We start from the raw sequence: 1153433 nt of genomic DNA, 5'->3' as shown, positions 1-1153433 counted from the left end.
AAGTCCAGTCTCTGAGGGGAGTCAGTCTTGGTCTAACCCTCACAGACTGAAGTCCAGTCAGACTGAAGTCCAGTCTCTGAGTGGAGTCAGTCTTGGTCTAACCCTCACACACTGAAGTCCGATCTCTGAGGGGAGTCAGTCTTGGTCTAAACCTCCCACACTGAAGTCCAGTCTATGAGGGGAGTGTGAAGGGGCGGACCTCACCTCCCGGGCGCAACGCTCCCGTCGGACCGCCCATACGGGCGATAACACTAACCCACAGCCAAAACCGGCTACACCTCTTTCTGTCTCCCTGCAGGCGCCGACAGCAACACCCGAGCACAGTGGACCGGAAGCGGCCTGGACTGACCCCGGAAGTACAACGGCCACTAAAGGACCGGAAGTGACCCTATCTGACCCCGGAAGCCATTCCTCAGGAACCCGAGCGGAGGATAGAAAAGCCGACGACACAGAGGTGGAGAGGTTCCCAGCGGTGGACTCGTGGCAGGAGTTGGCGAGACGCGAAGGACCGGCAGCGACGACTGTAGGAGAGAGGACGAGGCGAGAGAAGGAAGAAGAGGAAGACGTTTGGTGCGAGGATTGGTGGCATCCTCAGGAGGTGGCTGGAAAGCGGCCGTAACTCGGATGAGAGTTACGGCGGGGCACGTGAGTAAACTGTTACCATTCTCCGTGTTTCCCCCTCCCTGTGTAATTAGTATAAATAGTGTAAATCTTGTACAGAAGTCACGTGCACCCCACTGTATATTATAAACACCCTTGCACTGTATAATACCTTCCACACAACCCCCCCCCCCCCCCACTATTGGCACTCTGTACCTACACCCGTCTTTCTTTCCCCCCTCTTTCCCTACCTTACCGTCCTCCCTTACGGTCTGTTTCCATCCTTACACTCCCGGTGTCGGTGTCAGACTATTGAGTTCCGTGACCATTGGAACTAACTGCCCTGTGTCTCTTTCCTTTATCTCCGAGGGACACCCCAACTCCCGCAGCCAGGAAGGAGAACACCAGCCCTGCAGTAGAAGACCTACCTGTGTTCTCCTAGTCGGAACCCCTCAAGAGGAAGTCCAAACCGAACACCGAGGATTGTACCTAATCACCGTGCCCAAGGACTTGACTTTTCTGTACACTAATAAAACCCTTGCTAATCATAGCACACTATATCCGGCCTCCACGCCTGTTATTCCGGCCCGCCCACCCCCACACTCCACAAGTGGTGTCAGAAGTGGGATCGCCAGGAAGCATGGAGGCCGCCGTCAAACAGCTGGCAGAAGGGCAGGAACTTCTTGGCAAGCTGATGGAGCGGTTTCTCAAGACCGCAGAAGACGACAGGGGACAGTTGCACGATGTCCTGAAGGGGCAGGGCACGGCCCAGGACCAAGCTCTGGAAAAACTAACGACCGTCATGGGGCAGCAAAGACCCATGACATCGCTACCCTCGGTAGTCCTGCAAAAGTATGTGGCTGGCGAAGACCCCGATTTTTTCTTCACCAATTTTGAACGCCTTGCTCAGGCCGCGGCCTGGCCCGCTGATCGTTGGGGTCATTACCTCGGTCCTCTTCTGACAGGAGAATTGCAAGCAGCCTATCAGCAAGCAAACATACAGGGACAAACCCCTTATGCGGATATCAAGAAGTGCATATTGGAACGTCTGGGGATAGACGATGAAACCTACAGGGTGAGGCGTCGCCAGGCCAAGGAGGGGCCACAAGAAAATCCCCGGGCTTTGTCCTACCGCATACAAGACTTGGCCGACCGATGGCTAAAACCTGAGACCTCCAGCAAGGCAGAAATAATGGCCAAGATATACCTGGAGCAATATCTAGCTTCCTTACATCCCGCCACGCAAAAGTGGGTCCGCCAACATGCCCGATTGACTCTCGACAGTGCTGTCGAAATAGCCAGCGCCTACAATCGAGCTCAGGAGTCCCAGCGGGTGAAGGAAGAACACCCAGCCCACATAGCTCGTGGCAGCCATCCCCGCCCATCGAGACCACCTCTGGTGGTCCGGAAACCAGAACCAGCCCCCTTGATGCCTTATCCAGTCATGCCAAGACCGCCTCAACCAGGTCCTCAATGTTATCATTGTGGTGGGTTCGGGCACATAGCCCGCATATGCCCCCAGAAGGAGGAACCCATGGAGATAGGGTTGACCAGGAACTATGTGTGTCTTACCACTGAAACAACCCCTCCGCCCTTCCGTTGCCCCGTACGGATCGACGGACACAGCATGATGGCGCTTGCAGACACCGGATGTCGCCATAGCGTTCTGCGTCCCCAAGAACTACCTCACGCAGTGGGACCCGTGACCGGGTCGGTGGCCATCAAATGCGTCCACGGAGACACGAAATGCTACCCAACAGCACAAGTACGGGTGCAACACCCTACCGACAAGGGAAGCCTACTGACGGTTGGTTTGGTGCCCAATCTACCTGAACAGGCAATTTTGGGGAGCGACTATAGCGGTCTTCCCCATCTCCTTCAAGACACCACGGACTCCGTGAAGAAATGGTGGGCAGAGGCTCCATTCTCCCGTGAAACTCCTGCTACAGTCGAGAGTCCCAAACCCTTGAAGACCAAGGCCCAAAGAAAAAAAGAAAAGAGGGGGTTTGCCCTGGCCTGTCCCGCACAGGTGGACAATCATCCTTGGGAAACCGATCGGGAGTTCCGTGCCGCTCAACAAGAGGATCCAGTGCTGCAGGATGCCTGGGGTCGTGCGCTTCCCGATGAAGACCCCTTACACGTAGGTCCCTACTTCTTCATACGAAACGGACTCTTGTATCGGAAAGGAGGAGCCCAGGCTAATACTCAATTGGTTATCCCAGGGCTGTTTCGTGATAAAGTATTGTTTCTGGCTCACAGCCATCTGTTAGGTGGACATTTCAGTGATGAAAAGACTGGAGAGGCGATTTTGGAGAAGTTCTACTGGCCAGGCGTGTATGCTCAAATCAAACGCTACTGTCGGGAATGCCCGGTGTGCCAAAAAACCAGCCGGTACCGACCACCGAGAGCTCCCCTACAGCCCCTTCCTCTGATCGATATTCCCTTCACTAGGGTGGGGATGGACATTATAGGCCCCATGTTACCCTCCAAGAGCGGTTGTAGGTATGCCTTAGTGGTAGTGGACTATGCCACACGATTCCCTGAAGCTGTGCCCCTCCGTCAACCAACCACCCAGAACATCTCCAAAGCGCTCATTTCCATCTTTTCCAGGGTGGGGTTTCCACGGGGGATTTTGACCGATCAAGGTACACCCTTTGTCTCCTCCCTCATGCGCCAAGTCTGTTCCAGTCTGGGGATTAAACAAATACGGACTTCCGCCTACCACCCCCAGACGGACGGCTTGGTGGAACGCTATAACGCCACGCTAAAGACCACCTTGAAAAAACTTTTGGGTCTCGAGAGCAAAAGGTGGGAGGAGTTGCTTCCTTTGGCCCTCTTTGACATCATGTGCAAAGCCCAAAGCAGCACGGGTTATTCGCCCTACGAACTGCTGTATGGTCGGGCCCCCCGGACTCTTTTGGACATGGCCCGGGAGGCCTGGGAAGCCGAGCCCGATCGGACCCGTCCTCTCCCCTACGTCAACAATCTGAAAACACATTTAGGAGAGATCAGAGCGATTGTGAGACAGAACCTGCTGGCCGCCCAAGTGTCTCAAAAGCAACAATACGACAATGGAACCAAACCCCGGTCGTTTGTTCCCGGGGACTTAGTACTGTTGCTCATTCCCTCCTCGGACCATAAGTTGCTAGGACAATGGCAGGGTCCGTTCACTGTAACAAGACAAGTGACTCCGGTCACCTATGAAGTCCAGACAGATGCCACCCGGGGGTCCGCCCAGATATACCATGTCAACCTCCTTAAGAAATGGGAGGGCCCTCGTCCCGTCTTGTCTGGTGTTAGCCCCCTCCCATTTGAGTGCTGCTTTGATGTCGAGCTATCAGAGAGCAAGAAACAGGACCTGTGCCGGACCTTGTCATCAGTACGAACAGTCTTTTCCTCCCTGCCGGGACACACTACAGTGGTGGAACATGCCATCCATACGGAACCCGGGAAAATAGTCAGACAGCGACCATACCGTGTCCCGGAAGCCCGAAGAGCTGTCATAAAAGAGGAAACCAATCAAATGTTAAAAATGGGCATCATTGAACCCTCCTGCAGTAACTGGAATTCGCCCATCGTCTTAGTGCCAAAACCCGATGGCTCCACCAGGTTTTGTATTGATTTCAGGGAGGTGAACAAGATCTCAGCCTTAGACTCATACCCTCTTCCTCGTGTAGACGAGATGGTCGAACGCATTGGCAGGGCTAAATATATAAGTACCCTTGACCTCTGCAAGGGATACTGGCAGATCCCCTTGAGAGCAGAGGACAAACACAAGACCGCCTTTTCCACTCCAGAAGGCCTGTTCCAATTTAAAGTTATGCCCTTCGGCCTTCATGGGGCCCCAGCGACCTTCCAAAGGGCCATGAACCAGGTCCTACAACCCCACTCCCAATACTCGGGGGCCTACCTCGATGACATCGTCATCTATAGTGACACCTGGGAACAGCATCTGTCTCATGTACGGTCAATTGTCACCTCCCTAGGCGCCTCCGGCTTCACCATTAACCCCTCTAAGACAACCTTAGCCGCGCAGAGTGTGAAGTATTTAGGGTATCTGCTAGGGGAGGGGCATATCCGTCCACAAGACAGTAAGGTCAGGACCATCCAAGCCATTCCTTTTCCCCAAACCCGTAAGGATCTCCGTGCTTTCCTGGGTATGTTGGGATATTACAGGAGGTTTATACCCAACTTCTCCCATACTGCAGCCCCCCTGACAGATCTCCTGAAGAAAACAACGAAAACGGAAGAGATCCTCAAACACCCAACCCCCTTGTTGTTACAGGCCTTTCATCTACTCAAACATTCCCTAACATCGGAGCCAGTACTGATGAGTCCTGACTATACCCAGCCCTTTATATTGCAGACCGACGCGTCCGACCAGGGTTTGGGGGTGGTGCTGTCCCAAAAAGATGCAGAGGGGGCTGAAAAACCTGTCCTATATCTAAGTAGGAAATTGTTTCCCCGAGAAACCAATTATTCAGTGGTTGAAAAAGAGGCACTCGCCATTAAATGGGCGATCGAAAGCCTCCGGTATTACCTGGAGGGGCGGGAATTCATTCTGTACACGGATCACGCGCCTCTGGAATGGATGGCACGTAACCGTGGTAACAATGATCGAGTACTCAGGTGGTTTCTCTCACTCCAACCCTTTCGCTTTCGAACTCTACATCGGAAAGGGCTAGAACAGGGTAATGCAGACTACCTCTCCCGGTATCCACCTTCCCCCTCCCCTACAAGAAACAATCCTAGGGAAAGGGGATGTGAAGGGGCGGACCTCACCTCCCGGGCGCAACGCTCCCGTCGGACCGCCCATACGGGCGATAACACTAACCCACAGCCAAAACCGGCTACACCTCTTTCTGTCTCCCTGCAGGCGCCGACAGCAACACCCGAGCACAGTGGACCGGAAGCGGCCTGGACTGACCCCGGAAGTACAACGGCCACTAAAGGACCGGAAGTGACCCTATCTGACCCCGGAAGCCATTCCTCAGGAACCCGAGCGGAGGATAGAAAAGCCGACGACACAGAGGTGGAGAGGTTCCCAGCGGTGGACTCGTGGCAGGAGTTGGCGAGACGCGAAGGACCGGCAGCGACGACTGTAGGAGAGAGGACGAGGCGAGAGAAGGAAGAAGAGGAAGACGTTTGGTGCGAGGATTGGTGGCATCCTCAGGAGGTGGCTGGAAAGCGGCCGTAACTCGGATGAGAGTTACGGCGGGGCACGTGAGTAAACTGTTACCATTCTCCGTGTTTCCCCCTCCCTGTGTAATTAGTATAAATGGTGTAAATCTTGTACAGAAGTCACGTGCACTCCACTGTATATTATAAACACCCTTGCACTGTATAATACCTTCCACACAACCCCCCCCCCCCACTATTGGCACTCTGTACCTACACCCGTCTTTCTTTCCCCCCTCTTTCCCTACCTTACCGTCCTCCCTCACGGTCTGTTTCCATCCTTACACTCCCGGTGTCGGTGTCAGACTATTGAGTTCCGTGACCATTGGAACTAACTGCCCTGTGTCTCTTTCCTTTATCTCCGAGGGACACCCCAACTCCCGCAGCCAGGAAGGAGAACACCAGCCCTGCAGTAGAAGACCTACCTGTGTTCTCCTAGTCGGAACCCCTCAAGAGGAAGTCCAAACCGAATACCGAGGATTGTACCTAATCACCGTGCCCAAGGACTTGACTTTTCTGTACACTAATAAAACCCTTGCTAATCATAGTACACTATATCCGGCCTCCACGCCTGTTATTCCGGCCCGCCCACCCCCACACTCCACAGGGAGTCAGTCTTGGTCTAACCCTCACACACTGAAGTCCGATCTCTGAGGGGAGTCAGTCTTGGTCTAACCCTCACACACTGAAGTCCAGTCTCTGAGGGGAGTCAGTCTTGGTCTAACCCTCACAGACTGAAGTCCAGTCTCTGAGTGGAGTCAGTCTTGGTCTAACCCTCACACACTGAAGTCCGATCTCTGAGGGGAGTCAGTCTTGGTCTAACCCTCACACACTGAAGTCCAGTCTCTGAGGGGAGTCAGTCTTGGTCTAACCCTCACAGACTGAAGTCCAGTCTCTGAGTGGAGTCAGTCTTGGTCTAACCCTCACACACTGAAGTCCGATCTCTGAGGGGAGTCAGTCTTGGTCTAAACCTCCCACACTGAAGTCCAGTCTCTGAGGGGAGTCAGTCTTGGTCTAGCCCTCACACGCTGAAGTCCAGTCTCTGAGGGGAGTCAGTCTTGGTCTAACCCTCACAGACTGAAGTCCAGTCTCTGAGGAGAGTCAGTCTTGGTCTAACCCTCACACACTGAAGTCCAGTCTCTGAGGGGAGTCTGTCTTGGTCTAACCCTCACAGGCTGAAGTCCAGTCTCTGAGGGGAGTCAGTCTTGGTCTAACCCTCAAAGACTGAGGTCCAGTCTCTGAGGAGAGTCAGTCTTGGTCTAACCCTCACACACTGAAGTCCAGTCTCTGAGGGGAGTCAGTCTTGGTCTAACCCTCACACACTGAAGTCCAGTCTCTGAGGGGAGTCAGTCTTGGTCTAACCCTCACAGACTGAAGTCCAGTCTCTGAGGAGAGTCAGTCTTGGTCTAACCTTCACACACTGAAGTCCAGTCTCTGAGGGGAGTCTGTCTTGGTCTAACCCTCACAGGCTGAAGTCCGATCTCTGAGGGGAGTCAGTCTTGGTCTAACCCTCACAGGCCGAAGTCCAGTCTCTGAGGGGAGTCAGTCTTGGTCTAACCCTCACAGACTGAAGTCCAGTCTCTGAGGAGAGTCAGTCTTGGTCTAACCCTCACACACTGAAGTCCAGTCTCCGAGGGGAGTCTGTCTTGGTCTAACCCTCACAGGCCGAAGTCCAGTCTCTGAGGGGAGTCAGTCTTGGTCTAACCCTCACAGACTGAAGTCCAGTCTCTGAGGAGAGTCAGTCTTGGTCTAACCCTCACACACTGAAGTCCAGTCTCTGAGGGGAGTCTGTCTTGGTCTAACCCTCACAGGCTGAAGTCCAGTCTCTGAGGGGAGTCAGTCTTGGTCTAACCCTCAAAGACTGAGGTCCAGTCTCTGAGGAGAGTCAGTCTTGGTCTAACCCTCACACACTGAAGTCCAGTCTCTGAGGGGAGTCAGTCTTGGTCTAACCCTCACAGACTGAAGTCCAGTCTCTGAGTGGAGTCAGTCTTGGTCTAACCCTCACACACTGAAGTCCGATCTCTGAGGGGAGTCAGTCTTGGTCTAAACCTCCCACACTGAAGTCCAGTCTCTGAGGGGAGTCAGTCTTGGTCTAACCCTCACACGCTGAAGTCCAGTCTCTGAGGGGAGTCAGTCTTGGTCTAACCCTCACAGACTGAAGTCCAGTCTCTGAGGGGAGTCAGTCTTGGTCTATCCCTCACAGGCTGATGTCCTGCCTTTGAGTGAAACTGGTTTTGTTGTAACTCTCAAAGGTTGAAGTCTCATGTGTGAACCTCAGTCAGTCTTGCTCTCACCCTCACAGACTGACATTATGTCACTATCTCGAGCCAGTTTCGTTCTAATAATTCAATATATATATAATAAAAAACATTACTGCTGCTGCTTTTGAGCATAACTAGATGTGTAAGAATTTCCAAAACATTTATTTACAAAATGCCCTCGCAAATATTATTTATATTTTATCAAATGAAAGAAGGAAACTGACTTGGGAGACAGTGGGAGATGTATTCTGTATTCATTATAATTTTTGTTACAGTGTGTCAGGAAACTACATAAACAATTACACATACAGACATCAGTTAAAGTATTAATTTTACATAAGCTTTATATAAAGAAATTAACATATCTGGTAAACAATAAACACCTGAATAACACTTCTATTTAGGGACAGTCGGATGCTCATGAGGCACAGGGTCAAGGCTGATTTGCATATGGCCATGTCTGAACTGGGGTGGCGCGGTAAGCAAAATAACGATGGATTAAACCCAGATCTTTGACTGGGGGTGAATGTTTTGCTATTGTGCAACATTCCGTCCATCAATTGTTGTTTTTGCCACAGTCGGATGCTTGTCACCTTTACCCCGATATTGTTTGCATATAAAAGGGGCAATCAAACTATATTTTATATTTTACATTGCGAAACAAGCAGCTAAAAGCTGTAATTTTTTCTCCATTCCGACTACGGAGCCTGAATTTAACTCATCATGTCGATGTTAGTAGTTTCTTGATGCAGGAGGTGTTTGCACGTGCCAGAATGAAAAACACGTAATAGCCCTTGCAAGCTACACACTTGGGGCCTTATTTATGAGACCTTGCAACAGTTTTGCGCTTCCGTAGCGTCACTTTTTGTGACGCACCGGCAGAGTAAAACATGCCTCCTGTGGCGCCCAATTTACAAGGTGACGCATCTAAGTAGATGTGTCACTTTGTAAACTCTGTGCCACATTATACCTGCGTCAGGGATAATGTATGCGGGGGCTTTTTGACGCAAGTAAGCCTCGTAGAAGTGACGCAGTGAAATCTACGAGGTTTCACTGTGCCACTTCTAGGGTGCAAATGTGTCAATATCTTACGCCTGCCTCACAGCAGGTGTAAGACTGATGCAGGCCCTTTCACATGGGGCTTGCCCCATGTGAAAGGAGGGATTGCTGGAGTTGCGTCACTTTTGTGACACACTCCAGCAATCAATCATTTTTGCGCCTACAGATACGTCAGAAATATTGACGTATCTGTACCTCATTGCGACATAATACGTCATACTGTAAATATGACGCATCCAATATGTCGCAAGGAGGGTGCACTGAGAAATGACTCATCACTGCTTTCACGCAGCGACGCGTCACTTTCCATAACTGAGGCCCTTGATATCTTGAAATAGCGATCCCAGAGTACCCTGCACAATATTGACTATAAGACACCTTTTAGTTCTGGCCTACAGACAGCTTTAGCTTTTTCTCTAACCTAAGATAATAATAAAAAATCATAAATAAAAAATGCATACATATGTTCATACATAGAGGGGCTTTGGTTCAGCCCTCTTCATTCAATCGTCCTTCATCTGTTCAACGGTCATTTTGCTTCCACCCGCCAGAGAAGACACGATGGGGCGTGGGTCAGCACACTTCCTCCAGCCACTCTCTTAAGCTGTGAGTGATAACATTTTGCCTGATCGTATGGGCCCATCCACCTAAAGAGAACTTTACGTCAGTTCTTGGGGCTGTGGGGGCCAGTACTTGACTTTGGCAATTCTTTTATTCTTTCCCTTCTGTGTCCTTTCCTTCTTTTTGCATCATCTTTGTGTGTTTAAACTATGTCTTCAGGTTACAGTACTTCAAACCCAGTAGTACATGTTCCTTGCACCAATAACAATCATAATCTCTGGTTGTTAGACCTGGCCCCATTGGCGTGGGTCTCCCTGCCATTTTTTGCCTTTACCTCCTGTGTTTTGCTGTATGTTGGACTCCATTTTTGCTGATCTAGTTGCTTTGGGCACTTTGCCACTGCTGGTCAGTGCCAAAGTACAAGTGCTCCCTTTATTGTTATGGATTAGTGATTCCATGATTGGCTTATTTGATTTACTTGTCAGACCCTAGTACAGTGCACTATGTGTGCCCAGGGCCTGTAAATCAAATGCTGATTGTTGGCTTGCAACATTGATTGTGCCACCCTGTTAGAATCGACTGGTCTCTAGTTGGCAGAGGTATACACTTCTGACAAATAGGGACCCACCTCCTCTAGTCAGGGAAAGGGGATCACACACTCAGATAACCCCTGCTCACCCCCTTGGTAGCTTGGCAGAGCAGACCGGCCTATCTCAGAGGCAGTGTGTTAAGCATTTATGACCACATACAGTAATAAAGTGAATACACCACAAATGGACACAACACAGAAGGCCTATAAAAATAAGGATGTTTATATAAGGCTTAGCACAAGACCAAATAAAGACAAAAATATACCACAAACTCAATAAATACTCTTTGGAAGGAAAAATTATAGTTCAGGTAAAGTTTCTTCTTAGTAAACAGTTCTTTAGCAACAAAGATAACTCTTCTTCTCTAAAGCACAGTTCTTGGCAACAATTTAACCCCCTCTGGATTCACACGACGTCGAGGCAAAGCTATTCCAAAGGTTTGGCGTCGACCACGAGGAGCGCTACGTCGAGCCCGGAGTCGAAACAGACCCCACAAAGACAGTACCTTTTAGAATGAAGAAAACGATGATCCACGGTATCGAGAAGTATCGACGTCAGGGCGTTGGCTTCGATCGAGCTTCGGAGTCGGGGCAATCCGCAGCGGCGTCGAGAGATGTCGGGCCGGAGCAGCGCTCACGGTGGCGAAGCAGGAAACGGCGTTGTGGTCGATGTCGTCGTTGGAAGAGTGAGCAGCGCTCCCGGCGTCGAGAGGGGCCACGGTGTCAAGGCGATCGGTAGCGGCGTCATTACTGGCGTCGATTGGGCCCGGTGGCCGGCGCCGAAGGTGCGGGACATTGGAGTCGTACTCACGATGTCGAGCTGGATTCGGCGGCGGCGGCGGCGGCGTGATTGCTGGTTTCTTTAGATGTGCTGGACTCCCACGTTCCAGCAACAGGCAATTTTAGCAGATGGTAAAGTCCTTTAGCCCTGTGACTTCAACAGGAGACTGGCACTCTTCCAGCCCTTGGAAACTTTCTTGGCAAAGCTTGAGAGTACACACTCAGTTCCTCTCTCCTTGTTCCTTGGCAAAAATAAAGAAACAACTGCAGGATTCCCCCAGCAAACAGCACTCTGGCAGAAGGGGTAGGCAACTCCTTGGATCAGCAGGCTTCTTGTCCTTGGTGTAGGTTTCCTTGTCAGAAGTGATCTTATGATTCTGTTTGGTTTTTGAAAATCTTTGGTTTTCTTTTGAAACTCTCTAAAGTAATATCTCTTGTTTTGATCTTATTTGGTTGAATGGATAAGAAAATTGGTTTCAGCGTCTTTGAGATGACGGTGCATCACCTGTAGACCCCGCCTCCCTCTGGTGATCTGCTTTGTCTGTGTCCACCTGACCCTGTCAACAGCCTGTGGGCACCTATTCTCTAGCGGGTCACTCTTTTTTATTATTTTTTATTTTTCATTTTACATAAGTTTCCTGCAAGTTCATGTGCCTTACCTAATGATCTGCAATATCCCCCCGTATAGTCACTGTGCTTTTTTTCTTTCGAGTGCGGTATGCATAGTTTTTAGGATGAATGTAGTGGGATGTGTATAGCGCAAACCTAGCTGGGAAGCAGTGATGGGTGACCAGTGGGAAACAGCCGAAGGTACAATTCAGACAGTTTAGAGTTAGGTAGGTGAGAGGACGAGAGTCCTTCTGCTGTACCGGGGGTAAAGACCCTTGAAGGGTCGCGTCTGTAGACTCTTTCTGAAGTGCAGTACAATTGATGCAGTTGTCATGCTGGTGGGGTTGTTATTCTAAATCCTGGGGGCCTCATTTAATAAAAGTGACGCATCGCTGCGGGAAAACAGCGATGCGTCACTTTTCATTGCACCCTCCTTGCGACACCTATGATGCGTCATATTTACAGTATGACGCATCATGTCGCAAGGAGTTACAGATACGTCAGTATTTCTGACGTATCTGTAGGCGCAAAAATGACGCATTGCTGGAGTGTGTCACAAAAGTAACGCAACTCCAGCAATGGTTCATTACACATGGGCAAGTCCCATTCCAAATGTGCCTGCGTCAGTCTTACGCCTGCTGTGAGGCTAATGTAAGATATTGACGCATTTGTGTCCTAGAAGTGGCACAGTGAAATTTCAGAGATTTCACTGCGTCACTTCTACGACCCTTTCTTGCGTCAGAAAGCCACCCTCTGCATACATTATACCTGGCTCAGGTATAATGTGTCGCAGGGGTTTACAAAGTGACGCATCTACCTAGATGCATCACTTTGTAAGTATGAAGCAACATGGGGCATTTTTTACACCACTGGTGCATCACAAAAAGTGACGCACCGGTGGCGTAAAAGTGACGCAAGGCCTCATAAATAAGGCCCTGGGTGCTTGGCCGTAGAAAGTCTGTTTTTTGTGTTTTCTTTCTTGCACTTCGTCTTCTCTAGTTCGGTGATACCAGGGCTCCTGGGGGGACTGTCGCCCAGACTCCCCTGCCACACCAGTAGGGTGACCAACCGTCCGTAATTTCACGGACAGTCCGTAATTTCGGCCGTCTGTCCGTTGTCCGTGAAGGATTGTTTAACGGACGCCATTTGTCCGTAATTTTAACTGGTCGCTCAACCTGCACAGCTGGCCCCCTCCTCCCTTCTTGACAGCAATGCTGTTGAGGTCGGGTGTAACAGACTCCGAGGCAGTACAAAAGCTCAGATACCCATCAGCATTGGCGAGGCACCGCGGGATGGCAACCCTCACACCTTCAGCCCTTGCTGAGCTGTTAAGAGGTGCTTGAAGGTGCCTGAGAGGGGGGGGGGGGCTGCCGGTTCAGGAGCAGGGGCATCTATTCAGATGCAAGCAGCACTGAATGCATCTTGTATTTTCAATTGGTGTGAGACATTCCCTTTCTGCCCAGGGTTCCAAATATCCTAGAACCGGCCCTGATTACACCGAGGCAGCACGGGGCTCACTTCACATAGCTTAATTACTGTCACTAAATTGTAAACAAACCTCGATTCTTAAAACATGCAGTCTATATTGTAATAAAATAGAGAAATGGCACAATCGCACCCACACTGATTAACCAAGTATGGAGGACAATCAGTTAAATCAGTTCTCTTGGAGTATCTCCTTTAAGTACTGAACATCACAGTGGGGGGTGGCAAAACTAACATTTTGGAAAGAGAGCCTGTCTTCTCGTTGTCTTGTCCAGGAGGGGGTGAGGAGCCCCACCCCACCCTGGAAGAGACCAAGATGATACTAGAATACTGCATACCCACCCCTGTGTCCACCCTGGTGGATCCTGTTCCTCCTCCTGTGATGGCTCCTGCCCCGCCCCAGTGATAGCTCCTGCTCCCCCCACCTGCCCCCTGCCTGTGATGGCTTCTGTCCCCATCCTGTGGTGGATACTGTCTCTGCCCTGGGTGGCTTCTGTCCCAGACCTGGAATGTCTCCTGCAGCGAGGCCGAAGTTCTTGATGGGCCTCTTCTCAAAAAGGCTCAGCTCAAAATCAATATGAAAAGGTGGGCGAGTGAGTAAGTGAAGGGATGGCTGGATGAATTAGTGAAAGGGTGAATGGATGAATGAAAGATTGAATAGATGAATAATGGGATGGGATGGATGGATTGATGAGTGAGTGGAAGGATGGAAGAGAGAAAACGGAAATAGCTGGATGTATGGGTGGAAGGGTAGCTGGATGGGTAAAAGGGTGGCTGGATGAGTGAAAGAATGGATGAGTGAAAAGGTGGATGATGATGAGTGAGTGGGTAAATGGATGAGTGAAATGATGGATGGATTGATGAATTGATAAGTGCAAGGGCGAATGGATGAACGGATGAGTGAAAGGGTGGATGTAAGGATGGATGAGTGAGTGAAAGGGAAGGTAGATGGACAAAATGATGAATAGACCAGTGAAGGAGTGAAAGGATAAATGGATGAGAGAAAGGATGAATGAGTGATAGGGTCAATGGATGGATTCATGAGCGGATGAGTAGATGGATGGATGGGTGGGTGGATGGATGGATGGATGGAAGGAAGGGTGGGTGGATGGATGGATGGAAGGAAGGATTGCTAAGTGAAAGAGTCGATGGAGAGAGAAAGGGAGGATGATGGATGACTGAAAGAGTGGATGGGTGGAAGGATCAGTGACTGGGTGGATGGATGTGTAGGTGAAAGGATGACTGGAAAGGTGAAAGGGTAAATCGCTGGATGGATGAGTGAATGGATGGATGGGTAGAAGAGTGAATGGCTGAGTGTACAGATGGATAGGGTGAAAGGGCGGATGGATGAATGAAGGGATGGATAAGTGAAATGAAAATGGAAGGATACATGATGGATAGGTTTGCAAATGGCTGAATATGTCTAGATATGGCTGGGCTTACTTATATACAATTGTGCGACCTCTGATGTGTCTGTAAAACTTATCCAATTGTCCTGAAGTTTTGCGATGAATTTTGACCTCCTGTCCTGAATTTGTGTCCTGAAATTTGACCCTTTGTCCTGAATTTTTACACTCACCGTCCTGAATTTGCACCAATGCCAGTTGGTCACCCTACACACCAGCTGTGCTTAATTTATAAAATACTTCAACGAAAATAAATGCAGGGCCCAGGGCTTTCCTGAGGAGCCCCCACCAGTGGTGCTGAGTGCCGGGGGTGCCAAGGGCCTCCGCTGCCTGGTCTTCACTCCCCCTCATGCTACCCCTTCCCCCCTCCTGCATTTCCTTTCTTCACCTCACACTTCGGGGATTTTTCTCAGTCCTCTTCCCTCTGTCACTATGTTCCTCTTTCTCTTCCTCTCTCTTTCTTTCACTTTGCTTCTCTTGCTCCGGGGCAAAACCTTATGGTGAAAAATAAGTGTCTAAACTGTGCTGCCTGCGCCCCTCCAGCACCCACCAGCACCACCCACTCAAGCGCTGGGTAGTGACCTGGTGCAGACAGACAGACGCTCAGCAGGGTTTTACTAATGGGCTTATTCTGAACAACTTGGCCGGGACATGATTTATAGCTGTAAACCTCTCATTTTCGCCGTATAGCGCTTCAAAGCCTCGTCATGGGTAGTTAGCGCTATGTAATTACACAGTCAAAGCCCTGCGAGTGAACGGGGTAATGTAACGCTGATGAGTCCTTGTAATGCCCCCTTTGATGTGAGTGCTCCCCCCACACACACACGCAGCAGCCCACCGCACGCAGGCCCCGCCCCCTGCGGGCCCCTCTGTAGATAGTCCACTGGGGCAGAACAATGGGCGGCGGGCAGGAGCTGGCACCAGCCCCCCCGGGGGCCAAGATAACCAGAGACGTCTCTGGGCGGAGGGGATTACAGAACAATCATGGCGGGGGTTAATCTTTTCAGACCCAGATATGGGACACGAGGTCACCTGCCCACTGTGCACACCTGGATGGAAAGGGAAGAAAGACTCCAGGAAGCCACCGAGAGCTCCATGGGTACAGAATATAGAATATGGACTACATCAATCAGCGTAGAGCGTGATCTGAGGGCTCTCCTCTGTCCTCCGCAAGGTCAACCTTAAACATCCTGGGCCCACCGTGCACAGCTGCCAAAGGGTCGCGCTGTGCACCGGCTGTTTCTCCTGTATCCAGGGCTTTAAGCGGAATAAAAAACTGGAGAATCTCTCCAGGGTATTTTGCGGCTTCTGCCACTCCATCCAGAATACAAGTAGCATTACACCCCCAAGAAGCCAGGACTATTGGCTTTGTCAATGGTTGTTAGTTGCATATGTTAGAGAAGTGACAACTATGGCTTCGTTGTATATAATATTGAAAATGCTTCAGTTCTGAAACGATGAGACTGAAAGAACTGTACCGAGTCTCTGTGAAGTTACATCAAAGGCAGTGAAAGGGAGGGGGGGCTGGGAGGGGGAGGGCACTGCAGCAGAGGTAAAAAGATTCCCCTGAGGTTCAGGCCGGTAATAACTGAGAGCCCGATGGGGACCCGTCTCGGCACCTACTTTTAAGTACTGTCAGGCTGAGCGCTGGCAGGACCCTGCACACTTAAAGCCCTGACAGTATATATACACATATATTCCTCTCTGAGTCTGTCTCTCTTATTACAGGCTTCGGGTCTCAACCTCCCTGCGTATGTCTCTCGTATTACAGGCCGCAGGTCTTAAACTCTCTGAGTCTGTCTCTCGTATTACAGGCTGCAGGTCTTAACCTCTCTGAGTCTGTCTCTCTAATTACAGGCTGCGGGTCTCAACCTCTCTGCGTCTGTCGCTCGTATTACAGGCCGCAGGTCTCAACCTCTGCGTCTGTCTCTCGTGTTACAGGCCGCAGGTCTCAACCTCTCTGCGTCTGTCTCTCGTATTACAGGCCGCAGGTGTTAAACTCTCTGAGTCTGTCTCTCTTATTACAGGCTGCAGGTCTCAACCTCTCAGACTGTCTCTCTTATTACAGGCTGCAGGTCTTAACCTCTCTGAGTCTGTCTCTCGTATTACAGGCTGCGGGTCTCAACCTCTCTGAGTCTGTCTCTCGTATTACAGGCTGCAGGTCTTAAACTCTCTGAGTCTGTCTCTCGTATTACAGGCCGCAGGTCTTAAACTCTCTGAATCTGTCTCTCGTATTACAGGCTGCAGGTCTTAACCTCTCTGAGTCGTCTCTCTAATTACAGGCTGCAGGTCTTAAACTCTCTGAATCTGTCTCTTGTATTACAGGCTGCAGGTCTTAACCTCTCTGAGTCGTCTCTCTTATTACAGGCCGCAGGTCTCAACCTCTCTGCGTCTGTCTCTCGTATTACAGGCCGCAGGTGTTAAACTCTCTGAGTCTGTCTCTCTTATTACAGGCTGCAGGTCTCAACCTCTCAGACTGTCTCTCTTATTACAGGCTGCAGGTCTTAACCTCTCTGAGTCTGTCTCTCGTATTACAGGCTGCGGGTCTCAACCTCTCTGAGTCTGTCTCTCGTATTACAGGCTGCAGGTCTTAAACTCTCTGAGTCTGTCTCTCGTATTACAGGCCGCAGGTCTTAAACTCTCTGAATCTGTCTCTCGTATTACAGGCTGCAGGTCTTAACCTCTCTGAGTCGTCTCTCTAATTACAGGCCGCAGGTCTTAAACTCTCTGAATCTGTCTCTCGTATTACAGGCTGCAGGTCTTAACCTCTCTGAGTCGTCTCTCTTATTACAGGCTGCAGGTCTCAACCTCTCTGAGTCTGTCTCTCGTATTACAGGCTGCAGGTCTTAACCTCTCTGAGTCGTCCCTCTTATTACAGGCTGCAGGTCTTCACCTCTTTGAGCCTGTCTCTCTTATTACAGGCTGCAGGTCTCAACTCCTCTGAGTCTGTCTCTCGTATTACAGGCTGCAGGTCTTAACCTCTCTGAGTCTGTCTCTCTTATTACAGGCTGCAGGTCTTAAACTCTCTGAGTCTGTCTCTCGTATTACAGGCCGCAGGTCTTAAACTCTCTGAATCTGTCTCTCGTATTACAGGCTGCTGGTCTTAACCTCTCTGAGTCGTCTCTCTTATTACAGGCCGCAGGTCTTAAACTCTCTGAATCTGTCTCTCGTATTACAGGCTGCAGGTCTTAACCTCTCTGAGTCGTCTCTCTTATTACAGGCTGCAGGTCTCAACCTCTCTGAGTCTGTCTCTCGTATTACAGGCTGCAGGTCTTAACCTCTCTGAGTCGTCCCTCTTATTACAGGCTGCAGGTCTTAACCTCTCTGAGTCCGTCTGGCTTATTACAGGCTGCAGGTCTTCACCTCTTTGAGCCTGTCTCTCTTATTACAGGCTGCAGGTCTCAACTTCTCTGAGTCTGTCTCTCGTATTACAGGCTGCAGGTCTTAACCTCTCTGAGTCTGTCTCTCGTATTGAAGACAAGGGGAGGCAGCACCAAATTCAAAGTAATTTGCAGAGGCGAAGAGTAGTGTAAAAATATATTTATTTTTATTAATTGTTTTCTTTTTTAGGTGCACAAGACAGCCAACGCGTTTCGCTCCCCAACCTTGGGAGCTTCGTCAGGGCAGAAATCAAGCAAACTGAAACCTGTGTAGGTCTCAAGATCAAATAGGAATGGCACCGTCCATTACAGTGTAGCTTGATAAGCGCTGTATGTAAGTATATGGCTCAAGCGAAGTCCAGACAAACAGAGATAATACTCCGAAAAAAGAAGAATTGAAATAACTAGTTGTTCACGTCCACTTGCAATTACTTTATTTCATCGCGCATAGCTGTAAAGCAGCATTTGTAACTCGCGCTCGACTGCATTAGCATACTAAACATAGCGCGTGATTGTAAGGAGCTCTGAACATCGGGTTCGAGTCAATTAGCTTTTAAAGTGCATTCTGAAGATCGCGCTCGACATTGAAGCACAGCGCCTGAGTGAAACTGACCTGGCATCATCGCGCTCGATAGAAATTGTTATTTTAAACATAGCGCTTTGACTAATTAATAGCACCGTACCTCGCATCATTTTCTGCATTGTGGTTTAACTTCACGTGATTGTAGCTACTGCTGACATTGTTTAATCTGCATTCTTGTGCTGCCTCGACTGTGCATTCATTGTGGTATTAGCTTTGCACTAAACATAGTCTGTCCCAGTTTCACTTTCCAAACTCCATTTTGGAACCTGGCTTGTTGTTTACTCGATTGTCCTGCCTACCCTCCCAGCTAACGCCTCCCTGCTGACCCTCCCACCCTCCGCCCCCCTCGACTATCCATTTAAGTCGAATGCCCCAACGCGCAGCGTCCACGCACTACGGCCGCGCCGAAGGTGCGCCAAAGATAAGCCCGTCTACGCCCGTCCGCGCCAAGGCCGCGCCCAGCGCCAGACCCCCGGACCCCCGTCCCACCCACCCCACCCGCATTACATACGCCGCCTCCACCCTCTTAGCCCTAAACCCCGGCCGACTCCCCAACTGCGCCCAAGCCGCCCCCGGACAAACCCATGGACCCTTCTCATGCAACTCCTGCAAGTTTGACAGCACCAAGACCAACTCCTCATCCACTAACACCAAACAGAGACCTGACACCAACCACCTTAATTTCATCCTGCTCAACACCCGCTCGGTCCACAGACACGCCATCGACCTCTGGAATCTACTAGACACCATCTCTCCGGACGTCGCCTTCCTAACAGAAACATGGATGAACGCCTCCTCAGCTCCAGACATCACCATTGCCATCCCGGAAGGTTACAAGATCACACGAAAAGACCGCACCAAGCAAACAGGAGGAGGCATCGCTATCGTCCATAAGAACTCCATCCGCATCTCAACCATCTCAGACGTCAACCTCGCTAGCGTCGAGCACCTTCACTTCCAGATCCACACCGACCCCAAGACCACACTCAGAGGCACCCTCCTCTACAGGCCACCAGGACCCCGTGCACAATTCAGTGAAGACTTCACTGACTTTATCACCCCACACGCCCTCCCCTCCGAGGATTACATTCTATTGGGAGACCTCAATTTTCACCTGGAAAAAAGCAACAACAGCAACACCACTACCCTGCTGGACAATCTCGCCAACCTCGGACTCAAACAACTTGTTAATACCCCCACTCACCACGCAGGTCACACTCTCGACCCTATCTTCACCTCCAGCAAACATATCTCCTTCAGTCACACCACAGCCCTCCATTGGACGGACCACAGCTGCGTTCACTTTATCTACAAAAAGACCACAACCCACAACCATCCTCAACCTACTCCGCGAAGAAACTGGAACAAAATCACCATCGACCAGATCTCCTCATCGCTTCTTCAAAACCCCCCTGCCCACTCTTCGAACCCCAACCAAGCAGCCATTAACTTCACTCAATGGCTAACCAACAGCGCCGACAGCCTAGCACCCCTGAAAAAACGTCAAATCAAACTAGGCAGCAAAAACGCCCCCTGGTTCAACGATGATCTTAAGAAATCCAAGAAACTCTGTCGCTCCCTTGAGAAGACATGGAAAAAAGACCCAAACACCAGCACCAGGGACGCGTTCAAAAACTCATCCGCATACACCACCAACTGATCCGAACCGCCAAGAAAGCCGCTTTCAAAGACCGACTTGATAACAACGCCCACAACAGCAAGGAATTATTCAACATCGTCAAAGAGTTTACCAACTGAGGAGAATTGTGGCTCAATGGTTAGAGCGGCAGACCCGGGACCAGGGTTCAATTCCCCGCCTAGGCGGGTCTTGGGCTCAAAAATTCCACGGACCTGATAATTCTCGCCTCGGTGCCTATTCCAATCATGGAGTCCCACTCTGCAACTCTGGGCAATAGCTTGCTTAATCTCCACAATGGCCCCCACAACGCTAAAAGGATGCCTGGCCTCCACCTTGGGGGTGCCCAGGAGTGGACGCCTCACAGGGAAAGCCAGGATGGGTTCCACAGTGGTATTCGTACAAGCGCCTTGAGACCCTTGTGGGTGAGTAGTGCGCTATACAAGTATCAATTTACATTACAATTTACATTTACAACCCCACTGCCAACTCCAACGACATCACTCCCTCCCAAGCCCTTTGTGACTCCCTAGCTTCATTCTTCCACGAAAAAATAGCAGACATCCACAACAGCTTTGACAACCATCCTGGAGACCAACCCACCCTACCTTCTGCCGTACCCCCACCCCCCTTGAACATCCTTAATGTCTGGAACCCAATCTCCACTGAGGACACCATCCGCCTGATGAACTCCATCCACTCAGGATCCCCCACAGACCCATGCCCTCACCACATCTTCAACAAAGCTGACTCCGTCATCGCACCCCACCTCCGAGATGTCATCAACTGCTCCCTTAACTCCGCCACCTTCCTGGAAAGCTGGAAAAACGCCGAACTCAGCGCCCTTCTGAAAAAACCCACAGCAGACCCCACCGAACTCAAAAACTACCGGCCCATCTCGCTCCTTCCATTCCCGGCCAAAGTCATCGAGAAAGCTGTCAACAACCAGCTCGCCGCCTTCCTCGAAACCAACAAATCCCTAGACTCCTCACAGTCTGGCTTCCGAGCCAAACACAGCACTGAGACCGCACTCATCGCAGCAACAGACGACATTCGAACTCTACTGGACAATGGAGACACAGTCGCCCTCATCCTCCTCGACCTCTCCGCAGCCTTCGACACAGTCTGTCATAGCACCCTGTTACAACGCCTCAGAAACTTAGGAATCCAAGGAAAAGCACTGGAATGGATCACCTCGTTCCTTTCCGGAAGAACCCAGAGAGTCCGCCTCCCACCATTCAAGTCAGAGGCCACTGAAGTCATCTGCGGCGTGCCACAAGGATCTTCACTCAGCCCCACCCTCTTCAACGTATACATGAGCCCCCTCACGGCCATCACTCGCCAACACAACCTTAACATCATCTCCTACGCTGATGACACTCAACTGATCCTCTCACTCACCAAAGACCCTAACACCGCCAAAACAAACTTACATAAAGGAATGAGAGAAGTAGCCGAGTGGATGAAGCTCAGCCGTCTGAAACTGAATTCCGACAAAACAGAAGTCCTTATCCTAGGTACCTCCCCCTCCGCCTGGGACGACTCGTGGTGGCCAGAGTCCCTTGGAAAAGCACCCATCCCGACGGACCACGCACGGAACCTGGGCGTCATTCTGGACTCCTCACTCTCGATGACCAGACAGGTCAACGCCGTTTCATCATCTTGCTTCAACATCCTTCGCATGCTCAAAAAAACATTTCGCTGGATCCCCACCGAAACTAGAAAAACGGTCACCCACGCTCTGGTTACAAGCCGCTTGGACTACGGAAACACCCTATACGCCGGTACCACCGCAAAACTTCAGAAAAAACTCCAACGCATCCAGAACGCATCAGCCAGACTCATACTAGACATTCCGGGTAAAGACCACATTTCTGGTCACCTGAAAAACCTCCACTGGCTCCCCGTCAATAAGAGGATAACATTCCGCCTCCTAACCCACGCACACAAAGCACTTTACGAACTTGGACCCGAATGCCTCAACACACAACTTTCCTTCTGCACCCCCTCCCGCCAGCTACGTTCCTCCCACCAAGCCCTTGCTGCTGTACCTTGCATCAACAAAACCACCATGGGAGGAAGATCCTTCTCCCACCTGGAAGCCAAAACCTGGAACTCACTTCCCACTCACCTTCGCCTCACTCAGAACCACCTAGCATTCAGAAAGCAACTTAAAACCTGGATATTCGACAAGTAATTCCCCACCCTTCTTCAAGCGCCTTGAGACCCTCTGGGTATGTAGCGCGCTATATAAATCATTTGAATTGAATTGAGTCCAAAAACGTCAGGGGGGCCGTGGGTCACTAAGGTCAAAAGACAATAGTTGTGCAGATATCTGTAAAAATCACATGTATAACATATTCACAGGGACCAATGTAAGTGTTGTCACAAAGATGAGCAGTACTTGATAAGCTGCAAGGTATATTAAGTCTCACATAGAGATGACAACCGGACCGGCCCCGTGGAAAACGCCAACTTCTCTGAGTCTGTCTCTCGTATTACAGGCTGCAGGTCTCAACTTCTCTGAGTCTGTCTCTCGTATTACAGGCTGCAGTTCTTAACCTCTCTGAGTCTGTCTCTCTTATTACAGGCTGCAGGTCTTAAACTCTCTGAGTCTGTCTCTCGTATTACAGGCCGCAGGTCTTAAACTCTCTGAATCTGTCTCTCGTATTACAGGCTGCAGGTCTTAACCTCTCTGAGTCGTCTCTCTTATTACAGGCCGCAGGTCTTAAACTCTCTGAATCTGTCTCTCGTATTACAGGCTGCAGGTCTTAACCTCTCTGAGTCGTCCCTCTTATTACAGGCTGCAGGTCTTAACCTCTCTGAGTCCGTCTGGCTTATTACAGGCTGCAGGTCTTCACCTCTTTGAGCCTGTCTCTCTTATTACAGGCTGCAGGTCTCAACTTCTCTGAGTCTGTCTCTCGTATTACAGGCTGCAGGTCTTAACCTCTCTGAGTCTGTCTCTCGTATTGAAGACAAGTGGAGGCAGCACCAAATTCAAAGTAATTTGCAGAGGCGAAGAGTAGTGTAAAAATATATTTCTTTTTATTAATTGTTTTCTTTTTTAGGTGCACAAGACAGCCAACGCGTTTCGCTCCCCAACCTTGGGAGCTTCGTCAGGGCAAAAATCAAGCAAACTGAAACCTGTGTAGGTCTCAAGATCAAATAGGAATGGCACCGTCCATTACAGTGTAGCTTGATAAGCGCTGTATGTAAGTATATGGCTCAAGCGAAGTCCAGTTGAACAGAGATAATACTCCGAAAAAAGAAGAATTGAAATAACTAGTTGTTCACGTCTGAGTCCAAAAACGTCAGGGGGGCCGTGGGTCACTAATGTCAAAAGACAATAGTTGTGCAGATATCTGTAAAAATCACATGTATAACATATTCATAGGGACCAATGTAAGTGTCGTCACAAAGATGAGCAGTACTTGATAAGCTGCAAGGTATATTAAGTCTCACATAGAGATGACAACCGGACCGACCCCGTGGAAAACGCCAACCTTTTTGAGTCTGTCTCTCGTATTACAGGCTGCAGGTCTTAACCTCTCTGAGTCTGTCTCTCGTATTACAGGCTGCAGGTCTTAACCTCTCTGAGTCTCTCTTATTACAGGCTGCAGGTCTTAACCTCTCAGACTGTCTCTCTTATTACAGGCTGCAGGTCTTAACCTCTCAGACTGTCTCTTTTATTACAGGCTGCAGGTCTTAACCTCTCAGACTGTCTCTCTTATTACAGGCTGCAGGTATTAACCTCTCTGAGTCTGTCTCTCTTTTTTCTGATTTTATCATAACTGGCATCATAGTTTTATACAGTACTTTCGGTTGCCCACCGCAAAATTATATACCCCCTGTGACATTCAATAGTGCAAGTGTCAACAATAAGAATATAAAACCAACACTGCAGTCCTGCTGCCAGATACATACATTATGTTGGACACATATGGAAAAATCTCAGTGCGCTATTGCTCGCAGGTGCTACTACTTCATGGTCTATGAGTCAGGAACAAGGCCGTACATAGCATATCAAAAAGAAACAAAAGGGGGAAGAGTAGAGGTTTATCTGATAGAACCTACCTCCTGTACAGATTTTTAGAATCAACAAGATTCTATCAATTTTTATACGTTTTTTTTTAATTCAATAAATTGTGAAAAAAGGTGGTACGTGTTGCTAGACCTTGTTGATGACAAGGAGAAGCACTATGTGTTTTTAAAATACCCCTCACACACTACGAATCCCATAGTGTCATGCTTCATCATGGGGGTCTTCCCGTCCCTCTACGGGGCGGGGCGTGCTACTACCTATGAACTGCGCGGGAGCACTTGTTGTTTGTGTGTGCTGTGAAAAGAGTGAGTGGTAGAGGGTGAGAATATGTGAAAGAATTAAGATGATAAAAATTCCCTGGCTAGTAGAAAAAACAATTTATTCACTTCTCTAGCTGAGAATGTTAAAATGGGGTTGTGGTAGGGATATTTACTATACCCTACTTGGTCGACATGTTTTGTAAGCAGTCCCCACTGCTTTACTCCTCAGGAGCTAAGTTGATCCCTACTGCACTCAAAAATACTAAATCTATATGTCATATGCCTACTTTCCTAAAACAGGCTGGCAAAAATCGGCCAGTCTGTTTATCTAAAGGCTTAATTGAGCCCTTCTGTAGAAAAATAACCAAAATTGGTCTCTGCAAATGAAAGAAACAAAAAAAAAATATGGGATCAACTTTAATTGCGAACACATCACCATCACGTGGATTTTTTATTCAAAGTGATATATTTTTCTGAAGGTTTCCCTTTGTTTTATATCTTATGCTGCAAGATTGTCAGAAAATTTACTTTGTTTTAAACTGGCGAATTTTGTCATGTTTTAAGGTCATTTCGCCGTTTCATTTTACAAAAAATGCACACACATTGCTTAAAAAACACACTCCTTAATTGTCCTACATCAGGTTGTGTAGAGAAATCTTTGTATATTTACAGCCTGATTCATCAAGTAGATATGCGCTCGCAAAGGGCCAGATTCCCAGAATCTGGCCCTTTGCGAGTGCGATTTTTGCATTTGGGATTCATCATCCCAAATGCAAAAATCGCTATTACCGAAATCGCATATTTGCGAGGAATTGGATTTAAGGAATCTCTAATAGAGATTCCTTAAATGCAATTCATCAACCATTTAGAAATTGCGAAATCGCAATATTTGGTCGCAATTTACCACCAAGTCTGACTTGGTGGTAAATTGCGAAAAAAGAGTAAAAAGCACTTTAGTGCATTTTTTTCTTTTGCATGTTACACACACATATGTCCTTTGGACATGTGTGTGCACAACACCTGTTGAAATGTGCATTTAAGGGGTGCTACAGGGTGTCCTTTGGACACCCCTGGCACCCTTCAAATCGCAATCTTATTTGCGATTAGCAAATTGCTAATCGCAAATAAGGAATACTCCCCATTCATTCCTATGGGCCTTTTGGCCCATAGGAATGAATGGGGAGTTTTTCCTTATTTGCGATTAGCAATTTGCTAATCGCAAATAAGGAATGTGTAGGAATCGCCATTTTTTTGCGATTCCTACATGAATACCGTTTTGCGAGTTTGGAATAGCGATTCCTTATGAATTGCTATTTCAGACTCGCAAAACGGCCCAATGATGAATCAGGCTGCTAATATCATGCCTGTGATTGGTATTGGTAGTAGTGGCTAATGACGTTAGGTAAGCCTATATTTTAGCAAAATGTCTGGTGGTGGCTCCAGGAGAGTACCCCCTCAAATAGTTGAAGAGGTCATATATGGCCACCTGCTCTCTAGTGATTATACATATGGATGCATTTAGGGTTCGTATTCAACAGTATTGTCAATCACACATATATTGTACATCACGCTCTCGAGGGATTAAAACTGGATGCATTGAGGGTTCGTGATTTTAAGCATTATCAAGCAAACATATTTTATAAATTACGCTGCGTGTTTGGGTAACGAAAAACGAGGGAGAGTTCCTAATCCAAGATGCACCGGTAACACCTTACCTATATACCATTCCCAAGATCCACAAGAGATTAGTGAACCCACCAGGGCGTCCAATTGTATCTGGCATAGGATCCATCCTAGAGTCGGTCTCCAAATTCGCGAATGCCTTTCTGAGACCAATGGTACAAAAAACATCAACGTCAACAGATCTCCCAGAAACTGGTCCTAGGAAGCTTGTTTCCGGTCCAGGGAAGGCATGGCTTGGCAGTTCGGGCTGGACTGTTCCCATGAGGCACAGGGTCAGACTGATTTGCATATGGCCATGTCTGAACTGGGGTGGCAGAGTGGGCTAAAGAACGGTGATGGATTAAACCCAGATCTGTTTACTGGGTGTGAGTGTTTGATTGGTTCAGATGCTCCATCCATCACCACCCCCTTTGGTTTTGCTTTGTTCGCCCTAGTTGGCAGGGTATGCCCAGATGTGGGTCCCTTGCTCACTTTGCCACTGGATTCAAGTAAGCCTGGCTGAAAACGGCTGTAATGCCAGAAATCGGTCGTAGGAAGCTTGTTTCCGGTCCAGGGAAGGCATGGCTTGGTAGTTCGGGCTGGACTGTTCCGATGAGGCACAGGGTCAGGCTTATTTGCATATGGCCATGTCCGAACTGGGGTGGCAGAGTGGGCTAAAGAACGGTGATAGATTAAACCCAGATCTGTTGACTGGGTGTGAGTGTTTGATTGGTTCAGATGCTCCGTCCATCACCACCCCCTTTTGTACCGCGTGGTGATGTCATTGTCCCAGATGATGATGTGATAGAACTGGCTGGTGATGTCATAGTCCCAGATGGTGATGTGATAGTCTTGGCTGGTGATGTCATAGTCTTGTCTGGTGATATGATAGTTCTGGCAGGTGATATAATAGTCCAGACTGGAGATGTGGTAGTCCCGGCTGGTGATGCGACAGTCTCAGCTTGTGATGTCATAGTCCCAGATGGTGATGTGATAGTCCTGGCTGGTGATGCGAAAGTCCTGGCTGGTGATGCGATAGTCCTTGCTGGTGATGTCATAGTCTTGTCTGGTGAAATTATAGTTCTGGCTGGTCATGTGATAGGTCTGAGTTCTGATGTGATAGCCCTCAATAGTATTTTGATAGTCCCGGCTGGGAATGTGGTAGCTTCAGCTGTTGATATGATAGTCTTGGCAAGAGATTTGGCAGTCCCGGAGGCTGATAAGATAGTACTGCCTCGTTGATGATAGCCCTTGCTACTTTACACTAGAGTTGGTAGCCTTTTGTTAATGGTTTCCAGGGGGTGTTGGAGCCCTGGCTTGTGATGCGGTAGTCCTGGCTTGTGATGTGGTAGCCCTGGCTTGTCATGCGGTAGTCCTGTGTCTTGGTAGTGCCTCTAGGCCTGTGTGACCTCATTTCCGTCACGCAAATGTCCACAGCATTGGTCCATAATTCCAGCTATGCCACTGACAGCCAATGGGTGTCGCCCAAAAGCTGCTAACAGGCGGCGGCAGGGGTGCTGTCGATAGAGGGACCCCAGAACAGACCCTGAGCCTGAGGCCAACCTGTCGAGCTGGCCCTTTCATCCCGGGGACGGAGACAATAATTGGCAGCCAGAGTGCAGTCATCGAGGGGGGCCACCTTCAGTAAATGTCGCCACCGAAGAGATGAACCTTTCTCTTGTTCTCGGTTTGCAGAGGGCGGGGCTGCCTTTGTAAATCCGTTCATAATATTGTGCACCTGATAGGCTGCCTGATTCCAGCAGGCTCGCGCTCGTTTCCACCCAATTGTTTTGGGTGAAAATGCAGCTTTTATTATTATTATTAGTAAGCTTATAAAGCGCAATGGTTACTCCAACCGGAGTGTCCCCGCGTTTTTCTCGAGCATGTCTCTGCGAGAGGACTTAAACTTAAGTTAGTGTACTGACTCACTTCACAACCACCGTGTGAGTGGGCAGATTTTGTGAATCAGAGTTTGACCGCAGCAACTCTCTCCTCTCGGCCTCTGCGAAAGAGAGCAAAATGTCTGCATTTATTCGTTTTTAATAGCTCCGTCTTGCGTCCGTGGGCCACTTTCAGATGCACAAGAGATGGTGGCGCCGACCACTGACCCGCACTCTGGATACAGCTTAAATAGTTTTAACTAGGGGTGGGCGGAAGTCGCGTAAGGGACGTGTAGTGTAGTTCCTATATTCCCAATAGGCATAAAAATCATAACCATATTTAGACATAACCCATGCAGTCCAAATAAGCCATGGCTACTTCCAGTAGTTCCGAAAATCCACAACGATTTCTTGGAAAACTCGCCTTCAGCAGTCAGGGACTTCCCCTTTCTTGAATATTGATTTGTCCAAGAACTCATGGAGTTTTCAAAGAGCAGAGACTCTTTGATGACGTTATTATGTCCAACCTTACGTCAAACTCTACACCTTCAAGGTATAAATATGCCCACACATGCCCAGGCAAATACACGGTGGTTTGGAGCAGTTCGACTATCTACTTGCCCGACGCATCTCACTGCAGCAAGACGCCGTCTTTTCCCTTGCCGAGAAATCCAGCTCCAGTGTTTCCAAGCTACCCTTGCGGGTTGTTGGGAAATCGAGTCCTGAGACAAAGAGATACCAGACCTCCTTCATTCTAAACCAAGGTACGGAGCTGATTAGACACTAAGAGAAATCTTGGATAAATTCTTGGCAAAAAGAATACTAAACCTATGCTACACCTCACTTACTTCTTCCCTCGTACTAGACTTAGGTTAGGTACATTGGGGTAGGCGTATTTTAGAAGCACCAGTTGAGTACTTTTAGTCTTTATTTATTAATGTATGTATTTTATGGCTTAGAAACCATACCATCAGTGGCGGCTGGTCCATGGGGGCGTTTGGGCGCCGCCCCCCCTGTTTTCTCGCCGTGCGAGAAGGCAAACAAATGTAGTTATTATCACCAATGATAATAACTACCATTTGCTTCTGCCTTGCCTTCTTGCACGGCGAGAAAGTAGAATCTGTGTGGGCGGTGTTACTCGAGGGCAGGGGGGAGCGGCTTGCCCACTGTTGGTAATACTGTCTGTTTGGGCATCCTGAGAGGCTACCCAGACAGACAGTATTAACAGAGTAGGCAAGCCGCTCCCCCCTGCCCTCGAGTAACCCCTCCCACTCTCCCCGTCTCTCTGTATGCTGCTGTGCTGCAGCATACAGAGAGAAATGACGTCAGTAGGGGGCAGCCGGCCGAACCAATCCCAGAGCTGGCTGCTGTGGAGGGGAGGGAGGCTGCCTGCCGCCTTCTAATGACGTCGGAATTCTCCAGCAACTGCGGGATTCTGAAGTCTGGATCGGATCCTCAGTCAGGATTCAAAGAAAAGCGGGAAGCCGTCAACTAAGCCTTAGGTAAGTTTCGGAGACCCGAGCCAGCATTAATATTATTACTGCAGTCACAGTGAAGTATAATGAGAAGTCGAGGGATCACTGAGAAATGTTCGGGGAAAACAGCTTGGCGACTCCTATAAATTAAAGTCTATGTCAGGGAAACCCAAACTCAGATGGGATCTCTCGGCATCATCTGTATTGTGGGATGAGTGCACAACCTGTGTATGACACTGTTCGTTCCTTTTTGGGTGCTCCGTGGGTGGCGGCCAACGTCCCTGGGCGCCTGATAGACAAAGTAACACGTTGTGTCTCTAGTGAAGCACTAGGGACATCCCCTTGGGCACTCCTTTATCTCCTCCCTTGTAGTCAGAGGATTCCACAAAAATTGTATTTCTTTACTTTGAAATTTTATTAGATGTTTTCAACGTTTTTACTTGAATTCAATCATTCATTATTTTTTCATAATTTCAATATCAGTGACAAAAAGTTCTTAATATTCCAATGCATTTCGGGCGATATCATTACGCCCTTCATCAGGGAATCAATACTATGAAAAAAACAAAAATATGAAAAAACGTCACTACCTAAATAAATGTGATGAGTCTTATCAGTACAAAGAATCATTATTAAAAAAAGGATAACTGTGCATTCCTACATAGGAGAATGAAAACGTCTACATATGGGTACAACATAATGGAAGACAATTGTCCTTATCAGGTTGCATGCATACACTCACGTGTCACTTTTCTTCTCTTAGGAGGGTATATCTGGAAAAATATTGTAAAATAACGAGTGTAAGCTTAATGTTCTAACAGCACTATTCTTAAAAATTCAATACTGGCATGACCGATGGTTCTAAGAGCACACTGACCTCGTAGTCTCAATCTCAGCGTTTAGTTCAGCAAAACCTCTCCGGCTCCATTATCAAACGGTTGCCCGGGATACGAACAAGCTGAAATACTATTCGACGTTGCTCCGCTCACGTGACACGGGGCATTATCTCTAACCCGGAGCTCAATATCGGCTCGGGAACATCATCTAAACTGTTCTTAATCGTGAAGTCAATATATCAATCCTAGTTGGTGCTTAAATGTCATTAAACTTACATATTTTTAAAAAAAGTCGGGAAAAAATATAAGTGTCCCTACTGGGATTCGAACCTCATATGCCCAGTAAAACCAATCTATCCTCGATCGCGGTGTGCTATCGTGGAACACATTAACAGTGAAAGCAAAACGACAGAAAGGTGGAGAAAAAGTAAACATACACTGAATAATCAACAGTAAACTATAACAAAATGAACATCACAGTAAATAATATCACAGGTGTCCAGTCCCGGGTGAGGACAGGCAGGCATACAGTGATGCCCGTTCAATTAGAGGTAACATGACAGTTCGCTCCGTTCGTTGAGCCCATTCGGGCTTTGCGTGCACAATTTATGTATCCAATAGTTCTCACGTTGTAGTAGGTGTTTAGTATTGTCTCTTCCTTCTATTTTTTCTGCTATTTCCAACACCATGTATTGTAATTGCGAGATGTTATGTTTTGCCTCAGTGAAGTGGACAGCTACGGTGGACTTTACACTTTTGAGCCTAATGTTCGATTTATGTTCCGTCAGTCGTATTCTTATGCTTCTTTCCGTTTTTCCCACATATAGTTTTCCGCACGGGCATTTCAGTGCGTAAATGACATTTTTGGTGTTGCATGTGGCATTGACATTGACTTTGATGTTATGTCCCTTCATCGGATGATTAATAGAATTGCCTTTAATGATATTGTTGCAGCTTCCACAACTTAGACAGGGTTTAGTTCCTTTGAATGATTTGGTTTGGGGTTTGCGCTGCTTGAGGATTTCTCCCATGTTTTGAGCTCTAGTATGTGCGAATATAGGAACTTGGGTGGAGAATTTCGACACCGCTACTATGCGAGCTTCCTCATGCTTTTCTGACGGTTTTAGTAGATCCTTTCTATCCATTACATCCACTTTTTTCCTCGCTTTATCTATCACCTCAGTTGGATACCCTCTATTAGTAAATCTTGTTGCCAACAAAGTCATAACTTCAAAAGAATCATCACCAAACACTGGAATATGCTGAGGTCAGAACCTGACTTCCAACATGATTTTGATCAAGTTTCATATTTTTTCCCGACTTTTTTTAAAAATATGTAAGTTTAATGACATTTAAGCACCAACTAGGATTGATATATTGACTTCACGATTAAGAACAGTTTAGATGATGTTCCCGAGCCGATATTGAGCTCCGGGTTAGAGATAATGCCCCGTGTCACGTGAGCGGAGCAACGTCGAATAGTATTTCAGCTTGTTCGTATCCCGGGCAACCGTTTGATAATGGAGCCGGAGAGGTTTTGCTGAACTAAACGCTGAGATTGAGACTACGAGGTCAGTGTGCTCTTAGAACCATCGGTCATGCCAGTATTGAATTTTTAAGAATAGTGCTGTTAGAACATTAAGCTTACACTCGTTATTTTACAATATTTTTCCAGATATACCCTCCTAAGAGAAGAAAAGTGACACGTGAGTGTATGCATGCAACCTGATAAGGACAATTGTCTTCCATTATGTTGTACCCATATGTAGACGTTTTCATTCTCCTATGTAGGAATGCACAGTTATCCTTTTTTTAATAATGATTCTTTGTACTGATAAGACTCATCACATTTATTTAGGTAGTGACGTTTTTTCATATTTTTGTTTTTTTCATAGTATTGATTCCCTGATGAAGGGCGTAATGATATCGCCCGAAATGCATTGGAATATTAAGAACTTTTTGTCACTGATGTTGAAATTATGAAAAAATAATGAATGATTGAATTCAAGTAAAAACGTTGAAAACATCTAATAAAATTTCAAAGTAAAGAAATACAATTTTTGTGGAATCCTCTGACTACAAGGGAGGAGATAAAGGAGTGCCCAAGGGGATGTCCCTAGTGCTTCACTAGAGACACAACGTGTTACTTTATCTCTCGGCATCAAACAGTTTCTTTTCTGTGATAAAGTTCCGACTGGAAACAGTTAATTTTAGATGAAAACTGTTTTTAAATGTTTCGCATCGTCATCGTGCATTGTTTTATTGAAATGTATTACAATTTCACTGTTATATTAAACTTAGCATGTAGTGTTAAACAGTTTTCATTCTGCATCTGCCACCGCAAATGATTTCTTTAGGAATACATATTAAATGGGACCCCCAGAAGTGTTCTGACCAGTATTGTGATCCTTTAATCAGCGTGCTTGTGCAGTCCTTTAATAGAGTAGCCCGTGGTATTGATGCCTTTGCGAGGCAATTGGGTCGTTTGAATGTCAGTTTCACAATTGGCGGTTTATAAAGTAAAATGTGTCCCAACAGTGACATTTGGTTCTGAGATATGGGGCTAAAAGTCTTGCTTCCTCAGTCAGGTTGCGGAAAAACATTTTTTAAGGAGAATCCAGAGGATACCTCTGTCAGTACCTGGCTTATTAAGCAAGTTTGCTGGTTGTCACGGCTTTTGCTGCTTTGAAGATGGTGCGGCCGGTAAGGGAGCCAGTGGAGTTCCATCAGGATGGGAGAGGTGTGTTCCTACTTGTTCAGGCCCAGGGTGAGATGCAGCGGCAGATAAGAAAGCTGGCCGTCCTGTGCGGGTGACTGATGTGGTGTGTGTTAGCAGTGCCCTCCCCTCTGTACCCTCTCCCTGCATTAACTTGCAAATTGTGTGTGTGTGTGTGTGTGTGTGTGGGAGAGACTATCAGGCTTGCTCGCCAACAGGTCCCAAACATTTGCGCCTCACCACTTTCAAATGTCACCAGCCGCCACTGCATACCATGCTTTTACAGTATTATTTTATAATACTCTTCTTGCTGTACGCATTATACCTTAGAGCCAGTATTACGATTGTAGCAGTTAATTTCTTTTGCATGAGAAAGAAGACTGTTCAATAAATACTTTTATTGAAAACCCCGTCTCTCTATTTCTCTGCACCTCTGGTTTAGAATGAAAGAGGTCTGCTATCCTCTTCCTAACAGAGGACCCCACCACCACAAGACTCCACTTCCAGGAAGGAATGCAGGACGCAGCCTTAAACTCAACTGAAGAAGACAGAAGTCCTCGTCCTTGGTACCATCCCCTCAGCGTGGAATAACAGCTGGTGGCCCACTGCCCTCGGCATCCCCCCTACCCCCACAGACCACGCCAAGAAACCCTGCATCGTATTCAACTCCTCCCTCTCCATGAATTGCCAGGTCAACACCGCCACCTCCAGCTGCTTCAACACCCTCCGCATCCTCCATAAGACCATCAAATTGATCCCCTGAGGCAAGGAAGACAGTCACTAATGCACTCATCACCAGCAGACTGGACTACAGAAATGCCCTCTATGCCGGCATCAACAAGTCTCTACAATGCAAGCTCCAGAATATTCAAAACACTGCAGCCAGACTCATCCTCGGGACCCCTCGATACGAACACATCAGCCAATACCTACACAAGCTCCACTGGTTCCCCGTCGAGAAAATAGTCACCCTCAAGATACTCACCTACAAATGTCTACACAACACCAGACCCAATACCTCAATGAAAGAGTCACCCTTCACGTACCCAAACGAAACCTCCGCTCACCAACCTCCTCCGTGCCAAAACCCCTCGCATCCACAGAGCCAGAGCCGGGGAGATATCCTTCTCCTACATCACGGTTAAGACCTGAACTAGCTCTCCACCGACATCAGACGTGCCCCCTCCCTGAACACCTTCAAGAAGGCTCTGAAGACCTGGCTCTTTGACTGATTCGGACCGGCTGACCCCCCCCCAGCGCCTTTAGACCCTCACAGGTGAGTGGTGCGCTTATAATCCCCCTGATTGATTGATTGCTCTGAGTCTGTCTCTCTTATTACAGGCTGCAGGTCTTAACCTCTCTGAGTCTGTCTCTCTTATTACAGGCTGCAGGTCTTAACCTCTCTGAGTCTGTCTCTCTTATTACAGGCTGCAGGTCTTAACCTCTCTGAGTCTGTCTCTCTTATTACAGGCTGCAGGTCTTCTGAGTCTGTTTCTCGTGTAATCACCGACTGCAGTTCTTCATGTCAATTTCAAGACTATATACAACGCAAGTATTATTCAAGTTTTTCCTTTCATTCCAGTATTGAGTTATGTTATGTTCCTTCCCTACGAATGCTGATATAGTGCTGGCTGGTCATGTGATAGTTCTGATGTGATAGTCCTCAATAGTGACTTGATAGTCCTGGCTGGTGATGTGGTAGCTTCAGATGCTGATTTGATAGTCACGGCTGGTGATGTCATAGTTCTGGCAGGTGAAATGATAGTCTAGACTGGACATGTGGTAGTCCCGGCTGGTGATGTGACGGTCTCAGCTTGTGATGTCATAGTCCCGGCTGGTGATATCATAGTCCCAGATGGTGATGTAATAGTCCTGGCTAGTGATGTCATAGTCCCAGATGGTGATGTGATAGTGCCAGATGGTGACGTGATAGTCCTGGCTGGTGATGTGATAGTCCTGGCTGGTGATATGATAATTCTGAGTTATGATGTGATAGCCCTCAATAGTGATTGGATAGTCCTGGCTGGTGATATCATAGTCCTGGCTGGTGATGTGATAGTTCTGGCTGGTGATGTGATAGTTCTGGCTGGTGATGTGATAGTTCTGGCTGGTGATGTGATAGCTCCAGCTGTTGATATGATAGATAGTCCCGGCTAGTGATAGTCCCGGCTGGTGATGTGGTAGCTTCAGCTGTTGATGTGATAGTTCTGGCTGGTCATGCAATAGTTCTGATGTGATAGCCCTCAATAGTGTTTTGATAGTCATGACTGGTGATGTCAGAGGGCCCGATTCACAGAATGAACTTAAGACTCAATCCTAAACTTACTACTATTTTGGTATTCACAGAATGCACTTACTTCTTTTGGTATTCACAGAAGTTAGGATTTTGTCTTAAGTTTGTCTTAATACAAACTTGAGACAGACTTAAGACAAAATCCTAACTTAAGTCTGTCTTAAGTCTGTCTTAACTCTGTCTTAAGTTTGCAGAAATCTGGGCCTAAATCCATCGTTTTTTTGCTCACCATGAACCCAGCCATATGCAAATCAGTCTTGACCCTGTACACAAGGGGAACAGTCCAGCCCAAACTGCCAAGCCAGACTGGAAATAAGCATCCTAGGACCGGTTTCAGGGTTTCACCCCCTATCAGCCAGGATAGCTTGACTCCAGTGGCAAGTAGAGCACGGGACCCACGTCTGGGCATACCCGTCTCACTCAAGGTGACAAATGCAAAAGAACAATTGATGGACAGAATGCAGAACAATGTTATACATTCACCCCAGTTCAGAGATCTGTGCTAAAATCCATAGTTCTTTTGCTCACCATGCCATTCCAGTTTGGACCCAGCCATATGTAAATCAGCCTTGACCCTGCGCCCAATGGGAACAGTCCAGCCTGAACTGACAGGCCAGGTCCTTCCTGGACTGGAAACAAGCATCCTAAGACCGGTTTCGGGCTTTCAGCCCTCATCAGGCAGGATAGCTTGACTCCAGTGGCATGGAGAGCACAGGACCCACGTCTGGGCATACCCAGACAAATGCAAAAAGAAAATGTAACCCAGATCTTTTGACTGGGGGAGAATGTTTGCATTGTCAGCATTCCGTCCATCATTTGTTTGCTGTAACACCTCTGTTATTTGAGGCAAATGTCCACAGCATTTACCTATAATTTCAGCTATGCCTGATAGCCACTGGGTGTTGCCCGACTGTTGCTAACAGGCTGCCACAGGGGTGTTGTAGAGGGGCCCTAGTACAGACCCTGAGTCCCACCGGTCAGGCTGGCCCTTTCATCCCGTGGACGGAGAGGCCCCGGCCAAAGACATTTAATTGTCAGCCAGAGCGCGGGTCAGCGAGGGGGGCCGCCTTCAGTAAATGTCAGCCATTGAAGAGATGATCTCGGTTTGCTGAGGGCGGGGCAGCCTGTGTAAGTCTGTTTATGTTATTGTGCACCTGAAAGGCTGCCTGGTTCCCTGCAGGCTCGCGCTCGTTTTCATCCCATTGTTCTGGGTGAAAATGCTGCCTTTCTCAAGGGTGTCTCTGCGGGAGGACTTAAACTTAAGTTAGTGTACTCACTTCACAACCACAGAGTGAGTGGGCAGCTTTTGTGAATCACAGTTTGACCACAGCAATGCTCTCCTCTCAGCCTCTGCGAAAGAGAGCAAAATGCCTGAATTTATATTAGTTTTTTAATAGCTCATTCTTGGTCCATGGGCCACTTTTAGAGGCACAAGAGACAGAGGCTCCGACCACTGACCCGCACTCCGGATGCAACTTAAATAGTTTTAAAAGCAAAGCTCGTGAGTAGGCGGTGTCATCTGGTACAATACCCTTGTACCAGTATCCCATTTTTAGGTCTCGCCTGAGCCAACGCATGCGCTCCTCGGGGAGACATTTAGTATACGGGTTTCCAAAGTGCTACCAGATCTCGCTGGCCTAACACTTGCGTTCACACGAGCGTGCATGCGTGCAGCCGCCAATCACTGCTGCTCGCGCACCACTCGCATGCTTACCACACAGCGCGTCCCGTCCTCGTGATCGCGACCACTTTCGCTTGGATCGCGATTATTTTTGCTTTCATGGCTGCGCGGCCGTTACTTTTACGGCCACGCGGCCAATGCTTGTTGACCTCTATTTGCAGCTTGTCGGTAAGGTGTTTTCAACTGTTTGCTTCTAGAAAGTCTTTTTTTCGCCAACACGCGTATTTAATGTGCCACACAATACAGACGTTTCTGCTTTCCTTAAGTATTGAGCAGCTCCGTGTTGTCATTGTGCATGTCCGCTGTGAGAAGACATTCACATGACAATGTGGGCGGCCTCATCTGTGCCTTGCCTTCTGCTTTGCTACGCGGATGCCCCACTGACTGTGAGTTGGGGGAATCATGCTTTGGGATATTGTCTTCCCTTGAGAGAGCACAAGCCTTTTGTGCACCCCACAAAGAGGCATCACTACCTTAGCTTCTGTGTGGCCAGTGGCCTGGGGTTGATCGGCAGGCGATGTGCAACGAGGCCCATTGGTATGCACACTTTGCCTTCAAGCTAGGCTTAGTCTGGAGAGTTTATTAAAAGTTAAACTTGTGGACTTTCATCTTTACCAGCCAAGGAGGTAGAACACGTAAAGTTTGAGCGTACTAATCATCAGATGTGTTAAAAGATAGGATACTGAAATTCAGTATGCAGAAGAGTATGCATAAGAGCCCACCACGTTTTGCCTCTTTTCCTGTCACACACCACCACGGATGTAAATGGGGGATGGTTTCGCAGCAGTCTTGGACTATTGACATGAGGAGAGCCATTTGCTCTAAGAATGCAATGCACATGCTGTAAAGGCCAGGCTTATGAAATGCTGGAGGAACGGTGTCGCTTGTAATGGGTGCCCGGGATCCGAAAGCGCTTTGAGGCATTCAGATGATGGGAATGTACTACGTTACATTTGCCTGTTTGGACCCGAAGGGGTCATGGCCCAGAACATCTGCCTTTTTGCCGTGACCTGTCCTTCCATCTCTTACTACCTATCTCCTTTCCCCTTAATCAAATGGCTTCCTCCTACAGGTGTTCTTAGTTTGACCTCAGGGTTTTACCAACATTCCTAGTGTACCTCAGCAGACTGTGACGTTTATTTTAGGAATAGTTCTGTTTTGGTTATTTATTCATTTATATATCAGAACTTTTGTATGAGGGTGCTTTACATCGGCAACATAGGAGAAAACTTTGGGATTACATCGACAAAAATTCAAAATAACCTACATTTTATCAGAGCGAAGACTTATAAAAGCAGTTTCTAGAAACAGCACTATGTTTAGTCTACGAATTGTCTGGACATTTGAGCTGCTTATGGAAGGTAGAGCTTGGTTGGAGTCAGTGTTTTGTGGTTGGGAGGTAGTGAGTTCCAGGCCGCAGTGGCCTCCCTATAGCAGAATTTGTTTCTGGGCTGTCACTGTTCTGAATTTGTGGTTTGGAAGAATGTTTTTTTTTTATTTGTTTACACTGCACCTCAACACCTTTGTTTGCACCTCACCAGTTCTAGGTTTCCCACAGACTTGCTAGTGTGGTGTCTGTATCATACAGGACTGAACCTCATTTAGTTTTCACTTGTGCAGCGTCATTTTCTCTATGAGTAGACCACATTTAGTATATACAGTGCCTGCCGTGAGCACTGCCACCTCCCTTCTGTCCCGCCCTCTCCAACACCTTTGCTGTTATTGCATTTTTGTTCTCTCCTCTAACCTCAAAGTATCCACAACCGTTAGATCTAATATATTTCATGGACCTGCACTATTGTCGACTTCTGAGCCCAAGACTCAGGATATTGATCCTCTCTGAATCTATCAGTTATGCGTTACTCCTCCATATAGCATTCGCAGACCAACAGCGTACACATGACACTGGCATGATCATTAACATATTATTCAATGTATGCTTATTTTAAGTGCTAATGATCGAAGAATCCCACTGTTCAGGATGTTGAGAAGACATCCTCAGCATTCTTTGATGCCATATTTATGTCCCTTTTTGATACGGAAAGGGGTGGTGCCACCCCACCTGCTTAAGGAAAGCAAGCATTGGCGGAGCCAAAAGGTCTCGCATTTGGGACCTTATAAGTGTTTAGCCATGCAACAGATGATGTTGTTGCACCAAGGATATTGCTGCATAACTAAATACTTATACAGTCTAAAAAGCAAGACCTATTGGCTATGCCAATGCTTGTTTAGCTTTGAAAAGTTGTAATTTCTTTCATTTTGAAGGGGTTTGTTGTGCCCGCTACCCGGAACTCAGGAGATCTGGTCTGAGGGCTTCTGAGCTGTTGGCCTGAGGGCTGCTGAGCTTCTGGTCTGAAGGCTGCTGAGCTTCCGGTCTGATGGCTGCTGAGCTCCCGGTCTGAGGGCTGCTGAGCTCCCAGTCTGAGGGCTTCTGAGCTCCCGGTCTGAGGGCTGCTGAGCTCATGGTCTGAGAGCTGCTGAGGTCATGGTCTGAGGGCTGCTGAGCTTCTGGTCTGAGGGCTGCTGAGCCCCTAGCCTGAGGGCTGCTGAGCTCGTGGTCTGAGGGTTGCTCAGCTCCTGGTCTGAGGGCTGATGAGCTCCTGGTCTGAGGGCTACTGAGCTCCTGGTCTGAGGGCTGCTGAGCTCCCGGTCTGAGGGCTGCTGAGCTCCTGGTCTGAGGGCCCTGGTTTCTAATTTCTGGTTTTACACTTCATCAAAAACGTGATTCTGGTCAAAATATTTGACAGTGGCATGCTGGTGTTGTAAATGAGTGTAGAAACTGCAGTCTAGTACTCACACTTAACATGTTAACTCCCCTCCCACCCCCCAAAAAAGACAACCCCAACCTGAGCGAACCCATCTTTATTTGTAGCACTTCTTGGCTGAGGGGCTCCTGTTACAGTACACATGCTCGCCCTGAACTCTCTTGTGCTCTTTGGAGCCCAGTTTACATCATATCAAGCTTGGGACCCTCTGATTCAGCTAAGCTGCCTGTCTCTCCCGCCACTCTGGCTGCTCCTTCCGTGCTGGGGGAGGGGCGGCGGCTTCAGATGCCCTGTGTATCCCTCTTTAATCTGGTTCCTTATGACTTGGGTTTTTTTAGAATTGAAAATGTTATTCTCCCATTGCTCGTGCTTTATACTGTGTTAAGTTAGCATTCATGGTGCCTAGTAATTGCCATTCTGTTTCATGATGAAAGTTAAGCTCCTGCCTCGTGCTGCTTGCCTCTGCAGAAAACTGTCCCCATGCCCCTTTGGACGTGTTTCTCCAGGGCCGATTTCAGCTGCACTAATGAATGTACTCTCTATTGTTACCTACCTTAGCTGTTTCCCACCTTCACTCTAAGGGCGAGCAGGGGTGACATGACCATGGAGTGAAGATAACATGTACCCGGTCCCATGACTGCAGCTCATCCTCCTATGCCTCCTTTGTTTGTTAGTGCCTGGACTGGAATTTTCCAGCCTGGCCGTGTTCTTAGGGGTTTGGAATTGTATAATATCTTGTGTTATGTCGGGGTGGAGTCAGTCCCTCGGCAGCCATCTCATGAAGCTGGTCAGCCAGGGCTCCGCTGCAGCGCATCACTAATAAATAACTTCGGTTTGAATTCTCTACTGTCTGACCGACTCTTCATTTGTTTGGAAGGCTGAGAGCTGGTCGGGCGTGACCCGGGTGACCCTATTTGGGTCATTTCCTGAAGGTTATAACTTACAACATAACATTAATGGAATACAACGCAATAGCCGCTAACAGTGGTACTTTTTGCACCCGCACCCATGCCCCAAGTACCCACCTCCAGGTCGGGGTACCTCAATGCCGTAATTCTGGTTTGAACCTGGTGAGACGCTCCCTTAAAAGGCTTCTTGTGAGTTTAGATGCCCCTACCCTCCCGCCCCTCCAGTGTGACCTTTCATTGCATGTCGGGATTAGGCGGGGGCCAGTCAAATGCTTTTGTGGAACCAGGGGCAAAAACGAGTTGTCTGGCTGGCCGCTGACCTGGAGAACATGGTTTTAATCCCAAGTGACTTCCTAGGTTAACAAAACATTGTGACCCTGGGCAATTACTTTTCTTCCCTCTGTCTCCTTTTCCGTGAACATCACATTTGAGAGTGCTGAGGAATAATTCAGTTCAGGACGTGCCGTGTACAACAACCTCTCTTGTTTTTGTTAAGAGACCATCCTGTGACTCCATCCATAACAGTCAAGTCCTCGTACGCGAGGCACGAGAAAACCGACTTGTCTTTGGGTCACTAATGAAATTGTCATCAGGGCAGAAGAAGGAAAGGATGCAATACCCATCCAGAACCAGTACTAGTACCAGTACAACCCCTTCAGCACTTGAAACTCCGTGGTAGCAGTGAAGAGCATTTTTTTGTCAAAAAGAGGGAGGAAGGAGAAGTGATCACTTGATCAACGGACACTATTTACCACTCAGGTTGGTGGAAGGTCCAGTCACAGCGTGTGCCCGTATCTAAGAATACAACAACGAGGGGTTGCTGGACTGTTCCAATGTATAACTAAGGGAAGATTTAACTGGCGTGACCAAAGGTGTAGGAGTAACACCCTAGGGCATCCATTTTGTTGGATGGATTTGCCTCACACACCCAGAAGGGTGTCATGCTTCATCATCGGCGGTTGCTCCTCGTCGGGGAGGCGGTGCAATCCCCGACGGGCTCACCTCAAAGAGGGGCTCTTTGGCGGAGATCTTTTTTCCAACAGCCTTATGGTGAGGTGTGGGTGTGTGGGCAGGGTGGTGTGTGGTAGTGAAAAGGGATATTAAAATGTAGCTAAGGGTACCGGAATTTACTTTATTCTGGGGGTCCCCTGGCTGCAATTAAAAACAGGGGGCTAGCTCACTAGGTGTCAACGAGTAAGGTCAGGTGACCCTAGATGGGGCTAGGGGTGAAGATGGTCGACATGTTTCTCGCAATGGGTAATAATTACCCGCGATTCATCAGGACCTATAAAAAGGTGAAAAACAACATGCTGGTGTCATGTGTGAAGTGGTGTGTGTATTACCTCTGTGGGGGTTGTCCTATGCCTACAAGTCAAGAACTAACAGCCACCAGAGGGGTCGGCGGGATTAGACATCAAGGATGAGTCCTTGGGTCAAAACTCCAATCTCTTGTGTCCTGGCTGCATGACCTACCCTTCTCCGCCGAGCTCGAGTAGCAGTGAAGAGCAGCCACAGGATTCTGAGGGAGGTAGCAGCAGGGCTCCAGTCGGGGTACTACGCGGGTGGACGGGGTCCCCCCGCTTATTTCACCGGGGGGACGCTGTCCCCCCTGCCAAACAGCTGGACTTCATTCTTTGGCCTCTCCGGGACAAGGAGCAAGCCACCTTTCGTGATGTCACTTCCTGTTGTGGCGTCACTTCCGGTGACAGCGTACCCCCACTTCTTTTTTTAGGACTTGTGCCCTGGGCAGCAGTGACGAGCAACAACAGGCGTCTCAGGGAGGTAGCAGTGACGAGCAGCCACAGGCTTCTCAGGGAGGTGACAGTGACTAGTAACAAGCAGTCACAGGCTTCTCTGGGAGGTAGTTTGGGTATACAACTCCATAACGGAGTGTCCAACCCAGTGGTTATCTCATGAATCAATAGTATGTCCATGCAGACTAGAATGCAATAGTACACACAACGTATTCTATCAAACAATTTAGTGTTTCTGCATCTATTCCGACAGCACTGTTCCTCTACGTACTTCCTCCATGCACCCCCAGGTCCAGGCTCTGTCATGGTTCTGAGAGGTGCCCCCTTCACTATGATGTGCAGTACTGCTGTGAATGAAGCTCAGTAACATTTCCGAATTACTTGAAAATACGAATGGGGTCAGTCTCAATTCCATAATTCTTTCAATACAGTGGTGTAAACAGTTGAGTGCCTTATTAGAGACGGTGGTATTGGGTGCTCGGCACCAGCACTCAATTGTCAACACCAGCACTTGTGACAGTCTAATTTAGCGATGACTTCAACAACAGTAAATATTAATTCAACATACATTAAAATGACTATTACCAGCTGCCCAAGACACTCTTATAGCTTTGGGGGCCTGAAATAGCCAGACCTGTCACACTTGTGGGAGTGTGATGGCTTGTAGTTGTGTTGTTACTATCATTGGCAGCATGGCGGGGCAATGTGTGGTGCAAGCTGCAGAGGCTTCCTGACAAGAGCCCTGGCAATTATGTTTTTTACAAATTAAGCACTGCCTGTACCCCTACAGTGTCTAAGTCCGTTCTTAGACATTGTAAGTGCAGTGCTGCCATTAAGAGTATATGGAGCGGGGAGGTTGTCATTACGAACTCCATATCACCATAATGGCTACACTGAAGACAGGGAAGTTTAGTATCAAACTTCTCAGCACATTAAACCCAAACTGATGCCAGTGTGGGATTTAATGAAAGATGCACACAGAGGGCATCTTAGAGATGCCCCCTGAAAACTAACCTACCAATAATGTCCTGGCTGAGTGGCTGCTTTCAGTTACCACCACCAGACATGTTTCTGGACCCATGGGTCGAGAGCCTGCTGCTATAGGGGGCCTGAAACAATGCACATCCTGGGATGAGGTGCCAAGCCTCATCCCCCAGGATGGGCAGAGTTCACGAAAAGGAAGCTTCAAAGGTTTGCCACCATTGTGAGCTTCTCAAGGCCACTTGCTGCTCCCACCAACTGGTCCCCACTGGTTCTGACCCCCACTTTGGGAAGGAGAACTGGCTGGAAAACCAAGTGAGGAAGGGAGGTGTGCCCATCTCTGCCAACTCCACCCCTCAGGTGGGGGAGGCGAGGTGAAGCGCAACTCTCAGTCCCCACCATCTTGCAGACGGGGGACCCAGCCAACCAGCGAAAGAGTTATGCCCCCTCCTAATGGAGGGTGGCATAATAGGGGGTGTACCCACCCCAAGGAAGGGACCCATTGGTCTCAACCTTTTACCTACCTGTAATGCCCCTAAATCTAGTATTTAGAGGCACCCTTGAACCTTGCTTCCTCAGACAAGAACCTGCAACAAGAAAAGAAGAAGAAGGACCGAACAGCCGTGCCGAAGCTAACAAGAGGAAGACGCCTACTGACTTGGCCCCAGACCTACCGGCCTGTCTCCACCTCAAACCTGCTCCTGCAAAATTCTGGTGTGTCCTGCAACTAACAACCTCGAACACCCCGGAGAACCTGCCTACCTTCAACCACAAAGACTGTGCCTCCTATGAACACCGGATTTGTTCAGCAATAACCTCTGGCCCCGGCCGGAAACCGCAAATATGCACCACTCTGCACCTGCCGTCCACGGCCCAAGGTCAAGTGAGCAAACACCACAAGGAGGTCTCCCGGCAATCCTGACCCAAAATCTGGTTACCCCTGACCTGCCTCAAGCCTCCAGCTGATGCCTGCAGCCTAAATCCTGAAGGTCCCCCCAACCGCGACCTGGAGCTGGTAAGAAGATCCGACCCGAAAAGGCACCCTTGCACCCGATGCTCCACGGCCTTGGGTGGCCCAACCAATGGTGCCTAACCAACCCCCAGCATACCAACTTACCTCTCGAAGTGGTGGTCGCACCCAGAAGACTTTCGTCCCTGAGCCTACCGTGCCTTTGCAAACCGGATGTTCCCCATTGCACACAACAGGGCGCCCGATGTTGAAACAGCACCCTGCACCCGGCCGCCCTAATGCCGCTGAGGGTGCACCTTTGGTGCTACTTTTTTTCCTCATTTGCCCTGAGCTAAAGTCCAGGAGCTTTGCTCCGAAAAACAAGTTGCCTGCTCTTCTGCAGCTGCCAACCTGAGGCCCCCTATCCCCCATTGGATAACATTGACCTCAGCACTCTGCACCCGGCCGCCCTAGTGCCGCTGAGGTTGTAACAAGAGTGCATACCTGACCCTGGGGGACCCCTGAGTCCACCCGCAGAACCTCAACTCCCACTACCAAATACTTACCTTAAAACAGATAACATTATTTTCCTCCAAAGGATAGCATTAACTGTTTTTGTTGGAAAAGTTTCTAAGTGTGGAGTTTGAAAACCTAAGGAAATTCTTTAAAATAGCACTAACAAAAACGATTTGACTTACCTATTTACAGGAAATGTCCCAGTGTAGTATCCAGGTATACTACACCAGAGGTCTTCAATCTGTGGGGCGCGACCCCCAGGGGGGTCGTGGAGTCCTTGGAAGGGGGTCGCAGATTCTGTCGGAGTGCAGTTCCTGGCGTTGGGCTGATCGAGGGTGCTCACGGTGGAGGCCTAATTCACACCGAGGTGTGAAAAACATCAAAGCCTCATTAACAAGTAAAAGGTATTTTAAAGACCTGTCAAGTACTCGGGTGTGGCTGTGTGTGTGTGTCCCTGAAGCCATTTGAGCTGGGGGAGGAGGGGAAGTGGGGGTGGGGGAGCAGGCTGTAGTGTAGCCCTTTGAGGTCAATGGATATTGCGCGCCTGGAGCTGTGGGTCCTGACATGTCCCCCGCCCCCAGCAGGGAGGCACAGAGCTGCCCTCCCATGATCGGGAAAGAAGGAAGAAGACACAAAGAGATACTGACCCCCCCCCCCCCCCATGAGAGAGGCACAGAAAAGGTGGGTGGATGAATCATGGGTGGATGGATGGATGTAAGGATGAAGAATGGATGGATGTGTGAAAAGATGGGTGGATGAATGATGGGTGGATGGATGGAAGGAAGGGTGGATGGGTAAAGGATGGATGTATGGATGGAAGGATGAAAGGGTGGATGGATGAAGGATGGATGGATGGATGTAAGGATGAATGGGTGCACGGATGAAGGATGGATGGATGGATGGATGAAAGGGTGGATGTATGGAAGGATGAAAGGGTGGACGGATGAAGGATGGATGGATGTATGGATGAATAAAAGGTTGCATGGATCAATGATGCATGGATGGATGTGTGAAAAGGTGGGGGGATGAATGATGGGTGGATGGATGGATGAAAGGGTGGGTGGATGGATGTATGGATGAAAGGGTAGATGGATGAAGGATGGATGAATGGATGGGAGGATGAAAGGGTGGATGGATGTATGGATAGATAAAAGGTTGCATGGATGAATGATGGATGGATGTGTGAAAAGGTGGGTGGATAAATGATGGGTGGATGGATGGAAGGGTGGATGGGTAAAGGATGGATGTATGGATGGAAAGATGAAAGGGTGGATGGATGAAGGATGGATGGATGGATGGAAGGATGAAAGGATGGATGTGTGAAAGTGTGGGTGGATGAATGATTGATGGATGTGATGAGGTCTAACAGGCGCATTTATGGTTGTCAAAAGATGATGCTGAGGAGTACCAGTTTCTAGAAACTTTTGTCGGAAGGGGGTCTTTACCCCTAAAAAGGTTTTACAAGGGGATCTCGGCATCAAAAAGTTTGAAGACCTCTGTACTACACTGTGTAAGAACTAATCTCAAAAGTAACTTAACTGTAATTTTACCAAAAACCTTATACAAAATATATGTACTGTATTCTGAAAACCATTGCATTATCAGTAGCCTTACAGTAATCAAACCAAAGTACATTTACAATTGCTATTCAAGCTGTTTACGAACTGCATTACTACTGTAAAGTATTTATTGTTTACCTTTGCCAGGCTTGCTTTGTTCTAGAAAATAAAATAACTAAAAGAATATTTGTATACAAAAACAATTGGTCTGAAGTTCAGTTCTTGAGTGTGTGAGACCATTTTCTGACTGAGTGTTTACAACAAATGCTTAACACTGTCCTCTGGTACTGCCCCTTACTGCTCGACCACACTACCACAAATAGAGAGTGAGGTGCTATCTAACTTTATCTCGGCCTACCTCTTGGGACACTTGGGGGCATATCAACAAGGTGGCGTTAAACAATTATCGCCACTTTTGCGGCTGTTTTCGACCGAAAAGTGGCGATAATCTTATCGCAATATTAGCAAGGTCACGCTACTTTGTGTATCCTTGCTTTAGCGCCCTTTCCTGTAACGCCCGCCATTGCATCTCTAATGAGATGCAAAGTGAGCGTTCCAGCTCAAAATGACTGGAGAAATGCCGCTAACCGACATTTCTCCAATTATCAATGGGCATGCTAACAAGCATAGCGATAAGAAAAGTAGCGCTAGCCTTGGTTATCGCTACTTTCCTTACGCCTGCTTTTCCTTTGACTTAACAATGTTAGTCAATGGGTGGTGGATTATAGGGCTGAGACCACCCAGCCCTATCAACAAGGATATCGCCGTTTTCCATGGAACATCACTGGAAAACCAGCGATGCTCCATGGAAAACATCGCCATCTCAGGAATAATTATTGCCATTGCGCTATGCGTTGGTAATACGGCGCTAGCATGGCGATAATTATCTGAGATAGCAGGCGATAAACTTCCTCACGCTAAGGGCGACCAGCGATAATTATCACTGCCGCTTGTTGAAATGCCCCTTGGAATGTATACACACTATACCTCACTTTGGTATCGTATATACAGAGCCAGCTTTCTACACAGTCCCATATAGGAGCTGGTAGGTCCTTGCTGCACCCCTAGGACAGGCGACCCTTTAGTCGCTGTTGACTCTTCTGACTGGTAAGTAGTTGCAGCGCTGCATGAGCTGGTGACAGGGAGCAGTTGCAGCCCCCACAAGGACTGACCACTCCAGGCAGTCGCAGCCCCACGCACACAGATGCAGCCATGCACAGGCCAATCACAACTAGAGCAGGTGTGGAATGCACTTGCTGATTTTCAGCCAGTATTTGCAGCCTCACACAGGCCTTCGCATTTGTGGACATATTGGGCCCGATTCACAGAACTAACTTAAGACATAATCCTAAACTTACTACTTTTGGTATTCACAGAAGTTAGGATTTTGTCTTAAGTTTGTCTTAAGACAGACTTAAGACAGACTTAAGACAAAATCCTAACGTAAGTCTGTCTTAAGACAAACTTAAGACAAAATCCTAACTTCTGTGAATACCAAAAGTAGTAAGTTTAGGATTATGTCTTAAGTTAGTTCTGTGAATCGGGCCCGTAGTCACGATTCCCACCAGAAACCAGGCCAGAGTGACTGGGGCATGCTGTTGCTGGGGTCGAGCAGATAGCTCTCCTCGGCCCTCTATTCTGGGTGAGACACCCAGAATGTGTTGCAACCCACTCCACCTGGACAAATACTCCTCCTCCAGGGATGGCTGGCTCCTTCCCTCTCGAAGCAGGCAGGCAGACTTCGAGGCAGCTCAGGACAGGCACAGAGCTGCTTCAGCAGGCGATCCAGACTTCAGGCGATGTTCCCTCCCTCTGGGAGACTGGCTGTCAGGCAGACACAGGCCCTGGCTGCAGAGATGTCCTCTGTGGAGCACTCCCTTCCTAGGCCCTAGAGGGCTTGGAACTGAAACAACGAGTAGGCTACAGGGCCCCACTTTAATACACCAAAACCAGACAGATGTGTATGCACTGTCTGAGTCTGTAGAACCAGTTTAGGTTGGATCTCACACATGTCCATTACCCTGGATCACTCACACAGCATGCATATATCACACAGGTTACATGCAACAACATGCTTAACACACACCTGGGATGTTAGTGCTTGGAACCGGGTAAGCGCTTAGAAGCGGAGCGTAACATAAGTGGGCCAGTAGGCCTCCACTCCGTTCACACCGATAAAAAGGTCTGGTCTAATTCTCGAATCGTGGTACGCTGCCACCACAGCTCTATATGCTACACCCATGGCAGCAGTCCACTATCACTCAATAAGAGCCTGGTCGGTGTGCAACTCCCAGTCACAGGACAAGTGCAGGGCCTGGCCAGGGTCAGACCTGGGCCTCTGCACACATGATAGATTAACATGATGGCAGGGCCAAAAACTGAAAGTCAGAATAAAAGATGCATGCAGTCAGGCACTCAGGACAAGGGGACACACCTGTACAGGGGACACTCACGTCTGAACACTTCTATAGGAGTCACAAAACCGCTGACTTGCCTCAGTCTCTTGAGTCATTCATAAAAACCATCATGGCAGAAGGGAGGCTTTTCACTCATTCTAGATCACTCAGTGCTGTGATATTATCTAATATGCTTTATTAGAACATTGGAATGTTGGTCGCTCCATTGAAAACAATGGAGTGCTCTGGGCTTATAATGGCTGGTATAAGCCTGGAGCTCCGACATTCCAATGTTTTTGTTCACAGCTCTGGCTGTGAACAAAGGCTACAGGGAGCCTGAGGGGATTCCAATCCCCTCCGCATTCCCCGAAGGCTTTGTTTTATTTGTTAGAACATTCTACCCTCTAGTGGCAGAATGTTTGAATAGCCTTATAGCCCTTCCTAACAGGGCTATACCGGCAATTAAAGCCCCGCTGCTTTGTTAAAGTCCCTCGCCTTCGGCTCGGGCCTTTAATGCTGCAGCAGGCCTTTATTAGCCAGTATAGCCCGCTATGGCGGACTATAAATCTATAGAAAAACTGTGTAAAGTACACTTTTTATTAATTGAAACATTCATGCCTCTGTCTTAAAGAAATGTCAGTCAGCAGCACTGGAAGCTGGGTGGGGATTCCAGGCTGAGCTAAGACTTGTAGCCTTCGACCTCCGCAACTCAGATCTTCCAGACAGGTTGGTCCAGGTGCACTTGGTCATCACTGCGTCACTACTACTGCCCTGTTGGCACTGGTAGAGGGCCAGGAGACCCTTGTAAACCAGAGGTCAATCTCAGGGTCATCGAATAAAGACAGATTTAAGTCTTCGGCTGTCAACAATAACCTTAAAGAGTTACATCAGATCCAGGTTAATCTGAAATATTCCTGCTCAGACCTCTGTTCATTCACTCTTGGGAACAAAGAACTATTTAAGTCTGCCAGCTGTGATAAAAAGCACCCCTTGAAAAGAGGAACTGAACTGGTGGCGTTACTGCCTATAAACTCTCCGGCCACAGTCGGCAACAGAGCGCTGCTTCTGGCCCTATCCACCGTGGTAGGGGGTAGAATTGTGAACCGCTGTCGACGTCAGCTGTCAAACTCTGAAATCTGTTCATCCATCCATCCTTTCATCCATCCATTCATCATTCATCCACCACCCACCTTTTCACACATCCATCCATTCTTCATCCTTACATCCATCCATCCACCCATCATTCATCCACCCACCTTTTCTGTGCCTCTCTCATGGGGGGGGGGGATCAGTATCTCTCTGCGTCATCTTCCTTCTTTCCCGATCATGGGAGGGCATCTCTGTGACTCCCTGCTGGGGACGGGGGACATATCAGGACCCACAGCTCCAGGCGCGCAATATCCATTGACCTCAAAGGGCTACACTACAGCCTGCTCCCCCAGCCCCCCCCCCCCACACTTCCCCTCCTCCCCCAGAAATCTGTTTTTTAATCCATGATTAAGCCCTGGGGAGGGTGGACAGGGTCGGTCCGGAGCTCCAAGGACCTCACGCAGCCACCTGAGATCAGGCTTTTTAACCCCAACGTAAAATCATTCCTTCTGAATGGAGCAGAAACTTGGACGACAACAGTGACTACCACCAACACAGTCAACACCAGCCAGAGGCAAATCCTCCAACTCCACTGGCCAAACACCATCAGCAACAACGACCTCTGGCAGCCGACTTTCAACTCTCTGCTCATGAACAAATCATGAAAAGACGCAGGGGCTGGAGAGGTCCCACCCTCCCCGAGCCCCCATCAAACACCACCAGGCAAACACAGACCTGGAACCCGCAAGGGTAAAGGAAAAGAAGAACACCTCAAGCCAAGGAGGCTGGTTACACCTGGAGTCAGATTGAAAGAAGAGGCTTCATTTGTTTCCCTTGGGCCCAGGCTGCCCTGGAGAGTGCTGGTTGATGCCCACACCCCAGGTGGGGCAGGAGGCATCAGTAGTAAGAATACACCCAGTTGCACAGGAATGTTGGACCAATGCTGCTGTGTATTATGCAAACTTAGGAACGTAAACCTATGTTGTCTTGGTGCTGGGCATGTATTTTATCCGTGCGTGACCTCTTCAGATGAGTCTTTAAAACTGGGTTTTTGTCTTGAATGTTGACCCTTTGTCCTGAATGTTTACAGTAGCCGTCCAGAATGTGTATACTTTCCAGGTGGTCACCCTGAGTGCCTCTCTTGGCCTCTAGGCACTAGCGTCGTACTTCTCTTCACCGGCCCCATGGGGTGAGGCTAGATACGGTCACTTTTCCTCATGTGCCTCGAAGTCTCCGGTTCTACCTGCTTAGGACACGAGGCGCTCCTGCGACCTCTGCTGGGGATGGGGGAGGGGGTTGTTTGTTCTATGCATGTGTGACGTGTACTCTGACTTCCTGGACCCTGACCTCTTTCTCCATCCTATCCTCCTACTGTCCCTCACTCTCTCATCTCACCCCATTTCAACCCTCCTGCATTCCCTACTCACCCTCGACCTCTTTTCTCCTCTCCTCCATCCTCGTCTCTGCGTCTCTACTGTCGCTCCTCTCCCATTCAATTCTCTTCTCCCTCCATGAGCCCTCTTCTCTCAGAGGACTCTGCTGGTTTCTCCCTCTCTTCTCCTTTTATACTTTTAGTGAGTCGCAATGGCTGCATTTAAAACCCTATCTAGCACCTTCCTGCCTGCTTTCAACCCCCCTCGGCCCCCCTCACGCTGTCACAGACACCGACTATGTCCACGTCCCAACAAACAGCCTGGCACCTAAGGAAACTTGAGGGGAGCATCCTGCAAAGCAGGGCTTTAAGTGGGATGAAAAAACTGGGGGTCTCTCGAAGGGGCGTGGCCAGTGTAATTAGGGGCGTGGCTTTAAAATACTTTCGCTAAAAATCTATTTTTAGCATAGTGTGCCACTTGACTTGTATTTTGCTGTTTCTGTCATTGCATCCAGACATGTGATACAACAAGTAACATCATACCTACAAAAAGTAAGGACTATTGGCTTTGTCAATGGTTATTAGTTGCATAAGATAAATAAGCTGCAACTATGGCTTGTGAGATATAATCTTGAAAAGCTTCAGAGTACAGCCCTGGTGCCCCTACCACAATGTTGCTGCTCTTGAGTTTCAGAAAGAGAAGGGAAATCCAGAAAGAAAATGACTCTTTAAAGGATTTCCCTTCCCCCACAACGCTCACCTGGCATGACGTCATGCCGTAACTTCTCCACTAGTGAGAAGTGAGCAGTGTGGGGAGCACACATCTATGTGCTTGCTGTCTCGAAATGGGTCTCGCGCCCTGGCACTTTTTTCTGGACTGCAGTGACAGCAAACTGCTGTTTCTGCAGTCCGGAAAAAAACGGACCACCTGTGCCAGGGCTCAAAACAGAGCCCGATAGAGACCCGTTTCGAGGCCCCCTTTAAAAAACCGCCGGTGCTCAGACCCCTTGAGACCCGGGCCATTTAAAGCCCTGCTGCAAAGGTCATGTAGCCCCCCCCCCCCCCCACGCGCCGGCACCAGTCAGGAGCTCTTAGGCCAGAGGCCTGCCACCCCTGCACCTGAGGCCCCCCTGGAGCTCAGGCCCCCTGCACCGTGGGTGCTCTGGTTATGCCACTGCCCTCCAGTTTCTCCCTCTTCAATCTCTCCCTGGCGTCCCCTCCCTGCCTGAGTCACTCCAACTCCCATGAGTCATCAGCCCGCTGCCCTCCCCCTCTCGCTCCTGGTGCACCTGCCCGCCCCGCCTAACCCCCTCCTCCCTCCCCCCCTCTCTCCCCTGCAGGCGGACAGAGCTTCATTCACATCTGTCCTGAGCGCGGAGTCCCCGCAGCCTGTCCCTCGGCGCCTGCCTTACCCCCTCTGCTCCTCTGTGCCGCCACCTGCCCCCCCCCGCACCTCTCTGTACCACCCTACCTCCTCTGTGCCACCCGCTCCCTCTGTGCCACCCTGTCCCCTGCATCCCTCTGTACCATCCCACCTTCAGTGTCAACGGTGCCATCTCTGGCTGGCCTGTCCTTCCTTGTGTCTACCCGGCCCACTGTGCCAGCCTTCCTTCCTGTGCGCTCACCCTCTTCCTCCCCTCTGCCAGCTTGTCCACATAGGCTCGCCCCTTGTGCCTTCCTCGCAGGGTGACTGCCAGCCCCGGGCTGTGCGGGCCAGGATGACCCAGGGGTCCTTTCTCAGAACAGACGTCTCCGCGCCTGGGAGAGGACGGGGCACATCTGCGTCCACTGAGAGCCTGTTTACCAGAGGACACGTCCACTGAGAGCTTGTCCACCGGAGGACGCGTCCACTGAGAGCCTGTCCACCGGAGGACGCGTCCACCGAGAGCCTGTCCACTGGAGGACGCGTCCACTGAGAGCCTGTCCACCGGAGGACGCGTCCACTGAGAGCCTGTCCACTTGAGGACGCGTCCACTGAGAGCCTGTCCACCGGAGGACGTGTCCACTGAGAGCCTGTCCACTGCAGGACGCGTCCACTGAGAGCCTGTCCACTTGAGGACGCGTCCACTGAGAGCTTGCCCACTGGAGGACGTGTCCACTGAGAGCCTGCCCACTACGAAGAGACACTGCGGGACTCTATGCCCTCTGAGCCTGGCCACTGGGAGAGGACAAGTAGAGGAAGGCGCGCCCGCTGAGCTCGTGTCCACCGGTCCAGGACAGGGGGGCAGTGCCAGCTGGACAGGGCCGAGGGGCCTCTCTGCGTGACCCGAGGCCGGCTGACCCTCTCTCCCGACCCCCCACCACCGCTCCTGGCTCCAGGGGCAGGCTCCGTGGCAGAGGCGCCATGGGGGAGGGCGCCAATGGCACCTCAGGGGGCCGGGGAGGCGAGGCCCCCACCAGCGTCAAGGCCGTCATCGTGGGGGACGGAGGCTGCGGGAAGACCTCCCTGCTGATGGTCTTCGCCAAGGGGGACTTCCCCGAGGTAAGGGGGCGCTGACCGCAGGGGGTAGGGGGGCGGGCGGGTGCCATACCTGAGGGCGCACCAGGGTGTCTCTGTGCCATACGGGAGGGCGCACCAGGGTGTCTCTGTGCCATACAGGAGGGCGCACCAGGGTGTCTCTGTGCCATACGGGAGGGCGCACCAGGGTGTCTCTGTGCCATACAGGAGGGCGCACCAGGGTGTCTCTGTGCCATACAGGAGGGCGCACCAGGGTGTCTCTGTGCCATACAGAAGGGTGCACCGGGGTGTCCTGTGCCACAGGAGGGCGCACCAGGGTGTCTCTGTGCCACAGAAGGGTGCACCGGGGTGTCCTGTGCCACAGGAGGGCGCACCAGGGTGTCTCTGTGCCACAGGAGGGAGCACCGGGGTGTCTCTGTGCCACAGGAGGGAGCACCGGGGTGTCTCTGTGCCACAGGAGGGCGCAGCGGGGTGTCTTTGTGCCACAGTAGGGCGCACCAGGGTGTCTCTACTCTGTGCCACAGGAGGGCGCACCAGGGTGTTTCTGTGCCACAGGAGGGCACACCGGGGTGTCTCCGTGCCAAAGGAGGGCGCACCGGGGTGTCTCTTCGCCACAGGAGGGCGCACTGGGGTGTCTCTGTGCCACAGTAGGGCGCACCAGGGTGTCTCTACTCTGTGCCACAGGAGGGCGCACCGGGGTGTTTCTGTGCCACAGGAGGGCGCACCGGGGTGTCTCTTCGCCACAGGAAGGCGCAGCGGGGTGTCTCTGTGCCACAGTAGGGCGCACCAGGGTGTCTCTACTCTGTGCCACAGGAGGGCGCACCGGGGTGTCTCTTCGCCACAGGAAGGCGCAGCGGGGTGTCTCTGTGCCACAGTAGGGCGCAGCAGGGTGTCTCTACTCTGTGCCACAGGAGGGCGCACCGGGGTGTTTCTGTACCACAGGAGGGCGCACCGGGGTGTCTCTGTGCCACAAGAGGGCGCACCGGGTGTCTCTGTGCCACAAGAGGGCGCACCGGGTGTCTCTGTGCCACAAGAGGGCGCACCGGGTGTCTCTGTGCCACAGGAGGGCGCAGCGGGGTGTCTCTGTGCCACAGTAGGGCGCAGCAGGGTGTCTCTACTCTGTGCCACAGTAGGGCGCACCAGGGTGTCTCTGTGCCACAGGAGGGAGCACCGGGGTGTCTCTGTGCCATGGGAGGGCGCACCGGGGTGTCTCTCAAGTCAAGTCAAATATACTTTTCTTGATTCGTTAAAAAATCGTAAAAGGATGGCAAACCATCATAAAACACAATACATTAAATGAACATTTTTTTTTAAACATGAGAAGCGTGAGACGTGACCACAGTTAAAAAGCTGACAATTCAATACATTTTTTTGAAAAATGCCGGCCAGTAGGTTGTTTGTTAACTGGTTCGCTTAAATCAATTTATCTAGTTCCTTAGCAGCTATTTTCCAGAGTTTTATGGCACTGCAGGAGAGGGAAATCGAAAGCCCTCCAAGACACCTGATGACTGCAGCTCTGCAAGTTCTTATTTGTTGAATCCGAAAAAACTCCAGAAGAATGGATTTACGGATTTTCAGTAGGAAAGGGCATATGCATAGTAAGTGTTATAGTGACTCCTCTCCTTGATGACAGAGGCGGCATTCCTTGGAAGGCCATGTAAATTTCCATTTTGGGGTCAAATCCTTTGAGGGGAGTGATCCCATACGTAGCAACATCAGGTAATGCTTTTTATGGTAGGAGAGACGTTCGGTCTGATACTGCTTCGGCTTAATCCTCTGGTAGGCCTATATCACAACCCAAGCGTGATGTTTTTTTGCGAAGTTCATTTTATCGGTTGACAAAGATTGCGGAGTTCACGGCGCTTTTAAGACGAGAATATGTTAATGGTGTTAACCAAGACTCCTCTAGCTGTAAAGCCGACAAGGATTCCTTTAGGATTGTCGTGGTCGAATTAGCCAGTCTTCCTTGATTTTCAATCTCAATCCAACAGCAGTGGGCTAGGGTGTTGTCTTCTGACTCCCTCATCCTCCAATAATACTTTACTAGAGCACCTTGTCTGGCCATGATCTGATTTATTAGTCCGAATTCTAAACGGATTTGTTCCTGCAAGGTATGTAGCGGTATAAAAAACAGTTTTTTAAAGAATATCGATCGTGCTGTATTTAATATAGTAGCATCTTTAGTGTTCAACATTTCTGAGCCATACGAGATGGAAGGTAGGAATTTTGCAGAGATCACTTTTAGCAGATGACCGGTAGAACAACCTATAAGCTTTTTCTTCAGGATTTTAAAGGCAAATAACAATTGTTTTGCTTTTGTGCGTCCTTGTTCCACGTGTAGCTTAAAATTGAGCTTGCCATCGAGCAAGAAGCCTAGATATTTGTAGGAAGTAACAGGGGTCAGTGGTTGTTTGCCCAGTTTCCAGGAAAAGGAGTGCCTATTCAATGTTTTATTATGTTTGGAGAAACACATGACTTTTGTCTTCTGATGATTGATTGTAAGATGGTTTAAGGTGATATAAGCTTCTAGTCCCGTGATCAATTTCTGCAGGCCAACTGGTGTTTGTGATATCAATACAATGTCATCTGCGTATTGGAGGCACAGTGTCGGTATTTTGCCCAATTTTGGGGGGTCAGCTGGGATAGACTGGAGGCACTTGTCGAGATCTGACATGTAAATGTTAAACAGGCACGGCGCTAAAACGCAACCTTGTTTTAACCCATTTGATGTTGGAATCTTACTGGTTACGCTGGACCCGTCTCCTTTCTTGATCTGAATCCACGTGTGGGAATACAGGTTGATAATGGCATCCAGGAGCCTGGAAGGAACCCCACAGGCTGGCATTTTTGCCCATAGAGAAGCTCTTGGAACTGTATCGAAAGCCGCTTTCAGGTCTACGAAGCAGGCATACAAGGGCCTTGATTTTGCAAAGGTTTGGTTGGCTAAAAGAGTAACCGCAGAGATGTTCGTAAGGGTGACCAAAATCCAGTTTGCGTGGGAGGTATTAAGTTTGTTTGACTGGCCCAAGCGTCTAGCTCTACAAGGAGATTAGATGCGAATATTTTTGCCTCTACATCTATCAGCGCAATCAGCCTGTAGTTGGAGGGGTCTGGACGGAAACCTGATTTATAGATTGGATTAAGGATGCTTCCTCTCCAGGACTCGGGGATCAGACTATTAGCTGTGACTTTGGAGAAAAGAGGAGTCAGGACTTGAGACCAGAATGGAGGGTCATGCCAGACCAAAGCGTTTGGTAGTCCGTTCGGACCTGGAGCTCCCTCGTTTTTTAGATTTTTTATAATTTTCTGTACTTTGATTTCCGAGAACAGCATGAAATCATTGGAGCACTCATAATTTGCTGTATAATTGGCTTTCCCTTGACCTCCAGCCTCCTTCCCTGATGGTAATTGGCAATTTGGGGCCAATTATGGTATAGTTTCATTGTATAGGCATTCGATATGAACTCTCCATGTGGCCTCCAATATGTCCGAATTATGATGTCGTTTCCGGCCATTGATTAGTTGGTTGATTTGTTCCCAAAAGAGCTTGGAGTCCCCTAATTTACAAGCATAAAGGAGTTTCGCCCAAATTTGTTCTTGATGTTCTTTTTTGGTAAATTTTATAACCTTTTTTAACTTTTTTACTGTTTTTGCAATTAAAAGCAGGAGCGCCTGGTGGCGTTCTGGTCCCTGAGATCGTAGTTGTCTGATGTATTTATTTAGTTGTTGTTTTTGTTTCCTCAGGCTATTATTGAACCAGGCTGCCCCTTTTTGGTATCCTGCTTTATAAAATTGGGCTTTTTTAGAGAATTTCTTATTGATTTCATTGATAAAAGACTCCCTGGCTTCTATGGTTAATGTTTCAGATTTGGGTTTTTCCAAAAGACTGGTGTAAGTACTTGTAATATCTTCAATGTTGTCCTTATTCCAGCTGAGTCGTTTTAAGTTGTAGCATTGTGTTAATGTTGATAACGCTTTTGATTTTCTCAGGGGTTGTGAATGATTTTAATAAAGTGAAGGATTGCGGCTGGTGGTCACTTTCCGCCCTGTCTTTTATCTGGAAGTTCCCGATGTACGGGAGGAGGTCATAATCCGTAAAGGTGTAATCAATAGTAGAGCGTGTTTTTTTGTGTAACCCTGGTGTAAGCTGCGGGCCGATCAGTCGGACATTGGCCATTGAGTACACACATTGACAGGTCTTTCAAGTAGGCCGCGCAGTTTTTGCCAGATGTGTGCTGTAGTATTGGGGCTGGTGTGGCCTCCGTTTGACCCTTACTCCTGGCGTGTTGTAGATTCTCACCCGACACAATGGGTTTGGCATCTAAATAGGCGAGTTTTAATGTTGTTAATGAGGTAATTAGTTGTTCGGTTCTTAACTTCTTTTGTTTGGATGCGGGGTGAATATAGATGTTGAGTATGAGCAGGGTCTGGGACTCCGAGACGTCTATTTTAACACACAGCATCCAAGAACAGTCTAGGTCTATAATCGAGGCGTGCCATGGGACTTCTATTGAAATAAAGGTAGAGAGACCCCCTTTTGCTCTTCCTTGTTTTGTAGCTCTCTTGGCTGGGTTCAGGAATTCTTTAAAACCGATTATTGGGGATGAGGTTATCTGCCAGGATTCTTGAAATAGAAGAATGTTGTATTGTGTGATAAAATCCATGAAGTCTGGGTCTTCTAATTTTGAGTGAAGGCCGTGCATGTTCCAGGAACAGATGTCACAACCTTGGTGTGTGTGTGAAGCCGTTGGCGAGGTTGTTCATGCCGTTCCAAGCAGTGTTTATTCAAGACCCAATGCATTTCGGGCTACAAGCACTCTTCGTCAGGGGACACTATCAAATAACAATAAAACATGTCACTGTCACAAAACTGAATACTGTTACTTCATTAATTAAATTCAATGTACCACTTATGTAAATCCTATAACTATTAAACCCATCCTTTTTATTCAAACAAAAATAGATGATGACAGTAAGTAATGGCACCCTGTTCACGTAATGCACCCTACACTCTGCTAGACAAATTCACTGTATAACAGTATGTTTACTCTGTACTTAGCCTCTCACTGTTAACCATTCCTTATAAATATGTAGGTCAACACACACCTTCGTGAATCTCTTTTATTTTAACTCCCCGTCCATGTACGTGCCGCTTCTCACAACACTAATAAAACATACTTCTACATAACACCTTACACATCTCATCCCTTCCTTGTTCACACAAATCGTTCTTGCAACGTCTTCCATCGTGCCGCTTCTCGCACCCTACCGTATTCCTTCTATTTTTCCCTCAATGTTCGTATGAAGCTACAATCATTAATCTCCTTGGGTTCCCCGTTATTTTTTTGGAACTCCAATCTATTTTATCACTTCTCTTGCCCTCGCGAAACAATTGTTCACGTACCTGCTGCTGATGTTAAAACTACTCTGTCCTCCCATATCAGTTGGTGTGTATAACCTCCCATACTTTTAAACCATGCCCTCCTAAACTTCTATCTCCTCATTGGTGCTACGATCGTCATTTTGCTATTCGGGACTTCTAACTTAGTGAACAAACTCCATTACCCACAATGCAATTCACTTGTAAAAAGTGGCATCTAAAAGATGGGAAAATTACATCAAAACATTTCTTTCACAATCGGCACTAATAAATATTATATAACAGTAATGTTTTTTAAAAGCTGATGAATATTTTGACAATGTTTATTTAAATTTGACTTTTTTACAAGTTAATTGCATTGTGGGTAATGGAGTTTATCTTTGACCCAAGCCGTATTTGCGATTTACGCAGCTCAAACGAAAAAAGGCTGCAAAGCACAAAAAAGAAATAATAACAGATGTAAAAAAAGGGAAGGGGACTCACACTCCTCACAATAAATAAACATAGAAAGAGGAAGTTAATGTGGGACAAAGCACAAAGATAACGTTTCAAACAGGGACCAGCCACGCACAGAGTTTCCCTTACGGGAGCGACCAGCGGCGCCATCTGTTTTGAAAGCGCGAGCAATATCATTGAAAACAGATGGCGCCGCTGCTCGCTCCCGCAAGGGAAACGCCAAACGTGCACGAGTGCCAATAGAAACCAATGCCAAACATGCAGGCGTGTAAGCAAAAGTCCTGAGCGATTGCAAAAGGTCCCCTCCTAAGTAGCGCTTGCGTGCTGCTTAGGCAAGACCGAAAAAGGGATAATATGTAACATTATTTACACTGGCAACTAAAATGCGGTCAGAGCAAGGGTCGACAATAACTCTGGTAAGCGGCTGGTTTGCTTATTGATTTATGCCCCAGAGTTTTGATAGAGCTAAACCATATATATTCGTCACAAATATGTATGGTTCAGCTACATCAAAACTCTGGGCAATCTAGTTCCCTCTGTAAATAATTGTACATATTATCACTTTTTGTATAAGCACTGCACCACCATCACTGAGCACTTAATGTCACTATACCATATGTCACCTTTTTCAATATTTCCTGTATTTTTAAATTTTTTTAAATTTAAAATCCACAGTATCAAAATACATCTATACATATATCTTAAGTCAGAACACAGTAGTAATTCAGCTCATTCCCCTGTGCAGAAATTAATATCAGTGCCTCAGGGCAGAGGTGCATCAGCAGAGCTCCCTGTAGTGTCAGTGGTGAATGGGCAGGGGTGCCTCAGGTCAGAGGTGCATCAGCAGAGCTCCCTGTAGAGTCAGTGGTGAATGAGCAGGGGTGCCTCAGGTCAGAGGTGCATCGGCGGAGCGCCGGGTAGTGTCAGTGGTGAATGGACAGGGGTGCCACAGATCAGAGGTGCATCGGCGGAGCGCCCTGTAGTGTCAGTGGTGAATGGGCAGGGGGGCCACAGGTCAGAGGTGCATCGGCGGAGCGCCCTGTAGTGTCAGTGGTGAATGGGCAGGGGTGCCTCAGGTCAGAGGCGCATCGGCGGAGCGCCCTGTAGTGTCAGTGGTGAATGGGCAGGGGTGCCTCAGGTCAGAGGAGCATCAGCGGAGCTCCCTGTAGTGCCAGTGGTGAATGGGCAGGGGTGCCTCAGGTCAGAGGTGCATCGGCGGAGCTCCCTGTAGTGTCAGTGGTGAATGGGCAGTGGTGCCTCAGGTCAGAGCCTGCATCAGCGGAGCTCCCTGTAGTGTCAGTGGTGAATGAGCAGGGGTGCCACAGGTCAGAGGTGCATCGGCGGAGCGCCCTGTAGTGTCAGTGGTGAATGGACAGGTGTGCCACAGGTCAGAGGTGCATCGGCAGAGCGCCCTGTAGAGTCAGTGGTGAATGGGCAGGGGTGCCTCAGGTCAGAGGTGCATTGGCGGAGCGCCCTGTAGTGTTAGTTGGTGCCTCAGGTCAGAGGTGCATCGGCAGAGCTCCCTGTAGTGTCAGTGGTGAATTGGCAGGGGTGACTCAGGTCAGAGGTGCACCGGCGGAGCTCCCTGTAGTGCCAGTGGTGAATGGGCAGAAGTGCCTCAGTTCAGAGGTGCATAGGCGGAGCTCCCTGTAGTGTCAGTGGTGAATGTGCAGGGGTGCCTCAGGTCAGAGGTGGATCGGCGGAGCTCCCTGTAGTGTCAGTGGAGAATGGTCAGGGGTGCCTCAGGTCACAGGTGCATTAGCGGAGCTCCCTGTAGTCTCAGTGGTGAATGGGCAGGGGTGCCTCAGGGCAGAGGTGCATCGGCGGAGCTCCCTGTAGTCTCAGTCGGTGCCTCAGATCAGAGGTGCATCGGCGGATCGCCCGGTAGTGTCAGTCGGTGCCTCAGATCAGAGGTGCATTGGCGGAGCGCCCTGTAGTGTCAGTCGGTGCCTCAGGTCGGAGGTGCATCAGCGGAGCTCCCTGTAGTTTCAGTCGGTGCCTCAGGTCAGAGGTGCATCAGCGGAGCTCCCTGTAGTCTCAGTCGGTGCCTCAGGTCAGAGGTGCATCGACAAACCTCCCTGTGGTGTCAGTGGTGAATGGGCAGAGGTGCCTCAGGACAGAGGTGCATCGGCGGAGCTCCCTGTAGTGTCAGTGGTGAATGGGCAGGGGGGCCTCAGATCAGAGGTGCATCAGCGGAGCTCCCTGCAGTGTCAGTGGTGAATAGGCAGGGGTGCCTCAGGTCCGAGGTGCATCGGCGCAGCTCCGTGTAGTGTCACCGGTGAATGGGCAGGGGTGCCTCAGGTCAGAGGTGCATCCGCTGAGCTCCCTGTAGTCTCAGTCGGTGCCTCAGGTCAGAGGTGCATCAGCGGAGCTCCCTGTAGTCTCAGGCGGTGCCTCGGGTCAAAGGTGCATCAGCTGAGCTCCCTGTAGCCTCAGGCGGTGCCTCAGGTCAGAGGTGCATCAGCAGAGCTCTCTGTACCTCAGATCAGAGGTGCATCGGCGGAGCTCCCTGTAGCCTCAGTCGGTGCCTCAGATTAGAGGTGCGTCAGCGGAGCTCCGGGTGTTGCTGTGCTCTTGGCACGCCCAGTGGAACCGGCTCCTTTGGCCGGATTGGACCGGCCCGTGCAGTGAGATCAGACTCGGGCCCGGCAACTTTCCTGTTTACACCCAACTGTGAAGGTCACCACAGCAGTGTGAAGGAAGAGCTGAGGAGAGGGGGAGGGGAGGGAGAGGACAGGGAGAAGAGCTGAGGTGAGACAGAAGCGGTTATTTTTTTATTTATTTATTTTATGCGTTTTTATACAGCGCGAACTTTACCCGAAGGTGTCAGAGCGCTTCACAATTGGAACAGAACTGATACAAGAGAACATTACAAGTGAACAAATTACAAAAGCAAACGTTACATTACATGAGGCAAAAGTGAGAATCGTGAGCAAACAAAATACAAGAGGTAGCAAACGGTGCAGTACAGGAGGAAAAAGTGATATGTGTGCAGGTTACAAAAGCGTGCAAAGTACACGTAGAGGTATAATACTGCCATAAATGGCAGACACTCAAACACAAGAACAACGTTACATAGGCAGTGGTGGCACTTGTGCTAGTATCGAAAGCAAACAAAATGTAAGAGGTAGCAAACAGTGTGTTACAAGAGAAAAGTGACGTGTGCATGTTACAAAAGAGTACCAGACACAGGTAGAAGGATAATACTGCAATAAATGGCAGAACACACTGGGAAGGCACTTCCATAGTCATGGAGAATATAAACTTTCTATACTAAAAGGTCTTCCTTCAGATAATAGAGAGGGTGTGAATTACATTTGGAAGTGTCTTTGAAGGATGAGAACTTTGAGGTCAGTTTTGAAGGCCTGCGAGGAGGTGTGGTCCGGAGCTGAGGCGGAAGTGAGTTCCAGATTCCCACTGCGGTGCCTGAAAAGGATTGAGCCTTCGATCTTTTCTTCTTGAAAGTGGGAGGTTCAAGCAGTACATTTTCCACATTACGTGATGGTCTAGAGCCTCCAGAGAGTTTCAGTTTATTCGCCAGATAGTGAGGAGAGGAGGAGTGCAGGGCTTTGTGGATGATGCAGGCAGTCTTGTAGATAGATCTTGCCCCAATGGGAAGCCAACGGAGGGTGGATAGCATGGGTGTGATGTGGTCGCTTCTTTTGGCCCATAAATGAAACGAGCTGCTAAATGGAGAACAGATTTAAGGGGGGACAGGTGGGATTTGGGGAGGCCAGTAAGAAGAGAGTTGCAGTAATCCAATCTGGAGAGAGACAGCGATTGGACCAGGGTTTTAAGGTCATGCTCTGGGAAGAAGCGACGAATCCCCCAAAGAAGGCACAGTTGGTATCAAGCAGACTTTGCAATGGAATTAATGTGTGAGATTAGATTGAGTTTTTTGTCGAGTATGACACCAAGGGATTTTGCTCTGTCGACAATGATGGGTTTATTGTAGATTCATCTGATCCATCCATGATTGAACCAGGGAAGGAGAGAGTGAGGAGGAGGAATTCAGTTTTGGAGGGATTCAGAATCAGTTGATGAGTAAACATCCAGTTTTGAATGGAGTCCAGAGTAGCGCTTAGGATGGAGAGATTGTGAGTGGAGGCCACCTTGAGGTAGATTTGAGTGTTGTCCGCATAGAGATGATAGTGGACCCCGGATTTACTTAGGAGATTTCCCAGTGGTTCTAAATAGAGATTGAACAATGTGGGTGCAAGTATAGAGCCTTGAGGAATACCTTGACCTACTACCAAAGGAGATGAAAGACTCTACGCTATTTTGATCATTTGGGATCTATCAAAGTGGAAGGAAGCAAACCATTTAAGCACAGTGCCCTCCATGCCCATTCTCTGTTGAAGAGTGTTGATTAGAGTGTTGTGATTGAGGAGTGTCAAAGGCTTCAGAAAGGGCAAGGAGAATAAGAAGACAAGACTCCCCAGAATCGAGCATCCGCAGCTTGTCATCAATCACTTGCAGTAGGGCTGTTTCAGTGCTGCAGTTTTGGATGAAGCCGGAAAGTCCGGCTTCATCAGCGGTGGAGTGGGGGGAGGGCAGGGGTGGACGGGAGGAGGGGGAGAGAACCCGAGTGGGTCAGAAATAGAAGAAGGGAAAAGGACCCAGGGCTGGGGGAATGGGGGGACGAGCATCAGAAGTTTTGGGGGAGGATGAGGGGGGCAAGAGGAGAATGGAGGCCTGACAGGGGGAGTGCAGATCAAACGAGGGCGGAGCATTGAGGGGGCAGACGGCCAATTAGGCAGGGGCAGAAAACCTGGGCTGTGCTTTTGATAATTATGTTATCGTTCACTAGCCCAAAAGAAACACAACGTTATGGGAAGGGGATAGGAAAAGCACCTGTGAGAGCAAAGCTTCCACTGGTCTGCACCTCACAGGGGGGCCTCGGTCCTCAGCCGGCTCGCTCCACCTGCCCTCGTCTATCTCACCCCTCCCAATCCCCTCTCAATGGGCCTGTGGCCTGTGGCCAACCCCTCCCCCATCCCACACCCTTCCAGAGCGGGGCTAGTGGCATACCCTCCCTCCCCTCACCACCCACCCCTACACTCTTCAAGGGGGGGCCAGTGGCCCTGCGGCCTACCCCTCCCCACCCACCCCTACACCCCTCCAGTCTCGCACTCCGCTCTCTCTTCCTTAGAGGTCTCCCTATCCTGGCAGAGGGCGGAGCCAGGATTACCCACAGTTTTTTGAGACTTATAAGGACAGCATTAAACTTTCCAAAAATAAAATGAGTCCTCACATGAATGGTCCGCACATGAACACCTTCCATTATTCAAATATAAACCCTTGTAACTCCCAACCCAACCCCTTGAGACAGGCGCCCTGACCCACAGGAGCTGTACAGGAGCTGTAGAGGAGCTGTAGAGGAGCTGTGGTCTCAGACAGAAGGCTCCTTTCAGCAGCACTCCTCACCGAACCACTTCACAGGCGTACTGCCGCCCCGCAACCTCAGGAATCCCCATCCCCATGCACGGCAGAGAACGGGGCCTGTCCAGGGAGATGCTGAGATGAACCCCCCCGCCCTCCCCCCCACACACACACACTCTCTACAGACTCCAGAACCGCAGCTGCAGTTCCCATATGGCAGCTGACCACAGAGGGAGGAGGGACTGACTTGTGTTAGAGACGCCCCTCAAAGCGCCCACCCGAGCGCCCACCCCTAGGCGCACTACTGAACCGCCGCCGCTCGAGGTCCCACCACCCGGAGGCACAACCACCCGAGGAGCCGCCACCGGAGGCGCCATCACCACAAGGCCTCACATTGCAACTGAGAGGAGCGAGAAGCAGTCTTAAGGCCCGCATTAGAGTTGGGTGGTAATGGAAAACCTTCCAAAATGGAAATGCTAAACAAGGATAAAATCCACCGGTGAACTTTCCTCTCCGATAGAAGTAGTCGGTGAAGGGCATTCAACTGGACGATTCTCCTCTGACGCGGGCACTTCCTCAGTGATCATGTTGGTTCCTCCTCGGCATTGGTCAGCCTTAGGACAGGCCACATACTAGAGGTCTTCTTTGGAGACTTTGGAACCACCCTCTTAGCTGGGGCTCCCCAATCACACCTGGCCCCGAGCAAAGCGCTCTTTCAGTGGCCAATCAGATTGGTGCGTAAAGCAAAACAATATGAGTCCATCAGGCCCACTCCCGGCAACCATACTTACCCTCTTACAAGCCAGATGTTTCAAGCCCTGCGTCCTTGTTCTTAAGGCCATTCATGATGGCAGCCAGCCCAACAGAACCAGCCCCCCCCCTCACAGCTGGATCCAGAGGTTTGACAGGCAAGAACTCTACTGCTAGACTTTCCTGATCCCACCTCACCCTACCAGATCCACCACCCATCTCTGTGGATCCAGAGGTTCGAGAAGCAAACGTTCTACAGGTGGATTTTCCTGACCCCGCCCCACCCTAGTAGATCCACCACGCGTCTCAGGTGAATGCAGAGATTTGAGAAGCAAGAACTCTACTGCTAGATGGTCCTGAGTCCACCCAACCCTAGTGGATCCACCTCCCGTCTCAGGTGCATCAAGAGGTTTGAGAAGCAAGAACTCTACTGCTAGATGGTCCTGAGCCCACCCCACCCTAGCGGATCCACCACGCGTCTCAGGTGGATCCAGAGATTTGAGAAGCAAGAACTCTACTGCTAGATGGTCCTGAGTCCACCCAACCCTAGTGGATCCACCTCTCGTCTCAGGTGCATCAAGAGGTTTGAGAAGCAAGAACTCTACTGCTAGATGGTCCCAAGTCCACTCCAACTATCAGATCCGCCACCGTCTCATATGGACTCTGAGGTTTGAGAAGCAAGAACTCTATTGTTAGATGGTCCTGAGTCCACTTCACTTGTCAGATCCACCACCCTCATCAGCTGGAGCCAGAGGTTTGAGTGGCAAGAACTCTACTGCCAGACGTTGAAAATGTAGGTTATCTTTAGCAAGGAACCAATCCTTCTCTGGGAAGGTGGTAGCTGCGTTGAGGAATTGATCACTAACCTTAGCTAGATCCCACGTCTGCTGTCATCAGACAACTTCTGACCCAATAACAGCCAGCCCCAGTGACCACCACTGATCGACTAGACCAGTCTTGCTGCTTCTAGAGTTTTCTATCGATCATTTGGCGCCGGTGCTGATCTGCTGGTCAACCTCTTCTCCTTCGACAAGACTCACCTCGCTGACCCCGTATGAACCCCTAGTCATGTTATTTGGTTCTCTACCCCAGATCACTCATATGTACCTCAATTCTTGTTTATTAGTAATAAGTAAGCACACATAGCTTGGTTGAGCTGTGTAAATATTGAAATGAAATAAATTCTAAAGAAATAAATATTCATGTCTCGATCAATGAAGTGAGTTCAGGCAGGGTGAGGGTTTGTCCAGGCGGACAAGTAACGAACGAAGGAATTTTATTGAGAATGATACAATGAATTGAAACCTTTACATGATAAAAGATTACAAATAGCAAAAAATGAAAACAAAAATGATTGTTAAGCGGGTTTTGTATTGTATTGTAATTGCATTTATATAGCGCTTACTACCCATGACGAGGCATTGAAGCGCTTTTTCGGCGAGTAGCACGCTTAATATTGAATTAGTATAGTGAAATATGAAAGTCATTTTAGTGATGGATATTAGTCAGTTATGTAGATTGAGAAGGATAGTGGAGGGCTAGAAGACGGAAAAAGGTTTGCACTTAAATGGTGCTTGTTACACCTAACGGGCTTTTGAAGCACTTTCTTGGTGCGCAGCATGCAACATATTTTTAAAAGTATACATTTGGGCCGTCCGGTGCCCGGCATGCCACAATTAATCGCCTTTAAATTGTCCATAGTAGTGTGATGCTGCAAAAGGTTCATGTGTCAGTGATTAGAGAGTGCAATGGAGCTTGCCTGGCGAGCACTAGTGGGGCTCCTGGTTCAGTGCGCTCAACTGACATCAGGGCATTTCAGACAGTTTTCCAGTTTCAAGTTTAATTTATCTGATTTAGTTCTCTACTGAGAACCACACATTTCAAGTAGAACATTTGTCATAAAACAATATACAAAAAACTTTCAATACAAGTTTAGAAAAGTTTCAAAAAATTTAAACAAGTTATGACAAACACATTCATCTGGTGGAGATTTAAAAAGCGAAATCAATCTCTGCACAGATGCACTATTATATCTAAATTGAACTACTTTTAAATAGCGCCTTCTGGCCTCAACCAATATCGAGTTCGGGCACACCAACAAAACATGCTTCAAATCTTGCACTCCTCCATTGCAAAGGTCGCATATGTAGGGCAACATGCCGCACATTAGAACTTCTATCAGTGTCCCCTTGTTGTACGTGTTTGTGCAGCTGGCGCATTTAGTGGTATTTTTAAGATTCTTCTTGGCTTTTGCTTGGGAGCACTTGAGACTTGCAAGCAACAAGCATTTGCAATGCAATAGGTCTCGCATTAGGAAAGTTTGAGCTATTGGTATTGTAAATGGCAAAGTTTTTATTTCTGTGTTGGTTTTGAAAATAGCGAAATTAATAGCTTTGTCATTTACAATGCCAATAGTGATAACTTTCGCAAATGTGACACCGCGCCTCCCACAATGCAAAACAGATACCAACGCTTCAGCAAGCATGGCCCTACAGCCTCACTTGCCAGCTCACAAAGGCAGCAATCACAAGCCCTGAACACAGTAGGCAATGGGGGTCCGACAGCCCAGGGCAGTGAATGCGAAGACAAGATTATACAGGGTGCACAAAGGAAGCATGGGGTGGCAGATGCAAACCAGAAAGTGCTGGTCACTGTTTTACAACAAAACATTGATTTTTAAATTAATACTGAGTTATAGCACAGTGTCACTGGAGAGCAGTTACAGTACAATACCCCACCATGTAAATACACATGCACCCATAATACTTGTTTAGATTTAAACAAAGCTCTGGAGGGGTAGCGTTGCACCTGCTACCATGTGTATGCAACATAGCTCCCAAAGTTTCAGATTGCTATGTGTGACATTTTTATAATTTCAGTGTAATTATACATAACATTCAACAACTATAAGTGACACTTCCCTGTTTCTGCAAGCAAACACATGGCTGCACGTACAATTTTTGAAAATGTTTCCAATGCTCCATTTCAAATACCAAATAAAATGTTGGAGATAGAACCATGTTATTTACATTTAAGGACGCAGAGACAAAGTCCCCAGGTCCAACTTTGGCAGCCGTCCTATACTGGCAAGCCTTTCAATTGGCTTCAGTTCTACAAACCAAAAAATTGTAGAAAAGCCTTTGTCCTCCAAGCAGATGAGTAATTTTCAAAATGTGGGTCCATAAAAGCAGGTTTGCCTACCATCCGTGGACTAACGATCCTGGGGCCTCATTTATGACTTTTTGCCGTAGGGAAGCGCAGCAGGCCTTCCTGCTGCGCTTCCCTACGGCAAAAGAAAAGGGCAGAAATGCGCCGTATCTATAAGATACGGCGCATTCTTGTCCTTTTCACATGCGCCGGCGCACAATGGGCTGCCTGCGCCAGCGCAGGCACCCTTGCACAATGGTGCAAGGGGGCCTGCGTTGCGGGGAAGATTATTTTTGTACAGGAAGGGAAACCTTTCTGTACAAAAATAATCACAAGAGGCTTTTCCTCTTTCTATGTGTGCTGTAGAATGAAGCACACATAGAAAAAGGAAATACGAGGAGAAATAAAGACATTTCTCCCTGTTGCGCCTCCCTTACGCCTCCCCTGGGGAGGCGTAAGACTATTGGCACTGCTTCAGAGTTACGATTTCTCGTAAATCTGGGGCAGTGTCAAAAGGCCATGGATGTTGCTGGGAACGCCCCCAGCAACACCCATTGCATGCCCCTTTAACGCAGAACACTGCGTTAAAGGGACTGATATTTATCAGGCAGCAGTACGCCACAAAAACTGGCATACTGCTGCCTGATAAATACCACGCAGGCTTCTGCGCCACGGAACTTCATGAAAAGTGAAGTTCCGATGGCGCAAGGGGCCTCATAAATGAGGCCCCAGGTATCTAACTTGATTGCAAGGTCAAATAAATTTCAAGCCCTCCCGAGGCACTTTTCCCAAGCTAATTTCCCACTCGTTTTAATAAACATTGAAAATTCAACCCCCTCATTGAGAAAAAAATCATGCCTAGAATGTTAATAAGACACGTAAGGGTTTTGCCATTTCTTACCAGCTCTGTGCGTGTTCAGAAACCAACGTATCTTCTACGGACCTTCTATCTTACAAGTGTCACAACCACTTTCGATGCGATCCCGGGACCTCAAACACCTTCCTCGATAGTTTTTGCGCACACAGCACCCGAAAGAGGAAATGCATTTATGATCTTTACAGCCGCCTCCATTCATCCACCAAGCCTTCAACAGGAAGAGCATCCAAACTTCAAGGAACTGCGGCTCATAAGACTGAATGGCTGCCGAGACCAATAAAAATTCACCGCCGCAGCCAGCTTGAACAGGAAGCCAGGCAACCTGTGTTGGGACGGGGGCGGGGCCACAAAAAGACAGGATGCAGACGGGAGCCTACCCCGCGCTCCTGTGCTGATGCGCTCCTGTGCCCGTCAGCCGGAAGATTTGCGTGTCAGCTAGCGGGGCTCCCGTGCTCGTGGAGAGCCCCGCCTGCTGCTGAGGATGACCCGCTGCCTGCCGAGGGAGAGAGGAACACACGAAAAGAACTCGGTGAGTGGGGTGGGGGGGGTGCGCGCATGTGTGCGCGAGTGTGTGTGTGCGCGAGTGTGTCTGTGCGCGTGTGTGCCTGTGTCTGTGCGTGTGTGCCTGTGTCTGTGCGCGTGTGTCTGTGTGTGTGTGTGTATGTATGCATGCGTGCGTGCGTGTGTAGAAAGAGCCGATGACTGGTGGGGGGAAGCGCGCGTGTGTATCAGTCTGTGTGGTGGCTGGCTGTGTGCGCACGCGTGGACGGAGCCGACGTGCGCGTTATCGCACCCAAATCCAGGAGAAAAGCTAGTAACACACGCTTGTCCCCCTTCCCTCGAGTCAGGCAACTAAAAGGCTCCTGCTGGACGCATCCTTTGGATGCAGTACCAGCGAGCCCTAAAAAAGGAGGTCGTGACGACGTCCAAATTCTCTGAGTGTTGTAGATGTTATGTTAGAACTTTCTGTGTTCCGCCTGCGGGACTGGTCATATGCACAATATATGCAAGAGATTATTTTCATGCCCCTGACACAGCCGACACTGCATCGAGCAGGTTTTGGGGCCCATTTTGCCAGTGAGTCTCTTGTGTTTATTTATTTTTTTTGGTTTAAATTTGTTTATTTTTAGTTTTTAACATCATACATAGCTGATTGGCATAGTACAAACATAATTGAGCAATTCGTATTTGCAATACGGACAAGAGGGGTAAACATCTACAGGAAATCAGTTTGCAAAACTCTTCACACAGTGTACAAGTAACCTTTTCCGGTGGTACAGTCTGGGTGGCACCTGTTTAGTAGGTCTGAATACTTTAATAAACACGTGTAAGAGCCGGGTTGAGTCTCTTGGTGATGATAATTCAAACCTCAGGGCTAGGAACCTGGATTTATGAAAAACTTTGTTTATTTCAATCAAATAATTCTATGAGTTAGGCGATTTGTACATGTTTATAAACGTCCATGAGTGTTAACAATTTTTGAAGCATTTCTTGTCTTTCGCCTACCACAGTAATTTTATATTTTTGTTTTTTGTGGATTCAAAAGCTTTGCGGGGTATGTTTGCTTCAGGGAGGCGATGTGCTTCCAGCATCTCTAAAGCCTCACTTCTGGCATTGACCCAGCGGGTCGGTTTAGGGCCTTCTTGAATCTCTTTCCAGATGAAGGATATTAAAGTGTCTCTCTTAATGATGACATATACTTGATAGACCTCCAAAAATAATTAAAATATTATTAAACCTGCAGGTCTAGTAACTCGAATGATCTACTTGACCTAACTGTAATGTACTTGACCCGTGAACTGGTCTCAAATTGAGTGATCCCAGGGAGATATTTCATTTACAGAGCCACCTTTCTCTTCATTGTCACATATGAGAGCACCTTCAAATATGTGAGCTCAGCATTTCTGCTGTACAAAAAACTCTTGTTTGATTTAATAGACTAAACCTTTGCTTCGTGTATAATAAGAATCTAGCTCACATATAGGATACGCACAACCCTAATAGTCTGCCTCCCTCCATTTTTCTGAACTTGTTTTTGCTGGTGTTAGGACTTTGTGCACTGCACTTCACTGCTGGACCAGTGGTAAAGTGCTCGTAATCTCTCCCCCTAAACATGATAACATTGGCTTATACACAATGGGCATATTTATTTACTTATAATCCCCAAGTAAAGTGCACTACCTGTGCCCAGGGCCTGTAAATTAAATGCTACTAGTGGGCCCGAAGCACTCATTGTGTCATCCACTCAAGTAGCCCTGTAACCATGGCTGAGGCCTGCCATTGCAGCCTATATGTGCACTTTTACACTGCCATGCTGACCTGGCAAGTAACCCTCTTGCCAGGCCTAAGCCTTCACCGTTTATACCTGTGGAGGACACTCCATGGCTCAATGGTTAGAGCGGCAGACCCTGATGCAGAGTTCTGGCCCGGAACCAGGGTTCAATTCCCGCCTCGGCGGGTCTTGGGCTCAATTTCCTCGGACCTGACAATTCTCGCCTCGGTGCCTATTCTAATCATGGTCCCCATGCTGCAACTCTGGGCAATAGCTTGCTTAACCTCCACACCGGCCCCAACAGCGCTAGGATGCCTGGCTTCACCCTGGGGGTGCCCAGGAGTGGACACCTCACAAGGAAAGCCAGGAAGGGTTCCACAGCGGTATGAGTAATAGCGCCAGGAAACCGCTTGGTGGCGCTGCGCTCTACATATACCTTGACATTTACATTTACATATACCTATAAGTCACTCCCATGTTAGGCCCTGTCTACCTACTGGGAGGGCAACATGTATTTAAAGGCAGGACATGCACGTTTAACTTTACAATTTCTAGTAGTGAAAAATCTCCCAATCTCATTTATCACTACAGCAAGGCCTATTTCCCCCTTAGGATAATACTGGGATTACCATATAGCATCCTTTAAGGTTTTAAGTGTAACTCCCAATTGTGAAGAGACAGACTTTTCAAGTGTACACAATCACAATCTAAAATCAGAATTTAGGGTGAAGTTGGATTTTAAATTCCAGTTTAGCAAATGCCACTTTTAGAAAGTTGCAAAAAGAACAATTGATGTCAAACATCCCTACCCAGTACAGAAGACTGGGCCTAAATCTATCATTGTTTTGCTCACCATGCCATTCCAGTTTGGAGCCAGCCATATGCAAATCAGTCTTGACCATGCACCCAATGGGAACAGCCCAGGCCGAGCTGCCAAGCCAGGGCCTTTCTGGACCGGATACAAGCATCCTGGGACTGGTTTATAGAAAGCATGGTGAGCAAAACTCAGATCTGTTATTGGGAATGAATGTTTGATTTGTTTAGCATTCCGTCCATCAGCCGCTCTGTTTACTTTTAGAAAGTTGTAATTTACTTACTTTAGCCATTTGGTGCCTGCTGCCTGTTTCTGGAATACACGTCTGGGGTGGGTGACAGCTGGCTTCCTGCACTTTCTCTAGACAGCCACACACAGGGAAGAGTAGGTGTGACTGAGTGATTATCTGCATGCTGATGGGTCATCTGTTTCTAGAAACATTTCTTGATATTTCAGTGGAGAAAAGGGGTAAACGACTTTAAAGTTGTTTTGCTTTGTAAAGTGTGTTGTGGCAGAACCACTGTTCGCTACATGTGATTGTCCCCAGGTTTTGCACTATACTGGGTATCCCCATTGATTAATACTGATGAGTCATCTGAGGCAGGATGAGAGGGAGGAGCTGACACTAGCACCTGACAGCGGTGGGTCCAGTCCCCACTCAAAGGATTGTTTGCTCCCCTGTAGTGTGTCTGGAGGCAGATCAGGAAGGGGGAACCTCTGCGCACATAAAGCTTTTCTTTGAAGTCTCCCTCACTTCAAAGGCACCACTGGGTTTAAGTACTGGACCTCTGACACTAACAAACGAGTACATTTCTGGACCTGTGACTACTCTGTCAGGAAGCAGAACTGCTGTGGTGTTGAAAGGACTGCCATTCTGCTGGACTGCTGATATGCTGAACTCTGCCTTGATGTGCTTTTGCCTTGTCTTATTGCCCTCCTGCCTGCTGTTCAACTGCCTGGATGAGAAGGACAGGCCCTGCTTCACTTGAACCCGGAGTGACTTTAAAGGCTTGCTGGCCTGCCTCCTATTGTGTAAGTCTCAGGGATACAAATGCCTTCCTGTTCCAACACTTGGACTCATCTGCTTGTGAGTCTGTACTGCCATGTGGTGCCATCCCAGTCCTGGGCCCTTGGAAGTGGCCCTAGGGGTTTGCTCCAGTGGAACCGATGCATCCTCTGCTGTGAGAGCAGAATTCATGCATTACTGCTGTTGCGGCACCCGGCCTGGTGCATCGCTCTTGGAACCCCTGCATCGCATCCGGAACCATAGTTTCAGAACCAATGCATCGATGCCTCTGCATGGTGAAGATCGATGCATCACTCCTCCAGCGTGGGTTACCCTGGTGCATCGCCTTCGGAACCGCTGCACTCAGGAACTAGCGCTTCGCTCAACGGGACTAGCATATTGCCTTATTTGCATGGAGAACTCTGACACACAACCCCCACCGCTTGGGGATCATCGACATATTTTGCGCTGCAATAAGGATTAAGGTACTTTTGGTCAGTGGGCCCTGCATCGGTATTGTATCCAGCCTGTGCTCTATTGCGGGCGGCCTGAACTGTGTCCCAGTCTGGCACAACCAATAAACTCTTTGAGCTCCATTTGCTCCTAATCGCTAGATTTTGCATCTTTCCTTGAAAATTCATTTCTCAACTTCTACTGGATGGATATTTGTCCTTTGAGTCTTATTTTATTTATAAAATCATAATCCATTCTAATCTGGCATGGAGTCTTTGTGGGGTGTTTTCACTGTGTTACTCTATGAGTTATTGCACAAAAAACGTTACAATTTGCATTCTAATTTAAGCCTGACTGCTTTGTGCCAAGCTCCCAGGGGGTGAGCATGGGTTAATTTAGGTTGTGTTTTGTGACTTACCCCGACTAGGCTTCTAGTTCCTGCTTGGATAGGGTGCATACCTCCGCCAACCCCAAATCCAATTTCCAACATTGGTGTTCAGCGGTGAGTATAGGACTTGTGTTGGTGCAGTGGCATACAATAGCTACGTGTCCACTGCCCATCCACATCCAAGACCATTTCGGATATTCTTCTACATTTTTCACTGCTTTGCATCTTTGATTCATCCTCTACATCATGTCTCTGGCTTTTTCGGCAAGTGGATTCATGGAGCTGGAAGATTATACAGAAAACCAGTTGAAAGCTTCTTCAGGGAGACAGGGGTACCTGCCCAAGGAGCCACCAAGAAGGTGGAGTTTCAAATGTCGCCGAAGGCCTGGGCAGCAGCCCGCTCCAAGGAGAATGACGGATTGGGAGAGTCTGGGAATGGCTCGTCTGAGGAACCACCTGCAGTGGCTGAGGGTGACATACCTGAATTTAAGCTCCCTGTGAGAGCAGGAATGTCAAGTCAAGTCAAGTCAGAGAATTTATATAGCGCACTACATACCCAGAGGGTCTCAAGGCGCTTAGGAAGGGGAGGAGGATTACTTGTCAAATATCCACGTTTTAAGTTGCTTTCTGAATGCTAGGTGGTTCTGGATAAGGCGAAGGTAAGTGGGGAGTGAGTTCCATGTTTTAGCAGCCAGGTATGAGAAGGATCTGCCTCCCATGGTGGTCTTGTTGATGCGAGGTACAGTGGCGAGGGCTTGGCTGGAAGAACGTAGTTGGCGGGAGGGGGTGTAGAAGGACAGTCGTGAGTTGAGGCATTCTGGTCCGATGTCGTAGAGTGATTTGTGTGCGTGGGTTAGCAGTCGGAAAGTGATTCTCTTATTGACGGGTAGCCAGTGGAGGTCTTTCAGGTGACCAGAGATGTGTTCGTTGCGCGGGATGTCTAATATGATCCTGGCTGAGGCGTTTTGGATTCGTTGGAGTTTCTTCTGGAGTTTAGCGGTAGTACCTGCGTAGAGGGTGTTTCCGTAGTCCAGTCAGCTCGTGACCAGAGCATGGGTGACTGTTTTCCTGGTTTCGGTGGGGATCCAGCGAAATGTTTTTTTGAGCATGCGAAGAATGTTGAAGCAGGATGAGGATACGGCACTGACTTGTCTGTTCATTGAAAGTGAAGAATCCAGGATAACGCCTAGGTTCCGTGCGTGGTCTGTCGGGATGGGTGCTTTTCCAAGGGCTTCCGGCCACCAAGAGTCGTCCCATGCAGAGGGGGATGTACCTAGGATGAGGACTTCTGTTTTATCTGAGTTCAGTTTCAGACGGCTGTGTTTCATCCATTCGCAAAAACAACAAGTGATGGACCGAATGTGGATCAATGTCACACATTCCCCCAGTCCTTGATTCCGGTCTGGGAAAGATATGGCTGTTGTAGTTCGGACTGGACTGTTCCCATGGGGCACAGGGTCAGAGCTGATTTGCATAAAGCCATTATCTGACCCAGGGTGGTGTGGAGTGCAAAAAACGATGGATTTAGGCCCAGATTCTTGTACTGGGGTGAATGTAAGACATTGATCTACATTCTGTCCATCAAATTGTTTTTTGTAATTTTCTCCCTGAGTGTACTGGGGTAGCTCAGACGTGGGTCCCAGAGCCTCCACACCACTGGAGTCAAGCTAGCCGGGCTGATGAGAGGTGTTACCTCGAAACCGGTCCGGTCCTCGGATGCTTGATTCCGGTCTGGGAAAGATATGGCTGTTGTAGTTCGGACTGGACTGTTCCCATGGGGCACAGGGTCAGAGCTGATTTGCATAAAGCCATTATCTGACCCAGGGTGGTGTGGAGTGCAAAAAACGATGGATTTAGGCCCAGATTCTTGTACTGGGGTGAATGTAAGACATTGATCTACATTCTGTCCATCAAATTGTTTTTTGTAATTTTCTCCCTGAGTGTACTGGGGTAGCTCAGACGTGGGTCCCAGAGCCTCCACACCACTGGAGTCAAGCTAGCCGGGCTGATGAGAGGTGTTACCTCGAAACCGGTCCGGTCCTCGGATGCTTGATTCCGGTCTGGGAAAGATATGGCTGTTGTAGTTCGGACTGGACTGTTCCCATGGGGCACAGGGTCAGAGCTGATTTGCATAAAGCCATTATCTGACCCAGGGTGGTGTGGAGTGCAAAAAACGATGGATTTAGGCCCAGATTCTTGTACTGGGGTGAATGTAAGACATTGATCTACATTCTGTCCATCAAATTGTTTTTTGTAATTTTCTCCCTGAGTGTACTGGGGTAGCTCAGACGTGGGTCCTAGAGCCTCCACACCACTGGAGTCAAGCTAGCCGGGCTGATGAGAGGTGTTACCTCGAAACCGGTCCGGTCCTCGGATGCTTGATTCCGGTCTGGGAAAGATATGGCTGTTGTAGTTCGGACTGGACTGTTCCCATGGGGCACAGGGTCAGAGCTGATTTGCATAAAGCCATTATCTGACCCAGGGTGGTGTGGAGTGCAAAAAACGATGGATTTAGGCCCAGATTCTTGTACTGGGGTGAATGTAAGACATTGATCTACATTCTGTCCATCAAATTGTTTTTTGTAATTTTCTCCCTGAGTGTACTGGGGTAGCTCAGACGTGGGTCCCAGAGCCTCCACACCACTGGAGTCAAGCTAGCCGGGCTGATGAGAGGTGTTACCTCGAAACCGGTCCGGTCCTCGGATGCTTGATTCCGGTCTGGGAAAGATATGGCTGTTGTAGTTCGGACTGGACTGTTCCCATGGGGCACAGGGTCAGAGCTGATTTGCATAAAGCCATTATCTGACCCAGGGTGGTGTGGAGTGCAAAAAACGATGGATTTAGGCCCAGATTCTTGTACTGGGGTGAATGTAAGACATTGATCTACATTCTGTCCATCAAATTGTTTTTTGTAAGTTTCTCCCTGAGTGTACTGGGGTAGCTCAGACGTGGGTCCCAGAGCCTCCACACCACTGGAGTCAAGCTAGCCGGGCTGATGAGAGGTGTTACCTCGAAACCGGTCCGGTCCTCGGATGCTTGATTCCGGTCTGGGAAAGATATGGCTGTTGTAGTTCGGACTGGACTGTTCCCATGGGGCACAGGGTCAGAGCTGATTTGCATAAAGCCATTATCTGACCCAGGGTGGTGTGGAGTGCAAAAAACGATGGATTTAGGCCCAGATTCTTGTACTGGGGTGAATGTAAGACATTGATCTACATTCTGTCCATCAAATTGTTTTTTGTAATTTTCTCCCTGAGTGTACTGGGGTAGCTCAGACGTGGGTCCCAGAGCCTCCACACCACTGGAGTCAAACTAGCCGGGCTGATGAGAGGTGTTACCTCGAAACCGGTCCGGTCCTCGGATGCTTGATTCCGGTCTGGGAAAGATATGGCTGTTGTAGTTTGGACTGGACTGTTCCCATGGGGCACAGGGTCAGAGCTGATTTGCATAAAGCCATTATCTGACCCAGGGTGGTGTGGAGTGCAAAAAACGATGGATTTAGGCCCAGATTCTTGTACTGGGGTGAATGTAAGACATTGATCTACATTCTGTCCATCAAATTGTTTTTTGTGTTTCATCCATTCAGCAACTTCTTTCATTCCTTCGTGTAGGTTAGTTTTGGCGGTGCTGGGGTCCTTGGTGAGAGAAAGGATTAGTTGAGTGTCATCCGCGTAAGAGATGATGTTGAGGTTGGCCGCGAGGGGGCTCATGTATACGTTGAAGAGGGTGGGGCTGAGTGAGGATCCTTGTGGTACGCCACAGATGACTTCAGTGGCCTCGGACTTGAATGGTGGAAGGCGGACTCTCTGGGTTCTTCCGGTGAGGAACGAGGTGATCCATTCAAGTGCTTTTCCTTGTATTCCGATGTTACTGAGGCGTTGTAAAAGGGTGCTGTGGCAGACTGTGTCGAATGCTGCAGAGAGGTCGAGGAGGATGAGGGCGACTGTGTCTCCATTGTCCAGTAGAGTTCGAATGTCGTCTGTTGCTGCGATGAGGGCGGTCTCAGTGCTGTGTTTTGCTCGGAAGCCAGATTGTGAGGAGACGAGGGATTTGTTGTCTTCGAGGAAAGCGGCGAGCTGGTTGTTGACAGCTTTCTCGATTACTTTGGCCGGGAATAGAAGGAGCGAAATGGGGCGGTAATTTTTGAGTTCGGTGGGGTCCGCTGTGGGTTTTTTCAGAAGGGCGGTGAGTTCAGCGTGTTTCCAGTTTTCCAGGAAGGTGGCGGAGTTGAAGGAGCAGTTGATGACGTCTCGGAGGTGCGGTGCTATGACGGAGTCTGCTTTGTTGAAGATGTGGTGAGGACATGGGTCTGTGGGGGATCCTGAGTGGATGGAGTTCATCAGGCGGATGGTGTCCTCAGTGGAGATTGGGTTCCAGTCGTTAAGGGTGTTCGCGGGGGGAGAATGTTCAGCATATGGTTGGGTGGGTTGGTCTCCGGGTTGGTTGTCGAAGCTGTTGTGGATGTCTGCAATCTTATTGTGGAAGAATGAGGCTAGGGAGTCGCAGAGGGCTTGAGAGGGGGTGATGTCGTTGGAGTTGGCCGAGGGATTGGAAAATTCCTTGACTATGTTGAAAAGTTCCTTGCTGTTGTGGGCGTTGTTGTCAAGTCGATCTTTGAATGCTGTTTTCTTGGCCTTTCGGATTAGTTGGTGGTGAGTGCGGGTGGCGTTTTTGAAGGCGTCCTTGGTGCTGGTGGTTGGGTCTTTTTTCCAGGCCTTTTCAAGGGAGCGGCAGAGTTTCTTGGACTTCTTAAGATCATCGTTGAACCATGAGGCCTTCTTGTTGCCAGGTTTGCTTTGACGTTTTTTCAGTGGTGCTAAGGTGTCAGCGGTGTTGGATAACCATAGGGTAAAGTTGGCGGCGGCTTGGTTTGGGTTAGAGGAGTGGGCTGGGGTGTTTAGAAGGAGCGATGAGGAGATCTGGTCGGTGGTGATTTTGTTCCAGTTTCTTTGCAGAGTTGGTTGGAGGTGGTTGGTGGGTTTTGGCTTGTTGTAGGTGAAGTGAACGCAGCTGTGGTCAGTCCAGAGGAGATCCGTAGTGTGGCTGAAGGAGACATGATTGCTGGAGGTGAAGATGGGGTCTAGTGTGTGACCTGCGATGTGGGTGGGGGAAGTGACCAGTTGTTTAAGTCCAAGGTTGGCGAGGTTGTCCAAGAGGGTGGTGGTGTTGCGGCCGTTGATCTTTTCAAGGTGAAAGTTGAGGTCTCCCAGAAGGATGTATTCTTTGGAGGGGAGCGCGTGTGGAGTGATGAAGTCCGTGATGTCTTCACTGAATTTTGCGCGGGGTCCTGGTGGTCTGTAGAGGAGGGTGCCTGTGAGTGTGGTCTTGGGGTCGATGTGGAACTGGAAGTGAAGGTGTTCGGAGTTGGCGAGGTTGGCGTCAGAGCTGGTTGATTTCTTATGGACGATAGCGATTCCTCCTCCTGTGTGGCCGGTACGGTCTTTGTGAGTGATCTTATAGTCTTCAGGGATGGCAATGGTGATGTCTGGGGCGGAGGAAGCGTTCATCCATGTTTCCGTTAGGAAGGCGATGTCTGGAGAGATGGTGTCTAGTAGATTCCATAGGTCAATGGCGTGTCTGTGGACCGAGCGGGTGTTGAGAAGGATGCATTGTAGGTGGTTGGGGTCGGGAATCTGTGGTGTGGTCGTAGCGGAGATGTTGTCGGTGCCGCTGAATTTGCAGGAGTAGCAGGAGAAAGGTCCATGGGTGTGTCCAGGAGCTGCTTGGACGCAGTTGGGGGCGCGAACGGGGTTGAGGGCTAGGAGGGTGGCGGCATCGTAGGTGATGCGGGAGGGCTGGGCAGCGCGATGGGCAGGGGGTCTGGCGCTGGGCGCGGTCCAGGCGCGGACGGGCGTAGACGGGCTTACCTTTGGCGCACCTTCGGCGCGGGTTGGGCGCGGTCGCTGCGCGTGAACGCTGCGCGCGAAAACACCTGTCATATATATGGATGGTGGAGGGGGAGGGGCGAGGGCGTCTCAGCTGAGAGGCGGGGCGGGCTAAAGATGAGCACAACAACAAACAAAATGGAGGCGGAGGGGGGAGCACAGCAAACGCGCAAACCGAGTGAAAATAAACTTTAAATAGTTAAGTAAAATGCAGGTAAGCTCAGCGGCGATCAGGCAGGCAGCAGGCACAAATAATTATGCAGTTGTGGGAGCAAAGCGGCACAATGCGCAAACAGGCTCGAGTCAGCCAAATAAATAATTAAAGTGCAAGTTAGCTCAGTGGCGATCAGGCAGGCAGCAGGCACAAATAAAGTTGCAATTATGTAAAGCAAAGCGCCAAAACGATACCAGATATCTCAGAGGGACACTGGGGAGCGACCACTCAGCTCTAGGGAGAGGAGCGAGTCACGGCGTCTTCAGGTGGAGAAGCGCTGTTCTAGTAAGTGGGAGGGCGTCTCAGCTGGGAGGCGGGGCGGGCTAAAGATGAGCACAACAACAAACAAAATGGAGGCGGAGGGGGGAGCACAGCAAACGCGCAAACCGAGTGAAAATAAACTTTAAATAGTTAAGTAAAATGCAGGTAAGCTCAGCGGCGATCAGGCAGGCAGCAGGCACAAATAATTATGCAGTTGTGGGAGCAAAGCGGCACAATGCGCAAACAGGCTCGAGTCAGCCAAATAAATAATTAAAGTGCAAGTTAGCTCAGTGGCGATCAGGCAGGCAGCAGGCACAAATAAAGTTGCAATTATGTAAAGCAAAGCGCCAAAACGATACCAGATATCTCAGAGGGACACTGGGGAGCGACCACTCAGCTCTAGGGAGAGGAGCGAGTCACGGCGTCTTCAGGTGGAGAAGCGCTGTTCTAGTAAGTGGGAGGGCGTCTCAGCTGGGAGGCGGGGCGGGCTAAAGATGAGCACAACAACAAACAAAATGGAGGCGGAGGGGGGAGCACAGCAAACGCGCAAACCGAGTGAAAATAAACTTTAAATAGTTAAGTAAAATGCAGGTAAGCTCAGCGGCGATCAGGCAGGCAGCAGGCACAAATAATTATGCAGTTGTGGGAGCAAAGCGGCACAATGCGCAAACAGGCTTGAGTCAGCCAAATAAATAATTAAAGTGCAAGTTAGCTCAGTGGCGATCAGGCAGGCAGCAGGCACAAATAAAGTTGCAATTATGTAAAGCAAAGCGCCAAAACGATACCAGATATCTCAGAGGGACACTGGGGAGCGACCACTCAGCTCTAGGGAGAGGAGCGAGTCACGGCGTCTTCAGGTGGAGAAGCGCTGTTCTAGTAAGTGGGAGGGCGTCTCAGCTGGGAGGCGGGGCGGGCTAAAGATGAGCACAACAACAAACAAAATGGAGGCGGAGGGGGGAGCACAGCAAACGCGCAAACCGAGTGAAAATAAACTTTAAATAGTTAAGTAAAATGCAGGTAAGCTCAGCGGCGATCAGGCAGGCAGCAGGCACAAATAATTATGCAGTTGTGGGAGCAAAGCGGCACAATGCGCAAACAGGCTCGAGTCAGCCAAATAAATAATTAAAGTGCAAGTTAGCTCAGTGGCGATCAGGCAGGCAGCAGGCACAAATAAAGTTGCAATTATGTAAAGCAAAGCGCCAAAACGATACCAGATATCTCAGAGGGACACTGGGGAGCGACCACTCAGCTCTAGGGAGAGGAGCGAGTCACGGCGTCTTCAGGTGGAGAAGCGCTGTTCTAGTAAGTGGGAGGGCGTCTCAGCTGGGAGGCGGGGCGGGCTAAAGATGAGCACAACAACAAACAAAATGGAGGCGGAGGGGGGAGCACAGCAAACGCGCAAACCGAGTGAAAATAAACTTTAAATAGTTAAGTAAAATGCAGGTAAGCTCAGCGGCGATCAGGCAGGCAGCAGGCACAAATAATTATGCAGTTGTGGGAGCAAAGCGGCACAATGCGCAAACAGGCTCGAGTCAGCCAAATAAATAATTAAAGTGCAAGTTAGCTCAGTGGCGATCAGGCAGGCAGCAGGCACAAATAAAGTTGCAATTATGTAAAGCAAAGCGCCAAAACGATACCAGATATCTCAGAGGGACACTGGGGAGCGACCACTCAGCTCTAGGGAGAGGAGCGAGTCACGGCGTCTTCAGGTGGAGAAGCGCTGTTCTAGTAAGTGGGAGGGCGTCTCAGCTGGGAGGCGGGGCGGGCTAAAGATGAGCACAACAACAAACAAAATGGAGGCGGAGGGGGGAGCACAGCAAACGCGCAAACCATATGAAAATAAACTTTAAATAGTTAAGTAAAATGCAGGTAAGCTCAGCGGCGATCAGGCAGGCAGCAGGCACAAATAATTATGCAGTTGTGGGAGCAAAGCGGCACAATGCGCAAACAGGCTCGAGTCAGCCAAATAAATAATTAAAGTGCAAGTTAGCTCAGTGGCGATCAGGCAGGCAGCAGGCACAAATAAAGTTGCAATTATGTAAAGCAAAGCGCCAAAACGATACCAGATATCTCAGAGGGACACTGGGGAGCGACCACTCAGCTCTAGGGAGAGGAGCGAGTCAGTCTCTCCTACCAGGGCCCATCCCGAGGAATTGGCTGAGAGGGGGGAGGAGAGAGAATTCAAACTGCAGATGGCAAAGTTAAAGATTGAAGCTGAGGAGAGGAAGGCTGGGGCTGACAGAGAGTTAGCTGACAAGAAACTATTTTTGGCTCATGAACTGAGTCTAAAGGAGCTGGAGATCAAGCGCTGACAGTCTGATTCTAGCAGTGATGGTGGCAGCACGCGAGCACCCGATGGAGTTAAGAAGGTCCTTATACCAAAGGAGCTGGCGCCCACTTATGTGGTGGGGATGACATTGATGAGTGGTTTTCTGCTTATGAAGTTTCACTGAAGGTTCACAGGGTTCCTGATGAGCACTGGGGGCCGGGTCTGTGGAAACACATTCCTACACTGGGGGGTCACACAATTCTACCGCATTGCCCCCCATCAACTTTTCGTCTATTATATTCATCCACTAATTGATTGATATGTTTTTGGTATATTGATTATGTGCAATGAATGGAATACTTTTTATATATTGAGAAAAAAACTAAGAAATATTTCAAAATGTAATCTAATAAGAGACTGTTTTGAAGAATAAAAAGAAATATATATTTTTTGAGATACGTTCGTGCCTTTTTCTGTACTAGTGGTTACTGTTTACAGGTATTTTTTCGATTTTTTCACTATTACAAGCTATATACCTTTACCTATTGTGTTATTCCCTATGTATAGCTTGGTCATTAGATATATAGGGGTCCCCTGTTTTCAAAAGAATGAGTCACACACTTCTGACATTAGAGGGTGAAGACTAAACCAAATATTCCCCCATGAAAGCCATTTTGATGGCCACATTTGGGCTGACTCCTGAGAAGTATCGTGAAAGGTTCAGGGACAGCCAAAAGCCCTTCAACCAGTCCTGGGTAGATTTTGTTATTTATTCCAACAAGGGACTGAATGGCTGGGTGAGGGGCAGCAAAGTTAGCGAGTTACATGGGCTGTATCATTTGATCGTGAGAGCGTGCATGCTCAGATCTGTTTTACTCAGTGGCGCCAGCACCTAGTCGACAGGATGTTGACCGACCCCAGGAAGCTTGCTGAGGAGGGGGACCTCTGGGTTAGCACCAGAGTGTCCAAAAAGGTGTCTGGGGTGAGGGAGGGAGGGGGCACCCACAAAGGTGATCAGTGTTCCCAACAGAAGAAAGAGGGGGGAGCAAAACTTAAAAGAAAGGAGTTCTCAAAAGGCCCCCCAAAATAATTCCCAAGGGAGTAGCTGTAACCAGTTCCATTGTGATCCTAAGAAGAAGGGGTTCTTCGACCAAAAGACAGGGATATTTTCACCCCAATGTACAGAGTGCTATAAGTATGGCCACTCTAGGGGCGACTCCAAATGTCGGAAGAGGGCACAGCCCCCCACCATTGGGCAGACCCCTGGGCTGGTGAGTGTAGTGCTCAGGATGAGGTAGTTGCTGTTAGTTTTAAGGGAACAGACAGAGGGAACCCCAATTTCCCTGGGGGATAGGGAAAAGGTGCCAAAAACCCACATGCCTGAGAATACTTCCAAGTATGGGCAGTGGGTCGGCATGAATGGGCAATAGGTGGAGGTTCTGTGAGACACAGGAGCCAGCACGACAACTGTCAAGCATCAGCTGGTGGCTGCAGAGCAGGTCCTTCCAAACACATTCCACCAATTTGTAGGCACCGACAATCGTGAGAGCCATCTACTGGTGGCTCTGCATCCTTTTGAGTGGGGGAGGGTCTTAGATTCTCTAAATGTATCTGTGAGCCCTTCCATGCCTATTTATTGTTAGGAAATTATCTGGAGCACTGTCTGGAGGCAGGTAGAGCTCATGTCTCACTTGGAGAAGATGGGATTGCCTGAGTGGGTCGGCATAGCCACACAAGCCATGGCTGCCCGGAAAGGGAGTCAAGGAGGTCTGGAGCCTGGAACAATAGCCCAGAAAGCTGCCAAGGAAGGGGCAGGGGGCGCGGTAAAACAGTCCCTTAAGTTCCTGTGGTGGAAGTCCCTGTGGAGGCGGCCTCTGAGTCGAACCCAGGAAGACATTGCCACCATAGGTGACCTACCTGTGCTTGCCCGCTAACAGGTTGAGGGTGGGCACACCTGGGAGAAATTCTGCCTAGCGCAGCTAGGGCTTGAGGTGCCAGGCCTCAGCCTTTGCAGCAGGTGAAGCCTCTGGGGATCACCTGATCTATTGGGAGAACACAATCGCCTTTACAGTGAGCTATAGCCATAAGTATTCATACCTGAAACGTTTTTCCGCCAAATTGCTTCCCATGTACCATTTCCCCATCTTCTTATAACCACCTTTGAAGATTACTGTTTTGGGGTTTTCTAAGATCACAGTCATGTGGTTTTTTTATGCAGTAAAGGGCCAGCGCATTCAACAGGTTTTGCAGAGCACTTGGGGTAAATTCATCAATAGAATATCATCTGCATATTGCAGAAATGTCAGCAATTGCTATCCCAATTTAATAGATTGGCTCACAACAGAAATAAAAAGATTGAATAAGAGTACTCATTGCCGAGGATAAACCCGTGTTCGCACCAGGCTCACCTTTGCCCAGGTTTCTGAATACAACTGATGCACAGGTTGTAAAAGATTTGTCGGGATTTTCCATGATGCCAATTTATGCCTCAGCAAATTTGTGTCATGTGATCAAAAGCTTTTGAGAAATCAATGAAACTTGAATAGAGCAGTTGTTTTTTCTGGGCGTATTTCTATGTGAGCATGGAAAGCGCCACAAGATTGTCATTCGTATTTGACTTGGCCCGGAAGCTTATTTGATTTTGTGTAGTCAGGCCTGCACCTTCCGCCCAGCTGACCAGTTCTTGTAACAAAATGCCAGCAAAGATCTTTGAACGGTCTCTAAAAGTGCCATCATTCGCTAGCTGTCTAGGTCTGAGTAGGGGCCTTTTTAAGTCAAGTATTTGAGGCCTTTTGTATATACTTTAGTAAATACTTATATGTTTATGTGCTTTGTGGGCTCTGGAGATCAGCCCTAGGAGTATTTGCTTCCGCTTGGGGACTTTTTTTTCTGTTCAACTGCCTCGATTTAACTGTCTTGATAGAAAACAACCAAAACAGGACAGTAAAATACCAGAATTGCTTTCTGCTAGTTCAACTGCCTCTATTTAACTGTCTTGATAGAAAACAACCAGTAGAAGTCAGTAAAATACCAGAATTGCTCTCTGCTTAGGGAATTTCTTTGATTACTGTTCTGGCAACTGCCTCTATTTAACTTTCTTGATAGAAAATGACCAGCAAAGGTCAATAAAATACCAAATCACGTTAGCATTCCACGAGCTCCAGTAGACAATAATATTTTTTTCAAATGTTGTATTGTCAGTGATATGACCACCGAAGGCCCTGATTTCATATTAAAAACGGAGCTTTGGACTATACCATTTCCAGCTGAAAGGCAAGATTTCTCTCCATGTGTTCCCTTACCTGGTTTATTTTACAGCCGTCTCCTTTTAAATAAGTCAACCTCCATCATGCATTTGAAATACTCTTCCGTTAAATTTAGCTTTTTGTGGTACAGATGCCTTAGTTTACTTTGTTATATTAACACTGTATATCTTTTATATTGCTACTATTCCAAAATAATATATAATATGCTTAAGTTCAGGGTATTTTTAGGTCCCGCCTAGTGAACGTAGCACATGCGCTGCTTTTGCCTTGGCGAGAGACTATTGTTGTCAGCTTGGTTCCGAAGGGAGACAAATCATGTGCGCGCACGGACAGGCGATTTGCACACGCATGGCGTCTCCTCTCTCACACGCTCCCACCACGCGCTCACACGCTCTCACCCGCGCGCTTGATTTTACAGGGAGGCAGCAGGGAGCTTACTCTGCCTGACATGGGAAAGGCTTTGAAGGGGGGGTGCATAGGGAAAGCGATAGATTCAACAAAGGAGCGACCATAGCTTTGTGTAGGTAGCAAGGCCCCCAGCCCTGCCAAGGACCACGGATCAGAGGTTAGTGTGACGCATTCGGGATGAATCGCGAAGTCACTGCAGGGCCCAACATTAGACACACAAATCAGCTGAGTTCGGCTGATACCATGTTCTTGAAATCAAAGGCATTAATTAAAAACTGTTTCCATAACGTGATAACTCTGCTCCGCTTCCCGGATTCCTTGGGGAAATATTGCAGCCGGCCAGTGGAGCGCGTGCAGCCTGTTGACTCCGGTGTTTGTCGTATTGGCACAGAAGGGTGCACAGGGAGCAAAAGCAGTTGGGTGCTCTCTTTCCTCAATGGCAGTAGCATGGGCGGCAGTCAAACCTTCAGTTGCCTCTGCGCTCTTGCTGAGCTTATAACTCAAAAGTCCTCAACACCCATCATTCTCCCTTTCACACATGCGCACACCTCCCGGCTCTGCACGGGGAAATAAGGGTGCGCTGAGGCCTCGCGACTAATTGTGCACGAGCTCTGTAAGGACAAAGGCAATTTCGGCTGAGACAGCATGGAAGAGTCCTGTTAGAGTTTTCGTCTTGACAACGGGCTCCTGTGTCTATGGAAGCAGACAGAGCATGCATGTGGGACGATGCAGCAGGGTAGCAAAGTGCTAGCCTGTTGATAATCCCATGGGCTCATTACTTGTTTAAGTTACCATGCATTGAATAGTGATGCTATACTGCTTCTGAGCTGAGTTAATTTTATACCTCACGTGAGCATGACGGTAGTGTGGCAGCTGTGCTTTTTAGACCACTAAAGTTCATTTAGAAGCACAGACATAAGTGCTTTCCTCCGCTCACGATAATGTGGCAACCATAGTGTCACATTTGAGGAACTGACATGCCACACATAAACACACCGCAGGCATGGGAATGCCACACATAAGCACACTGCAGGCATGGGAATGCCACACATAAGCACACTGCAGGCATGGGAATGCCACACATAAGCACACTGCAGCCATGCAAATGCCACACATAAGCACACTGCAGCCATGGAAATGCCACACATAAGCACATTGCAGCCATGGAAATGTCACACATAAGCACACTGCAGCCATGGAAATGCCACACATAAGCACACTGCAGCCATGGAAATGCCACACAGAAGCACACTGCAGCAATAGAATTGTCACACATAAGCAAACTGCAGCCATGGCAATGTCACACATAAGCACACTGCAGCCATGGAAATGTCACACATGTACAGACAAAAAACGTAGCAGCTACGGCCTCCCCACCACGAAAGAGTCAGATCTACAGAAACCAATGCTGCTGGATCTCCGTGCTATATTCAGTGCTGCTGAAAGGCCACTAAGTAGGAAAACCTGGGGAGGAATTCATCATTCACAGGGCAGGGATCAGTGAAAAAGACGACAAAGTGTAATTGGAAAAAGTGCTTTGTGGGGCGTCGGTTTAGTGGGTTCGGGTGGGGGCAGGGGGTGTTTTTGTTTTTGACAAGTGTCTAAGAAACTAAGGGGGGCTTGAGGGGAGTCTTTGCTGTCTCCTGGTTGGAACTAATGGGTTTAAACTGTAATCTCATCTCAGCCCCTGATTCACTGTGTGGGAATGTCACATGCTTGTTTTTTGGGAGGGCTGGGCCCTGAGTGGGACCGTTTTTTACCAGTTTTTTTTACTTCTGGTAAATTAATCAGTAAAAACAAACCTCCCACCCAGAGCTCCTCTTGGCAGCATTTCTTTTCCCTCCTGTTAGCCCTTTTTAGGTCTCACCTGAGCCATCGCATGCGCTGCCTCTGCAAGACATTTAGTAAGTGGGTTTTCAAAGTGCTACCACATGCTTTTGCTGGCCTTAATCTTGTGGTTACGCGCGCGGGCACGCGCACAGCCGCCATCTGCCTTTCCGTCATGCCTCATTAAGCACATCGCTTGCGGCACCCTTCAAGCACAATCACTTTTTCCTGCTCCCGCGCATGTGCATCACTAGCGTGTTTTTTTTTTAATGGCGGCACCCTTCCAGCGCGATGACTTTCACTTTTTCCTGCTCCCCGCGCGCGCGCAGCACTAGCGTAATTTTTTTTAATTGCTTGCGCCACCCTTCCAGCGCAATCACTTTCACTTTTTCCTGCTCCCGCGCGCGCATCACTGGCGTGTTTTTTTATTTATTTTATCGTCCCTTTTCTATCCTGGTATCTATTATGTATTTGGAACTCATTATATTAACGTTAGCATGGTGCTGTTCTCTCCGCCTCTGTCTCTCTCACTTCCTTGTCTGATACTCACTGTCCTAAGTCTCTGTTAAGTGTGGTACTTAGTGATCCGTACGATTCTGTTAGGATTCACTCTGCCGAGTGCTTTTTAAAAAATGTTATCGTCCCCTTTCTATCCCGGTATCTATCATGTATTTGGAACTTATTATATTAACCATAGCATGCTGCTATTCTCTCCGCCTATTGGAGACCCCTAGGACCCACCCCAATGTCACTCCTTCCATCTACGTTGGACACAACCACAGCTGAGGCTTGAGTCACCCTCTTCCTCTCCCACCTCTCCCTCCCAGCTTTAAAGACAGCTCTGGATTTCAGCCTCCTCACACAGGAGTTGCGCTAATGCTCCTCCACCCTGTTCTCTGAATACTAACCACACTGACACCACCCTCCCCCTCCCATCTATATAATGATCTGTTCATCAAATGTAATTATATGAAATAAAACGTTAGTTTGAACCACTAAAGTCTCCAGCTCCATCTACTATTTTCTTACACGTCTCTGAATGTTCAATAAACAATTCTCATTTAGATGGAGGGTGAATTTTTCTTACATGGTCATCCAGCAAACCTGGCATGGAGCCAGCTCCCCGAGAAACACTCCTGGTCTGCGTAGGCTCAACACTAAATCACTCTTTCGAATATGAAAATATGCGTTTGCATAAAAAGAGTTTTGGTTCAAAAAACCCCTGTCTTACAGGGACTACAATTTAATAAAATAGATTTGAAAAAATTGCTGACTTTGCAAAGTCTTTGACAACAATTTGCGCAGCAACAATGAATGAATAAGTCATCGTATGGTTGCCGCCACCTGCAACATGGGTCTGAAGTAACAATGATAAATGGTTACAGTGTAAAGTGTAGCACGTTTCACCCCAGTTTTCAGTGCTGCCTTTCTATCTCCATTTTCAAAGCCTCTTCTACACTTCGATAGTGGACGCAATCTTAGTCCTTGCACGGTTCTTGGATGTGGCGCTTAAGGCATGGACATTCTTAGCAAATCAGAATTTCCTACTTTTGGCTCAGCTAAAACGAGCTGCACGTCTCATATGCCAAGGACTTTTTTCATTAGACTAAACGTGAAATTTTCAACATTCTGCATAATTTAAAATATTGTGTGAATTTTTTGCACAAGAGAATCTTTTTCGAATAAAAACATTTTTTCACAGCGCAACATTTTGTCCTTGAACAAGACATTGAATCCTTGAATAAGTCTTCTGCCGGTATCTCGTTTGACTTCTGTGCAAGATATTCCTTAATGAAGAAAAGTTACTCAAGATACTGGCTGAATCAAAGGCGTCTTTTCTGTTTATCTGTATGGCTATCCTGCGTGCCTGCATTACCAAGGATTGGATTTCTCTAGATCCTCTGCTATTTTCTTCTTGGAGGTCGCAGCTTTTGGCTATGTACAATGTAGAGTCTGCAATTTATAAAACCAAGAATAGTAGAAAGAGGGCAAGAGGGTTAAAAATATGGGCCCCTATAGCAGATTGGATTTAATGATTTAACGAATCATAGACGAGCCCGGTTCTCTTGGCTGTATCTGTTTTTCTGTATTGTTATTATTGTATATTTATTAATGCATCACCATTTTCTTTTTTGTTTTAATCTTTTGTTTATTCCCTGTTTCTTCTTCATTTTTCCCGATGATGAACTCTGTAGAATCTTGCCTTCTTTCCGATGCTGTTTTGATACACTTATTTTACTCTTGTACACCTTCTGTTCCTTGCATAAAAAAAATCCAATACATTTTTTTTTAAATAAAAAAAAAAGATACTGGCAGAACCAATTTTAAGTAATTTCATTAAAAAAAGTATTGGCATAGCCAATAGGTCTCGCCTTTGGGACCTTATAAGTGTTTAGCCATGCAACAGATGATGTTGTTGCATTAAGGAAATTGTGCTGCATAACTAAATACTTAGAAGGTCCCAAAAGTGAGACCTATTGGCTATGCCAATGCTTGTTCTGACTTTAGTTAGTTCTGGCGCCAGCGGTTGTGAGGCAGAACGACTGCAACGCACAACGCTTGTGCATGGTGGGTGGGTGGCCTATTCTTACCGAAATATCCACCCCAGCTGAGTGGCCCCCAATGACTGAAACAGGAAAACGGAATCGTGTTTGGGTCGTCGTAAGGAAGTAACAGGGGGTGGGAGAGGGAGGTAAAAAGATTTGGTGTCATTTTATACATTTCAGGGATCCGCGCAAAATGTTTTTTTTTAAAAAACACTTTGCTCAATACAATACCACAATGGCAAAGCCCATAGGTCTGGTATGGCACGCTGGATCGATGGTCAACTTTTTTGTTTTTTTTACTTCAAGCATGGAATAAAATGAATAAAAAATAAAGAGAGCATGCCACTGCCTACACATAGCACCCTATGCTTGTTTTATTAGCTTTCGTCCAGGAGGGATGCTTTTGGGCACCTCTCTTATGCAACAAAACTGGGGCTGCTAAGTTTTAACTTATGCTGCCAGCATGAATCATGTCTAAAAAAACTTGGAAATGAAGAGTTATAGCCTCATCATTAACTAAAGACAGCTCACTGACAGGCGTGGGAGCTCCTTGTAATACTGTGCAGTCTCGTTGGTAGATGTCGGCTTAAGAAAATACAATGTTGGCGTACCCAGCATAAAAACATTGACAGGAGATATTCATTTATTAACGATGCACTTCAGCCAATTATATAGATAGCGTCACAAACCTAACCTGCCACATAAAATGCACATCTCACGCCCATGGGCACTGTCTTATTCCAGGACAATCTCAGTGGTCTGTAGTGATTTCTGTGACTTTTAGATATAGAGGTTCCTCTTCACACATTAGCTTTTGGTCCACAGCTGACAAATATCACACATGCGGCTCTTGGACCTCGAGATCTTCTTGACAGTGAATAGAAGCTCCTGCTCTAAGTGTGCCAGGACCTGCCTACTGTGTGCAGTCGAAAAGAAACAACTATTTGCGATGCAATGGTTGTAGCATTTGGTACAGTTTGGGCTATTGGCATTGTACATGACAATGCTTTTTATTTATATGTTTTAAAACCTGCTAGCGGTGCATAAACACGAACTTTGTACTTGCAGTCATTGCTTACGAGAAGTAAGGCTGTCAGTAACTGCGCCTCTTTTACTGCCAGTCTTGCTTCTCATAAGCAAGGACTTCACGTTCAAAGTGCGTGTTTATGCACCGCTTGCAGGGTTTCAAAACATAAATAAAAGGCGTTGTCATTTACAACGCCAATAGCTCAAGCTCTGCTAAATGCGAAACCTATTGCATTGCAAATGCTTTTTTTCGTATTTGCTGCACCCACAAAGGAAAATGGTGGCTGCTTTTCGTATAGAGCGCCTTGCTGCTCTAACTTTTAAGTGGCCGCCCCTTTCCCCCACAGCCCTTGTTGCCCAATGGTGACGTTCTATCACCTTTTATTATTTTTTTGTAAATTGGAATACTGAGTGCTGCACTTGCTTTGGGGACACCGCGCTCTGTTTATTTTAATTTGTTTTACTTTATTGGTGAGCTTGGTGCTCACTTTACGGACATTGCTCTCTACAAAATAATACGTCTTGCTTTTGCCAAAGTCTGACCTATTAGTATTGTAAATGACATTGTTTGATATGGAGGGGTGGTAGGTCTTTGTGTCAAAAGTTGTACACATTTTTTAATGAATTAGTCAAGTTGAGGCTTGGCGAGATACTTGAGAATTGCTTAAACTAGTATAATATTAATTTAGATAGAATTGATTCATATATGTCTCAGACCTGTATTTTGCTTTCAGCCCTGGCACTTTATTGCATACAGATTGCAGACATCCACAACAGCTTTGACAACCAACCCGGAAACCAACCCACCCTACCATCTGCTGACCATCTTCCCCCCGCAAACACCCTCGACGCCTGGAACCCAATCTCCACTGAGGACACCATCCGCCTGATGAATTCCATCCACTCTGGATCCCCCACAGACCCATGCCCTCACCACATCTTCAACAAAGCAGACTCCGTCATAGCACCTCACCTCCGAGACGTCATCAACTGCTCCTTCAACTCCGCTACCTTCCCAGAAGACTGGAAACACGCTGAACTCACCGCCCTTCTGAAAAAACCCACAGCTGACCCCACCGAACTCAAAAATTACCGCCCCATCTCGCTTCTTCCATTCCCGGCCAAAGTCATCGAGAAAGCCGTCAACAACCAGCTCGCCGCCTTCCTCGAAGCCAACACATCCCTCGACCCCTCACAATCTGGCTTCCGAGCCGAACACAGCACTGAGACCGCCCTCATCGCAGCAACAGACGACATTCGAACTCTACTGGACAATGGAGACACAGTCGCCCTCATCCTCCTCGACCTCTCTGCAGCATTCGACACAGTCTGCCACAGCACCCTTCTACAACCCCTCAATAACATCGGAATCCAAGGAAAAGCACTCAAATGGATCACCTCGTTCCTCACCGGAAGAACCCAGAGAGTCCGCCTTCCTCCATTCAAGTCCGAGGCCTCTGAAGTCATCTGCGGAGTACCTCAAGGATCCTCACTCAGTCCCACCCTCTTCAACGTATACATGAGCCCCCTCGCGGCCATCGCCCGCCAACACAACCTCAACATCATCTCTTACGCGGATGACACTCAACTGATCCTTTCTCTCACCAATGACCCCGGCACCGCCAAAACTAACCTACACGAAGGAATGAAAAAAGTCGCCGAATGGATGAAACAAAGCCGTCTGAAACTGAACTCAGACAAAACTGAAGTCCTCATCTTAGGTACATCCCCCTCTGCTTGGGACGACTCCTGGTGGCCGGAAGCCCTCGGAAAAGCACCCATCCCGACAGACCACGCACGGAACCTTGGCGTCATCCTGGACTCTTCACTCTCAATGAACAGACAAGTCAGCGCCGTATCCTCTTCCTGCTTCAACATTCTTCGCATGCTCAGAAAAACATTCCGCTGGATCCCCTCCGAAACAAGGAAAACAGTCACCCACGCTCTGGTCACGAGCCGACTGGACTACGGAAACACCCTCTACGCAGGTACCACCGCTAAACTCCAGAAGAAACTCCAACGAATCCAAAACGCCTCAGCCAGGATCATATTAGACATCCCACGCAACGAACACATCTCTGGTCACCTTAAAGACCTCCACTGGCTTCCCGTCAATAAGAGGATCACTTTCCGACTGCTTACCCACGCACACAAATCACTCTACGACATCGGACCAGACTGCCTCAACTCTCGACTGTCCTTCTACACCCCCTCCCGCCAACTACGTTCTTCCAACCAAGCCCTCGCCACTGTACCTCGCATCAACAAGACCACCATGGGAGGCAGATCCTTTTCATACCTGGCTGCTAAAACATGGAACTCACTCCCCGCTTACCTTCGCCTCACCCAGAACCACCTAGCGTTCAGAAAGCAGCTTAAAACGTGGATATTTGACAAATAACCCTCCTCCCCTTCCTAAGCGCCTTGAAACCCTCTGGGTATGTAGTGCGCTATACAAATTATATGACTTGACTTGACTTTATATTTTACTAATTAAGCATTGCAGGCTTTTATTTGAGACTTATATAGCTGCAGAGTATTGACGTATGGAACTTGCAGCTTGCTTGATTTTGCATAAGCGGGTCTTGTTTGGGGGTTTTCTCTTCAGCTGAATTTACACTTTTTGTGTTTGGTGAGTAATTTTGAATTTAATTGCAGATAGTTTGGAGATAATTCATTCAAGCGAAGGAGTATTTAGAATATAATTTTTTATCACATGGTTGACATGTTTTTGGGCATTTTTTAAAGTTTGCCATTAGCCCCGTCACTTCGTGTTTTACAAATCAATTACTGGATATTTGGGACCTCTGTGGCTGCAGAAGAGTGCTGGAGAGTAAAACGTGACATTTGCTGCTTGTTGATTTTTAATATGCAAGTCTGCTTATTTAATTGCAAATGGTTTGAAGACAATTCATTCAAGGGAATAAGTATTTAGAGTCTACTTTCTCATCACATTTTTGACGTGTTTTTGGTCATTTTTAAAGTTTTCCTTTTAGCCCCAGCACTTTATGTTTTACAAATTAAACCCTGAAATATACAACATGCTTTCCAGTGTCTCTATGTGCAGGGTACAACACTTTTATTTAGGACTTATGTGGCTGCAAAGTGCTAGAGCTTGGAACTTGCTGCTTGTTTCTTCTTTGATAGGCAAGTCCAGTTTGGTGCTTTTCTCTTAATCGGCATTTACACTTATTGTGCTTGTATCGAAGGTTGTATGCTTTTTGGGGAGCAGCTAGGCAGAAAGAGCTGGAGTAAGTCTAATGTTACTAAATAGGCAGGTTAGCATAGATTAGCATTAAAATAGTTCCAGGCGTCGGGGTGTGGGCCCATGATGAGTACTTCTGTTTTGTTGGTGTTTAGTTGAAGGCAGCTGTTTTCATCCATTCGGCGACGGCTTCCATGCCTTCTCGAAAGTTGTGTCTGGTGGTGATGGGTTCGTTGGATAGGGAGAGGATGAGTTCTGTGTCGTTTGCTTATGACACAATTTTGAGTCCGTAGTTTCTGACGATGGGGGCGAGCGAAGCCATGTAAACGTTGAAGAGCGTGGGGCTGAGAGATGACCCCTGGGGTACTCCGCAGGAGGTTGGTGTAGGGTCCGAGAGGAGTCTGACCCGCTGCGTTCTGCCAGAGAGGAAGGAGCAGATACAGTTGAGGGCCTTGTCTTGAAATCCCTGCATCATGGAGTCAGTGTATTAGGGTGCGGTGAGAGACTGTGTCGAACGCCGCTGAGAGGTCGAGGAGGATAACGGCTTGGGGGTCATTCAAACTTGAAGCCCTTTGTATGTTGTGGTTGTTTTGAATGGTTAAAATCTGCTTCCTCACATGCCAGTGTCCTGTCATCCCACACTGGGATCCTCTTGGCCCTATCGGTCTGTCAGAAATGCCCAACAGGTGCCCTGCCTAAACACAAGCAGATCTAACCATGGCGCCATTTGACGATGCCACGTCAAACGTCCCGGGATAGTATGTTTTCTTTGTTAGTCTATTCCTAAATTTTGTCCCGAACTATGAATACTTTAAAACTCATTATTAAGCAAGCTTTTCTACTCGTTGTGCCATTATCTTTACTTTCGACTTAGCAATTTTAGAAGAGAAATCCTTGTTTGACACCACTCTTCCTAAAGAGAGCCCAGTCTGACGCTTCCATTTAAAGAGAGATTCATATATGCTACACCTATTTGTAGAGAGATGCCTGTCTGATCTTACAATTCATCTGACACCACTCTTCATAAGGAGATCCCACTCTGATCTTTATTCTGGTATGTAGATCCCCACCTCAGACTACAGTTGGTCGAGTGATCCCAGGCTGATAATAATATATGTCGACAAAATCCAGCCTGATGTTACTATTAGTAGAACCCTCCCCGGCTGATAGAACAGTTTGGTACGGAGACGCCTCGCTGATGTTACTATTCACCGACAGATCCCAGTCTGATGTTACTATTAGTAGAGCCCTTCCCGGCTGATAGTACAGTTTGGTACGGAGACGCCTCACTGATGTTACTTTTCACCGACAAATCCCAGTCTGATGTTACTATTAGTAGAGCCCTCCCTGGCTAATAGTACAGTTTGGTGGAGACGCCTCGCTGATGTTACTATTCTCCGACAGATCCCAGTCTGATGTTACTATTAGTAGAGCCCTCCCCGGCTCATAGTACAGTTTGGTGCAGAGGCGTCTCGCTGATGTTACTATTCACCGACAGATCCCAGTCTGATGTTACAATTAGTAGAGCCCTCCCCGGCTGATAGTACAGTTTGGTACGGAGACGCCTCGCTGATGTTACTTTTCACCGACAGATCCCAGTCTGATGTTACTATTAGTAGAGCCCTCCCCGGCTGATAGTACAGTTTGGTGCGGAGACGCCTCCCTGATGTTACCATTCACCGACAGATCCCAGTCTGATATTACTATTAGTAGAGCCCTCCCCGGCTGATAGTACAGTTTGGTGCAGAGGCGCCTCGCTGATGTTACTATTCACCGACAGATCCCAGTCTGATGTTACTATTAGTAGAGCCCTCCCAGGCTCATAGTACAGTTTGGTGCAGAGGCGTCTCGCTGGTGTTACTATTCGCCGACAGATCCCAGTCTGATGTTAAAATTAGTAGAGCCCTCCCCGGCTGATAGTACAGTTTGGTACGGAGACGCCTCGCTGATGTTACTTTTCACCGACAGATCCCAGTCTGATGTTACAATTAGTAGAGCCCTCCCCGGCTGATAGTAAAGTTTGGTGCGGAGACGCCTCACTGGTGTTACTATTCGCTGACAGATACCAGTCTGATGTTACTATTAGTAGAGCCCTCCCCGGCTGAAAGTACAGTTTGGTGCGGAGACGCCTCGCTGGTGTTACTATTCGCTGACAGATCCCAGTCTGATGTTACTATTAGTAGAGCCCTTCCCGGCTGAAAGTACAGTTTGGTGCGGAGACGCCTCGCTGGTGTTACTATTCGCTGACAGATCCCAGTCTGATGTTACTATTAGTAGAGCCCTCCCCGGCTGATAGTACAGTTTGGTGCGGAGACCCATCGCTGGTGTTACTATTCGCCGACAGATCCCATCTGATGTTACTATTAGTAGAGCCCTCCCCGGCTGATAGTACAGTTTGGTGCGGAGACACCTCGCTGATGTTACTACTCAATGATAGATCCCAGTCTGATGTTACTTTTAGTTGAGCCCTCCCTGGTTGAGGGTACAGTTTGGTGCTGTGTTACTATTCACCGACAGATCCTAGTCTGATGCTACTATTAGTAGAGCCCTCCCTGGCTGAGGGTACAGTTTAATACAGAGATGCTTCACTGATGTTACTATTAATAGAGCCCTCCCAGGCTGATAGTATATTTTGGTGCGGAGGCGCCTCCCTGATGTTATTTTTCGTCGACAGATCCTAGTCTGATGTTACAATCTGGAGAGAGATCTTTATTCAATGATATTATTCACAGGTAGATTCCTGTCTGACGCTATAACCCGGACACAAATAACTGTCTGATGTTGCTATTTTTAGAGGGTTCCATACCCGATGCTAGCATTTGTAGAGAGATCTCTGTGTGACACTACCACTGAGAAAGAGATGTGTGATTGTAGGAAAATGAGGCAGTATCTGTGAGGCCTGCACAAATAACATGACTACATTTGTCCTTCACTGGGAACCAAACAGCCAATTGTAGTGCCTGCCTCTCAGAGGGTAGCGTTGCAGAGCAGTCTGAGGCTTACTCAAGGGAGGTGGTGTGGGCTAGTAATCGCCATTACAGCTGCCCAGGAAGAACACTCAATAATTGATTGTCCATTCTGTACTTTGCTTTATAAAAGTAAGAGTACATTTATTAAACACACACTACTCAATACTATCCACCAATTTACAAATATACATAAGTTGTTAGAATTACTTTGTGACATTGCATAACATCTCCGCCCTCCTGCAGGGGGGTGGGGTCTAGTACCACCACTCCCATGTATGCACAACATCTTGCCCCCAAATGCAGTTAGTTGCACCTAACCTGGAGCCAGGGCCCTGCGCACTGGCATCTTCCCAGCGGCGACCCACCCCGTTACCTCAACAAGCATTTAAAATAGGTACACCTGCTCTGCTGACACACAACCCTGACGGAGCATTTCCTACAGACCATGACGTATACCCCTCTGTATCTTAAGGGCTACCAGTCTGGGATCTTCACCTAAGCGCAGCAGCAAGAACACATGCTTAAGCATCACTTTAAAATGACAGTACTCCTCACATTCGTTGGACATTAGAATGCCTTGCAATTACAGCCCCTAAAGGCATCACAGATGAAATCACAGGATTGCGCATATACAGACAGACCCTCAAGCAGGAATGTCTGGCAACATTACCCCACTTTGCTTATGACAGCACATTACACCGGTACTTCACATTACACATGTGACCTTCGGTTCCTCTGGAAGATATAACATTAGTAAATGCACTATGGGTGCAATTACACCTCTTCACCTCCAGGAGATGCCCTTCTCCAGACATTCCCAACTCAGCATTTCACTCCTTGAGGCAGTCCCTAAAGCACCCCAACTCTAGAACAAAAGTTCTAGCCATGGGGATGCAGATGACTCCTTGCTGAGCCCTTTAGGGTTTGTGCTTCTTAGTCCCCATGAGACTTAGGGAAGGACTGCTTCACGTTTTGCCGGGGGAGACTGCGTTGCTCCTGCAGCTCCCCCTGAACCCTGTCACACATGTGGTGGGGACCCTGTCCTCCTGGAGCTACCACAAGCCGAGAGAGCCCTGGCTTTTCCTTGCAGGCGGTCCGGGTCTGCAAGCCATTATGGGGCGCTTCTCTTTAGCTCGGCATATTAGAACAGCGGCTCTCCCGATGTTCCGGGGAGCGGCGCGCAACTTGCACTTCTTTGCAGGGGCCCAGTCCCACCCACACCCTCCCACCTCACCATGCTCATTGGGGGGGCCCGGTCCCACCCAGACCTCGAGGTTGGTGGAGGCGACTCGGGGAGCCCACCCTGGCCGCTCGGTGGGTTGTCAGGGGCCCAGGTCCCACCCGGGCCCCTTGCCGGTCCTCTCTTGCTTTCAGGGTCCCCACAGGCTCTCCAGGTTGGAGGGCAGTCTGGGTGAACCCACCCCTGGCTTCCCCCTCCGGCTCCCCGCCCGGACAGCACCCTCACGTGCTGCCGCGGGAGCCGGCACCACAGTTCTGGTCTACCCACTCCCCCGGGCAGATGCGAAGGACAGCGCCGGTCCAGCTGGTCTCAGTGGAGTGCGGCGGCACCCCCCCTCCTCCCTGCAGCCGCGGGGGAGTGCGACGGCACTCCCCCGTCCTTCCTTCTCACTTCGGGCCCCGGAGATGGGGTCCCTGGCCCCTTGGCCATATCTTCACGGGGAGAGTGACGCCGCTCCTCAGCTTGGCTACTTTTGCGCGGGCCAGGGTGGGCTCCTGGCACCCCGCTGCCACCTCTTCATGGGTAGCGCGATGGCGCTCCCGGCTTTGTTTCGGGGCTCGGAGATGGGGTCCCGGGCCCCTGGAGACCTCTTCACGGGGGAATGAGACAGCGTTACCCGCCTACTACTCTGCAAACGGGGCCCGGATTAGGGATCCCGGACCCCTCCCCCTACACATCTTCCCGGCTTCATGCTGGGCGGGGGCCAGTGTGGGCTCCTGGCACCCCGCGGGGGCACCTTCACGGAGTGCGTGATGGCGCACCCCGACTTCACTTCTTTAAGGGGCAGCCCCCGGGAGGCATTCTCTGAACCGGCGGCGGAGCCCCACGCACTTCATCGTCGGTTGGCCACAGAACAAAGGTTGCCTACCTTCCGTGGGGCATATCTAAGCCCCCAGGGGTCCGATCTTCCTGATTTTGGACTCTTCTTGCTCCTGGCAGTGCTCCCCAGCCACTGGAAGCACTTTCCTTCACCTTCTGGGCCTCTCAGAGGGAGGATTCAGCAGGGAACTGTCTTCACTGGCTCCCTGCGCCAGCCTTTCGCCTGCCTCTCCTCCTGGGCCTCTCTTTTTCCTGCACAGAGGCCCCTGCTTCTACGCACTGATCATGGTCTAATCTCCTAGCACTGTTCAGGATCCTGGGACAGTCAAGGGGTTCCTCCTTCCAACTGCCCATTGCGCCTTGCTCCAGCACCTTCTGCCTCAGCAGACCACACCCCAGAGAGAGCTTTTCTTCCTGTGCAAACACTTTTTAAAGTTTTGGGGAGGTGGCTGGCAGGGAGTCTCTGTTTGTCCTATCAAACAGCAACGCATCACTTCACTGACCCCGCTCCCTCCTTCCTGCCCAGGCCTCTGGGTTGGTTCAAGATGGCGTCGTCCAGGGTCTCCTGCCACATGGTCTCTGAAAGCCCCTTCCCCCCAGAGCTGCCTTCTCCCTTATGCAGCTAGGTGCCAGTCACCCAGTGACAGCTGGTGATGGATTAGCCTGAAGCTCCACCCATCTTCTCTCCTTGGATGGAAGGTCATCAATCCAGGCTGCTAGGGTCAGCCCCAACCAGGCCCTGGTTATGAGCTGACTCAGAGAAATATAACATTTCTGGATGACCCAAAAGCAGTACAAATATGACTTTGGTCTCTGCAGAATACTTCTTCTCACATAGGTTACAGTGGGCTTTGGTGCGTGCCTGGAATTTGTAGGCACTAGGAAAGTAACACTAGCCCATGTGCTCCCTATCCCCATAAGAGAATAATGGAACAAACACTCTAAAGCACACTGACTCTCCCTGGCATGTTTCTTCCCACTGTGTAAAGCCTATTCGATGTCACCACCCCATTCTGCATAAATCCTGCCACACCATTCACTTTGTAGATGCTCCTGGACTGCGCACGCCAGGACGCATGCACGCATGTACACATGTGTCTGCATGTAACCAGCCCGGTGCCCCTTACTCCCGCTGCTGCGCAGCGGCTTAGTCAAGCTAGGGGGACACCAGTAAAATCCACATGCAGTCTCTCTCATCATGATTTCACTGTGGGTGAGTTCAGAGTGTCAGAATCACCTCCTAACAGTGATCGATGCAATTTGTATCTTTATTAAACAACTACTCGTAGCGAGTGCTCCCTGTCTGCCACTACTATCCCTATCAAGCTCCCTGTACGATATTTTTTTTATGCTGAGACCCCGCTCTGACATATACATTACTGGTCATGTAGAGAGCCCTGTCTGACACTACTATTACTACTGCAATCCCTGTCTGGTGCTACCAATCGTTAGAGGTCCTTGTCAGATGCCAATGTTTGTCAATAGATTCCAAGTCTGAGGCTTCCATGTATTGAGCGATCTCTTCCTGACTCTATTATTCATAGAGAGGGCGCTTCCTTATGAGGCTCATGGACATGAGGACTTCTGCTGGACTTTGAGCGAGGGCGAGACCTACCAGGGACGCACCCTGGCTGGACGAACCTTGGTTTGAATCCTTGTCGAGCTTCTTGTGCAATGCAGAGTGCCTTGACTGAGATTCTGGGCGCTACCAGCACCCACAGCAGTGCTGGAGGAGGCTTTGACGTGTGTGTGATCCCAAGGATGGAGGTGTCACAGCCGCCCAGGCTGCACCTTACTAATCCTGGGTATGTCCGTCAGCACAAACAAGGGTTATGTCATAAACACTTACATAAAGCTTAACAACTGTGGGGCAAAAACGCGTCCTTGACGCACTCTTACGAGGGCTCTGGACTTCTTCGAACTCACTGCCAGGCAAGTGAGACAAGTGCTGACCCAGAAATCGTCTCACCCACAGTCCAGTCAAAGACCACCTCTGCTCTTCGGCCTCAAACCGGAGACCGTGAGCACCTCTCCTCAAACCGGAGACCGCGAGCACCTCTCCTCAAACCGGAGACCGTGAGCACCTCTCCTCAAACCGGAGACCGCGAGCACCTATCCTCAAACCGTAGACCGCGAGCACCTCTCCTCAAACCGGAGACCGCGAGCACCTCTCCTCAAACCGGAGACGGCGAGCACCTCTCCTCAAACCGGAGACCGCGAGCACCTCTCCTCAAACCGGAGACGGCGAGCACCTCTCCTCAAACCGGAGACCGCGAGCACCTCTCCTCAAACCGGAGACCGCGAGCACCTCTCCTCAAACCGGAGACAGTGAGCACCTCTCCTCAAACCGGAGACAGCGAGCACCTCACCTCAAACCAGAGACAGTGAGCACCTCTCCTCAAACCGGAGACGGCGAGCACCTCTCCTCAAACCGGAGACCGTGAGCACCTCTCCTCAAACCGGAGCCCGTGAGCACATCTCCTCAAACCGGAGAGGGCGAGCACCTCTCCTCAAACCGGAGACTGCGAGCATTGGTCTTCATCAAAGGAAGTCCCATCAGAGAAACTGGACTCCTTCTGCAGAGCGGAGAAGGTTAAAGACAAGTGGAGGGAACTGGTCCATGCCTCTTTTTTCTTGCATAGAGCATCGACGACTCATCAGGGGTAGTAAGCGCTAGAAAAATGCAATTACAATTCCAACAGATAGGGTTCTATGATGAGGGCCAATTCTACTAACTCCCACAAGGACGCTGGTTGCGTTCATTGCGCTGATTCATCCCTAATTTCCACCTTAAGTCCCAGTCAGAAATGTCTCACCTGCAGTGCTTAGTTTGGAAAAAGTATAAATGCCTTGGCCCTCGTCACACGGTGACTGCAGCTTGCACCACCCATTGCCTCAACCAGCGCTATACCAACACAGCTACCGCCATCACACATCTACAAGTGTGACAAGTGGGACTATTCCAGGCCACCAATGCTACAAGAATGGCTTGTGCAGGTATGAGTCATTTTAAGGCATATTGGATTATTTAACAAGTGTTGTTGTGCTAATCTCTAAACTGGACAAACAGCACCACCATGTGGAGGACTGTCATAAGCACCAGTGTTGACAATTAAGTGGTGGAGCCGAGCTCCGGAAACCACAAGCTCAAATTAAGAACTCTTCACCAAAATCTTTACTCCCAAGTGAACTCAGCAGCCAACCGACGAGGACGAGGTACATAAAGTAGTCCATCGGCGTTCCCTTTGCAGGACGTCGCACAGAGGCTCCTCCCAGACAATGCTCTTCAGGCATCTTATGAAATGAACTCTTGAAGGGAGCATCAGTATTGTTATGCTATATTATAATGTTTTATAAAGCGCACAGCTGCCCCGGCAAAGGGGGGTCCCAGCGCTGATAGCAGAAATTAGGAGGCTACTAGCAGAGAGCAGGGCCTATAGCGGGGGGGAGAGGTGCGTTTTAATTGCCTTATGAAATGCCAGGTAGTTATTCATGCTGTGGATAAGTATTGGAAGAGAGTTCCAGAGTTTGGATGCCGGTGTACGGAAGGAGTGCCCACCAGCCCGCACCTTCCTCACCCGGGGAACGCACACCAGATGTTAACCCACAGAGTGGAGTTGGCGCGTGGGTGCATAAGGTGAGAGCAAGTTGACCCAGATGCCAGGAGAGGAAAAATTCAAAATTTTAAAAGCAATGTAGTGGGACTTAAACTCTACGCGTTTGGCTTCTGGCAGCCAGAGCAGTCGGCAGATGGACTAGTAGTAGAGCAGGTTCTAGGGAGTCCAAGGAGCGTTCTGGCAGCCACGTTTTGAACCCTCTGCAATCTCAGGATTTCTGTCTTGTTAGTCCCCAGGTATAGCGAGTAAGCATAATCCAACCTAGACAAGATGGAGGCCTGAATGACAACTTGCCTAATGGACGGATCAAAAAAAAACAGCAGCGACTTGAGCCCCCGCAACATGCCAAAACAGGTCCGCAATGTGCCCCGCAATATGCAATATGCCAAAACAGGTCAGACAAGGATTTGACCTTGGTGGAGTCAGAAACAAACTGAGCCGGTCGAAAGGGCCAAGTGGGCCAGAGGAGAATCCAGAACTCCCTTTAGTTCCATTAGATTTCCAGAACACCAAAGGGTTCTGGGACCGACCACAGGAAGCTCTCCAGCAGCCGGGGTCAGTCTGTGCTCTTGTAGTTCTCGAGTGTCTGTTTATAAGACTACTGCAGTTCAGTTCTTTGTAGAATTTATAGTATTAGCTCTCAGCTCAGGGTTTCAATGCTTTTGCATTTGACTTGTGATGGACACCTATTAACGACTACTGGAACTGCAGTTTCATGAAAGGAATTCAATGCGTTAGCATTGGACTCGTGAGGGACATCGAGTAACGTCTAGAGGAACTGCAACTTGATGTAATAATTTCAATGCTTTTGCATATGACTTGTGAGGGACACCTAATAACGACGAGTTGAACTGCAGCTCTTTGTAGAATTATTTTGATATATTGGATACTATAATATTCACTGCCCACTGCTAATCTCGTCCCATAATGCTTTGCAGGGCCTTTGGTTGGGATGATATTTTTGCCAAGAACTGTGCTTGGGGTGGTCCTAAGAGGATGGGACCACCACTGACTAGTTCAGCATGATATGCTCTTTGTGTTCAAGGCATCTGCTTGGTCCCCCCCCCCCTACGTTAGGAGGGACACCAAAATCATCACCTCTCTCATTGACTGATATTTTTATTTGAAAGTTCACTTTTGTGAATTAATTATATGCTTTTTAGCATGTAAAGTTGCTTTATCAAAGCATTTGTGGGTGCAGTTTAGTAGCTGACTTCCATTCTTGGCAGACTTTTCGGAGTGTGAGCTGCCGCTCGGGTAGCGGGCAGCAGGAATACCCGCATAAACTGCAGTTCTAACTGCACTCTGCCTCTCACTCCTAAGTGCACCATAGGCACCATTTACAATTAACTTATAGAAAAGTTCATTAGGCCCAGTAGAGAGTTTTGATGTACAACACATGCTTATGAGAGGAAGCCAGAGAACTTTACTACGGCTTAGCAGTGGTAAACTGCACAGAGGTATAAAGCCAGCAAAAATAAGGTTTAGAAAAAGAGAAAAATCTGGTTGACTATGCAAAAAAAGTGAATTAACTCAACCCATGCACTTGACCTGAGGGTCGCACCCACCTACTTTACTTACCCGTAAAATCCCACCTTACTCTTTAAGAAGCCGTATAGATCTCACCCTCATTCTACCAGTGCTCTGACGATGTCAGCAGCGTCCTCGCGTGCTCAGGACCCTGTCTCAACGCACTCCTCCTCTGGTGACGTCAGTTCCACAGTCCTGTTCAAGTGTCTGATGACATCACAGGTCTGTTCCTTCCTCGTGTGTCCCTTGGGTGTGACTCTTTACTGCCCTGTCCTCACATATGGCCATACATCTCATGAGGCAGCCTATCCTGTGCCAGGACCCTATCTCAATGCACTCCTCGCCTGGTGATGTCATTCCCACAGTCCTGTTCAGGTGTCTGATGACCTCACAGGTGTGTTCCATTCCTTCTGTGTCCCTTGGGTGTGACTCTTTACTGCCCTGTCCTCACATATGGCCATACATCTCATGAGGCAGCCCATCCTGTGCCAGGACCCTGTCTCAATGCACGCCTCGCCTGGTGACGTCAGTCCCACAATCCTCTTCTTTCTCTCCATCCCTAGGTGTACATCCCCACCGTCTTTGAGAAGTACACAGCCAACTTTCAAGTGGGCAGCAAGAGCGTGGAGATCAACCTCTGGGACACTGCAGGTGAGAGCGGCGCGCGCATTCTGCGTCTGTCCAGGGGGTGGCGCGTGCCCAACCATGCGCCTGGAGGAGGGCGCCTTTGGGGACAGGAGTGCTCATATTGACAGGTCTATGGATGTGTGTGTGTAGTTTGAGAGTGTACGTGTGCATGTGTGTGTGGGTGTGCATGAGTGTTTGCACATGTGTGAATATGTGTGTGCATGTATGGTGGGTGTTTGTGTGCGCGAGTGTGCATACATGAATGCGTCTGTGTATGTCTGAATGTGCATACACATGGCACTAATGTGTACAAATGTGTATGTGTGAGGAGTGTTTGTGTGCATTTCTTAGTATATGCATTTCTCCTTGTGCACGTGTATGTGAGTGGTGTATGTCTGTGTATATGTGGCGACTGTGTGTGGTTCGGGTGTGTGCATGAGCATGTGTGTGTTTGTGCATGTTTTTGTGCTTCTACATGTGTGTGTGGGTGTGTGTGCAAGTACATGTGGTGTTTCTACTTGTCTGAATGCATGTGTATATGTGTGGTGTGTGGGCTTGTGTGCATGTGTTTGCATGCATGAGTGTTTGTGCATTTGTGTATATGTTGTGTTTGATTGTGCATCTGTCTATATGTGTGTAGATGTGTTTTTGTGTGTTTGTGCTTATGTGTGTATGTGATTGTCAGTGTTTGCTCATGTATGCATGCACGTATGTGTGGTGTCTCTGCTTGTGTCCGTGCATGGGTATATGTGTGGCGTGTGTGCACACGTGCATGTGTGGTATGTCTGCTTGTATGTGTATATGTGTGGATGTGTGAGTGCATGTGTATATGTGTGGTGTGTGAGCACTAGTGCCTGTATGTGATCCTTATGTGTGTGTTTTGCACATTTGTGTGTATGTGTGGCGTGTATGCTTGTATGTATGTACGTGTGTGGGTGTGTGATTGCATGCGTGTTTATAAGTGGCATTTGTTCCCTATGTTAGCATCAATATGGGGACTCGACTAACAATGGGATGTGGTTAAAGACTACCTTTGTTGGGGGCTTGAGTGCACTGTGTGCACCCCACCCCACCCCCCACGTTTAAAAGTTTGTTTCTTTATCCAGGGATGTCACCTGTGCTCTAATGTCCTAACGTTTGTGGTGTTCCAAGGGGATCTGGAGTTAGCAAATTAACCCGTAATGGAAGTCATGTTACCTGGTGTAGTCAGGTCCAGCGGTGCAGGCGGGGTGAAAACGCACACTCAAAGAAGAAACACAAGGCAGTGCAACGGTGGCTGCCAGACTGCACATATTTATGCACCTGAAAAGAGTATACATGTGCAACAGTTTTTATCGATTTAAACTAGTTAAAACACCCTTGATCCCTGTGGGAGTTGAATACAAGGGTTTCTTATGGGATGATGAATGCAGTTAATTTGAAAGGATTAATTGCAGGCAATCTTCAAAACTTGAATTGGCAAACAAGTTAGCAAACATGTCATAAGGCAGGGAAGAAATATTCAGACATATGACATTGTGTGAGCACTTTCTGTCATTTTTTTTATCAATCTTTCCATATAAGTGCTGGCAGCATCAAGTGACACGTGTTCCCACCTCTGGACTTTTTAAGGATGCCTTTAAAACGGTGCTCTTTCGCATCTCACCCTCGACTGCTCTGTCTCTCCTACCTTCCCTCAGGAGGAGACAGTATGTGCTAAAGGGACACCTCAGTCTGTGTGCTCCTGTAGCTGCCCATGCTATGTTTGGCCTCTCGGCGCTGTGCGCGCACCCAGAGGTGTTGTTGCCACGTAGATCTGGGGTTCCCTCTAGGTTGGGGTCTGGTTTCCTGGAAGTCATAGCTCTTCTCTTGTATCTCCCCTGGTCAGTATCCCTCAGTCCATGTCGCTTGGTTCCAGTGTGTGTGCAACTCAGTCCCAGGACCTCTCGACATTGTTTTGATAATTCTGAAGTGATGGAAGCAAAAATTTTATTAGAATCAAAAGAAATAAAGACATTGGGCCCGATTCACAGAATGAACTTAAGACTCAATCCTAAACTTACTACGATTTTGGTATTCACAGAATGCACTTACCACTTTTGGCATTCACAGAATGAACTTACTACTTTTGGTATTCACAGAAGTTAGGATTTTGTCTTAAGTTTGTCTTAAGTCTGTCTTAAGTCTGTCTTAAGACAAACTTAAGACAAAATCCTAACTTCTGTGAATACCAAAAGTAGTAAGTTCATTCTGTGAATGCCAAAAGTAGTAAGTTCATTCTGTGAATGCCAAAAGTAGTAAGTGCATTCTGTGAATACCAAAACAGTAGTAAGTTTAGGATTGAGTCTTAAGTTCATTGTGTGAATCGGGCCCACTTAGCTTTGTGTTGTGCAAAGGATAAACATTTGCTTAAACCTTAAATTTTAAACATAGATTTTATTTTTGAGACAATGCAACCAAGTACGAGCAATCAAATAGCTATCAGATGATAAGTACAAAACATTAAGTGGACTGAGATTTACACAATATAAAAACAAGGAATAATGGATCGAAAATAGTTTCATATACAACTTCTCGTTATAAGACTTATGAACCAAAGAGACGCAAGAGGGGGGGAGAGGGAGGAAAGGAGAAGCAAGGATAAATGAAATACTACAACTGTAATCATTTAAATACATATGAAGGTAAAAAAGCTTTTTTTTTTTTTTAAATATTTTTATTTTTCCTTTCAAAGAAAGAAACACACATTAAAGTAACAAAAAATAAACAAGCTTTTCTCATCTTACATTTGTTCACCTCACAATATCAACGAAAAATCCTTAATCGAAAGAAACAACAAAAAAAAAAAAGAAACCATATACATTTCATTGAAGGGAGCCAATACATGGACATATCATATTTTGGCATTTCAGTAGTTTATACCCTATCAACCTATTCCTGCCCTCCATTTCTCCAGTGGTCCCCAAATCTTGAGGCCCCGAGTTCTCCCGACCCTGCCTTTTCTAGCATAAATATGTTTCTCAAGATTATATATAGCAATAAGATTTGCTAACCATATTTGTATAGATGGAGGACTCTTATCTAGCCATACTCTGGCTAACATTAATCTAAACACAGCAGCTGCCATAAACAAAAACATTACGTCGCCCGAGTCCGATTGTGGATTTCCCTCATCAACCCCCAACATAATTAAGCTTACTGAAAAGGTTATCTGTATCCTTAATGTATTAACTAAAAAATGTTCAATGTCCTTAATTAATGTATGTAGCTGCGGACATGTAGCAAACATGTGGACAATATCAGCCTCGATGGAGTTACATCTAGGACATGTAGTGCCCTCTGAACCCCCCCACTTCGCAATCCTAGCTGGAGTATAATACAATGAAAACAAGGTTTTATAATGCTGGGCTTGCAAGGGGGCAGAACAAAGCATGGTCCGACCTAGCTCTAGGGATTCGTTAAAAACTTCCGGGGTAGCCTCTATCCTCTCCTCCCATTTAGCCCTATGCTTATCTAGGTCATCTGGTCTATTTTTTGCCAGGGCAGCATATATTAACCTAATGGAGTATTCCTCTCCCGCAATTATCCCTTCCATCAGCTCATAAGGTTGAAAACCCAATGGACCCCCTTGCTTGTTTCTTAAAAAACTCCTGATCTGAAGATATTTAAAAAAATCTCTTCTATTTATGTTGTATATATTCACCAAATCCTCGAATTGTACCATAATCTCAGAGTTCATTAAATCCCCAATTTGATGTATCCCTTTATCTTCCCAACCAGCCATTACATGATCAGAAAAAATTTCTTCAGGGAAGGATTTATTTTTATAAACTTTGGTGTATCTATTAAACCTGCCCATACCTGTTTTCTTCAAAAAAGAACTCCATATTTTTAGTGCCGCCCTAAGTGTCTTATACGCCTGTCTTCTAAGCTGACCCAAGTCAGTAAAATAGAGAAAGCAATTCTCAGCATTCTCTCCTAGTACCGCTGTTTAGGCTTCCACTGACATATTAATAGACTTTGATGACCCTCCTCCTCCCCCTATCAGTCCCTGGATATACTGGAGAGCTGCAGCCAAATAGTACATCCTAAAGTCTGGTGCGCCCCAGCCCCCTCTATCCCTTGGCAACGTAATAAATTTATAAGCCCTACGAGTTTTTCCTTGGGCCCATATAAATCTATTAACTACATTCTCCAACATACTAAACCATTTATTCTCGAAAATTAAAGGTATTGACCTAAATAAATACAAAAATTTGGGTAAGACCATCATTTTTAACACATTCGTGCAGCCAACCAGTGAAAGGTGCAAGTTATTTATCCTTTCCAAATCACTTTTTACCTTCACAATCAATGGCTTGATGTTACACTCGACTACCTCCTCCAAATTTGCGGAAATATCAATCCCTAAGTATATTGCACTGCTAACCACCCTAGTATCCTGACTAATTGCAAACCTATTCAAGATTATTTGGGTCTTTGTTTTGTTTAGACTATAACACGATACCAGTCAAAATTCCTGTGCCTCTGCTTCTCTACCTATCATAGCCCTATCTGGGTTGGGAGTCAGTATAGCAACATCATCCGCATAAGCGAGGGTTTTCACGGTACTGCCATTTATTGTCATAGTCTGAATCTCAGGGTTTCCCTCTAATTTGCGAAGTAGTGGCTCTATGTATAAGGCAAAAAGTAATGGAGAAGACGGGCAACCCTGTCTGGTCCCTCTTTGTATATGTACTGGATCTGAATGCTCTCCATTTACTCTTATTTTTGCGACCGGGTTTCTATATAAAGCTTGTATAGCTTGTATGTAACCTGGCCCGATACCACACCACTTCATGACCTCCCATAGATAGTCCCAGGCGACCCTATCAAATGCCTTCTCGGCGTCTAAGAAGAGAGCCGAAATAGGATCGCCTGCCACCTCTGCCGCATCAAACATAGTGATGACTGTCCTAATATGCTGTGTAGTACCCCTCCCGGGTATGAAACCATGCTGTGATGGGCTCACCAGATGTTCTATACAGCCTGCAAGTCTTTTTGCCAGCATCTTCGAGTATACCTTAACATCTGAGTTCATCAGAGTAATTGGCCTGTAGGATCCAGGGAGAGTTAAGGGCTTCCCTTTTTTAGCAATAACAATTATATCTGCCCCTCCCCATGAATCCGGTGCCTGCCCCCCTTGTTGTACATATAACATAACCTCAAACATATAGATCAATAAACCCTCCCTAAATACCTTGTAAAACTCAATCGGGATTTGATCCGGACCGGATGCCTTTCCTGACGGCAAACTACTTAATGCATCGTTGAATTCCTCTAGACCCAAAGTAGATTCTAAGATATCCCTTTATTCTCCTGTAAGAAGTGATGGGACTAGATCTTTAAGGTAATTATTAATTTCCACTGCTCCCCCTGTGCCTTCCCGTGTATAGAGTTTTTCATAAAATATTCTGAAAACATATCTTATCTTATCCGGTTCTGTAACAATGTTATCCAATGGGTCCAGTATTTCCTTTATCTCTGCAGCTGCCCTCTGTTGTCTAACCTTGACTGCTAGTATATGAAGGTAAAAAAGCTTAATACATTTAAAAAGGTATTAACCAATAAATAGAGGAAATTGCTGTAAAACAGAGTATGATAGCAATTTAAAGCGAGCGAAAAAAACATTTGTGGAAACCTGATTTTCACACATCACAGTTTTTGCACTATATAGTTTTATCAGTTAAATTCATGTCTGTGCAAATGTAGTGGGTGTTTCAGTGGAGACTGTCCTGTCGGTAAATGACTGTGTGCTCCTGCACCATGCTTCAATGATATATTTTAGACAGTTACTCCAAAATTGCATCCCCAGCAACATGCCATGCCCTAACGACTCTCCTGATGAGTGGGCGTGGCCGATTTGTGTCACTTGTTCTTCGTCTGATGCTTGGATTTTTCACAACCCCTATGACTTCAGTGATGTAATACCGATGGCAGCACCCCTACTTTGAAACTTGTTCCAGTACTGCTGTCTCTTCATGTTCCCTTCTTGTAGAAATAAAAACCGTTTTAGGGGTTCACTGATACACCTGGTCCTTAAACCAACAAAGAAAAGATTGGCACAGAAGCTGTAATATCAAAAAGAAGTATGTATTAACCTCACATGAGGCAGACTGCGTCATGCAGTACCCTCAGGCCGCTGTATGAGACAGTCTAAGGAGTACAAGGATCACAGGGCTTATATACCCCATTTACCGATGAGTATGCAGGAAGACTCACAAAGAGGCAGTACAAGTGTGCACACAAATACATATAAGGATACATAAGAATCGCTTAGTCAACAGAGTGGGAGGAGAGACTAAACTGCTTACATCAGTAAGAATAGCCTGACACTTACATATTAGAACAGGGTTATTGGCAGGTCTTTCTGAGCTTGTGCAAGGCTCTGGTGCTGTGCTGAAAGAGTTACCTAAAATAGATGACACAAGCAGAATACAAGGGCAGTCAACAGTGAAGAAGGAGAAAGCACTTAGCGAGCACTGTGGCTAGCTAAAATGGCTGCCAGAAAACAAAATGGCTTCAGCTGATGCTAACAGCCATTTCAGCTAGTTTCCACATTCTAGCTGGCCAACGCTTGCTGCCATTAGCAAGCAAGCCGGAGCCTAGAGTACCCCAAGAAATATAATACAGGACTGTCTTCTACTTCGTAACACTGCTTATCTCTTCCCTTCCCAAGACACTGAGGTTCCCCTGGTGTGACCGGGCATGTGTGTGTGTGACTGTGCGTGCATGCGTGCGTCATCTGTGTGATCAGGAGTGACAGCCCTCTCCCTTTAGCCGAGGAAGCTCCCTTTAATGGTAGGACGGAGAACTGTGCCAAGTTACAAGCAGTAACAGGTGTTCTTTCTCCTTTCAGGCCAGGAGGATTACGACAGGCTCCGCCCCCTCTCCTACACCGGAGCCAATGTCATCTTGATCTGTTACGATGTGACGAACCCTGGCAGCTTTGACAATGTCCTGATAAAGGTAAGCATTAAATATGTGCGGCCTGGTCATCATACCTACACCGTCCCACAGCCAATACTCCTACACCATCCCACAGTCAACCTTCTACACCGTCCCACAGCCAGCGCCCCTACACCGTCCCACAGCCAGCTCCCCTAAACCCGTCCCACAGTCAGCACCCCTTTACCATCCCACAGCCAGCGCCCCTACAATGTCCCACTGCGACCAATCCTACACCGTCCCACAGCCAGCAATCCTACACCGTCCCACAGCCAGCGCTCCTACACCGTCCCACAGCCAGTGCCCCAACACTGTCCCATTGCCAGCGCCCTTACACTGTCCAACAACCAGTGCTCCTAAACCGTCCCACAGACAGCGCTCCTACGCCGTCCCTCAGCCAGCGCCCCTACACAGTCCCACAACCAGCACTCCTACACTGTCCAACAGCCAGCGCCCCTACAGCGTCCCACAGCCAGCGCCCCTACAGCGTCCCACAGCCAGCGCCCCTACACCGTCCCACAGCCAGCGCCCCTACACCGTCCCACAGCCAGCGCCCCTACACCGTCCCACAGCCAGCGCCCCTACACCGCCCCACAGCCAGCGCTCCCATTTCGCCATGCAACTCAGCACAGAAACTAACCCTCCTGCTCTCTGCCTGCAGTGGCACACGGAGGTGAATCACTTCTGCAAGGGGGCTCCCATCCTCCTCGTTGGCTGCAAGACAGATCTGAGGAAGGACAAAGTGCGTCTGAGGAAGCTGAGGGAGGAAGGCTTGGAGCCCATCACCTATCAGAAGGTGAGTGCCTCACAGTGCCCAAAGTGCCTCCCACTGGCATTAACCTTTTGCTGGAGTTAAAGAATATAAACCAGCTTGTCTTGATTCCACATCATGCCTTTCTATTCAAACACTGTTCACTTCCTGTATCTTTATCTCATGCTTACAGGTTGTACTTCATCCCTGATTTTTGGATCTGGCCTTCCAAGCAGCTTTTGCCTGTAGGTGAAAGCCACTTGTGGGCTAAGAGACAGCCCGTTGATTACTGTTGTTTGCTTCCATTACTACCGCTTGTTGCTTACCATCGTTTGGTTCTATTGTTACCCCGTTACTTACCATCATTTGGTTCCATTGCTACCTCCTGTTGCTTACCATTGTTTGGTTCCATTACTACCGCTTGTTGCTTACTATTGTTTGGTTCTATTGTTATTGCCTGTTGCTTACCATCATTTAGTTCTATTGTTACTGCCTGTTGCTTACCATCATTTAGTTCTATTGTTACTGCCTGTTGCTTATCATCATTTGGTTCCACTGTTACCTCCCATTGCTTAGCATAGTTTGGTTCTATTGTTTATTGCTTCTCCTTCTTCTCTGCCTCCTTCAGTGCTTACCATTGTCTGGTTCTATTGTTACCGCCCGTAACTTTCCATCATTTGGTTCCATTGTTACCACCTGTTTCTTACCATCATTTGGTTCCATTGTTACTGTCCGTTGCTTACCATTGTTTGCTTCAATTTTTACCATCCTTGCTTACCTTTGTCTGCTTCCATTGTTACCACCCTTTGCTTACCATCGTCTGCTTCCATTGTTACTGCCCGTTGCTTACCATCGTTTGCTTCCATTGTTACCGTCCGTTGCTTACCATCGTTTGCTTCCATTGTTACCGCTGGTTGTTTATCATCGTTTGCTTCCATGATTACTGCCTGTTGCTTACCATCGTTTGCTTCCATTGTTACCGCCCGTTGCTTCCCATTGTTTGCTTTCATTGTTACCACCCCTTGCTTATAGTTTGATTCCATTGTTACTGCTCATTGCTTACCATCATTTATTTCCATTGTTACTGCCCGTTGCTTACCATCGTTCGGTTCCATTGTTACCACCCTTTGCTTACCATTGTTTGCTTCCATTGTTACCGCCCTTTGCTTACCATTGATTGCTTCCATTGTTACCACCCGTTGCTTACCATTGTTTGCTTTCATTGTGACCACCCCTTGCTTACCATCGTTTGCTTCCATTGTTACCGCACGTTGCTTGCCATAGTTTGATTCCATTCTTACCGCACGTTGCTTTCCATCGTTTAGCTCCATTGTTACTGCCCGTTGCTTACCATTGTTTGCTTCCATTGTTACCGCGCTTTGCTTACCATTGTTTGCTTTTACTGTTGCTCTCATTTGCTTGCTTCTTAGTTCATTCCTTGCCTTCCTCTTCTCGTGTCTTCTGGTGCCTTCCTGTGTTTGTTCCTCCACTAGAATATAGTCTGCTGCTGTTGATTTCTGCTCAGAAGGCATGGACAGCAGGGAAAGATGAGGAGAGGTGAGAAGGCAGATGGGGCAGAACCTGCTGAGAGCAGGGCTGGAAATGCAGAAAAGTTTACTTTGGGGACCTAAAAACTGAGTGAAGGAGAGGGGTCATCAGAGAGGGGAGTCGTGTGAGGTGGTGCCTTGAGACCAGAGCCAATGGCAGTCGGTCTAGGCATTATTTGTGACAAAAAACTGCCCCACAGAATTGGCAACAAGTTAAAATGTAGCAATAAGGTGTTCTACTTGTTCTAAATGGTCACAAACAGACTTCCTTTTAAGACAGCTGAGGAGTTTAGTGATGCCTTAGGGAGTCTGTAAAGATGGGGATACCTCAGGGTAAGAGGCCTAAGGGAAGTAACTAAATTTATAAAACACCATCGTCCCATCCTTCTCCTCCTCTTCATCCTCTGCCATATGCCTTCCACCTCAGTCCTCTTCTTCCTGACCCTCTTAGACATGCTCTAGTTTTCCTGAGCCGCCTGGTCTTCCTGCTCTCCAGCGTCCTAGTCACAGCTCCTTTGACGCTCCTGGTCCTGTTTCCGATCCACCGTCCCATGGTTCTCTTTCTGCCCTGCCAAGGCCGGTCAGGGCTCTCCTGGTTAATGCTCTTCCGGGTTCTGGTCTCGTGGGCCCACCCTTCCTGGTCCATGTCCTCCTAGTCCAGGTTCTCCTGGTCAATCAATCAATCAGTAGATTTGGAGAGCGCTACGTGTCACCCGTGAGGGTATCTAGGCGCTGGTCCTAGTTCAGGAGTTCTCCTCATCCTCTTGGTTTTCCTGGTCTTGACAGCACCTGCCCTCGGAGCAGGGAGAGGCCCCAGGGTACTTTGATGAACCCGCATCCTGTGGATAAAAGGAGCGGCAGTGAGGAGAGGGACTGTCCAGTTTAGGGCAGTGCGACTGGTGCAGCCGCACCAGGCGCAAACTTTGGTGGGGGCGCTGTGTTTAAAAAGTGCTATTGTCTTAAAAGCAGGGGAACTTCCTTGTGTCCAGCAGTTTTCAGGCAACAATAAAAATTTCAAGATAACTGTGGTGATTAACATTCCTACGGTCGCAATTTTGACTGGTGGCAGTTTTCACTCATAAAGTAGCAGGAGGGTTAATGTGCCTGCTGCAGAGACTGTGTACCATGCAGATTGCACAACTGAGTGTGAGTGAACTATGAGTGGCGCTACAAACAATGAAATGTATGTCAGAGAGGAGCTATAGAGAGATGGGGGACACCGATGGAGGGTGCTGGGGAAGGGAATCCGAAGAGGAGGTTGTGGGGGCGCCGAAAATGATCGTCGCATCGACTGGGCACCACATGCGCTAGCCGGCCCTGACTGCGCGAAAAGCTTCACGTTTTAATGATCAGCAGAATTCTAAACAAGAAAAAGTGAGGGACTAAGAGAGTACACGTCAGTGACGTGTTGTGGATTAAGTTAAGCAGAAACAGGAAACTTCCATTAAGCTACAAGAGTAGATTTATTTAAGAGCACAGCTGAGCGAACACCTCGCCAGCTGACCAGACCATCAACGGACAAGAGTGGAACACTCAAGTACAAGCTAGAATACTCAACTCCGAACACCTTCACTTCCAAATACACATCGACCCCAAGACCACACTCAGAGGCACCCTCCTCTACAGACCACCAGGACCCCGCGCAAAATTCAGTGAAGACATCACGGACTTCATCACTCCACACGCGCTCCCCTCCAAAGACTACATCCTTCTGGGAGACCTCAACTTTCACCTCGAAAAGATCAACGACCGCAACACCACCACCCTCTTGGACAACCTCGCCAACCTCGGACTTAAACAACTAGTCACTTCCCACACCCACATCGCAGGTCACACACTCAACCCCATCTTCACCTCCAGCAATCATGTCTCCTTCAGCCACACTACGGATCTCCTCTGGACTGACCACAGCTGCGTTCACTTCACCTACAACAAGCCAAAACCCAACAACAACCCCCAACCAACCCTGCAAAGAAACTGGAACAAAATCACCACCGACCAGATCTCCGCATCGCTCCTTCTAAACACCCCAGCCCACTCTTCTAACCCAAACCAAGCCGCCGCCAACCTCTCCCTATGGCTATCCAACACCGCCGACACCTTAGCACCACTGAAAATACGTCAAAGCAAACCTGGCAGCAAGAAGGCCTCATGGTTCAACGACGATCTTAAGAAGTCCAAGAAACTCTGCCGCTCCCTTGAAAAGGCCTGGAAAAAAGACCCAACCACTAGCACCAAGGACGCCTTCAAAAACGCCACCCGCACTCACCACCAACTAATCCGAAAGGCCAAGAAAACAGCATTCAAGGATCGACTTGACAACAACGCCCACAACAGCAAGGAACTTTTCAACATCGTCAAGGAATTTTTCAACCCCTCGGCCAACTCCAACGACATCACCCCCTCTCAAGCCCTCTGCGACTCCCTAGCCTCATTCTTCCACAACAAGATTGCAGACATCCACAACAGCTTCGACAACCAACCCGGAGACCAACCCACCCAACCATTTGCTGAACACTCTCCCCCCATGAACACCCTCAACGACTGGAACCCAATCTCTACTGAGGACACAATCCGCCTGATGAACTCCATCCACTCAGGTTCCCCCACAGACCCATGTCCTCATCACATCTTCAACAAAGCAGACTCCGTCATAGCACCGCACCTCCGAGACGTCATCAACTGCTCCTTCAACTCCGCCACCTTCCCGGAAAGCTGGAAACACGCTGAACTCACCGCCCTTCTGAAAAAACCCACAGCGGACCCCACCGAACTCAAAAATTACCGCCCCATTTCGCTCCTTCCATTCCCGGCCAAAGTCATCGATAAAGCCGTCAACAACCAGCTCGCCGCTTTCCTCGAAGCCAACAAATCCCTCGAATCCTCACAATCTGGCTTCCGAGCAAAACACAGCACTGAGACCGCCCTCATCGCAGCAACAGACGACATTCGAACTCTATTGGACAATGGAGACACAGTCGCCCTCATCCTCCTCGACCTCTCGGCAGCATTCGACACAGTTTGCCACAGCACCCTGTTACAACGCCTCAATAACATCGGAATACAAGGAAAAGCACTTGAATGGATCACCTCGTTCCTCACCGGAAGAACCCAGAGAGTCCGCCTCCCACCATTCAAGTCCGAGGCCACTGAAGTCATCTGTGGCATACCTCAAGGATCCTCACTCAGCCCCACCCTCTTCAACGTTTACATGAGCCCCCTCGCGGCCATCGCCCGCCAACACAACCTCAACATCATCTCTTACGCGGATGACACTCAACTAATCCTTTCTCTCACCAATGACCCCAGCACCGCCAAAACTAACCTACACGAAGGAATGAAAGAAGTTGCCGAATGGATGAAACAAAGCCGTCTGAAACTGAACTCAGACAAAACAGAAGTCCTCATCTTAGGTACATCCCCCTCTGCATGGGACGACTCTTGGTGGCCGGAAGCCCTTGGAAAAGCACCCATCCCGACAGACCACGCACGGAACCTAGGCGTCATCCTGGATTCTTCACTCTCAATGAACAGACAAGTCAGCGCTGTTTCCTCATCCTGCTTCAACATTCTTCGCATGCTCAGAAAAACATTTCGCTGGATCCCCACCGAAACAAGGAAAACAGTCACCCATGCTCTAGTCACGAGCCGACTGGACTACGGAAACACCCTCTACGCAGGTACGTCCGCTAAACTCCAGAAGAAACTCCAACGAATCCAAAACGCCTCAGCCAGGATCATATTAGACATCCCGCGCAACAAACACATCTCTGGTCACCTGAAAGACCTCCACTGGCTACCCGTCAATAAGAGAATCACCTTCCGACTGCTAACCCACGCACACAAATCACTCTACGACATCGGACCAGAATGCCTCAACTCACGACTATCCTTCTACACCCCCTCCCACAAACTTCGCTCTTCCAGCCAAGCCCTCGCCACTGTACCTCGCATCAACAAGACCACCATGGGAGGCAGATCCTTCTCATACCTGGCTGCTAAAACATGGAACTCACTCCCCGCTTACCTTCGCCTCACCCAGAACCACCTAGAATTCAGAAAGCAACTTAAAACGTGGATATTTGACAAGTAATCCTCCTCCCATTTCTAAGCGCCTTGAGACCCTCTGGGTAGGTAGTGCGCTATATAAATTATCTGACTTGACTTGACTTGACTTGACTTGACAAGTATTCTGGAAGGCTGGGGAAGAGGAAACACAATGACCACAGGTGGCCATGTTGTAAGAAGCACAAATATACAACATGACGCAGTTCCTGTCACGTCACAGGGCTTGTTCATATTGCCTGTGTAATATTTCCCAGATGTTGCCCTGCTTCAGTGTTCTTTGTCGTGTAACATAGGAGTCTTGTGTAACCCGCACTAAAAACAGAGTCGCCTCTAGGCGTGTTGAAGGTAAGTCGCCTCTAGGCGTGTTGAAGGCGAGTTCGGGGTGTGAAAACTTGTTAATGACATAACATGATTGACGGGTCTGTATTGAGGCTGGAAGCAGTCTGTGTTTCTCTTTCTGCTTGTCACTAGGCCATAAAAGTGTTATGAAGGCAGGCTCATTCAATCATTGGCCTCTCTGCAGAGTGCACAGAGCAATGGGCACATATGTGCCAATGTAATTACATGGAAAGTGTCTGGAGGGGGTACACAGATGTTGAAATATTGCCAGCGCCAAAGGAGTCTAAAGTGCAGAGTTTAAATGTGAGGAGGAAGTGTGTGTGTGTAAGAGGATGATGAAGCTGAGGGTTCAAGAAGGTGAGAGTAAAAAGATTTCGATGAAGAAGAGGAAGATATGAAGTGTCAGACTTGAGGAACTTTAGAAAGAGACATAGGAGAAAGCTGAGAGAGGCTGCAGAGGAAAGTGATGTGAGGGGGAGGAGTGAGCGCCCCAGTTACTCCAAGGCTACGCCCCCTTCAGCCAACCAGTGTAATGTGTAATGCCCCAGCTCATATTTTCACATATATCATCTTCAGAATTTAAACATTGCCAATCTCATTATTCACTGCTATGTCATTGTTAATTATTCTTCTGATATTGACTAAAAAGTAGTGTAAAGTGTTTTAGGAATCGCAGAGTGAGGCAACTAAAAACGAATCTATTGGCGGGCTGTGCCCAGCTCTAAAATGTAGTTCATGTCTTTTTTGGGAAACACACGACGTAGATACACAGACCACACCTCTTGCAAAGAGATCCTGTGTATGCTTCTGTGGCAACGCCCCTTTCAGAGACCCTCCCCCCACTGCTTCAAAGTGAAAGTAAAAGCAAACAGTACTCAAGAAGAGGCCAAAAGAAGGGAGGGCCAGGGGTGTAACACAAAATGATGTCGGATCCACACCCATAGCTAACAGGCCACGACCCTTTCAGAGACTCTCCCCTCAATCAATCAGGGAGATTAAAAGCGCACTACTCACCCCTGAGGGTCTCAAGGCGCTGGGGGAGGGGAGGGGGTCCGCAGTTCCGTTCAGTTGAAAAGCCAGGTTTTGAGTGCCTTCCTGAAGGTGTTCAGGGAGGGTGCGCGGCTGATGTCGATCGGTAGTTCGTTCAAGGTCTTGGCCTCGATGTAAGAGTAGGCTCTTCCCGCTGCTGCGGATGCGTGGGGTCTCAACTAGGACGAGGTTGGCATATCGGAAGTTTCTTCTGGGTATGTGGAGAGTGATTCTATTGTTTAGGTATTGGGGTCCGGTGTTGTGGAGGTCTTTGTAGGCGTGGGTGAACATCTTGAAAGTGACTCTCTTCTCAATGGGGAGCCGGTGGAGATTCCAAAGGTGTCGGCTGATGTGTTCCTGTCGAGGGGACCCTCCCCCACTGCTTCAGAGTGAAAGTGAGAGCAGAAAGTACTCAGGAAAGGCCCAAAAGAGGAGAGGGCCAGGGTACTCAGGAAGGATGTATGATGGCACATCGCAAACGGTAACATCGTATGCTCTCACATCGCCGTTTTTAGATTGCATGTCCCTTTACATCGCAAGTGATTACAACGCACCCAATCACGTCGCATCCCAATTGAAAAGCATGCAAAAGAAATTCACACCGCATACAAACACCCCGCATGTTTCTAAATCTCGATTTTTACCTCAATTCGCATTCCCTCTGACCCTATGGCCTAAACTACACTGTAAGCAACGTATCAAACACACTACGACCCCCTAAAGCCTAAAAGTGTATTATTTACAACCCTTAACCCTAAGCCCTAACCCTAAACCTTAAAACACTGCCATATACGCCCCTTAACCCTAAGCCCTAACTCTAAAGCCTAAAACACTACCAGATTCAACCCTTACTCCTAAGCCCTAAAAGCCATAACCCAAATGTCTAAAACATTACCATATCCGACCCTTAACCCTAAGCCCTAAAAGCCCTAACCCAAATGTCTAAAACACTACCATAGCCGAACCTTAATCCTAAGCCCTAAAAGCCCTAACCCTAAAACCTAAAACACTACCATATCCGACCCTAAGTCCTAAAAGCCCTAACCCCTAATACACAAACATATACTACTATTAACCCTAAGCCCTAAAGCCTAAAACCCTCCTCCTCCACTACACTCCTCATCAACTCCCTAAAAGCCTAAAACACTACGGCTATATCGTCGTCCTTACCTGTCTCTCGTGGTTGCACATGCACTTCCGGCCATTTGGAGTACTTGTCAACCAAAACACACAAGTATTTAGCTGCCCCTTGGCTGTCCAATATTGGTCCTAGGATGTCAACCGCAATTTCCTCCCAGGGATCACGGGGTTGTTCAAATCTCCCTAACGCCGGTCTCAATGGTTTGAGTACCTTGTCTGCTCCCTGGCATTGGTCACATTCCCTTACATGTCTCTCAATTATGATGTCCATTCCTGGCCACCAGTACATCTGTTTCACTCTTGACTTTACAATGCCGAGGTGGCCTTCATGTAGTAGGTTCAGCAGGGTCGGGACTAGCTTTTCTGGCGGCACCACCTTGTCACTGCGATACAGGAATAATTCCTCCCGCACCTCATACAGTTTCCTAGGCACCTCTCTTAACCTTTTGTTTTCCGGCCATCCTCTGACGAGGTACTTCTTAACCTCTTCCAAGTTCACATCCTCTTCGTATGCTTGTTCCCACTCTTGTATGCTGATGGCTCTTACCATGTCTTCCATCACCGCTACTATTTCTTTGTTCTCCACTACAGGGGTGGGCGCTTCCTCTATGGCTGAGTCCCTGCTGAGGTAGTCAGACACTTTGTTGCCTGTCCCCGGGATGTACTCTAGTCGTACTTGTATTCTAGGAGTTTGAGAGTCATCTTCTCTATCCGCGGGGTGGCTGTGGCATGCCCACTTGAGGTGAGCACTTTAACCAACGGCTTGTGGTCAGTCTGTAAGCGAAACCTTGTGCCCCATAGTAACTGCCGGAACTTTCCCATGGCCCACGTGACAGCCAGCATCTCTTTCTCTATCACGCTGAACTTCTGTTCAGCATGCAACAACACTCTGGAAGCAAAGCTGAGTGTTTCAACTGTGTTGTCCTCCCTCTCTTGTGCAAGGACCGCCCCCAGGCCCTTTTCACTGGCATCAGTGGTGAGAATGGTGTTCCCTGCGGGATCATGTCCGTGTAAGGGCACGGCCTGGCTGATGTTCCCTTTCAGTTCCTCAAACTCTCTCTGAGCCTCGTCGTCCCACTGGAACGATGCCTTGTCCCTTATGAGTTGCCTTAACTTGTGCGTTTTCGTGGCAAAATGTTGGACAAATTTGCTGTAGTACTCGGCAATTCCAAGGAATGACCGTTCCTTGTCCTTGTTGGTTGGGGCTCTGGCCTCGCAGATTGCTTTCACATTGTCCCTCTTGGGAGTGATCCCTTGTTCGCTTATCTCGTGCCCCAGGTAGGTGACGGATGTCATGCCAAATCTGCACCTCTCCCATTCTGCTATTAGTCCTTTCTCCTGCAGTACGCCTAGCACCTTGTTCAATTTGTTGTCGTGGTCCTTACGGTCCTTCCCCATTATTAGGATGTCGTCCTGGAAGTACTGGTTGCCTTCGACGTCTTTGAACAGGCGGTGCATGAGTTTTTTGAACACCGCTGCGGCGGACGCCAGCCCGAAGGGCATCCTGCGGAACTGATAGCATCCTTACGGGGTGATGAAAGACGTAAGTTTCCTGCTTGACGGGTGTAGGTCAATTTGATGGTATGCTGACGTGAGGTCTACTGTGGAGAACCATTTCACTCCTCTAGTTTCCGCCAACATTTCCTCAATTCTGGGGAGCGGAAATTTCTCTACAACCAAGCATTTGTTCAACTCGCGCAGGTCCACACACAGGCGCACCTTGCCGTTGGGTTTCCTGGCGACCACCAAGGGAGCCAGCCACTCCGAGCTATCGATGGGCTCGATGATTCCTTGTTCTTCCAGCCGGCACAGTTCTCGTTGCACCGCTTCCCTCACTGCTATGGGCACATTTCAGACTTTGTGAGACACTGGCCGGGAGTCTTCTTTGAGTATGATTTTGTGCATGAATTTCTACAGTTTCCCCACTTTGCCTCCGAAGACCTTGGGGAATTCTCTTCTCACTCTCTCCAGGTCTGGCCAGCTTTCTATGTCCGTCAACAGTACTTGTTCCTTGCCCCCTGGGTCTAGTTTGATTCTGAGGTCTCATTGGTCTCTCCATCCTAGAATTGAGGGACCTTTCTCTGCCACGTACAACTTGCATGTAGCTGTCCTCCCTCTGAATTCGAACTTCAGGCTCCGGTATCCTACCATCAGAATCGGGTTGCTCGTGTATGACAGTCTTATGTCAGGTGGTTCTAGTTTGGGACCTAGGCTGGGTTTGAATTCCTCTTCCCATACTAACCTCTGCACTATGGTGTACGGGGATCCTGAGTCAATCGCGATTCTGATCTTGACTCCGCCTATTAGCATGTCTGCTCGCGGTTTGTCAGAGCGCTTGGTGTCAATGCCTAGCACTTGCTCCTCAATACACAGCACTCTGTCGTCTTCATCTGATTCCTCGTCAGCTCCTTCTTCAGGTCGTGGATGCGCTATGTATTTTACTACTGATCTCTTCTCTTTCCTTCGACACACTTTCTCGTAGTGGCCTATCAGGCCGCAGAACATGCACTTTGCGCGAAAAGCCGGGCAGCGTTTGTCTTGGGCTGCGTGGTTCGCACTCCCACATCTGTAGCACGTGGACTTGGTGTACGAGGACTGCTTCCCTGCTTGTCCGGGTCTTCCCGCCCATTTGTTGGTTCCTCTGCTGTCTCCGGGCGCCATCTTGTGTCTTCCCGGTGGCTCAGCGTCATCTACTTTGTTGACCATGATTCTTTGCGCACTCTCCTTTTTTGCGGCTTCAGCACATCGTTTCGAAAGTTCGGCTTTCTTCACTATCGCTATTACTTCCTTTAACGTTGCTTCACCGTGAGCCCACAGCTTGTCTTGTACATTCTTATTGGTGGTGTGCATTACAATCTGGTCTTTGATAAAGTCTTCTTCCAGCGCCCCGTACTTGCACGTGACTGCTAGTCTCCTCAGGGCTGCTACGTAGTCGTCAACCAATTCTCCTTCCCCTTGCTTCCTCTGTTGAAAGTTGAACCGATCAATGGAGACACATACCGCTGGGCGGTAGTGGGCGTCTAGGTCTTCTAGAGCTTGTTTGAAGACGTCTGCATCGGCTGCTTGTTGAGGCGTCGTCGCTATGTTCGTGAACACCCTTATACCTTCCGGGCCCAGGTTGTGCAGTAGTATTCGTTTCCTTCTTGCATGGGTGAATTTGTCACTGGATTCGTCTTCTAGGGCTTCTAGGTAGTTCTTGAAGTATTCCCTCCAGTCTTCCCATTTCATCTGGGGTTCACCTGGTTTGGGTAGAAACGGGATCGGTGCCGTGAGTGAGGACGCCTGGTTACTCATTCTGGCCTGTCTTTCTGGCACACCCTCCTGATTCCTGGGGCTGCCGGGCGCGCTGTTGTTCCTTCCCCGATTCCTGGGGCTGCCCGGTGCGCTGGCGTTCCCTGCTTGTGATGTGTTGGGGCTTGGTTCTCCTCTTCCCCCTTCCACGTGGTCTCCCTTTTCTGCCAGGGCCTTTGAGGGGACACTGCCGTCTTTCTACCGTGCTTCTGCGTTGGTTGTTGCGTCACTTGCCTCCTGGTTACGTGGTGTGCTTGTCTGGGTTTCTGCGCCTCTGCCAAGCTCCTCTCGTGCGTCCTGCGGTGACCTTGCGCCTTCCCTCTTCTTCTGCAGGGGGTTGGTGTCGGTTGGTGTGTACCCGGTTCCTTCTTCTCTCCACTGCTGTTCTTTTCCTTTGTGGGGACAGATCCCACTCCTCGTCGCCACTGTGGAGTCTTAAGTTCCCCTAAATAACCACACCGACTGCTGGGTGGAGGTTGCAAGATGTGTTTATTAAATACAAGCACTAATGAGAAGAGCGCCGGGCGTCTTACCCTAATCGCGCTCCGAGTCGCTCTGTCAAGGCGCGAACTGCCGTTTGCGCATGCGCACCAGTGCGCGCTCTGCTGTGTGCGTGTTACGTCACACGCACGCTGGCGCGGCTAGAGCGCTGACACTACAGTCTGCTGTATCCGTTGTAAGTGCCCGCGATCTAATGGCGCCTCCGATGTAATGGCGTGCGTAGTGAACGCACGCATTGTAACGTAGCGTGTGTTGTGACGGCACGGGACATAAACGCATGCGATGTGACGCATGTGTTGCGATGGTCGTTCGCCCTCAGGAAGGGCACAAAAGAAGACAGGGCCAGGGGTGTGACATCAAATGCCCCCCACACCCCTGCAGAAAGTGAAGAGGGGGCCGAGTCTCCCACACCTCACAGATGTATGTTGGCTTGAAGGTTGGGAGCTCTCTCGCGCCGCAGGGGGTGCAGGGCATGAGTTATACCCAGGGAGGGCAGGAACAGATGAGGTGCGAGGGCTCCAGGATCTGCTGGGACAGGATAAAAGGAGTGACAGCGGGGAGGGCTGAGAAAGAAGAACCAGGCAATGGGGAAAATGTAGAAAGGCCTGTGAATGAAGGGGACAGACCTACTGACAAAGGAGAAAACCAGAGGAATCCCGTTGAAGAGCAGGCAGTGCCCAACGCGTAGCAACCAATGGTGCAGCAGGTATAGTGGCACCGGGGCCAGGAGCCCTGAGGGCTCACTGAACCCACCCTGATACTGCTGGGGTACTGCCAGTAGCTGTCGAAGGGGCGTTTTCCTGCTTACACCTGGTCCATCCTTACCAGAGGCCCCTGGGTGGAGCTCACCTCCAGGGGCTTCGAGGTGCTCCTGTGGAGACAGAGCGCTGCAGCCAGGGCCCATCCTTACCAGAGGCCCCTGGGTGGAGCTCACCTCCAGGGGCTTCGAGGTGCTCCTGTGGAGACAGAGCGCTGCAGCCAGGGCCCATCCTTACCAGGGCCCCCTGGGCGGAGCTCACCTCCAGGGGCTTCGAGGCGCTCCTGTGGAGACGGAGCGCTGCAGCCAGGGCCCCGGGTGAGGCTGGGGTGAACCTCCCCTCGTGCTCCGCCCCGGGCTTCATGACTAACCAGGGGAGGCCGCGTGCATGGAAAATTCCTCCTGGGAGATCTGACCTGTTTAATCACGCAGACAATTAACCCCGCAGAGCCAATGAAAGAGGGAGGTCTGTGGAGTACAGCAGCGTGGAGGAACCAGGCACAGAGCAGGGGAAGGGGGGGGGGGGGCTGAGGGGGGTGGCAGAACCAGGAGCAACAGAGGGAGGAGCATACAGGAGAACCAGGCACAGAGCAGGGGAGTGGGAGGGACAGAACCAGGAGCAACAGAGGGAGGAGCATACAGGAGAACCAGGAACAGAGCAGGGGAGTGGGAGGGACAGAACCAGGAACAACAGAGGGAGGGGCATACAGGAGAACCAGGAACAGAGCAGGGGAGTGGGAGGGACAGAACCAGGAACAACAGAGGGAGGATCATACAGGAGAACCAGGAACAGAGCAGGGGAGTGGAAGGGACAGAACCAGGAACAATTGAGGGAGGGGCATACAGGAGAACCAGGAACAGAGCAGGGGAACGGGGGGGGCAGAACCCGGAACAACGGAGGGGCATACAGGAGAACCAGGAACAGAAAAGGGGAGCCAGGAACAATTACAGGGGGTCGGGGGGGCAGAACCAGGAACAACAGAGGGAGGGGCCTACAGGAGAACCAGGAATAGAGCAGGGGAACCGGGGGGGTGGGACAGAACCAGGAAAAACAGAGGGAGGGGCATACAGGAGAACAAGGCACAGATCAGGGGAACCGGTGGGGGGGCATACAGGAGAACCAGGAACAGAGCAGGGGAGCAGGGGAACAGGGAACAATTAGAGGGGGAGGGGCAGAACCAGGAACAACGGAGGGAGGAGCATACAGGAGAAACCAGGGACAGAGCAGGGGAACGGGGGGGGGAGGGACAGAACCAGGAACAACAGAGGGAGGGGCATACAGGAGAACAAGGCACAGATCAGGGGAACCGGTGGGGGGGGCAGAACCAGGAATAACAGAGGGCGGGGCATACAGGAGAACCTGGAACAGAGCAGGGGAACAGGGAACAATTAGAGGGGGAGGGGCAGAACCAGGAACAACAGAGGGAGGAGCATACAGGAGAAACCAGGCACAGAGCAGGGGAACGGGGGGGGGGGCAGAAACAGGAACAACATAGGGAGGGGCATACAGGAGAACAAGGCACAGATCAGGGGAACCGGTGGGGGGCAGAACCAGGAATAACAGAGGGAGGGGCATATAGGAGAACCAGGAACAGAGCAGGGGAACGGGGGGTGGGCAGACCCCGGAACAACAGAGGGAGGCGCATACAGGATAACCAGGCACAGAAAAGGGGAGCCAGGAACAATTACAGGGGGGGGCAGAACCAGGAACAACAGAGGGAGGGGCATACAGGAGAACCAGGAACAGAGCAGGGGAACCGGGGGAGAGGCAGAACCAGGAACAACAGAGGGAGGGGCATACAGGAGAACCAGGAACAGAGCAGGGGAACGGGGGAGGGACAGAACCAGGAATAACAGAAGGAGGGGCATACAGGAGAACCAGGAACAGAGCAGGGGAACCGGGGGAGGGACAGAACCAGGAACAACTGAGGGAGGGGCATACAGGAGAACCAGGAACAGAGCAGAGGAACGGGGGGGCAGAACCCGGAACAACAGAGGGAGAGGCAAACAGGAGAACCAGGCACAGAGCAGGGGAACCGGGGGAGGGACAGAACCAGGAACAACTGAGGGAGGGGCATACAGGAGAACCAGGAACAGAGCAGGGGAACCGGGGGAGGGACAGAACCAGGAATAACAGAAGGAGGGGCATACAGGAGAACCAGGAACAGAGCAGGGGAACCGGGGGAGGGACAGAACCAGGAATAACAGAAGGAGGGGCATACAGGAGAACCAGGAACAGAGCAGGGAGTGGGAGGGACAGAACCAGGAACAACAGAGGGAGGGGCATACAGGAGAACCAGACACAGAGCAGGGGAGGGGGGAGGGACAGAACCAGGAACAGAGCAGGGGAACGGGGGGACAGATGCAGGAACAGGGGGAGGGGCATACAAGAGAACCAGGAACCGAGCAGGGGAGGGGGGAGGGACAGAACCAGGAACAACAGAGGGAGGGGCAAACAGGAGAACCGGGCACAGAGCAGGGGAACCGGGGGAGGGAGAGAACCAGGAACAACTGAGGGAGGGGCATAAAGGGAGAACCAGGAACAGAGCAGGGGAGCGGGGGGGACAGAACCCGGAACAACAGACGGAGGGGCATACAGGATAACCAGGCACAGAAAAGGGAAGCCAGGAACAATTACAGGGGGTCGGGGGGTTAGAACCAGGAACAACAGAGGGAGGGGCATACAGGAGAACCAGGAACAGAGCAGGGGGACCGGGGGAGGGGCAGAACCAGGAACAACAGAGGGAGGGGCATACAGGAGAAACAGGAACAGAGCAGGGGAGCAGGGGAACAGGGAACAATTAGAGGGGGAAGGGCAGAACTAGGAACAACAGAGGGAGGAGCATACTGGAGAACCAGGGACAGAGCAGGGGAACGGGGGAGGGACAGAACTAGGAATAACAGAGGGAGGGGCATACAGGAGAACCAGGAAAAGAGCAGGGGAACCAGGAACAATTAGAGGGGGAGGGACAGAACCAGGAACAACAGAGGGAGGAGCATACAGGAGAACCAGGAACAGAGCAGGGGAACGGGGGGGACAGAACCAGGAACAGGGGGAGGGGCATACAAGAGAACCAGGAACCGAGCAGGGGAGGGGGGAGGGACAGAACCAGGAACAACAGAGGGGGGGGCATACCGGAGAACCAGGCACAGAGCAGGGGAACCGGGGGAGGGACAGAACCAGGAACAACTGAGGGAGGGGCATACAGGAGAACCAGGAACAGAGCAGGGGAACGGGGGGGACAGAACCAGGAACAACAGAGGGGGTGGCATACAGGAGAACCAGGCACAGAGCAGGGGAACCGGGAGGGTGGGACAGAAACAGGAACAGGGGGAGGGGCAGACAGGAGTACCAGGAACAAAGCAGGGGAGCCAGGAACAATTAAAGGGTGCAGAACCAGGAACAACTGAGGGAGGGGCATACAGGAGAACCAGGAACAGAGCAGGGGAGCCAGGAACAATTAAAGGGGACAGAACCAGGAACAACAGAGGGAGGGGCATACAGGAGAACCAGGAACATGAGTAACAGAGAGGAGACCCAGCATATAGCTAGGAGAAGCAGGGACAGGAGAAATAGTGGGTGTGGGGGAGCACACCCAGAGCCAGAAGAACCAGGATCAAGAGAGAAAGGAACAAAAGTCAGGAGAACCAGGAATAAGAGCAACATATGTGGAGGAAAGCCAGAATAGCTCCCCAGTAGAGCTAGGGACAAAAGCAACAGAGGGAGCAGTTATGTCGGCACAATAAGAAGAAGAACCAGGATCAAAGAGTGACAGATGTCTGTCAAGCACCAGGATAACCAGGAACAAGGGAATGAGAGAGACAAGAAAGCCAGCACAGAACCAGAGTAACTAGGAACAAGAGCCTCAGAGATCAGACAAGAACCAGGATAATGAGGAACAAGAGTAAGAGACGGGGGGAGAAGCCAGCACAGAACCAGAGGAACCAGGAACAAGAGAGAAAGAAACAACGTCAGGAGAACCAGGAACTAAAGCAACAGATGTGGAGCAAATCCAGCATTGAACTAGGAGAATCATGAACAAGAGACATAGAGGGCCCGATTCACAGAATGAATTTAAGACTCAATCCTAAACTTACTACTATTTTGGTATTCACAGAATGCACTTACTACTTTTGGCATTTACAGAATGAACTTACTACTTTTGGTATTCACAGCGAGTTTGGATTTTGTCTTAAGTTTGTCTTAAGACAGACTTAAGACAAAATCCTAACTTAAGTCTGTCTTAAGTTTGTCTTAAGACAAACTTAAGACAAAATCCTAACTTCTGTGAATACCAAAAGTAGTAAGTTCATTCTGTAAATGCCAAAAGTAGTAAGTGCATTCTGTGAATACCAAAATAGTAGTAAGTTTAGGATTGAGTCTTAAGTTCATTCTGTGAATCGGGCCCCATAGGGTACAGCAAAGTCACCACAGAACCAGGACAACCAGCAACAAGAGCAACATATATCAGGCAAGAACCAGAAATAAGAGCAACAGAGGGGGAGCAATCCAGCACAAAGACATGAGAACCAGGATCAAGAGAGAAAGGAACAAAGCCAGGAGAACAAGGAACTAAAGTAACATATGTGGAGCAAATCTAGCACAGAGACAGGAGAACCAGTATCAAGAGAGAAAGGAACAACGTCAGGAGAACTAGGAACAAGTGCAACACAGGTGGAACCAAAGGCAGCACAGGGAAAGGAGAACCAGGAACAAGAGAAATATAGAAAGATGTGAAGTCAGGAACAGGAACAAGAACCAGCAACAAGAGCAACAGAAATCAGGCAATAACTAAGAATAAGAGCAACAGAGGGGAGCAATCTAGCACAGAGACAGTAGAACCAGGATTAAGCGAGAAAGGAACAAAGTCAGGAAAACCAGGAACAGGTGCAATACAGTTGGAAGTAAAGCCAGCACAGGGACCGATGAACCAGGAATAAGAGAAACAGAGGAAAATGTGAAGTCAGAAACAGGAACAAGAACCAGGAACACGAGAAGTGGAGGAAGATGCAGAGCAAGTACACAGGAAGGAGAACCAGGAACAAGACCAAGCAAGATGCAGAGCAAGAACGCAGGATAGCGCACCAGGAACACAAGAAACCGATGAGGAAGCAGAAAGGACAGTCTGTAATAAGAGTAGTAACAACAGAGTAAAAGCCTGGAATAGGAACAAGTACCACTGAGGAAGCAGGAATGCCAGGAAACTGCACCTCGGACCAGAAACAAGAAAAACAGCAGGAAACAGAAAGTGCGCCCACAGATAAGAGAACCAGGAATGAGAGCAATGAAGAGAAGTGCAGTGACGAGAAACCTGGGGAGAACTAGGGATGAGAGTGGTAGAAGATGTAGAGCCAGAACAAAGGATCAAGAACCAGGAAAAGAGCAGAGGGATGGGTGTAGCTGGGAAAGAACCAGGGATAAGAGCAGCCAAGAAGAGTGCAGTGCAGGAAACATGGGGAGAACCAGGGATGAGAGTGGGATAAGCAGACACACAACCAAGAGCAACAGAGGAAGATGTGGAGCAAGGGAACAGGAAGGATAACCAGGAACAGGAGCAACAAGGGGACCTGTTGAGCGATCGAACAGGCAAGAGAATCAGCAACAAGTGTGTGAGGAAATGGGATGTTTTGGTTGTTGTGGTGGTGTGACCTCACTGTGTAATACACTCTCAAACCCCTTCAGGCCGCTTAGGTTTCTTTTGTCAAACCTTAAGCTCAACCCTGGGCAGCTGTAGCACTGACCAGTGAGGCTTACACAAAGGAACAAGTGTAAAGCCTTAAAATAGCAGCAACACAATCGATGATAAATCGTCAAGACACCAAAGAAATCCAACACCAATTTATAAAAGTAGAACCTGCTCATCGTGGGAGAGGAGGCTTGGCACCTGGTCCCAGGATGTGCATTGTTTCAGACCCCGAGAGTAGCTTTCGACCCAGGGGTCCAGAACCATGAGGAAGCATTCGAAGGCCTTTGTGAGTTTCCCCAGGCCTCTTGCTGCTTTCAGCAACTGGTATAAAAGTAGACTGTATTTTTAGGTATTTTCAGGCACCACAAAGAAAAAGATCCACCGGAGGGCTCAGGTAATATAGAATTTACAAGATAGAATAAATCAAAGCATTTCACTCAACTGTGAACAAGCTTTGGCAAATTCAATAAATTGACACTTCGAAACCATTTCACAAAAAAAGTTTGGGCTTGGCGTAGTGCGGTCACCTAGAGTTACTTTAGGAAACCAATTCCAGTGGGGAGCTACACCGGGGGACCAGCAAAATCCTCAGAAACAGATACCTCCGCAGGTGAAGCAGCCTTCCAGGCACTTCTATCATTTGCAGGGCTCTCCCTTGGAAATCTCCCTGATGCTATAGGATGACGGATGTTGAATATGCTCAAAGGATGCTGTGGATGCCATGCGGATGATGGGAGTCTTGCTGCAACTACTCCTCAGTCCATGAAGGGGGTGAGGCAACCCTGGTCCCAGGGTCGATGTCCCTCCAAGTCCTTTCGGTGCTGACAGAATCCAGTTGCCACTGGATTACCAGTCACCCAGTATCGCGGTCACTGGCCCAATCCCTTCCGGGTCGATAACTCATCTTCTGGGGATCCTAGCTGCTTTTAAATGACACTCCCGTTTTCGGCGAATTCTCGTGTAACTTTATACATCAAATCTTAGTCTCTGGTGGTGTACGTCAGCGGTTGGTTGAAGATTTTGGGCTACCAATTTGCCCCAGCAGGCATCCTGGCTGTTGTGTCCCTGTGCTGTGAACAGGAGGCCAGCTCACTGACCCTGGGAGTCTCTTGGGTTGTGTTTGGCTCTGGAGATGTCTTCTCCTCGAGCTGCGTACAGCAGGCGCAGTCCCTCTCTTTTGCTAACCACCAGGTTCAGCAGGTGCAGTCCACTCCGGTGCAGCTTCTCTTTGCTCATTCTACGGTACAGCAGGGAAGTCCTTCCTTGGTCCTTCTCCTTGTCCAGTTGAGATCTGAGTTTGGGGCGCCAGGGTGCCCGACTTATGCTCAGGAAATGCACTCAGGGCAGGATGTGGTTGGTAGCCAATTGGTTACCAGGTTCCTTCCAACCTGATGATCACTTCCTGCAGAGTTTGGAATCTAGGCATCCCAGGATGCACCATTCTGCTCACTTCTAATATGGCAGTCCCTCTCTCCTGGCGTGTGATTCTCCCAAGCCCAACCCAGAGGTTTGAGTTTAAGGGATCTACACGCTACTGGAGACCCAGTTTGGCACCTGGTTTTCCCTTTCCTGCCCAAAGTGCCAGCTTGTGTGCCTGAACATTGCATGGACATGAGGACTTTCAGACCCGCACGCTTATCATGGTGTTGCAGTTCTTTGTTATGGCCAAATATTACGGCTGCAGACGCTAAAAACCTCCGGAGTAAGTGCCTGCGTTGTTATGATGCACAATGGTCTTGATACATATTTTCTTAGCTTTGTTAGTTGTGAGTCATTATTGGGTATGAGATCCCTGATATGATACTCGATTCTTCTGATAGGATATGTCGTAGTCAGCCTAAAAATGGGACTACCAACATGTGTAAGCTCCCGGATAGACGGAACCCCTGCTCTAAACTCTATAGCTATTACAATCGGGAGAGACCCTAAACTTACTTCGGACATGTCACTATACAGATAGCCGTGAAAAAGTCCAGGTGGACGAAACACATGTCGGCTGCGGCAATCTTTGGACAGCAGTGTTTGGAGTAAAAAGAATCATGTTTAAAACCTCACTTTGTGCGGACTGGAATTTATAACAGGCTATAAACTGGATAACTACCTGTGATTGAAACTGTGTGCTTGAGTGCAGTCATCTAAGTGTTTCCATTTGCCCTTCATAGGCGGCTTCTTCTTTTAAGCTTGCCTTTCGGGCCAGCACTTGTGTGGCTTCCTGTAGGAGGGAGTGGACACCTCCTTCAAGACCAGGACCTTACTGTATTATTTCCTGGGATTCATTAACGCGTCACCCCAGGTCGGCAGAAAGATGTCTTAGTACAGAACCCCGTGTTCAACAGTATGAGCACAGGAGACTGAAGGCAACACATTGGCAACTTTGCTCAAGTTGCGCACTGCAACTTGTCACTTTAATTTCAACCAAAGCATCAAGTTGAGCTTAATGTAACGGGTTGTTTGATACCTTGGATGACCCTCTGTCGTCACACCGTTCCAGAGTTAGCACAGCTGAGGGGTCAGTGTTTAAAGTCTGCAGTTGGTAATTGGGTGACAGGTTGGCATTTTACTATACGAACAGGTAAAATGACATGTTCTGCCCATGGAATATGTGGCATCCTGCCTTAAGACTCAATAGGCCTGCCATAGGGGTGACTTACACATATACCGGGGGAAGTCTGACTTTGCAATTGCTATAATTGGCAAAGTCGCACCAGCAGTTAAAACTGGTCTTCTGGCCTGAAAATGGCGGGCTGGGTGTCTCCTTTTACTCATGTCACACCCAGGGTGGCACAACTAGTGCTGCAGGCCCTGGGGTGATCCTCTAACTTACATGCCCTGGGTACCATTTACTAGGGACTCACAGGCAAGTTAGATCAGCCAATTTGGCAAAAGCCAATTTGACGCACCAGTTTAAGGGTAAGGGCGTAAAAAACTAGCAGCGTCAGTCCAAAAATAGGGAGGGGACCAAACAAAAAGAGGCATCTCCTTACAAAGAACAACTGAGGGACCTGTTGAGTGAGGGAACAAGAAGAGAACAGGGAAAGGGGCAACAGAGGGATCAGCGGCTTGAGGGAACAGGGAGGAGAACCAGAAACTGGAGCAACAGAGGGAGCAGGGGAGCAAGGGAACAGGAATGAGGGTCAGTGATGAGAGCACACATGGGAAGTGTAGAGTAAAGAAACAGGAAGGCGAGTGAGGAAAAGATCAGCAGAAAGATGCTGAGCCAGGAGAGAGGACGCAGAGGAAAGCAACAGAGGGCGACGGGTTTATGTACCTGTGGATGCTGCCAGCTGGCAGGAGCCAGTGCTTCTTGGCAGGCTCAAGGGCTTCCCTGACTCTGACGCAGGAGCCACCCAGCCATTCCTTGAAATGTTCCAGAAGCAGGAAGGTATGTGCTGAGTAGCGCGTGCCTGGGGTTCTAAAGCAAGTCCATGCAGCCCTCTGAGGGCGGAGGCAGGGAGCGCCTCGCCTGCAGGAGGCGCTCACTGGGCCACCCTGGGTGCTGCTGGGTCAGCACCAGGACCTGTCTTCTGGCTAGACTTGGAGCCAGGACACTTCCCCTGAGAGGGCTGTCAAAGGGCATTGGTGGCCTGGAGAGGCAGGGGTACCAGGTACCTGGGATTGGTGCAGGGCATACCCCATGCACCGTGCCCTCTGCACACAGCTGCAGTGTCTGCCCGGGTGTATGGTACATAGGGTATATGTGCATATTGTGCCCACTACACACAGCTGCAGGCTCTGCTCAGGGGTTCAGAGCATAGGGCACGGGTGCATACTGTGCCCACTACACACAGCTGCAGGCTCTGCTCAGGGGTACAAAGCATAGGGCACGGGTGCATACTGTGCCCACTACACACAGCTGCAGGCTCTGCTCAGGGGTACAAAGCATAGGGCACGGGTGCATACTGTGCCCACTACACACAGCTGCAGGCTCTGCTCAGGGGTTCAGAGCATAGGGCACGGGTGCATACTGTGCCCATTACACACAGCTGCAGGCTTTGCTCAGGGGTACAAAGCATAGGGCACGGGTGCATACTGTGCCCACTACACACAGCTGCAGGCTCAGCTCAGGGGTACAAAGCATAGGGCACGGGTGCATACTGTGCCCATTACACACAGCTGCAGGCTTTGCTCAGGGGTACAAAGCATAGGGCACGGGTGCATACTGTGCCCACTACACACAGCTGCAGGCTCAGCTCAGGGGTACAGAGCATAGGGCACGGTGCAGCTTTCTCGTCCGCTCTCCATTCCACTGCAGTATTCACGCGTGTGTGGAGAGAGCAAATTAGAACGAGCAAATCTCCACTTCCGGGTCAGAGAGGCTCGCAGGAGGCAGCGGTTCAGCTGCTCACTCGACACCTTCCTTAAACCGCATGGCAGCACGTGTGTCAGCGGCCTTCGCCGCCCTCCTGGTTACTGCAGCGGAACCTTCCCTCATCGGGCCCGCTAGCGTTTCTTTATTGTCCTTCCTTTCCTTCCTAATGTAAAGCGCTCTGATATCCTATAGGATCTTGTTCGTGCTATATAAAACTTTCTAAATAAATAATTGTAATTAAAAGCCAGATGCTCGTAGCCCAATTGGGCTACGTTTGGGCTCCTGTTGGGCTTTGCGGCGTCGCCTTTGGTTTTCCTCCTTTGTTCGGTGTTCTTTTAACCCAGACTCCTCACTGCTAATTAGCTCTCGCAGTGTGGTGGTGACGCCTTTTCCGGCTGGAATAATTCGAGCTTGGCCCTGAGCGGTGGGCAGGCTCATATATTTGGCTCTTTTGACGCCCTGTGCATGGGACTGTAATAATCGTGCTACTGCTTTGCTGAGGGGCTCCTTTTCTGTCTACATTTTTGGTGCACTGGGGACTGGATCCCCCCTGACTGATTCCTCTGGAATAGATTTGGCTTTCCAGTGAGTGTTGACACTAAAGCCCTCAGAATGGGGGAATGTCCCACTTTTGAAGAGGATGAGTATGATTAATGTGAGAAGTTGGCCTGGTATATGATGTTCACTATTCTAGTGAGCACCTTGCACCAGTCCAAACAACCCTTATGGTGATGGTTGTAAAGTCAACCTTATAGACCAGCTATCCTAGTGGTAGCATGGACAAAGCAGTCTTAGGCTAAACTCAAGAGGGCATGTGAAGCCAGCTGCTTTACCATATGAAATCCCTTTAATACCAAATGAAAGGACACCACACAAGATATATATTGAAAATATATATGTATTTATTTCTAAACAAACCCCTGAACTCTTTATGAGCACAGAAGAACAAGCACAAAACAAGTAACTTAATAGAATAAACAAAAGTTGCACAATTATGGATAGGGCGGGAGGTCCGTCAAACCATATATTAAAAAAGTGGTATAAGTACCACGTCACGAACAATGGTAAGGCCTAGGGCCTTGGGAATCGCTGGGGCTACACTGAGCTAACAATGGTTAGGGAGCAGGAGGCCCACGGGATGCGTGTGCAGTGTCTAAAAGCACACGAGTGTACACATTGAAGTCAATGGGTACATACAAGTTATAAAGTTAAAGATTTAGGATCCTTCCGACTGGAATAGAACTTAACCACTTGCAACTAGGACACTAGGAATGTAAACCTCTACAGGAGCACCGTAGTACTCGCATTACCTAACCCACAGGAAGCGGGTGCACAGGTTCAAAAGTGTGTCGGGTTTCGTCGTGGAGATCTATGTAGCCTTGAAGTGAAGATGCTGCAGAAGAGAAGAGTCCGGGTGGATCCAAGGGTGGATCGAAGATGTAGAGGACCTGAAAGCAGAGGGGACAGAGTCTGGGTCACTAGCCAGTGACCAGCGTGGAACCAGGATGGAACCAGGCGATGTCGGGATGCGATCAGGTGCTGACAGGAAGCTTGTCTCTGCAGCCACGTGGACCAGAAGGTGTCGACAACAACCAGGATGGAGGCACGAGCTGTCCCATGAAGGCTCTCGCTGTCGGCGGTGTCGGCTTCAATATTGGAGGCAACAAGCCTTGGCAAAGGCAACCCACGCAGGAGTCGATGTAGGCTTCTTACTCAGACCAGCAAGGTCTGAGGGGCTGCTTCTTTTCAAGGAAGCAAGGGCCAGTCTGGAGCAACCAGACCAGTGTTGTCGTTTCATGGGATCGTCACCAAGATGGCCACTAGCCAATTGGCAAGTGACCGGACAGACGCGTCGAGCAGGAAAATGCAAAAGGGCTCCACGCAGAACTCGTGGAGTGTGCAGGGCTGATCTTCGGTGCAGATGCTGCTCGGGGCGGGGGCTTCTCAATCCCTAATGCACAGCTTCGAGGGTGCCTCAGGGGCTGCGCAGTTAGCAGGTCGCAGACTTTTCAAGATGGCCGGTCCGACGTCTCTCGTCGCCTCCACGGGTCTCAGCTTTGCAGGGACTGTGGATCGGGCAGTTGGATGTCTGGGAATCTGGTTCTTGTCAGGCTGTGGGCTTGGGCTCCAGCGGAGGCGGCGGCAAAGCAAGTTATCGATCGCTGGATGGTGCCTGCTTGGGCAGGGTGGTCACTCCTTGACCACAAGGGAGATTCTTCAGTCGTCTTCTTCCAAAGTAGAGTGATGAAGGTCCAGAGTTTCGTTTCAAAGTTTCAGTCAGGATAATCTAAAGTCCTAGTGACTCAGCTCCTACCTATATACTGATCTTAGGGGCTGGATTACCTGCTAGGTCCCTCCTATGGGTGGGACCAGGGAAGGGAGGTGCACAGGTGGTCACTCCTCGACACCAGGACTTCTAAGGTGTTGCGAAAGCTTTCTAAGGTCTAGCATGTGATTGTGGTCTCGCAGGAGAGTGGTCTGGTGGACTGGTTATTAAGGCTGAACCTGGTTACACCCCTTTCCCTTTGTCCAGTTTCGCGCCAGATCTGAGGCTGGAGTGCCCCAGCACCGGTTTGAACTGGACTATGCATGGGACACCTTGTGTGCCCCAGGCAGTGTCTCAATCCTTTCAGCCCTCCCGGTCCCAATACACAAAATCCTGTATGGGGTGGTGCTAGCACCTCCCAAGGCAGGAAACCTATTGTCCAAGCCTCCCTCGCTGGAAGGACTCCCAGCAGCAGGAGGTCAGACTTGTGTCTGTGGGGGAAACATCACTTACAACGCAACTATTACCACGCAGTGCCTTTACAACGCGGTCATTACAACGCAAACCATTACAACGCATTGCGCTGGGGGGCGCTCTAGGATAGGGAATAGATTTAATTTACTATCCAACACCTTCCCTAGTGTCCACAGGGACTGGAGTTGGAATAGTAAATTAAATAATTCACTATCCAGCGCCTAAAAGCACTATGCGTTGTAATAGTATGCGATGTAAAAACCGCGCTGTAAAGGCAGGCGTTGTAATAGCCTGCGTTGTAACGTCATACATCCGTCTGTGGCATTTTGTGATGCTGAGGCTCTGGTTAACTTTAACCGGGAATAGTAGGAACAGGTATTCTCCCTCTAGAAGGGTGGAATGCTACCCCCGTTGCCAGAACTGACGAGGGGGTAGTATTCCAAATCGTATGACACCTTACTCGACATGTTTTGATAAAGCCAAACCAAAGTTAGCATTCAACCGCGAGGATGATAATGCACTTAAGAGTATATAGTATGGCTATATAATAGAACAGCTATAAGGACATTGGTTCCGAAAGATGCAGACAGGCTCAGCTGATGCTAGAGCACCATCTCACATAAAACCAAGCACTCTGCCTCCAGGATTGTTAAGGCCTGCCATAGGAGTGACTTATAGGTGTATATGTGTCTATATATAAGGTTAGATATAGGTATACTATATCTAAAGCAAAGGGTGTTTACACCACCTTGCCCCAGCTGAGTGATCAGCCAGTTGTGTCAATTTGGGTGGCCAGCCAGGGGTGGCATAATACATGCTGCAGCCCCTGGTAGGCCTTGGATGCACCTATGCCCTGGGTACCTATGGTACACTGTACAGGGGCTCATAAGGTGACCCAGTATCCAATTGGAAATGTACCTAGGGTACATGGAGTCCATTTTAAAGAGAGAGCAGATAGCCTGGGGCCCTGATTAGCAGGATCCCAGGCCAACTAAGTCGAAAACTAGCTAAACACAAGGCAACAAATCTGGGGTAACCATAGTCAGGTATCCACCTTCCTACAATTACTATGAGGGGCAGCAAGAGCCCTACTTAGAAGACAAATGAGTGGATGCCCTCGATGCCTCGGTCGGGCAATCAGTCAATAGGGCCTTTGAGACAGGAGCACAGTTTGCTTATACATCCCTCTACTAAAGCAATGCGAGCAGAAACACATTCATACTAGACGACTCTGTACTGCACACTACATAACTTTACCTTGCAACTTTCATTAGTTTAATACAAAGGAGGTTCGTTAGGGCTTGGCAGATGTGGGAAGTAGGCCAAATATTGACAGGCTGAGAGTGTGTGTTTGATGGGTGTAGGGGATGTTTTAGGGTTATCTCAGGCACTCCCTTAACTGTACCTAGTAAAGGCTTTAGTCCTACTTTTATGTCTCGCCTGTCCCGTTTTTTCCTTCTCAATATGTAGTCACCCTACCCTAACCTTTCTCTCTCACTAACCCTGCTGCTGACCCTGACATTAAAGCCTAGCCTGAACCTAATCCTAGTGTTACCCTATGTCCACCCCTACTGCTAACACTAACCTTAATTCTAACCTTTAGCCTACCCTGAACCCTAATGTCGCCCTATTTCTTATCCTACTGCTAACCTTAAATCTAACCTTTATTCTAATCTGTACCCTAAACCTAATGTCTGACCCTACCACTAACACTAATCATAATTCCAACCTTTAGCCTACCCTGAACCCTAACCCAGAGTCACCTATGCCTAACCCCACTGCTAACCCTAAAGTTATGCTTTAGCCTCATTTTAGCTTTAAATCTAACCTTTAGCCCTGTCACCCCATGTCTAACCCTACTGCTAATATTACATCTAAGATTTAGCCTAACCAGTACTCCAATCCTAATGTCTAACCCTACTTCTAATACTAATCTTAATTCTAACCTTACCCTAAAGGCGCCCTATGTCTAACCTTACTGCTAACCTTAAATCTAAGCTTTAGCCTAAACTGTAGCCTAGCCCTGATGCCACCCTATGTCTAACCCTACTGCTAACACTAATCTTAATTCTAACCTTTAGCCAACCCTGAACCCTAACCCTAATGTCACCCTACTGTTAACCTTAAAATTAAGTATTTATTTTATTTATTTATTTGGAATTTTGTATAGCGCGTAGTTACCCTCGGGCATCCCAGCGCTTGTCCAGGCAGAAACAATAACCACAGAGCCAGTCTAAGTATTACCTTCACTGCAACTTTGACATCACACTATGTTGGACCCTACTCCTAACACAGAAGCGAAGTCTAACCCTTAGTCTAACCATAACTCTAAACGTGACGTCACCCCGTCTAACCCTACTGCTGATACTAACCTTAGTCTAACCCGTAGTGTAAGCGTAACCCTACCCTCTCCCTCTCCCTGGTTCCAAGCCTCTGTCCCCTGCATGTGCTGTCATACTTGATGTCATCAGTGACGTGCTCCGTGGTGGCACTGGGCGCCATCTGACCTGTCGGTGCTGAGCCCCGCATACGGGTGGGTTAGCGTTGCGGAACTAACCTTAACGGGTTTAAGTGGATGACCGGAGCTTAACGTGCCTGCAAGTGTTTTAGTGGGACCTGCAGGATTTATTCATTGATGTTTGGATGGGCTTTGTCCATGGCCATCAACATTACCCATAATGCAGTTTTACATGCCATGGTTTATTCTGCGCTATGCAGTCGCAAAAACTCCTGTTTTTTCAATCAGAAATATTTTATTGGAGCAAGTGGGTTTAATACCGCACTAAATGCTGTGATTGTTCATGATTAAAAAATAGTATGAAATATTCATTTTCAAACCTGAGAAGATGGAGTTTTAGTGAAGGGCTTTTAAAATTGCTGTTGTGAAAGCTTAGTTTATACAGAGACTCTGTGGCTTTAACACTGGTTGACGCCATTGTTGTAAACCCTAGGTTTTACATCACTGCTGTTTGGGCAGTCACAGTGCAGAATCTATTATCCATGCACAGTAGTAGCTCAGTATGGAGTGCAACCAGGAATCAGTCTTAAAAAGCAGACAATGTGAACTTTGAAATGTGTCCACAGTGTTTCAGTTAGAAATTGTTTCCTTCAGGCCTTCACCAGGCCAAGGACCCTGATTTTAAAAGTCCATTTAGAAGGACTTTCAGTTTCAGGAGTCCCTCTCTCCACAGCCCTTTGTGTCACGTGATGTTCATTGTGGGATTTCAAGGTAAAATAAAGTACTTAGGGGTGGTTGTGGGGCCATCTTTAGTATTATAAGTTAGCGGCTTCAACAGCCTTCTACAGATGTGTAGGTGTTATTTTACTTCCTTAGTGACGTTTAGATGTCCATTGATTCTGCGGTGGGGAAGAGTGTTGGGTGGGAGTGCCAAAACCAAGGCCTTGAGTAGCATCAACATAAGAAGCCAAATCTTGTGACTGTTGTGCCATGTCACATGCCATATGGAGAAGAGACGAGGAAAGGGGCGGAGCCTCAGAGAGTTTCATGTTGACGCTAGAGAGGATGGGAACCAGGGAGGTAATAGGATACGGTGGTCTGGTGCATGCCTTGGGGTGGTCAGAGACCTGAGAAATGGCAGCGAAGTGTGGGGGGGGGAGGGGGTAGAGATTATATAGGGAAGTTGGATTAAGGGTTTATAGGGAGGCCCCCACTCCTCCAAGGTAAACAGAAAGGCTGGACATAGGCATCAAGACAGAACAGGACACAGCAGAAGGGTGGCACTCCATGCGACTGGCTCCCCCTACTGGCAGCATCGCTTACACACCAGCCATGCTTACCTCTCAAGACGTAGATACCACAGCCACCGAATCACGTGCCTTGGGGGTGATGGGCCATTGTGGGCGTGTCCTGCATTTATCATAGCTGCCAAGGTTTCAGATTGCTTATGTGTGACATTTTCATAATTTCAGTGTAATTATGAGTGACGTTCAATGACTATGAGTGACACTTACTCGCTAACAGTATAATGTCACCCACAGTTAGTTGTAGCGTGGCACAGGCCACAGCCTTGGTCAGACACCTGTTGCCGGGCGGGCGGAGAGAAACAATAAACTAAACAGAGATTCGCTGCCTTAGCCAGCCTGCAGCTCCAGGGCTGGCGACCAATCAAATTAAAGGCAGGATCAGATCTTGATCAATTGGCAGAGTCCGTCCAGGCCACGTTGGACCCAAGGCCGACTACAGGATGGGAGAGGGGCCACAGAGGGCATCTTCCCCCAGAACAGTCCCTTTTACTGCAGTTTAGACTGGCTCCGTTTTTGGCATGTATTAAGAAGATTCGTTTCGCGGCTGGACACCCACATCTTTTTGATAGTATGGTTTGAGCAGGGAGTGCTTTTTTACATTAATTAGGCGGTGTGTGGTTTTGTGTTTTGGTCTTCAAATCTCTGAAGTTTGCCTGGCTTACTGTTATAGCAAGATATTTCCACGTCATTTTATATTGAAAATCCTATACCTCCCGTTGTATCCTAGCGCCGTCTTGTGTTGCTTGAAAAACAGCACTTGAGCTTAGCTTTCAGGCCGTCAGTCTTAGCAAAGCAAGAAACTGGCACTATAGCGCTTTTGGACACGTTTTTTTGTGTGACATTCTCAGGCATTGCGGTAATGCGGGAAATTACTGGAAATTCATTATTCTAACACTAGATGCGTGGCACTTGGCAGGGCTGATTTATTTGCTTCTGCGGACTCCCATCTACTCTTGGTTCCATAGCCAGGCGGGCACTGGGCCAGGGGCGTTGGGAAAAACTTGACCCTGAGTCTTCCTAGTAAGGGGCACTAAACACACCTGCTGAGTTCTCCTTTAGCTATTCATCTATTTTTAATAAGACTGGCCATGTTATTGTCGGATGTGGCGACCACAGCATCAGCCTTCCACCTTCTGGCCTCACTGTGCATTCTCCCTTCCCTGATTTCATTAGACCTATCAGCGGCATTCGATGGGTCAGCCATAAAAAGCTGCTGTCCCGTCTCCTTGACCTAGGCTTCAGCGGGGTAGCTCATCAATGGCTAGAATCATTTCTATCGGACCGGACTCAGTGGGTTCAGTTGGATGAGCATACATCGGATAAGGGCACTCTTACTTGCGGCGTACCCCAGGGCTCCGCATTATCCCTGCTCCTCTTTTATATCTATTTGCAACACCTGGTGGGGACCCTGGCTCACATGGACTGCCGGGTCTTCAATTACACTAATGATACCCAACTCCTCATCCGGATCAGCAAATCTAGTCAGGCCCAGGAATCGGCGCAAAAGCTGCTCAGATTCACAGTGAATTGGAAGACGGACAATTCTCTGAAAATATACCCTGACAAGACCGAAGTGCTCGTCATTCCCACAAAAAACAGCCCTTGGTGTGACCTTTTTTGGCCACCGGAACTGGGTTCTGCCCCCGTACCAGTCCAGGCTGTAAAAAGCCTGGGCATCAATATTGACTCCGAGCTGACCATGTCCAGCCAGGTCACCACGGTGGTGGGAACCTGTAAGGGACTGATGAGGCAGCTACGGAAACTTGCCCCTTTTCTGTCAATGTCCTCACTACAGGCAATTGTCTCCGCCACTGCTATCTCTAGGCCAGACTATGGGAATGCCCTTTAAATCGGCCTCCCCAAGCAACTTATCAGGAGACTGCAGGTAGTGCAGAATGATACGGCCAGGATAATTTTCAGACTTCCCATAAGGACCCGCGCTACCCTTCTACTACATAAATTGCATTGGCTCCGAATCCGATTTAAAGGCCTCTATATTGCCCACAAAGCAATTTATGGCCAAGCACCAGTGTATATAAAAGAATGCCTGGAGAAATATGTTCCTGGCTGGACACTGCGTGGCCTGCCGTCTAGCCCTTCCTCGATATATCACCAAATCCAATGGGGGCAGAGCGTTTTCTATCTTGCTCCCACAAATCTGGAACAATCTACCTGAGTACCTTCGTAGGGAACTGGTCCTCCTTATATTTAGGAAACTACTTAATGCGCTCCTATTTCGGGAGATGTTAGTCACAGTGTAATTTCTGTTTGCTGCCTTGTGTTTCCATCTGCCGTCAGTGATTCTGGTCACTCTCTCTAAAAGCGCTTAGAGACCTAAAGGTGATTTGTGCTACATAAAATACATATAACATTACATAACATAACCCCTCACCCCCTCCTAATGAGTTGTCATGAATATTGCTTGCCTGGTAAATGCACCGTGCTGAGCAGAAACAAGTCACTGACATTCTGTGGAGTTTAGCACCGCTCTGTGGCCTTTTTTGTTTTTTAAGTCCCTTTTCCAGTCCTGCGTCTTCCTGAAATTTGCATCAGTAGATTTACTCCCAAGAGTAGATTTCTGATTTTTCAGGGATTCACAAATAAACGCAGAAGTATTCTCCTACACCCAAACAGATTTTCACTTTAGTGGAAAATACACTTGAAGAAATGATGCAAAAATGCACCTTTGCAATCATCATTTTTAAGTTTTGCCTGCACAGCGCTTGCAAAATCTCTTGTATTTAAAAAAAATAATCTTAAAAGGGGCTTTGAACCTGCCCATTTCTTACTTTGACTGCCACTGGCTGGCCACCACGTGGCTCTTACGTCACTTTATTTACCATTGGCTGGCTCATATTGACTCGAATCCCACATCACTCTCATTTCCATTTACTTACGATTGGCTGGCTCCCTCATGGATCCAATGTCACTCTTGTTTCCTTTTACTTTCCATTGGCTGGCTCCCATGTGGCTTCTACGTCACTCTCATTTTCTTACTTACTATTGGTCAGCATCTCCTCCTCACCTTCGTCTTCCTCCTGAGCTTCAAGACTTTGTTCCCTCCTGCAGTGGAGCCTGGACCAAGTACTGCTTCCAGTGGCCAGTGTCTTTACAATGCAGGCTCCCGCTGTGCGGGCATTGTATTTTTACTTTTCAACATGCACTCTTTCAGTGCATGCCTCTGTAGTCCCTCTCCTTTACCACCGCTTTGAGTAAAAGAAAAAGGGCTGTGACGCGGCCAACAATGACCGGGTCACAGCGCTTTCTTTAAAATAAATGCCTTAAACCATACTCGTAAGTACGCTGTAGGAAAACTTCTGATGGTTTTTTATGTTGCAGCAAGGAAATGTTGATGGGCTCTAAACTAGAACTAGAAAATCCACTGTTTGACCGCCCATCCCCCATTTTTGCCTTGTTAGTCAGAAATTAAAATGTAGTGAGAACTTCAGTGGCAAGCAAATAATGAATTTCAAAACCGCCCTGCCATTATGAAGCGTGCTTACACCCACTCGGTAAACTGTACCATGGAAAAATGTAAATAAATAAATACACCCAGTCTCCGTAGCAACAGCAGCCTGGTGCAGTCATCTAATTTTGCACAGGCGGCTTAGGTGTCTGACCAGTGTACGAGGTCAGCTTAGCCCACCGACTAGCTGATCAGTGCTTAAAACCCAGAGCGGACTCGCCTTCAAGGGATGAAAATAGGACACAGCCTCACGCTTCTTACGATGAAAGATTCGCCTTTCAGTCTCTGGTGTAACGGCAGGCAACTTCTGTTTTACACTTTCCCACCACCTACTCAGATGTTGTCGCTTCTGCAATGTTACATGTGTTGAAATTGTAAGATAGCTCAGTGGGGCCAGGGTTTGCTGCCGAAATATTTATTTTTCTGATGTGATGCTCCCATTTCTAATCCTGGTGGGCTAACCCAGCCTTTCAAGTTTCTGAGGAATTTATTTATTCACTATTAAAAATGGAATGCTGCGAGCTCAATTGAAGACAATGGAGCAGCAGCGGCCTATATGAACTGGTATAGGCCTACTGCTCTCAACATTTTGATGTACGCATAAACAGCCTCTGCCTTTATCTTTCCTATGCTTTTCCAAAAGACATAGAGTGGGCAGGGGAATGCAAAGGCAGAAGCTGTGCTCCAGGGCACACCGGAGCCTTTCCCCTTCTTCCTACCGAGCTAAGAGTCACTTCTCGGAGGAAGGGAAGCACTGGCGTAACAAAATGTGAGGGGGCCTCCCTGCACAGTACTTAGAGGGGCCCCCTCCGGGCTTAATCAGGAGCTCTTCAGCCAGAGTGCAGTGCCGAGGGGGCCCCTTTGAGCTAGAGGCCCCCCGCACCGCAGGGTCTGCGGGGGCCTGTGTTACGCCCCTGAAGGGAAGGGGTAATGCTGCTCCGCTCCCGGGTCTCCCTGGCTCAGCTGAACAAAAATAAGGCAGTTTAGCCGATCCGGTGAAAAGCAGGGGCTTACTCCTGCTCCCTTTTACAGCTCTTGCTGTGAATGTTCAACAGCTAACAGCCGCGGCCCTGGGCGTTGCTGTTGGATCTCGACAATCACAGCAACAGTTGTGAGTCAAAGGTGCCGGAGCTTTGGGGATTTCAACTCCCTCAAGCTCTGATTACTTTGTTTTTATAAATAGGGTGTTCTGCCCTCTAGTGGCAGAATGTTCTAATAGCCTTATAGCTCACCACAGCTGGGCTTGTCCGTTAAAGAGCTACTTCCTTCTTAAAGGCCCTCGCCTTCGGTTCTGGCCTTTAAAGCTGGAGCCGGCATTTAATGGCCAGTATGGCCTACTTCGGCGGGCTATAAGGCTATGCTGCATCACTCTAGACGTTGTCCTTCGACTTTAGACTGCTCAGATAAGAGGCAAAGATTCACTGTTGGCAAGAGAATAAAAGCATCCATTCAGAAGAGAGGTACACAAGTTCTGTATTCTTCGGCATCACCCTGTTCCTGAATAATCTCAATTCAAGCAGAGACTGAAAGAGGCATCTTTTACGCATTCTCTGAACTTCATCAAAACAATCCAGTTGGTTGATGGTAGCTATTACCTACAGCGTTACAAACTTGCAAGTCTGTGGTAGTAAGCGCTTAGTAAATAAACACATTTATTTTATGCTGCGTTTTCCAACATGTTATGTTATGTTAAAATATTTGTATAGCGCATGACTGTCCCGGAAATGGGACGTCTCAGCACTGAATGGTGCAGAGAGGTGAGCGAGTGGAGGAGATTAACAATCAACGCAAGAGCCAGGTTGTCACCACCCTTCTGAAGGCCAGCTGGTTGGAGATACTTCTAATGGAGAGAGGCAAGGCATTGCAGAGGGCAAGCGCGGTCACCTTAAATAAGCACCCTACGGCTCTGGATCTGCGAAACCTTGGGACCCGCACCAGATGGAGATCAGCTGACCGTAGGGCATGCTTCAGGATGTAAAGGAAGCGAAACAAAAGGGGATGATGGACGGAGCGTGTGAGCAAATCAAACACTCACCCCCAGTCAACTGATCTGGATTTAATCCATCACCATTCTTTAGCTCACTCAACCACCCTAGTTCAGACATGGCCATATGCAAATCAGTCTGACCCTGTGCCTCATGGGAACAGTCTAGCCCGAACTGCCAAGCCATGTCTTCCCTGGACCGGAAACAAACATCCTGGGACCGGTTTTGGATTCATAATCCTCATCAGCCAGGCTATCTTGAATCCAGTGGCCAAGTGAGCAAGGGACTCATGTCTGAGCATACCCTGCCAACTTAGGGCGAACAAAGCAAAACAAAAGGGGATGATGGACGGAGCGTTTGAGCCAATCAAACACTCACCCCCAGTCAACTGATCTGGGTTTAATCCATCACCATTCTTTAGCTCACTCAGCTACCCCAGTTCAGACATGGCCATATGCAAATCAGTCTGACCCAGTGCCTCATGGGAACAGTCCAGTCGGAACTGCCAAGCCATGTCTTCCCTGGACCGGAAACAAGCATCCTGGGACCGGTTTCGGATTCATAATCCTCATCAGCCAGACTATCTTGAATCCAGTGACATAGATCGCTCAAAATCACTGGACAGATGCCAGAGAGAATCTTATGAGTGAGGTAGAGGGTCTTAAATTGGATTCTCTGCTCTATGGGCAGCCAGTGAAGTCAGCACAAAAGGCCAGAGAGCAAGCAATGCCTGGGGAGGGCAAACAACGTACGGGCTGCAGCGTTCTGGGTGCGCTGTAACCTCTTGGTCACAGACTTATTAGATACCAGGAGCAGAGCGTTAAAATAGTCCAGCCTGGCTAGGACAGTGGCTTGGACAATCAGCTGGCGAGTGTGGGGGATAAAGAGTCCTAATATGGGTGTTAGGCCCCGAAGTAGTCCGAAACAAATACCTGCTACCGATTTGGCATGAGCTTCAAAGGAGAGGGCACTATCCTCCCAGATGCCTAGATTGTTGACAACAACTTTTGGCAGAGCGGGTGCGCCAAGCTCAGGAGGCCACCAATTGCTGCCCCAGAGTTTAGGGTCTCTTCCTAGGATAAGGATCTCATATTTGGTAGAGTTTAGTTGAAGACATTTAGCCGCCATCCAGGCAGAGATGGCGGTCAGATCCTCCTGGAATTTTGCAGAGTCTTGGTGAAAGAAGGCACCAGCTGCGTGCCATCCCCATATGACACCAAGGAGATATTTTGAGCTGTTGCTAATAGGACCAGCGGCCAGATGTAAACATTGAACAGGGTGGGGCTTAAAGCTGAACTCTGGGGGATGCCACAGCGTAGAGAATGAGTTGGGAAATTAAAAAGGGGGGCAATGAATTGAAAGGTCCTGTCGGTCAAAAATTATGTGAACCAGGCGAGGGATTTGCCGGTGATGTCGATCTCCTGCAGCCGATATAGCAGGGTGTTATGGTAGACCGTGTCGAAAGCTGCACTGAGATCGAGTCGAATCAGTGCCGAGGATCTACCCTCATCCAAGGAACCTCTGAGTTGCTTGGTGACTGCGAGTAGGGCTGCCTCAGTGCTATGACGAGGTCTAAATACATTTTGGGCAGGGTCTAATACGGAGCGAGAATCCAAGTACTGAGTCAGGATGGTGTTAACATGAGATTCTGGTATTTTGGCTAAGAACAGGAGCAAGGAAATCGGGCGGAGATTCTCTGGCCTGGTGGCATCTAGAGAAGGCTTTTTCAACAGGGGATGACTTTAGCATGTTTCCAAGAGTGCTGGATCACTGCAGAATATAGGGATAGGTTAATGAGTTCCAGGCAACTGGGTAGAAGACAGTACTGGAACTTTATAAAAAGGTTGGGTTTTAGAGGGTCGATTGGAGATCCAGACTTTATCTTGGTAAACAGGGCCTGGAGGACTATGGTGGTAGTCAGAGGAAAAGCTGCAAGGGAGTGATTCTCAGCTCCAATGCGGTGGACTCCTAGTGGATTTCGGTCTGTACTCTCTGGATAGAGGTTGTCATAGATACACTCGACCTTCTGGATGAAGTAGGTGGCCAGTACCATATGAACGCCGCAAGGGGCATTCCAGAAACTTGCAGTTCTTTGTGGCTGCTGTGAGCAATTCGTTGAAACAAGCGGTGGCCCGTGCTTTCTTGGAATAAGTCAATTTGTCTGGGATGCACTTGTCCAGTGCGTGGTTGACCCACCCCCTAAAGCAATCATTGGCCCCCTCAATATTGGTGGGCAGAGCTGGTCTCAGAGTGCCAAGATTGTCTCAGAAGGTAGTGTAATCCAATTTGTGCCATGGGCGTTTATTTAGAGGGTTGCGGAGGAGCTGAGAGAGAGATGAACGAGGAAGTGGGTGGTCCATGCCATGGATTACAAGGCCCGGACCTCTAGGGACGGGATATTGGAAAAGGCAGGGTCCTGGAGATGACCAGCCTCATGTGTAGGCCCTGGAACCCATTGCAAAATATGGCACGCTGCCATGTTGCATAAGAAGTTGTGGATATCGGGTCCACTTTGGGACTCCAGGTGGAGATTCAAACCCCCTATGATGGTGAAGTTGGCTGTTTTGAGCGCCAATGTGGTGACAGCATTGACTAACGCTTCTCTAAAAGTTTTAGACGGGCCTGGAGGACGGTAGATAAGTAGTCCAGAGAGCGTGAAATTATCCGTCAGTGCAATTTTGAAGAGTGCGCTTTCACAACCATGTAGGGTTTCCTGGGTAAGAGTATATGCATAGATGGCTGTGTATATTATTGCAGTGCCCCCGCCTCTACCCACCTCTAAATTCTAATTTCTCATAGCGTATCCTGTGGGCAAGACCAGGGCTGGATAGCAGCAGAGTCATCAAAGAGTCAGGTCTCTGTCAGAAATAAAATGTCAAGGGACTGTTCAGCTAAAAGGTCAAACACCTCCGCATGGTGCTTGGCCAAGGAACAACAGTTTAGACTGCAAATTTTGTACTCCTTCATGTACAGGGGGGACGTAAGCAGGGCCTGACCCTAAAGGTACAGTGCGGGAGGCTGGCAGTTGGAGACCAGCTCTGGCCTCCGCAAGGGGGGATGCCCAGTTGCAAGGCAAACAGAGTCTTGCGCAAATAAACCTACCTGAGGGGTGGCAATCAGGCAGTGCCTGCCTCCTGATGAGGTCCAGGCGCGGACGGGTGCAGACGGGTTTGCCTTTGGGACACCTTTGGCGCCCCACCCGCCCTGGAGGGCACAACTGATTCCTCCCAGGCTCGACTCGGGCTGGTTAAAACAGATCACTCAGATTGCAGCCCTTCCGCAAGTTTAAAACAGTCACAGTGATTAGAAAATTATCAAACAGAGTGCAAAGGGAGTTTTTTCAAAAGAATCTGCCTCAGCGGTTCCTAAGACGAGCAGTTCCTCGCCACAACACACTCTCACTGGGCTGCACGTCTGTGCTGCGGCGTGCATGAAGTACCTGGGGGCAGCACAACTGGCTCTTCCCAGGCTCGACTCAGATTGGTTGAAACAGACTAATCAGAGCGCAGCACCGCCTCTCATATCTCCAGTGTTTCAAATGGAAAGATAGAAGTGCAGACACTTATTCTTTACAGTACCTGTTTGCTCATGAGGAGTCCCGGTACTCGCCCGTGTTATCTTTCACACCCTCTCCTTCTCTCCACTCAATCTTTTGTGTTTCCTCTGATATGTTCCTTTGAATGAACCCATTTGCAGAACTTTCACTGCGCATTAAGCTGCATTAGAGGTTCCAATTCTTTTAAAAAAAAATAGGGATGTGGACAATGTAAGCTATGTTAAAAAAAATGACAAAGCTAATAATGGATTTGCATTGGCAAAACACCTATTGGCTTTGCCACTGCTTGTTTATAGTGTTTTTTTCTCCATACAGCAAATATGTTTTCCTGTACAAATCCCTACTTACGCTCGGGCGTCTCTGTTTACAGCTGCAGACAGACACCCCTCCATAGGGTGGGTACAGTTTGTGAATAAATGTCATTCACGGTCCTAGAATTCCAAAAGTCATGAATGCGTCTGTGACGTCATGAGTGTTTCTGTGACACTCCCCAGTTGAGCGGCAAAACGAGTATCAAGAACAAGGACCAATGTTTGGCCGCTGTTAGTTTCCCATTCTACCAGTAGATGGCGGCGGTATCTCATTAATTACGAAGAGCTAAGCATTTTTATCGCTATGAATTACTCGTTGCTTGTCCTCAGTAATTTAGCTCATGTCCCGGTTTTTAGGTCTCGCCTGTCGATGCGCATGCGCATCGAGCAAGCGAGACTATAGGGGCTTATCCACTCTTTATCTACTGCAAGGAATCGTGGCGATTCCTTGCAGTGCCCGTGACTTTTAAGCTCAATGCGCATGCGCATTGAGCTTAAAAGCGCGTGCACGTCCGTCTTGTTTTACCCGCTCCGCCCCCTCCCCTTCCCGCCGTGTCGCATTTCTCCTCCCCCCTCCCCTCTCTTCCCTCCGTCTTGTTTGTTTATTTTACCCGCTCCGCCCCCTCCCCTTCCCGCCGTGTCGCATTTCTCCTCCCCCTCCCCTCTCTTCCCTCCGTCTTGTTATTTGTTTATTTTACCCGCTCCGCCCCCTCCCCTGCCCGCCGTGTCGTATTTTTTTTAAATCCCCACTTCCCCCTACCCCCCATCAATGCCAACACTGACGCCGTGCTAAAGCCCGCTCTCCCTGCTCCGCCCCCTGCTCCGGCCGAGACGCATTTCTCCTCCCTCCTCCCCCCTCCTGGGTCAGGTTACCCTGCTTTCTCTTTCGCTTTTTTTCACTTGGAGGAAAAAGAACTTCCACTACAGGCACATTCAGAAATATCTTGCCACGTTCTGACGTGTTCCCTATATTCAACAATTTGGAATAACATCTCCACCCAATTCAGAAGAACTCGCCTGAAGTTAAACACCTTTTGGTGGGTGAACTGCAATTGGGTATGCCCCTCCTCAGCAGCGCTTATCCCAAACTTTCTCCTAATCCGGTAAGCATTTTACAAAAGCGAGTGCGCCCGCCAGGCTCTGGAATGTTTTGTGTCCACCGTGCCCATGTTTACAGCCTGCGACCGCCATGATGCTTTTCCCCTTCCCACTGCCTTCTTCGCACTTTAGTGAATGAGCATTTTTCCAATCTCCCTCCTCGCCCCGTCGCTGTATCGCTCGTTACCCACGCTGCGTGGGGAGAAGGGGCAGGAGTTGCTTTTCGGAAACTCCCAGATCTCGCTACTTTTCTGTGGTCTTCGCTTGGGTTGGGAACGTACCTTGCTGGCATACACCTCTTGGGGCACGGATTTCTTTCACCCATACTCTGGGAACGGCCTGCCAGTAGTACTGCTCACCCCCTTCAGCAGGCATTTTCCTCCACGGCACACGCAGAGGTGCTGGCGCCGCTCCCGTCAGCCGCGGGCGGCATGCTTTGACTTTCTGCTCTGACCCCCACTGCAGCAAATTCTTTCAGTTCACTGCTGCGCGGGGTGAGGGTGTGCAGTAGGTGTCGCAGGGCACTGTGCGACGTAGCTTAGCCAGGTGATGAGTACATGGTATCATTGAGCGCCCTATCTACCAGTGAGGTAACCAGGCACCCTTCCCAGAGACACATCTATGAGATCATCATCACACTCACCCTCACTCACCCTCAACCCCTCACCCTCACTCACCCTCACCCACACTCCCCCTCATCCTCACTCACCCTCAATGCCTCACCCTCATTCACCCTCAACCCCATCACCCTCACCCTCACTCACCCTCACTCACCCTCAACCCCTCACCCTCACTCACCCTCACTCACCCTCAACCCCTCACCCTCACTCACCCTCAACCCCTCACCCTCAACCCTTCACCCTCAACCCCTCACTCACTCTCAATCTCACTCACCCTCACTCACCCTCACCCACACTCACCATCAACACCTCACCCTCACCCACACTCACCCTCACCCTCACTCACCCTAAACGCCTCACCCTCACTCAACACCTCATCCTCACTCACCCTCACTCACCCTCAACCCCTCACCCTCACCCACCCTCACCCTCACTCACCCTCAACCCCTCACTCACCCTCAACCCCTCACTCACCCTCACTCACCCTCAACACCTCACAATGACTCACACTCACCCTCACACACCCTCACCCTCACACACCGTCACACACCCTCTGCATAACAACACCTCTCACACCCTCACTCACCCTCACACACACTCACACTCATGCAACGTCACACACCCGAAGCCTCACACCCCCTCACTCACACTCACCCTCACACCCCCTAACCCGCACACCGCCTAATGCTCACACCCCCTAACGCTCACACCCCCTAACAATCACCCCCTAACCCTCACCCCCTCACTCTCACCCCACACCCTCACCCCCTCACTCTCACCCCACACCCTCACCCCTCACCCTCACCCCCTCACCCTCACCCCCTCACCCTCACCCTCACCCTCCACCCTCACTCACCCTCAACCCCTCACCCTCACACCCTCAACCCTTCGCCCTCAACCTCTCACTCACCCTCACTCACCCTCAACACCTCAGCCTCACCCTCACTCACCCTCACTCACCCTCAACCCCTCACACTCACTCACCCTCACCCTCACTCGCCCTCAACTCCTCACCCTCACTCACCCTCACCCTCACCCTCACTCACCCTCACCCACACTCACCCTCCCTCAACCCCTCACCCTCACTCACCCTCAACCCCTCACCCTCAAACCTTCACCCTCAACCCCTCACTCACCCTCACTCTCACTCACCCTCACTCAGCCTCAACTACTCTCACTCACCCTCAACCCCTCACCCTAACTCACCCTCACCCTCACTCACCCTCAACACCTCACTCACCCTCACCCTCAACACCTCACCCTCAACCTCAACCCCTCACCCTCACTCACCCTCACCCTCACTCACCCTCACTCACCCTCACTCTCACTCACCCTCAACCCCTCACCCTCACTCACCCTCACTCACCCTCACTCACCCTCAACCCCTCACCCTCAACCCCTCACCCTCACTCACCCTCACCCACCCTCACCCTCACTCACCCTCACCCTCACTCACCCTCACACAGTGCAATAGGTCTCAGACCATTTCAGTTAGAGCTTTAAGAAATGTTTATGGCTTTTTTTATTTGTAATTCTTTAGCATTGGCTACAGGAAACAAAAATGCTAAACATTTACAAAAAAAACCCATAAACAATTCTAAAAGCACTAACTCTAATGGTGCGAGACCTATTGCATTTCCAATGCTTGTTAGAGAGAGTCGACTGAAAACGGTGGGAGGTGTTTTTTTTGTTTTACAAAGCAGGGGTAGTTATCAGTTGGTTTAAGAAAGCAATTTAATTAACGGGCAAGCTACTGGGTTTAAAAATTACATTTTATGTATGTTCTTACAGCCTGTTCTGTAACTCCCTCTAATATCCAAACAGTTTAGAATCCCCCCCATAGGCCTCACAGAGAGCCAATGAAAACAAAGGTAAACAAAGATCGAGTAAAGAATGCTGTAGGTGAACGGAGCTTGGATTAAAGAACGTAGAATCAAGAATAATGCTTAAAGTACTAATTACCACATACCTCCTCCATTCCTTATAAATGGAAAAAAATACAACAATTTAAAATAACTAAAACAACCTAAGCAAAAAACAAATGCATTTTAATACATTACAAAATAATAGTACTGTAAAGGTGTGATTAATACACTGCAAAATGATTAATACATTACAAAATCATCGAACTTTACAGACAACTTAATGCTTCTCTTACTTTTCCCAACAATTTCAGGTACAACATCATTGAAATTCTTTCCTTCTCAGATCTTCATAGCAAAAGACTGACTTCCAAAGTCAGGAACATCAATGCTATTGGTATTAATTTGCGCAGGATAAAAAAAACGTTTGCTAATCTAGACAAACTCCACCAAGATCTATTGTCCAATAAAGCAGAAGTGTTTTTTCCTAACTTGACAATTTTCCTTACATCAGAAAACTTGGAACAACCTTTTTGTACGTGAATAGATAGTTTGATCTTGACTTTATCACCAACATACAACCTAGTCCTAGTTTCTTTAAACACCTGCACAATGTTTTTTTGTTCCTTTCTTTTCCACATTATGTTTGACCAACTCATACATTTGATTAAGATTGCAAGTATTGAGTTAGGGAAACAACCACCCAGGGCTCAGTTTTTGCCTAGGAGACCTCCCTTTGAGTAACTAGAAAGGGGAACATTTGGTGGTACAATGGGGCGTACAATGAAAAGACCACAACAAGTCGGCATTATGTTGTTTCACATCAATTCTGGACTTAAGAGCCAACTGGATACCTCCCGCCAGAGTCCTGTTAAATCTTTCCACCAAACCGTTCAAGTTTGGTGCATACAGCACAGTGGTAAGGTGACAAATATAAACTATAAGAAAGTTCCATTTTTCTTGCAGGGGTGCCCCCACTTTTTGCTGAACTGCTGATGTACTTTGACTGAGTGTGCCCTGGGCTCCTGCCTCACAGGTACCCAGGGCCGATGTTCTTTCCCTAAAACTGCATTGAACACAAAACCCAATTGGCATCTTTGGCCACAGGTCAGTTCCCTGTAAATGGTACCACAGGTACCCAGGGCACTGTGGCCAGAGAAGGCCTCTAAGGGCTGCAGCACTTAATGTGCCAACCTTAGTGGTCCTGTACCTTCACACTCACACACTGCCTTTGCAGGTTGGTGGTTTGGTGCAGAACAAAGTGAAGAGTCGACATGGCACACATGCCTGTGTGCCATGCCTACAACCCACTGCCCTGGCATAGGTCAGCCACCCCTCTAGCTGGGTGCACTATACCAGTGGTCAGGTTACGGGTGCATGAGCCCTGTAAAAATCAACTCAAATCAGGTGTTTGTTAAGCGCGACTGCTCATCCGTAATGGTCTCAAGGCGCTGAGGGGGGTTGCAGGTTCCAGTCCAGCAAGGAGGGGGTCTGTCGAAGAGCCAGGTTTTGAGGTTTCTTGCGAAGATGGGGAGCAATGTTATCTGTCTGAGGTGGAGCGGAGGGTTGTTCCAGGCTCTGGCCACGCGGAAGGAGAAGGAGCGGCCTCCCAATCTGGTCTTTCTGGGGGGGAACACGGCGTAGGAGAGCTTGGCTGATCGTAGGGTCCTTTGGGCTGCGTGGAATTTGAGTCGGCTGTTCAGGTATGCTGGTTCTGTGTCATTGAGGGCCTTGTGAGCATGGGTTAGCGCTGTAACCCTACAGTGTCTAAGCCAATCCTCAGACATTGTAAGTGCAGTAATGCCACTAAGGGTATATGGTGCTGGGAGTTTGTCATTACGAACTCCACAGCACCATAATGGCTTTACTGAAAACTGGGAAGTTTGGTATCAAACTTCTCAGCACATTAAACCCACATTAAACCCACACATTCACTTGTAAACACTGCATAATATTTTGCAAAGCATTTATTTCACTTACCTGTATCAGACTTGGCTTGGTTCTAGAAATAAAAAAACATAATATTTTGTATGCACACAAAATTGGTCTGAGTTCAGTCTTTGAGTGTGTGAATTCATTTGCTGACTGGGTGTGTAAAACAAATGCTTAACAGGTTCCTCTGATACTGCCTCGACCCACACTACCATAGAGAGTGAGGTGCTATCTAACTTTAGCCCTTGCCTATCTTTTGGGTTCCACTGGACTCTGTGCATTCTATACCTCACTTTGGTATAGTATATACAGAGCCAGCTTCCTACATCAACCCCTTAAAAAAAATCTTCAATGGAAATTGAGGTAAACTGGGAGCCGTTGTCTGTTAAAATACTGTCCAGAAAACCTTCTTTCCTGAACACCTCCTGCAGAAAATCAATAACAGTGCAAGTATCTTGATGACATATCCACTTTAATTCCAATCTCTTTGAAAAATAATCAACGAGAACCAAAATATATGGTTTCCTAGAGTTGATTCCTTCATAGGGTCCTAATAAATCCATGGCCAACTTCCACCAAGGTCCACCAGGAATGATGATTTGAATATGATCAACATGTTGAGTTTTCAAAATCTTGTCGGGTTTAATACTTAAAGGACAATTTTCAATAAACTTGACCACATCCCAAAAATTCCTGACTTTCTTAATGGTACTAGATTACCTAAATGAGCAATAGAAATCAATTTGTTGGGGGCCGGTGACCAAGATGGCCGCACGGGGTCCCGGCTCCGCCGACCTTCTCCCCTCACCACCTGATTTGCCCGCCTGCCCCGTGCGAGAACGGAGCTTCTGCGCATCGGAGGGGACGCCGAGATGAGGCGTCCGACTCCGGCGAAAATCTGCACTCCATGGACGGAGATGTGCTCCTTTGCGCGGAGCGGCCTGCCCGATGCCGGCGACCGGGACCTCGCGCTGCACTGCACCCGGCCGCCAGTTCAACAACAGCGGCCACACGGACCCATGAGGCGCCGGTCTCCCGTCATGGAGGCCAATATACCCCTCGACACCGGTGGAGCCCGCTACCGGCGCGATGCACGGTCCCTCTGTGCTGATTGGTTCTCCCCCCTTCCCCCCCCCCCCTCCCTCCCCCCCCCCCCCCCCCCCCTCCAGCACATTTCATCGGCAGCCGGACAATGGGAACTGCTCTTTGTTTCCCTGGAGGTACATTGCTTGCTTGCACACATTGAACTGCGATTTACGCTCCGGCTCACTGGTGCCGGTGGGGGCACGATGCTACTGTGTTACTTCTTGTGCTGGGGGGGCTCGTATGCACTACCCAGTGGTGGGGGAGAATGGCACCCTGTGTTACTTTATTGTTGGGGCACCGGCAAATCGCAATCCTCTATCTGGCGGGGACCGGCGACTCCGAAGCCTGTCTGTACTGCGCCGTGGTGGTGCTCCCTGAGAAAGTGGCGACTCGATGGGTTCTATCTAGTTATGGCGGTGGCCGGGTGTATTGGATGCTGGGGGATGGCGAATGAATACCCCCGAGGGGCCGAAGAAATACATTCTGGAAATGGCGTGAGGATGTTCTGATTGCCTTTGGACCAATGCTTAACTGTAAGCCGCCACCAGCTTTGCCCGTCACTCCTTGTGGGATAAATGTCACAGCTCCCTGCGGAGGGGCTGCGGCCGGATGTGGATGCGATTTCATGGTGGCTGCACTGCGGACATGCTCCCTCAGGAGACTCCTCGGTGGCTCGTAGCGGATCAAATACAGGATAACTGGCCCGTGGGTGGCGGTTGGTGGCGGTTGGGCGGACCGCTCCGTGCGACGTCGAAGAGGCTTTGGTTTCTCCTGGAATGACTTGGGTGCTCCAGTTTGTACTTTTCTGACCCGGCCCGGCATCATATGACTGGTGTAATCTGTAACATTGATCTTGGGGGCCCGTGGGAGTCGAGTGCGCTCGGGGCGCCAATGTTGCTACTTGGGGAGATCTATACTCTCCTGTGGGACTTGAAATGCGTAGCGATTAATAATATCCTGTTTAAGTGGGTGCTCCCAATGTTATGACTTTACTCTCTGAGCAATTGAAACGTTGTGTGACGGTGGGGGGGGGGGTCGGGGTGCCCGTACCGGGAATCTCCCTCATATTTCTTTCCCTATCGTGGGCTGTTAGTTACTCTTTCTTTTCCTCTCTTCTTCTTAACTTTGGTTTGTTATTCCCTTTCTCCTTTTTTCTCTTATTCTCTCGTCTATATTTCGGGTTCATAATGGGCGACAGGCACGCTGCTAGGGGGGTAGGCCGTAGCCACATGCAGGGGTCCAGGGTGGGGGTATGGGGGAGGGGTGTTGTTGTTTTCCTTCTTTCTTCTTTGTTTCTATGGCCTTCCTTATTTTTGTTGCTCTTGGCTAGACTTTACTTTCTCCTTTTCTCCTCTTATTTGGGATCTCTGTGGAGATAGTCCTCCGCATGCTTTCTTATTTTGAACGATGAGGGTGATTTTGAATGCTTTGCTACCGCAGCCTGGAACTGTTCGGTGGGAGAACTGCTTGCATTTTGACTATCCTGATACTGTATTGGAACATCCATGTCTTACCGACAGTAATCCGGACTATGAAAATCCTGCTTCTCGAATATCCCTTGATTTGTTATGTCTTAAGTGTAATGCCACAGATCCTGTTTTTCTTACTTAATTTTAAAATGAAACCTTCTTTAATCCTGTTACCTTCCGGTAAGAGTGCTTTCCTGGGTTACAACCAAGTATTTGCGGAGCGGATTTTCGCGCTGCCATGGACTAATTTCTTTGTTTTATCCGCTCCCGTTCCGATGGCTGATCATGATGGTCTGCATTGCTTTGATTGTAACTGATTTAAGTACTAATAAAGGTTTACCAAAAAAAAACAAAAAAGAAATCAATTTGTTTCTAAGACCAGAGAGTTGAACAAAACAACCTCCTTTTACAAAAACCTCATTCTCAAGAAATAAGTCATTTTGGACCTTCTAGAAAACGTGTAAATCTTTAGATAAATGTTTCTCCAAAGGCCATCCTTCTACAATATGACTTTTAAGAATTACAGAGATATCGTCTTGAGACATGGCTGACAACCATTCTTCCTTAGAAATAACCTCTCCCACAGAAAGTACAACATCATCTAAAGATGCAACAACACACTCTTCATTAGGACTTGCAACAAAATCCCCTGACAAATGGGATAAGCAATCAGCCCGAACATTCTGTATGCCTAGAATATATCGCACAGAAAAGTTATATTCATAAAGTTTCGATAAAATCCTAACCAATCTAGAAGAAGCTTTTCCTACGCCATGTTTTGAAAGTAACAAAATCAACGGCTCATGGTAAGTTTTGATATGAAAATGTTTGCCCCACAAATACATTTCAAAATGTTCCACAGGCCATGTGCACCCCAAAGATTCACGCTTAATAGTGGAATACCTGGATTCTGCTGAAGTGAGAGGTCTGGATACAAATGCAATAGTGCGTTCAATCCCCTCTTTAATTTGACTGAAAACAGCACCAAATCCAGTTGCAGTGGCATCCACAGTGACAACATTAGAAGCATCATGTAAAAATGCAAACAGTGGTTTTGAATCGATGATTGCTTTTTAAAACTACTGAACGCAGAAGTATGAACATCTAGCCACTCGAATTTCATAACCTTTCTAAGTAATGACCTCAAAAGTAAAACAATGTCAGCAAAAGTTTGAACAAACCTTGCGTAATACTCACATAACTCAAAAAAGATTTGAGTTGATGTTTACATTTGGGAGTCTGCATATTACAAATGGCATTTAGCAAATCTTCTTTAGGAGAAATTCCAGAGCTGTCCTAGATACTCAACTTATTGCGAGAAAAATGTGCATTTATCAAGATGAACAGGCATATCTTCCTCCTCCAAAATGGTCGGCACTCTATTAAGTAAAGTAGCATGCTGATCATCAGTTTTGGAATACACCAGGATATCATCCTGGAATACGACCACTGCATCGATATTTCCAAACAGACTAAACATACATTTTTGAAATACAGATGCGGCAGACGCTAAACCAAAAGGCAGCCTGACATATCCGAGTGCCCCGTCAGGTGTAATAAACGTAACCAAATGTCTTGACTGAGAGGACAGCGCATCCTGATGATAATCTGATTTGAGGTCTATTGTCAAAAAAACATCCGCCCCATCCAATTTTGCTTATAAAACTTGAATTCTGAGCCAGAGGTGGCAATCCACTAGAATTTGTTTGTTAACAGACCTCAAATCCGAACAGTCTACGCTTCCCGTTCCTTTTTTTTACCAAAACAATGGGAAAAACCCACTCTGATGAATCAATAAGTTGAATAATTTCTTCCCTGCACATGTTCTTAAGAATTTGAGACAGTTCTGCACAAAAAGACAAAGGAACATGTCTCAATTTATGTTTAACAGGAACTGCATCTTTTTAAGGTTGGATATGGTGTAAAAAACATTTCACTTGACCCAGTTCCTTGCGAAAAAGATTCTAATGTTTATCTAAGATGCACTCTAATCTGTTATACTTATCTATGACACTTTGAATACAACCAGAGTCCTCAGCAAAACAAACTTGTACCTTTGCATTAGAATAAAGAATGATGTTGAACTTTCCTTGATGTCTCCATCCTAGCACATGCAGCCCATCTATAACGACATACACTTTACCGAAAATAACTTTATATCTGAATTAAACACCTTAACTGCTTCGAACGTTCCGCGCCAGTGCGGAACGTTCTATTAAGCAGACGGGGCTGTGTCAGACAACGAACGTGCGCAGCACTACGGAGGTAGAGCTCGCGACAGCCGTTGGCCGACATCCGCAGCGAACGGGTTAATATCCGAAATGAAATAGCCCTCTAAGAAGATTCTTTTTCTCCAAACCTATAAACTCTGATATCAGAAGGTTCCAGAACCTTATTATGCCTTATCTGAAATTTAACCTGCCCTGATGCATAACACCACATGCTGTTTGCATTGTTCCTCATTGACACACTGCTGGACAATAGACACTCTTTTACCCTTGCTCAAACATACAGTGCCAAAATGACCAACTTTACAGCATGTAAAACACGCTTTACCTCTGGCTGGATATTGCTTATACTGGGCTGAGTGAGTTTTAGAACCACAATGGTTGCAAACTGATTTAGTTGTAGAATTATTGCAAGGTGTGAACAGTTTTGATTTTTTTTTCTGGAAAGACCCACTTTGCTACTATGTTTAACAGATAACGCTGCTACACCCAAAACAGTACTGTCCACGTTAATCGTTTTAAAGTAACTATTAGAGTGCTCTACACTTTTCGCAATGTCAATAGTGTCCTGTAGAGTAGGATTGTGTTGGCGTAAGAACTGTTCTTGGATCTTTTTGTTGGAACATCAAATAATCCACTGATCTCTGAGGTAAGTATCAACTTCAATGCCAAACGCACAATCACCAGCCAGAACCCTTAAGGAAGAAACATAGGCATCCACAGATTCATCAAGTATAAAAACTAAATCTTCCCAAAACAATGTGTGGTTCTTCCCTGAATCTTTTCTTTAATCTATCCAAAGCCTCTGAAAAGCAATCATAGTCACCAGCTTCAAAACCATGTGGAGGTGCAACAGCAGGTAAATGTTAAAAAATATTCTCTGCATCATTACCCATCCGTTTAGAAGTAAAGCTGTTTTCCTTTCAAGAGCAAAAGTTGCACCGTTAATAGCCAAAATGCAATTGTTGAAATGACAAAGCCATTTGTCCCACTTCATACTAGGCTGGTTGGTACCTTTGAAAAATGCAGGTGGAGGATTCCCACAATTGGTATTGACCATCCTAAATAAAATAACACAGCAAACAAAGATGGCCAAAAACACCAAATAAAAAAACAGCAGTAGAAGGAATGTCAAAAACCAAAAATAAAAAAACTCTGTAAGATCACCCAACTTGTGCTAGAGTAAGGTAATAGTTCCACAGAGTTCTGATGAGAATATCTTACTGCCAAAAAGGAGAGAATAAGTGAAACTGCAGGTGAAGTATTTCAAAAGATATGGCTGCCAGAGTGTGCTGTCCAATCACGTAGACACGCTGACTTTGTTGCTTGGCAACAAAGACAGACGCGAGGACTACATACGGCATACCCATGCCGATCGGCCAGTGCGCATGTACAGTCTCCGCATGCATTCTAATGAATACACTTGTGCTGCTGGCATTGAAGAGAGAAAAAAATAAAATAACGAGAAAGGCGAGGGAAAGAGGACATCAATAAAAAGAGAGACATAGAAGGCCAATGGGTGATGTAAATTGAGAGTCTACATAGTGTATGAGAGGTGGGGAAGAGAGAGATGAGGCAGTGAGCTGTGATGCAGAGAGAATGGTGAGGTAGAAAGAGGCATGTGAGAGGTTGAGAAAGGTAAGGTATAGATAGCAAAAATGATAGAAAGGGTAACATAAAGAGAGATGAAATTAAGAGGGAGGTGAAGTAAATGGAAGAGAAATGAAGGGGGTGAGATGCAAACAGAGCAGCAAGATGCAGAAAGAAGAGAAAGCAGAGAGAGTGAGATAGAGGCACTTGAGGAGAAGAGATGGGCAGAGAGCTAGAGATCTAGAGGTAGGATCGGAGAGAGGTGGCAAGTTGAGGTCATGAGAGGTAAGTGCTGTGGGGCACTGAGGTTTATTGCAAGAGAGGTGTGACGTACAGAGAGAGAAGACAAGGACTGAGGAAAGTGTCCACACTGAACTAGAGGGTGGTGGTCGCCCTAAATATATTTATTAAAATAAAGCATTAAGAGAGTGCACTATCTTGCATTGAAGATGACAAAAGAAGCCATGTTGGCCCAATAAACACATCCAGCATGCAACATTTAGAATAATGGAGCAGATTAAGAAATGTGCTTAGGCAGACGATGAAAAGTACACAACTAATAGGGTGGCTACCGCACTGTAGGTCACAACGGACACTATCTCCAGTCCTGAACTATTCACCTACAAACAACTGAATTTTAGGTGTGTTAGTGTTATTAGGTCAGTGGAAGATTAACAAGACTACAATACCCATAATACAGTAGGCTATCACACAAAAGTCCGGGAGTGGAAATAGTGTCTCTGGAGGGAGGTGGTCAGCTTACATTAAACTCACTTTTACCAGCTGCTCTTAGCAAGTGGGCATTAGAGTGTGCGGCTAAATCAGGGTGCGGGCTGGGCTCTGGGGACTTGAGAGAGTTTCAGGAGTGAGGACCGGCTTTCCATTGGCTGGTACGACTGGTTCCATGCTCCATTTACTCACTGGTTAGAGGCGGCAGACCTGAGAGCAGAGGACGGCCCGGGACCAGGGTTCGATTCCCGGCGTGGCAGGTTTCTGGACCAGGGTCAGCGGACTCGATAATTCTCTCGCCTCGGTGCCCACTCTGATCAGTGATCACACTCGGCAACTCTGGGCATTAGCTTGCCTCATCTTCACTAACGGCCCCACCAGACCGCCGGGGATGCCTGGTCTCACCCTGGAGATACCCATTAAGGGACCATCTCTCAGGGAAGCCAGGAAGGGTTTCGCAGCGGTCGAAGCGCCTTGGGACCCTACGGGTAAGTAGTGCGCTATATAAATGCCTATACATTTACATTTACATACATTTACATTTACATTTACATTTAGTGGATGATCCAATGCCCGATTAACCTCACTCAATTATCGCATCCCGCCACTCAACCAGGATGCCCACCGATTTAGAGCAAACAGCTGTGCAGCAAACAGATGTGCTCAATAATTAAAGTATAGTGTGCACAACTTGCCAATTAAAACCAGCATCATACTGTACCTTCTTAATAATTTACAATGCATTGTCAAACAGAAAAGGTAGAAGGATCCAAACTACAGCCAATAAACGCAGCTGCCAAAGTATTAAGTGCGTATGTTTAATTTACAAACTATGTCCTGATACAACACGAATCTGGGAGAAGAGAGAATGTTAAGTATCCCCTAAAATAGGTGCCTGGAGAATTATCAAAATGCAAACACTTATATCGCAAAACACATGCCCACTAAGAGGTACAAACTCACAACCTTCAGATTATTAGACAGAAGCTCTGCCTTTTAGGCTAAGAAGGTTCAATGAAGAATTGAAACACAAGTTTTTCAGTCGGAGTGCCATGTATTCAAGTTTCCTTCTTCGGTGAGAATAAAGCACACACAAACTTCACTTGATGTGCTGCAACAGTTGTGTGAATAAAAACGTTTGCACCGATTCATGGTGCTGTTGGTGCTCGCTGAGGCAGTGGAACGCTTGATGAGCTCTTTGAAAACGATGACATGTCCTCCGCTGGGTCTTTTAATTCTGTCATGTCTTATAACCTGGTGCCTGGGGAATAGGTGTGGTAATGTCGATACAATCAGCCAGGTTTCTGTGAGGAAAAGCAGTTTCAATGTGTGGTCGTGCAGCAGGTCCCATATTTCAGTAGCGTGTTTATTGAGGGAGGTGTAGTTGAGGAGAAGGCAGAACAGGGAGGGGTGGGGAGAGGTGTGTAGGTATGCATGGCTAAGGGAGAGGTGAGTGTTGTGTGCGGTGCATGTCAGGGTGGTGTGAAGGTGTGGGAAGGTGCAGGAAAAGTGTGAGGTGGAACAGGGGAAGGCACCTTCACAGTCGACTACCGAGGCCTAGCAGCAGCACTGGAAGGTGCATTCAAGGTTCAAGGTGAGTAGAGGGAAGCAGAGACGTAGCAGTGATGGCAGTGAAAGCAAGGGGTCTGCCGCTGGGCACGGGAGGGGCACATACAGGCTGTGCATCCAAGCTGCGGCGGACATGCATTAGGACCGGGGGTCTCTGGGGCAATGGGTTGGGCTAAGTAACTGGCGTAAACCGAGAAGGGAGTGCGGCGTGGGAGAGGAAGCAGGGAAGGTCGCAAATTCATGAAAGGGGCAGGAAGAAGAGCAAAAGAGTGAGTAAAAGGAAGAAGAGGAGTTAAGAGAAAAATTGAGTTTGAAACTCAAAGAGAAGAGCTGAGACTAAAAGAAGCCAAAAGCAGCAAAGATTGAGTGAAAAGGTCAGAGAAAAATGTTAAAGAATGAAAGGCAAAAGCAAAGAATGAATGAGAAAGAGTGGCAGATGCCCAGCAGATCGGCACAGAATCAGTGTAAAAGTTCAAAAAGCAGCAAAGAAAGATTGAGGAATAATGAAAAAAGCACATGAAAGTGGCAGAAAAGAGAATGAGAACACAGCAAAGCAGCAAAGAAGGAAAAAGAAAGAACGAGTAATCGAAAGAATGAGCGATGCACAGTTGGCATCCAGGAAAGGGCAAGAAGTGTTCAAGCGCGCGCCCGCGCACATGCACTCACGCTCTAGGCCGGTTATGGCAGCATCTGGTAGCACTTTTTTTACCCCTTACTAAAAGTCGAGCGTGAGCAAGCAGCACATGGGCTGCTCTAGACTCGACCTAAAAACCCTGTCAGGGTTTATGGGCAGCAATAAAGTTCCGTGAGGCTGGACACTGTGTAACTGCCTTCAACAGCTGAGACAAACCCATTTTGTTACAGGCAATCGGAAGTGCAGGTGTAGAGCGCGCGAGCTGAACGTGCCAACAGGGCAGCATGAAAAAATAAAAACTTTTGTGCTCAAATCTGTTCGTCCTCTGTTTGCTGCATGTTTTTGTGCTGTTTTCTGAGCCTGGCAGTTCTCCGATTGGCATTTTTAGATAAATGAACTCATCCCTCAGTATCCACATACATATTTCATAAGGATGCCGTATGTTATTGCTTTTAAGCAATATTTCTAAAGCGCTTCATAGCCAAGGCGAGGTGCAGAGGCGCCTTTGGTGGACAGGCTGCACGTCGGGCGCCTGAATATTCCCCAGTTGTCATTTTTTGGTGCAAAGTGATGGCAGTCAGTCAGTACGTTTGCAGCTGCTGAGTGGCATGTTTGTTCGGGCACAATACCATATTTGCAGCCCACTGCCGGAGTGGTTTGCCCCTGTCCCGGCATGATGCGTACGCCTTTGTGCTCATAAAGCGCTGCAGATGTGAGCCCGTGTTTGCAGTGCTTTAATCAAGCCGGCTGCGCTGTTTGCATGCTCTCATCGCCAGCGGAATATTTGATTACGGATATTTATTCAAAACATTACAGAAAGCAATCTGCCATATTATAGCTTCTTAGCGCATAGAAATCCAGTTGGACGCAGATTTGTTTTGCTCTTTATCCACATTATACAGAAAATAATGTTTTTTTTAAAGCAAAGAACAGAGTGGATTAAAAATAATACCGAATGCTAGCAAATAATGCAGAGCAAAAAATAATTTTGTTTTTGTTTTTGTTTGAGACACCGGGAAAGAAAAGGCATTATGCTGAATAGATCATTAAACTGCCTAATGACAGTAAAATACTATTCTCATTACAGGATGAAACAAAGAAAAACATTGCAGGGAAAGTACAAAGATGAATCGCTGGTGTGGGCTATTCTGCTATTGTATATTGAAGTTGATTCTAGGTTGCAACAAGCGTATGTCAATCCAGCCTTTATCATGAAGCTGTTCTGCATTTCGGGGGCAAAATTCGAGAGAGAGAAAAAGTACTTTGCTCTGAGTGGAAGGCAGTGAAAGTGGAACTTTGGATGAGCATTGTTAACAAACAATGGCCGCGCGGCCGTGAAACTGACACAGCCGCGCAGCGCGAAAGTCAGATGGCAGCTGTGCACGTCACGCGTGATTGTGCGCATGATAGCAAGCTGGTGGCCGGCAAAAGTAGCACTTTTAAAAGCCAGCTACAAAATGTCTTGCCAGACCAGCGCATGCGCTGGCTCTAGCGAGACCTAACGATGCGGAAGAAAGTGGACGCTTCTGCCAGAAGAGAGCTTTACAACTCGTCGCCAAAATGAAGTACCACTCAAGGTTGAAGTTCAACTGTGTACTTTATTTGGAGCATCCATGTGACAACAAAGAAGATCTCCAACTCACTTGAATACCCATGCAACTTTAGAATCCCCATACAGATCTCACAGAAAGCCAATGAAAACAAGGGTAAACAAAGATCAAGTAAAGAATGCTGTAGGTGAACAGAGTTTGGTTAAAAAATGTATAATAAAGAATGATTCTTAAAGTACTAATTACCACAGACTTTCTTTTACTATCTTTGACCACACCACTGCTAAAGTAAGCTGATCAGAGAGATGGTAAAGAGGCCATGCTCCGGGGGGGGTACCATCATAAAAAGGGCAAGTTGGGACACAGAAAGCCGCTGAATAACAAGCAAGCGAGAGTGACAATAAAACCAACCTTTGGTAAGCAAAGGCCAGGCTATAAGTTTTTGGTAAGCCCACATTAAGTCTTTTGCAACCAGACAGCTGTGCTGCCTTGTAGGCTGGACTTAAAAATGGCCGAAGGTCACAGACCATTTACTAAACTGTAGTGCATGTTTTTAAGCAGACCTTTAAATGTAATTTCCTTAAACTATCATTTAATTAAATATGTTTGATGCCTGCCAAATCTTTTAAAACTAATACTGGAGAACCAGTGTAAAAAAAATATATAGTGCCCACGCAGGTCTACGATCGTGCATCGGTGCAGATTCACAACTTTTCAGGAATTGAAAATCAATCAATCAATCTGGGTTGTCCGACTACTCATGGGTAAGGGTCTCAAGGCGATGAGTGTGTATGTGGGGGTGAGTTTACAGAAGCAGGCCTGGATACCTGTGACCGTAGCATCCATTTACTGACTTTGCCCACTTTGTCCAGCTTTCCTGGCATATTCCTATCACACTTTAGTAATTTATTTTTACATTAGCAAACATACATGCATATATTTTCCAACTGCACGTGTATATGGCTGCTCATGTGAAAATCTACTGAGCAATTACAAATTCCTTTCTTAAAATTTCTGTTTCTTGTTTCTCCAGGGGGAAGGTATTGTCCTCTTCAGGTCGAAACTCCCTTCCCATCGAAAAAAATGTTTTACTCCAGTTTTTGTCAGGAATACATTGTGACCTGTTCCAGGGTGGGATACAGACAGAGAGGATTTGGTTGGTATCCTTGACACACATGTAGTTTATGATTGTGCACAAAATCCCAGGGCAATCCAGCCGTGAAACTACCACCCCGCCTACTTCCATCTCTGTGAGTAGATTAACTCATACAAAAATCTTCTAAGTGATCAAACATCTGTTGCAGGTCCATAAAATGCTGACTCTGCCAAGACTCTGCAGTTTGTCTAGTTGTTAAATGTAACAGTCCAGTCACTGATAGAGCCCTTAGTAAGTTTTTACAATTATGGGAAAAGAAGTAACTGTGGCACAGTAAGAAGGTCAGACTGGGGTGGCCTCCTTGATCCTTAAGGTGGCAGCCTGGACATTAGTTTATTTAAAGTAATATTTTGTAAAAACAAGTGAACACTTCAAATTAAATTTATCAGAGAATCCTTGAAAACCAAAGTTAGAAAGAAAGCAATGACATATCCTGAACTCTGCTACATGCAGAGCTCAAGCACAATAATTTATGGGTTCCGAGTAGCGTACTTCTCGCCGAAAAAAGCGCTTCAACACCTCATTGGGGGTAGCAAGCACTATATAAATGCAACCCTTTTTCCCTCTTCTATCCCTCACCTATCCTTCTAAATACAAATAACCGACTAATATCCACCACTCAAATGACTTTCATATTTCACCATACTAATTCACCACTAATCGTTTATAGGTTCCGGAGTAGTGTGCTACTCGCCAAAAAAGCGTTTCAACACCCCATCAGGGGTAACAAGCGCTATATATAAATGCAAACCTCTGTCCCTCTTCTATCCCTCTGCTACCCTTCAAGATACAAAAATCGACTAACATATCATCCTCCACTCACATTACTTTCATATTTCACGATACCAATTCAACAATAATCCTTTAACGGGTTCCGGAGTAGCGTGCTACTTGTCAAAAAAGCACTTCAACACCTCAACAGGGGTAACAAGCTTGTTAGATTTCAGGGTCTCTAGTTGGCATAGGTAGGTACCTTTGACCAAATAGGGACCCTTGCATCTAGTCAGGGTAAGGGGGTACACTCCTAAAATAACCCCTGCTCACCCCCTTGGTAGCTTGGCATGAGCAGACAGGCTTATGTGTGTGAAGCTTTTGTATACACATACAGTAACCCAGTGACAACACTACAGATGGACACCACACAAGTTGTAGTATAAAAATAAATATGTTTATATAGACTTCACAAAAGACCACAAACAACAAAAATCCACAATACTGTACTTTAAAAATGGTAGAAATAGCTTAGTCTTCTTTAGATGTAAAATGCGACACTTAGTTCAATGTACCTTTGGATTTGTAACGCTATACAACAAAAGTGTTGCAGGGAAGGTGATGCGTTGGTTCCTTACACGCAAGCACAGTGATGCGTCGGGTCCCTACTGCTGCTTAGGGGATGTGTTGGTACTTCTCCACGTGGGGAGGTGATGCGTCGGTTTCTTACTGCGCTTCCGTGGCAATAAGACCAGCAGTGCCGTGATGCGATGAAGAAAATTCTACCATTTTTGTCATTTATGGTCTTGTGTTAACTCTATATACACATACTTATTTTTATACTACAACTTGTGTGGTGTCCATCTGTAGTGTTGTCACGGGGTTACTGTATGTGTTCACAAATGCTTTACACACTTCCTCTGAGATAAGCCCGTCTGCTCGTGCCAATCTACCGAAGGGGAGAACAGGGGTTATTTTAGGAGTGTACCCCCTTACCCTGACTGGACCAAGGGTCCCTATTTGGTCAAAGGTACCTACCTCTGCCAACTAGAGACCCCCAAATCTAACAAAGCACTATATAAAATGCCAAGCTTTTTCCCTCCTCTATCCCTCTGCTATCCTTCTCAATCCAAAAAACTGATTAATATCCACCACTCAAATTACTTTCATATTTCACTATACTAATTCACCACTAATCCTTATGGGTTCCGGAGTAGCGTGCTACTCACCAGGACAGTGCTTCAAACCCCATTAGGGGTAACAAGCGCCATATAAATGCAAACCTTTTTTTCCCTCTTCTATCCCTCCGCTATCCATCTCAACCCAAATAACTGACTAATATCCTCCACTCCAACTACTTTCATATTTCACTATACTAATTCACTACTAATCGTTTATGGGTTCCGGAGTAGCGTGCTACTAGCTGAAAAAGCACTTTGACACCTCGTCAGGGGTAGTAAGCGCTATATAAATGCAATTACAATACAATACAATTTAAGGCCTTAAATATTCATCGGCCGCTCATGATCAGAAAGGTATTCCAATGAGCGTCCATTCATAAACAGAGCCTCTGGTAACGCCCAGCCTGGGGACAGTCATAGATCTGGTGTAAACAGAGCCTGGTATGCACAGAGTCCGATATAATCATAAAAGTGCATTATCACAGCACTGCTAGAACCCAACCCTGATCTAAAATGCGCCCTAGAGTAATCTGAGGGGGTGCTATTAGAGCTATGATATAATAATGCTGCCAACATGTGTCGCCTCTGTACATGGTACCAAATGGGATAAGTGGATTTTTTTTTCACATAACACGTACAATTTTGAATCACGAGTCCCTTAGGCAAGTAGATATTTTATAAAACTCCATACCCATAATGTATATCTCTCTTCTCACTCTTACATTTTACTTGTAGCCCATAGATTCAAATACCCATTCTCTCTCTTCTCCTGTTTATTTACAGCCTTGGGGTATTTACATATTAGTTCTCTCCCTTTCTATAGGTTACATACAGCCCTTGGGTATTTGATATTACACCTCTCCCTCCTTTTATTCATTTTTAACCCTGTGTATTTACATATTCTTCCACTTCCTCTTCCAGTTTATCTATAGCCCTGGGTGTTTATATATGTCTCTTCTCCATCTGGTAGATCACTTATAGCCCTGAGTATTTACATATCTTCTCCTCTGCCTTCTCTAGTTTAGTTATAGCCCTTGGTACTTATATGTGTCTCTTCTCTATCTGCTAGATCACTTAAAGCCCTGGGTATTTATATATGTCTCCTCTCGATCTGCTAGATCACTTATAGCCCTGGGTATTTACATATCCTTCCTCTTCTTCTTCCAGTTCAGTTATAGCACTGGGTATTTATATAAGTCTCCTCTCCATCTGCTAGATCACTTATAGCCCTGGGTATTTACATATGTATGTATATGTATGTATGTGTGTTCTTATATAGCGCTCGACTTACCCTAGGGCATCTCGGCGCTTGCATTGGGAACCCGTCCTGGCTTTTTCCCTGTGAGATAACCCATACTGGGTATCCCCAAGGTGAAAGCCAGGCATCCCGCCGCGGGGGCCGTTGTGGAGATTAAGCAAGCTTAATGCCCAGAGCTGCATAGTGTGAACCCATGCTTAGAGTGGGCACCGAAGCGAGAATTATCGAGTCCGTGGACAATTGGGCTCAAGACCCTGCCGCGTCGGGAATTGAACCCTGGTCCCGGGTCTGACCTCTGCTTCAGGGTATGCCTCCTCTAACCAGTGAGCCACACTTCTCCACATATCCTTCCTCTCCTTCTTCCAGTTCAGTAATAGCCCTGGGTATGTCTTTTTATATGGCTCCTTTCAATCGGCTAGAACACTTATAGCCCTGGGTATTTACACATGTTCTCATCTGCCTCTTCTACTTCAGTTATAGCCCTTGTTATTTTCATATGTCTCCTTCCCATCTGCTAGATCACTTATAGCCCTGGGTATTTACATATGTCTCCTCTTCATCTGCTAGATCACTTATAGCCCTGGATATTTAATTATCCTTCCTCTCCTTCTTGCAGTTCAGTTATAGTCCTGGGTATTTATATTCCTCGCATCTCCATCTGCTAGATCACTTATTGCCCTTGGAATTTACATTCCTCTCCTCTGCCTCTTCTGCTATAGTCATTTATGTTCCAGAGGTTTGCCAACATCCCTTCTACGAAGGGTGTTCACATCACTCTGACTCCTCTGGTTTATTTACAGCCCTTTTACTGTGAGTATTCTGCACACCACCAGCAATAACAACGCAAGTGCGTACATGGAGGCAGATTGGTGAGAGATGAGTTTTGTATTGAAAAAGACACATAAATGTAACATGCATTAGTAGTATCAAGTTACAGATCTTACAGTTTTCTAAAACACATAGCAAGGAAAGTGAAACAAGCACACAAATTAACATGTTTTTCAATTAGAACTCAATGTATTGTTTAGCTAAGTTAGCATTACAATAAAAAAACTAGCACCATGTATAATAATTAGCATGGTTTTGACAGCACCATGTCATGTGCCCTGTTCTTGGGTGTCTTCTCTCTCAGGAACCCACTCGTCCAGCCCTCACTTACTCTTTTCTCCTTTTATTCACAGGGGCAGTCCATGGGCCGGGAAATCCGAGCTGTCGCCTACCTGGAATGTTCGGCCAAGTTCCGCGAGAACATCCTGGACATCTTCTCAGAGGCGGCCACAGCAGCCATTCATGGCATGAAAAAGAAACAGCGCAAGAGGAGAACAAAGAGAGGCTGCGTGTTGTCGTAGCACCTGCTGAGTCCCACACCAGGTATAGCAATGAACCTGTGGAGCTCACGGACACTTTTTCTCTACACACCAAAGAAAGACTTGTAAGGAGAACTTTTTGGACATATAAGAGGACCCCAAGAGGATGACTTATGAACACTCTACTGCAGCCTTTGCTGAAAGATTATTACAACAAACATGTTTATCCAGGGAAATGTAAAGAATTGCCAAACCGATGAGAAATATTTTGTGCAATAATTTGTTTTTAAGAAATGGTAGAGACTGGGAGACAAGATGCAGCAGGACCAGGAGCTGCATAGAGCATTGTGGTGATGCACATATACAAAGAGCAAGTATGGGCTGCCAGGACAGTTGTCTGTGCTTATTTGCTTTCTGCTGCAGCACCAACAATGTTTTTCAGTTTATGGATATGTCTTTGTTCTCACACCATAATCACTGCCATTTTAATGCCGAGTCTGTCTACTGACATTCTGAACTATGTTACAAACATTCCTCTACTTCCTGTACTGGAAGGTAGTTTAATGCTTTTATACGACCCCTGGAGATGTCCGAGCGGTCTATGCTTCCAAAGCTGCAATTCCTCTGGAATATGCTAATTTCAACTACTATATTTATACCCTGAGGAGTTTTAATGTCTAGAAGAAAACTTCAAAATGATCTTGAGCATGGCAGTCATCTTGGAGTATCTTCTTTCAGTGATATTTAGTGTTATAAATAGTAATCTGCCTAAGGGGGTCGGGTTCACTGGTCCAGAACTCCTGCAGAACTACAACACACACTAGCCCAGACTTGAGTGATGCCCTCCAGTGCTCAACTCTATGTCTGTCTCACACATCCCTTCATCTTTTGCCTTCCCCCACATGAATAGAAGCAGTTTGATTTATCAACCATGAGAATATAAAAGAATGCACACACAACAATTCCAATTGATCTGTGTTAAAGATTATGAATAAAATAATACAATTTTGTAATAAACAGACTAAGAGCTACATGTGCTTGATATATAAATTGGAGAATTACAAACCTTGATAGTCAGATTGCAAGGTTGAGGCTACCATTGAGTTCTGCACTGGGGAACACTAACCAATACTGTATTTTAATATCCCTCATATCTCTTCTTTTCTTCATCTACTTCATTTATAGTCCTGGAGTATTTAAATGTTTTGTGCACATAATCTTGGAATTGTCCTGGTTGTGGGGTAATTCAAGGTGCCGTTGCCCTGGCTATTCTACATGATGTCCAACATTAGCCATTGAATGTGAATACTAAGGACCACCGGTTTTCACTTTCTTTGCTGTACAATAAAATCAAAATGAGGATGGCTTGCTATGCTGTGACAAATAATTAAGCACGTGGAGCGTTCAGCCATTCCCAGAAGGGTCTACTGTTGTGTGTACTGGTGTGTATATGATACTAATATGTCCCATCCCTTTTCCTCTAGATTTCTGGAATGCCCTTCCGATACAGAGGGTACCAGAACACTTCCGCACTACAAAAATATGGCTGTCAATGAGCATGTGGGGTGTTATTGTAAAACAGAGCCATTGACGACTTGAAAAGGACTCTGGTGTTTGGAAAATGTCTGGTGCTGGCAAATGTGAAATGAGCGGTGTGTGCTCGCTCTCAGAAGCCAATCCAGCCTAATGCCGGAGGCCAATCTAACTGTACCGTCTTAGCCTATACCTTGATCTTTGTGCTAAAGTGGCCACACAAACTGATTCCATGTTAGATCAGTGATGCTCCCCAGTCTAAAACTAAGGTTCATCACAAGGTGCGCCTGTAGCCTAATGCTGGAGTCCACTCCTACGACTTAACACCAGGAGCAAAAGTAGAGGCTCACAGAAGTGACGTCTGCCTCTTATACTGGTTTTCGGTGGCAAACAAGCAGACTCTCTTCTTGTACCCTCTTGAACCTAAGGCCTTGCTGGACGCATGCAGTGCCAGAAGTAGCGACCACAAGGACAAGAATTTTCATCTGCATAACAACTTGCTCATACCCATGTCACAGGTCCACGCAAGCAGTTTGAAGGCCCTAAGAATAAGGAAGAAGCAGGCTGGTATTGCTGTCCTAGTGGCACCTTCCATGCAGAGTCCCTCCAGGGTAGAGATGGGCTCCTGATCTCTGGAACATGCAACGCAGGCCCCTCAAAGATAACAAGACAGCTCAGTCCCCTCTCCCACTCAAGGGAGTTGTGTGTGGCTCCAATTGATGAGAACAGTCTTAACACCTGTTCCCCACCAAGATCTGAAGGTGAGAAGGTGGGCCTTGTCAACCTTCTGTGGATTAAAGAAAATTTAAAGATTTTAGGGAGGATTCAACTATAAGACAAACTCATTCACTATCAAAACATTCCAGAGACACAATATGTTATAAAAAATACTAATTCATTATCCAATGAAACTTCTCTTACAATACATTTAAACTGACTCAAATACAGTAATTAATGTATCAAAGGAGGTTTTGACCAAAGTAACAATAACTTCAACATCAACCTATTTGATGGAATCTGTATGTACAGACACCTAAAGAAGCCTTCAAGTTTCTTACTTTCAGCCAAGCCGGTTTCAGTGACAGGAGCCAGTGTCGAAAGCAGCAGCCAACACGTTTCGAAGCTGACCCTGCTTCTTCAGGGCTGCAATACGATTGACAATAATCAATTACACCTCATAACAAAACATCACATAATAATGTATTTACACCATTATATACAATCAAATACATGTTACATGACACCTTTACTTGTACACATATGTGGAAATGTAATTAAAAAACATGCCACAATAGGGTTTGAGAGCACAAGATGAAATAATATAACCTATGGCGTGAGTGGCAGAAAGTCACATCATCCCACACAGAAAGTGCACACTTGGTTGTTTTCCTCAGCCTATTTAAAGATAAAAAACAAACATTAACAACATACCTTCTCATCTTTGAGTGCCCACATACAACAGCTTACCTGTCGGTCACGAGAGAAAATTCCTTAACCCTCTGTGGGTTGATGACATGGTCACGTGTGGAGACAATCCCCTGATTCTTCTTCACCCAAAAAGGTGGGCTTTCCTGATAGGTCTCTCTCACTGAAGTCCCCATCTCATGAGAAGGCCAGCCTACAAGTCCTGTGACCTTTCCCTCTCAGTTGTCTCCTCCATGAGGGTCAATGTGGCTTTCCAATGGCAAGGGCTACACTTTTTACTCATGTTTCTGTGGGGGTCTATGCATACCCCAAGCGCCCATGTAATGGTGAAAAATACCCTAGGACTTCTCTCTCCATTTGCTACAGGTCACCGAGGATGAACTTGCTTGACTTGCTGAAATCTTTGAATGTGGAAGTAAAAGGAGGAATTCCAGGAAGCGGACGTCTCAAAAAGGATATCACAGATCCTGTGTGTAGGGACACAGAGTCTCGTCCTTCCCTCAGGCTTGGAGACACAGCATCATACGATTGGAAACTAAGGGCCTGATTTAGATTCTGGCGGGCGGTTTACTCCAAATTTTTCTACAATTTAAAAAATGATTAATTTTAAAACTTGTTTTTATTATATGCAGTCTTTAATGTATCTAACAGGGGTGTAATAAATAAAGTACATTTGTAGATTTATATAGCGCTGCTTATCACCCATGAGGGTACCCAGGCGCTGTCCATGGGCACGGTGAGATTATGTTATTTGCCCAGAATCACAGGATGTTGAGCTGATGCAGAGACTTGAACCCAGAGGGCTAGCCCCCGAGTCGGCAGGGGCCACCATACCTTCCATGGCAGGGGTGGAGCAAGTGAGGGTCGGGGTACCCACAGCTAGCTGGCTGCAAAGGAATTGAATAGCAACTTAAAGGTTGCATGTAGAAGGAGCCGGCTGAGGCCTATCTGCTGTTGCAGGGGTGTAAAGTAATTGTGAGTATTTGGGAAAGTATGTGAAGGAGGTTCAAAACTGTCAAAATATTGGCAGGACGAAAGTAAAATGATATGAAGTGAATACATGCCAACATTTCAGAACAAGAAAGCGGGAGATTTTGGAAAAATAATCAGGGGAATGTGTTTTTCCCATTGACTTCTAATGATACAAAGCTAATGTCTGGTGGCAGACAGCTAAAAAGAAGCCATTTTTGAGTCTTCTGAATGAATCGAGACCAGGGCCGGCACTAAATCGGATGAACTGGGACAGCGTCCTGGGCAGAAAGAAAATATGGTGTTTGTTGTGGGGAAGGGGGTCATTGTGGTGCGTGAGGAAGATGGGAGGAGAACAGGGGGTTGATGGGGTGTTAACAATTATGCTGAGGTACATTAAGTGCTGATTACAAAGTATTTCACAGATCTGATTGAGACCAAGTGGGGTGGACAAGTTGCTGTTTGCATAACGTTAAGTCAGGAAGCTCCCTGCAGCGCCCCTCTGACTCTTGGAGCACCAGGCCTGGGCCCTGCTCGCCCACGCACAAGGCTGGCCCTGATTGGATCTGTTGGCATATATACAAGTGCTTATAGGTGAATGTGTGTGGGGCTTGTGGAAGTGAAGGAGATGCAAGGAAGTAGATTTAGGAAAAGAGAGGGAAAAAGTACAGAAGAAAAATTATGAAGTGTGAAGTATGCAGGGGGGGGTAAATGTCTCACATAGAGACTGCAGACGAAAGTGGTGGGAAGGAGAGAACACGAGTGATTACAACACTGAAGGCCACTACCCCTTTCACATGCCACAGTAAGAATTAATTGGCAGTCTCAAATTTGCAGAACTGAAACATTTTCTAATTTTTTACAACAATATATTTATTACTTATTTATCTGATACTGCATTCAGACGCTACTCAGGTAGTATGCTGAGTGGTGCACATGAATGAATGAATGAATTTAAACTTATAAAGCACGAAATTAGACCAAGGGCGTCAAGGCGCTGGATGCAAGCATCAGGAAACGGAGAGAAGAAGAACATGCTCAAACTGAGGAATCAAGAAAAAGCGAGGTCTTTAAGGCCTTGCGAAATAGTGGAAGAGAGACATAGTTTTAGTTTGCAAGTTTAAAGCACCACCCATAATTACATTTGGAAAGACATGTATAGTTACGCTTCTTTGGCCCCGCCCTTTTTAAAGACCCCTTCACCAACCATGTTCATCTTACTTGAACATCTACCTGTTCCAAAGCTCCTTTAGCAGGGCACTCCTTGGGCACCAGAATGATCCCTTTAACCAGGTCACTGGGAAATTGTCTACACTGTAATTTTTGTATCGTTCATTCAAGGGTGAAAGGCAATAAATAGCCAACTATAAGATTTATTCAAATGGAGCACAGGCATGACGTATAATCTGAATTGCACCCAAAGTAAATACAATAAAAATACCTTTTGTTAAAGACAATAAATAGACAACTAGAACACCTTGTTCAAATGGAGCCCAAGCGTGCACTATGAGTTGCATCAACGGTACAGAAAAATGTTTTAAAAGCATATTTGTCACTACAGGTATTTTAGAACCCCATATATTAGAGTTCCCAGAGTGACCCTGCCACAGTTAAGAACATGCATCTTAAAGTGCATAGCTTAAGTGCACCTCACACCACACTGAGATTTGCTGCTATGTGCAGCAGTCCATCTAATCATTTCATTTCATTTCCAATCTTTATTTCGACCATTCGGTCATAAAAGATACACAGTACAAATAAAATTCACTTGTGACTCTGTCATAAACAGATAAAACACTAAGTACATATGTTAAAAGGGATCTGATACAAATTTAAAACATCTTAAAAAAGAGAAGAATTTCTAGGTACTACCCAGCATTTTTAAAAGGCGATTACGCGTATACCAAACATTAGTAAAGAATTTGGAAAGCGCAAAAACAGTTGGGCCGGAAACATCGGATTTTAAAATCCTGTACATTGGTGCATATTCCCTGCCACCCAAATTCCTTATCAGAGGGAGGAGCCAATATTTTCTAGCTGCCTTGTAGGCTGGGCAAAAGAAGGCCACGTGCAAGTTGTTTTCCTCCTTGTCAGCACAGACAGGACAATACTTTGTGGAGGAAGCCGATGACCAGGAGCTTGTAAAGGACCGAAAAGGCAATGTGCCGTATCTCCATTGGAGGAACAGCTTCCTAGCAAGTATGGGATAGATAGGGTCCAATGCTTTCTCAAATCTGTAGAAATCCTTGCTTTGCAGGAACACAGATGATAGGGACCCATCTGGTTGTGTAGCTTGGGCCCTTGCCCATTTGTGTTCGTGATACAAATTCGCCAGGGTCCTCTTGGAGATGCTTGATGCTACAGTCGCCGGCTCAGTCCACAAATCAGGAAGCCCCAATTCTGCACAGGTAACTTGAATATTTTTGACCCAGGCAATGCTAAGCGCCTTGGGATGATTCAGTATTTCGACCAGTTCCGCCCTATAGTCGGCGAGATCGTTGCTGCTCCACAGCCTACGCCAGAAGGCTATGGGTCTCAGACTTATCTCGTCAGCTAATGGTCGTAGCCCTAAATCAAGCCTGAAGGGGAGGAGCGGGGTACTAGGGGGGAGTGCGGCTATCTGTCTTATGAACTTATTTTCTGTTAGTGACAGGTTCCGGCAGGGCATATGGCCCCACAATTCAGCCCCGTACATAATCGCCCCCCTAGCCTGGGCCTTATATATCTGGATTAAAGCCCCCAATGGGCGGTATGACGAGCCGGTCATCATCAGTGAGATGCCCCCAGTATCTAATCACATTTTAGTAATAGTTCCTAGAACATTTGATGGTGCGGTGTACACATATATACAAACACATACAGATGCATGCACACGTACATGCACATGCAGCCACGCATGTGAAATGGAAAGCCGCTAGCTAGTCCTAGGTTTTTAGCCAACCTCACTGTGCATCTGGAATCTTTTAAAATTTGGCATTAGAAATCCCGGTTTGCGCAATGGATAAGGATAAAAGAATAGTAATGGCTGACGGTCACGTGACATGTATGTTGCCACTTAGCAGCTGGTCACATCCTTGCATTAAGCTCAGGCATCAACTGTTTAGTGAGATAAGCGTGCTTTGCTGCTGTGGTATTCTACATGTTTTGTTGAGACGTGTTTTCATAGTTAAAATCAATCTGCCGCCGTTATTTATTTATTTATTAATTTAGAGAGTTTTATATAGCGCAAACCTGACCCTTGGGCGCTTCACATTTACATGAGGTAGGTTCGATATACATCTTATATGGCATGACAGTTCACTGGTATGAGGTAGGTTTGGTACAAAGCAATATATTAAACATTTCACAAGGTATGAGGTAGGTTCGGAAATGACATATGTCTGTATAATTCCAGTAAATGTCTAACTTAAAGGGTGCAATGGAAGTTCTTGGGCTTGTCTACTGTACTGTACCTGGTGTATTGCGACTCCAGTACCAATAGTTTGGAATTATCTTTTTCCGAGCATTTTACGTCCGTAAATCTGGATTAGTATTGTATCGACGCTGATTATCCTCAGCATAACCTGTGACTTTCTCTTCACTTCCATTTGTTGTTCTGTTTTGGAAACATCTATGTCCCAGTGGTGGTGATGCCCTGTCTTGCCTATTTGAGGAACTTACTCATTAGGAAGATCTTCGCTTCCCTCTTGAATGTTGCAGTGTTTGGAATTTTCCTAATATTTGAGGGGAGTGAGAGGTGCATCGCTTTTGTGAGGGATATTTGCAGCTCTCCTTCTTCCCTGTACTGTATTCGTTTTGAGATAGAGCCATCTGCACCTTTTACTCATGGTTTTGATGTTTAGTGCGAGAGAAGCTTGCACTGCTGATGCCCATGCTGCAGTGAGGCTTACACTAATGCATACTGTAATGCATGATTTGTTCAAGAGTTATTCTAGGGCCAATAGAATTATGAGATTGTGTGGCGATTTTCGCATAATTGTAAATCTGCAGCATTTGCCACAAATTTAATTATCTGCTGCATAATATGCAGATTTTAACAAAAAATGATGCTTCTAGCTCAAACAATAAAAAAGTTAGCTAAAATGCGCAGACACAGATTGCCACACAGTGGAAGGTCCTCTGCAAAGGTTGACTGGTCACCTTTCTGCAGCTTATTGCAGTATTTGCGTGTTAAACTGGTACTAATGAGGTGCAACTAATGCCCAGATAGTGTTAACAAGTGTAACAAGCATTTGCAATGCAACAGGACTCGCATTTCCGCAAGACCTGTTGCATTGGAAACGGGAGTACGGGCAAAAAGGCACAAACGGGAATGCGGGCGGGGGAGCCGAGAAGTCACAGACTGCGGGAGGGGGGGGGGGGGGGCATGGAAAGAAAATAGTGTTGAAAATAAAGGGGCCAGTAGCCATGGAAGGACACAAATGACAACATGGCTGTCATAAGGAGGGACTAACAAGCCTAAAACCAATCGGAAGGCAGCATTTAAGACAAAAGCCAATGAAAAAGATGAGCAGAGAGTGGACGGAGCATAAACAATGGTTCCACGCTCTCTTGAATACTGCACAGTGGCGGTTTTTGCGTTAGGCGGTGGGGCGTTGCCCCACTTATAAATGTTGCACCATTTTCAACTTTCAAACTTTTAAATTAGTACATATTTAAAAGTTTGAAAGTTGAAATTCTTCTAAATTAATCAATAATTTAAACTGGCCTTCACGCGCGGCGGCGTCACGTGACACTGAACAACGGCGCGTACTGGCAGGAAATATGATTGCGGACTCACTGTGTGGCTCAGTGGCTGTCTGTGGCACGACGGCAGTGCGCATTTTGGGTTTGACCGGCTGCCTTTACCCGGCCAGGAACCCAACATGGGCCCAGTGGCTTTTCAGCAGAAACTGTATCGGTGAGTGGGGGCTGGCCTTAATAGCTGTCCCCAGTAGGCAAAAATGAGCAGCGACTTTGCCTGCTCACCCCAATCCTGGCGCTGCTCTCTACTTTAAGAGTAGAGAGCAGCGCCAGGATTGAGAGCAGCTTCCGCAGTGGCTGCTGCTGCGGCTCATGTAAAGCATGGTTGATTTGCCACGGACTGTAGTCTCTGGGCTTTTTCTCGCCAGTAAGTTTCCAAGGTGGCTTGTAGGGTTTTACTTCTGGCAGTTTTATTACTGACATCATGCAAGCAGGGGCCACGGAAACCGCTGCCATTGAATAAAGGGCCACAGATGCCATGGCACTACAATCAAAGCACGGACCCCGTCTGCACAATAGTGCAACCACCACACGGGCCACAGGAATCAAAACTCTGCCATCAAAGCACGTGCGAGAGGCTCAGCACAGCTACTGGAGCGCGTCACGACGAAGAATAGAACGGCCAGCCAGGTAAACCCTAAAAAGCTACAAAGTCATCTTGTTGAAATGAACTGATTATGTTTTGAATACATAAAATATCACAGCCACTATTTTCATGCTTGCGTTATCTCATATTTTGTACTAAACAGGCATGCCCATTTTAATCTTGGAGATTCTTCTCTTAGGAGGCCGCTTAGCTGTGCAGCGTGATATTTACTAGAAAGATGACTGCCATATATATTTATTGGGAGGCAAAGCCTAGATCAGAGAAAATTCCTGAGCACAGTAAACAAGGTTTCGAAATGACATTTTTTTTAGTGGTTGCAAGTGCTAATTGCTAGCCTCTCGAGGGAATAGAACTAATCACCTGCTAGATTTACAGTCTCCAGGCTGAGTCCTCAGGATGCAGGCAATAAGAAAGGCTCGAGAGTGGCCTGTGCTGTGTGCCACAAAATGTATTTTCGCCGGTGCGATGCTCATTGGTTTGTTGTGTGGAGTGCTGTTTGTGCGTTGTGATGCACAATGTTGACTCTTGATATGAGCAATGTAGTTTATGCTCACTGCTGTGTGCAAATTTGCTGCACAGTGCCATGATTCTGAATGCTGTTTGTAAATGTAATGGACTGCACTGCCAGTGCTTTGTGATGCTCACTGATTTTTGTGGACTGTGACGCACATTGGTATGTCTGCTGTTTTATGTATAGGTTTGCCTATGCTGTGTGTTCCACAGTGTCTTTTCTCCTGTGCGATACATGGGTGTATGTGGTGCACACTGATCTTTGTGTGTTGTGCCACACAATGTTGTCTTTTTTGTTTTGAGCAAAGTTTTAATGTTTGGTGCCATATGTGCTGTGTGTTGCACAGTTCTGGTTGTACTCTGAGTCCAAATGTTGTTAGTAATTGTGATGGATGAAACCGACAGTGCTTTGTGATGCGCACTGTTTGTGCGTTGTGATGCACTGTGGTATTGGTGTTGTTTTATATACAGGGACGACTCCTGTGGTGCAATTTGCTTTTATTGTGTAATGCTCGGTGTGATGTGTAGTCTATAGTGAATAGTGTTTTTTTAAATTATATGATACAAAGTACAATACAATGTCTACTGTTTATGTTGAGATGTGCCTTGGTAGCTGTGGTATCTGCTGAATAGTGCTGTGAGTGATGTGTGATGGACTGTGTTGTGTGTGTACTCTTTGATACACAACATTAGTAATGAATGTGATACACAGCGCAGTTTGTTGTTAGGGTTGCAAGCTGCATAAGATAAATAAGAACGAACTGCAGCATTTTCATGATTATATACAATGAAAGCATAGGTGGTTCAGAGATGTGTTACAGGTGGGAAACTCTTAGAGGGCCTGTTGGTTGAATGTGCTTGGGGGTCATTTTGCAAGCAGACCAGTTTTGAGGATTGGGCACATTTTTGATTTGATTCTAATGTTTTCATCACACTTGTGCTTCAAAATGCTATATTTTGTTCCCCCTTTTTTCAACAATTTGCAGTAAATATGTGGTGTAAAACCCACCATTTGAATCAATTTTTTTTTAAAATGTTCTTGCGGGGGAGAACCCCCCCCCCGTACCCTACTTTTGCAGTTTAGGTTCGCTCGCTTCGCTAGCTCGCTTATAACATTAGGGTACAACTGTTTTCGCCCCACCACTTTCAAAATCCATCAGCCACCACTGATACTGTATGCCTCGCAAAGCAAGCAGCGCATGCGCAGCAACGCTAGGCTCGACCTAAAAATGACAAAACAATTAAGAAATACTATCACAAAATGTGGTGCATAATGACACATAATTTACTCAACTCTGCAGCATAATTTGACCCTCCATAATTCCATAGCAGAATTCCAGAGCCCTGCTATTTCCAAAGTTCCTATCCAAGTTGTGCCTTTTCTGTGTGAATAAAGCGTTCAATGATTCTGCTTGTCTTATGCCTGTTCTGTGTCTGAAGGAAGCCTGCACAGCTGTGGCCTCTTCCATGCCTGTTTTGCATCAGGGAAGCTTGGAGTTTAACCCTGTGTCCTGTTTATCTCCTGTGAAAAGGAATCTTACACTGGTGTTGCCTGTGCTGTACCTGTTTTCAATGATGGGACCTTATATTTCTTTTCCTAATGCACACTGGGGAGGGGAGTGTGTGTTGGTGTGCATGTGCAGGGGAGTGTGTATTTGGAAAGGTTGCAGTGCTGCTACCTGCACAGTATCTGTTGTGCATTTGTGAGTCAAGGTTACTTTGCGCCTGCAAAATGTAGGACATTTTCTGAGTGGTCACTCCAAATTTTCCAACTTTATCTGGACTCTGTATTTTTGCTGGATGTAGAACTTTAAACTTCCTAACTACTGGTAATGTGCCAATACCCCTTCTTTAGACATGGTCGAATTGGCATACTCCTCATTAGAACATTTAACTTGCATGTAAATCCCTAGTATTTTATACAAATTGTACCCAAGGACCAGGAAGCCAAAAGCTTCGAACAGAAAAAAACAGGCATGGCGGTGGGTGGGAGGGGCTTATGTAACCTTCGACCTTTGGATTTCTGGCGTTTTGATTGGCTGGGTGGAGGCAGGACTGCCTCACGTAGTAAGGACTGGGACGGGGAGGACCCATGAGGGGGTAATGCCCCTATGCTTTTCAATGTACCTTCTAGTTTTCAAAGGCGTATGGAAACAGTTTTTTCTGATATGCTTGACCTGTGTCAACACATGATTCCTCAGGGACTTGCTCGCTGACAGAATGTTCCACCTCCAGGCACCACCAAGTCTCAATATTGTTACGGCACACATTATTAGTGCTTCTCAAATTGACATCTGCAATACTGCAGGACAAGCCTTGCAACAAAAGCTATTGCCATTGCCTAGTGTTGCGTGCATCTGTATGTGTTGTATACGTGTGACTAGTTCTGGATATGTACTGTACCTACGTACCCTGTTGTCTTGAGCAAGCTTAGAAATGCCCACCCTGGTGCCCCAACCCTCCTCCCACAACGGCGACCCCAACTTGCCATGCATGGTTCCCGCCCTCACATCCCGTCCCAACAAAACCAGAAAAATTCACAGCATCTGTGTCACAATTCCACGTATAGACGATGCGCCATCCATGTTGCGGAAATACAAAGCATGGGTGATATAAAGACATGTTTACATAATGACAGTGGGGCGCCTCTAGCATGCAGGATGTCGGGATCGCTAGTGAGGCATATCTGAACTATCCCCCCAATATAACCACAACAAAGGCAACAGCCTAACAGTTCCGTTCCCAGTACTGAAAGAAAGGGGAGCACCCCTGGAGGCGTGTGTTTCAGGGGGCGTGGCAGCACCTCCAACTCTGACGTGTCGTGCAGGAGGGGGCCCCGGAGCACAGGTTCAATATCCTGCCGGGGTCACACTGTCTTAAGTGTAAAATGGTGCCACTTCCGGAGAACACTGAAGGACAACACGTATCGTTACCTGCCACTTGGAACGAGCGGTCCTGCGTTCAGTGTCGCCATTCAAGCCTGTAGTATTGGTCAGCAGAGTCGCAGCACAGTTTCCTTAAGATCATCGCACCCACCATCGCCACACCTGTTACTGACCTTATTAACACCTCGCTGCTTCAAGGAGTGGTTCCTCCTGGATGGAAGAGAGCCATTGTCAAAGCCTTTCTTAAAAAGCCGCTTCTAGACCCAGCGGATTTGGCCAATTATAGGCCAATCTCCCTACTCCCTGGACTTAGCAAGGTCACGGAAAGGCTAGTCAATAAAAAACTCTCCCCTTCCTGGAATCTAACGGCCTTCTCCGGAACTCGCAGACTGGCTTTCGCCCTGGACAGGGTACGGACACCGCCCTTTTGGCAGTAGTTGAGGAGGCCACATGCATTCTGGACTCAGGAGGATCAGTGGCAGTGATCCTCCTGGACCCAAGTGCGGCCTTCGACACTGTTAACCACCAAGTCCTCATCCAGCGACTGACTGACATAGGGGTGGTAGGAACGGCCCTGTCCTGGCTCACGTCATTTCTGAGCAATCGCACCTTCCAGGTTTGGGAGAGTAACACCCGATCAGCGGCAATTCCCCTCCAGTGCGGGGTACCACAGGGCTCCTCCCTTAGCCCAACATTATTCAATGTGTACATGTCCCCACTGGAGGAGGTGGTCGCCCCGTTCGGAGTAAAAATCGTGAGCTATGCCGAAAACACCCAACTTGTCGTTTCCCTATCCCAAACCTGACCAGGGGCCGGGTACCCTCCACACCTGCCTATCAAAAATATTCACTTAGATGGGTGAATCCTCCCTAAAACTGAACGGGTCCAAGACCGAGATCATGCTACTAGGGCATAAAGGATCCATCCTCCCTCCGAACATCTGGCCCACCTGTCTGGGGGAGCCCCCATCTCCAAAAAAGGAGATCAAAAGTCTGGGGGTCTGGATGGAAACGGACCTATCCTTTAAGACCCAAGCCAAAAAAATAGCGGGAGCCTGCTTCGGCCTCCTCCGATCGGCTCGGAAAGTCCTGCCCCTCCTCCCGCAGACCTCCCGTAAGCTGCTCATTCAAGGACTGATCCTGTCCAGACTGGATCACAGCAACACCATCTTCCTTGGAGCGCCGGAATCCACCCTCAACAAGCTCAAACAGATCCAGAACGCCGCAGCACCGGCTTCTCACCGACACCCCTGCTAGAACATCAGCCAAACCAGCACTTAAACTGCTGCACTGACTCCCAATACGAGAAAGGGTAAAGTTTAAATCCCTTTGTTTGGCACACAAATTACTACAGGACAAGGGCCCCCCCATCCTCAAAAACCTAGTCGTGCCCTACAAAGCCAACAGAGTTATGGAAACAAGGGTTCCTAGCTTATTTAGAATCATAACAATACAGTATAGAACACAATAGGCTACTATACGCTTAAGTCTCCTTGCCCAGCCGGACAGGGAATTTATTTATCAACAAGTGTTAGATATAATCATAATATATTTCTACAACAGTAGCGTGGCACAATCCTGTACCGTACTAGGAGAGAAAAGAAAGTAAAAAAGAGTGAAAGGGGTGTTTTCAGGCAAGAAAAGGAGCAAGCAGGGCACTGTAAACAGTAGAGGATAGTGACAGTGTCGCCTGGAGTGGCACATACAAAATCACATTTGAAATATATTACATGTATGCCCACTCATGGGTGTCGACGTTTCGATCCCTTTGCTCAATTACATAAAGGGGATCATCATCAGGACTTAAAAATAGAATTTGCCTGACTATGACAACGCCTCTTGATGAGAGGTGGAGAATGGTGAGCTTGATTGTTGGGTATGACGTCTGGGCTGGTTTTAAACGGGACAAACAGGGAGGACGTTCCTTAAATAATCGAGCAGACGCACTGGTAGTGCTGGTGGTTGCTGATTATAATCTCATGTATCCCGTTGCTGCAATGAGCCAAGCAGTTAATTGTTATGCTTTCCGCTCCTGCTAATATCTGGACGGAATTCTAGGGAATGTATACCTGTTCTTTCAGTTGCGCCAGATTCAGGCGAGCTTAAATAATAGAATTGGGTGGGTTGAGTAAGGCTCGATGGCCGTCCACTCGTTCGCGATCAATGTCGGAATGGGACGCGAGTCGGATTAGAGCTCACGGGTTCCCAGGATACTCGGTCTCGAAGCCAACAGACCACTCCGCTCAAATCACGAATGCCTAGTCACAGTGCCCAGAGTAAAAAAGGCACGCACAGGAGGACGGCGATTCTCGGTTAACACAGCCAAACTGTGGAACTCCCTTCAAACTCAGGAGCGAACCTTGCCATCTCCTATTTCGGAAACTCCTGAAAACCCACCTTTTCCCTTGAACCCCCCCCCTATCCTCCCTGTCACCCCCTCTGGTATCGCTGTCTTGGTTTTTAGCGCTGGGATGGTTCCGGGTTACTATGCGCTCTATAAACCCACATTCAATTCAATTCAATGGAATCATGTCGCTCTCTTGGCAGCCAGTACTGTCTTTTTTTAAGAAGTCTGCTGCCTGTTGTGGGGTGTTACAAATGTGGTGCATGCCATCATAGGTAATCCGTTGGCATGTGGGGCAGAGCATGGCATACTCCACTTCTTCTTGCTGCAGCTTCTTTTTAATGGGTACAAATTTCTTCCGCGCCTCTTGGACGTTAAGAGTAAAGTCAGGGTACAGGGATATAGCATTGTTCTAAAAGATTATGTCTTTCAGCTCCCTTGCCTTGCGTAAAGCAGTATCGCAGTTGCGGTAGTTCAGTATTCTACCGACTGTGAGCCCGGCGTCGCTCCCAGGGGGGGCCTCGGCACCAATGTGCGATGCGCCCACTTCACAATGAGCATGTGCGAGAAGGACTCCGGTCTGAAGCATGTGGTGAGCAGCCTTTCGACGCATTCTTCCAGTTTCCCTGTATTAGATGTAATGCTTATATTGTTCCGCCGTGAGCAGGGTTTAATGTCCTCATTTTTTGCATCGATCCCTTTTAGTAGCCGATCGATATCCGTGAGTTGCCCAGACGCCTATTTGTGTCCGTCTTCGAGGGTGGAGATTCACGTTTCGGCTTCCTTTGTTCTGCTGCCTTGCTTTTCGATCTTTTGGGTGATCTGATCAATTCTGGCGCACATGGAGTCCATTTTCCCTTCGATCGATGCAAAGCTAGCTTTTATTGTATGGAGCAATGTCTTCATGTCCACCTCATACGTGCTTTGATTCTCTTGCTCCATGCCGTCATGGTCCATGGCAGGTGGCTGCCCTCTGGGCGTTCTGCGAGTATCAAACGTAAGCGTGGGTTTGTCATCACGGTTCCCCATCGTCGTGCCGGCTTGGACAGGTGGCAGAGGTCCAGGAGGTCGTTTAACAGGTGTCTTGTGCACAGGACAGCACAGTAGTGGTCCGATGGCTCCGGGATTCTCTACAAGTGCCTTGGTGAAGTCTGATATTTACTGGGCGATCCAATGAGAGTGGCGTCTCAGTGTGGTGTTCATGAGGCGTTCTATGTGGGTTAGGTTTCCCAGGGCCATACGCTAATGCTTGAGTACAGTGAAGCAAGTAAAGCAGCTCAGGACCCGGGAGGCGTGGCCCCCCCCCCGATTTGCACAATGGAGCTAGTCCTCCAGGCCGCAGCGTATAAGAACGGTTCCCAGCAAGAGTAGTGGTGCAGGGTATTACGTGGGCTTCTATGTCGCAGACTTGGGCAGAGTGGAAGAGCTCCAGCAGCGCAAGTCCCGGCGCAGCCAGCGGCAAGTGTTCGGCAGCAGTGGGTGTACCGATAGCCTAGGCGATATAATCCGGCTCTGCAAGAGGGTGGCCCCGCTGGGATCTTCTACATGGCTGCTTGGGCGAGCCAGTGTATTTACCTGTTGCCCCTCCGGGCATCCAGGCTCAAGAGGGGGGGCAGGACCCACACGCTTCTTCACCCCTCAGAGGCATGGAGTTGTGATCCCGCCGGAGCCCCACGGTGCACTTCGGATCTACTATGTAAGGCAGGGACCCGGCAGACCTCACTCGCACCCGCCGCGTGGGGAGCCGCCCCGCAGGTGCAAAAGGGAGGACAGGGATGTTCAGTTGAGGCCGGGCAGACCGAGGCTCCGGGTCCGCACTGGAGTGCCCGCAGGGTAGTGTGCACACTAAGGGCGATCATCTTTTTTCAGCGCTGTATCTGTAGCCGCCCAGGGCGTGTCGCACGCACGTCCGCAATGCAAGGCTCGGACCCCAGTTTTGCCGATTGTTGTAGACTTCTCACCGGGTCAGTCTTACAGCCCTTTCAGAACGCGCCCGGCACACGCGCCACCAGATGTTGTAAATGTTTTAGTGATAGATTTGAAAAGAAAGAATGTTCCATTTCATTGATCACATGAATGTGAGAAAAGTTTTAAAAGCATCAAACAAGCCGTTGAGAACGCTACCGAAATGGCATACTTCTATCCGAAGCTTCATACTGAGGTTGTTGTTGACGCTAGCACAATTGGGCTAGGCGATATCCTTGCACAGCGGACACTCGATTCCTCGAAGACATATTGTGGCATATGCAAGTAGAAGCTTGTCCCAAACAGAACGTTATTATTCACAACCTGCGAAAGAAAGTTTAGGCATGGTGTGAGGTTGTGAACACTTCCTTGAATTCCTGTACATGAAGCCTTTTACGCTGGTGACAGATCACCGAGCCTTACTGACCATATTTGGCAATCCAAAGGCCAAGAAGCCTCCTTTGCATTGAATGAAGGGGACTATAATTACAAGAGTAGAATTATACCATTGTGCATCACCCAGGTAAAGATCAGAACTCTGCTGACTACTTTTCCAGTATCTATATAAGGTGATGATACTCCATGTAAGACGGCTGAAGCCTATATCAACTTTATTGTAAAATCAAACACACCAGCTGTCATTTCATTAGCCCAGATTGCCACTTCCACTAACCATGATAGTGAAATGAGTCACGCAACCAACACACTCAACTTCTCACAGGTGATGGGAATACCAAAAATATCAAGGATGAACTGTCTACAACTCAAACAAGAAGGAGTTATACTGAGAGGCTCGTGATTGTGGAGAGTCTGCGATAGAAAATAATTTAAGTGGTCCATGAAAGACATGATGGAATTGTTGCCACAAAACGAGCTCTCCGAGATGAAGTCTGGTTTCCTTATTTCGAGAGGGTTAAAAAAATAATTAAAGGCCTGTCATTAATGCAACTGCCTTTCTATGAGAACTACTTAACACACCTTGAACATGTCAGAACTCCCAAGGTATGCATGGGAGAGAGTAGCCATTGAATTTTTCGGTCTATGTGACAATGGCCACCACCAAATAGTGACTGTGAACGAATATTCATGATGCCTGATAATTGAAGATCTCTTGTCTAGCAATCAAGATGGAGTTGTAGAATGATTTCATAGCATATTTGTAACATAGGGTGTTTAAGCTATATTGAAATCTGACAAAGGCCCACTTTTCAACAGTCAAGGGTCCATAGACTTTTTAGAGTACCTGAATGTACAGCATAGGAAGAGCACACCTCTATGAACACGAGCAAATGGCCATGTTGAACGCTTTAGGAGTAGGCTAAAAGAAAGCAGTGCTGTGTGCTACACTAATGAAGCTGGGTCTAAAACCTGTTTTAAATTCCACTTTAAGAGCTTATTGTTCAATACCTTAATCGGCCACGGGTGAAAGCCCTGCAACTTTGAAGTTCCGGTTAGCAATGAAATAAGTTACCTCAATGGACCAATCGAAGAGAACGAAACGAAGAAAAGGCTTGCGAAAAGAACCTGGTGTGGCGTAGTCATTGGCGGGTACCCATGCTGGAGAGGATAAGCATAGTCAAGTGTTCATCTCAGAACCATTCAGCAAAATTCAGTTAAAGGGAACAAACACGTTTAACATGCACAATAGGAATCAAATAGTTAAGGAGAGAAATAAATGACAAGCAGTGAAGAGGAACAACAAGCATTGGAAATGCAATAGGTCTCGCATTAGAAAAGTTGGAGCTATTGGTCTTGTAAATGACAAATATTTTATTTATTTGTTGGTTTTTAAAATAGCTAAATTGATAGCATTGTCATTTACAATGCCAATAGTTATAACTTTCGAGAATGTGACACCTATAGCATTTGGAATGCAACATGTTTTGTATTTACGTGACTTAGATGGCAGCTCTGGTCATTAGGCCACATCTCTAGAGAGCAGGAGAGTGCAGATGGGGAGAGAAGCACAGCAATGCAATAGGTCTCGCATTAGGAAAGTTTGAGCTATTGGTATTTTAAAGGACACATTTTTTATTTATGTGCTTGTTTTGAAAATAGCGAAATTAATAGCTTTGTTATTTACAATGCCAATAGGTTTATCTTTCGCAAATGTGACACCTATTGTAACACAATATGTGTTGTAGCACTGAGTGGTGCGAGGGTGAGGGGTGTGAGGGTGAGGGGGTGTGAGGGTGAGGGTGAGTGGGTGTGTGAGGAAGGTCGCAAAAGTAGCTCTTGGAATAGTGTGACTTTTTTCAAATAATTTTAGGAAATGGCTGCTAGGAATGGTCTGACAAATGTTCGTTCGTTTTAAAGGACTTAGTGCTGGTTATTCAAATAGATAGTGAGGAGAGGGGAGAGTGAGGACAGGGGAGAGTGACATACCAAGAGTGCAGTTTAACGTTGCTAGGTGATTTATAGAAACATGATAAATATAATGTACATTTTCACCTCAATTTTTACAGATTTTCAGGTTGCCAGGTAGCTCTTACAAAATATCTACACAGACATTTGAGAAATATTCACTTTATGTTCACATTTTTATGTAGATTTTGAATGTTGCTACTCCTACAGTAAAAGTAAAGTTTACGTTAGGTGGAAAAACTACCGCTTTTAAAACTACTAGCTCCAATAGAAAACTTGGAATTTCAGCTTTGGTTTACTGTTTTATGTACCGCACACGTTCTCAAAAAGCGGCGGCATGTTTACTGAGCGAAAAGGCGTCCAAATTCACTCAACTAACCCAATCTTCAACCAGAGGTCATAAAAGAGCAGAAATCCGTTGTGAAAATCAATCCACATCTGCAGGTTTAATGAAATAAAACTGCAAGTAAAAACACCCCAGGACGTGTTGAAATTTCAAAGCTCCCGTTAAAACCCTTGACTCCAGTGCATGCGCAGCGCAGCGATTAATGTGGGATTAACCACTCAGTCAGTTGACTGGGAGAGGCTGGGAATGCGAAACACATAAACAACAAAGCCATATAGGAGACAGTGTTCTGAAGGGGAAAAAAATGCCGGATTTAAAAGCACCTTAATTGATGGGTCCTCGGAGGCACATTAAACATTCATGCACGGTCCACTGGGAACACGAAGCACACACGCTTCTCAGGGGAAGGCATGGAACTGTTGCTACTTAACGTTCAAGAAAATAGTAGACACAGTAGAATGGAAACAATTCCTCACCATTAAAACATATAACCAACAAGACGGAGGGCATTGCTGTGGGGAGGAGAAATGCGACACGGCCGCAGCAGAAGGCGGAGCGGGGAGAGAGGCGATGGGGGAGAGACAGGGCCTTACGGCCATGAATAGTGTGAAGCAGCAGGGGCCTTTGAAGTGAAGCTAAGCTTCAAAGGTGTGGGAGGAGTGCTGCTAGGGAACAGATGGCGATTTGATGATGTGCACGCGCATTTTAGGTCAATGCGCTTGCGCATTGACCTAAAAGCGCATTGACCTAAAAACGCACAGGCACAGCATCAAATCGCCAGTCTAGGTAAACCTTATTTAAGCCCCTATAGTCAGACCCTCCAGGATATCGCAATTTCGCGATTTGCAAAAAAATCACAAAATCGGCGCTTTTGTAAAAATGCCGCGATTTTTACAAAAGTGCCCGCGAAATCTGCACTTTTGTAGAAATCGCTGCATTTTAACAAAAGCTAATGCATGCCGCTATATCCTGGGAGGTCTGATTAGGCCATAATCATTAAATAGAAACTCAATCACTGGGTACCGCAGGTGCATTTGTCTCATCTGAATAGGTCTTTGCATATTGCTCCTAGGAGCCCCCTTCTGATGGAAAGTCCGACATCATGGCCTGTGGTCTTGAAAACAGCCCACACTTAATAAATGCATACACGGGGCTCAGTGTTAGGCGCTATGAACACTACTGAACAGTTACATTGTCATTTTGCCAGTGTTGTTCAGATGAACCTTTCAGAATGGATTTCCCTTCCTTCTGTGTTTTGTTCCTTGGGTTTTATAGTTTGCTATTGCATTAATAAGGCTATGGGCGTGGGGAGTAAATATGCATCACGTTGGGCAGGCTGTGGATACAAATCATTGCAGATTTCAACGTCATATTCGCACAAAGGTGCGGGTGGGCGAGGCAACACACATTTACAACCAAATTAATTGCAAGAGCCGAGCCGACTCTCTGTCTGGGTTTTAAGTGCTCCTGCACTTCAACATTCCAAAGAGTGCATTTCTTTAGCAGATAGAAGTGTTTCAACGTAGTACATCAGATGATATCAATGCATTGCGAGGGATTTATTAAACATGAACTTCAAAATGGTCATGCCCCCTGGCCCCAGCCATGACTGCATTGCCATTAGTGAATTAAAAGGCAAGTCAGTTGTCATGTGTACAATGTAGGTGGCCTTGATTCTTTCATGGAGCAACATTATAGTCTTTCAATCCGACACAAGATAGTACACACCTTGAACTCATGTATTTCAAAGCACTCTTAAATGCAATAAAGAAAATAGGAGGCACAGTGAAATAAAATATTTGTCTAGGATCACATCACAGTTTGGTCAAGCAGGGAAGGCAGGAAAGGTTCTAGGTTTCCTGATTCCACATTGTGCCATTCAGACATTGAGTAAGTATTTCCTTTTCCTATTTTACATCAAAGGATAATGTTCTCAGAGACCTCGAGCTCAGCCAGAGTGAGGCATCGGGCTCGAGCCTGACTCCCCCTTTCAGTGGCTCGTCCACCTCTGGGTGGAGTGCAGCAAGAAGAAATGCTATCAAAGAAATAAGGGTCTGCAGATGTCTATGAGGAACAACAAAGCAGTTCCCCTACTTCTTTATTTTTTGTTAAAACCAACCATTTCTGAGCCGTTACTGCCGACCTTGTGGTGCCTCTGGTTGAAAGGGAAGGGGTCCTCTGTATTGTGAAGCCTAAAGAGAGACACACAGTGAAAGAAGAATCAAGATTTCTTGTCAGAGTGCCTGCTACCTGAAAGAAATGTAAATGTGTGCAACTGGTTAATAAGCAAATGTATAATAGGCTAAGGCGCCAATCAGACCTTCCATGATATCGCGGTTTCGCGATTTGCAAAAAAATCGCGAAAGCTGCACTTTTATTATATTATATATCTTGTGATTCTCTCCAATTTAACATATTCTATGGTCATTGGTGGCACCATATTTTGGAGATTGGAAGAAGCAATCACGGTGCCAGCTGACTGTCACAGCTCCCACTCCATAACACAGCATTCTTGAGGCTCTACGTGTTCCAAAACGAGCCAGATTTGCACCAAAAGACGAATTTCTCTGTCTTTACAACTTCATTTTAAATGCAGCATCTGTTACGTTATGTGTATTTGTATAGCGCACAACTCTCCCGGAGTGTACCCTGAAGCTGAAGCAGGAGCTGTGTGGGCTGAACCATCGGTGCTAGGCGAAGAGCCAGATCTTCAGTTTCTTGCAGAATTCTGAGGAGGCGGCTCTGATGTGCAGAGCAGGTTGTTCCAGGCTTTAGGAGCGAGGTAGGAGAAGGTACGACTTCAGGATCTGGTTCTGTGTATGTGGAGTGTGATTGCAAGTAGAAGTCCAGCTGAACTTAAGTGTTTGGTTGGAGTGTGAATTCCAGTATAGAGTGAGTTGCTGTAGTGCACCGTCGCTGGTCTTGAGGAAGAGCTGAGGGCGCAAATTATTGTTGTGTGATGAACCTCCAAACTCCAGCATCTCCCCCTGAAGAAACTCCATGCCATTCTATCGCTGGGCAAACCTTCCAACGTCATAAGCCGGACCAGTTTCTGCTGTCCTCCCGTGAATGATGCTGGTAGCTCCTGGTGGGACTACGGTCCTACCCCCCCCCCCTCCCCCCCTCATGCAACCCGGGACGCTTGTAACGCTGTTTTGCTGCCCTGGGCTGCTGACAGGCAGTCTTTTGCTTTTTGAGGGAAACAAAGTGTCTACATTGTGAATAAACCAAATATACATAGCTTCATGTTGTTGAATAACTAAAAAAAACTAAGATATCTGTGTTTGTTGCAGGAAAAATGGGCAAATATAATGCCGCAAAATTTCCATATTTGTGCCGCTAAATTTCCATTTTTGTGTCGCTAAATTTGCTAATCCATGCCTCTATATCCTGGGGGGTCTGTATAGTCTCGCTCAATGCACATGCGGATTGAGAGGCAAAACCTAAAAAGGGATATCACAGAGTTATAAACCACGACCCGTGTTACGATTGGAGGACTGTTGGTAATGGGCACTCATTCTCAGAGGTTGCTGGGATATGTAGTTTATTTACTTAACTAATTATAACAAGTGTTGACCTTTTAAGTTTGAAAAGCTTTATTGAGTTGAAGAAAACAATGTAAAACATCAGTACAATAGCCCAAATAAAGAGCAATAGGAATTAAAATAATTGTGGAGAATAATGTGCCAATAAACAAGAAAGGCCGAAAAGGGGAAAACGCTATACAAAGAAAAAATGCTTTTATAACTTTAAGTGTTGACCTTTAATACGACTGCTGGTTAATAGAGTGAAGAACGTAGAGGATAATGTTCGCCTTTAGTCCTGATATAGAATACGAAATAATCTTTTGGGTAGGAACAGCGACTCTGCAGGAGAATGAAACGTACTGCTGTTTAAGCCTCAGGCATGTCCTGCTGCTTCCCCCAAGTAAAGAGAATGCGTAGGTTTGTACAGAACGGCACTATGCCCACCCGAAGAGAGAGGGACCGGGGCGACCGCCGCCTCCTCGGTCTACCTGCTCACCGGAAGGGGCGGGACTAAGAGAGAACACCCCATGACGCAGAAGCGACGACGGGCCTCGCCGAGGTAAGTCGCGCGAGGACATACTCTATATGACATCCACATTAACATAAATAAGAACAGCATTCCAGGTCTCGCCCTTGATGGACCGCGCGTAGCGTGCACTACCTAGAGCACCCCTCTTCGCAATAGGACCATCTGCAGCTGGCTGATTACTTCCGGTGCAAACAGGAACCGCTTCCGCAGAAACGGAGAGGGGTTTTCCGTCACAGACATTGAGGCGGATTCTTCCGGGGGCGGTCAGGCCTTCTGTTCCGGGGCGGATCATAATTGTAGCCAATCGAAGGAAGGAAGGGGTATCCCAGCCACCGAGCCCCGCCCCCTCTGGCCGCTCAGCCTGTCAATCAGTTTAAACTCGCTCTCCGATTGCCCCTCGGTGCCATCACTTACTCTCGGATCGGTTTCTGTCCTTCATCCGTAGAAGTCGGTAGAGTCGAGAGCGGAGCCGCGGCCGCCGGAGGAGCCGTGCCCGGAGGCTCTGCAGTGGGGAGGCGGGAGGGAAGGCCCTGTCTGGGAGCCTCCCGCCCTTCTCCTGAGCACTGGCACGTAGCTGCCCCGAGCACAGCGCCCCCTCCCCCGCCGAGGCGTGAAAGTTTACTGCACCCGGCCAGCTGCCCCCCTCTCCCGGCTGGGCGGGAAGCGCCTAGAGATGACAGTGTCGCGGTCCCCGCATCTAGGCGCCCCCCCGGTGCGCGGGCGCTGAGGGAACCCCTGCAGCCTGTGGGTGCAGCCCGTGCACAGGACCCAGGGAGCCGCCAGCATCCAGGTCCTGGAGCCATGGATCTCTTGCATCTCTGCTTCTCCTAACTTTTTCGTTTCATCCTTCAAATTGCTTCTGGACCACGCTGCACGAGCTAGAGATTGCACAGTTTTTAATATTTCTTACGCAAATCACGTTTCTGGATTTTTGTGTAAATATTTGCATTTTCTTGGGATTGGAGTTGATCATCTAAGCAAATTTGCCCTCTGGACAAACTGGATTATAATTTTTTATTTTTCAATTGTGGAGCCACCAGCAAGAGCGGGGGATACATGTGAGCAGTCGGTGAGTAATCTCATCAATTTATGTGTTTGTTTTGATTTTCAGACTCTGCACTGTATAATTGATCTGCAGTAGAAATACCTGAAGTTTACGTGTGTGGCTGTGGGATGGATGATGTTAGACCTCCTTTACTGACAAGTTAAGCGATATTTGTTATACTCGTTTCTGCAACTCCCAGGCTTTATCTTGGAATTCTCCGTTAGCTGTCACTAAACAGCATAGTAATTCCACAGTCCTGTGCCTGGACTTTTAAGCAGTTGACAGCTCTGTTCCTAGCTCCCAGATAACAAAGTCTCAGTCTTGTTGCCCTTTTAGTCGCAAGTCCTTATGGCCCCCCCCATCATCAAGTGTCGCTTGGGGGGGTCGGTCATTCTCATTTCTTGCATCTACGCTCTGGAATGCTCTCACGTTTTCCATCAACTCAATCTCTTGTTCAGTTGCATTTAAGATTACGCGCAGCATTCTGAGCAGTGTCCGAGCATGAGTTGCTCTACAATCTTCCATGGCTGTACAGTTTCTCTGCAACGACCAGTTTTAAAAACCCACCTAAGCATAATGTAAATATGCTTGTGCGCTTGCTTTCCCGTGGAAGCATTGTGATATGGTTAATTGACATCTAGTAGTTTTTAATTTTTTATTGATATAGTTTTCTATAGATCGAATATTACCCTAGACCAGAGGTCTTCAAACTTGTTGATGCTGAGACCCACCACCCTGTCAACATTTTGTAGGCGTAAGGACCCCCCTGACAAAAATTTCTGGAGACTGGTACTGCCCATCCTCGACAACATCACACGTCCCAAATTCCCACTGCAAATCATTTTTATGGTGGGGAAACCATGTTAAACAGTGTTTAGCAAACCAAAAGTTTGTGGGTGACTGTGGATTGGTATCAGAGGCTTATTACACAGTTCAAAAAGAATTACCCAAAAATTCACAATGGTACTTTTTCCCATGAATGAATGAATGTATTTGGGATTTGTATAGCGCATGGCTGCCCGGAAGCGTCCCAGCGCTGTGATTGTAGACCAACAACTGAGGGTAGAGGCTGAAGGGGAAGAGAAAAGGTTATTGTGGGAAAAGGTGAGTTTTGAGAAGCTTTTGGAATTTCATATGATTAGGTTCAGACCGGAGTTGGATTGGGAGAGAGTTCCAGAGGGTTGCGGCGACCACCGAGAAACGGCGTCCACCAGTACGAGCTCTTTTAGTTCGGTGGACCTTGGCCAGGTTGCCTTGCGCTGACCGTAAGGGTCTGTTCGGGGTGTATGGGTAGAGCATAGATTTCAGCATTGGGGGTCCTTGGTTTTGCATAGCTCTATGGGTGGTACAAAGGGACTTTAATTTGACCCTTTCGCGTATCGGCAACCAGTGCAGTGTCTTAAGGGCAGGTTTGGCTGAAACTCTACGGGGGGTGCCAGTGAGTATCCTTGCAGTGGCATTTTGTGTTCGCTGCAGGACATTGAGCGTGGCTTCAGGGGCACCCAAAAAAAGGCCAATGCAATAGTCCAATCTAGATAATATTAGACCTTGCATAAGCATTTTCTGGGAGGTTGCGGGAAGTAGTGGGAGAATCTTCCTGGTAGATCGAAGTAGACCAACACAGGTGCCGACTGTTTTTTTGGCTTGTGTTGTCATGGAAAGATTCTGTTCCAGCCAGAAGCCTAGACTTTTGATTTCAGTTTTAGGCTGGGGGATGGGTCCTAGGCATGAAGGCCACATAGCAGTGGGGAGGGATGGTGGTTGGTGTCCCAAGAGCATAAGCTCGGTTTTTGACCCATTGAGCTTGAGCCTTGAGTTAGACATCCAGGCATGTATACCTTCTAGGCAGTCATGAAGGTTTTTGATTTTTTTCTTCCTCGAGTGAAAATGATACGATCATTTGGGTGTCGTCAGCGTAGGTGACGGCTTTTATCCCAAATGGGGAGACCACATCCTCCAGGGGGGCCATGTATGTATTAAACAGTGTAGGGCTCAGTGAAGAGCCCTGGGGGACCCCACACTGGAGGGAAAGGATATCTGATCGGACGTTCCCTTCACAAACCTGGAAGGTACGGTTTTCTAAGAAGGAGGAGAGCCAACCTAGTGCCGTGTTTCTCACTCCTAGTTCAGATAGTCGCTGTATTAGGATCTTGTGGTCCACCGTATCAAATGCAGCGCTTAGATCCAGGAGGATCAGTAAGACCGATCCCCCTGAATCCAAGATGCATCTAGCCTCCTCTACCACTTTCAGGAGAGCTGTTTCGGTCCCCTGGCCTGGTCGGAAGCCTGTTTGTGAGGGTCGAAGAAGATTATTGGATTCGAGGAAGGCTGACAATTGCTGGTTAACTGCCTTCTCTGCGATTTTGCTCAAGCCAGGCAGGAGAGAGATAAGTCGAAGGTTGGATAGGTCTGATGGGTCATGTCCTGGTTTTTTCTGTAATGCCTTGACCATGGCATGCTTCCAGCTGGGGGGAACCACTCCTTGGCCCAGCGATGTATTAATAAGGTTAGTGGCCAGGTGGGATATGGTAGGTCCGACTTGTTTTAAGATTCGAATAGGAGCAGGGTCGTTGGGGGAGCCGCTTTTCAGGTCTGATAGGGCTTTCAGAAAGTCATTGTTCGATATTTGGTTAAAGCTGTCGAGGGTGGGTCTTGGGGTAGGGGGGAGGGGGGCAGCAGGGGGATTGCTGTCTGATTTGGGCGGGAGTGACTGCAGAATGTTTGTAATCTTGCTTTGGAAGAAGCCCGCCATATAAAACATATTTTGGCAAAACTTATTTAGATAACACCTTTCTGAACTAAAGTGATGAATTTGCTTGTTTTTCTCCAGAGAGACGGTCAATCTGTGATTGCACCTTATAATTTCCAGTTTAACACTCAAATATAGCAACAAGCAATTAAACCAAGACCAGTCCCGCTTTGCAAAGGGCCCTTAGTGCGCAGCAACACGTACCGCTGATTTTTAGTAACTAGGTTGAGCTATAAACACAGTTTTTTGTGTTAAAATCAGCAGTTTATGTGGCAGATGATTTACTATGTGGCAAATCTATCATTATGTGAAATTCGCTACGGTTGCACAATCGCATAATCCCAGTACCCCTCGGTATAATGGCTGTAACGCATGGGCTGCAACTTTAGTGCAAGGCATCCGAGGAGAACCATACTATATTTCATGGGATGCTGGTGGCTCGGCTTTTACAGCTGCATGGAACTAGCGGTTACTGAACAACATTCATCATCATTAAAACATACCGTTTACCATCCTTAATGATGAACTGGAAGGCCCAAGTAGGATGCTTTCTTTAATTCCAAGGGGAGGAAGTGGTCCCTTAAGCTTCTTTCACACTGTTTTTCTAAAAAGGTTTTATTTTTAACATTATGATAACAGACACTTTTATTTTAGCAAAAACTGACTCCTGGTTATATTAGTTTGCTGCTGTTGTTGATTTCAGTCATGTCTGGGGGACGCTTGAGGCCCTTGTGAGTGTGAGCACTTGGCAGTGTCAAAGGTTTGGCTAAAAACAAAATATTTGGGTCCTTCACCATCAGGTAGCTACATATAAATTAATGTTCAGCTTAAATTAAAAATACATTAAAAAAGTGCTACTCAAAGGGCAATGTAATATAGTACATTATTGAACCTCTAGTAGTTAATCCACCTTAATAATCGGTCTGTATGTAACTAGAAAGCCACAAAATGAAATCTTGGTTGGTGCAGTGGATAATAGTGACTCAGGTATTTGAACCTCTGCTTCCTTCCCCGACAGGTTGCCAGCAGGACACGGTGTGTCCTTGTGGTTTCAGATGTCCTATTAACACCACCAGCAGTGAATTTTGTGCCAACCCATGTCTTCCCTGGACCGGAAACAAGCTTCCGGGGACCGGTTTCTGGCATTCCAGCTGTCTTCAGCCCGGCTTGCTTGAATCCAGTGGCAAAGTGAGCAAGGGACTCACAAATGAGCATACCCTGCCACACTTATGCCGGCCAAAAGCGGTACAAAAGGGGGTGGTGATGGACGGAGCATCTGAATCAATCAAACACTCACACCCAGTCAAAAGATCTGGGTTGAATCCATCACCGTTCTTTAGCCCACTCTGCCACCCCAGTTCAGACACGGCTATATGCAAATCAGTCTGACCCTGTGCCCCATGGGAACAGTCCAGCCCGAACTGCCAAGCCATGTCTATTTTGAAGGTTTGCTTGTCTTGTAAAAAAGTGTTCACTCATTCAGTGTTGTAGCAGTAGCACATGGTCCCTCAATCTGCCTCATATATTTTAGGCAACAGGCCTCGTATTTATGACATAAACAGACTATAAAAGCTGCCTTACCAAGAGCAGCACAAACCGCCTCGCTGCACAGATTTGCGGAGCCCTACGCAAAATTAAATTTTCCTGTTTGAGTGCTCATTTTTCCCTAACAAGGGCGTTTGAGGACACTATTGTTATATGGCCCCCTTTTGGGTTCATTTGTTTATGCAGGCCGTAAGGCAGCTATTTTCAGTGGCCTTAGTCAGGGCCACTGGAATTATGCAGCAGGGGAGGCCCAAATTATGCAGCATGGTTGGATAAATTATGTGGCAAGCAAAGGCAAATTATGCAGCACATTTTGTGAAAGGATCTCTTCATTATTTTGACATTTCTAAACTTGTTAACACTGTCTGGGCATTAGTTGCAACTCCATTAGTACCACTTTAACACCCAAACACAGCCATAAGTTACAGAATTATGACCAATCAACCGTTACAAAGTATTTTCCACTGCGCCGCAACACCTGTTGCTTTGTTTTTAACAACTTTTGAACCGTTTGAGCTCAACACTATTTTATGTTGAAATCTGCAGATGATGATGGATTATGTGGCAAATGTATAATTATATGAAAATCGCTGCGGCCGCATAATCACATAATTCAGTGGCTCTGGCATTAGTGTTGCACTAGCTCTGAGCACAACTTCACTGCAAGGCCTCCCTGCTACTGACACATATGGTAGTGTTCTGCCCCATTTGTGACGTCTGACACGACCTGCTCCACGTTGGGCAGAGCAGATGGTTGACGTCAGAGGCACAACTAGAGCCAAATTTCGGGGAGGGGGGGGGGCGAATTCTTCCAGCAATAGGCAGAGTGGAGAAGCAGGGGCTCTAAGAAGGGGTGAAAAAACAACAAAGCCTCATTAACAAGCATGGTCTTTTAAAGATCTGTGAAGTACTCTGGTGCGGCTTTGTGTGTGCCCAGGAAGCTGTCTGAGTCCGGGCTGCCACACACGACGGGGGTGGTGGCTGAAGCCCTTTGAGCTCAATGGGCGTTGTGCTCCCGGGTGACGCACTGGAGGACATGCAAGACACCACGCACCTCTTTCCTAAGCCTAGACAGCAGACTTCAGAACACCCAAAGCTCTGTTCGTCCACCCAGATTTCGGAAATACTTGGAGTACTTTTTATTTATTTTAATTATGTGGAATTTCAAACTCGAAGAGCTGCTACAGTTGGTAAGTAATATACTTGAGGAAAATTACTTGACAGAAATGTGCTTGAGAATAAACTGGCCACAATGATATACAATAGATTTGCAATGCAATAGGTCTTGCATGTAAGCGAGTTTAAGCTATTGGATTGTAAATAACAATGCATTTTATTTAAGTTTTAAAACCCAAAACATAAATAAAAGGCATTGTTATTTACAATGCCAATAGCTCAAACTCGCTTAATTGCGAGACCTATTGCATTGCAAATGCTCCTGCTCCCAAGCATTCTTTACAGCTGCAAATTGCAGTTACATTTTCAGATTAACTTGTTGCACATATTTCCATTCCTTTCAGGCAAGTAGGCATCCTGGAAGTAAACCTTGTTTAGCTGTCTGATCAATCTAGACAACACAAGGACTTAGACCGCCAGCTTAAAGTCGTCCAATGGTAGAAAGGGTTTAAGTTTTCTTAGTATACTCAATCTGCTAATTAGCTCCTTTGTTAGCAGGGGGGTAGATTTTCAGATACAATTGAGTGCCATCTGCATACATGTGATACATGTGGTGCCCCCATATTGGCCACGGAGGGCCGAGAGAGGGTTTGATTCACTTTGACTCTTTGAGTTCTGTTGTGGATAAATGTCGTAAGCCATTGCAGTACAGGACTTGAATGGCCCACCCTGCGTTCCCGTAGGGACAGTACACTGTTGTGTTTAACAGTGTAGATGGCAGAGGATAAATCAAGTAGTATCAGAAGACATGATTCATTTTAGTCTAGCATTTTAAATGTCACCCATAACGTGAGTGAGTGCATATTCTGTGCTGCGTCCTTGACGAAAACCGGATTGATGTTGATCCAGGAGTTGGAAGTTCTCAATGTGGTTGCAAAGCTGAATTTGCATATTTTTTTTTCTAGAAGTTTCACCAGAGTGGGGATGTTAGAGATAGGGCTGAAGTTGTTCAGATCTGAGCAGTCTGCGTTTGTTTTTTTAGGATGGGGTTACCTGCCCTTCTTTTAGGCAGTCCGGGACAGTGCCTTGCAATAGTGAGGCATTAACAGTCTTAGACCATAAGGGGAGAATGGCAGCTTTTATTTCTTTGAAGATTGGAGATGGTAGTGGGTCGTTGAAGTGGTTAGATGGGTTGACCGCTAGAAGAATGTTATAGATGTGACGCCCATTGAGGGGAGTGAAAGTGTGCCAGGAGGCATTGTTTGGGGCACATCTCCAAGGGGACCGAACCAAGAGGCGACTAGGGAAGCGAACTCTGTAGTTGAAAGAAGTTCCCTCTTTGATTGTAGGTCGTCTTCAGTGATTTTTGTTTTCTCCAAGAAGAATGAGGCCAATTCCTCACAGGTTGGGGACTGATGTCACCATGGTCATGCAGGTTTGGTGCATTGAGAGACTGTTGCTTGACGATTTAAACAAGCTTTTGGGACGATTTTTAATTTGAAAGCCTGCTTTCGCATTTTTGATTTCTCTGTTGTATGAGTTCATTACTGATCTAAGGTGTTTCAGGTATTCGGTGGAGGGTACGGATCTCCAGGTTCTTTCTGCTGATCTTGGCGTCGTTCAGGGTTTAGATTGTCATTGAACCAAGGTTTGGAGATTTTAGTGAAAACATTTTTTTTGTTGAAGGGGGCTAATAGAATCAAGGATGTCAGAAACAGAGGAATTATAGACTTCTGTGAGGTCATGTACATCCATTCCTGCTTGGGGAATCAAGACAGTGTTACATCAGGTTGCAAAGAATTTAGGATTAATGTTTCAGACTATCTTTTCCCATTGTTTTCTTTTCTTGGGTTGGCTCTCTTCATGGTCACCTCCAAGTTTATAAAGAAGATGATGCTGTAGTGTTCAGACCAGTCGCATAAGAGAATGGGTTCCAGTGTTATGTTGTTTATTTTAGATATGATAAGACCCAGTGTTTCTCCCTGGTTGTGGGTTGGGCTTTAGCAAAATTGGGTCAGATCGTGGTCAGATAAGAATGTTTTAAGACAGTTCACTGCATGATCGTTTGGATTAGTCCAAATGAGGTTGAAGCCTCCGAGCAGGATTTTGGTCACTTGGAGGGTCATCATTGGATGTGGTAATTTCCATGAATTGTTCAATGAATGTCAGATTGTCTCCAGCGGGATAGTAGAATGTGTGTAGATTGCATATGAGGAAGATATTGCTTGGGAGGTTGATGCAGGGATATTCACTGGTGCGTAAGGGGAAGGTTTCTGATTGATATACAGAGTGTGTTTCGGTATATGCAAGCTCTTCCACCACCTGGTTTCTTTGTTCTGTCAAGTCGAATTATGTTGTGGCTGGGAGTGACTAGTAGGGCAAGGATAGGAGTGGAGGAGCGGTTTAGCCAGGTTTCAGAGAGGAAAACAATATTAGGCTCAGTTGTTAGGATGAGATGGTAGATATCGGGTGCACGTTTACTAGCTGATCTGCATTTGAGAAGTACGCATTTCAGTTGGCTAGTAGACTGGCGGGTGGCAATCCGAGGGATGTTAATGCACTTGAGGTATTGCTATTTATACATCTGTGATTGTGGGTGGGTTCTCAGTGGGGGTTAGCTTAAATGGCTTGGATTTGATTCCTGTAGGTCTGGTCAGTGTCTATTGGGTTAGTATAAGAGAGGAGTAGGTAACGGATATCGCTGTCAGATAAATCAGCCTTCAGTCTCCTGGGACGAGAGGAGGTACTGGGGAAGGGTATAGTTTTTGAGTTAAGATGAAAGATGTGCGAGCCATGGGCAAGATATATGGCTCTTTGGGAGTTGGGCCGATTCCCCAGGGTACTAGTAGGTCTATGCATGGGCAGAAGCTCGATAGTGATGACTTGTCAATTTTGGGAGTTTGTACGTGTGGTGGCGTATGCAGCTAGAGAACTCATCAAGTCGTGCGCCCCAGTCAGTCTGGTGACAGTCAGTTAAGGGTTGAAGTGTGAGTTCCGGGGGGGGGGGGAGAGGCCGTGTGGGAGATCTAGTTGAGCAAAGGCGGCATTATTACCGTCAGGGGGTGTAAGTGAGTCCGGCAGGTCTTGTAGAGGACCTGCTTGTGTGGAGGAGGGAGAGTAGGAGGGCATATAGGTTGTGAGATGAATGTGCCTGATAAAAGGATGATCAAGTTGGGGGTTATGCGTTCCGAGTATGGTAGCTTCCTGTCATCAGTAGGGGCTGATGGCGTGCTTAGGGGAGCCTTGCAAGATAGTTCCATGGGAGTGAGAGAGAGCAGATGAGTGGGAGAAGGTTCCAAGGTGGGGGACTCCTAGTTTGTCTGCATAGATGCCGGGGGAGTATGTATGTATGTATGTATGTATGTATTGTATATTTGTATAGCGCTTTACTGTCACCCCAAATGGTTAGTGTAAGACAACTAACCATTTGATTCATAGGCCCTGCTGGGGGGAGGAGATTGGGTGGGGTAGAGATCTTTTGAGGTATGGGAAACACTGGGTTATGTTGGAGTCATCCACGATATTTGGTGTGGTGTGACATTACCAACATGGTAACAAGGGTGATTAGAGGGGGGGTTGATTTTTAAAGATTTGTTTTCCGTGTTTATAGGTCTCACTTTGAAATGGTAATGGAATAATTTGATGTGATTTTTGCAGCGCCTTTTAATATATTGATTAGTGTATGATTATTGTTTGATTTTTTTTATCCTTTTAAATAGTTTTCAATGTTGTATGTATATTTGAATAGGAGCCCACTAAAATGCAAATAAATACATTCAGTTCAGTAGTGTATTACTGAGTGTGTAGGACCTGGACTAGTCGTAGCATGTGTAGTAGTAAGGGTGGTAGGGTTTATGTTGGTAGTAGGAACATGGCTTGTATTTGTACTTTGTGTTACTCAAATGCTTGTTGTTGTGGTGGTTTTAGTATGTATGATGATACTTTAGCTGCTGCTGGGGAATGTAGTGTAGGACAATTAGTAGTAATAGAACGAGAGACAGTTGTAGTGATTGTTACTTTCTGGTTGTGAGAAACTATTATAATTAATATAAGACAATAAATTAGTAGTCAATACTTCATCATAAAACTGAACTACGAAATGTACCAGCAATAGAAGTATTCTGCTCTGTGGACATAGTTAGAACTATCTTAAAAAACATCTTCATTTCTTTTCCTGTTAGTCACATTTTTATTGTTGTTTAAATATGTCTACCTCGGGCTTTCTTTCCCATTTACTTGGATAACTATTGGTACACTGAATGAAACGTGTCTGGTTGTCTTAGTGAAAAGAAGCTCACAAATGTAGTCTGCTGCGATGATAGAACCCAACCAGGTCCTGCCAAGTATAGACAGCAGAACAAAACCTGCAAGCATTTAATCTGTTGCAGTAATAGTTTGTTCTTATAACATAGTAACTGGAGCGGTTTTAAAAAACAGTGACTAAGTTTCAAAGTCGCAACAGAATGTAAAGTTGCTTGAAGTACGGTTTATAAGACGTGATCTGTCAAGATCCAATTTCAGATGAAGCGAAGTTAAATATCTAAATATGCTTTGTTTGTACTGAAAAATCAGGTGTTCTGCCCTCAAAACAAGAATTCTCGGATAGTAAGAATAACATAATGAGAAATGATCTTTTTTTTCATTATATAAAACAACCAACATGATGTCTGTGAGTGTCATCGTGCTGTTTACTCTTGTTGTAGGGTGATGGGGTGCATTAATTAACATGTTTGAGCATGGAAGAAACAGTAAAACAAACACACCGTTCTTCACCAAAATGCCTTAAGATGCATGTGTTGGGTCTTGAGCCTGGGGGTCTTAATAATTTCAGGAAAATGATGCCGAACGTCTTTGAACATCCATTAATTCCTAACGTTTGGCACACAGTGATTGTTCTGCTTCTTCGATGAGCATATTTAGACACTAAACCGGTTTGGAATTTTTAAATTGTAACATTGAAGAAACTGTGGTTTAAATGTTCATATTTTTCATTTAACAGTGTATCGTTTCATCTCCAGTGCCTCTTTTTTTTTTTTCATCCCTTGAAAATTGTGTATCCTGATTTTTTTTCTTTTCTTTTCTTCAATGGCCTGTTTTTAGGCCGAACAGACCTAAAAAGCATGCAAAGCATGCTTTGTCTGCAAGACATCTTTTGTTGGCGTGTTCCGATGAATGTGAGACAGGGGATGTGCACGCGCTTTACAATTGGCGATTTCACCTCGTGGGCGCGCACACCCAGCCCGGCGCCGTGCACATCTCCTGTTCTCAACATTCACCGCAAGTCATCTTCTGGCCATCGCGCGTGTACACACACAGCCACACTCAAGCGTGCGCACACACACACACACACACACACGCATGCACACACAGGCACACACACACGGACTTACGCGCGTGCACACAACCCCCCCCCCCCCCCCCCCCCACTCACCGGGTTTCTCAGGCTCCTCTCGTCCCGCGGTGGTGGCGGCATTACACATGGACACATTCATTTTCGGTAGGCACCGGGGGATTAAACAATTTGCCCACAATTACAAGATGTAGAGCAGACTCACTACGCCGCATTCAAGGTCTCTCTAGCACAACAGGGATTTCCTGGAAGTCCGCATTACATCACAGAACGTACTCGCTCTCCCATTGGGCGTCCTCTCTGTCATGTCACATTGTTCAAGACCTATCCTTAGCCCTGTTCTCCTAAGCAGTTGAAACCGGCTGGGACTGATCCAGTAGGACGGCGAAAACTGGGCGGCGCTGTGACCACTGCCCGGCATGGAGACTTCTCTCCCCCCCCCCTCCCCCCTCACTCCCCCCATCCCCGACACCTAGTACTGGCTGGGACAGAGGAGGCATTATCCCACCCAGGCCAAGAGCGTAGTGGGATGACTGGCTCCTTTGGAACCTTGGGAGGGGAAGTTATAGGTACCGGTGTGCTGTAGTGCGTGTACATGTGCATGGATTTTCCTCCTGTAATGCACCGTTTGCTCCTCTTGTATTTTGTTTGCTCACGATTGTCACTTTTTCCTCCTGTAATGTAACGTTCGCTTTTGTAATTTGCCTCTCAACAAGTTTTGAAATGTTGACAAACAAAACTTGCCTAGTGCGAGATGAATTATCACTGTTTTGCTGGTCAGACAAATCAGCGCTCCTGGATTGCCCTGTAGGCTACCGGTACTCTCCCCAGCCAAGGAGCACGATTTGCCTAATGTAAAATATAGAGGCCTCTCCCACTAATGTACACCTGCTATGTGCTTGCTGTTAGCTCTCTCCCCTGCATCCCTCCGTTACCGTCTCCATTCGCCCAACCCCCACTAGTGGCGTAACAATAGCCCCCCACATGCCAGGAAGGGGGGCAAACTCACGGGGACCAGGCTTTAAAGCTCCTAACTGGATGGGAGCTCGAGTTTCCTTGCGCCATGCCTTCCCCCCCCCCCCCTTGTTGCAGTCTCCCTCATGTATTTCTCTACCACTTCCCCTGTGCCTTTTTCCTCGTGCCCCTCCCACTCCTCGGTGCATTTCTCCAATTCATCTCCAACTAACCCGCTCTACATCTGTTTTTTCCGAATATTAAAAACACAAAAGTGTTCCACACGTGTTTATTTTTATTTTATTGACCAATCTAAGTACATAGCCAGGGCTTTAAGTGAGATGAAAAACCTGGGGGGGGGGGGGGGGGGGGGGGGGGGGGTCTATCAAACGTGCGTGGTCCATATAATTAACGGCGTGGCTAATCCACACCTAAGCTAATTTGTGATTACCAGTGTGCCTCGCTGGTATTTTGCTGCCTCTGTCTTTGCTTCGGGATATATAATGCAACAAGAATCATTATACAGATAACAAGTTAGGACTATTGGCGTTGTTAATGGGTGTCAGTTGCATAAGATAAATAATCAACAACTTTGGATCCGTTGTAAATTATATTGAAAATGCTTCTGTTCTGAAGTGATGAGACTGGGGAAGAATTATAACGAGTCTCTTTGAAGTCACATAACAGGCAGGGGAGGGTGGCACTGCTGCAGAGTTACGATTTGTTTTTCACCCTGATGGTGAGGGACCAGTCTCCTTTTTTCTGTATTTCTCATATGCCATGGTTGTGTATGAATAGGGTTGCCTTTGTTTACTAAACACTGCTCATTTTATCAGTGCCAGGCTTGGGCCTCGGGGAGAGAATTTTTGAGCTAGCGTTCATGAAAAAGGATGCCCTGCTTAAGATCTCAATGTGTCAAGTGCTTTCTGTGGAGATGGTTCTGCAGTCTGCATTTCTAAATTCCATTGAGTAAGCCTCCCGTCCTCTATCACTTCTATTCAATTTAGTTGTAAAACTTGTTTTTTTTTGTAGTGAGTTGCTGGTGGTACAATGTCATTGTGCTTTAAAAACACATACTGATATATTTGTTGTCATTGTTAGAAGGCCACCCAACTCTGACTTAAAATGCCCACGGGATGAAGGTGAATGTACCTTTGCCAGATAAGCGGACAGTGACACGGAGAAATATGGAATTCTGTTTTTTTTCCCTGACCACATAACCGCCTATTTTGCAAAGTAAACATTTTCTCTTGGTATTAAAATAACGGATGTTTATTGTTATCCAACTCTGTAAATTTTTTTGATCTTGGAAGGATGAAAGGCTGTACGTGCCCACCAGTATTTGACGTTGTGACCATGAGGTCAAACACTTATTCCTAGATTGGATGCATTAGCCCACTGAACAATCTACCAGACCGTGTATGTGGAAACCCCGATAAAACCACACCAGAGTCATACCTAAGGCTGAGTATGACAAGAACTAACTGCAGTGGTTTTAATCCTTTGATAATAAATATGTCCAGTTCAGGCAAAACCAGCTGCTAGAATAATTTAGCCTAAACTGTACATGTCGGGCAGGCCATAAGCAAAATACCAGTCACCCTGACATGAGCAGTTCAGTTAAGAAACCCTAACTGCCGGGTGCCAATAAACAACACCTACTAGTAAAACAAACATTGGCATCGCCAATAGGTCTCGTTTTTATCTCACTCTCTCAATTACTTTTTTGTATTTGTTCCCCCCCTCTGTGTTTTCCCACTGTTCTCTTGTAATTTTAAAAACATTGTAATGTATGTTTCCTTCCCTGTACATGCCAGCCCACCTCCCACGCCTCTCTGTCATGGCATCCCCTAACAGTGACATCCCCTCTTGTGTGCATATCTCTATCTGCGTGTGTTTTTTGCTGTGTGCGCGTTTCTGTATCCGTGTCTGTGTGTGCTTCTCTATGTGCGTGTTTCTGTCTCTCGGTGCACATCTGTCTCAGTGTGTGTCTATATCTGCGTGTATTTTTTACCTTTGTGTTCTCACAGGTACAAATGCAATCGGTCTCGCATTTAAGCGAGTTTAAGCAATTAGTATTGTAAATGACAATGCCTTTCATTTAACTGTTTTAAAAACCAAAACATAATAAAAGGCATTGTCATTTACAATGCTAATAGCTCAAACTCAAGTAAATGCGAGACCTATTGCATTGCAAATGCTTGTTTTAAATTCTTGCTAGTACCCTTGCTTGATTTGATCTCACCTCGGACGACGAATGTGCTGCCTGTTTCTAGAGATTTTCTTACTATACATTTCTAGTTTCCAGTTGGGGCACAGGCTGTGTTCCTGGTATGCAGTTTTTGCCCCGATCGTCTCTAAAAGGCTACACCTGTTATCACTTTGGTTGTTTCCCCATCCTCTAGGTAATAATTTCCCTGAAATTATTTAGAGGAGCCAATTCCAACATGGCTGCCTGGAGCTTCAGTTCCCTGGAAACCCAGCGCACAACATCCTAACGCACCCCACCAAGCCCCACTAAATTATCTGTAAGGGCCAAATGCCAAATTCGGACTATCTGGAGCGTCTGCCGCTGGGGCCGCCGATACTTCCAGCGGCTGTTCTGCCGCGATATCGGCAATTTCCACCCCTGGCGATAACACCTCAAGATGGCGCCCGAGGTGAAACGGAGGTAGAATGGGGGGGGGCTGCGGTGAAACAGACCCATGTTATGAGGTAACAATGCGTGAGCCGCGACATCAGGAGCGGGCTCCCTGCTGCCCTTTCATCTTCCCCGGTGGGCGCCCGCAGCTGGTGCAGCCCGTGATCGCCAGATCTGCAGCCTCTATCTGCCTGTGTGGCCCGACCGCAGTGTGTGGATGGGGGCCCGTAGCCACAGCGGACGGGCGGGAGAGGTTACACGACCGGGAGAGGATTTTAATTACAGCGCTCACCCCCTACATATGACAAAGTCGCTAACGACAGAAGGCAAAGAAAACGGGCACTAATGTTACAGTAGCAAAGGCAAGAGATGAGAGTAAGACCGGCACAAATGGAAACAGCGGGCAGCAATTGAAACGCAGCGACGGGGAGCTGGCGCAGGGTCCTGCACTTACTACCCCATGTTGAGGTATTGTTGTGCTTAATGCTGGGAAGCTGCCTGCTCCAGGTCCCAGGGTTAATGTTTATGTAGTTATTGTTGGTTATTGAGGTTAGTCTTGTGCTTTACAACGCTATTCCATGCCTTTATTCCGGTTTCTATTTGTAGGTTACATTAGTAGGAAATGAGGATTGATATTTTATGTGATCCCGACTTATGTGTTTATACAAAGCAATTTAACATTTACTTTGCAAATAAATACTGTAGATCTATTGTCAGTTTAGTGGTACTGTAAGTAGTGGACAGATAACTACCACAAATATGGCTGGTGAAAGACATGTCAAGGTTCTTTTCTACTGATACCCATTGACATCACAAATGAAAGATGGAATTTGTTTGCGAAACCTGATGTGGAGAAAAGTGAACAAAGATGAAAACAGTGCAGAAAGCTCCTGTAGCAAAGTGATTCATCCCATTTAGTCCTCCTAGATTTTTCGTATTTGAGTACCTGATTTCTGGAGTCTTGCTCTTCTAAATTCACCGTAATTGGACCGCTTATTAACCGACAGTGTCCGCTACAAGACTCCCACCTCACACACAATGAAACAATCAAGTTGCTGTGCCGCTGGCAAGAACAGCCGTTTGCCATAGGGTTTTCCCCTCCTATGCGCGCGCGGAGCATTTGTGTGGGTCAGGCCTGGTGTCCCATTTACTGCGGACAGTGTTGTGGTGGATCCTGAGGTTAGATACGTCCTTGTTTTGGGCAGGTTTGATGTCAGACGCATGCTCCTTGGCAGCCTCTATGCCAATAACGCAGACCAGTCAGTGTAATTGGATGCTCATTCAAGGGTTGTTTAACAGTGGAATGGGAGAGCATGGTTTCTAGGGGGCAACTTTAATAATGTGCTAGTGTAATGACCGGATTTTCCGCTTAGATGGAATCCGCCCCTAGGGGCCCCTCCAACCCAGTCAGAACGTAACCACCTCTCTCCTTAGAACGTATTTACAATGAATATAGATACATATATGTACATCTCACACCTAAGGATAGGGGAATAGCAATAAACATGCATGGGTTTTCTATCATATCTTATACATATCAGCTAGTCTCGCGGCCACTCCGACCCAGACTAATCTACCCTAGGGCAGATATGACACACAATCTGGCGTGTCTACACATGGGCCTGCAGTCCCAATGCTCTCACTTACACTCGGCTCACAATCCGGCGAACCTCCACGTTGGTCTCCCCCCCCCAACGCTCTCACTTACACTCTGTTCACAGTCCCGCGAACCTCCACGTTGGTCTCCCCCCCCAACGCTCTCATTAACGCCGCATATCAACGACGACCACTTTCCTATGAACACCTATGGGAGAAACTTCTCATTTATCTACTTGGGATAAAACTAGGACAATGTGAATTTAGTATGTTTCTTCTAATTGGAATATGTACCTTCTGTTTCCGACATCAAAGGTCCCCTTGCTTCCTATTGGCTTGATCACTCCTTACCTGATCGGGATTTCACATCCGTTCATGCAAACAATGCCAGACAACAAAGATCAGTTACCGCGATTGAACAGGAACACCAGGCACATGTTGGTTCACAATAAACCAGGGTATTTATTGACAATTACAAACACAATACTATGCAATATATATATTCTGCAAAGGAAAGGTAAAGGTTAGAATGAATTAAAGGGCGGAGATCACCTGGTTAATATGAAGTCGGGGCTCGGCAGTCATCTAGGTTCCCTTCTCGTCTCTGTGTCTTGGCTCGTCTCAGAGTCACACCCCAGCCGTCACAAGTACACGTCTGCACCGCTAGGCTCAAACTCGTCTGCTTCCCTCCAAGTCACTGGAACCTTGCTGGTTATTGGCTACCGGGTCTCTCTCTCTCTCTGTTTCTATGCGTTCCGCGCTATTTCTCCTTCAAACTTTCTCAGAGAGTCTCGGTGGTAAATCTTTCTCGGACTTCAAAGATGGCGACTGTCCGCCGAAGAAAATAATTAATGGCAGAGATGCTAACGGCTAGCTGCCGCCTATGAACTAACTCTCTCTCTCTCTAACACCTTCGCTAATATCAAAGCCTGTTCCTTCGTGGAAAGTTACGGCCAGTAACCTGCCGCCCACCAAATTCTTGTACCTCCCCGTACCAAGGACACGTTCCCAGCCGGCCGGCCTGAAGTTGTGTCTTCGGAGTGGAGAAAAATACATTCCTTCGATAAGGGCCAGCCTGAGCCGGTTCTCTCCAAGCGAACAACACCTTGAAACTAAAATATTACACTTGACCTAGAAAGCCTCTCAAGCTACCAGGCAGAGAGCAAGATGGAGTCTGTCCCGTTTAAGGCCTACAGGGCCCAGAATACGTATAACTCCATGGAAAATATCCTAACACACTGGGAAAAGAGTGGATCATGACTAATACTTCTATATCTACTCCCTAGCTTAAATTCGTAAGCCCTACTCTAAGAAAAGGGGTACGAATATACCCTACCATGTCTCCCAGAGAGGTCCTACTTATAGTCCTAACCCCTACACTATAAGCCTGATAGACTGGAGTCATTCTCCATCATTCTCCCTCCAAAAAGGGCCGGAAAAAGTCCGTCATTACATTACACCCCTTGACTCCAGTCTATTAGCTATATTCTATAAAGAGCTAACATCAGTGGAGGAATAATAAGAAACAAAACTAACAGATTTATATCTCTTGCCAATTCTACAAAATTGTAGTAGGGAAGGAATACACTGAATAAAGCAGCAAATAACTATTAAAATACAAATGGAAACAATAATCCCCCCTAAAATCTGTCGTAAAGAATGCAAGTCAGGTAACCAATTAAAGAGCCAGTCGAACCAGCCCTGATCAATATGCTGTCTAATTTCTGCAGTCAAGTCGTGGAGTCTGTCAATATGGGCTTGGATTGATTTAGAATGGTCAGACAAATTAAAACAGCAGAGGCCTTCAAAGTCAGAACAATCATGTCCATGTTTCAGCAACAAATAGTCAATCGCAGCGCGATTTTGTAAAATGGCTCGTCTTTCACCCTGGGCATCTAATAATAAATCAGTTAATACAGTCGAGGTGTGGTTAATTGATTTAACCATCCAGCAAGCCATCTTGCCAATGGTTTTAGCATTGTAAACAGCCAATGCCGGGACACCAATAATAGAGAATGCTAAACTAAGATACTCCGACTTAGAGTAAAGATGAACGGAGGAATCACAGTCTTCTTGCAATGTCATAGAGTCTCGTACCATACGGGAATGGGAACCAGGGTGTGAGGAAAACATTAGTAAGCTCAGTCTAGTGATAGCACACGGACCTCCTGTAACATTAGCAGGAATATAGGGCCAAGAAGTATTGCCACAGGAAAACAACCAGCTATTAGGCAACACCATAGGACGAAAATAGCTAGGAACAACTAATAAACATTTACATGTCATATTATTTTTAACAGAAATACATGAACTCGGAAGTCTTCGTAAACAAAGCAATCGTTGGTGAGCAGAAAAAGTCGTGGCAGCCTGTAATTTTAAACGTAGGCATTCCGAAATCGCTTTAGGATCACAAGTAAAAATAAAACACAAGTCGCCCTGTGTAATATTATAGGTGGTAATTCGGGAAGGAATCGGAAGGGCAGAATCAGAAAGGGTAGAACATAGAGGACAAAATTCATGGGCGGGAAAATCGCCCAAAATAACATTAGGACGGGCACTTGACATATTGAAAATATGCTGTAGAGTCTCAGTGGAAGCAGGGACAGCAACCAGGCAGGTCGCTAAAATATCAGTCACAGATCTCATAGGGGTAAGACAGAAATGTGGAGAGTTCGTAACCCTTTTTGCAAGGGTGATCCAGAAATTCGCGGAGGCATCCCACGCAGCGAAGGAACGCGGGACTCGGGTTCTCCAATCAACCGAAGTCGGTGGGTCCTCTCCTCTCCCGGCGTAGCAGACCAAAAGGAGTCCAACGCCGGCACATCCTGCAGCAGCAGTCCAGAGAATGATCTGAAAGAATACAAACACAGGCCTTAATCATTCTCGTAAGTAACATTTGTCAGGGGGACAGCTTCCCAGCTATCTTTCCCTGGCTTCATTACCAAAATGGTGTTGTCATGACCGGTCGCAATAACTTCAGCCTGCTCAGGGGGATGTTTTGGCGATTGCACCCATATCTTAGCTCCGGGGTTATCAGAGGAGCCGAAGCCCTTTTGGCCACGTGTCGTTAGCAACGTTGGGGCAGTGCCTTTCTTAATCTCACCACTGAAGACAGGCATAATCAACAATTGAGCAACGCGGTCAGACTTTTTGAATGATAAATCAACCTCACTGCTATTAAGCAGAAGGACCTTAATCTCTCCCTGATAATCGCTGTCAATCACTCCTCCAAGAACTTGGACACCTTTTAGGGCAAGGCCCGATCTAGGGGCAATCAATCCAAAACTACCGGCAGGTATACAAATACCAACGCCAGTCTCAACAATGACTCGGTCTCTGCCTTTTAGGACAATGTCATCCATAGCATGCAGGTCCAAGCCTGCAGAACCTGGAGTCGCTCTGCATGGAGCCAAAGCTCCGGGGGTAATTTCCCAATACATCACGGATTGAACAAGGGTATTCGGTTTTGCATCAACAGCTGGAGGAAACAAACGCATTAAAGGAGATTCAGCATGCAACAAAGGACGATTGTTTAGAATCAACAATGCCTGCATTAAAATATCCCTCCATTGTTTGTAATGTTCGTCTGTTAACTTTCGCAACTGATCTTTTAACAAACCATTCATTCTCTCAATCAATCCCGCAGCCTGTGGATAATATGGAATGTGAAATACCCATTCAATGTTATTTTCCACACAGAATTCCTGCACCAATCTTCCACGGAAATGGGATGCATTATCAGATTGAATTTAAAATGGAACACCATAATATAAAATGAGTAGTTCCAAGGTTTTGATAGTATTAATTTGGGTAGCATGTTTACACGGGAAAGCGACCAAAAGGCCACTATAGGTATCAACAGCGGTACAAATGTATTGACAATTCCTGCTCATAGGGAGCGGGCCAATATAATCAATTTGCCAAATTTGAGCGGGCAACTTTCCTCGATGTAAATGGCCTTGAACAATGTGAGGCACTTCTTTCTTTCTAGAATGCTGGCAAGTGGGACAATGCAGAATGACATCCTTGATCAAATGTAAAGGAATATGAATTCCTCGGTCAATAGCCCACCTGCTAGTGGCTCTCTCTCCAAAATGTCCCGCTTTCTGGTGGGCCCATTTCGCCAATCCCGCCAAATCAGAATCTTGCATGTCCACCACTGCCTCAGAAATTTTAGACTCTTCATCTGCAATATTATGAAAAAACTTGTCAAGGGAGTCTATCGGGGTATGAGCATCTACGTGAAAGATTGTCACAGTACTCTGTGGGAGCAAATCCCAAATTTCTTGCCATAATTCTTTTCCCCACAGCTCCTTTGAATGCAATTCCCAATTATGAGAATGCCAAGTTGGTAACCATACCGCCAGTCCATTAGCAGTGGACCAGGAATCAGTGAAAATATGACATGTGCCGGGTAATTCCTGTTTCAAAACTTGGTAAACTGCATACAATTCAGCATATTGGCTACTCTTTCCATCACCAGTGGTACTCAATAATTTCTTCATAACCGGATTATACGACACTGCTTTCCAATGTCGTTTCTCACCAATGAACCTCGCTGAACCATCCGTAAACCACACATGTCTTCTATCCTCCACGGACAGATCATCAAATGATTTACCCCACTTGACAGGAGATTCCTGCACTACAGGTACAGAACAATCACTTTCAGTCTCGTTCGATGGCGCCTGCGCCACTCGCTCATGCAACACTGCCACGCCTTTCGGACCCATACGTGCTCTGTCCTGAATGTACCATTTCCATTTAATTACACTCGCCTCTTGAGCATGTCCAATCCGATGGGATTTTGGCGAACTCAAAACCCACTGCATTATAGGAATTTCAGGTCTCAAAATCACAGCATGACCTAAAGTCAATTGCTCGGTATCCACCAGAGCCCAGTAACATGCAAGCAACTGTTTTTCAAAGGGTGTATAACGCTCACCAGCTTCAGGTAACTTTTTGGTCCAAAAACCTAATGGTACTTTTTGTCTGCCCTGCTTTTGCCATAAGCTCCAATTGGCATACGGACCTTCCACGGACACATTCAAATCAACATCACCGTCGCTCACCGGCCACAGATCCAAGGCGTACTGAATCGCTTCTTTCGCCAAATTAAATGCACTCTGTTGTGGTTCTCCCCATTCAAATGCATTCTTTTTCCGAGTGACTTGATATAATGGAGCCAAAATCTGACCTAAATGAGGAATATGTTGACGCCAAAAGCCAAACAAGCCAATGAAACTCTGAGCCTCTTTTCTATTCCTTGGGACTGCAAAATCTAAAATCTTTCGCTTCACTTGTGGAATCACTTCTCTGTGACCTTCATGCCAATTAATACCTAAAAATTTTACATTTTGGGATGGACCTTGTAATTTATCAGGATTGATTTCCCAACCTTTTGTTCGTAAACAATCAAGGATCTGGTCCAAATGAGACTGTACCTGATCTTGCGTCTCACCTTGAATCAAAATGTCATCTATATAATGGCACACCTGTATTTGTGGATTCGCGGGCACCTCAGACAAATGCTCGGCCACCAGCCGGTGACAAATCGTGGGACTATGTACATAACCTTGAGGAAGACTTCGGAACGTCATTTGACATCCATTCCAGGTAAAACTGAATTGTTCCTGACACTCGGGGGCAATGGGAATTGAAAAGAAAGCATTAGCAATATCAATGGACGCATACCATGTACCTGGATGCTTCTGAATTCTCTGGATCAAAGTAACAATGTCTGGTACTGCCACAGCTAAACGAGGTGTATGTTTGTTCAACTCTCGATAATCAACAGTCATGCGCCAAGAATTATCACTCTTGCGCACGGGCCAAACGGGATTATTCCAAGCAGAAGTAACCGGAGTTATAACTCCTGCATCAACCAAATCCTGAATTGTGGCACTGATCTCTTCATGACCACCTGGGATACGATATTGTTTCTGAGAAACCACTTTTGTAGCTTGGGGAATTTTAATGGGGGGCATCCGTAAACGACCAACCCGTACGGGTCTGGACGAAATGTAATGCTTAGTTCCAAATTGGTAACAGCCATCATCTAAATGCAAAGTCATTCCTTTCAAAATGTCAATTCCAATTATATACTCCAAAAGCGGTACGACTAACACAGAATATTCTCTACGGGGAATCCTACCAATTTTCATCTCAAGTGTAGTCTGCACTGCGGGGGTCTCTTTCCCACCTAAACCAGTAATTGTGAAGAATTGTCCTTTGAATTTCCTTGCTTTACCATGAATTAAAGTGGCCTCCGCTCCTGTATCTACCAATGCTCGGGCCCTTTGGATATTACGATGTTTCCAAAAAATCTCAATATCGACATAGGGTCTGTTGTCTCTGTGAGCCCACCTACGTACTGGAGCTTGACCTACTTCCTAGTCATTTTGACTACGTTCCGCTAGCCAGGACAAATCAGGATAAATGCTCTCATGTTTCTTGGGTATCAGAATTTCCTGTTCATATCCATCTCCATTACGAAATGGATTTTTGTCATTCACATCGTACTGTGAATTACGATCAGCAAGCCTGTGACGATCCTCCCTTTTCCTCAGCTCAGGGGAATAATCTCTCTCATTTCTATATCGGGTGGAAGCACGATCATCTCTCCCCCTTTCTTTTTCCCCCTCTCTCTCTCTCTCACGATGAGGGGACCCATCACGATCAAAACGCCGGTCACCACGGCGATCAGAATCCACACGACGCCTCTCATCACCACTGTCATCAGAACCACGACCACAATCATTCTTTCGAACACGACGGGCACCCTCCTTCCGATCCAAACCACGCTTACGGAAAATATCCCACAAGCGATTATTAGGCTCCCCATCGATATCTTCCCTCTTCACACCATCAGCCAAAAGAGCCAGAAACATATCACGTCTAGAGAACTTATAATCCCCAGCAGTACGACCTTCAGGACGAGAAGGTCTCTCAGGTTTAAACCAATCACCCAACTCACCAAGCTGACGAACCGATTCAAGCACCGCAGACAAAGGATTGCCAGTCTGATTAATCAACAAAGTCATCATAACCTGCTTGTAAGCAACAGGGGACGAACGGATAATGCGATTGCGCACAGATGATGTCAAAAGACCGTCCAACAGTCTGTCAGAAGTGCTGAGAAAAATAGCAGTTTTCATCACCTCCTCCTTCAAGCGTTGCGACGCATCACGCAAAGTGTACCACGGCTTGTCATTGACAGGCCAATCAGATTCAGTAGGATATTTATGGTTACAACCATCAGACGCAAGCTGGAGCAAAGAAATCTGACCAGCACCATTATAGTTCCGAAAATGATCTTGAATGGTAGAGTCGGAACTCAAAGAGCAAAACCGTAAACAATCAACAGCATCGCGCATAATACCGGCAGCGCCCAGTTCATAAAGGCGCACCATCCACGTAAGCAAAGCCTCACCAGGCCGTTGACGAAATCGTTGTAAAATGTCACTCACCTCCTGTTGGGTAAAGTCTTCAATACTATCCAGGGCAACACCACCCGGATTACCAGGAGCTTGTTGTAGTTTGCGACGAAACACAGGATGAGCAGAAACCTCCGGCAGAGCTCCCGAAGAAGCCCCGTCCTTAGATTTAGAAGGACAATCAGGGCAAGACATGTCATCGGAACGGGAAGAACGACCACGGTCACTAGACTTGACATCTTTGTCACAAGAAGCAGATTTACAGTCACGTCCGGAGCGAGAAGACTTGCGTGTGTCAATCTCCTCAGCCGAGGAGTCCGAAGCATTAGAATCCCAGATATTACCATCACACTCATCAGGGTTCCAATCAAGTCCGGCTTTCGCCACGACCATGCGCACCTTCCGTGTAGACACCCGACCACGACGATGTTTGTATTTATACCGCGCAATGCGAACTGCAGCCCGTTCGGCTATAGTTTGATAAGTTTCAAGTTTGTCGGCAAGCAACTTATTTTGACACCGCAATAAAGTATGCGCATTCTGCAACTCAACAACCTGTCCTTCCATATCCTTACTTTGCTTTCGCAACTGAACAAACCTCTCATGAAGGATCCGATACGCATGGAGTACAATTCAGCCTCTGCGTCCCAAAATAGGAAGCTCATCACCCTTCACTACTGGAGCTTTCTGCAAACAAGAAACCACATCAGCAGGCTCCGCCTGCTCCAAACAAGAAATCCAATTCTCACTCAAACCAGTAGAATCGGCCCACTCGCGGGCCAAAGCCTCGTAAGGCGTAGACTCCCAGCCGGGAATCTGAATAGGCAGTTTGAAAACAGAGCCTGACTTTTTCGAAAACATATCGATCTACAAAAAGAAAAATATATACACAATATAAACAAAAATAGACACGTACGAGCCGAGCGCAAACCAACAAGAATAAAACAATCAAGCGCACACAGGCTTCGTAAACAGTTCGTGACGCCAGATGTAATGACCGGATTTTCCGCTTAGATGGAATCCGCCCCTAGGGGCCCCTCCAACCCAGTCAGAACGTAACCACCTCTCTCCTTAGAACGTATTTACAATGAATATAGATACATATATGTACATCTCACACCTAAGGATAGGGGAATAGCAATAAACATGCATGGGTTTTCTATCATATCTTATACATATCAGCTAGTCTCGCGGCCACTCCGACCCAGACTAATCTACCCTAGGGCAGATATGACACACAATCTGGCGTGTCTACACATGGGCCTGCAGTCCCAATGCTCTCACTTACACTCGGCTCACAATCCGGCGAACCTCCACGTTGGTCTCCCCCCCAACGCTCTCACTTACACTCGGTTCACAGTCCCGCGAACCTCCACGTTGGTCTCCCCCCCAACGCTCTCATTAACGCCGCATATCAACGACGACCACTTTCCTATGAACACCTATGGGAGAAACTTCTCATTTATCTACTTGGGATAAAACTAGGACAATGTGAATTTAGTATGTTTCTTCTAATTGGAATATGTACCTTCTGTTCCCGACATCAAAGGTCCCCTCGCTTCCTATTGGCTTGATCACTCCTTACCTGATCGGGATTTCACATCCGTTCATGCAAACAATGCCAGACAACAAAGATCAGTTACCGCGATTGAACAGGAACACCAGGCACATGTTGGTTCACAATAAACCAGGGTATTTATTGACAATTACAAACACAATACTATGCAATATATATATTCTGCAAAGGAAAGGTAAAGGTTAGAATGAATTAAAGGGCGGAGATCACCTGGTTAATATGAAGTCGGGGCTCGGCAGTCATCTAGGTTCCCTTCTCGTCTCTGTGTCTTGGCTCGTCTCAGAGTCACACCCCAGCCGTCACAAGTACACGTCTGCACCGCTAGGCTCAAACTCGTCTGCTTCCCTCCAAGTCACTGGAACCTTGCTGGTTATTGGCTACCGGGTCTCTCTCTCTCTCTGTTTCTATGCGTTCCGCGCTATTTCTCCTTCAAACTTTCTCAGAGAGTCTCGGTGGTAAATCTTTCTCGGACTTCAAAGATGGCGACTGTCCGCCGAAGAAAATAATTAATGGCAGAGATGCTAACGGCTAGCTGCCGCCTATGAACTAACTCTCTCTCTCTCTAACACCTTCGCTAATATCAAAGCCTGTTCCTTCGTGGAAAGTTACGGCCAGTAACCTGCCGCCCACCAAATTCTTGTACCTCCCCGTACCAAGGACACGTTCCCAGCCGGCCGGCCTGAAGTTGTGTCTTCGGAGTGGAGAAAAATACATTCCTTCGATAAGGGCCAGCCTGAGCTGGTTCTCTCCAAGCGAACAACACCTTGAAACTAAAATATTACACTTGACCTAGAAAGCCTCTCAAGCTACCAGGCAGAGAGCAAGATGGAGTCTGTCCCGTTTAAGGCCTACAGGGCCCAGAATACGTATAACTCCATGGAAAATATCCTAACACACTGGGAAAAGGGTGGATCATGACTAATACTTATATATTTACTCCCTAGCTTAAATTCGTAAGCCCTACTCTAAGAAAAGGGGGACGAATATACCCTACCATGTCTCCCAGAGAGGTCCTACTTATAGTCCTAACCCCTACACTATAAGCCTGATAGACTGGAGTCCTTCTCCATCATTCTCCCTCCAAAAAGGGCCGGAAAAAGTCCGTCATTACAGCTAGACGTCCACTTAGACCGCTCATTTCCTTCCCTGCCCCACACTACTGCCTCGTAAAACACTAAAGCGCTAATGGCTTGGCTAGATAATTGAGGCCTAGTGGACATCTGAAGCAGACAAAACACTTTGATTAATATATATTACTTCTACTCCACAACGCACGTGTTGCATGCCAGGATAGATAGACTAGTAGGCACGCATTAGGTCACACAACACATCACACATACTGACGATAAGGGTCCTATTCGGATTATTACCCACAATTTGTGAAACTTGCATGGACTGAACCACGTCCTGTGATCCCAACCAACGGTTACAGGCAGCTGCAGTGGAAGACGCCCCGCGTTCCATGTACCAATAAACACTGCTATTGCAGTGTATTTTGATAGTAACACTGACACGACAGACACGTTCAATAGAATGGGATGCATTTTAAAGTCCTGTTATGTTGTACGTGCCTTGGCTTGCCTTGAAATATTCGCTAAGTGTTAGATACAGACCTGACGCGAGTAAAGTGTAAACTGTTGCGGTTGGGAATGGCAGGGGAAGGTAGTCCCACTTGGAGACAATGCTTGACTCTACTGGAAAGGTTATGCTGCTGCAACTATGCAGCTCATTCAGCCAAAACTCATGCTGTGGCAGAGCAGGCTCCCTACTTGCCTGGCTAATCCGCCAGCATCGCTGTAGCGGTCCTATTGGTGGCCTACAATGGCCAGTGGTATGCTCTGACACTTGCAGTCTGACATTCACGCAGAATTGACTTGCCATTACGCATTCTTGTATCGCTCGCAAATACTAGCGACCCAGTAGGACATCTCCTCTTTTATGGCTACAGTGACACTACCCACACTTGCACCAGAGCAGAAGCAGGAAGTGGACAAACCCATCACGGCCTTTAAATATGTGAGGCCATACTTGCGCTGGTGACAGCCTGGACTCTGGGCCGGATGACTACCCAGCAGAATTCTATAAAGTTTACTCTCCGCTGCTGGTGCCCCGCCTGCACATTCTGTATGCTGAAGAACTAGAGACATCCTGTGTCCCGGCTTCTCTGGTTGAAGCTCTTTTAACTTCACTACCTAAGCCAGGCACAGACCCAGAAGCCCTAAGCTCCTATGGGCTGCTAGCCCTACTCAATACTTACTACAAGATTTCTCAAATACATTAAGTTAATATACACAATACCGCTGTCCTGGGTGAAGACGGACTCATTTATATCGGAACCTATTTCTATAGCTCTATTGCTGCTGCTTTTCTCGCAAGCTGTGGAGCCCCTGACTGCTCGTCTGCATGCTTACGGAACGGAATGGGGCATACCGCTAGGCGATGGTGTGCACTCTCTCTTTATACACAGATGATTTGCTTATTTATCTAGGCGATGTCACTTGTCCCTGCTGATGTTGTGGGTATCCTTTGGCAATTTGCCTCAATATCTAGCCTGACAGTTAATTGGTGAAAGTCATGTTCATTCCCGTTTGATCCTAATACACCAGAGCCGAGAATTGTAGTAGACACAACACCACTCACCTGGCAGGCTGATGTATTCTGCTGTTTGGGAATACAGATCTACCAACCCAGACTGACCTATTTTTTTTTTTAAAAACTCTTTTTATTAAAAACATAGAAATAATAGACTTACAATAATTGCACTTAGTCGCCAATCTGCACAATAAATCAGTTCACATCCTCCGGAAACATGAAAAAAAATCAACAATAGTAGCGACATTCAGGTTTAAGGATCTTCCAACACATACACAGCCCGCCCTCGAAACATGCACCAATCCAAATCATCCATCCATTTCCCAACCGTCAGTGGCTGAGCCACACCCCACAACTGAGCTATGTTACGCTTCGCTATACTACATGCCAACGTTGCCCACACCTTCCCATGAGAAGTAAGATCAGTCGGGTCCCAAACATTCAAGAGACAACGCCTCGCTTCCATCTCAAATCCCACTCCCCACACCTCTCTCACCTTGATACGAACAGCCGACCAGTATCTTTGAACATGGGCGCACTCCCACAAAACATGGAAAAAGGTTCCCACTCACCACAACCTCTCCTGCACTCTCCACTGTCAGCCAAACCCATTCGCACCAACCGAGGGCCAGTCACATAACTGTGATGTAGAATCTTTAGTTGAACCAGGCAACGCCTCATCTGAGACTGACATTTTTTAAGGTGATTTGGGGCACACAGTCACAACAATACAGGCACAATTGGTTTTCTGGAGGATGCTTCCTTTTTTGGTGACTGGCTGAGTGGCACTCCCCCGCCTTTGATATTATTTTGCAAACGTGCTCTTATACGTAAATGCTTCCTTTTTCTGTTCATTTGAAGGAACAATACGGGAATTCATTTGGAGTAAATCATGTTGCAGTGTGGCACCATCAACATTATGCCAGCCAACAGAGAGAGGTGGCCTTGCAGTGCCCAATTTGGAACATTATTATTTGGCTGTGCAGTTGCAATGGGTGGCACGCTGGCGCAATGCATTGCAATTATCGGACACAGCCACAACATTATAGATGGAGGGGTCCCAGACTGGGAAAGGGGGAAGAATTATGAGCAAAATAGTAAAGACAATACTTTGTTACAAATGGAAAAAAACAATACAATTCCAAGGTACAATGTTTTAATTCACACTGTACTGAAAACCTGGTCACTGGTTACACATTGTACAAAAGCTTATGCATTTTCGTAGAATTAAAAGTGCCCACATGTAAAAGGAAAGTGGAGGGAGGGGTGTGCTGTGAAGGGATGTAGTGAAGGTATATTACAAATAAACAATCTTCAATAAAACATCAATATATGTACTTCTTTATATCCACACAAAAATTTGATTGATCCCCTTATCAAGGGTCAAAGAAGTATTAATCAATCCATTCGGTTATAGACCATGCTTCGGAGACAGCTGTATGAATCCGGAATGGAGTAGAAGCTGGTGGGATGTAGTAGAAGTCTATGTTTCGACCCTGAATATTGCAGGGTTGATTACCCTTGCGACGCGAGTCTTCGTTAAAACCAACGGAAGGGGAAGGGGAGGAAGGGGTGGGCAACCTCCTACGGGTAAATGAAAGAGCGACAGTCCAGAAAGGGCCCAAAAAGATCCCAAAAAGGCCATAATGGGATTAACCCCACTTGGACTGAGAACATCATTAATAAACATACTAAGACAGAGGATTAGATTACTAATACATGTGGACAGCCCTCCCAGAGAGACTAAAGCCACACGAAGTTAACATCTCTCCAATGAAATTCATACAGTCCAATCAAGACCCTGAGTGGAGCTCATGGATCATGTAGTCCAGATATGATTACCAAAGTGGGCCACAAACAACCCAACATACAATTGCCACATCCGCATCCTAAAGTTGTCGTTCAAACGTGTAGTGAAACCACTATTAAAAAGGAAGAAGCCAAATGTAAGTTACGCTCTGGCGGAGTGAGAGATAAGCTCAAGATAAATCGGTCTCGATTCAAATCAGTAACCAGCTCGTATATTATATCATGCCACCGCTCACCTGACCCTGGAAAGGGGAAACGCGGATCACATCATTCAAGTGCTGTTGTAGGCATCTGTAAACAGCATCTCTAAAGGGATGAAAAAACCTCTCTCTCAAAGTATTTTAGAGTCCGTGGCTCATAAAAATATACGCTAGCAGGGTAGTATACCTGAAAAACATAGTACAACACGCTCACCTGTACTTTGTTATTTGTGAGGCAAAAGGAGGCGACAGGACCTCGCTCGATCAGGGAATGGTAGCGTCTTGTTGGTTGAAGTACCTATAACGGGGACGCCCCATGGTTACAAACTGAACGAAGTACGATCTACTTTTTGAACCAATAAAAAATACTAAAAGGCAGCCCTGGAGTGGTGCATTCCTTACCTATTCTGAATTTTCAAAAAGGGGAAATGAGCTTAATCCATATTCGTTCTTCGCTGCAAAGCCAGTACGCGAATGCAGACTCGATCGGTTAACACAGTTTACAAAGTTACGGCGTGGCTACGCCCACATGGACAAAAGTGAGGAAAGACTAGAGTGCGATTGCGGTCAGTAAGCAACCACACTTTTGTTTAGAAGGCAGACTTTCTTCAGAAAAAAAATATCAAATTATCGATAATTGTGAGCCTCGTTAGAGCATGTATATTAGATATGTTTCAGCAATCATACTGGCAAAAAGGTTAGGTGGCGGAGTGTTGTTGGTATTATTCATCACAGCCTCACATTGGCACAAAAAACATGGTGGATATTAATTGTTAAGCGCATACCTACCAAACATGGTGGTAAACACGCCCATTGAGAAACAGTTGTTATAGACCCTACTTAGTGGGCGCATCTCCACCTACCATGGTGGTCCGCAATCCCTATTACACAAGATCAAGTCCGTGTTAATCCTCTCATATGGATAGATTGTGCAGTGTTCACCTACCTCGCAGGGTGGTGTAAACACAGACTATCATGGATAAATTACATTCCTAGCCCTACATAGTGGTAATTAAAACTGACAACCAGAGGGAAGAGTCAGGAATACAGAATAGGAGAAAAGGGTTTTAGATACACGAAGAGTATTAATCTGTGGCTGGGTTAATTACAGAGTGGCTAATTGGGCAAAACTGCTTTCGGATTTATTGATGCCGTTATGGACAGAGTCAAAGAATGTTATCCATTTTAGTTCTCTCATATTAAGAATAGGAACTATATTTCCTCCACGGGGGCCAAGTGTCACATGTTCAAGTACAGTCCATTTCAAACTTTCAGGTAGATAGTTTTCTTTAATACAGTGGTCTACCATGGGTGCTCCAATCACTCTACACCTGATGCGACTACAGTGCTGTGGAAAACGCACTTTGACCTTTTGCTACGTCTGACCCACGTAGATTAATCACAGGGACATGTTCTACAATATACCACGTCAGTGGTATTGCAATTAGTGTGTGATTTTGACATTATGCATCAGAATTGTTCTGTTTTGCACCTTTGTGGTCTCATGAGAGGATCCAACACTGGTCTATAGTATTTTACTGGTCCCCGATCTTTAGTATCGAATTTTTGCTTGGTACTGAATTTAATGCATATGCTAATGTTATGCTGTTCAAATTTAGTAGTCGGACTCCCTGATAAATCGTATGGAAGGTAAAGGGCAGAAACATCTGAAGTAATCTTCTATGTTCATTAATCACTTGGGAGCAATGTGGTCTAAATAGTGCATTTGATATGGCGTTAGTCATGTTGAAAAAGGCCAGTTTAGATCCGTCCCAGTGGTGGTGGCCAGTGGGATTTTATAGTTAAGTTCGTGTTTCCATTGGAAATGCTTTTGTTGTGTTGCTATTAACTTTGGCGACGTTTGCCAAATCTCCTCAAACCTTTCCAGAAAAGTGCAACTTTTTGACTGGTTTGTGCAAGGAAACTTTCGGGGTAATCCCGTATAGCAGAGGCCCAAAAAAAAAAGCATTTGCAATGCAATGGGTCTCGCAGTTACGCAAGTTCAAGGTATTTAAGTTTTAAAAACGAAAACAAAAATAAGACATTGTTATTTGCAATGTGAATACCTCAAACACTTGTAAATGCGAGACCTATTGCATTGCAAATGCTTGTTTTAAATTTAATGCATGGAAAAAATGTTCTCTTGCCAAATAATTGTACACACTATTCGTTCCGGGCAAACAATTGTTTTAGTGGCTGCGCCCGGCCCTTCCATCAGTAGGCTGCGGGCTGCCCAGTCTACTGTGGTCACAGTATATTTTACCTTATTTCTATCACAAGCCAAAAAAAGACCCTTAACCCTTTCGATGCTGATGACGAGCTCAGCTCGTCATCACCCACGGGTGTCGTGTGCTGATGACGAGCTGAGCTCGTCATAGTGCCACTAAAATGGCATTTTCCAGCACTGGGGGGGAAAACGCCCAGCAGCCATGTGGTTAAGGACTATCTTTAGAAATCAGGACAGCCACTCTTTACACTATCCACTCCCCCCAACCCCCCTTAAATATTTGCCCCTTATGAACGGGACTTTACCTGCTACATTATTCGGTCTGAAAGAATCACCTATGAACTGTATGTGGTTATTTGTCTTTAGTGAAGTACCTATAAACTCTACAGGCCCTGTTGACGCTGTAAGCTGCACCTCACTTGTATGATAGCAGCAGTAATTGCACTGCTTGCACATTGCCTCCATGTCGAGGTTATATTGTGAAGTAAATGTATACCTGTGGTCACTGCCTGCCGCTTTTGTTGAATGTTCTCTGCTCTGGGCCTTGTTAAATAACAAACATTCTGTAAGGCAGAGCCTTCTTTCGCCAGCTGCTTGAGAACTAGTTTGTACAGCAGCAAACTGTAATAAGATTTACTTTGGCATAATTTTACACTACAGTGAGCTACCAGCAGTATTCCCTGAGCTGTGCCGCGATGGTGTGGCACAGCTCAGGGATGAGCTGTGCCACACCAGTTTTAGGTTTCAGCTTCCAGTAGAGATTTTTTCTTTTTGTACATTCCTTGGCTGCAGGCCTAGTTTCTAAGAACCTAACACTTGGGGCTTTGTGGCCTCGTTAAGGGGATCAAAGCGATAATGAGATGCTCCAATACAATAAAGCGTTCCACGCTATTTAATTTGTGCCACAGTGGGTAACTGTGTGCCCACTATACCATCACTTGATGTCCCTTTGTCCCAGTGCAGTATCTGATCTGCCCGCTCCTTCACATCACACCTGTAGAATCTATATTTAAAACCCAACTCCCCCAGAGTGCTTCTTTCTCGTAAAAAGCGTGCCCATTTTAGATGCTGTTTTTGTGGGTGGCTGTTGTTTGTGGAGACGAGCTGCATTGCTCTGCTGTGGCTGCAATAAAGAGATTATAACTTTTACAAACAGCAGCATTGCGCTTTATTACTTTGCTAGTGTGTGCACACGGGGCAGACTGCTGTAGGCAGAATTTTGCTGAGAGTTATAAGGTATACACTGCTTCGACAGTTTCATTCGACTACATGGAGTTTTATACACTGGGCAGAATGCTGCATACATTTGTAAAAGCTGGGCAGAATAATCTGTACAGATGTCTATACAATAGGCAGATGGCTATTGTATAGAATGGGGGGTACATGCACTGATCAGGCAGCTGTAGGTAATTGTATACTTTGTGTGGTGTACTGTAGGTAGTTGTAGACCTTGAACAGAAGGCTTAGACAGTTCTGTACAGTGGAGTCTTTGTACACAACTGGTGTAGGCATTTGTGTACAAAGGGATGATGGCTACAGAGGGGTCTGTACATGTGAATTTAGGGACTTGTATGTACAAGTCCCTAAAGTTATACTGGCTGCAGGCCGCATGGACTGGAGCACACATGGCAGAGCTGCAGCAATTTGTGTACGTGTCAAACGGTTGCAAGAATTTGTATACATGTGGCGTACAGCTGCAAGAATTTGAGTACACGTGGCAGATTGCAGCAAGGAGTTGTGTATACAGGGCAGAGTGCTTTAGAGTGTTCTGTGCACGAGACACACAGGACACATAGGGCACGAGAAACTGGTCCTTGTACCGGTACGAGAGGAATCGAAAAAGAACTGACTGTTTGCCCACATGTGTTCCTATGGACAAAAATCCTCACACACCAGCCTCAGTGACATGCTTCATCTCAGGTTGCTTCTCCGAATAGCGTGACTGTTGGAGGGTAGTCAATGGTCCACAATCTCCTTGAGCATGCTAAACAAACGTGAGTTTTTTTCAAATGCATCGCGTGTATGTTTGACACCACTATTCCTTTTTGGAAGTTGACTAAATAGTGATACAGTTGATACAGATTTACTCAAATTAGTGTTGAGGTCCTACAGAAAGCAATGGATGACTTAAACAAGAGATTCCCCCATCACAGTCTCTCTGTGATCGTATAGCCGACTATTTTGAACAGAAGGTCCAGTCTTTACACCAAAATTTTCCTGCGCCTCTCCCGTTATGACAAATGCTGATCTAGGAAACAGACCATCTCTTCGAGATTTTCAAGCCATTAGCCTAGAGCAATCCCGTCCGTATACTCTTGCAGTTAAATCAGGTTCTCCCTATGACCCATGTCACCCTTTAATTCTACACGCCATCATAGACAATGTAAATCCAGTCATCTATAACCTAATAAACTCCGCTCCAAAAGAAACAACTTGCTGATCCCACCACCCTTACTAATCTTCGACTCAACTCGTTGCTGCTATGTCTTAGCAGGATTACTGAAAAACTAGTTAACCTTCAACTTATTATACGCACGTCCGAGCACACATTATGCATTTGTAAATTTTCTTAGTTAAATATTAGACCTCGTACAGTAATGGTTAGACAGAAATTCTTTTGATTTATTTTCCTTCTGTGGTTGATCCAGCCAGCACTTTTCTTCGTCTGGGAGTAGGACCCACTACTTCGAAACACGTGTTGGCGATGTCTAATATTTAACTAAGAACATTGACAACTGTATTATGTGTGCTCCGGCATGTGTATAATTTCTAGGTAGATCTCTAGGGATTTCAAATTTGGAGGATTGGATGGTTCCCCCCTCCCTTGGGCACCAGAGCGATAAGTAATAACAAAAATAGTATCGTTACTAGTGAGGGCCAACACCACATGGGCCCCTATCATCCAACACAACCTTCAATTTGTGAGACATTTGGAAGGAGCGAACATCATTCACTCTAATCAATCAGGTTTCAGGCCTCTGCATTCATGGGAATCAGCCCTCCTGTGCACTGCACCCTTAGAGCCGCTTTAGACTAGGGAAGGAATGCTGTGTTGGTCTTACTAGACCTATCAGCTGCTTTCAACACTGTCTCACATATTCTTTTAGAACGTCTCACATCTTATGGTATCTCTGCAACTTGATTCCAGAGTTGAGTTCAACATCGGCAGACAGGCGAAGTCCTGCGGTCCGGCGGAAGCCATGAATCTCAATGACTTTCAAGGCTACCTATAAACCGACAAGTAGCAGTAGTGTAAGAACTTTGGGTATGTGCCCAAAAACTGTTATCTTTTGCTTTAGGAACACATTGCAGTTCTGCGTTGAAAGTATACACTTTAGCACCAGCCAAGGGTCCAGGACCTGTGTGGGGAGGATCTCTTCCGCGCTAGGACTCTATCGCATGGGCTAAATCTGCAGAGTTTCGGCCAATTCCAGTGTGTACTGCTCAGGTGTGCATGTGCAGGGCTTTTTTTTTTTTAGATTTAGTGTCCATGAGGCTTCACAGGAGGCTAGCCAGCGAGCCCTTGGAGTCCTCCCACTGTTCCTTGGCTTACCCTTGGGGCCCCTCTCCACGAAGTCAACCGCAGTAGCGCCCCTTTTCTTTCTGAAGTCCAGTCTTGATTCTGCAGGAGGAGGAATCACCATCGCCCTCAGGAACACTCTGAGTCTCGACCAACACCGACGACACCCTCAGCACCTCCCAACACTTGCACTTCCAGATCCACACGACCCCAACACCACCCTCAGAGGAACCCTCATCTACAACCCCACCACCCCCCCCCCCCCCCCCCCCCCCAGACCCTGACCACAGTTCAGCGACTCCATCGCCAACTTCGTCAGCACACACACCCTCGCCTCCACGGATTACATCCTCCTCGGGGACCTGAATTTCCACCTCGAGAACAACAACGACACCAACTCCACCACCCTGATCGACCACCTAACCAACCTCGAACTCAAACAACTCGTCACAACACCCACCCACTCCACCGGTCACACGCTTGACCCCATCTTTTCCGCAAGCCCCAATATCTCCTTCAACCACACCACCGAACTCCACTGGACCGACCATCGCTGCATCCACTTCACCTTCAAGAAACCCACCACGCACCACCGCACCCAACCGATGCCTTGCCGCTGCTGGAGCAAAGTCACCGAAGACAAGCTAATCACCACCCTCGCTCAGAACCTACCTGCCGACCCCGACGGCTGCCCGCAACCTCAGACAGTGGATCAACGACTGCGCCAACACCCATACCCTGATCAAGAAACCCTCCAACAGTCACACCAACAAGAAAGCCACCTGGTTCACTGAAGACCTCTGGGCATCCAAGCAAACCTGCCGAAAGCTGGAGAAGATCTGGCTCCGTGAACGAACACCGGACAGCCACTTTGCCCACAAGAACGCCACCTGCAGACACCATCACCTCATCAGATCCGCCAAAAGGGCCTCCTTCAAAGACCGCCTTGACAACAATGCGCACAACAGCAAAGAGCTCTTAAACATCGTGAAGGAACTCTCCAACCCCATCTCCAACACCAAGGACCTACCACCCTCGCAAGACCTGTGCGACTCGTTGTCCACCTTCTTCCACCGCAAGATCGCAGACATCCACGACCGCTTCAACGTCACAACCGCCCCGACAACCACTGAGACCTCCGTCCCCACGACCACCATCCGCACCAACCGCCTGCTTTCCTGGACCAACATCGACGACACCATCAAGATCATGAACTCCATCCACTCTGGATCTCCGTCAGACCCAGGCCCACACCACATCTTCAACAAAGCCAGCACATCCATTGCACCCCATCTCCGGAAAGTCAACACCTCCTTCGAAACAGCAACCTTCCCAGGGAGCTGGTAGCACGCCGAGATCAACTCCTTACTCAAGAAACCCAAGGCGGACCTCAAGAACTTCCGGCCCATCTCCCTGCTCCCATTCCCGCCAAAGGTCATTGAGAAGACCGTCAACGAACAACTGACCCGGTACCTCGAGGAGAACAACATCTTGGACCCTTTCCAGTCCGGGTTCTGCAGCAACCATAGCACAGAGACTGCCCTCATCGCTGCCACTGATGACATCAAGCCCCTGCTGAAAAACGGAGAAATGGCGGCCCTCATCCTCCTGGACCTGTCAGCCGCCTTCGACGCGGTCTGCCCCCCCCCCCCCCCCCCCCCCCCCACACTACGAACACACCTCCACAACGCCGGGATCCAAGAGAAGCCCCTGGACTGGACCACCTCTTTCCTCTCTGGCAGAACACAGAGCGTCAGCCTTCCCCCCCCCCCCTTCCGCTCCGAAGCCACCGAGATCATCTGCAGTGTATCCCAGGGCTCATCACTCAGCCCAACTCTGTCTGGCATCTACATGGCAACGCTCGCCCCCGTCGCCACGACCTCCACATCATCTCCTACGACGACGACACCCAGCTGATCCTCTCCCTCACCAAGGACTCCCACACCGCCAAAACCAACCTTCACGAAGTTATGAAAGCCGTTGCTGAATGGATGAGGAACAGCCGACTGAAGCTGAACTTTGACAAGATGGAGGCCCACATCCTCGGATCCACCCCTTCGGCCTGGGACGACTCCTGTTGGCCGACCGCACTGGGAATCGCTCATACACCCGCCGACCATGCACGCAACCTAGGGGTCATCCTCAACTCCACCCTCTCCATGAATAAACAGGTCAACACCATCTCCTCCTCCTGCTTCAACACCCTCGCATGCTCTGCAGGTTCTATAAGTGGATCCCCACTGAAACAAGAACGGTCACCCAGGCCCTCGTAAGCAGCAGGTTGGACTACGGAAATGCCCTCTACGCAGGAGCCTCGGCCAAACTCCTGACGCTCAACGCATCAAGAACGCCTCTGCACGCCTGATCCTCGACATCCCTCGCCGCAGCCACATCATACCCTACCTGAGAGACCTGCACTGGCTCCCGGTCAACAAGAGGATAATCTTCAAGCTCCTCACCCACGCACACAAGGCACTCCACAACACCAGACCAATGTACCTCAACAGACGACTCCGCTTCCACACCACCACCCGCCAGCTCTGCTCCGCCGACCTCGCTACAGTCCCCCGCTTCCAAAGAGCGACCTCCGGCGGCAGATCGTTCTCCCACCTTGCCACCAAGACCTGGAAACCCTCCCCATCCACCTACGGCAGACCCTGCTGACCTTCAGAAAACTCCTCAAGACCTGGCTTTTCGAGCAGTAGCAGCATTCCCCACCCCAGCGCTTTGAGACCCTCACGGCTGAGTAGTGCCCTTTACAAATGAGATGATTGATTGATTGATTTCGGGAATCGCTGAGCCAAGCTCCAAGATAGTTATAGGATTTAGTAGTGGAAATGATCTCTCTGCCCACATTCCATTTAAGCAGTGCTTTTTTTGTGCAATGGCCAAAAATCATTACTTTAGTCGTGTGTGAGTTCAGTATAAGGTCAGTGTGTGTCCAGCATAAAGAGCAACTCCCTCTGGAACTCCTGTTCTGCAACAGAATTTCGCCATCAGGAGGTAGGTGCCAGCCTGTCTACCTCCGCAATGGACAGGGCATGCTGCAGTATGACTCCCATTTGCCTATTGGAGGTGCTGCCTCTTTTGAAGCTGGGATATCTGTGGCCACAGTCCTCTGGCCACCATGTTTGGAGGATGGTTGCAGTTTCTCCCAATAACAGGCTTTTTGTTCCTTTGCCTGGTGAGCCAATCACACCTCCTAACAGGAGAGCAGCAGGCTGTCAAGGTTAACAACTGTTGTAGTTAATCAGCGACGGCTACTAGAACTTTGGGGCAAGTAACTGGTGACTTTTTTTTAAAGTCACCTTAATATTAAAAGTTACTATAAATCAGACTTCAACAATAAATTTGCTTAATGCAACCATTAATTTGAAACTTTGAAGTATAATATTTGGTGGTTCCAAATGGAAGTTGGCCCTTAGCTGTCAGGGTAGTGTAACCCCATGTTGGCCAACGGGACTTTCAGCCTTGCTACAGTGAAAACGGCAATTGCAAGTTTTCACTGTCAGGACAAGTAAAACATAAAAGGAACATTGTTAGACCTGGCATTTTTGGTGTGGTTTCCTCCCTAACATTTTGCCTTCAGACCTCTGGTTTGCTGAGTTAGGTTTTGATGGTTTTAGGACTCTGTGCACTTTACCACTGCTAACCAGTGCTAAAGTGCTTGCCCTCTCTCCTTAAAACATGGTAGAATTGGCTTCTACCCAATTGACACATTTATTTTACTTGTCAGTCCTTAGTAGAGTGGTATTACGTATGCACAGGACCTGTAAATTAAATGCTACTAGTGGGCCTGCAACATTTATTTAGCCACCCACTTAAGTGGCACTTTAAACATTTCTAATGCGTGCCTTTGCAGTCAGTGTGCAGTTTTAAGCTGCCATTTTGACCTGACCAACTAAACCTTTTCCCAAGCCCAAACTTTCTTTTGTTAATACATATGTTACCTGTAGGGTAGGCACTGGACAGTCCCAAAGACTGTGTGCAGTGTATCTAAATAGTTAGACATGTAAGTCTTAAGATTTTATGTCCCGATGGTGAAAAACTCTTATATTGAGTTTACACTATTGCAAGGCCTTCCTCCACCATAGGATAACATTGGAGTTCTCTTCTTACATTTAAAAAGCTGTTACTTCCAAATGGGAACACGTAATTGATTCGTGTTTGGTGTCTTTGGAATTTTAATGAAACTCCTAACTTATGGTTAAGGCGGATTTTATATTACAATTCGAAAATGCCACTTTTATAAAGTTGTACAAGTAAGACTACCCTAGGTGCATTTATTCAAACAATGCTTTTTATTCTAAGTAAAGTAAATACATTTTCTTAACCTGTGTAGTTATTCACAATGACTTGGTGATCTTCCATAATTCCCATTCTTTTTAAATTGGGTTGCAGTGTATCTATGGTTCCTGCTTGCGTCAATCTCTTCAAAGAACCGAAGATACACTAAGCCCTGATGTAATTTCAAACGAAAATGAGAACCTAAAGAGGATACAAGGAAGCTATTTGAATATGACAGAAGATTCCTTGTAAAGCATAGTGAAAGTGCCCTAGTTTAACAAGCATTTACAATGCAATAGGTCTCGCATTAGGAAAGTTTGAGCTATTGGTCTTGTAAATGACAATTTTTTTATTTGTGTTGTTTTTGAAAGTAGCAAAATTAATAGCTTTGTCAATTACAATGCCAATAGTTATAACTTTCGCAAATGTGACACCTATAGCATTTGTAATGCAACATGTTTTGTATTTACGTGACTTAGATGTATTGATATTATAAATAACAATGGCTTTTAATTTTTTTAAATAATAAATATTTAAATAAAAGTGATTGTAATTTATAATGGCAATAGCTTAAACTTTTTCTAAATAACTTTTGTGAAGATTATGTTCAGTGTATTTTATTGTGACGAAAATCCAAGAACAGAAGTGAAATATTAACATCTTTTTGTGACATTTGTAATAAAGCTTGAAACATTGAGAGAACATATTTGAACCAGTGATGCTGTGGTGGTGCTGAGTGATTCTGTGGTTCGGCTGAGTGATGCTGTGGTTCGGCTGAGTGGTGCTGTGGTTCGGCTGAGTGGTGCTGTGGTTCGGCTGAGTGGTGCTGTGGTTCGGCTGAGTGATGCTGTGGTGGTGCATCAGTGGTGCTGTGGTGGTGCTGAGTGATGCTGTGGTGGTGCTGAGTGATGCTGTGGTGGTGCTGAGTGATGCTGTGGTGGTGCTGAGTGATGCTGATGTTAAAGCCATTTGCTTTGCTAATGGTATTGTATAGCAAAGCAAATGGCTTTAACTTAATGAAAGACGAGACCTGTTGCATTTTGAATGATTGTTAGGTCTCGCCTGTCGATGCGCATGCGCATCGAGCAAGCGAGACTATGGGGGCTTATCCACTCTTTATCCAACTTGCAAGGAATCGTGGCGATTCCTTGCAGTGCCCGTGACTTTTAAGCTCAATGCGCATGCGCATTGAGCTTAAAAGCGCGTGCACATGCCCCCAGCCGCCTGCCTTGCCTACTCTCCCGCCCCCTCACTTCTTGATTGCACGGCCGCTAGGCCGTGCCTCCCCTACTCTCCTCCCCTCGCCGTCTGTTCCCGCACTCCTCCCACACCCCCGCTCCGCCCCCTCCCCTGCCTGCCATGTCGCGTCGCATTTCTCCTCCACCCTCCCCACAGCTCCCCTACTCTCCTCCTCCTACTCTCCTCCCCTCGCCGTCTGTTCCCGCACTCCTCCCACACCCCCGCTCCGCCCCCTCCCCTGCCTGCCATGTCGCGTCGCATTTCTCCTCCCCCCTCCCCACAGCAATGCCCTCCATTTTGACTCGCTGCCTCCTCCTTGTTACTAACTTGTTTGAGGATGGCTGTATTCCTAATTGAGTTGTAACCCTGGAGCTGAGCAGGGGGCACAGGGCTGTGCCCAGTTACAGTGAATATAACATACTTTGCGATGGCCTTGTGCATTGTATTAGGTCTAACTGCGAATGATCGTGTTGTATAGGGAAGCAAGAAAATGACTATTGACAGTGGTACTCGTGCTTGATGCTGGCGCTGGGGATCCGCACTGTGCATCTAGCTGACAAAGTTACCGTTCAAGCTATATATTATTTATTTTATGTAGGGTAAAAAGTGAATACAATTCAAACTTTTGTACAATTCTACATACGTTTCAATAAGTGTTAAAATAACTACAATCATGCAAGTAACTTTTCTTAATTGTCTGTAACATACGCTACGAAAGGCGCTAGTCGCCAGCATCGAAGGTAAAACAGATTTTTTTTTAAATAGTAACATGGGTACTTTCCTCCCATTTTAAATATCCTGATTATTTTGGGCATACGGTGCGTTAATCCATATAGCTTGCGCACTTGCAGCTCTAAGAACTATTTTTCTGTATAGTTACGCAGGCGATTGCTGCTATCCGCTCCAAAACTATTTCTGAACAAAAAGACAGTTTATTATTAATTCCTTTATCAAGGAATGCAAGCGCTTCTGAAAACTGACCCTGTCCTAAAAACTGCGTGTGGTTCTGTGTGCTCAACTAACTTTTTTTTATCCAGTTATTTTTTAAGTAATTGTGCTGCATGATGTAACCGAGAAAGCCATAGCTTGTCTTTGCTCCTCGAGGTTCACGCGTGCAAGTTAACAACGTTTATCCTCCACTAAGTAAAAAAAAGTCGACCATTTCTTGGTAAAATCCGCTATTTGTTCTGCACACACCTTTGCTGTTGGCTTGTGTAGACGTTCTGTTATTGTTGGAATGAATTCCTGTTTTTTTGAAGTGTCATTCCATGATAGTTTGGTTGTCTTTACAAATTGGTTACAGGAAATGCTTCGAGGCGCCACTACATTTTAATGGGAGGTTTGTGTCCTTAAATCTTAGTCCTGTGTTTCTCGTTTGACGTGCAGTTAGGTTATGAGATGCTTTGGTTGCGCAGCTCAGTGCTTACGTCTCTGCCTCGCTTCGTTAACCTGCAGAATGGAAACGTATCAAATTGTGAGCCAGGCGGTGGCAGTTCATTAGAGGTCACTCCAAGTTACATTTAGGAGAAAAGCCGTCGAAAGTGAGTCACAATAAATAATTTGAAAGCTAATTACATGTGCACATCGAACATTTTGTATTGCTCGAGTGGCAACTGCTTTGTTCTCTTACCCCCACGTTCAACATAACTTACGATACTGTACATGAAATATAACCGATTGCTGCGTTGAGGAACAGTAACATGCGCATCTGCAGTGATTGCGCGGTCTCGGGGATTCCAATATTATTGAGAGATTATTTCACGCCACGTCTCTTGTGGTTTTGTTCCAGTAAATGCAGATCCACAGCTTTACCATTTGTTTCGATTATGTAACAATTTCCGCGAATACGTTCATCTTGTTTGATGTATAAAAGGCGGGAGTAAAAGGTTCCATTACATGGACGAGTTCACGGTGGTGCCGAGAGGGTGTAAACACGCGTGATACCCCTTTTGTGTGTGTATTTTCTTCACTTTTGTGTGAAATTGTGGTTCCACCTGAAAGAGACTTATGTTTGTTACGTGGCAGTAACTCCATAGATTCTTAGTAATTACGTGAGTTGTCTTTCCTTGGTAATGTGCATTGCTATAAATGTCTTGTCAATTGATGCGGAAAGAATGGCCTTTTCTAAGTATCCCTGTTCAGATCAAAGCATTTCCAAATTCTAAAATATATTACCACCATCTGGATTAGTTTAGCCAGGATTTCCTCTAGAAGTATCGTATTGTCATGGCACTGCAATGTTGGGAAAACATCACTGTGGGTATGTCGTTGCAAATTCTAGCGCTGTGTCCTTTACAATACCAATAGCTCAAACTTTCCTAATACGAGACATATTGCATTGCTGTGCTTCTCTCCCCTGCTGCACTCTCCTGCTCTCTAGAGATGTAGCATAACGACGAGAGCTGCCATATAAGTCACGTAAATACAAAACATGCTGCATTCCAAATGCTATAGGTGTCACATTCGCAAAAGTTATAACTATTGGCATTGTAAATCACAAAGCTATCAATTTAGCTATTTTAAAAACCAACAAATAAATAAAATATTTGTCATTTACAAAACGAAAAGCTCCAACTTTTCTAATGCGAGACCTATTGCATTTCCAATGCTTGTTTTTAGAATGCAGATGAGAACTCGGGAAAAGGAGAGAGGGGCCATGAGGATTAACGGGCAGACGGCAGGGACACTGAAATGGAACCGAGACGGAGGACGAAAGAATGAGGGCGCAGTGCTGGGAGGAACTTTTAAGTAAAGACAAAAAAAATGGCTGCAGATGTTCTACTTTCTCTTCCTAAGGGGACTTCCATGCAGGTACGGACAAACAAAACAACATCTGGGATAATGACTTGAGAAGAACAATTAATCGAAGCACCACCGATCTGCCACGTCGCAGCTCTGAACTGCCACGAGCGGATAATATGAAAGATGCAAGCAGAGAAGATGCTGGTGCAATATAGAGGCTTCGTGGAGCTTTGTGGAGATGGGCTCTTCTCGTACCACAGCATTGTGGGATCCATATTCACTGACACCAAGCGGAGCTGCCCCACTACAGCTTCCAGGGCCCCATACCCACCGACGCAGAGCTGAGCTTCTCCAAAAAATAACTGCATAGGAGGCCCACAATCACAGACTCCGAACCGAGCTCTCAGCCCTACAGCATCACGGACCCCACAGTCACCGTCAGCATGGAGCGCGAGCTGCCGTTATTAGAGCATCAAGGGCCCCACGGACACAAGCGGTGATCTCCCACTACTAACGGCCTCTGAGACCCCGCCCAAAATAGTTTTGCTTTACTTAAATACCAAATATTGTCAAGGGTCAGTTTGTGCATGGACTCCTAAAGCCAGAGCCCGCTCTGGCGTGGCTCTTCCTGTTAATTTGTTGGCTCGCCTTCCTATCGACCACTAGCTCCCATTGTGTGCCCTGGCAGTGGATGACACAAAGAGCAGGAGACACGCTGCCTATGCTGCAGGGCATTGTTGGCTGTTGCCTTGCTTCTGAATCCTGGCGCTGTATGCAAGTTATCTTCTGTGCTAACAGTTCCTAGTTAATTATAAGGCGCCTAATCAATGCACCTAATAACACGTCTGCGGCACTGAAAGGGAGACAGGTGGAAGAACAGCTTATGTTTCCACACAGCATCCAAGAAATAGAAACAAACGCGTATGCGACCAACATTTTAGTACAAGAAGCACCTGACCCTCAACAAAACGTGATTGTGTACGCCCCCGCACAAAGCGGAGTCTTGACGGAACGAGAGTCTAACCCAGCTATAATTACAACCATCCGTTTCACCAACCTCGAGAGCAAGACTGTCACAGGCTCTTTTCCTCTCTCCTGGTTACCAGCCGCTTGTGATAGTTGCTAAGTACTAACCGGATACGGGCAGTCGTCATGTTGGATTGCTTTAGACTCTGGAAGGAAAAAAAACAAGCATTTGCAATGTAATCCGTCCGATTGCATTGCCAATGCTTAAGTTCCAATAGCGGTATATTTCTCACGGCCTACAACCCTTCTCTCACTCTTTGACTGTCACGCTCGTTTAACCTGGTTATTTGTTCCTTTAAGAGTTAGTCCCTTGATGGCTTTCTACACGGCGGTATATATCTCACTTATTGATCGGCACACGCTTTTTTAACATGGCTAATTGTTCTCTCCATGTCCTCCAAAACGGCCGAGTACTCCTGTTTCTAGCGCATGTCACACAGTCTTAAATAAATGTATGGCCTGCCCTTATTTTGCTTTAATGCCCATTTTCATTTTCTTCACTTTTCCCTTTCTACTTCCTTCCTTTACTTGTGATTCTACCTAACTTGTATCCAGACATGGACAAATAGAATGTCTAATATTGTTCGCATACAGGTATGTTAATAACGACTTTCCTGAGGATGATCCCATGAATTTTCCCTAGGGATCGAAACGTTGTCGACACTGCATGTACCATATGTATTTAAATGTTGTGAATTACAATGTACAATGGTATTTTCATGTAATTAAAGTCTGTCAAACAGTATGGAATACAGACTGTTTTCCCTTGCCTGAACCCCCCCCCCCCAGCCACGTTTATGTTGTCCGTTTATGTTTGTGAGTTGGACGCAGGTTGCATCCCACTTGTATTTGTAATTGATTCCTTTTTACAAAGCTTATTCAATAATAAAATTCTGTCCGGCTGTCTATTTAGCATATGTTTATTAGTTGCTTCCTAATCGTTATTGTCAAGGGACCATTGTCTTTAGTAACAGTAAGTTTAAAACTGAGCGCGTTGCCGCTTCACAGACACCACGCTCGGTTTCTTTATATATTTCTTAACTTTAACACTGAGCGTGGTGTCCTTGAAGCAGGTGCTGCGCTCTCTGCTAAAGTTAAAAAATATATAAATAATCCGAGCACTGTGTCCGTGAAGCGGCGCCGAGCTCAGTTTCAAAGTTAAAAATCGCTCCAGCCGGAATGACAAAAAAAGTCCTCACGCTGTAATTAAAGGCGATAGTAACACGCTGCCAGTAAACGATCCAATCCTGGTGGACCGGGCCAAAAGGTGACAAGGCGGCAACAAGGAGGGACTAAGAAGCCTCCTTTACAATCAGAAGCCAGCGCTTTGCATGGAAGATGACACCAGCGAATGAGGAAGATGGGCATGGCTTCAACTCTGCCTCTGAGCGCTTCAGAATCTGTATTGATTCCAAGAAGCCATCTTATGACAAGAGCAGCGCATGCGCTGCTTTCGCCAGCTGAGACCTAAACATGCAATCCGTCTTGCCCCAAAGGCACAGTTGCACCATAGCATCCACGCACCTGTACATGATTACACAGGCACCTTCTTAGACACAAAGGGCCAAAGCACTCAAGTTTGATAAATCCAAAGACTGAGAACTGAGTGGCATATTTTAATAATACCATGGGTATTGATGTGACACAAACTTTGACTTTAATTACAACACAACAGGTGCAATCTGCAAATGGATAAAAAATCAACACAAATATAAAGTGAATAAAATAATGCATAAACGTCTCTGAAATAGGTGCGTGGCCTACTGTAGTAGTGGTGCTCGGGCGCAGAGATGAGACTTAAAAGGTTCGTCCTATTGAATGGAAGGATCTAGACCTTCGTATTGCTTTCAGGAGCCTTTACTACTCCCAAAGCCTCCTCTGCAATCAGCAGAGGTTTGATTAACCCCTTCGATGCTGATGACGAGCTCAGCTCGTCATAAGCCACGGTGGTCGTGTGCTGATGACGAGCTGTGCTCGTCATGTAACGCGGCTTTTGGAAAAAACCGCACAGCGCAAAAATAACCCCCGCACGCATGTGGTTAATAGAGCTTCATAACTGTATATGCGATTCATGTAAACACTGCAGACTGTTGCACTGTTATCAATACTGCTGATTGTTACACTTTTGTCTGTACTACAGCATGCCTGGTGCGTGCTTGCACAGCTTAGATCTGCGTTACACCTGTTGTGAGAGTTAAAGAAACGTGCGCAGCAGTTGCCATTTCTGAGATTGTGTTCTGTGTTGATAAATCGTGGTAAACCCATGTTCAATACATATATCTAAAAATACTTATTGTTTGTTAATGCTTATTTGTAGATGGTCGCTGCAAGACATAAATGCCTGCTCTGACGATCTGACTAGCTTTAGATGGGAGGTAGTTCACTTTCCAAAACACTTCTACGCCAAGTTGCCTCTAACGACGATACTACTTCTCCCCTCACCTTTCGACTACAGGATCTTTCAGTCCCATCTCACAGCCACAGGGTGAGCGTCAAAGCATCGTGAATGCTCGTTCTGAATACACCAATCACTCCAACGCAAGAATCACAGCCAATCCGCACACCAAGCACGGAGGTTCAGGGCGATCAGCCAATCCCACAAATTTCAGAAGCATATCACCAATCGCTCTCTATGTAGCTGCGCTTCTCAACATTTTTAAAGAGCACCTTACCACAGCAGCCTACCACAAAATTGTTTGGGATACGACATTATCGTGCGAGAAGTTGTAACTCATGCATTTAAGAGTGATGCTGCAGCAAACTACGAATACCGGTGAATTGTTCCTGCTTAGAAACTGCTACGAATTTGCAAGTGAATTGATCTACTATATATACATATATATATATATATATATATATATATATATATATATATATATATATATATATATATATATATATATGTACATTTTCACGTAACAAACTATATTCAGTTGTCATTATTCTGAAACAAATTAAAATATATGCCTGAGATATCATTTGACAGAGCTGATTCTCCATATGACAAATCCCTAATAAGAAGTGCACAGTTCAACATGGCCGCCATATGGTAACTTTCTTGAAAATAGTTGAGGAACACATTCACACTTTTATCTGAATTGATTTTGTTGGATTTAAAAGCCATTTTCAAATTAGACGCCTCTCACAGCAGCCAATGTAGGATTCTTAGTCAAGAGGACTTTGTCAATGTTTTGGACTACTCTGTTGGAATTTTGAAGCAACTTTGTGAAACTTGTTAGCCAATATTAATAACCTATTGAACAAGCGTTAACAAAATCAGAGACTTATTACCGGTCATTCTTTATTTCGTATTGCTTGCTTAGTAATAGAAGTTGATTTTTTATTAGTAAATTGTGTTATTTCTGGAAAGAATCTTGAAAAAATATACATTTATCTACCATCAGCATTCAAGTGGAAGGAAACCGCTTTAGTCAAAGATGGAAGTGTCGTTTCTGTCACCCTATCGAACAATGCATACTTAAACGGACGGACCTCTTACCGCTGCACGTTCCTTTTGCAATTGGCATGTTTCGGCTAATGTCGCGAGCGATATTAAGTGTGGTTGCCTTTTGTTTTTCATAGGCAAGATTGTTAGTCACGTGGGGAGATCCGCCAATGTGTTCTTATGTTTGTTTCTGAGAAAACGGAAGCACAAAAGAAATTTAAAAATGTTACTCGAAAGATTCCGACAGAGGCCGTTCTGTGCCTCGTTTCCAGCCATAATAACAAACAAGCATTGGAAATGCAATAGGTCTCGCAGTAGGAAAGTTTGAGCTATAGGTGTTAATTATTTTTTTGTTTTTTATTTATGTGTTGTTTTTTCTAAATAGCTAAATTAATAGCTTTCTTCTTTACAAAGCCAATAGTTATAATTTTTCTAAATGTGACACCTCTAGCATTTGTAAAGCAACATGTTTTGTATTAACGGGACTTATATGTGACTTATATGTATTGATATAAAAAAAATCAATGGCTTTAAAAAACAATAATTAATACGTAAATAAAATGGATTTTATTTTATATTGCCAATAGCTTAAAGTGTATTAAATATATTTAGTGAAGATGCTGTGGTTGCGCTGAGTGAGGGTGAGTGAGGGGTTGAGGGTGAGTGAGGGTGAGTGATGGTGAGGGGTTGAGGGTGAGGGTGAGGGGTTGAGGGTGAGTGAGGGTGAGGGGTTGAGGGTGAGTGAGGGTGAGGTGTGGAGGGTGAGGTGTTGAGGGTGAGTGAGGGGGAGTAGTTGATGCTGAGTGAGGGTGAGTGAGTGAGTGTGAGTGAGGTGTTGAGGGTGAAAGTTTGAGGGTGAGTATTTATTTTTTTTTTAAATTGCGAAAATTTATGTCACCACTTACCTAAAGCATCAGAAGTTTGAGGTTCCCTTGCTCCCCCTCCCCCGGTTCCTGTCCTTCACCTTTGGATTTAGATCAACCTCATGAGTTTTCACAATGGCCATGTCTCTAATGATGGGCCCCGTGTTTGTGAGGAAGGATGATGATGCCTTCATTTCTAGACAAAATGATGGTAAGTACGGACTCTCTTTCCCTTGCCTCAGGCTCACATAAGAAGGGTGAACAGGGTTCTCCAAATCTTTGGTTGAATTATGAATCAACAAATCAAACATAGTGTAGTATTCCAGACTCCACACACCTGCTCGTGACAGCGTGAATGTCAAAGTTCTATAGAGTGTCGGTTCAGGCAGTCAAAGCACTTGAGAGTCCGAGGCTGGCGGTGCTTGGGCGCTCAGCAGCTCGGGTGGTTTTTCTCTAAAATAAATGATTACATTCATGAACCTGGTTATGTCGGTGTCCTTACCACATAATTTGTGGCTGCGACTTATACAGAAACCTCTCCACGATAGAAATAACACGTACCTGAATGAACATCTGCAGCTTTCTTCAGCCGGATAATCATATGATTTCTGCTGATGGTTATCTTGCCCTGCTGACCTGTTCATCATGCAAGTCGCATGGTGTCAGAAGGAGAGACCTGAAGACTTCTGGCATTGATGTAGTATCCGCAGACGTACGGAGCAATTTTTGCCCTCATGCTAATCCTCAACTTATCGGAAGCTGAATACAGTTTGGAGGCGTGTGGAAGGAGTGGCGCACATCGCACCAGTTGACTGTTTGTGAGCGCTGTCGTGCGTGGGTAGATTCAGTGCAGCAGGCGAGGTTTCCCCTGATTAAACCTTATGGGGTGGTCGGGGGGTTCTTGCAGGGCGGAGTATTAGGTCGAAGACGGACGGAGGAGAGGGGAGGGGGGATGAGAAATGCGAACGAGGCATTGAGGTTTCCTTCGTCTCAGCACAACCATAACACAGTATCTAACAAATCTGTGAATCTTGCGGTCTGGCACGTAGTGCACTTTAGGCGGTAACGCTGATCTAACGTGCTACTATATGTGATCTTGTGCACTTATTATTTCTGCAAGTATTTAAATCAGAAAAAGATTTTGCTAAGGGCTGTAGTGCCCTGTATACCCAATATAGCGTATAGCAGTAGCCGGTGGTCTGTAAACGTCATAGATGTATGCTGTTACTAAGGGCTGTAGTGCCCTGTATGCCCAAAATAGCATTTAGCAATAGCCGGTGGTCTATGGAGTTTAGATGCTAAAAACGTTTGGACAAACACTCGGTGCTGCTGGGCACGTCTAGGTCAATTAAAAAAAATATATTGAAGAAATATCTTACAGAGGGTGTAATCACTTGTTACACTATGTGTCACGGGAGGGGGGTGGGGGCAAAACGGCACACCCTATAGGAGAGAGAAAATAAGGCTAAAGTTAAATATTCAAGCCTCGGCTTTAAGAAAGTACTTAGCTCGTGGTTGAATATCAGGACTCACGCCTTCACTGCCAGGCACCCGCTTGGTACCTGTATAGTTCCTCGTAATGCCGGATCCCGTGGATGTATATGCGAGCATACCGGAGTAGTTTTAAACACGTCCCGATCAATCAAGGGCTCGGCTGAACTGAAAGCGCCATGACGCAGACGTGAATGACGCAGTGGTTAGTCAACCAATCCGGTAGATTGGTGCTTGTAATCCGAATTGAGCGTCCAATCGGTTTAAAGGGAAGAAAATGACCCTAGGGTCTCCGTGGCAACCATCTGGTGGAAGTGAGGAGTGTTTGTGTTGATCGCGCCGATTCAAACATAAACACAAGTTGACAAATAATAAAACAGATCCGCAAGTACAACGGGTTTGAGAAACTAAGCCGCTGCACAGTCAGCTGTCCGGGTTGCATCCGCTTGTTGTGATAATGGCCCTGACCCGCGCCGCTCAACATGGTGGACGGGATTGTCCTCCATAAGAAAACAAGACGGAGGGAAGAGAGGGGAGGGGGAGGAGAAATGCGACACGGCGGGAAGGGGAGGGGGCGGAGCGGGTAAACAAAGACGGATGTGCACGCGCTTTTAAGCTCAATGCGCATGCGCATAAGCTCAATGCGCATGCGCATTGAGCTTAAAAGTCACGGGCACTGCAAGGAATCGCCACGATTCCTTGCAGTGTGGATAAAGAGTGGATAAGTCGCAATACTCTCGCTTGCTCGATGCGCATGCGCATCGACAGGCGAGACCTAAAAATGTCCTCACCCTGTAATTAAAGGAGCTAGTAACACGACACCAGTAAACGATCTAATGCCGGTAGGAGGGGACAAAAAGAGACAAGGCGGCAACAAGGAGGAACTAAGAAGCCTCCTTTACAATCAGAAGCCAGCGTTTTGCATGGAAGATGACACCAGTGAATGAGGAATATGGGCGGGGCTTCAACTGCGTCTCTGAAAGCTTCGGAATCTGTATTGATTCCAAGAAGCCCTCGTATGAAGAGGTCATCGCATGCGCTGCTTTCGCCATCTGAGACCTAACAAAGGCTTATGTTTAGTGTATGCAGTGCCTGGTGCTGGAAGTTGGTTGGAGGGAAAAGGTCGAAGAAGGCTTTGTGTGCCACGCCTCTTGTAGCAGTTGGGCCTGTAAGCATGAGGTAATGTTCATGTCCTATGTGTATTGTGCCTGATGTAGGAGTTGGCACCAGACTCAGGAGTTTAGGCACATTGCCTAGGTCTGCTGAGCCTGCTGGAGGGGTTGGCAGTGGAGATAGGGAAGAGGTGGGGCTCCTCCAGTGTATGCAGCACATGGTGTAGGGTTTGGCACCAGAGGTAGTAATGAGTTTGAGGCTCCTCCAGTGTATGCAGCACATGGTGTAGGAAATAATAGGGATTGTGAAAAAAGAACAAGTGTAGCAAATTTATTTAGCGGGAGAGTGATAAGGGTGTAGTATGTAGCTAGTGGTACATTTTGAAGCATACTGTTGTAAACATATTTTTAGGTCTCGCCTATCCCATTCCGCAAGGAATGGATAGTCGAGAATTATAGGAGGCAAAATTCTCAAACTATCGGGCGGATTTCAAACAGTTCATGTGAACACAAGCACGCGCATTTCCCCACATCAAAGCCATCAGCCTCCCTCCCACAGGCTTCCCCAGCGTGCGCAGTGCGCGCTGGCCTCAATTCTCCTCCCCCTAATTGCTTTCACTTTCACGGCCACTTCAAAGGGATCCTTTCCGGGCCGCTTTTTTGTTCTTTTGGCGATGTTCTTGTTAATAATGCTTTAAAATATGCAAACCGTCTTCTTTGGCGCCACCTTGAGGAGTATTTCTCGCTCATCTCAGAGACCCCCATCCTCCCAGGATTGACTGCCTAAACAGCATTTGTGCATGCAACACATGTAAACGTCATTTGCCTGTGTTTACATGCAGCAGTGCGTTAAAGCCAGAACTTTTTATTTTTGTGGCCGGCTGTGGCTCTCCATGGGGCTGCGGTAGTCTCTCCTTACGCTGGCAGGGCCACGCCTGAAACCTGGCCTCTTTACCCTGCAAAAGGGATCGCTTTACTGTAATGGGGAAAGTGCTTTGCTTAATTACGGATTAGAATGCATACCTAAAATACCACGCGCTTTATGGAACCGAGAAAGCAACAGGAACTACATTCACTGCTGACGCTGTAACAAGGGAGGGGTAAATGAGGACTGTGCATGAAATAGATGTGCTGTAACATTTTGCTTGTGGGGTGGTGGTGCTGACACCCACAAGCGGTGTCTATATGCCGTGCTGATTCAATGCTGCAATGCTTCGCCTATTCATTACATCCTTCGGAGAGGGTGTGGCGCAGGGGCGAGAGCTGCAGAATTGTTAGCTGTGGATCCGAGTTCGAGCCTCTGTTGGGGGAGGGCAACATCCTGCGACTCTGGGCTAATCACTTTATCTCCCCGTGGGCAGCGCCTGGATACTCTCAGAAGTGATAAGTCGCGCTAGAACAATCTACAAACTTATTCAGTTACAATGCACTCTTCGCTGATTCAGTGCACTTTGGCTGATTGATTCAGTGCTACAATACATGTCTCGCCATTCTTGATATAATTGTCTGTAACAAAAAAAAGAGGCAGTCACAGAAGAAATACCACAGTGAATAGAAACGACGAATGCTGCAAGCCTAGGCCCCAGAGCGCTCTCCCGCTCACTGTGAACCTCTGACTCGGCCCTTTTCCCACACGAGGGTATATTTATCCATCTGTAACTCTTCTGCCACTCTCCTCCAGTTATTCTAGGACGGCATTGTCACCGGGGACCAGCTGTGCCCTGCCTGGCATGGCCCACAATTCCAGTCCAAAAGAATGCGTGCTGCAGCCACTACAAACATTTCTATGATGCTGCACAGACTGAAGTGCGTGTTTGGGTAACACTCGCACCTTTTGTTGTGTCCAGTACAAACCTGGTAGATTTTGTTGAGATTTAAGCTTATGTGTCGCTGTTCCATAAAAAGCACACACTGGTTCTGCAGAAGGGGCAAGCACATCAAAGGGTGTGTGCCCTGCCCGCTGCTGTAGTAAGAGACTGTGAAAAGTAAGTGCCACAGGAGTGCCTGAACTGTGCACACAAAAATATATTGCAAAGGATTGTAACTTGTGACCTGCAGGTAACACACGGATCTCCAAAACAAAAGCAGTAACCCACTGAGCTAGCTTAATGAAACCTGTGACCTTCATGTTACGCGCTGCTCTCTTGTGGCAGGTGCACTAACCCTTTATACTATTTGATGATGAGTCAAGCCCGTGAGTAGACTGCACATACATCTCTCCAGCGTGTACACACCTTTCTTACTGCTATAACACACTAAAACGCAACGTTCTCGGCAGCAGATGCGTTAACCCTGTAAATGTCTGAAAAGGCAGTGCCCATTTATAAATCCAGAACTGACTTACAATCGAAAGTGTCCTTCTCATTTTCTTTAAGGTCAATAAAAAAAAATGCATAAATTGACTGTTATGTGACTCTGCCCCTTATTACTGCCACATGTGCACCCCCAATTTATGGAATCGCACAGCATTATTTCCCTTTTCTGCAATCACAATCTCCAAAGTACAACTACTTCCATTCATCCAATCAAAGCACTTCAGAGGAAAGCACGTGTAGGGCCGGTATTTAAATGTCAAGAAGAGAAGACGTTCATAAGCATTAAAGTTGAAAATCACACTGAGGCTTACTCAACACTGCCTTATTCATGTCGTGTGCAGAACCTCGAGGGAAATCACTGGTTCCCTTGACCGGAATAAGCCCATCAGAAGGATTGAGAGCCGCTGAGGGGGTGCCCCACCCCACCCCAAAGGGGTACCCAACGCCCCCCAGGGCTGACTGGGGCCCATGCTCCGTTGTTAACATCCCAAGTAACTTTTAGAAGAAAAAAAAGCATTTGCAATGCAATAGGTCTTGCATTATTAAAGTTTGAGCTATTGTTGTTGTATTATTATTAGCAAAGCCAATAGCTCAAACTTTAATAATGCGAGACCTATTGTATTGCAAATGCTTGTTAAAGCATAGTGTAGTAGCACACTATAATTTACAGACAACAAATGTTTCACTGAAATGACCCCTAAATGTTCAGACACATAGTTTTACTGGTAAAACTATGCAGCGTACAGACAATGTGGGGAAATCTGGTTTCAGCAAATATTTTGTTTGCCCATATCCAAGTGTATTGGCTTATTTTGTTGCTGTTCAAATCTTTGTTTCCTCAACACTTCAAAATTGCAAAACAATATGCTTCATGTTTGCTTCCCTAATTGTTGATATAATATGAAATATTTATACAGCTCATTTACTGGTATTTGAATGTTGTGTGCTAGAAAGAAATTACACCCTACAGCCTTTCCTTTCACACTCCCTATACCCAGCAACATTGTCACATAGTTCACTTTACAAATTCTTCTAATTTTGCAGTCAAAGAAAAATAAACCGTAGCACCGGTTTTAAGAGAATAAAGAGCCACACATAGCTTGACATTTGACCTCTATCTTGTAACACACAGCAATGTGCCAAAATAATGTTTAATTCAACCCACAGAGCTGCAGCAACTGTTCCATGAACTATCATGCGCAAGAGAAAGCTGAAAATGTTAGCACTCAAGGAGTGCCTCATGAATTTTTTTTTTTTAAAGAGTTCCCCACAAGCGAGCACTTGTAGAAGAATACAAAGATGATGAGGTTCAGGAGGAACAAAGGAACAAAGATGTGCTGGACAGCCTAAAACAAATAACAGCAGTGAATAAAGCGCACACAAATGTGCGCCACAAAGCCAATGGCAAGCAATAGGGAGACTGTACTCCGAGGTAAGCTTTCAGCATGTCCCAATGTCTTTGCTAGGTTTCAATCTAAAAATGAAAGCTTCCTTGATCCGTCTCGCTATGTGCATTTGCAGCACCTGTAGATGCATCGTAGCCTGCCCTTTCTGAAGGCAGAAAGTCTAGTTCTTTCTTTTTTCCCCTTCCTGATGAAAACTAGAGTGCTCTGCATCCCTCGTTAGAGGTATGAAGTACTACAGACATGAAGCATGATTGTGCATTAGTACTATTGGTCTCGAAGTGTTAAACATAACATTTTGGGTTGTCCCTTAGTTTCTGGCTAATCAAAGACCTAAAGAAGCTCCGACCTTTATTGGGCTCGCAAACTCCCAAAAGCATTGTGTGTTGCACCCTGCTATGCATGCACGGATGGTAAGTTCACTGGCCCCCTCCCATTTCCCTAGGAACCCAAAGTGCATGCTCACAGCTCTCTTGGCTAGCAGCGGGTGCTGTCTACTTCCACTGTCGTTTGTTGTGGTTTTTGTATAGCTCTTCTGTATGGATGTCAAAGTGCTATAAATCCTGAAGGATGTATATACGAAGGGTTCACCCAAATAAAGTCACTGGGACCTGGGTATTGAGGGTACTGAGAAAAGGGGTCCCAGCAATAAAACAACAAATATATATCATAAGTGACTCAAATTTTTTTTACACTGAATTCACAACCATTGTTATTTAATCACAATTTTGTCATGAATAAATTGCCAAAAAACATTTGTTATGTAATTCAGAATGTATTTACAGTGCCCCTGGAAAGAGAGACCGAAGTGGTAAGGTGAAGGGTAGTGAAGGTAAAGGATGGTGACATATAAAAATGGCCAAGCGGCCTCACTGTACTATGTGTTGTAAGTCAAACATAGACATATACATCATTAAATGCAGAAAACCTTCGAGAAATATCATGCACCACATAATATACAAATTTTCAAATCATGGGGTAGAGCTGAAAAGTACACAGAGCTGTTGACGTTTCGACCCCTATATAGTAGCAGGTATTAATTATCTCCTTGTAGTGGGGTCTTCATCAGGATGGGGAGGGTGGGGCAAAAGACCTGTTTGAATAAGTAATAATGGGTATTACCATATATTGAATTAATCAAGTTTAATCTAATTGATCGGCACATGTTAGTAAGGGACAAGACATACCAATTGGTCGCTTGTCGTAGGAGATGATGGTAAAAGGGGTATTATGCCCAAGCGTGGAACTTCAATACCTGTAGAGGAAAGTGTAGTCTGTAAATACAGAGCCAACCTATTATCAAAATTACGAGAGAGGGAATGGAACAATTAAAAACTCACATGGATTGGTGGAGATGTTTGAAACCTTGGATCTTAAAAGGAGCGAAACAGCATGCCATTACTCATATGTTGTCTCCGAAATTGATCAAAGCCCATTAGAGACATTCAAATTAAAAACGGGCGATAGAACGTGCAGCTTACTTGGATAGTAATAATAAAGTTCAGAAGTCCGCCCGTAGGTCGGTCTGATCAGCGAAGAGAAAACCACTGCTGTCAAAGTCGTCGGCGATCCGTACAACCTCTGTAAAACATACCGGGTTCGTAAGTGGGAAATTCAGCGTGACTCAAGTGTTAGACACACGAGAGGTATACGGGCTGGACCTACGGGAAAATGGATGAATCCGTCCGTATTGCAGCGCACGGTTAGCAATGGAGAACCGCCGCTTCCTGGTGTGTAGGTAACCAAGGAGATCGCATCACGTGACTGCGATCTCCAGGTTGAAATAGTAGAAAGACTCAAAACGCTGGTAAATCTACTCCGTGATCCTAAAGGACTCAGTTGGTATTTTGCACGAAATAAGATGTATTATACTAGCAAAACAAAATTCATATTTCATCATGGTCCAAGATAACTATACATTTTTAAATTGCACGAAATGTTAGAAATAATACTAATTCAGAATATACCCATTTCGACAGCGTGCAAGATAATTTCACAGTCAGTCATTGATATTCAATATTGCTGCACAGAAGTCCATATTGTGTCTTGTTGGACCTCAGAGGCAACCAAAAATTTTCAGGAGCATATTTCATATATGTCATATCAAAGGGCAAATTTAAAAAGGAGTAGAGCAAAAGTCATTGTTACATTGAGACAATTACGACTGTATTGCACATCCCATAGTATTAATATCATAGAGCAATTTGAAACACAGGATGGAAAGGTGTACAATTGCCCAGAAATGGTTATAGATACTCGGTCATGACCATGGTATAGATATATATTAAGTTCCAATCTAAGCACATGGTTAGCACATAAGTAAACTGTAACGGCATGAGGAAACGGGCAATAGTTTTACTCCAAGAGAAACAGATCAAGACCATGGATTGTAAACTATTGACATGGTCAATGATGTCATTTAGGTAAGTGTGGCCAACTGGGTGAAGGAGCTGTCGTTTTCATTAAGGCCAGTGTTGATCGAATCAAAAAGGAACATCCATTTCGATTCTCGCACATTGAGAATGTTGCTAATGTTGCCACCACGGGGTCCCAACAGTGCTTTCTCAAGGATCACCCATTTGAAACTATCAGGGGGGTGTTGAGCAGATTTGAAGTGTTCCACTAGGGGTGCACTGTGTACTTCACAACGTATTCTGCTGATGTGTTGTAGAATCCTGGCTTCGGCCTTTTGTTGCGTCTGACCAATATAAATCTGGTTGCAGGGACATACTATTGCATAGATGATATTGGTGGTATTGCAATTGGTATGAGATTTAAGCTGGACTTTGTGTTGGTTATATTGGAATTCTTTGGTTTGGACAGTGTTGGCACAGGCCTTGCAATGTCTACACTTGTAATGGCCCACAATAGGTGGCAGATTCCACATAGTCGTTACAGATTGTTCATCGTCAGACTGTAGGAAAGATCTTACAACATGATCTCTCACACTTTAAGCTTTTTTGAAAGCATGCAGTGGTGTATTTTCTTGTCCAATATCGGCGATCAATTTCCAGTGTCTATTGATGGCCCGTTTGATTTTATTGCTTTTTGTTGAAAAGGTTGTGACACATACAAGTCTTTGTTCCTGTTGCTCATTTTTCTCTTTAGGAGTCAAAAGATTTTCACGTGGATTGAACCACGCCCGCTTTCTTGCTCTTTTAATTATCCTTTTCAGATAGCCACGCTGTTGGAGACGACTGGAAAGATCTGCGGACTCTACCATTTAATCCTCCTTATTGGAACAGTTCCTACGAATACGTAGGAACTGCCCAAATGGGAGATTGTCCCGCAGAGCTCTAGGGTGGTGGCTGTTGTATTGTAACAACGAGTTTCTTTCTGCTGGCTTCCAATATAGTGTAGTCTGCAAACTTCCTTCATTCTCAAAAATGGTGATATCCAGAAACGTCGATTTTCATACTGTCTGAGTGAATGGTAAATTTGAGGTGAGGTGATTGTTGGTTAAGCCACGTGTAGAAATCTGTAAGTTCATTCTGGGTGCCGTGCCAAGTGAGTAAAATATCGTCAATGTACCTCATCCAGAGACCAATTTGGTCTCTAAATGGGTTGATGGTGTTCAGAATGACATTTTCTTCAAAGACAGACATATATATGATGGCTACATCAGGTGCAAATGTAGCCCCCATGGCTACGCCTTGAGTCTGGAAGAAAAACTGGTTCTTAAAGATGAAAAAAATTCTTCATCATAGCCAATCGTAACACAGCCACAATGAATTTAGTGGGCACTGCCACAGGTGCTGGGCGTTTGTCCAATGATCGGGTTACTACCGCTAGGGCTTCTTCCTGGGGGACTGGGGGATGCAGGTGTAAAGGGAGATGACATCACAGGTGGCCAGGATCTGTTCATTCGAGTCAAAAGGTAAACCTTCCACGATATTGATGGTGTGCATCGTATCCAGTAAATATGTCTGGGTGGATTCCGCGATGGGTTTCAAGAAAAATCCACATACTTCCCAATTGGTTCTAGCATGGAGCCATAGCCCGAGACAATGGGACGTCCCGGGGGGTCTGCCATGCTTTTGTGAATTTTAGGGAGGGTATAAATTGTTGGTAACCTGGGATTTTTTTCTGGTTTAGTTGAATTCTTGTTCCATGAGGAAATCTTGATCTAGGCCCTCCTTGGTAATCTCAAGTATTTCAAGAGCAAGGGATAGTGACGGATCAGCTGGTAGTCTTCTATAGCTCACACCATCGTTAAGTTGTGTTAGGATTTCTGATTCATACTTGGAGACATCCTGGACAACGATTGCCCCGCCCTGTCGGCCGGTTTTATTACAACCTTTTTATTGTTAGCAAGGGTTATAAGTGCTGTTTTCTCAGCTTTACTTATGTTGAATTTAGTATAGCTCTTGTCTTCAAGGATTTCGTTGACATCTTTCCAAACGATAGATTCATATGCCAGTATCTTGTGACATTGAATTCGCTGGGGGTACAAAAGTAGACCGAATCCTCAACCCTGTGTGAGATCGACATTGGTATGGTGAAGAATTCCGAAAGAAATACTTTAAACGAATCTTCCTGAAGAATTTAAACAATTCAGTTCTCACTGAGAATTTATCTGGTACGTTGGTTGGAATATAAGACAGACCATTACACAACACTCATCCTCATTAAGGATGTAGTCAGAGATATTAACTACAGGATCGGCAGTCAGGGGGTCATTCACCAACGGTATGTCTTGCGACGCGTTGTTCTTTCGCCGTGTTGTTCCTGCTGGAAGTGTACTTGCTTCTGTGGTTGCCCCCTTCCTGTGTCCCAAGTGTTGGTACTCTGTTGTTGTCCTCGCTGAGGACCTCTCGGCCAGTTGCTGCCTCTGCCTCTTGATGGTCTCCATTGTCCCTGGCCTTGTCCTAAAAAAGAGGGGGGATATTGATTAGGATAATATCCTTAGTCTTGGTAGGCGTTGCTTGAGCCTGCTTGATCAGGTTCCCCCTCCGAGCTATATGCGGAATCAGAGAATGTCGTATATAGGTGTGTCTCCCGCGGTAGGCTGCACGTCCTCTGTTGGTAAACCGGCCCTGGTTGTCCTGGCGGTAATAATCCTCTTGTAGATACGGGTAAGTTTTCTTTTTATCGTACAGACGCAATCACGTGCCAGTTTCTCAATCTTCTTATTCTGCGTATTGAGGTCCAAGTCCTTTAAAGGAGTATCCAGGTTGGCAAGTGCCTCCTTGGCATTCGTGAGTGTGTTATCTCCGTTAATCTCTGCCCTGAGTGCGTAAATTTCTGCTGTTATGATCTTTATTTGTTCAGCCGCTGTTTCCACACCCAGCACTATCCAGTGGCGTGAGCAGTTGTTTGCCACGTGACTGAAACCTTCTTTAAATTTGGGTACCTCAACAAAGACAGCTGGTCTATCTTTATTTGTAGGCCAATAGGAATAATATTTTCTTTGAGATATCTAGTCATAAGATGCCCATGCCAGCGAGTCCGAGGTTGTACGGATCGCCGACGACTTTGACAGCAGTGGTTTTCTCTTCACTGATCAGACCGACCTACGGGCGGACTTCTGAAATTTATTATTACTATCCAAGTAAGCTGCACGTTCTATCGCCCGTTTTTAATTTGAATGGCTCTAATGGGCTTTGATCAATTTCGGAGACAACACATGAGTAATGGCATGCTGTTTCGCTCCTTTTCAGATCCAAGGTTTCAAACCTCTCCACCAATCCATGTGAGTTTTTAATCGTTCCATTCCCTCTCTCGTGATTTTGAATATAGGTTGGCTCTGTATTTACAGACTACACTTTCCTCTACTGGTATTGAAGTTCCACGCTTGGGCATAATACCACTTTTACCATCCTCTCCTACGACAAGCGACCAATTGGTATGTCTTGTCCCTTACTAACATGTGCCGATCAATTAGATTAAACTTGATTCATTCAATATATGGTAATACCCATTATTATTTATTCAAACAGGTCTTTTGCCCCACCCTCCCCGTCCTGATGAAGACCCCACTACAAGGAGATAATTAATACCTGCTGCTATATAGGGGTCGAAACCTCGACAGCTCTGTGTACTTTTCAGCTCTAACACATGATTTGAAAATTTGTATGTTATGTGGAGCATGATATTTCTCTAAGGTTTTCTGCATTTAATGATGTATATGTCTATGTTTGACTTACAACACATAGTACAGTGAGGCCGCTTGGCCATTTTTATATGTCACCATCCTTTACCTTCACTACCCTTCACCTTTCCACTTCCTTCCCTCTTTCCAGGGGTACTGTAAATACATTCTGAATTACATAATGTTTTTGGGCAATTTATACATGACAACATTGTGATTAAATAACAATGGTTGTGAATTCAGTGTAAATTTATTTTGAGTCACTTATGATATATATTTGTTGTTTTATTACTGGGACCCCTTTTCTCATAAATCCTGAAGGAGCACAGAAATTAACAAGGCAGGATGCGCACAATAGATTATACATGCAGTACGTGTGACATCTCAAGTCCACATAGAATACTCTGTTACACTGATTCATATCCAAATCATTATGTACACATTACACACTGGCGTAAAATCCAATGTCCCAGAAGGTGGTTGTTGGAAAGTGGTTTTCTGTTGAAGTAACTCACCGCACCGAACCCCCCCCCCGCGCACACCTCCCCCAAACACCCCCCCCTTGGCCAGTTTTTGCCAGATTTATGATGACTGAATGTGTTCTGGGACACCCAAAACTGTACCTTTGTTTCCACAATTGTCACACCTCTGGCCCACATAGAAGTCAACTGGTCAAAGGTACCACTGGTACCAAGGGCCTTGTGACCAGAGTGGGTCTTTAAGGGCTGCGGCATGTATTGTGCCACCCTCGGAGACCCCTCACCCTAACACATACACACTGCCATTGCAGCATTTGTGTGTTTTAGTGCAGACAAAACTCAAGGGTCGACATGGCACACATCCCTGTGTGCAATGCCCACAAACACGGCCAGTGGCATAGGTAAGTCACCCCTTTAGCAGGCCTTACATAAGGCAGGATTTACTATACTACAGGGAGGCATAGCTGCACATTGTCATTGTAAGTGTAATGAGGCCATATTGAGTACCTGGGCTGGGAGGTTGTCATTACGAACTTCACAGTTCCATGATGGGTTTACTGAATGCTAAGAAGTTAGGTAGCAAACTTCTGAGCACCCTAAACCCACACTGATGCCAGTGTTGGATTTATTGTAAAATGCACTCAAAGGACATCTTAGAGATGCTCCCTGAAAAACAACTGCAAAACACACAAGATGATGGATGGAATGTTGCACAGTGGCAAAACATTCACCCCCAGTCACAGATCTGGGTTTAATCCATCGTGTTTTTGCTCACCAAGCCACCCCAGTTCAGACATGGCCAAATGCAAAGCAATCTTGCCCCTGTGCCTCATGGGAACAGTCCAGCCCGAACTGCCAAGCCATGTTTTCCCTGGACCGGAATCAAGCATCCTAGGACCGGTTTCTGGCTATCGGCCGTCTTCAGCCAGGATAGCTTGACTCAGGTGGCGTAGTGAGCACGAGACCCACGTCTGGGCATTCACCCCCAGTTGCAGATCTGGGTTTAATCCTTCGTTATGGATTAAACCCAGATCTGTGACTGGGGGTGAATGTTTTGCCCTTGTGCAACATTTCTTCCATCATCTTGTGTGTTTTCCCCTGAAAAACAACCAGCACACTCGTGTACAGCTGACTGGTCGGCACCAGCCTGCCACACAGATATATTTCTGATCCTCTGAGGTCAGAGGCCGGGTGCTCTCGTGGGTCATGAACAAAGCCTGCGTAGGTGGAGGTCCTTCACGCCTACCCCCCCGAGCAGGAACAGCATTCAGGGGGTGAGCCTCAAAGTCTTCCTGCCCTTTTAATGCTAGCCAAAGCCTCTCTAGTCAGTGAAGATACCTGCCCCCTGACCAAGCCTCATTTTTGGTGATAAGGTCATCTGGAACATTAGTAGTCGGAGGTGTGTCCCCCTCTCAGCCAGGACCACCTCTAAGGTGTCCATAGCTGAATTGACCCCCTCCTTAGGAAATCCTCCATATTGAATGGAAGGATTTTAGCCAATCGGGTTAGTGGATGCCCCCTCCCCAAAGGAAAGGGACATATAAAGGATGTAGTCACCCTAAAGGCAAAGTAGGCTATTGGCAACTACCTTTCAGTACCTGTAACACCCATATATTCAGTATTTAGGGGCACCTCTGAAGATTGATCCTCAGATTCCTGCGACCAAAGAAGGACAAAGAAGGGGAGGTTCAGCAAATCTTGTAGACGACCACTGACTTGGCCCCGGCCCTACTGATCTGTCTGGAGCTTGAAGAGGCTGCAAAGAATACACCTGTCCTGTGGCCAGCAACTTCCAAGAACTCCAGGAAGACTGCCACTCTTCAACAGAGACCAGATCTCCCCAGGACAGCCGCCCTGTCCAGCAAACTCCAAGGTCTCCAGATCCAGGCATATCCACAACCCTTTCCCACTCTGCAACAGACGCCCACGACCGAGTCTGAGTTTATTACCTGTCCAGTTACGTCTCCCCAGCAATCTAGACCTCAACTCTATAGATGGCTGGCCTCTTCTGGACCTCATGAAGGTGCCGGCAGCCTCTGCACGAAGGGTTCCCCGGACCGCGACCAGCTCTGACAAAGAAAACACTACACCCAAAGGTACCACTGCATCCTCGACCCCCGGCCTTGAGGAGCCCAACCGACGGCACCTAGACCTTAACCTGCATCCCACCTACCCCGTCCAGCCGGTGGGTATCTTCATCCAGTCTCCTGGTCTGAGCCTGCAACCTCTTTGTGCAACAGAGATTCCCCATTGAAGAGCATTGTGCTCCTGATGCTGAATTGCCCCTGTGCTTCTGGTGGTGTAGCTTTGGTGCTGTCTTGTGCCCCCCACCCCATTGTGCACACCTTGACCTACGGGGCCTGTGCCCTGACACCGTGGGTACCTACCTGCAACCAGCACCTCTTGTGGATGCCCCCAGTCTCTCTTGACTAACATTGGGCCCAGTGACCTCTGCACGCAGCCGCCCCAGTGCCGCTGGTGGTGCTGTACCTACCTTAAGGTGAACCTTGCCCAGTGTTGGTACAGACCCCTGAAGACTGGAAGAGTAAGTTGAGTACTTACCTGTTAATGCAGATACCTGTTGTCCTCCCATAGGATTGCATTGCATTTCTCCTATTGCATGTAAACTGTCTATCTTTTACAACTGCTAAGTTCTACTATTTCTGATTGACCCTACAAAAGTATTTCTATTACTGTACAGCATTTCTACTGCTGTGCAAAACAAATCCTATTGCATTTCTGAAACTATTACTACTCTTGAAACTCTTACCTGCAAGTGAGTTCCTCTTGGTTCTTAAATAAGTTACCGAAGTAATAACTTTTATACAAAATAATTGGGCTTGGATTCAGTCTTTGTGTGTGCAATCATTTCTCACCTGAGTGTGTACAACAAATGCTTAACACATCCCTCTGATAAGCCTAACTGCTCAACCACACTACCGCAAATAGAGCTTTTAGTATTATCTGATAGAGCCATTGTAAGCCTCTGGGGATCCATCTGGACTCTGTACACACTATACTTTACTTTGGTACAGTATATACAGAGCCAGCTTCCTACAGTGGCACATAACACGAACATTTACATTCAGATACTCATTATTCTAAAGCTGCAGATGACAGCGGCGCATGTTAAAGGAGTATTCTGTTTTGAAGGGGGGGCAAGAGAAGCATGCACCAGGGCGTGGGTGGTCCTGGTCCTCCAGGTCGCCTCTTGATCTGATGCCAGCTCCCGGCCTTACGACGGCATAGGTTGGGAGCAGTTATGATGGCTTCATATGTTGACATCACTGACTAAATTTGCTTGTTAACAGAGCCTCGCAACCTTTTAACTTCGGGTGCCAGCCCTTCTGCCAGGCGCTGCACACACAGGATTTCCTACTTCCAGCGCCAACCTCTACACCCGGTGCTGTACGCACCTGACATCTGCATTATCTCGTCCTACCTTCAGTGCCAACTCCTACACCAGGTGCCGTACACCATGGATGAACCTCACTTCCTTTCTACCTTGGCTGACAGCCCCTACTCCAGGAGCTGCATACACTGGACAAGAGCATAACCTCTTCCTACCACCGATGCCAGTACTGTACACCAGGCACTGCACAGACTAGACATAAGCATTGCATCTTCTCAAGTCCAGGGACAGAACCAGACACTGCACACACAAGCCTCACCTCCTTTCAATCTTGAGTGACAACACCCTACAAACAGCATCGCATACACCAGAAATTAACATTAACTTTTCCTACCGCCAGTGCCAGCACCTACACCAGGCGCTCACACACAGGATCAGCCTCACTTACTGCCTATCTCCTGTGCTAATCCCTGTAACAGGCGCTGAATACACCAGACATGAGCATTACCTATTCCTACCTCCAGTGCCAACACCTACACCAAGCTCGGCACACACAGGAAGGAGATGATGCTCATCTTTCCTCGGTTGCCAACACCTGTGCCAGGCAAGCATACACAGATTTGAGCATTCCCTTTTCCTACCTCCAGTGCCAACACCTATACTAGGCTCTGCAGACACAAGAACCTCCCTCGGTGCCAATCCCATGCCAGTCATGCAAACACCGGACCTGAGCATTACCTCTTGCTGGCAATGCCAACCCTTACACCTGGCACTGCACACACAGGATTAGCCTCACCTACTGCATGTAACGGGCGATGAATACACCAAACATAAGCATTACCTCTTCCTACCTCCAGGGCTAACCTCTACACCAGGCTCTGCACACACAGGAAGGAGATGATGATCATCGTACCTCAGGTCCCGACCCCTGTTCAAGCCGTGCACATACCAGACATGAGCTATGCCTCTTCCTACTGGCAATGCCAACCCCTATCCCAGGCTCTGAATACACTTGACATTCACCTCGCCTTCTTCCAACCTCCGGTGCTAACTGACAACCCCAACTCCAAGCGCTGCATACACCAGACACACGCATTGCCTCGTCCGACCTCCGGTACCAACACCTATCTTATGTGCTGCAAACACACGATGTGCCTCACCTTCTACCTACCTTGGATGCCAATCCCTACACCATGTGCTTCTTACATCAGACTACTACCTCCAGTGCCAACACCTACACCAGGTACTGCACACTGACAATGAGCCTCACCTACTTTCTATCTTAAGGGGCAGCACTTACACCGGCACTGAATACACCCAACAAGAGCCTCGCTTCCTTCCTAGCTTTGGTGCCAACCCCTAAACGGGTGTTGCACACCCAAGAGAAGAGCACTACCTCGTTCATACCTTTTGCTGACCCCTAAACAAAGTGCTGCACACATAGAATTACCCACATCTCTATTCCTACCTCCCTTGTTAAACCCCATCCCCAACACCAGGCACTCTGCACACAGGACAGGACCAGTATCACATTCCTTCCACCAATGCCAACCTCTAGACCAGGCACCGGAAGTCTGTGGAGTTCCGCAAGGTTCCTCTCTGAGCCTGACCATCTTCAACCCATACACGATCCCTCTAGCCAGCATCATCCAGTCTCACATCAGTGTCTCCCACGCCCATGCCACACAGCTCATTCTCTCCCTCATGAACAAGATACCCAGTACCGGATCAAGTTAAATGCCTGCATGACTGAAACCGCCCACTGGACAATGACAAATTGTCTGACGCTGGACACCAACCGAACCGAAATAGTGAGACCCCACCTGGTGGCTAACAGAGCTAGTACATACACCCACTCCCACTGCCAAGAACCTCTGGATCGACAGCAAACTTGCCATAACCGCTCAAGTCAACGTAGTCACTGCCTTGTGCTTCCATACACTGAAGTTGCAGAGGAAGATTTCAAATGGCTTCCAATCAGCACTCGGAAAAGCATCATACACCCCTCCTCACAAGCAAGCTGGACTACTTGAACACCCATTATGCTGGCATCAACAACAATCATACCTGAATGATTGAGAATGCGGCGGCCAGAATGACTCGGGTTCCCATACTGCACTCTTATTACACTGATGGAGCTCCATTGGTTCACCATACACAAACTAGCACAATTCTAACTCCTCACCCACACTTTCAAGGTACTCCATAATCCTGGCCCTGGATACCTCACCAATCTCATCTGCTTTAACCTTCCAGACACCTCCGCTCAGCTGGGCTCCTATTTTCACACTACAAATGCAGATGGAGGTTATGGGGGGCGTGGCTTGGACGGCAGTGGGAATGGCCGCCTAAACCGGAGCTCCGCACTTCAGGAGAGCGACTTCAATCCCTCTATCACCGACACCGCGTCGCACTGCAACGGATGTCACAGACAATAATGTCTCAAACCATGGGACACCCACCGGAGCCTTGAACGGGAGTGGCAGACCCTTACTGGCGGACGAAAAGGGATTTCTTCATCCCGCCACGCGCCGACAGCGGACTGCGGACTAAAATGGCGCCGCGATGTCAAGGCGGCGTTGCCTGACGGAAGGTAGTGTCTTCGCGCCCTACCATCTCACACCAAGACACCAGCACCCGAGGGGACATGAGCCGCTCCAAAGCCCCGCAGATCTCCTCTTGTAAGGTGAGAACTGTCACCTATCCGCCCGCATCTCTTAGCTGATCAGCGCGTCCTGCCTGACCTTAAGATGGCGGCTCTTCAGTAACGAGAGCGCCTTAAACGAGCGTCTAGGGGGCAAACAACCGAAGAAAACGAAGGAGAAGTGCTCAGCCTCCCTGACAATATATGAGCACTCTATGTTTCCACATGAGGTGAATATCCAGCGCATAGCCAAATTTCGGCTAGCACACTGCCACACTGTTTTTCCAAACATCAGAGGAATCACACACAGCTAAATACAGAAAGAACAGGAAGAGCACCTCAATGACCCTGTTTTCCCTACCCAACATTAGCCCTCAGACCAACAAGTTTCTCTTACCACTAAGAACATGAAATGAATGCTGGGGAGTTGCTAATACCATTGCTACCACGTGGAGGCAGCCCTCTGTAAGTGAGCCCCACTAGCTCTTCCTCATGAGATCTCGAACCATCTCAACCCGGCGCTTGCGAAGACGATAATCTGTCCACGTTTCCTGTGCTTCTGGTGTCTACCACATACCACCCTTGGAGCCGTGTGGCCTCAGGCTCCTGCCCACCAACTCTTGCCCACGCTCTGGACACTGACCAATACCTTATCACACCGCCATCTTGACCCTTGTGACCCTCGTGAACCAAGCTCCTCCTACACAAGATCAGCAAGATTAATAGTGCCATACGTCCCTAGAACAATGGCAAACCGAGAAGACAGGAACAACCCAAAAAAGGTAAAACCAGAACCTCTAATTTCCGACTCACCCATCAAAAACAGAGCAGACATGGCGGCCACAATGGAGATGATCTTGAAGAAACTGTCAGACCTTACGGATATCTCCAAATTAACCAAAGCCAATACGGACTCAATGCAACTTGAAATGACCGCAATTAGGGCCAACATGAGCGCTCTAACCTCGGGCCTGGGAGCCGCTGAACAACGGATTAGCGATGTTGAGGATCTATCGCGACAATCAACATCCAGGATCCAACGCCTGGAAGACACCACCGACGCCCTCAGACGCCATAATGCGGAGTTAGAGGACCGCAACAGACGGGGGAACGTTAGAATTTTCGGCATACCAGAAAACGCGGAAAATGATGCTGATTCTTGCGTGGCCTTCCTAGAATCATGGATCCCCATGATTACCAAGACTGAGTTCCCACATGGCCTCGAACTCGACAGGGCGCATAGGATCCCTACCTTCACGAGCAGGAATGCTAAAGGCCCCAGGCCAATGATATGCAAGCCGCTCAGATATCAGCACGCTGATCTGATTCTCCAATATGCGAGGAAAAATCACTCCATTACATGGGAAGGACACAGGATCATCTTCACGCAGGACTTCTCCAAAGACACAGTGGATGTACGTAAGGGCTTCCTGGACCTCCGCCCTAAACTTAGATCCAAGAACATCCCCTTCTCTTTCGCAGGACCAACCAAGTTCAGAATTATGATAAATGGCCACCCGAGATTCTTCACCGACCCGAAAGTCCTGGCGCATCTTCTCGAAGAATGTCCAACGCAAGAAATGGATCAATCGACCGGATTCTCCAACAAAAGGAAGACCACGTGCTCGACTCAACAAGATGGAGCCAGTTAGTTCCATGTCACTCTTCTTTCATCCAGTGGACCGGCATCGGTTGCCTCGACGGAATCCTCCTCCGTAGAACTTTACTCAACTCGTGACACGGACTCCTAAAATCTGCATGCCAGGCTCATCGAAGCTACAGTACCGTGAGTTTGTAAGCGTGGCAACCTATGGCCAGCATAATGGCTTCATATAGCATGTGACTAGTTACGATTTGTGACTGCTTATGACTCACGCAAGTTATTGCATTTAGACCAATGGGTACTCTTGTACATTTTGCTCATCTCAAGTAGCGCCTCCACTCTGGATCTTGACATTCCACATACTCAACACGTGATGGGAGTAGCGCAGCCCAACGAGTATACCATGGTCGCATCTATTAGATACTCTCATAATCTCTAAACTGCCCTTTACCTATTTAGTCCATATTAGGTCAAACTGTTTATGGCCTGTTACTCGTATTCGTATTTTGCTAACAATCTCCACTAGGCCACTTTCCTGTTGTTTATACTGTTGGTTATACTAACCGTCTACATTCATCTGGGATTGATAATATGCACTCATTATTGTTATTGTTACTCCTGTTTTTGCGTAGCATGGTACTGTCGTCGTACTCCCTACGTACGTATTTGGGGGGGAGGGAGGGAGGGGGGAGAGGGAGGGATCATTTAGAGAGAGGGGAAAAGAGAGAGGATGTAGGAGCAATCACTTGGCAGAGTCTCAGTAGGTTCCCTCTCATTTTGTATCACATCCTGTTTTTTTATGCTAATGCTTATGTTTCACAGAGTTGCCACACACAACTCGCCACACCAAATCCACTTTATCCCTTATTGTTTCCACAACACAGGCTGCAGGTACGCATCACAACACTTGTATTTATGCATATTGTCAAAAAAGGTTGTACTGAAATTTATCCGATTTTGTCAGATTACGGCACCCGAACTCGTCACAACACCCCGCCAGCTTCCCAACGAGCGATGAAACATTTCACCGATGGCTAACTCCAACTCAATTAAAGACGATCTTAAAGTGATTTCACTAAATGTCAAAGGACTTAACCACCCGGTGAAAAGGCGGAAAGTGTTCGACTATCTAGCAAAAACTAAAGGAGATATCGTTCTTCTACAGGAAACAAAACTTTCTGAGGAGGACTTGCGATTCCTTAACATACACTGGTCATCCCACGTCCTGTCCTCTCCTGCGCTAAAAAAGAAAGGTGGTGTAATCACACTGTTGTCTAAGAATGCCAACCTGACACTGCTATCACACACTCACGATACAGATGGTAGGTTACTAGTGACTCATCTACGCAGAGAAGACGATCCCATACATGTAGTGAATATATATGGCCCTAATTCCGACGATCCCACATTCTGGGATTCAGTCTCTCGGTCCATTGAACATATCTCCCAAGATGAACTACTAATAGTGGGGGGCGACTTTAACCTACCCCTAGACCCCTTACTAGACCGACAATCCAAGTGCGCATTCCACCCCTCACGGTCACATGGGGCCCTTCTCCGTCTCTGTGAGCGCTACTGTCTCAAAGATTCTTGGCGACTACAGAACCCCGATGGGAGAGACTACACCTTCTACTCTGCCCCACATAACTCCTATTCACGTATTGACTTCATCCTATTATCCACCTCATTCGCACACCTGATTGAAGAAACTGGTATTGCCCCCAAACTGGTATCTGATCATGCATGTATTCACACCAAACTTGCAGGCTCCCGCTCGATTCGCCCGCCTAGAAGGTGGCGTTTTAACGACGAAATCCTTACCAACATAGAGGACAAACTCAAGATAGCGGATGCCATCGAGGAATACTTACTCCTAAACGATACCGCTGATACAAATCCTAACACTCTATGGGACGCCCTTAAGGCCACAATCCGTGGGGTCATCATAAATATTAGAGCTAAAACCAACAAAAAATTAAACAAAGACCTAGAACAATTGGAACGAGATATCACAATCCTAGAAGACCGGCACAAGGCCAACCCTCAAGACCTCAATCCCCTCGACCTTCTCACTAAAAAGAAGTATGAGTACAATGCCATAACTAGTAAAAGAGCGGGCGTTTGGATTAACCGCTTCAAAGCCCTAAAGCTTTGCGAAGGAAATAAAGCAGGTAAACTGCTGGCTTCGTATCTCAAACATAAGCAAAAACTGTCTACCATCTCATCAATAAAAGACGCCACAAACACTACCCACACAAATCAAACTAAAATCCTTGATACATTCAAATCCTTCTACGAAGAGCTCTACAAGAATGACAAATCACTGGACATAGCAGCTTGCACCGAATACCTTGAATCTCTCGACCTTCCTAAACTCTCAGAATCTGACAAAACACGATTAGGTTCCACCATCAGTAAAACAGAGATCGCAGAGGCCATCAAATCTCTAAAAAGTAACAAAGCCCCCGGCCCAGATGGCTTCACTGCTTCTTTTTATAAAGCCTTTGAAAACCAACTTACCCCCACGCTCCACACTGTTCTCAACTCTACGGCGTCCAGTGGATGTATCTCACCCTCTATGAGCGAAGCCAACATAGTTGTGATCCCTAAAGAGGGAAAAGACCCGCTCCACACCAAAAACTACCGCCCCATCTCTTTGATAAATCTTGATTGCAAGATATATGCCAAAATCCTAGCGAACCGATTAAACGCTGTTCTTCCCAAATTAATAAGCCCGTCGCAAGTTGGCTTACTGAAACATAGGATGTCAAATGACAACACCAGACTTCTGTGCCACATTTTAGAGAAAGCTAACAACTCCCAATCCCCGATGGTTGCGATCACCCTGGACGCTGAAAAGGCCTTCGATAAGGTTTCGTGGTCTTTTCTTCAATACTGTATGCGCTCATTCAATCTCGGACAATCGTTCATCACAATGGTGATGGCCCTGTACGCCTCCCCCTCGGCTCGGATAGCAATTAATGGCACCCTCTCTGACCCATTTCGCCTCTACCAAGGTACCAGACAGGGCTGTCCGCTCTCTCCTGCACTCTTCCTTTTGGCCCTTGAACCCCTTCTAACTGACATCAAAAAGAATGAAGATATTCAGGGAGTCTCCTTTGGAGATACTCAGATAAAATTGGCAGCGTATGCTGATGATATATTAATTGCAACAGAAAACCCGGCCAAATCGATCGAGGGTCTCATGACCTCAATCAGCAAGTACTCGTACCTGTCGGGATACAAGTTAAACAAAGATAAGTCCGAAGTTAAACCACTAAACATCTTCACCACCAAAGAAGTTCTTGGTACCTCAGGTCTAGCTTGGCAGACAGGAGCTATAAAATATCTAGGAATAGAGTTTACCGACAAACTAATGAGCACCTTCACACACAACGAAACGTTGACATTGACAAAAGTTAAAAGAATCCTTGACGGCTGGTCCCCTCGATTTATCACTTGGTGGGGAAGGATTGAAGCTATAAAAATGATGATATCACCGCTAATCAACTACCTGAGCACTATGCTGCCCCTCACATTCTCAAAGGATTTCCTTTCCAAGCTTGATAAATTAATTTCCTCCTTCCTTTGGCAAGGGAAAAAAGCCAGAATTAGCATAAAAAAACTAAGGCTGGATAAATCCCTAGGAGGCGTCAATCTAGCCGACTTTAGGCTCTATCAAACCGCGTTCTTAGCTAGACAAGGGGCTTTTTGGCTCATTCCCCACCCAGACTACACCCCAGTCTGGCTGATGGTGGAAAAATCCATTCTGCGTGGCCTTCCCCCTTCCACCCTCCTCACTACCAAACCACAACCCACTGTATCCTCAGGTACCATCTTCAGAAACACGAAGGCTGCCCTTCTCCACTTAAGCAAATTTTTACCGCACCAATTTTGTAAATCAAGATGGGAATCACTGTGGAACAACACCAGACTGTTATACAAAGGGAAACCAATGAATAATCCTACTTGGATAGAGAAGGGTATACACTTCCCTCATCAGCTGTTTGATGGTCCGTTGCCACTCACTTTCAACGACCTACAAAACAAGTTTCATCTCCAGAACATAGACTTCTATTACTTCTTACACATCAAAGTGGCCCTCTCCAAAATAGACTTATCCAACGTCACCCCCTCCCTCCCTGACTACCTACACACGATTAATAGACTGGGTCACCAGGTGTCCAGAATATACAAACTGATCCGCCCACAGTCCACAAAGCTGACATCATCCACACAGTCCTTCTGGGACTCGTACTCTTCCACACCAACCTCGGAAGCAGAGTGGGCCAGAATATGGGAATCTGCCTCTCGACACAAAATCAGCCCTACATTATCCCAATCTAAATTCTGGCTTCTCCACAAAGCTTTTTGGACTCCTAGGAGACTCTTCCTGCACAACATCAAGGAAGATGACTCCTGCTGGAACTGCATGGCAGAGGGTGGGGACCTTGAACATCTAATATTCAAATGCCCCTGTGTGTCCGAATACTGGGATAGAATTTTCGAATTTATCACCAAAGTGCTGCATGTCTCGCTCCCGAGGGAATTTGCAACCTTAGTCATGGGTTTCACCAAAGCTGTTAACCTCAATGAAAATGATAAAGCCCTACTTGACTTACTTTTGACAGCAGCGGTCAAACTCATACTGAACAACTGGAAGGACACTGGCAAAGCTTCTTTCCCCCACTGGCTAAACTGGGTCTCGAACCTCAGAGGAGCCGACAATATTGCGCTGGCAGCTACACCTTGGCGCCCCCCCTATAGGAACCTATGGTCCTCGCTGGACGCTCACTTCGACCTATTTAAACCACCATGATTATGAACATATACACCCTACCCATAGTTCGGGCTGCCTACCTGCCCAAGCGACTAACCTCATTGACTTATATGACTACCTTGATCCACCTATGACTGTAACCTTTGTAAATGTACTGATGCAATGCCTGTGCTTTACATTACTATTTGTGTTTAAATTGATTATTGTTTTTCGTTCCTTATGTTAATTTAATTTACCCCTCCTTTGTTCCCGTTACACTTGCATACTTGCTCTTGTTGATACCGAAACCATGCATGATTTCTGCTCACGCCTGTAATGCTTACTCATCTCTCTCAATAAAATTTTTTGTGAAATAAAAAAAAAAAACAAATGCAGATGGAAAGCCAGATCTAGCAGTCAGGCCTACTCATACATTGCACCTAAAGCACAGAAAGACCTGCTTCTACACATAACCGCTTTACTCCCGTCTTGAATTCCACATGAAGCTGACGACCTGCTTTCAAATAGTCCCACTAGTCAATAGGCTTGGGTTTGGCCGAAACTCACACCGGTTCTGCACCAGGATACCCTCCTGAGTGATAGTGCGCTCTACAAATCTGCATAACAATAACATAACAAAGGAAGTAACTTGGTTATTGAATTAGAATTAAATTGAATGATGAACCTCACAATCTCCTTATTCCTTGAGTCTCATTTGTAAACTTTAGGAAAGCTTAGAAACAGGTTCAGTTAAGGTAAAGTGCTATAAAACTCTGACAACAAGCCCACTCGCTTTGTCGAGATTTCCACTTTACATGTATCTGTTAAAAGGAGAATAGTGGGTTTTTCTTCAAATTGTTGTATGTAATGTCCATAAACACACTTCCTTTTATTGCTTTTGATTGGATTGCTGTATATTTTTAGATTCTTGTGAAAAGTCCTCTCAATGTGTCATTGCGCTGTTTTCAGTAGGTACAAGTAACTTCTGTTATGTTTTGTTGATATGAATTACTGATAGTACGATAATCTGTATACATTCTTCATTTAGTCTTGGGAGGAGCTCCTCTCTAAAAGTGGGCAAGAGTGTAAGCTTTTTTAAGTCGAGCCTATGGCAGCGCGCATGCACTGCGTTGAACGACCTCTTGGAATCACTTTAGCTTCAGTAGAAGCTTGTGCGTGTGGTGCTCACACACGATTGGCCTTTGGGTCTGGCTTCAGCACGCAATTGGTCAAATTTGTGTGGATGCCCCAGCTTTTCAGGAAAGATTTACTCCCAGAGCGTTTTGCTCTCGGGAGCCATCAGCGGCGCACAGGGGCCATGTGTTTTGTGTCAGCTTTCATGCACGTCCCCTCCACCCCACCTCCACAAGAATGTGCGTTGCTTTATATTTCGCGGCCACGGGCCGTGCTTGTTTTTTTCTCTCATTCCGAAGCTTGTCGTTCTGCTTGTTAAGCATTACTGCCGCTTTCAGCGTGGAAAATAAAGGACTCCGCAATTAAGTACCAGAAATTTCCAATATGTCTTTTAACTGCAGATAACTAATGTTATCAGCTTCTTAATGTAAATCTTTTACGTCTCCCAGACTTTCTGTCTGAAGTACTGGCGGGGACAGAGAATAGCTGTCAGTGGTTTTACTGCATTCCCGACTGACCTTCATAATTGGCAGTCGTTTGCCAGAGCAAATCATTTACCTTTCCCTCGGTTTGCTGGTGCTTAACACGAGGAATGTAATTTTTCATCGCCGCTCTGTTGTCTGCTTCACACAGTCCGGTGTTTTCCTGCGCCCGCGATGCGCACTTCCTCTGTTGTGTATATATAGCTCGTTTTATGGGCCTTTTAAGTGGTTTCTTTCAGTGCATAATTTGAAACAAGAGCTGCATGTTTGTCACCCTCCTAACCACATGACCGAGATTTCAGAGTTTATCCCTGGAAATTTAACAGCGCGATTCTTTATCTGTCGGAAAGAAAGAGATGCAGCGCTAATCTGCTGGGAGATGCGGTAGCCTTCCAGAACATACTTCAAGCGCCTGCATCTCCTGAGAGAGCCAACAGGGAATTACTGCAGAAACACTTTTTAAATACTGCATCTCCATAAAACAGACTGTCTTTATGCATGGCCTTTCTTAACTATTTGAACTTTGCTTGCACTTGTTCAATTCTTGAATATTCAGCTCTGTCTGTGTATGGCAACAAATTCATATTGTAAGCCCATGGACTCGTGTGATGCTGGTCCCCAGACCGCGCATGGCCCTGGAATCTCTTGGGACAACATCAGTTTGGAACCAGTTGAACTCTAATGTATAGAGTTCACGACCCAACACTGCTGATGAGAATGTCCACTCCACGAGCATCCTTCCTTTCCCTGCAGAACAATGTATCAGGATTCATTGCACAGAAGCGTTTTATTAGGGCATCCATAACCCTTTGTTGCCCACTCCGTGAGGTCACAACAGGCCACATAACCCGGTGCAAGCAGGGCGAGAAAGGCAGTCAGTAGCCAGCTTTGGTGGCTCCATTGACCGATCCTTCCATGATTAAGCCCATGGTCGCAGGTTCGACTCAGCTGTTTATCTTTTCAAGGTCGATACAACGAGCACCATTAAATTGGATAACAAACGTCTGTCATTTAACCCGTTAACCGCATTTGTTTTTTCGCGGCAGTGCGGCCGTTTTAGAAAATGAACGGGCGGGGCTGCGTCGGCCGTTGAACGTACGCAGCACCAGCCAGGTAGTGCTCCGAACGTCCAACAGCCGACGGCAGCACTTAACAGGTTAAACTAAGATACTGTCTTGTGAGTCTACATATGGTCTACAGTCTACAGCAATAGAGCCCAGTGGGCGTTGTGCGTCTGGCACTGCACCGTAACAATCCAGTGGTTGGAAAGGGCCAAGCCAAAGCCCCTTTCTAAATGTAGTGTGTTGTTTCCCCAGTGTGTTGTATTGATGTGCAGTCAGGTCGCATCTAAAGGTGACTGTAGCCAGACCTATTCATGAAATACCCTGAATTGTCCAGATCACCTTTAAAAAGAGTGCATCTGGGATGGCATGCTTACTTGGAATGGCAGACCGCATGGACAGTTCAGCTGCTTCGGCAAAGATCTGTTTTTATCCTGCATATCACAAGTTCAAATCTCAGCAGGGTCAACCTGGCCTTTCATCCTTGTGACACCACTGCATTTGGTGCTAAACATTCCTGTTTCAGGGCAGAGAGACAGATCTGTCTCTGTAGTGTGCACTATACAAATTGTTCAATCTAATCATGTGGTGGTGTGTAGATAAGTCTTTAGAAAATACAAAAATAATGAATGGGGTCCAGGGCTTGTTTTCGAAGTTACCAGTGTCCGTTTAAATGTGAAGTGTGATTCTCTACGTAGTGCCCGACAACACTCTGATGGATCTGAACGCGACAACAATACATCATCCCAGTTATGCCATAAAAAATGTGAGAAGTAAGGTTTAAAAAAATTAAGACCCAATCGGGGTTAAACCTGAAAACGATCTGTTGGGTTTAAAGACCCCTCTACCCGAATGTAAGTTCTGCACATTGTAGGCACACGTACATCCTTATGACGACACTCTAAGCTTGAGCCTGTCTGTTTTATTGTCACTTAACGTGTGAGGTATGGTAGGAAGAGGACGTGTGGCGTCAGGACAAAAAATGGGGCACATGTGTGTGATGTCATAGACAGAGAAGAGAAAGACATCTTTGTGGGAAGTCACAGGCAGAGAGCTGCACAAGTGTGTGATGTCATCGTCAAGGGACATGTCATGTGCAGAAAATGGCGCCCCTCTGTGTTATGTGATCTAGATAGAGAGTGACCTACTCTGGTGCCACGTCCTTGAGGTGGGCAGATATGCACCGGTGCCCCTTCTCTGCTAATGCCATCAGAAGTGTACATTTGAAGGACTTGACATAAACACCCTCACACAGTTCAGACACAACCACTCTTCAACCTTATACAACCCCCTTCAATCTGGCTTTAGGGAAAGCCCAACCACACGTCATCTGTATCTTTCCAACTTCACCAGATCCACCAATCACTGTCACATATTGCCCATCCTCAGACCCCTGACCTCAGAAGCAGAGGAGGTTGTTAAAGATGCAGAGGAGAGAACGGAGCTGGACAAGGCCTACCGGAGGGTGACGTGCACCGGCTTCAGAAGCAGTGAGTGTAGTGGATGTGGCGTGTGTTGGTGTCATTGCTGGAAACCAAAGGTGAGCTCACATTTCATGTAAGTGCACCATGGCAGCGAAAGTAAATGTGGCCCAATAGCCCGGTAGTTCAAATGTACTAATCAGTGCACATTTACACATGAATTAGTATAGTGCAAAGATCAAACTGCAGTTTATTACCACAATGGAGCGAACTCCGAACTGCTCCATGTGTGCATGACCACAGGCCATGGTCAGCGGGGACTGTGGATACAGAGTACTAACAAGCATTGGCATAGCCAATGGGTCTCGCCTTTGGGACCTTATAAGGGTTTAGTTACCCAGCACAATATCCTTGGTGCAACAACATCAACTCTTGCATGGCTAAACACTTGTGCTTGTTTCTTTAGCTTTGGACAGATAGTCAATTTTTTGGCGCCCAATATTCAGTGAGATAGTCCAGAACTGCACCCTATGAGCCGGGCACTGGTAAAAAGTAAATTGACAGGATTAAGAAACTGGTACAGACTGCTTCAGAACCAACCCTCAAAAGCTCATAATGGTAGATTTCTGTCCAGAGTTCTTGAAAAAACGCAATGCTATTTATCTGAAAGTGACTGGCACTCTATTTCAGAGATTGGATATAAATCTTTACGAGCTGCAAACTATAAAAGATGTCGCTCTTATCTCGCTGGTTGGCTATTATACCCCAGTGTCTCTCAAAAAAATGTCAGTCGGTTTCTGACAACTGCTTCCGTTGTCAGCAGCAAAGTTCAGGAGGCTGGTTCTATAAGTTTTTAGGTCGAGGGACCGTAGGCTTGGCCGTACGCCAAGCCGGAAGTCCGGAGAATTATTGTTTCTTAGAGTGGCTGCTTTATCCCGCCTCTCTTTTCGTCTCTCCTCCATTGGCTGGCTTCCTAAACGGAGGCCAGCCATTGGAGGAGAGAGCCGTCCCTCCAAAGAAGCTCCGTCTTTTTCAGATTCGGGGGCGTGTTCGTGCTGTTCTTTCCACTTTTTAGCCACGCCCCTTTTAGAACAGCACGAACACGCCCCCGAATCCGAAAATGTTTCGAGCTTTGCTGCCGCCATTTTGCTGTTCGTTAAAGATGAGGTAGGTCGCCTGCTCCCGCTGTCCTCGTTCCCGCCCCCTCCCGCTGTTCGCTGCTCCCGCTGTCCTCGTTCCTGCCCCCTCCCGCTGTTCGCTGCTCCCGCTGTCCTCGTTCCTGCCCCCTCCCGCTGTTAGTGGTTCCCGCTGTCCTCGTTCCCACCCCCTCCTGCTGTTTGTGGCTACCGCTGTCCTCGTTCCCGCACCCTCCCGCTGTTCGTGTCTGTCCGTGTCCTCTGTAGCTCTGGCTGCCTATTGAGTTGCACTGTAGGGGGGGCGGCGGCGGCAGCAGCAGCTGAAGGGGGAGGCTGAGACCCACACAAAGCACTCCAGGCCGGGGCTCAGGGACGGAAGCAAGCATGGACCACTACGACACCCAGACCATAGACTACATGCACCCGGAGGACGACCAGGACCTCCTGCTGGACCCCGCCTGGGAGAAGCAGCAGCGGAAGGTGCGCTCAGGTGGGGGCGGATTGGTGTTTTAAATTTGTAAATTGGTATTATTGAGATACAAACTTCGCTCAGACACTTATTTGTGTCAAACGGTCAACTTAGTGAAATGAAAATGCTAAATAATGTGCTGCACTATGTAGCATAATTTGCCTTTCTTGTTGCATAATTTAGTCAGCCTTGCTGCATAAATTGGTTGTGCATTGTCACAGTGACCCTGCCCTCACTCCTTAGAAAACAGATGGCGTTTAGACACACACATCCCAGGGTGTGTTAGAAGTGACAAGGGGTCCTGTGCCCGCCCCAGCCCTTCTGTCTTGGTCCATGGCCTGAAAGCGTTTACTTTTTATGTCAAGATTGTCTGTTTTGAATCGTTTTTGGCCACTATAGGTGTGGCAGGGTATACTCGGACATAAGTCCCTTGCTCACTGCACCATCAGGATTCAAGCAAGCCGGGCCGACGACGGCTGAAATGCCAGAAACCGGTCCCTGGAAGCTTGTCTCCTTTCCGGTGAAGAATTGGCTTGGTAGTTTGGTCTGCCCTGTTCCCATGATGCACTGGGCCAGGGACAGACTAATTTGCATATAGCCAGGTTCTGAGCTGGGATGGTGCAGTGAGCTAAATAACGGTGATGGATCAAGCCCTGATCTTTGGACTGTGTAAGAGTGGTCTGCTTAATTCAGACACTCTGTTCATCACCACCCCCTTTTCTGAATTGTTTTGATTGGTGACAACATATACAACAGTAAGACGAACACCGTTTATTACTAATTAAACTGGTTTCGGTATGGCAGCAGTTCTAAATTGTTACCAGCAGGGGGGTACTAGTACAGGAACACACAACCCAGCGGGATTGTTTCTTTTTATGGCTTGACGTTGCCTCTTTTTTTGAATTTTAATGCGCTTCTGTCTCAGGGTATCTCGTTGTCCTCTGTGCCACCAATTGTTGTGCTTGCTATTTACTCTCAATGGTCATTTGTTCCGCATTAACGACCCCATTTCTTTTCAATGCATTCCCCCGCCTGCCCCGCATTGCCCGGCCTTTTCTCAGTATTGTTCACCCTCAGAAATGCCAACGCGCAACGAGGCCGGACTTGGGCTGTGTCGCAGCTCGCATTGATTTTATGTTTGTGATACAGCGCCTCGCCATTGTATTAACTCGCTGCCGAGGATGTGAGCATGTCGCCTGCACTCAGGAAATCAGTTGTAATTTAGTGTATTTGCAACAAGAGTGGACCGGGCAGCTATAAATCTGGGTTTACTCAATTGCTGGGTTTCATACCCAGCTGTTGTTTTGGACTGTGGTGCAGAGAAATACGTATAAAGTGATGGATGGAATGCTTGAATTAATCTGAGCCTCTGGTAATTATTCGGATGCTAGTCCGTCCTTTGTTTTGGGGCCATTGTGCTCCTCTGCACAGAGATCAGCCATATGCAAATCAGATACTGCCATGCTCCAATAGAAACTGTCTAGCCTGAACTGTCATGCCAGGTCATCTCTGGATAGGAACACTGGCTACTCCAGATCGGTTTATGCTTTTTTAAAAGATGGGCCTTTCAATCCCAAAATTGGTAGAAAGAGAGTCATGATTGGGGTGCGGTGTGCCCTTACGCCCCCGGGCTCTGGTGCAGTTGCATATGCTGCACGGACAGCTGCTATGCTCCCCTGTATTCATTTGCCATTACAGGGCATGGACAACAAATGGATCTTTACCATGAATTCTGAAAAGTTAATGTTGAAAACAATATTGTGAGGTTGAATAAAATTACCACATCAGTTTTTGAATAATGAAACTATTGGTGGAAATACTGCTGCATACTAATACTTTAAAATAATGCAAAGGCAATGATGTAGTAAGTGTGGCATGGACCCTACTGCAAGGAAAGTAGCTATGCATTGTACCCAGTTTGGATAGAAATAAGACCAACATAATGGGGGTTCAGTGCGCGTCCCTGATATCACTAGGGAACCCCAGAGCGCTGTTGAATCTGTGGCACTAATGATTCTATGCCCCTGTGCCCACTACAGACTCACTCTTCCTATCACATGTTATTTGCACTTGGGTCCTTGGACGTTGTTGATGTATCTAGCCTATTCCTGTGTAGACAACTAGAAGAATGTCAAAACAATGGGATTGACGGACAGTGCTTTCTAGACAACTGTTTTTGGATAATAAAAGCACATAAGCAAGTGAACAAATATTAAAAATATCCTCCATATCCGTTCTTGTGCACCTGCATAGCACAGGCTCATGTTAGGTTTCATCCTAGCTGCTGGTTCTGTGGTGTCCTTTAGCTCCCGCATGGATTATTGTCCTTTCCATGCTTGGCCAGAAGCATCCTGGGAAGAGTGCTCCAGAGCAACATCACCTTTCAGTGGCAAGCCCTCCACATTTACCAGCTTAAAGAGCAGGGTTTCTCAGAGACCCATTTGTTCCGGCCAGTTGCTGTTTCCCAAGAGCGGTGCTAATTGGCACCCCTTCCTAATACAGATCGCAATGACTGGTCCTTTATGTTCAACCATTAATCAATGGCGTTTGTAAAAGATCCACCCGACCAGAAAACAAAATTGAGCCTATAAAAAAAGATTCAATCCAGCTTCACAGTGTTTTCTCTCTCTCTCTCTCTCTCTCTCTCTCTCTCTCTCTCTCTCTTCTCTCTCTCTCTCTCTCTCTCTCTCTCTCTCTCTCTCTCTCTCTCTCTCTCTCTCTCTCTCTCTCTCTCTCTCTCTCTCTCTCTCTCTCTCTCTCTCTCTCTCTCTCTCTCTCTCTCTTCTTCTCTCCTTCTCTCTTCTTCTCTCTCTCTTCTCTCTTCTTCTCTCTCTTCTTCTCTCTCTTCTCTCTCTCTTCTCTCTCTCTTCTCTCTCTCTCTTCTCTCTCTCTCTTCTCTCTCTCTCTTCTCTCTCTCCCCCCCCCCCCCAGTGTTCATTTACAATATACTTTAACTGCACTGTGTCCTAAAATAATTTCATGCTTTATGGTGACATAGAGTAAAATGGAAGTAAACTAAATTAAAGCCTTACAAAAAAAGGAACATACATGTTCTTTTCAACCACACATATATGTTGGCCATTAAAGAAGTGGCCACATCACCTGTTAATTACTTATGTCTCATTGCTTCTCGGCCACTGGGCGGAATGACTTCCCATGATGGGCTTTATCAACTTTGGCGACTCCTCTCTATGAATCTGTCCAGGAGCAGAGGGCTAAATTTTGATCCCTACACACACAGGCGGAAGTATAATTATGAAGATTTATTTCACCCTTGATAAAGTTCATCTGTACAGTTAGGCAGGTGTATCCTGATGAAATTCACTGGGATAAAACATGGGTAAAAACTCTGATACATGTGGAAATTAGTGTGGTAAGCACTTACATTAGCGTGTAATTCCCCCTATTGTGAGTGCTAACTTGGAACAGGAGGTATTTACAGTGCCCGTTAAATATCACACCACAGGGTATTAGTATTTACCAGATGCAGTAACACCTACTTTGTTGAATTTTCTGAATAAGTATAACACCCACCAGATACCTCAGAGATGCGTAAAGGGAGAGAGTAAAGGATAAACTAGAACCCAAATAAGCAGATGACACCCCGGCCCAATGTCTTTCCCTGGAAAATACCTAAAGAAATTGACGGAAAAGTGCCACTCCACATCAAGGAAGTGATTTGCCACTTTCTGAGAAAGTAATACGGGGCCTGATGTATCAAAGGGGCTCTCCCAATAAGTGTCTTTGAGAAAATATGTTAGTACATATAGACCTCAGATCTACAGTAATATAGTAGTCTCTGTGTATTTTTCAACGGTGCAATTTCAGTAAGAACAAGGAGTTATCAAAAGATTATCTAGAAGAGAAAACTGAAGGAGGGACATGAGAGCTGTTAGGGTGCCAAATAGGTTTTGGTTGTTAAATTACTGACCAAGCATTGTTTGTTGAGCATTTTTCTTTAGACTTGATAGTCTGAAAGTTACTTTGTATTCAATTGTGCTCTCGTTTTGCATGTTTAGACAACAGTAGTACAGCCCAGTCCAACCTTCCCCATGGAAACTGATATTGCTGCAGATAGAAACCTGGGGCTGCTTATAGGACCTACCCCTACTTTTTTACTATTGATAAAGAAATCACAGGTGAACAATAATACGGGGAATATTTAAAAGGAAGAGACCTATTGACATTTACCATTTTCCCGTGCCACTTGCTCACCTATTACCATTGTAAATGACAATGCCATTTATTTATGTTTTTTAAAAAAATGTCAGGAGCAATGCCAATAGCTCTACCTTTAATAATGCCGAGACCATTGCATTGTAAATGCTTGTTTTACCTGCCCCCAGCTTATCTACAGTTCAGAAGACATCCAGAAGCAAGTTTAGTGTTCTGGGTTTCGAAGGAAAGCCAGCAATTTAAAAGGGAGGACAATATTTTGTATCTATTGCACTCGTGATTGCACGCTCCTTTATCCTGCACAATTGGAGGACCAGCCTGATTTCATCAGTTATGGGCTGGAAGGCTAAAATGATGCGTACTATAACATTTGAAGAGATGTACGCTTAGCGGGTTGGAGGAGTGGGTGTTGGAGAGGTTTGAAGAGGTTTGATGCTATATGGCACCATTTAGAGCAGGGGTCTCCAAACCGGTCCTGGAGGGCCGGATCCATGCCAGATTTTTTAAATTACTACATGTATCTCAATGAGGATATCCAAAAAATCTGGCATGGATCTGGCCCTCCAGGACCGGTTTGGAGACCCCTGATTTAGAGCATATTGAAGACGAACTGGAGCCCCAATCCTATTATTGCAAGCCTGCTTGTTTTTCTGTGTCCGTGAATGTTAGTTTGGGTGGTACAGGAGATGGAGTAAATGTTCTCACAAGATATTTCGAACCCTTTTCACATTGCACTTTGTATGCACACATTGCACTTTTTATAAGTTGCAATTTAATTCTCCGTTTGAAATGTGATTGGATGGGCTAACGTTGCACTTTGATACACTTTTCTGCACATAAAACTGATTGTTTTTCTTATATTAGTGCTTGTGAAAGTTCTGACAATTTTTTTTCTCTATTTTACAATTTATTCTACGAAACCTGCTTCTTATTAAAACCAATACTGTATTTATTTCTGCTCTATAAAAAAACAAATGCCTCATTAATAAATACTAGGCTTTTTCAGCACTTAATACTGAACTAAAAGCTGAGAATTGTGTGCCAGAACTGGACAAATGTTCTTTAAATTACAGTGCACTGCTTCCTTTAAGATCTGTGTAGAAAAAAGATTGCTGAGAAGGGTACCAACAAGTGCTCATGTGTGAATGACATTCCCAAGTGGCATTCACAAGAGGTGCTGGATCCATTTCAGAATGGGGTTGCTGCCAATAATATTACATCACTGATGGCTCCTGGTGTAAAGTCTGACACTGGAGGTGGGATGGAGGTAATTTTTGTTTGTTCAGTGCCTGGAGTAGGAATTGGCACTGTACGTAGGAAGGAGGATACGCACGTCCTGGGTATAGAGCGCCAGGTCGAAGGGTCAGCACAAATGTAGGAAGGAGTGTGTTTGTGTGACAAGGGAGGGGATTATGCTAATGCCTCGTTTTCCCCTCATTTCACTGGTATCCGAGGTGTATGATGCGAGGTTAACTGACTGGGTCCTTCCAGTCAGGAAGAAACCGATCCATTGGAATGCATTTCTTTGGATTCTGATGTCCTGTTGGCATTGGATAAGGGTAGGGTGGGACACCGTGTCATACACTGCGGAGAGGTCCTGGAGAATGAGAGCCACCGTGACTCCTCTGCTAAGAGTCATGCTGGTGTCAACCGTGGCAGTGATGAGGGCAGAGTCCGTGCTGTGGTTGGGTCTGAAACCAGACTGAGTGGTGTCAAGGAGTTGGTGGCGGTTGAGATATTTGTTGATGCGTTTGTTGATTATTTTCTCTAAGACCTCGGCTGGGAAATGTAGCAGAGAGATAGGTCTGTAGGTGGCGAGTATTGAAGGGTTTCTTCAGCAGTGGGAGTACAGTTTTCTGTTTCCTACTTCCTGGGAGGTCACAGAACAGGTGGAGGCATTCAAGGTGGGTGTGAGCATGATGCTGATGTATTGCTGTCCTCTGGGGTAGGTACTGTGACAGCGGGGATCTGAAGGGGCCCCGGAGGGGATGGATTTCATGGTTGTGGTTTCTTCTGGGGGTGATGACAATCATGTGGTTATCATCCACCCTTTAGAGAAGATCTGGCAGAGTTTAGAAAAAGGTCTGTTGTGTATAGAAGTTCATGTAAATGTCTGTCATTTTATTATTTAAGAACAGAGAGATTGTTGCACTGGTCCTGTGAGGGGGCGATTGAGGGGGAGGTGGCAGCTGTTGAGGTGAAATTATTCAGTGGTGAAGATTTCTTTGATTCTGTTGCTGTTTGCATCAATGCAGTCTGTGCCGAAGTGGTACTTTTGGTGGTATGGATCTTTTGGTAGTAGTGTCTCAAGGTGTATTTTAAACTACTTGTTTCTGCGTTGTCCTGGAACATTTTCCGTTTGTGCTCTATCTGTTTGCCATCTCATCAGTCTGAGTTCTGCCATGTACCAACTTGCTTGGGGTCTAGATCTTGTTGTGTTGCTGTGTTTTGAGGGGGATAAAGAAGTTGGTGCATGAGGTGATCGAATTGTGGAAATACTTGATGGCTTTAGGGAGGGTGTATCAGTTCTGTGGGTGTTAAGAGCGATCTTCGAGTCTTTTTCAGTGATAATGCTTCAGTTTTGGCAGGCTGGTCTGACTGTGTGTGGTGGGTGTGCATTGGACGGGGATGCTTAACTTGATGAGGACCTGGTCTGTCCAGCAGACTGGTGCGGGCTCTTCGACTCTGATGTTACCGAAGGTATTTAAAATAGGGCCCAGGAGGTGTTGGGCGACGTGGGTAGATCCCTTTACTTGTTGGGCGAGGCAAAGTTCTGAGAGTGCTTTTGAGTTGGTTTTCTTTTCCAGGTAGAAGTTCAGGTCTACAAGTGCGAGTGGTGCGACGAAGTCCTTGATGATGTTGGTGTGCATGCCACGTGGCCTGTAGATAAGAATGCCACTTAGGGCGAAGTTGGCTGTGATTTGGAGCTTGAACGACAGGTGTTTGAAGTTGGAGAATGAGTTGGTCAGTGGAAGTGGTGCAGCTGAAGTCGTTCTTATGGATCATGGCGATTCCACCTCCAGGCTTGTAAAGTCTCTCCTACCTGTCGATTTCGTTGCCAGGGGGTGGATGGCTGTGATGTCCAGTGCTAATGCAGCGTTCAGCTAGATATCCATGAGGAAATGTAGGTCTGGGCCACTGTCATGCAACAGATCCTAGATCTCTGTGGTCCATTTGGTAAGTGAGCAGGTATTGAGCATGAATGTGAGCGCTGAGTGTTGTGTGAAATCTATAGATGTTTCTTCCTGTGAAGATGGATGATGGAAATGAGTCCTCTTGCTTGGCTTGTTCTTTTAAAGGCAGTTTGTAAACTTGACTCGCTAAAGGTAGCAATAGCAAGCAGAGAATGCTTCTCCCAGGGTTGCGGTAGATGGATAGCGACTAAGATGCAGCATAACACAGTATTGTCAAATTTGTGTCTCTCAAGAGATCAGGGGCATAATTTAGGGGGCAGTATTGAAAAACACTCAAAATGACTCCACAACTCGCAGTCTGAACCATGTACATGCTTTGCTCCTCCTACGCCCACCTTCTTTCCACCTCTCTCCTGACCTCCACCCTGCTGCCTTCTACGCGGCCCTCAGCCACACCACAGACAATACTTTTTGGCAGCTGGGAACATTTTCCCCGAGTGCCTCTGGTGTTCAGCATAACTGAAAACTATTGGCAACACCAGTAGGTAATAAGATAAGAGAGGTCTTCCTGCTCGCCTCCTCTCCCAAGCTGTAAGCAGCCCTTCAAGCGTAGTTCTATTCCCTCTTTGTCACCACCTCACTTGGGCATATATGATCCTTTAACTTCTCCTGACATCATGTTACTGGCATTTCTGAAACTTTCTCTACACCTCCTTTCATGCTCCACTCTAATCCAACATCTCCAACAACCTCTCCTGCACGCCCCCACTCATACCTTGCTGTACCCACCCTCTACATACCATGACAGCCATATGCTCTGCCGCATGCTTAGGAATACAATTCAGGTTTAGCATGAATCTTCAACACTGTCCGCTTCTCAGTGTATGAAACTTCTTCCAACCTCTCCTGTTTCAAATGGCCAAACCAGTCATAAATATGCCTCTTTTCAGCAGTACCTCTTAAACCTTCTTGATGGTCGTTTTTTCAGGCAAACGTCCTCAGTGTCATAGGGCCTGGTCTATATAGCCATACATGAGTTGTCTTCACCACACCGTTCCAAATCTGTGACGCACACGCACTTGCCACACGCTTATATCAGCCCGTCTGCACTTTTTCTACCTGCGTAGACCTCCATGTGGGCCCACGAGGTTTGGATCCTTCTAGCTGCTTCTGCCACTGCTTTGGAACCGTATCGGAACCGTCTGACTTAAAGTCACTTCTAAACCATCCCTCTTTGCCCTGTGAACTTAATTTTGAGTGATGAGTTTGTCAGCAGAGGCCCGAGTAAGTACTATTCATATCCTTACTGTTGTGGTGGCCTATCCATGCCCTCCACTCTATCGCCCCTCCTGCCCAGTCCCTCTTGTGCTCTCTATACATCAGTGACTGTCCTCTGTGAAGCGCCCAGTCTGTCTTACTCCACTCAACCCCAATCTTAAACGCATTTTCTGCCCTGGTCACGCTCTATACATTAGTGACTGTCTTGTGGCACAAGAGCTTCTTCATGAGTACAATAAGACCAGAGTGTGGTGGTCAGTGTACAGAGTGTGGTGGTGGTGGTGGTCGATGGACAGAGTGTGTGGAGGTGGTCCATGCATGGAGTGTGACGTTGGTCAATGCATGGAGTGTAGCGGAGGTTGATGAACAGTGTGTGTGACGGTGGCGGGTGGACGGGAGCGTGTGGTGGGTGGACAGTGTGTGTGTGTGTGTGTATGTCTGTGTCCGGTGGACAGTGTGTGTGTGTATGTCTGTGTCCGGTGGACAGTGTGTGTGTGTATGTCTGTGTCCGGTGGACAGTGTGTGTGTGTATGTATGTCTGTGGCCGGTGGACAGTGTGTGTCGGTGGCTGGGGGACATTGTGTGTGTGTGTGTGTTTCTGTGGCTGGGGGACATTGTGTGTGTGTGTGTGTGTGTTTCTGTGGCTGGGGGACATTGTGTGTGTGTGTCTGTGGCTGGGGGACATTGTGTGTGTGTGTGTGTGTGTGTGTGTGTGTGTGTGTGTGTCTGTGGCCGGTGGACAGTGTGTGTGTGTGTCGGTGGACAGTGTGTGTGTGTGTGTGTCTGTGGCCGGTGGACAGTGTGTGTGTGTGTCGGTGGACAGTGTGTGTGTGTGTGTGTCTGTCTGTGGCCGGTGGACAGTGTGTGTGTGTGTGTGTGTGTATGTGTGTCGGTGGAGAGTGTGTGATTGTGTGTGTCGGTGGAGATTGTGTGTGTCGGTGGAGATTGTGTGTGTCGGTGGAGAGTGTGTGTGTGTGTCGGTGGAGAGTGTGTGTGTGTGTGTCGGTGGAGAGTGTGTGTGTGTGTGTCGGTGGACAGTGTGTGTGTCGGTGGACAGTGTGTGTGTCGGTGGACAGTGTGTGTGTCGGTGGACAGTGTGTGTGTCGGTGGACAGTGTGTGTGTCGGTGGACAGTGTGTGTGTCGGTGGACAGTGTGTGTGTCGGTGGACTGTGTGTGTGTGTGTCGGTGGACAGTGTGTGTGTGTGTGTCGGTGGACAGTGTGTGTGTGTGTCGGTGGACAGTGTGTGTGTGTGTGTGTCGGTGGACAGTGTGTGTGTGTGTGTGTCGGTGGACAGTGTGTGTGTGTGTGTGTGTGTGTGTCAGTGGACAGTGTGTGTGTCGGTGGCCGGTGGAGAGTGTGTGTGTGTGTGTGTGTGTGTGTGTGTCGGTGGACAGTGTGTGTGTCGGTGGACAGTGTGTGTGTGTGTCGGTGGACAGTGTGTGTGTGTGTCGGTGGACAGTGTGTGTGTGTGTCGGTGGACAGTGTGTGTGTGTGTCGGTGGACAGTGTGTGTGTGTGTCGGTGGACAGTGTGTGTGTGTGTCGGTGGACAGTGTGTGTGTGTGTGTGGCAGTGGAGAGTGTGTGTGTGTGTGTGTGTGTGTGTCGGTGAGAGTGTGTGTGTGTGTCGGTGGAGAGTGTGTGTGTGTGTCGGTGGAGAGGGTGTGTGTGTGTGTCGGTGGACAGTGTGTGTGTCGGTGGACAGTGTGTGTGTGTGTGTCGGTGGACAGTGTGTGTGTGTGTGTCGGTGGAGAGTGTGTGTGTGTGTCGGTGGACAGTGTGTGTGTGTGTCGGTGGACAGTGTGTGTGTGTGTCGGTGGACAGTGTGTGTGTGTGTGTCGGTGGACAGTGTGTGTGTGTGTCGGTGGACAGTGTGTGTGTGTGTCGGTGGACAGTGTGTGTCGGTGGACAGTGTGTGTGTGTGTCGGTGGACAGTGTGTGTGTGTGTCGGTGGACAGTGTGTGTGTGTCGGTGGACAGTGTGTGTGTGTGTCGGTGGACAGTGTGTGTGTGTGTCGGTGGACAGTGTGTGTGTGTGTCGGTGGACAGTGTGTGTGTGTGTCGGTGGACAGTGTGTGTGTGTGTGTGTGTGTGTGTGTGTGTGTGTCGGTGGAGAGTGTGTGTGTGTGTCTGTCGGTGGAGAGTGTGTGTGTGTGTGTGTCGGTGGAGAGTGTGTGTGTGTGTGTCGGTGGACAGTGTGTGTGTGTGTGTCGGTGGACAGTGTGTGTGTGTGTGTCGGTGGACAGTGTGTGTGTGTGTGTCGGTGGACAGTGTGTGTGTGTGTGTCGGTGTGTGTCAGTGGACAGTGTGTGTGTCGGTGGCCGGTGGAGAGTGTGTGTGTCGGTGGACAGTGTGTGTGTCGGTGGACAGTGTGTGTGTCGGTGGACAGTGTGTGTGTCGGTGGACAGTGTGTGTGTGTGTGTCGGTGGACAGTGTGTGTGTGTGTGTCGGTGGACAGTGTGTGTGTGTGTGTGTCGGTGGACAGTGTGTGTGTGTGTGTGTCGGTGGACAGTGTGTGTGTGTGTCGGTGGACAGTGTGTGTCGGTGGACAGTGTGTGTGTGTGTGTGTGTCGGTGGACAGTGTGTGTGTGTGTGTGTGTCGGTGGACAGTGTGTGTCTGTGTCGGTGGACAGTGTGTGTGTGTGTCGGTGGACAGTGTGTGTGTGTGTCGGTGGACAGTGTGTGTGTGTGTCGGTGGACAGTGTGTGTGTGTGTCGGTGGACAGTGTGTGTGTGTGTCGGTGGACAGTGTGTGTGTGTGTCGGTGGACAGTGTGTGTGTGTGTCGGTGGACAGTGTGTGTGTGTGTCGGTCAGTGGAGAGTGTGTGTGTGTGTGTGTGTGTGTGTGTCGGTGGAGAGTGTGTGTGTGTGTGTCGGTGGAGAGAGTGTGTGTGTGTGTGTGTGTCGGTGGAGAGAGTGTGTGTGTGTGTGTGTGTCGGTGGAGAGAGTGTGTGTGTGTGTGTGTCGGTGGAGAGAGTGTGTGTGTGTGTGTGTCGGTGGAGAGTGTGTGTGTGTGTCGGTGGAGAGTGTGTATGTGTGTCGGTGGAGAGTGTGTGTGTGTCGGTGGAGAGTGTGTGTGTGTGTCGGTGGAGAGTGTGTGTGTGTGTCGGTGGAGAGTGTGTGTGTGTGTGTGTCGGTGGAGAGTGTGTGTGTGTGTGTCGGTGGAGAGTGTGTGTGTGTGTGTCGGTGGAGAGTGTGTGTGTATGTGTCGGTGGAGTGTGTGTGTGTCGGTGGAGTGTGTGTGTGTGTGTCTGTGTCCGGTGGACAGTGTGTGTGTGTATGTCTGTGTCCGGTGGACAGTGTGTGTGTGTGTGTATGTATGTCTGTGGCCGGTGGACAGTGTGTGTCGGTGGCTGGGGGACATTGTGTGTGTGTGTGTGTTTCTGTGGCTGGGGGACATTGTGTGTGTGTGTGTGTGTGTTTCTGTGGCTGGGGGACATTGTGTGTGTGTGTCTGTGGCTGGGGGACATTGTGTGTGTGTGTGTGTGTGTGTGTGTGTGTGTCTGTGGCCGGTGGACAGTGTGTGTGTGTGTCGGTGGACAGTGTGTGTGTGTGTGTGTCTGTGGCCGGTGGACAGTGTGTGTGTGTGTCGGTGGACAGTGTGTGTGTGTGTGTGTCTGTCTGTGGCCGGTGGACAGTGTGTGTGTGTGTGTGTGTGTATGTGTGTCGGTGGAGAGTGTGTGATTGTGTGTGTCGGTGGAGATTGTGTGTGTCGGTGGAGATTGTGTGTGTCGGTGGAGAGTGTGTGTGTGTGTCGGTGGAGAGTGTGTGTGTGTGTGTCGGTGGAGAGTGTGTGTGTGTGTGTCGGTGGAGAGTGTGTGTGTGTGTGTGTGTGTGTGTCGGTGGACAGTGTGTGTGTCGGTGGACAGTGTGTGTGTCGGTGGACAGTGTGTGTGTCGGTGGACAGTGTGTGTGTCGGTGGACAGTGTGTGTGTCGGTGGACAGTGTGTGTGTCGGTGGACAGTGTGTGTGTCGGTGGACAGTGTGTGTGTCGGTGGACAGTGTGTGTGTGTGTGTCGGTGGACAGTGTGTGTGTGTGTGTCGGTGGACAGTGTGTGTGTGTGTGTGTCGGTGGACAGTGTGTGTGTGTGTGTGTCGGTGGACAGTGTGTGTGTGTGTGTGTGTGTGTCAGTGGAGAGTGTGTTGGTGGACAGTGTGTGTGTCGGTGGACAGTGTGTGTGTCGGTGGACAGTGTGTGTGTCGGTGGACAGTGTGTGTGTCGGTGGACAGTGTGTGTGTGTGTGTGTGTCGGTGGACAGTGTGTGTGTGTGTGTGTGTCGGTGGACAGTGTGTGTGTGTGGCGGTGACCAGTGTTGCGGGTCGGCGGCGTGTTTGTGAGGCTCTCGCCCCCCTCGGATCTAGCTGTTTGTCCAGGCCCTGTTTGTTGTCAGAGTCGGAAGCAGAGCTTTCTTCTCCTTGTCTCCGTATGGTAATTTATGCAGATGTTTTCGCACCCGGTGATTCGGTAATAGGGAGTTAATGCCCGCTAGTGACCGGGCTTGAAGTAAGTGCCGAGCTCCGTGGGTTACAGCCCGTTATCGAGGAGGAATGTTGGGGGCCTGAGTTATGTGCTGTTGATCAGACTTACTAAACTCTGCTCTCCTGTCGGCCACACATGGTAAACTCTTACCCAGCAGCTTAGATTCTGCCCATGTGATAATTCCTGCCCACACCTCCGCCTCTTATTACATGCGGTGCAATACATGTTTCATCAATTACAGATTCCTTGCTTTTATTTCTCTTTACTAGCTATCTTACAACAGTTAACTAGTATTTGGTTCTCGTCTATAAAATGTGTTCCTTAATACTCGTGAACTAGGTCCAGGGCATACGATGCTAGGCGTTAATGTAATGCCAGAGGCAGGCGCAGCGCTCCTGGGGCTGGGGTTCCAGGTGGTGTGATCTTCGGCAGCCAGTCGTGCTCCTGCTGGGACAGTGGCCTCTTTCCTTCCAGCCCCGTCCTTCAGTCGAGCTCTCGCACAGGCACAGGGGCCTCTCTCCATCCCTCCCTGTACAGAGGACGGCTGCCTTGCTCACACCTGTGCCCTCCATGCTAAGCCTGTCCCTCTCTTCTCTTTGGTTTCTAAGGTGGGGACGCTGAAGACCTCCCGGGACCGCTCCTGCTGGCGTCGGCCTCCCCCAGTGGCCTCCCTCTTTCGGCGGCAACGGCTCTCAGATGGAGCGAGACATGGAGCTGGAGGAGGAGAACACGCGCTACAGCCGCCGCCTGGTGAGTGTCCCTCATTTTAACATGGCTGCAGCATCACATGAGGTGTGTGGGGGGCTTCGATGTGGCCTGGACCCACCTTTTGACATGGCTGTAGCATCACGGGGGTGTGTGGGCTTCGATGTGGCCTGGGCCCTCCTTTTGACAGGGCTGCAGCATCACAGGAGGTGTGTGGGCTTCGAAGTGGCCTGGGGTCCTCCTTTCAACATGGCTGCAGCATCACAGGGGGTGTGTGGGCTTCAAAGAGGCCGGGGGTCCTCCTTTCAACATGGCTGCAGCATCACGGTGGTGTGTGTGCTTCGATGTGGGCAAGACCCTCCTTTTAACATGGCTGCAGCCTTGCAGGGGTGTGGGGCCTTCGATGTGGCCTGGGCCCTCCTTTCAACATGGCTGCAGCATCACAGGGGTATGTGGGCTTTGATGTGGCCTGGCCCTCCTTTTAACATGGCTGCAGCATCACAGGGGATGTTTGGGCTTCGATGTGGTCTGGACCATCCTTTTAACATAGCTGCACAATCACAGGGGGTGTGTGGGCTTCAAAGTGGCATGGGCCCTCTTTTTAACATGGCTGCAACATTGCAGAGGTTTGGGGGCTTCGATGTGGCCTGGGCCCTCCTTTCAACATGGCTGCAGCATCACAGGGGTGAGTGGGCTTTGATGTGGCCTGCCCCTCTTTTTAACATGGCTGCAGCATCACAGGGGGTGTGTGGGCTTCGAAGTGGCCTGGGGTCCTCCTTTCAACATGGCTGCAGCATCACGGGGTGTGTGGGCTTTGATGTAGCCTAGCCCTCCTTTTAACATGGCTACAGCATCACAGGGGGCGTTTGGGCTTTGATGTGGTCTGGACCATCCTTTTAACATGGCTGCACAATCACAGGGGGTGTGTGGGCTTCGAAGTGGCCTGGATCCTCCTTTTAACATAGTGCAGCATCACAGAGGGGGTGGGGGTGGCTTCGATGTAGCCTGGATCTCATCCTGCCTGCTGGCTGCCCCAGCAAGGCGTGCGCCGGTGTTTGCTGGGCGCAGTGATGCTCTGCATGGCTCACGTGTCCCAGGGACGCTGCAGTGATGCTCTGCATGGCTCACGTGTCCCAGGGAGGCTGCAGTGATGCTCTGCATGGCTCACGTGTTCCAGGGAGGCTGCAGTGATGCTCTGCATGGCTCACGTGTCCCAGGGAGGCTGCAGTGATGCTCTGCTTGGCTCACGTGTCCCAGGGAGGCTGCAGTGATGCTCTGCTTGGCTCACGTGTCCCAGGGAGGCTGCAGTGATGCTCTGCATGGCTCACGTGTCCCAGGGAGGCTGCAGTGATGCTCTGCTTGGCTCACGTGTCCCAGGGAGGCTGCAGTGATGCTCTGCATGGCTCACGTGTCCCAGGGACGCTGCAGTGATGCTCTGCATGGCTCACGTGTCCCAGGGAGGCTTCAGTGATGCTCTGCATGGCTCACGTGTCCCAGGGACGCTGCAGTGATGCTCTGCATGGCTCACGTGTCCCAGGGAGGCTGCAGTGATGCTCTGCATGGCTCACGTGTCCCAGGGAGGCTGCAGTGATGCTCTGCATGGCTCGCGTGTTCCAGGGAGGCTGCAGTGATGCTCTGCATGGCTCACGTGTCCCAGGGAGGCTGCAGTGATGCTCTGCTTGGCTCACGTGTCCCAGGGAGGCTGCAGTGATGCTCTGCATGGCTCACGTGTCCCAGGGAGGCTGCAGTGATGCTCTGCATGGCTCACGTGTCCCAGGGAGGCTGCAGCGATGCTCCCAGGGAGGCTGCAGCGATGCTCTGCATGGCTCACATGTCCCAAGGAGGCTGCAGTGATGCTCCCAGGGAGGCTGCAGTGATGCTCTGCATGGCTCACGTGTCCCAGGGAGGCTGCAGTGATGCTCTGCTTGTCTCACGTGTCCCAGGGAGGCTGCAGTGATGCTCTGCATGGCTCACGTGTCCCATGGAGGCTGCAGTGATGCTCTGCATGTCTTGCGTGTCCCAGGGAGGCTGCATTGGTTCTTCAGCTGTAATGGTTTCCTCGTATTCAGCTGCCTGCAGGCCTTTTCCTCAGCCTAAATCCTACATTCCGATCTTACTATTGCGTTGGTGTTCATTAAAACAACGAGGCTCGTATGGAAAATGCTCACAGGGGATGATTTTACTCCCCTAAGGCACCACACAATAGGAGTTTTACTTTGTTTTCTTTCTATGAGCAGTGACGCCCTAGAATATAAAACTTCTGCCTCCAGAGCACTGCCGACAGAAAGCGAGAGGGAGGTAGGTACGTATGTTTGTATGTATGTGGTATTTATTTTTAGTGCTAACCCAGTTGTATGGCAGCAAAGCACTGCACATAGTACAAGGCACAGTAACGTAGGTGTGCCACTGGACGGCTAACAGGATTCTCAGAAGGAAGGCAGAGTGTTACTGCATCATTATGTACTGTTCTTTAATCCCCTTCGCTGTGAAATTCCCCATCCCTCCTCCTCAGTGCTAAGCCTTTTATTGGCTCTTTGGGGTACTTTGCGAAGAGGCCCCCATAACTTCTTGTCCCCATTAGGAGCCCCTTTTCAGGTCTCGCCTAGGCAGCGCACATGCGCTGCTCTAGGAGATGACCTTTAGAAATTTGTCAGCTCTTTTCAAGCACACATGCTTGTGCTGGCATCCACCTTGCGGGAGCGAGCAAAGGCGCGCCTGCTAATTGAAAACAGATGGCCTGCACGCCGCTGCTTGCTCTCGTGGATGCTAGCACGAGCACGACTGCTTGACTAGACTTGTTTTCGTTTGTTAAAGGCTGCTCGTTGTCCCGCCTTTAAGTGAGTTTTGACTTTGGTAGTGACTGCCCGTCACAATTCCCCTTATTGTTGGCTTTACTTCTTGTGTGTTTGCAACACTGTTATCTTTTTTAAATCAGTTAGTCCTGTGCCGTTTCTTGTTGTTTGCCTGCCTCTCCTTCTATGTGTGCCGCTTCATCTTTTTTCACAGCCGTCGCGCATACTCGTCAGACTCGGTCATCAAATGCACAGTTTCAAATAAATACGAAACAAAGCAACCAGTAACAATAACTCCTGCTTCGTCCAATAAGCAAGTCTCACCCCCATAAGTACACATTGTGTGTGTCCTCATATACCCCCCCCCCCCCTAGCCACGTCTTTCCTCACCTGAAAAGTCTAATAAAGTACAGTACGAGTCCCCCCAGCAGCCCTGTGGAGATGATGGAATAGCTAGTGCCTGCTCTCAAGAGAACAACAGTAGTTCACAGCTTTCTTTCAGGTGACCCTGACACTCGGTTTCCTGGTTCTCCTGCCCACCTGCACCCAACAACATCCCTGCCCTCCGTGTGCCCCTGCCACAATCACTTTTGTGCCTTGTGCATTGACAAGTAGTACGCCTCACCCTTGCAGCGCGGGAGCAGCTGCCACCTATCCTCCACCTCCCTCCCGTTATGCGAACTTTCACTATTCGCAGCTTCCTGACACTTTTCCTCTCCAGCAAAGGCGATGTCTTCTCTTATAATCCCTCCCACGCGCCCTCTGCCTATTCACTCAGGGTTTCCTCTACAGAATATGCAATATGTGAAGGGCAGGATCGAAGTCGAGTTTATGAATGGCGTTTCGTTTCGGTAGCTTGATGTATGGTGTGTGTCCCTTCCCTTTCCCACTACTGGGAGTGATGTGCTGGTTCTCCTTGTGCCGCGGACGAGTCTACACTGTTCAGTCGTACACTAAACATATTTTATATTAAATCTTTTTTTTTTTATAAGGTCGTTCAATTATACATAATCTCACCTTAATTATAGACGAGGTTACAAAAATGCTTATAACAGTTTTTGTATTATAACTTTGGAACCTGCTGAACACAAGCCCCACATCTCGACAGCATAGCTTTAAACACATTAGCAAAGCCACCAGCTCTGGCTAAACACTTATAAGGTCCCAAAGGCGAGACCTATTGGCTTTGCCAATGCTTGTTTCTAACATCCTGGGGATTCTAAAGGTTGCCAGGGTTTCTGGTTTCCCCTGGAGAGGACTGAGAAATAAGCCAAAATACAGCAACATTTTGGGTCTTTGGGGAAAAATTGGAAGAAATTATCAGTACCCCCCCCCCCCCCCTCACCCCCCCACTCCCCCCCTGCAAATTGTGTCTTATGGGTTTGCGGTGCTAAAATCACATGCTTTCAGGATCAGACAGACTTTAGTCATAAAATCAAAATGTTCTACCCAGTTTTGGTATTTTACTGGGAGATAGCCTATATTTTGTGCTTTCAACCTCCTTCTCAGTGGTAGAAATGGGTGTGAAACTAGTAATGGATCCCCTAAAGCTATACTTTTCTGAAAAGTAGACAACATTCTGAATTCAGCAAGCGGTCATTTATGTAGATCATTCAAGGTTTTCCTATAGAAACAGTTGAATTAGAACTATATTGCAATTGGGTTGAAAAAAAATCAGCCATTTGTGTCTACGTTTTCACCTGCGACTCCTAACTATGGCAGTTTTTTTAAAAGTAATATACTGTTCTGTCTGCTTGACTCTCCTTGTTGCGGGAACATATAGGGCTTGTAGGTTCAGCAAGAACCCGACGTTCCCAGAGCCAATACTGAGCTGCATCTTGCAATGGTTTTTCCTTGTGTACTGGTTATGCAGCAATAATTTGGTAAAATATAAAGAGCTAAAAATAGCTATCAAGGAACCGTATGTATTTCGGAAATAGTAACACGATACGGAGTTTAGGAGCAGTGGTTATTTGAACATCTCTTAATTTGTGGGTACCCATACTGGCAGGGGAATTAGAGGACATTTTTCAAAATTACTTTTTTTTTTACACACGGTCTTATATTTGGAGTGCACATATGTAGACAAAGTCAATTGGTAATAACACTTGTCTATTGTTCTGTGTTCCTCTAAGTCTCTAGATAAAAATAGTACCTCATTTGTGTGGGTAGGCTTAGTGCCTGCAATAGGAAACAGCCCAAAACGCAATGTGGACACCACATTTTTCCACTGAAAATGTACCCTTTTTTAGGTTTTGCCTGTCGAAAGCTGCGCAAGCAGACTTTCGCGCAGGCGAAATCTAATGAGAACAGTATGTGGCTTGGTCACCACCTCTCTGTTCCATTGGCTAGCTCCTTAAATGGAGGCTAGCCATTGGAACAGAGATCTGCCCGTCATAGCCGGAGCAGATTCGTGGGCGTTCCGGCGATTTTTTTTTTTAGGCTTTTCGCAACGTCATGAAGACGTGTCCACTTTGGGCGTGTACTTTTTTTTTTTACATGGCCGTTTTTCTTCATTTGTTAGATCGTCCTGGTCCCGCATGGTTGTATCCCGCTGTCCGTCCCCCCTCCCGCTGTCCGTGTCTTTGTTCACCCCCCCTCATGACTCCCACTGTCCGTGTGCCCGTCCCCGCTGTCACAATGTTTGTTTATGTTAAAAGTTTACACCTGAGACATTTGCTCAGCCCTTTAAATACCGCATGCCTTTTGTACCTACGTTTTGTGGATACAGCTCAGTGCAGCGTCAGGCTTGCATCCTAAAACGTTTGCTAACTAAGCATCTAAGTGCAAAGCAGTTTGTGGAAAGGCTAATGCCACATTTGAGTAATTTGCAAGTTTATAAAAAGCTGGAGGAATCCTAATTTCTCCTCCTTTTCTTGTTTGCCCCCTTTCTTATTTAAACGTGGCGTTAGGCGTCTGTTAAAGCTGTTAATGGGTTTACTTTGTCTGTCCGGCATTGGTATTTAAAAGAGTGATTACGGAAATTGAGCAGGGAGTACAAATGAGAGCAAATTGAATCCCCCTCGGATACAAAGTAATGTTCCCGGCTCCCCAAATCCCCGCGCTGCCAGCGAGCCAGCCCCGGGGGCCATTGTGAGGTGTTTGCAGGACGCCGCGCCTCCCACTGGGCCTGCAGGCTTATCCCCACCAGGAATGCGGGCCACCATTTGCCTGGGCCAAGGACACACCTCGCCTATTCTCTTGTGGATTTACAAGTTTCTACCTAACCCCCTGCCCGCCCCACCTGTCACATAATCTCATTGTGAAGTTTGGGCCCTCAGTGGAAGGAGAGAGGAGCGGGGCAAACGTTCTGCTTGGGCGCGTTGTAATAATGGGTGTAATTACGGGAACTCCGAAGCTCTGCTTGCTTTACTGCAAGCAACTGTAGCTACATGTACATGTGGCACAGTCCCAACCATGAACGAGGGCGGGGTCTTGTGTGTTTTTTAAAATTTTATTTTTCTTTTATAGCGCGCACTGCTCACGGAATTGCCTCCTGGCGCTCCAATTTTATCCCCTCCGGGAAGGCGGGTGTTGGTCTAGTGAATTGGCAAGGGTCACGCACTTTGAGAATTGGCTCCTCAGTCTTATCGCAGTCAGTATTTAGGAGGGTGAGTCGCACGTGTTTAGGAGTACGTATAAGAGAGCTCCTGCAGCCCGGTTATTGTGAATTGCTCCTAAATCGTCTAAAATGGGAACGAAATTGAAATATCCATTTACTGTTCGTACAATTTGAAAGGATTGGGCCCTCTTTTCACCTTTACTAATAGGGTATGCGCCTATTCACAAAGGCATGTACGGGAACTTAAGAGGTTCGAGGCATGTGGGCTGCTGAATTCATATCTGTGCATAGATCGCCACCTAGTGTTGGGTCCGGATGATTGCACATTGTTGTCCTGGAAGAGTCTTCGAAGTATCACGAGATAGGTGGCTCCTCCCCTGGACTACAGTGCGCATGGGCATCGCCTCCATCCCCAGATTGTTTTTTTCCGCCATTGGGTTCGGATGTGTTTCGGTTCCCTCTGTCGGAACCGATAGTTGTTCAACTTCTACTCGAGACCAAAAGGTCTTTAGGCTGGGCGTCGGTATAGTTGCGTACGGGTTTCTTTCTGACTCTCAGCTCCGATCTCTTGCTGCCCTTCCACGTGCTTTCGGCGCGGTCGGGCCTGTACTACACTCTTGCTATGGAGCGAACTCCGTTTAAGAAGTGCCCTTTGTGTCACTCTAAATACTCGCACCTCGACGTGCACCCGGTGTGCAATACCTGCTTGTCGCCGGATCACCGCGAGGACACCTGCATGGCGTGTTCGAAATTCAGGAGCAAGAAGACTTTGAAGATTCGTCGAGCCAATAGGCTCCAGGCTAGGTTATCGGCCACGGCGCCCCCGCCTGACGACATTTTCCAAGAATATGTCGAGGGAGAAGACGACGTGCAAGGTTCGGACTCTAATCCCGCATCCGAGGGAGAGGCCTACGACGCGGGTGAGGAGAACTTTGACGAAGTCACCGACGAGGTAGGGGACGACGAACAAACTTTTACCACGATGGGAGATAGCTCGGAGGAAGAGCATCCCCAAACTGACTCAGGGGTTGTTCCCCTTCATACGGCCCAGGTCGAGGGATCGCCTTCGGGCCTTACCCAAGATCTAACTATGAGTCCTACGTCCCCGCCTCCGGGCCCGGTCACGGACACTTATGAACCATCACTTACGTCGAAGAAAACGAAAGTGAAGCCAACTGGTCACGCATCCTCGGATGCGAAACCGAAAGTGAAAGTGGCGCAGATGAAGAAGGTTCTGGAGGTGTCAACTTCCAAGAAAACCAAAATGGCCGACTTGAAGAGCCACGCCAAAATGGCCGACCCGAAGCCCTCGGGGTCGGCGCCGAAGGCGAAGTCCTCCGACGCGGCTGCGTCGGCGCCGAAAGGGGTCGCGGACCCGAAGACTGCTTCGAAGAAGCGTCAGGGCGACGACGCGCATAGGCAGGGGGCGTCGGCCCCGAAGACGGTGCCTGCCGGCGCGCAGGCTCTCGAAGATGAAGGGTCGCTCGACCCGGCCCAGCCCTCTCCGGCCTGGACAAAGAAGGTAGCGGAATCCTTGCAGCGGATTCGAAAGGCCAGTGTGGTTCCCGCACAGGATGCCAGTGCGCCGAAGCCGACGCCTAAGCCTGCGAGGGAGCAAACGCCTATCCGTTTCACCCTGCCGCCCAAGTCGGCGCCGAAGGCCTTCGCACCGAAACAGGGCGGACCCTCGAGGGAGGTGTTAACGCCGAAGGCTGCCTTGGCGGTGTCGAAGCTGCGTCTCCAGCCGCTTGCGGAAGAGGAACGTCGTGCGGTAATAATCGACGCCAACACCGGAAAGCTGTCGCTCCTCAAACGGAAGATCACGACGGAGCCGACGTTGGAACCCTTTAAGATTCCTCTTAAAAACAAAAGGGACTCCGAGGACTCTCCGGCTTTGGTGGAACCTGTGTCCCCGCAAACCCTAGGACACTCGCCGACGCATTCCGCTGCAGCCGATGCAGACGAGGAAGGTGACGAGTACAACTATCCGGCGTACTCGGATCCGGAGGAGGAGCACGTACCGTGGTCCGCCGGAGGCGACACGGAGGACCCGCAGTCGGCTCAGGACACTCAACTTTTCGCGGCCAAGACGTCCCCGTCTGAGGACTCGGCGGCCTTCAATGCTCTGATAGAGAGAGCTGCTGCTAACCACGACGTCGAGCTGCACTCGGACCCCGTGGATGTGGACTTCTTGTTAGACACCTTCTCGGTAGCCGAAAAGTCTGTCAAAACGCTACCTATGCTTAAGGGGGTGCTGAAACATGCAACGGAGGTTTTCAAGGAGCCCACCCGAGTGCGTGTGGTCAACCCTCGCATCGACAGGAAATATAAGGCTGCGCCCACGGATCCTACATATATCAAGGGACACTTGCCATTGGACTCCTTGGTTGTTTCCAACGCTCGGAAGAGGGCGAACTCTCAAACTACTGGTGACGCTCCTCCCCCGGACAAAGAGTCCAAGATCTTTGAGGCCTCAGGCAAACGAATTGCTGCACAGGCAGCTAATATCTGGAGAATATCTAACACCCAAGCATTACTTGCACGTTATGATAGGGCCCATTATGACACATTAGAGGCCATACTGCAACACTTGCCTGACCAATACAAGGAGGCGGGGGAGATGCTCATTCAGGAGGGTAAACTCATTACGAATGCATCCATCAAATGTGCACTGGATGTGGCAGACACAGCCTCCAGGGCTATCAATACCAGTGTGCTGCTTCGACGCCATGCCTGGCTTAGAATTTCGGGGTTCAAACCCGACATCCAAACTACGATCCTCAATCAAACAGTGAATCCTGACCACCTGTTTGGCCCTGAGGTGGATGCCACACTGGAGAAAATGAAAAAAGATACGGAAACTGCCAAGTCTATGGGGGCTCTACAAAGTCAGCAGTTTCGGAGTGGTTCCTTTCGCCGCTCAAACTCCAGAGGCACCTCAAGGGGACAGGCGTCCCAGTCAACCCCATACTACAAAAGTAACACCCAAGCCTCGTATAACAACAAGGGTCGAGGTGGTTACAGAGGCAATAATGTCAAGGGCAGGGGACGTGGAAACAATAGTTCCAGGTCCACCACCACCACCAACAAACAGTGACGTCTTGTCACTGCCCCCCGACCATGCAACACCGGTCGGGGGGAGACTCCAGCAGTTCCTGCCGGCGTGGAAAACCATCACCACGGACAGGTGGGTGAGGTCTATTATCCAGTACGGGTACTGTCTAGAGCTTACGTCCATTCCACCGGACATACCCCCAAGGAGCCGTCCTATGTCAGGCGAGCACTTGACCTTGTTGCAGCAAGAAGTTCTTGTCATGCTGCAAAAAGGGGCAATAGAGCTCGTTCCATTGCAAGAGCGGGGAACAGGGGTTTACTCCCTGTATTTTCTGATTCCCAAGAAGGACGGATCCCTCAGGCCGATCCTGGACCTCAGGCCCCTGAACTGGTACATCCTCTCGGAGCACTTCCATATGCTCACGTTGCAGCAGGTGCTTCCCCTGCTTCAACAGGGGGACTTCCTGGCTACGCTGGATCTGAAAGATGCCTATTTTCATATCCCCCTGCATCCTTCCCACAGGAAGTATCTCAGATTCACGATCTTAGACCAGCATTACCAGTTCAAGGTTCTGCCGTTCGGGGTCACCACCGCACCGAGAGTGTTTACCAAGTGCCTAGCGACTGTGGCAGCGCATCTCCGTCGCCAGCACGTCCACGTCTTTCCCTACCTGGACGACTGGCTCATTCAAGCAAGGACAGAACAGCAGTGCGTCGACCACGTGTCACGCACCATTCATCTCCTGCACGATCTGGGATTCTCTCTGAACTACCCAAAGTCCCATCTCCAGCCCGCCCACGTGCGACAGTACCTGGGCGCGACAATCAACACTCTGGCAGCCACCGCGCAGCCAAATTCAGTGAGAATCGCCAGTATCCAGGCGCTGATCCAACGATTCAGACCCCAACACTCGCTTCCAGCGAAGGTGTTCATGCAGTTGATAGGCATGATGGCCTCCTGCATCTCCATTGTCCCGCACGCGAGATTACATATGCGTCCGCTTCAGGAGTGCCTTGCACGTCAGTGGACTCCGGCTCATGGGCAACTGACAGACCTAGTGTTGGTGAGCGGTCGGGCATACAACTCTCTGCATTGGTGGAATCCACACAACCTTTGCAAGGGCCGACCATTCCAAGAGCCTGTTCCACAGATTATCCTGACGACGGACGCCTCTCTCCAGGGATGGGGAGCGCATGTACTCCAGTACACAGTGCAGGGACTATGGACACTACAGCAGAGGAAGATGCACATCAATGTGTTGGAACTGATGGCAATCTTCATGGCCTTGAAGGCGTACAGAGTACATCTGTGCAACAAAGTTGTGTTGATCCGGACGGACAACATGACGGCCATGTACTACATTCAGAAGCAGGGAGGCACACACTCTCCACAGCTGTCTCATCTGGCTCAGAGCATGTGGAAGTGGGCCATTCAGAGGAACATCTTCCTCATGGCGGAGCATCTCCCGGGCAAGGACAATCAAATGGCGGATCTGCTCAGCAGGCACAGCCATCAGATGCACGAGTGGGAGATACATCCATCAGTACTCCAACCGTACTTCCAAAGGTGGGGTCATCCAGAGATAGACCTGTTCGCAACAAGGGAGAACGCAAAATGCCAAAGCTTCGCCGCCAGATTCCCACACCCCCAGTCACAGGGCAATGCGATGTGGATGAACTGGTCAGGCAGATTTGCGTACGCTTTTCCCCCAGCACCTCTGATACCGCTGGTGGCACGCAAGCTCAGGCAGCACTCGATGACTCTCATCCTGGTTGCTCCAACGTGGGCTCGCCAACCATGGTACACCACGTTTCTAGAACTGTCCGTGGTGCCGCATCAAAGGCTTCATCTCACTCCCAGCCTTCTGACGCAGAGCCATGGCGACATTCAGCACCCAGATCCGCAACAGCTCAACCTGGCGATCTGGCTCCTGAAGTCCTAGAGTTTGGCTACCTCAATCTTCCTCCCGATTGAATGAACATCATTCGGGAGGCAAGGAAGCCCACTACCAGAGCTTGTTATGCGGCTAAATGGAAGAGGTTTGTCATCTACTGTGCTAACCACAATATTGACCCTCTAGATGCTTCCATTCAAAACATCATTTGCTATCTTTTCCACCTGTATCAATGCAATCTGGCATACTCTTCCATCCGCATTCACCTGTCTGCTATGGCAGCATACCTCCAGAATAGGCAACACCTGTCACTCTTCAAGGTCCCTGCTATCAAGGCCTTTCTGGAAGGACTCAAAAGGGTCATTCCACCAAGGACCCCACCAGCTCTAGAATGGAACCTCAATGTGGTTCTTACGAGGCTGATGGGTCCTCCCTTTGAGCCACTGCACTCTTGTGAGCTTCAGTTTCTGACTTGGAAGGTTGCGTTCTTAGTAGCAATTACATCGCTACGGAGGGTTAGCGAGCTGCAGGCGCTCACCATCCAAGAACCTTTCTTCCAGGTACATGCTAACAGGGTGGTGCTCCGCACTAACCCTAAATTCCTACCCAAAGTGGTATCCCAATTCCACTTAAACCAGACAATTGAATTGCCGGTGTTTTTCCAAAACCCGGAGACGCTGGCGGAGCGCATGCTCCACACCCTTGATGTTAAGAGGGCCTTGATGTATTATGTAGACAGGACAAAAGATTTTCGCAAAACCAAGCAGCTTTTTGTTGCTTTTGCCACACACCACAAGGGAAACGCTATCTCAAAAGCAGGGATTGCTAGGTGGATAGTAAAGTGCATTCAGATCTGTTACGCTAAAGCTAAACGCACCCTCACTATCCCACCGAGGGCCCACTCCACCAGGAAGCTGGGGGCCTCTATGGCTTTCCTAGGTAACATTCCCTTAGAAGATATCTGTAGAGCAGCCACATGGTCTACCACACATACTTTCACTAAGCACTACTGTGTAGACGTGCATTCCAAACAGCAGGCAGCTGTTGGTCAAGCTGTTCTAAAAACACTTTTTCAGACCGCTGCAGCTGGCACGGGCGGCCGCCGATAATGGAGGGACTGCTATGTATTCTATGCACAGATATGAATTCAGCAGCCCACATGCCTCGAACTGCAAATGCTACTTACCAGTATGCATCTGTTCTTGGCATGTAGGGCTGCTGACATTCATATCGCCCACCCTCCTCCCCGGCGCCTGTAGCAGCTGCAGTATTCATTCATATATATACCTATGCTCATAGCATGGTCATCACTCACATTCTTCACTCCATCTCTGCCAATGGCTAAAAACAATCTGGGGATGGAGGCGATGCCCATGCGCACTGTAGTCCAGGGGAGGAGCCACCTATCTCGTGATACTTCGAAGACTCTTCCAGGACAACAATGTGCAATCATCCGGACCCAACACTAGGTGGCGATCTATGCACAGATATGAATGTCAGCAGCCCTACATGCCAAGAACAGATGCATACTGGTAAGTAGCATTTGCATTCTCCCACGAGGTCCATAGTACTGTGCCCCCTGTGCTCATAAATGATTTTGTGAATCAGACCCTTGGAGTGACTGCTCTCGGCCCTTGGCTGATCCTGAGGCTGTGGGGCATAGGGCCTTTCTGCTCCATTGCTCTTGGCTCATGAACATAGATCGACAAGCTTCTGCGTTGCGGGCAGTCTGCTAAGCAAGGTCGTGTTTTTCATGTACATGGAGTTTGTGACGTTATGTTATGTTATGTTATGTTATTTATTCTTTTGTATAGCGCAACGGTTACTCAAAAAGAGTGTCCCGGCGCTTTTAGGTAAGGAGAACAGATTTCGGAATAACACAACACAGCTAAAAGAGATTACAAAGAAAAACAAAAGAAAGCGAAACTACTGGCAGACCTATTGGGAAAACAGCCAGGTTTTGAGACCTCTTCTAAAATCAAGGAGAGTAGACGCCCCCCGCAAAGGGAGCGGTAATGCATTCCACATCTGTGGGGCCAACAGACTGAAAGAGCGGCCCCCGAGACGAGCCCTCTTCACGCGCGGAACAGCCGCCAGAAGTAGAGATTCTGACCTCAACGAGCGAGTCGGATGGTAAAAGGTCAGTCTCTTTTGGAGATGTTTAGCTCCCACAGCATGGAGCGCTTTGTAGGCCAAGGTCAGAGCCTTAAAGGCGATCCGTTTGCGAATGGGTAGCCAGTGTAACGTCACCAACAACCCAGCGGCGCTGGCGCGTCTACTTAGGCCAAAGATGGCCCTGGCCGCCGCGTTCTGTGCAACTTGAAGCCTTTGTAGCAGATACTCTGGCAGGCCCAGGTAAAGAATGTTGGCATAATCCAACCTGGAGCCTATCAAAGCCTGCACCGTCAGCCTCCTGTGCTCCTCGGACAAGAGAGGCAAAAACCTCCGCAGCATTTTTAACAGGCCGAAGCAAGTGCCGGTAACCCCCAAGATCTGGGCTTTCATCGTCAGCCCCTTGTCCATCTTAACCCCCAAGTTTTTAGCCATGGGAGAAGAGCCGGACGGAGGGAACATGTCGATGGGCCACCAGGCCTGCCAGCTAGGCTCCGTATCGCACCCGAAGAAGAGTACCTCCGATTTGTCGGAATTGCACTTGAGGCTGTTCAGTTGGAACCATGCGAACACAGCCCCAAGGCAATTCTGGATACTCTCCCCGTCAAAGTCAGCCCCTCTCTCGCAAGAGAAGAGGAGCTGGGTGTCGTCGGCATACGACACGATCCGGGCACCAAATGACTCCGCCACCGCCGCCAATGGGGTCATAAAGATGTTGAAAAGGGTCGGGCTCAATATAGAGCCCTGAGGGACCCCGACTCCCAGAGGCGGCATTACGGCGGTGTCAGATGTCCAGATCGTTTGCCGGCGGCCGGCCAAAAAGAAAGAAAACCATTTGAGCACCGTCCCCCGCAGACCAATCTCAAAGAGTCTTGCGAGCAGGCCCTCATGGGGGACGGTGTCGAAAGCCGCCGACAAGTCCAACAACACCAGCATGACTTTGCCCCCGGTATCCAACACCCCTTTAATGGTTTCAGAAACCTCAAGGAGCGCGGTCTCGGTGCTGCGATTTGAACGGAAGCCCGACTGGGAGTCATGTAAGATCTCATGGGACTCCAGAAAATTGGAGAGCACCGACTGAACGTGCTTCTCCAGAATTTTTACAAGAGCCGGCAGCAACGAAATTGGCCTGTAATTGGCTGGGGCTTTCGGGTCAAGTCCCGGCTTTTTAAGCAACGGAATGCCCATTGCCTGCTTCCACACTGGCGGCACCTCTCCCAGACTCAACGAGAGGTTGAGAAGAGGGTGCGCCAGCGGATTAACCACCTCCGCCAGTTTACCCAGGAGCTTAGCAGGGCAGGGGTCAAGCGGAGACCCAGATTTTAAATTGCCCATAAGCGCTAGAGAAGCTGAGGCTGGCAGAGATGGAAACTCAGCCAATATGGCGCCCTGCGCAACTGGGGGAGGCGTGCCCGCCTCGGGCATCGGCAATGTAACCGGCCCACTCGATAGAAAGGAGTCCTGGATGAGTTTGATCTTGCCTGTAAAAAAACCCGCAAGATCCGCCGCCCAAGATTCTACGGGCCCCTCTTCCGAAGCAGTAGTCCGAGGGGAGATGAATTCTCGAACGATGGAAAAGATCTCCTTACTGGAGTTCGAAGCTGCTTCGATTCTCCCCGCAAGATAGGCTTTCTTTTCGAGGCGGATGTCTCGGTGGTAAGCTTTAACCACAGCCTTGTAGGCAGACCTGTCCTTGCTGTCATAATGTGCCCGCCAGGCCCTTTCGGCTACCTTGCACTGCTGCCGCGTAGCCCACAGAGCAGGGGTAAACCAAGGGGCCGAAACCCGCTTAGATGTCGGGCGGGGGGGCAGGACTGGGGCCAGGTCATTCAGCCTCTCCGTCAGCCATTCTTGCAGGGACTCCAGGTCTCACGTGGCTCGCTTTCACAGTACTCCTGGTTGACGGAGAATGGAATGTAAACGTCTTGGTAAGCTGTCTGTAAGGTTGCCTGACTCACACTCCCTGTTCTATGTGAGGGGTTCGACTGCCGCCCATGGCCCGCTCCCTGCTTTAGAAATACCCCTATAAAATAATAGGTTTGTTTTGGAGGGAGTGAACTAACAACACGTTCTTGATACCATAGCCAATCCCTAAATCAAATTAAAGTCTTATGCCTACAGCATGTGTGTGTTGTCCCGCCCCTCTGTTCCATTGGCTTGCTCCATAAATGGAGGCTAGCCATTGGAACAGAGATCTGTCCGTCATAGCCGGAGCAGATTCGTGGGCGTTCCGGCGATTTTTAGGCTTTTCGCAACGTCATGAAGACGTGTCCACTGTGGGCGTGTACTTTTTTTTTTTTTTTTTTTTACATGGCTGTTTTTCCTCATTTGTTCGATCGTCCTGGTCCCGCGTGGTTGTATCCCGCTGTCCGCCCCCCCTCCCGCTGTCCGTATCTTTGTTTGCTCCCCGCCCCCCCGTGACTCCCGCTGTCAGTGTGCCCGTCCCCGCTGTCACAAGGGGCACCTCTGGCCGTATCTTTTTTTTCTGTCTTGCACTTTACTCTGACACAGTCCTGACTTCGGCTTATGGCAAGAGATACTGAAGATGCACAGCTCGTCAGCCACAGACAGGTGGCGGCATCATTCATGATGGCCTTAAAAGTTGTCAGTGAGGGGAACCAGCAGCGAGCCTTCGGGGTGGGGATGAGTTCGGCATATGTCCTTTGACGCTGGACGGCAGCCAAGGGTCGACAACCCTCGCGCAGCCCAGCGTGTGCATAATCAACAAGGCCAGCGTGGCGCACATTAGCGGCGCGCGGCGTTACAAGGAGACAGATAGTATTTGGTCATCATCAGAGTGCTGCCCGCCGGCCCTCTGGCGCGAGGTACCGGAGTCACAGGCGGGAACCAGCGCAGGAGCGTGTGCCCAGCTGCGGGACAGTCCCCGGTAAGGAGAGAAGGGCCGCGTTTCATCCCGCAGACAAAAGCAGCGGCTGCCCACGGCAAGCGATCGTCTTGATCCGCACAGGTCTCAGCCCGCCGGTTACAGTTCCATGGGAGTCTTTTCTGTGTCACAAAGGTAACCAGAGTCGCTGACACCTGCCCACGGCTATGGCCTGACTGTAAACGCTTCCCTCCCGCTCCACTGCCCCCCCGCCCTCTGTTAGTCACACTTTCACCTGATGTACACATGCACACCACGATGGATCACGAGACACAGCTCATCACACACAGCTCACCACACACTGCTCACGAGACACACTCACCACACACAGCTCACCACACACAGCTCACTACCATACATGCCAACATTTCAGAAGAGCAAAGTGGGTATGTGTGGCTCTGGGTGGGTATGTGTGGCTCTGGGTGGGTGTGTGTGGCTCTGGGTGGGTGTGTGTGGCTCTGGGTGGGTGTGTGTGGCTCTGGGTGGGTGTGTGTGGCTCTGGGTGGGTGTGTGTGGCTCTGGGTGGGTGTGTGTGGCTCTGGGTGGATGTGTGTGGCTCTGGGTGGGTGTGTGTGGCTCTGGGTGGGTGTGTGTGGCTCTGGGTGGGTGTGTGTGGCTCTGGGTGGGTGTGTGTGTGTGGCTCTGGGTGGGTGGGTGTGTGTGGCTCTGGGTGGGTGGGTGTATGTGGCTGTGGGTGGGTGTGTGTGGCTCTGGGTGGGTGGGTGTGTGTGGCTCTGGGTGGGTGTGTGTGGCTCTGGGTGGGGGTGTGTGGCTCTGGGTGGTTGGGTGTGGCTCTGGGTGGTTGGGTGTGGCTCTGGGTGGGTGTGTGTGGCTCTGGGTGGGTGGGTGGGTGTGTGTGGCTCTGGGTGGGTGGGTGGGTGTGTGGCTCTGGGTGGGTGGGTGGGTGTGTGTGGCTCTGGGTGGGTGGGTGTGTGTGGCTCTGGGTGGGGGTGTGTGTGGCTCTGGGTGGGGGTGTGTGTGGCTCTGGGTGGGGGTGTGTGTGGCTCTGGGTGGGTGTATGTGTGGCTCTGGGTGGGTGTGGCTCTGGGTGTGTGTGGCTCTGGGTGGGTGTGTGTGTGGCTCTGGGTGGGTGTGTGTGTGTGTGTGGCTCTGGGTGTGTGTGTGTGTGTGGCTCTGGGTGTGTGTGTGTGTGGCTCTGGGTGGGTGTGTGTGGCTCTGGGTGCGTGTGTATTTGGCTCTCGGTGCGTGTGTGTGTGGCTCTGGGTGGGTGTGTGTGTGGCTCTGGGTGGGTGTGTGTGTGGCTCTGGGTGGGTGTGTGTGTGGCTCTGGGTGGGTGTGTGTGTGGCTCTGGGTGGGTGTGTGTGTGGCTCTGGGTGGGTGTGTGTGTGGCTCTGGGTGGGTGTGTGTGGCTCTGGGTGGGTGTGTGTGGCTCTGGGTGGGTGTGTGTGGCTCTGGGTGGGTGTGTGTGGCTCTGGGTGAGTGTGTGTGGCTCTGGGTGGGTGGGTGTGTGTGGCTCTGTGGCTCTGGGTGTGTGTGTGGCTCTGGGTGTGTGTGTGTGTCTCTGGGTGTGTGTGTGTGGCTCTGGGTGTGTGTGTGGCTCTGGGTGTGTGTGTGGCTCTGGGTGTGTGTGTGTGGCTCTGGGTGTGTGTGTGTGGCTCTGGGTGTGTGTGTGTGGCTCTGGGTGTGTGTGTGTGGCTCTGGGTGTGTGTGTGTGGCTCTGGGTGTGTGTGTGTGGCTCTGGGTGTGGTTGTGTGGCTCTGGGTGTGGTTGTGTGGCTCTGGGTGTGGTTGTGTGGCTCTGGGTGTGGTTGTGTGGCTCTGGGTGTGTGTGTGTGTGTGTGGCTCTGGGTGTGTGTGTGTGGCTCTGGGTGTGTGTGTGTGTGTGTGTGTGTGTGGCTCTGGGTGGGTGTGTGTGTGTGGCTCTGGGTGGGTGTGTGTGTGTGGCTCTGGGTGGGTGTGTGTGTGTGGCTCTGGGTGGGGGTGTGTGTGTGTGTGGCTCTGGGTGTGTGTGTGTGTGTGGCTCTGGGTGTGTGTGTGTGGTAGTAATTGCTGTCTGCTGAGCTCGTCCGTAGGGTACAATAGGTCTCACATTTGCGAGAGAATGGCAATGTAAATTGCAATGCCATTTATTTATCTTTTCAAAACCAACACATGAATACAAAATTTGTCATTTACAATGCCAATATCTCTAACTTTTCCAAAGGTGAAACCATTGCATTGTAAATGCTAGGTTTTTAATGTACCTAGCTGTGGTTTTTGGGCCTTAGCTCAGCCGGCACCTATGGAAAACCAGCAAACCTGTACATTTCTAAAACCTAGACACCCAGGGGAACCTAACATGGGGTGACTTGTCGCTCTCACCAGGTTTTGTTACCCACAATCACTTGCAGACCTCATAATTTGTCTAAACACATTTTCCTCACGTTTCTGTGATGGAAAGTTTTGGAATCTGAGGTAAGCAAAAAAACTTCCTTCCACCCAGCAATCCTCCAAGTCTCCCGATACAAATGGTGCCTCACTTGTGTGGGTAGACCTAGTGCCGGCAACAGGAAAAGTCTCAAAACATATTGTGGAGGCATCTGAATTATCGATCACAAAACGACCTGGTATTGCAAGACGATCACCTGGGCTTGGCAGCCTTCTAGGGAAAGCACAAAACTGTCTCAGGCAATGGCCTGAGGAGGGAACTAGAGGCCGTAGGGCACTGGAAGACTCCAATCCAATCTGATAAACACAGTAGAGACCGTTCCAGATTAAGACCAAATTACAAATAGTGAGGTGCCCACAGGTAGTTGGGCATCTCACAAAAAGTGATGGACTGGCATCACACTCCACCCGGAGTCATGCTTCCTCATCTGCCAGTCCTCGCCCTCCAAAAACCGCGTTTGATGGAGGGCGGGCATACACCTGGAGACAGGGATGCACTTCTAAGTGAGTGGGGGCCCAGAAAATGAAAGTGAATTAAAAAGCCATCACAGTGCCCCCATAAATCCTTTATTCAAAAGGGAGACTGTGTGGGATTAAAATCAAAAGTGCGGTGAATAAGGACAATATCTTCCCATCACCGCTGCAAATTTTTAGAAAAAGGTCAACATGTTTCTGCCTTTGTCCATATGGGTACATGGCATTCGTCAGGACCAAGAGGGGGCTCCAATCTTACCAACTGTCTTGGTAGTGCCACTCCGTGGGAGTGATCCTATTACTCTCCACTATGTGGGTCCAAGGACCTGGATGTAACATAAAAAATGTAGAGAAAAGTGCATATTTAATGACTAATGACATTTAATGTATTTGGTCAGAAGACTATTTCAAATCATATACTGAGTTTTGATAATAGTACGCACCCCAGTGCTCAATAATGGTGTTTGAGAACTGGGAGGATTCAAGAAAAAATGTCTTACCCTGTAATAAGGTTCACTTGCCCCATGGGAGGGGGGGGTTGTCCTTAGGAGGTCCCTGCAGTCACACTAAGTCAAGAAGAAAGACGAAAACTGAGAAATAACTGATGCTGAACTGAGTTTAAAAAGTCCACATAGTTGTGGTTTAAGATCGTTATAAAGTTGTAAATACCAATAGTATGGTAGTGTTGTTGGGCTCACCTGTTGTAAAGGGAAATCTCGTAAGTTCACCTACAATGTGCCTCTCCACCTCCCCGTTGATAATGTGGCTTAGGTGGGGCTCAGCTTTTATAGTCGAGCATTCAAATGATTGAAAACGGCAAGTATCGGAAAACAAGCAGCACCTGTGTGCGAGCGCGCATGTAAATAACTTAGGGTTTCCTGTGTCTTGAAGGAGATCAGATGATTGACCGCCTCATTTGTTGACCCGCCTGACCCTGGGCGTGAATGGAAGAGAAACTGATACTTGCGTTATGTCGCAAGAAAAACGCCTCAGTCAGCGTCCGGAGTCACAAAAGTCGTTTGCCTGATGTACGCGAGTGCAAGACACAGTCTCTGATTAGTTAGCTGGTGTCACATGACGAACCTCGCGTATCCAATGGTTGTGTCTCACCCACCGCCTAGATGTGACAGGCTGAGGAGGATTGCGGGACGTGTCCGAGTTCTATTATCATCCCCTGCAAAAGGTTAATGTACCCAATCGTGATCACTCTACTTTCACTTAAACTTTATATAAATTAACATACAGAGCTATACTTTAGTGTAGCACGTGTGCTATTCTCGTGGAACAGACCCAGCGTTAGATCATATCCTACTGTTCTTAAACAAGGAGCATGTTAATGTTCGTATTGTTTAAGACATTATAAAACCTATTATCTAAAGACGGGGAGAGAAAAACACAGTATGTTTTTTTAAAAATGTTGCAAATTCAAGCAAGCCGGGCTGAAGAAGGCTGAAATGGCAGAAACCGGTCCTCGGTAGCTTGTTTCCGGTCCAGGGAAGGCATGGCTTGGCAGTTCGGACTGGACTGTTCCCATGAGGCACAGGGTCAGACTGATTTGCATATGGCCATGTCTGAACTGGGGTGGCAGAGTGGGCTAAAGAACGGTGATGGATTAAACCCAGATCAGTTGACTGGGGGTGAGTGCTTGTATTGTCAACGCTCCGTCCATCATTTCCTTTGGTTTTTCTTTGTTCACCATAAGTTGGCAGGGAATGCTCAGACGTGAGTCCCTTGCTCACTTTGCCACTGGATTCAAGCAAGCCGGGCTGAAGAAGGCTGAAATGCCAAAAACCAGATCAGTTGACTGGGGGCGAGTGCTTGTATTGTCAACGCTCCGTCCATCATTTCCTTTGGTTTTTCTAGGTAGGAAATTTGTGCCAGCGCAGTGATCCCACACATAAATGTGATTTTCTATCTAAAATTGATGTTTGCAGAATATTCTGAGTAATGTTGGGGGATCCACGCAAGCCCCACCTAACTGGACTTCCACAGGTGTCGAGCTTTTTTTTTTATATGTCTGGGCTTGGTAGGTTTTCTCAAATGGCTGCTGAGCCCGGCACCAAAAATGCAGGAGACTCAGAAAGTAGCCACAATATTATCCCTATAATGGGGAGCAACCCTTGCCCAAGGGGCTGCTCCCCGCCATATCAAATTCAATCCCTGGAGTCTAATGGCATTATAGAACATACTTTTTCTCCGATGCGCTGGAAGCAGTGGCTTCCAGCGTGTCCCATGACTGCTCTGCTGATGTTGGCGTGCCGTGCTCATTTTTTTTTTTAAATATATTTTTATTGCAGGAATCAGTAAATTTTTACAAAGCGACCAGCATTATAAGTTCAATCAAAATTAGTAGAATACATCCCTCCGTCCCCTAGCAGGATGAACCATTACACAGCCATTTAGCCCACAACCCGAGGGTCGGGCGGCGATACCCAATGGGGACTCAACAGGAAGTCGGAGCTGGTCCGGATGATCCACTATCCATCATCTGCTTTTCTAAACCATCCTACAAAGAAAGCCAAAAGAAACCCCCCCCCCTCAAAACACTATGAACCAAACCAAAAACCCCCCCCAACCCCGCCATCAGTGCACGGTAACAGCCGTAATAGGATCTGTGAGAGGAACCATGAGGAAAGCAACAGACATGTAAAGTGCAATCGTCTATCGGGACTCGGGGCGAGCTGCATCTTCGCTTTCGGAATCGCTGGGAGCGCAATAATCCCTGAGGGCCTGCACTAATGTCTCCCATTCTAGCGCCGCCTCCTGCGCCTTCTCGTTGTGTTGTCTCCTAGCTAACTGGTACCGCAGCGTGCTTTCCCCCGCCGCCCATTTCAAGAGTTCGCTGTGCCATCGGGCCCCCGTTGGACCAACCCGTGCCTTCCAATTCCTGGTCACCTCCCGTTTAGCAAGGAGAAGCCCCAGATCAATAAATTTACTAGTGATTTTATTTTTGGGGGTATGTGGGAACCAGTGCAGGAGGCCCACTGCCGCATCAACCGATAAGGATCTCCCCGTTACCTCCTCCAGGGTATCCCCCACTTCCAGCCAGTAGGAGGACAGCCCCGGGCAGGACCACAACATATGAAGAAGGTCTGCATCAGGCGCCTGGCACCTGGGGCAGTCCGCGGAGTCCGTGGCAAAATATTGTCGGATCTTCGCCGGGGTCAAATATGTCCTATGGAGTACGTAGTAGTGGACCAATTGAAAGCGGGCGTGGCGCGTGCCCTTCCAGGCCCGTCTCATGAGTTGGGACCAGGTCGTCTCCGGGATCTCCTTCCCTATGTCTTCCTCCCAACGGGTTCTTAAAGTAGTAAGGGGGGCCAACCCCTCATTGAGCAGTCTGCCGTACAGGCAAGTGACCGCCTTAACAGTTCCCGCGGACATCATAACGTACTGGCACACCGGAGAAGTAGGAGGTTCCTCCTGCCCGTGCTTCCAGTGCGCCTGAATCGCTCGGACCAGGGCAGAGTGCAGGAGAAAATCACCGCGAGGAACCTCGAAGCGATCAATGAGCTCCTGAAAGGGCAAAAGCGCCCCGTCCTCGTAAAGGTCACCCACCAACTGTAGGCCCGCGTCCTCCCAATCCGCTAATCGTGACCAATCACCGCCATGAGGCAGGGCCGTCAGCATGCCCAGAGGTATTTCGGGTGCATACGGTATCCGCAACTGGCCCCGGGCGTGGGCTCGGTTCCAACACAAGCGAATGGTCTTCTCTTCAAGTGTCAAGTCCTGCAAGGCTAAACGCTGTCGCAGCGCTATGAAGGAGAGAACATGCCTAGCTATCCCTGTGCCCCTCCTGTCCTCTGGGCCTCGGAATTCCCTGGCGACCTCCTGGGTGAAAGTCTGCAGCTGCGCTGCCAAGTAATACTTTTCAAAGTCCGGCACCGCCAGCCCACCCTCAGCTTTCGGCCTCGTCAGGGTCTTGAGGGCCACTCTTCGGCGGCCCGAACCCCAGAGGAATCCGACCACCATTGACCGTAACAGTCGAAATGTGGCTGGTGGGATCCAAATCGGCAGCGCCCGGAAATAATATAGCAATCTGGGAAGCGCCACCATTTTAAGCAAAGCGATCCGTCCAGCTACTGAGAGCGGTAGAGTAGCCCAGAAGTCCATGCTACCACGCAGCGCGCGAGTGCTGCGAGCTATGTTTCCATCCAGGAGGTCTGACGGTTCATGGTAGACGTATACCCCCAGGTACTTAAAGCAGTCAGGTTCCCACCTAATCTCTCTACTGATATCAGGGCTAGGTGTACCCTTACGAACCGGGAAAAGACAGGTCTTAGCCCAATTCACCCGAAGGCCCGAGACCTCCCCAAACGCCGTGAGCGCCGTCGCAGCTCCATTCAGGGCAGCAACTGGGTCCTCAAGGAAGAGCAACAGGTCATCAGCGTACAGCGAGACATAATGTGGGCCCGAAGGCGTCCATAAGCCATTATAGTGGGCTCCCGACCGGAGTAGCAGCGCCAGAGGTTCCACGGCTAACGCGAAGAGAAGCGGGGATAATGAACAACCCTGTCTCGTGCCTCTCTCCACCGGATATTGCGAGGAGATCAGCGGGCCTGCCCGTACCCTGGCCGACGCCGAGGTATATAGTACCGTGGTCCATCTGACGAAACCCTCACCGAGGCCGAATCGTAGTAATACTGTGCGCAGGTAGTCCCATTCCAGGCTGTCAAAAGCCTTCTCCAAATCTACCGAGAGGACTACCGGGCACGGGGCGTCCACGAGCGGTTCTCCCAGCAAGCGGAACAGCCTACGGATGTTCATGGTCATGTTTCGCTTGGGGATGAATCCAGCCTGGTCCTCATGCACCAGAGAGCTCATGTGACCCAGCAATCTCGATGCCAAGATGCTGCTCAGTATTTTATAATCGACCGTCAACATTGATAAAGGACGGTAGGACGCCGGATCGGACGAGTCCCTTCCCGGCTTGAGGAGGGGAACCACTAAGGCCTCGCACATCGAGCCGGGGAGCCGACCAAGCCGCTTCGCCTCTCTGTAAACGATCAGCAACCTCGGTGCCAGGAGATCAGCATAAGCGGCATAAAATTCAACCGGAAGGCCGTCCAGACCCGGGGTCTTATTCCTTGCCATCTTTTTAATGGCGCTGCGAATCTCTCCCAGTTCAATGTCGGAACCCAGGGCTTTCGCTACGTCAGGTTCCACTATTGGGAGCTCTAGGGGTCGCAGGTAGTCATCAAGCCGGTCGGGGTCTCTGGCAGAGCGACTGCGGTACAAACGTTCATAGTAGTGCAGGTAACAGCTCAGAATCTCAGGCTGAGTGTGCACTTCGGTCCCATCCGCCGTACGCATGGACGTCGTCAGAGAGGTCTGGCGCGTAGGATTAGCTAGCCACGCCAGCAATGCGCTCGATCTATCCCCCTCTGCGAGGGACCTAACAGTATAGGCCTTATAGTCGAAACAGCGCAGCCGTTCGACCGCCGCCGCTACCGCCTCCTTCGCCGCTGCCGTGCGTTCCTGGAGTTCCGGGCGCCCGGGGCGACGGAGTTCCAACTCACGGAGTTTCCGATCTGCCATTTCTAAGTCATCAAGGATGATTCGCCTCATGCCCACCTTCTTGGAAATGCAGAAGCCCCTGACAACCACCTTAAAAGCGTCCCACTCTAGCGCCCTTGAACCCGCAGTGCCCCCGTTGGACGAGAAGTATTCCGAGATCTTGTCTTCTAGGTCCGCTTTGAATACAATGTCCTCTAAGAGTTCGGGACGCAACTTCCAGGTGGGCACCGCAGGCACCCCCGGAAACCAGCGAAGGTCCAGCAGGAGAGGATTATGATCTGAGATGGTCCTGGTCAAATATTCAGACCGGACCGCCACTGAAACCAAGTCTGTCGAGCCCAGAAACCCGTCCAGACGGACGTGTAACTCGTGCAAGCCTGAGAAGTAGGAATAGTCCTTAGTGTCGGGGTGCTGCGCCCTCCAGATATCCGTCAGACCCCAGTGCGTCTGCCAGTCCCTCCTACCTTTAGCCACACGGCGAACCGGAGAGTCAGGGAGGGGGGGATGTGAGCGGTCATTCTCCACATCTACCACTGAATTGAAATCCCCGCCGAGCAGGAGGGGCCCGGAAAAGAAGTGGGCTAACGAGCCCGATAACCTGGAAAGGAAGGCAAGCTGGTCCACATTGGGTGCATAAACACAGCAAACGTTTAGGTCCCTCCCCCCTAGAGTGCCCGAAATGGCCACATATCGACCCTCCGGATCCACCACTGACTTCGTAACCTGAAAAGGAACCCCAGCTCTGATCCAAATTAGCGCCCCCCTGGCATACGCGGAGTACGAAGTGTAAAAGACCTGCCCCCTCCATCTACGCTGTAGCGCCGCCCCTTCCGCCTTGTTAAGATGGGTTTCCTGCAGCAGCGCCATTTGCACCCCTCTACGCACTAAATAAGCGTGGACTTTGTGACGTCTAGACATAGTGTGAAGCCCCCGTACATTCCAAGTAATGCATTTCACATTAGCAACATCAGCCATTGTCCCATATTGTTCGTGCAAAGTCTCTCCATCCGGGCCCCAACAAAGAAAGAGCAACAATCAACCCAGCACTGATGGCGGCCATTTTCCCCAACCAAAACACAACAACCCCGGTTCGACCCAAACCCTCGCCCACCCTCCCCAGAACAGGACCCAAATAGTTCCATCTAGACCCCATCCAAACCATACCCCCAGCAAACCCTCTGTCCCCGACTAATCCTGCAGTCGCCACCGCAGGAAGGCCTTAAGGGCCAGGTGCGGGCTGGGCGTTGGCAATGGGCCCTCGATGCTCGGGCTACCGAGACTAAAGTGAGCCCAAAACAATAAGAGGAAACCTTCAAGGCACGGGCAGGGCACCCCACCTCCACTTCCCCGGGAATTATGAGCAATCGCCTACCCCGCCACCCCCGCTGCAGGCCCCCACCCAAAAGGACGCAGCTCACCCAGTCAACCCTGTCCATCCAGAAGGTCCTCAACCGAGTTCGGAGTGATCACCGGGGTGTGGACACTGTCGGTCACCGATTCCTCCGAGTCCGTTGGTACCCCCTCGTCACCAAGGTCCGCTTCCTCTTCTATGGTACCATCCCGTGAGCCAGATAGCGCAGACAACACCTCCAACACTCCCTTCCGCTCCGTCGACGTCTCCGCAGTCGAGGGTCCGCCTGACCGGCCACGGCGACTCCGAATCCTTTTGGACCGCCGTCGCTGTCCAGGCTCCACTGCTAGTTGAGATGAGGAGCCAAAGCCATCCTTTCCGGCTCTATAGAGTTCTAGCCAGTTACAGACATCCTCCGGGGAATCAAAGAACTGAGTCTTGTCATCGACAATTATGCGGAGCCTTGCAGGAAACAGGAGCGAGTATTGGATGCCCTCGCTCCGGAGCTCGCGCTTGACCGCCAGGAATGAGAACCGCCTGCGCTGGGTCTCATAGGTGTAGTCCGGGAAGATATTGACCTGGCTGTTCGCCACCTTGAAGGGGCCATTATGTCTGGCGGCATTAAGGATGAGATCTCTGTCCCGAAAGTGCAATAACCGTGCCACCACCGGTCGCGGGGCACGGCCCTGTTGCGGCGGCCTCGCTGGGACTCTGTGTGCTCGCTCCAGGGTGTAGGAGGATAAACCCTCCGGAGCCACCGTGTCCCGTAGCCAGGCTTCCAAGTAGGCCACCATGTCGCCATCTTCGATCTTCTCCGGCAGGCCCACCACTCGAATGTTATTTCGCCTCTTGCGACCTTCCGCGTCTTCCGCTCGCCGCTCCGGGCATCAATCCGGGATAGGGCATCCTTCGTCGCGGCTAGGGTTCTCTGTGCTGGCTCCAAGGTTTTTATCGAGCCCTCCACTTCCTTGACCCTATCCGAGAGCTTGCCGTGGTCCGCTCTAAGGAGGCCCAGACTCGTCGCCACCTGGGCAATGTCCTGCTGGAGGGCCGAGCGTGTGGTCGCGATCGCCTCCAGGACCCGGTCAAATTGTTGCTGCAATGGTGCTCCATCAGAACTCTCCGGGTCCCCACGTTCTTCTTTGTCCGGGGCCTCCGAGTCTGAGGCGGCTGGGGTGGTCCCCTTGGCTCCCCTCGGTTTTCCCATGGCGCAGGAGTTACACGGTGGAGAGCCAGTCAGAGGCGCCACCAAGTGCGGGTGTCGGCTATGTCTTTCTCGGCCAGTGGCCTTCGGGCCGAGGGCGGGCGATCTCCGTCTCCAGGGCCTGTTGGACCTCCACAGCTTCGGGCCGCGCCACCACCGCGTCGTCGGAGGGCACTGAGGAGGAGGCGGGGACAATCGGCGCCAGGTCGGGCAGGCCCGTTTGGCCGATGAGGATCTGGAACGAGGGTCTCCAACACCACCGGAGACTTTGTGGCGCCAAGGCGCCGTGCTGCCCATGGAAGTCAGTCACTCGGGGGGATGCAGCCAGGCGCGGCTCAGGGGATCGGCACCGCAGCCAGGGCCGCCAGGCGTCCGTGAGTCGAGGTCCACTATAGTGTGGGCATCCGATCATCCAGGAGCAATCACCGTATTCAAAGTCCGATCAGAACGACACCCAGACCATCACATCACAGGGAGATGAAAAGGTGGAGGGTGCGCTGTAGATAACGACGCTCCTCCAGACTAAAGGTCCCGACCAAGGGGACAAAGAGGTCCGGGCGCCATGTTGGGCCGCACTCCGCGGGACCACAAACTTCGACTTTCCGTCGGATCAACTCATGTTCGAGTTGCACCAGGTGCCTCGGCAGGTCCCAATCAGCCTGATCGACGGTTTGCGGGGACTAGGGTGCCCCACGGCCTCCGATCTGCAGGATAATCACGGGCTCAGTCCCGGAGCCGAGCTCTCAGGCGACCATCGCCATCGGCGTCCAAGCCACGCCCCCTTGGCGTGCCGTGCTCATGCCGATGTAATCAGATCGGCGAGGAGGTAAGGGGAGGGGGTTGTGAGTGGCAGCGAAAATGCTTCTGCTGTCCCAAGTGGGATCCGGTAGATAGGTGACCCACAGGGGTGCGGCAGCGCTTCCTCCATGGGTGGGTTCTAGGACTGAGCGGTTCTGTCCTTGGCACACGAGCACCATGGCTGAAGACAGAACTGTGCCGTCCATAGCACCCACTGAGTTAAATAAGTTTCTCTTCTGCTTGTTTTTTAATCAAAGCAGCTTTGGGGCAGTCCTTTTGAATATCTGGTCATCCCAGATGCTCCTACTAATCGCTGAATCAGATAGGATGTAGGCTTTAGGTTTCCATGACCTTCCTCATTGTTTCACAAGAATAAGGTTGCTTTAGGAAGCTACTGTCCATCTCTGCAGATGGAAGCCTTGTTTTATGCTTTTTCTGTTGAGTAAGCTAGGCAGATTTATCCAAACTCATGCCCCTCTCTCAGGGCATGATAGGATATATAATGTTCGAGGCATGTGGACTGCTGAATTCTTATCTTCGCATAGATCGCTGCCTAGTGTTGGGTCCGGATGTTTGCACCTTGTTGTCTTGGACGAGTCTTTGAAGTATTCCAAGATAGGTGACTCCTCCCGTGGACTACAGTGCGCATGGGCATCTTCACCATCTTGAGATTGTTTTTCTCCGCCATTGGGTTCAGATGCACTTCGACAACTCCAACTTCGGGACCGAAGTTTTACAACTTTCTAAAGCCAAAAACGTTATACTTTCGACTGTATTGTTTCTGCTCGGTATCCCTCGACTCGACTACTCTTCATCTTTCTCTGGCAGTTGACGCGGGCCGTTGGGCCTTTTCGACGCCACGTGGGCCTCCTGCCGATGGAAAGAACCCCGTTCAAAAGATGCCCACAATGTTGATCCAAGTTTCCACATAGCGACAAGCATACAGTATGCAACAGGTGCCTATCTCCGGAGCACAACGAAGAAAACTGTCCAGCTTGTGCTCAGTTCCGGTCGAAGAAAACTATCTAGAACCGAATAGCTGCTCGACAAGAGATGCGGCGACAGGCACCTGAACCGGAAAACATCTTAGACGACGAACATGAACTCCCAGAGGCAGCGGACTCTAACCTAGAACTAGTCACAGTGGAAGACCAGTCGGACTCCGATGACGATATCCCACCGGGGCAAGCCGTGAGTACCAAAGCCCCTACCCTGTCTCCACCTCCAGACAAGGCTCTGGTCAAAGCATCGCCTAAAAGCCGGCTCGGCTGCGAAGACCATACCTAAGCCTTCCGGTACCCCGGGACCGAGCTTCCCAAGATGGCAGTCGACTCAAAAAAGTCTGCAGAACCGAGAACGGTCGCCGACATAAAAAAAGTCGTCAATCCGAAGAAGGTCGTCGAGCCAAAGAAGGTCGTCGAGCCAAAGAAGGTCGTCGATCCGAAGAAGGTCGTCGATCCGGAAAAGACTGTAGACCCGAAAAAGGTCGTCGCTCCAAAGAAGACCGTCGACCCGAAAAAGGTAACCGACCAGATAAAAGGAATCGACCCAAAGAAAGTAGTCGATCCGACGACTGCCACCAAGCCAAAGAAGGCAGTTGAACCGAAAAAAGTAGTCGAACCGAAAAAAGTAGTCGAATCGAAAAAAGTAGTCGAACCGAAAAAAGTAGTTGAGCCGAAAAAACACATCGAACCGAAAAAGGCTGTCGACCCAAAAAAGACTGTTGAACCGAAGGTCGTCGAGTCAAACAAGGCCGTCGAGCCGAAAAGTGCCGCCGAGCCGACAAAGGACGACGAGCCGAAAAAAGCTCCACAAAAAAATAAAAACAAGCAAGCGACCGATCCAAAACCATCGGCGCCACGGACAGTGGAAGAACTTTTTCATCCTGATCCAGTGAGCCCAGACCAAAATAGACTGTATATAGAACCTGATACAGGACATATATCAGTTTACAATAAGAACAAAAGAAGACTGGACACTGAAGCTCTTTAGGACATCCCCTTCTAGACCTTTCACACCTCCTCCTTTCACTCCTAACATGCCTTATGTTCCATATTCTCCTACACCTCCACATTATAATGAGGCAGAAGACATGGGTGAAGATCCTCAACAGGATTTTACAGACCCTGATGATCAAGGAAACCAGGATCACACATGGGACGATCAGAATGACCCTGATGACCCATATGATACACAACCCATACCTGATCCCTTACCATACCCCAATAAACCATCTCCTACTGACGACACTGTCGCTTTCAACCAGCTAGTGGACAGAGCAGCTCAGTATCATGGCGTAAGCATGCACACTGACCCTATAGAGGAGGATTTCCTATTTAACACACTTCCCAACATCAGTATACTGAAGGGAGTACTAAAGCATGCACCAGACATTTTTAAAGACCCAGCCAGGGAGCGTGTCCTTAATCTGAGAATTGAAAAGAAATAAAAACCAGCCCCTACAGACCCCTCTTATATGAAGGCTCAGCTACCACTAGACTCTCTAGTTGTATCTAATGCTAGGAAAAGGGCAAATTCGCAAACAGGTGATGCCCAACCTCCTGACAAGGAGTCAAAAATTTTCGAAGCCCCGGGGAAAAGAGTGGCCTCCCAGGCAGAAAATACCTGGAGAATTGCCAATACACAAGCTCTCCTAGCACGCTATGACAGAGCACACTATATGATGAACTGGAAGGATTACTACAACACCTTACAACACCTACCAGAACCCTATAAGGCAAAAGCAAATGACCTAATACAGGAAGGGAAATTCATCACTAACGCATCCATAAAATGTGCCCTTGATGCAGCTTATACAGCCGCTAGGTCTGTCAATACTAGTGTGTTGCTACGCCGGCATGCCTGGCTCCGCATCTCGGGCTTTAAAAATGAGGTGCAATCTACCATATTCAATCAACCCATTAACCAGGATTGCTTGTTTGGCCCTGCAGTTGATACCATCTTAGAAAAGCTGAAAAAGATACTGACACTGCTAAGTCCATGGGTGCACTTCAATTTTAACAGTCTAGGAGCTCCTTTCGTTGTTCCTCTTTTCGAGGCTCAGGCAGAGGCAACACATCCCAAACCTCTTCATCATTTAAGAGTACTACATAAGGCACCTTTAATAAAGGCTCCAACAGAGGAGGTTATAGAGGGAACAATAACTAGGGCATTGGACGTGGTGGCAATAACACCAGAGCCTCCACCGCCAACAAACAGTGACTTGTTCACACTCCCTCCAGACCACTTAACACCAGTCGGAGGGAGAATAACACAATTCCTACCAGTCTGGAACTCCTTTACAACCGACAGGTGGGTGAGACAAATTATCCAGTATAATTACTGCCTGGAACTCACTTCTACTCCACCCAACATACCGCCCAAACACCTTCCAATGTCCAAAGAACACATCACACTGTTACAAGAGGTGCTATCCATGCTGGAAAAGGGTGCCATAGAGCCAGTACCTTTTCAACATAAAGGGACAGGAGTATACTCTCTATACTTCCTCATTCCCAAAAAGGAAGGATCCCTTAGACCAATATTGGGCCTCAGACCTCTCAACCAATACATACACTCAGAGCATTTCCATATGATCACTCTACAACAGGTACTCCCACTACTCCAGCAAGGCGACTTCTTTGCTACATTAGAACTCAAAGATGCATACTCTCACATCCCTATACATCCAGCTCACAGGAAATATGTCAGGTTCACAATAGAAGGTCACCACTATCAAATCAAAGTTCTCCCCTTCGGGGTAACTACAGCACCAAGGGTTTTTACAAAATGCTCTAGCAGTAGTAGCAGCACACCTCAGAAGGCAACACATCCATGTGTTCCCCTACCCCGACGATTGGATCATAAAAAGCCAACTCATACGCACAGTTTGCAAGCATACGTCACAGACAATCCAGCTAATGCACAGTCTAGGATTTTCCATAAATTACCGAAAATCACATCTGCAGCACTCCCACATACAACAATATCTGGGAGAAACAATAAATACCTTTGTGGCGAAGGCATATCCAAATCCAGCCAGGATAGCCAACATACAGGTTCTCATTCAAAGATTTCAGCCACAACACTCCCTGACAGCTCGAGTGTTCATGCAGCTTATAGGAATGATGGCCTCCTGCATATTCATTGTCCCTCATACTCTGCTTCAAATGCGTCCCTTACAGGAATTCCTAGCACGGCAGTGGAACCAAGCTCAAGGACAACTAAAAGACCTAGTGTTGGTAGATAGTCGCACTTACAACTCTCTGCAGTGGTGGAACCCACAAAACCTTTCCAAGGGGTGACTGTTCCAAGAGCCAGTTCCACAGGTAGTATTAACAGCGGACGCATCACTGACAGGTTGGGGAGCGCATCTCCTTCAATACACGGTCCAAGGTCTCTGGACAGTCAAGCAAAATACACTACATATAAACAAGCACTGGCGTTGCCAATAGGTTTCGCATTTGGAAAGTTGGAGCTATTGGTTTTGTAAATGACATTTTATATTTATATATTGTTATTGACAATGCCAATAACGATATATAAATATAAAATGTCATTTACAAAACCAATAGCTCCAACTTTCCAAATGCGAAACCTATTGGCAACGCCAGTGCTTGTTTTAATATGGGGATATTTTGAATATTGGGATTTTAGGCGCCTATTCATGGTAACAAGAAACCTGGTACACATGGCCCCACGTTGGAAGCTGGCCTCTCCTCCTTTTCGCTTGGCACCGCTTTAAGTTGCTCTTATCTGTTAATGGGAAGTATTTTAATTACGAAAAAATAAAAAGCACGTATGGGTTCCCGGGATTCGACGCTTCGAGAAATGTGGCTTTGTAAATTCGCAAAAGACGGTTGCAGACAAAAAAGGATTATAAACCCCGCTTTAGGTCGAACAGTAAGGAGACACGTGCGTTTTCGGTTTAACACGTCAGCGCTTCTGCTCCGAAGGCCCAATAATTCCATTCTGTGCGAATATGTATCTTGTAAACGTAAATTACTCCTGACTACGAATAAACAAACGCTGTTCCCGTTTATCAGCACCTCTTAAGTCTGCGTTTCCATTTTTTCTGGCACGCGCGCGTTAATACCCTGGGCAAGACGCAGCGGACAACCTCTTTTTCCAGTATAAACCTGTTTTATGCAAGGTATTCAAAACTGACCATTTTGACAGTTCCTTAATCACACAGATCTTAAAAAAACAACACTCGCTACTGGCTTTCTTGCGTTGTCTAAGCACCTCGAACCAAGAAACCTGAAAGTATATTCCTGGGATACATACATTGGTTGAGTTCTAGAAGGTTCTGAGCCTGTCTGACCGCGAGATCCCGACGTCGATTTGTTTGAACCTTTATGTTCACTTATACTGAAAGAACTGCATATGGGTTCTTTGTGAATTCGTGGGGGTGGGACGTTCTAGATTTTACATTTTTTGTTTTGAAGAGTTTTTTGGGGGTGAATGTGGGTGGGGCACATTTTATCGCCCAGGGTTTGATTACAAGCTAATGGGCCCAGAAGTAAAATAACGCCGAACAGTCCTGTGATTGTCACAAGGCAATCCAGCAGCTATGAATCGCTCTAGCCCGCCCCTTTACAACCTCCTGGTAGGCAGCGAGTTGTCCAATTCACTTTCATTTTATAAATGGGGGCTCCCACAGCCATGTATGTAGCCGGCTCTGCGAGTGAATGTAGTTCACAAACTCCCTGATGCTCTTGCACGCCCATAGCCTCTGTCAGTAGGATAAATATGCATACTTACGGAATAAGCGAGCATTGGCAAAGCTAATAGGTCTTACTTTAATTTAAGGTGCCTACTGGTGTAAAAACATTCATGAATGGTGTTTAAATTCGTTATTAGGGAAATGTGCGGAGGGAAGCCGGATGGGGGCGGGAGAGCCTGGTGGGGGGGCGGGAATGCGAGCGAGGGGAGGAGAAGTGTGGCAGGCGGATTAGGGAGATGCGCGTGCTTGTGTGGTCACGTGAACCGCTTTTGTGGTCAGGTGAACCGCTTTTGTGGTCACGTGACTCACATGCACTGTGAAGAAACCGCAGTGGTTTGACGAGTCGATCGAGCCCTTGAATTCTCGCCTATTACATTCGCAAGCGAATGATAATAGGCGAAACCTAACCACTTAGAGTTACTAGCAGTATTTCTAGCATTGAAAGCCTTTCAGAAATACTTGTGCAACAAGGCTGTGTTAATCCGGACGGACAACATGACAGCCATGTACTACATCCAAAAACAGGGAGGGACACACTCTCTGCAGCTATCTCACCTAGCACAGAGCATATGGAGGTGGGCAATTCCAAAGAACATCTTTCTCCTGGCAGAACATCTCCCAGGGATAGACAAACAGATGGCAGATCTACTAAGCCGACACATTCAACAAATACACGAATGGGAGATTCACCCTCGGGTTCTACAACCATTCTTCCAAAAGTGGGGATATCCAGAAATAGATCTGTTTGCCACAAAAGAAAACTCAAAATGCCCGTCCTTTGCCGCCAGGTTCCCACACCCGTTGTCAAAGGCAATGCGATATGGATGAACTGGTCAGGCAGATTGGCATACGCTTTTTTACCAACCCCACTGATTCCATTAGTGGCCCGCAAACTAAGGCAACAATCACTCACAATGATCCTGGTTGCTCCAACATGGGCAAGACAGCCATGGTACACAATGCTCCTAGAACTCTCAGTAGTTCCTCACCAAAGACTGCGCCTTTCACCACAATTGCTCACACAGAACCATGGAGAAATCGGGCACCCAGATCACAATCAGATGAACCTAGCGATCTGGCTCCTGAGATCTTAGAGTTCGTATATCTTAACTTGCCTCCAGACTGCATGAACATTATCAAGGAAGCAAGGTGCCCCACTACCAGAGCATGCTATGCAGCTAAATGGAACATATGTGTAATTTATTGTAATAATAACCAAATCAATCCATTAGATGCCTCCATCCAAAAGATAATCTGTTACCTGCTACATCTTCAAAGATCTAATCTAGCATACTTGCGGCTATAGCAGCATATTTTCAAAACAGACCACATGTGTCCAAGTACAGAATACCACCTATCAAGGCTTTTATGGAAGGACTTAAAATAATTATCCCTCCAAAGCATCCACCTTAGCCAGTCTGGAACGTAAACATAGTACTTACCAGACTTATGGGACCCCCTTCGAACCACTTCATTCATGTGAACTACAATTCTTAACATGGAAGGTGACATTTTTAATTGCCATTACCTCCCTCAGGCGAGTGAGTGAGCTACAGGCACTAACCATTCAGGAACCCTTCATGCAAATGCACCCCAATAAAGCAGTGCTTCGTACAAACCCTACATTTATGCCAAAAGTTATCTCCACTTTCCACATCAATCAGTCCATAGAATTGCCAGTTTTCTTTCAAAACCCACAGTCAGTGCCTGAAAGAGCTCTACACACACTAGACGTTAAAAGAGCCCTGCTATATTACGTTGGCAGAACTAAATCATTCAGAAAGACAAAGCAACTATTTGTTGCCTTTTCACCACAACATAAGGGTAATCCCATTTCTAAGACCGGAATAGCCAGATGGATAGTTAAATGCATTCAAATATGCTATCAAAAGGCAAAGCGCACTTTAACAGTTTCCCCAAAAGCCCACTCAACGCGCAAAATGGGGGCATCCATGGCTTTCCTAGGAAATATTTCCCTAGAAGACATATGTAGGGCAGCTACATGGTCTACCATACACACTTTTACTTAACATTACTGTGTTGACATGCAAGCTAAGCAACACGCTACTTTGGGCCAGGAGGTCCTTTAAAACTCTTTTTCAAACCACTGCAGCTGGTACAGGCGACCACCGCTAGAGGATAAACTGCTATACAGTCTATTCTAAGATATGAGTTCAGCAGCCCGCTTGCCTCGAACGGAAAATGCTACTTACCAGAATGCATCTGTTCTTGGCATGTAGGGTTGCTGACATTCATATCGCCCGCCCTCCTCCCCGGTGCCTGTCACAGCTGCAGCATTATCTTTTGCATGGCCATCTCTTACTTTCCTATACTCCATCTTTCCAATGGCGAAAAACAATCTGAAGATGGAGAAGATGCCCATGCGCACTGTAGTCCAGGGGAGGAGTCCCATATCTCGTGATACTTCGAAGACTTCCAAGACAACAAGGTGCAAACATCCGGACCCAACACTAGGCGGCGATCTATGCACAGATATGAATGTCAGCAGCCCTACATGCCAAGAACAGATGCATACTAGTAAGTAGCATTTTCCTTTCTTTGTCTAGTTGTCACAAGAATGCTTACGTGACCCGATAGTGCTAACACTTGGTGTTTCTTTTTTCTCCTTTAACAACTATTCTGCAGGTTTCGAGGCTCTTATGAACTTCTCATTCAAGACTTGCTTTTCCATACCCAGTCAGTGGAAAGGTGCTAGGATTTGTGATTTTCTTGATTGGCTTCCGTTCATCTTAAATATTTTGGCCTCCCTCATGAGCTTCTAAATTGTCTAGGATTGCCCATTTGCTTCTTTTTATCTTCCGCACCCTCCGCTCTCTGGGGGTAGATTATATGCCTAAGGAATCTTTTGCAGGTTCCAACATTCTGCCATTAGGGATCATTGAACTTGGTTCTTGATGATGCATGAAAAATGTCTGTTGTTCCTGTAGTGTAGTTCCTATTTTCCCTGTAGGCCCTGCGCATTGGAATAACATAAACAGCAGTGTAGACGTAGAAGTGCGGTCTTCCAGGTCTCTACGGACTATGTTAGACTTAATTGGGTTTGTACCAACTAGCTCAGAGGTCACTGGAAACTTTCTTGACTGAATAAGAAGTGATCAGCTTCCTTGGCTCAGACAAGAAGGGATTCAGTTTTCCAACAACCGCATAAACATGACAACTTTGCTCCTTAGAATAAGAGTCAATCTCTAGAGTCGTGTGAAACAATAGACAGCTATTTCACTCAGTCAGTTGTGCAAGAATTACTTTCACTAAGATGCAGAGAATAGAGAGACGGGCGTTTTCAATAAAAGGTATTATTTATTGAACAGTCTTTCTTATCGTGAATTGCCACAATTGCAAGACTTGTTATTATAAAAAGTGCGTACAGTAAAAGGAGGATTGCGAAATATTACTGTAAAAGCATTGATATGGTTTCCTAGCCATACAATGGTTAAAATAAATAAAATACATACATTCATATATACATTTAGCTAAGGTGCTCAACTGGTGCTTCTAACTACGCCTACCCCAGTGTACCTGACCTAAGCCTAATACTTGGGAGGGAGTAAGTAAGTAGCAGTTTAAGTTAAGTTGGTTTTGCCAAGGGTTTGCTTCAAGAATTCTCTCTAAGGGTTTAGTCAACACTGTACCTCTGGAATAGAATGTTGGAGGTCTTGTATCTCCTCTCAGGACTCGATATCCCAGTCACCCGCAAGGGTAGGCTGGAAACGCCGGGGCTGGATTTTCTCGGCAGGAGAAAAGACATAGTCTTTCTCAGCGCGTCAAGGAGGAGGTGGGGCAGTATCCGTGGGCTTCTCGCATCTGCTGGGCTCTGCAAGGGACAGCTGTTCTGCTCCTGTATTCTCTACCACCACCGCTGTGTTTGCTTAAGGCAACGTTGGTATTATTTATACCTGGAAGGTGCCTTGTTTGACGTAAGTTTTTGGACATAAGACGTCAATAAAGATGTCACTAAGAACCGGTCGTTCTTACAGTGCTCATTAGAGTTCTATTACTAATCAAAACATAGCAAGCGGGGCTTTCCCAGGTTGCTGGGGGTTTTATCTGTTGAAAGAACTCGGTGTGTAAACTAGGAATCTAAGATAGTGGCTTCTGCTGTGTCATATACTGTAATGAGCTGCAAAGGCGAGTTTCTGAAATATGGCTCTGATCGTTTATGCCATTATAGGGGTATGGATTGATTATAGCCGTATAGGGACATAAGGTCACAATATTGATCGGGGTCCTAGATAGAACACGACACCCACTCCACGAATTTATGTCCATCAAATTACTAAAAACTAAAGCAATAAGATGTGCGTGTAATACTTCCCACCCCAAAATACATATTGCATTTGAAATGGAGTATTTGAAATGCATAAAAATATAGGTACTGTACGTCTTTAAGCATAGAAATCATTCAAAAATTATAGCATATGTAATCAGTTGAACGATTTTGCGAAAGAAAAAAATTACACATGAAATATATCTTTATACAGAAAAGAAGGGCGAGATTATTTCATCACATATAAATGCATTTGCTGTAAAATGTGCTAGAGGCGGAGGTAAAATTATTTTGTCTCTAGATTTACTAAAAATAGAAGTTCTGTTCTTTATGAATAGTTCTACTTTAAGCAAAGGTATTTGTGCCAGAAAAAAGGTAAATATTTTGAAAAAGTGTTCAGTTCCCCAAAAATTTTTTCATGGTGAACGGGGGAATAGAGTTCCAAACGCTTTTTAGTAGTTTTTGTTGATCAAAACTGAAGGCCGAATTCAGAGTTCATGAGAACGATGTGCGCCGGAATGTGTTTCCAAAAATTCATTGTTGCTGTTCAGGCGAGAACATCATATCAGACAGGCTCTTAAAGAATAGGTCTACATATTCAGGTGACAGTTCGACCAAGTTCGATAATGCTGTAACTTGGCAGGTGTGAGAATGATTGCCATCATCGATGTTTGGATCAGCAATGCTCACAGAAGGCCGTACCTGGGTGATGTTGCTTTCATGTATCGCTTCACTGCCGCCACCTAGTCGTAGCACAGGAGTCTCAATGAATACCGTCATCAGGATTGGTAGCCGCTGGGGACAACACGATGCGTGAGCCGTTACAGGATTTAGCAAAGTATCGATATCCATTGGTACTGCTGATGGTAGTGCAAGACAGGTGTCTAACACGCATTCTTCTTCGCATAGCATACATCGAAGCACAGGTAAGATGCAGGTCTGCCATATAGATCTGAATGAAAGAAACCAGGTCATGTTCATATCTCTAAGCCTGGCCAATCCAAGGACTCTAGTTATGCGGTCCCAGTAGCGTACTGCTAGGATCTTTTCTTCCATCCTTTCCGGAGTCATGTCTGTGTTTTGGCTTGCCATATCGGAGCAGGAGGGTCAAAAATAAAATGCCTGCTACAAGTCCCAAAATTAGGGGTATGCCGCCAAAGACTCAATGGACAAAATTAGGAATAATTCCTAGGATTGCTTTGAATGGTGTTAACAATCCCGAAAAAATTGTCTTAAATACGTTTGAGATACCTACGGCATCCGACATATTTAGAATTTCGCTAAGCATTTGTGTGAAATGCACGGGGCAATTTGTTGATAAAAGGTCATGTATCTCCGATGTTGTCCTTGCAACTTGGAGATCATACGTCTCTTTTGATTACGTTATGGGCACTGTTGTCTGTAAAAGCACAGACTTCATTCTGCTTAAAGTATCAATTCGTATAGAAGAGACATTCAAAGGAGGCCAAATCGGCGTCTCGGAATCTTCAGGGCCGTTTGGAAACAATGCTTGCCTACAGCAAGTGACCATGGAAGTTAGGCTTACGAGATATGCTTTCCCTGGCATCAAGCCACAACAGCTGTGATCCGTTATTAAAATGTAACTCCCGTTCGAGAGTTGCTTAAAGAAAGGCTCTATCTGCGTTGCAGGTGTGACATGTTGGTGGCATGAAAGGTTGTTTGAAGTTCCTTCACAGGCGTGTAAATTAATACCCTGGCACAAAAGTATACCGCTTAGTGAATGTTTGCAATTTTCACCACTAAGAAATACATTTTTGTTGCTGTCACTATAGCATGTGTGTGTATATGGTAATTTCCATGCTGACTTAATGTACCCTTTACCTAATCGTTCATACTGGTCAGTCGGTATATATTCAAGGCACTTTTTCAATTGGAAAGTTGTTATCGGAATTGTGATAATCCAGTGCATTATCTATTCAATGACAGGTCTTTCTGACATTGTCAACGGTAATCTCTCGAGTTTTTCGATGCTCAGGATTGTAAAGTCTGCTCCTTTCTGTGCCAAGCTGATTTGTTTATCAGTAAGGTTAAAGATGGAAAACAATGACGTTGTGTTGATTAAACGCCATGGCACATAGCCTGAACGAAGATTTTGCAGCGTCCAGCCTAGCTGTACAATAGAACGCAATTGCGACTGGCCATGCTGTAACATTAGCAAGTCTTTATCTATTATATCGATGGCAGATGATACAATACTGTCCAGTGAATATATTCTGGAGGACAGAGTCATTAACCCATTGTCCACAACAGAAAGTGATTTTTCCAAATGAATACGATCAATTTCTCGTATTTTTTCAGCTGTTTCAATTTGTGTTATTTTCCAAGCCTCGTTGTATGCCGCATATATACCTGCCGCTATGAAACGTTTCTGACGCTGTTTGCGTGGTCCCATAATGAAATCGCGCAAATCAGCACCATCTTTAAGTAAAGATAAGTGTTGCTTAATTTCTGCCAGTGTGGATGATTCTAGCCATTCAAGGCACAGTTTCCCTACATTGTATGTTGTTAATATCCCTGGATGTTGTCTCTGGGAGTATCTAGGGTCTGGTCTGGTCATTGTAAACTCCTGTGTTTTGTTCAGGAAACTATCTTGACAGTTATTCGTGTCAGTAGGCCAGATTAACCACTTTTTCCAATCAGGATGTGTTCTGTTTAGATGTAAAATTTTAGATACGTCTATTTCAACTTCTGTTGTTGCATAATCAGGTATTGGCTTTGGAATAGACGCTTTGTTAAGGTCTTTAATCTTCGCTAGGCCAAGACATGTTGTTTGCTGAATTGTGTCATTTAAGAACATTATTTGTTCTGGGATCATGCAGGCTCGAAATAATGCTTCTAGGCCTTGTACCTGCCAATCTTTTGTACCCCAGATTGTTTTTGTTTCAATGTTGTTTTTCCTGAAATCCAAACCAAATGTCGGCATTTTTTCATAAAATGCTTCTGAATATATCAATTTAGTATTTGTCAGCATTGTTTTCAGCCCTGTTTCATCCAACAGTTTATAATAAAATGTTTCTGCATTACTTGTATTAAACCCTGAGAAGTATTGGAATTCCTCAAAAAACGTTTTTGAACTGCTTTTAGGTGGAGTAGCACAATGTTCCCATTGGTTATATTCAAAAACATTTCTAGGTTGTGCAGATTTATGTAAGTAATGGTCTCCGTAATGTGAAAAGCAGTACATTTGTTCATAATTAGACGAACCTTGTAAATAATCATGTTCTGTAAATCTTGCTGACAACACTAAATCTGACATCATATTATTTATACTTTGAAAATCCCAATCATCAGAGAATGTACTTGGTTTTACAAAGTCACTTAATGAAACCTTGAACTGGTGAGGATATTTCAAGATTTCGACCGGGCCATATACTTCATAGTCAGTCTTGTCCCAAACTACCCCGCCGGATATTGGAATGGCTGTGACATTTACTGATGATAGTCCTCTTTTCTTCACGTGAGATGATTTGTGAGGTTTTAGAACTAAGTTGATGTTCTGACTTGCTGTGTCCATTGAACTGTGATAAATGTTCCTAAAATTAAAACCAATATTAGGCCTAGTAGGAGCATAAGTACTCCAGATATAATCCAATGCTCAATCAATGGTGCCTCTAGATATACTTCTTTGATTTGATGAAAGAGTTCTGTTGCTTTTTCTTTAAAAGTCTTTGTTTCTGGTGTCACTTCAGGCTCGTTTTGATCTTCAGAAAAGGTATCGAAGTTGATGAAGTAGCCAGAGGCAGTTCTGTCAATTGTTGGAGTTGTTTTCTCGATTTGTCTTTCGGTAGCACATTCTGATGCCACATCATTGTAGACTGGTGTTTCAAGACGAACTGTTTCAATCTGAGTTTCAAGAGGCACGAGTTCCATGGCATTATTGCATAGTCCCTCTCTGTGCACTGCAGGTTTATCAAATGTGATTAGTCTTTCAGTTTGAACCTCTTGGATTGTTGCAAATTTGGGTATTCTGTTATTTCTTGGGAGTCCACTTGGCCTACTGTTGATTACAAGGCCACATGATTGTGGTTTTACCAGGTCGATTGATACAATTTATTTATTTATTTATTTTTACAATTTATACAGCACGAACAAATGCCCGTAGGCGTCTCGGCGCTAATACAACTCGGTACTAATGATCTTGTTCCGTTGATTGCCAAGACAAGTCCTGCTTTTCTGTAAGAAGGCCCAAATTCCTTCTTCACCGCTATTTTCTCTCTGACTAGATCCCCAAACTTTGGAATCCAGACAGGTCTTGCTGGGACAGGTGGTGTGTCTTCAGTGGTAGTTGGCTGTTGCTTTAACTTTGTTGCTTAAGGATTTTCTTGTTTCATTCAAGTCCTGTAAAACAGCCAAACGATCTTTGATGTCAAAGTCTTTATTCTTATCTTTTACCACTGAAGCCTGACTATCGAGGTCCTGAACATGCATTCTAGTTCTGAACAATAGTTCGTATGGGCTGAAACCTTTTAGAGAATTTCTTGGCAAATTATTTAGACTAAGTTGGACACTTATTAAATGTTTGACCCACCCATCACCCGAACCTAATACCTTCGCTGTTATAGATGCTTTATGTCTCGGTTTTTTCTTTCCACTACACTGTTCCCCTTAGGGAGTGATGGATAAGAGTATCGCAACCCAACACCCATACTGGCCATGGCCTCCTTATAAGCTCGAGAGCTGAAAGCAGGACACTGGTCAGAATGGAACATGGCAATTGCGTATGTGCCGATAAAGACTCGCAGATCTTTTATAACAGTTTTGGCGTCAGCCGAGCACTGGGGCCACATTTTTAAAGTGAATGTAGTCTTACACAATTAATAGGACGCTGGATCGCAAATAGACAGCATTACCCTGTCATAAACGGCAACTGTTAATTTTAATGGGGTAACCCAGTGACCATCAGAACCTGGGTATTATGTAGTATGCAAATAGTGGTTCTGTCGGATTGTACTCAATTTCTTTGCTCAATAGCTACTTGGCTCAGTATTTTCTCATATGTACTTTTTCTTAAAAAACATGGAAATACTTTTATGAAAAATGCACACACCAAACGTTTTTTCTGTAAGCAAAGTTGTAATTATTCAGTTACTTTGCAAAGCTTTTTTTTTCTTTTTTCAACATTAAAAGATCGGTTGTCCATACAAATTGAAAATATAATAACAATAAATAAGTGCAGCAGTGAATAAACGTGATCTGTGATTAATGGTGACTGTTATAGGGATACAGTTTCGTGGAAATGCAATTAGAAACAAAGGTCCAGCAATAACTTCAATTTCCTCAATCAGTATAGTTATTCATATTTTTCTGTTTGAGATGCAGTGAGGACCAATTGGTGGATTAGCGTCGACGTTTCGACCCATCGGTATGGTGCCGGTTTATTAGCAACCGTTTTGGGTCTTCATCTGGACAAAAGGGGGGGACAACCTAAAATTAGATAAAATGTGCCTGTTTTAGTAATCGGTGTGTACATAGCTAATCCAAAAAATGGAGAAGCAAGGCGGGGTTCGCTCACCTGATGGAAAGATACTGAGGTGTCTTATTCGTAACCTCCGTGGGATGATTCTCTCCTATATTGAAGCGTGGTATCTGTAGATTATTAATAACATTTAGTACCAGCCCTGTGTATTGTTTAACAATTGGGAGGGGGGGCTTGGGGGTGAACACACGGTTCATCGGAACACATACCTTCATAAAAGAATTTATCACCGTCCGGTGATGTATTCCGGTTTGAAGTGCCGCAGCCGCGATCACCTAAACAATGAACATGTCTTAATTAGTCGGATTCCTTGCTATATGCGTACTCGGTCAGAATCAGTCTTTTTAGGAGAGGGGAGGTGCGCCAGGCACCATAACGGTAGCCATGTCACTTACGGTGACCGCACTGAATCCACCTTTGTGATTCATTAACTGAGGGCGCGGTGGTGTACTTACTTGAGGAGCATGACAGCAGACGTCTGTATTTCTCTCCCGTTCACGAATCAATGGGTGAGACCGCGTCTGATTACCTGTTAAAGAACAGATTACGTCAGCGTAGCGTGCACGAGTGCACGTCTGACAGACACGTCATATGTGACGTGTAAAGGAATTTTCAAAACCCGGAGGACATGTCAGTGTGACAGGGTTACTTAGAAAACCTGCAGCGGCGGAGGTTTGAAAGTGGCCGGTTGTATCAGGACTTATAACTGACTGTGGGAGCGCATCAGTTATTTATGAGAAATAATGGACCAGTCGGTCCAGGCGTGTGGAAGGGATTTATGGACGCCGGATGGTGACCTTGGAAACATAGTCTGGGCCGGGTCTGAATGAAGTATCCAATTGTTATCCTGTTATAGAGGATTCAAATGCATGTATACATGTTATAAATGCGCAGTAAAACGACACATTGGTAAGTTTTCATACAGTGCTTAATTAAGGTTACATAACCTGTGTTATTAAAGTCTGCTAATTTGTATGCATGTTTCCTCCTGGCTATTCAATCCCTGTGCTACAGAGTCTAGGATATGGATCCAGAGGCACTCTTTGTAGTTAAAAATGGAGGCCATATCCCCTCCTCTCTGGTGTAGTTCAATTTTTTCCAATACCCACCATTCCAGTTGTTCATGTGAGTGGTTGGACATGTTGTAATGCTCCACTAGAGGTGCACCATGGACTTTGCACCGAATTCTGCTTTGGTGTTGTAAGATCCTGTTTTTTTACTAGTTGGGTAGTTTGGCCTACATACAACAACTGACAGGGGCATTTGATGATGTAGATGAGATTTTGGCTGTTACAGTTTGTGAAGTTGTTCACTGTATATGTCTTATTTCTGTGGATAAAGGAATTGACAGTTTTGGTGTATTTGCAAGCTTTGCATGCTCCACATCTATGGTGCCCTGTAACAGGTGGCATTCCTAGTTGACTCCTGATGTTATTGTTGGTGGGTGTATCCAAGTATGAAGAGACTACATAGTCCTTAATGTTTTTTGCTCTTTTAAAAGTGCACATGGGTGTCTCCTCAATCCCAATCTCTGGTCCCACTAAATTCCAGTATTTCTTAACAATTTTGTTGATATCATGGCTCCTGGTGTTGAAGGTAGTCCCACAAATCAATCTTTCAGTTGTCTCAGATTTTTCCACCACTTCTAGTAGCGTTTCTCTGAGTCGATACCATGCCCTTTTTCGTGCTCTGTTGAGTAGGCCTCTGGGGTATCCTCCGTCTCTTAGTTTCATGAGTAATATGTCTGTTTCTTTGAAGTAATCACATCGCGTCGTACAATTTCTACGGATACGCATGAATTGTCCGTATGGTAGATTATCACGTAGATTTCTGGGGTGGTGGGAATTATATTGCAATAATGTTACGATCAGTTGGTTTTTTATAGATTCATTACTATTTTGTCATCTTCCACCTCAAATGTCAGGTCTAGGAAGGGCAGCGAGTCTCTGTTGCATGCCATCGTGAACTTGATGTCTGTTGAGCGGTCATTCAGCCAAATCAAGAAAGTATTTAGATGTTCTTCAGTACCACTACAAATCATTATGATATAGTCTATATATCTGTTCCATTTGGTAATGCAGTTGGAGTACGGATTTCCCTCAGAGTAGATATGCTTCCACTCGAAATCATCCATGTAGAGGTTCGCCAAGCTTGGCGCAAAGCCCGCGCCCATAGCTACCCCCTTACATTGTACGTAAAATTGGTTTTGGAACATAAAATAGTTCTTGGTCATTGCTATTTGTAGTAGCTGTATTAGGAATTCTGTTGGTACCCAATGGGGAGCTTCTCTGGTATTAAGTATCCTATTTACTATCTCCATTGCTGCATTTTGTGGTATGCTCGTATATAGAGAGCAAACGTCTAGCGTGACAAATAGTTGTTCTTCTTTTTTGAATGGATGATTCTCGAATATTTGAATTGTATACACGGTGTCTCTGAGGTATGATTTAGTTTTTAGAACAAACGGTTCGAGAAAGTTGTCAAGATATTGATTTATGGGCTCCAGTATTGAACCACATCCAGACACGATGGGTCTTCCAGGAGGGTTGATCAGGTCTTTGTGAATCTTGGGAATTGTGTAGATTGTTGGAATTCTGGGATGTAGTTTGTTCAGAAAGCGTGACTCTGGGTCAGTGAGGAAGCCATCTTCTAATCCTTGTGTGGTTAGGTTTTTTATTAGTTTGCTAATCTCTTTTGTGGGGTCACCTGGTATTTTGGTGTAGCTATCTTCACAGTTCAGTTGTCTCCGGATTTCAGATATGTAATTCTCTCTGTTTTGTATTACTACAGCTCCCCCCTTATCCGCTGTTTTGATCACAATTGATTGGTTGGATTTTAGGGCCATAAGAGCTTCTCTCTCCTCTTTCGTGATGTTGTGCTTGATGTACTTAGATTCTTTTAGTACGTTCATTACCTCCAACATCACAATTGTTTCGTAGGCAAGTATCCTTTCATTCATAAGATGGTTTGCTGGATTGAATGTATTGTATTGTATTGTATTGTAATTGCATTTATATAGCGCTTACTACTCCTGACGAGGCGTCGAAGCGCTTTTTCGGCGGGTAGCACGCTACTCCGGGACCCACAGAGGATTAGTTTTGAATTAGTATAGTGAAACATGCAAGTACATTTTAAGTGGTGGATATGTTAGTCAGTTATTTGGATTTGGAATGATAGCAGAAGGATAGAGTAGGACAAAGGTTAGTATTTATTTATCGCTCGCTTGTTGACGCATGCTATTCAGGGAGCCTATAAAGGATTAGTGGTGAATTAATATGGTGAAATATGAGGTAAATTCAGTGGTGGATATTAGTGTGTTACTTGGCGTGAGAAGGATAGAGGATGGATAAAAGGGAAGAAAGATTTGCATTCATATAGCACATGTTACCCCTGATGGGTGTTGAAGCGCTTTTTTGGCGAGTAGCACGCCACTCCGGAACCCATAAAGGATTAGTGTTGAAAATTAGTATAGTATGAATATGAATTAATTTGAGTAGTAGATATGTTATTCAGTTATTTGGGCAGTATATTAGTATAGTTGAATGTGGAACATGGAATTTGAGAAGTGAACATGTTAGTCTGTTAATTTTGATAGAAAAAGGATAGTGGAGGGATAAAAGAGTGAAGGATTTTTTTTTTAAAGAGAAAAAGGGCAGCATTTCAGGCCCTAGTCCCGACCAGTCTCGAACAGGCCCAAACAGGCAACTACCCTTGTCCTCTCCACCCTTAGCCTTGACGCCCGGGCTGAGACGCCCTAAGCCTGGCCCTTTTTGTAGCCCTAATAATCAGGTGACCCCTTCAGCCAATGGGAACCCTAGCCCTAACACTATCCAATCACAACACTAGCCCTAACAGCCAATGGTACAAGTAGCCCTAGTCCCTACTTCCAATAGAAAGCCTAACCCTCCTCTTAGTCCCACAACTGGTCCAAAAACCAATCACACCAGAAGCACTAAATCGCTACTTCCCATTAAAGGTCTAACCGTAGCCCTAGTCCCACCCTACTCCCAACAACCAATAACTTTGGAAGCCCTAGCCCCTACTTCCTATAGAAATCCGAACCCTAGCCCTAGTCCCAACCCTGCAATGATTGAATCACAGACCGAGAAACCAATCAGAACCCTCAAATACCCAGCCAATGAGGACATTAACCCTAACCCAATAGAAACACCAGATACAACCACCAATCAGTGTACATATGTGCCAACCATCAGCACACTATATAAGGTCCCAGCAACCTCAGACAAGGTTTGCTGGTCAGGGAGTTGGAAGCTGCTTGCTCCTGTTCAGAATCTCCTAGGAGACAGACAGGCTCAATCCACAACTTTGGACTTCAGCAGGTAAAGGCTTCACTAACTCGAAATCTAACAATACTGTTTGAATAAAGCTTTACTCCCCCTGCTGGCCAAAAAACGAAGTGCACAGGCCCCAGTAAATACAGTTTCATCAACAGCTCACAGAAGCACCCTCTGATGTAGAAAATCCCTGTTGCTGGGGGAGGGGGGGCAGGGGGGCTGGCCTCACTGGCTTGTGAACACAAAATGGTGGCTGGGGCTGCACTGTTTCAGCACACAGGCCTAAGCACAGAGCAAAGGAGAAATTTGGAGGGAAAACAGATTTGTCACCAAGGAATGAGAGGGACAAACTACAGAAATTGGACTGCAAATCCCACAATTCAACACACTAAATGAAGGCAATCATGGGCAGGGAAAACCACACATTTAAAACACAACACAGGTGATAAAATATGCAATTACAGGCAGGCTAAAACTACAATTTTTAACTGTAACAACCACAGGCATAGACAGTAAACACAGAAAGTGAAAATCGTTTTTTAAATAACTTTTTGTCTTGGGAAGAGACAGCACTAGTCTGTCTCCTTACCACTTCCTGGACTCTGCTCAAAGCAATCTGGGGCACATGTGGGCTGCAACTCACAAGATGGAGGAGACTGATTTGGGGTTCACCCAGCAAGGCCTTCAGGGGCCTGGGCAGATGTGAGAGGAGGGCTCAGGCTTGCCTGGTAGCTGAATAGCCAATGGTCTGTTGGCCTGGGGGTGGGGCCTGGGCAGCTGCTTGCTCCTGTTCAGAATCTCCTAGGAGACAGACAGGCTCAATCCACAACTTTGGACTTCAGCAGGTAAAGGCTTCACTAACTCGAAATCTAACAATACTGTTTGAATAAAGCTTTACTCCCCCTGCTGGCCAAAAAACGAAGTGCACAGGCCCCAGTAAATACAGTTTCATCAACAGCTCACAGAAGCACCCTCTGATGTAGAAAATCCCTGTTGCTGGGGGAGGGGGGGCAGGGGGGCTGGCCTCACTGGCTTGTGAACACAAAATGGTGGCTGGGGCTGCACTGTTTCAGCACACAGGCCTAAGCACAGAGCAAAGGAGAAATTTGGAGGGAAAACAGATTTGTCACCAAGGAATGAGAGGGACAAACTACAGAAATTGGACTGCAAATCCCACAATTCAACACACTAAATGAAGGCAATCATGGGCAGGGAAAACCACACATTTAAAACACAACACAGGTGATAAAATATGCAATTACAGGCAGGCTAAAACTACAATTTTTAACTGTAACAACCACAGGCATAGACAGTAAACACAGAAAGTGAAAATCGTTTTTTAAATAACTTTTTGTCTTGGGAAGAGACAGCACTAGTCTGTCTCCTTACCACTTCCTGGACTCTGCTCAAAGCAATCTGGGGCACATGTGGGCTGCAACTCACAAGATGGAGAAGACTGGTTGGTTCCAGGACGGAAGTTGGTAGCTGCTGGTTTTCTGATGTATTCATCTTTTTCTGATGGAAGAAATATTTTAGTCGGATCTTCCGAAAAAATTGTTGTAATTCGAGTTTTACATTGAAGGTATTAGGTGGAGTTGTGGGTACAAACGATAGTCCCTTTGATAGTATGTCATGTTCTGGTTTGGTCAGAATGTGATCTGAGATGTTGATGATCAGGTCTTTCCTATTCGTATGTATGATTTGGCTGAATGACCGCTCAACAGACATCAAGTTCACGAATGCATGCAACAGAGACTCGCTGCCCTTCCTAGACCTGACAATTGAGGTGGAAGATGACAAAATAGTAATGAATCTCTATAAAAAAAAACAACTGATCGTAACACATTATTGCAATATAATTCCCACCACCCCAGAATCTACGTGATAATCTACCATACGGACAATTCTTGCGTATCCGTAGAAATTGCACGAAGCGATTTGATTACTTCAAAGAAACAGACATATTACTCATGAAACTAAGAGACCGAGGATACCCCAGAGGCCTACTCAACAGAGCACGAAAGAGGGCATGGTATCGACTCAGAGAAACGCTACTAGAAGTGGTGGAAAAATCTGAGACAACTAGAAAGATTGATTTGTGTGACTACCTTCAACACCCGGAGCCATGATATCAACAAAATAGTTAAGAAATACTGGAATTTAGTGGGACCAGAGATTGGGATTGAGGAGACACCCATGTGCACTTTTAAAAGAGCAAAAAACATTAAGGACTATGTGGTCTCTTCATACTTGGATACACCCACCAACAATAACATCAGGAGTCAACTAGGAATGCCACCTGTTACAGGGCACCATAGATGTGGAGCATGCAAAGCTTGCAAATACACCAAAACTGTCAATTCCTTTATCCACGGAAATAAGACACATACAGTGAACAACGTCACAAACTGTAACAGCCAAAATCTCATCTACGTCATCAAATGCCCCTGTCAGTTGTTGTATGTAGGCCAAACTACCCAACGAGTAAATAACAGGATCTTACAACGCCAAAGCAGAATTCGGTGCAAAGTCCATGGTGCACCTCTAGTGGAGCATTACAACATGTCCAACCACTCACATGAACAACTGGAATGGTGGGTATTGGAAAAAATTGAACTACACCAGAGAGGAGAGGATATGGCCTCCATTTTGAACTACAAAGAGTGCCTCTGGATCCATATCCTAGACTCTGTAGCACAGGGATTGAATAGCCAGGAGGAAACATGCATACAAATTAGCAGACTTTAATAACACAGGTTATGTAACCTTAATTAAGCACTGTATGAAAACTTACCAATGTGTCGTTTTACTGCGCATTTATAACATGTATACATGCATTTGAATCCTCTATAACAGTGTAACAATTGGATACTTCATTCAGACCCGGCCCAGACTATGTTTCCAAGGTCACCATCCGGCGTCCATAAATCCCTTCCACACGCCTGGACCGACTGGTCCATTATTTCTCATAAATAACTGATGCGCTCCCATTAAATAGCCAGGAGGAAACATGCATACAAATGAGCAGACTTTAATAACACATGTTATGTAACCTTAATTAAGCTCTGTATGAAAACTTACCGTTTTACTGCGCATTTATAACATGTATACAATGGCCGCCGCCATTGACGGCGTGCAACGAGGCCACGCCCCCTCTCTGCAACGAGGCCACCCCCCCCCCCCCCCCCCCCCCCCCCCCCCGGATAGCCGCCGGGAGTTGTATTCCTGAGCATTTTTTAGAAATTTTAAACCTTTGAGTGTGCTAATAAATTGTGTATTTTACTTGATATATCCAAACCTCAGTCCATGTTGGCATTGTCCTTGGAGCCTGCTGATCACGAGCAGCGCCTCCCTCGCCTCGCCAAAACGCCCTCTGGCCGCCGCCGTTGACGGCGTGCAACGAGGCCACGCCCCCTCTCCGGCCACGCCCCCCCCCGCCGAGCTTAAAAGCGCTGAATGCGAGCGCATTTGTAAGTCTCCCACTCCTGAGGCGGATAGCCGGGAGTTGTATTCCTGAGCATTTTTTAGAAATTTTAAACCTTTGAGTGTGCTAATAAATTGTGTATTTTACTTGATATAGCCAAACCTCAGTCCATGTTGGCATTGTCCTTGGAGCCTGCTGATCACGAGCAGCGCCTCCCTCGCCTCGCCAAAACGCCCTCTGGCCGCCGCCGTTGACGGCGTGCAACGAGGCCACGCCCCCTCTCTGGCCACGCCACCCCGCCTTCCCACACTATAAAATGTGCCACTGGAGGAAGCGCAGCGGACGAGCGCAGCGGGAGCGCCGTTTGCGCGCCGAAGGCGCGCCTAAGGCAAGCCCGTCTGCGCCCGTCCGCGACCGGCCTGCGACCAGCGCCAGCCATGCTGCCCACGCACACAAACAAAGGATAGTCTGGCCCAGTGCGGAGCTCCGGGCTCTGAATGCTGATACTATCTGTCAGGCGCCTGAACTCAATCTGGCGACTCTGGTTCTCCCTCCCCATTGCCCACGCTGCCATAAGTCTCTAGGCACCGTCTCTTCTCTAACAACCTCACTTCCCAAAAAAGCTAGCAAGCCTTCTCGTAACACCTCCTCCACCCAACTTAGGATTGGATTACTTAACTACAGATCTCTTCCCAAGCATGCTAATGATCTATACCTGCTCATAACGGACTCACACTGGGACGCTCTATGCCTCACAGAGACATGGCTCAATGAAGACAACATGGCATCCATTTCGCTAGCAATCCCGCCAGGCTTTAAAATGAGCTTTTCCAATAGAAAGGAGGGCCGAAGAGGAGGTGGAGTGGCTTTCATTTACAACGAGAAATACACTCTGCTGTCCTCCACTCCCACCACACTCCCAAGCATTGAGGGGCTACGCTTTTGCCTCCAAATTACCCCCCAACTGTCTCTTACTGGCCTAGTTATTTATAGACCCCCGGACTGTCCGACATCAGCCCTGAGTGAGCTTATGGACTTTATAGTCCTAAACTCTCTAGACCACTCTTACTTTATCGTAGCCGGCGATTTTAATCTCCACGCCGACAATCCTGACTGCCCACAGGCTTCCCATCTTATCTCTACCCTGCAATCGGCCAATCTGATTCAAGCTATTGCAGGCCCCACGCATCGGGCAGGGCATATGCTCGATCTTTTCTTTTCTAACCTACTTAACACAACAGCCTCCTCTCCGCTACCACTGCTCTGGACGGACCACTACTTAACTACCATGGCCATCTCAATCCCTCCCCAATCTCAGAGCACTGGAAAACGATCCTATGTGCGGAGAAAATGGGACAATCTAACAGCGGACAAACTGTGTCCAGCACTTCGCGCAACCCCTATACCCCTTACCACGGATGCAAACTCCGATGCTGCCTCTCTGAACGTGTGGATAAGCAAAACAGTGGACTCTATAGCGCCGGCCGGTACTGCCACATCACGCAGAGAATCTCCCTCTGCACCGTGGTTCACCCCTGAACTCAAGGCCGAAAAAAGTAAATGTAAAAAACTGGAACGCCTTTGGCGAGCTAACTATTGCGACTCAGCCAAATCCAGCTATAAAAAAGCCCTTCATGCTCTACACTTATCCATTAAAAAAGCCAAGAAAAACTTCTTCGAGGCCTCCATCCTACAGGCGGAACAATCAAGCAAAGAAGTATTCAAGATTGTTCAATCCTTTTTCAAGCCCAAAGCTATCGAGACGGATATCATCCCGTCGGTAAATCTCTGCGAATCCATTTCAGACTTTTTTGATACCAAAATTTTAAAAGTCTATGACACTTTCACGGACCCTGAGCCGACATTAATGGATGAGCTGAGAGTCTCCGAGTGCCCCATTACCCCTTTAAATCAATTTCAGCCGATTACCTCTGTGAGGCAGTAAAAGAAATACAAAAATGTAAATCGGGAGGCCCGGATGATCCCTGCCCACCTAAACTGTGGAAACTAATGTCGGAAGCAATTGCAGCTCCCCTCCTACACATATGGAACACGTCCATTGCTACAGGCACGTTTCCGGACTGTTGGAAACAGGCCACACTTCTCCCGCTGAAAAAAAAACCCCAAGGTGCACCGGATGATCTGAACAATCTCGACCCATCTCTCTCCTTGCAGCCCCCGGCAAAATGCTTGAAAAAATAATTCAGCGGCAGCTTAATAAATTTATTGAAGACAGCGGCGCCCTACATGAAACTCAGTCGGGCTTTAGGGCCGACTTCAGCACCGAGACGGCCCTTATTGAGGTTGCCGAGTCTATCAGGTGGTCCTTAGATTCAGGGGCATCAGCAATGCTGGTGCTCCTGGATCTATCAGCTGCTTTTGATACTGTAGATCACAGCAGATTGCTGACCCGACATAAGGACATAGGTATTGGAGACAAAGCTCTCAACTGGCTACTCTCCTACCTCACTAATCGCTCCCAGAAAGTGGCCTTGGGCCCCTTCTCTTCTGGACCAAAAAATCTCTGGTGTGGCGTCCCACAGGGGTCGGCACTCAGCCCCCTGCTGTTCAATGTCTATTTGGCCCCGCTTTTCACCTTGATTGCCAAATGGGGGGTCAAGGCAATATCCTACGCGGACGACACGCAATTAGTCTTCCCATACACCGACACGTCTGAAGCAGCATTTAGCAAAATCAGGGGCTGTCTGATAGACGTGGCCAAATGGATGAATACCAACAAACTCAAAATGAACGCGAGCAAAACGGAGGTGCTATTCTTTGGAAACCCCAAACATCCCCCTCCGGATCTGTGGTGGCCAACGGAAATGGGCCCTGCCCCATCTCCCAGCTCCCATGCTAAAAATCTAGGTGTAAAATGGGATGAGAATTTGTCTTTCTTGCCGCATATACAACAGCTCACCGCGGGCTGCCTGCATAAACTCAAAAATTTGCGGAAATTTCTGCCTCTGCTACCAGTCGAGTGCCGGAAAACGGTTGTTCACGCAACAATCACTTCCCGACTCGATTACTCTAATGGCCTCTATCTTGGTCTACCTAAATATGCGGTGCAACGCCTACAAATCGTGCAGAATGGGGCTGCGAGATTAATAAAACGGATCCCTTTTAGGCAGCACATCTCTCCGCATCTGCACGAGCTACATTGGCTACCAGTGGCAAGCAGAATTAAGTTCAAAGTGTTAACCCTGGCTTTTAGAGCACTAAAAGGCACGTGTCCAAATTATCTGAAACTCCGACTCCCCCGCTACCACCAAAAACGTGAGCTGCGCTCCAACTCCCTACTCAAGCTAACTGTACCGCGCGTAAGGAAAGCTAGACTTGGAGGCAGGTCCTTTTCGGCCGGCACGGCGAAACTTTGGAATACCCTGCCTCCTGCCATCCAATCCGCCACGTCAGAAGCAAGCTTTAGGAAACTCCTAAAAACCTGGCTTTTTATGCAATAATTCTGCCCCCCCTCCTGACTACTTACTCTTGCTGTGGGACTCGCTAGCGCCGGGACACCTCCCCAGAGGTAGCTGTTCGCGCTCAATAAGTTTCTGTATTATTATTATTATTATTATTATACATGCATTTGAATCCTCTATAACAGTGTAACAATTGGATACTTCATTCAGACCCGGCCCAGACTATGTTTCCAAGGTCACCATCCGGCGTCCATAAATCCCTTCCACACGCCTGGACCGACTGGTCCATTATTTCTCATAAATAACTGATGCGCTCCCACAGTCAGTTATAAGTCCTGATACAACCGGCCACTTTCAAACCTCGGCCGCTGCAGGTTTTCTAAGTAACCCTGTCACACTGACATGCCCTCCGGGTTTTGAAAATTCCTTTACACGTCACATATGACGTGTCTGTCGGACGTGCACTTGTGCACGCTACGCGGACGTAATCTGTTCTTTAACAGGTAATCAGACGCGGTCTCACCCATTGATTCGTGAACGGGAGAGAAATACAGACGTCTGCTGTCATGCTCCTCAAGTAAGTACACCACCGCGCCCTCAGTTAATGAATCACAAAGGTGGATTCAGTGCGGTCACCGTAAGTGACATGGCTACCGTTATGGTGCCTGGCGTACCTCCCCTCTCCTAAAAAGACTGATTCTGACCGAGTACGCATATAGCAAGGAATCCGACTAATTAAGACATGTTCATTGTTTAGGTGATCGCAGCTGCGGCACTTCAAACCGGAATACATCACCGGACGGTGATAAATTCTTTTACGAAGGTATGTGTTCCGATGAAGCGTGTGTTCACCCCGGACCCCCCCCCCCCCCCAATTGTTAAACAATACACAGGGCTGGTACTAAATGTTATTAATAATCTACAGATACCACGCTTCAATATAGGAGAGAATCATCCCACGGAGGTTACGAATAAGACACCTCAGTATCTTTCCATCAGGTGAGCGAGCCCCGCCGTGCTTCTCCATTTTTTGGATTAGCTATGCACACACCGATAACTAAAACAGGCCCCTTTTATCTAATTTTAGGTTGTCCCCCCTTTTGTCCTGATGAAGACCCGAAACGGTTGCTAATAAACCGGCACCATACTGCTGGGTCGAAACGTCAACGCTAATCCACCAATTGGTCCTCACTGCATCTCAAACAGAAAAATATGAATAACTATACTGATTGAGGAAATTGAAGTTATTGCTGGACCTTTGTTTCTAATTGCATTTCCACGAAACTCTATCACTATAACAGTCGCCATTAATCACAGATCACGTTTATTCACTGCTGCACTTATTTATTGTTATTATATTTTCAATTTGTATGGACAACCGATCTTTTAATGTTGAAAAAAGAAAAAAAGCTTTGCAAAGTAACTGAATAATTACAACTTTGCTTACAGAAAAAACGTTTGGTGTGTGCATTTTTCATAAAAGTATTTCCATGTTTTTTAAGAAAAAGTACATATGAGAAAATACTGAGCCAAGTAGCTATTGAGCAAAGAAATTGAGTACAATCCGACAGAACCACTATTTATAAACGGCAACTGGGCAATAGACTGGACCGGTTCATTACTGCGATCTCTGTCACAGTCGGGACAGTTGTTTACAAATATTTAATGTTGCACGCTCATCCCCGGCCACCAGTACTCTGATTGTAATTCAGTCAGAGATTCCTTCATCTGTTTGTGCCTTGGACCTTCACCCATGTGTGCGTCTGCTATTAATAACTTTCTCCGGTTCGTGTTTGGAATTACCCTATCCCACACTCCAGGGATTCGAGCAAAAGGAACGGAGTTTTCATCAATTACGTATGCATAATTGAGTGGATAGTTCACGGGTAGTGCTGCACAGTCGCCTTTTAAGGACATCTTTACTGCCAGCATGGTTTCCCCTGTCTATGTATTTTTCTGAACGCTTTTTTGTGGCTACGGAAGCCGGTTTAGTTGCTTCCGCTGTGGCTGTACTAGCCAATGAATTCCCTGCAACGTGAACGCCATCACGTTGATGACTCAGAGTGTGTATCACGTGAATCTTTTGTAGTTACTTCTGTAAAAGAACTACCTGTTTCCAAAGCATTTTATGCTTGATTGTGGCACCTGTGTCATCTTTGTAATCATTTTGAATCCAGCTCTGCAAATCATTATTGTAGGAGTTGACGCAAAAATGCGAATCGCACACGATTAGTGTCGGGAATTCACGTTCTGCATTTTTAAGCGCCTTTTTTAAAGATCTGATTTCAGCTCGCTGAGCCGAATATTTTCTAAGTGATTCAGTTTTTGTTATTTTCGGTCTGAATTTACCGCAGAGCCAGCGACCTTTAACAATTGCACAGGCTGCATCGTAGGATTTATTTTCTACGTTGTAATGCTGTACAAATCTGTCTGTGTAGATTATACAGGAGTATTGTTCAAGAGGCAGAATTTCGATTGGCAGAGGATATTCTTCTTCATAAGTTAAATCATTCAGTGTTTTCATGTGCGGGGCGAAATAGTATTTCACGTCTTCTGCAGCAAGAGAATTTTCCCACTGTATCCATTTCGGATCCAGTGACACTGTAGGCAGGTTTACTGGGCTGAATAGTGCCTCGAAAACGGATTCTGCTGTGAGAACAGTGATCCTTTTGCCGTGTGCTAGTTCTCGTTCATTCGCTATTGCAGTTTGCACTGCTTTCACAGTGTTTTCTGTGAGACTGAATGTTTTTTCTGCTTGTGTGTACAAGTGAGATTTGTAAGCTATTGGTACCGTTTCTCCCTCATTAGAGGTCAGGTACGTGAATCCGCATCTTCCTAGGATGACTCGGGCTACTAGAAAGCGTGTATTGTCACTTGTATCTGATTTTGTTTTTGCTAACATGTCTGTTTGCAGTGATCTCAAAATTTCTGTGTGTTTTTGAGTCCAGTTAATTGGTTTAAAATCAGGTTTAATTAGTTTGTAGAGAGGTTTAACCCTCTCCGCGTAATTTAGAATGTAAGTTCTTCCGAAATTCAGGAAGCCTAGAATCGATTGTAAGTTTTTGAGCGTTTTTGGTGCTTGGAGTACAGCGCACTTCTCTAAGAAGTTGTCCGCTAGGCTTTTTCCTTCACTTGATAATTCGTATCCTAAAAATAAGACTGTCAGATGGTCAATTCAAGACTTTTTAAAGTTGAATTTGTAACCCTCTGCAGCGAACCCAAGTATTATGGTATTCACCCTTTTCAAGTGAATCTCCAAGTCGTCGTCAGTTAGATAGATGTCATCGACGTAAGATAATGCCTCATCACCATATATTTGTAGTAACTCTGTTACTCTGGCTGAGAATAATCCTGGGCTGTTCTTGAATCCCTGTGGGAGCCTACAGAAATTTCTCTGAGAACCCATTACTGAGAAAGCGGTCAAGTATCTGCTTTCTGGTGCAATATTTTGACAAAAGAAACCATTAGATATGTTTAATGTCGTTTTATATTTTTTGCGAACTATGTTATTCATTAGTGTAGCACTATGCGAATTTTGTACTGCAAATGTTTTGCAACATGAGTTAAGGTGTCTGTAGTCCAAGACTAGATGATATGAATCGTCCGGTTTGCAGACAGGAAACAAAGGATTGTTCATTTGATAGGTGCATGTTTCAATCACCCCCTGGTATTCAAGTTGATCTAAAATCTCCCTGACTTGTTTTTTAGCTTCTTGTTTAATTGTATACTGCCTTTGTGCAGGCGGTTGACTTTTTAACTGGATTTTGTGAGGAGGAGAGTCCTCATCCCATCCTACATGGTTTTTATATAATGCTGGTGCCTGGGCTACTGCCCATTACCTTGCATATATATATTTAGTGTGAATCGGAATGTGATTCGAGAAGGCAGGCGTAATCATTTCTTCGCCACGAGGGCACTCCCTGACAAACTCCGGGGGCCAATCTTTTTCAGCTAACAGGATGTCATAGCCTTTTGAGAGTTTATACCAGAATAGACCCCTTATTTTCCTAGTCTTATCTCCCTCTATACGCAGTGTTATTTCGTATATTTTATGAGGTCCGCTAACTCTGGTGTCGGCAGTTTCTACTTGAATGTATTCATTCGTGTCCACTGTCTCCAGATGACTCATCAGGATCTTGCGGGCTATGGTGATTTCTGCTGCACTGTCTAGCATTGTTTGTGCCCACTTCCCCGTTTTTCAGCTGTGTCCTCGGCATGTTCGATTACTCTAATACTGGCTACCTTCTTTCTTGGAAATTGTGATTTTTTACTTTGATCAGGTTCCTTGTCTTTGGACTTGGTGTGCTCTCCTGAGTCTGAACGTCCTCTCCTTTCCGATTTCTGCGAAAGAGATCGAGAGGGACGTGTATCAATACTTTGATATCTATCAGGCTTCTTCAAGTTATCCCTATTTCTAAGGTTATATCTTTTCTCAGAGGGCTCTCTCTGGGGAGACTGGTGTTCTCGAGTCGGAGTTCTTTCCCTCCGTCGAGGAGACCTTCCTCTGGACTGGAAAACTTTTTCCTTGGGAGTGGATTGTTTATTTCCATCCCAGCTCTTTTTAGGAGTGTTTAAATTATTTTTAATAAATAATTTTTTTGGATTTTCGAGCAGTTGGGGTTTTACTGGTTTCCCACCCAAGCTGTCTCTACCTAATTCGTCATAACATTTTTTATAATTCTGGCAAGCTCAATCGGTTGATCTGTTATATCTGTTTCCTTCAACTTCTGGCGGATCGCCACAGATGCTGCTTCTCCTTTTATATTGGCTAGTAATATAGCCGAGACCTGCTTGAAGTCTTTCAGTAATTTCATACCAAGAGTTAAAGCAGGTTCTGGACCGTATTCATTCAGAATCTGTTTTAGCACATCTGGTATTACCGCCATTGACGGAACACCATGTGTTTTTGTGTAAATGGAAGCAAAGACTGTACCCCAAGTGTCACAGTCCTCCACGTGTGGTGCGACCCCCATTGGAAGACAGATGGTCAGAATTCTGTGTTTCTCAATAGGGGTGGGTTCGGAAATACTGCCTCTATTTGAGTAATTTTCTGTGCTAACCAGAAAGGAATTTGTTCCCGTTTTTACCAAGACATGATTGTATGTTCTGTGGTGTAATTTTATTTGTGTTCCCCTGATGAGGGGTCAGCTGTGGGACATTAACAGCTGTTTGGACTGTTGCAGTCCGCATTACATATTGGACTAATTGTCTATGTATTTTGATTAATGTTTTTAGCTGTGCTAAAAGTTCTTCTTTTGACATTTTTGCAATGTCCGGATGTGGTGTGTAGCTGGCTAGAACCGGCCACGTTGCTCCTCGTCTACCTAGTGGACCGAGCCTGGTAATATGATCATTGTGTTTTAGGGCGCCTTTAAACCAGAGCAGGTGCTTTTGGTATTTTAATGGGAATTCAATCTCCTCGAAAGGAGCGTACTCTTCCGGTGGATCCTCTATTTTGTAATAGTGGAACTCGTGTGTTGCAGCGTTTGCCGCTGGAAATTATTATTATTATTATTATTTTATCAATTTATAGGGCGCAACAGCTACCCAAAAAGGGTTTCCCGGCGCCTAGACACAGCTAGTTTGAGGGTAGAGAAGGGAGGTGACTGTTAAGTGATTATTGTTCATACAGCCAGGTCTTCACAAGCTTTCTGAACCTAAAGTAGTTTTCTTCCTTCCGGATACAGGGGGGGAGCGTATTACAAAGGGAGGGTCCCAGATAGGCAAAAGATCTGCCACCTGTTCTTGCTCGTTTAAACCTTGGTATGCAGAAACAGGCTGCTGTCTGTGACCGGAGGTTTCTCTTGGGCGTATAGAGGTAGGCAAGAGTTTGGAGATATTTAGGTGCTGTTCCTGCTTTGATTCTGAACATGTAATTCAGGGCTTTGAAGCGGATTCTGCTTTCGAATTTTATCCAAGAATAGAATACCACTCTCTGCCGATAGTATAGTAGTATAGTATAGGCATTTATATAGCGCACTACTTACCCGGAGGGTCCCAAGGCGCTTCGACCGCTGCAAAGCCCTTCCTGGCTTCCCTGAGAGATGGTCCCTTAATGGGTATCTCCAGGGTGAGACCAGGCATCCCCGGCGGTCTGGTGGGGCCGTTAGTGAAGATGAGGCAAGCTAATGGCCAGAGTTGCCGAGTGTGATCGCTGATCAGAGTGGGCACCGAGGCGAGAGAATTATCGAGTCCGCTGACCCTGGTCCAGAAACCTGCCGCGCCGGGAATCGAACCCTGGTCCCGGGCCGTCCTCTGCTCTCGGGTCTGCCGCCTCTAACCAGTGAGCCACACTACTTCACTATTCGTGGGCCTCTATCACGAAGACGACACTGCCACCTTGTGTGGTCAGTCCATTTTCCATAAGTTTTAACGTTCTAGTTTTTCTTATGTTGACCGGGATAATTATCGCACCTGGTTCATTAATTTCATCGGGACCCTGCTGAGTCGCATTTACTGCGGCATCAGTGGTTCCGTTGTTACCACCTTCTCCTGGCATTTTACTGTCAGGAAGGTCTTTTGTTGCAGATCAGGTTTCAAGGAGACAAAGATTAGGGGCACAATATTTTGGAACACTGTATCCTTCAACATTGAATAAACCAGAGCTTTACATAGGAATCTCTTCCTACTAAGTTTGGGCGGATTTTAACCTTTCACCCACTCCAGACGTCTATTGGAGCATTTACGGGAGAAAGGGTCTGTGTGAAAAAGCACGACTGAGTTACTCTAACGTCTTGCATTAGTTTTATCGCCTTACCAAACGTTGGGCGCCATGTAGTGTAGTTCCTATTTTCCCTATAGGCCTTGCGCATCGGAATAACATAAACAGCAGTGTAGACGTAGAAGTGCGGTCTTCCAGGTCTCTACTGACTATGTTAGACTTAATTAGGTTTGTACCAACTAGCTCAGAGGTCACTGGAAACTTTCTTGACTGAATAAGAAGTGATCAGCTTCCTTGGCTCAGACAAGAAGGGATTCAGTTTTCCAACAACCGCATAAACATGACAACTTTGCTCCTTAGAATAAGAGTCAATCTCTAGAGTCGTGTGAAACAATAGACAGCTATTTCACTCAGTCAGTTGTGCAAGAATTACTTTCACTAAGATGCAGAGAATAGAGAGACGGGTGTTTTCAATATAAGGTATTATTTATTGAACAGTCTTTCTTATCATGCAAGAGAAATGAATTGCCACAATTGCAAAACTTGTTATTATAAAAAGTGCGTACAGTAAAAGGAGGATTGCAAAATAATAATGTAAAAGCATTGATATGGTTTCTTAGCCATACAATGGTTAAAATGAATAAAATGCATACATTCATATATACATTTAGCTAACGTACTCAACTGTTGCTTCTAACTACGCCTACCCCAGTGTACCTGATCTAAGCCTTGGGAGGGAGTAAGTAAGTAGCAGTTTAAGTTATGTTGGTTTTGCCAAGGGTTTGCTTCAAGAATTCTCTCTAAGGGTTTAGTCAACACTGTACCTCTGGAATAGAATGTTGGAGGTCTTGTATCTCCTCTCAGGACTCGATATCCCAGTCACCCGCAAGGGTAGGCTGGGAACGCCGGGGCTGGATTTTCTCAGCAGGAGAAAAGACAGCGTCTTTCTCAGCGCGTCCAGGAGGAGGGGCAGCGTCCGTGGGCTTTTCGCATCTGCTGGGCTCTGCAAGGGACAGCTGTTCTGCTCCTGTATTCTCTACCACCACCGCTGTGTTTGCTTAAGGCAACGTTGGTAATATTTATACCTGTAAGGTGCCTTGTTTGACGTAAGTTTTTGGACATAAGACGTCAATAAAGATGTCACTAAGAACCGGTCGTTCTTACAGTGCTCATTAGAGTTCTATTACTAATCAAAACATAGCAAGCAGGGCTTTCCCAGGTTGCTGGGGGTTTTATCTGTTGAAAGATCTCGGTGTGTAATCTAGGAATCTAAGATAGTGGCTTCTGCTGTGTCATATACTGTAATGAGCTGCAGAGGCGAGTTTCTGAAATATGGCTCTGATCGTTTATGCCATTATAGGGGTATGGATTGATTATAGCCGTATAGGGGCATAAGGTCACAAAATTGATCGGGGTCCTAGATAGAACACGACATTCCTCTGCGTAAGACCTTTAGAGTTTCTTTCAAATTATAGATATCCACTTTGAAAATTCTTGAAGCTGGCTAGCAAGCCTTCTTTGGAGATGGACACCTGTGAAGGTTCATTCTTTCATCTCTGATTTAGGGTTAGTTGTGTTCTGGTCCCAATATTATTGTGTAGCTTTGTGCAGACTGCTCAGTTTACTGCAAATGGAGCGTGGTCATCACAATCAAACAGACCAGGAAGATGCAAGCGGGGGGGAGAAGTGGTAGCTGACACACTGAGGTATCACTGTGACAAACTGTGCCTAACCTTTCTTATCCCCCACTTCACGGATTACTCTTTAAACCAATGTCCTGTCCTGTATTTGAGACCTAATGCAGGTTGCTTCTATGATTTCACTGTACATTCTACGGACCTGTGAGCTGGGTAGATCCTCCTTTGTAAAGGCGCTTGGCCTTGCTGCACATGGGTCACCTGGTTGATGGTGGGGTCAGTGGAACAAGAATTGTGTCAGCCACTATTCCTCAGTTGAAATACGTTCCTAGGCACAGATTGTCACAGTGATACCTCAGTGTGTCAGCGACCTCTTCTCCCCCCACTTGCTTCTTCCTGGTCCGTTTGATTGTGATGACCACACTCCATTTGCAGTAAACTGAGCAGTCTGCACAAAGCTACACAATAATATTGGGACCAGAAATAATATGACCAAAAGCAAGAACATTTGACTTCTGCGCCCCTAGTAGAATCAGGTTTTGGGTGTTATGTGAATTTTCAGAGGGTGAAGTTTAATAAGAGAGAAATACTAGAGTTTTCTTTGCAGATTCCTTTGTACTTCTCTTGTGGGTTAAATTTACTGGTGTGGACAGTGTGCACGCAATAGCTGTTGGTTCTGTGGGCAGATCTCACAAAAGTATTGTGAATTTCTTCAATGTCAGCAGTGCTGTAATGTTATTTGACTCTTTTATTACCAATTTCTAGGTGTTGTATCTTAACCTGTCCAAGGACGGTGCATACAACGATAAAAACAAAGTAGAAACCTCTCGCACGTCAGTTCTGGTCTTTTCAAGTTATTTTGCTTCCACACAGTCATGCCGGAGCCTTCTCATTCATTTATACTTCTGTTGGTGTATTCATAACTTAAGCATAGTGTGCCCACAATGAGCCACCACCCTGCCCTACAGCTGTTTGTGCATACCTATGGCTCTAGTCAAAGCTGTTCATTAAATATTGAATGGCTTTACTGTGCTCGAGTGTGGTACAATGTCTGAAGATCTTTGTCTAATATGTGTATGCCGCACGCAGGAAGCAATGTTCTGCGCAGCAGTATTAAAAAGGTTGTGAGCCTTATAAGCAAAACTCTCGAATACCGTTTCCAGTGTTTAAAACTGATCTGATACCTTATCAGGTCTGAGTGGACTGGCAGATGTACAAACCCCACAACTGGAAAAAACGGGGTTACTGGAGGGGAGCAATAAAGTGAGGTGGCAGAGGTGTGGGCCTCCTCTGGTCTTACTGAGCACTGTAGACTGAGGTTGTGGTGCATTGACAGAGCTCTGGCTCTCCATACTGAAGCGGGGATGTGAAGCTGCACACCAGTGTTCAGTTGCATTGTGTGTACTGTGCGAGACTGAAGCAAAGCAAGAAATTAATTCGATCTCAAACAGTTTAACTTTGATTACTTTTTCTTCCTCTGTGTTTTCTCCCTTCCAGCGCGGCAACATGCGACGCAAGTATCAAGACGACGGCATCTCCGATGAAGAGATCGAGGGCAAGAGGACCTTTGACCTGGAGGAGAAATTGTGCAGCACCAAATACAATGCAAATTTTGTCATTTTTATGGAGGGCAAAGGTTAGTTATTGGTGTTAATAAATAATTTTGTCTTTCCCTTGCTGTAAGAAAGCTTTGAGGAACTCTCAGATGAGATGTAATAACCCTCCTTCAAGCGGTGATGATCCTATACTCCATGTAGGAGTTGTGCCATGCCTTGCAAAACCGAGATATGTTTATAGTAAATGTTCTTGTGCTCCTATTTAGTTCTCCATTCTCTGATCTTTTGCCCTTCACGTTCATTCAGTTACCTGCCTTTATACAGCAATGAAAAAAACGTAGGGCCTGATTTAGATCTCAGCTGGCAGGTTACTCGTCACCGATGTCAGATACGCTGTTAGTTGAAACTTAAATCCCATAGGATATAATGGGATTTATACTATGGCAGATGGGTTATCCATCACCATTATGATGGAGTAACCCACCCACCGAGTTCTAAATTGGGCCTTTAATAACCTTTGTGTCATGAGATTCTCATTTTAACAGGCCAATGTTATGGAGGTGAAGTAACGCATCTGGGGCCATAGTGGCGTTCTCCATCCGCGGTCATTCTGCATTCTCTTTAGTCTCACTTCAAAATGTAAGCATTTAGGTTTACTTTTTTAGATAAGCTTTGCGTTAGATACATTTCTTCATTGGTACCAGTGTCCGTCCTTTACTGCTGCTCCTTTTCATTTAATTTCTCTGATTTTATGGTTTTTGCCCATTACTGCTCAAGGTAAAATTTTGCTTGGACCTTTATGTTGTATTCTTTAAAGAAGACCTGCAGTTAATATCCTTCCTAAAATTACGAGCCTTGGAGTTTTTCCGCATGCTAGGTTTATTTCCCTGTTTTCAAAAGGGACTTCTTTTTGATCCCTGTATCAAGAGAGTAGAGAGGGATGTTGTTTTTTCAGGGCATTCAGCTAGCCATATATCTACTTGTCAAACCCTATGGTGTTGTCTTTTATCCCCTCTTTATAGTGATCTACTGATTACAATTCTAAATGTGAAAGCTTCACTGGCAACTGGGTAGAAGCAGTGGTATTACAATGACATAAAAATGAGCATCCAAGGTTGTATAACCTTAAAAGGCATCATCCAAACTAGCACATGCCAGAACATCTGGCCAGAAAGTCTGCTTCTTAAACGTTGCAGAAGGCACTGTATTCTGTTACAAGCACTGCCACAGAAGCACCAGTCAAAAGCAAGAGAAGCAGCACCACACCGTCCAAGAGTAATACTTGCTGACATTCCACAGAGAGGAATTGCATGACCGCTGAAACTACTGCCTTTCCTCCCTGGTCAAGGCATTACCTGTAAAACCTCACTAAAGTCCTAGTTATTTGAAGGACCCTTTTGATTAAGGGAGTGGTACAATATGTACATTGCAGCTTCCCAAAGTGTGCCCTATTACTAGCACAAGATGGAATCATGGATGTTTTTTTAAAACATTTTTGGGGGGTTTTATTAAGTTAGCACAATTAATTAAAACCATTGCTATAGAGTGTCAACATAGCGCAATTACCATGTTAAAAGCAAAAACTAAGAAAACCATCAAGGTTTAAGTTCATATACATATAACTAACATGACAATCTTGTAGTTACCATTAAAATCACATAAACGGATCCAAAGCCTAGAGTAAAATAAATTAGTACAGGAATACTAGAACAGGGGACGAAAAAAGTCTGTGATAAGTTTTTTGGGGGGGAGGAACTGGAAGAGCAGGGGCCAAGGAGGGTAAAAAGAGATTGTCCAGGAGTCTCACATATTTTCCAGTCCTTTCAAGGACTTGAGTGTCTAAGGAAGTAAAGCAAAGGGCCGATGCCTCCCAACATGTTCCGATGCCCCATTTTAAATATAAGGGTTTTACAAGAAGTCTTCTGGGAGCGTCAAGGGCAGGACAACAGCACAGAAAATGCAACCATGATTCGGACCTGTAGTTGCATAGTCTGCAGGCCCCCTCCTCACTTGTTGGAGCCCATCGGTTGAAGGCAGTGGAGCGCAGACCTAGGAGGCGCATGAACATTATGCGTTCAGATTTTCCAAGAGGTAAGATTGAGGTACCCCAGGGAGGTATGAGATATTCAAGGGAAGCAGGATAGTTGATGTTTTTAGAACCTGGGTGTCCTTCCGGTGGGAAATTTGTCTGACCTGCTTCTTGATAACCTTTTTCCAGACTGTGTATGGAATAGTGTCTGCGGTTAGTAATGAGTTATCGATGTCTAGCGTTCTTATGGCCTTTATGATTTGACGATTCCACGGATTCCCAGGGCTGGCAAGAGTTTCTGTTAACCGGGATTTTAGGGTGTTGTCTGCAGCTTTTAGTGTCCTTATAAAGTATTTCAGGGTATCAGCGTCACAGAAAATAGATTGTCTTTGAAGTCCCAGCTCCAGTCGTAGTCTTGCCCTGTGGATGACATTCGGAAGATGGAAGATTTTTTTTATAAAAGGAAACTTGGGCGTGGTCGAGACTGGCCGAGCATGCGCCAGGGAAGGCCTGATGCCCATAGTTTAAGGCGGGGAAAAGAGTGGCTATAATCACCTTCAGAATGGGTTCTGCAGAAGGACTACTCAGGGACTGGTTAAGTCGGATCAGAGAGTATATTATTGCTCCAGGTCTCTTTTTCAAGGCGGCTAGGTGAGCTGATGGTCTAGAGGACTCGCTAAACCAGACCCCCAGGTAATTATTGATTACTGTTAAGGTTGCAAGACAGGATGGAACTCACGGGAAATGTGCTGAAATGGTTCAAGTCTTTCCTACAGAACAGAACACAAAGATTCCTGGTTAATCAATCAATTTCACCTATATGCCCTAATTCAATCGGAGTTCCACAAGGATCGACATTATCCCCTGACCTTTTTAACTTGTATGTCGAACCCCTTACAGAAATTCTCCGAAATTCACATATGTCCTATCACATGTATGCGGATAACACACAGATATATGTTCGAGGCATGTGGGCTGCTAAATTCATATCTTAGCATTAGATCGCCGCCTAGTGTTGGGTCCGGATGATCGCACATTGTTGTCCTGGAAGAGTCTTCGAAGTGTCCTGAGATAGGTGGCTCCTCCCCTGGACTACAGTGCGCATGGGCATCGGCTCCATCCCCAGATTGTTTTTTTCCGCCATTGGGTTCGGATGCGGTCTCGACGTCTCTCTGTCGGAACCGAGAAAACATAACTTTATTCGGCCAAAAGGCCTTGTATTTGCTTACGTCGGTATTGTTTGCGTGCGGTCTCGAGTTCTTCCGTCTCTCGGAGCCGGAATCAGCCGGAATCAGCGGAGTTTTTGCTCTTCGGACTTCGAGGCCTTCTCATCGCGACTCGACAGCAACTTTTCCGGCATGGAGCGGAGTCCTTATAAACTCTGTCCGCTCTGTGGGGCCAAATACCCACATATAGACGTGCACCCGGTCTGTAACAAATGCCTTTCACCAGACCATAACGAAGGAAACTGCCTGTGCAAGTTTCAGGTCCAAGAAGACACTCAAGATTCGGCGCGCGGTGCGCCTGGAGGCCCACCAAACGGCCCCGGAACCGGACGACATCTTCGACGACCAAGAAGAAGAGGACCTGAGCCGTCATCTTCAAATCTCCCCGCCCGAGACGGAGGTCGAGGCGGATCCGGAGGACGACGACGGAGTCGTGGATCAAGGCCTTGAAAACGTCGACGAGGTAGGGGACGTCGAACAAGTTTATGGGGCCGTGGAAGATAGCTCAGGGGATGAGCTATGCCCCGAAGTTTACGGACATATGGAACGGGTCACGGGATCGCCTGTCGGCCTTACCCAAGACCCCGTCGCGCAAGCCACGGCCCCGCCTTTAGGCCCGGCCACGGACTTACTTGCTGCGCAGACGGTATCGAAACCGAAACTGAAACATACGGTATCGACTACACCTAAGATGGCCGAACCGAAACCGAAACTGAAACTTAAGGACTCCAGCGTCCCTAAGATGGCGGCCGTACCACCTAAGTCAAATAAAAACGCTGCTTCATCGACTCCCTCGACCTCCGGTCCACAGAGATCGAAGAAGTCTGTCGATTCCACCGTGTCAAAATCGGTGCCAGAGGAGGGATCCTCTAAAAAGGGCGGAACGCACAGGTCAACCGCTACGACGCCGGCAAAGCCCGCCAAGGACAGCGGCACGGCTCCGACGCCAACTGGGACGTTGGTCGGACGCGTGGTAGAAACGGAGCCGTCGAAATCGCACGGATCGAAAGCTGCCACATCTGCGCATCGATCCAGGGCCTCTGGGGCGGCGGACGCTGCATCATCGTCCAAGACTCAAAAGGGCCAACAGAACGTCGGATCCGAAGGCAAGATCAGGGATTCCTCGTCGGGGCCAAAGGCAACTGCGAATGAAACGTCCCTCGTCGCTGCTTCACTACAGAGAATTAGGGAGAAAGCCGCTGCTTCGTCGGCGCCGACGCCATCGCCACAGAAGGCGATAGACGTTCCGGTCAAATCGGCCAGTAAACTCCTCTACCTTCTGCCGCCAAAAGAGGCGCCGAAAGCCTTCGCAACAAAATCGGCACCGAAGAAGTCGGATTCTTCAACGGCAGGGGCACTTTCGGGTCGAGGAATCGACTCAGAAGAGGATTCGGAGTGTTTTATCGACGCTAATACAGGCAAATTGACCCTTTACAAAAGGAAGATCACTTCTCAGCCGGTGGACTCCTATGTCATCCCCCTGAAGAAGAAAAAGTATCCACAGGACGCCTCAGGCCTCATGGAACCTATCCAGTCCCCTCCAAGAGGGAGCCCAACTCAGTCTCCAGACCCCTCTGACGGTGAGGGATATGGTGAAGATGACCAGTACACTTTCCCAGCTAATGAACCAGATGCACAGCCGGATTCATTTGATGACTTTGGGGACCAAGACACCCATAATGTGGGACAAGACCCACAGCCTTTCACTGCACGTGCATCCCCAACTGAGGATTCTGCAGGTTTCCATGCACTCATTGAAAGGGCAGCTGCTAATCATGATGTGGACATGCATGCTGACCCTGTTGAAGAGGACTTTCTATTTGACACTTTTGCAGTTTCAGAAAGAAATGTAAAGACACTGCCTATGCTCAAGGGGGTCCTCAAGCATGCGGCGGACATCTTTAAAGAACCTACCAGGGCGAGGGTGGTCAATCCACGTATTGAAAAAAAGTACAGACCAGCACCTGCAGACCCTGCATACATTCGGGGACAGTTGCCTCTTGACTCCCTGGTGGTCGCAAATGCCCGAAAGAGGGCCAACTCCCAAACAACGGGTGAAGCTCCTCCCCCGGATAAAGAGTCCAAGGTGCTAGAGGCAGGAGGCAAAAGGGTAGCTGCGCAGGCTGCCAATTTCTGGCGTATTGCAAATACACAGGCACTATTGGCACGTTATGATAGGTCGCATTACGACACCCTAGAGCAAATTGTGCAACACCTGCCTCCACAGTTTCAAGAGGGCACCAAAATGATTATACAGGAGGGACAACTGATCTCCAACGCAGCCATAAAGTGTGCACTGGATGCCGCGGACACAGCCGCTAGGACCATTAACACTAGCGTCATGCTGAGACGACAGGCGTGGCTCCGCATATCGGGGTTTAAACCTGACATTCAGACAACCATACTTAATCAACCAGTCAATCCTAATAGACTGTTTGGTCCAGATGTTGACACCACCCTAGAAAAAATTAAAAAAGACACCGAAACTGCCAAATCTATGGGGGCCCTTCAATCACAACAGTTTCGTGGCAATACTTTTCGTCGCTCAGGTGCACGTGGAGTCACCAGAGGACAAATGGGTCAGCAGTCACAATTCTCTAGAGGTGGAGCACAATCCTCGTACCCCAAACAGAACAAGGGGGGCTACAGAGGAAACAGCACCAGAGGACGCGGCAGAGGGAACAACAACTCACGCGCCTCTACCCCAAGCAAACAGTGACTCTCTGTCACTGCCCCCCGACCACTTAACACCTGTCGGGGGGAGACTACAACAGTTCCTGCCCGTCTGGTTCAACATCACCACAGACAGGTGGGTGCGACAACTTGTTCAGTACGGTTATTGTCTAGAGTTAAAATCCACTCCACCCAACATTCCACCAAGGCAAAGGCCTATGTCCGCAGAGCACTTGCACTTATTGCAGCAGGAAGTGGTGGTGATGCTGCAAAAAGGAGCAATCGAGCTCGTACCAGTGGGGGAGGAAGGCACAGGGGTATATTCCCTGTACTTCCTTATTCCAAAGAAGGACGGTTCTCTCAGACCAATTCTGGATCTCCGTCCCCTCAATCTGTATATACTGTCAGAACATTTCCATATGCTTACACTGCAACAGATTCTTCCCTTGTTAAACCAAGGGGACTTCTTAGCAACCTTAGACCTCAAGGATGCTTATTTCCACATTCCACTTCACCCGTCCCACAGAAAATACCTCAGATTCACAATCCAAGGCAGGCATTATCAGTTCAAGGTCCTACCCTTCGGAGTCACCACGGCCCCAAGGGTGTTTACCAAGTGCCTGGCGACAGTGGCAGCGCACCTCAGGAGGCAGAACATCCATGTCTACCCCTACCTGGACGACTGGCTCGTTCAAGCCAAGTCGGAACAGCAGTGCGCCGCAGACATGTCAACCACCATTCACCTCCTTCACGACTTGGGTTTCTCGTTGAATTACCCAAAGTCGCATCTTCAGCCGGCACATGTCCGGCAGTTTCTAGGTGCGACAATCAATACCCTGACGGCCACAGCTCAACCAAACGAAGTCAGGATAGAGAGCATGCAATCTCTAATCCGAAAGTTCAGACCACAACACTCACTTCCAGCGAGAGTGTTCATGCAGTTGATAGGCATGATGGCCTCCTGCATCTTCATAGTCCCTCACGCACGGTTGCATATGCGCCCGCTCCAGGAGTGCTTAGCGAATCAGTGGACACAGGCTCAGGGACAATTAACAGACCTAGTGTTGGTTACCAGTCGGGCATACGACTCTCTGCATTGGTGGACTCCACACAACCTTTGCAAGGGCCGACTGTTCCAGGAGCCAGTGCCACAGATTGTCCTAACAACGGACGCATCTCTCCAGGGATGGGGAGCTCATCTGCTCAATTTCACAGTGCAGGGACTATGGACAACGCAGCAACAGAAGATGCACATCAACTATCTAGAACTGATGGCGATCTTCATGGCGCTCAAGTCCTTCATTGTACATCTGTGCAACAAAGTGGTGTTAGTCCGGACGGACAACATGACCGCGATGTACTACATCCAGAAGCAGGGGGGCACCCACTCACCGCAGCTGTCTCATCTGGCTCAGAGCATGTGGAAGTGGGCCATTCAGAGGAACATCTTCCTCATGGCGGAGCACCTCCCAGGGAAGGACAATCAGATGGCGGATCTGCTCAGCAGATACAGCCATCAAATGCACGAGTGGGAGATACATCCATCAGTACTCCAGCCGTACTTCCAAAGGTGGGGTCATCCAGAGATAGACCTGTTCGCCACAAGGGAGAACGCAAAATGCCAAAGCTTCGCCGCCAGGTTCCCACACCCGCAATCGCAGGGCAATGCGATATGGATGAACTGGTCAGGCAAATTTGCGTACGCTTTTCCGCCGACACCTCTGATACCACTGGTGGCGAAAAAACTAAGGCAACACTCGATGACACTCATCCTAGTTGCTCCAACGTGGGCGCGCCAGGCCTGGTACACCACGTTCCTCGAACTCTCAGTGGTTCCGCATCAAAGACTGCGCCTCACGCCCAGGCTTTTGACGCAGAACCATGGAGAAATTCAGCATCTAGATCCGCAACAGCTCAACCTGGCGATCTGGCTCCTGAAGTCTTAGAGTTTGGGTACCTCAACCTACCTCCTGAATGCATGGACATCATCAAGGAGGCAAGGAAACCAACAACCAGAGCATGCTATGCGGCAAAATGGAAGCGTTTTGTCATTTACTGCACCACCAATGACATCAACCCGCTAGATGCATCTATCCCTAACATCATTTGCTACCTGCTGCATCTTTACAAATGCAAGCTAGCGTTCACTTCGATTCGGATACATCTATCCGCCATCGCAGCTTACCTTCAAAATAGGCAGCATCTCTCTCTCTTCAGAGTGCCTGCCATTAAAGCTTTCCTTGAAGGTCTGAAACGAGTCATTCCCCCAAGAACACCGCCAGCTCCGGTGTGGAACCTCAATGTGGTCCTCACCAGACTGATGGGACCACCATTTGAGCCACTACACTCGTGTGAACTACAATTCCTAACGTGGAAAGTAGCTTTCCTGATTGCTATTACGTCACTGAGGCGTGTCAGTGAGCTACAAGCGCTCACAAAACAAGAGCCATTCATTCAAATTCATCCAAATAGGGTAGTGCTACGTACTAACCCCAAATTCCTTCCAAAGGTGGTGTCACAGTTTCATCTCAACCAAACTATAGACTTGCCGGCATTCTTCCAAAACCCGCAAACGGTAGCGGAAAGAATGCTCCATACGTTAGACGTACGGAGGGCGTTGATGTACTACATAGACAGGACACAACACTTTAGGAAAACAAAACAGCTTTTTGTTGCCTTCTCACCACAACACAAAGGCAACCCGATTTCCAAAGCAGGAATAGCCAGATGGATTGTTAAGTGCATCCAAATTTGTTATCACAAGGCCAAGCGCACTTTAACAATACCCCCAAGGGCGCACTCCACACGCAAATTGGGGGCATCCATGGCTTTCCTAGGGAACATTCCTTTAGAGGACATTTGCAGAGCAGCCACGTGGATTACACCACATACCTTTACAAAACACTACTGTGTTGACGTGCATTCCAAGCAGCAAGCTGCTGTAGGACAGGCTGTTCTCAAAACACTTTTTCAGGTTTCTGCAGCTGGCACGGGCAACCGCCGCTGATGGAGGGACTGCTATATATTCTATGCTAAGATATGAATTTAGCAGCCCACATGCCTCGAACTGAATATGCTACTTACCAGTATGCATCTGTTCTTGGCATGTAGGGCTGCTAACATTCATATCGCCCACCCTCCTCCCAGGTGCCTGTCGCAGCTGCAGATATACTATTGTATTCAGTCATTAGCATGGACATCATTTACACTTTACACTCCATCTTCTGCCACAATGGCGAAAAACAATCTGGGGATGGAGCCGATGCCCATGCGCACTGTAGTCCAGGGGAGGAGCCACCTATCTCAGGACACTTCGAAGACTCTTCCAGGACAACAATGTGCGATCATCCGGACCCAACACTAGGCGGCGATCTAATGCTAAGATATGAATGTTAGCAGCCCTACATGCCAAGAACAGATGCATACTGGTAAGTAGCATATTCAATAAAGATCGCCTCCCTTGAAGACATTGAGCGAATGAATGAGACGCTAAAAAAGGCGGTGCAATGGCTAACTTCCAATCATCTAAAGCTAAACGCCCAAAAAACAGATTTTCTACTAATCTCACCAACAAGGATCCAGGCAGAAATAAAGGAATGGACTAAGCTGGTGACGGCGCTCAACTGCACCCCAACCCTAATCAACTCAGCTAAATCGCTAGGAATAACTTTAGACGAAAACCTTGACATGAAAGCACACATTAACTCAATGGCTAAAAGTGCACGATTCCACCTGAACTACCTGAGAAAATTGAAACCCTTCATCTCAGAGGCGGATCTTAAACTTGCAATACAATCCCTAGTTATATCTAGGATTGTACTAAGCCGGGGCCCGGGGCCACAAACCTTGGCTCCCACCCCACCCAGAGCAGGACCTACAGCTCGGCGGCCTTATACAGCATAGGTAGGACTGCCACTCCCCAGTGCTCCCATATCTTTGCTCCCACAGAGCTACCCGCCCGATGTTCGGGGTGCAAACACTCCTTCCGCAAATCCCCGTCGGCCGCAGCACAAACATACCGTATGTACGCGCTAAACTGCCGCTCCTTACCTAAACATAGCACACAGATTGCCATGCTGCTCGAGGAGCAAAAGCCAGACGCGGTTTTCCTGACAGAAACGTGGCTCACTGCTCACTCGGAGCCAGACGTCGTTCAAGCCTTACCCGTAGGCTACCATATCCTTAGAGTGGATAGACCGGTAGGGAGAGGCGGAGGTCTGGCGATCATTCTGAAGAACCAGTACCGATGCCGTACCACAGCAGAAACTATCCCTGAGTGCGAGAGTGTAGCATTCTGCATAGAGTTCAACGCAAATAGCTCTTTCTCCGGCACCCTGATCTACCGCCCCCCTGAGCCTGTAAAAGTGTTCCACACCACACGATCCTAGGGGACCTTAATCTCCATTTTAATTCACCCTCAGACCACATTGCTCAGGAATTACTAGATGATCTGGAAGCTCTCCAAATGTCCCAACTGGTTGCAGCCCCGACCCATGAAAAGGGCAATTTACTTGACCCTATATTTAGTAACTGCCTGGATCTAACTGTTGATCAACCCACCCCCCTTCCATGGTCGGACCATTTTTTGGTCCCGTTTACCTGGGTCAAACACAAAACCCCCCAGCTACCTCCCCAAGTCACCACCAGGAGGAACTGGTCAAAACTCCCATTGGTGTCCTGGCTGCATAACCTGGACTCCACTCGCCCGTCACCCTGCCTAGACCCCAATGTGGCAAACGTCTACTATGAAAGTTGGATCACCCACTCGCTAGACTCAATCCTCCCGCTTCGTAGATCCCCCTCGAAGAGACTACAGAAATCTGCCCCCTGATTCTCTGACTCTCTAAGACAGCTAAAACGCCTTTGCAGGCAACGAGAGAGAGCCTGGCGTTTAGACTTCCTCCCAGATAAAAAGGCTTCCTACAAAGAGGCGATCAAAGCCTACAAAGAAGGGATCAGAACGGCCCAGGCAACCCACTACTCTGAGAAAATACTAGAAGCGAAATCTAAGCCCAAAGAAAATTTCCAAATTATAAAGCAATGTTCCAGTGCCAACACGGCACCCCCTCCTAACAAAACCCAGGACCAATGCAACGAGCTTGCGGATTTTTTTCACAACAAAGTTCTACAAATTTACTCTACCTTCCCAACTGCAGCCACAACCCCGGATGCGATTAATCCACTCCCCCCTAGACCACCTCTTCGCCCTGACCAGCCTTCCCTCGAGCACTTCCCTCCTCTGGACCTCGACACTTTAAGCAAGGTGGCACGACAAGTCAAGTCGGGCTCCCCTTGTGATCCTGCTCCTCCAGAAGTCCTGATGCAGGCAAGCAAAGCCACCCTGCCTGTAATCCTGGATCTTCTAAACACATCCATATCCGCTTGCTCAGTCCCCACAGCTTGGAAGCAGGCCATGGTACGGGCGCTGTTGAAGAAACCCAGTCTAGACCCAGATGACCACTCCAGCTACCGCCCCATCTCACTTCTCCCTTGGGCTAGCAAGGTGTTAGAGAAGTATATAAACGCGCAGCTGGTCCAGTTCCTGGAGGACCACTCCCTATTACACACATCCCAGACAGGCTTCAGACCGAAGCATGGCACGGAAACCGCCTTGTTAGCGGTCACCGAAGAAACTAGAAGGATACTGGACCAGGGAGGATCAGTGGCAGTGATCCTCCTTGATCTAAGTGCCGCCTTCGATACGGTCAGCTATACCACCTTGCTGGACCGTCTCTATAACATCGGAGTTTCAGGTGACGCTTTAAGGTGGTTTGACTCCTTTCTGTCTGGGAGGTCGTTTCAGATCTTCGACGGAGAGACAGTGTCCTCTAGCAAACCCCTGAGCTGCGGAGTACCACAGGGCTCCTCCCTGAGCCCTGTATTGTTCAACGTGTACATGAGGCCGCTGGCGGGTGTTGTCGAACCATATGGCATTAAAATAGTGTCGTACGCCGACGACACCCAGCTTGTGGTCTCGCTGGCCACGGAGAACAACAGGCATTCCCCAGCCGACCTGCTAAAATGCCTAGAGGATGTTAAGGGATGGATGACCAACTCCTCCCTAAAACTAAACGGAGAAAAGACGGAGCTCATGCTCCTAGGCCCAACCTCTCCTGTGCCTTTCACTTCCTTGTGGCCCAGTGCACTAGGCCCCCCCCCACCCCTAAGGAAAGTGTTAAAAGCCTGGGAGTGTGGCTGGACAACAAACTCTCCTTCTCCACCCAGGCCACAAAACTGTCCGCCACTTGCTTTGGCCTACTTAGAATCTTGAGGAAGGTTCTCCCGCTACTTCCCCTAGAGGCCAAAAAGGTGGCGTTACAAGGTCTCATCCAGTCTCGCCTGGACTCGAACAATGCCCTATACGTGGGGGCACCTGAGATGACCCTCCGAAAATTGCAGGTTGTTCAAAACTGTGCAGCACGCACCCTGCTGAAAATTCCGCGCACCCAGTCAGCCAGACCTGCTCTAAAAAGTCTCCACTGGTTGCCAGTGAGGCAGAGAGTGGCCTTCAAGGCGCTGTGCTTGGCGCACCGCGCCTTCTGGAAAATGGGCCCAGCCATTAACACCGACCTTGTCACCCCCTACCACCCTAACAGGAACCTTCGGTCGACGGAGGCGTTCCTCGCCGTTGTTCCCAGAGTGAAGCGAGCCAGGTCTGGGGGTAGGCTGTTCTCTTTGAACACCGCCAGGCTCTGGAATGCTCTCCCCATCTCACTCCGGTCCAACCCAGACCTCCTCTCATTCCGTAAAAACTTAAAGACACTGTTGTTTGCCAAATCCTATGTACCTTAGCTCCTCTTCCCGTCACTTCAACTCGGCGCTTGGACGCCTACGGGCAGCAACCGCGCTTAACAAATATTTTTACAATTACAATTTTACAATTTAATATGGCTGCACCACATTAGCTGGCTTACCAAAAACGTCCACAGGGCCACTAAAAGCTTGCCTCAATGCAGCGACAAGACTCATCACGGGATCGAGGAAATTTGATCTTATATCCCCTCACTTAAAAGCACTAAACTGGCTACCCTTTGAAGCCAGAATTCAACTAAAGATAGCATGTATTACCCATAAAGCGCTTCACTACAACACGCCAAGATACCTAGCCAAGAAAATTGAGCTATCGGGAGGTAACAGACCAGCTAGGAGCGCCAAGGAGTTGCTACTGCGACCAGCCATTCTTAGAAAGAAAAAAACTTATGACAGAGCGTTCTCAGGAGCCGCCCCCAGAATATGGAACTCTCTCCCACCAAGCATTAGGAAGATTCTGAATACTGTAACATTTAAGCGGGAAGTGAAGAGCTTCTTGATGAGTAAATACCTTACACAGGTTTAATGAACATGGTTACGACCAAGTGCAGCTCTACTTCAGAACACTCACGCCTCCAGAAGGGAAGCTTCAACAGGTAGAAGTTGTAAGATATTCAACGATATGAGACGGGTGGTACTATTGAGGCTGGCGTCACTACTGGAACTAAGCTATACACTAAATGCTACCTCATATCAATGTGAACCTATATACTACCTCCCATCCTATAGCCATCTAATTTTCTACCTCATACATGTTCACGTAGATAGAATATGATATAAGTTAGCCTCGATACATTTATCTTTCATATTTACCTCACTCCTTAAAGCCATATAATTTTCTACCTCTGACATGTTTAAGTAGTTAGATTATGATTTAAATCAGCCTCTATACATTTATCTTCCATAGGTATAATTCTCTACCCCATACAGGTCTGCGTAGATAGATTGTTATATAAGTGTGCCTAACCGACCTCTTAATGCATAATGGTATGTCGGAGGGTTATCTATCAATACACTCCGCCCAAAGCCCTATATGCATCTACCTCATATTTTTGCTTTGTGATCATTGTTGACTGTATGTATTAATCCTTTAATATGCTGTTTATGTGAAGCGCTCTGATACCTACGGGTCTAGTTCGCGCTATACAAAACTTTCAAATAAATAAAATAAATAAAATTATATTTTGATGTGGTTTTGATCTCTACGGGCCCAATGTTCCCCCTTACATTTTTCTTGTTCTTGCAGTAGCCGAATATCAAAACCTCTGTCTTTTTCTGGTTAATTTTTAAAGCGTTAGCAGTATTATGTTTGTGGAGCGTGCTTAACACCATCGCTGCTGCAGCAATTCCCCTCCTGTGCTGCATGATGTCTATTCCCATTGTTCATGACGAGCTCAGCTCGTCATCAGCACAGCTTAACCGTGCCTCATGACGAGCTGATCTCGTCATGAGCATCGAAGGGGTTAAAGCTCGTTGAAGGCCAGATTTTGCCTGGTTCATTATAACAATATCGTCGGCATATTGCAAAATGTGCAGGCTCGTTTTTGCAAGGCCCAGTTTTGGCGAAAGGAGATTACTTTTCTCCAGGAATCTTCCCAGGTCGGCGGTGTAAAGGTTAAACAAGAGGGGGAGAGAACGCAACCTTGCTTTAGGCCGTCTGAGTTTGGAATTTTTGCAGAGACTGTCTTTGAGCCAGTTCTAACTTGTACCCATGGGTTCTGATGCAAGGAGATAAGGGCTCCTAGCAGACTCTGAGGAATCCCCCACTTGTCTAGTTTCCTCCGTAAGTTTTTGCAATATATTTTACCAAAGGCAGCGGTGTAGTCAATAAAGCAGCAATAAAGAGGGACATTATTTTTTTGTGCTGCTTGTTGACTTAGGATAGCTAGAGTGGTTGTCTATTGTTGAGGCCGAGGATCTAAACCCGGTTTGAAAGTATGGTAGAATGTTGTTTTCTGCTACCCATTTATCTAGCGACCTGAGAAGACACCGGGCATATACCTTGGCTTCAAGATCTTATTGGGCAATGAGTCGATAATTAGCTGGAAGAGAGGGATCTCCTTTCTTAAATATTGGGCATAAGATCGAGCCTGTCCATGCGTCTGGTAACCGATGGGTAGCTGGCACAGTTGGGCCCGGGAGCGCCATCGTTTTTCATGGCTTTCAAATACTTGGAGACCTCGGCGCGAGTAGTCAGCACATGGGTTCCTATCTGCGTAGTATCGACACAATCTCTAAATTCGCCAACCACAGGGTCCAGGGTGTCACAGCAGTATTGTTGAATCACATGCTGGGCCCAATCTTCTTCACGGACCGCGTTCCCTCTGTTCTTATTGGAGGTCCAAAGCTGGTTTATGTGGTTCCAAAACTGGGTAAGGTTTTTTCCTTCAACAGGGCAAATATTTGTAGCCACTCATTCTGTTCTTTTTGTCTCTTAGCTTCCCATGATGATTTTTTAAAGGCTTTGCGCAGTGAAGCTGTTTGACTTGGCCCTTCTGGCAGGTTCACCCCAAAACTTTTTTGCTTTGATATGCGACTTGGTGTTGGTTGTTTTTGGCTTATGCACACTTTACTACTGTGTCCCAGTGTAAAGTGCGTGCGCACTCTGAATGCGTGTGGTGAGATTGGCCTGCCCTCCCATAGGAATGCATGGGGAATGTATGTGTCCCTGGTACTTCCTGATGCGTGGGGAGTGCAGGATCCAGTTTGGTATGTGTGAACTCGTGAGAGTGAATGCTGCGCGATGATGTGTGCGGCGTTCATGTGTCTTGCGTTCATGTGTCCAGTGTGGAAGTGCCACTTCTAGAAGTTGCAAAAACAACAAGTGATGGACCGAATGTGGATCAATGTCACACATTCCCCCAGTCAAAAGATCTGGGCCCAAATCCATCGTTTTTTTGCACTCCACACCACCCTGGGTTAGACAATGGCGATATGCAAATCAGCTCTGACCCTGTTGCCCCATGGGAACAGTCCAGTCCGAACTACAAAAGCCATGTCCTTCCCAGAACGGAATCAAGCATCCGAGGACCGGACCGGTTTCGAGGTAACACCTCTCATCAGCCCGGCTAGCTTGACTCCAAGTGGTGTGGAGTGCCTGGGACCCACGTCTGGGCATCCCCAGCGCACTTAGGGCGGCAATTGCAAAAACAACAAGTGATGGACCGAATGTGGATCAATGTCACACATTCCCCCAGTCAAAAGATCTGGGCCCAAATCCATCGTTTTGGGCCCAGATCTTTTGACTGGGGGAGTGTGTGACATTGATCCACATTCAGTCCATCACTTGTTGTTTTTGCAACTTCTAGAAGTTGGCATGTCTGTGTAATAAATGTGAATTCCCTGTCTGGCTTGTGATTGGCTGGAGCTGGCTGGTGAGCCTGGCTCCAGGAGTCAGGATGGGTCTGCCCTGTTGGTGGATAGCGAGATTTACATCCAGAAGGGTGGGAGGAGTGCACCTGGGACCTAAGTAGGGCTGGGCTTTCCCTACACAATGCTGGTTCCGCCCCCTCTGGTGCGACTGATGACCCTAGCCTGTCCTCTGAATGGGGACAGGGGCTGAGCACAACAGAGTGCTCCAAAACCAGCTGCTTCTGGTTTTTCCCTTAACCCTACAGCCTCAGACAAAGGATTTATGTGTATTAAAAGGGGCTGTGACCCCTTGTAAAATGTTTTGTTCCTGATCCAAGCTTGAAGGGGGCCTGCTGCTGCTGCTGGGCGCCAGGAGGACCGCCACTGGGGACTGCCTCCCTGCCTGGAGGGCCCTGTGAGCTGGCCCCTGGGCCCAGCCTTTGCCCTCCTGCCTTTCTAAAGGACTGCCCTGGACTTTTGCGCATCTAGCACCTGGGAGCACTGGATTTAAATTCCTGACAAGTGCCTTTTTATTTCGAAGGGCTTGCGTCTAGCAGCGCGCTGCAGAGGGAATCCCGAGGGTAGTGATTCCCCCCCTTGTGCTGCTTGCCTCACGGGAGCCCACCCCATGTACTTGGGTAACTTTGGTGCAGTTTATCCCGCAGGTGGCCACCTTGTATATTTGCCTTTTTCTTTTTAATCTACCCCTAGCGGGTGCCCATCCCGCCAGGGACTTTGGGCTGAAAACGGGAGCCTACCCCGTGTAGTCCCGCCAGAGGAGGAAAAGAAACAGCCCAGATCGCAGATGGCCGCCGCGCTGCCCGCGGCGACCCGCAAGTCGGGCACCTCTCGCCCGGGACCTGGGCGGGGCCTGGTGGCCTTCCGTTTCCCGCTTCCCCCTACCAGGGGAAGCCATCCCGCGCCTGGCTGGTCTCCAGTGTGCAAAGGGGAGACCGGAGATACTCCCCACAGCTGCCGGGACGGAGGAGGGGGAATCCCGAAGAGAGATCGCCTCCAACGAGGGAGACGCGCAGTGAAGCTGCCCAGGGCCTGCTGCTGTGGAGAGTGGGGCTCCCGTTTGCTGAGGAGAGCCCCGTGGAGCTCCCGTCGGAGGGAAGGTGGGGCAGCGGCGAACCCGAGGCCCATTGCCTGCCCCGCACCTTGGAGTCTCCGCATTGCCACTGGAGGAAGGAGACCAGCGAGAAGCCGCCCAGGAGTCCCGGTGAGTGGGGCTCCGTTTTTTGCAGTGCTGGGGGCATTTGTTTATTTAGAGCCTGCGAGGCTCCATCAAGGCTCCGACGTGACTTGGGACATTTTAGTCATAGCCCGAGAGGCTCCAACGACGGGGGCATTATTTTAGTTAGACCCCGAGAGGCTCCTACATCCACAGGGGCATTTCGTTGGGTAGAGAGGCCCCGGCTGGCAGCGGGCCGCTCCCCCAGTTGGCAGCAGTTTTCATTAGAGCCCACGAAGCTCTCGGGCATACAGTTGAATCTCGAGCCCACGAGGCTCCAACGCTGAAGGGGGCATTTGCAGATTTAGAGCCCCAGAAGAGAGCCAGGAGGCACGCTGGTGCCAGGCTCCGTTTCCCATGCTGCCCAGCACTTAGTGGGCAGCTGCATCGTTTAGGTCTTGCTCAATCTTCTATTGCTGCCTGTGCAGCCTGCCCTGACTTTGCTGGACACAAGGCGTTTCAGCCCCTGAGAGGCCAAGTTGGCCTGGGGACAGTTCATGTGTTGTGCCCTTGCGTTGCGTACATGTTTTTGCCTCATGTGATTTTTGCGCAAATGTGATACTTTCCTAATGTGATTTATGCGATACTGGCTGCCTATCAATGGCGTTGTCCCACCAGTGATGGAAGTCTTTGGGGGCATTGCGCGTGGAGTTTGGAGTTGTTCCCATGAGCCAGGTGCCCACCTTATCGGAACACAAGGCGTCCCATTTGATTCGTCTGACTAGAGTGTGGAGTTCGACCTGCGTTGAATGCCCCACTTCAGTTATTTCCGCAAAGGCAGGCACTTGCAGGTCCATTGTTATAGTCAAAGGATTATGGTCCCTCTCTGTACGAGTGGGGATTTCCATCATGATTAATTTATGTGCCAGAGATGGTGATAAAAAAATATAGTCTGATCGAAAGATTTTTAAATGTTGGCGACAGTTGGGCACCAGGATTCTGTTCCAATGTGATTTGCTTTGCAGAACATAAGTTGTAATTGGTTAGAAAAGTAGTCATGACTTCTTGCTCTTTAGTTTTGGTGACTGAATGAGCGTTGGTAGCCAGGTCTCTGATGTTGAAATCCCCTAGTAACAGTACTTCTGCAGAGGCGAATTCCAATAAAAGTTCTTCCAGATGTTTGACCAATAAGACTGTTGCCATTGATTTTGATGTTTTAGCTATGTTGTGGTAGCAGTTAATTAAGAGCAAGGGAAAGGCCATGCTTAAGGTTGAAAGACCGGTAATTCATACAGGTTGCCCTGCCGTTAAGATCAGATAGATGGGAGTAGCTGCAATCTTGCACCTGTGTTTGATGAAAATGGAGAAGCCCCCAGAAGGTCTTCCATAGGAATTGGGTTGGGAGGCTGATTGAAAGAGTTCGTAATAGGCTTGGAGAGGCGATGGGGATAGAGACCAAGTCTCTTGAAAACAAATGATGTCACTTTTATTCAGAAATTCCACTGCTGGTTTGGAGTCTGACCATTGGATGGAAGTTCTTCAGCTTGCCACCCTTCGTGTTCCTGCAGCGAATACCTAAACCATTCCTATGACCATAGGGGGTGTGAATCACCCAGCTCCCTTACAGGTACATCTCTTTGGTTAGGTCCATTTTCACATACTGACATACTATGAAACGTAATTTTCGCTTTTGATGCTCCAATAATACCTTGCTCTATCCGTTGCTAAATGTTAAAGGTTACAATGCTTGTCATGGTTTTCATTCTTTCTCTGTAGCTTTTTCTTTTGGTGTTCGAGGCATGTGGGCTTCTGAATTCATATCTGTGCATAGATCGCCGCCTAGTGTTGGGTCCGGATGATTGCACATTATTGTCCTGGAAGAGTCTTCGAAGTATCACAAGATAGGTGGCTCCTCCCCTGGACTACAGTGCGCATGGGCATCGACTCCATCCTCAGATTGTTTTTTTCCGCCATTAGGTTCGGATGTCTTTGAATTCCCTCTTGTCGGAATCGATAGAAAACTTTCTTGAGACCAAAAGGTCTTCAGTCTAATACGTCGGTATAGTCTTGCGTTCGGTCTTAGTTCTTATTTATTTATTTATTTATTTAAAACATTTATAAAGCGCAACTATCACCTTGCAGGTATCCTGGCGCTGAGACAACTCCTAAGAAGGATGCAATGAGAGACACAGTTAAGTAATTGGCAGTTAACATTTTGGAAACAGCCAAGTTTTAACCCGTTTCCTAAACAGAAGAAGTTCACCTATTTGTCGGACATCCAGAGGCAGGCTATTCCAGAGTTTTTTTTTTTTTTTTGAAAACCTTTATTTTCCGGAAACATAGTACACAGCGTCAGCCTACAACCACTGCGGGCCGGCCGCTATGACAATATACAATCATCCCGAGGTACCTTGCATTGCAGCAGATATGAACAAGAACACAACGAAGGATTTGCAAGGAGCCCAAGGAAAAGGATAACGAGGGTTTCATTTTATAATTTTGACGGATCGTCCTAAAGTCAGACAGGGTAGCTGAGTGGGCGAACCACATGAAGGATGTTCAACAGTGATTCATCTCTATTAAAATACTGGCGTAAACATTCACAATAGGGATATACAATCACAGAGGTAGATGCCGCCCCAAATAGCGCCCGCCCATTCAGTGTATAAATCAGGAATTACATCTAGCTTGCCTACGGTATGACAGGATATAGAAGGGACCATCATATAGCAGAAATAAAGGATCCAATGACGTATAAAAAAGGCAGTCATTACATGTCCAGATTCGTGACAGGATATGCGCCCTCAATCGATAGTGGAAAAAGGGAAGGAAGAGCAAGTTCTGTAATCATTCAATGACTATGTATGAAAATCGGTATCTATATCATAGAATCAATGAACCAAATGTTAAGGACGTGGACGCAAAACACAGAGAAAATAGACGTTTCCTAAAGAACCAAACCCAACCTCCCGTCTGACCCAAGATACATAGGAAGAAAAAGAGAAATAAGAATAAAGATAAAAAGAAGGCCATAGAAACGAAAAGAGAAAAGAATAAAGCCCCACCCCCCCACCCTGCACGTCGAAGAGGCTATGGCCCACCCCCCCCTACTAACGTGCCTGTCGCCCCAAGAGTACCCACATAAGGGAAAGACGGGGGGAAGACAACCCCCGAAGAAGAAAGCCCGGGGGAGGGCCAGAAACACTGTAACCCGGGCTCCCAGCCCACACCCTACCCCCAACCCAAACACCACAACCCACAAGAGATCAGACCAGCTGTAGCCCGAAGCGAGCAATTATAACAAGCGTGCAGCCACCCAGTACATTGAGAACAATACAGTCCAGAGCGCAGCCAGCCAAGTAAGAAAGCATAGTAGGGACCCCCCCTTCTCCACGTGCCCCAGGACCGCCCGCACACTAAACCCCCCATCTCCTAAACAGGAATCAGCAGCTGTGCCCATCAATCACAGCCCTATGTAGGGCAAGACAAAAAAACAATCAAAAGTTCCAAAGTAGTTTGAGAGTCCCGATATCCGTCAGCCATGGAAGCAAAACCAGAGCAAGGATCCATCACCCCTGGCCCGAGCGTTGCAAGCCTCCCAAAAATGGCGACTGCAGGAAACAGTCCGATGGCAGAACAAAGGGACAAGATGGCCGTCCCCAACAAAGAGAAAGCATGGAAGGAAGAGACGAGTGTCCCCAGTCCACAAGGAGTCGATTGGCAAAAAAGGCTGGCTTCCCAGCCCTAACAGGAGAAAGTACCACCGACTGGGGAAAGGAGGAGGCTTCAGAGGCAAGAACTGTAAAGAAGCCGGGCAGCCGGGGAGTCAGCGGTCCATGCAGGAGCAAGGATGGTGGAGGCTGAGCCTCGGAGTGCGGAGTGGAGAGAGACATTGTAGCAACATCCATGTCGGTGGGCAAGCCAACAGCACTGTTGCCAGAAATCGCCAGCGGCAATGCAGGTGCCTGCTGCAACATAGTATCCGGGCCAAAGACAATTGTAGGCAGCAAAGAACCAGAGCGCCACCGGTGTCTCGGCGCTAGAATCGCCTCGTCCATTTTGCGGCACAAGTCCTTAGCAATTTGCCGACACGTAGATCTGGGATCCGTGATAGCTGCCAGGATATCCATACAGGTGGGGGCCCGCTGTAATCCCACACAGGACGGCTGTTGGGTCCGCATCCCCGGTTTACAGGAGTGAGTTAGAGCAGGCGAGACAGAATGTCCAGGGGACAGAGAAGCAGCCATCTCTCCTTCCTCAGAGACCGCCATCTTTACATCGGCAATCCGGTGACAATGGGAGAGAGGGACGATCAGAAATCGGGACACATCAGGCAGGGGCGCCGGCAGGGGAGCGGCTCGCAGGGCAAAAGAACAATCTGTAAACGACCCCTCGCCGCTGGTCCAGAGGCAGCTCCCGACGCAGGCGGTCCCGCCCGCCTGAGCCGAGTCAGCCCTCCAGTTGCACCGCAATACAGTACGAGGGGGGGTAGGGGTACCGTCCCGCCAGTGCCCACCGCATCCAGGTCCGGGGAGCCAAGGGTTCAGAAAATGACCTCACCGTCTCTCCCCGCCGGCGGTAACTCTGCTGCAAGCAGCGGCGCTTCCAGTAGTCGTCTACCCGGTACATCGGCATCCCTCGGCGGCCATCAGAGCTGGGTCCTGGGGGTGCACTGGCAAATGGCTCACACGACCGTATCTCCGTCCACACGGCTGATAGAAGCCTCGGAGGAACGCGGTTGTGACCAGCGCGTGCATGCGGTCGTGGCGCCGCATCAATAACTCAGGATCAGTGGCAGGATATCGGTGCGGGAGTAGGAGGCTCGCGGAGCTGGGAGCCTACACGTCCGTCCTGTCGGCCATCTTGGCTCCTCCCAGCTATTCCAGAGTTTTGATGCAGTAACCCTGAAAGATCTTCCTCCTGTCCTAACTTTTTTAAATCTTGGAACTTTAACAAGACAGGCTGTTGTAGATCGAAGGGCTCTAGTTGGTATGTACCAGTCAAACATAGATTGCAGGGGAGCAGGCCCTACTCCGTGAAAAGCTTTAAAAACAAGACAGAGATTTAAAAGCAGCTCGCTGTTTCATAGGGAGCCAGTGAAGCTCAGCCATTGCCGCAGTGGCCGAGGATCTCCTAGGCCAACCCAGGGCCAATTTGGCAGCAGCTGTTTGGACTCTTTGGAGTCTGTCTAACAGCGCAGACGGGGCCTCAAGCAACAGCGCATTACAATAGTCAAGGCGACTAAGAATAGTGCACCTGACTATTAAGGCCCGAGCCTGCAAGGGGAGGAGTGGGAAGATCTTGCGGAGTGAGCGAATAAGGGCAGTGCAGGTGAGCACAGTTTTCGCAACCTGGGCTTCCATGGAGAGCTTATTATCGATCATGACTCCCAGATTGCGAACGGCGGCGACCGGCTGTGGTCTATCCAGAGTTTTAGGGGGCCAAAACTCCGCTGGGAACAGGCGAGGGATCCGACTTCCGGCACAGAACAAAACCTCGGTTTTGGAGGCGTTGAACTGTAAGGAGTTTTTGTGTAGCCAGCGAGCCGTGTCTCGCAGACAGTCATGAAACGACTCCAAAGGAATCGATTCCTCACCCTCCCAAGATAGAATGAGCTGAGTGTCATCGGCGTAGTTAATTGCTCTTAGCCTGTGGGATTTTATTAACGTAATCAGAGGTTTTAAGTAAACGTTAAATAAAATCGGGCTGATGGACGAGCCTTGAGGCACCCCGTGGGTCACCGGGGAGAAGGGCGATTGATACGGGGGGAGAGACACAGCCTGCTTCCTATCCCGCAGGAAGGAGTGAAACCAATACAGGACAGTGCCACCCACCCCGGCCTCTCTTAGTCTCTCCGGCAGAATCATATGGTTGACCGTATTGAATGCGGCAGACAGGTCCAACAGGATCAAGGCTGCTGCCTGGCCCCTGTCTGCACGCATACGAAGGTCCTCCATGGCAGTAAGTAGAGCTGTTTCAGTGCCATGGGCTGGACGAAAGCCAAATTGTATTTCGTCCAGGAAATGATTCTGCTCCAGATGTTTGGAGAGGCACGAGCTCACCCAGCGCTCGGCAATTTTTGCCGGGAATGGTAGCAAGGAGATTGGTCGATAGTTCTGTAGGCACTCAGGATTCAGAGAGAGTTTCTTCAACAGTGGCCTAATGAGAGCCTGCTTCCAGAGGGCAGGAACTAGGCCACTGCTCAGGGATTGATTGCAAATCCTGCAAAGAGTGGGAAAGAGTTCCTCTCCGGATACCTTCCAGTTTTTAGGGGGAATGGGATCGAGAGGAGAGCCCGATGAAATCCCTTGAGCCAGTCTGTTAAATTCCACCTCAGTAATGGGGGGAAATTCCCACAGGAGGTCCATAGGCTGGCACCCTTGGCTCGCTGCTCCATGGTCGGTACTGGCGATCTCAGTGCCGATGGAGTCGACCAAAGTGGGGGAGATGCTTAGGTTTCAAATGATAGTCTCAATTTTGTCATTGAAAAACAGTGCCAGATTGTCACACAAGTGTTGTGTGGGGGGATAGCTTTTTTTGCGCAGTCAGGATGGGTAAGGCTGTTCAGAATCTGGAAGATACTTTTGGAACTGTTGGCGGCTGTACAAATTGTGGAACAATAGTAGGCAGATTTGGATTTCATAATCGCATTTTTATATTCCAAAAGTTTACTTTTCCAGAGTTGCTTGTTAGCATCAAGGTAGCCCAGTCTCCATTTTCTTTCAGCCTGCTTATAGGCCAATTTAAGAACCTTAAGAGAATTGTTGAACCAAGGAGCTGATGCTCTACCCTTGAGCTTACATGTTTTTAATGGAGCTAGGGAGTCAATAGTTGTCGATATCCTGAGACAAAAAGCCTCATAATTATCCTCGGCCGGAAGATTTGGAGAGCAACTATCCTCCACTTGGAACATAGCACCAGTAGTTCTCCGCCTTTCCAGAGCTTTCCAATCTCTATACGTAATTTCAGAGGGGATACTGCGTGCCAGTGTTTTAGCTCCTTTACAGTTAATGTAAATTTTAAGGAGAGAATGATCAGTCCAGGCCATGGGCAAGATCTCATTCAAATGAACTAGCTGAGGGGTGGAAAAAATAAGATCAAGTCGATGCCCTGCTCTATGAGTGGGTTCCCGGACTAGCTGTTTCAACCCCATGCTCTCACAGGAGAGCAAAAGGTTGTGCAGTCCAGTATCTAAAGGACCGTTAGGCCATAGATTAAAATCCCCTAAGATAATTAACTTATTGTGGGAGATCGCCATATTAGACAGAGAAGTAAGTAGCCCCCGGTGGAGGATAACAGATGATTGCCGTAAAGGTAACTCCTGTGTGACTGTTAATTGAAAGTCCAAGGAGCTCAGTCCCAACAACCGGGTCCAGATCTAGGATGTTGACATGCCAGGAGGCTCTATAGATAATTCCCGCCCCACCCCCCCGACCCTTGGGTCTGGGTAAGTGCAGGATTGTGTAAGCCCAGTCAAGTTCAATTTCACAGTTAGAGTGGGTCCAAGTCTCTGTACAGAAAAGAACATCTAACTGATAGGTTTCTGCCAATAGTTGAATTTCAGCGGCATGCTTCGGCAGTGATCTTACATTAAGAAGTCCGCCCGATAGCAGACCACTGATCGCAAAGTCATTCAAAGGGAGGGCAGTATCGACAAAAGAAAAGTGTCCCTCACACGCATGCTCACTCAGATTGAGCAGCGTCTCCCGAGAATATAGTGGAGGGGAGGCCCCGTGGTTAACAATAATTCGGGCAGAGTGGCACGCGCTCGCCGCGGCCTGGTCGCGGACGGGCGCAGACGGGCTTGCCTTAGGCGCGCCTTCGGCGCGCTGCCGGCACGCCCGCTGCGCTCGTCCGCTGCGCTTCCTAGCAGTGAGCATTCTAAATGGCAGAAGAAGGGGCGTGGCTTGTGTGGGGGGCGTGTCCTATCGTCTCGAGGGCGATGGCGTCGCAGTGGTGAACCTCCCTGCAACAGCGCTGGGACCGCTGTGCAGGTAACCTCAAGTCGAGAGCAACAGTCAATATAACAGGTACGCACACAGGGTTCTGAAATCAACAGTAGTGCAAATAGGCAGTTTTCTTTAAAAATTATCTGGTTCCGAGCCGGATTCTCTACACCCGCGTTCTCTTGGCGCGGAAGGCCCAGTCGACGCTTCAGACCTATCGACCGTCCATCATGGACAGAAGTCCATTCCAGAGATATCCCGTCTGCAACTCGAAGTATCCCCACATCGACGTCCACCCGGTGTGCAACAAGTGTCTGTCGCCGGACCACGATGAAGCCAAGTGTATGGCTTGTTCACGCTTCAGGTCCAAGAAGACGCTTAAGCTTCGACGAGCTGCGCTCCAGGAGGCCCAGCATGCTGCACCGGCGCCTGTGGACATCTTCGATGCAGGGGATGTCGAGGACGAATCTATCCAGGACATTTCTGAGTCAAACCCCGCGTCGGACGTCGACTACGACGCGGATACAGAGATGTTCGAGGCCGAAGAAGTCGTCGACGAGGTAGGAGACGACGACGGGTTCCTCCGGGCCATGGAGGATAGCTCGGATGAGGAGCTTCCTCAAACTGACTCTGGGGCCGTGCCAATTCATAAGCTCAGGTCGAGGGATTGCCTTCGGGCCTTACCCAAGATCTTACTATGGGTTCTACGGCCCCGCCTTCGGGCTCGGCCACGGACATTGCTGCTGAGCCACTCCCTGGCAAAACGAAACCGAAAGTGAAACCTACGGTCTCTAATCCAGACACTGCGCAGGTGCCGTCCTCGAAACCGAAAGTGCGCATCGCTTTGATCGGCTCCAAGGCCTCGGAGCCCTCGGCGCCGGAGAAGCTGAAGGTGGCTGTCGAGCCGAAGGCTCAAGTCAAGGGCGTCGAGACGAAGTCTGCCGCGCCGAAGACTAAAGTGAAGGTGGCCGAGCCGAGCGCGTCGGCGCCGAAGACGGTCGACGCCGGCAAAAGCCTCCGCGACCCAAAGAAGGCTATCGGCGACCCAAAGAAAGCTCTCGGTGACCCGAAGAAATGGCTGGATGACCAGAAGGTTCTCACAACTCCGCGTCAGCAGGACAAGGCCAAGGGCACGGCGCCCGAGAGTGGACTCCAGGTGTGGCCTTGAGGGATTCCATTGAACCGGCGCGCCCATCCGTCGCGTTCACCAAGAAGGTGACGGACTCCCTGCAGCGCATCGGGGACGGGACCGCGTCAGCCGGTCCGAAGGATCCTCTGCCTACGAAACCGGTGGAGAAACCACTAAAGGCGTCCACGCCCATCCATTTCACGTTGCCGCCAAAGACGGCGCCGAAGGCTTTCGCTCCTAAGGCAGTCACCAGCGTGCCCGAGAAGGTCTCCTCGGCACCGAAGTAGTCAGCGGTGGTCCCCGGCCCACAACCTCGACGACCTTCAGTGGACGAGCATCAGGAACACTTAATCGATGCCGAAACGGGCAGGCTTTCCCTCCACAAGCGGAAAATCGCCCCTGAACGCCCAATGGAGTCTTACAAGATCCCTCTCAAGAAAAAGAAGGATTCTGCTTTCACTCCTGTTTTGGTGGAACCACTTTCCCCACAGACTCATAATGTTTCGCCCACTTACTCTGATGTGGACGCTGGTGAGGGGGATGATGAGGATGAGTACAGTTATCCTGTCTATACAGACCCTGAGGATACCAACGAACCCTGGGCCGCTGGTGGTGACCCAGGGGATCCTCAATCAGGACAAGACCCTCAACTATTTTCTGCAAAAACGTCCCCTACAGAAGACTCTGCAGCTTTCAATGCCCTCATTGAGCGGGCAGCTAACAATCACAACGTCCAGCTCCATGCTGACCCTGTGGATGTCGACTTCCTTTTTGATACCTTCTCAGTCTCAGAAAAAACTGTTAAGACTCTGCCTATGCTGAAAGGTGTTTTAAAGCATGCTGCTGAGATCTTTAAAGAACCTACCAGGGCGAGGGTGATAAACCCTAGGATTGACAAAAAATACAAGTCAGCGCCTTCTGATCCTACCTACATCAAAGCACAGTTGCCTCTGGACTCCCTTGTTGTCTTGAATGCCCGGAAGAGGGCTAATTCTCAGACTACGGGTGATGCTCCTCCCCCAGACAAAGAATCCAAGATCTTTGAGGCCTCGGGGAAGAGGGTAGCAGCACAGGTAGCCAACATCTGGCGCAACCCAGACCTCCTCTCATTCCGTAAAAACTTAGACACTGCTGTTTGCCAAATCCTATGTACCTTAGCTCCTCTTCCCGTCACTTCTCTGCTTCAACTCAGCGCTTGGACGCCTACGGGCAGCAACCGCGCTTAACAAATATTTTTACAATTACAATTTTACAATTACAATTTCTAACACACAAGTGCTTTTGGCGCGGTATGACAGGGCACACTACGACACACTGGAGACCCTGTTGCAGCACCTGCCTGATGAATATAAGGAGGCGGCTGAGATGCTGATTCAGGAAGGGAAGCTGATCTCTAACGCTTCAATTAAGTGCGCTCTGGACGCGGCTGATACCGCTGCCAGGGCTATAAACACTAGTGTTATGCTATGGCGACATGCCTGACTGAGAATCTCTGGATTTAAGCCAGAAATCCAAACCACCATCCTTAATCAAACAGTCAACCCAGATCACCTGTTTGGCCCGTAGGTTGACACCACCCTAGAAAAAATTAAGAAGGACACGGAGACTGCGAAATCCATGGGTGCCTTACAGTCCCAGCAGTTTCGGGGTGGGTCTTTTCGTCGCTCAAGCACTAGAGGCGTTTCCATAGCCAGCTCTCCCAGTCCATGCAGTACTACAAGGGCAACACTCAGTCCACATACACCAACAAGAGTCGAGGTTGATATCGTGGTAACCGAGCCAAGGGCAGAGGTCGTGGAAACAACAGCTCCAGATCCTCTGCCACCAGCAAACAGTGACGCCTTGTCACTGCCCCCCGACCACACAACACCGGTCGGGGGGGAGACTCCAGCAGTTCCTGCCGGTCTGGAAGTCCATCACCACAGACAGGTGGGTCAGGAAACTTATTCAATATGGTTATTGTCTGGAGTTAACATCCACTCCACCCAACATGCCCCCAAGAAACCGTCCTATGTCGGCCGAGCATTTGCATTTATTGCAGCAGGAAGTCACTTTTATGCTGCAAAAAGGAGCAATAGAGCTAGTGCCTATGCAAGAAAGAGGCACAGGGGTCTACTCCCTGTACATCTTAATACCAAAGAAGGACGGGTCCCTCCGGCCCATCCTGGACCTCAGGCCACTCAACCATAACATCCTGTTGGAGCACTTCCATATGCTGACCCTGCAGCAAGTGCTCCCGTTGCTCAGTCAGGGGGATTTTCTCGCAACTTTAGACCTAAAGGATGCGTACTTTCACATTCCACTGCACCCTTCACACAGGAAATACCTCCGGTTCACCATCCAAAACCAGCACTACCAGTTCAAGGTTTTGCCTTTCGGTGTCACCACGGCACCCAGGGTGTTCACGAAGTGCCTGGCGACAGTGGCGGCGCATCTCAGGAGACGGAACATCCACGTGTGAGAAGGTGGCCTGATATGCAGTGGTCACTATTCTAGTGAACACTATGTATCAGTCCAGCAACCCTTATTGATGATTGGTTGTAAGTCAACCTTATAGACCAGCTATCCTAGTAGCGTGGATACGAGCAGTCTAAGGCTAAAGACTCGAGAGGGCGTGTTAAGCCAGCTGTTATACCACATATACCCCTTGAACACCAAGTGAAAGGACACCACACAAGTGTTATGAAAATAAACAGTTATTTATTAAAGATCACAACAGCCCTGTACTCTTTATGAGGACAGGGTACTAAGCACAAACCAAAACTCTTACAAAAATACTTAAGTTAGCACAGTATATACAAATGCCCGAGGGGCACGGAAAACCATATACTAGAAAAGTGGAATGCGAAATTACTAGCAGGTTAGTACAGTACTAATAGGCTTTGGAATCGCTAGGACTTGACTATAGAATCGTTAGATTACTTCTAGGAGACCCAGGGGACTCGGTGCAGTGTGTGCACTCTCACGCGAGATGCGGGACAAAGTCTATGGTAGCTAGGAATTGCAAAGTTAGTGTTCTCGGGCGAACCCGGCCTGGTAGGGAGAAAACGAAAGTAGATTCTGACCCTTGGATAGTGAGGCTATGCTGGGGCACCGAAATGCCGAAGTTACCTAGCCCAGGGGCTGCAGCTGCATAGGACTCAAAAGACGTCGGGAATCCTCGTTGACGGACCATGAGCCTGGAAGAAAGAAGTTGCTGGCAGGCGACCAGTGAAGAAAGTTTGGTGGATCCAAGCCTGGATCGATGGAAGATGACACCTGAAAGCAGAGGGGACCAAGTTCGAGACTACTAGCCAGTAGTCAGTGGGCACCAGGAGGGCACCGGATGGTAGCCACCTCGACAAGGCGTGTGGGTGACGCTGGGCTCGGAGATCTCACGGACCAGGAGGCGTTGTCGGCGACCAGGAAGGAGGATCGAGCTGTCCCACGAAGATAGAAGCTGTCGGCGTCGCTGGACCCAGGATTGGGCAACAAAGCCTTGGCAAATTCAAGCCCACGCGGTGGACCTAAAATGGCGTCTGGAGTGGACCAGGAGGGTCCGGGGTGCCTCTCTTCAAGAAGGAAGCAAGGGCCAGTCTGGAGCAACCAGACCAGCAGCAGTGATGTCGTCGGGCGTCGTTCAGAAGGCCACAAGCCAGCCGGCTAGTAGCCAAACAACGCGGTGCACAGCAAACAGCAGAAGGGCCCCACGCAGATCGTGGAGATGCAGGGAGGCTGATCTTGGGTGCTGGAGCTGCGCAGGGTCGGGGCTTCTCGGACCCCAAAGCACTCACCCGTGGAGGACACGGTGGGCTTGCAGTAAAGATGTCGTGCAGTCTTGGCGATCGTCGGTCCCTCGAGGTCTCGTCGCACTCACGGTTCTCAGCTTTGCTGTAGAGGTGAGTAGAGGTCAGAGGTGCCAGGGAAGCCGGGTCTCGTCGAGCTGGGTTGTCGGATTCGTGATGAAGGACTTGCAGCAGACCGCAGTGTTCTTTAGGATGGTGCCTGCGGATGCAGGGTGACTACTCCTTAGCCACAAGGGAGAATCTTGATGAAGAAATTGTGAAGTCCTTTCGCAGAAAGTCGTGTCTTGACTCCAAAGATGATCTAAATTGAACAGGGGGCCCGCTCCCATCTTTATACTAAAAAGGGGGCTGACCCGGTGACTAGGTCCTGCCTATGGGTGGGACTAGGTGGGGGGGTGGTTACACCCCTCTGCCATGCCGGACTTCCCCAGGCCAGGGGCTGGTGTGCCCCTGGAACTGGTTCAGACCGGCCTATGCGTAGTGAGCACCGGGGTGCCACTCAGCAGTCACCTTCCTGTAAAGCCCTGCCTACCCAGGATACACAAAACCATGTCTGGGACGGTGCTAGCACCGCCCATGACAGGAAACCCTTTGTCCAGGCTCCCCTCGCTGGAAGGACTCCCAGCTGCAGGGGGTCAGACTCGTGTCTGTGGTGGCAGCATCCATTTTGTGGAGCTGAGGCTTCAGTTAACTTTAACCGGGGTTCACAGTTACATACATGTCGTGTCCCTCTAGAAGGGTGGAATGCTAACCCCGTCGCCAGAATTGGCGAGGGGTTAGTATTCCAATTCGTATGACACCTTACTCGACATGTTTTGATAAAGCAATACCAAAGTTAGCATTTAACCGCGAGGATTATAATGCACTTAAGAGTATATGGTATGCGATATCATGGAACAGCTATTAGGACTTGGTTCCGCAAGCTGCAGACAGGCTCAGCTCATGCCAGAGCACCATCTCACCCGATTCCAAGCACTCTGCCTTCAGGATTGTCAAGGCCTGCCATAGGAGTGACTGATAGGAATCTGTGTGTCCATTTTAGGGTTAGGTATAGGTATACTACACCTACAGCAAAGCGTGGTTACACGACTTTGCCCCAGCTGTCATGCAGCCAGTTGTGTCAAATTTAAGAGGCCAGCCAGGGGTGGCATAATACATGCTGCAGCCCCTGGCAGCCCTGGGTACACCTATACCCTGAGTTACAGGGTCTGATAAGGTGGCCCAGTACCAATTGGTAAATGCACCTAGGGTACATGGAATCCATTTTAAAGAGAGAGCAGTAGGCCTGGGGTCCTAATTGGCAGGATCCCAGGTCGACTATGTCCAAAACCAGCTAAAACACAGGGCAAAAAGTTGGGGGCAACCATAGTCAGGAGGTACCTTCCTACACCACGTCTACCCTTATCTGGACGACTGGCTCATCCAGGCAAAGTCATCCCTGCAGTGTGCCGCCCACATGTCCCACACCATTCACCTCCTGCACGATCTGGGATTCTCACTGAATTACCCAAAATCCCACCTCCAGCCCGCCCACATACTGCAGTATCTGGGTGCGACTATAAACACTCTGGAGGCCACAGCACAGCCAAATTCAGTGAGAGTCTGCAGCATTCAATCGCTGATACAGAAATTCAGGCCTCAACACTCGCTTCCAGCAAGAGTGTTCGTGCAGTTGATAGGCATGATGGCCTCCTGCATTTCCATAGTCCCGCACGCGAGACTACATATGCGCCCGCTTCAGGAGTGCTTAGCACGTCAGTGGACTCAGGCTCATGGGCAGTTGAAAGACCTAGTGTTGGTGAGCGGTCGGGCATACAACTGTCTGCATTGGTGGAATCCACAAAACCTTTGCAAGGGCCGACCGTTCCAAGAGCCTGTGCCACAGATCATCCTGACAACGGACGCCTCTCTCCAGGGATGGGGAGCTCATGTACTCCATTACACAGTGCAGGGACTATGGACGCAACAGCAACGGAAGATGCACATCAATGTTCTCGAACTGATGGCAATCTTCATGGCACTCGAAGCCTTCAAAGTACATCTGTGCAACAAGGTCGTGTTGATCCGGACGGACAACATGACAGCCATGTACTACATTCAAAAGCAGGGAGGAACACACTCTCCGCAGCTGTCTCATCTGGCTCAGAGCATGTGGAAGTGGGCCATTCAGAGCAACATCTTCCTCATGGCGGAACACCTCCCGGGCAAGGACAATCAGATGGCGGACCTGCTCAGCAGGCACAGCCACCAGATGCACAAGTGGGAGATACATCCATCAGTACTCCAACCGTACTTCCAAAGGTGGGGTCATCCAGAGATAGACCTGTTCGCCACAAGGGAGAACGCAAAATGCCAAAGCTTCGCCGCCAGGTTCCCACACCAACAGTCGCAGGGCAATGCGATATGGATGAACTGGTCAGGAAAATTTGCGTAGGCTTTTCCCCCAGCACCGATGATACCGCTGGTGGCACGCAAACTCAGGCAGCACTCGATGACTCTCATTCTGGTTGCTCCAACGTGGGCTCGCCAACCATGGTACACCACGTTTCTAGAACTGTCCGTGGTACCGCATCAGAGGCTACGTCTCACACCCGCCAGGAAATTGAACCTTCAACCGACTAACCCGGTTCCTGGTTGCCGACGGATTCCATTATATTCCGCGGCTCCCGCCACCCGATTGGGGGTGAACGTTTATTTAATTACTCCGTTACCGAGGGACAAGCCTCTACACCATGAGACGATCCGGCATTTAGAGGCTTAATTGCTTTAAGGCTTTTCATTGTATCTGTCCTGATGATGGACCCTGAGATTTACTAGGGGTCCGAAACGCCGTCGACTTTGTATGCACTGAAACCGAATTTTGATTACTATTGGATGCCAAGTGCATGGTTGAAATACTCTGTACATCTGTATTGTTAATAGAGTAACCTGATTTCGCCTTACAAAGCCCTTCTTTGCTGTCTATATCAACCCTTTGTACCTGCTCTGTTGGTACTGGACACAGGCTTGTGGTCCACACTGGTTGATTGTTGGAAGGTATTGTTATGTGATTTGAATACATGAATTCTGAGTAAAAACTCTGAAAGACCACTGTCCGGCTGGACATGCCTTTCTAAAAATATAGATTGACTCCGTCTATATTTTATCTTTTGCTGAAATTTCTCAATGTTGGGGACCAATGTTGTTTGATAAAACGTCTCACACCCAGCCTTCTGACGCAGAGCCATGGCGACATTCAGCATCCAGATCCGCAACAGCTCAACCTGGCGATCTGGCTCCTGAAGTCCTAGAGTTTGGCTACCAGCACTTGCCTTCTGACTGTATGGACATCATTCAGGAGGCAAGGAAGCCCACCACCAGAGCATGCTATGCGGCAAAATGGAAGCGGTTTGTCATTTATTGTGCATACCACAACATTAACCCGCTAGATGCGTCTATTCAGAATATAATTTGTTACCTTTTCCATCTGTACAAATGTAATCTGGCCTATGCTTCCATTCGCATACATCTATCTGCAATGGCCGCTTCTCTCCAGAACAGGCAGCACCTCTCACTCTTCAGAGTGCCTGCCATTAAGGCCTTTCTAGAAGGACTCAAACGAGTCATTCCTCCGCGGCCTCCACCAGCTCCGGAGTGGAACCTCAATGTGGTCCTCACCCGGCTGATGGGTCCTCCCTTTGAACCACTGCATTCCTGCGAGATTCAATTCTCGACGTGGAAAGTGGCTTTCCTCATAGCGATTACATCGCTGCGGCGAGTTAGTGAACTGCAAGCACTAACTATCCAAGAGCCATTTATTCAAATTCATTTTTACAGGGTAGTGCTTCGCACTAACCCTAAATTCCTTCCTGAAGTTGTGTCTCAATTCCATATCAACCAGACTATTGAATTGCCTGTTTTCTTCCAAAATCCTGGGTCATTGGCGGAGAGAATGCTCCACACCCTTGACGTCAAGAGGGCCCTGATGTATTACATCGATAGGACCAATGATTTTAGGAAAACGAAACAACTCTTTGTTGCCTTTGCACCACACCACAAAGGTAACCCCATTTCCAAGGCTGGTATTGCTAGGTGGATCGTTAAATGTATCCAGATCTGCTATCTGAAAGCCAAGCGTACTCTCACCATTCCACCGAGGGCCCACTCCACCAGAAAGTTGGCGGCCTCCATGGCATTCCTTGGAAATATTCCTTTGGAAGACATATGTAGAGCAGCCACATGGTCTACCACACACACACATTTACAAAGCATTATTGTGTTGATGTGCACTCCAAACAGCAGGCAGCTGTAGGGCAGGCTGTTCTAAAAACACGTTTCCAAACTGCTGCAGCTGGCACGGGCGACTGCCGTTAATGGGGGGACTGCTATGTATTCTATGTACAGATATGAATTCAGCAGCCCACATGCCTTGAACCGAATATGCTACTTACCAGTATGCATCTGTTCTTGGCATGTAGGGCTGCTGACATTCATATCGCCCGCCCTCCCCCCCGGCGCCTGTAGCAGCTTCAGAATTCACACATACTTCTAGCATGGTCATCATTCACTTAGTTTCACTCCATCTTGGCCACAATGGCTTAAAACAATCTGAGGATGGAGTCGATGCCCATGCGCACTGTAGTCCAGGGGAGGAGCCACCTATCTCGTGATACTTCGACGACTCTTCCAGGACAACAATGTGCAATCATCCGGACCCAACACTAGGCGGCGATCTATGCACAGATATGAATGTCAGCAGCCCTACATGCCAAGAACAGATGCATACTGGTAAGTAGCATATTCGATCTGCATTTTAAATTCCCCCATCTTATGGACTTTTTATGTTATTTCACTTTTGTCGTATGTAGAGTACTCAAATTCACAGGCCCGATTAGCTAAAACAAACCTGCGATCTCTAACTTTCTTGAGCTAAGATTGCCAAATGAGTTGTAGAGAAGTACTTATATTCTGTTTAAAATCTAGTTCAAGGTGTGCATCTTATTCCATATTTTTTTAACTTTTTTTTTTCTTTCTTTTTATTAAACAGATGTAATAGTACAGTGAAAGGCCACGAGGCCACATACAGTGGTAAAAGGACAAATGACCATCTTTGACAATTAAAACCCATTCTCTGTACATCGTTAAGCGGGGTTGAGCTCAATGTCCACTTCAGTGTTACGCAGGTCATCTGTTGGGGATACACATATGTTACCACGAGATACATTCCATTTAGCCCATTTGCAATCCCATTTCTTGGAACAGCCACTGTGTTTGAACACATCCTTTTCTGCGATCATCGCAGTGTCCATGTTTTTGGCCCATCTATGGCATGTAGGCAAGTCTCCAGTCCCCCATACTTGAGCTATATTCCTCTTAGAACGGACAAATTCCAATGATGCCCACGTGCACTCAGTCTGGGTCAGGTCAGTGGCCTCCCATACGTTCATTAAACAAAGGCGCGGAGGAGTAAGTGATGCTTTTCCCACTTACCCTCACAAGTGGGGAGGTGATTCTCTCCCAGTACGGCTGGAGGTTTTGGCAGTCCCAGAGTATGTGGAAACATTTACCTTCTGTTGCGCACCTCCTGAGGCACCCAGAATCCGACCTACGCCTCAATTTCACCAGTGTATGTGCAGATAGGCAAGTTCTATGTAGGATTTTGAGCTGGACTAACCGTAGCCTCATTGGGATCGCAACGTCTATGGGGGAGGAGAGGGCTTCCTGCCAATCGCCGTCCTCTAAATATCCGAGGTGTGATTTCCACAGCTGCCCGAGGCGTATCAATGGACCTGGTCTATTGTTTATTAGTTTGCGATATGTGAGTGGTATTGCTTTATGTGACATGGGATCTGTTAACAATCTATCCTCCTGTGGGAGGCCTCTGGTAGAGCCTCACCGCTCGCCCCAATAGTGGTCATTGCATGTCGAATTTGTAAATAGCGGAACGTCTCTGACCCTGCCAGTTGATATTCCACTTGTAGGTCTCCAAATGGAACCATCTCATTCCTCTTCCACAGATCCTCGACTGAAGAGATACCAATTAGGTCCCATTTATTGAAGTCCGGGCAACTGCTCAATGTGCTGAGTTGCTCGGAATCCCACAAACAAGTGATCAGTGTTCTTTTTTTTGTTCCACCCCAGTGTCTTTGTCGCGATGTGCCAAAGTGCAACTGTTTGGGCCGTAGGGCCTGTGCGGTGTTGGCATTTGGGGTTGGAATAAAGTGCACGCTGATACTCTTCCCCCCCCCCCCCTCTCCCTTCTCGGATTCATTATCCATTTATCTGTGCAGTTTGCTGGTTCGGACGGTGAGGCAAAGACCCACTGATTAATCACTGTGAGCTGTGAGGCCCAGTAACATTGTTTTAAGATCGGGCAACGCGATCCTTCCGTCATACCATCCCCTGGTCAGTTTATAGGTCGCGATGCGTGGGTTTTTCTCATCTCACAGAAGAGTTCTGACTTCGCTATCTACACTGATGTCTGGGACTTTATAAGGCGTGTTTTGCAGTACGTAGAAAAATGTAGGCAACACCAGCATTTTAAACAGCGCTGCCCTGCCCAAGAAAGTGAGGGGCAAAGACCGCCAGTGGAGTACATTGTTGTGGAGCCTATTCAGCGGGCCTTGAGGTTAATGTCGTAGAATTGGGTGGGATGCTGAGTCACATATATACCAAGGTAGCAAAATTACTCTGTAGCGACTGTAATGTGGGTGTCTCTGGGCATCCGCGGCAAAGGACCTTGAAGAATAAATACACAGTACTGATTTTGTCCAGTTGATGGTATACCAAGAGTCGGCGCAAAAAATGGCGAAGATGTGCATGATCCTATGGATCGAGGCCGCTGGAACCACAACATACAAAATGACATCGTCAGCATAGAGGGTGATTCTATCCTCGTGCTGATCTGTCCACTTGAGCCCCCTGATCATGGGGTCACCCCTAACCCAGGTCGCCAAAGGCTCTAATGTCAGGGCAAACATGAGAGGCGACAGGGGCATCCCTTTCTAGTCCCCCTCTCTAGACGGAGTTGTCTGGAAGTGTGTTGGTTGAAAACTACTTGGGCAGTTGGTACTGTGTATAGTAGCCTAACCCACTTTATAAAATTCGGGCCAAACCCCATATGCTTGAGAAGGGTAAATGGGTAAGGCCACTCGATAGTGTTGAATGCCATTTTTGCATCTAATGACAGCAGTGCTGCATCCTCTTGAATGGTGTGAATTCTCCCCATTACCCCATGTATTCTTCGAAGGTTGGGTGCTGTGTTGCGGCCAGGCATAAAGCCTGACTGGTTTGGTTGAACTAATTTGCAGATGACTGGGATCAACTGGTTGGCCAATACCTTGGCAAGAATTTTTGCTTTGGCAGTTAACAGGGAGATTAGGAAATAGGAATCACATCTCGTCGTAGGTTTACCTTGCTTATGGATGATGACCACTGAGGCCAGCATCAGGTCTTTGGGTAGGGACCCAATTTGATAGCTCTCCAGATACATGGATCGGAGGGCGGGTGTTATCTTGGAAGTCACCAGTTTAAATAGTTCTATTGGGAGCCCTTTAGGACCCATGGCTTCCCCCGACTTTATCCCTCGTATGGTAATCGCTAATTCCTCCTCCGTGGGATCCCTCTCCAGGGATTCACAATCGTCCAGGGCAAGAGTAGTAACCATAATAGTGACCTGAAGATCCCTGGAATCCGTTACGGTAGTGCGAGCGGTGGAGGAGTATATGGAGGCAAAGTGGGAGGCAAAGGCCTCAGCAATTTGCTGTGGGTCACTCAACAATTCTCCCTCCTCGCTCTCAACTAGGGGTTTCCCGCTTCACTAACAATCAAAGCAATTTTCTCTTATTGTCAGCCAACTCCTATTTTATGCAAGATGGCTCTCTGTTTTGATCTAGCTGTCTCTGTTGCAAGCTGTCGGTAGCCTAGTCTTGTTACACTAAGACTGTGTGCGATTTATTCATCATCTGTGGTCGCCACCTCGACCTCCAGCCCCCGAATCTCTCGTTCCAGAGTCTCCTATTGTGCCCCCAATGCCTTCTTACGTCCCACCGTTAGTGAAAGTGCCTGACCCTTGATAACTACCCCAAAGGCCCCCCACAGGATCTGGTGGGATTCAACTGTATTTGTGTTCTCAGTAAAATACTGGTCTACCCCTTTGAGAATTTCGATCCTTACATGTGGGATCTTCAGACGCCACTGGTTTATAGACAGGGCGATACAGCTATTCTCCTGAAGCAGAGCCAGTTGAACCAGGACAGGAGAATGATCAGAAATACCACGTGCCAGGGATCTAGCCTCATTAAAATTAGATAGGTCATCGACATGCGTCAGCAAACGGTCAATTCTGGATTGAGTACCATGGGCGCCAGAATGGAAAGTAAAGTTTTGCAGCATGAATCTTTCTGGATTCACTATGCTGTGCATTATTCCGCGGTCTAGTGGTTGGGTCAGGAATCGTAGTCCGTTTTTTTTTTTTTGTAGCCCAGGTGGGCGTCGATGTCCCACCTTTTGGTGTCCTTCCTGTTACGTCTGCACGCTTCCTGCGGAAGTTCCCACCCTTGGGCGCCATCTTCAGATTCTATTTTCCGCGGTTGGGTCTGGATCGTTCCCGAGAGGGCTCCAGACATTTTTGGGGAAAGAAGACACCAAAAGCCTATTTTGGACGACAAAAGATTAGAAAAGGCGACGAGAGACTACACCATCGAATAGGACAACGAAAGAACAGGAGAACTTCCAGAACTTCGACGTCCATCGGCGAATGTGCGCTCAGGGGGCCCCCTGAACGCAGCAGATGGGCAACACACCATTCAAGTTCTGCCGTAACTGCCACCAAAAGTACGCGCAGAAGGACCAGCACCCGGTTTGCAACCTCTGCCTACCGGTAGACCACGAGAGCAAGGACTGCAACGCCTGCTCCGCCTTCACACCGAAGACTCTTCGTGTAAGAGCGAGACAGAGGATGGCCAACGCCAGCATGCAGGGCAAGGGCTTGCCACCATCCCTTCGAGACCTGGGGCTCTCAACAGACTAAGAGGACAACATCGCCGGAGAAGACGACGACTACACGGTCTTAGAGACCGATAAGAAGACTCCTAAAAAGGTAGGAGACTCGAAGGCCCCTAAAGCCCCTAAAGCCCCGAAAGACACTCGACAGTCTGACCCAGACTCTCGAAAAAACGAGGGCAAGTCCTCGAAAGTGCCGGTGCCGATATCTTCGGCATCCGCAGCTACAAACAGTCCCAGCGGATCCTCAGAGAGGGACTCCCAGGCGCCGAAAGCTGGAGAACCGCAAAAGTCGTCGAAAAACGTCCCCGAGAAGGAACGTTCGACGCCAAAAGAGAAGGACCCGAAAGCCAGCTCTGCGCCGAATCCCAGCTCGGCGGCGAAAGTCGCCTCGATGCCGACCAATCAGCCGAAGAGAGCGGCCGATCCATTTGACGCAAACCTGCCGCCGAAATGGAAAAGAAAAAGAGATGGCTCCAGGCCAAAATGGATAACATCCTGCAGCGCAAAAAAGAATTTGACGCCAGGATGAAGGACTTCTTAATCCCGAAGAAACCAAGACCACAGGTTGTTGAGATAACCGAAGCAAAGGGCTACACATCTTGTGGAAGAATGTGGCAAATTCTTGCCTCAAGACTGCTTTGGACGGGGCTGACACGGCCAGCAGACTCAATATGATGGGCATCACAGAAAGAAGGCAAGTCTGGCTCAGGATTTCCGGATTCAAGCCGGAAGTGCAACACCGCATCCTGAACACCCCGTTCAACGGAGAGACACTGTTCGGTGCTCCAGTGGATGAGAAGCTCACCCAACTGAAGAAAGATACGAGACTGCAAGATCCATGGGGGTCTTGCAATTCAGAGGAACAAAGAGGGGCACCTAACGGGAGGGGAGGAAACCAGCCAGGAACGTCGCACCAGGCGTTCCAGCAGTCCCACCAGTCCGACACCCAGACACAGCAGAGGCAACAAAAACAACCCTGGTAGTACCAACAAAGGGGCCAGTCCTTTCACGGGAGAGGGAATGGACATGGACAAAATAGAAGAGGGGGTCAACAACCCGCCTCTAAGTGACTTTGTCACGCGACAAGTGCCCACCAATGCAAAAACTCCCAGGGTGGAGCACGGCTACAACAACAAGGGGGTACACAAACTAAACACCTGCGATCATGTAACACCGGTGGGAGGAAGAATAAACCTTTTCTCCCAGGAGTGGAAGAAAATAACCACAGACAAGTGGGTGCTCAACATCATACAGTTCGGGTTCTGCATAGAGCTGGAAAGGAGACCACCAAACAGAAAGCCAAAAAAAAGGGCGCTAGCAAGAAAAGAGCTAGAACTACTTCAAAAGGAAGCAAATTAACTCCTGCTAAAACAGGCCATCGAACCAGTACCTTACAAGGAAAGGAACAGGGGAGTGTACTCAACCTACTTTCTGGTACCAAAGGTAGACAAGACAATGAGACCCATCCTGGACCTAAGGTTCTTAAACACGTACATAAGAAGGCAAAAATTCAAGATGACGTCCCTAAAAGAGGTACTCCCTCAATTACAAGGTGGAGACTTCATGGTCACCATAGACCTCAAGGATGCCTACCTGCACATCCCAATGAACAGGGGGCACAAGCATCTACTCAGATTTATCATCATCAAGGACCATTACCAGTTCACAAACTTGGCGTTTGGACTAAAATCAGCGCCAAGGGTCTTCACAAAGTGCCTCGCAGCAGTCGCAGCTCACCTAAGAAGGGAGGGGTTACACGTATACCCTTACTTAGACGACTGGCTAGTAAAAGCAAGTTCATACAAGTCGTGCAAGCTGCACGCGCAAAGAGTGACACACACTGATGGGCCAGGGATTATCCATCCACTGGGGGAAATCCTCCATGAAACCAAAACAAGTATAAATCTTCCTGGTTGCACAGATCGACACCTTACAGAACAAGGCGTTCCCCAGCGAGAAGAGAATGCTTGCGCTACTGAAGGAGACACGACTCTACCAGAAGGGGCGAACCCTGACCGTGAAGACGGCGAGCAAATTCATGAGCATGATTGCGTCATGCATACATCTAGTGCCAAATGTACGCCTGCACATGAGACCTTTCCAAGAATGGCTGCTGGAGCAATGGTCACAGGCTACAGGTCGTTGGGAAGATCTAGTGGTTGTAACTCGCTCAGTGTAAGAAGAGATAGCATGGTGGAACATGGGGAACATGAGAAGGGGGAAGCCTCTGACACCGCCAACGGTGACCATCACCACAGACGCATCCCAGAAGGGATGGGGCACTCACATGGAAAAGCTCAGAGTGAGGGATCTGTGGACACCAGCAGATGCGGTAAAACACATCAACTACCTGGAATTTAAGACCGTCTTCCTCGCAATAAAGGCCTTCCAGATGAAATTGTACAACCAGAAGGTGTTGATCCAGACAGACAACACAACAGCGATGGTCTAAATAAACAAGCAGGGAGGGACACAATCAGCCCCGTTTTCAAAATTAGCGCAAGAAATGTGGAGATGGGCCATCCCGCTCAAGATAGACCTGCTAGCCATACACCTACTAGGGAAGGACAATGTAGAAGCAGACTGGCTCAGCAGACAGACATCTGCATCCCATGAGTGGGAGCTCAATGCACAGGAAACAGAGAAGCTGTTCGGCAAGTGGGGAACACCATCAATAGACCTGCTGCAACACGACAGAATGCAAAATGGCAAAACTTTGCATCCTGGGGAAGGGTCCCTGGGGAATGCCCTATGGATAAGCTGGTAGAAGACCTTTGCTTACGCTTTTCCGCTGATCCCTCTGATCCCTCTGATACAGAAAGTACTCAACAAGTGCAGAACCAGCAACATGACTCTGATACTGGTCGCACCGCAGTGGGCCAGGCAGACCTGGTACTCGCAGATAATGGAGATGACACAGAGTGCACCCCACAGATTCGGGAAACTGAAAGACCTACTCTTCTTGCAAGATGGGGAGGGGCTGCACCCAGAGCCAGAGAGCCTCAGCCTAGTAGCATGGCTCCTGAGGACATGGAGTTCGCTCATCTGAAATTACCAGAGAGCACCCTGAGGGTACTACGTGAAGCAAGAAGACCCAGCACACGGAAGTGCTATGTGACAAAGTGGAAGAGGTTCACACTATGGTGCAGAAAGGAAAAGCTGCACAAGAAGATGCAGAAGGACTCAACAGTGCTTAAGTACCTCACGCACCTGCTCGAGGAAAACTTGAGCTCATCCTCACTAAGGGTACACCTGGCGGCAATAGTCGCTTACACAAGAGGAGAAAAAGGCAAGAAATTCTTCACATCACAGATAGTAAAGAGATTCCTGGAAGGAGCAAAAAAGATCTCATCACCAAAGAGGGTGCCACCACCGGCATGGAACCTTAATTTCGTCCTGACAGAACTCATGAAGGAGCCTTTTGAATTAATTCATAAGGCCTCACTACAAATGCTAATGACGAAAACCGCGTTCTTAGTGGCAATCACCACGCTGTGCAGGGTGAATGAACTACAGGCGCTAACGCTGCAAGAACCCTACATCCAGATACATAATGATAGGGTGGTGATGAGAACGGACCCACACTTTATGCCGAAGGTGGTGTTAAGGTTCCACATCAATCAGACAATACAAATACCACTTACTTGAACATTGAACATTGCCATAGATTCGGAAACTGAACACAAAACGAGAAAAAAAGAATCTGAAGATGGCGCCCAAGGGTGGGAGCTTCTGCAGGAAGCGTGCCGACGTCACAGGAAGGAAACCAAAAGGTGGGACGTCGATGCCCACCTGGGCTACAAAAAAAATAAAAAAAGACTACGATTCCGGACCCAACCACTAGACTGTGGAATAATGCACAGCATAGTGAATCCAGAAAGATCTTCAAGCTGCAAAACTACACCGACAGGTAAGAAACTATTTGTTACTCCCTATGGGATTAAAATGGTGCCAGAGATCCACATGGCCAAAAGCTAAGAGTCCATCAGTGGTGAGGTGGCATGCGGATCTTGGTGAGGAGGACGCCGGTCAACATGGCTTATTTGATTTCTTGGTCCCGTAGGGCGTGTTTCACCTCCAGGAAGCTGCGGCGCTGCCTCTGCTCCCGTAGCGTGAAGTTTGGGGAAAACTGTTATTTTGCTGTTTTCAAGAGTGATCGGTGGGGCCGCCCTCGCTGTATGGAGTATTATGTGTCTGTCTCGGACATTAAACACTCTTGCCAGGATGAGCCTAGGCGGTGCTCCAAGTTTAGATCTCTCGCCTGGCGCTCTGTGTGCTCTTTCAATTGAGAAATATTTGCCCAGTCCCTTGGGCTGAAGATGTTGCATCACCAGGCCTTCCACAAATAGGTCCGCTGCTTGCCCCTCCGCACGTTCTTGTACCCCTAGGATACGGATATTATTACATCCCATCCTACCTTCATAGTCGTCGAGCTGACGTTCAAGCATGTCTTGGCCGACTTGGAGATCTGCAACTTGGCATTTGAGGAGGTCGGCGTTGTTGATTCCTTATTTATGGATTCTACCTCCTTGACATGACGGTTCATGTTCCGCATATCAGCCTGATCAAGGAGACTTCTGAGGTGACTGTGTCAATTCTATGTTCATGGGATGTGCGCACAGTCGTTATTGCTGCTAAGATGTCTTGCAGTCTGGGCACTTGTTGTTCCCCTGTGGATTTTGGGTTAGCTTGTGCATCCTCCTGGCCTTTCTGCCATGCAAATTTGTTCAGCTTTGCTTGGAGCACATTGCGACCACTCCTGCCGCTCGCCATAGTGTGCTCAGCCCGTAAAATGCTGCCAAAGTAGGTATTGGGGCCGCTTTGGGTACTCTTCGCCACCTGCTTGGGGGTCAGTGCCCTGTCCGGCCTGTTGGGTTTCACCAAGCAGGCCTACGCCAGAGGGGAGCAGACTCCAGATTTCAAGACTTCAGAGAGGGGGGAGGGCAGAAACACTATCCTGTTGCTGGTACCTCCTGCCCCCACTATGCTTGTCACTATCAGGCAGTCTAGAGTTATATTAGCGGTCTCGCCGCACCTTGATGTTTACTGTTTATTTTGAAAGGCACCACCCACAAGAGTCCGAGCGGGAATCCTACTCCGGCCACCCCGAGCTGCAGCGGGGCACCCTCAGGGCACTTTGTACCCTTGGTGTCCTTGGGAGCCAGGGGATCAAGAGAGCAAATTCAAGTTTAGCCAGGAGTGTGCTGCCTCCTCCTCCCTCCCCCCCACGGCGAGTGGCCTTTATGTCCACCGCACTCGGCCTCAACTCCGGAAATCCACCAGGAGATTGTAGACGCGTTCCGTGTCTCACACCACGGGGGCCTGGGTCCGAGGTGAGCGCAAGCAGCGTTAACTCACCAGCGGGCGTCCGGACAATGTATGCGCCTTCACAGCGGTGCAGTATGTACTAGTATCTTCAGCCATCGAGCGCGCACGGTAGAGCTCCGATCCCACTGCAGCTGCTTTCCACGCTGTGTAGTGTCGGGGAAACATTAACAGTGCGTTTATTTCTGGTGGTCACAGGGGCCAGGCACTCACAGGGCAGGTATGGATGATTACTTAAGCGCGCCGCCTCCCCAGCAGATGATAGCTCGGATGCGGTGTCGCAACAATGGGGTCTTCAGTTTCGGGCGATCAGAGGCCCGTAAGGCGCGCCCTACGTCTCCTGTGACGGAGACCCGGGTCTGGATTATACACCGCCGGCACTCCCTCAATCTGGACGGCGCTAGGTCCACGAGTTCGTCACGTTTTGGCAGTTAAATGATTGCCTTTGTAACACATTTTAGTCGGGCTCTGTTGTCTTTAAAGGGGATTTTCGGGAGTGATGTGTCGGAGGTAAGCATCTGCGTGGCCATTACCTTCGTCAGTTGTCCATGCCCCCTCTTATTATATAGTCTTGAAGCAGATTTATTGTGAGCATAGGGGCGCATAAACTATTAAAATCCGCTTTCTTACTATATGTGCCCCCACCTTCTTACTGAAGTGATGCTTGGTCTAGCGCACACAGTGTCATTGCCTCATACATTCAGTGACTTTTTTTTCTCCAATTAGCAGGACAAATGCATGGTCTTTGCAGAGCAGTACTTAAGTTCATGGTTTTTTTTTACCTCAGATTTTTGAGCATCTCTTTGTGCTTTCAGGTAGCCCCCCCTTATGTTAGTAGACGAATGCCTGAAGCAGTGTATGTGAGATTATCAAATGCATTCCTCCAGTGCATTTGTGGAGAAGGGCAGTATTCCACCACAGCAACCAGGAAGACCAGGAATACTTCTACTTTGCCATACTGCAGTGTCTAGCTATGTTTACGAGGTGCTCCCACACCATGACTTCTTTCTCTTATTGTAAACCATTGTTCGATCATTCTCCAAAAAGACTGCCTTCTAACCTGTAAGAACTAAATCTTTGTGCAGAACTGCTGATTGCAGGCACACAAAATGCCTTACATACTGGTGCACTTACAGTAGTTACATCTTTCTGCTTTTGTTGGACGTAAGAGTGTGGTCACTTGTGTTCACAAGTTTTAAGTCCATTAACGCTGTTCTGTGTTTCACTTCAGGAAAACTTTAGTACAAGGGTCTGCTCGCCAAGTTGTTTTCATATAGCAGGCCTACACAGATATATATGCTAGCACAGTTTTGCAAGGCAGCTCAGAGCGCCCCAATTTGTTTTTTAATAGTAGATGTATTTCTGTCGCTTAGATGATTGTCTTGTATGCCACAGTTTGAGAATTCACAATGCAGGATTTTGCCTTCCTTGGGTCTGTTGTGGTACCAGTTATTTCTCATCAGTGTAGTTAATCCAACCAAACACCCGCTTTCACATGCCCCTACATCTGTTCTGAGCTTTGCACCATAGCCCACAGTGAGCAGCACTTGACAGCACCGGTTTTCATGAAAGAACCGGGTTTCATGAAATGTATCCCCTCAACACGTGGTTTGTTCCCACTAGATCCATCCTATCTGGTTCAGGGAAGATGTAATATCTTAATCAATCAAATCAATCAGGAGTTTGTTAAAGCGAGACTACTCACCCGTAAGGGTCTCAAGGCGCTAGGGGTGGGGGGGGGGGGGAGAGTGCAGGTTCCATTCCATCAAGGAGGGGGTCTGTCGGAGAGCCAGGTTTTGAGGTTTCTTGCGAAGATGGGGAGCGATGTTGTCTGTCTGAGGTGGAGCGGAAGTGTGTTCCATGCTTTGGCCGCGAGGAAGGAGAAGGAGCGGCCTCCCGATCTGGTCTTTCTGGTGCGGGGGACCACGGCGTAGGAAAGCTGGGCTGATCGTAGGGTCCTTTGGGGTGCGTGGAATTTGAGTCGGCTGTTCAGGTATGCTGGTCCAGTGCCGTGGAGGGCCTTGTGTGCGTGGGTGAGCATCTTAAAGGTGATTCTCGCCTCGACAGGCAGCCAGTGGAGTGTGCGCAGGTGCTGGGAGATGTGGCAGTGTTTTGGCAGGTTGAGGACCAGTCTTGCGGTGGCGTTCTGGATGTTCTGTAGCTTGCGGGTGAGGTTTTTGTTTATTCCGGCGTAGAGTGCGTTGCCGTAGTCGAGTCTGCTGGTGACCAGGGCGTGAGTGACTGTCTTTCGGTGTTCGAGGGGGATCCATTTGAAGGTCTTACAAAGGAGGCGGAGGGTGTGGAAGCAGGAAGATGAGACCGAGTTGATCTGGCGGTCCATTTTGAGCTCGGAGTCCAGGATGATTCCCAGGTTGCGTGCGTGGTCTGTAGGGGTTGGCGGGTTTCCGAGGGCGGTGGGCCACCAGGTGTCGCTCCAGGCGTCTGGGTTTGGGCACATGATGAGTACTTCTGTTTTGTTGGTGTTTAGTTGTAGGCATCTGTTTTTCATCCATCTGGCGACAGCTTCCATGCCTCCTCGAAAGTTGCGTCTGGCGGTGTTGGGTTTGTTGGTTAGGGAGAGGATGAGCTGGGTGTCGTCTGCATATGACACGATGTTGAGTCCGTAGGTTCTGACGATGGGGGCAAGTGGAGCCATGTAGACGTTGAAGAGCGTCGGGCTGAGGGAGAAGCCCTGGGGAGAAGCCCCGGGGGACTCCGCAGGTGGTTGGTGTGGGACCCGCTGCGCCCTGCCGTAGAGGAAGGAGCAGATCCAGTCGAGGGCCTTGTCCTGGATTCCTGCATCGTAGAGTCTGCGTATTAGGGTGTGGTGGGAGACTGTGTCGAACGCCGCTGATAGATTGAGGAGGATGAGGGCTACTGTTTCTCCTTTGTCCAGTAAGGTGCGGATGTCGTCTGTTGCGGCGAGGAGGGCGGTTTCCGTAATGTGGTTTTTTTCTGAAGCCGGATTGGGAGGAGTCGAGGATGTTGTGTTCTTCAATGATTGTGGCGAGTTGGCTGTTGATGGCTTTCTCGATGACTTTCGCTGGAAACGGGAGCAGGGAGATGGGTCTGTAGTTTTTGAGGTCGGTGGGGCCCGCTGAGGGTTTCTTTAGGAGGGGGTTGACCTCGACGTGTTTCCAGTCGTCGGGAACGAGGCGGTCGCCAGGGAGCGGTTGATGGTTTGGCGGAGCATGGGTGCGATGGTGTTGGCGGCTCTGTTGAAGATGTGGTGGGGGCAGGGGTCCGTGGGGGCCCCTGAGTGGATTGACTTCATTGTCTTCAGTGTGTCTTCGGTGGTGAGGGCTGTCCAGTCATCAATCGCTGGTTTCCGGGTGTCAGGGGTGGTTGGTGAGGGTTCAGTGTGTTGGTTGTCTTCATCGTAGATGCTCTTGATTTTGTGGTGGAAAAAGATGCTGAGTTTGTCGCAGAGGTCTTGTGAGGGAGGGATGTTGGTAGACTCGCTGGTGGGTTGGGCGAACTCCTTGATGATGCTGAAGAGTTCCTTGCTGTTGTGTGCGTGGGTGGAGATTCTGTCTTCAATCGCTTTTTTCCTCGTTTCTCTGATGAGTTGATGGTGGGCGTTGGTGGCGGCTCTGAAGTTGTTGTGGGCTTCTGTGGATTTGGTGTTTCTCCAGGCCTTTTCGAGGCGGCGGCATGTGCGCCTGGACTCGAAATTCGGTGGTAAACCACCTGACTTTCTTGGCACGGGTATTGTTGTTTTTCTTGAGGGGGGCTATGGTGTTGGTGCTGTCCGAGATCCATCTATGCAGGGTTCGGGCTGCGGTGTTGGGGTCGTCGTTTTCCGCGATGGTTGGGGTGGAGTTGTTGAGTGAGGAGGTGAGCTGGTCATCTGTGATTTTGGTACAGTTTCTTTGTGCAAGCAGGTGCTGGTGTCTGTGGATGTGGGTGTTCTGAAGGTGAAGTGGACGCAACGATGGTCGGTCCATGGGAGTTCGGTGGTGTGGCTGAAGGTGATGGAGTTTCCTGTAGTGAAGAGGGGGTCGAGGGTGTGTCCTGCTGAGTGCATGGGCTCGGTCACGATCTGGCGGAGTCCAATGTTGTGGAGGTTGTCCAGGAGGCATGTAGTGTTGGGGTCCAGTTGATTGTAGAGGTGGAAGTTGAGGTCTCCCAGCAGGGTGTAGTTGGTGGATGCGATGGCCTGTGGGGAGATAATGTCCAAGATGGAGTTGGCGAAGGGTCTGCGGGGTCCAGGGGGTCGGTAGATGAGGGTTCCTCGGAGGGTGGCGGTGGGGCTGGCCAGTATCTTGAAGAGAAGGTGTTCCAACAGTTCTGTGGACTCGTCAGGGAGTGTGCTCAGGCGGAGGCTGGATTTGTGGACGATGGCGATTCCTCCTCCTCCTGGGTGGGTGGAGCGGTCCTTCCTGGAGATCTTGTATCCTTGGGGGATGGCGATGGCGATGGCGATGACGATGTCCGGTCCCGAGGTGGTGTTGGTCCAGGTTTCGGTGAAGAATGCTACGTCTGGGGTGGTGCTGTCGAGGAGGTCCCAGATTTCTGTGGCGTGTTTGTGGAGGGATCGGATCTTAGTGGTCGTCCCTGTGTCTACTAAACTCTCCGCCTCAAGTCTGCCTCCTAGATTGAGGCAGGCTTCCTTCCTGCTCACCATCCTGTAAGGGGCAATCTTTCCTCTGTCATGTCCGCTTGAAAATAACTAGAGGTTGTCCAAGATTGGGAGGAGAGAACAGACTTTGCTTCTGCTGGACAAAGGAAATGTGCACAGAGGACAATGAAAGGCATATGCAAGTCCTTCTTTCTTGGAGAATTAAGAATGTTTGATGATTTTGTTATACATTTTCTGTCTCGTTACATGAAATGTGACAGTTCTTATTGATCTCTTTCTCTGGGCCCTGTTTCTGATTTTTTTTTTTGTTCCTCTTCTCGTCCCTCTTTTCCTCTCTGCTTTTGCCTTCCTGATTTATCTGATGGTTCTTTTTTGTGCCTTTTGGTTTGTATTTTATAGACGGCGAGGTGTGTGCCATCCTCTTCCTCTGTCCAATTGCGCCTGCACAGGGTTTGTGTGTGGGTTTTGACACTAGAACATTGATGCTCCAGAATGTTTGGACTTGATTTATGTAATTTAAGACAGGCTGGTGGCTGGATCCTTTTGTTGAAATAAACTGCAAGTTATCTTCCTGTGCTCGTTTGTCTCTTGTGATAAAATGGGGCTTCACATTGTGCTCACATTTTACATAATAGACCTGTTTCACCTGTGAGCCTACCCTTCTAAAATTGATCATTTCTGAATCGATGACCTCTTTTAATGGACCTGTAAGTTTTAGGGCCCCAGCTGAAATATTGACAGTCATGACGATTTTGCATAACGAGATATTTTCCTAAGCCAAAATGTATACAAGCTAAATCATTGGTGTGGAATTTAAGAAAATATCTACTGGTCCATGGGGCAGGTTGCTTCATAAATCTACTTGTCCTGTAACAAAATCCACTTGTCCCTTTTGTGCCATGTAATGCAGTGACAAATTTTGGCAGCAATGTCATTATATAAGAGCTCGGATATAGGCTCTCTGATTATGCCAGAGCTCCCTCCATAGTAGGGTTTGAATACTAGCAATTCCCTTATGTTGCCACGTTTCCGCAGATTTACATACTGGGGCTGAAGGTAAAGGTAAGCAATCAGTATGAGGGTTGGAATGCCCTTTAAAGTCTGTGCAAACCTACTAACTTGCATGTTTTAAGGGTTTTCACCAACTCTTCTCTAATCTTTTTCCATACTGAGAAAGATGTGGAGAGGTGTGGTGCTGCGGCCAGGGTGACTGAAGTTGGTATCTGGGGAACACTGTTCGATCCCCAGTGCCGGCGGCAGATTAGCCCAGCACCATGTTACTCTGGGCAATAGCTTGCTTAATCTTCCCAACGGCCTCCAGCGCCTAGAGACCCTTACGGGTGACTGTTCGCGCTTTGCAAATGTGAATTATTATTATTATACTCCTGACAATGGCAGACATAAATCTTCTTCCAGAGTTGGGACAGAGTTGGGAAGAAAGTGGTTGGCGGGAAAGTGAACTTGCAACCAGTCAGATTTTTACATGAGCAAATCTACACCTGCATATTTGCTAATGCTGAAATGCAGTTCACAAATATTTTCTAGGAGTACTATTTCTTGGTCCAATTCTGTAAATTTTACGAAAGCCGTATATCTCCGCTTAATGCAAGGACATGAGTGCTCTTTCGAGACTGTATTTAATAATTGGGCGGCTAATTTGGCCTGGTGTTAACCATGACCTTTCGCGTTCACTAAAATTCTATCTCTCTCTCTTTGTCTATTGTATCGCTTCCCTGTGAGTGACAGCAGTCTGTTCTTTAATAAGGAGCATATCGAGACAGCCGTTTTGTTCAGTGCCAGGAACTATTGTGGCAATGTGTGCTTTTTTTAAATTTATTTTTAAAAGACCTTTATTGAGTATATATGATGATGTATACACATTCAGATGCCTACAACACTGTGGGCCGGCTGCTGCATGGTCGCATTTTAGTCCACCTTATTCATTTTTACACAGCCATTAGGCTGACAACCCTGGGGTCCGGCGACGTATCTTAGTCGCATTGCCATTATTACATTCTGCGTCATGGGTAGCAAAGTACAGGTCTTACATTTTCTTTTATGCTCTGTAAACAGAACTTATAATGAGTTCAAGATAAACCATCACACTTTCCGCTAGGTATCATTTCTGTATCTATGCACTGACTGAATCTCACGTGAGCCCATGTATAGCCGGAGCCACGCCTGGGTTGCTGTGTATCGCTGTGTGTTTTCCCCAAATCCTGCATCCTACCCTCTCTTTTCTATTCCCCGTCCTCCTCTTCGTCTAAGTCTAAATCATCCTCTTCTGGTAAAGGGTCGCACAACTCCCCTCTGTAAACGTTCCATGCTGACCACACTTCATTCCACTTACGGGGGCAAGCCCTAAGCACATACACTGCCCGTTCTGTGAACATTAGCAAGTTCATGTTTTTACTCCATCGTGAGACCGTGGGTAGGGCAGATGCGCCCCATTTTTGAGCGATGTCCCTTTTGGCCACCATGATGGCTAGTGTGGCCCATATGTGGCCATACCTTGACAGGTCGGTCGGCTCCCAAATATTCAATAAACATTTACGCGGTTCAGGTATCAAGGAAATTTTGAGTGTCCGTGAGACTGTCACCAGTATCCATACTAATATAATAAAGAGAGAGCCCAAACCTTTGAGGCGGGTAATCTCAGGAACCACAGCACTAATCGCAACACCCAATACAGCGTTGCAAAGGGCAGTTGCAGCAGAAGGACATAGGCTATGCAGACGCCCACCATATACATTTAAATGGTAAAAGAACCGTGCCAGCAAAGTAGTCCCTTGTGGGCGTGTCTGCGTTGTGCTGTGGGCATGTGCTGGAGGCGTGACAAATGCTGGGGGCGTGTGGTACGTTCCGTCTTCATATTGTGTGCTAATCCCAACCCTGCTCCCTTTAAATACCCCTGCACCCCATAATCATAACCCACTCGTACTCCTTAAAATACCCCAACACCCTTAAACACTAACCCATCTTAACCCTGTAAATATACCCTGTACCCCAAAACCCAAACCTACCCCTAAACCCTAAAAATACCCCTGTACCCCAAAACCCAAACCTACCCCTGAACCCTAAAAATATCCCTGTACCCCAAAACCCAAACCTAGCCCTGAACCCTAAAAATACCACTGTACTCCAAAACCCAAACCTACCCCTGAACCCTAAAATACCACTATACCCCAAAACCCAAACCTAGCCCTGAACCCTTAAAATACCCCTGTACCCCAAAACCTCCCCTGAACCCTAAAAATACCCCTGTGCCCCAAAACCCAAACCTAGCCCTGAACCCGAAAAATAACCCTGTACCCCAAACCTACCCCTGAACTCTAAAATACCCCTGTACCTCAAAACCCAAACCTAGCCCTGAACCCTAAAAACACCCCTGTACCCCAAAACCCAAACCTAGCCCTGAACCCTTAAAATATCCCTGTACCCCAAAACCCAAACCTACCCCTGAACCCTAAAAATATTCCTGTACCCCAAAACCCATACCTATCCTTAAACCCTAAAACTACCCCTGTACCCCAAAACCCAAAACTATATCTGAACCCTTAAAATACCCAAACACCCCAAAACATATACCTCAATACCCCAAAACATATACCGCTATACCCATACTTAGCTTATCCAAATATTTAAAAAAAACATGCTTTTACCATTCATGCATTTACAACGAATTTCGTTGTAAATATATGCGTGGTAAAAGCATATAAAATTAAATGCCATGCGTTATAATGGCATTGCGGAGTCATGATACTTTCGTAATGAAAGTATGCGGAGTGATTGTATGCGGAAAGAAAGTTGCAGAATAATGGGTGTTTACCCTCCCCCGGTAAGTACATTGGTGGCACGGCAGCCCACATCTCCAGCAACATACTCATATTTTTTCACCACCCATTTGAAAAATGCACAGGTCTCTCTCATTGATGGCCAGCACCGACATACACTTTTAGACACACCTCCCGCCACAAGTTCTAGAATTGCGAACTTTAGAGCTGGGGAGCTACGTTCGAATCTCGGCATCAGCTCAACATCCTATGATTCCAGGCAAATCACTTTGTCTCCCAGTGCCTACCACAAATTAATGTTTTCTTCTGTAATGTAAATTGTGCTCATGCCATGTTGTCGAGTTCGCGCTATATAATATTGCAAGGAAAAATAGTAGGGAAACTCAAGTTCACACACTACTGAACACGCACTCTTAAGTGTATCAGCGGTGTACCGTGAATCTGAGCGTTTCACAAGCCGTTCACAGATAAGTAATGCTATCAAAACGAAATCCTACAAAACAATATACTACTGGCCTGCAGCAATTCCTACCCGGACAACGTTGGAACGGGCTGCTAGTTCCACGATAAGTGGGCATTCCCACAGAGTATGGAAAAGTGTGCCCTCCTCTCCACAGCCTTGTAAACAAAATGAATGCGGTGCTCTGTGTATCTTATGGAGCATATGTCTGGTGTAGTATATGCGGTGCAGGATTTTGAGCTGTACCAGTCTAAATTTCGTTGAGATGCCCACCTCTTTCGGGGATGCCAATGCCTCATTCCACTCCGAATCGCCAATGTCTCCGATGTCTCCCACCCATTTCTCTCTCAGTGCCAGTGTCGGGTCCGATAAATTATTAAGCAATTTTTTTTATGTGAGGAAGGTCGTGCCCTGCTGCATATAGTCAGTGAGCAGCCTATCCTCTAGTGTCGAGGACTCCGGGACATCAGTGCACGCGGGTATCGCTTGCAGCAGCGCGTGTCGTATTTGAACGTACCTATAAGTTTCTGTCTGACCCAGACCATATTGTTGTTGGAGCTGCGCAAACGGGATCACGGTGCCCCTATCCCACAGGTCTCCCACTGTAGAGATACCAATGCTATCCCATTGCGCAAACCCTTCACTGTGTCTCAGGCTCCCTAGCGCTTTTGTGTCCCATAGTGGGGTGAGTTTAGTGATCTTTCCCTTCCATTCTAACTTCGCCTGCACCGCATGCCATATTGTGACCGTGTGTCGTGTGGGCCCCTTCAGTTGTGCTACTTGGTGTCTGTTGTAAAGTGTCGACAACATGCAATCTGTTCCTAGCTGCGCCCAATCAGCTCTGTAAGCCGGGTCATTCCTTGGTGCATGTATCCACTGGTTCACAATTCCCCCCCTCATACCAACTTCTATTTAGCTTAATATATGCAATGCGAGGTGGATGGTTGCTCCACATCAAGTTGGAAATTATCGCAGCAGCCTGCTGAAAATAGCGTGGTGCGTCGGGTATGGTGTGTTTTCCAGGGCATACAGGAATCTCGGGAGTGCCATCATTTTATATAGGGCCGCGCATCCGAGTAGGGTCAATGGCAGGTTTGCCCAGTGCTTAACGTCGCTACGGAGTCGGTCTAGAGGAGGTTTCAGGTTTTTGTCGAAGAAGTCTGAGGCACTATCGGTGATATGTATGCCGAGATACCGAAAGGATCCAGACGTCAGCTGAAGTGGACAGTCTGCTGCGAGCATTGGCTGTGGTCCCTTCAAGATGTAGATCACTGATTTCGACTAGTTGAGCGTGTATCCCGATGTTTCTCCATATGTGTTGCATAAAGTTAGGAGTGCCGGAATGCCCCTCTCGGGTTCCGTTAAATAGATCAGCATGTCATCCGCGTAGAGCGAAACCCTGTCCTCCCATCCCTCCCTCCAACTGATCCCTCTCAGCAACAGTGTTGTTCTGATCTGTATTGCCAATGGTTCCAGGACCAAGGCAAAAAGGAGTGGCGAGAAGGAGCAGCCCTGTCGAGTACCCCGTGCAAGTGGAAAGGTGTGTGAGATGTGACCGTTTGCAGTGACCTGTGCCACCGGTTCTGTGTACATGAGTCTGATCCAAGAAATATATTTTGGGCCAAAGCCCATACGGTGTAGTACTGCAAATAAATACTCCCACTTCACCATGTCAAAGGCCATCTTGGCATCTATGGATAGAATCACTGCCGCCTCTGATAAGGAGGGGGCTCGCGCCGGCACCCCGTGTACCCGCCTGAGATTAAAGGCTGTGCTTCTGTGGGGCATGAAGCCCGAGAGATCCAGGTGGATTAAGTGCTGGAGGTGTGTCAGTAGTCTATTAGCCAATAGCTTCGCTAGAATTTTCGCCTCCACATTAAGAAGGGAGATAGGGCAATAGGATGTGCATTCCGCTTGCGGTTTATCGGGTTTTAGGATGGCCACAATCGTCGCGGTGCGCTGATCTATTGGGAGCTTTGCTGACGCCATGCTCTCCACATACGTCGCCATCAGGTGTTTGCCAAGTGTATCCGACATGAGTTTATACCACTCTATGGGGATCCCGTTGGGGCCAAGAGCTTTCCCTGAATGTACCATGTGAATCGCCCGTTGTATCTCCTCTATCGTCCAATCCGCCTCCAGCTCTTGGACTGCCTCCGGTGTCAGTGTTGGAACTTCCACGTAGTGCGGCCTCTGCTGCCTGCGGCGTGACTTCTGTGTCAGGGGAGTAGACTGCCTGAAAGTAGTCCGCTAGGGTGTGCACTATGTCCTCAGGGAGCGATTGCAGCTGGCCCCTGCGTGTATAGAGTTGTTGTATCCCTCTATTGCTCCCTCCCAGTTTGTCAAGCCACGCCAGCATTTTCCCTGCTTTGTCCCCAATGTCATAGACTCTATGAGCTGTATTAGAAATGTTGTCGCTGACTTGCGACTTGAGGTGATAGTGATATTGCTGCTGGCGCAGTTTCAGTGTGTGTGTAGCGTCTGCTGTGGGATCAGCCATGTGTGTCCTGTGTGCCTCATGAAGCGCCAGTTCTAATTCTGAGAGTTCCCGCCGGCATTCTCGTTTGTGTCCCGCGATGGATGCGATTGCATGCCCCCTCAGTACTGTCTTGTAGGCCTCCCACAGGATCGAGGGAGAGTCCACCGAAGCCTCATTTTCGTCAAAGTAGTGTGTGGTCGCTGTCTTGAGGTCTTTTTTGATCTTGAGGATCAATAGAAAATTGGGGTATATGGGGAATATCCTTGCGCGCGTCCTCTCTAGTGGTGAGGGTCATGGCCACTGGTGAGTGATCCGACACTCCTCTGGGCAGAATGTCTATGGAGTCTACGTCATTCATGCCTTCGCCAAGCAGCAGAAAATAATCTACTCGGGATAGACTATTGTGTACTGATGAGTAATAGGTGTACTGTTGAGTTGTGGGGTGTTTGTCTCCAGACATCCGCCAGTCCCATTGCTTACAGAAAGCCCGGGAATGTGGAGGAGCCCTGCGTGTGCCTCCGCACTGGAAGCGTGTCCAGTGTCTGGTCTACTATGGCATTGAAGTCCCCCCCCTATGATTGTGTCCCCCGCTGGGAGATTTAATAAGAATTCCCCCAATGCTGGCATCGCAATAGAGTGTAGCGCCGGAGGAACATAAACGGACACCATATTCAGAAGTCTCCCCTCCCACTGCCCATGGACTGCTGCAAAACGGCCTTGGTCGTCTACTTATGTTGGAGAACAATAAAGGGGGAGTTTTTTTTACTAGGATACCAGTTCCCCGAGATCCCGAAGTAAATTCCGAGTGTGCCACCATTTTGTAGCCTCGTCTGTCAAGTGCTCGACATGCTGCCCCCATAAGGTGTGTCTCTTGTAATAATACCAGTGACGGGTTCTGACGTTTAATCGCTTGCAGAACCAGCCCCCTCTTTATTTTATCGCCCAATCCTCTAACATTCCAAGTGAGCACGCAGAGGGGGGGGGGGGGGGGGGACTGACACTTGGCGAGTCGCGTCCTCCGGTGCCAAGGCTTGGGATTGCTGAGTCATCATGAGGTGTCAATAACTGTTCTGTAGTAGGGGATCTCTGTGTATAGTCATAATCTAGTGAATAGTCCCGCCCATGTACGTGGACCCCGGCAATCAAAAATAATCTCTTAAGTTGTCAAAATCATGCAGAAACTGCAAAGACACTTAAGAGAGAATTTAAAGACAAACAATGCAGCCTATATCCACAGGCTACACTGTCCAGTACTTCAACTAGAAATTCCACCAAAAATCACCACACACAGCCCAGCCTGCCAGTTTCTACCATAGAGAAACCTGCCTCCCCCAGTCCAAGACTCAGGAATGATAGAGAGGAAGGTAGGGACAGACAAGCCCCATAGGCTGCCATTATGTGGCTTAAATAGGATACTGTGCCTTTAAGAGAACTTTCCAGACTTCTCCCAGTATCCCAGAATGCATAGCAGGTCCAACTTACTTTCAGTTCTTTTTTCCGGCTCCTGCTTACAGGACCCTGGCATTGAGCTCTCCCTTTTTCAAGGGTTTATTGAATTCGTTTTTGCACTTTTTGACTTTTAAAAGTGCTGTGATTACTGCTTGGTGTTCTCTTCTCACCCTTGTGCTGTTTTTTAGGCGTTTTGGGGCTCCGAAATGCCTGGCCTTTTTGTTAAGTGCCCAGCATGTGAGAGGAAGAAGGCCAAAAGCGACCCCCATGATGTCTGCATCGTGTGCCTTCCAGAAGATCATGGCCCTGAGGAGTGTGTGATCTGCCAGCAACTTTCTGCTAGGACACTCAGGGACAGATTGAAGATCAGGCTGGCTGGCCTGGAGGATAGGCGCCAACGTGCTGCAGGTGGGTCTGGGCAGCCTGGGAGGGATCCCTCTGCCTCTGCTGAGGCCCCTGGGGGGCTCCCCGGGGGCAGGAAGTCCAGCCAACGATCCCATTCTCCGTCGACGTCGAAGGCTTCGACGGCGGCGTCGAGAGGGATGACGACGGCGTGCTCCCCGTCTCCCCGGGGCTCCGGGTCGAGACGGCGTGACGGCTCGACGGCGAAGGAGAAGCCGACGTCGTAGCCGCCGTCGACGTCATAGTCTTCGTCGACGTCGAGGTCTTCATACCGACGCCGAAGGCGCAGGGACGTGCATCGGCGCTCGCCGTCGAAGCGGCACCGACGCTCGCCGTCGAGGCGACACCGCCGATCGTCGTCGAGGCGACACCGCCGATCGACGTCGAGGGGCTCCTCGACGTCGGGAACATCAAGACGACGACGGCGATCGACGCCGAGGGCGGACCGCCCGACGTCGAGAGGACGACGTGAGAGGTCGCGCAAGAGGGGATCGACGTCGAGGAGTCGACGTTCGACGCCGAGGATGAGAGGGTGGACGTCGAGGGGACGACGTTCGACGCCGGAGTCCAGGAAGCGCCGTTCGACGCCGGAAAAGCGTCGTTCTGCGTCCAGCAGACAGCGGTCAGCGTCGAGGAGTAGGTCTCCCTCTCCCAAACGACGCAGAGGGGGCTCTAGCCCCAGGAGTCACGCCACTTCCAGTGGACGCAAGAGGAAGAGGTCGCCTGCGGATGGGGATGGATCTCCGCACCCGTCCCCTAAAGGTTCACCGGGCTCGGTGTACTCGGAAGTGTACACTCCATCTCGACCCGGGACTCCTGCTCCTCCACCCGTACCGAAGGAGGACCCTCCGCCCGTGCCACCACTTCCTACGGAGGATCCTGCTCCACCTCCGGTCCCACCGCATGGGCCCGCCCCGCGGCCGGTGGTGCCTCCGCCGAGGTCCACTTCACTGCCGTCACTGCCTGTTCCTCCCAAGGGGACCCCGAAACCGAAGCCCCGGGAGGATCCAAAGAGTCCCCGTGAGAAGCCACGGAAGACCCCTCCTCGCAAACCGAAGGAGCGCCCTAGAGCTGGCAGGTCTCGTTCTCGCTCTAGGCGCAGATCTTCCACGAGGTCGAGACAACGCCATAGGAGGCGCGAATCTCGCTCCCGCACAAGATCGTCTGGGACCAGGGACTATTCACCTACGCTGTCGGGGTCGCCGGACACCAGGGTGTCCCCGATAGATGACCTGGTTGCCTTTCAAGACGTCCTGTTGAGGGGCGCGGCGAAGCTAGGCATTACACTGACAGTGCCTACTCCGAAGACGTCCGTCATTTTCGAGACTCTACATCAGAGGCACATGTCTCGTCCCCTCCTGCCCTTGGTGCCGGGCTTGGAAGAACCGGCTATGGCGCTGTTTCTCACCCCGGCTGTGACGAGAGCGGCCCCGTCTAGACTACTGAAGAAATACCGGGCTCCCGACTCGGATCCGGCCTTCTTGAGAGCGGAGCCTTCGCCTGACTCCGTCATCGTCACGGCGGCCCGCAAGCAGCACTCCACCACCCCGACCTCCACGGTTCCCCCGGACAAGGAGTCTAGGTGGATGGACTCGGCGGGGCGAAAAATCTGTGGGACTTCCGCGACATCCATGAAAGCGGCAAGTGCCACGGCTCTGTTGGGGCGTTACGACCGCGCCCTCTGGGACTCCCTCGAGCGCTTTGCGGAGCATCTACCTCGGGAGCAGCGTGAAGACTTCATGGAGGTCCTGAGTGAGGGGATGCTGGTGGCCAACCAGATAATCAGCGCGGCTGCGGACTCTTCCCTGTTGGCTGCTCACGGATTCTGCCACGGGATCAACCAACGGCGCCACGCCTGGCTCCGGCTGACGTCCCTGAAACCGGACGCGCAGCAGAGGGTGGCCACTCTGCCGTTTTCCGGGGAGACCCTCTTCGGGAAGCACGCAGATGATGAAATGGCCCGCATGAAGGCGGAGGCCGAAACACTGACGGCGGTGGGCCTGGAAAAGCCCAAGGAAACCAAGAAGCAGTACCGCCCGTTCCAACGGCGGTTCGGAGGGCAAGGCCGAGGCCGGGGACAGGCTTCGGGGCACTCGCAACAGCAGCAGCCGTTCCGTAAGCCGTTCCAGAAGCGGCAGAAGGGCAGAGGAGGCCAGCAGTCGGCTTCGGCGCCCAAGGGCCAGGCAGGGCCTAGGCCCTAGGAACTTACTTCCCCCGGATCCGTTACCCACTCCGGTAGGGGGAAGCATCCAACTTTTTCTGGCAGAGTGGAGAAAAATTACTCAGGACAAGTGGGTGCTGAATATTGTTTGCAATGGATACAGTCTTCGGTTCACCAGCCCTCCTCCAGCGATTCCCCCGGTCAGCTCGCAGTTTCAGCTGCGCGAGCTTCAGGCGGAGGCGGATATCCTGTTGAGGAAAAGGGCGATAGAGGACGTACCTCTGTCTCAGAGAGGAAGAGGTCTGTACTCCCGGTTCTTTCTGGTTCGCAAGAAGGACAGGAACGAGTTCAGGCCCATTCTGGATTTGCGACAGGCAAACAAGTCGATTCGCAGAGAAAAGTTCCGCATGCTGTCATTGCACCAGATCTACCCTCAGTTGCAACAGGGAGACTGGCTTTGCGCTATAGACCTACAGGATGCTTACTTCCATGTGCCCATTGCACACAAACACAGGAAGTTCCTGCGGTTCCAAGTCGGCACCAATCACTATCAATACACAGTACTCCCATTCGGACTGAAGTCTGCGCCAAGGACATTCTCGAAGTGCATGGCGGTGGTAGCGGCACACCTGAGGAAGAACAAGGTGTTCGTCTACCCGTACTTGGACGATTGGCTGATCAAGGCATCCTCCTTCTCGGAAGCGCGAGCACACTTCCAGAAGACGTGCGTTCTCTTGAACAAGCTGGGGTTGCACATCAACATGGCCAAGTCTGTCCCGACTCCGGTCCAATGCATACAGTACTTGGGAGCCTCCATCAATACGCTGTCAGCAAGCGTGTCTCCTTCGGAAGAGCGACGATTATCACTCCTTCGGAAGGCTCAGGCTCTTATGACGACTCCATCTACAACAGTGAGGACGGTGTCTTCTCTACTGGGATCGATGGCCTCTTGTATCTTCCTGACGCCGCACGCACGGCTGCACATGAGACCATTGCAGGAGTGCTTGGAGGATCAGTGGGATCAGAGGAAAGGATCTTGGGACGACAAGATTCGCCTGTCGCTGCATGCTCTTCAGTCCCTGAAGTGGTGGTGTTCGGCGGAGAATCTCCTCAGAGGGGTTCCCTTTCACAAGGACATTCCCACGCAGACTGTCGTGACGGATGCGTCTCTTCTGGGATGGGGAGCGCACTCCGGGACTCTACAGATTCAAGGCACGTGGTCACCGATGGAGGCCACGTATCACATCAATTTCCTGGAACTCAGGGCTGTTCACTTGGCGCTGAAGGCCTTTCTTCCGTCCTTCCGGACCAGCTCTCTGCTTGTACAGACGGACAATACCACCACGATGTATTACCTCAACAAGCAGGGGGGCTCGAGATCGCGCACTCTGTCGCAGGAGGCGCAAGCGATCTGGCACTGGCTCCTAGCCAGAGGACTGACGATAACGGCCACCCATCTACCAGGTGTGCAGAATGTTCAGGCAGACGCACTGAGCAGACTGCTTCAGGAAAACCACGAATGGGTCATAAACGACGAAGTACTAGGAGAAGTCTTCGCAAGGTGGGGAACTCCAGACGTAGATTTGTTCGCCACCGCCGAAAACAGCAAGTGCAGAGACTTCGCCTCCAGGTACTTCCAGCAAGGGACGCTGGGGAATGCGTTATGGATCGACTGGACGAACAGCTTTCTGTACGCTTTTCCTCCCATTCCCCTGATTCCGGCGGTGCTCATCAAGCTGGCCCGGTCCAGGGCTCGAATGATACTCATCGCCCCGGAGTGGCCCAGGCAGTGGTGGTTCACGGACCTACTTCACCGGTCTCTCCTTCCTCACATCCGGTTGCCGTGCAGGCCGGACCTTCTCACGAAGTTCGGGGGACGGATGTTACACCCCAACCTCTCGTCTTTGAGTTTGGCGGCATGGCTCCTGAGATAGTGCAATATGGCCATCTGAATCTGCCCGATGATTGCATGGACATTCTGAAGGAGTCCAAGAGACCTTCCACTCGGACTTCATACGCTTACAAGTGGAAGAAGTTTTGTATCTGGTGCCAGTCTAAGAACCATGATCCTACAACCTGTAAGGAAGATGTCATCCTTCCCTACCTTTTACATTTGGCGCAGTCTGGCCTTAATGTGCATTCCATTAAGGTTCATCTGGCTGCATTGACTGCCTACAGGAAATGCCCTTCACAGACTTCCTTTTTCCAGATCCCAGTGATCAAAGATTTTCTGGAAGGATTGAAGAAAGTATTCCCTCCTGTCAGGCTTCCCTCGCCTTCATGGGAATTGAATGTGGTGCTGTCCAGATTGATGAAGGAACCTTTTGAACCTATTCATAAGGCTTCGTTGCAGCACCTGTCCTGGAAGGCGGCGTTCCTCATGGCCATTACATCGGCCCGCAGGGTGAGTGAAATTCAGGCGTTGTGTTGTAATGAACCTTATACTGTATTTCATGCTGCTAAGGTTGTTATGCGTACTCACCCTAAATTTCTTCCCAAGGTTATTTCTGACTTTCATGTCAACCAGACTATAACTTTACCTACGTTCTTTCAGAACCCTTCATCCCCAGCGGAGAGGTCTCTCCATTCTCTGGATGTTAGGAGGGTGTTGAAATTTTATCTGGATAAAACCAAAGATATCCGTAGGTCTGACCAGTTGTTTATCAATTATGGATCGGTCAGGACAGGTCTTGCGACCTCTAAGCAGTCCATCTCTAGGTGGATTGTGTCCTGCATACAATTGTGTTATCAGAAAGCTAATAAGACCTTAGGAGGTAAGCCTAAGGCTCATTCCACCAGGGGCAAAGCTGCCACGACGGCTCTGCTCCGTAACGTGCCAATTGCTGAGATCTGCAAGGCAGCAACTTGGAAGTCGGTTCATACCTTTGCTAAGCATTACTGCCTGGACACTGACGCCAGGGCAGACGCTCAGGTTGGACAGGCTTCGCTGCGGAATTTGTTCGCGCAATAGTGGCATTATGTATTTTTTTCCACCGCCGCTTCGTTGTGGGGATGGGCTTGCCATTCTATTCACTAGATTATGACTATACACAGAGATCCCCTACTACAGAAGGAGTAGTTTCTGTCCTGTAACTCCAGTTCTGTAGTAGGGGTATCTCTGTTATAGTCATAAGCGCCCTCCCTCCTCCCCGGTGGAGAATTCTTCATGTGAACAATGCTGCAGGTCTGGGGTTTTATACGCCTTCAAAAAGAACTGAAAGTAAGTTGGACCTGCTATGCATTCTGGGATACTGGGAGAAGTCTGGAAAGTTCTCTTAAAGGCACAGTATCCTATTTAAGCCACATAATGGCAGCCTATGGGGCTTGTCTGTCCCTACCTTCCTCTCTATCATTCCTGAGTCTTGGACTGGGGGAGGCAGGTTTCTCTATGGTAGAAACTGGCAGGCTGGGCTGTGTGTGGTGATTTTTGGTGGAATTTCTAGTTGAAGTACTGGACAGTGTAGCCTGTGGATATAGGCTGCATTATTTGTCTTTAAATTCTCTCTTAAGTGTCTTTGCAGTTTCTGCATGATTTTGACAACTTAAGAGATTATTTTTGATTGCCGGGGTCCACGCACATGGGCGGGACTATTCACTAGATTATGACTATAACAGAGATACCCCTACTACAGAACTGGAGTTACAGGACAGAAACTACTCCTTCTTGCTTACTTGTCAACAGTGGCACTACTTAACTACTGCCCCACATGGATCCGTATGTGCAATGCGTGATATAGTGTGCCAGAACGTGTGGTTCTTGAACTAAAACTAAGTAACTTCCCCTCCCCCCTCCCTGCGCCACGGACATAACATCGCCCGCCTCCCCAACTTCGCAGAGTACTTAAACCCATCCCAAACCACCTTACTTGCTCGTGGGGGTAAAGAGTCTCGGAGCTCCTTTGGCTCAGCCCACCTTACTCGGCTTCACCCAACCATGAGTCTATGGGGTATTTTACCCGGCTGTTGTGATGAGTCATGTCCAGTTTTGCTGAGTCGCGGTTGGTCATTATTCAGTTGGTTGCTCATCATCTTCCGATCTCGCCTCTGGTGACCTTTCTTGAGGTGTTGGTTCCTCCGAACGCGTCTCAACTCGTGATCCGGCTTGTTGTTCTCGCTGCCCTCTTTTGGATCGGCGAGGCTCCTCCACCGGTCTCCAGCCCTCGAGCCAGTCCTGCGCCATCTCAGGTGTGTCGAAGAACCACGTCTTCCCGTCTGCAGCGATTCGCAATTTCGCTGGGAATAGCATTGAATAGGGTATCTCCTTTGCTCGCAGTGCTTTTTTAACCTCGAAAAAGTTTTTTCTGCGCCGGGCCACCTCCGCCGTGTAGTCTGGGAAGAAGGCTAGCGTGGAATTCTGGAGTTTGATGGGAGGCGAGACCCTCGCAGCCTGTAGTATCGCATCCCTGTCCCTGAAGTTGAATAGCCGGGCTAGGACTGGTGTAGGAGCGGCTCCCGGCTTCGGAGTTCCGCCGGGCACTCTGTGCGCTCTTTCTATCGAGAAGAAGTGAGAAAGGCCTTTCGGCTGCAGTTTAGTCTTTGAGTTCTTTGATGTACAGGTCCATTGCTCTTTTACCCTCTGTTTCCGGAATACCTAGGATTAGCACATTGTTCCGTCGAGAGTGCCCCTCCTGTTCATCCAGCTTTGCTTGCAGCTGTTTGGTCACCGCTTCCATGCATTCCATTACGATCTGAAATTCCGAGGTGTCCGCCACCAACGATTTTGCAACTACTTCTGCTTGCGCCACCCGCTCTGACATTTTATGGAAATCAGCATGCAGCAGATTGACGTCAGTGGCGATGGTCCCCACCGTCGTTTGAACATCCGAGAGAGTTTTCATGAAGTCTTCCAGCGTCCTTTTTTTGTTTCCATCCGTGTCCTGGCCCTGTGCGGCTTTCATTTGACTGTGTGTTGTTTCTCGTAGGCATATTTATCAAGTTTTGCCTGCGTCAACAAGGTTTTGGGCCCTTTGCCTGCCATGTTGTTCGATGTCCCTTGGTCGTGGCTATGAACTTGGGGCACTGCTGTCGCGGTGGCCGCTGTGTTGCCTCGCACCGTGTTTTTTGGCGTGCAGTTCCTCCGGGGGCCACCCAGCATGGCACTCTGCTGCATGTCCCCGCCGCAGGCACTCCACGCACTTACGGTGTATCCGTCCGTCAGCGACTGGACATCTCGGTGAGCACCCGCACACCGGGGGGCTGCTCTCGCCATTGACACCGCGGCTCTCAGGGTGTTGTTGTATCCCTCCCGCGTTTAACAATGACGTGGGCCGCCTATGTTCTCCTTATCGCGTCCTTCTTTAGTCCCCCTTCCACTGCCCCGGGGTTCCAAGTTGCTGCACGCTTCGGTTCACGCACGTGGCGCGCCGCTATTTCAGGCTCCTTGATCACTTGCGTATTATGGGCAGTGGCCTCTGGTCGATTTTTATCTGCACTACTGCGATTTCTCTCTGCGCGCTTTGTCCCCGGGTGGTCTCTCTCTGTAGGTTGGACGCACCTCCGGTAAGTATGTACGAGGGGCGCTTCTTTGGGCCTCCGTTCGATGCTTCACACCCCACTGCCAACCTCCTTGTGTGTCTGAAGGCCGCTTTGTCGGGGTCATTTCTGCTGCAAATGCGGCTTATTTTTCATCCCGAATCTTGGAATCCTCAAACAAATCTAACTTAGACACTGTCCGCCCCAAGATAATTCCCACCCAGCCTCTCTGTGATTCACTTAATGTTTATTTTACTGATAAAATAATGGATATCAAAGCCAGTATTCCCCAATATTATTATAGCCAGTATTCCCCAATATTATTATCCAAACTCTCCCACCGGAATACCTCATAAAATTTCACAACAGACCCGTAGGTATTGGCGGGGGAATAGCGGTCATATATCGAGATTACCTGTCCTGCCAATTCAAAGAAAGCCCTATTTTAGACTGCGAAAATGTTATTTTCTCTATCCACCGGCTGCCTTCGACCACCCTCTCAGGGCTGCTAGTGTATCGCCCACTGGGGCCGGAACGACGTTTTAATGACTCACTTATTGAATCCATCTCCTCCCTCGCTTGCTTATCCCCGAACTTTACGCTCCTGGGAGATTTAAATCTTCACTTCGATGATCCCTCTAGCAAGCCAGCTGCGGATCTTAAAGCAGACTTGGGCTCCATTAGTCTCGAACTATTAAACAACCTACCCACTCATGTCAAAGGACATCTGTTGGACCCCGTATTCTCCAACCTCTCGAGACTCACAACTCAATCCCCCATCCCTCTTCCCTGGTCAGACCACTTCTTAGTCCCTTTCAAATTACATCTCTCGACTAAGGCTCCCGATAGACATCCGCCCCAACCCCCCTCTCGCCTATGGAAAAATCTGGACATAAACTCCTGGGCCCAAGCCTTATCCTCCACTATACCTATACTTGACCCAGATCCCTCTAGAGCTGATGTCCAACTACAGGAGTGGATCAACCAATCCCTAGACACCACCCTGCCACCCAAACACCTCCCCAGCATCAAGAAAACGGCTAAATCACCATGGTTCACCCAGGAACTACGAAACCAAAAAAAGAGATGCAAAAAACTTGAGCGCATATGGAGAAAAAACTGGACGACGGAATGCAAAAAAGAGTACAGAGCCGCCATCAAGCTCTACAAAAATTCTATAAAAAATACACAGGCTACCTTCTTTGAAGGAAAGATAGCAGCAGCAGCAAACTCTGCCAAGGAAACTTACCACATAGTACGTCTCCTCACAAACATTCAAGACCCACTACCCCCTCCGGACCCAGAGGGCGCCGGATACAATCAGATGTCCGAATTTTTCTCCTCAAAAATCGAGAAAATTCTGACCTCACTCCCGGTCCCCACTTCCCCACAATCTGCTACTTCTCCACCCCCCCTTCCAGAGGCTCCATGCTTACGAGCCTTTACTCACATTACCACGGAGACTTTTTTAGCTACCTTACAATCTGTAAAAAGTGGTTCCCCGTCAGACCCAGCTCCCATCAGTAAGTTAAAACTGGTAGCCCCCACGGTAGCCCCACCCATCACCAACCTCATTAATGCCTCCTTTAAAAAGGGCACTGTTCCGGCCAACTGGAAGAAAGCTACTGTCAAAGCTCTCCTGAAAAAACCCCACCTAGATCCCACGGATCCTTCCAACCCGTCTCGCTCCTCCCGGGGATCAGCAAAGTGGCTGAACGTATCGCAAACCAGCAACTTTCCAATTTTCTGGAGGCGAATCATCTACTACGTCACTCTCAGACCGGTTTCAGACCGGGGCAAGGTACCGACACCGCCCTGCTGGCCGTGGTCGAAGAGGCGAGAAGCATCATAGACGCAGGAGGATCAGTGGCAGTGATCCTCCTCGATCTGAGCGCCGCCTTCGACACGGTGGACCACGCTATCCTTGTCCACCGGCTAAGTCTGGTTGGAATCGCCGACTCTGCCCTTGCCTGGATTAAATCCTTCCTGGAGGAAAGATCCTTCCAAGTGTCAGATGGCACCACCACTTCCAAGGCCCTGCCCCTGCAGTGTGGGGTCCCTCAGGGCTCCTCCCTGAGCCCCACACTTTTTAACGTCTATATGTCCCCTCTTGAGGACAATGTCACTCCCTTCGGCATCCCTTGTCCTGGATACGATTTGGTCAACTACATCATAACCAATAGAACCATACCATCTAGGTTCCTATACGTACCCTTTTAAGTACACCTTAGAGCTACCACCTGTGTTAGTCCAATGTCTTGTATAATTTTGCTTAGTTGTTTATGTTGTTAGGTATGTCCCTTATTCTTTATTGATACTGTGTGACTGATGTGTGATTCTGTGTTCTTGATCAATAGGATCAATTGCTACCAGAGGGCATTTTGAATGATAGGATTATCACCAAATGCATGTAAAAATGTTGATTTGCACAGTGATAATGAAATGTATTTTTGTAAAAGTGTCTTTAAAATTTTTTTAAAAAATGACAAAATAGTTTCATAAAATTTTTCATGTTTGAATAATATTTCCAAGGATCTCCCTTTGGCATCTTTCTTACCAACTATTTGGATATATTCAATGTTAAAAGAAATATAGGTCCCTTCAGAGGTTCTGTCTTCTTTTTACTCCCTTCGGCATCAAAACAGTAATGTACGCCGACGACACACAGCTGGTGGTCTCCATCAACGAATCAAGTACTAGCCTAGACAACCTGGCCATGTGTCTAGAAAGGGTCTCCCAATGGATGTGTGAATCTCGACTAAAACTAAATGGAGATAAATCGGAGATTCTTCTCCTGGGTAATCCGAACAACCTCACCACAAACCTTTCCTGGCCACCTTGCATGGGAACTCACCCAACCCCCAAAACCGAGGTCAAAAGTCTCGGCATATGGCTGGACCAGGACCTTAATTTTTAAACCCGGGCCAGAAAAACCTCAGGTACCTGTTTTGGCCTCCTCCGTATGTCCCGAAGGATTCTCCACCTGATCCCCTTTCAGTCTAGGAAGCTACTGATGCAGGGGCTGGTGAACTCCAGATTGGACTATGGTAACGTCTTGTATCTGGGAGCCCCAGCATCAGTCGTTCAGAGACTACAGGTGGCTCAGAACGCGCAGCCAGAATCCTAACGGGAACCAAAGCAAGATGCTTGGCGAAACCAGCTCTCAAAAGCCTTCACTGGCTCCCAGTGAAGGAGCGAATTACCTTCAAAACCCTGTGCATCTCCCACAAGATAATGCACGACAAAGGCCCCCCAATTCTCAGATCCCTGATGAAACCCCATCAGTCCATCAAAAATCTAAGATCGGACTCTCTCGCCCTTGCCAGCATCCCAAGAATAAGAAAGTCGAGATCCGGCGGCCGCCTGTTTTCCTACAACGCACCAAAACTATGGAACACCCTCTGGCCATGAGGAGAGAATACATCCTCCTCACCTTTCGGAAACAATTAAAAACCTGGCTCTTCCCTTAATTCCTTCTTCTTACTGTCCCTCTCCCTCTCTGGAATACAAGGTCTTGTTAGCGCTGGGATACCCGAGGGTAGCTACGCGCTTTATAAATCCCAACTCAAACTCAAACCGGCGTCCTTCTCACCTCTGGTATGACAATTAAGCCTAACCACAATACCCTCAGTAGCTTCTCACCTATAACCCAGGACCAATTTCGGGAACTACTGACAAGAGTAAAATCCGGTGCCCCCTCAGATAGCTGCCCCCCTCACATCTTGAAAGAGTGTTTCTCAACATACCCAGCCCCTGCCCATACACTTCTGAACATTTCCTTGACCCTCGGCATAGTCCCCTCAGCGTTACAGAGGCCACGGTCATCCCGCTGTTAAAAAAAAAAAAACCCGGGGCAGACCCAGCTTGTAAAGCCAACTACCGGCCCATCTCCCTATGGCCCTATCTGGCAAAAGTTCTGGGGGCTCACGTGGCTAAATGCCTCTCTAACTTTCTTGAGGAGTCCTCCTGTTTTGACCCCCACCAGGCAGGCTTTCGGCCGGCACACGCCACAGAAGCAGTAGTTACCACCGTCCTGGATACGTTGCGAGACTGCGCTGACAGACGCTCCCCACAGGCCCTGGTGCTCCTGAACCTATCTGCCGCTTTTGACACGGTCGACCATAACATCTTGGTCGACCGTGTCGAACAGGCCGGCATCCGGGACTTGTCGGCCTGCTGGCTGAGGTCCTTTTTGACAAACCGTACTCAAACACTACGTCTTGGAGTTCTAGTGGGTGCCAAACAATCCATCACTTGCGGAGTGCTACAGGGCTCTTTTCCGTCACCCCACTTATTTAATCTATACATACTTTCCCTGATTCAGACTCTAAGAGACAAACAGGTGAGAGTCTTCAATTATGCCGATGATTTACAACTGCTTTTTACCATCAACAACACTGAAAACTCCATACTGCATTTTCAGTCTACCATGAGATTCATTAAAACATGGATGGACCAAAACCAGCTAAAACTGAACCCGGGAAAAACCGAGTTAGTCCTGACCGGCGACAGCACTAAGTACTGGGGCCCACACTACTGGCCTTCTGAACTGGGCCAAGCTCCAACACCCTCCTCGTCGGCCAAAACACTTGGTGTCACCGTGGACTGTGATCTTTCACTGAAAGCACAGGTAGGTCAGGTGGTCTCCAAGTGTTTGTTCCAGCTAAAATAAATCCGGAAGGTCCGTCGTCTACTTACGCCCGAGGCAATCACCCAGGTTGTGATCTCCACTGTCCTGTCCCATCTGGACTACGCGAATGCCATCTATCTAGGTCTTCCCAACTACCTATCTAAACGCCTCCTGATGGTACAGAACCATGCTGCGAGGCTAATCCTGAATCAACCGAGGCGACAGGCCGCTACTCCCCTCTTAGGAAACTGCATTGGCTTCCAGTCACCCAGCGCTGTGCCTTTAAAACTGGATGTATAATATTCAAATCCCTTTACTGCAAAAGCCCCAAATTTATTAATCCACTAATTTCCAGATACACTCCATCTCGAAACCTACGCTCACTCCATCTGAGCCTCCTGCAGACGCCCTCTTTCAAACTTAAGCGAGCCGTAGGCCGTAGGTTCGCTACACTTGCCCCATGCTTGTGGAACTCCTTTCCTCTGGAGATCCGGAATTGTCAAGACCTTCTCTCTTTCCGGAAAGCCTTGAAGACCTGGCTCTTCAGACAAGCATTTCAATAACTCTCTTCTCTTCATCTATGTTCATGTTACTGTCGATCGCAGCGCCAAGAAACCAATCGGTGACAGTGCGCTTAATAAATATTTTAATAACATAACATAACATAACAACGACCGTCCGGAGTGCGAACGGCGATAATGCACCTCGGTACAGTGCGTCTGTTGCGTCTTGTGCCTTGGCCGGGGTGCGTATGCTGTATTATTTCCCACTGCTGCTCATTGCGTAACCCAAGGTCTTATTATGAGGCAGGTGTGCTCTTACCCCAGCCTATGTCTCCCGCGCAAGACTGCGGATGTCGTCCCTACCGCCTCACCGTCTCAGTTCAATCGCCTAGCTTTGCTCCGTCTACGGTGCAGTAATGGCGGTCTGTTCGTTCGTGGTGCGTGCGGGTGCTGATGTCCCTTCCTAGGCGGTATCTCCAGGTCGCGGCCCTCGTTCCACCTCCGTTGCTGGGTTTCCACTGTCTTCCACCCCCGCTGGTCTTGTTGGCCGCTACTCTTCATGGGGATGATTCTGGACCCTGGTAGGCCGTACCGCCTCGCTGTTTGCGGTGCTATCTGTACCTTTGTTGTATTCTTCACAGCCCCGGAGGGGCGTCGCGGGGTGTCACCTGTATTGTACGCTCCTGCTGCTGCTTAATTGTTCGGCGTATCTTCCATCTGCTGGCGGGCCAGTTATCTACAGACTCACTCTGCCGTACATCCCTCCCTTCCGCCCGGGCCCTTAAGCACTTCAGGCCTGTGCTGCTTCAAAGTTCGTAGGCCCGTTTTGCCTCTCTGCTTCCGGACCAGTTCCCGATGTCTGATTTTGACCGGGGTCGGATCAGCTGACGCCGATTGTACCCAGGTCTCGGGTTCTGCCTCTTCAGGTGGGTCTGACACGGATATTTTAGTCGGATTTATGCAATGGGCCTCAGTGCTCCGGGAGCTCTTCTGTTACGCAGCCGCCATGCTTGGCTGCTAGCCACGCCCTCCCAATCTGTGCTTTTTGAGAGCAAAGCTATTTTAGCTTTTGCCAATGCTTGTTATAATGGTGAGGACCAGCCAGTTCCCACACCAATATGGTTTTAATAAAACCGTGCCATCTTGCATTGACAAAACCAAAAAGCTGATCAACTTCTTCAGACCTTCTGCCTTTACCACGGCTTGTTTATTTTAATGTTTCCCATAATCTTATAAAAACTGGTTACACTGATTTTCCATTATGATTTTTTGGGGGGAATACTAGCATACATCAACACGTTTTACTAAATGATGCTGCAACTAAATGGCACCTAAAAATGTACACGAGTTTACCTAATTGTTTTTGCATTTGTTTGTGAAAATTTTATTTTTAATCAAAATTCGGCAAATGTTTGCATCTAAACAGAGCATTCTGGGAGCATAAACATACCCTCATATTGCTAAACATTGAAAACTTGTGTACACATTTTTAATACTGGAGCCACTGTCAGTAATGCATTCTGAGCTTACAACTTTTACTTAGAGAGCTCACCCTAATAATAAAGGCTTTGCATTAATGAACCATAAATACAAGTTTGAACAGCATCAACACATGGACACAAATATGACCTTAACTGCAGGCAGTGCCCTTCCCTGATCCATTATGTGGTGCTGTAAACTGGCAGTCAAAGGGCTTGTGCTTTAGGGGTTTGGGTCTACTTGTTCCAAGGGCATAATAGATATGAAAGCTTGTAGCCCTTGACCCCAAAAAATATGTCCCGGGGGTCGGGCTAGAGGAATTCCACATCCCTGTAAATTGTTAGTTGCAAGCAGATAATGTTTACAGACATGACCTCTGGTATGTCAAATGAATTTTATTATCACCACTTCTGGGAAAGGTTTACAAGATCATGCTCAATTGTGCAAGATGTAGCTGAACAAACGTTCTTGCATCCAAGGACTGCTGCATGTGTTAGAAACACCATCATTACCATCCAGATGCTGTCCGCGATCCTTTTTGTGTCCCTGACTGTAGATCTTTAGAGGTTTCAGCTGTAGTAGTCTTGCTTGCATCTTTTCTTCTCCAGCATTGAATTGTTAACAGATTTACATGTTTGAATTATGTTCCATTGTTAGGCGGGGAAACCTCCATTAAAATGTACAATGTCAGAATGAATTGTGATTTAACATATTATTTAACACACTGAGGAATGCAGGCTTTGAACTTCACTCTTCTAGGAGCCACCATTGTTCAGATTTGGTGCTGCATGTCATGGAAAACTGCAGTCCTCTGAGAATGTTACTCTTCTCACAGAATAGAATGTGCTTGAGTAGTGTAGTTCCTGTATTCCCAATAGGCTCTGCGCATTGGAATAATATATCCTATAGAATTGATGTAGGACTGAGGTCGACTAGGTCTCTATCGAATATATTAAACTTAATTGTGAGTGCCAGCTAGCTCAGAGGTCACTAGAAACTTTCTCGAATACACAAGAAGGGATTAGATTCTGACAACCGCATAAACATGACAAGTTTGTTTCCCCAAGATTAAACGTATCTTCAGAGTCGTGGAAACAATAGATAAATATTTTAATCAATCGTGCATGCATCGTTTCTACAGAGGTGTAGAGAAATAGAGAGACTGGCGTTTTCAATAAAAGTATTTATTGAACAGTCTTTCTCATGCAAAAACAATGAACTGCTACAATCTAAATACGGGTTGGAAAGTATAATGCATACAGTAAGAAGAGTATTATAAAATAATACTGTAAAAGCATGGTATGGTTTCTAAACCATAAAATACATACATAAATAACAATGCCTAAAAGTACTCAACTGGTGCTTCTAAAACACGCCTACCCCAATGTACCTAACCTAGGTCTAGTACGAGGGAAGAAGTAAGTGTGGTGTAGCATTGGTTTTAGTATTCTTTTGCCAAGACTCTATCCAAGATTTCTCTTAGGGTCTAATCAGCTCCGTACCTTAGTTTTAGAATGAAGGAGGTCTGTTATCTCTGTCTCGGGACTTGATTTCCCAACACCCTGCAAGGGGAGCTTGGAAACACTGAACCTGGATTCTCAGCGAGAGAAAGGCGGTCTCTTTATCAGTGCGTCAGCTGGAGGGTCGGCATCCTTTGGCACTTGCTGTAGCGAGCTGCGTCGGGCAAGTAGATAGTAGAGCTGCTCCGAAGCACCGTGTGTTTACTAGGGCAAGTGTAGGCATATTTATACCTTGAAGGTGCCTGGTTTGATGTAAAGTCGGACATAATAACTTCATCAAAGCACCCCAAGGGAATGGTAGTTCTTTGAAAACTCCATGATTTATAGGACAAATCAATATTCAAGCAAGGGGATGTCCCTGACTGCTGAAGCAGAGTTTTCCAAGAAATCGTTGTGGCTTTTTGGAACTAGTGGCAGTATCCTTGCCTGTATTTGAACTTGATGGGCTATGTCTAAATATGGTTATGATTTGTATGCCTATATAAGGGCAATGTGAATTATACCTATGTAAGGGCATGAATCAGTAAATTTCACTCTGGTCCTAAAACGCTATACAACACCACTAGGTCCATCCTACCTGGTTCAGGGAAGATGTAATTTCTTAGTGGTCGTCCCTGTGTCTACTAAACTCTCCGCCTCAAGTCTGCCTCCTAGATTGAGGCAGGCTTCCTTGCTGCACTCCATCCTGTAAGGGGCAATCTTTCCTCTGTCATGTCCGCTTAAAAATAACTAGAGGTTGTCCAAGATTGGGAGAAGAGAACAGACTTTGCTTCTGCTGGACAAAGGAAATGTGCACAGAGGACAATGAAAGGCATATGCAAGTCCTTCTTACTTGGAGAATTAAGAATGTTTGATGATTTTGTTATACATTTTCTGTCTCGTTACATGAAATGTGACAGTTCTTATTGATCTCTTTCTCTGGGCCCTGTTTCTGATTTTTTTTGTTCCTCTTCTCGTCACTGTTTTCCTCTCTGCTTTTGCCTTCCTGATTTATCTGATGGTTCTTTTTTGTGCCTTTTGGTTTGTATTTTATAGACGGCGAGGTGTGTGCCATCCTCTTCCTCTGTCCAATTGCGCCTGCACAGGGTTTGTGTGTGGGTTTTGACACTAGAACATTGATGCTCCAGAATGTTTGGACTCGATTTATGTAATTTAATACAGGCTGGTGGCTGGATCCTTTTGTTGAAATAAACTGCAAGTTATCTTCCTGTGCTCGTTTGTCTCTTGTGATACAATGGGGCTTCACATTGTGCTCACATTTTACATAATAGACCTGTTTCACCTGTGAGCCTACCCTTCTAAAATTGCTAATTTCTGAATCGATGGCCTTTTTTAATGGACCTGTAAGTGTTAGAGCCCCAGCTGAAATGTTGACAGTCATGACGATTTCGCATAACAAGATATTGCCTAAGCCTAAATGTATACAAGCTAAATTGTTAGTTACAAGCAGATAACGTTGACAGACATGACCGCTGGTATATCAAATGAATTTCATTATCACCACTACTGCCAAAGATTTACAAGATCATGCTAATTGTATAAAGATGTAGCTGAACAAACGTTCTTGCATCCAAGGACTGCTGCATGTGTTAGAAACACCATCATTACCATCCAGATGCTGTCCGCGATCCTTTTTGTGTCCCTGACTGTAGATCTTTAGAGGTTTCAGCTGTAGTAGTCTTGCTTGCATTTTTTCTTCTCCAGCATTGAATTGTTCACAGATTTACGTGTTTGAATTATGTTCCATTGTTAGGCGTGGAATCCTCAATTAAAATGTACAATGTCATAATGAATTATGATTTAACATATTATTTAACACACTGAGGAATGTAGGTTTGGACTTCACTCTCCTAGGAGCCACCATCGTTCAGATTTGGTGCTGCATGTCATGGAAAACTGCAGTCCTCTCAGAACGTTACTGTTCTCACAGAATAGAATGTGCTTTATAAGACACTAGCAGCCCGTCCCGACGTTGTCCGGGTATGAATTGCTGCCGGCCAGTAGTATATTGTATAGTAGGATTTCGTTTTGATAGCCTTTCTTATCTGCGACAGGCCTGTGAAACGCTACGATTCACAGTGCACTGCTGAAGCACTTAAGAGTGCGCGTTCAGTAGTGTGTGAACTCGAGTTTCCCTACTTTATTTTTCCTTGCAATATTATATAGCGCAAACTCGACAACATGGCATGAGCACAATTTACATTACAGAAGAACACATTGATTTGTGGTAGGCACGGAGAGACAAAGTGATTTGCCTGGAATCACAGGATGTTGAGCTGATGCCGAGATTCGAACGTAGCTCCCCAGCTCTAAAGTTCGCAATTCTAGAACTTGTGGCGGTAGGTGTGTCTAAAAGTGTATGTCGGTGCTGGCCATCAATGAGAGAGACCTGTGCATTTTTCAAATGGGTGGTGAAAAAATATGAGTTTGTTGCTAGAGATGTGGGCTGCCGTGCCAGCAATGTACTTACCGGGGGAGGGTAAACACCCATTATTCCGTAACTTTCTTTCCACCTACCATCACTCCGCATACTTTCATTACGAAAGTACCATGACTCCGCAATGCCATTCTAACACATGGCATTACATTTTATATGCTTTTACCACGCATACATTTACAACGAAATTCGTTGTAAATGCATGAATGGTAAAAGCATGTTTTTTTAATGTTTGGATAAGGTAAGTATGGGTATAGGGGTATATGTTTTGGGGTACTGAGGTATATGTTTTGGGGTGTTTGGGTATTTTAAGGGTTCAGATATAGTTTTGGGTTATGGGGTAAAGGGGTAGTTTTAGGGTTTAGGGATAGCTATGGGTTTTGGGGTACAGGGGTATTTTTAGGGCTCAGGTCTAGGTTTGGGTTACCCCAGTATTGGAACTTTCATAGATTCCCATGCTTTGTATCATTCCCCGTCGTTGGAATGGGAGTCTCGGTAACAAAAATACCATAGCTGTAGGTACAAAAGACAATGGAAAAAGGCCTAGGCCTCATTACCTTTTGTAGCATATCACCCTCTTTGTGCAAAAGAGACCAAACTTTTGGCCTCAGCCAATCAGAAGTGCCTCACCACTTAGAACCTTCCTGAAGGAACCTCAGATTTTCTACCGCACGTTGTGCTAGGGAGTCTCCTTTGAGCTCTGCTCAACTTCTACTCTTCTACAGGATTTCTTCAGGTTTTTCTACAGGATTTTTCTTCAGGATCTTCAGATTCTTCTCAGGATTGTTGCTACCTGACGGAATGTCGGAAATTGAGAAGAAAAAAGCGCTTTTCAAGCCTTGTTCCTCCTGTGGCAAGAAAAGGCTTTTTGTGGAGGATAAGCATAAGGACTGCATCTATTGCCTCTATCCTGACCACCAGGTGGCTACATGTGCAATCTGTTGCTCTTTTTCTGCCAAGACCCTCCGGGACCGTGAGGGTAGGCTCCTGACATGGCTGCAAAGGCTTAAATCGAGGAAGGATACTGTCTCCAATGACAGTGAAGATGCTGGATCGATGGCTTCTACTAGAAGGTCAGTGAAAAGGGGTAGGGGTTCCCCTTCTTCTGTAAGTCGATCTTCTAAGGCCTCAAAAAAGACCCCCAGTGAGTCTGAGAGCCCAGGTCCCAGCAAATCTCCTCACGGAAGTGTAAAGGAGAGGGATGGACCTTCTACGCAGTCTACAGGTGCGAAGACTTCCACAGCCTTCAAAACACCTTCGGGCCAGTCTTCTGAGAGGACTTCTAGGTCCTCGACGACGAAGACGTCGACAGCGGGAGTCCCGTCGACTAAAACATCTAAGGCTCCGTCGACTGGAGGTTCGTCGACGACGAGACCGTCGACGGCGGAGAAGGCGCCGACGACGAAGGTACCAGCTTCGCAGGTGTCAACGAAGGAGCCGTCGACGACGAGAGCCCCGTCGATGCCCAAGGTCCAGTCGACGACGAAGGCCCCGTCGACGTCAAAGACTCAGTCGACGACGAGGACCCCGTCGACGACGAAGGCTCCGTCGACGACGAAAGCCCCGTCGACGACGACGACAACGGTGTCGACGACGAGAGTCCCGTCGACGACGATGACGACTGTGTCGACGACGAGAGTCCCGTCGATGACGATGACGACGGTGTCGTCAACTACGGTCTCGTCGACGAGGGCGTCGACGACGACCACGGTGACGATGACGACGGCTGGTGTGTCCACAGTTTCGTCGGCGACGACGTCCACCACGCCTATCTCGACGGCGTATGTACAACCATCGACGACGGAACCCACGATCTTGGCCACAGAAAAACGTATCACCATTTCTGTGACGCGGATCACACCGGAGATGACCTCTCCAAGGGCAGTGTCCCCTCTGCTACCAACAATGCTCTTGCAAGAGGGACAGTCAGAGGAAGATGACCAAGATGCATATAGCTATGCCAATAGTCCTTCGCAACTATTTGTCAAATGCCAGGACACTGACTCAGAGGGCGAATACACCCACGAGGAACATGATCATAGTCAACAGCAACAGCAGCACTCTGACCAGGGAATGGTTTCAGTGCCAACATCTTTCCTACAGGATCTACATAGGATGCTACAGGACTATAAGTCTAAGGCCAGTAGACCTTTGCCAAATACATCAACACCTGCTACGCCTTCCACGACTCAGGCGTCATTAGTGCCGCCTCCAACCTCTCCACAGCCACAGACAGCCGTTCCTCAGGATTCCTCTGAGGTACCAAGATCACATGAGGTTGATGAATCCTCGGATGAGGATCAACAGTCGGATCACGTCTCTATTCCCGACACGGAGTATGATGAGTACATTATTGACAATCCCGCATCACCAAATACGGACCCGGCGGACTCCCCGCCAGCGGATATTGGAGGTTTCCATCGGTTAATGGAGAGGGCGGCGGCGAGATTTAAATTAGCAATGCCTAAAGTCACCACGGATTGCTTCTTATATGACTTTAAAGAACCTTTCCAGAAAAATGCCAGATCTATTCCAATTGTGGATCACTTATGGAAAGAGGGCGTAAAGACCATGACACACCCGGCGACGGTGGTGCCGGTGCTACCGCGTCTGGAGAAAAAGTACAGAGCGACCGATGATGCCCCAGCGGCCTTGACAGGTCATCCAAAACCAGACTCTGTGATCTCGCAGGCAGCGCAGAGGAAAGCGCGCAACCCTTCGGCACCGCTGACAACTCCTCCGGACAAGGAAGGACGGAGGTTAGATAATGTGGGGAAAAGATTCTCAGCGATGGCAAGTTTGCTAGTGCGAGCAGCTAATGCCTTAGCCATCCTGGGTAGGTACGACCGTCAACTTTGGTGCGATGTCTCCCCGTACCTTGACCAGCTACCTCCTGAGTCTATGTCGGAGGCAAAGAAAGTTTTGAAAGAGGGAGAAGCGATATCAATGGAAATAATCGATTGTGCAATGGATATTGCGACTACGGCATTTCGTTCACTAGCTGGAGCGGCAGTGCTCCGTCGCCAAGGGTGGCTTAAGGCTACTTGGTTCCGACCAGAGGTCCAGAATAAAGTATTGGATCTCCCCTTTGATGGAGAGGCTCTATTCGGCAAACTCATTGACGACACCCTGCAAGACATTAAAAAAGACACAGAGACCGCTAGGTCTTTAGGAACACTTCAGTACAGGAAGTCCCCCTTCAAGGGAGCCAGAGGCAGGGGTGGTACGTATAGAGGATCCTTCCAACAACAACGTTATTCCAACACGGGATCCGGTTCCCAACAGCACCGCCAATCTTACCAACAGCGACAGGGCCAGTCTACCAACTACTCCAGGCCTTACAGTAAAGGAAAGCAGGGTGCGAGAGGACGAGATTCGTCCAAGCGCCAATAGCGGCCTCCTGGCTCTTCCTACTGGACCCTCCTCCAGGAAGTCATCAGTTGGAGGCAGGGTCAACAAATACCTTCACAACTGGTCCCTAATAACATCGGACCGTTGGGTGCTCAATATCATTCGGAAAGGGCATACCTTAGAGTTCACTCAAGTTCCGCCACCCAAGCCCCCGGCAGCCACTCCTTCAAAACACCAGCGTCTCCTTCGGCTCGAGGTTCAACAAATGCTCCGAAAAGGGGCGATAGAGCCAGTTCCATCGAACCAAAGAAACCAGGGATTTTATTCCAGGTTCTTCCTGGTGAAGAAAACGCTCGACAAGTGGCGCCCCATTTTAGACCTCAGGGGGCTAAACACCTATCTCATCTCTCTGTCCTTCAGGATGGTGTCCCTCCAGGACATCTTGAAGCTAATCAACCCGGGAGATTTCATGGCCACACTCGATCTCGAAGATGCTTATTTTCATGTTCCGATTCACCCAGCACACAGAAGGTTTCTGCGATTCACAGTAGCCAAGAGCCATTACCAATTCAAAGTTTTACCCTTTGGACTCCGTTCAGCCCCAAGGATATTCACGAAAGTGCTGGCTCCAGTAGCGGCTTTCCTGCGGAGGCACAAGTTTCAAGTCTTCCCCTATCTGGACGACTGGCTGCTGAAGGCTCCGTCCAGAGAGGCAGCGCTACAGGCGGTTCAAGCGTGTACCAATTTATTCCGAAACCTGGGTCTCACTCTAAACGACGAGAAATCTTGCCAGATCCCGTCCAGAAGAGCCCGGTTTCTGGGAGCCATCTTGGACTCAAAGCTTTCACGAGCTTTTCCTACTCTGGAAAGGAGGCACAAGTTACAGACGATGGCCCAAGACTTACAAACAAAAAAGTCTCTTTCAGTTCGCCGCTACAAGTCTCTGCTGGGAGTAATATCTTCGTGCATTCCACTGATTCCCCATTGCAGACTGAGGATGCGTCCCTTGCAGGAACAACTGGACAATCAATGGCGGCAAGTCCACGGTTCCTTCGACGACAAGGTGGCTATCACTCCGGAAATGAAGAATGCGGCCCTATGGTGGACAGACCTAGACAACTTGTCCCAAGGCCTATCCTTCGCAAGCGACCCGTCTCCACAAGTGATAACGACGGACGCGTCGTTGGAAGGTTGGGGAGCAGTACTGCAGGACCTTCATGTCAGTGGTCATTGGTCACCCCAGGAGAAATGCCTCCACATCAACCTGTTAGAACTCAGGGCGATACGTCTGGCTCTGCAATAGTTTCTTCCTCTCCTGGAAGGTTCACAAGTGCTTATCAGGACGGACAACACCACGGCCATGCACTATGTGAACAAGGAAGGAGGGACCAGATCGTGCCCATTGTCACAAGAGGCCCAGCAGATTTGGGAATGGGCTATCCGACACAACATGTTCCTGATGGCGGAACACTTGCCGGGCGTCCTCAACGAAAACGCCGACAAACTGAGCAGGTCATCCTCGGTCAGCCACGAATGGGAGTTGAATCAAGACATTTTGGAACAAATCTTCAGCCGGTGGGGAAGACCGGACATCGACCTGTTTGCCACCCCGACCAACAACAAATGCCGGTCTTACGCAAGCAGGCTTCCCCATCCAAATTCTCTGGGAAATGCCCTTTTGATACCCTGGTCGAAGACATTTGTCTACGCTTTTCCTCCCATTCCTCTGATACCACGACTAATCAAGAAATTCAAGATGGAACCGTGCAGGATGATCCTGGTAGCCCCGGCTTGGCCGAGGCAGTTCTGGTTCACGGAGCTCCATCTGCTGTCGATTGCTCCTCCTTTACCTCTCCAAATTCTGCCGGATCTTCTCACGATGTCCGAAGGACAGATTTTACATCCAGACCCTCAGTCGTTACACCTGACTGCATGGCTCCTGAGCAGCGAGAATTTATGAACCTGCCATTGTCTAAGGAAGTTAGGGAGGTTTTATCCCAAGCACGGGCCCCTTCAACTAACAAAACTTACCGCCTTAAGTGGAAAAGATTCTGTTGTTGGTGTCGACAGCAACACATTGATCCATTCACTTCCAAACCTCATCAGGTCCTTCCATACCTACTGTCCTTGGCCAAGTCTGGTCTGGCCCACTCATCAATTAAAGTCCATTTGGCTGCGTTGTCACGATTCAGGAGGACGGAATCTGGACCTTCATTATGGTCTTCAAGGATAATCAAACAATTTCTTAAAGGTCTGTTCAGGGTCTATCCACCGGTGAGACCGCCTCCACCTACATGGCATTTGAATTTGGTCCTTTCTCAACTCATGAAGGGCCCATTCGAACCGGTCCATCGTTCTGACATCAAATACCTTTCGTGGAAATTGGCTCTTCTTCTCGCTCTCACGTCAGCTCGGCGAGTAGGGGAGTTACAGGCCTTGACCATTCAGGAACCTTTCCTTCAATTCAAGAGGAACACTGTCATCATGAGGACTAACCCTAGGTTCATGCCAATGGTCCCCTCGGATTTCCATTTGAATGAACCGGTCATTCTGAAAACGTTTTTTCCTCAGCCTTCCACACCGGCGGAAAAAGCCTTGCATTCATTAGATGTACAGCGATGCTTGAAGTTTTACTTGCAGCGTATAAGGATTTTCGAAAATCTACCCAACTGTTTTTGGCCTTCGGGGGACCGAGTAAGGGCCTTCCATTGTCCAAGCAAGGTGTTTCAAGGTGGATCACAAGCGCTATATTACATTGTCACAGGGCTGCTGGTAAGCCTCTGACTGGAAAGATACGAGCGCATTCCACAAGATCTGTGGCTTCCTCCACAGCACTCTTCGCAGGGGTGCAGATTAAGGACATCTGCAGGGCTGCAACCTGGAGCAGCGTCCATACTTTTACCAAGCACTACTGCTTGGAATCTCTGCAGCAGGAGGATGCAGCAGTTGGACAGGCTGTCCTGAGGAACCTCTTCCACTGATGGTGAGCTTTCCTGTCTTCCCACCTTCCATTTTTTCACATTTTGTATCTAATGTCATGTTTTCTACTGCTATTATTTACAATGCAAAATGTGATTATCTTGCTACTGCTTACTACTCTGTTACAAAGCATGGGAATCTATGAAAGTTCCAATACTGGGGTAAGAAAACAAGTTACTTACGTGTAACTTTAGTTCCCCAGTATTGGTAACTTTCATAGATTCCCATGCGCCCACCCACCTCCCCGGGGAAAGCTCAGCCTACAGCACAGATGGTGTCTCAGTACACAACGGCTACGAAAATCTGAGGCTCTGAGGTTCCTTCAGGAAGGTTCTAAGTGGTGAGGCACTTCTGATTGGCTGAGGCCAAAAGTTTGGTCTCTTTTGCACAAAGAGGGTGATATGCTACAAAAGGTAATGAGGCCTAGGCCTTTTTCCATTGTCTTTTGTACCTACAGCTATGGTATTTTTGTTACCGAGACTCCCATTCCGACGACGGGGAATGATACAAAGCATGGGAATCTATGAAAGTTACCAATACTGGGGAACTAAAGTTACAGGTAAGTAACTCGTTTTCTTTTGGGGTATGGGGGTATTTTTAGGGTTCAGGGGTAGGTTTGGGTTTTTGGGTACAAGGGTATTTTAAGGGTTCACGGCTAGGTTTGGGTTTTGGGGTACAGGGGTATTTTAGGGTTCAGGGCTAGTTTGGGTTTTGGGGTACAGGGGTATTTTTACGGTTCAGGGCTAGAATTGGGTTTTGGGTTACAGGGTTATTTTTAGGTTTCAGGGTTAGGTTTGGGGGTACAGGGTTATTTTTAGGGTTCAGGGCTAGGTTTGGGTTTTGGGTATAGGGTTATTTTAAGGGTTCAGGGCTAGGTTTGGGTATATCGGTATTTTAAAGGTTCAGGGCTAGGTTTGGGTTTTTGGGTACAGGGGCATTTTAGGGTTAGGTTTGGGTTTAATGGTACAGTGGTATTTTTAGGGTTCAGGGCTAGGTTTTGGGGTACAAGGGTATTTTTAGGGTTTAGGGATAGCTTTGGGTTTTGGGGTACAGGGTATATTTATAGGGTTAAGATGGGTTAGTGTTTAAGGGTGTTGGGGTATTTTAAGGAGTAAGGGTGGGTTATGATTATGGGGTGCAGAGGTATTTAAATGGAGCAGGGTGGGATTAGCACACGATCTGAGGCATGGCATGAAGGGCGGAACGTACCACACGCCCCCAGCATTTCTCACGCCCCCCCAGCACAAGCCCACAGCACAACGCAGACACGCCCACAAGGGACTACTTTGCGGGCACGGTTCTTTTACCTTTTAAATGTATATGGTGGGCGTCTGCATAGCCTATGTCCTTCTGCTGCAACTGCCCTTTCCAACGCTGTATTGGGTGTTGTGATTGGTGCTGTGGTTCCTGAGATTACCCGCCTCAAAGGTTTGGGCTCTCTCTTTATTATATTAGTATGGATTCATCTGATGTTGACACTTGGGCTATCCACAGATCGTAAATACATGTGCACATCTCATGTGTATTTTTTACTTTGTTTCTCTAATCCCAGGTGCACAGCTCAGGCACAGTCCTGCTGCGAATTGGGTGTAAGCAAAGGCAACTTTTATATTGTTTCAGATTATCCCTCATCTTTGTACCATACTGAAACTCCCAACAATGACATCCCCTTTTGAGCTCTCCAGACTTATAAGACACTGCATTCACTTCCTGAATCCATATCAGAAGTCTCCCTAGTAGGACCTGTGTAAGACCTATTCAACTGATTGTTCATAGGCAGAGGAAAACATTTCTGTTGATGCAGCAGCAGGTCAGTATGAGAAGAGCTGGTATATAAAGCTCCTTCCCTGCACCATCGATGAACAGCTGAAAGAGACTTCAGGTGGAACTTAAAAGGGTGAAGACCTCCAAAATTATCTGATCTGCGTAGGTTCTGCACGTCCGAAAGCCACTCAAAATCAGATTTTAAATCTAGCTTTCTACCCAAATTGCTAATGATTGCCTCGTCTTGAAGATAAGAACAAATCCTGCACTCCTTGAACAGTGGCTTTCTTATTATGGAGCCAGTCAGTGAAGCGCTTCTTTGTTGACACAGCTCTTGCAGTCTATGGCAAAGTAGTGATTCACGTCCGTGACCAGAACATTTCCTGTGACATTGTCAACAAGTTCTCTAAATGATCACTTCTGCAGTAACCCATAAAACTGCATTGGTTGCCACGTGGCTGTCATAGGAACATTTGTCATCAATGATGTCCTCACTGATTACGAGAAATACTAAATCTTCAAAAAGGTAAGAGAACAAGAAGCTCCATCAAAATTTTGGAGTGTTTTGTACAGCTCACTCCATGATCTCATTTGTCTTCTGTTCCCTGACATTGTTGTGCCCATCTGTTCTGATCTGTGTCAACTTTGATGTTACATTGTTGGTTTTAACCGCATCGCTGCTGCGGCGATTTTTGCGCTGTGCGGCTTTTTTCGATTTACCGCGTTACATGACGAGCTCAGCTCGTCATCAGCACACGCCACCCGTGGCTGATGACGAGCTGAGCTCGTCATCAGCAGCAAAGGGGTTAAAGGTAATGTCTGCACAGGGAAAATGAATAGCATTAATGGTGCAGGTACGAAAGCAGGAACCCGGAATAAATATTTTAGGATACTCGGGGATATGGAGAGGGTGACATTAGGAACAGAAATAGGTGACTGTAAACTCTATGATAGCCAAAGTTGGGTAAATATATGCAATACGTTTCTACATTTTGTGACCCTTTGTTGAAGATGCATAAAGAAGTGTATTTAGTCCATATGCTTCAATTAACACCTAGGTTGGCTGTCTATGAGGATGTTACGAGATGAGATGTGAGGACGTTGGAGTTCTAGACATACAGTAGAACAACATTAAAGGGATCTGAGTAAAGTGAAGCTGCTATCATGAGGGAAGAATTGGTTGTGGTAAGAGGTCATTGTAGAGAAGGACTAGCACGTGGTTTGGGTAGTAAGGTCTTGGAAGAGGACATGGTGTTTGAACACCTGTGTGGAACTTGAGATTTCACAGTTAAAGGAAGCTACTTTTTCATAGGTTGAGGGTTTGTGTGGTCCTTTTTTCTGTTGGTGCATTTATCGAGGTTAGTTTAGACACCCATTTATTCTGCTTTGTTCTTGTTATGTGCAAGGATAGGTGATGATGGACTGTTTAGTGTAGCTGGTGCTCAGATGACATTTGACTTTTCTTCTCAGTCATAGTTTGTATGCTAATGATGTGTGTCACTTTTGTATCTGTGTTGTGTATTGGGAATGATCTGGCCATTTCCGCTACTTGGTTTTGTCTATGCATGGCGAATATGTTCATCATCCTACATGCCTAGGTGCCTTTCCTTCAAAGCCCATTCCAAAACTCAGATTGTTAGATTTTTTTCTTTTGTAGATGATTTGTATCAATTCAAGAGGTCAGGGAAATCCAGGTAATTATCAACGCTCAGACTGAGAATCATGTATGTTTCTGCTAATAAACCACTGTAAAGAGTACAAAAATAATCAACATTAGTGTTCAGTTCAATTACATTAAATGAATAATTTGAAATTCACCTTGTTTTGAGCTCGAAAGCAGAGTGATTGCAGTTTATTGGATTCACACCCAAGGCCACATGATTGACTTGGAGTCTGTACCTTATGCACTCTAGGTTAGTCCCAGGCTCCCCTCTCTAAAGCCATGTGCTGTCATTAAACTGGGACAAAGTCATTGAAAAGAGTTCAAAACACTAAACCAGTGATTGTTAACCTGTGGTCTGAGCACCTCTAGAGGTCCGCGACACAGAATACTATTAACGGATATTTGAAATTTTTTAAATGTTCTGTAAATGTGATGGAATTTGAAATTGGAGGCCAAAAATGAATTTCATATCCTTAGGTTGATCGCTGGGAGTTGAGATTCATATTACAGCACTCCTGATAATCATAAATGCTTGCGGTCCTTGATATATTTGAACAACCTTGATGCTTTGTACTGCAGATCTATACTCATCTCCCTAACTTTAATGGTGCTCCACTTCATATAGACTGCAGTTTGCTTCCTCTAATCTGGCAAACTAATAAGATATCTCTCTACCATATTTATGCCTTGATGAAGTCTCTGTGTGGGACGAAACACGTGTTGGCGATTTACGTGTTGGGAGAATCAATTTTATGAAATTTGAATATCAATAAAGAAAATATTGAAGAAACGTAAAGTGGACTCTATTTGAACTCATCTTGGATTATTTGGACTCCCCTTATTTATCAGAATTTTTGTTCTGTTCTTCGTTCTACTCTCTACGACAGTTAGTGTTCCTGTGCTGAGGGCTTCATACTATAGCCCAGACTGAAACATTTATGAACACTCAACAGCTGCAATTTTTCTAAGTATTTTTGATTTTGGCACATTGTGGCAGAGAAATACAAAGTATGTGACTCTATCAACTATGACAACCTGCAAAACCAGTTCTTCAGATATGTAAAATACTCTCTCTAGTTACTGTCTAGCCTACGGCAAGAAGAGTTCTAAGCACATAGTTCAAATCAAAGGCTTACGCCAGGTGTGGTTAAAGGGAAGCCACATGTATTGGATGTTATGACTCTGCCAATTGGCCTGTTTCCAGAGGAATACTCAAAATGCAGATTCTTCACGTTTCAAGCAAATGGTTGCATAGGGCAGTGCCGCCATCACACTCTTCAGAGGCGTTATCCCGTGTCTATTAAGCGACAGGAAGCAAAACATAGGTGCCACCCCTATACACTAGACGTTCAGACGATTTTCTTCTCCACCCTTCGACACAGATCCAGATCTCAGCAGCTGAAATTTTGTAGGTTCTTCACCAACTTCCAAAACGATATTTTCAATGAACGCTTGCTAGACTACATGCTTAATCTGTCATGTGCCTCCAGGAATCTGATTTCTTTTGCAGGCCCACATGACATGTGTTTCTGTTGTCTCATATCTAAGCATGATTTAGAGTTGTGCAAAAAATACTCATCGTATATCGGATGGCCAGCAGGAAATAGAAGGTAAGCATGTATGCCATCAAGCACAAGAAACAAAGCTGTTCCGTTTCCAAGATACAAGCTTTTCCTGAGTTAGGTCCCAGTCTCTGGTGTTGAGTAAGTTGAAGACCAAATCAGAGGACAACTTTCTGCAGAAGCACACGTACAGACCGGAGTAGTCTATAAGTTGCTTCTGCTCTAAGGAAAGATTGCACTGCCAGCAATCAAAAGTCTGACTCCATACCAGCTGTCTGACTCAGACTTTATTCCTCAGCAGGAGCTGATGCTTCCTGAATTTCCCTGGCCTTCAACTCCGCAGCAGGCAGAGGGCTTTATGTTGGCAATCCTGCAGCTTTCCCGTGATTCTAGGTTCACTTGGAGCTCCCACTGTCCCCATGGATCTGCTGTAGTCCCTTGACAGAGTTCTGCCGGTGGATCTTCACCGGTGCCAAACCGTGCCTCAACTTCTTTGCCTAAGGCCATTCTTGGTCTGGTCCAGCCCAGAGGCAGCTCTGGACCAGACCTTGATGCTCAACTCTAATTGGAATAAGATTCAGATATATCAAAATAAATGTTTTGGTATGAGATTAAAAAACACAGCACGTGGTGTGGGAGAATTCTGTGGTAGCTCATTTCTCTCTGCACATATCTCCAACTAGGTAGAGGAGGGGGCGTAGCGATAATTTGCCGGGTACATCTAAAACTGCGTGTATAAGCTCTCGCAGGTTTACCGGCAGAAGCACTGTTCTTTACCATCCATTTAAACAACTTTTTTAATCTTCAGGGTCTCCTAATCTATCATCCATCTGGGCCTAAGGCCTCGTTTTTGCAGACATTAATTACACATTTGGAATCTTCTATAGATTCTCACCCTTTCATTATTCTCGGTGACTTTAACTATCACCTGGAATTAAATAATAATCCAGACACAGGCAGACTATTAGATAATCTGGCAGTTTTCGGCTTCAGACAGCTAGTTCTGGAACCCACTCATCAGGCAGGCCACACTTTAGATGCATCTTCTCTAACAATTCAGAGACTAGTCTGTCTAAAGTGGCAGCCCTCCCATGGTCAGACCATAATGCTATTTATTTTAAAATTAGGGTCACATCGCCAACTCACCAAAGGCAAACAAAACCAGTGAAGATAAAGACCAGGCGCTGGAATAAAGTTTAGGCTGACGATTTAGATACAGCTCTGGGTCAAGTTTCTCTGTCACTGGCTAAAGATAAAAATGAGTCCACATCCAGGTTTAATGAATGGCTCCTGACAGCAGCCAATTATGTGGTACCTGAAATATGGTCAACAGTTAGGAGACTAAAGCCTTCATCACCCAGGTACAGCCCTGAGCTGAAGGGCCTAAAAGTAATCTGCAGAAAAGCGGAGCGTCTATGGAGACAAGATTATAGTAACAATAAGAAAATATGCTATACTCTTGCTCTCAAACAGTAAGTATAAAGAGGAAATCATTGCCGCAAAAAGACTATTCTACACTACCAGGATCAAGGAAGCTGGTAATTCCTCTAATGAACTCTTTAAAACGGTTACTCTGCTCTCCAAACTGGCTAACTTTTTCCAGAATAAGGTCCAAATAATTTAGGATGACCTGAATGCAAGAACGGGCCCAGATAAGCCACATCTGTCACAGGCGGAGGCAGATAAAATCGATGCTAGGTTAGAGAGTTTCCCAGGAATTGCGAAAGAGAACGCCTCAAACTCCTCCTTTCCATAAAATTGGGTTCACCCAAAGACCCTTGTCCGGCCGTGATCATGCATCTGGCTGCCAATAGAATCGGAGATGAACTGACCCCATTAATAAATCAAGTGCTGGAGTCTGGTAGCTACCCAACTTGCTGGAAGAATGCTACAATCAGGCCTATCCTGAAAAAGCCCACCCTAGATCCCCCTGAGCCCAAGAACTACCGTCCAATAGCTGGTCTGCCTATAGCAGCCAAAATACTGGAGAAGTCGCTGATTAAGGCACTAACTGACTATTTGGATACCAACATTCTGTTGGACTCAACTCGGCATGGTTTTCGATCACACCACTCCACAGAATCTGCCTTGATTGTAGCGGCAGAGGAGATCCGAGGAATAGTGGATGGAGGGGGCCAGGCAGTCCTCCTTTTATTTGATCTGTCAGCGGTGTTTGATACCGTGAACCACATGGTTTTAATCCAGCGGCTGCAGGAGGTAGGGATTGAGGGTTCTGCTCTGTCCCTCCTATCGTCATTTTTGGAGGGGAGGGAGCAGTGCTTGCATTGGGAGGGCATGCAGTCTGATAGTTTCCATCTTCCCTGTGGGGTCCCACAGGGTTCAGCATTGTCACCAACAATGTTCAACATCTATGTAATGCCCCTGGTCAGACTTGTTAGGAAGCATGGTTTTGCCCTGGTGTCATACGCAGATGATTCTCGATTATTATTATTAATACAGCCATCAGGTTTCATGAGTGTCTTGTTGAGATCATGGCCTGGATGAACTATAGCTTCCTAAAAATCAACACTGATAAGACTGAGGTCATTGAGTTTGGCCAGGGGCGACTCCTGTGAAATGACTCCTTGTGGCCAGTGAGTGCAGGAGAATGCCCTAACCCTGTCCTTAAAGTCAGAAACCTGGGAGTTATTTTTGATAGTCAGTTAAATTTCACTGCTCATGTAAATAGTCAGACTTCATCCTGCTTTTTCTTAATAAAAACTCTGAGAAAGATATTCCCGTTTATCGCCCAGGAATTACAAAAGACCGTAGTGGTGGCTTTACTACTATCAAAATGTGATTATTGTAATGGCCTGCTGCTGGGGATTAACAAAACCCAGATGAGCAGGCTACAGTCATTGCAGAATGCCGCCGCGAGCATACCGCTAGATATACCTAGAGGACAACCAACCTCTGCTGGAATTAGAGCAATTCACTGGCTTCCCATTCAACAATGGGTGGAATTCAAGGCGCTATGCCTGGTCCACAAAGCATTTTATGGGGGGGGAGCCAATGACAGCCAGGAAATGTGCAAGCCCTATTCCCCGGTTCGTGCATTAAGATCCAGTAACCTGGGTCGTCTCCATATTGACAGGATTAGGAGGGTTAGATGGGGTGGTAGAACCTTTTCTCACTGTGCAGCAAAGCTGTGCTTTAGGAAAGACCTGAAGACCTGGCTGTTTGCCTCAGAGAGCTTCTGTAACGCTAGCTGCACCACTTTCACATACACTAGCGCCAAGACGCTTCTGCATTCGAGCGATTTATAAACCCATATCCTATCCTATCCTATCTGAACTCTTTTAGGCATTATTCTGTTTGATTTAGGTTCCGGCACTGTACACCTCCTCAGAATGTCCTAGATGTTCATGGATGATGTGGAGATGGTCAACCCTTTATCTCCTCACTGTACTGATGCTGGCCTGTATTCAGACCTTCTTGATGGCCTTCAGGTGCACGCTATCAGAGCTTCACTCTTGGCTGGGGTTGGTACAGTGCTGGATGTCCGTTTACACCTCCACCTGGCATTACCTGCTTCACAGTCTGCATGGAGAACCATTTTGCCCGTGCGGTCCTACAAAATTTCCTGTTGTGAAGTTCATACATCTGACCTTTGATCTTTTTTTCTTTGGAAGGGTTTGGGGAGGTGGCTACTGTTTTGGTTTCTATTGATGAGGTGAAGTTACTTACCTTCAATAACAATCTTCAAGTGCCCTCTCTCCTCTGTTCATGTGAGTGGATTTCTAGATATTAATAAAGTTTCATGTTAGATTCTACACCCTGGTACAATTTTAATCTGTCACTGTGCTCAGCACCTAGAGCAAGTAATGCTTGTTTTGTAAAGTGGCATCAACGTGCAATATTGGTGCCTGTGCACAGAGCTGAGCTGAGGCAGGATGACTGCTCTTTGGAGTTGAAGTCGCCACTTTACAGGTGTGCTGGAGCAGTTGTTGGACAGCTTACCAGATCCAGTCTGGCACCTGGCGGGATCCAGGAAGTGAGGAATGTGTGTTTAGAAAGGGAGTCTGCAAGAAAGAACCATACCGAAAGTGAGCAGCTTGTTCTCAAAGTGTTTGTAGGGAATATGGGGCTGCTTGGTACAACAATATAAGCATGAACGGAGCAGGTTGTCTGTGCTGTAGAAAACATTTTTTTACCATGCTGCGCCCCATCACAAGGTCGAAGAGCCAAAGGTACAAGCAGTCATTGTTCTGTGTCAATCTTCAGAAGTGGTTGATGGCCACAATATGACTTTCTGCTGCTATATGGGCAGCACATGCATAAATGCTTTCTTTGAGCCCATTTAAATTCCTTCCCTGCCTTTGGGAAAGTGACCCAGTCTGTGTGATGCACAATCATTTTGCAATTAGGAGCACTTAGTAGTTCTGACATAAATATAACTTGAAATGAGGATAATCTGCCATGCTTTGTGAACATTTAGATGAGGTCTGCTATTCATTTGCAGCTTGGAAGAATCTGTACAGTGAATAATTATCCATCTTCCTTTCTGAACTAGAAGTCCCTGGTTATGAGTTAACGGCTGATCCAATTGATCCTTTTGGTTTCTTTTCCAGATTTTAATATGGAATACATCCAGCGAGGCGGCCTGAGAGAACCCCTCATCTTCAAGAAGCCGGATGGGCTCGGCATCAAGTAAGTGTCTGAGAGTGACTGCAGTTGGAAGGGAAGTGATGAATGTGACCTGTATGGCATAAACAATGTTATTTGAAATCTGATTACTTACCTGCCACTCATGGGTTGGTTCACTTCTTGTGGCAGAAGCCAAATTCTTCCTTTTTTTAAATATTCTTTTTTTAAATAAGGACGTAAACCATTGGGGTCCATAGAGTAAAAGCATTGTGCCGGGAATCTCGGAAACCAAGACAATCCAGTACAGGAGTAGAAAAGTTTAAATGTCTTTTGAAACGTAGAGCAAGCTCATTTATGGATAGCAGTGTCCGTGGTATAGTGTTGATGTTAATGCACTGTATGACGCTCAGTTTGAGACTACCTGCTTTGAGGATGATACATTTACTCAAGTCATGCATGGTCTGTACCTGGTGCAGCTTCTATTGCACCACTGTTACCATGGCAAAAAGTATTCTTACCTCCCAGCCCCTTTATTCCTTTGTGCAAAATGCCTGGTGAAGACGTGTTGCTGGAGTTAGCACTTAATACGTGAAAGAGCATAGAGCCCAGAGTGAGGATTAGTGCCCCCAGGCACAACCTTTGCTCCTTTCTTCTGTGCCTCATGTGTACTCTGCTCCTCCGTTGTGTGCAATTGGTGATCTCTGTGGTCGGAGCAGTTTGCTCCCGACTATTTGTACTGTAGACCGTTGCAAAATCATTTTGATTTCGATAATTATTTGGTTATAGCATCTTTGAAAGTTTTAAGCCTGCTAACTCCGATTTTAGGTACACCTGCTGCTACGGTTTAGTTATTTTTTTTCTTATTCCGATATGCACTCTTGCTTAGAATGTTCTTGTATTTTTAGGAGGTTCTCCTCTGTGTTTCTTTAAGCACTAGATATCCCCAACCAATTTCCCTGCTGGTCATTAATTTTGGGAACTCTAGCATTTCCAAAATGCTCCCCTATGCTCGGAAAAAACACAAGTGAATTATCTAATCCATCCCTCCTGTTTTTCTTTATTTTCCTGACTGGTGAAGCCTAAAAATTGGAATTGAGTGGAGTTCCTAACCAAATTAATTAACGATCTACCAAGTTCCTTCAAAACAAACTGGCCACAAAATCTTGAAATCCTCTAAAAGACCAAATTGAAATCAGTTGCCTTTTGCCTGAGGTGTCCTCTTAGTTTCAGAGTATACGTGTTTAAGTATACGACAAGCAAGTAGTCAGTGTTTGTATTTTGACTTGCTGTCTTAAGGTGTAGGAGGACAATTTTCTGGGCACTTCAGCTGAATGCCAAGCTATTTCTTCTAGAAGATATCTTATTCGCAGTGTAACTTCACTCTACTGTGTCGGAACAGCACAATTTTCTGAAAGATCCTTTTTGGGGAGACACATCTTCCTGCAGATTGAATACTAGGCTTAATATTGTGCTGGCCAGTGAGTCTTCCCTGTAAATAAAAAAACAGTAATTACTTTAAAAATTGTTTTATTCCTTTTCTGTGCATAAGCAACCTAATCTTCTGATTGCATTGATAAGTTCTGGAACCCGCTAAGTCCATTGTATCTGATACCCTTCCCACCTGTTCAGGAATTCACCTTGGGATTGTGCTTCCACCAAGATGCCATGTTTTACTGTGTTTTTTGGGACACCCTCTGGCCCTGTATACCATAACATATGTTTATATATTGTAGTCCATCTCCTCCAGCAGTTTGGCAGAATGGGGTGTTCTATCTGAACTCCATTGGCGAGATGTATTTCTTTTTGCCGGGAGAAGTCCAGTCCATACCTACATCTGAATGTATCTGGGGTCTCCATATTCACCCGTTATCCCCAGAAGTAGGAATTTGGGCTTGAATTTGGTATCTGTTCTAAGGTGCTAGTGATGCGTGACCAATAAGATTTTACCACTTGGTAATGCAAGACCATTTGCAGGAATGTACCCATAGCTTTCTTACATCTGAATGTATCTGGTTTGGAGCTTCTGTTCATCCTTCACACTCTCAACCATATAATTGACCCTATGAATTTATTTAAACGGCACCATGTTTCCGCCATGTTCCTAGTACTAGAGTTTGGATGGCCATCTTAACTTCTCTCCAGTCCTCTTCCTCTAGGTGACCCACATTATGCTTTCACCGGTCTCTGAGTCCCTGTAACGGACCAGTGGTATTTATGACTATGAATTTGAAAGTTTGTGACATGCCCTTTCTGAATTTGCCACTTCACTCCGTATGTCATTATTCCGTATGCTGTCACAATGCGGTCGTAACAACGTCTGCGTTGTGACAACGCATACCTTTGCTCCGCAAGTCGTTACGACTTGCGGAGGGGGGGCGCTGGATGTTGGAATAGTAAAATTTACTATTCCAACTCCAGTCTGTGTGGACTTTAGGGAATGCGGTTGTTGTAACGACCACGTTGTGACAGCATACGGGTCACAGATGCGGAGTAAAGGTGCTTTACCGCCCTTTCTCCCTATTGGCTGGCTCTATGGGCATTTGAGACTACTGGCTGTTTATTTAAGACCAAGGAGTCATGTTTATCTTCTGCGTCTCTAGGATGTGACGCGATTTCCAGCCCACACAACCTTAAGCCTTGAGACACCAGTCGGGTCCCTCGATTTCAAGCCTTTGAGTCTCACCTGGCGAGAGCCATGGTCCCTGCCTTAATTGAGTTTAGCGTGTAGGGCTGCCATGGCACTTTTCCCACTTCATTGACCTGTGCCACCAATTTGACTGTAACAATGGTAGCGTCAGAAAGCCAGCAGGGGATGTTGTCACAATTGAGTAAACCTAGTCCTGGAACACCCTCCCCATCCTCCTAGGGCAGACCGAAGACCTACTAACCTTCAGGATGTTACTCAAGACCTGGCTTTTCGAGCAGTAGCAGTAACCCCCCCTCCTCCCCCCTGCCTTGAGACCCTCACGGGTGTGTAGCGCACTCTACAAATGTATGGATTGATTCATTGGTGTCCTTCAAGCCGATGTGCCCTGTTTGCCCTGCCTCCAAAAAGCCAGTGGTTGATGGGCAGCAGTTCAACATCCCCGTAATAAAGCTGAATAGGAATTGCTCATATTTACCAAAGGATACTGTGGGTTGCCTACTGGCCCATAATTAAGAGCGAATCTGGGTCTGCAGTCCCTCCCATAACCTTAATGGGATCTCATATGGAATATTCTGAAGTGTGCAGAGTATCCTTGGAACGACCGTCATTTTATAGTGTCACTCTACCAATTATGGGAAGTAGAAATATATTCCAACCATGCATGTCACATGTCACTGTGAATTCATTCTGTAAGAAGGGTTACATTGAGGTCCCAATATCTTAATGGGTTTATGGAGATGAGTATGACAACATACTCAAGTGCTCCATCCGAGCGTTCATCTTGGACTGCTAGTTGTATGCCGGACTCCCACCTTGTACCGGCATAAGTGTAAATTTCCACTGAGCCTTGATGTGTCTCTATACAATTCTAAAATGGACTTCACCCTTCGTCTAGTCACCACAGGTTTATGGAGGAAGAGGATCATATTGTCTGCCTTTTTTTAAATTGAGCCCTTGATGCCCTCCTATCGTGACCCTCATACTCGGGCATCGTTCCTAATCGACTCAGTTAGGTGCTCAATCGCCAGAGTGAAGAGCAAAGGTGTGATATGGTGCATTCTGTTTAGTGCTTTGCTCAATGGCGAATGGATTGACAAAGTGCCCTTAATTCATACTTGGGCTCAAGAAGAAGATATCTGAGCTTAATCTATTAGAGAAAATGAGGGCCCAGGACTTTGATGAAGAAAATTCCAACTCATTGAATCAAATGACTTTTCCATCAAAGCCAGTACTGTGGGGCTTGGGATCTCCTGTGCTTGTTGTAGATGCCTGTGTCTCAGGCACTGCAGTGTGCTGTACCCCGACACAAATCCACATTAGTCCTTGTGAACCAAAGTCTCCACCACATTGAGCAACCTTCTGTTCAGTAATTTGGTCAAATATTTGCCTTCAGTGTTGGTAATTGATATTGGATAATGATCATTGCATGGTGGGGTTTCCTATATTTAACAATATAAAGATACTTGCTTTGCTGAGATCACTCAGCAGGCAACCTGTTTGGTCTTCCTCCTCAAAACGACTAACAGATGCAGAGCCGGTAGGGAGGTGTGTCTGTTGTAGAATTCGAAGGGGAAACATTTGTGACCCAGGGCCTTGCCTGAGATTATCTGATTTTCTCCTTTTTTTTAAACCTATTTTATTTCCTTTAATTCACTTGATTGCCATTCTTTTACACTACTTGTACAATACATTCCATTAAATCACGTTATACTGCATGTTTCTTGCATTATACTTACTCCTAATTACATGCTTTATTCTGGCTTTTTTCAGCTGGTTCATATATTCAGACATACAACCCCTCCCTTTCACTCACTGCAGGTGCTCTAATTAACGTATTTTAGCTAAGCTGTCACATGTCCTGTTTGTTATGTAGTTCTGCATCTTTGGGATACTCCTCCACGGATCTGTACCAATTTGTTTTCTGGTGTCCTAAGGGTTTTCCTCCCTGAGTTGTTATTCTAATTCACCTACTTGTTTGCGTCTCAAGGGGCTTCCCTGTCTTGAGGGCAATGTTGGGACGGTGGCTCCAGATCCTTATGTTTCATCTCTTCCACCAGTGCCTCTCACACCCTAGCACTTTCAATTTTACCCATGCCCCGTCTTGCGTTCCTGAGCAAGACTCTGCCTTCACAGCCCGCCCATTTCTCTAGTTCCAGCTTCCATCAATTTATGCTAGGGCCGTTGGGTGCCTTCCACCTACTAGGGATTTCGCGCCTGGCTTGAATGAAGGCCAAGTCCGGAAATTTGTCAGTGACCTTTGTCTTGACTGTGTGAGATAACAAGCAAAGCAGGCGGTGCGCCAGTGCGCAGGGCACTGCTCGGTCAGTAATTCAGGCTGTTCCGATTGTATCCTCCTGCCAGTAATGCGTTGGGGACTGGCAGTTCCACACCATATGGATGAAGCTCGTGTATAGAGACCACAAACCCCAGAGGTATAACAGAGGTTAAAGTCAGGACTGACCTTACTCTCAAAAGTGGTAGCTTGGTCGAGCAATAAGGCAGTACCAGAGGACGGTGTAAAGCGTTTGTTGTACACACTCAGTCAGCAAAAGGTTTCACACTCAAGGACTGAACTTCAGGCCAATTGTTTTTATATCAAAAGATATAGTTTTATTTTTAGAACCAACAGGTATCAAAATATACTTTTCTCAATATGAGTGATCTCAGGTAATTACTTTACAGAAAGGTAATAACTTTGTCAACACAATAGGTACAGTGGTTGCAGTAGGCAACACAATTCTAAACACAATTTAACATTGAGCTCAATGCAGTTGATTACTTTATAGATTACTTTGGTAATTCCAGGACTGGATCCTAGATTCAGTCCTGGGGTCTAAGCTGAAAACAGTTTAGTAAAAACGTTTTGGTTATTGCAATGATTTTTAAAGAATATAAAGGTATTTCAAAAGTTGACACTTAGAAACTTTTCAGTGAAAAACTAGCAATGTTATCCTATGGAAGGAAATTCAGGTCACAGGTAAAATAGGTTCTCGTTACTTTTGTAATCCAGGACTGGACTCCTAGGTTCAGTACTGGGGTCTCTACCTAAGACAAGTAAGTACTTACGTTTTAGTAGTTGGTACGATTTTTAAGGAATATTTGTAATTTTCAAAAGTAGACACTTAGAAGAAATTTCAGAGAAAAAAAACTGTCAATGATTTCCTATGGGAGAAAATTCAGGTTATAGGTAAGTATAGTTATAATCACTTTTGAGGTTCAGTACTGGGCTGAAAGGTACAGTACTGGCTCCTCTCCTGATTCCAGTTGAGTAATTCGAAATTCGTTACTCGGCTGATTTTATAGGAATATTTTAGAGTTTCAAAACTTCACACTGAAGATTTTTCGCATCAAACCAGTCAATGTTATCCTATGGCAGTAAAGTGGGTTATTGGTTTTCAGGTGAGTACTCGACTGGTGAAGTTAAGGTTCTGGGCATAGACTCAGGGGGTCTCCCAGGGTCGGAAAGGTACAGTAGTTACACCCTCAGCGGCACAGGGGCGGCCGGGTGCAGAGAGAGTAAGCCCAATGCAATCCAGTGGAGGTTGGTGGCTGCAAGAAGGCCACGCGGCAGTTGGAGCTGAGCTCCTGGTCACTTACTCAGGGCAAGTGGGGAAGTAGAGTAGGGTAGTAGTTGCACTTCTAGCGGCACTCGAGCGGCTGGGTGCAGGGTGCTTTTGAGCCGTCGGGCGCTCAATGTTAGCCAATGGGAAAGTTAAAAAGTGAACAAAGGCTGCAGGCTCGGGGACGGACGTTCTTCAGGTGCGACCACCACTTCGAGAGGTAAGTTGGGATCTTGGACAAGGTAGGTACCCCAAAGGAAGGCACAGGGGACCATGGGGCGCTGGGTGCAAGGGTGTCTTTTGGCATCGGGAAAGCTTACCCTCAGCAGGTCGCGGTTGGAGGGGTCCCTGGTTCTGAGGCTGCAGGCGTCATCTGGGTCGTCGAGGAGGGTCATTGTGCACTGGACTTCAGGTCCCAGTCACCAGGGGGCGTCCTCGTGGTCTTGGATTTGCGGTTCCTGGCTGGCACCAGGGGTATTGCTGTTGGAGCAGAGCCTCTGCTCAGGGGAGTCCCAGTCTGTTAGAGGGTCACGGCAGGCAGGTCCTCCGGGTTTTCCAAGGTTCCTCTCCGCAGGAGTTGCCGGGATTAAGCAGGAGCAGGTTCCAGGATTGACAGGCCGGTAGGGCTGGGGCCAAGTCATTTGGTGTTGTCCTGTTGTTAGCAGCTGCTCCTGGTCACTTGCAAAGGGGGAAGTAGGATAGGACACAGGGTGCTCGGCTAGAGGCTGGGTGCAGGGTGCTTTTGAGCCGTCGGGCGCTCACTGTTATTTAATGGGAAAGGTAAAAAGGGAACAAAGGCTGCAGACTCGGGGACGGTGATTCTTCAGATGCGACCACCACTTTGAGAGGTAAGTTGGGCTCTTGGAGAAGAGGTAGGTACCCCAAAGGGAGGCACAGGGAGCCACAGGGCGCCGGGTGCAGGGGTGTCTTTGGGCGTCGGGAAATCTTACCCTCAGCTGGTTGCAGTTGGAGGGGTCTCTGGTTCTGAGGCTGCAGGCGTCGTCTGGTTCGTCGTAGAGGGTCTTTGGGCACTGGACTTAAGGTCCCAGTCGCCCGGGGGACGTCCTTGTAGTCTTTTCGATCACTCAGGCACAGGCCGGGCTCGCCGGGTGCAGAGTGGGTTGGTCTTGAGCTTCCAGGCTGGCACCAGGGGGTTGGCTGTTAAAGCAGAACCTCTGCTTATGGGAGTCCCAGTCTTTAAGAGGGTCAAGGCAGGCAGATCCTCCGGGGGTCCCAAGGTTACTGTCTGCAGGAGTCGCTGGGATTAAGCAGGAGCAGGTTCCAGGATCATCAGGCCGGTAGGGCTGGGGCCAAGTCAGTTGGTGTTGTCCTGTTGTGAGCAGCTGCACAGCGGGTCTTCTTCTTGATCTTCTTTTCTTATCTGGATCTGAGGAAGGAAGGTTCAATGTGCCCCTAAATACTAACTTTAGGGGCTTTAGAGGTAGGGCAGGGAGCAATACGTCCCTGTCCTGGGGTGGGGACACCCCCTAGCCTGCTCCTCTCCTGTGGGAGGTGGGGCAGGAGCCTAGCTGTGATTGGGCAGGGCTCCCCATCTTCAAGATGGCCGGAGTGCGGGGTCGTGCTTCACCTCGCCTCCTCCACCTGAGGGATGGGGTTGGCTCAGGCTGGCACACCCCCATTCCTGATGTAGGGTTTCCAGCCAGTCTTCCCGCCAAAGGGGGGGTCAGAACTGGTGAGGGCCAGTTGCTGAGTACAGCAAGTGGCCTGGGGAAGCTCACAAGGGCGGCAGGCCTTTAAATCTTCCCCCTGCCCATCCTGGGGGAGGAGACCTAGCACCTCGCCCAGGATGTGCATTGTTGTAGGTCCAGGAGAGCGGGGGTCTCTCCACCCAGGGGTCCAGCAACACATCTTTAAACAAAAAGCATCCTTTTTCTAAGCACAAGTGGACCTAGCCAAAAATAGACCCAGAGAACTGTTTAACATTGTTAGCAATCAAACCTCATCCACTCCTCCTATACTTCTGGCCTCGACCACTAGATGCGAAGAAATAGCCCTCTTTTTCTCTGAAAAAATTGCTAGAATAGAACAATCCTTCCTCCAGACTCTGATCCCTACCTCCATTTTGGACATCTCCCCTAACTCACCCACATCCCCCACGCCCCCGCTCCCTCCATGATCCTACATAACACTGATCTCCCGTTTTCCTCCATTTTTTCCACCCTCCACGATTCCACTCCCCCTAACGCTCTCCTTAAAAATAATGCCGCCTGGCATAATTTCCAGCCAGTTCCTGAAAGATGTCTTTGACATCATTGCGAAACTTAAACCCTCCTCCCACACCAAAGACCCCCCTCCCGTCTAAATTTGTCCAAAACCTCAAACACATCATTACCCCTTCCTGGACCTCGATCATTAACACTTCCCTAGCCACCGGCTGTGTCCCCACCTCCCTACAACTGGGCCAAATCACCCCCATTCTCAAAAACCCTACTGCCGACCCTAATGACCTAAACAACCTCCGTCCTATTTCCAATCTGCCCCTTCTTTCGAAAGCCCTTGAAAAATGTGTCCTTCTTCAGCTTGACAGACACATTGAACTTTTTAACTTACTTGACCCCCTACAATCAGGCTTCAGGAAAGGTTGCCAGACCGAAACCGCCATGCTTAACATAGTAGATGACATTCACCACTCCCTCGACAATGGCGAATTTAGCCTATTAATCCTCCTCGATCTCCCCACAGTGTTCGATACCGTTAACCATTCTGTTCTACTCAAAGTCCTTAGAGAACGATTCGGCCTTAATGGTATGACTCATAATTGGTTTGTCTCATACCTGCAACATCGTGCTCAACAAATTAAAATCCACAACTGCTTATCGAACCCCTCCCCCATTTCTCTAGGAGTTCCGCAAGGATCCACACTCTCTCCATCTTTCTTTAACCTCTTCATGGAACCCCTCACCCTCATTCTCAAACAAGCCGGGATCAACTACCATCTTTACGCTGACGATACACAACTCTATCATAAGATAAAAACCCATGCTGACATCCTCCACCTCGACAACACCCTCATCAAAATTCAAGCCTGGTTCCACTCGAACAACCTCAAACTTAACCCTAAAAAAAACTGAAATTATTCTTTTCTCCCCAAAAAACAACCAGCTCCCCATTCAAAATTGGATCACAGACCCTAATGCCCTCAACTTCCCCTTGTCCCTAGCCACTTCAGTCGAATCCTTGGGCATCTCCCTTGACAACCGCCTAACTCAACGTACACATCAAAAGCTCTGCCAAAGGAGCCCTCTTTACCCTCCGTAACCCTAAGAGAATTAAGCCCTTCATCCCAATTGATGATTTTAAATGGGCAGTTCAATCTCTTCTATCGCGCATTGATTACGGCAATGCCATCCTCACCGGAATTCCCAAAACCCACCTGGCACCTCTAAAATCAGTGCTCAACCTCGCGGCCAGGCTTATCACAGACTGCAAGCGATTTGACCACATCTCTCCAGCCCTCAAAACCCTCAAATGGCTCCCCATTGAAGGCAGATCCACTTATAAAACCGCCTGCATTACGCACAAAATAGTCCACCAAAACACACCGACATACCTTGCTAACAAATTGACCAAAGAAGGGTGCACGCGATCCCTGAGAAGCTCTAACACCCTCCTACTTATCCCCCCTTCAGAAAAAGAATTCCACTCGGTCACGCTCCTTTACGGGCAATGCCCCACTTATTTGGAATGCCCTCCCAACAGACCTCCGTTGTAACCCGTCATACCCCAGCTTCAAAAAAGAACTCAAACTTCTTCTTAATAAATACGGTATCCTCTAATCCCTCCCGAGTGGCCTCGCCCTCTCAGCATCCCCCCACCCAGCTGCTCCGCCTACGGGTAGTGACCCCCCTCATGTCCCTCCCTCTCCTTCCCTTCCCCTTCAATGTGATCACCTTACCTCCCCTCCTTGCCTCTCCTTTACCCCCGGTCCCTTACTACACTTTATTACCTTCAGTTTTCTTTCACGTTTTTGTCCTTCCTCCTCCTAGGTATGCTATATCGAACCTTCCCACCAAACTGCGACCTCTGTATTGTATATCTCATTGTGTTTAGCAATTGCTTTCTACTTTTTCATCTAGTTTAACCTTTATCCTATGCGGACTGCTCATTTATGAATCAACTTTCTGTACTTATACACACTGTACCTGTATTTAAACACCTTTCTGTTACAATTGTAAAGCGCTCTGATACCTCTGGATCCAGCCAGCGCTATATAAAACCTCTAAAATAAAAAAATAAATAAAGTGTAGGTTTAATGTGCTGAGAAGTTTGATATCTAACTTGTCAGTCTTCAGTGGAGCCGTTAAGGTGCTGTGGAGTTCGTAATGACAACCTCCCAGCACCATATACTCTTAATGGCAGCACCGCACTCAGTGCCCAAGAATGGCCCTGGGTACTGTAGGGGCAGAGGGCTTGTGCACTGGTGCCCACACCACTGGCATAGTGCACCCAGCTAGAGGGGTGACTGAGGTATGCCAGGGCAGTGGGTCTTGTGTGCATGGCACACAGGGATGTGTGCCATGTCGACTCTTTGTTTAGTTCTGCACCTAGACACTCAGCCTGCAAAGGCAGTGTGTGGGTGTCAGGGTACAGGACCCCTCAGGGTGGCATAATAAGTGCTGCAGCCTTTAGGGGCCTTCTCTGGTCACCATGCCCTGGGTACGTAGGGTACCATTTACTAGTGGCAGATAGGTGGCCAGAGATGCCAATTGGGTTTGAGGGTTAACACAGTTTTAGGGAAGGAACACCGGCCCTGGCACCTGGTTGGCAGGAGCCCAGGGCACACTGAGTCAAAGCACATCAGCAGTTCAGCAAAAAGTGGGGGCATACCCATGCAAAAAAGATGGCACTTTCTCACACCCACCTCCCTACATCTCTGCCACTCTGCATCGTCTCTATGAAAGAAGAGGTTAATTCATTAAAGTGTGATATATACCTGATGCAGTTTATAGAAACTAATCTGGCCAAATCAGGAGTTTCAGGAAACGCTAGGTGTCCTCTGCAGTATATTCTCCCATTCCTTATCCTCAAGTGGCCTTCGTAGGTCTAATACCCAATTGTTTCTCAGTGAGTTCAGTGGTCTAGCAGAGTCCCTAACTATCGCCCTATTCAGGCATGTGACTGCCCTTATGGTGCCCCCAGCTATTCCTATGTACTCGCATGTGGCATGTCGTGTTGGCTCAAGTGCCTGTTCTCCAGTGCCGTCGCATTGCTCCAGTAATTGCCCTGTGGAGCATAAACTGGCCCTGTGGGATGTCCCAGTCCATGCTGAATTCTTCAAAAGCAATAAATTCCCCATCTCTATACAGGTCTTCGCTTTCGTGGGCCCTGCCTGCTGCCATTCTTCCAGGCCCCTCCATTGTCCCCTTGCGGTAGTGCCCTAAGCATTATCACTGGCAATTCTGGTGAGTATGGGTGTCTACTCAGAGTCCTCTGGAGGCACCTATTCCAGCACTGGTATATCACCTTATGTTCATTGTTGTGTATGTGCTGTGGGTTCACAGTTCTCAGTAGGGTGCGGAGTAATTAATCACTCTCCGGGGTGAAAGGGGGTATGCTCCCATCCGGTGTCATTATCCCTGCTATCCTTTGCTTGAATCTCTGTAGTTCCCTATGCCTCAAACTCCGGGACTGCCAGTCCCCCCTCTGCTGATGGTCGTTTTAGTGTTGTCAGGGCCACCCTCCGTCTTTAAGCCCCCCATATGAAGGCCGAAAGGCATTAGTCTTGCTCTCGAAACAATGCCATGGGTATCCACACAGGCATTGTGATAAAAAAATACAATAATCTGGGGAGTGTAACCATTTTTAACAAGGAAATCCTACCTGCTACCAAAATAGGGAGTTTTCCCCAGAAAGCCATGTTGTCCTTTAATGACCTCGATGCTCCCCCTATGTTTCCTTCCTGTATATCCAGGGGTGAGTGGAAGATCTTCACCCCCAGATATCTAAAACAACGGGGCTCCCACTGCAAGTCTCCCAACCCATCAGGCTCCTGCCGGTCTACTACTATTGGAAAGAGTCAAACTTCTGCCAGTTGAATCGAAGCCCAGAGAGAGACCTGAACTCCTCCATCATGCTTCTAGCCCCTTGCAGCTCCTCCACTGGGTCTTTTAGGAACAATAGGTTGTCCTAGACCTATAACGCTATGTGGTGTACTTTCCCTCACAGCCATATCCCCCTGTACTTGCCACCAGTCCGTGCTATGCAGGCCAGTGGCTCCATAGCTAGAGCATACAACAAGGGGGAGAGAACATCCCCGACACGTCCCCCTCTCTACCTGATTTTATTCTCCATGTTTTTATTGGTATTTTGTTCCTTTATGCACATCAGACATTTATCTTTATTACATTTGTTACATACTTGTTGACTCTATCAACTGTATGTGAGCTGTAACCTAGTTAGTGTAGTTTACACCTGAGGTGGGAGCTGTGCTTGTTTGTGCTATTGCAGATGTTGTAGTATAACTTCCTGTATTTGGGGTTGCGCTCCCTTCCTGCATGTTCCATTTTAAGAACTACCGGTTTGATTCTGTAACTGCTAACTTTGGAGTCGAACTTGGCTGATGTTGGGGGCATGTGCAGGCAGGGGTCTTCCGCTTTACTGCTGATATGAGGTTGGCGTTTTGTGTTTAAGTGTGTTAGGGGGATTGTGGCAGCTTCTACTGATCTATCCTGAGACCCTGGAATTTGTGTCCATTGTGGCGTGATATTACTTTTGTGTGACTGATCGGTCCCTCTATGCTTTTCTCTAGGCCTATTCTGGGTCATTTGAGCTCTCTGGGTCTGGGATGCAGTGGGTGGTTCATCGTATGTGGTTTGCTGTTTGAATTGGTGAAGAAGTTGGGCCCATTCCATGGATATGTGATGTTTGCGTGTCCCGTTCACCTCTTCATCCCCAATCGCTGCCTCCTCCGCTGCGCCCCAGTGTTCGAGGCATATGAGCTGTAGATCCTATGCTTTAGCATAGATCGCCATCTGGTGTTGGGTCTGGATGTTTGCACTTTGTTTTGGTTCGAAGAAGTCTTGTAGTCACGTGGTAGGTGACTCCTCCTTCCGGTGATACTGCGCATGAGCATCAACTCCATCCTTAGATTGTTTTATTCCATCATCAGATTCGGATGTGTATTGCTGCGCTCCGGTACAGTACAATTTTTGGACCCCTTCGCGCAATCCACTGCCCTGGATGCGGGTATCATGCTAAATTTTCACCCACCGACTTGCACGAAGTTTACAACCTCTGCTTCTCCTCAGAACACGACGAGCAGGACTGCGACGCGTGTTGATCGTTCCGATCTAAAAAGAATATTCGTGAACGTTGTGCTCGGCGCCACGGAATGCAACATCAGAGCGACTCTAATCCTGACATCTTCGGAGAAGATTCCGGTATCCAATATCCAGCTCAAGAGCCAGAGGAAGAAGAGCATATCTCCATTACCAAAGCCAAATCCGACATGGAAGAAGAGGAAAACATCACTGCGGGTCAGCGTACCGTGAGTACAGATCCCCCTGTGCCCATTCCACATAAGGCAAAGGCTCCGGTCCCTCTTTTGGCCTCAGGTTCAGGTCGGCACTTACAAAACGTTTCCGATGCCCCGCCCTCCGGCCTGGCTACAGAACAAAAATAGAAGACTTTTGGCTCAGGCCAGCCTTGCTCTGATGCCGAACAGACACCTTTGGCAACTAAACATAAGAGCAAGCATTTATCGGTCAACATGCCTTCGGGACCGAAGATGCCACCTTCAACGCTGAAAGGCTCGAGCTGAAACCCTCCAAGCCCAAGACTCTGAGCCGAAACCTTCCGAGGGCAAAGACTCTGAGCTGAAATCTTCTGAGGCCAAAGACTTGGAGCCAAAACCCTACAAGCCCAAACACTCACAGCCAAAACCTATGGCAGAAGGCTCGGCGTCGAAATCTCCAAGGAAAGAGAAATACACTTTTCCCTAAAGAGCCTCCATCCAATGAGCCAACTTTCGACCGGAAAAGAAAAAGCTGGTTATAAACCTTAAGACAGGACATATCCAGGCAACTATTCTAAAAAAGAATAATGTGGGCACTAACCCTTCTCCTCCTTCTATTCCACCTCCTTCTCCTCCTCTTAATCCTAACTTGCTTATTACCTCCTCATTAGTCTTCCTCGCCACATGACTAACAAAGTGAGCTTCAGCTCCACACCAGAACCCTCCAAAGCAAAAAGTCAGCCTCCCATCCCTTCCCAATATGGCCGACCTATTACACCCCTGACCTCGGCCGGCCCAAACCTTCCGTCTGTTTTTGTTCTGCGCTGCTGATTCTCCAGAGCAAGTTGGGCCGATGTCCTGCTCCAGCAGGTCCCAGGGCTCTGGTGTGGAGGCACTGCTCAAGCGGGCTTGGACGCTGGTTTCCACACCTTCTGGCCCCCGCACTGTACTTTGTTTTTTTTACGCCCTGCTCTACCGGGCTCCGGTGGTTGCGGGCGCCTGGGGTTTCCTTTTATTCCCCTTATTGCTTTCTGCCCTGCTATAGCGGGTTTTGTGGTTGGCTACGGACCTGTGTGCCGAGTTTTACGTAGTATAGTACCTCCACACTGGGGAATTGTGCTTTCTTTGCATCAGTTAACGCGCATTCTGTTATTGCAGTGTAGTTCCTATATTCCCAATAGGCTCTGCGCATTGGAATAATATATACTATAGTTTAGACGTAGGACTGAGGTCGACCAGGTCTCTATCGCATATATTAGACTTAATTGCGAGTGCCAGCTAGGGTCAGAGGTCACTAGAAACGTTCTCGAATTCACAAGAAGGGATTAGTTTCTGACAACTGCATAAACATGACAACTTTGTTCCCCAAGAGTAAGAAATCAATCTCTAGAGTCGCGGAAACAATAGGTAGCTATTTTATTCAGTCAATCGTGCATGCTTAGTTTCACCAGAGGTAATGAGAAAATAGAGAGACGGGTGTTTTCAGTAAAAAGCATTTATTGAACAGTCTTCTTTCTCAAGCATAAGAAATGTACTGCTACAATCGTGATACTGGTTATAAAGTACAAGGCATATAATACGAAGAGTATTATAAAATAGTACTGTAAGAGCATGATATGGTTTCTAAGCCATAAAATGCCTCAAACATATAAAATACATACAGTGATAAAAGAATGACTAAAAGTACTCAACTGGTGCTTCTAAAATATGCCTACCCCGGTTTACCTAACCTAAGTCTAGTACGAGGGAAGAAGTAAGTGAGGTGTAGCTTGTTAAGATACTTGGCAAAGAAAAACTTACTAAACTTATCTAAGAATTCTCTAAGGGTCTAATCAGCTCCGTACCTTGGTGTTAGAACGAAGGAGGTCTTGTATCTCTCTCTCCGGACTCGATCTCCCAGCAACCCGCAAGGGTAGCCTAGAAACACTGGAGCTGGATTTCTCGGCAGGAGAAAAGACAGCGTCTCTCAGTGCATCAGCTGGAGGGTTGGCTTCCTTTGGCACTTGCAGCAGCAGGCCGTCGGGCAAGTACATAGCCGAACTGCTCAAACCACCGTGTGTTTGGGCAAATGTAGGCATATTTATACCTTGAAGGTGCCGAGTTTGACGTATGATTGGACATAATAATGTCATCAAAGACTCAGTTCTTAGAAAACTCCATGATTTCCTAGATAAATTAGTATTCAGGCAAGGGGAAGTCCCTAGCTGCTGAAGGCTGGTTTTTCTAAGAAATCGTTGTGGATTATTGGAACTTAGTGGAAGTGGCCATGTCGTATTTGGGCTGCATAAGCTCTGTCTAAATAAGGGTATGATGTCTATGCCTATATTAGGATCGGAAGATTTATACCTATATATGGACATGAATCTGGAAAATTACACTAGGGTCCTAGATTCGTACATAACACCCACTCCACGATATTAAGTTCAATAAAACTAAATTTATAAGCACTGAACATATCTAAGTACAATCCCACCCAAAATACAAATAGTTTTTTTGGAAAGGTTTGTTCACATGAAAAATAGTTTAAACTGTATGAAAAACAAGTCTCAGCAGATAAGAAGCATATTATGAGAGCATACATCCTAATAATTATGAAGAATGAAAATACATTTATGAAATGTCTCTAAAGTTACAGAAGAAAAAAGGTCGAGACCATCCCATAGCATAGTATTTAAACTGTTTTTCGTTTATAGGACAAGGCCAAAAATAGTCATTAGTAAGTTTTTCAAAAGAAATCTTGTTCTCTAAGAATAGTTATACTTTAAGCAGATTACCCAGTGCCAAAAGTTCTATTTTGAAAATAGTTCAAATTGTTAGATGGTTTGTTTTGAAAAAACGAAGGCCGAATTTCAGAGTTCAGGGTACGCTGTGTGCATGAATCAAAAGTTATTCTCTGTGTCATTAGAAAACATCAGATCATCTAGGCTGGCAAAGAAACTGTCTACCATAGTAGGCCAAAGTGGAGCCACTTCAGTTAGCAGGTCAAATGTGCATAGATGAGGATCATCGCCGTCAGCGTTTGATGCATTAGCCATGTCCGCAGTAGGTGGTACCTGTGTGCCAGTAGTGTCACGTATCTCACCCTCTGTTAGATTTGCCAGTGAGACCTCAATGCCGTTATCAGAATTGGCAGCCGTTGGGGGCAACACGATGCATGAGTCGTTACCAGACCTAGCAAAGCGTCAACATCCGATGGCAGGACTGATGGAAGTGTAAGACAAATGTCCAACACTCATTCCTTTCCGGAAAGCAGGCATCGTAGAACAGGTAAGATGCAATCTTGCCAGATTGGTCTAAACAAAATGAACCAAGTGGTGTTCAGATCTCTTAAACGAACCAAGCCAAGAATCTGTGTAATGCGTTCACGATACCTCATGTCAAGGAGGGCTTGTTCCATGGTAGTCTTGTATTGCTGGCGACTGGACTTGCCATATCGGACCAGAAGGAACAAAAATAGAATTCCTGCTACGAGTCCCAAAATGAGAGGCAGGCCGCCGAACACAGAGTGCACGAAATTTGGAAAAATGCATGGCACCAAAGGGACAAGTGGATTTTGTTACAGGACAAGTAGATTTATGAAACCACTTGCCCCAAGGACAAGTAGATATTTTAATAAATTCCACACCTCTGTGGGCTGGTTAGGCTCAGTCCAAGTATGGTAATGATTTCTATGCCTATATAAGGATCAGGTAATTTATACCTATACAAGGGCATGACTCGCAAACTTTACACTAGGTTTCTAGATTCATTTGCAACACCCACTACACGATATTAAGTTCAATAAATTAAATGTATAAGCACTGAACATATCTGAGGCATGTGTTTACAATCCCACCCCAAAATACTTGAAATGGTTGTACACGAAAAATTGAGCATTTCTATTGTACGCATTTAAGAAAAATGATGTCATTCTAAGCATAAAGTATGATATCTGAAATGCAAACTGAATGAACTATATAATTACATTTATGAAAAAATGGCTCTTAAATACAGAAAAAAGGTTGAGACTATTTCATAATATAACATTATAGTATTGACGATAAGGCCAAATATTTCCTCTAGAAAGTGTTGAAAAAGAATTTCTTGTTCTCTAAGAATAGTTCTACTTTAGGCAGATTAGTCTGTGCCAAAAAGTTCAATGTTTTGGGGGAGAAAAAAATGCAATCGTTTGAGAAATCTAGAGTTTCCAAAGTTAGAAGTCTTCGTTTTGAAAACGTGAAGGCCGAATTTCAGAGTTCAGGGAACGCGGTGTGCATGAATCAAGAGTTATTCTTGGTTTCTGGAGAAAACATCAGATCTTCTAGGCTGGCAAAGAAATCGTCTACCAAAGTAGGTGAAAGTGGAACTACTTCATAAAGTATATCAAATATGCACAGATGAGAAGTATTGCTGTCAGCGGCAAGTGCCGCGTTAGCAATGTTCATATCATATGGTACCTGTGTGCCTGTTGATCCTCGTATCTCACCCTCAGTTAGACTTACTGGTGAGACGTTACCGGACCTAGCAAGGCGTCGACATCCGATGGCAGGACTGATGGAAGTGTAAGACAAATGTCCAACACGCATTCCTCTCTGCAAAGCAGGCATCATAGAACAGGTAAGATGCAATCTTGCCAGATTGGTCTGAACAATAGAAACCAAGTTGTGTTCAGATCTTTTAACCGGATCAAGCCAAGAATCTGTGTAATTCTCTCACGATACCTCATGGCAAGGAGGCATTTTATTCTGGGTATCGCTGGTGACAGGACTTGCCATATCGGAGCAGAAGGAATAAAAATAGAATTCCTGCTACGAGTCCCAAAATGAGAGGCAGACCGCCGAACACAGAGTGCACGAAATTTGGAAAAATGCTGAGGACTGCTTCAAATGGTGTTAACTGTCCCGAAAAATTCGTCTTAAATACATGTGCCATGCCACTCGTATCAGGCAAGTTTAAGATTTGACCTATTATTTCTGCGAAATGTACTGGGCAGTTTGTTGATAATAATGTATGACTTTCATTCTGCTTAAAGTATCAATTCGTATAGAAGAGATATTCAGTGAAGGCCATAACACCGTCTCCCTGTCTGTCTTGCTCTTTGGATACAATACTTGCATACAACAAGTGACCCTGGATGACACACTAACTAGATACGCTTTTCCTTGCAACATGCCACGACAGCTGTGGTCATTGAGCATAACGTAGCTGCCATTGGATAGCTGCCTGAAAATTGGTTCTATCACTGTGGAGGGTGTACCGTGCAGGTGGCAAGAGAGGTTATTTGCTGAACTTTCGCAGGTTCTGTGTTAATTAATCCCTTGGCACAAAAGTGTACCTCTTATTGAGTTCTTACAATTTTTGCAACTAAGGATTACCTCTATTCCCCACTCCAAAATCTGTGTGTGTAAGGTAAAGTCCAGGTCGACTTAATGTATTCTCTACCCAACCTAACATTAGCCAGTCTTTTGTGCTCCATACAGTTTTTGTCTCAATGTTGTCTTTCCAAAAGTCAAAACCTAATGTAGACAGCTGAGCATAAAAGTTTGCAGAGTAAATTTGTTTTGTATTGGTCAACATTGTTTTCATTCCTGTTTTATCAATATTTTTTAAATAAAATGTTTCTGGATTTGTAATATTACATCCGGAGTACTGAATTTTTAAAAAAAATGTTTTTGAGCTACCCTTTGGTGGCGGACAATGTTCCCATTGATTATAAGTAAAAACATTTCTAGGGCTTGCAGATTTATGCAAATAATGGTGACCATAATGATTAAAACAATACATTTGTTCATAATCTGATGAACCTTGTAAGTATTTATGACATTTCTAAGTCTGTCATCATATTATTAACAGTTTCAAAGGCCCAATCATCAGAAAATGTGCTTGGTGTTACAAAGTCACTCAAAGAAACCTTGAATTGGTGTGAAATCTTCAGCAGTTCTACTGGGCCATAGATGTCATAATCAGTTCTGTCCCATGCTATACCACCAGGTATAGGAACGGCTGTGATGTTCACTGATGACAGGTGTCTTCGTTCACGATGAGATGATTTGTGAGGTTTCAGGAGCAAATTGATTTTCTTACTTGCTGTGTCCATTGTACTATATTTTCCATCTATCATCTTTCCCAAACTTAACACTAGTATGAGCCAGAGCAGGAGAAAAAGTACGCCTAACACAATCCAAAATTCAATCCATGGTGAAACCAGATATGTTTTTTCAAGCTGATGAAAGAGTTCTGTTATTTTCTCTTTGAAAGTTTTATTTACTGGCGTCGTTTCAGGTTCACTTGGATCCTCAGAAAATGTATCAGAGTTGATGAAATAGCCAGAGGCAGTTCTTTCAATTGTTGGAATTGCATTAGGATTGTTTATAATCGTTGGAGCTGCTTCTTCCTTTGTCATATTTGTATAGGCAGATGCTATATCATTGTAGACAGGTGTTTCCTGACAAACTATTATTTGGGTTTCTAGAGGTACAAGTTCCATTGTTTTGTTGCATAGTCCTTCTTTTCTTACTGCAGGTTTATCAAAGGTGATAAGTCTTTCAGTTTGAACCTCTTGGATTGTAGCAAGATTTGGCATTTTGCTACTTCTTGGGAGTCCACTGGGCCTTCTACTTATTTTCGGCCACATGATGTGGTCAGACCAGGTCGATGGATAAAACTCTGTTCTCCCTTTTACCAGCAAGCGGAGGTAGTAATACTGATCTTGTTCCGTGGATTGCCAAGACAGGCACTGCTTTTCTGTAAGAAGGCCCATATTCCTTCTTCAGTGCGATCTTTTCCCTGACTAGATCCCCAATCTTTGGAATCCAGACAGGTCTTGCTGGGGAAGGTGGTTTCTCTTCAGTGGTTGTTGGCTTTTGTATCGTGTTACTCAGACTTCTTCTTGTTTCATTTAAGTCCTGTAAAACAGCCAAACGATCTTTGACATCAAAGCGTTTTGTTTCACCCCTGAAGTTTGACAATCCAGGACTTTGATTATCATTCTAGTACCAAATAGTAATTTATATGGAGTGATTCCACCCAGAGAATTCCTTGGCAGATTAAGACTACGTTGGACACTTATTAGATGTTTGACCCACCCATCACTCGAACCTAACACCTTAGCTGTTATGGATTGCTTTATGTAACGTTTTTTTCTTTCCACTACTGCATTACCCTCAGGATGGAAGGGACTAGAATACCGCAATGCAACGCCCAAGCTAGGCATGGCCTCTTTGTAAGCTCAAGAGCTAAACGCAGGACCCTGGTCGGAATGTAGCGTGCCGATTGCATATGTGCCGATAAAGACTCGCAAATCCTTCATAACAGTTCTGACGTCAGCCGAGCGCTGGGGCCACATCCAAATAAATCTTGTCCTAGTAGTTGTGGGACCGCATCTGTCCTTGGGGACGTCTGCTTGTAGATAGTCTAATCAGACCCCCCAGGATATAGCGGCATGGATTAGCAAATTTAGCGGCACAAAAATGGAAATTTAGCGGCATTTGTGCGCATTTTATGTGCATCCATCCATTTGCAAGGGGACCCATTATTTTGCATTATGCCACTGGGTCACGATGATCCAGTGTAGAACTACAGTACTGGATAGAAATCACTCCAGGCTTCCTGCAGTGCAAGCACCCGGTGTTGCCTAGCACTGCAACGCAGTGATGTCTGCCATCACAGCACCGTTTCATAGCCACCACAACCAACACAGAGCAGCAGAGCTATCTACCAGAGACCTCCAGTTATCCCGCTTCAGATACGATTAGTTGATCCTGTTCCCTGTTCTTTGTTGTCTCTTTGCCTCCTGTTGCTTTATCTGAATTTTGTTATTTGTGTTGGTTGCATTATTGGTCCTTGCAAAACTCGAAGTGCCGGAACACAAAGATAAAAGTCAAGCCTAGATAAACAATTTCTATCTGCCATGGCACACTTTCGGCTCTGTCAAATGTTGGACACACACTCTTCGAAGTGGTGCTTTCGCGGCCAAGGGCTTCCAGCTGGAACCTGCCCCGCCGTTTGTGGATTGAAGCCAGACAGCAGATACACAGGCCGCAGCGGGGCGTCCCACTCTAGACATGCCCTGAGGTGGCACTGCTGAGGGCGAAGACCTTGGTAATGGGCTGCATTCTGCACTTGCAGGAGGGCGGATTGCGCCTTTGCATGACAATGGCTTGGGTTTGCTGTTTTATTATTCAGTGTTTCTGTCATGCATTTGCGCGCCCTCCTAAGGACCCCCAGCTCTTTGGGCTGCAAAAAGCACCACCTTTGATCTGGGGTCGCCCATTCATTAGGAGGACGCTCGTTAACTCGTTAACACATTACACAGACCCCCCAGGATATAGCGGCTTTTGTTAAAATGCCGCGCGATTTCTACAAAAGTGCCGATTTCGCGGCAAACCGCGAAATCGCGATATCCTGGAGGGTCTGTCTAATGCTGTCTAACAATGGTGTCTGAACTGGGCTGGCTACACTGTAGTCAGGTATCTGGTGATCTTCTAAGCTATGATATCTGTAACAGGTATCACAGTTTATTCCAAATTCGTAAACTTGGACGTTCATTCCTGGCCACCAGCACATCTCTTCTAATTCTTTTAGAGATTTTAAGATCCCTTGATGTGTCAGACCCTCTCTCATATGTGCTTCTTGAACCAAAGCACCTCTCCGGTTCCTGTTTGGAATTACTCTGTCCCCCACTCCAGGGATTTGAGCGAAAGGAACGGAGTTTGCATCAATTATGTATGTATACGTGAGTGGATAGTTTAGAGGTAACGCTGCATAGCTGCCTTCCATCGAGGCTCTTACTGCTAGTAACGTTTCAACGTCTATTGCTCTTGTCGAGCAAGCGATTGTAGTTACGGAAGCCGTTTGTACAGCCGCCTTCACGGCCTCATCAGCCAATGAATTCCCTGCAACGTGAACACCATCACGCTGATGACTCAGTGTGTGAATCACGTGAGTCTTTTGTAGTTCTTTCTGTAAAAGAACTATTTGTTCCCAAAGCAGCTTAATTGTGCCACCTTTTGCGTTTTTGAAACCATTTTGAACCCAGTTCTGTAAATGCTCTTTGTAGGATTCAACGCAGAAATACGAATTGCACACTATTAGTGTGGGGAATTCGCGATCGGTATTCTCAAGCGCCATCTTAAAAGCCTGTAGTTCAGCTCGCTGAGCTGTACAGTCTCCGAGTGATTGAGTATTAGTGACCATAGGTCTAAATTTACCTTCGTGCCAGAGCCCTTTAACATTCGCGCACGCAGCACTATAGGCTAGTTTACCCCCAATTGCGGGCTGTGCTGATCCGTCTGTATAGATTATACATCCATAATGTTCTAGAGGCAAAATCTCGGTCGGCAAAGGACATTCGTGTTCGTATTGTAGGAATTCTTGTGTCTTCAAATAGGGGGTCAAAGACGTATTCAACGTCTGTTGCAGCAAGAGAGTTGACCCATTCTTTTAATCTCGGACGTAAAGCCTTAGCATTGGGAATGCTTGTTTTCGTCACTGTCTCTAAGGCAGGTACATGTGTGACGGTCATTATACGTTTTCCCTGCGCGAGAGCTCTCTTTTGCTACTGCAGTTTGAACCGCGTCCAGAATTTTTCTGTTGGAGTGAATTTTAATTCAGCTTGTGTATACAAGTTTGATTTTTATGCTATTTGGACCTTTTCACCTTAATTAAAGGTTAGGTACGTGAATCCGCATCTCCAAGGGATGATTCGGATCACAAGATTACTCACATTGTCGCATGTCTCGAACTGTGTTTTTGCTAACATGTCTGTTTGTACTGAACACAAAATTTATGTATGGTTTTGAGTCCAATTAGTTGGTTTAAAATCAGGTTTGAATAGTTCGTAGAGAGGTTTAACCCTTTCTGCGTAATTTAGAACATATGTTCTTCCGAAATTCAGGAAACCTAGAATTGATTGTAAGTTTTTCAGTGTTTTTGGAGGTTGGAGCAGCGCACATTTCTCTAGAAAGTTAGCTGCCAGGCTTTTACCTTCGCTTGAAAGTTCATATCCCAAGAATAGGACGTTGAGGTGGGCAATTCGTGATTTCTGAAAATTGAATTCATACCCTTCAAAAGCGAACCCAAGTTATTATGGTGTTCACTCTTTTTTCAAGTGTACGTCCAAATCATCGTCTGTAAGGTAGATGTCATCGACATATGGCAATGCCTCATCATCATACATTTGTAGTAACTCTGTTACCCTGGCTGAAAATAACCCTGGACTATTCTTGAATCCTTGGGGGAGAGAGCAAAATTGTCGCTGTGTCCCCATTATTGAAAAAGCGGTCAAATGCCCGCTTTCAGGTGCAATGTTTTGACAGAAAAACCCATTTGAAATATCTAATGTGGTTTTATATTTTTTCCGCACAAGGTTATTCATCAATGATGCACTGTGTGCATTTTGTACTGCAAATGTTTTGCAACAGGAGTTTAAATGTCTGTAATTCAAAACTAGACAATATGAATTGTCTGGTTGGGAGACAGGAAACAAAGGATTGTTCATTGACGAGGTGCATGTTTCAATCACCCCTTGGTATTCAAGTTGATTCAAAATCTCCCTGACCTGTTTTTTAGCTTCTTGCTTAACTGGATACTGCCTTTGTGCAGTAGGCTGATTATTTAACTAGATTTTATGGTGAGGAGAGTCCTCATCCCATCCTGCATGAATTTTATATAATGCTGGAGCTTGAGCCACTGCCCATTTCCTGGCATACGTGTATTTTTTTATGAATTGGAATGTGATTTGAGAAGGCTGGCATAATTATCTCTTCGCCATGTGGGCAATGTAGGAAGTTAGATATCTGACTATATGGTTACTCCAAATTTTTGCCTAGTGTTTAGCTGGTTTTAGACCTAGTTGGCCTGGGATCTTGCTAATCGGGGCCCCAGGCTATCTGCTCTCACTGTAAAATGGACTCCATGTACTTTAGGTACATCTCCAATTGGACATTGGGTCACCTTATGAACACCTGTATAGTGTACCATAGGTACCTAGGGCATAGGTACATCAAAGGCCTACCAGTGGCTGCAGCATGTATTATGCCACCCTTGGCTGGCCATCCAAATTGACACAACTGGCTGATCACTCAGCTGGGGCAAGGTGGTGTAAACACCCTTTGCTTTAGATATAGTATACCTATATCTAACCTTATATATAGACACATACACACCTATAAGTCACTCCTATGGCAGGCCTTAACAATCCTGGAGGCAGAGTGCTTGGTTTTATGTGAGATGGTGCTCTAGCATCAGCTGAGCCGGTCTGCATCTTTCGGAACCATGTCCTTATAGCTGTTCTATTATATAGCCATACTATATACTCTTAAGTGCATTATCATCCTCGCGGTTGAATGCTAACTTTGGTTTGGCTTTATCAAAACATGTCGTGTAAGGTGTCAAACGCTTTGGAATACTACCCCCTCGCCAGTTCTGGCGACGGGGGTAGCATTCCACCCTTCTAGAGGGAGAAGACATGTTGTTCCTGTTAATCCCGGTTAAAGTTAACTAGAGCCTCAGCATCACAAAATGGATGCTGCTGCCACAGACACAAGTCTGACCTCCTGCTGCTGGGAGTCCTTCCAGCGAGGGAGTCTTGGACAATAGCTTTCCTGTCTTGGGAGATGCTAGCACCACCCCAGACAGGGTGGGCTGAATGATATGAGAAACTGCCTGGGGCACGCAAGGTGCTCCATGCATAGTCCGGTTGAAACCAGTTGCTGGGGCACTCCAGCCCCAGCTCTGGCGCGAAACTGGTCAAAGGGAAAGGGGTGTAACCACCCCCCTTCCCTGGTCCCACCCATAGGAGGGACATAGCAGGTAATCCAGCCCCTTTGATTAATATATAGGTAGGAGCGGAGACAAGAGATTTTAGATTTATCCTGAACTGAAACTTGAAACGAAACTCTGGACCTTCGACATTCTATTGCAACTAGAAAACTGAAGATTCTCTCTTGTGGTCAAGGAGTGACCCCCCTGTGCAAACAGGCACCATCCAGCGATCTGCGGCTTGCTTTGTCGACGCTCCGGACGGAACCCGAGCACAGAGCCTGACAAGAACCAGACTTCCAGACTTCCTTGAGCCCGAGCCACAGCAAAGCTGAGACCCGTGGAGGCGACAAGAGATGTGGGACCGGCCATCTCTCCATACGATTCAGCGACGAAACCCGATACACTTTGACACCTATGCACCTGCTTCCTGTGGGTGAGATACCGCGAGCACTCCGGTATTGACTATCCTAGTTTCCTAGTTTTCAGTAGCTTTCTCCTAGTCCATCCGGAAGTGTCCTAAATCAACTAGTTTTTAATTCTTTCGTTCCCATTGTATCCCTATGGTAACTCGCGTGTATGTTATGACACTGCACACGCTTCCCGTGGGCCTCCTGCTTCCTAACCTTTGGTAGTTCAGTGTAGCCCCAGCGATGCCCTAGGCCTATTCCTTTTTCGTGACGTGGTTCTTATACCACTATTTTGGTATATGGTTTGCAACGCCCCTAGGTCTCGACTGTATTTTGTGCAACTTATTGTATGATTAAGTATCTTATGTGCTTGTTCCTCTGACCTCATAAAGAGTTCTGAGGGGTTGTGTTAGTAATAAATACATATATATTTTATAAATAACCTGTGTGGTGTCCTTTCATTTGGTATTCAAGGGGTTACATTGTTATTGTTATTGTTACTTTAGCTTATATAGCGCCATCTCACCTACAAGTCTCAAGGCGCTTATGACCAAAGGGGCAGCCAGGAAATCTCACGCAGAAAGAAGGGAAAGAGCAGTAGATTATATAGATCCAAAGGCTTCTCTAAACAAAAGAGTTTTTAGCTGTTTCCTAAAGCATAGGAGGCTAGTCTCTTTCCGAAGATAGTCTGGCAGCTTATTCCACAACAATGGAGTCTGTATGGAAAAGGCTCTTCCACCCTTAGTTGCCATTTTAAAACGGGGGCAGGCCAACAGCTGGGCGTCGGATGATCTAAGAGTCCGTTTAGGCAGATATGGTGTTAGGCGTTCCTTAATATAGGCAGACGCCTGTCCATAAAGCGACTTATGTGCAATGCACAGACTCTTAAACTCCACCCTCTGTTTCACCGGGAGCCAATGGAGTTTGAGCAATAACGGTGAAGCATGAGAGCATCTAGGAAGCCTAAAAATTAGACGCGCAGCATCATTTAAGACAACTTGCAGTCTGTGTGTCAGATTTTTTGGCAAACCCAAGTAGAGGGCGTTGCCATAGTCCAGGCGTGATATAATGGTGGCAGAGACCACCGTACGGAGCATGGATTGGGATAGGAGGGGAACTAGCCTACGCAGCTGCCTAATTAGGCCAATACATGTCCCTATGACGGTTGAGATCTGAGCCGTCATTGACAATTCCTGGTTCATTTTTATGCCAAGGCTTTTCACACTTGGCACTGGCAGCGGTGCGGATCCAAGATCTTGGGGCCAGAACATATCCCCCCAAGGTGATATGCCCGTAGATACCACAAGAACCTCTGTCTTTTCAGGTTTGATTTTCAGCCAGTTGGCCGTCATCCACCCCACTGTAAACTTGAGAGCCTCTTGCACATATCCATGTGCTCCAGATGAGTTCTCAGTGCTAAATAACAGCTGGGTGTCGTCAGCATAGTTAAAAACACAACAACCCATAAGTACCAGAGATTCGATTAGAGGTTGTAGGTAGAGGTTGAAGAGCAGCGGTGACAATGCTGAACCCTGCGGGACTCCCCAATCCACACTACCAACCTCGGAGATGTCATCCCCCAAATTAATCCTCTGCTGCCTCCCAGTCAGAAAGGATTTAAGCCAATTATATGCCATGCCTCCAATTCCAAAATTAGCGAGTCTGTCCAGGAGCAGGTCATGGCTGACAGTATCAAATGCCGCTGATAGGTCTAAAAGTACCAGGGCACTCGGATTCTTACTGTCAGCCATGCCTCTAAGCTCATCCAGCACCGAGAGCATCACTAACTCGGTGCTGTGGTGAGCCCGAAAACCCGCCTGACGCTCCTGGAGAAGACTGTGTGATTCCAGAAAGCCAGACAACGACTGCAACGCATGTTGCTCCAAAATTTTAGAAATAAATGGAAGTTGTGAGATAGGTCGATAATTTTTTAAATTAGTAGCATCTGTTCCTGGTTTCTTTAACAAGGGTCTAACACGAGCCTCCTTGAATCTCAGTGGAAGATAGCCCGTCCGCAGTGAATTATTCAAGAGGGAACTAATGTGGTCCTCCAAGATAGGGAGCGCTGGCCGGAAAACGCTGGGGGGGCAGGGGTCCGCTGGTGACCGTGATTTTATGGAATTCATCAATTGTTTGAGTTTCACAGACTCGATCTCTGGAAAACTCGTAATAGTGCAGTCTTGAGGGGCACCCGCAGTCTGCCGTGGAGTGAAAGTGGTTCCTGCCTTACTCTTAATCTCCAAGAGGATGGTGTCTACCTTTTCTAAGAAGAACTGTTGGAAGATGTTACAGTTGATTTTAACTTCGTCCTTTGACGGCTTCTTTGTTAATTCTGAGAAGATCTTAAAGGTTTCTCTCTGTATGTTGTCTGCTTGCTTTATACGATTATCAAAGTAATCGGCTTTAGCAGCCAAGATAAGTTTCTTATAGCTGTTTAATAAAGATTTATACTGCTCCCGATCCCTTTCCTCCTTGGATTTCCTCCAGATTCTTTCTGCGCAGCGGAGCTCTTTCTTATGGTCTCTCAGGGAGGGGGTGTACCACGGCGCGCCTTTGTCCATACCCTTAGCTCTCTGTAATTTCTCTGGAGCTATCTGATCTATTGCTTGTATTAAATTTTGGGTTAAGCTCCAGTAATCCTGGTCTAAATCCCCACTAAGAGGGGTAGCATACCGTGGGAGAAAGTCTGACAGGGTTTGGGAATCAACCTTCTTCCATTGTCGGACTTTTTTGATCTTTGGGATTTGAGCCGGTGGTTTCTTGTTCATAGCAATAGCACAATAAATCAAATAATGATCTGACCAAACACACTGAAGCACATCTTCGACAGAGACTTCCGGGCCAGAAGTCCAGATTAAGTCAAGTGTGTGTCCCTTTATGTGTGTCGGGCCAGCCACCAGCTGTTTCAGGCCTACTGAGGACAGAACCAATTCCAGTTGGCGAGATACTGGGTCTTTAGGACTTTTTTCCCAGTGTAGGTTAAAATCCCCGGTTAGTAGCACTTTTTGATATCGTGTACAAATATCAGATATAATTGGGCCAAATAGGTCATTAAAAGCTGGTGTGGAATTGGGGGGGATGATAAATTGTGAGGATCACCAAGCAAGCATTATTGAACACAATTTTTACGCCTAGTAAATCTGCAAGATCAAGGGACTCTGCTAATAAATTCTCTACTTTCAGGAGCTTCTTAAATATAATTGCGACACCGCCACCCCGCGCATTATTTGCGCGGTTCTGCCAAACTGCGTCGTATTCGTTAGGGAAAGCTGCTATGATATCAGATGTTGAGTTGACGTCAAGCCAAGTTTCGCTCAACGTTAAAATATCAATGTCTCTCTCTTGAAGCAGAGAGAAAATCTCCAAATGGTGCTTATGGAGTGAACTTGTGTTCAGACTAACAACCTTTAGTGGAGTGTGATTGGGGTGCGGATTTAAAGTTTGTACTCTTAAATTGCGCAGCTCTTCCAGCCTGTCAATAGTATGGGGGCCAAGCCTCACCTCCTTTGACTGTAGATGACGCAAAGTGTCCGGGGAATAGGTGGTATATCGGCCAGGAGTCTCGGCCCCAGCCCCTGCGCCCGTCCGTGCGCGGACGGGCGCAGACGGGCTGGACTCTGGCGTGCTCACGCTGCGCGTAAACGCTGCGCGTCAGCATGGCTGCTCTAAATACCTGTGACTCAGCCACGAGCGCGGCAACAATGATGGCGCCGCCGAGTGTCCAGTACTTCCCCCAATATGGCCGCCGAAAGGTAAAACAGCTGGCTTCACATGCTCTTTGAAGTTTTAGCCTAAGACTGCTTTGTCCATGCTACCACTAGGATAGCTGGTCTATAAGGTTGACTTTACAACCATCACCATAAGGGTTGTTTGGACTGATACAGGGTGGCCACTAGAATAGTGGACATCACATATCAGGCCAACTTCTCACAGGCAATACCTGACAAATTCAGGTTGCCAGTCTTGTTCAGCTAGAAGAATGTCATAACCCTTTGACAGCTTCTCCCAGAAGAGTTCTTTTATTTTTTTAGGTATGTTCCTCTCCATCCGGAGCGTTATTTCATATAACTTGTGGGGTACACTAACCCTAGTGTCTGCAGTTTCAACTTGAATGGATTCATTCAAGTCCACTGTCTCTAGATGATCCTTCAGGATCTTGCGAGCTATGGTCACTTCTGCTGCGCTGTCTAGCATTGTCTGGGCCCACACCCCGTTCTTGAGTTGTGTCCAAGATCCTCGGCATGTCTGATCTTTACGCTTGGTACCTTCTTCTTGGTGAATTGAGTTTTCTTATTTTTCAGAACGTGCTGTTCGTCGTTTGACTTCACGCGTTCTTCTTTTTATTCTGATTGTCCTCTCTCGGATTTCTGCGAGGAAGTCTGAAAGGTACGAGAGGAACGTGTATCAGCATCTTTTTATCTGTCAGGTTTTCTCAGATTATCCCTATTTCTAAGGTTATATCTTTTTTCAGAGGGCTCCCTTTGTCTAGACCTACCTCCCCGTTGGGGAGATCTTATTCTGGACTGAGAACGTTTCTCTTTAGGAAGTGTCTGTTTACTATTTTCCCACTTCTTTTTCGGAGTAGGGATATTATTATTACTAAAAACCTTTAGAGGATTTTCTGTCAGTTGGGTTTTTAATGGTTTCCCACCCAAACTATCTCCACCTAGCTCTTCATATGATTTTTCAATAATTCTGGCAAGCTCATACGGTTGCACAGTAATATCTTTTAGTTTTCGGCATATTGCCACAGATGCTGCTTTACCTTTAATGTTGGCTAATAATATAGCTGAGACCTGTTTGAAATCTTTCAGTTATTTCATACCAAGATTTAGGGCAGGTTCTGGTCCGTATTCATTTTGAATCGGTCTTAGGACGTCTGGTATTACCGCCATAGACGGAACACCATGTGTTTTTGTGTAGATTGAAGCAAAGACTGTACCCCAAGTGTCACAGTCCTCCACATGTGGTGGGATCCCCATTGGTAAACAGATTGTCAGAATTCTGTGTTTCTCATGAGGTGTACTATCAGAGAATACTGCCTCTTATCTGGGTGATTTTTTGTGCTAGCCAAGAAGGAATTTGTTCCCTCTTTGCGGGCAATTTACCAATGACTGATTGTATAGTCTGTGGTGTGATTTTATTTGTATTTCCCTGGTGAGGGGTGTGCTGTGGAATCCTGATTGTATAGTCTGTGGTGTGATTTTATTTGTATTTCCCTGGTGAGGGGTGTGCTGTGGAATCCTTACAATAGGTTGGACTGTTAAAGTCTGCATGACATTGAACGAATTGGCTATGAATTTTAATTAACTGTTAAAGTTGTACTAACAGTTCTCGACCTGTCATTTTTTCAATGTCAGGATGTGGTGTATAGCTGGCTAGTACCAGCCATGTTGCTCCTGGTCTACCTAGTGGACCGAGCCTGGTTATGCGATTTTCATGTTGTAGGGCGCCTTTAAACCAGAGCGGATGCTCTTGGTAAGTTAATGGAATTTCAACGTCCTCGTAAGGAACTTATTCCTCTGGAGGTTCCTCTACTTTGTAGTAGTGGAACTCGTGTGTCCCTCTATCTGCTGGAGGAAAATTAATCCATGAATAGAACACTTCTGTCTGTCGATATTCATGTGCCTCTATAACAAATTTATTTATTTTATTTATAGAGTTTTGTATAGCGCGGACAAGACCCGTGGGTATCAGAGCGCTTCACATGTGATATAAATTACAGACATTATGAAGGCAATTGTAACAACATATATATATAAGGTATAAGACACTGAGATAAGTTGTAAGGGGTAGATTACAGACATTATGGAGGCAATTGTAACAACAGATATATATGACATATAAAACGCTAGGATAATCTGTAAGGGAGATTATAAGTAAGAGTTCTTTCGCCCATCCAGTTAGTAGTAGGAGGTGGGTGAGGTATGGTTATATAGTATAACAGTGCAAATAACATGTGTAAATAGCATTAAGGAGTAAAGAGTGTTGCCATGTAACCAGGATCCTGGCAATAAAACATAATGAGGTAGAGCGTATATAGTATTATCTGAGAGATTATCGATATCGGGTCATATACGTTTGAGGTAGTAGTAAAGTGTGTGGCCAAGGTTTAAACATGAAATCAGTCAATTGGCAGATAATTGATCTTCAGGACGTTTAGGTTGAGGCCTTCTCTCTTTGGTGTAGATGTTTTCATCACTAATCTGTACGCTACTCTATGAGAGGTATTTGCTCATCATGTGGTTCTTCAGTTCGCGTTTGAATGTTATCAAATTTTGAATCTTCCTGATGTTCGGAGGTATTGAGTTCCAGACTCTGGGGGCGGCTCCTGAGAACGCTCGGTCGTAAGTCTTTTTCTTCCGGAAAAAGGCTGGCCTCAGTAGCAGTTCGTTGACGCTTCTAGTTGGTCTGTTGCCTCCCGATAGCTTAATTTTCTTGGCCAGGTATCTCGGCGTGTTGCAGTGAACTGCTCGGTGGGTAATACAGGCCATCTTCATTTGGATTCTGGCCTCATAGGGTAGCCAGTTTAGTGTTTTCAGGTGAGGGGATATGTGATCGAATTTCCTCGATCTCGTGATCAGTCTTGCCGCTGCATTGAGACAGGCTTTTAGTGGTGCTGTGGATGTTTTCGGTAGTCCCGCTAACGTGGTGCAACCGTATTCGATCCTTGAAATAACTAGGGATTGTACAGCCAGTTTTAGGTCTGCCTTTGAGATGTACGGTTTCAGTTTTCTTAAATAGTTCAGATGGAAGCGGGCGCTCTTGGCCATTGAGTTTATGTGGTCTTTCATGTTCAGATTCTCATCTAGGGTAATTCCCAGTGATTTTGCTGAATTGACTAGGGTCGGGGTGCAGTCCAACGCGGTCACCAGTTTCGTCAATTCCTTTACCTCAGGACGGTTCTTCGTCTGTGAAATTAACAGGAATTCAGTTTTATGGGCATTTAGTTTCAGATGGTTCGTAGTTAACCACTGTAGAGCTCTCTTTAGTGTCTTTTTCATTAGGTCAATGTCAGCAAGGGAGGCGATCTTTATGTATATTTGCGTGTCATCTGCATACATGTGATAGGGTATCTGTGATTCCCTAAGGATCTCCGTGAGGGGTTCAACATACAAGTTGAATAGATCTGGGGATAAGGTTGAACCTTGTGGGACACCGACGGCAGTAGGACAAGGGGAAGAGGTTGCTTGATTGACCAGGAAACGTTGAGTCCTATTCTGCAGGAAAGATTTAAACCATTTCAGCACATTTCCCGACAAGCCCATCCTTTCCTGTAGCCTGGTCGTCAGCAATTCATGATTTACCGTGTCAAATGCAGAAGACAGGTCTAGAAGAATCAATAGGCATGCTTGATTTCTGTCTAGCGCTTGTAGGGCGTCGTCCACGATATGCAGGATCGCAGTTTCAGTACTATGCCCAGCTCTGAATCCAGATTGGCAATCATCTAGTAGTGAGAACTTAGCGATGTGTTGACTCAATTGGCATTGTACGCATTTCTCAATAAGTTTGGCTAGTAAAGGTATATTGGTCACTGGTCGATAGTTGTTCGGGTCAGTTGCATCCGCTGTCGGTTTTTTGATGATAGGCACAACCTGGCCAGTTTTTAGGCAGTCGGGTAGGGTCCCTTGTGTAAGGGAGGCATTTATTATCTCAGTCCAGATTGGGACTAGGGTGTGGCTAATTTCTCTTACGCACTTTGCTGGTAGAGGGTCTTGATAGTGGTTATTCGGTCTGATTTCCTTTAGCATTTTGGCGATCTTTTCTTGGTCATAGCATTCAAAAGTGTCCCAATTGGCCTTATTTTTTGTTTGGGGACTCTCTATGGACTCATTGGGCTCTTTTGTAGGTGCGGTAGGGGTCGAGATGTTAATCGCGGCAGTTGAGAGCTCCACTTCAAGCAATTTCGTTTTCTCCGTGAAAAAAGTAGAGAATTCCTCACAACTTAAGGGAGTTTTTGGGTTCTCGTGAACTGTTTTGGCTAGTTTATTCGACTGTTGTTTTAAAATCTCAAAGAGTTTCCGAGGTCTGTTTGAGGCATTGTCGAGTTCAGCTTTTATAAAATCTTTTTTGGATTTAATTATCTTCTTGTTATATTGCCTTCTGGTATTCCTTAGGGCTATCAGCTCGGGAGAGGAGGGATGTTGCCTCCATTTCCTTTCGACCATTCTCAGTTTGCGCCTGTCCTCATTCAGTGACTCACTGAACCAGGGATTTTTTGGTTTTTCTGATACTCTTTTCAGTGTCTGTGGCATGGTGTCATTGACGATATTTCCTATTGAGGTTAAGTAGTGCTCCGTTAACTCGTTGACATTCAGTCGGTTGTTTGGTGGCTTCAAGACATTCTCACATCTTTCAACCAATAGATCAATATTAGCTTCTTTAGTGTCTCGGACCAGTTTTTTGACCTTGCGGGGTTGTATGGTCCTCCCTTTTTTCATTGTGGGTATCGCAAAAGTTATGGCGTGATGGTCGGACCAGTCACACGGGTCGATGGTGAGAATTGAAGTCTCTTTATTCCTTGAGATAATCCAGTCTAATGTCCCTCCTTGTGAATGAGTGGGATGTGTGCAGGCTTGTGTAAGGTTTAACTCGATGAGGAAATCTTTAAGAGATTTAACTAGTTTGTCATTGCCGTCCTCCCAGTGGAGGTTAAAGTCACCTAGGAATATATTGTGGGCATCAGGGTTAGAGTTGGCTGTTATGATCTCCATGAGTTGCTCTGTGAACTTTGCGTTATCTCCAGGAGGGTGGTAGAACGCATGCAGGTTACATCTTTGGTTGTTTGTTGATCTTATATTAAGTCCGAGGTATTCACAAGACTCTAGGGGGTCAGATTGGAATTGGCTGACCTCAATCTCTGACCTATAGATGCAAGCAATTCCTCCTCCCACCTTCTTCTTAGGTCTGTCTAGTCTGACAATATTATACTGTGGAGGAACAAGGAGATCAATATTAGGTGAAGATGATTCATTGAGCCATGTTTCAGTGAGGAAGGCCAGGTCGATTTCATTGTTAATGATGAGAGCAGCTATGTCAGATGCATGTTTCGTTGCCGAACGACAATTTAGTAGTAGGCATTTCAAAGGTTCATATGAGTTTGGGACATTGCCATAATCAGATTCAGATGCTGTTACCTGGATATGACGTAAGTTATTGTGGATTGCTTTCCTGTCATTCTTTCTGGGCGGTCGGTTGAAGTCAATAGGTACTAATTTAATGCTCTCCTCTCTTCCCCGGACTGGTTGTTCATAAGATCGGAGTAAGGCCAGGGCTTCTTCATCTGACAAGGGATCGGTCCTGTTTGGTCTGTTGAGCCTGAGTACAACATTCTGGATATGTGAGACTTTAGCGTGTGTCCCTAACATCATCTACCAAATTTTTTCAGTTGTCTGTGAGAGTTTCGACGAGGCTTGTACCAGGTTACCTACTAGTTTCTGGAGCTCTTTAACTTCATTCTGAGTTCGTGATGTTATCTTTAGTGCCGAGGCCCTGCTTGTCTGTTTTCTACATTTAGTTTTTCTCCATGATTGGTTCGTTCTCACTACCACCGATCCTTCTTTCTTGTCCTTCATTTCGTTGGCATTACTGACATTATTACGGGTGTGTTCATTATTCCCTAGGTTGAGTGGTGTGGGGGGTAAGTATATGGGTAATGAACTGGGGTATTCGAGTCTCCCCTTCCCAGGTTGTTGAGGGGGGGCGTGGTGATCTTCATCGGGGGATTTCTTTGGCGTTGAGGTAGTCACTTCACTCGCGGGGATGTTTTGGCCTGGCAACCTCTGCTCTTCGCTTAGGGCCAGATTCTTCACTCTATTTCCAATGTTAGTAGACTTTGTTGTCCCTTCTATCTCAAACTCTGGTAATGCGCTTTCAGATACGGTGACGTCGCCGGGGTTGGAGGTTGGATTGTCCTGGCCGACCGTTTTGTTCGAGTTACTAGTGGTAGAGTCGTTGAAGTCGGGGGTGACGACAGGTGGGGTCCTGTGTTGTTGGTGGCTTGGACCTTCTATGGATTCCTTCAGGGTTTGGAAAGTTCTCTTAAATTTATCGAGTTCTCTGTTAGCTGCTTGTATCAGAACTATTCCCGTTTTATATAGCGTAATGTACAGATCAGTATTGCTTCTTTTAGTTAGTGAGGTCGTTATTTTAGACCCATGAGGTATGTTTTTTATGGCTTTCGTGAACAGCGTTTTCGTGAAGGCATTACGCCATTTAGCTGTATTGTCGGTGTAGAATATCAGATCATTCATCATAGCGCCTTTAACTCTAAAGATTACTTTACCACCTCTTGATGATACTCCATTATTTATGAATTTGTAAAATAGTTTTTGTTACATTTACTGGGAGGATTATAACCTCCGGGTCATTCTGTAGAAGATTTCTGTCATCTAAAACTGCTTGAGCTGCAGTTAATTCTTCGTCACTAGTCATTATTTTACTGACTGAAGAGTTTGCAGAACAAAGTTTTCAAGGAAACTAAGATTAGGAGCACAATAATCTGGAACATTGTATCCTTCAACGTTGAACAAACCAAAAAACTAATACATAGGATTTTTGTCCTACTTAGTTCTGGCGGATATTATCCTTTTACCCACTCCAGACAACTATTGGAGTGTTTACGGGTAAAAAGGGGTCTGGGTGAAAAGCACAACTGAGTTACTCTAGTATTTAGCGTTAAATTAGCGCCTCACCAAACGTTGGGTGCCATGGAGTTTAGTTCCTATATTCCCAATAGGCTCTGCGCATTGGAATAATATATACTATAGTTTAGACGTAGGACTGAGGTCTACTAGGTCTCTATCGCATATATTAGACTTAATTGTGAGTGCCAGCTAGCTCAGAGGTCACTAGAAACTTTCTCAAATTCACAAGAAGGGATTAGTTTCTGACAACCGCATAAACATGACAACTTTGTTTTCCAAGAGTAAGAAATCAATCTCTAAAGTCGCGGAAACAATAGATAGCTATTTTACTCCGTCAATTGTGCATGCTTCGTTTCACCAGAGGTGCTGAGAAAATAGAGACGGGCGTTTTCAATAAAAAGTATTTATTGAACAGTCTTCTTTCTCAAGCATAAGAAATGTACTGCTACAATCGTATTACTGGTTATAAAGTACAAGGCATATAATACCAAGAGTATTATAAAATAGTACTGTAAGAGCATGATAGGGTTTCGAAGCCATGAAATGCCTCAAACATATAAAATACATACAGTGATTAAAGAATGACTAAAAGTACTCAACTGGTGCTTCTAAAATACGCCTACCCCGGTGTACCTAACCTAAGTCTAGTACGAGGGATGAAGTAAGTGAGGTGTAGCTTGTTAAGTTAAGTAAGTTTTTCTTTGCCAAGTATCTTATCTAAGAATTCTCTAAGGGTCTAATCCGCTCCGTACCTTGGTGTTAGAGTGAAGGAGTTCTTGTATCTCTCTCTTAGGACTCGATCTCCCAGCAACCCGCAAGGGTAGCCTGGAAACACTGGAGCTGGATTTCTCGGCAGGAGAAAAGACAGCGTCTCTCAATGAGTCAGCTGGAGGGTCGGTTTTCTTCGGCACTTGCAGCAGCAGGGCTTCGGCAAGTAGATAGTCTAACTGCTCCAAACCACCGCATGTTTGTCCGGGTAAATGCAGGCATATTTATACCTTGAAGGTGCGGAGTTGGACGTATGATTAGACATAATAACATCATCAAATACTCAGTTCTTTGAAATCTCCATGATTTCCTAGATAAATTAGTATTTAGGAAAGGGAAAGTCCCTAGCTGCTGAAGGCGGGTTTTTTTAAGACATCGTTGTGGATTCTTGGAACTTAGTGGACGTATCTGTGCCGTATTTGGGCTGCATAGGCTCAGTCTAAATAAGGGTATGATTTCTATGCCTATATAAGGATCGGATGATTTATTCCTATATATGGGCATGAATCGGGAAAATTACACTAGGGTCCTAGATTCATACATAACATTATGAACCGGCTGGCGTGGTGATGATGGTGAAACCTGCTGTTTCACTCATGCGCACGCTGCGTCCCCGAGCTCAGGTAGCTTTGCTGGGCGGTGCTCGTTGGCCCACCGGGGAATAGGGAGTAGTTGGGTTTTTGGGGATCAAGCGACTGGTCCCTTCCGTGGAGCTCCAGTTTCCGTTGTCCTGCAGCCTGATTACGGGGCTGCGGCGAGTGCTGCAGCGAGTGCTGCATTCCGCCCTGGGCCCGTGAGTGGCATACAGTCGCCTTCCACTACATCGTTCCATGGGCTGCAGCGCAAACGGGACGAGTTTCAAAATTTGGGTCTGCAGGCTGTGGAGATTGTAGTCAGAGTTCGTGTCCCGCCCTTGTCTCGACGCTGTGGACAAATCTCCTGTGTTGTGGGGCTCTGTGGCTCCCGCCACCCTCACGCCTTGGGGCGTTTCTGTGGGCTCTAGCTGCGCGGGTGGGCTCTGCGGGGGGGGGGCTTACCTTCCTGGGTTTCCTGTTGTGTGCTGTTACCTATGCCTCTGTGGGTCCCGGTCCCAGGGGTTGCCTCGTATTCTCCCGTTCCTGTGGCCATCGACTATACTTTGGGTGTTGTTTTTTTTGCACCTTCTTGCTTGTGGCCGCCGGTGTTTGTACTAGGTTTGGGGCTTGCACACCGCTTGTTTCTCCCGCTGCATGTCTGTTTCCCTGGTTTACTTGTGACAGAGGAGTGCGCATGTTCTATTGGGGGCTCTCGTTTCTGCAGTACTTCGGGCTCACCTTTTGGTGGTTATTGTGTGTGTCCTGGTGGGGTTTCCGACTTCGGTCATTACCGTGTGTCTGTGTTTCCCTTACTCCTCTCTTGGGGCGTGTGGGATTATTTTTCCCACTCTGCAATTGTTGGGTTTCCCTATTTGTTCCTTCGTGTTTTGACCTACCTCTGTGCGTTGGTGTGACGGACCTGAGCGTTGGTGTGACGGACCTGATAGATAGCCTTATGGCTAGTGCGATCATCCCAGGGGCTGGGGTTGCCGGTTCGTGTCTCTGCTTCGCCGCTCTTCTTCCCGTGCTTCTGGTCTGTCCACTCTCATTCTCCTTTATTTTTTGGATACATTGGCCTTCGAATCACTGTGTCATTGAATAAGTATGTGTTGGATGCGTACTTCAGGTCTTTGTGCTTTTTGCCTATTTATCCTTCTGTATCTTGCACAACAGTTGGTACATGGGTTTTCTGCTTCCTCCTTTAGTTACGTTGCTTCCCTGTTTTCACCTGGCTGGGGCGTGGTGGCCTGGCAGTTGAGTTCTGTCTCTTGCTCCTGGGTTTGTTTGTTCCTGTCCGGCATTCTATCTTTTTTAATGTTTCTTGTCGGGAGAGGATGTAGCCTTAGGGCTAGTGCGGTCGATGTCGCAGCCGGGGAACTGAGTTCGAGGCGCTGCAATGATGCTCATCATCCTGTGATTCTGGGCTCTTCATTTTTAGTGGGGTCATGGTTACTTTTTTATGCGGCCGGGTTCTGCATTGGGGCCTTGCCGGTGTTTTCTCTCTCTTCATTTCTGAGGTTGGCAGTTTGGGGTCCATTGGGTGTTGCTCCACACTTCTGGTGGTACCATCAGTTTTGGCTGTCATGGTGGTTTTGCTGCCATGGGTGCTTTGGGCCTGCGGTCCGTTCCTCCTGCTCTCATTTGTTGTGCAGGGTTTGTCCTGGTTGAGCCCTCTTTTGGAGTCCTCCCATGGTTCTGCATGGCTGTTGTGGATGGGCTGCTATTGGCGCCGGTCCTCCTTCCCTAGGTTGCCTCTGTGGTCACTGTGTGGCTCTTCTGGGCTGTGTTCGGCGGATTCGTCCCTCCACGTCGTCTGCTTGTTTGCGGCAGGGGTGTGGTACTCCACTGTGCAGCTTGTTTTTGGGCTCCTTGGCCCTGCTGCTGGGTGTCCCCTTCCTCCCGGTTGCGGGTATGTTTTGTGCGCCTCGGTTGCGGTAGCCTCTTGCATGCTGCCTCTGTGTTTGTTCCCTGGTTTTGTTATGCTTCCCTGGGCTCGTTTTCATGCTGGTCGCTTGTTGCACTTTCTCCTGTCTGTAAGTCGCTGGGCCCTCATGTTTGAGATTCCTTCTCCTCTAGCTCTCCTGTGGGGCCTCTGTGTTTCAATCCTTTATAGTGTCACCTTCATGAAATTGTGGGGGATTCTGGTTGTGACGGGGGTCGTTCCTCCACTGGCTGGTTTGCATTCGGTTGGTCTGGTGAGGTTGTTGGATGCTCCCTTCCTTCCTCTCTGTGGCGCCCTCTCGGGTGTCTTTGTCCACGGATCTGTGGCTTGCTGCCACGGTTTGGGTGCTGCACCTTGACTTTGGGTGTCTCCTTCCGCTTCCCTTGCTTGGGTGGCCAGGACCCTGTGACCTTGCTTCCCTGAATGTTTCTGGTCTTGTGTGCTCTGTTAGTTGTTCGCGCCTTGATGGGTGCCCACATGGGACTCCCTGGTGCGTTGGGATCGCTCTCCTGTGGGGGCCTCGTCTTGTGTGTGTTTTGACTCAGCGTCTTCGGATTCTTCCTTCTTGGGCCGGTGGTTTTTCTGTTTTGGTTTCCCCTTCCCGGTTGGTGGCGGCCTTTGCCGTTCTTTGGGGTGTGCTTGGGTTTCTATTCGGTGTGGAGTCCCTTGGTCTGCCTTGTGTTTGCCGTTCCTTTGGGATTTGCCTCGGTCCTGCGGGGGCTTCTTGTTGCTCTCCTGGTCGGTTTCTCCCCTGCCTCGTGCTCTGGGGGGTTTGCGGGGTTCGCCCCTGTTTTTATTTTTTTGTTTGTGCTGTCCTTGCCTGAGTCTTTTTTTCTCTGGCTGCGGCTCTCCCACCCTGTCTGCACATGGTCTCTTCTGATCTTGGCAGTTCCTCCGGGTCTGGCCTCTTTAGTGCCTGGATGAGTATGGGCCATCTACGTTGGGCCTGTCCTAGGCTTTTTGTCCTGTTGATGGTGTTCGCCGGGGTGCTTCTCCATTGGTGTATGCTGCTGCGATCGGTGGGCTTTGGACCTGTCGCTCCAGTCCGTGGTGTAGCTCTGGGGGCACGGGTATTGTGCCAGTCCCCTGCTTTCTGGTTTTCTCTTGGTCCAGCGGTGCTTTCGGGTATCCGGTGGTGCTGGTGAATCCGGTATTCCTCTCCCAGGCGGGGGTTTTGCACTTCCAGTGTAGACTTTGTGCCCTCCTTCTTTGTCCCTCGTTTTGGGGTCCTGGGGCTTGCTGGCTCTGGTTGCTCCCTGAGTGTGTTGGCACGGCTCGGGCTCAATCGCCCGGCTCTTCTGTCCTTCTTGCCTTTGGTGTTTTTTTGCCTGTGACTGTTCCTCCCTGTGCACTCCTTTTTTTTTTTCGGCATCAAATAATAAAATTAAAGCGGGGATCTTACGTGACTCGAAAAAATCCAAAGCCTCTGCTAAAAAATAAGTGTTAGTCAAGAGCTGCCTGCCAGCAACAAAGCCATTCTGGTCTGCGTGAATCAAATCTGAAGAAAAAGAGTTAAATCGTGTAGATAATAATTTAGTGGTAATTTTGTAATCTGTGTTAAGAAGCGTGATGGGTCTATAAGAATTTGGGTCGTTGGGGGTTTACCTTTTTTAAGAAAACTTACTACTGTACCTTCCCTGAAAGAATCCGGGATATATCCACCCAACAACATAAAGTTTAATAATTGAACGAAAACATCTGAGAACGCAGTAAAAAAAACTTTAAAAAACTCTGAGGGAAACCCGTCCGGTCCGGCCGCTTTCCCTAGTGGAAGCTGTTGTACAACTTTCTCTACTTCCTCTCTAGTCAATGGAGATGCCATACTAAATTGATCTACAGGGAAAAGAGTGGGAAGAGAGTACTTTTACAGATAATTCAATAATTTTTGATAATCTATCGTCGATTGAGTATTATAGATCCTTTTATAGTGAGCGATCATTATTTCTCCAATTTCAGCTGGGACCGATGTATCCCTAAGAGTGTCTGGAGAATATAGGGAGTGTATGAGATTAGTCGAGGCTTGCTCTCTGGCCTGCCACGCCAGGAGTTTGCCAGTGTAGTTACTCTCTTCATAAATTTTTTGTGAGCTCTTGCGAAAGATCTCATCACTCTGAGTATAGAGCTCCTGAGAGAGCTCACGTTTGGCCGCATTTAATTGATCTTGAACCGATCTAGCAGAATTTTGTTGCCTGCGTTCAGTCAAAGCCTGAATTTTTTGTTGGAGCAATTTATTTTTATTCTTAACTGCTGAAAAATCTGCTGCATCTCTACCAATCACTAGGCCGCGAATATATGCCTTAAACGAGTCCCACACAAAATTGAGGGGGGCAGTTCCTATATTCCGAGAAAAAAAGGCTGAAATCTCAGTTTTAATAGCCTCCACCCAAGTGTCATCAGTCAAGAATTTTTTATTAAAGACCCAACGTTTAGGGGTTCTTGCCCTATCTGCCAATCCCAGTTCCATAATGATCATAGCATGATCCGAGAACCCGTTGTGAAGCATCGTCTGTTTAGAAAAAATTATTTGACGTGAGATTAGAAAAAAATCAATTCGTGAAGAAGATTTAAATCTACCGGACCAACAAGTATATTCTTTTTTGTGCGGATTTTGATATCGCCAAGGGTCCCACAAGTTAAATAGCAACATATTATTCATAATAGACCTGAGAGATTTAGGCTTGAATTGTGTCTTCGATTTGCTGGAAGAATCCAGCTCTCTGTTTATTGTAATATTAAAATCCCCACCAATAATAATCTCACCCTTGACCATCAATAAAGAATGGAAAAACTCCTCATAAATCTCTGGAGTATCCTCTGTTGGAGCATAAAAACTCACTAACGTAACAGTATTAGTTCTATTTGGGATCACACAGGTGACCCAGCACCAACGGCCCGACCCCCCCTTGTTCCACTTGACCGATCTGGGCCTCTAATTTTTTACTAACAAATAACGCCACTCCCCTCCGTGACTCTGAACATGAAGAGAATACTCTATAAGAGGCCCAGCTTTTAAACATAGAGAATTCCTCAATTTTTAATCTAGGTAAGTGGGTCTCTTGTAATAGAATCACATCAGGTTGTTGCGTTTTGGCCCATAATTCTATTGCTCTAATTTTTTTCCTATTGTTTAGACCATTTACGTTGAAAGAAATAATTTTTTGCCCCATACTAAAGAGTAAAGACAAAAAGCACCCCACACCCAAGCTTTCAAACTGATTGTGAACCAATTAGATACCGCATTTTTCAAAAAAAGGCCCATTCGAGTATTCAGAACTTACTTAGCCCAGCTAAAAAGAAAGAAATTACATGCACATATCCAAGACTTCTTTTTTTGATTTCGTGCCCCCTGCCCTCCTTGCCCCCCTCCTACCCCTGTAGGCCCCCCCTCCTTTATGGCCCTTCCCCCACGCTGGCCATATTGGCCCACCCCTACCCTTAAGGTGCCTTGGATTAGCACCCCTTGACCTTCCTATGAGTCCAGTCCTGACCCCGCCCCTCCTCCCCATCACAAACAAAGCAGACTTAAGAACATATATTGGCAACCTACTAGATTCCATATCTCATGAAAAAAAAGAACACAACCATTACAAGAGTTCATTAGGCAGCCTCGCAAACAAGGAACATTAATCCTGGGAGATCAGACGTAGCAGCCCCTGTGCTTCATCAGTATCCGTAAATAAATGGAATTTGCCCTTCACCAAAACTTTCAATTTTGATTGCTGAGCAATCATTGCTTGCGCACCCCTGTCTTTAAACATTTGCAGCATTTTAACAAATTCCTTCCTCCTCCTAGCTGCAGCAGCAGACATGTCCGAAAAGATCCGACATTTAGTGGATGAGTCAACCGAAAATTGCCTTTGCTTGAAGGCCTTAGAAAGAATAGTCTCTTTCACTCTGATATCTGAGAAGTTAACAAGAATAGTCCGAGGTAGAGTGGAGTTGGGAAACGGTTGTGCAGGGACACGATGGGCGCGTGTAATCTTTAAATCTCCCTTGAATTCTGGAATGACTTCGCTGAGAAAGAAGGAGGTAAGCCACTGCTTCATATCAGAACCCTCGATTTTCTAGGGAACTCCCACGATTCTAAGGTTCGATTTCCTATTATAGTTTTCAATTTCGTCCAATTTAAGCTCAAGAGACTTAGAGGTTTTGGAAAGAGATGTAACCTCTTTTTTTACATTGCTCATATTATCCTCCAGGCCGGAAATCCTAGTCTCTGCTTCTTGTAACCGTACAGGAAAGGAGGAGATTGTTTCTTCAATTTTGTCTAGTCTTTGATTGATAAGGGCCAGATCAGATCGTTGTGACTGCTTCATCTCCCTCACTTCACCTAGTATCATGTTAAGCATGTCTTTAACCGAGATCTGGAATTCTCCTGTGGTCTCAGTCTCCCTTCCTAAATTCGGACTTTCCACACCAGAGGGAGAAGAGACAATGGGATCCATCTGGGGAGAGACTTTGTCTTGTATAAGATTACATTCTTGCGAGCCCATTAAGTCCACAGAGGAGAGAGTTTTGACCCCATTTATAATGGTGGATAGACTGGAACCGCCTCCTCCTTCCACCATACCTTCAGTTAGGCCCATAGGACTTGAGCTTGAGCCCACCGATGGAAAAGGAGCGGGCCTTGAAATATCAGTTTTTTTCTCAAATAATGGGAAGTTTTTAGCGACTTTAGGGGCCACCTCAGGCACCCCGCCTTTGGAGGCCCCAGGTTGCAAACTATTATTCAACGCATCGCTCATCTCACTCCCATTTACATTGAGTGCTAAGTCATTTTGCGCTTGAGGCGGGTTTTTCAAAGGCGTCAGTCGAGATGGGTTAGGAAAAACCGAGTCCGTTGTCTCCTCCTCCTCGTCACCCGAGGCTCCAGAGACCTCAACCAGCAAATCTTCTTTCCCAACGCCTGTATCAGCATTTTTATGAGCGGCGGCATCGTCCTTTAATTGCTGGCGTCTTATTCGCGCTTTGGCGCGGGCATTTAATTGTTTGCCCATCCTGCCAAGAAGTCAAAGTTTTCTCCAACACAGCCTTGAGCAGCCAACTGAAGAGTTAGAAACCTCCCGAATTTGATTTGAGTGGGAAAACAAAAAACGAAGGACTTTTTAACCGGATAGACTCAAATGTTTTTCTGTCCTTCCTGCTTCTTAAAGCCTGCAAATCCCCCAAACCGCGACTGCTGCGCACTTATCAGCAGCAGAGAGAATCTTTACAAGGCAAACGGAGTCTCACCGGGCAGTGCTAAACACCACCAAGCAGCGCAATCTTCTGCCCGCTCATATGTCACAAGCCCAAAATTAGTAAGTATCCAGACGACCGTTACTCTATGTCCTGCATCAGCACAAATCGTAGGATCGTAGGAGATCAGATTAAGGCAGTAAGTTTCCCAATCACTGGAATGCTGGAATGCTGGAATGCTGGGACTTGTCGTTTTTTTTTTTCCCCCGTCGATTCGTTAAATGCTACAGCTCCACTCCGAGATTATGCTGTATTTGAATTTCAAGCCAGCCTCCAAGCAAAGCAGTTAGGTTGCTGCGTGATTCCAGCACCTCCGGCGCCTAAACACTTATTCTGCACTTCAGTCAGTTCCAACGCCACAGCCACTGCTAAAATGCGCCGTGAAGCACCTCCAATGCCATCACCCTCGTAGAGCTGTGTGAAAGAGAGGAGCAAAGAACAGGAAGTCCAGGTGCTGACCGGCTACAATTGCCTGCTACTAATGCCAAACAGAGAGTTAACCCAGCTGCGGCCGCTGCTAGAATGTGTACAGTTTCAGCAACCGAGCAGCAAAGCAGGCCCAGCAGCGGCATACAGCCAGTATGCAGCCAGAGTGCAAGCAGTGGGTAGGCGGGGGATACAGCGTAAACGTTATCGGGAATAAAGATTTCTTTCAGTCCATCAATGTAACCTGGGTCCGTTGGAGATGCAATCCCGCTCACCTCGCATCCCTGTGAAGAGCAGGCTTCGTCTCCGTAGGTCTCCTATCAAAAAATCAGCACGTAAATACCGAACAGCAGGCTCAGCAGGCACTCGAAGCTCTCTCAGCGGCGACACAAACACCTAGCTCGACCTGCCAAACCACAGCAGTCGCCATTGACCTCTAGGTGAGGGGGGGGAGGAGCCAGGAACAGGAACTCCGGGCTACGTGGAGGCGTGGAACTCCACCGTAGCGGTCATCCGTTTGCCACGACGTCCCTGTGCACTCCTGTTCGTGTCCGGTTCTTCATTGTTCGGCTGGACCGGGCATGGTTGTTGGCTGGCAGTGTGGTCGCCTGGGTGATCGCTTCAGCGGCTCGTTACCTTCTTGTGGACACGTTCCTGGGAGGTTTTGCTTGGTCCCTGTGCGGGCAGTCTCACTGCCCCGGGCTGCCTTCCCGCCCACCCCTGCCTGTCTCTGTGTGTTTTTTCCTGCATGGGTGACTCTGGGGGCTATTCGCTTCCTTTTGTGTGTCTTGGCCTTGGTCCATAATCTCCATAATCTTGTACAGAAACCGTGATATTCATTGTTTATGAATTTGACTGAATCATCCCATCACGAAGAACTGATTACTGAGAAGTAGATTTTACTTTTTTAATGATGGTAGCACAGATGCCCCATCTCTGCCTGACCTCTTAGACATGGTGGGTTCTTGGCAGAGAAGGATTGTTTTACATGATGCACCTATTGATTATGATTAATAGATTTTTATTTGCAAGTAGGTAAAAGGCGGTTAAAATTATTATGTCAAAACGCGCTGAAGGTAATGGTAGCTATTGAGCCCAGACAGAGGCCTATACTCACTTTATCGCACTTTTGCCCCGTATACTATAAAGATTGAACATGAGGCCCTATGGTCAATGATATTCTGCTGGGGAATTTAGTTGTTTTTTTGGCAGCCTTGCCTTTTTCTCAAGTTTACTATTGTGTACAAGCTGTCAACAATGCACACGTAGTTGACATAAAGAAGCAAGTATCAAGCTATATGGAATAAATTCCTTTATTTCATAGCTAACTCTGGTTGTAAGTAGGTAGCTTGGTGGGTTTTAGCCCCTGCAGCTGGGCTTCTAACAAAAAAAGTCAGACACATTGTTAACCAAACAGTAACAGGGATATGATCCAGAACCTCAAGGCATTAAAGTAAAGTCCAATTTTAGTGCTAGTCTGGGTAAAGTAGTCGGGATTCCAAATGCCCGCAACATAGTCATTGGAAACGTTTCCTGGGGGGAGGGAGAGAGGGTCGTCATCAAGCTGCCACATGTTCTTGAAAGTCGATTGAGTGCTTGTTATAAAGGGACCCCCTCAAGTTGGAGGTGGGGCGTGGTGAAGCGCAATCCCCAGTCCGTGCCATCTTGCAGATGGGGGGACCCAGCCAACCAGAGAGAGGCATATGCCCCCTCTCACTGGAGGGTGGCATAATAGGGAGTGTACCCACCCCAAGGAAGGGATCCATTGGTCCCGACCTTTATGTACCTGTAACGCCTCCAAATTTAGTATTTAGGGGCAACCCAAAACCTTGACTCCTCAGACAAGAACCGACCAAAAGAAGAGGAGACGTCCACGGTCCGTGTGGCCCAAAAGTACTAGGAGGTCTCCCCGGCGATCCTGACCTGAGATCTGGTGATCTCTGAATCGCCTTGAATCTCCAGTCGACACCTGCAGCCCCTTTCTGGAGGATACCCCTGATCGTGACCGGAGCTGGTAAGAAAATCTGACGCCTAAAGACACCCCTGCACCCAACATCCCAAGGCCTTAGGTCGTATAACTGACGGTGTCCCAGCATCCCCAGGCATCCCTACTTTCCTCTCCAACTGGTGGACACCTCCAGAAGACCTTCCTCCATCGAGCTTACTGTGTTTGTTGCAACCAGAGAATCCCCATTGATACCAACAGGGCACCCTGCGCCAAAACAGCACGGGTGTACTTTGGGTGCTAACTCTGAATCTACTTTGCCCTGAGCCTAACACCAGGTGCTTTGCTCCCACAACCTTGTAGTCTGCTCATGAGCAGTCACCAACCGTAGGCCCCCTACCCCCTATTGGATAACATTGGGCCTCAGCACTCCAACATGAGAGAATTCAACCTTTACATTCAATCAGACCACTATCACATGGTGATGCTTCAACAAGTGCTCCCACTTTTACAATAGGGCGACTTTGTCTACTCTAGACTCAAATGATGCGTATTTCCACATTCCAATACATCCCGCTTATAACTCATTTCTCAGAATTGTGGTAGCAGGGCAGGATTACCAGTTCAAGGTACTTCCATTCGGAGTCACCACGGCTCTTAAAGTCTTAACGAAATGTTTGGCAGTAGACGCTGCTAGTAGGTAAGTGGGTTTCTGTTGCAGTCCCCCCCACCCCTACACTTTTTGCCAGACTACTGATGCACTTTAACTTGTACCCTGCGTCCCTGCCATTCAGGTTCCCAGGGCCTGTGTTCTTTCCCCAAAACGAACCCAATTGTAATCTCTGGCCACAGGTCAGACGTTTGTAAATGGTACCACAGGTACCCAGGACACTGTGACCAGGGAAGACCTCTAAAGGCTGCACCACTCATTGTGCCACCCTTAGAGGCCCTGTATGTATATGTATATGTATATATGTATGTATATATGTATATGTGTGTATGTGTATATAAAATATATATATATATATATATATATATATATATGTGTGTGTATATATGTAATACACACCCTACCCCTTTTGTAGGCTGCACGTTTTGGTGCAGAACAACGTGAAGAGTCGACATGGCACACATCCCTGTGTGCCATGCCTACAACCCACTGCCCTGGCATAGATCAGTCACCCCTTAGCTCGGTGTCCTATGCGAGTGGTGAAGGTACAGGTGCATGAGCCCTGTACCTCTACAGTGTCTAATTCCATTCTTAGACATTGTAAGTGTAGTGCTACCATTAAGAGTATATAGGGCTGCAAGCTTGTCATTACGGACTCCACAGCTCCATAACGTCTACACGGAAATCTGAGAAGTTGAGTATTAAGCTTCTCAGCACATTAAACCCACACTGAGGCCTGTGTGGGATTTAATGACAAATGCACACAGAGGGCATCTTAGAGATGCCCCCTGAAAAACGACCTGCCTCTGGTGGGTACCCTGACCGGTACACACCAGCCTGCCACCACAAAACATGTTTCTGGACCCCTAGGGTGGGAGCCTTCGCTCCCTGAGCCCAGAAACAAAGCCTTTCCTGGGGGAGGTGATCACACCTCCCCCGGGCCATCTGTGTCTGGGGAGCTTCAAAGGCCTGGCAGCCTTTCCTGCTATCAGGTGCAAGCCCCCTGCCTGTCTCCCCTCCTTTTCGGCAGGAAGATATGCGGGAAAAACTAGCCAGCCCAGAAGTTATGCCCACCTTTGCCAACTCCACTCCTCATGTAGGGGAGGCGAGGTGAAACTCACTCTTCCGTGCCTGCCATCTTGCAGATGGGAGGCAGTCCCCAATCAGCATTAGGGATTGTGCTCACTTCCCAACGTGGGGTGAGCACACCAAAGGTGTAGTCACCCTAAGGTCAGTAACCCACTGGCTACTGACCTAGAGACACCTAAAACGCCCCTAAAAACAGTACTTAGGGGGCAGCACTGAACGAAGAGAGCAGATTCCCGCAGCCTAAGAAGAACAAGCATTTACAATGCAACGGTCTCGCCTTTGCAAAAGTTAGAGCTATTGGCATTGTAATGACAACTTTGTTATTTATGTGTTGGTTTTGAAATCAGATAAATAAATGTCATTGTCATTTACAGTGCCAATAGCTTAATCTCTCGTAAATGTCAGACCTATTGCATTTACACACACACACACACACACACACACACACACACACACACACACACACACACACACACACACACACACACACACACACACACACACACACACACACACACACACACACACACACACACACACACACACACACACACACACACACACACACACACACACACACACACACACACACACACACACACACACACGAATGTGGTGGTGGATGTGGTGGTGGTGATGAATGTGGTGATGGTGGATGTGCTGGTGATGGTGGATGTGGTGGTGGTGGTGGATGTGATGGTGATGGTGGATGTGATGGATGTGGTGGTGGCTGTGCTGGATGTGGTGATGGTGGATGTGGTGGTGGATGTGGTGGTGGTGGATGTGGTGGTGGAGGATGTGAAGGTGGTGGAGGATGTGGTGGTGGAGGTGGATGTGGTGGTGGAGGTGGATGTGGTGGTGGATGTGGAGGTGCATGTGGTGGTGGTGGTGGATGTGGTGGATTTGGTGGTGGTGGATCTGTTGAATGTGGTGTATGTGCTGGATGTGGTGTTGGTGGATGTGGTGGTGGTGGATGTGGTGGTGGTGGTGGTGGATGTGGTGGTGGTGGTGGTGGATGTGGTGGTGGTGGTGGATGTGGTGGTGGTGGTGGATGTTCATTTCGATTACTTTTTGTAAAATGGGCTCGAAGAGGTGGAATGTCCAGTAATGTCGCCTTGCGGTAAATAGAGCCTGTAAAATAGCTGCACCTCTAGCAGCCAGCGAGCTGTCGTATTTTTAGTTACAAAATATTGCCTCCAGTGTCTCACCTCCCAGCCTGATGCACAACATGGCTGGTCTCCCCCACCCCAAGCACATTAGTGTAAGAGCAGAGAGAAAGTTATCTGTGCATGTTCAATATGAAGTAGCAAGCTGTACGTATACAAACAGTTACAGTAATCGATACTTGCGCATACGCAAAGCATGAGCAATCAGTGCAGTGAAACGGAGGTTCAACAAGCACATTTAATAGCTCAGTCAGTAAATGCATCACATATGCTTGTGCTTGTAAATAAGGAGCTTTTTCCGTTTGAACATGTCTGTGCATATTGTATTAGCTGTACACGCATGCATGGACTGTACAATTAAGGTACTCGGCTGTGGCTAGTACCCTATACTTGAATGCATGGCCCATTAGCAGTTCGTACACATTCATTCTATACACGCACTTTTCGATCAGTCTGTGCATGCGCTGTTTACACGCGTAGGTGGTGCGAGGCAAGTGTACATGTTAAAGGTGCTGTAATAAACCCTAAATGTCGGTCTCATCGCGACAGAGTGCAGTTGGCCTTGGTAATCAGTGCGAGACACACCGCGCTTTGAACGGCGCCTGCAGCCAGGCAGATGCCAGAGAGCCGCATAACGCGGCTCCGGGACAAAGGCTGTGGCCTCGGGAAGCACAAAGAGTGAGTGAGTGAGGGGTTCCCTCCAGCTCTAAACTCGCCCGAAAGTTCCTGCGAGTGCTGTAAGGTGACACCACAGGCGCGGGAAGGGGCTTCCGCAGACATCTCCCTGTTGCGCCCTCAAGTCTAAACATAACAGCAACCCACTCCCCGGGCCGTAAACCGGACTTACCGGCAGCGAGCAGCAGCAGGCCGCAGCTCCCCAGCAGCAGCAGCGGGAGGCCCGGCTCCATGGCCGCCTCAGGCCGGGGGCTCCATCAGGCTCCGCCAAGCTCTCTGGCCTTTCTTAGCGCAGTTCCCAGGACACGGGGCAGAGGGGGGACGGGTCCGGACTGCTGTGGTAAGAGCGACCCGCCCCTGACACCATGACACGCCCCCACTGCAAGAGCCCCTCACAACACAGTGTGGCTCACTGGTTAGAGGCGGCAGACCCGAGAGCAGAGGACGGCCCGGGACCAGGGTTCGATTCCCGGCGCGGCAGGTTTCTGGACCAGGGTCAGCGGACTCGATAATTCTCTCGCCTCGGTGCCCACTCTGATCAGCGATCACACTCGGCAACTCTGGGCATTAGCTTGCCTCATCTTCACTAACGGCCCCACCAGACCGCCGGGGATGCCTGGTCTCACCCTGGAGATACCCATTAAGGGACCATCTCTCAGGGAAGCCAGGAAGGGTTTCGCAGCGGTCGAAGCGCCTTGGGACCCTCCGGGTAAGTAGTGCGCTATATAAATGCCTATACATACATACATACACAGGCTCCATCGCTAGCGCCTTCTCCGCCCCTTCGGCGCTCACCCGTGCTAACCACGCCCTGTAGGGTACGGAGGTCCCTGAAACCCGCCCACCGTAACCTTTCTGAAAGACAGCACCTCTCTTTATTTATCCAGTTTGCTAGAGCGGGAACATGGTCTATGGGCATCACCGTGCTCTGAAAAGTGATCTAAAGTCCCTCAAAAGATTGCAAAAGTGCGTAAACAATAAAAGTAGGGACAGCTATGGCGCTAGGCTTAGCCTCTTAAACCTGCTGGATACCGGCCAAGACACCGATTTGGGTCAAGCGCAGCCTACTCCAACTTTTCAGTTGTATTCGTAACTTTTTAAAGTCGGCCTGACCCCACCTCCCGGTTCTTGCCACACCCTCGTGCCCGCCCCGCACATTGCAGACTGTGCCTGCCTTGTTCCGTTTTTAGCCACGCCTCTTTCAGCCTAAGACACTCCAGCCTTTCTCCCTTGAAAGCCGAAAACTTTTGTGCTGGCGAAATCGTCTCATGGACATGATATCTCGCGAGAGTAGAAAAGGCGTTTCAGGTCGAGACAAGAAGACTTCCGGCGTTTATCTTTTGCGTTTGTTTTTCGTAGCAAATTAAAGTGTGACGTTTGCTAGAATAGTGTGTCCGTTCACCATCGCGTATTATGTTTTTTTGGGGCAGTTTTATATACCGCAACCTCGACCCGAAGGTAACGGTGCGCTTTACGTGAGCAACAGTTATATTACACAAGGAAATATTTATTTTCTTGTAAGCACGGGGAGATTATGTGATGTGTTAGATCCTTGCAGGCGCTGCCCGGGTGAGAAGCGAAGAAGCCCCTCCCGCCCGGCGTCGACGACACTTCCGTTTCCAGGCAGCGCTCCTTCTGGCACAGAGCTCCACAGTGCCTTCCCATGCGTAAGGGGAGAGGAGCCCGGTGAGTGGGGTTGAGGGTGGGGGTGTACGCGCGTGTGTCTGAGTGTGTCTGTGCGTGCGTGCGTGTGTCTGTTTAAGGGGGGGTGCGTGTGTGTATGCATTGTGTGTCTGTTTAAGGGGGGGTGCGTGTGTGTGTATGCAGTGTGTGTATGTGCGCATGTGTGAGTGTGGCTTTGTTTGCAAATGGGAATATGAGGCACGGCGACGTGCGCGCTCCCGAGGTCAAATCTCCGGCAGGAGAAGCTCGTGACAGTCTGCTGTCCACATTCCCCCAAAAGTGATTACATAAGTTGTCTCGGCCTAGACGCAAAAGCTTCGCTTTTGCTTTCGTCTAGGCGAGACCTAAAAAGGATGAAAGAAGACGCGCAGCAGAGGAGACTGCAGAGAACAAATGACTTGGCCTCAGCCCTACCGGCCCGTCTGCAGTTTCCAGAGATCCTGCACCAGAAATTGTCTTGTCCTGCAGCCAGCGACCTCCAGAACCCCTGGGAGGACTGACTGCCTTCAACAAAGACCAGATCTCCTGTGAACAGCAGTTCTGTTCAGAAGAAACCCCAAAGAAAGACTCAGAGCCTGCTGAGGATAAATAAACCTGACGCCTGGAACCACCACTGCACCCGTCTCCTTCGGCCAGAGTTAGTGGCCCACTGGTCCTAGTGTGGTGCCCTAGAGTCCGAGTCCACCGTGGGTTGATCCCTCCAGGACTCCCCAACATCGCCAGCAGCCTCTGGATGGAGACCCCACTACTACGAGTGGCACGGTACGTTGAAAATCCAACCTAAAAAAAAAACCTGCATCCAGCTGCTCTGCCCTCTGGAGAACAGAACCCGAGGTGCACCTACGTCCCGGGCCCTCAAACTTACCTGCCTAGCTGTTGGCTCCTCCTGGAAGTCTTCCTGGACCAAGCTTGCAACTGAAAGCCGAAATTCCCATTGAAAACAGTGCACTTAACTCCAAACCAGCACTGTGCACCCAACCGCCCCCTGCGCATCAGCTGGTGCAGTTTTTGTGGTAAACAGGATCCCCTTTTGCCCTGAGCCCAACATCAGGAGCTTGGTTCCCACAACCTTGTGGCCTGCTCGCCAGCAGCCACCAACCGGAGGCCCCCTATCCCTCTTTAAATAACACTAGGCCTCAGCACTTTGCACCCGGCCACCCTAGTGCCCGCAGCAGAGGGTGTAACTAGATTGCATCCTTGACCCTGGGGGACCCCTGAGTCTACCTCCAGAACCTCAACTCCCACTACTGAATACTTAGCCGAAAACCGATAACACTATTTTCCTCCATAGGATAACATTGACTGTTTTTCTTGGAAAAGTTTCTAAGTGTGGAGTTTGGAAACCTAAAGAAATTCTTTAAAATTGTACTATTTAACCGTTAAGATTTTACTTACCTGTTTACAGGAAATGTCCGAGTAGTATCCAGGTATACTACTCTGAGTAAGAGATGTAATCTCAAAAGTAACTTACCTGTAATTTTACTGAAAAACCTATTCAAGTCTATGTACTGTATTTACAAAGGTTTGCGTTTCTCTGAAACCATACTGCAAGTCAAAACAAAGTGCATATAGTGAAGTAGTGTGGCTCACTGGTTAGAGGCGGCAGACCCGAGAGCAGAGGACGGCCCGGGACCAGGGTTCGATTCCCGACGCGGCAGGTTTCTGGACCAGGGTCAGCGGACTCGATAATTCTCTCGCCTCGGTGCCCACTCTGATCAGCGATCACACTCGGCAACTCTGGGCATTAGCTTGCCTCATCTTCACTAAAGGCCCCACCAGACCGCCGGGGATGCCTGGTCTCACCCTGGAGATACCCATTAAGGGACCATCTCTCAGGGAAGCCAGGAAGGGTTTCGCAGCGGTTGAAGCGCGGAGGTACCCCTTCGGGAATGATTCCAGCGCTATATAAGCACACAGTTAATTAATTAATATACAATCTCAATTCACTTCTAGTGTAAAGTATTTATTGCTTACCTGTTGCAGGCTTGCTTGGTTCTATAAAATAAAATAACTAAAAGAATATTTTCATACAAAAACAATTGGTCTGAAGTTCAGTTCTGTGTGTAAATTAATATGCTGACTGATTGTGTACAACAAATGTTTAACACTGTCCTCTGATACTGACCGGTTACTCACCGGTAATATTCATTACTCCGAGTCGTAGCCCTCCCCGTCCCAGTCCTTACTAATAACCAGGACTGGGACGGGGAGGGCTGACGAGGAGGTAATGACCGGTTACTCACCGGTAATATTCATGACTCCGAGTCGTAGCCCTCCCCGTCCCAGTCCTGGTTATTAGTAAGGACTGGGACGGGGAGGGCTGACGAGGAGGTAATGCCTTACTGCTCGACCACTCTACCACAAACAGAGAGTGAGGTGCGATCTATCGTTACCTCTGCCTACCTTTGGCGTTCCACTGGACTCTGTGCATACTATAGCTCACTTTGGTATAGTATATACAGAGCCAGCTTCCTACACTGCTCACCTACGAAGACAACACATTCATGTCTTCGAGTACTTGTATGACTGGCTCATCAAAGCCAATACGTACCCAAAGTGTCTTTAGCACACTCGTTTAACACTGCAGTTACTGCACCAACTGCGGTTCATAGTCAGTTTGTTGAAATTGCATCTTCAACCTTCCAACACTCAATACTATCTAGGAGCCACTTTAGATACTCAAATAGCTCTGGCTTTCCACAATGCAGCCAGTATTTGCAATATTCAGGCTGTGATTCTTCAGTTTCAGCCCTCTCACACACTACCATCTCGAGTGTATATGCAGCTGCTGGGAATGATGGCCTCTTGCATCATAATTGTTTCCCTTGCCAGGCTTCACATGCGTCCCCTTCAGGAATGCTTACCAAGTCAGTGGAACCAGTTGCAGGGTCTCTTAACTGATCTAGTGTTGGTAAACGGCCATACTCCTCGCTCTCTGCAGTGGTGGAACCCACAAAACTTGTCAAAAGGGCAGCCCTTCATAGACCCTTTTCCACAGGCAATGCTAACAGCAGAGGCGTCACTCACTGTTTGGGGAGCTCATCTCCAGAAACACACAATTCAAGGCCTGTGGAGTCAAAAGCAAAAAGCTCTCTACATAAATCATCTAGAGCTGATAGCAGTGTTACTAGCGCTCAAAGCCTTTCAAATTCACCTTGTAGGCAAAGCTGTCCTAGTTTGCACGGACAACATGTATGTATAGGCATTTATATAGCGCACTACTTACCCGGAGGGTCCCAAGGCGCTTTGACCGCTGCGAAACCCTTCCTGGCTTCCCTGAGAGATGGTCCCTTAATGGGTATCTCCAGGGTGAGACCAGGCATCCCCGGCGGTCTGGTGGGGCCGTTAGTGAAGATGAGGCAAGCTAATGCCCAGAGTTGCCGAGTGTGAACGCTGATCAGAGTGGGCACCGAGGCGAGAGAATTATCGAGTCCGCTGACCCTGGTCCAGAAACCTGCCGCGCCGGGAATCGAACCCTGGTCCCGGGCCGTCCTCTGCTCTCGGGTCTGCCGCCTCTAACCAGTGAGCCACACTACTTCACAAGAAAACATGACAGTCATGTATTATTTACAAAAACAAGGGGTGGCGGGGACACTTGCTCCAACTGCACTTGCTCCAACTGTCACACCTAGCTCAAGATATTTGGAAATGGGTCATAGATCACAAAATCTATCTCCTAGCAGAACACCTCCCAGGAGTAAACAATCAGATTGCCGACCTTCTCAGCAGACAGAGGCAGCAAAACCACAAGTGGGAACTTCGCCCTCAAGTTCTCCTCCTGTACTTTCAAAGTTGGGGGCTTCTTCAAATAGATCTTTTCGCCACAAACGAAATTGCAAAATGCCCAAGCTTCGCCTCTGGGTATCCACACCCGCTCTCCAAACTTAAGGCACTCTGGATGAACTGTTTAGAGATATTTGCCTACTCTACTCTGCCTTGCCCATTCATTCCATTAGTGGTACGGAAACTCAGGCAAACATCCCTCACACTAATTTTAGTAGCTCACGATCCGTTCACGACCCTGCTGGAGCGATCGGTAGTTTCACATCAAAAGATGCATCTCTCCTCCAATCCTCCCACAGAGCCATGGAGAAATCAAACACCCAGATCCCAAAGAATTGAACCTAGCGATCTGGCTCCTGAAGTCATACAGTTTGGTTATCTGAATCTTCCATCAGACTGTATGAACATTATTTGAGAGGCCAGAAGACCTACTACAAGAGCTTGTTACGCAGCTAAATGGAAGTGTTTTGTTATTTATTGTAATGTTATCAATCCTCTTGGTGCTTCCATACAAAATATCATACATTATTTTTACACTTGCAGCTGTGACAATTAGCTTATAATTCTATCTGTTTGCATCTCGCTGCGTATCTGCAAAACATGCAATACTTGTTTCTCCTTAGACTACCAGTTATCAAAGCTTTTATGGAATGACTAAAAAGAGTTATACCAACAAGACTTCCGCCTGCTCCAGTGTGGAATCTTAACAAAGTCCTCACACGATTAATGGGCCCACCTTTTGATCCCATGCATAAATATGAGCTGCAATTTCTCTCGTGGAAAATCGCTTTCCTCATGCAATCACTTCACTGAGGAGAGTGGGTGAGGGGCAGGCTCCAACCATAGAAGAACCTTTTTTTCCAGCTTAAAAAGACAGTGATTCTTTTTACCAACCCTAGATTTCTACCTAAAGTAGTTTCGGCCTTTCATATCAACCAATCCATTGAGTTACTTGTGCTCTTTCCTCAACCGGACTCAGTGGCCGAACAAGCTCTACACACTTTAGATATCAGAAGAGCCCTCTTATGCTACATAGAAAGAACAAAGCCTTTCCGTGAAACTAAACAATTTTTTGTTGCTATTGCTCCACCCCACAAAGGCAATCCTATTTCCAAATCTGGTATTGCTAGCTGGATTGTTAGATGTAGTCAGACTTGTTATGTAAAAGCAAAGAGAACGTTACCAATTCCCCTAAAGCGCATTCCACTCTCAAAATAGGGGCTACTATGGCCCTTTGTTAGGAAACATTCCCATAGTTAACATTTGTAAGCTGCAACATGGTCTACAACACACACATTCACCAAGCACTGTTGTGTAGATGTGTTAGCAAGACAGTAAGCAAATGTAGGCCAGGCAGTACATAAACACTCTTTCGGGTTAGCCACCGCTTTGGGAGAGTACTGCTGTATAGGTTATGTAAAGCTTGTGATCTACAGCTCACATGCCTCAAACGGATAATGTTACTTACCCAGTAAGCATCTGTTCTTGGCATGTAGAGCTGTAGATTCACATGCGCCCATCCGCCTCCCCAGATACCTGTACCCGTTGGAGTTTTCTCTTACTTTATATACATACCCATGGAGATCTCTATTCCACTCTTAGTAACTCTATTTAGACCCTCTGCAGAAAAACAATCTAGCAATGGAGTTGATCCCCATGCGCACTATAACGGAAAGGAGTCGCCGCCTACCTTGTGACTGGGAAGACTAATTTGAAGAAAAACAACTTGCAAACATCCGGACCCAACACTAGATGGCAGGAGTATGTAAAGCATGTGAATCTACAGCTGTACATGCCAAGAACAGATTCTTACTGGGTAAGTAACATTATCCTTCCTCTCATAGGATTGCATTGACTGCTTTTCCTGAAAAAAATGTACATGTGTAGTTGGTTTGCATAAAAACGGCAAATTAACTGAAAGTGAATTACTTACATTTTGTCTAGGAGATCTCAGTGTGATATCTAGGCACATCACACTGATTAGCAAAAGTAATTAAAAAAAGTAATCTAAAAAGTAATGTGCACAGTAATCTGTTAAGTAACTGAAAAGTAATTTTGAATTGTTGACTTACCTTTAATTCAACTAAATTCATTCAAACCTGCATTCAACTGTTAATAACTGAATAAGAATTAGCAAATTATTATTTCACATACCTGCACCAGGCTTGGGTTGGTTCTAGAAATAAAATAACTAAAAAATATTCTTTATAAAAACAAATTGGCCTGAGTTCAGTCTTCAAGTGTGTGACATCATTTGCTGCCTGAGCTTGTACAACAAATGCTTAACACTACCCGCTGATAAAGCCTTACTGCCCACCCACACTACCACAATAGAGAATACGGTGCTATCTACTTTTTCTTCTGCCTATCTTTGGGGTTCCACTGGACTCTATGCACACTACCTTATTTTGGTATAGTTTATACAGAGCCAGCTTCCTACAGTCGTTGGCCCATGCCCTAAAGTACAGTTGCTACATGATGCATGCTTTGGGTTCTAGTGGGTCCTCGCAGTCTAGTGATTGCCACAGCTAGTGGAAATTGTCGTGACACCTGCCTTAGAAGTTGGTACCCCAGGGCTACGTCATAATAGGTGCTGCCACTCATACAACACCTGGCGAAGAGTTGAGCATTACCTAGTATCTAAACTGAAGTATCCCAACCAGATGCCCGTTACACCAAGGCTTTTTGTTTTTATCATATTCACTCCCCCCATGGAATTAATGTTAAAGAGAACCATGTTGTTCGGGTGGTGGACTTTTTTATGAAGGAGTTTATTATTTTTGTCTGGGTTGCACTCTGAGACCGTTGATGCAAGGATATATCACAGCAAAGTTCCTACATTCTGTTTTTTTTTGTTGGTCACACCTCTGTCATGTTTTCTTACATTTTGCTGATAAGATGGTAAAGGCGAGAGGTCCCCAGGTCTTCTACATTCACATGTGTGCCGCTCCAAAGAATATCATTGGCTATAGTCAGTGTTTGAAAAATTTAGCATGGAACACTTCTAAAATGTTTAAGATCCTATCTTATTCCCAGAATGTGCTAGCACTCTGAGGTTTTTTGTTTGCATCATAACTCTACCTGTTCCTTTAATGAACTCTAAATAAAATACCTATTCTTTGAGGATATAACAAGTGAGATTTGCTTTTGAGGTTTCTTAATTGATCTTCAAACATCTACCAGGTCCTAGAGTAGCCTGATACTTACCTACCCTCTGTAAGTGCAGTGCCCAAAATTGACCAATTTAGTTCTTAATTTAGTTATTAAATTGTCAGTAGCAGTCTTGATGGCTTTTGGACGTCGTTAGTAAATGACAAAATCCACACAATGTAGTGCCCAAGACCTTCGACTTAAAGAGACCATAGGACACCACCCACCCTCATCTTGTTAATGATGTACATTCTATGCAGGTTTATGAAGGGGCTATTCATTTCTAGACATTTCTCTGTGCAGGAGCGCCACGATGCATGAATGTATTCCTCACGCCTGTCTGTAACTTAATTTGCTTCTCTCATCTTGCCTTTTGTTTCCATTTTTGTTGTTCAAGTCCTTTGTACCGTTGTTTTTCTGTTTCTTCCTCTAGGTATCCTTTTCTGTATGCCTCAGTACCTCTTGTTCCTTTCTGTTTTCCCTGTGTCTGTTGGTCTTCTATCTCTTCTCTCATTGTTCATGATTTTCTCCTTTACATCTGCAGGATGCCGCACCCCAACTTTAGCGTGAACGATGTGAAGATGTATGTGGGTAAGTTCTGTCCTTAAATTGTCCTAATTTCTGTTGAATTCACAAATTTCCTGCTGCACTCTATCACTAGTAGGAAGGAAGGTGATCGTGTATTAAGTGCTGCAGAAGAGAAAAGCCAATCGCAAAGCACTTACTAATTTGCAAGGCGAAGAATGCAATGGTGAAAATTGACTTTTACAGAACTAGCTGGATCTTCTTCTGGAGAGAATACAGTGTGGCCACACTCTTAAAAAAAAAAACCCACAGGCACCAGTGGTAAAAATAAAGTATCCTTGTCATCATCCTTTTTAATTGACAGTTAACTCCTTTTACCATCTAACGTCTTTTTATAGATAGCAATCAGATTAGATGGGGATTTGGAGCCAGTCTAGGGGAGAGAACCCTAAATACAAGAAAGTATTTTATAAAAATTCTATGTCTTCTCTGGATCCAGCAGAGAAATGATCGTTTTTACAAAGCCCAGAGTTGAGCCTGAAATTCATTTGGATTATCTGAAGCTTTCTGAACTCTGTCGGGAAACAGACGTACATGGTAGTTGCTCAGTGGAGGCAAGCCACTGTCATTCTTTTAAAATGCATCACCCACCGAATCTGTCTTTACCCGGATTGCAAGAAGTGAAATATAAGTTCATGAGTTAGTACCCTTAAACGATATTTACTGACCTATACCATTGCATCCATAAGAGGAAATTTAAAACCATTATATTTTTCGCTCAAAGTGAAGCACTCTGGTCTGTCTTTTCAGTGATTTAATTGAATTTTTCTTGTGTCTTTAGAATTTCATGTGACCATAACTATCTCTGCTTTTCACTTTAATGCCGGACTCATTGTATTTACAGCAGTGGGACGATTATAATGTAATCTCTGGATAAAAATTTTACTATCTTTGATATCCATTTCTAAACACTTCTCTGTAATGGAAAGGAGCTGTCTAGCCCCCCCTCACCCCTGCCTTATATAGTATCAACTCTTCTAATGTTCAGCTTTCCCACCTTACATCTGTATCTTTACTGTCCAGTCCCTCTCAGCTTGTTTTCATCTTTCCTGCATCCCTTGTTCAGGTCAGCGTCCTATTCTTACTTAACTGTTTGATTTCTCTTCCACTCTGTTGGCATTTCCCAACTTGTTGCTCAAATGTTATCAAACTCTGCTGCTTGCCATGGAAACTATCCATCTTGTCGCCCTTACCACCCATCTTCTATTATACCACTGTTCTTGCTGCTTCCCTTTCCTTCTCGCCTCTGCAAGCTTAACTATCCTTTTCCTCTACTTATCTCACCTGGAAAATCTCACAGTACGTCTTATGGTGCCAGACAGAAGTCACCCTTTTTATTCTGCTCCATTCTCTCGTGTAAACTACCAGATATCCCCTCCTATCTTGTATCCTTGAAGCATTCATCCAACCATGTTTTCTAGTTTCCCCCTCCCATTTCTTAAAGCACACTTCTCTGCATGCCCCTTATTTATGGCGCCTTCTTATAAGCCTACTTCCTCTATCACTTTCTTCCGCAGCTGATTCTATTTTGCTTATATCTAGTGGCCCAAGAGCACACACCACTCTCCTGTGGGGACTTGTAATCTCTCCTCGTAAGATCGCTGCTAGTTTTAATCATTCTGTAAGTCAGGAATGTTCTACTGGGAAATCTAATCTGTTGTGAACCACAGTGTAGTGTCTAGAACAGAAGATCTAAGTGAACTAAGAGGACCTAATGGACAGTTCCTCTAGTCTCTGAATATAGGCATGTTATTTCTGGAAGTGGTCAGTCAGGAGCTTAGGGCTGTGTGCGAAGTGTCTTGCCTATTTTTCTAGGTGTATGTTCTGTCATGATCGTAGGAGACTTGAACCTTGACAAATGTAATTACCTTCCTTCAGTCATTAATATTCTATTGTATGTATGGCCTTTGCTTTTAAAAATGGACATATGGGTTCCTGGTTTTCAAATTGAATCTCGTCATTACCCCATGATGTGGCTTCTACATGAAATGCACGATGAGCTCGATTGCGACAGAGTGCTTTACACCCGACCATGCGTGTAATGCTATTTCTGTCCCTAGAGTATAGTGTGCCAATGCCTCTCCTTGCCACTTAAAATGTTATTCTCGAAATGTACCCATCTTGGTTTCTCTAGTGTTTTAGGAATCTTGTCTAAGTGTGGTCAGTTGAAAAGAAATCCAGTGTAGCTCTAAGTTGGTGGGGATCGGTTTGAGTTGAGTAGTTGTAATCCTCCACTTTCCGTGCTTACATGCATTTTATCCATTTTCAGTCTGAGCTTTTTTCCTCTCCACATGAAGAGTTTTATCATGTTCGGCCGTTCTCGTATTAGTGTGCTGGGCATTACTAGGAGAAGCCTACTGAATATGTAATTCACTTGAAGTGGAACCTTCATGCTTATGATTTGTTATCTGATGCAATAGTATAAATTCAGGGCTGCCCATCTGGACCGGTCTTGTGTAGTTTCTGTATCACAGGGATCAGGTTGTCTTCTACTCTTTCCAATCCTGTATTTATCAGGAGTTCTAGATATTTGAGATTGTATTCCTTCCATTGAAACTAGTGAGGCCCTAATGTGGCCACCGTTGCTGTTTTTGTCAAAGACAGGGCTTCACACTTCCGCTAGTTGACCCAGTATCCAGACAATTTGGAGATTAACTGCCTGGAACATGTGATGCTTGATGGATCATGCTGCATTGGATAGTGTCAAAAGTATGTCCTCCGCATACTGCAGCGCTTTCACCATATGCTCTCAACGATTGACCATGGCAAATCTCTTCTGACTAAACTTGCTAAAATACACCTCTTCCTGCTGATGGCTGTTAAACATAGGTGCTATTTTTTTTCTGGCCCAAAAAGATTCAGACCTGTTACACCTTTGTTACTAAATGTGCAATGTCAAGGTCTTTACACAAGACAACATGCATCATACACAATGTTCTGAACACCTCTACCCTATAGCCAACTTGCAAGAGTCCAGTTTGCCCAGGGTGATGAGAGTAGATTCCTACCTAGGTCAGAATCGCTACTATAAGGACTTTGACCTTTCAAAAAGAAACGTACGATGAAGCAGTCTTTCTCAGGCAGAGCTACCAGAATTTGTAGTGCATCCCATAGCCCATTATTTATTGACTCTCTTCCACTATTGGTCCTCTGTGGATCCTTAGTCGACTGATGTTGGTAATCCACTTTTCCTTATCTCTGTACTTCAGTGTTAACTGTGGATACTAAACCATTAATTCCTTCCTGATAATCATGTGATTGTCTTGTAATTTGTTCTTTATCATTTTGTGTACTCTCCACCCTGTTTCCGTTCTGTCTAACTTTTCATTCGGATTCATAGCTCTTTTGTTTGCTCTGATGCCTGCTCAGTTCTCCTTTGTAACTTTATCTTTCACATCTAAAGCACTCTAATGCCTTGAGGCACTGTTCCCACTGTATAGAACTGCACAAATAGTGTCAAATACAAATACGTAGTTCTCCTTCAGAATAAAATCCATGACCACCTTCAAAGTACAGAAACGTAAACGACAAGAAGACCATGCTTTCTGACGCTAGCAGTCAGCAGTGAGTTTTTGGTCAGACCACAGATATTAAACTATAGTCATGTGGGTAGGATGATTTTCCTGGGACATAGCATCACTGACCAAATCGAATAGTGCCTGTCAGTCCCGAAGATCTACATCTTGTATCCTTTGGACTTTACAAAATTCAGCAACATCCAATATTGAATTGCTGTGAGTCGGCCTCCAAGGCGGACATTGCAATCCGAGGAAAGAGGTTCATATGTCAGTAGCAATTACATGGCATTGGAATATGAGAGGACCTTGAAACCAACATTTCTAATCCGCTTGCCCAATAGCTGAACATTCACTTTAAACAGAAGGGGGACCCCCACATGCCAAAGACTTCTTCTTAGATATAAAGGGAAGGTGTGCCATTAACTTTAATTAAGGACTTGAATCATTCTAAGGTCAAGTCAGTCAGTCTGACTCTGCTAGACTATGGAACAAGGCGGAATGGTTTGTAGAAAGCTTCAGAGAGGTTGACTAGCCGGTCAGTGCGGAGACAGTGGTCTCTGGTGAATCATTTAATCAAGAGATACTAGAATCACTTGCTTGTGCTGTAGCTTGGCTGGAAACCAGCTTGTATAATTTTAATGCCCTAGTGTTCCGTGGTGCCAGTAAGCCATTTGTCTAAATTATAGAAAAGACTGGAAGTAAGGTTATCTGTCTGTAATTTTTCAGATCCCCCGGTGTAGATCAAATTTGTTTAAAAAGGGGTTACTATGAATTTCCCCCGATTTAGCATCAAACCGCTAGCAAGTGAAGAGTTGATTAAATCGTGCAGTGGTGGAATGATGGATGTAGCCAAAATTTGTAGCTTAACTGTCAGAGATTGAAGGTTACCTTACTTGAGCTTAGTTAATGAAGAAATTCAGGAAACCTAATCAGAGGCAAATTGGTGAGTAAATACCTTCAGCAGAACCAAAGACTGTTGTAGAGTGCCCAGGATTTCCAGTCCTTTACCATAGAATGCTGCATTGGTGATACAATGAACATCCTCTCAGAATTCCTCTAGATGCCAAGCAAAATATCTGTGAGTACCACCATGAGGTGTGCAACGTATGCCTCTTCCCTGACCACAACACCTTCTGTATGTCATGCATCACCTTCAGATCCTAAAACCCTGTCTGGTATTGAAGGGAATAATGCTGTGCCAGCAGAGCACCTCGGTATACCTAAGGTCTTCAGGGAATTAAAGCCCTTTGACACTGAAGGCCAGGAAGACACTGGTCCGTCTAGTCTCCCAACTGCGCTGCTGACATCGAGGCCAGAGACTGTGTTCTCAAGCAAGCGTGACTGCGAGGAGATAAAGGGCGTTGACACAGTTGAAGATTTGTCCTTGCACCCAGACCATGCTCAGGGTCGTTAGTATGCCTTCATCCCCTGGATCCCATATCTGTGACCCAGGGCCCCAGAAGATGCAATGTTGAGGCAGAGCACCACTCCAGAAGGAGTTAGGCATTGAACCTAAGCTTGAACAATGAGAAATGGTGAGCTTAGGGACTCTGCAATCCGGTCGACTTCCGAGCTGAATAAGCCTCCACCTGAGGGTGTTGACCCCTACCAGTCATTGAGTCTGATTTACTCAAAGGGTGCTGAGCACTCTGTACCATTTGAAGCAAGCTCCAAAGGCTGCATCTGCGCGGGTCTACCAGACATGGTCAACCCTAAAACGTTTCTCAATGCAGAAACCCTCTGTAAGAAAGTGGGTTTCTGTAACAGTAACGTCCCACTTTTTTGCCAGATTTCTGTTGCACTTCGACTTGATGTGCCTGGGGTCCTTGCCAATCAGGTTCACTGGGCATGTGTTCTTTCCCAAAACTGTACCTTTGTACCCCCAACTGGCACCTCTCTGGCCACCTGTAAGTCCCTTGTAAAAGGTACCATGGGTACCAAGGGCACTGTGACCAGGGGAGGCCTTGAAGGGCAGCAGCACATATTGTGCCACCCTTAGGGGTCCTGCACCTTAAAAAAACAACACACACAGTCTGTCTGTCTTTTGGTGCAGACAAATGTGAAGAGTCGAAATAGCACACATACCTGTACTGCCTATGATATAGCGCCAGCTGGGTGCACTATAACACTGGTGAGGGTACAGTTGCATGAGCACTGTACGCCTACAGTGTCGAAGTCCATTCTTCGACATTGCAAGTGCAGTAAAGCCATAAAGAGTAGATGGTCTGGGGGTTTGTCATTACGGACTCCACAGCACCATAATGGTGTTACACGGATGTATGACATCACAACGCATGCTCAGATTGTTTTTTTCCGCCATTGGGTTCGGATGTATATTGGTTCACTCTAGTCGGAATCGATATCAAAGTTTCCTAGGGCCAAAAGGCCTTTAGTTTTTTCGTCGGTATAGTCTTGCGTTCGGTGCCCGATTCTTTCCAGCTCAGTTCTGAGCCGGATTTTCAGAAGAGCCGCGTGCTTTTCGACGCTGAAGGCCCGGTCGACGCCAGAGGCCTTATCGACGAACCATCATGGAACGGAGCCCGTTCAAGAGATGTCCCGTGTGCAACTCAAAGTATCCCCACATCGACGTCCACCCGGTGTGCAACAAGTGTCTGTCGCCGGATCATGATGAAGCCAGCTGCATGGCTTTTTCCCGTTTTCGATCCAAGAAGACTCTTCTACATCGATGCGCTGCGCGCAGGGAAGGCCAGCAGACTGCACCGGCGCCTGTGGACATATTCGATGCCAGGGATGATGAAGGAGCTGACCGGGAGGTTTGTGAGAACCTGTCTAATCACGCGTCGGAGGTCGACTACAACTACGACGCGGATGTTGAAATGCTCGAAGCGGACAAAGTCGTCGATGAGGTAGAAGACGACGACGGGGCCTTTGGAGCCATGGAAGATAGCTCGAGCGAGGAGCTAACTCAAACTGACATTGGGGCCGAAACGCTTCATAAGGCTCAGGTCGAGGGATCGCCACTAGGCCTTACCCAAGATCTTCCACTAAGTTCTACGGCCCCGCCTTCGGGCTCGGCTTCGGACATTACTAAGGAGCCGCAACCTGCGAAATCGAAACCGAAAGTGAAAGCTCCGGTCTCGACGCAGTGAAAGCACTGCTGCCTACATCGAAACCAAAAGTGCGTATTGCTTTGGTCGGCTCGAAGTCCTCGGACCTGTCGGCACAGATGAAGCAGACGGGCGTTATCGACCCGAAGAAACAGCTCAAGGGCGTCGAGACTAAGTCTAGCGCCTTGAAGGCAAAGGTCGGGGCAGTTGACCCGAACAAATCGGCGCCGAAGACAGTCGACACCGACAAAGGGGTCGGTGATCCGAAGGTTCTCGAGCATCCGCGTTGACAAGACAAGGCCAAAAGCGGACCGACCCACGAGTCCACGTCTGGTGGTGCCTCGAAGGATTCCGTCGAGTCGACGCAGCCGTCCGCCTCATTCTCGAAGCAGGTGACGGACTCCCTAAAGCGCATCAAGGACAAGGCCTCCAGTGTCGGGCCTAAAGCTCCTCCACCTTCGAAGCCTGCCGAAAAACCTCAGAAGATGTCGACGCCCATCCACTTCACGCTGCCGCCTAAAGTGGTGCCGAAGGCTTTTGCCCCTAAAATGGCCACTGACGTGCCCGAGAAGGTGTCCTCGGTTCCGAAGTCAACGTCCGTGGTCCCGGCCATAAAGCATCGACAATCCTCGTTGGAAGAGCAACGGGAACAGTTTATCGATGCCGAAACGGGCAGACTCTCTCTTTATAAGCGGAAAATCACCCGGAACAGCCAATGGAGTCGTATAAAATTCCACTGAAGAAGAAAAAGGATTCTACTTAGACGCCTGATCTTGTAGAACCAGTATCTCCACGTGGCCATGATGTCTCACCCACTTATTCAGATATGGACACTGGGGAAGGTGATAATGATGAATACAGCTATCCTGTCTACACTGATCCAGATGATACAAATGAACCCTGGGCAGCTGCTGCTGACCCAGGTGATCCTCACTCTACCCCAGACACTCAAGGGTATGCTGTGAAAACATCGCCTACTGAGGATTCAGCAGCGTTTAATGCCCTGTTTGAAAGGGCAGCTAAGAATCATGACGTCCAGCTCCATGCTGACCCCATTGAAGTGGACTTTCTTTTTGACACCTTTCCACCTCGGAGAGGACTGTCAAGACTCTGCCTATGTTGAAGGGTGTCTTGAAACATGCTGGGGAAATCTTTAAGGAGCCTACAAGAGCCAGGGTGATACATTCCAGAATTGAAAAGAAATACAAACCGGCGCCTGGAGACCCTACTTGCATCAAGGGACAGTTGCCGTTGGACTCTCTTGTTGTTTCTAATGCCTGGAAGAGGGCTAATTACCAAGCAACTGGTGATGCTCCTCCCCCAGATAAGGAATCTAAGGTGTTTGAGGCATCAGGGAAAAGGGTGGCAGCTCAAGCGGCCAATATCTGGCGCATTTCGAACACTCAGGCACTTCTAGCCAGGTATGACAGGGCACATTACGACACACTTGAGACCCTGTTACAGCACCTGCCAGATTAATACAAAGAGGCAGCTGAGATGCTCATCCAAGAAGGGAAGCTCATATCAAATGCTTCTATCAAATGTGCACTGGACGCAGCAGACACCGTGGCCAGAGCTGTTAACACTAGTGTCATGCTGAGACGACATGCCTGGCTCAGAATCTCCGGGTTCAAGCAAGACATACAGACCACCATTCTCAATCAGACAGTAAACCCTGACATTTGACTGTCACTTCACCAGAGTAAAGCATCTTTATTAGCTTCTGGAAGACACATATCAATCAGTGGCTTGTGTCACTAGTCCTTCTTTCTGAAAGCAATACTCCCTAAACATGCCTTGTATTGTAGATTCTGTTTTTGGTCTGAAGCCTAGTCTGACATTTTATTGCACTTCCCAGTTAAAAGCTGGTTTCCAACTCTTTCAGGCGGCGGAGAGAGAAGGCTCGCAAACTGACCTGCATGTTAATTTGGGTTTCCTTAGTCCTGCTGTGAAGGAGGGAAGTGAAAGGACTAATGCATGTCTCCTTCACACATCCAAAAATATATAGGTCATAAACACATTGGTGCTGAGTACTTAGGTGTGGTGCATCCAGGGCAGGAAGACTGGGCACTTGACCTTGTCTTCTGACAAAAGCAGTGACACTTCCACAGCTATTTCTCCTTATGCAGAGATGGCAGTTCTTCCAGGACAATTGTGGTTAGCTGTGGTACTAGCAGTGCTTGGTGGTGTGTGCGGGCCAAATCTGATCTCAGAAACTGGTTTGAGGTACTGTTTGTGATTAATATGCTTGAAATTTAGTCAATCTTGGCTGCATTTTAAAGTGTACCTCTGTTGCAAATAGGTAGCCAATATAAAATAAATGTTTTGATTGGAGCAATATGTATATGTTGATTTTTCCCTCACATGTGCCATCAGATTTGTAACTGTTGAGTATTGCCTACAAATCTGTGAAAATTAGGAAATGGAAGCTATTTGTGAGCCCTGTTGAGGGATAAGGTTATCAGCCCTCTTTGCTCGCTGCTTCAGCAAGCACCTATTTTATTAATCTTTCTCCTAGTCAAAAGATTTCATTTCTCAAGAGTAGTGCTGCTGTAGGACAAGGAGTATGTTTAATTCCTCCAACTTTGTCTCCACTTTGTACTTGCTCTTCCTCACGGGCAGGTAGCCGGCGCATCGTGGACGTGATGGATGTAAATACACAGCGTGACATCGAGATGTCAATGTCGCAGTGGGCCAAGTACTACGAGACTCCGGACGAAGATCGAGAGAAGCTGTACAATGTCATCAGCCTGGAATTCAGCCACACCAGGCTTGAAAGCCTAGTACAGAGGCCAACCACTGTGAGTTGTTGCTCTTCTTTTTTTCTTCTAGTTTTCCTGGTTCAGGAAGATGAGACACAAACCATCTCCTTTGAAATCTTCAGGCCTCTTCACACCTATAATGTTAAAGTGACTGCAGGGTGTTTTCATTCTGCTTCTTTTGGTGCCATACAACAGTCAGTTGTGAGTTTCTCCAACTTTGTCATTAGTATAGCGTTGCAGTTTATATGAACTCTGTCCCCCTTCGCTTTAAAACCCACCAGCTTCCTTTATTTGAGTGAGATTAAGACAGTACTAGTAAGAATGTTTTCCAGCATTTTCTGGGCTTGTGCAGTTGTGGTGGAGGATTTTAGGTAACTTCCCTAATAAATTTTAGACTTTTAATATTCCGAGTAGGTATTTTGATTAGATTCCAATGATGCCTTGTTTCTCTCCAACACCAAAGGTTTCCTATATTACCATGCTTGTGTGAATCATTTGCAGATATATGATAAATGTGCCAGTAATACTTGGTTATCTATACTTCTGTATGCTGTTGTGAACAAAACTGCTAATAGTCCCACATATTGTTATAAAGAATATAATACAGCTTTTAAATGATCTCATGCCTTGTGTGAGATCTTCTGTCTGAGCTTTTTAGTTCAACCTTTTGTATGTTGGAATCTGTTGTTTTGCAGCATGATAGTGTTGTAAAATCAACAGCTGTGAAAATGCTATCATCTAGAGTTCTTTCTTAAATGCTCCAGCTTGCTTTTTTTCCCAAAACTCCTTTTGGGGCACTGCCTATAAGTGTTTCAGGAGTCACATAGAAACATACAATTCACCACAGGTGAACTCCGCCATCAGAATTATTTTTGTAGCCTAGGATTAGAAGTAATCTTTTTTGCTTGAGTTTGAGTGTTAATAGATGTCATTAGCTGGGAAAGATGTGGGACAGAGGACAAGAGGAGGCACAGTGAGAAGTGAGCTGCTAAGCACCACTCTTCAGTGGGCTTTGGATCTGAACAGCCATTACTCCATCACCCCCTTTATTTCAACACAAAAGTGCTTCTTTCCGAATATGAACGTCTTTTATTCAAAATAAATTGTAGTATTCAAAAATGGCCTCTCTTCCAACAGTTTCATTAATCTCCTTTCTTCTGTTGATAGACTGCTTCGTTGTGTTCACATTCACTGATATCCAGCAGGTGAGGGGACTGGCTTGGTGTCTTTTAAGCGGTCTGTTCCTTGGTGGAATATGTTCTGAATTGTCCCCTGCTACCATAGAGCCATCAGGCAATTAACCAAAAATAGAGCATCATTCAGCTAGATAAACAAGCATTTGCAATCCAATCGGTCTCGCATTTGTTAAAGTTTTAAGCTATTGATGTAAATCACAATGTTTTTTACTTTCGTTTTTTGTTTCTAGTGGAGTGATTGTATTTGCATAGTGCTACTGCCATTTGTGTGACCTTGCAGCGCAGGAGAGCCAGAAAATGGGAAAATAGCTTTTGAGGGAGGGTAGGTGGAAAATAAATTACACAAGTTGAAAACTGAATTTAAAATAGGGAAGGATTTGCTGTAAATGGTTGAGGATAATGCGTGACAGGAGAGAGCATGATACCGATGCAAGATATGTGTGGGAGAGACTGAGCAAGCACAAGAGGGTTTAGGGAGAAGTGTGCACGAGCGACGGTGAGAAAGGGACGGTTAGAAAAGAATGGGGCAGGGAAGAAGGAATATGAGCGGGAGTGGGAAACAGGGCAGTTGCGAGTTTGTGAGGAAGTGATTAGTGCAGAATGCATGAAAGAGAGAGCTGGGAGGGAGTGTCATTGGAAAGGACCCTGGTGGGAAAAAGGAGACACTTTTTTCTCTTAAAACATTAGAATAAGGCCAAACACTCTTACATCTAACTTGTGTTGGTTTTAGTGCCTTGTTTTGGCAGTGCCCAAGTAGCATGGAGGCTTGCCCTCTGCATTTACATTACGAACGCCTATAGCTCTTGGATTGCTGAGACATGTTGGCTTTGCCAAAGCTTGTTCTATTGAGCAAGGAATCTATCAAATCCATCTTGAAATGGTCTGACAAATGCAACTGATTAACTGAGCTGTTAGAATATATTCAACAGAAGTTACGTGAAATAGTCCCTCCATTTTTATATTATACGGTTCCTGACTTCCGGTTCGTACATTGGCAGTTTCAGTATAGTTAAGTTTTAATCCAGGTAATTTTTCTGTAATTAATTTCAGAAGGAAACACTATGATGCAGTTAGGGAAGTGACCAAACTGGGCCTGCTGAGAATTAAATAAGTGAGCACAGTTGAACTATATATACTTGTTTTACATGAACATATAAGAAGTATTAATACGGGCATTTTGTGCCTATTTCATCTGCCTTATTGGATTGGTAGCAAAGTGGTGAAATACAATGAGAAGTCAGAGAGACTGGAACATGGATCCCCAGAGGGAGAGGCCTTGCTCTCCGGGGGTTTAGATACCTCTCTGGGAGTGTACACAGGGAGACACACTCAGCAGTAGAACATTGGGAGTGGTCCCACTACCACTGGGATCGTAGCACCGTACACCGTGACTGGTGCTCTCGATAGAACTTTTGACGGTGCCCCCCAGTTGGCAACCATAATCTGTCTGTACGTTCCGCGGGGCCCGAGCAACCTTGGCCGATACCCGGTGGAGCTGTCCTATGCAGCTATAGAGGAGTTTGGCTCTAGTTCACTCCTCGGCCGTCACCTACCCAGCTTCACATCGGACATTGTTTTCCTCGTCTCCCCTTTATGTTTCTCTTCCCTCCCCCGCCTCATTCCTCTGTGATTCATTGTCTGTCCCCTAGGCGGAAACCTTAAACCTTCAGTTCACTGTGCTCCCCTTTGGCCTTACCACCGCCCCTCGGGTGTTCACAAAAGTGATGGCGGTGGTCGCAACTCATCTGTGCAGATCAGGGTTTCAGTCTTCCCCTATTTCGACGACTGGTTGTTGAAGGCGGGCTCGCCCCAAACAGTCATCTCCCAACTCCAGACTACTGCCGACCTCCTGCATTTGCTGGGGTTCTCAATCAGTGTGCCGAAGTCACACCTGATCCCCCCCCAGAAGCTCCTCTTCATCGGAGCGATTCTGGACATGGCGCAGTTTCGGGTTTATCCTCCCGAACAGCGAGTTCGGGACATTCGGGCTATGGTTCCGATCTTTTGGCTCTTGTCCTGGGTTTCGGTCAGGATGAACTTGAGGCTGCTGGGACTCATGGCCTCCTGCATCCTGCTGTCCAATCATGCCAGATGGCATATGCAGACTCTGTAGTGGGACCTGAAGTTCCAGTAGGCGCAGCATCAGGGGAACCTGTCCGACTAAGTCCAGATCTTGGAGGGCACTGCACAACAATTGCAGTGGTGGCTCACGAATCAGCATTAGGTCAGCAGCAGATACCTCTCCCTTCCCCAACCGGAGCACACAGTGGTGATGGATGCGTCCCTCCTGGGATGGGGCGGCCACATTGGAGAGGCGGAGATCAGAGGCCTCTGGTCTCCTGGTCTCGGTGCAGTCCCAGATCCATATCAACCTTCTGGAGCTTCGGGCGATCCTTCTTGCACTGAAGGCATTCCTTCCTTCCCTCTCTCAAGGGGAAAGTGGTGCAGGTTTTCATAGACATCACCGCCATGTGGTATTGCAACAAACAGGGTGGGGTGGGGTCGTGGACCCTATGTCAGGAGGCTCTGCGCCTCTGGACCTGGCTGAAACGTCAAGGCATTTCTTTGAAGGTTCAACACAGGCAGGTTTTTTGAACGCCAGGGCGGACAAACTCAGCCGCCGGTGCTTGACGGATCACGAATGGCGTCATCGCTCTGCGGTGGCGCAAGGTCTCTTTCGACAGTGGGGAGAGGCTTGGTTAGATCTATTCGCCACCGAAGAGAACACGCAATGTCAGCTGCTCTGCAACGCTTTTCATCACAAGTGGAGCTGCGGTCTATTGTACGCCTTTCCACCTATACCACGTCTACCCAGAGTGCTGAATAAGATCAGGCGCGACCGGGCCCAAGGCATTCTTGTGGCACTGGGCTGGGCTCGAAGAGTTTGATATCCCCAACTACTCAGTATTAGCACCGATCCCCCCGTCCGACTGCCTCTTCGGGAGGAAATTCTGTTGCAGCCTCGTGGGACGGTCCTCCACACAAACCTGTCCAGCCTCCACCTACATGTGTGGAGATTGAGCGGCGACAGTTGATTCCGTTTGACTTGCCTCCTGAAGTCTGTGATGTCATTCTGGCAGCCAGGCGCCCCTCCACTAAATCGGTATACGCCTACAGGTGGATCAAATTTGTGGCATGGTGCACAGCAAAGGCTGTGGATCTCATTTCTCTCCCTCTTTCAGAGGTCCTTTTGTTCCTTCTTTCTCTGGCCCGGCAGGGATCTGCTCTGGGCACTATTAAGGGCTACCTTTCTGCAATCGCGGCCTTTCTCAGGCTCCCTGATTAGCCCTCTCTTTTCAAGTCCCTTGTTGTTTACAGATTTCTCACAGGCATTACTCACCCTTTCCCTTCTGTTCATTTTGTGATGCCTCAGTGGGACCTCAATCTGGTACTTACCTTTTTGATGTGTGCTCCTTTTGTGCTGCTTCACAACTGTCCTCTTCGTTAACTTTGAAGACTACTTTCCTGGTTGCCATCACCTCCGCTAGGTGCGTGAGTGAGCTTAGCACTCATCATTTCTTCTTGCCAAAAATAGTCTCTGTCTTTCACCTTGCCCACTTTCTTACCACCTCCGCACCTTTCCTTTCCTTTCAAAACATTTTTTTTTTATTGTTCCCCGAAGGGACAAGTCATCAGCACAAACAGCACATATATATTACAAATCATAAAATTCCTTTTAAAAATATTGGAACTACAAATTAAACTTTTAGCATTTCACATCTCTAAATGTTCATGGATTGCACCCCAAATTAATATACCAAGTCTCCGTTTCTTTGCCCCCTTTTAAGCATACAAATTCCATTCCAATTCGAAAAGATTATATAGTTTGGCACGCCAGAATTCGAATGCAGGAGGTTCCTCTTGTAGCCAATCAGAGGCAATACAAAGGCGGGCAGCAGTCATGGCTACAAATAGGAGATATCTGAATTTATATAAAGCAGTTCCCTTTTTCACATTGTTCCCTACACCTAGTAACATCAACGCTGGAGTTATCTTCACAGTAGTCTGTGTAATCATGGTAAGAAAATTTTCAATATGGGTCACTAATTGATGCAATTTATTGCAACTAAAAAATGAGTACTATCAGCATTATCAGATTTACAGCGGAAGCATTTCCCGTCATATTGTGGACCCCACTTCATCATTCGTTCTGGAGTGTAGTATAATCTAAAGACAGTCTTAAAAAACTGAGCCTTCAAGTTGGCAGATAAGAAAGCTTCCTTAGACATGACAATTGCATCTTCTATTAATAAAGTAGGTTCCCCCAGCTGATTTTGCCAATACATATTGAATTTCTGTAAATCATCAGGTCTATAGTCCATTAGTAAATTGTACAAAAGCCCTATTTTTTTCAGTGTACGAATAGCCTCTACTATAGGAATAATACCAGATTGAATATGCCTTTGATTTACAAAGTCCCTTACTTGAAGATATTTAAAGAAGGAAGACTTAGTCAATTGATATTTTAACATCAGACTCTCATAAGTTGCAATCGACCCATCTGATTCAAACAGATCCCCAATTTGCGTTATCCCCCTTTGTGCCCATTCTATAGCTACCCGATCCCAGAAGACAGAGGGTAATATTTTCTCTGCATTAAACGGTGTGTAATATGAAACTTTTGCTAAATTTATCATTCTAGATACCTTCCTCCATACAACAAAGGATGATTCCAGAACCTTGTACCTTGTTCTCTTATAGTAATTGCCTTTGAGTTCTTTAAATAAACTACGTTTGGCTTCATTACCTAGCAATAAATAAAATATGGATGGTGCTTCCGCCAAATCCTCTACCGATTTTCCAGTTAATAGCAATCTTTGTAAAAAGCATTCATAAAAATATAACAAAAAATCAGGTATCGCATGACCACCTCTCTCAACCGGGAGTGTCATCAATCTCATTGCCCGGCGGGATTTCCCTGGAGACCATAGAAATCTCGCACATGTGGATTGTAACTGTTGAATGTGATGTGGTGGAATCTCTAGAGGTATGGCTCTTAACAAGTACAAGCCTTTTGATAAAATGCTCATCCTAATAATATTCCCACTTCCAATAATTGTTAATTGTAAACGTCCCCACCTGTCTAGCGATTGCTTAATGTGTTGAAGTGTGCTAGTCCAATTGTTTTCAACTATTTCTTTCATGGAAGTCTTAATTATAATCCCAAAGTACGTTACTTCGGATAAGACTCTAGGATCGCTGATTTGAGTATTACTAATACATAAAACTTGAGTCTTTGCGGAATTTAATTTATATCCTGATATTAGCACAAATTCTAAGGCCAACCACTCAATCTCTATTAACGCCTCACCTGGATTAACCGTAGTAACTGCCACATCATCCGCGTAAGCAAATACTTTGTGAAATATATTTTGCGCTATAAAATGCTGAATTGAAGGGCTGTTGGACAGTCTAATTAACAAAGGATTAATAAATAAAGCAAACAATAGCGGGGAGCACGGGCACCCTTGCCTAGTCCCTCTTGTAATATTAATCACTGCTGATTTCCGCCACATTGCTGTGATTTTTGCATTCGGAGCGGAGTATAGCACTTGAATTGCAGTCAAAAAATTGTCTCCAAATCCTGATTTCCTCATAACCTCCCATAAATAATGCCATTCTACACGGTCGAATGCTTTCTCAGTGTCAAGTAATATTAAAGCTAATGCGCGGTTTTCTGCCTGAGCGATATCAAAAAGAGTAATAAGTTTATTCATATGTGTCACAGTCCCTCTATTGGGGATAAATCCGTGTTGGTTTAAGGAAACTAGCGGAGTGATAACTTTGGAAATACGGTTAGCTATTATTTTTGAGTATAATTTACTGTCACAATTAAGTAAGGTAATCGGGCGATATGAACCCGGCAATTCTGGAGGTCTACCCTTTTTACTAAAAACAATAGTGGCATCATTCCATGATTTTGGAACTTTACCCTTTTGTGCTGCTCTAAAAGTATCCAGCATAATATATTTTAGTTGTTCAAAAAATAATTTATAAATTTCACCAGGAATGTGATCTGGTCCTGCAGGCAGCCTTGCCATTCGCCAGGCTTTTTACCGCCAATTCTAATTCTCCGCACCTTTCCAGAGAGGCTCCACCGTCTTGAATCAAAACGTGCACTTTCATTTTACCTTGATCGCACACAACAGTTCCGGGTGGATGACCAGCTCATTGTTGGCTACGTAGGTGCCAAGAAAGGCTGGGCTGTGCACAAGAGGACTATCTCCCACTGGCTTGTCTTGATTATCAAAGCCTGCTATTCTGTGGCTAAAAAGGAACCTCTGGTGGGGCTGTACGATTATTCTACCAGGACGACAGCAGCTACTACTGCATTGGGACGTGGTGTCCCCCTGCAGGACATCTCTCAGGCAGCCACGTGGGCCTCGCTGCACCTTTTTACCAAGCATGATTGCATTGACAGTCAAGTCCGGAGAGACTGCTTCTTTGGCCGTTCTGTTCTCTGTGACTTTCTGGTGTGATCTTTGTTCACAGACCCACCACCGGGGTTGGTATTGCTGGGGTATCTATTCTAAGGTAAGGAATCTATCACTAACGTGTCTCTTTCAGATGCACAAGTTTCTTACTTGTGTAACTATATATCTGTACGAGACAGTGATAGATTCCTTACCGCCTCACCTATCCTCCCTGTTCTGCGAACTGATTTCTAGGGTTACGGGTTTCTAGGGTTACGGTCATCCCATTTAGGGCCCTAGTTTCAATGCACCAGTGGTCAGTATCTTGCATGACTCTGCATTCCTTGCGTGGAAAGTCATGTACAGAACTGACGTCAGTGCTCGTGGGCGAGTCGAAGTAGCTAGACCGACGTCATCTTTGCGACTACGACATCAGCGAAGTACACGGAGCCGTACAATGACGCCTACCGACGTGCAGGGGTAATGCTGACGAAAAAACTTTCCGGATCCAGTCTGACGCCTTGGGATATTCTAAGATAAGGAATCTATCCCTAACTAATGTCTCTTACTAATATATAGTTACACAAGTAAGTAACTTGTGCGTTAGGGCCACTTGTCAACCCTGTACGAGGGTCTGATTACCTGTTCTCTTTCTACAGTGGTGATCAGTGGGTTCCTGTCTACTAAAATGAAAACCATTCAAGGTACAGGAGCCTTTGGTGATATTGGCCCTTTGCCTCTGGTTGTAGGGCACATCTAAATGAAGGGTGGAGTGTGGCCCTTGGCACAGGAGCAGTGTGTATCAGCTTCCTAAATCTGCATGTTAAAATAAGAGTAATACCTTTCCTTCGGTCCTCTGGGTATGGGCGCAATCAGTTTCTGGCACTGGCTACTGGACTGTAGTGATTTATCTTGGAGCTGATGATCTCCTTTGGGCAGATTACAAGGCCACTTGTCTTCAGCCAGTTGTACATTGTTAGGTGTGGAAAGAGTTGTGAATGGGAGAGACTTTCTCCTAGAGAGCAGTTTCCGCAGTAAACACCGGCTTGAAATGCAGTTTGTTTTAACCCTATGGTTTTCCACCCAGTACCACTATAGATGATAACTTTCCATCCATATAGTCTTCATTCAGTTTCCTCTGTCTGCGTTACCCAGAGTTGTGTAGAACATGAGATCAGATTGTGTGCTTTGAGGATCACAGTTATTCCTCGTAGCACAGGACGTGATGGGCTCACGTGTTTTGTGCACCCCTTAATGTTTGTTTTGTCCTTCATCCTGCTAACATACAGGAATCAGCCTTTGCGTATTAAGTTAGTGGGCATGGATCAAACCTCCAAACCCTTTGCTTTCAGGAATAGAGGGTTGCTTTGTGCAAGCTGGCATTCAGTAGATAATGTGATGGGGTTGTAATTGGCTTCTGGAGGACCACCCACAAAGGCAGGGTACCTTTTCACTCTAAACACATTTTCTGATTGGTGTACTAAGCAGGATGTGTCATCCATATCTTGTTGAATTAAAAAAAAAAGTCAGTACGTTTCTATTTTACTTAGTTTATGACCACCTTGTTGATTTAACTGGAGGTCATGTTTTTGGCTTTTGCTTGTTCACCTGTTTTTTGTTGTTGTTTTTTTTTAAACTTTTGATCAGTTTGATTTTGATATTATTGAAAGGGTTGCTAAACTAGTTTCTCTTCAAAGACTATTAATTTTCAGTGGAATACTATTAGGAATATTAATGGCTAGCCCTTTTTATTCTTTACATTTATGTAATTTGAAACTTCTGAACATTAAGCCTGTACTTTGGTAGCCGTTACCTTGACAAAGAGGATTAGAGAATGAATGTCTTCCCTTTCCTTTTATTCCTATTTCTACCTTTTGTTCCTTCTAGACAAAAAAGATATGTAGAGTGATGCAGACATTTTTGCTGCAGATAATCTCAGTTCAGTCTTTTTCCACTCTCTTACACTCTAAAGGCAGAACTGCATTAGTACTTCTTGTTCCACAAGAGCAAGTCTTGTGGACATGGAACTATCACTTGCAGACAAAGTTTGTTTACCAGAAAGGATAAAGCATTGCCAAAGTAAACTTTCAACCCGTGATACCAATTGGCTCAGGAGAAGCCCCTTGAAGGAGAGAAAATCTCAAATGACCATGGGTATCAGTTGTTTCCATGCTTTATCTAGGTTAGTTGACATTTATGCTAAAACGGGGTGTCAATTCAAACTCTCGTAAGGCACTGTTGGGCGGAGTTGAATATTTTAATAAAGCTGAATTTGGCATAGCTGTGCTTTCCTGCACCATACCCTGCACATTCTCAGAATCGTCAGGAAGCACTATCCATTTGAAGAAAGTTTCCTTGGATAATAGTTGTTCTGATGATACTCTGACTTCCTTTCCTTCTTTTGAGCTGTAGTATGCAGGATTTGTTAAGTTGATATACGTGTTTTTTTTTTATTTTATTTTTTACTACTAATACATTTAAGCCTCTGTTTTGTGTAGAATTAAAGTGTAGCAAATGTAACTGGCTGTGCCTTTGTTGTATCACATATTCACCTCAGAAGATTAATCAGTGGCTCTGCCCCAAAGTCAACCCCCATGCCACACACATTTTGAGCAATTTTCAAGATATGTTGTGATGCCTTGGGAGGTAAATGCATATCAGTAATATGTGAAGACTCATTATGCCAGAAAAACTGAAACTTTACCAAAGATAATTAACTTTGTACCCGCAGCACCAGTTTCGCAACTTAATGTTTGTCATATTTATTTACAAACTCTTGTTTGCCACCGACCCCTCCCCACCTCCCAAGAGACAATCCTAGTTTGAAAACGCTCCTCATTTTTCTTTTTTAAATCTTTTTATTGAAACAAAACCACTCCATCAAAAGGCACATCAGGTAGTAGTGAAAGTGCAGTGGTATTTAAACAGTAAATGATTAGAATAAACCAGCCATCAGCGGACAGAATAACAGTCTACCCCCAGGTCATGCCCCAACAGGTTGTAAGTGGGTCTGCTAACCACGCTCCTCATTTTTTTTTTTTTAAATCTTTTTATTGAAACAAAACCGCTCCATCAAAAGACACATCAGGTAGTAGTGAAAGTGCAGTGGTATTTAAACAGTAAATGATTAGAATAAACCAGCCATCAGTGGACAGAATAACAGTCTACACCCAGGTCATGCCCCAACAGGTTGTAAGTGGGTCTGCTAACCCGTCCCCCCCCCCCACCCCTCCCCACCTATCCCCCTCCCTGGCCAAGGTCCTACCCCCATCCCCCCTACGGAGTGTTCAGACTCTGCTACCAGCCGAAGCTCATGGCCTCCCAGGGAGTGGGTGTGTCAAAGATATGCAGTTTGTGGTACCCAGTGGGGGAGACCCCTACGGTGAAGCATCTGGGGTATCCATCCATTCCCCTCTGTATCTCCTCCAAGCCTGCCATATCTTTTCCCATTTTTTGGGGCATCCTCTACTATTATCGATGACTTTCTCTGCCCTCTGGCACCAGTCTATATCTCGTTCCCATTCTTCTATTGTCAGTATCAAGTCACTCCCCCAGAGTCTTGCGATGTTTCTCTTGGCCACCATGATTGCAAAGGCCAACCATATCTTGTCTCCTTTAAACCATGTAACGTCCCCCGTGAGCCCCAAAACGTGCCATCTAGCCTCCAGCGGTACCTCCACCCCCACCACCTCCTCCATTATGTCCTTCAGCCTGACCCAATATGTACGGATTTTAGGGCAGTCCCAGAGGATGTGAAAGAATGTGCCCTCTTCCCCACAACCTCTCAAACAGAAGTGTGATGTCGCGTATCCCATCTTGAAATGCACCGTTCGAGGGGTGTAGGAACTATGGAGGATGCGCAACTGCACCAACCTGAATCGAGCTCGAACTGCCACCTCCCTAGGACACTGCAGGGCCTCATTCCAGTCATCGTCCTCTAACAAACCAAGGTCGGATTCCCACTTCTCCCTCAGTGGCCCCAGGATATCAGGAATAATATTAATGAGCTTCTTGTAGGTGAGTGATATGGCCTTATCAATCATGGGGTCTAACAGTAGCCTGTCCTCAAGCGGGGCATAGTCAGAGACCTGATCCCCCTGGGTCAGATGCATGTACATGGCGTGTTTGAATTGTTGTTAGTGTAGGAGTTCACCATCACCCATTTGGAATTCCGACTGAAGAGTTGCGAACTCCACCACCTGCCCCCTCTTCCAGACGTCCCCCAGCATATCTATACCTATCAGGCTCCACTGGCGCAGGTCGCGGAGTTTCACCACCTCCCTAAGGAAGTCTCCTTTAAAACAGGGCGTTTGGGCCGTAACCTTCTTCCGCCATCCAAGCAGTTTCGTTGCCAGCTTCCATATTTCTACCACAACCGCAGTCAGGGGAGGCAAGGACTGGTCGCGGCATGGTTTGGAGTAGAGAGCCGCTAAGTAGGAGCCCGCTCCTAGGGCCATACGATCCACCCGGTATGGCGGTTTACTCCTGTGGGGCGAACACCCACCCATTGATATTAATCAACTGTGTCGCCCAATAGTATAGGCCGATGTCTGGTACTGCCAGTCCCCCCTCTTAGGGACCCCGTTGCAGTTTCCGAAGAGCAATCCTCGGACATCCTCCGCCCCATAATAAGGAGCGTTGCTCCGCCTCCACCATTTTCAAGACAATGCTCCGGGATCGGGAAGGTCGAGCTCTGCAGCACATATAGCAGACGGGGCAGAGCCATCATTTTGAATACTACGGCTCTGCCCATGAGGGAGACCGGGATGGTCCGCCAGTGCTGCACATCACTGTGCAAGCGGTTCAGTTGTGCCTGTACATTGAGCTGGAAAAACTCAGTGTCAGACGGTGTGACCCATATCCCTAGATAACGAAACGCTGCGCGCCAAACTAGGCCCTCGCAGCCGAGCACATAGCGCCAGAACATAGCCCAGGGATTTGCTCCAGTTGATACAGTACCCGGAGTATTCCCCGAACGTGCGCAACAGGACCATTAGTCGTTGTATGGACTCCGACGGTCGCTGGGTGTATAGTAATATGTGGTCGGCATAAAGCGATATGCGTTCCTCCCATCCGCCCCCCATGTCTATGCCCCACACCCCAGGATCCGTCCTCACCCAGTGCGCCAGCGGCTCCAATGCCAGGGCGAAGAGGGTCGGGGACAGGGGGCTTCCATGACTCGTGCCGGGTCCCAATTGAAATTCCCGCGACATAGCCCCATTGACCCGGACCCATCGCCAGTGGCCAAGTGTACAGTAGCTTCACCTAGGAGAAGTTGTCCCCAAAGACCAGCTTCTCCAAGACTGCGTAGATGTATCGCCACTCGATACTATCGAAGGCCATATGGGCGTCGAGCGAGAGCAGTGACACCGGCATCCCCTGTCGCGCGGTCACACTCTGTAGAACCCAGAATCGGCGACGCAGGTTGAGTCTCGTGCTCCTGTGGGGCATAAAGTCCGACTGGTCCGGGTGGACCAGCGATTGGATCACCGCACCCGGGCGTGTGGCCAGGATCTTCCATAAGACCTTCGTCTCGTAGTTAAGGATGGAGATGGACTGGTACGAACCGCAGTCACCCTGTGGTTTCCCTGCTTTATGGATCACAACGATCGTGGCCAATCGTAGGTCCCTCGGCAGCTGCCCAAATTCCCGCGCCTCGAGGAACATGCTGCACATATGGGGCGCCGTGCGGCTAGCCACACATCCAAATGCTTCTGCTGGGAACCCGTTGGGTCCGGGGGCTTTCCCTGTTTGCAGGTCCCCCATGGCCTCCTCCACTTCCTTGACCGTGATATCTGCTTCCAGCATATCCCTGTCTGCAGGTTCCAGTACCGGGAGCTGCAGGGGTGCCAGGAAATCACAACACTCCTGTTTGCCCCTCGTCGTGTGTGACCGATAGACCTCCTCGTAATATCGCGCAAAGTCTTCCGCAATTGCCGTGCTTGTGGTGCTCACTGACCCATCTGGTCGCTCTATCTTCGGCACCCAACTGCGGTCTCGGTCTCTCCTTTCCAACCAGGCGATCATTTTATTTGTGCCTTATGCTGCCTGTCCCGCTCCTGATCTAGAGTGAGCCCTGCCCCGCTTTCCAGACCAAGAAGCTCCGACTCCAATTGTTCCACCTGCGCATGTCTGTCCTTACACCTCCGCCCCACCTCGGCCTGTACAAAATCCCTGGCTACGGTCTTGTATGCCTCCCACACTATCCCGGTGGAGCCCACGGAGCATACATTGTCGTCGAACTTCAGATCTACCCTCTCCCTGAACCTCTCCTGAAAGTCTCTGCCCTTAAATAGAAAGGAGTCAAGCCTAGGTGGGACGCTCCAATCTCGCTTGGGACCCATCAACTGAACCCCACTGGCGCATGGTCAGAAATCCCTCTGGCCTTATGATGTCCGTCTCGAAACAGGTTCACGCAGTCTGCTAGTGTGAATATGTAATCGATCCTAGAAGAGGACTCATAGGCTGCGGAGATGTGGGTGTACTGTCTCATGTGTGAGTTATGTGTTCTCCACAGGTCGATCAAACCCAGTGCCTCTACAAAATCCCTGAGGTGGCTCACCCCTCCCCTACCCAGTGTAGACAGCGATCTGTCCAGGTCTCTAGCCATCACATCGTTCATGTCCCCACCCATGACCAGCGTCCCCTGATGCATTTCCAACAGCAACTTCCCCACATCAGGAAGTGTGGACGCATGCAGCTTTGGAGGTTCTGTATAGCGAGCAGAAGTTTAAGGTGTGACCCACCCATTGCGCAGACAGTGCCGCATATCGACCCAAGGGATCCGACCAGCATCGCCCCAGGACCAATGGTAAGGAGTTCTTAATGAGTAAGTCCACTTCCCTGGATCTGGTTGTAAAGCCAGAGTGAGCATGGAGGGTGTAACCAAATCGGTCTAGGGCCCTGCAGTGGTTTCCTAGCAGATGCGTCTCCTGTAGGAGGACAACATCCAGAGCATGTCTGCGGAGGTACTGCAACACAACAGTGCGTTTGATCTTATTCTGCAGGCCGTTCACATTCCAGGATAGGACGTCTATGTGTTGCGTCTTAGATGTGTGTGACCCTGCATATGTCCCTGTCAAATCGAATGGGTAGTGCCCACCTCTTCCCCCCCCCCCCCCCCACCCCCCATCCCACCTGCCCCCTGTGTGTGTCGATGGAGTCAAAACCCTCATACAGTACAAAAACAGAACATGACAACCAGAACATTCCCTCCCCTTCCCTCCCCTTTCCCCCCCTGAACAACCCCCTACCCTGGCCAACCGTGCCAGACATCCCCAACAAGCAGAGCGCCTGTAGCCCTTGAAACAATAAACTCAGGGGTGAGCGGTGCAACCAAATCCAGCATCCAGGGCTCCCCCCTGACCCCTCTTTACAGTCCAATAAGTAGTCCGACGATCATCCCAATCTAAATCAGTGTCCCATAATGGAGAAAGATCCTCCCAAGACACAAGCATTGCCCCTCGGCCAAATTGGAAGCTAGCAACATTTACAAATACCTGTGCGGGCCGTCTATCAATTCTCGCAAGACCCACTAAGCAGGTCGAGGCCTTCCCCCATTCTTAGCCATCCTGCTGGGTTGACATTCATAGTTTCTCCCTACATTACAGGTCTACAAGACCGAATCCATATAGTCCACCTCCTCACTCCAGGTCTGGTGACACCGAGAGGCTGCGGGCCCTCCTTTTAGCCTGTTGGAGCTGGCTCTCCCGTTGCCGTCGCGCCTTCCCTGTCGACCCCACCGACGAGGCCGGAGACTGGTGGGCCGCGCTCCTCCAGCTTTTCATGGTCCGGGCCCCCCTGCTGCTGATTGCGCTCTTGCAGCCAGGCATGGGCCTCCTCCGGGGTGTTGAAGAAGACGGACTTTCCCTCCGCCAAGACCTTAAGCCGCGCCGGCAAGAACATCATGTAGCGGAGGCCACGCTCTCGAAGTCTCCTCTTGACTGCGTCAAACGATCGGCGCTCCTGCTGGACTTTGAGAGTAAAATCAGGGAAGAAGCGTATCGTAGCGTCCTCCACATGCAGATCTCCATGCTGTCGCGCCGGCTGTAGGATTGCATCTCTGTCCCGATAGTTAAGTATCCGTGCGAAGACGGTTCGCGGCGGCGGGACTGGCGCCCTGTGCTCTCGCTCTATGACGAAGAACTTAGACAGTCTCTTGGGGTTTCAGGGTGTTAAAATTGAGATCCTCAAGGAAAAGTTCCATGCTAGCCCCTTCCATTTTTTCTGGCACCCCTACCACCATGAGGTTGTTCCTTCGGACCCTCCCTTCCTGGTCCTCCAGCCGTGCCGCCATCTGCATCTTTTGGTGCGTGAGTTGTTGGACCTGCTGTTGCAACGATTTGGTGGTCCCCTGAAGGTCCGTATGGCGGCAGCGTTTTGCGTTATTTTCTCAGATGTTTTGTTCAGATCCGCCCGCTGAAGCGTCAACTCAATTGACATTTTGTCTATTTTAGACTTTAATGTAGTGCCCAGGGATTGTATGGCCTGCATAATGGAGGAGAGAGTTGGCTCACGGGCTCTTCAGATGGCCCGAGGTGGGGTAGACTACCACCGCATGGGTCCGCCGTATAATTATCCATAGTGTTGGATTGGGTCGTTGTGGACTTCTTGTTCCTCATGGCCTCGTGAGATAGCAAGCGGTCACTTTCGGGCCCCCCGCCGGTCGCTCGCACCCGATCGTCCCGGAGAGGAGCAGAATCAGCCTTCTTTAATCCAATACTGCCCACATGCCCCACACAGCCGGACGCAGTCCACTCGCACCTCCGGGCCCCTTGTCACCGCCGCCGCGGGTCTCCTTTGGTGCCCCGATGTCCAGGGGGTCGCGCGCTGGAGTAGTAGGCCTCGCCGCCCTGTAACCGCTCCTCGCGGCAGGCCAAGTCTGGTCACGCTACCTCTGTGCAGGGGAGAGAGCAAAGTCCACACCACTCCGCAATCCAGGACACACCAGCGCCGACCGGCACTCTTCGCCTCCTCTCTGCGTTCTCACCGCGGCCCACCTGGCACCCTAAGCCAGCGCTACTCAGAGAGGCCCCCACTGTGCAAGCCACGTCCGGCCCGCAATTGCTAATCTCCGACTCCTGGGGCCGGATTCTTTTTCCTTTTTACACACACCTCCAGGCAGGATATCCCAGGGGCCCCGGCAGGTATGGGCCTGCCTCTCAGCGTTATAGCCCTTGCCGCCTCACCACACTCCCTCGCGGCTGGTTGAGTCCGTTCTCCACGTCCCCACTCCCTCGCCAGAAAGGGGGGGGGGGTGTCTGTTCATGCCACCTCAAATCAGGGAAGGGAGGATGGGGTCACACCCTGCTACAAGTAAGGGCCCCTCGGGACCGGGTGTCACCGGTGGCTGTCGTCTCGTGTCCCCGCTTCGGCCCACTCCTCACCCGAGGCCGGTGCTCCACAAATGGGTCTTCTCCGCGTAGGCCGCACACTGCGATCCCTGTTTCTCCGCCTCCCGGGGTCGGACTAAGACCGGGAAGGCAGCTGCAGGCGTCTGAGGGAGAGGTCTCTCCGATTCCAGCGTGGGACGTCGCCTATCTGCCGGATAACTGACGGATGTTAGGGGTCATCGGGATCGCCACTGGAGCGCCGCAGAACTATGCGGCCATCTTGGTCGCCACCAAGCCACGCCCCCCAACGCTCCTCATTTTTATAGCTTTCACTAAACACGATTCCAAGGGAGCTTTTGTTCCACCATTCTAGACTGCTGTGGGGTTTTTTCTGCCACTAAAAAAAAAACTTTACTGAGCCAATTAATGAGCAAACTGCACATGAATAACCCAAGAAAGAAAATTAGTATCACAGGGAAATCATTTGTTAGTAAAAGAAGATATAGAGACCTTCCACTGATACACTGGTGCAGGGCAATGTTTAGAGTATGAGCTAATGGAAGGCCTTAGCTGATGTTTACAACTGTATGATCCCTAAGTTATTTGCTGTGTCCTTCTTGCTCCTCCGTTTGTCCATTTGACTCGTCCTTGCTGTTTTCACAAAAAGATATAATGGCTAACTACTAACACACACTATTCTAATCATTTGTCATCTCTTTCTTGGGACAGGTAGACCTTATTGATTGGGTGGACAACATGTGGCCTCGACACCTAAAAGAGAGGCAAACTGAGGCGACAAACGCAATCCATGGTATGCAATACCCAAAGGTTCAGAAGTAAGTGTCCGCTCTCTACCCATAATTAAGTACTATTGGGAGACTCGCCTTTGAATGTAGCTCGTAATTGATTTGAGCTGGTGCATGACTATTAGAAACAATAGGTTTGTGGCATGTGTAGCTGAAGATACACATGCTGTGCATGCTTTCACCATCTAATGTTGTGATCGGACATGTACAACTGTTTTTTCTTCTAAAGAAGTCTTTTTAGGTAATGGGATCTATTGATTCCATCTATTAGTGGTATTGTGCATGGGCATCAACTTCATTGTTATATTGCTTTTTCTCTGCTGTCCGGTGCAGACGTGTCATTTGCAGCTCCAGTACGACCCCTTTTGGTTTTCTCGCCGGGCCCTCTGATCCCTCCCCTCATCGGTAACTTTGAACAATCCTGCATTCTCATCGGTTTTCACCGTCCCGTACCTTTGGCTCTGTGTTGATCTAACACCCTCGACCCCACACGTGACAATGGACTCTGTGCCTCATTAGAGGAAGCAGACTTGCAAGGAGGCCATCAAACCACCTGAAATTCCAGCCCTCAAAAAGCAAAAGAGACGTGATGGGGAATTCTCTCCCCTGCGCCCTGCTCGCCCTCCTTCCTCCTCCTCCACATGTCTCCTGTCTTGCCACTGGGGTCGCAACAGCATTCACTTGGAGTTTCTTCACATTAGGAGGGAGGGGACAGTCCTAGGCTTCATTTTGGCCCATATGACCACCCTAATGACTCACAAGATCCGGACCCATTGGGTGACTAAGATGCTGAACACCCTGCGGACACAGACCCAGATCAGTACCCTACGAAGCCATTATCTCCTGATGTCATAAGGTGTTACACAGGGGTGCCACTTTCCACAATGTAGAACACCATGTGCAGCAAGAGGAGGGTGATTTTCTTGTGGAAACCCTCTCCTCTTCCCAACGCTCCCTTCAATACCTCCTGTTGCTTAATGGTGTCCTCAAGCCTGCCACCAAAATTTTCTAGGATCCAGTCAAGGCGAGAGTTATCAGGCCTGGGGTGGATAGAAAGTATAAAGCCTCCCTTAGTGACCCTCCATGCATCCGTGGCCAACTGCCTCCGATTCTTTGGTGGTTCATACGCCCAAAAAGCGAGCAACACTCAAAGCACGCATGACGGGGAAATGCAAGAAAATTGATGCGAAGGTGCAGTCCATGTCCCATTGGCCAATTGCTATCAATTGGCTTGCTTTCCCAGTACGACCTCACAGACTGGGATCAAATGGCGGACCTTGGAGAGCGTCTTCCAGAGCAGTACCGCAAGAACGGGAAACAGTCGGTGGCAGTGGGAAAGATCATCTCAAACACGAACACCCACTGTGCTCTGGATGCTGCGGATTCAGCAAATTGCGGCATTAATACAAGTATTCTGCTGTGCCGCCATGCCTGACTGTGTGTTTCTGGGGAGACAGCCCCCCAGAGGTTCCTTATGATGCTCACAGTTTTTTGGTGCATCATTGACTACCGCCATCCCCCTCCAGAAACCTCTTCTACCTTCCCAAAGACAACACAGCAGTTCCCCTCGCGGGGTTACTACAGGGGCTGTTATGGGGACAATAACGGAAAAGGTAGAGGTAAGGGCACCACTCCTAAGGGAACCGTCCCACCCAAAACAGTGACACCCTACAACCTTCTCACAATCCGATCACACAACACCTGTCAGGGAAAGATTATATGGGTTTCTGCCCTGCCGGGCAAAAATCACCTCGGTCCTTTGGACTCTAGATATAATACAGGAGGAGTATTGTATAGAACTTGCACAAAGACCACCAATATCCCCCCTCGTCAATACAGATTGTCCAAAGAACATCTGTGCGTGTATACTTCCTCTACTTTATTATCACAAAGAAGGATGGCTCCCTTAGGCCCATTCTTGATCTCAGGCCTCCACAAATACATTCTGTTGGAGCACTTCCATATGGTGACTCAACAGGATGTTATACTACTCTTGCAGAAAGGCGACTTCATGACTGCCCTGGATCTGCAGGACAACTACTTGCACATACCCATCCATCCAGGAAATTGGAGATATCTGTGTTAAGTGGACACCGTTCTCAATTCAAAGTGCTCCCCGTTGGGTTACCACTTCACTAAAAATCTTCACCAGATGTCTGGCCATGCTGGCAGCTCATCTCAGGAGGAGCAGCATCCACATGTTCTCTTACATATGCGACCGGCCGATCAAGAGAACCACACAGTAACTCGGTCTAAAGCGCACCCAGACCACAGTTCACACCCTGCACAGTCTGGGTTTCACCATCAATCTAACCAAATCCTACCTTCAACCCCTTTAGGTACAGCCCTTCCTTGGCGCCGTCCTGGATGCGCTGGTTGGAAAAGCTTACCTGAGCCCGGCCAGAGTAAAAGCCTTCCAAAAGTTGGCGTCTTTTTTTTTTTGCCAGATTGTCACGTAACAGAACTGTGATACGCCTACTAAGCATGATGGCATTTTGCATAGCTAAATTCCCTCATGCCAGACTCCTCATGCCCCGTAGCAGGAGTGCGTAGCGGCACAATGGTCTCAAGCGGATAGTTGCCTAGTATATCTTGTGTTGTTTTGGGGGGACACATTGCTTTCTGCGGTGGTGGAACACAGACAGTTTGTGAAAGGAATGGCCCTTCCTCAACCAGTTATATGAGAGACAATCACAACGGACGCCTCACTCACAGGTCAGGGAACTAATTTCAAACATCTTACTGTTCAGGGTCAATTGTTCCCTACCCAGCAATTTCTTCCCATCAGTCACCTGCAGCGGCTGGTGATTCAGCTTGCTTTCTGCGCATTTCACTCTATCGTTCACAACAAGACAGTATGGATCTGCACAGACAACACAGCACCAGTACACAGTAGTGTTACCTTCTGCAATTGCAGAAATCAGGCTAGCCTATGCCTCAATCCAATTACAGTTGGCTGATGTAGCTGCCTACCTACAGAACAGACTACAGGTTTTCTTATTCAGAATACTTGTTGTCGAAACATTCGTGAAAGGCCTTAAAAGAGTTTTTCCACCCAGAACGCCCCTGCTCCAGTTTGGAATTTAAACCTTGTACTCACAAGGCACATAGGTCCTTCTTTTGAACCCCTTCACTCTTGCCTGCTGCAGTTCATGTTTTGGAAGGTAGCCTTCCCTGTGATCATCAATTCTTTAAGATGGGTCAGTGAGATACACGCTCTTAACATTTTTGCAGGTACATCAAGATAGAGTGGTAATTAGAACCAATCAAAAATTCCTTCCTAAGGTGGTCTCCAGTATCCACCTTAGTCAGATAATTGAACTGCTAGTCTTTTTTCCCCGCAACCAGAATCTGTAGCAGAACGCGCTTTGCATACTCTGAATGTCAAAAGAACACTTGTGCATTGTATTGATAGAGCGAAACCATTTCGTATGACCCAACAACTATTTGTGTCATACTCCAAACCTCATAAGGGACATGCTCTTACCAAAGCAGGCATAGCACGTTGGTTAGTCAAAAGTGTACAAACTTGCTATGTTATAGCTTAGAAAACCCTTTCCGCCCTTCCTAGACCTCTTTCCACTTGCAAGAAAGGGACTTCATTGGCTTCTTTGGTAACATACCATTAGCAGACATCTGCAAAGCACCTACCTGGTGTACCCCACCTACCTTCACTAAACATTACTGTGTGGATGTTCTGACCAGACAGCAAGCTAGAGTTGGCCAACCTCTCCTACATACACTTTCCAGTCTTCTACAGCATGCTCTAACTGAGCCACCGCTTTTAGGAGGTCTGCTTCACAGTTGATGCACAGTATGTGCATCTAGAACTACACATGCCATGAAAGAAAGATACTTACCCTGTAAGCATCTGTTTGTGATGTGTAGTGCTGTAGATTCACATGCGCCCACCCTCCTCCCTGATTGCCGGTGATTCTTGCAGGTTCTGGTCTTTTCCTATCATTTTTATCTTCATTCCTTTGCATGGTCATCTTTAATGTATTTTCTATGCTCCATCTTGAGTCTCGCCCTTTGTGTGGGAAAAAATAATCTTACCATGGAGTTGATGCCCATAAGCAAAACCACTAACCAGTGGAGTCACTAAACCCTGTGAACCGAAAATATTTTCTCGAAGTAAAAAGTTGCACGTGTCCGAGCCTAAAACTAGATGGCGGAAGTATGCACTGCATGTGAATTTACAGCAGTACATGCCGCAAGCAGATGCTTCCAGGTTAAGTAACGTTTTTTTTGTCTTTGGGACTCTATTAAAATCAGATATTGCAAGGGCAGCTATGAGATCATGGACTACCTTCTTAAACCAGGATTTAAAAAGTGGGGGTAGCCTCCAATGTTTGCTTTCACTGCTATAAAGTTCTCAGATTAGTTCCATTAGGATATTGAGTTGTTACATGGACCTACAAATATAAAAACGTTAAAGTGACGTTATAGTTGGGTGCCAATGCCAGTCATAACATCATGTTTTAAACCAGAAAAAAACACTGATATTTGCCAGTTAAAGTTCAGCAAGCAAAATATAAATTGCACCCCCTTCATGCACTGCTTATGACCTCACATGTTGCATCTCTGACTTGTTCAATGAAATACTTGTTGATACCTCAAATGACATCATTGATGACACTGCTGACATGATGTGACTGATATTGTCACCTGACTGTAACGTCACTTAAATTTGTTTTCTTCAGTGAATTCCTAGGTTTTTTTTAAAACCTAATTTTCAAAATGAAATATAATGTACAATTTTCAATAGTATGCATTAATGTTATAAAATGTGTTATGAATTATAGTATTTGTGGTTTTTTTCTTCAATGGACCATTACAACCCACTCTACCCCAAACCCGCCACTTCCAAAAAGACTCTAGACTCCCAAAAATGTAATTTAAAAAAAGATTGTGTTTAATATGAAAGAGTGATTTTCATTTACTTTTGACACCAGAGGTTTTCTAATTGGGTCAATTAATGAGGATCTGTGAGGATTTTTGTGTGAAATTACCTTGTTTTTGGATGTTGATTTCCCGCAGAGGGTACTGCAGGATCAATGACACACACATCTGATTGGTTGAAATCACGGTCTTCTACATTTACAGGAATTTACCACCCTTTCAACCTCATGTAGGAATAGCATCGTGCTATATTTACATCTTCTGTTTGGCCCTGGATTTTTGGTCTGTATGTTTCCTAATTTTCGTGTGGATCCAACCATGGCTTTGAATAGTGAGAGAGAGGAAGACTTAGAGAGTCCATCAATCAATCAGGATTTGTAAAGTGCGGCTGCTTCACCTGTGAGGTTTTTGAGGCGCTGTGGGATCATCCAGTGGGATCGCGCTGCCCATTGCTGTTGGTTGAACAACCAGGTCTTGTGGTTCTTCCTGAACTGCTGGAGCCAAGGTGAGGCTCTGAGGTCCAGGGGAAGGGAGTTCCAGGTCGTGGCCACTGTGTGCATGGCGGATACGCTGGTTATCTGCCAGGGAGACTGATCTGGAACAGAATCTCTGGTGGGTTGGTGGAAATTCACTAGTTTGTTGAGGTAGACCAGTCCTTCATTGTGTAGTGCTTTGTAAGCGTGGATGAACAATTTAAACTCGCATCTCTTCACAGCTGGTAGCCAGTGGATTTCCCGGAGGTGTGGGTTGATGTGTGTCTTTCTGGGGAGGTTGAGGATGATTCTAGGTGCTGTGTTCTGGATGGTCTGGAGTTTCCTCATGAGTTGGACAGTGATTCCTACTTAGTGAGTTGCCGTAGTCAGGTCTGCTGGTGGTAAGAGCTTGCGTGATGGTACTCCTGGTGTTGGATGGGAGCCATCTGTAGACCTACCTGAGCATATGGAGGGTGAGGAAACGTGCGGAGGAGACGGCATTGACCTGCTACTTCATGGAAAGCTGAGTGTCAAGGATGATGGCAAGGGTACGGTCGTGTTTGTTGGGTGGGGGTTTGGCTCAGCTCAGATGACCACCATTCATTGTTCCATAGGGTGTCCTTTTCTTTTCCGGAGATAAGAACTTCTGTCTTGTCTGTGTTGCGTTTGAGGCAGTTACTGGTCATCCAGACTGCCGCATCTTTCATGCATCTTTGGAACTTGTCTTAGGTCGTTGGGCTGTTAGTCAGGTAGAGGATGGATTGGGTGTTGTTGGCGTAGGAGATTATGTTGAGTCTGTGGCTCCCGACTGCTGGCCAGGGGTGTACATCTTGAAGAGGGTTGAGCTGAGGGATGAGCCTTGAGGTACACTGCAGGTGAAGTTGTTAGGGTGTAAGGAGTAGGAATGGTAGGATAATCATTCTGTGTTCTTCCTGTGAGGTAGGATGCAATCCACTTGAGGGCTGCTCCTTGGATTCCGATTTGGAGGTGTCTGTTGATCAGTGTGTGGTGGGATATGGTGTTGAAGGCTGCTGAGTGGTAGAGTAGGATGAGGGCGGCAGTTTATCTGCGGTCTAGTAGTGTCCTGATGGAGTTAGTGGCTGAAGCTAGAGCTGTCTCTGTGCTTTGATTTGCTCTGAAGCCGGATTGGGAGGGGTGCAGAAGGTTGTGGTTCAGCAGATGTCCAGTGAGCTGGATGTGGATAGCTTTCTCAATGACCTTAGCTGGAAGGGGAGCAGGGAGATGTGTAAGAAGTTCTTGGTTTGTCCTGAGTCAGCGGATGGTTTATTCTGCAGTGGCATCATGTCTGCATGTTTCCATTTCTGTGGGATGCGGAATGTGATGTTCGAGAAGTTCTTTACTTTTGTGAGTAATTTGCTGATGGGATGAAAGTGTGGTGGCAGGGGTCTGCTGGGGCTCCGGAGTGGATGGATCTCATGATAGGCGCTGTTTCCTTTTCTTTGAGGGCGTTATACATGGTGAGCTTATGTTGGTAGGCGCCGGTTGGCGTGAAGAGATTGATGTTATCCCTGGCGAGTGTTTGGGTTTTGAAGTCTTTGTAGATTGAATTGATTTTGTTGTTAGCTCACTATAACGTCACTTTAAATTTTTTCTTTTTCAGTGAATTTCTAGAGTGTTTTAAACGTAAAGTAAAACCTAATGTTAAAAATTAACCATAATGTAAATTTAGCCTTTAGATTTTGTAGTGAATTTTCAATAGTATGCGTTAATGTTATAATCTGTGTCAATTTGCAGGTTTTTGGTTTTTTTCGTTGTTGCACTTTCCACTGTCCTGGTGTACTGCTGCAGGACCTGGTCAACTAATGCATGAACCCCCGCCTTACCCCCCACCTGCTCCTTTTTGTTAACCTCATAGGTCTTAGTTGTTTGGACGGAGTAAAGAGCTGTGCACAGAAGAAAGGCTGAGAGTAGGCAAAACTTCAGCCCATAATGAGGCTGGAGTCTGTGGAGGGAGTGCACGGCCTTCGAAGAGCTGTGCAGAGTGTGAAGGCTATGCATAGTAGGGGCTTGGCCATGTAACAGGGCTTGGGTGTATGTTTGTAGCATGTGTGGCTCTATATACACATGCTCTGCTTACTCCTGCAATCTAGTGCTTTGCTTGGAAGTGTGCCCATTGTTTTAATTTGACAAAGTTTGAGTCACAAGACCTGTTGTGACTCCTCCCTTGTTTCAGAAAGCCGCAGTATATTGCTCAATCTCCGATAGTTTTCTATCACATTCGTGCTCAGATGTTTAGGACGCTGCTCCAAAGTCTTAAATAACACTGTGGTACCTCAGTGCAGTTTTGTTTCGGGCTCTGAAGTTGCCCTTTTTCCACCCAAAAACAAAAACAACCATTTTAAAATAAACCCTTCAATTGTATTTTTGTTTCTTCAAGCTTTGTCAAACGTTCCGCCACATCTATTCGGCCTCTTGAGTCTACTCTTGAGAACGCATTGAGGATTTAGCCATGGACTGTACACTTATCCAGTATTATGGGTATCTTTCATAGATTCACATGCCTGAATCATTCCCCGTCGTCGGGGTAGGAGTCCCCGGTAAATAACAATAGTAATGTCACATAGACATATACTTAGTACTAGGCCAGAGGCCTCACATTAGTAGCCTATCTAGGTCCTTATGTAAAAAGGACCAAACTTTGGCCAGGAGCCAATCAGCTACCATCACCCTTCTCACCTTCCTGGAAGGAGCCCTAGTCCCTCAGATTTTCTACCGCACGTCGTGCAGAGGAGTCTCCACTGAGCTCTGCTCAGGTTTTTTTCCTATATCTTTGGTTTTTTGCTTACTATTTCTTCAGAGTCAGTTGGAAAAGGAGTATTAGTATTTAATATGTCTACTACTCCTAAAAAAGGTCTTTTTAGACCATGTGCCTCATGTAGTAAAATGAGGTTACACATAGAGGACAAGCATGAAGACTGTTTGTACTGCCTCTATCCTCAGCATTCTGCCAAGGAATGTAAGATTTGTCGCACTCTCCCGGTCAAGACATTGAAAGACAGGGAAGGGCGACTGCTTCTGTGGCTCCAGAGACTGAAGGACAAGGACCAAGTCTCCTCAGGTGAGAGTGAGTGTTCCTTCAGAAGTTTCCACTCCTCTCCTAAAAGGCCTTGACAGACATCTCCAGGTCAGTCTGCTGTGCCTCCTCACAAGAAGCCAAAATCTATGGAGGGTCATCCTAAGGTCAAGCCTTCTCTTCAGATGACAACCTTCAAAAAGCCTGCTGTGGTATCTTCTGGCCTGCCTGTGACGATGTCGACAGTATCCATTTCGACATCCACGGCGTCTACTTTCTCCATGGCTTCCACTGCCACAACGTCGTCGACGATGGGTAGGTCAATACCTTCTGTTATTCCTCTCACAAAACCGTCGACGACGCTCCCGTCGACGTCTGCTTCATCGTCGACGAAGGCAAGACTTCCAGCGTCGACGAAAAACCCATCGTCGACGTCGAGTTCATCGTCGACGAAGACTTCATCGTCGTCGAAGCCACCGTCGACGAAGACACCGTCTACGTCGAGACCGTCGACGAAGACTTCCTCGTCGACGAAGACTACACCGTCGACGACGGCACCGTCGACGAGGACACCGTCGGCGACGACACCGTCGACTAGGACACCGTCGACGAGGACACCGTCGACGAGGACACCGTCGACGACGACACCGTCGACGACGACACCGTCGACGAGGGCACCGTCGTCGAGCCCGTCGACGACGACACCGTCGATGAAGCCATCGTCGTCGACTTCTGCAGTGTCGACGCCGCCGTCGACGAGGGCATTGTCGTCGACGTCGACGAGGACATCATCGACGTCGATGCAGTCGACGATGAAAATGTCAACTATTGTAGACGCTCCATCAGACGCTACAATGAATCTACACTCAAAGGGCTCTCCATCACTGAAGTATTCCTATACCCATTTTAAGATGTCATCATGCATGGTGACACCAGAGATGACTTCACCTAGCAAAGTCCAGCAACTGCTGCCAACGCAGTTTCTAGAAGCAGAAGACCCTGACGTGGAGAACATGTTTCCCATAGCATCCAGTCCCTCTCATCTTAACATCAAGGTTCATGAGAGTTCAGACTGTGAAGATCTTGAAGAGGTGACAATTCAAGAAGAAGTTCGACAGCATACCACTGTTCAGCCTATGGTATGCCTTCCGGCGTCAATTGTCTCTGACCTACAGTTTCTAATTTCAGACTATAGGCAAAGATTTCCGTCTTCTGCTCCTACTTCAGGTGTGCCAGCGCAGCAGGAAGCTCCAACCCCTCAACGTCGCCAGCGACCACCTCCGCTGGTTGTGCATCAGGAGCAAGAGAAATTGCCTCCTCAAATTTCTTCTGATGAGGATGAATATGAGGAAGAAATGAGACATGATGAAGTCCAAGATGAGGAAGGTGAAATACATGATGAGGATTCTGATGATAACGCCAACCAGGATCCAGCATCCCCAGAGCAAGTACAGGATGATTCACCCCCTGAAGATTTAGGGGGATTCCATAATATAGTAGGGAGAGCGGCTGCAAGATTCAACATTCAAATAGCTACGGAAACGCAGGACTGTTTCCTCCATGACTTTAAGGAATCCTTCAAAAGATCTGTTCGATCCATCCCAGTAATCGATTATATATGGGAGCAAGGACTTAAAATTATGAAAAATCCTTCCTCTCTCATTCCAGTGCCAGCTAGACTTGAAAGGAAGTACAAAGCCCCAGACACTGCTCCCGCATGTTTAACTGGCCAAACTAAACCGGACTCAGTCATATCACAGGCCGCTCAGCAGAAGTCTAGCAACCCGTCAGCGGCAATAACAGCGCCTCCTGATAAAGAGGGAAGAAAACTTGATGGCATCGGCAAAAGATTTTCTTCTATGTCCGCCCTATCAGTCAGGGCTGCAAATTCTCTAGCATTACTAGGTCGCTACAATCGACAGATTTGGGCAGATATAGCCCCATATCTAGAGGAAATCCCAGAAGACCAGAAAGAAGAGGTTAAGAAAATTTTACTGGAGGGCGAACGCTCTGCCTCAGAAATGATCGATGTGGCCTTGGATATCGCTTCCACAGGATTTCGTCAATTGGCAGGAGCAGCGGTTTTGAGACGCCAGGGCTGGCTCAAAGCCACAGCATTCCGGCCTGATGTGCAAGCCAAAGTTCTAGACATGCCATTTGATGGAGAACTGCTCTTCGGTGAACATATCGATGATATGCTGCAAGGTATTAAAAAGGATACCGACACGGCGAAAGCCTTAGGCACCCTACAATACAAACCTAATTCCTTTCGAGGATCCAGAGGTAGAGGGCAGCAGAATCGAGGCAGCTATCAAGGTTACAAGTCCGCTTATAACTCTTCTCAGCAGTACAAGCCTCAATATCAGCAGCGACAACAACAAGGACGAGCTTCCTACAACAAGTCGTCCTTTCGAGGGAAAGGAGGAAAGAAGGATAATTACAGACGCCAATGACTGCTTTCTCCAGCATGCCTCCACCTCTTCTCCACAATTCGCAGTTGGAGGAAAAATTACCAACTTCCTTCACAATTGGAAGCAAATTACAACAGATCGTTGGGTGCTGCAGTTAGTTCGCTTCGGACACACTTTGGAGTTTGTGGAACATCCTCCTCCGAACCCACCATGTCCTATGCAGCACAAGAATCTACGCCTACTTCAACAAGAGCTCTCTCTAATGCTCCAGAAAAGAGCAGTGGAGAGAGTTCCACGAGGTCAGAAGGGGAAAGGATTCTATTCCCGATTCTTCCTGGTCAGAAAAAAGGAGAAGAAGCAATGGAGACCAATTCTGGATCTGAGAAACCTAAATGTATACCTCAAGAAGCAGTCCTTCCGTATGGTTACCCTCCAGGAGGTACTACATCTACTCAATCCAAAAGACTATATGGTATCCTTAGACCTCCAGGATGCCTATTTTCATGTCCTCATTCACAAGAGTCATCGACAATTTCTGAGGTTTGCAGTGGCAGGCAGGCACTACCAGTTCAGAGTTTTACCATTCGGCCTGAAGTCAGCTCCACGCATCTTCACGAAGTGTCTGTCACCAGTAGCGGCATACCTTCGCCAGCATCATCACCAAGTCTTTCCCTACCTAGACGACTGGCTCATCAAAGCTCCGACTCGGTCAGGCGTAGCCAAGTCCTCTTCGGCCTGCCTTCATCTATTCAAAAATCTGGGCCTAACACTCAACCAGGAAAAGTCAACTCTCCAACCGTCACAACGTCTCAATTTCCTGGGAGCAACGTTGGATACACAACAAGAGAAAGCCTTCCCTTCCAGAGAACGTCAGGTCAAGCTGAAGACCCTGGCTGTCCGCATTCAGGCCAAACAGAGAGTCAAAGTTCGACTATTCAAATCATTGCTAGGAATGATGTCTTCCAACATTTTTCTCATTCCTCACTGTCGCCTACACATGCGGCCTCTACAGGAAGCCTTAACAAATCAGTGGATCCAATCTACAGGGTCTTTCGACGACTGGATCAAGATCACTCAGGTCATGAAGAAAGCTCTGAGATGGTGGCTTCTGGGCGACAACTTAAACAAGGGTCTCCCTTTTCTTCTCCCAGTCTCTCCTCATGTGATTACCACAGACGCTTCACTGGAAGGATGGGGGGCGTTCCTGCAGGAACTGCAAGTACACGGTCAATGGTCAGTGGCAGAAAAGCAACTCCACATCAATCTGCTAGAGTTGAGAGCAGTGCGCCTGGCACTTCGAGCATTTCTGCCCCGAATCAGGAACTCCCCAGTGCTTGTGAGGACGGACAACACCACCACAATGCACTACCTGAACAAGCAGGGGGGTACTCGATCCAGGACGTTGTCTCGAGAATCTCAGCAAATTTGGATCTGGCTGGTACAACACGACATTTCTCTGCGGGCAGAGTATGTCCCAGGAGTAGACAACACCCTGGCAGACTCGCTAAGCAGGCAGCGTTCACTTTGCCACGAGTGGGAGCTCGACCAGCAGATGCTCGACTCGGTGTTCTCCCGTTGGGGCAAACCTCACCTGGATCTCTTTGCGACGGAAGTGAACGCGAAATGCCAACATTACGCAAGCTGGCTTCCCCAGAAAAGGTCCCTAGGGAATGCCTTTTCGATGACATGGTGCAACGTCTTTGCTTACGCTTTTCCACCGTTTCCCCTGATCCCCAGGGTTCTCCGGAAACTGAAAGCAGAGAGTTGTACCATGATCCTGATAGCCCCAGCGTGGCCGCGCCAACACTGGTATACGGAGCTACACCTTCTATCGCTGGAACCTCCAATACTATTCAGGACATGCCCACATCTCCTCACAATGAACCAGGGACAAGTCCAGCATCCGGATCCAACATCTCTAAAATTATCAGCTTGGCTCCTGAGTTCAGAGAGTTCCAGGATTTAGATATTCCACAGGAATGCAGGGCCGTCTTAGCCCGGGCTCGGGCTGAAAGTACTAATAAGACGTATTCCCTCAAGTGGAAAAGATTCTGTTTGTGGTGTAGAGCTCAGAATTTGCATCCATTCACTTCTACTCCAGCACAAATTCTGCCCTACTTGCTCCACTTAGCCAATTCTGGACTGGCACATGCTTCAATAAAGGTCCACCTGGCGGCCATATCCAGGTTCAGACGATCTTCGTGTGGAGCTTCATTATGGACCAACAGACTAATCAAACAGTTTCTGAAGGGATTATTCAGATCTTTCCCTCCAGTTAGAGCGCCTCCACCTACATGGCAACTAAATGTGGTTCTAGCTCAACTAATGAAACACCCGTTTGAGCCAATCCACAGAGCAGATCTAAAACATTTGTCATGGAAAACAGCTCTTTTGCTGGCGCTCACGTCAGCAAGGAGAGTGAGTGAACTGCAGGCCTTTTCTGTGCAAGATCCCTTCATCCAGTTCAAGAACGACAGGGTCATTCTACGGACTAACCCTAAGTTTATACCGAAGGTTCCGTCCTCTTTCCATCTCAACGAACCTATTGTCCTACGATCTTTCTTCCCAAATCCATCATCTGCGGCTGAAAGATCTCTTCACTCATTGGACCTCAAACGATGTCTCAAATTTTACCTTCACAGGACGGAGCAATTTCGAAAGTCCAACCAATTGTTTGTTGCATTTAGCAGACCCAGGAAAGGCTTAGCCTTAACAAAACAGAGCATTTCCAGATGGATTTCAGCGGCCATCGCCTTCTGTCACCAACAGGCGGGCCACCCTCTACCTTCAAAAGTACGAGCACACTCCACTAGAGCGGTTTCCACCTCCATGGCGCTCTTTGCTGGGGTATCCATTGTCGACATTTGCAGGGCGGCGACATGGAAGACACCACATACGTTCACGAAGCACTACTGCTTGGACTCTGAACTTATGAAGGATGCAGCAGTGGGACAGGCTGTCTTACGTCATCTATTTCATTAGTGGTGAGCCTTCTTCCTATCATCCCACCTTCCAGGTAATTTATCGCACATTTCTTATCAGGTTGTGAGTATCATGTAAACTGTGTAACAACTTATGATAAGATTGCTATGTCTTTACGAATGTATTATGCGTAATGTGCTCATTATTGCTTGCTATTCTGATTCAGGCATGTGAATCTATGAAAGATACCCATAATACTGGATAAGAAATGCGTTACTTACCTGTAACAGCAGTTATCCAGTATTGGTATCTTTCATAGATTCACATGCAACCCACCCGCCTCCCCTGGAAGGGCTCACCCTCTCCCTCTCAGTAGCACTGTGCTTACGAAAATCTGAGGGACTAGGGCTCCTTCCAGGAAGGTGAGAAGGGTGATGGTAGCTGATTGGCTCCTGGCCAAAGTTTGGTCCTTTTTACATAAGGACCTAGATAGGCTACTAATGTGAGGCCTCTGGCCTAGTACTAAGTATATGTCTATGTGACATTACTATTGTTATTTACCGGGGACTCCTACCCCGACGACGGGGAATGATTCAGGCATGTGAATCTATGAAAGATACCAATACTGGATAACTGCTGTTACAGGTAAGTAACGCATTTCATTTCCATTATGTCCGGAACCAAGACTACGTTGAGACGGCACCCCCCCCAACCCCCCCCCCCCCCCGTGGCGCTTTCAGGTCATTCATTGAGCCCTGACAAGAAGCCAAAGCCTTTGAGTGGTGTTCAAGTCGAAGACTGCTTGACATCAAGAATATCAAAGGGTACCAACCCCCATCATGCTCCGTCATCAACAAGCTTCCCATGCACAAAGAGGACTTACTCAGCACCGAAGTGGCATCCCCCTTTGGCACTGAAAGCTCAGGCACATTTGTGTTGAAAACACTGGCACTTTGGACCATGCTTCCGACAAGTCCACTTCGGGCTGATGCTGAAGAGACGGTCTACCTCGGCCTTGAGGTACATGTTGAAACCAGGTTGCGGCCCGCTGAGGGGTTTATATAGGAGTGACTTGCTGTCATCCAGGATGAGAAACGTAGAAAACTCTTAGTCCACCTGTGCGCTGACAAAATCCATTGCCGTTCCCAGGACTCATCACCAGCTGAAAGAAATGGTGCCTTGCCTTTGGAAAAGAACCAGATTTACCTCCTCTACCCAGTGTTAAGCCCTGTGAAAGTCAAGCATTTGGCTCCCAGTCTGCCTTACTTTCCACTCACCTCTACTTCCACACTCCCCACCACTCTGATGCTGGAAGTCCTCAGTACCTTGAACACCCAGAGGAAGAGGCCTCTAGACCAGGGAATGGGGTCCAGAGCCTTCGGAAACCTATATAGTTCACCCGCAAGATGACCCAGTTCTCAGTCATACCCAGTCACGCCGCCCCTACTAGATTATACCACAGTGTAACATGATGTCATAAAGTACACTGATGTCACAAAGTGGGCAGGTAAACTTCACCAAGTCCATCTGCACTCAGTACAGGATGAGGACGATGTCCTGGAAACCTCTCAAAAACTGAAAACTCTTACCTTCCCATGCTTAAGGCATACTGTAATAATTGACTCCAGAGACTTAATCTTCTAAGTTTCTAAGATTTATTCTTAGATAGTACTAACACCCACGACCGGACTCTCCCGCCGCACACCAGGACTCCCGACAACTGACCTTACGTTGTCAGAACCCTGGAATGCCCTCTGCAGAGCCCGGTCCTGGAACGACATTCAAAACAATACAAACCTTGTAAGGAAGCGTCCTCGCGCTGCATCCCAGCACGAGGACTGATACTAATACACTACAACATCTCCCCCTTTACAAAGGAGAAAAGAAAATTCACAATAAAACATGCAATAAAATCATGAAAGCACATAATCATTTAGTCTTGCAGGTAACCTCCTGCAGTGAACTCCTAAATCCGGAGGTGAAAAACTTGCGCTGGGATTCAGGACAACACTAGTAGAAGTTGATGGACTTGACATCTGAACAGTAGTGGAAGTTGATGGATTTGACTTATTAGAATGCATTGCTGTAAAACAACGTGAAGAATATTTATCAACAACAAGAGTTGGGTTCTTTAACCAAATAGACCAGTCACAGTGTTAAAGTTCTACTCTGGTCTGTGAAACAGAAAGATGTACAAGAGATCCCTTGTTCCACCAACCTTTGGAACCAAGTAACGTTGATCCTCTAGTGAATTTGTACAGGAGGAGAACATTTGGATAAACCTTTAGTGACTTTTTTTTTTATTCTTATTGGGAACCCAATCGCCAATTTTCAAGTTGAGCAAACGAAATCTTTTCTCAGAATCATAAATGGATTTCATGTGATCTTTTCTATGCAAAATAGTGGTTGCCACTTTACTATGTTCAATATTTCTCTTATTGTTATGAATTAACCAATTGGGACATACATTTGTGTGAGCAACCCTGTTTCTTAAAAGGGAAATGGGGAAACCGTGGTACAATGGGGAGAAATGTTATAAGACCATAATTTATCCTCAAGAAATTATTGTACATCGTGGCGAGAAGAGATAGCTGCTTGAATGGCATCCTTAACTAACCTGTTTGCTCGTTCAACTAAACCGTTTGATGTCGGTGAATATAAAGCAACTTTATAATGAATGACATCATGCTCAGCCAAAAATAAAGTAAACTTTTCAGAAATGAAATGTGTTCCTTTGTCCGCGACGACAATAGAAGGTGAAGCTTCAACCAAAAATATATATATTTTTTTAACTTAACAGCATTACTGGAATTTGCTGAATCACAGAACATGTGATAAACCCATTTAGAATGATAATCAATCAACAAAATTAGATACTTTAAATCATGTGCAAGAATCTCATAAAGTGCAGAAAAATCTAAACCGACTTTTTCCCAAGGCTTTTCAGGAAAAGGGACTGGATGCAAGGGTGTGTTCATGACTATCCACTTTTTGTCAGATAAAAGACATTCTGGACATGAGTCAATGAAAAACTTGACTTGAGATTTAAGAGATGGCCACCAATAGTAAGATTTAATGAATTGTGAAGTTTTAGAAATTCCAAGATGGCCTTGGTGGGCAAATTGAATAATGTCATTTCTGAGACTGAAAGGGGGTACAAATGAATCGGGTCTCATAATCAAACCATTAACCAAGGATAATTCAGAGGAAACCATGGCAAATGCTTTCAACTCATTAGAAAGTTTTCTATTTTCTGGCCAACCCTTGACAAATATATTCAGTTACCAGTTTCAAGCTTTCATCGTTCTTCTGTGCATCAAACCACAACTGTTCAGAAATACAAGGGCACAATTTGGTGGCATCAAGGGCAGCGACCACACACTCCACGTCTTCAATATCCTCAACTTCAGAAGAATCTTGAAGTGACATGCGTGAAAGACAATCCGCCCTGACATTCTTCCCACCTGAAATGTGTTTAATACAAAAGTGAAATTCATGTAATTTAGACAAATGTCGGACAAGTCTGGCCGAAGCTTTACCAAGCCCATCACCGATAAGGATCAAACTCACGACCCCAAATATAATTTTTAAATGTATCTATAGCCCAAACACAGGCGAGAGACTCTCGTTCAATGGTGCTATAATGTGTCTCCGAAATTTTAAGCATCCTTGAAGAAAAAGCAATAGTATGCTCTTTTCTTGAAACCCATTGACCCAAAACAGCCCCCAATCCTGTAAGACTGGCGTCCACCATTATAAAACATCTAGCAGAGTCCTGAAAGCGGTTTAGAGCTGGTGCTTCGATAATCATTTTCTTGACTTGATCAAAAGAAAATGCAGTTTCCACTGATCATTCAAACTTGGAACCCTTGTGTAAAAGAGCACGTAGTGGCTCTACTATTTGAGCATATCCTTTGACAAAACAAGCATAATACTCAGCCAGGCCTAAGAATGGCCGAAGAGAACCTTTATCTTTCGGTGGAGTTGCATGACTGATAGCTTCAATGAGAGAAATTTTAGGTTTAATGCCCTCTGATGATAAAGTATGACCCAAATACTCCAGTGACTGAGTGCCAAATTTACACTTGTCAGCTCTGATGGTCATACCAGCTTCATCAAGGTTAGCCAAAACGGAAGATCGATTCATCAGATGTGACTGCCATTCGTCAGAAAAAACTAAGATGTCGTCCTGGTAGCCCTGGACTCCGGGCATTTTCTGTAACAGATTATCCATGATCTTTTGGAAAACACTGGCCGCGGAGGCTAGGCCAAAGGGAAGTTTTAGATACTTGTAAACCCCCGAAAGGTGTAATAAATGTGGTAAACTCTTGGGAATCCTTAGTCAGGGGTACCTGATGGTAGGCCGAGCGTAAATCAATGATCAAAAAATATTTCGCTCCACCCAAATTGGCCAGAAGGTCATGGATTTTAGGGAGGGGGTGACAGTCAATAAGAATACTTTTATTCAATGTGCGCAAATCCGCACATAATCGGACGTCCCCATTTTTTTTCTAACAATAACAATGGGAGAAACCCATTCTGATGAGTCAGAAGGTGCAATAATACCATCATCACACAAGGACTTGAGAACAGATTTGAGTTCATCTTTTGCACTAAGGGGCAAGGGTCGCACCTTGTGGACAACTGGTTGAGCCTGTGGCTTAAGTTTGATTTGATGTTGAAAACCCCTAACAGTTCCAGGTTTGTTTGAACATAATTTTGGAAAGCTATCCAACATTTTTTAAATATCCGATGTATGATCAATAACATTTAAACAGTCAGTTTTAGAGATGGGAATGGGGGTATACCCTTTGGGAGGTTCAGCAACAGCAATGGGATTATTGGAACCTGGAATTGAATAAAGACCCATCTTGGCAAGATCTTGCCACCCAATGATATTGCGTCCTTTGACCGCAAAATAAACTTTTGTAATAATAGATCTTCTAAACATTCAACCCTAGAATTAAAATAACTCCGCATGTCAATATCAAATTCGCCAAAGGCTTTGGGATTGACATCTGTTTGCAATAAAGAAATTGATCCTTGCCACTTATTATCAAACATAACATCTGACAAAATCCTAATCGGAGATCCTGAATCAGCCATAATGGGTATTTCAATATCCCCAAATAGTGCAGTACCTAATGACCTTTAACTAGCTGTGGAGTAAAAATAGACTTACATTCAATTGAAAAAAACATATTCTGGAAATGATCAACACACTCACCAACAGCTTCAGAATATTCAATACTGTTGATTCTGGTAGGTCTCTTAACGGACCTACAAGAACCTTGAAAATGCCAACTTTTCTTGCATAACACACATCTTTTACCAATGGCAGGGCATGTGGGATTATTTCCGAAGTGTGACCTTGAGCCACATCTGTAACAAACAGGATTAATTTTCCTAATTACTTGCCTAAAAGGTTTGTTAACACTAACAACATTGACTAAATTTGTAACCTGCTGTGGTTGAGTTTTGAAAGAGTTATGAGGAAGATCACTTTGGAGGACTCTAGAAGTAGTAATTGACCTTTCGATACTTTTAGCAATATCAATAGACTCTTGAAGAGTAGGTTTTCTACAGCTAAGTAAGCTTTCTTGAATCTTCTTTGAGTGGCAGGCAAAAACAAATTGGTCACAAATGTAGATTTCAGGATTTGCCTCAAATTCGCATGTTGAGGCCAAAACTCTCAATTGAGCAATATATTCTTCTACAGACTCGTCTTCACGTTGTCTTCTTTTAAAGAAATTGTCTTTCTAGCATAACATTTGATTCCTCATCATAATGTAACGCCAGACGAGATAAAGCTTCCTTATATGAATTCCAATGATCAGCGCCCCCAGCTTCTCCAGAGTGAGGAGGAAACGTAGGCAAGTTCTCAAATACATGTTGTGCTGCAACACCTAGACAACCATACAAAATTGCCACCTTTCGTTCAGGAGCAAACTTGACAGCATCAATGGCAACAATGTGGTTTTGAAATGCTTTAACCCATTGACGCCATGGTAGGCTAGGTTTTCCAGGAAGTTGAAGGAATGGAGGAGGTTGCGCAAACTGTTGCAAAAAAGCCAGAACCGTAAACAATTTTGTATTAAAATAATGAAAAAAAATTAAAAGTACATAAATAATAAAATAAATAAAGTTATCTATAATTGTTAAAATATTCAATTTAAAGTGATATGAAACAAAGGCATGACTTGTCAAGCGGTGTGCCCGTCACCGTGAACGAGGACAGGCCAAACAAATGAACTGTAGTACCAGAGTAAAGAAAACTCTTTAATAGTAAGTTTCAAAAGGTGTGCCTATCACCGTGAAAGTGTAGGCAGGATCCTACCTTAATATGTAGAAAGTGCGCAGTTAAAGGCTTAAAGCAGGAACATTGCTGGTAAATTAGGAACAGCGCTGGTGAATCAGCGTCAGTAAAGCAGGGTGTTGCCAGGTAACCAAAATTATAATTCAAAATGATCGCCTGATGCTTACGTGATGACGCTGTAGACGTGTTCTTCACTCTTGCGTGATGGCATTCGTTAGAGATAGACGCTTACGTGATGACGTTGTAGACGTGCTCTTCACTCTTGCGTGATGACACTCTTTAGAGATATTCCCCTCGACGTTCCGAATGGTTGCTAAGGCGTTGCTATGCTACTGACGTCATATAATTACCAGTAAGCAGGGAGCCCAAAGTAATCCGGAAACACCATCAAGTTGCAGCGAAGATGAAGGATCAACCTCAGACGTCGAATCTCGAAGAAGGTAGGCAGGATCAAGACCAGTGAGCAGGGGAGAGCAGAGGTGAAGGGGTGCCGATACAAAATAGCTTGGCCGGTGGGTGTTGTTTGTGGATTCGTTGTCAGCTCGCAGCCAAATGTAATAATTGACTCCAGAGACTTAATCTTCTAAGTTTCTAAGATTTATTCCTAGATAGTACTAACACCCACGACCGGACGCTCCCTCCGCAAACCAGGACTCCCGACAACTGACCTAACGTTGTCAGAACCCTGGAATGCCCTCGGCAGAGCCCGGTCCTGGAACGACATTCAAAACAATACAAACCTTGTAAGGAAGCGTCCTCGCGCAGCATCCCAGCACGAGGACAGATACTAATACACTACACATACTTAAACAACAACAGACACTTTCAAGGACCCAGTCATGACCTGGGTAGTAACCTTCTGTAACAAAAAGAAATCAAACCAGCCTCACTGGATCTGGATTACATCAGAGGGGCTTTAATCCCTCACTCACTGGCGGTGCCTAGTGCCTGTAAGAGGGCCTCCGCTCAGGCTACGGGGAATGCTCCTGTCCCGGATAAAGAGTCGAGGAAGATTGATTGACCATCAACAACACGAACTTCAGGTGTGCCATTGATGAGGCGAACGTGGTGGAGACAGCAACTAGGGACATTAACATCAGTCTATCACTCCGTAGGCATACCTGACTTAGATCGGTGGGGCTTAGACCAGAGATGAAACCGCACATTGAAAATCTACCTTTTGATGGGGAGCATTGTTCCCACATATTGAACAGATGTTTGAAAAAAAAAAAAAAAAATGAAGATCACAAAGTAGTGGATGCCCTACAATCCTTCGCACCAAAACCTGCTTTTTTATAAACAGTACACCAGATAAGGAGACGAGGGAGATTTACTTAAAGGGTTCCCTTCCCAAAAAAATCACGCTTCCCTTTCAGGACCCTCCGCAGTATAAGCCCTTTTATAGAGGGGCCTACAGAGGCTGTGAGAGAAACGGAAGTGGCCTTGCCAGTGGTTCCTCTGCTACCAAACCGTGAATGATTTCACCTAGATCACAGTACTCCGGTTGGGGGAAGGATAACCCATTTTCATAACATAGGGCCCTAACCATTTTGTGAGAAGGGTACAGACTTGAATTCCACACACACCTGCCGTCCTGTACAGAATACAGACCATCAACCTCTTCTGGAGGAAGAAGTACGGGCGTTAATTACAAAAGGCACCATAGAACCTGTGAGGAAGTGGGGTTTATTATATGGTGTGGTTGTGTGTCCTCACTGTGTAATACAAGTACCGACCCCTTTAGTACCCTTGGACTTTTTTTCTCTTTTTAAACCTTTAGCTCAACCCTTGGTAGTTGTGGCACTGAGCAGCAAGGCTTACACAGAGGGACACGTTTTACGCATTTAAACAGCACCAAAACAATTGAAGAAGAAATCTACACAACACTCAAGAAACCGGACACCAATTTATTAAAATCTACTGTATTTTTTTATAAGATTGTGGACACTAGAACTAAAAAGATCCATCGGGGGTTTCCAGAGAGATAGCTTTTACAAGCTATAATAAATCAATGCGCTTTCACATAACCGTGAATAAGACTTGTCGACAAATTGGACATTTAATTTTTTTTAAAGGAAATGTCAATGCGGTCGGTAGGAAGTACTTGGGGCGACCACCTCCGGCAGGGAGCTAGTCAGGGGGACCAGCTAGGTACTCCAGTACAGTTACCTTAACAGGAGGAGCGGTACTTCAACAGTTCCAGGCAGTTTATCTGTGTTGTGATTGATTCCTAAGGAGTGGTCCTGATGCAAGGGAAGAAGGATGCTGAAGATGCTTTTAAGGATGCTGTTGATGCGACACAGTCAACTGAGTCTTTCACCTGTGATTCCTTGGTCCACGAAGGTGATGAAGGGGTCATGTTTGCAGGTTCTTCATCCACGAAGTCCTCCCCGGCCTGCTGACGTCGAGCCGCTACTGGACTACCAGTCACCCACTATTGTGGTCACAGATTAATTCCCCCTAGGTCGCTATCTTTCCTCTTGAGGGTCCCAGTAACTTGCAGCCCTCCCGAGCTAAGCAAACCTGGGTGCAACTCTGTGCATTGAGTCCTGGTTCCAGGTGCTTCGTGGCTGTGGTAGTGGCTTGAAGACTTGGGCTACCAACTTGCCCCAGCAGGCTTCTTCAGCTGTTGTGTCCTATGCTGCAAAAAGGACACCAGTCAGCGGGCCCTTGGAGTTCTCTTGACTTGGCTCTTGATACGTCTTCTCATTGAGCAGGATACGGCAGGCATTGTCCCTCTCTTCGCTAGACACCAGATGCAGTCCTTGTCAGCACAGCTTCTCTTTGCTGGTCCTTCAGTGCAGCAAGATAGTCCTTCGGTCCTTCTTCTGAGTCAGCCGAGATCTAAAGTCTGGATGCCAGGGGTGTCCTATTTATCTTCCTGCAGGATACGGTTGATAGCCAATGGGTTAATAATTTCCCTCCCTCCTGATGACCAGTTCCTGGGAAATGTAGCATCTGACTTTACCAGGATGAACCATTCTGCTCATTCCCAAGATGGTGAGAGCCCTCTCTCAACACTCAGAGGTCCTTATCCCATCACCGGAGTTGTGGATACCAAGGGACGTCATGCACCTGTAAAAAAACTATTTGACAACTGGCTTCTCTCCTGGCTCCAGTGCCCGCTTGTCGGGCTAAATAGTACAGCAGCCCTCTCCCAAGTGTTACCCGTTTGCCCTGTAAAAGGCGGCTTCTTCATTGACACTTGCCTTGTGGGCTAACACCTGTGTGACTTCTTGCAGGAGGGAGGTAACACCTCTCTCCCTTGCAGCCCTCTATTGTGTCCTATCCTGGGAGTCATTAGCACGTCAGAAGGAGGGCAGAAAGCTGTCTGCAGGACAAGCCCAATGCACATCAGTAAACAGGCACTGGAAACCATGGCCAACTAAAGTCGCAACTTCTAAAGTTGCACTTTGCCTACCAGTGACATTAAATTCGATTTAAGCATTAAATCAGATTTAATGCACTGATTCTTTTGATACCAACCTATTCGGACGTGATCAGGACTGGGGTGCCAGCCTGTAACTCTGTTCATGCCAATTGAACTGCTAGCATTTCTACAGTAAAAATGACAATTTTAGGTTTTACTGCTGGAGCTTGTGAACGTACATGTTCCACCCTTTAATATACAGCAACCTGCATTAGGGCTAGTTAGGCCTACAATAAGGGTGACTTGCATAAATTGAAAATGGAGGTTTGGACTTTGCCATTACTTTTAAATGGCAAAGTTGTGTTAGTAGTTTTCAGCCGTCGTTCCAGTGGACTGTGGCAGGCAGAAAGCCATGTTTTACCTTGTCCCTCTCAGAGTGGCACAATAAGTGCTGCAGTCGCTGTGGCATACTCTAACGTAGAGGCCCTGGATACCCCTGGTACCAATACTAGGGACTCACAAGTTAGGGTATGCCTATTGGGGACATGCCAATTAAACATATACCATTTTAAGGGTCAAAGCACATGTGCAGACTCCTGTTTAGCAGGGCTCGGGCATTTCAGAGCTGTTATACCAGTACCTAGTGGTCACAAATGGGGCCAAAAAGTAGTAGTAAACCTGCAAAAATCCATTTTCCTTTTTGAACCCATTCCCATACACCAACAAGGAGTTTATTACCTCTATTGTCTTATTCCTAAAAAGGACTGTACGCATCAGTCGATCCTCAACCTCCTACTTTTGAACAGGTTCATCTCTGCTGAACACTTTCAAATGATTACATTGCAAGACGCCATCCCATTGCTACAACAAGGCAACTTCATGGTAGCGTTGGATCTGAATGACCTGTATTTTCACATCCCTATAGATCCAGTTGCACCATCAATACCTTCACATCATGCGAAGTGGAAAGCTCTGCCAGTTCATGATTCTCCCCTTTGGAATTAATACAGCCCCAAGAGTATTTACTTGCAGATGTGGCATCTTCTGTGCGCAGACATGCTATTCCTGTGTTTCCATACCTAGATGACTGGCTGTTAAGAAGCAGCAGCAAAGACCAATGTCTAGCACACCATGAAATAGCAGTGTCTCTACTGCAGAACTTGGGATTCACCATCAATGAGAAAAATAATCACATCTCATTCAGCCCTTCCTCGGATCGCACAACAATGCACAGGCAGTCAAGGCATGTCCCAGCCAACAGAGGGGGTCGACCTTCCAACAGCTGATGCCTCTTTGTCAGCCACAATGTCTCATCACAGTGTGATCAGTAGATAAAACTGTGGGTCATAATGCCCGCCTACATAGTAATTGTCCTGCAAGCCAGGCTGCCCATGTGTCCATTGCTGAGGTGCCTTTCATGGCAGTGGGTACAAGCAGAAGGGCAACTGTAAGATCTAGACTGTAAGATCTAGTGTAACAACAAGGGTCCAGTATTCTCTTCGCAGGTAGAACAGGAACAATTGGTTGATCTGAGGCTTTTTCCTGACATCCTCCACCCCCCTTCCTCAGGTGACCATCACCATAGATGCCTCTCTGCTGTAAAGGGGTGCCAGCTTAGAAAATACCTTGTCACTCAACTTCAGTAGCGCCTCAGACACCCTAGCAGTTTGGATTTGGACTATCAATATTGTTAAAATTTTCCTCTGCTGTTCTATTGAATACCTTCAGTCACTTTTTTTAAATAACCAGTTGGATTAGTACTTCTTTATGATGAATTGGAGGCACTGAACAGGAGTGACTGGATTCTTGAACTGGGAGTCATTCTGACAAGTGCATATAGATATGTTGTGCTTGAGCACACAAGTTTGACAAATGGTTTTTACTTTCTTGGCAGGTTGTTTCTTTAATAATTATATGTTTGAGGCATGTGAGCTGTAGATCACATGCTTTGCATAGCCTGCATAGCCTGCCATCTAGTGTTGGGTCCGGATTGTTGCACTTTGTTTTTCTTCGAAGAAGTCTTTTCCAACCACAAGGTAAGTGACTCCTCCTTTCAGTGATAGTGCGCATGGCCATCAACTCCATTGTTAGATTGGTTTTGCAGCGTGAATCTTTCTGGATTCAGTATGCTGTGCATTATTCCGCGGTCTTGTGGTTGGGTCCGGAATCGTATTCTTTTTTTTTTTTTTTTTTTCGTAGCCCAGGTGGGCGTCGACGCCCCACCGTTTGGTGTATTTCCGGTGAAGAACCCACTCTTGGGCGCCATCTTCAGATTCTTTTTTCTGCTGTTGGGTCTGGATCGTTTCCGAGAGGGCTCCAGACATTTTTGGAGAAAGAAGAAAACGCGCAGTTCTTGGACTAAAAACATTGGAGAAGACTTCAGGAGACTACATCATCGATAAGATCGACGAAGGAGGGAAGGAAGTTCAAGAACTTCCTATTTCCATCGAGGAATAGGAGCGCATGTATAAGACTCCTTTCAAGTTCTGCGCAAATTGCCACCACAAGTACATGCAGAAGGACCAGCACCGTGTTTGCAACCTCTGGCTACCGGTAGACCACGAGAGCAGCGACTACAAAGCCTGCTCCGCCTTTACGCCGAAAACTCTTCGAGTTCGAGCGAGACAGAGAGTAGCCAACGCCACGATGCAGGGCAAGGGCCAGCCTCCATCCCATCGAGACCTGGGGCTATCTTCAGACGAAGAAGACAACAACGCCGTCGAAGACGATTGCTACACGGCCGTAGAGACCAATATTATGAAAACTATAAAGAAGGTTGGAGACTCCACAGCCCCTAGAGCCCCGAGAGACCCTGAGTCTCGAAGAATCTGGGGAAAATCCTCGAAAGCGCCGGCGCCGAAAGCTTCGGCGCCCGCACCTAAACCCAGGCCCAGCGTATCCTCTGAGAAGGAGTCCCCGGCGGTGAGAGCTGAAGAACAGCAAAATCCGTCGAAAAACGTCTCCGAAAAGGAACGTCCGACGCCGAGGGAGAAGGACTCAAAAAAGGCTCCAGTGCAGACGCCGAAAATAGGTTTGGCGCTAAATTTACCGCCAAAGAGACCGGCCGAACCATTGGACGCAGATCTGGCTGCCGAAATGGAGAAGAAGAAGAGGCGTCTCGAAGCCGAGATGCAAAACATTCTGCAACGAAAGAAGGATTTCGACGCCAGGATGAAAGACTACATAATCCAGACGAAACCCAAGCCACAGGTGCACGAGGTAATCCAGGAGGAAGAGGATGAAGTCGAGGAACAGTCGGAGAATGTCGAAGCATTCGACGAACCGGACGAAGATGAGGCCGCCTTCGACTACTATGAGGAGGACGACGACCGCAGGATGCTTCTTGGTTCGGCGACCTCGGAAACGCAGGAGATAGACTGGCAAGAAGTCGACACCGAGAGTCCTGAAGAAAGCGTCGACACGTATCCTTCGAGGCCTTCGCCGCCAGATGACATTGGGGTGTACAACACAGTCATTAGGAATGCAGCGGCTGTCTTCAAAGTGAAACTCGACGAAGAGCAGCAGAAGGCTGACTTCCTTCTCGAGACATTGCTCCCCACACAGACCAGGAGCCAGTACCTGCCAATGCTGGAAAGTGTCATGGCACAAGGGAAAGAAGCCTTCAAGGAGCCGGCTACATGCAAGGCAGTCCCCCAAGGACTGAAAAGAAGTATAAACATTCATCCAAGGACCCACTCTATATCCAGGGCACGGTCTCAGCTGACTCAATCATTGCTGCCACAGCAAAGAAAAGGGCTAATGTGCCTACTACCTCAGGGCCACCTCCAGACAAGGAGAGCAAGAGGATGGACTTGGTAGGGAGAAGAATTGAAAGGAATGCCGAAATGCACTGGCGAATGGCCAATTCCAACGCACTACTAAACAGGCATCAGTACCAGATCCTGGAGGAACTGGGCCAGTTAATAAAGAATATGCCTCAGGAATTCAGGGACAGTGCTTAAAACCTAGTCGAAGAGCGGAAGAATGTGGCAAACTCTTGCATCAAGGCAGCTCTGAACGGAGCTGACACCACCAGTAGGCTCATGATGATTGGCAAAACGGAAAGAAGACAAGCCTGGCTCAGGGTGTCAGGCTTCAAGCCAGAAGTACAACACAGCATCGTGAAAACCCCGTTCAACGGACAGACCTTGTTCGGGGCCCCAGTAGACGAAAAGCTCAGCCAACTAAAGAAAGTCAATGAGACAGCAAGGTCCATGGGGGCATTGCAGTTCAGAGGGTCGAAAAGGGGCACCCCATCACGAAGGCCCAACGGCAGGGGTGGTTACCAGCCAGGAACATCGCACCAGGCGTTCCAACAATCCCACCAGGCGGAGAGCCAAACATAGCAAGGACAACAGAAGCAGTTCTGGCAATACCAGCAGAGGGGCCAGTCCTTTCGTGCGAGAGGCATTGGACGTGGCCAGAATAGGATGGGAGGACAGCAGCCCCCCGCCAAGTGACTTGGTCAGGCAACGTGTGCCCACCCAAATAAGAACTCCCAGGGTGAGGCACAAGGACAACACGCAGGGGTCAAGCGCACTAAACACCTGCGTACATGTGAGACCAGTGGGAGGAAGACTAAAGCATTACTTCCACGAGTGGAAGGCAATAACTTCGGACAAATGGCTTCTAAACATCATGCAGTTCGGATACTGCATAGAACTGGAAAAGACACCAACAAACAAAGCAACTAGCAAGGAAAGAGCTGCAGCTACTTCAGAGAGAAGCAAGAGAGCTCCTGCAAAAACAAGCCATAGAACCAGTACCTTACAGAGAAAGGAACAGGGGGGGGTGTATTCAACGTACTTCCTGGTGCCAAAGGTAGACAAAACAATGAGACCCATCCTGGACCTAAGGTTCTTAAACAAAATCATAAGAACGCAAACATTCAAAATGACCTCCCTACAAGAGGTGCTTCCTCAATTGCAAAGAGGAGACTTCATGGTCACCATAGACCTAAAAGATGCCTACCTACACATACCAATGGACAGAAGTCACAAACATCTGCTCAGATTCGCCATAGGGGAACACCACTATCAGTTCACAACCCTAGCGTTCGGTGTAAAGTCTGCGCCAAGGGTCTTCACAAAGTGCCTAGCAACAGTCGCAGCACACCTAAGAAGGGAGGGAATACACGTATACCCTTACCCGGACAACTGGCTAATACCAGATATGCAAGGAGCATGCACAGAGAGTGACAAGAACACTGATGGACCTGGGATTCTCCATACACTGGGCGAAATCCTCAATGGAACCAGAACAAATAAAAATCTTCCTGGGAGCTCAGATCGACACCGTACAGAGCAAGGTGTTCCCAAGCGAGAAGAGGTCAGTTGCACTGGTGAAGGAGATGAAGCCCTACCAGAGAGGGCAAGCTCAGACAGTGAGAACAGCGAGCAAGATCATGGGCATGATGGCATCATGCATACACCTAGTGCCAAATGTGCGGCTGCACATGAGACCTTTACAGGAGTGGTTACAAGAGCAATGGTCACAAGCAACATGTCGTTGTGAGGATCTAGTGGTTGTAACGCACGCAGTGCAGAAAGAAATGGCAAGGTAAAACATGGAGAACTTAACAAGGGGAAAGCCTCTAACGCCGCCAACGCCAGCGGTGACCATCACCACAGATGCATCCCGGAAGGGATGGGGAGCTCACATGAAGAAACTCAGAGTGAGGGGTCTGTGGACACCAGCAGAGGCGGTCAAACACATCAATTACCTGGAGTTGAAGGCAGTTTTCCTCGCTATAAAATCCTTACAGAAAAAACTGTACAACCAGAGAGTGTTGATCCAGACGGACAACACGACAGCGATGTTCTACATCAACAAGCAGGGTGGAACACAATCGACCACACTTTCGAAGCTGGCGCAGGAGATATGGGCTTGGGCCATCCCTCTCAACATAGACCTGCTAGCCATACATCTGCCAGGGAAGGACAATGTAGAAGCAGATTGGCTCAGCACAGACATCGGCAACCCACGAATGGGAGCTCAATGCACAGGAGACGAGAAGGCTGTTCGACAGGTGGGGGGCACCGTCGGTGGTCCTATTTGCAACACGCCAAAATGCAAAATGCTGAAACTTCGCATCCAGGCTGCCCGGGGAGGGGTACATGGGGAATGCCCCATGGATAGACTGGTCGAGGACATTTGCCTACGCTTTAAATCACCGGTACCGCTGATGCACAAAGTCCTCAGCAAGTGCAGAGCGAGCAACAGGACACTGATACTGGTCGCACCGCAGTGGGCCAGGCAGACATGGTATTCGCAGATCTTGGAGATGGCACAGTGCGCACCCCACAAATTCGGAAGGAGAAAAGACCTGCTCTCCATGCAAAACGGGCAGGTGCTACACCCAGAGCCAGAGAGCCTGAGCCTGGTAGCGTGGCTCCTTAGGACATAAAATTTGTGCATCTGAAACTACCAGGGAGCACCCTGAGGGTACTTCGGGAGGCACGAAGGCCCAGCACACGAAAGTGCTATGTATCGAACTTGAAGAGATTCACGCTATGGTGCAGGAGAGAGAAGCTGAACAATAAGATGCAAAGGGACTTAACGGTGCTAAGATACCTCGCGCACCTACTAAACAAGAAACTAAGCTCATCCTCCTTGAGAGTTCACTTGGCAGCAATAGTCGCTTACACAAGAGGGGAAACTTGTAAGAGTTTCTTCACCTCACAAGTGGTTAAAAGATTCCTGGAAGGAGCTAAGAGGATTGCGCCTCCAAAATGGGTGCCACCACCTGCATGGAACCTTAACCTGGTCCTAACAGAACTGATGAAACATCCTTTTGAACCAATTCACAAAGCATCCCCAGAGAGGCTAACAATGAAAACCGCTTTCCTGGTATCAATCACCTCGCTGCGCAGGGTAAGCGAACTACAAGCTTTAACTTTACAGGAACCCTACATCCAAATTCACAATGATAGTGTGGTAATGAGAACGGACCCACACTTCATGCCGAAGGTGGTGTCAGGGTTCCACATGAATCAAACCATATAAACACCAAGTTTCTTCCAGAAACCGACAACAAGCGCTGAACGAGCTCTTCACACCCTAGACGCCAGAAGGGCAGTCATGCACTACATTGAAAGGACAAAGGAACACAGGATAACAAAGCAATTATTTGTTTCCTTCGCAAAGAGTTTCATGGGAAAACCAGAAACTAAAGGAACAATTGCGAGATGGATCGCTCAGACAATACAATTCTGCTACAAACAGGCAGGGGAAGAACTGGCAGGAGGTGCACGGGCCCACTCTACCAGGAAAAAGAGAGCTACAATAGCTTTCCTAGCCAACACACCCATTCAGGACATATGCCTGCGGCAACATGGGCTTCACTGCACACGTTCACAAAGCACAACTGTGTGGATATACAGATGAACGAGGAAGCACAGTCGGACAAAAGGTGCTTCAACACATATTCAATAACCAACGCTCATCTTCCACCCAGCCGCCACAAACAAGAGAAACCACTACAAAGTCTATGCACAGCATAGTGAATCCAGAAAGATTCACGCTGCAAAACGAATAGTTTCTTACCTGTCGGTGTAGTTTTGCAGCTTGAAGATCTTTCTGGATTCACTAGCGGACACACCCACCTCCGCCAGAAAGATGAGGCTGGAGAGGAAGGGAGTTGAAAACATGGACAATTACTTGAACAAACAAGCCTTAAAGGTTAAAGCGGTGAATGACTTACTAGAACATTGCCATTGCTTCGGTAACAGAACAAACAGGAGAAAAAAAAAAACGAAGATGGCGCCCAAGAGTGGGTGCTTCCGCAGGAAACGTGCCGATGTCACTGGAAATATACCAAAAGGTGGGACGTCGACGCCCACCTGGGCTACGGAAAAAAAAAGACTACGAATCCGGACCCAACCACAAGACCGCGGAATAATGCACAGCATAGTGAATCCAGAAAGATCTTCAAGCTGCAAAACTACACCGACAGGTAAGAAACTATTCGTTTTTTTCCGCCATCGCTCCATTGTTACATTGTTTTTTTCCACCATCTGGTTCGGATGTCAATTGCGGCGCTCCTGTTCAACACTGTTTCTCGGGTATACCTTGACGAGCAATCCACGACCCTTGACGGCATTGTTTCTCGATCATGTTTCCCATTCTCCGCGTATCGTTTCGAGTCAGTCTTCGATCAGCAGATTCATGGAGGGCCATTGGGCCTACCCGCGTCGGGCTCGCTAGCAGTCGATGGAATGGACTCCATTCAAAATATGCGGGTTTCGCACTAAGTTTCAGCGCAACGTCTTGCATGAAGTGTGCAATCTCTGCCTATCCCCAGAACACAACGAACAAAGCTGTGACGCGTGCTGATCGTTTCGATCCAAGAAGACGCTCCGTGACCTTCTGGCTAGACTTCACAAAATTCACTAATAAAGCGGCTACGCACCGGACGTCTTCGGTGAAGATTCCGACCAGGAAGAATTCCACGTTCAAGGAGCCGAATCCAACCGCGACATGGAACAACAAGAGCAAGTGACACCGGGTCAGCGTACCGTGATTACAGGCACCCACCTGCCCCAACATTAGTCGAAGAAAAATACCTCAGGTCCTTCCTCTGCCCTCAGGCTAAAGTCTGCACCAAGAAAAAGTTTTGGACGCCTCGACCTCCGGCTCTGCACCGAAACAGAATTAAAAGCCATCTGGCTTCGGATGGAGTCGGCCCCATGCCGATGCCGTACCAAAACGTTCAGCATCAAAATCTAAGCACGTCATTGTGGCCATTCCCATGCTACCGAAAAGTAAATCTTCGGAGCCGAAAGCTTCGTAGCTGAAACTGTTGACGCCGAAACGTACAGTGTCCAAAGGGAAAACGACTGTTCGATCCAAAGAGCCTTTTGTCGACGTTCCACCTGCAAACACAAGTCCCAAACAAAACGAACTGGTTATCCATCCAGATACAGAACATATTCATGTGAAAATGCCAAAGAAAAGGAAAATGGGATTACAAGAGGCCTACCACATTCCTTTGAAACGCAAGAATGTGTGTACTAACCCTTCTCTTCCTCACCCATTGACCCAAATTTGCACATCACACCAACAAAATCCCCACAACCTCAATCACCTAATCCACAAGATGAAGCAGATGGGGATGAAGATTTGCCACAGGACATTAATGACCCCTGGGAGTACTATAATACAAATCAGATCACGGACAATGATCCCTATCGATATCCTTCCAAACCTTCACCACCTGATGAGAACATAGGGTACTTAATAGAGCTGGTCAATACCATGGGGTGGAATTACACAAATGTGCTCATAAAGAGGATTTTCAATTTGAGACTTTTAGTTCCTCCCGGAGATCAACACATACACTACCTATGCTTAAGGGAATGCTTAAACATACTGACAAAATTTTTAAAGACACTGTGCGGGCAAGAATTTTGGTAGTATAGTGTCTTCATTAGGAGATTATGACTGTGCTTTAGGTCTTAAAACTTTCTCTTGGACCCTCTTTTCTAACTCTTCTTTTGTTAAAGAATTATCACGCTCAGAATTGAGAAAGTATAAGCCAGCAATACTAACCCCACTTACATCAAAGGTCAACTTCCATTAGACTCCCTTGTTTTCTCCAATGCTTGCAAACAAGCAAACTCACAAACTACAGGAGATGCCCTTCCTCCTGATAACGAGTCGAAATTAATTGATACCTTGGGGAAAAGAATAGCATCGCAAGCCGCCAATCACTGGCAAATTGCAAATGTGCAAGCACTGTTAGCTCACTCGACAGAGCTCATTATGATGAGCTAGAAAAGTTAATGCACTTTATACCCTAAGAGCAAAAATCCAAAGCCCTAATTCGGGTCGGTAACTTAATTACCAATACTTCTATTAGGTGCGTCTTAGACTCAGCAGACACAGCAGCCCGCGGAGTCAACACCAGTCTATTGCTACACAGACATGCTTGGCTCAGAATTCCAGGGTCCAAACCCAAGGTCCAATCCTCTATTTTGAACCAACCCTTTGATAAAGAGCACCTCTTCGGTCCTACGGTCCTTCGGTCTCTAGAGAAGATGAAAAAAGATACAGATTTCGCAAAATCCATGGGGGCTTTACAACTCCCTTCCAATCGGGGTTCCTTTCGCCACTCCTTTTACAGGGGTGGATCCAGAACCACTTCATCAGAGAACCCCTCCTCCTCTTACAAGGGCAATAAACAATTGCCCTCCTCAAGAGGTTACTTTAGGGGAGGATTTAGAGGGAACAGCAGCAAGGGAAGAGGCAACTGCAAAGACCAAACAGTGACTTCCCTCCTCTACCCCCGATCCTTCCACTCATGTCGGGGGACGTCTCCCCCAATTTCTACCTGTCTGGAATACAATCACCTCAGACAAATTGGTTCTACAAATTATTCAATATGGTTCATGCCTGGAACGTACAGACACCCCCCAAACATTTTTCCAAGATCACACACAATGTCACAAAAACTTCTCGACCTTCCCAAACAAGAAGTTCTCTCTTTGTTACAAAAAGGAGCTATTGAACCAGTCCCATTACAATATGAAGGGTCCGGTGTATACTCTCTGTAATTCTTAATTCCCAAAAAAGACTGCTCTCTCAGACCTATACTAGATCTCCAAGACCTCAATCTATACATCCAATCGGATCCCTTTCATATGGTGACACTCCAACAAGTACTCCTGCTCCTTCAGTAAGGCGACTTTATGTCCACTTTGAAATTAAAGGACGCCTACTTCCACATCCAGATACACCCCGCTCACCTCAAATACGTCAGTTTGTGGTAGATTGGCAACGTTACATAGTACACAGCCAGGCCATCATTGCCTTTCTAAAAGGTAGGTTTTTATTGATCGCAAAGTCTTCTGGTAGTTTATGTGCCTGTAGGTATCTGTTTTAATGTGGTAGAGCAGGTTTTGGAGCATGAATCTCATCTAGCTCACATGCGGTGCGTTGAGTGGTTGGGTGCGTTGAGTGGTTGGGTGCGGAAACTGTCCCAGACTCTACATTTTCATAGAGCAAATAGGGATTGTCTGGAAAAAAAATAAGGAAATAAGGAGAAACTGCATGAGTGTGGTAGGGGCTTGAGGATGAGTTTGAGGAGGCCAGACACATTATATGTACTGTTATGCTTTTTATTCTGTAAGCTGTGTCGTTTTCCGGTTCCATCTCCTGCATAGTGTAGAAGTCTCAGTAGTAGTGGAAGGGTGACTTTATATATTGGGTTAGTTGCACAGACTGTTACATAGATGTGAAAGAATAATCTGTTGGAAGTCGTTAGAGAAGGAAGAAGTCAGCCACTGTGAGTCCCGGAGATCTTTATTAAAGTATGACCCTCTAGACCCAAGATTGCTGTCATGGTGTGCATTTTGTTGTTCAACTAAATAAAAGGCTGTAATGGTCACCGACCTGTATGGTAATAGTGCAAGTATGTGGAATAAGCAGGTTCGATGCTAGATAAGCTCAACCAACGGTTTCATACTCTTCTTATAATCAATACCATAGACAGCCTGGGCTAAAACACTAAAGTGTTACCAGATTTTTTAGTTTAGAAGTGATTGATTATAAAGCATTTTCATGCAAAGTAATAATCTGCGATTCTGATTTAACCGTGCACTCACTGAAATTCAAGCAAGCTGGTTATGTTCCATATGCATTGTATAAACTAGAACAGCTGTCATTTGCATTGTTTTCGACAACCTGTACAGTAGTAGCATAGTTGCAGGTAGGTAACCAACTGTTTTAACATTTTCTTTGTGTGTTCTACTTGGAGTCAGGCTTTCTTCTCCTTAACGCCTCACAGTTTACATGGCTTTTTTTTTTTACGTTTTAAATCCGATTTGTCAATTTTTGTTTTTTAGATATGTTTACTTTGTGGATGTACGGGTGGGGGTGATAGAGCAACATTATCCAACACAGTGATCATTGTCAAAGGAATAACAGGAATTTTGTCACTTTCTCTCTCCTTCTCTTCTCCATTGTCCTGTCCTCACAGGTACTGCCTGATGAGTGTGCGTGGGTGTTACACTGATTTCCACGTAGACTTTGGTGGCACATCAGTCTGGTACCACATTCTTCGGGGTGGAAAGGTGAGTTTTTTTCTTGTTTTTATTTCCTTGTTTTCAATGTCTTGGACCACTCACCTACATAACTTTCATTTTATGGTTGCGTTCTACCATGAAATGTCACCTTCAAGGCAATGAATGTCCTCTCATTCAGAAAGGTATGTCACTGTAAAATTCTTTACAGTGTTGAGAAAATGACGCAGAATTTTGCACTTTTACATTTCTGAGTACATACTTGGCAAACTCAGCCTCTCAACCTTCTGAAGTCTGTTTGCTTAGGTTAATAGTAACATTGCTAACTGTGATACAAAAGGCACAATTCTTGGGCATTAGTTGCTATGTGTCTGTTCATTACATGCTGAAATTATATTTATGGTCTCTGTGTTACGATTTCTCATTTTATCAGCTTGTGGTTGTACCTGTCGCCTCGTGTTGGAACCTGAAACTGCATCTCTAACCGTTTAATCTGACACCACATCCCCATTCCTGTGTATTGCCAGCCTCGCCAATCCCCTGTAACTTTTTATTTTTTTAAAATAATAATTGTATGTGTTTTCCGATTGATGTCAGTGGGGTCAGAGGGAGGACTCTGATGATAAGGAAGAACCTATGGGGTTAGATTAACAAAGTCACCATAAACGTAACTTTATTCAACTTTTACTTTCTAACTCTTTCCTGTTCTCAATGTGAGCTGATTCTTTGCAGTTGAGAAAGGATTAGGATTAGGCAGACATTTTGTTGAGTATTTCCTGGCCAAACCATGACGATCCAGGACAATTGAGCCCTGCGACAGCTGATTTTGTGTATGTTAGTTCACAGTCTCCTAGTATACGTGTTAACCGTTGCCATACTGTTCGTATCTGTCCATACTGCAGATAGAGGTTGGACTATGTGCAGAGGGTACTTTCTGCCGTTTGGCTTTAGTAACTGCTCAGTCAATCATTACCCCCCCAAAGGACACAAAATACTTTTTGAGGCAGCAAGATGTCTTCATTCAGTAAAAGAGAAAACCTAATTGAACAACTTACCCTCAAATTATGGAGAGAATCTTAAACCGAAAAAGTATGCGGAAGGAGAAAGAAAGTTTTTTTAATGGCACATTTACCTAATTCAGGTGAAACTTGTAACAGTACTTTCTGAATAAAGTGTAAGTCCCGGTACCCACCCTGTGTTTTGTGAAATAATGTTAATAGTTCTGAGCCACTTGATCATCATTACAGCTAATAGAAGATTTGTTTTTCACGGCAGGAGCTTTTATTTGCAGAATGTCATTAAATGAATGTATCGGACTCACCAGATGTCTTTTGACAGTCCTGTTGGCTGCGGAAAAAGTACACAAAGGCCTGTGCCTAAGTGGTTGCAAGGAAGGTCTTTCATGTTCCCACTTCCATTTCAGTTTCAGGCAGGTGACGAAAAAAGGACCACAGACAGTGAACAGTTAGAGGCTTTCTGTTCCTTGCCATGCTCTGTAGTAGAATCTGAACTATTGCCATGTTTACTGGCCTCTAAAGCGAGACCTAGGTGAAGAAAGATCAGCTGAGCAATGAAAGGTAGCAGTCTCTTCCTCTGAAGGAGGTTGAAAAAACCCAAATACCAGTCCTGCAAGGCCAGGAGGATGACAGTGCATCATGTATCTCATTCTATTCTCGTAATCACGGTAGTCACAGTAAGGTATATAAAAATGCCTCTGTCCCGTCCATCATCAGGCCATCTCCAGACAACTGGCTCCCTTGCCTTTCCGGGAGGAGAACCTCTCGCATCAGGTGTTTTAGTGATTCATGAAGGCATCTTAAAAAGGGCAACCCAAGTGTTTGAAGATGGTCACTTCTTCGATGATATCCTCCTCATGTGTTGATTACATATTTCTCTGGCTGTCTGCTCTGCTGTTCTTGTTCTCACAATCTGTGAGCAGAAACATGGCACTCTTGCTAAGTAATTACAACAAAAGATTGAAGCAATAATCACAAAAAATAAAGAGTTTGAGTTCCAACAATTTCATTCCACAGTTTCCAGTGTAAGCAGGAAAATTCTTTATTCAAATTCTTCCTAATTAGGCCTATAGGCGCAGCCAACTAGTTCTACCCGAAAAATAGGGCTTCTTTGGGGTGCTCTAAGTAGTATTCAACAAGAGTTGTTCATAATAGAACATACTTCAAAGACTGTAAATGTGTTCACAAAGTAATCAAGTCCTTTTTCCATTTGGTATTATGAAGTGTTCAGGAGTCACCAAACGACGCAGGTTAGGGAGCAGACATAATTCAGGTGTTCATTAACAAGCTTCTTTAGACAAATTCTTCAAACTTTCTAAGACATTATGCACTAGGGAAGTGCATTCTGTTGTTGTAATTGTATTTGATTTATGACCAGGTGGCAGCTGGTCATTTCAGGTGGGCAATACAAATTCTTGAGACTTGTATGTGCCTGTACTGGGTGGTGCAGAAATGTGTGCCTAGCTGCCATTCTTTGTTCCCTCTTGCAAAGTGCACTGCCACAGAGCTAAAGCCCTTCGGTCGAGCTGTGGATAATAGGATGCAGGCGTCATTGTGGAGGTCTGGAGCAGTCCGCCATCGCTGGACTCAAGGTAAAGATCGCTGGGGGTAGACCTTACTGGGCAGGTGGGCCTCTAGGACTCATGCCGTAGGCATCTGGTGTAGCGTGGGTAGGGATTGAGGTTCCAGCTGAATCCGGAGCTCTAGGAGTCGATTTCTTCTAGACCGGTCCGCTGTCCACGGCAGATTTGAGTCTTTTTCAAATGCAGCAGTCCTCCCAGGGTTTTCAGAGGTCACTGGCTGCAAGACCGGTCGCAGGTTCGCAGAAGTTGGAGACAGGCCGGTAGGACTGGGGTCAAGGCAGTTGCAGTCTTTAGCCTTCTCTGCAGGGATGTCTTCTTTCTTCTTAGGTCGTCGCAGATCTGGTCTCTAGGTATGGGAAAGCCACCTAAATACTAGATTTTGGGACGTTTTAGGGGAGTAGCAGGTAAAGCCAATTGGCACAGTATCTTTGACTACACCCTCTATTATGTCTCCTTCCTGTGGGAGGGGGCATAGGCCTAGCCACGATTGGAGGGTTCCCCCATCTTCAAGATGGCTGGGACTGAAAGATGTGCTTCACCTCTCCTCCCCCACATTAGGGTTGGAGTTGGCAAAGGTGGGCACATCTCCTATACTTCTAAGTTTATCCTGCCCAAAGTGGGGGTATAAACCAGGGGCTGCCCTCTGCGGCTTACAGCAGAGGCTGGCGGGTTGCATTACAAAGGCGGAAGGTGTTTAAAGCTTTCCCCTTCAAGCACTGGCCTTGACTGAGGGAGGAGGTGTGACTGTGTTTCTGGTCCCAGAAAGCAGAAGCTCTCAATCCAGGGGTCCAGAAACATGTCTGATGGTGGCTGGCACGCACAGCAAGTCAGAGACCACACCACGGGTGATAGGTTTTCAGGGGGCACCCATGAGGTGCCTTCTGAGTACACGGTACAATGAATCTCACACTGGCAGTGTGGATTTAGTGAGAGGAGTAGTTTGGTACCAACCACTCCTCTGTTCAGTGAAGCCACTGTGGTGCTCTGGAACTAGAGTTGTCCAGTTTCCTGCCAATATGCATTCTTTGTTTTCACTGGCACTCACAATATTGAGAAATGGACCCTAATATGGTAGGCTTCACCTGCGGTATAGTGCACCCTGCCTTAAGGCTGTGAGGCCTGCTAGAGCGGTGACTTTCTGATACCTTGAGGCAGTGCTGACTGGCATGGCACCCAGGCAGGGTGCCATGTCAACCATTGCACCCAGGCAGGGTGCTGTGTCGACTTTGTCTACCTCATATGCCATGCAAGCTGCAAGGGCAGTGGCATAGTCCCAGTGAGGGAGGTCCCAGGTGACCATCTTTAGCACCCAGGCCCTAGGTACCCAGGGTACCATTTACTAGGGACTTATTGAGGGCAGAAGTTCCAATTGGGGATATGTTTTTGGGGAAGAAGCACTTGCACAGGAGACCTGGTTGGCAGGGAACCTGTGCACTACAATTGAAACCACATTTAAACCCGCTAAAAAGTGGGGGCTAACCATGCAAAAAGAGTAACATTCTCACAATAACACTCACCAGATCCCGACGAAAGACCGTCATTACTGAGAAGATGAACTTCAGCAGGTATATGTAGAGGAACAGGCTTCACTTATCCCACAAAGCCCTGATGGAAAGTTTCCAGCAATATCCCCCAGCCATACTCTTGATGTATTTGACCGTAAACCCTGAGATGGGAGGTTGATAAAGATATCGGCAAGAGTTTGTGAGCATTTCAATGGTTGAAAAGAACAGTGTGTGAACCAGGGCAACTTTAGATGGCTTATTACACTGAGATGGGAAGTTGATAAAGATCTCGGCAAGAGTTTGTGAGCATTTCAATGGTTGAAAAGAACAGTGTGTGAACCAGGGCAACTTTAGATGGCTTATTACACTTTTCCTCCAAGTGCACTGGGAGGATGCATGTGTGGGGTTCTGCAGGAAGCACTATCCTGACGCAGTGCACTTTCAGCCCCTGAAGACTCTAGAACCACCTTGATGACATTCATTGGTTAAGAAGTGTTATACTTCATGGCTGTCAGCTGTGAACTTTTTAGCAGGAGGTAAAACCCTCACCAGGCTGGAGCCAAAATTCCCCCAGAAATTGAATTCTTCCAGAGTGAACCGTGGAGAGGATTAGACGTAGTTTACTGACAACATAAGTTTGTAGTGGGTCTCCAGAGCAATTCAAAATCCTTCCCCAACAAGAGTCTGCAGATACTGGTGGAGTTGAGCGTTTGGGAGCTCTTGGCCAGCCTCATGCAGGAGGTTCTTTGGCTTTTTGTGGGAACGTTAGTCTACAACCGTACCCTACCTATGGTTTACTTTCACCACCTAGTATAGCGACTGAGGCCAGTGCAGCTATTGCTGGGGTCATTAAGAAGGCTGCTGATTATTTAAAAGTTGAAGCTTCCTGTGGTGACTCTGTTCTCTGATCCTTTATTGGGTGTGCGCCATCAAGAAGACACTGGGGTTGAGCCTTTACTTCCTTTTGGAGATTCGCTTTAGGACATCCTTCAGGGAACTTGGGCAAGACCACCGTGAGGAGTCTCTGTTGAGGGTACACGGTCATCGACCTGCTCTGGAATACCCTGTTTTTCCTTCTCAACATCCTTTGGCTAGAGGGCTTGTTGTGCAGGCAGCATCAGCTTTGCTGAATTTGGAAGCTCCTCCATTGCTACCACCGAGCAGGGAGTCTCAGTGGTTGGAGACGTGTGGCCGAAATATGTTTGCGTCCATTAGTGTGGCCCTTAGATCTTTAAACAATTCCTGTGTGGTTGTAAGGGCTTATTTTGCTCTATGGGTTTCTGTTGACTGAGGGAGTTAGAACTGAGCTTTTTCAGCTGATACAGGATGGTTGTGAAATGGCTAAATTCACCATCAGGCCGGCGATGGACACAAAGTATTCCGTTGGTAGATCTATGGCTAAATAATAAATAATAAAGGGGTTTGTAGAGCGCATGGTGACGCCTCCCGGCGTCACCATGCGCTCTGTCGTTCCCCCCCCGCTTTTGTCTATTCTCTAGGTCACACAGTTCCTTGTGGCCCTGTGTTAAAATGTATTTCTATTTCCCCTTACATCCATGTCTGGTATTTTCATCCCATTTCTTGTGTATTTTTATTGTGGTTTCAAACATGTATTGATCTTTTTGGCACACTGTTTCCACAACCAGTTCTTGTAGTAGCTCTGCGTTCTGTTGAGGAAAAGTTTCTCGAGGGGACTTTTATGGCTCTAGTGACGTCGGATGCAAAGTTGACGTCACTCCAGAGTCTTAAAGTGACGCCCCCAGGCGCACAGAGGTACTGCTGACGAATCTCATGATTTAGACTGGCGCCTGGGGGAAATTCAAAGGTAAGAATCTGCGGCTAAAATGTATCTCTACAAGATATAGCATCATTGAAGGTAAGTAACTTTTACTTCAAGTGCACTGTGCAATCTTTCATCAGCTGTACTATCAGGATACTATCACCTCTTCTAGTTGAGTTCAAGGACACAGTGGCAAGCCAGACAATCTTTTATTTATGAATAGCAGGCTCACAAATGGTACTAGGAAATAGGGACATTTAATATAGTGTGGTTATTTTAACAGCCTCATTCTTGTGCATAAAATAGGAATAGTAAACACACGAAAGAGAAAATAAAAGTGCTTAAATGTGTCATGGTCATTGGTGACGGTGGCAAAAGAATGTGACCCAACAATGTTGTCCTATGCTGATGACACCCAGCTTGTTATCACCTTAGCTGAAGGCCATCAGTATCAGCTACTAGATTTAGAGATGGGATTGTAGCAGTGGCTCAATGGATGGCAAACGACTGCCTACAGCTGAATGCGAATAAAACTGAAGTTTAATTGGTAGGAAAGAACACCGCCCTTTGGAATGAACATTGGTGGCCGGCGTCCCTGGGGACTATGCCAACGCATAAGACTTTAGTGAAGAATCTAGGCGTTTGGATGGGCTCCTCACTTCGTTTTCAGACCCACACAAAGAGAGTCGCAGCCACTTGTGTTGGCTTGCTAAGGGGTCTCCACCCTCTCCTGAAGTTTTTTGACCCAGCAGTTCGACAGCTCATTGTACAATCTACCATACTTTCACGATGAGACTATGCCAGTTCGTTGCTCTTAGGGGCTAATAAAGCTGAAATACAACGACTACAACGAGTTCAAAACTCAGCAGCGAGAATGCTGGTGGGACTTCCCCGTCTGTGTCCGGTCAGGGCTACTATCAGGAAGCTGAACTGGCTTCCAATCGACACCCGGATACAGTTTAAAGCTCTCTGCTTATTGTTTAAGATCCTTAAATACGGGAGTCCGGAGCAATTGAGCAATCTTCCGACCCCGTATGTGTCCCATCGACAATTGTGTTCGCATGGACAACACTTGGTGGATGTCCCGCGGATCAAACTTTGCTTGCTTGCTTGCTTTCCGAAAAGCCATCAAAACCTTTCTCTTCCCTTTAACATAGTTGGGATTGACTTTAGCTGTGTAGACTTCAATGGATACTGTATTATTCAGATTTGGCAGGGCCGGGACGCCCCTTGGTTGGGGCAGCTGTGCGCTTTAGAAAAATATTTAACATAACAAAACTAGCTAAACGTTTCTGACATTTTAGCGAGTTTCTAACATTCTAACACCCTAAAACTATTTTGAAGTGCTTTGCTAAACCTTAGCTAAAGCATTAAATATCATACCTGCCTAAAGAGTCTCTCTCATATCCCACATCATACCTTGGAATAGCTGGCTTCAACAATTTATGGAGAGAAAGCAAAATCTGAGCTCTCAGTGAAGGACAATTTCTGCACGGCTTCTGAAATCGACTCTCCACTTGAAGAGAAATGGCTCTGCAATCCTGCGTGACCTCTGGCAATAAATCTAGTGTGAAGCCTCCTCATAATCAACAGTAAAATTCTGGTGTTAACATGGCATTTAACCGGTCATTTTAAGCTTGTATTTACAAACCAAAATAGGGTTTGGAGACCCCAAAGCTTCAAAGAGACTAAATTAACATGGTGCCATCTTTGTAAACAGCATACACTTGTAAGAGGCTGTATTGTAATGACTGCACCGCACTGTATGAGGCCGTATTGTAATGCCTGCGCCACTAACCTAAACACACATGTCCTACAGAGTGATCGGCCAAGATTATATCTGCATTTTTGTATGTTTTCTGGGAACCTCACACTTTACAGTGAAGATAGAGAGAAGCTGCCAACAGGAAAGGAATGAAAACAGCCTAACTCAAAGATAACGGTCACGGTGTTTGTGACACACACATGGGGACATCCATTACATCGCGGCTGTCACCCTGCATGCCTTTACAACGCGTAGTCTTTACTATTCATTTTTTTTACAAGGCTTTTACCACGCATGCCTTTATAACGAATTTTGTTGTAAAGGTATTTATGGTGTTAGACTTGGCCCTTTTTGCAGGATCATCCCTGAACGTTTTGCCTTCCTCCTAGTCTTTTTTCTGACATGGTATTGGTGGTTTTAGGACTCTTTACCCTGCTGCCCAGTGTAAAGTGCATGTTCTCTTTATGGTAAAACATTGTAAGATTGGTCTACTCCTGTTTGGCTAATTTAATTTACCCATCAGTCCCCAGTAAAGTGGTATCTCCGATACCCAGGGCCAGTAAATTAAATGCTACTTGTGGTCTTGCAGCGCTGTTTGCTCCACCCACTAAAGTAGCCTACCAAACCTGACTCGGGCCTCTGCCATTGCAGGGCCTGCGTGTGCAGTTTACTGCCACTGTTACGTGGCACAGAAAGTGGTTGCCACGTCTGTGACTCCCCTTTTACTACATAAGGTACTACATAAGGTAGGCCCTAGCCAACCCTATGGGCAAGGTGCAATGTAGGTAAAAGGTAGTACATGTGCCTTAACTGTGTGGCATGTCCTGTAGTGACAAACAGCCATATTGGTTTCTCACTACTGTGAGGCTGCCCTCTCTTAGGAATGCATTGGGTATTCCCTGATATGTGCTTCAGTGGGAGAGGGCTGGCGTGATCAAGTTTGGAATAGTGGAAGTAAATGCTACTTAATGGTGCTCACTATTTTAGAAATGCCACTTTTAGAATTGTATCTAACAAAACAAATGCCAATACTGTTCCTTTCTTTATACTCTCATTTGGGCAAACGTATTGAAATTTAAAACATGTGCCATGGACTTCCAGTTCTGTCTTGAATAAATCTTATCCTTTTTATTATTTTTGTATCAAAATTTCAACATTTTCAGCACATTTACATATTTGACATCACAACTGAAAAGAATTATAACATAAATTCACATTCCTGATTCTCAGTTGACCAGTTACTTTTCAGCCATAAGAATGCTCAACAAAGTGGGAATTGTGTTTAGAAAAATCCAATGTGATTAAATCGTTTACCATGGCGTTTTTCTGAATTCAGACAAAAAAGATCAAACAAAATTGTAAAAAGGTGACGTCGGTGTATGTGATGAATGAATGTTAGATCGTCTGAAAAGGTTGAGTGACTGATTGAATGGGAGAATCAGGAATGTGAATGTATGTGGTAATTCTTTTCAGTTGTGATGTCAAAAATTTTAATGTTCTGAAAATGTTGAAATTTTGATACGAAAAATAATAAAAAGGATAAGATTTATTCAAGACAGAACTGGAAGTCCATGGCACATGTTGTTTAAATTTCAATATGTTCGCCCAAATGAGAGCATAAAGAAAGGAACAGTATTGGCATTTGTTTTGTTAGATATAGGTCAGTGGCTTGGCCTTACTGTTGGGAGCCCAAACCCAGTGGTGTTATTAGTTACTTTTAGAATTGGGCATTTCTGTTTGCTATGTGTCTTTGTGCCTGCCTGTTGTGTATTGCATGTCTGGTTCTGGATGACAGTGGCTGGGGAGGTGCAGCGACTGGGTGAGTCAGCCCTAGGCCGAATTTGCCAATCTGCATTTGGAGTGGTGGCAGGAGTAGCACGTGGGACTGTGCCTACCTGCCACAATGCTGGCTCCGCCCCCCGTGGTGTGTCAGGGTCCTGAGTCTACATTGACAAAGGAGGTGGTTGTTTACCTTTAGAGGAAGGTGTAAGTGCCCCAAGAACTAGTTTGGACAGGGCTCAGAGCCCTGAGTTCTGGGCCAGGGGGGAGAACAAAGACATTTGTTGCATAATTATGGAAGCTGTGACCCATGAAAGGGTGTGCTTACTTGGAACTGGATGGACTGCACTGGGCCAGAGGACTGCCAGGTGGAACCACCTTCTAGACTTTTGCCTGTGGCCCGGCCTGCCTGTGCGCACTTTGCTGGTGTACCCCAGTGATCTCCCAGGAAGGCTGCTCTATGCTAGAGGAAACATAGCGCTGATGAGCGCCTCCTGTGCCCTTTTACTCATCTCCATGGTGGGGACAGGCTGAGCTCCTTTATTTTGTATTGCTTTCAGAGCATGCTAGGTGAGAGCTATACATTCTGCTGCACATGGAAGAGTCACTTTGCACTGCCAGAGAGGAGCGCTTTCCATTGCCCTGCAGAGTTGGCAGTGCCACACACTTATTTGTGGCCAGGCACCGGGAGGGTAGAGCTGAGCGATCGAAGTACTCTCCCTCTCGTGTTCTTGCATCATCGCTGACTTTCTGCAGCCGGGTCTACTACGTGGCCCCAGGCTGCCACACAAGGGGGAGCAAGCAGTAAGGAATCCAGGCAGGGAGACACTCTGTTGCCCTGCGACGCACACGTCACAGAGGGGATGGGGCTATAGACCACTATAGACAGTGGAGCTGATGGAGACTTTGCTCCGGTTTCGACCAACCGTCACCTGAAAGAGATCCTCCCGCTATGCTGCCCTGGTGATGTGGGGGCAGCGCGTCATCAGATAAGATTGGCTGATCAGGGTAGTGCCTGGAGTGCAGGATGGTCTCCGTCCATCGGAGTTCCGCGCAGGGTTTACCTGAAAAGCTTAGGCGAAGATGGGACATCCTTCTACCCTGCCTTCTGTGTGCTTACAGAGAGGTCCCACAAAAGGGGGTTGGCTACAGCCCTTTTGAACTTTTGTTTGGGCATCCTGTAAAGGGACCCCTATGTCTGGTGAAGGAAGGATGGGAGTTACCTCTCAAAAAGCCTAAACAAGACATAGTGGACTATGTACTTGGTCTCCGCTCCTGGATGGCTGAGTATCAATCAATCAATCAATCAATCAAAGACATTTATAGAGCGCACTACCTACCCGTAGGGTCTCAAGGCGCTGGGGGGAGGGGGGTGCCGTTACTGCTCGAACAGCCAGGTCTTCAGCTTCTTCCTGAAGGAGAGGTGGTCTTGGATCAGGCGCAGATCGGTCGGGAGGGAGTTCCAGGTCTTGGCGGCCAGGTAGGAGAAGGACCTTCCTCCTGTTGTCGCTCTTCGGATGCGGGGGACGGCGGCGAGGGCGTGGTTGGCTGAGCGGAGGTGGCGTTTGGGAGCGTAGAAGTTGACTCGGTTGTTGAGGTAGCTCGGGCCTTGGTCGTGTAGGGCTTTGTGTGCGTGGGTGAGGAGGCGGAAGGTGATTCTTTTGTTGACGGGGAGCCAATGCAGGTCTCTGAGATGTCCGGAGATGTGGCTGGTTCGTGGGATGGCGAGGATGAGTCTGGCTGAGGCGTTCTGGATCCGCTGGAGTCTTTTCTGGAGCTTGGCAGTGGTGCCGGCGTAGAGGGCGTTGCCGTAGTTCAGTCGACTGGTGACGAGGGCCTGGGTGACGGTCTTCCTGGTCTCGGTGGGATGTTGAAGCACGCCGAGGAGACGGTGTTGACTTGCCTGGTCATGGAGAGGGAGGAGTCCAGGATGCAGCCCAGGTTGCGTGCGTGGTCTGTTGGTTTGGGTGCGGTGCCCAGGGCGGGAGGCCACCAGGAGTCGTCCCAGGCGGAGGGCGAAGAGCCTAGGATGAGGACCTCCGTCTTGTCTGAGTTCAGTTTCAGGCGGCTGGTCGTCATCCACTCGGCTACCTCTTTCATCCCTTCGTGCAGGTTGGCTCTGGCGGCGGCGGGGTCGTTGGTCAGGGAGAGGATCAGCTGGGTGTCGTCGGCGTAGGAGATTATGTTGAGGTTGTGTTGGCGTGCGATGGCCGCGAGGGGGCTCATGTAGACGTTGAAGAGGGTGGGGCTCAGTGAGGATCCTTGAGGGACGCCGCAGATGACTTCGGTGGCCTCTGACTTGTACGGTGGTAGGCGGACTCTGTGTTCTTCCGTCGAGGAAGGAGATGATCCATTCCAGAGCCTTCTCCTGGATTCCGACGTTGCTGAGGCGCTGTATTAGGGTGCGGTGGCAGACAGTGTCGAATGCCGCGGAGAGGTCTAGGAGGATGAGGGCCGCTGTTTCTCCGTTGTCCATCAGGGCTCGGATGTCATCGGTGGCGGCGATGAGGGCGGTCTCGGTGCTGTGGTTGGCTCGGAAGCCAGACTGTGAGGGGTCGAGGGATCCATTCGTCTCAAGGAAGGCGGCCAGCTGTTTGTTGACGGTCTTCTCGATGACTTTGGCTGGAAACGGGAGGAGCGAGATGGGGCGGTAATTCTTGAGTTCGGTGGGATCCGCTGTGGGCTTCTTGAGTAGAGCGCTGAGTTCGGCGTGTTTCCAGCTCTCAGGGAAGATGGCGGTTTCGAAGGATGTGTTGATGATGTCTCGCAGGTGGGGTGCGATGACAGCGTCGGCCTTGTTGAAGACGTGGTGGGGGCAGGGGTCGGTCGGAGATCCTGAGTGGATGGAGTTCATTGTGCGGACGGTGTCTTCGGTGCTGATCGGAGTCCAGGCGCGGAGGGTGGTGGTGGGGGGCGGTGGTTCGGTCTTGGCGTTCGTTGGTTGAGTGCTGAAGCTGTTGTGTATGTCCGCGATCTTGTTGTGGAAGTATGAGGCGAGGGAGTTGCAGAGGTCTTGCGATGGGGTGATGTCGTTGTTTCCTGCGCCAGGGTTGGAGAGCTCTTTCACGATGTTGAAGAGTTCCTTGCAGTTGTGTGCGTTGTTGTCCAGCCGGTCCTTGAATGCGGTTTTCTTGGCGGCGCGGATCAGATGGTGGTGCTTCCGGGTGGCAAGCTTGAAGGTGGTCCTGTTGTCCGGTGTTGATTCCCTTCTCCAGACTTTCTCGAGGGCTCGGCAGTTCTTCTTGGAGCTCTTGAGTTCGTCGGAGAACCATGGGGCTTTCTTGCTGCCGGGTCTGCTGGGCGGGGTCCTCAGTGGGGCGAGCTCGTCCGCGCAGTTGCTGATCCACTTCGTGAGGTTGTCTGCGGCCTGGCTGGGGTTCGCTGAGCTGGCAGGAGGGTGCTGGCTCAAGGAGGTGGCGAGTTGGTCGGCTGTGATCTTGTTCCAGCTTGCGGTGCGGTCCCTCCGGGTGATCTTGTAGCCCTCTGGGATGGCGATGGCGATGTCGGGCGCTGAAGAGGCGTTCATCCAGGTCTCCGTGAGGAAGGCAACGTCAGGGGTAGTGGTGTCGAGGAGGTTCCAGAGTTCGATGGCGTGTCTGTGGACGGAGCGGGTGTTGAGCAGGATGCACTTGAGGTGGGTGCTGCTGGTGTTCGACTTGGCGGGTGCTGGTGCGAGGCAGGTCCGGATGCAGGTGAACTTGCAGGCGTGGCAGCTGAAGGGCCCGTGGGTGTGCCTCGGGGTGGCTCGGTAACATCCAGGGATGCCGCCGGTGTTGAGTGCGATGAGTTCGGTAGCGTTGTAGGTCAGTCGGGTCGTCTTCAGTCGGTGGGGGCCAGGGGTCCTGGCACTGGGCGCGGTCCAGGCGCGGACGGGCGTAGACGGGCTTACCTTTGGCGCGCCTTCGGCGCACAATCGGCGCGCCCGCTGCGCGTGACCGCTGCGCGTTCGCACGGTCGCCATATATGGCGAAGTGCTCGGGGGGAGGGGGCGGAGCAGCTGGGAGGCGGGAGCGGGGAGGGTCCAGAAGGCAAAAAGGGGCGGGGCTTAGCGGCGGTGGCGGGGAGGGAGGACGCAGGGGGCAATACAGGCAAAGACAACAGGCAATACAGAAGGCAAATACAAGTTTACAAATTACAGGGAAACACTAAAAACAGTAGTAAACACCAATGACGACGGGGGCAGGTCGCGGACCACGCTGCAAGGAGGCAGGGGGCGTGGCCACGCGTCGGAGCTCGGCTAGCGAGGCAGCAGGCAGGGAACACGCACACAGCAGCTGGTGGCCGTGCGGCGCGGGGTGTCCTAGAGCTAGGTCTAGTATATGAAGAAGGCTTCTAAAAACCTTGAAGCTAGCCAAGAACTTCAAAAAGCTTGGCATGACCAAAAGGCTGTGGACTTAGTACCATCCAGGACAGAAGGTGTGGATGCTGGAGCCAGTGGCCCCAGCAGCACTCCAAGACAAATGGTCTGGACCCCACACAATTGTTGAGAAAAAGGGAGAGGTCACCTACTTGGTGGACCTTGGAACTCCCAGGATCCCCCACAGGGTGCTCCATGTCAACAGACTCAAAGCATATGTTTACAGGGAAGACATGGGCTTGCTCATGGCTACAGATGAGGGGCAGGAGGAAGAGTGACCCTCTCCCAGACCTGCTGACTCAGAACCCTGATGATGGTTCAGTTGATGGTGTGGCCTTAGCTGGCAGCATCACTGGCCAGCAGCAACAGGACTGCAGACAAGTTGTACAGTCCTTCAGACATATGTTTTCCTTGACACCTAGTCAGACTAACTGGTGCACCCATGAGGTGGACACTGGTGACAGTCTGCTTGTGAAGAGTAAGATCTACAGGCAACCTGACCATGTCAGGGACTGTATAAAGACTGAGGTACAGAACATGTTGGAGCTGGGAGTGATTGAGCCATCAGAGAGCCCATGGGCCAGCCCAGTAGTCCTTGTGCCAAAACCTCACACCCAAGATGGTAAGATAGAGATGAGGTTCGGTGTGGACTACAGAGGTCTCAATGCTGCTGTCACTAGGAGTGATGCTCACCAAATTCCAAGAGCAGATGAGCTCATTGACAGATTGGCTTCTGCCAAGTTTTTGAGCACATTTGATTTGACAGCTGGTTACTGGCAAATCTGGTTATCTGAGGATGCCAAGGCCAAAACTGCTTTCTCAACCCCAGTAGGTCATTACCAATTTGTGGTGATGCCCTTTGGCTTGAAGAATGCACCTGCCACTTTACAAAGGTTGGAGAACCAAGTCCACACTGGGTTGGATGACTTTTGTGCAGCTTATGTAGAGGATATTGCTGTCTTCAGCTCCACCTGGGAGGATCACCTGATCCACCTGAAGAAGGTTTTAGAGGCCCTGCAGAAGGCAGGCCTAACTATCAAGGCCGCAATGTGCCATATAGGGCAGAGTAAGGTTGTGTACCTGGGCCACCTTGTAGGTGGGGGTCAGGTTCAACCACTGGAGAGTAAGATCCAGACCATCAAAGACTGGGCTCCTCCAACCACCTAGACACAGGTCAGAGCTTTCTATGGCCTGTCTGGTTACTACAGAAAGTTTGTTAAGAATTATGGGTCCATTGTGACACCACTTAATGACTTGACTTTAAAGAAGATGCCAAAGAAAGTTCAGCGGATAGTTAGCTGTCAAAAGGCATTTGATGACCTGAAGAAGGCCATGTATTGGCATTTATATAGCGCACTACTTACCCGTAGGGTCCCAAGGCGCTTTGACCGCTGCGAAACCCTTCCTGGCTTCCCTGAGAGATGGACCCTTAATGGGTATCTCCAGGGTGAGACCAGGCATCCCCGGCGGTCTGGTGGGGCCGTTAGTGAAGATGAGGCAAGCTAATGCCCAGAGTTGCCGAGTGTGATCGCTGATCAGAGTGGGCACCGAGGCGAGAGAATTATCGAGTCCGCTGACCCTGGTCCAGAAACCTGCCGCGCCGGGAATCGAACCCTGGTCCCGGGCCGTCCTCTGCTCTCGGGTCTGCCGCCTCTAACCAGTGAGCCACACTACTTCACTGTGCTCTGCACCTATCCTGAAGAGTCCTGACTACTCCAAAGAGTGTATTGTCCAGACAGATGCTTCTGAGTTGGGGGTGGAAGCTGTACTTTCACAACTGAATGTAGATGGCCAAGACCAGCCCATTGCTTTTATTAGCAGAAGGCTGACCCCTAGAGATAAACGTTGGTCAGCCATTGAGAGGGAGGCCTTTGCTGTGATTTGGGCCCTGAAGAAGTTGAGACCATACTTGTTTGGCACTCACTTCAAGATTCAGACCGACCATAAGCCTCTCTTGTGGCTAAATCAGATGAAGGGTGAAAATCCCAAACTGCTCAGGTGGTCCATTTCCCTACATGGGATGGACTTTACAGTGGAGCACAGACCAGAGACTGACCTTGGTAATGCAGATGGTCTCTCCAGGTACTTCCACTTAGAACATGAAGACACAACTGGTCAAGGTTAGTCTAATGTCCCTGCGTTTGGGGGTTAGGGGGGGTGTAGGATAGAGGATCTGCTTTCCTATGGTCACCCTACTTTTTGCTTTTTGCTTCACTGGTTTTCGACTTAATGTGGTTGTGGGCCTGCTAATCAGACCCACAGCCCAGCTGTGCTCTCTCTAAATTCAATACCATGTACTTTATGTACATTACCAATTGAGAATTGGGTCACCTTATGAGCCCCTGTACAGTGTACTATAGGTACCCAGGACATAGGTGCATCCAAGGCCTACCAGGGACTGCAGCATGTATTATGTCACCCCTGGCTGGCCACTCATATTGACACAACTGGCTGATCACTCAGCTGGGGCAAGGTTGTGTAATCACCCCTTGCTTAGGTATAGTATTCCTATATCTAACCTTATATCTAGACACATATACACCGATAAGTCACTCCTATGGCAGGCCTTAACAATCCTGGAGGCAGAGTGCTTGGTTTTATGTGAGATGAGGCTCTAGCATGAGCTGAGTCTGTCTGCAGCTTTCGGAACCATGTCCTTATAGCTGTTCTAGGATATAGCCATACCATATACTCTTCAGTACATTATGAACCTCGCTGTTAAATGCTAACTCTGGTTTGGCTTTATCAAAACATGTTGTGTAAGGTGTCATACGCTTTGGAATACTACCCCCTCACCAGTTCTGGCGACGGGGGTAGCATTCCACCCTTCTAGAGGGAGAAGACCTGTTGTTCCTACTAATCCCGGTTAAAGTTAACCAGAGCCTCAGCATCACAAAATGGATGCTGCTGCCCTCAGAACCCTGCTGCTGGGAGTCCTTCGAGCGAGGGAGGCTTGGACAATAGGTTTCCTGTCTTGGGAGGTGCTAGCACCACCCCAGACAGGCTCTAGTGTATTGGGGCAGGGAGTGCTGAAAAAAATGACACTACCTGGGGCACACAAGGTGTCCCATGCATAGTCCAGTTCAAACCGGTGCTGGGGCACTCCAGACCCAGCTCTGGCGCAAAACTGGACAAAGGGAAAGAGGTGTAACCACCCCCTTCCCTGGTCCCACCCATAAGAGGGACCTAGCAGGTAATCCAGCACCTAGATTTGGTATATAGGTAGGAGCTGAGTCCCAAGACTTTAGATTAATCCTGACTGAAACTTGAAACGAAACTCTGGACCTTCGACGTTCTACTTGAAGATAGAAGACTGAAGAATCTCCCTTGTGGTCAAGGAGTGACCACCCTGCACAAGCAGGCGCCATCAAGCGATCAACGGTTTGCTTTGTCATCGCTCCCGCAGGAGAGCCTGACAAGACCCGGACTTCCAGACTTCCTTCAGCCCGATCCACAGCAAAGCTGAGACCCATGGAGGCGACGTGAGACGTGGGACCGGCCATCTTGGAAAGCCAGCTAATTGCTTTCCGTACAACTTCTGAAGCACCCTCGAAGTTATGCATTGGGGATTGAGAAGCCCCAGCCCCGAGCACCAACTGCACCGAAGATCAGCCCTCCACACTCCACGAGTTCGGCGTGGGGCCCTTCTGCATTTTCCTGCTCGACGCGTCTGTCCTGTCGCTTGCCTGTTGGCTAGTGGCCTCTGTGACGATGAAACCTTGAATCTACACTGCTGGTCTGGTTGCTCCAGACTGGCCCTTGCTTCCCTGAAAAGGAGAAGTCCATCAGACCTTGCTGGTCTGATTAAGAAGCCATCTTTGATTCCTGCGTGGATTGCCTTAGCCAAGGCTTGTTGACTCCAATCCGGAAACCGACTCTGCCGACAGCGAGATTCTTCGTGGGACAGTCCGTGCCCAGCTCCTGGTCGTCGTCGACACCTCCTGGTCCACGTGGCTGCAGAGACCAGCTTCACAACATCACCTGATTCCTTCGGGACATCGCCTGGTTCCTTCCTGGTTCCTTCCTAGTCACAGGCTAGTGACCCAGACTCTGTCCCTCTGCTTTCAGGTACTCTTCATCCTCGATCCGCCCTTGGATCCAACCGGACACTTCTCTCATGGTCGCCTGCAGCATCTTTCTTCAAGTCTCCATAGGATTCAGCGACGAAACCCGACACACTTTGACACCTATGCACCCGCTTCCTGTGGGTGAGGTAACGCGAGTACTCCGGTGCTCCTGTGGTCCTGTGGGCATTAACTATCCTAGTGTCTAGCTTTCAAGTAGCTTTCTCCTAGTCCCTCCGGAAGTGACCTAAAAGAACTAGTTTTCAATTCTTTCGTTCCCATTCTAACTCTAGGGTAACTTGTGTGTGTGTAAAGACACTGCACACGCCTCCTGTGGGCCTCCTACTTCCTATCCTTTGGTAGTACAGTGTAGCCCCAGCAATGCCCTAGGCCTATCCTTTGTTCGTGACGTGGTTCTTATACCACTATTTTAGTATATGGTTTGACGTGCCCCTAGGGTGCTACTGTATATTGTGCAACTTATTGTATGATAATTAAGTATCTTTTTGTGCTTGGCTTTCTGATATAAAGAGCTCAGAGGGGTTGTTTGAAATAAATACATATATATTTTATATATATCCTGTGTGGTGTCCTTTCATTTGGTATTCAAGGGGTTACATGTGGTAAAACAGCTGGCTTTACATGCCCTCTGAAGTTTTAGCCTAAGACTGCTTTGTCCATGCTACCTCTAGGATAGCTGGTCTATAAGGTTGACTTTACAACCATCACCATAAGGGTTGTTTGGACTGATACAGGGTGCCCACTAGAATAGTGGACAGCACATATCAGGCCAACTTCTGACAGTGCAGTGTCGTAAAAAAAACCTTTACGGAGTCTTGCACGCCTCGCGGAAACTTCAGTCCGAGGCGCTGCAAACAGTGCGATACGTACACAGTACCTTTCGCTTGACAGAGTTCGATGCGGACGGTGTGAAAACCCACGTGTGGTGTGAGCTACGGCTCTAAGGGCTCAGTAGTCACTTTACTTTGAGGACAGCAATGCATTGTGGGGGCAGGCTCTTCGTTGCAGCGTCCACGCCGGTCCTGGAGAGGGGACCGGTGCCTGAGCGCAGTGCTGGGCGGCGGTACGATTCAAAGAGGTACGAGGCATACCTACCTCGCTACGCGCCGCAGCTGTTCACAAACAGCGGCGGGGGCGCTTTGATCAGGACGATGCGAAGGGGGAAAGCGGGCACAAGGCTACGTCCGTTCTTTGTGTTGCAAGCTACGGCTCGGATAGGTAGGAGTCGCGGTGCTCGGGCTAGCGGGGCTGGTCCTTACGATGCGAGCTACGGCTCAGCAAGGCAGAAGTCGCGTTGCTCTTCAGAGTGTGTGGTGGATTTCCACGAGGTGCACTCGGTTTCCTTCGTTAGTACTGCGGAGAAATGCAGCACGCTCAGCAGCTTCTCTTCCAGGGGGTTAGAGCCCAATGGTCCTGGGGCTCCGTTCAGGGGGCAGGCTCACACGCAAGCCCTGGAGATTGTTTAAAAGAATGCACAAGTTGATAAAAAGTCACTTCAGTCTTTCTCCTCTCCTTCTTTCAGCAAGGCACCCACCACAGGCCAGTCTCCCAGGTCAGTGACAGTACTCCATGCAGCTTTTCTAGGTCCTTCTTGTCGGGCAGAGGTTCTTCTTGGCTTAAACAGGATCTGATTTCTTAGGAGCAGGGCTCCTACATTTATATAGCAAAACTTTTGTTCTTTCCGGCCAGGGGGCCAGTGCCTTGTTCAGTCCGGTTCTGGAGCACTTTATTGTGGTGACTCTGGCTTCTTCTTTCAGTGTGCAGGGCAGACACATCAGACGCTCCCCAGGGGGTGGAGCCAGCATTGAGGTGGCAGAGCACAACTCTATTCAGAGTCAAGAGGCACTCCTCACACCCATCCTGGTGTAATCTCTCTATTCACCACCTGGCAGCCCCAGCCTGTCTCTTGGATTTCCCCAGCCCTGTCACTCACAGAAACCAGACAACAGATACACAAGAGCAGAGGGGGCTGAAATGGTTATGCGAGCAAATACCAACTTTCTAAAAGTGGTATTTGCAAACACAGACCATTAAAACAAACTTGTTGTTTACCAAACTCGAATTTCTACCATGTTCCCTGAGCCTGCTGGGATTATAGAGTGTAATAATTCCAGCAGTCCATTCTGGCCTATGAGAACAGGAAGCCTTACAATAGTGAAAAACGAAAATGGCTGTAATTCACTATCTGGACATGCCACACACATCAGGGCATGTCCTACCTTATGCTTACAATGCACCCTGCCCTTACTGGCCTGCCTTAGGGGTGACTCGCATGAAGTAAAGGGAAGGTTTAGGGCTGGCATTTTCCCAACCAGCATGACAGTACCAGATTGCACGCAGGTTCTGCAATGGCAGACCAGACACATTTTACAAGGCTGCTTCTGTGGGTGGCACAACCAGTGCTGCAGGCCCACTAAAAGCATTTGGAGTTACAAGCCCTGGCACTCCTGGGGCACTTTACTGGGGTCTGAAAGTAACCCCAAATTAGCCAATCATGGAATCCAATCACGTATACACTTTTCATAGGGAGCACTTGCACTGTGGCATTCATTGGCAGTGGTACAGTGCTCTGAGCAGCTAACACCAGCAAAAAGTGGAAGGGAGACTCACGCCAAGGTGCCAGGTCTAACACGGTGTAAATGAGGTGTGAAAACATCTTCCAGAGCTGAGACTAATGCGGAGGGTGTTCTCATGACAGGAAGGCAATTGGAGGGTAGTGCTGGGCAGGAACTTAATTAACTTCAAAGGAGCCTGTCCTGTCACAAGTAAACGTCGAGTGACACCTGGGAAGGGCCCAGCCTTTGCGCTCATAGTCACCTTACCCACTATGGAGGTTACTGACCGGCATTAAATCACCACAGATGAGGTAACTGCATATTTACCCTCGCCTCACCTCTAGATTGGCAAATAGGCTCCGCTCAAGAAGATAAGAGTTTACACATCTTGGATTTTGAGAGTAAGGGGAACTGTGAGATAGTTTGCAGTAGGGTTAACAGGAACTACAGAAGAAACTGTGTACGGTTACCACCAGGAACTTTTACCCCAGTGATTAGGGAGTGCCCAGGTAGCACCACCACCTAACAGCTGGTGCTAGGCCTAAATGTGTCACCCCAAAGTTTCATCCTCGGCACTTTCTGGTCTAGTAGGAGACACTGCTTAACTTGAGGTGATGGTTTCCTATGCTCAAAACCGGCGCTTATGACAGTCTGCCACATGGTGGTGCTGTCTGTCTAATTTAAAGATGAGCACAACCACAGTTGTTTATTAATTCAATATACATAAAAAATTGGTAAAACCTGCCTCCCAAGTCATTCTCATAGCTTTGGGAGCCTAGAATCTTCACACTTATAGGAGTGTGATGCTTAGTAGTTCTGTTGGTACTGTCATTGGCAGAGATGGCAGGGGCAATGGATAGGGCAAGTTGCAGAGTGCTCCTGATGAGGTCCCTGGTACTTAATTATTTTTTTTACAAAATATGCACTGGCGGAAGGCAAGAAGAAAGTGCTTGACCTAAAAGTATCCCCAAAGGACTTTTTTGTGTGTAAAACGTTATTTAAACCTTTTAAGAGCCCTGAAGGAAATTACCTTCTCCTTGCGGTTTACAGGACAAAAAGTGGAGCACAGGGATCAGTTGCCTGACCCCCTGGGTGGCTACAGGAACACAAGCCTTTTTCCTAAACTGCCTAGCTGACCAATTCCAACTGTACCTGGAATGGATTTTGCTGTTTGCGTCTGCCTGACACCCTGAGAGTCTCCAAGCGCCTTCCCCTGAGGCAGCTTTATAAGTGTAGTTAAGTGGTTGTTTGGGCACCAGAATAAAGTTTGGCAACTTTTGAAAACTTTTCCATGACATTGGCATCGGATTAAAGTTAAACTTTGTCCCACTCGAGGCTCCTAGCACCTCGAAAAAAGGACAAAGTCGGTTCTGTGTTGGCTTCTGTAAAGCTGTAAAGTGCAGCTGTCTTAATCAATCAAGGAATTTGTATAGCCCGCTACTCACCCGTTAGGGTCTCAAGGCGCTGTGGGGGGGTCGCTACTGCTCGAACAACCAGGTCTTGAGTTGCTTCCTGAAGGCGAGATGGTCCTGTGTCAGCCGGAGGTGGATGGGGAGTGAGTTCCATGTCTTGGCTTCAAGGTAGGAGAAGGATCTTCTTCCGGCGTTGGCTTTGCGAATACGTGAGACGGTGGCGAGGGCGCGGCTGGCGGAGCAGAGCTGGCGGGTAGGCGTGTAGAATGCGAGGCAGTTGTTGAGGTACCTGGGGCCCGCATCGTGGAGAGCCTTGTGTGCGTGGGTGAGGAGCCGGAATGTGATTCTCTTGCTGACGGGGAGCTAGTGCGGGTCCTTCAGATGGGCTGAGATGTGGCTTTGGCGGGGGATGTCCAAGATGAGTCTTGCCGAGGCCTTTTGGATGCGCTGTAGTCTTTTCTGGAGCTTGGCTGTGGTTCCGGCGTAGAGGGTGTTTCCGTAGTGCAGGCGGCTGGTGACGAGGGCCTGGGTGACCGTCTTCCTGGTTGCGGTGGGGATCCATCAGAAGATTTTTCGCAGCATGCGCAGGGTGTTGAAACAGGACGATGAGACGGCGTTGACTTGCTTGGTCATCGTGAGGGAGGAGTCCAGGATGAAGCCTAGGTTGCGTGCATGGTCCATTGGCTTGGGTGCGGTGCCCACGGCTGGTGGTCACCAGGGGCCGTCCCAGGCGGAGGGTGAGAGTCCGAGGATGAGGACTTCCGTTTTGTGAGTAGAGCTTCAGCCGGCTGAGCTTCATCCATTCCGCGACGTCCTTCATTCCATCCTGGAGGCTGGCTCTGGCAGTGGCGGGGTCGTTGGTGAGGGAGAATTCGAGGCATGTGGGCTGCTGAATTCATATCTTGTGCATAGATCGCCGCCTAGTGTTGGGTCCGGATGATCGCACATTGTTGTCCTGGAAGAGTCTTCGAAGTATCACGAGATAGGTGGCTCCTCCCCTGGACTACAGTGCGCATGGGCATCGACTGCATCCCCAGATTGTTTATTTCCGCCATTGGGTTCGGATGTATATTGGTTCACTGTGTCGGAATCAATATAAAAGTTTCTTAAGGCCAAAAGGCGTTTAGTTTTTCGTTGGTATAGTCTAGCGTTCAGTGCCCGATTACTTCCAGCTCTTGTCGGAGCCGGATTTCCAGAGAGCTCGTGCTTCTCGACGCTGAAGGCCCGGTCGACGCCAGAGGCCTTATCGACGAACTATCATGGAACGGAGCCCGTTCAAGAGATGTCCCGTGTGCAACGCAAAGTATCCCCATATCGACGTCCATCCGGTGTGCAACAAGTGTCTATCGCCGGATCATGAGGAAGCCAGCTGCATGGCTTGTTCCCGTTTTCGATCCAAGAAGACGCTTAAGCATCGACGCGCTGCGCGCCAGGAGGCCCAGCAGACTGCACCGGCGCCTGTGGACATATTCGATGTCGGGGATGATGAAGGAGCTGACCGGGAAGTTCGTGAGAACCTGTCTAATCCCGCGTCGGAGGTCGACTCCAACTACGACGAGGATGTTGAAATACTCGAAGCGGAAGAAGTCATCGACGAGGTAGGAGACGACGACGGGGCCTTTGGGACCATGGAAGATAGCTCGAGCGAGGAGCTAACTCAAACTGACATTGGGGGATCGCCAGTAGGCCTTACCCAAGATCTTCCAATAAGTTCTACGGCCCGCCTTCGGGCTCAGCTTCGGACATTACTATGGAGCCGTAACCTGCAAAATCGAAACCGAAAGTGAAAGCTCCGGTCTCGACGCAAGTGAAAGCAATGGTGCCTACATCGAAACCAAAAGGGCATATTGCTTTGGTCGGCTCGAAGTCCTCGGATCTGTCGGCACCGACAAAGCACAAGGCCGTTATCGACCCGAAGAAACAGCTCAGGGGCGTCGAGACAAGGCAAAGGTCAAGGCAGTCGACCCGAACACATCGGTGCCGAAGACAGTCGACACTGACAAAGGACTCAGTGATTCCAAGGTTCTCGAGACGCCGCGTCGACAGGACAAGGCCAAGAGTGTACAAGCCCACGAATCCACATCTGGGGCCCCAAAGGAATCCGTCGAGTCAACGCAACCGTCCGCCTCCTTCACAAAGCAGGTGGCAGACTCCCTGAAACGCATCAGGGACAAGGCCTCGGGTGTCGGGCCTAAAGATACTCCACCTTCGAAGCCTGTCGACAAACCTCAGAAAACGTCGACGCCCATCCACTTCACGCTACCGCCAAAAGTGGCGCCGAAGGCTTTCGCCCCTAAGATAACCACCGACGTGCCCAAGAAGGCGTCTTCGGTGCCGAAGGCCACAACAGCGGTCCCGGCCATAAAGCATCGACAATCCTCATTGGAAGAGCAACAGGAACACTTTATCGATGCCGAAACAGGCAGACTTTCAATTTATACGCTGAAAATCGCCCCGAAACAGCCGATGGAGTCCTACAAAATACCACTGAAGAAGAAAAGGGACTCTACTTCGACGCCCGTTCTTGTGGAACCGGTGTCTCCGCATGGCCAGGATGTCTCACCCACTTATTCGGATGTGGACATTGGGGAAGGTGATGATGATGAATACAGCTATCCTGTCTACACTGATACAGATAATAACAATGAACCCTGGGCAGCTGCTGCTGACCCAGGTGACCCTCACTCTAACCCAGACTTCAAATGTATGCGGTAAAGACATCACCCACTGAGGACTCGGCTGCATTTAATGCCCTCATTGAAAGGGCAGCTAAGAATCAGGACGTCCAGCTCCATGCTGACCCCATTGAAGTAGACTTTCTTTTTGACACCTTTTCCGTCTCAGAGAGGACTGTCAAGACTCTGCCTATGTTGAAGGGTGTCTTGAAGCATGCTGGGGAAATCTTTAAAGACCCTACCAGAAACCCCAGGATTGAGAGAAAATATAAACCGGCACCTAGTGACCCTACTTACATCCAGGGACAGTTGCCGCTGGACTCTCTTGTTGTTTCCAACGCCCGGAAGAGGGCTAATTCACAAACGACTGGTGATGCTCCTCCCCCAGATAAAGAATCTAAGGTGTTTGAGGCATCGGGGAAAAGGGTGGCAGCTCAAGCGGCCAATATTTGGCGCATTTCAAACACTCAGGTTCTTCTAGCCAGGTATGACAGGGCACACTACGACACACTTGAGACCCTGTTACAGCACCTCCCAGATCAATATAAAGAGGCAGCTGAGATGCTCATCCAAGAAGGGAAGCTCATATCTAATGCTTCTATAAAATGCGCACTGGACGCAGCAGACACTGCGGCCAGAGTAGTTAACACTAGTGTTATGCTGAGACGACATGCCTGGCTCAGAATCTCCGGGTTCAAGCCAGAAGTACAGACCACCATTCTCAATCAGACGGTAAACCCTGATCATCTATTTGGCCCAGAGGTGGACACCACCTTGGAAAAAATCAAAAAAGAAACTAACACTGCTAAGTCCATGGGGGCCCTGCAGTCCCAGCAGTTCCGGGGTGGTTCTTTTCGTCGCTCAAGCAATAGAGGCGTTTCCAGAGGCCAGCTCTCCCAAACAACACAGTACTATAAAGGCGGCACGCAGAACACTTACACCAAGCAAAGTCGGGGTGGATATCGTGGAAACAGCGCCAAAGGCAGAGGTCGTGGAAGCAACAACTCCAGATCCTCCGCCACTACCAAACAGTGACGCCTTGTCACTGCCCCCCGACAACGCAACACCTGTCGGGGGGAAGACTTCAACAGTTCCTGCCAGTCTGGAAGTCCATCACCACAGACAGGTGGGTCACACAGCTTATCCAGTACGGTTATTGTCTGGAGTTAACATCCACTCCATCCAACATACCCCCAAGACACCGTCCTATGTCCGCCGACCATTTGCAGTTATTGCAGCAGGAGGTACTCGTCATGCTGCAAAAAGGGGCAATCGAGCTCGTGCCTGTGGACGAAAGAGGCACAGGAGTTTACTCACTATACTTCTTGATACCAAAAAAGGACGGGTCCCTCAGACCCATACTGGACCTCAGACCCTTCAATCAGTACATTCTGTCGGAGCACTTTGACATGCTAACGCTGCAACAAGTCCTACCGTTGCTCAGTCAGGGGGATTTTCTAGCAACGTTAGATCTGAAGGATGCGTATTTTCATATTCCGCTGCACCCGTCACACAAAAAATACCTCCGGTTCACCATCCAAAACAGGCATTACAAGTTCAAGATTCTACCTTTCGGAGTCACCACGGCACCCAGGGTTTTTACAAAGTGCCTGGCGACGGTGGCGGCACACCTACGGAGACGAAACATTCACGTCTAACCTTATCTGCACGACTGGCTAATCCAGGCAAAGTCATCCCAGCAGTGTGCCGCCCACATGTCCTACACCATTCACCTTCTTCACTATCTGGGATTCTCACTGAATTACCCAAAGTCCCACCTGCAAACTAGCCCACATACGGCAGTATCTGGGTGCGACCATAAACACTCTGGCAGCCACAGCACAGCCAAATTCAGTGAGGGTCAGCAGCATTCAATCGCTGATACAGAAATTCAGACCTCAACACTCACTTCCAGCTCGAGTGTTCATGCAGTTGATAGGCATGATGGCCTCCTGCATCTCCATAGTCCCGCATGCAAGACTACACATGCGTCCGCTTCAGGAGTGCTTAGCACGTCAGTGGACTCAGGCTCACGGACAGTTGAAAGACCTAGTGTTGGTAACCGGTCGTGCATACAACTCTCTGCATTGGTGGAATCCACAAAACCTTTGCAAGGGATGACCGTTCCAGGAGTCTGTGCCACAGATCATTCTGACGACGGACACTTCTCTCCAGGGTTGGGGAGCTCATGTACTCCATTACACTGTGCTGGGACTATGGACACCACAGCAAAGGAAGATGCACATCAACGTTCTAGAACTGATGGCTATCTTCCTGGCAATGAAAGCATTCAAGGTACATCTGTGCAACAAGGTCGTGTTGATCCGGACGGACAACATGACGGCCATGTACTACATCCAGAAGCAGGGAGGTACACACTCTCCACAGTTGTCTCATCTGGCTCAGAGCATGTGGAAGTGGGCCATTCAGAGGAACATATTCCTCATGGCGGAACACCTCCCCGGCAAGGACAATCAGATGGCGGACCTGCTTAGCAGGTACAGCCACCAAATGCACGAGTGGGAGATACATCCATCAGTACTCCACCCGTACTTCCTAAGGTGGGGTCATCCAGAGATAGACCTCTTCGCCACAAACTAAAACGCCAAATGCCCAAGCTTTGCCGCCAGGTTCCCACACCCACAGTCTCAGGGCAATGCGATATGGATGAACTGGTCCGGCAAATTTGCGTACGCTTTTCCCCCAGCACCTCTAATACCGCTAGTGGAACGCAAGCCCAGGCAGCACTCGATGACGCTCATCCCGATTGCTCCAACGTGGGCTCGCCAACCATGGTACACCACGTTTCTGGAACTATCCGTGGTACCGCATCACAGGCTGCGCCTCACACCCAGGCTTTTGACGCAGAGCCATGGCGACATTCAGCATCCAGATCCGCAACAGCTCAACCTGGCGATCTGGCTACTGAGATCTTAGAGTTTGGCTACCTCAACTTACCTCCTGACTGTATGGACATAATCAGAGAGGCGAGAAAGCCACCACCAGAGCATGCTATGCGGCGAAATGGAAGCGGTTTGTCATTTATTGTGCAGACCACAACATTGACCCGCTGGATGCATCTATTCAGAACATCATTTGTTATCTCTTACATCTGTACAAATGTAATCTGGCCTATGCTTCCATTCAGATACATCTATCTGCAATGGCTGCCTATCTCCAAAACAGACAGCACCTCTCACTTTTCATGCCGGCCATTAAAGCCTTTCTGGAAGGACTCAAACGAGTCATTCCACCGCGGACCCCACCAGCTCCCGAGTGGAACCTAAATGTGGTCCTCACCAGGCTGATGGGTCCCCCTTTCGAACCACTGCACTCATGTGAGATTCAGTTCTTAACATGGAAAGTGGCTTTCCTTATAGCGATTACATCGCTACGACGAGTTAGTGAACTCCAGGCACTAACTATCCAAGAGCCATTTATTCAAATTCATTCCAACAGGGTGGTGCTTCGCACTAACCCAAAGTTCCTGCCTACGGTGGTTTCTCAGTTCCATATCAACCAGACTATAGAACTACCTGTGCTCTTCCAAAATCCGGAGTCAGTTGCGGAGAGAATGCTCCACACACTTGATGTCAAAAGAGCCTTAATATACTACATTGATAGGACCAAAGATTTTCGGAAGACTAAACAACTTTTCGTTGCCTTTTCGCCACAACACAAAGGCAACCCCATTTCTAAGGCTGGTTTAGCCAGGTGGATCGTTAAATGTATTCAGATCTGCTATCTGAAAGCCAAGCGCACTCTCACCATTCCACCGAGGGCCCACTCCACCCGGAAGCTGGGGGCCTCCATTGCTTTCCTTGGAAATATTCCTTTAGAGACATATGTAGAGCAGCCACATGGTCTACCACGCACACATTTACGAAACACTACTGTGTTGATGTGCACTCCAAACAGCAGGCAGCTGTAGGGCAGGCTCTTCTAAAAACACTTTTCCAAACTGCTGCAGCTGGCACAGGCGGCCGCCGTTAATGGAGGGACTGCTATGTATTCTATGCACAAGATATGAATTCAGCAGCCCACATGCCTCGAACCGAATATGCTACTTACCAGTATGCATCTGTTCTTGGCATGTAGGGCTGCTGACATTCATATCGCCCGCCCTCCTCCCCGGCGCCTGTAGCGGCTGCAATTTTTCACACATACTTCTAGCATGGTCATCATTCACATAGTTTCACTCCATCTTTGCCACAATGGCTCAAAAACAATCTGGGGATAGAGTCGATGCCCATGCGCACTGTAGTCCAGGGGAGGAGCCACCTATCTCGTGATACTTCAAAGACTCTTCCAGGACAACAATGTGCGATCATCCGGACCCAACACTAGGCGGCGATCTATGCACAAGATATGAATGTCAGCAGTACTGCATGCCAAGAACAGATGCATACTGGTAAGTAGCATATTCGGTATCAGCTGTGTGTCGTCGGCGTAGGAGATGATGTTGAGGTTGTGTTTGCGTGCGATGGCTGCGAGGGGGCTCATGTAGACGTTGAAGAGGGTGGGGCTGAGCGAAGATCCTTGTGAGACGCCGCAGATGACTTCGGTAGCTGCTGACCGGAACGGGGGGAGGCAGACTCTCTGGGTTCTACCGGTGAGGAATGAGATGATCCATTCTAATGCTGCGCCTTGGATTCTGGTGTCGCTAAGGCGTATCAGGGTGTGCGGTAACATACCGTGTCGAAGGCTGCTGAGAGGTCCAGGAGGATGAGTGTGGTGGTTTCCCCGTTGTCGAGCATAGAACGGATGTCATCGGTGGCTGCGATGAGGGCGGTCTTGGTGCTGTGGCTGGCTCGAAAACCGGACTGTGACGGGTCGAGGTATCCGTTCATCTCGAGGAAGGTGGAGATTTGTTTGTTGACAGTCTTCTCGATGACTTTAGCAGGAAACGGGAGGAGCAAGAAGGGTCGGAAGTTCTTGAGGTCCGTGGGGTCCGCGGTGGGTTTTTTCAGGAGGGCGCTGAGTTCGGTTCCAGCTCTCTGGGGAGGTGGCTGATGCGAAAGAGCTGTTGATGACGTCGCGGAGTTGGGGTGCAATGATGGAGTTGGCTTTGTTGAACATGTGTTGTGGGCATGGGTCGGTGAGGGAGCCGGAGTGGATGGTGCTCATAATGCGGGCGGTGTCTTCGGTGCTGACGGGTTCCAGGTACAGAGGGTGGCGGTTGGGTGCGCTGGTCCGGTGGTTGGGTCGTTTGTCTGTGCGCCAAAGCTGTTGTGTATGCTGGCGATCTTGCGGAGGAAGAACGAGTCGAGTCAGCTGCAGAGGTTGTAATGCCGTCGTTGCTGGGGTTGGAGAGCTCTATGACGATGCAGAAGAGTTCCTTGCTGTTGTGGGTGTTGTTGTCTAGGCGCTGTTTGTAGGTGGTTCTCTTGGTGGTCCGGATCAGTTTGGTGGTGCTTGCGGGTGGCGTTCTTGAGGGCGGTCATATTCTCTGTTGTCTGGTTCTGGCGCCAAGTTTTCTCCAGGGAGCGGCATGTTTTCTTGGAGTTTATGTGGTCGTCCGTGAACCATGAGGCTTTCTTGCTATGGGGCCGCTGGGTGGTTTCTTCAGTGGTGCGAGTTAGTCAGCGCAGTCAGTGATCCATTGTGCGAGGTTGCGGGCTGCTTCGGTGGGGTCCGTCATGATGGTGGGAGGGTTCCGGCTGAGGGAGGTGGTGAGCTGGTCGGCGGTGATCTTGCTCCAGCTTCTGCGGGGGGCCTGTTGCGGGTGGTGGTTTTCTTGAAGGCGAAGTGGACGCAGCTGTGGTCTGTCCAGTGGAGTCTGGTGGAGTGGCTGAAGGAGATGTGCTTGCTGGAGAAGAAGACTGATCAAGCGTGTGGCCGGCGTAGTGGCTGGGTGTGTTCAACAGTTGCTTGAGTCCGAGGTTTGCAAGGTTGTCCAGCAGGGTGGTGGTGCTGCTGTCATTGTTGTTCTCCAGGTGGAAGTTGAGGTCTCCTAGGAGGATGTAGTCTGGGGAGGCGAGGGTGTCTCGGCTTGCAAAGTCTGCGATGGCTTCGCTGAATTGAGTGCGTGGACCTGGTGGTCTGTAGATTAGGGTGCCTCTGAGGGTAGTCCTGGGGTTGGTGTGAATTTGGAAGTGCAGGTGTTCGGCGGTGGGGAGGGTGTTGTCTGAGTTGGTTGGGATGCAGATGGTGTTCCTGTGGACGATGGCGATGCCTCCTCCGGTTTGGTTGATGCGGTCCCTCCGGGTAATCTTGTAGCCCTCTGGGATGGCTATGGCAATGTCGGGGGCTGAGGAGGCGCTCATCCAGGTTTCCGTGAGGAAGGCGACGTCCGGTGCTGTTTGTGTCTTAGAGGTTCCAGAGTTCCACTTCGTGCTTGTGGACGGAGCGGGTGTTTGAGCAGGATGCACTTGAGGGGATTCTTGCTGGTGGTAGGTTTGGCGGGTGCTGGTCCTTGGCGGATGCAGGTGAATTTGCACTCCTGGCAGGTGAATGGTCCGTGGGTGCGTTTCGGGGTGGCCAGGTAGCAGGTGGGGTTCTGGCCAGTGTTGAGTGCGCGGAGGGTGGCGGCATCGTAGGTTCGTAGGGTACGTTGGCATTGATGGGATCCAGGGTTTCTGGCGCTGGGCGCGTTCCAGGCGCAGACGGGCTTGTCTTTGGTGCGCCTTCGGCACGTCCGCTGCGCGCTCGCTCTGAGGTCATCATAAGTAAGGAGCCGCGAGGGGCAGTTGGGTGGCGGGAGCGGGGCGGCGAATAGGCTGGCGGGGGCGGGGTTGCAGGGAGGCAGTGGCGGGAAGAGTCTGGGTCGTCCGATCGGCAGGGCAGAGCAGTAAGCGGAATCAGCTGGGCAACTGGATTCCTGGCAGCAGGCAGTAGTTTGTGGGGGCGACCTAGCCTGGTGACAGGCTCAGCGGTCGCTCCCTACCCCAGGACGCGGTCCCCTTAAGTAAGGAGCCAGGAGGGAGGGGCAGCTGGGTGGCGGGAGCGGGGCGGCCAATGGTCTGGCAGGGGGCGGGGCCGCAGGGAGGCAGCGGCGGGAAGAGTCTGGAGCGGGCGGCTCAGCGGCGGCTGGGTCGTCCGATCGTGAGGGCAGAGCAGGAAGCGGAATCAGCTGGGCAACTGGATTCCTGGCAGCAGGCAGTAGTTTGTGGGGGCGACCTAGCCCGGTTAAAGGCGTTTATGGGTTATTCCAAATAAGTCAGGATCATTGTACTGAATGTAATTACTAAATTCTTCACCTTGGATCTTTCTGTCCACCTTAGATGTAATGGTGTTCCACTTGCGCTTATGTCTTCCTCTTAATCGCGTCGGATTGATTTCTGTCAATGAACACTTCATCAGTACCACCATTGGTCAACCAGTGGCTTGAACTGATTGTTTGGTTGCTTACTGTTCTTCTGATAAATATTGATTGATAATAGTGGCTTCAAAAGCCCTACCGCAACTATCATTTGGATTTGAAGAAGTACCCCATATACCTGTGTCGAACTTGCCTATTCCCTCCAGCTCGTTCCTCCTGAGGGTCTGCAACCTTTCTCCGTAATAACACCTGGCTGACACATTTTACGCCCTTTGTCCACAATAGTCTTATGTATTTCCAATAGCGTAACAGTGCATATTAATCTGCTTCTATATTGCAAAGTCCGTTTTATCCACCTGTGATTTTTAACTTGGTGATAATGAATATTGTCTTCATTTTTCTACACAAGGTAAGGGACATACAGGCAGCGTTGTGCAGATAAGTGCTTCACACATTTTTTATTATTTTTTTTATCAGGGGGAACTAAATGTATTTCAGATATGTGTATATATGTGTATATATATATATATATATATATATATATATATATATATATATGTATATGTATATGTATATATGTATGTGTACATATACGGCAAAACACAGGTGGCTCACTCGAGAAGCACACGAGAAACGTGCAAGGTCACCAGCCTTTATTAAAAGATACAAACAAGTTCAGGAGCTGGTAAATTGATGGCAGCCTTAAGTTCAGCCTGACGCGTTTCGAAATAAAGATTTCTTCCTCAGAGCCTCTCAGAAGGTATGTGCTTGAAGCTCCTCCTCCCCAGCATTCATATTAATATCCCGCCCCTGGATGGGGTCTTCGTCATGTGTTTGGCATTCTGGGAGTTGGAGTTTTTTATTGTTGCATCAATGCAGCGCACGATTACTGCTTGAGATAAGACCCAACTTGGGCCCCAGCCCCAGCTGCTGCACAAAGTCTTCATTCTGCAGCGTTTCCCCGCATTTGCACGAAGGATTAAGGACACAGAAGTGCGCGGGGCCCACGAAGGGATTCATCTGGCAGTCATAGGTGCGCTCTGATCATATTTGGAATAACAAGGACTACGACTCCCAGAGGTCTTCATTTAGCCCATTGGGGCGGGACTTTGTATTTAATGAGGGAGTCGCCTACCACAGCACATTCTTTCTGATAGCCCAAGAAGAAGGGGAAACTCGAAACGCGTCGGCGTCTCGGAAAGCTGCGAAATTAAGCCCGCTAACGACAGTGTCCATACCTCAAATGAAGGCTGGTTACCTGTGCAAATCTGTGTGCGCCCGAGTGAGTAAACAAGTGTATCGAATATCAAGGCGGAGGCTCATCCGCCGGGACAGCACCACCTCAGGATCCCAAGGGGGCCGTGTCATGAGGATTCACCATTCACAATGCGGGGTCTGCACGAAGGATTAAGGACCCAGAAGTGCGCGGGGGCCCACAAAGGGCTTCATCTGGCAGTCATAAGTGCGCTCTGATCATATTTGGAATAACAAGGACTACGACTCCCAGAGGTCTTCATTTAGCCCATTGGGGTGGGACTTTGTATTTAATGAGGGAGTCGCCTACCACAGCACATTCTTTCTGATAGCCCAAGAAGAAGGGGAAACCCGAAACACATCGGCATCTTGGAAAGCTGCGAAATTAAGCCCGCTAACGACAGTGTCCATACCTCAAATGAAGGCTGGTTACCTGTGCAAATCTGTGTGCGCCCGAGTGAGTAACCAAGTGTATCGAATATCAAGGCGGAGGCTCATCCGCCGGGACAGCACCACCTCAGGATCCCAAGGGGGCCGTGTGATGAAGATTCACCATTACAATGCGGGGTCTGCACGAAGGATTAAGGACACAGAAGTGCGCGGGGGCCCACGAAGGGCTTCATCTGGCAGTCATAAGTGCGCTCTGATCATATTTGGAATAACAAGGACTACGACTCCCAGAGGTCTTCATTTAGCCCATTGGGGCAGGACTTTGTTTTAAATGAGGGAGTCGCCTACCACAGCACATTCTTTCTGATAGCCCAAGAAGAAGGGGAAACCCGAAACGCGTCGGCGTCTCGGAAAGCTGCGAAATTAAGCCCGCTAACGACAGTGTCCATACAGCCCAAGAAGAAGGGGAAACCCGAAACGCGTCGGCGTCTCGGAAAGCTGCGAAATTAAGCCCGCTAACGACAGTGTCCATACCTCAAATGAAGGCTGGTTACCTGTGCAAATCTGTGTGCGCCCGAGTGAGTAACTAAGTGTATCGAGAATATATATATATATAGACAGTCCTTTATTACTGCTGTGTTGATGTCTGCTATTAAGATTCACTTTCCTTTCTTTGTCCCGCATACCTGCACATTAACATTTTAAACGCACTGGAACTTTGTTCCACAATTCTTTTTAACTGCTGAATCGTGCTGTGACTGGGCATTTCTTAATCCCTGCAACGTTATCTCAGCCTTTAGGAAGAACTACACCCTTTTAACCTCGGCGCCCTCCCCTTCTCGCTTCAATCGCGGGATAGAGGAAGGACTCTGCCGGCTTCTAGGACGCCCCTCCTGCGCTGACCGGCAGGTGTTTAAACCACCCGATGCAAACGTGCAGCGAGGACAGTCCTTTATTACTGCTGTGTTAATGCCTGCTTTTAAGATTCACTTTCCTTTCTTTGTCCCGCATACCTGCACATTAAAATTTTAAACGCACTGGAACTTTGTTCCACAATTCTTTTTAACTGCTGAATCGTGCTGTGACTGGGCATTTCTTAATCCCTGCAACGTTATCTCAGCCTTTAGGGAGAACTACACCCTTTTAACCTCGGCGCCCTCCCCTTCTCGCTTCAATTGCGGGATAGAGGAAGGACTGCCGGCTTCTAGGGTGCCCCTCATGCGCTGACCGGCAGGTATTTAAACCGCCTGATGCAAACGCGCATCATGCGCGCGGATGGCGTGCCAGAGGCAAGCCCGTCTGTGCCCGTCCGCGCCCTGCAGCGTCCCGCGGCCAGAAACCCTTTCCGTGACGAGGCAGAAACCCGCTGCCTTGCCTCATACTTATACTCTGCTGAGGAGCTGCACCGGTTTAGAGGCAATTTCCCCACTTGCCCTGCCCTTGACCTATCAGCTAAAGTCCCGGCAAATTGTCCCCACTGTCCTCTTGCTCTCAGGAACGAAACTGGGTTTGCAGTGCAATCATCTCAATCATATAAGTTTTGTAGCATTAACTGCCGCTCACTGCCAAAAAATAGAGATCACATTTTTTACCTACTTACCTCTACCTAGCCTGACGCCCTGTTTTTAACAGAAACCTGGCTTCATGCCAGTTCCAGACCAGATGCGGCCAGTGCCCTGCCTCCCGGCTATGTTATTGTTCGACAAGACAGAGACACTGGGAGAGGGGAAGGATTAGCGATTATTGTTAAGTCCACTCACTCCTGTCATCTGGAAGCTCTCCCCTTCCCTGACTGTGAAGCCGCGCTGTTCAAATTAGCTTTGTTCCTCCAACTGACATTGTCAGGAATACTGATTTATCGTCCCCCCTAACAAACCAACCCAGTGGCTACTAACCTTTGCGGAGCAAGTAGCTTCACTTGCTCTGAAGTCAGCCAATTTTACTATTTTGGGGGATCTGAATCTCCATTTAGAAGACACCCAAAATAGCGTAAGCAATATGTTTCTATCTGACTGCGAAGCCATTAACTTAATACTATGCAACCAAGGCCCAACCCACCAGGCGGGACACTTACTTGATCCCATCATTTCTAATATCTTGTTTGATTGTAGCGTTCCCGCTCTTCCCCTTGACTGGTCTGACCACTTTGCCATTCATTTCAGTCTGGCCGCAGAGAGTGCTAAAAAAGCGACTTTTTCTAGCGCTATGGGCAATTACAGGCCCTGGACCAAGCTGACTATCCCGGCGTTTAATGCCTCACTATTGGCTAGCCGCCCAGACATGAAGTTAACATGTACTTCTCTCAATCAGGAAGTTTCCCACTGGTTGACCTCTAACATTAACCACCATCTGCCATTATGCTCTAGACGACCCATTACACACCTCCCCCCGGCCCCGTGGTTCGCGGACGACCTGAAAAAATTGAAATCCAAATGCAAACAACAGAAGAGAGCCTGGAGAAAAACATACACTCCATGTGACAAACTGACATATCGTTCAGTTCTCAGGCAGTACCATCGAGCCTGTAGAAAGGCGAAGGCCCTATATGTTTCGGAGACCATCAATAGTGCCACCAGATGGCCGAAAGCCCTTTTTTCAATGGTGAAGAAGCTAGCTGGCTCAAACACTTCCCCTACCCCATCGGTTTTGGGGGAAACCCAATGCAATGAAATCGCCGACTTTTTCATATCCAAAGTCGACACAATTTATAACTCTCTCTCAACTGCTTCCACCGGGTTACGTCATGACCCTCCCATTTTGGGAACTCATGGTTTAACCATCTTCTACGGCACAGGTCACGGAGTGGCCCCAGTTAGATCAGAGTTCGCTTCGGAACTGCATGGCCAGGGTAAATTCAGGTTCTCCCCTAGATCCTATTCCAATCGATATTCTTTGACAGCTATCGCCTGATATACTCCTGGTCATTCAAGAGCTCCTCAATCCTCATTACGGGAATCCATCGTCCCGGCTGAATGGAAAAGAGCCATGGTGGTTTCACTCCTAAAAAAACCTGGTGCAGACCCTAAGACGCTTTCTAACTTCCGCCCCATCTCTCTGCTGCCAATGTTCTCAAAGTTCTTGGAGAGGCACGTTAACACACATCTAACCTCCCACGTGGAGACTACTGGCTTCTTGCATACATCTCAATCTGGGTTCCGTACCCACTTGTCCATTGAGACCACTCTCTTGGGGGTCACTGAGAGCCTTCGCCTCGATCTAGGCGAAACCTCAGCGCTTATACTATAGATCTAAGCGCCGCATTTGACACTGTCTCGCACCCTGTCCTCTTGAACGCTTTGAAGGCGGCTGGGGTGTCCGGTTCTGCGCTCGCCTGGCTGTCCTCTTTCTTGAGCGGACGATCATTTCAAGTTGTTTCTTCTAACTCCTCTTCCTCTGCCCGCTCGTCTGCGCATGGGGTGCCTCAGGGGTCCTCACTGAGCCCTATGCTCTTTAACATCTATGTGAGGCCCCAGGCAACCATCGTGGAAAACGCTGGTCTTTCCCTTTACTCCTACGCAGACGACACTCAAATCAGCTTTTCCCTTTCCTCGGCTGAGTCAAGTGCTCCATCTGCTCTCAAACAGGGACTCAGCCGAGTGGCAGAGTGGATGCAGTTGAACCTCCTGAAACTGAATGGCGACAAGACGGAGGTGGTCATATTGGGCAAGCATAAACATCTCTGGGGCCCCCAACACTGGCCGCCTGAAATGGGCTCGCTACCCATGCCTGTTATGCAGGTACGAAACCTTGGTTTTGTTCTGGACGACTCGCTTTCTATGCGGCACCAAGCGGTCAGAGTGGCAGCCACCTGTTTTTCCATCTTAGGGTGGCTCCGGAAAATCCTCTGGATGCTCCCGGACTCAACAAGGCGCACTGTGGTCCAGGCCCTGGTCACCTCCCGCCTGGACTACGGTAATGTACTCTACCTTGGAGCCACCGTGGAAATCCAGAGGAAACTCCAGCTTGTCCAAAATTCAGCTGCACGCCTCTTGTGCAATGTCCCCTGGAGATCCTCCATCTCCCCCTATTTAAAAGACCTACACTGGCTCCGTATTGAAAGCTGAGTTCAGTTTAAGGCCCTCTGCTTCATGATTAAGATCAAGCAGGGGTCTGCTCCGACATACCTCCAGTCCCTGGTCCAACAATACTCTCCACCTCGTCTTCTTAGATCTTCATCTTTAGGGAACTTTTTGATTCCATGTTTTAAACTGACGAGAATGGGCGGACGCTCCTTTTCCTGTCTGGCTCCTAAGCTATGGAATTCTCTCCCCGTTGCGCTGAAACTCAAACCTTCTTGGATGAAATTATGAAGAGATCTTAAAACCTGGCTCTTCCCTCTGTGATAACTGTTGGGACTTTAACGCCACCTCTATTGGCGCCGGGAGACCCCATGTGGGTAGCTGAGCGCCCTACAAGTTTAATTACAAATATGTATATATATGTATGTTCATATGTATGTATGTATGTATATATATATATATATATATATTTGTATCCATCAATTTGAATCTTGACCTTTAGTTTTAAGTCAAAGAACACACAAACACTTGTTGCTGAAGAAATAGCCTTTAATGCAGTTTAAAGGCAACCAAAAACTCTACGCGTTTCAGGAGCTCACCTCCCTTGTTCACGAGTGAAAGTGTTACAATTCCGATAGGCTTTAAATCAACATGTGACATATTTGTGAATAATCATAGAAAGCAGACTAGCACTGCGAAATCAAAAAGTGAATAGTTACTAATGAAAACCTACACCAATATTCGTTTCATATGGTATACAGCCCCACAAAGTATATATTCTTGAGAAATACATTTGGCATTTTCATATGCTCGCACTTGCACATAAAAAATTAATTCATTATTGGGCGTTATAGAACCGGTTACATTTCACCGGATATCAACAGAACTTTTTACAAGCTTATTGCCGGAGAATCTCACATCGGTTTTAGCATTACTCTATCATGTATAATAGAGCGCATATCGTTGTTTAGCCCCAGTGGGCTTATTATATCAGTTCTTTTTTATTTTCCAATGCGTTATTCCGCCCAAGTGGGCTTAACCTCATAACTCCCTTATGCTTCCAATCTCCAAAAATGCATTCTCTTCATTAATCATCTCAAATGACGGCTGTCACAAATTCATATTTTCTTCCTCTTTCTTTCTTCATTAGTATCTATGAAAATATATAAACAAAAAAACATTTACCACATATATTCTACCACAACCCTTCGTGATTTTAAAATCATTGTTTCTGTATTATGAGACAATTATACTTCATCTTTTCTTCAGTTTTTAGTCCTGAAGACTAATATGGTTCTATAGCTGCGGTGACTCTTCAGATATTCGACAAGAATCTGGACTCCAACCTCCGAAGTTTCTGTATTTTGTTTCCCCCTCTCTTATCGTGTTTCACCATCTCCAAAACACAGAACCTCAACAAGTTGGTGTTTTGATTATGTTCGGCCTGGAAATGTCTCGCCATAGGGTATGCTTTGTCACAGTTTTTTATAGCCCTTAAGTGTTCCAAAATTCTGATTTTGGCTTTGTGTATCGTACTGCCTATGTAGGCCTTCTCACAGGGACAAAACAAAGCATACACAGCAAACTCGGTAATACACGATGTGTATTCCTGTATTTTGAAGGGTTCAGTCTTTGGTGAGTCTTACTTCCTTGCAGTTCTTACTATGCTTGCACGCCTTGCAGTTCCTACAGGGAAAGAATCCTTGTATTCCCATCGGTTTTTCTTTTCCCTGTGTTATTGCACTGCACAGCTCATCTTTCAATGATTTAGACTTTTTGAACGTTATTTGGGGATATGTTTCAACATATTCTGAAATTTCCGGGTCTGTCTGCAGAACCGGCCAGAATTTTCTCAAGCTGCGTTTGATCATAAATGACTGACTGCTGTAAGTGGTGATGAAGCGCGTTTTCATATTTTCACTGCTGTCCTCTCCTTTGTCTTTCTCTACCAAAAGTGAGTCTCTGCTTCTTTCTGCCACTTTCTTTTTTGCTCTTTCTATAGTTTTTTCTGTGTATTCTCTAGCTCTAAATCTTTCAGTCATGTTCTTTTCTTCTTCACAGAAGCTTGAGGCTGTGCTGCAATTTCTTTTTGCCCTCAAGAGTTCCCCTACTGGTATACTTTGCATTAGTGAACTCTGGTGGCAACTGCGTGCATGTAGTAGCCTTTCCCGCTGTCGTTTTTCTGAAGAGAACATTCTCCAGTCGATTGTTTTCTACCTTTACCTTTAAATCAAGGAAGTCAAGACTATTCTCTACCCATTGACTGGTGAACTTCAGGTTGAACTCGTTAGAGTTCAGTTCTTCTACAAAGCTCTTTGCCTCTGTTTCTGTGCCTGACCAAACTACAAAAATATCATCAATGTACCTGACCCATTTGATCACTTTCTCCTTGTACATTGATGATCTCTATACCACCTCCTCTTCCCAGTACCCCATGAAGAGACCAGCAAAGCTTGGCGCAAAGCAAGTCCCCATGGAAGTACCGAGGACTTGCCTATAGATTTTGCAATCGAAGAGGAAGTAGTTTTGGGTCAGACACAGTTCCATTGTTTAAAGGATTCAGGTGCCTTTTTGAGATTCCTAAAAACATTGAAATGGGAAAAGAACTATACCTTGCTATCACTAGATGTGATTGGACTATATACTTGTATCCCGCACACACTAGGACTAGCAGCCTGTAAGCATTTCCTAGCCAGAAGATCAATCTCATACCTCTACCATACACAAATGCTACTGAAAATAATGGATTCGAATTGATATAGAGGCTCACAACCTACACACGAACCGCCTTCGCTTTGAGGCTTGAGGAGAGCGGAGCTCGGCTGCTGCTGGGCTAATTGAATTGAGATATATGTATATATGTATATATGTGCATCAAGCGCCCGTCAGGAGGCACACGCTGAAGGATTTCCACCTGGAAGAGGAGGAGTGAACTGTGAGCCTGAGGGGTGGGCGGGGTATTTTACCTGGTCATCGGCGTCCGCTCCCTCACACACACCCCAGGCGCTGAAGAAGGCAACACGCCGAAATGCATCCACCATATCCGGGTGTTTTTCCAAATAAAGCTGGCTCCATGTGGTTTCCCCTACTGTGACCTCGTCTTTCTTTCATTGCACGGAGGAAGGTGGATGGAATTATTTGCGCGATCACCAGTGTCGCGCTCACGAGGTCCCCGTGGCACTGAAGTTGGCCTCAGTTTTCACTTGCCTCTGCTTTGCGGAACTGTTGTTATTTCCAGGGAACTGGATCCACTGAGGCCCGCCTGCAAGTCCGGGAAGATACGGAGCGGAGTAGCAGTCATTTGGCCGCTCGTTGGTGAGGAGTATCCCTTTCTTGCCCCCGCAACAAAGAGCCCCATGGCTTGTGGATTGCTGCGCTTGGGGACCTAAGGAGCAAGCTGACATTTGGGGACACTTGTTTTTGGGGACTTAACGATAACCATCCTCCCAGTTTTTTCTCCACCTACGCATGCCTTTTCCCAAACGCACTGCTTTTTGGGACCTGTAGGCGCTGTGCATCAAGCACCCGTCAGGAGGCACACGCTGAAGGATTTCCACCTGGAAGAGGAGTGAACTGTGAGCCTGAGGGGTGGGCGGGGTATTTTACCTGGTCATCGGCGCCCGCTCCCTCACACACACCCCAGGCGCTGAAGAAGGAACACGCTGAAATGCATCCGCCATATCCGGGTGTTTTTCCAAATAAAGCTGGCTCCATATGGTTTCCCCTACTGTGACCTCGTCTTTCTTTCTTTGCACGGAGGAAGGTGGATGGAAATATATATATATATATATATATCTCCAAACGCAGTTGTAAACCACAGCAGCTCCTGAACGAAGAGTGCGTCGTCTGAAAGGCTGACTCGACCACGTCCTTAATTATCAAAATCCTCTACTCAAGGCACAGGAAGACGACGCCATGTTCTGCTTTTCAAAAAGATTTATTTACACAAGTCGGCTGCTGGGACGCGTTAAGCCTGTTCACCAGGCTTGTTCACCACAGTGAAAATAAAGTTTGCCATATTTAAAGCCCATCAACATCGTGTCACGTGAATGAAACTACACTGACAGTGCTATGGAAACAAGACTTGTAGTTTTTCAAGTTCTCAACTCAGTCTACGGCTCATTATTCAGCGTAAATGCGACTTGTAAACCAATGTATAGATACAATGCAAAAATACATTATCTCAATATTCTATGGTTAAACATACACTACAATATAGTGGCCTTGTCCAATCACAATTAATACCGCAACATGTTGTATAAAATCAATATCGAGCAAGGGCTCAAATAGACCATTTCCCTGTGTTTTTGCAGATCAATTTTATGTGTATAGCCCAAGTGGGCATTTCCACTAAGCAAAATACATTGTCTATCATTCTGCTCTGGACTTTAAACAAAAATAAATTAAATGTGACCCTAAAATAAAGATAAAATTATGTTAAAAAAATCAGCAAACACAGGATCTTCTTCCATGTTAAGACCTCCCGGGTATTTACTGTTCAATTTGAATATATACATTTACTCCAGTTTGCGCAACTTTTTCTCATAGTTCTCACCTCTTACGTTTTGTTTAACAGCATCTACTACAAAATAAGTCAATCCTGTAATATTTCTCTGATGTTTTTTGTCAAAATGTCTTGCGACAGGATAGGCCTTATCTCCATTATTTATTGCCCGTAAACGCTGCAAAATTCTCATGTACGGGGAGCGTAATGCTGCCTACGTACTTCAGGCCACATGGGCACTGAAGCACGTAGACAGCATGGTCTGTTTCACAGTGAAAATTCCCTTTGATTTTAAACTTTTTGTTCGAGAGATTAGAGGAGTAGGTAGAGGTGTTTTTGCCATGAAGGCATGCCTTGCCCTTGTTGCACTTCACAAAACCCTCTTTTTTAGTAAGCCACAACTTCGCTGGTATTTTCGGAAGTGGAGTTTTCAAAGTATTGCTTACTAACATCTGCTTCAAGCATCTGGCTTTACGAAATGTCAATTGTGGTTTTTTAGTAACAATTTTACCCAGAATTAGGTCACTTCGTAATAAGTGCCAATGTTTGTTTAAAATACCTCTAACTTGATTGTGTTGGATGTTATAGGTAGTTATCATTCTGCAGATATTTTTGGCCCTGAGATTGAATGTACAATTCAGGGCAAGGCATGTGCCGGGTGTACTGAATAATGCAGCTGATGCACTCTCTCGTTCACACATGCAGGCTTTCAGGGGTTATCTGCCCACAGCGGTATGAATGGAACGCTCGTCATAAGCTTTCCTCGTCCTGGGCGCTAAACTGGCTGCCACGAGGTCTTGTAGTCCGGGGAACCGATCTGCCATAGTGCTTCGGGGAAAGGTGCCGCCACTAGGTCCGCTGTGGGCAGATAACCCCATAAAGCCTGCATGTGTGAACGAGAGAGTGCATCAGCTGCATTATTCAGTACACCCGGCACATGCCCTGCCCTGAATTGTACATTCAATCTCATGCATCGCAATACAATTTCTTTCAACAGTCTTAAGATCCACTTGCAGCGTGCAGCCTGGTGATTAATGCACTCGACCACTGTCATGTTATCTGACCAAAATACCACTGAGCGGTCCCTAAACTCTTCCGGCCATGCCATCAGAGCCACCCAAATGGGGAATAGCTCCAGGAATCCAATGTTACCTGTTAGGCCGTTTGAGTGCCACCACGCCGGCCATGTTTGTGCCGACCACCGGTTTCCAAAAATTGCGCCAAATCCCGCGCTCCCCGCCGAGTCTGTCCACAATCCCAGTTCGTCCGATGAGGATGGGGGTTTGTTCCACACAACTCGACCGTTGAAATCCGCCAGAAATGCCATCCAAATGCCATGTCCTGGGGAACCTCTGCCGACAGTCAAGTGCGGTGGTGTCCTTCTTTAAGGCCCACCATAGCCTGTGCTATGGAACGCGAGAAAGGGCGAGCCATCGGCATTACTCTTAAGGCAAAATTCAGCTGACCCACTGCCTGTTGCAACTAGTGTAGGGTCACCTTTTCTTTTTGGAGACATTGTACCAAGGAAGCCCTGAACTTGGCCACCTTTTCAACCGGCAGATGGAAACACCCCTCCACCGAGTCTAGTTTAATCCCCAGAAACTCTAGTGAGGTAGAAGGCCCCACCGTCTTACCTGGCACCAATGGGACCCCAAAACCCCGCATGAGTGTGCAGAAGTCCTGCAGTGCTTGTGCACAGTCCCAAGTGCCCGCTGGGCCCAGGAAAAGGAAATCATCCAAATAGTGCATCACCTGTCTATGCCCTGTGGCCTCGGTGAATACCCATTCCAAAAAGGAGCTAAACATTTCAAAATAGGCGCATGAAATTGAACAACCCATGGGCATGCATTTATCCATGTAGTATTTCCCTTGAAACGTGAATCCCAGCAGGCGCTGGTCCTGAGGGTGTACCGGGAGTAACCTGAATGCCGCCTCGATGTCTGATTTCGCTAACAATGCACCGGGGCCCAGGCGATTCAACAGAACGACTGCGTCATCGAACGATGCATACCTCACTGAGCATACCTCAGGGTCAATAGCCTCATTTACCGAGGCCCTGCTAGGGGCCGATAGATTATGGATGAGTCTATACTCCCCCGGCTCTTTCTTCGGAACCACTCCTAATGGAGAACACACAAATTCCGCAACTGGCGGGCCGGCAAATGGACCAGCCACTCACCCCAAGCTAACTTCTTTCGCTATCTTTCTGGCGGCCACCGCCGGGTTGTGCTGAATAGACAGCTGGTTCTTACAGGAGGGGTTCCCCCGAAAATTGCCCGCCAGGATCCTGAAGCCATATAGAAAGCCATTCCTCAAAGTCCCGGCGGACGCATGATCAAGGTATCGGTTCAGCCAAGGGGTCAAAGCCAAGATATCAACGGGCGAAAATGTTTGGTTCCGAGGCACCGCATCAATCCTGCTTGGATCCCCCCTTTCCTCCCGCACCATTGGTTTTAGATCAGCAACTGGTTTCCGGGTGTGAGGAATTCCCACAGCCCGAACAAGCGTGCCGGAACCTACACGTTCCTTGGGGCCTGGTACAGGTTCCTTTGTTGAACCCCCAACAAACCCCCCGCTTGCCTCCATTCCCGCCAGGCCTGGGCTGTGGATCCCCCCCGGCGCTCGCCCGAAAGGGCTGCGATGGCTTCTGATGGAACGCCCCAGATCCACTCGTGCTTGGTACCGAAGTACCCGCCGGCCCCGGCAAGAGCTGAGCATGCCATGACACTGTGTCCAAACAATCCCATGTCAAGGCCTCGTTAAACTCCTTTGCTTTTCTAAAGGTAACATCGTAACACTTCCATTCATTTCCCCCGTACATTGTGAGGAAATTCATGATCCTGTTCTGATAACATGCTAAGTCAGTCAACACTTCTGGTTTACGCTCCCCCATAATTGCCGTAAAAATAGAAAAGGCCCTGACCCAGTTCACCATGGTCTCCTCGACCCTGAATTCCGCCATCTTGGCCCCCCATACGCTGGGGTGCCATAGATCTTTCTGGGTCTTTGCATATTCTAACTCACGATGGTCAGTCAAAAGTGAAAACATGTTAATATACTTATCTCCCCACACCATCACTTTTGTAACCATGGGAATATGTTGCAATAAACTTTCCCGCCTTGAGGGTACTGGACCCTCCCCCACCAATGGCAACGCTCTCTTACCGGCTTCAGCCGTCTTCCCAGCTGCGTCCGTTGTCTACACCCGACCGTCAGCCGTGACCCCCATTGCCACCTGTGGGGAAATAGAAGGTACATTCGCCGTCCCAGCATCCCTTGACTGCCGCAACTGCTCAAGAATTAATCTGGCTTCTTCAGCCGGGTCTCCCGCAGCCGCTGATCCTCCCGCTCCCTTTTTTAGCCATGGTAATACTGCTGCTAACTGAAGTGCCAGTTCAGGAGGCATTTGGTCATCCCCTATTGGCGTGATCACCACGGGAATTGGCGAACCCCCATCCGGTCCTGGTACCGGGCTGGCCGCCGGTGGGACGGGAATGTCCGCGCCGGGACTCGATGGAGTTACCCCTGGGACTGGGAACTCACTGGGACCTGCCCTCCCCTTCCTCTTCTTACCCTTATCCCCCGGGGCGATGTTCGGCAAGGCCGGTCCTATGACTCTTTTAGGCCGCCCCGCAAGGCCATTCTGGTTCGCCACCTGTTTCCTGACGGCCGCTAAGCCACGACCGAGCTGATCCACTTTACCCAACTTTCGGTCCATTACCGCCACTTGGTTCACCAAGGTGCGCAGCATCCTCTCCATCTCGGAGCTCTTTCCAGATTTCTTGCCAGGCATGACTTCGATCACTCCGTCCGACTTGACCCGCAAGGGTGACTCGATCTCCACACGCCTGAACTGAAAGAGAAAAACAAAGATTACAAGTTCTCAAAAAAGTGCAGCTTGTTCCCTAGAGGGCTCACGAGCGACGAGTGGTGCAGCCTTCAGAGCACAGGAACAAGAGGAAGCTTCGATGGATTCCCGCTCTATTTAGCCATCTGCAGAAGGGCGGGGGCCCGCCTCAGGTACACCCATCCGTGCACAGACTTCCGGGCGGGTGTCTAGGCCAACCTCTTCTGGGCGGTAGGAGCGTGCCGCTTCGGGCATACCAGCCGGGACACGCCCCCCGCCCACAATGGTTTCCCGGGGGATCGGGGCACCCATCCATACGTTCGGGGGGACTGAGTGGTCTCCCCTTTCCATTTGCACTGTTGCTTTTTCCAAAAAGAATTTCCTCTCTAGGTCTTTTTGTATCTTTTGTAACTGCTGAGGCGACACACTCTGAGGTGTATCCTCTCGCTCTAAAGCATTGACTCAAATTGTTAAGGGCAAAATTGCATGTGTTTGTATTACTGCAATTGCGTATGGTCCGTAAACTCTCCCCATACGGGATGCTGCGAATCATGTTATGTGGATGGAAGCTTTTCGCGTACAACAACGTTGTGTAAAGATCTTTTTGAAAAGCAGAACATGGCGTCTTCCTGTGCCTTGAGTAGAGGATTTTGATAAATATATTTATATATCTATATATATCTATATCTATATCCACCAGCAAGCTTGTTTTACGGTATTCCTACAAGCACGAGCCACACCGATCACAGTTGATAAATTGGTATTTATTCACGGGCAAAAAACAAGACGCGTTTCGAGTCGACTGGCTCTTGGTCACATGACCTAAGTTCGAAGTTTAAGACTTTTTAAAGACACACATATGGAAAACAAAGAAAGACTTGATGTTGCAACAATCCCCATCAAGGAGAGTGAAAAATAAACCGGTACGTGAAAAATAAAATAAATATATAGCATAAATTATAAATACAGACCATGCGTAACAATCTGCAATGTGTGCTTAATACCTCTGTATTCTGTGTGTATTGCTGTTAATCTTTCAACCAATACAGTAAGTGCTTCTAACACTGTGGAGCGAGATGTCATTCACAGGGTCAAGTACCCAGTCTCTCTATCCTTAGTCCTATTTCTCAGGAGTAGACCACCTTCAGGGTTTAGTACCCTCAGTAGTGCAGTGAAAATATGCATAGGTGAGTTCTAACCAGAACTGTGCAGACCAAACTTCTTGCAGATACAAGAAATATATATAAAGTGTTGATCACATGATTGTAGTTTATATGTCATCGCCCAGAAAGTTCTCTAAATAAGGAGGTGGTGGTTTTAGTAACAAACACCTAAGACTCCTTGCTCATAATTCTTATAGGTAGTGATGATGTTTCACATGTTCCATGCGTCAAATCGAGGTGAGACAATCAAACATAAAGAGATATTAGTGGGCCAATCAATATGACTCTTGTCAAAACACTCTTATAACTTTGATCTGTCAAATATACAGTTTACATGGTCAATCAATCAATCAATCAGTGACACTTATAAAGCGCGCTACATACCCGTGGGGTCTCAAGGCGCTGGGGGGGGGGGGAGCCGCTACTGCTCGAACAGCCAGGTCTTCAGCTTCTTCCTGAAGGAGAGGTGGTCTTGGGTCAGGCGCAGGTCGGTCGGGAGGGAGTTCCAGGTCTTGGCGGCCAGGTGGGAGAAGGACCTTCCTCCTGTAGTCGCTCTTCGGATGCGGGGGACGGCGGCGAGGGCGTGGTTGGCTGATCGGAGGTGGCGTTTGGGAGCGTAGAAGTTGACTCGGCTGTTGAGGTAGCTCGGGCCTTGGTCGTGTAGGGCTTTGTGTGCGTGGGTGAGGAGGCGGAAGGTGATTCTTTTGTTGACGGGGAGCCAGTGAAGGTCTCGCAGATGTCCGGAGATGTGGCTGGTTCGTGGGATGTCGAGGATGAGTCTGGCTGAGGCGTTCTGGATCCGCTGGAGTCTCTTCTGGAGCTTGGCGGTGGTCCCGGCGTAGAGGGCGTTGCCGTAGTCCAGTCGGCTGGTGACGAGGGCCTGGGTGACGGTCTTCCTGGTCTCGGTGGGGATCCACCAGAAGATCTTCCGTAGCATGCGTAGGATGTTGAAGCATGCCGAGGAGACGTTGTTGACTTGCCTGGTCATGGAGAGGGAGGAGTCCAGGATGAAGCCCAGGTTGCGTGCATGGTCTGTCGGTTTGGGTGCGGTGCCCAGGGCGGGAGGCCACCAGGAGTCGTCCCAGGCGGAGGGAGAGGAGCCCAGGATGAGGACCTCCGTCTTGTCCGAGTTCAGTTTCAGGCGGCTGGTCGTCATCCACTCGGCTACCTCTTTCATCCCTTCGTGCAGGTTGGCTCTGGCGGCGGCGGGGTCGTTGGTCAGGGAGAGGATCAGCTGGGTGTCGTCGGCGTAGGAGATTATGCTGAGGTTGTGTTTGCGTACGATGGCCGCGAGGGGGCTCATGTAGACGTTGAAGAGGGTGGGGCTCAGAGATGATCCTTGGGGGACGCCGCAGATGACTTCGGTGGCCTCTGACTTGGTTGAGCTACCTCGGAAAAAAGTAGAGAATACAACTACATCTCTTACAACGTTATTGAAGCACATCCTAAGTATTGTTATGTCATTGTGATGGAATACAAAAAATAAAAATGGTATAAAAAGAGATGGGGGTGACAAAACTATATATATATATATATATATATATATATATATATATATATATATATATATACACACACACACACACATATACATACAGTTCGAGGCATGTGGGCTGCTGAATTCATATCTGTGCATAGATCGCCGCCTAGTGTTGGGTCCGAATGATTGCACATTGTTGTCCTGGAAGAGTCTTTTAAGTATCACGAGATAGGTGACTCCTCCCCTGGACTACAGTGCGCATGGGCATCCCCTCCATCCTCAGATTGTTTTTTTCCGCCATTGGGTTCGGATGTTACTATCTTAGCTCAAGTTAGGAAAACTTTCTACAAAGCCAAAAGGCTCTCGACAGCGTCGGTATAGTTTCGTTCGGTACCAATATCTTAGCTTCGAGGGGACATCAAGGAATCAGACGTTTTTTTCCACACTCGACCCGATCTTCGATCTACGATGGAAAGAAGCCCATTCAAGAGGTGTCCACTTTGCAATGTAAAATACCCGCACATCGATGTCCACCCGGTGTGCAACAAGTGCCTGTCCCCGGATCACAACAAAGCCAACTGTATGGCCTATGCCCGGTTCAGGTCGAAGGAAACTCTTCGGATTCGACGCGCGGCTCGATTAGAGTCGCAGAGATCAGCGCCTAATCCAGAAAACATCTTCGGGACCGAAGACGAAGAGGTCGTTGATCTGGAGGATCGGGAAGAACACTCGGATCCTGTTTCGGGGCATGACTCAGAGTATGACGCCGAAGATGAAGAAATATTGGAAGAAGACGACAACATCGTCTGAGGAAGGAGACGACGCAGAGGCCCTTGGGGCCGTAGAAGATAGCTCAGGCAAGGAGCTAGGCCCAACCGTCGATACGGGGGCCGACGATGAAGCACTCGATAAGGCTCGGGTGGAGGTCCTTACCCGAGATCTACCAACTCTTTCTACAGCCCCGCATAAAGGCCCAGCTACGCACATATATAAAGAGCCATCGGTATCGAAACTGCCATCGGTTGATCCAAAGAAACCGAAAGCATCACTGCCAAAACCAAAACCAAAAGTGCAGCTGACTCTGGTCGGTTCCAAGGCCTCAAACCCCTCGGAGCCGAAGAAACAGAAAAAGACCGTTGATACCGAGAAGTTCAAAAAGGTCGTTGAGCCGAATGTTGGGGCACCGAAGACCAAAGTCAAGGCTGTCGAACCGACAAAGTCGGCGCTGAAGAGAGCCGACACAGACAAAAGGTTCGAACCAAGAGAGGGGGTCGATCCTCTGACAAGGCCTGCGGCCAAGACAAAGACTGGCTCCAAGGACCCTGTCGAGTCGACGCAGCCGACCCCATTCGTATCCAAAGAGGTGTCGGAGTCACTCCAATGCATCAGAGAAAAGGCTACAACGGTCGGGCCAAAGAAGGCCCCAACCCCGAAGTTGGTCGGAAACATTCAGACCGCATCAACACCAATCAAATTCGGGTTGCCACCGATGGTGCGACCGAAGATGTTCGAACCGAAAAAGGGTATCTGAGCCATTAAAGGAGTGTCGATGGGACTGGGGGCTACAGAGGAGCCTGAAGAACAGGAGTCGAGGCAGTTCATCGACTTGGACACTGGTAGACTGTCCATGTATAAGAGGAAAATAATACCAGAAACACCCATGGAGTCATATAAGATTCCATTAAAAAAGAAGAGGGATTCAACCACATCGCCAGTTCTCGTGGAACCCCTGCAATCCTATGGACAAGAACTTCGGTCTTTTTCACCCACATACTCAGATGTGGATGCAGGGGATGACGAAAATTAGGATGACACTTATCATGTGGACACTGATCCCGATGATCAGAACCAACCATGGGCAGACCCAGCTGACCCAAGGGATCCGCAGAATGCCCCTGACACACATGCATACAATGTAAAAACATCTCCTACTGAGGACACTACTGCCTTCAACGCCCTTATTGAAAGAGCGGCAGGTAACCATGATGTGCAACTACATGCTGACCCTGTTGAGGAAGATTTTCTGGTTGACACCTTTTCCACTTCAGAAAGAACCGTCAAGACTCTGCCCAAGCTAAAAGGGGTCCTTATGCATGCTGGTGACATTTTTAAGGAAACCACCAGGGCAAGGGTATTAAACCCTAGAATTGGAAAGAAATATAGACCGGCACCTGTGGACCCTACTTATATAAGAGGACAGTTGCCATTGGACTCATTAGTTGTTTCTAATGCACGTAAGAGAGCAAACTCCCAGACTACAGGTGATGCTCCCCCTCCTGACAAGGAGTCGAAAGTACTAGAAACTTCAGGAAAAAGGGTGGCAGCGCAGGCAGCTAACATCTGGCGCATTGCCAGCACTCAGGCACTCTTAGCCAGATATGACAGGTCCCATTATGATACCCTTGAGACACTGTTGCAACACCTACCAGATCAGTACAATGAGGGAGTGGGGCTACTAATCCAAGAAGGAAATCTTATAACCAATACTTCCATCAAGTGCGCGCTAGACGCAGCTGACACTGCAGCCAGGGCCATTAACACTAGCGTCATGTTGAGAAGACATGCCTGGTTAAGAATCTCAGGATTCAAACATGAAATACAAACTACTATCCTCAATCAGCCAGTTAACCCTGACTACTTATTTGGACCTGAGGTTGACACCACCTGTGAAAAGATTAAAAAAGACACCGAGACTGCAAAGTCTATGGGGACTCTGCAGTCACAGCAGTTTCGGGGTGGCTCTTTTCGTCGCTCCAATACTAGAGGACCTTCAAGAGGCCAAACCACACAGCAGACACAGTATAATAAAGGAGGTACACAATCCACCTAGAATAAATACAACAAGGGTGGATATCGTTGAAACAACACCAAGGGCAGAGGAAGAGGAAACAACAATTCCAGATCCTCTGCCAATAACAAACAGTGACGCCCTGTCACTGCCCCAACCATATAACACCTGTCGGGGGAGACTGCAACAGTTCCTGCCGGTCTGGAAATCCATCACCACAGACAGGTGGGTGAGAGAGATTGTCCAGTACGGGGACTGTCTAGAGCCGACATCCACTCTACCCAGCATACCACCAAGAGACCGTCCTATGTCCGCAGAGCACTTACACTTATTGCAGCAGGAGGTCGTCAGCTTACTGCAAAAAGGAGCCATAGAGCTCGTGCCTGTAGGAGACCAAGGCTCAGTGGTGTACTCTCTGTATTTCTTAATACCCAAAAAGAACGGGTCTCTCAGACCCATACTGGACCTCAGGCCTCTAAACCGATACATTCTGTCAGAGCATTTTCATATGCTCACCTTACAGCAGGTTCTGCTGTTACTCAGTCAGGGAGACTTCCTTGCAACACTGGATCTAAAAGATGCGTATTTCCATATACCCATACACCCATCACACAGACAGTATCTCAGGTTCACTATTCAAGAGCAACATTATCAGTTCAAAGTCCTCCCTTTCGGAGTAACAACGGCACCCAGGGTGTTCACAAAGTGCCTGGCGACAGTAGCAGCACACCTAAGGAGACAGCACATACATGTCTACCCTTATCTGGACGACTGGCTTATTCAAGCAAAGACGGCCCAGCAGTGTGCCAGCCACATGTCCCACACCATTCATCTTCTTCACAATCTGGGATTCTCGCTGAATTATCAAAATTCACATCTTCAGCCCGCCCACGTGCGACAGTACCTGGGTGCGACAATAAACACTCTGGCAGCTCAGCCAAATTCAGTGAGGATAAACAACATACAATTGCTAATACAAAAATTCAGACCCCAACACTTGTGTTCATACAGTTGATAGGCATGATGGCCTCCTGCATCTTCATAGTCCCGCACGCGAGACTACATATACGTCCACTTCAGGAGTGCTTGGCACGTCCGTGGAATCAGGCTCAAGGACAATTGAAAGACCTAGTGTTGGTGAGCGGTCGGGCGTACAACTCTCTGCATTGGTGGAACCCACGAAACCTTTGCCAGGGCCGACCGTTCCAGGAGCCTGTGCCACAGATTATACTGACGACGGACGCATCTCTCCAGGGATGGGGAGCTCATGTACTCCACTACCCAGTGCAGGGACTATGGACAGCACAGCAAAAGAAGATGCACATCAACCTTCTGGAATTGATGGCAATCTTCATGGCAATGAAAGCTTTCAAAGTACACCTGTGCAACAAGGTCGTGTTGATCCTGACGGACAACATGACTGCCATGTACTACATACAGAAGCAGGGAGGAACACACTCTCCACAGTTGTCTCATCTGGCTCAGAGCATGTGGAAGTGGGCCATTCAGAGGTACATCTTCCTCATGGCGGAACACCTCCCGGGCAAACACAACCAGATGGTGGATCTGCTCAGCAGACACAGCCACCAGATGCACGAGTGTGAGATACACCCATCAGTACTCCAACCGTACTTCCAGCAGTGGGGTCATCCACAGATAGACCTATTCGCCACAAGGGAAAACGCAAAATGCCAAAGCTTCGCTGCCAGGTTCCCACATCCGCAGTCACAGGGCAACGGGATATGGATGAACTGGTCAGGCAAATTTGCGTACGCTTTTCCCCCAGCACCTCTAATACCACTGGTGGCACGCAAGCTAAAGCAACACTCGATAACACTCATCCTGGTTGCTCCAACGTGGGCACGCCAGCCATGTTAGACCACGTTAGTAGAACTTCCTGTGGTACCGCATCAACGACTGCGGCTAACACCCAGACTTTTAACGCAGAGCCATGGCGAAATTCAGCACCCAGATCCGCAACAGCTCAACCTGGCGATCTGGCTCCTGAAGTCTTAGAATTTGGTTACCTCAACTTGCTGCCAGAATGTATGAATATCATCAAGGAGGCAAGACGACCCACAACCAGAGCATGCTATGCGGCTAAATGGAAAAGGTTTGTCCTATATTGTAACAATAATGACATTAACCCACTGGATGCATCAATTCAAAACATTACCTGTTATTTGTTGCATTTATACAGATGTAATCTAGCGTACAGTTCCATTCGTATACATTTATCCGCAATAGCAGCTTATCTTCAGAACAGGCAGCACCTCTCACTATTCAGAGTGCCTGCCATTAAAGCTTTTCTGGAGGGACTTAAGAGTGATCCCTTCCAGACACCCACCTTCACCAGTCTGGAACCTCAATGTGGTCCTCACCAGACTGATGGGACCACCTTGTGAACCTCTACACTCTTATGAGATTCAATTTCTGACCTGGAAAGTTGCTTTCCTAGTAGCCATTACCTCACTGAGAAGAGTTAGTGAACTCCAGGCTCTAACCATTCAAGAGCCATTCATACAGGTCCACGCAAATAGAGTTGTACTACGCACCAACCCTACATTCATGCCTAAGGTGATTTCGCAGTTCCACATGAACCAAACCATAGAACTGCCTGTTTTCTATCCTAATCCGGAAAATGTCGCAGAGAGATCTCTACACTCATTAGATGTCAAAAGGGCTCTCATGGACTATATAGACAGAACACAGGATTTCAGGAAGACAAAACAACTGTTTGTTGCCTTTTCTCCACAGCACAAAGGCAACCCCATTTCCAAAGCAGGAATAGCCAGATCGATTGTTAAGTGTATACAGATTTGCTATGCAAAGGGTAAACGCACACTAACCATTCCTCCAAGAACACACTCCACACGTAAGTGGCTTTCCTGGGGAATATTCCTCTAGAAGAGATATGTAGAGCAGCCACATGGTCCACTATACATAACATTTACAAAACACTACTGCGTAGATGTACATTCAAGACAGCAGGCAGCTGTAGGACAGGCTGTTCTCAAAACTCTTTTTCAGACTGCTGCAGCTGGCACGGGCAGCCGCCGCTAACAGGAGGGACTGCTATATAATCTATGCACAGATATCAATTCAGCAGCCCACATGCCTCGAACCGAATATGCTACTTACCAGTATGCATCTGTTCTTGGCATGTAGGGCTGCTGACATTCATATCGCCCACCCTTCTCCCCGGCTCCTGTAGCAGCTGTAGCATTCAGAATTACTATGTAGCATGGACATCATTCACTGTATTATACTCCATCTTTGCCACAATGGCGAAAAACAATCTGAGGATGGAGGGGATGCCCATGGGCACTGTAGTCCAGGGGAGGAGTCACCTATCTCGTGATACTTCATAGACTCTTCCAGGACAACAATGTGCAATCATCCGGACCCAACACTATGCGGTGATCTATGCACAGATATGAATGTCAGCAGCCCTACATGCCAAGAACAGATGCATACTGGTAAGTAGCATATTCGTATACATACATGTTGAAATCTGAACTCCTATACAAATGTCTGTCTGATGGGAGAATAAAGCACCTTAATTTTAGAAACTTGCCGGGTGGTCCGTGTCCTGGTTGTTATCCGTTTCTACGGTGAAATTGGGAGCGGTTTGGTGTGTGTGTATATATGTGTGTGTGTGTGTATATATATATATATATATATATATATATATATATATATATATATATATATATATATATATATATATATATATATATAGCTATATATATATATATATATATATATATAGCTATATATAGCTATATATATATATAGCTATATATAGCTATATATATATATATATATATATATATAGCTATATATATATATATATATATATAGCTATATATATATAGCTATATATATATATATATATATATATATATATATATATATATATAGCTATATATATATAGCTATATATATATATATATAGCTATATATATATAGCTATATATATATAGCTATATATATATATATATATATATATATAGCTATATATATATAGCTATATATATATATATATATAGCTATATATATATATATATATATATAGCTATATATATATATAGCTATATATATATATATATATATATAGCTATATATATATATAGCTATATATATATAGCTATATATATATAGCTATATATATATATAGCTATATATATATATATATATATATATAGCTATATATATATATATAGCTATATATATATATAGCTATATATATATATATATATATATATAGCTATATATATATATAGCTATATATATATAGCTATATATATATATATATATATAGCTATATATATATATATAGCTATATATATATATATATAGGTATATATATATAGCTATATAGCTATATATATATATATATATATATATATATATAGCTATATATATATATATATAGCTATATATATATATATATATAGCTATATATATATATATATATAGCTATATATATATATATATATATATATAGCTATATATATATATATAGCTATATATATATATATATAGCTATATATATATATATATATATATATAGCTATATATATATATAGCTATATATATATATATATATATATATAGCTATATATATATATATAGCTATATATATATATATATATATATATAGCTATATATATATATATAGCTATATATATATATATATATAGCTATATATATATATATATAGCTATATATATATATATAGCTATATATATATATAGCTATATATATATATATATATAGCTATATATATATATATATATATATAGCTATATATATATATATATATATAGCTATATATATATATATATATATATATAGCTATATATATATATATATATATAGCTATATATATATATATATATATAGCTATATATATATATATATATATAGCTATATATATATATATATATAGCTATATATAGCTATATATATATAGCTATATATATATAGCTATATATATATAGCTATATATATATAGCTATATAGCTATATATAGCCACAGCTTCTTCTTTCCACATTCAGCAGACCAAAGAGCACAGCAACAGATGGTTTTAGCGTTCTTTTTATTTACACACCAGTGCAAATGTAACGTGCATCAAAAAGGACGGTCTACGCGTTTCGGCTCCTGCCTTCCACTGGACCATAGTCCCTAGGTCTAGACCTTGTTTCAATAGTGTGAATAGTGTAAGTACCCTCTACCATTTCCATGGTCATCCAGACCAACCCACCCAGCATTGTATATACATGGCCAGTACATGTTTAAAGGTATATACACTAATATATACAATTAACGTAAAGTACTCTGGTGGTAATCAAGAACTATACATTCAAAATAAAGTATTTACACTGGTGTTCTGTTCCATTATACATATCATTGTTCAAAATTAATGTGAAGTACCATTAGTCAACCGAACCGATAATTATAAATGAAGTATTAACAACAATTCTTTACAGTCAGATCCGTCTAAGCATTTATGGTATTAAGTCATACCTTTCCAGTGAATTACTCAAAAATGAGGACTGAATTAAATCAGGGTAAGTGATGGCCTGACATCATATGACAATCCGTTCACAAAAACATACGAGGGAACAAGCTTTTGAATTTTTAAAGGTTGGGAGATTGCTGCGATAATATAAATAAAGTATCATATAAACATAGAGAAAAGTCTAAGTAATGCATAGTGTCATTCTCTAGGTATATCACAACCTCTCATCTATACTTACATGCATTATTTCGACAATTCCTCCCCATGCAGCTACCCAAAATTATTGTAAATTACCAATCTTCATTAAGTTCCTCATCGTATCCCAATGTTGTCATATATTCTATGAGTCACTTTGCCCCACAATTCCTATCCTCTAGTTACGATTATAGGATCTTTTAAGTCAATCGGTTCTGATTCCATACAATTCACAACATGTACTTATTCCAGCTTCAAGTAGATGGTATATACAGGATTCCCTTAGAATTCTACATATTCAAATGACGGCATCATTCTTTTGTATTTTTGGGTCAGATCACAAATGTACATACAGTTTGGCATCCAAGTTATGATCAAACGGTGCCTCAGTCCCCATGTTCAGTATCATTCGTGACTCTAAGCGTCTCAACAGTTGTAGTTGGTCGCCACCCCTTTCCGGGAGTTTGCACAGTTTAATTCCCGAATATCTCAGGAGGGAGGTGTCTCTCTGGTGGTGTTGGGCAAAGTGTGTAGCCATTGGGTAGCACGTGTCCTTGTTTTTTATCGCCCTTAGGTGTTGCAGTATTCTTAACTTTAGTTTGTTTATAGTGCTCCCAATGTAGTATTTGCCACAAGGACATTGAAGCCGATAAACCACACATTTGGACTCGCATGTGATATGGTCATGTATGGTTTCTTTTCTGCCATCCTGTAGTATATAGTGTTTGATGTTTTCCCCATGCTCACAGGCCTTACACTTGTGGCATTTACTGAAGCCAGGTGTTGTCAGCCATTTCTGTTTTCTCTCCTCACGTAGTTCTAAGTGACTTTGTGTCAATATGTCTCTTAAGGAGGAGGTCTTTCTGTATGTTATACTTGGATTTGCTGTCAGGCTCTCACTCAAAGTCTTGTCCAGACGAAGAATTGGCCAATGTTTTTTGTAGGCTTTCTTCATTTGTGTGCTTTGGTTGTCATACTCAACAATTAGTCTAGTTGTTTCACTGCTCTGATCTGTTTCATGTTCTTGATCCCTCTTAAGTTTCTTATTCTTTGGGGTTAGTAGTTCTTCTCTTCTTTTCAGATGCATGCGACTTTTTGCAGTGGTGATCACTTCAATGGGATATTCTCTTTCGAGGAATCTGAGGCTCATGTTCTCTATTTCTTTGTTCAGGTCGTCTTCCTCAGAACAATTTCTTTTTGCCCTTAACATCTGTCCATAAGGGATACTCCATTTTAATCTGGTTGGATGTCCACTGTTAGCATGTAAAATGCTATTGCATGCTGTTGGCTTTCTGTGGATTTTGGAGCAAAGTTTATTGTTCATAACGAATATTCCCACATCAAGGAATATTAGAGAATGGGAGCTAGTCGTGGATGTAAATTTCAGACTGTATTGGTTTTTATTCAAGGTTTCAGTGAATCTTTTCAGTGAGTTCACATCTCCGTCCCAAATGACGAACAAGTCGCCAATGAAACGACACCACAATTAAATTTTCGGCCCATCCGGATTTTCTTGATCTCTCTTGATCACCTCAGTCTCCCAAGCCCCCATCAAGATGTTCGCGTATGTGGGGGCAAAAGATGTCCCCATTGCTGTCCCCTGTTTCTGGAGGTATGTGTCTCCCAGAAATAGGAACGCATTATGCGTCAGGCAGTATTGGAGCATCTCCAATAGCATATTTGAATGTTCTAGAAAATTCACAGATCGTGCCTTAAGGGTTTCTTTCACAGCCTCAATACCATCCTCATGGTGTATTGAGGTGTATAGCGATGTGACATCGATTGTTGCCATTTGATAGGTTGATTTCCATTCACATGTTGATATTCTCTGCAAAAAATCCATTGTGTCCCTTAGAAAGGATGGTAGATTGGTCACATAGTGCATCAAAAAAATGTCTATGAATCTTGAGGTGGATTCTAGTAGAGACCCTATTGAACTCACAATGGGCCTCCCTGGTGGATGATCTAGTGACTTGTGGATTTTTGGTAGAAAATATATGGTGGCCATAATCGGGTTGTTCGTTTTCAAGTAGTTGTATTCATCGAAGTCTAGAAGGCCCCTATCTTTCCAGGTTAACAACTTTAAATGATATTCATTTGTCCATGTTTCTAATGGATTTGTACTCAGCTTTTCATAGTGTTGTTTGAAGTCCAATATGCACTCCAGAACCACAAAGACTGACCAGCCAACGAGAGTCATCAGCAGCGCAAAGGCCAGCACCAAAAGTGGCCCTGCTGTCCTGTTTGATCTCTTCCCATTGGCAGGTCTTACTGAAATCCGTGAAAACCTCTCGATGCATGGGCCCAGCTGACCAAAATCCTTCTCACCGGTGCTCCCCAGCCCACCCGGGTCCACAAACAGACTGTGCTCCCCTGCTCCCAAGACCTTAACGAACTGAGCCCCCATTGGGAAGCGCCCAGACTTATCCTTAACTTCTCCTCTGCAACCTGTTTCTAGGTGGTCCCCCCCTCTTTGCCGACGGTAAAGCGCACAAGGCTACCAATCCGTGCAGCACCTCTCAACCCAGACACTTCAGGGCAGGTAAAGCTGAACTGCAGGTTGATATTACGACCTTGACCCACCCCTCCTCCCCTTTAAGTCCTAAAGGGGACCCCAAAATATATATATATATATATATATATATATATATATATATATACATATGTTCGAGGCATGTGGGCTGCTGAATTCATATCTGTGCATAGATCGCCGGCGATCTATGCACAGATATGAATGTCAGCAGCCCTACATGCCAAGAACAGATGCATACTGGTAAGTAGCATATTCGGTTCGAGGCATGTGGGCTGCTGAATTCATATCTGTGCATAGGTCGCCGCTGATCTATGCACAGATATGAATGTCAGCAGCCCTACATGCCAAGAACAGATGCATACTGGTAAGTAGCATATTCGATATATCTGTTCATTCGTTTTAACATAACAATACTGTAGGAAGCCGGCTTTTTATGTAGTGTACCAAATCTGGGTACACTTTGTAGAAAGTCTAGACGATCCTTATTGACTTTCCCAATCCCAAATGCTCTCTTTTGTGGTGGTGTGGGCGAGCAGTTTAAGCTTACCAGAGGGTAGCTTTAAGCATTTGTTGGATACAGAGTGAATAAATGATAGACACCATCAAGAACAAATTTAAGATCAATTTAGAAAAATAACAGGCATTTTTATATATTTTTTAACACCAAAAACTTGAACATTTTGTATCTAGCGAAAGTGACTGAAAAAGTCGTTTTTAGGCAACTGAATAGTTTCATTGAGTCTTCTCAGGCCCTGCACCCGGCTCAATCGGGGTTCAGGGCTGCTTTTAGCACTGAAACGGCTCTGGTGGAAGTTTCAGAGGCCATTAGGGTGTATCTCGACGGAGGCGGCAGAGCGGTCCTGGTTTTGCTGGACTTATTTGCCGCCTTCGACACGGTACCCCATGCCCAGCTGTTGTCTAGGCTGACAGAGGTGGGGTTGTCGGGTGAGGTTCTGGCCTGGCTGTCTTCGTTTCTGTCTGAGCGGACGCAGCAAGTTTGGCTGCCCCCATTTGCCTCATCACCTAAGAAGCTCACCACCGGGGTACCACAGGGCTCGACGTTAAGCCCACTGCTGTTCAACGTTTATATGACCCCGTTGATCTATCTGGCTGAGCAGTGGGGAGCCAAAATGTCATACGCTGATGACACGCAGCTGTTGTTCACCTGGCCTAAGGACTGCTTAGACGCTCAGGCTGTCTGTTCCTATTTGACCCATGTTTTCCGATGGCTTGTCTCAGCCCAGCTCAAATGTAACGAGGACAAGTCAGAGCTACTTTTTTATGGTAATTTTCCGGCCAATTTTAGGGAGCTTATTTGGCCGGCTGATTCTGCATGTCCTAGCTATCACGGAGGCCCGGCCAAAAATCTGGGGGTCTGGTTTGGACAGGATCTTAAGTTTGAAGCTCATCTAAAAAAAACTTACTGCGACCTGTTTCGCGACCCTCAAGTCACTCAAGAGATTCCTTCCCCTTCTCCACAGGGAGGCGAAGGAGACTGTTCTGCGTGCTCTGATCCTGTCAAGGCTCGATTGTGCCAATGCTCTTTACAGTGGTCTCCCTAAATACCTTCTAAAGCGGCTGCCCATCTTCGAGAGCTCCACTGGCTCCCAGTGGCACATCGCATTATGTTCAAATCATTGGTTCTGGCCTTTCGGGCCGTGCATCAGCAAGGCCCACAATACTTGCACAAAAGGTTTACCTTGTACACTCCTCATCGTGCTCTTCGATCGGCCAATCTCCGTCTGATGTCTATGCCTAAAGTCAGATATGCGAGACTGGGTGGTCAGTCAATCTCTGTCCAAACAGCACGGGCCTGGAATGCCTTGCCGTTTTTTCTGAGATCATCAACTACATTAGCAGGATTTAAGAAAGGTCTAAAAACCCATCTTTTTAATCTCAGTATTTAGTTCCCTGTATCTTTCTTTTCTTGGATTGGGTCAGCTTAGTGCTCACATACCGCGCCAGGATACTTTGTAGTAGCAGAGCGCGAAATAAAATGTTTTATAACATAACATAACATAACATAACATGTACTTTTCGCAATATCAATTTTTACAGCTAAGCAAAATGTCACACAAATGCGGTTTTACATGGTAATGCTTTCCTATGGAGAGAAAAAACATACTGCATACAGGTATTTGCAATTGTATTTTGGGGTCCCCTTTAGGACTTAAAGGGGAGGAGGGGTGGGTCAAAGTCGTAATATCAACCTGCAGTTCAGCTTTACCTGCCCTGAAGTGTCTGGGTTGAGAGGTGCTGCACGGATTGGTAGCCTTGTGCGCTTTACCGTCGGCAAAGAGGGGGGGACCACTTAGAAACAGGTTGCAGAGGAGAAGTTAAGGATAAGTCTGGGCGCTTCCCAATGGGGGCTCAGTTCGTTAAGGTCTTGGGAGCAGGGGAGCACAGTCTGTGTTTGTGGACCCGGGTGGGCTGGGGAGCACCAGTGAGAAGGATTTTGGTCAGCTGGGCCCATGCATCGAGAGGTTTTCACGGATTTCAGTAAGACCTGCCAATGGGAAGAGATCAAACAGGACAGCAGGGCCACTTTTGGTGCTGGCCTTTGCGCTGCTGATGACCCTCGTTGGCTGGTCAGTCTTTGTGGTTCTGGAGTGCATATTGGACTTCAAACAACCTTTGTTTGCTGCAAGGGCTCTGGTACCCTGGGTATTGGTGCAGGGCGGCTCCACCTTAGGGGTGTGAATAGCCTGGTGGTGCAGCACACCTACTTACATCACTAATATTCCGCCTGTCCTGGTGCCACATGGGCTTCAAGGCAGAGGGAGGCATCTCCCATGTCTATGGGAAGCCAGGGTCTCAAATCAAAGGCAGCAGAAGCCCCTGGCCTTTAAATGGTAATTTACTACCCATCCTGCTGGAGTAGGTGTGAACACCTTCCTCTTGAGCAGGCATTGTTGTGTTCTGGTCTTGGAGAGCATGGGCTCTCACCATCAGGAGGATCAGAAACTTGTCTGTGGGGACAGGCTGGACGAGGCCAGTCAGCCAGCAGACAAAGAAGCTGATGTAGTTTGGTCGGAGTGCATGTTTTAATAAATCCACCAATGGCATCCGTACAATTGTATGAAGACCAAGTGCTTGATACTGAAAAACCATAGGTTTCGGTTAAGGCGTCGTGTAGCTGGGGAACTCGTAATGAATGACCAGGGCCCAGTACATATACTTAAGATGGCTTCCCTGTTCACTTGTACTATCTAGTAGTTGAACTAGACAGCACAGGGGTATATTTGCTCATTCAGATATGGCCTCACATGTAATATTATGCACCCTGCCTTCACCTTCTAAGGCCTGCTGTAGGGGTGGCTCACATATATTGTGTGCAGTGTCTTTGGGCATGGCACACAGGGTGTGTGCCACGTCGTGGTTTCAGTTTTGTTTGCACATCACGCAGCCTGTAATGGTATTCTGCATGAGTTTGTTGATGGATCCCTTAGGGTAGCACAATACATGCTGCAGCCATCGGGGGCCTTCTATAGTACCCATGCCCTATGCATGAGGAGTACCATTTACTAGGGACTTGAGCCTTCACTCCTCGATTTGGAATAGCAGTTGGTGGTAGGTCACCGTAGGTGCCTGTTCTGTCTCCGTGCGAAGGCAAAAAATCTCAGAGTAATCCTAGATACTGAACTTATACTCAATGACCAGGCTAATCGCCCTGGGGCGACCTGCTTCTGGCTTATAAGGATGCTTAGGGAAATGTTTCCTTTCATTCCCCTGCCAGCACGTAAGCAGGTCGAACTAGCCCGGGTTATGTACAGATTGGACTACTTTAACTCCCTCTCTATGGAGTCCAATATCCGCATTCCTCACAAACTACAGGAAGTACAGAATGCGCTTGTACAGGATGATTCTTGATATTCCCGGGCGCTAATTAGCTGCTGTGGGGCTGAGTGTGTTACACTGGCTTCCCATCAACCAGAACAGTATGTTTAAAGCCATCTGTATGGTGCCTTAGCCCAGCGGGGGTTAAAGACCTGTTTCACTGGAATACTTCTGGTAGAATCCTTCGCTCAGCTCACTGTAACCTGCTCACTGTGGCTAGGGCTAGAAAAAAAAGATGGGGTAATAGAGCCTTTTCGATTGCCGCAAGTAGACTCTGGAACTCTCTCCTGCAATCCCTGACGGCTATCTCAGTACTGCTGCCTTTCAGAAAGGCACTTAAAACCTGGCTCTATACTCTATAGGCAGTGGGTTTTTAGACCTGATTTAGCTCTTAACTGTCTGCTACACCGCCTTGATGCCCTCAGGTGATTTTCACACTCTATATGAATTTAAATCAAACCCTGAAGAGTAAGATATATTAAAGTATGAGGAAGAGTAGGAAGAGGGTATGTTTTCTAATTATCAATTCCAGCAGCTACAGACAACAGAGGAGGGTGGTTAAGGCCTCGATACTGATTCAACCAAGGAATGGGTAGACACAAATCCTTCGAAGCCACTCCCTTCCCCAACGCTCCTCAAACGACATTGCAAACACTTTATGGGAAACACTAATAACCTATCAAAAGTGACTCATTTCCTTTGTATGCTTCCCAGTGTGCTCGGTCAAGGGGGGAAGCTTTTAGAGAACATGTTGCTGTCACGGAGTCACTCTCTGGGTGAAAGAAAATACTGACATTCTACCCAGACCCGGCTTAAATCAAAGGCTATGTCTCTACTGATGCCATTTTAGTCACATTGACAGGGTAGAGGGCTAACACACTGGTCATCATAGAGCACCACCTCCCCCGACAAAGAGACCAAAACAGTTGACATGGAGGTTGGCAGCCTTCTCATGGCCCGTCTCCAACTCTAATGCGCTGCTTAAATGATATGGGCACCAACAGTGGGAGGAGATGGAAGATCTCCTGCAGCATGTCCTGGAGGAATGTAAAAAAAGGTGAAAGAAGCTATGAACATAGTAGAACCATTGCAAAACATGCCTCAAGTCAGCACTGGATCCCACTTCTCCCATTACACCTGAGGCAGAAGCTGGGTGCGGGCGAGTGATTTTAATTGCGCTGAATACGAGCGGAATATGAGCTGATTTTAACATTTCTTTTAAAATGTTGTGCTTTATCTGCTGCTGTCTGTTAGCACTGTACTTCATCTGCTGATTACTAGCTGTTTTATTCTGTGTCTCCTATCGTTGCACTTTTCTTGCTCTCCATGGCGGAAAGCCGGGTGACCCTAGACCTTCTCTGCACTATTTTAACTTTCATTCTATCACTCACCTAGGTTTGCGCCGCGTTGCTCCGCTTACAGTGTCCTCACCCATTCAGCCAATGAGGTGCTGAAGGGCACCCTGGGACCTGTAGGCCGCGCATTTCTTCAGCGGACATCTTGGGGTTAGGCAGGCCCGCGGGGCTGCAGACTAATGATGCTGCCTCTCGCCGGCCAGCGACGCCTTATAACCCTGCGAGAGGGCTGCTCTGGTCAGATCCCACTTCTCCCATTACACCTGAGGCAGAAGCCGGGTGCGGGCGATTGATTTTAATTGCACTTTTCTTGCTCTCCATAGTGGAAAGCCGGGTGACCCTGGGCCTTCCCTGCACTTTTTAAAGTTTCATTCTATCACTCACCTAGGTTCGCACCGTGCTGCTCCGCTTACAGTGTCCTCACCCATTCAGCCGAGGAGGTGCTGAAGGGCACTGGGACTGGTAGGCCGCGCATTTCTTCAGCGGACATCTTGGGGGTAGGCAGGCTCGCAGGGCTGCAGACTAGTGGTGCTGCCTCTCGCCGGCCAGCGACGCCTTATAACTAGGTGCCCTCCTCTTCGCGCAGCGGACGCGAGCAGCGAACGCGCCGAAGGAGCGCCAAAGGAAAGCCCGTCTGCGACCGTCAGCGTCCCGGAGGCCAACGGGCACGGGTCGGGCTGGGCTAGCAGGCAAGGATACTCACGCAGGAGGAGCTTCTTGCCCTCAGGGACCACAGTAACAACTGTCTCACGGTCTTTCCCAAACCTCCCAAGGATAACAGGCGCTGCCCTGGTTGCAGCTGGCTACCTGGTAAGGGCGTCATTTCTTCTCCTAAACCCATTTCCAACAAGAGTAACTGCCTACTACTTAACACTAGGTCCTTGGGGAAGCATGCGCTGGATGTTTATAATCTACTGACAGACATAAAACCCTCATCTCTTTTTCTGACTGAAACCTGGCTGGGAGAGGGCTCGGGACCAGATATTGCTACTGCAATCCCCCCCAGCCACATGATCTTCAGGAAAGACAGAGCCACTGGGAGGGGGGGCGGGGTCGCCATGATGGTTGACAGGCGCATGGCCTGTTCAGTTATACCCACGGACAACATTCAGGGTTGCGAGACTCTGGGATTCTCGCTCTCCATGTCGCCACACCAATCATGCAAAGGGCTCTTGGTCTACAGGCCTCCTGGCCCGCTGGGCTCCTTTTACGAAGAGCTCCACTCTGTAATATCCACAGTCTGTCTTAGATCAAAACATTGTCTCCTCTTAGGAGATTTTAATATTCATATGGACACTGTAGATGCCCCAGACAGCATCAAGCTGAATGACATCACCTCTTCATTAGGGCTCACTCCTTATCTCCTGGCCCCTACGCATAGTAAGGGTCACATTTTAGACCAAGTATTTTCCACGATCCCTATTGACCTGTCCTCCCTTGTACCGGTTCTTTGGTCTGACCACTATTTAGCGGAATTTCAGATCACTCACGTCGAGAAGGGCTCCTCCAATGGGCATGTCCGCCAAGCCCAAGATGTCGGAGCGTTCCATCGGGTTTCCCCTGCCATGTTGGCTCAGGCCCTTAGTATCCACCCATGCCAGCTGACAGGGTTGCTGGAGACGGATCTCGAGCACCTGCAGATCTGGCTTACCCAACGATTAGATGAATTGGCTCCTCCCCGGGCCCATCGGACCAATTCCGCGAAAGCATCCACCCCTGGTTTTCCTCTACGCTTGCTGAGAAGCGGCGGCAATGCAAAAAAGCCGAAAGAGCATGGCGCAGGCACTATGACTCTAGTTCTAAGGAAGCCTATAGAGAGTTCATTAGAGAATACCACCACGCCATTACCGCAGGTAAAAAGTCTTATTTGGCGAAAAGAATCGAAGCAGCCTCCAACTCCTGCAAAGAAATCTTTAGGGTAGTAATGAATTTCATCTCCCCTTCCTGGTGTACCTCCCAGGACCTTGCACTCTGAGCTCTGGATCACCGAGCTTGCCAACTTTTTTGCCAATAAAATAAAACCATCCAGGCCTCTTTCACTGCAGCGGGTGTGGCCGGAGCACAGGAAGTGCCCTTGCCCCTTTTGCTCTCTAACCCTGAAGGTCCCGCTCTTTGGGACTTTCCACCGCTTACCCTTCAGGCCTCCCTGGACCTTCTTTCTAAATTAAACTCTGGCTCCCCGTTAGACCCCTGCCCCGCTAAACTCCTCGCCCAGGTGGCACCTGTGCTTAATCCCTTAATTAATCCGCTGCTTAACCGCTCCCTTAGCACAGGGGTGGTCCCTCAGCCGTGGAAACGGGCCCTGATTTTGCCTCTCCTAAAAAAAACTAACCTAGACCCCAAGGTCCATGCAAATTACAGACCTATTTCCCTCCTACCAGCACTTGCCAAAGCCGTGGAGAAGCATGCTCATCTCACTCTCGCTAACTTTCTTGAGACACACTATATTCTTCACCAGTCGCAGTCCGGGTTTCGTTCCAACTTTAGCACTGAAACGGCTTTGCTTGAAGTCACTGAGGCCATCAAGGAAACACTGGACTGTGGAGGTAAAGCCATGTTGGTAATGCTTGATCTCTCGGCGTCCTTCGACACCGTCCCCTATGACCGTCTGCTTTTTAGACTCTGGGAGATCGGCCTGAGGGGGTCGGTGTTTAGTTGGTTCAAGTCCTTTCTAGCTAATCGCCAGCAAACGATCTGGGCTCCTCCTTTCCCTGCCACAATGCCGCCACTGAAGGAGGGAGTTCCTCACGGCTCTATTCTGAGCCCAACTCTCTTTAACATCTATATGACCCCTTTGGCGGCACTGTCCGAGGCTCACGGGGCTCAGATCGTGTCGTACGCTGATGATACCTAGCTCCTGCTCACGTGCGACAGAGACTCCGACTTTGATGGTGTGAACATCAGGGGTTGCCTTGAGGCTGTTTTCAACTGGTTTGGACAGAACAGCCTCAAGTGCAACTCCGACAAGCCGGAAGTGCTCTTCTTCGGCTGCCCCTCGGACCCCAGGTGGAAAGACTGGTGGCTTTCAGCCATGTTTCCCCCCGCCAGCGACTCTGTGGTTGCAAAAAATTTGGGAATACAGATCGACAACAGCCTCTCTCTCAAACCCCGGGTTCTGGGCTTGGCTGGCAAATGTTTTGCCATCCTAAAGATGATTAGGAAATTTCTGCCCCTACTGAACTGGACCATAGAAGAGTAACCTAACATAACAGTGGATGCAGTCTCCACTTGCAGCAGACAAGTGTGCTCTGGTACCAACTTAAGAAGACACACTTGGTATCATGGATGGGGGGGTACTTTCAAATGTGTGTCATAGGCAAGGCAGTGCAGACCAAGAGAGGCAACACTACCAACATGCTTTACATCAGCAAACAGAGAAGAACATGATTGATCACTATGGAATGCCATGTCATTTGAATGGTAAGGGAAATTTGCATATGCTTTTCCCCTGAATCCCGCTCATACCATTGATGCTGGGGAGATGCAAGTAAACACTCGTGACCCTAATGCTGGTAGCACCTCAATGGACAGACAAACCTGTTTCTCCGACCAATGGACAGACTGTGACGGGGTGGGTATGCAGGACCCCGTGGCAGGGGATCAGAATACGCTGTGGTGGGCAGCCGCCCCTGTTTCACCTCCCTCGATTGCCTCCATGCAGCCCCCTGATAGCACGGACAGAGACGAATGGAAGGCGGGAGACCCGGACTACTGGTGGCCGACGGTGCAAGAACAAGAACCCTACACCTTTAAGGGATGGGAGACCGCCTTGGGAGACACACCCCCATCTTCCCACGTGACGACGTCAAAAGAGCCACAGGAACAGGAAGAGACGGACAACGTTTCCCCGGAGTCGAGTGGACGCGAGGAGAGAGAAAGCCGTTGCCCCGCAGAGAAGGAGATCCTGAGAAGCCCTGCAGAAGAGATCCTGAAGAGCCCAACAGCCGAGACCTCGAGGAGCCCAGGAGACGAGACCGGGAGGAGTGTGGCTCAAGCAGGTACGGGGGCGTATGGCAGGTTGGATGTGACAACGTAGTCTACCCCCGTTCTAGCAATTGTACAGCCCCTTGTACAGTCGGCCTCCATTACCCCCTCCCACCGGCACAACTCGGACACTGAACCAGCTTGATCTCACACGTGTGCGTGCACTGGTTTCCCTCACCCCCGGTCCCTTAAGAGAGTGAGGTATAACTGAGCCTAACCTACGGTTTCTCTTACCCCCCGCGCCCCCCCCCCCGTACCGGCGGAGCTGACGTCAGGAGAAGACCGGACCCGTGACCTCGTCACCCTGGAGCCTCCCAGGACTGCCCCCTACGACCCTGCAGCGTTTGCGCCTCACGAGCAGACAACGAAAGACTTACCCTAAACCCTTAAAAATAAAGCCTTCTCTGAAAAGTCTACCCCAGTATTCGATTTACAAAAGGGGGTGGTGATGAACAGAGTGTCTGAATTGAGCAGACCACTCTTACCCAGTCCAAAGATCAGGGCTTGATCCATCACCGTTATTTATCTCACTGCCCCATCCCAGCTCAGAACCTGGCTATATGCAAATCAGTCTGTCCCTGGCCCAGTGCATCATGGGAACAGGGCAGACTAAACTACCAAGCCAATTCTTTACCAGAAAGGATCTAGCCCTGATCTCTTGACTGGGTGAGAGCTTTCTGCTTAATTCAGAGACTCTGTCCCTCACCACCCCTTGTTGTAAATATACCCCAGTATTCAGCCTCTCCTTCTGTAGCAGCGCCCTTGGAGTCTCCCCTGGTGGTAGAAGCAAGCAGCAGTAGCCCGGGACCCTTCCCCAACCCCGTACACAGACAAACCTGTTTCTCCGTAGTACATGAGACTACCTATGCATCGGGACTTGATGACATTACATGGTTGGGTAGGTATACCATCCAGAACCAGCCACACTAACCAGCATGGCTCCTGAAGGCGTAGGGGCCAGTAGTCTGTTTAGGGGTATTACAATTGTATTACTAAAGTACTGCAACATGCTGTTCACAAATCGGAGTGTGAATCTCCAGCTCTCCGGTCTTTTCTGTGGGGAGATCCTCACAAATGCAAATTGACTCCATTCAACCTGCAGCCTTCCACATCTAGGATAGTGGCCCCTCCTTCTAGCTCAGGTAGTCTCAGATTTTGGGGCAAGTTGAATATGGAGTCTTTTAATACTATTCTGTCTACTAGCATACCTGATGTCACTTTACCTTTGCTTTCATTAAATACTGCTGTCTCGGACTGGCTAACCAATGCTATTGACATCGGTCTGTCCCCTGTACCCAAACGCAGCTTTACTCATCACCCCCCTACCCCATGGTTTACAAACTATCCTAAAGTTATTAAGTCTAAATGTAAAGCACTAGAAAGAATATGGAGGAGATCGTACTCTTTAACTTGTAAAGATGCTTACAAAATTGCTCTTAAAAGTTATCATTCAGCGTGTAAAGAGGCACGCATTTTGTACGTTGCTAACACAATAACTAAGGCATCTAATCGTCCTCTGGCTCTATTTTTGGTAGTGAAGAAGTTAGCTGGCTCTGATACCATCCCTCCTCCTCCTGTCCTTGATGAAAATCAATGTAACAACATTGCTGACTTCTTTGTTCAGAAGGTTGAACTTATTTACAAGTCACTCTCTGCTCCTTCCCCTTCCTTGTGTAGTATGGCTTCTGCATTTGATCCTACATATCACAGTAATTGTGACCAGATACCCATTTGAAGAGGCGTCTTTCCAAAATTGTTTCAACAGTATTAAAGCTGGGTCTCCTCTTGATCCTTTGCCTATTAACATCCTTTGTCAGCTCTCTGCCACATCTAAAGTTTTCCTTATTGATCTTCTTAACGCCTCTATGTGGGAGGCCTTGGTACCCCCGAGTGGAAGCGAGCCATGGTCATCCCTTTGTTGAAAAAGGCCAGAGAAGATCCTTCTGTACTATCTAACTTTAGACCTATATCTCTGCTTCCGGCTTTCTCTAAAATTTGGAGAAACATATCAATACTCAACTGACACAACATATAGATAAAGTTGGCTTTCTTCGTTATTCACAATCCGGGTTCAGAGTCAACTTGTCAACGAAAACCGCTCTGCTTGGGGTTACTGAGAAACTGCGCCAGCATTTAGATCAAGGGGAAACTGCGACACTCATTCTATTAGATTTGAGTGCCGCATTCGACACTGTGTCGCATAACATCTTGCTTAACGCCCTTAGGTCTCTTGGGCTGGACGGCACTGCCCTATCCTGGTTTGCTTCATTCCTTGATGGTCGCACTTTTCCAGTCTTTACTGCTAATCATCATCTAAGATCTGCATATTGACACATGGAGTCCCACAGGGATCCATTTTAAGCTCCCTGCTCTTCAACATCTATGTCAGACCTCTGGCAGAGATTGTGGAAGAGGCGGGTCTTTCCCTATATTCGTATGCGGATGATAGCCAGATTGTCTTTTCGCTTTCCACCACTAAAGACGCTACAACATCTGCCATCTAAATGGGGATAAGACTGAGGTCCTTATCCTGGGCAAGCACAAGGACCTATGGGGCCCTCACCATTGGCCTTAGGAAATGGGTTCCTTTCCTCTACCTGTCACCCATGGCCGTAATCTGGGCATCATTATTGATGATAGTCTCTCTGAGACAACAGGTGGCGAGTGTTGGTGCCATCTGTTTCACGATCTTGAGGTGGCTTCGTAAGATCATTTGGATGCTTCCTGCCTCAACCCAACGCACGGTAGTCCAGGCACTCATCACCTCTTGCCTCGCTTACGGCAATGTTCTCTATCTCGGTAGCTGTCAAACGGTACTGAGAAAGCTACAGGTAGTTCAGAACTCTGCAGTATGCCTTCTTTGTCAAGTTCCTAGACAGGCTTCCATCTCGCCGTATTTACGTGACCTTCACTGGCTTCGAATTGATCAAAGAATTACATTTAAAATCCTGTGTTACATCTTTAAAATCAAACAAGGTATGGCACCAGCGTATCTGCAAGAGCTCATCCATCCTTGCATTCCTTCTCGTCCCCTGCGCTCTACAGCCCACAGAGACTTTGTGATTCCCAGATTTAAACTTGCAAGAATGGGAGGCCGTTCCTTTTCCTATCTTGGCCCCAAAATCTGGAATTCTCTTCCGGTGTCCTTGAAGAATGACCCGTCCTATCGCCGCTTTCAAAGAAATCTTAAAACTTGGCTCTTTTAGTAGCAAATGGTTCTTAAGTTTAAAATGCTTTATTAAAAGAAGTAAACCATATAAAACATCAGTACAATCCAATAATAGTGGGTAACAACAGCAACTAATGGAATTATGAAGTACAATAATAGCAAAGTAACCCTATGAAATAAAATTGAACTAATACAAGTGCATTTTTAAAAAGTTTTTTGATAAAGAAGAGAAAAAGTAAAAGAGAAAGAAGAAAGAAGGGAAAGAAACAAGCATTTACAATGCAACGGTCTCGCCTTTGCAAAAGTTAGCGCTTTTGGCATTGTAAATGACAAATGTTTTATTTATGTGTTGGTTTTGGAAACAGATAAATAAATGGCATTGTCATGAGCAGTAGAGAGTGAGTAGTAGAGAGTGAGTAGTAGAGAGTGAGTAGTAGAGAGTGAGTAGTAGAGAGTGAGTAGTAGAGTGAGTAGTAGAGTGAGTAGTAGAGTGAGTAGTAGAGAGAGTAGTAGAGAGAGTAGTAGAGAGAGTAGTAGTGAGTAGTAGAGAGTGAGTAGAGAGTAGTAAGTGAGTAGTAGAGAGTAGTGAGTGTGTAGTAGAGAGTAGTGAGTGTGTAGTAGAGAGTAGTGAGTGTGTAGTAGAGAGTGTGTAGTAGAGAGTGTGTAGTAGAGTGTGTAGTAGAGTGTGTGTAGTAGAGTGTGTGTAGTAGAGAGTGTGTAGTAGAGAGTGTGTAGTAGAGAGTGTGTAGTAGAGAGTGTGTAGTAGAGAGTGTGTAGTAGAGAGTGTGTAGTAGAGAGTGTGTAGTAGAGAGTGTGCAGTAGAGAGTGTGCAGTAGAGACTAGTGAGTGTGTAGTAGAGTGGTGAGTGTGTAGTAGAGTGGTGAGTGTGTAGTAGAGTGTGTAGTAGAGTGTGTAGTAGAGTGTGTAGTAGGGAGTGTAGTAGAGTGTGTAGTAGGGAGTGTAGTAGAGTGTGTAGTAGGGAGTGTAGTAGAGAGTAGTGAGTGTGTAGTAGAGAGTGTGTAATACAGAATGTGAAGTAGAGAGATTGAAGTAGAGAGATTGAAGTAGAGAGATTGAGGTAGAGAGATTGAGGTAGAGAGATTGAGGTAGAGAGATTGAATTAGAGAGATTGAATTAGAGAGATTGAATTAGAGAGATTGAAGTAGAGAGATTGAAGTAGAGAGTGTGGAGTAGAGAGTGTGGAGTAGAGAGTGGAGAGTCTGTAGTAGAGTGTAGTAGAAAGTAGTGAGTGTGTAGTAGAGTAGTAGAGAATGTGTAGTAGAGTAGTAGAGAGTAGTAGAGGGTGTGTAGTAGAGTGTGTAGTAGAGCGTGTGTGTAGCAGAGTGTGTAGTAGAGTGTAGTAGAGTGTGTAGTGTAGAGTGTGTAGTGTAGAGTGTGTAGTGTAGAGTGTGTAGTGTAGAGTGTGTAGTGTAGAGTGTGTAGTGTAGAGTGTGTAGTGTAGAGTGTGTAATGTAGAGTGTGTAATGTAGAGTGTGTAATGTAGAGTGTGTAATGTAGAGTGTGTAATGTAGAGTGTGTAATGTAGAGTGTGTAATGTAGAGTGTGTAATGTAGAGTGTGTAATGTAGAGTGTGTAGTAGAGTGTGTAGTAAGTAGTGACTGTAGTAGATAGTGTGTAGTAGAGTGTCTAGTATAGAGTGTGTCGAAGAGAGTAGTGGCTGTAGTAGTGAGTGTGTAGTGAGTGTGTAGTAGAGTGTGTAGTAGAGAGTAGTGACTGTAGTAGAGAGTGTGTAGTAGAGAGTGTGTAGTAGAGAGTAGTGACTGTAGTAGAGTGTGTAGTACAGTGTGTAGTAGAGAGTAGTGACTGTAGTAGATAGTGTGTAGTAGAGAGTGTCTAGTATAGAGTGTGTCGAAGAGAGTAGTGGCTGTAGTAGTGAGTGTGTAGTGAGTGTGTAGTAGAGAGTAGTGACTGTAGTAGAGAGTGTGTAGTAGTGTGTAGTAGAGAGTAGCGACTGTAGTAGAGTGTGTAGTACAGTGTGTAGTAGAGAGTAGCGACTGTAGTAGAGAGTGTGTAGTAGAGTGTGTAGTAGAGTGTGTAGTAGAGAGTAGAGTGCGTAGCAGAGAGTAGTGACTGTAGTAGAGAGTGTGTAGCAGAGTGTGTAGTAGAGAGTGTGTAGTAGAGTGTAGTAGAGAGTAGAGTGCGTAGCAGAGAGTAGTGACTGTAGTAGAGAGTGTGTAGCAGAATGTGTAGTAGAGAGTAGTGACTGTAGTAGGGAGTGTGTAGTAGAGAGTAGTGACTGTAGTAGAGAGTGTGTAGTAGAGAGTGTGTAGTAGAGAGTGTGCAGTGATTTGAGTTTTACATCAAATTAAAAACGGGAACGGAACAAACTCATCCTATACATTATTGTGGTAGGTGCCCACGCATATAGGGTTAAATGATGCGTTAGATGCCACAGGTCCCACCAACACGCTTCCTTTATGATAGGAGAATGCCCAACATCGCGGAGATTTGCTCTCTGCTCTTCCCGGATATTTGTATTTTCAAATGTATAATGTTATCCTGCTAAACGAAGACGATGCTCAAACTATAAAAGAAGAGGTTTCACAGATATGTTAGTCCTTCCGGGCAAACGAAATGACCCAAAGAAAGATCAAGTGACAGTTTAGAGCTCCAAGTGAGTCTTAATAAAATCAGTGTCTGGAACGCATAGCATCAAAAAACGAGCGGGGCATCAAACTGCAGTGTCATTCAATCAAAGCTTCAAGGCTTCTGAGCGCTAGCCGAGAATTATTTTTTGTGAAGCACTAATCACTGTGGAAGGTGCCCCTGCTATCCCAGATGTGAGAAGTCAGTCTGATATGAAAATAAGCAGTATTTGGAATGAATGTATTTGGCAGGGGGAAGGTGGGGCGGCGCAAGACCGTACTGACGAGTGAACAGGAGCCATTTTGTACCGAGTGATTCTGCCTGTGTGCATGTAGACAAACCAGGCAGCAGCATGAGCATGTGATTCGGTAAAATAACAAGCATTTACAATGCAATGGTTTTGCCTTTGTTAAAGTTAGAGCTATTGGCATTGCTCTTGACACTCTGAAGCTCCACTCTGCATTCTGAAGCTCCACTCTGCACTCTGAAGCTCCACTCTGCACTCTGAAGCTCCACTCTGCACTCTGAAGCTCCACTCTGCACTCTGAAGCTCCACTCTGAAGCTCCACTCTGAAGCTCCACTCTGAAGCTCCACTCTGAAGCTCCACTCTGAAGCTCCACTCTGAAGCTCCACTCTGAAGCTCCACTCTGAAGCTCCACTCTGAAGCTCCACTCTGAAGCTCCACTCTGAAGCTCCACTCTGAAGCTCCACTCTGAAGCTCCACTCTGAAGCTCCACTCTGAAGCTCCACTCTGCACTCTGAAGCTCCACTCTGAAGCTCCACTCTGCACTCTGAAGCTCCACTCTGAAGCTCCACTCTGAAGCTCCACTCTGCACTCTGAAGCTCCACTCTGAAGCTCCACTCTGAAGCTCCACTCTGAAGCTCCACTCTGCACTCTGAAGCTCCACTCTGAAGCTCCACTCTGAAGCTCCACTCTGAAGCTCCACTCTGCACTCTGAAGCTCCACTCTGAAGCTCCACTCTGAAGCTCCACTCTGAAGCTCCACTCTGCACTCTGAAGCTGCACTCTGAAGCTCCACTCTGAAGCTCCACTCTGAAGCTCCACTCTGAAGCTGCACTCTGAAGCTGCACTCTGAAGCTGCACTCTGAAGCTCCACTCTGAAGCTCCACTCTGAAGCTCCACTCTGAAGCTCCACTCTGAAGCTCCACTCTGCACTCTGAAGCTCCACTCTGAAGCTCCACTCTGAAGCTCCACTCTGCACTCTGAACGGTCAGACTCCAAAAATCGGCCCTAATCACAATAGTATTATTTCACCTGCGTGAATATAAGTCTTTGAAATTCTGGCCAGTGGTAATACACACAAGTAATATAAAATTGTTGTTCCAAAGAGCATTAAATGGAAATAAAACAAGTACCAGACCCATTGACACCTGCACCTTAAAAGCGAAACTGACTGAAGCAAGCGCCCGGGCCACGTTGAAAAAAAAAGCCACACACATTAGATGCAGTCAAGGCGCGCTCACGAACTCAGAAGGCACTCCACATGAACAACTACCAGACACATTGACGCCTGCACTTTGAAATGAAACAAAGTGAAACTGACTAAAGGAAGCGCACGGCCCATTAGATGCAGTCAAGGCGCGCTCACGAGGTCAAATCTCCAAAGGAGAAGCTCGTGACAGCCTGACTACAGCAGAAAAAGCTCGTAACAGTCTGATGTCCACAATATTCCCAGAAAAGTGGCAACATAAGTTGTCTCGCATAGACAGCAAAAGCTTCGCTTTTGCTTTCGTCTAGGCGAGACCTAAAAAAGGAGAGAAGAAAAAGAAAGAAGAAACAGAAGAAAAAGATAACAATCTATCATAATAAATAACAAAATAAACATTTAAGACATTTTCCTAGATAAAAAAATGTCTAAGGTAACCAAAATAAGTCTCTTTTAATCAACAAAGAAGTAGAAGTAGCATAAGCCCTGTCTAGACTGATGATGATGACAAAGTAAGTTCCACCATGCTAAAAAGGAAATGCTTGATGAGTCTTTCCAGTTAGAAATAATAATTTGGAAGGTAATAGCAATAACTAAATTTACAAAATTACCATAATCCTTATCATTATCAAAAGCAGGAGACAAGTGACCTAAGAAAACATGTTTGATGTGAAAAGGATTATCTGACATGAGGATATCATTTAATTTAGACCATATTTTGGACCACAGGTCAGCAATAGGGGGGACAATGAAAGAACATGTGAAAAACATCAGCATTGTTGTGAGAGCAAGACCAACATTTGAGGGAGTCAAGAAATTTAAATCAATGAAGGGAACTAGGGGTGAAAAATAATCTGTTATAAAAGAAATAAAGGGATTGTGTCGTGCTGGCCGAACGAGAGGTAGTGTGGATCCGGGACCAAAGAATGTCCCAGGTGCGTTGAGGGAGATCTATGCTTAGGTCTTTTTCCCAAAGGAGTTCTAGGGGGGATTTAGTTATGAGTGTGGAAGAGGAGTTAATCAATTGATAAATAGTGGCTGCTTTAAACTGGGTAGAGAAATCAATAGGAGTAGAGGAAGAAGGGGAAGGGTCAGAGGAGATAGGAGGCAGAGAAATAGGGAAGTAGTAGTTAGTGAGAACATCTTTAAGTGTATTGTAATGTGTGGAATAGCGAGCTGAGACATTGTAAAGGGATTGAATCTCAGAAAAAGATAGGAAAGCATCTACATTAATTAAATGCTGGGGAGTGAGAATCCCCTTATCAATCCACTCCTTCCAAAAGAGGGCACGATTATTGATGTTGAAATGTTTGTTGTACCAGAGAGGGACGTCCAAGAAACGGGGGGAGAGAGAGAAGTGGGCTGAAAGCGAAGCAAAAGCTAAAGCTTTAGAGTGAACAAGGGTAGGGAAAGAAATTCGTTGTGGGTAGAAGAGAGCCTAAGAGCAGAAGGAAGAGTAAAAGGAAAACATTGCACCAATGCCAGCGTGCTCCACGCCGTCGGAGAGGCAGTGGTGGAATCAGAAAGGAAGGTCCAAATTTGCTTCAGGGAGAAAGCAGAGTGATAACGTTTAAGATGTAGGAAATTAACACCGCCAGGGTCTTTGGGAAGTTGTAATCGAGCTAAAGAGAGTCTAGGCTTGCTATTATTCCAAAAGAATTTATGAAGTTTGCTGTTAATAGACGAAAACAAGTATTAGGAAGGGAGATAGAGAGCATGGAAAGGTAAATATTTATGATAGGGAGAAGCATCATCTTGATCATGGCAAGTCTGCCCCACCATGAAAGGAAAAGAGGTGACCCAACTATCAATACGAGTTGTAAGCTTAGTGAGAATTTCGGAGTGGTTCAGTTTAATAAGTGCTCTTAGAAAATTACAATATAGTACACCAAGACATCTAATGTGAGAAGAGGCCCACGAAAAACCAGAACCAACAAACATAGAAGGAAGACAAAATGTATTAAGAGGCAGAATTTCAGATTTATCGAAATTCAGTGTTCGAGGCATGTGGGCTGCTGAATTCATATCTGTACATAGATCGCCGCCTAGTGTTGGGTCCGGATGATTGCACATTGTTGTCCTGGAAGAGTCTTCAAAGTATCACGAGATAGGTGGCTCCTCCCCTGGACTACAGTGCACATGGGCATCCTCAGATTGTTTTTTTCCGCCATTGGGTTCGGATGTACTTTCTTAACTCTAGTTCGGAATCGATATAAAACACTTTTTCACAAGGCCAAAAGGACTTAGGGGCATCGATATTGTCTTTCGTTCAGTGCCACGTACTTGATCCAGTTCTTCAAACAGGACGTCGAAGGCCGTTTGCCTTTTTCGACACCAAAAGCCCCATCAACGATCGACGATGGAACGGAGCCCGTTCAAAAGATGCCCCGTTTGCAACTCCAAATACCCTCACATTGATGTGCACCCAGTGTGCAATAAATGCCTATCCCCGGACCACGACGAGGCCAGCTGCATGGCCTGTTCTAGGTTCAGGTCGAAGAAGACACTACGGCTACGACGCGCCGCAAGACAGTCGGCGCAGAAAACGGCACCCGACCCGGAGAACATCTTCGAGGCTGATGACGACGAGGGCGTCGATGAAGAGGATCCTGAACAACAGTCGGTTCCTGCGTCGGAGCACGACTCTAACTATGATGAGGATGAAGAAGAAGACTACGTCCATGAGGAAGACGTCGTCGAGGTAGGAGACTACGCAGAGGCCATCGGAGCCGGCGATGACGACTCGAGCGATGAGCAAGGCCCAACCGCAGTCGCGGGGCCCAATACTGACACTGTACTTTCTAAGGCTAAGGTCGAGGCATCGCCGGAAGGCCTTAGCCAAGATCTTAATCCACATTCTATAGCCCCGCGTCAAGGCCCGACAAAGAATATTTCTAAGGAGCCATCAGTCGATCAACCACAATCAGCGGTGAAATCAAAACCGAAACCGACAGATGCTAAATTGAAACCGAAACTGCTAAAGAAAGTCCTCGGATCGACGGCTTCGGATTCATCGGATCCAATCAAGTCAAAAAGTGTCATCGACCCTTTGGGGTCACAAGGGGGCGTCGGCCCACAGATCGGGGTGCAGAAGCCTGTATCTACGGTCAAGCACGTCGCACTGTCGACGTCGACGTCCAAAGATGGCGACACTAGCAAAGGACTCAAGGCTAAGAAGACTCTCGATCCGAAGCTTCCAGCCTCCAAGCCAATAGTGGTCAAGGCCTTTGAGTCGAAGAGCAAAATCGACCCGAAAGAGCATGTCACGTCGAAGCAGAAGAGTGTGCCTGCTGCGCACCGAGAGCTCGGGTCGACGCAAGGCCGCAAGAAAACTGGTGATCAGACGAAGTCGGTCGGATCGAAGACAGTGCCGCCCTCGAAGAAGGTCGGTTCGTCTCCAATGCTTACGCCACCAATTAAGTACAGACTGCCCCCGACCGCTCGACCCAAGGCGTTCGAGCCACAAAAGAGCACCGACACGGCCAAAAAGGTGTCAGTAGTATCGAGAAATTAGCCCATTGAAGAGGACGTGGTGTTCCAAGCGCCCTCCTATAGTAATCAGTCAAAACTATTCATTGACTCGAATTCTGGCAGACTCACTATTTACAAAAGAAAGATCATTCCAGAAAATCCTTTGGAGTCATACAAGATCCCACTCAAAAAGAAAAGGGACTCTGCCACCTCACCTGTTCTTTTTGAACCTGTGGAGTCCTATGGACAAGAAAACACCTATTCTCCCACATGTACCAATAAGGATGTGGGGGAGGGATACAATGAGGAATTTGATTATCCTATTGACACAGATCAAGAGGAACGTCAACCCTGGACTGACCCTGTTGACCCTGGCGAATCACACACCACGCCTGACACTCAGTCCTATACCGTCAAAACCTCGCCTACTGAAGATACTGTTGCGTTTAACGCATTGATTGAAAGGGTAGCCAATAACCATGACGTGGAAATGCACGCTGACCCAGTGGAGGAAGACTTTTTGTTTGATACTTTCTCAACTTCAGAAAGATCAGTAAAGACATTGCCTATGCTAAACGGTGTCCTTAAACACGCTGGTGACATTTTCAAGGAGACCACAAGGGCAAAGGTTGTAAACCCAAGGATTGAAAGGAAATACCGGCCTGCGCCTGTAGACCCTACGTACATCAAGGGCCAGCTCCGATTGGACTCCCTAGTGGTGGCTAATGCTCGTAAGAGAGCGAACTCTCAGCCAAGTGGTGATGCTCCTCCTCGGGACAAAGAATCCAAAATCTTGGAAGCTTCTGGCAATTGAGTAGCTGTTCAAGAGGCAAATATTTGGAGGATCTCAAATACACAGGCCCTATTAGCCAGATATGATAGGGCTCAGTACGACACGTTAGAGCAGCTACTACAACACCTGCCTGATGCTTATAAGGAGAGAACAGAAATGCTGATGCAGGAGGGGAAGCTGATTTCAAATGCATCCATTAAATGTGCGCTAGATGCAGCAGACACAGCAGCTAGGGCCATCAACACAAGTGTGATGCTTAGAAGGTATGCCTGGCTACGCATCTCTGGTTTTAAGCCAGAGATCCAAACAACTTTACTCAACCAGCCGGTTAAACCTGACTTTCTATTTGGTCTTGATGTAGACATGACCCTAGAAAAAATTAAGAAAGACGAGACCGCAAAATCCATGGGAGCTCTGCAGTCACAACAGTTCAGGGGCGGTTCCTTTCGTCGCTCTCTGTAACAGGGGAACCTCTAGAGGTCAAGCATCACAGCAAGCCCAATACAACAAAGGGGGCACACAGACCACCTATAACAAAAACAATAGGGGTGGATATCGTGGGAACAGCACCAAAGGCAGAGGACGAGGAAATAATAATGCCAGATCCTCCGCCACCAATAAACAGTGACGTCTTGTCACTGCCCCCAGACCATGTAACACCGGTCGGGGGAAGACTTCAGCAGTTCCTGCCAGTCTGGGAAGGCATTACCACAGACATGTGGTGAGTCAACTTATCCAATACGGCTATTGTCTGGAACAAACCTCCACTCCACCCAACATACCCCCAAGGCACCATCCTATGTCCCTAATAAAAGAGAGAGGGACCCTCTACCAAAGGGATGGGGTACCAACTATTGACTTTGTCAAAAAAGAAGTTCCCTTTGGACACATTAATCAAAACAGAATGACATAACGTATAACAACAATACAGACAAACTCAAAGCAAGGCAATAGTAAACCAAATTCTGAAACCGCAAATAAATTCCAAATGCACAGTTTTATTTAATAATTAAAAATGAAGTTAAAAACCAAGTAAAAAAGTATATCCATCAAGGGAAAACAGGCAATATATAGAACAAAGTATATTCTAAAATTCATCACACATGTTCCTAAAGCTAAACCAAGGGAGATACTCAAAAAGGTTTATTCAGCGTCAGTCAGAATAGTCCTTTGATTACACAGTGAATTCTCTCCCCCAATCCTCAACGCGTTTCGACGGGCCAAGTATAGTACAGCTGTCTTCTTCAGGAGAAATATTAGCTGTCTTCCCCAGATAACTATAATTTTGAAAAAAAAAAGGATATTTCAGCAACAGAACTAAAAATCCATTTAACATGAACATAAGGCAACAATTCATCTACTAACCAGAATTGGTTTTTCTTACTATTGCACGGAAACTTACACCACCTTACATCATACACAGTTCTTACATATTAAACAATAGACAACAATAAAACACAGATAAGCATATCAACGTTGATACTGTTTGTTTCCTCAATATTCCCAACATTGTGAACCATAACAGCTTTTAGAAGCATATATTCTTTATACAACACAGTTTCTCCATTAGTTATTACATAAATTCTTTGTACAACACATTTTCTCAGTTACTTATTGCATGATATGCTTATCTGTGTTAGGAGAGCAGGGAGAGGGAGAGGGTAAAGAGATGGAGAGAGGAGAGAGAGACGGATACGAGGAGAGGGGAGAGAGGGAAAGGGAGAGAGTGAGAGGGAAGTGAGGGAAAGGGAGAGAGGGAAAAGGAGAGAGGGAGAGGACGAGAGCGAAGGACGGAAGGGAGAGAGAGGCGTGGGAGAGAGAAGAGAGAGAGGAGAGCAGGCAGAGGGGGAGATGGGGAGAGGGAGAAAAAGGAGAGCAGGGAGAGGGAGAGAGCAGGGAGAGGGAGAGAGCAGGGAGAGGGAGGGAGCAGGGAGAGGGAGAGAGCAGGGAGAGGGAGAGAGCAGGGAGAGGGAGAGAGCAGGGAGAGGGAGAGAGCAGGGAGAGGGGTAAAGCGAGGGAGAGGGTAAAGCGAGGGAGAGGGTAAAGCGAGGGAGAGGGTAAAGCGAGGGAGAGGGTAAAGCGAGGGAGAGGGGAGAGGGAGAGAGAGGGGGAGAGGAGAGAGACGGGGAGAGGAGAGAGACGGAGAGAGAGGAGTGGGAAGAGAGGGAAAGGGAGAGCGGGAAGTGAGGGAAAGGGAGAGAGGGTAGAGGGAGAGAGGGAGGGGAAGAAGAGAGGAGGAGGAAGAGAGCGAAGGACGGAGGGGAGAGAGGGGGGAGATGGGGAGAGGGAGAAAAAGGAGAGCAGGGAGAGAGGAGGGAGAGGGTAAAGAGAGGGAGAGAGGAGAGAGAGAGGGGGAGAGAGGAGAGAGAGACTGAGACAGAGACGGGGAGAGAGGGAAGTGAGGGAAAGGGGGGGAGGGGAAGAAGAGAGGGGGAGGACGAGAGCGAAGGACGGAGGGGAGGGAGAGTGGGAGGGAGAGTGGGAGGGAGGGAGAGAGAGAGGAGAGCAGGCAGAGGGGGAGATGGGGAGAGGGAGACCAAGAAGCGAGTTTCTCCTGCAAACTAGCTTGAAAAGCCAGAGCTCGGGTGTGGTGGGTTGAGTCTGCACAGGCACACCATGTCGAGCAGCTGCAGCCCTGGCAGAGCGATGTAGTAAAAGTCTGTGCGAATCCTGTAAATATAGTACCTTTTCAATTCCCCTGGGACTGTACTTCATTACATAGTGTTCACAGCAACAAACAATATGAGTGGGGGCCAGTGACGGACGGCACGCTGTTCCTTTAAATCCTTTAAAAAAGATTTTATCAGTACTAGCCTTCAGAATGTCAATCCAAGCAAACCAATTTTGTGCAGCAATAAAATCAGGGTTTAGTAGGATGAAGACGGGTGAAACTCCTACAGTGTGAAGTCTCTGTGCATGCACTGTCCAGACACAGCAATGTATTTAAAGAGTAGATCTCTTCATTACAGCCGCATGCTGCAGAACTCTTGTAGGCACAAACACAACTAATGAAAAAAATAAATAAGCAAGTGCAGCCGAAGCGGACAGTGCTTGTGCAACTAATTAAATAAATAAATATACAAGCATGGCCAAAGCAGAACACGCTTGTGCAACTGATTAAATACATAAATAAACTAGGGCAGTGCAGCAATAAAATCAGGATTTAGGAGGTGAAGAGGGGTGAATCTCCTACAGTGTGAAGGCTCTGTGCATGCACTGTCCAGACACAGCAATGTATTTAAAGAGTAGATCTGTTCATTACAGCCTCATGCTGCAGAACTCTTGTAGGTACAAACAGAACTAATAAAAAAAAAAAGAGACACGGAACCAAGCTCATCCGAAGCGGACCACGCTTGTACAATTTAGTAAATAAATAAATGAATACCTCTGCAGCAATAAAATCAGGGTTTAGGAGGTGAAGAGGGGTGAAACTCCTGCAGTGTGAAGTCTCTGTGCATGCACTGTCCAGACACAGCAATGTATTTAAAGAGGTCTAGCTAGCGTCCGACAGCCTCTCAATTCATGAATGGTGGTTTGAGCGGGGGGCAAACTCAATGTGAAGCAGACAGATCTCCAGCAGTTTAAGCAGCGAATGAACGCATGAATCTCTGATCAATGGACGAGAAGGATTCTTAGCCAGGTGCAAGTGCACATGCAGCCAGAACACCCTATACAGAGGCTGGGGCATTTCACAGATGTCCACCATGCCACCACATGCCAGCATACATTAATATACAGGTCACCCACTAGTACGAAGCAAAACGCAAACAAGACAGAGGGCATTGCTGTAGGGAGGGGGGAGGAGAAATGCGACACAGCGGGCAGGGGAGGGGGTGGAGCGGGTAGAGCGGTGATGAGGGTGTGTAGCAGCAGGGGCCTTTGAAGTGAAGCTAAGCTTCACTTCAAAGGTGTGGGAGGAGTGCGGCTGGGAGAACAGATGGCGATTTGATGATGTGCACGCGCATTTTAGGTCAATGCGCTTGCGCACTGAACTAAAAGCGCACGGGCACAGCACCCAATCGCCAGTTAGTTAGTCTGTTTAAAGCCCTATAGTCTCGCTCCGCTCAATGCGCATGCGCATTGATAGGTCTCGAGACCTAAAAAGGAGAGGGGAAAGGGGGCAACCCTGCCTTGTGCCCCTACGGAGAGGAAAATAGCAAGATTGAGAACCATTAACCCAAACTGAAGTGAAAGGCGAAGAGTATAAAAGTTTAATAAATTTAATAATAGTGGGACTAAAACCATGCCAACGAAGGGAACCAAAGATAAAATCCCAATTCACCCTATCAAAAGCCTTTTCAGCATCGAGTGTAATGGCAGCGAGTTGGGAGTCAAGTTTAGAAGCGAAGTGTATAATAAGAAAAGTGCGTGAGTTATCTGTAATTGAGCGTCCTTTCACAAAACCTGATTGATATATGGTGATAAGAGGAGGAATTACCGAGTTAATGCAAAGAGCGAGAAGTTTAGCATAAATCTTACAGTCCGTATTGATTAAGGAGATCGACCTATAATTCTTGCACAAAGGTGGGTCCTTGTCCTTTTTAGGAATAAGACACCACACTGCTTGTGTAAAGGAGCCACGAGATTTACCAGAAAGAAGAAAAGAGGTAATCCATGTGAGAAGATGAGGTATCAAGAGTCTTAAAATGCAGAAAAAAGCGGACAGTGAAGCCGTCAGGCCCAGGTGTTTTGTCTTTAGGTAGAAGAGTCAATGCCTCAATTAATTCTCTAACAGAGATGGGGGTATCTAGAGAAGTGAGATCAGGGATATCATGTGAAGGTTTGGGGATAGTACGAAAGAAAGAATCAATGAGATCCGTTGATGGGGTAGATTCGGGAGTGTATAAAGAAGAGTAAAATTGCGTAAAACAATCAAGTATAGAGGAATCAGAAAAATGCAGAGTACCAGAGTCATCCTTAATGGCAGCAATTTTGGACTTATGTTTCTTAATTTTAAGGTAATTAGCAGAGTTTATTGTACTTAATTTTGGCTTGAATAAGGAGGGGGAAGAACATCTCGACCATTGGTGATATAGTATTTGTGTTCCAAATCCTTAATTTGCTTAGCAAATGGTTCTTGACTGCTTCTTTTTTAGCAATTTGTGTGCTAGGCGCCAGGAAACCCTTTTTGGTTAGGTGTGCGCGTTACAAAACTAATTTATTGATAATAATAATAATATTAGCAGATGTGGATTGGACCAGGAGAGAGGCTGGTAAAAGGGGCATACTTACTACTAAATGGGAGTGGTTTAAGGAGGATTAAGAAGGGATTTAGGAGGGGCATGCACCTATCTACCTACCTACAAACAAGTGAGCCAATTTATATTCGCAAACTGCACTTCTAAAGTTATTGCAGCCAAAAAGTGACCAAAAAAAGTAGTGCATTTTTCAGCTCAAAGCTGGACTAAATCAAGCATCTCGTATGGCCATCCAGTGGTACTGCAACACCCTTCCTTAGAAAATCATGCTAAATTAAAATATTTAAAATAGTTAACAATATAAATAAATATACTTTCATGTTAAAAACAATATCTAAAAATTAAATTACTTTTAATTAATTCTATACGGGACATAATAATCAATGCATATTTATTGCTTTAGGTGGGAATTTATTTTGTAATTTAAACTTCAGAAAATAATTTGAATTCATTTAAATGTATTAAATTAAATAAGATTCAATCGATATTAAGTTATTAGTGCTATACATTTAAAATGTATACAATTAATTTAAATTATTATTTAACATAAAAATGTTTTACACTTTTTTTTCTTAGAGTTAAATTAACGTTTTTAGTTTTCCCTATATTTTACTATTGGGAATCTCCACAGATGGGTTGGAGATTTCAGCATGGTAAAATATTTGGAAGCGTTGTTAAAAATAGTTTTATGGTAAATATTGGTATACATTAATTTTATGTATTCATTTTGGAATACATTTTCTTTTTAAAATCCTGCACATGTAACTTGATTTTGAATAAAATCCAAAATTTAAAGTAATGTTTTTTTGAAATGTAAATATATTCCAATCTAAAGTGTAAAGAACATTATGCATTAATAATTATCAAAATGGATGTACAGTGTTAATTAAAACGAATGTTCCTTTTACTATAATTAAATGCTACATTTATTTCTAAATTAAAAAATGTGGCTAAAATATTTTAGAATTAAATGTTCTCTTTTTAAATATTGTATGTATTATATCGATTTATATTTGAAATATTATAAGTAATTTAATTTCATTTAAAATTATTCGCTATTGGATTTTCTTTATGTCCCTATCTTCAATATCTTTTTTGGCAGAGGTCTTCATACCTTTGTCGGCTGAGCCCCCCCCCCCCCCCCCCCCCCTCACCCCCCGTCTAAGGAATCTCCTATGCCTTCTATGCTTATTTAAGGTACACCCGTCAGCCATATTGGCTTACACAAAAGTCATTAGAGGATGGAGTTACTTCCAAGCACCAGTCATCTAGAGATTTGTAGAGTGAGCAGAGGATAGGGCCACCAAGGTGGGTGGGTAAGTGGGCATGTGTGCGCGTGCTAAGGCAGCTCATGAAGCGGCCATTTGAGCCTATGCACAATTTAACACTCAAGACGGCCTTCTTAATGGCTATTGTGTTTTTACGTAGGCTTTGTGAATTCCAGGACCTCTCAACACAAGACCTCTGTCTGCACACTGCTGGGTGGTAGTGAGAGTTAACTTGCCAGTTTTGCCAAAGGTGTTCACATTTTCATAGCAATCAAGCCATACAAATACCATTTAATTTCCAACATCCAAAATCTCAGGCTGAATGGGCTCTTCTTTCAATTCAATTCAAAAGAGCTTTATTCGGTTGTAAAAAGACAGCCATAAAAGCACAATATAACAAATACATAAAAAAAGAGTAATGAAAACATAGTAAGATATCACAAGGATATAAAATTCCTTAGAGATTAAGATTAGCAGCATACGGTTCTCTTAAGCTTCCATCGTTTAAAGAGCAAACAATTAATTTTTTTTTTAGGGTATGACTCCTAACAAGAGACTTGCAATATAAGATGTATAAAGTGCTAAGTGCGTACACAGGAAAATAACATTGTTCTTAAAAAACAGCAAGTTAAATACAAGTTAAAATTCCGTACACCGATATTAATAGAAAACATAACCAGGACTTACATTTATCAGTTAAAAAGAATCTCCAGATAGAACAGCCCGTGCTAATTGTCAATTACTCCAGGTTCTTCCTGTGTTTAACAACCAGCTTCAGGAATTTTGCTAACTGTTTGGCAAAAGGTTCAGCATCTTAAAATTGGAGGGCAAGGAGTGCCGGACGGCACCTGCGTAGGCCAAAGGTTTTTTAAAGCGGTAATAACCATTGTTTCCTCAGATCCTGATAGAATTTACAAAACAGTGTTGTGTGGATCGTCGTTTGAGAGGAAACTTTATCACAAGGGCACAGTTTTAACGATTTTTCCCAGGAGTTATTTTTTGGGAAAGTGACCAGGTGGTGAAAGATGTTTAGTCTGAATCTAGTTAGCAAGAATCTATTGTAACCTGATAGATTGTAGGTTAAATAGGGCTGGACTGCCAAAAGTTGTTTGAATTTGTAGCGAGTGTTGCACTGTAACTTTGTTAACCTCGCTGGACAGTCTAAGAGATTCTAAGTGAGCCAGGCAGATCTTTTTAAATTGTTTTCTCGGTATTACGGTAATTAAAATAGGGGAATGATAATTTTGTGACCTGCCAAGTTCGCCAAGGAATTTCTTGATATAAGCGATCCAGGCAATTTTTTGGGCCTTATCTAGGGAAATACGATCCTCTATGAACCCCTGGCACAGAGTGGTTTCACTAGACAACCAAATGCGATGCCATAGGAGAAGGGGTTGGATCCTGATCAAGTCTGTTATGTAAGGCAGACCCACTTCCAAATGACATGCATAGGTCGAAGTGCCCTACGGGAGGGCCAATAGAAATCTCAGAAAGATGTTTTCTACCCTTTGCACCTCCTCAACCTTGGCGTATCACCAAACGCCAGCCCCGTACGTCACACAGGATATACATTTTGCCCTGTAAATTTACAAAAGTTCTAACGTTGGACGCCTACCCAATTTATTGGCAAAGTTAGCTAAAGCAGCTGTTGTCGTCGAAAATGTGAGTTTTCTGGATTCAACAGCATACTTCCAGGAGCATTTATGGTCAAATACAATGCCTAAGTAAGGATATGTGATTTTGCTCTCTAATTTTTGATTTTCAATGTACATGGCCTTGGTGGTGTTGTTGTTAATCCTCGAACCTAAAGACATAACAAATGTTTTTTTAATGTTAATCCTCAGGTCGAGGTTGGCCATGAAGGTGTAATATTTCACGAGAGCACGCTGTAGTTCCATGGGAGTACGGGCTAGAATTACAGCGTCGTCCGTATAGAGTAAAACCGGTATAGGGCTATTGTTTATCTTGGGCAGATCCTGGGACCCTTCTATCAAGGCTTTTTCCAGGCCGTTAGTGTATAAATTGAATAGAAATGGGGCCAGGACGCAGCCCTGCCTTACCCCGCGCTCTACTCTGAACGACCTTGTGAGCCCCCCCCCCCCCCCCCCCCCCCCCTCCAGGCCGTATCTGACTCTAGCTGTGGCGCTTGAGTAGAGTTCATGTAAGAAAGTTATGTGACTTCTCTATTCCCATGTCCGTTAAGGCACTCCACAGCTTGTTGTGGTTGACGCAGTCAAAGGCTGCTGAGAGATCGACGTATGCCATATACAGTGCCCCACCTTTAGCATTTACATTTTTGCCTATTATTAAGGATAAATTAAGGGCTTCCTCTGTTGTACACAAGAACTCACGAAACCCAAATTGCAGATCAGATAGAACTTTGTTATCTAATGCCCAGTCTTGGAGGCGTTCTAGAATAACGCGGCCAGCCACTTTCCCCAGTGAATCCAACAGGGAAATGGGCCGGTAGCAAGATGGTGATTGGCGGTCCCCTTTTTTGAAGATGGGCACAAGAATTGATTGAGACCACAAGTGATTAAGTCCCAAGGCACAGGACGCATGAAGGACCCTAGTTTGAATTGGCGATCATAAATCCTTATTAAATGTAAAAAGATCAACTGGAACCCCATCGGGCCCTGGGGCTTTACCGTCTTTACTGGCCATCAGGGCAAGCTCCACCTCCTCATGGAAAATATGAATAGACTACGGAAAAGGTATTGAATTTGACCCCATTGCATTTGACTGTGTTGCGGTTGGTGGGAGGCTGAATATCCGCTCAAAATAGTCAACCCAGAGCTGTTCGTCAATCGCAACGTCAATGCTGGGATTAGCCCTTGTATCAGATAGAAATTGGGACTTCACAACCTTCCAGAAGGCGGCGCTGTCCCTAAGAGAACATGATCTATGCAATTGATCAGGGTGTTCTTCCTACATTTTAAGGCCTGGTTATAGTTCTTCCTGAGAGTTGCAATTTCCTTGGTGTTTCTGTCCTTTTTTATTTAAGGCTACTTTTAGGTTCTGATAGGCTTTGGTGCAAGAGCTATCAAACCAGCCCTTAGTTCTAGCTTTGCCAGTTTTTGTTTTAACAAATAGGACTTCCTTTATTGCTACCAACAGTTTCGAAAAATTTGCCAAAATTCCCTCGTTGGTGGTGGCTGGGTCAAGACATTTATCGATTGCTGGTCTTAGGTTTGAGATCAATCTTACTGTAATGCTCATTGGGTCCACTTTTTCCCACCTTAATGAATAGCCATTTAATTTGCCTAATGTTAAGTTATTTTGGCCGAGGATCGACTTGATGTTAAACCTCTCACATTTCTGAATAGTTTTTAAGGTGATACAATTTGGGTAGTGGTCACTCATCGTTATATCATGGGTTTTTCAGTTAAGTAGTTCTTTTCCCGCTGTCACAGAAATAAAGATAAAATCGATTGCACTTGGCTTGCCTCTACCATTGAAAGTAGGTGTAACTGGTATGGGAGGGTATAGCAAATTGTTTACAAGGGCAAGATCTAGGCCGCACATTATTTCGTTCAGGGAAAGCCCAACCGAAGTATGGGGAAAGTGGGTAACCGGGTCGCCGTTTTCATAAGTAATGCCACAGACTGATTTTGTACTCTGCGTGCAAAGAGTTTGGTTAAAATCCCCACCCCATATTATAGCCAGCTCTTTATGTACCTTATTGGATACATCCTGGACGCAGGAATATATTTCCTTTACAACTTTTATTAAATCGTCCACGTGGAGGTTATTATAGAAATTCACTATTACTAGGGCATTGGTGTTATTCTAATGAAGAATTAGTATTTGGATATTTGACTCCAATCTAATGGGAACTAAGCTTGTAAATTGAAGGATATTAGATACAAAAATATTAAGTACTCCATTTGCTCTACCAGATTTCGAAGGTAGTGCAGGAGAGAAATATGTTTTGTAACCCTCAATGTGTAATTCGGATGGTGCCCATGTTTCCTGTAGACATAGAATGCTAAAGCTGAACGAAGCTTCACGGGCTGAACACGGGTAAGAATCGCGCCGACCCCCCTACTCAACGACCTCTTCCTGTGAACGCTGTCACAGTGGAGGAACCCCGTGTCTAATACCCACGTTCTTTATATTTTAATTTACAGCCTGAATACCTCTAATTGACATTTTAAAGCTGTTAAACCGCAACTCGCGGACGGCAACCGGAAACACGACTGGTGCTGTACTCTTCCACATAAACACACCACCCGATAAGGACCGGGTTGGAACTATCACCTGTTCCCCGGTGAGTGTATTGAACCAGAGAGTCATCATCATGATATACGCGAGATAGCGTAGCCAATAAATACACCAACAAACCCGCCCCTTTCCTTTTTTCCCTTTTCCTACAGACCACGGTTCTCGATCGATCAGATCAGGTAACAACTTTAAAAACCCCCCCATTTCCTTTAGCGGCTGCAATTTTGAAATTACTTTCTTGGGATTACATCGTGGCCAGAAATGTATGGTTCCTATTAGACTTTAGCTACCGCCATTACCGCAATAGAGTGACATGGCTCATCTTCTACTGTTACCGTATTCATATAATAATAATACAACGTTTACATGATAACTTTAAGATAAGGATATTATACTTTCAAATGTCACCGTATGCCTGAAATGATACAGTGTTAATGTACTAACGAATGGAAGTGTTGAAAATAGTGTAAAGGCTTGGAAGTTACAATCACCTGTGGTTACTTACATGATTCATATCTCTAAATTTCACCATATGCCTAAAAAGATATAAGGTTAACGTGCTAATGAAGGGAATTGTTTAGAACAGTGTAAAGGCTTGGAAGTCATAATCATTCGTGGCTACTTACATGAGCCATATTATCTTTCATGAACCTCCTGCATATTCGCTTAAACATGAACAGTATGTTAATACAGGAATTTGTTATTTAATGAATACAAGAATCTTGCCTTGCAATCAACTATAAATCTTTTCTATTATTAATTAGAGATGTTGCATACTGGGATAATATAGTTTCCGTGGCTTAAGCCTTTTGCAATTGCAATTTAAATTCATGGTTTTCCTTCTGAAGAGTACCTTGGAGATTAAATAGATTTAACGAGGAACTATTGATGTCGAAATGTATATTTAAGGCGTATATATATGGTGTTTGTATCTCAATAATTCGCTTTACCATTTGTGAGCATTAAGAAATTGGCATACAGTTTACCAGGATTATGGTATAGACGCAGTTACTATACCTTGAACAGCTTTCAACATACAACTGTTTTTCTTTAGATTTAATTGGACTTTAAAATGTTACCGTTAATATATATGTCACCTCACCACGCACCTTTTTCATGGATACAGATAGGAATTTTACTAGATACTTAGCTTTTCTCAAATGCGCCGTATGTCACGACACATTACTCTATGGCACTATTTTTTGTTATTATCAAACATAAATCAAGCTCAATTTGAACGTTGATACTGGAAGTCATCCTTTTGTTCTACTCCCGCCCTTCTTTTGTTGGTTTCCACTTCACTGGTGTCCCCCCCTTTCTTTTTACACGTACTTCTCTTCTGTTCATGACATTATTTTGCTTTTTATTATGTTTCTTTTAGCCCTGAAGATTCACAGCCACATGCTGTGATGAAACACGTGTAGGCTTGGCTTTAGTAACAAAGACAGTGATTCCCAAGGGGTGAACACTGATGTTAATAAAAAACCTTTTTTCAAAAAACACTTTTTGCTGATCTATCCCTAAGGAATGAATATTTGTACACATGATCAATATTTAGTTATGCATAGTGTGCTCTGGATCCTTACCATAGAATGCTAAAGTGTGAATGAAATCCAACCAGATGTCATTCACAAACTTTGCACGGAGACCAGCAATATTCCAGAATAGTATTTTCAGGGATGAGTCGTCCTTCTTTGTCACAGGTTCGGGCTCCATTCCTGAGAGTTGCTTATAAGGGCTGATCTGGGTGGTGTTAACGAGGTCTGCGTTATGTGCAGCATCAAGTTTATCCGAATTATCTAAGCATACACAGGGGGTGGACATGCTAGTCGTGGGATTAAAAAACAGACCCTCTGACTGAAGTCAGTCCACCCTTTCCAGTTCGGAGAGCTTATCAAAATAATTAAACGTTGGTATGTTGTTTCTAATTCTTGTCCCTCCTATTGGTTCCACATTTGCTGAACCCCTATAGCGGATGTTTGTCGTGAAAGGGGGGATTGGGGATACAAAAAACTCAGATCCCTAATGCAAATTTCGCTCCCACCGAACTGGGCAGGCCAATTACAAATATGTTGAACCACCCACCTGTCCCTAAAGTTAATAACAATGCAGTCTCCAGGAAGATCCTTTCTTCTGTGGCCCAGCCAACTTAACCAAAAGGTAGGGGCCTATTCTTGTTTAGCCAGTATGCAGCTTTATTTCTTAGCTCAGGGTATGATTCTGATTTTTCTTGGGGCAACTCCGGGACACCAAAACCAACTAGAACTACAGTGTACGGTGCTGATTGGGGGGGGGGGGTAAGTCAACGTGTGGAAATAACCTCATTGGTTTAGTAGTCAGGGAAGAATCCTTGGCTACACGGGTGTTATTATTTGGCAGTCCCTGGGAATCCGCGGCATTGCCCTGGGGACCTTCCGCTAATTCCAGTTCCTTAACTTCACCCACCCTCAGAGTCCCCTACGCCCCGTAAGGGTCTACCCGTGCTTTCAGTATTCCTATTTGCTTGAACGATTAGGGGCCTGCACTCAGGCAATGGCTGGGTAGCTTTATTGGTACCAGTTTTTTGGGCTCCAGGGCGCGTCTGAGGATCCGTAGCCGTTACAAGTGTACTATTTGTTTGTTGCCCTGAAGTAATAGGACGGTTTTTTTTCACTTGCCCCAGACCATCTATTTTGTCGCCTATACGCTTTACCCTTTCCAGGAGTGGAGCCATTAAGGGTTTCATAAGAATTTCGATTTTATCAAGGAGTCCCTCATTCGGTAAGGGAAAAGGTGAAAAAGTAACTGGCTTTTCTATGATTGAGACAAAGGGGCCCCTGTCAATAGTTGATGTGGGTACGACGACAGGAACGTTGTTATTGGGATTTTTCCCTTTTGTGACATTATGTTTAGTAGTAACTTTCTTCTGCTTATTGCCACCTGAGTTCCCCTTGACCTTTGTTACAGTTAGGCTTTCACTGTTTGTGGTTTAGCTTTCGCCTGGCCCTCTATCCTCTAGTTGTTACGTGCGAGTTGTGATTGTTCATACTCGGGGACGAGGCTGAAAGCGATATTAAGCTTAGTGGTGTATCACAGGATCCCGAGCTTATAGGGCATTCTACCTGGAGAGGTGAATCAGGAGAAGACTCGCGTAGGAATGGGGTGGGAGTCATAGATAGTCTTATTGGTAAGCGTGTAGGCTCAGGTGACACATTAACCATTGTAGGGGAAGTATCCTGGGTTGTTGAGGAGTGGTGGGTCCTTGGGAGGGCGACAAAAGATGGTGCCAATATCGAGTCCTGAGAGTTAATGGTGAACATAGATAGATTATTAGATGGCAAAGGTGGGAGGGAACCAGCAGGGAGCGAATGGCTGCGTTCTGTATTTTCAATGGCGTTTGCCACCACCACAATGGTTTTCTGCATCATACGGTCTATTGCTGTTCGGCTGGGTAGTGGAGTGTTTGGGACTGGTTTTTGCTTTGGGGCGGGGACAGGTAACACAAGATTATTTTTCCCCATTTCTATCCACTACGTATACAGGAGTTAATACTGTTAGCGCATGTGCTGTGGTGTAGATAAGGGCTAGCAAATACAGCTCTATTGATCATAGCTCAAAAAATTACTAAAAAGATAAAACTCGTTTTCCTATGTACGACGATAGTTATGTATATTAAATAGCTCTTTTTACACTCACACTAAGTCACAAAGAACCTGCCAGATATAGCAGGCACTACAGACTATAGAAGCACTAAACTGTGAAAAATCCTAATTTTAAGACTTTCGGTATTCATAGAAGGTATTTAGGAGGCCTAAATTTAGGCCACCTAACTTCTGTGAATACCGAAATGAGTAAGTGTCTTCTGTGAATACCAAAATGAGTAAGTGCTTTCTGTGAATACGAAAATGGTAGTAAGTTTAGGATTTTGTCTTAAGTTAGTTCTGTGAATCGGGCCCTATTTTCTGAAACGTTTTATGTTCTACACTCCAGCTAGATAGCTACGCTCTGCCACTCAACTCCTAGCCCATATACCTCTCTTTCGCCTGCATAGGATGGGTGGCAGTTCCCTTGCTTTTAGGGCTGCTATGGCATGGAATTCGCTTCCTTTTCCTCTCTATAGCAATCTCTTTAAAAAAAAAAAATTGTTTAAATGTGAAAACTTTTATTTTCATTTAACCAGTTCACCCTCACTCCTTAAGGTCCCCGCCGGGACACTCCTCAGTGTATCCGTGCGCTTGCTACAAGCTCCAATAACATAATGACTTGCGATGTAATTGCATGCGTGGTAACGACCGCATTGTAATTGCATGCTTAGTAACTGTATATATTCGTATCCAGAAGTGCCATCTGTGTTGCGGCTGTCTGGTCTTCTATGCACACCTTCACTAAACATTACTGTGTTGATATGAAAGCTATTAGAGGCACAGATGGAACAAAAAGTACTCGAGCAACCGTTTTCAAATAGAAACTCTCTTTAACCCAAGCTTCCTGGGGTGGTGAATACCGCTGCTGAATCAATGCACAGCATTATTTATTTTTATTTTTTTTATTTATTTCACTTTTATAGCGCTACAGCTACCCAACAAAGGGTTTCCCGGCGCTGATGATCCAGTGCATTGAGAGATTCAGGTTTTAGATGTTAAACAGCCAGGTTTTTAAGGCCTTCCTGAATTTCAAGTGATTAGTTTCCTGCTTAAGGGTCAATGGAAGAGTGTTCCAAAGAGAAGGTCAGAGATATGAAAAAGATTTGCCGCCCATTCTCGCCAGCCTGATTTTGGGGATCACAAATTGGTTGGCTGTAGCTGAGCGAAGGGTACGGGATGGACGGTAGGGATGTATAAGATTTTGTAGGTACTTGGGTGCCTTATTAGTTGAAATCCTGTGCATAATGCATAAGGATTTGAATTTTACCCGGTTCTCGATTTTCAGCCAGTGCAATTCGCGGATGTACTTGGTGGTGGGTGTGGAGATGGGAATTTTCCACAGTAATCTTGCGGCAGCATTTTGCACTGTCTGTAGTCGTCGGGTTGTGGCCTTGTTGGCCCCCAGGTATAGCACGTTGGCATAATCAAGCCTGGAGGTTATCAGAGCATTGATGACCGATTTTTGGGTATTTTTGGGCAGCATCCAACAGATTTTTTTTAACCACTTTAAAATCGCGAAACAAGTAGCTGATGTCTTAGTAGCTTGCTGGTTAAGATTAAGTGATTCATCAATGATGACTCCAAGGTTGCGGGCTGATTTGACTGGAACCGGGGGGGTACCCATCACATCAGGCCAGTGTTGGGGTCCCCAAAGTTCTTTGTTCTTACCCAAAACAAGTAGCTCTGTTTTCTCGCCATTAAGTTTGAGAAAATTTTTTCTCATCCACTCTGCGATGTTGGTGAGGCCGATTTTTAATGACGAGATGTTGTTGGAATCCGAGGATGATAGAGAGAAAATAAGCTGAGAGTCGTCAGCATAATAGAACATTAGTCCAGTCTCTTCTATCATTTTGGTCAGTGGGCTCATGTAAATATTGAAAAGCAGCGGGCTCAATATGGAGCCCTGCGGCACTCCATGTTTAAGGATCATAGTGTCAGAGCAGGCTGATTGGGAGAAAACTTGGAAAGTACGTTGTTCTAGTAGAGATTTAATCCAGTTGCAAGCGGCGCCTCTGATACCGGTCGCGTGGAGTGTTTGCTCAAGTACAGCATGTGACACAGTATCAAATGCTGCACTGAGATCCAGTAACAGCAAGGCAACCGTTTCTCCGCGGTCCAACATTAGACGGATGTTCTCAGTTACGCCTAACAGGGTCGTCTCCGTCGAGAATCCTGTGCGGAATCCTGACTGGTGAAGAGGTAGTAAATCATGGGTAGTAATGAAATCAGTGAGGACTCTGTGAACATGTTTTTCCAATATCTTTGCAAAGGTTGGTAATAATGAGATAGGCCTAAAATTGGATGGCAAGTTGGGATCTGTTCCTGCTTTTTTCAATAAAGGGTGAATCATTGCATGTTTCCACTCCTTCGGTACGGTTTCTTCCTGTAATGATTTATTAAGAAGATTGGTGATTGTCTCTAGGGCTCTGTTATTTAGTTTTTTCAGGATGGAACAAGGTAGTGGGTCATTTGGTGAACCTGATTTGATGGAATTTAATAGTTTACGAACCAGGTCTAAGTCAAGCAGCGGCCATTTGTCTAGAATAGCTGGAGGTGTTACATCATAAGGGAATATACAGGAGGACAACTCTGTTTCCACAGGGATGATGGGGGCTGAAGTATTAGTTTCAAGGCCAATGTCAGTAGAAGGCAGAATCACCATGGACTTGGCAATTTCCTTTGTTGTTCTATACCCTGGTATATCTTGTCAACTTTTTCTACAAAGAAGGCTGCAAGAGCGTCACATTGTGATTTGTTTAGATCTGGAGGAGATTGTAAAGTGAGGGAACCAGCTAGTTCTCTTACAGTTTTAAAAATTCTCCAGTATTACATCTTTCATAGATTCACATGCTTGTATCTTCCCCGTCGTCATGGTGGGAGTCTCACGGTAACAGAATGACCAAGCAGTATCATAGAGAAGAAAAACTGCATAGAAAAACCCCATAGGGGCTGTACTATTTGGTAACCAGACCATTTCTTTGTTTTGGTCCAAAAGCCAGCCAATCAGAATTGCTGCCCTGCCCTCACACTCCCCAGCAGCAGCTTCCTGCCTCAGATTTCCAACCGCCTTCGTGTGAGAAAGGAGTCTCCCTGAGCTCTGCTCAGTTTTCTTCTGTTCCTGTGTGAACTTTTGACCCTTGTTTCCTGCCTTCTAAATTGAGGTATTGTGTGTACTTATCTTGCTTATGATGGCTGAAAGCTCTAAAAAGAGGCTGTTCAGGCCATGCAGATCCTGTGGGAAGGCCAGACTTTTCTCTGAGGACCCACATGAGGACTGCCTTTACTGCCTCTACCCTAAACACCTGGTGAAGGACTGTAAGCTTTGTAGAAAATTTTCTGACAAAACCAAACGTGACAGAGAGGCTAGATTACTGTTATGGCTTCAGAAGAAGAAGGCCACATCAGGCTCAGATTCTGAGGAAGAATCTTCTCACTCCACTCCCAAGAAAAGAAAGGCCTCTGTTTCTGTGGAGAAAGTGGAGTCTAAAAGGAGTAAGTCTAAGGAAAAATCGACATCATCTCTTACTAGTACTCCTCTGGAGAAGCAGTCAAGTCTTAAAGGACCTGGATCTGCACCTACTACCACTGCGATGGCTTCTGCTCCTAAGTCTGTGGTGAAAACTTCAGTTCCGTCGTCTACAGCCTCGTCGACGACAGGATCTAAGGCTGCGTCGACGACCACGACGTCTACAGCAACGACATCGATGAGTAAGATGTCTCTGTCAGCGAAAGGACCGTCGACGACGACGACTCCGTCGACGACAGGTTCGATGTCAAGGATGTCAACGGGGGCCCCGTCGACGATGGTCCCGTCGACGAAGGTCCCGTCGACGAAGGTCCCGTCGACGAAGGTCCCGTCGACGAAGGTCCCGTCGACGAAGGTCCCGTCGACGAAGGTCCCGTCGACGAAGGTCCCGTCGACGAAGGTCCCGTCGACGAAGGTCCCGTCGACGAAGGTCCCGTCGACGATGGTTCCGTCGACGATGGTTCCGTCGACGAAGGTCCCGTCGACGAAGGTCCCGTCGACGAAGGTCCCGTCGACGAAGGTCCCGTCGACGAAGGTCCCGTCGACGGTGGTTCCGTCGACGAAAATCTTGCTTTCATCGGCTAAAGCGTACAGTTCTCCTCAGTCGAAGACCATGATCTCCATCCGCTCTTTTCAGTCGACGAGAGGTTCGGCTACCATCAGTAAATCCGCAGAGTTCACCTCATGGACAAAGATTTCTCCTTTACCGCCATCATCGCTGTTGGAGCAGGATTCAGATGGAGAGGAGTCCTCAGGTGCCGCCTACAGTCCTTCTCAGCTTCAAATAAAAAGCCAAGATACGGATGAGGAGGAAAGTTATTCCTTCAGGGACAGGCCAAAATCTTCCAGATATGAATCATTCCAGGAATCTGGTGATTATGATGATGAAGAAGAGCAGCACGTGGACTCACGGGAGGAGGAACGTCAAGAGACGGTTTCTATACCCCTCACTCTTGTGTCTGATCTTAGATTGATGCTAAACGACTACTATCGTCGTTTCCCAGAGGCGAATTCCTCGCAACCAGTTACGCAGACGCCTCCTCCGCAGACACCTAAAAAAGCACCTGCCCCTCAAGATCAAGGAGTTAAATCTCCGCAGGTGGTTATTATAAGGGACGACCTAACGGACTCCGATGAAGATGAAGAGCCCGAAGACGGAGAGCTGGTTCATGATGCCTCGGGGAAGGAATGGGACGAGTTCGAGGCATGTGGGCTGCTGAATTCATATCTGTGCATAGATCGCCACCTAGTGTTGGGTCCGGATGATTGCACAATGTTGTCCTGGAAGAGTCTTCGAAGTATCACGAGATAGGTGGCTCCTCCCCTGGACTACAGTGCGCATGGGCATCGCCTCCATCCCCAGATTGTTTTTTTCCGCCATTGGGTTCGGATGTGTTTCGGTTCCCTCTGTCGGAACCGATAGTTGTTCAACTTCTACTCGAGACCAAAAGGTCTTTAGGCTGGGCGTCGGTATAGTTGCGTTCGGGTTTCTTTCTGACTCTCAGCCCCGATCTCTTGCTGCCCTTCCACGTGCTTTCGGCGCGGACGGGCCTACACTACACTCTTGCTATGGAGCGGACTCCGTTTAAGAAGTGCCCGGTGTGTAACTCTAAATACTCACACCTCGATGTGCACCCGGTGTGCAATACCTGCTTGTCACCGGATCACCGCGAAGACGCCTGCATGGCGTGCTCGAAGTTCCGGAGCAAGAAGACTTTAAAGATTCGTCGAGCCCATAGGCTCCAGGCTAAGTTATCAGCTGCGGCGCCCCCACCAGATGACATTTTTCAAGAATCTGTCGAGGACGACGACGACGTGCAAGGTTCGGACTCTAATCCCGCATCCGAAGGGGAGACCTACGACGCGGGTGAGGAGAACTTTGCCGAAGTCACCGACGAGGTAGGGGACGACGATCAGGCTTTTACCACGATGGGAGATAGCTCGGAGGAGGAGCATCCCCAAACAGACTCAGGGGTTAGTCCCCTTCATACGGCCCAGGTCGAGGGATCGCCTTCGGGCCTTACCCAAGATCTGACTATTAGTCCTACGTCCCCGCCTTTGGGCCCGGTCACGGACATTTGTGAACCATCGCTTACTTCGAAGAAAACGAAAGTGAAGCCGACTGGTCCCGCACCCTCGGATGCGAAACCGAAAGCGAAAGTTGAGATGGTCAAGAAGGTTCTGGAGGCGTCAACTTCCAAGAAAGTCAAAATGGCCGACTCTAAGAGCCACGCCAAAATGGCCGACCCGAAGCCCTCGGGGTCGGTGCCGAAGGCGAAATCGTCCGACGCGTCTGCGTCGGCTTCGAAAGGGGTCGCAGACCCGAAAAAGGCTCCGAGGAAGCGTCAGGGCGACAACGCTCATGGCCATGGGGCGTCGGCTCCGAAGAAGGTGGCTGCCGGCGATCAGGCTCTCGACGACGGGGGGTCGCTCGGACCGGTCAAGCCCTCTCCGGCCTTAACGATGAAGGTAGCGGAATCCCTGCAGCGGATCCGAAAGGACAGTGTGGTTCCCGCTCAGGACGCTGTGGCGCCTAAGCTCCCGCCTAAGCCTGCGAAGGGGCAAACGCCTATTCGTTTCACCCTACCGCCCAAGGCGGCGCCGAAGGCCTTCGCGTCGACACAGGGCGGACACTCGAAGGACGTACTGACGCCGAAAGCTACCTTGGTGGCGTCGAAGCTTCGGCTCCAGCCGCTTGCTGAGGAAGAACGTCGTGAGGTAATCATCGACGCCAACACCGGAAAACTGTCTCTCCTCAAGAGGAAGATCACGACGGAGCCGGCGTTGGAGCATTTCAAGATCCCTCTCAAAAACAAAAGGGACTCTGCAGACTCTTCGACTCTGGTGGAACCTGTGTCCCCACAAGCCCTGGGACTCTCGCCAACACATTCCCCCGCAGGCGATGTGGACGAAGACGATGCCGAGTACACCTATCCGGCGTACTCCGATCCGGAGGAGGAGCGTGCCCCTTGGTCCGCCGGAGGCGACACGGAGGACCCGCAATCGGGTCAGGACACGCAACTCTTTGCGGCCAAGACGTCCCCGACGGAGGACTCGGCAGCCTTTAATGCTCTGATCGAGCGAGCTGCGGCTAACCACGACGTCGAGCTGCACTCGGACCCCGTGGATGTGGACTTCTTATTCGACACCTTCTCTGTGGCTGAGAAGACAGTCAAAACGCTGCCGATGCTCAAAGGTGTGCTTAAACATGCAACGGAAGTCTTCAAGGAGCCCACACGGGCGCGTGTGGTCAACCCTCGAATCGACAGGAAATATAAGGCGGCGCCGACGGATCCTACCTATATCAGGGGACACTTGCCATTAGACTCCTTGGTTGTTTCCAACGCTCGGAAGAGGGCGAACTCTCAGACTACTGGTGACGCTCCTCCCCCAGACAAAGAGTCCAAGATCTTCGAGGCCTCAGGCAAACGGATTGCTGCACAGGCAGCTAATATCTGGAGAATTTCTAACACCCAAGCCCTGCTTGCACGTTATGATAGGGCCCATTATGACACCTTAGAGGCCATACTGCAACACTTACCTGACCAATACAAGGAGGCAGGGGAGATGCTGATTCAGGAAGGCAAACTCATTACGAATGCATCCATCAAATGTGCACTAGACGTGGCAGAAACAGCCTCCAGGGCTATCAACACCAGTGTGTTGCTTAGACGCCATGCCTGGCTTCGAATTTCAGGGTTCAAACCCGACATCCAAACTACGATACTGAATCAAACAGTGAATCCTGACCACCTGTTTGGACCTGAGGTGGATGCCACCCTGGAAAAAATGAAAAAAGATACGGAAACTGCCAAATCAATGGGGGCTTTACAAAGTCAGCAGTTTCGGAGTGGTTCCTTTCGCCGCTCAAACTCCAGAGGCACCACAAGGGGGCAGGCATCCCAATCCACACAGTATTACAAAAGTAACACCCAGACCCCGTACAACAACAAGGGTAGAGGTGGTTACAGAGGCAATAATGTCAAGGGCAGGGGACGTGGAAACAATAGCTCCAGGTCCACCGCCACCAACAAGCAGTGACGTCTTGTCACTGCCCTCCGACCATACAACACCGGTTGGGGGGAGACTCCAGCAGTTCCTGCCGGCGTGGAAGAACATCACCACGGACAGGTGGGTGAGGTCCCTTATCCAGTACGGGTACTGTCTAGAGCTTACTTCCATTCCACCGGACATACCCCCAAGAAGCCGTCCTATGTCAGGCGAGCATTTGACCTTGTTGCAGCAGGAAGTTCTAGTCATGCTGCAAAAAGGGGCAATAGAGCTCGTTCCTTTGTGAGAGCGGGGAACAGGGGTTTACTCCCTGTATTTCCTGATTCCCAAGAAGGGCGGATCCCTCAGGCCCATCCTGGACCTCAGGCCCCTAAACTGGTACATACTCTCGGAGCACTTCCATATGCTCACGTTGCAGCAAGTGCTTCCCCTGCTTCAGTAAGGGGATTTTCTGGCTACGCTGGATCTGAAAGATGCCTATTTTCATATCCCCCTGCATCCTTCCCACAGAAAGTATCTCAGATTCACGATCTTAGACCAGCATTACCAGTTCAAGGTCCTGCCGTTCGGGGTCACCACGGCACCAAGGGTATTTACGAAGTGCCTAGCGACTGTGGCGGCGCATCTCCGTCGCCAACACGTCCACGTCTTTCCTTACCTGGACGACTGGCTCATTCAGGCAAGGACGGAACGACAGTGCGTAGACCATGTGTCACGCACCATTCATCTCCTGCACGATCTGGGTTTCTCTCTGAACTACCCCAAGTCCCATCTCCAGCCCGCCCACGTGCGACAGTATCTGGGCGCGACAATCAACACTCTGGCAGCCACTGCGCAGCCAAATTCAGTGAGAATCGCCAGTATCCAGGCGCTGATCCAACGATTCAGACCCCAGCACTCGCTTCCAGCGAAGGTGTTCATGCAGTTGATAGGCATGATGGCCTCCTGCATCTCCATTGTCCCGCACGCGAGACTACACATGCGTCCGCTTCAGGAGTGCCTAGCACGTCAGTGGACTCAGGCTCATGGGCAACTGACAGACCTAGTGTTGGTGAGCGGTCGGGCATACAACTCTCTGCATTGGTGGAATCCACAAAACCTTTGCAAAGGCCGACCATTCCAAGAGCCTGTCCCACAGATTGTCCTGACAACGGACGCTTCTCTCCAGGGTTGGGGAGCGCATGTACTCCAGTACACAGTGCGGGGACTATGGACACTACAGCAAAGGAAGATGCACATCAATGTGTTGGAACTGATGGCAGTCTTCATGGCCTTAAAGGCGTTCAAAGTACATCTGTGCAACAAGGTCGTGTTGATCCGGACGGACAACATGACGGCCATGTACTACATCCAGAAGCAGGGAGGCACACACTCTCCACAGCTGTCTCATCTGGCTCAGAGCATGTGGAAGTGGGCCATTCAGAGGAACATCTTCCTCATGGCAGAGCATCTCCCGGGCAAGGACAATCAAATGGCGGATCTGCTCAGCAGGCACAGCCATCAGATGCACGAGTGGGAGATACATCCATCAGTACTCCAACCGTACTTCCAAAGGTGGGGTCATCCAGAGATAGACCTATTTGCCACAAAGGAGAACGCAAAATGCCGAAACTTCGCCGCCAGGTTCCCACACCCGCAATCACAGGGCAATGCGATGTGGATGAACTGGTCAGGCAGATTTGCGTACGCTTTTCCCCCAGCACCTCTGATACCGCTGGTGGCACGCAAGCTCCGGCAGCACTCGATGACGCTCATCCTGGTTGCTCCGACGTGGGCTCGACAACCATGGTACACCACGTTTCTGGAACTCTCCGTGGTACCGCATCAGAGGCTTCACCTCACTCCCAGCCTTCTGACGCAGAGCCATGGCGACATTCAGCACCCAGATCCGCAACAGCTCAACCTGGCGATCTGGCTCCTGAAGTCCTAGAGTTTGGCTACCTCAATCTTCCCCCCGATTGTATGGTCATCATTCGGGAGGCAAGGAAGCCCACTACTAGAGCTTGTTATGCGGCTAAATGGAAGAGGTTTGTCATCTACTGTGCTAACCACAATATTGACCCGCTAGATGCTTCCATTCAGAATATCATCTGTTACCTTTTCCACCTGTATCAATGCAATCTAGCGTACTCTTCCATCCGTATTCACCTGTCTGCTATGGCAGCATACCTCCAGAATAGGCAGCACCTGTCACTCTTTAAGGTCCCTGCTATCAAGGCCTTTCTGGAAGGACTCAAAAGGGTCATTCCACCAAGGACCCCACCAGCTCCAGAATGGAACCTCAATGTGGTTCTTACAAGGCTGATGGGTCCTCCCTTTGAGCCACTGCACTCTTGTGAGCTTCAGTTTCTGACTTGGAAGGTTGCGTTCTTAGTAGCGATTACATCGCTTAGGAGGGTTAGCGAGCTGCAGGCGCTCACCATCCAAGAACCTTTCTTCCAGGTACATGCTAACAGGGTGGTGCTCCGCACTAACCCTAAATTCCTACCCAAGGTGGTATCACAATTCCACATTAACCAGACGATCGAATTGCCAGTGTTTTTCCAAAACCCAGAGACGCTGGCGGAGCGCATGCTCCACACCCTTGATGTTAAGAGGGCCTTGATGTATTACGTAGACAGGACGAAAGATTTCCGCAAAACCAAACAACTTTTTGTTGCTTTTGCTAGGTAACATTCCCTTAGAAGATATCTGTAGAGCAGCCACATGGTCTACCACACATACTTTCACTAAACACTACTGTGTAGACGTACATTCCAAACAGCAGGCAGCTGTTGGTCAGGCTGTTCTGAAAACGCTTTTTCAGACTGCTGCAGCTGGCACGGGCGACCGCCGTTAATGGAGGGACTGCTATGTATTCTATGCACAGATATGAATTCAGCAGCCCACATGCCTCGAACTGCAAATGCTACTTACCAGTATGCATCTGTTCTTGGCATGTAGGGCTGCTGACATTCATATCGCCCACCCTCCTCCCCGGCGCCTGTAGCAGCTGCAGATTTTTATCATATACATACATATGCTCATAGCATGGTCATCACTCACATTCTTCACTCCATCTCGGCCAATGGCTAAAAACAATCTGGGGATGGAGGCGATGCCCATGCGCACTGTAGTCCAGGGGAGGAGCCACCTATCTCGTGATACTTCGAAGACTCTTCCAGGACAACAATGTGCAATCATCCGGACCCAACACTAGGTGGCGATCTATGCACAGATATGAATGTCAGCAGACCTACATGCCAAGAACAGATGCATACTGGTAAGTAGCATTTGCAATACGTCTTGCCATCGGCTGCATCACCTGACCCACTCAATTCTACCTCCCCGCCGCAGGACATCGGAGGCTTCCATGATATCATGGAAAGGGCGGCCAAGAGATTCAGTCTAGATGTGGAAGTGCAAGAGACTGATTGTTTCTTGTACGATTTCAAGGATGATAACAAAAGGTCACTTCGCTCAATTCCTATTATTCCTCATATCTGGGAGGAGGGCCTCAAGATTCTAAAAACACCAGCTTCTATAGCGGTTTCAGTTCCGCGAATTGAAAAGAAATACAGAGCTCCAGAATCTACGGCAGCCTGCCTCATTGGACATCCCATGCCGGAATCTGTTGTGACACAGGCGGCGCAAAGAAATTCTAAAAACCCGGTGGCTACTTCGCTAGTGCCACCAGACAAAGAAGGGAGGAGAATGGATGGAGCAGGTAAGAGGTTTGCGGTCATGGCAGCCTCTACCATTAAAGCGGCAAATGCTATGGCACTGCTTGGCCGTTACAACAGGCAGATATGGTCAGATCTGGCACCCATACTGTCAGTGCTTCCGGAGGACCGAAAGGAAGAAGCGGCAGCCCTTCTCAAAGAAGGAGCAAAATCGGCCGCCGAGTCTATCGACATCGCCATGGATGTCTCATCTTTGGCCTTCAGACAAATGGCCGGGGCGGTTTCGCTTCGCAGACAGGGCTGGCTCAAGGCGACTTCTTTTCGACCAGAAGTGCAGGCGAAGATTGTAGATATGCCCTTTGACGGGGAAAATCTGTTTGGGAAACATATTGATGAAGCATTGCAAGGCATAAAGTCGGACACAGATACGGCTAGAGCGCTAGGATCTCTTCAACAGGGAAAGTTTCAGTCCTTTCGGAAGAGGGGTGCAAGAGGCCAATTTAATCAAAGACCCTCTTTTCAGTCCAACCGATATCAACCGTACAATCAGCAGGGATATCGTCAGTTTAACACCAACAACCAGTTCAGATCCTCTAACTCCACTTACCAGCAACAGTCCAGAGGTAAACCCAACGCCAGGGGGAAAAATCAGCAGTCTAATAGACGTCAATGATTTCAGGCAGGCGCTCCCCACACGGAAGATCCCTGACAACGACCACTATCTGTCTCAATACTTCGCCAACTGGATGTCCATAACATCGGACAAATGGGTCTTGGATGTCATAAGCAGGGGCCACACGCTGGAATTTGTGGAGATACCACCGGACCACCCCCCAGTACTCAGGCCCAACCGTCATCGCAAAGAAATGCAGAAGGAAGTTCTCTCGCTTCTGCAAAAGGGTGCCATAGAGGAGGTACCACAGCATCTCAGAGGGAGAGGCTTCTATTCGCATTTCTTCCTCATCAAAAAGAAGCAGACCCAGAAATGGAGACAGGTATTGGACCTGAGGGATCTCAATCTATACATAAAAAAGATACCCTTCAGAATGTTGTCGTTGCAAGAGATCTTACTCATGTTAAAGGACAAAGACTACTTGGCGTCCTTGGATCTCATGGATGCGTACTTCCATATTCCCATTCATCGGAAGCACAGGAAGTATTTAAGGTTTGTTGTGGAGAGTCGCCACTTCCAGTTCAAAGTCCTGCCATTCGGACTCAAATCAGCCCCGAGGGTATTCACCAAATGCATGGCCCCGGTGGCGGCCCACTTAAGACTGCAAGGGCATTACATTTACCCATACCTGGACGACTGGTTGGTGACAGGTCCATCTTTCAGGGAAGCAGCAAAAGCTCTACAAAGTTGCATCCGTTTGTTTCGGCGATTAGGCCTGAGGACAAACTTAGAGAAATCCTCGCTGACTCCGGCCCAAGGCATACAGTTTCTGGGGGCATGGATATGCACCAGAGCAGGGAAAGCCTATCCTTCCGAAGATCGGATGAAAAAGATCAGGGGGTTAACGGCTTCCCTTCAAGCAAAAAAGTCCACTTCCGTGAGGATTTACAAGTCCATGTTGGGGATGATGTCATCCTGCATCCCATTGGTACCAAACTGTCGTCTGCGAATGAGACCTTTGCAGGAACAGCTCGACGAACAGTGGGTACAGGCCAAGGGAACCTTTGAGGATCGCATTACCATCACGAACCGTATGAAGGTGGCCATGTCATGGTGGAAGATCCTAAAGAACCTGGACCAGGGACTGAGCTTCATTCCTCGAGATCACGACTTCGTGATGACGGCGGACGCTTCGCTGAAAGAATGGGGCGCGCATCTTCAAGAGCTGGAAATTCAGGGCCTTTGGTCAGATTGGGAAGCACAGCTTCACATAAACATGTTGGAGCTCAAGGCGGTGTTCCTAGGGCTTCAAGCATTCCTTCCCAGAATACGACAATCGTCAGTACTTATCCAAACGGACAGCACCACGACCATGTTTTACCTGTTGAAACAGGGCGGGACGAGATCCAGACAGCTGTCGACACTGGCGCAAAGGATCTGGAAATGGCTCATAACCAACGAAATTTCGATCCAAGTTCAGCATATACAGGGAGTCCTCAACACTCGGGCGGACGCCCTGAGCCGCACTCCCAATGCGACACACGAGTGGGAACTACACAACACTCAGATTCGCATTTTGTTTCAAAGGTGGGGCACTCCCACATTAGATTTGTTTGCGACTCAAAGCAATTCAAAGTGCGCTCACTTTGCGTCCAGGTACCGTCAACAGGACTCCATGGGAAATGCATTCCTCATGGACTGGACAGGAAGGTTTGCATACGCGTTCCCTCCGTTCCCATTGATACCGCGCATCCTGCGCAAGATGAGATCGGAACCGTGCCGGATTATAATGATTGCACCAGCCTGGCCAAGACAGGCGTGGTTTTCAGACCTCCTTCAATTGTCGAGGGGCGACAGGATCCAGCTCCCGACATTTCAAGACCTCATCTCCATGAAGGAAGGGCAGATTCTGCATCCGGACCTACACTCTCTAAAGTTGTCCGCATGGAACCTCATGAGCGGGAATTTCAAAATCTAGATATTTCGCAAGAATGCAGGCATATTCTCTCACAAGCGAGAGCTGTATCGACAAACAAAACATATACAGCAAAATGGACCCGTTTCTGCCACTGGTGCAACAGACAAAACTTGCATCCGTTTGAGGTTCAGCCTGAAGGTATCCTGCCTTACCTGCTTTCACTATCTAAGTCAGGTCTGTCGCATGCTTCGGTTAAAGTGCACTTAGCAGCAATATCACGTTTCCGGCGGAAGCCAAATGAACCATCTCTCTGGTCATCCAGAGTGATAAAGGAATTTATCAAGGGGCTTTTTAGAGTCTTCCCACCCATCCAACGCCCACCTGTGCCGTGGCACCTCAATACAGTTCTATCGCAGCTTATGAGGCCACCCTTTGAGCCCATACATAAGACAGACTTGCAGTTCCTGTCATGGAAAACAGCCCTCCTTCTCGCCTTAACATCTGCAAGGAGGGTAAGCGAAATCCAGGCCTTTTCGGTGGAGGAACCCTTCTTACAATTTCGTCAGGACAGGGTTATATTGAGAACAAATCCTACCTTTATTCCCAAGGTGGCGACGTCTTTTCACCTCAACGAACCCATTATTTTACCTACTTTCTTCAGCAAGCCTTCCTCGGAAGCAGAAAGAGCCTTACACTCTCTAGACATTTCAAGATGCCTAAAGTTCTACATTGAACGGACAAAAACGTTCCGCAAGTCCAAGCAATTATTCATTGCTTTTGAAGGGCAGAGAAAAGGTCTTCCATTGTCGAGACTGAGTATTGCTAGATGGATATCCTCAGCTATCCTGAAATGTCACGAAAAAGCGGGGAAGCCGCTATGTTCTAAAGTGCATGCACATTCAACGAGGAAGATGGCAACCTCGATGGCCTTGTTCGCAGGAGTGGCACTGCCAGACATCTGCAGAGCAGCAACGTGGAAGAGTGTGCATTCATTTACAAGACACTAATGTCTAGACACTGCGTGGAAGGAGGACACGGCAGTGGGACAGGCTGTTCTGAAGCGTCTATTCCAGTAAGGTATGGTCTAATGGCATATTGTTTTTACTATACAGTGCTTTGACTTGTACTTATACATGCATTTATCGTATTGCTGATGCTTTACTAGCTACTGTTATATCATTGCTTTGCGGCAGAGCTTCCTTCTGTGTTCTGTCCTGGAAACGCTACAAGTATGGTGAGCACTGCTTACTACTCTGATACAAGCATGTGAATCTATGAAAGATGTAATACTGGAGAAGGAATTAGTTACTTACCTGTACACTATAGTTCTCCAGTATTATCTTTCATAGATTCACATGCGCCCGCCCGCCTCCCCGTTTCTCAGGCAGATCTTGTTCTCGGTATTTATCCATGTCTCTCACTCGGGGACGGAAATCTGAGGCAGGAAGCTGCTGCTGGGGAGTGTGAGGGCAGGGCAGCAATTCTGATTGGCTGGCTTTTGGACCAAAACAAAGAAATGGTCTGGTTACCAAATAGTACAGCCCCTATGGGGTTTTTCTATGCAGTTTTTCTTCTCTATGATACTGCTTGGTCATTCTGTTACCGTGAGACTCCCACCATGACGACGGGGAAGATACAAGCATGTGAATCTATGAAAGATAATACTGGAGAACTATAGTGTACAGGTAAGTAACTAATTCCGTGTTTTGGACTGGCATAGGGCTTCGGTAATTTTTGTGCAAGCATGTTCAGCTTTAGCTTTGGCACAGAGCCTCTGGTAGTTTGAGAGTTTGTTTTTGTAAGCCAGTTTGGCATCAGGGCAGTAGGATTTCCTCCATTGACGTTCTGCAGTCTTGCATGTGCTTTTTCCTGTTTCAAGCTCTCAGTGAACCAAGGAGCAAGGGGGCGGTGGGCGTTTTGTTTTAATTTAGTTTTAGGCAAAACAGAGTCAATGGCTTTTATAAGCCAAGTTTGGACTGATGTTGAGAACTCTTGTACTGTTGATTTTGTGCAGGGGAGATGGCCCTCAAGAAGGGAGTTAAGGTTATCTAAATCAAGCTTTTTCCATTTCCTGATTAGTTGCGTAGGAGCTGATGTTCTAGCCCCGTTAGAGATTTTTACAAGAAGGGAAAATTTAATCAGGAAATGGTCAGACCAGGGCACTGGGATGGCCGTGGGTATAGATATGTCATTTAAGTTGGAGAGGATGGGATCCAACAAATGACCAGCTCTATGTGTGGGGCCGGAGTTCTTTAAGGTCAGATTAAGGGATGCTAGATCCGTTTTAAAGTCATTCACTATAGAGCAATCATCTTTCTCCAAATGTAGATTCATATCTCCTTGAATAGTGAAGCCAGCCATTTTCATAATTAGAGGTCCAAAAAGTTCGACAAGGTGAGTTATCCATTTAGAGGCGGTTCCTGGTGGCCTATAAATAAGTGCTCCAGAAAAAGTAAAGTTCGGTGTAAGTGAAAGTTTAAAAATTGCGCCTTCACAACCCTCACATGGGAGTTTGTTGAATTCACAGTTGTAACGTTTTTTAAAAATAATTGCTATCCCTCCTCCTGGTGGTTTTTCACGATCAAGTCTGACAATAGCATAAGTTTCAGGGAGTGCCATAGCTAAGTCAGATCAAGAGCTGTCTTGAAGCCATGTTTCAGTTAGAAAAACTGAATCGGGAACTTCATCTAAGAGTAAATTGAAGATTTCAGTTCGATGCTTAGGTAATGAGCGGCAGTTAATACTGAAGAATAAGAACTGTTCTGAACTCATCTTATCATTGTTTGTAGGTTTTCTAACCTGTAAGGCTTTTATTTGTACGTGGTCAGTGGATAAATGGCAGCATTGGCATGTAGTTTTCTTTAGATCAGGATCTATTGTCCTGCATGAAGGATGACGAGTGGGTCGAAGGGCTAGTAAAAAGTCAGAAGAATATTTTAGGCGAAAATGGCTGATTGTATTAGTTAATGCATTGGTTATAGGGGGGCATGTAACAAAATCCCTGATACCTGAAGGAGATGGTGCCATAGTTCTTGGCACGTCCGGGGCGCGTCCAAGGTGCGGACGGGCGCAGACGGGCTTACTCTGGCGTGACTCCGGCGCTGGCGAGGCGCGTCCGCTGTCGCGGAGGATATCCGTATCCTTTTGTAGGAAAGGCTAGAGCGCTGAACCAGCTGCCGCCTCCCACTCAAGATGTCTGCCGTGAGAAATGCTACCCTTCTGCTCGGTAAACAGCCCTGAAATCGGCTGTTACCGGTGAAAGTGCAAGGGGAGTGATTTGCAGGGGCGGGGTAAGTGCTAATGCTATATCAAAGTAAATTACGAAAAAGTGATATTTTTAAAAGTTTCGGCGTCTAAAATCCAGAAAGGATTCATGCTGCAAAACAAAATAGTTACTCGCATGTAGGAGTAGTTATGCAGCTTGAAGTGTTTTCTGGAATCGCATGCAACCCGCCCACATCCCTCAAAAATAACATGAGTTTGCTCCAAGGAGAGGCACATCAGCACACAGAAGAACAGGAAGTGAAAACTACAAGACTGTCACCTTGGGGGGAATAAAGAATCCGAACATGGCATCCATGCTGAGGGTCTTCCCAGGGATACGTCTGATGTCATCCATGGAGGCGCATAGCACAAAATCGTACATTTCTAGATGACACCCACCCAAAAAATATTTAAAAAATGAAGAAAAGAGACTATTAAAAACCCAAACAGGAAGGCGGAATAATGACAGGGTATGTAACTGCAAGTTTCAATCATTAGCAGTGCCTGTTTAGCTTGATATTCATGCGAGGATGATGCAATATGTTTGGTAATAGCACTGTTCAGTAAAATGGTTTGCGTATACACGCTCTCAATCACGGATACTGCATCTGAGTACTGTAACTGTATTCTTTCTCCATTACCTGGCAGATCTTCTGGCTGATCCCACCCACTACCCACAATCTGGAGATGTATGAGAGCTGGCTGTTGTCTGGCAAGCAGGGGGATATCTTCCTGGGTGACGATGTAGCAGATTGCCAGCGCATCGAGCTGCGGCAGGGTTATACTTTTGTTATTCCTTCTGGTAAGCTATGCTATTTCACTCGGATTGTGTACACTTCATTACTTTAATCTAATTTCTAATAACCTCTGTGAATAACCTCTATTGATGCCAGAACAGGTTGGTTTTTAACCCTCTAATACTTGAAATTTGTTCTGTCATTCGATGGTCAGCAGTTATTTGGGGAGAGGGCTGTTCATTCTTAAGGGCATTTTAAACAGAGAGGAGCGAGGACTCAATCTTTCGGGATCTCCAGTTCTCTGTTTTCACCAGCAATACAGAACATTTTCTAGGTACAAGCACCAGGTTAACAAACAGGTGCAACAACTTCAGTAACCTGAGCAATAATTCTTTTTAGCCCAGTAAGGGTTGATCTTTTGGGTGAGGCCTAACACGAGCAGCAGTTTCCTCCTCCTCACAGCCACTTTAAAACCTTTCTGAGGTATTGACCATTGGTCAGCTTGTGCCTTCGGTTAGGGGTCAAAAGGCTTGATTATCCCAAGAATGGAAAAAAAATGACTCCGGACTAGTGAGTCTTGCAGGCGCTGGAGCCAGGTTTTACTCTCGAGTTCTTCAGAAAACTGCCACCTATTCCCCAATCAGTCGTCCTCTTCACCTTCACTCATCTGAGTCATCTGAATGAGAGTCTGACTCTGATGTTCAGAGGAGCTGCATTAAAAGTTCATCAGAAAGTTTTGAATAGTATCCTTACAGCAGGCGGTACTGGCTCCACAGGATCAAGATTATATGTTTCTTTAAACATCCAGCAAGTGTTTTTTCTCCATATTCCTGTTAGAGAATCTCACATGAAGCATCTGAGCTTTGTAGGCCGTGGGAAATGTTATCAGTTTGCATTAATCCCTTTCTGTCTTTCATCTACCTCGGAGTTGTCACCAAGGGTCTGGCAAAGGTGATTGCTAATCTTCATCGCTGTAGTGTGCATATTTCTCTGTACCTGAAAGATTGGTTGGTGAAGGCAAGGTGTCCTCTGAATTATTAAATCAAGTGCGGACAGTACTGACACTAATTCATGTTTTAGGGATTTCAGTACAGGAGGAAAAAGTCATACCGGTCATTGTATTTAGGAGATGAAGAATGCAGGGGTATTCTGTCACTAAGGGAAAGGGTTTGAGATATTCAAATATTATTGTGCCAGTTTGTCTGGGGGCCTGAACAGTTAGCTAGTCTGAATTCTGATGTTTGGGGGTTGAAGATGTCTTGAATTTGCTTGTGTGCCATATGCTTGTTTGAGGGCGGCTTGCTGCAGTTGGCACTACAAGGCAAGTGGAACCAGCTCTACTTTCATTTATATGATAGGGTGAAGGTTCCTTTGTCTGTTTTGAAGTACCTAAATTGGTGGGTTTTCCAGAACAATTTAATGGTGGGTTAGCCATTCAGGAATCCATGGCCTCGTCGATCGTTGGTGACCCATTCTCAATATACGGTTGTGGGGAGTATCTGCAAGAACGTCATTTAAACGCAGTGCAGACTCCGAAGGGGTCAAGTATTGCATAAATCTATTCGAGTTTAATTGGGTCATTGACTGATAAACTGGACAGTTAGCAATGTGTCATCCAGGTCACCTACACACTGAAGCAGTTATTTTGAGCAAGCCGGTTTCTGTGTCATGTTTGGGAGATACAGCCAGATTTAAAAAAAGATGTTTACCATGTGGGGATGGCCTCCGATGGATCTAGTTGTAACTCAGGAAAACAAGAATCGCCAGATTCATTGTTTCCAAGAGGGATTGATTCTCCGAGGGATGCATTGTCTACACCTGAGAGGTCGACCTTGGTAGCTTATTGCCACTGGTTCCTGTTTTGTAGAGAGTGAAGAAAAATAAATGATGACAAGGTTTCTGTGATTTTGCCACATAAATCGTTTGGTGCCTTCTGCAAATCTGACCCTTTAAGTCTGTTCTGCTTTGATTTTGCAGTCATGTACCTTTCTGTGCGTGACTTCTCACTCGTGACTCTGTGTTTTGATTAGTCCGCGTCCGCGTCCGACTCCTGATCTCCCTGGGTCACCCCTGTGTTTTCGATTTCATTGTTGGTGGGGAGTCCTAGGTCTTTAAGAGACTGGGGACGGCCTTGATTGCTAGCAGTTTTTCCAAAGTAAGTCTAGCGTCAGGCATTGTTAACATAAATCTGCTAAAAGAACAGTGTCCGTCAGAAAGAGCATTACCTGAAGCATTTTATTTGCTCCTATTGTGCATTTTCTTTTTTCCTTTAATTTATTTTCTGTGTTTCGCCCTTCCCCTTCTTTTCCTAGTCCACATTCTTGCAACTGTAGATCAGCATATGAAGTACTATTTTGTGTTTCTCCTGTCCAAGTATGTCACTTTCTTCAACTGAAAATTGAAAAAAACCTTTTGTTTGATATATTTTCATGCTGGGGTTTTTTAGATTGTTTTCGGCGTGTTGTAGCACATTGCATTCCTAATTGAGAAAAAAACAAAGTTTATGTGATGTATTGACCAGAAAGGAAAACTTTATTCCACACTTATTCTTTGTTTGGAGTGCACCTGGATAGGTTATGTTCAAACTGCAAAGCGCTTGCTTATTGGATGAAGGTGATGTTGATTACATTTGTTAGTTATGGATGTCACCAGTGCAGCCTTTGAGGTTTTGCTTGCTGTTGACTTTCTTTAGCAGGTTCCTCTTAGTCAAGGACCAAGTTTGGAGTGCCTGAACAGTGTGCATTATGCTGAAGTATTACTTTTTTTAAATGTTTGGAAAAAGGCATCAGAAGGGTTGATCAAGTATCTCGTTTATTTATTCCAGCAGTAGTGTTATCTTAATTGCTGAACTCTCAATGGATATGGAAGTACCTGAGCGTACGGTCAGCTTAGGTGTTAAGGTTTGCTGAGCAGGAGATGCTGTTGACTTTACTTACGTGGGAGTGAAGCCATCCTTAAATGAGGGTGAGCATCCGAAGTTAGTCGGTGTGACGGATATCATCATGGGTGGTGATCCCAGCCCAATGAGGGAGAAAATGTCTAATAACAATGATAAAAACAAATATGGGCATTCTCTGAGGACTGGTTGACTGTGCCTATAAGATACTGGGATTGCTGGAATAAAGGGACTGTAAGAAATTGGATGATTATTAGGGGTGGGCGAGAATCGACCTCAAGGAATAATCAGAACTTTGTCAATGTGAACCCTCAAAGCCACTAAATTAACCTGAGCTTAATGCCCTGGTAGCTTTGGAACAGAGCAGGCAGGCTTAGCAGCAACATGTATAGAATTCATACAGTACCAACACAGTTAAGTCGAAACACAAAACAATAATAATCCCAAACTGAATTAGGAAAAATGGGGTGAAATTTTATAAGCAAAATTGCAAAAATCCAATAAGGTGAACTGACAATATGAATGTTTAAAGTCTTAAGTAGGAATAGCGCCTAAAAGCACAAAGTGCCAATGATTGTAAGTACATTAGGACATATTTGCTATTTTATGCTGACCATAATGGAGCACAGATCACAAACACAAACCAAGTTAGTTCTGGTGAAAGATTTTACATTCTAGCACAGTCCTTTAAGATTCAACCCCCCACAAGAGTACACTTCTAAAGCACCCCAGGACCTCGGAAGTGACCGGTACAGACTCACAGGGTGTCCGACACCCTCAGGCATTTGTTCATGCTTCAGAAGCTGTCCAATCAAATCAGACAGAAGCTAAGTAGTAGGGTCCAGTCCAGATCAAGTTGCCACTAGTCAGCTTTACAATTGCAGGAAACGGCCTTGTGTTGCTTGTCGAGTCCCTGTAGCTTTCACACGTCTTTGTAATGACCCATGAAGTCCACTTCTTTGTGCTGGGTAGAAAAGGGAGAGCAAGTCCAGTTATTTAAGACTCTTCTCAGGTCTCATACTGCAGATTCAGTCTTCTTCTGATCTTCCGCATGTCTAGGAGTATTCTGAAGTTGGTGCCTGGAGATGCACATGTATGCCTGGCACAAGCTAGTGGGTGAGAATTGCTCCTGTGTATTCCCTCTCCGAGAGGGAAGATGTTCCCATGTCCAACCCTACACATTTTGATCATATGCAAGATGGCGTAAGTCTTCGGCACACTAAACTTGTCCCCTGAGGGCTGTGAATGTGTCTGAGTAGGGTGGTGTGGTGATCCTAGAGTCCTTCTGCGTCAAACTCTACAAGTCCAGTTTGGAGCAGACAGTGTACCCAAAAAACCAAAGACACACATTTGGTAGAACAAAGCCTGGTTTTCCAGAGCCCACACAGGGTATACACACAAATTGTTTTGACATCCTATTTCCCTCTTTGAATGGTGCCCCAAGTGTTCTGTGTTAAACCCACTGACCTGTCGAGCATGATAATGTGAAAAGGGATGGCATAGCCCCACAATGCTTATTCTGTCATTAATTTAAGTGAGCAAGTGATCATAGGGAAAGCAAGGTACTTTAGCTATTCTGTTAAGCTCAAGGCTGCCCTGACTGGTTTATTGACGAAACTGATGTGGTCCAGTACGCAGGGCAGTAAGTTTCAATTAATGACTTGTTTGCCCGGGACGTCTTTGACCTAAACCTTCCTCCAAAACTATGTGCCAAAGTGCTTGCAAGATTAAAATCTACTGAAGATGACTAGCAAGAGCTATCATAAAAGCACCATGCGTACTTGTGGGTCACCTTCTACCAGCCCATTGGGGGGGGGGTGCCCACATCTATCAAACCATATGAGTTCAGAGCAGAAAAAGACCTAACCAGGCTAAGATGTGGAATAGTACCTTTGAAGGCATACAAATATGGGCGCTTTAAAGGGACAGTGACCTTGAATTGCAGACTGTGTAATTATGAACTTGAATCGCTGCTGCATGTAGTCTGCCGCTGTAGTGAATTGGAGGCCTTGAGGCGCTATTGGCTACAACCAGTATTCTGCCATTTAGGAATCGGGCAATACCAGAACACAATAGAAATCTGTCTGAGTGGGACGAATGTACAGTTAACATATAGACTTTTGAAATTCCTGCAGGAAACTGACAAAGTCATGAATTGGAACGATTTGCCTGTATAGAATCCAAATTACCTTCCTTACTATATTTAAATGTAGCATTATACCCCCATTCTGTTTTTATTTTCTCTATAATAACAGATGATGATTAGGGGGTTTATTTCAGGCAATTCTGAACCTTACTATATGCAAACAGCATCACATCCCCATTCTGTTTTATTTTGGTTTCAATAACAAATGTATTTTCTAAAAGGGGGATAATGCACTGTGATTATACAGGATGGTAAAGGTATTGAAGGAAGCTTATCACATTTGTTTCAAGATTACGCCTGAAGAACAAAGCTTCCTTGTTTCCACACCCGGCACATCGCACTTTATATATATCTGACTCCAATTGACTCCGGGAACCGGTGGCTATATTTTGGTGCATGTTGAATGAGACAGTCCAGGTCACCACTCTGCAGTTTATATATAAATGAATGAACAGCTATGGAATTATTTTGTACTCCTAATTTTGACTATAATGTTGGAATGAATTGGTTTTAAAGTAAAAGTTATAACTATATTTATCTATGAATTATCTACATGCCATGATGAATATTTTAGGTTGTTTTGACGAAAAACATCTCTCTGGTCATTCATGTCAACCTATTGTTTGATTGTGAGAAGCATTTCACAGCTATTCAAATGCTAATTATTGGCTGGCAAAAGTGGGGGAGCAAAATCAAATGGGCCGCCAGAGGCTTTTGGTAAAGAAAATGTAACGTTCTAAAAGTAAATTTACCTTAAATTTTATCAACCATCCTACTGCACCATTGGATTTTTAATAACAAATAAAATAATGGTTTGATTATTTTTTTTACCTGTTTTTTTTTTTTTAATCAAAGCTAGCATTAGTACATGCAATATTGTAACCCAATATTTTTTCTATGGAACAGCCAACACTTGTTACAGTGAAAATAGTTTTGGGGGCTTCTTTACTGTAAGGACATTTGTATCCTTAAATCCCTACATGTCCTACTTTTAATTACCATTCACCCTACTATATGGGCATTAAGGGCTAGATAGGGGTAAACTATTAGTTGAAAGGAAAACTTTTACTGTCAAAAGAATTTATTTTGACATGTCTAATTTGCAGTGTAACTGCAAAAGCCAGGCTATAAATTGTTTGCACTGTCACTGTAGTGGATTGCACGATGGGTGCTGCCGCGACTTTAGGAAGTGCTTGTGCACCGTTGCTCAGGTAGTATTTTTCCTAACTGAAGGTTAACTAAGGTGGTGACGACCAATATGCTTTCAAAATGTCCTGAAGATGTGGAACTTTTCCATAAATATGTATCTCCCGGACAAAAGGACAGGTTAGAAATTTCTATTGCTACCCACCTCAGGTGGGTAGCAATAGAAACTGATAGGAGGACTGCCGGCACTGTGGGACAGAAAGGGCAAGAGCACCACCAGTCGCCCAAGGGGAGTAAAAGGGTTTCCAGCAGCAAAGAGCAAATTACTGAATTCTCATCTGGGACAGAAGCCAAAGGGTAATGGAGCTATGGAAATTCACCCCTCTCTAAGGATGGTGGTTGTAAACAAGGCCATATCAATAGAGATTGCCCAACAAGAGAATTATGTAATCTCCCAGATAAACTGTCTCGTGGCGCACTGAGGAATGTCGTTGGCAGTAAGGAGATAGCTCTGGTGTGCTTATGTGTGGGAGGCTTACCAAACAACTGTTAGTCCCTTGTGTTGTTGGACATGGGGTCCCTGCCATCTGGGACAGTTGAGCGAACAGTACAGTATGAGAGAGTAGTTTGTATATCACAAGAAGACTGTCTGGATCGCAACGACACGGGTAATACAGCTGGTTCTGCTGGGCCGTGAGAGACGAGGGCAGGGACACGACCTGTGAAGTTTTTTTGTTGCCGTGGAACCACTGGAGCCAGACTCTAAAGCAAGGTCTCTAAATAGTAACGTAGAGTCTTACTCTTTGAGGCTGTTTGTTGGATATAACAGCCAGTTCAAAGGACCCCTAAAAAAGGTGCAACAATTTTATTATTAAGGGAGTGTTTTGACCAGAGCCAAATAAATAAGATTTTAATTCCATTAAGTTAAATTATTCTGCAAAATGCTGCTTCTGTAGTAGGGGATCTGTGTATAGTCATGATCTAGTGAATAGTCCCGCTCATGAGCGTGGACCCAGGAGCAATCAAAAATAATCTCTTAACCTGTCTAAAAATGCAGTCCTGCATAGACACTTAGGAGAGATTTTAAAGATAGATAATGCAGCCTATATCCACAGGCTACACTGTCCAGTACTTCAACTAGACATTCCACCCAAACCACAAACAGCACAGCCTGCCAAGTTTTCTTCATAGAGAAAAGCTTTCCCTTTTACCAACAAAGCCTCAGGAATGATAGAGAGGAAAGGGAGGACAGACAAGCCCCATAGGCTGCCATTATGTGGCTCAAAAAGGGATACCGTGCCTTTAAGAAAACTTTCTAGAACTTTCAGTATGCCAGAATGCCCAGCAGGTCCCATTTACTTTCAGTTCTTTTTTCCGGCTCCTGCTAGCAGGACCCTGGAGCATTGAGCTCTCCTTTTTTTGGGTTTATTGTAAGAATTTTGAACGCTTTTAAAGCGTGTGAGTGTTTACACTCGACATGTTTTGGTGCCCTCTTCCTTTTCTAGTATTCTGAGCACTCTTTTTTTTTTTTAATAAAAAATGCCAGCATTGTTTGATAAATGCCCGGAGTGCTCCAGGAAGAAGTCCAAGTCGGACACACACCCTGTGTGTATCCTGTGCCTCCCTTCTACTCACACCGCTGAAGACGTCATCATCTTCGTCGTCCAGGAGGCGTTCTGGAGTCAGGAGTCCTTCCGGATCCTCCGGGAAACGACGAAGACCCCGGTCACCGACAGGGGGCGCTGCCTCTCGATTGCCTACGCCAAGGAAGAATATGAGGGAGTCACCGGGCTCGGTGTACTCTGTGGTGTACTCGCCCCCCAAGCCGAAGTCACCTACTCTTCCACCTCCACTGCCTAAGGACCCGCCACCGTGCACTCCTTCGCCACCACCTCCTCCTGTTCCTCCACGTGGACCGCCACGGGCTCCGAGGTCGGTCTCACTGACGCACCTCCCTACGCCGCCTAAGGGGGCACCTCGGCCGAGGTCCGAGGTCAGGCCACCACCACAGGCTCTGCCGAAAGCACCCGCAGAACGCCCAAGGCCTAGAAGACCTAGATCTCGCTCCGGACGGAGAGGAAGGTCCAGGAGTCGCCGTCGCTCATCGACGAGATCCAGACGACACCGTAGGAGGGGTCGGTCTAGGTACTGCACGGATACGTCCAGCACAAAGGTCTTTTCGCCAACTGTATCAGAATCCCCTCGGACGAGGGTATCCCCTGTGGACGACGTGGTCTCCTTTCAGGAAGTCTTGAGGGGTGCGAGCAAGCTGGGCATCCAACGGACTGTGCCCACGCCTACGACCTCTGTAATATTTGAGACTGTCCACAAGAAGCACCTATCTAGGCCTCTGTTGCCCTTGGTGCGTGGGTTAGTGGAACCCCCCCCCATGGAGCTCTTCCTCACTCCGGCGGTGGCGAAAGCAGCCCCCTCCAGGCTGCAAAAGAAATACAAGGTTCGAGGCATGTGGGCTGCTGAATTCATATCTGTGCATAGATCGCCGCCTAGTGTTGGGTCCGGATGATTGCACATTGTTGTCCTGGAAGAGTCTTCGATGTATCACGAGATAGGTGGCTGCTCCCCCGGACTACAGTGCGCATGGGCATCCTCTCCATCCTCAGATTGGTTTTTTTCCGCCATTGGGTTCGGATGTACTTTTCTTTACTCAAGTTTGGAAACTTTCTAAAGGCCAAAAGGCCTTCGGGGTCGTCTGTATTGTTTCGATCGGTGCCGAGTTCTTGTTCCAGTTTTCGTGAGCATGACGTCGAAGAGAGCCGCGTGGCCTTTTCGACACCGGAGGCCTGATTGTCGATGGAACGGAGCCCGTTCAAACGATGCCCCCTATAGGAGAGTAGGGTCTGCAATCCTATGATCACCCCAGAAATTTGCTTTTTTGCTTTACTGGTTTACGACTTCTCTGGCTGTGGGCCTGCTAATCAGACCCACAGCCTTGCTGTTCTCTCTCTAAATTGACACATGTACCTTAAATGCATTCACCAATTGGTACTGGGCCACCTTATCAGACCCTGTAACTCAGGGCATAGGTGTACCCAGGGCCTACCAGGGGCTGCAGCATGTATTATGCCACCCCTGGCTGGCCATCTAAATCCGACACAACTGGCTGCACGACAGCTGGGGCAAGGTGGTGTACTCACCCTTTGCTTTAGATATAGTATACCTATATCTAACCCTAAAATGGACACATGGATTCCTATCAGTCACTCCTATGGCAGGCCTTGACAATCCTGAAGGCAGAGTGCTTGGAATCGTGTGAGATGGTGCTCTGGCATGAGCTGAGCCCGTTTGCAGCTTGCGGAACCAAGTCCTAATAGCTGTTACATGATAACGCATACCATATACTCTTAAGTGCATTATAATCCTCGCGGTTATATGCCAACTCTGGTATCGCTTTATCAAAACATGTCGAGTAAGGTGTCATGCGAATTGGAATACTAACCCCTCGCCAATTCTGGCGACGGGGTTAGCATTCCACCCTTCTAGAGGGACACGACATGTATGTAACTGTGAACCCCGGTTAAAGTTAACTCAAGCCTCAGCATCAAAAAATGGATGCTGCCACCACAGACACAAGTCTGACCTCCTGCTGCTGGGAGTCCTTCTAGCGAGGGAGGCTTGGACAAATTGTTTCCTGTCAGGGGCGGTGCTAGCACCATCCCAGACAGGGTTTTGTGTTTCCTGGGTAGGCAGGGCTTTAGAGGAAGGTGACTGCAAGTGGCACCCCGGTGCTCACTATGCATAGGCCGGCTAGAACCAGTTTCAGGGGCACACCAGCCCCTGAGCTGGGGAAAGTCCGGCATGGGAGAGGGGTGTAACCACCCCCTTCCTGGTCCCACCCATGGGCAGGACCTAGTCGCGTGCCAGCCCCTTTTCCTATTATAAAGATAGGAGCGGGCCCCCTTCCAAATTAGATCATCTTTCAATCCTGAAACTACTTTCTACGAAAGGAACTCAAGACTTCTTCTCAAGATTTCTCCCTTGTGACTAAGGAGTAGTCACCCTGCACCCGCAGGCACCATCTAAGAACACTGCGGTTTGCTGCACGTCCTTCCTCCGGAATCCGACCGACCAGCACGACGAGACCCGGCTTCCCTGGCACCTCTGACCTCTACCTACATCATCAGCCCAGCTGAGATCCGTGGGTGTGACAAGACCTCGAGGGACCGGCCATCTTCAGAACTGCACGACGCTTATCCAGCACGACCGCCGAGGGATCCTCGAGTGAGTGCTTTGGGGTTCAAGAAGCCCTAACCCTGAGCAGCTCCAGCACCGAAGTCCAGCCCCCCAGCATCCACCAGATCTGCGTGGGGCCCTTCTGCTCTTTGCTGCTCACGGCGTTGTCCTGCTACTTGCCTGCTGGCTTGTGGCCCTCTTGACGACGCACCACGACGACAACACCGCTGGTCTGGTTGCTCCAGACTTGCCATTGCTCCCCTCCAACAGAGGAGCACCCCGGACCCTCCTGGTCCACTCCAGACGCCATCTTGAGTCCACCGCGTGGGCTTGCATTTGCCAAGACTTGTTGCCCCAATCCTGGGTCCAGCGACGTTGACAGCAGATACCTTCGTGGGACAGCTCGCACCTCCATCCTGGTCGCCGACAACGCCTCCTGGTCCGTGAGACTGCAGAGCCCAGCGTCGTCCACTCACCTGGTCGAGGTGACTCCATCCGGTGCCATGCTGGTGCCCATCTAATCACTGGCTAGTGATTCAGAACTTGGTCCCCTCTGCTTACAGGTATCCTCCATCATCGATCCAGGCTTGGATCCCTCCGAATATCTTCACTGGTCGCCTGCCAGCAACTTCTTCTTTCAGGCTCCATAGACTGCAACGAGGATTCCCGACGTCTTTCCAGACCTATGCAGCCGCAGCCCCTGGGCTAGGTAACCTCAGCATTTCGGTGCTCCAGCATAGCCTCACTATCCAAGGGTCCAGATCCTTTTTCGTTTCAGCTCTACCTAGTCGGATTCGTCCGAGAACACTAACTTTACGAAATCTAGCATCCATAGACTTTGTCCCGCATCCCGCGTGAGAGTGCTCACTCTGCACCCGATCTCCCTAGGCCTCCTGCTAGTAATCTGAAGGTTCAGTAGTCCAGTCCTAGCGATCCTAAAGCCTATTAGAGTAGTACTCACCTGCTAGTAATTTCGCATTCCACTTTTAGAGTATATGGTTTTTCGTGCCCCTTTGGCATTTGTGTAAATTGTGTGACTTTGATTATTTTCATAAGAGTTTTGTATTGTGCTTAGCACCCTGTCCTCATAAAGAGTCCAGGGTTGTTGTGTTCTAAATAAATATTCTTTTATTTTCATAACAACTTGTGTAGTGTCCTTTCACTTGGTGTTCAAGGGGTATATGTGATGGTATAACAGCTGGCTTAACACACCCTCTAGAGTTTAGCCTAAAGACTGCTCTTGTCCATGCTACTAGGATAGCTGGTCTAAGGTTGACTTACAACCAATCATCAATAAGGGTTGTTTGGACTGATACAAAGTGCTCACTAGAATAGTGAACATTATATATCAGGCCAACGTCTCACACCCTCTTTGTAACTCTTAAGTACCTGCACACCGATGTACACCCGGTGTGCAACAAGTGCTGATCTCCGGAGCACGAGAACAACTGTCTAGCTTGTGCTCGATTCTGATCGAAGAAGACGCTTAGACTCAGACGCGCAGTCAGGCAAAATATGTCGAAGCCAGCGCCCGACCCGGTGAACATCTTCGATGAAGACAACGATGAGGTAGTCGACACAGAGGATCCAGAACAGCTGTCGGATCCCGGTTCGGAGCATGGCTCCGACTATTATGAGGAAGACTAAGACAACGTCGAATATGAAAACGTCGTCGAGGTAAGGGACGACGTAACCCCCATCTGAGCCGTTGATGACGACTCGAGCGATGAAACCGGGCCTGAAACAGACACTAAAACACTTTCAAAGCCTCCGGTCGAGGCATCGCCAGAAGGCTTTAGCTGAGATCATGAACAACATTCTATAGCCCTGCATCAAGGCCTGGCTAAGAAAACATCACATGAGCCATCGAGTCAATAACCGAAACCGAAAGTGTTGAAAACAGTCTTCGGGTCGAAGACCTCGAACCCATCGGAGTCGAAGAAGACATCAGGTGTAGACGACCCTGCGGGGTCGAAAGTTAAGAGTGTCGAACAGAAGATCGGGGCGCTAAAGTCGGCCATTAAAGCCAAGCACGTTGAACCGAAGACGTCGATAGACAGCGACACAAACAAGGGACTCGAGTCTCGTAAAGGTCTCGATCCGAAGCGTCAGGTCGACAGACCACAGCTTGTCAAAGGCCTCGAGTCAAACACCAAGAGCGCCTCGAAGGCTGTCGAGTCGAGGCCGAGTGCGCCTCCGACGCCACAAGCACCGGAGTCAGCGCACGCCCAAGAAGTTATGGGGGAAAAGGCAAAGTCGGTCGGGCCTACATCGACACTGGCGCTGAAAAAGGTTGGTCTGTCTAAAGACACTATGCCACCGATAAAATTCGGACTACCACCTACTGCACGCCCCAAGGCGCTCGATCCGAGACGTGGGGTTGAAATCCCCAAACAGGTGTCATTGGGAAAAAGGAGTCATCCTCTTGAAGAGGACGTTATGTACCAGGAGCCCTCATATGATGACCAGTCCAAGTTGCAGATTGACTCTGAATCTGGTAAACTTACTATTTATCAAAGAAAATTCAGATCAGCAAATACTTGGGAATCATACAAAATTCCACTCAAAAAGAAAAAGGATTCTGCAACATCACCTGTCCTTTTTGAGACTGTGAGGTACTATGGCCAGGACACTTCGGCATATTCACCCACACCCTCTGCTGAGCATATGGGGTATGATGATGAGGAACAATATAGTTACCCTGTGGACAATGATCAGGATGACCAAACTCAAGCCTGGACAGACCCTGCTGACCAGGGGGAATCACAGACTATTCCTGATACTCCCTCTTATCCTGTGAAAACTTCACCAACGGAAGATACAGCTGCCTTCAACGCTTTAATTGAAAGGGCAGCACTAAATCATGATGTGGACATGCATGCTGACCCAGTTGAAGAGGACTTCCTGTTTGACACTTTCTCCACTTCAGAAAATCTGTTAAAACTTTGCCTATGCTAAAGGGTGTCCTTAAACCAGCAGGGGACATTTTTAAGGAAACCACTAAGGCAAGGGTTTATTAACCCCAGGATTGAGAGGAAATCCAGACCGGCGCCTGTGGACCCTACATATATTAAGGGACAGCTGCCGTTAGACTCTTTGGTAGTGTCAAATGCTCGTAAGCGCGCCAACTCACAAACTACGGGTGATGCTCCTCCTCCAGACAAAGAATCTAAAGTACTAGAAGCTTCTGGGAAAAGGGTAGCTGCTCAAGCAGCTAATATCTGGAAGATTTCTAATACACAGGCCCTATTAGCCAGATACGATAGGGCACATTATGACACTCTAGAGCAACTGCTACAACATTTGTCTGAGGCCTACAAGGAAGGGGCAGAGATGCTAATCCAGGAGGGTAAACTCATATCCAGGACATCCATTAAGTGTGCGCTAGACGCAGCAGACACTGCAGCCAGGGCCATCAACACAAGCGTCATGCTCAGGAGGCATGCTTGGTTGCGCATCTCTGGATTCAAACCCGAGATTCAGACCACATTACTAAATCAGCCTGTGAATCCAGATTATCTTTTTGGTCCTGATGTGGACACAATCTTAGAAAAGATTAAAAAAGACACTGAGATAGCCAAGTCCATGAGTGCCTTGCAGTCCCAACAATTTAGAGGAGGTTTCTTTTGTCGCTCCAGTAACAGAGGAGCAACACGAGGCCGGGCATCACAACAAATTCCATACAATAAAGGGAGCATGCAAACCACCTACAATAAAAATAACAGAGGTGGATACCGTGGCAACAGCAGCAAAAGCAGAGGACGGGGGAATAACCACACCAGATCCTCCTCCAATACTAAACCGTGACGCCTTGTCACTTCCCCTGGACCATGTAACACCGGTCGGGGGGCGATTACAACAGTTCCTGCCAATCAGGGAGAGCATTACCACAGACAGGTTGATGAGACAACTTATTCAGTACGGATATTGTCTAGAGCGAACATCCACTCCACCCAACATACCCCCAAGACACCGTCCTATGTCAGCAGAGCACATAAACTTATTGCAGCAAGAAGTCATCAGTATGCTGCAAAAAGGGGCCATGGAACTTGACCCTCTACAGGAACAAGGTGCAGAGGTATACTCGCTGGACTTCTTAATTCCCAAAAAGGACGGGTCTTTCAGGCCAATACTAGACCTCAGGCCCCTAAATCAATACATCTTGTCAGAACACTTTCACATGCCCACTTTACAGCAGGTTCTACCATTGCTCAGTCAGGGGGATTTCCTCGCAACACTAGATCTAAAGGACGCGTACTTCCAAATACCAATACATCCTGCACACAGGAAGTATCTCAGGTTCACCATACAAAATCGGCACTACCAGTTCAAAGTACTGCCGTTCGGGGTGACAACAGCCCCCAGGGTGTTTACCAAGTGCCTAGCGACAGTAGCGGCGCACCTAAGGAGAATCCATGTCCACGTCTACCCCTATCTGGACGACTGGCTCATCCAGGCAAAGTCGGTCCAGCAATGTGCCAGCCACATGTCGCTTACTATTCACCTCCTGCACAGCCTCGGATTCTCATTAAACTACGCAAAGTCTCATCTCCAACCCGCTCACGTACAACAGTACCTAGGAGCGAAAATAGATACTCTGGTAGCAAAAGTACAGCCAAACTCGGCAAGAATCAGCAGTATTCAGTTGCTGATTCAGAAATTCAGACCCCAATACTTGCTCCCAGCACGGGTGTTTATGCAGTTGATAGGCATGATGGCCTCCTGCATCTTCATAGTCCCTCACGCGAGGCTACACATGTGTCCGCTTCAAGAATGCTTAGCACAGCAGTGGAACCAGGCTCAGGGACAGTTAAAAGACCTAGTGTTGGTGACCGGTCGTGCATACCACTCTCTGCATTGGTGGAACGCACAAAACCTTTGCAAGGGACGACCGTTCCACGAGCCTGTACCACAAATAGTGCTTACGACTGACGCATCTCTCCTGTGCTGGGGAGCGCAAGTCCTCCATTACACAGTGCAGGGACTATGGACGACACAGCAAAGGAAGATGCACATCCACCTGCTGGAACTGATGGCAATCTTTATGGCGATGAAGGCGTTCAAGGTATATTTGTGCAACAAAGTCGTGTTGATCCGGACGGACAACATGACTGCCATGTACTACATACAGAAGCAGGGAGGGACACACTCTCCACAGTTGTCACATCTAGCGCAACGCATGTGGAAGTGGGCCATTCAGAGGAACATCTTCCTCATGGCGGAACACCTTCCGGGCAAAGACAACCAGATGGCGGATCTGCTCAGCAAACACAGCCACCAAATGCACGAGTGGGAGATACATCACTCAGTGCTACAACCGTACTTCCAGCAGTGGGGTCACCCAGAGATAGACCTGTTCGCCACAAGGGAAAACGCAAAATGCCAAAGCTTCACCGCCAGGTTTCCACATCCACAGTCTCAGGGCAATGCGATATGGATGAACTGGTCAGGCAGGTTTGCGTACGCTTTTCCCCCAGCCTCGCTCATACCACTAGTGGCACGCAAACTGCGACAACACTCCATGACACTTATCCTAGTTGCTCCAACGTTCCTAGAACTTTCCGTTGTGCCTCATCAAAGGCTGCGCTTAACGCCCAGGCTTTTAACGCAGAGCCATGGAGACATTCAGCACCCAGAGCCGCAACAGTTGAACCTTGCGATCTGGCTCCTGAAGTCATAGTTTGGTTACCTGAACTTGCCTCCTGACTGTATGAACATTATCAAGGAGGCAAGAAGACCTACAACCAGAGCTTGCTATGCTGCGAAGTGGAAACGTTTTGTCATCTATTGTACCAATAATGACATAAATCCGTTAGATGCGTCTACTCAAAACATCATATGTTACCTGTTACATTTACATAGATGCAATCTAGTGTATAGCTTTATACATATACACTTAGCTGCGGTGGCGGCTTATCTTCAGAACAGGCAACACCTTTCACTCTTTCGAGTTCCTGCTATTAAAGCTTTTATGGAGGGTCTCAAACGAGTGATTCCTCCAAGACACCCACCTTCACCTGTCTGGAACCTGAACGTGGTTCTAACCAGACTGATGGGACCACCCTTTGAACCTCTACCCTCGTGCGAGATACAGTTCCTAAGGTGGAAAGTGGTTTTTCTAGTGGCGATTACATCACTTAGAAGGGTTAGTGAGCTACAAGCCCTAACTATTCAGGAGCCATTCATACAAATTCATGCAAATAGAGTAGTACTGCGTACAAACCCTAAATTTATGCCAAAGGTGGTATCCCAGTTTCACATTAATCAAACTATCGAACTGCAAGTGTTCTTCCCAAATCCAGATTCAGTGGCAGAAAGAGCTCTACATACACTGGATGTTAAAATAGCTCTCCTGTACTATATAGACAGGACAAAACCTTTCAGAAAAACTAAACAACTGTTTGTTGCCTTTTCACCACAGCATAAAGGCATCCCCATTTCAAAATCAGGTATAGCCAGATGGATTGTTAAGTGCATACATATGTGTTATCAAAAAGCTAAACGCACGTTAACAGTTCCCCCAAGAGCGCATTCCACACGCAAGTTAGGGGCATCCATGGCTTTCCTGGGAAACATTCCTCTAGAAGACATATGTAGAGCAGCCACATGGACTACATACATACATTTACCAAACACTACTCCGTAGATGTACACTCCAAACAGCAAGCAGCTGTAGGACAGGCTGTACTCGGGACTCTTTTTCAGGCTGCTGCAGCTGGCACGGGCAACCACCGCTAAGGGGGAGACTGCTATACATTCTATGCACAGATATGAATTCAGCAGCCCACATTACTTGAACGGAATATGCTACTTACCAGTATGCATCTGTTCTTGGCATGTAAGGCTGCTGACATTCATATCGCCCTCCCTCCTCCCCGGTGCCTGTCGCAGCTGTAGCACTCAGAATTATTCTTAGCATGGTCATCACTTACTGTATCATACTCCATCCCTGCCACAATGGCGAAAAACAATCTGAGGATGGAGAGGATGCCCATGCGCACTGTAGTCCGGGGGAGGAGCCACCTATCTCGTGATACTTCGAAGACTCTTCCAGGACAACAATGTGCAATCATCCAGACCCAACACTAGGCGGCGATCTATGCACAGATATGAATGTCAGCAGCCCTACATGCCAAGAACAGATGCATACTGCTAAGTAGCATATTCCGCTCCTGATACGGACCCGGCTTTCCTCCGTTTGGATCCAGCTCCGGAATCCGGAATTGTGACGGCGGCGAGAAAGCAACACCCCACCACCCCGTCCTCCACTGTGCCTCCAGACAAGGAGAGTCGCTGGTTGGACTCAGCGGGCAGGAAGGTGTGCGGGACGGCCGCTACCTCCATGTAGGCTGCCAGTGCATCTGCGCTGTTGGGGCGCTATGATCGGGCGCTGTGGGAGTCCCTCCAACAGTTCGCCGACCTCCTTCCACGGGAAAAGGAGGATTTTATAGAGATCCTGAATGAGGGATTGCTGTTGTCGAACCAGCTGATCAGCGCAGCTGCAGACTAGTCTCTCCTGGCAGCCCACGGGTACTGCCATGGAGTTAATCAGAGGCGCCACGCTTGGCTCAGATTGACGTCACTAAAGATCAACAGAGGGTGGCCAACCTGCCCTTTTCGGGCGAGACCCTATTCGAGAAACACGCCGACGATGAGATGGCCCGCATGAAGGCGGAGGCTGAGACTCTGACGGCTGTGGGCTTGGAGAAGCCCAAGCACCAGAAGAAGAACTACCGCCCGTTCCAGAGACGGTACGGGGTGCAGGGCAGAGGGCGAGGTCAACAGTCAAGACAGCAGCAGTTCAAGAGGAAGCCCTTCCAGAAACGTCAGAGGGGCAGGGGTGGTCAGCAATCTGCCAAGGCAACCAAAGGCCCGGCCGGGTCTAGGCCCTGAGCGATTACTTCCCCGTCATCCGTTACCCACTCCGGTGGGGGAAAGCGTTCAATATTTTGTGTCAGAGTGGAGAAAAATTAATCGGGACAAGTGGGTGCTGAATATTGTTTGCAATGGATACAGTCTTCGGTTCACCAGCCCGCCTCCTGCAATTCCACCGGTTTGCTCGCAGTTTCAGCTGCGCGAGCTGCAGGCGGAGGCTGATACCCTGTTAAGGAAAAGGGCGATAGAAGACGTCCCTCTGTCTCAAAGGGGTAGAGGTCTGTACTCCCGGTTATTTCTGGTCCGCAAAAAGGACCAGAACGAGTTCAGGCCTATTCTAGATTTGCGACAAGCAAACAAGTGGATTTGCAGAGAAAAATTTAGCATGCTGTCTTTGCACCAGATTTACCCTCAACTGCAAAGGGGGGACTGTCTGTGCGCGATAGACCTACAGGATGCATATTTCCATGTGCCCATTGCACAGAAACACCGGAAGATCCTGCGATTCCAAGTCAGCGCCAAACACTATCAATACACAGTGTTACCGTTCGGGCTGAAGTCTGCGCCCAGGACCTTTTCCAAATGCATGGCAGTGGTAGCGGTACACCTGAGAAAGAACAAGGTGTTTGTCTACCCGTACCTGGATGATTGGTTGATCAAGGCATCCTCCTTCTCGGAAGCTCAAGCGCACTTCCAGAAGACGTCCGTTCTCTTGAACAAGCTGGGGTTGCACATCAACATGTCCAAGTCTGTCCCAACTCCGGTCCAATGCCTACAGTACTTGGGAGCCTCCATCAATACGCTGTCAGCAAGCGTGTCTCCTTCGGAGGAAAGACGTTTATCACTCCTTCGGAAGGCTCAGGCTCTTATCTTATCTTATCTTATTTTATCTTACGACATTGAGGACGGTGTCTTCTCTACTGGGGTCGATGGCCTCTTGTAACTTCCTGACGCCACACGCACGGCTACACATGAGACCGCTGCAGGAGTGTCTGGAGGATCAGTGGGACCAGGGGAGAGGAAACTGGGACGACAAGATACGACTGTCTCTGCATGCTCTACGGTCTCTGAAATGGTGGTGTTCAGCGGAGAATCTCCTCAAGGGGGTTCCCTTCCACAAGGACATTCCGACTCAGACTATTGTGACAGATGCTTCTCTCCACGGCTGGGGAGCGCATTCCGGGGAGTTACAGATCCCGGGAACGTGGTCCCAGACGGAGTCCACATATCACCTCTATTTTCTGGAACTCAGAGCTGTTCACTTGGCACTGAAGGCCTTTCATCCGTCCTTCCAGACCAACTTTCTGCTAGTGTAGCGCTTGGGAGGGAGCTTCCCCTAGATAGGGAAGTGGAGTGGACAGGCCTGACCCTGGTTTCACCCGGGGACAGAAAGATGGTCCCAGTGACGTCCTTACCATCGAACACTGCTAAGTACCAGCAGAGGGTGAAGGTTAACAGGGAGGAGGTGCCAGCATGACCACCGTAGTGAGGCGGCTGGTGTCCCCTGAGCAAGTAGTACCTGATGTATTCCATCTGGCCGTGTTGGCTGACAGCAGTCTGAGCTACTATCTTGTGGCTCAGGTTCCCTTTGAGTGGGGAGGAGTCCAAGGCCCATTGAGAGTTGCTATAAGCCCTACCTTGCCTGTTTACTATCTGCTAGGAAACGACCTGAAACATACCGCCTGGAAGGAAGTGGAGTTTAAGGCCCATACTGAGATGCTGGAGTTACCAGGATGGACTTGCGTGGTCACGAGGTCCATGGCTGCCCGGCAAGGAACTCAACCCGGGTTGGAGCCTGAAACTACGGCCCAACCCAATGCCGGTCCAGAGGAGAATGGAGTGGAGGACACACCCCGTGTGATGGATGGTGAGCGCGCGGAGGTACCCCAGGAGTCCGCGGAGGTGGAGGTTGTTCCCTTGGGGGACTTGCGGACCCTTGCCAAGTGGCATGTGGAAGGAGGGCCTACCCGGGAGGAATTCTGTCGGGCGCAGAAAGAGTGCCCCATGCTTGACGGCATGCGGCGGCAGCCCAAAGCCCAAGCGACCAATCAGGAGCCCGGCAGTTACCTTGTGTACTAGAAGGATGGCATCCTCTACAGTGAGCCTAAGGTTCCGGTGCATGAATCCTCTAGGGCCTAAGTGGTCCCCCAATGCTAGCGGGCCTTCTTATTTGAATTGGCGCATGAAATACCTTTGGCTGGACACCTGGGCCAGGACTAGACCTTTGCGTGGTTGGTCCCGCTTTTGTATTGGCCCAGGAAGAGAGTTGCCTCTAACACCTATTGCAAAACCTGCAAGACTTGCCAAGCGAGTGGCAAGACTGGGACTAAAGTGAAGGTCCCTTTGGAACCGCTCCCGGTGGTCAGGACCTCTTTTGAGCGGGTCGGAATTGACATCGTTGGGCCGTTGGACCCTCTGACCTCTGCGGGACACCGGTTCATCTTGGTGTTAGTGGACCACACCACTGAGTACCCAGAGGCTAGTCCTCTGAGGACCGTCAATGCACATGTGGTGGCGCGGGCCCTGATGGGGATATTTACCAGAGTGGGATTCCCCAAGGTCATGGTGGCAGATAGGGGCACAAACTTCATGTCGGCCTACATGCAGGCCATGTGGAAGGAGTTCGGAGTGACCTTACCACCCCCAGACCCAGACTAACAGGCTCGTAGAGCACTTTAATAAGACTCTGAAGGGGATGGTCCGGAGCCTGCCAGAGAACTTGAGGCGGAAGTGGGACATCCTCCTCCCTTGCTTGCTGTTTTCATACCGTGAGGTACCACAGAAGGGAGTCGGGTTCAGCCCCTTTGAGCTGCTCTATGGCCACCCCGTTAGGGGGCCCCTCAGCCTAGTCAAGGAGGGGTGGGAGAAGACTTCGAAGAAGCTTTCCCTTGATGTCGTCAGCTACATGCTGGCATTCCGCAGCCAGATGGCCAAGCTGTGGAAGGAAGCCTCAGACAACTTGGAGGCTAGCCAAGCCGTCACGAAGGACGCTTATGACCGCAACCCTCGGATGGTGGAGTTGGACGCTGGACAGAAGGTGTAGGTCTTGGAGCCTGGGGAGCTTAGTGCCCTCCAGGACCCGTTGACTGGTCCGTACGAAATTGTGGAGCGTCTAGGCCAGACCAGCTATGTTGTTGATTTGAAGACCACCCGACAGCCCCATCGGGTGCTCCACGTCAACCGCCTGAGGCCTCACCATGAGCGATCTGAGCTTGCTCTCCTCATGGTGACGGATGGGAGCGAGGAGAAGGAGAGAGCCTCTTCCTGACCTTCTGGCGGCCCAGGAGAAGGATGGATCGGTGGAGGGAGTGGTCCACTCCCCATCCTTGACCCCAGCGCAACAGAGGGACTGCCGCCAGGTGTTGGAGCAGTACGCCTTGTTGTTCTCCCTCACTCCTGGAATTGCACATCTGTGTACCCATGATGTGGACACAGGGGACAGTCCGCCTGTAAAAACCAAGTCTTACTGGCTGTCCGATAAAGTTAAGAACAGCATCCAGGGTGGGGTGGCCAAAATGCTGGAGCTGGGGGTGATTGAACCTGCCAGCAGCCCTAGTCCGGTTGTGTTGATGCCAAAAGCGGCCCCACCGGGCACCACACCAGAACTTCAGTTCTGTGTGGACTATCGGAGATTGAACTCTGTCACCAAGACAGACGCTCACCCGATCCCACGGGCAGATGAGCTGATTGACTGGCTGAGAGCAGCCCGGTACCTCAGCACCATTGGCTTAACATCAGGGTACTGGCAGATTGCCATGGCCGACGGAGCAAAGGAGAAAACAGCGTTCTCCACCCCGAGGGTCACTTTCAATTTAGGGTGATGCCCTTCGGGCTCAAGAATGCTCCGGCCACTTTCCAGCGGTTGGTGAAGCACGTGCTGTCTGGCCTGGAGTCCTTCTCAGCGGTGTAGCTGGACGACATAGCTGTCTTCAGTAGCACCTGGGAGGACCATCTGCAGCATCTCCAGGAGGTGCTACAGACTCTGCAACGTGCTGTCCTGACCATCAAGGCTAGCAAGGGCCAGATTGGACAGGGATCTGTCGTCTACCTGGGACACCTGGTGGGCGGGGGTAAGGTGCACCCCCTCCAGGCCAAAATTGAGACCATCTTGGACTGGGAGCCCCCAAAACCCAGACTGAGGTCCGAGCTTTCCTCGGCCTCGCTGGCTATTACCGCCGGTTTGTCAAGGGGTATGGTACAATCGTAGCCCCCTTGACTGAGTTAACGTCCAAGAACAGCCACGAAAAGTGATCTGGACGGCTGCTTGCCAAGAGGCAATCGAGACACTGAAGCACGCAATGTGCAGCGCTCAGGTGCTTGCAACACCTGACTTCCCGAAAGAGTTCATCGTGCAGACGGACGCCTCGGAGCACGGCATGGGCACTGTGCTTTCGCAACTCAACGACGGCCAAGACCAACCTGTGGCCTTTATCTCCAGAAGACTCCTCCCTTGGGAACGACGATGGAGTACCATCGAGCGAGAAGCCTTCACTGTGGTCTGGGCCTTGAAGAAGTTGAGGCCATACCTTTTTGGCTCTCACTTCCTGATTCAAACCGACCACCGACCCCTTCGCTGGCTCATGCAGATCAGAGGCGAAAATCCCAAGTTGCTAAGGTGGTCCATTTCCCTACAGGGGATGGACTTTAGGGTGGAACATCGGCCCGGAGTTGACCACGCCAATGCTGACGGTCTCTCCCGTTTTTTCCGCCTTAGTGACGAGAACTCCATAGAGGTTAGGTGGCTCTCCCCACTTTCAGCTGGGGGGGGGACGCATGTTAGACCTGTCAGCCCGAGGGTGGTCTTTCCCTATTTTTTTTTCCCTTGCCTTATTTTTCCCACCTTCTTTTTTGTTGGCCTTAGGTCTCTGAGCACCGTCCCATTGCTAATCAATGCTAAGGTGCAGGTGCTCTCTACTTAAAACATGGCTGCCACAGGCCCCTGCTACTGCAGCGTGCTCTTTTTAGTCGCACTCTAGTTGCCAGGAGCTGGCTGGAACCCTTAAACACTGTTGCCATACCAGCCTGCCTTGCCTGCCCATAGCTAGTCTAGGGAAGCTCCTGGAACCTTCTAGAATAGGGGTGGAGTCTGTTTTTGCTGCCTTAGAGGGTGGTCACCTGACCTGGGCATATATAAAGAAAGGAGGGAAAGTTCTTAGTCAGTTGGGGCATCACTGACCTGGGGGAACCTACGCAGGAGACTTAGGCGGTAGGGCCTAGTCAGGAACCTATACCATTGGGTGTGACAGGGTTTAGGCGCTGCCCGCCAAGCTGTGTGAGGAACACTGAACTAGCCCACTGATCTGGCCCGGCGGGAGGGGAACCCAGGGACCACCTGCAGTGACCTGCTGAGGAAACCTGTCAGCAGCCTTCAACTCAACCCATCCCCCCTTTTTCAAGAAACTAAGAATCTGTTCTCTACCAAGGGCGCAGGAACCATCAAGCGCCAAGAAGAAACCTAACTGCCAAAGGACCACTGGGGATCCACCAGGTATTGGGCTGGCCCCTTCTGCCCCCCTTTGCCTTGACCTGGGCCCCTGCGCTGTCCTGACACTGTCGTGTGGCCTGGCCTGTCCTGTCTGAACTGCTTACCTGCCTCCAATTTAAATAAACTACCTGTGGAGCGCCCTGCCTGCCTAACGCTAGCCCCCTGGACTGCCTGTCCTGCCAGAACTGTTGGGTGTGCCCACACCTGGCGTCTCACCCAAGCGCTGTGCCCCTGAGAGCGCTATAACCCGCAAGTCCTAGGATCTGCTGCTGTGCGCTGTGTGCCCCCACGAAGCGCTACGTCAATCCCCACTCACCGCAGGGGAGACTGCCTGTGAAGCGCTGCTGTCCGGAGCGCTGTGATCTGCACCCGGCGGCCCTCGGTGCCAGAAAAGGGCCGCCGCCGCGTTACTTTCACCGGAGCCCGGCCCGATTGTGTGCAGTCCTTGCGGCTGCCCCTGGAGCCTTGGGGAGGCTGCGGCGATCATCTGGAAGCCTCATGCCCCCGCTGAGCATCACGTTGCGGCGGCCCCCGGTGTCAGGAGAGGGCCACCGGAATTCCTGTCAGGCCGCGCTAGGCCCGACAAGGCCTGAAGCCACAACCTGCCATCACGTGACGGGGGACGCGGCGTCCCTGGCCACGCCCCCATCCGGCGCCACGCAGCGATTGGCTGATGCTGCCGCGCCCTCCTGAGCCGCCTGCTGATTGGTTTCCGGGCCGCCCACGTCATCACGGGCCCGGGAATAGGACATCCCTACACCGAAGGGCTCGGGGAGTACCGAGAGTCCTCCACGAGATGCTGCTTTGCCCCCGACTGGTCCCGAGGCTGGAGGAGCCTGACGGAGGCCCGGGACCGGTCGCCCAGCAGGTCGGAGCCCTACCCCACCACCGCGAGGCCTCCTCTCTTCGAGAATCCCCGAAAGGCCTCCTTGAGGAGCCGAAGACTTCAGGTAAGCCCTAGGGGAGGAGGGCAGCAAGCTCAAGTGGACGCGGGGCCTCCAGGGTGCCAGAAGGAGGCCTTGATGTCGCCCCTCCCCGGTAAAGACTGTTGTTGGGCCCTGTTGGCCCCTTTTGGTGCCCGCAGGCCTGCTGGAATTAGGCAGGAGCCCTGTACTGACTGGTGAGCCCAAAAGGAACCCCTGACTAGGGGAATAGTTAATGCTGGAACTGTGTTGTTGTGTTGCCCCGGTTTAGAACACTGCTATGGTCACATCTAAAAGGGGGTTTTTATGATAATTGCCCCTGTGGCCTGGCTAATGAAACGTTTTACTTATGCCTAATGAGCTGTTGGTTCTGCAGAATTACATGTTGCCTGATTTCTAGAGAAATGTTTAGTCTTGCTTAAGGAAATGTTGCTTGTCTTCCTACATAAGTGGTTTTACTCTTGCCAAATGAAATTCTAAATGAATGCCTACAGTGACCTGATGCAACAGTTATTGCAGAGTAATGAACTGTGTAGCCCTTTAATGAAATGTTTATGGTGATATGCTACAGTAAATAATAAATTTCTCCCCTCTGATGAACTGCTTTGCCGAGACATTGATGCTTTGATTGAGTGCCCTGAACCTTGAAGTTAGATAAAACTTAATGATTTGAATCAAACTTACTGGTGTGGTCTGTCATTGTGTGCGTTTCATTGTCTCGGTGGATGTGTGTGCTGTGTGGTCACTTTACACCTAAGCTTTCGGGGGCCTACCTGCTCGGGCCAAGCTACCCACCGGGGAACTGGTGACCCCAGTTCCTACAGTATGTTTAACACAACTGCCAGGGATCTCGATGGCAGGTCAAACATTGATCACATTTGAGACACTGCAACACTTAGTACCTATTAAGCCAATAGAGCGTGCTTGCCATCATAAAGCTTTAAAAGCATGTATAAGTTGTTATGTTGACGGGGCAGGATAAGTAGCCTGAATCAGGACTCGCTATTTAATCATCTTTATGGTGTGCAAGAGGTTCATCACCTCAGCTTCATCCCTTCCCCCCACACAAGAGAGCAAACATATTCATTCATATTTCCTCTGTATTTTCAGTAGTATAGGCCACCTGTTAAAACAAGGTCTAAATATGTTACATGCCCCCAAGGATTCTCCACGCAGACTTCATCAGTTATAACAGTACAGAAACATGGCCCCCATTATCATAGCAATTTTAGCATTGGATTTCTTTTTTGTGATTCTGATTTCTTCGATGTAGACAGTATGAAAACATTCAACACAGGAAGTCTGAGACCATTAATGGATTAATAAGCACAACCAATTGGAAATGTTTTATATTTTGACCAGATCTAGCCACAGTGCTGTTCTCACTTTACAAGTACTTTAATTAAAGGTGTTACAGAGGAAGTCAAACAGTTCTGGTAACATTCTGCATATATTAAATTAATATGTTTGATATTTACAATCGGTGATAAAAATCCTCAGTCAGGGGAAGGATTAAATTAAGATACGCATGTGAGACTAAGACAACATCTGAAATCACTGTATACAGATTTGAAACTAACGTCATCAAAAGGGCGTCCATCTTTCTGCTAATGTGTGTATACTTAATTTGCTGTTATGGTTAGACACAACCGTCTTCATCGAAGTCAGGTTGTCTTTTTGTACTCTTCATGGTAGTGTTCTTATATGAATGCTTGCTTGTCTTGTAAATGGTTCTGACTCTATTGCTTTTTCTTATGAATAAAGTTATTTGAGGGTTCCGCTGTAATAATTCACAACAGGAAGCTGCACTCTTACAATTTCTGTGGCAAAAGCTGGTGTAAAAGCCATCTATTTTGGAGCAGCAAATAAAGTTGCACAAAAGATTAGTTGACACATCTTGAACCTCCCATATCTGACCCGTTCTGTGACGGACTCTTGATAACGTAAGCTCTGTAGGTTGTTGCACTCCCAGTCTCCTTTTTTTCCTGTGTGACTTGTAAGATTTTGAGATATGCAATGTAAGTACACTGGTTCTAGCTTTCACTAGTTTATGTTCATGCAATGCAAGATGCTGTAAATAATTTGATACGCATGCCTGTGTACTGTACTTTGTTCTGTAGGCTGGATCCATGCTGTGTACACTCCAACTGATACACTGGTGTTTGGGGGAAACTTCCTGCACAGCTTTAACATCCCTATGCAACTTCGGATCTACAGCGTTGAAGATCGTACAAGGGTAAGATGGAAGTGGGGACCTGACTGTTCTCTTTAGAACAGAACCTTTACAGCTCACTGTTACCCCTTGAAAAGCTGTAGTGTAGAGCACTTCTCTTACAGCTAGATCTTGAGTTTGTCTCCTCTACTTGTGTGTACCCTACCACTGGGCCTGCAAACTGCTTATCAACTCTGATAAATGCAGAAACTCTAGGGCCTGAACCACGGAAGCCACACAGCATATACCCCGTTGTGCTCATTCTCAAGCCAATTCTCTTTTCTTACACCTCCATGCATTTCTCACACGTTTATCAATTGCATTTCCCAGGGTCCTGCCTGGAATATTTTAACATTTCCTACCAGTCCCCCCCCCCCCCCCCCCTTAATCTCAAGCAGTCTATTAATTAGATCCAGTCTTAGGCCGTTCTTGAGGTGCCATGGTTAGCAGCAGCTGACCAGCATCTGAGCTGCTAATTCTGTCTGATGAATAATCATTGGAAGCATACACAAGCTCTATCACCCCCAGGAACATGCCCACTTGATAAAGCTAGATCCTGTATCAAGTGCTAATTAGCGATAATATCACCTGAATTTCCATCGCACCATCAGGGAATGTACATCTCACCTGTGTGATGAGGCACCAAACTCTCATTAACTAGAGGAATCAAGATTGTCTCACCACCTGGGCGAAGTAGCCCTTAATGACTATGCTGTGAGGTCTGACTGCACTTGGGTGCATTTTGTGGAACCAGCTCTCCATCTACTACTGTGACTGTGCCCCCTTGAATCGGGGAGTAGTTCCAGCCTTCTCCTGTAAGCACCTACTTATCAAGTCTTTCTGACCAGCTGTGGCCCACTCTCTCTCCTTCTCTGTGCATATGTTTGGAATGGTGTATGGACTCATATGCACATAAGTAAAATCATCTGATGAAATGGTGGTTATACTGTTTCTCCAGCATTTGATCTTTCACATATTTCCATGCTTGAATCATTCCTTCTCATTAATCTGGGAATTCTTGGTTACTTTAAATAGCAGTAACCCTTATTAACACCTTCGCTGTTGAGATATTCCTCTCCTGTGCTGGGCCCTAATAGAAATGGGTGTGGTCTTGACGAGCTCAGCTCGTCATGAGCACACGAGCACTGTGCCTCATGACGAGCTGAGCTAGTCATGAGCACCGAAGGGGTTAAAATGACCATAGACATTCTGGGTTTCGTGTAGCCCCTGGTACGGAAACGGCAGTAATGGCGATAGTGGATAATATCCGTCTTACCTTAGTTAGAGGCGAGTCCGCAATTCTGATCCTATTAGAACTTTTGGCAGCCTTTGACACCATTTCCCACGGCATTCTTAAACGCCAGCTGTGGGAGATTGGTGTCAGAGGCAATGCCTTTGCCTGGTTTGAGAACTGTCTTGCGGACAGCCATAGCAACATCAAGGTTAATTCCCTTGCATCCAGTAAGACCCCTCTCACAGTGGGGGTCCCTCAGGGGTCTATTCTAAGTCCTATTCTATTCAACCTGTATCTTACCCCTCTTGCCAACATTATAAAATCACATGTCTTTTCTACTGTGTCCTATGCGGACGACACTCAGGTGCTTATCACCTGTAGCCCGGATTGCTTCGAAACCCGCACCAGATTTAAACAGCGCACGATCGATATCTGTGAATGGATGAGGGAAAACAAACTCCAACTAAACTATAGCAAAACAGAAATTATGCTATTTGGCAAGGCCAAGTCAATCTGGTCGCAGGACTGGTGGCCTCAAGAATTAGGACCTTGCCCCGAACCCAAAGAAGTTGTACGCAACAAACTGTGAAAAAAAATTTAAATGGCTACCTCTAGAGTCCAGAAAACCTCTAGTTCAAGGATTAATTATTAGCCGTTTAGATTACGGAAATGCAATGTTCGTCACCATCAGCAAGTGCCTGTTGAAAAAACTTCAAACTCTTCAGAACGCCGCCGCAAGACTAGTGCTAGGATTGCCCCCCCAGGTCTCATACTTTACCCAACCTCAAGAAGCTCCACTGGCTGCCAGTACGTCAAAGAAGCCAATTCAAAATCATTAGTCTAACTCACAAACTCCTCCATGGCATTGGGCCTATTTATTTAGCTAAGAAACTGGTCTGGTATAGACCTTCCAGAGCTTTAAGATCTAGTTCCAAATCCCTCTTAGTCCAGCCTCGGGTCCGGACTTCGAGAAATGGATGTCGTTCTTTTTCCTGCATAGCCCCTCCACTCTGGAACAAGCTGCCTCTGCATCTTCTGTCCCTCTCTAATCACCAGGCTTTTCGTAAGAGTCTGAAACCCTGGCTCTTTCCTAATTAATTTTCTCCGCCCCTGGCACTCCCTTCAACAAAGCTGCTGTCTTTCTTGTTGCCAAGCGCCTTGAGACCTTTTGGTGATCTGCGCGCTATACAAAAGCATTTGACTTTATGACTTTAAAAACAGTGTTTGTTCAGTAGCACAGCCACCTCCTTTTAAACAACCTAAACTTCAGCCAATGAGGTACAAGTGCTGAGCGGTTGTACTCTCCCAGTAAGCTTCCCTGGCTCAGATTTCTACAGCACGTTCTTTGATAGTGTTCCAAAGAGGAGCTCTGCTCTAACCTGTGACCTTATCCTGATATTTTTCTGGGCTTCAACCTACCATAATGGCCGCTTTCAGTGCAATGTAAGTTACTTTTAGGGTGATTGTGTGGTAAAGGCCCACTTTTTGGATACGGTGGACCCTTCGTTGTCAGTGACTGACATCATGCCTGTCAAGGAGAAGAGATCTCTCTTAAGACCCTGCTACACTGATGACCCACATTAGCTGTGTGTTGCTTTTACAGAATATACAAGGCTTCATGTTGTGACATTTGTAAAGCCTTTTCTTTCAAGACTGAATGATGGGGAGAGATGTGGCTGGCACTGTGCCTGCTGGAAAATAAAAATAATTACTCCCGCCTGATGGAATGCTCAGTCTCCTGGGCCGGATTCAGTGAAAAGTGCTCCAGCAATCACTTCCACAAAGGCCGGCCAAAAAAGGAAATATTGAATTTTTAGATATGGAAAACCCTTTGGTTTACTCATTAAAACTCTAGGAAGGGTGAAATCAAACCTTTGCAGAAGATTATGTGAAAACTTAGCAATTTTGACCACAATTTAAGGGAGCTATCTTCACCTTCGATGACTGTTACCCTTCATGACGATAAAGAAGATAAGATTCCATTGTTGATGACCGTTCTCCATTGAAACCTATGATTCAAGCCTTTTTCACTACAGCTGTAGGAAAGTGTATTATTATTATTTGGGATGGACAAGTAAACCCCTCAAATAAAAAAAAAAACACCACCTGCTAGATGTCCACAAATTAAATTAAATAAACCTATGATCAATCCCTGGAAATGTGATGCAAAGCATTCAAGCATTGTATACTCAGTAACCAGTTACATGCAATGTAATAAAATTCTCCAACCAATTTTAAAATAAAGAGAACCATTTTATACGTAAATCAAGACAAAAATGAAAAAAAATCCAATAAAGGAAGCCGGAGTGATGGGAATTTGTTTTTAAAGATTTGTGAAAATAGCGCCAAAAAGCACGAAGTGCCAATGATAGCTCCCAGTCTGCAGCTTCTATAGACAAGGGGCCTTGGTCGGCTGCAACACGTGCATTGGTGCAAGTGAAAGTCTAGAAGCCAGAAAGTTTCAAAGTCCAAACGCAGAAAGTGACTTTGTCACTTTTTATGGAAGAAAAATCCTTCTTGAGCTGCCTCCGTGGACCCCAAAACAAGATATCTGAAGTTGGGTGGTCCCACAGGAGCTTAGGAGATTTCTTGCAAAAATGTTCGAAGTTACAACGTCAATGGACTTACTCTCTTTTTTTTTTTTTCAGAGCTCCTTGTAGCAATGACTGGGATGGAACTGAAATTAAGCCCAACTCCATGAATCTGCCATTTAGATAATTTTATCTGAGAAAAGGTCTGTTCAAAATTTCCAAACTTTCTTCTGGTGCTTAAACAACCACAGGTGTGCACTTCTAATACCCCCAGACCTCAGAGGAAGGTAGTGATACTCTCAGTTTGTTAGGCAGAGGCCAACAACAGATTATTGTCAAGATCCAGTTGCGACTGGTCAGCTAGGGGCTTCTAGGAAAAGGCCTCTTGAAGCTTAGTGCACCCTTGTAGCCGTACAGGAGGTCAACCAACTGTCTCTTGGAGTCTACTTCTTTTTCCTTGGTTCGTGAGGGAGAAAGTCCAGTCCTTCAGGGCTCTTGTTGGGTCACACCATCAGGTTCAAAACTCTTCTGTTCTTTTGCAGGTCCAGAAAGAGTTCAGAAGAAGACTGTGATGATCCAGCTCTGTAGGGTTCATCAACCTGTGGCACTCCCTAACCAATGTGGGAAAAGTTCCCTTGGACAGTCCTACTTACTCTTTTGAGTAGTTCCTGCTGGTTGTATGATGGTACAACGAATGTCTCAACAATGCATGCCTGAACCAGGTGGTCTCAACCACGACAGCATCTTTACCATGCAATTTTGTGGTGGACATGATTGGTAAAGGGACATGTGTTGTAAAGATCACACCACTGCCCCCTGCCCTGAAAACTGTCTCTTTCCCCTGCCCCACACCCTGAAAACTACCCCAGCTCTTCGCCCTGAGCCCTAAAAACTGTCCCCTACACCTATAAACTACCCCAAAAGGCCAAAATCTGTCCCACAGCCCTGAAAACTGCCCTTTTCTCCCCACCATGAGCCCTAAAAACGGTCCCCATGCTCAAAGCACTAAGACACCTACCCTACTCCCTCACCCTTGACCCCTAAAAATCTGGCGTCTACCCCTGTAAACTACCCGAACCCCAGCTACCCACCCTGAGCCCTAAAACCTGCCTTATAAAGCACCCCGACCTCCTGAGCCCTAAAAACTGTCACCCTGAAAAACTACCCTCCCACTCACCCTACCCCAGCCCCACTTACCTGACCACATCCTCTCCCCATCCTTCCAAACCATCCATTCACCTTCTAGACTGCGCACTGCCTAAACCATGCATATGTGTGGTTAAGGCAGGTGTGGTTTGGCTTGCGAGGGAACGGCACGTGTGGCTCAGCCCACGTTAAGGTCGTTTCCAGTTCCTGTTTACCTTAATACAAAAAAATCCCACAGAGCTCCTCACTCCCAAAATCCAAGATGGGGAAACACTTCTCCTCTTGTGCAGAATCTGTGTGTCCCCCGCCAGAGATGTAGCTAGGGTAAGGAAGATTCCCTTGCTCTGTGGTCCCTCAAAACCATTCTGGGGTTAGCTTTCCTCCCACTGACTTTGGTGCCAGCCTGACTAGGAAGAGAAAAGCTGGCATCTTTCCAGATGTCACCTAATATTTACTTGTGCCAGTGAAGGCCCTTTAAAGTAAATTAGGTTCCTGGGCTCACCCCCACTGGTCTTCCTCGTAGAGGAGGGAAGCACCCCCTGGTTCACAGGCCAGTTATATCTGTTCTGAATTCCAAATTAAAACTAATCACCAACTGAGTAGCTGCTGGAGAGCTAATGCAAATTAGCCACCATCATTTTTATTCAGGGTAAAGGTAACTTTTTTAAAAGTTACATTCTGATAGGAACTTATAGCTGTAGATTTCACACCTTTTGAATATTCCACAGGCGTTACTTTGGATCCCTAAACCTTTGCACAGTAGATATGATTGCCAGAAGGTGGTGCTGTGCAGCTCAGAACTAACGCTGTTCCTCTCCGAAAGTGTGCTGAAGTCAGTTCCTTTCTTTCTGCACTTCTAGACTCCGATCCGGAGCCTGTCTTGTCTCTCAAAGACCGCTTTTTTTTTATATTTGTCTCCAAATTTCTCAACCGTGTGCAAGGGATGTCACCCCCTAAATATTCAGGCTACAGGAGGTTAAGCTAAAATGGTGCTGTGGGCATCGCACTCCAAGTCTGTCTACTCTGACTTTTGTCCATCCATCTCCTGGCTGGAGAGCAACACGGTCCTTCCAATTATCTCGGTCAAGAAGTGAGATGTCTGCGTGTGTCTGGGAGGCCCTCCTTCAAAGTTATCCTCTAATCTCCTGTGCACATAGAGCTGCTATCACAAAAGATTAGACACTTGTTTATGATTGCCAGTCTTAAGTGTTTTTTCTTCTGCTACGCAAGCATAATGGAGAACTTACCACTCTTTTAATCCTTAGCCTCTTATACCTCTGTCTGTGGTCTCGTAATGGCACATAGAGGGAGAACTTGGGAGTCAGAGGAGCTATTGTTCCTGTGAATCGCCTAATTATGTGAGCCACTCGTGCCTTTTCCATCTTTACTTAGCAGAAGGGAACTGTGAAACCATAAAATTAAACTTTCTTTAGAAAGCCTCAGCCAACAGCCAAACTCAGTAGTCTGACCTTGAAACCCGCTTGGGGAAAAACAGCAAAGTAACACTTCAACAAAACATTTTGGTGTCATCCTAATTTCACCAAAGGTCCCAAATAGGTCACATCACTGAAAAAGTGTTGATGCAAACAGGAAAAGGGAGGGAAAGGTTTCCCCTCCCAAGGGACTTACAGGTTATTCAAATGGATGATTGCCTAGTCCTAGACAACACTGCTAGTCTTACAGGAAACTGGTGTAGAGACAGACAATTATGAACATGCAAGCTGCATTTTCAGAGCTCAACATTGGCAAATTTGCACCAATGTGGTAAAACAGTACTGTTTAGAAAAATGCACATGGTCATACTAGCATAGCTTTATCAAGCCATGCCGAGGACATTTTCATTCTATCAATGCCCTTGATTGAGGCTCAGCAGTACACGCAAGCAAATGTTCCTCATTCACTATTGTCACATTTGTACTCGTACTCCTAGGTCCACCTTCCACTCTTACCCTTCTGTTTGGGTCACCATCAACCTCTCTAAATGGGGAGTTAGGGAATGAGGATATGAAGGCCTGCAAACTCAGCTGGGTCAGAGTTGGCGCACACATGCTTTTGGGCTTTCTATTATTTTATTTTGGAAAAATCAGCGCTGTGCTGCAGGCATGGCCTTCCTATAGGTCCGAAAGAATTATTGACTTGGAACTACCATTGCAAAAATCTCTAGGGTGACATACATACTACCACAACATCTGCATCTCTTGCAGTACACCTCACTCCTGACCCACACCAACCTCAGCTAAAGCAGCACAGAGACCTCAAATTAACCAGAATATTTGTGTGCAGCCCTCTGCTATTTCAGTTCTAGCATAACGTACAGGTCCAGTTGAATCAGGCCAGTATTAAAACCTTCACACCCAGATGAGTGACCCAGAGAACTGAAGCCTGAACACTGAGCTCAACCAATGCCCTTGAGTAGGGTCCTGCATTTAAGCTATTCAAGTAGTGACCTTCTCATGTGAGTATTCCAGTTCACCTCATATTGAACTGCAACACCATTCATGCCCCAATATTGAAACCCACCCACCCACACTAAACCCCACGTATTGAAATCTGCGCACATAGATGAACCAGTGACCTGGGTCTCACGCGACTCCTCCTGTACTCTTTAAATATCAGCACCCCAAATTTACAAGCAAACATCAGTCAGGACATGCTGCCCTCATGAAGACACTTATATTCTTTCAGAATTTTGAATGATTTAAGGGGATTTTATTCTTTTTTCTCTGCAGGTGCCGAATAAGTTCCGCTATCCGTATTACTATGAGATGTGCTGGTACGTTCTAGAGCGCTACGTGTACTGCATGACACATCGATCTCACCTCACCAAAGAATATCAGAAGGAGTCTCTCAGCATCGGTAAGCGCCACCCATTCCATTTTTACTGTCTCATCAATCTAGCTGCGTCGGCTAGCAGAAGGCACTTTACTCCTTTGTGCCCCTTATGTATGGCCTATCCCCTGCAAGGAAATGAATAATATCCAAACTTAAAATGTTTTAGTCCTTTTTCCCTAATGCTAAAATAGCGAAGCGGTACACTTTTTATTTTGGGTGCGTGCTCCTGTAGACTCCTCACCTGAGCCCTTCCTGGTTGGCACAATTGATCCGTTTTTTTTTCCTTCTCTTAGTTGTCTACCATCACCAGGGTGGTACCTTCATGAATTTAGGAGAGAAACTCAGAGACTCAGAAACATGACAAAAGCCACATACGGCCTCACCCCGCCGGTGTTGTCAATTCCTTTTTTTCAGCTACTCTGCCATAATGCAAGGGTTTTATACCTTAAGGGTCTGGTAAGCAGGAGATGACCGTCACAGCCCCTTCCACTGTTCATCTTTGATCTTTGACTTTTGGGTAATTCACACAACCCGGTGTCATTTAATTTATATGCTGCCATGCACTACAGAGCAATTAGGAAGAGAATAAACTAATTATGACCACCCTCAAAGGCTTGTTGTAAGTTGCCATGTAGGTCGATGAGGATGAGATCCTGTTCTAGGACCATCATAAAAAAAGGAATCACTCCGGCCAGGCCGGTCAGTGAGTTGCAGGCATTGAGTTCCCATCCTTCTTTAACATCTTTTTCCCCTGACAAATTGGTGTTATGAATCAGGGATGCTTTCTTGCTGAAAGTGGTGACTCCCTTTCAATGTAGCCAGTCTGTTACTCTCCTGACCTTGTATCCCTTGCCCTATCCCAAAACGGAAGAGGGGAGGTTGCATAGGTTGAACCCTAGGCAGATGGTCAACTGCTACTTACACTGCACCAAGGACATATGATTGGTTGACTAGCTCTTTGTCAGGCACTGTGGAGCCAAGAAAGGGAAAGCAGTGCAGAAGCAGACTGACCAGTTGGGTAATCATCTGCCTCAAGACATACTGCAGTTTTACCTAGAACAGGGGTACTCATAGTACGGCCAGCGGGACAGTGGCGGCCCGGCAAGCCTTCCCTGGCGAGCCGCGGACCTTGTACACATCATACCAGTGTTTTAATATTTTTTTTTTTTTTTTTAAGAGTGTCTGCAAACTAAGTTACAAAAGGGGGGTGGTGATGGATGGAGCATCTGAATCAATCAAACACTCACACCCAGTCAAAAGATTTGGGTTTAATCCATCTCCATTCTTTAGCCCACTCTGCCACCCCAGTTCAGACAGGGCTATATGCAAATCAGTCTGACCCTGTGCCTCATGGGAACAGTCCAAACTAAGTTAAGGCAGTGCGACTCAGAGACTCTGCTGATCTGTGGTGGCCGGCCGGGCGAATCCTGCCATAGTTAGTGGAGCTGCAGGGGCGCCAAGAGGTGAACAATACAACCTCATTAACATGTTAATGGTCCTTTAAAGACCTGTTAATGCGCTCGGTGCAGCTGTGTGTGTGTGTGTGCTCCGAAGCTGTCTTAGCCCTGGCTGACACAGAGGCAGGGTGAGATGACAGAGGGAGAGGGAAAGAAAGGGAGACCAGGTGAGGGAGTAAGAGAGGGAAGGAGGGAAAGGGAGGGAGGAAGGGAAGGGAATGGGAGGGCGAGGGAGGGAAAGGGAGTGACAGTGAGGGAGTGAGGGACTCTGTGTACAGTTGGAATGCGTGTGTGGGTGGCTCGTGGCTGGCATCAGTACTGGGTGCAGTGACTGACTGGGTGGCATCAATCATGCATGTCATGTCAGGAGGACAAATAAACATAAACTGGTAAGTGCAAACTTAACTGATGATCGATCGAAATGACTTTTACATTATTGTAAGCGCACTGTTTTACTAGGCCTCGGCTCGGAGCCTAGGCGCTGGGCGGCATTGATTTGAAATGCGATGGGGAGGCTCAGGCGAGGCGGCGCAGTGGCAGGACTCCATCTGTTTAAGCGCGCCGCCAAACGACACTTAGACAGTCATGCCGTCATAAATAACATGTTGGAGGCGAGGTGCACAGTTGGGTGAAATACAAAAGTACTTACTGCAGAACAGGGGCCGCCGCCGGCCGCAACATGCATCAAATATCTGAAAGAAACACGTTAGTGTTAGATTCCTTACCTTAGAATATCCCCAGGCGTCAGTCTGGATCCGGAAACTTTTGCGTAGCAGTACCCCTGCGCGTCGGTAGGCGTCGTCTGCAGGCGTCTCCTGCGGCTCCGCGTCTGTCGTCGGCGTCGTGCGCCGTGATGACGTCGCTGGAGTATATAGACGCCGCCTCCGCGCGCTGACGTCAGTTCTTCTTTTTTCCGCGCCAGTGGACGCAGATCTGAAGAGCAGTACTCCGGTCTTTTGACCAAGTTTTTCGATAGTTATTTCTCTCTTTGTGCCTGATAGGATGCCTGGGTTCAAGCACTGTGATGACTGTGAGCGCACGATGTCGGTCACAGACCATCACCGCCTCTGTCTCCGGTGTCTGGGCCCCGACCACGACGTGGACTCCTGCGTCGACTGCCGGGCCCTCACCAACAAGACTAGGCGGGAGCGGTCCCGCAAGCTACTGGAGCTCCGGGTGTCGGCCCCACGTCGGGACCGGGAGCGGTCCCGGTCCGGCCGGAGGTCGATAGAGCGTTCGAGGGAGCGGTCGCGGAGCCGCGCCGAGCGTTCCGGAAGTCGACACCACTCGTCAGGCTCATCAGGTAAGAAGCACAAGAAGCCGGGGCGTCGTCATCGTACCCCCGACTCCCCCCGACGCTCGCGCGATGAGGCCGGGGTCTCGGGTGACCCCAACCCCGCGGCTCAGCGAGAGTCGCCGGCGCGGCCTGCCTCATACCCTCCGGTCCCTGGGCACGGCGCGACGCCTGAGGAGATCGAGGCGTTCCTCATGGCCATGAGGGGGCTCGGTTCTCCGACGGGGCCTACGGTGCCTTCGGGCCCAGTGCTGCCGTCTGGGGGCCCTGGCGGTTCGAGTGTCCCTGCCTCGGCGCCGCCGACGGCTCCGGCCCCGGCGCCGCCGACGGCTCCGACCCCGGCGCCGCAAGGGCCTTCGGGTTCGACGCCGGCTGGCCTTCCGGCCTCTCCGGCGCCCTTACCATCGGGGTTACCCCCGGCGCCGTCCCCGCGCGGCGCCGGTTCTCCGGTGCCGGCTCCGGCCGGCAGCGGGGTTCCGACGCCGGCTCCGGGCGGCGCCGTCCCCTTACCTTCACCGACGCCGGACGCGGAGCCGGACGGGCGTCGCTCGACGCCGGTTCCGGCGCCGATGGGGCCCTTGAACCCCGAGGAGCCGGTCTACATCGTTGACTCCGAATACGGAGAAGATGAAGAGTTCGGTGAAGGTTGGGAGGGGTCCGAGGACCCTCTGTCACGCGAGTGCCAGTATGACCCGGACTGGACAGGTGACTTGGGGGATGCCAGTGGTCTGGACGACTCTCCTAACCCTGGTTTGATCTCTCCTCCTTCCGTGGCATCGGTGGAGGGAGCTGCATATTCTGTGGTGCTGATGAGGGCTGCCAAGGCCTTACACCTTGAGCTCCCCGTCGCGGCCGTGAGGCCTAACATCCTCACCGAGGTCTTCAAACCGCAGTCATGCCCACAGGAGCCACTGCTGCCGTTTAATGAAGCCTTGTCAGACGTTCTGTTGGGCACGTGGTCCAGGCCCGCTTCAGGTCCGCCTGTTGATCGGAACGTGGCCAGGCGCCACCGTCCTTGTCCGGACGACCCCAAGTTCCTGTCTACCCACCCCACTCCTGAGAGTCTGGTGATCCAGGCCTCGACCTCCCAGTCCGCATTCCCGTCGGCCCCGCCCGACCGGGAATCCAAGAGGTATGACCAATTTGGCAAGAAGGTCTTCTCGTCCATTAGTTTGGGCCTGCGGTCTTGCAACACCGCTTGCCTCTTGGGCCGCTACACCCACTCTGTGTGGGATACGGTCGCGGAACTGCTGCCAGAATGCCCCATGGAGGTGCGGGCAAAACTCGGTCAGGCTGTGGCTGAGGGCCGAGATGCAGCGAAATATTCGATACGGTGTGGTCTTGATACGACCGACTCGCTGGGCAGAGCTATGTCAACGACGGTGGCGATTCGTCGCCACGCCTGGCTGAGATCCGCCAATTTTTCGGCAGATGTCCAGAATACCTTGATGGACATGCCGTTCGATGGCTGTCACCTGTTCGGTGACAAGGCGGACCACGCGCTGGAACGCTTCAAGGACTCCAGGGTCACGGCCAAGTCCTTGGGTCTCTCGACCCAGCGTCAGCAACCGGGTTCGTTTCGTCCCTTTCGTGGCCAAGGAAGGGGCGCCCCCACACGTGCTGCCAGCCACGCGCCGCAACAATCCTTTCAACGCGGTGGCGGCCGTGGAAACCGCCGTGGTGGCGGTCGGGGACAACGGCGGGGTCAGACCACACCTTCCCCCGCAGCATCTACCCCAAAATCCTCCTAGTCCGTGCTTTCGGCCCCATGTGACGCCAGTGGGTGGCAGGGTTCGCCATCACCACGCTCACTGGCGCACGATCACTTCGGACAGGTGGGTGCTGCAAATCGTCCGAAGGGGCTACTCCCTCCCCTTCGAGACCTCTCCTCCAGCCATGCCACCGCAGAACCACCGTGTGTCGGGGGACCACTTGACACTTCTGCAGGAGGAAGTTACGGCCCTCTTGGCCAAGGGGGCCATCGAGCGCGTTCCTGGGCCAGAAGTAGGGCGTGGTTGTTATTCCCACTACTTTCTGGTGCCCAAGAAGGACAAGGGGGGCCTACGTCCTATCTTGGATCTAAGGAACGTCAACGGCTTCCTCCGGAAGGAGAAGTTCAAGATGTTGACGTTAGCTCAGGTCTTGGCTGCTCTAGACCCACAAGACTGGATGGTAGCGTTGGACTTGCAGGACGCCTATTTTCACATCCCCGTCCTGCCGGCCCACCGGCGTTACCTGCGGTTCACGGTAGGCCTGGAGCATTTTCAGTTTATCGTGCTTCCCTTCGGCCTTACCAGCGCCCCACGGGTGTTCACAAAGGTGATGGCGGTGGTCGCAGCCCATCTGCGCAGGTTGGGGGTTTCAGTCTTCCCCTACCTAGACGACTGGTTGTTGAAGGCGGGCTCGCCCCAGACAGTCGTCCACCACCTTCAGATGACGGCAGACCTCTTGCACGACCTGGGGTTCTCCATCAATGTGCCGAAATCACACCTGTGTCCCTCTCAAAAGCTCCTTTTCATCGGAGCGGTTCTGGACTCGGCGCAGTTTCGGGTTTATCCTCCGGAACGGCGGGTTCGGGATATTCAGGCTTTGATTCCCATCTTTCAGCCGCTATCCCGGGTTTCGGTCAGGTTGACGCTGCGGCTGCTGGGACTGATGGCTTCCTGCATCCTTCTGGTGCATCACGCCCGGTGGCAGATGCGGGCTCTGCAGTGGGACCTGAAGTTTCAGTGGGCCCAGCATCAGGGCAACTTGTCCGACCACGTCTTGATCTCGGAGGGCACTGCGAGACAACTGCAGTGGTGGCTTACGGACCGCGATTGGGTCAAGGGCAAGTCCCTCTCCCTTCCCCAACCGGAGCACGTTGTCGTGACGGACGCGTCCCTCCAGGGCTGGGGTGGCCACTTGGGAGAGGCAGAGATCAGAGGCATCTGGTCTCCGGCGGAGTCCCGGCTCCATATCAATCTGTTGGAGCTGCGGGCGATTCGTCTGGCACTGAAGGCATTCCTCCCCTTTGTCAACGGGAGTGTAGTGCAGGTGTTCACCGACAACACCACCGCCATGTGGTACTGCAACAAACAGGGCGGTGTGGGGTCGTGGACCCTTTGCCAGGAGGCTCTGCGCCTCTGGCAATGGCTGTAACGTCAGGGCGTGACTCTGACGGTTCAACACCTGGCAGGTTCTCTGAACGCCAGGGCGGACGAACTCAGCCGTCGGTGCTCGATGGATCACGAATGGCGTCTGAACTCGGACGTGGCGCAAGGCATCTTTCTGCAATGGGGAGAGCCTTGGTTAGATCTATTCGCCACCGAAGAGAACGCGCAATGTCATCAGTTCTGCGCGTTGGAGTTTCCAAGACTGCACTCGCACGGCGACGCCTTTCGGCGCGAGTGGAGTTGCGGTCTGTTATACGCCTTTCCGCCTATACCACTTCTGCCCAGAGTGCTGAAGAAGATCAGGCGCGACCGGGCCCAAGTTATCCTTGTGGCTCCGGACTGGGCTCTTAGATACTGGTATCCCGAGCTACTCAGCATGTCAGTTGGTCCCCCGATCCGCCTGCCCCTTCAGGAGGACCTTCTGTCGCAGCAGCAGGGGACGGTCCTCCACCCGAACCTGTCCAGTCTCCACCTCCATGCTTGGAGATTGAGCGGCGGCAGTTGAGGCCATTTGACTTGCCTCCTGAAGTCTGTGATGTTATTCTGGCAGCCAGGCGTCCCTCCACTAAGTCGGTATACGCCTGTCGGTGGAACAGATTTGTGGCGTGGTGCGCAGCAAAGGCTGTGGACCCTCTTTCTGCCCCTCTTTCGGAGGTTCTTCTGTTTCTTCTTTCTCTTGCCCAGCAGGGCTCTGCTCTGGGCACTATCAAGGGCTACCTTTCTGCCCTTTCAGCCTTTTTGAGGCTTCCTGATCAGCCTTCTTTGTTCAAATCCCCGATTGTAACTCGATTCTTGAAAGGCATCACTCACATGTTTCCACCTGTTCCGTTTGTGATGCCTCAGTGGGATTTGAACCTGGTTCTAACTTTTCTGATGTGTGCTCCCTTTGAGCCCCTTCATTCTTGCCCTCTCCGTCTCCTGACTTTAAAGACGGCTTTCCTGGTTGCCATCACCTCTGCCAGGAGAGTGAGTGAGCTCCAGGCTCTTTCTGTCCAACCTCCTTTCCTGTCCATTCATCCTGATAAGGTGGTTCTGAGGACTAGACCTTCTTTCCTGCCCAAGGTTGTTTCGGCCTTTCACATCGGGCAGTCCATCACCCTCCCTTCCTTCTTCCCGCCTCCGCATCCTTCAAAGGATGAAGAGCGGCTCCATCGTCTGGACCCAAAACGTGCGCTTTCATTTTACATGGATCGCACACGCCAGTTCCGGGTGGATGACCAACTGTTTGTTGGCTACGTGGGTGCGAAGAAGGGACGGGCGGTCTGTAAACGGACCATCTCTCGATGGGTCGTTCTCTGCATCAAAGCGTGCTACCCTTTGGCTCGGAAGGAGCCTCCTGTTGGGCTGAGGGCCCATTCCACTCGGGCCACGGCGGCTACCACTGCCCTGGGCTGGGGAGTCCCCTTGCAGGACATTTGCCAAGCGGCTACGTGGGCCTCGCTGCACACCTTTGCGAGGCACTACTGCCTGGACAGTCAAGTCCGGAGGGATGGCTTCTTTGGCCGTTCTGTCCTCCAGGACTTTCTGGTGTAGTATTGTATTGGTTCGCAGACCCACCACCGGGGTTGGTATTGCTGGGGTATGTATTCTAAGGTAAGGAATCTAACACTAACGTGTTTCTTTCAGATGAACAAGTTACTTACCTTCGGTAACGATATATCTGTAAGAAACATTAGTTAGTGTTAGATTCCTTACCGAACCCACCCATCCTCCCCGTTCTGCGAACTGATACCTAGGGTTAAGGACATCCCTTTCAGGGCCCTAGTTTTTACATGGCACCAGTGTTGGTTCTCTCATGGCTCTGCGTCTCCTGGCGCGGAAAAGCTGTGTACAAAGAACTGACGTCAGCGCGCGGAGGCGGCGTCTATATACTCCAGCGACGTCATCACGGCGCACGACGCCGACGACTGACGCGGAGCCGCAGGGGACGCCTGCAGACGACGCCTACCGACGCGCAGGGGTACTGCTACGCAAAAGTTTCCGGATCCAGACTGACGCCTGGGGATATTCTAAGGTAAGGAATCTAACACTAACTAATGTTTCTTACAGATATATCGTTACCGAAGGTAAGTAACTTGTTCGTCAATGCCCGTGATACAACCATAGCAATCAAATATGTCAAAGTTACTAAAGATAAAGGGGCCCTATAGTGACATGATGTAAGTTAAAAAGCACACTAACACGTAGCAACTAAGAGATGCAGGCTAGCGGGACCTTAAGTGACCTGTGTGGCGCAGTCCACGCTGTGCGATGAGCCACATGAACAGAGAATGCAGTGAAACTGGAGTGAGGGCACTACAGGAAGAGATGGCAAACCGAGGGTGCACCGCATGCAGCTGCATTGAAGGAAGAAAAATGTTAGCATTTTTAACATTTAATTGAAACTTGAGCACGTTCAGGTCAGTGATTTAGTTCCTGTTTACATTGTATGTGTTAATATTTCATAGTTGCATTCCCTAAAAGTGTTAGCTATTTTAAGGATTCTGTTCATGTATTATTTTTCATGTCTCACATTACTCTTGTACAGTGCATCCCTTGAACTGAGTGGCACCACTTCAGAGCGCTGGAGCTTAGGCTGAGGGCAGTGCGAGTTTCTCACAGTGCCTGTCAAATAGTGAAGAAGATGTTCAGAAATCTTGATGGACATCAAATCCTGGCCTCTCAGCAGAGCGCACAGGGCAGTGGTCATGTGTTCCAGTTGCAATGTGATTCTGTGCATATGGGTTTGATGGCGGTATACTTTTTCAAAATAATGATGTAAAAGAACATTTAGTAAATGCTTGCTACTCGTAACAAGTCATCCTTAACTTTTACGCCCTACCACTTTCAAATGTCACCAGCCGCCACTGTGAGGGAGGGAAGGGAGATCGGGTGAAAGAGTGAGAGAGGGAAAGGGTAGGAGGGAAAGGGAGGGAGGAAGGGAAAGAGAGGAGGAGGGAAGGAAAGGGAGTGACAGTGAGGGAGGGAAAGGGAGACCGGGTGAGGGAGTGAGAGAGGGAAAGGGAGACAGAGTGAGGGAGGAAAGGGGAGACAGAGTGAGTGAGGGAGTGAAAGGAGACAGAGTGAGGGAGGGAGGGGATTAACAGAGTGAGGGAGTAAGGGAGGGAAGGGGAGACAGAGTGAGGGAGTGAGAGGGAAATGGATGCAGGGAAAGGGAGGGAGGGTAAGGGATGGAGGGAAAGGGAGGGAGAGAAAGGGAGTGAGGGAGTGACGGAGGGAAAGGGAGACAGAGTGAGGGAGTGAGAGAGGGAAAGGGAGACAGTGAGGGAGTGAGAGAGGGTAAGGGAGACAGAGTGAGGGAGTGAGAGAGGGAAAGGGAGACAGAGTGAGGGAGTGAGAGAAGGAAAGGGAGGGAGAGAAAGGAAGGGAGGGAAAGGGAGTGACAGAGTGAGGGAGTGAGAGATGGGGAGGGAGGGAAAGGAAGGGAGGGAAAGGGAGACAGAGCGAGGGAGGGAAAGGGAGACAGAGTGAGGGAGTGAGAGGGAAATTGATTCAGGGAAAGGGAGGGAGGGTAAGGGATGGAGGGAACGGGAGGGAGAGAAAGGGAGTGACAGTGAGGGAGGGAAAGGGAGACTGAGGGAGTGAGAGAGGTAAAGGGAGACAGAGTGAGGGAGTGAGAGAGGGAAAGGGAGACAGAGGGAGGGAGTGAGAGAGGGAAAGGGAGGGAGAGAAAGGAAGGGAGTGAAAGGGAGTGATAGAGTGAGAGGGAAAGGGAGACAGAGTGAGGGAGAGAGGGAAAGGGATGGAGAGAAAGGAAGGGAGGGACAGTGAGGGAGTGAGAGATGGAAAGGGTGGGAGGGAAAGGGAGTGACAGGGAGTGAGGGAGGGAAAGCGAGACAGAGTGAGGGAGTAAGGGAGGGAAAGGGAGACAGAGCGAGGGAGGGAAAGGGAGACAGAGTGAGGGAGTGAGAGGGAAATTGATTCAGGGAAAGGGATGGAGGGAACAGGAGGGAGAGAAAGGGAGTGACAGGGAGTGAGGGAGGGAAAGCGAGACAGAGTGAGGGAGTGAGAGAGGGAAAGGGAGACAGAGTGAGGGAGTGAGAGGGGGAAAGCAAGACAGTGAGGGAGTGAGAGGGAAAGGGAGGGAGAGAAAGGAAGGGAGGGAAAGGGAGTGACAGAGTGAGGGAGAGAGAGAGGGAAAAGGAGACAGAGGGAGGGAGACAGAGGGAGGGGGACAGAGTAAGGGAGAGTGAGTGAGAGAGGGAGGGAGACAGAGAGAAAGAGAGCGAGAGAGAGAGATGTGTGTATGCCGGGTCTGGTGGCTCAATGGACGAAGGTGTCCGCTGCAGGGACCAGTGGTCAACATCATGGTCAGTTTTTTTTGTTGCTCTAGCCCCGCCCCCTCCCCCACTGACCCCACCCCCACTGGTGCGGCCCTCGGACACAAACCACAGTGTAAATTTGGCCCCCAAGAGAAGGTTTGTGAGTACCCATGACCTAGAAGGAACCTCTGGAATGGGATCAGGGCCCATTCCAACAAGAGTAAATTAATCTGAAATGCAGAGATCTGAAATGCAGCTATGCTGTGTATCCCTACACTCTTTCTTTAATATTTACTGCCCTGATTCTGAAGTGAGTAAAGTCGGCCACTTTGCCAGATGGGTATTTCAGAGTTTCCTCATTTAACCATTTTTAAACCACTCTCCATTGAAGACTACTGCTTTGGAATCTACTGTACATATGAGGAATCTGCAGGTAGAAGTATTCATTAGAAGAGAAAAGTTATGTACCTGTGGTAACTGTCTTTCTGGTGGTACTCTCTTTCTGCAGATTCCTTACCAACCCACCCACCTTCCCCATCAGATGAATGTCTGAGGGTGCTGAATGTTGTTTGCAATGGATACAGTCTTCGTTTCACCAGCCCGCCTCCATCAATTCCTCCGGTCAGCGCACAGTGTCAGCTGCGCGAGCACCAGGCGGAGGCCGATATCCTGTTAAAGAAAAGGACGATAGAAGGCGTACCTCTGTCTCAAAGGGGAAGAGGTCTGTACTCCCGGTTCTTCCTGGTTCGCAAGAAGGACAAGAATGAGTTCAGGCCCATTCTGGACTTGCGACAGGCAAACAAGTGGATCCGCAGAGAAAAGTTTTGCACGCTATCGTTGCATCAGATTTATCCTCAGTTGCAACAGGGAGACTGGCTATGTGCTATAGACCTACAAGATGCGTACTTCCATGTGGCCATTGCACACAAACACAGGAAGTTCCTGCAATTCCAAGTCGGCACCAATCATTATCAGTACACCGTGCTGCCATTCGGACTGAAGTCTACGCCAAGAACATTCTCGAAGTGCATGGCAGTGGTAGCAGCACACTTAAGGAAGAACAAGGTGTTTGTCTACCCGTACCTGGACGATTGGTTGATCAAGGCCTCCTCCTTCTCGGAAGCGCAAGCACACTTCCAGAAGACGTGCGTTCTCTTGAACAAGCTGGGGTTGCACATCAACATGTCCAAGTCTGTCCCGACACTGGCCCAGTGCATTCAGTACTTGGGAGCCTCCATCAATTCGCTGTCAGCAAGCGTGTCTCCTTCGGAGGAGCGACGATTATCACTCCTTCGGAAGGCTCAGGCTCTTATGACCACTCCATCTACAACAGTGAGGACAGTGTTTTCTCTACTGGGATCGATGGCCTCTTGCATCTTCCTAACGCCACACGCACAACTGAACATGAGACCGTTGCAGGAGTGCTTGGAGGATCAGAGGAAAGGGTCTTGGGATGACAAGATAAGACTGTCTCTGCATGCTCTTCAGTCTCTGAAGTGGTGGTGTTCAGCGGAGAATCTCCTCAGAGGGGGTTCCCTTCCACAAGGACATTCCCACTCAGACTGTCGTGACGGATGCTTCTCTCCACGGTTGGGGGGTGCACTCCGGAGACTTACAGATTCAAGGAACGAGGTCCCCAGTGGATTCCACGTATCACATCAATTTCCTGGAACTCAGAGCTGTTCACTTGGCACTGAAGGCCTTTCATCTGTCCTTTCAGACCAACTTTCTTCTGCTTGTACAGACTGACAATACGACCGCGATGTATTACCTCAACAAGCAGGGGGGCTCGAGGTCACGCACTCTGTCGCAGGAGGCGCAGGCGATCTGGCACTGGCTTCTGGCCAGAGGACTGACGATAACGGCTACCCATCTAAAAGGTGTGCAGAATGTTCAGGTGGACGCACTGAGCAGACTGATTCAGGAAAACCACGAATGGGTCATAAACGACGAGGTACTAGGAGAAGTCTTCGCAAGGTGCGGGACTCCAGACATAGATCTGTTCGCCACCGCCGAAAACAGCAAATGCAGAGACTTCGCCTCCAGGTACTACCAGCAGGGGGACGCTGGGGAATGCGCTATGGATAAACTGGTCGAACAGCTTTCTGTACGCTTTTCCACCCATTCCCCTGATTCCGGCGGTGCTCATCAAGCTGGCCCAGTCCAGGGCGCGAATGATCCTGATTGCCCCGGAATGGCCCAGGCAGTGGTGGTCACGGACCTGCTTCACCGGTCTCTCCTTCCTCACATGCGGCTGCCGGGCAGGTCAGACCTTCTCACGAAGTTCGGGGGCCAGATGTTGCACCCCAACCTCTCGTCTTTGAGTTTGGCGGCATGGCTCCTGAGATAGTGCAATATGGCCATTTGAATCTACCCTAAGATTGCATGGACATACTGAAGGAAGCTAAACGACCTTCCACTCGGACTTCCTATGCTTACAAGTGGAAGAGGTTCTATATCTGGTGCAAGTTCAAGAACTATGACCCGACGACGTGCAAGGAAGACGTCATCCTTCCTTACCTTCTACATTTGGCGCAGTCTGGCTTTAATGTTCATTCCATTAAGGTTCATCTCGCTGCATTGACTGCCTACAGGAAATGCCCTTCACAGACTTCCTTCTTCCAGATCCCCGTGATCAAAGATTTTTTGGAAGGCTTGAAGAAAGTGTTCCCTCCTGTCCGGCTTCCTTCGCCTTCATGGGAATTGAATGTGGTTCTGTCCAGATTGATGAAGGAGCCTTTTGAACCTATTCATAAGGCTTCGTTGCAGCACATGTCCTGGAAGGCGGCGTTCCTCGTGGCCATTACATCGGCCCGCAGGGTGAGTGAAATTCAGGCGTTGTGTTGCCAAGAACCTTATACTGTATTTCATGCTGCTACGGTTGTTATGCGTACTCACCCTAAATTTCTCCCCAAGGTTATTTCTGATTTTCATGTCAACCAGACCATAACTTTGCCTACGTTTTTTCAGAATCCTTCATCTCCAGCGGAAAGGTCTTTACATTCCGTGAATGTTAGGTGGGTGTTGAAATTTTATCTGGATAAGACCAAAGATATTCGTAGGTCAGACCAATTGTTTATCAATTTTGGATCGGTCAGGACGGGTCTTGCTACCTCTAAGCAGTCCATCTCTAGGTGGATTGTGTCCTGCATACAGCTATGTTACCAAAAAGCTAATAAGACCGTAGAGGGTAAACCTAAGGCTAGTGTGGCTCAATGATTAGAGCGGCAGACCCTGATGCAAAGGTCTAGCCTGGGACCATGGTTCAATTCCCCTCCTCAGCGGGTCTTGGGCTCAAAAATTCCACGGACCTGATAATTCTCGCCTCGGTGCCTATTCCAATCATAGAGTCCCACTCTGCAACTCTGGGCAATAGCTTGCTTAATATCCACAACGGCCCCCACAACGCTAAGGATGCCTGGCCTTCACTCTAGGGGTGCCCAGGAGTGGAAGCCTCCCAGGGAAAGCCAGGACGGGTTCCACAGCGGTATTCGTACAAGCGCCTTGAGACCCTTGCGGGTGAGTAGTGCGCTATACAAGTATCAATTTACATTTTTACATTTACATTCCACCAGGGGCAAAGCTGCTACGACTGCTTTGCTCCGTAATGTTCCAATTGCAGAAATCTGCAAGGCGGCCACTTAGAAGTCGGTCCATACCTTTGCTAAGCATTACTGCCTGGACACTGATGCCAGGGCAGACGCGCAGGTTGGGCAGGCTTCGCTGCAAAATCTGTTCGCACAATAGTGGTGTTAATTTTCGTTCTCCACCTCCTTTTTTGTGTGGGGATGGGCTTGCCATTCTATTCACTAAATTATGACTATACACAGAGATCCCCTACTACAGAAGGAGTAGTTTTGGTCCTGTAACTCCAGTTCTGTAGTAGGGTTATCTCTGTTATAGTCATAAGCGCCCGCCCTCCTCCCCGGTGGAGAAAGATGTTCATGTAAGGAATGCTACAGGTCTGGCGTGTTACGCCTTCAAAAAGAACTGAAAGAAAAAAGGGACCTGCTGTTCATTCTGGGATACTGGGAGAAGTTCAGGAAAGTTCTCTTAAAGGCACAGTATCCTGTTTAAGCCACATAATGGCAGCCTATGGGGCTTGTCTGTCCATACCTCCTCTCTATCATTCCAGAGGCTTCTGCTGGTAGAGGCAAGTTTCTTTATGGAGGAAACTGGGCAGGCTGTGCTGTTTGTGTGGATGTTTGGTGGAATTTCTAGTTGAAGTACTGGACAGTGTAGCCTGTGGTTATAGGCTGCATTGTCTGTCTTTAAATTCTCTCTTAAGTGTCTTTGCAGTTTTGCATTTTTTGACAATTTAAGAGATTATTTTTGATTGCTCCGGGGTCCACGCACATGGGCGGGACTATTCACTAGATTATGACTATAACAGATATACCCCTACTACAGAACTGGAGTTACAGGACAAACTACTCCTTCCCTAGGACCGGCACAGTGCGTGTTTGGGAAGCTTCATAGGCCTGCCGCCTTTGTAATGCCCAGCCTCGGCTGCTAGCAGCAGATGCCAGCCCCCAGTTTACACCCTCACTTTGGGTAGGAAAACCAGGAAATCTTAAGAGAAAAGGTGTGCTCACCTGCCAGCTCCACCCCTAAGCTGGGTGTGGTGAGGTGAAGCACATCTTTTAGTCCCCACCGTCTTGAAGATGGGGAGACCCCTCCAATCAGGGCTTGGTTTGGGCCTCCTCCCAAAGGGTGAGGGTGTAATTACGTTTGCCCTAAAACAGCAAGACACACAAAGGAATAGGAAAGTGATTTTAAAAATGTGGCATGCTCTCAGTGAGAAAGAACTACCCTCACTCACAAAATTGTGACATGCTTCATCATTGGGCTTGCTTCATTACACCCCTGTGCAGACCAATGCCTGGGGTGTAGCAAAAGGGAGGGGGAAAACATTACAAACATAAAAATCTTGGGGCCACCGATAAAAAAGCGCGAGTGAACGTTAAAACTAGCTTGGATGTGTCCTCACTTGAAATATTATTCCTGGGCCATCCGGCTATGTTTAAAAACATGAATGATGGAGGTGACAGAGGAGATTAAGATTTCCTTCACCCTTCCGTACTGCCAAGGTGTCAACATGTTTCTACCGTATGAATGTTTGATGAGCCTATTTAGAAGTAATTTGGTTTCCCCTCCATGTGCTTCCCCAACAGATTATAAAGTGTGCGTTAAATAGGGGAATCCCTTGTTTGGAAGCACCCTGGTGATTGCCGAAGTGACCCGACACTGCGGGTACTTTCCTACTCCTTTGTGTGTTGCAGTTATCGATAGGGGAGGTCGGAGTAGGCAAGTTTGCGCCTCTTCCCTTCAGTTTGTGTCAGACTCCCCTAAACCACCCCTAAATTTAGTATTTAGGTGGCTTCCCCAGACCTGGAAACTAGTTCTTGCCGACATAAGAAGGACGAAGAAGACGCAGTGAAGCCTGAAGGCGCCTACTGACTTGGACTCAGGTCTACCGGCCTGCCTCCAGCTTCAAAGACCCTGCAAAAGAAGACTACGCCTGTCCTGCAGCCAGTGACTTCTCAAACCTGAGTAAGAGTGCCTGCTCTTTGACAAATACCAGAGACTCCTGAGGATACTGGATCTGTCCCCAAGAAACCTTGACAAGGCCTCTGGCGCCCTCCAGAACCGCATGTCCTGTCCAGTCTGCACCCGATGCCTCCGGTCCGTTTCCAGGTGGCCCACCAATCCAGAACAGGTTCCGTAGACATCCTGACCTCAAGTCCAGCATTGGCTGACCCCTCCTAGACTTAACGATGACGCCTGCAGCCTGAATCCAGAGACTCCCTATGACCACGACCCTCTCTGGTAAGAAGAATCTAAGGACACCCCTGCAACCGTAGCCCCAAGGCCTTGGTGAGCTGAACCGACGGGGACCCTGCGACACCCTCCTCACCCCCATAACCCTACTCAAGTCTGTTGCTGCTGGCCTCCCTCCTGCAGCCTCGGATGATACGCCTGCAGCCTGTTTTTTCGAACACAAGTTCTCCATTGAAAAGTATTGTGCGCCCAACTCTCTATTTGCACACTGCACCAGGCCGGCCCTGTGCCGCTGGTGTTGTATGTTTGGTGCTGCTTTGTGGCCCCCCCTGTGCGTGCTCACACCCCCAAAGCTTGGCCCCTGCAACCAATTTACCTTCCTGCAAGCAGTGTGGTTGCAGGTGCCCACAGTTTCCATTGAAAAACATTGGACCCAGCTCAGAATTTGAATTCAGCACCCGGCCGCCCCCGTGCCTCTGGTGGTGCAGACCTTGTGCTTACCTGAGCCTTGCCCTCTGATTATCTTAAGTACCCAACTTACAGTTCCAGTCGTCAGTGGTTACCTGTAAAACTGCATTGCTGTTTTCACCTATAGGATAACATTGACCGGTTAAAAAATTGCGCAAAGTGTTGACTTTTTATTTTTTTTTAAAACACATTTTTATTAGGTCAGCAGGCAAAACTACTTCATTTTTTTTTATACAATAGTTCCAGGGTATAATAGCCAGGTATACAGCAGCAAGTCTTATGACTTTCAATATAATTAAACAGCATTTGAAATAACATAATGAAAAAATAGCGAGCCTAAAATCATTGGCTCTGAACCATATAACTTTCAGTGCCATGAACATACTAATAATCCAGCCAACGCTTTCATCAAGTCTACCTACACGTGGTCTGGTCCACGTTACAATCCTCATTGTACATTTCACATTACCTCAATATTTCTGCGTCTATGTTTGGTGGTAGGGTTCCAAAATTAGGCCTCTAAAAGTGTTTACTTTAAAAAGACTAAAGTACTTTTCCTGAAAAATATACTTGACTTTTTGCGAAGATCTTGGTTTAAAAATAAACTTGAACAAAGGTAATTTTTTATAAAGTTGGTGTGGATCTCCTTTTTGAGTTGTGTGTCACTTATTGGTCAATGTTGTGCAATAAATGTCTTGCACTCTTCAGTACAAGCCTAATACTGCGCGCCAACGTAATCAATCAATCAATCAATCAGTGACACTTATAAAGCGCGCTACATACCCGTAGGGTCTCAAGGTACTGGGGGGGGGGGGGGCCGCTACTGCTCGAACAGCCAGGTCTTCAGCTTCTTCCTGAAGGAGAGGTGGTCTTGGGTCAGGCGCAGGTCGGTCGGGAGGGAGTTCCAGGTCTTGGGGGCCAGGTAGGAGAAGGACCTTCCTCCTGTAGTCGCTCTTCGGATGCGGGGGACGGCGGCGAGGGCGTGGTTGGCTGATCGGAGGTGGCGTTTGGGAGCGTAGAAGTTGACTCGGCTGTTGAGGTAGCTCGGGCCTTGGTCGTGTAGGGCTTTGTGTGCGTGGGTGAGGAGGCGGAAGGTGATTCTTTTGTTGACGGGGAGCCAGTGAAGGTCTCTCAGATGTCCGGAGATGTGGCTGGTTCGTGGGATGTCGAGGATGAGTCGGGCTGAGGCGTTCTGGATCCGCTGGAGTCTCTTCTGGAGCTTGGCGGTGGTACCGGCGTAGAGGGCGTTGCCGTAGTCCAGTCGGCTGGTGACGAGGGCCTGGGTGACGGTCTTCCTGGTCTCGTGGGGATCCACCAGAAGATCTTCCGTAGCATGCGTAGGATGTTGAAGCACGCCGAGGAGACGTTGTTGACTTGCTTGGTCATGGAGAGGGAGGAGTCCAGGATGAAGCCCAGGTTGCGTGCATGGTCTGTCGGTTTGGGTGCGGTGCCCAGGGCGGGAGGCCACCAGGAGTCGTCCCAGGCGGAGGGAGAGGAGCCCAGGATGAGGACCTCCGTCTTGTCCGAGTTCAGTTTCAGGCGGCTGGTCGTCATCCACTCGGCTACCTCTTTCATCCCTTCGTGCAGGTTGGCTCTGGCGGCGGCGGGGTCGTTGGTCAGGGAGAGGATCAGCTGGGTGTCGTCGGCGTAGGAGATTATGCTGAGGTTGTGTTTGCGTACGATGGCCGCGAGGGGGCTCATGTAGACGTTGAAGAGGGTGGGGCTCAGAGATGATCCTACCACTAATAGCGCACTTTGGGTTTGCATTGAGCCTGTACACTTCTGAGGAATCTCTAGTAGCGTACAATATACAAAGCCAGCTTGCTACATTGGTGGCGCAGCGGTGGGGTACACGACTTTGACATGTGTTATACCAATTGATCAACAAGTGATTTCACAAGAGGAAACCCAATATTGTCTGTAGCTAAAATATTTTTTCAATGTGTATGATTTTTTTCAAAATGTATTTAACCTAGTGTGAGGGCATTGAATACGTCTCCCACTGTTTAAGAATTAAAAGTCTGTAAAGTAGTTAGGTCCTTAGTAGTCAGTTTGCATTTTTTGTAGCCCTTTAATAAGATCCCAACTACTTTAAAAAATCATGTCTGAAAATCTAGGGACCTCACAGTAGCTCAACCTGGCCCCTATGCATATCTCAGTTACCCAACTCAAAGAACTATGCAAAGCATGGAAAAATGACCTGGGTCCTAAACCTACAAAGCCATTTCCAGTTGCTGGCTGAAAATAAGGACATGGCAAGTCAGACTTCCCCCAGTAGGGAAGATGATGATGATGATTCCCAGGTAGTTGAAGAGGAGAACACTGACTACATCACTACCCCCTCAGATAGTAACACCACTGAGAATAACCCCTGTAGAGTCCCAGATGTGGTAGCTGCTGAAGATGCAGATCTTTAGAAACTGGCCAAAAGCATATCCTTAGAGGTTAAACTATTGGCCATAGAAAAAGATCTGAGATGGGCTTAGGAATAATCTCTGGAGGCAGCCAAATAATAAATAGGGAGGTAGAATCTTTTGACTCCAAAATTCCCAGAGGGATCTCCCCTAAATTATTTTAGGGTGGTTTTATCATTAAGTGGTTCATTGCATTTGAAAGAACCTGTCTTGGGAAGCTGTGGAGTTCTACCCGGTGGGAAGTTTTTTTCAGGGAGGTGCAGGGATAGACTCCTGGCACTCAATGAGAAAGATGCTACATCCTATGACCTCATGAAGGGTACCCTGAATGAGGGCTTTGGATCTAGTACTGAAGAGTATGAGTTGATATCCAGAGAGGCTTGAAAGAGCCAGAGTCAGGCCTGGGTAGACTTTGTAGACTTCTCAGTGAAAACACTAGGAGACTGGTTAGATGGTAACATTGTACATGCCTGATGAAGGGTTGTATTGTATGAAAATGAGGGAGCACTGTTTCGAAATTGTCACCACAAGAAACTAAATCTATTCCTCAAGACTTGGGGAAGAAGGCAGTCCACTGGATAACCAAAATGACCACTGGTGGGAGAGACCAAAAGAAAGAGGCCACAAATCCCCCTCCAGGGAAAGAGGGTACATCTAAAAATAAAAAGTCTTCTTCAGGCCCTCGAAATGTGCTCAGGAGGGTGGGCCTAGAGACTCTTCACAGCATATGGATGGGTGCCGGGGAAAGAACTGGGATCCCAACAAGGCTTGGTGTCACAACTATAAGGCACCAGGACACCGAACTGGAGTCCCTTGCTGTAAAAATTAGAAAATGCCTCTAGCCAACCTGCCCTACCTGCAGTTGCTAATGTCCTGATGGGATCCTGGGTTGGGCCTGACCATGTCTGTGACCTCACTGAGACCATATTAATCTTCGAAAGAGGCGTAGACTTATCCTGTGCTTCCTGGTTCACTAATGTGCAAAAATACAGGCAGTTATCCTTGATTAATGGGACTAGAATAGAGGCCTTGAGAGATACTGATGCTAGTGTCACCATGGTGACCCAGCAACTGGTTCACTCAGATCAGTACCTGATAGGAAGGACCCATCCAGTCACCAATGCTGACAATGTCACATTGATCCATTCCAAGGCTATGGCATCTTTTGCCAGGGGGAGGGGGTTTGGGGGAGGGGGGGGGGGAGTTGTTAGAAAGAAAGAAGCAGTCCTGTCCCCACCCGGTCCTGGAGATTCCCTGCTTGGAAAGTTGAACTTAGGACCCATGCAAGCATGTTAGGTGTCTCCGAATTTAGTTTTGTGACAACCTAGCACAGAGCAGAGCTCAAAAAGAAAAAGAGGTCCTGGATCCTGAAAGAGTGGACTAGCCCTCAAAAGGCAAAGGCAAATAGACTGAGGGATCAGCTTCTAAACAGACTCCAACTCTGAACCCCTCTTCTCAGGAAAAGGACTTGTTATCCTCAGAGAAAACTGAGCCTGAGGAGCTTGGGTCTTACACGGCAGAGCTCTTGGGCCCTGGGGCACCCTCTACGATGGATCTGTGCCAGGGACAAGACACCTGCCCCCCTCTTTGAAGCCTGACTCAGCAAGCTGCTGCACAGGAAAAGGGATTAGATCAGTGGCACCCACACGGTCTATTGGGAGGATGGACTCCTGTACACTGAGGCCAGAGACCCCAAGCCTGGTGAAACTAGGAGGGTAGCAGAAATAGAAGGGTAGGGGTTTGAGTTCCTTCTCACTTTGGCCCTGGATATCCACCTAGCTGGGCACCTTGGTCAGGATAAAACTTGGAGTAGATTAGTCAGTCGCTTCTACTGGCCAGGGATGTCTCAGAAGGTGACGGACTTTTGTCAGTCCTGAGTCTCCTGCCTAGCCAGTGGTAAGGCAGGAGGCTACCTAAAGGCTCCCTTAATTCCACTTTGTAGGAAGCTGGCTCTGTATATACTATACCAAAGTAAGGTAGAGTGTGCAAGTAAAATGGGCCCTACCCTGTCCTTGAAAGAAAAGGGGAGGTCACCTATCTGGTGGATCTTGTTAGTTGTAGATATCCCAAAGGGGTTATACATATCAACTGCCATCAAGCCCTATTATGACAGAGATGATGTGACCATGCGCATGGTCACATGTGAGGGACAGGAAGCTGAGAGTGAACCTCTCCCTGATCTCCTCTCCAGCAATCCAAAAGATGGATCTGTTGATGCAATAGTCTTGTCAGACCATCACTGACCAACAGGTTGATTGGAGGCAGGCCCTCAATAAGTATGCTGAGCTCTTCTCTCTGACCCCTGATCAGACTAGCTGAGGTACCCATGGTTTGGACTCTGGTTATAGCCTACCTGCTAAAAACAAAATTTACAGGCAGTCTGATCATGTTGGAAACCGCATCCAAGCAGAAGTAAGCAAGATGCTGGAATTGTGTGTCATTGAACTCTCAGAGAGCCCCTGGCCCAGCCCTTTTGTCTTAGTCCCCAAACCTCGCTCCAAGGGTGAAAAGAAAGAAATTAGGTTTTGTGTGGACTTTAGAGGTCTTAACGCTGTGACAAAAACTGATGCACAACCAATTCTTAGAGCAGACAAATTGATTGACAGGTTAGAGGCAGCCACGTATCTGAGTACCTTTGATCTCACACCATGGCACTGGCAGATAGGTCTGAACCTTGGAGCCAAAGAAAAATCTGTGTTCTCCACTCCAGGTGGGCACTTACAGTTTGTAGGTGGAGGCCAAGCTCAGCGACTCCAAACCAAGGTCCAGACAATTCTGGACAGGGAAGCTCCAAACACCTTGACCAAAATCAGGGCTTCCTTGGCTTGACTGGGTATTACAGGAGGTTTATGATGGAATATGGGTCCATAGTGACCCCCCCTCACAGAGCATACCGAAAAGAAGATGAAAAAGAAAGTTAACTGGGCAGTGAGCTGTCAAAAGGATTTTGATACTCAGAAGGATAACATTTGCTCTGCCCCAGTCATGAAAGTTCCAGATTGCTCTAAGCAGTTCATTGTGCAGACAGATACCTCTGAATATGGCATAGGTGCAGTCCTAGCCCAGGCAAATGATGGATGGACATGACCAACTTGTTGCTTTCATAAGCAGGAGACAACTTCCCGAAAGCGCTGTTAGAGTGCCATTGAGAGGGAAGCCTTTGCTGTGGTCTGGGCCCTGAAGAAGTTGAGCAATACCTGTTTGAAACTCACTTCCTAGTTTACCGGCCTCTCAGGTGGTTGCAACAGATAAAAGCTGAAAACCCCTAAGTGTCCCCACCTGCATCATTTTGCTACCCTTGTAACCAGCACCTCTGAATCCGTACATACTAGAGCAGGTAAACCAAAACTGCTGGTGGTTCTAAGAACCTTGGAACCTACTACCTTAAGTCCAGAATAACAATTCTGTAACTCGATTGAAGTACCCCTACGCAGTGTATGTTTCTCCCATAGGATAACATTACCACGTTCGAGGCTCATACCTCAAATCTGACAGCTTTATTTTTTTTTCTGAAAACCACTAACTTGTAAAGTACTTACCTAATCCCGTAGCTCTTGGTGTCTAAATTAATATAAAAATCTATTATTTTTCTAAATTGCTGTCAGATTTCCTTATTGAGTGTGTCATTTATTGACTGTGTGTGCAACAAATGCCTAACCCTTCCCTCTATCACAATACACAAATATTGCACTTGAGATTTTTAAGGAAAGCCCCTGTACACTAGTAAAGGATAACTGGACTTTCTACACATGCCCCCCCTTTTTGGAATACTATTTAGTCAAGACTTAATTAGGGCAATGCGGTCTATTTCACCGCCCCAGCAAAACACATTGGACAACTGAAACTGGGAACAAAATGCAGCTGCATTCCTGATAATCTAAGAATCAAGAACAGTACATATTAGTCCTATCAGCGCAGTCTACATTGGCGCCCAGTTAATCAAAGAATAGCAGGCAATTCTAGACATGGAGCCCGTTACTTGTTCTTAGCAAAAACATTTAATTTCTATCAACTTTTTCACCATTTACAATCTAGCTCACAATTCAGGGTTGGTCCCTAACAACAGAACTGCCAATAAGTAACAAGACTTTCTTAGTGGCAGCAGCCTTCCTCTCTACTTGCGTGCCAGTACTGACAATTTGATGTTAAAAAAGTTGAGAGACTCATCTTTTTTTGTTAAGAGACACCCGCCAATTTGCTGAGTCAGTGTGTAAATATTAGCACCAAGAAGCTTCGGCCAATGCTGCGCTATACATATTCCACACCATAGACTACAGAAATCCATTCTCCAAGTTTGACACCATCATTAGAAGAATGAAGTTATCAGAAACCATAATTCCTCTCTTCGAGATAATTCCTTTTTCTCCAGTTTTGAAGTTTCTTTGCTTCTCTGGTTTCTCAGTTTTGAAGTTTCTTTGCTTCTGTGGTTTCTCGAATTTGGCTTAAATATGTCTATGTGGGTATATTTATAGAGCGCACTGCTACTCCAACTGGCACTAAAAGCTGAGGGGAGCAGTGGGGAAGAAGGGTTGCGGGCATGAATAGAGCCAAGTTTTCAGTTTTTTCTAGAACAGAGGTGTAGATTCAATATTTCTCAGATGGAGGGGCATTTTGTTCCAGAGGTAAGATCTGAGGCAGGAGAGAGCCGTACCCCCAGACCTGGGCTTTTTAAAACTGGGTGTATTGGCTAGCAGCAGGTTGGAGAAACAGATTTCTTTGTGGGGCTTAGAAAGAGATCCCACATTTGAGATACCCTGGTCCTGACACCTGGTTCTACCTGGAACCCTAGATATTTATATCAAAATGTTCTTAGTGCAATCCTAATCCTGCTATGTAATTTAACCCCATGCGCGCTACGCGTTTTCCCACTGTGCGCTGAGTTTTTAAAAAACCCGCGGTTCATGACGAGCTCAGCTCGTCATGACATACGACAGGCGTAACTCATGACGAGCTGAGCTCGTCATGAGCGTCGAAGGGGTTATAGAATTTGCAGGAATACCTAGTACACATCAGAAAGGGTTGCATCCAAAGGTTGGTAATTCTTTCTTAACCGTGCAATTCCTATGTAACTTCAAAGATGAGGCAAAAGCATGGGTCTTAGTAAATTGTTAGAATTCCTCAACACATTTTCTGTTTTTTACTATCCTCTAGAGCTGGAGCTGAATGGGTCAGAATCTGGAAGGAAACGGCATGTAAAGAATGAGGACCAGTCTGAAGATGATGAAGACGAGGATGAGGAGGATGATGATGATGACGATGATGATGATGAAGACTATGTGGTTGAAGAGGATTTCAAGAAGCAAAGTACCCGCCGCTGTCTCCTGACCAACGCTGTGTCCAATGGTCGCTCTGGAGTAATAGTGCAGAAGCTTGACATAGGAAAGTGCATGCGCAATGCCCCGCTTAGCCTAAAGCGAACGGTGTCCACAGAATCATCTGAATCTGCCAGCTCGCATGGCAGCAGTGAACGAAACATTCCCACAGAGATGTCATTTGCTGGAGCCCCTAAGGACAACTCTCCAATTTACTTGACTGACTTTGAACTGGAAGGGCTGCGCAGTCTTGTTGATAAGCTTGAGTCATTGCCATTGCATAAGAAGTGTGTGCCCACTGGCATTGAAGACGAGGATGCCCTCATTGCTGATGTTAAGGTAAGATGGAGCGATATACATATACAAGTGTTAAAGGTGTAAAGCAGCTAGGATACAGGAAAGGCAATGCTGCATAAAGATGATTTTTTTTATGACAGACTGCATGGTGGGGTACAAGTGTAAAGGCACAATGTTAGGGCGAATTTCCGCATAAGTATTTTTGTTGATCATTTGCATTTGATCTGAGCATCGCCAATGTTTGATGTGCATAATTTTTTTACAAGCATAATTAGTTTCTGGTTATGTTATGTTTCTTTCTGGAACTGCATTTGTTGAGACACTGGTATTGATAGTTTGATATTAACATCTTTTCACCAGGATTCGTGGTTCACTAGGATTCTAGCATGAGCTACAGTCTCAGTGCTCTAGACAGTACTGAGTATTACAGACATTCTTTCTTTTGGTTTATAGTTGGCCCTAAACAAGGGTTCTGAACCCCAAATGCATTGGGTAAATCTATTAATTGCATCATATTGACAAATATGAATTGTTGCCTCAAGGAATGATGTAAATGGAATGATTGCTATTCACGGCAAATGATCACGTGTAGGCTTCTACCTGCCCCACTGGTTTGATCAATGAAACTCAGGCCATTCTCCTCCTGGTCATCTTCTTTCCCTACTACCTTAGGGCAGTTCCTTTTCTAGGTATGGAGGCACTCTGTGGGCCTCCTCCTAACCTCGATGGCCTTGATCAACTCATTCTTCCTGACTTTGGCCCCCATGTAGATTTTCATGTCCCTACAGAGTTCCTTCAGCTAATCTCTCTTAAGGTTGGACTGATTGGCCATGTCTAGTTCCTTGCGTCCTTGCAGAAAGTGTCTGCATGAACTTTTTCAAACTTTGTGAGAAACTTTCTCAGGATGTTTGAACTTTTACGAACTTTGCCCAGCACTATGGTCCCAACTCTATCAAAGGTTTTAGAACTCTATTAGAAACAGTCAGTTGGAGTCAACAATAACTTCAACAAACGCTTGTGAGGCACAAGAATGTTTTCTTAGTGTCCACAGTGGCAGATTCTAAGTGGTCTCAAACTTAACCACTTGGATGCTAATGACAAGGGTAACTTGTCAATCACTGCCCATTCATTTAAATTGAAATCTCATTAGATGAGGCTAAGTCCCTTAGCGTCCAAGTGGTTAAACAACTGTATGATGCTGCTAAACACAAGTCCTGGATCCCATCAATAGGCACCAATATGAGGAGGAAATAAGATGTATTATGCGATGTGGTTGGGCGTCCTCCCCATATCATGGATTTACCAATCCCTTTGGGGCCAGTAGGTTTAATTTTTCAAACCATGTAGCTCAACTTTGGGTAGCTATGGCTCTGAACATCAAAGCTTAGGCAGAGCAGATTAGACCACAGGAAACAGATGGGTCTTCAGACCTTTCCGGAAAATGGATTCAGGTTCCTCCAGCCCGAGACTCTGAGGGAGAGAGTGTTCCTCAACTGGGCCGCCAAATACCGAAAGGAGCGGCCGCCCATCCTTGATCTCATAATCTTGGGGATATGCACCATTCCTCTCCCACTTGATCTAAGCAGTCTGGTAGGTACATAGGCAGTGAGAAGGTCGTGCAAATACACAGGACCCTTCTTCAGTAAAATCCGGTGGCTCACGCACATGGACTTAAACTTCACTCTCTCCCTGATGGGAAGCCAGTGCAGGGAGGCAAGCGCTTTTTTTGCAGAAGCTCTCCTTGGTAGCATAAGAACTAGTCACGCAGCTGCATTCTGGATACACTGCAATCTCCGTATGCACTTATCGGTTGCACCCAAATACAGGAGATTGCAGTAATCTTCCTAGATGCCATGGGAAGGGTATCCAGGGTCTTCCATAGACCTCTTAGGATACCGAAACAAGCGCCTGCAACCCGTCTAGTGTGGTAATCAAAAGCCAGCTTATTGTCCACCCATACCCCGAGATTCTTCGCTTGTTCGCACGGTGTAGGGGTAGGGCCCAGCGTCTGAGGCCACCAGGCCGTTGACCAAACTGACGGAGCCGTTCGAGGCATGTGGGCTGCTGAATTCATATCTGTGCATAGATCGCCGCCTAGTGTTGGGTCCGGATGATCGCACATTGTTGTCTTCAAAGTATCACGAGATAGGTGGCTCCTCCCCTGGTCTACATTGCGCATGGGCATCGACTCCATCCTCAGATTGTTTTTTTCCGCCATTGGGTTCGGATGCATATTGGTTCACTCAAGTTCAGAATCGATATAAAACTTTCTTTTAGCCAAAAGGCCTTTAGTTTTTCGTCGGTATTGTCTTGCAATCGGTCTTGCAATCGGTGCCCAGTTCTGTTCCAGCTCAGTTCCCGAGTCGGATATCCAGAAGAGCCGCGTGATTTTCAGCGCTGAAGGCCCGGTCGAAGCCAGAGGCCTTATCGAAGAACCATCATGGAACGGAGTCCGTTCAAGAGATGTCCCGTGTGCAACTCAAAATATCCCCACATCGACGTCCACACGGTGTGCAACAAGTGCCTGTCGCCGGATCACGATGAAGCCAGCTGTATGGCTTGTTCCTGTTTCCGATCCAAGAAGACAATTCTGCATCGGCACGCAAGGAAGCCCAGGAGATGGCACCTGAACCGGTGAACATCTTCGATGCCGGGGATGATGAAGGAGCAGAGCGGGAGGTTCGAGAAAACCTGTTGGATCCCGCATCGGAGGTAGACTCCAGCTACGACGCTGATGTTGAGATGCTCGATGCGGAAGACGTCGTCGACGAGGTAGGAGAAGACAATGGGGCCTTTGGGGCCATGGAAGATAGCTCGAGCGAGGAGCTAGGCCCACAAACTGATACTGGGGCCAAAACACTTCATAAGGCTCAGGTCGAGGGATCGCCACAGGGCCTTACCCAAGATCTTCCAATAAGTTCTACGGCCCCGCCTTCTGACTCGGCTTCGGACATGTCTAAGGAGCTGCAAGTTGCAAAATCGAAACCGAAAGAGAAAGCTTTGGTGTCTACGCAACCGAAAGCACTTGAGGCTAAATCGAAACCGAAAGTGCGTATTGCTTTGGTCGGCTCGAAGTCCTCGGAACTGTCGGCACCGACGAAGCATAAAAGTGTTATCGACCCAAAGAGGCCGCTAAAGGGCGTCGAGCAAAAGTCTGGCATGCCGAAGGCAAAGGTCAAGGACGTCGACCCGAAAAAATCGGCGCCGAAGACAGTCGACACCGACAAAGGACTCGGTGATCAGAAGGTTCTCGAACCTACGCGTCGACCGGACAAGGCTAAAATCGGTACGACCCCGGAGTCCACGCCTGGCGGTGCCTCGAAGGATTCCGTCGAGTCGACGCAGCCGTCAGCCTCCTTCTCGAAGCAGGTGGTGGAATCCCTGAAGCGCATTAAGGACAAGGCTTCGGCTGTCGGACCAAAGGATCCTCCACCTTCGAAGCCTGCCGATAAGCCTCAAAAGACGTCGGCGCCCAACCACTTCACGCTGCCACCGAAAGTGGTGCCGAAGGCCTTCGTCCCTAAAATGGCCGTCGAAGTGCCCAAGAAGGTGTCCACGGGGCCGAAGCCCACAACTGTGGTACCGACCACAAAGCATCGACAGCCCTCGCTTGAAGAGCAACAGGAAAAGTTTATTGATGCCGATACAGGCAGACTTTCTATTTATAAACGAAAGCTCGCCCCGGAACAGCCAATGGAGTCATATAGAATCCCACTGAAAAAGAAGGATTCTACTACAACACCTGTTCTTGTGGAACCCATATCTCCACGTGGCCAAGATTTCTTGCCCACTTATTCAGATGTGGAAACTGGGGAAGGGGAAAATGACGAATACAGCTATCCTGTGAACACTGATCCAGAAGATACTAATGAACCTTGGGCAGATGCTGCTGACCCTGGGGATCCACACACTGCCCCAGACACTCATGTGTATACTGTAAAAACATTGCCTACTGAGGATTCGGCGGCGTTTAATGCACTTATTGAAAGGGCAGCCAAGAATCATGATGTCCAGCTCCATGCTGAGCCTATTGAAGTGTATTTTCTGTTTGACACCTTTTCCACCTCAGAGAGGACTGTCAAGACTCAGCCTATGCTGAAGGGGGTCTTGAAACATGCTGGGGAAATATTTAAGGAGCCTACAAGAGCCAGGGTGATAAACCCCAGGATTGAAAAGAAGTACAGGGACCCTATCTACATTAAGGGACAGTTGCCGTTGGACTCTCTTGTTGTTTCTAATGCCCGGAAGAGGGCTAATTCACAAACAACGGGTGATGCTCCTCCCCAGATAAGGAATCTAAGGTGCTAGAGGCATCAGGGAAAAGGGTGGTGGCTCAAGCGGCCAACATCTGGCGCATTTCAAACACTCGGGCACTCTTAGCCAGGTATGACAGGGCCCATTATGACACACTGGAGACCCTGTTGCAGCACCTGCCAGATGAATATAAGGAGGCAGCTGAGATTCTCATACAGGAAGGAAAGCTCATATCAAATGCTTCTATCAAATGTGCACTGGACCCAGCAGACACCGCGCGCAGAGCCGTTAACACAAGTGTCATGTTGAGGCGACATGCTTGGCTTAGAATCTCCGGGTTCAAGCCAGAGATACAGACCACCATTCTCAATCAGCCAGTAAACCCTGATGAATTATTTGGTCCAGAGGTAGACACCAACTTGGAGAAGATCAAGAAGGACACTGAGACTGCCAAGTCTATGGGGGCTCTCCAGTCCCAGCAGTTCAGGGGTGGTTCTTTTCGTCGCTCAAGCAGTAGAGGTGTTTCCAGAGGCCAGCTGTCCCAGCAAACACAGTACAATAAAGGTGGCGCACAAACCACCTATGCCAAACCGAGTAGAGGTGGCTATTGTGGAAACAGCGCCAAGGGCAGAGGTCGTGGAAACAACAGCTCCAGGTCCTCCGCCACTAACAAACAGTGACGCCTTGTCACTGCCCCCCGACCATACCACTCGGGTCGGGGTGAGACTCCAACAGTTCCTGCCAGTCTGGAAGTCTATCACCACAGACAGGTGGGTCACAAAGCTTGTCCAGTACGGTTATTTTCTGGAGTTAACATGCACTCCACCCAACATACCCCCAAGACACCGTCCTATGTCCACAGAGCATTTGCACTTATTGCAGCAGGAGGTGCTAGTCATGCTGCAAAAAGGAGCAATCGAGCTCGTGCCTGTGGAAGAAAGAGGCACAGGAGTTTACTCTCTGTACTTCTTGATCCCAAAAAAGGACGGGTCCCTCAGACCCATACTGGACCTCAGACCCCTCAATCAGTACATTCTATCAGAACACTTTCACATGCTAACACTGCAACAAGTCCTACAGTTGCTCAGACAGGGAGATTTTCTTGCAGCAATAGATCTGAAGGATGCGTATTTTCATATTCCTCTACACCCGTCACACAGAAAATACCTCAGGTTCACCATCCAAAATCATCATTACCAATTCAAGGTCCTACCTTTCGGAGTGACCCTGGTTCCGAGGGTGTTTACAAAGTGCCTGGCGACGGTGGCGGCACATTCACGGAGACAGAACATTCACGTCTACCCTTATCTGGACGACTGGCTTATCCAGGCAAAGTCGGCCCAGCAGTGTGCCGCCCACATGTCCCACACCATTCACCTTCTTCACGATCTGGGATTCTCACTGAATTACCCAAAGTCCCACCTGCAACCCGCCCACATACGGCAGTATCTGGGTGCGACCATAGACACTATGGCAGCCAAAGCACAGCCAAATTCAGTGAGGATCAGCAGCATTCAATCGCTGATACAAAAATTCAGACCTCAACACTCGCTTCAGGCCCGAGTGTTCATGCAGTTGATAGGCATGATGGCCTCCTGCATCTTCATAGTCCCGCACGCGAGACTACATATGCGTCCGCTTCAGGAGTGATTAGCACGTCAGTGGAATCAGGCTCGCGGACAGTTGAAAGACCTAGTGTTGGTAACCGGTCGTGCATACAACTCTCTGCATTGGTGGAATCCACAAAACCTTTGCAAGGGACGACCGTTCCAGGAGCCTGTGCCACAGATCATTCTGACGACGGACGCATCTCTCCAGGGTTGGGGAGCTCATGTTCTCCACTACACGGTGCAGGGACTATGGACAACGCAGCAAAAGAAGATGCACATCAACGTTCTAGAACTGATGGCCATCTTCATGGCGATGAAAGCATTCAAAGTACATCTGTGCAACAAGGTCGTGTTGATCCGGACGGACAACATGACGGCCATGTACTACATTCAGAAGCAGGGAGGTACACACTCTCCACAGTTGTCTCATCTGGCTCCGAGCATGTGGAAGTGGGCCATTCAAAGGAACAACTTCCTCATGGCGGAACACCTCCCGGGCAAGGACGATCAGATGGCGGACGTGCTCAGCAGGTACAGCCACCAAATGCACGAGTGGGAGATACATCCATCAGTCCTCCACCCGTACTTCCAACGGTGGGGTCATCCAGAGAAAGACCTGTTCGCCACCTGTTCGCCACAAAGGAAAACGCCAAATGCCGAAGCTTTACCGCCAGGTTTCCACACCCACAGTCGCAGGGCAATGCGATATGGATGAACTGGTCAGGCATATTTGCGTACGCTTTTTCCCCAGCAGCTCTAATTCTGCTGGTGGCACGCAAGCTGAAGCAACACTCGATGACACTCATCCTGGTTGCTCCAACGTGGGCACGCCAACCATGGTACACCACGTTTCTGGAACTATCCGTGGTACCGCATCAAAGGCTGCGCCTCACACCCAGGCTTTTGACGCAGAGCCATGGCGACATTCCGCATCCAGATCCGCAACAGCTCAACCTGGCGATCTGGCTCCTGAGGTCTTAGAGTTTGGCTTCTAACTTGCCCCCAGACTGTATGGACATCATCAGGGAGGCAAGGAAGCCCACCACCAGAGCATGCTATGCGGCAAAATGGAAGCGATTTGTCATTTATTGTGCAGACCACAACATCAACCCGCTGGACGCATCTACTCAAAACATCATTTGTTATCTGTTACATCTATACAAATGTAATCTGGCCTATGTTTCCATTCGTATACATTTATCCGCAATAGCTGCTTATCTCCAAAACAGGCAACATCTCTCCCTTTTCAGAGTGCCTGCCATCAAAGCTTTTCTGGAAGGACTCAAACGAGTCATTCCTCCCCGGACCCCACCAGCTCCTGAATGGAACCTGAATGTGGTCCTCACAAGACTGATGGGTCCACCTTTTGAGCCACTGCATTCATGCGGGATTCAGTTCTTAACATTCAAAGTGGCTTTCCTGATAGCGATTACGTCACTACGACGCGTTAGTGAACTCCAGGCACTAATTATCCAAGAGCCATTCATACAGATTCATTCCAACAGGGTGGTGCTTCGCACTAACCCCAAGTTCCTTCCTAAGGTGGTTTCACAGTTCCATATCAACCAGACTATAGAACTGCCTGTGTTCTTCCAAAGTCCTGAGTCAGTTGCGGAGAGAATGCTCCACACGCTTGACGTCAAGAGAGCCTTGATGTACTACATTTATAGGACCAAAGATTTTTAGAAGACAAAACAACTAATTGTTGCCTTTTCGCCACAACACAATTCAATCACATTTCCAAGGCTGGTATAGCCAGGTGGATCGTTAAGTGTATTCAGATCTGCTATCAGAAAGGCAAACGCACTCTCACGATCCCCCCGCGGGCCCACTCCACCCTGAAGTTGGGGGCCTCCATGGCTTTCCTTGGAAATATTCCTTTAGAGGACATATGTAGAGCAGCCACATGGTCTACCACACACACATTTACAAAACACTACTGTGTAGATGTGCACTCCAAACAGCAGGCAGCTGTAGGGCAGGCTGTTCTAAAAACACTTTTCCAAACGGCTGCAGCTGGCACAGGCGGCCCCCGCTAATGGAGGGACTGCTATGTATTCTATGCACAGATATGAATTTAGCAGCCCACATGCCTCGAACCGAATATGCTACTTACCAGTATGCATCTGTTCTTGGCATGTAGGGCTGCTGACATTCATATCGCCCGCCCTCCTCCCCGGCGCCTGTAGCGGCTGCAGCACTCACAAATACTCTTAGCATGGTCATCACTCACAGTTACACTCCATCTTTGCCACAATGGTTAAAAACAATAGGATGGAGTTGATGCCCATGCGCACTGTAGTCCAGGGGAGGAGCCACCTATCTTCCAGGACAACAATGTGCGATCATCCGCACCCAACACTAGGCGGCGATCAATGCACAGATATGAATGTCAGCAGCCCTACATGCCAAGAACAGATGCATACTGGTAAGTAGCATATTCGTTCCCTATCACCAGAACCTCGGTTTTGGTACCGTTCAGCTTCAGAAAATTATTTGCCATCCACTCAGCCAGTTCTTGCAAGCAGGATATAAAGTTGGAGGCAGCGTCAGACCGAGATTGAGTCAAAGAGACCACAAGCTGGGTGTCTTCAGCATAGGACGGGGCATTAATCCCAAACTTATCCGAGATTTTTGCCAGGGGGGCGAAATAAAGATTGAACAAGGTCGGGCTCAGGGTAGAACCCTGAGGCACCATTCTGCGTCAACTTGATGTTCCTAGAATAGTGAGCCCCTTGCATAACTTGAAAGCTATGCTCTGACAGAAAAGATTCCATCCACTTCAAAGCCCCGTCGATGACACCGCCTCTCTTTAAATCTTGCAGCAGGGTATGGTGGGCAACAGTGTCGAAAGCGGCACTGACATCTAACAAAATTAGGGCCGCTGTTTGTCCGTCATCCACATGCTTCCGAATGATCTCGGTGGAGTACAATAGTGCAGACTCGGTGGAGTGAAGGGCACGAAAGCCAGACTGAAAGGGGTGGAGAAGGTTGTTCTTACAAATGTGCGCTGTAAGCTGTATATTCACTATCTTCTCTGCTACCTTAGCAAAATAGGGGAGCAGGGAGACTGGTCGCAAGTTGTCCAGTTGCTCAGCGCTAATATTGGGCTTCTTTTGTAAAGGAAGCACCACTACCTCCTTTCATCTATTAGGGACCACTCCTGAAATAAGACATCTCGATGAGATACCTGATAAAAGGCTCTAGTGTGTCCAAGCTCCCTCCAAGCACCCTGGGGTAGCTGAACCCCTTGGTGACACTGATTTAATGCTAGTGGCTATCTGTTTGAGTGTCCGGGACGGGTACAACAAATTCATGGAGAAATTGTAGTGTTGGAACATCCACATGTTCCTCCTCCACTCCCCCGCTTCCACGAGCACAGTCCGGGAAAGAGGAATAAATCATTTCTACCTTTGCCGCAAAATACTCAGCAACCCGATTGCAGGATTTCTCGGATCCAACAGCTGCTGGAGCAATAGATGTCAGGGAGGACATTTCTTTAAAAACCTTAAAAAAGTTCTTTGGTAGATTTTCAGCTGTTTGAATTCTCTCCTTGAAATAGGCTGTCTTCGCCTTTCTAATGAGCGAATGGTTTAACTTAATACAAATTTTATATTCCTCTTCCACGAGAAGGAGAAATCTTTCCTCCATCGTCTCTCAAGACGTTTGCACCCTGATTTGGCAATCCTAAGTTCTTCCCCAAACCAGGGAACTGGGTTGCGTCTTTTTGTGGACACCTTATTTGACCAGGGTGCCATACAGTCAAGGGTGTCAGTAATACGCCTCCCTAGTGCTTCACAAGCCAGGTTTGCATCTAGACCAGAGGGTGGTCCATCTCTTAGAAGGGCCTGATTAAAACCCCCCTGAGCGAAACCAACCCACTTCCTGCTTTTAAAACCAGTTTTAACTTTATCCTGTGCTTTGGGAGCCGGAAGCTGTATTGTAAACGGTATCCAAAGGAGATCCGACCTCCGCACCGGACGCGGAGGCTCCATAACCAAAGCATCCCAATTGGCAAAGGTGGGATCAAGTATATGTCCCAACTTATGTGTAGGGCATTCCGACTTTAGCAATAGTTGAAGTGTTGCTAATTCCTGGCGCAACTCTTGTGCCCCCGAACTGAGTGCATCATTAAAGTGCAAATCCATGTCTACCAGCACCATTAATTTGTCATACCTTAGTGCAGGTTGCATCAGGTAGTCGATTAAGCTAAGAGAGAACCTGGAATGGGGCCCCGGATATCTGTAGACCAATAGGCCTTTAATAACATAGAGATACAGATTTTACAAAGTAAAGGAAATATGCCCTTTTTACTTAAGTGCAAACAAGCATTGGCAAATTCGTCAAATTTGACAAACTTTTTCAAGAAAAGCTTTGGTAATTATCAGTGCAAGTACTTTAGGTTCCTTTAGGCGACCAACCCTGCAGTGAGCCGTGCGGGAGGGTGAAACACCAGAAAGGTCCTCAAACAGTTACCTCGATGGAAGGAGCGGTCTTCAGCTAGTACCAGGCACTTTTATCCTTTTTCTATGGGTTGATATGTAAGTGGTCCTAATGCAAGGGATTAAGCATGCTGTGAATGCAGTGCAGTCAAGAGGGGTCATACTGCAGCTACTCCTCGGTCCACAAACATGGCCAGGTAGTCTTGGCCACAGAAGTGAACGTCCCCCGAAGTCCTCTTTGTCCTGGCAGAAGTCCTGCTGCTACTGTACTGCTAGTCTCCCAGTATCACAGTCACACCATTATTCTTCCTTTGTCAGTAACTTGCCTTCTGGGTGACCAACTTCACTCTGACTCTCCCGGGTTCAGCAGTCTTAGGTGCACCTTTAAGTGTCTCCTCCTGGTCGCTGGTTCTCCACGGTGGTGATGTGAAGATATGAGCCACCAACTTGCCCTAGCAGGCTTCTTCAGCTGTTGTTGCCATGTCCTGCGAACAGGAGGCCAGCCAACTGACCCTTGAAGTCTCTTGCTTCAACTGGGCTCCAGCGATTAGTACTCTACGGGCGGGACACAGCAGGCGCTGTCCATTCGCCTTTGCTAGCCATCAGGTTCCGCAGGCACTGTTCACGTTGGTACAGCCTTTCTTCTCTGAGTGCTTGGTACAGAAGGGCAGTTCTTCTTTGGTTCTTCGTCCTTTTAGGATCTGAGTTTGGGATGCCAGGGGTGCAGTTTTTATGCTCCCAAAATGCTCTCAGCGCAGGGTGTGGTTGTTGGGCAATCTACCAGGTGCCCTCCCGATAACCACTTCCTGTGAGGTATGATATCTGGCTATCCCTGATGCATCATTCTGCCCATTTCCCACATAGTAGAGCCCCTCTCTTTGTCTCTAGAGCTCAGCAGCCCACCCCTTAGGTATGGCTATCTGAGGGCTACACACACGGTTTAGCAACCGACTGTCTCATAGTGCCACCCTGTCTACCCAGACAATAGAGCAGCCCCTCTCCCAATTTTTAGTCATTTGGTCTTCAAAAGGAGGTTTCCCATTTGAAGCTTGCCTTTTGAACCTACACCCCATGCGTTTCCTGCCTGGAGGAGCTAACACTTCATCCAGTGTCAGTCCTCTATTGTTACCCTTCTTGGGAGTCGTTCACGTTTCTCCCCAGGAGGGCAGAAGGCTGTTTTAAAATTTGTATCTGTGGAAACCTCTGGTGTCTCTTTTCTGTTTTAGTGTCAAAATACACATAAAAATAGTCTATTTTTTTCAATAAATTGACGGATTTCTTGAGTGTTATATGCATTTTTTCTGAAATTATTTTGGTGCTGTTTAAATGCTTAACACTGGTTTCTTTGTGTAAGCCTGACGAGCCACAGAGACCAGGGTTGTGCTGAGGGTTTCACAAACAAGACCTACTGGTCCTAAATGGGTTGTTGGCAATTGTATTACACATTGAGGTCACACAATCACAACATATACTACACCCCATTTCCTCACAATAAGTCAGAATTGAACCAAGTAAGACAAAACAAGCAGAGTAGTCAAGCGGCAAAATGCCATAGTAAAGAGGGTACCTCACGCTAGCCCTAAACGTCTAAAAGCAACTACGCTTATTCTAAGGTGACTGGAAAAGAAAGAGCCTAAGGTTAATGGACCCTATCAGAAGGGGTATTATTATGGAAATTATGGAGGTAGCAGAGAGGCACCCCACACCAAATACTGGGGTAGTTGTTATGTCTTTGAAACAAACAGTGTGTTTTCTGTAATTTCTCTTGAGCTGGAAAGGGCATACAAAGGTGTTGCTTTTGTTCCTTGTATCTTACGTGGCAATTGACTTATAAATCCGGATGTCTGACCCTGCAACTGGTTGGAGTATCTTTAGGTAGAATAGGCCTTGTTAGTTCCTTAGATTTTCTATGATTTCTGGTAACAGGTATAACGTAAGGTTGTTTTCTATGCAGGAAGATTAGAAACAATTTGATTGAGAAGCACAGCACTCCATGTGTTAGCCCAAGCTCTGGAATATTTTTACTTGATATATTTCTAAAAGAACTATCTAAATGCATTTCATGTCAACCTAAATGGAGACCATGTAACACAAGATTGGTATAACCTATATATCTTGCAGCACTCCACATGATGTGCATTTAGTGGTTGGGCCTAGAATGTTTTCTTTGTTTTTTGCTATCTATCCTTCAGTGACCTCAGACATATGCCTCGGTAGCCCCTGTTCGCTATCTTCACAATCGTTTTTTCACCTTTCAATCTGAAAGCACGATCAAGAGCTCTGTTGTGAAACCCGGAAATTTCGGTTTTTCAAGCAGAAATCAAAGGAAAAATGGAACAGGCGATGAAATCAACAGGATCATTGAGGGGACTACAACGGAATTGAGAAGCACCAAAGAAACCAAGTGTCACCAAACTTTTTCTCAAAAGTTTGCAGAGGGATCACATTGTAGAGGGCTGCAATGTGTGCGCCGTGTTTCAACCAAAGACCTTGAAGACTCAAGACAAACAAAGGTGAGTATGCTACTCAATGGAGCCATCCCAGCATAGGCTGTCTTCCTTGAAGGACCTCGCGTTGTCCAGTGACGAGAAAACGCATGAAGACACTGAGCTGGTACAAGTTGAACGCTCCAACAGCAAGGAGGTTATGGTCGAGCAGGAATGTTTGCAGAAAAGAAGAGGACAGTGGGCCTAAAGAACAGCAGGTAAACCATCAGGCTCTCCCTGTAGGAAGACGGTTCTGTATATACTATACCAAAATGAGGTACAGTGTGCCCAGAGTCCTGTGGAAACCCAAAGGTAGGCAGAGGTAAAAGTATTTAGCCTCTCTCTCTCCCATATTTGGGTTGTGTGGGCGAGCAGTAAGGCTTTATCAGAGGGAAGTGTTAAGCATTTGTTGTAGACATCAATCAGCATGGTATCACACACTCAAAGGCTGAACTTCAGACCAATTTGATTTGTATTAAAATATTATGTTCAAGGCATGTGAGCTGTAGATCCCATGTTGTGCATAGCTCGCCATCTAGGTTAGGGCAGGATGTTTGCACTTTGTTTTTGTTCGAAGAAGTCTTTCCAGTCACGAGGTAGGTGACTCCTCCTTTCGCTGATAGTGAGCATGGACATCGGCTCCATCGTTAGATTGTTTTTTTTCTGCCATCGGGTTCGGATGTGTATTGCTGCAATCTGGTTCGGTGCCGTTTCTCTGACCTTTGACGCACAATCCACTACCCTCAATGGTATTATCGATCTCGATTCCCCATTCTTCACGTATCATCTCAACTCGACTAACTTTGATCAGAAAACTAGTGGTGGTCCGTCTACCCGCGCCAACACCGCTAGCAGTCGATGGAAAGGACTCCATTCAAGTTCTGCGCCGGGTGTCATGCTAAGTTTCCACGCACTGATTTGCATGAAGTGGCAACCTCTTCCTCTCCCGGTAACACGATGCGAAGGCGGCAACGCATGCCGATCGTTTCGATCGAAGAAGCCGCTTCGTGACCGTCGGGCTCTATGTCACAAGATGCAACACCAAAGCTACTCCGCACCGGACATCTTAGGCGAAGATTCCGACACAGAACATCACGCTCAAGGAGCCGAGGAACATATTTCTGTGTCTGAAGCCAACTCCGACATGAAAGAGGAGCAGCAGTGTGAGAAAGTGCCCTCTTTCTTGCATGGTATGCCCCCACTTTTTGCTGAATTGCTGATGTGCTTTGACTGAGTGTGTCCTGGACTCCTGCCAATCAGGTACCCAAGGCCCATGTTCCTTCCCTAAAACTGCATTGAAGCCTAAACCCAAATGCCATCTCTGGCCACATGTCAGCCCCTGGAAAATGGTACCCTAGGTACCCAGGGCACTGTGACCAGAGAAGACCCCTAAGGGCTGCAGCACTTATTGTGCCACCCTTAGAGGCCCTGTGCACTGACACACAATCACTGCCTTGGAAGGCTGTGTGTCTTGGTGCAGAACTAAACAAAGGGTCGACGTGGCACACATCGCTGTGTGCTATGCCCACAAAACACTGCCCTGGTATACATCAGTCACCCCTCTAGCTGGGTGTCCTATGCCAGTGGTGAGGATACAGGCGCATGAGCCCTGTACCCTTACAGTACCCAGGTCCAGTCCTGGTCACTAAGTGCCGTCCTGCCATTAAGAGTATATGGTGCTGGGAGGTTGTCATTACGAACTCCACAGCACCATAGTGGCTAAACTGAAGACTGTGAAGTTTGGTATCAAACTTCTCAGCACATTAAACCCACACGGATGCCAGTGTGGGATTTAATGTAAAATGCACCACAGAGGGCATCTAGGGGATGCTCCCTGAAACTCGACCAACTCCCAGTGGCCTGACTGAGTGGCTGCTGAAGCTGCCACCCCCAGACATGTTTCTGGACCCCTGGGTCGAGAGCTTGAGCTCTCGGGGGCCTGAAGCAATGCATATCTTGAGACAAGGTGCCAAGCCTCCTCTCCCAGGATGGGCAAGGATGGGCAAGGTTCACGAAGGAGAAGCTTCAAAGGCATATACCGCCTTTGTGAACCTCTCCAGGCCACTTGCTGTACTGGGACTGGTTCTACCCCCCTCTTTGGGCGGGAGACCTGATGGGAAAAACAAAGTAAGGAAGAGAGGTGTGCCCACCTCTGCCAGCTCCACCCCTAGGGTGGGTGAGGCGAGGTGAAGCACAACCTCGAGGCCCCGCCATCTTGAGGATGGGAGACACCGCCAACCAGGGACAGGCTCCTACCGCCCCCTCCCACTGGAGAGTGGCAGAATAGGGGGTGAACCCACCCCAGGGAAGGGACCCAATAGTTCCTGATCTTTACCTACCTGTAATGCCCCTACATTTAGTATTTAGGGGGCACCCTGAACCTTCCTTCCTCAGATCCAGCAACAAGAAGAAAAGGACGAGTCACTCCAGGTCGGCGTACCGTGAGTTAACAAATCCCCTTGGCCCCTGAAGAAGCAAAGAAAAAGGCTCCTGTCCTTCCTCTGCCTTCGGGCCAAGGTCTGCACCGACAAAAAGTTTCTGACGCCACGCCCTCGGGCCAGGCTCCAAAAGACAAGCCTTCCGGCTCAGGCTCAATCCGGCCCCATATCAGTGCCCAACTGACACCTTTGGCACCAAAACATCTTATGGTAACAATTCCACCGTTAGCGTAGAATCCATCTTCTGCATCGAAGCACTTTGAGCCGAAACTGGCGAGTAAGGAGAATGACACCCTGTCTAAAGAGCCTCTGCCCGATGCTCAGCCTTCGGATCGGAAGCAGAAAAAACTGGTTATAAACCCTGATATAGGGCATATCCATGCCATCCTTCCAAATAAACGTAAAATAGACCAGCCAGAAGATTACCACATTCCTCTCAAAAGAAAAGTTTGAGTACTAAGCCTTCTCCACCTTACAATCCACCTCCTTCTCCCACTGATCCCAATTTACTTATCACACACTCAAACTCACCACCACCCTCACCTGACCCACAGGATGACGGAGATGGGGATGAGGAGGAGGATCAGGATAGGCCAAACTTCATTGACCCTTGGGAGTATTCGCATACTGACCCAAATACAGATAATGACCCTGATCTCTATCCATCCAGACCCTCCCAACCTGATGATAACATTGGATATGTTGAGCTTCTTAACAGGGCTGCTCAATATCACGGGCTGGAGCTCCATAAAGAGACGTTCGAAGGGGATTTCCTCTTGGAGACCCTTAGTTCCTCTCAAAAAGACACTTGTATACAGCCAATGCTTAAAGGCATGTTAAAACACACAGATGAGATATTTAAACATCCTGTGAGGGCAATAATTATTACACCTAGGGTGGAGAAAAATTATAAGCCTGCCCCTACTGACCACACGTATATCAGAGGTCATTTGCCCTTAGACTCTCTTGTGGTTTCCAACGCTCGCAAGAGAGCTAACTCAGACCACAGGCGAGGCTCCTCCTCCCGATAAGTAGGCTAAGCTCATTTATGCCTCTGGCAAGAGAGTAACTTCACAAGCAGCCTATCATTGGCACATTCCCAATGCTCAAGCTTTGCTGGCTCGCTACAATAGGGCTCATTATGATGAGTTGGAAAAACGTATGCAATTTCTGCCAGATGATCACAAGACTAAGCCTAGTGGCCTTATCCAGGAAGATAAACTCATCACTAATACCTCTATCAAGTGTGCCATAGACGTAGCAGACACCGCAGCCCGCGCAGTAAATACTATTATTATTATTATTTCTGAATTTGTAAAGCGCATGGTTACACTTTCAGTGTGTCCCCGCGCTGTCAGAAGAGCCATCTACTCCGTCAGTCAGACAAGACGGGTTAATCTTTAGGGAAGAGGAATGTTTTGAGCTTTCTACGGAAGATGAGCTCCGATGTTTCCACTCTTAAGCTCAGGGGGAGAGAGTTCCATTTATGTGCCGCCAAAGTACGAAAGGATCTTCCTCCCATTCTGGCTTTCTTGTGTCTGGGGACCGCGAGGAGGCCTGCTCCTAACGAGCGGAGTTGTCGAGTGGGCGTATAGGGGCAAAGAAGGTTCCGAAGGAAGGCCGGGCCCCTGCCATGTACGATCCTGTGACCAATACAAAGGACTTTGAAATCAATTCTTTCATTGATCGGGAGCCAATGTAGAGTTTGCAGGGTTAGAGTTAGCGTATGTATTGCTTTGCCCACTTGGGTAATCTTAGCTTACACACACCACTTACTCACACAGAAACTCCAACACTCCTCTGGAGGTAAAATGAGCTTTATTAATATTGTAGACAAAGGCAATAAGTCACTGAAGCTAGTACATTCTTAGGCACTAAGTAAATGGCAATAAACAGTGACTACATCACAATATATATATATATGTGTGTATATGTGTATATATATATATATATATATATATATATATATAACAGCATTTTACATGCTGCCAGTGCGCACCCGGTCCATCTCATTTCCAGTATTCCATATGGGGAAATGCTGCGGTTAAGACGCATATGCAGCAACCCAGTGGAACTGGAACAAGCACAAATGGAAAGCAGGGAGAGGTTCCTTGAAAGAGGTTACTCCGCAAAGGTGATAGATAAAGCTGTGCAGAAATCCCTATTAAAGAGTAGAGATGAGCTCCTTATTAGTAAAGCAGATAGGGAGCTCCCCAGCGGAGGCACCTCTAAACCGGACATAGTTGAGCCTGAATGCTTCAGATTAATTACAGGATTCACTAGACAACACCAGCAAATAAAGAGTATAGTGAATAAACACTGGCCCATTGTGCTGAGGGATAGTGTTATAGGCAAGAGTCTACCTAAGTCTATCTCTGTGACCTACAGCAAAGCCCCCTCCCTAAGGGACCACATAGTCAAAACCAACCCGGACCCTTTTACTAGAACAGAGTGGTGGCAAAGTAATAAGGGTTTCTATAACTGTAAAATCTGTAAAGCGTGTACCCATGGTGAAAACACCAAAACCTATAGGGATGGGTTCACAGGCAAGGAACACCCTATAACCCAAGTACTCACATGCAAGACAGAATACGCCATATATGTTTTGCGCTGTCCCTGTGGCCTACAGTATGTGGGCAGCACCAGGAATGCTGTCCATAAACGCATTTTGCAACATCTGCGAGCAATTACAAACATGGACAGCACATATCCTGTTGCACGCCATTTCAAGGACCACCATCAAAGCAACAATAGTGGTCTCAAATACTGGGTTATTGATTCTGTCATCAATACCAAAAGAGGCGGGGATAGGGAGACTAAGCTTAGAAAGCTGGAAACAAAATACATCCTCCTGCTCAATACCAAGGTGCCCCATGGGTTGAATGTGACTGAGGATCTTCACACTTGCCTGCTCTGAAAGACTTTGAGTATTAGGAATGTGTACTCTCCCCCACGTGGATAATGTCCATGGTACATACCCGGCTGGGAGAGTGCTGGGACAGATCCCGTGGGGGCTGCGAGCAAACACAATCCATTAGAATCTCTACTGTAAATAATAATGCTGCTATAAGATAACTATTCATGTTTAGCTATTATTGTTTTTCACTGTGCACGTTTTTTTCTAAACCAGGTTAATTACCATTGATATACGATGAATTATATAGGTTTTTTAACATTTGGTTGTTCATTTATTTTTACTTTTTGGATTAGTTTGGTATTGGGTTACAGGCCCCTTGTGGACCTGGTGTATTTGTCTTAACTCGTTCTAGCACATATACATTTATAAACATGGAAACCTTGGCACTCTAGCAGTGATTTTCAACATGAACTTGTGTGACTAATGTTTGACGATTGTAAAGTAAGACGCACCCGTTTAGGATTAGAAGCTTCAGCAAAACACACTATATAGAGCCCTGTATGAGTAGAGATACAATAACTTGTCTCCTCACCAACATTCGATATATAGGCAAATGTTCACTGTATTTGAGTGGAATGAATCAGGACCCCAGCATATTGTATTATAAGTATTTGCACATTGCCAATTTTGCACATATTGATGCACTTTTCAAGCACTTTATGCACTTTAAAAAGTTAGCACGCAGCACTTTATATGTACTCTATACTGGGATTCCTGAATTTGGAAAACAAAACTTTTTGATCTTTGTTACAAGTTTGCAAATATAATGATCGGGGGTTTTTAGTATTTTATATCCTGTAACCATGGTTTTAAAACGGGTCAATGTAACAGATCTGTGTATTTTACCTCAATACTTTTATCAGTCACTTCTGTTATTTAATCTGTTGAATATCATTCTTATGAGATTTGAATCTAACTGTATTTTACATTTATTAAGAAATCCCAAAGAAATCTTATTGTATTTTACATCTATTAAGAAACCGCAAAGAAAACATGTTGCCGAGTGTAATATGTAGTATGTTTTCCATGTTTATTAGCAAGTTTGCACAGGTGTTTTACGTTAATCACTCGCTTTCACTTTAAAAGGTGTACCCAGTCAAATGTACGCTGTCATGTGATCAAGGCTCCGTTAGAGCCGAAACGTTGGTGACTCTTTCTGCGTGAATAAAGCTGTATATACCTCAAGGTCCGTGTCCGGAGTCTGCTTGCTGTGTTTGCGCGAGCGTGCGAGCTGGGAGACAGACGGTGCACAGGATATATATATATATATATATGTATATATATGTAGAGATGAAACTGTGAATACAGGTATATAAACAGTTAATGTACAAAGCACCTCACCAGATGCGTCTGCACCGGAGTCTTCAACATCCCTGGCTAAGCACCGCAAACACCAAGTTGGGAACCCTGTGGAGACTGGTGCACAGGAAGTAATCTCTCCAGGCACCAAAGCCATCCCGCGAGTGCGTCCACTCCAAGACTGAGTTACTGAGCTTCACCCCACAGACACTGCTTTTTATAGTTAAATCAACACGTTCGGGAAGCCTCTAGCAGGCGCTCTCGCCCATCTATTCATCATAGGTGCTGCCCCCATCTCTGTATCAGATCCACCCATACAGACCTGGCCAGATTAATTAAAATTAATTAATTGCGGGTTTCTAACGCGCTAGAATCGACTCCCGAAGGAGTATCTCTGCGCAATAGACCACTAGAGAACCCGTCCTGGCTTTCCCTGTGAGATGGTCCCTACTGGGTATCTCCAAGGTGAAACCAGGCATCCCCGGCGTTTGTGGGGGGCCGTGGTGGAGATGAGGCAAGCTAATGCCCAGAGTTGCCAAGTGTGATCCCTGGTTAGAGTAGGCACCGAGGTGAGAATTATCGAGTCCGCTGACCCTGGTCCATGACCCTACCGCGTCGGGAATTGAACCCTGGTCCCGGGCCGTCCTCTGCCGCCTCTAACCAGTGAGACCCAGATTCTGTCTGGGTGCGCCGAGGCAAGACATTCCTTTCCCTATCTCCGGCCTTGGAGAGCCTTGCACAGCGCATCCTGTTATAAGCATATAATGCACAAAAACAAGCTGAAGGTACAAAATAACCTCACGAGATGTCTTGCACCAGCTCGTACTGGTTTACTTGAAAAACATGTTTGTTACGGCTGAAGTTTAACTACAGGGTAAAGCAGCACAAAATGGAAGTGTGATGCAACAGAATGGAAGATCAGAGCATCGCATGGAATCGAGGTCAACATGTAATTTAGCACATGTAAATGGCAAATGCAGTACAGCGTACTCCTACGCAGGCATGCTTGGTTGAGAATCTCAGGATTCAAGCCGGAGGTGCTAACCTCCATTCTCAGCCAACCATTTGATAAGGGACATTTTTTTGGCCCAGCGATTGATATCTCACTGGAGAAAATGAAGAAAGACACGGCGTTCGCAAAGTCCATACGGGCTTTGCAGTTACCTACTAATAGGGGTTCCTGTGAGGAAGACCCCGAGAGCGGCCCCACTATCACCACCAAAACCCCAGTAGAACCCAAGTGGGTGCCCTACCTTATTAGTGAAGACGACAACCCGTCGGAGAATCTGGAAATAACAAAAGACTTCTCCCTCGTCCCGCAGCTCGAAGTCAGTGACCTGGAAACAAACCGTCCAGAGGGAGACAGGACGAATACACAATTCAGCAAATCAGCAACATCCGACAAAGGTCAAGCCAGGCAGAAAAGGCGGGGAGACAGCACATCCGGTGTTTCAGCTGGTAGGAAGCATCCGGAACAGGAGAATGGGATAGACGCCAGAAAAGCAGAGACGCTGCCAGAGATTGCTGCTGTCACCAGACCCGAAGACGCCGAAGAAAAGGTTCCGGAGGCTCCTGACACCTGGACGGAGGACTGGGGATCCCGGAGGATACGCACGAGCCGCCACAACTCAGGAGAGTTGTGGCATCTAGCAGTATATGATTTGGGTGTAGGGACACCACGTGGAGCGGGGTACACGGGGAGGTATTCTTCTGTGGTGGTGTTTTTTTTGTTTTTTTTCTTCATCCTCCGATTTTCCTCCCTTCCTCGCATGCCTTAAACTTCCCCACCTCAGTCAAGTGAGTTGTTGAGCGGGCGCTACGGGCAACTGCAATAGGGATCAGTAACTGACTGATCCACTCTTAATTTGATTATCTCCTCCCTATTACTTTTCACCTTAGCCCTCACCCGTATGACCAATTTTGCACGTGATACTGTGATGGTTAGCAAGCTCGAGTAGGGCATAGTTACTGACCGCTGCTTTTCTTGCTTTCTCATGGAGTGAAATCCTGAACTCCGGGACCCAACCTGAATTCCCCAGAAGCTCCTTTGGATACCCCTGAACACGGACTTCAGACAGAACCCTTCAGAGAGCACCCTACTCCACAACCCTGGGCTGAAACCGGATTATCTTATTACTGTTTTGTTTCCATCCTGAAATTGAAGTCCCTTCTCATTTCTGAGCTGTTTTATAACATCAATAAATATTACAGTATTGATCCTATACAGCCTCCTGCCTTCTGCCTCCGACCTTTCCTCCGACATTTCCTTTCGCCGCTCCTGTTACAGGGGTGGTCCTAAAAATGTGTCCACCGAACATCCCTCCTCCTCTTACAAGGGCAACAACCCAATCCCCCCTCATCAAGAGGTTATTTCAGAGGAGGTTTTAGAGGAATCAACGGTAAGGGAAGAGGCAGAGGCAACTACACACGCACTTCCCCCGAAACAGTGACTTCCTTCTGTCACCCGCGATCATTCCACTCCTGACTGGGGCGTCTCTCTCAATTCCGACCTGTCTGGAATTCAATCCCCTCACACAAGTGGGTACTACAAAAAATCCCATATGGTTACTGCCTGGATCTTCCAAACACTCCCCCAAATATTCTTCCAAGATCACATGCAATATCACAAGAGCATCTTACCCTTCTAAGGCAAGAGGTTCTTTCTCTGTTGGAAAAACACGCTATAGAGTCAGTCCCATTACAATTCCAGGGGACCAGGGTATACTCCCTGTACTTATTAATTTTCAAAAAGGACAGCTCTCTCAGGCCTGTACTAGACCTCAGAGAACCAAATTCTATACGTTCAGTCGGACCCCTTTCACATGGTCACACTCCTTCAGCAAGGTGACTTTCTGGACTTAAAGGACGCCTATTTCCATATTCCCATTTACCCTGCTCACCGCAAATACCTCAGGTTTGTGGTAGAGGGCCAAAATTATCAATTCAAGGTCCTCCCATTCGGAGTAACTACCTCACCCAGGGTTTTCACAAAATGCCTGGCAGTAGTTGCGGCTCATCTAAGAAGACAGCACATCCACACCTTCCCTAACCTAGACGACTGGCTCATAAAAACCAGCTCGCAGCGAAGCTGCCTACGCCACACTCCAAGAACAGTGCAACTGCTTCACAACCTTGGGTTCACTCTAAACCTCACCAAGTCTCATCTCCAACCGTCCAACATACAAGTGTATCTAGGAGCCACAATAGACGCTCAAAGTTCTAGCATGTCCCAACCCAGTCAGAATGTGCAACATGCAGACTCTAATCTCTCAAGTTTCAGCCCCAACACTAATAACCAGCTTGAGAGTTCATGCAATTGCTAGGAATTATGTTGTCTTGCATTTTAATCGCTCCGTACGCACAACTCCAAATGCACTCCCTCCAGGAATGCATAGCACGGCAGTGGAACCAGGCTCACGGTCGGTTATCAGATCTAGTGTTGGTGGATGGCGGCACCCATCGCACTCTGCAGTGGTGGAATACACGAAACCTTTCAAAGGGGTGGCCCTTCATTGACCCAGTGCTAACAGCAGACGCATCGCTCACTGGTTGGTAAGCTCATCTCCAAAAGCATACCATTCAGGGCATGTGGACTCTGCTACAAAAGCAACTCCACATAAACCATATCGACCTGCTAGCAATTTTTTTATTGCTCAAAGCGTTTCAACTTCATCTAGTAGGCAAAGCTGTCCTAATTCGAACAGACAACATGACAGCAATGTACTACATACAAAAACAGGGGGGGACACTCTCTCCAGCTGTCACAGTTAGCTCAGAACATCTGTAGGTGGGCCATAACTCACACAATATATCTCCTTGCAGAACACCTTCCAGGAGTAAACAACCAGATTGCAGATCTGCTCAGTCGTTAACAACAACAGATCCACGAATGGGAACTCCACCCTCAGGTTCTCCTCCCATTCTTTCAAATGTGGGGCTTCCCACACATAGAACTGTTTACCACACATCTAAACGCAAAATGCCAAAACTTCGCATCCAGGTATCCACACCCATTGTCCAAAGGCAATGCACAATGGGTGAACTGGTCATGGATATTTGCTTACGCTTTTCTGCCTCTCCCACTCATTCCATGAATGGTTCGGAAGCTCACACAGCAGTCCCTGACACTTATCCTAGTTGCTCCCACATGGGTCCGTCATCCCTGGTTCATAAGCCTGTTGGAGCTCTCAGTAGTTCCTCACCAAAAACTACACCTTGCTCCCAGTCTCCTCACTCCGAACCATGGAGGGATACGGCATCCAGATCTCAGTCATCTCAAACTTGCGATCTGGCACCTGAAATCTTAAGAGTATGGCTATCTCAATCTTTCCCCAGACTGCATCAATAGAGGCTAGACACCCTACCACAAGAGCATGCTATGCAGCAAAATGGAAGTGGTTCATTATGTATTGTAATAACAATCAAATCAATCCGCTGGGAGCTTCAAACCAAAACATAATTTGCTATCTGTTACATCTACAGCGTTCCAATTTAGCTTGCACATCCATATGCTTACATCTTGCTGCAACAGCTGCATATCCGCAGAACAGACAACATATTTTTCTTTTTAAAGTGCCTGCTATTAAAGCATTTATGGAAGGCTTCCAACTGCTCCAGGATGGAAACTCAACATCGTCCTTACCAGACTCATGGGTCCACCTTTTGAGCCATTGCACAGATGTGAACTACAAGTTCGAGGCATATGAGCTGCAGATCCTACATTTAGCAATAGATCGCCACCTGGTGTTGGGCTCGGATGATTGCAGGTTGTTGTCTTCTTGGAAGAAGTCTTTGTAGTCACGAGATAGGTGACTCCTCCCTTGGACAATACTGCGCATGGTCATTGACTCCATCCTCAGATTGTTTTTTTCCGCCACTGGGTTCGGATGAAAGTTTTCTGCTCCGGCTAGAAAAGACTTTTTTTGCTTTTTTCGAAGCGAGAAACTTCAAACAAACTTCTTTCGACATCGAATAGACTTTCGACATCACCAGCTACATTCCGGTGCGTCGACGCGGGCCTTTGGGCCCATCGGCGGCATGCGGCCTACGCCTCATGGACAGAACTCCATTCAAGAGATGCCCGGTATGTCGAGCAAAATTCCCTCATAGCGACCATCACGAGATTTGCAACCTCTGTCTCTCGCCAGAACACGACGAGTCAACCTGCACAGCCTGCGCCGCCTTCCGATCGAAGAAGACTATCCGGCATCGGAGGGCCCGTCGACACGAAATGAGGAGATCAGCACCAGCACCGGAGGCCATCTTTGAAGAGGAGATTGTCGAAGTTAGACGTCTCTGAGGACGAATATCCAATCGAAGATATCTCCGAGGACGAGGCTCCACTCGGCGCAGAGGAGGACTCGCTTGATCTCCAGATTATATCGGGGGCAGAGGATTCGGACAATTCGATTCCATCTCGACAACCCGTGAGTACATCTACCACTGCACGACAGACATTACCCAAACAAAAGGCAACGGTCAGCACTCCATCCATGGGGCCCAGTCGAGACCGAAATTTACCCTCTATCGCCCCGCCTTCGGGCCCGGCTCCGAGGAAAGAAAATACGCCTTCCGGTGCCTCGGCACCGAAAAAACACCATGTGCCAGTTACACCTCCTCCATTGGCACCGAAACATCCTTCGACACCGAAGGACTCGTCTGCACCGAAAACAAAACACCCTTCGGTGCCCAAAGACAAGGACACTTCGGCACCCGTACCATCGGTACCGAAGCCAAAACCTCTATCAGACCCGAAAGCTTCGACTCCGAAACCTTCCGGTTCAAAAAACAAAGAGGGGAAGCCAGTTTCCGGCGCCACAGGCCAGCAAAACCTGTGTCTGCGCCAAAACCTCTAATATCGGTACCAAAGACCCCAGGTAAGACTAAACAACCTTCGGCACCGAAAACATTGCCAAAAGACTCAGTTACTCCTTCTAAGGCAAAAAAGACTGCACAACCTCTATCGGCTCCGAAAAAATCGACGCCGAAGATGATTATAGAAGAGGAAGAACTGTTTAGACCAGATCCTAGACAGAAAAAGGTCCATATTAATCCAAAAACTGGAAGCAATTCCTTATAAAAAAGAGACCAGCAGACACACCACTTACACCTGTGGTTCCTGCAAAAAAAGGACTGTGCAACTTCTCCAATGCACCCTTCCTCTCCTTCACCTTCTTCCTCTCCTATTACTCCATATGTGGAACCTATAAATTCTCCTATTCAGTCTCCTGCATCATCACACCATACTGACGAGGAGTAGGATTTAGGTGGGGGGGATGATGTTCCAGAGCCACATACAAACCCTTTAGACGAGGATATCAACACAGAATATCCCAAGGATGATGATACATATAATTTTGCACCAAATAATGCACCAGACATCCCTGATCCTCAGTACTACTCAACAAAGCCTTCCCCTACAGAGGATAGTATTGGGTTTAATCATTTATTAAACAGAGCTGCACTTTACCATGGGGTTCTTATGCACTCTGATGCCATTGAAGAGGATTTGTTGTTACACTTTCGAACTGTCACAAAGGTCTACCCAAATATTACCAATGATCAAGGGAGTCATTAAACATGCTCCAGAGATTTTTAAAGGTTCAGTACGGTGTAGGGTGCTAAACCCTAGAATAGAGAACAAGTATAGGCCAGCACCAGCTGATCCAGTATACATTAAGGGTCATCAGCCATTAGACTCCTTGGTAGTGTCAAATGCATGCAAGAGGGCCAATTCAAACTTCTGGGGACACACCCCCGCCTGACAAAGAGTCCAAAATTATTGATGCGTCAGGGAAACTAATTGCTGCACAAGCAACAAACATATGGCGCATAGCAAATACACAGGCTTTACTCTCACGCTACAACAGGGCTCATTATGATCAACTAGAAAAGTGAATGGAACACCTACCAGATCAACACAAGGAACTTTTACAGTAAGGCAAATTAATATCTAATGCCTCATTTAAACGCGCACTAGATGTAGCTGACACAGCATCCAGAGCTGTGAACACTTGTGTTATTCTCAGGCGTCAGGCATGGTTACGCATTTTGGGTTTTAAGCCAGAGGTACAAACTATCTTCCTAAACCAGCCCTTTAATCAGAACCAATTGTTCGGGCCGGAAGTAGATAATACATTAAAAAAGACGAAGAAAGACACAGACACCGCTAAGTCTATGAGGGCATTACAATCCACCCAAACTAGAGGTTCTTTTCGCCGCTCCTCTTATAGAGGAGGCTCTAAGCAGACTGGCGCAGACACAACATCATCTTTTAAAACACACACACAGACCTCCTCTAATAAAGGCTATTATAGAGGAGGATACAGAGGCAATAACAACAAGGGAAGAAGTAGAGGTAGTAACAACAACCGCTCCTCTTCCACTCCTAAACAGTGACTTCCCTCTGCATCCCCTACAGCATTCCACTCCTGTGGGGGGCAGACTTTCACAGTTCCTACCTGTCTGGAACTCCATCACAACTGACAGGTGGGTAAGACAAATTATCCAACATGGCTACTGCCTAGAACTCCCAGCAACCCCCCCAAACATACCACCCAGGCAGCGTCCAATGTCTGCAGAACACATAACTCTGCTTCAGCAGGAAGTTCTAGCACTTCTACAAAAAGATGCTATTCAAGTAGTTCCGTTAGAGGAACAAGGAATAGGAGTTTACTCCCTGTATTTTCTAATTCCAAAAAAGGACGGGACATTAGGACCAATTCTCGACCTCAGGCCCCTCAACCACTACATACAATCAGATCATTTTCACATGATCACTTTACAACAGGTACTCCCATTACTACAACAGGGAGATTTTCTGTCCACACTAGACCTAAAGGACGCCTACTTTCACATTCCAATACATCCTGCGCACAGGAAGTATTTAAGGTTTGTCATACAAGGACAACACTATCAGTTCAAATTCCTTCCATTCGGGGTCACAACAGCACCACAAGTGTTTACAAAGTGCTTAGCAGTAGTGGCAGCACATCTCAGAAGACAACTAATACATGTCTTCCCCTACCTCAACGACTGGCTCATGAAAGCAAGATCGTACAACCAGTGTGCACAACACACAAAACAAACAATTCAAACACTGCACAACTTAGGGTTTTCGATAAACTACACCAAGTCGCACCTAGAGCCTTTGCACGTTCATCAATATGTAGGAGCTACTATAAACACATAGGTAGCTCTAGCGTATTCCAGTCAAGCCAGGATTCAAAGTATTCTGAACTTAGTCTCCCTTTTTCAACGCCAGCACTCTCTACAAGCCAGAGTGTTCATGAAACTAATAGGCATGATGGCGTCTTGCATCTTTATAGTTTCTCACGCAAGACTGCAAATGCGCCCACTACAAGAATGTCTAGCACAACAGTGGAATCAGGCTCAAGGTCAGCTCACAGACCTGGTGTTGGTAGACAGCCGTACATATCGCTCTCTGCAATGGTGGAACACCAAAAATTTGACAAAGGAACGGCCGTTCCTAGATCCAGTTCCACAGATGATGCTCGCGACAGATGCATCCCTCACAGGATGGGGAGCCCATCTCTTGCATTATACCACACAAGGTCAGTGGAACAATCAATAGAAACAGTTCCACATCAACCATTTAGAGCTGCTAGCAATTTTCCTAGCTCTCAAGACTTTTCAAGTACAAATCCAAAACAAAGCTGTCCTAATCCGGACGGACAATATGACAGCCAAGTATTATGTACAAAAACAGGGGGGGGGGGGGGACACACTCTCTGCAATTGTCCCAACTGGCACAGAACATTTGGAGATGGGCCGTCCCTCAAAACATACATCTGACAGTAGAACACCTTCCAGGGATCCACAACCAGATAGCAGACCTGTTGAGTCGCCAGTCACAACAGATTCACGAATCGGAGTTGCACCCACAAGTTCTTCAACCATTCTTTCAAATGTGGGGGCATCCACAAATAGACGTGTTTGCCACCCACAAGAACTCAAAATGCCCAACCTTCACCGCCAGGTTTCCACACACACGGTCGGAGGGGAATGCAATATGGATGAACTGATCAGGCAGATTTGCGTACGCTTTTCCGCCTCTCTCACTCATTCCACTAGTAGTACGCAAGCTCAGACAACAGTCTCTCAAACTAATACTAGTGGCCCCCACATGGGCACGTCAGCCGTGGTTCACCACACTACTAGATCTCTCATTGGTTCCACATCAGAAATTACGGCTCACGTCATCCCTGTTAACACAGAACCATGGAGAAATAAGGCGCCCAGAACCAAGCCAACTGAATTTGGCGATCTGGCTCCTGAAGTCCTAGAGTTTGGTTACTTAAACTTACCACCTGACTGTATGAATATAATTAAAGAAGCTAGAAGACCCACTACCAGAGCATGCTATGCTGCTAAGTGGAAATGATTTGCAATATACTGTAACAACAATCACATTGATCCTTTGGATGTTTCCATCCAAAATATCATTTGCTACCTTCTACACCTACAAAGGTCCAATTTGGCTTATTCTTCCATACGCCTGCATCTAGCAGCAATTGCAGCGTATTTACAAAATAGACAACATCTATCTCTCTTTAGAGTACCTGCAATAAAAGCAATTATGGAAGGATTAAAAAGAATAATCCCACCTAGGTTACCACCTGCTCCAGTATGGAACCTAAATGTGGTCCTTACAAGACTCATGGGACCCCCTTTTTAGCCGTTACATACGTGTGAACTGCAATTCCTAACATGGAAAACTGCTTTCCTTGTTGCCATTACCTCTCTCAGAAGAGTTAGTGAAATCCAAGCATTCACAATAGAAGAACCATTTTTTCAAATACATCCTAACAAAGTGGTTCTTAGAACCAATCCTAAATTCCTACCAAAAGTGATTACTCCTTTTCATCTAAACCAATCAGTAGAGTTACCAGTGTTTTTTCAAAAACCGGACTCTGTTGCAGAAAGAGCTTTACACGCCGTAGATGTTAGAAGAGCTCTACTATATTACATAGACAGGACTAAATCCTTCAGAAAGACAAAACAACTATTTGTATCTTTCTCTCCCCCACAAAAAGGCAATCCCATCTCTAAAGGAGGAATTGCTAGATGAATTGTAAAGTGTATTCAAATATGCTAGCACAAAGCTAAACGTACACTAACAGTTCCTCCTAGAGCACACTCCACTCGCAAACTAGGAGCCTCTATGGCTTTCTTAGGAAACATACCACTAGAGGACATATGCAAGGCAGCAACATGGTCTACAATAGACACCTTCACTAAACACTATTGTGTTGATGTGCAAGCCAAGAAGCAAGCTGCAGTAGGCCAAGCTGTTCTTAAAACACTATTTCAGTATGCTGCAACGGATACAAGTGACCACCGCTAGGGGAGACACTGCTGCCAATTGTTGCTAAATGTAGGATCTGCAGCTCATATTCCTCGAACAGAAAATGCTACTTACCAGTATGCATCTGTTCTTGGCATGTAGAGCTGCAGAATTATACATGCCCTCCCGCCTCCCCGGGACTTGTATCCTTTCCAGTACTCATCTTACTTAGATGCACACGCATGGACATCCTTTCTCTTTACTTCTACTAACTCCATCATTTCCCATCATGGCGAAAAACAATCTGAGGATGAAGTCGATGACCATGCGCAGTATTGTCCAAGGGAGGAGTCACCTATCTCGTGACTACAAAGACTTCTTCCAAGAAGACAACAACCTGCAATCATCCGAGCTCAACACCAGGTGGCGATCTATTGCTAAATGTAGGATTCTGCAGCTCTACATGCCAAGAACAGATGCATACTGGTAAGTAGCATTTTCCTTTCTTCTTGTAAGGTAGCCTTCCTCATAGCCATCACATCTCTAAGGAGAGTGAGTGAGCTTCAGGTTCTAAACATAGAAGAATCATTTTTTGGATACACCAAAACAAAGTGGTTCGTAGGACTAAGCCTAAATTCCTACCTGAAGTTACTTCTGCATTTCATATTAACCAATCTGTTGAGTTGCTGGTGTGCTCCCCCTCAACCAGATTCCGTGGAAGAACGTGCTCTTCACACCCTAGATGTAAAAAGAGCATTACTATATCACATTGAAAGGACAAAACCTTTCTGTAAGACCAATCAACTCTGTTGCTTTTGCTCCACCACAAAAAAGCAATCCTATATCAAAATCAGGTTTTGCACGGTGGATAGTCAAGTGCATTCAAACATATTACATTAAAGCAAAACGCACATTGACAATCTCCCCTAGAGCGCACTCCACTCGCAAACTAGGGGACTCTATGGCATTTTTAGAAAATATACCAGTAGACATCTGCAGAGCTGCAACATGGTCTACACCACACACGTTTGCAAAACACTATTGTGTAGATGTGTTAGCTAGACAACAAGCTAGTGTGGCCCAAGCAGTTTTATGTACACTATTTCAGACAACTGGAACAGCTACCGGTTAGCCACTGCTTTGGGAGTTACTGCTGTATAGTCTATGCAAAGCATGTGATCTACAGATCACATGCCTAGAACGGAACATGCTATGCATCTGTTCTTGGCATGTAGAGCTGTAGATTCACATGCACCCACCCGCCTCCCCGGGTACCTGTATTGGTTGCAGTGATATCTTACGTAGAATCTACATGAACATCTCTCTTTACTACTCTTACTAACTCCATCACCCTCTGCGGCAAAACAATCCAACGATGGGGCCGATGCCCATGTGCACTATCACTGAAAGGAGGAGTCACCTACCTCATGACTGGAAAGACATATTCGAACAAAAACAAAGTGCAGACATCCAGACACAAAACTAGATGGCGAGCTATGCACACCATGTGAATCTACAGGTCTACATGCCAAGAACAGATGCATACTGTGGTAAGTAGCATGTTCTCAGTTGTATTTATTTTCTAGAACTAAGCAAGCCTGCCACAGGTAAGTGTATATGATACCTTTACAGGTTTGTAAATGCTTTCAATAGCATAGAAATTACTGTTGGAGTACTTTGAATTACTTTTGCATATTACTTTATGGATTACATTTTCTACTCTGTGATACACCCTAGATATCACACTGGGGACAGTTCCTAGAGAAAGGGTAAGTGAGAAGTTTTGATTTCTCTGCAGTTTTTTTAAAGATCAATACAAAACCAACTCCACAATGGAAAAATGTTCGAGGAAAAACAGTCCATATATTCCTATGTGGAGAAATGAAGTTATTGGTTAACAGGTAAGTACTTTGTTGTGGGTGTTGGTACTCCGGCGTTAGATTCAGGGTTCCCCCACGGTCAAGGATGCAGTGTCTAAACACCCTCAGTGGCATTAGGGTGGCCGGGTGCAGAGTGCTGAGGCCCAATATTATCCAATGGGGGACAGGGGACCTCTGGATGGTGGCTGCTCACGAGCAGGTCATAGGGTTGTGGGAGCAAAGCTCCTGGTGTATAGCTCAGGGCAATGGGGGATCCATTTTAGTACCCAAAGTAACCCGCAGGGGCGGCTGGGTGCAGGGTGCTGGTTTTGTGTCAGGGGCCCTGTTGATTTCAATGGGGATTCTGCAGTTTCAACAAAGACTGCAGGCTCGGGGACGAAGATCTTCTGGAGGTGACCACCGGTTGGAGAGGTAAGTTGGATGCCTGGGGATGCTGGGACACCGTCAGTTGGGCCATCCAAGGCTGTGGGACTTCGGGTGCAGGGGTGTCTTTAGGTGTCTGGTTTTCCTTACCAGCTCCGGTCACATTTAGGGGATTCTCCAAAAAGAGGCTTCAGGCTTCGCTGGGAAATTCGAGGCAGGTCAGATCACTAGGTCACTAGCACTCAGGTCAGTTCCGCCGGGGAGACCTCCTTGTGGTGTTGGGCCACTCTAACTAGGGCTGTGGGCATTGTGTTCAGAGTGGAGCAGACTTGCGTATTTGGCCGGCGCTCGAGTCTGTGGGTGAGCAAATACGATGCTTACGTGAGACAAAGTCTTTTCTGTGGTAGGCAGGGCAGGTCAGGTCCTCTGGGTTCTTGAGGTTGCTGGCTGCAGGACACTCTGGGATTTCCCTTCTGCAGATTACTGGTGGGAACAAGCCAGTAGGGCTGGGCCCAAGTCGGTGGCGTCCTCCTTCTTAGCTTTAGCACGCTTCTTCGGTCCTTCTTATTTTCTTATTAGTCAGTTCTTGTCGGAGGAGGCACGGTACATGGGTGCCCCTAAATACTAGATTTAGGGGTATCACAGGTAGGTAAAGGTTGGGACCAATTGGTCTCTTCTTTGGGGTGTGTGCGCCCCCTATTATGCCACCCTCCAGTGGCAGGGGAGGCATATGCCTAACTCTGGTTGGCTGGGTCCCCGCATCTGCAAGATGGCGGGGACTGAGAGTTGTGCTTCACCACAACGTCCCCACCTAAGTGGTGGTGTTGGCAAAGGTTGGAACACCTACCTTCCTCACTTGGTTTTCCAGCCGATTCTCCTGCCTAAAGTGGAGGTCAGACCCGGTGGGGACCAGTTGCTGGAAGCAGCAAGATGCCTGGGAAAGCTCACAAAGGCGGCAAGCCTTTGAAGCTGGAAACCTATCGGGTGGTGGTAGCTAGTGAGCAGCCACTCAGCCTGGACACTAGTGTTGGGTAGTTTTTCAGGGGGCATCTCTAAGATGCCCTCTGTGTGCATTTTTCCTTAAACCCCACACTGGCATCAGTGTGGGTTTAATGTGCTGAGAAGTTTGATACCAAACTTCTCAGTTTTCAGTAAAGCCGTTATGGTGCTGTGGAGTTCGTAATGACAAACTACCAGTACGCTATACTCTTAATGGCATCACTGCACTTAAAATGTCTAATAATTGACTTAATAAACCAAAGGAGAGAGTAAGGGAATTAGTTCACAAAGGTGAACGGAGAGTACTCCTGATCCCCTAGGTATCAGTAATAAACAAAACAAGAGAGGAGTACCATCAGAAATAGCTTAGATAAAGCGGTCTTAATGGAATGAATGAGAAAAAAAAAAAAGAAAAAAAAAAAGGAGAAAAAAAAAAGAGAAGAGTCCTTCCTTTTTTAAGAAACCCCTCTCTCACCGACCTAGTCGGTGACATGCTTCATCATCGGGGTCCACCCTGACAGCCGAGTGCCATCAGGGTGTGCTACGACACCTGGACTACAGTGGAGCGGGTATTTTGTGTGTGAAGTGAAAAAAATGTTAAAAATTGTCCTGGTATACTTGTGTAGAAAGTTTATTCTCAAGAACTGGACAATATTAAAAGTAAGTGTGTGGATACGTTTAGGTGTTATGACCGTGTGTATCTCTTATGTGTGAGGTCTACATGTTTCAACCCGTTGGATGGAAAAGTGCCGTGTTTCGTCAGGACCAAAAAGGAAAATGGGTGGTCAGGACACACTAACGCCCTGCCGGTCCCTAGTTTCCTGTGCACAACTGACAAAATTGGTCAGAGTGAAAAAGCTCAGAAACAACAATGGTTGAGCTGAAAAGCAAAAAGACTCCTATTTAGGATCTTTTAGGCTTCACGGGGTGGAGGGAAGGTAAAAACCAAGCTGCCATATTAGTTCAGTTGGTTACAGAGTTCTTAGTACCTACTCGCCTTTCCGTGCCTCCCCGTAAAATGGAAGGACTCTCTTCTCTTTTTTCTCATTCATTCCATTCAGACCGCTTTATCTAAGCTATTTCTGATGGTACTCCTCTCTTGTTTTGTTTAATAATTGACTTAGAAATTGTAGGGATACAGGGCTCATGCACCTGTACCCTCACCACTGGTATAGTGCACTCAGCCAGAGGGGTGGCTGATCTATGCCAGGGCAGTGTGTTGTAGGCATGGCACACAGGGATGTGTGCCATGTCGAATCTTCAGTTTGTTCTGCACCAAAACACGCAGCCTGCAAAGGCAGTGTGTGTAAAGGTACAGGGCCTCTAAGGGTGGCACAAAGTTCTGCAGCCCTTAGAGGCCTTCCCTGACCACAGTGCACTTGGTGCCTGTGGTACCATTTAAAAGGGGCTGACTTGTGGCCGGAGAGTGCCAATTGGGTTTTGTTTTCAATGCAGTTTTAGGGAAAGAACATAGGTCCTGGGTACCTGTTTGGCAGGAGCCCAGGGCCCACTCAAAGTGCATCAGTAGTTTGGAAAAAAAGTGGGGGCAACCATGCAAAAAGAGTGCACTTTCTTACACTACCCTATCCCTAAGGCCGAGTAGAGACACTCTGATTCTTAGCTCTCGAAGAATACATTGGTCCAAAGTCATCTGCAATTGAGGAGAAGCAAAAGAACCTCATGGGTCAAGGTCAAAAGACACCGCTGTCAGGAAACCCTCTGACCCTCCCTTGACTCAAAAGGGCAACTGAGAGAGTTGGGAGGGAGTGGAGCTGGCAAGAAGAGTCCTTAACATCCGAGAGGAAAGCTTTGATGCTCCCCTACAAACAAAAGGCCCTCAACTTCTAAAAGAAAAGGCATTACCTCGATACTGGAATGAAGAAAAGAAAATACAAGTTGGTAAACTCCTTAAAGGATTCACTAATTTGAAAGAAAACTCGGGTGGAAAAGTACAAGACTAGGAACCCACAGTGCTGGAGCCCCTTTTGGCACTAGAATCCCAAGAAAGAACAAAGACAGTCTTCTTTGACTACAAAGGTGAGCAGGACAAGTGGCAGTAAAAAGTCAATACCTTGATGTCGAAACAGAAGAGGCGTAGCAGAACCCAGAGGAAGAAGTTGAGTCTCCTTCAGATGATTTGGTATTGTACAACACTCTGATCAAAAGATCTGTTGACACCTGTAGGGTACAGTTGGAGGAGCAGACACTTTTGCCCTCTCAATGCAGAAAATCAAGTCCCAGTGTCATAGACCGAGGATACAACTTTTTTAAGGAATCCGCAGCAGTTAAAGCAGCAGGAGCTGATAAAAAAGGCATTCTTCAAAGATGCAGTTTACATCAGGGGGAATGCAGTGGGAGGCTTGGTCATTGTTGCCATAGCCTGTAAAAGAGCCAACGTACCCGTAGCAATGGGACCTCCATCTGATAAGAAGAGCAAAATGGTGAACATCACCAGTCTGATTGTGCTGCTCTACAGATATGGCCACCAAAAATGGGAGGAAAGACAACTCATGCAGCACTTCCCAGAGCAGCTCAAGAAAATAGCACATATTATCCAAGAAGGCGATACCATTGCCGATTCAGGTTTGATGTCTGCGTTAGATGCGGCAGACACAACAAAGAGACAACTCAGCTTGGGAACCACCCTAAGGAAACGCACGCTTAGCTGAGAATATCAGGGTTCAAGTCGGAAGTACAGGCAGCAGTGGTAAATCTGCCATTCATTGGCAAAAGTCTCTTTTGATCTGCGGCGAATTATTCATTACAAAGAATGAAAAAAGGCACTTCAATCGAAGACAATTTAGAAGGGGTTCTGCCCCAAGAAAAATAATCTTTGGTGGGTGGGTCACATCACCATGTCACCTTCGTGTTGCAAACCGGCTTACACAGTCAGTCATAATACTTTTATTTGATTTCATTAAAAATCATAAAAGGGTATACAAACCTTCATGGTACATTGTTTATCAGACCCCCCAGGATATTGCGGCATAGATTTGCAAATTTAGCTGCACAAAAATTGAAATTTAGCGGCACAAAAAAGAAAATTTAGCGGCAATATTGCGGCACTTTATTTTACTCGTAATCCTACCTTTTCCGCCTTAAATCAATGGCGCCTGTTTATGCAGAGTATTCCACTTTGAAAAAGGCATGTTTAAAGGTTCTGCAGCTTTATGGAAGCACAGCTCCAATTATATCCTCATGGAAGTGGGCCTTAAGTCTCTGGAGTGTTCTAGTGCCCATGTATGCACCCCTGCGGGGCACAACGGCCTCCCGCATTCGTGAGGCATGACACCTCTTCCTCAGGCACCCTAGGGCGCAGGGTCGCAGTGGGTGGAGAAATTCCTGACTTCCTCGCACTTGGGGTAAGTGTTTGACATTGTTCAGTATTCCGTCCATCATTTTTTCTTTTTGCGGGCAGAAAGTGTGCCAGGCTTAAAGCGTCGTACACATAACGTGCCATGCAGAGAGTGTGCCCGGTTTAAAGAGTGTCAGAAATCACGCATGTCATGCCGAAAGCGTGCTACGCGTATAGTGCGCCAGACATAACGTGTGCCAGGCAGGAGGTGTCAGGCTTAAAGTGCGCCAGACATAATGCCAGTCATAATGTATGCCACGCTTAGAGAGATATGTGCCATGCAGAATGTAGTGTGGCAAGCTTAAAGTGCGCCTGCCAGACATAACGTGTGCCAGGCATAAAGTTTGCCCAGCATAAAGTGCACCCCCGGCATAAGTTACACCAGATATAAGGTGTACCTCCCGGAAAAGGGTGAGACCCTGGAAGTGGGTAGAGGTGTGGCACACAGCTTGAGGTGTACAAGAGCTGGCAGATGACAAATAAAAGCTGGAGGAAATGAGGGCAGATTATAAAGGAGAAGGGGAAGACGGAGGGGGGGGGCAGTGAGAAGGATGTATGACTTCTGGTAGCTGTGCTCTTGGTTTTAAAAAGAATACAGCCACACACGCTCTTTGCCTTTCCCAATTGCATCTCTACCAAGACAACACATAATCCTCCTGGTGCAATCTAGCCGTGGAAATGCAGCCGATTTTGGCTTTTGTGGGCAAAGGTAATGCATGATTTTCAGTGTAATTAAGCGTTCATCACCTTCTGCAATAACAAACTGGGTGAAAAAACACTTCCTCACATTTCACAGTAATAATGGGTGAAAACGATTTTAGGGTCAGTAGTTGCTTCCTGTTTGCACAGTTTAATGCCCAAATTATACTTTGTAGAAAATTGTGATGGAAAGAGTGAGCGTAACTTGAGATCAACTTCCAATATGCCCTATTAAAATCAGGCACAAAATCCCTCTTTCGTGCTCCCTGAGGCCCCACACTCCTCCTTATCTCTGTCTTCCCTGAGGCCCGCCAGCTCTTTCTATCCTCCCTGTCTCCTCCTCCCTCCTGTCCCCTCAGGTTCACTTCTCTCTGTCCTCCCTGCGGTCTCCCTCTTTCTGTGCTCCCTCTCTCCTCCTCCCGCCTCGAATGTGTTTGCTAAGCCGGAGATGGTGTTTATATGACCGCGAGGGTGAAATGGAAACTACACTTGCGTGCGGGTGTTGCTCGAGCCCATAACTGACAGGCACTTCTCTGCACATTTTCACATTCTTTTGAAATAAACTGCGTCATGAAAAACATGTCCCCTATAACTTTATAATCTTCTTTCAGATTGCATGTCCCAAATTTTGTGGGCAGTTTTGTAAAAAGCGCTGCCTTTTTATAAAACTGCAGATTTCGCGATTTTTTTAGCAAATCGCGAAATCCTGGAGGGTCTGGTTAATTAGGTTGGGAATTTTTGACAACGCAAAAAATACGCATGTGACACAATCAAGTACTTGTATGAACAGAAATTCCTAGGCAGTTGAAATATGGGCAAACAAGTAACATAAAATGACAGCGAAAAATCATTCAGAGAAAATTTTAAATAAAAACAACCATGACTTTAATGAACACAGATAAAAATCATACAGGTTACTGGCTTAACAACCACTGTATCATAGTAAAAATATTTAAAAAGCATACAATTCATACAAGAAATATATAATCGTGAAACAAAGACACCCCGGCAACTTAATATCGTTGGTGTCAAAAGAGACAACACAGTGGCGAGTGAAACTCGACGCGCGTTTCGGCGTGGACGACGCCTTCTTCAGGAGCCACACAGTGATATCTGAAACATATATATGGAAAAGTTCCTTTTACAATTTATTCAAAGTTATAATACGAAACATAAAAATACATCTTAAAAATACATATTTGTTCATAGAACTACACTTTATAAAGAATGAACATTCTCGCTGTCAAGTTATTTAATCTCTATCTTGTTTCCACAACAAACATGATAGAGCTATATTACAAAGATTGTGCAGTACTCATATCTAAATATAAAGGACAAGAGAAATGATGAAACAAGTGACCCAATGATATTTGACTCAGGAAGAGGGTCGCCACAAAATTGAAACGCCCTACATGTACTTTTCTGACAACTATATTGATTCATAGCGATATTAATTTAATTGCTCCTATATAGGATATCAATACCAGTATTCCTATTTATTGGATCAGACTCACTGTTTAAGAAGGATTCCAGGGCTTGTTTAAGGATATGATCAATTGAATCTTGAAATCTCGGTAAAACAATGGCCGGAACAGATATAGTCCTAGATACGGAAACACACAAAATGCCAAGATTGAATGTGCGATCTCACAAGTGCAACCTGTGAGGCACATGGCAACTGCAGTCACCCGAGCAATGGACGCCACATGAATGCATGAGCAAGAGACATGTAGAAAGAGAAGTACCAGCCATGTGAATTTGGCATTTTAAAATTATAGATATATTCAACCCAATATATAATATATATATGGGTCAATACATTGTGTCGCAGCGTGAATCACAGTCTATAAATCTACAGCGCTAGTATCAATATGCGCGGTCGGAAGGAGACGGATAAATCTCAAAACAAATGTGTTCACTTGTAGAACTACTGTATATCGTAAAATTGCATTAATTTATTGCCAAAACAGTAATGTCATATGTGTTGATTTAATCATCTGAAGGTATATTGACTATCAGAAAAATGACATTCTAATTCACATTAGCTAGAAAGCTGCTATTATTTTATCTATGCACATAATTGTGAAACGATCAAGAAAGGGGGGGGGGGTAGAGAACACTAAGCCTCCCGGGATATATACCTGATAGATATCACTTTTCAACTTTTGTATAAATGTTCTACTTTCTCTGTGTATGTGGGATCTAATTATTGATCTAGGGAAAGGGGGATAAACACATAGGGAAAGGTTAAAAATGATATTGTACTTCAAATGGGAAAAAAGACCAGAGAAGGAACACGTGGGAATCGTGTACCTGCATACCTGATAAAGAGTAGTTTAGGCGGCAAAGCTTCTATTCGTTGTGCAACCGATGTAATAATATCTTAAAGCACCAATAAATATTGTAAGATGATTCCTGCAAGGAACATACAAAACAATATCAGGACCTAATGAGCCTGACCAAATGCTGGTAAAGGTGCCATAACATAAGAGATTCTACCTTCAAGTGCAGAGCTGTGTCTTCTATATAACTGCATAATATTTATACACAAGTCTTCTTGATGGGCGCACAATAGTCTTTCAAGGCCTCCTCCAGAAGGACAGACTAAAAACAGGGTAAAAACAAAAGGCGCAATGCATGCGCGCTCATTAAACGGGCTAATGGAGGCAAGTGTGGCGAAAAAACTCATAAATCAATGACTGTCTAAATGGCATATGATGGCCATTACTAATTCCTGCAGATCAGGGCCCTCAAGTGAGGGAACCGTCACGGAGATTGCTTACCTCCTAACTCTGAGTGAGAGCAGGATAATGATCTGAACCCAGCAAGGTCGCGACGTCTGAGTCCGCGAAAAGAATGATAATCAAACTTGCCATGTTAGAAAGGCGGTTTAAATACCTCGCCATGGATCGGAAAAACGCCTACACCTGATTAGGAAACTGGACTACTGGCCTAAATGGCCCGGGGTTTCTTTCATACTAGAGGCAGGACTGTTTCTAGTGGGGCAATGGACACAGAGGAAGGAACAGTCCAGCCCGAACTGCCAAGCCATGTCTTCCCTGGAGCGGAATCAAGTTTCCGAGGACCAGTTTCTAGCATTCCAGCCGTCTTCAGCCCGGCTTGCTTGAATCCAGTGGCAAAGTGAGCAAGGGACTCACGTCTGAGCATACCCTGCCACACTTATGGCGGCCAAAAGCGGTACAAAAGGGGGTGGTGATGGACGGAGCATCTGAACCAATCAAACACTCACACCCACAGTCAAAAGGTCTGGTTGGACTGTTCCCATGAGGCACAGGGTCAGACTGATTTGAATATAGCCATGTCTGAACTGGGGTGGCAGAGTGGGCTAAAGAACAGTGATGGAATAAACCCAGATCTTTTGACTGGGTGTGAGTGTTTGATTGATTCAGATGCTCCGTCCATCACCACCCCCTTTTGTACCTCTTTTGGCTGCTATAAGTGTGGCAGGGTATGCTCAGACGTGAGTCCCTTGCTCACTTTGCCACTGAATTCAAGCAAGCCGGGCTGAAGGCGGCTGGAATGCCAGAAACCGGTCCTCGGAAGCTTGTTTCCGGTCCAGGGAAGACATGGCTTGGCAGTTCGGGCTGGACTGTTCCCATGAGGCACAGGGTCAGACTGATTTGCATATAGCCATGTCTGAACTGGGGTGGCAGAGTGGGCTAAAGAACGGTGATGGATTAAACCCCGATCTTTTGACTGGGTGTGAGTGTTTGATTGATTCAGATGCTCCGTCCATCACCATCCCCTTTTGTACATGTTTAGGACAGTGGCATCTTTTGTTTTCAGAATTTCCGACCCATAGGATATCGAGGGGAGGAATTTAGCAGCGATTACTTTAAGGAGATATCCTGTTGAGCAACCTGTTAGCTTCTTCTGAACAGTTTTCAAAGCGAAAAAGAGTTGTTTCGCTTTAGTTTTACCTTGATCCAGTTGTGACTTAAAATTGAGATTATGATCAAGATGAAACCCCAGGTATTTATAGGAGTTCACCTGGGATATTGATTTCGCATCTAGCTTCCAGGTAAATTTATATTTTTTCTTTATTTTGATGTTTTGAAAAGCATAGAACCTTTGTTTTTTGATGATTGATTGAAAGTTGGGCGGAAGTAATGTAGGCACCTAGTTGAGATATCGATCGCTGTAGGCCTATCGGTGTTTGGGCTAGAAGAACTATGTCATCCGCGTATTGGAGACTAGGTAACCGGCTTACACAGCACATGGTCGCAATGGCAACAACCCTTTTGACGAAGGTACAGACAAGTTACCCAGTTGCAAAAAAGAGCTTGTCAGTAACAGAGCAGATTCACATTTACCATAAGGGTCAGGCTGTCAGTGAGGACGGTTTAAAACACCAGGGCATGATGGCTTCTTGCATTCCACTGATTCCCCATGCCAGGTTAAACAAGACTTTGCCAGGAGTGCTTACAACATCAATGGTCATAGGACGCAGGGGATCCAGTGGCGTACCAGCAACAGATACTCCAATACCGTATACTCACCTGGCCCATAAAACACACACGCACAATTTGAGTGAGCCGCTGGAGTCAAAGTTGATAAATTTTTCATACTTCAAGTTTGTTTATATTCTTACTCCTAACCAATCCTTCACTGATCAAAAAGTTCTTTCCTCTGGTCGATGGACCATTAGTTCAACTAGTTGATGGTGAAAATTAACTAAATTTTTACCTTTATACTTTAAATTAAATAATCACAGACTCTGGAAAGTTTTAAATATTTATCTAAATTTTTTGCATGTGTACCACTTCAACGTACAGCACATTCACCATTACTCATTGGAGAGGAGGTTCAATTAATCAATCATCAACACATACTTAAAACTTACAAGCACTTATGCTCAAAAAGGAGAGGACAGAGAGAAAAAAACATCTGTAAACTCACGAAATTGATAGTTACCTACGATGGTGTGAAGACCAACCCCCTGGCCAAAGGGCTGGTAGGGGTCCCCGGGATAGTTCAGGAGACAGACTTCAGGACAGGATAAATTACCTCTCTGGCACCGACGGTCACGTCGCACCCCTCTCTAACACTCTTCTTCCTTGAGATTCTATCGCAATCTTCATTCTAATCCTAATAATTTAGGATATTAAGCTCTGCATTCAGTTCTTCATATGCATCATTCGCTACTCCAACAGTATCCGTAGCTCTGCAGCTATCGGCATCGACGTATCTCTAACTAAAACTACCTCAATTATACCTTATATCTTAATGTTTCAATATCGTAAAAATACTAACTCTGATTGGTCTAGCAAGGGGGGTGGGGGGGGGGGAAGATCATCAGGGCTAACTCTTTTCAGTTAGCCCTTTGTTATTAAACCCATCCCCTTAATTTTCATTCATATTTTTTTCCCACCCGCATTCACAGTACATCCAATACAAATGTTTAACTTTAATATGTGGTTTTATTCATTCCGTGCTTGTACTGCCTTTTCTCAAGCTTCACGCAGGCTTTGGCCTTGCACTCTTCTTGAACCACACGTCATCCATCCGGGCTGACTTCCACTTGCCATGCGCAAAACTCATGTGACACGGTTCACTCCAGACATACCCAAGAGGCCCGAATGTGCATTAATAATAAAGTCAGAAAGATAGATGTTACTTTCAAGAACAAATGGTTTCACTGTGTACCACCCATCGCTACTCTATTCCCCTTTACTTATTAATACTTTCCCCGCATTGGCATTAGTAAATTCACCAAGTTTAGTTTCAAGCAAGCAGATGCAAAGCACATGAGTTTTCAAGACTCCATATTAGTACCTTCTGCGCGTGCGCAAGAATTTCCCTTCAAGTGACAGCTCGTCATACTGCGCAGATGCAGTTGACGCAAGCGCAATAAAGATTTCCTGTTTGCCGCCATTTTGGAAAGCCACTCGAGTTATACATGTTGGCAAACACATATTCAAGGTTCACTAACCCTCGTTTTTATGTGGTGCGTATTAATTTTTCACAATACGTAATTAGTAACATGTTATGGAGTTAAATTAGAGCTTGCTTCCGAGAAAGTCTCTTTTCTATGAGTCCTTGCTCCATCACAGGGAAGGTCTAGCGGTTGTCACTGAGAAAATACAGGCAAGACTATGGTGGAACATAGGCACACCTTTCAAACACCCATCTCCCTCTGTAACCATCACAACAGAAGCATCCCATATAGGGTGGGAGTCGCGCATGTTAAAACTGAACGTCAGGGGTTTATGCAACCCTAGAGAGCCGAAGGTGCGCCAAAGGTAAGCCCGTCTGCGCCCGTCCGCGCCTGGACCGCACCCAGCACCAGAACCCCTGGCCCCCGCAGACACCAGCACCCCCGCCGGACCTACAACACCGCCGAACTAAACGCACTCAACACTGGTCGGATCCCGGGATGCTACCGAGCCACCCCGAGACGAACCCACGGACCCTTCAGCTGCCACTCCTGCAAGTTCACCTGCACCCAGACCTGCACCACACCAGCACCCACCAAGCCGAACACCAGCAGCAACCACCTGAAGTGCATCCTGCTCAACACTCGCTCCGTCCACAGACACGCCGTCGGACTCTGGAACCTCCTCGACACCACATCTCCAGACCTCGCCTTCCTCATGGAAACCTGAACGAACGCCTCCTCAGCGGCCGACATCGCCATCCCTGACGGATACAAGATCACCCGGAGGGATTGCGTCAACCAGACCGGAGGAGGCATCTCCATCATCCACAGGAACACCATCCGCATCACGATCAACACCGACGGCACCCTGACAACTGCCGAATACCTGCACTTCCAGATCCACACCGACCCAAGACCACCCTCAGAGGCACCCTCATCTACAGACCCCCGGGACCACTCACACAATTCAGCGAAGATATCGCCGACTTCATCAGCCCGCACGCCCTCCCCTCTGCTGACTACATCCTCCTCGGGGACCTCAACTTCCACCTGGAGAACAACAACGACCGCAGCACCACCACCCTGCTGGAAAACCTCGCCAACCTCGGTCTCAAGCAGCTGGTGACCACACCCACCCACCTCTCCGGACACGCACTCGACCCAGTCTTCTCATCCAGCAAGGACATAGTCTTCAGCCACGCCACCGGACTCCACTGGACGGACCACAGCTGCGTCCACTTCAGCTTCAGAAGAACAACAATCCACCACCACCAGCAACAGGTTGCACGAAGAAGCTGGAACAAGATCACAGCCGACCAGCTCGCGCATCCCTGAGCCAGCACCCTCCCACCAGCTCAGCAAACCCCAGCCAGGCCGCTGACAACCTCACGAAGTGGATCAACAACTGCGCAGATGACCTCGCCCCACTGAGGACCCCGCCCAGCAGACCTGGCAGTAAGAAAGCACCTTGGTTCACCGACGAACTCAAGAGCTCCAAGAAGAACTGCCGAGCCCTCGAGAGAGCCTGGCGAAGAGACCCAACACCAGACAACATGACCACCCTCAAGCTCGCCACCCGAAAACGCCATCAACTGATCCACGCCACCAAGAAAACCGCATTCAAGGAACGACTGGACAACAACGCACATAACAGCAAGGAACTCTTCAACATCGTGAAAGAGCTCTCCAACCCCAATGCCGGAAACAATGACATCACCCCATCTCAAGACCTCTGCAACTCCCTCGCCTCCTACTTCCACAGCAAGATCGCTGACATACACAACAGCTTCAGCACACAACCAACGCTCCCCACGACCGCACCAACGCCCCCCACCACCACCCTCCGCGCCTGGACCCCGATCAGCACCGAAGACACCATCCACTCCGGATCTCCAACTGACACCTGCCCTCACCACGTCTTCAACAAGGCCGACGCTGTCATCGCACCCCATCTGCGGGACATCATCAACACCTCCTTCGACACCGCCACCTTCCCGGAGCGCTGGAAGCACGCCAAACTCAGCGCCCTACTGAAGAAACCATCAGCGGACCCCACCGAACTCAAAAACTACCGCCCCATCTTGCTCCTCCCGTTTCCAGCCAAAGTCATCGAGAAGACAGTCAACAAACAGCTGGCCGCCTTCCTTGAGACGAATGGATCCGTCGACCTCTCACAGTCTGGCTTCCGGGCCAACCACAGCACCGAGACCGCCCTCATCGCAGCCACCGATGACATCCGAGCCCTGCTCGACAACGGAGAAACAGCGACCCTCATCCTCCTGGACCTCTCCGCGGCGTTCGACACTGTCTGTCACCGCACCCTAGTGCAGCGCCTCAGCAACGTCGGAATCCAAGAGACGGCTCTGGAGTGGATCATCTCCTTCCTCGCCGGAAGAACACCGAGAGTCTGCCTACCCCCGTTCAGATCAGAAGCCACCGAAGTCATCTGCGGCGTGCCTCAGGGCTCCTCGCTCAGTCCCACCCTCTTCAATGTCTACATGAGCCCCCTTGCGGCCATCGCACGCCAACACAACCTCAACATCATCTCCTACGCCGACGACACCCAGCTGATCCTCTCCCTCACCAACGACCCCACCACCGTCAGAGCCAACCTACACGAAGGGATGACAGACTTTGCCAAGTGGATGATGACCAGCCGCCTGAAACTGAACTCAGTCAAGACGGAAGTTCTCATCCTGGGCTCCTCGCCCTCCGCCTGGGACGACTCCTGGTGGCCCCCCCGCCCTGGGCAGCGCACCCAAACCGACAGACCACGCACGCAACCTGGGCTTCATCCTGGACTCCTCCCTCTCCATGACCAGACAAGTCAACGCCGTCTCCTCGTCCTGCTTCAATATCCTGCGCATGCTACGTAAGATCTTCCGGTGGATCCCCACCGAGACCAGGAAGACGGTCACCCAGGCCCTCGTCACCAGCCGACTGGACTACGGCAACGCCCTCTACTCCGGAACCACTGACAAACTCCAGAAGAGACTCCAGCGGATCCAGAACGCCTCAGCGAGACTCATCCTCGACAAGCCCCCGACACAGCCACATCTCCGGACACCTGAGAGACCTGCACTGGCTCCCGGTCAACAAGAGAATCACCTTCCGTCTCCTCACCCATGCACACAAAGCCCTACACAACCAAGGCCCAAGTTACCTCAACAGCCGCCTCAACTTCTACACTCCCACACGCCAGCTTCGATCGACCAGCCACGCCCTCGATGCCATCCCCCGCATCCGAAGAGCCACAACAGGAGGAAGGTCCTTCTCCTACCTGGCCGCCAAGACTTGGAACTCTCTACCGACCCACCTCCGCCTGACCCAAGACCACCTCGCCTTCAGGAAGCAGCTCAAGTCCTGGCTGTTCGAGCAGTAGCGGACCCCCCCTCCCCAAGCCCCTTGAGGCCCTCCGGGTGAGTAGTGCGCTATATAAATGTTTTTGATTGATTGATTGATTGATTGAGAGGCAGTGCAGCACATAAATGTGTTGGAACTGAAGACAGCCCTTTCTTTTAGTCTGGAAGGCATTCCAAGTACAAATATGGAGAGGGTGAAAGTTCAGAACCAAACGGGCAACAGAACAACAAGGTTTTATCTCAAGAAAATGGGAAACAAGGTTACACTGGCACAGGAGATATGAGTGCCAGTGATCCAAACACACAGGTAGCCGGACTAAGCAGATGTGCAAGCGCCTCTAATTAGTAAAAGCTAAAGCAACAGATAGAAAATAGTTTCGAGCAATTTGGCAACTCACAAGTGAAATGTCAAAGTTTCGTATCCAGGTACACACACTACTGGTCGCTGGAATGCCCTGTAGATAGACTGTTGAGAAACATTTCCATACGCCTTTGCACCAATCCCGCTGACAACCCTAGTACTGGACAGGTGCAAACAAACTCGGGTGAACCTAATTCTAATAGCGCCACAATGGGCCAGACAGACCTGGTTTTCAGACCTTGTGGAAAGGGCACATGGCAGTGATGAGACTGCCAGCCCATCACCTGTTCTCAACCCAATGGGGTCAGGTGTTCGAGCAGTAGCGGCTCCCCCCCCCCCCCCAGCGCCTTGAGACCCCACGGGTATGTAGCGCGCTTTATAAGTGTCACTGATTGATTGATTGATTGATTGATTGAGGTGTACCACCCAGAACCGGGTACCCTCAGCCTTGCGTATTGGCTTCCGAGGACATAGTTTGTTTATCTAGTGTTGCCACAAAGGTCAATGGAAGCCTGTAAAGAGGTCAGACTAGCTAACACAAGAAGGTGTTGCACAGTCAAATAGCGCAGGTGTATTCACAAGTGTAATAGGAACGGATACAAAGACATTTTGGCACAGGAGACTATCATTTTGTCAAGTACCTTGCATGACTTCTAGATGAAGGATTGTCTATGCCGTACTTAAGGAACATTTGTCAACCATAGTCGCAAGTCACAAGATGAAGTGTCTTCTGGAAGGGGTGAACATAGTAGCAAAACCTTTCTGGAACTTAAATCTGGTATACAGCTGATGAAACTGCCCTTTGATCCATTGTGCAAGGCAGGATTGAAGTGCTTTAACGCTTAAGACTGCTTTCCACATAACCATCACATCTTTCCGAATTTTAAGCAAACTACAAGCTCTCACCATGCAAGAGTCGTTCTTGCAACTACACAAGTATAGAATAGTGATGAGTAAAATCGGAAATGTCTTCCAAAAGTAATCTCACACTTTCATGTTAACCAAGCTATCTGCATTTTTCAAAAAAACAAGATTGGAAGGAGAAAGCCCTTCACATGGAGGATTATATAAGGGCAGTGATGTACTACTTACAAGAAAGCAAGCAAATGTCAACAGGTAAACAAGGAGTTGGCCTAACGGCTAAGGCAGTCGAACTCTAATCTGGGGAACTGGGTTCGAGTCTGTGCAATGACGCTGAACATCCTGTGATTCTGAGCAAATCACTTAATCTCACCCGTGCCTAACAAAAATGACTATGTCCTCATGTAATGCAACTGGTGCTATGTAAAGCGCCCTGATACCAGATTCGGGTCAGGTTTGTGCTATATAAAACTCTGGGGAAAAAGATGGATTGTTCAGATGATCCAGATATGCTACAGGAGAATCGGCGTAGCATTACGAGATTGACTAGGATTGCATTGAACAAGGAAGAAGAGATCAATAACTAACTTTTCATTGCCAACTTGTTGGTTAATGACATTTGCACAGTAGCCAAGTGATCTTCAGGCACTACTGTGTGGATATTCAAACTAACGAAATACAAAAATGTTTATCATCTAGTCGCAAACACATACTCATTTCTACCTAATCTCCTGAGTGAAAAGGGAATACTAATACAAAATCTATGCAGAACATGTGAATCCAGAAAATATTCAAGCTGCACAACGAAATGGATCCTTACCTGTAGGAATAGTTTTGCAGCTTGAAGAATTTTCTGGATTCACATGCGGCTCTCCCACCTGCCCAAGAAGTTAGGTAATTTGGAACATAAATAGAGGGAAATATAGACTGATCTGTGGGAAGCCAAACAACACTAGCAAGTTGCCAAAATAAGAAAGAAAAAAAGGATCTGAAGATGGCAACGATGTGAAGGGTCCTGCGGGTGAGGGTGTGTGATGTCTTTGGAGGATGCACTTGACACCAGATGGTGGTCGACATCAGCAACGCCCTTAGGGAGAAAAAACACCACTCCCGGTGCCGCTGACCCCCTCTCCGGCTCCCGTCCTGCCGCCGCGGCCTTTTCCTTCTACCTTGGAGCCAGACTAGGACTGGGATGGCTCTGAGGACCCCCTTGCGCGGCAATGTGACTCCGAGCAGGATTGGGTGGATGACCTTCAAGATGCAGGGGAACTAAATGTGTTGTCTGACCCGAAATTTGCCTCTCCTCTGCCTACATGGAGGAGGGCGCTTCTTACACTATGGTGTTACGTTTGGCTGTGGAGGTTCTTCAGCTTGACCTCCCTACGGTGGCCCTTAAAACCAACCTCCTTACGGAGGTGCTCCAGATGGCGTCTACGTCGTCGGAGCCCCTTCTCCCTTTTAATGAGGCCGTCACCGAAGTCCTCTTGGGCATTTGGTTGCGGCCAGCTTTGGGAGCGCCGGTGGATAAGAACGTTGCTAGCCGTCATTGCCCAGCGCCTGGTGATCCTGCCTTCTTGACCACTCACCCCACACCTGAGAGCCTGGTCGCTCCTGCCTCAAGTGCCAGACTGCCTTTCCCACGGCTCCGCCCGATAAGAACTCTAAAAGGCTGGACATACATGGCAGGAGGTTGTTCTCACATCTCTGTAAATGTAAGACCTGCACTCCTATATCTGTGAGTGATCAAGGATATTCACAATTTTTGTCTGTAAGGGAGCAACCCTGCTGAGGGTTGTGCCCACAACCCGTAAAACTAAGCTGCACTGTCCAGACCTAGAAACATCTGGTTTAACAGAGCATATAACAAATCATCTCAAAAAATCCTCTGCTTTGATATTTATACAAATAATTCCATTGGTAACAAAAAGTGAAATTTTTAACAAAAAACAACCCAATGCATTTCAGGTTCCGTAGAACCCTTCTTCAGGGGTTAAAAATAATTTATGCAACTTTCAGAATCAGTTTCTTCTCGTCTTTTAGTTCCGTGATGGGGCACTACAATACAAATATTATATTTCAATGTTCATCTGTTTTCATATTGTTTCGTGTACATAATTCCGATAGAATTAGCACGTGAATAACACAATGTAAGAAGTGCAATGAATAGATAAGAGATCCTAAGTGAGGAAAGATTTAGTAGGAATGATACTAAATGTGACTACATTTAAAGCAACATCGCGTAAGAAAGCCAAAAGACCTCTACCCAAATCGTGTAACCACTGTACAGATGATGAAAAGAACGAAGATTCATATCCTTCCTAAGACTCAAACCCTAGTGAAAGTGTTCTTATGTATGAAACTTACCCGATGGGGCTTGTAAGCGGACGTCTTCCGGCTAAAAAGACAATAGCACCCGTAACCCAATGTTCCTTCATGAAACGAAACAGTCATAACTCTAATGACTCGTAAGCCAGTTAGTTCTTACCCCTTCTGATTCCCACTGGATCACTCTGCAGCAACCCCAGTGTGCTTCGTAAAAATTTTCGGACTGAAACAAAGTGTTATGGTGATTTTGTTTCAGTACGAAAATTTACGAAAAAGTACTAAACGGATTCTGAAAGTTGCATAAATTATTTTTAACCCCTGAAGAAGGGTTCTACGGAACCCAAAATGCATTGAGTTTTTTGTTAAAATTTAGCTTTTTGTTACCAATGGAATTATTTGTATAAATATCAAAGCAGAGGTTTTTTTTAGATGATTTGTTATATGCTCTGTTAATCTATTTTTTCAGATAAAATGAACTAAAAACTCTCTTGACGAAATTGATTGTTTAAGTTGATTACTTCAGGAATTTAGTTGATTCAAAGCATTTGGAAATTATTGTATATACTTTGCTAGAAACCTTAGGGACATTTGGTTGAGCACCCTGCAGGCCTAGATGTTTCTAGGTCTGGACAGTGCAAGAGGTTGTTCTCCTCAGCCAGCTTGGGGTTGTGGTCAGTTAACACTGCCTGTTTGTTGGGCCGCTACTCTCACGCGGTGTGGGAGACGGTAGCCGAGGTCTTGCCTCAGTGTTCTGAAGAGGTCCAGGCTGTTCTTTCCCAATCGTTTGCAGAGGGCAAGGATGCAGCGAAGTTTGCCATCAGATGTGGTCTGGACCCGCTGAGTCGCTGGGCAGGGCGATTTCCACGACTGTGGCTGTGTGGTGCCATTCCCGGTTGCGATCTACCGGGTTTTCACTCGATGTCCAGAGCTCTCTCATGGACATGCCGTTTGATGGCTCCCGCCTCTTTGGTGACAAGGCTGACAATGCCCTGGAGCGCTTTAAAGACTTGCGGGCCACGGCCAAGTCTTTGGGTCTTTCCACGAAGAGCCCTGTCACGTCTGGGTTTCGTTCCTTTTGTGGCCAGGGTAAGAACACCCAAGCGCGCTCCTTCACTAAGCCTGTGCAGAACCAGACCCAGAGTGGCAGCGGACGTGGCTTCCGCAGGGGTGGGTCTGGTAACCAGCGAGCGGGTCAGTCCACCTCCACCCCCGCTGCTTCCACCTCTAAGCCTTCCTAATCGAAACATCAGGGAGCACCCCACGCCGGTGGATGGCAGGGTACGACACCACCTCCACCACTGGCGCAAAATTACCTCGGACAAAGGAAATGGGTGCTGCAGATAATCTGCCACGGTTACTCGCTCCCCTTTCTGTCCTCCCCTCCGGCCATGCTACCTGGGTACTACAGGATCTTTTGGCTCTTCTCTGTCAGGAAGTCACTGTCCTCTTGGCCAAGAGGGCCATCAAGCACGTTCCCGGTCTGGAAGTAGGGAGTGGTTGTTATTCCCACTACTTCCTGGTCCCCAAGAAGGACAAGCTGGGCCTGTGCCCCATCTTGGACCTCCGGGAAGTAAATCGCTTCCTCCGGAAGGAGAAGTTCAAGATGCTGACTCTGACTCTGGCTGAGGTCCTGGCTGCCCCGGACCCTGGAGACTGGATGGTGGTGTTGGACTTGCAGGACGCCTATTTTGACATCCCCCTCCTGCCGGCCCACTGGCGGTTCACAGTGGGCCAGGAGTATTTTCAGTTTACTGTGCTCCCCTTCGCAATTGTGTCAGTGGCAGATCCCTCTCCCTTCCCCAACCGGACCACACAGTTGTGACAGATGCGTCCCTCCTGGGATGGGGAGGCCACATGGGGGAGGCGGAGATCAGAGCCCTCTGATCTCCCGCGGCGTCCTGGCTCCATATCAACCTTCGGGCAATTTGGCTTGCACTGAAGGCATTCCTTCCCTCTGTCCGGGGAAGTGTGTAGTGCAGGTGTTCAAGGACAACACCACTGCCATGTGGTATTGCAACAAACAAGGCGGTGGGGTCCTGGACTATATGTCAGGAGGCTCTGCTCCTCTGGACATGGCTGGAACATCAAGACATTACCTTGGTGGTTCAACACCTGGCAGGTTCTCTGTCAATTTCGTGGTAGCTGGGCTGAGCAGTTAGACTAATCATTTGTTGTACCCACTCATATAAGAAATGATGTTATGTTATGTTATAATTAGTATAGCGCACGGGCACCCAGAGGTTTCATGGCGCTGGAGAAGAGGAAAGATGGTGAGCAGTAGCCTAACCGTGTGCTTTTTTGAATAACCAGGTCTTCAGTGCACCCCTGAATTGCATTAGATTGGTGCAGCTGCGTAGTGAGAGGGGAAGTGAGTTCCAGATCTTTGGGGCCAGATAAGTGAATCGGCATCCGCCGAGGCGTTTCTTTTTAAAGGGGGGCAAGGTGAGGAGAGACAGGTGGGCAGAGCGGAGATTGCGAGTCGGTTCGTGTCTGTTTATGAGATGGTTTATAAACTTGGGGCTTTTTCCATGAAGCGCCTTGAAGGTCAGACAGCTTACTTTGAAGGTTACCCGTTGGGCTATAGGTAGCCAATGAAGGGTGGCTAGCAGTGGTTTCGCCGAGCTCCTGCCGTTGCATTTGAATATTAGTCTGGCCGCTAGATTTTGCACTATCTGCAACCGATTGGAGAGAGCCAAGGGAATACCTAGATAGATGGAGTTAGAGAAATCAAGGCGGGAGAGGACCAAAGCGATTACCACCTGGATGAGGGCGGAGTGTGTAAGCAGGTGAGCGATTTTCTTGATCTTCTGGAAGAAACATGAGGAGATCACAGTTCCCACCTGACTTTTTAATGTTAAATCGGTGTTAAGGGTGATCCCAAGACTTTTTTCCCTATGGAGAGGGAGACGGAGGAGATCCCATAGAGGGTGGCCAAAAATGAGGGCCCCAGCTAGTTGCGCTTTTACCCGGGAGTACCAACTCGGTCTTTCCGGGGTTGAGTTTTAGATGGTTCGTCTCCATCCACCCTTGGATGTGCAACATAGTGGCCTGAAATTCTTCCACGGCGTCTGAGGAATTTAGTGGGAATATGAGCTGCAGATCGTCCGCATAATTGTATATGGTAACCTTCCTGTTTTTTAACTAATGCAGCAGTGGTTTGAGGTACAGTTTGAACAGGATGGGGGACAGTGATGAGCCCTGCTGGACGCCGCAGATGGTGGGGAGTTTGGGCGCCGTAAAGTTCTCAAGTTTGACAGCCTGGTAACGGTCATTCAGAAAGGATTTAATCCAACCTAGGGCCATGCCTCGCAGGCCGACCTGTTCGACACGGTGTAATAAGATGGTATGATCCACCGTGTCGAACGCTGCCGACAAGTCTAGGAGCACCAAGGCCTGATGTATGCCCTTGTCGGCATTAGACATCATAGTGTCCAGGACCGCTAGGATCACCGACTCAGTAGAGTGCGCCTGGCGGAAGCCGGCTTGATTGGGTTCTAGAAAATCGGATGTCTCTATGAAGCTCGAGATACAGCTAGCCACATGGGCTTCTAGGATCTTAGCACCAAAAGGGAGAAGCGATATGGGTCGATAGTTTGAGAGGTTGGAAGGGTCGGCGCCGGATTTTTTTATTAATGGGACCAACGTGGCGTTTTTGTGAACTATTCCCTGTGATAGGGAGACCAATTGGTTTGTATACAAAGTTATTTTGTAGTTAGTTTATTTGCTAGAACCAAGTTACTTAGTTGCAGGAGCAACATAGTGCAAATACTTGTAATGCTGTTATTGCAAACTACAGTAAAGAATGCAATACTTTTACAGGATACGCAGTGATTACTTGCAAACAATACTTCATGAAGGTAAGTACAGTTCATTTAGCTGCATTACACTTTGGTTTTACAAGAAAACACACATTTAAATGCAATGGGAAGAAATATAGGTAAGTAACTTACAGGTAAGTACTTGATTTAAGAGTTATGTCTCCGGTTTGTGGCACTTAACACTGGGCATGGGTCGAGAAGGCACAAACGGTGCACCCTCAGCAGCATAGGGGCGGCTGGGTGCAGAGGTCAAAGGGGAAGTCTGTGCCCAATGCAAGGAGGTACCTGTGGTTTCTGGGCCAGGGCCCAGGAATCAATGGCTAGCACCATGGGGGCCACTGGTTGACACCAAGAACGCACCTCCAGCAGCACACAGGCAGCAGGGTGCAAAGTAGGCATCGGGCCCCCAATCGAGGCCGTCTGACGAGGAAAAAGGTTGCAGGCTGGAGCCATATGACTGGATGAAGGGAACCATCGACTGGAGAGTGAGGTTGGAGAGTTGCTGGACACCAAGACACAGTCAGTCTGGCACCCCAAGGCGTGGGTACTGAGTGTGCAGAGTTGTCTTTTAATGTTGTGTTTTTCTCACCTGCTCCGTTTGTGGTCGGGGGAGCCTTCAGGTTGAGGCTGCAGGCGTCCAGGCAAACATTGGAGGTGGTCGTCCAACGTTGGATCCGAAGTCAAGATGGCCGGGTGACTTTGCTGGGGTGGGAGCTACTCAGACTCCAGCCGTGGGGGCGACGGTGGCAGAGTGATGAGGACTTGCGGTTCCATCTAGATCCGGAGTCCTAGGTTGAGTCCAGGCTGCAGGGCTCGCAGGGTCTATGAAGCAGGCGACAGGACGGTAGGCCTGGGGCCAAAGCAGGTTTTGTCCTCTTCTCTGCAGCACAGCTCTTCTGCTCTTCTTCTCAGAGTGTTGAATCTAGGGAGCAAGGTTCAGGGGAGCCCCTAATACTAGATTTAGGGGTGTGCAGGTGGGGACCAATGGGTCCCTTCCCTGTGGTGTCTACACCCCTCCTTATGCCACCCTCCAGTGGGGAGGGATCATATGCCTCATCCTGATTGGGGGAGTCCTCTCATCTCCAAGAAGGAGGGGACTGAGATGTGTGCTCTACTTTACTTATCCCCCTACCCCCCCCCCCCCTTTGATGGGTGAGGTTGGCAAAGGTGGGCACACCCGCCTTTCTTTCTAGTTTTTTTCCACCATGCTCCCGCCCAAAGTGGGGTCAGAACCGGTGGGCGCCAGCTGCTGATAGCAGCAGAGCCTGGCGGTAGCTAACACAGGCGGAAAAACTTTGATGCTTCCCCTTCGTAGACCCTGCTCATCCAGGGAGAGGAGGCAAGACACCTCTGCCCAGGGTTGCTTTGTTTCAGGACCCAGAGAGTGGAAGTCTCTATACCCAGTGGTTACAGAAACCTGTCTGGTTGATGCAGATGGCTGGTAGCCAGTCAGGAGCCACAACAGGGCTGGTTGTTTTTCAGGGGGCATCTGTAAGGTGGTCTCCGAGTGCATTTTACCTTAAATCCAACACTGCCATCAGTGTGGGTTTAATGTGTTGAGAAGTTGGGTAGCAAACTTCGCAGTCTTGAGTAAAGCCATAATGGGCTGTGGAGTTTGTGCTGACAAACTCCCTGCCCATTTACTCAAAATGGCTTAACTGCACTTACAATGTCTAGGAATGGCACAAACACTGTACAGGCATATTTCTCAAGCAGCTGTGCCCTCAGCTGTAGTATGTTGCACCCTGTCTTTAGGGCTGTAAGGCCTGCTAGAGGGACGACTTACCTATGCCAGAGGCAGTGTACTTGGGCATGGCACACGCAGCCTGCTATGGCTGTGTGTGGGTGTTAAGGTGAGGGGTCTCTGAGGGTGGCATAATTCATGCAGCAGCCTCAGAGGCCACAAGGCCGTAGGTATGAGGGGTACCTTTTACAAGGGACTTACATGTGACCCAGAGGTGTGCCAACTGTGAAGACAAAGATACAGTTTTTGGGAAAGATCACTGGGCCTGGGGGTATGATTGGCTGGGACCCAGGGCTCACTCAGTCAAGTTGGCATCATGTTATCTGACAAAATGTTAAAGGGTAACCATGCAAAAAGGGCACTTCCCTACTCAATCCCCCACGAAAGAGGATGAAATTAACCTTTCCCAAGAAAGTCTTCATTGTCTAAGTGGAAGAAGATGGAAAGTCCATCTGCATTGGCATGAGCAGTCACAGGTCTGTGTTCAACTGTCTAATCCATTCCCTGTAGAGAGATGGACCACCTCAACAGTTTGTAATTTGTAGGTCTTGCCTGCGAGGCTTTACGCTAAACATACTGGTTTTTTTTAACACCCGCAATTGGCCTTTGCATCTGTCTTTCTAAGAAGGACAGCACGCAATTGGTCCAAGGCGGGTGCATGTCCCGCCTTCTCTGTGCCCTGCCTAGCCTTCTCTGAAGTGAGCAGCGACCCTGCAGCATTCCTTAAATTGTTTGCAGTGTGCATCTGTCACCAATTAGCTTGTTTGCAGTCGCCGCGCTGCTCCGCTTGTTACTTGTTAATGCAGGAGTGGCCAACTAGACTCTTTCTTGCTGGAATGCCCTCTTAGGGTGCTTCACGTGACGTGGGCTGGGTGGAAATTGTACCTATAAAAACACCAGCAGATTTGAAGCTGTTTTTCATAAAATATTTTTTTTTTGTTTTTTTCTCAATGAGGTTTCTGCATACGTTTTGCACCTTGTCGCAACCAGGCTGTTTCAATTGAACACATGCCTCCAGTATTCATTCAGCTGATGGGGGTATGTAGCAGAAAGTCGCACAAAATGTCAGAGCCCAGTTGGATGCAGTTTCTGTCCCCTTGTCTCTTCGTCTTGTAGACTTGAAGTGGTTTTGCATTAGAATGCAACCTGCTGGACTTACTGTGCCCAAATGGAATCTGCACTTCGGGCCCAATTCACACCGACTTTGGCACTTAGAGAGCGGGAGATTGGAAACATTTGCTAAAAAGTTTAACCTGTGCTGCTTAACAAAGGGAGAAATGTTTCCGCCAGAGAAAAGGTGCTCACCCAATAGCTGCTGTGTTTGCATGCGCAGTGTGCCGCGTTACCAAGTCTCCAGCTCTAAAAGTGGAAATAAAGCGCTTTAAAGTAAGAACAATCACCCTAAGCTGGTGCACTGGGCTCCACTTTCTCCCCTTGGGTTTCAACGCTGCCAGATGTATTTACTCTGCCGAAGGACATTTCTCTTTTTCCCCCACTTTTCAAAAGAACTTCACAAAAAGAGGCGGGCCTTGTGAGATATTTGCTCTTGTGAGAAAGGCAGATTTTTTTTGTGGTAGACAGAAACTATTCGTAAATAAATCATTTGCGAGCGATCCAGTGTCTGTCAAGACTGTAGGCAGAATTTGTTTTCAATTCCCCAAGAACTTCTTATGTGAGATGGACGTAATGCAGCATAACTGCAAATCTTCCACAGTGCTATGGTGACTTGCTTCTTAAGACTTTTTTCTGTTTAGTTGATTTGTGGCTGACGGACACAGGACTTATGTGTACATGTCCTACATATTTCGATGTATACTTTAGCAAAAGTAAGGTGTGTTTGCAGCATAAAGTCTGGGTCCATGGTGTTCCAGAGAGGTGTGTGTTGACAGAACCTGCTGTCTTGGTCCATATCCAGGCAGGTGTCACTGTGCAGAGCACCTGGTGCTGAGGTCTGCCTGGTTTTATTTGTCTGGCAGTAGATTCATTTGATCGGCTCCTCCAGGGACAGTGTTTTTGTTGCCCCATTGGACCCTTATTATGAGAGGTGCTCCCATCTGCAAGTGTTTAGCTCTTCCCTGTATTCCTGGTAGCTCAGTTGGTCCTTGTGTGGTTTCTCGGTGCACGGATTTAGCACTTGCCTTCGGATTTAGCACTCACTCACATTTGAACCACTTCACGGCACAGGTGTTAATGCTCACTTCTCTCCTTCTCTGCACTGAGACGCTCAGAGCAAAGACACGAGACACACTAACTCTACTCTCAACCCAGGTCTGCACTGCTTCATGGCACTTTGTGGCACTAATCACTTATAAGGTCCCAAAGGCGAGACCTATTGGCTGTGCCAATGCTTGTTTCATTTGCATTAGCCATTTGAGAGGTCTGTGGTCAGTTTGGATTAGGAAGTGATTCCCAAACAGGTAGGGTCTCAGCTTGTTCAGGGACCAAACCACAGCAAATGCTTCCCTCTCAATCGTACTCCAATACTGTAACCAACAGATTGGTCTTGGCCATCATCATCATTGGTCTGGGATAGGACCGCTCCTACACCTAGCTCAAAAGCATCAGTCTGCACAATGAACTGCTTGGAGTAGTCTGGAGCTTTGAGAATAGGTGCTAAGCACATTGCCTCTTCTATGGTATCAAAAGCCTTTTGACAACTAACTGTACAGTTCACTTTCTTTCGCATCTTTTTGGATGTAAGTTCTGTGAGGGGAGGCGGGGTCACAATTGACCATACCCTTCACAAACCTCCTGTGACCCAGTCAAGCCAAAGAATGCGCTGACTTGGATCTGGGTTGTTGGAGTCTTAGAGTCCAGAATTGTCTGGATCTTGGGTTGTAAATGTTGCACTTATTTATTTATTTATTTTATTGTCAAGGTTTTATATACCGCGGACAAGACCCTTGCGGGTATCAGAGTGCTTCACAAGCAGATATAGCAAATAAAACTCAGATTATAGATAGAAACGAAAAATTGTTATGATACAAACACATCATACAAAGAATGACCGCATGTAAACATAGTTCATGTGAACTTGGACAGGAGAATAGCTTTCACTTCTTTTTTTAACAATAGAGTGGAGATATTCCGTCTGGTTTCAGGGGGTAATGCGTTCCAAATCCTAGAGGCAATCCCCGAGAAGGCCTGATTGTATGTTTTCTTCTTAGAAAATCGTTGTGGTGTTAGTAGAAAGTTATTGGCGCTTCTGGAGAATCTATTGCCACAAGATAGCACCAGTTTCTGTGCCAGGTAGCTCGGAGCATTGTGGTGAATAGCCTTGTGTGTCATGCATGTGATTTTCAGTTGAACTCTAGCTTCAAAAGGTAACCAATTGAGGGCTCTAAAGTCTGGGGAGATATGGCAATTTATTTTGGAGCAAGTGATGAGTCTGGCAGCTGAGTTTATTGAGGTTCTTATGGGGGCTGTTGTCGATCTTGGTAGCCCACAAAGGGAAGCACACCCATATTCTATTCTGGGGAGTACTAGAGTTTGAACAGCAAGTTTGAGGTCATTTGCGGGCAGGAAGGTCTTGAGTTTTCTTAGGATATTCATTTTCTCCATTTGTTGCGCTGCTGATGTGTTTCTGCATGTTAAGGGTTTTGTTGAGAGTAACTCCCAATGATTTAGCGGAGTCAATGATAAGAGGTTGGCAGTGGAGTGCTGTGAGGTGTTTCAGCCAGACAGTGATGATGGTTGATTTATTGGAGGGGCGATGAGGAGGAATTCTGTTTTGAGAGTGTTTAGTTTCAGATGGTTTTCACCTCTCCAGGTCTGGATTTTTTGAAGAGGTACGTTGAAAAATTTGATGTCTTCTTGTGAGTGGATTTTTAAGTAGATTTGTGGATCGTCCGCGTACATGTGATATTGAACATTAGAGGAGCGGAAGATGTCTGTAAGTGGTTCCATGAATAAGTTGAAGAGAGGACTCCAAAAGTTACTAGGACAGGATTAAATAAGTATTGCTTAGTTCTGAATCTTTGTGATGGATTATGTAGGAATAAGGTGAACCATTTTAGGACTGACCCTGATAGCCCCCGTTCTGTGCTTCAGGAGGTTTATTAGGTTGTGATGCTTGATGGTATCGAAAGCAGAGGATAGGTCGAGCAAGATTAACAGACAGGCTTCCTTTCGATCTAGAATTTTTAGAGCGTCATCAATTATTTGAGTCACGGTTGTTTCAGTGCTGTGCCCTGCTAGAAAGCCGGATTGGTATTGATCTAGCAGGTTGAAATGATCGATGTGACTGCTGAGCTGTGTGTGAACACATTTTTCTAGTAGTTTGGCCAACGTGGGAATGTTCAATATTGGGCGATAGTTAATTAGCTCCACTGGATCGGACGTTGCTTTTTTAGGATGGGGGATACCTGCCAGATTTAAGGTTATCTAGGATGATTCCTTGCTGGAGAGAGGTGTTTATCATTTTAGTCCACATAGGCAGTAACAGAGGGATGAAGTCTTTTAAATGGCTCGCGGGGAGTGGGTCAGTGAAATGGTTGGATGGGTTCAGAGAAGTGAGCATTTTCGCTATTGCATCTTCATCTAGTGGAGAAGTGTGGATCAACGGTTAGAGGCGGAAGACCCAGAGGCAGAGGTCGGCCCGGGGCCAGGGTTCAATTCCCGACACGGCTGGGTGCAGGACCAATGTCAGCGGGCCCCGATAAATCTCGCCTGGGCGCCACTCTAACCATGGGGTCCCACGCTGCAACTCTGGGCAATAGCTTGCTTACTCTCCACTCCGGCCCCATCACCGCAGGGGATGCCAGGCTGCACCTTGGGATGCCCAGTAAAGGGACCATCTCACAGGGAAAGCCAGGACGGGTTCCCCAGTGGTACAGCGCTGGGACGCTCCAGGGTAACCACGCGCTCTATAAATCCAACATTCATTCATTCACTGTATGAAGTGAAGGAGGCTCAACAAGCATTGTTTTTGAGGTTAAACTTCGAGGCGCATATGAGTAAGGATCCTGAGGGAGGGAAAGGGATGTCAATGTGCATGCAAGAATGGGTTGTTAAGTCGTTGAGTTGGTCCGCTTTTATGTTTTCTGTCTTCAGCATGAAGGAGGCAAATTCTTCGCAATTGGGTTCCTTACTCAATCTAACTCAGATTCCCAATCTGAGTTGGATTGGGGGGGTTGAGATATGTCCTTCGATTGTGATTTGATTAGTTCAAATAATTTTTGGGGCCGGCTTTTGGCTTGGTCCAGTTGATTACTGAAAAAGATTGCCTTTGATTGTCTAATCTTTCTGTAGTAGGAGTTTCTCGTTGTTCTTAACAATTTGAGGGGACCTGATGAAGGAGTTGACCTCCATCTTCGTTCGATTCATCTCAATGATCTTCTGTCCTTGTTAAGTCTACCATCGTACCATGGTTTGGAGTCTTTTGTAGAGGTTCTTTTCCATTGTAGTGGAGTGACTTAGTCTTGGACCTTGTTTATGGAACAGAAGTAGTGATCGGTTAGACCTTGTACATCTGTTAGACCTTCGGGGGCAGCAGGATGTTGGGGACAGGAATTTGTGATTAGGTCTGCATCTACATATTTTAGAGTTCTCTTCCAGATTTTGGGTCTCTGGGGTTGAGTAGCAAAAGGTAGTATTGCTTCATTGATGAGGAAAGTGATGATGTGATGGTCAGACCTATCACAGGGAAGGATTGTTACCAGCTGGGTGGCTTCTGCTTTGGAGATGATTAGGTCTAGAATTGAGCCTTTATTATGTGAGGGGGTGCTACAAATCTGGGTGAGGTCTAGGTATGAGAGAAAAGATTTGAGGCAATTGACTGCTGAGTCATTGAGGTCATTCCAATGGAGGTTGAGGTCTCCGAGGATTATTTGTGTATTTTGTTGTCCCGTATTGGTAGAAACAATGTCCATGAGATGTTCAATAAAGGTGAGGTTATCTCCCTGGGGTGGTAAAAAGTGTGCAATGTACACACTGGTTTGTTGTTTTTCTTGATTTCTAGGCACAAGTATTCACAAGAGGATAGAGCCGGTGAATGGGAGCGGTTCACTGAAAGTTTGGACCGATGAATGCAGGCGATGCCTCCTCCAGGTCTATCTGTTCTGTCTAGTCTGATGATGATATAGTTTGGAGGCAACAATATGGCGAGGATGATTCGTTTAACTGTGTTTTTGTCAGAATTAACAGCTCAGGTTCATGAGTGAGGATTAGGTCGGCTATGTCCGCTGCATGTCGTGCTTCCCATCTACAGTTTAATAATATACATTTACTGTGTGGCTTGATGGAGTTAGTTGGGCCCTTGTGTGAGGGGGATTCGTGTATTTTCAACAATACCTTTGGAATTTTGTTTAGGCACTCTGAGAATTGGTAGGGATGGTCTGAATTAGTGAGTGAATAAGAAGTATTTCTGACTGTGCTGTGTAGGTGGTGTGATGCGGGTGATCGTAAGAGCCAAGTAGAGCACGAATATCTGTATCCGATAGGGAGTTATTCCTTCTGATAGGACGGGAGGATACATTAGGATAAGGTACTGTTCTCCATCCTAGGAATTCCTGTTTCTGAGGGCGAGTGGGTAGTTGAAGGGAGGGATTACAAGTGGTATTGTGGTTGTTGGACTTGGATTCTTCTACAAAAAGTCTGCTCAAAGGATTAAGAGTAATTAGGTCACGTATAGATTTGAGGTTGTCTTTGACTTGTTGTAGTAATACTATTATCTCATCAAGGCTGGGTTCAGGTATGGTGCTAATGTATTTGCAGGTAGGGAAGTGAGGGGAGGTGTGAAGTTTGATGGGCGATTGAGAGCTGAGTAATTATGTTGCGGGTTGTCCGGAAGGGTGTCGTGGGGGTGTAAGGTGTGTCAGCGTGAGGTGATGGGGTGTGGAGCAGCTGGCTGCTAGGCGTGGGAGGATACATGGCGTCGTTCGCCGTACTAGATGTAGAGTAGGATGTAGGGGAGAGGGTGTCATCTCCACGGGTGTCTGAAAGATCTAGGGTGAGTGTGAATGACTGTTGAGGCAAAAGCCTATTGTGTCTTGCGATGGAGCTGTGCGGGGAGTTAGGAAGCTGGTTATGATTGGAAACAATAGGGGAGGGGGACTGGGGTCTTATGACGTTGTCCTTAATGTGAGGAAAGATGTTATCTAGTAGGTTTAGGCTATGGCCTTAAGGATTGAATGAGGATGATCCCAGTGTGATAAATGGTGTTAGTAGCTTTGAAGAATGTGGACAGAATGATGGAAATGGTAAAAACATATGCTGTTTTCCTGGTGGAGGAGATCGAGAGCAAGGCGAGGAAGGCTTTCCTCCATTGGACTCTTCGCTTGGTGTAGAAGATGAAGTCATTGGTTATGTAGCCCTTCTTTGTTTAAAAATAAGGATCTGAGATTAATGTCTCGGGATGTGATTTTAAACAGTTATGTTTAAAACGCTTGACTGCTTTTTTAGACAGGTTTGCGGGGTATATAATGTTAGAAGTGTGTAATCCAGTGCGTTCAATGATGTAGATGGCTCTTGTATCTATAAGGAAACGGACTTGGAAGTAGTAGGTGAGGTAAGGCTAAGTAGGGTAGAGGGGTCACCTGAATATTTGTAGCGAGGCGAACCAGAGGGTGTGTCGATGATCTAATAGTGATGGGTAGGTTTAGTTGTGCTAAACATGGATAAGTTGTGAAATTAAAGTGGTAACTATGTTTAATGCCAGTGATTGTTCTTGAGGGTAGTTCACGATGGCTGTTTCTGTTGCCACTGATGGTTGGTCCTGGGGGATAGTACTTTATCACTTTCTGCACTTTCAGTTAATATGTTGGGTAAGGCTGTAGTCCTTTTTCAATTGCTGTTTTAACTACGTTGACTGGTCCTATTTTCGTTATCTCTATGATAGTTTTTAATGGGGAAGTCATATGTCTCTTTTCAGATAAAGCCCCCACAAAGATTAATAATAGTTATTCCTATTAAGCCATAAATCGTGTTCTGTCCATATCCATGAGGAGAGACAAACTATAACACCACTGAGTAGTGTGGCAATTAGTTTAATGCACAGAAGGCGAGCAAAGAGGTGGGCAATGGGCAGGAATTCATCCCGTTAAGAGAGCTTCTTGCCCGGGTTTCTCCAGCTTCTTAAGAGAAGGAAACATACAGAGCGCTCTTACATGTGAGTTCAGGCTTTGGTATTAATGGGGAGAGTTGATGAATGGGCTCAATTTGTTCACAGGTCCATTTCTTGTAACTGGGCCTGTGCTCCGGTAATTAGGCAGCAACCCGTAACCGGCAGGGAGGAGGGGGGCGGGTGCAGCAGGTTCCCATAAGTTCATGGTAAGATCAGGAGAGGACTGGCATCTCGATATCACCATGCAGCCTGATAAAGAAGGGGGGAGGGGGAGACTGGAGTGCCACGGACCCAGCAGATTGCAGGGCCCGGCTCGTTGGTCACTGTCACCTGTGCAAGGCCGGGCGACCCCTGAAGCAATCAGGCAAATTTATTACAAAGCGACCGAGGGCAGGCGACCAGTAGGGGGATCTGCTCACTGTGCGTGTTCGCATATGAAGTACAGCTCCCAGTGAAGGCGAATGGTGGCCAAGTGCGCTGCCTGGGCATAAACATATGGCAGCCTCCGAACGGATTTGTGGTGCTCGTCGACTGTCGACCTCGCTGGGGGTCCTGGATAAAGTCCACGCATCTCTCGTCCCGGATTGGGACAAGGGGCTTAAGGCAGCAACGTTCTCAGCCGTCGATGGAAGTCGTTCAGACTGGTCAGCAGGACCAAGGAGCACAGCTAACGTTTGTGACCCTAAGCCGACATTCTGTTCAACTGTGAGGTGAGAAACTTGTACTCTTGCGAGAAGCTCTCAGTAATATTAAATCAGTGACCAGTTGTAAGTAAGTGGCTATGTATATACTGTTCCAAATTAAGGTACAGTGTGCTCAGAGTCCACAGTCCCAAGAGGTTTGGCAGAGGTTAAAGTTAGATGGAAACTTACTCTCTAAAGTGGTAGCTTGGTCGAGCAGTAAGGCAGTATCAGAGGACAGTGCAAAGCATTTGATATGCACACTGTCAGCAAATGGTCTCACACACTCAAGAACTGAACTCTAGGCCAATTGTTTTGTATATTAAAATGTATTGTTTTATTTTTGGAACCACAAGTAGGTATAAAAATACTTTCTCAGAATGAGATGTTGCAATTGAATACTTTCAATGAGCAATAGACATTTGAATGCAATAGATACAGTTGTTGCAATATGCAACATAAACTTAACACAATAATAACATTGAGCTCAACGGGAATTTTAAGTAAAAGCAATATATCAGTTACTTTGTGTATGTTTTCTTACTCCGGGCTGGCTCCTGGATTCAGCCCTGGTGCATCTCCTGTAAACAGTTGAAAGAAATTGTTTTTTCAAGCAGGCGATTTTTAAGGAATATTTGTAAGTTGCAAAAATCGACACTTGGAAGAATTTCTGGTAAAAAACAGGTAATGTTATCCTATGGAGGAAAATCAGGTTATCGGAAATCACAGTTGTAATTGCTTTTTAGGGTCAGTGCTGGGCACCAAGATCCAGCACCGGGATCTCTCCCGGTAATAGAGGAGTAATTTAGTTTTAGTTGATTAGATGATTTTTAGTAAATATTTCAAAGTTTCAAAACTCGACACTTGGAAGAATTTCCAAGCGAAAACCAGTCAATTTTAATCTATGGAGAAAATGTAGGTTATTGGTTTTCAGGTAAGTACCCGACTGGTAGAGTTATGGTTCTGGGGTAAGGCTCAGGGGTCTACCAGGTTCCGGTAGGTACAGTAGTTACACCCTCAGCGGCACTGGGGCAGCCGGGTGCAGAGAGAGTAGGCCCAATGTTGGCCTATGACGGGTAGGGGGCCTTTGGTTGGTGGCTGCTAGCAGGTAGGCCACGGGGCTGTGGGAGCTGGGCTCCTGGTCACTTGCTCAGGGCAAGTGGGGAAGTCGAACAGAATAGAGGTTGCACTCCCAGCGACACTGGGCTAGGTGCAGGGTCTTTTGGGCCATCGGGCGCCCAATGGATTTTATTGGGAAAGCTGCAAGTAGAACAAAGGCTGCAGGCTCTGGGACAGAGATTCTTCAGGTGCGACCACCACTTCGAGAGGTAAGTTGGAAAGCTGTAGGTTAGGTAGGCACCCAGGAATTGGGCTTTGGGAAATCTTACCCTCTGCTGGTCGCGGTTGGGGGGGTCCCTGGAGTTGAGGCTGCAGGCGTCGATGGAGGTCCTTGGGTGCTGGATTCTTGGTCACAGTCGCTGGGGGGGAAGTCCTCAGAGTCTTTGTCCACTCAGCAGTGTGTGCTGGATTCGCGGTTCCTGGCTGGCACCAGGGGTTTTAGATCTTTGAGCAGAACCACTGCTCGTGGGAGTCCCAGTCTTATGATGAGCATGGCAGTCAGGTCCTACGAGGTTTTCGAGGTTGCTGACCACAGGAGACGTCGGAGTTTAGCAGGAGCATGTTGGAGGGTCGACTGGCCTGTAGGGCTGGGGCCGACAGTTGGTGTTGTCCTCTTGTAGCAGCTGCACGGCAGGTCTTCTTTCTTGTTCTTCTTCTTCTTCTTCTTTGTAGTTTCAGAATCGGGATCTGCTGAAGGAAGGTTCATGGTGCCCCTAAATTAAAAAGTTAGGGGCGTTAACAGGTGGGTAAGGGCAGGGACCAATGGGTCCCTTCCCTGGGGTGGGTACACCCCCTATTCTGCCACTCTCCAGTGGGAGGGGGGCAGGAGCCTGTCCCTGGTTGGCTGGGTCCCCCCATCCTCAAGATGGCGGGGACTCGAGGTTGTGCTTCACCTCGCCCACCCTAGGGGTGGAGTTGGCAGAGGTGGGCACACCTCTCTTCCTCACTTTGTTTTTCCCGCTGGGTCTCCTGCCCAACGTGGGGGGGTAGAACCAGTGGGGACCAGTTGCTGAGTAGAGTAATGGGCCTGGAGAAGCTCACAAAGGTGGTATGCCTTTGAAGCTTCTCCTTCGTGAACCCTGCCCATCCTGGGGGAGGAGGCTTTGCACCTCGTCACAGGATGTACATTGTTTCAGGCCGCCGAGAGTGGCAAGCTCTCGACCCAGGGATCCAGAAACATGTCTGGTGGTGGCAGCCTCAGCAGCCACTCAGTCAGTCACTGGGAGTTGGTAGAGTTTCAGGGGGTATCTCTAAGATGCCCTCTGTTGGGCATTTTTCCTTAAATCCCACACTGGAGTGTGAGTTTAATGTGCTGAAAAGTTTGATATCAACTTCAGTCTTCAGTGTAGCCATTATGGTGCTGTGAAGTTCGTAATGACAGCCTCCCAGCACCATATACTCTTAATGGCAGCACTGCACTTACAGTGCCCAGGAATGGACCTGTGTACTGCAGGGGTACAGGGCTCATGCACCTGTACCCTCACCACTGGCGTAGGGCACCCAGCTAGAGGGGTGACTGATGTATGCCAGGGCAGTGTTCTGTGGGCATGGCACACAGGGATTTGTGCCATGTCGTCTCTTTGCTTTGTTTTGCACCAAGACACGCAGCCTGCCAAGGCAGTGTGTGTGTGTCAGGCACAAGGGCCTCTAAGGGTGGCACAATAAGTGCTGCAGCCCTTAGGGCCTTCTCTGGTCACAATGCCCTGGGTACCTAGGTTCCCATTTGGCCATTTGACATGTGGCCAGAGATGACAGTTGGGTTTAGGCTTCAATACAGTTTTAGGGAAGGAACACAGGTCCTGGGTACCTGATTGGCAGGAGCCCAGGGCACACTCTGTCAAAGCACATCAGCAAAAAGTGGGGCCTACCATGCAAGAAAGAGGAAACTTTCTCACACCAGTTGACAACATGTGGGCCGCAAAATCCCAAAGCTGCAGACTTCCAGCCAAAATCAGGCTGGTAAACAAGATGTTAAATCCTGGTCCATCTCAGTTACCCCAGGATCGAGGCAGAAATGGCAATCGGCTTGACGGAGAACTTGCTTCCCTCGACCCGTCTGGTGCACAGGATGGGAGGTCTGGGCTGTTTTGTCCCAGACTTAAGCTCTGCATCCAATTTGCAGGCATATGCATTCAGCGTCCAGTTATCTGTGGGCGTCAATGAGATCCACGACCCTCAGACAATCCGGCGTCCAAGATGGAAGATCCTGGTCAGTGCGGTTCCAGTTCCTGGCTCCCACCGTCCAGGTAGCGGTTCGAAACATGTAAGAGAGCTGAAAGTTACTGATTGTGTTCCTCTGTATTAGTTGGAGAGGTGTTGCGGTTCCAGGGCAGAGCTGATGGTGCTAACAGGGATTAAAGTCCAAAATGACTATCCCAAACAGAGGAGCTCCCTTTGCGAGCTCCTCACCCGTCGGCCATCTTCCTTCCTTGGCACTTGGCCTCCTATTAAAAGATGGCCCAAGTATACAACAGTTCCCTGCCCTATCTGGCACTTGGCTGCCTTGGTAGTTAGGCCTGCAGATTGCAAGGCCTGTAAAACCTTACCCAGGTAATCCTGCCAGGAGGAGCTAAAGACAACAAGATCATCAAGGTCTCTAACCCACGATGGCTTGATTTACCAACCTTTGAAAGGTGAGAGGGGACTTCTTTAAACCAAAGGGCATAGTGATCTTGCCCATCAAGTTTGGAAAATGCTGTTTTCTGTTTGGCTCCTGGGGCCATGCCAATCAACCAATACCCCGCAGTTAAGTCAAAGGTTCTGAGACATCAGCTGCCCCCAACTTGTCTATTGGCTCATCAGCCCTGGGTCAGGGGTGAGCATCTATCTTAGTGACAGCATTGAGGCCTCTATAGTACACACAGAATCTCATCTCTCTTGTTCCACCCTGGGGATGAAATTTGGGGACTAAACCTCTGGATTGGCTCAGGGACTTTCAGAGGGCTCAATAACCCCTAACTCCAGCATATTTCTTACTTCAGCTTCGATGCTCTCCTTAACTTGGTCCGACTGCCGGTAGATCTTTGTTTTGACAGGCAAGCTGTACCCAATGTCCACATCATGGGTATCTGGCCAGCATACTGTTGCAGGACATGCCTACAGTCAGCTAGCTGTTGGGCAGTGAGGGTTTCTGAGTAGGTAACTTTATCAACTGACTCCTCTTTTGGACTGTAAGAGAGTAGGTCAGGGAGAGGTTCACTCTCTCTTTCCTCATCAGTAACCAACAGCATGGACACGTCTGCCCTGTCACAGAAACTTTTCAGGCGGTTCACATGTGTCACCCCCTTTTGGTGCCTGCTAGTGCCCTGGTCTACCAAGTAGGTGCCCTCACTTTTCTGCTCATGGATAGGGTAAGGGCCACTCCACTTGTACTGGGGGTCCTTGGAGCCACAGGCTCCAAAATCCACACCTGTTGCCCTGGTCTTTTAGTCATACCACAGCTTCTGGAACGGTTTGCTGGCTTCAAGGTTTTTGGATGCATTTTGCATGTACTCTGCCATCCTTGAACATAGGCCTAGCACATAGTGCTCCACGTCTTGTTTAGGCCTTTCCTAACCTTCTTTTACAAGAGCCAGTGGTCCTCTAACAGGCTGGCCAAACAGAAGTTCAAAGTGGGAAACCCCTAGTCCCTGGCAGGCATGGCAGATATACATCCCATCTAATTTTTTGTTTTTCAGGGAGTTCCAAGATCATGCCTGTCAATATCTTGTTGAATCTCCCAACAAGGTCATTTGTTTGTGGGTGGTAAAGTGTAGTTTATCTCACAAGTGTTTCAGGTATGCTGACATGTAGTTGGTACCTGTTTGACATGGCCTCTTAATGGAAACCCCACCCTGGTGAAGATACCAATGAGGGCCTTGGCTACTGCAGGGGCTGCAGTAGTCCTATGGGGAATTGCCTCAGGAAACCTGGTAGTATGGTCCACTACTACCAGCATAAATGTGTTTCCGGATGCTGTGGGTGGCTCAAGTGGACCCACTTTGTCCACACCAACCCTCTCAAAGGGAACCTCAACCATTAGGAGGGCCTTTGGGTGTCCACCTGTTTTGCCACTGGCCTGACGGGTGACACGGGAGCTGACAAACTCCTTTTCTTTCTGTAAAATCTAGTGCCAGTAGAAATGGCAGACAAGCCTTTCCTATGTTTTAGTCTAACCCTGGGTGCCCAGCTAGGGCGAGGTCATGGGCCAAGGTGAGTAAGAACTCTCTATACAGCTGAGGCTCTACCACTCTCCCAGTAGCACAAGGTTTAGGGTCTGTCACCATAGCCATGGAATGGTCTTTTGTGATGCTGTCAGCGTTGGTGACCGTATAGGTTTTATCAATCCAGTATTGTCATGGGGAAAACAATGTATATTTCACCATAGTGACATTGGCACCTGTATACCTCAGGACTTCTACTCTAATCTCATTTACTAAGGGGTACTGTAAGTACTTTTGTAAGTTAGAGGGCAAGACCGCTAAAGTGGCCAACTCACCCTCCCGAAACTAGATTAGCTTCAGCGTGAACGCTGATTTGCTCTGGGCACACTGCTGATTCCATCTGGAGATTTGCCAGTACTAACTGGAGGTGGACTAGGCGCATTCTTGTAGGACAGGCAGAATCTCCAGTTCGTTGTCCAACTATCTTACAGGTGCAACACCAAGCTTTCAGGGGATCTAAATTTTTACCCATATACCCACCAGTAGGCTGTGAAGACTTCTGGTCCCACTATCCTGAGCAGGATTTTGGGTGCCTTTAGAAGACTTTGTTTTTCTTTGGGGGGGACTTTTGGGACCCACCCCCCTGTGCAGATTTTTGGGGCCCTTTTGAAGACTCAGGCTTTTTATCATGGGGGTTCTCACTACCTTTCCCCTAAGGTTTGTTAATCCCTTTCTTTTGGTCCCCCCCAGTGGAAGTTTTGGTCAACCTAGTCTTGACCCAATGATCTTTTTCCCAATTGTTGGGGAAAAATTAGACCTAGGTCCACCAGATACTAATGCAACTTTTCATTTGTGCAATTACTTTGTGTTCTGTCATCAACAGATTATATAAACCCGAACCTACTACTGCACATCACTTCCAGTTAACCAACCATATAGTGTTTTTACTGAGTATTCTATGAAATCAACCCAGGACTGGCTTGGGTTTTTGTGAGTCCGCCTAAATCTCATCCTATACTCCTCAGTTGTGAGTCCTAAGCACTCAATCAGGGTGCCCTTCATGAGGTCATAGGACTCAGCATCTGCCCAAGTAAGGGTCAGAGGTCTGTCTCTTCAGTTACCAGATAACAGTTCCCAAAGTAAGGCTCCCCAGTGTGACTGCTTAACTTGCCTCATTTCCAAAGCCCTCTCAAAAGCTGTGAACCACTTGGTGGTATCTTCACCTTGCTCATATTTGGGGAAACTCCCTTTAGGGATTTTATGGTCATAAGCTCTAAGGGCGCTTTTCTACAAAAGTGGTGTCCTGTCTTTTTTTTATTTTGGCACTAATCTGAGTGTCCTCACATGCCTAGACCTGGCTTGGACTATCCGAGGTCCTAGAATTGTCTTTTAAAACCTGGAGGCGCACAACAAGAGTGTCATAGCAGATTGAAGACCATCTTGGTAAACTGTTTTCCAGTAAGTTGTTTTTTGATTGTTTGCCAAAAGAGAAACGTGCTTCATGTGATCATATTTCCATTGCCAAGGACAAGCATGATATTGGGCCCGGTGTGTGGTAGATCTTTAAGAACAATTAAAGTGTGGCGCACACTACTTACTTAGAAATAGGCGTGGTGATGCAGATTATTTCCTTGAGGAGGTATGGTGGGTTATAGCATTGTGGCAGGCTGCACCTTGTAGGGCGGGGCACTGAGTAGATGTGTCTAGAGGTTGGCTGTTTATCAAAAAAAGGCATTGTGGTAAGGGAAGCTTGCTTGAGCAGGTTTTAATGGTAAATTACTTTTTTTTAACCAGGAGTATTATTTCTGATGGACATTTCTAACTGCAATTTCTCATCTTTAGAATTTCACCAAGTGCCATACCTTCGATAGCAGTGATCCAGCATGCAGGCATGTGGAGTTTAACAGTTCTGTATTGGCTCCATACCTTCCTGAAACGATGTAGCAGATCCACATAAATGTGCTACCCTGTGTGCTGATGCCATTTCTTTTTGTACTTTGCCTTCTGAAGGTGATCCAAAGCTCCTCTCCCAACTTGTGTTGTAAAGCCACATGGGTGTCAAGATCAATACCACACTCCTTCTCAGTCCCCGGTTTAAGACCTGAGTCTTCAGCTGTCCCTGACATGACGCACGTCATTTGGGTCATCCTCTATCCCACAGTAGATAGCGACTTTTAAGCTGCATATCTTTAGTGTGATTCCAATTCTACCAGCTCAGATAGAAAACCTGGTTCTGATGCCCTTGTTTGACCCCAATCAGATGTCTACCTGAGCTCAACTGATGTCATGCTGCAAGATGAAAAAAGTGCACCCAATTATTATGTAGGCTGACTATCCCTGGTGCCTCTTCCGCTTCTCAAAGACCAATTTAAGCAGAGAGGGATTGGTACCAGAAGGCAAGCGGTGCTTGCCTGGTTGAATCCATCAAATACGCAACTAAATTGCAGATTTGTGAAATTCTTGAGAGTGACCAAACAGAGAATGCCAAAACTGGCGGAGAATACTACAGATGTAGGCCGATCAACAGATGGACACTGAATGTCATCTTACTGAACATGAATGTCTAGCGCTAGTGCTACATTGTTGAGCATGAAAACAAAGTGGTCCCAGATACAAAAGCAAATGAGCTAAGATTAAATAATATCTCAACTAAATAAAAGGAAAGTATCACAACATTGTTTTTAATCACAACGTGTACAAATATTCAATAAAAACACTGTTCATATATTACATCAATATTTGATCATAGATGGTGCCCCTAACAGAAGGGAATGGGAGGGGTAGTGATGTGGATGGTGTGGGAAAACTAGACAAGTGGCAAAACAGAGGTCGATTTGACCTCAATGTAAAATTACTAACAATTAATTGACAAAGGCTAATGATCAAAATTCATAAATTAATATAACCAACTCATGCCTAAAAAAACAAGTCCACAGATAGTATATGGGGAAGAAGGCTGAGGATGGAGAAAGTGTCGACGTTTCGACCCAATTTGATGCAGGCGTAGGATAGGGCCTTGCTAGAGGGTCTTCATCAGGACAGGAATACTGGAGGGGCAGTGGATCTGCAAAAAAATTAATCATTTTAATTGCGGTCGGAATGATCCATTTAACTCATAAAATGTACACTATTGATGGTCGAAGAGGGAAAGCATTACCAGGGAGAAACAGAAGATGCGACCAAGGTGATGTGAGAATACTCATATGGTAAAAATCACCAAATTAGAAGGACTGCAGGCTAAACAAAGGACATTACATTCGAGCAATGCCATCTCCCACGTTATTCAAAACAACCGAGGGATAAAATACAATGGTAAATGGTGAATTGTCGAAAGTTACCTAACCGTAAAAAAGGTACTAGTCAGAGCAGGCAGAGGACGCTCCGCTGCTTCTTGGGTGGGGGGGGGAAGAGGTATGTGAGGCTATTGCTTCCGCCCCCACTGCCGCTTCCTGATCCTCGCCCGGCGACCCAGCACAGGGAGACGTGAGCACCGAGCACCTGAGAACCAGGGGTATAGAAAGGAAAAGAAGGCAAAACCGCTACGCTGCCGACCATCTTAGGCTGTCCGGATCCCCGAAACGGGGTTGAGAGGAAAACATGCCACATAGTAGAGGACAGCGCGAGAAGTATGACACAAACACCAAGAAAACAAATAAATGCAAACTGATTCAGATTGTTTAAGGAACTTGTTTAAACCGGCTCTTAATTTAAAGACGACCCAAGGTGGTGTATGAAAGACGGCGTGAACGAGGAAAGTGAGAGCAGCCTACCTCAACCTTACCAGCAGCAAAATGGCGGCCTCAAGCTTCCGAAAAATTTTCAGATTCGGGGCGTCTTTTGCTGTCCTGAGTGACGGACGACGTCACGAGCTAAAGAACAGCAAAACGTACGCCCCCAAATCCGAAAAAGACGGGGCTAAATCGGAGTGACTCATCTCTCCTCCAATGGCTGGCCTCCGTTTAGGAAGCCAGCCAATGGAGGAGAGACGGGGCAGGGAGGCGGGTTCAAACATCGTACTAAAGAACATTAATTCTCCTCCCGGAGACTGCGCAAGCGCAGCCTTCTCGGTCCTCGACCTAAAAAGGAACATGCAGCCCAAAGAAACTGGAAGAATTAAAAATTTCTTACCGAGAAAGTATTTGGGTTATATCCCACCCGAGTGGGTGCAATTGGTAGTACCAATGGGGGCATGCTAGATGTAATATGAGAAGAGGGCAATATCTAAATCAGGGTGGGAGCCCAATCAGAATGGTCGATATAACTATCCCTTGTAGAGGTCATATGTGCGTGGATGGGGATCGGGTGCAGGCTGGTAGAGGATGACCGAAAATATTCCCCAATGACATTGTAGCTAATATTAATTAGATGAAGAGAGTTCATTGCAGTTACATAAGAGAGGAACAAAAATTCTTAGCAGCCACCAATCAGCGTAGCTATCATACAAGATGTTAAAGGCCGAACAGTTATTAATACCAAACTATATAAGTGAAAGCTGCATAATACTCTCTAATCAGTAACCTGGATATATATATACACAAAGTTATTCAGTTTAAATTGGCCATTTGCGCAAAAGTGCTATCAGTTTCATTAAGTCCTGATTTTACAGAGTCAAATAAAAACATCCATTTGGCTTCCCGGATGTTGAGGATATTAGAGACACTCCCACCTCTAGGGCCCAATGCAATCTTCTCTAACACGACCCATTTGAAATTTTCTGGTCGGTGTTTTGCAATTTAGAAGTGGTCCACTAATGGCGCTCCAGCTACCTCACACATGATCCTACTAGAATGTTGCAAAATTCTTACTTTAGCCTTTTGCTGGGTTTGACCTATGTAAATTAGGTCACAATCACAGATAATAGCATAGATGACATTTGAAGAATTGCAATTCGTGTGTGATTTTAGAGGGATCTTGTGTTCTTTGTATTCATAAACCTTAGTCTGGATAGAATTACTACATGCTTTGCACTGAGTGCATCTATGGTGGCCTATCATAGGTGGAAGATTCCAAAGGGATAGTACAGTTCTGGGTTCTACAGGGGGGAGGAAGGACCGAACAACATGGTCCCTAATGTTCTTGCCCCTTTTAAAGGCATGCATAGGTAAGGCGGTGTACTCAATATCGTCCGATACCAGGGGCCAGAGAGTGTTATTCTCTGTAGAGAAAGTAGTAACCCAGACCATTCGATCCTCCTGAGGACCTGTATTCTGTTGTGGTTGTAGTAGGCACTCCCTAGGATTATACCAGGCCCGTTTTTTGGCCCTTTTGACGAGACGTCGAGGATAACCTCGTTGTATTAACCTGGTCATAAGGTCTTCAGATTGCTCCATATAGTGTGTTTTATCAGAGCAATTTCTGCACAGACGCAGAAATTGTCCAATGGGCAGATTGTCCCTTAGTGATCTAGGGTGGTGAATTCCGTATTGAAGGAGCGAATTACGCTCAGTTGGCTTACGAAATAAAGTAGTTTGCAAGAGGCCATCCCTTTCATAAATTGTAAGATCCAAGAAATCAACCTGTTGCAGATCATATTTAAACGTGAACTTAATGTCTCTTGACTGCAAGTCTAACCATGTCTGGAAGGCCAACAACTGTGTCTCATCGCCATTCCAAATTAATAGAATATCATCTATATACGGACCCATAAACCAAGATGGTCGCGGTAAGGGTTCCGGTCATTCAAGATTATATCCTCCTTAAAGGCTGCCATGAATAGTATGGCCAGATCAGGGGCAAATGTAGCCCCCATCGCCACACCTTTGGTTTGCAAATAAAAATGGTCTTGAAACATTAAAAAAATGCATCATAGCCAACCTCAGGAGTGATACAATAAATTCGGTGGGTACTGGTGTTGGAGCAGTTCTCTGGTCCAGAAAACGTGCCATAACTGTCAAAGCCTCCTCCTGCGGGATGCTGGTGTATAATGAGGTAATGTCACAGGTGACCAAGATTTGTTTATCAGCATTAAAAGGCAAGCTATCCACAATGTTTATGGTGTGCATTGGGTCACGGAGATATGTTGGAGTTGCTTCAGCTAAGGGTTTTAGAAAAAAGTCAATATATCGCCCCAAGGGTTCCAGCATTGACCCACACCCCGAAACGATTGGTCGGCCCGGTGGTTCTTCCAGATTTTTGTGAATCTTCGGGAGTGTGTATATTGTTGGTAATCTCGGGGTTTGCTGGTTGAGGTAACTGAATTCTTGCTCGGTGAGAAAACCTTCATTGAGTCCTGTTCTAGTCAGGTTAAGAATCTCGGAGGCTAGGGCCATAGATGGATCAGTATTGAGCTTTTTGTAACTGGTACCGTCATCAAGTTGTTTGTAGATTTCCATTTTGTACTTGGCAACATCCTGGACCACGATGGCACCACCTTTGTCCGCTGGTTTGATTATAATTTCACGGTTCTTGCCAAGGGATTGGAGGGCCATCTTTTCACTTTTGCTGATGTTGAAGGTGTGATAGCGGCGCTTCTCCAAGGTTCGGTTAACATCACGTAGCACCACCGCTTCATATGCCAAGATCTTATGGGACATAGCGCTTGATGGTGGAACAAAGGTAGAGGGGATTCTCAGGCCAGTATGTGATTGGCAGTAGTTTGGTGCCTTATTGCGAAAAAGTACTTCAGGCGGACTTTCCTAAAGAACTTTAAAAGTTCCGTCCTGATAGTGAATTGGTCAGGAATATTAGTTGGCACATAGGACTGCTCGATATAGGTTTCTTACCAACTAACCTAGTCGTTTGCCTGACAGATATAGTGAACTGTGGACATCCATCATACCCGGTTGCTGTTCACTCTGGAAATCTCCATCTAGTGAGTCATAATACACTTTTTTTCAATCTGATGTTATGAGAAAAAATATTTTTCTCACGTTTCAGACAAATTGTAAGGGGCCACTATTTTGTCACTTTTTAGGACCCATTTATCTCTTCATCCTTAGAAATCACTGCCCTATACTACATTCATTAATATAAGTGACCATTGTATTTTATCCCTCGGTTGTTTTGAATAACTTGGGAGATGGCATTGCTCGAATGTAATGTCCTTTGTTTAGCCTGCAGTCCTTCTAATTTGGTGATTTTTAACATATGAGTATTCTCACATCACCTTGGTCTCATCTTCTGTGTTTCCCTGGTAATGCTTTCCCTTTTTGACCATCAATAGTGTACATTTTATGAGTTAAATGGATCATTCCGACCGCAATTAAAATTATTAATTGTTTGTGCAGATCCACTGCCCCTCCTGTATCCCTGTCCTGATGAAGACCCTCTAGCAAGGCCCTATCCTACGCCTGCATCAAATTGGGTCGAAACGTCAACACTTTCTCCATCCTCAGCCTTCTTCCCCATATACCATTTGTGGACTTGGTTTTTTAGGCATGAGTTTGCTCTATTAATTTATGAATTTTGATCATTAGCCTTTGTCAATTAATTGTTAGTAATTTTACATTGAGGTCAAATCGAACACTGTTTTGTCACTTGTCTAGTTTTCCCACACCTTCCACATCACTATCCCTCCCTTTCCCTTCTGTTAGGGGCACCATCTATGATCAAATATTGATGTAATTTATGAACAGTGTTTTTATTGAATATTTGTACACGTTGTGATTAAAAACAATGTTGTGAGACTTTCCTTGTATTTAGTTGAGATATTATTTAATCTTAGCTCATTTGCTTTTGTATCTGGGACCACTTTGTTTGCATCATTAACTTATCCAGGTCCCAGCGACTTATTGGGTTAACCCGTGTTTCTATAGCACATTGTTGAGCAAGCAGAGCCCATGGGACAATCGCAGTAACCGGCTGAACAGGACTAGAGCTTCCTAACATAGAGACAAGGACTACAGATAGTGAAAAAAGGAAAGCACTCTATCCAGCTTTGCTGAGGTTCTTCATAATGAATTTTCTATTTTAGGACCTAGTTTAAGTGTTTTATAAGGATGTTTTAAGAATTTTTGATACCTGTGTTGCAATGGTTTTAACTACCTACGCAAATAAAATGTTTGACTTCTTCCGCGATAACTCTCGGCAGAGGCTCCATTCTCTTTGGCTCTGAGCCTGTCCCTATACAAGAAACACTCAGGGTCCCATGTGACACTGAGGTGGAGGGTGATGGATTACTCCCCTCATACTCTACTGAAAATGCAATATTCTTGGATCAATAAAGGCTATCCATCTGCCCTGAAGCAGATCTTGTCTTGCCACATGGACCTCCAATAGAAGAAAGCACTTAGGTTACATCAGTAGTCTGTAGAGCAGCTGCTAGATCTGCTTTTTCCCTCCATTGAGGCAAAAATAAATGTATTGACAGAAATTCTTCAGTCAGGGTCGACTTTGTCAGAGTCCTTCCTACCTTGCAATATTTCTATGACTGATGCCTCGCTGGCTACATGGTCGAAGCCTTGGTATTGCCCATGAGTTAGCTGGCTAATAGCCCTGTGACATAGACCCTGCAACTAGTGATGAAGCCTTCCTGAATACACACTCCACCTGAGCCTCATTGTGCAGGCCTCGACTAGTAGGGTGAATCCTAATGACTTCCTGACAGCTCCTCCCAATTTTGCAAAAAAATATTTTCTTTGGCAAATCTGGCCCTGAGGTGAATAAGTGTGTTTTGATTGTTGGGCAGGAACGCGCATGCTCTGTGAGACATGGCTAGTAAGATTTTGAAGGTGGTCCCCGAGGACCACAGATCTTCTTTGGCTTAGACAATACATAATGGCCGAAGGCGCGCCTAAGGCAAGCCAGTCATCGCCAGGTCCTCGCCTCTCGCCAGACCCCCTGCACAAAAACCACAGTCAGCATACGTATACGACAGGAACCTACTCTGGTCACTCAACCCAGAACCACGATGTGACATATTAGAGGGATGCATTGGACGAACCGCTCTTCAATGTAAGGGCTGTAATTTGGCTATACCAGAGCCACGCTTACTGAGCCACAAAGCTACCAGATGGAACCAAGCTTCACTCACTATCTCTCAGCTCAACGTCAGATCCTTGGTCAAACACCATGCGGAGGTAAGAACGCTTCTAATAGACGAGAACCCAGACATTATGTTTTTATGTGAAACCTGGCTTAGAGATGATCTAACCAGCATCCCCAATCTAACGCTACCGGATGGGTTCTCCATGACCTACATTAATAGAGACTGGAGAGGAGGCGGCATTGCCGCCATCTATAGAACTTCCTTCACTTGCTCTTTCCTAAAGGAAAACATTACTGGCAGTGAATGTGCGCGTTTTAAAATCTCCACGAGCCCTCACTGCTCCCTTTCTGGCCTTTTTATCTACAGACCCCCGGGGCCTTCCTCGAAATTCATAGAGGAGTTCCTAGAGACAGCCCACGCTCTGATCACTAACTCCGCTAACTTTACAATCTTAGGGGACCTTAACCTTCACCTAGACGACACCTCGGACACTAATATCAGCAATTTTCTAGCGGACTTATCAGCCCTGCAGCTGACCCCTCTAGTACAATCTCCCATGCATGTCGCTGGTCACATACTTGACCCGGTCTTTACCAACATCCCAGAAGCCAGAGCTGACTCTCCCAAGCCCATGGCCTGGACTGATCACTCTCTGGTCACATTTTCAATCCTGATCGCTTCCCCACCCGATAAAAAGGCACCCGCCTCCTGCCTGAAACGACCCTGGCACAAACTCCATAAAATAGACCTCGCGGCCAGCCTAGGCGAACCTAACTTTGAGGGTACAAACGACATTGACACGTCGTATGCTGCCTTCCAGGAGTGGATCACCAAGGGACTGGATGCTATTATACCGGCCAAGCGGACTAAAGGACGTAACCCTTGGTACGACGAGAATTTGAAAATACTGAGAAAAGAATGTAAGAGAGCGGAACGACACTGGAGGAAAGACTACAAGCACGAGGAAAAAAAACTCATACCTGGTTGTGCTCAAAGCATACCACAAAGCTATACGCACAGCTCGTGCAGCCTTCTACGCTAATGAGATCAGAGCAAGCCCCAACCCCACGAAAACCATTTTCAAAATCGTCCAAAAACTTCAAAACGGCGACAAGCCTGCATCTCACATCTCTTCCACTCAGCAGTGCGAAGACCTCGCCACTTTCTTCACTGAAAAGGTGAGGAAAATCTATAATTCCTTCACACATAACCCCCCAGAGTACATCAACTCCACCAACGCCCCTTTCGAGGGCTCCAGGCTCACCTGCCTGCCAGCTATCTCTCACGAGGAGCTAGCCAAATTTGGCAGGAAGGTGAAATCCGGAGCCCCTGCAGATCCTATGAGACCAGTCCATTTTCTGGGAGCTTTGGAGTTCTTCCTCCCATCTTTGACCTCACTCCTCAATCTCTCCTTCGCCACGGCCACAGTACCCATCTGCTGGAAACAGGCCTGGGTCACTCCCATCATAAAGAAACCCACCCTAGACCCCACCAAACCGGAGAACTACCGGCCCGTCTCACTGCTCCCCTGGGTGGCCAAACTAGCAGAGGCCCACGCGAACAACGTACTAAATGACCACATGGTGGAAAATAACATCCTGGACCCCTCCCAACACGGGTTCAGGCCGGGCCATAGTACGGAGTCCGCTCTCCTCTCCTCCACGGAGCATTTGCGGAAAATCATAGACACCGGTCAAAGTGCTGCGCTGATACTGCTCGATCTCAGCGCGGCCTTTGATACGGTCTCCCATGACATCCTTCTAAGACGCCTGGAAAATATTGGGATCCAAGACTTGGCACTGGAATGGTTCCGATCGTTCCTCACGAATAGGTCCTTCCGGGTGTCAGCTCCCCCATTTATCTCCCATCCTCAAGCTATAGGACAAGGAGTCCCACAGGGCTCTGCCCTCAGTCCATCCCTTTTTAATTTATATATGCAGCCTCTGGCGGAAGTAGCCAAAAAGTGGGATCTCACAATGGTGTCGTACGCCGACGACACACAGTTGGTTATCACCCTCAATGAGGCGCCACTAGATTCAGGGATGGACTGGCCGCCGTCGCCAATTGGATGACTGCAAATTGCCTGCAACCCAATGCTGGAAAAACCGAGGTGCTGCTCCTGGGCAAGAACCCCAACAGCTGGAGTGACCTATGGTGGCCCCCCTCACTGGGCCCAGCCCTTCCCCCTAAAACTCTGGCAAAAAACCTAGGAGTATGGCTGGACTCGGCGCTAAATTTCCAGTCCCACACCAAAAGAGTAGCCGCGACGTGTATTGGACTACTGAGAAGCCTCAATCCCATTCTAGGCTTCTTCGACCCTAAAACGCGGCAACTCATTGTACAATCGACCATCCTTGCCCGGCTGGACTACGCGAGTGTCCTGTTGCTAGGCGCTAACAAGGCTGAAACCAAGAGATTTCAACGTATACAGAATTCTGCGGCCAGGGCAATAGTAGGCCTGCCTAGAAGGTGCTCTGCGAGAGCTACCATTCACAGACTTCACTGGCTGCCCGTGGAAGCCCGCATCCAATTCAAGGCCCTCACCATTGCCTTTAAAATTCTGAAAACTAAGGGCCCCGAACTCCTACGCCCGCTGTTAACGCCCTACAACTCCCAATGCAACCTCCGCTCTAGAGGGCAACACCTAGTCCTGGTCCCCCACACTAAGTTCTGTCGCATCGGCGGACGATCATTCAGACTGCTGGGGGCAAAGCTATGGAACTCCCTTCCCCTCCACAGCCTCAACAACCTATCAGCTTTTCGAAAAGCTATTAAAACTCACCTCTCCCCCCCCCCCCCCCCCCCCCCCCCCCCCCCCCTGTAGGCCTCCTTTCTCTCCCCTCTCAGTTGGTTATGATATGGTTCTTCGCGCCAGGACGCCTCGTCGCTGGGGCAGCTGTCGCGCTCTGCAAATACATTATCTGTGCAGGCCTTGATACTACTGTTTGCCTTGGAAGGGCTGGTTGACACCAGTGATGTGCTCAGAAGGCCCACATGAATTAAATTGACTGGATTTTCTAGAAATGTGCCAGCGCCTCCAATGTATATGTGAAAGGCTGATTCCGACCTGTAGAGATTCATCCACGGCACACTCTTTGGGGTTATTGACGCCACTAGTATAGGAAATTAAGAGGCTATTTATTCGAAGTGTTTAGCCTATTGGCAAAACCACCCTTCACAACTAGTGGTACAGCAGACAGTCTAATCAATTGCTGTCACTGATATGTCACTGGCAGTCGCCACCCAGCCAAAAGTCCTCCAGTGCCCCAAAAAATAAGACCCTGCCAAGACTGATAGTCTTCTTCAGTTATCCTCTGCAGTAAGATCTGCTACGCACTGGCCAAAAAGCAGTCCTTCTACAGCCTGAAAGCAAATTTCCCCACGGCCAAAGCTGCTACAAGTATATTGGCACAGGGTGCCTGTTCTGGATGTCTGCCAAGCTGTTACATATATTTTGGTGCATGTGTTTATGATGCACTATTGCTTTGACAGCCCGGTCTGACAAAACCGCTTTGCTTTCTTGGTCCTGCAAGATATTTTGGTATGAGTCCAATCCCCAGAATCTACACCTTTGGGAAGTACTGTTTTGGTATCTATACTAAAGAGGTGGCATCTGCGGTTAGAAACCGCCTTCAGAAGAACAAGTTCCTTATTTTGGTAGCAGTCCGTTGGGTACTCTAATAACGGATTACTAGCTGCCCTACTAACTCCCCTGAATGCCTCTTTAACGTCTAAAACGGTCTGCACTATGCCACTATCACTTGTTAATACACTGCGTGTCTGAGGGCAGGGAAGGGAAGAAAGATTAGGAACAAATGTCAGCTCACCGGGCTTGCTCTTCTCCGTCACTTTGGGCGTTGTAAGCAGCCATTGTGGAGCTGCACAGCACCACCCGCTAGTGTGCAGGAACAGAAAGTTCTCTGGATCCAATTTAGTGCCTGGGGATAGTTTAAAGGTGAGTAATCTGTAGTTAGATGGTGTAGCTACCAGAAAGAGTTAACAGAACAGTGTAACATATGGTATTGGCATACATTGGGGCATTATGTTTGTTGGACACAGATATGGTTCTTGGGTCAAGCACGATGTGAAACAAATAGCTGAGGGCGCATGATGCAGACAGTACTTGTTGTAGCAATGTGCTCAAGGGCCACTGGATGTAGTAGGCACCTTTTGGGGGCAGGAATGTATTGAAGCATAGTGATTGTTGCGGACTAATAAGCGGAGTAAAGATAGGGAAAATAAAGTGTGAGTTAGGTTGCTTGTTTAGGGAAGACCTGTTTGTAGAAGGTTGCTTGGCGGAGGCACTAGGCCTGGCAAGGTGAGAACTAGATGGCGGCTTGAGGGTAGGCAGTGTGGATAGGCTGCCGCCTTAGGGTGGGGTTAGTGTAGGTCAAGTTGCCCGCTTGCTTAGGTGTACCATATGCAAGGCCAGTGGAATTATGCAGCTGCTGTGATATATATATATATATATATATGTGTGTGTGTGTGTTCGCCACATAATACATAAACGGCTGCATAATCTGCAGATTAAACCCCAAAAAAATGTTTCTAACGCAAACAGTTCAAAAGTTACTAAAAACTGAGCGATACATGTTGCCTTGCAGTGGAAGGCCTTTTGCAAAGGTTGACGGATGACCTTTCTGTTGCTTATTGCTATATTTGATATCACTAATGAGGCCTCTCCACCTAATGCCCAGACAGTGTTATATGTTATTTTATAATGTGCCATTTCTTGCCGCATTCTTCAGTGGCCCTGGTCATATGGGATAGACCGCTGGCTTAGAACAGGCAGTGTGGTGTGACTTGCTCGTAAATGGTGTGAAGCGAGAATGCGTGCATGAGGTCTAGATGCTTAGCACCGGCACGTTTCGTGTCTGTCCATGCGGTGTGGTCAGGTTGCTGCCGCTGCAGGTTTGGCTGCAAGGTGCTGCTGTGGGGTGGTCATGGTGGGCACAGGCTTCAGGTCAGGTCTGCTGCTGGTGTGACAGTCAGTCTGTCCCTGCTGCTGCTGTGTGTCTGTCTGTCCCTGCTGCTGGTCTGTGGAGGGTGGCTGCAGGGTGCTGCTGTGGAATGGTCATGGTGGGCGCAGGCTTCAGGTCAGGAGCTGCTGCTGGTGTGACAGTCCGTCTGTCCCTGCTGCTGCTGTGTGTCTGTCTGTCCCTGCTGCTGGTCTGTGGAGGGTGGCTGCAGGGTGCTGCTGTGGGATGAGCATGGTGGGCGCAGGCTTCAGGTCAAGAGCTGCTGCTGGTGTGACAGTCCGTCTGTCCCTGCTGCTGGTGTGACAGTCCGTCTGTCCCTGCTGCTGGTCTGTGGAGGGTGGCTGCAGGGTGCTGCTGTGGGATGAGCATGGTGGGCGCAGGCTTCAGGTCAGGAGCTGCTGGTGTTAGAGTCTGTCTGTCCCTGCTGCTGGTGTGTCAGTCTGTCCCTGTTGCTGGTCTGTGGAGTGACGCTGCAGGCGGCTGGTTTGTGCTGAGTCATGGTGTCTGCAGAGGCGGGTGCCCCTGTCAATGGGAGGCAGGGAGAGCGTCCAGGGGGTGGGGCTGTACTCTTCGAGGCCCCGCGCCCCCCGGGGCTCGCCAGGCCCCGCCGCAGTGCTCTTGACTCCGCCCGGAAGAGCCGGTGTTCTATAAAGTATTACTGGCCCCGCCCTCTCAGCACCAGCAATGGGCGGGGTCTCTGGATCCATGCTGTTGACTCCGCCCCTCGGCAGTAGGCGGGTCCTCCCGGGTGCTGCTGTTGATCCCGCCCCCACAGCGCGCAGTGCTGGGTATGGGCGGGGCCTTCTGACCCTGAGTGCTTTGGTGCGCATCTAGATAAAACGCTCGCCCTCCTGTTGGCTCCGCCCTCCGCAAGTGATTCCAGCGGTGGGCGGAGCCGCCTATTCTAGGCGTCTGCTGTGGGCGGGGTGGCCGGCGCTCGAGGACTGCTGTTGCCTCAGGAGGCGTCGCTCCTCCCTGTGACAGGGCTCGTCTGACAGCGGAGGGCGGGACTTCCCCTTCCTTCTGCTAGTCATCCTCGGCTTGTGGCCAGCTGTGGGCGGGGCCTTCCTCAGTTCTGCTGTTTGTCCCACCCCCACAGCGTCGGCTGAGGGCGGGGCCTCCTTGGGTTCCGAGCCCGCCCTCCCAGCTGTGGGCGGGGCCTGCTGATCTCATAGCAGTCCTGCTGCTCCTGGAGGCTGCGCCCATGCTGATGACTCCGCCCCCTCGCCTCGTGGCGGCAGCCGTGGGCGGTGCCTCCACGGGCTCCTGACCCCGCCCCGGCTCGCGACGCCGGTCAGGGGCGGGCCTCAGCTTGTTCCTCTTCCGCTGCAATGCACTGCTGGGAGTTGGCCGTGTGTGCGTGGGGGATGGGATGGGAGCGGAGCCGGATCAGGCTCGCTGCTCTTCATTGTCGGAGCCGGGAAGTGTGTGCTGCGAGCCTGCGGCGGAGCGCCTCTGCTGGGGCGAAGACACTGCCCTCCCCCGAGCTGGGGGCGGGACTGCGGCCCCGAGACCTAGGTAAGGCACCTCTCCCCGGGGACAGGCTTGTGATTCAAGCCCGGGAGCTCCAGTGTAAGGCTCTAGCCTGCCCTCTCTCCCCCCTGCAGCCCCTCACTCCCCCTCCTGCAGCCCCTCACTCCCCCTCAGCCTGCCCTACTGCCCCTAGACTGCCCTGCTGCCCCTAGCCTACCATGCTGCCCCTAGCCTGCCCTGCTGCCCTCCCTTCTCCCTAGCCTGCCATGCTGCCCCTCAGCCCCAGCCTGCCCGCTGCCCCCTGCCCGCTGCCCCTCAATCTCCTAGCCTGCTGCACTTTTCCCCTAGCCTGCCCTCTCTCTCCCCCAGCCTGCCCTGCTGCCCCCTGTCCTAGCCTGCCCTGCTGCCCCCTGCCCTAGCCTGCCCGCTGCCCCCTGCCCGCTGCCCCTCAATCTCCTAGCCTGCTGCACTTTTCCCCTAGCCTGCCCTCTCTCTCCCCTAGCCTGTCCTGCTGCCCCTCTCTCTTCTAGCCTGTCCTGCTGCCCCTCTCTCTTCTAGCCTGTCCTGCTGCCCATCACTCCCCTAGCCTGTCCTGCTGCCCTCCCTCTCGCCTGCCCTGCCTCTCCCCTAGCCTGCCATGCTGCCCTCCCTCTCCCATAGCCTGCCCTCCCTCTTACCTAGCCTGCCCGCTGCCCTCCTTCTCACCTAGCCTGCCCTCCCTCTCCCTAGCCTGCACTTTTCCCATAGCCTGCCTTGCTGCCCCTCTCCCCTAGCCTGCGCCCCTGGGGGTCAGACGTGTGATTCTAGCTCTGAAGCAGGAGCTGCATGTTAAGGCAGCAGCCTTGCCTGCGCCCCTGGGGGGGTCAGACGTGTGATTCTAGCTCTGAAGCCAGGAGCTCCAGGGTAAGGCAGCAGCCTTGCCTGCGCCCCTGGGGTCAGACGTGTGATTCTAGCTCTGAAGCCAGGAGCTCCAGGGTAAGGCAGCAGCCTTGCCTGCGCCCCTGGGGTCAGACGTGTGATTCTAGCTCTGAAGCAGGAGCTTCCAGGTAAGGCAGCAGCCTTGCCTGGGGTCAGACGTGTGATTCTAGCTCTGAAGCCAGGAGCTCCAGGGTAAGACAGCAGCCATGCCTGCGCTCCTGGGGACAGACGGGTGATTCTAGCTCTGAAGCCAGGAGCTCCAGGGTAAGGCAGCTGCCTTGCCTGCGCCCCTGGGGGTCAGACGTGTGATTCTAGCTCTGAAGCCAGGAGCTCCAGGGTAAGGCGGCAGCCTTGCCTGCGCCCCTGGGGGCCAGACGTGTGATTCGAGCTCTGAAGTCAGGAGCGCCAGGGTAAGGCAGCTGCCTTGCCTGCGCCCCTGGGGGCCAGACGTGTGATTCGAGCTCTGAAGCCAGGAGCGCCAGGGTAAGGCAGCAGCCTTGCCTCCGCCCCTGGGGTCAGACGTGTGATTCTAGCTCTGAAGCCAGGCGCTCCAGTGTAAACTGTTCCTCTCTTCGGGGCGGGCGCGTGATTCAGCTGTGCAGCAGGGCTCCTGCGCCTGGCACTCGTGCCCAGTGTCTGCGGCGTGTGATGCAGCTCTGCGTTGAGGTTATGGGGCGGGCCTGGCACCGGCTGGGTGCGGTTCCTGTCATCGGCTTGTGGTCTGCGGAGAGGGGCAGACGGGGGTGGTCAGCAGTCGCCGCTCTGCGTGGAGGAAATGGGGCTGGACTCGGCCCTGTCTGCAGCTTGTGGCCTGCACGGGGGCCGCCTCAGTGCTCGAAGTGACTTCACGTGTTGAGGCAGATGGCAGGGAGAGTAGTTATCACAGGCGGAAGGCTGCTGTCCCCATAGAGAGGCTTAGACATGAGCAGTGATGTGCAGTGACGTCAGGGTGCTAATGCCTCCTCTCACCCTACTGTATTGGCCTTTTTCAGAAGTTGCTGGAGGAACACGCCAACGACCCCAAGAAGCTCGCCTTGACGGGGCTGCCCATCGTGCACTGGCCGAAGAGGGATAAGGTAAGATCTCTTTGTCCTGTGAGTCTTGTCCCTTTCAGCTGCACCAGGCGCGCTCTGCAGCACCCCAGGGAGCGCAGAGGCAGACACAGTGCTTGCTCTCCGATGGCAGCGCCCGTGCCTCCCTTGGCTTCATTCCCAGTAAAACCAAGGTCTCTGGAACCCCCCCTGCCTCTCGCATATTCGACATGGCGAGGGCTGGTCTCATCAGGGTGCGAGAGGCCCTCACTCACTTAACGATAGTGTTGCTTTATTGGCTGCCGTATTTGATTGGTGTCTGAGGCGACCCAACTGGCTGCTTTCTTGACGGGGGCCAGCGTGTGTGTCTAACCCTTATGGCTGGTTTGCAGACACGTTCAGCGTTTCCTTGTACATATTGTCTCATGTTTAATAAGTGGCCGCACTGACTGCATACTCTATTAAGTGTTGGTCATTACGTGCCTTGTCGCAGCTGTCTCTTTACCCTGGGCGCTCCCTTTGTTTTCTGCTCCCTCTGGGGCTCTGTGTGTTTGGCAGCGCTCTAGTTAGGGAATGAGACTGCCGCTCTCTTCGCCTGCTATGTCTTTGTCTGACTTCACTGGCTACTCTTGACCGAGCAGTGGTCTGTTTATGGTTCCTAGTTGTTGTTTTTTTTTTTTTTTTACTTTCTTTCGGTCCCCCCTGCAGCTTACCTGTGTTGTGACTTGTCTCTTTATTTGTATGGGACTGCCCATCCCTTGGCTGCACTCTAGGTGCTCTGATTGTATCGTCGCTGCATGTACTTATGCTGCACTCTCCATTCTCTGACTGGCTCCTCCCTGGCTGCTCCCTCTTGCAGTGCTTTGCACTAACTGTTCGCATGTTTCACTGCACATTTTATCGAATGCATCTAGTCTTTCCAATACCGAGGTGTGTCCCTACTCTTACTTCACTTTCGCAGCTGCTCCCTGTAGCACAGTTTGCCTCCTAACTGCCTCCGGACCTCTCTGTATATCCTGGGAGTGGGGTTTCAGCACTCCCTGTGACTTCCTTCTTCCTCCGGTCTGCAAGTCTGACTGCTTCTACTTCCTATGACTGTTCTCTTTAGTATGCAGGTCTCTTCCTCCTATGGCTGGCTTCTATAGCATTTCCTCTGACTGCTTTCCACCTCCTATAGCTGCTCTCTAGCGTAGGGCAGTCGGGTGAAAAAACTAGAGGGTCTCTGAAAGGGGTGTGGCCTCTGCAATTAAAGGCGTGGCTTAACATGTAAGCTATGAATGTTTATTCCGTAGTGTATTTACCAAGTGGTATTTTGCTGCTTCTCTGTGATTTGTTGTTGCCTTCAGAATTATAACACAACTGACATACACATGCAAGAAGTAATGGCTTTGTCAACCGTTGTCAGCTCTGCTACATAAATCAGTAGCAATGTTTTGCTTCTAAATATTGAAAAATGTTTCTTTCTGAAATTGAGACTTGAGTTTTAAACGTGACAGAGCCCTCTGAAAGGGGTACATGTATGCATTATATTAGCGTAATATGTCCCAAATACAACAGACAAGAAAGAACAAACACTCTTAGGGAATGGAAGATTAAGTAAAACACTTTAAAAATGGGAACTAAATTGCGGACTTGGATTACCTTAACATGTTTTACATTCATTGTTTAGAAATCAAGCAAATTAAGAGTCTTGGATAGTAGGAACCTCAAGCCAGTGCCACTGGTAGCTTTCATTCCCACACATTCTTTGTTTTCACTGAAAGAGCGCATGTGCCTGACTAACCTTGCACTTAGGAGTATACACATATTGTAATTTGCTGAGATCTCACATATAAAGTATTTTTTTTCACAAGGGCTCCGATCAGAGGTACTCATGGGAGGAACCTGCACATCATAATTAGTATTCACAAACACCTGAGTAAGAAGCCGAATGATTGTACTGAAAGGTATAGAAAGCTTGATGGCTGATAAAGTAGATTATTGGTCTGACTTCACCATCTAAAATTGTGTGCCCCAGATATTTCCTTCCTTACACAAGTTGCATTTTCCGTGTTTAGTATCATCTTTGTATTTGTATTTTGTATTTGTATGTGGATTTATTAAGCGCGATTGATGCCCGTGGACGTCCAAGCGGTAAGGGACCGACAGATGTATAGGCGGAGGCGGGGGTAGTTACCAGAATTATTGTGGGGAGTTGAAAAGGAGAGTCTTGAGCTGTTTCCGGAATGAGGTAAGATTGGAATTAGCTCTCAGCTGTAGGGGAAGGGCGTTCCATAGCTTGGAAGCGTTATGGGTGAAGGTCCTACCGCCTGCTCTGGCTCTTTTTATTCTGGGTTCGGTGGCCAAAAATGTCTGGTTTGACCGTAGGTTTCTGCTTGGATGGTAGTGAGAGATAAGGTCGCGGGTGATGATTGGGCCTTTGTCCCAGAAAGCCAAGTGGGCAATACACAAGGCTTTGAAGTGTATTCTTTGGCGGACTGGCAGCCAGTGTAGACTGGTCAGACTAGCTCTGACGGATTGTCGGCGTGGGAGCTGGAGCAGTGTCCGAGCTGCACAGTTCTGCACTGTTTGAAGTCTCCGCAATGTGTAGTCTGGTGCAGCGAGGTATAGGACGTTATTGAAGTCCAGGTGGGACTGGATCAGACCCTGGATGGCCTCTTGTTTTGCCTCCATAGGTTAAAGATGAAGAATTTTTTTGAGCATTTTAAGAAGGCCAAAACAGGTGGCAGACAGTTTGGTGGCTTGTGTGTCGAATGACAGGGATTTATCGAGCCACACCCCAAGACTCTTGATGTTGTCCTTGGGTGATGGGGGGGTACACAGACAGGGTGGCCACAGGGAATTGAAGGAGCTAGGATTCGCGGGACCTAGAAGCATCAGCTCCGTCTTGTCCCTGTTTAGCTTGAGTGATGAGGAAGACATCCAGATTTTTACTTCCTCAAGGCATTTACAGAGTCCCCCGCTCATGGGGATGTTGGCCTCATGCGCCAGTGAGACCACCAGCTGGGTGTCGTCCGCATAGATGATCTTAACTCCATACGGACGAACAACCTCAGCCAGTGGCCTCATATAAATGTTAAATAGCGCCGGGCTTAAAGCGGAGCCTTGTGGGACTCCGCACCTTAAAGGTCTGCTGGTAGATACTGATTCACCGTCGAAAACCTGAAAGGATCTGTCTTTCAGGAAGGACTCGAACCATAGCCAAGCCTGGTGCTTGACGCCTACATTAGACAGACGGTTAAGCAGGATGTCGTGGCTGACCGTGTCAAAGGCCGCGCTGAGGTCAAGGAGGATCACTGCCACTGATCCTCCTTGGTCCAAGATTTTTCTGGATTCTTCGGTGACCTTGAGGAGGGCGGTCTCGGTTCCGTGCTTGGGTCGGAAGCCTGTCTGGGTGGGGTCTAGCAGTTGGTTGGTTTCTAGGAAGGTGACCAGAAGGCTGTTGATGTATTTCTCCAACACCTTGCTCAGCTAGGGAAGCAGGGAGATTGGCCGATAGTTGCTGAAGTCTAATGGGTCCAAACTGGGTTTCTTCAGCAGTGCTTTAACAATGGCCCTTTTCCATCCAGGCGGGACCGTGCCGGAGGAGATAGAGGCATTCAGGAGGTCCATTATGATGGGCAGAGTGACCTGAGATGCCGACATTATAATGTCTGGTGGGGCTGGGTCGTGGGGGGAGCCAGATTTGACTTTCCGGGCTACAGTTTCCAGAGATGCCAGATCTAGAAGGAGGAAGTGAGCTAGTGTAGTGGGGGTCTGTGGGGTAGGGTTTGCTAAGACTGAGTTAGTCGAGGCTGGGGCGGAGGTGGCCAGGGGGGGAAAGGAGGCGTAGATTTTGTCAATTTTTTGATGGAAAAATGCTGCCACATTGTTGCAGTGCTCTGTGGATGTGGTAACAGGTAAGCTGGGTGGTAGCTTGGTGAGATTTTTTACTATTAGGAAAATCTCCCTAGGTTTTGATTTGGCGGACATGATTTTGTTAGAAAAATATGCCGCTTGAGTGGCTTTGATTTCTTCTTTGTACTCTTTAAGTAGCGTTCGATATTGGGTTTTTTCTATTGGAGAGAAGTCCAGACGCCATTTCCTTTCAGCTTTCCTGCATAGGCGTTTCTTTGCCCTAAGGGCCTCTGAGTACCATGGTGCCGATTTATGGGAACGTTTTAGAGTGGTTTTTCTTTTGGGGAGACTGTTGTCAAGGGATTGGGTGATCCAGTCTTCATAGGTCTGGTTAGCTAGGCATGGATCCTTGTTATGGAGAGGAGGGTTGCTAGCGAGTTTTCTCATCCATTTGTCGACTGGAAGGCGGGACCAGGCTCTGGCTATTCGTACTGTGGGTTTAGTGGTTGGGGGTTTGAGTGTGGTCCAGGTGAAGGGGACTAGTAAATGGTCAGTCCATGGAAGGGGGATTGGTGGGCTAGATGAAAGATCTGCACAATTGCTGAACACAGGGTCCAGCAAATGGCCTTTGACGTGAGTGGGGGACCTAACGATTTGAGTTAGCTGCAGGGCTGCTAGGTCATTTATCATCATGGTAGCTATGTGATCGGTTGTGGAGTCAAAGTGGCAGTTAAGATCCCCTAACAGGGTGAAGTTCGAGGAAGTGCTGACACGTTCCGCCACAACCGAGGCGAGAAGGTTGTGGAATTGTTTGGGACGGCCTGGAGGGCGGTAAATTAGAGTACCTGTGAAGCAGGTGTTAGGGGAGAGTTCGAGGCAGAAGGCTAGGCTCTCGCAATCTGAAAGAAACACGTTAGTGTTAGATTCCTTACCTTAGAATAACCCCAGGCGTCAGTCTGGATCCGGAAACTTTTGCGTAGCAGTACCCCTGCGCGTCGGTAGGCGTCGTCTGCAGGCGTCCCCTGCGGCTCCGCGTCCGTCGTCGGCGTCGTGATGACGTCGCTGGAGTATATAGACGCCGCCTCCGCGCGCTGTCAGTTCTTCTTCTTTTTTCCGCGCCAGTAAGCGCAGATCCGAAGAGCAGTACTTCGGTCTTTTGACCAACTTTGTTATCTTTCTAATCTTTTTGGTGCCTGGTAGGATGCCCGGTTTCAAGAATTGTGATGGTTGTGACCGCACGATGTCGGTCACGGACCATCACCGACTGTCTCCGGTGCCTGGGCCCCGACCACGACGTGGACGCCTGCGTCGACTGCCGGGCTCTCAATAACAAGGCTAGACGGGAGCGGTCCCGCAAGCTGCTTGAGCTCCGGGTGTCGGCCTGCGTCGGGAGCGGTCCCGGTCCGGCCGGATGTCCAGGGAGCGTTCGAGGGAGCGGTCGCGGAGCCGCGCCGAACGTTCCGGAAGTCGTCACCATTCGTCGGGCTCTTCAGGTAAGAAACACAAGAAGTCGGAGCGTCGTCATCGTACCCCCAACTCCCCCCGACACTCGCGCGACGCGGCCGGGGGTTCGGGTGACCGCGGCTCCGCGAGAGTCGCCGGCGCGGCCTGCCCCATACCCTCCGGTCCCTGGGCACGGTGCGACGCCTGAGGAGATTGAGGCGTTCCTCATGGCCATGGGGGCGCTCAGTTCTCCGACGGGGCCTACGGCGCCTTCGGGCCCAGTGCTACCGTCTGAGGGCCCTGGCGGGTCGGGTGTCCCTGGCTCGACGCCATCGGGTGCTCCGGCCCCGGTGCCGCCGACGGCTCCGTCCCCGGCGCCGCACGGGCCTTCGGGGTCGACGCCTGCTGGCCTACCGGCCGGTCCGGCGCCGATTGCATCGGGGTTACCCCCGACGCCGTCCCCGTGCGGCGCCGGTTCTCCTGTGCCGGCTTCGGCCGGCCCCGGGGCTCCGGCGCTGGCTCAGGGCGGCTCCGTCCCCATACCCTCCCCGAATCCGGACGCGGAGTCGGACCGACGTCGATCGACGCCGGGCTCGACGCCGATGGGGCCTGTGAACCCCGAGGAGCCGGTCTACATCGTTGACTCCGAATATGGAGATGATGAAGAGTACGGGGAAGGTTGGGAGGGGTCTGAGGACCCTCTGTCACGTGAGTGCCAGTATGACCCGGACTGGACAGGTGATTTGGGGGGATGCCAGTGGTCTGGACGACTCTCCTAACCCTGGCTTTGTCTCTCCTCCTTCCGTGGCGTCGGAGGAGGGTGCTGCATATTCAGTGGTGCTGATGAGGGCTGCCAAGGCCTTACACCTTGAGCTCCCCGTCGCGGCCGTGAGGCCTAACATCCTCACTGAGGTCTTGAAACCGCAGTCATGCCCACAGGAGCCACTGCTGCCGTTTAACGAAGCCTTGTCAGACGTTCTGTTGGGCACGTGGTCCAGGCCAGCTTCAGGTTCGCCTGTTGATCGGAACGTGGCCAGACGCCACCGTCCTTGTCCGGACGACCCCAAATTCCTGTCCACCCATCCCACCCCCGAGAGTCTGGTGATCCAGGCCTCGACCTCCCAGACCGCATTCCCGTCGGCCCTGCCCGACCGGGAATCTAAGAGGTATGACCAGTATGGCAAGAAGGTCTTCTCGTCCCTGAGTTTGGGACTGCGGTCTTGCAACACCGCTTGCCTCTTGGGCCGCTACACCCACTCTGTGTGGGATACGGTCGCGGAACTGCTGCCAGAATGCCCCATGGAGGTGAGGGCAAAACTCGGCAAGGCTGTGGCTGAGGGCCGAGACGCAGCTAAATATTCTATACGGTGTGGTCTTGATACGACCGACTCGCTAGGCAGAGCGATGTCCACGACGGTGGCGATTCGTCGCCACGCCTGGCTGAGATCCGCCAACTTTTCGGCAGATGTCCAGAATGCCTTGATGGGCATGCCGTTCGATGGCTGTCGCCTGTTTGGTGACAAGGCGGACCACGCGCTGGAACGCTTCAAGGACTCCAGGGTCACGGCCAAGTCCTTGGGTCTCTCGACCCAGCGCCAGCAGACGGGTTCGTTTCGCTCCTTTCGTGGCCAAGGAAGGGGCGTCCCCACACGTGCTGCCAGCCACGCGCCGCAACAATCCTTTCAACGCGGTGGCGGCCGGGGAAACCGTCGTGGCGGCGGGCGGGGTCAGGCCACACCTCCCCCCGCAGCATCTGCCTCCAAATCCTCCTAGTCCGTGCTTTCGGCCCCATGTGACGCCAGTGGGTGGCAGGGTTCGCCATCACCACGCTCACTGGCGCACAATTACGTCGGACAGGTGGGTGCTACAACTCGTCCGAAGGGGCTACTCCCTCCCCTTCGAGACCACTCCTCCAGCCATGCCACCGCAGAACCACCGTGTGTCGGGGGACCATTTGACACTTCTGCAGGAGGAAGTTAAGGCCCTCTTGGCCAAGGGGGCCATCGAGCGCGTTCCTGGGCCAGAAGTAGGGCGTGGTTGCTATTCCCACTACTTTCTGGTACCCAAGAAGGACAAGGGGGGCCTACGTCCTATCTTGGATCTACGGAACATCAACGGCTTCCTCCGGAAGGAGAAGTTCAAGATGTTGACATTGGCTCAGGTCTTGGCTGCTCTAGACCCGCAAGATTGGATGGTAGAGTTGGACTTGCAGGATGCGTATTTTCACATCCCCGTCCTGCCGGCCCACCAGCGTTACCTGCGGTTCACGGTAGGCCAGGAGCACTTTCAGTTTATCGTGCTCCCCTTCGGCCTTACCAGCGCCCCACGGGTGTTCACAAAGGTGATGGCGGTGGTCGCAGCCCATCTGCGCAGGTTAGGGGTTTCAGTCTTCCCCTACCTAGACGACTGGTTGTTGAAGGCGGGCTCGCCCCAGACAGTCGTCCACCACCTTCAGATGACGGCAGACCTCTTGCACGACCTGGGGTTCTCCATCAATGTGCCGAAATCACACCTGTGTCCCTCTCAAAAGCTCCTTTTCATCGGAGCGGTTCTGGACTCGGCGTAGTTTCGGGTTTATCCTCCGGAACGGCAGGTCCGGGATATACAGGCTTTGATTCCCATCTTTCAGCCGCTATCCCGGGTTTCGGTCAGGTTGACACTAGGGCTGATGGCTTCCTGCATCCTTCTGGTGCATCACGCCCGGTGGCAGATGCGGGCTCTGCAGTGGGACCTGAAGTTTCAGTGGGCCCAGCATCAGGGCAACTTGTCCGACCACGTCTTGATCTCGGAGGGCACTGCGAGACAACTGCAGTGGTGGCTTACGGACGGCGATTGGGTCAGAGGCAGATCCCTCTCCCTTCCCCAACCGGAGCACGTTGTCGTGACGGACGCGTTCCTCCAGGGCTGGGGTGGCCACTTGGGAGAGGCAGCGATCAGAGGCATCTGGTCTCCGGCGGAGTCCCGGCTCCATATCAACCTGTTGGAGCTAAGGGCGATTCGTCTAGCACTGAAGGCATTCTTCCCCTTTGTCAACGGGAGTGTGGTGCAGGTGTTCACCGACAACACTACCGCCATGTGGTACTGCAACAAACAGGGCGGAGTGGGGTCGTGGACCCTTTGCCAGGAGGCTCTGCGCCTCTGGCAGTGGCTGGAACGTCAGGGCGTGACTTTGACGGTTCAATACCTGGCAGGTTCTCTGAACGCCAGGGCGGACGAACACAGCCGTCGGTGCTCGATGGATCACGAATGGCGTCTGAACTCTGACGTGGCGCAAGGCCTCTTTCTGCAATGGGGAGAGCCTTGGTTAGATCTATTCGCCACAGAAGAGAACGCGCAATGTCATCAGTTCTGCGCGTTGGAGTTTCCAAGACGGCACTCGCACGGCGACGCCTTTCGGCGCGAGTGGAGTTGCGGTCTGTTATACGCCTTTCCGCCTATACCACTTCTGCCCAGAGTGCTGAAGAAGATCAGGCGCGACCGGGCCCGAGTTATCCTTGTGGCTCCGGACTGGGCTCGAAGGTACTGGTATCCCGAGCTACTCAGCATGTCAGTCGGTCCCCCGATCCGCCTGCCCCTTCAGGAGGACCTTCTGTCGCAGCAGCAGGGGACGGTCCTCCACCCGAACCTGTCCAGTCTCCACCTCCATGCTTGGAGATTGAGCGGCGGCAGTTGAGGCCATTTGACTTGCCTCCTGAAGTCTGTGATGTAATTCTGGCAGCCAAGCGTCCCTCCACGAAGTCGGTATACGCCTGTCGGTGGAACAGATTTGTGGCATGGTGCACAGCAAAGGCTGTGGATCCTCTTCCTGCCCCTCTTTCCGAGGTTCTTCTGTTTCTTCTCTCTCTTGCCCAGCAGGGCTCTCCTCTGGGCACTATCAAGGGCTACCTTTCGGCCCTTTCAGCCTTTCTACGGCTTCCTGATCAGCCTTCTTTGTTCAAGTCCCCCATTGTAACGAGATTCTTGAAGGGCATCACACACATGTATCCACCTGTTCCGTTTGTGATGCCTCAGTGGGACTTGAACCTGGTTCTGACCTTTTTGGTGTGTGCTCCCTTTGAGCCCCTTCATTCTTGTCCTCTCCGTCTCCTGACTTTAAAGACGGCTTTCCTGGTTGCCATCACCTCTGCCAGGAGAGTGAGTGAGCTCCAGGCTCTTTCTGTCCAACCTCCTTTCCTGTCCATTCATCCTGACAAGGTGGTTCTCAGGACTAGACCTTCTTTCCTGCCCAAAGTAGTTTCTGCTTTTCACATCGGGCAGTCCATCACCCTCCCCTCCTTCTTCCCGCCTCCGCATCCCTCAAAGGATGAAGAGCGGCTCCATAGTCTGGACCCAAAACGTGCGCTTTCATTTTATATGGATCGCACACGCCAGTTCCGGGTGGATGACCAACTGTTTGTTGGCTACGTGGGTGCGAAGAAGGGACGGGCGGTGTGTAAACGAACCATCTCTCGGTGGGTCGTTCTGTGCATCAAAGCGTGCTACTCTTTGGCTCGGAAGGAGCCTCCTGTTGGGCTGAGGGCCCAGTCCACTCGGGCCACGGCGGCTACTACTGCCCTGGGCCGGGGAGTCCCTTTGCAGGACATTTGCCAGGCCGCTACGTGGGCCTCGCTGCACACCTTTGCGAGGCACTACTGCCTGGACAGTCCACTCAGGAGGGATGGCTTCTTTGGCCGTTCTGTCCTCCAGGACTTTCTGGTGTAGGAATGTATTGGTTCGCAGACCCACCACCGGGGTTGGTATTGCTGGGGTATCTATTCTAAGGTAAGGAATCTAACACTAACGTGTTTCTTTCAGATGAACAAGTTACTTACCTTCGGTAACGATATATCTGTAAGAAACATTAGTTAGTGTTAGATTCCTTACCGAACCCACCCATCCTCCCCGTTCTGCGAACTGATACCTAGGGTTAAGGACATCCCTTTCAGGGCCCTAGTTTCAAATGGCACCAGTGTTGGTTCTCTCATGGCTCTGCGTTTTCTGGCGCGGAAAAGCTGTGTACAAAGAACTGACGTCAGCGCGCGGAGGCGGCGTCTATATACTCCAGCAACGTCATCACGGCGCACGACGCAGACGACGGACGCGGAGCCGCAGGGGACGCCTGCAGACGACGCCTACCGACGCGCAGGGGTACTGCTACGCAAAAGTTTCCGGATCCAGACTGACGCCTGGGGTTATTCTAAGGTAAGGAATCTAACACTAACTAATGTTTCTTACAGATATATCGTTACCGAAGGTAAGTAACTTGTTCGTCAGGTATGGTCTCCGGAATAACTCGACAGAGGAATTGGTCTTTGTAAATAATAGCTAGACCTCCTCCTCTGCCCTCAGGGCGGTCCAGCCGAGTGATTTGGAAGCCGGGAGTGAGAGCTGTGATTACCGCGGGGTCCAAATCTGTGGCCAGCCATGTTTCTGTTAGGAAAACAATGTCTGGCATACGTTCTTCCAGCAATAATGCAAACTCTGCCCTGTGTTTGGGCAGGGATCTGCAGTTGAGCAAGAACATGCGGTACTCATGTGAGTGGTCTGGCGCCGGCTTAGGTTTCAGGATTGATTGGCAGGAGGGGCAGGTATGTGGGATGTTTTCTGCATGAAACTGGGACTGAAGGCAGTCCCTGCCGGTGGGTCTTAATCCCATGAGAGTTTCCGAGCTGTAATGTCTGAGTTTTGTAGCCGGGGATGTAGGGTAGGTAGCCCTAGGCCCGGTCTCGGCACGGACGAGCACAGACGAGCTTGCGTTATGCGCGCCTTCGGCGCGCCCGCTGCGCTTCCGGAACATGCACATGTTTTGAAGGGAGGGGATAGGTGGAGACGTGGCCTCTAGTGGGCGTGTCCCAATCGGGGCGAGAGGAGATAATTAGGCAGGAAATGCGGCGATTTCGCCCTTAGCAGCGCTCGTTTTCAGCGTGGAAAGGTGCCTGCACACAAACGATGTGTCCCAGGAGGGGTGAGTGAGTTAAAATTCAAGTGCCAAAAAATACAGTATTTAAGTTTTAAAAACAGTGAATAATTCAATCTCCTACCCATGAGAACACTCTAAACTCAGACAAAGCCTCTATTATGATCCTCCATGGATGTTACAAAGATCAGAATATCTTCGGGAATCCAGTTATACCCCTCTATGTTCCTAGGTAATTCATGAGTCAATGGAACTGAGGTGGCTGATGCCAACCGAAACGGCATACACCAATAGCAGAACACTTAATGTAAGGTGAAAAACGTAGTTAAATATTTGTAAGTGTCAGTCATTTCAATTTGTTGGTAGGTTGCTTGTAGGTCCGCATTGAAAATTACCAAGGTTGACCCATAGTAGCAAATTAATCATGAATTTTGGTAAGTAAATAACATTTGTTCAACCAGTAACCTGAAGTCTGCACAGTCTCAAACTTCCAGACTTCTTTCTCATCAAAACTATAGGGAGGACCACTCCGGTTATTCTGCAGGGTCTGCTATATCGTGTTTACTCAAGTTATTACTAAAATTTAATCATCCTTAAGATTGATATCATGAGAATAACCCCACTTTACCCAACTCTAAAAAAAGGGAAAAAATCCTTGAGAAAATTTAAATTGTGTGGCTCCTCACTTTCTTGATCGTAAATACTTGACGTGGATCCCCAACGCCCCACCTATGACACATAGGTACACGTGGTGCCCCAAAATAACCTGTACTTGCTGAAATGTACAACAACCTTAAACCACACTTTTTCATCATTAAATTTAATATTCGTAAAGAATTCCAACATATTAATCGAACTTCCACAATAAAATTCTCATCCTGATTCATAATGAACTCTCTTGCGCTCCATATTGTGAAACAACTAGTAAGAAATAGTGGTACAGGGAAGACTCTGCGTTAGCCAAAACTGTAGAAGGAACATCTATGGATATAGAGCACACAGGAGTGAAGTGGGGTTCTGCATCCTTGGTTATGACGTGCATTTCACTTGCTGACTCGGCATTGTTTCTGCAAAAGTCTAATTCTCTGAGAACGTCTGATGTTGTCTAGTACCATATTTGTGCGAGATGCTTTGCATTAGATTTGGCCAATGCATATCAAGTTGTACTACACAAACAGGCCACTTAACAGCACTCATTACACCTGAATGTATTCAGATGTTTGATGTTGACACTGTTTTAACGTTGTTAAACATGAAATTGCATGCACTATGTACACTTGTCTGTTGTGTGGAATAATGGATAATGTATGTAAATGACATCAGTTGTTTAGAGAGGTTCGTCTGGTCAATGAAGCATGAGATGGTTCTTTTCTAAGAGTGGCTGCAAGGAAAGAAATGAGCAGCAGCTAGTAGTATGTACCTGGACATTGGAACTTCTACATAACGATTACATTGAACAAGATTAGTGCTTTAGGCCGACCATAAGCTACTTTGGGTGCTCATGGGATGGTGATCGCACGATTGGTTTACCTAGTTGTAAAAATCAAAGCTATTTGAAGCATTGTTTACACTGGGTAAATAAAATGTACAAGTGGGTTGCTAGTCACAACTGCTGCTGTTAGATACTCGTAAAAGTAAAGAAAATTTGGAATGTGAGGTTGCCTTGCAGGAGTGGTTGAACACAGGTGCAGGATAATGGAGTGCCTTGGGGTCTAGTCTGCACCACAATTACATTTTTGGATGTCTACCACCATAAAGGGAGCAAGGGACACTTTCTTGTGGTCAGCGACGGATTTACAGGTGGAAAGGATAATTCGGTAGTGCGAGGCTTATCTTGGTTATTGAAGTGTCAACTGGTGTTACCATTGGAATCCTGCCAAAAGATGGCGATAGGTTTCTTGGGGAGTTATGCCTTGCAGTGAATATTTTTCTGGAATGGCTAAAAGGGGGAATAGTGTGTTCTAGGCAAATGGGCTGCAGACCACACACTATTGCATTAGATCACCATCTGGTGGTGGGCCCGGATGATTACACTTTGTTGTCTTGGAAGAGACTTTTGTCTGTTGGATGACTCCTCCCTTAGATCCAAGTGCGCATGGACTCCATCTTCAGATTGTTTTCGCCATTGGGCAAATGATGGAGTTATTGATTTACAGATAAAGATGACCATGTGTTGTGTATCTAAATAAGAATTCTGGAACAGATACAGGTAGCCGGGGAGGCGGGTGGACATGTGTGGTTCTGCAGCCCTACATGCCAAGAACAGATGCATACTGGTAAGTAGCATTTTCCTTAAGATTATTGTATGTAGTGATTGAGTTTAAGGTTGTTTTTGCTAGAGACTGCTAGTAAAACTTGTTTTGGATATCTAACTGGGTGCAGCTCACTTAAGGGATTGGTTCTTTTTAGTTTTAGGTCTCGCCTTTTCCATTCCGAAGGAATGGGAAATGGCGAGAATTCAAGTGCTCAAAATACTCGTGAAACCAAGGGTTTTTTGGTGCGGTTTTCTTCGCGTTCACGTGGCCACAGGCATGCGCTTTTGGGCCATAAACTTTCACGGCCATCTGTTCCCCAGCTCCAGCACCTCTCCTCTCTCTCCTCGCACACAGCCTTACTTGGATTTCTCCTCCCCCCTCCCCAGCCAGCTTCCCCCAGGCCGTGTTCCCTCCCACCTTTCCCACAAAACAGAGTGCACGCCTTCTTATGTTGCTCTTATTATTAAAGTCTGTGACGGTGGTGGCTTGCAGACCGGAGGTTTTTTTTCCTGTTTTGTGGAATCCAATAATAAAACAGCTGCAATTCGTGAAATTGTGTTTTCACATGTACTAAACAGAATAAAAGAATAACGTATCGGAATTTCATTGTGGTATGTGACCCACCACAAAAAAAAACAGACATGAAATTGTACCAAAACAATGAAACCACAAAATTCCGTGAAACTTCATGAGGCAGAACAATTTGGTGAAACATTCACACCCCATACGCTTGTTCCCTCCCACCCTTCCGACTTCAAAGGAACGCCGCTCCCCTGCTCCCCTGCCATGCAATGCAGAGAGCTTGTTTTCCAAGTAGCTTGCCGAGCTGAGACGAGCAGGCATCGCATTTGGCAATGGTCCTTGGAACAGCAGTCTCAGTAGATTGTTAAGTAAGCTGCAGCTCAGCGAACACACCACATTTTGGTTTGCTTGTTTTAATAGGCACTGGGAGAAAGGGAGACTCGAACCGGTCTGTAGTCCGCATCAATGCGGTACGGACCGAAGATAATGACTGTGAATGCTGACCTCCACTTCGGCGTTATCATTAAGCTTCCCCCCTCCTACTTCACATCACAAGCCCTTACCACCCTCTGAGCACAAACAGAGCCTTTCTTAAGCGAATGTGAACACTTCCTTATTCCTCCTCCCGCAGACATTCTCTAGACTGCCCGACCCCTCTCTCACTCCTTACACCCTTCCTGCACAGGTCCAGCGGGCGCCTTCGAGGTATGGGCTTCACAACAGCATTTATATTTTTAAAAAGCAGTGTGTGTAAAATCATTTCTAGTGAATGGCTGAATATGCAAAATATTGGGGTGCTAGTCTCATGCTCAAGCTGACCCTTAGGGGGTATTCGTTAGGTGGGCGCAGGCTCGGCCTTGCCTATTTGTTGATTTGCCCACAGACCACCTCTAATCTTCGCGCCCTCCCCGTGTATCCGGCTGGTGTTTGTTGTGAGAAGGGTGACTCAGCAGCTGTGAAAGGGTTTCTGCTTTGGCAGCCCATGTGTGTGTTTCAGTGGTATAGAAATGACTACGGCACATTTTCAAGGTATCCACCACAGTGTGTGTTTGCCTGTTCTTTTTCAGTTTATCTGCACAGTTTCTCTACATGTGATCTGAATCCTTACTTATGTATGTTTCTAGCTGCTGCTCCATATGTGGTTTGAGAAAGGGAGACTCGAACCGGTCTTTAGTCCGCATCAATGCGGTACGGACCGAAGATAATTACGGTGAATGCTGACCTCCACTTCGGCATTATCATTAAGCTTCCCCCCTCCTGCTTCGCATCACAAGCCCTCCCCACCCTCTGAGCACAAACTGAGCCTTTCTTAAGCAAGTGTGAACACTTCATTATTCCTCCTCCTGCAGCCATTCCCTAGCCTGCCCGACCCCTCCCTCACTCCTTACACCCTTCCTGCACAGGTCCTGTGGGCGCCTTCAAGGTAGGGGCTTCACATCGGCATTTATATTTTTAATCAAAAGCAGCGTGTGTGAAATCATTTCTAGTAAATGGCTGAATAGACTCTAATAATGTATGTATATTAACTATACAGGCCATGTGTAGGGGGCACAAAATATCTAACCTGGATCTTGGTTCTTTTCACTAAGCCATATTTTTACATTTTGTTACACGTTTTATATGCAAAATATTGGGGTGCTAGGCTCATGCTCAAGCTGCCCGCACCGTAATCAGCAGTTGAACTAAACCAGAACACAATTTGCAGTTTTTTAGATGTTTCTCACTTCAGAAGGTTTGCTGGTTTGTGGCCAACTAATTATGTCATTTGTATAGCTTATTTTTGGGCCATTTATTAAAGTCGTTTTTCCATCACTAAAACTTTCACAGTCATTTTGGCTAGCCTCCACCCAACCACACACACAACCACGCACACAGCCACACCACACACACAATCTCACACCCAACCGCACACCCAACCGCACACCCAACCGCACACCCGCAACCCCACACTCACAACCACCCCCACGTACAACCACCCCCACGTACAACCACCCCCACGTACAACCACCCCCACGTACAACCACCCCCACGTACAACCACCCCCTCGTACAACCACCCCCTCGTACAACCACCCCCTCGTACAACCACCCCCACGTACAACCACCCCCACGTACAACCACCCCCACGTACAACCACCCCCGCGTACAACCACCCCCGCGTACAACCACCCCCGCGTACAACCACCCCCGCGTACAACCACCCCCGCGTACAACCACCCCCGCGTACAACCACCCCCGCGTACAACCACCCCCGCGTACAACCACCCCCGCGTACAACCACCCCCGCGTACAACCACCCCCACGTACAACCACCCCCACGTACAACCACCCCCACGTACAACCACCCCCACGTATCTGTCGCCCTCACTCTGTCTATTGCCCTCACTCTGTCTGTCTATCGCCCTCACTCTGTCTGTCTATCGCCCTCACTCTGTCTGTCTATCGCCCTCACTCTGTCTGTCTATCGCCCTCACTCTGTCTGTCCATCTATCGCTCCACCACAGCATCACTCAGCACCACCACAGCATCACTCAGCAGCACCACAGCATCACTGGTTCAAATATGTTCTCTCAATGTTTGAAGCTTTATTGCAAATGTCACAAAAAAAATTAATATTTCACTTCTGTTCTTGGATTTTAGTCACTGAACATAATCTTCACAACAGTTATTTACAAAAGTTTAAGCTATTGCCATTAAAAATTACAATCACTTTTATTTAAGTATTAATTATTTAAAAAAATTAAAAGCCAATGTTAATTGTAATATCAATACATCTAAGTAAAGGCAATACAAAACATGTGACATTACAAATACTAAAAGTGTCACATATGCTAAAGTTAAAAGTATTGGCATTGTAAATCACAAAACATAAATATAAAATGTAATTTACAAAACCAATAGCTCCAACTTTCCTACTGCGAGACCTATTGGCAACGCCAGTGCTTGTTATTAGGTGGGGCAAGTTTGAGACACAGGAGATATAGTGTTATACCACTGAGAAGCATGAAGGCAGATATAGAGGATGGATAAGGTCATTAAAGAGTACATTTGTTTTTTCAGAAAAAGCAGATTTGTTGGGGGAAAGGCTTGACAGTCCACACGTCTGGTGTATAGGGCCTCACCTCACTGCGTGACTGGGGAGACGAATTACTTTTCAACAACTTGTCTGAGACTTAGTCATGATGAGAAAGGAGTAAATATATTCGGCGCTATGCTGCAGTTAAGGTGGTGGTGTGTGAGATGATGGCGAAATATCAGGGAATAAGATTTATGAACAAAAGGTGTCAAGACCCGTGTAATAGTGCTTGTGGGGGTAATAGGGTGGGTGACTGAATGGTGTGGGGAAAGAAGCTGCAAGGTTGCATCACGCGGACCTGCTTCGCTGAACGTAGCCGAAGTCTAGTAAAAAGCAGTGATAGACTGGTATGGAATTTAGGTCATGCTGGAGAGTGGGCGGTAGAGAAGGTGATGAATGAGATGCTATAACAGGGTGCTTTTCTCGATACAAATTTATTAGAACGATTGGCACACCGGTTGGGTGGAAAGAAAAGGTTGTATTGAATTCTTGGGATGTGTCGGGCTATATTTGAGTGTTGGTGGGTGTTAACCACGAGTGGTTGCTTAAAAAGTGTATGCCTTCCGCGTTAAAGTGAAATGTGCTTTCCAGTGTTTTTTATTGTTTAGGGGTTCGAATCTGGTTGTGATGTCTTATCCTAAACCATTTATTTGAATACATGTAACCTGTGTACGTTTGTGCATCACTGATAATAACTTCCACCTGACTACATTAGGTGGGATAAATTGCTATCTCCTATGGATGCCTTTTGTATACCAGTCTCTGCAGACAGTGAGAGCTCAGTGAGTTCATTTGAATCCTTTGAGTAGATTACCTTTCACCCTTCGGAGGCCAATAACAATGGATTAAATTCACACCTGTTATTTGTAAAAACGAATAGTTCCTTTTTAGTTGATTTGTTAATGTAAGTGGGGACGTGCTACAACCCTGTGCCTCTGTACGGTGCGTCAGTCACTGGTGAACTGAAGCCACTATTCAAGGCTGGAGGAAGCCCTTCTTGCAGTGCCAGAAGCTTTTGCATGATGTAAGAAAACCCAGAACCAAAATAGATGTTGTAGGTCTTTGTAGTACCTTCCAGTTTGGGTGTATACCTGGACCTGATTCATACCATCAGTGGGCACTCCAACCCCCGATGTCTGGCCACAATCACATGGGCCTGATCTGTCTCTGGGACCTTGTGCCCTGCTGTCTAAATGGAGTGTTGCCTTTTGGTTATCAACTCGGTCAGCTTCTCCTCCTTGGTGCGAGTCGCCATCATTCTCCAGACCAACTTTCTCTGTGCCCCACTTCGGTCAGGGCAAAAGTCCTGTACATCCGTTTGGACACCGGTCATCAAGGCCTTGTACATTTCATTTCTGACTGCCCCTGTCTGCCTTCAGTGGGTTTGACAGGCCTGCAAACCAGCTGAAGATGCTCTGTTTAGATTGAGATCTGTAATGCCAGCGAGACGGTCAGTCCCTTCAAGCAAGGCTGTGGAGCGAAGCGGTGTTGGTGACTGTTATAACGGAGAGCCAAATGCCCTCTTGCCCACGCCTCCAGAGAGACTACACACTCTTGTCCCGATTAAAGGTCCATCAGGCCCTCATACCTAAGTTGCCTTAGCCACATCTGGTACACCACTGAAGAATGTATGTTTTTCGTTGTATATGATTTGTGGTTCGTGTGAGCACTGGTGATTGGTGAAGTCCATTTGTGCCATGTGCTTCACCAAATTGTAGTTTCTCTTGTGTTTAGGTTGATTTCCATTTTGGACATCCCGGCCTGCAGGTATAACCTTAATAACTCTCACCCTGAAACTTGTGTGGCGGATGGGTAGAGGGGCCAGTCAATTCCTTTTAACTGTAGGTTTGTCTTGCCCTTTATGAAAATCCCTCACCAGCCTGTGTCCTGTGTTTTCTTCTCCTCCTTTAGGAGTGGGAGCAGATGCTGTTTCAGCGTGAGGCCAGCACATTTAGCAAATAAAACTCTGTGCATATAGCTAGGGTCAGAAACCCTTTGAATAAGTAAGTCAGCAAGGACTGGATTCCTCCGTCGGGATTGCAGGCACGCAAAAATGTCCTAACAAAATTGTCTCTGCTTGACGCTGGCATTCTACCTTCTCTATCAAAGGGGTATACAGGCTAGAATTCTCAGACGTACTTGATCTGTTCTGTTCTATGTCATCTGTGCACCAATGAGGGCTGCACCCCCTTGCTGAAAAAAACACCGGATCAAAAGTGGAACCTTTTCATGCTTGACATTTTCCCCTCAGAGTGGACCTAAAATTGGGGAATCTACAGACTTGCTTTGCTGCTATGGTCTGGGAAGGAAAGTTTGTAAAGGATTTGACCGGGCGTACCTCGAAGGATGACTTGATCGCTGGAATACTTGTGCGAGGGCAGCTCTTGCCTCGGGTACCACGAGGTCTCCACAGCCCAGATGCTCAGAAGGCAAGAAGATTAATGCGTAATCTAGTTCCGGGAGAAATTCCACCACCCTTATTTTTTTTTTTTATTATTATTTTTTTTAAAGAAAAGCAAGCTTGTGCTTTCCCGAACTCATCCAGTGCCTGTAGGATGTTCCCCCTTCCCACCAACCTTTCTTCAGTCTTTGAGAGACTGGGAGTCACTTGGCTTTTGTATTGGAGTCCAGTTCCCGTGGGTGGGGGAGTCTGATTCTAAAACAGTTTTGATGGTCTTTGTGGCTCATATGATTGTGGTGATTATACCTTGTTGAAGTCTTAGGTGCCATGCAACCCTAAAAGACAAACTTGGATGAGCGATATCCTTGGATGACCTTAAATGAGCGATTACATCTGCCAGTGATACACCTTGAAGGTGGGGTAGATTCTGAGGTACAGGCGTATAAAGAATAAAAGATGCCTTGAGCTTATTTCAATGAATACAGGGTTTGCAAGACCTTCTAAAAACCATGACCACCGATTGGATCCCGAACTAATATTGGAACTCCGTGACTTAAAACTTTTGGACCAGGACAGTGGTTCCTAGGCAGTAGGGCTACCAGGACATACCCTTCAGGAATGCAAGAGACTTCGCAGGGCGGGGGTCCTAGCTGCTTCAGTGGTGGGTTTTTGAGAATAACTTATTTTTGGCGTGGGTGGAGGCGGGATGCACTTAATTCTGGCACCTTCATAGTTAAGGGGGAAAGACATTTTATCCCTCCCGTTTTGGTGGGGAGGAGTAACCAGGGATCACCCTTCTTTTCAGACCCTCTTGTGAGTTTATTTCTCTATAAAAGCTGGGTTCTAGCCTTTTGAAGTTGCGGGGGTAGACCGAACCAGGCTCCAGCAGATAGCCTTGTTCAATAGTGCCAAAAGAAACCTAAAGAGGAGATCTCATGTTTGGGATACCTCTTGGCACCAGTTACTAGCAGCACCTTTTGGTTTTGGCGTACTTCCTGGTCCTAACTTAGTTACTGAAATGTTAGTTTTATGCGGTACATTAGTGGAGATTGGTGTTTTATTTACCAAGTCACTCTGAATAATTTTCTAAAGGCCCACCCTCATTCTGGATTAGAATTCTACTCTTCGTCCTCAGTACCGTAAGAGGGTAGATGGCCTAACGGGAGTACCTGGAGTACATTATTATTGCCGTGGGACACCAGGCCCTCAGCGGCTCCCCGTGCCCCTGCAGGGGCTCCCCTGGAGACCCTCGGTGCCCTCCCTCTCAGGTGGTGCCCTGGAGACCCTCAGTGACTCCCCTGTGCCCCATGGCCCAGCAGGGGCTCCCCTGGAGATCCTCAGTGCCCTCCCTCTCAGGTGGTGCCCTGGAGACCCTCAGTGACTCCCCTGTGCCCCATGGCCCCGCAGCGGCTCCCCGGGAGACCCTCAGTGCCCTCCCTCTCAGGTGGTGCCCTGGAGACCCTCAGTGACTCCCCTGTGCCCCATGGCCCAGCAGGGGCTCCCCTGGAGACCCTCAGTGCCCTCCCTCTCAGGTGGTGCCCTGGAGACCCTCAGTGACTCCCCTGTGCCCCATGGCCCCGCAGCGGCTCCCCGGGAGACCCTCAGTGCCCTCCCTCTCAGGTGGTGCCCTGGAGACCCTCAGTGACTCCCCTGTGCCCCATGGCCCAGCAGGGGCTCCTCTGGAGACCCTCAGTGCCCTCCCTCTCAGGTGGTGCCCTGGAGTCCCTCGGTGACGCCCCGTGCCGGCAGGTGGTCCCCTGGAAGACTCCATGTTCTTTCCAGGTGCTGCTGTGCTGTGGGCGGGGCCCGGGAGCCCCGCCCCCTCGTCCTGGCGCGCGCCCCCGGCCGGGTTCATCCCCGCGGCCGGAGCACCTGAGGCAGCGCGGAGCCGAGGCAGCGCGGGGCTCGAGGAACGCGAGGCGAGTATGAGGGGAGGGGGGCACAGACACGTGGCGCGAGAAGGAGCTGAGAGAAGAGTGCGAGGGGGCGAAGTGCTGAGGGCAGAGGTGTAACGGGGGGAGGGGGGTTCAGATGAGTTGAATGAGAGCGGGGTGGAGTGGAGCGGGGGCTGTGGAGTCACAGCAGGTGCACCGAGCTCAGAGCTGGCAGGCCCTCACACGGAGGGCTTCAGTGCGGGGGGGGGGGGGCGCCAGTGACCGCCCCCCATGGCGCTACGGTCTCTCATTCTTTCGCTCTCTCTCCTGTCTCTCCCTCTCTGTGTCTCTCTCTCCTGTCTCTCTCTCCTACGCCGGGCCCCTCACACGGGTTGTGGGGGGAGTGCGGGGGGGGGGGGGGGGAGTTGTGTTCCCCCGCCGTTTGTCCTCAGTCTGGCTTTTGGTGAGCCTGTCAGAGGTCGAGCACTTTATCCAGGGGGGCTGTGCCCCCCACTCCGGTCAGCCTCGGCCGCGCTCTGAAGGGTATGAAGAGACCGCAGGGCAGCCTCTGCAGAGACCCCCGCCGCCTGAAGCAAAACACCCCACACACCCCCGACCCTAGACACGCACCACAGGCCCCATGCAACCACTCCCACAGCAGACCCTCCCGGCGGACATGCATTCACTCAGTGGCTCATAGAGAATGGATGTACTTGATAGATTTTACACGAGGCTGGCGAGGCAGGTTGTCTGACTTGAAGACTTCTAGATTTGGACATAGTTTTACGAGTAACGTTTATTTATTCAACTGCATTAAACTAAAATAGATCCCCTTTGACGGAGTAAACGATAAGTGGGGTTCACCATCATAACTGTGCGGTCATTGCTCTCCGTGCCATGTACTGCCAGCCTCAAGACCCCTGACTGAGGAGAAGCCGCACTCGGGTCTCAACTATCACTTTGAACTCGGATTACGGATGAGATTTTCCAACATCCTGTTACTTCCTTCACTTTGATGTGTACATTTTTTTAAATGATCCAAACTTATTTCGTTTGAGAGGAAAAAGTAGTTTCTATATTTGAATTAGGAGAAGGGTCATAATACCTGACGAGTTTGGGATTTTAGCCTCTCCGGTGTTGGCACTTAGCCGTCTGAAGAATGGCTACTCAGGTGATGCCACAGCCCGCTCTTGCATCTGCCCAGTGCTTTAGCAGTCTGTGAGTTGGCACCCTACCTTACTTCCTGGAGTGGTCAAACATTGGTGTTCTCTTTTTGAAATGATACCATGTTCCCAGAGTGATGTCAGTCTGCCATACAGGAGCATAATGTATTTCAGGTTCTAGACTTGAAGACCGCTGATGTCAGTGTCTTGTAGTATGCATTTCATGATTTCATGGTTCCGGTAGATATATTTTTAGGCTTGATATCGATCAGTCTGAAGTCGGCCTCCTGGTGCATTGCCGAGGTCTGAAGTGTATTCAGTATGATACCAGGCACACGGAACAAAGCTGGGACTGGACATACTGATGCCACAGGAAGATATGCCTTTCCTTGAATCATACCATGTGATGTCAGTTTCTTGGACTGACTTAACCAGGCATCATTTCTCTAGTTGCACGTCACTGGTTAATCAACATGGGTTCTCTAAAAGAAATGCACATTATCTTTTGTGGCCTTAATTTGAATGCAGTTCTCCCCTCCAGTTAAAAAAAAAAAATGTTTTCAAGAGCACCAATCTATCAATATTTCGAATATATTGATGACGAATTATCAAGCCTCGCTGGTTACTGGCACCTCCAATCCATGGACTTTTCTTACCATGGCATAGTGGCATAAAACAGTCCTCTAAGTCCCAAAGATACAGGTAATGGTAAGAGTAGTGAAGAGCGAACAATGGGAAGCGCATAAATGCGGAGGAGTTAGCGTGATGCAGGAGAGAATGAACGGTGTAAAACGGGGACGACTGGAGTAAAACCTGTAACACAGCGAGATACTGTGACTTTTGGTCACAGAACCAAAAGGGGGCATAGGGAAATTTAACACAGAGTGATGATAGCCTCTTCGCCGCTAATGACAAGGGTAACTCGTCATGGAGTTTCCATTGATTTCAATGGAAATTACATTGAAGTGCCAGAAGCACCCTAGCATCCAAGTGGATAGTTAACCGTGGATAACGTGGAGATTGATAGTGACATCAGATAGACGAGAGTAAAGCTAGAGTTGTCAGCCCCACTCATCTGTGAAGTGAAAAACATTTAGATTCAACTGGATCCTTCCATCTACATTCTACACAATTAGCTTGACTGTTAAGACATCTTAGAAGGCAATTTCTCGTTGCAAATAGATAAATAAAATAGCATTAATATCCTTATCAGGATATGTGGAAACACCACCACTTTTGGTTGCCACTATGTGAGATATTGCAGCTTTACTACCTGAAACTACAACATCAGAAGTAGCTGGTGCTGACACTGCCTCACACACTCCATTAGCATTGTTCAAATTCGGAAAAAGACAAATCAGTCGTAGATTTTGACATTCCATTACCATCATTACTACTTAATCCATTATCCCAATTATTACTGCAACTCTGGTCTGCAGAATGAGCTTTAGCTCCACTAGGTGCTGAACATAGCTCTACCCTTTTTAGATTCCAACCTCTTGCACCTACCAAACGTACTGCATTCATTAATATGTAATCAAATGGACTTTAGCGGGTTTCTTAACTCGTACGCACTACAGTATCACAATCATTCGTCCCATGCTTGATATCTTACAAAGGCTTTCCTTCAAATGCGTATATTAAATTCTTTCACAACCCACGTTTTACACTAGTTCTGAATGGCCATCCTGGATTATATTCAGATCTCTAGTTTCTACCCCACATCAACACAAAGGGAGAAAATCCCGTAGCTTCACAAATTGATGCTCTCAACGTCCATAAAGTTTTTTTCCCAATTGTACCTCCCAATCACCTGTACTCTTAACCGCCAATTGAATGGTATTCTTGATCCTCTGTTTAAACGCTTCACCATACCATTACTGGTGTGTACAAGGATCTGGTCTGTGTTTAACTTGTCTGTCAAAGTACTTTCTCCTTGTTAGACATAAATTACATCCTGTAACCGCATATCTAATTGGTAAGGATACCCTCCCAACAAAAATGCTTGATCCAAAATAAAACCCGAAATGATATCCGTATCCACTTTATCTGCAACCTTGATAACTGGCTATCTAGAACACATCTAGCAGTACAACGACCAAATCTGGCGTTACCCCAATTGCACCCATTATATCAATGGCTACATCTCCCAAGGCAATTTTGGTATGGGAAATATACCCAAAAGTGGCTTTTAAGTTATCAAAGACTTGTCTATATTTTTTGCAAAGGGAATTTCTAAATTAAACAGTCCAATCACTTGAGTCTAAAATACCCAAAACGGCCTACAAAGTGTGATAATGTTCAGATGTCTCATTTCACATTAAAGTTAATTCAGAAAAAATGCTGCAGCCGATGCCAAACCAAAAGGCATAGGCTTAAACTGATAACATCCACTAGGTATACTAAATGTAGTTAATTATTCACTATCATTTGGCAAGGAAATTAGGTGGTACACTGCAGACAAATAGTAAACCATTTAGCACCATTCAACATAATTAACATTTTGTAATTCCTAGGTAATGGAAATTGATCCACTATAACATTGCTATTTAAATTATGTAAATCAACACAATCTCAACTTGCTTTACTGAAACGTGCCACGACTAAAGAGGAAATCCAGGCAAAAGTTTTTATAGGCTCAATAATGTCTGCCACTATTCGCTTTTCCATTTCAACTGCTGCTTCTTCCCTCAAAGAAATGTAAGTGTTCCTGACTTTGTGTTTTAGACATAGCACCCTCTTTCAAACAAATGTTATTTTCAAATCCACATAATTTGCCAATTTTCTTACTAAAATCATTCCAGTCCAAAATATCTACATTCTTCGGAGCATGCCAACTCAAAACGGATGGACTTTTTTTCCGCCACACACAATCGGCATACCCATGTCTGTTCTTAAATTGAAATTTAAACCAACAAAATCCAGTCATATAAATTCTCTCACCACTGTACCTTTCCAGTTCTACATCTTTTGCAAATAATGTAGTACAAACCTCACAAAAAATCAAAATCATTTCTCCAAACACTCTCATTGAATATAGTATCAGAATTGGCAAACATCTTAGGAGTTACACCACCAGTTTTTTATCCGACATTCCGTGTTTTTTTCCAACCAACAAACACCCAACCTTTAATGTTCAAAATCCGTTTTTCCATAATCTTCAAAACGTTTTCTGTATATTCCACCTCTACAGAATTGTCTTAAGTCCTGATCACTCACATATTTGATTTTCTAGGGTTTCTTTCTACAAACCTTGGAGTAATGTCCCACACGTTCACTATATCTAACCTTCCTCGCAGGGCATGACCAAGCAAATGCTAAATGGTCCAAATTACCACATCTGATAGACATCTAGCCGCAGAATCCTTACCTTTGAATTTCCCAGGCGTCAGACTGGATCCCGAAGACTTTCTTCAAGCAATACCCTTGCATGCTGGGTGGTAGCGTAGGTCCGCTCCGCATGACTTGTGCGTCTGCACTGCTGCTGTTGTGATGTCTGTCACCTATGTAGTTGCCACCTTGGCACACTGCCGCCAGTTCATTTCTTTCCGCGCCAGCCAGCGAAGATCTGTGCAGACAGCTACACTGTCACTTTTTGACAGGCTTTTTTCAACTTTTAGTCAACCATTTTTTGATGTATAGGTTTTTTCCAACCTGTCATAGAAGACTTGTGGATTCAAACCATGCAGCGCCTGCCACCGCACCTTGTCAAGGACAGTCATACTTGATTTGTCTTTGGTACCTGGACTGTGACCACAACTCAGTCGTGCTTCGCCTTCTCGGGTCATGACTATGAAAGCTTTGAGGGAGTGGTCCCTAAAACTGCTTGTGGCCTGGCGCTCTGCGTCGTTTGCCTCGAAGGTCTCGTTCTCACTACCTGTCGAGCAGAAGATCTGGGCACTGCTCCAGGGAGCCCTAAGTCCTTGTTCTGTCAGTCAAAGTTGTCGGGTAGGTCAACTAAGAGGCATAAGAAACACAAGAAGATAAAGCGTGCTTCGACTTCTCCCCGTCATTTGGCCGACGTGACCGAGGAGCCTCGGCAATCTAGGCCTCGTTCGGCAGAACCTGCCCCTCGGTCAGCTCTGCGCTTCCCTGTCTTCTGGGGAGCCAGCGCGACCCCTAGCTGAAAGCATTCTATGACTCCCATGTGCCTCATATTTGGGCATCCTGACACTCCGACGCATCTCGTGCACTGCCGGCTCTGTCACGTGGCTGATGGGGTCATTGTCGACGTTGCTAAGTTAGCATGAGTCAAGCAACCATGATGCTGCTTTTGCGCACGTTAATACATGGCTTTATTTTTGCAAGACTCTGTTTATGCCTTTCACATGAGAACCGTCTGCTTGGTTTTTCTGCCTGCTCCTTGAGTTTAATCTGAACTCTGTGAGCAAGGTCGATAAACAGTGCCCCTTATTATTCTGTTCTGGTCAGTCCCTAGCACCTAGACAACACATGCTAACACTGCTGCTGGAAACCTGTGCTTTGATATTATGGGGATGCATGTTTAGGTAATGCACTTGGAGAGGGAGCTTTCCAGGGAGAAGAGCCACACAGTTCCTATGATGTAGATGTATCATCAAGGCACTAAGGGGTGGGGTCTGCTGACAAAGCCCAGGGATCTTCTATTTTATAATAAAGCTTCTTCTTATCAAGGGGAGAGTGGTTAGGCCTTATAGTCCTTTATCCACTGTCTATATATGATGACATCTCCCTTTGATATATGGCATTGCTGCAATGCTAACTATGTTAGGTTGGTGCATTTTGCAGCTGGTTGTGGCTCGTATACAGCATTTCAGAGCACAATAGTTAAAATAAACATTTTAGGATAGTATTTATACAGCGCACTAAACCAGAAGGTGTCCAGGAGCTGGGCGAGCAGAAAACTAGCAGCAGCCACTTAACCGCATCGCCGCGGCGGCTTTTCCCGCTGTGCGCGGCATTTTTAAAAATCCCGCGTAACGTGACAAAGCCAGCTCGTCATCCACGCAGCGCAGGTAACGCCCATGACGAGCTGGCTTTGTCATTAGCGTCGAAGGGGTTAAGAGGCAAAGAGCCAGGTCTTAAGAAGTTTCCAGAAGACTGGAAGCGAGTCAGCCGTGGTAATAGAAGGGGACAGGGAGTTCCAGAGTTTAGCGGCCGCCACAGAGAATGAGTGGCCATCCCATTTGGAACTGCGAAATCTGGGAGAGCAGTTTCTTATGCGTGATGGATCTGGAGGCTCACCCTGGAGTATACCACTGAAACATGGTTTTAAGGTGTGGTGAGCCTTTGCTATGCGTAGCTTTGTACACCAAGTTCAGTCCCTTGAAGGAGATGTGCTTCCTGATGGGAATCCAGTGCAAGGCACGGATACCTTCACCGAAGAGTGAGTGCATCGGAGTTGCTTAAAATGCTTCACTGGCTCCCTGTCGCAAGACTCATTACTTTTAAAGCTCTCACTCTTGCCTTTAAGGCGCTTCATCTTGCAGGGGCCAAATACATCAGGAGGCGCCTAGCCTTTTATCTGCCCTCTAGATCTCTGAGATCGTAGTCTCTGGCCATGGCTTCTGTCCCTTCCATCAGACGGGCTAGAATTGGAGGCCGCTCTTTTCGATACTTGGCACCTTGATGTTGGAACTCCCTGCCCGTCTCCCTTAGGAAAATCAGCAATCTACTGGTTTTCAGGAAGTAGCTGAAGACTTGGCTTTTTACCCAGTAATTTTCTGCTGCCATGCATCTGCCCTGGATTTCTCTCTCTCGGGTCTTTGCTAAAGCGCCGGGACACTCCTTAGAGTAGCCGTGCGCTATAAAAGAGCCGCACTAACATAACATAACATAACGTGGGACAATCTGTCACCATTCCTACTTTCTTTGCTCCTCCGCAACCAGAGGGGGGGCTCAATTGTCTGGACTCAAAAATAGCATTGTCATCTACCTTGACTGTACTTAAGAGTTCTGGAGTGGACAACCAACTCCTTGTAGGGATATATTGGATCAAAGAAGGGCTGTGCGGTGCAGAAGAGGACTGTTTCATGATGGGTCGTCCTCTGCATCAAAATTTACCACTCTGGGAAGAAAGCAGCCTCCTGAAAGCTTAAGGGTTCATTCCATCAAAGCTAAGGCTGCTACCACGGCGTTGCAATGTGGAGTTCCAGTCCTCGACATTTGTCAGAGAACAACATTGCACATGTTTACAAAGCACTACTGCCTGGATAGTCTAGTTTCAATGAGTGCCCTATTTGGCCCCTCAGTCGTGCAGGATTTCCTGGTCGAAAGTTGACCGCAGTCAATCCTACGGGGTAGTGTTGCTTGGGTATATATTCAACTGTAAGGTATCTGCAGCTAGATGTCTATCAGATGTACAAGTTACTTGCCTTTTGGCAACGCCTTATCTGGTAGAAACATGATCTAGCTGCAGAGTGCTTACCCACCCATCCTCCCCTCACTGCTGACAGGTTTCTAGGGTAAGGGCTGATCCGTTTCAGGGCTCTAGTTAACACATCTGTGTCAGTGCACTTATGTGCTCCGTGCTTCTGGCGTGGAAAGTTGTGGAAAGTTACGGACGTTGGCGACAAGGTGGTGCCTATGTAGGTGACACGCATGTCACGCAGAGATGACCGACGCTACCTACCAGCGCGCATGGGTATTGTGCAAAGAAAATCTTCCAGATCCAATCTGATGCCTGGGAAATTTAAAGGTAAGAAATTTGCGGCTAGGTCATGTCTCTACCAGATAAGGTGTTACCAAAGGTAAGTAACGTGTTCACCTGTAACACACCTGGGCGGTACCTTAAATGAATGTAAACTTTCTGAACTTCTTCCATGCCGTTCTTATTGCTACCACTGATCTTGGACACAGCTTTTGGGTCTTTTGTTTCAGACCTCAAAGCGCGTGCATACCTACAGGATGTTTCTACTCTGCGTACAATAGCAAGCACATCCTTTAAGACCACATCCCGATTCATCCACAGCTGTTCTTGGATGTCAGAGTTAAATGCATGCGTGACCACATGATCACAAATTAAATCCTCCTGCAGCACAATCCACAGCTAATTTCTTCAATTTGCTAACATACTATTCAGTGGATTCACACGTATACATTTTTTCAGACAAAGTAACATATCTTCTAATACCAATACAAACCATGGAAGTAAAGTACTTTTCCAAATTCTCTATAGCGACACAAAAAACTTAACCATCACCACCATGAAGGCTCGTTTTATGCACTCAATTTATGAAGGTTTTTAAACCCTGAGGCTCTAAGGAATGCAATAACATTAGTTTATTTTGCTCTGATGACATTTTAACTACTACCCTTACAATATAATTTAAAAAATATTCTTTTCACTCGTTGCAATGTAAGGAAGGTTCAGCCCTGAGGTCAAAAAGGTTTTGGAGGACGCAAAGAAAGTGTATGACTCCCTCTGAAAATAATGTGGAATTGTTCAGTGTCCTTACTTCACCAGTTCTTACTGGATTAGTTCACTGTCCTAATTTCACCGCACACCAAAGTAGTGTAGATCCAGCAAAATTCCTCAGAGAATTAAATGTTCTCACTGTAGAAACAAACCTCCGAATGTAAATATTGTGAGAGGAATTCCCATTACTCATATACACAGCATTAGCTGCACAAGAGATGTGCAGAAATCAAAAACGGGACTCAGTTGTGCCTTTTCCACAAAGCAGTTACAATATTTGAAGCTGAAACACATTCGTAGCATGTTTTGGTTGCAGACACACATGCTACGTATGCTCTTGCCATCTTGAGTTTTGCCCAGACTCTGCAAGTTGTTTTTCCTCAAGGAAGTTGTGATCGGCGTCATGGGTCTTCTCTCCCCGCACCCCCACCTCTGCCCCCCTCTTCGAGGAATCGCACATGTCGAACACTTTCTTAGTTTTTAGGTCTCGCATGACCCAGAGCTTGCGCTAGTCTGGCGAGACTTTAAGGGCTTAAAAAAATGCTACTGCCGGCTACAGCTTGCAGTGCAAGTGCACGGTGGCGCGCTTGAGCAGAGACGCCATATGGGAGCTTGATCGCGATCACTTTCTCGTCGCGCGACGGCCGCGTGCGCACCTTTTTCACGCGTGCTTGTTGTTATCTCTATCCTAAAACTGATCTTGTTCATACATTATAGCTCTTGATCGTGCTACAAATGTGCTCATATTCCACCACAATCGTACTGTACAGCACCAACTTCAATGGGAAAAATCTGAAATTCATGTGTTTCGTATTTATGCTCGAGACTGGTGAAACGTTGCTGTGCCTCATGGCCATGCTGTATTTTTAAATGTGCAGTGCCCCCTAGTGTCGCATTTGATCAATGCACATTATCTCTTATTACCATGCTGCCAGGGCCGGCTTTAGCACGGGTGGCGCCCTTAGCAACAGCCTTTTTGAGCCCCCCCAAAACATTCTTCTCTAAGAATTCCCTCTGCCACCCTCCATCAGTGCCCCTCATCTCTCCACAGCCCCCCTCAGACGTGCACCTAATTTTTCATAGCGCTACTCATAGTCAACTCAGTTCTATGATCGGCATGGTACAAGTTCTTTTGCAGCACACTCATTAACCCTCTGCCCTACTTAATGAGTCAAAATTGCTACTAGGCACAACCCATCTCTCTTCAACAGGAACATTATTCACTAGTTATTTTGAAATTTGTATTGTTTCATAAACTGTTCGACCAACATACAAGGACCTCTGCAGGATGTGCTTTTAAACGTATACATTATTTTTGAACACAGTACATCGGTCCCACCGCCTAAAATCGACCCTCATGCTGCATCCTCAGATTTATTTGTTTTAGTCATGTGGGTGCTGAATTCATATCTGTGCATAGATCGCCGCCTAGTGCTGGGTCCGAATGATCGCACATTGTTGTCCTGGAAGAGTCTTCGAAGTATCACGAGATAGGTGGCTCCTCCCCTGGACTACAGTGCGCATGGGCATCGACTCCATCCCCAGATTGTTTTTTTCCGCCATTGGGTTCGGATGCATATTGGTTCACTCAGGTTTGGAATCAATAAAAAACTTTCTTTTTGGCCAAAAGGCCTTTAGTTTATCGTCGGTATTGTCTTGCGATCGGTGCCCAGTTCTGTTCCAGCTCAAGTTCCCGAGCCGGACATCCAGAGGAGCTGCGGGGCTTTTCGGCACTGAAGGCCCGGTCGACGCCAGAGGCCTTATCGGCGAACCATCATGGAACGGAGCCCGTTCAAAAAAATGTCCTGTGTGCAACTCGAAATATCCTCACATCGACGTCCACCCGGTGTGCAACAAGTGCCTGTCGCCGGATCACGATGAAGCCAGCTGTATGGCTTGTTTTCGTTTCCGCTCCAAGAAGACCATTCGACTTCGACGCGCAGCGCGCAAGGAAGCCCAGCAGACGGCACCTGACCCGGTGAACATCTTCGATGCCGAGGACGATGAGGGAGCAGAGCGGGAGGTTCGAGAGAACTTGTCTGATCCCGCATCGGAGATCGACTCCAGCTACGACGCTGATATTGAGATGGGCGATACTGAAGATGTCGTCGACTAGGTAGGAGACGACAATGGGGCCTTTGGGGCCATGGAAGATGGCTCAAGCGAGGAGCTAGGCCCACAAACTGATACTGGGGCCAAGACACTTCATAAGGCTCAGGTCGAGGGATTCTACAGTCCCGCCTTCGGGCCTGGCTTCGGACACTTCTAAGGAGCCACCGGTTGCCAAATCGAAACCGAAAGAGAAAACTTCGGTGTCTACGCAACCAAAAGCACTAGAGGCGAAACCGAAAGTGCCTATTGCTTTGGTCGGCTCGAAGTCCACTGAACTATCGGCACCAACGAAGCATAAAGGTGTTATCGACCCGGTGCGGTCGCTAAAGGGCGTCGAGCCAAAGACTAACACCGAAAGCACTGGTCAAAGCTGTTGACCCGAAAATATCGGCGCCGAAGACCGTCGACACCGACAAAGGACTCGGAGCTCAGAAGGTTCTCGATCCTACGCGTCGACCAGACAAGGCTAAGAGCGGTACGAACCTAGAGTCCACGCCTAGCGGCGGCTCGAAGGTACCCGTTGAGTCGACACAGCCGTCCGCCTCCTTCTCGAAGCAGGTGTCGGAATCGCTGAAGCGAATTAAGGAAAAGGCTTCGGCTGTCGGACCAAAGGACACTCCACCACCAAAGCCTGCCAGTAAACCTCAAAAGACGTCTGCGCCCATCCAGTTCATGCTGCCGCCGAAAGTGGTACCGAAGGCCTTCGCCCCTAAGATGGCCATCGAAGCGCCCAAGAAGGTGTCCACAGGGCCGAAGCCCACAACTGCGGTACCGGCCACAAAGCATAGACAACCCTCGCTTGAAGAGCAACAGGGACAATTCATCGATGCCGAGACCGGCAGGCTTTCTATTTACAAACGAAAGATCGCCCCGGAACAGCCTATGGAGTCATATAGAATCCCATTGAAAAAGAAGGATTCTACTACAACACCTGTTCTTGTAGAACCTATCTCTCCACTTGGCCAAGATGTCTCGCCCACTTACTCGGATGTGGAGACAGGGGAAGGTGACAATGGGCAATACAGCTATCCTGTGGACACTGATCCAGAGGATCATAATGAACCCTGGGCGGACGCTGCTGACCCAGGGGATCCACACACTGCCTGGACAGTCAAGTGTATGCTGTGAAAACATCGCCTACTGAAGACTCAGCGGCATTTAATGCACTTATTGAAAGGGCAGCCAAAAATCAGGATGTCCAGCTCTATGCTGAGCCCATTCAAGTGGATTTTCTGTTTGACACCTTTTCCACCTCAGAGACGACTGTCAAGACTGCCAATGCTGAAGGGTGTCTTGAAACATGCTGGAGAGATATTTAAGGAGCCAACAAGGGCCAGGGTGATAAACCCCAGAATTGAAAAAAAGTACGAACCGGCGCCTGGGGACCCTACCTACATTAAGGGACAGTTGCCGTTGGACTCTGGTTGTTTCCAATGCCCGGAAGAGGGCTAACTCACAAACAACTGGTGATGCTCCTCCCCCTGATAAAGAATCTAAAGTGCTAGAAGCATCGGGGAAAAGGGTGGCAGCTCAAGCGGCCAATATCTGGTGCATTTCTTTTCGTCGCTCAAGCAATAGAGGTGTTTCCAGAGGCCAGCTGTCCCAGCAAACACAGTACAATAAAGGTGGCGCACAAACCACATAAACCAAACAAAGTAGAGATGGCTATCGTGGAAACCGCGCCAAGGGCAGAGGTCGTGGAAACAGCTCCAGATCCTCCGCCGCTAACAGTGACGCCTTGTCACTGCCCCCCGACCATACAACACCGGTCGGGGGGAGACTAAAACAGTTCCTGCCAGTCTGGAAATCCATCACCACAGACAGGTGGGTCAGAAAGCTTATCCAGTACGGTTATTGTCTGGAGTTAAAATCCACTCCACCCAACATACCCCCAAGACACCGTCCTATGTCCTCAGAGCATTTGCACTTATTGCAGCAGGAGGTACTAGTCATGCTGCAAAAAGGGGCAATCTAACTTGTGCCTGTGGAAGAAAGAGGTACAGGAGTGTACTCACTGTACTTCTTGATCCCAAAGAAGGACGGGTCCCTCAGACCCATACTGGACCTCAGACCCCTCAACCAGTACATTCTGTCAGAACACTTTCACATGCTAACATTGCAGCAAGTTCTACCGTTGCTCAGTCAGGGAGATTTCCTCGCAACATTAGATCTGAAGGATGCATATTTTCATATTCCACTACACCCGTCACACAGAAAATACCTCAGGTTCACCATTCAGAATCAGCATTATCAATTCAAGGTCCTCCCTTTCGGAGTGACAACGGCACCCAGGGTGTTTACAAAGTGCCCGGCGACAGTGGCCGCACACCTACGGAGACAAAACATTCACATCTCCCCTTATCTGGACGACTGGCTTATCCAAGCAAAGTCGTCCGAGCAGTGTGCCGCCCACATGTCCCACACCATTCACCTTCTTCACGATCTGGGATTCTCACTAAATTATCCAAAGTCCCACCTTCAGCCCGCCCACGTACGGCAGTATCTGGGCGTGACAATAAATACTCTGGCAGCCAAAGCACAGCCAAATTCAGTAAGGATCAGCAGCATCCAATCGCTGATACAAAAATTCAGACCGCAGCACTCTCTTCCAGCACAAGTGTTCATACAGTTGATAGGCATGATGGCCTCCTGCATCTTCATAGTCCCGCACGCGAGACTACATATGCGTCCGCTTCAGGAGTGCTTGGCACCTCAGTGGAATCAGGCTCACGGACCGTTGAAAGACCTAGTGTTGGTGACCGGTCGTGCATACAATTCTCTGCATTGGTGGAATTCACAAAGCCTTTGCAGGGGCCGACCGTTCCAGGAGCCTGTGCCACAGATCATTCTGACAACGGACGCATCTCTCCAGGGATGGGGAGCTCATGTACTCCACTACACAGTGCAGGGACTATGGACAACGCAGCAAAAGAAGATGCACATCAACCTTCTAGAACTGATCTGGCTCCTGAAGTCTTAGAATTTGGCTACCTCAACTTGCCTCCCGACTGTATGGACATCATGAGAGGCAAGAAAGCCCACCACCAGAGCATGCTATGCGGCAAAATGGAAGCGGTTTGTCATTTATTGTGCATACCACAACATCAACCCGCTAGACGCATCTACTCAAAACATAATTTGTTATCTGTTACATCTATACAAATGCAATCTGGCCTATGCTTCCATTCGTATCCATTTATCCGCCATAGCAGCTTATCTCCAAAACAGGCAGGATCTCTCACTTTTCAGGGTGCCTGCCATCAAAACCTTTCTGGAAGGACTCCAACGAGTCGTTCCTCCCCGGACCCCACCAGCTCCCGAATGGAACCTGAATGTGGTCCTCACCAGACTGATGGGTCCACCTTTTGAGCCTCTACATTCATGCGAGATTCAATTCTTAACATGGAAAGTGGCTTTCCTGATAGCGATTACATAGCTACGACGCGTTGGTGAACTCCAGGCACTAACTATCCAAGAGCCATTCATACAGATTCACTCCAACAGGGTGGTGCTTCGCACTAACCCTAAGTTCCTTCCTAAGGTGGTTTCACAGTTCCATATCAACCAGACTATAGAACTGCCTGTGTTCTTCCAAAATCCTGAGTCAGTAGCGGAGAGAATGCTCCACACACTAGACGTCAAAAGAGCCTTAATGTACTACATTGATAGGACGTAAGATTTTCGGAAAACAAAACAACTATTTTTTGCTTAGCCACAACACAAAGGCAACCCCATTTCCAAGACAGATATAGCCAGGTTGATCGTTAAGTGCATTCAGATTTGCTATCAAAAAGCCATGCGCACTCCAACGGTCCCCCCACGGGCCCCCTCCACCAGGAAGTTGGGGGCCTCCATGGCTTTCCTTGGAAATATTCCTTTAGAAGACATATGTAGAGCAGCCACATGGTCTACCACACATACATTTACGAAACACTACTGTGTATGTGCACTCTAAACAGCAGGCAGCTGTAGGCCAGGCTGTTCTAAAAACACTTTTTCAAACTGCTGCAGCTGGCACAGGCGGCCGCCGCTAATGGAGAGACTGCTATGTATTCTATGCACAGACATGAATTCAGCAGCCCACATGCCTCGAACCGAATATGCTACTTACCAGTATGCATCTGTTCTTGGCATGTAGGGCTGCTCACATATCGCCCACCCGGCGCCTGTAGCGGCTGCAGCACTCAGAAATACTCTTAGCATGGGCATCACTCACAGTGTTACACTCCATCTTTGCCACAATGGCTAAAAACAATCTGGGGATGGAGTCAATGCCCATGCGCACTGAAGTCCAGGGGAGGAGCCACCTATCTCGTGATACTTCGAAGACTCTTCCAGGACATCAATGTGCGATCATCCGGACCCAACACTAGGCGGCGATCTATGCACAGATATGAATGTCCGCAGCCCTACGTGCCAAGAACAGATGCATACTGGTAAGTAGCATATTCGTTATATCCAATCTCTGCTGCTATAGTTATTATGTTTCTCTTAGTGAACTATTACTCTGATGAAAAGCATAATCGCTCACGTTTTGTCCATTACGACATATGTAGTTCCATCAATATTTAAAAGTGCTCTGTATCCCGTTCGGTTGCATGCAGCGCCTGATAATAAGTTACAAAATAGCATATTGTGATATGTTTTATCCAAGCCATGCCTAGTTCGTTAGCCACCTGCATACTTCATTTTGTTATTAAATCACTTATGGAGGCTGTGTTTTAACACTGCTACTTTTACTGATACTCTTAGCTTAGCTTCCAACTTCCAACTTTTTTTTCAACAGGGTGCCCGTTATTCAGTAGCTACACCTATGCCGTTCTTTAAAATTTCTGCTACAGAGTGCTCTCCCGATTAGTGTGAACACGATTCCCCTGCAGTTTATTTTGTACTATTTATTTTTATTTTTTGTGCAGCACCTGCATTTTTTATTTTGGTGTCTATTTATTTTTTATACTGTTGTGAGAATTTGCATGTCCCAGTACGAGGATAACCGCTTGAGGTTTATTCAAACACAACTAACTTTTATTTTTTGAGATTGAGAAGCCAAGAGGCATTCATTTATTTCTCTTCAGATCCTCCTGTAGTTGTATCTTGACATTGATATTTTTTGGTAAGTACAAAAGAGGAACAATGAAATTCACTGTGCTTAGTGGGTACTGACGTAGACATTCCTGCAGCACTGTTTCTTTGATTGTGACCTCAATCCAGGAACTGGTCCCCATTCTTAAATGTTTTAATTGACAACCGCGCACTAGTGTAAAGGCAACATGTATGACCGTGTTTAGTTTAACAAAACACAGCTTTTTTTTTCTTTACACTTTTTTTCGGAATGAATACTTTATATTATGAGTGAATATGACCGCCTATGTGTTTCGTCCATCTTGACTTTTTCCAAAGCTTTATATGTAGTGGAAAATTTATTTTGCCTGATCTCGAAGAAGTAATAATGCATATTACAGAATGGAAATCTCTAATAAATGCGTAAATAAATAATCTAGGACTCTGCAAAAGAGTGTTCAGCTGTAGTGTCCTTGCAAGTCATGAATATAGACTCTTATGTGAGTATTTTGTTTTGGTACGTTTGTGGAGGGTACGGTCTTGTAATGATCATTACAGGTTACAGAGATTTTTAGGTCTCGTACTGGCAATGCGCAGCATTACTGTTCGAGACATATAGAGGCCGAACAGCAATCTGAACAAGGTGGATTCTCCCAATGCATGTGAGGTATTCAAGCGCGACGCTTCCCCAGCGCGCGCTTGGCCTCACTCACATCCCATATGGTCGTTACCGCCCACTTGCTCGCTCCACTGCTCATCAAACATCAACGGCTGCTCCCCCGCCCCCCCCCCGCCCCCCCCCCCCACAGCAATGCCGAGAGCTTGTTTTCAATGAGAACGGGCCTCGGCCCCACATATTTCACGTACACGCTCACTCTTCCTTTTTTAGACATAAGACACCATATTGTTTTCCAAAGAAACTGTGATACCTCTTTTTCCGCGTCCCGTAAAACGCTCGATTATTACACTTTTTCAACTTTCTTAGTCACACAGCTGCACAAATGTTGCCAAATATTTTTCAGTTTTGCTAACGGTTTTCCTTCTATTAAACTAGCAAAGATATCTCTGATCTGGTGTTAAAAGGTCTTAAACTAACCGCCTGGACTTTAAACTGTCTTAAGACTGTATTTTCTGGTTACTGTTTTAAACCAGGCAAAAACGCAACAAATGAGGCTCGTGTTTCCTGGATCAAGAGTTTTAAAACTTCTTCAAGCCAGCGGTAAAACGTTCTAAATTGTGTGAGTGTGAGCACTCTTGGGAAGGTTGCATTTTTTAGGTTTTAATGCGCAGGTTCAGAATGATTTTTTAATGAAAACAAAAAAGACGAGTTTTGCGAAATAATTGGGTTAATGCCACTCCTTCCTTTGCGTACTGGGCATACAGTTTCGAATAGACATGTTAAATTGGGCCACTTTATTTGTTATGCACCATCTCAAAAGAATGAAAGGATGTGTGCACCTGGCCAGACTCGAAGCAGACACTGCAGTGTGCCAGAGACACAGGAACCCACTAGGTATATTGCTGGCATTGATAGTAACCAAAGCCACGATCAAGCAGCCGAGAAGAGAATCAACCCGCTTGTCCCTGCTGACACAGGGAGACATGTCGAGTATGTATGTTTTTAATGAAACCTTTTCATAGCCCGGTCCGCCCGTGACTTTACAATAACCGCTAGGTTGAGCACCTGCTGCCAATTTGCTAATACCGCAAAACCAAGGAGCACCTTCTAACATTTAGCAGGGGACTTTAAATATTCCCACCACCCGCGGCGTGAGACAGCTCTACATCAGGAGTGTAAGAACAGACCCCCCAGGATATAGCGGCATGGATTAGCAAATTTAGCGGCACAAATATGGAAATTTAGCGGCACAGATATGGAAATTTAGCGGCACTTTATTTTCCTTATAATCATTCATATTCAGCCTTAAATTGAAAAACTGTTTTAGCAGAGTACTCCACTTTGAAATAGGCATGTTTAGAGCGCCTGCAGCTCATTGGAAGCATAGCTCCAATCCTAACCTATTTCTCTCTGGGACGTTCTAGCATCCATGTACGCACCCCTGCTGGGCACCACTACCTCCTGGACCCATGAGGCATAATATCTTTTTCTCAGGTGCCATAGAGCACATGATCGTAGTGGGTGGAAGTGCATTGCCATGGCTAATGTAAGCATGCTAGAAATATTGCTCTACGCAGCACTGACATAATTAAACCAGAGGGGGCAAGGTATGTGGAGGTACCCCCTCCGAACTCAATCGGGAGCCTTCCAGCCAGATTATTGTGCTGACGGTGGCCTATGGAACTTGGGGGCCCCACTGAATCGCGGGGGCCTGTGTTTCGCCACTGCTACGCAGATCAGAGGCATGGGGTGGGTGTAAGCCCTTTCACAATACAGCCCCACCTCAATGTGACTTACAGGTGCTGTGTGTACAGTCTACATCCCAAATATGAAACCATTTCCACCACAACTCCTCTGCAAGGAACCCCCCCCCCCCCCCCCTCCCCAGGCTTTTGGCACAGAAATATTTTTGTTACTTGCAGTTCTTACCTTGCAATCTTTCTAATACAGCCTAATGCCTTGTAATATGGATGATAGAGGACTCTTACACCTTGTAACCCTTTTTTTAGATGTAACTTCATAGACATTTAATTCACACGTGTATGATTTAATGTCTCTGTTTAATATGTGGGTGTGATGCAAAGCACTAACATCATGAATTAGAAAGAATAGCGCTATAAAAGAATGACATTAAAATATTTTAATTATAAGTGCTTTTTAAATTGTTGCGTGATTAGTCAAACAGATCCCCCTCATTTTGTGTATGGAGGTAACTAGTCCGGTACTACATATGACCGTACCCAAGTGCATATGTTAGAAAGCGGTGGCCTGACCTACCGGAACATAGTGGGCAGAAGCCACAAGAAGGTTTGGCTTGTTTCGAGCTTGATGGTCCAGGACCACCGCATACGGAGTCAAAGCCAGGTAATAACTTGGGTTTTCAGTGGCTGTCACACTTATTATACCCAGGCAGAGTATTGTTTACATCAGGGTTGAAGAAAATAGGCCCCAGTACAATTATCAAAGAATTGGTAAATTCAGCTTTGTTCCCCTGATTTTGATCACACTTTCACCCAAAGACTTCATGTGTTTTCAGCAGCCAACATAAACCAATCTGCAGAGTTCCATTTGCTCTCCTAATCCTGTGTGGGCTGGTAGCTGCTCTTACAGGCTCCCTGGAAAATAAGAAACCTAAACAGTTTTTTTCCCATTGGAGGATGCACATAGATTAGCATGTGCCCTGCTTGCCTGACTGTATGCGAATGCGCATCCATGCCTCCATATCCTGGGGGGGTCTGACTAGAGACAGAAGCTAGTAGGGAGGGAGATGTATGGGTTTGGGGGTCTGGAGGGTGTAGGGACAGGGTGCAGAGATGCCGGGTTGGGCAGTGATTCTAAGAGGCTTGAGGCACAGAGATATCAGAATGAGAGCTGGGGGGGCAGAGGCCGTCAGAGCATTTTAGGGCAAAATGTGTGTCGAGGAAGGAGGCAGAGAAACTCAGGTAGGGGGCTGCACAGAGGAGCAGCACAGAAAGCTGAGAGAGGAGCAACATACAGGTAGGGTGGCACACCACGGAAATGGCAGGAATGTATCTTATGTAGTCAAGCCACACCCTTAATTACATAGGCCACGAATCATTAAAAGAGAACTTTGTTCATCCCACTTAAAGCCCTGCTTTTAGTATATGGAAATAATAAAGTTTCTCACGGATGCTGTTTCGAAAATCTTTAAAAAAAAGAATACAGTACATACTGACTGTTTACATAATTAGCCTGCTCCACTCGTTTTCTTATTTCCTCGAAAGACAGCGCAGCAAATGGAAATACTCAGACATGATATGATGATGAACCTTTACCTTTTTGCACATTAAAAATACAGCGGCTATTGCCGATTCTCTATCTGCTTTGCGAGGCACCAAAAATATTAACATGGAACCTTTTCAATCAAGGTACGGGAAACGGAACGTTACCATTTCTTTTACAATTGCTGTGTACTATAGGAAATTGAGTTCCCCTTACTTCATCTATGCGCGTCTGTGAAAGGCACTCCCGTTTACTCTGAGTTTCTAATCTTGCTGCAAAAGTCAGAAGCTTGACTCGCTACGAACTTCACAGGCATGCATCGTTAAACTCTACCGGTGGCCCCCGCCCTCTCCAGTCCAGGCCGTGTTTTCATGCCCCTCCGAAAGGGAGCAGAGGTCGAGAGGCGCCTGGTATTTTAAAGGCACTTAAACAGCGTGCCTAAAACATCACCAACATGCTAATTGATGAGCAGGCTTCCCCACGCACAGCCAGAGTTCAGTTGCGTCGACTCTGCCTGTCACAACAGTGTGGCTAAAGGAAACTACTATTGTAGGGCTCAGCTGTACGGAGACACGTAGTGACGTGTTTGCGTACAGCCAATAAGAAGCCATAATTTTTCATGCTTGCCGGGAGTCCCTTATTTTGCGGCCGAAATAGGAAATATCGCGGCCTTTTGACAAACCAGCTGATTTCGCGATTTTTTCGTAAAACGCGAAATGCTGGAGGGTCTGTAAGAAACACAACATTTCTGGGGGGACAGGGGCAGCCTTGGGGACTTTCCAATTACCCTCTACGAATCACCATTTGACTGAGAACCAAAGGCTCCATTAAATGTATACAATCGCATAGTTCTGAAGGAAACGGTGATAAAGGCATGTATGTAGTCACAGTTTGAAAGTATATGTTATTGTTATTTACATTCACAAAGTAAATAGACCAAATGTGAAAAAACACATTGATGAACCTTGGATTTGCTGGATGTGCAATTTGCGCACTGACTGGATGCAGAATGGGTCTGCTTTTTGCGATATGTTCCTTAGTGGGGAACCTTTACCAACTGTACTCAGATCCCTTCAAAAGAGTTAGTACAAGGCTGCAAGCTTTTGGTCAAGTTATCTCCCTGCCGGAATACCCAGCTTTTAAAGCAACCATACCCAATTTGATTGGGCATGGTGGCTCGATAAAAAAAAAACCAATTAATTTATAGGTATTTAGTTAACAGTTGCTTATAAATACCAGATTATGTTTGTTAGATCTGGGGGTCTCTAGTTGGCTGAGGTAGGCACCTTAGACCAAATAGGGACCCTTGCATCTAGTCAGGGCACAGGGGCACACACTGTAGATAAACCCTGCTCCCTCTAGGTAGCTTGGCTCGAGCAGTCAGGCTTATCCCCAAGGCAATGTGTAAGTATTTGCATTCGGTTACAATGCCCCCCCAATGTACACCACAAACTGAGACCACACAGGTGAGTTATACATAAATAACTTTTATCTAGTTTTGGCACTGTAAATAAAATCACATAAGCATTGCACGTATTTCTCTTATCACTCTTTTTCTTGTTTCAGGTAGGCACTTGTTTTAGGAAAGTTTCAAAATAGTCTCTAGTCTCTCAAAAATAGATCGTGATAGAATGACTCAGGTGTAGGAATTCAGCACTCAAACGTGCTTCCTAAACTGTACTTGGCCCTGGCAGGAGGACCGCTCCTTCTACTCAGGTTCCCCCCTTCTCAATGGGGAGATCGGGCACTTGTCGTTGGTCCCCGTGTCCCACGCTCAATGCGGGACCTTCGGGGGACGATGCACACGCCCAAGAATACTTCCGAGGCGAACGTAGTCACTTGCACAGCCCCAGCGCTTCCTCTGCAGCCGGTGTCAATACCGGGTGCTGGGGGCAGGCGATCTCTCTCTTTAGGGTTTCAGACTCACCCTCGCAGGTACGATCGTTGTTGCAGGCTTCCGGTGCTGAACGCGGCTTCTCCAATTCGGTCGCGGCGTTTGCAGGCTTCTCGCTGACGTCGAGGAGTTCTCCGGAGTCAGCCACTCACAGCGCGGCTCCAGGGACAGCTTCCGATGACGCGGCGGCACTTCCTCCAATCGATGCGCAGCTCACAAGAACAGCTTACAGCAGCGGCCAATCACAGCGCGTCTTCTCCGACGAGCCTCCAGGCAACAACCAATCAGGTCGCGGCCCCTTCGTGCATCAGCCAAGGTTCCGATCAGTTTGCAAGTTGGTTTCGCGGGCCCTAAGCCGCGGCGGTGAAGTCCGATGGCAAGAATTTACGGCTGCTGGGGTCACAGGTCACGCGACTCCGCACGGAGTGCGATTTAACCCCTTGGGAACACCGACAACACTTCTTCAGCCCCACACGTGCCGATGAGCACGTCGAACAGTGGTGCAACTTGTAGGGAATCTTCAGCGCGGCGCTCTTAGACACTCAGAGCAGCCAGCGCGCCCCACACTCGATCTCTTCCGATTCTTCAGATCGAACCCACGCTACCAGGAACACACAGCAAGGCAAGCAGGAGGGCACAGCAGATCTTAGCGAACACGGCAGTTTCTTCTGGGGCAACCTTTGTAGTCCTGGGTTGCAGACAGGAGGCCAGCTCTTCTCATGCCCTTGGAGATTCACAGCAAGACACAGCACAAATCAAAAGTCTTTGTAGGTTTCAAGCAGGGTCACAGCACACAGCAAAGTCCCTCTTCTCCTCAGCTCAGTTGGTTAGCAGAACAGGTCAGCCCTTAGAGCACACAGCAAGGCAATCTTCCTTCAGTTCTTCAGTCCTTCTTCCAGCAGAGGTTCCTTCTTGATTGTTGTAGAATCTGATTTTCTGGGGACAGGGGTCCTATACTTATACCCCAAAAAGGCTTTGAAGTCCTTTGAAGTCCCTAGAAGTTCTTAGAAGTTCCTTGTGCATTGGACCCTGAATCCTTGTCTGATCCCAGATCTGGGTGGAGTGGAGCACTTCGTTATCTGATCTTCCTGGTTCCTTTCAAGGAAAGGGGCAGGGTCGTCAGCCACCCAGCAGGAGGTTGGAGCCAGTGTTGTGGCAGGCAGGCACATCCCTAGCTATTTCCAGGTGCTACCTCCCCCCTTCACTTCCAGATGCTAATACCAGCACCCCATCAAAGGGCTGACTCATCTAACCCCCTGGGGGCTTCCTGCTCCTGTCACTTCCAAACCAGACAGTCCATCCCCAACCATACCCAGGCACACAGGAGGGTCAGACAGGAGAATAGAGACTTCTCTAAAAGTACTATTCTCCCACTCAGGATTTAAAAAACACCCCTCACAAAAGATGGGTTATTAAATGCTGAGCGCAGGGATATGAAACACTCATGTCTTATCTTGTTCCTATGAGGAGTTAGGCTGACAGCCATTGGCCCCAGCCTCTCCCATGTTATCCTATGGAGCAAGATAACCTTGCAGCAGTGAGCACATAAAATGGCTGTTGTTCACTACCAGGGCATGGTACCTGCACTAGTACATGCCCTACCTTTTACATACACCGCATCCTGCCCAGGGGGGTACCTTGGGCCTTCCATAGGGATGACTGATGTGCACAAAAAGGGAAGGGTTAGGCCCAGTCAGTGTGGACACTGACCAGGGTGACATGCAGTCCTAGAGACTGCAGGCAGGCCTGAGACACCATGTGGGTGGCGCCATCAGCGCTGCAAAACCACTAGTAGCATCTGACATCACCAACCCTGGCACACACAGTGCACATTACTAGGGACTTCCTGGTGATACAGATATGCCAATCGGGTATATCCAATCAAATATGATATTTTACCTTAGGAGCACGTACACTCTGACACTGATTAGCAGTGGCAGAGTGTCCAATACATCTAAACCAGCAAAACGAAATTCAGCATAGCATCACAAATCCAGGTAGCAGTGGCAAACTATAGGGGAAGAACTCACGCCAAAGATGTCAGGTCTAACAATGTTTATTCCATCACTTTCAGTTTCCTTTGTGTAGAGAAAGCTCAAACAATTCTATCAGAAGATTCTACGTTCGAATCCTGCATGCCAACATTTCTCAGAACACGTCCCAAAAATATATAACTTATTATGAATTGGATACGGATGCTAGACATAGTTAAATCCCATCTAGCCTGCATGCTGCAGCACTGACTGTACTTCGCATATCAAGTGAGAATTCGGTTGTGAGGGGTCCTTGATGTTGCCAAACTGGTGCCAGGCAAGGGGGATGAACCATTGCTTCGAAGAGGGGCCAGGCATACAGTCTTTCTTACTGTTTGTGGTGATGGAGCCAGTGTAAAACAAATTCAGAGTCGCGTTTTGTACCATACTGTGTGCTTGGCTTAGGGAAGTTTTGCTTTTATTCCTGCGTGCACTAGGAAGGAATGGGGTCGGGTTAGGTTGCCCAGATGTGTGGCGTTGCCAGTTGTAAAAAATAAACAGCTTCTGGAAATGCACGTGAAGTTCAGAATAACCACTTAGACTAATGGCGAAGCTTTATAGCAACGCTTTCAACACTTTGCAGCCCAGAGGCCAAATGCCGACCTCTCTAGCTAAGAGGTGGGGATGTTTGTCTTTTGTTCCCCCATACACAGGAGACAGAATTAGAAAGTCGCCTTTTGAAGGTCAAAGAAGGTGGTGTCTTTGAAAGCATTTCATCAGTTGCCACTTTAAACATATGCAGAATTAAACATATGCAGAATTTCAGTTACAATCTTGTAGTAAAACTAGCAAATATGCTTCTTGCCAGGAAAAATCAAGCTAAAATATCGAACATGCATGTTTTATTTTTCTAATTAAACGTTCTCCGCAGCCATATGCAAATCTTTATTGGTCCTGCTTCAGTATGAACAGCCCCATCAAGCACGGTTATCTTAACATTTCTTTTTTTCTCTGTCTTATGATGTCTGCCCTGCCACCATTTACTTCGGACCCTCACACTCACACCCTCTCACTCTTACACACCCTCACCCACTCACCCTCACTCACCCACTCTACCTCACTCACCCACTCACCCTCACTCACCCACCCACTCACCCTCACTCACCCCACTCACCCTCACTCACCCACTCACCCTCACTCACCCACTCACCCTCACTCACCCACACACCCTCACTCACCCACTCACCCCTCACTCACCCTCGCTCACCCTCGCTCACCCTCGCTCACCCTCGCTCACCCTCGCTCACCCTCGCTCACCCTCGCTCACCCTCTCGCTCACCCTCTCGCTCACCCTCTCGCTCACCCTCTCGCTCACCCTCTCGCTCACCCTCTCGCTCACCCTCTCGCTCACCCTCTCGCTCACCCTCTCGCTCACCCCTCACACCCCCTCACTCTCACTCACCCATCCCCTCACCCCCACACCTCACTCACCACCCCCACCCCACAACCCTCACCCCCACACTCCCACCCACCACCCACACCCCCCACACCCCACACCCCACCCCCACACCCACCCACCCACACCCACCACCCCACCCCCCACACCTCACCACACCACCCACCCCCACCCACACCCCCACACTCCACCACCACCCATCCCCTCACCCACACCCCCACACTCCACTCACTCACCCCATCCCCACACCCACACCCCCACACTCCCTCACACTCTCACCCTCACACCCACCCACCCTCACACCCTCACACCTCACCCCACACCCCCCCACCACCTCACACCTCACACCCACTCACCCCACCCCCCACACTCCCTCACCCCCACTCACCCCACCCACCCCCTCACCACTCTAACACACCCCTCACTCACCCTCACACCCACAACCCCATACCCTCACAACCTCACACCCACACCCACCCTCCACCCAACCTCTCCCCACCCTCACCACCCCACATCCCCCACACCCCCTCACACACCCACTCACCCACCACCACACACCCCCACCCCACACTACCCACACACCCACACCCACCACCCTCACCCACACACCACCCCCACCCACCCCCACACCCCTCTAACCCCCATCACACCCTCAACCCCCATCACAACCCCTAACCCCCATCACACCCTCACACCCCACACCCCAACCCCCACACCCACCCACACCCCAACCCCACCCTCAACCCCCACACACCCCACACCCCACCCACACACCCCCTACCCCCACACACCCCACACCCCCCATCACACCCTCTAACCCCCATCACACCCCACCCCCACACACCCCACACCCCCCCACACCCCCCAACCCCCCACACACCCCCTAACCCCCCACACCCCCCCTAACCCCCATCACACCCCCTAACCCCCATCACACCCCCTAACCCCCACACACCCCCCTAACCCCCATCACACCCCCTAACCCCCATCACACCCCCCAACCCCCCCATCACACCCCCAACCCCCATCACACCCCCAACCCCCATCACACCCTCTACCCCCATCACACCCCTAACCCCCATCACACCCTCTAACCCCCATCACACCCTCTAACCCCCATCACACCCTCTAACCCCCATCACACCCTCAAACCCCCAACACACCTCTAACCCCCATCACACCCTCTAACCCCCATCACACCCTCTAACCCCCAACACACCTCTAACCCCCATCACACCCCTAACCCCCCATCACACCCTCTAACCCCCATCACACCCCTACCCCATCACCCCAACCCCCACAACCCCTAACCCCCACACACCCCCTAACCCCCATCACACCCCCTAACCCCCATCACACCCCCTAACCCCCATCACACCCCTAACCCCCATCACACCCCCAACCCCCATCACACCCCCTAACCCCCATCACACCCCCTAACCCCCATCACACCCCCTAACCCCCATCACACCCCCTAACCCCCATCACACCCTCTAACCCCCATCACACCCTCTAACCCCCATCACACCCTCTAACCCCCATCACACCCTCTAACCCCCATCACACCCTCTAACCCCCATCACACCCTCTAACCCCCATCACACCCTCTAACCCCCATCACACCCTCTAACCCCCATCACACCCTCTAACCCCCATCACACCCTCTAACCCCCATCACACCCTCTAACCCCCATCACACCCTCTAACCCCCATCACACCCTCTAACCCCCATCACACCCTCTAACCCCCATCACACCCTCTAACCCCCATCACACCCTCTAACCCCCATCACACCCTCTAACCCCCATCACACCCTCTAACCCCCATCACACCCTCTAACCCCCATCACACCCTCTAACCCCCATCACACCCTCTAACCCCCATCACACCCTCTAACCCCCATCACACCCTCTAACCCCCATCACACCCTCTAACCCCCATCACACCCTCTAACCCCCATCACACCCTCTAACCCCCATCACACCCTCTAACCCCCATCACACCCTCTAACCCCCATCACACCCTCTAACCCCCATCACACCCTCTAACCCCCATCACACCCTCTAACCCCATCACACCCTCTAACCCCATCACACCCTCTAACCCCATCACACCCTCTAACCCCCCTCACACCCTCTAACCCCCCTCACACCCTCTAACCCCCCTCACACCCTCCTCACACCCTCTCAGCCCCCTCACACCCTCTAACCCCCCTCACACCCTCCTCACACCCTCTCAGCCCCCTCAAACCCCCTCACCCCCCTCACTCTCACCCCCCTCACTCTCACCCCCCTCACTCTCACCCCCCTCACTCTCACCCCCCTCACTCTCACCCCCCTCACTCTCACCCCCCTCACTCTCACCCCCCTCACTCTCACCCCCCCTCACTCTCACCCCCCTCACTCTCACCCCCCTCACTCTCACCCCCCTCACTCTCACCCCCCTCACTCTCACCCCCCTCACTCACCCTCTCACCTTCACTCACCCTCTCACCTTCACACACCCGCTCTCCCTCCCTCACCCTCACATCCCCTCACTCACACTCACCAGCAGAGCATAACAAAACAAAGCATAGGAATGCAAAACAAAGCATAGGAATGCAAAACATAGCATAGCAAAACACAACAAAGCAGAGCATAGCATAAAAAATAGCAAAATACAACATAGCATAACAAAACACAGCATAGCAAAACAAAGCATAGTACAACAAAGCATAGCATAACAACAAAACAGCATAGCATAACAAAGCATAGCAAAACACAACATAGCATAACAAAAAGCGTAGGATAGCATAGCATAACAAAACATAGCATAACCAAACACAACAAAACATAGCATAGCTCAACAAAACACAACAAAACATAGCATAGCAAAACATATAATAGCATAGCAAAACATAGCATACCAAACACAACAAAACATAGCATAACAAAACATATCATAGCAAAACAAAGCATAGCATAATAAAAACACAACAATGCATAGCATAGCATAGCAAAACATAGCAAAGCATATCATAACAAAGCATAGGATAGCAAAACAAAACCTAGCATACAGCATCACTCAGTACCACCACAGCATCACTCGGGGGCACCACAACATCACTATGCGCTACCACAGCATCACTGAACGCCACAGCATCACTCATTCGACATCACAACATCACTCAGCGCCACCACAGCATCAATCTGTGCAACCATTCAACACCACCTGGTTCAAATATTTCACTTCTGTTCTTGGAATTTTCTCACAAAAAAATACACTGAACATAATCTTCACAAAAGTTATTTACAAAAGTTTAAGCTATTGCCATATTAAATTACATTAACTTTTATTTAAGTATTTAAAAAAAATTAAAAGCCATTGTTATTTGTAATATCACTACATGTAAGTCACGTAAACACATATTGCATACAAATGCTATAGGTATCACATTTTGCAAAAGTTATAACTATTGGCATTGTAAATAACAAAGCTATTTTTTTTTTAAACAAAACCTAAATAAAACAAGCATTGGAAATGCAATAGGTCTCGCATTAGGAAAGTTTGAGCTATTGGTATTGTAAATGACACTTTTTTTATTTATGTGTTGGTTTTGAAAGTAGCAAAATTAATAGCTTTGTCAGTTACAATGTCAATAGTTTTAACTTTTGCAAATGTGACACCTATAGCATTTGTAATGCAATGTGTGTTTTGTATTTACGTGACTTAGATGTATTGATATTACAAATAACAATGGCTTTTAATTTTGTAAATAATTAATACTTAAGTTATTGTAATTTATAATGGCAATAGCTTAAACGTTTGTAAATAACTTTTGTGAAGATTATGTTCAGTGTATTTTATTGTGACGACAATCCAAGAACATTGCATTTGCACCTACACACACAGAGCCACACACATGTAGATGTGGTGGTGGTGGATCTGGGGGATGTGGTTGTGGTGGTGGTGGATATGGTGGTGGATGTGGTGGTGATGGTGATGGATGTGGGGGTGGATGTGGTGGTGGATGTGGAGGTTGAGGTGGTGGTGGTGGATGTGGGGGTGGTGGTGGATGTGGTGGTGGTGGTGGAGGTGGTCGATGTGGTGTTGATGTGGTGGATGTGGATGTGGTGGATGTGATGGTGGTGGGTGTGGTGGATGCGGTGGTGGATGCGGTGGTGGATGCGGTGGTGGATGAGGTGGTGGATGAGGTGGTGGTGGATGCGGTGGTGGTGGATGCGGTGATGGATGTGGTGGTGGTGGTGGTGGTGGATGTGGTGGTGGTGGATGTGGTGGTGGTGGATGTGGTGGTGGTGGATGTGGTGGTGGATGTGGTGGTGGATGTGGTGGTGGATGTGGTGGTGGATGTGATGGTGGATGTGATGGTGGATGTGATGGTGGATGTGATGGTGGATGTGGTGGTGGATGAGGTGGTGGATGAGGTGGTGGATGAGGTGGTGGATGTGGTGGTGGATGAGGTGGTGGATGTGGTGGTGGATGTGAAGGTGATGGATGTGATGGTGGATGTGATGGTGGATGTGGTGGTGATGTGGTGGATGTGGTGGTGGATGTGGTGGTGGATGAGGTGGTGGATGAGGTGGTGGATGAGGTGGTGGATGAGGTGGTGGATGATGAGGTGGTGGTGGATGCGGTGGTGGTGGATGCGGTGGTGGTGGATGCGGTGGTGGTGGATGCGGTGGTGGTGGATGCGGTGGTGGATGCGGTGGTGGTGGATGCGGTGGTGGTGGATGCGGTGGTGGTGGATGCGGTGGTGGTGGATGCGGTGGTGGAGGATGCGGTGGTGGGGGATGCGGTGGTGGGGGATGCGGTGGTGGGGGATGCGGTGGTGGTGGATGCGGTGGTGGGGGATGCGGTGGTGGGGGATGCGGTGGTGGTGGATGCGGTGGTGGTGGATGCGGTGGTGGTGGATGCGGTGGTGGTGGATGCGGTGGTGGAGGATGCGGTGGTGGTGGATGCGGTGGTGGTGGATGCGGTGGTGGAGGATGCGGTGGTGGTGGATGCGGTGGTGGTGGATGCGGTGGTGGTGGATGCGGTGGTGGTGGATGCGGTGGTGGTGGATGCGGTGGTGGTGGTGGGTGGTGGTGGATGCGGTGGTGGTGGATGCGGTGGTGGTGGATGCGGTGGTGGTGGTGGATGCGGTGGTGGTGGATGTGGCGGTGGTGGTGGATGTGGCGGTGGTGGTGGATGTGGCGGTGGTGGTGGATGTGGCGGTGGTGGTGGATGTGATGGTGGTGGTGGATGTGATGGTGGTGGTGGATGTGGTGGAGGCGGTGGTGGTGGATGCGGTGGTGGTGGATGGGGTGGTGGGTGTAGTGGTGGATGGGGTGGTGGTGGTGGTGGTGGTGGATGTGATGGTGGTGGTGGATGTGGTGGATGCGGCGGTGGTGGTGGATGCGGTAGTGGTGGATGGGGTGGTGGTTGTAGTGGATGTGGTGGTGGATGTAGTGGTGGTGGTGGTGGTGGTGATGGTGGTGGTGGTGGTGGTGTTGATGGTGGTGGTGGTGATGGTGGTGGTGGTGGTGGTGTTGATGGTGGTGGTGGTGGATGCGGTGGTGGTGGATGCGGTGGTGGTGGATGTGGTGGTGGTGGATGTGGTGGTGGTGGTGGTGGATGTGGTGGTGGATGTGGCTGTGGATGTGGAGGTGATGGTGGATGTGGTGGTGGTGGTGGATGCGGTGGTGGTGGTGGATGCGGTGGTGGTGGATGTGGTGATGGTGGATGCGGTGGTGGTGGTGGATGCGGCGTTCCAACCAGTCACACAGCTAGTACTTGTGGTTTAGAACAACAGACATATGAACTTCGATTATTTCAAAAGCCAATTTGCAACATGAAAATATTACCTTGTCTGACACCGACTCTTCTCACTGTGGTAAGTGTAATGCCGATAGTTAAGCAGCGCGCAGGCTCCTGTGATTATTGTTGAGCACGTTTGGCCCACACCTTATCAATAAAATACACAGAGTGTCGTGGCTGACCAACTGCCCGACACAACAGTAAGGGCACATAGTTAACTGAATATCCTAAAGTGAATATGATTATCATCAGCGTAAATATGTTAGCCCAGATTGAAACTATTGATCATGTTTAAGACTGGTATAATGCAGGCATTTAAGAGAGTGGGGTTACATCATGGTGCCCGCGGAGGCAGCACACACAGCCTGGTGACACGAGAGACAAGGAGAAACACGGCCGTCAAAGTGAAAGTACGGCCGGCGAAGGGCATTGCTGTGGGGAGGGGGATGAGAAATGCGACACGGGGGGCAGGGAGGGGGGCGGAGCGGGGAGAGCGGCATGAGAGTGTGAAGCAGCAGGAAGGAATTTTTAGTTAACGGGCGTTGCATTCTGGGACTTGTAGTTTTGCTTTCACCACTACTTCTGTTGGTTCAAAACACCAGCATGCAAAGTGCTAATTTGGATCAAAACCAGGGACTCGCTGAAGATACCATTCGATACACGGCCACTTGGCACACATGCCATCCTAACAACCTTTCACCTGATGCAAATATTGTATTTATATGGCCACTGCACCCCTTGATCACTTTAGACTACTGTGGTTCGACCTTAAAAAAGAATGCCTAGAAAAAATGACGATTAACTAGGTACGCTTTTAGTGAAATTGGCCACTGCTCGTTTGACCTGAAATGGACCCAGTGACGTATTTTGCATTGGAGGCTGGCGGCGGGGTCACAGAGACTTCCAATTCCCAAACGAGAAAGGTGAGGTCACGCGCTGGTGGTAAGGTCCCGATAATTCATTTTTACATGGCTTGTACTTTTTAGAGGTGTAGGAATGAATATGCAAATCACGTTCAAGTGTTCTATAAACTGGAGTTTTTTTAAATGTTCTTGAAAAATAATTTCATCATTTACGCTTTGTGCCTCTTGCACGTGTGATGGCTTTGACACTATATAACCCAGGTACACCTAAGACATGTAAATCTGTTTTAGGTACCCCGTGGCGGATGCCCTAATTAGCATGGCTCCCATATCTAACCCATTTCCGTATTTAATGCCATCAGCACCATATGGCATGGGCGCCTCCAGAATCGGGCACAAATGCTGGCTTAAATTGCCCATCCAATATGCTGGCACCTTGGGGAGGAGGCCTGTGGTGCATCGTCAGCTCTGAAGAGAGCCTCGCATAATCACCTCATTGAGACAACAAAGCCCTCCTTGGCATCGAGGCTCAGACCTGGGGGGTGGCCCCCACCTGAGCCGTCTCCAGCTGACGCGCAGCACGGGCCTCCGAGGGGACAGGGCCGCACGCATCAGCAACTTAGAGCTCCGGCTCAAATTAAGCACTGTAAAGGGGCGTTTCATGGCAGAAGGACCCAGCGGGGGGCGGATTCTGAGTCTTAGTGGGACATAAAATCACCTATAATGTTCAAACTAGCTGCGCGCGGAGACAATGCAGGCCTCGGAGCACTTGAAAGCAGCCTCCCCGGGGAGGGGTGGAAGTGACTTAGACCTCAGGCATTTAAGAGAGTGGGGTTACATCATGGTGCCCGCGGAGGCAGCACACACAGCCTGGTGACACGAGAGACAAGGAGAAACACGGCCGTCAAAGTGAAAGTACGGCCGGCGGAGGGCATTGCTGTGGGGAGGGGGGGATGAGAAATGCGACACGGCGGGCAGGGAGGGGGCGGAGCGGGGAGAGCGGCATGAGTGTGAAGCAGCAGGGGAGGAGTGCTGCTGGCGATTGACTGGCGATTTGATGATGTGCACGCGCATTTTAGGTCAATGCGCTTGCGCATTGACCTAAAAGCCCACGGGCACAGCATCAAATCGCCAGTCAATCGCCAGTCTAGGTAAAGCTTATTTAAGCCCCTATAGAGCTTCGCCAGCTATGCGCATGCGCACAGCAGGCGAGCCCTAAAAACTCGTCATTTGCAATACCAATAGCTCAAACTTTCCTAATGCGAGACCTATTGCATTGCAAATGCTTGTTTATTTATCATGCTGTTCTCTTTCCATTCCATTCTTTTTAAGATCGAGCTAGAGAAAGCAATGCGAAGCATTGCGTCTAGCTCGACAACTAATGTTGCCCGTTTCTGGGAATGTGGACACGAGTCGGACGCGCGCTTCTGTCTCAGATTTGTCCTTGTGAGCGCGCTTTTGCTGCTGGTTGCTTGCTGTGTGGGCGTGCTTCTGCTGCTGGCTGCTTGCTGTGTGGGCGCGCTTTCGCTGCTGGCTGCTTGCTGTGTGGGCGCGCTTTCGGTAAACACGCTAAATTAGAAATGAAATGCTGTATGGGAACGTGCACGTCCAGGCCGGCGCCGTGCACATCCCCGCCCTCAGATTCCCAGAAAGTCAGCACACAGATACAGCATACACACGCACACACACCCCCCACCCCACCCCCCCCCTCCCCCCTTCCCACCCCAGTCACGGGCTCTCGCGCGCACACTCAGCCCCCCGACTCCACTCACCGGGTCTCTTGGGCTCCTCTCGTCCCGCGGTGATGGCGGCAGCACGGATTGCTAAAGCCATCTTTTCGTCAAACGAAAGACCCCGCCTTTGTCCCTGGAGCATCCCTGCCACGGAAAGCTTAAAGAGCTTTCAAGCACGTTTTTGGACGTGGCCCCTCCTCCCCACCACTGAGGGTTAATAGGAAGTGTAGGAATGCTGGGGGACGTAGTCCGGCCCCAGCAGAAGGCAAGTTTATGCCCGGGGAGCTTTAAACGCTTTTAATCACGTTGTTGCGGCATGCCCCCTTTGTGCCCTGTGCCATGGTAACCTTACATCGATTTTAATTGCGTTGGTGCGGCCTATCAGCCACCAAGGGCAAACCGAAAGTGCAGGAATGATCGGGGGCCACCTACATCCACATTCTTGGACAGCGAGGCGTCCCTTTCAGCAATACATCACTGGGGAGAAGAGGCGGCGCTGAGAGGTGAGTGCGGGGACGATTAGTGTCAAAGCATAACTTGAAGTAGTGATTCTAACGGGAAAAAAGCCTATCTCAATTATCTAGGAAAGTTGTTTTTATTGGTATCCACACCGTGCCTTTTTTCGGAAGACCCAGATGAAATCAGTGTGCTTCTATGCAACTGCCTCCTGGCGCTACATGCCATCCCCATCGCTGCACAGCCTCCCAGGCGCTGCACGCCATCCCCGGTGCTGCACAGCATCCCCGGCGCTGCACCAGTTCCCGTCCCACCACCCTCCCCATCAGCGCCTTTTAAGCAGAAGAAACGCCTTGTCAACGAACTGGAGAAATTACTTGGGACCAAGTGTACTGTTCAAAACGTGTGATCAAGGCACTTTTGTGCTGAAACGAGTAGCATTACTTGGGAAATAAACGCTCACTAGCTGTACTTCTCCGAGTGCGTGTGGTGTTTATTGTGGCAGAACTTTAAAAACTATTAAAAAAACTCGGCGGCGGGGTTTGCCGAGAGAACACGCCACCTGACTAAGGGAAACGGATCCCGGAGAATAACCCTCTTGCTGTGTTTTATTTATATATATATATATATATATATATATATCACATTTGCCTGAATAAAACATCTTTGTAAGCATCCAGAGGTACCCTGCGTTGTTTCCTTTTGGAGAGGGAAATTTTTGTTGATTCAAATTGAGGGTGACCGGCACCCACGCAGGATCGCAACCAATTGTGCGCCAGGAACAACCGGACTTTTGTGGTTGGATATATATATATATAATATATATATAATATATATACACACACATACACCTCCTGGCGAAAGAGCAGAGGCCCCGCAGGGGAATCTTGAAGCACTTTTATTGAAACTGAAGCAAATGCATTTCCGCCCTTTCGGCCTTCTTCAGTGCCAAAATAAGGAGGCTGCCACCCACCGTATTTGAGTCCTGCCACGCTTCGATTTGTGGAAACCCACTCCGCCCCAATCAAGTAATCGCTCACACGTGTGTGTGTATACATATAAATATATAATATTTTATCCAAACACATTTGCATTGTGAGGTGATTTAAGATATGTATGGAGTCATATTACCAGAGGCTGGCAGAGCTGCTGTCTCTGGTTTAACCCGTTCCGTGCTCGTGGCGGATTTCGCTCCTGCGCGGCGCATTCTATTAACCCCTTCCATGCTGGTGACGAACCCCAGCCGTCACGCTCTGCGGCGCTCGTGTGCTGATGACGGCTGGGGTTCGTCACGGCCCGCCCTGTTCTTTTGTTTACCGCACAGCGGCGGAAACGGCCCAGCATGGAAGGGGTTAAGCGGGCGGGGCCATGACGGAACCGCTCAGTCACAAGCACAGCCCACCCGAGGCTCGTGGCGGAGCGGTTCAATCACGAGTACGGGAGCGCCGCGCGGCACCCCCCCCCACCCCCTAGCGCTGCGGCGGAATAGCCGCCGCAGCGAAGAGGGTAAACTTACCCTGGAGGTCGCACATATATTTACAATCAGATCCGTCTTACTTGTGTTTCCCAAGGCAAACGAGGTGAATCTAGACTTTACGATTGGCAGAGTACTCATCCACACCGTCCCCACATAAATGAATTAAACGCTTTTAACATTAGCCTTTTTTCACCAGTCCTAACGTTTAACATTGAAAGTAGGGACACTGCTGGCTTAAAATAGGGAAACGTAGCGGAGAGCTACTACACGCAAATTTCATACAGGCTTGGCATTCAGGATAGACGCAGCAGGAAAAAAAAGAACATGTTACTTAGACAGTTCTGAAATTTAGCGCCAAGCAATGATTCCCACCCAAACCTCATTTAGCACTATAGAATAATTCATAACCTAAACATACACTTTTTAGATCCCAAGACCCTCTGGAAGGTACGATTTTCAGCAGACACATTGGCTTCATTACTAAACGTTAATGGCTAGCTAGTAAACTCGTTAGGGTGCCGTAGTTGAAGAGGACAGAGTGGAGCGCAGCGCTACATATCCCCTGCACACTGACTGCAAGGCTAGTGCTGCGGTGGGAGGTCTGAGGAGACCTAGAGCTACAGCAGCTTGGAAGTCCACTCAGACTCTATCCAAGCCCCGTGCTGAGCCCAGGAAACATTTTAGGATATCGCCAAGAGCCATTTCAGACTTTCTTTTGGGGGGGGGGGGTGAGGGGAGGAGGTATACAACAGACATGAGAAAGTAATAAGTAAAAGTGCTGCCTTCAAATGGTAACATACACATGTGGAGAAAAAGCCTAAGCAAGAAATGACAATTTGCAAAAATACATTTAAAGCAAGCAAGAGACACAAATCACAAGTGGGAGGGGTGGGGGAAGTGCACGTGCACTGAAATAGGAGGCAGCAAAAAGGTGCAGTTTTGATGGTAACACGGGCACAATGTATCACAGACACTCATGAAGGAAACACGCATGAAGGAAACACGCATGAAGGAAACACTAAAAAGGGAACAATGTTAACAGCTAAGAAGCTGCTTGGCACTCTCCTTCATGCGCGAGCGAAAGTAAAAGTGGCGGGGGAGGGCAGAGGAGCATTGAGAAAGCAATCAAGTTAGAGGAAAGCCAGGTTGCGCCTGATAAGGCACTGAAAGCTGGCGGTTGCGCGCATGAACGCAAGCGCTAGGCCAGCCAAAGCAGCTTGTGGTAGCACTTTTTAAAGCCCCTACTAAATGTCTCACAGAGCAGTGCATGCGCTGGCTCGGGCGAGACCTAAAAAGGACACTAACAACTGCCAAGAGCTCATTCAACAAGTAAAAAAGGAGCAACCATGCCTTTTTAGGAAATATCCTTCATTGATAGATGCAAAAGCTGCAACATGGATAAACACAGCTTTCACAAAGTATTATTGTGTTGATGTTCAATCAAGACCACAAGCTCTAGTTGGACACAGTTCTTCAAACATTATTTAAATCCGTCGCACCATCTCATGCCTAAATCGCCCGCATGGAGTGGTACTGCTTTACAATCTCTCCATAGCATGTGTATCTGTTGCTACAAATGGCAGCAGATACACATAGCGTGTAGTGCAGCAGATTCACTTGCATCCTCCTGCCTTCCTCGCGGGCCTTAGATGGTGACAAAATACAAACACCGCATGTTCAACAACGAACGCTTACTAAGCAGAAGACTGTATCCTCACTCCGTACATGGCAAGGGGAAAAGATAACTTTCTAATAGAGAAAGCGTTCATGCGCAATGGCTCCAGGGTAGGAAGTACGACTTTTACAAAACTTCCTCGTGGAAAAACTTGCAGAGTCCGGGCCAAACACTAGATGGCAGGATTATGCATATCATGTAAATCTACAGCACAACACACTACAAATAGATGCTTATTAGATAAGTAACTGGATCCTTACCTCGGTTTCCTCAAAACTGCCCCAATCCAAAATATCTGTCACGTCGAGGTTACGTAGCATGACCCTGAGCATTACACGCTCAACGTATGACAAAGAATAACACCAATTCTCTGCGAGCCATATCTACCTGCGGAATGTCTATAATGCAATCAGTTTCCACAAATGCCGGTTGCAGCACATGCAACCACCATCAGTTTGCTCATGCGCTGAAAATTGGAAAGTCAAATTGCATGATAGTGCATAACTGGAATGAAATTGGAAATTGAAGTGTATAGGTTACACTCTGCATTTTGATAGCAATGTTTCCTCGAAACTACTCATCCAGTGGCTGGAAAATCATCACATTTTAAACTACTACAATAGACCCCAGCAGCATATATCCAACTCATCCCGTCTATTCTCTCCCATTACTGTCCGCACCTACATTCTATTTACATCGTAGATTCCTTTGTCAAAATTCTGCAACTAAGGCAGCTGTGAAGGGACAACAGAAATGTAAAATTCCAACACAACTCACCTAAATTTGAAAAGAGCGTGGTATTCTACCATTTACCCACACCACTTTAAGTTCTCCCCTCCCCAAACATATTTGGAAAAAACACTAATTCCACCCATTTCCACCATATTCTGTGGTGTTCCCTGTCTGAAGCTGTACTCTCTACTCTTGAGCATAGAGCCACAGCTGCACAGAGCCTGCTAGGAACACTGTCTACAGCTGCCTGGAATTTCTTTATGATGCAGCCACTGTAGCTACATCATAGTAGTGAATAACCCAATTTAGAATCTAGTAGTATTCATGCTAGTGGGTCTTAGTGCGAGCCGTACATAACATCAAATTCCCATAAAGCTGTTTGCCTTCCCTCAGGAAGCACAAGGAACCTTGGTCAGATTGGTGCTTATGATGTTTATTTCCGATGTCCTCTGAGTTTTGGATACTTGACACCCATAGCTGCATGTTGGAGTCTTTTCACTGTGTAAACTAGCCCTCTCCTTTTCTTTGGAGAAAAAGCCAAGGGCTGTAAGGAAACTCTTTGCCAGGATATACATGTGAAAAAATCAGTGGATAAGTAGTCCTCTGTGCCTTTGGGCTTTGCATAAGATCGTAATTTGTTTCTAACCTTTAATGGTTCACTTCATTTAGAGTCCTGTGTGACTACTGCAATGGCTTGTACAGAGTGCCTAGGCACCAGTCTTGCAAGAGATGATCGGTGACCTTACCCCGCCTCCTGTTTTCTACACACTTATCTCTGTTGCCTATCCTACTCTGTACATCAGACCCCTCTTATGAGCCTGAATTCGTTCAGTCGTCGGCCTGGATCCCTACCTTCTCTTACCAGTTTTGTCTGTCTCCGCTCATCTGTTTTTTTTCTGTGTTCTGCGCTCTCTACCTCATTGCCTTGATGTACTGTTGCGTGTCAGGCTGCAGTTTTGGCAGCACAGTGGCACGTGACTCCTCACTATACTTGTATGCTTTTAAGTTCATTGTTAGGAACGCGTGAGAGTGCTCATAAGCTCTCAAAGCTGCTAGAAATAGCAGTGAGATTGACACCAGGATGTTGAGTGGACACCACAAGAATGATCTGCTCTGTTTCCCTTGCCATTCTGATGTTTTTTGCTTAATCTGATTGATTCGGACTCCCTTCTAGAAAATTGGTGTTAAGTGTGGTGATGGACTAGAAACGCTCCAGCACACCCGCTAGAGATAGATATACATTATTTTTTTAGATTTATATAGTACCGGCTAGAACCAAAGGTATCCAAAAGCTTTACGTGTTATGTGACTAAGTTTGCTCAAAGTACATGTGGGGACCCAAATGGGATAGGACAGTCTGATGAACTAGAGAAGATATAGAAAATGCAGAATAAAGGTAGTGTTAAATTAGTCAAAAGGTATATAACAATACAGCATTCTGTAATGGCGTTGGAGACAGATAAGAGCCTGACCGAGTCATACGACTGCCTCAGCGGGTCTAGTGGATGATGGTAGGGTCTTTGAGAACGTGATTAGCTTGTGTTGAGATAGTTGAGGAGTAGAGCTTTGGGGTCTTGTTAGAAGCAGGAATAGTGGGATGCAGCAGAGATCCTCGGGGAGTAAACTCCAAATCCTAGGAGCATTTCCTGAGAGCGCGCGCTTGGGAGATTTCTTCCTCAGACTAGGAGGTATGAGAAGTGAGTTCGAGCTTCTTAGTGTCCAACTTTTTCCTGCTCTATATATAGTTTGGATTCTAGGTGTTTTCGTTTTTTATGTGAAGGGCTTTGTTGGTGATAGAAGCTGTTTGGAAGGCGCATCTTCCTTCAGTGAGGAGCCTGTTAAGACTCTTGAGGGCTGGTGAGAAGTGAAAGAACCGTTTATTTCCTGTGAGGAGCCTGGCAGTCTCATAGAGAACAGCGCTTAGAGTAGCAAGCAGACTTTTTGAAGTTCCTGTGATTGAGTTGCCATTGTCAAGCTTTGAAAGGACTAGTGATTGCACTACTGTCTTAAGATCGGAATGAACGGTTTTATTTTCTTGAGAGGTTTATTCTGAAGGTTGTTCCTTTAGCTGATGTTGTGCTCCTTCATGGACAAGTTTTTGGTGATGCCCATGGACTTACTATTAAAACCCACAGCTGCTCACGTAAGTAGAGATGCTACGGGACGTTGGGACACCAGTTGGCCAAGCTCCATAAGGCCCAGGGCCTTCGGCTGCAAGGGTGTCCTTTTGGCGTTGAAACAGCTTACCGGTCAGGTTGGGGCATCTTGAAGATGTCTGCAGGCTTCAATGAGGAATCCAGCAGGGGTCATCCCACAGTGGACTCGGGCTCAGAAGTGCTGGGGAACCATCTCAGGACTTGTGGGCCGCTTGGGCTGTGAGCCTTGGGTGCAGAGGTGGGACTGAAGGCAGTTTCTCGGTTCCTCAGGTCAGAGTGTTTTCTTTGCAGTTTGTTTCTACTGGACAGGTCTGCTGGAGATCGGGAGTCTTTTTAGAAGGCAGGCAGTCCTCAGAGTTTTCGAGCTCGCAGGTTAGCAGGGAGAGTTGCTCTTCAGCAGGGTCTTTGAGGGTTACAGACAGGCCCTTAGCACTGGGGCCAAGTCAGTTGGTGCCTTCAGCCATCGCTCCGGCACTTTGTAAGTCGTCGAAGTCAGATGGCAGAGCCACCTAAATACTGAATTTAGGGGTGTTACAGGGAGTAACCAGTAGGTAAAAAATGGGTTGCTTACCTGGGTTGTCAACACCCTCTTATGGTGCCCTCCTGTGGGAGGGGGCAAAGCCATAGCCCTGAATGGATACGTCCTACCACATTCAAGATGTTGAGCACTGAAAAGTATGGTTGATTTCACCTCCAGCACCTGGGGGGGTGGAGTTGACGAAAGTGGGCACACCTACTCTAGCTTTGTTTTGCCCGCCGGTTCTCCCAGCAAAAGTGGGAGTTGAACCAGGGGAGGTCATCTGCTGCTAGCACCAGAGGTTTTGGCTGCATTACAAAGGCGGCAGGCCTTTAAAGCTTCACTCTTGAGCTCTGGGCCAACTCTAGAGAAGCAGGTTTGTCGCCTTCGCCAAGGATGGGCTGTGATTCGTGCCCCAGAGAGCGAGCGCTCTCAGCCAGAGGCCCAGAAACTTGTCTGTAGTGGCAGGCTGTCTACAGCCTGTCAGATACCACACCAGGGTTGGTAGGTTTTCAGGGGGGCATCTCTAAGTTGCCCTCTGAGTACATGTAGGAAAGTGTTTTTCATTTCACTGCTTCCCCCCCCTCCCCCCCCCCCCCCCCCCATACCTCCCCACACACTTTTTGCCTGGCTTTTGATGCAACTTTGACTGTAGAGTATCTGGTCCTTGCGGGTTCCCAGTACCAGTTTTCTTTCCCCAAAACCATACCACAATTGGAACAACTTTAGACCCTGTGTAAGTCCCTAGTAAATGTTTCCCCTGATACCTAGGGCATTGGGACTGTAGATTGTCTCCTAGGGACCCTGCACCAAGGTCATGCACACTGCCACACTGCAGCCTGCATGCCCTGTTGCAGAGAGGACCAAAGTCAGCATGGCACATTATCTGTTCTCCATATCCAGCAGCACTGCCCAAGGTATAGGTAAGTCACCCCTCTAGCAGGCATTACAAGCCCTAAGGCAGGGTGCACTTGTGAGAAAGGGCCATCTTTCTTTCATGGTATACCCCCACGTTTTGCTGAATTGCTGATGTGCATGGCTGAATTGCTGATGTGATTTGACTGAGTGTGCCCTGGGCTCCTGCCAATCATGTGCCCAGGGCCGGTGTTCCTTCCCTAAAACTGTGTTGAAACTAAAACGAAATTGGCATCTCTGGCCACATGTCAGTCCCTGGTAAATGGTACCCTAGGAACCCTAGGCATTGTGACCAGAGAAGACCCCTAAGGGCTGCAGCACTTATTGTGCCACCCTTAGGCGCCCTGCACCCTGACACCCACACACACTGCCTTTGCAGACTGAATGTCCTGGTGCAGAAGTAAACAGTCGCCATGGCACACATCCCTGTGTGCCATGCCCACTGCCCTGGCATACATCAGTCACCCCTCTAGCTGGGTGCCCTATGCCTGTGGTGTGGGCACAGGTGCATGAGCCCTGTGCCCCTACAGTACCCAGGGCCATTCCTGGGCACTAAGTGCAGTGATGCCATTGAGAGTATATGCTGCTGGGAGGTTGTCATTACAAACTCCACAGCACCATAATGGCTGCACTGAAGACTGAGAAGTTTTATATCAAACTTTTCAGCACATTAAACCCACACTGATTCCAGTGTGGGATTTAATGTAAAATGCACTACAGAGGGCATCTTCGAGAGGTTCCCTGAAACCGAACCTACAATCCACGTCTTGTCTGCCTAAGCTGCCATGCAGCAGACATGTTGCTGGACCCCTGGGTAGAGAGGCATCCGCTCTCCTGGGCCTGAAACAATGCACGTCCTGGGCGAGGTGCTAGGTCTCCTCCCACGGGATGGGCAGGGGAAGCTTCAAAGGCATGGCGCCTTTGTGAGCTTCTCCAGGCCACTTGCTGTACTCAGCAACTGGCCCCCACCAGTTCTGACCCCACTCTGACAGGCGGGAAACCCTAAGTGGACACCTACTTCTCATTGATCAATGGAGCCACGAGCACCAACATCATCTTCTACACCATACGTAGAGCACAATGGAGGAAAGCGTTCCTCGCCTCTCTCACGGTCTCCACCACTAGAAAATCTGCCCATGGTCTAACACTTTCTATCACACCATCCCAGCTCTTCCCAGGCAAAGCTACCATCACTATCTACAACAACGGGATCATCCTTTGTCAAACCACAGATAGGAGCCTTGAACTACTCGACAATTTGTTCCCCACCCTCCAAGATCATATCTCCAACCGTCGGATCTCCTATCCTAGCTCCTCAGACTACACAACACCCCCCACCTCTAATCGCCTATCTAACTCTCCTAACCTAGCACAGCATCAGAATGCCCACCCCCCCCAAGCTATAGTCACTCACCCACCCACTGTAACTACTACACACCCCTCAACCACAGGCATAGAGCACCCCTCTTCCTCTTCTTACATTCTCCACACCCCCCCCCCCACCTCACACCTCCTACTAGTCCCACAGAACCCCTCACCGGCCTTAACTCATCTCCCCTTCCCCGCAGCAGGATCATCTCCCACCCTATCTCCCTACCCACGCTCAGTCCCCACTTACCCACCCTCCCAACTAGTCTCTCAGAACACACCACCTCCTTTACCCTATCCTCCCCTCCTCTCTCCCCCCACCCCCATTCTCAGCCCCCACCTCCCTCCATGCACCTCCACCATCTCAAGCCTATACTCATCCCCCAACTCGCCTTCACTGCCTCCCGCCAATGCCCTCACTTATACCACCAACCTCCCCCTACCTCACCCACACCTTTCACCCCCAAACTCTCTCACCTACCGAATTTCATACCACTTACTAATTCCGCAGAACCCTGCTCTAACACTACCGCACCCCCCCCCCCCCCCAACACAACCACCACACACCTTTCCATACCCACGATTCTCTCAAATCCTCTTAGGCCCCCCACACAAAACAGAAGCTCCGTCCCCAAGAACCTTAGAACAGTCCCCCTCTCTCTAGAACCCTCCACCACCCTCTTCACCCCCAGACTCAAATGCATCCTACTCAACTGCAGATCGGCCCCTAGACACTCCTCCGCCATCGCGGATCTCATCATAACAATGGACCTTGACCTAGCTATTCTGACCGAAACCTGGCTATCCGAATCTTCTACACCTATATTGGACATTCTAGTTCCCCCCAACTACCACATCATTAGACTCGACAGGAACAGCAAGACGGGCGGGGGAATCACATGCATTTTTAGGAACAACCTCTCTGTGACTAAAGTCACTGTCCCCTCACTCACCTCCTGTGAACTAATCTGCCTCTATCACCAGCGGGGGCAAACCTTTATACTCCTTACATGTCATCTACCACCCACCCGGGGACAACCTCACCTTCTCCCAACAACACATGGACACGATTTCAACCAACTCCGGATGGCAGAACACTCAAATCTACCTGGGTGACTTCAACCTCCACTGGAACGATCAGAAAGATGCAGTGGTGAATAGTCTTAAATCTTTCCTTAATGCCCTTGATCTCACCCAAATCTGCAACAGCCCGACACATGACAAAGGCTCTATCCTCGACCTTATCGCCAAAGAGGACTCTACCCAACTGGGGGCAATCCAACCCTGTGACTGGTCAGACCACCACATTATCACATTCTACATCAACGAAAAGGTTAAACTTAACCCTGTTCAACCCTCCAAACCCAAGATCTGGAAAAGGGACATGAAGAAGCTTAACCCCAACTCCTTGCCTTCCCACAGCAGCCTCCTCCTTCCCCCTACCGGCGCCTCTGACGTGCAATCTCTGACCGACCTATACCTCAACTCTATGACCTCAATAATCAATGAAGCCACCCCACTGCAACTGAAGAGAGCCTCCACCAAGATCTCGATCCCATGGTATGACGGCAGGCTCAATGAAGATAGGCGTGCCTTGCGAATGGCAGAGCGCACCTGGAGATCAGATCCCTCAGCATTGCACCTTAGAACGCTCAAGAAAAAGAGGAACGCCTACTTTAGGAAAATCAAGCGCTCGAAAACAGACTTCTTCAGCCTCCAGCTCGACCAAGCAAAAAATTAACCAAGAAAACTGTTTGAGCTAGTCAAAACTCAAACCAAGGAACAACCTCTACAATCAAACAGCACAACAAGTAATATACCATCCTGTGAAGACGTTTCTGCTTTCTTTAAGCAAAAAACTGATAATATAAAAAGCAAACTCCTCAATGATGTAACCCGATACTCCAGCCCCATCAGCAGAACTACCACTCAACCTAAAAATAACGCGGCATGGTCGTCCTTCGACACCTATTCAGAAGAATCAATTAACAAACTGCTCGGCACCTTGAAACCCTCTAATCTCCTCACAGACCCCTTACCTGCTAATGCTGTAAAAGACTTCACCCCCCCTGCTCCTTCCACTCTGGACTAAAATCATTAACAGTTCCCTACAACAAGGACTCATCCCCGACTCCCTCAAGGTAGGACAAGTCACGCCTATACTCAAGAAACCTACAGCTGACCCGGCCGACCTAAACAATTACCGCCCTATCACCAATATCCCCAATGGCCAAACTGCTGGAAAAAATGCGTACAACTCCAACTGACAAAACACATTGATCAGTTTGACCTCCTCAACCCTCATCAATCAGGCTTCCGAGCAAGACACAGTACGGAAACTGCTATAATGCACATAATTGATGACGCCCTCCAAATCCTTGATCACAATGACTCCTGCCTCCTCATCCTACTTGATCTCTCCTCAGCATTTGACACCGTCAAACATGAGAATCTACTTGAGCTGTTAAATACCAGAATGGGTCTATCTGGGACTGTTCTCAAATGGTTCACTTCCTTCTTACATAACCGGTCTCAGAAGTTCAAGATCAACAACATGTTGTCCTCATCTGTACCTGTAACATTAGGCGTCCCACAAGGATCTTCCCTATCCCCCACTTTGTTCAACCTAGTCATGGAACCACTCACCACCTCGCTTCAAGCATCTAATGTACACTTTCACATGTACGCTGATGACACTCAACTCTACCTCAAACTAGAATCCCCGGAAGACATCAAACTTCTGAAATCCACGCTCAGAAACACCCTATCATGGTTGGCCGATAATCACCTCAAACTTAATGCGCAGAAAACTGAGTTCCTTCTGATCTCACCTCCTGCGAAAATCTCCACCACCCAATCCTGGCTCAAGCACCTAACCGCACTTGATATCCAACCCACCATCGTGGACTCTGCGAAATCCTTAGGCATCACACTTGACGCCAATCTCAACATGCAGCAGCATATCAGCAAAGCAACTAAGGGAGCTAATTTCCAAATCAACACTTTGAGGAAACTTAAACCCTTCTTCCCAGCTAAGGACTTCCAAACCGCAGTACAAGCCCTAGTCATCCCACGCATAACTACGGAATTGTGGCTCTCAGTGGACTCCCCCTATCTACAACCGCACCACTAAGAGCCTCCTTGAACGCTGCAGCGAGACTGATCACTGGATCAAGAAAACATTCGCATATTTCCCCTGACGTAAGATCCCTGAACTGGCTGCCTTTTGAAGCCAGAATACAGTTGAAAATTGCCTGCATGACACACATGGCTGTACACCACAAGTCACCCAACTACCTCACCCAAAAGCTGACTGTATCAGGAGGCTCGAGAACCAATAGAAGCTCAAAAAATCTCCTCCTGAAACCTCGAAGATTCCGGAAGGAAAAAACATACAAACGCTCCTTCTCAGGAATGGCACCCAGTATCTGGAATGCACTCCCTCCCAAAACGAGGCTGATCTCCTCCACTGCATTTTTTAAGAAAGAAGTAAAAGCCATCCTAATGGCTAAATTCACTTGAACTCTATTTTGGTCCGATCTAAGACTTTACACCGACTCTGTATTAGCTGTTTATTTGATTATCTACGTGTATTACGCTTTTATCTGACTGCGATCTTATTTTGTTACTCACGTACTACCTATTACCATTATTGTAACAAAAAGTCTGCTTATCACCCTCTTGTTTCCATTACCCTTTCTTTCTGTAAAGCGCTCTGATATCTGCAAAGATCTTGTTTGCGCTATATAAAACTTTGAAAATAAATAAGTGACAAAAGGGGGTGTGCCAGCCTCTGCCAACCCCACCTCTCAGGTGGGAGAGGCGAGGTGAAGCACAACTCCAGGCTCCGGCCATCTTGAGGATGGGGGAGCCCTGCCCAATCGGAGATAGGCTCCAGCCCCCCTCCCACAGGAGATTAGCAGGATAGGGGGGTGTACTCACCCCAGGGCAGGGACCAATCCAGAACAGGGACCCATTGGTCCCTGCCCTTACCTGTAACGCCTCTGAATTTTGTTTTTAGGGGCACCCTGAACCTTCCTTCCGCAGATCCCTATTTGAAAACAAGAAAGAAGATGAAGACCTGCCGTGCAGCTGCTAACAAGAGGACGACACCAACTGACTTGGCCCCAGCCCTACAGGCCTATTGATCCTTGAACCTGCTCCTGCTAAATCCCGACGTCTCCTGTGGACAGCAACCTTGAAAACCCCGGAGGATCTGCCTGCCTTGAACATCTTAAAGACTTGAACTCCCATGAGCAGTGGTTCTTCTCAAGCAATACCCCTGGTGACAGCCAGGAACCGCAAATCCAGCATATTCATCACCCGTCGAGCCCGGCCTGTGCCTGAGTGGACAAAGACACTGAGGACGTCCCCCTGGCGATTGTGACCTGGAATCCAGTGCCCAAGGGCTCACCCCGACGACGCCTGCAGCCTCACAACAATGGACCCCTCCAACCTCGACCAGCAGCGGGTAAGATTTCCCGATGTCAAAAGACAACCCTGCACCTGGCGCCCCACGGGCCCCTGTGCCCAACTCCTGGGTGCCTACCTATCCTCCAAAATCCCAACTTACCCCTCGAAGTGTTGGTCGCTCCTGAAGAATCTCCATTCCCGAGCCTGTAGCCTTTTTTCACCTTCCAAGATCTCCATTGAATAACATTGAGCACCCGACGGCTCAAAAGCACCCTGCACCCAGCCGCCCGAGTGCTCCTGGCAGTGCAACCTTTGTCCTAATCTACTAACCCCTTTGCCCTGAGCAAGTGACCAGGAGCCCAGCTCCCACAGCCGTGTGGCCTGCTTGCCAGCAGCCACCAACCGAAAGCCCCCTGCCTCTTATTGGATAACATTGAGCCCAATGCTGCATCTTTTAGCCCTGCACTGACCTTGAAAAGTAATTTTAACTGTACTTACCAGTAACTTGAATTCCCTTCCATAGTAATCCATTGTCTGGTTTTCACCTGAAAAGTTTCTAAGTGTCGATTTTCACAAACTGCAAATACTCCTTAAAAATTGCCTGTATGACTTAAACGCATTCTTTCAATTGTTTACAGGAGATACACCAGTGCTGTATCCAGGATCCAACACTGAGTAAGAAAAAGTAACGATAACACTACTTACCTGCTAATTAAATTTCCTCTCATAAGATAACATTGGTGATTCTATGTGAAAAAGTTGTCAACTTTTAAAATACAATAATATTCCTTAAAAATCACTACTGTTACCAAAACACTTTTATTTAACTGCTTACAGGACATGTCCCAGGACTGAATCTAGGATCCAGTCCTGTGGTTAGAAAAGTAATATACAAAGTAACTAATTGCATTTAATTAGAAATTCCCATTGAGCTCAATGTTGCATTGTTTAAAATTGTGTTGCCTATTGCAACAACTGTAACTATTTGAAAAGTACTTAACTAAAGTAACTAATTCAGAAAAAGTATATTTTAATACCTTGTTGGTTCTAAAATAAAACTATATTTTGATATAAAACAACTGGCCTAGAGTTCAGTTTCGTGTGTGTGTGAGACCATTTGATGCTTTACACTGTCCTCAGATACTCCCTTACTGCTTGTCCAAGCTACCACTTTAGAGAGTAAGATTGTATCTAACTTAAGCCTCTGCCAAACCTCTGGAGACTGTGAACTCTGTACACACCTTACTTTGGTCCAGTATATACAGAGCCACTTTCTTACAGCCCTATATCTCCGGTGTTGGCAATCAATGATAAGTGCCAGGGAAGCCAATGAGACTACATGGGCTGGAAACTCAACAATTAAGAGTTCCCCAGCACCATGATGGTTTCACAGAACTCAGGAGTGTTTGGAAACAAACTTCTCCTTCCCCCGCCGACGGAGACTTCCCCGCCGACCAAGGGTTGGTTATCAGTGATTCCTCCAGTGTCACAGGCAACGCCCATTTCCTATACTCCCTTCCAGTTAAAAACCTACCACATGCAAGACCACAGCAATATTTCTCCATTACTGCCATCACATATTTTGGAGACGTATGTGGAAGATGATGAGGGTCCTTTCGGCATAGCACGCCATCCCGCAGAGCTACAAATAAAATGCCAAGACGACGAAGATTTCCAAGAGTATTTTTATCAGGAAGATGTTTCTACCCCTTTTTCCAAAGCATCCCAGAAGGGCTTCACATCTTCCTACTTCTTTGATACAAAACCTACAGGCCACGTTGGCCGATTATCGGCAAAGGTTTCCTTCAGAAACTACTATTCCTGTTTTGCCTCATGCACCAGCTGTCATACCAGCATCACTACCACCAGTGGAGGTTCCTACTTCTCCAAGGCAGCCCTCTGGGACCGCACCACAGGGGCACCAGGATACTTCATCCTCTGACGAGGAAGGTATGGAAGAGGGTGAATTACCCTACAACACTGGTGATGGGGACCCTTGGGATGACTACATCATTCCCATGCCTCCTATCCCTCAGCCATCCGATTCTCCTCCTGATGATATCGGTGGCTTCCACATCATGCAATGGGCTGCAACAAGATTCCAATTACCAGTCACTATTGAACGATCTGTCTGTTTCTTGCATGATTTTAGAGAGGATTATAAAAAAATAACGAGCGATTCCAATTATAGACTACATGTTGGCGAGTTCGCCTGTTTCCACGGGAACAAAGAAGAATCCCACTACCTCCAGGACACAGAGGCAAGAATGTGATAGGGAACACACTCCTGTCCACTGTCCCCTAAAAGTATGAGGGAAAAACCCAAGGAGTGTCCACCACTCTCCTCATACGAGGGGGTCAGCATACAGGAAGTACTTCAAGTGGTGGTCCAGGCTAGGAAAAAGAACAGGATGCACTTCATATCATATACTCTACGCATACAAGTACTACTCAAAACATTGACATGCGTGGTCGTTACCAGGAAATCTTACCCCAAGCGAAGGTCGTAATGCTGTAAAGATGAGTTATGTAGCTCAAGGGTAATCCAGTAGGCCCAAATAATCAGGCCAGGAAGGGCAGAACTCACAAAGGACTCACACACCCAAACATACAAAAGAAAATGGTAAGGAATGAGGTGTACCGACCGGCTGTGCAGGGGCTAGAACAGCGGAGCAGTCACACTCAGGAGGAGAGACACCCGGCCCCGAAGGAGAACCTGGGCAGAGCGCTCACTCTCAGAAAGAATACATAAAAGGAAAGAAAAGGGGTAACTTCCGTTTGCCACAGAGATAGGGGCTAAAGTCACGGGCTAGCAGGACGCCCTCAAAATGCATTGGAAAAGGTAGGGAGTACGGCCAACGCCTGCCCGGGAGCTTCGAAGGAGAAATGCTGTCACCTGGCTAGTAACTTGCCAAAAGAACACAGTGAGAGCTGGGCACAGCGTAAGCTACCGGCAACAGAATGCACGACGAAATGGTCAACTAACGCCAAGAGGGAGCTGCAAAACGCTGCGGCCAACGCGTTCTGAAAATCAGGAAGTAGGAAGGGGCGTGGTACTGGAACAGTAAGCCAAGCAACGGCTACGTTCCGACGCGCCTCTTTACGCGCGCTAGGGAGCGTCTAAAAACATCTATTATTCACAGTGGTTAGGGGTAGGGACAAATAACTGGACCGGGATTCCTGCACAATGCACACATGTCAAGTTTTCTCGTCAGCCTCACCGATTCCTAACACTACATTTAGAATAAAGGGCTTAAAATCATGAAGACTCCTGCCTCTATACCTGCTATTCTTCCGTGGATTGAGAAGAAATACCGAGCGCCTCCGGATACTCCATCTTGCCTCATAGGTCATCCACGCCCGGATTCAGTTATATCACAAGCTGCTCAACCAAGATCAAAGAATCCGGCCACACCAATTTCAACTCCACCTGATAAAGATGGTAGAAGATTGGATCTCATAGGAAAGACATTTTCCACGAATGCTGCATCTTCCATTAAAGCTGCAAATTCTCTGGCAGTTTTGGCACGATACAACTGCCAGATGTGGTCTGATTTGACAGTTCATAGACCTCATCCTGGAAGATCGTCGGCAAGAGGCAAGAAAAATTGTGTTGGAAGGTGAACGAGTCGTGTCCGAAATTGACTGCTCTCTAGACATCGCTTATACCAACTTCAGGCAGCTTGCAGGTGCTGCGGTAATTAGACACCAGGGATGGCTTAAGGCAACATTGTTTGGGCCAGAGGTGCAAACCAAAATCCTAGATATGGCCTATGACTGCGATTCATTATTATGGAAGCATATAGATGAAGCATTGTTGGCTATCAAGTCTGATACAGCAAAATCATTGGCTGCTCTCCAGTACAAACAGGGATCTTTCCGAGGAGCCAGAGGTTGGGGATTTTCATGCAGGGGAGTTTATCACAATCAGCAGAACAGGCAGTACGAGTCGCAATACAAACAGCCTTACTACCAATCTTCCTATAGGCAAGCTTCATCTGGTAGTTTCTCTTGTCAGGGCGGACGAAAACGGTCTAACAATCAAGGCCACAACTCAAACTGAAAACAATGAGACCAGCAGGGCACCAGTTTCTGCAACTCTGAGGTCTCAGGGAATACAAGTGTTTCCCTACCTCGACCACTGGTTGCTCAAGGGACCTTCAGAACAGATTACAAAAAAGGCTATTGCAACATGCCTGCATCTCTTTTCAAGTTTAGGTCTCACTCTCAACGAAAGCAAATCAGTTACATCCTCTCCAAGTAATACCCTTTCTGGGAGCAATGCTAGATACCATACAGTGCAAGGCATTCTTATCAAAAGATTGCCAGCTACGAATGCAAAAACTAGCAAAGTCAATCTCAAAAAGGTGGTCAGTTCCTGTCCGGACATTATCTTCTCTTCTGGGGATGTGCTCATATGCAATAAATCTGGTTCCGTTGGCAAGACTCGGTATGAGACCTCTGCAAGAAGAATTGCACCTACAATGGCATCAAGCCGTAGGGTCATTCGACGACTCATCAAGGTGGCATCGCGCATGATTCACGCTCTCCATTGGGGGTCTCAAAAAGTTAACTTCTCTCCGGGCTTCCCATTCTTGGCAACTCCCCCAGAATTAGTTACCAACGGACACATCCATGGAGGGCTGGGGAGGCCAGCTCCAAGACTTACAGATTCAGGGAAGATGGTCCCAACAGTACCAACAAAAACACATCAACAGTTTGGAGCGGAGGGCCATTTTTCTCTCTATGTAGGCATTCTTTCCGAGGATTGCGGGTTCCTCAGTGCTGCTCCGTACCAACAATACGGCCAGCATGTATTACATCAACGGGGCGAACGAGATCACTGTCCCTATCGCAGGAGGCTCAGGAGCTGAGGGAGTGGGTCACAGCACACAGTAGAACCCTAAGAGCAGAGCATGTCAAGGGGCTTCAGAACACTTTGGCCGACACCCACAGCAGATTTCTCTCAGGATGACACGAGTGGGAGCAGGAGCAGGTGGAGAAGATCTTTCACGTTTGGGGCAAGCCAACATTAGATCTGTTTGCAACGAGAGAGAACAGCAAATGCCTTTACTACGCTAGCAGATTCCCTCAACGGGGATCAAGAGGGAATGCCCTGTCCATACGATGGTCAGGGATTTATGCGTACGCTTTTCCCCCCCAATACCATTGATACCAAAAGTGCTTCAAAAGATGAAGAAGTAACGTTGCAGTCTCATCCTGATCGCACCTCGCTGGCCGAGACAATATTGGTTTCAGGAACTACTCCTATTATCACAGGAACACCCTGTTCATCTACTTCCAACACTCACGATGTTGAAAAGGGAAAAGGGTCAAATACTACACCCAGATCCACACTCGCTGCACTTGCACGCATGGCTCCTGACGACTTAGAATTTAAAGATCTGAAAATCTCAGGATTGTCGTGAAATTCTATATAAATTTCGTGCCCAGAGTACAGTAAGGACGTATCGCTTAAAGTGGAAACTATTTTGTCATTGGTGTGAGGCAAATTATATAAATCCAATCCAGGCTCCAGTGGAGGATATCCTTCCTTATTTGCTATCTCTAGCCAAAGCGGGCCTTGTGTTCTCTATCCAGGTTCACCTCGCTGCAATTTCCAGATTCCAAGAGAGCTCCAACAAACCTTCACTTTGCTCTTCATCACTTATCAAACAATTTTTAAAACAACTTTATCGAGTCTTTCCTCCGATTCTGACGCCACCTCCGGAGTGGAAATTAAACAGTCTTATCTCAGTTAATGAGAAGACCATTTGAGCCAATTCAATCAATTACTTGTCGCCTATGGTCAAGCCACACTGGGACAGGTGGTAACAAAGGCAACTATAGCCAGATGGATCCCTTCTGTTAATTTTTGCCATGTTAAAGCCAACAAACCTTAACAGAGAAAGGTCAAAGCGCAGTCCACTAGGACTATGGCGGCTTCTACGGCACTATTTACTGGGGTTATATTAGAAAATATCTGTTGTGCTGCGACATGGAAGAATGTCCACACGTTCACAAAATACTACTGCCTACAGTCTGTGTCACAGGATGATGCAGTGGTGGAGCAAGCTGTTCCACATCTTCATTAAGGTTAGGATTATAATGTCTCTGATGTCGCATTTATTTATGTAGATGTATATATGTCTATTATGTTAACAGATGTTAATTGATGGCTTTTATTGCAAAGTATGTTAATGTACAATCAGTATTTCATTTTAAAGTGTTTTGTATACCTTAATATTCTAACCTTCCCGGCTGTGTTGGGGAGTATATACACTGTATCCCACCGTCCGCAAATGACTCTATTTGGCTTACTATTCTGATTCAGGCATGTGAATTTATGAAAGATACCCCAATACTGGATAAGAAAACAAGTTACCTGTAACTACAGTTATCCAGTATTGGTATCTTTCATAGATTCACATGCACCCACCCTCCTCCCCGGCGAGACAGTTCTCTATTTGGGATACCTACTTCTCACTTGTGCTAAGAAAATCTGAGGAGAACTGCCTCTGCTGGGAAGGTTCTAGCGGGTGCTGGCAGCTGATTGTTTGGAACAATTTTTTAGGTCTTTTCATATAATAGGCTGCTAAGTTTTAGGCATTCTGAGCCTATTTTTTTTTAGCCTACTACTTTTCTTACTAAGGCACTGCTTTTTGTGTATATATATATATATTACCGTGGGACTCCCGCCTCGGGGACGGGGAATGATTCAGGAATGTGATATCAATACTGGATAACTGTAGCTAAAGGTAAGGAACTTGTTTTCTCACCCTCCTCCACCAACTCCACTCCTCATGTACAGGAGGCAAAGTGAAGCACATTTTTCATTGCCCACCATCTTGAAGATGTGGCAATTATCCAATTAGGGCTACGACTGCGATCTCTCCACAAACACACCACAGAGATCTATGATCCATTGACCCTACCGATCCGGACACCGCCGGCTTCACAGAAACCTGGACCAACCCCTGCTCCGGACCAGACCTCACCATCCCTGACAACTTCAAGATCACCTGCAAGGACTTACTCGACCACACAGTAGAGGCATTGCAATAGTCCACAAAATCACACTCCGACTAACCACGCACTCCAGTGACCCTACAACAAACATAAAACACCTCCACTTCCAGATCCAGACCAATCCCAACACCACCCTACACGACACCCTCGTCTACAAGGCCCCCAACCCCCATTAAACAGACTCCTTTGTAGAGCTCATCGCACCCTGAGCTTGCATCCGACTACATCCTACTTGGAGACCTCAACTTCACCTGGACAAACCCCAGCAACCAGAACACTGCCTCCCTCATGGAGAACCTCGCCAAAATCAGACTGAAGCAGCTAGTCACTGCAGCAACCCACACAGCCAGACAAATGCTTGACAGTCTTCTCAGCCAGCAGGAACATCGACTGCAACTACACCACCGAACTTCAGCACACCCACTCCGCTAATGCCCACAGACAACACTGCTGCACGCAACCTCCACCAATGTCTCCAACTACACCGACACCCTGGCACCCCTCGAGACGACCAGGTAAACTATTTTAGGCGTCCAGCTGGTTCGCCCCTGCCCTCCACAAGTCCAGACACACCTTCAGACGTCTCGAAGAAGTGGAGGAGCAACAAAACCCCAGAAACTCACACAACTTAAGTCAATCTTCAACGCACACCGCCTCCTCACAACCACGAAGAAAATGGCCATCCAAGATAGAATCAACGCCAACGCACTCAATAGCAAATAACTTCACCATGGCCAGGCCCAACAGCAATACCAGATATTCCCTGCCTCCCAAGGCCTCTGCAATAAATAAAGCACCTCTTCTGCCACTCAGGGGCCCTGACTGATCCATGCCTGTACCACATCTTTCACAGAGCAGCTGCCACCATCGCCCCCCAGCTCCGCTGCACCACCAACTGCTCAATTGAAACTGGCACCTTCCCCGACGACTGGAAACACGCAAAGATCACCTCCCTGCTGAAGAAGCCATCCTCCGACCCGATGGACCTCAAGAACTTCAGACTGATCTCCCGCCTCCTCTTCCAAGCGAATGTCCTAGAGAAGTCTATCAACACCCAACTCTGTGCGTTCATCGAAGCGAACCACGTGTGGAAACACCTGCCTATCCAACTTCCAAAGGAACTACAGCACAGTAACTGCACTCTACGCCACAGATGAGATCCTCTTCCTACTCGACCAGGGCGAGACAGCAGGCCTCATCCTTCTAGACTTCTCTGCCGCCTTCGACAGTCTCCCACCGCACCCTAATCACCAGACTCCATGACACCGACATCCGCAACCAGGCTCTGGACTGGATCCACTCCTTCCTCACTGGCTGGACCCAGCGAGTCAGACTACAACCAATCCCTTCAGAACTCATGGGGATCAGCTGTGGCGTCTACCAGGGCTCCTCCCTGAACCCCACCCTCCAACATCTATATTTTCCCCCTTGCAGCCAGCATCAGAAGCCCCAGACTCAACATAATCTGCTATGCCAACGACACCCAACTGATCCCTCACCAATGAACCCTCCACCGCCATAATGAGTTTCCACAGTGGAATGTAGGCTGTCGCGTCCTGAATGAAAGACTGCTGTCCCAAGCTCAACTCGGAAGACCAGAGTTCTCATCCTGGGACCCACTGCGTCAGCCTGGGACGACTTTTGGTGGCCAGACACTCTGGTTTCCCCTCCCCCCGGCAGACCATGCACTCAACCGTTGCATCATACTGGACTCTTCGCTCGTAATGGACCGCCAAATCAACAGTTTTCTCAGCCTGCTTTCACATGCTCCACCTTCTCCAAAAGACTTTCCGATGGGTCCCCACAGAATCCAGAAGGGTCACCCACACTCTTATCACCAGCAGACTAGACTTTGGCAATGCGCTCTGTTGGCATCACCCAGAAACTGCCCAGGAAGCTACAGTACATCCAAAACTCTGGCACCAGACTGGGCCTCGACATCTCCCGCCGCAGCCATATCACGCAACACCTCCAACCCCACTGGCTCCCAGTCAACAAGTCACTTTTAAGCTCCTCACTCATACCTGGAAAGCCCTGCAAAACAAAGGGCCAGCGTATCTGAACCACCTCCTCACATTCCACGTACCCACCTTACAACTCCAAGCCTCCCAACTCTCCTCTGTCCCAAGGATCCACAAGACCAGAACCAAAGGAAGATTGTTCTCCTACCTTGTTGCCATGAGATTGAACTCCCTGCCCCATATGCTATCCGCGTCACTGACCCAATTCAGGAAGGACCTCAAGACCTGGCTCTTCAAATGATCCTCCACTTTGTCCGATCAGAAGCTCCACCCCTCCCCCTGCGGCTTGAGACCCTCACAGGTGAGTGGCCGTGCTTTACTCGCCCCTGTTTGATTGAGCCATCAAAGAAAATGGCAAGAATCAACAAACTTAATTTTAAAGAAAACGTCTGTGTTTTACCTCGGAGAAGTATCTATTTTTAGGTCTAGCTAGAGTGCGCATGCGAAGCATACCTCTAGCTCGACAACTATTGTTGTCAGTCTCCTGGGAATCTGAGACAGGGTTCGGCCACGCGCGTCGATTGCACCTCGTGGGCGCGCACGCCCAGGCCGGCGCCGTGCACATATCCTATCTCAGATTCCCAGGAAGTCAGCCATGCCTCTGTTGCGCGCGCACGCACACATACACACAGCCACACTCATACACACACACAGGCAGGCACGCACACGCACGCACACACACTGCATTCACACACGCTCACACACGCATCGCATCCTCCCCCCGCCCCCCTCTTACCTCATCTCTGTACTCCAGCTCCTTTGGCAGCACGACGCTGGGCTCGTCCCTTAGGCATGGGAGCCCGCCATGCTATCCGTTGCTCTTCACCCGGGCCCCCTCCTGGGACCCGGTACTTCGGCTCCCACACTTCGCTTTAACTCCGGGCTCGCTCCTCATAACGAAAGAGATGAATGGTGCATGTTGCGCATGCGCGGGCAGCCTCCGCCCTCCCACGTCTCCTCGCAGCCCGAATACTCTCTGCCCAGTGTTTTTTTTTTTTAACCAAATGTTTCATTTTCTAATACTAGTACGATAGGACGTGTAGGCCAATGCTCAACGGAAATGACGTGGTGGGCTAGGGGTTCACAGCATTAGAAAGCGCTAAGCCTGTGTTGCTTTATAATAATGTTCAGTACTGCACCGCTGGGATTATTCTGTTAACAGGCGTACAGAAGGATTCCCGGACAACCTTCTGAGTGGATTACCCTTGTGTAGGGTGACCCATGACGTCATGTCACTTAAGACAGCATGCTGCTCCAATACTGGGCTTTCATTGTAGACACCATACTATTCTGATACCTTAGTCCAGTTGGTTCATTCGATGTTAGCAAAGACTACTGCTCCCAGAATGCACTAGGCTCCTCATTGAATGCCGAGATCGGAGAATGGCGTTTCCAAAGACTTTGCCCTATCTGACTGAGGTAAAGTGAGTATGCCTAACAGTTGGTTTAAAAAAAAAAAGTCAAGATCGGGAGAAGGTGTCACACATGACACAAAGCCACTGTACAGCTGTAAACATGGTGTGCGCAGATAGGAGGGTAGTAGATTTGAGGTGGTGCTGAGTCCAACTCACACTGGACCCCGGCATAATAGTTGCTGGCGGTGCCTCACACACCAAGTTAATATCACCGCTTAGGCCCTGATTGCAAGGTATGTGCATCCTAATTACTGTTTGCGCGGGGTACAACAATGATGAGGTGCGCAATTTGCAACATAGGCTCCGGGCTCCTCATAACGAAAGTTACGAATGGCGCATGGCGCGCGTGCGCAGGCAGCCCCCGCCCTCCCACATCTCCTCGCAGCCTGAATACTCTCTGCCCAGTGCTGTGAAATATCTCAAAATGCTATCAAAAGGTAGCTGTGCTGCTGACTTCCCGGTGTAAGGAGACAGAACGTTTGTTGCCCTGGTTATGGATTGGGAACAGTGTTAAATAATATTAATGGACCGGAATGCGCGCGCCTAACAGTGCCTTCCCAGTAAGAGTGATTGTATTGGTTGATACCGACTCGTGTAATGATGCAGATTATTCTGCTGATGTTATCGAAGCCTTTAACTACGTTTGTTAGTGCACTAAGTATCTTTAAATAGATCTAGATGATGTAGATTAAGGAAAGCAGAGCGGCATCCATCTCTTTTTGATCTGTTAATAACTTAAAACCATCATGTCTTCTATCTGCAGCGCTCAGACCCTCCCAGCACACATGCATGTATTTGTTGGATAGCCTAAATTTCTACGGTTGAGCAGAGAAAATGGAACTCGGAGGGGTGTTTTTTATTACCTAGCCCACCTAAAATGTATTCATTTACTGTTTAGTTTTAAATTACTTAATCCAAGATGTTAGTGAGATATTCAAGCTTCTAACGTACTTCTTTACACCAATGTATTTTTCTTTTGACACCATTGTATTTTTCTTTTTTTGCAAAGGAGATAACATCTTCTCGCATGGATGTATTAGTCAAATGGGTATTCGCTATTTTCAAAACTGGTTTGCATTTCGGTTTCTCCTGATTTTAAAAACACTTTGTCATGCTTGTCTGAAAATATTGCCTCATATTTTACAGGGACCTAGCCAGCTGCTTGAATGTCACCGAACAAGTTTACTCAATTTGTCCATCAAATACAGATTACTACTTTGAGATATTTGTGCATATTTTTGCTTTTGTGTGCATTCACAGTTTAACATTTTTGCGAACCTCGGTCCATTGGCGTAAGGCCAGCACCACCACATTATCACTCCGCATCACCACAGCATCACTCAGCGCAACCACAGCATCACTCAGCGCAACCACAGCATCACTCGGCGCCACCACAGCATCACTCGGCGCCACCACAGCATCACTCGGCGCCACCACAGCATCACTCGGCGCCACCACAGCATCACTCGGCGCCACCACAGCATCACTCGGCGCCACCACAGCATCACTCGGCGCCACCACAGCATCACTCGGCGCCACCACATCATCACTCGGCGCCACCACAGCATCACTCGGCGCCACCACAGCATCACTCGGTGCCACCACAGCATCACTCGGCACCACCACAGCATCACTGGTTCAAATATGTTCTCTCAATGTTTCAAGCTTTATTACAAATGTCACAAAAAGATGTTAATATTTCACTTCTGTTCTTGGATTTTCGTCACAATAAAATACACTTAACATAATCTTCACAAAAGTTATTTACAAAAGTTTAAGCTATTGCCATTATAAATGGCTATCACTTTTATTGAAGTATTAATTATTAAAATAAATTGCAAGCCATTGATATTTGTAATATCAATACATCTAAGTCACGTAAATACAAAACCTGTTGCATTACAAATGCTATAGGTGTCACATTTGTGAAAGTTATAACATTTGGCATTGTAAATGACAAAGCTATTAATTTAGCTATTTATTTAGCTATTTTCAAAAACACATAAATAAAAAAATTGTCATTTACCAGACCAATAACTCAAACTTTCCTAATGCGAGACCTATTGCATTGCAAATGCTTGTTTATAAAAGAACTCACACACTAGTGTTTCCAGTGGCGTGGCGTGCTTTATCAGGGTCATCCTGATACATTCTGTATCGGGGCAGGCTTCTTACCTTGACTATCAAGGGTGCACTGATATGGTGGGTTTGGATCTAAAGGTTAGAATTGCCTATACCACAAGGTTACTCATGCCATGCATACTCACACAACTAATCCTAGAGGATTGCTCAACATATGATCTATACAGGTCACTTGCCTCTTACGATACTGGAGTGGGGTGTGTTTTGTAGTTTCACGTTCATCAAAGGGTCCCCACCCGCTGGTCAATCTAGGTACAGTCTCCAGCTCCCAAATACTGCCAGTAGCTGGAGACTGCACCTAGATGAGCTGTAGGGCAGGGTCCTTTGAATGTGCAGAGTACCAATGGGCCAAACGGCTCTGAATAATAGAATGTGGCCTAAAGATTTGGGAACTTTGGGATGTGGGTCTGGTCCTTAGGAAAGCCACAAGACTAGTTTGCTGGCACTGTGGCTGAAACATGTAGACCAAAAATGCTGGAGGGATCAGAGCTTGTGAGCTTTGGAAGAGTTTTGGTTCCTGTGGTGTTCCTGATCAGTGGTCACTTCTACCTGAAAATGGGTGCTTCGATGCCAGGCTGGTTGACGTGTCGTTTGGTTTAGTTTATTTTGTTAGTATTTGTTTTTTAGGTCTCGGCTAAAAGACGCGCGTAAGCGCGTCTCCGCCGAGATCTTATGTCAGCGAGTAGCAGTCCCAGGAGACAGTCCAGGTCGCGCGCATTTCCTGTTGAGGCGATTGCCGCGGGCCGCGCGCTCAGCCACTGTCTCCTGAGAAGCTTCAAACACGCCTGCGCATACACACACGCATGCACACAGACATCGCTACCAATACGGGAGCCGCCCGCTCGCCCCCCCCCCCGCCCCCCCCTTCCCCCGCCGACAGATGCGCACCTTTTAAAAACTCTCCAGCAACGGGCCCCTTATGCCGTTACTACTCCGGTGATCAACCATTTTTCAGCGCTTTCAATTGCCCACTATCCCGGCACTCTCGCCCCCCCTTCGCATGCCTCCCAGTGCCTCGTCCGCTCTCTCCTTTGCCCACGATACTGCACCCACCCCTCCCCCACCTCGCCTCACACTCTACGCCGCACCTCTTCTGACAATTCCCCCAGCGCCCACGCACGCACATAGACACACACCCCCGGACACACACACATACACGCGCGCACAAGCACACACACACGTGCACCAAGGCCCCCCATCGCACACATACATATACACACACAAGCGCCCTCCCCCAAGTAAGGGCACTTACCGCCACTCCGGAGATCTGCAGCCTCAACCACTGCTTCTCCGGCCAGACACTCGTGGGTGCGGGCTTCGCGCACAAGGCGGAAGTCCCGCCCCCACCATAGCTTTCGTTTTCAGGAGTGCGCGCGCCGTAGCAACAATAGTAAGACTTTCATTCTCAGCCAGCCCATCATAGGAGGGTCACGCAGAAGGGGGCGTGCTTTGTGCTTCCTCCACAGCCACGCAGAGGAAATAAACACGGGGCCAGCCGCGTAGCTGGGGGGGCGGGCTCATCGTCTCGTCATTTAATGGTACAAGTATCTTATTCAGGACTTTTGCAGTTCTGATCCACATTTCAGTTGTCTGCCTTTCCCCACAGTGAGCCATTGCGGGACGGCAAATGTCTTTCATTATGCTGCTTCCAGTAAAGTAAGGTGAAACTCATCAATTCGATTTTTTTCTTCTTTCAGCACTATATATGAGCTGATACGAGATGCTTGTCTGCAGCAAGCAATTGTTTACTGCATGACTGGGGGGAGAAGCTGCAGTACAAGCGAGATCCTGGACAAATCGGGGACACATTCGCCTTTAGAAATACTAATGGGGAAAGTGAGACCCTACAGTTAAACAGCCCTTGATATGGTTTTTGTTTGAGACCCAGAGAATGACGTTCAATACCGGGAGTAGTACAGATCAAATCCTAAGTTAATACTTCAGTTTTCTCAGAAACACTATGCTATATTGCATTGCTACACTTGCCCAGTAAAGTTGCCTTCAGAGATATTAAAAAACTGGAGAAAAAGTTTCCGGTTTATCAAACAGATAAAATAGATTGAGGCTACTGCGAGTGTTATACATACAGCAGCTAAGGGATCCTTAAGGCACTTTAAGGCAGTCAGCTAGAACTGACCAGTTGAAGGAAGTCTCCTTATTCCATCTCCTTAGCCACAGTAAGAGCAGTTGTAATTTGATTAGGTCATTTCTATAATCTAGCCCCACTCCTAGGTGGCAAATCAGGGTAGAGGTAGGTTTTGGTACAGCCAACGCCCCATATGTAACGTTTTAGCCACACTTTACATTCTAAACTGTCATAAGCCCACACGTAGGTCTGCCGCCAAATCTAGAGGTGAAGCTAAGTCATCCTCCTTACTTGCAAGAGCCGCAACTTTTGGCGGTGTTCAGTGGGCCCCCTATCGTTAAACAAAATCCAAGATACAGTTATGAAGGGGCTGTACTCATTTTCATATTTTTGACAATGCCCCAATTAACTGCGAGAAGGTTAGCCATGAAAACGCATAACCCCTCTAATATGCACTGAAGGCCAGTTGCAGTCCTGGCTAAAAACTGTCATCAGCATAAATCGGCGCCAGGCACAGCGCTTACCTACCCGCAAACAGTCAGTGTTACAGTAAAGCAAGTGTTTGTCCAGGCCGTTGATATATATAGAAATGGAGCCAAAATGCAACCCTGGTGTTCACCTCTAGCTAGTCAAAAGGTTTGGGTTGTCTCTACACTGGGCCAAACCGGACACAGCTGTTACTTCAGAGTGTAGTTCCCTCAGAAAATGAACAGTGCTAGCGTCAACCCCATTTTCGGTCATAATACCCCAGAGTTTGTATCTGTTGACCGAATGCTGAATTGAGATCTTTAAAAGTTAGCTGTAGATTCCCTTCCTTTGCCACAGTATATTTATCAAGAGATAAAGGTTGAGACATTGCTCAATTGTCCCAAGGCCAGTGTGCAAACCAAAGTGCAATTGAGAGAGCATATTTTTTTCGTGGACCCAGGTTTGCACTCGCACTAATACAATCCTGCCCATTATTTTGTTGTAGAATTAATGATTGATTTGGGGCGATAACATTGGGTACTCTCTGTATTCCTTCTTAAAAATGGGCACTTAAATATTGGCAATGTTAATGACAATGCCATTTATTTGTGATTTAAAGAAAAAAAAAATGTCATGAGCAATGCCAATAGCTCTACCATTAATGATGCCGAGACCATTGCATTGCAAATGCTTGTTTAATGTGGCTTGCTGCACCCAGACAGTTCTATTTTGCTTGCCTACCTTTCATTTCAATTGCAGTGTATTGCATCACGCACGCACTGCTTCTGGGAGATGGCTATCAAATGCGTTTTACCATCTGAACTGATCTTCTGTAGCAATATCAGTTAATTCAGTAATGCCTCTTACTGACTTAATGAGTGTCCATGATGACCTTTAACAAAACCCATCTGAGAATAGTGTATTCAGTTGTGCACTTTTTTCCCATCTTAAATTAAATTGTGGTGTTACTGTGTAATGTCAACAAATAAATGCACTAGGTAAATCGGCAGCTCTGTTGTGACTGCTCTGTCACTGATAAGTGACCTGTTTTTTTTTTTGTGTTCAAAGATTTTTATTAGGAGCTGCAAAGAGATACATCAGTACAAGAAAGAACAATTACAATAAAATTAAGTATAGTACTGTAAGAAAATCATAAGAATATGAAGTATAAAATGTGGTACTAGCAAAGCAAATCGATTCCAGTAAAACAAACCAGTCCAGTAAAACAAACAAGGTTCCACATATAATGTCCAGCAGGCAGATAGAGGAGAGTTGCGTCCAAAGTTACACGACGGCTTGTATAACATGACCTGGGGAGAAATTGGCACCACCACACTAGAGCAGAGGCATCCTGAGTTATACATTTGCGTAAACCAAACCTATATACATAGGAAAGCTGTAAATAACAACTATGATATGAAACGCTCCGAGTGCCAAGTAACCAAATTTCAAGGAGGTTTGAATGAGTCAAAGTGATCGTCTAGTGAGGACCAAATTTTCCTGAGTGGCGGTCTTCATGGGGTAGAAGTTAAGGATATGTTGTCCGCGCCTCTTAAGTGGGAGACCCAATTCAACCAGTGGGGAAAAGAAGCTTTGTTCGTGCTTTTCCAGTTATTAAGTATGATTTTAACCCCAGCCGTCAGCAACAGGTCCAGTAGGGCTTTGTCATCATCATTGAGTGTGACGGCTTTGGCAAAACCTAGAACAAGCGTTGAAAATTCTCTTGGTAGGGTGATATGGAGGACTTTATTTATAAAACCAAAGATACTGTTCCAATAGGAGGTAACACAGGGGCATTTGAAGATTAGGTGTTCCAGATCTCCTCCCTCACCTGTACAATTCCAACACGTGTCGTCGGACCTGATTTTATGCAGAAACAACCTCCTAGGCGTCCAGAAGGCCTTGTGTAGGAGCCAGAACTTGGTCTGTGACAGTGTAGGGCAAATTTTGTGGCGAGTGGTGGACTCCCAAGTACTGGCCCAGATTGTGTCTGAGTTAGGTGTGGAGGAGAATGAATCCCAGTATCGTTGGAGAGGTGCATTTAGGGTGGGCGATTGTGGCCACATTAGTTTGTACAGTCTAGAGACTTGGTGCCCCAATTTGTTAAGAGAGGTGATTAAACCTGGGAGGGAGGGAGTGACAGCCTTCAGGTTAGCCTTCGCTAGTGCTACTTTAATGTGTAAGAAGTTATAGAATTCGACATTATGGAGTCGGAACTTATCCTGAATTTCCTTAAAGGTTAGTGGATGCGAGTTTTCGACGAGTTGGTGGGGGAATATGATACCACTGTCTATCCAGGCGGGGTAGTTTAGAGGTTTCCCTTTGTATGTAATGGCGGCATTGTGCCATAATGACTCCCAATACGATTGACAAAATTGTTGTGGGAGGTAATTACTAACTTTTAGAAGAGCCAATTTAGTGTTTTGGAAGCTAGGGCCCGAACCTAGGCTGGGAGGGGGTTTGACGGTGAGTAGGGCGCAGGGGCTGAGACCCTTTAGTATAGACTTTTCCACAGAGAGCCACACAGGGGTATAATCAGGTTGGGAGGATATCCAGTGCGACCCTTGTTTTGCTAAAAAGGCGGTTTGGTAAATTTTGTAATCCGCCAGATTGACTCCTCCTAGTTTTTTATCTAATCGAAGTTTTTTTAAACTGATTCTGGCTTTTTTGCCCTGCCAAAGAAATGCCGAGATGATTTTATCCAATTTGGTATGGAATTCTTTGGAGAGGAAGAGTGGGAGCATCGTGACAAGGTAGTTAACCAGGGGGGATATCATAATTTTTATGGTTTCAATACGGCCCCACCAGGTGATGAAATGGGGTGACCATCTGTCCAACAGACTTTTGACTTTGTCCAGGGTTTTGTTTTCGTTATGTTAAAGGGTACTCAATAGCTCATCTGTGAACTCAATCCCTAAATATTTAATCACGCCTGTTTGCCATAATAGGCCGGAATTGCCCAGCACTTCTCTCGAAGTGTGGATATTAAGAGGTTTTACTTCGGATTTATCTCTATTTAATTTGTAGCCGGTGAATATTTGAGTGAGGTGCTGAAGACCGATCTTCAACTCTGGAATTGTGGAATATGTTATGCTGATTTGTGTGGAAAGTTAATTATTCGATGAACCCATGTTAGCATGAAGCCCCTACCCCCACTTTGAATTCCTCAGCTAGGTACACAGCTAAAAATCAGTGTCATACTTGCTTTCTATCAGTCTGTTGAAGAGGCAACCTCTGATCAGATTAACCTTCACAAATCAAATTTCTTTTTATATCACTTGTGCTCTGTTCCGCTGCACTCAGCCAGTTATTGGAGGCCTAATTCTTTTGCATTTGGTAGTGCCCAGCATCCTTCATTTATGAATGAACCATGCAGCTCAAACGTATATTTTTAGAACAGCTTGCAATTTGGTAATATTCTAAATGTTCGAAAGCCTCATATAATTTGAGATTTAGATGTTCACCATGTATTTTGTTCATGCCCACCCCTGAATTTGTTTTCCGTTCTCTAGTACAAGATCCAACTGAAGCCAAAGGTCGGCGCACCTATTCTTCCCATCACGAAGCCACATACTATGCGACCGGCACCTAGAATTAACCCACCATACAACATGAAGCCAGTGTCGTCCCACCAGTCGGGAGCTCGCCGGCGAAGAGTACGCTGTCGGAAATGTGATGCCTGCTTGCAAGGAGAGTGCGGTGTCTGCCACTTCTGCAGGGACATGAAAAAGTTTGGAGGCCCTGGACGCATGAAGCAGTCTTGTGTGGAGCGGCAGTGCTTGGCAGTGAGTATACCTTGTGAGGGAAAGACCTCCAGAAAAGGCAACAAACATCAGTGCATCTTAGCAGAGTCTTAGTCGAGAAGAGATGTAAATGAAAGATCTACATTTGTGCTGTTTAGTAGCAGCTCCTAGCAGTCATTTAAGTAAGGACGGTGTCAAGATATATATCCATGCTAAGTGCACCAGCAGTGCTTGTTGTCGGTTGGGGCCTGTGAAGGGAATAACTAGAAATGTGTTTAAGTGGGTCTAATTTGGAAGGACAGATGACCCTAGAAAAGGTAAGCAAATCAGCATTAGTCTTCATTCGGTATAGACCTTATTGAAGAAATGCTGTTTGGATATTAGTAATGGGCTGTAGCAAGAATGTGAGGAACAGCAGAAAGAGCACCAAATGCAATGAATACTTAACGCAGCTCTATATATTTAATGCTTGTTAATGCCAACGTTCTCTTATTGGAGTTTGTGATATTTGGGAACTTTTTGAACATATTCGAGGAGGTGGCAGTACCAGGACTCCAGGTGGAAAAAGATCTTCAATTATAATATGATACGATGGTTGAGGATGGTGATGGCAGAAGGACATTTGGAAGTGGTTGGGGGTGCGGGGGTTGGAGAGGTGTTCTGATATAGACTTGAAACAATAGGACACACCTAAACTCAGAACTCCCAAAATGAGGCAATAAACTGATCCAGGTGCTTTTAAAATGAAATACGTTAATTTTAGTACAACACTTTTTAAAGGAAGACAAAATATTTTTGGAAATGCACCTTCCCAGATGTCAAATAAAAGAAGTCAAATATAAAGAGCATGTATACAGAGCAGAACAACTTATAAAATATGCACAGAGTAATGAAACTCATAGTATATATACAAAAAGTAAGTAATAGAAATATGTAATCGAAAGTCTTTCAACATTCTGGAAACAATCTCAACCCTGAGAATGGTACCAAGTGTGCATCCCATATGATATATTCTAGCTTACCCTGCACAGTGAAGAGCGAAAACAGCAAATGCATGAGAGCACAGACTATGGGCCAAAGGGACACCCACAGAAACTGCATGCTGTACCGTTGCACGATGTGTGAAGTGGTTCAGGCATTCCGAAAACCGCAACATTGCCCACTCCCTGTATGCAGTTCCAAAGTACACTATATGTACTATATGTAAGTCACTCCTACAGCAGGCCTTAAGAGCCCTAAGGCAAGGTGCATGAGCAGATGTGCCCCTGTAATGTCTAGTTCCATTGCTAGACATTGCAAGTGATCAGGTAGCCATTTTTAAGACTAGCCTAGGCAGCACAAGCGCTGTCTCTTAAAAACATGCTGTTTCTACTCAATGGGCTTATAGCACGCCCATCCCTTATCATTGGTTCCTTTGTGTGCCTTTCAAAATTCCTTTGTTTTTTATGATCAATAGTTTACACTTGTCCCCCCTTTTGCTGCTCTGGTACCGCCCTGGAGACTTCCCCGGTTACTTGAATCATTGCACTTCTAGCCATATATGTTAATCTCAGTGTACTCCTTTTTCATTTGCCTCAGGCTTGCGTTTTAAGCTTGTTAATTTTTTTGCTGAAGTTACTCCGACAGCTGTTTTTTTCTCCCACCCCCAATTTCACTCCTCCCGCTGTTCACTGTTGCTTCTCCTCAGCTTGCTCTCCTGTCTCAGCCTCTCATCTCCCCACCCCTCCTCCATTCTCACTCACTTTCCTTGCCACTCTCATCAGCGCCACTCACTTGATCTGTCTGGCTGCCCTGTCCCCAGTGAAACGTTGTTTTATTTTTCCATTTAAAACGCAATACCCACATATGGCTGGGTACCAGTCTTCATAATGAGCCGCGGATTGTGAATTTGTTGTTCAAAGCCCTTGGTTGATTTGGGCTTTGTTTTTAATATGACTCTATATTAGTGTATCCTTTAAGAGTTTACAAGTAGTAGCAGAATTAGCGCTCTCGCAGTAATCTGCACCCATTGCAGTACTGGATTTTCATTCTCCCTTACTTTACCATGGGTTTAGCTAACCCATATTAGTGCAGCCTCTCTTACGTGCCTTTCACCTTAGGGGATCACATGCCTTATGGCGGTACCAGCCCATTAGTTACGAATTTGAATTTCAGCAGGCCAATCGACATCCATGTCTTGCTAGTTTGTTTACACACTAAATTTCTTCCCGAAATTGGGTGCACGTTTTTGCATACATGCCGGCCTCTGTGTGCATCTCTAGGTGTGTTTCCCTTACCAGACTAGTGGCTCCCCCCTTTGAGCCATTGCACACATGTGAAATGCAACTTCTCACTTGGAAAGTTGCTTTCCTCATTGCTATTACATCACTGAGGAGAGTGGATGAGCTTCAACCATTTTTTCAAGTCTACCAAAACAAAGTGGTCCTTCGCACCAATCCTAAATCCCTACCCAAAGTGGTATCTGCCTTTCTGTAGTAGGGGTATCTCTGTTAGTCATAATCTAGTGAATAGTCCCGCTCATGAGCGTGGACCCGGAGCAATCAAAAATAATCTCTTAAGCAATTTAAAAATGCAGTCCTGCACAGACACTTAAGAGAGAATTTAAAGACATATAACACAGCCTATATCCACAGGCTACACTGTCCAGTACTTCAACTAGACATTCCACCAAAACCACACACAGAACAGCCTGCCGAGTTTTCTTCATAGAGAAAAACTTCCCCTTTAAACAGCAAAGCCTCTGGAATGATAGAGAGGAAGGGAAGGACAGACAAGCCCAATAGGCTGCCATTATGTGGCTCAAAAAGGGATACCGTGCCTTTAAGGAAACTTTTCAGAACTTTCTCAGTATCCCAGAATGCCCAGCAGGTCCCATTTACTTTCAGTTCTTTTTAAAGGCGTATAACGCCAGACCTGTAGCATTCCGAACATAAACATCTGTCTCCAACGGGGAGGAGGGCGGGCGCTTAAGACTAACAGAGATACCCCTACTACAGAACTGGAGTTACAGGACAGAAACTACTCCTTCTGTAGTAGGGGATCTCTGTGTATAGTCATAATCTAGTGAATAGAATGGCAAGCTCATCCCCACACCAAAGCGGCGGGGGATAGAAAATGAGTACCACACCACTACTGTGCGAACAGATTTCGCAGCGAAGCCTGCCCAACCTGAGCGTCTGCCCTGGAATCCGAGTCCAGACAGTAATGCTTAGCAACGGTATGGACCGGCTTCCAAGTGGCCGCCCTGCAGATTTCTACAATGGGAACATTACGTAACAAAGCAGTCATGGCAGCTTTGCCCCTGGTGGAATGAGCCTTAGGTTTACCCCCTAAGGTCTTATTAGCCTTTTGATAACACAACTGTATACCGGACACAATCCACCTCGAAATAGACTGTTTCGAAGTAGCCAGACATGTCCTGACCGATCCATAGTTGATAAACAATTGGTCTGACCTACGAATATCCTTGGTTTTATCCAGATAAAATTTCAACACCCTCCTGACATCCAGGGAATGTAGAGACCTTTCCGCTGTAGTGGAAGGGTTCTGAAAAAACGTAGGTAAAGTTATGGTCTGGTTAACATGGAAATCAGAAATAACCTTAGGAAGAAATTTAGGGTGAGTACGCATAACAACCTTAGCAGCATGAAATACGGTATAAAGTTCTTGGCAACACACCTGAATTTCACTCATCCTGCGGGCCGATGTAATGGCCACGAGGAACGCCGCCTTCCAGGACAGGTGCTGCAACGAAGCCTTATGAATAGGTTCAAAATGTTCTTTCATCAATCTGGACAGCACCACATTCAATTCCCATGAAGGCGAAGGATGCCGGACAGGAGGAAACACTTTCTTAAAGCCTTCCAAAAAATCCTTGCTCACATGGCTCTGGAAGGAGGATGTCTGTGAAGGGCATTTCCTGTAGGCAGTCAGCGCAGCGAGTTGAACCTTAATAGAATGAAAATTAAGGCCAGACTGCGCCAAATGTAAAAGGTACGGAAGGATGACATCTTCCTTACATGTCGGCACTTTGTTTTTGATGGCAGAAGTATGCAAAGCCTGTAAATCTACAGCTCTATATGCCAAGAACACATGCTCACTGGGTGAGTAACCTTATCCTTGGGGATCACATCAACTCACACACCTGAAAACTTATTAGTGACATTTGAATAGTTAGGGTTGATAGGTGTACAAGAATAAAAAATGTGATGTGAAGATGGCCATGGTCTCGGAAGGAGAAATAATTGTGTGGCCATTCAGTCTGTGGTGGACAGAGGCGGCTATTAAAATGTGTATCAATGTGCCTGGATTAGGGAAGGACACTTTATAGTTCTGAAGTTCGTGGTTGAAGAAAAATACAATGCTGTTGCAGATCACTGGTGCGTAGTGGAAGAGGTAGCTACCTAAGCCTGTTTGTAGATATCCGCTGTTTGTGAGGTCAACGCTTGTCAGAAGGAGCATCAGGATACATTTAGTTGCATTTTGCAAGGTAAATTGGGTAGGGCTCTTGCGATGGCCCAACATAAAATCCCTGGGAGAGTGAATTTGGTACAGTGCATTCTGGCAATATCTGATTGTATGTGGCTGCAGAGTAACAGTGGTGTGGTAGTGCTTAAGATTAAATTAAAAATTAGCCTCTCTAAACTTGAGGATGGATAATGGAGAAATCTGAAGGTTTTTAGAGGGACTGACTCGATCTTTGGATTTTTTTCTCCATTTTATGAAGACTAATATGGCAACTTAGGACAGTTATCTTACTCTAGATGTTGAGGGTTGGATACTATGGTACAGCATGATACAATGGCAATGACAAACTGTTTAGTTGTTGGTGTACCGTAATCCGAAAATGACAGTCACTGGTATGTAAATGGAGCAGTTCTGTGGTGAGGCCTTTAGTACCCACATGTTACCCATAAGGAAAATGCATGGATCCGTGACTTAACCTATTCATGCTCTACTATGGTATTTCAGCCCCACTTCAGTTTGTCTGGAACTATTTAGCCGCAGTGTACATTGTTTTAGTATTTAGCACAAATGCCATCTGACTGCTGACATGCATTGTTTATAGTAATAAAGCCCCTGCTTGCATAGCTGTCATTAATATAAGCTACTTAGGCAAGAATCTCCAGGCAGTCATACCCATTCTAGTAGACCATGCAGGTTTGGTTACATTCTAGAAATTGGTCTATCTTAACATAACGAATGTGGCAGACTCCTGGGCTACACTGATGTATTTTATGACCACTGCTCCTGGGGATATTACACCAATGACAGGTGTTCGTGTGAAGTGGTGATTAGTACTCTGAAATCTCTGTCTACCACCATCTTCCTAGTTAATTCTTGCGTTAGTTTCATACTTGGAGAATGAAGTAGGCTAAAGAGAAAAGTAGAGTAAAACAAAACAATAGCTGTGATTTAAAACTTATTCTAGTTCACGTTTGCCTCACACACTAGATCCTGTTCGATTAGGCCTGCTGATTTTTAAAGTTAAGTCCTCACAACTGAGAGTCAATGGGGACAAGCTAAAGTCAGTGCCATGCTGTGAGCAAGGGGTAAATGTGAAGCAGGCTTTTCTCCAGTATTGGGATGTCTGAGATTCACATGCTTGAATATTCCCCGTTGTCGAAGTGGGAGCCCAACTTTAAATAAAATAGCAATAAAACCAATCATATATGTATATAAAAACATAATTACATACATTCTAAAACCATAAAAACTCATAAGTACCAAGGTTAGCATTAACACATAGGAATACATTAAAAGAAAAAAGCACTTTCATAGCATATCCATGTCATTATGCTTCTCCAAACTACAGCTAATCAGGCGCATGCACCCCTCTAGAACCTTCTCCTCAGAGGCTCAGGCCCTCAGATTTTATACGGCACGTCGTGTTAAGTGAGTCTTTCTGAGCTCTGCTCAGTTTTTTCAATTTTTGTGGAGTTCTACAATGTTTAGGCTGTCTTCAAGTAAGAAGTCTGTTTCGACTATGGGCTTCTTGTGGGAAATTGCGGCTCTTCTCAGAGGACCCTCACAAGAAGTGTATTTACTGCCTCTATCCAGAGCATGAGGTAGGCAAATGTAAAATTTGCAAGACTTTCTCAACCAAGACCCTTAAGGACAGGGAAGGGCGTCTCCTCCTGTGGTTGCAGAGGTTGAAGAATAAGGATTCACCTCTGTTCGAGGCATGTGGGCTGCTGAATTCATATCTGTGCATAGATCGCCGCCTAGTGTTGGGTCCGGATGATTGCACATTGTTGTCCTGGAAGAGTCTTCGAAGTATCACGAGATAGGTGGCTCTCCCCTGGACTACAGTGCGCATGGGCATCCTCTCCATCCTTCGATTGTTTTTTCCGCCAATGGGTTTGGATGTATTTTCTTAACTCTGAGTTCGGAATCGATAAAAAACTTTCTAAAAGGCCAAAAGGCCTTCGGGGTCGTCGGTATTGTTATTCGATCGATGCCGACAACTTTATTCCTGTTTTCTACTCAGGACGTCGAATCGGGCCGCGTGGCCTTTTCGACACCAAGGGACCAATCGCCGATGGATTCAAAAGATGCCCCAACTGTAACTCGAAATATCCACACATAAACACCCTGTGTGTAATAAGTGTTTATCTCCAAAACACAATGACGCCGACTGCTTAGCTTGTGCACAATTTCGATTAAAGAAGACACTTCGGATTAGAAGAGCAGCGAGGCAGACGATGCAGAAGCCAGCGCCTGACCCAGAAAATATCTTTGAAGCCGACGAAGAGGTCGTCGAAACTGAAGACTCAGATTAGCAGTCGGAGCAGGGGTCAGAACATGACTCCAACTACTACGTCAACGACGAAGAAGACATCGTTGAGGTAGGGAACTACGATCCAGGCATCTGAGCCGTCGAGGACAACTCCGGCGAGGACACTGGGCCAACCGGGAGTACGGAGCCCAGTACATTTACTGATACGCTTCCAGAGGCTCAGGTCGAGGCATCGCCGGAAGGCCTTAGCCAAGATCGTGACATCGATTCTATAGCCCCGCAATTCAGCCCGGCTAAGAATATAACACAAGAGCCACCATTGCAACATTACCATAGCTTGGTAAAATCGAAACCGAAAGTGATGGAACAAAAACAGAAACCAAAACTGATGGACTTTACAGTCTTCGGACCGAGAGGTATGGATACATCGGAGCCGACCAAAAAGAAAAAGGGCGTCGACCCGGTGGGTCGCATATAAGGGTTGTCCACGCCTAAGCTAAAGGCCGTCTAACCGACGAGATCGATGTCGACACCAAGCGACACAAACAAGGGACTCGAACCGAAGACGGTTGTCGAACCGAAATAAAGTCGACAAACCAAGGCCGGTGCACACAAAGACACTCGAGCCGAAGGCAAGGATCGAACCGAAGGGGACTGTCGAGCTGAGGCAGCAAAGCATCGCTCTGAAGCAGCAAGCTCCGAAGACGACACAAGGCCAAAAAGTGGTTATCGAACCGACAAACTGTCGGATTGATAACCATTATGGCTCCGAAGATCATACAGACTAAAAAGACTGTTGAAACACAGAAGTCCCTCGGACCGATAAAATTCGGACTTCCAACACAACGTAAAGCCAAAAGCGGTCGATCCAACAACCTGAATCGAACCGACGCAAACAAAAAAGGCGATCTCGGGGAAAAGAGCTAAAACACCTGAAGAGCAAGAGCCCTCAACAGATGAACAGTCAAAACTGTATGTTGACCCAGATACTGGCAGACTTACCCTATATAAGAGGAAATCAGACCAGACACTTACGCTGAGACCTAGAAGATACCACTCAAAAAGAAAAGACACTTCTACATCTCCAATTCTCTTTGAGCATATCAGACCACATGTGCAAGAGACTTATACATATCCTCCTACACGCACAGATGAGGATGTGGACTATGGGGATAATGAACAGTACAATTATCCGGTGGACAATGACAACCAGAATCAACCATGGTCTGACCCTGTAGATCCTGGAGACTCTCAGCCTATTCCAGACAGTACTGCATACCCTGTTAAGACTTCGCCTACAGAGGACACAGCTGCTTTCAATGCATTGATAGAAAGAGCCGCATACAATCACCACGTGGAGATGCATGCAGACCCCATTGAGGAAGACTTCCTCTTTGACACTTTCAACACTTCTGAAAAATCAGTCAAAACCTTGCCAATGTTAAAAGGGGTGCTTAAACACGCAGGGGACATATTTAAGGAAACAACCAGGGCATGGGTCATTAACGTTAGTCTGAAAGAAATTCCCTTTGGGTAAAATAGCAACAGTACATAAGTACTCACAAGCATACAGACAACAATTTACAGGGAAGCAATGTAGATAAATAGGATTCAACCACTATATGTGAAAACACTCTCAAAACATTTCAAATTATAAAAACAATTTATTAAAGATACATTACATTAGATAAAAAAACAGAAATTTGGGAAACATATAAGGACGGTGTAATAATCAATAAAAACAACAACATTCAATTAAAAAGGAGTATGCAGGAAAAAGGGATAGAAACCATTCATAAGAAAACAAATTTGGTTTCCTCCTTAGTGTATATTCCTAGATTTACTCCTTGGGCGTCGACGCGTTTCGGCGGTGTAAACATATTAATCCGCCTTCATCAGGACAGTAGGACAATACAGTTTCCCAAATAGATTCTCAGATGTATGATAGGTCTGACCAATATTGCAAGGGGTATTCCGCCTCCTATACGTCAGAACAAGGAATTCGTCCAGCGAATTATTTTAAATATGAGTTCGGATACGTATTCAGGTACTATTTAGTTTTTAGTGATGAGAGGCGTAAATACGTCTTTAAAGGTCGTATACTTCTCCAGTTAAATGACTAGACAGATTGATTAAAAATGCTAGTACATGAGCACGCAGTAGTGAAGATTTACACTTTAAACTTCGGTCCTGCTCAGGCGCAATTAAAATACAGCATGGGTTCCGGGATTTGTCCAAAGATACCCGCTGTGCAAGGAAAGTCCTCTCTATAATCCCTTAGTCTTTCGATCGTCGGACGTCCTGCGTGCTCCTCTCCGTGTCCCCGGCTAGGTGGCTCTCCCCTGGACTACAGTGCGCATGGGCATCCTCTCCATCCTTCGATTGTTTTTTCCGCCAATGGGTTTGGATGTATTTTCTTAACTCTGAGTTCGGAATCGATAAAAAACTTTCTAAAAGGCCAAAAGGCCTTCGGGGTCGTCGGTATTGTTATTCGATCGATGCCGACAACTTTATTCCTGTAATCTACTCAGGACGTCGAATCGGGCCGCGTGGCCTTTTCGACACTAGCCGGGGACACGGAGAGGAGCACGCAGGACGTCCGACGATCGAAAGACTAAGGGATTATAGAGAGGACTTTCCTTGCACAGCGGGTATCTTTGGACAAATCCCGGAACCCATGCTGTATTTTAATTGCGCCTGAGCAGGACCGAAGTTTAAAGTGTAAATCTTCACTACTGCGTGCTCATGTACTAGCATTTTTAATCAATCTGTCTAGTCATTTAACTGGAGAAGTATACGACCTTTAAAGACGTATTTACGCCTCTCATCACTAAAAACTAAATAGTACCTGAATACGTATCCGAACTCATATTTAAAATAATTCGCTGGACGAATTCCTTGTTCTGACGTATAGGAGGCGGAATACCCCTTGCAATATTGGTCAGACCTATCATACATCTGAGAATCTATTTGGGAAACTGTATTGTCCTACTGTCCTGATGAAGGCGGATTAATGTTTACACCGCCGAAACGCGTCGACGCCCAAGGAGTAAATCTAGGAATATACACTAAGGAGGAAACCAAATTTGTTTTCTTATGAATGGTTTCTATCCTTTTTTCCTGCATACTCCTTTTTAATTGAATGTTGTTGTTTTTATTGATTATTACACCGTCCTTATATGTTTCCCAAATTTCTGTTTTTTTATCTAATGTAATGTATCTTTAATAAATTGTTTTTATAATTTGAAATGTTTTGAGAGTGTTTTCACATATAGTGGTTGAATCCTATTTATCTACATTGCTTCCCTGTAAATTGTTGTCTGTATGCTTGTGAGTACTTATGTACTGTTGCTATTTTACCCAAAGGGAATTTCTTTCAGACTAACGTCAATTGTGGAACCCTATCCCTTTGGTTTTGGGGTCCCTCTCTCTTTTATTAGACATGGGTCATTAACCCCAGAATAGAGAAAATATAGACCAGCACCAGTGGACCCTACATACATTAAGGGACAGCTGCCTTTAGACTCTTTGGTAGTATCCAATGCACGTAAACGTGCTAATTCTCAGACTACTTGCGAGGCTCCACCTCCAGACAAGGAGTCTAAGATTCTGGAGGCTTCAGGCAAAAGGGTAGCTGCTCAAGCAGCTAACGTATGGAGGATTTCAAACACACAAGCCCTGTTAGCCAGATATGACAGTGCACACTATGACACACTAGAGCAAATTCTCCAGCATCTACCTGACCTTTATAAGGAACAGGCAGAGTTCCTAATAAAAGATGGAAAGCTAATATCTAACGCCTCCATCAAATGTGCGTTGGATGCGGCAGACACAGCAGCCAGGGCTATCAATACCAGTGTCATGCTCAGAAGACATGCGTGGCTCCGCATCTCTGGGTTTAAGAATGAGGTTCAGAGCACTTTACTCAATCAACCTATAAACCCTGATTATTTATTTGGTCCTGATGTGGACACAATATTAGACAAGATGAAAAAGGATACCGAGACAGCCAAGTCTATGGGAGCCTTGCAGTCACAACAATACTTTCGTCGCTCCGGCAACAGAGCAGCTGCAAGGGGAGGCTCAACACAGCAAGCCTCATACAACAAAGGGAACACGCAAAACATCTACAACAAAAACAGTAGGGGTGGATACCGTGGCAATAACAACAAAGGTAGAGAACGAGGGAATAACACCACCAGATCCTCTACCAATACCAAACAGTGACTTGTCACTACCCCCAGACCATGTAACACCGGTCGGGGGAAGATTACAGCAGTTCCTGCCAGTCTGGGAAAACAACTACAGACAGGTGGGTGAGGCAAATTATCCAGCATGGCTATTGCCTAGAATTAACCTCAACACCACCCAAGATACCTCCAAGACACCGTCCTATGTCCGCAGAACACCTACACTTATTGCAGCAAGAAGTCATCAGCATGCTACAAAAAGGGGCCATAGAACTAGTACCCTTAGAACACCAGGGTACAGGGGTGTACTCACTGTACTTCCTAATCCCCAAGAAGGACGGGTCTCTCAGACCAATTTTGGACCTCGGGCCCCTAAACAAATACATCTTATCAGAGCATTTCCACATGTTCACTCTACACCACTGTTGCGTCAAGGAGACTTCCTCGCAACACTAGACCTCAAAGACTCATATTTCCATATACCAATACACCCGGCACACAGGAAATATCTCAGGTTTACAATACAAAATCAGCACTACCAATTCAAAGTACTTCCTTTTGGGGTGACAACAGCCCTGATGGTGTTCACCAAGTGCCTAGCGACAGTAGCTGCACATCTCAGAAGACAGCATATTCATGTCTATCCTCATCTGGACGACTGGCTAATACAAGCACGGTCAGCCCAGCAATGTGCCAGCCACATGTCACGCACTATTCACCTCCTGCACAGTTTAGGTTTCTCGCTGAACTACCAAAAGTCCCATCTTCAGCCTGCCCACCTACAACAGTACCTGGGAGCGACGAGAGACACTCTGGCAGCAAAAGCACAGCCAAATTCTGCCAGAATAAACAGCATTCAGACGCTGATCCAAAGGTTCAGGCCCCAACACTCGCTCCCAGCCCGAGTGTTTATGCAACTAATAGGCATGATGGCCTCATGCATTTTCATAGTCCCTCACGCAAGACTACACATGCGTCCGCTGCAGGAGTGCCTAGCACGTCAGTGGAACCAGGCTCAAGGACAATTGAACGACCTAGTGTTGGTGACCAGTCGTGCATACAACTCTCTGCATTGGTGGAATCCACAAAACATTTGCAAGGGACGACTATTCCAAGAGCCTGTACCACAAATAGTGTTCACGACGGACGCATCCCTCATAGGGTGGGGAGCCCATGTCCTCCACCACACAGCGCAGGGCTTACGGACCACGCAGCAAAAGAAAATGCACATCAACCTACTAGAGCTGATGGCAATTTTCATGGCCATAAAAGCGTTCAAAGTACATCTGTGCAACAAGACCCGTGTTGATCCGGACGGACAACATGACTGCAATGTACTACCTACAGAAACCGGGAGGAACACACTCTCGACAGCTGTCACATCTAGCTCGGAGCATGTGAAAGTGGGCCATTCAAAGAAACATTTTTCTCATGGCGGAACACCTCCCAGGCAAGGACAATCAAATGCTGGATCTGCTCAGCAGACACAGCCAACAGCTGCACGAGTGGGAGATTCATCCCACAGTGCTACAACCATACTTCCAACAGTGGGGACAACCAGAGATAGACCTGTTCGCCACAAAAGAAAACGCAAAATGCCAGTACTTCGCCGCAAGGTTCCCACACCCGCAGTCTCAGGGCAATGCGATATGGATGAACTGGTCAGGCAAATTTGCCTACGCTTTTCCACCAGCACCGTTGATACCGCTAGTGGCACGCAAACTGCGCCAGCATTGGATGACGCTAATCCTGGTTGCTCCAACATGGGCGAGGCAACCGTGGTACACCACGTTCCTAGAACTTTCCGTGGTGCCTCATCAAAGACTACGACTAACACCCAGGCTCTTAACGCAGAGCCATGGAGACATTCAGCACCCAGATCCGCAGCAGCTGAACCTTGCAATCTGGCTCCTGAAGTCCTAGAGTTTGGCTACCTAAACTTACCTCCTGACTGCATGAACATTATCAAGGAGGCAAGGAAACCTACAACAAGAGCATGCTATGCGGCAAAGTGGAAACGTTTTGTCATTTATCGTAACAATAACCTAAGCCCACTAGACTCATCAACTCAAAATATCATATGCTATCTTTTGCACCTACACCGCTGCAATCTACCCTATAAATCCATAAGGATACACTTAGCTGCCATAGCAGCTTACCTTCAAAACAGGCAGCACCTTTCGCTATGCCTGCAATTAAAGCATTCATGGAGGGGCTCAAACGAGTGATCCTTCCCCCCCAAGAAACCCACCTCCACCTGTCTGGAACCTAAACGTTGTTTTAACCAGACTAATGGGACCACCTTTTGAACCTTTACACTCGTGTGAAATACAATTTTTAACATGGAAGGTGGCTTTTCTCATAGCGATTACTTTGCTTAGAGTTAGCCAGCTGCAAGCTCTAACTATTCAAGAGCCATTCATCCAAATTCACGCAAATATGGTTGTGCTTAGGACAAACCCTAAATTCATGCCAAAAGTGGTATCCCACTTCCACATCAAACAATAGAACTGCCAGTGTTCTTCCCAAATCCACAGTCAGTACCTGAAAGGGCTCTACACACACTAGATGTTAAGAGGGTTCTCCTATATTACATAGACAGGACAAAAGATTTCAGGAAGACAAAACAGTTGTTTGTTGCCTTTTCACCACAGCACAAAGGCAACCCCATTTCCGAAAATGGTTTAGCTAGATGGATAGTTAAGTGCATCCAAATATGTTACATTAAAGCTAAACACACTTTAACAGTTCCCCCAAGAGCGCATTCCACGCGCAAAATGGGGACATCCGTGGCTTTCCTAGGAAACATTCGTCTAGAGGAGATATGTAGAGCAGCCACATGGACTACCACACATACATTTACCAAACACTACTGCGTAGATGTACACTCCAAGCAGCTGTAGGACAGGCTGTTCTCAAAACTCTTGTTCAGACTGCTGCAGCTGGCACAAGCAACCACCGCTATGGGAGAGACTGCTATATATTCTATGCACAGATATGAATTAAGCAGGCCACATGCCTCGAACGGAATATGCTACTTACCAGTATGCATCTGTTCTTGGCATGTAGGGCTGCTGACATTCATATCTTCCTGCTACGCCTACGCTCTCGAGATCTGACTCTCAGGCGTCCACGGCTTCTTCTACGCATGTTTCCACTAACAGTGCTAAATCGTTGCCGGTCTGTCCGACGACGAGATATGCCGTCTCTAGCTCTGACGATGACCGTGACGACGACTTGTGCCAGCGGGTCATCGACGACTGCTGCGTCGATGTCCTCAGTGTCGACGATGGGGTGTGTGAGCTTTAAATCTATTCCGATCTCGTCAACGTCAAAAAAGGGAGTCTCGTCTACGTCAAAATCTTCGTCGATGGCTTCTGTGAAGAGAGCCTCTTCGTCGGCGGTGGCTCCGTCGACGACTGTGGCGGCTGTGTCGTCGGCTGCTTAGTCGGCGGTGGTTGTCCCGTCGACTGAGTTACTGTCGTCGACATCTACTTTCGCATCCTTGCCTCTGGTGCCAATTGCATCATCCGGTTCTGGGACTCCTGCTGTTGACCCTCTGCTCCAACGCCGGCATGTCTTTGGATCAACTTCCGATTCCACTTCACTCTCAGCCTCCAGCTTCTCTTTTTGCCACAGGATCGGAGCCTGACTGGTTCAGATGAGGAGGAAGATGATAGATTTCGGGCAGCTCGAAGCCCTTCGGAGCTGGTCATAAAATGTCAGGACTATGAGCACGATCAGGAAGATCATTACTTCAATGAGGAGGAACCTTCTACTCTGGTTCCCACAGGACAAATACCACTCTCGCTCATTTCTAATCTCCAATACATGTTTGAGGACTTATAATAGACGATTTCCACCTTCTCACCCTGGATCTCATCAACCTACGGTGCCTGTAACTACAGCGACTCCTACCTCTACTGTACTGCCAGGGCCAACCCGGCCATCGGCAACATCTGCAACATCTATTCAAATTCAGGCAACTGTTTATGAGGATGATAACGCTCGCCCAGATTGGAAAGACGGCGAAGTTGATGATGATGCTGGGACCATGGCGGATTGGGACGATTATCAGATCCAGACACCGTCGCCGCACCCTTCTGGTCCAGGGGATTCCCCTCTGTTGATATAGCTGCTTTTCACCAAGTTATGGAACGAGCGGCGCTGCGCTTCAAACTCCCTATTGTTCTGAAGGATGAGGACTGTTTTCTTTATGATTTCAAGAGTCAACCTCTTAAACAGGTCCGTGCAGTGCCCATAATTGACTTTATCTGGAATGAGGGTGTCAAACTGATGCAGGCGCCAAATTCTATTCCGGCACTTGTTCCTCGTTTCTAGAAGAAATATAGGGCGCACCAGGGTTCTCCAGCTTACCTGGTAGCGCAGCCTAAACCCGATTCAGTGATCACCCAGGCTGCACAGCGCCGTTCCAGGAATCCGTCTTCTCCAATTACCCCACCTCCTGCCCGCGAAGGACGTAGTCTTGATGCCATTGGGCAAAAAATTTGCCACTGTGGCTTCTACCACCGTGAGGGCTGTGAATTCTCTGGCCATTCTGGGTCGCTACGACCGCCAGATGTGGTTGGATATGTCTTTTTTTTTTTATCAACCTCATTCCTGAGCCCTCCAAAGCAGGGGCTCTCAAGATTCTTCAGGAGGGAGGGAGAGTGTCATCAGAGATTATCGACTGCTCTGTGGACATTGCGTACACTGGTTTTCGTCAGCCTGCGTGGGCAGCTGTTTTACGTTGTCAGGGCTGGCTTCGTTCCACCTGTTTTCGCCAGGAGGTTCAGGCGAAAATCCTTGACATGCCCTATGACGGCGAATCGCTCTTTAGCCAGCATGTGGACGACGCACTTCAAACCATCAAAAAGGACACCGAGATGGCTTGTGCCTTAGGTACTTTGCAGTTTCGCAAACAGCCTTTTCGTGGTGGACGCGGCACCTCCTTCTTTTCGCGGCGGATCCAACCAGCACCGCTCCTACAGTCAAGGAAGTCAGATATTCCTCCCAGTCACAGCAGTCCTATCGACAACAGTCTACCAAGTCGTAGAGAGGAAAGTCTTCCTACAGAGGCTCCGCTTCTAAGAAGCAATGACTTGCCTTCCCCGATCAAAGTTGGAGGTCAAATCTCCCTTTTCTTTTCCAATTGGTCTTCAATCACTTCGGACCGTTGGGTGCTGGACATTGTGTCAAAAGGCCATGCTTTGGAGTTTGTCAAGTTCCCTCCAAACACACCTCCAACTGGTCCACCTCCGACTCACCTCAGGGAACTCTTTCAACAAATTCGACTTATGATTCAGAAAGATGCCATCGAAGTGGTTCCCAAGTCTCAGAAGGGGATGGGGTTCTATTCCTGTTTTTCTAGTCCTCAAGAAGTCCGGCAAATGACGTCCGATCCTCAACTTAAGGGCCCTAAACAAGTACCTGAAGTGCCAATCCTTCTGCATGCTCACGGAAATTCTCTGCCTTCTCTCGAAGTGCGACTTCCTGACCACCATCCATCTCCAGGATGCCTATTCCACGTGCCGATACTTCCAAGACACTGGGAGTACTTGCGCTTCCGGGTAGGGCGCAGAGATTTTCAGTTCAAGGTTCTGCCTTTCGGCCTTCGCTTTGCCCCTTGAGTCTTCACGAAAGTCCTGGCCCCGGTGGTTGCACATCTACGTTTGAAGGGCGTTCAAATCTTTCCCTACCTGGACCTTCAACAGGCGTCTCTGGATACTTCGATTCTTTCAGACTATTCCACTCCCTCGGTCTGTCCAACACTGAGAAGTCTCAGTTCGATCCAGCTCCCTGCAGGACCTTTCTAGGCGCCACTCTCGATACTTCGCTGGCAAAGGCATTCGTGTCTCACGAATGTCAGCTGCAGATTCTACACCCAGTGGCTCTCCTCTGTTCAAAAGGTTCTGTGTCAGTTTGTGTATTGAAATCTTTTCTGTGGATAGCGTCCTCCTGCATCTCCCTGATCCCAAATTGCAAGCTCAAGAGTAGCCCAATTCAGGAGGAACTGGACAAACAGTGGCGTCTGGTCACCGGCTCTTTCAACGATTTGGTCCTGGTGACTGCTCGGATGAGGTCCGCTCTCCACTGGTGGGCTCAACCGTCCCACATCGCTGCCTGTACTTCTTTCCTAACCATTGTTCCAGAGCTAGTCCTTACCACGGAAGCCTCCCTGGAAGGTTGGAGCGCACATCTTCAGGAGCTATCCATAAAGGGCAAGTGGACCCGGTCTCAACGTTCCTGGCACATCAACAGACTGGAACTGATGGCCATTTTCCTTGCGCTCAAGTCTTTCCGTCTCCTGCTTCAGGGAGAATCCGTGTTCATTCAAACCGACAATACCAACAGTATGCACTATGTAAACAAACAGGGCAGCACCAAGTCACCATTCCCCTCTCAGCTGGCACAGAGCATCTGAGACTGGGCACTCCATCACCAAATTACCCTGACAGCGGTTCACCTACCAGGCATCTCCAACGTCCTAGCGGATTCCCTCAGCAGGTCCGCGTCCTCGACCCATGAGTGGGAGTTGCATCAGCCGCATCTGGACTTCATCTTTCAGCTGTGGGGTCGCCCGAACATGGATCTTTTTCCGAGCCCTGTGAACCGGAAATGCCCGACTTATGCAAGCTGGCTTCCCCATTGAGGGTCCTGCAGGAATGCCCTTTAGATGGACTGGTGCAATCGATTTGCCTACTCTTTTCCACCGATCCCGCTGGTTCCTCGAGTGTTGTGGAAAATGCAGACACAGCCGTGCCACATTCTCCTGATCGCTCCCAGATGGCCTGGTCAAGCGTGGTTCTTGGAACCGGTGCTTCCCTCACAGTGCGAACCCATCCTCCTTCGTCCTAGAGTGGATCTCCTCACAATGGACAAGGGTCAGATCTGCCATCTGGACCCTCTCCCTCTCAAATTATCGGCCTGGAACCTGAGCACCTTGAATTTGCCCACTTGAACATTTCGACAGCATGTAGAGACGTTCTTGTCAATGCAAGAGCTCAGTCCACAGTAAAGACTTGCAAGCTAAAGTGGAAAAGGTTCTGTCACTGGTGTGCATCTGCCAACATCCATCCCGTGCACTCTTCTCCTACTCAGCTTCTGCTGTTCTTTCTGCAGTTGGCTCAATCAGGACTTTCCCACACAACTTTGAAGGTCTTCCTAGCGGCAATATCTTGTTTTCGGCAGGATGGGTCTTCCTCTCTCTACTCTTCCAGATTAATTCGGCAGGGTCTGTTCAGGATGTTTCCGCCCATTCGGCGGCTTCTTCCTATCTGGCGTCCCAATGTTGTTTTGGCGCAATTGATGGAGGTGCCTTTTGATCCCATCCACAAAGCGGATTTGAAATTTTTGACCTGGAACGTTGCCCTTCTCGCCTTGACCTCTCGTCGCGTGAGTGATATCCACGCCTTTACCGTTCAGCCTCCTTTCCTTCAATTCAAATCGGACTGTGTTGTGCTTCGCACCAACCCGGCGTTCATGCCTAAGGTGCCAACTGTTTTTCACCTCAATGAACCAGTGTTCTTAAAGTCTTTCTTCGCTAATCCCCAATCTCCGGCAGAGCAACGTTTGCATTCATTAGACGTTGAGATGCCTTCAATTCTACATAAACAGGGCAGCGCCCTTTCGTAGGTCTGATCAACTGTTCGTTGCTTATGGGCGCATGCACAAAGGGCATGCTATTACCAAGCCAACTGTTGCACGTTGGATTTCCTCAGCAATCTCATTCTGTCATCAAAAGGCCGGCAAGCCTCTTCAATCTACATTGAGAGCTCGTTCCACCAGGGCGATGTCATCCTCTACGGCCCTGTTTGCTTGTGTGCCAGTTCACCAAATATGTCTAGCAGCCACGTGGTCCAGCAGGCATACTTTCACAAAGCACTACTGTCTTGGGACGATCAACGAAGCTGATACGGCAGTGGGCCAAGCGGTGCTTCGCAATCTTTTTAAATAAGGTGAGCCTCTTTCTTTCACTTTGCCTGTATGGTTTTTACTATATGTCTGGCAGCATTGTATCATTTTCATTGCATGTTAATGCTAATGCACTGCTATTTTGTCTTGCGGCTAGCTATTACTGCTCACTATTCTATTCAAGCATGTGATCTATGAAAGACACCCCAATACTGGAGAAGAACAATTGTTACCTGTAAACGGTGGTTCTCCAGTTTTGGTGTCTTTCATAGATTCACATGCGACCCACCCACCTCCCCCTCAGAGGCTCGCTTCTCCTCCTAAACTCTTTTGTCACTCTTGTGCTACGAAAAACTGAGGGCCTGAGCCTCTGAGGAGAAGGTTCTAGAGGGGTGCTTGCTCCTGATTGGCTGTTGTTTGGACTAGCATAATGACATGGATATGCTATGAAAGTGCTTTTTTCTTTTAATGTGTTAATGGTAACCTTGGTACTTAGGAGTATTTATGGTTTTAGAATGTGTTATTATGTTTTTATATACATATGATTGGTTTTATTGCTATTTTATTTACCGTGGGGCTACCTCTTCGACGAAGGGGAATATTCGAGCATGCAAATCTATGAAAGACACCAATACTGGAGAACCACTGTTTACAGGTAAGTAACAATTGTACTTCTTGTGGGTTCGTTTGAGAGATAAAGGAAATAGAATGGAAGGTACTACTGGAAACATTTGTTTGGAACACCGCTTACTTTTTACTGGGAATGTTAATCCTCAGAATATATTTGCTAAAGTCTGTTCAATCTTGCACTCACTCATATTTCTTTGCAGCCAAGGCTACCCCACTCGGTAACCTGTGCCCTTTGTGGTGAAGTGGACCGGAACGAAAATACTGAGGGCTTTGAAAAGAAACTGATGGAATGCTGTATCTGTAACGAAATCGTTCATCCAAGCTGCCTGATGGTGAGTCTTACTAATCGCATGCTGGGTGTTTACGTGAAGGTCTTCGTTTCAACCACGGAATTGGTTACATTAGAAGTGGCGCAGTGTGTCTAGCGGTTTTGTGTGGTGATCAAAACAGTGGTTGGTTTAGGAGTCATTTGTTGATTTTGACTAGTATGTCTACTGCCAGAGGGGTTCACATAAGTTAGTTTGGATTGACTTGGTATGTCTTTATTCCTTATGCCTGTATAAAACTTAAAAGACTGCTTTTCATCACATTTTCTCTATCTTCTATACTCACAGATGGATGGAGAAGGGATACTGAACGAAGAGTTGCCCAATTGCTGGGAGTGTCCTAAGTGCAATGAGGAGAAGAAATCTGAGAATGTCATGGTAAAAGTTACACCTCCATTCCACAGTTTGATGAATCTCTAATACTCCTCTATTTAACTTGAATTTATCTCCAATTTTCCTGCCTATTGCTCCACGTCTTGCATCTTTCATCGGTCTTTACCTTGTACCCCTTTCCTAAATCTCTTTAGATAAATATCTCCCTGCAACTCAGTACCTTACTTGCCTGCTCCACTATTGATAATCATTTCTACCCCTTTACATCTCCAAGCTTCTAAGAATGGCAAGAGCATTGTAAACTGTATTGGTTTCGCCTAAAAACGTATGACTCCCCGATGTCACCCCCCACCCCCTCTGTCTGCCTTTTGAGTTCCACTGGACTCTGCACACTATACCTCACTTTGGTATAGTATATACAGAGCCAGCTTCCTACAACCATCTCCTGAACAATCGTGCTCTGTATAAAGATCTGCTATGCATTGGCTAAAAAGCAGCCCCCTGAGGGGTTACGTGCTCATTCCTCAGAAGTTAAAGCTGTAACCACTGTTAGCATGTGGAGTTCCAGTCCTGAACATCTGCCAGGCGGCATCGTGGGCTTCTTTGCACACGTTTACCAAACACTTCTGCTTGGACAATCCGGTCTGCATTTTGCCTGTACTTTCGTGCAGGAATCCTAGTGTGAATTTGTTCTGTAGTCGCACCTCCTGGAAGGTATTGCTTGGGTATCTATTCTAAGGTTAGGAATCTGCAGCTAAAACTCAAGTTACTTGCCTTTGGTAACGCCTTATCTGGGAGAGACTGTTTAGCCGCAGATTCCTTACAGACTCACCCGTCCTCCCCTCTCTGCAAATGGATTTCTATGTACAGGGCTTTCACCTTTCAGTGCCCTAGTTTTCCACAGTACTGTTCAGTGTACTCATTGGCTCTGTGCTTCTGGCTTGGAAAGTCATGAAAAGTAACTGACAGAAGGCCTTGAGTGGTACCTATGTAGCCACCATGAACGTCCTTTCAGATGCCAGTGATGCCACATGGAGCTGAACTATACCACCTACTAGCACACAAGGGCACTGCTGCTGAAAAATTGCCAGATCCAGTCTGATGCCTGGGGATAATTCTAAGGTAAAGAATCTGCGGCTAGTTAGTCTCTACCAGATAAGGCGTTACCAGATGTAAGTAACTTGTTGGTCTGTGGCTACATCCCAATTGTTCAGTGAATTTTTGTGTTCACCAGAGAAAAGCCTGCCTATTTGCTGTTATGGCGTTGACGGTACAGGGGAGAAGTTGGAGCCAATTTCTTGTGGATACTTACATCTCTAGTTTTGCAGCGCAAATCTTTCTGGATTCACTATTCTGTGCATTATTCCACAGTCTAGTGGTTGGGCCCGGAATCGTAGTATTTTTTTTCACTTTTTTTTTTCTTTGTAGCCCATGTGGGCGTCGACGTCCCACCATTTCTTCCTCCGGAAGATCCCACCTTTGGGCGCCATCTTCAGAATCTTTATTCCGCCGTTGGGTCTGGATAGTCACTGAGAGATTCCAGAGTTTTTGGGAAAAAAGGAGAAAATAAAGCAGAAGACCACCGAGAAAGTTGGAGAAGACATCTCGCAATCAAGATCACAGCCGGGACGACGAAGGAGAGGAAATTTGAAAACTTTGACGTCCGACGGAAAATGCTCACACAGGGCCCCCTGAGCGCAGGAATGGACAAAACACCGTTCAAATTCTGCCGTAATTGCCACCACAAGTACGCTCAGAAGGATCAGTATCCGGTTTGCAACCTCTGCCTGCCTATCGACCACGAAAGCAAGGATTGCAACGCCTGCTCTGCATTCACCCCGAAGACACTTAGTTAAGTGAGACAGGAGAGCCAACTACAACATGCAAGGCCAAGGTCCGCTTCCATCGCTCTGGGACTTGGGCCTCTCCAGTGGAGAAGAGGACAACATCGCTGAGGGACCTGAGGACTAAACGGTCGTAGAGACCGATTTTGAAGTCGACAAGGGAGGTAAGAGACATCGACCCCATAAACCCTGACAGACTCTCGAAAAAGAGTCCAACTCCTCGAAAGGAGCACTGGCGCTGAAACAATAGACGGTCACAGCTTCATCCAAGGACAAACAGCCCAGTGGATCCTTCGAAAAGGACTCCCAGTCGGCGAAAACCCAAGAAAGGCCCAGGTCGCCTAAGCACGTCCCCGAAAGGGCGCACTCTGCGCCGAAGGAAAAAGAGCCAAAGACAGCTTTGACGGCACGGAAGAGAACAGCTGAAACACTCGCCGAGATGGAGAGGAAAAAGAGGAGGCTCGAGGCTGAAATGGAAAGTATCCTCCAGAGAAAGGAGTTCGACGAATGGATGAGAAATTCACTATCCCTTCAAAGCCCACGACGATCGTTCAATCAATCAGACATTTATATTGCGCACTACTCACCTGGAGGGTCTCAAGGTGCTTGGGGGGGGGGGAGGAGAGGGGTCCGCTACTGCTCGAACAGCCAGGTCTTGAGCTGCTTCCTGAAGGCAAGGTGGTCTTGGGTCAGGCGGAGGTGGGTCGGGAGGGAGTTCCAGGTCTTGGCGGCCAGGTGGGAGAAGGACCTTCCTCCTGTTGTGGCTCTTCGGATGCAGGGGACGGCGGCGAGGGCGTGGCTGGTCGATCGGAGCTGGCGTGTGGGAGCGTAGAAGTTGAGGCGGCTGTTGAGGTAACTCGGGCCTTGGTCGTGAAGGGCTTTGTGTGCGTGGGTGAGGAGGCGGAAGGCGATTCTCTTGTTGACCGGGAGCCAGTGCAGGTCTCTCAGGTGTCCGTAGATGTGGCTGTGTCGGGGGAGGTCGAGGATGAGTCTCGCTGAGGCGTTCTGGATTCTCTGGAGTCTCTTCTGGAGCTTGGCGGTTGTTCCGGCGTAGAGGGCGTTGCCGTAGTCCAACCGGCTGGTGACGAGGGCCTGGGTGACCGTCTTCTTGGTCTCGGTGGGGATCCACCGGAAGATCTTACGTAGCATGCGCAGGATGTTGAAACAGGACGAGGAGACGGCGTTGACTTGTCTGGTCATGGAGCGGGAGGAGTCCAGGATGAAGCCCAGGTTGCGTGCGTGGTCTGTCGGTTTGGGTGCGGTGCCCAGGGCGGGGGGCCACCAGGAGTCGTCCCAGGCGGAAGGTGAGGAGCCCAGGATGAGGACTTCCGTCTTGTCTGAGTTGAAGTAGAGGTCGAAGAGGAGTTCGACGCCGAAGACCTGCCAAAAACTCCTGAACCCGCTGAGCACCAGGAGGAAGAGGGCTTATATTATTATGAGGGAGAAGGCGAGGAAGACCAACACGTTTGGGGTTGGCATCCTCGGTGGCGCAGAACCTGGATTGGCAGGACCATGACACCAAAAGCCCGGAAGAGGCAGTGGAGACATACCCTTCGAGGCCTTCGTCGCCAGACAACATTGGGATCTTTAATATGGTCATTAAGAATGCGGCTGCAGCATATGGGGTGAAACTAGAGGAAGAGAAACCGAAAGCCTGCTACCTCTTAGAGACCCTTCTCGCACTCAAACAAGGAGCCAATTCCTGCCCATGCTCCCGAGTGTCCTGGACCAGGGCAGGGAAGCATTTAGGGAGACATCAACCTGCAGATCTGTCACACCTAGGACAGAAAAAAAAGTATAAACATTCCTCTAAGGACCCACCATGCATCCAGGATCCGTCACGGCTGACTCCATCATTGCAGCAACAGCCAACATTCTTACAAACTCAGGGCCACCTCCAGACAAGGAGAGTAAGAGGATAGACATCACTGGAAGGAAATTAGAGAGGAATGCAGCAATTCACTGGTGCATTGCTAACTCTAATGCTCTACTCAACAGGCATACGTACCAGCAATCGAAGGAGGTTGGACAGCTACTCAAACACCTCCCTGAACAATACCAGCAGAGAGCAGCACACCTGGTGGAGGAAGGCAAGAACATGGCTAGCTCCTGCCTCAAATCAGCCCTGGATGCAGCAGACCCATCCAGCAGGCTCATGATGATTGGGGTAGTAGAAAGAAGGCATGCCTGGCTGAGGATTTCAGGTTTCAAACCGGAAGTCCAGAATAACATTCTGAACACACCCTTCAATGGAGAAACCCTGTTCGTAGCGCCAGTAGTTGAGAAACTAACGCAGCTGAAGGAGAATGAAACTGTAAGGTCCATGGGGGCATTGCAGTTCAGAGGGAGGGAGAAGGGGCACGCCAGCACGAAGACTAAACGGCAGAGGGGGAAACCAGCCGGGAACGTCACATCAGACATTCCAGCAGACCTACCAGGGCAACAACCAAACGCAGCAGGGTCAGCAACAGCAAACCTAGCAATGCCAACCTAGGGGCCAGTCCTTTCGTAGGAGGGCAAACGGCCGAGGACAAACAAGAGGGGGCCCAGCAACCCACCTCAAAGTGACTCCGCTGCACCAAACGTGCCTTATCACTCAACACCTCCATGGGAGGGGGTATGTCAAAAGACCCCAAAACAATTGCACACACTCAAACCAAGGTTCTGCAAACATGTAACACCAGTAGGAAGCATACTAAAACACTTCTTCCAGGAGTGGAAGAAAATATCAACCGACATCAATATCAGGGCACTCTGAACTCCCACCCACCCCTCCCTTTGTTTAAAATGCCCTGTAGCACTGAGAGGACCGCTGTGATGTCAAGTTTTTCTATCATAGAGGGATTGGACATGCTGGCTATTTTAAAAGCACTGAAGTCAGGATCTCCAGTGGATCTCTGCCCCGCAAGGGTCTTGAGTGGCGTGCAGAGGTTGTAGCTCCGATGGTGACTGACTTAGTCAATGAGTCCTTACAATCAGGCTTGGTCCCCCGACAGTGGAAGGAAGCTAAACTTCTCCCGCTGATCAAGAAACCTTCGGCGGACCCGCTGCTTCCCTCAAATTATCGCCCTATCTCCTTACTCCCTGCCTTAGCCAATGTCTGTGAGAAGGCTGCTTTTCGGCAGCTGGAGAGGTTTGTGGAATCATCTGAGGCTCTCCATTCTGCCCAGTCTGGTTTCCGCTCCTCTTTTAGCACAGAGACCGCACTCGTGGAGGTCACCGAAGCCATTAGGGAATGTCTGGACGGAGGCGGCAGAGCGGCTCTAATTTTATTGGACCTCTCTGCTGCGTTCGACACGGTTCCCCATGTCCAGCTTCTCACTAGGCTAGAGGAGATTGGCATAACGTGCGTGGCTCTCAGATGGTTAAGATCATTCCTCACAGACAGATGCCAACAAGTTTGGCTTCCCCCCCCTACCACTCCTCAAACAGCAGGGTTGAGACAGGCGTGCCTCAGGGGTCGACTTTAGGTCCTCTCCTTTTTAATGTCTATTTGACCCCCTTAATCCATCTGGCAGAAAGGTTGGGTGCGAAAATAATGGCCTATGCCGACGACACCCAGCTTCTCTTCACATGGAATAAGGATAACCTTAGTCCAGTGGGTGTTCGCCAATGTTTGTCCTCTGTATTTGCCAGGCTTGCTCAGGCGGGCCTCAAATGCAATGACAAATCTGAAATTCTGTTGTATGGCCAATTCCCAGCAGACTTTAGGGAATCCATCTGGCCCATTGGATCATCGTGCCCTAGTGGTGACTGTGGGGTGGCAAAGAACTTAGGTGTTTGGTTCGGAGCAGACTTGTGCTTCCGCGATCAAATCTCGAGACTGGCGGGTACTTGTTTTAGCACCCTATCCATTCTCCGGAAGTTCTTCCCCCTTCTTCCTCAAGTGGCTAAGGAAGCGGTAGCCAGAGCACTTGTGCTCTCTCAACTGGACTACGCAAATGCCCTCAACACCGGCATTCCAGATTGTTTGATCCGGAAATTACAGGTAGTCCAGAACGCGACGGTGAAGCTCCTGTTTAATATCCTTAGGAGACTCGGCGTTCGCAAACAACTTGGAGAGCTCCACTGGCTACCAGTTGCCCAAAGAGTGCGCTTTAAGGCCCTGGTCCTTGTGTTTAAAGCCCTACATGGCCCTTGCCCCTCCTATCTTAAGCACAGATTTGCTTTCTACCAGCCGACCCGCCAGCTGCGATCTGCCTCCCTCAGACATGTGGTTATTCCCAGATTCAAGAAAGTTCGACTGGGGGGCAGTCTTTGACGGTTCGTGCAGCTCAGCTGTGGAACAACCTACCTGAGGCCTTAAGACACTCGTCAAATCTTGCTAGCTTTAAAAAATTGCTAAAAACTCACTTATTTATGCAGACTATGTAAGCTTTCCCTTGCTCTAGCTGACACCATGACTTTTTCATCGCGCCAGGACAGTTTTGACTAACAGCGCGTGCTACAAATAAACATATAACATAACATAACAAATGGGTACTGAACATCATACAGTTCTGATACTGTGACGCCACCAAACAGACCAAAAAAAAGGCGTGCTCTGCAAGAAAACTTTCGCTCCTCTTACAGGAAGAACAAGAACTCCTCCACAAGGAGGCGATAGAGGCAGTACTGTTCAAAGAAAGAAACGAGGGAGTGTACTTAAACTACTTCCTCATACCAAGGGTGGACGAAACGCTAAGACTCATCTTGGACCTACGGTTCCTAAACCAATACATAAAAACTCAAAAATTCTAAATGACATCCCTACAGGAAGTTATTCCTCAAAAAAGGGGCGGAGACTTTATGTCCACAATAGACCTCAGAGACGCCTACCTACACATTCCCATGAACAGACAGCACAAACATCTACTAAGATTTGCCATCAACCAAGCGTACTACCAGTTCACAGCCCTAGCCTTCGGACTAAAATCCGCACCAAGGGTCTTCACAAAATGCCTCGCAGCTGTAGCAGCACACCATCGGAGGAAAGGGATCCATGTATACCCCTACCTCGATGACTGCCTGATGAAGGCACGTTCCTTCAATCTGAAAGAAACAGTTAATATTAGATTCCTTAACTTAGAATATCCCCAGGCGTCAGACTGGATCCGGAAACTTTTACGTAGCAGTACCCTTGCTCGTCGGTAGGCGTCGTCTGCGGCTCGGCGTCCTTCGTCTGCGTCGTTGGGCGCCGGGATGACGTCGTCGGAGTACTTAGATGCCGCTCTTGCGTGCTGACGTCAGTTCTTCTTCTTTTTTCCGTGCCAGCAAGCGCCGATCCGGAAAAAGTGGTACCCTTAGTAATATTTTCACTAAACTTTTTTGATCAATTTTCAAAGTCTAACGACTCAGACGATGCCGGTAGGGATGCCCGGGTTCAAACCCTGCGTCGACTGCAACCTACTGATGTCGGTTACTGACCCCCATCGCCAGTGTCTACATTGCCTGGGGCCTGACCATGACTGCCGGGCCTTGACGTCGAAGGCTAGGCGGGAGCGGTCTTGCAAGCACCTCGAGCTCCGGCAGTCGGCCCCGTGCCGGTAGAGGTCCCGGTCCGTGAGGAGGTCGAGGGACCGGTCGCGGGCCCAAAGTCATCACCGCTCAGAGAGTCGACACCACTCCTCTGGCTCCAAGTCCTCAGGTAAGAGGCACAAGAAGTCGAAGAGGTGACATCGCTCTTCTGACTGCCGTAGCCACGGGCCGCAGACTAACATCCAGCGCAGTGGCAGACGTGGCAACCGCTGTGGCGTGTCTGGGGACAACGGCGAGGCCAGTCCACATCCACCCCCGCAGCATCCGCCTCAAAGCCCTCCTAGTCCGAGCTTTCAGGCCCACAGGACGCCAGTGGAGGGCAGTGTTCGCCATCACCTCCTTCACTGGCGCACCATCACTTCGGACAGGTGGGTGCTGCAAATCGTCCAAAGGGGCTACTCCCTCCCCTTCGAGGCGACCCCTCCAACCATGCCACCGCAGTACCACCGCGTGTCGGGGCATCACTTGAATCTTCTGCAAGAGGAAGTTACAGCCCTCTTGGCCAAGGGGGCCATCAAGCGTGTTCCTGGGCCAGAAGTAGGGTGTGGTTGTTACTTCCACTACTTTCTGGTTCCCGAGAAGGGCAAAGGGGGCCTACGCCCTATCTTGGACCTGCGGAACGTCAACGGCTTCCTCCGGAAGGAGAAGTTCAAGATGCTGACACTAGCTCAGGTCTTAGCTGCCCTGGACCCGGGAGACTGGATGGTAGCGTTGGACTTGCAGGACGCTTATTTTCACATCCTGTCCTGCCGGCCCATCGGCGCTACCTGCGGTTCACGGTAGGCCACGAGCACTTTCAGTTTACCGTGCTCCCCTTCGGCCTTACCAGCACCCCACGGGTGTTCACGAAAGTGATGGCGGTGGTCGCAGCTCATCTGCGCAGGTTAGGGGGTTCAGTCTTCCCCTACCTCGACGACTGGTTGTTGAAGGCGGGCTCGCCCCAGACAGGCAAATGTCTAAAGTACTTTTGTGCCTTTCTTCTGGTTAATCCTTTGGTGCACTCTTTTATTGTCAATATGCCTGCATTATTTGACAAATGTCCAGAGTGCTCCAGGAAGAAGGCCAAATCGGATCCTCATGAGGTGTGTATCCTCTGCCTTCCCTCTTCCCATGTCCCAGAGGAGTGTGTAATTTGTCAAGGCTTCTCTGGCAGGACCCTGAAGGATAGAAAGATCAGGCTTCAGGGCCTTGAGGAAAGAAGGCTGAAGGCGCAAGGTGGGTCTGGAGGGGCTTCCTGTGCCCGTGCTGAAGCCTCTGGGGGGCTCCCCAGGGGCAGGAAGACCAGCAAGCGTCCCCATTCTCCGTCAGGGTCGATAGCACCGACTACGGCGTCGAGAGGCATGACTACAGTATGTTCCCCGTCTCCCCAGGGCTCTGGGTCGAAGCGACCTAGACGTAGAAAGAACTGAAAGACCGCCGTCTAGGTCTCCTGTGACGATTTCGTCTGAGTCGTCGTTGAGTTAACGAGGCAACACCGCCATCGAGGCGAAGGAGATCGCCGTCGAGGCGAAGGAGATCGCCGTCGAGGCGAAGGAGATCGCCGTCGAGGCGAAGGAGATCGCCGTCGAGGCGAAGGAGATCGCCGTCGAGGCGAAGGAGATCGCCGTCGAGGCGAAGGAGATCGCCGTCGAGGCGAAGGAGATCGCCGTCGAGGCGAAAGAGATCGCCGTCGAGGGAGAGACGGTCGACGTCTAGGAAAAGACGCTCGCCGTCGAGGGGCCGACGCTCGCCGTCCGGTCGCCGTTCTTCGACGCCGAAGAGACTTGGAAAGAGGTCTGGCGCCATGGGAGGTTCGCCAACGTCCCAGGCTGGAAAGGAAGGCGGATCACCGGGTTTGGTGTACTCCATGGTGTATACCCCGACACAGAGGCCGGTTACACCCCCGCCTCCATTGCCGAGGGGGCTCCCTCCGCAGGCCCCTACTCCTCCGCCGCTACCACCACTTCCTCTACCTCAACCTCAGCTGCCAGCAGACAAGCCGCCTCCGGTCCCTCCGAGGTCGGTCTCACTGCCCAGATTTCCAACTCCTACCAAGGGGACCCCTCAGCCGAGGGCCCCGGCCAAACTAAAGTCGCCCGCCCCGGTGAAACCGGCAGATCGGCCGAAGCCAAGGAGGTCACGATCCCGCTCCGGACGGAGGGGGAGATCGAGGAGTCGGCATAGATCCTCCACCAGGTCAAGACGGCGCCATAGGAGGCGCGGATCGTGGTCCCGCACGGACTCCTCCAGGACCAGGACCTATTCACAGACCTTGTCGTAATCCCCGGGGACAGGATGTTCTCCTGAGGGGGGCAGCGAAATTGGGAATCACGGTGACGGCTCCAACACCCACGACGTCCGTGATCTTTGAGACGCTTCACAAGAAGCATTTGTCTCACCCTTTGCTACCATTGGTGCCTGGGTTGGTTGAGCCCGCGGAGGAGCTGTTCCTCACCCCAGCAGTGGCAAAAGCCGCTCCCTCCCGACTTCTGAAGAAGTACAGGGCTCCAGATTCGGACCCGGCTTCTCTACGAATGGACCCGGTTCCGTACTCTGTTATAGTGACGGCGGCCAGGAAGCTACATTCTACCTCCCTGTCTTCAACCGTACCACCTGACAAGGTAAGCCGATGGATCGACTCAGCTGGCAGGAAGGCTTGTGGGACGGCATCCACGGCTATGAAGGCCTCCAGTGATGCTGCTTTGCTAGGGCGGTATGACCGTGCCCTGTGGGAATCCCTTCAACAGTTCACGGAACTCCTGCCAAGAGATAAGAGGGAGGACTTCCAGGAGAGCCTCAAGGAGAGGATGCTGGTTTCGAACCAGGTCATCAGCGCGCCTGTGGATGTCTCTTTTGGCTGCCCATGGGTATTGTCATGGGATCAACCAGCGGCGCCATGCTTGACTCAGGCTCACATCACTCAAAGCCGGAGGCCCAGCAGCGGGTGTCCAATCTGCCCTTCTCAGGGGAAACATTATTCGGCAAGCAAGCCAACGATGAGATGGCCCGCATGAAGGCGGAGCAGAGACCCTGACGGCTGTGGGCTTGGAGAAGCCCAAAGAAAAGGCCTACCGACCGTTCCAGAGACGGTTCGGTGCAGAGAAAGAGGACAGATTTCGGGACAGCAGCAGCAACAGCAGCAGCAGTTCCGCAGACGCTTCCAAAAGCGACAGAAGGGTAGAGGGGCCCTGCAGTCCTCCACAGCGAACAAAGCCCCTGCTTGGTCTCGACCCTGAGCGGTTACTTCCCCTACATCAGTTACCCGCTCCGGTGGGGGTTAGCGTTCAATTTTTTCCGGCAGAGTGGAGAAAAATTACTCGGGACAAGTGGGTGCTGAATATTGTTTGCAATGGATACAGTCTTCGGTTCACCAGCCCCCCTCCATCAATTCCTCCGGTCACCCTCGATCAATTCCTCCGGTCAGCTCGCGGTTTCAACTGCGCGAGCTCCAGGCGGAGGCCGATATCCTGTTAAGGAAAAGGGCGATAGAAGACGTACCTCTGTCTCAAAGAGGAAGAGGTCTGTACTCCCTGTTCTTTCTGGTTCGCAAGAAGGACAAGAACGAGCTCAGGCCCATTCTGGATTTGCGACAGGCAAACAAGTGGATTCGCAGAGAAAAGTTTTGCATGCTGTTGTTGCATCAGAATTATCCTCAGTTGCAACAGGGGGACTGTCTATGTGATATAAACCTACAGGATGCGCATTTCCATGTGCCCATTGCACACAAACACAGGAAGTTCCTGTGATTCCAAGTCGGCGCCAATCATTATCAGTACACAGTACTGCCATTTGGACTGAAGTCTGCGCCCAGAACATTCTCGAAGTGCATGCCAGTGGTAGCAGCGCGCCTAAGGAAGAACAAGGTGTATGTCTACCCGTGCCTGGACGATTGGTTGATCAAGTTATCATCCTTCTCGGAAGCTCAAGCACACTTCCAGAAGACATGCGCTCTTGAACAAGCTGGGGTTGCACATTAACATGTCCAAGTCTGTCCCGACTCCGGTCCAGTGCATTCAGTACTTGGGAGCCACCATCAATACGCTGTCAGCAAGCGTGTCTCCTTCGGAGGAGCGGCGATTATCACGCCTTCGGAATGCTCAGGCTCTTATGACCACTCCATCTACAACAGTGAGGACGGTGTCTTCTCTACTGGGATCGATGGCCTCTTGCATCTTCCTAACGCCACATGCACGACTGCACATGACACCGTTGCAGGAGTGCTTGGAGGATCAGTGGGATCAGAGGAAAGGAGGGGAAACTGATAACCAATGCTTCCATCAAGTGCGCTCTAGACGCAGCTGACACTGCAGCCGGGGCCATCAACACTAGCGTTATGTTAAGGAGACACGCCTGGTTGAGAATCTCAGGATTCAAACCTGAAATACAAACTTCTATCGTCAATCAGCCAGTTAACCCAGACTTCTTATTCGGACCTAAGGTTGACACCACCCTTGAAAAAAATTAAACACACAGACTGCAAAGTCTATCGGGGCTCTGCAGTCACAGCAGTTTCGGGGTGGCTCCTTTCGTCGCTCCAACACTAGGGGCCCCTCAAGAGGCCAGTCAACACAACAGACACAATACAATAAGGAAGGTACACAATCCACCTACAATAAGAACAACTGGGGTGGATATCGTGGAAATAACATCAAAGGCAGAGGAAACAACCGTTCCAGATCCTCTGCCAATACCAAACAGTGACGCCCTGTCACTGCCCCCCGACCATATAACACCTGTCGGGGGGAGACTACAACAGTTCCTGCCAGTCTGGAAGTCCATCACCACAGATAGGTGGGTGAGAGACATTGTACGGTACGGGTATTGTCTGGAATTAACGTCCACTCCACCCTACATCCCAATAAAGACACCGTCCTATGTCCGCAGAGCACTTACACTTATTGCAGCAGGAGGTCGTCAGTATGCTGCAAAAAAGGGCCATAGAGCTCGTGCCTGTAGAAGACCACGGGTCAGGGGTGTACTCTGTACTTTTTAATACCCAAAAAGGACGGGTCTCTCAGAACCAATACTGGACCTCAGGCCTCTAAACAGTTATATTCTGTCAGAGCATTTTCATATGCTCACCTTACAGCAAGTTCTGCCGTTACTCAGTCAGGGAGACTTCCTCGCAACACTGGACCTAAAAGAAGCGTTTTCCATATACCCATACATCCATCACACAGACAGTATCTCAGGTTCACTATTCAACATCAACATTATCAGTTCAAAGTCTTCCCTTTCGGAGTAACGACGGCACCCAGGGTGTTCACAAAGTGCCTGGCGACAGTAGCAGCACACCTCAGGAGACAGCACATACATGTCTACCCTTATCTGGACGACTGGCTTATTCAAGCAAAGACGACCCAGCAGTGTGCCAGCCACATGTCCCACACCATTCATCTTCTTCACAGTCTGGCATTCTCACTGAATTATCCGAAGTCACATCTTCAGCCCGCCCACGTGCGACAGTACCTGGGCGCGACAATAAACACTCTGGCAGCCAAAGCTCAGCCAAATTCAGCGAGAATAAACGGCATGCAATTGTTGATACAAAAATTCAGACCTCAACACTCGCTTCCAGCGAAAGTGTTCATGCAGTTGATAGGCATGATGGCCTCCTGCATTTTCATAGTCCCGCACGCGAGACTACACATGCGTCCGCTTCAGGAGTGCTTAGCACATCAGTGGAATCAGGCTCAAGGACAGTTAAAAGACCTAGTGTTGGTGAGCGGTCGGGCATTCAACTCTCTGCATTGGTGGAACCCACGAAACCTTTGCAAGGGCCGACCGTTCCAAGAGCCTGTGCCACAAATTGTACTGACTGATGGAGTGAGGAAGTAACTTCATCAGCTCAGCATTGAGGTACAGCTGGTCTCCCATCACAGGCTGGAGCTACTCTGGCCCTGCTGTTTGATGTCTCAACATAGGAACATGGAAGAGAAGCTCCACAAAGTGCTATCTGTACCTCTGCTCATTGGTGAAGGGAATGCTATAACAGTTATTTCTGAATGTATTTCCCATTGCACCATAAACTTGAGCACAGTACTAGTGAAAGGGAGCACACGAGGAAGTTGGTATTGCTGACATGACAGCTGGGGTACTTTTGTCCTAGTCCTTTGAAGAACATAGCACACTGCAACGTTTCCTTCCCTCTGCAGACAGCTCAGCCCATGATGAGCCCGGGCTGCTTGAGAAATGGGTAACCATGGAGCCCCAACAAAATTCTACAGCAGGTGCCGTTAACCAGCAACGGGCAAATGGATGGCTGTCTAGTCTTATGAAGAAGGCCAAGCATAGTAAGGCTGGCGATCTATCCACGATGATGGACTTCAGACAGGCACTTCTGAGAAATTGGACAAGTGTTTCTGGTGACCACTGCATCTGGAAAGAAGATCCTAGGAGTTCAGTGGAGTTGCATCATGCCGACATACAGCAGCTCTGGGTAGTGTGCATTTCTTATAATTCACGTTGTAAAGTATGTGGTGAGGTGTTAAAGCTTCTGGGAAATCAGCCATGATAGTTTATTTTTAAGCCAGATATTGTGAAGGTCAGATTTCCCCCTCCAATCAGAAAAGGTTACTGACTCAGTGGGCAGATCTTATCTGTGATTCCCAGAATAAATGATATCTTGTTTTAAACCAATTGCACTTCTGTAGATGCCGTGATCTATTATTGCATATAGAAAATTCTAACCACAGATCCCTCAATTTGTGAACATTACCCAAGTGTTGGACTGGGTTGGAAAACATTTATAACAGTACTCCTGCATGCAAGTTGAAGTTATGTGGCTCCGTACCAGTGTAGTGTCACTCTTATTGCGGTGTCGGACCGGTAAAACTTTGGACACAATGGGGTATTGAAGACGAAGGAGAGGCGCTGTATCAGTGTGCAAGTTTCATCAACATCAGGCTACTCGCCCAGCAGGACTTTCAGGACTTTCAGCCCTTTCGTGGCTGTGACAGCAGTTCTCAGAGACCACACTTGGAACAGCAGGGACAGCATGCAGCTCCGTCCCCGACCCCTCTTGCTATGGCAGTCGCAAAACCACTTGTGTGTTCTTGCCGACGCACGTCCTCCTGTCCGAGGTAGGTGTGAGAAGTTGGCCTGATATTCAGTGTTCACTATTCTAGTGATCACTATGTATCAGTCCAAACAACCCTTATGGTGATTGGTTGTAAGTCAACCGATAGACTAGCTATCCTAGTAGCATGGACAAGAGCAGTCTTCGGGCTAAACTCTAGAGGGCGTGTTAAGCCAGCTGTTATACCATCACATATACCCCTTGAACACCAAGTGAAAGGACACCACACAAGTGTTATGAAAATAAACAGTGTATTTATTTAGATCACAACAGCCCTGTACTCTTTGAGGACAGGGTACTAAGCACACAACAAAACTCTTACGAAAATACTTTAAGTTGCACAATTTACACAAATGCCCGAGGGGCACGAAAAACCATATACTATAGAAGTGGAATGCGAAATTACTAGCAGGTAAGTACTGGACTAATAGGCTTTGGAATCGCTAGGACTACGTTACTGAACCTTCAGATTACTAGTAGGAGGCCTAGGGGACTCGGGTGCAGAGTGTGCACTCTCACGCGGGATGCGGGACAAAGTCTATGGAGGCTAGTAAAAGCAAAGTTAGTGTTCTCGGGCGAACCCGATAAGGTAGGCTGAAAACTAAAGTGGATCTGGACCCTTGGATAGTGAGGCTATGCTGGGGCACCGAAATGCCGAAGTTACCTAGCCCTGGGGCTGCAGCTGCATAGGTCTGAAAAGACGTCGGAAACCTTAGTTGACGAACCAGGAGCCTGAAAGAAGGAGTTGCTGGCAGGCGACCAGTGAAGATTGTTCGGTGGATCCAAGCCTGGATCGAAGATGGAAGACACCTGTAAGCAGAGGGGACCAAGTCCTGAATCACTAGCCAGTGATCAGATGGGCACCAGGATGGCACCGGATGGAGTCACCTCGACCAGGTGAGTGGGCGACGCTGGGCTCTGCAGTCTCACGGACCAGGAGGCGTTGTCGGCATCCAGGATAGAGGTGCGAGCTGTCCCACGATGGTTGATGCTGTCGACGTCGCTGGACCCAGGATTGGGGCAACAAGTCTTGGCAAATTCAAGCCCACGCTGTGGACCTAAAATGGCGTCTGGAGTGGACCAGGAGGGTCTGGGGTGCTCCTCTTTTGGAAGGGAGCAAGGGCCAGTCTGAAGCAACCAGACTAGCAGTGGTGATGTCGTCGGGAAGGCCACAAGCCAGCGGGCTAGTAGCCAGACAACACGGTGAGCAGCCAAAAAGCAGAAGGGCCCCACGCAGATCTCATGGATGCTGGGGGGCTGGTCTTCGGTGCTGGAGCTGCTCAGGGTCGGGGCTTTCTCGGACCCCAAAGCACTCACCAGAGGATCCCTCGGCGGTCGTGCTGGATAGAAGTCGTGCAGTTCTGATGATGGCCGGTGCTGCACCTAGGCCTGCAGAATTGGAATGCCCATGCTCAAAGATTGAGCAGCGGAGGTTGACCTACTTTAGCCTTCTTCCTGAGGTCATTAATGTGTTTTCGCTAGGAGGTGCCCTCTAAAAGATCAGTGTACGCCACCCAGAACAAACTTGTGTCTTGGTACAGCAACATACTGATTAACCCACTGCAATCTAAGTTATCTGACATTTTGTTGTCTTGTCCCTTACCCTGCAGTGACTTGCTTTTGGTACTGTTAAATGTTATTTGCTGGCTCTTGACTTTTTAGCATTAGCTGGATCAAACCTCTTCCATTTAAATCACCTGTTCTGATTAAATTAATGAAAGGTTTACAATATTTGTTCACCAACCTGTGACTACACAGCTAGAGGATACCCTAATGTATTGCTCTATAAACACATCTCTGGCATGGCGGCCGCCAGAGAAGATTCACTGCAAAGAAAACCGAAAAAATGTACTATATAGAATGGTCTTTCTATCAAAATATTCCACGGTTTCAAGGGAGATTAAAATCAGCATCTGAAAACACTGGGAACTTTCGGAATCAGAGCCAGACTTTAATGGTCTGTTTCAAGAAAAAACATTGTTCACATACACGAGCGCACGGAATTTGAAAGAACTTCTGTCATCTGAAAAGACCTAAATTACCATCAGGAAAAGGAGGAACAAAGAAATGTTGGAACTGTATCCACTGTAATAACACCATACATGGAGAAACATTACTACACTCCAGAGCAGGTGAACAGATAAGATTATTTCAAACCACAGACTGTAACTCTCATAATGTAGTTTACACGATTAAATGCCCTTACGGCCTTTTATACGTAGGCAAAACAGAAAGGAGATGAAAATTCGCTTAACTGAGCACAAAAGCAAAATCTGAAACAAAAACATCAACTCCAGCCTAGCAACACATTCGGAAGAAAACCGACATACTATTGCACAATTAAAATTTCAAATTATCAAACGGGTACCTATCCAGCAAGGCGCAGATAATTCCAAAAAACTCTTGCAGAGGCAACCATTTTGGATAAAGAGATTAAATACTTTAATACTGCATGGACTCAACAATACATTTTGAGATGGAATGCTTCCTGAAATCTAGGACATCACATTGAAAGATTCTGCATAAACATAACACTTTCACATTAAAACCACACAGTCAGATGGGATATGTTATGTAATTTGTAGAGCGCATGGCTGCCCCAGCAAAGGGGCGTCCCAGCGCTAATCACATATGGCAAACTGAAGACCGGCAAAGCCAACACCCCAAACCATTAGAGAACAAATAGGTTTTCATAGCCTTACGGAAAGCTATGTGATCATGAATGCATCTAATGTTCCGCAGGAGGGAGTTCAAACGTTTCGGAGCAAAATCTCAAAACGAACGTCCTCCGACTCTGGCCTTCTTGACCCGCGGTATAACCGCCAGGTGTTGATTACAGGAGCGCAAGAGACGGCCTGGCGTGTACGGAGTAAGATCTAACACATGCATGAAAGCATTATGATCAAGTATTACGTGTGTATTTCATCTGTAATGCTTTGTTTTGTACACTAATATGCCATTATAAGGTTGTAAACAGTCAATGTGTCTATATTATTGATCATACTGGAGTATGTCACTACAAGGTCATTGCCAGCCAATGTTCTCATATTATTGACATGACGGATGCTACCTTGAAAGATGGCGCCCATCAGTGTTTGCAACCACATGAGTTTTTTCGAAACTTTACTTTCAATAGACGTGATTTTTTTAAACCGCTATATTCACTAGTTTTTGGGCTTGCGCGTTTGACCATTCATCTATTTACACCGTTTAACGTTCACGTGCTCCGAACGCCCGACTAAGCAATTATCAGGCACTCAACTATCACTATACAGTTTTGACACAGTCTAAGATGGGGTTGGTTCGCCGACCGTATGACATGATCGTGAGATCGCGGCACAGCTAATTGTTAGTTTCTCAGTTGGGACAAGTGATCACACACGTAAGCGGATATAGAGGTAAGAGGCATACTAGGCATGGCATACTAGGTACATTTGCTATCGGCTGCAGGTTTCACGTTTATGAATAGAACTTTCTGACCTTAATTCAGCGGTCACGGCTTGAAGGATTGTCGTTTATTAGGTCTTACCTTGCAGCACATGCACTGTGCGCATGCGCTGCTCGCTCCGCGAGAGATATTGTGGATTCAGAAGGGTCCTCAATGCCCCGCCCCTCATTTTCATTGGCGTGCGTCATCGTTTTTGCTAAACGGTGGGCTGCAATTGTAAATGGGGTGTTTTTGTTGCGCCTTTTCGTCCGGCCCATCCGGACTGGCTCGCCTGCTTTGCTGCTGTCGCAAAGCAATTTCTTATCTTTATTAGGGGCCTTCTGTTTTCACTCTGCCGCATTTTTATTTTTGCATTGCGCTTTCACTTAAAATGAAAGTAAAAGCGCAATGCAAATATAAACACGTGGCTGTGTGAAAACAGATGACCTACCGGCTTAACTTCTCTTTATTACCCCATGGTGACCTCTCTTCGGCCAGGAAGCACTCCGTTGCTTTCCTCCAGGAGTCTTTTGGACTTTGAAAACTGATGCACTTTGCCATCTTATGCCAACCCGCCTTGGCAGACCGCACAGAGCGCTTCAAGAAGCTGCTCGGGCAGTTTGCCACGATGATTCTTTGCTAGGCCAATAAAGGATACCCCCAATTAGTGGAGTTTAACTCATGAGATGGCTTGTTGCCCTCAGACGCCAAGATGCTGAATTCCAAGAAAGTCCTGACCCCGGTGGCACTGGTCATCTCTCCGCAGACCTCACCCCACAGCTTCCCCTGCCACTCTTACCTCAACTCCCCCGCAACTCGCCGCCGAACTCACTCCGCAACTCGCCTCTGCTGTTTCGGAAGCTGCAGATGAATCGAAACAACCGGGTGCAGCGTTGGTTCACCCTGGCACACCCCCTGTGGTAAGCGCAGCAAGGCTGCCGTGGCGCGTGCAGGTTGGCAGGGCACGCGGAGTGGTGCCCGGTGACAGTGCCCAGGGAAGGGTGTCTTTGGGTAGCTGCACCTGTCATCCCAGTATGTTTAGCACTGCACATGTTGTGTGTGCGTTGTTAGCAACACGTCTGTAATGTGTGTGGTTAGCTGCTCCTGTGATGTCTGACAATGCACCTGTGGTGTGCGTGTGTTCCTAGCAGTGTGCCTGGAATTTGTGTGCGTCTTGCAGTACACCTGTGGAATAAGTGCTTTTCAATGTGGTTAGGCGTAGACATGCGGGATGAATGTGGTTAGTCATGTGACTGCGGTATGCACATGGCTATGTTAGCAGTATATCTGACACATGTGCACGTGACATCAGCAAGGTCACATAAGACCTGCCCTCCTACGTCAGTTTTTTCCTTTTCCGCGTGCAACGCAGTCCCCGTCCTTGCGACTGGCCTGTTTCGGGCCCTTTCTTCATTTCTTTTGGTGGAACAGTGTGCAAATGCCTGCGGCCTTCAAAACGTGCACATTTTGTGGGTGTCTTATGTCTACGACGGACCCTCACCTCATTTGTATGTGGTGTTTTGGGGAGGATCATGGCACCACTGATTGTGAGGCATGTCAACAGTTGAAGCCGAAATCGCATCCGGAGCGCCGGATGAAACTTCTGTTCGAGGCATATGAGCTGCAGATCGTACACTAAGCATTAGATCGCCACCTGGTGTTGGGCTCGATGATTGCAGGTTGTTGTCTTCTTGGAGAAGTGTTTGTAGTCATGATATAGGTGACTCCTCCCTTGGACAATACTGCGCATGAGCATCGGCTCCATCCTTGGGTTGTTTTTCGCCATGATGGGAAATGATGGAGTTAGTAAAGATACAGTAAGAAAAAAGATGTTCATGCGTTTGCATCTAAGTAAGATGAGAACTGGAATGGATACAGGTCCGGGGAGGCAGGACGGCGTGTACAACTCTGCAGCTCTACATGTCAAGAACAGATGCATACTGTTGAGTAGCATTTTCCGTTCCAGGCATATGAGCTGCAGATCGTACACTATGCATCGATTGTGCAGCAGTGTCTCCCTTAGCGGTGGTCGCCTGTATCCATTGCAGTAGTCTGAAATAAAGTTCTAAGGACAGCCTAGCCTACTGCAGCTTGCTGCTTGGCTTGCACATCAACACAATAGTGTTTAGTGAAGGTGTGTGGTGGAGAGCATGTTGCTGCCTTGCATATGACCTCTAATGGTATATTTCCTAAGAAAGCCATAGAGGCTCCTAGCTTGCGAGTGGAGTGTGCTCTAGGAGGAACTGTTAGCGTGCGTTTAGCTTTTTGATAGCATATCTGAATACACTTAACAATCCACCTGGCAATCCCACCCTTAGAGACCGGGTTGCCTTTGTGTGGAGGAGAGAAAGTTACAAACAATTGTTTTGTCTTTCTAAAGGATTTCGTTCTATCTATGTAGTATAGCAGAGTACTTTCAACATCTAACGTGTGTACGGCCCTTTCTGCTACCGAGTCTGGGTTTTGGAAAAACACAGGTAACTCTACAGATTGGTTTAAATGAAAAGGTGTGATAACCTTTGAAAGAAATTTTACCTCCTAGGGGGTATTGCTAGGGTATCTATACTACGTGAAGGAATCTACAGCTAGTAGTCTTTATCAGATGTACGAATTACCTTCGGTAACAATGTATCTTCGTAGAGATGATTCTAGCTGCAGATTCCTTCACAGCCTCCCCTTCCTCCCCTATTCTGTGAGGACCCTTGGGTTGGCTTCGGTACTCTCCTCCCAGTAGGGGGCTGGGTCTCCTGTGAGTGCCTTCTTTGTTCTTGATGGGTGACACCGTCTGGGGGCGGTTCATTCCTCCTTTGGTTCTTTGGAGGATGGGGTTCCGGTGCTCCTGTGCCCTGCTGCTCTGGCTACTCCAGGTTTGGGGGAGATTTGCTTTCTATCTCTATCCTCCTCCCCTCCTTCAATGCTATCCTCTGATTAAGCTTCATCTGGCCATGTCTTGCCCTTGTCGGTGTTTACCCTCTATGTTGGGTTGGCTTGGAGGTTTCTTGTCCCTGTCTGTCTTGGGACTGGTCCCCTTCCTTACTCAGGATGGGAGTGGTTGGTTTACTACGTGTGCATGACTTTTACACATGTTCCTTGCCTTGTTCGTTCTTCTTTCCATGCCTTTGGGTTCTACGGTGTGACACTACTCTGGGTAGTGTTAGTCACAGTTTCTTTCCAATTTTTCTGCTCTTCGCACTTTGTTCCCATGCTTCCACAGTTTTTTGTGTCTGTGGTTCCACGTTGTGGTGTGGAAAAGTTCTCAGAAGAAAACTGGCGGGTCTTATGTGACCTCACTGACGTCACGTGTGTGGACGACGCCCCGGCGGAGTCGCATAATGCCACCCCTCCCACCCGCGCAGGGATGCTGTGGCAAAAAAGTTTCCGGATCCAGTATCATGCCTGGGATGATTCTACATGAAGGAATCTGCAGCTAGAATCTTCTTTACCAGATACATCGTTACCGAAGGTAAGTAACTCTTACGTTAGCAGCGTAGTTGTGGCAACGGTGTGCTCAGCACTGCACCTTTGGCATGTGTGTGATTAGCAGTGCGCCTGTGGCATGTGTGCATGGTGTGCAACGCACCTGTGGTTTTTGTGATAACACTGTGGTGAGAACCGTGTATGTGGCACTTGTCATGCCTGGGTGGTGAACTGGTCACCTGTGCCGTGTAGCGGACAGAACCCTTGTGGTGATGTTGTGGTTAGCAGTGCACCTCTGGTGCGCAGCCCGCAGGGAGTGCACCCTTTGTGTAGTTTGTATTTCACATGTGAATGTTGCGCACTTATCACAATTATTTAGACTGTGTGGTGTTTGTAATGAACCTGTGGTAGGTGTTTTAGTAGCCCCCTCCCCCCCCTCTCAGGTTTGTCCTGTTAGACGTGCACCTGGGCATCTGTGTGAGCAGTAGCGCTCCTGTAGTATAAGTAAGGATAGCAACATGCCTGAAGCATGTGTGTGCTAAGCAGCGTATCGGCGAACCCGTTTTCTTTTGTGCGTTACGTATACCTATGTGGTATGTATGTAGGCAGAAATGCATATTTTTTGTGCATGTTGTGGCACTGCACTTGTGGTGCCTGTATGTGTGAGGCCAGCAAGGCATCTGTGACGTATGGTTGGCACTGCACCTGCTGGGAGTGAGCCCAGCAAGGCACAATTTACGTGTGTGGTTGGAACTGCACTTGGAGTTTGTGTGGCTAGTAAGTTACCTGTGGTGTGTGCTTTGTTAGGTTTGCCAGGTCACGTTTCCTGCCCCGTAATATAAAATCAGTGCATTCTGGGAGTTGTGTTGATGCCCTACCACAGTTGATTGACTAATATGGCTGGTTAGTGAGATATGCAAACTGAAAGCCCAGCCTGGAAAATCTGCTGCCTTCCCACTGGCACCAGCGCTATCTGTCAGTGCCAGATGTACCTGTGGTAGCCTGCCTTGGCGCAGTGGGCCCCTACATAACAGTATCACGTGGGTCCAGCACGTATGTATAGGCATTTATATAGCGCACTATTTACCCGGAGGGGTCCCAAGGCGCTTCGACCGCTGCGAAACCCTTCCGGACTTCCCTGAGAGATGGTCCCTTAATGGGTATCTCCAGGGTGAAACCAGGCATCCCCGGCGGTCTGGTGGGGCCGTTAGTGAAGATGAGGCAAGCTAATGCCCAGAGTTGCCGAGTGTGATCGCTGATCAGAGTGGGCACCGAGGTGAGAGAATTATCGAGTCCGCTGACCCTGGTCCAGAAACCTGCCGCGCCGGGAATCGAACCCTGGTCCCGGGCCGTCCTCTGCTCTCGGGTCTGCCGCCTCTAACCAGTGAGCCACACTACCTCAGGACCACGTGAGTCTGGGAGATTTATGAATGACGTCAGGCACTGGTGGTGTAACCTGTGTTCACTTCCCTGAAGTGCCTGGGTCCCCTTCCTTGTACATGGAACATCCAGAAATGGGCACGTGGAAGTGTTCTAGTGTGAAGGGTCATCTGCTGGCCCTGCAGAGGGGCGGGGCTAACAGGTGGGGGAGTGTTGGTGTTGAAAGGAGCAGCATTCCAGGTGTGGAATTTCAGTTCTGCTTAGGGTGCACTCCTCCAAATCTCAGCGGGTCTTGGGGTTCAGGGTAACTCCCACAATGGCTTCATCAAATGCCCACCCCCCTCCCCCCCAAAGTGTTCTCACTGCATCTGAGCAGGTAATATACCTCAGTGGGTTTGGCACTTGCTTCAGCGTTGTGTGCATCCTGAAGATCAGTGCCAGTGACTGCGTCCTCATTTGATCCTTATGAAGTCATTGAAAGTCTTTAGTGAATGGTAATATAGTAATATCACACCTATATCTGCAGTGATGGTGGTCTCACACCTGTAACTGCAGTCATGGTAACAATACAGAGGTATATGTAATATCCGCTCAGTCCTTATTCCAAAATGAGTGGAAATAAACATTTATAATGAATTAGATTAATGTGGTGAAAAAAAATCACATTAATAAAAGCCAGTACCATTTACAATACAAAACTCACATGTACAAATGCAATAGATTTCGCAATTACAACAAAGTGAGCTATTGCCATTTTGCATTACAACATGATTAATGTTTCACGAAGGGAAAAAACAATATGTTCGAGGCATATGGGCTGCAGATGGTACATTATGAATAGATCACCATCTGGTGTTGGGCTCGGATGATTGCACTTGTTTTTCTCTTGGAGAAGTCTTTTGTCGTCACTAGACTGGTGACTCCTCCTTTGGGTGCTAGTGTGCATGGGCATCGGCTCCATCCTTAGATTGTTTTTTTCCGCCATCGGGTTCGGATGAAGACCGAAGCGCTCCAGTTCGACTTCGAGAAAAAGTGATATTTCGGCGCGTATTCCCTTTCCAATTCGACGGTATTGTTATCGAACGCGATTTCATTTCCATTCCGACGCGTTTCGACTCCAACAATAAAACAATTTCTTCTATGTCGACGAGACCGGGAGGCCTTCCTCAACGTAGTCCAGTCCGGAGTCCATGGAAAGGACTCCATTTAAAAAAGGTCCAATCTTGTGGTGCTAAGTTCCCACACAAGGTGTGCAATCTCTGCCTATCGCCTGAACACGAATCCAAGGACTGCGAAGCCTGCGCAGCATTCTCCTCCAAGTCGACGATTAGAAACCGTCAAGCCCGAAGACACGAGGTGTCGAGAATGCAGTCGGAGGCAATCCTGGAGCTGTTCGAAACCAACACCTCGAAGAGGAACATGAAGACGAGTCTGGGTCGGAAGGGAACGAGTCTGATGTCGAGGAAATAGACTTTCAACAAACCGTGAGTGACGACGTCCCCTTACCAAAAAACCGACCCCGTGTGGTATCGACCCCGCCTTCGAGCCCGGTCAGACCACCGAAGAAAGTTTCCGACGCCCCGCCTTTGGGCCCGGCAACGAAAAAGAAACAGAAACTCTTGGCCTCCCACCATGTCGGATCCGAGAAACGGTCGACATCGACATCTACACCGAAGCTCCATACAAAGGAAAGCTCGCATCGAAACATTCCATGTCGAAACCTGCTTCGACGTCGAAGACTTACTCGACACCGAAAAAATCGGAATCGAGCAAATTCTCGGTGCCAAAAACACAGAACATTGACGGTCAAAAGCAAAGGCACCTTTCGGAACCAAAAATGTCGGTACCGACACAGGAGCAGCAGACAGATCCAAAACAAAAGACTTTGTTTATCGATCCGCAAACTGGCAAGGTGGTAACAAAATCACTGAAAAAGAGGAAGAATGAACTAGATGACAAAGCTCCTCCTCCTAAAAAGAGAACAATGGGGACAAATCACACTAGGCCAGCTATTCCTCCACCTTCTACACCAAGACCATCTACACCTCAAACAGATGTAGACAGTGATGCAGGGGAGGGAGAACCTCATGGAGGAGACAACACTATCCCAGATGAGGAAGACCCATGGGAAAATTATGATGCAGGGTCAGACGATGATAACGACCCACAAAACCTCAAAACCTTTACCACCTGATTATAATACAGGTTTTGTGCAGTTGATTAATAGGGCAGCTAAATACCATAAAGTAGATTTACATACAGAACCTCAAATAGAGGATTTCCTTTTAGAAACGCTACCTGCTGCACAAAGAACATCAGGCACACTACCTATGCTAAAGGGTCTTCTCAATCACACAGCAGACCTATTCAAAGACCCTGTGAGGGCTAAGGTATTAAACCCAAGAATTGATAAAAAAAATATAAGGCAGCCCCAAAGGACCCAATATTTATCAAAGGACAAGTACATCTGGACTCGCTTGTAGTTACAAACGCTCGTAAAAGAGCAAATTCATTATCTACAGGAGAAGCTCCTCCTCCTGATAAAGAGTCCAAGCTAATAGATGCATCAGGCAAAAGGGTAGCATCCCAAGCAGCAAACAGCTGGTGCATAGCTAATACACAAGCGCTACTGGCACGTTATGATAGAGCGCATTATGATGAGTTAGAAAAGCTCATCACACATCTCCCTAAGGAACATCAAAAAAGGGCAGACCAGCTCATACAGGAAGGGAAGATAATAACTAACACTTCCATTAAGTGCGCATTAGACGCAGCAGACACTGCAGCAAGATCCATCAACACCAGTATCATGTTAAGGAGACATGCATGGCTTAGGGTCTCAGGGTTCAAACAAGAAGTACAAACCTCTTTATTTAACCAACCTTTTGACCAAAAAACACTTTTCGGCTCAGGAACAGATGAGACTTTAGAAAAGATGAAAAAAGACACAAACGGCTAAATCAATGGGAGCATTACAATAGCCAACTCAAAGGGGTTCCTTTCGTAGGTTCACCTATAGAGGAGGGTCAAAAAACAAGCCAACAATCTACCTCTTTCACACCAACATCAACCAGAGGTAATTCAAGAGGCAGTTACAGAGGTAACAACAAGGGTAGAGGTCGCGGAAATAATAACATCCGCAACTCCCCAACCCCAAAACAGTGACTTATTACAACTCCCCCCAGACCACCTAACACGGGTCGGGGGACGTTTATCACAGTTCCTACCTGTCTGGGAAAACATCACATCAGACAGGTGGGTGGGACAGATTATCCAACATTGTTATTGCCTGGAACTCACAGCTACCCCACCAAACATCCCTCCCCCCCCCTCCCCCCAGACAGCGTCCAATGAGTCAAAATCATCTAACGTTGCTAAAACAAGTACTATCACTGCTACAAAAGCATGCCTTGGAGAAGGTTCCAAAACATCAGCAAGGGACAGGAGTATACTCTCTATACTTCCTAATCTCCAAAAAAGACGGGTCTCTAAGACCAATCTTAGACCTCAGACCTCTCAATGCATACATAAACTCGGAACATTTCCACATGGTCACACTCCAACAAGTACTTCCTTTACCGAAGAAAGGGGACTTTCTTTCTACACTGGATCTAAAAGACGCTTACTTTCACATCCCAATTCACAAAGCCCACAGAAAATACCTCAGGTTTGTAGTAGAAGGACAACATTATCAGTTCAGTCCTTCCATTTGGGGTCACAACAGCACCAAGGGTGTTCACAAAATGCCTAGCAGTAGTTGCAGCACACCTAAGAAGACAAGAAATAATGTCTTCCCTTACTTGGATGATTGGCTAATAAAAGCCAAGTCACTGGAAGAATGTCTTCAGAACACACAAAAGACCATTCAATTGCTGCACCAGCTAGAGTTCACGGTGAACTACACAAAATCCCACCTACAACCAAACAAAATTCAACAATATCTAGGGGCTACTATAGACACAGAAAAAGCCAACATACCCCAATCTAGTCAGGATCCAAGCAATGATCACGTTGATCCAAAAATTTCAACCACAACACTCACTAACAGCTCGAGTGTTCATGCAGCTGTTAGGGATGATGTCCTCATGCATACTGCTTATACCATATGCCAGACTACAAATGCGTCCACTGCAAGAGTGTCTAGCGACACAGTGGAATCAGGCTCACGGTCAGGTTACAGATCTGGTGTTGGTAGACGACCGCACATATCGCTCTCTGAAGTGGTGGAACACAACAAACATTTCCAAGGGACGGTCGTTCCTAGAACCGATTCCACAAGTGATACTAACAGCGGATGCATCGCTCACCGGATGGGGAGCGCAAATGGAGAAATATACAGTACAGGGAAAATGGAGTGTACAGCAAAAAAGACTGCACATCAATTATCTGGTGTTTCTAGCATTAAAAGCTTTCCAGATGCAAATCCTCAACAAAGCAGTCCTGATCAGAACAGACAACATGACTGCAATGTATTATATTCAAAAACAGGGGGGTGGGGGGGACACTCTCTCCAACTATCCAGACTAGCACAGGACATTTGAAGATTTGCCATTCCTCAAAAGATCCATCTGTTAGCCGAACACCTACCAGGAGTTCAAAATCAGATGGCAGACATCCTAAGCAGAGAGTCAGAACAAATACACGAATGGGAACTGCACAACCAAATACTGCAGCCATTCTTCCAAAGATGGGGGCAACCAGAGATAGATCTGTTTGCCAATCATCAGAACGCAAAATGCCAAAACTTTGCATCCAGGTACCCACACCACCTGTCCCAGGGCAATGCGCTATGGATAAATTGGTCCAACAAATTTACTTACGCTTTTCCCCCTCTCCCACGAATTCCATTGGTGGTTCGGAAACTGCAACAACATTCAATGACAATGATACTAGTAGCACCCACGTGGGCAAGACAGCCGTGGTTCACCACGCTACTGCAACTCTCACAGGTGCCACATCAAAAGCTGAGATTATTACCCATGCACCTTACACAGAACCATGGAGAAATAATGCACCCAGATCCCAAACAATTGAACCTGGCGATCTGGCTCCTGAGGTCATAGAATTTGGATACTTAGATTTACCTCCAGACTGTATGGAAATCATTAAGCAAGCAAGACGTCCTACCACCAGAGCATGCTATGCAGCAAAGTGGAAAAGGTTTGCTGTACACTGTAACAGTAACAGTAACAACATCAACCCTCTGGACGCATCCAGTAAACAGATTATTTGCTATTTACTACACTTGCAGCAATGTAACCTTGCCTACACCTCTATTAGAGTACATCTTGCAGCTATAGTGGTGTACCTACAAAACAGACAACATCTTTCCCTGTTTAAAGTAACAGCAATAAAAGCTTTCATGGAAGGCCTTAAAAGAGTCATTCCACCAAGACTACCGCCTGCCCCAGTCTGGAATCTCAACCTAGTACTTACCAGGCTAATGGGACCACCTTTCGAACCTATGCATAGGTGTGAAATACAATTCCTCACATAGAAGGTGGCCCTTCTTATAGCTATTACTTCACTCAGAAGAGTAAGTGAGTTGCAAGCATTTACAATACAAGAACCATTTATGCAGCTACACCAAAATAAAGTGGTTCTTAGAACAAACCCAAAATTCTTGCCTAAAGTAATTTCAGCATTCCACATCAACCAGCCAGTGGAACTACCAGTATTCTTTCCAAAACCACAGACGGTAGCAGAAAGAGCCCTACAGACATTAGATGTCAGAAGGGCAATATTGTATTACATAGAAAGAGCACAAACTTTCAGAAAGACAAAACAACTATTTGTAGCGTTTTCTCCTACACATAAGGGCAATCCTATCTCTAAAGCGGGCGTTGCCAGGTGGATTGTAAAATGCATACAAATATGCTATTTAACGGCAAAGAGGACATTAACTGTTCCTCCTAGAGCTCACGTAAACTAGGAGCATCTATGGCATTCTTAGGAAACATTCCCCTAGATGACATATGCAAAGCAGCTACCTGGGTTACACCGCATACCTTCACAAAACACTACTGTGTAGATGTGCAGACAACACAACAGGCTAGGGTGGGACAAGCTGTACTAAAGACTTTATTTCAGACTGTTGCAACAGACACTGGTGGCCACCGCTAGGGAGATAACTGCTGAGATAACTGCTGTACGCATCTGTTCTTGGCATAGAGGGCTGCAGAGTGATACATGCCCTCCAGGCCTCCCGGAAACCTGTGTCTGTTCCAACACTATCTTATTTAGATACTTACATGGGCATTTCTATCTGTATTCTATCATACTACTCCATCTAACCCTACTATGGCAAAACAATCTAAGGATGGAGCCGATGCCCATGCGCACTAGCACCCAAAGGAGGAGTCACCAGTCTAGTGACGACAAAAGACTTCAAGAGAAAAACAAGTGCAATCATCCAAGGCCAACACCAGATGGCGATCTATTCATAATGTACCACTCTGCAGCCCTCTATGCCAAGAACAGATGCATACTAGTAAGTAGCATATTCCTTACAATGCCAATAGCTCAAAATGTCATTGCGAGACCTATTGCATTGTAAATGCTTGTTACCTCAAGAGGCTATTTTTGGAACATTAAAGGTACGCAACACAGTTGTTCAGAGGCATGCTTTTGCAAAGTTGAATTAAGTAACCCAAATTATATTGTGTTCGTTTGGCTTTTGGTATTAGTTCAAAGTTCAAAAGTTCTTTATTCGGTTATTCAAACAAACAACCATAAAAGCGCAGTTCAATAGACAAAATTTAAAAAGGATTGAATCTATCTAAAAATCTTCCAGAATTTAAATTCACAATTCACCATATACAGTACAATGTTAAAAACAATTTAAAGCATTTATCCCTCCATGCTATTTCTAAATTTTAATGCTAGTTTTAAAATAAGTTACAAATAAAGTGCAATCGTGGGTTAGCAGCTTTTAATAACAAAGTGCAGGTCTGACCTGTGTAAAGTTCATTTTTTTAAGAAGGGACTTTAAGTAAAGCCTCCGAGGTATGTCATAGTAAGGACAAATAAATAGAAAGTGCACCAGGTTCTGCGGAGACACATTGTCGCAGCCGCAGAACGGTAGCACTTGACCTCGGTGGCTCCCCTTGGGAACGGCAAGCAGTAAATGGAAAAGGTCCAAACGGAACCTAATTAACAAAAATCAATCAAAGCCCGACATTGACAAATACGGTTCCATGCTGGGTGTAGATTTTATTACAACATATTTCCGGACACTGCTTTTGTTCAATTCCACCTCCTCTCTATGCAAGTACCGACAAAGGGAAAAGGTTTTCCTCACGTATGTAACATCAGATCTGCTGGTAAAGTCTGGTCTTAAAAAATGCTCAGGACGCCCCAGTTCTGAGAAGCAGTCTTTCAAGTATTTGAGCCATGGGATTTTGTGCATATTGTCCCAGGATAGGGCTTCTCTCAAAAGTTGGTGATTGAGTGGCAAGTCTTTGTTTAACCAACAATTTAACCAACAGATTAAAGGTCGTAGAACTATAGTATAACTTAAGAAGGGGACTCCTAGTTCTTCATGCACTATAAAACTGGCCGGTTCGAGGCATGTGGGCTGCTGAATTCATATCTGTGCATAGATCGCCGCCTAGTGTTGGTTCCGGATGATTGCACATTGTTGTCCTGGAAGAGCCTTCGAAGTATCACGAGATAGGTGGCTCCTCCCCTGGACTACAGTGCGCATGGGCATCCACTCAATCCTCGGATTGTTTTTTTCCGCCATTGGGTTCGGATGTATATTTTTTAACTTAAGTTCGGAATCGATAAAAACTTTATATTTGGCCAAAAGGCCTTCAGTTATCGTCGGTATTGTCTTTGAGATCGGTGCCCAGTACTTGTTCCAGCTCTATCCTCGAGCCGGACGTCAAGAAGAGCTGCGTGGCTTTTCAGCCAGAGGCCTTATCGACGATCCATTATGGAACGGAGCCCGTTCAAGAGATGTCCCGTTTGCAACTCCAAGTATCCTCACATCGATGTCCACCCGGTGTGCAACAAGTGCCTGTCTCCGGATCACGAGGAAGCCAGCTGTATGGCTTGTTCTTGATTCCGCTCCAAGAAGACGATTCGCCTTCGACGCGCAGCGCGAAAGGAGGCCCAGCAGACGGCACCTGACCCGGTGAACATCTTCGATGCCGAGGAAGATGAGGGAGTCGAGCAGGAAGTTCAAGAGAACCTGTCTGATCCTGCATCGGAGATCGACTCCAGTTACGACGCAGATGTGGAAATGGTCGATAATGAAGACGTCGACGTAGAAGACGACGATGAGGCCTTTGGGGCCGTGGAAGATAGCTCAAGCGAGGGGCTAGGCCCAACTGTTGGTACGGGGGCCGAGACCAAAACACTCAATAAGGCTCAGGTCGAGGGATCGCCACATGGCCTTACCCGAGATCAAACGCTTAGTTCTACAGCCTCGCCTCAAGGCCCGGCTACGGACATTTCTAATGAGCCATCTGTTGACCGATCGAAATCGAAACCAAAAGCATCGGTGTCAACAAACCCGAAAGCACCGGAATCGAAACCGAAAGTGTGTATTACTTTGTTCGGATCAAAGGCTTCTGAACCATCGGCACCGACGAAACAGAAGTGTTATCGACCCGGGGAGGTTGTTAAAGGGTGTCGAGCCAAAGGCTGGGGCACCAAAGAAAATGGTCAAGGACGTCGACCCGAAGAAGTCGGCGCCAAAGGCCGTAGACACTAAAAAGGGACTCGAAACTCAGAACGTTCTCGATCCTAAACGTCAACTCGACAAGGCTAAGGGCAGTAAAGACCTCGAGTCCACGACTAGCAGTGGCTCTAAAGACCCCGTTGAGTCAACACAGCCATCCGCCTCTTTTTCGAAGCAGGTGTCGGACTTGCTGCAAGGCATTAAAGAAAAGGCTATTGCTGTCGGGCCGAAGGCCACTCCACCCCTGAAGCCGGTCAGTAAACCTCCGAAGTCGTCGGCACCGATTCAGTTCATACTGCGGCCAAAAGTGGTACCTAAGGCGTTCGCCCCTAAGACTGGCGTCGAAGCGGCCAAAAAGGTGTCCATGGGGCCAAAGCCTACAACTACGGAAGGGGCCACCAAGCATCGACAGCCTCCGCAGGAAGATCAGTCGAGGCAATTTATCGACGCTGAGACGGGTAGACTTTCCATTTTCAATCGGAAAATCGCCCCAGAACAGCCTATGGAGTCAAATAAAATTCCATTGAAGAAAAAGAGGGATTCTGCTACGTCACCTCTTCTTTTTGAACCTATACAACCACATGGACAAGACACTGCTCTTATTTCACCCACATACTCAGATGTGGATGTAGGGGATGGTGACAATGAGGATTACAGTTATCCTGTAGACACTGATCCAGAAGATCACACTGAACCCTGGACAGACGCTGCTGACCCAGGGGATCCACAAACTGCCCCGGATAGTCATGTCTATGCTATTAAAACCTCACCTACAGAAGACACTGCTGCATTTAATGCACTTATTGAGAGGGCAGCAAAAACTCATGATGTCCAGCTCCATGCTGACCCTATTGAAGAGGACTTTTTGTTTGACACCTTAACCTCAGAGAGAACTGTCAAAACTCTACTCATGCTAAAAGGTGTCCTAAAACACGCTGGAGACATCTTTAAGGAGACCGCAAGGGTAATAAACCCCAGAATTGAGAAAAAATACAAACCAGCACCTTGGACCCTACGTATATCAAGGGACAGTTGCCGTTGGACTCTGGTTGTTTCTAATGCCCGCAAAAGAGCGAACTCTCAAACAACGGGTGATGCTCCTCCCCCTGACAAGGAATCTAAAGTGCTAGAAGCATCAGGGAAAAAAGTGGCAGCTCAAGCGGCCAATGTCTGGCGAATCTCCAACACACAGGCACTCTTAGCCAGATATGACAGAGCTCATTATGATACACTCGAGACCCTGTTACAACACTTGCCAGATGAGTATAAGGAGGCAGCAGAGATGCTAATACAAGAAGGGAAACTAATATCAAACGCATCTATTAAGTGTGCGCTGGACGCAGCAGACACTGCAACCAGGGCGATTAATACAAGTGTGATGTTACGAAGACATGCCTGGCTGAGAATTTCCGGCTTCAAGCCTGAGATACAAACCACCATACTCAATCAGCCGGTTAACCCTGATTACTTATTTGGCCCAGAGGTGGACACCACCTTAGAAAAAATTAAGAAGGACACAGAATGCAAAGTCTATGGGGGCTCTACAGTCTCAGCAGTTCAGGGGTGGTTCCTTTCATCGCTCCAACAATAGAGGAGCTTCCAGAGGCCAGCTGGCCCAGCAGACCCAATACAGTAAAGGAGGCACGCAGACCACCTACAACAAACACAATAGGGGTGGCTATCGTGGAAACAGCACCAAGGGCAGAGGTCGTGGAAACCGCTCCTGATCCTCCGCCACTAACAAACAGTGACATCTTGTCACTGCCCCCCGACCATACCACACCGTTCGGGGGGAGACTACAGCAGTTCCTGCCGGTCTGGAAATCCATCACTACAGACAGGTGGGTGAGGCAGCTTATCCAGTATGGTTATTGTGTGGTTAACATCCACTCCACCCAACATACTCCCAAGACACCGTCCTATGTCCGCAGAGCATTTACAATTATTGCAGCAGGAGGTAGTCAGCATGCTGCAAAAAGGAGCCATAGAGCTCGTGCCTGTGGAACAAAGAGGTACAGGGGTGTACTCGCTGTACTTCTTGATCCCAAAAAAGGATTGGTCCCTCAGACCCATACTGGACCTCAGGCCCCTAAACCAGTACTTTCTATCAGAACACTTTCACATGCTCACATTACAGCAGGTTCTACCGTTACTCAGTCAGGGAGATTTCCTCGCAACACTAGATCTGAAGGATGCATATTTACATATACCGCTACACCCGTCACACAGAAATATCTCAGATTTACCAGTCAGGATCAGCATTATCAGTTCAAGGTCCTCCCTTTCGGAGTGACGACAGCACCCAGGGTGTTTACCAAGTGCTTGGCGACAGTGGCTGCACACCTACGGAGACAGAACGTTCACGTCTACCCTTATCTGGATGACTGGCTTATCCAGGCAAAGTTGGCCCAGCAATGTGCCGCCCACATGTCCCACACCATTTACCTTCTTCACGATCTGGGGTTTTCACTGAATTATCCAAAGTCCCACCTTGAGCCTGCCCACGTACGGCAGTACTTGGGCGCGACAGTAGACACTCTGGCAGCCAAAGCACAGCCAAATTCAGTGAGGATCAACAGCATGCAATTGCTGATACGGAAATTCAAACCACAACACTTGCTTCCAACACGAGTGTTCATGCAGTTGATAGGCATGAAGGCCTCCTGCATCTTCATAGTCCCGCGCGCGAGACTACACATGTGTCCGGCTCAGGAGTGCTTAGCACGTCAGTGGAATCAGGCTCACGGACAATTGAAAGACCTAGTGTTGGTGACTGGTCGCGCATACAACTCTCTGCATTGGTGGATTCCACAAAACCTTTTCAGGGGCCGACCGTTCAAGGAGCCTGTGCCACAGATTATACGGACGACGGACGCATCTCTCCAGGGATGGGGAGCTCATGTACTCCACTACACAGTGCAGGGGCTATGGACAGCACAGCAGAAGATGCACATCAACCTTCTGGAACTGATGGCTATCTTCATGGCAATTAAAGCATTCAAAGTACATTTGTGCAACAAGGTTGTGTTGATCCGGACGGACAACATGACGGCCATGTACTACATACAGAAGCAGGGAGGTACACACTCTCCACAGTTGTCTCATCTGGCTCAGAGCATGTGGAAGTGGGCCATTCAGAGAAACATCTTCCTCATGGCAGAACACCTCCCAGGCAAGGACAATCAGATGGCGGACCTGCTCAGCAGGCACAGCCACCAGATGCACGAGTGGGAGATACATCCATCAGTACTCCAACCGTACTTCCAGCAGTGGGGTCATCCACAGATAGACCTCTTCGCCACAAGGAAAACGCAAAATGCCAAAGCTTTGCCGCCAGGTTCCCACACCCACAGTAGCAGGGAAATGTGATAATACCGCTAGTGGCACGCAAGCTGAAGCAACACTCGATGACTCTCATCCTGGTTGCTCCAACGTGGGCACGCCAACCATGGTACACCACGTTTCTAGAACTCTCAGTGGTACCGCATCAAAGGCTGCACCTCACGCCCAGGCTTTTGACGCAGAGCATGGCGACATTCAGCATCCAGATCCGCAACAGCTCAACCTGGCGATCTGGCTCCTGAGGTCTTAGAATTTGGCTACCTCAACCTGCCTCCTGACTGTATGGATATCATAAGGGAGGCAAGAAGGCCCACCACTAGAGCATGTTATGCGGCAAAATGGAAGCGGTTTGTCATTTATTGTGCCAACAACAACATTAATCCGCTAGATGCATCCACTCACAACATCATCTGTTATCTGTTACATCTATACAAATGCAATCTGGCCTGTGCTTCCATTCGTATACATTTATCCGCAATAGCAGCTTATCTCCAAAACAGGCAGCATCTCTCACTTTTCAGAGTGCCTGCCATCAAAGCTTTTCTGGAGGGACTCAAACGAGTTATTCCTCCCCGACACCCACCAGCACCTGTATGGAACCTGAATGCGGTCCTCACCAGACTGATGGGTCAACCTTTTGAGCCTCTACACTCATGCGAGATACAATTCGTGACGCGGAAAGTGGCTTTCCTAATAGCAATCACATCGCTACGACGAGTTAGTGAACTTCAGGCACTAACTATCCAGGAGCCATTCATACAGATTCACTCCAACAGCGTGGTACTACGCACTAACCCTATGTTTCTGCCTAAAGTGGTATCACGGTTCCATATGAATCATACTATAGAACTGCCAGTGTTCTTCCAGAATCCTGATTCAGTGGCAGAGAGAATGCTCCACACACTAGACGTCCAAAGAGCTAAAATGAACTACATAGATAGGACAAAATATTTTAAGGAAAACAAAACAACTGTTTGTTGCCTTTTCACCACAACACAAAGGCAAACCCATTTCCAAAGCAGGTATAGCCAGGTGGATCGTTAAGTGAATACAGATTTGCTATCAAAAGGCTAAGCACACATTAACGGTTCCCCCGAGAGCCCACTCCACACAAAAGTTGGGGACCTCCATGGCTTTCCTTGGAAACATTCCTTTAGAGTAAATCTGTAGAGCAGCCACATGGTCTACCATACACACATTTACAAAACACTACTGCATAGATGTGCACTCCAAACAGCAGGCAGCTGTAGGTCAGGATGTTCTAAAAACACTTTTTCAGACTGCTGCAGCTGGCACGGGCGGCCGCCGCTAATGGAGGGACTGCTATGTATTCTATGCACAGACATGAATTCAGCAGCCCACATGCCTCGAACCGAATATGCTACTTACCAGTACGCATCTGTTCTTGGCATGTAGGGCTGCTGACATTCATATCGCCCGCCCTCCTCCCCGGCGCCTGTAGCAGCTGCAGCACTCAGAATTACTCTTAGCATGGTCATCACTTACTGTATTGCACTCCATCTCTGCCACAATGCCTAAAAACAATCTGAGGATGGAGTGGATGCCCATGCGCACTGTAGTCCAGGGGAGGAGCCACCTATATCGTGATACTTCGAGGACTCTTCCAGGACAACAATGTGCAATCATCCGGACCCAACACTAGGCGGTGATCTATGCACAGATATGAATGTCAGCAGCCCTACATGCCAAGAACAGATGCATACTGGTAAGTAGCATATTCGTTCCCCTTGGGACCCCGAGCATCTGTTTCAGGAAAATATTTTCTACTACCGTGTGCCCCCAGAGCTCACTCCCATAACAGGCTAACGCCACACTCTTTGCCTGGTAAATTTTTAGCAGCGCAGCAATTGGGCGGTTGCCCATTTTCCTAGCAAAGCTAAAAATGCCCCTGTTAGCCCAAGTTAGCTCCCCCCTTTTCCTCTGGACTGCAGGGCCCCATTTCAGTTGGTTATCAAACAGGACACCCAGGTATGAGAAGGTTTTTGTAGTAGGGATCTTCTCCCCATTAACATGAAAAGAGAGCGTCTTTTTGTAGCCCTTCCCTACGTTCATTACAAAGGATTTTGTGTTAATGGGGAGGTCTCGGGAATTCATGAAGCTATAAAAGGAGTCTAGTAACAATTGAAGCCCTTTTGCGATCCTTGCCAACAAAACGGCGCCGTCCGCGTAGAGTAAAACGAGTAGTCCTTTGCGCCCAACATAGGGGTAATCTGCTCCTGTGTTTAAAAGGTTAACCTCCAAGTTGTTAATATATAAATTAAAAAGAAACGGAGCTAAAATACAGCCCTGTCGGACTCCCCGGTGTACTCCAAAATCCCTTGTTACATTTAACTCTTGAGAGTAACGTACATTGGCCCTCGTGTCCTGGTGCAGATCTGCCAGCAGATAAACTAGATTTTGCTCCACGCCCAAGTGGCCCATAGCCTCCCAGAGCTTAGCCCGATTAACACAGTCGAAGGCTGAAGAGAGGTCCTTAAATGCCATGTGTATTGTGCTCTGACGTGCCAAGGTGTATTTTCTCAGGACCATTTACAAATTGAGACACTGTGAGATCGTAGAGAGGCCTGGCCTAAATCCGTATTGGATTGAGGAGATTATATTATGCTCTTCCGCCCAGGTTGTTAGTCTGTTCAAGATTAACCCCCCCCCCCCCCCCCTACTTTGACCACGGAATCAATTAAAGATATTGGTCTGTAGCGGGACGTACTATTACGGTCCCTTTTCTTGATCACGGGAACTATCATGGATACTCCCCCACGACCTAGGGCATCCAGATACAACGGCTGCATTAAACACAGCGGTAAGAACAGGTGCCCACAGTGATACACATGACTTAAAGAGGTCCGGGGGCAAGCCGTAGGGCCCTGGAGCTTTATTACTTGTTAAGCCCTTGATTCCCTTTTCAACCTTGCTAATAGAAAAGCACAGAGGTTTATCGTCTAAAACACCATGTTCGAGGCATATGGGCTGCAGATGGTACATTATGAATAGATCGCCATCTGGTGTTGGGCTCGGATGATTGCACTTTGTTTTTCTCTTGGAGAGTCTTTTGTATCTTGGTGACTCCTCCCTTGGTTGGTAGTGCGCATGGGCATCGGCTCCATCCTTAGATTGTTTTTTTCCGCCATCGGGTTCGGATGAGGATCGAGACGCTCCAGATCAACTTCAGAGAAAAGTGATTTATCGGCGCGTATTCCCTTTCCAATTCGACGGTATTGTTATCGAACGAGTTTCATTTCCATTCCGACGCGTTGCAAATTCAAAATCGAAGAGAAAACTTGGATCTACGTCGACGAACAGGAGGCCTTTCTCGACGCAGTCAAGCCCGGAGTCCATGGAAAGGACTCCATTCAAAAAATGTCCAACGTGTGGTGCTAAGTTCCCACACAAGGACCTACACGAGGTGTGCAACCTCTGTCTATCGCCTGAACACGAATCCAGGGACTGCGAAGCCTGCGCAGCATTCTCCTCCAAGCTAACGATTAGAAATCGTCGAGCTCGAAGACACGAGGTTTCCAGAATGCAGTCGGAGGCGATCCCGGAGCTGTTCGGAGACGAGCAAATTGAAGAAGAAGAGGATCAGTCGGGGTCGGAAGGGGACCAGTCGGAGGTTGAAGAACTCATCGAGCAACAAACCGTGAGTGACGACGTCCCCTTACCGAAAAACCGACCCCGTGCGGTAACGACCCCGCCTTCGGGCCCGGTCAAACCGCAGAAAAAAGTTTCCGACGCCCCGCCCTCGGGCCCGGCAACGAAACCGAAACTGAAACCAAAACACTCGGACTCCCACCATGTCGGATCCGAGAAAAGGGCGACATCGACTTCGGCACCGAGGCTACATACAAGGGAAAGCTCGGTATCGAAACATTCCATGTCGAAACATAAATATGATTCGTCGTCCAAGATTCACTCGATACCCAGGAAGTCGGAATCTAGTAGACATTCGGTGCCGAAAACACCAAACACTGACGATCGAAAACATAAGCACCTTTCGGAACCAGGACCTTCGGTACCGATTCAGAAGCAACAGACAGATCGCAAACAAAAGATCTTGTTTATCGATCCGCAAACTGGCAAAGTGGTCACGAAGAAGAGAAAGAATGAACAGACAGAAGATAAATCTCTTCCTTCAAAAAAGAGAACAATGGGGACAAATATAACTCCTCCTGCTTCTCCTCGACCTAAAGTCACACCCTCTTCTCCTATTCCTCACACTAGGCCAAATATTCCTACACCTTCCACACCAAGACCATCTACACCTCAGTCTGATGTAGACAGTGATCTAGGGGAGGGAGAACCTCAAGGGGATGACTAAACCATCCCAGATGAGGATGACCCATGGGAAAATTATGACGTAGGGTCAGATGAGGACAACGACCCAGAGTTATATCCCTCAAAGCCTTCACCACCTGATGATAACACCGGGTTTGTGCAGCTCATTAATAGGGCAGCAAAATATCATAAAGTAGATATACATACAGAACCTCAAATAGAGGATTTCCTGTTAGAGACGCTACCTAATGCACAAAGAACATCAGGTACTCTTCCTATGTTGAAGGGTCTTCTCAGTCACACAGAAGAAATATTCAAAGACCCAGTGAGGGCTAGGGTGTTAAACCCAAGAATTGATAAAAAATATAAGGCGGCTCCAAAGGATCCAATATTTATTAAAGGGCATGTACCTCTAGACTCGCTGGTGGTCTCAAACGCTCGTAAAAGAGCAAACTCATTATCTACAGGAGAGGCTCCTCCACCTGATAAAGAGTCAAAATTAATAGATGCATCAGGCAAAAGAGTAGCATCACAGGCGGCAAATAGCTGGCGTATAGCCAATACACAGGCACTACTTGCACGCTATGATAGGGCACATTATGATGAATTAGAAAAACTCATCACACATCTCCCCAAAGAACATCAGAAAAAGGCAGATCAGTTAATACAGGAAGGTAAAATAATAACTAATACTTCCATTAAGTGTGCCCTAGACGCAGCAGACACTGCAGCAAGATCTATCAACACAAGTGTCATGTTAAGGAGACATGCATGGCTTAGAATCTCAGGATTCAAACAGGAAGTACAAACGGCACTACTAAACAAACCATTTGATCAAAAGACACTGTTTGGTTCAAGCACAGATGAGACCTTAGAAAAAATGAAAAAAGATACAGAAACGGCTAAGTCAATGGGAGCATTGCAACAGCCAACACAAAGAGGTTCCTTTCGTAGATCCACCTATAGAGGGGGCTCAAAGAATACAGGAACAAATCAGCAATCCACCTCTTTCACACCAACATCACCCAGAGGTAATTCAAGAGGCAGTTACAGAGGTAACAACAACAAAGGTAGAGGCCGCGGAAATAATAACAACCGCAACGCCTCAACCCCAAAACAGTGACTTCATAGAACTCCCCCCAGACCACATAACACCGGTCGGGGGACGTCTATCACAGTTCCTACCTGTCTGGGAGAACATCACATCAGACAAGTGGGTGAGACAAATTATCCAACATGGTTATTGCCTGGAACTCACAGCTACCCCACCAAACATCCCCCCCCCAAACAGCGTCCAATGAGTGAAGATCATCTGACATTATTAAGAGAAGAAGTACTAGCACTTCTACAAAAGCATGCAATAGAGAAGGTACCAAAAGATCAACAAGGAACAGGAGTATACTCTCTATACTGCCTGATCCCCAAAAAGGACGGGTCCCTAAGACCAATATTAGACCTCAGACCTCTCAATGCTTACATAAATTCGGAGCATTTCCACATGGTCACGCTCCAACAAGTACTCCCTTTACTGAAGAAAGGGGACTTTCTTTCTACACTGGATCTAAAAGACGCTTACTTTCATATCCCAATTCACAAAGCCCACAGAAAATACCTAAGGTTTGTATTAGAAGGACAACACTATCAGTTCAAAGTCCTTCCGTTCGGTGTTACAACAGCACCGAGAGTTTTCACAAAATGCCTAGCTGTGGTGGCAGCACACCTAAGAAGACAACAAATACATGTCTTCCCATACTTGGACGACTGGCTAATAAAGGCCAAGTCAAAAGAAGAATGTCTTCACAACACACAGAAGACAATTCAATTGCTGCACCACCTAGGGTTCACGGTGAACTACAAAAAATCACACCTGCAACCAAACCAGATTCAGCAATACCTTGGGGCTACGTTAAACACAGAAAAGGCAATAGCACACCCCAACCCAATCAGGATACAAACAATGGTCGGGCTAATACAAAGATTTCAACCACAACACTCACTACCAGCACGAGTGTTTATGCAACTATTAGGCATGATGTCCTCCTGCATACTGCTAATACCACATGCCAGACTACAAATGCGTCCACTACAGGAGTGTCTAGCGACACAGTGGAATCAGGCTCAAGGTCAGATTACAGATCTGGTGTTGGTAAACGACCGGACGTATCGCTCTCTGAAGTGGTGGAACACGGAAAACATTTCCAAGGGACGGTCGTTCCTAGAGCCAATTCCACAAGTGATAATAACAGCTGACGCATCGCTCTCAGGATGGGGAGCGCATATGGACAAATACACAGTGCAGGGGAAGTGGAGTGTGCAGCAAAAGAAACTGCACATCAACTACCTAGAACTATTAGCAGTATTTCTAGCACTAAAAGCTTTCCAAATGCAAATTACAGGCAAGGCAGTCCTGATCAGAACAGACAACATGACTGCAATGTATTATATTCAAAAACAGGGGGGGACACACTCTCTCCAACTATCCAAACTAGCACAGGACATTTGGAGATGGGCCATTCCTCAAAAGATCTATCTGTTAGCAGAACACCTACCAGGAGTTCAAAATCAGAATGCAGACATCCTAAGCAGACAGTCAGAACAAGTACACGAATGGGAGCTGCACGACCAAATACTGCAGCCATTCTTCCAAAAATGGGGGCAACCAGAGATAGATCTGTTTGCCAATCATCAGAACGCAAAATGCAAAAACTTCGCATCCAGGTACCCACACCAACGGTCCCAGGGCAATGCACTATGGATAAATTGGTCAAACAAATTTGCTTACGCGTTCCCTCCTCTACCACTAATTCCTTTACTGGTTCAGAAGCTGCAACAACACTCAATGACAATGATACTAGTGGCACCCACGTGGGCAAGGCAGCCGTGGTTCACCACACTGCTACAACTCTCACAAGTACCACATCAAAAGCTAAGATTATTACCCATGCATCTTACACAGAACCATGGAGAAATAATGCACCCAGATCCCAAACAACTGAACCTAGCGATCTGGCTCCTGAGGTCATAGAGTTTGGATATTTAGATTTACCACCAGAATGTATGGAAATCATTAAACAAGCAAGACGTCCTACCACCAGAGCATGCTATGCATCAAAATGGAAAAGGTTTGCTATACACTGTAACAGTAAGCACATCAACCCTCTGGACGCATCCACTAAACAAATCATTTGCTATTTACTACACTTGCAGCAATGTAACTTAACATACACCTCTATAAGAGTTCATCTCGCAGCTATAGCGGCGTACCTACAAAACAGGCAACATCTTTCCCTGTTTAAAGTACCAGCAATTAAAGCTTTCATGGAAGGACTCTAAAGAGTCATTCCACCAAGAAGACCACCTTCCCCAGTCTGGAATCTCAACATAGTACTTACCAGACTAATGGGGCCACCCTTTGAACCTATGCATAGGTGTGAAATACAATTCCTCACATGGAAGGTGGCCTTCCTCATAGCTATCACGTCACTTAGAAGAGTAAGTGAGTTGCAGGCTTTTACAATTCAAGAACCATTTTAGCAGTTACACCAAAATAAGGTGGTTCTTAGAACAAACCCAAAATTCTTACCAAAGGTAATTTCAGCATTCCACATCAATCAGTCAGTGGAATTACCGGTTTTCTTTCCAAAACCACAAACAGTAGCAGAAAGAGCCCTGAATACACTAGATGTTAGAAGGGCCATATTGTACTACATAGAAAGAACACAAACTTTCAGAAAGACAAAACAGCTATTTGTTGCGTTTTCTCCAACACACAAGGGCAATCCCATATCTAAAGTGGGCATTGCCAGATGGATTGTAAAATGCATTCAAATATGCTACTTAAAAGCAAAGAGAACATTAACTGTTCCTCCTAGAGCCCACTCTACACGTAAACTAGGAGCATCTATGGCATTTTTGGGAAACATTCCACTAGATGACATATGCAAAGCAGCTACCTGGGTTACACCGCACACCTTCACAAAACACTATTGTGTAGATGTGCACACAACACAACAAGCTAGAGTGGGACAAGCAGTATTAAAGACTTTATTTCAGACAGTTGCAACACACGGGCGACCACCGCTAGGGAGAGAACTGCTGTATAGTCTATTCATAATGTACCATCTGCAGCCCATATGCCTCGAACGGAATATGCTACTTACCAGTATGCATCTGTTCTTGGCATAGAGGGCTGCAGAGTGGTACATGCCCTCCCAGCCTCCCCGGAAACCTGTGTCTGTTCCAACATTATCTTATTTAGATACACTTACATGGGCATTCTTATCTGTGTTCTACTACACTACTCCATCTAACCCTACTATGGCAAAACAATCTAAGGATGGAGCCGATGCCCATGCGCACTACCAACCAAGGGAGGAGTCACCAAGATACAAAAGACTCTCCAAGAGAAAAACAAAGTGCAATCATCCGAGCCCAACACCAGATGGCGATCTATTCATAATGTGATCTATTCATAATGTACCACTCTGCAGCCCTCTATGCCAAGAACAGATGCATACTGGTAAGTAGCATATTCCTTTTAAATTCTGCTTGTGGTAAATTACTATTAAAAATAGAGCTAAAGTGAGTTACCTGTTAGTTCAAAAAGATGTTTATTTATAATTTCCCAAAACTTTGCACTAATTCCAAGGATTTGGGGATCGAACAGGTTTTCCCAGATAGAGGCCTTCACTTCTAATTTACGTTTAACTAGGGCCTTATTATAATAGATGCGTAATGCCCTAATTCGTACCTGGTCTCTGGGCCTAGCCTTTAGTGCTGCCTTTAAATTACGACTTGCCTTGGAGCAACAGTGATCAAACCATTTCGGGCCACTGCGAGCCGGCCCCGTAGAGGGCACGGTTAACATTGCCCCAACTTTGGATACAATGCCGTCAAAAGCAGACAGGATCTCCTGAGGTGGAGGTGCCGAAGACACACAGAGAGACAACTCAGGGCCACACGTGTTATTAATTGATTCGTACAAGTGGCTCGAGTTTACCATTGCCCACTTTAAACGTCGTTTGCCATCAGTACACTTTAACACACCACAATCTAACCTCTTCTTGCGCAGTTCAAATAACACGCCATTTAGTTGGATACAGACTGGATTATGATCACTATGTTGGTTCTCCTGAATTTTAAAGTCCAAGATAGAAGTGCCAAGGTCACCCGAAAGAAGTGTATGGTCAATATAGGATCCCCTGGATTACCTTTATAAGTGGGTACATCATGAAGGGTGTGATTAGCCACCACAGACATGGCCGGGGTTAGATTGAATTCATTCAGGAGGTCATTCAACAGGTTACCCCACCGTGTATGATCGAAGTGAAAACCTCTCTGTGGCAACCCAGTGAGCCCGTTACAGTATCCCCTGGCGTTCCCACAGGGGTGTGCGTTGAAGTCCCCTGTAATAAGTATATGGTGTGGGAGGCTCTCCAGATTATTCCTGAGGTAATTACCCAAATCCAAGAGTCTACACTCACCATTGTGATTTACAGCGTTATAGAAGTTAATCAGGGTTAGTGAGTCTTTCCTTTTCTTGACCAACAGCACTTGAATATCAGTATTGCAGAAGGAGTACCTTTTGACTGTGCATGTTAGTGCTAAATTGATAAACGCAGCCAATCCCCCTTTGGCTCTGCCGCTGCGCGACGGCTCTGCGGGTATAAAAAATCTTTTATACCCTTCTATGGATACATTATTCCCAACCAGCCATGTCTCTTGAAAAGATACCACTGCAAAAGATCTTATAAAGGCTACCCAGGTCGGGTCGCTAATTTTGCCTGCTAACCCAGCGATGTTCATCAAGATTACATTGAATTTAGAGGTCATCAATTCAGTGGGGGCCATCACACATGCAGCTAAAGATTTTTCTAGGGGAGCCACAGGACTGGCTTCAGTGCTATCCCCTGCGACTGTTTGATTTAGTGTCATCTCTCTGGGTAGTATTTGGCACTTGAGTAGGTTCGCAGGTTGTTACGGGGTAAACTTTATCTGGGCCACTATGATTCAGGGGAACATTATCTACCACTGGTTGCCCTAAATAAGACTCGGCCACATCAGTTACCCTAGCTATTTCAACTATAAGTGAATTTGATATATCCCGTGCAGCGGTTAAAAAAACCAGAGCTACCTTCATCTGTTCCCTGTTTGCTATCCCACTTCGTAATTCAGAGGGATTATAACTAACCGAGAGCAGGGTCTTTACACAAAGTCAATCCACTCCCTCAAGGTCTCCCTGAGAGTGGAAGGCGTTAAATCGATTGAAAATAGGAACCCTATATTGATAATCATAGTAATCGTAGTACCTATTTTCATGGATATAATTTAAGTGCGGATTGCATTGGATCATATGTTGGTTATCATAATGATCGTAAAACCTGCTTCCCTTTGTGTGGTGTTGGGTCGTATTTCTTTGGGTCATAGGGATCGGCCTTAAGCCCCACTCTTTTTAACCTTTATGTCCAGCCGCTGGCTGATGTCGCCATGCGTGGGAACCTCTCCATCGTGTCCTACGCAGACGACACGCAGCTTGCGGTTGCGATTAGTGGGGCTTCCGATCTCGAGGCAGCCAAGTTCCGTGAGGGACTCATATCTGTGGCCCACTGGATGAATGATAATTTCCTACAATTGAATGCTAAAAAAACCGAGGTGCTCATTGTGGGGAAACAAGTTCATCTGTGGGGTGACAGCTGGTGGCCACGCGAGCTCGGTCCTACCCCTACCACTGAAGTCAAAAACCTTGGGGTGTGGTTTGACTCCCAACTGAGCTTTTCCACTCACACTAAAAAGACCGCGGCATCTTGCTTTGGAATCTTGCGTCAGCTTCGGTCCACCTTCAAATACTTTGACGCTCCTACACGTCAACTCATTGTGCAAGCTCTGATTCTGTCCAAATTAGACTATGCCAGCTCTCTTTTTCTTGGAGTCAATCAGGCTGAGCTCTCCCGTCTCCAACGCGTCCAGAACGCTGCCGCCAGGGCTCTGGTTGGTCTGCCTAAGTTCTGTTCAGCTAGGAGAACTATCTTTAATCTCCATTGGCTCCCGGTGGCACAGAGAATAAAGTTTAAATCTTTGATTTTGACATTCAAAATCCTTAAGCTCTCTTCTCCTCAGATTCTGCAGCAACTCATTTCTCCTTATGTTCCAGCTCGTTCTCTGCGGTCTTCTGTTCTCCACCTTGCCACTGTTCCCCGTTTCAAGAGATCCAGGATTGGCGGCCGCTCCTTCCGAGTCCTTGCCGCCAAACTGTGGAATTCCTTGCCCGTCCACATCCGTGCCATCGATGAGCTCCTTACTTTTAGGAAGGCGGTTAAAACTTTTCTTTTCCCCATCGCCCCTTAGTTCTGTTGCCGTTGTGTTGTGTTTCCCACCTCCTGTCCGGTTTTTGTTCTGCTCTAGCGCCAGGACGCCCCTTTGCTGGGGCAGCTGTGCGCTCAATAAATCAGGAAATCAGGATAACATAGGGGTTGGTGGGTAAAAGTAACTGAGTTCGACAGTTTGAATCCTACTGTCTAACTCTCCTTCCCTCCAACCGCTAATATAGTTTACCACACGCCTGTCTTTAAAATTTATAATGATGCAATCGCCATCTAAGACCTTGTTTCTCTGACCCACCCAATCTACCCTTCTAACGTGAAGTATTTGGCCATTTAGATATGAGGGAATTGGCCTATATCTGGTTAACCAATGCCTAACTTTATTTTTTAGTTCACTGTGATTTTCTAATTTCCCCTCTCCTAGTGTTGTTACGCCTATCATGACCACGGTAAAGGGGTGGGATTCAGGGGGCAAATCAATGCGCTCATTCTTGTTAACCGGTCTTGGTTTTTTAGATTGCTCTGGCTGGCTATTGCTAACAGTGTTGGTCATGCCCTCTGCTGCCGACTCACTCCCGTCCCTCCCATTTGCATTTTCCGCTGCTGCATCCTTCGGCTGTGCATCAAGAGGGGGCATCACGTCCCTATTCTCACCTCGCTTGTTTTGAGACTCCTTGTGACTTTTATCTGGAGGTGTTGGTGTCTGTATCTGCTTGGATGACTTACATGTAACCTATACAGCGTCTTGGATGTTTTTATTATTTAGCGAGTTCCATGGTTTATCATTGAGTTTATGTTGAGACTGTGGTTTGTGGGATTTAATAACTTTTGTCAAGATTTCATTATTTTGCTGTTGTACTACTTCTAGTTTCTCCTTATCATCTTCACACAGGTAGTTATCACAGGCCTGGTTTGCTAATTCGATGGTGTCTTGCCCTGTGACTCCCTGGGTGACTGTTGTCTGGTTCTGGGCTATTGATGTGATAGGTTGTGACGCCCTATGGATGATCCTCTGTGTATGACTCGTGCTTCTCCTCTTCCCCAGTCTAGATTTGTGCCATTCAGCCTTCGATTTTGCCCTGGATTTACTGGCAACCCATTATGATTCTTCTAGATGACAATTTGCCTATATGCCCTTCCCCTCTCGAGCACTCATTTAGGGGGCTCCCTTTATCAGGTGGTGTACACACTTCATTAGAGATGCAGACATCAATCCCTTCTTCTCCATCCAACTCATTAATTAGGTTGGGGGGGTTCTACATTTATCTGTATGCTAGGGGTCAGTGAAAACCTGCTTTCCCTGTTGTCAAGGTCAAGTGGTAGGGTTTGGTCTAATGAAATTATCTGATTGCGATCTATATTTGGGAAACCTGCAAATGATTGCATAAGGATAGCATCCTGTGAGTACACAGTAGAATTAGAGGTGTTAACGTTCGTGGTGATTTGGGTGATTGGTTGGATAGACACATACTTGGGGGTAAGGAAAGACGCCTCTCCGTGCTCTCAATCGCATTGACCACAACACCTATGGTCTTTTGAAGCATTCTATCAATAGCGGTGAGACTTGGGAGTGGGGTGGTAACTTGCGCCTTTTTCCTTGAGGTAGATCTGGTCGACATTGGAGTGTTTTTAGATTTGTTCATATTAGAATTTCTTGCTACAGGTATAGTATACGATACCCCCCCCCCTCAAGTAAGGTTATCTTGCAGACACAAGGTGTAGACGTGCGCCACCAAGTAGAGAGTCAAGTCACCTTGATTACAGTTACAGGGGGCGCCACAAAGGGGGGATGGCCCAGCCCAACCTCCTTGAGCCTCTGAGGGCCACAGAGGGCCCGCCCTTTGCCCGTGATTAGCCCGGCGTCCTGCGACGCGGGGGACTCGCAGCCTTTGTGGCGCCTCCAGGCTCAGGGATGACTATTCCGGGCTGTGCCGCCGCAGGGGGTTATGGGAAGCAGAGTCCTCCACTCGGCAGCCGCGAAGATGGTAGAAGCGGCGGCGGGAGGACTCGCGCAGCAGCAGTGCAGGAAAGCGATCTATTGTCCAACAGTCACCGATGGCAAAGTCCCCTAAATGTTCAGAAGCCTCACCCGCTCCACCGCGGACTTGCAGCCTTTATAGCGCCTGCAGGTGCAGGGATGACTATTCCGGGCTGTGCCGCCGCAGGGGGTTATGGGAAGCAGAGTCCTCCACTCGGCAGCCGCGAAGATGGTAGAAGCGGCGGCGGGAGGACTCGTGCAGCGCAGCAGCAGTGCAGGAAAGCGATCTATTGTCCAACAGTCACCGATGGTAAAGTCCCCTAAATGTTCAGAAGCCTCACCCGCTCCACCGGGGACTCGCAGCCTTTGTAGCGCCTCCAGGCGCACGGTTGACTATTCCGGGCTACGCTGCCGCAGGGGATGATGGGAAGCCGAGTCCTCCACTCGGCAGCCGCGAAGATGGTAGAAGCGGCGGCGGGAAGACTCGCGCAGCAGCAGGGCAGGAATGCGATCTATTCTCCAAAAGTCACCGTTGGCAAAGTCCCCTAAATGTTCAGAAGCCTCACACCCGCTCCACCGGAGACTCGCAGCCTTTGTAGCGCCTACAGGCGCAGGGTTGACTATTCCGGGCTACGCTGCCGCAGGGGATGATGGGAAGCAGATTCCTCCACTCGGCAGCCGCGAAGATGGTAGAAGCGGCGGCGGGAGGACTCGTGCAGCGCAGCAGCAGGGCAGGAAAGCATCTATTGTCAAAGTCCCCTAAATGTTCAGGCTTTTTGTTTTCTTAACGGGCTATTTAAGGAGGATTCGTTCATTTTAATTTCAAGACGGATGTAAGTAACTCATTTAGCTCCGGTACATGAAGAGAGCACTCTGGTGTAATTGAATGGTGTGCGCAGGATGAAAAAAATAAAGTCCAGGAATTGACCGTAGAATTTTCAAAGTTCTTTATTAATCAAATTTGTAAGTTGATTCAAAGACAAAAGGTTCAGCCACAACACTTCTACTTTTCGGAAGAGCCTTATTGGATTTCTCTTACTGAGAGTGGGACTGTGACCACCGGTTTGTGTCTGGGTTTGTTGCGTGGGATCAATACAGAAGATGAAACTGGTATAGAGGAGCAGGAACGGTAGTCCACCGTCGTCTGTCATGCTGAGAGGACTCAGTGTGCATGATACATGGAGTTCTAAGGTGTTTTGGCATTGCATTCATAGGTCTATTCACGTGACCAAGCGCGTGGACAGCACTATAAACACTAGAGAATTTTTTTTCTTATCCACTTTCCCACATCGCTTTATCTGTTTTTTTGTTGACATGTTTGCCCCTGACGAAGGGACAGGTCGTCCCGAAATGCATTGGGCACTGTTCTTCACAAACTTTTGAAGCATTACAATGATTGTAATAATGATTACAAGTTGAACTTTTCATTTGTTATGTATAATGTACTACAAAGTGTTTTGTTTGCTATGTTACAAGACCTAATTAGTAAAGATTCTTAAGAGGAAAGGACGAAAGATCAATAGTACATGGTTTAATTGATGTATATCAATTACAGCAGTGCATGCTTTTGTCCAAGTTGCCCTTGACCACTACATATTAATTTTACAGATGCTAGGCAGGCATATGGCAAGTGAAGCACGCAAATTTTCCAGTCGTATATACTGGTGCCATTGGAAAGATATCAAGAGTGCACAATCTACCACAATTTCCACCAACCTGTGATGCCATAATGACCTAAACTCAGTCCTCTTTTTTTTTTATTATGTGCATCTTTTGAGCCACTGTACAGTTGTCATTTGAGACTTCTGATGCTGGAAACTGTCTTCCTCATCACAGTAACACCGGTGAGGCGTGCGACCAAGCTGCGGGCAACCATTACAGCATTCTTTTCAGATAAGCTGATGGTGGAGGACCCGTGCTTCCTTTCTACCAAAAGGGCATACGCCATTTCATGTTGGGCAAGTTATCTCCCTACTGGTATCCTTTGGCCCACCTCATCTCTCTACTGAGGAATATTTACTTTGTAGCTTGGACTCCAAAAGGACACAACGCTTTTATATGCATCACACCAAAAATATTGGGTGGACAGTCTGCTCTTGAAATTTTTCCTGGAGCTAAACAGGGCAAAGCTGTGCTAAGGTGGATCTCCTGATTGTGTTCTGAAGATCTACTACAAACTGGCGAAGAAGCAGCCTGCAGATGGCTTACTAGCTCATTCCACTAGACCAAAGGCTGCTACCACTGCCTTAGCAAATAGAGTATTTGTCCTGGACATTTGTCATATGGCTCAGTGGATTTCTGTATATACATTCAATAGGCACTACTACATGACCATTTAGGTCCATCGAGAACTGTTTCACCCCTTAGGTCCTGCTGGACTTCTCTGAGCCAATTCAGACCTGCCACCTGAAGAGGTACTGCTACTGTAACTATCCGCAAGGTTGCAGAATCATTGGTTCGAAGTAAACCTCAGAAAAGCAAGTTACTTAGCTTCTGTAATGATCTTTCTTGACGGCAAATTCCTCACAGGCCCTTCTGCCTCCCAGTTCTGTCAACTGGACTTTCCTAGAAGGTCCTGATCTAGAGAGCTGCTGACTGGTTATGCCTATCTACCGATGGGCTGTACGCACACTCAGATGCATAGCCTAAGAAAGTCACTAATGTCAGCACACCTTGATGGCGTATGTGCGGCCGTGCTTGACCTTTCCAGAGCTGAACGATGTCTGCAGGAAGTCATGCAACATCAAGTGCTGGCGCATAGGAGTACTGTTTTAAGCGTTTCCATATCCAGTCTAACTCCTGGGGACTGTTCACAAAGTGGGCCATCTGCAGTTAGATAGGGTGGTTCTGTAAAAATTGTTACAAAGAGCTGTAACTTGATCTAAATCATGATCTGTAGCCAGAAGTCCCAGAGACGGTTATTACTCAAATGCAACCATCCAGTGTTGGCTGTGGAAACAAATTCTTAAATTGGCAACAGAAGCGGAGATCTTTGTAGAACAAATAGATGCAATGTTTCACTTATGTAATTGTGAGCACTCTTCCATCTTTCTGAGCTTGGTCAAGTGAGTGGCATTGATTCACTGTTTAGTTACTGCACTACTAAACTTTAAACCTGCAGATCAGATTTGAACAGAAAAGGTGACCAATGTATATATATTATGTACAGAAACAATTGTGCTCACACCACAACTCATGACTTATCATGTTCGAACAAAAACAGGAATCCGTGACAGTGTGGAAAGTTTAGGCAAATATTCCTTTCAGTTTATCCACTGGGCTTTGCTCTGGGGGTTCTCCAGTATTAGGGTGTCTTTCATAGATTCACATGCCTGAATATTCCCAGTCGTCAAAGTGGGAACCCCACGGTAAATAAAATAGCAATAAAATCCCATAAAAATATGTATGTAAAAACATAACCCATAAAAATACACACTAGAAATAGTTGCAAATACCAGGCCATAATTTCCACATAGGAATACATGGCAAGAGACAAGATTTGCAACATATCCCTGTCATTGTTAGTCCAAACTACAGCCAATCAGGTGCTAGCACCCCTTCACAACCTTCTCCGCAGATGCTCAGGCCTTCAGATTTTCTACTGCACGTCATGTGAAGGGAGTCTGTTTTCTACTTTTCTCTGGTTTTCCAGTACTTTATACAATGTCTTCAAGTAAGAAGTCTTTGTTTAGACCTTGTCCTTCTTGTGGGAAGTTGAGACTTTATTCCAAAGACCCCCACAAGAAATGTATATACTGCCTCTATCCTGACAATGAGATAGGCAAATGTAAAATCTGCAGGACTTTCTCCACCAAGACCTTAAAGGATAGGGAGGGTCGCCTCCTCGTCTGGTTACAAAGGCTGAAGGAGAAGGATTCGGCTCTTTCTGACGCAGATAGCCTGGTGTCAGGTACTTCCAAAGCCGCCTCAAAGCGTAGCAGTGTGCAGGATTTACCTTCTCCCTTCTTGAAGAAGAAACTCTCACTCTTGAAGGCTCCTGCGGTGTCCCCATCTCCTCCTTCTACGCCAACGCCCCGAGATCTGGCTCTCAGGCGTCTACAGCTTCTTCTAAGCACGGTTCGAGATCTGCCGTCTCTGGTTTGTCGACGGCGTCTGTCGACTAAGGTATGCCTCAGTTTTAAAACTGTCTTGTCGACTATTCCTATTGCCTCGACATCGAAGAAGAGTCTGGATCTATGTCGAGAGTTGTCAAGAAGGCCTCCTCGTCGTCGGCCACTCCGTCGACTAATGTTCCGCCGACGAATGTTTCGACGGCGGTTTTGTCGATGACTGCCTCGTCTACGACGACCCTGTCGATGACTGCTCCGTCGGTGGTGGTTCCGTCGGTGGTGGTTCCGTGGACGATGGCTTCGCCCACATCTGTCCAGTCTTCGTCAACGGCTTCAACGACTATTTCGTCGATAGTGGTGCCATCATCCTTGCCTCTGGTGCAGATTCGTTCATCCGGGTCTGGCATTTCCTCCGCCGACCCATTGCACCAACGTCGCCAAGTACCTCTGGAACAGCTTGACATTCCATGTGACACGCAGCCCCTGTCGCCCCGGTTTGCGACAGGTTCTGAGCAAGACTGTGTTTCTGTGGACGAAGTGGATGATCATTTCCGGGCAGCACATAGCCCTTCTGAATTAGTGATAAAGTGCCAGGACTATGGGGTTGATCATGAGAACATGTATTCTCAGGCGGAAGAGCCGTCCACTCAGATTCCGACGGCATCAATTCCTCTTTTCCTTATTTCCAATCTTCAGTATATGCTAGTGGATTACAACAGGCGTTTTCCGCCATCTCATCATTGTTCGCCTCTGCCTACGGCACCTGCGCCTGTACCACCTTCTACCGCTTTTCCGATGCTGCGACTAGCACCTGTGCCTGCACCACCTCCTACCGCTGCTCCGCAACGGGCACCGCCGCCTGCTCCTACTAAGACCACTATTCAGGTCCATGCCACAGTGTATGAAGACGACGATAGTAATTTTCGCTCGGACAGAGGATGGTGAGCTGCAGGACGACGATAGTGATGGTGATGGCGATATGCAAGACTGGGACGATTACCAGATTCAAACGCCTTCCCCCACCTCCTGTAACTCCGGGGGATTCCCCTCCTGTTGACATTGCAGGTTTCCACCAACTCATGGATACGGCAGCACTCTGCTTTAAACTTCCTATGGTTCAAAGGGAAGAGGACTGCTTCTTGTATGACTTTTTTTTTTTTAATTTTTTGAAAACCTTTATTGTGCATGAAATAAAGAACAAATACGGGCCCACAACCATCCGGCCGGCCACGAACTCTCATGTAGCACTAGAGCATGCAATACGGTGACATAGTAGTACAGCCGCGCATCGGTTATTAAGCAAAAATCAGACTGGAGGATGCTGCAAGACCATGACACAGGAGTAATTAAGGTTAAGTTTTTAAGTTTTTCTCGCAACTATTAAGTTCAGGTCGTGTTGCTCCGTACTCACAAAATAATAAAATAAGAACAAGGTCCATGCAGGTGGGACATGACAGTAGCTACAGTTTACGGTTGTCACATATCGACAAGCAGTCCCGACCAGGCAGGATGGCCACACAGTATTCGTGCTACAGGGTCGCAATCTCAACCTCCCACTTGCATCTACGCCGCCACCCCTCGCCCAGTATGCCTGAACACGGGCCAAGAAAAAGGAAAAAGTATAAAGAAGACAAAAACAGGTCCCATAGAAACTAACAAAAATGAAATATAACCCCCCCACCCTACACACATGCAGAGGCTATGGCCTGCCCCCCCCTAGCAGAGTGTCTGTCGCCCCATAAACCCGAAATACAGCAAGAAAGGAGAAGAAGAAAAAGGCGAGAGAAAGCAAGAAAATATGGAAAAAGGAGAAGAATGATAATAAACGAAGAATTTCAACACTTGAATATAGGGAGGAAGAAAAGAACAAGCTGATCTACCACTCCCAAAAAGAAACGCAAAAGTGGGGAGGAGCCCACCTCACATCAGGTCTCCCGGACACCCCGGCCATAAATTGCTGTCCACCCTTCATTCAATAACAGAAACAAATCTTAGCAAGTTCAGGATAATAGGGGGGAGATATTCCACCAGTCATGGCTCGCATTAAGAAAGCATCTTATATACAGTCCCCAGCCGCCCCTCAATCACAACAGACAGAAGAAGAACTCCTAGCCCTGACCCGAGCGTATGCGTCTCCCCGAAGACAGCCACCAAGGAGGACCCGCCCCGGACAGAACAAAGGGATAAGATGGCCGCCCTCGGTACTGAGAAAAAGCCCCAATGCAAGATAAAGAGTGCCAATTACATAAAGTACCAAATGTCCAAAAGAGCGGTGCCCTCACGAGTCTCAGATGTTGTATGGCACTAATAAGCAGGAGCGCAGCTTGCAGTTCATAGGCAATCTGTAGTTTCAAGCGCCGTGCCGTCGGCACCACGGGCAGAGACACTGAGGCTGCGAGCGAAGGCGAAGGATCAGGCAGGGATGGCAACACTGTAGCCTCATTGACATAGATGGGTAACGAGCCGCCTACATCGTCACCAGCCGATAGTTGTTCCGTCGTCAGCTCGTGTATTAACAATGTATCTCGGCCCTGGCATTGTGCGGGTCGAGAGGAGCAGTGCGAAGGATCAGCAGACACCATACACCTCAAGTCGAGTGCGGCTTCGTCCAGCCGGTCACCCAGCGCCGCAGCTCTCACACTCCATTCTGCACTCAAGTCGGCGAGTGCGGCAAGGATAGTGGCACGGGAGTAAACAGGCTGCAAATAGCTCACATCTACCAGCCGAGACGCCTCATGATGAACCATGTTCGCAGGTCCAGGAAGGGCAAAACAGTCAGGCTTCGGGGCACGATCCACAATCGCTCCGCTGGAGCCGGGCGCCATGTTAGGTTCACCAAGTGGCACACACATATGAGGAGGCAAAGTACACTGTGGAAATCCGGGGATTAACCCTCGCAGCAGTCAGGGCCCTCCGACAGTGGGCAACATCATGTAAATTACCCTCTCCGTGCGACATCCAACGGGAGGCAATCGCGACGGAGAAGCACGTTAGCCAAATCGCCTCCGAGCGCAAGTGGGGAAAGCGGAGCGGCTCACCGTAGCGTCACACAGGGGAGAGATCGCAGGAGTAGCCTCCAAACAGTTGTCATCGCATACCACCAAGAGCCATGTAGGATTTATCTCCAGCGAGCTGTCGGGCACCAGACGTCCGCTTCGTTTCAGATCAGCGGCCCACAGAGCTCCGGCCGTCCCCGGCGGCGCACCACGACTCGGGTCCGGTTCCAGGGCAGGACAAAGCCGAAAGCTCCGCCCGTCAATAGCGCCGGTTTGCGGGCAGGCAGGGACCCAGGAGAAACCTCATCGGCAACAGCGCGCTACCGTCTACCTCCCGCGGTAGCGGTATGCAGGAGAAGGGACAGGATAATGCTGCGGGGAAACACAGGCTCGGGGAGCCGGGAGACTACACGTCCGTCTCCGCGGCCATCTTGGCTCCTCCTCCTCTTGTATGACTTTTAAGAGTCAACCTTTCAAGCAAGTTCGGACTGTCCCAATCATAGACTTCATCTGAAATGAAGGAGTAAAGTTGATGCTGACGCCGAATTCCATCCCTGCACAACTACCTCGATTGGAGAAAAAGTATAAGGCGCACCAGGGTTCTCCATCTTGCCTGGTGGCGCAGCCTAAACCGGATTCGGTAGTCACCCAGGCAACCCAGCGCCGTTCCAGAATCCCATCTTCCCTGATTACGGCTCTTCCGGATCGTGATGGTCGTCTCCTAGATGCCGTCAGGCGGAAGTTCTCAACTGTGGTTTTCACTAGGGCCTCTAACGCTTTGGCCATACTGGGACGTTGTCTGACATGTCCAGCTTGGTTGACCTCATTCCGGAGTCCTCCAGGGCTGAGGCTCTTAAAATTCTCTAGGACGGAGAAAGAGCGTCGGAAGAGATCATCGACTGCTCTGTGGATATTGCCTGCACTGGCTCCGTCAACTTGCAGGGGCGGCTGTTCTACGGCGCCAGGGTTGGCTTCGGTCTACCTCTTTTCCCCAGGAGGGGTCCAGATGACAGATCAGACCCTCGTCCATCGTGAGGAGGTCCGCTCGAGGATGAAGGATAATGGGATCGCACTGAGAAAGAAGCAGCAGTTCCGAGAACCATGCTTGTCAACGCCATCTGGGAGTGATCAGGAGAATGTGGCGCGGCTGTCTCCGCATCTTCCACAACACTTGAGGAACCAGTGGAATCGGCGGAAAGGCATAGGCGAATAGACCGCACCAATCCATCAAAAGGGCATTCCCGGACGATTATGGATGGGGAAGCCAACTTGCAAAGGACGGGCATTTCCGGTTCGCTGGGCTCGCAAAGATCTATGTTTGGATGACCCAAACGCCGAAAGATGAAGTCCAGTCGGCTGATGTAGCTCCCACTCTTGCGTCGAGGATGCGGACCTGCGGAGGGCATCCTCTAGGATGTTCGAGATGCCTGGTAGATGAACTGCAGTCAGGATAACGTGGTGCCGAAGCGCCCTGTCCCTGATAGTTTGTGCCAACCGAGACAGGAGAGGAGATTTGGTACCGCCCTGCTTGTTCACATAGTGCATACTGGTGATATGGTCTGTTTGGATGAGCACCGATCCCTTCCTGGATCAGAAGATGGAACGATTTGAGAGCCAGAAATATGTCCATCAACTCCAACCTGTTGATGTGCCAGGAGCGTTGAGACTAAGTCCATTTGCCTTTGATGGACAGCCCCTGAAGGTGTGCGCCCCAATCTTCCAAGGAGGCATCCGTGGTCAGAGTGAGTTCCGGAGTTGTGGTGAGGAATGAGGTCCCGGCAGCCACATTGGACGGCTGCGCCCACCACTGGAGAGCCAACCTCATCCGGGCAGTCACACGAACAAGATAGTTAAAGAAGCCGGTGACTTGACGCCACTGACCGTCCAATTCTTCCAGAATTGGGCGACTCCTGAGCCTGCACTTTGGTATCAGTGAGATGCACGAGGAAGCCATTCCCAGAAAAGACTTCAATATACGAACGGAAACTGACTCTTTTGAACAAAGGAGGGTTACCAGGCGTAGAATCCGCAGCGGACGTTTGTGAGACACGAATGCTTTGGCTAGTGACGTATCCAGAGTGGCGCCTAGAAAAGTCCTGCAACGAGCTGAGTCGACCTGAGACTTCTCGGCATTGATGGACAGGCCAAGGGAGCTAAACAAGTCCTGACAGAGTTGTGTCTCTAGACCGCTGGCTGTGAGACTGCGACTTGATGAGACAGTTGTCCAGGTAGCGAAAGATTTGGACGCCCTGAAGAAGTAGGTAAGCCACTACCGGGGCCAAAACCTTTGTGCAGACACGAGGGGCGGAGCTCAGGCCTAAAGGCAAAACTCTGAATTGTAAGTCTCTCCGCCCCACCCGGAAACGCAAGTACTTGCGGTGACTAAGAAGAATTGGCACATGGAAATAAGCGTCCTGGAGGTCTATGGTGGTCATGAATTCGTCCATGCAGAGAAGACGTAGGATCTCCATCAGCGTGAGCATGCGGAAGGACTGGCTCTTCAGGTATTTGTTCAGTGCCGGTAAATCGAGAATAGGGACGCCAGTCGCCTGTCTTCTTGAGGATGAGGAAAAACCGGGATTAAAATCCCATTCCCCTCTGAGACTTGGGAACCACTTCAATGGCACCTTTCTGAATCATGATGTGAATCTGCTGGAAAAGTTCTTTGAGGTGTGCAGAAGGCGGACCAGTTGGAGGAGTGTGAGGAGGAAATTTTACGAACTCCAAAGCACGGCCCTTACCCTTCATAATCATGATGTGAATCTGCTAGAAAAGGTCTTTGAGGTGTGCAGAAGGCGGACCAGTTGGAGGAGTGTGAGGAGGAAATTTTACGAACTCCAAGACATGGCCCTTTGATACAATGTCCAATACCAAACGGGGCTAGGTGCTTGAGGACTATTGTGAAAAGAACAGGGAGGTTCGACCTCCAACTTTGCCTAAGGTGCCCACTGACTTTCACCTCAATGACCCTGTTCTCGAAAAAGACTTTCTTTCTAAACCCTCATCTCCAGCGGAGCACAATTACATTCTCTGGACATTAAGCGCTGCCTTAAATTTTACATCGATAGGACGGCACCCTTTTTGCAAATCTGATCAGATGTTCGTAGCCTGCGGATGCATGTGCAACAGGCGTTCTGTCACCAAGCCAACTATTGCACGTTGGATTTCTTCAGCAGTTTCCTTCTGTCACCAGAAGGCTGGCAAGCCTCTTCAATCCTCAGTGAGAGCTCATTCTACCAGGGCGATGTCATCCTCTACTGCCCTGTTTGCTGGTGTGCCGATTCATCAAATTTGCCGAGCAGCTACGTGGTCCAGCAGGCACACTTTCACAAGACATTATTGCCTTGAAACGATCAACGAAACAGATACAGCAGTGGGACAAGCAGTTGCTTGCAATCTTTTTAACTAAGGTGAGCCTCTGCTTTCTACCCTCCACCTATATGGTTTGTGTATTGATACGGTTATTATTATTATTGTTCCTCCTGGCTATGCTATTGGTGCATCTTCATACCTATGTTCTTGCTGCCAGCTATTACTGCTCACTAATCTATTCAAGCATGTGAATCTATGAAAGATACCCTAATACAGGAGAAGAACAATTGTTACTTACCTGTAAACAGGTGGTTCTCCAGTATTGGTGTCTTTCATAGATTCCCATGCGACCCGCCCGCCTCCCCTCGGAGGCTCGCTTCTCCTCCCAGACTCTTTTGTCACTCTTGTGCTTCGAAAATCTGAGGGCCTGAGCCTCTGAGGAGAAGGTTCTGGAGGGGTGCTCGCGCCTGATTGGCTGTAGTTTGGAATAACATAATGACAGGGATATGTTGCAGATGTTTTCTCTTGCCATGTATTCCTATGTGGAAATTATGACCTGGTATTTGCAACTATTTCTAGTGTGTATGTTTGTGTTATGTTTTTACATACATATTTTATTGGGATTTTATTGCTTTTTTATTTACCGTGGGGCTCCCGCTTTGACTATGGCGAATATTCAAGCATGTGAATCTATGAAAGACACCAATATTGGAGAACCACTTGTTTACAGGTAAGTAACAATTGTTCGTCAGTACCTGGAGGTAGATCTCTGGCAGTTCAAAATGTGTGTTGGTGCCACCAGAGGTTTGAGTCATAAGTTGTGGTTCACAACCATATCCTTGATGGATTATCTAAAGTTCTCTGGGGCGGATTTTTGCATGTCCTTGAACAAACAGGAATTGGACAGTTAACTTATTGAGATGCCCTCAAGTTCGGAGTTCATCTCCTGGGAAATATACAGGTCTGTTTTTGGTATGAATCATCTTGCGGTATGCTGTGGTGTCGCCATGTGGATCCTACTAGATATTCAATGTCTGGATTCCTTGAAGGTGTATATTCTAGTAAAAAGGATCATCAATGAGGACCTGTCCTGATCACCTAGGGGGTGTGAAGAGCCAAGTGACTAGGGTTGTCTGTATGGGTGTGGTGGTGGGGGAAGCACAGTTGGTAGTGCAGGCATCGGTTGGAGATGGAGACTTATTTTCACAGCTCATTTCCATTGGCTGGTGATTGATGCGTCGAATGTCTGCACTACTGGGCTGCCGTTTGAGACCCTATTAGAGAATGGGGTTTCAAGCCCAGATTCTGACTGAGATCTCCCTATGTGGTGCATAGGTTACTTGCTGCCCCTGATTTTTGGTGTCTTCTCCTGCAGATGGCGCAAGAAAATGATCGACTCCTATTGCAGCCAGTGAGTTATTTTCTTCCTTTCTACCTTCTTACTTTAACTCTCTGCGAATACTGTTTGGGCTATCAAAGCCTCGGGCAGCAACATCAACTTAATAGCAGTGGTGCATGTTCCCCAGAAGTGGCAATGCTCTAATTCTAAAAACACATTTGTATAGATTGGATTACTACATATCAGTTGATTTTCCTAAGGGTAAAAGTACTCAGAATGATAAATATTTGTGGCTGTACGTTACATCGATGTTTACTGGGGGGGAAAAAACTATTTCATATTTTTTTTTTTTATTCTAGAAGCGGAAGTTGGAGGACAGCGATGATGAGACCGTGACCACGAAGGTGCTGCGACCATTACGGAGTCGTGAGGACCCACTGGCCTCCCCGCCTCAGTCTCCCTCTAGCAGGTTGCAACTGACCCTTGACACAGGTTCTCCACAGTCCCCCACAAGGGGTGGAGTGGTGACACGCTCTTCTCCGGGTGCTGGCCCCAGTCATCATCCCCGCGATGACCGTCTAAAGAGACGGCAGCTCCACCGGCTTCACACGGGTGAACTTGGCATTGAATTAGCACAGGAAAAGGAGAATAATCCAAGTGGTAAGGAGCTGTCCGAGACAGAGCGCGCCAAGATTCGCGGGTCCTACCTCACAGTGACACTTCAGCGGGCCCCCAAAGATTTTCAATCCAGTTCCATTGTGCCCAAGCTGCAGGCCATAACTGCATTGTCTGCAAATCTGCGCCCGACACCTCCAGCTCGCATTCTGTCACGACAGGCGCAGTCCAGGCTGCAGTCCCATGGGGGTAGAGTGGACAACGATGAAGAGGAGGATGAGTACGATGACGACGAGGATGACAGCATGGAGGAAAGTGGCAGCAATGGCTCCAGCCCCCGAGGGCGGAGACGGACATCCGGTTCCCGAGAGGGACAGGACTTGCTCATGCAAAAGGATGTCTGGATGTCTGTTTTTCATTACCTCAACCGGAAAGAACTGTGTGACTGCATGCGTGTCTGCAAGACATGGCACAAATGGTAAGCTACCAATATGGCCTAGGAGAAGACAGTTTGGACCTTAAATATAAGATATGGGAGGGTGCAGGCTAGTTAATGTTCTGAGGGCTGTGTTGGAGTTTCAGGGCTGGAATAGCATGATCTGCTATGGATTATATCAAGACTTATTCATGGATGTAACCATAAGTGCATAGGCCCTCAGTCACACAGCTTTATTTAATCTTTTTAAAACAGATCATAAAAGCACAAGTTGTCTAAGAATTCCAACACAATATATACATATATACACATTTAAAATAAGAATTAAACAGTTGCAGTGATCTGGGTAAATTCATATAAACATTTATGAAAAAAGCAGTTCAGAATTTAAAATTAATTAGTTGTTGCTACTAATGTCGTCCCACCTATTTCCTCTTCCTAAGACAAGTCCACAAAAGTGAGGCAACAGACCGCATACAAATGGATCCGGTAGAGTTTTCAAAAAGTACATAGCCACCTGGCACTGCCTAAAATTGTTGTACCTCAGGATTGGGAGTATGAATGTTTTACTTTACTCTGTGTAGGTCTTGCACACTAATACAACGTGTTGATCTGACTGTACTGGGTAGTTGATACAGGGACAGGGTAAGAGGTCTACTAATTTATATTTATTTTGGGGGTATCCCAGGAGTAGCGGGATCACGCTCATGCGGAAACGCAAAAGGATAAATCTGTGTTGTGCATTATTTATTCGTGATTAATACTGAAAACCTTCCCCCGATCTTGATGGTACCACACCAAGAATGGAGGAATGATGAATAAGTTTTTTCTCTTCGGGCATACTTTGATCTCTTAATGAATAAATCAGTTATTCGTTCCTTTGAAACCCTTTCGCAGGACTCAGGGTCCCAAAATAATTCTCCTATCCCCAACGCTTTCAAATTGACCTATACGTAATTTAACCTTCCAATTCTTTTATAATAATCTAATTTACAACAGTCCTTGATAATGGTTTGTGTCAAATCCACTGTAGACCTCCGCCATACTGATAGCCACTGGAGCCAGTCTTATGTTGTCGCTCAAATAAGGAAGCCTCAATTCGCAGTGTAAAATATGATTTGGAGCTGATTGCGGTAAGGACACGCATTTTTTAAGCGCATAGTCATTTTTTGAGCTACGTTAGCAGACTAGCCCTTAACCCCGGCCGTCCCCCCAACTGCGTCCAAGCCGCTCCTGGACTCACCCATGGACCCTTCTCCTGCAACTCCTGCAAGTTCGACGGCACCAAATCCAGCTCCTCATCCACCAACACCACTCAGAGACCTGACACCAACCACCTAAAATGCATCCTGCTCAACACCCGCTCGGTCCACAGACACGCCATTGAACTCTGGAATCTACTCGACACCATCTCACCGGACGTCACCTTCCTTACAGAAACATGGATGAATGCCTCATCAGCCCCAGACATCACCACTGCCATCCCGGAAGGATACAAGATCATCCGTAAGGACCGCTTTGAACAAACAGGAGGAGGCATCGCTATCGTCCATAAGAACTCCATCCGCATCTCAACCAGCTCTGACGCCCACCTCGCCAACGCCGAACACCTCCACTTCCAGATCCACATCGACCCCAAAACAACACTCCGAGGCACCCTCCTCTACCGGCGTCCAGGACCCCGTGCACAATTCAGTGACGACATCACTGACTTTATCAGCCCACACGCCCTCCCCTCCGAGGATTACATTCTATTGGGAGACCTCAATTTTCACCTGGAAAAGAGCAACGACGGCAGCACCACCACCCTTCTGGACAATCTTGCCAACTTCGGACTCAAACAACTGGTCACTACCCCCACCCACACTGCTGGCCACACACTAGACCCTATCTTCACTTCCAGCAAACATGTCTCCTTCAGTCATACCACAGCTCTCCACTGGACGGACCACAGCTGCGTTCACTTCACATACAACAAGTCCACAATCTACAACCATCCTCAACCCACCATGTGAAGAAACTGGAACAAAATCACCATCAACCAGATCTCCTCTTCGCTTCTTCAAAACCCGCCTGTCCACTCCTCAAACCCCGACCAAGCAGCCACTAACCTCACCCAATGGATATCCAACGGCGCCGACATTCTAGCCCCGTTGAAAAAACGTCAAAGCAAACCTGGCAGCAAAAACGCCTCCTGGTTCAACGATGATCTTAAGAAATCGAAACTCTGTCGCTCCCTCGAAGGCCTGGAAAAAAGACCCAAACACCAGCACCAGGGACGCCTTCAAAAACGCCACCCGCATACACCACCAACTTATCCGGTCTGCCAAGAAAGCCGCATTCAAAGACCGACTAGACAACAACGCCCACAACAGTAAGGAACTATTCAACATCGTCAAAGAATTCACCAACCCATCAGCCAACTCCAACGACATCACCCCTTCACAAGCCCTATGCGACTCCCTAGCTTCCTTCTTCTACAACAAAATCGCAGACATCCACAACAGCTTCGACAACCGACCCGGAGACCAACCCACCCAACCTTCTGCAGGACCTTCACCCCCCCTGAACACCCTCAACGACTGGAACCCAATCTCCACTGAGAACACCATCCGCCTGATGAACTCCATCCACTCAGGATCCCCAACTGACCCATGCCCTCATCACATCTTCAACAAAGCAGACTCCATCATAGCACCACACCTCCGAGATGTCATCAACTGCTCCTTCAACTCCGCCACCTTCCCGGAAAGCTGGAAACGTGCAGAACTCAGCGCCCTTCTGAAAAAACCCACAGCGGACCCCACCGAACTCAAAAACTACCGCCCCATCTCGCTTCTTCCATTCCCTGCCAAAGTCATCGAGAAAGCTGTCAACAATCAACTCGCCGCCTTCCTCGAAACCAACAAATCCCTCGACTCCTCACAGTCCGGCTTCCGAGGCAAACACAGCACTGAGACCGCACTCATCGCTGCAACTGACGACATTCGATCTCGACTGGACAACGGAGACACAGTCGCCCTCATCCTCCTCGACCTCTCCGCTGCCTTCGACAGTCTGTCATAGCACCCTTCTACAGCGCCTCCGAAACGTCGGAATCCAAGGAAAAGCACTGGAATGGATCACTTCATTCCTCACCGGAAGAACCCAGAGAGTCCGCCTCCCACCATTCAAGTCAGAGGCCACTGAAGTCATTTGTGGCGTGCCACAAGGATCTTCTCTCAGCCCCACCCTCTTCAACGTATACATGAGCCCCCTTGCGACCATCGCTCGCCAACACCATCTCCTATGCTGACGACACTCAACTGATCCTCTCACTCACCAAAGACCCTAACACCGCCAAAACCAACTTACACGAAGGAATGAAAGAAGTAGCCGAGTGGATGAAGCACAGCCGTCTGAAACTGAACTCCGACAAAACAGAAGTCCTCATCTTAGGCACCTCCCCCTCCGCCTGGGATGTCTCATGGTGGCCAGAGGCCCTTGGAAAGGCACCCATCCCGACAGACCACGCACGGAACCTGGGCGTCATCCTGGACTCCTCACTCTCGATGACAAGACAAGTCCACGCCGTTTCATCATCCTGTTTCAACATTCTTCGCATGCTCAAAAAAACATTTCGCTGGACCCCCACCGAAACTCGTAAAACGGTCACCCACGCACTGGTCACTAGCCGCCTGGACTACGGAAACACCCTCTACGCCGGTACTACCGCAAAACTCCAGAAAAAACTCCAACGCATACAGAACGCCTCTGCCAGGCTCATACTAGACATCCCGCGTAAAGAACACATCTCTGGTCATCTGAAAACCCTCCACTGGCTCCCCGTAAATAAGAGGATTACTTTCCGCCTCCTAACCCACGCACACAAAGCACTTTACGAACTTGGACCTGAATGCCTCAACACACGACTGTCCTTCTACACCCCCTCCCGTCAGCTATGATCCTCCAACCAAGCTCTTGCCACTGTACCTCGCATCAACAAAACCACCATGGGAGGCAGATCCTTCTCCTACCTGGCAGCTAAAACTTGGAACTCTCTTCCTACTCACCTTTGCCTTACTCAGAACCACCTAGCATTCAGAAAGCAACTTAAAATATTCGACAAGTAATTCCCCACCCCTCCTCAAGCGCCTTGAGACCCTATGGGTATGTAGCGCGCTATATAAATCTTTTGACTTGACTTGACATAGCTGTAATGTTTGGAGTGCTACAATAGTGAGCAGGCGCTTTAGGTACGCATTAGGCCATTTTCAAAGTTGGAGGTTGTAGAATAAAAGATGCTAGTCCCTGTGAAGATTAGAAAGATCTACAGGGATTGGCTCTTAATGGTTCCATTTCCATAGTAACCACTTCTGTGACATGTTAAAGGTCTAATGCAGTTCTTCCATCTTTCTGGGCAGGTGTTGCGACAAGAGACTGTGGACAAAGATTGATCTGAGCCGGTGGAAGACCATAGTCCCACAAGCTCTCAGCGGCATCATCAAGCGGCAGCCAGTCATACTTGATCTCAGCTGGACTAACATCTCCAAAAAGCAACTAACGTGGCTCGTTAATAGGCTGCCTGGTGAGTGTTTAAGATGGCTTTTGATATTTCAAAGTTTTCCTGCTGTAAAAACCCATTTCCAGCCTGCTTAAAATTAATAAAATTAAGAGCACATTTTCTATAATTTGCAGCAACAGATATTCCTCTTCTCAACGTCACTCATTCTTTCCCCAAAGGATTTTAGAATTGCAGTTTCCCTCATCCCTGCAACATGGTCTGTGCATCTAGACATATCCCACAAAGATTTTAAAAATATCCAGACTAGTTCTTGATAACTGTAGTGTTTGGATGTTACTCGGATAAGGAATATTCTTCATTCTGTTTAATGAAACGGCACCAATATCTTGTAGTACTCCATCACTGATACAGGCCCTGCATTTCATCTCAACCAACATGAAGGATGAACACCGAAACATCCGCTCGTAATACCATCTAAGTTGGTTGAATAAATTGCTCATTTTTTTGCTCAGTTCTAACATCCTAGGTATATTTTCCAGTGGACTATGCTAATTTGTAGTTAAAGTGAAACACTTGGGCAGTAATTTCTATAAGTGATCGCCGTTATGTGTGAAGGGCTGCTGATATGAAACTAAAGTCTAGTTTGACATATAGGCAGTGATGAGTAGCAGATTTTCACCAAGAGTATAAGTTGCTATAGAACAGTTTATTTGAAGAATCCAGTTGCTCTTCGAACGTCTCCGTGCACTCCCACTGTACTCCCAATCTGCCCCATAACTCCTTTTCCTTGGTGGTGGTCTATTTGGAATTTTTTTCAATTGCTTTCATTCATCTTTCCAATGTGAGCCCTTTTCTCCTGTTATTACTGTCTTGTCAAAGAATGGAAATTCATTAAAACCAGAGTAGGGTAGGAGAGCTGACATTATATTACAAAACATAGGTGCCAGCGCTTTCTGTAGCTGCAGTAAAGCGTCAAACGAGTTTGCAGCGATTTGGCTATGGAATCGGGAACAGTGAGCGTTATGGCAGTGTTCGCACACTGGACGACCACTTTGTGATTCGTTTGGATTTACTCTGTAAACAGTTCAGTTGGGCAGACATGTTCCATAGAAAGATAAAAGTACACAGTCTAGATATTTTCTCTGCTCTTCATCTCTATACCAAACTTTCAACCATACACTAAAGTAAGCCTGTTGGCCCAAAAACGTACCACAAGAATGGAGTCCCTCTGAAGAGTTTAGGTTCTGAAAACCACTGAAAGTAGGCCAACGAGGCTGCGAGGAGTTAGGGAGCATCTTTTTTAACTTCTGCACTGTTTTTAAACCTGCACGGCTTTCACTGCTTTTATTGTCACAATACGAGATAGATTTAAGAATCCATATTGTTTTTAGATGAAAGCGTGATTGCTCTCACCTAACACTCTCCCCGCATTTCCTGGGCTCGATACTGCAGCCTGCCCGCCCCGGTCCGACTCGGCAATTATTGCCGTAGAGCGGAGGGCGGACAGGTAAGAGCCAGGCACACCCACTTTCACTTCCGCTAGAGCGGAGGTCAGCGCTCTAGTCCACACCGTTTCCAGGGCTATTTAGCCACGCCTACCTCCTAAGCGCGCAGCGATTGCGCACAGGAGGGCGCCTTGGAGCGCGCCTAAGAAGCGCCGAAGAAAAGCCCGTCTGCGCCCGTCCGCGACAGGACGGGACGACGGGACATGGCGTTGGCACCTGGCACCCCGGAGATACAGGTCAGCTGTAACACACTTTACTCCAGGGAAAAACTGCTTAGTCTGAATACGAGCTCTACTACTACCTGCGTACGAGATCTCTGGCCCAACTTTGAGGGCCCTTTCTCATGCGCCAACTGCCACTTTCAGACTACGCACATATGCCCAATAAAGGATCTTCCTGTCGATACTGGGGCTACAGCTGTGATGGAGATTCTCCACCCCTCATCTCCCCTGGCTTATGCAGCTGGCATATCCGCTGCTAGCAACGCTGCTAATAACGGACCTCCAGGACTTAAGCGTCTTTTATTGAATATTCGCTCCTTACCTAAACACTATCAGCAACTATGGGACCTGATTAACACTGATCTACCAGATATCTGTTTCCTTACAGAGACATGGTTAAAACCCCATACCACCCCCGCAATAATGCTAGGAATCCCAGTTGGATTTAAGATGCTACACTTAGACCGTCCGACTAAAGTTGGAGGAGGGGTGGCTGTTGTCTATAATGAGAACCTAAAGGTTTCACTACTCGACCAGCGTAGTGACGCCCAGATGGAAATTATGATTTTTAGATTTTCCTCTTCTACCAAAGCACAATGGAAAGGAGCACTATTATATCGTCCCCCTGGTTCATGCTCCGATTTTTCTTTAAATCTAATGGAATTGCTGGCCCCTTATCTTAGAGCCAATGAAGACTTTATTCTCCTTGGAGATTTTAACATTCATACAGATATATTAGATAACCCTGATACTAAATCCCTACTTGGTGATCTTTCCAGTTTGGGATTCAAAATCCAAAATAAGGGCCCAACACATCAGGGTGGCCACACACTGGATTTAATTTTAACTAATTGTCCTAAAATAACTTGCTACTCCCCTACTATTATCACTTGGTCAGACCACTATATGTTAACCTTTAAACTATATATTCCCCACCGACTGTCCCCCAAAGTCCTTCCTGCCATATGGAAACGGAAATGGCATAAAATTACTCTTGAAGGACTAAAGGAAATATGGGTTGAACCTACTCTCTCTGAAAAAGATAACATTACACAAGGTCTAGCTAAATTTAATAAAGCACTCCTAGAAGCCATAGACTTATTAGCACCTCTAGAATTACATAAGCAAAATGTTAAAACTAAAACGGAAACATGGTACACAGAAGACTTAAGAATTGAAAAACAAAAATGCAGGAGTTTAGAGAAAAAATGGAGGAAATCATATACCCCTATCAGCAAAATACAATACCTGGAGGCCCAATCAAAGTATTTTAAAAACATAAAGAAAGCCCGAAGATATAAACTTGATCTGCAGATAACAGAGGCAGGAAATTCTACCAGGGAACTTTTTAGAATTCTGCAATCTTTTGTCAAACCCACTGCCTCTGAAAGTCCAGATGATTTTAGTCAAAATCTATGTGATGAGGTTTCTGCTTTTTTTGAGGAAAAAATTGAAGTAATCTATGGAAAAATCACTGAGGCACTTAATAACAGGGATGATACTACTGTCCCTAGTCCTGAGTCAACTAAAAACGGAATAAGTGGTCTTACTATGACTACAATTCCGGAGATTAGTCTGACTGAAGTTAATAGCCTTCTTAACCTCATTAAATCGGGCTCACCTGCAGATTTACTACCTGCCAAATTGGTAGCCCCTTTGGGTAGCCTACTAGCCCCTAGCTTTCAAGCACTAATTAATCTCTCTTTTAGAGAAGGAATGGTCCCCAATGACTGGAAAAGGGCAGTAGTGAACCCAATTCGCAAAAACACCGCGTTGCCATGGTCAGATCTTAGTAATTTACGTCCTATATCCCTCCTGCCTCACTTGAGTAAGATGACTGAGAGACATGTCAACCTGCATCTCTCCAAATTTATCGAGGCAGCGGACGGCCTGGACCCCTCTCAATCTGGGTTCAGGCCAAATCATAGCACAGAATCGGCTCTCCTCTCCGTGACCAATACCATCCGGATGGCACAGGATAGAGGAGACTCCATGATCCTGGTGCTATTAGATTTGTCCGCTGCTTTCGACACGGTGTCTCACGGCACCTTGATCAGTCGTTTGAGGGATGTAGGAGTGGATGGAACGGCCCTTTCATGGCTAAAAAGCTTTATTTCCAACCGCTCCCAAAATGTTCGCCTAGGCTCCCACCAATCCATCTCTAGGGAGCTTACCAAGGGGGTCCCACAAGGCTCATGCTTAAGCCCCACATTATTCAATGTGTATGTGGCCCCCTTGGCGAACATTGTCAGGGAATACGGGTTCACACCAATATCTTACGCTGACGACACCCAGCTATTGTTCCCATTTCAAAAGATGACTACAGCAGTAAAAAACTCCTTCGCTGCTGGAATGAGGGCAATAGCTGGATGGATGGCCTCCAATTACCTACAATGTAATGTGGGTAAGACGGAGGTCATGCTCTTTGGGAATGCCCCACTCCTCTGGTCACCTGAGTGGTGGCCTCCGGAACTGGGCTCAGCTCCAGGCCCAAAGGAATGTGTGAAAAATCTGGGTGTCAAGCTTGACCAACCTCTGGTGCTTAAAGATCATGCCATACAAGTGACAGGAACATGTATGAGGGTGATTGGCCTACTCAGAAGGGCTCTTCCCTATCTGGCAGACCACCACAGGAGAACATTGGTACAGACCTTAGTGATTAGCAGGCTGGATTATTGCAACGGACTACTCCTGTCTGCCAACAAAGAACAGCTAAGGAGGCTACAAGTGGCCCAAAACACGGCTGCTAGGCTGATTCTCAATGCCCTTGCTGGGTCCTCTTCCCGCCCCTTACTCAATAAACTTCACTGGCTTCCCATCTGTCAGAGAATAAAATTCAAAATCTGTTGTACTATCCACAAGTGCTTGTTTGGAACTGGCCCTAGATACCTGACTGAGATCTTTAAGCCTTACTATCCTGGTAGAGCTTTACGCTCCGAAACTCAAGCCTTACTCCAGATTCCCAGGATAAAAAGAGAAAGACAGGGCGGTCGAGCCCTCGCCTACAAAGGTCCTGTCTGTGGAACTCACTGCCCCTAGACCTCAGACTAAATTCCAACCTTACCACCTTTAGGAAATGCCTGAAGACGTTCTTATTTTCCACCCAGTAACTCCAATAATGCTACACAGACATTTTTCTGTACCTGCTCTGCTATCGGTAACAAAGCGCGAAGATATCTCCTCGGAGATCGATTTCCTGCGCTATACAAGACCGAAAAATAAATAAATAAATAAACGATGTCCAGTTAATAGAAGCTACTCTGGATCCACTAATAGGTTTCCAGAGTAACAGTCTCATGAAATATTCTGTATGGACGACAAATTTGAAATGGGTCAGCATCCACGTGGATGCCACACTGGGGGTGATGCAAGCAACAGAGGATTTCTTTACCTGCATTTACTGCATATAGAAAATGCCCTGCTTGAAAATCCTCATCCCTTCTACAGTTAGTCTGCCCCCAGTTGACCGCCGATCATCTCCTCTGTGGGAGCACCATCGTGCCTTTGTCCAGACTTATGGGCCCCCGATTTGAAATTAAGTGAAATGAAATGAGTTTTTGTAGAGCGCAATTTCGCTGTGGTGTCTTAGCACTAGCCGTTGTAAATCGGTATAAGGACCGCCGTAATCGGCTAAGGTGTATGAGCGAATAGCTATGTTTTCAAGACCTTTCTGAACAGTAGCAAATTGCTTTGCTTTCTGAGACTGATGGGAATAGTATTCCATAGTTTAGATGCCAGGTGCAGGAAACTTCTGCCAACCCACTTTAACGTCCTGATCCTCGGGACCACCAACAGAGAGGCTGATACTGATCTAAGCTATCGCTGTGGAGTATAATGCCTGATCATGTTGGTTGAGGTAGACTGACCCATTCCTGTGCAGGGTCTTATGCAAGATGCACAAGGACTTAAAATGAATCCTTGCCTGGACTGGTAGCCAGTGCAGGTTTCGGATAGCTTGGCTTATGGGGCTGAATTTTGGAATTTGAAGGATTGTGCGAGCCGCTGCTTTCTGTAAGATCTGCAGTTTGCATATTACGCTCCTCTTTGCTCCCAAATAGAGGGCATTACAATAACCAATCTTGGAAAGTACTAACGCAGTAATGACTGTCTTACTGAGGGCCACGGGGATAAAAGGTAAAATCTTATGAAGAACCTTCAAAGTGTAAAAGCAGGAGGAGATAGTATTGTTAACTTGGTCAGAGAGCTGGTCCTCAATTTTGACCCTAAGATTTTTAACTTGCTTGACATGCAAAGGGTAGGACCCTGCTACTTCGGGCCACCAAGTAGAGTTGCAAATGGAAGTACCTTTTCCAAACATAACCACTTCAGTCTTTCCGGTATTCAATTTTAAACAATTGTCCGACAGCATGTGACTCATGCAATTGTTAAAATGAAGTGCCACTTCCTCACGTTTGGATGTTAAGGAGACGATTATTTGTGTGTCGTCGGCGAAACATACTACTTTAAAACCATGGGAGCATATGTGTTTGGTTAGTAGAGTGACGTAAACATTAAATAGGGTAGGGGAAAGTGATGATCCCTAAGGGACACAGCAGGGCATATGGACGCGACTTATGTTCATCCATCTTAATGGATTGCTCTCTACCAGTTGGGTATGACCGGAGAATGTCTGAGGCTTTGTTTACAACTCCTATATCGGCCAGGCGCTGAATGAGAGTATGGTGATCAACTGTATTAAACACTGCTGATAAGTCTAGTAGAACCAATAATGCCCCCCACGTATGTCCTCTGTGGCAGTTGTTAGTGCAGATTCTGTGCTGTGGCATGGACGGAAACCATGTTGCGCGAAGTCAAGTTTATCATTTACTTCTATGAAGGATAGTAGTTATACGTTGAGGGCTTTGTGGGTAGGCCGCATTTTAGTGGCTGCTACTCTGGAATGTTGGGAGCACCATTGCAAACAGTGGAGTGCTTCGGGCATCTAATGACCAGTAAAAGCTCGGAGCTCCAACATTCCAATATTCTAATACTGAATAAAGTTAACTTCCTTATGCCAAAATGTTGAGCAAACTAGTAGCAGGCACTTAAATGCATCCTACCCACAATAGATTTTGGAGCTTCAATTTAGACTTCATTTCAAATGAAGGTCTCAGTCTGGATAGAGGAACAATGGTGCTTCCATATGGGAGATGAAGCAGTGGAGTGCTCCGGGCATCTAATGGCCAGTAAAAGCTTGGAGCTCCAACATTCCAGTGTTTGTTGTTCACAGGTATTGCTGTCAACAAAGGCCACACGGAGCCCAAGGGGGTTTTGAACCCCCTTGGGTTCAGTGAGGCCCTTGTTTTACTAATTAGAACATTCTCCCTTCTAGGGGCGGAATGCTCTAGTAGCCTTCTACCCCTCTGTAGCAGGCAATATTAAGGTCGGCTCCCTTGTTAAAGGCCCTTCCCTTAAGATGTGGCCTTTAACGCTGGAGCGGGCTATAATAATGTAGTACTTAAGTGTTGGTATCATGCATTGCTGCAGATGCACATGCTCTGCCATATTGCCATCGCTTTTGGATCTGTAGCATCTGCCACAGTCTCCAGAGCATAAGGAATCATTCTACAAGAGTGGAAGCCAGTCGTATGTCCTTCACATGAACAAAGTCCTCTGGTACTGTCCTCTTGACGCATAAGAGCAAGGAGGAGGAATTTCCATCACAACAGAACAAAGGATGCCAGATAAACTAACGCCACCACCCCAAGATCGACTTAGAAAAGTCTCTTACTGAACCCAATCACTGCTGCTGAGGTCGTTTCCCCTCGAGGCCCAAGACTAACCATAAGATGCACAACCTTAGGGTTTGACTCCTGGTTCTGTGACTTCTCTATCCTTGGAGAACTGGCCCACCCCCTCTGTTTCAAAAAAACGACCCCCACTTACAGCCTCAGCCATCCACCAACGCCAGCTCAGCCGTAGTCTGACAAAACACCCTTGGAGTCAAAATTCAAAACCAGCCTGAAGGCAGCTCTGACGAATGCCCCCTTTCTCTGACGTGAAGAGACAGTACCACTAGTCCACCACCACAGAAACTTTCGATCATTCCCTAACGTCTGCCACAGTCACAAACTGCCACCTCAGTCGGGCAGCTGCATCTGATATGCAGGACCCATATCTATAACCTCTGCTGCTTTGGGATGAGATGATCCTTCAGATGATTGTTAGGTTGATTTGGAGCCTTATCCTGTGAAGACCTTCCCCACTGTATTTCACCACAGCATTCCACAAGTTTATCCATACCCAAAGGTCAGCGGACCAACACACAGCAAAGCTTTATGCTGTTGGAGGAAGATTACTTTATGGTGGTGTAGGAAGCTGGCTCTGAATATACTATACTAAAAATTAGGTATAGTGTGCGGAGTCCAGTGGAACCCTAATGCTAAGCAGAGGAAAAGGTAGATAGCACCTTACACTCTATTTTTGTTAGTGTGAGCAAGCAGTAAGGCTTTATCAGAGGGTAGTGTTTAGCATTTTTTGTACAGACTCGGGCAGCAAATGTCACACACTTAAACTAAACTCCGTGCAGAGGCTGCAGGCGACATCAGGGTGTCCCGGAGGGGTCAACCCACGGTGGACTCTTGACTCTGGAGCACTGAGGACCTCACTGGGACCAGTGGGCCACCCGGATTCGGGCCGTAGGCTTCTGGTTTCTTTGTCCTCCGCAGGCTCAGTCTGTCTTGCGAGTTTCTTTTGAACAGAGCTGCTGTTCCCAGGAGATCCAGTCTTTTTTTAAGAGAGTCAGTCCTCCCTGAGGTTCTGGAGGTCGCTGGGTGCAGGAAAAGGCAACTTTTGGTGCAGGATCTCTGCAGATGAGCTGGTAGGCTGGGGCCAAGTCAATTTTTTCTGCAGTCTCCTCTGCTGGGTGTCTACTTTTGTCCTTCGTAGGTTGTGGGAATTTGTATTTTTGGTTCAGGGCTGCCCACTACATACTGTATTTAGGGGCATTGTAGCGGTCTCTAGATCATCCTATGGGCTACTGACCTTGGGGGGGGGGGGGGGGGGGGTTACACCTGTGGTGTGCTTACCCCATGTGGGAGAGTGGGCACAATCCCTAATCCCACTGAAGAGTGACCTTCACCTCGCCTCCCCCACCTGAGGGGTGTTGGCAGAGGTGGGCACACTTTCTCGGCTGCTCTAATATTTCCCACCTGTCTTCCTGCCGAAAAGGAGGGGAGACAGGAAGCGGGCCTGCTCCTGATAGCAGGAGAGGCTGGGCGTTGCATTGCAAAGGCAGCACAGCCTTTTAAGCTTCCCTGCCACAGATGGCTCTTCCTGACCTGGGCTAGGTGTGACTACCTCCACCCAGGAAAGGCTTTGTTTCTGTGCTCAGGGAGCAAAGGCTCCCACTCCAGGGGTCCAGAAACATGTCTTGTGGTGGCAGGCAGGCGTGTACCAGAGGCAGGTCGTTTTTCAGGGGGTATCTCGAAGATGCCCTCCGAGTGCATTTTTCCATTAAATCCAACACTGGCATCAGTGTGGGTATAATGTGCTAAAAAGTTTGATTCCAAGCTTCCCTGTTTTTAGTAAAGCCATTACGGTGCTGTGGAGTTTGTAATAACCTGCCAGCACCATATACTTTTAATGGCATTACTGCACCTACAGTGCCTAAGAATTGGCTTAGAGTAGACACTGTAGGGGTACAGGGCTCATGCACCTGTACCTTCAACACTAGTATAGGGCACCCAGCTAGAGGGTTGGCTGACCTATGCCAGGGCAGTGGGTTGTAGGCATTGTACACACAGATGTGTGCCATGTCGACTCTTTACTTTGTTCTACACCAAAACACGCAGTGTGTGTGTGTATAAAAGGTACAGGGCTTCTAAGGGTGGGCCAAAAAGTGCTGCATCAGTAGTCTGGCAAAAAGTGGGGGCAGGAGGGTTACTACAAGAGAAACCCAGCCTCCTACAGGTGGAGACTGTTCAGGTCAGAGAGGTCTGTTCTGTACCTACTGATGCTTAAACGTGTGATCAAGTAGAATAATGACAATTTCAAGGACCCAGTCAAGGTACGAGTCCCAAAGCGTTGAAAAGAAATTTCTCCAGTATTAGGGGTGTCTTTCATAGATTCACATGCTTGAATATTCCCCGTCGTCGAAGTGGGAGTCCCACGGTAAATAAAATGGCAATAATGCTAAATATATATGTACCCATAATGCATAATAAAGAAGAGGAAAACATAGTAGAAACCTCAAAAAACGATTCCTACAGAGGAATGCATGGTAAAGAGAAAAACTATTTGTAACACATCAGTGTCATTGTTAGTCCAAATTACAGCCAATCAGGCGCCAGCACCCTCTAGAACCTTCTCCTCAGAAGCTCAAGCCCTCGGATTTTCTACCGCACGTCGTGTGAAGGGAGTCTAACTGAGCTCTGCTCAGTTTTCACCTCTACTCTTCTAGTTCCAGTGTTTATCTCAACATGTCAAGTAAGAAGTCTTTATTTAGACCTTGCTCTTCTTGTGGGAAGCTGCGCCTTTTTGAAAAGGACCCCCACCAGAAGTGTATATACTGTTTATACCCTGATCATGAGGCTGGCTGCTGCAAGTTCTGTAGAACTTTTTCTACTAAGACTCTGAAGGACAGAGAAGGCTGCCTTCTCCTTTGGCTTCAACGTCTAAAGGACAAGGATTCAGTCCTGTCAGACGCAGAAAGTTTTCATTCTGGACTTTCTTCAGCAGCATCCAAGCGTGGTAGTTTACAGGATGTTCCATCTCCTTTCCTCAAAAAGATGAAGTTGGCCATGCCTCTGGCTCCTGGGGCGTCTTCAGCCACCCCTACCACCTTTACGCCCACGAGACCTGGCTCTCAGGCGTCTTCTGCTGCCTCTCGAGGTGTTTCCTTGCCTCTTAAAGTTTCGCCGTTGAAGGGAGCGTCGACTAGCGCTCCGCCGACTAGAACGGCATTTGCTGCATCCTCGACAACGACGCCGACTACAACATCAGCATTTTCCTCGTCGACGACGGTCTCGTCGACAGCATCCATGTCGACTAGGGTTTCATTGCCTTCTAAGCCAGTTCCGTTGACGATTCCCATGTTCGAGGCATGTGGGCTGCTGAATTCATATCTGTGCATAGATCGCCACCTAGTGTTGGGTCCGGATGATTGCACATTGTTGTCCTGGAAGAGTCTTCGAAGTATCACGAGATAGGTGGCTCCTCCCCTGGACTACAGTGCGCATGGGCATCGCCTCCATCCCCAGATTGTTTTTTTCCGCCATTGGGTTCGGATGTGTTTCGGTTCCCTCTGTCGGAACCGATAGTTGTTCTATTTCTACTCGAGACCAAAAGGTCTTTAGGCTGGGCGTCGGTATAGTTGCGTGCGGGTTTTCTTTCTGACTCTCAGCTCCGATTTCTTGCTGCCCTTCCACGTGCCTTCGGCGCGGACGGGCCTACATTACACCTCTAGTCATGGAGCGGACTCCATTTAAAAAGTGTCCGCTGTGCCACTCAAAATATTCGCACCTCGACGTGCACCCTGTGTGCAATACCTGCTTGTCGCCGGATCACCGCGAGGACACCTGCATGGCGTGTTCGAAATTCCGGAGCAAGAAGACACTGAAAATTCGCCGGGCCAATCGACTCCAGGCTCAACTATCGGCTGCGGCGCCCCCTCCAGAAGACATTTTCCAGGAATCTGTCGAGGTAGAAGACGACGCGCAAGACTCGGACTCCGGTCCCGTGTACGATGAGGAGACCTACGACGCGGGTGAGGAGGACTTTGACGAAGTCTCCGACGAGGTAGGGGACGACGATCAGGCTTGTGCCACGATGGGGGATAGCTCAGAGGAGGAGCATCCCCAACCAGACTCAGGGGTTATACCCCTTCAAACGGCCCAGGTCGAGGGATCGCCTTCGGGCCTTACCCGAGATCTCACTATAAGTCCTACGTCCCCGCCTCCGGGCCCGGTCACGGACATTTCGGAACCATCACTTCAGTTGATAAAACCGAAAGTGAAGCCAACTGGTCACGCGCCATCGGATCCGAAACCGAAACCGAAAGTGGCGCAGGTGATGAAGGTTCTGGAGGCGTCAAATACAAAGGCATCCAAAATGGCCGACCAGAAGCGTCGCGCCAAAATGGCCGACCCGAAACCATCCGGGTCGGCGCCGAAGGCGAAGATCTCAGATGCGGCTGCATCGGCGCCGAAAGGGGTCGTGGACCCGAAGACGGCTCCGAAGACACGTCAGGGCGACGACGCCGATGGGCATGGGCCGCCGGCACCGAAGAAAGTGCCCTCTGTCGTTGTGGATCTCGAGGATGAGGATTCGCTCGAGCCAGTCCAGCCCTCTCCAGCCTTCACAAAGAAGGTGGCGGAATCCTTGCAGCGGATTCGAAAAGCCGGGGTGGTTCCCGCTCAGGACACTGTGGCGCCTCAGACTACCGCGGGCCACAAGCCTATCCGTTTCACTCTCCCGCCCAAGTCGGCGCCGAAGGCCTTCGCGCCGAAGCCGGGCGGACCCGCTAAGGAACCATTGACACCCAAAGCTGCCTCAGCGGTGCCAAAGCCTCGACTCCAGTCACTTGCGGTCGAGGAACGTCGTGCGGTGTTCATCGACGCCAACACCGGAAAACTGTCGCTCCTCAAGAGGAAGATCACGACGGAGCCGGCGTTGGAACCCTTTAAGATCCCTCTTAAAAACAAAAAGGACCCTGCGGGATCTTCGGCTATGGTGGAACCTGTGTCCCCCCAGGCCCTGGGGCACTCGCCGGCGCATTCAGTCGCAGTCGATGCCGACGAGGAGGATGCCGAGTACACCTATCCGGCGTACTCGGATCCGGAGGAGGAGCCTGTGCCCTGGACCACCGGGGCCGACAACGAGGACCCGCAGTCGGGTCAGGACACTCAGCTTTTTGCCGCCAAGACGTCCCCTACAGAAGACTCGGCGGCCTTCAATGCACTGATAGAGAGAGCTGCGGCCAACCACGACGTCGAACTACACTCCGACCCCGTGGATGTGGACTTCTTGTTCGACACCTTCTCGGTGGCTGAAAAGTCGGTCAAAACGCTGCCGATGCTTAAGGGGGTGCTCAAGCATGCCGCAGAGGTCTTCAGGGAACCCACACGGGCGCGTGTGGTCAACCCTCGGATCGACAGGAAATATCGGGCAGCACCCACAGATCCAACGTATATCAAGGGACACTTGCCATTGGACTCCTTGGTCGTTTCCAACGCTCGGAAGAGGGCAAACTCTCAAACAACTGGTGACGCTCCTCCCCCAGATAAAGAGTCGAAAATCTTCGAAGCCTCAGGCAAAAGGATCGCTGCACAGGCAGCTAACATCTGGAAGATTTCTAACACCCAAGCCCTGCTCGCACGTTATGATAGGGCACATTATGACACACTTGAGGCCATCCTACAACACCTACCTGACCAATACAAGGAGGCAGGGGAGATGCTTATTCAGGAGGGTAAACTCATTACTAACGCATCCATCAAATGTGCACTGGATGTGGCAGACACGGCCTCCAGGGCTATCAATACAAGCGTGTTGCTTAGACGCCATGCCTGGCTTAGGATTTCGGGGTTCAAACCCGACATCCAGACTACTATACTGAACCAAACAGTCAATCCAGACCATCTGTTTGGCCCTGAAGTGGATGCCTCCCTGGAAAAAATGAAAAAAGACCAGGAAACTGCCAAGTCAATGGGGGCTTTACAAAGTCAACAGTTTCGGGGTGGCTCCTTTCGCCGCTCAAATTCAAAAGGCACCTCAAGAGGACAGGCATCCCAATCCACACAATATTACAAGGGTAACACCCAAGCCTCGTTTAACAACAAGGGCAGAGGTGGTTACAGAGGCAATAATGTCAAGGGCAGGGGACGTGGAAACAATGGCTCCAGGTCCACCACCACCAACAAGCAGTGACGTCTTGTCACTGCCCCCCGACCACACAACACCAGTCGGGGGGAGACTCCAGCAGTTCCTGCCGGCGTGGGAGTCCATCACCACAGACAGGTGGGTGAGGTCTCTTATCCAGTACGGGTACTGTCTAGAGCTTACGTCCATTCCACCGGACATACCGCCAAGAAACCGTCCTATGTCCAGCGAGCACTTGACCTTGTTGCAGCAAGAAGCTCTACTCATGCTGCAAAAAGGGGCGATAGAGCTCGTTCCATTGCAGGAACAGGGAACAGGGGTTTACTCCCTCTATTTTCTCATCCCCAAAAAGGACGGGTCCCTCAGACCGATCCTGGACCTCAGGCCCCTGAACTGGTACATCCTCTCGGAGCACTTCCATATGCTCACGTTGCAGCAGGTGCTTCCCCTGCTTCAACAGGGGGACTTCCTGGCTACACTGGATCTGAAGGATGCATATTTTCATATCCCCCTGCATCCTTCACACAGGAAGTATCTCAGATTCACAATCTTAAACCAGCATTACCAGTTCAAGGTTCTGCCGTTCGGGGTCACCACAGCACCAAGGGTATTTACAAAATGCCTGGCGACCGTGGCGGCGCATCTCCGTCGCCAGCACGTCCACGTCTTTCCCTACCTGGACGACTGGCTCATTCAAGCAAGGACAGAACAGCAGTGCGTCGACCACGTGTCACGCACCATTCATCTCCTGCACGATCTGGGATTCTCTCTGAACTACCCAAAGTCCCATCTCCAGCCCGCCCACGTGCGACAGTATCTGGGCGCGACAATCGACACTCTGGCAGCCACTGCGCAGCCAAATTCAGTGAGAATCGCCAGTATCCAGGCGCTGATCCAACGATTCAGACCCCAACACTCGCTTCCAGCGAGGGTGTTCATGCAGTTGATAGGCATGATGGCCTCCTGCATCTCCATTGTCCCGCACGCGAGACTACATATGCGTCCGCTTCAGGAGTGCCTGGCACGTCAGTGGACTCAGGCTCATGGGCAACTGACAGACCTAGTGTTGGTGAGCGGTCGGGCGTACAACTCTCTGCATTGGTGGAATCCACTAAACCTTTGCAAGGGCCGACCATTCCAAGAGCCTGTCCCACAGATTATCCTGACAACGGACGCCTCTCTCCAGGGATGGGGAGCGCATGTACTCCATTACACTGTGCAAGGACTATGGACGCTACAGCAACGGAAGATGCACATCAATGTGTTGGAACTGATGGCAATCTTCATGGCCTTAAAGGCGTTCAAAGTACATCTGTGCAACAAAGTCGTGTTGATCCGGACGGACAACATGACAGCCATGTACTACATTCTGAAACAGGGAGGCACGCACTCTCCACAGCTGTCTCATCTGGCTCAGAGCATGTGGAAGTGGGCCATTCAGAGGAACATCTTCCTCATGGCAGAGCATCTCCCGGGCAAAGACAATCAAATGGCGGACCTGCTCAGCAGGCACAGCCATCAGATGCACGAGTGGGAGATACATCCATCAGTACTCCAACCGTACTTCCAAAGGTGGGGTCATCCAGAGATAGACCTATTCGCCACAAAGGAGAACGCAAAATGCCAAAGCTTCGCCGCCAGGTTCCCACACCCGCAATCACAGGGCAATGCGATGTGGATGAACTGGTCAGGCAGATTTGCGTACGCTTTTCCCCCAGCACCTCTGATACCGCTGGTGGCACGCAAGCTCAGGCAGCACTCGATGACTCTCATCCTGGTTGCTCCAACGTGGGCTCGCCAACCATGGTACACCATGTTTCTCGAACTCTCCGTGGTACCGCATCAAAGGCTTCATCTCACTCCCAGCCTTCTGACGCAGAGCCATGGCGACATTCAGCACCCAGATCCGCAACAGCTCAACCTGGCGATCTGGCTCCTGAAGTCCTAGAGTTTGGCTACCTCAATCTTCCTCCCGATTGCATGGACATCATTCGGGAGGCAAGGAAGCCCACTACTAGAGCTTGTTATGCGGCTAAATGGAAGAGATTTGTCATCTACTGTGCTAACCACGATATTGACCCGCTAGATGCTTCCATTCAAAACATCATCTGTTACCTTTTTCACCTGTATCGATGCAATCTAGCGTACTCTTCCATCCGCATTCACCTGTCTGCTATGGCAGCATACCTCCAGAATAGGCAGCACCTGTCACTCTTTAAGGTCCCTGCTATCAAGGCCTTTCTGGAAGGACTCAAAAGGGTCATTCCACCAAGGACCCCACCAGCTCCAGAATGGAACCTCAATGTGGTTCTTACGAGGCTGATGGGTCCTCCCTTTGAGCCACTGCACTCTTGTGAGCTTCAGTTTCTGACTTGGAAGGTTGCGTTCTTAGTAGCAATTACATCGCTACGGAGGGTTAGCGAGCTGCAGGCGCTCACCATCCAAGAACCTTTCTTCCAAGTACATGCTAACAGGGTGGTGCTCCGCACTAACCCTAAATTCCTACCCAAAGTGGTATCACAATTCCACATGAATCAAACAATTGAATTGCCGGTGTTTTTCCAAAACCCAGAGACGCTGGCGGAGCGCATGCTCCATACCCTTGATGTGAAACGGGCTTTAATGTACTATGTAGACAGGACGAAAGATTTCCGCAAAACCAAACAACTTTTTGTTGCTTTTGCCACACACCACAAGGGAAACGCTATCTCCAAAGCGGGGATTGCTAGATGGATAGTAAAGTGCATTCAGATCTGTTACGCTAAAGCTAAGCGCACTCTCACTATCCCACCGAGGGCCCACTCCACCAGGAAGTTAGGGGCCTCTATGGCTTTCCTAGGTAACATTCCCTTAGAAGATATCTGTAGAGCAGCCACATGGTCTACCACACATACTTTCACTAAACACTACTGTGTAGACGTGCATTCCAAACAGCAGGCAGCTGTTGGTCAGGCTGTTCTAAAAACGCTTTTTCAAACTGCTGCAGCTGGCACGGGCGACCGCCGATAATGGAGGGACTGCTATGTATTCTATGCACAGATATGAATTCAGCAGCCCACATGCCTCGAACTGCAAATGCTACTTACCAGTATGCATCTGTTCTTGGCATGTAGGGCTGCTGACATTCATATCGCCCACCCTCCTCCCCGGCGCCCGTAGCAGCTGCAGTGTTCATTCATATATACACATATGCTCATAGCATGGCCATCACTCACATTCTTCACTCCATCTCTGCCAATGGCTAAAAACAATCTGGGGATGGAGGCGATGCCCATGCGCACTGTAGTCCAGGGGAGGAGCCACCTATCTCGTGATACTTCGAAGACTCTTCCAGGACAACAATGTGCAATCATCCGGACCCAACACTAGGTGGCGATCTATGCACAGATATGAATGTCAGCAGCCCTACATGCCAAGAACAGATGCATACTGGTAAGTAGCATTTGCACTCCTCGTCGACGAAGAAGAAAGAATACGCGTCGACTAAAGTCTCGAAGAAATCGTCGTCGACTCAGTCGACCAAGATCTCATCGACGAAGATACTGTCGACCAAGGACTCATCGACGAAGACATTGTCGACCAAAGCCTCGTCGACGAAGACTCCGTCTACAGAGGTTCTACCGGCGTCGACTACCGTTACGTCGACGGTTGTTTCGTCGACTACCTCGTCGACAATGACTTATCCAAAACTATCTTCATCGACGACCAAGTCAGTATCGTCGACGTTAACGACGACTGTGGCACCACTTTCCTTTGCCTCGCTGCCGTTAGTGCCTTTAAAGACTTCAGAATCTTCTCATCGTCGCAATAAGGCTCCATGCCACCAGATCTCTGATCCAGAGCTGCAACCACCTTCTCCAATGTTTGCCACTACCTCTGAGCTTCGTACTGATTCAGAACAAGAAGGGGATACGTTTGGAGCGGCACAAAGTCTCTCTGACTTAATAATTAAATGTCAGGACTCTGATCCTGACGAAGGTGACGGTGATCAACAGTCTCAATCTGAGGAACAGCTGGTCCAAGTCCCTATGGCTACCATTCCTTTAACTCTAATCTCAAATGTCCAGCAAATGCTGGATGATTACAACCGCCGTTTCCCATCAATGCCACAGAGTACACGGGCACCTTCTCCGGCTCCCGTAGCACTGCCTCCACCTTCTCTGCCGCCTGTGTTACCACCTACAACTTCGTCTCAGGTTCAGACGTCTATTAGAATCCAGACAACGGTTTATCCGCAGGATGCGGATGATGAGGCGGTCTTAGAGCGTGAGGACGGAGAGGTCCCAGACAATTCGGATAATGGCACAGGCGACCAGGATATGGCGGAATGGGACGATTATCTGGCACAGACGCCCTCGCCTCAGCCAGGGAACTCTGGAGATTCCCCTCCGGTAGATATCGCCGGTTTCAATCTTTTAATGGATAAAGCAGCTCTGCGTTTCAAATTAGCAAGATCACAACGTGAGGAGGACTGTTTCCTTTATGATTTTTAAAGATAAACCTTATAAGCAGACCCACACAATTCCTATCATCGATTTTGTGTGGAAGGAAGGAATTAAACTCATGACTGCTCCAAACTCCTTACCTGCTCAGATACCGCGCCTTGAGAAAAAATACAAGGCCCCAACTGGCTCTCCGGCTTGCCTGCTTTCCCACCCCAAGCCGGACTCGGCAGTGACTCAGGCCGCACAGCGTCTAGCCCGGAACCCAGCGGCTCCAATCACAGCCTCTCCAGATAGAGGGTCGACGCCTGGATGTTATTGGCCGCTAGTTTTCAACTATGGCTTCCACATCTGTCCGGGCAGTCAATGCCTTAGCCATCTTGGGACGTTATGACAGACAAATGTGGTCAGACATTTCAGATTTGATGGAACTCATACCTGATGCTTCCAAGGCTGACGCTCAACAGATTCTTTGCGATGGTCAGAGAACGTCAGAAGAAATAATAGACTGCGAAGTCGATATTGCTAACACAGGTTTCAGTCTGCTTGCAAGTGCGGCTGCACTCCGACGACAGGGTTGGTTAAAATCCACATCCTTCCGGCAGGAAGTCCAATCCAAATTACTGGATATGCCCTATGATGGAGAATCGCTATTCGGATCCCATATCGATGACGCCCTGGAATCCATCAAGAAAGACACCGATACGGCAAAGTCTTTGGGCACGTTACAATTCCGGAAGCAGTCCTTTCGAGGTGCGCGTGGACGCGGCATTTCTTCCAACGTTCGAGGTGGGCAGCAATACCGCTCATACAATCAGAGCGGCCAACGTTGCACGCCCAATCAGCAATCTCGTCAGCAGCCCTCCAGGCCCTACAGAGGAAAGTCCTCTTACCGTGGATCCAACTCTAAGCGCCAATGACTTTTCTCACCCTCAAAGTGTTGGAGGTCGAATCTCTTTTATTCTCAGTAGTCCTTGATCACCTCGGACCGCTGGGTTTTGGACATTGTACGACGGGGTCATGCCATAGAGTTTGTAGAGATTCCTCCTTGTACTCCACCTCGTGGACCGCCTCCTCCACACCTCGAGGAGCTTTACCATCAGGTCCGTCTTCTTGTGTTAAAAGGTGCAGTTGAAGTGGTCCCGAAACATCAAAGAGGAGAGGGGTTTTACTCTCGATTCTTCCTCATACTCAAGAAGACCGGAGATTGGCGACACATTCTGGATTTGAGGGCTCTAAACGACTTCCTAAAGTCCCAATCGTTTCACATGCTGACGTTACTGGAAATCCTGCGTCTTCTATCCAGCGAGGATTTCATGACCACCATAGACCTTCAAGACGCATACTTTCATGTCCCAATTATTCACCAACATCGCCAGTACCTGCGTTTCAAGGTGGGGCCAATGCATTTTCAGTTCAAAGTTCTGCCCTTCGGGCTGCGATCAGCTCCTCGTGTGTTCACGAAGGTACTGGCCCCTGTGGTGGCTCACTTGCGTCTACAAGGCGATCAAATCTTTCCATATTTGGACGATTGCCTTCTCAAGTCTCAATCCCACCATCAGCTATGTCAGGACACTCGCCTTGGCCAGCAGGTGTTTCAGTCTCTGGGGTTGACCATCAACGTCAAAGTCACAGTTTGCGCCTCTGCAAACCAGATCCTTCTTGGGAGCGATCCTAGACACGAAGTTCTCAAAAGCGTTCGTCTCGAACGAACGACGTCAGAAAATCCTTTGTCTGGTCTCCCTCATTCGAAGAAAACAGTCCGTTTCTGTTCGAACTTTAAAATCATTCTTGGGAATGGCTTCATCTTGTATCGCACTGATCCCAAATTGCAGGTTGCGTGCCCGTCCCATTCAGGAAGAACTGGACTTACAGTGGCGTCAGGTCTCCGGGTCCTTTAACGACCTTGTTGCAGTCACAACCCGCATGAGAAAGAGCTTGCTTTGGTGGGCACAACCTACAAACCTGGAAATGAGAACGTCCTTTCTCGTTCACACACCAGATCTCACGCTGACGACGGACGCCTCCCTGGAGGGGTGGGGCGCTTATCTCCAAGGCCTATCCATCAAGGGCAAGTGGACTGCGCCCCAACGCAAGTGGAATATCAACAGGCTGGAGTTGATGGCGATCTTCCTAGCGCTCAAGTCATTCCTACCTGTAGTTCACGGAGAGTCCGTGCTAATCCAAACGGACAATGCACTACTTGAACAAACAGGGAGTAACCAAGTCTCCTCATCTGTCTCACTTGGCCCAGTCGATCTGGGATTGGGCTCTCTGCCACCAAATCACCTTGACAGCCGTCCACCTTCCGGGCGTGTCCAACATCTTGGCGGACTCTCTGAGCAGGTCCACTTCCTCAACACATGAATGGGAACTGCACCAGCCGACTCTGGATCTTGTTTTTCGCCAGTGGGGTCATCCAGATCTAGACCTCTTTGCAACACCGGAGAATCGAAAATGCCCGTCTTATGCAAGTTGGCATCCCCACCCCAGGTCATGCGGGAATGCCCTTTTGATAGACTGGTGCGATCTATTCGCTTACGCTTTTCCGCTGATTCCACTAGTACCGCGGGTGCTGTGGAAGATGCGGAGACATACTGCCACATCCTGTTGATTGCACCTCGTTGGCCCAGACAGGCATGGTTTTCGGAACTGCTTCTGTTGTCCCAGTGCGAGCCCATTCCTCTGCGTCCTCGTCCAGACATCCTATCAATGGACAGGGGCCTAGTGTGCCATCCGGACCCGTCCACGCTGCAATTGTGGGCATGGAACCTGAGCACCTTGAATTCGCAGATTTGAACTTCTCTCAGGAATGCAGAGACATCCTGGCTCAGGCTAGGGCTCCGTCTACCATCAAAACTTATAAACTCAAGTGGAAGAGATTCTGCCATTGGTGTGTTGCAGCCAATGTCCATCCCATCCATTCCACTCCAGAGCAGCAACTTCCATTCTTCTTAAGCCTCGCTCAGTCAGGACTCTCTCATTCTACCCTGAGAGTTTTCTTAGCTGCAATATCTCGTTTCCGACACAATGGCTCTTCTTCCCTCTGTTCGTCAAGAATCATAAGTCAATTCTTCAAAGGGCTCTTCCGCAAGTTCCCACCTGTTCGGCGCCCTCCTCCATCTAGGCACCTCAATGTTGTACTATCCCAACTTATGAAGTCACCATTTGAACCTATCCATAAAACGGATATCAAATTCCTCACCTGGAAGGTTGCGCTACTTTTGGCTTTGACCTCATCTCGTCGCATGAGCGACCTTCACGCTTTCACTATCAAGCTGCCTTATCTTCAGTTCAGGCCTAATGGAGTGGCGCTCCGCACCAACCCCTCTTTCCTACCTAAAGTACCTACGGACGTTCATTAGAATGAGACTGTGTTCCTGAACTTTCTTTCCGGACCCAAAGTCTCCGGCGGACCAGCGCTTGCATTCTTTGGACATCAAACGATGCCTTAAATTTTACATTGCCAGAACTGCCTCCTTTCGCAAGTCCGACCAGATGTTCATTGCCTATGGACGACTGCGTAAGGGACATCCAGTTTCAAAGCCAACAATTGCTCGGTGGCTTTCCTCAGCCATTGCCTTCTGCCACCAACAAGCTGGTAAACCATTGCAGTCTTCAGTGAGGGCTCATTCTACGAGGGCGATGTCTTCATCCACCGCCTTGTTTGCTGGTGTGCCTCTTCATCAGATTTGCTGTTCAGCGACATGGTCCAGCAGGCACACTTTCACCAAGCATTACTGTTTGGATGCCATCAATGAAGCGGATACCGCAGTGGGGCAGGCAGTGCTTCGCCATCTTTTTCAATAAGGTGAGCCTCTGTTCTCCCCTCCTTGATGTTTTACTGTGATTACTATGATGTTACTTGACTGTATTATTTCTAGTACTGTCTTGGTTTTTTCCATATATGTGCCTAGCAATCTCAGTTCTCGGAGGTTACTGCTTTCTATTCTGTTCAAGCATGTGAATCTATGAAAGACACCCCTAATACTGGAGAAGAACAATTGTTACTTACCTGTAAACAGGTGCTTCTCCAGTATTGGTGTCTTTCATAGATTCACATGCGACCCACCCTCCTCCCATCAGAGGCTGTCTTCTCATACACTCTTGGTTACTTGTGCTACGAAAATCTGAGGGCTTGAGCTTCTGAGGAGAAGGTTCTAGAGGGTGCTGGCGCCTGATTGGCTGTAATTTGACTAACATAATGACACTGATGTGTTGCAAATAGTTTTTCTCTTTACCATGCATTCCTATGTAGGAATCGTTTTTTGAGGTTTCTATTATGTTTTCCTCTTCTTTATTATGTATTATGGGTACATGTATATTTATATATATTTAGCATTATTGCTATTTTATTTACCGTGGGACTCTCACTTCGACGACTGGGAATATTCAAGCATGTGAATCTATGAAAGACACCAATACTGGAGAACCACCTGTTTACAGGTAAGTAACAATTGTTCATAAGCCTGCCCTGGACAACCCTAGGTACGTGGGAGGACAAGTCTGAATGCAGAACCTCTTTGGTTCTGCATTCAGGCTGGAAAAGAGCTTGTGCCCAGGCAGCTGGGACATACCCCTCCTCCAGATATGGAGAGCAAAAAGATTGATACAGCAGAGAAGCATGTAGCTTTGGGGGTCAGCCACCCAGTGTAATATTCCCAACTCAGTTTGACTGCTTTTTCACTACAATAGTTACCAGTGGGAGAACCGAACTTTCACTTTTTTCCGTGAGAAAATGTATCTTCAGTGCTACCATACAGAGTGCCATAATTCAGCTGACTGGCATTTTACTCTGCCACCATGCATGGCTTAATGTCTGACACATGCCCAAGGGTGCCTTTCTCAAGTAGCAGGCAATAGCAAATTTAAAGGCTGCAGCTCCTCTCCATTGAAGGGATTCCTGCAACAACAGAATTAAGTGTCTTTCCAGATGACTGGCACCTATCTTGTCTATCTAATTTTTACTTAAATGTTTCTTGCATAGTCTTCACGTATCTTAATATCAATACATCCTACTCTCTGCATTGTTGCATCTAGCCATGGGTCCACTGAAATGGACTGTTCACTCACGGACCTGTACAACTCTGATGGGCAAGCCCTTTAAACTATTGATCATGCAACTGTTTCCAGTTGCAACCCTTGTTATTTTATTTTCCCACTTTAAGAGACTGGAAGCCTTCTCCTTAAATGTTTTTTGAAGACTAAGTGTACAGATGTGGCTGTGGTAACTAACATGCATTTGGTGTCTCATAGTGTTCTCCATTACCTTGCAGGCCTGAAAGACCTCATGCTGGCTGGCTGTTCTTGGTCTGCCATCTCTGCTCTCAGCACTTCTAGTTGCCCCCTTCTCAGGACACTTGATCTGCGGTGGGCACCAGGCATCAAAGACACCCAGATCAGGGACCTGTTAACACCGCCTTCTGAAAAGCCAGGTAGGTGACCTTTTGTTTACTTTTTTCCCCTGTCATGGTTTTAGGCTTGTCCCTCTAGCTAGAGTTTAAGTGGCTTCCAGTGAACACCAGAGTAATCGCCAAATGGGAAAAGATCACAGATACTGCACTGCTGTTTTTGATCCCTGTGCTCCTTGTTGTACAGGCAATATAATTATATTGCAGCTCAAAAGCATTTTTGGCACATGCTGTCATTTGTCCTGAAGCTAAGCACCTCATGTTTATACAAGAAAAAATCTTAAACACCTTCTCTGAATGTTTCTTGCCGACTTCAGTCCGACTCATTAGTTTCGAAGTAGTTAAATTTGTAGAGCAAAAGTACAGCAGTATTTTATTCCTGCAGTTAGCCAAACATGCAAAAAACGTTTTGCAGCATGAACATTTCTGGATTCACGTGATGTGCATTATTCCACCATTCTGGATCCAGAATTGCCTATTGTTTTTTTGGGCATCATACTTTTTTTTTTGTGATCTCAGACTTATGCCCCAAAAACCTCCCTGTATGGGATGGGGTCGGAGAATGCACCTAGACACAAGAGGTGCATGGGTTCCTTTATAGAGTCTTTCGTCTACTGGCGCATCCAGTGTCTAAATGCAAACCGTAAGAAAATTGAACAATTATGTTGGGACCTGAGCAATAAACGTTCCAACTTTATTGATGTCTGTCTTGCATGCCTTCCTGTTTGTATTTCAGTTAATCCCAACAAGAATGAGATGCGTTAGCTGTTAAATACAGAACGTACGTATTAAGCTAAGCTAAGCTAATCTGCTCTACTCCAAGAGTGTGTGATAACAGGGAATTGACCAACTTGTCATGTCCAGGAAGTCATGAAAACCCCCAAGTAAGGGTAAATCAGAATCATTGTGTTTGGCTGATATTTTATATCACATTTGGTGTTCTTGTGCCGTGTACACATGCCATTATTGGGTAGCCCACCAAGTGGGGTTTTCAGTATTCATTAATGTGTGTAGACACATTTCTAATGCCTCTGTAAATTTTAAGTCATACTTTCATTATATTTACATTATAGATAATGCATTTCTCATAAAAATGAGGTACGAGAGCCTTTGCAGATTACTTGGGTATCCCCCAAGCCATGGAGAAGACCAATGACCCAATTGGTCACTATAAATGGTAGAAACCGGTAGGCAAAATCAAACTGTATGTGTGAAATAAACATCTACTTTCTAATTTTAAACTGTCAAGGGAACCCTAGTAATAGAAATCCTTCTGGTATTCCCAAAGACATTTTAGACGCCAGGATCCTTGCTTTTTATCCAGAATAAAATTGCATTGAACTCCCACCAATGGCTTAGCCTATCTTAAGTTGTATTCACTACCTGGATAAGGCACCAATGACTAAGCATGCATCAGAGAATAGTGGGTGAGGTACGTTCTCCCATTATCTTTAGGGACTTTTGATGTACCAGTAGACCATGGAGTGAGTTTCTGTAAAGGGACCCATACACCTGATGTGACTGTTAAAGTTAGGGAAATCATGCATAGGCTACTTTCTCTCCTTCTCCTTTATGGGTTAGAGTTGGGGAATGCACAAAAAGGAGTCTGAGGCTCATATAGATGTGTAGCACACTCCTTTTAGGTATGGTATAAGGTGCCACCCCCGGTTCGTGCAAAGGGCAGCATAAGGTCTGTAATCTGTTTGCCAAAAGACAACCGCTCCGAAGGTTGTGAGTTGTGTCCGGAGTTCCTTCCCAAGACCTTGAAACTCAGAGAGGAAAAGGCAAAGGTGGGCACACCACGCCATGATGCAGTCATCAGAAACACTCCAGATCTGGCACTGATCAGTGACTAAGATAACACTGAAGAAACAAAGGTGACGGGGGGGGGGTTATAAAGATCTGACACAGATAAGTAGATGTCGAACACGAAAAGGAGTTTGCGAAGAAGATAGTGAGAAGGCAAGCACCACAAGCTGCTGGTACCACAAGGCCGTAGCAGTACAAAGTTGAAATCTTCAGACTCCAGGGTATCCTCATTGACACCTCTGATGCTAAAATTCACTGTGACTAAAGGGAAGTTGAAACACAAAGAACCCCACAGGTCAAAGCCAAAAGACACCATTGGTGGTAATTCCATAGGTTTTGGCTCAACCCTAGTGAGTTAGGAGTGAAGGGAAACTCCTAAACCAAAGAGAAAGGAGTACTCCGTGCTGAGTAATGAGCACTCTACGGTTAAAGGAAGAAACGCTAGCTTTAGGCCAACATGACAGTGCTGATCGAGAAGAAAAAACGTTTGCAGCATAAATATTTTATGGATTCATATGCTGTGCATTATTCCACCATCTCGTGGTTGGGCATGGAATTCTAGCTGTTCCATTTTGTTCCTCTTTGATCGTGTGAAGAGTTTGGTTCTCTGTGTCCTCAGAAGCCTGCCCCTGCAGTCCTTTTGTGTGGTTGCAATTTTAAGAATCTTTTGTCCACCATCTAGAAGCAGAGCAAGGACACTGAAGACCATAGAGGGAAAATTTCGTTTTTTTATCACAAACATTAAAAATCCTGAAGGAAATTAAATTTAGAGCACAGATGTCAAGAAAGGAAGATTACCACTGAAGAAAACTGAGGTTTTTTTCAAGTGCTTACATTGAGTGCATGTATCTGTGAATATACGTCTGGGATGGACCATACCCTCTTTATTCTGCTTGAGGCGCCACCATATGTACACAAGTATTTCTACGAGGATTGCAGCCGTTGCCTACCTAAAGTCAATGGTTCCAAGTGGCTGCGACGTGTGTGCAGAGTTACAACACAAGACCCTGAAGACGAGTGAGAAACTGAAGTTGGCTCTTTTAGCCATGATGCTGTATAAAAAAAAATCATTGAAGGAAATCAGCCAGCAGCGAAAAGAGCCCAGAAGAAACTGAAGTAGCGCAGAGTTCTGATGCTAAAGAGGTCATCTAAACGAATGGAGAAGTTGAAGAAGTTGCCAAAGGACAAATAGTAGAAGCACCAGGTAACTTGGGTGAAGTGCATAGCATTCAGACTCAAAATAAAAAGGTTGCTTTGACACCAAAAGCCATGAGAGTAAGCATAAACAAAAGGAACCCTACAAGTCGAGGTCAAAAGGCACAGTTGATGGTAAACCCTCAGAACTGGCTTTGACTCTTGAAAGGTGATTGAGGTCACAGAAGGGGAAAGGCCTAGAAAAAAGGGAGCCTTGGCGCTGAAGCGGAAAAGTTTGACGTCAAAAGAAATGGAGGCTTGAAGCTGAAATGGAGTCCTTCGTAAAGAGGAAAGAGTTAGTTTTCCTCAAGGGTTTCCTCATCCCACTCTTGCCTCTGAGAGAACAGGAAAAAAAGCAAGATGACACTGGAGCCTCCAACAACACTTAATTCCCAGGTGGAAGAAGTGCAATTATTCTGTGAGGAGAGAGACCTATTGAAAGGTCTGTTTGACCGGGGATTTCTCCAGGACCTAGACGCAACTGAACAGTGGTGGGAGGACATAGAGACCGACCGCTCTGAAATAGTGGACACCTATCCTTCCAGACCATCACCCTCTGATGAAATTGCTGTCTACAATGCCTTGGTTAAAAGGACAGCAGTTATATGGGATGCAACTGAAGGAGAAACAGTCATGCTTTCTCCTAGAGACCCTTCTACCAGCACCGAGGAGCCAATTCCGGCCGATGTTAATACAGTGTCTCTGACAGTTATGAGAACCCTATAGGTAACCAGCAAAACTGTAATTCCTAGGATGAAAAAAGTACAAGCCCTCCTCAAAAGACGTGGCTTATATAAAGGCAGTGTGACAGACCCAATATTTTTGTCACCACAGAGATGGGGCCAATGTCCCCACTGCATAAGGCTCTCCACCGGACAAGAGTGAAAAGATGGAAATTGTAGGGTAAATATTTTTAGGTCTTAAGCCACCTAGTGGCGCATTGCTAACTCAATTGTGTTAGTTAATCCGTACGACCACTGTAAGAACTGGGGTCACCAGGTGAAGCATGTCAAACTTTGGGCCAAAGGACCAATCAAACAACCCAAAATAGTGCTACCCTTTTGGGACAACTAGTCCCCCAACGCGGGGTTGAATCTTTAATAGGTTCAGGCCCCAAATTCGTCTCTCAGGGCTCTGGCCCGGTTACGGTGCTTGAATGGACCAATTAGGGCCAACGGGGCCCAACAACAGTGTTCCCCAGGGGAGGGGCTGACTCTGGGCCTCCTGTGACCTTCCGCCCTACTCCCCGGGGGTTTACCTCGGTTCTTCGGCCCTTCCAGGGCCCTTGCGGCGTTGTCAGGTGATGCAGGCAGGCTCGTGCTCCTTCTGGAGCCCTCCGCCGCGTTTGGCAGTGCGGGGCTGTGAGAAGTTGGGCTGATATTCAGTGTTCACTATTCTAGTGATCACTATGTATCAGTCCAAACAACCCTTATGGTGATTGGTTGTAAGTCAACCGATAGACCAGCTATCCTAGTAGCATGGACAAGAGCAGTCTTCGGGCTAAACTCTAGAGGGCGTGTTAAGCCAGCTGTTATACCATCACATATACCCCTTGAACACCCAGTGAAAGGACACCACACAAGTGTTATGAAAATAAACAGTGTATTTATTTAGATCACAACAGCCCTGTTCTCTTTATGAGGACAGGGTACTAAGCACACAACTTTACGAAAATACTTTAAGTTGCACAATTTACACAAATGCCCGCGGGGCACGAAAAACCATATACTATGTGGAATGCGAAATTACTAGCAGGTAAGTACTGGACTAATAGGCTTTGGAATCGCTAGGACTACGTTACTGAACCTTCAGATTACTAGTAGGAGGCCTAGGGGACTCGGGTGCAGAGTGTGCACTCTCACGCGGGATGCGGGACAAAGTCTATGGAGGCTAGTAAAAGCAAAGTTGGTGTTCTCGGGCGAACCCGATAAGTTAGGTTGAAAACGAAAGTGGATCTGGACCCTTGGATAGTGAGGCTATGCTGGGGCACCGAAATGCCGAAGTTACCTAGCCCAGGGACTGCGGCTGCATAGGTCTGAAAAGACGTCGGGAATCCTCGTTGACGAACCAGGAACCTGAAAGAAGGAGTTGCTGGCAGGCGACCAGTGAAGATTGTTCGGTGGATCCAAGCCTGGATCGAAGATGGAAGACACCTGTAAGCAGAGGGGACCAAGTCCTGAATCACTAGCCAGTGATCAGATGGGCACCAGGATGGCACCGAAAGGTAGTCACCTCGACCAGGTGAGTGGGCGACGCTGGGCTCTGCAGTCTCACGGACCAGGAGATGTTGTCGGCGACCAGGATGGAGGTGCGAGCTGTCCCACGATGGTTGATGCTGTCGACGTCGCTGGACCCAGGATTGGGGCAACAAGTCTTGGCAAATTCAAGCCCACGCGGTGGACCTAAAATGGCGTCTGGAGTGGACCAGGAGGGTCCGGGGTGCTCCTCTTTTGGAAGGGAGCAAGGGCCAGTCTGGAGCAACCAGACCAGCAGTGTTGTTGTCGTCGGTCGTCGTCGGGAAGGCCACAAGCCAGCGGGCTAGTAGCCAGACAACGCGGTGAGCAGCCAAAAAGCAGAAGGGCCCCACGCAGATCTTGTGGATGCTGGGGGGCTGGTCTTCGGTGCTGGAGCTGCTCAGGGTCGGGGCTTCTCGGACCCCAAAGCACTCACCAGAGGATCCCTCGGCGGTCGTGCTGGATAGAAGTCGTGCAGTTCCGAAGATGGCCGGTCCCTCGAGGTCTCGTCGCACCTACGGTTCTCAGCTTAGCTGTAGAGGTAGGTAGAGGTCAGAGGTGCCAGTGAAGCCGGGTTCCGTCGAGCTGGTCAGTCGGATTCCGGAGGAAGGACGTGCAGCAAACCGCAGAGTTCTTAGATGGTGCCTGCGGATGCAGGGTGACTACTCCTTAGCCACAAGGGAGAAATCTTGAGAAGAAGTCGAGAGTTCCTTTCGTAGAAAGTAGTTTCTTGATTCAAAGATGATCTAATTTGGAAGGGTCCCCGCTCCTGCCTTTATCCTAAAGAAAGGGGTGGGTACGCGACTAGGTCCTGCCCTAGGGGTGGGACCAGGAAGGGGGGTGATTACACCCCTCTCCCATGCCGGACTTTCCCCAGCTCAGGGGCTGGTGTGCCCCTGGAACTGGTTCTAGCCGGCAGATGCGTAGTGAGCACCGGGGTGCCACTTGCAGTCACCTTCCTGTAAAGCCCTGCCTACCCAGGATACACAAAACCCTGTCTGGGATGGTGCTAGCACCGCCCCTGACAGGAAACCCTTTGTCCAAGCTCCCCTCGCTGGAAGGACTCCCAGCTGCAGGGGGTCAGACTCGTGTCTGTGGTGGCAGCATCCATTTTGTGATGCTGAGGCTCGAGTTAACTTTAACCGGGGTTCACAGTTACATACATGTCGTGTCCCTCTAGAAGGGTGGAATGCTAACCCCGTCGCCAGAATTGGCGAGGGGTTAGTATTTCAATTCGTATGACACCTTACTCGACATGTTTTGATAAAGCGATACCAAAGATAGCATTTAACCGCGAGGATTATAATGCACTTAAGAATATATGGTATGCGTTATCATGGAACAGCTATTAGGACTTGGTTCCGCAAGCTGCAAACGGGCTCAGCTCATGCCAGATCACCATCTCACACGATTCCAAGCACTCTGCCTTCAGGATTGTCAAGGCCTGCCATAGGAGTGACTGATAGGAATCTGTGTGTCCATTTTTAGGGTTAGATATAGGTATACTATATTTACAGCAAAGGGTGATTACACCACCTTGCCCCAGCTGTCGTGCAGCCAGTTGTGTCAGATTTAGATGGCCACCCAGGGGTGGCATAATACATGCTTCAGCCCCTGGTAGGCCCTGGGTACACCTATGCCCTGAGTTACAGGGTCTGATAAGGTGGCCCAGTACCAATTGGATAAAGCACCTAAGGTACACATGTCAATTTAGTGAGAGAACAGCTAGGCTGTGGGTCTGATAAGCAGTCTTCAAAGAAGAGAGTTTCCCAGATAAACCAGAAAGGACTGGGTATCAACGTAATAACAAAAAACAAGATTCCTTTCTGTGTTGTACTGTAATTTAGTGACCAACTAGTCTACTAAAAGTATATTTTATGACTGGCTGAACTGACAGGCAATATAGGCACTAATTTTATACTCCACACTAGGATAGTTTTGTTTCTCTCAGCTGTTTATTTTCGCTTGGTTAAAATTCATATACAATTCACAGAAAAATTTGTATCATGTCAAGCATAAAATCATTTATTTTGAGCGTTCCCTAATCTAATACAGCATTGATCCTATTCTTGTTGTCGCTCAAAAACATAAATTCATAAAATTTTACAAATTACATAGTAAAAAAACCAAACTTATCACATATATTCAGTAAAAAACTCATGCACTATGTGTTGAGTCAAGTGGTCCTTATTGTCGACGCGTTTCGGTGCGTTGGGATCTTTGGGGCACCTTCTTCAGGACAGACTTTTGAATACGAAAGTATTGTGCTTCTTTCTAAAATTTTAAATAAAAACAATTAGTGTCTAATTTAATGCTGAGGGTTTTTGTTTTAGAACTATCTCTAGAGTGTTAGTCACTCCTAGTACCTTATATATCTCTGTCTGATTATAATAACCATCTTACTTTAATAGCCAGTATTATCCAGACAATCCCACTTCTTGTCTTTGAGGATTGGTCCACAACTACATTACTATTTGAGTCGTCTCTGTAACATAGGAGAGAATTCTATTATATTTTATTCTATTCAAGCAGCGGCTAGATTAATTTTCTCATGTCACTTACTTAAAAACAGGAGAATCGCTGTTTAGCGTGTCTTTTCCTTTTATTTGCGTCTTTGGGATTTGCGCTTCAGTTAGGGGTAGAACGTTGCTCAGAATCGTCCTTCCGCTGAAAAAGGCGGTATAGGGATTTCAATGTAGTTATCCCTGTTTTAAAATGTTATTTAAAGGTATTGTTTAAAGGTAGGTAGTTGATAACTATATCCCATTGCATACCTGGTCCTTATGATCCTTATGGTCCTGTGTGTGTTATGTTAGCGGGACTTCTACTTTCTCACAGTATAGGTTAACTGGGCGGCCTCTTCATCTGGCTTTTCTTTAAATCCCAGGTACCTAATAGGAAAACGTATTTACATCTGTTTTAACTTTCCAGTGTCACTGTATTTATTCTGTTTCTGTTTATTCTTACAGGGCTACAGTGTTCAATGAGGTCATGATATTTTACCCATTACCACATCCTAGTCTCCTCCCATAATTTTGGGTTTGTAAGGCTAAATTTATGAACTAGCCCGTATGTGAGTTTCAACCACCATTCAGACCCCCGTATTTTAGGTTGAGCTAAATTACACTGTTTAGGATAACCGGCATCGTTATTGACGAGGGTTCTCTCTAGCTTCGATGTTTTGGACATCATGCATTCCTCATGTTTATTTCTTTAGTCTATGTACTAAATGCAGGAATATATAGAGCGCATAGTATTACATCTAGTATTACATCATAGTATTAAAATAGAATGATCCGAGCTTACTACAGGAATATACGCTGTCAAAGAATGTAACCAACACTGTACATAGAGTATAACGTCCAGGAAATTGAGAGATAACATCTTTCTGCAACCATGAATAGGAAACTAACAAAGGACACACAGGTAATAGTGTAGACCACAGACAACAGGTAGAATGCAAATACTTACTTTGATGTTTTGTGTTTTTTGATTGACGCTGATAATTTCAAATAAACTGTTGCATTGTTATATAGATGTAATACTATGCGCTCTATATATTCCTGCATTAAGTACATAGACTAAAGAAATAAGCATGAGGAATGCATGATGTCCAAATATGATAAACAAATAGTAATAATACGGAAATGTTAGCATATATATGCTTTTTGACTGATGTTGAAAATGCCCAACTCAATTGTAGTAACAGGTGATAGAGATGAAAAATTAAGTTGTACCGAAGCACGTTGTTGTATGATGTACAATACACTGGTGATATAATATTTGGGAAAGAAACAGTATCTGGATTGAAATGCTGTATATATATTTTTTTAAATATTTTTTAAAGTGCTTATTACCGTAGAGTGTTGTAGACGGGGAGCGCAGATGTAAATGAACAAAATACCTTGAACTGATGATTTGCATTACGTTAGTAATATGCCATCCGACAAGTCATCGTAAATTTTTAAACCTCCGAAAATGTAGCTATACTAATAGCTATAAAAGTACCCCCAAAAATATTACTTCTACATCGGGTATGGCTACCGGGATTGGAATACGAAGAAGAAATAAGTAAAAAATAAACGGCGCCTCGATTTGTAGTTTAGACAAAGATAAACAAACTACAAATATGGCGCCAGAAACACTCGCGATACACTAAATGTATATAAAACTACTAAAATGGAGGAACGTTTAGCCGTAACTACAAACAAAAAAATCAATAACTATAATTGGAGGCACTTCTTAAATACGGAATAAATAGAAACAGTAAATTGAAGACACTACACGAAACAAACAGTTTGTGTTGGTGATACCGTTTAATATTGGCCCGCGCACATAGTAGAGCGCATCACAGCTGAAACGGATTAACATCCGTGATCACTATAAAAACCGCACTTCCGACACTCTTTACAAACACCATCCGACAGGAGAGAGGACGTGACTGAGGATCGCGAGCGGTATTCTGAAGGTAAGCAGTCAGTTACGACTGGCCTAGACAGCAGTGCAGGGCGTTTTTGGCTCAAAACATCGAAGCTAGAGAGAACCCTCGTCAATAACGATGCCGGTTATCCTAAACAGTGTAATTTAGCTCAACCTAAAATACGGGGGTCTGAATGGTGGTTGAAACTCACATACGGGCTAGTTCATAAATTTAGCCTTACAAACCCAAAATTATGGGAGGAGACTAGGATGTGGTAATGGGTAAAATATCATGACCTCATTGAACACTGTAGCCCTGTAAGAATAAACAGAAACAGAATAAATACAGTGACACTGGAAAGTTAAAACAGATGTAAATACGTTTTCCTATTAGGTACCTGGGATTTAAAGAAAAGCCAGATGAAGAGGCCGCCCAGTTAACCTATACTGTGAGAAAGTAGAAGTCCCGCTAACATAACACACACAGGACCATAAGGATCATAAGGACCAGGTATGCAATGGGATATAGTTATCAACTACCTACCTTTAAACAATACCTTTAAATAACATTTTAAAACAGGGATAACTACATTGAAATCCCTATACCGCCTTTTTCAGCGGAAGGACGATTCTGAGCAACGTTCTACCCCTAACTGAAGCGCAAATCCCAAAGACGCAAATAAAAGGAAAAGACACGCTAAACAGCGATTCTCCTGTTTTTAAGTAAGTGACATGAGAAAATTAATCTAGCCGCTGCTTGAATAGAATAAAATATAATAGAATTCTCTCCTATGTTACAGAGACGACTCAAATAGTAACGTAGTTGTGGACCAATCCTCAAAGACAAGAAGTGGGATTGTCTGGATAATACTGGCTATTAAAGTAAGATGGTTATTATAATCAGACAGAGATATATAAGGTACTAGGAGTGACTAACACTCTAGAGATAGTTCTAAAACAAAAACCCTCAGCATTAAATTAGACACTAATTGTTTTTATTTAAAATTTTAGAAAGAAGCACAATACTTTCGTATTCAAAAGTCTGTCCTGAAGAAGGTGCCCCAAAGATCCCAACGCACTGAAACGCGTCGACAATAAGGACCACTTGACTCAACACATAGTGCATGAGTTTTTTACTGAATATATGTGATAAGTTTGGTTTTTTTACTATATAATTTGTAAAAATTTATGAATTTATGTTTTTGAGCGACAACAAGAATAGGATCAATGCTGTATTAGATTAGGGAACGCTCAAAATAAATGATTTTATGCTTGACATGATACAAATTTTTCTGTGAATTGTATATGAATTTTAACCAAGCGAAAATAAACAGCTGAGAGAAACAAAACTATCCTAGTGTGGAGTATAAAATTAGTGCCTATATTGCCTGTCAGTTCAGCCAGTCATAAAATATACTTTTAGTAGACTAGTTGGTCACTAAATTACAGTACAACACAGAAAGGAATCTTGTTTTTTGTTATTATGGTCTGATAAGCAGGCCCACAGCCAGAGAAAGTCGTAAACCAGTGAAACAAAAGCAAAAAATCTGGGTGATCATAGGATTGCAGACCCTACTCTCCTACAGGGGCCCCGCCGGGATTCACGGGCCCCGCGCCGATTGTTCTACTGGGCCCAGGGGGGTGCAGCAAGCGGGAAGGGTCTCTGACTCTTCTCGGCCCCCCTCCGCGATAGTTGGGGGTTGGACCGGGCCTTGGCCGGGAACGGCCCCAATCAGATGCCGGGGTAGTGGTGGCGCGCCCGGCGGGCCAATCACTTTAGAGGCGGGCCAATCACTTTAGAGGCGGGGGCACGACCGGGCACCCCGTCACGGGGTGTGGCCGTAGGCGGCGTCAGGCCCTCGCGAGGCCTGGCACGGCCTATTTGGAATTCCGGTGGCCCTCTCCTGTGACCGGGGCCGCTGCGCAGGCACATCCAGCAGCCAGGCCCACGCAGAGGGAAGCGCCAAGGACGCGACAGCAAGGCCCCAATTCCCTTTGAGGCCCCACCGGGGATGACAACGGCCCGCTCCTCTCCCTCGACACAGGGCGTGACGGTGAGTTCCCGGCAAGGGGGGGGCAACGGGGACAGCAGCGCTTGTCGGCACACCGGTTCACCAGTTACAGCGCTCCGGGGCGTTGGCAGGTCGACAGGTTACAGCGCTTCGGGGACAGTCTCAGCAATAGCACTTGGGAGCAGCCCTAGTCCTCGGAATCACAGCGCTTCTCACTGGGGCACAGTAGGAGAGCGCTGGGTAGGTAGGGAAGGCAGCTTCGCAGTCCCAGCAGTTCAGTAGGGGGAAATGAGGCAGCACAGGGCACAGGGGGCGACCCAGGGGGCAGAGATGGCACAGCCCGGTACCTGGTTATCCCCAGTAGTCCTGGTGAGCGCAGGGGGGGGGGTCCTCTTGGGGCTTGGTGGTTCAGGCTCCCTTGGTGGGAGCAGGTACTTGGTTGCTTGAATTGGGGGGGGGGGCGGGGGGTTGAAGGCTGCTGACAGGATTCCTCAGCAGGTCACTGCAGATGGTCCCTCGGTTCCCCTCCCGCCGGGCCAGGTCAGTGGGCTAGTTCAGTGTTCCTCACACAGGTTGGTGGGCAGCTCCTAAACCCGGTCACCCCAGTGGTATAGGTTCCTGACTAGACCCTACCGCCTAAGTCTCCTGCATAGGGTCCCCCAGGTCAGTGATGCCCCAACTGACTAAAAACTTTCCCTCCCTTCTTTATATATGCCCAGGTCAGATGACCACCTTCTAAGGTGGCAAAAACAGACTCCACCCCTATTCTAGAAGGTTCCAGGAGTTTCCCTAGTCTAGCTATGGGCAGGCTGGTATGGCAACAATGTATAAGGGTTCCAGCCAGCTCCTGGCAACTAGAGTGCGCTTAAAAAGACCACGCTGCAGTAGCAGGGGCCAGTGGCAGCCATGTTGGGGGAAGAGAGCACCTGCACCTTAGCATTGATTAGCAATGTGAAGGTGCTCGGAGACCTACAAAAAAGGTGGGAAAAATGAGGCAAGGGCGAAAAAAATAGGGAAAGACCACCCTAGGGCTGACAGGTCTAACAACCACTAATAGTGGGATGAAATTGGAGAGCTAATACAGCACCTCCCAGAGCATAGAGGCTCCCCCAATCGCAAGCATGACTAAAGTCCTCACTAGATGCAGCACATACAGCTAGCATCAAGCTGTGTGAAGATACAATTCTAAGGAGACACTAATGGCTCGGGCTATCTGGGTGAGGGCAGCGTTCTTCTTGACAGGCAAAAGATGAAGAAAGACAGTGGGACTGTAAGTGCTATGGGAGCTTTCCAATTCAGAGGATCCTTTAGAGGAGTTATGCTTAGGAGATGACCAGCCTTATGAGGGGGTTCTCAACCATCACTCCTCACTCAACGTTCATACTGCGGCCCAACTCTAAATTCACACCCTTTCAGTAGCAATACCTCTGCACACCAAGGCAACCTTTCGAAGCAGGACTAGAGGGGGGAGGTGCTGCCCTGAGTGAGGCAGGGCATTCTGAGAAGGGACTTATCAGCAGGCACACCACATAGGGTGCAGAATAGACAGTTTCCAAGAGTAGCAAATCGCCACTGACCTGGTTACTGCATAAAACTGTTAAGTTCTGTCCCAGGGGATACTCTTCAATAGTAATAAGCACTGAATAATCCCCGCCCACATGCGGGACCCCAGAGCATATACAAAAACACATAAATGTGTACGTTTAGGTAAAAAAGTACAGCGTGCTATCTCCCGACGCCCGAGACATGTAGATTTCTTAGGAGGGCAAGAGGTTTTAATTTGTATTTTGTCCAAAGGACAAGTAGACAGTTTTATGGTAATCTGATACACATCTGTTCAACCTTGTAGGTCACATCCAGTTAATAAGTTGCTCTGAGTAGTTTATTGGCAGTGAAAGGGTGAATGCAAAAGCTGGGGCCTGCACTTTAATTTCCCCAGAACAAAAAAATGATAAAGCAGAGCTCAAAGTTGGAGCCAGCTCCAAAAGCGCTCGTGTAGCTTCCAGGCCCTCCTCTGATCCTTTTATTTACTTCAAGCATGAGACAAACATAGAGCTTCTGCAACTCCAGTACACTTGCAGGAATGGCATGTAAGAGGCTGCCTTATCTGCCTCTTGGCCCCTTGCTCTGACTTGAACTGTATGACCCCTGCCTTGTATTCTCTGCTCCACTCCTGGATCTCATCTTTAACTCACTTTGCTTTCCCTTCTCATGCACCCCCTTCTTTGCACTTTGCCTTTCCTGTACACCTTATGTTACACCCGGTGCCTGAACCTGCTCAACCCACCCCACCTCACCCCCCTCAGCCGCCCTCTGACATCCCTGACCCGCTCCCCTTGGCCTCTCATATCTTACACATTGAGTGCTTACATTAAAGCCCATGGGCTTTCATGCAGGCCTAAGGCCACCCCCAATTTTGTCCTTGCACTAGGCCTCTCCTGTCACTTTGTGCCTGCACCAGGGGCATTGTGGACACATCAATGTAGAAACCACAGCAGCTGTGGAGTTTGTGATGGGCCTCTTCAGTCTGCTGGTCCGCAGACAAAGGCCCATAATGGAATTGAAAGGGTGGGTGAGTGAAAGGGTGGATGAATAGATGCATGGATAAATGAGTGAAAGGGTGGATGAAATGAAATGAAATGAAAAAGAAACTTAATAAGGCGCACTCCGGCCAAGCGGCTTCCTGGCGCTGAGACCAAACTAGACTCTAAGGAGGAGACCAAGGGAGTTTAACAGGGGAATGCCTGGGAGAACAGAAATGTTTTCAAAGCTTTACGGAAGTGAGCATAGTTGGGAATAGAACGAATAAAGAGAGGAAGGGTATTCCAGAACCGAGGGGCCAGAACCGAGAAGCGAGTGCCCCCCGTTCTAGATTTACGAAAACGGGGGACATGCAGGAGGGAGAGAGAAGAGGAACGAAGAGTACGGGTGGGAGTGTAAGGAGTAATCAAAGAACTAATGAAGAGGGGGGCTGAGTGTGTATAGGCCCGAAAGGCCAAACAGGCCAATTTGAAAAATGATCTGAGGTGCACGGGGAGCCAATGGAGGGACTTAAGTGCAGGCGTGATATGGGATGATTTGGGGAGGCGGAGGATGAGACGGGCAGCCTGGTTTTGGATGGCCTGTAGGCGACGGATTTCATAAGCAGGAATGCCTACATACAGACCATTCCCATAGTCAAGGCGAGAGGTGATAAGGGCCAGGACTATGGTTTTAAGGGCGTCCGCTGAGAGATACCGGGAGATCTTCCGGATGAGACGAAGGGACAAAAAACAGGAGGATACCACGGAGCTGACTTGGGCATGCATGGTAAGGTCATGGCTGACCTTAATGCCCAAGGTCCGAACAGAGGGGACCGGAGAAGGGGGGGAACCAAAAGAGGGGGGCCAGTGAATCGAGGACCAGGGGTTGGAGGGACCACCCGTGAGGACAAGCTCCGTTTTGTCAGGATTGAGCTTTAAATGATTGGTGCTCATCCAATCAGAAATAAAAACTAAAGTGGAGCAGAATTTAGGAAGAGAAATCGAGGGAGAAGAAAGATCAAAGACGAGCTGGAGGTCATCTGCGTAATTGTACACAGAGACCCCCAGCTCGCGAAGGGAAATAATAAGAGGGTGGATATAGAGGTTAAAAAGAAGAGGGGAGAGGGAAGAGCCTTGAGGGACCCCACAGGTGACTGGACGAGGGGGAGCGGAGAAACTCGAGAGATGAACCGCTTGGGACCTGCCCGAAAGAAAGGACGCCAGCCAAGAAAAGGCTACGCCACAGATGCCCGCTGCGCTGACACGGTCGAGAAGGATGACATGGTCGACCGTGTCAAACGCAGCGGACAGGTCGAGGAGAACCAAGGCTTGGGGAAGATTGGTGTCCGCTTTCCCCTTGAGTTCGTCCAGGACGGCGATGATAACTGTCTCCGTAGAGTGTCCTGGTCGAAAGCCTGCCTGATGGGAGGCCAAGAGGTGGTTCTCCTCGACATAAGAGGACAGGCAAGAGGTGACATGGCTTTCAAGGATCTTCCCCAAGTAGGGGAGAAGAGAAATAGGCCGGAAGTTAGAGGGGAGAGAAGGATCTAGGCCGGGTTTCTTAAGAATGGGAAGAACCCTTGCGTTTTTAAAAGAGGAAGGAACAGAACCCGAAGTCAAGGAGGCATTAAGAAGAAATCAAGAGGAGAGGCAGGACAGTTGGTGAAAAGAACTTTAAGGATCCGTGCCGGGGCACAGTCCGCTGGCGAGCCGGATTTGACTTTAGAAAGCAGATTGAGAAAGCAATCTATAGAAATAGGAGAAAAATGATGGATGGATGGATAGATGCAAGACTGAGTGAAAGGGTGGATGTACAGATGCATGGATTAATACGTGCAAGAGTGGATGATAGATGCATACATTAATGAGTGAATGGGTGAATCGATGAATGCATGGGTGAATGAGTGGAGTGAAAGGGTGAATGGATAGATGAATGAGTGGATGGATGTGTGAAAGAATGTGAGGGTAAGAGCAAGGGTGAGTGAAGGGTTGGGGAGTGGATGGATAGGTTGAAACTGGATTGAGGGAAAGGATGGACGGCTTACTGAAAGGGTGGATTAATGGGTGAGAGTAGATGAATAGATAACTGACTGGGTGGGGTGTGGGTGGCTGGCTGGAAGGGTTGACTGATGGCTAGGTGGGTGGAGAGTTGAGTGTAAAGGTGGATGGAGGGATTAGTGAAAGGGTGGATAGATATGAGCGAAACAGAAGATGGATGGGTGAAGGGGTGGATGGATGAGCGAAAGTATAAATGGATTAAGTGAAAGGGTAGGTGGATAGATGAGTGGATGGATGGATGGAGGGATGAGTGAAAGGATGGATGAATAGGAGTGAAAAGAAGGATGTGTGGGGTGAAAGGATGGGTGGATGAGCAAAAGGATGGATGAGTGAAAGGAAGGTGGGATGGATCAGTTGGATCGATAGGTTTGGAGATGGCATGATAGGCTTTAGCGCAGCTACAGTAGAGGTGGTGAATCTCTTGATGGGCCTCTTCTGTCTGCAGCTCGGCAGACAAAGACTTGTAATTAATTTGAAAGGATGAATGGATGTGTGGGTGAAAGGATGAGTGAGTAGAAGTGTGGCTGGCTAGCTAGATGGATGGATGGATGAATGAGTGACCAGGATAGTTGAGTGACGGGGATGGACAAAGGATGTTATAATGAAGGAAAGGGTGAATGAGTGGATGGGTTACAGGGTGTAAGGATTAGAGAGCGAAAGGATGGATGAATGTAAAGGATAAATGGATGGATGGATTGATGGATGGGTCGAAGGGTGGGTGGAAGGATGAGTGAAAGGGAGGGTGGATATATGAAGTAAATGGAAGGGTATTTAGATGGAGTGAAAGGGAGGGTGTATGGATGAGCGAAAGGATGGATGGTTGAAATGGATAGGTTTGGAGATGAATAGATAGATTTGGATGTGGATGGACAGACAGATGAACAGATTGGTGAAAGGTAATGGATAAAATAATGAATGGGTGCCAATGTAAAGGTGAAATGCTAGATATCAGTGGGTGAAAGGATGAATGGATAGATGCTTAGATGGAAGAGACAGAGCTATTGTGGAGAGGATTCAAATAACTTTTTTTCGCTTGCTTGGTGTCATAAGAACTTTGAAACAACGTGGGGGGTATTTAAATTTTCTGGTTACTCACTTGGCCTACACTGTGCTCCTTTCTCTACTTCGGGATTATCAGGTAGGGGCGGTGCTGTTTGGCAGAGAGTTCTTACTAGACAGCTAGTATTTGGTCTCATAAAGGCCACAATACCATAGAAATTCCCGGCACTGAACAAAACTACTTTGTAAAAAAGCAGAATGCTGTCACACACAATGAAGCCAGCTCACAGATAGGAAGAAATAGCATTTTAATAAAAACAAAAGGTCTTGGTTAACTCAAATGTAATTAGTGGCTCATATGTTAGTCACGAAAGTGCACCCATGATATATGTCCTTGTATTAAAGGAAATTTACGTTTTTCATGAATTCACACGAATTTCCTTAAGTAGGCCAGGAAACCGTACTCCTAGAAAATATTTGTAAATTGAATCTTAGCATGAGCAAATATAAATATGCCCCTGCGGAAATCTGTTGAGTGTTTACAAGTTCACTTTTTCTCCAACCACATTTTTCCCAGCCCTGGAAGAAACTTTACTTATGCCGTTGTCAAGGGTACATTTCCGACCTTTCTCAGTATGGGAAAAGATTAGAGAAGAGCTGGTGTAAACCTCCAAAATTCAAATCCTTCTATAGTATTAGCCTGACATAACCAGACCGGCTATTATCAGAGCTCTTCTATAAAGAGATTGCAGCCATTATTTGACGGTGCACTACATGGTACCAAAGGGACAAGTGGATTTTGTTACAGGACATGTAGATTTATGAAGCTACTTGACCCATGGACCAGTACATATTTCAATACATTCCACACCCCTGCTCAAAACATACATATATAAACAAGCAGCCTATTATACCACAATATGCCAAATTTACATGGGTTTTTCATGAAAAGAAAATAATCTCACATATAAATACTGTAACAGAGAACATGCACTCGTATAGTGTTCCAACACAGCCCTTGATTTTAGGCCCCCAGGGTGTTCACCAAGTGCTTAGCGACTGTGGCTGCGCACCTTCGAAGACAACACATCCATGTCTATCCTTACCTGGACGACTGGCTTGTCCAAGCAAAGTCAGCCCAGCAATATGCCAGCCACACGTCCCGCACAATTCACCTCCTACACTGCCTAGTATTTTCACTGAATTACCCAAAGTCACACCTTCAGCCCGCTCATGTACAACAGTACCTAGGGGCAACAATAAACACTGACAGCAACAGCGCAGCCAAACTCTGCCAGAGTCAACAGCATGCAATTGCTAATTCGGAAATTCAGGCCCCAACACTCTCTCCCAGCGCAGGTATTCATGCAGCTGATCGGTATGATGGCCTCCTGCATCTTCATTGTCCCGCACGCGAGGCTACACATGCGTCCGCTTCAAGAGTGCTTAGCACGACAGTGGAACCAGGCTCATGGGCATCTGAAAGACCTAGTGTTGGTGACCGGTCGTGCATACAACTCTCTGCATTGGTGGAACACACAAAACTTTTGCAGGGCACGACCGTTCAAAGAGCCTGTCCCACAAATAGTGCTGACAACGGACGCATCTCTCCAGGGCTGGGGAGCGCATGTCCTCCATTATACCGTGCAGGGACTATGGACGATGCAGCAGCAAAAGATGCATATCAATCTGTTGGAGCTGATGGCAATCTTCATGGCGATGAAGGCATTCAAATTGCACCTGTGCAACAAAGTCGTGCTGATCCGGACGGACAACATGACGGCCATGTATTGCATCCAGAAGCAGGGAGGCACACACTCTCCGCAACTGTCTCATCCAGCCCAGAGCATGTGGAAGTGGGCTATCCAGAGGAACATCTTCCTCATGGCGGAACATCTCCCAGGCAAAGACAACCAGATGGCGGACCTGCTCAGCAGGCACAGCCATCAGATGCACGAGTGGGAGATACACCCCTCGGTGCTCCAACCATATTTCCAGCAGTGGGGTCATCCAGAGATAGACCTGTTCGCCACAAAGGAAAACGCAAAATGCCAAACCTTCGCCGCCAGGTTCCCACACCCGCAGTCTCAGGGCAATGCGATATTGATGAACTGGTCAGGCAGATTTGCGTACGCTTTTCCTCCAGCACCGCTCATACCGCTAGTGGCACGCAAACTGCGGCAGCACTCCCTGACGCTCATCCTGGTTGCTCCAATGTGGGCTAAGCAGGCCTGGTACACCACGTTCCTGGAACTTTCAGTGGTGCCTCACCAACGGCTGCGCCTCACGCCCAGCCTCCTCACTCAGAGCCATGGAGACATTCAGCACCCAGATCCGCAACAGTTGAGCCTAGCGATTTGGCTCCTGAAGTCATAGAGTTTGGCTACCTCAACTTGCCCCCTGAGTGTATGAACATCATCAAAGAGGCAAGGGGACCTACAACTAGGGCGTGCTATGCAGCCTAATGGAAACGTTTTGTCATATACTGTTCCAACAATGACATTAATCCGCTAGATGTGTCCACGCAAAACATCATATGTTACTTGCTGCATCTATATCGAGCCAAAAAACACTGTGCCGCCCAAGCCTCTACAGAAACCGGCGAAGGCGCAGACGCCGATTCTCTTCACGTTGCCGCCGAAGACGGCGCCGAAGGCTTTCACTGCGAAACCTGGGGCCGGAGTGCCCTTGAAGTTGACTTCGACGCCAAAGGCATCGTTGGTGGTTCCAAGCCCGCGCCACCAACCACTGGCGGAGGAGGAGCGTCGAGAGGTGATCATCGACGCCAACACAGGCAAGCTCTCTCTCCTTAAACGGAAGATCACCCCGGAGCCGGCTTTGGAGCATTTCCACATCCCACTTAAAAAGAAGTTGGACTCTGCGGGTGCATCTCCCCCTATGGAGCCTGCATCTCCACAAAGTCAGGAAAACTCACCCACTCATTCTAATGTTTGGGAGGGTGATGGAGACGATGAGGATGAGTTTGCTTATCCAGTTTACTCAGACCCAGAGGATGTGACTGAGCCATGGTCTGCCGGGGGCGACCCTGGGGACCCTCATTCGGGACAGGAGCCGCAGCTTTTTGCTGCAAAGACTTCCCCAACAGAAAACTCGGCGGCCTTCAACGCTCTAATTGAAAGAGCTGCAGCCAATCATGACGTCTACCTCCATGCAGACCCAGTGGATGTCGATTTTCTTTTTGACACCTTTTCAGTGGCTGAAAAAACTGTTAAGACATTGCCAATGCTCAAAGGAGTGTTAAAACATGCGCCAGAGGTTTTCAAGGAGCCCACCCGGGCAAGAGTCATTAATCCTCGTATTGACAAGAAGTACTAGGCAGCGCCCACTGATCCAACATATATCAAAGGACAGTTGCCACTAGGCTCTTTGGTTGTCTCCAACGCACGCAAACGAGCCAACTCACAGACTACGGGTGATGCTCCTCCCCCAGACAAGGAATCAAAAGTGTTTGAGGCTTCGGGGAAACGTATTGCTGCGCAGGCAGCCAATATGTGGCGCATATCCAACACGCAGGCGGTACTTGCACGCTACGACAGGGCACACTATGACACTCTAGAGACCCTTCTACAGCACTTACCAGATCAGTATAAGCAGGCAGCTGAAATGTTGATTCAGGAGGGGAAGCTTATCACCAATGCTTCAATTAAGTGTGCTCTAGATGTGGCTGATACCGCCTCACGAGCAATAAACACTAGCGTTCTACTGCGCCGACATGCATGGCTCAGAATATCAGGCTTTAAACCAGACATTCAAACTACCATCCTAAACCAAACTGTCAATCCAGACCACCTGTTTGGCCCAGAAGTGGATGCCACCCTCGAAAAAATGAAAAAAGACACTGACACTGCTAAATCTATGGGTGCCCTGCAGTCCCAGCAGTTTCGGGGTGGTTCCTTTCGCCGCTCCAATAACAGAGGCACCTCAAGGGGTCAAGCGTCCCAATCCACGCAATTCTGTAAGAGTAACACCCAATCCTCATATACCAACAAGGGTCGGGTGGATACCATGGCAACACCGTCAAAGGCAGAGGACGTGGAAATAACAGCTCCAGGTCTTCCACCGCCAGCAAACAGTGACGCCTTGTCACTGCCCCCCGACCACGCAACACCGGTCGGGGGGAGACTCCAGCAGTTCCTGCCCGCGTGGAAGTCCATCACCACGGACAGGTGGGTCAGATCTCTTATCCAATACGGTTATTGTCTGGAGCTCACATCCACTCCACCCAACATACCTCCAAAAAGCCGTCCTATGTCCGGCGAGCACTTGCACTTGTTGCAGCAGGAAGTCAACGTCATGCTGCAAAAAGGGGCAATAGAGCTCATTCCACTGCAAGAAAGGGGTACAGGGGTTTACTCCCTGTACTTTCTAATTCCAAAGAAGGACGGATCCCTCAGGCCCATCCTAGACCTCAGACCTCTCAACTTGTACATTCTGTCAGAACATTTCCATATGCTCACGCTGCAGCAGGTTCTCCCACTGCTTCGGCAAGGGGACTTCCTGGCGACTCTGGATCTCAAGGATGCATACTTTCACATGCCCCTGCATCCTTCACACAGAAAATACCTAAGGTTCACCATTCAAAACCAGCACTACCAGTTCAAGGTTCTGCCTTTTGGGGTCACCACAGCGCCCAGGGTCTTCACGAAGTGCCTAGCGACGGTGGCGGCGCATCTGAGACGTCAGAACATCCACGTCTACCCCTATCTGGACGACTGGCTCATTCAAGCAAAGTCGGACCAGCAGTGCGCCGACAACGTGTCCCACACCATTCACCTTCTGCACGATCTGGGGTTCTCACTGAATTACCCAAAATCCCATCTCCAGCCCGCCCACATACGGCAGTATCTGGGTGCGACCATAAACACTCTGGCGGCCACTACGCAGCGGAATTCAGTGAGTCGCCAGCATTCAGTCGCTGATCCAAAGATTCAGACCTCAGCACTCGCTTCCAGCAAGAGTGTTCATGCAGTTGATAGGCATGATGGCCTCCTGCATCTCCATTGTCTCGCACGCGAGACTACATATGCGTCCGCTTCAGGAGTGCTTAGCACGTCAGTGGACTCAGGCTCACGGGCAATTGAAAGACCTAGTGTTGGTGAGCGGTCGGGCATACAACTCTCTGCATTGGTGGAATCCACAAAACCTTTGCAAGGGCCGACCGTTCCAGGAGCCTGTGCCACAGATTATCCTGACGGACGCTTCTCTCCAGGGTTGGGGAGCGCATGTACTCCATTACACAGTGCAGGGACTATGGACACTACAGCAAAAGAAGATGCACATCAATGTGCTAGAACTGATGGCGATCTTCATGGCCTTAAAGGCGTTCAAAGTACATCTGTGCAACAAGGTCGTGTTGATCCGGACGGACAACAATGACGGCCAACATGACGGCCATGTACTACATTCAGAAACAGGGAGGAACACACTCTCCGCAGCTGTCTCATCTGGCTCAGAGCATGTGGAAGTGGGCCATTCAGAGGAACATCTTCCTCATGGCAGAACACCTCCCAGGCAAAGACAATCAGATGGCGGACCTGCTCAGCAGGCACAGCCACCAAATGCACGAGTGGGAGATACATCCATCAGTACTCCAGCCGTACTTTCAAAGATGGGGTCATCCAGAGATAGACCTGTTCGCCACAAGGGAGAACGCAAAATGCCAAAGCTTCGCCGCCAGGTTCCCACACCCGCAATCGCAGGGCAATGCGATATGGATGAACTGGTCAGGCAAATTTGCGTACGCTTTTCCCCCAGCACCCCTGATACCGCTGGTGGCACGCAAGCTCAGGCAACACTCGATGACTCATCCTGGTTGCTCCGACGTGGGCTCGCCAACCATGGTACACCACGTTTCTGGAACTGTCCGTGGTACCGCATCAAAGGCTTCATCTCACACCCAGCCTTCTGACGCAGAGCCATAGCGACATTCAGCACCCGGATCCGCGACAGCTCAACCTGGCGATCTGGCTCCTGAGGTCCTAGAGTTTGGCTACCTTAACCTTCCTCCCAATTGCATGGACATCATTCGGGAGGCAAGAAAGCCCACTACTAGAGCATGTTATGCGGCCAAATGGAAGCGGTTTGTCATTTATTGCGCAAACCACAACCTTAATCCACTAGATGCTTCCATTCAGAACATCATCTGTTACCTGTTCCATCTGTACCAGTGTAATCTGGCATATACTTCCATCCGCATTCACCTGTCTGCGATGGCCGCATACCTCCAGAATAGACAACACCTTTAACTTTTCAAAGTGCCTGCTATCAAAGCTTTTCTGGAAGGACTCAAAAGGGTCATTCCACCAAGGACCCCACCAGCTCCAGAATGGAACCTGAATGGGGTTCTTACAAGACTGATGGGTTCTCCCTTTGAGCCACTACATTCTTGCGAACTTTAGTTCTTGACTTGGAAAGTGGCTTTCTTAGTAGCAATTGTAGGAAGGTACATCCTGACTATGGTTCCCCCAACTTTTTGCCCTGTGTTTTAGCTGGTTTTGGACATAGTCGACCTGGGACCCTGCCAATCAGGACCCCAGGCCTACTGCTCTCTCGTTAAAATGGATTCCATGTACCCTAGGTACATTTCCAATTGGTACTGGGCCCCCCTATCAGACCCTGTAACTCAGGGCATGGGTGTACCCAGGGCTGCCAGGGGCTGCAGCATGTATTATGCCACCCCTGGCTGGCCTCCTAAATTTGACACAACTGGCTGCATGACAGCTGGGGCAAAGTCGTGTAATCACCCTTTGCTGTAGGTGTAGTATACCTATACCTAACCCTAAAATGGACACACAGATTCCTATCAGTCACTCCTATGGCAGGCCTTGACAATCCTGAAGGCAGAGTGCTTGGAATCGTGTGAGATGGTGCTCTGGCATGAGCTGAGCCTGTCTGCAGCTTGCGGAACCAAGTCCTAATAGCTGTTCCATGATATCGCATACCATATACTCTTAAGTGCATTATAATCCTCGCGGTTAAATGCTAACTTTGGTATTGCTTTATCAAAACATGTCGAGTAAGGTGTCATACGAATTGGAATACTAACCCCTCGCCAATTCTGGCGACGGGGTTAGCATTCCACCCTTCTAGAGGGACACGACATGTATGTAACTGTGAACCCCGGTTAAAGTTAACTGAAGCCTCCGCTCCACAAAATGGATGCTGCCACCACAGACACGAGTCTGACCTCCTGCTGCTGGGAGTCCTTCCAGCGAGGGAGGCCTGGACAAAGGGTTTCCTGTCCGGGGCGGTGCTAGCACCGTCCCAGACATGGTTTTGTGTATCCTGGGTAGGCAGGGCTTTTCAGGAAGGTGACTGCTGAGTGGCACCCCGGTGCTCACTACGCATAGGCCGGTCAGAACCAGTTCCAGGGGCACACCAGCCCCTGGCCTGGGGAAAGTCCGGCATGGCAGAGGGGTGTAACCACCCCCCTCCTAGTCCCACCCATAGGCAGGACCTAGTCACCGGGTCAGCCCCCTTTTTTAGTATAAAGATGGGAGCGGGCCCCCTGTTCAAATTAGATCATCTTTGGAATCAAGACACAACTTTCTGCGAAAGGACTTCAAGATTTCTTCATCAAGATTCTCCCTTGTGGCTAAGGAGTAGTCACCCTGCATCCGCAGGCACCATCCTAAAGAAACACTGCGGTCTGCTGCAAGTCCTTCTTCAAGAATCCGACGACCCAGCTCGACGAGACCCGGCTTCCCTGGCACCTCTGACCTCTACTCACCTCTACAGCAAAGCTGAGAACCGTGAGTGCGACGAGACCTCGAGGGACCGACGATCGCCAAGACTGCACGACATCTTTACTGCAAGCCCACCGTGTCCTCCACTGGTGAGTGCTTTGGGGTCCGAGAAGCCCCGACCCTGCGCAGCTCCAGCACCCAAGGTCAGCCTCCCTGCATCTCCACGATCTGCGTGGGGCCCTTCTGCTGTTTGCTGTGCACCGCGTTGTTTGGCTACTAGCCGGCTGACTTGTGGCCTTCTGAACGACGCCCGACGACATCACTGCTGCTGGTCTGGTTGCTCCAGACTGGCCCTTGCTTCCTTCTTCAAGAGAGGCACCCCGGACCCTCCTGGTCCACTCCAGACGCCATTTTAGGTCCACCGCGTGGGCTTGAATTTGCCAAGGCTTTGTTGCCCAATCCTGGGTCCAGCGACGCCGACAGCTTCTATCTTCGTGGGACAGCTCGATGCTCCATCCTGGTCGCCGACAACGCCTCCTGGTCCGTGAGATCTTCGAGCTCCAGCGTCACCCACTCACCTTGTCGAGGTGGCTACCATCCGGTGCCCTCCTGGTGCCCACTGACTACTGGCTAGTAGTCTCGAACTTGGTCCCCTCTGCTTTCAGGTGTCATCTTCCATCGATCCAGGCTTGGATCCACCGAACTTTCTTCACTGGTCGCCTGCCAGCAACTTCTTTCTTCCAGGCTCCTGGTCCGTCAACGAGGATTCCCGACGTCTTTTGAGTCCTATGCAGCTGCAGCCCCTGGGCTAGGTAACTTCGGCATTTCGGTGCCCCAGCATAGCCTCACTATCCAAGGGCCAGAATCTACTTTCGTTTTCCTCCTACCAGGTCGGGTTCGCCCGAGAACACTAACTTTGCAATTTCTAGCTACCATAGACTTTTGTCCGCATCTTGCGTGAGAGTGCACACACTGCACCCGAGTCCCCTGGGTCTCCTAGAAGTAATCTAACGATTCCCTAGTCAAGTCCTAGCGATTCCAAAAGCTATTAGTACTGTACTTACCTGCTAGTAATTTCGCATTCCACTTTTCAAGTATATGGTTTTCCGTGCCCCTCGGGCATTTGTATATACTGTGCTAACTTAAGTATTTTGGTAAGAGTTTTGGTTTGTGCTTAGTACCCTGTCCTCATAAAGAGTACAGTGCTGTTGTGATTCTTAATAAATAACTGTTTATTTTCATAACACTTGTGTGGTGTCCTTTCACTTGGTATTCAAGGGGTATATGTGTGGTATAACAGCTGGCTTAACACGCCCTCTCGAGTCTTTAGCCTTAGACTGCTCGTATCCACGCTACTAGGATAGCTGGTCTATAAGGTTGACTTACAACCAATCATCAATAAGGGTTGCTGGACTGATACATAGTGTTCACTAGAATAGTGAGCACTGCATATCAGGCCACCTTCTCACAGCAATTACATCGCTACGGAGGGTTAGTGAGCTGCAGGCCCTCACAATCCAAGAGCCTTTCTTCCAGGTTCATGCTAACGGGGTAGTGCTCCGCACTAACCCTAAATTTCTACCCAAGGTTGTGTCTCAGTTCCACATAAACCAAACAATTGAGTTGCTGGTGTTTTTTCAAAATCCTGAGTCACTGGCGGAGCGGATGCTCCACACCCTTGACGTTAAAAGGGCCCTAATGTATTACATTGATGGGACCAAGGATTTTAGAAAGACTAAGCAGCTTTTCGTTGCCTTTGCGTCACACCACAAAGGTAACGCTATTTCCAAGGCTGGTATTGCTAGGTGGATTGTGAAATGTATTCAGATCTGTTATGCGAAGGCTAAACGCACTCTTACAATTCCACCCAGAGCCCACTCCACCAGAAAGTTGGGGGCCTCTATGGCCTTCCTTGGAAACATTCCCTTAGAGGACATATGTAGAGCAGCCACATGGTCTACCACACATACATTTACTAAACATTACTGTGTAGACGTGCACTCTAAACAGCAGGCAGCTGTGTAGGGCAGGCTGTTCTCAAGACACTTTTCCAAACTGCTGCAGCTGGCACGGGCGGCCGCCGCTAATGGAGGGACTGCTATGTATTCTATGCACAGATATGAATTCAGCAGCCCACATGCCTCGAACTGCAAATGCTACTTACCAGTATTCATCTGTTCTTGGCATGTAGGGCTGCTGACATTCATATCGCCCGCCCTCCTCCCCGGCGCCTGTAGCAGCTGCAGTGTTTACATATCATTTCATGGCATGGTCATCATTCACAAAGTTCACTCCATCTCGGCCACAATGGCTAAAAACAATCTGGGGATGGAGTCGATGCCCATGCGCACTGTAGTCCAGGGGAGGAGCCACCTATCTCGTGATACTTCGGAGACTCTTCCAGGACAACAATGTGCAATCATCCGGACCCAACACTAGGCGGCGATCTATGCACAGATATGAATGTCAGCAGGCCTACATGCCAAGAACAGATCATACTGGTAAGTAGCATATTCCTTCTGGACCCCTGGGTCGAGAGCCTGCTGCTCTCTGGGGCCTGAAACAATGCACATCCTGGGACGAGGTGCCAAGCCTCCTCCCCCTAGATGGGCAGGGTTCACGAAGGGGAAGCTTCAAAGGCTTTGCCGCCTTTGTGCGCTTCCCCAGGCCAATTGCTGCTTTCAGCAACTGGTCCCCACTGGTTCTGACCGCCACTTTAGGTGGGAGAACAGTCGGGGAAAAACAAGTGAGGAAGAGAGGTGTGCTCACCTCTGCCAACTCCACCCCTCAGGTGGGGGAGGTGAGGAGAAGCACAACTCTGTCCATGCCATCTTGAAGATGGGGGGACTCAGCCAACCAGTAACAGGCACATGCCCCCCTCCCAATAGAGGGTGACATATTAGGGGGTATTTTTACAGAGCACACCCACTTAAGTCTTATCTGACTTTGTAGTCGTTTGATTTTAATAAACCCAAATTGACACAATATGGATAGTTATTTGTAAACAAGTGTTGGTGGCAGTTTAACATAAGCTAGAAAGTCCTAAGGAGTCTTGATGTAGTTGACTCGAAGTGAAAATCAAAGAATCAGACCACTACATCAAGTCTCCTTAGGCCTTTCTAGCTTATGTTAAACTGCTACCAACACTTGTTCACAAGTAACTTTTTATCTATATTGTTTCAATTTGGATTTATTAAAATCGTACTGACTACAAAGTCAGGTAAAAGACATACAAGTGGTTATGCTCTGTAATATGGATATAAATATATTGTATATGGAAACATTTATTTTTTTCACATAGGACGGACACTGATAAATGGCAGTGTTCTACATGGAGGACACCGTGTAAGTGTATATTGCTGAAAGACTGTGGGAAGTCTGTTGCGAAGGTACTGACTTTTCTTTTTTACCACTGCCATTGTTGCTTTCTAAATTTCGACATAATAGGGGGTGTACCCGCCCCAGGGAAGTGACCCATTGTTCCCTGCCTTTTACCTACCTGTAACTCTCCTAAATCTAGTATTATGGGGCACCTTTGAACCTTGCTTCCTCGGATCCAGACAAGAAAGGAAGAAGGGCCGTTCACGAGGCACAGGGTCAGACTGATTTGCATATGGCCAAGTTTTAACTGCGGTGGTGGAGTGAGCTAAAGAATGATGATGGATTAAACCCAGATCAGTTGACTGGGGGTGAGTGTTTGATTTACTCTAACGCTCTGTCCATCATCCCCTTTGCTATCGCTTTCTTTGCCCTAAGTTGGCAGGGTATGCCCACACATGGGTCCCTTGCTCACTTTGCCACTGGATTCAAGATAGCCAGGCTGATGAGGGTTATGAACCCGAAACCGGACCCAGGATGCTTGTTTCCGGTCCAGGGAAGACATGGCTTGGCAGTTCGGGCTGGACTGTATCCACTAGGCACAGGGTCAGACTGATTTGCATATGGCCATGTTTGAACTGCGGTGGTGGAGTGAGCTAAAGAATGATGATGGATTAAACCCAGATCAGTTGACTGGGGGTGAGTGTTTGATTTACTCTAACGCTCTGTCCATCATCCCCTTTGGTATCCCCCTCAAACGTGCTCCTGCGAAATCCTGGTGCGTCCTGCAGCCAGCAACCTCAAAAACCCCAGAGGGACCTGCCTGCCTTCACTTCCAAATACTGTTTCTCCAGTGAACACCGGATTTGTTCAACTGCAACCTCTGGCAGCAGCCGGAAACCGCAAACCCGCCCCACTCTGCACACGCCGTCCATGGCCCGAGCTAGAGTGGTCAAAAACCACGAGAAGGTCTCCCCAGCGATCCTGAACCGTGACCCAGCAACCCCTGACCTGCCTCCAGCTGATGCCTGCAGCCTAAATCCAGAAGGCTTCCCCTAACCGCGACCAGGAGCTGGTAAGAAGATCCAACCCCAGAAGGCACCCCTGCACCCAACACCCTACGGCCTTGTATGCGCAAACCGACGGTACCTATCCAACCCCTAACTTCCCAACTTACCTCTCGAAGTGCTGGTCGCACCCAGAAGTCCTTCGTCCCCTGCCTGCAGTGCTTTGGCAAACCGGATGTCCTCCATTGGAAACAGGGCATCCGATGTCGAAACAGCACCCTTCACCCGGCTGCCCTAGTGCCACTGAGGGTGCACCTTTGGTGCTAATTTGTTTCCCCATTTGCCCTGAGCTGAAGTCCAGGAGCTTTGCTCCCACAACCCAGTGGCCTGCTTGCCAGCAGCCACCAACTGGAGGCCACCTATCCCCCATTGGATAACATTGGGCCTCAACAGTCTGCACCCAGCCACCCTAGTGCTGCTGAGGGTGTAACGAGGGTGCATTACTGACCCTGGGGGAGCCCTTGTTCTAACCCCAGAACCTTTAACCCAAAGACTGATTACCTACCTCAAAACCAATAACCATATTTTCCTACATAACATTGACCTTTTTCTGTGAAAAGTTTCGAAGTGTCAAGTTTATAAATCTAAAGAAATTATTTAAAATTGCATCCAGGAAATGTCCCAGAGTAGTATCTAGGTATACTACTCTGAGTAAGTTCGAGGCATGTGGGCTGCTGAATTCATATCTGTGCATAGATCGCCGCCTAGTGTTGGGTCCGGATGATTGCATATTGTTGTCCTGGAAGAGTCTTCGAAGTATCACGAGATAGGTGGCTCCTCCCCTGGACTACAGTGCGCATGGGCATCGCCTCCATCCCCAGATTGTTTTTTTCCGCCATTGGGTTCGGATGTGTTTCGGTTCCCTCTGTCGGAACCGATAGTAGTTTTACTTTTCTACTTGAGACCAAAAGGTCTTTAGGCTGGGCGTCGGTATTGTTCCGTTCGGGTTATCTTATTCTCAGCTCCGAACACTCTTTGCCCCTCCGCGTGCTCTCGGCACGGACGGGCCTACTCGGCGCTCAGAGTTCCTGAACATGGAACGGACTCCGTTCAAGAGGTGCCCGGTGTGCACCTCCAAGTTTTCGCACCTCGACGTGCACCCTGTGTGCAACAAGTGCTTATCACCGAACCATGACGAGGCCAGGTGCATGGCCTGCTCAAAGTTCCGGTGCAAGAAGACCCTGAAGCATCGTCTGGCCGCTCGACTCCAGGCACAGTTGTCGGCGCCCCCTGCGCCCCCGCAGGACAACATCTTTGAAGCATTTGAAGACAGCGAGAATGTCTTACAAGTTTCGGACTCTAGTCCTGCGTCGGAGGGAGAGGACTACGACGCGGAGGATGAGGAGTTTGATGAAGCCGGCGACGAGGTAGGGGACGACGATCGGGCCATTGCCACCGTGGGGGATAGCTCTGAGGAAGAGCACCCCCAGACTGCCTCAGGGGATACTCCCCAACATACGGCCCAGGTCGAGGGATCGCCTTCGGGCCTTACCCAAGACCTTGCTTATAGTCCAACTGCCCCGCCTCTCGGCCCGGCCGCGGACATTTCTGAGGAGCCACTCCCGTTGAAGAAAACGAAAGTGAAGCCATCGGGATCTACGCCATCGGTTTCGAAACCGAAAGTGAAAGCTCCAATGGTGGGGCAGAAGGCTCCAGAGGCGTCAACAACTAAAAAAGTCAAAATGGCCGACTTGAAAGGCCACGCCAAAATGGCCGACCCCAAGGCCTCGGGGTCGACGCCGAAGACGAAGGTGGCTGACGCAGCTGCGTCGGCGCCGAAGACAGTCTAGGTCGACGACCCAAAGAAGGCTCCAAAGAAGCGCCAAAGCGATTCCAAGGCTCAGGCTGTGCCAGCACCGACCGTCGGGGCCAAGGATGGCAAGGTGTCGACTCCGAAGACGCTGCCCCCGGCAGACTCGACTCCCAACTCAGGGAAATCGCTTGAGACAGTCAAGCCCTCCCCGGCCTTAACGAAGAAGGTCGTTGAATCCCTCCAACGGATTCGAAACGCTGAGGTTCCCGAACCAGAGGGAGTGGAGCCGAAGCCCGCATCGAAGCCGGCGAAGGCGCAAACGCCTATTCGCTACACCCTGCCGCCAAAGTCGGCGCCGAAGGCCTTCGCTCCGAAGCAAGGGGCGGACGTGCCCTTGAAGGAGACGTCGACGTCCAAAGCAGCGTTGGTGGTGTCGAAGCTTCGGCTCCAGCCACTCGCGGAGGAAGAGCGCCGAGAGGTCATCATCGGCGCCAATACTGGGAAATTGTCCCTCCTCAAACGGAAAATCACCACGGAGCCAGTGCTAGAACATTTTCGGATTCCTCTTAAGAACAAGAAGGACTCGACGGGCGCTTCGGCCCCTATGGAGCCTTCGTCTCCCAGACATGTTGAACGTTCTCCAACGCGTTCCAACGCGGGGGAAGGTGACGATGAGGAGGAGGTCGAGTACAACTATCCGGCGTACTCGGATCCGGAGGAGGAACATGAACCCTGGTCCGCCGGAGCCGACCCAGATGACCCGCAATCGGGTCAGGAACCGCAGCTCTTTGCGGCAAAGACCTCACCGACGGAGGACTCTGCAGCCTTCAACGCCTTGATTGAGAGGGCTGCAGCTAACCATGATGTCGAGCTCCACTCAGATCCCGTGGATGTGGACTTTTTGTTTGACACCTTCTCAGTGGCCGAGAAGTCGGTCAAGACATTGCCAATGCTCAAAGGAGTGCTAAAGCACACGCCGGAGGTCTTCAAGGAGCCCACTCGGGCGCGTGTCATCAATCCTCGAATTGATAAAAAGTATAAGGCAGCGCCCTCGGATCCAACATACATCAAGGGACACTTGCCACTGGACTCTTTGGTTGTATCCAACGCTCGGAAGAGGGCAAATTCACAGACGACTGGTGACGCTCCTCCCCCAGACAAAGAGTCGAAAATATTCGAGGCCTCCGGGAAAAGGATTGCTGCGCAGGCAGCTAACATCTGGCGTATTTCGAACACGCAGGCCCTACTTGCACGCTACGATAGGGCTCATTATGACACCCTAGAGGCACTGTTGCAGCATTTACCTGACCAGTACAAGGAGGCTGGGGAGATGTTAATTCAGGAGGGCAAGCTGATCACTAACGCTTCCATCAAATGTGCGCTAGATGTGGCTGACACTGCCTCCAGGGCAATCAACACTAGTGTGTTGCTGAGAAGACATGCATGGCTTCGCATATCAGGCTTTAAACCAGATATCCAAACGACCATACTCAACCAAACAGTTAATCCTGACCACCTGTTTGGCCCTGAGGTGGATGCGACACTGGAAAAAATGAAAACAGACACTGCTAAATCTATGGGGGCCCTCCAATCTCAGCAGTTTCGGGGTGGTTCCTTTCGCCGCTCCAATTCCAGAGGCACCTCCAGGGGTCAAGCATCGCAATCCACCCAGTATTATAAAGGCAATACCCAGACCTCATACACAAACAAGGGTAGAGGTGGCTACAGAGGCAACAATGTCAAAGGCAGGGGACGTGGAAACAATAGCTCCAGGTCCACCGTCTCCAACAAGCAGTGACGTCTTGTCACTGCCCCCCGACCACTCAACACCGGTCGGGGGGAGACTCCAGCAGTTCCTGCCCACGTGGAAATCCATCACCACGGACAGGTGGGTGAGATCTCTTATCCAGTACGGTTACTGTCTGGAACTTACTTCCACTCCACCAAACATTCCTCCAAGAAGCCGTCCTATGTCCGGCGAGCACTTGCACTTGTTGCAGCAGGAGGTCACAGTCATGCTGCAAAAAGGGGCAATCGAGCTCGTTCCACTGCAAGAAAGGGGAACAGGGGTTTACTCCCTGTACTTTTTGATCCCCAAAAAGGACGGATCCCTCAGGCCCATCCTGGACCTCAGGCCCCTCAACTGGTATATTCTCTCTGAGCACTTCCATATGCTCACGTTACAGCAGGTTCTCCCTCTGCTTCAACAGGGGGACTTCCTGGCCACACTGGACCTAAAGGATGCATACTTTCATATCCCCCTGCATCCTTCCCACAGGAAGTATCTCAGATTCACAATCCTAGACCAGCACTACCAGTTCAGGGTTCTGCCGTTTGGGGTCACCACAGCGCCAAGAGTCTTTACGAAGTGCCTGGCGACTGTGGCGGCACATCTGCGACGCCAGACCGTCCACGTATATCCTTACCTGGACGACTGGCTCATTCAGGCAAGGACAGCACAGCAGTGCGCAGACCACGTGTCCCGCACTATTCATCTCCTGCACGATCTGGGATTCTCGCTGAACTATCCAAAATCTCATCTCCAGCCCGCCCATGTACGGCAGTATCTGGGCGCGACGATAGACACGCTGGCAGCCACTGCGCAGCCAAATTCAGTGAGAATCGCCAGCATCCAGACTCTGATCCAACGATTCAGACCTCAGCACTCGCTTCCAGCGAAGGTGTTCATGCAGTTGATAGGCATGATGGCCTCCTGCATCTCCATCGTCCTGCACGCGAGACTACATATGCGTCCGCTTCAGGAGTGCTTGGCACGTCAGTGGACTCAGGCTCATGGGCAACTGACAGACCTAGTGTTGGTGAGCGGTTGGGCGTACAACTCTCTGCATTGGTGGAATCCACTAAACCTTTGCAAGGGCCGACCGTTCCAGGAGCCTGTGCCACAGATTATCCTGACGACGGACGCGTCTCTCCAGGGATGGGGAGCGCATGTACTCCATTACACGGTGCAGGGACTATGGACACTACAGCAGAGGAAGATGCACATCAACATTCTGGAACTGATGGCAATCTTCATGGCTTTAAAGGCATTCAAAGTACATCTGTCCAACAAGGTTGTGTTGATCCGGACGGACAACATGACGGCTATGTACTACACCCAGAAGCAGGGAGGCACACACTCTCCGCAGCTGTCTCATCTGGCTCAGAGCATGTGGAAGTGGGCCATTCAGAGGAACATCTTCCTCATGGCGGAGCATCTCCCAGGCAAAGTCAACCAGATGGCGGACCTGCTCAGCAGGCACAGCCACCAAATGCACGAGTGGGAGATACACCCATCAGTACTCCAACCGTACTTCCAAAGGTGGGGTCATCCAGAAATAGACCTGTTCGCCACAAAGGAGAACGCAAAATGCCAAAGCTTCGCCGCCAGATTCCCACACCCGCAATCACAGGGCAATGCGATGTGGATGAACTGGTCAGGCAGATTTGCGTACGCTTTTCCCCCAGCACCTCTGATACCGCTGGTGGCACGCAAACTCAGGCAGCACTCGATGACTCTCATCCTGGTTGCTCCAACGTGGGCTCGCCAACCATGGTACACCACGTTTCTGGAACTCTCCGTGGTACCGCATCAAAGGCTTCATCTCACCCCCAGCCTTCTGACGCAGAGCCATGGCGACATTCAGCACCCAGATCCGCAACAGCTCAACCTGGCGATTTATTTATTTATTTATTTTATGTAGTTTGTAGAGCGCGCAGCTACCCCCGAAGGGGTGTCCGGCGCTAAAATCCAGAGTTACCAAGGGAAAGGGGGAGTGAAGCAGGAGGAGCAGTGGAGAGACTAAAGTCCGGAGAAGAGCCAGGTTTTAAGTTTGGCTCGGAAGATAGATTCAGAGGGACAAAATCTCAATGACACTGAACCCTCTGCCACCAGTTCTAGACAATCTAAAACGGGGCGAGATCAGGAGGCGGAGGTCATTAGATCTCAGGGATCTGGTGGAGCGGGATATCGAAACCCGTTTTTTCAGATAAGTAGGTCCGCAGTCGTTGACTGCTCGATGGGTGAGGACCTTGAACTGAATGCGGCTAGCCACTGGAAGCCAGTGGAGTTCCCTCCGATAAGCAGAAACAGATTGATGGTACGGGATATTACCGATCAGTCTGGCTGCAGCATTCTGGACAATCTGCAGCCGGCCTATCAGGTACTGGGGGGCACCAGCATAGAGGCTGTTGGCATAGTCCAAGTGGGACGTGATGAGGGCTTGGGTGACTGTACGGCGGGAATCCAGGGGGAGATAGGGAAGGATTTTTCTGATCATGCGCAGTTTCATGAAGCAGGCGGAGGTGACCTTATTAACCTGGGTTTTGCATGACAGGGAGTCGTCAAATTGGAAACCCAGATTCCGAGCCGAGTGAACGGGGGACGGGGCGGGATCAAGCGCCATGGGCCACCACCAAGAGGAGGGGATGGAGGTTTTCTGATTAAAAAACAGAACCTCCGTTTTGTCTGCATTCAGTCTGAGGTGATTCGCGGTCATCCAGACACTGATGTTAAGGCATTGGCGAAAATTGACGAATGCGGAGTCCGAGTGGTCCCTGAAGGAGAACACCAACTGTGTGTCGTCAGCGTAAGAGACCACCCTGACTCCATAGGACTCCACAACGTCGGCCAAGGGGACAAGATAGACATTGAAGAACAGGGGGCTGAGGGCGGAGCCTTGCGGCACCCCACATGACAGGTTTTTTCTCAGACTTGAAGGGACGCAACAGTACCCTTTGACTTCTGGATGAGAGGAAGGACTCGATCCAGCTGAAGGCAGTGCCACCAATGCCTATCTGCTTGAGTCGGTCGAGGAGGATGGGGTGAGAGACCGTATCGAATGCTGCGGACAAGTCGAGGAGAACCAGCATGGCCTCCTCGCCCCTGTCCACGCATTCTCGAATTGTTTCGGAAACTTCCAGCAGGGCCGTCTCAGTGCTGAATCCGGCTCTGAATCCGGATTGTGATCCATGCAGCAGAGAATGGTTTTCTAGGTATTCCGTGAGTTGCAGCTGCAAGGCTTTTTCCAGAACTTTGGCGGGTTTAGGAAGAAGGGAAATGGGACGATAATTAGCAAAAACAGTGGGATCAGCGTCTGCTTTTTTTAGAATAGGGATCACCAAGGCCTCCTTCCAGGTGGTAGGGAAGAAGCCATGGTGAAGGGAGGCATTCCAGATGGAGAGGAAGGGGCAGGCGAGTGAAGGCGCCAGTTCTCCCATGATTTTTGCGGGGACAGGATCAGAGGGGGCACCGATCTGGCTCCTGAAGTCCTAGAGTTTGGCTACCTCAATCTTCCCCCCGATTGTATGGACATCATTCGGGAGGCAAGGAAGCCCACTACTCGAGCTTGTTACGCAGCTAAGTGGAAGCGTTTTGTCATGTACTGTGTAAACCACAATATTGACCCTCTGGACGCTTCCATTCAGAACATTATTTGCTACCTGTTCCACCTGTACCAATGCAATTTGGCGTACTCTTCCATCCGCATTCATTTGTCTGCGATGGCAGCATACCTTCAGAATAGGCAACACCTGTCCCTTTTTAAGGTCCCTGCTATCAAGGCTTTTCTGGAAGGACTCAAAAGGGTCATTCCACCGCGGACACCACCAGCTCCAGAATGGAACCTCAATGTGGTTCTTACCAGGGTGATGGGTCCTCCCTTTGAGCCACTGCACTCTTGTGAGCTTCAGTTTCTGACTTGGAAGGTTGCTTTCTTAGTAGCAATTACATCGCTACGGAGGGTTAGCGAGTTGCAGGCGCTCACCATCCAAGAACCTTTCTTCCAAGTACACGCTAACAGGGTGGTGCTCCGCACTAACCCTAAATTCTTACCCAAGGTTGTATCTCAATTCCACATGAACCAAACAATTGAGTTGCCAGTATTCTTTCAAAACCCAGAGTCACTGGCGGAGCGGATGCTCCACACCCTTGATGTTAAAAGAGCCTTGATGTACTACGTCGACAGGACTAAAGATTTTCGTAAGACCAAGCAACTCTTTGTTGCTTTTGCCTCACACCACAATGGAAATGCTATCTCCAAAGCTGGGATCGCTAGGTGGATAGTGAAATGCATTCAGATCTGTTACGCTAAAGCTAAACGCACCCTCACAATTCCACCAAGAGCCCACTCCACCAGAAAGATGGGGGCCTCTATGGCTTTCCTAGGTAACATTCCCTTAGAAGATATTTGTAGAGCAGCTACATGGTCTACCACACATACTTTCACTAAGCATTACTGTGTAGATGTGCACTCTAAACAGCAGGCAGCTGTTGGCCAGGCTGTTCTCAAGACGCTTTTTCAAACGGCTGCAGCTGGCACGGGCGACCGCCGCTAATGGAGGGACTGCTATGTATTCTATGCACAGATATGAATTCAGCAGCCCACATGCCTCGAACTGCAAATGCTACTTACCAGTATGCATCTGTTCTTGGCATGTAGGGCTGCTGACATTCATATCGCCCGCCCTCCTCCCCGGCGCCTGTCGCAGCTGCAGTATATTTTTCTTTACACATATTTTCATACTCTTAGCATAGGGCATCACTTACATATGTCACTCCTGTAGGAAGGTACATCCTGACTATGGTTGCCCCAACTTTTTGCCCTGTGTTTTAGCTGGTTTTGGACATAGTCGACCTGGGACCCTGCCAATCAGGACCCCAGGCCTACTGCTCTCTCTTTAAAATGGATTCCGTGTACCCTAGGTACATTTCCAATTGGTACTGGGCCACCTTATCAGACCCTGTAACTCAGGGCATAGGTGTACCCAGGGCTGCCAGGGGCTGCAGCATGTATTATGCCACCCCTGGCTGGCCTCCTAAATTTGACACAACTGGCTGCATGACAGCTGGGGCAAAGTCGTGTAATCACCCTTTGCTGTAGGTGTAGTATACCTATACCTAACCCTAAAATGGACACACAGATTCCTATCAGTCACTCCTATGGCAGGCCTTAACAATCCTGAAGGCAGAGTGCTTGGAATCGTGTGAGATGGTGCTCTGGCATGAGCTGAGCCTGTCTGCAGCTTGCGGAACCAAGTCCTAATAGCTGTTCCATGATATCGCATACCATATACTCTTAAGTGCATTATACTCCTCGCGGTTAAATGCTAACTTTGGTATTGCTTTATCAAAGCATGTCGAGTAAGGTGTCATACGAATTGGAATACTAACCCCTCGCCAATTCTGGCGACGGGGTTAGCATTCCACCCTTCTAGAGGGACACGACATGTATGTAACTGTGAACCCCGGTTAAAGTTAACTGAAGCCTCAGCTCCACAAAATGGATGCTGCCACCACAGACACGAGTCTGACCTCCTGCTGCTGGGAGTCCTTCCAGCGAGGGAGGCCTGGACAAAGGGTTTCCTGTCCGGGGCGGTGCTAGCACCGTCCCAGACATGGTTTTGTGTATCCTGGGTAGGCAGGGCTTTTCAGGAAGGTGACTGCTGAGTGGCACCCCGGTGCTCACTACGCATAGGCCAGTCAGAACCAGTTCCAGGGGCACACCAGCCCCTGGCCTGGGGAAGTCCGGCAGGGGAGAGGGGTGTAACCACCCCCCTCCTGGTCCCACCCATAGGCAGGACCTAGTCACCGGGTCAGCCCCCTTTTTTAGTATAAAGATAGGAGCGGGCCCCCTGTTCAAATTAGATCATCTTTGGAATCAAGATACCACTTTCTTCGAAAGGACTTCACGATTTCTTCTTCAAGATTCTCCCTTGTGGCTAAGGAGTAGTCACCCTGCATCAAGCGGGCACCATCCTAAGAAACACTGCGGTCTGCTGCAAGTCCTTCTTCACGAATCTGACGACCCAGCTCGACGAGACCCGGCTTCCCTGGCACCTCTGACCTCTACTCACCTCTACAGCCAAGCTGAGAACCGTGAGTGCGACGAGACCTCGAGGGACCGGCAATCGCCAAGACTGCACGACATCTTTACTGCAAGCCCACCGTGTCCTCCACTGGTGAGTGCTTTGGGGTCCGAGAAGCCCCGACCCTGCGCAGCTCCAGCACCCAAGGTCAGCCTCCCTGCATCTCCACGATCTGCGTGGGGCCCTTCTGCTGTTTGCTGTGCACCGCGTTGTTTGGCTACTAGCCGGCCGGCTTGTGGCCTTCTGAACGACGCCCAACGACTTCACGACTGCTGGTCTGGTTGCTCCAGACTGGCCCTTGCTTCCTTCTTGAAGAGAGGCACCCCGGACCCTCCTGGTCCACTCCAGACGCCATTTTAAGTCCACCGCGTGGGCTTGAATTTGCCAAGGCTTTGTTGCCCAATCCTGGGTCCAGCGACGCCGACAGCTTCTATCTTCGTGGGACAGCTCGATCCTCCATCCTGGTCGCCGACAACGCCTCCTGGTCCGTGAGATCTTCGAGCTCCAGCGTCACCCACTCACCTTGTCGAGGTGGCTACCATCCGGTGCCCTCCTGGTGCCCACTGACTACTGGCTAGTAGTCTCGAACTTGGTCCCCTCTGCTTTCAGGTGTCATCTAACTTCGAGATCCAGGCTTGGATCCAACTGAACTTTCTTCACTGGTCACCGGCCAGCATCTTTTCTTCCGGCTCCTGGTCCGTCTACGAGGATTCCCGACGTCTTTTCAGACCTATGCAGCTGCAGCCCCTGGGCTAGGTAACTTCGGCATTTCGGTGCCCCAGCATAGCCTCACTATCCAAGGGTCAGAATCTACTTTCGTTTTCTCCCTACCAGGTCGGGTTCGCCCGAGAACACTAACTTTCTAATTCCTAGCTACCATAGACTTTTGTCCGCATCTCGCGTGAGAGTGCACACACTGCACCCGAGTCCCCTAGGCCTCCTAGAAGTAATCTAACGATTCCCTAGTCAAGTCCTAGCGATTCCAAAAGCTATTAGTACTGTACTTACCTGCTAGGAATTTCACATTCCACTTTCAGAGTATATGGTTTTCCGTGCCCCTCGGGCATTTGTATATACTGTGCTAACTTAAGTATTTTTGTAAGAGTTTTGGTTTGTGCTTAGTACCCTGTCCTCCTAAAGAGTACAGGGCTGTTGTGATCTTTAATAAATAACTGTTTATTTTCATAACACTTGTGTGGTGTCCTTTCACTTGGTGTTCAAGGGGTATATGTGTGGTAAACAGCTGGCTTAACACGCCCTCTCGAGTCTTTAGCCTTAGACTGCTCGTATCCATGCTACTAGGATAGCTGGTCTATAAGGTTGACTTACAACCAATCATCAATAAGGGTTGCTGGACTGATACATAGTGTTCACTAGAATAGTGAGCACTGCATATCAGGCCACCTTCTCACAACTCCATCTCTGCCAATGGCTAAAAACAATCTGGGGATGGAGGCGATGCCCATGCGCACTGTAGTCCAGGGGAGGAGCCACCTATCTCGTGATACTTCGAAGACTCTTCCAGGACAACAATGTGCAATCATCCGGACCCAACACTAGGCGGCGATCTATGCACAGATATGAATGTCAGCAGCCCTACATGCCAAGAACAGATGCATACTGGTAAGTAGCATTTGCATTTAGTAACCTCAAAAGTTACTTACCTGAGTTCGAGGCATGTGGGCTGCTGAATTCATATCTGTGCATAGTCCGCCACCTAGTGTTGGGTCCGGATGATTGCACATTGTTGTCCTGGAAGAGTCTTCGAAGTATCACGAGATAGGTGGCTCCTCCCCTGGACTACAGTGCGCATGGGCATCGCCTCCATCCCCAGATTGTTTTTTTCCGCCATCGGGTTCGGATGTGTTTCGGTACCCTCTCTCGGGACCGATAGTTTGTTCTACTTTTCTCGAGACCAAAAGGTCTTTAGGCTGGGCGTCGGTATTGTTGCGTTTCGGTTTTCCTTACTGACTCTCAGCTCCGATCTCCTACTGCCCCTCCACGTGCTTCGACGCGGACGGGCCTACACTACACTCTTGCTATGGAGCGGACACCATTCAAAAAGTGCCCGCTGTGTCACTCAAAGTATTCTCACCTTGACGTACACCCCGTGTGCAATACATGCTTGTCACCGGATCATCGTGAGGACACTTGCATGGCGTGTTCAAAATTTAGGAGCAAGAAAACTTTGAAGATTCGCCGGGCTAATCGGCTCCAGGCTCAATTGTCGGCTTCGGCACCCCCACCTGATGATATCTTCCAGGAATCGGTTGAGGGAGAGGACGACGTACAAGAATCGGACTCCGGCCCCGCGTCCGAGGAAGAGACCGGCGACGCGGGTGATGAGGCCTACGACGAAGTCTCCGACGAGGTAGGGGACGACGACCGGGCTTGTCCCGCAATGGGTGATAGCTCGGACGATGAGCATCCCCAACAAGACTCCGGGGTTACTCCCCGTTATACGGCCCAGGTCGAGGGATCGCCTTCGGGCCTTACCCAAGATCTAACGACCAGTCCTACGTCCCCGCCTCCGGGCCCGGTCACGGACATTTCTCACAAGAAACCGAAAGTGAAGCCAACTGGTCTCGCACCCTCGGATGCGAAAACGAAACCAAAAGTGGCGCTGGTGAAGAAGGTTCTGGAGGCGTCAACTTCCACGAAACCCAAAATGGCCGACTTGAAGAGCCACGCCAAAATGGCTGACCAGAGGAGCCGCGCAAAGGTGGCCGACCCAAAGCCATCTGGGTCGGCGCCGAAGGTGAAGGCATCCGACGCGGTTGCGTCGGCACCGAAAGGGGTCGCGGACCCGAAGACGGCTTCTAAAAAGCGTCACGCCGACAGTGCGCCAGGCCATGGGGCGTCGGCGCCGAAGAAGAGGCTTACCGTCGACCACGCTCTCGAAGACGAAGAATCGCTCGAGTCGTTTGAGCCCTCGGCGTCCCTTACCAAGAAGGTGGGAGAATCCTTACAGCGGATCCAGCAGTCTGTGGTTCCCAGCCAGGACCCTGCGGGGCCTAGGCCCTCGACGAAGCCTGCCAAGGGGCAAACGCCCATTCGTTTTACCCTTCCTCCCAAGTCGGCGCCGAAAGCCTTCGCGCCTAAGCAGAGCGGACACTCTCAGGACATCTTGTCGCCGAAGGCTGCCTTGGTGGTGTCAAAGCTTCGGCTCCAGCCGCTCGCGGCGGAAGAACGTCGTGCGGTGCACATCGACGCCAACACGGGAAAATTGTCGCTCCTCAAGAGGAAGATTACATCGGAGCCGACCTTGGAACCTTTTAAGATTCCACTCAAGAGCAAAAAGTACTCTGCGGACTCTTCGGCTCTGATGGAACCACTGTCTCCACAAGCCCTGGAACACTCGCCGGCCCATTCCCCCGTGCCTGACGTCGACGAGGAAGAGGCCGAGTACACCTATCCTGCGTACTCGGATCCGGACGAGGAGCAGGTGCCCTGGACAGCAGGCGACGACGCAAACGACCCGCAGTCGGGGCAGGACACCCAACTTTTTGCCGCTAAGACGTCCCCGACGGAGGACTCGGCGGCATTCAATGCACTGATAGAGAGAGCTGCGGCGAACCATGACGTCGAGCTCCACTCGGATCCAGTGGATGCGGACTTTTTGGTCGACACCTTCTCAGTCGCCGAGAAGCAAGTCAAGACGCTTCCAATGCTTAAAGGAGTGCTGAAGCATGCACAGGAGGTGTTCAAGGAGCCCACCCGGGCGCGGGTGGTCAATCCTCGCATCGACAGGAAGTATAAAGCGGCGCCCACGGATCCCACTTATATTAAGGGACACTTGCCATTGGACTCCCTGGTGGTTTCCAACGCTCGAAAGAGGGCAAATTCGCAAACGACTGGTGACGCTCCTCCCCCTGACAAAGAGTCCAAAATCTTTGAGGCATCAGGCAAACGCATTGCTGCACAGGCAGCAAACATCTGGAGGATCTCTAACACTCAAGCCCTGCTTGCACGTTATGATAGGGCCCATTATGACACATTAGAGGCCATCCTTCAACACTTGCCTGACCAGTATAAGGAGGCGGGGGAGATGCTCATTCAGGAGGGTAAACTCATTACAAATGCGTCCATCAAGTGTGCCCTAGATGTAGCTGACACTGCCTCAAGGGCCATCAATACCAGTGTTTTACTTAGACGTCATGCCTGGCTTCGTATTTCAGGGTTCAAACCCGACATACAGACCACAATATTGGGGCAGACAGTGAATCCTGACCATCTGTTCGGCCCAGAGGTGGATGCCTCCCTAGAAAAAATGAAAAAGGATACTGAAACTGCCAAATCTATGGGAGCTTTACAAAGCCAGCAGTTTCGGGGTGGTTCTTTTCGACGATACAACTCAAGAGGCACCTCAAGGGGCCAGGCATCCCAATCCTCGCAATACTATAAGAGTGGCTCCCAGTCCTCGTATAACAACAACAAGGGCCGGGGTGGCTACAGAGGCAACAATATCAAGGGCAGGGGACGTGGAAACAATACATCCAGGTCCACCACCACCAACAAGCAGTGACGTCTTGTCACTTCCCCCCGATCATACGACACCTGTCGGGGGGAGACTACAACAGTTCCTGCCGGCGTGGAGATCCATCACCACGGACAGGTGGGTGAGGTCTCTTATCCAGTACGGGTACTGTCTAGAACTTACATCTATTCCACCAGACATACCGCCAAGAAGCCGTGCTATGTCCGACGAGCACTTGACCTTGTTGCAGCAAGAAGTTCTGGTCATGCTGCAAAAAGGGGCTATAGAGCTCGTTCCATTGCAGGAACGGGGAACGGGGGTTTACTCCCTGTATTTCCTAATCCCCAAGAAGGACGGATCACTCAGGCCGATCCTGGACCTCAGGCCGCTGAACTGGTACATCAACTCGGAGCACTTCCATATGCTCACATTGCAGCAGGTGCTTCCCCTGCTTCAACAGGGGGACTTCCTAGCGACGCTGGATCTGAAGGATGCCTATTTTCATATTCCCCTGCATCCTTCCCACAGAAGGTTTCTCAGATTCAAGATTTTAGACCAGCACTACCAGTTCAGGGTCCTGCCGTTCGGGGTCACCACGGCACCAAGAGTTTTTACAAAATGCCTAGCGACGGTGGCGGCGCATCTCCGTCGCCAGCACGTCCATGTCTTTCCATACCTGGACGATTGGCTTATTCAGGCAAAGACGGAACAGCAGTGCGTAGACCACGTGTCACGCACCATTCACCTCCTGCACGATCTGGGATTCTCTCTGAACTACCCAAAGTCCCATCTCCAGCCCGCCCACGTGCGACAGTATCTGGGCGCGACTATCAACACTCTGGCAGCCACTGCGCAGCCAAATTCAGTGAGAATCGCCAGTATCCAGGCGCTGATCCAACGATTCAGACCCCAACACTCGCTTCCAGCGAGGGTGTTCATGCAGTTGATAGGCATGATGGCCTCCTGCATCTCCATTGTCCCGCACGCGAGACTACATATGCGTCCGCTTCAGGAGTGCCTTGCACGTCAGTGGACTCAGGCTCATGGGCGACTGACAGACCTAGTGTTGGTGAGCGGTCGGGCATACAACTCTCTGCATTGGTGGAATCCACAAAACCTTTGCAAGGGCCGACCATTCCAGGAGCCTGTCCCACAGATCATCCTGACGACGGACGCCTCTCTCCAGGGATGGGGAGCGCATGTACTCCACTACACTGTGCAGGGACTGTGGACACTTCAGCAAAGGAAGATGCACATCAATGTGTTGGAACTGATGGCAATCTTCATGGCCCTAAAGGCGTTCAAAGTACATCTGTGCAACAAGGTCGTGTTGATCCGGACGGACAACATGACGGCCATGTACTACATCCAGAAGCAGGGAGGTACACACTCTCCACAGCTGTCTCACCTGGCTCAGAGCATGTGGAAGTGGGCCATTCAGAGGAACATCTTCCTCATGGCAGAGCATCTCCCGGGCAAGGACAATCAAATGGCAGATCTGCTCAGCAGGCACAGCCATCAGATGCACGAGTGGGAGATACATCCATCAGTACTCCAACCGTACTTCCAAAGGTGGGGTCATCCAGAGATAGACCTGTTCGCCACAAAGGAGAACGAAAAATGCCAAAGCTTCGCCGCCAGGTTCCCACACCCCCAATCACAGGGCAATGCGATGTGGATGAACTGGTCAGGCAGATTTGCGTACGCTTTTCCACCAGCACCTCTGATACCGCTGGTGGCACGCAAGCTCAGGCAACACTCGATGACGCTCATCCTGGTTGCTCCAACGTGGGCTCGCCAACCATGGTACACCACGTTTCTGGAACTCTCCGTGGTACCGCATCAGAGGCTTCATCTCACTCCCAGCCTTCTGACGCAGAGCCATGGCGACATTCAGCACCCAGATCCGCAACAGCTCAACCTGGCGATCTGGCTCCTGAAGTCCTAGAGTTTGGCTACCTCAATCTTCCCCCCGATTGTATGGACATCATTCGGGAGGCAAGGAAGCCCACTACGAGAGCTTGTTATGCGGCTAAATGGAAGAGGTTTGTCATCTACTGTGCGAACCACAGCATTGACCCGCTAGATGCTTCCATTCAGAACATCATATGTTACCTCCTTCACCTGTATCGATGTAATCTAGCGTACTCTTCCATCCGCATTCACCTGTCTGCCATGGCAGCATACCTCCAAAATAGGCAGCACCTGTCACTCTTTAAGGTCCCTGCTATCAAGGCCTTTCTGGAAGGACTCAAGAGGGTCATTCCACCAAGGACCCCACCAGCTCCAGAATGGAACCTCAATGTGGTTCTTACAAGGCTGATGGGTCCTCCCTTTGAGCCACTGCACTCTTGTGAGCTCCAGTTCTTGACTTGGAAGGTTGCGTTCCTAGTAGCAATTACATCGCTGCGGAGAGTGAGCGAGCTGCAGGCGCTCACTATCCAAGAACCTTTCTTCCAAATACATGCTAACAGGGTGGTGCTCCGCACTAACCCTAAATTCTTACCCAAAGTAGTCTCACAGTTCCACATGAACCAGACAATTGAATTGCCAGTGTTTTTCCAAAACCCAGAGACGCTGGCGGAGCGCATGCTCCACACTCTTGATGTGAAAAGGGCCTTGATGTATTATGTGGACAGGACAAAGGATTTCCGCAAAACCAAACAACTCTTTGTTGCTTTTGCCACACAACACAAGGGAAATGCAATATCCAAAGCGGGTATTGCTAGATGGATAGTCAAGTGCATTCAGATCTGTTATGCTAAAGCTAAGCGCACTCTTACTATCCCGCCAAGGGCCCACTCCACTAGGAAGTTGGGGGCCTCTATGGCCTTCCTAGGTAACATTCCCTTAGAAGACATCTGTAGAGCAGCCACATGGTCTACCACACATACCTTCACTAAGCACTACTGTGTAGACGTGCATTCCAGACAGCAGGCAGCTGTTGGTCAGGCTGTTCTAAAAACGCTTTTTCAAACTGCTGCAGCTGGCACGGGCGGCCGCCGTTAATGGAGGGACTGCTATGTATTCTATGCACAGATATGAATTCAGCAGCCCACATGCCTCTAACTGCAAATGCTACTTACCAGTATGCATCTGTTCTTGGCATGTAGGGCTGCTGATATTCATATCGCCCACCCTCCTCCCCGGCGCCTGTAGCAGCTGCAGTATTCATTCATATACACATATGCTCATAGCATGGTCATCACTCACTTTCTTCACTCCATCTCTGCCAATGGCTAAAAACAATCTGGGGATGGAGGCGATGCCCATGCGCACTGTAGTCCAGGGGAGGAGCCACCTATCTCGTGATACTTCGAAGACTCTTCCAGGACAACAATGTGCAATCATCCGGACCCAACACTAGGTGGCGGACTATGCACAGATATGAATATCAGCAGCCCTACATGCCAAGAACAGATGCATACTGGTAAGTAGCATTTGCATTTTTGTTGAAATTACCATTGAAGACTGTTTACTAAGTTTTGCCTTTTTACTGCATCCACTGTAAATCAAATCAATTGCAATCCTAAAACTGTCATCCAAATCGTATTCCAATTGCATTATTACTGTGAAGTATTTATTGATTACCCATGGCAGGCTTGCTTGGATCTGGAAATAAAATTAAGATTTTTTTAATACAAAAACAATTGGTCTGAAGTTCAGTCTTTGAGTGTGTGAATTTATTTGCGGACTGAGTGTGTACAACAAATGCTTAACACTGTCCTCTGATACTGCCTTACTGCTCCACTACACTACCACAAATGGAGAGGAAGGTCCGATCTCATTTTACCTCTACCCACCTTTGGGGTTCCACTGGACTCTGTGCACACTATACCTCACTTTCGAATAGTATATACAGAGCCAGCTTCCTGCAACAACCACACTAAGACTCACCCCAATTCCTCAGACAAAGTAATAAAAGTTAACTGACCCGGACCTTCCTATTTATAAACACATGTTGTGGCATGTGGGCTGCTGAATTCATATCTGTGCATAGATCGCCACCTAGTGTTTGGTCCGGATGATTGCACTTTGTTGTCCTGGAAGAGTCTTTGAAATATCACGAGATAGGTGACTCCTCCCCTGGACTACAGGGCGCATGGGCATCTTCTCCATCTTCAGATTGGTTTTTTTCCGCCATTTGGCTCCTATACTCCAACTCCAACTTCAGAATCGAAAACACTAAAGGCCTTCGACTTCGACAGTATTGTTCTCGTTCGGTACCTCTCTACTCGATCCAGCCTTCCATCTCGAATCGGCTGTCGACGCGGGCCATTGGGCCTTTTCGACGCCACGTGAGCCGACCGTCGATGGAAAGAAGCCTGTTTAAAAGGTGCCCACAATGCCACAGTTCCCACATACTGACAAACACTCAGTATGTTATGTTAATATGTTATGTTAATAACTTTTATTCGGCGCACAGCTGCCCCAGCGAAGGGGCGTCCTGGCGCCTGATCAAGTACCACAACACAACAAATCGCCGCTGGAAAGAGAGGAGATCAGTCAACAGAGGTGAACAAATGGGTTTTGATCGCACGTCTAAAGAGTCAGGCTGTTAAGGGCACGGATATGGACAGGAAGGGAGTTCCATAATCCAGCCGCCATGACACGAAATGAACGACCTCCCATCCTACTCAGTCTGAATCTAGGCGTGCTTGCTAGATGAAGAGATTCCGACCTGAGAGACCGCCTGGGGACATACGGGGAAACAAGACCCGTCAGGGCAGGAGGTGACGAAAATTTCAGGATCTTGAATGTCAAACAGAGTGCCTTGAATTTGATTCTCTGTCTGACCGGCAGCCAGTGAAGGGAGGTCAGAACTGCAGATACAGAGCACCATCTCGGGAGGCCCACAATGGCCCGCGCAGCGGCATTCTGCACCCTCTGCAGTCTGGTGGCCTCGGCCTGATTAACACCAAGCAGCAGAGCACTCCCGTAGTCTAGCCGAGAGAGAATAGAGGCTTGGACCACCAGTTGCCGAGTAGGGGGGTCGAAGAATTTGAGGACTGGTCTCAGTCCTCGCAGAATACCATAGCAGGTAGCTGCGATCTTCTTAGTATGGCTGGTAAAAGAGAGATTGGAATCAAGCCAGACCCCCAGGTTCTTCACTTCGGCAACTGGGATGGGAGTCACCCCCAATTCAGGAGGCCACCATTGGTCACCCCACAATTCAGCTTGCTTTCCTAAGATCAGGACTTCGGTTTTCTTAGCGTTTAACTGTAAACAGTTAATACGCATCCAATTCGCCACGACTAAAAGCCCTGCGCGAAACCTGGGGGCAGTCACCTCAGGGTCCCCACTGAGTGTCACCGCCAGCTGCGTGTCGTCGGCATACGATGTCATGGTTAAGCCACTTTGTCTGACGACAGCAGCCAGCGGTTTCACATACAAGTTGAACAAAGTGGGGCTCAACGCAGATCCCTGAGGTACTCCTAGTCCCAAAGGGTGGAAAGAGGACTGACCAGGTGGGATAGCTACTTTAAAAAACCGGTCCGAGAGGAAAGAGCGGAACCATTGAAGAGCTTTCCCCTCAAGTCCCACTTCCTCCAGCCTCCGCAACAAAATGTCATGAGACACCGTGTCAAATGCGGCGCTCAGGTCTAACAAGATGAGCGCCGCTGTCTGCCCCGCATCCAGCACCGAACGCAGATGTTCGCTCATAAAAAGCAGCGCAGTTTCGGTGCTGTGTTGTGCGCGAAAACCATTCTGGCTCTCGTCAAGAATATTATTGCGAGAGAGGTGAGCAGACAAGATGGAATTCACGTGTGCCTCAGTGACCTTGGCGGTCCAGGGCAGGAGGGAGATGGGGCGGTAATTCTCAGGTAACAGAGGGTCGAGACTAGGCTTCTTCAAAATGGGGCTGACCACTGCTTGCTTCCAGGAGGCAGGAACCACGCCCTCAGCTAGTGAGAGATTGATCAGGTCCAATATAGGCTCACGGCATAGGGGCGGGAGAAGAGTAATAAGCTCTGGCTTCAGAGGGTCTAGAGGAGAACCAGATTTAATTTTGAGGCTCAGAGTATTAAACGCCTCAGCCGACAAAGCAGGTAGGGAAGACAAAAGTTCACAGTCCAGAGCTCTTACAGCCTTGGGCTCGTCACCGGGCACAGATGGCATGAACCCTCGGTAGATTACCTGCACCTTCTCCACGAAAAAGGATGCCAAGCTTTCACAGTGGGAGTCCGTGCAGATTTCTAGCGAGGTGGCCCGTTTACCCATCATATCTTTGAGCACCTTGAATATTAATTTAGATGGGTTAGGGCTGTTAGAAAACTCTGAGGCATAATATGCCGCCCGGGCTTGACAGATAGCTCTGTGATAGATTTTAAGCTGGGTGAAGTACAATGATTTTAATGTGGGGTCGAAGGATTTCCTCCACGTCCTCTCAGCTTGCCGGCAAGTTCTCTTAAGCTCGGCAAGGGTCTCATTATACCATGGGCTGCGAGTTTTAGCATGACATTTCGACCAACGCATTGGTATAAGAGAGTCAAGAGCAGTACGGACCCAGTTACAGAACTGTTCATATCCCTGTTCCACATTCGACAGGTTGCCCAAGGGCTGTGTCTCCAAGATTTTAAAGAATTCCTCCATTTTGAGCTTACGCCAATTTCTTTTAAGGGTCAGTCTGTCCACAGGTTTAAATTGTTGATCATCCAAGGGACATGACACTTTAACCAACAAATGATCAGTCCAGCCAACCGCCATCGGGTCGGATGCCCTGGCCCGATCCAAGGTGGTAAAAAAGGGGTCGAGGATGTGACCTCCTATATGGGTGGGGGCGGTGACTAGTTGGTTAAGTTGCATGGCTTCAAGGTCCGCTATCAAAGAGCTGATAGGTAAAGAGGACGTCTGATCAAGATGTATATTCAGATCGCCAACGATGTTAAAGTTAGCACATCTAGGAGCTAACGAATTAACCATGTCAACGAGAGCGGCCTTGAAGACCGTGTCATTCCCTGGAGGGCGATAGATAAGCAGGCCACTAAAAGTGAACTGATGGCTGACAGTGACCTTGAAAGAGGCGCTCTCGCACATCGGCAGATCAAGAACTTTCCAATCCGCCGGAAAGCAAGATTTTGTCGCCATGGCTATGCCTCCTCCCCTAGAAGTACGGTTCAGAGTAAATACCGTATAGGTGGAAGGAAAAGCCAGATTTATTATGGCAGAGTCGGCGTCCTGTAACCAGCTCTCAGTGAGAAAAATGAGGTCAGGTGAGTCCTTGTCAATCATATCACGAAGGGACTGATGGTGCTTGACCAGTGATCTCACATTGAGGCTCCATATACTAAGTGCTCGCTCAGAGTAGTCAATACGAGTACCTAGGGTAGGTCTTTCCATAGAGCGTACCCTGATGGGGGAATCAAGAGAGAAACTGCCACAAGGACAAACATAAGGCCCCGAGAGAGGAGACACCAGTATGCAACATGTGCCTTTCCCCAGACCACCCTGCGCCCACATCTTCAGATTGTTTTTTTTCCGCCATTTGGTTCGGATGCTAACTCCTATACTCCAACTACAAAACTTTTCTAAAGGCCAAAAGGCCTTCGACTTCGACAGTATTGTTCTCGCTCGGTACCTGTCTACTCGATCCAGACTTCCATCTGGAATCGGCCGTCGACGCGGGCCATTGGGCCTTTTCGACGCCACGTGAGCCGACCGTCGATGGAAAGAAGCCTGTTTAAAAGGTGCCCACAATGCCACAGTTCCCACATACTGACAAACACTCAATATGCAACATGTGCCTTTCCCCAGACCACCCTGCGCCCAGTTTCGATCGAAGAAAACTATAAGAAACCGACGGGCCACTAGGCAAGAAATGCAGCGACAGGCACCGGAACCGGACAACATCTTCGATGATGACCAGGATCAACCGGAAGCTCCAGACTCTGACCTAGAAATAGTCACCGTCGAGGACTACTCGGACTCCAATGACGAGATCCCACCGGGGCAAATCGTGAGTACCCTGCCCCCTACACCAATTAGCCCGTTACCAAAGGCTCCGGTCGAGGCATCGCCAAAAGGCCTTAGCCAAGATCATAAAGTTTCGCCAGCCCCGCCATCCGGCTCGGCTCCTAAACCTTCAGGGACCCCAGGGCCCAGTACCTTCGTCCCGAAGAAGGTTCCAGAGCCAAAGAAGGTCGTCGACCCGAAGGGTGTCGACCCCAAAAAGGCCGTTCAACCAAAAACTGTCGACCCCAAAAAAGTAGTCGAACCGAAGAAAGGCACACAGCCGAAGGGTGCCGAACCAAAGCTCGCCGACCCGAACAAGCCTACTGTTCCAAAATCAGACGACCCGGCAAACGGTGCCGTACCGAAGCCCGTAGCAAGGCCGGAAAAACCTGTCGACCCAAAAATAACTGCTCCAAAGACACCAGTCGATCCAAAAAAGAACATCGACTCGGAAAAGGACACTCCTCCAAAGAAGTCTACGGAGCACAAAAAAGGTGTCGAACCGAAAGTTCCGGTCGACCCGAAAAAAGGGCCCAAGACGAAAAAATCCAACAAAACACCAAAAGTCGTCGAAAAACCAGGTGTTACCGACCCAAAGAGGTCTAACACTCAGCCCAGGACTGTAGAGGAAGAACTATTCCACCCAGATCCATCAGACGACCAGGCAAAGATGTATATTAATCCAGAGACTGGTAAAGTTACCATCCTGCATAGGAAAAAGAGGCCTTTGGACTTTGAACCTCATTCCCGTATTCCATTGAAAAAAAAAGGACTCCCTCTAGACCCTTCATCCCTTTTCAACATATCATGCCTACTACACCTTTTTGCTCCTTACTCTCCTTCTCACCACGGGGACAAGGAGGGGAACACAGGGGATGAGCCACAGCCTTTTTATGATTTCCCACAGGATCCTGAACCACAAGAGGAACCTTGGGATGAGTCAACAGACCCTTACAACACCCATCCCATCCCTGATGTACCCACTTATCCTACTAAGCCGTCACCTACTGATAACACCGTAGTCTTCAATCAACTCATAGACAGGGCAGCACAAGTCCACAATGTGGACATGCATAATGACCCTGTGGAGGAAGACTTCTTATTTGACACATTCCCTACTTCAGAAAAGTGTCACAACACTTCCCATGTTAAAGGGAGTTCTAAAACACGCACCTGACATATTTAAGGATAGTCAGGGCACGGGTAATCAATCCCAGAATAGAAAAAAAGTATAGGGCACCTCCTACAGACCCTACTTTCATCAAAGGACAGTTGCCACTAGACTCACTGGTAGTGGCTAACGCACGTTAAAGAGCCAACTCCCAGACAACAGGGGAAGCACCTCCCCCTGACAGTCAAAAATACTGGCGGCATGAGGCAAAAGGCTAGCAGCACAAGCCTCCAACTCATGGAGGATTGCTAATGCACAAGCCCTACTGGCTCGTGCACTATGATCAGCTCGAAAGCCTAATGCAACACCTGCCTGAGCCTTTTAAAGCACAAGCTGATGAACTCACACAAGAGGGAAAATTCATATCAAACGCCTCCATCAAATGTGCGCTTGACGCAGCAGACAACGCAGCTAGGTCAGTCAACACTAGCGTCTTACTACGCAGACATGCATGGCTGCGTATTTCCGGTTTTAAGAATGAGATGCAGTCCACCATTCTTAACCAACCTGTCAATCAGGACTTTCTATTTGGCCCTGCTGTCGACACCATTTTGGATAAAATGAAAAAAGACACAAACCGCAAAATCAATGGGTGCATTGCAATTTGTGCAACATAGTGGCTCCTTTCGACGCTCCTGATACAGAGCAACTACACGAGGAAATACTTTGCAAACATCTGCCTCATACAAAAGTAACACACAAGGTTCTTTCAACAAGAACACAACCAGAGGAGGTTACAGAGGTAACAATAATAAGGAAAGAGGACGTGGAGGCAATAACACCAGAGCCTCCAGACCACTTGACACCTGTCGGAGGCAGACTCCAACAGTTCCTACCTGTCTGGCACGCAATTACCACGGACAGGTGGGTGAGAGAAATTATCCAGTCTGGTTATTGCCTAGAACTGACTTCTACACCACCAAACATACCACCCAGACATCGTCCTATGTCCACGGAACACATCACCCTGCTACAACAAGAGGTGAAATGCATGCTGGAAAAGGGGGCCATAGAGCAAGTCCCTTTCCACCAACAAGGGACAGGAGTATACTCCCTATACTTCCTTATTCCAAAGAAGGACGGTTCCCTCAGACCAATATTGGACCTCAGACCCCTAAATCAATATATACTATCGGAGCACTTCCATATGATCACACTACAACAAGTGCTCCCGTTGCTACAACAAGGAGATTTCCTAGCAACGCTGGACCTCAAAGATGCGTATTTTCACATACCCATCCATCCAGCCCACAGAAAATACTTCAGGTTCACAATGGAAGGTCAACACGACCAATTCAAGGTTTTACCCTTCGGGGTTACCACGGCTCCAAGAGTGTTTACAAAATGCTTAGTGACAGTGGCAGCACATCTCAGAAGGTAACATGTCCATGTGTACCCTTACCTGGACGATTGGCTAATACAAGCAAAATCGTACCAAGAGTGCGCAGCACACACACGTCTCAAATAATTCAGTTGCTACACAGCCTAGGCTTTTCAATCAACTACACAAAATCGCATCACTATAAACACCTCAGTGGCGAAGGCATATCCAAACTCCGCAAGGATAGCCAGTATGCAGATACTCAATCGCAGATTCCTGCCACAAAACTCTGTGCCAGCTCGAATCTTTAACCCCTTCGATGCTCATGACGAGCTCAGCTTGTCATGAGGTACAGTGGAGCTGTGCTCATGATGAGCTGAGCTCGTCATGACCACACTGTTTTACATTGAGTCCCTGAACAGCAGAGGAATATGTGCAGCATCCATGGTGTTATGCAGCTCTTAGGCATGATGATGGCCTCCTGCATATTCATTGTCCCCCATGCCAGACTTCAAATGCGCCCATTACAGGAATGCCTAGCACAGCAATGGAACCAGGCTCGAGGACAACTAAAAGACCTAGTGTTGGTAGACAGTCACACTCACAACTATCTGCAGTGGTGGAACCCACAAAACCTTTCCAAGGGGCGACTGTTCCAAGAGCCGGTTCCACAACTAGTACCAACAGCGGAAGCATCACTGACAGGCTGGGGAGCCCATCTCCTTCAATACACAGTACAAGGGCTCCGGACAACGAAACAGAAAAAGCTACATATCAACCAACTAGAATTGCTAGCGATATTTCTAGCCCTAAAAGCATTTAAAAAAGACTTGTACAAGACGGTGTTGATCCGGACGGACAACATGACAGCAATGTATTATATCAAGAAACAGGGAGGAACGCACTCTCCACAGCTGTCCCATCTGGCACAAAGCATATGGAAGTGGGCGATTCCAAGAAACATTTTTCTCCTAGCAAAACACCTCCCAGGGAAGCACAATTAGATAGCCGACTTGCTCAGCAGGCACAACCAACAACTACATGAATGGGAGATTCACCCCCAAGTTCTCCAGCCATTCTTCAAAGAGTGGGGTCACCCAGAAATAGACCTGTTTGCCACAAAAGAAAACTCCAAATGCCAGTACTTTGCCGCCAGATTCCCACATCCGTTGTCACAGGGCAATGCGATATGGATGAACTGGTCAGGAAGATTTGCATACGCTTTTCCCCCAGCACCGCTAATCCGGCTGGTGGCACGCAAACTGCGGCAACACTCACTCAAGCTGATCCTAGTTGCTCCCACATGGGCGGGACAACCGTGGTACACCACGTTCCTAGAACTTTCAGTAGTTCCTCATCAAAGACTGTGCCTTGCACCCCATCTTCTAACTCAGAACCATGGAGAAATCAGACACCCAGATCCCAATCAGATGAACCTAGCGATCTGGCTCCTGAGGTCTTGGAGTTTGGATACCTTAACTTGCCCCCAGATTGCATGAACATCATTAGGAAGGCAAGACTATCAACCACACGAGCGTGCTATGCAGCTAAATGGAAGAGATTTGTTTTTTACTGCAACAACCAAATCAACCCTTTAGACGCTACCATACAAAACATTATATGTTACCTGCTGCATCTACAAAGATGTAACTTAGCATACTCTTCTATACGACTACACCTCGCTGCTATAGCAGCATACCTTCAAAACAGGCAACACCTTTCACTGTTTAGGGTACCAGCAATCAAAGCCTTCATGGAGGGTTTGAAAAGGGTGATCCCTCCAAGACACCGCCCTTCCCCAGTCTGGAATTTAAATATAGTACTAACCAGACTTATGGGCCCTCCTTTCGAACCTCTACACTCATGCAAACTACAATTCTTAACGTGGAAGGTTGCATTCTTGGTTGCCATTACCTCACTCAGAAGAGTGAGCGAATTACAAGAACTAACAATTCAAGAACCTTTCATGCAGGTACAAGTCAACAGGTTGGTTCTTAGAACCCACCCTATGTTCATGCCTAAGGTTGTATCCAATTTCCATATCAATCAATCAATAGAACTGCCGGTTTTCTGTCAAAACCCACAGTCAGTAGCTGAAAGAGCCCTACACAAATTAGATGTAAAAAGAGCTCTACTTTATTATGTGGACAGGACTAAATCATTTAGGAAAACAAAACAATTATTTGTTGCTTTTGCACCACAACACCAAAGAAATCCTATTTCAAAGTCAGGGATAGCCAGATTGATAGTTAAATTCATTCAAATATGTTATCAAAAGGCAAAACGCACTTTAACTGTCCCCCCAAGAGCGCACACTACAAGGAAAATGGGGGCATCCATGGCTTTCCTAGGAAATATTCCTCTTGAAGACATCTGTAAGGCAGCCACATGGACCACCATACACACTTTCACAAAACACTACTGTGTAGACGTGCAAGCAAAACAGCAAGCTGCTGTAGGCCAGGCTGTCCTCAAAACTCTTTTCCAAACTGCAGCAGCTGGCACAGGTAGCCACCGCTAGAGGAGATACTGCTATACAGTCTATGCACAGTTATGAATTCAGCAGCACACATGCCTCGAACGGAATATGCTACTTACCAGTATGCATCTGTTCTCTGCATGTAGGGCTGCTGACATTCATATCTGAAAGAAACTCGTTAGTGTTAGATTCCTTACCTTAGAATATCCCCAGGCGTCAGTCTGGATCCGGAAACTTTTGCGTAGCAGTACCCTTGCGTGTCGGTAGGCGTCGTCTGCAGGCGTCTCCTGCGGCTCCGCGTCCGTCGTTGGCGTCGTGCGCCGTGATGACGTCGCTGGAGTATATAGACGCCGCCTCCGCGCGCTGACGTCAGTTCTTCTTTTTTCCGCGCCAGTGGACGCAGATCTGAAGAGCGGTACCCGGTCTTTTGACCAAGTTATTACTAGTATTTTCTATCTTTGTGCCTGGTAAGGATGCCCAGTTTCAAGAATTGTGACGGTTGTGACCGCGCGATGTCGGTCACGGACCATCACCGACTCTGTCTCCGGTGCCTGGGCCCCGACCACGATGTCGACGCCTGCGTCGATTGCCGGGCTCTGACTAGCAAAGCTAGGCGGGAGCGGTCCCGCAAGCTGCTCGAGCTCCGGGTGTCGGCCCCGCGTCGAGAGCGGTCTCGGTCCGGCCGGAGGTCCAGGGAGCGTTCGAGGGAGCGGTCGCGGAGCCGCGCCGGACGCTCCGGAAGTCGACATCACTCGTCGGGTTCGTCAGGTAAGAGACACAAGAAGTCGGGGCGTCGTCATACCCCCGACGCTCGCGCGATGCGGCTGGGGGTTCGGGTGACCCCAACCCCGCGGCTCCGCGAGAGTCGCCGGCGCGGCCTGCCCCATACCCTCAGGTCCCTGGGCAAGGTGCGACGCCTGAGGAGATAGAGGCGTTCCTCATGGCCATGAGGGCCCTCTCTTCTCCGGCGGGTTCCACGGCGCCTACGGGCCCAGTGAACCCGTCCGGGGGCCCTAGCGGTCCAGCTGACCCTACCTCGACGTCGTCGGATGCTCCGACACCGGCGCCGCCGGCGGCGCCGATTCCGGCGCCACTAGGGCCTTCAGGGTCGACTCCGGATGGACGTCCATCCAATCCGGCGCCGATTCCATCGGGGTTACCCCCGACGCCGCCCCCGCGCGACGCCGGTTCTTCGGTGCCGGTGTCGGGCGGCACCGGGGCTCCGGCGCCGGCTCCGGGCGGCGCCGTCCCCATTCCCTCACCGAATCCGGACGCGGAGTCGGACCGGCGTCGCCCGACGCCGGGCTCGACGCCGATGGGGCCTGTTGACCCCGTGGAGCCGGTCTACATGGTTGACACCGACTATGGTGATGATGTAGAGTACGGTGAGGGCTGGGAGGGGTCTGAAGACCCTCTGTCCCGCGAGTGTCAGTATGACATGGACTGGACAGGTGATTTGGGGGACGCCAGTGGATTAGATGACTCTCCTAACCCTGGCTTTCTCTCCTCCTTCCGTGGCATCGGAGGAGAGAGCTGCCTATTCAGTGGTGTTGATGAGGGCTGCCAAGGCCTTAAACCTTGAGCTCCCTGTCGCGGCCGTGAGGCCTAACATCCTCACTGAGGTCTTCAAACCGCGGTCATGCCCACAGGAGCCTCTGCTGCCGTTTAACGAAGCCTTGTCAGACGTTCTGTTAGGCACTTGGTCCAGGCCCTCTTCAGGTGCGCCTGTTGATCGGAACGTGGCCAGACGCCACCGTCCTTGTCCGGACGACCCCAAGTTCCTGTCCACCCACCCCACCCCTGAGAGTCTGGTGATCCAGGCCTCTACCTCCCAGTCCGCATTCCCGTCGGCCCCGCCCGATCGGGAATCCAAGAGGTATGACCAATATGGCAAAAAAGTCTTCTCGTCCCTGAGCTTAGGACTGCGGTCTTGCAACACCGCTTGCCTCTTGGGCCGCTACACCCACTCTGTGTGGGATACGGTCGCGGAGCTGCTGCCAGAATGCCCCATGGAGGTGCGGGCAAAACTCGGCAAAGCTGTAGCTGAGGGCCGAGATGCAGCTAGGTATTCTATTCGATGTGGTCTTGATACGACCGACTCGCTAGGCAGAGCGATGTCCACGACGGTGGCGATTCGTCGCCACGCCTGGTTGAGATCCGCCAACTTCTCGGCAGATGTCCAAAATACTTTGATGGACATGCCGTTCGATGGCTGTCATCTGTTTGGTGACAAGGCGGACCACGCGCTGGAACGCTTCAAGGACTCCAGGGTCACGGCCAAGTCCTTGGGTCTCTCGACCCAGCGCCAGCAAACAGGTACGTTTCGCTCCTTTCGTGGCCAAGGAAGGGGCGTCCCCACACGTGCTGCCAGCCACGCGCCGCAACAATCTTATCAACGCGGTGGCGGCCGTGGAAACCGCCGTGGAGGCGGTCGGGGTCAAAGGCGGGGTCAGGCCACATCCCCCCCCGCAGCATCTGCCTCAAAATCCTCCTAGTCCGTGCTTTTAGGCCCATGTGACGCCAGTGGGTGGCAGGGTTCGCCATCACCACGCCCGCTGGCGCACGATCACATCGGACAGGTGGGTGCTGCAAATCGTCCGAAGGGGCTACTCCCTCCCCTTCGAGACCACTCTTCCAGCCATGCCACCGCAGAACCACCGTGTCGGGGGACCACTTGCAACTTCTGCAGGAGGAAGTTACGGCCCTCTTGGCCAAGGGGGCCATCGAGCGCGTTCCTGGGCCAGAAGTAGGACGTGGTTGCTATTCCCACTATTTTCTGGTTCCCAAGAAGGACAAAGGGGGCCTACGTCCTATTCCCAAGAAGGACAAAGGGGGCCTACGTCCTATCTTGGATCTAAGGAACGTCAACGGCTTCCTCCGGAAGGAGAAGTTCAAGATGTTGACTTTGGCTCAGGTCTTGGCTGCCCTAGACCCACAAGACTGGATGGTAGCGTTGGACTTGCAGGATGCGTATTTTCACATCCCCGTCCTGCCGGCCCACCGGCGTTACCTGCGGTTCACGGTAGGCCAGGAGCACTTTCAGTTTATCGTGCTCCCCTTCGGCCTTACCAGCGCCCCACGGGTGTTCACAAAGGTGTTGGCGGTGGTCGCGGCCCATCTGCGCAGGTTAGGGGTTTCAGTCTTCCCCTACCTAGACGACTGGTTGTTGAAGGCGGGCTCGCCCCAGACAGTCGTCCACCACCTCCAGATGACGGCAGACCTCTTGCACGGCCTGGGGTTCTCCATCAATGTACCGAAATCACACCTGTGTCCCTCTCAAAAGCTCCTTTTCATCGGAGCGGTTCTGGACTCGGCGCAGTTTCGGGTCTATCCTCCGGAACGGCGGATCCGGGATATTCAGGCGTTGATTCCCATCTTTCAGCCGCTATCCCGGGTTTCGGTCAGGTTGACGCTGCGGCTGCTGGGGCTGATGGCTTCCTGCATCCTTCTGGTGCATCACGCCCGGTGGCGGATGCGGGCTCTGCAGTGGGACCTGAAGTTTCAGTGGGCCCAGCATCAGGGCAACTTGTCCGACCACGTCTTGATCTCGGAGGGCACTGCGAGACAACTGCAGTGGTGGCTTAGGGACCGCGATTGGGTCAGGGGCAAGTCCCTCTCCCTTCCCCAACCGGAGCACGTTGTCGTGACGGACGCGTCCCTCCAGGGCTGGGGAGGCCACTTGGGAGAGGCGGAGATCAGAGGCATCTGGTCTCCGGCGGAGTCCCGGCTCCATATCAATCTGTTGGAGCTGCGGGCGATTCGTCTGGCACTGAAGGCATTCCTCCCCTTTGTCAACGGGAGTGTGGTGCAGGTGTTCACGGACAACACCACCGCCATGTGGTACTGCAACAAACAAGGCGGGGTGGGGTCGTGGACCCTTTGCCAGGAGGCTCTGCGCCTCTGGCAGTGGCTGGAACGTCAGGGCGTGACTCTGACGGTTCAACACCTGGCAGGTTCTCTGAACGCCAGGGCGGACGAACTCAGCCGTCGGTGCTCGATGGATCACGAATGGTGTCTGAACTCGGACGTGGCGCAAGGTCTCTTTCGGCAATGGGAAGAGCCTTGGTTAGATCTATTCGCCACAGAAGAGAACGCGCAATGTCATCAGTTCTGCGCGTTGGAGTTTCCAAGACGGCACTCGCACGGCGACGCCTTTCGGCGCGAGTAGAGTTGCGGTCTGTTATACGCCTTTCCGCCTATACCACTTCTGCCCAGAGTGCTGAATATCAGGCGCGACCGGGCCCAAGTTATCCTTGTGGCTCCGGACTGGGCTCGAAGGTACTGGTATCCCGAGCTACTCAGCATGTCAGTCGGTCCCCCAATCCGCCTGCCCCTTCAGGAGGACCTTCTGTCGCAGCAACAGGGGGCGGTCCTCCACCCGAACCTGTCCAGTCTCCACCTCCATGCTTGGAGATTGAGCGGCGGCAGTTGAGGCCATTTGACTTGCCTCCTGAAGTCTGTAATGTAATTCTGGCAGCCAGGCGTCCCTCCACGAAATCGGTATACGCCTGTCGGTGGAACAAGTTTGTGGCATGGTGCACAGCAAAGGCTGTGGATCCCCTTTCTGCCCCTCTCTCCGAGGTTCTTCTGTTCCTTCTCTCTCTTGCCCAGCAGGGCTCTGCTCTGGGCACTATCAAGGGCTACCTTTCTGCCCTTTCAGCCTTTCTTAGGCTTCCTGATCAGCCTTCTTTGTTCAAGTCCCCAATTGTAACGAGATTCTTGAAGGGCATCACACACATGTATCCACCTGTTCCGTTTGTGATGCCTCAGTGGGACTTGAACCTGGTTCTAACCTTTTTGATGTGTGCTCCCTTTGAGCCCCTTCATTCTTGCCCTCTCCGTCTCCTGACTTTAAAGAGGGCTTTCCTGGTTGCCATCACCTCTGCCTGGAGGGTGAGTGAGCTCCAGGCTCTTTCTGTCAAACCTCCTTTCTTGTCCATCCATCCTGATAAGGTGGTTCTGAGGACTAGACCTTCTTTCCTGCCCAAAGTAGTTTCTGCTTTTCACATCGGGCAGTCCATCACCCTCCCTTCCTTCTTCCCGCCTCCGCATCCTTCAAAGGATGAAGAGCGGCTCCACCGTCTGGACCCAAAACGTGCGCTTTCATTTTACATGGATCGCACACGCCAGTTCCGGGTGGATGACCAACTGTTTGTTGGCTACGTGGGTGCGAAGAAGGGACGGGCGGTACACAAACGGACCATCTCTCGGTGGGTCGTTCTCTGCATCAAAGCGTGCTACTCTTTGGCTCGGAAGGAGCCTCCTGTTGGGCTGCGGGCCCATTCAACTCGGGCCACGGCGGCTACTACTGCCCTGGGCCGGGGAGTCCCCTTGCAGGACATTTGCCAAGCGGCTACGTGGGCCTCGCTGCACACATTTGCGAGGCACTACTGCCTGGACAGTCAAGTCCGGAGGGATGGCTTCTTTGGCCGTTCTGTCCTCCAGGACTTTCTGGAGTAGGAATGTATTGGTTCGCAGACCCACCACCGGGGTTGGTATTGCTGGGGTATCTATTCTAAGGTAAGGAATCTAACACTAACGTGTTTCTTTCAGATGAGCAAGTTACTTACCTTCGGTAACGATATATCTGTAAGAAACATTAGTTAGTGTTAGATTCCTTACCGAACCCACCCATCCTCCCCGTTCTGCGAACTGATACCTAGGGTTAAGGACATCCCTTTCAGGGCCCTAGTTTCAAAAGGCACCAGTGTTGGTTCTCTCATGGCTCTGCGTCTTCTGGCGCGGAAAAGCTGTGTGCAAAGAACTGACGTCAGCACGCGGAGGCGGCGTCTATATACTCCAGCGACGTCATCACGGCGCACGACGCCAACGACTGACGCGGAGCCGCAGGAGACGCCTGCAGACGACGCCTACCGACGCGCAAGGGTACTGCTACGCAAAAGTTTCCGGATCCAGGCTGACGCCTGGGGATATTCTAAGGTAAGGAATCTAACTCTAACTAATGTTTCTTACAGATATATCGTTACCGAAGGTAAGTAACTTGTTCATCGCCCACCCTCCTCCCCGGTGCCTGTCACAGCTTCAGCATTATCTCTGACATGGCCATCTCTTATTTTACTATCTGCATCTCTGCCACAATGGTGAAAAACAGTCTGAAGATGGAGAAGATGCCCATGCGCACTGTAGTCCAGGGGAGGATTCATCTATCTCGTGATACTTCGTAGACTCTTCCAGGACAACAAAGTGCAATCATCCGGGCCCAACACTAGGTGGCGATCTATGCACAGATATGAATGTCAGCAGCCCTACATGCCAAGAACAGATGCATACTGGTAAGTAGCATATTCCTTTCTGTCCTTAAAAAGTAGATGGGACGAATGCATCAGAAAATCAGTTGCCCTTTATATGTCTGCAGAGTAATCTTGAGTAGTGGAGCTCTTGGCTTCTATAAAGGGGCAGTGCAGGGCCCACGCTGACTGTTCGATTAAGTTTTCCCGATCATGAACAAATCCATTGATAGTTTGTCTGGATAAAATGAAGTGCATTTTAACAGACCATTTTATTCCACAGGAACTTGGAGATATTGTTGTTTATAAATATCAAATGCAAGCCGATACAAGCAAAATTGAGTTCTTGGTCTTTCACTAACCTTTGTGAGAGGAAATTAGATTTGTGCAAAGAATAAATAAAACCATTGTGCCAGGTAGCCATTTTGTTAATAATGCATTTTTGGAAAGTTCCCTTAATTTCTCCTGCACTTCTTTACAGGGCATGACAATCGCAGCAAGCTCAGGAACATGATAGACTTTCGCCTGGCTGGCCTTGACCTAACTGATGCCACACTGAGGCTCATCATCAGACACATGCCTGTCCTTTCAAGGCTGGACGTTAGTCATTGCAACCACCTAACCGACCAGTCTGTCAACCTGCTGACTGCTGTTGGATCCTCGACCCGCAACTCACTGACAGAGTTACATTTAGCAGGTGAGTTTCTTCTTTACTATAAGTGCTACAATCTTTTTATTGTAGATGAGATTTGTCATCCTGGTTTAGTTTTGAGGATTTTGCCACAGCGAAGACTGGGTCTTTTCCCTTAATCAGAGGTTTTCACTTGCTTTAGGGCTGTCATTTCTTGTGGACGTGTCTTAAGTGCATACTCCTCACCTTTTCAATCCTCCCAGGCACCAGACAGGATCTGCAAAATTAGTTATCGCTACCCCGTGCTGGTAGGTGAATCCATCAGGCTTCATCCCAGCTTTGGGAGTAATGACAAGCACACAAGGATGGCGCATACGTGTCTATGTCAGTTTTGCAGTTTTTCTGCATCCTTGAAGGCAGTTCTGAACCTCTGCTCCAAACTTTGTCAGCGATTTATTGACTTCCAAACTTCTCCAGTATTCAATCTTTCATAGATTCACATGCTTGTATCTTCCCCGTCGTCATGGTGGGAGTCTCCCGGTAAATAATAATCATAGCAGTAGAAGAAAAAACTGCCTGAAACCATAGAGTAGAGAAACCAGAGGGTAACCTCTCCTCCTCATTATGTGGCCCAAACTACAGCCAATCAGCAACCAGCCCCAGCCTACACCATTCCCAGCAGAGCCACCATACCTCAGATTTCTAACCGCCTTCGTGTGAGAAGGAGTCTCCCTGAGCTCTGCTCAGTTTTTTTTTCTCTCTCTTCACTGAACTTTTGACCTTTGTCTGCTGGATTCAGGTACTGTTTTTTCTTGTTGGAATTACTTCAGTCACGATGTCTGAAAGCTCTAAGAAGAGTCTTTTCAGAGCTTGCAGATCCTGTGGCAAGGCCAGGCTTTTTTCTGAGGATCCTCACAAGGAATGCTTGTACTGCCTGTACCCCAAGCATATCCCTAAGGACTGCAAGTACTGCCAGAACTTCCCTCCCAAAACTCTGAGGGATAGGGAAGGGCGCCTCCTTATATGGCTTCAGAAAAGGAAGGTTCATGACTCCGAATCTGAAGGAGAAGCCATGGGACACTCCTCTAAGAAGTTAAGAGGGTCCTCTGAGGAAAAGGGAGATGTGAGGCATAAAGCAGGAAAATCTAAAGAAGGTGAACCTTCTACTTCACTCCCTCCAACTCCTCTCAAGCCTTCCTCAGAAAAGAGGGCTCCGTCGTCGCTTCCGTCAACGAGATCTGTTAAAAATCCAGTCAGATCGACGACGAGATCGTCGACGACGGCGGCGAAGACCGTTCCGTCGACGATTACGACGACGACCGTTCCGTCGACGACCAGGACCAGTCCGTCGACGACGACGACAGTCTCGATGTCGACAGCTTCGTCGACGACTATGACAACGACGACTCCGTCGACGGTGAGAGTTAAGTCTTCGTCGACGGCGAGATCTTCGTCGACGAGCATCCCGTCGACGACCCCGTCGACGGCCCCGTCGACGACCCCGTCGACGGCCCCGTCGACGACCCCGTCGACGGCGGATAAATCATTGAAGATGTCTTCTCCAACAAAAATAACGTCAACTTACATTTCTGTTAAAAGGATTGCTCCGTCGACGGGGGGGTTGACGAGCAGAAAAGGAGAGTTTTCAACGCCAAAGATATCACCTCTGCTACCTTCCACCATTCTAGATGGCCAGGAATCGGAGGAGGAAGGATCTTTTGGAGCGGCGTACAGTCCTTCACAGCTCCATATTAAGCATCAGGACACTGATGAGGAAGATCAACAGGAGGACTATGCCTTCACAGACCGGCCGGTCAGGGGCCAAATGAGATATGAGTCTTTCCACCAGGCCTATCACTATGATGATGATGAGGAGGAAGTGGATACGCCTGTACGAGATGAGTCAATGTCGGTACCAATCTCTTTAATATCCGACTTAAGGAGTATGATAGACAACTATTATCGTCGTTTTCCAGAAGATAATGCTCCGGCGGCCTCTGAGAAAAGCTCTCAACCTGTTAAAGAGGCGCCTATAACTCAACCACCTCCCCCTCCTCGGAAGGAGGTTCAAAACGTAATTACAATTCGTGATGACCTGAATGAGTCGGATCATGAGGAGGAAGAAGGAGAAATTGCTCAGGACGAGGAAGTGGGAGACGAATGGAACCAATATATTGCTCCAACGTCTCCGGCGTCACCCTTGCCTCAATCAAGTTCTCCTCCAGCGGATATAGCCAGCTTTCATGACCTGATGGAGAAAGCGGCTACAAGGTTCAAGCTTTCTATGCCAGTAAAGGAAAACGATTGCTTCCTTTATGACTTTAAGGAGTCCTCCAGGAAGTCGGTAAGAACTATTCCTATCATTGAGCATATCTGGGAGGAAGGACTCAAATTGATGAAGAATCCAGCTTCAGTCCCAGCGTCCATACCCAGGCTGGACAAGAAGTATCGCGCTGTAGAGAAGGCTCCAGCATGCCTTATCGGACATCCTCGTCCAGACTCGGTGGTGACTCAAGCAGCCCAGAAGCGCTCCAAGAACCCGATGGCCACATGTGTGGCGCCCCCAGATAAGGAGGGCAAGAAGATGGATGGCATAGGAAAACGCTTTGCGGTGATGGCAGCGGCTTCCATCAAAGCTACCAACGCAATGGCTCTGCTGAGTCGGTTCAATAGACAGATGTGGTCGGACATCGCGCCTTTCCTGTCGCACCTTCCGGAGGACAAGAAAGAGGAGGCAACTACCATTCTTCAAGATGGAGCCAGAGCAGCGTCGGAGTCCATAGATGTGGCAATGGACATATCATCTTTAGCTTTTCGCCAAATGGCCGGGGCGATAACCCTACGGAGGCAGGGATGGCTCAAGGCTACGTCTTTTCGGCCGGAAGTCCAGTCTAAGATATTGGATATGCCATTCGATGGAGAAAGTCTCTTTGGAAAACAGATTGATGAGGCGTTGCAGGGGATAAAAGCAGATACCGACACTGCTAGATCCTTGGGATCATTGCAACAGGGCCGTTATCAGTCCTTTCGAGGTCGAGGTTCCAGAGGACACTTTCAGCAACAACGTTCCTCTTATCAATCTAATCGGTACCAACCGTATAACCAGCAGGGCTACCGTCAGTACCCCTCCAACCAACAATATCGGTCCTCAAACACTTCCTTCCAGCAGCAGGGAAGGAGAAAGTCCGCAGCCAGGGGAAAGCAGGACTCTGGGCGCAGACAGTGATGTTCCGCAGGCGCCTCTATTGCCGCTTCAGATCAACCAGTTCCACTACCTCTCTCAGTTTCTCCCGTATTGGCAGTCCATAACATCGGACAGATGGGTATTGGACATTATTACACAGGGTCACACCCTGGAATTCTCGCAAAAACCTCCAAATCGTCCACCCCTTTGCAGAGTTCATCAACACCTAACGGCTCTCAAAGCAGAGGTCTTATCGCTCATTCTGAAAGGAGCAATAGAGGAGGTACCACCAAACCAGCGGGGAACAGGTTTTTATTCGCACTTTTTCCTTATAAGGAAAAAGCAGTCATCGAAATGGAGACAGGTGCTGGACCTCAGAGATCTGAACACATACATAAAAAAGATTTCTTTCCGTATGCTATCCTTGCAGGAAATTCTGCTACTGCTTCGCAAAGGAGACTACATGGTCTCTCTAGACCTGCTGGAAGCATACTTCCACATTCCGATTCACGAAAAGCACAAAAAATATCTTCGATTCATGGTGGAGGGGCGCCATTACCAGTTCAGAGTTTTACCTTTCGGACTGAAATCCGCCCCCAGAGTTTTCACGAAATGCATGGCCCCTATAGCGGCACACTTAAGAAAACAAGGTCTACAGGTGTTCCCATACTTGGACGACTGGTTGATAAAAGGACCATCGTTCCAAGCAACGCGAAGATCTCTACAAATGAGCATGGATCTCTTCCAAGGTCTAGGTCTTCGGATAAACAAGGAAAAGTCATCCTTTGTCCCGACTTGCGTTCTACAGTTCTTGGGAGCAATCTTGAAAACACAAGAATTGAAAGCTTACCCTTCAGAGGAAAGGATAATAAAAATCTTAAATCTGACTGCATCCCTAGCAGCAAAAAAGTTCACTTCCATCAGGATATTCAAATCATTACTGGGAATGATGTCCTCTTGCATTCCGCTGATCCCCAACTGCCGGTTGCAAATGAGACCGTTACATCAAGCACTGGACAAGCAGTGGGTCCAAGCCCAGGGTTCCTTCGACGACAAGCTGGTCATAACAAAACAGATCAAGCGGGCAATGTCATGGTGGGGTATCAGGAGCAACCTAACAAAGGGCCTCACTTTCGAACCACAATCACCAAGCTACGTCATGACGTCAGACGCTTCATTGCGAGGTTGGGGGGCTCATCTGCAAGACCTAGAAATTCAGGGCCTTTGGTCTCCTCAAGAGGCGAAACGTCACATCAACCTATTGGAATTGGAAGCAGTCTTTCTGGGCCTCCAGGCTTTCCTTCCCAGGATCCAGGGCTCAGCGGTTTTGGTGCGGACAGACAGCACAACAACAATGTTTTACCTGCGCAAACAGGGTGGAACGAGATCAAAACCCTTGTCGATTCTGGCACAAAGAATCTGGAAATGGCTATTGTGTCAGAAAATATCGCTGCAAGTAGAACATGTTCCGGGAGTGGACAACACAAAAGCGGATCGGTTAAGCAGGTCATCCGACATTTGCCACGAGTGGGAAATCAACCAGATCCAGCTGAATCGGATTTTCAAGGTGTGGGGCAAACCAGGCCTGGACCTGTTTGCGACTCAGAGCAACAAAAAATGCAGTCATTATGCCAGCAGATTCCCTCAACAAGATTCGAGGGGGAACGCTCTTCACCTCAGATGGACAGGGATGTTCGCATATGCCTTCCCTCCTTTTCCCTTAATTCCCAGACTACTAAGGAAAATGAGAGCAGAACCTTGCCAGATAATACTGATAGCCCCGGCATGGCCGAGGCAGTTCTGGTATACGGAGCTTCTGCAGTTGTCGGTAGAACCGAGAATACAGCTCCCGATAACCAGAGATCTGATTTCCATGAACAGAGGCCAAGTACTTCATCCGCAACTGACCTCGCTAAGATTGTCTGCTTGGAACCTTTTGAGCACGAATTCCGGTCCCTAGATATCACCCCAGAATGTCGTGAAATACTGCAAAGTTCTGTGGCTCTGTCTACCAACAGGACATATGTAGCAAAATGGAAGCGATTCTGTAGTTGGTGCATGACTAAGGCACTGCATCCCTTAACGTCCTCGGCTGAGCAAATCCTTCCTTATTTACTACATTTAGCCAGATCAGGACTGGCTCACTCATCTATAAAAGTCCATCTAGCTGCAATTTCAAGGTATAGAAGATCACCAGGATGCCCTTCCTTGTGGTCTAATAGGCTAATCAAGGAATTCTTGAAAGGGCTGTTCAGGAAGTTTCCTCCTGTCAAGCATCCTCCACCTTCATGGCAGCTTAACACAGTATTGTCGCAGTTGATGAAAGCTCCCTTCGAACCCATACACAAAACAGAATTACAATTTTTGTCATGGAAGGTGGCTTTGCTGTTGGCGCTCACGTCTGCCAGAAGAGTGAGCGAGATACAAGCTTTTTCTATATTGGATCCCTTCATTCAATTCAAGTCGGATAAGGTGATGCTAAGAACCAACCCTAAATTTGTGCCTAAAATACCCTCTTATTTTCATCTAAATGAACCTGTCATTCTGCCGACATATTTTAAGAACCCATCCACGGCGGCTGAAAAAGCTTTGCATACTTTGGACATCGGCAGATGCCTAAAATTTTACATTGAAAAGACTAAAAGCTTTCGCAAATCAAACCAACTGTTCGTTGCTTACTCAGGGGTCAGAAAAGGGCTGGCCCTTTCACGTTCCTCCATATCCAGATGGATTGCTTCCGCTATTTGCTTCTGTCATGAGAAAGCAGGAAGACCTCTCGACAGGAAAGTCCGTGCCCATGATACACGGAAAATGGCGACGTCTTCTGCATTGCTGGCAGGAGTACCCCTTCCAGACATATGTAGAGCAGCAACCTGGTCGACTGCTCATACATTCACCAAGCATTACTGTCTGGACACGGAATGGAAAGCAGATGCAGCAGTGGGGCAGGCAGTCCTGCGACATCTCTTTAAATAAGGTACATGTTTATGACTTGTATTCTGCAACTTTCTGTTTACTGTATAATATGCTTTTCTCTTTACGCAAATAATTATGATGTCAATGTTTAATTGATCATGCCTTGGTATTGTGGAAAGTTCTTTTGTAATAGAAGCAATTTATGGCACACAACCCCGAGATAGGAAAGGGGTCTAGCCTGGAAACGCTCTAACTACAGGAACTGCTATCTAATCTGATACAAGCATGTGAATCTATGAAAGATTGAATACTGGAGAAAGAACTAGTTACTTACCTGTACACTATGGTTCTCCAGTATTATCTTTCATAGATTCACATGCGCCCGCCCGCCTCCCCGTTTCCTTTAGGTAGACCGCCTTTTATCTCTGGTTTTCCTGTATAGCTCACTCTTGGGCGGTAGGAAATCTGAGGTATGGTGGCTCTGCTGGGAATGGTGTAGGCTGGGGCTGGTTGCTGATTGGCTGTAGTTTGGGCCACATAATGAGGAGGAGAGGTTACCCTCTGGTTTCTCTACTCTATGGTTTCAGGCAGTTTTTTCTTCTACTGCTATGATTATTATTTACCGGGAGACTCCCACCATGACGACGGGGAAGATACAAGCATGTGAATCTATGAAAGATAATACTGGAGAACCATAGTGTACAGGTAAGTAACTAGTTCTTTCTTTTTCTGACATAGTACAATGATCTATCCTAAAACCACAGGATTTAAGCTGTGCTTTTGCCCGTAAGAAGCAGATGTTGGTAATAGACCTAGACGATGTCCGTCTTGGGTGACTTGGTTCCAAATGTAACTTAAAGGCATATGACTAATGCTCCCTGATTAATTTGAAGGCCTTCTGGGAGTGAGAAGAAAAACCTCTACGTCACCAAGCACAAGAACCTAGGGCAGGCTCTTTTGAAGTCTCCAGACTGTTCCTGGTCCCATTAACTATCCTCCAGCAAATCCAAGACAAACTTGAAAAACCAGTCTCGACACAAGCACATGAAGGCAAAGTGGGATTCAACATTGTCCTGCTGTTATATCTCTAGGGAGAAGTTGCTCAGTTGATACAAAAGGTATACCTCTGGCATCTGAGTCAGTGATTGGAGCTACTGTACCCCAAATTTCCTGGTCCATTGTCAACAAAAGTGAGATCTTTAGGTGGATGCAGTTGTCTGGGTTTTCCGGGTCCCCCTTGTTTACCTTTGGGTCCTATTGATCTTTCAGGGCCTGCAGTTGGACGACTTCCACTTGCAGGTCCTCCTGTAACACCAACTAGCCCTTGGCTCCAGAGGCTTAGGTTCCAGGCTACACCCAGATTTGGTAATCCAATCTGGAAGCGACTAGCGGTATATTAGCTGATGTGCTATGAAAGCTTGTGGCTTGGGAAGATTCCTCTACTGTTACTTTGCCTCAAAGATGACTGAGGCAGATATGCCCTCCTATTTATGCTGGCCTCTGCCCTGACCTTCAGAATGCCAATGGTTCGGACACTTGGTGAGAGTGTCTCTTTGTCACGGTTAGTCTCGCCCCTCCCCCCCCCCCCCCCCCCACACTTTGTGCCTAGTTTTTATGTGGTATTAAATGTACTGCACAGGGTCCTTGTCAACCAGGTATCCTGTGCCAGTGCTCCTGCACCTAAACTCCCAATTAGTGCTTTGGACCGCCCTGTAAGTCTTTAGTAACTGGTACCCTGGGTACCTATAGCCTGACCGCTGAAGATGGTCAGTTGGAACCCACCTCACTGGAACCATGCCACTGCCCTTGCAGCCTGCATGCCCCTGTGAGGAAGAAAACCAAGTCGACATAACACCCTGTTTGTGTACTGGTCCAGCTAACCCTGCCTAGCAGCATAGCAAAGTTGCCCTCCTAGCAGACCTCACAGTCCTAAGGCAGGGTACACTATTCTACTACAGGCGAGGTCATATTTGCATGAGCAGAAATGCCCCTACAATATTGGGCACCATTTCCCAATATTGTAAGTGTCAGTAAAGCCATAGTGTGCATGGGCTGGTAACACGACAGCTCGAGTTCCTCAGCACTATGCTGGTTTTACTGAAGTTAGGAGTATTTTGTACCAAACTACTCCTTTCAATAAATCCAGACTGATGCCAGTATAGGATTTATTGTACCATTTATCCAATGGGCACCTCCGAGGTGCCCCCGAATCCCTACCAACCCAGTACATTCATATTCTTTTCGAGAGTACTGAATACAAGCAAGTTGCTTTTACATGCGTAACCTTGCTCCATCAGAGTCAGGAAAAGTAATGTAAAAGTAACTTACCTGCAATTTGTTGAAAAAGCATATTCATTCCAATGTACTGCATTTGCTAAGTGTTGCATACTACTGCTCCCCTGTAAATCAAACAAAGTACAATTTCTATTGCATTTTCAAACTGTTCTATATCCAGTAACGTATTATTGAAAAGTATTTATTGCTTACCTGTGCCAGGCTGGCTTCGTTCTAAAAATAAACTGTATATTTTTATACAAAAACAATTGGCCTAGAGTGCAGTTCTTAAATGTGTGTGAACTCATTTGCTGACTGCGGGTGTACATCAAATGCTTAACTCTGTCTTCTGATACTGCCTTACTGCTCGACCAAGCTACCACAATAAGAGAGTACGGGTCTATCCAACGTTAACCTCTGCCTACCTCTGGTGACACTTGGACTCTATACACACTATACTTCATTTTGGTGTAGTATATATAGAGCCAGTTTCTTACCTTTGTAAGCTGGGGTTTCTGTTGCAGTAAACCCCCACTTTTTGCCAGATTCTGATGCACTTTGACTTGATGTGCCGTGGTCCCTGCCAATCAGGTTCCCAGAGCATGTTTTCTTTCCCAAAACTGTACCTTTGTACCCACAATTGGCACCTCTCTGGCCACATGTTAGTCCCTTGTAAAAGGTACCAGGTAAGGCCTCTATAGGCCGCAGCACATATTGCGCCACTCTCAGAAGTCCTGTACCTTAACACACACACTGCCTTTGCAAGCTGTGTTTAGGTGCAGAAAACGTGAAGTCGACATGGCACACATTCCTGTGTGTCAGGCCTGCAACCCACTGCCTATGGTATAGGTAAGACACCCCTTTATCTGGGTGCACTATACCACTAGTGAGGGCACAGTTGCATGAGCAATGTATCCCTGCAGTTTTTTAAGTCCATTCTTGGACATAGTTAGTACAACAAAGCCATAAAGAGTATATGGTCTGGGAGGTGGTCATTACGAACTCCACAGCACCATAATGGCTTTCCTGAATTCTGGGAAGTTTGGTAGCAAGCTTCTCAGTATAATAATCCCACACTGATGCCCCCTGAAAAACGACCAGCCTCTGGTGGTTTCCTTGACTGGTACACACCAGCCTGGGGTGGGAGCCTTTACTCTCTGAGCCCAGAATCAAATCCTTTCCTGGGCGGAGGTTGTCACACCTCCCTCAGGCTAGGAAGAGCCAACTGTGGCAGGGGAGTCTCAAAGGCCTTGCTGCCTTTTTAATGCAACCCCCAGCCTACCATGCTATCAGGAGCAGGCCCCCTTCCTCCCTCCCCTCCTTTTCGCCGGGAAGACAGGTGGAATAAATTAGCATAACTCTGAGTCTGTGCCCACCTCTGCCAACCCCACCCCTTAGGTGGGGGAGGCGAGGTGAAGCCCACTCTTCAATGCCAGCCATCGTGCAGATGACAGGCACTCTATAATCAGGATTAGGGATTGTGGCCACCCCCCGCATCAGGTGAGCACACCAAGGGTGTAGTCACCCTAAGGTCAGTAGCCTATTGACTAATGACCTCAAGACCTCTTAAACGCCACCCTAAATAAAGTGTTCGAGGCATGTGGGCTGCTGACATTCATATCGCCCACCCTCCTCCCCGGTGCCTGTCGCAGCTGTAGCACTCAAAATCATTTTCAGGCATGGTCATCACTTTCAGTATTACACTCCGTTCGAGGCATGTGGGCTGCTGAATTCATATCTGTGCATAGATCGCCGCCTAGTGTTGGGTCCGGATGATTGCACATTGTTGTCCTGGAAGAGTCTTCGAAGTATCAAGAGATAGGTGGCTCCTCCCCTGGACTACAGTGCGCATGGGCATCCTCTCCCTCCTCAGATTGTTTTTTTTTTTTTTTTTTTTTTTGCCATTGGGTTCAGATGTACTTTTCTTTATTCAAGTTCGGAAACTTTCTAAAGGCCAAAAGGCCTTCGGGGTCGTCGGTATTGTTTCGGTCGGTGCCGAGTTCTTGTTCCAGTTTTCTTGAGCAGGACGTCTAAGAGCCGCGTGGCCTTTTCGACACCAGAGGCCTGATCGTCGATGGAACGGAGCCCGTTCAAACGATGCCCCCTTTGTAACTCTTAAGTACCCGCACATCGATGTACACCCGGTGTGCAGCAAGTGCTTATCACCGGAGCACGACGAGAACCACTGTCTAGCTTGTGCTCGATTCAGGTCGAAGAAGACGCTTAGACTCCGACGTGCAGCAAGGCAAACAATGTCAAAGCCAGCGCCCGACCCAGTGAACATCTTCGAGGAAGACTACGATGAGGTCGTCGACACAGAGGATCCAGAACAGCTGTCGGATCCCGGTTCAGAGCATGGCTCCGACTATTATGAGAAAGACTAAGACGACGTCGAATATGAAAACGTCGTCGAGGTAAGGGACGACGTAACCCCCATCGTAGCCGTTGATGACGACTCGAGCGATGAAACATGCCCAATTATGGGTATAGGGCCCGAAACGGACACTCAAACACTTTTGAAGGCTCCGGTCGAGGCATCGCCAGAAGGCCTTAGCAGAGATCATGAACAACTTTCTATAGCCCCGCGTCAAGCCATTGAGTTAATAACGAAACAGAAAGTGTGGAAAACAGTCTTCGGGTCGAAGACCTCGAACCCATCGGAGTCGAAGAAGACATCAGGTGTCGACGACCCTGCGGGGTCGAAAATAAAGAGTGTCGAACAAAAGATCGGGGCGCTGAAGTCCGCCATTAAAGCCAAGCACGTCGAACCGAAAACGTAGACGTTGATGGACAGCGACACAAACAAGGGACTCTAGTCTCGCAAAGGTCTCGATCCGAAGCGTCAGGTCGACAGACCACATCTTGTCAAAGGCCTCGAGTCAAAAGCCAAGAGCGCCTCGAAGACCGTCGAGGCAGAAGAGTGCGCCTCCGACGCCACAAGCACCGAAGTCCGCGCACGCCCAAGAAGTTATGGACGAAAAGGCAAAGTCGGTCGAGCCTACATCGACGCCGGCCCCGAAAAAGGTTGGTCAGTCTAAAGACACTATGCCACCGATAAAATTCGGATTACCACCTACTGCAAGCGCCAAGGCGCTCGATCCGAAACATGGGGTTGAAACCCCCAAACAGGTGTCATTGGGGAAAAAGGAGTCCTCCTCTTGAAGAGGACGTTATGTACCAGGAGCCCTCATATGATGACCAGTCCAAGTTGCATATTGAATCAATCTGGTAAACTTACTATTTACCAAAGGAAAATCAGATCAGAAACTGGAATCATACAAAATTCCACTCAAAAAGAAAAGGGATTCTGCAGCATCACCTGTCCTTTTTGAGACTGTGAGGTACTATGGCCAGGACACTTCGGCATATTCACCCACACCCACTGCTGAGGATATGGGGTATGATGATGAGGAACAATATAGTTACCCTGTGGACACTGATCAGGATGATCAAACTCAAGCCTGGACAGACCCTGCTGACCAGGGGGAATCAGACTATTCCTGATACTCCCTCTTATCCTGTGAAAACTTCACCAGCGGAAGATACAGCTGCCTTCAACGCTTTAATTGAAAGGGCAGCACTAAATCATGATGTGGACATGCATGCTGACCCAGTTGAAGAGGACTTCCTGTTTGACACTTTTTCCACTTCAGAGAAATCGGTTAAAACTTTGCCTATGCTCAAGGGTGTCCTTAAATACGCAGGGGACATTTTTAAGGAAACCACTAGGGCAAGGGTTATTAACCCCAGTATTGAGAGGAAATACAGACCGGCGCCTGTGGACCCTACATATATTACATATATTGAGGGACAGCTGCCGCTAGACTCTTTGGTGGTGTCAAATGCTCGTAAGCGGACCAACTCACAAACTACGGGTGATGCTCCTCCTCCAGACAAAGAATCTAAAGTACTAGAAGCTTCTGGGAAAAGGGTAGCTGCTCAAGCAGCTAATATCTGGAGGATTTCTAATACACAGGCCCTATTAGCCAGATACGATAGGGCACATTATGCCACTCTAGAGCAACTGCTACAACATTTGCCTGAGGCCTACAAGGAGGGGGCAGAGATGCTAATCCAAGAGGGTAAACTCATATCCAACGCATCCATTAAGTGTGCGCTAGACGCAGCAGACACTGCAGCCAGGGCCATCAACACAAGCGTCATGCTCAGGAGGCATGCTTGGTTGCGCATCTCTGGATTAAAACCTGAGATTCAAACCACATTACTAAATCAGCCTGTGAACCCAGATTATCTTTTTGGTCCTGATGTGGACACAATCTTAGAAAAAATAAAAAAAAGACACTGAAACAGCCAAGTCCATGGGTGCCTTGCAGTCCCAACAATTTAGAGGAGGTTCCTTTCGTCGCTCCAGTAACAGAGGAGCAACACGAAGCCAGGCATCACAACAAATTCCATATAATAAAGGGAGCACGCAAACCACCTACAATAGAAATAAGAGGTGGATACCGTGGCAACAGCAGCAAAGGCAGAGGAGGGGGAATAACAACACCAGATCCTCCGCCAATACTAAACAGTGACGCCTTGTCACTGCCCCCGGACCATGTAACACCGGTCGGGGCGATTACAACAGTTCCTGCCAGTCTGGGAGAGCATTACCGCAGACAGGTGGGTGAGACAACTTATTCAGTACAGCTATTGTCTAGAGCGAACATCCACTCCATCCAACATACCCTCAAGACACCGTCCTATGTCAGCAGAGCACATAGACTTATTGCAGCAGGAAGTCATCAGTATGCTGCAAAAAGGGGCCATAGAAATCGTCCCTCTGCGGGAACAAGGTACAGGGGTATACTCGTACTTCTTAATTCCCAAAAAGGACGGGTCTCTCAGGCCCCTAAACCAATACATCTTGTCAGAACACTTTCACATGCTCACTTAACAGCAGGTTCTGCCATTGCTCAGTCAGGGAGACTTCCTCGCAACCCTAGACCTAAAAGACGCATACTTCCACATGCCAATACATCCTGCACACAGGAAGTATCTCAGGTTTACCATACAAAATCAACATTACCAGTTCAAGTTACTACCTTTCGGGGTAACAGCCCCCAGGGTGTTTACCAAGTGCCTGGCAACGGTAGCAGCGCACCTCAGGAGAAACCAGGTACACGTCTACCCCTATCTAGACGACTGGCTCATCCGAGCAAAGTCAGTCCAGCAATGTGCCAGCCACATGTCTCGCACTATTCACCTCCTCCACAGCCTCGGATTCTCGTTGAACTACGCAAAGTCTCATCTCCAACCCGCTCACGTACAACAGTACCTAGGAGCGACGATAGACACTCTGGTAGCAAAGGCACAGCCAAACTCAGCAAGAATCAACAGCATTCAATTACTGATTCAGAAATTCAGACCCCAAAACTCGCTCCCAGCACAGGTGTTTATGCAGTTGATAGGAATGATGGCCCGATGCATCTTCATAGTCCCTCACGCAAGACTACACATGCGTCCGCTTCAGGAGTGCTTAGCACGGCAGTGGAACCAGGCTCAAGGACAATCGAAAGACCTAGTGTTGGTGACCGGTCGAGCATACCACTCTCTGCATTGGTGGAACCCACAAAACCTTTGCAGGGGACGACCGTTCCAAGAGCCTGTACCACAAATAGTGCTGATGACTGACGCATCTCTCCTGGGCTGGGGAGCGCATGTCCTCCATTACACAGTACAGGGACTATGGACGACACAGCAAAAGATGCATATCAACCTATTGGAACTGATGGCAATCTTCATGGCAATGAAGGCGTTCAAGGTACATTTGTGCAACAAAGTCGTGTTGATCCGAAAGGACAACATGACTGTCATGTACTACATACAGAAGCAGGGAGGGACAGACTCTCCACAGTTGTCACACCTAGCGCAAAGCATGTGGAAGTGGGCCATTCAAAGGAACATATTCATCATGGCGGAACACCTCCCAGGCAGGGACTACCAGATGCACCAGTGGGAAATACATCCCTCAGTGCTACAACCGTACTTCCAGCAGTGGGGTCACCCAGAGATAGATCTGTTCGCCACAAGGGAAAATGCCAAAGCTTCGCCGCCAGGTTTCCACATCCGCAGTCTCAGGGCAATGCGATATGGATGAACTGGTCAGGCAGGTTTGCGTACGCTTTTCCCCCAGCCCCGCTCATACCACTATTGGCACCCAAACTGCGACAACACTCCATGACCCTCATCCTATTTGCTCCAACGTGGGCGAGGCAACCATGGTACACCACGTTCCTAGAACTTTCCGTGGTGCCTCATCAAAGGCTGCGATTAACACCCAGTCTTTTAACGCAGAGCCATGGCGACATTCAGCACCCAGATCCGCAACAGTTGAACCTTGCGATCTGGCTCCTGAAGTCCGAGTTTGGTTACCTGAACTTGCCTCCTGACTATGGATATTATCAAAGAGGCAAGAAGACCTACAACCAGAGCATGCTATGCGGCGAAGTGGAAACGATTTGTCATCTATTGTACCAATATTGACATAAATCCGCTTGATGCATCCACTCAAAACATCATGTTACCTGTTACATTTACATAAATGCAATCTAGCCTACAGTTCCATACGTATACATTTGGCTGCAGTGGCAGCTTATCTTCAGAACAGGCAACACCTTTCACTCTTCAGAGTACCTGCTATTAACGCTTTTATGGAGGAACTCAAACGAGTGATTCCTCCAAGACACCCACCTTCACCTGTCTGGAACCTCAACGTGGTTCTAACCAGACTAATGGGCCCACCTTTTGAACCTCTACACTCGTGTGAGATTCAATTCCTAACGTGGAAAGTGGCTTTTCTTAGTGGCGATTACATCACTTAGGAGAGTTAGTGAGCTACAAGCCCTAACTATTCAGGAGCCATTCATACAAATTCATGCAAATAGGGTAGTGCTACGTACAAATCCTAAATTTATGCCAAAGGTGGTATCCCAGTTTCGCATAAATCAGACTATCGAACTGCCAGTATTCTTCCCAAATCCAGATTCAGTGGCAGAAAGAGCTCTACATACCCTGGATGTTAAGAGAGCTCTCCTGTACTATATAGACAGAACAAAATCTTTCAGGAAAACTAAGCAACTGTTTGTTGCCTTTTCACCACAGCACAAAGGCAACCCCATTTCAAAATCAGGTATAGCCAGATGGATTGTTAAGGGCATACAAATTTGTTATCTAAAAGCTAAACGCACATTAACAGTTCCCCCAAGAGCGCATTCCACACGCAAGTTGGGGGCATCCATGGCTTTCCTAGGAAACATTCCTCTAGAAGACCTATGTAGAGCAGCCACATGGACTACCATACATACATTTACCAAACACTACTGCGTAGATGTACCGTCCAAGCAGCTGTAGGACAGGCTGTACTCAAGACTCTTTTTCAGGCTGCTGCAGCTGGCACGGGCAACAACCGCTAAGAGGGAGACTGCTATACATTCTATGCACTGATATGAATTCAGCAGCCCACATGCCTCGAATAGAATATGCTACTTACCAGTATGCATCTGTTCTTGGCATGTAGGGCTGCTGACATTCATATTCAAACTCTACTCCTGGAACCACCACTGCACCCAAGGATCGAGTCAGAGTGGCCCACCGGTCCCAGCCAGGTCCCCCAGCACTTCAGTCCACTGTGGGCTGACCCCTCCAGGACTCCCTGACATCACCTGCTGCCCTGAAGGGAGACCCCCAACCGCATGTGGCCCGGTAAGGTGAAATGAGACTTCAAAAGACGCTCCTGCATCCAGCTACCCTGGACCCTGGAGAAGACAACCCGATGTGTACCTATGTTCCTGTGCCCCCCAACTTGCCTGCCGAGCTGTTTGTTCCTCCTGGAAGTTTTCCTGGACCGAGCCTGCAGCCAAAAACCACAACCCGCAATCCCCATTAAAAACAGGGCACCCAATGCCAAAAAAAACCTGCACCTGACCGCCACTGTGCCGCTGTGGGTACACCTTGTGTGCTAACTCTGATCCGCCTTTGCCCTGAGCTTAAGTCCAGGAGCTTTGCTCCCACAACCTTGTGGTCTGCTCGTAAGCAACCACAAACTGGAGGCCCACTACCCCCATTGGATAACATTGGGCCTCAGCACCCGACTGCCCAAGTGCCGCTGAGGATTTAAGTGCATCCTTGACCCTGGGGGACCCTGGTTCTAACCCCAGAAACCCAGCTCCCACAGCCAATTACTTACCTGCGAAATAACTTAATGTTCGAGGCATATGGGCTGCAGACCACACACTACTATAGCATTAGATCACCATCTGATGGTGGGCCCAGATGATTACACTATGTTATCTTGGAAGAGTCTTTGTCTGTTGGGTGACTCCTCCCTTAGATCGTAGTGCGCATGGGCATCGACTCCATCCACAGATTGTTTTTTTCCGCCATCGGGCTCGGATGTGTTCGTCGCTTGGTCCCGCTACCGATCTCCTTTTCAAACCCATAAATCAATCTACATTATCGACATCGTCTTCGACACAGATTCCGGTTACCCGCGTCGAAGAAAGGATACACTTCTCAATTCCAGCGTTCGTCGGGGCCGTCGGGCCTAACTGGGCCATTGGGCCTTTGGCTCATGGAAAGAACAACCTTCAAGAAGTGCCCTCCGTGTGGACACATTTTCCCACACTGACCTTCATGAAGTTTGCAACCTGTGCTTGTCTCCAGAGCACGAGAGTCGAGACTGTGAGGCCTGCGCTTCATTCCGGTCCAAGAAACCCATCAAGGACTGTCTAGCTCGAAGAACTATGGAGGCAGTCATAGTCTTCAACACCAGACCTCATCATCGATGAGGCGCCGATTGAATTAGATGCTGAAGAACAGCAAGAAGACGTTGCTTCCGAAGCAGAGGATTCAGCTTCTGGAGACTAGATTCGATCCGAAGATGACTATCTTCTTCCAGCTGGTCAACAGGTCGTGAGCAAGAACGTCGACCCTGTTCGCCCCCACCCCCGAATATCGAGACAGGTTTCGGTTCCACCTCCACCTCCACCTTCGGGTCCAGGTGCACACCGACCAAAATCTTCCGACGCCCTGCCTTCAGGCTCTGCAGCGAAGAGTATTAAAAAGCCTCCAGTCGACTCGGGCTAGAGTCAGTCTGTCGGTCCCAAAAAGCAGAAGGTACTAAAGCCTAAGTCCACACCGGCACCTAAACATCCATCGGTACCGAAGGTAGGAGTGCCGAAACAAAGTTACTGAGTGGAAGATTACTCCGGTTTCTAAAAAAGCAGACCCGAAAACAGTTCAGATATCTAAAACTGTTTCGTCTCCAAAGACGGATGAATCGAGACAAACGGGAACAAAGGCTTCTGATCCGAAAAGTACACATCCAAAGAAAAGAAAAGCCTTCGGAACTGAAAATAAGACCCGTTCCAAAGACAATAGAGACTGTTAAGTCTATCGGCCCCAAAACAGATAGGTCTGCGCCGAAAAAATATTTACCAGTAGAAGAACTTTTCCAGACTGATGTAAGGCAAAAAAACTCTTAAAATTCATCCAAAGACTGGACATATATACACCGTGCCTGAAAAGAGGAAGATGGACTATCCCAAACCACCACCTGTTCCTCTTAAAAAGAATGTTCAGTCTTCCCCTATAAGAATGCCTTCTCCAGAAGTAGAAATGACAGTAGACATCTCCCCTGTACATTCTCCAGTCAGTACACATAGTTTCATACCACAACATGATGACTATGGGGATACCTACTCACAGGAGGTAGAAAGTGAACATCAAATGGATGATATTAACGATCCAGATGATATGGCAGGGGCATCAAGTGACCCATGGGAAGACTATAGTGCACCAGATCTACCTCAAGACAAGGCATATCAGTCTAGGCCATCTCCCCCTGATGACACCATTGGGTTCACACAGCTCATTCACAGAGCAGCCACTTTTCATGGAGTGGACTTAAATACAGATCCAATGGAAGACTTTCTAATGGACACACTGTTATCTTCACATAAAAGCACTACCACTTTACCAATACTTAATGGAGTGGTGAGACACGCACCAGAAATATTTAAAGATCCTGTTAGAGCCAGAGTAATTAACCCTAGGCTAGAGAAAAAGTATAAGGCGGCTCCAACTGACCCAGCATATATTAAAGGTCATTTGCCACTAGACTCAATGGTAGTATCAAATGCGAGAAAGAGCTAACTCGCAAACAGGGGATGCTCCACCCCCAATAAAGAGTCTAAGCTTCTGGATGCTTCAGAAAAACGCACAATTTCACAAGCTGCAAAGGAGGATTGCTAACACTCAAGCTCTGTTAGCAAGATATGACATAGCTCATTATGATGAGTTAGTCACTCATGCAACACTTGCCAGAACAATATAAAACTAGGGCTTCTGACCTAATACAGGAAGGCATTATTATAACAAATACCTCCATAAGATGGCCACTAGACACTGCAGACACAGCATCTAGATCAATAAATACAGGAGTACTGATGCGCAGACATGCATGGTTACGCATCTCTGGTTTTTAACCAGAAGTACAAGCCAGTATATTAAACCAACCATTTGACCAACAGCATCTTCTCGGCCGAGCAGTGGACACTGCACTAGAAAAGATTAAAAAAAAGATACGGATACGGCAAAATCAATGGGAGCCTTACAAACGCAAACCCATAGACCTTCCTTTCATCGCTCCTGATATAGGGGCACCTCTAAAAGTTTCCAAACTGATAACACCTCCTCTTCTTACAAAGCGCCCAACTAAACCTCACGCAATAAAGGATATTATAGAGGAGGATATAGAGGAGACAACAATAAGGGCAGAGGTAGAGGCAACAACAATCGTAACGCCTCTACCCCTAATAAGTTACTTCCGTCCAATCCCCCCAGACCATTCCACTCCTGTCGGGGGAGATTACAACAGTTCCTCCCTGTCTGGAACTCCCATCACCACAGACAGGTGGGTGAGACAAATAATTCAGTCAGGTTATTGCCTGGAGCTCACTTCCACTCCTCCATCAATACCACCCAGACAACGTCCCATGTCACAGGAACAGCTCATATTAAGAGAGCAGTTGGAATCTCTACTGCAAAAGAATGCAATAGAACCAGTCCCAAAACAGCATCAAAACACAGGGGTTTACTCTCTTTATTTTCTCATCCCCAAAAAGGACGGGTCTCTCAGACCTATTCTAGACCTAAGACCCCTAAACCCGTACATACAATCAGACCACTTTCATATGGTCACACTGCAACAGGTTCTACCGTTGCTAAAAAAGGGAGACTTCCTTGCCACACTAGGGGCCATATGTATGAAGGTAGCAATTAGCGATTCTGTAATAGCGATTTTTAAGAAATCGCTATTTCAGAATCGCCAATTGCTATGTATCAAGAATATCGCAATTTTATAGCGATTTCTTGATATTCCTTAACGAATTCGCAATTAAGGAATACTTTGCGATTCATTTCTATGGGCCAGGAGGCCCATAGGAAGGAATTGGAAATTTGCGATTCGCAATTTGCTAATCGCAAATTGAGAATATTTTTAAGGGTGCAGGGGGTGTCCAAAGGAAACCCTGTAGCACCCCTGAAATATGCATGGGTGCACATGTGTCGCACATACATGCCCTAAGGGCAAGAATGTGCATCTTTCAAGGACTTCGCAACTTGCCACCAACTAGAATTCGGTGGTAATTTGCGATTCCTTATGGCCAATTTGGGAATTTCTTTGGCTTCTTACATTGCATTTAAGGAATCGCAAAATTTGCGATTTCTTATTTTGCAAGCAGATATCCTTGATGCATACCATTAGGCCAAATTGCATTCGCAAACGCCGTTTGCGAAGTCAATGTGGCTTGATTCAAATGGCCCTAGATCTCAAGGACGCCTACTTCCACATTCCCATTCACCAATCTCACAGAAAGTAATTACAGATTGTACTAGAAGGTAAACACTACCAATTCAAAGTACTCCCCTTCGGAGTAACTACAGCACCTCGAGTGTTCAAAAAGTGTCTAGCAGTGGTAGCTGCACACTTAAGAAAGGACAACATCCATTTCTTCCCATATCTGGACGACTGGTTAATAACATCAACAACCAATGTGTGAGACACACGCATCACACAATCTGTCTGCTGCACAAATTGGGGGTTACAGTAAATCAAAAGAAGTCACATCTCCAACCGTCCCTCTCTCAACAGTATCTAGGTGCCACAATAGATACTTCCAAAGCAATAGCATATCTCAATTCAACAAGAATTCAAAATCTGCACAATCTCATCAAGAAATTCCAGCCACAGCACTCACTACAAGCTCTAGCGTTCATGCAACTAATAGGAATGATGGCATCTTGCATTTTCATAGTACCATACGCCGACTACAAATGCGCCCCATGCAAAAACGCTTAGCAAGGCAATGGAATCAGGCTCAGCAACAAATAACAGATCTGGTGGTGGTAGACCTGACATTTCGCTCTCTGCAATGGTGGAACACCTAAAACCTTTCCAAGGGCCGACCGTTTATAGAGCCAGTTCCACAAATAATACTAACTACAGACTCGTCTCTCACAGGATGGGGAACGCATTTACAGAAACACAGTACAAGGTATATGGACAATGAAACAAAACTACTCCACATAAATCATCTGGAGTTACTAGCGATTTTTCTAGCTCTAAAATAATTTCAACATCACCTGTCAAACAAGGCTGTACTAGTCGACGGACAATATGACAGCAATGTACTACATTTACAAGCAAGGATGAACACACTCCCTACAGCTCTCCCAGCTGGCGCAGAGCTTTGTGGGCTATTCCTTAAAAACATTTTCCTGCTAGCAGAACATCTACCATGAGTTCACAATCAAGTGGCAGATCTGTTAAGTCGTCAGAGACAACAGATACACGAATTGGAACTTCATCAAGTTCTTCAAATGTGGGGTCAACCAGATAAATGATCTGTTTGCCACACATCAAAACTCCAAATGCCCAAGCTTCGCCGTCAGATACCCACACCCATTATCCAAAGGCAATGGGGTATGGATGAACTGGTCGGACAAATTTGCGTACGCTTTTCCACTTCTCCCACTAATTCCATTAGTAGTACGCAAGATGCAGCAACATTCTCTCACATTGATTCTCATAGCACCAACATGGGCAAGGCAACCATGGTACAACACACTGCTAGATCTCTCAGCAGTACCACATCACAAATTAAAAATCTCACCACATCTATTAACACAGAACTATGGAGAGAGAATGCATCAAGACCCAATGCAGCTCAATCTAGCGATCTGGCTCCTGAGGTCTTAGAATTCGGATATCTAAATTTACCCACTGATTGCATGAATGTAATTAAAGAAGCAAGACGTCCTACCACTAGAGCATGCTATGCAGCAAAGTGGAAGAGGTTTGCGGTGTATTGCACAAATAACATCAACCCACTAGAGGTTTCCATACAAAACATCATTTGCTATTTATTACATCTACAAAGATCTAATTTATCATACTCTTCATTCGGGCTACATCTTGCTGCTATAGCAGGATATCTCCAAAACAGACCACATTTGTCATTGTTTAGAGTAACTGCAATCAAAGCGTTTATGGAAGTACTCAAAAGAATAATTCCTCCCAGAATTCCACCGTCTCCAGTATGGAATTTAAATATTATTCTCATCAGACTTATGGGTCCACCTTTTGAACCATTACATAAGTGTGAATTACAGTTCCTTACATGGAAAGTGGCCTTTCTAGTAGCAGTTACCTCACTGAGGAAGCTAAGTGAGATTCAGGCATTAACAATTCAAGAACCATTTATTCAACTTCATCACAATAAACTGGTTCTTAAGACAAATCCAAAGTTTCTACCAAAGGTCATTTCACCATTCCACCTCAACCAATCTATTACGTTGACAGTTTTTTTTCTCCAACCGCAAACGGTTGCAGAAAGAGCTCTACATACATTGGATGTAAAAAGGGCACTTCTATAATACATTCATAGGACAAAACCATTTTGTTAAACTAAACAACTGTGTCCTTTTCACCTCCACATAAAGGCAATCCTATTTCTAAATCGGGCATTGCGAGATGGATTGTTAAGTGCATACAAATTTGTTACTAAAAGGCAAAACTCACTCTATCCATTCCTCCTAGAGCTCATTCTACCTGCAAATTAGGAGCATCTATGGCATTTCTAGGAAATATACCATTAGATGACCTCTGTAAAGCAGCTACATCGTCTACTCTGCACACATTTACAAAACACTACTGTGTAGATGTGCAAGCAAAACAAGCAAATGTGGGCCAGGCTGTTCTCAAAACATTATTTCAAACTACTGCAATAGATACAGGTGGTCGGTGCTAAGGGAGAGACTGTTGTGTAATCTATGCTATAGTGTGTGGTCTGCAGCCCATATGCCTTGAACGGAAAATGCTACTTACCAGTATGCTTCTGTTCTTGGCATGTATGGCTGCAGAACCACACACGCCCACCCGCCTCCCCGGCGACCTGTATCTGTTTCCAGTGTTATTTTATTTAGATACACAACACATGGACATCTTTACCTGTATTCATACAAACTCCATCATTTGCCCACTGGCGAAAACAATCTGAGGATGGAGTAGATGCCCATGCGCACTACGATCTAAGGGAGGAGTCACCCAACAGACAAAGACTCTTCCAAGATAACAACAAAGTGTAATCATCCGGGCGCACCACCAGATGGTGATCTAATGCTATAGTGTGTGGTTCTGCTGCCCTACATGCCAAGAACAGATGCATACTTGTAAGTAGCATTTGCCTTCTCCCATAGGATTGCATTGACTGCTTTTGTTTGAAAATTATTTTAAGTGTGGAGTTGGTTTGTAAGAAACCTTGAAAAACTGCAAATGTATAAAAAAAAGAATGTCTAGGAAATGTTCCAGTGTGTTATCTAGGCATATCACACTTAGTAGAAAAAGTAACTTGAAAAATGATCTGAAAAGTAATGTACAAAGTAATCTCAAAAGTAACTGTAAAGTAATTTTGACTTACCTGTAAAAAAAACCAATCTGAAAGACTATAGTTATGGGTTTGTTACCTTAGAATTACCCCCAGGCGTCAGACTGGATCTGGGGAATTTTTCTTAAGCGGTACCCCTGCGTGTCATTCCACGCCGCATTCGTCATTTGCGTTGTGATGGTCAGAATGATGTAGAGGTATCTACTTGGAATTCCACCCACCAGTTCTTTTTCCGGGCCAGCCAGCGCAGATCCGGAGAGAGAGGTACCCTTAGTCTTTTTTTTTTTTTTTTTTTTTTACGAGTTTTTTTTACTTTGTCTACTTCTTTTTTGGGGTTTTTTCGACTCCTGGTGCAAGGGATGTCACATCGACGGACCTGCTTTAAACCTTGTGACTACCGTCACAAGTTGATGTCCATCACAGACCCACATCTCGTGTGCCTCTAGTGTGCTTGGTGCGCGTACGCAACCTGAAGTTGTGCTCTGACTGCTGGGCCATAAAACCGAAGTCTTTGCAGGACTGGTCCCTAAAGTTTCTCGAGGCCCAGCAGTCAGCTCTGCGCCGCTCGAGGTGCCGGTCGAGAGGGAGGACGTGGGACCGGGCGCGGAGTCATCATCATCACTCTTCTTCGAAGTCTTCATCTTTGGGTAAGTCAAAGCACAAGAAAAAGGCGAAGAAGCACCGTTGCTCTTCGCCTTCTCCCCGTCCGTCGCCTGATGTGGGATGCGGAAGGTAGTCCGGCTCTGCCTGTGGAGCCTGTTGGTTCGGCTCCGAACTTCCCTCCCTTTCCGGGAGCCAGGGCGATGCCTGCCCAACTTTGTAGCTTTTACAAAGCCCTTAACTCTATCTTTGGGTAGCCTGACTCCGCTGGCGCTCCTTCGAACCCTGTGGACTACTCTGCTGCAGGTTCTAGGCCTTCGATGCCGGTGGCTTCAGCCCCTTTCCCACTGGAATCCAGCTATCCTGGCTGAAGAGGGGTGAAACCCTGAAACCGGTCCTAGGCTGCTTGTTTCCAGTCCAGGGAGGCACTTGCTTGGCAGTTCGGTCTGGACTGTTCACATGAGGCACAGGGTCAAGACTGATTTGCATATTGCCAGGTCTAAACTGGAGTGGCATGGTGAGCAAAAGAATGATGGATATCTCTTGACTGAGGATGAATGTTTTGATATGTTCTGCATTCCGTCCATCAATGGTGTCTTTTGCTTCAGCCCCTATGAGACAGGGCCCCCAGGGATCCAGGCCTGGATCCGGATCGGCGGGGGTCGACCCTACGACACCTCCTGCATGAAATCCTTTGGATACACCTCTGCCCCTTCTGACACCGGTTGTGTCCCAATGCGGCATTGACCCCACCCTCCCCCTTTACATGGGCACGTGGCCGGAACCGGGGCCAACTGGTACTTTTGTTCCTCTGTTCTATCCTGGCTTTCCTTATCGCACTGAGTGGCAGCCAGAGGAGGGTGAGGAAGACTTGGAAGGGTCTATTGACCCTCTAGCAGACCAGTTGGAAGAGCTGGACTGGAGAAAGGAACTCGGTGAGGCCAGTGGTCTGGATACATCACCAGACTTTGGTATGCTTTCTCCCCCTACTGTGGCTGCAGAGGAGGGAGCCTCCTATGCTGTGGTGTTACATAGGGCAGCTGAGGCCTTGTGCTACCCATGGTGGCAGTCCGGTCTAACTTCCTGACTGAGGTGGTTCATCAGGAGCAGCTTCTTCAGAGCCCCTGCTGCTGTTCAATGAGCCCTCAGTCCTCCTTCTGGGCACCTGGTCCAAACCCAGCGCAGGGGAGCCTGGGGAAAGGATGATTGCCCGACGCCAACTCCCGGTCCTGGGCGACCCCACTGTCCTCTCCCAACACCCTACCCCTGAGAGCTTCGTGGTCCAAGCCTCAACGTCCATAGGCACGTTCCCTACTGTTCCCCCAGATAAGGAATCCAAGAAGCTGGATCGTTTTGGGAAGATGTTTTCTTCCACCAGCTTAGTACTGCGGTTGGTGAACACCGCATGTCTCTTGGGCTGTTGCACCCACGCTGTGTGGGACGCTGAGGTGCTGCAATAGTGCCCGTTCCGTTCTCTCCCGTACAGTTGCTGTGGGTAGAGATGCAGCGAAGTTCGACATATGATGTGGGCTAGATATCGCCGACTCTAGGCAGGACGATTAGAACGTCAGTAGCCCTGAGACGCTACTCCTGGCTGAGGTCCTCTGGCTTTTCGGGCGATGACCAATTGACTCTATTGGACATGCCCTTTGGCTGTCGTTTGTTTGGCAAAGAAACCAGTCATCTACCTGAAGTGCTTAAGGATTTTAGGGCTACAGCCAGATCCTTGAGCCTCGCTACCACCTCTCCCCCCGCCCAGTCTGGTTTTCGCCCCTTTCGTAGCTACAGAATGGGTGCCCCACCACATTCCGCCACAGCTGGGGACGTGGGACCCAGCATCGTGGGTCTGGGAGCCAGGAGGCAGGCCAGTCCACCAGTGCCCCCTCAGCAGCAGCCTCCAAACCCGCCTAGTCCTTCCTTTCAGGGCCATCAGTTGCCAGTGGGCAGCAGCATCTGCCATCACCTCCCCCACTGGCAAACCACGTCGGACAGGTGGGTTTTTGCAGATAGTCTGAAGGGCTATTCCCTCCCCTTCGAGACTACCCCATCACCCATGCCACCTACTCTCCATCGCATGTCGAAGGATCACTTGGCCCTTCTCTGCGAGGAAGTTACAGCTCTTGGCCAAGGGAGCTTTCGAGCGATTTCCTGGCCCAGAAGTAGGTCGTGGTTGTTACTCCCACTCCTTTCTGTTGCCCAAGAAGGACAAAGGCCTGCGTCCTATCTTAGATCTCAGGGACGTCAACTACTTCCTTCGGAAGGAGAAGTTGAAAATGTTGACAATTGCTCAGGTCCTGTCTGCCTTGGAGTCTGGATGGTCGGGTTGGACTTGAAGGACGCCTATTTACACATCCCTGTCCTGCCTGCCCACCGACGTTACCTGTGGTTCACGGTAGGCCAGGAGCATTTTCAGTTTACCCTGCTCCCCTTTGGCCTTACCAGCGCCCGTCGTTCACGAAAGTGATGGTGGTGGTCACAGATCCAGTCTTTCCCTGCTCTCGACGACTGGCTGTTAAAGGAGAGTTCGCCCCAGGCTGTCATCTCCCACCTCCAAAGTACGGCGGACCTCAGGTATTTGCTGGGGTTCACTATCAACGTGCCGAAGTCACACTTGATTCCCTCTCAGAAGCTCCTTTTCATCAAGGGAGTTCTGGAAACAGCGCAATTTCGGGCTTATCCTCCTGAACTCGAGTCCGGGAAATTCAGGCTATGATCTTGCAGCCTCTATCCTGGGTTTCGATCAGAATGACCCTGAGGCTGCTGGGCCTCATGGCCGCCTACATCCTGCTGGTGGATCATACCAGGTGGCATATGGGGCTCTGAAGTGGGACCTGAAGTTCCAGTGGGCACAGCATATGGGGAATCTTTCTGACTGCATCCATATCTTAGAGGGCACTGCACACCAATTGCAGTGGTGGCTAATGAACCAGGATTGGATCAACAGCAGATCCCTCTCCCTTCCCCAAACAGAGTTCACAGTGGTGATGGATGCATTACTTCTGTTGTGGGGCGGCCACATGGGGGAGGCGGAGATCAGAGGACTCTGTTCTCCGGCGGAGTCCTGGCTCCACATCAACCTTTTTGAGCTACGGCGATTCGTCTTGCGCTGAAGGCATTTCTTCCTTCTGTCAAAGGGAGAGTAGTGCAGGTGTTCAGACTACACCACCACCATGTGGTAGTGCAACAAACAGGGTGGAGTGGGGTGGAACTTCTGTCAGGAGGTCCTTAGTCTCTGGCAGTGGCTGGAACGTCAGGGCATGTCCCGGGTGGTTCAACACTTGGCAGGTTCCCTGAACGACAGGACGGATGAACTCGGCCACGGGTGCTTCATGGATCATGAATGGTGTGTTCGAGGCATGTGGGCTGCTGAATTCATACCTGTGCATAGATCGCCGCCTAGTGTTGGGTCCGGATGATTGCACATTGTTGTCCTGGAAGAGTCTTCGAAGTATCACGAGATAGGTGGCTCCTCCCCTGGACTACAGTGCGCATGGGCATCAACTCCATCCCCAGATTGTTTTTTTCCGCCATTGGGTTCGGATGTCTTTAATTCCCTCTTGTCGGAATCGATAGAAAAACTTTCTTGAGACCAAAAGGTCTTTAGTCTATACGTCTGTATTGTCTTGCGTTCGGCTTCACTTCTTCTAGCTCGGCTCTGAGACGGTTTCTATACTTCCGCGTGCTCTCGGCGCGGAAGGCCTAGTCAACGCTCCTGATTTATCGACCATCCATCATGGAACGAAGTCCATTCAAGAGATGTCCGGTCTGTAACTCGAAGTACCCACACATCGAAGTCCACCCGGTGTGCAACAAGTGTCTGTCGCCGGACCACGATGAGGCCAAGTGTATGGCCTGTTCACGATTCAGGTCCAAGAAGACACTCAAGCTCTGACGAGCTGCGCGCCTGGAGGCCCAGCAATCTGCTCCGGCGCCTACGGACATTTTCGATGCTGGGGATGTCGAGGAAGAATATATCCAGGACGTTTCGGAATCGAACCCCGCGTCGGACGTCGAAGAAGACTAAGATGCTGATGCTGAGGTGTTTAAAAGCAAAGAAGTCGTCGAGGAGGTAGGAGACGACGACGGTGCCCTCGGGGCCATGGAGGATAGCTCGGACGAGGAGCTCCCTCAAGCTGACTCTGGGGCCGTGCCTATCTATAAGGCCCACGTCGAGGGATTGCCTTCGGGCCTTACCCAAGACCTCGATATGGGTTCCACGGCCCCGCCTTCGGGTCCGGCCACGGACATTGTTACTGAGCCACTCCCGGTCAAAACGAAACCGAAAGTGAAACCTACGGTCTCGACGCCAGATACTGCGCAGGTGCAATTATCGAAACCGAAAGTGCGCATCGCATTGGTCGGATCGAAAACTTCTGAGGCCTCGGCGATGGCTGTCGAGCCGAAAGGCCAAGTCAAAGGCGCTGAGACAAAGTCTGCCGCGCCGAAGACTAAGGTGAAAGTGGTCGATACTGGCGCGTCGGCGCCGAGGACAGTCGACGCTGGCAAGGGCCTTGTCGACCCGAAGAAGGCTGTCGACGACCCAAAGAAAACTCTCGGCGACCCGAAGAAGCGACCCGATGACCCGAAGGTCCACTCTGCCCCGCGTCCACACAAGGCCAAGGGTGCTGCGCCACGAGAGTCGACTCCAAAAGTGGCCTCATAGGACTCCGCTGAACCGGCGCCTCCATCCGCCGCATTCACCAAAAAGGTCACGGAATCCCTGCAACGCATCAGGGACGGCACCGCGGCGGTCGAGCCGAAGGACCCTCCGCCTGCGAAGCCTGTGGAGAAACCGCTTAAGGCGTCCACGCCGATCCTCTTTACCTTGCCGCCTAAGACGGCGCCGAAGGCTTTCGCTCCTAGGCCAGGGGCCGGCGTGCCCGAGAAGGTCTCCTCGGCGCCGAAGGCGTCGTCGGTGGTCCACGGCCCGCGGCCTCGACGCCCTTCGGAGGATGAGCGTCAAGAACACTTCATCGACGCCAAAACGGGCAGGCTTTCCCTTCTGAAGCGAAAAATCACCCCAGAACCCCAACTGGAGTCTTACAAGATCCCTCTCAAGAAGTACTCTGCTTGCTCTCCTGTCTTGGTGGAACCCCTTTCACCACAGACTCATGATGTGTCGCCCACTTACTCCGATGTGGACGCTGGTGAGGGTGATGAGGAGGATGAATACAGTTATCCAGTCTATACAGACCCTGAGGATACAAATGAGCCCTGGGCAGCTGGTGGTGACCCTGGGGATCCTCATTCAGGACAAGACCCTCAACTCTTTTCTGCTAAGACTTCACCTACTGAAGAATCTGCTGCTTTCAATGCCCTCATTGAACGGGCTGCTAACAATCACAATGTCCAGCTGCATGCTGACCCTGTGGATGTGGATTTCCTCTTTGACACTTTTTCAGTATCGGAAAAGACTGTGAAAACTCTGCCTATGCTAAAAGGTGTTTTAAAGCATGCTGCTGGCGTCTTTAAGGAACCTACCAGGGCAAGGGTGATAAACCCTAGGATTTACAAGAAATACAAGGCGGCACCTACTGATCCTACCTACATTAAAGGACAGTTGCCTCTAGACTCCCTTGTCTCGAATGCCCGGAAGAGGGCCAATTCTCAGACTACGGGTGATGCTCCTCCCCCAGACAAAGAATCCAAGGTCTTTGAGGCTTCGGGGAAGAGGGTAGCAGCACAGGCAGCGAACATATGGTGCATCTCTAACACACAGGCACTCTTAGCGCGCTATGACAGGGCGCACTACGATACACTAGAGACCCTGTTGCAACACCTGCCTGATCAATACAAAGAAGGGGCTGAGATGCTAATTCAAGAGGGCAATCTAATCTCCAACGCTTCCATTAAGTGCGCTCTGGACGCAGCCGATACCGCTGCCAGAGCTATAAACACCAGTGTTATGCTTCGGAGACATGCCTGGCTGAAAATCTCTGGATTTAAGCCAGACATCCAGACCACCATCCTGAACCAAACGGTTAACCCAGATCACCTGTTTGGACCAGAGGTTGACACCACCCTAGAAAAAATGAAAAAAGACACTGACACTGCAAAATCCATGGGTGCCTTACAGTCCCAGCAGTTTCGAGGTGGGTCCTTTCGTCGCTCCATCACTAGAGGCGTCTCAAGGGGTCAGCTTTCCCAATCCACGCAATACTACAAGGGCAACACCCAGACTACTTATGCCAACAAGAGTCGAGGTGGATATCGCGGCAACAGCGCCAAGGGCAGAGGACGTGGCAACAACAGCTCCAGGTCCTCTACCACCAGCGAACAGTGACGCCTTGTCACTGCCCCCCGACCACACAACACCGGTCGGGGGCAGACTCCAGCAGTTCCTGCCCGTCTGGAAGTCCATCACCACAGACAGGTGGGTCAGAAAACGTATCCAATACGGTTATTGTCTGGAGTTAACGTCCACTCCACCCAACATGCCCCCAAAACACCGTCCTATGTCGGACGAGCACTTGCACTTATTGCAGCAGGAGGTCGCAGTCATGCTGCAAAAAGGGGCAATAGAGCTTGTGCCTATGCAAGAGAGGCACAGGGGTCTACTCCCTGTACTTCCTGATACCAAAGAAGGACGGGTCCCTCAGACCCATCCTGGACCTCAGGCCACTCAACTTCTACATCCTGTTGGAGCACTTCCATATGCTGACCCTGCAGCAAGTGCTCCCGTTGCTCAGGCAGGGGGATTTTCTCGCAACATTAAACTTAAAGGATGCGTACTTTCACATTCCTCTGCACCCTTCACACAGGAAATACCTCAGGTTCACCATCCAAAACCAGCACTACCAATTCAAGGTTTTGCCTTTCGGTGTCACCACGGCACCCAGGGCGTTCACAAAATGCCTGGCGACAGTGGCGGCACATCTCAGGAGACAAAACATCCACGTCTACCCCTATCTGGACGACTGGCTCATCCAAGCGAAGTCAGCCCAGCAGTGTGCCGCCCACATGTCCCACACCATTCACCTCCTGCACGATCTGGGATTCTCACTGAATTACCCAAAATCCCACCTCCAGCCTGCCCACATACAGCAGTATCTGGGTGCGACCATAAACACTCTGGCGGCCACAGCACAGCCGAATTCAGTGAGAGTTAGCAGCATTCAATCGCTGATCCAAAAATTCAGGCCTCAACACTCACTTCCAGCAAGAGTGTTCATGCAGTTGATAGGCATGATGGCCTCCTGCATTTCCATAGTCCCGCACGCGAGACTACATATGCGCCCGCTTCAGGAGTGCTTAGCACGTCAGTGGACTCAGGCTCACGGGCAGTTGAAAGACCTAGTGTTGGTGAGCAGTCGGGCATACAACTCTCTGCATTGGTGGAATCCACGAAACCTTTGCAAGGGCCGACCATTCCAAGAGCCTGTGCCACAGATTATCCTGATGACGGACGCTTCTCTCCAGGGTTGGGGAGCGCATGTACTCCATTACACTGTACAGGGACTATGGACGCAACAGCAGAGGAAGATGCACATCAATGTTCTGGAACTGATGGCGATCTTCATGGCACTGAAAGCCTTCAAAGTACATCTGTGCAACAAGGTCGTGTTGATCCGGACGGACAACATGACTGCAATGTACTACATTCAAAAGCAGGGAGGGACACACTCTCCGCAGTTGTCTCATCAGGCTCAGAGCATGTGGAAGTTGGCCATTCAGAGGAACATCTTCCTCATGGCAGAGCACCTCCCGGGCAGGGACAATCAGATGGCGGACCTGCTCAGCAGGCACAGCCACCAAATGCACGAGTGGGAGATACATCCATCAGTTCTCCAACCGTACTTCCAAAGGTGGAGTCATCCAGAGATCGACCTCTTCGCCACAAGGGAGAGCGCAAAATGCCAAAGCTTCGCCGCCAGGTTCCCACAGTTGCAGGGCAATGCGATTTGCGTACGCTTTTCCCCCAGCACCTCTGATACCGCTGGTGGCACGCAAGCTCAGGCAGCACTCGATGACTCTCATCCTGGTTGCTCCAACGTGGGCTCGCCAACCATGGTACACCATGTTTCTGGAGCTGTCCGTGGTACCGCATCAGAGGCTACGTCTCACACCCAGCCTTCTGACGCAGAGCCATGGCGAGATTCAGCATCCAGATCCGCAACAGCTCAACCTGGCGATCTGGCTCCTGAAGTCCTAGAGTTTGGCTACCTGCACTTGCCTTCTGACTGTATGGACATCATTCGGGAGGCAAGGAAGCCCACCACCAGGGGATGCTATGCGGCGAAATGAATGGAAGCGGTTTGTAATTTATTGTGCAGACCACTTCATTAACCCGCTAGATGCTTCTATTCAGAATATCATCTGTTACCTTTTCCATCTGTACAAATGTAATCTGGCATATGCTTCCATTCGCATTCATCTATCTGCAATGGCCGCTTATCTCCGGAATAGGCAGCACCTCTCCCTCTTCAGGGTGCCTGCCATTAAGGCTTTTCTGGAAGGACTCAAACGAGTCATTCCTCAGCGGACTCCACCAGCTCCGGAGTGGAACCTCAATGTGGTCCTCACCAGGCTAATGGGTCCTCCCTTTGAACCACTGCATTCCTGCGAGATTCAGTTCTTGACGTGGAAAGTGGCTTTCCTCATAGCAATTACATCGCTACGGAGGGTTAGTGAATTACAAGCCCTAACTATCCAAGAGCCATTTATTCAAATTCATTCAAACAGGGTAGTGCTTCGCACTAACCCTAGGTTTCTTCCCAAGGTTGTGTCTCAATTCCATATCAACCAGACTATTGAATTACCAGTTTTCTTTCCAAATCCCGAGTCATTTGCGGAGCGGATGCTCCACACCCTTGTCGTCAAAAGCGCCCTGATGTATTACATCGATAGGACCAAGGATTTCAGGAAAACTAAGCAACTCTTTGTCGCCTTTGCACCACACCACAAAGGTAACCCTATTTCCAAGGCTGGTATTGCTCGGTGGATCGTTAAATGTATCCAGATCTGCTATCTGAAAGCAAAACGTACCCTTACCATTCCACCAAGAGCCCACTCCACCAGAAAGTTGGGGGCCTCTATGGCATTCCTTGGAAACATTCCTTTGGAAGACATATGTAGAGCAGCCACATGGTCTACCACACACACATTTGCAAAGCATTACTGTGTTGATGTGCACTCCAAACAGCAAGCAGCTGTAGGGCAGGCTGTTCTCAAAACACTTTTCCAAACTGCTGCAGCTGGCACGGGCGGCCGCCGCTAATGGAGGGACTGCTATGTATTCTATGCACAGATATGAATTCAGCAGCCCACATGTCTCGAACCGAATATGCTACTTACCAGTATGCATCTGTTCTTGGCATGTAGGGCTGCTGACATTCATATCGCCCGCCCTCCTCCCCGGCGCCTGTAGCAGCTGCAGAATTCACATATACTTCTAGCATGGTCATCATTCACTGAGTTTCACTCCATCTTGGCCACAATGGCTAAAAACAATCTGGGGATGGAGTCGATGCCCATGCGCACTGTAGTCCAGGGGAGGAGCCACCTATCTCGTGATACTTCGAAGAATCTTCCAGGACAACAATGTGCAATCATCCGGACCCAACACTAGGCGGCGATCTATGCACCGATATGAATGTCAGCAGCCCTACATGCCAAGAACAGATGCATACTGGTAAGTAGCATATTCGCTTCACTCGGAGGTGATGCAAGGTCTCTTTCAGCAGGGGGGAGAGCCTTGTTTGGATCTGTTCGCCCCTGAAGAGAACGTGCAATGTCAGAAGTTCTGCACGTTGGAATTTCCAAGGCGACACTCGCTAAGCGACGCTTTTTGTCGCGAGTGGAGTTGTGGTCTTCTATATGCCTTTCCGCCTATACAACTTCTGCCCAGAGTGCTGAAGATCAAGCACAACCGGGCCCAAGTAATTCTTGTGGCTCCGGACTGGGCACAAAGAGTCTAGTTTCCCGAGCTCTTGGACATGGCCATCGATCCTCCAATAAGACTGCCCCCTCTGGGGGGCAGGGGGTCTTCTGTCTCAACAGCAGGGGAGGTCCTCCACCCAAACCTGTCCAGCCTCCACCTCATTTTGTGTAGATAGAGTGGTGACCGTTGACAGCCTTCACCATTCCTCCTGAAGTCTGTAATGGTCCCTTGGCAGCCAGGCGTCTCTCTACTCAAATAGTATACACTTGTAGATGGAACAAATTTGTGGCATGGTGCGCAGCAAAGGCTGTGGATACTCTTTCTGCCCCCTTTCTGTGGTTCTCCTCTTTCTACTGTCAATAGCCCACCAGGGCTTTGCTCTGGGCACCCTCAAGGGCTATATTTCGGCCTTTCTTCACCTTCCTGATCAGCCTTCTCTTTTCAAGTCCCCTATTGTAAATCGTTCCCTTAAAGGCATTACTCGCCTGTTTTCTCCTATTCCTTTCGTAATGCCCCAGTGGGACTTGAACCTTGTTCTGACTTATCTTATATGCACTTTCTTTGAGCTGCCACATAATTGTCCTCTCAGACTCTTGACCTTAAAGATAGATAGATAGATATATTTATTTGCACAATTCATACAAAGCTAGAAGATAAAAATAAACTTCCAGTGCTCAATTTAAGAGAAAAAAAGCAAGTTCATGTCTGGCTCGGTGAAGTATCATGGGAGCGGGTCAGCCACTCTGGAAGGTCTGCAAGATACAAATTAAAAAGTAGAGGACCCAAAAATGCCTCCCTGCTTTAGGCTTTTGTTGGTCATGATTTTATTGGTTGTAGACCAGCCAGCTGAGATTTTTATTTTGACCCAAGTATCAGAATACAGAGAGATGAGAGCGTTCAATAAGGTCGGGGGAATGCCATATTTGAACAATTTCTCCCAGAGCTTGGGACGATCAACGCTGTCAAATGCCTTTTGGAAATCGATAAATCCCAGAAACAACGATGTTCGAGGCATGTAGGCTGCTGAATACATATCTGTGCATAGATCGCCGCCTAGTGTTGGGTCCGGATGATTGCACATTGTTGTCCTGGAAGAGTCTTCGAAGTATCACGAGATAGGTGGCTCCTCCCTTGGACTACAGTGCGCATGGGCATCCTCTCCATCCTTAGATTGGTTTTTTTCCGCCATCGGGTTCGGATGCACTTTCCTGTACTCCAAGTTCGGAATCGAAATAAACCTATCTAAAAGGCCAAAAGGCCTTCGGATTCGTCTGTATTTTCGATCGGTACCGAAAAGCTTCTTCACAATCTACTTGCACTCGGGTCGTCGAATCAGGCCGTTTGGCCTTCTTGACGCCATGTGGACCGACGGTCAATGGAACGAAGTTAATTCAAATATTGCCCGCAGTGCAACTCAAAGTTTCCGCATACAGATAAGCATCCTGTATGCAACAAATGTTTATCGCCAGATCCTAATGAAAGCGATTGACTCGCTTGTGCCCAATTCCGGTCCAAGATGACGATCCGTAATCGGCAGGCGGCAAGGCAAGAGATGCAGAGGTCGGCACCGGAGCCCGATATGGTCTTCGACGAGGAAGAACTAGGGGACGTCGAAGACTCTGATCAAGAAGAGGATCAAGACTCCGAGCACGACTCTGACTATTATATCGACGAGGAAGAACAAATCGTCGAGGTCGAGGAGTACGACCAAGACATCGTAGCTGTCGAAGACGACTCCGATGACAACGGGGGGCGAACCATGAGTACACCGCCCCACACGCACACTACGCCATTATCAGAGACTCAGGTCGAGGCATCGCCAACAGGCCTTAGCCAAGATCGAAACACTGATTCTATAGCCCCGCAATACAGCCCAGCTAAAAATATACAGTAAGAGCCTTCTGAGACACGTAATCCAAGAGCGGTTCAATCGAAACAAAGTAATCGACACGACAGTCTTCGGACCGAACGTCGTCGAACCGAAGGTGATAAACACAAAGGGCGCCAAGCCGAAGGCCAGCGTTCCATATAAACCTTCAAAGCCAAGGTCCATCGACTCGAACAAATCCAGTTTGACAGCCGAAAAGGGACCAAAGGTTGTCTGCAAAACCCAAAGGCCTACGCCCTAAACCGTTGTCGAACCGAAAGCAAAACCAAAAGTAGACCAACCGAAAACAGTAGAGCCGAAGGCCATTGATCGAAGAAGGGCATCGAGCCGAAGCCACAGGCTCCGAGGACACCTCTACAGCCTAACAAGCCGAAACACCAGATAAAGGTTATCGAACCAACAAAACCAAACGGCCCAAAAACAGTGGTGCAACCTGTGAAATCCGTCGCACCGACAAAACCTATCAGACAGACACTGCCCATAAAGCCTCAAAAGCTGATCCAGGCGCCGAAACCGGTCGAACCGAGAAAGGACAAACCGAAAACATCGGCGCCAAGGCAAAAGACTGTGGAAGAGATCATCATCCATCCAGACCCCTCTACAGAAGATCAGTCTAAACTATATATTGACCCAAATACTGGTAAAGTGGCTGTTAACAAAAGGAAGAAAAGACCAGCCCCTGCTGAAGACTTTTCTACTATTCCACTCAAAAAGAAAAGAGACTGTGCAAACTCTCCTATTCTTTTCGAGCCTATCTCTCCAGCTATGCCTACTACTCCACATTCACCATACTCACCTACACGCTCCGACTACGAGCCAGATGTAGATCAGGACATATATGCTGATCAGGACACAGATGCTAATTTTAAATATCCACAAAACCCAGATGTAGACCCCAACTCACAACCATGAGGGGATGACCCAGACCGTGATGAGGCTCAACCCATTATAGACACACCCACATACCCAGCTAGACCATCACCTACAGAAGACACGGTGGCATTCAACTCATTAATAGATAGAGCAGCGCTCTACCATAATGTAGAAATGCATGCAGATCCTATAGAGGAAGACTTTGTTTGATACGCTTGCAACATCAGAAAAAAGTGTCAAGACACTGCCCATGTTAAAAGGGGTCCTAAAGCACACAAATTACATATTCAAAGACACTGCTAGGGCACGTGTCATCAACCCTAGAATTGAAAAAAAGTATAGGGCTGCACCATGAGACCCTACTTACATCAGGGGACAATTGCCTTTAGACTCATTGGTAGTCCAACGCACGTAAGCTTGCTAATTCTCAAACTACTGGAGAGGCTCCTCCTCCTGATAAGGAGTCAAAGATTTTAGAAGCATCAGGCAAGAGTATCTCAGCTCAAGCAGCAAACTCGTGGAGAATTGCCAATACCCAAGCCTTGTTGGCTAGATACGACAGAGCGCGCTATGACAGCTTAGAAACACTTCTCCAACACTTACCTGAGCCCTTCAAACAGCAGGCCGATGAACTTGTACAGGAGGGAAATTTCATTACCAATGCCTCCATTAATTGTGCTCTAGACACGGCAGACACAGCTGCCAGATCTATCAACACAAGCGTACTACTTAGGAGACACGCATGGCTTCGCGTATCTGGATTTAAGAGTGAGGTCCAGACCACAATTCTTAACCAGCCAATCAATCCTGATTTTTTATTTGGTCAAGCAGTTGACTCAATTCTGGACAAAATGAAAAAGGACACAGACTGCAAAGTCAATGGGGGCTCTTCAGTCACAACAACACAGAAGCTCCTTTCGTCGCTTCAACTACAGAGGAGGAGTGTGAGGTAATACATTGCAGCAATCCTCCACATACAAAAGTAATAGGCAATCCACATACAATCAAAACACTAATCGTGATGTATACCGAGGAAATAACAAGGGCAGAGGGCGTGGAGCCAATACCAATAGATCCTCCACTAATACCAAACAGTGACTTCTTGGCACTACCCCCAGACCATACAACAGCAGTCGGGGGAAGACTACAACAGTTCCTACCAGTCTGGCTAAACATCACTACAGACATTTGGGTCAGGCAAATTATCCAACATGGCTATTGCCTAGAACTCCCATCCACACCACCCAACATACCACCCGTACACCGTCCAATGTCAAAGGACCATATAACATTATTGCAGCAAGAGGTCATCAGTATGCTGCAAAAGGGGGCCATAGAACCAGTCCCATTAAAACATCAAGGAACAGGAGTATACTCACTATACTTCCTCATTCCCAAAAAGGACGGGTCTCTCAGACCAATATTGGACCTCAGGCCCCTCAACCAGTACATTTTATCAGAGCATTTTCACATGCTCACTCTGCAACAAGTCTTACCACTGCTGCGGCAGGGAGACTTCCTAGCAACTCTAGACCTCAAAGACGCATACTTTCATATACCAATACACCCTGCTCACAGAAAGTATCTCCGGTTTACAATCCAAGGACAACACTACCAGTTCAAAGTCCTACCATTCGGTGTAACAGTTCCACGGGTTTTCACAAAATGCCTAGCAACAGTGGCGGCGCATCTCAGGAGACAACACATTCATGTGTACCCATATCTGGACGATTGGCTAATACAAGCGCTATCGGCCCAGCAATATGCCAGCCACATGTCAAAAACCATTCATCTCCTGCACAATCTAGGTTTCTCGCTGAACTACCCAAAGTCACACCTACAACCCTCCAACGTACAACAGTACCTGGGAGCTACAATAGATAGACTAGCAGCAAAGGCATATCCAAACACAGCACGTATCAACGGAATGCAAACGTTAATCCAAAGGTTCAGACCACAACACTCATTGCCAGCTCGAGTGTTCATGCAACTAATAGGCATGATGGCCTTGTGCATATTCATAGTCCCTCATGCCAGACTACACATGCGTCCGCTACAGGAGTGCCTAGCAAGGCAGTGGAACCAGCCTCGGGGGACAATTAAAAGACCTAGTGTTGGTGACCAGTCGGGCATACAACTCTCTGCATTGGTGGAATCCACAAAACCTTTGCAAAGGACGACTGTTCCAGGAGCCTGTCCCACAAATAGTGATAACGACGGACGCATCCCTGATAGGCTGGGGAGCCCATGTCCTGCATTACACAGTCCAGGGTCTATGGACTACACAACAGAAGAAGATGCACATCAACCTACTAGAGTTGATGGCGGTCTTTCTAGCCCTAAAAGCGTTCAAAAAACATTTATGCAACAAGACTGTGTTGATCCGGAAGGACATGACCGCTATGTATGATATTCAAAAATAGGGAGGAACAAATTCCCCACAACTGTCGCATCTAGCTCAAAGTGTGTGGAAATGGGCTCTTCAGAGGAACATGTTTCTCATGGCAGAACACCTCCCAGACAAAAACATAGCCGACCTGCTCAGCAGGCACAGTCAACAGATGCACGAATGGGAGATTCACCCCAATGTTCTCCAACCATTCTTCCGGCAGTGGGGACAACCGGAAATAGATCTGTTTGCCACAAGCAAACGCAAAATGCCAGTACTTTGCCGCCAGGTTCCCACATCCGCAGGCTAATGCGATATGGATGAACTGGTCAGGCAAATTTGCGTACGCTTTTCCCCCAGCTCCAATATTACCGCTAGTGGCACAAGAAATGCACCAACATTCACTGACTCTAATCCTAGTTGCTCCCACATGGCCGAGGGAACCATGGTACACAACCTTCCTAGAACTGTCAGTGGTGCCTCATCAAAGACTGCGACTCACACACAATCTTCTAACTCAGAGCCATGGAGAAATCCAACACCCAGATCCGCAACAGCTAAATCAGGCGATCTGGCTCCTGAAATCCTAGAGTTTGGATACCTGAACTTGCCTCCAGACTGCATGAATATTATCAAGGAGGCAAGAAAAACACTACCAGGGCATGTTATGCAGCAAAGTGGAAACGTTTCGTCATTTACTGCAGTAACAACGATATTAACCCATTAGATGCTTCTACACAGAACATTTGCTATCTCTTGCACCTACAGCGTTACAATTTAGCCTACTCATCCATCAGGATACATTTAGCTGCGTTAGCAGCATATCTCCAAAACAGGCAACACCTTTCACTGTTTAGAGTGCCAGCAATTAAAGCATTTATGGAGGGACGTAAACGAGTAATTCCCCCAAGGCACCCACCTTCACCAGTCTGGAATCTAAACATAGTTTTAACCAGACTTATGGGACCACCTTTTAAACTACTACACTCAGGCGAACTACAATTTCTTACTTGGAAGGTGGCTTTCCTTATTGCCATTAATTCACTTACAAGAGTTAGTGAGCTGCAAGCCCTAACTATTCAATTCAAGTACATGCCAATAGAGTAGTTCTCAAAACAAACCCTACATTCATGCCAAAAGTGGTATCCCATTTTCATATAAATCAAACAATAGAACTGCCAGTGTTCTTTCAAAATCCACACAGTTGCTGAAAGGGCCTTACATACTCTAGATGTCAAAATACTATATGAAATGAAATGAAATGAATGAGATTTATATAGCGCACGACTTACCCTGGGGCATCTCAGCGCTTGCTTAGGGAACCCGTCCTGGTATTCCCCTGTGAGATGCCCTGGCAGGGTGTCCACAAGGTGAAAGCCAGGCATCCCACCGCGAGGGGCCGTTGTGGAGATTAAGCAAGCTATTGCCCAGAGTCGCAGAGTGTGAACCCGTGAGTCGAGAAGGCACCGGAGCGAGAATTATCGAGTCCGTGAAATTTTTTAAGCCCAAGACCCGCCGAGGCGGGGAATTGAACCCTGGTCCCGGGCCGAACTCAAGCTCCAGGTCTGCCGCCTCTAACCCCTGAGCCACACTTCTCTCACATATAGATAGAACTAAGGCATTTCGCAAAATAAAACAGTTGTTTGGTGCTTTCTCACCGCAACACAAAGGCAACCCTATTTCAGAGGATGCCCATGCGCACTGTAGTCCAAGGGAGGAGCCACCTATCTCGTGATACTTGGAAGACTCTTCCAGGACAACAATGTGCAATCATCCAGACCCAACACTAGGCGGCGATCTATGCACAGATATGAATGTCAGCAGCCCTACATGCCAAGAACAGATGCATACTGGTAAGTAGCATATTCCTTTCCTTGCAAGTGTGACCTCGATCATATGGGCTAAGCAAATCAGATTGTCCTCAATGTGGCAGCCCTTTTAAAAGCCAATTTGTGTGTAAGGTATTAATTTGTGATCTTCCACCCAGCTGGTCAGTTCTTGAAGTAAGACGCTTGCATAGGCCTTTCCATCAACATCGAGGAGTGCAATCATCCGTTATCAGGATTAGATTGCGACCTTTTTTGTGGATAGGGACGAGGAGAGCCACACCACGAATCTGGAATGGAACCACCTATTCTACATGTCTCAAATAGAGGAGCCAAAAGCGCTGCCCACTTGTAAGTCGAGGCTTTGTATACCTTAGTTGGTAGCCAATTTGGGCCAGGGACCCCTCCTGGCCGTATTCGTTTTATAATAAGGGTAACTTGACTTGGGGTAACCTTAATAGGTAATGAGCTACCAGCGAGGGGATTCAAACGGATGGAGCAATAATAGTCACACCAATTATTTTTGCCAAGCTTAACGTAGAGTTTCGATGTGGGCCTCCCATTCAGATGGGAAGACATTAATTATCGTGGATGATTGGCCTTGTCTAGTAGCCTTGTTTACCCAATTCCAAAATCTCTTTTGATTTTATGATTTCATGGGCAAGTGTCAGGCACTGTTCTTCTTTAAACCTTAATATCCTATACTCTTTATGGGTGGTCGAAATCTTCCTACGTAGAGACTCATAGTCCAGGCTAGTATATGTGCTTTTACGCAATAAGATATTTAGTTTATTTTTGATACTCTGTATGCTGAGCTTGAGGTCGCTATGGTGAGGTACAGATGAGCAATAATTGTTTGAATATTTAGCACTCTTTACAGATAGATTTTTTTTAAGTGCCTCCGCTACCTGTTCCCACTGTGGTGGTGTCAGCTGGTTGCTAGGCTCTAGATTAAAGTTTTCCAAAAAGTTGAGCACCTTATCTTCAATTGCCTCTTGTTGGTCCTGTGTCCAGTGTAGTTTTCTAATTGGCTCCAATGTTGAGTCTTTCCCAATTAGGTCAATTTTGGCCTGAAACTATGCTTTGATAAAACCTTGCATGTTAAGTTTGCATGATCACTTTCCAACGAGGGGGTTACCACAAATTCCTGAATTAGTTGGAAGTGGGCAACCGAAATCAACATGTAGTACAGGGTAGCCATTCTGAACGGAGATACATGGGTATAAGCAGCTGACCTTAAAGACTGTTTTTCTGGTTGCCATCACCTGTGCTCGCAGGGTGAGTGAGCTTCAAAACTCTTTTTTTCTAAGCCACCTTTCCTTGCTGTTCATCTGGACAAGGTTGTTCTCTGAACTCTACCTTCTTTTCTTCGCAAAGTGGTTACCTCTTTCCACATAGGACAGACCATCACTTTGCCCACCTTCTTTTTGCCCCCCGCAGCCTTCTAAAGAGGAGAGGCTCCACTGTCCGGATCCAAAACGTGCGCTCTAATTTTACCTGGATCGCACAAAACCATTCCGAGTCGATAATCAGCTCTTTGTTGGCTATGTGGGCGCCAAGAAAGGTTGGGCCGTGCAAAACTGAACCATCTCTCCCTGAGTCGTTCTTTGCATTAAATTTTGTTAATACTTGGTGAAAAGGGAACCTCCAGTAGGGTTACGCGCCCATTCCACCAGGGCGACGGCAGCAACTACTGATTTGGGACGTGGAGCCCCCTTCATGACATCTGCCAGGCAGCCACGTGGACTTCTTTGCACAATTTCACCAAACATTACTGCCTGGACAGCCAAGTCCGAAGAGACTGTTTCCTTTGGTCGCTCTGTTCAAGACTTCCTGGTGTGAACTTGGTTCGCAGAACCACCTCTGAGGTTAGTATTGTATTACTAGGGTATCTATTCTAAGGTAAGGAATCCATAACGAATAGTCTTTCAGATAAACAAGTTACTTACCTTCGATAACGATGTTTCTGTAAGAGACATATATTAGTTATGGATACCTTACTGCCCCACCCATCCTCTCCTTTCTGCAAACTGACTTCTAGAGTGAGTGACTCCCCTTCAGGGACCTAGTTTTATGCCCCATTGGTCAGTGTCTTGCAGGGCTCTGTGCTTCTATTGTGGAATGTCGTGTAAAGAACTTATGTCTGCGTGCAGGGGTGGCGTCTAAGTAGATACCGCAAAGTCATTCTGGCGATCACGACGACGAATGCGGAGTTGGCCGACACCACCTACAGACGTGCAGGGGTACTGCTGAAGAAAAGTTCTCTGGATACAGTCTGATGCCTGATGGTAATTCTAAAGTAAGGAATCCATAAGTAATGTCTCTTACAGATATATCGTTACCGAAGGTAAGTAATTTATTCATTGCATCCAACTGCATTTCAATTGTATTTCAACTGCAAAATACCTACAAAGTATTATTTCGCTTACCTGCACCAGGCCTAGCTAGGTTCTAGAAATACAATAACTAAATATTTTTATACAAACCAAATTGGTCTGAGTTCAGTCTTTAAGTGTGTGACGTAATTTCTTGCGTGAGTGTTAACAATAAATGATTAACACTACTTTCTGATAAAGCCTTGCTGCTCGCCCACTCTACCACAAATAGAGAATAAGGTGCTATCTTATTTCACCTCTGCCTACCTTCGGGGTTCCACTGGACTCTATACCTAATTTTGGTATAGTATATACAGAGCCAGCTTCCTACACTGGGGTCTTAAGGTCTTCCTTTATTCAACCCCTACATGATGCCTGTATATTGCAATGCATCCTTAAAACTGGTCTGGACACTAGACTGTCAGCGGCACTATGGGCACTGGCATCCTTGTTCGACAATATGCTTTGGTTCATTGCACCCAGGTCCTCTGGAGATCTCCAAGCATCGTTGATGGACAGAGACAGGCTCTTCAGTTTGAAGGTGTATTTGCAACAAGAGAGTTTTAAAGACAGGCTGGCTACTGCTGGTGCTAAATATCAGTAGTACGGACGTTTCGGGGACACTACAGGGGTCTTGACTTCAGACACGTTGAATAAAGCCTGCCAACATTGTGGCTGGAATTGGTGGTGGCAAAAGCTGTGGACACCTTTAGATCGGCAATCCTCACCAGCTACATTCACAGCAGACTGTTTCGGTTTCCCCTACCATGGTCATATGAAATCAGTAAGGGCAGATTTTGATTTTTTTCTACCAGGCAGCATGCAGTTACTTCGGACCAGTGGGTAATTCAGGTTGATGATTGCGGTTACTACGTCCCATTTTTTGTCCACCACATTTTTGTTCCACCAGTTTGTTTTACCTTAGGCGTCCCCCCACCCCCCTGCCTTTGCAATGGTGGCGACCCCTGTTCCCCGGTCCTGATGTCAGGCTAGTGCCTTGGTTCTGAGGCTTCTTGTTCTTAAAGCCTCCAGCTGGGTAGCACATGCATGCTGTACACTGGCACCCCAAGTGATCATACAGAACTTGGTTCAGTCTGATTTCATTAGTTTCATAATTTCTGCAGATTAATGAATCTTTGATCATTCCGCTTTTCCATAGACATGAACAGTAAACCTGGTTGTAGACTGTGACCCCCCTCCCACCGCCCCCCCCCCCCCCCCCCCTACCTTTAGTGGCTCCATACTCATGGCCCATTAGTTATGTAGATTAATATTTGGCTGTTACAATATTCTTTTGTGCTTTGATTACCCAGATTAGATGGATTCTTCCTTCAATGAAGGTACTTTATAATTGATAATCCAGTTGCTCCAATACGAGCCATAGTTTGTTCATCAAGTGTAGGGCATCGGTGCACAGGGTTGACACCTATAGTCCGCTTAGGGTCTTTAATTCTGGATGCGGGGTGAAATCTCCACGGTTTGATGCCACAACCTGCCAGAGCACAGGATCTGTTGTAGAAACTTTGCATATCCAGTCTGGCATCTTGGATATTTAGAAAGGTACGGTCTATATGGTTACATACAGCAGTCTCCATAAAGCACATTACCAAAAGTAAGTAACTTGTTCATCTGCTCCAAACAGTTTTTTCGTGTTCTTAACCTCTTGTTCTCTTCTTTCCAAACAGGCTGCAATAAGATGACAGATCAATGCCTGCTGTTCCTTAGACGAATCCCCAATATCAACCTCATTGACCTTCGTGGCTGCAAACAGATTACTCGCTCAGCCTGTGAGAGCTTCATTTCAGACCTTTCCATCAACAGCCTGTACTGCCTGTCAGATGACAAGCTCATTCAGAAAATCAGCTAGTGGGCACCGGAGTGAAAGACTACGGATGGACTCTGTGTGTCCCTGCCACCAAAACACCCCTCCCCAAACCCTTCTCCTCCAAGGAGAGTCCGGTGCAAGGCACAGACTGCAGCCAGCCTCGATGTGCTCCCGGAAGCCATGGAGTGAGCACGTGTGCTCGATGGGCCTGGGCTTGAACCCCCCCTCCACCATTCTCTGGATTGTCACACGTTTGCTCTTGCTTTTGCCGCCTGGCATAATTGGTCGACTGAAGAGTAAAAGCTTGGATGGAGGAGGATTAAAACTGAAGTGCGCAATAAGAGAATGCTCCTCCTTCACAGTTTCACTTAATTTATTTTGTTTATTCTGACAGGGTTTGTTTGTGGGGAACCTACCTGTTCCAGAGGACCTGGTATTTGCTGTCTGTGAAATTCTCACTGGGCTGATTCAGTGCCACAATGCCATCTTTGTTGTTTTTTGTTCTGTTTGCTTGGGCTCTAAATTTGAACTTGGCAAGGCACTTTGTTGCATTGTTTCCTGTTAGCAAGAAAGTAAAGTCCCTTAGAGTGCAGGTGAGAAGAGGCATAGGCTCAATAACCATGATATAGTAGGTGGTTTTGGGGGTAATACAGCATTTCCTTTGATCTTCCCTCCATTACTGGCTGAAGCGTCAAAAGTCTTCTACAATAAAGACTGCTTTTTATGTTCGTTTTAGGGTTAGCTGTGCTTTCCCTGTGGTGTATTCTGTATGTGGAATTCCTGAGGTCGCCAGCACTGTATGAGAAGCTAGAAGTAATTTACTCATGACAGTAGACCACTACAGCATCAATAAGGCTGCTTTCTACACATTAAAGTGCAGGCTTGGATGCTCTGTTACTTCAAACAACTGGAAATAAAGTTAGCTTTGTCTACAGATCATCTTCCAGTGGAGCAAATTCATCAACAGGAAAGTGACTCCATGCTTGAAGCAGAGCGATTTCTCCAAAGACTACATGTCCATGATATTCAATCCTAACACATTCACCCTCACCTCACTGCAAATGATATTCCCCCAAATAACACTGAAGTCATTTATAAGAATGGCTTGCAGCTGTTCATCAGGCAAGCTTTCAGACCGATAGCAAGGCATGAAATACAGCTGCACACTTAACACCTTTAAAATAATTTATCAGTGGTAACGAGGTAAACCCTTAGCTTGTTGACGACCTGGCTCATCCTTTTTTTTCTTATTAATGCGTGCAGCAACCACAAATAATTTAGAGCTGGTTCACTACAATCCATTGTCAAAAAAGTGAGCGCCTAGTGTTTCCTTTTCCGGACTTGCTGCCATTTCCTCTTCCTAATGCAGTGGGCGCTGCTTATAGTGGAGGATATTTTCCTCCATCCCTCCCAGGAGTGAATTTTTTTACTTGCTGGATTGTTTAGCTTTGAGCGTTAATATGGTTACAAATGTCAGTGGTTCAAATTGATCCCCCTAAGCTGATGTAGTGCAGGACAGGAAGGGCTCTAAGATTTTAGTTTTGTAACACTCAATTAAGGGTATAACTTTGTAGACACAAATAAGGTTTTAGTCAAATAATGCAAGGTTTCAGAATTCATGCCAGTTGGATACCAAAAATGAGACTTGCTGGATAAACTAATTATGCAATGTGGTTGGTCTCCTGCACAGCAGGATGTTCAGTAGAAATTCCTAAATGGATCTGTTCCCTAGCATCACTTTTTTTTTTTGCACTTGACCAGATTTCAGTGAGAACACTGGAAGGCGGATAGTCCTTATGCTCTTCATTGCAACAAAGAAGTAAACAGGGATACTGTGAGATGTTCACCAAATGAGCTGTTTTTGGTAGGAATTATTCAAGCTTATGGAGGTCTTGTACTTGATTGCGTCTGTGTCAAAGTCTTGTCCCAGGGAGCAAGTAGGAAGAGCAAGTTGTCAGTTTTGTTGAGTATGATGTTGCAATTTTACAGGTCCAGACAAGACTTCTGTCTTGTGATGTAACTATGCTATACAGACATGTATAGCAAACTAGAGCATTTGACACGCCCTAATCAGTATCCTCACTTCATACACCCCTAGCAAAGCCTAATGATTTGATTTATCACCTATGCAGAAGCGTTCACTCTAAGGGGTGTGTAGTGCCAAGGAACTCAAGACTAATCAGTGTCAAATAAGACTGCCAACATAAACCGATAATTAGTCAAGTGATTGTGAGCAGCGAATGTGATAAAGAATGCCTCTAATCCGATGGGAACACAATGTTGCATATGCTTGCCAGTCCTGTTGCATATGCTTGCCCGAGTATGTCCCTTAAGTATAACCTTACATTGCTCAGCTGATTATACCCATGGTTCCTTGAATGTAATATCCTGTCAGCTGCAACTGGAAGACCGTGACCTACGCACATCTTGTAGCAGCCATTGAATGTACTGGTCTAACATCTGATGCGGATTTGCCTTTGGTTCATTGATGCCTCACGGTATCGAGGTAGCATGAAAACATTTTATTGAACTGCCAAAGCTTAAGTAAACTGTAATGGGTATTTTATGCAAAGTAGCTGTGACAAAGTATGAAGAACAGAGAAGAGTAGAAGTAGGGAGGGAATATGTATTGCGAGAAGAAATTGAGATTTTTGGCAAAAGGAAATGGTGAGCTTTCTTGCACTGGTGTGCTTTAAGTTTCTTTGAACTGTATCTGGCACTGCCATTATTAATCACCCTCCAATTCGATTGACTGAAGTGAACCAGTCATATGGGATGTCTCATCAAACCCCACTTTTGGTTTGTCCTAAACCTGGCAAAAGTCAACAAAACATAATTTTGCTATATGTTGAACCATAGTTTGCATATCCATTCAGTGTTGGTTGCTGATGGATTTCCATATCTCAGTTGCTGGTTGGAGGCGGACTGATCTCAGTAAGGAGGGAAAATAGCTTCTAGCCTGTCTACCCATCTTTACTCAAAGCTTTGTTCACGTAAGACATTTAATTTACCAAGCGGATGGGTTATGATTTCATAGCATTAATTCTCCTCCTTGATGTCTGCGGAAGAGGTGAGCCTGATTAGCACTCAGCAATCAATGACCCATTCGGAAGACAACCACAGACCATGGGAGCTGCGATCTTAGGAATGTAGACCCACAGCATTGTTGGTACAGACAAGTATATGTTGTACATATTTGAATTGCATAAAAATGTGTGTAGTCATTGCATCAACAACCTGCATCTCAAGTCTTAAAGTTATTTTAATTTTTCTTTATTTTGTTCAGTGTTCCCTGAGTTTTATGTTCAGCTGTAGAAAAGGAGACTGGTTTTGTTAAATGGACAGTCAGGGTAGTAGCAGGTTTTTTTTTTCTCCCTTCTACTGCAAATGTCCCAGACTCTTGCACCACCCATTCTAGACTGTCAACACCTCCCCGCTCCAGATAGAAAGGGCTGATTGGTTCCTTGTGAGCATGGCCAGCTGGTGATTGTGCACATATGGCTTTGCTGAGGCTCAGAAAAATGTTTTTCTATTGAAATATTTTGTAAAATATTAGTTTTTTCTGTTTAATTGAATCAATAATTCATTTTCTGTTGTGCGAGTGACTAGCCATGGGTGTGTGCAGAATCTTTAATGTTCTAATCGTTACTGCACAGTCTCTTTTTTGGTATCAGGTCTATTTATGCAGTCAGTGGGAGTGTGAGACTGCTACATTATGTGGCTGTATGATTCATTTTTTTCTGCTGGGGCTTGGATGATTTACACAGATTATTCCAATTAGATTTTGTAAGACATGCAATGATGTCTATGGGTCCTCCTCACAATAAGATACCTGCTTGGAATCAAAATATTTTTTTTGACAATAAACAGTTGTACAAACTTTGCCTCTTTGGGATTGTTTGTTTGCATTCTGCAGGTGTCTGGTTTTTGTATTCATGATATACATCTGTGTAGTAAATCACTAGCCAATTGGCCTCAAAGACACACTGGGGTCTGCCATTTATGGATTTCTCAGTGGGTGATCGGCCATCGTAAAGCCCAAATAATTTTGGATAATGTTATTTGGTACATGTGAGCTTTCCCTATGGTGGTTTTCAGTAGATTAGGTAGCGTCCGGCAATCTGCTGACCAAACCTGTGTTAATATAATATTTTATTAGTTTTTTTGCACAAATCTCTTCTAGATTTGCATGCTGTGCACTAATTTACCATCTAGTGGTTGAGTCTGGAAGTGTTCACTTACAAACTTTCCTGGTGGGTGTCAAGCAAAGGCTGGGTTAGTATGACTCACTGGGACATCAACTGTAATCTCAAAAGCCCCCCTAATGTTACCTCCTTTGTAGATTATTTTTGCTGATGGGTTCAAAAGTGCAGAGCTCCTGCAAATGTGCTAGCAAATGTAAAACTCGTCAAAGGATTGTTTAAAAGTTGTCCGGCTTAACCATGATCAACACTAGAGGTTTTTGCAAGAGGTCTTTGCTGTAGTCAGAGAATATTAAATGCTACAGGTAAGGTCCTGAGACTTCAATTTCATTTTGTAGCATGGACAATGCTGCCACAATTGCCACTAACCGTTCAGTTAATGACGACCCAGAATGCATATTCTGGCTCCCAAGAGACCATAAGACTGTTTTGCCTGTTGGTGTTTTAAATTTAAACTCCTATTGTGCAGACCCAAAATATGAATTGTGCAGTGAACCACTGTAGACTTGTCTGGGTAGTCAAAACTGCATCGGAGTAACTCCATCTCTTGTTAGGGTTTTTTGTTGTTGTTTTTTTTTTTTTAGAAGTCGAGGCTTGGAGAAAACACCAGGCAGATGGAGATTGTATAAGCTTCATCATATTATGTAGTGCGTCACAAATCTTTTCAGCCAAGGTCACACTCTTAAGTCTATAGTGCCTCAGACAACAAGGGTTTTGCAGCAATAATAACCTACATACTCTATGTAAAGCATGGGAATCTAGAAGTGCTTTATACTGCAAAAAAAAGCAGTTATTTCCTGTAGGAAGCTAGCTCAGTATAGTGAAACAAAACAAGGTACTCTGTTGGGTCCAGGCAACCCTTATTGGTTTACAGAGGCAAAAATGATAACTCAAAATGCTTTTTTCAAGTTCCACCATAAGGTATGCTCTAGATACTGCGGCTAGAGAGGTCAACACTAGCATTTTGCTTAGGAGACCTACTTGGTTAAGGATCTCTGGGTTTGAGCCAGAGGTCCAAACCCCATTCTTAATAGTTTGACAAACATCTTTTAGTCCCGAAGTAGATCAGGAAATAGAATAAAAGAAAAAAACCAAGTCCACGGGGAGCACTCCAGTCTCCTTCAAACAGAGGCTCCTTTCATTGTTCTTTTTACAGAAGGGGGTCCAAAATCACGTCCTGAGACAATAATACCTCCATCTATAAAGGTAACCACCAGTCCTCTCCCTCAAGAGGCTTTATACGAGGAGAAGAAAGAGGGAACAACTTTAAAGGTAGGGGTTAGGGCAACACACCCCGTAACCCCCCTTCCCCTAATAAGTAGTGACTTTCCCACACTTCCAATCCCTCCCCATCCCCAACTATACCACACCTGTTGGGAGAAGACTAACAATTCTCCCTATTTGGCAATCTATAACAGACAAATGGGTTATTGGAATTATCCAACATGGTTATTGCCTGGAGCTTACCAGCAATCCTCCAAACATTCCACCCTGACCTCACAAATTGTCTCCAGAACATCTTTAATTGCTCGAACAGGAAGTGCAATCTCTTACTGAAAGGAGCTTTTGAGCTGGTTCCAACACAGTACCAGGGCCCAGGGGTTTACTCTGTATTTTCTCCTTCCCAGAAAGGACTGTTCCCTAAGACCTATTCTGGATTTCAGAGTTGAACCATTATGTTCGAGGCATGTGGGCTGCTAAATTCATATCTTAGCATTAGATCGCCACCTAGTGTTGGGTCCGGATGATCGCACATTGTTGTCCTGGAAGAGTCTTCGAAGTATCCTGAGATGGGTGGCTCCTCCCCTGGACTACAGTGCGCATGGGCATCGGCTCCATCCCCAGATTGTTTTTTTCCGCCATTGGGTTCGGATGCGGTCTCGACGTCTCTCCGTCGGAACCGAAAAAACATCAGTTCTAAAAGCCAAAAGGCTTTGGGTTCTTTACGTCGGTATTGTTTGCGTACGGTCTCGAGTTCTTCCGTCTCTCGGAGCCGGAATCAGCGGAGTTTTTCCAACTCTTTGGACATCGAGGCCTTCTCATCGCGACTCGACACCAAGTTCCCAACATGGAGCGGACTCCGTTTAAGCTGTGTCCGCTCTGTGGGTCCAAATACCCACATATAGACGTGCACCCGGTCTGTAATAAATGCCTTTCGCCAGACCATGACGAAGGAAGTTGCAGGGCCTGTGCGAGTTTCAGGTCGAAGAAGACTCTCACGATTCGGCGCGCGGTGCGCCTGGTGGCCAAGCAGACGGCCCCGGATCCGGAAAACATCTTCGACGACCAAGAAGAGGAGGACCTGAGCCATCATCTTCAAATCTCCCCGCCTGAGTCGGAGGTCGAGGCTGATCCGGAATATGACGACGACGGGGTCGTGGATCAAGGCCTTGAATACGTCGACGAGGTAGGGGACGACAATATGGTTTATGGGGCCGCGGAAGATAGCTCAGGGGACGAGCTATGCCCCGAAGTTGACGAACATCAGGAAAGGGTCGCGGGATCGCCTGTCGGCCTTACCCAAGACCCTGTAGCGCAAGCCTCGGCCCCGCCTGCTGGCCCGGCCACGGACATACTTGCTGCGCCGAGGGAATCGAAACCGAAACTGAAAGAAGCGGTCTCGACTACACCTAAAATGGCCGACCCGAAACTGAAAGCGAAAGTAAAGGACTCAATCGTCCCTAAGATGGCGGTCGTTACAGCAAAGTCGAGTAAACCGGCAGCCTCATCGACTCCGTCGACCTCCGGTCCGCGGAAGTCGAAGAAACATGGCGATTCCACAGGGTCGAAATCGGCGCCGGAGGAGAGATCCTCTAAAAAGGGTGGCACGCACAAGACAAGCGCGCCGGCGCCGGCAAAGCCAGCCAAAGCAAGCGACGCAGCCCCGGCTCCAACAGGAACATCGGCGCATCGCTCCAAGGACTCGAGGTCGGCGCCGTCCATCCCTCCAAAAGACCAACGGAACGTCGCATCCGAAGGCAGGGCCACCTTGTCGGTGCCAAAGACATCGGTTACCGACACATCTCTCGTTGCTCCTTCACTGCAAAGAATTAGGGAGAAGGCTTTTTCATCGTCGGCGCCAACGCCATCGACGCAAAAGGAGGCAGACGTCCCGGTCAAGCCCGCAAGTAAACTCCTCTTCCTTCTACCACCAAAAGTGGCGCCGAAGGCTTTTTCGTCGAAATCGACGCCAAAGAAGTCGGAATCTTCTTCGGCAGGGGCATCTTCAGGTCAGGTGCACGACCAAGAAGAGGATTCGGAGTGCTTCATAGATGCGGACACGGGGAAGTTAACCCTTTACAAAAGGAAAATCACTTCGCAGCCGGTGGAATCCTATGTCATCCCCCTAAAGAAGAAGCACCAACATGACGCCTCAGGCCTCATGGAACCTATCCAGCCTCCTCCAAGAAGGAGCCCGACACCGTCTCCAGACCACTCTGAAAGTGAGGGGTATGCTGAAGATGAACAATATACATTCCCAGTCAATGAACCTGAGGCACAGCCAGATTCATATGATGTCATTGGGGACCAAGGCACCCAAGATATGGGACAAGACCCACAGACTTTCGGTACACGTGCTTCCCCTACAGAGGATTCTGCAGGTTTTCATGCACTCATTGAGAGGGCAGCTGCTAACCATGATGTGGACATGCATGCTGACCCAGTGGAGGAAGACTTTCTGTTCGACACTTTTTCGGTTTCGGAAAAGACTGTCAAGACACTGCCCATGCTTAAAGGGGTCCTCAAGCATGCGGCGGACATCTTTAAGGAACCTACCAGGGCAAGGGTGGTCAACCCACGTATTGAAAAAAAGTACAGACCAGCGCCTGCGGACCCTGCGTACATTCGAGGACAGTTGCCGCTTGACTCCCTGGTGGTCGCAAACGCAAGAAAAAGGGCCAACTCCCAATCAACGGGTGAAGCTCCTCCCCCGGATAAGGAGTCCAAAGTGCTAGAGGCAGGAGGCAAAAGAGTGGCTGCGCAGGCTGCCAATTTCTGGCGTATTGCAAATACACAGGCACTACTGGCACGTTATGATAGATCACATTACGACACACTAGAGCAGATTGTCGAACACCTGCCTCCACAGTTTCAAGAGGGCACCAAAATGATTATTCGAGAAGGACAACTGATTTCCAACGCGGCCATAAAGTGTGCACTTGATGTCGCGGACACGGCCGCTAGGGCCATTAATACCAGTGTGATGCTCAGAAGACAGGCATGGCTCCGCATATCGGGGTTCAAACCTGACATTCAAACAACCATACTTAATCAACCAGTCAATCCGGAAAGACTGTTTGGTCCAGATGTTGACACCACCCTGGAAAAAATTAAAAAAGATACTGAAACTGCTAAATCTATGGGGGCCCTGCAATCACAGCAGTTTCGTGGCAATAATTTTCGTCGCTCAGGTGCCCGTGGAATCACCAGAGGACAGATGGGTCACCAATCACAGTTCCCTAGAGGTGGAGTACAATCCTCGTACCCCAAACAAAACAAGAGGGGCTACAGGGGAAACAGCAACAAGGGACGCGGCAAAGGAGGCAACAATTCACGCTCCTCTGCCCCAAGCAGCCAGTGACTCGCTGTCACTGCCCCCCGACCACTTAACACCCGTCGGGGGGAGAATACAGCAGTTCCTGCCCGTCTGGATCAACATCACCACAGACAGGTGGGTGCGACAGCTCATCCAGTACGGTTATTGTCTAGAGTTAAAATCCACTCCACCCAACATTCCGCCAAGGCAAAGACCTATGTCCGCAGAGCACTTGCACTTATTGCAGCAGGAAGTGTTGGTGATGCTGCAAAAAGGGGCAATCGAGCTCGTGCCAGTGGGAGAGGAGGGCACAGGGGTATATTCCCTGTACTTCCTCATTCCAAAGAAGGACGGATCTCTCAGACCAATTCTGGATCTCCGTCCCCTCAATCTGTACATACTGTCAGAGCATTTCCATATGCTTACACTGCAACAAATTCTTCCTATGTTAAACAAAGGAGACTTCTTAGCAACCTTAGATCTCAAGGATGCTTATTTCCACATTCCACTACATCCGTCCCACAGGAAGTACCTCAGGTTCACTATCCAGGGCACGCATTATCAGTTCAAAGTCCTACCCTTCGGAGTCACAACTGCCCCAAGGGTGTTTACCAAGTGTCTGGCGACAGTAGCAGCGCACCTCAGGAGGCAGAACATCCATGTCTACCCCTACCTCGACGACTGGCTCGTTCAAGCCAGGTCGGAACAGCAGTGCGCCGCGGACATGTCAACTACCATTCACCTCCTTCACGACCTAGGTTTCTCGCTAAATTACCCAAAGTCACACCTTCAGCCGGCACATGTCCGACAGTTTCTGGGTGCGACAATCAATACCCTGACGGCCAAGGCGCAACCAAACCAGGTCAGGATAGACGGCATGCAGTCTTTAATCCACAAGTTCAGACCGGGACACTCACTTCCAGCAAGAGTGTTCATGCAGTTGATAGGCATGATGGCCTCCTGCATCTTCATAGTCCCTCACGCACGGTTGCATATGCGCCCGCTCCAGGAGTGTTTAGCAAATCAGTGGACACAGGCTCAGGGACAATTAACAGACCTAGTGTTGGTTACCAGTCGGGCATACAACTCTCTGCATTGGTGGACTCCACACAACCTTTGCAAGGGCCGACTGTTCCAGGAGCCAGTGCCACAGGTTATCCTGACAACGGACGCATCCCTCCAGGGATGGGGAGCTCATCTGCTCACTTACACGGTGCAGGGGCTATGGACGACGCAGCAACAGAAGATGCACATCAACTACCTAGAACTGATGGCGATCTTCATGGCACTCAAGTCCTTCATTGTACATCTGTGCAACAAGGTGGTGTTAGTCCGGACGGACAACATGACCGCGATGTACTACATCCAAAAACAGGGGGGCACCCACTCGCCACAGCTGTCTCATCTGGCTCAGAGCATGTGGAAGTGGGCCATTCAGAGGAACATCTTCCTCATGGCAGAACACCTCCCAGGGAAGGACAATCAGATGGCGGATCTGCTCAGCAGATACAGCCATCAAATGCACGAGTGGGAGATACATCCATCGGTACTCCAGCCGTACTTCCAAAGGTGGGGTCGTCCAGACATAGATCTGTTCGCCACAAGGGAAAACGCAAAATGCCAAAGCTTCGCCGCCAGGTTCCCACACCCCCAATCGCAGGGCAATGCGATATGGATGAACTGGTCAGGCAAATTTGCTTACGCTTTTCCCCCGACACCTCTGATACCACTGGTGGCGAGAAAACTAAGGCAACACTCGATGACACTCATCCTAGTTGCTCCAACGTGGGCGCGCCAGGCCTGGTACACCACGTTCCTCGAACTCTCAGTGGTGCCGCATCAAAGACTGCGCCTCACGCCCAGACTTCTGACGCAGAACCATGGAGAAATTCAGCATCCAGATCCGCAACAGCTCAACCTAGCGATCTGGCTCCTGAAATCTTAGAGTTTGGATACCTCAACCTACCTCCTGAATGCATGAACATCATCAAGGAGGCGAGGAAGCCCTCAACACGAGCATGCTATGCCGCAAAATGGAAGCGTTTTGTCATTTACTGTGCGGACAATGACATAAACCCGCTAGATGCATCTATCCCTAACATCATTTGCTATCTGTTACACCTTTATAAGTGCAAACTAGCGTTCACTTCTATTCGAATACATCTATCCGCCATCGCGGCTTACCTTCAAAATAGGCAGCATCTCTCGGTCTTCAGGGTGCCTGCCATTAAAGCGTTTCTTGAAGGTCTGAAGCGAGTCATTCCCCCAAGAACACCGCCAGCTCCGGTTTGGAACCTCAATGTGGTCCTCACCAGACTGATGGGACCACCATTTGAGCCACTGCACTCGTGTGAACTGCAATTCCTAACGTGGAAAGTTGCTTTCCTAATTGCTATTACGTCACTAAGGCGTGTTAGTGAGCTGCAAGCACTCACAATACAAGAGCCTTTCATTCAAATTCATCCAAATAGGGTAGTGCTACGTACTAACCCCAAATTCCTTCCAAAGGTGGTGTCACACTTTCATCTCAACCAAACTATCGATCTGCCAGCATTCTTCCAGAACCCACAAACAGTGGCGGAAAGAATGCTCCATACGTTAGACGTACGGAGGGCGTTGATGTACTACATGGACAGGACACAACACTTTAGGAAGACGAAACAACTCTTTGTTGCCTTCTCACCACAACACAAAGGCAACCCGATCTCCAAAGCTGGAATAGCCAGATGGATTGTTAAGTGCATTCAAATCTGTTATCAAAAGGCCAAGCGCACTTTAACAATACCCCCAAAGGCACACTCCACACGCAAGTTGGGGGCATCCATGGCTTTCCTAGGTAACATTCCTCTAGAGGACATTTGCAGAGCAGCCACGTGGATTACACCACATACCTTTACAAAACATTACTGTGTTGATGTACATTCCAAACAGCAAGCGGCTGTAGGACAGGCTGTTCTCAAAACACTTTTTCAGGTTTCTGCAGCTGGCACAGGCAACCGCCGCTAAAGGAGGGACTGCTATGTATTCTATGCTAAGATATGAATTTAGCAGCCCACATGCCTCGAACTGAATATGCTACTTACCAGTATGCATCTGTTCTTGGCATGTAGGGCTGCTAACATTCATATCGCCCACCCTCCTCCCCGGTGCCTGTCGCAGCTGCAGATATACTATTGTATTCAATCGTTAGCATGGACATCCTTTACACTTTTCACTCCATCCTCTGCCACAATGGCGAAAAACAATCTGGGGATGGAGCCGATGCCCATGCGCACTGTAGTCCAGGGGAGGAGCCACCCATCTCAGGATACTTCGAAGACTCTTCCAGGACAACAATGTGCGATCATCCGGACCCAACACTAGGTGGCGATCTAATGCTAAGATATGAATGTTAGCAGCCCTACATGCCAAGAACAGATGCATACTGGTAAGTAGCATATTCATTTTGCAGCATGAATCATTTTGTGGTCTAGTGGTTGGGTCCGGTATCGTAGTCTTATTTTTCTGGGTTTTTTTTCATTATTATTTTTTTCGTAGCCCAGGTGGGGGTCGACGTCCCACCTTTTGGTGTCCTTCCTGTGATGTCTGCACGCTGGGGACGCTCCCACCATTGGGCGCCGTCAGATTATTTTTTCTGCTGTTGGGTCTGGATAGTCACTGAGAGGTACCAGTTTTGGGAGAATATAAGAAGAAAAAGACTCAAATCTACCAAAGGATTGGAGAATACATCAAGAAAACCAGACCCCTGGACCGGGACGCCGAAGAAGGAGAACATCGAAAACTTCGACGTCCAACGTAGAATGCGCACACAGGGGGGCCCCTGAGCGCAGGAATGGACATAACACCTTTCAAATTCTGCCGCAGTTGCCACCACAAATAGGTGCTGAAGGACCAGCATCTGGTGTGCAACCTCTGCCTGCCAGTCGACCAAGGATTGCAACGCCTGCTCCGTCTTTACCCCGAAGACGCTCGGGGTGAGAGAATGCAGAGGAGAGCCAACTACAGCATGCAAGGCCAAGGTCAACCTCTGTCTCTTCGAAACTTGGGCCTCTCCAGTGAGGAAGAGGACAACATCGCCAAGGTACCAGATGACTACGCGGTCGTAGAGACCGATAAGAAAACAATTGGAGGTAGGAGAGACGTCGACCCATAAAACCCTTACAGACTCCTGAAAGTCAGTCAGACTCTCGAAAAACCATGAGTTTAAATCCATGAAAGGAGCACTGGCGCCGAAAATTTCGACGGCCGCAGCTGCATCCAGGGACAAAAAGCCCAGCGGATATTTCGAAAAGGACTCCCAGATGGCGAAAACACAAGAAAAGCCAAGTCGTCAAAACATGTCCCCGAAAAGGCTTGCTCGACACCGAAAGAAAAGGACCCAAAGGCAACTTCGACATCTAAGAGCTCGTCCGAAACACTCTACGCTGCTGAGATGGAGTGGAAGAAGAGAAGGCTCAAGGCCGAAATGGACAACATCCTGCAAAGGAAAAGAGAATTCTACAAACTGATGAAAAGGTTCACCATTCTGTTGAAACTGACTATCGTCGAGGACAGGCGGCTCTTCGACGCCCCAAGAACACGAGGGCCTATATACTATTACAGATGATATTGGCATCTACAATATGGTCATCAGGAATGCGGCAACGGCATATGGAGTGAAACTGGAGGAAGAAAAAACAAAAGCCTGCTTCCTCTTAGAGACCCTGATCCCCACTCAAACCAGGAGTAAGTTCCTCCCCATGCTTCCAAGTGTTCTGGACCAAGGGAGGGAAGCATTCAAGTAACCATCAAGCTGCAGGTCTGTCACACCTAGGACAGAGAAGTACAAACACTGCTATAAGGATCCACCCTACATCCAGGGATCAGTCACAGCTGACTCATCATTGCAGCAATAGCCAGAAAAAGGGCCAACGTTCCCACAAACTCATGCCCACCACCAGACAAGGAAAGTCAGGATAGATCTCCCTGGAAGGAAAATAGGACTGCAGCAGTACACTGGCGCATTGCCAACTCTAAATCCCTACTCAACAGGCATACATACCAGCATTGGGAGGAGGTTGGACAGCTAAACACCTCCCTGAGCAATACCAACAGAGAGCAACACACCTGAAATCAGCCCTGGATGTGGCAGACACCTCCAGCAGGCTCATGATGATTGGGGTCACAGAAAGAAGGCATGCCTGGCTGAGGATCTCCGGTTTCAAGCCGGAAGTACAAAATAACATTCTGAACACCCCCTTCAATGGAGAAACCCTGTTCGGAGCGCCAGTGGAAGAGAAACTGACGCAACTCAAAAAGGAAAATGAAACTGCAAGGTCCATGGGGGCTTTGCAATTCAGAGGAATAAGAAGGGGCACCCCAACAAGGAGGCCAAATGGAAGGGGGGAAACCAGCCGGGAACGAAACATCAGACATTCCAGCAAAACTACCAGGGCAACAACCAAGCGCAGCAGGGTCGGCAGCAGCAAACCTGGCAATACCAGCCTCAAAGTGACATCGCTCCACCAAACGTGCCCACCCACACAACACCTCTAAAGGGGGATTGGGGGGGGGGGTCAACAAAATAAGCAAAAAAGTTTTACGCAAACCCAAATCAGGGAGCAACGAACATGTAACAGGAGTGGAAGAAAATAACAGACAAATGGATACTGAACATCATACAGTTAGGATACTGCATAGAACTGGTAAAAAAAGCCTCCAAACAGGAAACCAAAAAGAAAGGCGTGCTCTGCAAAAGAACTAGCGCTTCTCCTAGAGGAAGCACAATAACTCCTCCACAAGGAGGCAATAGAAACCATACCATTCAAAGAAAGAAACAAGGGAGTGTACTCCAACTTCTTCCTCGTACCAAAGGTGGACGAAACGTTAAGACCCATCCTGGATCTACAGTTCCTAAACCAATACATAAAAACTAAAATTCAAAATGACATCCCTATAAGAAGTCATTCCTCAAATAAGGTACTGAGATTTTATGTCCACAATAGACCTCAAAGATGCCTACCTACAAATTCCCATGAACAAACGACACAAACATCTACTGAGATTTGCCATCGACGATACGCACTACCAGTTCACAGCCCTGGCCTTCGGGCTAAAATCCAGGGTCTTCACCAAATGCCTCGCAGCAGTAGCAGCGCACCTACGGAGAGAAGGAATTTATGTATACCCCTACCTCGACGACTGGCTAATAAAGCAAGTTCCTACAAACAGTGCCAGAGACATGCACAGCGGGTCACAGAGACGCTTACAGAACTTGGGATCTCAATACACTGGGGAAAATCCTCAATGGAACCAGAACAAGTGAAGATCTTCCTAGGCGCACAGATCAACACCATACAGAGCAAAGTGTTCCATAGCGACAAGAGAACACTTGCCCTGCTGAAGGAGACACGTCAATACCAAAAAGGGTGAAATGTGACGGTGAGGACAGCGAGCAAGATCATGGGGATGATTGCGTCCTGCATACACCTAGTCCCCAATATAAGACTACACATGAGACCATTCCAGGAATGGCTCCCACAACAATGGTCACAAACTACAGGGAGTTGGGAAGATCTAGTGGTTGTAACACACGCTGTGCAGGAGGAGATAGTGTGGTGGAACAAGGAGAACATAACCAGGAGGAGGCGTTTAACACCATCAAACCCAACAGTGACCATCACAACAGGCAAATCCCAGAGGGGATGGGGAGCACACATGAACCAGCTCAAGTGCAGGGTCTGTGGAATATAACAGATGCAATCAAGCACATCAACTAGCTGGAACTAAAGACCTTGTTCTTTGCCCTAAAAGTCTTACAGAAACAACTGTACAAGCAGAGAGTGTTGATACAAACCGACAACACAACAACAATGTTCCACAACAACAAACAGAGTAACACAATCAATAGCGCTATCCAACCTAGCGCATGATATGGAGATGGGCCATCCCACTACAAATAGACCTCCTGGCTATACACCTACCAGGAAAGGACAATGTGGGGGCAGACAGATTCAGGAGACAGAATCCCATGAGTAGGAGCTCAATGCACAAGAAACGCAAAGGCTAATAAAGAAGTGGGGGTCACCAAAAATAGACCTATTTGCAACACGCCAGAATGCAAAATGCCAATACTTCGCAACCAGGGGAACAATCCCAGGGGAATGCCCTATGGATAAGCTGGTCGAAAACATTTGCCTATGCTTTTCCTCCGATGCCACTGATACACAGGGTACTCAGCAAATGCAGAACCAGCAACATGACACGGATTCTGGTGGCACCACAGTGGGCCAGGCAGTCCTGGTTCTCACAAATAGTGGAGATGGCACAGGGACCACCTCATAAGTTCACAAGAGAAAAGACGTGCTCTACATGCAAAACGGGGAGGTACTTAACCCAGAGCCAGAGAGCCTCTGCCTAGCTGCATGGCTCCTGAAGACAGTTTGCACACCTGAAACTCCCATAGAGCACACTGCGGGTGCTACGGGAGGCAAGGAGACCTACCACACGGAGGTGCTATGTGGCGAAATGGAAAAGATTCACAAAATGGTGCATCAGGGAAAAACTACACAAGAAGATGACCAAGGAATCGACGGTGCTAAAATATTTCACACCTGCTAAAAGCAAAACAAAGCTCCACCTCACTGAGAGTGCAACTAGCAGCGATAGTAGCCTACACAAGAGGAAGGACGGGAAAGAGCTTCTTTACATCCCAAGTAGTAAAGAGATTCCTGGAAGGGGCTAAAAGAATCGCCCCATCAAAAAGGCTGCAGCCACCGGCGTGGAACCTTAACTTAGTTCTAACAGAGCTTATGAAAGCGCCTTCTGAACCCATCCATAAGGCCTCTCTACAAATGCTCACAATGAAGACAGCCTTTCTAGTAGCAATCACCTTGCTACGTAGGGTAAGCGAGCTGCAAGCACTAACGCTACAAGAACCCTACATTCAAATACACAATGACAGGGTTGTAATGAACGGACCCACAGTATATGCCAAAGGTGGTGTCAGGGTTTCACATGAACCAGACAATACAGATAAGCGCTGGGGTGCTCTAGGGTAACCACGCGCTATACAAAACTGTTTTAATAATAATAATAATACCAAGCTTCTTTCAGAAACCATCCACAAGTGCAGAGAGGGCACTGCACACTCTGGACGCTAGAAGGGAAGTAATGCATTACTTGGACAGAACCAAGAAGCACAGGAAAACAAAGCCGTCCTTTGTGTCCTTCACAAGCAGTTTCTTGGGTAGACCAGTATCAAAGGGCACCATCACACGATGGATTGCACAAACTATACAATTCTGCCACAAGCAGGCAGGGCAAGAACTACTAGGAGGAGCACAAGCACACTACCAGGAAAAAAAAGGATCAACAATAGCCTTCCTGGCTAACACACCCATTCAAGAGATATGCCTGGCGGCAACATGGGCTTTAGTGCACATGTTCACTAAGCACCTCTGTTTGGATATACAAATGAACAAGGAAGCGCAAGTAGGGCAGAAAGTGCTTTAACATATATTCAACAACCAACGCTCATCTTCCACCCAGCCGACACAAACCTAACAAACCGCTACAAAGTCTATGCACATGAGAACACTCCTGAGGCGGAAGCCGGGAGATAGTCTGTATTTCTATTCACTGTGCAATTTTTTCAAATCGCCGTATTTTAATCCCACTCACTTCATTTATCCCTCAGCACTTGAACGATCCCCTCTTGGGATTCCTGCCGTCCTTCCCGGGCCGATTCACGGGCCCAGCAGGAGCACACACACCTCCTCCCCAGGCGCAATCGGCGGCCGCCATCTTGGGTGAGGGCTTAGGACAGCGCGCTAGTGCTTCGGCCGATTTGGGGCCAGAACACTATAAATTTGGTGCGCAAAGCTGCCGATAATTAATTGAGAACACTCCTGAGGTGGAAGCCGGGAGATAGTCTGTATTTCTATTCACTGAAATTTTTTAAAATCGCCGTATTTTAATCCCCCTCACTTCATTTATCCCTCAGCACTTGAAAGATCCCCTCTTGGGATTCCTGCCGTCCTTCCCGGGCCGATTCACGGCCCAGCAGGAGCACACTCACCTCCTCGCCAGGCGCATCTTGGGTGAGGGCTTAGGACAGCGTGCTAGTGCTTCGGCCGATTTGGGGCCAGAACACTATAAAATGGACCCCACTTCCCGTCTGCGCAGCGGGCGGGCGTGCCAGAGGCAAGCCAGTCTGGGCCCTGCAGGGCTCAGGTTGAGAACACCTGCCCGTTCCAACTGACAGCCCCTTTTCCTACTCCCGAAGTGAGCTCCTCTCCTTGAGACCACGTAAGCATAGACACTGTCACTAAATGCTCAAGTATCAGGCACTGCGATCTCTGTAGCTCAGACCCTTCTGGATCGCGGCATCACTACCCAGCCACCGCTGACTTACGCATGGCCTTACTGAACTGCAGGTCCCTCCCGAAACATTCTCTCGAGCTTAACCTCTTGCTACAGGATCATAACCTGGACATTCTGTTTCTTACAGAAACATGGCTATCTGCCAACTCTGAGGCCGATATTGTTTGCACTCTTCCCTCAGGATACTTTATCCACTCGCAGCCCAGACCCTTGGGTAAAGGAGGCGGACTGGCCATTTTGTACAAAAACCACTTAACTGACAGGATGAAGGACGGGGAATTTCGGATTCTGAAAACTGCCACTTCCAATTCCAGCTCTCCCCCACCACATCCTTCACATGCCTCCTCGTATACCGCCCCCTGGGGAATGCTGGTCATTTTCCCAGCTCTCTGCTAGAGACGGTTACCGTCCTAGCATCTTCCGCCCCAACTTTACCATCTTAGGCGACTTGAATTTCCATTTTGACGAACCCTTAGACAAAGTAGCCCCCGACCTGCTCCTCGATCTCTCTTCCTATGAGATCCATCTCTTAAACACTGGAGCCACACACTATAAAGGTCACCTCCTAGACCCGATACTCTCCAATATCAGGTCACTTCAAACCAGCCCCCTGTCTCCCCTCCCCTGGACAGACCTTCACTTGGCAGGTCGACCTTAAAACGGTACAAATGCTCAACACCTCCACACACGATAGAATGTGGTCGAAACGCTCAGTAGAGAAGTGGATTGACACCCTAGAACGCTCCCCCCACCCCCCGCCTCGGACCCAGTCGTAGCAGGCACCAACTTCAAAAACTGGCTCTCTCTCATTGGACTTAGTCCTACCAAAAAAAAACCTGCGGAAAAAACAGATTAGAACGGGCTCTGCCCCCTGGTTCACTCCTGAGCTCAGAATCCTACGGCAAGGCTGTAAAAGGC

The 1153433-nt window shown here is 47.9% G+C and overlaps 2 protein-coding genes across 4 annotated transcripts; both read left to right on the top strand.

The window, feature by feature from the left end:
- The first annotated feature begins 52588 nt into the window (after positions 1–52588).
- On the top strand, positions 52589–175907 carry RHOD (ras homolog family member D). The gene is made up of 5 exons (XM_086953274.1): positions 52589–53743; positions 106290–106377; positions 113231–113340; positions 113981–114115; positions 174416–175907. The coding sequence occupies exons 1-5, from the start codon at positions 53606–53608 to the stop codon at positions 174581–174583; spliced, it is 639 nt and encodes a 212-aa protein (XP_086809400.1). The 5' UTR covers positions 52589–53605; the 3' UTR covers positions 174584–175907.
- A 22388-nt stretch (positions 175908–198295) lies between these two features.
- KDM2A (lysine demethylase 2A) lies at positions 198296–1138292 on the top strand. Of its 3 annotated transcripts, XM_086953271.1 has the most exons (22): positions 198296–199356; positions 292871–293012; positions 357441–357579; positions 449191–449269; positions 509337–509383; positions 518586–518764; positions 536396–536502; positions 571878–571971; positions 684014–684167; positions 710885–711000; positions 718617–718743; positions 742702–743201; positions 829869–829952; positions 916902–917174; positions 936806–936937; positions 937220–937309; positions 997278–997313; positions 997601–998334; positions 1002696–1002859; positions 1026061–1026219; positions 1089283–1089498; positions 1134274–1138292. In XM_086953271.1, the coding sequence occupies exons 2-22, from the start codon at positions 292959–292961 to the stop codon at positions 1134453–1134455; spliced, it is 3666 nt and encodes a 1221-aa protein (XP_086809397.1). In that variant the 5' UTR covers positions 198296–199356; positions 292871–292958; the 3' UTR covers positions 1134456–1138292. The 3 variants fall into 3 exon arrangements, with proteins under 3 accessions (XP_086809397.1, XP_086809398.1, XP_086809399.1); XM_086953272.1 differs by lacking the exon at positions 997278–997313 and having other exon boundaries at positions 198646–199356; XM_086953273.1 differs by lacking the exons at positions 198296–199356; positions 292871–293012 and having other exon boundaries at positions 357548–357579; positions 518590–518764.
- The last annotated feature ends 15141 nt before the right edge of the window (positions 1138293–1153433 follow it).

This window comes from Lissotriton vulgaris, chromosome 1_2 (genome assembly GCF_964263255.1).
Source record: "Lissotriton vulgaris chromosome 1_2, aLisVul1.2, whole genome shotgun sequence".
NCBI lineage: Eukaryota > Metazoa > Chordata > Amphibia > Caudata > Salamandridae > Lissotriton > Lissotriton vulgaris.
The sequence above is the reverse complement of the archived record's forward strand: the minus strand, read 5'-3'. Positions and strand labels throughout refer to the sequence as shown.

Bases quoted from the DNA above. Each gene is read 5' to 3' on its own strand.
- RHOD (XM_086953274.1), top strand. From the start codon at position 53,606: ATGGGGGAGGGCGCCAATGGCACCTCAGGGGGCCGGGGAGGCGAGGCC. The intron at 106,378-113,230 runs GTGAGAGCGGCG...TTCTCCTTTCAG, and splicing joins CAACCTCTGGGACACTGCAG to GCCAGGAGGATTACGACAGG. The intron at 114,116-174,415 runs GTGAGTGCCTCA...TTTTATTCACAG, and splicing joins AGCCCATCACCTATCAGAAG to GGGCAGTCCATGGGCCGGGA.
- KDM2A (XM_086953271.1), top strand. From the start codon at position 292,959: ATGGAGCGAGACATGGAGCTGGAGGAGGAGAACACGCGCTACAGCCGC. The intron at 743,202-829,868 runs GTAAGATGGAGC...GGCCTTTTTCAG, and splicing joins CCCTCATTGCTGATGTTAAG to AAGTTGCTGGAGGAACACGC. The intron at 997,314-997,600 runs GTGAGTTATTTT...TTTTTATTCTAG, and splicing joins ATCGACTCCTATTGCAGCCA to AAGCGGAAGTTGGAGGACAG.